This window comes from Mus musculus, chromosome 4 (genome assembly GCF_000001635.26).
Source record: "Mus musculus strain C57BL/6J chromosome 4, GRCm38.p6 C57BL/6J".
NCBI classification, from domain to species: domain Eukaryota; kingdom Metazoa; phylum Chordata; class Mammalia; order Rodentia; family Muridae; genus Mus; species Mus musculus.
The window spans coordinates 112,511,235-113,478,734 of record NC_000070.6 but is presented as its reverse complement, the minus strand read 5'-3'; the positions used below and the strand labels follow the sequence as shown (position 1 = coordinate 113,478,734).

The following is a 967,500-nucleotide window of genomic DNA, read 5'->3' as shown; positions in this document are numbered from 1 at the left end:
AGCTGATGCATATAAAATGTTAGGATAAAAAGCAACAAAATATGAAATTCTGACAAGAAAGTTGTTTTGTTCTCATAATTGTACCCATCCTGAATAGTTTGTCATAAGAGTAAACACAATCAGTTTTCAAATATACCAATACAACTATATCTGTGAAATCACTTGAGAAAATATTCCTCAAATAATAATAAGGACATATAAAAATATCAATATATAAAATTATGTAAAGGTAAATCATTGACATGTTAATGTAAAATTATAGTTTAGTGGTAAATTAGTGAGTTCTTAAAGGACAGTGTGTAAACACATTTTTTGGCTTCTAAATATGCATGCTATAGCTTCCCAAATTCAAAAAACTCCAGATCAAAAGTAATTTTAAAATATTGTTCTTCAATGGAACAACAATCTGGCAACAAAATATTACACCTATTTAATATGTCATGCCGGAAAAGTGTGTTTTAGGGATGATGGCAGAGCATTTACCATAAGTGGCCAACCAATGACTAGTCTAACTATAGAGACATACACCACAAGAAGAAGTTCGCTGATGCTGTCTTGATAGTGAGGAACTAGAGCCTCAATAGCCAATTTTTTTAGAATAGAACCAAATAAAAGGAGAGAGAGAGAGAGAGAGAGAGAGAGAGAGAGAGAGAGAGAGAGAGATATGAAAGAATTGGGATTATTCTTAGTGATATTCTGTTATACTCATAGAAAGAAATTTAACTATTTTATTCTAATATTTATCCTAGGTACAACTCTACGACTATTCTTCTGGATTAAAGGCTAGCTCAGACCTGTCTTGCCAAAGCAGGCTAGCCCACTTAGGGTGGAGTCTTCCAACCTAGGTAAAGTCTATTGTCCTGCCATAGCTGCAGCTTTCCTCCAAGATGCCAATACCTACTGAGAGGCTGCACCTGCTTTCCTGACACTGACCTGAGAAAGTAGTGATCCTGACAAAACAATGAGATCCTGGCATGGAGATGGATGGGTCCTCCCCCTTAATAAGCTCAGACTCATAAGTAAACATTGGCCTTGATCAAAATTTTGTCTTGGCTTATTACTTATCTTGTAGCCTTTCCCATCCAAAACCCCCTCTTTCCTTTCAGGAATCCAGTAACCCATGGCCACTGGTGGTTACAGGTGGCACCCAACATGGGCCTGAAAGCAGAGGGATGGGTTACACTGTCTTGGTGGGGCTCCACAGAAATCAGAAAAAGATGTATCCCTGCACAGTAAGCAACATACAGCACTAAAACTTTCTTCTTTTGAAGGCTGGTGACCGCATGGTTGCAAAAAGTATATAGGCTAGACTGAATCAAAGATGGCCCAGAACTGATCAGCTAGGAGTTGACAGTGAAAAAAATGAGATTCAAAATTTCTAAACAAGCATTTGTCCACAGTTAAGAACTGCATCAGGCAGGAGGAGTAGGGCTTAAAATAATAAAATAAAATAAAGTAAAATAAAATAAGTAAAATACAAAACAAACAAACAAACAAACAGGGAGATACTAGATATACAAATGACATGAGAGAGAGAGAGAGAGAGAGAGAGAGAGAGAGAGAAACATAGAGAGGGAGACAAAGAGAGATAGAGACAGAGAGACAGAGACAGAGAGACAGAGAAAGAAAGTGGGTTTTAGAGTTCTTTCAGGGACAAAGGGAAATTGTGAGATGTTCTCCTTTCTCTCTGGTCCGTACAGGAGACATCCTTAGTTCTGGTTACATTAAGTTCTCTACTTTCTCTGCATTGTCTGTGTTTGGTGCACCAAACTGTCCATATGTCAATTCATGTCTGTTTTTGTTTCATTGTCTGAATGACTGCTGTTCTATATTTCATGTTAAAAAGAAGAAAATGGTTAAACCTTTATCTGCTGGCTATCCAAACTTGATTCATTCTCAGTTTGCACAGCAGAGGCTTATTAGAGTTGCCCCACACATTAGTTAAGAGTCAACCATAGCAGGATAGAAAAAAAAAATGCTGGAAAGCTGGTTTTAAAAGGATTCTGCACAGCCCTGGCCACCTTAGGCGCGAAATTGGTGGATGGTTCCAAGGTCACCAGAGGACCTAAAGTTCTCAAAAAAAAAAAAAAAAAAAGATTGAGAGGGGACACTTCTTTTCATCAAAGATAAAATTTACCAAGATGAACTCTCAATTCTGAACATCTATGCTCCAAATTCAAGGGCATTCACATCCATTAAAGAAAAGTTGCTATAACTCAAAGCACACATTACACCTCACACAATAATAGCGGGAGATTTCAAAACCACACTCTCATCAATGGACAGATCCTGTAAACAGAAACTAAACAGAGATAAAGTGAAACTAACAGAATTCATGAAACAAATGGAGTCCAACACCCCTTCATAATAAAAGTCTTTGAAAGATCAGGAATTAAAGGCCCATAACTAAATAAAAGCAATTCACAGCAAACCAATAGTCAACATCAAAGTAAATGGAGAGAAACTTGAAGCAATCCCACTAAAATCAGGGACTAGATAAGGCTGCAAACTTTCTTCCTACCTATTCAATATAGTACTTGAAGTCCTAGCCAGAGTAATTAGACAACAAAGGGATACAAATAGGAAAGGAAGAAGTCTCACTTTAACTATTTGCAGATAATATGATAGTATACTTAAGTCACCCCAAAAAATCCACCAGAGAATGCCTACAGTTGATAAACAACTTCTGTGAAGTAGCTGGATGTAAAATTAACTCAAATAAATCAGTGGCAATCCTCTACACGAAGGATAAACAGACTGAGAAAGAAATTAGGGAAAGAACACCCCTCACAATAGTCACAAATAATATATAATACATTGGTGTGACTCTGACTGAGAAAGTAAAAGATCTGTATGATAAAAACTTACAGTCTTTGAAGAAAGAAATCAAAGAAGATCACAGAAGATGGGAAGATCTCCCATGCTCATGGATTGACAGGATTAATATAGTAAAGATGGCCATCTTGCCAGAAGCAATCTACAGGTTCAAAGCAATCTCCATCAAAATTCCAACTCAATTCTTCACAAAGCTAGAAATGATAATCTGCAAATTCATCTGAAATAACAAAAAGCCTAGGATAACAGAAACTATTGTCAACAATAAAAGAACCTTTGGTGGAATCACCATGCCTGACCTCAAACTCTAGTACAAAGCAACTGTGATTAAAAAACGGCATGGTATTGGTACAATGACAGACAGGTCGATTAATGGAACAGAATTGAAGACCCAGAAATGAACCCACACACCTACTTTCACTTGATCTTTGATAGAGGAGCTAAAATCATCCAGTAGAAAAAAGACAGCATTTTTAACAAATGGTGCTGGCTCAACTGGTGGTTAGCATGGTGAAGAATGCTAATTGATCTATTCTCATCTCCTTGCACAAAATTCAAGTCTAAGTGGGTCAAAGAACTCCACATAAAACCAGAGAAAATAAAATATTTAGAGGAGAAATTAGGGAATAGACACGAAGATGAGGGCACAGGGGAAAAATTCCCGAATAGAACACCAGTGACTTGTACTGTAAGATCAAGAATCGACAAAAGGGACATCATGAAATTGCAAAGCTTCTGTAAGTTATAGGACACTTTCAATAAGACCAAAAGACAACCAACAGATTGTGAAAATATCTTTACCGATTCTAAATCCAATAGGGGGCGAATATCCAATATATATAAAGAATCCAGGAAGGTAGACTCCAGAAAACCAAATAACCCTATTAAAAAATGAGCTACAGTGCAAAACAAAGAATCTTCAAATTTGGAATACCGAATGGGTGAGAAGCATTTAACAAAATGTTCAACATCTTTAATCATCTGGGAAATGCAAATCAAAACAGTCCGAGAACTTCACATAAAACCAGAGACACTGAAACTTATAGAGGAGAAAGTGGGGAAAAGCCTTGAAGATATGGGCACAGGGGAAAAATTCCTGAACAGAACAGCAATGGCTTGTGCTGTAAGATCGAGAATTGACAAATGGGACCTAATGAAACTCCAAAGTTTCTGCAAGGCAAAAGACACTGTTAATAAGACAAAAAGACCACCAACAGACTGGGAAAGGATCTTTACCTATCCTAAATCAGATAGGGGACTAATATCCAACATATATAAAGAACTCAAGAAGGTGGACCTCAGAAAATCAAATAACCCCCTTAAAAAATGGAGCTCAGAACTGAACAAAGAATTCTCAAATACCAAATGGCAGAGAAGCACCTGAAAAAATGTTCAACATCCTTAATCATCAGGGAAATGCAAATCAAAACAACCCTGAGATTCCACCTCACACCAGTGAGAATGGCTAAGATCAAAAATTCAGGTGACAGCAGAAGCTGGCGTGGATGTGGAGAAAGAGGAACACTCCTCCATTGTTGGTGGGATTGCAGGCTTGTACAACCACTCTGGAAATCAGTCTGGCGGTTCCTCAGAAAATTGGACATAGTACTACCGGAGGATCCAGCAATACCTCTCCTGGGCATATATCCAGAAGAAGCCCCAACTGGTAAGAAGGACACATGCTCCACTATGTTCATAGCAGCCTTATTTATAATAGCCAGAAACTGGAAAGAACCCAGATGCCCCTCAACAGAGGAATGGATACAGAAAATGTGGTACATCTACACAATGGAGTACTACTCAGCTATTAAAAAGAATGAAATTATGAAATTCCTAGCCAAATGGATGGACCTGGAGAGCATCATCCTGAGTGAGGTAACACATTCACAAAGGAACTCAGACAATATGTACTCACTGATAAGTGGATATTAGCCCAAAACGTAGGATACCCACGATATAAGATACAATTTCCTAAACACATGAAACTCAAGAAAAATGAAGACTGAAGTGTGGACACTATGCCCCTCCTTAGAAGTGGGAACAAAACACCCATGGAAGGAGTTACAGAAACAAAGTTTGAAGCTGAGATGAAAGGATGGACCATATAGAGACTGCCATATCCAGGGATCCACCCCATAATCAGCATCCAAATGCTGACACCATTGCACACACTAGCAAGATTTTACTGAAAGGACCCAGATGTAGCTGTCTCTTGTGAGACTATGCCGGGGCCTAGCAAACACAGAAGTGGATGCTCACAGTCAGCTAATGGATGGATCACAGGGCTCCCAATGGAGGAGCTAGAGAAAGTACCCAAGGAGCTAAAGGGATCTTCAACCCTATAGGTGGAACAACATTATGAACTAACCAGTACCCCTGAGCTCTTGACTCTAGCTGCATATGTATCAAAAGATGGCCTAGTCGGCCATCACTGGAAAGAGAGGCCCATTGGACACGCAAACTTTATATGCCCCAGTACAGGGGAACGCCAGGGCCAATAAGGGGGAGTGGGTGGGTAGGGGAGTGGGGGTGGGTGGGTATGGGGGACTTTTGGTATAGCATTGGAAATGTAAATGAGCTAAATACCTAATAAAAATGGAAAAAAAAAGAACACACACAAAAAAAAAAAAAAAAACAGTCCTGAGATTCCACCTCACACCAGTCAGAATGCCTAAGATCAAAAACTCAGTTGACAGCAGATGCTGCCGAGGATGTGTAGAAAGAGGAATACTCCCCTATTGCTCATTGGACTACAAGGTAATACAACCACTCTGGAAATCAGTTTGCTGTTCCTCAGAAAATTGGACATAGTTCTACCAGAAGATCCAGTGTTATCACTCCTGGTCATATACCCAGAAGATGGTCCAACATGCAATGAGGACACATGTTCCACTGGATTCATAGCAGTCTTATTTATAATAGCCAGAAGCTGGAAAGAACCCAGGTGTCCTGTAGCAGAGGAATGGATACAGAAAATGTGGTACATTTACACAATGGAGTACTACTCAGCTATTAAAAACAATGAATTTATGAAATTCATAGACAAATGGATGGTTCTGGAGGATACTATCTTGAGCGAGGTAACCCAATCACAAAAGAACATACATGATGTATATGCACTGATAAGTGTATATTAGCCCAGAAGCTCAGAATCCTTCTTAAAACATGGAACAAAATACCCATGGAAGGAGTTACGGATACACATTTCAGAACAGAGACTGAAGGAACAATCATCCAGAGACTGCCCTACTCTGGGATCCATCCCATAAACAACCACCAAATATAGACACTATGGCAGATGCCAACAAGAACCTTTTGACAGGAACCTGATATAGTTTTCTCCTGAGGGCATCTGCCAGTGCCTGGCAAATGCAGAAGTGGATGCTCACCATCATCCATTGAATGGAGCACAAGATCACCATTGAATGAGCTATAGAAAGTACCCAAGGAACTGAAGGAGTCTGAAGCTAATAGGAAGAACATCAATATGAACTAACCAGTAGCCCCAGAGCTCCTTGGAACTAATTCACCAAAGAAAACTTGGTGGAACTTGCCATTCTAGCTGTATATGTAGCAAAGGATGGCCTAGTTGCTCATCAATGAAAGGAGAGGCCCTAGGTCCTGTGAAGGTTCTATGCCCTAGTATTGGGGAATGTCGGGGCTGGTAATGGGAGTGTCTTGCCCAAGCTAATATCTCGCCAGAAAGAATTCACTCAGACAACCGGATCCTTCTACAGCAAAGCTTTTATTGCTTCAACATAAGGAAGACCCCAAACCTGGAAAATGGTGCTGCTTATATAGCCCACAGTGTGACATTTCAGCACCTGATGTGGCATGACAGCACCTGATTAGTTGCTCACCCATCACCCCATTACTATGCCCCGAGATGGGCAGTGACTGGGCATGAATTTACTCTTGCACTTGCACATAAGGCTTGTTTACTAGTTAGCCGCATTGGAAGCCAGTGCCATCTTTTAATGGTGATTGCTCACGGCACAGCTCGCCACATCTCCCCCTTTTTATTTTATTAAAATTTGAGGCTGGTCTAGGCCTCTGCAGTCATGTCCATCTACTGTGGCTCCTGTCTTAGGTCATTCCTCCAATGTCACAGCCTTTCCTGTCATAGGGTAACCCTATCACCACCGGGTCCCATGTCTTAGGTTGATCTGTACATGAGGAAAGTTGCTCATCTCTGGATACCGCAGTACTGTGTGACAGTAAGTGCCAAATGACCTAGGGCGAACTCTATAAAAGAGGCCAGCCAAAAAACAAATTAGTAAAACTCAGCAAAGTGCAAGTGCTGATCAATGAGCATTGAGTATCCCTCATCCCAGTGCAATGGATCCACAAATCCGTGGGATGCAATAACAGAGAACTCAAATGCCATTTAAGTCTTAAGCATGGGTAGCCAAATGTCAGGGGAAGCCCCTTGTTCAATGGCTGCAAGTGCCTGAGTAATAACGACCTTGTCACGGTTTTGTTGGGTTCTGAGCTTACAAACCAAGCAGAGCATGAACACAAGTCCACAGCAGATGGTAGCAGCAAATAAAACTACCCCCACCCAATCCTTAAAATAATAAAATGCAGATGAAATCCAGGAGGAGAGGCCCTCTGTCAATGACAGGTCCACTCGCGTCCAGTTGATCCTCAAAACTGCCGCCCCCAGGGCCTGGAGAGTCTCATCGAACCACTTGGACCAATTTCCTGCAAGATACAAGGAGAGCTGTCTAGCCAGAATAGCTGCACGAGTAAAATTTTCATATTGGACACTGGTAATGCACAGAACACCCAATTTTCTTTCACAGCCCAACTGGGCCAACTGGTATAGAGCACTTATTTGTTCCTCAACCAGATCGAGGCGCTGATTCAAAATCATCAGCCCTCCCTTCAACTGAGCACTAGCAGAAATTTGAACATTGATGGCATCAGCCAGATCGACTGAAAGCTGATTTAATTTTGTGCCTGCTTGAACTGTATTAGCCATAGCATACCCTGCAGCTGTAGCAGCAGCAGCACTGGCTGAAATCGCTATGATCACGGCAGCAGTAATGCCAAAATCTCTTTTTTGTCTAAACAGGGATAAGGTGGAGGGATTTTCCACATGAACAGGGATCCAATGTGGGATCTGGGCCACCATGGCGCAGGTGTCCTTTGTTACATCCCAACATTGAGAAATCCAACAAGAATCATTAGAACAGCCTTCAAATGAATCATTTGAAAAGATAAACAAGAAAGGGGGTTAAACACAGACTGGGGTAGGTGGATAATTAATCTGCTTTACCAAAGTTTTATTGAACTCAGTGATCTCTAAACTGGTATTAGTATATTCATAAGAGTCCAGGGAGGCACCATGCATTCCCCAATACTGAGCAGTTCTTGAGATGCCAGTAAAAGAAGCCTTTCCAACTGCTCCTCCCTGGATAAAGATCAAAGGATTGAGTTCTGTACAACTGCCATTGACTCCACAAAGCATCCTCTTGTGAAAGGAATGCATTTTAATGTCCTGTATGAAAAGTCCCATTTTCATAGCAAATTCCTTCTCTAGGTCAGCCATCATGTTGGAAGAAAAGGAAAAGGTTTTACTCTGATCTGCCCAACAAGTGATGGAGGATTGACAATCAGACCAGGGCAGGATCAGCCCTTCATTTTTCCACACTATAATGGGGGGCTATTCTTGGTTGGTGGGGACGTTCTTTGTTTGAAATGTTAGGTGGTAGAAATGTACCATTAACCCAAATTGCCTCCTGCCAGAAGTTCCGATTTGTAGTGGTTATATCTGCATTGGAAGTATCTTGGGTTGTGCTCCCCAAGCCTCCTCGGTGCTTATTAAACATTCCCAAGGCTTGGGCTGTGAGTTTGATACATTTTCCTGGTCCATTAATTTGAAAACATAAAGAACTCTGTTCTAGTAAAGAGTGATTTTCTCCTAATGTTGGTCGGGTGGGATCATGGGGTATATATGGCAAATCCACTGTTTTATTAGTAGTAAAGAATTTTGGAAAAACTATAGCATCATGGCGAACTGGCATTGGTTTAGAGAAAGTCGAGAGAATGGCCCATCTCTTTTTGCCCATTATACTAGGAACCTGAGACAAGTTCAGCATTGTCAGGATCAGGAACAGTCCTCGGGAGGTCAGCATCTTGCACACCATCCTTGATGAATATCTTGTGGGTGAGTCGTTCCGGCAGCCAAAATGGGTTGTCTTCACTCTGTGGAAAAACACAGACAGCTCCCCTAGATCTTATTAATATAGGATCCGGGCCTTTCCACAGACCAGTTAAAACATCCTTCCATTTGACCATTTCTTTTGGTCTATCAGGGTCTGTGCTATGTCGCTCAGCTGCAGAAAGTCCTTGCTCGTCATGATTCAAAAAATTAAGTGTGAAGAGTGCCATGGAGACAACTACTCTCGGCACTGAGGACAGAGTCTCATCAATTCCCGCTTTTTGTTTTATAAAATAAGACTTGAGTGTGCAGTGGGCACGTTCCACAATGCCTTGTCCTTGAGGATCAAAAGGAAGGCCAGTCAGGTGAGTGACATCCATTTGATGACAAAATTGTTGAAATTTAGCAGAAGTATATGCTGGCCCATTGTCCGTTTTTAGGATTGTGGGCTTGCCCCAAGCACTCCAGGCTTCTAGGCAGTGCTGTATAACATGAGAGGCTTTTTCACCTGTTAAAGGTGTGGCAAACATTACACCAGAGCAGGTGTCAATAGAAACATGTAAATACTGATTTCTCCCAAAAGAGGAAATATGTGTGACATCCATTTGCCAGACTTGTAAGGGCCTGACACCTCAGGGGCTTACCCCTATATGAGGAGTAGGTAAAAATTGACAACAGTTTTGACACTGGGTGACAATTTCACAAGCTTCTTTTCTGGTTAAAGTAAAATGGCAGTGTAAAGTTTCAGCCATCACGTGAAAGCGTTTGTGAAATTCCCTTGCAGCTTTTGTCTGCGAGGACAGAGCAGCAGCCACGATTCTACTGGCTTTATCTGCTAAGTCATTTTCATGAGACATAGGTCCAGGAAAGCCAGAATGAGCTCTGACATGAGTAATATAGACACGATGTCTTCTGTGTGACAAGGCTGACTGAATTTGTTGAAAAATGTGAGCAAGCTTACTAGATGATTTAATTAAGCCAGCAGCTTCAAGTGTATTCACTGCATTGACTACATATAAGGAATCAGATATAATATTATGCGGTCCTGGGAAAGTGTTAAGGACCTCTAGTATCACTAAACACTCTATAGCCTGAGGTGATGTCTCATTATATTGCTTGGATGTTACTTGGTCATTTATTACATATGCACCTATGCCAGATTTGGATCCGTCTGTATATACTACCACCCTGTCTGCAAGTGGGTGTTTGGCTGTAATTACTGGAAACAACATGGCTTGAGTTAAGGCAAACTGCAAAATTGGATATTTAAGAAAATGATTATCAATTTTTCCTGAATAAGAGGTAACTAAGACTGCCCAATCATCAGTCATTGCTGCCAGGGTTTGAACTTGAGCAGAGATATAAGGCACAATTAGTATATGAGGATCTTCTCCAAAATGAGTGATGGCAGCTTTTATTCCCCTAAGTGCAAGTTGAGCAACTGCATTAGGGTTTCATTCAATGATTTTTGCAGGGGAAACATTGGGGTGGTCCCACAATAAGGGTCCATTTTGCCACAAGACTGCTGTTGGCAACTGTGTGGTTTTTAATACGCACAATTCAAATGACTTCGACTTATCAATGCGTAATAATTGGGCACCTTGTAAGGCCTTTTCTATAGTTTGTAAAGCTTAACAGGCAGCTGGGGTAAGTCCTCATGGGAGGAGATGTGAGTATCTCCTTCTAAGATGTCAAATAAAGGCTTTACCTCTGCTGATGGAATTTTCAAAAATGGTCTCAGCCAATTAATATCTCCCAACAATTTTTGAAAATCATTTAAGGTATATAATTGATCTTTGCGGATTTCTAATTTTTGAGGAACAATTTTGTCAGGATAAATGCGTGACCCAAGGAAGGTTCCCATTTGAGCAACTTGCACCTTCTCGGTGGCTACCTTCAATCCCCATTGCCCTAATGTCTGTATTAATATAGGATATGCATCTTGCAATAACTGTGGATCTTTTTGGCAAATGAGAATGTCATCCATTTAAAGAGCTAGAAGAAAGGATGGAAAATAATTTCTAACTGATTTAAGTGCCAATTGCACGTACAGTTGGCACATGGTAGGACTATTTGAATATTTGAATCTTTGCCTATCTTGAGGGCACAGAAGTATAGAGAAAAAAACAGTCTTTAATATCTATGATTATAATTTCCCAATTTTTTGGTAAGGCAGAAAGCAATGGTAGCCCTCGCTGAACTGGCCCAAACAAGTGCATTTGTGCATTAATTGCTCTGAGGTCATGTAATAAGCGCCATCTGCCAGATTTTTTCTTAATTACGAAAGTAGGTGTATTCCAGGGTGAAGTAGAGGGCTCTAAATGACCTAAGCGTAGCTGTTCAGAAATAAAATTTGTGGCTGCTTCTAATTTTTCAGAGGAAAGAGGCCATTGAGGAACCCATACAGCTTCCTCTGTAAGCCATGGTATGGGCATGGAACCCTCAATAGCCGCTTCTAGAAAAAAAACAAACCTTGTCTCCCAGTGTTACCTTCTTGAAGGATAGGTTCAAGCCTACACTGCTCTCATTTCCCTAATTCTTTTCCTTCTGTATAGCCCATTTTTCTCATCATTTGAACACCTTGTAGTGAGTATTCATTAGTCAAGGTCATTCCCATTGCCTTTAAAATATCTCTCTCCCAGAGATTAACTGGGAGTGGTAAGACATAAGGAGTGAATTGTCCCGTTTGACCTTCAGGCACTTGCCATCTCAAAGAACGGGAGCTAATAGTGGGGCAGGACTGGTAGCCTAACCCTTGTAAAGAGTGTGATGACTGAGTGATGGGCCAGGTTTTTGGCCACCAGTAGGAAGGAACAATACATTTGTCTGCTCCTGTATCTAAAATTCCCTTAAATTGTTTCCCTTCTATAACTAACTCCAAGGATGGCCTGAAATCTAAAGACATTATTAAGTAAGCAGAATCATTTCCAGTAGAACCAATCCCTCTGGGAGCTTGAGGAATACCAGAGGAGGGAAAACAGCCATGTAAGCTTGGCAAAATTATTAGTTGAGCTATTCTGTTCCCTTGTGATATAGAAAAGACATCTTGAGGGCAGGAACAGAGAACCTGAAGTTCCCCTTTATAATCCTGATCTACAACTCCAGGGTGGACAATAAGGCCTTGTAAGGTGAGGGAAGCCTGGCCCAAAATTAGGCCGACACTTTCAGATGGCAAAAGCCCGTTATAATCAGTAGGAATTGGCTGCACTCCCAGCTGAGGCATCAGCATGAATCGGGTGGAGGCAAGGAGGTCCAATCCAGCCGAGCCTTCTGTTGCCCTGCGGACCGTGGTGTCCACTTGTTGCCCATCGGAGTCCCATATGCTTTGGGGCCCTGGGACTTGGGGGCCCGAAACTCGTTTTTTGAAATGCCTTCATTCTCATTTTCTACCACTTGAGGGGGCCCTGGTGGCAAGAGCCTGCCTCGTATATTTCTAATTGAGCGACAATCTTTGACCCAACGGTATCCTTTTCCACACTTAGTATACAACCCTGGCGCTGTCCTTTTTACGGGGGGCTCTGCAGTCCTTTTTTAAATGCCCTGGTTTGCCACAATTAAAGCAAAGTTTGAGCTCCACTGAGTCTGTGTGCCTCCACCCCTGCAGAATGGCAGCAGCCAGCATTAGTGAGCGGCCCTCCAAGCTCATGGTAAACCTTTAACCAGTCCTGTAACCCTTTACTCTTTCTAGGTGTGATTGCTGATCTGCATTCCTGCGTAGCTTGTTCATAAACCAGCTAGTCAATTAAAGGCATAGCTGCCTCTGGGTCTCCAAATATCCTCCCTGCTGCCTCTGTCATTCTGGCCACAAAATCTGAGAATGACTCCTGTGCGCCCTGGGTAATTCTTGTCAAATGTCCACTTGCCTCGCCCTTCCTAGAGAGTGCTTTCCATGCCTTAACAGTAGCAGCTGAGATCTGAGCGTACGCTCCCCAATGATAATTTGTCTGGTTAGCAGCGTGCTGTCCCTGACCTGGAAATAATTCAAAAGTCCACATTCTTTGGTCCCCTTCCACAGTGGCATTAGCCCCTGCCTGCGTCTGGCAGAAATACTGCCATAATGCTTTCCACTCAAGATACATCCCCATATTTGGAACCACAGCTTTCACCACAATTGTCCAATCTCAAGGAGTCATTGCCGAAGCCACAAGCCTTTTGACTTATGCTATAGTGAAAGTGGCGCTGACTCCATAGTTACGGACAGATTAGGCAAGCTCCTTAATCTGTTTATACTCCACCAGAACGTGAACTCTCCCTCCCTCGGCTCCTTCAAAAACTGGAAATGCCTGTTGCATTTTCCTCTGTTCCTCTTTTGGAATGAATGAGTCTGAATGATACCTCTGCACATAAGGCAGAGGTGCACTAGGACCCTGAAGCCGACAGTCCGGAGGCCGAGCAGCAAGCTGGCTTTTGCCAGCCACTTTTGGCCTTTTTCTGGACTGATTAGCTTGCATTTTATCTGGCTGGTACCTTTCTCCCTCATAACGAGCTGCTTCCTCCTCCAAGTCCGTTTCCTCAGAGGGGCTAAGTCCCTCATCTGATTCTGAGCTACTATGAGCTAGCTCCTTAAACTCATCTAGTGGCGGGTATAGGTTCCTTCTCCTAGGGACCTCCGCTGATTGATCTTTCTTCTTCTCTTTTTCCTTCTCCTTCCTTCCAAACTCACCCCGGCTATTCTTTCCTGACATTATCTTTTCCTCGGGCTCAAGGTCCATTGAAAGGCCTGTATGCTTAATTGGTACACCATGTGTCCGTTTTGCTAATTTCTCTCCCCGCTCTACCTCTGATAGACTGTCTTGAATTTCATCCAGAATTCTCTGCCCTGCCTTAACCACATGTTGACATTCCTCGTCCTTTAAGCATGATCTTATCAGCTTCCACAACGGCATGGTTCCTGCTTTAAGTTTGTCGTTCTCCAGTTCCCTAACTAAATCTCCCTTGAGTTTCTCCCTAGAGGGGATAGTTATGGACCCTGAGCATGCAAACCATGGTGCTATGTGATCTACCTCTTTTACAAAGCCTTCTAGTGTCTTGGTGGCGACTTTCTAGCAACGGTGCCTCAGGACCGACCATTAGGCGGTCACCACAGAGTGGGAGGCCCCCATGCTATCTTCTTGTCTGTTTTCTAACTGTGCCTGACCTCAACTGAACACCAGTTATCAATTCCACCGGTGGAAAGAGTATGTAATCAAAAGAAAAAAATGAGCCCTGTGAAAAGGAACAGAAAGGCTTCTAACGTTGGAGTAAGTTCAAGACCGAACATACCTTGCAGAGCTGTAAAGTGTCCCATAGTTCTGAACCCACCCCGTGAAACGGGGGTCTCCTATCAGCGCCTGGTGATGATTGCCCGAGCTAATATCTCGCCAGAAAGAATTCACTCAGACAACCGGATCCTTCTACAGCAAAGCTTTTATTGCTTCAACATAAGGAAGACCCCGAACCTGGAAAATGGTGCTGCTTATATAGCCCACAGCATGACGTTTCAGCACCTGATGTGGCGTGACAGCACCTGCTTAGTTGCTTGCCCATCACCCCATTACTACACCCCAAGATGGGCAGTGACTGGGCGTGAATTTACTCTTGCACTTGCGCATAAGGCTTGTTTACTAGTTAGGCGCAGTGGAAGCCAGCACCATCTTATAATGGTGATTGCTCATGGCACAGCTCTCCACAGGAGTGGGTGTGTTGGTTATTAGGGGGAGGAAAGAGTGGATAGGGGATTTTCTGAGGGGAAACTAGGAAATGGGATAATGTTTGAAATGTAAATAAAGATAATAATCTAATAAAATATGTATATATAAAAAAGGATTCTGTAGCTTCTTATTTCTAAGCCAAATAGGCTGATAGTTGTTTTTTCCTAGAAAATTCTCTACAATTTTGATTATTGGGTTCAACAAAGGACAAAGTGTTTTTCCTTTTGAAATTATAGCTAGAAAAAGTAAAAATTATTTGATTGTTCTAAATTTATAAGGTTTGTGTAGCTGCTTTATTTGGTTTCTGAGTGGTCTTAAAGGAATAAATATACTATGCATGTTTTGGTCATGGAGTATCAGCTTATAAGTTATTGGGCATGATTAAAAACAAGCAACACTCTTAACAAGAACGTTAGCTTAAAACTGGTTACTCATGATTGGAGTCATTTTAAACAATAGCATGTTCAATGAACCATCCCAGGAAGCTAGGCCTCTGAGGATACTTCTAAATTGAGATAATATTTCATGTAATTCTTATCCTAGAAACTAGACTTATAAGGGATAAGAGTTAAAACAATATCTCTTTTATGAAGCATTAAAAGTTGCACTGTCATACACGCATATGTACGAATTGACAGCCAAACTTCGTAACCTGAAAGTGATGGTTCTGGTATTAACTTTAAACAGAATACATTGTTTAAAATTAGGTTTTGCTTTCCAAAAGTTATGGATATATTCTTATATTGAGAAAGAAACTTAAAAATTATGGTTAAAATTGTAAATGTTCCATCAACTGCAGTTTGCACTTTGATTGCAGCTTAAGATTTTTAATTCATCCATATATTGTTAATTAGGATTATAACAAGAACAATCATCTTTGAGGAGCACTAATGTAGCTGACTGTAGCCATCTGGCCATGCAAAGTGAAGACAGATTTATCTGTATATATTCGTCTTGGCAGAAATTGGACCCTTATAGTTTGGCTATGGTTGCCACCTTGCAGGGGACTACAGTACAAACAATGCTTTCACAACACTAAGGTTATTAGGAATGTTTTAAGTATAAGTCATATTAAGAAATACAGTTCAAAAATTAGAGGCATAGATAGACAGTAAAATTGTTCCCCTGGAAATGTTCCCCTGGAATCTGTCCTGGATAATCTTTGGGCCAGGACTCAAGCAGTATGCACAGATTAAGAAATATTTACATTTGAGTAAATGCAAAGCTCTGAGCAGCCTCAGTAAGGCTTGTGTGGCCCTTCTTTTGTTTTGCAAACCCTGCCTAGAGAAGTTTTTGTGACTTCATTTCTTCTTCCCTCCAAGGAATTACTTTTAAGTCAAAACAATATTATTACAGATATATCCAGTTGTTGTACAAAATAAAGTTTAAACATACGTTTTATGAAAAATCTAGGAGGCTGTGGAACTTCTAAAGGCATTACAATTTGGCCCATTTACTCCATATAGAGTTATGATAGATTTGAAATGTTGTTTTATCCTTTGCATCCTGATAATTGTGAAGGGTTTGCTTCTAGTGAGCTTTTGATCATTGGAAAGTTTTGCCTCTGGGTATGGCTAATAGCCTTACATTACATAAGAAAAAAAATCGTTTTCCTCTCTGTTTCAATACAAGATGCTAGGACTTTAAATCTTTCCGTGCATATTATTTCATATATAGAAAATATTTTATTAGCTAATGCCTTTGAAAAGAAGTTTACTTCAAATCTTTGCTCTTACACAATGAGCTTTAACGTTTTGGGGAGTAGCTGTTGTTAAAAAAAAGATTCAGAGGCAATTTATCTTTTTAATCTTTAGGATCTCAGTTATATTCATATATATATATGGTAGAGGAGTACTACTCAGCTATTAAAAAGAATGAATTTATGAAATTCCTAGGCAAATGGATGGACCTGGAGGGCATCATCCTGAGTGATGTAACCCAATCACAAAAGAACTCACATGATATGTACTCACTGATAAGTGGATATTAGCCCAGAAACTTACAATACCCAAGATACAAGATACAATTTGCAAAACACATGAAACTCAAGAAGAACAAAGACAAAAGTGTGGACACTTTGTTCCTTCTTAGAATTGGGAACAAAACACCCATGGAAGGAGTTACAGAGACAAAGATTGGAGCTGAGACGAAAGGATGGACCATCTACAGACTGCCATACCTGGGGACCCATCCCATAACCAGCTCCCAAAGGCTGATACCGTTGCACACACTAGCAAGATTTTGCTGAAAGGACCCTGATATAGCTGTCTCTTGCAAAGCTATGCTGCGGCATAGCAAACACAGAAATGGATGCTCACAGGGTCCCCAATCGAGGAGCTAGAGAATGTGCCCAAGGAGCTAAAGGGGTCTGCAACCCTATAGGTGGAACAACAATATGAACTAACCAGTTACCCCCCCCCCAGAGCTCGTGTCTCTAACTGCATATGTATCAGAAGATGGTCTAGTCAGCCATCAGTGGAAAGAGAGGCCTATTGGTCATGCAAACTTTATATGCCTTAGTAAAGGGGAACACCAGGGCCAAGAAGTGGGTGTGGGTGGGTAGCGGAGTGGGTGGGGGAGGGTATGGGGGACTTTCAAGATAACATTGGAAATGTAAATGAAGAAAATACCTAATTAAAAAACATGAAGAAAATATCCAATAAAGGAAAAAAAAAAAAAAAGAAAAGATGATTTGCTTACTTCAAATTATTCTCAAAAGATTCCACAAGTGGTTAAGAACTCACCAATGGTAATCAAATATTAGGTGCTTATTTTAGTTATCGTTACTCAATGTGTTCACAGCAATACTTTGGCAAAAGAGAACATTAATGTAGATTCATTTTTCTTCATCTCCAAGTAAAGTTTTAACATCCTATTATGAAGCTGTTGTGGTGTTAATAAAGAATTGTAAGATAAAATCATAAATGCCATGGACCGGGCTCATTGGGCCCTCCTCAATGCATGTGAATCAGAGTCTCAGACAGATGGGTATAGAGTTGGCGAGTGACAAGCAGACAGGACAGAAGAGAAAGTGTGTTGAGTCTGAATGTAATGTCACAAAACGAGTACCAGTCTTATATAATACAGAAAACTAAGGGGTAGAATGTCACAGCAGGCAAAGCGCATTGAAGTTATCTGACACAAAACAGAGAAAAGACTTCAAAAGGACTTACAGGAACAAGGTAATATTTATAGTAAAGATAAAACAGCCCTGCCCAGGGTCAGCTAATGACAGGTAAGGATTTCACACCCTAGTCACAATTTGTGCTACTCCTTTGAGACTTGTGAAAGCTAGCACCAGGGGGTTCAGCTCTAGCAGACATTCTCATGAATAATGCAATACCAAGCCTCCCCCCCCTATTTCCTAGGCCTTGGAAATTCTTGCATAGAGTGTAACTTGGCTGTTCTTTTAAGTATACATAGGTAATCTCCATTTGTCAGAAGAATTCACCAGCTTGCTTCTAATATGCAATGTAGTCTGCTATACCTGGCTGTAATGAAGACTCTAAGTATACTTTGCTAAGCTTGCCCTGAGATTTCTAACTCTTATCCAGTAAAATACTGTAAGAAAGCATGCCAGACCATCCACAATATCGCAGGGATAAATCTGTTGCATTCTAGCTATGGGGATGCAAAGGTTCCAGGAGGCTGAGTTTCCTTGAAACTCTTTGCCTCAGGACTGCTTCCAGCTTTCTAAACCTGCAATGTGAGTCACTACTGGAGTGGATGTAGCACATTAAGGTATTTACAAATATGTCTTAAAAACCTGAGGAGGTATCTGTTCCTTGTTTCAAAAAACAATTAAATTGGTTACTGTGAAATATTGATATTTCCCCTATTACATAGCAAACATTTTAGGTAAAGTTTATAATCATTATCCAAAAGACAAGCTGTTAAAAATTGCTTCTATGCATGCTTTTATAATTTCTGTAAATTTATTTTTGCATGCATCCCATAAAAAATATATTTACTGTATTTAAAAATAGTCCTTCTATGGGAGAGAAGTATTTATGATTGGATCATGTGTTTATTCTTTTGAGTTTCCTCCTGCTTCAGGACAGATAATTAAATTGTGTGCTGTAGCCAGTGTTTTGAAATGTTGAAAATCAACCTTTAATTTGTTACTTATAAACTATATATATATTCATCCTAGATTGCCTAGACAAGACCTCTTAAGACACACCAGATTTATAGTCCAGGCAGATTTATAGCCCTTAAACAAGAAAAATTGGCCATACACTGTCATTCTTTACATCATCAAAATAATAATTTGGTGTATTAGAGAATGTACATGTCAAATTGTAATGGCTTGATCTCAATGTCCTCAGTTTCTACCTGTTCCCCATAATGATGTTAATTCTCAAGAAATTATACTTTATCAATAATTGCAAATAGATACTTATTTCTGATTTTAGGAAAGTAAAATATGCACATGTGACTATTGATACCTTTTCAGGATTTCTAGTTGCAACTACTTTAAAAGGAAAAGCAACTAAAAATGTAATTAGTCATTGCCTATACTATTTTTTTTTTAATGCTTGCTGTTCCAAATCAGATTAAAACAGATAATGGAACTAGCTATTACAGTCAAGCATTTGAGATGTTTTGCCAACAATTTAATGTTACCCATATTAATATATAATTTTTGAGGACAAGGTATTGTGGAACTTTAAAAAAAAATCTTAAAAACAAAAACAAAAACAAAAACAAAAAAGGGTGAATTATATCCCTGTGTACATTATTTAAATCATGTTTTTATTTAAAAATTTTTAAAATTTGGATGCCAAAAACTTCTTGCTGAGTGCCTTATAGCATCCTACAACTAGGCATACTCATGCCCATGTGAGAAGAAAGGATCCACTTACTGGCATATGGCATGATCCTGATCAGTTATTTAATATGGGGAAGAGAACATGTTTGTGTTGTTTCCACAGAATCCTGCAGGAGCATACTAGCTGACAGGCTGATTCATGTGACATGATGACTTGTGAGCTTGCTGAGTGCCCTGACAATGGTGACAGGAAAGCTGTATTGGATATATGTTCTTGACCCTCTTTGCTTGCCATTGACCCAGATTAGAGAAGCTAAGATGCCTTGCTTCAAACTTTTTAACCTTATGAGACAAAGAACATAGAGACCATGGAAACTGATTTAGAAAAATTAATCAAAAGACGGAGTTATAATGACTCTTCTCTTTACTTTAATGTGACCAGTTATTCTGATTCAATCATGGACTGGTCTAGAAATAAATCCAATATTGGAGATTCCTATTATGAAGATAGCTAAAAATCTTTATTAGCCAGAAGAATTAATTTTTTTCCAATTTTTATTAGGTATTTACTTCATTTACATTTCAAATGCTATCCTGAAAGTCCCCTATATATCCCCTCCCCGCTCCCCTAACCACCCATTCCCATTTCTTGACCCTGATGTTCCCTGTACTGGGGAATATAAAGTTTGCAAGACCAAGGGGATTCTCTTCCCAATGATGGCTGAATAAGTCATCTTCTGCTTCATATGCATCTAGAGACACAAGCTCTGGGGGTACTAGTTAATTTATATTTTGTTCCACCTATAGGGTTGCAGACCCCTTCAGCTTCTTGGGTACTTTCTCTAGTTCATCCATTGGGGGTCCTGTGTTCCATCCAATAGCTGACTGTGAGCATCCACTTCTGTGTTTGCCAGGCACTGGTATAGCCTCACAAGAGACAGCTATATCAGGGTCCTTTCAGCAAAATCTAGGTAGTGTATGCAATAGTGTCTGTTTTTGGTGGCTGATTATGTGATGGACCCCTGGGTGGGGCAGTCTCTAGAGGGTCCATCCTTTTGTCTCAGCCCCAAACTTTGTCTCTATAACTCCTGCCATGGTTATTTTTCCCCAATTCTAAGAAGGGGTGAAGTGTCTTAAAGCATAGTCTCCACTATTTACATGAGAAGTAACAGGTTTTCTGTTGATTCTCACAGCCACCTCCACCACACCAGGAGGCCAGCCTTGCATCTGATTGTTGCTAATTTGTACCTGAATTGAGTGTATGGGACATCCCCAGGGACAACCTTAAATCCTGTTGCTTCCAAGCTTGACTTTGAGTTTCATGCAGGTCAGTTACCTTCACACAGGCTTGCCTTCACCAAAGTGCAGATGCCCGTGATTCATCGCTATGAAAATGGACATTGAGTGCATATTGTGACTTTGGTCTGATTAGGGAAAAGGTGTGCAATGAGGGCTGACAGTGAAAGAGAGGCCACAGGTCTATGGCTTTTATTTCAACCGAAGACAGAGGCATATGCCAAAGGCTGTTTTTTTGTTTTTTTTTTGTTTTGTATTGTTTTTTTGGTTGTTTGTTGTTGTTGTTGTTGTTGTTGTTGTTGTTGTTGTTGTTGTTGTTAATAAACACTAAAATGCTGTTTGTGCAAATGCACACAAGCAAGCTGCATGTGTGCTCTGAGACGGGTCAGAAAATGTCCCATTAAATTCAGTCCTAAGACAGGCATGGCTGCCAGCCACCTTAATTCCCAGGCAGGACCATGGAGCATAAGTAAATTTTATGCCCCAATCCAGCTATTTTTAATAGATAAAAAGGAAGGAACTGTTCCCTTCCCCCAGCCTTGAGCAGACTGGGTCAGACCTGGCTTGCCACAGCCTGCTAGCCCACCGAGGGTGGAGTCTTCCAACTTAGATAAAGTCTATTGTCTTGCCATATCTGCAGCTTTCCTCTAAGACACGACTACCTGCTGAGAGGCTGAACTTGTTTTCCTGACACTATCCTAACAAAGCAGCAATCCTGACAAAGCAATGAGATCCTGGCATGGTGGGGTATGGGTCTTCCCACCTTAATAAGCTCTGACTCATAAGTAAACATTGACCTACATCAGAACTTTGTCTTGGCTTATTATTTCTCTCACAGCCTTTCCCATCCAAAACTCCATCTTTCCTTTCAGGAACTCAGTAATCTGTGGCTGCTGGTGGTTATAGAACCATGTGGTATGCTTCCAAATTTCAAGAAGAGATCAAGAACATTTTAAATATTTTTGGTTGGGCATACAAACCCAACAACAAAACCTTTTGTGTAAAATTTGTCCTGCCTGATATATGTGCTAAGGCAATGGTCGCACAAAACAAGTGGACAACCAATGTTTAGTTAGAACACTTAGCTAGATGGGTTTAACTAAAGTCCAAACCACAAAACGAAGCACATTCTAGACATTGCATGGATGGCCTGGAGACAAAGACTGCTGTGCCCAAAGTACTAAAATAAAATAAAACATGACTGGCACAATGAATGTTAATGAAATTATTTTTTAATGAATTCTGCTATAGTTGTAGATTTTTCTAAAATACAGTGGACTACCTTGAGATGATTAGAGAAGAAATAGCAATAAGTTGGAGATAGATCTCAAATTGAATGAAGAGTTTTGCATAATAAGGGGAAGAGGGATTATAGGATCCAGAGAAGTCAAGGACACCAAGAGAACAGAGGCCCCAGAATCAAATAAGTAGGACTCATAGGGTTTTACAGTTTCACATAGATTGAAATGAAGATCATGGAGCCCATATAGATTTGTAGTAGGTCCTCTGCGTATATGCTATGGTTGTCTACCTCTGTGTTCTTATGTGTGCTCTGAGACGGGTCTAATGGGATTCTTATGGGAATCCTAACTATGGGGGTGTGTATGTGTGTGTGTGTGTGTGTGTGGAGGGCAGAGTGGTCTATGACTCTTTTGCCTGTTCTTGGAACCCATTGGATTGCCTTTTCTATATTCCATGTAATAATTTGTTCCTAGTCTTAGTGTAACTTCTTGTATTTGATGGATATCCATTGGAGTCCTTTCCTTCCTAAAGGGGAACTAAAGATAAGTGCATCTGGGGAAGAGAGGAGAGGAGAACTAAAGACTGGGAGTAGTGGAGGGAAAGAAAAAAATGTTATTAGGATATATTTTATGAGAGAAGAATACATTTTTTTAAAATGGATGATACTTGTACTGAATATGTAAAGACATTGATTTCTTGTCAATAAAACAACTGAAGGGTAAAGGATAAATAACCACACAATGCTCAGTCATAAAGAAAATATATGCACCATATAACCACCTCCACAACCTCACAGAGTATTTACAAAGAGGGGTGGAATGATTATAAAAGCTAGAAACAATGGGTTGATACAAGGAACCTATGAGTTCTGGATACAGTAAGGAAGTCATACATAAGAACTTACAGTGGTTGTGACACCATACATAAGAGCTGTCCAACCCAAGCCAATTCAAATCCTGGCATGCAGAAGAGTGAATAGCCTGAAGTCACACTAAGAACAGAAGTGATATTGACATTTATTACCTCCTTTTTGAAGGAATGTCACATTCTTTGAAGAGGATAGTGCCAATAATTTGTTCATGCTACAATGGAAGGAAACAAAACAAATACTATTTATTAAGCATTAATTGGGAAGAAAAATTTAAAAAAAGACACAAAGTTGGGATGATAGGGATAAAGGAATGAATCTGAAAAGACTTGGGGAGAAAAATTAATATATTAGATGTAAAAATTCATAAAACATTAATACAAATATATTTTTAAATTGATAAAAATCCTGGCAGGATCTTGAGTTTCCCTCTCCCCATAATCATACAGGAAAATGGTGGCCAGGAGTGTTTCAGTGGTGCAAAGAACTCTGTGAAAGGAGGCAACCACAGATTATTAGGGCCCCAAGATTGGTTTGTCCTAACCACCATGACAAAGTTGTAAGAATGGCCATGCAGTTGGCAGCAGACACTGAGTGGTCTGAGACCCAGTGTAAATGAATGTGACAGACAAACTTGTGTCCCATGTTCCAACTTTGCCAGTAACAAGCTGGACTAAATTCTGCTCAAACACCTCAGCATTTTCCTCTGTATGAGGGGATGTCAATATCTAGCTAGAGGAGCTTTAAGGAAGGTTCAATAACTACACCTTCATAGAAACCCTTGAAATAGGGATCCTGTCATTCTCAGTCTGGTGGCTGAGTAAGAATAACAATTTTAAGTGACTTGCCAGGATAACTTAGTTTCCTTCCTGGCAGAATCCAGCAAGAAGCCTAAGTCAGTGTGATGCTGGAGGCTCTGCTTGACTCGAGTGTCTCTACACTAAAGTTTAATGGCCAAGTGAAAGAAACCCCCATGTATAGATATCCAGCCTCTGGGGAACTTCTGGTATCATGATTACCTCCTCTGGAACTGCCTGAGCTCCCAGGCACTCTGCTCCTGCTACTTGCTGGGATGTTCTTCCTAATGCTTGAGCCCCTTCCTTTAGCTATAGTGCTGGAAAAGCTTCTATCATGAACCCAAGAGCCAGGCACACCTGGATTCCAGAACTGCCCAGGTAGACTGATAACAGGGCATGTAACACTTCTTATGTAGAGCTAGGAACAGTGCCAGAATGCTAATGAAGACTTGCCCACCTCCTAGAAGCTGTAGCACAAAGAGAAATGGCCATGGCATAGAGAGTCTAGATGTAGTCTAGGCCTTTTGGGAAAGGAAAGGAGGGTCACAGAGATGTTGGCAAGGTGTAAAGTCTTCCTATTAGAACGTTATATGCGGGGTTTAATCAGCAGGAAATCCAGACAGGACTTGTTTTTCCCATTTCTGTTTGACTGCATCTGCCTTGACTGGATCCCCTGTGGCTCAGATCAGTTCAGCAAACATTTGGTGAGCATGCATACTTGGTGGTAGACATTTTGCTTTGGGTTCTTTTTCTGTACCCAGAGAAGTCATTAGGTCTTTGATAAAGAGTGCATGATAAAGAGTGCATGTACATGTGTACTTCTCTCTCTCTCTCTCTCTCTCTCTCTCTCTCTCTCTCTCTCTCTCTCTCTCTCTCTCTCTCTCTCCCTCTTTCCCTGATTCTGTCTCTTTTTTCTATTTCTCTCTCAATGTGTGTGTGTGTGTCTTTTGCTTATTTTATGGCTGAGTTTGTGTCTTCATGTGTTTCTATATTTATGTGCTCTTCTGAACTTCTGTGATGCCTGTGTGTTTGTGCATTCATGTGTATGTCTTCACGTATGTCTGTGTATGTATCTGATGTGAATCTTTATGTGTTGGAAAGGACATGGGAGGGCATCTTGAATGCATCAGTTTGAAAGGCTGCCAATTCTCACTCTTAGTTTTGAGAGGGGTCAGATCCTACTATGGTCAATGGTAGCCCCGGTAGAAAGGAGCTAAAAATGGGATCTTGCAAGCTTTGATCTTCCTTGGAATAAACTGAGGAGCTGGAGTCTAAACAGTTTTGTGAGGTAGAGGACTGAATTTTCGGAGAGTTAGACAACAAAGATACTCCAACCTGCCTGTAGGGAATGAGACATGGAAGAAAAAAAGGGGCACTGAGAAAGGGTGCTTCAGGTGGTCCTGCTTTAGGCCCAAGTAACCTTTAAATATCTAGTCATGGGAGTTCAATGCTTTCTTTATTCACAAGAAAATAAGGTACCCCAAAGCAGCACTAGTAGGCAGACAGTAAAGGGCAGGCTGTGTGAAAGCATAAACATATCTGAGCATTTTTTTGGCTTCATCCCTGGCTGCTACACAAACCAATCATCTTTAGGAGTGGAAACCACAATCTAAGGATATTTTGTCAGGTTGGGGAGGAACTAATTGTGAAAGTCAAAAGTAGAGAAACACATCCCTGATGAGCCAAGGGTGGAAGCATAACAGAGACAGATTCTTACCTTCAGATCTGGAGGGGGTTCTTATCAGAAAGTGCTCCTGTGAGGTGGTAAAATTCAGACTTGGGAGTATATTAGGGGCTGGAGTAGCTCTTCAGTAAGGCTGGACCATGAACAATAGTTTAGAAAGACCAGGCCATGGACTATTTTGTGGGATGGGTTACCTGCCTCAACCCTTTGACTGAGTAGAAGGCTGATGATACAATGTGTAAATGGCTGCCCCTAGTCCTCATACAGAACACTTTCTCAGGATTTACTGATGATGGCTGAAGATAAACCCAGCCTAGTAAGGTACAGATATTTCTTTCTGCAGTGCCAGCTCTATTTGAAGGTCATCCAGGGTGACTAGAAATGTCTCAGGCATAAAAGGTGACTTGGGGGACCATGTGTAAGCTGCAAGGCTGGTTTCCTCCTTATTCCCTGCTAGATCTTTTACAACCTGTGGTTTAGGTGGGAGGTGTTTGTCTCCCTCTGGTGATCATAAAAGTCTTTTAAAAATAAAAGTTCAACAGTAATTGTGCATATTCATGACTGTAGTGTGATGCTGTGACATAAGCTTGAATATCTCATGACCATATCTGAGTAATTTGTGTGTCTACTCCCTCATGCCTTTATTTCAATTAGAATTGTTCAGAGGATGGGAACATTAAAAATCCTCCTATGGGCTATTTTGGAATGTACAACTCATTACCATTAAATAATGTAACCATTTTGTCAGTGGCTTAGTAAATAGAAATTATTCATCTAGTCTGTTTCTAATGACTTTCAGTAATAGAAGAAAAAAAAATCATTACATGGAAAAGGAGTGGTTGATCCAACAGGGTAGCAGGCTATTTTACGAATGGGGTTTCTAGAATGCTGTAGGTAACCTGTATAACTCTGATGACTTAGTAGAAAAATAGAGACTTGAAAGGTAGCTGGAACTAAAGGATAGGTGTGAGCTAGAATCAGAACCACACAACACATCTGAGGTTGTGCATAAGACTCTGTTAGCTGAGGGGCCTCAAAACTTCTCTGCCTGTGTAATCATAGAATTGGATATTCAGGCTGTATTCATTCTGGGCTACAATTATCAATCATCTGGAAGGTTAAAATGTACAGACAACTAGATCCTGACTCAAGAGATACTGTCCTAACATGTCTGAAGTGAGAGTGTGTACAAAAAAAAAAAAAAAGGAACAAAACAAAACAAAACAAAAAAACAAAACAAAAACCCCAAAACGCCAAAAACAAAACCCAACACCAACAACAAAACCCTTAGGGCCTGGAGGTGAGATGGCTCAGTGGTAAGGGTGCCTAAAGCCAAGTCTGATGACATTTGTTCCATTTTGAGGGCCCACATGATGGAAAGAGAGAATTGACTCCTGTGAATCATCCTTTGACTTTCACATGAGCACCATGTGGGTATAAAAAGTAAGAAGTTAAAATGTAACGATTTTCTTTCAAAAGGCTCCTTAGGTGATTCTAGGGTGGAAGAGTGGCTTAAAAAACATATTTTAGGGGAAACCAGTCTGGCTGATATTGTATCTAATTCAGAGATTGTTTCCAAGCAATTTCTGTGTGAAAGCTGTATTCTATAGCTAATGGTGTTATTTTACCCTCAGGACAGCAGGTTGGCATTCCTCACACATAAACCTAGACATAGATGTGGATGTTTATATCCACAAAGAGATCTCACGAATAAACTCAGGTGATCTAATTTGTTCCCCATGCCTCTAATGTAATTAAGTGTGCACTATAAGGGATGCTGTACCCTGGGCCTACACAGTAGCTATGGCACTTTGCTTCCCAATATCTGTTTTGCTAAGGCTGCCAATGTATTAACTCAGGATTCATGATGTATGAAGTAGACATGGGCTCACTGGAGAGAGACATCCTCAGGGCAGGTTTCCGGGCCTCTGGACTCTGTCACTTCCTCAAGCACCTGCATCTCCTTTGCTCTTCCCTGTGTCCTTGTGTGAAGTTTAACATAGACAGGAAAAGGCAAAGAAAAGACAAGTTACAAGGTGGGCAGCAGTGCTTGAGATAGCAGAGGGTTATTGTGTTTGTTTGTTTTTGTTGTTTTTTGTTGTTTTTTGTTGTTTTTTTTAGTTTTGTTTTGTTTTGTTTTGTTTTGTTTGTGAGTGAGCTGTTCCTACTAGCATCATTCTGATGGCAGACATTGTTCTGAGGTGCTTGGGGAAAACCATGTGCTGAAAGTGGAAATTTGTGAAGCACATTGTAGACTCCTGCCCAGTCCTCCTGGCCTCTCTTTGGCCATTGAGTAAGAATTCACAAGAGATGGCTAACTGGGTCCAGATGGGGCTACACCCAGATGGCAGGAGCTCTGGATCAGATTAACAAGAAACTACAGGAAACAATGTCAGCAGTAAGAACCACACCCGATTGAGTGCTACCCAAAACCAGATGCCTTGCTGCAGACACCTGAACATGAAAACAGGTTGCATGACTTTTCTAATAATTGCTCAAGGCCTACCTGCCTGTAATAGCTCTCCTCCCTGACTTTTCCAAGAATATTGTTTGGCAGGAAGAACCTGCAATGCTCCCAAATGAACCCAGCCTGTCAGGGCCTGATCTTGATTATTGTCAGAGAGCAAGACACAGGATCCCACACCAATTTAGCATCTCAGGATTAGGATGCTGTAAAAAGGGCACTCTTTGTTGGCCTAAAGGAATCCTGTTATGGTTGTTTCACTTTTCAGTGTGATCCTTTGGTTGTTTGCAGTAACTGACAGATGCAGCCAAAGTATTAGAGCAAAATCAAAAGACTGAATCAAGGTAAGAGAGTATCCATCAACTGTCAGATTGAAGCCACGGGGACGGTTCTTTGGATGAAAAATAAAAGTAAACTTCCGTCGTGGCAACTTATCACACATGTGTACACATTTTAATAAATAGGTGATATAATCTCATAGTTGACATTGTTGTTGTCATGAGAGGATGAGCTAGCATTTTCTTAGTACTTTGCTTCAGGAATTTTGCTAAGTTCTATGTAAATAATAAACACAATTTTTAATTCTTACTATATAACCATGATGTAGGTTTTTCTGTTTTTGTTTGTTTTGTTTTGTTTTGTTTTGTTTTTTGAGACAGGTTTTCTCTGTGTAGACCTGGCTGTCCTGGAACTCACTCTGTAGACCAAGCTGGCCTTGAACTCATAAATCTGCCTACCTCTGCCTCCCAAGTGCTGGGATTAAAGCCGTGCACAACTACTGCCCAGCAATGTAGGCTTTACTTATTGCACTTATCAGACTGGGAAATCTAGTCCCAAAATGATTGAATAGTTTGCCTGTGTGCCAGTAGTTTGTACATTTTGTAAGTGTCAGACCTGGGACATCAGCAGAACATGTTTCTGCCTTTCAGTGATTCTCACCACACTAAGGTACAGCATGTAAATGTTCAAGTGTCCCAGCAATGGTACAGTGAGATCTTCTAGAAGTGGGAATCTGGTTCTGAGCACATTTCAGAGGTGTCCAGGGTGCTCCTCTGATGGGAACTAGTGGGAGCATGATTACTCAAACAGTCCCGGAAGTGACCTGTGAATCTGAATTGGCCAAGTCACATTGATAACCATAGAGTAAGAATACATCAATAGTATCAGTTGAAGAAAGAAATTGCATTGGCACCAATAAAGTTCTAAAGGAAATGCTCTCAGGTATGTTAGGGAGTTGGAAATTAGTGTGCTCTCTGATGATAGGGGAAGTTGAGGTAGATTATTGACTGTGGCCATGTAAAACTTGGTTTCTGCTAACCATTGGCCACAATCAGGAGCCATCATGCTGTGTTGGCAACATTTCTGCTGAATCAGTAGCCTTTTTTTGTTTGTTTGTTTCATTTTTTTCTTTTTTTTATTATGTATTTTCCTCAATTACATTTCCAATGCTATCCCAAAAGTCCCCCACAGCCTCCCCCCCCCCCACTCCCCTACCCACCCATTCACATATTTTGGCCCTGGCGTTCCCCTGTACTGGGGCATATAAAGTTTGCCTGTCCAATGGGCATCTCTTTCCAGTGATGGCCCACTAGGCCATCTTTTGATACATATGCAGCTAGAGTCAAGAGTTCCGGGGTACTGGATAGTTCATAATGTTGCACCTACAGGATTGCAGATCTCTTTAGCTCCTTGGATACTTTCTCTAGCTCCTCCATTGGGGACCCTGTGATCCATCCAATAGTTGATTGTGAGCATCCACTTCTGTGTTTGCTAGGCCCCGGCCTAGTCTCACAAGAGACAGCTATATCACGGTCCTTTCAGCAAATGCTTGCTAGTGTATGCAATGGTGTCATCATTTGGAGGCTAATTATGGGATGGATCCCTGGATATGGCAGTCTCTAGATGGTCCATCCTTTTAGCTCCAAACTTTGTCTCTGTAACTCCTTCCATGGGTGATTGTTTCCAGTTCTAAGAAGGGGCAAAGTGTCCACACTTTGGTCTTCGTTCTTCTTCAGTTTCATGTGTTTTGCAAATTGTACCTTATGATCCCCCACGGGATCCTAAGACTTCTGATCCAGGAGCCTTTACAGTCAGCTACTGGATGGATCACAGGGCTCCCAATGGAGGAGCTAGAGAAAGTACCCAAGGACCTAAAGGGATCTGCAACCCTATAGGTGGAACAACGTTATGAACTAACCAGTACCCCGGAGCTCTTTACTCTAGCTGCATATGTATTAAAAGATGGCCTAGTCGGCCATCACTGGAAAGAGAGGCCCATTGGACACGCAAACTTTATATGCCCCAGTACAGGGGAACGCCAGGGCCAAAAAGGGGGAGTGGGTGGGTAGGCGAGTGGGGGTGGGTGGGTATGGGGCACTTTTGGTATAGCATTGGAAATGTAAATGAGCTAAATACCTAATAAAAAATGGAAAAAAAAAATCCTGCAGTACTGAAGTTTTACCTGTAGATGGCACTCACACATCCCTTTAGCCTGATGCTTCTGTTCAAAGTAACACAACACTGTCCAACCTTGCCCAATCCATTATGTGTCTCTAATTACAAAAAAATGGCTGAGAACAAATACACTTTATATTTTATCATTTATATTTTCATTTGCCCATCTGACCATCCATCCATCTATCTATCCATCTATCCTTGCCTTCTCTCAGCCTAAATAACCTTTGAATATACCCTATCAGTATCATATTCTAAGTTATAGATATCTGAAATAGGCAGCAGAGTTGGCCTTGAGAGACTCATTTAATGTCCAAATAGTTCTCCTCTTCTTTGAATCTTTACACATTTGGTCAGGCTTCAGACTTGACAATTTCTTGGGATAGTCATGTGTGTGGTAGAGCACCAGGTTTGTCTTCTATAAAAAGTAGAGGAACTCTGTTTTCTTCAGTTAACTATTTATTTCTTTTGTTTCTTATTCTAGTCTTCTGAAACTCAGCACATGTGCAGGCATGATTTTAAAAACATAGTGTGAAGATCACAATCATTGAGTTTACGAAGGTCATGAGAACAAAACATCTGAAGTATACCCCAGAAATGTGATGCTCAGAAACTCGGGGCATAGAAATGAGATATTGGAGAATTTTGGAGGAAGAGCAAAAACATCTTTCTAGGTTTTCTAGTCTTTGAAAAGATGACTGAATCTGAGGTGAGTTAGGACAACTTTGAGGATGGGGCTGAGCCTGGGAGAGTTATGGTTTGAACAGTATCTGAAGCATCTATTCTCTTCATACCTCATAAGTTTGTCTCTATTCACATACAAATTTGAGCACCACTCATATTAACATGCCTTGGTAAAGGCACTGGATAAAGCATATGGCTATGACAAAGAAAACTCATGCTCCCAAGCTTATACACGGGGGAAGAAAACAAGTAACTCATCAACAAAACCATTCCAGATAACGATAAGCATGGTGAGGATGAGCACACAGGAGACTTTGTCAGAGAATCATCAGGATATGCCTTATTTAGATAGGATAGACATGAATGAATTTTCCAGAGTTACAGTGGATCTGAAAACATAACAAGAAGAAGTTGAATCGAAGAACTGAGCCTTTATTACCTTTCTTAATTCTGAGGGAACATCAGATAGCAACAATCAACACCTCTGATAAAGTTTTAGACAGATTTGAGACTCTATACAAAGTAAACCATGGGAATTAGAAGTGGGAGGGGAAAGATGGAGATGAGGTGAGGCTTTGTACAGGCATTACTTGACTGACATACCTACCATTATGCATAAAATGGCTTTAACCAGTATTTGTCTTGGTGAAGCAGCCTAAAACATAGAAGTTTCTTTTTTATGTTATTTATGTATTCATGTATTCATTTATTCATTCATTCATGTGTGTTTGTGCGTGTGTGTGTGTGTGTGTGTGTGTGTGTGTGTGTGCTGTATCCATGGTTTTGTACCTCCAACATTAAGAGATGAAGGAATTGTGAGGGTTGTGATATTCTTTACACAGTATCAGCTCAGTCTTTAAAGAACTGATATGTGGGTGTGTTTACACTCTCTGAGATCCGGGAGTCTTCTGGGAGCAGTGGAGGTGGACAGTCAGACACAATCTATAAAGAACTACTTGGTCTGTGCAGGCCCTGTGCATGCTGCCATAGTCTCTGTGAGTTCATATGTATGTCAGTCCTGTTGTGTCTAGAAGGCTTTGTTTCCCTGGTGTCTTTCATCCCCACTAGCTCATGCAATATTTCTGTTTCCTATTTCATCAACTTCCCTGAGCCGTAAGGGGAGAGGTTTGATGGAGACATCCAATTTAGTACCGAGTGTTCCAAGGTCTAACACTCTCTGCACATTGTTCTGTTGTGGGTTTCTGTATTTGTTTCCACCCACTGCAGAGAGAAACTATTCTGATGATGGCTGAGGAAGACTCTAATCTATGGGTAAAATGAAATGACATTAGTGTGGGACTTAAATCCAATCAAATAGTGGTTGGTTATCCAGATAATTTGTGCCACTATTTTGAAAGATCCTGGCAGAATGTAAAAGGACACAGAAGCCCTGAAATTGGCAAGATAGACGTCAGTGTTAGCAGAACTAGCTTCACTGATTTAGAAAAATAGAGGTGCACAATGCTCTGGCCACTCCTTGAACCTGTGTGTCTGCCAATGTTCTGACCAGGTGTGTGCCCATTGCTGCACCTTTATTAGACTCTTTCCTTGTACCCCTCCCATACCCATTTCTTGAGAATAGACATTGTTTAGATCTGGAAATCCCCTAATCTCCCCCTTCTCCTTTCCCCCCTGAGGACCTATAAAAACTGGGAACTCTTTCCTCTCGAGGTCGACTCCTCTACCCCTGCGTGGGATATGAGTCATCCCCAGAGCTCTGGCTTTCCCGAATAAGGCCTCATGTGGTTTGCAACAAGCTTGGTCTGTCATGAGTTCTTGGGTGTCCGCTATTGTCTTGAGGCCTGAGCGAGGGGCTCCTCTTGGAGTCTTTCAATTTCATTAGTGTATCATGCTGTCAGGTCACCATTGTAGCTTACAAAATTTATAGCTGGGTTGATGTTTATCTCTTTCTTCTGGCAGTGCTCAGAGTATCTTTGAATGAACATGAACACTAGTCAGTATGGGTGAAGGATCTAGGTAGTCACTGGCTCTGCTTATCCACATTCAATGAGTTATGGGGCTGTGGGCTATGCACACATAGCTTGGTCTCCAGTCGAGCTGGGGTGTGGAGCACCAGTGAAACCTGGTGGTGTTAATTTTCACCTACATGGGACAGAAGGCATTCTATCATGTTTCCTAGACCCCTGGTTCCTGTCGAAGTTCAGCCCCCACAGCCCCTATAGGAGAAGCTGTGGCTAGCAGTCACGTACACAATGTCTCAAGCTTCTGACCTTCAGGCCAGACTCTTCCCAGTTACCTAGCAACAGCAATATAACAAGCCCACTATAAGATGAGCTGCTTGGCCTCTCCTCACTCTCTGAAGTTTTTACTTTTCTTGATTTCCCTCTCACTCTTTCTATCTTACTCTCTAAGCTTTTACCTCGCTCTCTTTTAAGCTTTCTTACTCTCTCGCCTTTCTTCTCACTTTCCTTTCCCCCCTTGTCCCCTCTTGGCCATGGCTGGTCTCTCTCTCTTTCTACCTTTTCTCTTCCCCCTGCCTTTCTACAATAAAGGTCTAAAAGTATAGACTGTCTCTGTTAATCAAGGCTCTGATTAAGGACTGTCACCTGTGTGGGAACCTCTCTCCCTCTGCCCTCTTCCAATATCTCTGGAGCCAAGAGTGTTGCCCTGGGACCCCTATTCTGTTCTGAGATGCTCTGCCATATCCAGCTTGGGATGCCAGAGACTGAGAACCTGGTACTGGGGGCTGCCCCTTGTCCACCCCCCGCAGTGTGGTGTCAGTGGCCTCACACAAACAGATGCCCACCCGGGGCTGCATGGCAAGCATTCAGCAGTCCTCCCACAAATGCTTGCCCAGAGCACAGGAACTCTGGCTGGAAGTGGGCTCTCTCCCTCTCCCCTCTTCCCCTACCCACAGCCCCACAATGAGTCATGTAATTGTCTTCAACAATACAGTCCTATCGTCAGTCTGTGTCGAGCAATCAATAACCATAGCAAAAACCTTGGTTGCTGGGGTTTCCATGAGTACCCAGGGTCAACAACTCAATTATATGTGACCCACTCCTGGCACTAGTTAGTACCATTTAAAAAATCCTATTCATTTTTCACCAAGGCATGAAAATTGTGGATGTACACAAGTTCTAATTTATTCTCTGTACAAGTATGAAAAGCTTCTATCCAGCCTTAAATGTGCAACACTCCTCTCAGCAGAGGGAACTCATTCAGCAGAGCTGCATGTCAGTAAATTCCACTTATACATATTCAGGTTTTGGGTCACTGTGGGGTGAAGTAGAAGTTTTTGGTTTCTTTGGCGCCTCAGTTGTGTCATGTGGTATTTTTCTGGAAACTGTCTTATGAGACGGTGGTTTTGTTGAAGCAGCAGCATGGGAGGATATTTTATGGAGAACAAAACTGTGGTGTTTTTCTGGAAGCTGCCTGGAAAAAAAGATCATGTGAAGTTGTGCTAGAGTAGATGCTTGAGATAATATGTGATGTTTGGAAAAGGTATAAATATGAGCCAACAGTAGACAACACTGTGTGTCATTGGTTTGCCTTGCCAGTCCTTGTTGATCTTCATTGGACTTTGCTGATGCTGTTCTTTACTGATGAAGCTCTGGCATTTGATGATCTTACCTTCTTGGCTGATCAGTGTTTGTCATGACTTCAAAGAGAAAAATGCACCAAATTACTTCTGGTGCTGTTCTGGCAGCTTCTTCCTGCTTCTGTACATTTGGGCTGTTTGGCAGGGCCTTGCAATTTCTTCTGGACTAAAATGGCACTGTTGAATCATGAGCGGTATTTGCGACTGCTGACTTTTGTGAACTGAACTGCTGATATCCTAACAACATAGATTAGATTTGCCCCAAAGAACTATTTCTAAATGGGTCCACATCCTCCTTTGTCCTTTTAACCTTTCCTTTCCACTACCTCTGGTGGGTAATAGGCTAGAATGAAAGTTAAAGCATTTAAGTACCCTTATCAAAGTAGGTTTTGAAAAATGTAAGTGTGGCTTTGGATCCATGCTTGAGATTATTCTAATACATTGCAGACTGGGTTTGGTAGCTTGTTGGATCTGTATTGGTAGCCTTGTCCAACCAAATATCTTTTTTGTTTTTGTTTTTGTTTTTGTTTTTGTTTTTGTTTTTTCAAGATAGGGTTTCTCTGTGTAGCCCTGGCTGTCCTGGAACTCACTTTGTAGACCAGGCTGGCCTCGAACTTAGAAATCTGCTACTTCTGCCTCCCAAGTGCTGGGATTAAAGGCATCCACCCCCACTGCCCAGCCCAGAGAACTTTGCAACAATTTTTGTAGGGTAATATTCTCCAGATGGGTTGCCTCCTGATCTTTTCAGACTATGCTGGGTGCTGTCATCTCTGAAATAATTTATTTTTATCTGTGTTAAATAGCCAGTCCAGTTGATTTTCAATAACTTATTAGTCAGTTGTTTTTTTTTTTTTCATTCTTAAGCATATATGAGGGGAGCTCTGAGAGCACAGAGGGTATACCTTCTTGGGGATTAATGAATGGTGACTATAGGACTGTTGTCATGGAGTTGATCATGGACTATGTGTGAACCTGGCACTGCACCATTGCTGCAGCTCTGGGGCTCCAAAAACTTCTAGGAGTTATTGGCTTTGGGTTCTGTTCTTAGTTTCTTTGTGCAGGCAATCAGTCCCTTTTCTCGATATATTGCAGCTTTGAGTCTCTTTATGTGAAGGTCTTTTTACACGGTTTTAGTCTCCAGCTTTCATAAGTAAAAACCTACATACCTAAATCTAGGAGTGGATCATTCCTTAAATCTGACGTTGAGGAGAAAAAAAAAAAAACTCTTTTGAAAATTTTCTGCAGTGATTGAGGGGCTTCCCCTCTTCCTTAGGCAAGTATGTGGTCACATAAATATATCCCATCTTCTTGGATGAGGAGGGAGGTCTTGCAATTTCTCTTAGTGTATATTTTGGAATGGGCTGATCCCTGGAATGCACACAACCAGAATCTTGCAGAGCTGGCCATTAGTCAAGGTTTGGGAGCATTGTATCAGGCAGATGCCTTTGGAGGGACAGGATCAGGTGGTCTTGTGACTGCCTCCTCATGGCAATTAGACACAAATGCCTTTGCAGGACTGTGTGGGTTTCACATAGGGGCGATGCAGAACCCCCACGATGAGATCAAGACCTCAGAAGAAACAAATCATAAAACGTTGGTTCTTTGAAAGTCAAACTAAGCAAGTGTAAGAGAGAGAAGACCTACCCAAATTAATAAAATTATAGATTGAAAAAGAGATTATCACAGATTTCAATGAAATACAGAGGATCACTTTTTTTTCACTTTCATAGTGATTTTTTTTCAAAGTTTGTTTCCTTTCAGATGGTTGTGAATGGAGTTGTTCCCATAACTTAGTTTCTATGATATATATGCTTATATGATTATAGGATCTCTATCTATCATCTATCTATCTATCTATCTATCTATCTATCTATCTATCTATCTATCATCTGTCTGTCTGTCTGTCTGTTTGTCTATCTATCTATGGTGGTTTACTAGGACATAAGACAACTACTTTTATTTTTATGTTCTGTCAGCTTTTTTAATGTGTTTTTCAGATCTAATAGTTTCTTTGTGTAGTCTCTAGTGTCTGTTATATATAAAATCATATCTGTAAGTAAGGTATTCTGACTTTTTCCTTTCTATTCATAACCCTTTTCTTTCCTTATTATTCTAGTTAGGACTTTAAACATCACATTGAATAAGTGTGGGAAAAGGTGGAAAGGTATTTTCTTGTTCTTGATTTTAGTGAGAATTATTTGAGTGTTTTATTTTCCCATTTAGCAAAATATTGGGTACTTGTTTGTCATAGTGTTAATTATGTAAGAATATTTTCCTTATAATCTCCTCATGTGCTTTATCATGGAGGGATTCTAGATTTTGTCAAATCCTTTTATGCATTAATTGGGATAATTATGACATCTGCCCATAAATCAATTTGTGTAGTAGATTACATTTATTGATTTATGTAAGTTAAACCATCCTTGAATCTCTGGAATGTAGTCAAGTTTATCATGGTAAATGATCTTTTGATGTTTTATTTATTTTTTGATAACCAGATTTTGAATGTTTCATTGGGAATGTTTGTATCAATATCAGGCACACTGGTTAATTATTTTCTTTTTCACTGAGTCTTATTCTGGTTTTGTTATTAAGATAACATTAGCTTCATTAAATGAATTTGATAATAGTCTTTTCTGTTGTTTTCTACAAAACTATTTGAGAAGCATTAATATTATTTCTTCCTTAAAAGAATGCCAAAATTCAACAGGGAATTTATCTGGTCCTGAAATATTTTAAGCTGAAAATTAAAAATAAAAATAAATCTCTCAAGCTTATTGCTCATTAGTTGCCTGTTAGAATTTTTGTCTCATGGTGGTTTAATTTTTTTTAGTGTGCTTTTTCTTTCTTTTTTATTGGATATTTTATTTATTTACATTTCAAATGTTATCCACTTTCCTGTTTTTCCCTCCACAAATCCCCTATTCCATCCCCTGTACCCCTGCTTCTATGAGGGTGCTCCTCCACCTCCCACTCATTCCCTCCTCCCTGCTCCTATTTTAAGCTGAAAATTAAAAATAAAAATATAAATTTCAAGCTTATTGCTCATTAGTTGCCAGTTAGAATTTTTTTCTCTTTGAGGTTTAATTTTTTTAGTGTGATTTTTTTCTTTTTTTTTAATTGGATATTTTATTTGTTTACATTTCAAATGTTAACCCCTTTCCTGGTATTGCCTCCGTAAAACCCGATTCCAACCCCTTTCCCCCTGCTTCTATGAGGGTGCTCCCCCACCTACCCATTCATTCCCTCCTCCCTGCACTGGCATTCCCTTACACTGCAGCATCAAGCCATCACAGGACCAAGGGTCTCTCTTCCCATTGATGTCAAATAAAACCATCTGCTACATATGCAGTGGGAGCCATGGGTCCATTTATTCCATCCTGCCGGATTCAGTTATTCGTGGGTGCGAGTGGGACCACAAACCTGGAACAAAATAGGAGGAAGAGAAAGAGAAGCAGGAGACCAAGCAAAGTTGTCAAGGTCTCGTTTATTAGGCTGAGGTGCCTTGATTTTAAAGCATACATTGCGGGGGATAGGGGAGGGGTCGAGGGGGAATTTTACAAAGAACAAATAAGCGGGCATCTGCTGACATGAGGGCCTAATTCAGGCACCAGGCAGCGGGAACTCTGCATCTTATCTCCGGAACATAGATTCTCCTTGACAGCCTTGGGTATCAGGCTGGGCTCAGGCGTAACTCATGTCCTTGGATGGCATGGGAGTTCACGAAGAGATAGGGAAGAGGGGACTATAATTCAGTTTTTACAGCCTCAGGTGCCAGGAAGGGAATAGGGAGAAGGGAGTGATAACCAGCTCCTAGCACGAGGCCATTTGTCCTGTCAGGGAGATTGTGAAGGGCTTGCTTACTCACCGGATGGTCTCTGACATCCATCCATGTGTACTCTTTGGTTGGTGGTTTAGTCCCTGGTAGCTCTGGGTCTGGTTGTTTGATATTTTTGTTCATCCTATGAAATTGCAAACCCCTTCAGCTCCTTCAGTCCTAACTCCTCCATTAAGGTCCCTGTGCAGAGTGCAATGGTTGGCTGCGAGCATCCATGTCTGTATTTGTCAGGCTTTGGCAGAGACTCTTAGGCGACAGCTATATGAGGCTCCTGTCAGTAAGCACTTCTTGGCATCCACAATTGTGACTGGGTTTGGTGTCTGTATATGGGATTGTTCCACAGGTGGGGCAGTCTCTGGATGAATTTTCCTTCAGGCTCTTGCCCACCCTTTGTCCATATATATTCCTTCTATTTATTTAATCTTTTTATTTTTTTACACTGCAAATTTTATTCCCTCCTGGTCCACCATCCGACTGTTCCACATCCCATACCTCCTCTTTGTACCCCTGTCTCCACAGGATGTTCCCAGCACCCCCACACTCCACCCCACCAGACCTCTAAACACCCTAGAGCCTCCAGTCTCTTGAGGGTTAGTTACATCTTCTCTGAAAGATCTCAAATCCAGCAATCCTCTGCTGTATATGTGTTGGGGGCCTCATATCAGCTGGTATATGCTGCCTGATTGGTTGTCCAGTGTCTGAGAGACATTGGGAGACCAGATTAATTGATACTGCTGTTCTTCCTGCAGGATCACCCTTCTCAGCTTCTTTCAGCCTTCTCTAATTCAACAACAGATGTCAGCTGCTTATGTCCATTGGTTGGATGCATATAGCTGTATCTGACTCAGCTTCTTGTTCGTTCTTTTGGAGGGCAGTCATGATAGGTCCCTTTTTGTGAGCACTCCATGGCCTTTGTAATATTGTCAGGCCTTGGGACCTACCCTTAAGCTGGATTCCATTTTGGGCCTGTTGCTGGATCTTCTTTTCTTCAGGCTCCTCTCCATTTCCATCCCTTCAGTTCTTTCAGACACAAACATTTATAGGTCAGAGTTCTGACCATTTTTGTAGGTTGTATGCACCCAGAAATTGATACATTTCTTTTAGACTTTTTTGGTTTATTAGAATAGTTGCTTTTAAGGTATGTATGAATTTTTAATAGCTGTGGTAATGCATCACCCTTTAATCTCTAATTTATGAATTTTGATATTCTCTGTTTCTCATTTCGTTAGTTCAGCCTAGAGTTTATGGACTTAATTTCCTCTTAAGATTGTTTTCTATTCAGTTTACAAATATTTTATTGAGAATTTTTGTGGTGTATGCTCATCAAGAAGACTGGCCTATAATTATCTAGTTTTTTTTTTTTGTTTGTTTTGTTTTGTTTTGTTTTGTTTTGTTTTTTTTAGTCTTTGTATGGCTTGGGTATTTGGGTAGGACTGTCATAGATCTTCCTTTTTATGTGCTATTGCTTCTCTCTTGCCATTTTCAATATACTTTTTTGTTTTGTATATTTAGTGGATTAACTAAAATGATAATGGGAAACTCTGTCTTTGTCTTCTCTCTTTAGTGTTCTCTGCATCAGGACTGATACTATTTTTAAGATGACAAATAAAAGACCATTTACCATTACCAAGTTGGCTTTTTTCTGGGTGTGAAGGGATGCCTAAACATACATAAATCAATATATGTAATTAGCCACATAATGGATTCAAGTACAAAAATCAAATAATTGTTTCAATTGTTATATAAAAGGCCTTTATAAATACCAAAGACAACCATAGTAAGAATAAAGTTAGGGAAACCCTCTCATTCAAAATAGCTTTTAAGGCACTTCTCTCCCACTGAAGCCAAATAGGGCAGCTCAGTTAGGAGAACTGGAATGGGGGAAGGATCTATGTGAGAGGGGACTCGAAGCAGGGGATGCTAATATTGAGATATAATGCAAATAAATAAGTAAATTGATAGTCATAAAATAATAATGCAGAGTTTTAAAAAAAGGATTAGAATAAACATAATCAAGGAAGTGAAAGACCAATACTTTAATATATTGTAAATTCTTTAAAATACTGTGATAGTTCCTGAACCCTGAGGAAAGGATTATGATATAAAAGACCCATTGATGGATGAGCAGTCCATGAGCACATATTCTCTATAGTCAGACTATTTGTGAGTTTTGGCATTAACCACCATCACAAAAAAGTTTCTCCAATGAGGTAAGCTTTTCTAATCTAATATGTAGCTAATTACATTTATTAATTTATGTATGTTTAGGCATCCCTTCACACCAAAAATAATGCCAACTTTGTAATGGCAAATGGTCCTTTAGATGTCATCTTAAAAGTAGTATCAGTCCTGGTTCAGAGAACACTAAAGAGACAAGACCAAAACAGATTTTCCCATTATCATGCATTGAAATATTTATTTAAAAGGCAGTTTGATACTATGTTTATTTAGCCAAACACTGTTAGTAGGTTACTCTTTAGGACCTATGGGCTTTATGGCCATTGGTTATTGCCTAAACTTAACAGTGTAATGAATGGGTTTCTTCAAAAGCAATTAATTCCTCCCATAATATCTGTGCTACTATTATTTTACTAGCCAATAAATAGCAGGACCTGTTGGCACTTTCATGGATCTGATAGCAACAGGTCTTGAGAGTACATACTCCCACGTTACTTATGTTGTACCATCATTTGACATTAAAGGACAACAACAAAAGTAAGAGAAATGCTCAATAGTTTTACAATTTTGGAAATTCTCTAGGCTGTTCTCACATCTATGTGGCAGAGCTTTTGGTGCTGCAATTTCTTTTTTTTTTTTTTTTTTTTTTTTTTTTTTTTTTTTTTTTTTTCCATTTTTTATTAGGTATTTAGCTCATTTACATTTCCAATGCTATACCAAAAGTCCCCCTTACCCACCCACCCCCACTCCCCTACCCACCCACTCCCCCCCTTTGGCCCTGGTGTTCCCCTGTACCGGGGCACACAAAGTCTGCGTGTCCAATGGGCCTCTCTTTCCAGTGATGGCCGACTAGGCCATCTTTTGATACATATGCAGCTAGAGTCAAGAGCTCAGGGGTACTGGTTAGTTCATAATGTTGTTCCACCTATAGGGTTGAAGATCCCTTTAGCTCCTTGGGTACTTTCTCTAGCTCCTCCATTGGGAGCCCTGTGATCCATCCATTAGCTGACTGTGAGCATCCACTTCTGTGTTTGCTAGGCCCCGGCATAGTCTCACAAGAGACAGCTACATCTGGGTCCTTTCGATAAAATCTTGCTAGTATATGCAATGGTGTCAGCGTTTGGATGCTGATTATGGGGTGGATCCCTGGATATGGCAGTCTCTACATGGTCCATCCTTTCATCTCAGCTCCAAACTTTGTTTCTGTAACTCCTTCCATGGGTGTTTTGTTCCCACTTCTAAGGAGGGGAATAGTGTCCACACTTCAGTCTTCATTTTTCTTGAGTTTCATGTGTTTAGGAAATTGTATCTTATATCGTGGGTATCCTAGGTTTTGGGCTAGTATCCACTTATCAGTGAGTACATATTGTGTGAGTTCCTTTGTGATTGTGTTACCTCACTCAGGATGATGCTCTCCAGGTCCATCCATTTGGCTAGGAATTTCATAAATTCATTCTTTTTAATAGCTGAGTAGTACTCCATTGTGTAGATGTACCACATTTTCTGTATCCATTCCTCTGTTGAGGGGCATCTGGGTTCTTTCCAGTTTCTGGCTATTATAAATAAGGCTGCTATGAACATAGTGGAGCATGTGTCCTTCTTACCAGTTGGGGCTTCTTCTGGATATATGCCCAGGAGAGGTATTGCTGGATCCTCCGGTAGTACTATGTCCAATTTTCTGAGGAACCGCCAGACTGATTTCCAGAGTGGTTGTACAAGCCTGCAATTCCACCAACAATGGAGGAGTGTTCCTCTTTCTCCACATCCTCGCCAGCATCTGCTGTCACCTGAATTTTTGATCTTAGCCATTCTCACTGGTGTGAGGTGGAATCTCAGGGTTGTTTTGATTTGCATTTCCCTGATGATTAAGGATGTTGAACATTTTTTCAGGTGCTTCTCTGCCATTCGGTATTCCTCAGGTGAGAATTCTTTGTTCAGTTCTGAGCTACCTTTTCAACATAGTACTTGAAGTATTAGCCAGAGCAATTCGACAACAAAAGGAGATCAAGGGGATACAAATTGGAAAAGAGGAAGTCAAAATATCACTTTTTGCAGATGATATGATAGTATATATAAGTGACCCTAAAAATTCCAACAGAGAGCCGGGCGTGGTGGCGCACGCCTTTAATCCCAGCACTCGGGAGGCAGAGGCAGGCGGATTTCTGAGTTCGAGGCCAGCCTGGTCTACAAAGTGAGCTCCAGGACAGCCAGGGCTATACAGAGAAACCCTGTCTCGAAAAACCAAAAAAAAAAAAAAAAAAAAAAAAAAAAAAAAAAAAAAAAAAAAAAAATTCCAACAGAGAACTCCTAAACCTGATAAACAGCTTCGGTGAAGTAGCTGGATATAAAATTAACTCAAACAAGTCAATGGCCTTTCTCTACACAAAGAATAAACAGGCTGAGAAAGAAATTAGGGAAACAACACCCTTCTCAATAGCCACAAATAATATAAAATATCTCGGCGTGACTCTAACGAAGGAAGTGAAAGATCTGTATGATAAAAACTTCAAGTCCCTGAAGAAAGAAATTAAAGAAGATCTCAGAAGATGGAAAGATCTCCCATGCTCATGGATTGGCAGGACCAACATTGTAAAAATGGCTATCTTGCCAAAAGCAATCTACAGATTCAATGCAATCCCCATTAAAATTCCAACTCAATTCTTCAACGAATTAGAAGGAGCAATTTGCAAATTCATCTGGAATAACAAAAAACCGAGGATAGCAAAAACTCTTCTCAAGGATAAAAGAACCTCTGGTGGAATCACCATGCCTGACCTAAAGCTTTACTACAGAGCAATTGTGATAAAAACTGCATGGTACTGGTATAGAGACAGACAAGTGGACCAATGGAATAGAATTGAAGACCCAGAAATGAACCCACACACCTATGGTCACTTGATCTTCGACAAGGGAGCCAAAACCATCCAGTGGAAGAAAGACAGCATTTTCAACAATTGGTGCTGGCACAACTGGTTGTTATCATGTAGAAGAATGCGAATCGATCCATACTTATCTCCTTGTACTAAGGTCAAATCTAAGTGGATCAAGGAACTTCACATAAAACCAGAGACACTGAAACTTATAGAGGAGAAAGTGGGGAAAAGCCTTGAAGATATGGGCACAGGGGAAAAATTCCTGAACAGAACAGCAATGGCTTGTGCTGTAAGATCGAGAATTGACAAATGGGACCTAATGAAACTCCAAAGTTTCTGCAAGGCAAAAGACACTGTCTATAAGACAAAAAGACCACCAACAGACTGGGAAAGGATCTTTACCTATCCTAAATCAGATAGGGGACTAATATCCAACATATATAAAGAACTCAAGAAGGTGGACCTCAGAAAATCAAATAACCCCCTTAAAAAATTGGTGCTGCAATTTCACTTAGCAATGTCTTTGGCCTATTCTGTGTCTCCATCACTACCTCCCAGGGTACACTTCCTCAGATGAGTCAGTAGAGGGTTAGCAGAGTTTTAAATCTCCAGAATTTTGCCTAATGAAATTATTTGCTGTGGACAAAGTGATTAGTGTGTAGATTTTTTTTTTATAATGGCACTGCTTATAACTCCCAAAACTGAAACAATGAAGTTGTCCTCTAAATAGAACTTAGTTGAATAAATTGGGGCACATCAAACATAGTTAAAGGCTCTTTTCTTTTAACACCTGTTTTTTTTTTTCAGTTCATTCAGTTCAAATTTGTGTTTAGTAGATATGCTCATGATTACAGATGTTTTAATACTCCATTCTTTAATTTTTTCTTAATACTTAATGCATATCTCGCACACATTATGTGAACTGTCTTGTATCAATTTCTTTATTTTTTCTGCTCCTCAGAATGATTTTTTCCCTTCCTGTCTACTTTCTTCACCGCCTTTCTGAGGGCTAGAAACTATCAATTATTTAGAAAAAGCTCTTTCCTATGTCTGAAGACTAGTTATAGGCACGTTCAAAATCTTACCTACACAGACATACTCTCATTGTACTTTTCAAATTTAGTTAAAAGTAAAATGATGGATAAATATACTCCTCAGAGTATGTAGAGTGGCATCCATGTAATCTTAGCATCCACTCAGCCAAAGTAGTAATATCTTGAGTTCAAGATCAACTTGAGTTACATAGTGAGATCTTATATTAAAAATGTAAGTTCTATGGGCATAGCTGAATGATAGAGCATTTTCCAGGCATGAAAAATGCTTGTGCTTTGGTCTTTACACTGCACACAGACACAGACAGAAACACAGATACAGATAGATACAGATACAGACAGATACAGACACAGACACAATAGCAGACTCATGTGCATGCACAAACATTTTATAGTCTGTGCATAAGCAAAAGAAAAATAAAAACACAATTTTAATTTCAGAGAAAAGAGATTGTAAAGCAAAAGTGTTAGTATGGATGAAAGAAAGACTTCATAGTGACATATCATGGTAAGAATTGATCATAGAGATGTCTCATTTACAGCCTATATGGCAATTTTGTAGCTCACAGTCGGCTACGTGCATCAGGGACACAACCTAGATCAAATCACATTTTTTTCTCCCTCAGTGTCTCTGTTCTCTCTACAATTCTTATTCTTATTTTATGAGGCCTACCCAAGTTTTCTCAAGGTTTTTTGGAATCCACATTAAGCTTTTGTACCCCACTCTGTCCTTGTTAGGAGCCATTGAAACGGATCATCTTTGTACTTGTAACTGTGTACATTATTATGATTACAATGGTGCAAACACATTCCTAAGTAGACATTCTATGTAGGGTGGAGTCCTCTTCATCTAGAAATAATTTTGAATGTTACTGTCATGTATTTTTGAGATTAAGATCTGTTTGCACAAGTTTATGTGATTCATCATCTCTGTTCAAGCTGCCGTTCACCCAGGGATTAGTACTCCTTATCAGTTTCCTGGCTTTGGGCATGGCACAGTCTAGTCAATATTGGCTTAAAGTTGTGTAGGTTATATGGTCCATTTAAAGAAAAGAATAATGCAATGAAAGTGTTTTTCTATTGTGGTGGTGGTGAGCAATTACACTCTCCTGTCTGACATGGTATTATTATTGGAAACTGCTTATCTGAATGATCTAAAATAGTCAAGTATGGAAGAGGCTTGATTTAGTATGTGTTAAGACTCCTGAGAAAGGTGGGAAAAATAAAATGGAGATATTTTTTTTTGGGGGGAGCACTATAGGACAGAGTCAAAAAAGAAGAGAATGGAGATTATTATATTTAATTTTATTCAAGGCTGTGGTTCCCTAAAAGGCTGCCCATGCTTCAATGGATGACACTATGCTCATGCGCACACAGCAGCATTAAATGGACTTAGAATGTTATTTATTTATTTTTATAGAGCACATGAAGTTTGAAAGAAAGAATGGTTTGGGGGGAATAGTGCAGGAGTTGGAGGACAGAGGGGGTAGTTTTAATCTTTATGCACTATATATGCCTTATGAGTTCTCAAAACTTGTATCACTTTGTGTTTTAGAGCCACTTACCTTTATAGACAGGCTTTTTCTGTAGTCCCTCAGACATTGAATTTTGTTCCTCCTTTTTCAGGCCCCCAAGTGCTGGGATTACAGATATGTGCCATTATGCTTTGATCACATGACTCTATTGGTTGTACCTCAAGTCATTAGTAAGGTACACAAAGTATTTAATATATATGATTTTTAATGGAAAATTTAATATCCCTATGGTATGCTTTTAAGCTGATGTGGAAACTAAACAGAGTTGGAATCCCATATACAGAGGTGAAGATTGGAGTGACCTGTTCTTTTATTAAATTTTATTTTTAATGTGTTTTTTATACTCCATATTCCATTCCTCTCCACCCCCACCATCCGTCCTCTGACTGCTTCCCACCCCACAGACCCTGCCCACACCACCCCTCCACGTGGATGCTCCCACCCCCCACACCACCTGACCTCTAAACGCCCTTAGACCTCCAGTCTCTTGAAGGTTAGGTGCATAATCTTTGAATGAACACAGACCTGGAAGTCCTTTTCTGTATGTGTGTTGGGGGCCTCGTTTCAACTGGTGTATGCTGTCTATTTGGTGGTCCAGTGTTTGAGAGATCTTGGTGGTCCAGATTAATTGAGACTGTTGGTCCTCCTGCAGGAGAGCATTTCTCAGCTTCTTTCAGCCTTCTCTAATTCAACAAAAGATGTCAGCTTCTTCTTTTCATTGGTTGGATACAAATATCTGTATCTGACTCAGCTGCTTGTTGGGTCTTTCGGAGGGCAGTCATATAGATGCCTTTTTGTGTGTGCTCCATAGCCTCAGCAATACTGTCAGGCCTTGGAACCTTGCTTGAGCTGGATCCCATTTTGGGCCTTTTCCTTTTCCTTTGGCTCCTCTCCATTTCAATCCCTGTAATTTTTAATTGAAAATTGATTATTCTCAAATACAATATATCCCAACCACAGGTTTTTCTTCCTCCATTCTTCCCAGTTCCTACCCACCTCCCTTCTCTCTCAGATTCACTCATCCTACTTCCCTTCTGAAAAGGGTAGATGTCTAAGAGACAACAACCACACATTATAAAACAGGATACAATGAGGTAAGTCAAAAGCCCTCCTATCTGGACAATGTAAGTTAAAAGGAAGTGAAGAGTCCTAAGAGAAGGCAAAAGAGTCATAGACACTCCTGTTCCCACTTTTAGGACTCACACAACACCACCAACCTACCAGAGGACTGCTGGGTCTGTGTTCATTCAGAGATGATGCACCTAACCTTCAAGAGACTGGAGGGCCCAGGGAGTTGAGAGGTCAAGTGGGGTGGGGGGGTGGGGACATTCACATGGAAATAGAAGAGAAGGAGGTATGGTATGTGGAATGGTCAGAGGATGGATGGGGGGAATAAAATATAAATATAAATGAAACAAAATATAAATAATAAATAAAATATAAATAATGAATAAATTAAAATAATAATGTTTCTTGGTGCAGCCTATTTTGGGAACTGTTGTAATGATAACAAGAGAGTCTGCAATATTTTAAACTGTTTTTTACCAAATTCAAAAGTAAAGAGAGATTTACCAATTGCAAGAAACTTACTTGGAAGCATGCTTAATGCTTCTTTTTTTTGGAGAAGCAATGTTAATGTGGATGGAGTATACTGTGAAAATTCAGACTTCATACTATTTTATCCAGTCACTTTCCCTTCTTGCTCCCAAGATCTCATCAGGACCAATTAGACGTAGGCCGAGACCAATCCATGGAAAGTGGCAGGGTCAACTATGGGTGCAAATGGAAGGAATCTGGCAGGATATCTAAACATTGCATGGAGGCATGTGACAGCTTTCTCTTTATAAAAAGTTCAGGACTTGAGAAAATCAACTCACAAGATGGTAAGATTTATTTTGGCTCAAAATTTAAGAGGTTTCAGTTCATGATTAGTTAGACCCAGTGATTTAGTGCCTGTGTTGAGGCAGGGGATATAGGGTATATAATACTGAGTAAAACTTATTACTTTAGGGCTATTGGGAAGAAAATTGAATGAAAGGGATAAAGAAAGGGAGAGAAAGAGGAGAAGAGTGTGTGTGTGGGAACCTGCAGAGAGAGGAGGAGGGAGATAAAGGTGAACTATTAACACAATATTCTCTCTGAGGGCATGATCTCAACAAGCTTACATCCACTTGACACCAGCCTTACAGGTTTCACCACTTCTCATTAGTGACACAGGTTAGTGTTCAAATGTTTAACATATGTGTTTTAGGGGTGACATTTAAGATCTAAATCATAAGAAAATTATTATCAGTGATGCCTTCTGTTTTCCCCCCAGCCACAAAAGCACAATCCAGGTCTGGGTCCAGGTTCTTTCCAAGGTCCTCTGTACGTTTTTTTTTTTTCAGTATAAGTTCCTACCTTTTGAATGGAATGCCAATTTCTCTGAGCTAGGCTATGCCTTAGTTCTATTTATTCCTCCACATACCTTAGCTTAGACACTGTGGGCACAAACATGATCTAATTTCTCTAGGAACCTTTCTCTGTTACACTCCCTTAAAGAGAATTGATGCAGTGGGAAATCACCTCTTCTGTGGGCATCATTAATTGCTACTACTTTTACTTCCCTGTGCTAGAACAAAAAGTCAGGACACAAGGTCAGCACTTTGAAACTCATATACTTTCTGAGAAGTCAGACTAAGAAAAACCTCATCTTTCTTTGTTATTGACACTCCTTAGACAGCACAACATTATTTTTATAATTGTTGCTTTTATTATCATCAAACACTCCTGATGTTCCTGTTCTCTCTATAACAGAGTATGGCCTTAGCTTACATTGTCAGGACTGTGTAATATAGTCAAGGGTGGTCATCAAAATCAGAGCCAATGCATATGTAGAAAGTAAAAGTGTTAGATGATGAGTGATTATACACTCAGTACACAGGATTTATTGGTGGTCACTAGGATTCTATTCAATATAGTTACTGTTTAATTATATGAAACTTTAATGACTGAAGAATACAGCCAAACCTCAAAATGTTCATGTGAACTCTTCTGTAGATGGCCTGGTGGTGGTGGTGCACACCTTTAAACACAGCACTTGGGAGGCAGAGGCAGGTGGATTTCTGAGTTCGTGGCCAGCCTGGTCTACAGAGTGAGTTCCAGGACAGCCAGGGCTCCACAGAGAAATCCTGTCTAGAAAAAAAAAAAAAAAAAAAAAGACATCCATTGTTATAACAATAGTTTCCAAATTATTATTTTAAGAGTGGCATACACTTTTTAGAACCATACTTACCAGTAACTATTTTATATATTTTAGATAGAGAAATAAATGGCTTACTTATGAAAATTCCTGTTGTTGCCAGGAGAAGCAAGTTTTACCCAATACTACAGGCCTCTTGATATAGCACTGTGCTTTTCCTGTCTTTTCTAGTCTATTTTCTGTTAATATAGCACAATATATGTATGTGTCTAGATATTTTATAAGGGGACTTATTTAATTCACAGCTTTGGTAACTGGTAATTATAAATCATCAATCTGTATCTCTGTCTGTTCTGTTTTGGCAAGGGCTCCATGGGCATGTCATCATGATGGGAGCACTTGTAAAAGATCTAGTACTGAGACTAGGGTGAGGTTAATTTGCTTTTCACAACAACTTGCTTCCATAAGAATCAAACCTTTCTGTTGGCGGCTTGCTGAACAACCTAATTATCTTCTACCATTGCCCAAGTCATAAAATTCTACTCCCTCAGCCACCTCCAGCACACACTTTTAAGAGACACACTTATACTATAGCCAAATGACAGCATCATCCAAAGGAGAAGAGGCATTGTGGTGTGTTTATACCATTAGGTATATTTCTCAAACTGTATGGGAATAATTTATCAAAAGTCAGCAGATATAAAGACTCCATCCCTATTCAAATTACTGAAAATCTGTTTAAGATTCCAGATGGCATGCCTATGTGCCCTAACATAAGTAGATTTTGTGGTGGTCACTGGGTAATTAGTCAAGTAGGATGGATGAGAAGGGAGAGTGAAGAATTCCATTTGGCTCTTACAATCAATCAATATTTATATGCACAGCAAAGCATTGTCCTGACAACCTACAGCTTAGCCTCAGTTGTCATCAGTAGAAACTACTACAAATCTAAAATCTTAAGAAGAATATCAATGTTTGATCATAAATTTATACTCCAAGTTATACCTTTAGTCTATAGTTTTTGTTATAGCTACTCTTCAGTATCACAAGACTTTAAAAACTTAACTATTCTTGTGAGTTTTTTTTTTTTTTTCAAATAATGCCAAAGGTGAATTGGGTCTCAACCCTCTAGGGTCCTGTCATTTGGAGTTAGGGCTAATGGGGACTGTGGCTTAGAGTTTCAAGGTGTGTGTTAAAAACTTCCCAAGTACTGGTTAGTCTGGGAAGTCCTTGAGGAGCATGCATAAGATATTTGTCCACATTACATAAGGATAAATGAGTATTTCCTCAGTTTGGGTGTGCCTGTATTATGAAGTGAGATACTATTTAAGCATGAGTCCTGTGAGTACCTGCTGATAATGTACCCATTCTCAATGGTTGATGATAAATTGAATCCTCACTCTGGAACATTCATATCCTCTCCATTTTTTTTCACCATACTGGCTGGGGAGTTGGAGTCTGGTGATTCTCTAAGTATATTCTCTTTATCTAAGCTACAAGGGTAGTGTTAATTACACAAATTAAGGCAACTCTTTAAACCTACGGGGTTGTACACGTGTATATCTGTGGGTGAAATATAAAACTGTGGTGCCTGAACTAAATATGTACAAATCTTATTTTTTTGTCGGCAGAAAACAGAATGTAACAAGCCATTTTAGAATGGATCCAATCTTCTAATTTTAATGAAAATTATACCTAAAAGAAGCTAACATATTAAGAAATATATTTAATTATTTATATAACTATTGCTATATTTACATTTATTTCTATGTAACATATATGATATATAATAAATGAATTATGAATTTTCATTTCAACTACTAATATATATGTTCTTAAAATATATTTTCTTTAGCCCCTAAATATTATATATTATACACTAGAGTACATATTACATATCATATCTACCACATATCAATATTATTTGTTTTGTATTACATATTATAAATTGTACAATATATGTAATATACTATATCTTATACATTATATATTGCAAAATACATATATATTATATGTTATATATTATACATTATTCAGACAGATAATACATTATAGGTTATATATTATACATTGTACATGATATATAGTATATATTTTACATCATACATGTCATATATAATATATTACATAAATAAACTATACAGTATACCATATATTATATATATAATATAGTATATGTCATATATTACATATCGCATACTATACAATACATATAACAAAAAAATACAACATACCACATATTGTCTATTAGATATAATATTTCATGTATTATATATCTTAAAATACATACCACATATTACATATAATATACTACATCTTATAAAATGTACATTACATACTATATGTCATATATTACAAATTATAAACTGTACATGATATAAAGTACATATATGTAATATTTCAAATATCATACATATATTATAAATTATATAACATGTACTATTATTACATTATATTTAATATTATATGTTATATATCATTCATAACATATATATACTTATTATATACTGTATATTATATATCTCATATCACATGCCAGGTAAACATATTACATATCACAAACACACAGTAGATATCATATAATACATATTACATATATACTTTATATCACGTGTTATATATTGCATATTATTTTAAATTTTACAAATGATATCTTACATATAACATATATCAAATATCACACATGTATTATTCCTTAGCATATATATTATATGTAATATATACTGTAAATTTTATATTATAAATTTATATTATATATTCATTACATATTATATGTTATAGCATATATGGTATACTATATCATGCATATCTTGTACTTTATATATTATATATCACATATCATATGTAATATAGCACTTGGTATATATCTTATAGTCTATGTCATATATTATAATCACATGACACATATTGTATATCACACTTTACATACTATATATTACATACTGTATTTTATAAGTTATATTATATTTAACATATTATATATTTCATATTATATATTTTAAAAATATGATATATTATATAATGTATTATATGTTATGTATAACTTATTGTGTAATCACATATATAATATCATACTCCAAATGTCATTTTTCATTTGTCATGTATCATGGATCATATATAATATTACATATATTTATAAAATATTCATATATATTATAAATGTTTATATATATAATATATATTGCACTATATATAAAATATAAAGCATAATGTCTTTATCCCTGAGGTGGGTTTCCTGTGAGTAGCAAAAAGTTGTGTCCTGTTTGTGTAGTAGCCAGTTTATTATTCTATGTCTTTTTATTGGGGAATTGAGGCGATTGATGTTAAAAGAAATCAACGAAAAGTAATTGGTATTTCCTGTAATTTTTGTTGTTAAATTTGGGATTTTGTTCTTGCGGCTGTCTTCTTTTAGGTTTGTTGAAGGATTACTTTCTTGCTTTTTCTAGGGTAGAGTTTCCATCATTGTTTTGGTGTTTTCCCTTTATTATGCTTTGTCAGGAAGAATTTCTTTTCTGCTCCAGTCTATTTTGAGTTCTGTAGGCTTCTTGTGTGTTCATGGGCATCTCTTTTTTTAGGTTTGTGAAATTTTCTTCTATAATTTTGTTGAAGATATTTGCTGGCCCTTTAAGTTGAAAAATCTTCATTCTCATCTACTATTATTTGTAGATTTGGTCTTGTCATTGTGTCCTGGATTTCCTGGATGTTTTGAGTTAGGATCTTTTTGCATTTTGCATTTTCTTTGATTGTTGTGCTCATGTTCTCTATGGAATCTTGTACACCTGAGGTTTTCTCTTCCATCTCTTGTATTCTGTTGTTGTTTGCATCTATGTTTCCAGATTTCTTTCCCAGGATTTCTATCTCCAATGTTGTCTACCTTTAGGATTTCTTAAATGTTTCTATTTCCCTTTTTAGGTCTTGGATGGTTTTGTTCAATTCCATCACCCATTTGGTTGTGTTTTCCTGTAATTCTTTAAGGATTTTATCTCTTTAGCAGTGTTCTTCTGTATTTCTAAGCAAGTTATTAAAGCCCTTCTTGATGTCCTCTACCAGCATCATGAGATATGATTTTAAAATCTGAGTCTTGTCTTTCAGGTGTGTTGGGGTATCCAGGACTGGCTGAGGTGGGAGTGCTGGGTTCTGATGATGGTGAGTGGTCTTGGTTTCTGTTAGTAAGATTCTTACATTTGCCTTTTGCCATCTGGTAATCTCTGGAATTAGTTGTTTTAGTTGTCTCTCACTGGAGTTTGTTCTTCCTGTGATTTTGTTAGCCTCTGTCAGCAGACCTGGGAGTTTAGCTCTTCCTGAGTCTCAGTGGTCAGAGTACTCTCTGCAGGCAAGCTCTCCTCTTGCAGGGAAGGTGCACAGATATCTAGCATTCAGACCTGCCTCCTGGCTGAAGATGAAGGCCTAAAACATGGCCTGTCCCAGAAGATGTGTTGACTCTGCAGTCTTCACTCTCACCTGTACAGACTGGTCTCTGAGGGACAGGGGACAAAAGATGGCTCTCTCACCTGCTCCAGCAGTTAGGGCCCTCCCGGGAAGACACCTCTCCTTTAGCAGGGAAGATGCTTGGATTTCTGGAGCCCGAAATGGTGTCTGTCCCAGTAGTTGTGTCGCATCTGCCCATCCCAGAAGCTGTGTTGCTTCTGCAGTTCTTTCACTCACCCTTTGCAGTCCCTGAGCTCACCTGCGCAGACTGGTCTCTGAGGGTTCAGGGAACCAAGATGGCTCCCTCACCTGCTCTGAAAGAGCCCTCCTGGGAGAACACCTCTCCTCTGGTAGAGAAGGTGCCCAGATGTCTGAAGCCTGAAATGGGGTCTGTCCCAGAAGCAGTGTAGTGTCTGCCTGTTCCAGAAGCTGTGTTGCTTCTGCAGTCTGCTCACTCACCCTTCGCAGTCCCTGCACTGACCTGCACAGACTGGTCTCTGAGGGACCTGAGACCCAAGATTGCTCCCTCACCAGCTTGGAAAGAGCCCTTGTACCCCATTTTTAATGGGGTTATTTGAATTTCTGGAGTTCAGCTTCTTGAGCTCTTTGTATATATTGGATATTAGTCCCCTATCACATTTAGGATTGGTAAAAATTCTTTCCCAATCAGTTGGTGGCCTTTTTGTCTTATTGACAGTGTTTTTATGCCTTACAGAAGTTTTGCACTTCTATGAGGTCTCATTTGTCAACTCTTGATCTTACAGCACAAGCCATTGCTGTTCTGTTTAGGAATTTTTGCCCATAGCTTCAAGGCTTCCCCCCACTTACTCCTCTATAAATTTCAGTGTCTCTGGTTTTATGTGGAGTTCTTTGACCACTTAGACTTGAGCTTTGTACATGGAGATAAGAATGGACCAATTCTTATTCTTCTACATGATAACCTCCAGTTGTGCCAGTAGCATTTGTTGAAAAAAAAAAAACTGTCTGTTTTCCACTGGATGGTTTTAGCTCCCTTGTCAAAGATCAAGTGACCATAGGTCTGTGGGTTCATTTCTCGGTCTTCAATTCAATTCCATTGATCTACCTGTCTGTCACTATACCAGTACCATTCAGGTTTTACCACAATTGCTCTGTAGTACAGCTTGAGGTCAGACATTGTGAGTCCCCCAGAGCTTCTTTTATTGTTGAGAATAGTTTTTGCTATCCTAGTTTTTTTGTTATTCCAGGTGAATTTGCAAATTGCCCTTTCTATCTCATTGAAGAATTGAGTTGGAATTTTGATGGGAATTGCATTGATGTGTAGATTGCTTTTGGCAGGATAGCCATTTTTTACTATATTAATCCTGCCAATCCATGAGCATGGGAGATCTTTCCATCTTCTGATATCTTCTTCAATTACTTTATTCAGAGACTTGAAGTTCTTGTCGTACAGATCTTTCACTTCCTTAGTTAGAGTCACACCAAGGTATTTTATATTATTTGTGACTATTATGAAGTGTGTTGCTTCCCTAATTTTTTTCTCACCATGTTTATCCTTTGTGTAGAGAAAGGCCACTGATAAGTTTGAGTTACTTTTATATCCAGCTATTTCATTGAAGCTGGTTATCAGGTTTAGGTTTTCTCTCATGTAATTTTTAAGGATATATATATATATATATATATATATATATATATATATTCTGCAAATAGTGATATTTTGACATCTTCCCTTCAAATTTGAATCTTATTGATCTCCTTTTGTTGTCCAATTGCTCTGCCTAGGACTTCCAGTACTACATTGAATAGGTAGGGAGAAAGTGGGCAGCCTTGTCTAGTCCCTGATTTTAGTGGGATTGCTTCTAGCTTCTCTACATTTACTTTGGTGGTGGCAACTGGTTTGATGTATATTGCTTTTATTATGTTTAAGTATTGGCCTTGAATTCCTGATCTTTCTATGACTTTTATCATGAAGGGGTGTTGGATTTTGTCAAATGCTTTCTCAGCATCTAACAAGATGATCGTGTGTTTTTTGTCTTTGAGGTTTTTTTTTTTTTAATAGTATATTCTGTTGATGGATTTCCATATATTAAACCATCCCTGCATCCCCTGGATGAAGCCTTTTCGGTTATGATGGATGATCATTTTGATGTGTTCTTGGATTCGGTTTGTGAGGATTTTATTGAGTATTTTTGCATCAATATTCATAAGGGAAATTGGTCTGTAGTTCTCTTTCCTTGTTGGATCTTTCTGTGGTTTAGGTATAAGAGTAATTGTAGCTGTACAGAATGAATCGGGTAGAGTACCTTCTGGTTCTATTTTGTGGAATAGTTTGAGTAGTTTTGGAATTAGATCTTCTTTGAAGGTCTAATAGAACTCTGCACTAAACCCATTTGGTCTTGGGCTTTTTTTTATTGTGAGACTATTAATGGCTGCTTCTATTTCTTTAGGGGAGATGGGACTGTTAAGATCATTAATCTGATCCTGAATTAAATTTGGTACCTAGTATCTGTTAGGAACTTATGAATTTCATCCAGGTTTTCCAGTTTTGTTGAGTATAGCCTTTTGTAGTAGGATCTGATGATGTTTTGGATTTCACAGGGTCTGTTGTTATGTCTGCTTTTTCATTTTTGATTTTGTTAATTACTGTCCCTGTGCCCTCTAGAGTGTCTGGATAAAGGTTTATCAATCTGTTGATTAACTTACAGAACCACCTCCTAGTTTGGTTGATTCTTTGAATAGTTCTTTTTGTTTACACTTGGTTGATTTCAGGCCTAAATTTGATTATTTCCTGACATCTACTCCTTTTGGGTGAATTTGCTTCTTTTTGTTCTAGAACTTCTAGGTGTGCTGTCAGACTGCTAATGTATGCTCTCTCTAGTTTCTTTTTGGCAGCACTCAGGGCTTTGAGTTTTCCTCTTAGGATTGCTTTCATTGTGTCCCTCTAGTTTGGGTATGTTGTGGCTTCATTTTCATTAAACTTTAAAAAGTCTTTAATTAATTCTTTATTTCTTCCTTGACCAAGGTATCATTGAGTAGAGTGTTGTTCAGTTTCCATGTGAATGTTGGCTTTTTATTATTTATGCTGTTATTGAATATCAGCTATAGTCCATCATGATCTGGTGGGATGCATGGGATAATTTCAATGTTTTTGTATCTGTTGAGGCCTGTCTTTTGACCAATTATATTATCAATTTTGGAGAAGGTACCATGAGGCAATAAGAAGACGGTATATCCTTTTGTTTTAGGATAAAATGTTCTATAGATATCTATTAAATCCGTTTGTTCCATAACTTTTGTTAGTGTCCATGTGTCTCTGTTTAGTTTCTGTTTCCAGGATCTGTCGATTGGTTAGAGTATGGTCTTGACATCTCTAACTATTATTGTGTGATGTGCAATGTGTTCTTTGAGCTTTACTAAAGTTTCTTTAATGAATGTGGCTGTCCTGATATTTGGAGCATAGATATTTAGAATTAAGAGTTCGTCTTGGTAGTTTTTACCTTTGATGATGATGAAGTGCCCTTCCTTGTCTTTTTTGATAACTTTGGGTTGGAAGTCCATTTTATTCAATATTAGAATGGCTACTCTAGCTTGTTTCTTTGGACCATTTACTTTGAAAATTGTTTTCTAGTCTTTTACTCTGAGGTAGTGTCTGTCTTTATCCCTGAGGTGGGTTTCCTGTAAGCAGCAAAAAACTTGGGTCCTGTTTGTCTAGCCAGTTTGCTAGTCTATGTCTTTTTATTGGGGAATTGAGTCCATTGATGTTAAAAGAAATCAAGGAAAAGTAATTGGTATTTCCTGTCATTTTTGTTGTTAAAGTCAGGAATCTGTTCTTGTGGCTATCTTCTCTTAGTTTTGTTAAAGGATTACTTTCTTGCTTTTTGGCGGCACTCAGGGCTATGAGTTTTTCCCTTAGGATTGCTTTCATTGTGTCCCTCTAGTTTGGGTATGTTGTGGCTTCATTTTCATTAAACTCTAAAAAGTCTTTAATTAATTCTTTAATTCATTTTTAAGTGTAATTTTGATCTTTGTGATGGTGTTTTCCCTTTATTATCCTTTGAAGGGTTAGATTCGTGGAAAGATATTGTGTGAATTTGGTTTTGTCGTGAAATACTTTGGTTTCTCCATTTTTTTTTCCGTTTTTTATTAGGTATTTAGCTCATTTACATTTGCAATGCTATACCAAAAGTCCCCCATAGCCACCCACCCCCACTCCCCTACCCACCCACTCCCCTTTTATGGCCCTGGCATTCCCCTGTACTGGGGCATATAAAGTTTGCGTGTCCAATGGGCCTCTCTTTCCAGTGATGGCCGACTAGGCCATCTTTTGATGCATATGCAGCTAGAGTCAAGAGCTCCGGGGTACTGGTTAGTTCATAATGTTGTTCCACCTATAGGGTTGCAGATCCCTTTAGCTTCTTTGGTACTTTCTCTAGCTCCTTCATTGGGGGCCATGTGATCCATCCAATAGCCGACTGTGAGCATCCACTTCTATGTTTGCTAGGCCCAAGCATACTCTGACAAGAGACAGCTATATCAGGGTCCTTTCAGCATAATCTTGCTAGTGTATGCAATGGTGTCAGCATTTGGAAGCTGATTATGGGATGGATCCCCGGATATGGTAGTGTTTACATGGTCCATCCTTTTATCTCAGCTCCAAACTTTGTCTCTGTAACTCCTTCCAAGGGTGTTTTGTTCCCACTTCTAAGGAGGGGCATAGTGTTCACACTTCAGTCTTCATTTTTCTTGGGTTTCATGTGTTTAGGAAATTGTATCTTATATCTTGGGTATCTTAGGTTTTGGGCTAATATCCACTTATCAGTGAGTACATATTGTTTGAGTTCCTTTGTGAATGTGTTACCTCACTCAGGATGAAGCCCTCCAGGTCCATCCATTTGGCTAGGAATTTCACAAATTCATTCTTTTTAATAGCTGAGTAGTACTCCATTGTGTAGATGTACCACATTTTCTGTATCCATTCCTCTGTTGAGGGGCATCTGGGTTCCTTCCAGCTTCTGGCTATTATAAATAAGGCTGCTATGAACATAGTGGAGCATGTGTCCTTCTTGCCAGTTGGGGCACCTTCTGGATATATGCCCAGGAGAGGTATTGCTGGATCCTCCGGTAGTACTATATCCAGTTTTCTGAGGAATCGCCAGACTGATTTCCAGAGTGGTTGTACAAGCCTGCAATCCCACCAACAATGGAGGAGTGTTCCTCTTTCTCCACATCCACGCCAGCATCTGCTGTCACCTGAATTTTTTATCTTAGCCATTCTGACTGGTGTGAGGTGGAATCTCAGGGTTGTTTTGATTTGCATTTCCCTGATGATTAAGGATGTTGAACATTTTTTCAGGTGCTTCTCTGCCATTCGGTATTCCTCAGGTGAGAATTCTTTGTTCAGTTCTGAGCCCCATTTTTTAATGGGGTTATTTGATTTTCTGAAGTCCACCTTCTTGAGTTCTTTATATATGTTGGATATTAGTCCCCTATCTGATTTAGGATAGGTAAAGATCCTTTCCCAATCTGTTGGTGGTCTTTTTGTCTTATTGACGGTGTCTTTTGCCTTGCAGAAACTTTGGAGTTTCATTAGGTCCCATTTGTCAATTCTCGATCTTACAGCACAAGCCATTGCTGTTCTGTTCAGGAATTTTTCCCCTGTACCCATATCTTCAAGGCTTTTCCCCACTTTCTCCTCTATAAGTTTCAGTGTCTCTGGTTTTATGTGAAGTTCCTTGATCCACTTAGATTTGACCTTAGTACAAGGAGATAAGTATGGATCAATTCGCATTCTTCTACATGATAACAACCAGTTGTGCCAACACCAATTGTTGAAAATGCTGTCTTTCTTCCACTGGATGGTTTTAGCTCCCTTGTCGAAGATCAAGTGACCATAGGTGTGTGGGTTCATTTCTGGGTCTTCAATTCTATTCCATTGGTCTACTTGTCTGTCTCTATACCAGTACCATGCAGTTTTTATCACAATTGCCCTGTAGTAAAGCTTTAGGTCAGGCATGGTGATTCCACCAGAGGTTCTTTTATCCTTGAGAAGAGTTTTTGCTATCCTAGGTTTTTTGTTATTCCAGATGAATTTGCAAATTGCTCCTTCTAATTCGTTGAAGAATTGAGTTGGAATTTTGATGGGGATTGCATTGAATCTGTAGATTGCTTTTGGCAAGATAGCCATTTTTACAATGTTGATCCTGCCAATCCATGAGCATGGGAGATCTTTCCATCTTCTGAGATCTTCTTTAATTTCTTTCTTCAGAGACTTGAAGTTTTTATCATACAGATCTTTCACTTCCTTAGTTAGAGTCACGCCGAGATATTTTATATTATTTGTGACTATTGAGAAGGGTGTTGTTTCCCTAATTTCTTTCTCAGCCTGTTTATTCTTTGTGTAGAGGAAGGCCATTGACTTGTTTGAGTTAATTTTATATCCAGCTACTTCACCGAAGCTGTTTATCAGGCTTAGGAGTTCTCTGGTGGAATTTTTAGGGTCACTTATATATACTATCATATCATCTGCAAAAAGTGATATTTTGACTTCCTCTTTTCCAATTTGTATCCCCTTGATCTCCTTTTGTTGTCGAATTGCTCTGGCTAATACTTCAAGTACTATGTTGAAAAGGTAGGGAGAAAGTGGGCAACCTTGTCTAGTCCCTGATTTTAGTGGGATTTCTTCCAGCTTCTCTCCATTTACTTTGATGTTGGCTACTGGTTTGCTGTAGATTGCTTTTATTATGTTTAGGTATGGGCCTTGAATTCCTGATCTTTCCAAAACTTTTATCATGAATGGGTGTTGGATCTTGTCAAATGCTTTTTCTGCATCTAACGAGATGATCATGTGGTTTTTGTCTTTGAGTTTGTTTATATAATGGATTACATTGATGGATTTTCGTATATTAAACCATCCCTGCATCCCTGGAATAAAACCTACTTGATCAGGATGGATGATTGCTTTAATGTGTTCTTGGATTCGGTTAGCGAGAATTTTATTAAGGATTTTTGCATCGATATTCATAAGAGAAATTGGTCTGAAGTTCTCTATCTTTGTTGGATCTTTTTGTGGTTTAGGTATCAGAGTAATAGTGGCTTCATAAAATGAGTTGGGTAGAGTACCTTCTACTTCTATCTTGTGAAATAGTTTGTGCAGAACTGGAATTAGATCTTCTTTGAAGGTCTGATAGAACTCTGCACTAAACCCATCTGGTCCTGGGCTTTTTTTGGCTGGGAGACTATTAATAACTGCTTCTATTTCTTTAGGGGATATGGGACTGTTTAGAAGGTCAACTTGATCCTGATTCAACTTTGGTACCTGGTATCTGTCCAGAAATTTGTCCATTTCGTCCAGGTTTTCCAGTTTTGTTGAGTATAGCCTTTTGTAGAAGGATCTGATGGTGTTTTGGATTTCTTCAGGATCTGTTGTTATGTCTCCCTTTTCATTTCTGATTTTGTTGATTAGGATTTTGTCCCTTTGCCCTCTAGTGAGTCTAGCTAAGGGTTTATCTATCTTGTTGATTTTCTCAAAGAACCAACTCCTCGTTTGGTTAATTCTTTGAATAGTTCTTCTTGTTTCCACTTGGTTAATTTCACCCCTGAGTTTATTTCCTGCCGTCTACTCCTCTTGGGTGAATTTGCTTCCTTTTTTTCTAGAGCTTTTAGATGTGTTGTCAAGCTGCTAGTATGTGCTCTCTCCCGTTTCTTCTTGGAGGCACTCAGAGCTATGAGTTTCCCTCTTAGAAATGCTTTCATTGTGTCCCAAAGGTTTGGGTACGTTGTGGCTTCATTTTCATTAAACTCTAAAAAGTCTTTAATTTCTTTCTTTATTCCTTCCTTGACCAAGGTATCATTGAGAAGAGTGTTGTTCAGTTTCCACGTGAATGTTGGCTTTCCATTATTAATGTTGTTATTGAAGATCAGTCTTAGGCCATGGTGGTCCGATAGGATACATGGGACAATTTCAATATTTTTGTATCTGTTGAGGCCTATTTTGTGACCAATTATATGGTCAATTTTGGAGAAGGTCCCGTGAGGTGCTGAGAAGAAGGTATATCCTTTTGTTTTAGGATAAAATATTCTGTAGATATCTGTCAGGTCCATTTGTTTCATAACTTCTGTTAGTTTCACTGTGTCCCTGTTTAGTTTCTGTTTCCACGATCTGTCCATTGATGAAAGTGGTGTGTTGAAGTCTCCCACTATTATTGTGTGAGGTGCAATGTGTGCTTTGAGCTTTACTAAAGTGTCTTTAATGAATGTGGCTGACCTTGCATTTGGAGCGTAGATATTCAGAATTGAGAGTTCCTCTTGGAGGATTTTACCTTTGATGAGTATGAAGTGTCCCTCCTTGTCTTTTTTGATAACTTTGGGTTGGAAGTCGATTTTATCCGATATTAGAATGGCTACTCCAGCCTGTTTCTTCAGACCATTTGCTTGGAAAATTGTTTTCCAGCCTTTCACTCTGAGGTAGTGTCTGTCTTTTTCCCTGAGATGGGTTTCCTGTAAGCAGCAGAATGTTGGGTCCTGTTTGTGTAGCCAGTCTGTTAGTCTATGTCTTTTTATTGGGGAATTGAGTCCATTGATATTAAGAGATATTAAAGAAAGGTAATTGTTGCTTCCTGTTATTTTTGTTGTTAAAGTTGGCATTCTGTTCTTGTGGCTGTCTTCTTTTAGGTTTGTTGAGGGATTATTTTCTTGTTTTTTCTAGGGCGTGGTTCCCGTCCTTGTATTGGTTTTTTTCTGTTATTATCCTTTGAAGGGCTGGATTCGTGGAGAGATAATGGGTGAATTTAGTTTTGTCGTGGAATACTTTGGTTTCTCCATCTATGGTAATTGAGAGTTTGGCTGGGTATAGTAGCCTGGGCTGGCATTTGTGTTCTCTTAGTGTCTGTATAACTTCTGTCCAGGCTCTTCTGGCTTTCATAGTCTCTGGTGAAAAATCTGGTGTAATTCTGATAGGCTTGCCTTTATATGTTACTTGACCTTTTTCCCTTACTGCTTTTAGTATTCTATCTTTATTTAGTGCATTTGTTGTTCTGATTATTATGTGTCGGGAGGAATTTCTTTTCTGGTCCAGTCTATTTGGAGTTCTGTAGGCTTCTTGTATGTTCATGGGCATCTCTTTCTTTAGATTTGGGAAGTTTTCTTCAATAATTATGTTGAAGATGTTTGCTGGTCCTTTGAGTTGAAAATCTTCATTCTCATCCACTCCTATTATCCGTAGGTTTGGTCTTCTCATTGTGTCCTGGATTTCCTGGATGTTTTGAGTTAGGATCTTTTTGCATTTTCCATTTTCTTTGATTGTTGTGCCGATGTTCTCTATGGAGTCTTCTGCACCTGAGATTCTCTCTTCCATCTCTTGTATTCTGTTACTGATGCTGGCATCTATGGTTCCAGATTTCTTTCCTAGGGTTTCTATCTCCAGCGTCGCCTCACCTTGTGTTTTCTTTATTGTGTCTACTTCCCTTTTTAGGTCTAGTATGGTTTTGTTCATTTCCATCACCTGTTTGGATGTGTTTTCCTGTTTTTCTATAAGGACTTCTACCTGTTTGGTTGTGTTTTCCTGTTTTTCTTTAAGGACTTGTAACTCTTTAGCAGTGTTTTCCTGTTTTTCTTTAAGGACTTGTAACTCTTTAGCAGTGTTCTCCTGTATTTCTTTAAGTGAGTTATTGAATTCCTTCTTTATGTCCTCTACCATCATCATGAGATATGCTTTTAAATCCAGGTCTACCTTTTCAGGTGTGTTAGGGTGTCCTGGATTGGGCGAAGTGGGCGTTCTGGGTTCTGATGATGGTGAGTGGTCCTGGCTTCTGTTAGTAGGATTCTTACGTTTACCTTTCGCCATCTGGCAATCTCTGGAGTTAGTTGTTATAGTTGTCTTTGTTAAGAGATTGTTCCTCTGTTGATTTTGTTACCCTCTATCAGCAGGCGTGGGAGACAAGCTCTCTTCTCTGAGTTTCAGTGGTCAGAGCAGTCTCTGTAGGCAAGCTCTCCTCTTTCAGGGAAGGTGTACAGTTATCTGGTGTTTGGACCTCCTCCTGGCTGAAGGTGAAGGCCCAAAACAGGATCTTTCCCAGAAGCAGTGTTGCTTTGGCCAGGAAGGTGGCCAGTTGTCTGGTGTCGAAGATGTCGCCGCCTCAGAAGCTCTGTGGCTCTCGCCAGGAAGGTGGCAGGCCGTCTGGAGCTGAAGATGGTGTCACCTCAGAAGCTCTGTGGCTCTTGTCAGGAAGGAGGCCGGCCGTCTGGAGCTGAGGATGGCACCGCCTCAGAAGCTCTGTGGCTCTTGCCAGGAAGGTGGCTGGTTGTCTGGAGCTGAAGATGGCGCCGCCCCAGAAGATCTGCGACTCTCGCCCGTCCCAGAAACGGCTGGCACTCTGTATTCCACACGGTCACCTGTGCAGCCTGCCCTCCGCGGAGTCCCGGAGCCAAGAAGGCTCCCGCCGGCGCCTGTGCCACAAACCTCTCAGGCCGGGCAGACCCCCGTGTTCTCACCAGGAAGGTGGCCGGCTGTCTGGAGCTGAAGATGGCGCCGCCCCAGAAGCTCTGCGACTCTCGCCCGTCCCAGAAACGGCTGGCACTCTGTATTCCACACGTTCACCCGTGCAGCCTGCCCTCCGAGTCCCGGAGCCAAGAAGGCTCCCGCCGGCGCCTGTGCCACAAACCTCTCAGGCCGGGCAGACCCCCGTGTTCTCACCAGGAAGGTGGCCGGCTGTCTGGAGCTGAAGATGGCGCCGCCCCAGAAGCTCTGCGACTCTCGCCCGTCCCAGAAACGGCTGGCACTCTGTATTCCACACGGTCACCCGTGCAGCCTGCCCTCCGCAGAGTCCCGGAGCCAAGAAGGCTCCCGCCGGCGCCTGTGCCACAAACCTCTCAGGCCGTGCAGACCCCCGTGTTCTCACCAGGAAGGTGGCTGGGTGTCTGGGGCTGAAGATGGCGCCGCCCCAGAAGCTCTGCGACTCTCGCCCGTCCCAGAAACGGCTGGCACTCTGTATTCCACACGTTCACCCGTGCAGCCTGCCCTCCGCGGAGTCCCGGAGCCAAGAAGGCTCCCGCCGGCGCCTGTGCCACAAACCTCTCAGGCCGGGCAGACCCCCGTGTTCTCACCAGGAAGGTGGCCGGCTGTCTGGAGCTCTGGTTTCTCCATCTATGGTAATTGAGAGTTTTACTGGGTATAGTAGCCTGGTCTGGCATTTGTTTTCTCTTAGTGTCTGTAAAATATCTGTCCAGGATCTTCTGGCTTTCATAGTTTCTGGTGAGAAGTCTGGAGTAATTCTAAAAGGCCTGCCTTTATATGTTACTTGACCTTTTCCCCTTACTTCTTTTAATATCCTGTCTTTATTTAGTGCATTTTTTGTTCTGATTATTATGTGTCAGGAGGCATTTCTTTTCTGCTCCAGTCTATTTGTAGTCCTGTAGGCTTCTTGTATGTTCATGGACATCTCTTTCTTTAGTTTAGGGAAGTTTTCTTCTATAATTTTGTTGAAGATATTTGCTGGCCCTTTAAGATGAAAATCTTCATTCTCCTCTACTCCTATTATCCATAGGTTTGCTCTTCTCATTGTGTTCTGGATTTCCTGGATGTTTTGATTTAGGATCTTTTTGCATTTTGCATTTTCTTTGATTGTTGTGTCCATGGTCCCTATGGAATCTTCTGCACCTGAGATTCTCTCTTCCATCTCTTGTATTCTGTTGCTGATGTTCACATCTATGATTCCTGGTTTCTTTCCTAGAGGTTCTATCTCCAGAATTGTCTCCCTTTGGGTTTTCTTCATTATTTCTACTTCCAATATTAGATCTTGGATGGTTTTGTTCATTCCCATCATCTGTTTGGTTCTGTTTTCCTGTAATTCTTTAAGGGATTTTTGTTTCTTCTACCTGTTTAGCAGTGTTTGCCTGTAGTTCTTTAAGGTCTTCTACTTGTTTAGCAGTGTTCTCCTGTAATTCCTTGAGTGAATTTTGTGTTTTCTCTTTAAGGGCTTCTACTTGTTTAGCAGTATTCTCCTATAATTCCTTGAGGAATATTTGTGCTTCATCTTTAAAGGCTTCTTTCTGTTTAGCAGTGTTCTCCTGTATTTTTTTTTAAATGAGTTATTAATGCCCTTCTTAAAATCTTCTACCATCATGAGATATAATTTTAAATCTGCATCTTGCTTTTCTGGTGTGTTGGGGTATGCAGGACTCGTTGTGGTGGGCATACTGAGTTCTGAAGATGCCCAGTGTTCTTGGTTTCTGTTAGTAAGATTCTTAAGTTTGCCTTTCATCATCTGGAAACCTCTGGTGTTAATGTTCAAGCTGTTTCTGGTTGGAGCTTGATCCTCCTGTGCTTCTTTTAACCTCTGTCAGCACTCCTGGGAGTTCAACTCTCTCCTGAGTTCCAATGGTCAGAGCACTCTCTGCAAGAATGTTCTCCTCTTTCAGGGCAGGTGTCCAGCAGTTTGGAGCTCTGATCCATCTCCTGAGTTCTGGGGGTCAGAACTCTCCCTGTTTGCCAACTCTCCTCTGACAAGGAATGTGCCCATGGTTCTGGGTCTCAGCTCTGCCTTCTGGCTGAGGGTGAAGGCCCAAGGGGACTCTGACCAAGAAGCTTTGTTGCTTCTATCGCCCACATGCTCTCAGGTGATCAGGAAGTCCTGGTTGTGCTAGGGGTTCTGCGGTGTGGAGAGTCCTCTGGTGCCCTAGACACCCTCGGCCAGGTTCATGCAGGAGATGGATGGCATGGCTGGCCCCAACTTGGTTGGGCGGGGTTCCTTTGTCCCTGTTCCTGCTGGCACAAGATCTTCTGCAATTCTTTGGAGCTGATGTTGCTTTCCACTCACCCATGATCCCGAGGTGATCCCAAGTTCGTAAGGCATGGAGAACACTCTGAAGCCTTAGCAGCCTCCCCTGGGCTCGGAAGGAAGATTGCAAATTGCTCTTTCTAACTCTATGAAGAATTGAATTGTAATTTTGATGGGGATTGCATTGAATCTGTATACTGATTTCTGCAAGATGGTCATTTTTCTGTATTAATCCTGACAATCCATGAGCATGGGAGATCTTTCCATCTTCTAAGATCTTCTTTAATTTCTTTCTTCAGAAACTTTTCATACAAATCTTCTACTTGCTTAGTTAGAGTCAAACCAAGATATGTAATGTTATTTGTGACTATTGTGAAGGCCGTTGTTGTTTCCCTAATTTCTTTCTCAGCCTGTTTATCCTTTGAGTAGAGGAAGGCAATGTATTTGTTTGAGTTAGTTTTGTATCCTGCAACCTTTCTGAAGTTGTTTATCAGCTGTATAGGATTTCCCTGGTTTAATTTTTGTGGTCACTTATTGTTGGAAAAAAAATAAAAAAGAGGGTGGCCCTGGGGAAGAATGGAAAGAAAAAGATGCCCACATCTCCCCAGAGTTTCCCCATTCTCTTATCAGTCAGGCGTGAGAGGACTACTATCTACACTATCCACTCATCACTGGGTGGGCTTCCTCTATCCCACTCTTCAGGGGGTGGTCAAGGGGTAACCCTGCGTGGGACCCCCTCCAAGAGCTATTTTTCTAATGCCACCAGGGTTGTGAGAGAGAGGGAAGAGGAAAGAAGTTCCCAACACTGACCAGAGTGTGCAGCGGAACTTGAAGAAGAAGAGCAGAGACTCTATGGTTTTAGAGCTTTATTATAGAAATGCAGGGGAGGGAGGGAGAGAGAGAGAGAGAGAGAGAGAGAGAGAGAGAGAGAGAGGGAGGGAGGGAGGGAGGGAGAGGGAGGAAGGGAGGGAGAGAGAGAGAGAGAGAGAGAGAGAGAGAGAGAGAGAGAGGAGTAAAGAAGAAGACAAAGAGAAAGGGAAGAGGAGAGAGTTATGAGAGAAGAGAGAGGTGAGAGGACAAAGGAATAAGTGAGTGAGGTGCGGACTGAGCACCCCCTTTTATGGTCTTCACTGTTGCTAGGTAACTGGGGAGGAGTTTAGCCTGAAGGTCAGAAGCTTGGGCCATTACTTACATTACTACTGACCATGCTTCTCTTGTGGGGGCTGTGGGAGGTGGTACCTTAGACAGGGGCCAGAGTTCCAGGAACATGAGGGAATGCCTACCATGCCATGTAGTTGAATTATGACCATCGGGGTTTAGACCTCAGATCGACTGGATACCAGTCTGCAATTCCCCACAACTTATGTATACTATCATATCATCTGCAAATAGTAATATTATGACTTCTTTCTTTCCAATTTGTATCCTCTTGATCTTCTTGTATTTTCTTACTACTCCATCTAGAATTTTGAATACTACATTGAGTAGATAAGGAGAGAGTTGTTAACTTGGTCTTGTCCCAGATTTTAGTGGGATTGCTTCTAGTTACTCCCTATGTAATTTGTTGTTGGTTGATGGTTTGCTATATGTTGCTTTTATTATGTTTGAATATGTGCCATAAATTCCTAATCTCTCTGAGACTTTTAACATGAAGGGATGTTGTATTTTTTCAAAGGCTTTTTCAACATCTATTGAGATGATCATGTAGAAAGATTTCCATGCTCATGGATTGATAGGAATAACATAGTGAAAATGGCCATCTTACCAAAAGCAATATACAGCTTCGATGCAATCCCCATCAAAATTCCAACAAAATTCATCACACAGACATGTAAAGAGCAATATTAACTTCATATGGAAAAACAAAAAACCCAGGATACCCAAAATAATTCTCAATAATAAAAGGCTTTCTAGGTGAATCACCACTCATGATCTTAAGCAACAAAGCAATACTGATAAATAAACAAAACCCATGGTATTGGTAGAGAAACAGACAGTTTGATTAATGGAAAAGACTCAAAGACCCAGAAGTAAACTTATACACCCATGAATACTTACTCTTTGACAACAAAGCCAAAATATACAGTAGAAACAAAGAACGTATCTTCAATAAATGATGATGGTCTAACTGATAGTCTGTATTAGAATGAAGATTAATCCATATTTATTCTCCACAAAGCTAAATTATAAGTGGATCAAGGACATTCACATAAAACAAGACACACTGAATATAATAGAAGAGAAAGTGGGATAGAGCCTAAAACTCATTTGCACATGGAGAAATTTCCAGAACAGAACACCAATTGCTCAGCCTCTAAAATCAATAATAAAGAAATGGAATTTCATGAAACCAAAAAGCTTCTGTAAGGTAAAAATCATTGTCAATAGGGCAAATCACAACCTGCAGATTGGGGAAAATATTTTCACTAACCCTACATCTCACAGAGGGTTAATATCTAATATTTGTAAAGAACTCAAGATGTTGACCTTCAAAAAACCAAATAACCCAATTTAAAAATGGGTACAGAGGTAAACAGAGAATTCACAACAGAAGAATCTAAAATGATTAGAAGGACTTAAGGAAATGTTCAAAGTCCTTAGTCATCTGAGAAATGCAAATCAAAATGACCCCATAATTCTACCAATCAGAATGGCTAAGATCAAAAACTCAAGTGACAGCACATGCTGGCAAAGATGTGGAGAATGAGGAACACTCTCCTATTGCTGGTGGGATTTCAAACTGGCACAATCACTCTGGGAATCAATCTGGTAGTTCCTCAGAAAATTGGAAATAGTTTACCTGAAGGCATAGATATCCCACTCTTGAGAGTATGCCTAAAATATGTCACACCATATCACAAGGACACATGTTCCCCCATGTTCATAGTAACCTTCTTTGTAACAGACATGCTGGAAATCACCCAGATGTCCCTCAACTGAAGAAAGGATACAAAGAGTATGTAGTTCAATTACACAACAGAATACTATTCAGCTATTAAGAATAAGGAATCATCAATTTTGTAGACAAATAGTTTGAACTAGAATATATCTTGAATAAGGTAACTCACACCCAAAATGATATATATGGTATGTATTTACTGATTAGTGGATATTAGCCAAAAACTACAGAATACCTAGGATACAACCCTCAGACCATAAGAAGTGTAAAAAGTGACAATTGAGGATGTTTCAGTTCAACTTAGAAGGAGGAAGGAAATAATCTCAGCAGGCAGAAGGAGAGAAGGATGTGGGAGAAGGTGGAGGGGGAAGGAAAAGGGGGAACAGGGCCAGGTATGGGGAGAAAGAAGATAAGCCCAAAGGATCAAGAGAAAAATTGAAGATAAGAGGAATGGGAGGGTTCATATGGGAGGACCCTCTAGAAAGTACCAGAGACCTGGAAGGTGAGAGACTCAAAGGACTCAATGGGAGGACCTTAGCTCAAATGTCCAACATTGGGGATCACAAACTCAAAGAGCCCACCGCCTATAGATAGACAGGACCTCAAGCAGAGGGACAGGGTTACTAACCCACAGTCAGAATTTCTGAACTAGAACTGTTCTTGTCTAACCGAACTTCAGGGACAAAAATGGAGAAGAGATTGAAAGAAAGGTAGGCCAATGACTGGCCCAATTAGGAATCCATCTCATGGTGGGGGTACCAAGGTCTGACACTATTACTGATGCTATGATGTGCTTACATATAGGAGCCTAGCATGGCTGTCCCCTGAGAGGCCCTATGAGCCCCTTATTGAGCCAGAAACAGATACTTACACTCAATCATTGAACTGATGTCAGGGACACCTATAGTTGAATTTGGGGAAGGATTGAAGCAGCTGCAGTGGAGAGGAACCACATAGAGAGAGCAACTGCATAGGAAGACCAGCAGTCTCAACTAACCCAGACTCCAGGAAGATGGAGTCACCAACAAGGTGCATACACAGGCCAATCTGAGGCCCCTGGCGCAAATATAGCAGAGTTCTGCCTGGTCAAGCCTTAGTGGGAGACGATGTACTTAATCCTTGAGACCCTTGAAGCCCCAAGGAATGGTGAGCCTTGGAGGGGAACATCTCAGAGGCAATGGGGGGGGGGATGAATGGGATGAGGAATTGTGTGAGGAGAGACCAAGACAATGAGGGGAATGTTAATAAATAAAATAATGAAAACTGAAAGAAAAAGGATAAGCTTTTCATTTTATCACAACAAACAAAAGTAACAAATAAAGGCATTGATTGTCAAAAACCACTCACTCTGTCTTGCTGGCCCTGAAATTTCCCTGTACTGGGGCATATGATCTTCACAATACCAAAGACGTCTTCTCCCATTTATGGCCAACTAGGCCATCCTCTGCTACACATGCAACTGAGACAGAGCTCTTGGGGATACTGGTTAGTTCATATCATTTTTAGCTCCTTGGTTACTTTCTAGTTCTTCATTAGGGGACCTGTGTTCCATCTAATAGATGACTGTGAGCATCCACTTCTGTATTTGTCAGATATTGGCATCGACTCACAAGAGAGAGCTATGTCAGGGTCCTTTCAGAAAAATCTTTCTGGCATATGCAATAGTGCCTGGGTTTGGTGGTTGTATATGGGATGGATTCCTGGTTGGGGCAGTCTGTGGATGGTCTTTCCTTCTGTCTCATCTCCAAACTCTGTCTCTGTAACTCCTTCCATGGGTATTTTATTCCCTATTCTGGGAAGGAACGAAGTATCCATAATTTGGTCTTCCTTCTTGAGTTTCATGTGTTTTGCAAATTGTATCTTGGGTATTCTAAGTTTCTGGGCTAATAGCTGCTTATCAGTGAGTGCATACAATGTGTGTTCTTTTGTGATTGGGTTACCTCACTCAGGATGATATCCTCTAGCTGCATCCATTTGCCCAAGAATTTAATGAATGCATTGTTTTTAATTGCTGAGTAGTACTCCATTTTGTAACTACACATTTTCTGTATCCATTCCTCTGTTGAGGGAAATCTGCGTTCTTTCCAGCTTCTGGCTACTATAAATAAGGCTGCTATGAACATAGTAGAGCATGTGTCCTTATAACAAGTTGGAATATGTTCTGGGTATATGCCCAGGAGAGGAATTGCTGGATCTTCTGGTAGTATTATGTCCAATTTTCTGAGGAAACGCAAGACTGATTTCCAGAGTGGTTGTAACAGCTTGTGAGCCCACCAACAAAGGAGTATTCCTCTTTCTTCACATCTGCGCCAGCATCTGCTGTCACCTGAATTTTTTATCTTAGTCATTCTGAGTGGTGTGAGGTGAAATCTCAGGGCTGTTTTGATTTGCATTTCCCTGATGAACATTTTTTTTTTCAGGTGCTTCTCAGTCATTCTGAATTCCTCTGTTGAGGATTCTTTGTTTAGCTATGTGCCCCATTTTTTTTGACGATGATTTTTGATTTTCTGGAATCCATCTTCTTAAGCTCTTTATATATATTAGATATTAGTCCCCTATTGGATTTAGGATTGGTAAAGATCCTTTTCCAATCTGTTGGTGGCCTTTTTGTCTTATTGACGATGTCTTTTGCCTTACAGAAGCTTTGCAATTTTATGAGGTCCCACTTATAAATTCTTGATCTTACAGCACAAGCCATTGCTGTTCTGTTCAGGAATTTTTGCCCTGTGACCATATCTTCGAGGCTTTTCCCTACTTTCTCCTCTCTAAGTTTCAGTGTCTCTGGTTTCACAAGGAGTTTCTAAATCATGCAGACTTGACCTTAGTACAAGGAAATAAGAGTAGATCAATTCTCATTCTTCTACATGATAACCGCCAGTTGTGCCAACACCATTTGTTGAAAAAAACTGTCTTTTCTCTACTGGATGGTTTTAGCTCCCTTGTTAAAGATCAAGTGACCATAGGTCTGTGGATTCATTCCTGTGTCTTCAATTCTATTCCACTGATCTACCTGTCTGTAGCTGTACCAGCACCATGCAGTTTTTACCACAATAGCTCTGGATGGAGTACAGCTTTAGGCGAGGCATAATGGTTCCACCAGAGGTTCTTTTATCATTGAGAAGAGTTTTTGCTATCCTTGGTTTTTTTTGTTTTTTTTTTTTTTTTTTTTTTTTGTTATTTCAGATGAATTGGAAAATTGCCCTTTCTGATTCAGTAAAGTGTTGAGTTGGAATTTTGGTAGGGATTGCATTGAATCTGTAGATTGCTTTTGGCAAGATAGCCATTTTTACTATATTGATCCTGCCAATCCATGAGCATGGGAGATCTTTCCATCTTCTGAGATCTTTTTTGACTTCTTTCTTCAGAGACTTGAAGTTCTTGTCATACAGATCTTTCACTTCCTTAGCTAGAATCACAGCAAGGTATTTTATAATATTTGTGACTATTGTGAAGGGTGTTGTTTCCCTAATTTCTTTCTCAGTCCATTTATCCTTTGTGTAGAGAAAGGCCATTGATTTGTTTGAATTAATTTTATATCCAGCTATTTCATTGAAGCTGTTCATCAGCTTTAGGAGTTCTCTGGTGGAATTTTTAGGATGACTTATACATACTATCATATCATCTGCAAATAGTGATATTTTGACTTCTTCCTTTCCGATTTGTATCTCCTTGATCTCCTTTTGTTGTTGAATTGCTCTGCCAAGGACTTCAAGTAATATATTGAATAGGTAAGGGAGAAAGTGGGCAGGCTTGTCTAGTCTAGATATTAAAGGGATTCCTTCTAGATTCTCTACATTTACTTTGATGTTGGCTACTGGTTTGCTGTATATTGCTTTTATTATTTTTACATATGAGCCTTGAATTCTTGATCTTTCCAAGACTTTCATCATGAATGGGTGATGGATTTTGTCAAATGCTTTCTGAGCTCTAACGAGATGATCATGTGGTTTTTGTCTTTGAGTTTTTTTATATAGTGGATTACATTGATGAATTTCCATATATTAAACCATCCTTGCATCCCTGGGATGAAGCCTACTTGACCATAATGGATGATTGTTTTGATGTGTTCTTGGATTCAGTTTGCGAGGATTTTATTGAATATTTTTGCATCAATATTCATAAGGGAAATTGGTCTGAATTTCTCTATTTTTGTTGGGTCTTTATGTGGTTTAGTTATCAGAGTAATTTTGGCTTCATAGAATGAATTGAGTAGAGCAGGTTCTGTTTCTATTTTGTGGAATAATTTGAGGAGAACTGGAATTAGGTATTCTTTGAAGGTCTTATAGAATTCTACAGTAAACCCATGTGGTTCTCGGCAGTTTTTTTCTTTTTTTCTTTTGGCTGGGAGACTATTAATGACTGCTTCTGTTTCTTTAGAGGATATGGGACTGTTTAGATCATTAATATGATCCTGATTTAACTTTCATACCTGGTATCTGTCTAAAAGTTTATCAATATCATCCAGGTTTTCTGGTTTGGTTGAGTATAGCCTTTTGTAATAAGATCTGATGGGGTTTTGGATTTCCTCAGGTTCTGTTGTTATGTCTTCCTGTTCATTTCTGGTTTTGTTAATTATGATAATGTCCCTGTGCCCTCTAGCGAGTCTGGGTAAGGGTTTATCTATCTTGTTGATTTTCTCAAAGTACCATCTCCTGGTTTGGTTGATTTGTTTTTGTTTTTGTTTTTGTTTGTTTTTTTTTTCTTTTCTTTTGTTTCCACTTGTTTGATTTCAGCCGTGAGTTTGATTATTTCCTGCCATCTACTCTTCTTGATTGAACTTACTTCCTTTTGTTCTAGAGGTTTTAGGTTTCCTGCCAAGCTGCTAGTGTATGCTCTCTCTAGTTTCTTTTTGGAGTCACTCAGCGCTAGAGTTTTCCTCTTAGGACTGCTTTCATTGTGTCCCTAACATTTGGGTATGTTGTGGCTTCATTTTCATTAAACTCTAAAAAGTCTTTAATTTCTTTCTTTATTTCTTCCTTGACCAAGGTATCGTTGAGTAGAGTGTTGTTCAGTTTCCATGTGAATGTTGGCTTTCCATAATTTTTGTTGTTATTTATGATCAGCCTTGGTCCATGTCAATCTGATAGCATGCATGAGATAATTTCTATAGTTTTTATCTGTTGAGACCTGTTTTGTGCCCAAATAATATGGTCTATTTTGGAGAAGGTGCCATGAGGTGCTGCACAGAATGTATATCCTTTTGCTTTAGGATAAAATGTTCTGTAGATATCTCTTAAATCCATTTCTTTCCTAACTTTTGTTAATTTCAATGTGTCTCTGTTTAGTTTCTGCTTCCAGAATCTGTCCATTGATGAAAATGAGGTGTTGGAAGTCTCCCAGTATTATTGTGTGAGGTGCAATATTTGCTTTGAGCTTTACTATACTTTCTTTAATGAATGTGGATGCCCTTACATTTGGAGCATAGATATTGAGAATTGAGAGTTCATCTTGGAAGATTTTACCTTTTAGGTGTAAGAAGTGCCCCTCCTTGTCTTTTTTAAACTTTGTGTTGGACGTCAATTTTATTCGATATTAGATTGATTACTCCAGTTTGTTTCTTCAGACCATTTGCTTGGAAAAATTTTTTTCCAGCCTTTTACCCTGAAGTAGTGTCTTTTTCCCTCAGGTGGGTTTATTGTAAGCAGCAAAAAGTTGGGTCCTATTTATATATTCAGTCTGTTAGTCTATGCTTTTTTACTGGAAAACTGAGTCCATTGATATTAAGAGATATTAAGGAAAAGTAATTGTTGCTTCTTGTTATTTTTGTTTTTAGATTTGGTATTCTGTTCTTTCTGCTGTCTTATTTTTGGTTTATTTAAGGATTACTTTCTTGCTTTTTCTAGGGTGTAGTTTCTGTCTTTGTGTTGATGTTTTCCCATTATTATCCTCTGAAGGACTAAATTCATGGAAAGGTGTTGTATGAATTTGGTTTTCTCATGGGATACCTTGGTTTCCCCATCAATGGTAAATGAGAGTTTTGCTGGGTATAGTAGCCTGGGCTGGCATTTGTGTTCTCTTAGTGTCTGTATAACATCTGTCCAGGATCTTCTGGCTCTCATAGAGTCTGGTGAGAAATCTGGTGTAATTTTAATATTTCTGTCTTTATATGTTATTTGACCTTTTTCCCTTACTGCTTTTAATAGTCTATCTTTATTTAGTGCATTTGTTGTTCTGATTATTATGTGTCAGGAGGCATTTCTTTTCTGCTCCAGTCTATTTGGAGTCCTTTAGGCTTCTTGTACATTCATGGACATCTCTTTCTTTAGGTTAGGGAAGTTTTCTTCTATAATTTTCTTGAAGATAGTTACTGGCTCTTTTAGTTGAAAATCTTCATTCTCATCTATACCTATTAATCTAAGGTTTTGTCTTCTCATTGTGTCCTGGATTTCCTGGATGTTTTGGGTTAGGAACTTTTTGCATTTTCTTTGATTGTTGTGTCCATATTCTCTATGGAATCTTCTGCACCTGAGATTCTCTCTTCTATCTCTTGTATTCTGTTGCTGATGCTTGCATATATGGTTCCTGATCTTTTCATAGGATTTCTATCTCCAGAGTTGTCTCCCTTTGGGTTTTCTTCATTGTTTCTACTTCCATTTTTAGATCTTGGATGTTTTTGTTCAATTCCATCAAGGGTTTTGTTGTGTTTTCTTGTAATTCTTTAAGGGATTTTTGTGTTTCATGTTCTTCTACCTGTTTAGTGCCAGGAGCCATGGCCTCAGCCATGACCTTGTGGATATTTTCTAGCTCACATAAACAATTTTGAGAGAACATTCCTGGTCATAACAGTAAGAATGTTTGTGCCTAAGGACGACACTCTTATCATTGGTTCCAGAAGCTGAAGATTGCTGCCTGACCTTCAGAGAACCCCTTGGTCTCTTCCCCCTCCCTTCTGGCCTCCTCTTGTTTATGCTTATATTGCCACTCCTGAATAATGTTTTCAGAGCTTGATCAGTAAAATTGACTTGCTCTAATTCTTTGTGTCTCTTGTCCCTTGCACTCTCTCTCTCTCTGTTCTGCCCTGAGTCTCCACTGATTATCCCTGCAGGTTGAGGCACTTTAGCAGTGTTTTTCTATAATTCCTTGAGTGATTTTTTTGTTTCCTCTTTAAGGGCTTCTATCTGTTTAGCAGTGTTCTCCTGTATTTCTTTAAGTGAGTTATTAATGCCCTTCTTAAAATCCTCTACCAGCATTATGAGATATGGTTTTAGATCCGAATCTTGGTTTGTGTGTGTGTGTGTGTGTGTGTGTGTGTGTGTGTGTGTGTGTGTGTGTTGGGGTGTCCAGGACTCACTGTGGTGGACATACTGCGTTCTTATGATGCCAAGTGGTCTTGGTTTCTGTTAGAAAGATTCTTACATTTGCCTTTTGCCATCTGGTAATCTCTGGTGTTAGATGTTCTAGCTGTCTCTGGCTGGAGCTTATTCCTCCTGTGATTCTTTAGCCTCTCTCAGCATTCGTGGGAGACCAACTCTCCTCTGTCTCCCAGGTGTCAGAGCACTCTCTGCAGGCAAGCTCTCCTTTTGCAGGGAAGACGCACAGAAGCCTGGAGTCCAGATCCACCTCCTGATTCCTGAGGTCAGAGACTTTCCTGGAGTCCAACTCTCCTCTGGCAGGGAAGGTGTCCAGGGATCTGGGTCTCAGCACAGTCTCCTGGCTGAGGATGAAGATCTGAAGGGACCCTGTCCAAGAAGCTCTGTTGCTGCTGGTGCCCACGTGCTCTCCTGCGTATACTGGTCTCAGTAATCCCAAGATGCTGAGTGTACTAGGGCCTGCCTTTGACCTCAAGATCCCTGGTGTGCTAGGATACCCTCAGCATGGAGAGTCCTCTGGGGACCTTGGGGCCCTCAGCTGAGATTGAACCCAAGATAGTGCAGGGGTGGAACCTACCAGAACAAACTCCAGCCACTGGTTAGGCAAGTTTTCTTTGTCCGTACTCCTGCTAGCACAAGACCCTCTGGAATTTTTTGAACTGTTGTTGCGTTCCACTCACCAGTGATCTCAAGATCCCAGGAGTGCTCGGGTGTCTGCAGTGTGGAGAGTACTCTTCCGACCTTAGCGCCCTCCACTGAGATTGCGCTGAATTTGATTCAGGACTAGAAATTTTCAATACCTAATAAAATATTTTCTTTTGCTGATAACCACTGACTTTATTATTTATTTATTTATTTTTACTTTTTATTACGTATTTTCCTCATTTACATTTCCAATGCTATCTCAAAAGTCCCCCATACCCACCCCCCCACTCCCCTACCCACTCCCCCTTTTTGGCCCTGGCATTCCCCTGTCCTGGGGCATATAAAGTTTGCAAGTCCAATGGGCCTCTCTTTCCAGTGATGGCTAACTAGGCCATCTTTTGATACATATGCAGGTAGAGTCAAGAGCCCCAGGGTACTGGTTAGTTCATAATGTTGTTCCACCTATAGGGTTGCAGATCCCTTTAGGTCCTTGGGTACTTTCACTAGCTCCTCCATTGGGGGCCCTGTGATACATCCAATAGCTGACTGTGAGCATGCACTTCTGTGTTTGCTAGTAGCCAGCATAGTCTCACAAGAGACAGCTCTATCTGGGTCTATTCAGCAAAATCTTGGTAGTGTATGCAATGGTGTCAGCGTTTGGAAGCTGATTATGAGATGGATCCCCGGATATGGAAATCACAAGATGGTCCATCCTTTTGTCTCAGCTCCAAATTTTGTATCTGTATCTCCTTACATGGTGTTTTGTTCTTAATTCTAAGAAGGGGCAAAGTGTCCATACTTTGGTCTTCATTCTTCTTGAGTTTCATGCGTTTAGCAAATTGTATCTTATATATTGGGAATTCTAAGTTTCTGGGCTAATATCCACTTATCAGTGAGTACATACTGTGTGAGTTCCTTTGTGATTGGGTTACCTCACTCAGGACCATGCCCTCCAGGTCCATCCATTTGCCTAGGAATTTCATAAATTCATTCTTTTTAATAGCTGAGTAGTACTCCATTGTGTAAATGCACCACATTTTCTGTATCCATTCTTCTGTTGAGGGACATCTGGGTTCTTTCCAGCTGCTGGCTATTATAAATAAGGATGCTATGAACATAGTGGAGCATGTGTCCTTCTTACCGTTTGGGACATCTTCTGGATATATGCCCAGGAGAGGTATTGCTGGATCCTCCAGTAATACTATGTCCAATTTTCTGAGGAACCGCTAGACTGCTTTCCAGAGTGGTTGTACAAGCTAGCAATCCCACCAACAATGGAGGAGTGTTCCTCTTTCTCCACATCCTCGCCAGCATATGCTGCCATCTGAATTTTTGATCTTAGCCATTCTGACTGGTGTGAGGAGGAATCTCAGTGTTGTTTTGATTTGCATTTCCCTAACGATTAAGGATGTTGAACATTTTTTTCAGGTGCTTCTCTGCCATTCGATATTCCTCAGGTGAGAATTCTTTGTTCAGCTCTGAGCTCCATTTTTTAATGGGGTTATTTGATGTCCTTGAGTCCACCTTCTTGAGTTCTTTATATATATTGGATATTAGTCCCCTATCCAATTTGGGATAGGTAACGATCCTTTCCCAATCTGTTGGTGGTCTTTTTGTCTAATTGATGGTTTCTTTTGCCTTGCAGAAGCTTTGCAACTTTATGAGGTCCTATTTATTGCTTCTCAATATTACGGCACAAGCCATTGCTGTTCTATTCAGGAATTTTTTCCCCTGTACCCATATCTTCGAGGCTTTTCCCTACTTTCTCCTCTACAACTTTCAGTGTCTCTGGTTTTATGTGAAGTTCATTAATCCAATTAGACTTGACCTTAGTACAAGGATATAGGAATGGATCAATTCACATTCTTCTACATGATAACCACCAGTTGTGCCAGCACCATTTGTTGAAAATGCTGTCTTTTTTCCACTAGATGGTTTTAGCTCCCTTGTCAAAGATCAAGTGACCATAGGTGTGTGGGTACATCTCTGGGTCTTCAATTCTGTTCCATTGGTCTACTGGTCTGTCACTATAGCAGTACCATGCAGTTTTTATCACAATTGCTCTGTAGTACAGCTTTAGGTCAGGCATGGTGATTCCACCAGATGTTCTTTTATCCTTGAGAAGAGTTTTTGCTATCCTAGGTTTTTTTGTTATTCTAGATGAATCTACTGATCACCCTTTCTAATTCGCTGAAGAATTGAGTTGGAATTTTGATGGGGATTGCATTGAATCTGTAGATTGCTTTTGGCAAAATAGCCATTTTTACTATATTGATCCTGCCAATCCATGAGCATGGGAGATCTTTCCATCTTCTGAGATCTTCTTTGATTTCTTTCTTCAGAGACTTGAAGTTCTTATCATACAGATCTTTCACTTCCTTAATTAGATTCACCCCGAGTTATTTTATATTATTTGTGACTATTGAGAAGCGTGTTGTTTCCCTAATTTCTTTCTCAGCCTGTTTATCCTTTGTGTACAGAAAGGCCATTGACTTTTTTCAGTTAATTTTATATCCAGCTACTTCATTGAAGCTGTTTATTCGGCTTAGGAGTTCTCTGGTGGAATTTTTAGTGTCACTTATATATACTATCATATCATCTGCAAAAAGTGATATTTTGACTTCTTCCTTTCCCATTTGTATCCCCTTGATCTCCTTTTGTTGTTGAATTGCTCTGGCTAGGACTTCAAGTACAATTTTGAATAGTTAGGGAGAGATTGGACAGCCTTGTCTAGTCCCTGATTTTAGTGGGATTGCTTCCAGCTTCTCACCATTTACTTTGATGTTGGCTACTGGTTTGCTGTAGATTGCTTTTATCACGTTTAGGTATGGACCTTGAATTACAGATCTTTCCAAGACTTTTATCATGTATGGGTGGTGGATTTTGTCAAATGCTCTCTCAGCATCTAATGAGATGATCATGTGGTTTTTGTCTTTGAGTTTGTTTATATACTGGATTACGTTGATGGATTTCCGTATATTGAACTATCCCTGCATCCCTGGGATGAAACCTACTTGGTCAGTATGGATGATTGTTTTGATGTGTTCTTGGATTAGATTAGCAAGAACTTTATTGAGGATATTTGCATCGATATTCATAAGGGAGATTGGTCTGAAGTTCTATATATTTGTTGGGCCTTTTTGTAGTTTAGGTATCAGAGTAATTGTGGCTTCGTAGAATGAGTTGGGTAGACTACCTTCTGTTTACATTTTGTGGAATAGTTTGTGAAGAACTGGGATTAGATCTTCTTTGAAGGTCTGATAGAACTCTGCACTAAACCCATCTGGTCCGGGGCTTTTTTTGGTTGGGAGACTATTAATGAATGCTTCTATTTCTTTAGGGGATATAGGCCTGTTTAGATCATTAACCTGATCTTGATTTAACTTTGGTATCTGGTATCTGTCTAGAAACTTGTCCATTTCATCCAGGTTCTCCAGTTTTGTTAAGTATAGCCTTTCATAGAAGGATCTGATGGTGTTTTGGATTTCTTCAGGATCTGTTGTTATGTCTCCCTTTTCATTTCTGATTTTGTTAATTAGGATGTTTTACCTGTGCCCTCTAGTGAGTCTGCCTAAGGGTTTTTCTATCTGTTGATTTTCTCAAAGAACCAGCTACTCGATTGTTTGATTCTTTGAATAGTTCTTCTTGTTTCCACTTGGTTGATTTCGCCCCTGAGCTTGATTATTTCCTGCCGTCTACTCCTCTAGGTGAATATGCTTCCTTCTGTTCTAGAGCTTTTATGTGTGTTGTCAAGCTGCTAATGTGTGCCTTTTCTAGTTTTTTTTTTTTTTTTTTTTTTTTTGAGGTACTCCGAGCTATGAATTTTCCTCTTAGAAATGCTTTCAGTGTGTCCCATAAGTTTGGGTATGTTGTGGCTTCATTATTATTAAACTCCAAAAAGTCCTTAATTTCTTTCTTTATTCCTTCTTTGACCAAGGTATCATTGAGAAGTGTGTTGTTCAGTTTCCAAGTGAATGTTGGCTTTCTATTATTTATTTTGTTGTTGAAAATCAGCTTTAGTCCATGGTGATCTGATAGGATGCATGGGACAATTTCAATATTTTTGCATATGTTGAGGCTTGTTTTGTTACCAATTATGAGGTCAGTTTTGGAGAAGTTCCCGTTAGGTGCTGAGAAGAAGGTATATCCTTTTGTTTTAGGATAAAATGTTTTGTAGATATCTGTTAATTCCATTTGTTTTATCACTTCTGTTAGTTTCACTGTGTCCCTGTTTAGTTTCTGTTTCCATGATCTGTCCATTTGTGAAAGTGGTGTGTTGAAGTCTCCCACTATTATTGTGTGAGGTGCAATGTGTGCTTTGAGCTTTACTGAAGTTTCTTTATTGAATGTGGCTTCCCTTGTATTTGGAGCATAGATATTCAGAATTGATAGTTCCTCTTGGAGGATTTTACCTTCAATGAGTATGAAGTGCCCCTCCTTGTGTTTTTTTATGACTTTGCATTGGAAGTCGATTTTATTAGATATTATAATGGCTAATCCAGCTTGTTTCTTTATACCATTTGCTTGGAAATTTGTTTTCAAGCCTTTCATTTTGAGGTAGTGTCTATCTTTTTCTCTGAGATGAGTTTCTTGTAAGCAGCAAAATGTTGGGTTTTGTTTTTCTAGCCAGTTTGTTAGCCTATGTCTTTTTATTGGGGAGTTGAGTCCATTGATATTTAGAGATATTAAGGAAAAGTAATTGTTGCTTCCTGTTATTTTTGTTGTTAAACTTGGCATTCTGTTATTGTGGCTGTCTTCTTTAATGTGTGTTGAGGGATTACCTTCTTGATTTTTCTAGGGCATGGTTTCTGTCCTTGTATTGTTTTTTTTTTTTTTTTTTTTTTTCTGTTATTATCCTTTGAAGGTCTGGATTCATGGAAAGATAATATGTGAATTTGGTTTTGTCGTGGAATACTTTGGTTTCTCCATCTATGGTAATTGAGAGTTTAGCTGAGTTTAGTAGCCTGGGCTGGAATTCGTGTTCTCTTAGTGTCTGTATAACATCTGTACAGGCTCTTCTGGCTTTCATAGTCTCTGGTGAAAAATCTGGTGTAATTCTGATAGGCTTGCCTTTAGATGTTACTTGACCCTTTTCCCTTACTGCTTTTAGTATTCTATCTTTATTTAGTGCATTTGTTGTTCTGATTATTATGTGTCGGGAGGAATTTCTTTTCGGGTCCAGTCTATTTGGAGTTCTGTAGGCTTCTTGTATGTTCATGGGCATCTCTTTCTTTAGATTTGGGAAGTTTTCTTCTATAATTTTGTTGAAGATATTTGCAGGTCCTTTGAGTTGAAAGTCTTCATTCTCATCTACTCCTATTATTCAAAGGTTTGGTCTTCTTATTGTTTCCTAGATTTCCTCGATGTTTTGAGTTAATATCTTTTTCCATTTTCAATTTTTTTTGATTGTTGTGCCGATGTTCTCTATGGAATCTTCTGCACCTGATGTTCTCTCTTCCATTTCTTGTATTCTGTTGCTCATGCTTGCATCTATGGTTCCAGATTTCTTTCCTAGACTTTCTATCTCCAGCGTTGCCTCACTTTGGGTTTTCTTTATTATGTCTACTTCTCTTTTCAGGTCTTGGATGGTTTTATTCAATTCCATCACCTGTTTGGTTGTGTTTTCCTGCAATTCTTTAAGGGATTTTTGTGCTTCCTCTTTAATGTCTTCTACCTGCTTAGGAGTGTTCTCCTGTATTTCTTTAAGTGAGTTATTAAAGTCCTTTTTGATGTCTTCTACCATCATCATGAGATATGCTTTTAGATCTGGGTCTAGCTTTTCGGTTGTGTTGGGGTGCCCTGGACTGGGCAAGGTGGGAGTGCTGGGTTCTGATGATGGTGAGTGATCTTGGTTTTTGTTAGTAAGATTCTTACGTTTACCTTTCACCATCTGGTAATCTCTGGAGTTAGTTGTTATAGTTGTCGCTGTTTAGAGATTGTTCCTCTGGTGATTCTGTTACCCTCTATCAGCAGACCTGGGAGACTAGCTTTCTCCTCTGAGTATCAGTGTTCAAAGCAATCTCTGCTGGCAAGCTCTCCTCTTACAGGGAAGGTGCACAGATATCTTGCGTTTGGACCTCCTCCGGGCCGAAGATGAAGGCCCAAAACAGGACTTTTCCCAGAAGCTGTGTTGTATTTGCCTGTCCCAGAAGCTGTTAGCTTCTGTAGTCCACACTCTCACCTGTGCAGACTACTTTCTACAGAGTCCTGGAACCAAGATGGCTCCCGGGGATCCTTAGGCAAATGCCTCCCGGGCCAGGCGGACACCTGTCCTCTGGCCAGGAAGGTGGCCGGATGTCGGGAGTCTGAAAATGGCCCTGCCTCAGAAGCTCTGTGGCTCTTGCCTGTCCCAGAAGCTGTTAGCTTCTGTAGTTCACACTCTCACCTGTCCAGACTACTTTCTGCAGAGTCCCGGAACCAGATGGCTCTTGTGGATCCTGAGGCAAAATCCTCCCAGGCCGGGGGGGGGGGGGGAGGGGAACACCTCTCCTCTGGCCGGGAGAGTGTCCGGATGTCTGGAGCCCGAAAAAACAACCACTGACTTTATAAAAAAGTTTATTTTTTGTTGTTTCAAAACACTTTACCCTAAAGTTTGTAATGATGCTTTTATTGGTTTCAATCATGCTTTCTTTAATGAAAAATCCTATGTTCAGTCTTGAAGAAAAATTGTCAAGAAATCATTTTTTTAAATCCACATTGTTTAAATCCTTACTGAATTTAAGATGTGGAGGAGGGTATGCATCACAGGCCATGTGGATACTTCTAGGCATCAAAATCTATATATTCTTTTGCCCTGAAACTATATAGACACAAACATTAAAAACAGTGCAACATGTAACTGGAAGGAGCTTGAGGGAGTAAAGAGAAGAGGGAATGCAGTATAATAGTATTTTATTAAAAATGTATTTTTAAAAATCTATACTTTTTAGACAAAACAAAATTTAATCAGAATACCCCCTTGATTATATGTTTATAGATATAAATTTTAAAGTTCAAAACATTATCCTTTTCTGTCTTTCTTTACTGTGTCAAGTTTCCAAGTTTCGAGTACAATTCAATCTTAAAGTCTCAAGAAGATTGAAGATCCTCAATCCTCTTCAAAACTTTCTTGATGCTGACTAAATTTTTTTATCTTCACAAGTTCCTAGGGCATCTGAACTTGAAAGCAGAAGAGGGTCAAAATTATCCTCTTCACAACTTTCTTGATGCTGACAAAATATTGTTTCTTCATAAGTTTCTAGGATCATTTGGCCTGCTACATCATAATTTTCTTGGAACTTAGCAGATTTAGAATTTTTTTGCTCTGCGTCATGTGTAGAAAAATCTATATTCACGGAAGATAAGCAGGGCATCTTACCATAACCTGAAAGAAAGCATTTTATTATCTAATGAATCAACACACGTATTCACACACACACACACACACACACACACACACACACACACACACACACACAAACACACTGCAACTTGTTGTTCACAATTGTCATATTAATGTTAAAAATAAAGGTCCTTATCTACAATGAGGTATTCAAGAACCACAGTGCTAAAAAATCATTAGACTTAAGGAAGAATCTGACATAGTTTGGAATATGTAAGTCTTGGCAGATACAGATATTTTATCTCAATTGTTGGGTGTATATACAAAAGACTCTATATTATTAAAGCCATGAGATCCCTGTGTGCTGTTATGAGAATGTATAAGGCTTTCAGATCTCTTAATATGGCTGTCCTCGCCATCTTAACTTCTGAATTTAGGAATGAGATCTTCAGAATAGCTTTATAGCTTATTTAAGGCAAAAGTGACTGGGGCGGTTCATTTTTTCCAAATGATCATTAACTGTGAAGTTTCTTCTTATTTATTCTCTTATACAATATATCTTGACTACAGTTTTCCTCTTCTTCTTTTCCTGCCAGTTCCCACCTCTACTTCCATTCTCCTCCACATCCACTCATCCTCCATTCCTTTCAGAAAAAGTACACCTCACATAAATATCAATGAAACATGGAAAAAAAACCATTCATATCAAGGCTTAACAAGACAACCTGCTAGGAACAAAAGCATCCCAAGAGCAAACGAAAGAGTCAGAGATACCCCTTCCCACTGTTAGGAGTTTCACCAAAACATCAAGACATTACATAAGTAGAGGACATAGTAAAGACCCTTACAGGCCCTATGTTTGCCACTTCAGTCTCTGTCAGTCTCTAGGAGCCATGCTAATTGATTGTGTGAACTGTGATCCTGTGGTATCCTCAATACCTTTGGCTCCTAAAATTCTCCCTCCCTCTTTCTGAAGGCTTACATGATCTCCAAAGGTGAGGAATATGATTGAGATCTCCTACATAGACATTATAACTACCTAACATTTGGCTGTGGGTCTCAATTTATGCTCCTAGCAGTTGTCAGAGGAAGTCTCTCTAATGACAAGTAGGCTAGATGCTAATCTATGTGAATAGGAGTGGATACAATTAGGAATCAGTTTATTGATTTTTTTCTATCCTAGGTCTATAGGGTATCTATCTACCTTCTAGATCCTGGCTATCTAGGCAGTATATTACATAGGCTTCTTCTCCTCTCATAATCCTCAAATTATACCAGTCATTTCTTGGCCATTTGTACACATTTTACACCTTTATTACCTGAGCATACCTATCACTCATGATAGATAGTAGGTTTTGTAGTTGTATTAGTATACTCCCACCACTAAAAGCCCTGCCTGGTTAATGTTCTATATCCTCCATTACTAGGAGTCCTTTCTAGGGTGACCGTCATAGAATCCTGAAGTTTCTACTGAACTAAGTATACACATTGCTTCCAAATGCCAATTCCAGTCATCCAGTCATCTTTCATAGTTCTCTGTCTCTACCTCACTTTCTCCATCGCTCCCTATCATCGTATCCCTCCTATTCACATTTCTACCTGCTCCTAAAAAATCTGTTCTATTATCTCTTCCCAAGGGGATCCAAATTAACAAAACCAGAAATTAAAATTAACAACAGACACTGAGGAAATCCAAAGAATCTTTAGGTCATACATTAAAAACTTCAACTCCAAAAACAAACAAACAAACAAACAAAAACAAAAATAAAAAACAAAAAACATAAAACCCCAAAACAAAAACAAACAAACAAACAAACAAACAAGAAAAAACAGAAACAAAACAAAACAAAACAAAAAACAAACCTCAACTCCACAAAATTGGAAAATCTAAAAGAAATAGATAATTTTCCTGATAGAACCCACTTACCTAAATTAAATCAAGATCAGATAAACAATTTAAATATAACTGCAACCTTTAAGGTAATAGAAACAGTATTAAAAGTCTCCCCAACAAAACAGTCCAAGGCAATATGATTTTAGTGTAGAACTCTACCCAACTTTCAAAGAAGAGCTAATACCAATACTCCTTAAACTATTTTGCAAAACAGAAACAGAAGGAACATTGCCAAATTCATTTTAAAAGGCCACAGTCACACTGATATCCAAACTATCTAAATGTCACAAAGATGCAACAAAGAGAACTACAGACCAGTTTCCCTTGTGAAAAAGATATTCTACACTGTCTCCATTGTGTGTCACAAGGGAGGGGCGAAACATCACCAGTGAGCTCATGAAACAGCAAATTCCTTTATTATTCCCACCACATAAATAATGATGGATCGTGTCCTTCATATAAGAATTTGGAGCTTTGCTTCATCTGGCAGCCCTGAGAAAGTCCTGGTGCAGGGATTATAAGCATAAAAATTGCAAGCATCTTTGCCAAGTTACAGTTCTAATTTTCCCAATCAGAGCAAAGGGATTATAGACTTTCCCAAGCGTTTTTATCATTGTCAATTGACACTGAATATAAGTAACTTTGGCCAACCAATCATGTTCATTTAAACTTTTTGTTGTTAGGAATAGGCATCATGATTGGGAGAGCTATTGCTGCTTAGAGAGGGAGTTAGCAACAGTTATGTTTGGAGAACTGTTGTTACTTAGAGGGAGTTGGTCAGCTTAGGTATTTGAGTTTTTGTTTGTTTGTTTCCATACAAAGAGAAGTGTAACCTGCCCCCAGCCTTTGCTGCCACTAAGGAGATTACCTAGGGTGGAGCCTGCCTTCCTAGATCACTTTATTTTTCAGCCACTGCTGCTGTTCCTCTTCAAGATACTGCTATCTGTTGGGAGGCCGCTGAGCTATTCCTGAGACTACACCCTATCCTGCACATGCAGCTGAGCTCCAAGAATGAATTGAGCCTTGATCAGGAACCTTGTCTTGGGTCCATTTCTCTCTTGTCCACCTAGTTCCCCTCTCTTTTCAGTCCAGGTTTGCCTCCCAGGTGAAACCCAGTTCATGTGAGCTGTGGGCCGGTTTCTAACAGAGAAGTATCGTTCTTTAAAGGTCTATAAAGAATTGTGTTAGAATTTTGATGGTGCTTACAATAAATTCATAGATTGCTTTTGGAGGGATGGCCATTTTTACTGCTTTGATCTTACTGATCCTTGAACATGGGAGATTGTTTCATCTTCTAATATACTTTTCAATTTCTTTCTTCAAATGAAGTTTTACTCATATAAGTCTTTCACTTGCTTGGTTACAGTTAACCCAAGATATTCTGAATTATTTGTGGCTATTATAAAGAGTTTTCTTTCCATGGTTACCTTCTCAGTCCCTTTGTTATTTGTATATAGGAGGGCTACTAATTTTTTTCTTTTTAGTTAGTCTTGTCTACAGCCACATTGATGAGTGTGTTTATAAGCTGTAAGAGTTCTCTGGTAGAATTTTTGGGGCCACTTATGTATATGAACGTGTGAATAGAGAATCTTTCATTTTTCTTTTACTTTTCCAATTTGTATCCCCTTGATTTCATTCAGTTGTGCTATTGATCTAACTAACATTTCAAGTACTATGATGAAATAAGGAGAGAGTAGATAGCCTTGTCTTGTTTCTGACTTTTTTTTTTTTTTTTGGAATTGCTTTGAGGTTCTTTCCATTTAATTTGACATTGTCTATAGGCTTGATATAAATTATCTTTATTATATTGAGGTAAGCTCCTTGTATCACTACTCTTTACAAGACTTAACATTTATATCTCAAATTAAAGGGCACCAATACATATAACAAAAATTACTAAAGCTTTAATTTTGCATTGACAGTGGGTGGCTTTAATACCAAAGTCCCACCAATTGACAGGTCATCCAGAAAAAACTAAACATAAAAATTCAGGAGCTCACAGATTCTGTAAATCAAATACTCTAACAAATTTCTATAATACATTCCACCCAAACAAAAAAGAATATTTTTGAAATCTGTTCCTTTTAACATAAATCAAGCTATTTTGTATTTAGTCTCCTTTTGCCTCAAAGGTGAAATTAAGTTCCCGATCTCAGACTCCAATTCCCAGAAGTAATTATCCATAGCTGACACTTAAATATTGCCAAAATGCCCATAACACTATCATTGAACTATTTATGCTCTGTTATCTAAATTCTCTGAAACTCCCCTGTTCACCAGCTGTCTGTTACCCCTCTTAACTCACTTGGGACCAATCATCTTAAAATTCAGCTGATAATACTTTGTTCACTTACTCAAAATGTAGTACTGCCACTATCCTTACCTTTTCAACTTATGAACCTGTTTTTTACTTTAAAAAGCTGGCCCTAAGAAAAGACTGGAACCACAGTTAGGCTCCTGAGTCCTTTTTTTGTGGTCCTGATTCATCACTCTTGGGGTGTGCATTCAATAAACGACTCTTACATAACTGAGATAAGTGTTTGTATGGTTTTGTGGAAATTCTTCAACCCCAACAAATATAATTTCTTCTTAGCACCTCATGGAACTTTCTCCAAAATTTGCCATATACTTGCTCACAAAGTATGCCTAAATAGATAAGATTGAAATATCCACTTGCATCATATCAGACAACCACAATTAACACTAGTTGTTCACAAGAGGAGAAACAACAGAAAGTCTACTATTGCAAGGAAACGAAGCAACTTTCTACTGAATGAAAACTGTGTCAAAACAGAAATAAAAAAAAATGTTAAGGACTTTCTAGAATCAATGAAAATGAATATACAGCCCACCCAAACATTTGGGACACAAGGAAAGTCTTGCTGAGGAAAGTTCATAGTATTAAGTTCTTATATGAAATATACAGAGATCTTATGCTAGAAACTTAACTGTACAACTGAAAACTCTAGAATAAAAAGAAAATGGCAAGAAATAATCAAACGCAGGGCTGAATTCAATAAAAGAAGAGAAAAAAAATCAATGAAAGAAAGTGTTGGTTCTTTGAAAAAAATCAACAAGACAGATAAACCCTTATCCAAACTATCACTTTGGCTCCCTAACTGACAGCATAAAGGTCTGGTACATCTGTTTTCATATAACATCTTCATGACTTTTATTGACTTATGTTTTTGCACAAGTTACTCATGGAAAACTGAAAAATATAGTAATTTTTCCCCAATCCTGGGGTTCTACGAGCAGCAAAGCCTTCTAGTTCATTCCCCAAATAAAGTCACAACAGCAGGACTGTACCCTGAAGCAAGAATGTTCTGAACATCAAGTCATTCTTCCAAGTTAAAAGGACTTATTTACACAATTTTACAGATTCAGAACTGAGAAAATGATCAAGGATGTCATGCCTAGACTTCCTGAAACAGTGTCTTAAGCAGTGAAACTGACAATAACAAAAAATATATATATATACCTGAATGAAAGGTAACATCTTGTTTAAGCCAAATTTTTGCAAATATTTCTACAAGCACATTATTTTTAAGACAGTCAGTTTTTATATACAGAAAATGAATTCAGGTTTTATATTGACATATTAATGTTTTTACCCTACATAATCTATGTTTTGAGACATTTGACATACAATTTTGCAAATAGTATCAACTACCTCTAACAGCCACCTTACTAGGTGTACATGTGTATTTAACTTACACAATAGCTCTTCTTAACTAGAGTTGCTAGGTGATTTTTTTTTAAAGTCAAACAATAATTTAAGTATCTAATTTTTTGTAGAGCATAACACAAGCAACAGTATATAAATGTGTGAAATTCCTGTCTAAAGGAAATATGAGGACAAAGTGTGGAGCATAAACTGAAGGAAAGGCCATCCAGAGACTGCCCCACCTGGGAATCCATTGCATATACAGACACCAAAGCCAGACATTATTGCTGATGCCAAGAAATGCTTGCTGAAAGGAGTCTGATATAGAAGTCTCCTGAGAGGCTCTGCCAGAGCCTGACAAATACAGAGGCAGAAGCTTACAACAATCTTTGAAGTTAGCACATGGTCCCCAGTGGAGGAGTTAGAAAAAGGACTTAAGGAGTTGTACTGGCTAGTTTTGTGTCAACTTGACACAGACTGGAGTTACCACAGAGAAAGGAACTTCAGTTGGAGAAATGTCTCCACGATATCCAGCTGTAAGGCATTTTCTCAATGAGTGATCAAGGGGGGAGATCCCCTTGTGGGTGGTGCCATCTCTGGGCTGGTTGTCTTGGTTCTATAAGAGAGCAGGCTGAGCAAGCCAGGGGAAGCAAGCCAGTAAAGAACATCCCCCGATGGCCTCTGCATCAGCTCTTGATTCCTGACCTGCTTGAGTTCCAGACCTGACTTCCATGGTGGTGAACAGCAGTATGGAAGTATAAGCTGAATAAACCCTTTCCTCCCCAACTTGCTTCTTGATCATAATGTTTGTGCAGTAATAGAAACCATGACTAAGACAGGAGCCGAAGGGGTTTGCAATATCAACAATAGAACAGCAATATCAACCCAGCAGACCCCCCAGAGCTTCCAGGGACTAAACCACCAACCCAAAAATACATAGGGAGGGACCCATGGTTCCAGCCACATATGTAGCAGAGGATAGCTTTGTTGGACATTTATGGGAGAAGCCCTTGGTCCTGCAAAGGGCCTCTCCTTCCCTGTGTAGGGGAATGCTAGGACAGGGAACTGGGAAAAAATATCTTCACTAATCCCAACAAATCTTCCCTCTAGATGTGAGTGATTGTAATTTTCCATGGCAAAAGTCATGGCTGTATTTCTTGTTCTTCTCCATCTCCCGTGCTAACAGATGCCAAGATTTACAGTTTGCTGGCCCTGTTGTTTTTCCCCTAAACTAATAAAATTGCAACACACTTTCCCTTCATGTCTGTGTTTAAATTATTTTATTAATAAAATTAATATCCCAAAGAGGAAAAGCCAGAGTCTCTCTATTTTAATAGGTTTAAGTAACTTTGAGGGTCTATTTTCCCTCTGGGTGGTCCTGGAGATATTTTCTAAATATGCTTTATTAAATGTTATTGTAACCATTCAAGGACGTTAGAGAGAGTATTTGGAAAAATGAAAATCCATGTAGCTTAACTAAGCTTATCTTTGTCTTGGTAAGTTACAGAAAAAACCTTTTTTAAAAACAGCTTTCAGTAAAAATTCAAAATTAAAAATGTGAAATTAGACTTTCTCAAGAGGCAAAGCTCAACAGTGTCTAGCTAGAACTGTGGAGGAGGAGCCTGATAGGGTTCCTGTAGTTAAGGATAACATTTCAGAAAGTACTTAAAGGAGGAACAGGAGTGTACCCCATGAGGAAGGTTTCAGTTAAGTTAGATCTTCCCATTTCAACTAATCCAGTAAAGGTAGTTCACCACAGGCCAGAATACATGCTAAACTTATGAATACTTAGCAAAGACAGCATAAATACTAAAATGCCCCTCAATCTGCTTATGGAGGGGAGAGAGAGAGAGAGAGAGAGAGAGAGAGAGAGAGAGAGAGCAATAACCTATAACCCAAGCCTCTATTTTGCTCCAATTGCACCAAGTGAAGATTCATTGGAGATTATTAGATTCATAGGGATTCAGGTAGAGATACAGGAGACTTAAAGTTTCACGGAGATCCTTGGAGTTCCCACCCCCACCTTCACTTATGGTTCAGGGTCCAAAGTAGAAACAAAATGAGCGCAGTGAAAAGTATCATCATTACAATCAAAGTTGTACATACTTTCCACAGCCAAATATTATACAATATGTGTGCCTCATCCAAAGTAAAAGCTGGGGACAAAGAAAGAAATAATAGACATATTTTAAAATAAGTAAAATAGATACAGGAAAATATGCATATGTTAAGAAACCAGCTCAAAGGACCCTAGTCCACAAGTAAGAGTAAAAGAAGGACTTAAGTAGCCTTCCTTTATGGGCAGAGTTTAGGCCACCTACCCAAGGTTTTATGACAAAATTTTACAATTTGAGTGATTCCAAGGGTTTTTGTAACTTGATATGAGCTATATGTGAAGATGATAAGATGTTACATTTAATCATTTATTCAGCAATATCTGAAATTATCCTCTTGTTTATTTTTATTCTCTGGTTCAAGAGCTATCAAAACAAGATGTTTCACAATGAGAACTGAGGAAATACATTGGTACAATGAGCATACCTGTATACACATACTCACACACACTACAAGCACACACACCAAGTACAGCCCATGTAACAATGAATGTTTTTCCTTTACTGAAGGGCAGTCAACACACCAGAAGCCACAGTTTTAAAGAAAACTGAGTCTCCTTCTCCCAGCAGTTATCAAATTCTAATACCTCCATAGATAGGGGTGCAACTTCATCCTCAACCTACCTCTCCATGCTGGAATTTTACCTAGCCCAAATCTTCGCAGTCATGTGTATGTTGTCTCAATTCATATGAGTTCATATATGTAACTGCCCTGCTGTGTACAGAAAACACAGACTCCTTGTAGTCATCCACCACCTATGACTCTTACAACCTTTATTTCTCCTCTTCAGCAATGATCCATGAGACTTGAGAGGAAGTATGCTATAAATATCCTGCTTAGGAATGACCATTAATATGTCTTTTATGTTCTGCACCTTGATATCTGTATCAAGGTACTTCTACTAAAAATAGGAACTTCTCTTATGAAGACTGACAGACACATAACTTGGGTTCATGCCATAAGTGGTAGCTATGTACATACACACTGCATCTTACCAGGTATCTGAAGTCCAGGTTTTTCATTATATCTGATTTCCTATTTAATATTTCCACTGGGTTACTTTTTAAATTTCAATAAGTATAATCAAATGTATATAGAAATTCTACTTGGGCTTTTAAAAAATTTCTTAAATTGTAATTATACATTTCATTCTCTGTTAGTATTTTAAGCCTGTTCTTTCATTTTTAAATACAAAATATATATTTCATATGTTTAATATATACAACAACTTCAGACCATGGCTGATAACTTTAAAATCTAAGCCTATTTGACAACAGAACCTCAATATCCAATGGGAAAGTCCATCAATTATCTTTGTCTTAAATTTTCAAACCAGTTAATAGCTTCAATGTTGATAAGGGAGAATAATTTCTAAATTATTTTCCAATTGAAAAAAATGTACTTAATTTTTATTTTATGTACATGAGTGTTTGCAGCCAGAAGAGTTCTACAGAACCACTAAAATTGCAGATATAGTGAGTTGAAAGCTGCCATAAAGATGCTGGAACAGAATCCAGATTCTCTGGAAGAGCAGCAAGTGCTCTTAATTCCAGGAACCATCTCCTCAGTCTCTAAATGCTATTCTTCATAGTGTTCCATGAAATGTACAATATTACTTAATCATTTTTTTGTACATTATTTTAGTGTTTGCTACTTTGAGCTCCCCAGATGAATGTGTATACTTCTGTTAGAATCTTCCTTAAAAGGGTTCTTACAATTAGAAATAGCCCATTTAATCCTGATATAAACTTTAAAATCAGGATGTCATTATTCTAACAGAAACATAAAAATGGAGGGAAAGGGGAAGATGGGAGAGAAAGGATCCATATACATTTATATTTTCTTTTTCTCAAAATATTATTCTTGCTTTCTTGGTGGCCAAAATAATGTTAAAATTATATAGCTGTAAAAAACATTACATGGATGGAAAGATATATTGTAATAAGAAAGACTGGTTTATGGTATTTAGTATATTCCATAGTACTGGAAGTCAATTAAAATTTCCATATCTTTATACAATGTTGCTATTTTTCTATTTCCTTTAAGTTCATTTATTTGAGATTTGAGGCTTATTTTAATGATTTGCATGAGTTTCACTGACAGTCACTCTGAAATATATGTTAAAAGAGACATATCTGTATCTAAAAGCTGATAAACATTGTCTTATGGATAAATACAAATTCTTTAGAATAATAACTAGATCTTTTGATTTTCTTTGACAGTTTCTTTTTAAAAAATACTTCCAATTATCTATAATGAAATGAAAGCTATTTCGAAATCCTCAGATATATATATTGTACACAGTGTATACTGTAACCTGACAATACCTTCAAAGAGTCTATACATATATACTCAAGAAGATCAAATATTAACTTTTAGTGGTCTTGGAAAATAAAAATAAAGAATCAAATGAGAAAAAATACACTTTTTCTCATTAATTTTCAAAAGGAATGTATAATCCAAAGGTATTTTAATGTTTATAAATTATGAGTTTAGTGTAAATAATAGGTGACATCAGAAAATTATGCGTTATAAAAGACTGTCTGTAGTAAAGGGATTAGATGAAGACTAGACCTGGAGAAACAAATTGTTTCATTCTTTTACAAGCAACTGTAACTATGAGTACAAAAGCAGCCATGATAGAAGACTAAAACTTTGAAAAACATGTAATTTCAAGGACAGCACATGAAGTCATGGGAATGTTACTGAAACCATGACTGCTACTGTTATTACAAAGGCTACTCAGCTAAATAGTTTCAAGATGAGAAAACAGAAGACAAAGGAGAGGGGAAATGCCAGATCCCTCTCAAGTTCCGCTTACCTCTAATCCTGAACACCAAGTAGAGAGGGAGGAAGGCAATAAACAAAACTATCTCTAGGAACTCCCAGATAAGTGCACAGCAAGCTCTTGTTTTATTACTCCAAACTGAAAAAAAGCCAGTAGAAAAAGTTAGGAAGTAAAGACCTCAGGAATGCACCGGTACAGCAAGAGAAATGTTGAATACAGGTATTGTCTTGAAAGTTGTGGTGCTATATCCATTTGTTTAAGTTAAATCAGGGATAAAAGCCTCACAAGCAAATTTTTAGGGTTTTGGTTTGGAACATCTAGAAAAGATAGAACTTAGAATTTAGTGAAGCTAAGATTATGGCCATTTATTCTGAAGATGGAACAGACTTAAAGAAAATATTACATAATAAATATTTCTCACTTTTTTTACAACTGCATAGCACATAATCAGCATGAAAATATAATTTGGATGATGTGAGACCTTGTACCCTTGTGGGAGCCTTGTCTCCATTCTTAAGTGCCTAAAGATTGTAGGAGCCATAGAGAAGGGCTCCTGGGAACTCTGAGCTAGCTAAAAGAGGAAGAAGCTGCTTTGGAAACCAAGATGTCAGCAGTTATACTAACTTTCTATAATAACTTTTTTTCACCTTGTAAGGAATCCTCTGAAAGAATTCTGAGACTTTGAAGGGAATATCAATAACAGCTATACTCTACCCCTGATGAACTATACAAGGTGGGAAGGGAGGGTAGCATCATAACTTGAGTATCTCTTAAGATTTTAAGGCTTCCTTTGATAGAGTATTGAGATACACTAAAGTTCAGGGTTACACAAGTTTGTATGCATCACATCTGAATATTCTGTTTCAAGAATATATGGTTTCAGACCTCTTTACCTTTCTTGATTTTAATCATTAGTTTTCTGAAATAAACAAGTCTTTTTGAGACAAAAAAGTATTCCTTTGAGAAAATTAAGAAAAAATTATAAAGATTAAATATATTCCAAGACATAAAAGATTGTTTGACATCAATGACATATACTGTGGTTTGAATAGGACATCTGAAAGAAAGAAGGAAAAAAACCTGGTGTTATGAATTGGATATACATATCCTAGAAAAGATTCAAATTACAGGCTATGTCCCCAGATCCAACTATTCAAAGGTTTGAACCACAAAACCTCTGACTTGTCAGTGGATTAACCTATTGATAAACTCATAATTTGATGGTATTTTTTGAAAGTGGAAAAATGTTAGGAAGTGAAGTTGGTTGGATAAAATAGGTAACTGGGGACATTCTTTCAAAGGATATATCTTACACCTGTCCCACTGACAAATGTTCCTTTCTGCCCATCTTGAGAGTTGGTTATTATTTGAAATTGGGATTATCTAGGAATCTGAAGAATGAAGATTAAAGACTTAGGGAGTCTAGGGCCTCTTGCCACAACAGAGGGAAGATGGAAATTGGTGCAGCTGTGAAGACAGTCAATCACTTTAATCTCCTAAACTGGCTGATATTCTAGAGACATTTGTGGTCCTTAATCTGACTATTAGACTATTGCAACAATGCACTCCCAAAGAAATGAGGATTTTTCCCAATGATATCATACTCAAAGAATGAAAAGGCTCTAGTTCAAGGGGGAACTTATCTCCCCAAAATAGATATTTTACACAGATCTAGTACCTTGTGGGAGTGACTGGATTCATTATTTTTCTTCCTTGAGTAGCCGCATAGGTTAAATTTATTTTCTGCTTTTCTTTATTAACTTAGCTGTGCTAAATGTCTCATTGCAATAGACTATAATTAATATCTGATATATTAATATCAGGTTTTCTCTTTTGACCATGAGTCCTAAGAAATGGACTAAGGTTGAAAGGATTTCTCTCTTCTTAGCCATCTAGCAAGTCCTTGCTAATACGATAAAATATTATTGCTATTCCTTCATTTAGTTCTGTCCTATACTGAGACTAATAATTTCCTAATCTTGTTTGTCCTCTGAGTCCAGTTCCATTAATTAAGAGCCCTTATCTACATCTATAGTACAATGTAGAGAGAATATCTTGTGCATTGTATGGATGCATAACATGTTAGTTAAAAAGCCTGTGGCGTATAGATTAGGCCAGACATAAAAGGTGTAACATCTGGGCAGCAGAAATAATTCAGGAATAGAGTCGGGCATGGCAAGATTGGTCTGGGAAGATGTGAGGAGATATACTCATGGTACCTGAGCATAGATAACTAGCCACGTAGAATAAATTAGGTCTAAATAATTGGGTTATTGTAGTTATGGTATAGTCAGAGTTATATGGTTAAGGTATTTGTAAATAAGTTTGAGTCTGAATCTTATTTCTGGAGCCATGGGGCATGGAGAAAGAACCAACCCAAACTGCTCCAAATGGCACACAACATAAAGTAGAACCCAAGCTTATAAAGTATAAAGGCCCAGGTAAAAAGCAAGGAAAATCAGGCTAGCCTGAGAAGACACCTGTTCTGTTTTAAAAAGAACAAAAGCAGACCAAAGCCAAAGTTTCCCAGAAAAACACTAGACTGGCATCTGGGAAGATTTTCTAGTCAAGAAGCAGGAACCTGAAAGGAGTCCCTAAAAAAATAAAAGAAGTTATTAAAAGCCTCCCAATCAAACAAAGCCCAAGACCAGATGGATTTAGTGCAGACCTTCAAAGAAGACCTAATACCAATATTCCTCAAACTATTCCATAAACAAGAAACAGAAGAAACACTTCCGATTTCATTCAATGTAGCCACAATTACTGTGATACTTAAATCACACAAGGATGCAACAGAGACCTTCAGACCAATTTTGCTTATGAATATTGAAGCATTAATACTCGCTAAAATTCTTGCAAACTGAATCCAAGAGAACATCAAAACCATCATTCATTATGATCAAGTAGGCTTCATCCCAAGGATGTAAGGTTTGTTCAATATGTGAAAATCCATTAGTGCAATCCTTTATATAAAAAAACTCAAAGAAAAAAATCACATGATCATATCCTTAGATGCTGAAAAAGCATTTCACAAAATGCAACACCTCTCCATGTTAAAAGTATTGGAGAAATAAGGAATTCAAGGCTCATACCTAAATATCATAAAAGCAATTCATTGCAAACCAACAATTAATATCAACTTAAATGGAGAGATACTTGATGCAATCCCATTAAATTTAGGGACTAGACAAGGATGCTCATTTTCCACATATCTATTCAATATAGTAGTCAACATTCTAGCTATAGCAATAAGAAAACAAAAGGAGATCAAGGGGATAAAAATTGACAAAGACACAGATGATATGATGGTATGCATAAGCAACCCCAAAATTCTACCAGAGAACTTGTTCCACTGATAAACAAATTCAGCAATGTGACTGGTTATAAAATTAACTCAAATAAATCAGTAGCCTTTCTTTATATAAATAATAAACAGGCTGAGAAAGAAATTAGGGAAACAACACCCTTCAGGATAGCCACAAATAATATAAAATATCTTGTGGTAACTCTAACCAAACAAGTAAAGAATCTTTATGACAATAACTTCAAGTCTCTCCAGGAAGAAATTGAAGATCTCAGAAAATAGAGAGATTTCCTATGCTAATGGATTTGCAGAAATAACAGTAAAAATGGCCATCCTACTAAAGACAACCTACATATTCAATGCAATTCCCATCAATATCCCAACACAATTCTTCAAAGACACCAAAAGAGTAATTCACGAATTCATTTGGAAAAACAAAAAACCCAGTGTAGTAAAAGCAATTCTCAAAATTAAAATAATTTTGGGTGAAACACCATCCCTGACCTCAAGCTATATTACAGAGCAATAAAAGGTAGATCAATTGATTAGAATTGAAGACTCGGAAATTAAATTACACAATTATGGATATTTGAATGTGGGAAGCTGCCCCACATTCGCCGTTACAAGATGGCGCTGACATCCTGTGTTCTAAGTGGTAAACAAATAATCTGCGCATGTGCCAAGGGTAGTTCTCCACTCCATGTGCTCTGCCTTCCCCGTGACAACAACTCGGCCGATGGGCTGCAGCCAATCAGGGAGTGACACGTCCTAGGCGAAGGATAATTCTCCTTAATAGGGACGGGCTTTCGCCATTCTCTCCCTTGCTCTCTTGCTCGCTTGCTCACTTGCACTCTTGCTCCTGAAGATGTAAGCAATAAAGTTTTGCCGCAGAAGATTCCGGTTTGCTGCGTCTTTCCTGGCCGGTCAAGAATGCGCGGTAAGAGTTGGTGCTGGAACCCGGGACGGGAGCTAACCATCACCGGCGCAAGGAAGATTCCTCATTCTGGAACCAGAACTGAGGGTCACGGTCATAAAGGTTCCCGTAAAACAGACTGTTGAGAAGGATCCAGCCTGGATTCAGAACTCCTCAGCTGGGGAACAGTGGTAATGAAGTGTTCCCGTAAAACAGACTGTTGAAAAGGATTCAACTGCGTGAATTCAGAACTCTTCAGCTGGGGAACAGGGGTACCAGTGAGTACAGCTTTACAAGGTAAGTCTGGTCTTGAACTTTCTAACGAAATTCAAGACAGTCTATCAGAAGTAAAGTGGGAAATAGCTTTACAAGGTACGTCTGGCCTTGAACTTTCTAACGAAATTCAAGACAGTCTATCAGAAGTAAAGTGGGAAATAGCTTTACAAGGTATGTTTGGCCTTGAACTTTTTCTAGTGTTAGGAGCCTTTTTGTTCCTTTTCACATGTTATCAAGCGGTTAAGGCAGGGCTGAAAATTCTGGATGAAATTCAGGGCAATCTATCAGAAGTAAAGCGGGGAGAGAGAGTAGGAGCAAAAAGGAAACATGGTACACAAAATAAGTATACAGGCCTTTCCACGGGTCTTGAACCCGAGGAAAAGTTTAGGTCAGGTAAGAATACCTGGGGAGAGATTAGAAGGAAGGAAAAGAAAAAAGAAAAGAAAAAAGATCAATTAGCGGAGGTCTCTAGGAGAAGGAGCCTATACTCATCACTAGATGAGTTCAAGGAGCCAGCTCTTGGTAGCTCTGAATCAGATGATGAATTCTCCACTGAAGAAACAGACTTGGAGAAGGAAGCAGCTCATTATGAGGGAAAAGGGTACCAGCCAGATAAAATGCTAGCTAATCAGTTAGGGAAAAAGCCAAAAGCAGCTGTCAAAGGCCAGTTTGCTGCTTGGCCTCAGGGCAGTCAGCTTCAAGGTCATAGTGCACTTCCGCTCTTTGCGGAGCCCCCGCCCTGCGTAGTGCGTCAGCCCTGCGCAGAGAGGCAATGGACAGAGAGGCAATGCGCAGACTCATTCATTCCAAAGGAGGAACAAAGGAAAATACAACAGGCATTTCCGGTCTTTGAAGGAGCCGAGGGTGGGCGTGTCCACGTTCCGGTAGAATATGTGCAGATTAAAGAGCTTGCCGAGTCGGTCTGTAAATATGAAACCAATGCTAATTTTACCTTGGTGCAGTTAGACAGGCTTGCTGGCATGGCACTAACTCCTGCCGACTGGCAAATGATTGCAAAAGCCGCTCTCCCTAGTATGGGCAAATATATGGAATGGAGAGCTCTATGGCAAGAGGCTGTACAAGCGCAGGCCCGAGCAAACGCTGCTGCTTTGACTCCAGAGCAGAGAGATTGGACTTTTGACTTGTTAATCGGTCAGGGAGCTTATACTGCTGATCAAACAAACTACCATTGGGGAGCTTATGCCCAAATTTCCTCCACGGCTATTAGGGCCTGGAAGGCGCTCTCCCGAGCAGGTGAAGCCACTGGGCAACTAACAAAGATCGTCCAGGAACCTCAGGAGTCCTTCTCAGATTTTGTGGCCAGAATGACAGAGGCAGCAGAGCATATTTTTGGAGATTCAGAGCAAGCCGCACCTCTGGTAGAACAGCTCATTTATGAGCAAGCCACACAGGAGTGCCGAGCGGCCATAGCCACAAGAAAGAACAAAGGTTTACAAGACTGGCTCAGGGTTTGTCGGGAGCTTGAGGGACCTCTCACCAATGCAGGCTTAGCAGCCGCCATCCTCCAATCCCAAAAACGCTCCATGGGCAGAAATGATCAGAGGACATGTTTTAACTTCGGGAAGCCTGGGCATCTTAAGAAAGATTGCAGAGCTCCAGATAAACAGGGGGGGACTCTCACTCTTTGCTCTAAGTGTGGCAAGGGTTATCATAGAGCCGACCAGTGTCGCTCTGTGAGGGATATAAAGGGCAGACTCCTTCCTCTGCCTGATAACCAACCAGCTAATATGTCAAAAAGTCTTTCTCAGTATATGTTACAGAATTGGACGGCTAAATTTGAACAGACCCTTCGGGAATTGAGACTTCAGGTCAACTCCACGCACTTGGACCTGTCCCTGACCAAAGGATTACCCAATTGGATCTCCTCAGCATTTTCCTTCTTTAAAGAATGGGTGGGATTGATATTATTTGGAGATACACTTTGCTGTGGATTAGTGTTGCTTCTTTGGTTGGTCTTTAACCTTAAGGCCCAAACTAGGAGAGACAAGGTGGTTATTGCCCAGGTGCTTGCAGCACTAGAACATGGTGCTTCCCCTGATATATAGTTACCTATGCTTAAGCAATAGGTCGCTGGCCATTCAGCTCTTGCATCCCACAAGGCTAGTCTCATTGCACGGGATAGAGTGAGTGTGCTTCAGCAGCCCGAGAGAGTTCCACGGCTAAGCACTGAAGTAGAAGGGCTCCGCGGCACATATGAGCCTATTCTAGGGAGACATGTCATCTTTCAAGAAGGTTGAGTGTTCAAGTGTCCTTCCCCAAGGAAAAACAACACAGGACCAGACCAGGACCCCTCTGGGTGATGAGCCTGGAAGGAGGCTTTGTGTACGGCTCCTTTACCTGCACACTGGGGATTTGACCTCTATCTCCACTCTCATTAATGTGGGTGGCCTATTGCTCTTATTACAAGAAAAGGGGGATTTGTGGGAAGCCGCCCCCACATTCGCCATTACAAGATGGCGCTGACATCCTGTGTTCTAAGTGGTAAACAAATAATCTGCGCATGTGCCAAGGGTAGTTCTCCACTCCATGTGCTCTGCCTTCCCCGTGACAACAACTCGGCCGATGGGCTGCAGCCAATCAGGGAGTGACACGTCCTAGGCGAAGGATAATTCTCCTTAATACGGACGGGGTTTCGCCATTCTCTTGCTTGCTCTCTTGCTCTCTTGCTCGCTTGCACTCTTGCTCCTGAAGATGTAAGCAATAAAGTTTTGCTGCAGAAGATTCCAGTTTGCTGCGTCTTTCCTGGCTGGTCGCGAATGCACGGTAAGATTTGAACTTTGACAAAGGTGCTAAATGATCCAGTGGAAAAAAGACAGCATCTTCAATTAATGGTGATGGTCTAACTGGTATTCTGTATTTAGAAAATGAAAATATATCCATATTTGTCACTTTTCACAAAGCTCAAGTCCAAGTGGATCAAGGACCTCATAAAACCAGATACACTGAATCGAATAGAAGAGTAAGTGGGAAAGAACTTTGAACTGATTGGCAAAGGGAGAAATTTCCTAAACAGAATTCCTGTGGCTCACACTCTAAGAAGAAGAATTGATAAATGAGACCTCATGAAACTGGAAAGCATCTGTAAGGTAAAGGACATAGTGAGTAAGACAAATTAGGAGCTTACAGATTGGGAAAAAAACCTTCACTAACCCCATATCTGACAGAGGGCTGATATTTAAATATATAAAGACACCAAGAAGCTAAATACCAAAGAAAACCCCTAACAATCCAATCAAAAGGTGGGGTATAGATCTAAACAGAGAATTTACAAAGGAGGAATCTGGAATTAATGAGAAAAACTAAAGAAATGTTCAAAGTCCTCTATCTGATATAGGATTGGTAAAGATTTTTCCCCAGTTAGTTGGTTGCTGTTTTGTCCTATTGACAGTGTCCTTTGCCTTACAGAAGCTTTGGAATTTTATGAGGTCCCATTTGTCAACCCTTGGCTTTAAAGCATAAGCTATTGGTGTTCTGGTCAGGAAAATTTCCCCTGGGCCCATGTGCTTGAGGATGTTCCCCACTTTCTTTTCCATTAGTTTCAGTGTATCTGAATTTACGTGGAGGTCCTTGAGCCACTTGGACTTGAGAGAAGATAAGAATGGATCTATTTGCATTCTTCCACATGCTGACTGACAGTTTAACTAGCACCATTTGTTGAAAATGCTGTCTTTCCCCCACCCCCGCCCCCCCAGTGGATGATTTTAGCTCCATTGTCAAAGATCAAGCAACTATAAGTGTACGGATTTATTTCTAGGACTCAATTCTATTCAACTATTCTACCTGCCTGTTTCTGGACCAATACCATGCAGCTTTTATCATGATTGCTCCGTAATACAGGTTGAGGTCAAGGATGTTGATTCCAGAATTTCCTGTATTGCTGAGAATCGTTTTAACTCTTCTAGGTTTGTTTTTATTCCAGATGAATTTGCAAATTGCTCTTTCTAATTCTATGAAGAATTGAGTTGGAATTTTGATGGGGATTGCATTGAATCTGTAGAGTGCTTTCAGCAGGATGGTCATTTTTACTGTATTAATCTTTCCATTTTCTGAGTTCTTCTATTTCTTTTTTCAAAGTTTTGAAGTTCTTGTCATACAGATACTTCTTTTTGTCATTTATGCTTTATTTTTTCTCATTCTTTCCAATTTTTTATTAGGAATTTTCTTCATTTACATTTCAAATGCTATCCACAAATCCCCTATACCTACCCCTGCCTGCACTGCTCCCCTACCCACCAACTCCTACTTCTCAGCCCTGGTGTTCTCTTGTACTGGGGCATATAAAGTTTGCAAGACCAAGGGGCCTGTCTTCTCAATGATGGCTGGGTAGGCCATTTTCTGCTACATATGCAGCTAGAGACATGAGCTCAGGGGGTACTGGTTAGTTGATATTGTTGTTCCACCTAAAGAGTTGCAGATCCTGTCAGCTCCCTGGGTACTTTCTCTAGCTCCTCCATTGGGGGCCCTGTGTTCTATCCAATAGATGACTGTGAGCATCCATTTCTGTATTTGCCAGGCACTGACATAGCCTCACAAGAGACAGCTATATCAGGGCCTTTTAGCAAAAACTTTCTGGGATATATAATAATGTCTGTGTTTGGTGGCTCATTATGGAATGGATCCCCGGGTAGGGTAGTGTCTGGATGGTCCATCCTTTCATCTCACCCCCAAACTTTGTCTCTCTAACTTCTTCCATGGGTATTTTGTTCCCCATTCTAAGGAGGGACAAAGTATTCACAGTTTGGTCTTCCTTCTTCGTGAGTTTCATGTGTTTTGCAAATTATATCATGGATATTCTAAGTTTCTGGGCTAATATCCACTCATCAGTGAGTGCAAATTATGTGAATTCTTTTGTGATTGGGTTACATTACTCAGGATGATACTCTCCAGATCCATTCATTTGACTAAGAATTTCATAAACTCACATCTTTTTAATAGCTGAGTAGTACTCCATTGTGTAAATGTACCACATTTTCTGTATCCATTCCTCTGTTGGGGGGCATCTGGGTTCTTTCCAGCTTCTGGCTACTATAAATAAGGCTGCTTTGAACAAAGTGAGGCATGTGTTCTAATTACCAGTTGAATATCTTCTGGATATATGCCCAGGAGTGGTATTGCTGGATCATATGGTAGTACTATGTCCACTTTTCTGAGGAACCTCCAAACTAATTTCCAGAGTGGTTGTACAAGCTTACAATCCCACCAGCAATGGAGGAGTGATCCTCTTTCTCCACATCCTCACCAACATCTGCTGTCACCTGAATTTTTTATCTTAGCCATTCCGACAGGTATGAGGTAAAATCTTAGGGTTGATTTGATTTGCATTTCCCTGATGATTAAGGATGTTGAACATTTTTCAGGTGCTTCTCAGCCATTCGGTATTCCTCAATTGAAAATTCTTTGTTTAGTTCTGCGCCCCATTTTTCAATGCGGTTGTTTGATTTTATGGAGTCCACCTTCTTGAGTTCTTTGTACATTTTGGAAATTAGTCTCCTATCGGATTGAGGATTGGTAAAAGTCCTTTCCCAATCTGTTGGTCACCTTTTTGTCTTATTGACAATGTTCTATTTGCCTAATAGAAGCTTTGCAATTTTATGAAGCCCCATTTGTCAATTGTCTATCTTATAGCACAAGCCATTGCTGTTCTGTTAAGGAATTTTCCCCCTGTGCCCATATTTTTGAGGCTTTCCCCCCTTTCTACTGTATAAGTTTCAGCATCTCTGGTTTTATATGGAGTTCCTTGATCCCCTTAGACTTCAGCTTTGTAAAAGGAGTTAAGAATGGATCACTTTGAGATATCTTGGTTCCTGGATTCCACCGAGACTAGTCTACACAGGTGAGAGTGTGGACTACAGAAGCAAACAGCTTCTGGGACAGATGGGAGCCACAGAGCTTCTGAGGCAAACCCCTTTTCAGGCTCCAGACATCAGGGCACCATCCCTGCCAGAGGAGAGGTGTCTGACCGCCCCAGGAGGGTGTTGCCAGAGCATCTGCAGGAGCCATCTTGGTTCCTGGATCCTGCTGAGACTAGTCTGCACAGGTGAGAGTGTGGACTACAGAAGCTAACAGCTTCTGGGACAGGCCCTGCTTCAAGCCTTCATCTTCTGCCAGGAGGCAAGTCTGAATGCCAGATATCTGTGCACCTTCCCTGAAAGAGGAGAGCTTGCCTGCAGAGAGTGCTCTGACCACTGAAACTCAGGAGAGAGCTAGTCATCCAGGTCAGCTGGTAGAGAATAACAGAATCACGAGAGGAACAAGCTCTAACCAGAGACAACTATAACAACTGACTCCAGAGATTACCAGATGGCGAAAGGCAGAATCTTACTAACAGAAACCAAGACCACTCGCCATCATCAGAAGCCAGCACTCCCACCTCAGACAGTCCTTGGAACCCCAACACACCCAAAAAGATAGACCCGGATTTAAAGTTATATCTCATGATGATGGTAGAAGACATCAAGGACTTCAATAACTCAATTAAAGTAATACATGAGAACACTGCTAAAGATTTACACGTCCTTAAAGAAAAACAGGAAAATACAACCAAACAGGTAGTAGTCCTTAAAGAAAAACAGGAAAACACATCAAACAGGTGATGGAAACGAACAAAACCATACTATAACTAAAAAGGGAAGTAGACACAATAAAGAAAACCCAAAGTGAGGCAACGCTGGAGATAAAAACCTTAGGAAATAAATCTGGAACCATAGATGTGAACATCAGCAACAGAATACAAGAGATGGAAAAGAGAATTTCGGGTGCAGAAGATTCCAGAGGGACCATGGACACAACAATCAAAGAAAATGCATGGGACTGGAGGCTGTTTCCTGCTTCTCTGTGTGTGGTCATCCTACTTCTGTACATTTAAGCTGTTCTTTCATGCTTTGTGGTGCTTTCCTCTATCTTTGTATTTAGAGTGTGACCTTTCCCTTGGTACCTTGACTCCTCTTATCCACAAAGACACATGCAGGAAAATTCTAATCTGCATTTTATCTCCAGAAGTTATACATGCTGTTTTTCAGTTGAGACAAAACAATAATTTTAAAGGAAAAATAATATTAAGATTCAAATATAGAAATAGTTTACATGTAAATCATATAACTTTTGAATCCTTAACTTACAACACAGATTGAGAGCTTTTTATCCAATTATTTCAATACCTTCTTTAAGATTTATTTTCTATGTATGTGTACATGTGTGGAAGTGAGTGTCTGTGAGTGTATATAAACACATACATGCAGAGGCATATAAAGTCCAGAAAGGGGCACTGGATTTGCTAAGGCTGGAATTACAGATGATTGTGAGCCATCTAGTGTTGATACTAGGAACCAAACTAGTCATCAAAGAAAACTAGTGTTCTTAACTTCTGAGCCTCCTCTCCAGGCTCAATGTCTTTCTTTAAAATATTCTCCATAGCATCCAGTATTTTTCTGATTTTAGCAACTCAAATAGTGCAGCTCTATAGCAATTTGAAGCACATAATGTAATTTCACATTTATTATTTCACTCATGTCTCCTTAATTTGACTCCTTGACTAAAATAATTGACCTTTGACAAAACCAAGCCATAAAAGCTTACCTGATATGATAATACTTCTCTTTTTCTCCTGATTAGTAGTTTTATTGTAAATGGAGCAAGTAATAAGACCTTCTGTTCTATTCTTCAAAAGAATGGTGCTCTTCAAACAAAATAACCCAGCTTTATCCTGAGAGTCAAATGTGGTTGAGGTGGAATTATATTTCCATTGCTGTCTCTCCATGTCATCTTAGCAGGTGGGAACAAACTTTCTGCAGTACACTCTACCAGTACCCCTTCTTCTGTATCTGGAATCTGGGTGTTAATATATTAATAACACCTGAATAAAGAAAAATAAAATGAATACATCGATTGAATTGTGCTGAACATTTGATTTTGGTATTTTTTCATTATTTAATACATTTGTTCATGTTCAAATTTCATTAAACATATCATGTATATCCAAGCTCATTAATAGGAGGAGAAAGATGGCATTATGATTCAGTATAGAATCAAGAGTTAAGAAGCTTATGAAAGTGTTTACTCCCAATGGTGTGCTACTTGTGTCTCATTGGGAGTATGGATAGACACAATTAAAAAAATTAAACACTCCAAGTCAAACACAGGCTGTGAAAACATAAAAATATAATCAGAGAAAAAATGATAAATTAGACTACATATAATTTAGTAAATTCTGTACATCAGAATATGAGCAAAAAGAGAAAGCTACAAACTAGGAGATATCTATACTATATCTGAGAGAAAAAAAAAAACTGTGTTCAAAATAGATGAAAGGCCCTAGGAAAAAATATATTTTCTAAAATGCTAAAACACTAGAAGATGTGTTTAATTGAAAGAGCTATCATAAGGATATCAATAAGAATATTCAAGGAGGTTCAAGATCAAGACACAACAGGGAAATCCAAAACATAACCTCACTGAGACATACTTGAGAAAACCCCAAATATTTTAGTAAATATTTACATATTTTAAAAATATTAATGGCAGTAATAGTCGTAATAGCCTCCAATCTCAAAGTAGTAAAAATAAAATAATACACACAAATACTAATACTGAAAAATGCAGAGTAAACAAACGCCTATCATAATAATAATGAATGAATAATGGTGAGAAATATTGGCCACTACAGAGATTGTTATGAACAGAATAATATAGTAATATTTGTGGTTAATCTATGGCAACAGAATTTAGATGTTTGGTCAAATTGGCAATATGAGCATGATATTGACTGGGAAAGATTAAAACAAGATTTTGAGTTGCTAAAACTATTCAATATCTAAAGCTAAAATATAAATTCATGAATGATTCTATAAGCAAAAATTCACTAAGTTGTATACTTTATGTACTTTACTGTGTGTTACACACATCTCAATTCAAAAAGAAAAACAATTCCAAGACAGAACCAAATTTTCATCTGTGCACTATTTTGGCATTTACATCACCACATCTTGAATATAGTCACAAAAACAATTTCTTTTAAAGGTTAGACTAATATACAAGTAGCAAATATTTTTTAAAAAGATTAATTTCTTAACACATATATTTAGCATTCATATTCTTCATTGTTGCCAAAACTCTAAGGGATGTATTAATGAAGAATTATGTAAAAACTGCAACATCTTCCCTATTGGAGACAAAACCAAAAGGTGGATAAACTGTAAAATCACTTCACCAAATTAATTAAAACTCCAACAAAATAAGCAGCTGGAGGATCAAAACAGGGAAACTAGGTTTAGAGAGATGCTCAATTTGTCTGCTTCTGTAAAATTTACTTATTGTGGGAAGGAACTAATTATTTTCTTTCCTTTAAATAATTTAAGATAATAATTGAATAATCAGAATTCTCAGCCCAAGGGGGTGAAAATGAAAGTGGATCAACACCATCTCGTTATTGGGTTAATAAAATTACAGAGAAAAGGAACTAGTGAGCAGTTTTTATTTATATCTTCAGATGGAAATGAAGTCATTACTCCCTTGTCAAAGAAATATCTCTTTCTGGCAAATAGAGGCATCCTGGAAATTATGGCTAGATGCAATGTAGAGATCAAAGGGCTTGGGGAAATCCAACCCAATATGGACAACATGTTATAATTTCTGCATCTGTCACTTGGGGAACATAGTGGAAGAGAGGGTGGAAAAATTGTAAGAGCCTAAATACAGGAGGTCCGCACTGAGAAAGTCTGACCTAGAAATGTCTGAATAGTCAAGTCTGAAACAATGGAAACATTAACAGACATATTAGCATAAGAGGAGAAAATTTTTGCAGGATCTTACATGAGACAAAGGACTACAAGTAACTAATGATTGCTGGAAGAAGGATCCACTTATTGGTTGTCCAATGCAGAATGGTCAGCCCTGACACCATACACATACACACAACACAAGCTCAACAGAATATATTTATATGTGTGTACATACATATATATGATTGTATGATGTGTGATCGCATGATTGTATTACAATAATAATTTAAGAAAAAGAAACTATCAACTTGAAATTGGGAGTAGGACATAAGAGGAATTGGAGGTAGGATGCATGGGAGGGGCAGAAGCAGACAAAGTGATATAATTCTATTGTAATTAAGAATATATTATATATATATTAAGATTGTAATTGTGTTAGTCCCTCCTTTTCTTTCCTCCCTTAACAGCTCCCCTTGCTCTCTCTCAAATTAAAGCATCTTTTTAAAAAATTATTGTTGCAAATATATTCTTTTTGTTGTTTTATTTCAGCTGGTTTGTTTTTGAGACAGGATCTCGTTATATAGTCCTAATTGGCCTGAAACTCCTGATATATGCTTTTAAGTTGAAAAAACTCACTTGTCTTTGCCCCCCAAGTGTTAGGATTAGAGGTTGTTTCTTCATTTGTTTGACAATTTTATTTGCTGTACATGAATGTTTTACTTCCTGAAGTCCCATTTGCATCTTGTTGGCCTTATTTCCTGTGCTACAGGGTGATTAATTCTAAAAAATTCAGTTTGGCTTCTACACAGAATCAAAAATATTCAAGAATGACACCGATATTGCAAACACGATCTCACAGCAGCTGCAGCAACATGCACTGGGCCTTCTTAAGACTGAGCCTGCCTTCATCATTCACGGAATTACACATGGGTTGCTACCCCTTTCTGCTGAACTATTGGTGGATTTTAAGGCAGAGATAATCATTGCCTTCTGTTTTGTGAGTCCACCATGCCACAGCAGATCATCCAAAACCTGTGGCTACACAAACAGTCCTGGTTAAAAAGCAATGGGTCCTAAAACAAAGCTAGAAGCATAAATGTGGGAAAGGGACATGCTGGGAGGTGGGGAAATGATAAGGGTGAAAGGGGAATAAGAGTATTGGATATAAGTAGTCATAATGCCTTGTAAGCATGTATGAACCTGTCCAAGGACAAATTTCATCAAAAAAAGTGAGAGTATGCCTCTACCTTGGGTGAGTACTGTGATCTTTAGAAGAATGAAGACCATGAAGAATCCAGGTAAACAGAAAGCTGAAGGTTCCATCACACCTGAAAAATTAAATTGAAAATGTGGCAACAAAATTGGGTAAGAACTATGACAACACTGAAAAAAGCATGATGAGGCCATTCTTAAATCTTACCTTTTGAGAAAATTCCCCTTGCAAGGAAAAGTATTAATGACTGGTGCTACTCCTCTGAGGTGATAGTTTCTAGGGTCCTATTTTTTTTTTTTTTTGTACTGGCTCTGTGTCTTCAGGAGATTAACTTCACTGAAGGATGTATTATTCATCCATAAAGAAGAATGAAATCCTGTTATTTTCAGAAAAACTGAACCACATTATATTTTGTAAAACATGTTAGACACAGAAGAACTAATTTCATTTTGCATTTGTGGAACCAAAAAATATATAACCTAGTCAATTACTTCAGAACAAAGTCAGTCTAAATAATTTCTTCACAGAATGAGAGACAAAAGTCAACACTTTACACCATACATATATACAACCAGTATAAATCTATAATATGAATGTGAATGATTAAGGCCATAGACATGTTAAATTGTTTTATGATATGTTTAATGAAATTTGAACATGAACAAATGTATTAAATAAAGAAAAAATACCAAAATCAAATGTTCAGCACAATTCAATCGATGTATTCATTTTATTTTTCTTTATTCAGGTGTTATTAATATATGAGTAATGTTATTGATATTCAATGTATTTTTTGATAACATATATCATTGTGAAATGATTTCTATAGCTCAATTATTAAAATATGTATCAGATACATATTAAGATATGTATCACCACACTTTGTGTGGGTGATAAGAACATTTAAAATCTATTATCTTAGAAATTGTCAAGTACTCTATACACAATTATTAAATATAGTCACCATGCTATGCAAAACTTACTCATCCTGTCGATCTGAAACTTTGCTCTTATACTTTGCCCAGTATTGACCAGCCCATAGTTAGCAAACACTCAGCCCATACTTAGCAAACACTATTCTACATTCTTTCTATGTGAGTTAAAGTTTTATATATTATGTATTTAAAGAAGATCATGTCAGCATACTCATAAGTGTCATCACAAATTATGAGATTCCTTTATTTGAAAGGCTGGACTTTACTTCAGTATTATATACTGTGTAAATTACATATATTGTATTTTATATTTTATATAATTTATATTATATATTTATATAGCACATCATATTTTATATAAGCTATATAATATTATACATACATATATGTAAATTTATATAATATAATATATATTATATTTAATATATATGTATATATAATTATATATATGGTGCTGTGAGTGTCATATGCCCTCATATATATGAGTTGTTTCCATTTCGTCAACATTTCACTTCCTCTGGATCATATAATTTCTGGAGTTACAAGCACACACATGCATGTATTTAGAACCAGTGAAGTTAAAAATTAAAACATTAAAGAAAAAATCTTTACAGAATAAAGTTACACTCAATTCAAGGACAAAGAATAGAATATTGTGCAGAGCATATAGCCAAGCAAATGAGCAATGACCACAATGGACCACTTAGGAATAGATTTAATATTTTCCACATCCCTCACCAAAGAAAGTAGTGGGCAGACAAATGAAAAAGAAAACCAACGTAGAAAAGACATCATATGAATACATCGGGGATCTGAGCATCAATCAGCTGTGCCCCTATTATTTTGACAATCACTATCAGATATGCTATGGATATAACACCATCAGTATAACTTTCTATGAGGACTCTGGGAAATGAATATACCTGGTAGCTTATTGTTCCACTCTGACATGCACATCTTGTATTAAAGAGACCTGAATGTGACATATGTAGGATTCTTTGTTCAAATACTTGGGACCCACCAATAATGCTCAAGCAAGCATGAGTTGTAGGTTGACTTGCATCTCCCTGAAAATAAAAATTCAAGCAGCATTGCTATTTAGTATATGATCTGTGCTATTTAAAGTAGTTAAGATGAGGAAATCCCCACAAGGCATCATAATGATATGACACAGGAAAATGGTGTGGACTATGTGGTGAGTCTTTGATAGTAGAAACTAGAGATCCTCAAGTCCAAGTGGACCAGGGACCTCAACATAAAACCAGATACACTGAAGCTAATATAAGAGTAAGTGGGAAAGAGCCTTGAACTAATTGGCGGGGTGGGGGGGGGGTGGGATTTCTTAAGCAGAACTCCAATCGCTCATGCTTTAAGATCAAGGTTAGATAAATGAGGCGTCATGACACTAGAAAGCTTGTGTAACGCAAAGGATTTAGTCATAAGACAAATTGGCAACCTACAGATTGGGGAAATTTTTTTCATTAACCCCATGTCTGATAGAGGGTTACTATCCAAAATATATAAAAACGCAAGAAGCTAACCACCCAAATATACCCCGGCAATGAAAACACAACTCAATTAATATGAATACAAGCTGTGTGCCTAGATTGGGCAGATCTACCACTACACTACCATCTTCCCCATCTATGAGGCCCCTTATAACTTGCTGTTTTTCTAGGCCAGGTGCTTCTGCTCTGATTTCCTTCCACCTCCTCCACTGTCATCCTCTCTCTCTCTCTCCCATCCTCCTTCTTCTCTCTTCCAACTTTCAGCTCCACCTTCCCTGTATCTCTACCCAATCCTTGGCTCTAGTCTTTATTTATAAATTAAGGTGGGAAGAAAGTTTATAGGAAATCACCTGAGTGCTGACTTATTCCTTGTTTGCAGGCCCTCAGAGGAGAACAGAATTAACATCAAATAAAATTAGCCCCAGGGCTATCCACAACACCAAACACCCCAGTCAAAAAAAAAAAAAAAAAAAAAAAACCAGGATATACAACTAAACTAAACTTAAAATACACAATAGAGGAATCTCAAATGACTGAGAAGCATAAAAAGGTTCAAAGTTCTTAGTGATCAGAGAATGGCAAATAAAAAGGACCCTGACATTTCTCCTTACACCAATCAGAATGGATAAGATTAAACATCAGATGAAAACACATGTTGGGAAGGATGTGAAAAAAGAGGAATATTCCTCTATTGCTTGTTGGATTACATCTAGTAAAACTACTCTGGAAGTCAATATGGAGGTTTCTCAGAAAATTGGAAAGAGATGTATCTAAAGACCCAACAGTACCACTCCTAGGAATGTAACCAAATGATGCCCCACCATGCCATAGGGGCACATGTTCCATTATGTTTAAAGTGGCATTGTTTGTGATATCCAAAAGCTGCAAACAACCTAGATGTCCCACTACAGAATAATGCATGGAGACAATGTGGCTCATTTACACAATGAAATATTACTCAACTATTAAGAATTCCGAGTTTTGCAGGCAAATGCATGTATCTAGGAAATATCATCCTGAGTGAGGTAATTCAGAACCAAAAAGACATGCATGGTATATACTCACTAATAAGTGGATATTAGCCAAAAAGTACAGAATATTGAGGACACAGTTCACAGAACTCAAAAATGTCAACAAGTTGAAGGGCCCAAGTGAGGATATCTCAGTCCCACTTGGGACTGAGAAGAAAGCAATCACAGAGGGGAGGAGGGAGGGACCTGGAAGGGAAAGAGGACAGAGGGGGAAAGAGGAGAACATGATATTGGGTGGGGTGGGAAGGACTGAAGCCCTGAGGACTAGCAGAAAAAATGGAAACAGGCAACCTCGGAAAGTAGGAGGTTGGGGGCACCTTTTAGAATGTACCAGAGACCTGGGAGACTCTCAGGATTCAAAGGGAGGAACCTTAGGTGAAATGTCCTACAGTGGGGCGAGGGAACTTGTAGACCCTTCCTTCAGCAAAAAGACAGGGCATCAAGTGAAGGATGGGGTTGCCATCCCTCAGTTAAAAATTCTGACCCAGAATTGTTCCTCTCTGAAAGAAATGCAGGATAAAAATGAAGCGACTGAGGAAAAGAAGGTCCAGCGACAGGCCCAAAGTGTGATCCAGCTCAAGGGGTGGCCCCAAGTCCTGACACTTTTACAGAAGCTATGGAATGATCACAAAACGGGACCTATCATGACTGCCCTCCAAAAGCACCAACAACTAGCTGAGAAAGTCAGATGCAGATATTTGCACCCAACCAATGGAGTGAAGCTGGTGATCACTGTGGTTGAGTTAGGGGAAAGCTGGAAGAAGCTGAGGAGGGTGATTCTATAGGAGGACCAGCAGTCTCAATTAACCTGGACCCCTAACATCTCTCAGACAATGGACCACCAACCAGGCAGCATACACCAACTTATATGATGCCCCCAATACATATATAACAGAGGACTTCCTGGTCTGTATTTAGTCAGAGAAGATGCACCTAACCCTGAAGAGACTGGAGTTCCCAAGGTGCTTAGAGGTTTGATGTGGTGGGAGAGGTGGGGACATCCTCATGGAGACAGGGGTCCTGGGAGGAGGTATGAAATATGGAAGAGTCAAAGAGTTGATTGGGAGGGCAATTAAATCTGGAGTGTAAAAAAAATGTAATAAAAATTTCTTATAAACATCATTTTTAACAAGAAAACATTTTTCAAAGTTTCCTCTTTAATTCTGGAGAACTAAATAGTTTGTCTAATACCATGAGAAAATAAAGTCATTAGTGACACATAAAAGTTGCAAAAAAAGGGAATTAAATAAATATAAATAATATGAAATGTACATAGAAATAAGAAAACTGTTTACTATAAATGGGCATAAAATAGTATTGTTTTAGCTTTAATATGATTAGAAATGCACTATATCTCCATATAGATTAAAAATATTTTAAATCTGAATAGCTAAGTAAATATATAATATTCACCAAAAGCACTAAAAGATAACATTTATCATTTATGATTCAATTTAGAGATACATATCACCTTGATTTTAATCATATATTCAACAAAATTCTTATACAATGATATCAATTTATTTTAACCTTTATTTTTATTTTAGGTGTATAAATAGTTTGCTGCCCTTATGTATGTGCAGGAGACAAAAAAGAGAGTGCTGGGTTCACTGAGAATGAACTGATAGTTTCAGAGCTGACAAAGTGTGTACTCAGAATTGAACTTGGGTCCTGTAGGAGAGGAGAAAGTTCTCTTAATCATTGAGCCATCTCTACACTCCTATCCTGTCAGACTATTAAGATAAATAGAGCAAGTTAACATCAAAATTAGTTGAATGAAAAGAAGTAAATCTTGACACATGCAACACAGATGAAATTTTGACATATTTTTTCCAGAAAGAAAGGCAGTGTGTCAGAGGGATGCTGTGGAGTCCAACTTAATAGCCACTTTGAAATACTTAAAAAAAAAAAACAGATTTATGTGTTTATTTCATGTATATGAGTACACCATAGTTGTACAAGTGGTTGTGAGCCATCATGTGGTTGCTGTGAATTGAACTTAGGACCTCTGGTCACTCCAGCCCTGCTTGCTTCAGCCCAAAGGTTTATTTATTATTATATGTAAGTACACTGTAGTTGACTTTAGACACACCAGAAGAGGGCATCAGATCTCACTATGGATGGTTGTGAGCCACCATGTTGTTGCTTGGATTTGAACTCAGGACCTTTGGAAGAGCAATCAGTGCTCTTAACTGGTCATCCACCTCACCAGCCCTACTTCAAAATACTTTACATTGCAGTATTAAAAGATAACATAGACCCTTCTGGCCTGCACCTTCTCCTGGAGTAGATTACCAGCTTGTCTGCCCCTCTGAAGATATCACAGTTTGAAGGCTTCCTGGAAGTTTTGCTGCATGAAGGGCAACAGTTAAGGAACCTTCCCTTAACCACATCATCAGAACCCATTTCTTCCACAGTAAGCCCTAGATATACAAACACATGAAATACCTGAAAATCAAGAGGCTATCTCATGAAGACAATAGGATCCTTCAAGAAGAATTTAAATAACTCACTGAAAGAAATACAGGAAAACAAAGGTAAGCAGGTAGAAACCCTGAAAGAGGAAAAAAATAAATCCCTTAAAGAAATACAGAAAAACACAATCAAACAGGTAAAAGAATTGAACAAAGTTGTCCAAAATATAAAAGCAGAAGTAGAAACGATAAAAAAAAAAAAAAAAAAACAAACAGAGGCAACACTTGAAATGGAAAACCTAGGAAAGAGTTTGGGAATTACAGATGTAAACATCATCAACACAATACAAGAGATAACAGAGAGATTTTCAAGTATAGAAGATACCTTAGAACATATTGACACAGTGCTCAAAGAAAATTCAAAACAGAAAAATATTCCTACACCACAACATCTAGAAAATCAAGGACATATTGAAATGACCAAATCTAAGAATAATAGGAATTGTGGAAAACAAAGATTCCCAGCTCAAAAGACCTGGAAACATGTTCAACAAAATCATAGAAGAAAACTTCCCCAGCTAAAGGAAGTGATGGTCATAAGTGTACAAGAAGCCTATAGAAAACCAAATAGATTAGACCAGAAAAGAAAATCCTTTTGTTACATAATAATCAAAACTGCATGAAACAAATAAAGAATGTTAAAGGTGTAGGGGAAAGGCCACATAACATATTAAGGCAGAACTATCAGAAATACAGCAGGTTTCTCAACAGAGATAAGCCAAAAGAGCCTAGACAGAGGTCATGCAGACCATAAGAGAACACAAATTCCAGCCCAGATTATTATACCTCACAAATCTTTTAATCAACATACTTGGAGAACCTAAATATTCTAGGAGAAAACCAAATTTAAATTATATCTATCTACCAATTCAGCCCTACAGAGAATTTTAGAAGGAAAACTCTAACAAAAGGAGGATACCTACACCAAAAAAGTCATCTTACAACCGAGCTAAAAGAAGAGAATCAAGTGCACATAATGCCACCTGCAACAACAAACCTAACCGGTACTAGCAGTCTTTCGTCTTAAATATCTCTCAGTGTGAATGGGCTCAATTCCCCAGTAAGAAGACATAAGCTAAGAGGCTGGATACGTAAAGAGGATCCAGCATTTTGATGCATACAAAAAGCACATGTCAATAGCAAATATAGATACCTCCATGTTAAATGCTGGAAAAAGTCTTCCAAATGGTCCCCAAAACCAAGCTGGAGTTGCGATCCTAATATCCAATAAAATAGACTATCAACCAAAAGTTATCAAGCAAGATGGGGAAGGGCACTGCATAATCATCAAAAAAAAAAAAAAAATCCACCAAGAGAAGGACTCAATTCTGAACGTCTGTGCCCCAAATGCAAGGGCACCTACATTAATAAAAGAAACTTTACTAAAGTTCAAAATACACATTGAATTCCACACAGAAATAGTGGGAGACTTCAATACCACACTTTCACTAATGTACAGGTCATTGAGACAGACACAAAACAGAGACACAGTGAAACTAAAAGAGGTTATGAACCAAATATATATAACAGATATATACAGGACATTCCACCCTAGAACAAAAAGATATACCTTCTTCTCAGCACCTCAAAGTGCCTTCTCCAAAACTGATCGTATGATCAATCAGAAAACAAGCCTCAGAAGATATAAGTAAGAAGATTGAAATAATCTCATGCATTTTACTAGATCATCACAGACTAGGGCTAGACTTCAAAAACAGCAAAAACAAGAGAAAACTCACATACCCACATAAACTGAACAACTCTCCCCTCTATGATCACTGGTTCAGGAAAGAAATAAAGAAAGAAATTAAAGACTTCCTGGAATTCAATGAAAATGATGACATAGATACACAAACTTATGGGACACAATGAAAGCAGCACAAGGCGGAAAACTCATAGCACCAAGTGCCCTGGTAAAGAAATTGGAAAGATGCTACAGTGGCAAATTAACAATATGCCTGAGAGCACTATAACAGAAAGAAACAAACACATCCAAGAGGAGTAGACAGAAGGAAATATTCATATTCAGTACATAAATCAACAAAATGAAAGCAAAGCAAAGAATACAAAGAATTAACAAAACCAAAAGATGGTGTTTTGAGAAAATCAACAAGAGAGACAAACCCCTAGCTGAACTAACTAATGGGCCCAGAGACAATACCTAAATTAATAAAATGAGAAATGAAATGAATACATGACATCTGAAACTGTGGAAATTTTTAAAAAGTCATCAAATCCTACTACAAAAACAAAGAATTAACAAAAACAGGAAAATTTAGATAAAGTAGATGGTTTTCTAGACTGCACATACCAAAGTTAAATCAAGAGCTCATAATCTATTAAACAGTTCCATATCCCCCAAGGAAAAAAGAAGAGCTCATTAAATTCCTACCAATCAAGAAAAGCCCAGGGTCATAGAGCTTTAGTGAAGAATTCTAATAGACCTTAAAAAAAGAGCGAATTTTTTTCAGGTGCTTCTCTGCCATTCGGTATTCCTCAGGTAAGAATTCTTTGTTCAGTTCTGAGCCCCAATTTTAATGGGGTTATTTTTTTTTCTGGAGTCCACCTTCTTGAGTTCTTTATATATATTGGATATTAGTCCCCTATCTGATTTAGGATAGTTAAAGATCCTTTCCCAAACTGTTGGTGGCCTTTTTGTCTTATTGACGGTGTTTTTTGCCTTCCAGGAGCTTTGCAACTTTATCAGGTCCCATTTGTCGATTCTCGATCTTACTGCACAAGCCATTGCTGTTCTATTCAGAAATATTTCCTCTGTACCCATATCTTCGAGGGTTTTCCCTACTTTTTCCTCAATAAGTTTCAGTGTCTCTGGATTTATGTGGAGTTCCTTAATCCACTAAGAATTGACTTTAGCACAAGGAGATAGGGAATGGATCAATTCACATTCTTCTACATGATAACCGCCAGTTGTGCCAGCACCATTTGTTGAAAATGCTGTCTTTTTTCCACTGGATGATTTTTGCTCCCTGTCAAAGATCAAGTGACCATAGGTGTGTGAGTTCATCTCAGGGTCTTCAATTCTGTTCCATTGGTCTACTTGTCTGACGTTATACCAGTACCATGCAGTTTTTATCACAATTGCTCTGTAGTACAGCTTTAGGAAAAAAAATGTTCAACATCCTTAATCATCAGAGAAATGCAAATCAAAACAACCCTGAGATTCCACCTCACAGCAGTCAGAATGGCTAAGATAAAAAATTCAGGTAACAGCAGATGCTGGCAAGGATGTGGAGAAAGAGGAACACTCCTTCATTGTTGGTGGGATTGCAAGCTTGTACAACCACTCTGGAAAACAGTTTGGCAGTTCCTCAGAAAATTGGACATAATACTACCAGAGGATCCAACAATACCTCTCCTGGGCATATATTCAGAAGATGTTCCAACAGGTAAGAAGGACACATGCTCCACTATGTTCATAGCAGCCTTTTTTATAATAGCCAGATGCTGGGAAGAACACAGATGCCCCTCAACAGAGAAATGGATTCAGAAAATGTGGTATATTTACACAATGGAGTACTACTCGGCTATTAAAAAGAATGAATTTATGAAATTCCTAGGCAAATGGATGGACCTGGAGGGCATCATCCTGAGTGAGGTAACACAATCACAAAAGAACTCTCACAATATGTACTCACTGATAAGTGGATATTAGCCCCAAAACTTAGGATATCCAAGATATAAGATACAATTTGTTAAACGCATGAAACTCAAGAAGAATGAAGACCAAAGTGTAGACACTGTGCCCCTTCTTAGAATTGGGAACAAAACACCCATGGAAGGAGTTACAGAGATAAAATTTGGAGCTGTGAAAAAATGAAGAACCATCTAAAGACTACCATATCCAGGGATCCATCGCATAATCAGCTTCCAAACGCTGACACCATTGCATACAATAGCAAGATTTTGCTGAAAGGACCCAGATATAGCTGCCTCTTGTGAAACAATGCCGGGGCCTAGCAAACACAGAAGTGGATGCTCACAGTCAGCTATTGGATGGATCACAGGACCCCCAGTGGAGGAGATAGAGAAAGTACCCAAGGAGCTAAAGGGATCTGCAAACCTATAGGTGGAACAACATTATGAACTAACCAGTACCCCAGAGCTCTTGACTCTAGCTGCATATGTATCAAAAGATGGTCTAGTCGGCCATCACTAGAAAGAGAGGCCCATTGGACTTGCAAACTTTATATGCCCCAGTACAGGGGAACGCCAGGGCCAAAAAGTGGGAGTGGGTGGTTAGGGGAGTGGGGGGGGAGTGTATTGGGGACTTTTTGGATAGCATTGGAAATTTAAATGAAGAAAATACCTAATTAAAAAAAAAAGAGCTCCCTTCTGGCCCACTGCAGCAAGGACCCACACAGGACCCTCCATGAGATCTTAAAACCTAAGGTGAGTGGAACATAACTTCTGCCAGGAGGCAAGATCAAACACCAGATATCTGGGCACCTTCACTGCAAGAAGAGAGCTTGCTGCAGAGAGTACTCTGACCACTGAAACTAAGGATAGATCTAGTCTCCCAGGTCTGCTGATAGAGGCTAACATAATCACCTGAGGAACAAGCTCTAACCAGAGACAACTATTACAACTAGCTCCAGAGAATACCAGATGGCTAAAGTCAAATGTAAGAACCCTACCAACAGAAATCAAGACCAGTCACCATCATAGGAACATAGCATTCCCACCCCACCTAGTCCTGGGCACCCCAGCAGAACCGAAAAGCTAGACCCGGATTTAAAAGCATTTCTCATGATTATGGTAGAGGACATCAAGAAGGACTTTAATAACTCACTTAAAGAAATACAGGAGAACACTGCTAAAGAGTTACAAGTCCTTAAAGAAAAGCAGGAAAACACAACCAAACAGGTAGAAGTCCTTATAGAAAAACAGTACAACACATCCAAACAGGTGATGGAAATGAACAAAACCATACTAGACCTAAAAAGGGAAGTAGACACAATAAAGAAAACTCAAAGTGAGGCAACGCTGGAGATAGAAACCCTAGGAAAGAAATCTGGAACCATAGATGTGAGCATCAGCAACAGAATACAAGAGATGGAGGAGAGAATCTCAGGTACAGAAGATTCCATAGAGAACATGGGCACACCAATCAAAGAAAATACAAAATGCAAGAGGATCCTAACTCAAAGCATCCAGGAAATAAAGGACACAATGAGAAGACCAAACATACGGATAATAGGAGTTGATGAGAATGAAGATTTTTCAACTTCAAGGGCCAGCAAGTATCTACGACAAAATTATAGAAGAAATCTTCCCAAACCTAAAGAAAGAGATGCCCATGAACATACAAGAAGCCTACAGAACTCCAAATAGACTGGACCAGAAAAGAAATTCCTCCTGACACATAAAAATCAGAACAATAAATGCACTAAATAAAGATAGAATTTTAAAAGCAGTAAGGGAGAAAGGTCAAGTAACATATAAAGGCAGGCCTATCAGAATTACACCAGACTTTTCACCAGAGACGATGAAAGCCAGAAGATCCTGGACAGATGTTATACAGACACTAAGAGAACACAAATGCCAGCCCAGGCTACTATACCTGGCCAAACTCTCAATTACCATAGATGGAGAAACCAAAGTATTCCACGACAAAACCAAATTCACACATTATCTTTCCACGAATCCAGCCCTTCAAAGGATAATAACAGAAAAAAAAAAAAAAACAATACAAGGACGGAAATCACACCCTAGAAAAAGCAAGAAAGTAATCCCTCAACAAACATAAAAGAAGACAGCCACAAAAACAGAATGCCAACTCTAACAACAAAAATAAAAGGAAGCAACAATTACTTTTCCTTAATATCTCTTAATATCAATGGACTCAATTCCCCAATAAAAAGATATAGACTAACAGACTGGCTACACAAACAGGACCCAACATTCTGCTGCTTACAGGAAACCCATCTCAGGGAAAAAGACAGACACTACCTCAGAGTGAAAGGCTGGAAAACAATTTTCCAAGCAAATGGTCTGAAGAAACAAGCTGGAGTAGCCATTTTAATATTGGATAAAATCAACGTCCAACCCAAAGTTATCAAAAAAGACAAGGAGGGACACTTCATACTCATCAAAGGTAAAATCCTCCAAGAGGAACTCTCAATTCTGAATATCTATGCTCCAAATGCGAGGGCAGCCACATTCATTAAAGACACTTTAGTAAAGCATAAAGCACACATTGCACCTCACACAATAATAGTGGGAGACTTCAACACACCAGTTTCATCAATGGACAGATCGTGGAAACAGAAAATAAACAGGGACACATTGAAATTAACAGAAGTTATGAAACAAATGGATCTGACAGATATCTACAGAATAAGTTATCCTAAAACAAAAGGATATACCTTCTTCTCAGCACCTCACAGGACCTTCTCCAAAATTGACCATATAACTGGTCACAAAACAGGCCTCAACAGATAGAAAAAATATTGAAATTGTACCATGCATCCTATCAGACCACCATGGCCTAAGTCTGATCTTCAATAACAACATAAATAATGGAAAGCCAACATTCACGTGGAAACTGAACAACACTCTTCTCAATGATACCTTGGTCAAGGAAGGAATAAAGAAAGAAATTAAAGATTTTTTAGAGTTTAATGAAAATGAAGCCACAACATACCCAAACCTATGGGACACAAAGAAAGCATTTCTAAGAGGGAAACTCATAGCTCTGAGTGCCTCCAAGAAGAAATGGGAGAGAGCACACACTAGCAGCTTGACAACACATCTAAAAGCTCTGGAAAAAAAGGAATAAATTTCACCCAAGAAGAGTAGACAGCAGGAAATAATCAAACTCAGGGGTGAAATCAACCAAGTGGAAACAAGAAGAACTATTCAAAGAATTAACCAAATGAGGAGTTGGTTGTTTGAGAAAATCAACAAGTAGATAAACCCTTACCTAGACTCACTAGAGGGCACAGGGACAACATCCTAATTAACAAAATCAGAAATGAAAAGGGAGACATAACAACAGATCCTGAAGAAATCCAAAACACCAAAGAAGATCTAATTCCAGTTCTCCACAAAATAGAAGCAGAAGGTACTGTACCCAATTCATTCTATGAAGACTTAATTACTCTGATACCTAAACCACTGAAAGATCCAACAAAGACAGAGATCTTCAGACCAATTTTCCTTATGAATATCGATGCAAAAATAATCAATAAAATTCTCGCTAACCAAATCCAAGAACACATTAAAGCAATTGTCCATCCTGACCAAGTAGGTTTTATTCCAGGGATGCAGGGATGGTTTAATATATGGAAATCCATCAATGTAATCCATTATATAAACAAACTCAAAGACAAAAACCACATGATCATCTTGTTAGATGCGGAAAAAGCATTGATGCACAATTTTGAAGCAGTTTTGTTCAAACTCACATGTCTAACTTTTCCACTGACAAACATTACCTTATGGCTTCATACTTTGAGGTGAATTACTCAGAAGCCCCAGAAATTAGGACTATTAATAACCATCACTCAGAACAGGTGATTGCAGAGCGAAAGCCTTGAGAAAGTAGCCGTCAACCCATCCAGTCCTTCACCTCACTACCTGGCAGCTGGCCAACTTCAGCAGCTTGCAAAAGGCACAACTTCTCTACATGCTATGGCCTTGAAAGATGCGTCAAGGGTTATTTTAACTTTGGCCAGTAATTTACACTTTCAGCATGACTGTTTCATGACTATCTCACAAAGCTAAACTCGCAAGGACCAAAGGTCTTAAAAGTCTTAAATTATAAGGTAATTTTCAAGGCATGTAGAGGGTCTCTTAGCCAGCAAGATATCCATTTCCCTGAAAAATTATGTACAGAAAGAATGGGGTCCTATAAGCAATATTTTATAGAGATAATGGCTGTCAGTTACTCATTACTTATTAGAAACTTGGAAACGTGCACTTGTCAAATTCTTACTCAGGAAATGAGTTCCGCATCTCCATATCACCCACAGAGCCTGCCAGAATGGGAAGGGGTAAAGAATTTCTCTGACACCTCAAAACATTTGAACCATTTCTCCTAATTTATGATCATAAATCCTAATTTACGTTGCTCCTAGCGGTGAAAATATGTAAGATTTTGAGGTTGTAGAATGACCCAGTGAGCCTTCTTTCTTGGAAAAAAATGGCTTTAATAACCAAAGGCAAAATATTAATGTCAACATGTCCAAAAGGGAGGAGAAAGAGGATTGTGCCCGCATAGCATGTGGGGATGAGCGAAGACTGGGAAAGAGAGATACTGTCTTCAGGTTGGAGATCAAAGTAAACAAAAAGACACATCTGAATAATAAAATTGATTTTTATAATTTTTTAAAAAAGAACTTGGAGATTCTAGAGATTCTAGAACTTGGATTAATGATTTCTGCATTATGGGATAATCCTGAATATTTGGAGACAAGGGTTTGAATACAAAATGCCTCTCACATTTGCATGTGTTGAACACATAACCACAAAGTGATAGCTTTATTTATGTAGCCTCTGGAAATTTTGGGAACTGTAGGAAATACACCTCAGGAGCTTCTTATTACCACTCCTTCCTGTTCCACCCACAATGGTCCAGAACAGAGACCGGAAACCACTGCCAGAGACCTCAGAAACCCAAAGCTAAAATAATCAGTTTTATCCTTTATGATGTTCAGTTAAGTGATTTGGTCATAACAATAAAATATAACTAGGAATAATTAAATACAATATGTTGGGAATACGTCCTACAGTATTCCCCCAAAATATTGAAAACAAGTCATTATCTTGAAAGGTTCAAGAATAAGTAATTGACAAAATTCAGCCATCTATTAATTTTAAGAATTCTACCAGAAATACTATACAAGAAACTGATCATGAAAATGCTATATGCAAAGTTATTGTTTGTTTTGTTTTGCATAAAATGTTACATTATCTCTGGGGTAGGAAGATTATAGGTTTGGTTATGACTAATCACTGAAGTACATTTATCCTTTAATTTCCATATGGTATTTGTCCTAGAATCCTCATGTCTTCTCATAGACAACAAATTTCCTATTGTTATAATAATATAATAATATAATGCATTATTTGTGTCTAACCCAATAAAATCTTCCCAGTGCTTTAATTTACCATTAGATTAGTTGGAGTAGTCAAAATAATGTAAATCTATATAACAGATGCTATACCATACTGTGGTAATTAATATAGTTCCTAATTAATTAACAATCCATAATTATTAAAATTTCATATGTACGTTTTGTAAATAAAAACATCATGTATTATATTTTATATATAATACAATATATATTATACATAAAATGTATAATATATAAATGCTTTTGTAAATATATCATATAACATATATGTAATACGATACCTGACACATGTTATATGTTATATAATGTTATGTGTGATTACATATAATATGATATATTATATATCATATTTAATAAATATATATGATATATTATAAATTATAAGCTATGATATACAGTATGTAATACATAATATCAAAATTTTGATAAATAATATGTTATATGAATTCTTAGATACATAATGTTTTAAATATGACATGACATAAAAATGATATGTATCATATAATATATAACACATGATACATGACATATCATACATTATATAGTATATCATATATACAATATATTATGTAGTACATGATATAACATATGCTATTTAATAAACATATCAAATAAATATATATGAGTCTTAGTATGTAATATGATATATTATATATAATATATGTACTATGTGATATTTGATGTGATATTTGATATTATATATATATAAGATGTAAGTTGTAAAACATAAAATATGTAAAATGTGATATATATTATGTAGTATGTATTAGATGGTCTATGACATATAATATCTGATATACACCATATATCAGATATATGTTATCTGATATGTGGTGTATAATGTGCACTTTTATATTCCATATACAATGCATAATACATTATATATGATTTATTTGATATATAATATATGATGTATGTTATGTAATATATATATAATATATAATTCATAATATGTGATATTTAATATGTGATATGCATTTTATTATATAATATGTAGAATGTGTTTTATAGTTTACAATATAAATTTTATAATATGACATATATAATATATAATACATGGAATAAAATAGATATTAGATAATATATTCTATATTGTTCGATACATATGATATGTGATTTGTGATGTATGGTATATGGTATGTGATGTGTGATATATGATATATACTATATGATATATAGTGTATAGTATATGATATACAGCATTAGTATATCATATTTTATATATAGACTATGACATATGTGTGCAATTTATAATATATTATATATCATGTGCAATGTATAATGTATAATTTATAATGTATACTCTGTCATATATAATGTACAATATACAACATATAATATATATGAACTATGCAATATATTATATATAGTATATAAAATATATTGTATAATATATAATATGTAATACATGACAATACTGGCACATTACATATGATGCATAGTATGTACTTTGTTGTGTGTAATGTATAATATTTAGAGACTAGAAATATATTTTAAGAATATATATATAATTAGTCAAAAGGAAAACTTATAATTCATATATTATATAACATATATACATTATATTCAAATATACATAGACATAATAATAGTACTATAAATAATTAAATATAGTTCTTTGTTAGCTTCCTTTAGGTGTATATTGTCATGAAAAGTAGAATATTGCTTACATTATAATTTGTCCTGCTACAATCTTTGCAGACATGAAAATTAGATTGGTAAATGTTCATTGCAAACATCAGAGTTTTATAATAACTTTTGACTCAATGTTTTGTTTTGTTTGTTTTTTTTTACCCACAGATGCACAAGTGTGCAACCCATGAATTTAAAGACTTACCTTTATTTATGGGGTTAATACCATCCTTGTATATATTCATAGACTAAGTGTATATGCTCAGAAAACAGGCAGACTCTGACTCCCCATTCATTACAGTGAAAAGGAATAGAGAGATTGAGAATGTTCCAAATTAGATTCCAGGGTGAAGATGCCATTTCTCCTCAATGGGTACTTTATCAGCAGATACATGACTCATGCCTAGATAGTATCTCAGTTCATAATGCAGCAACACCCAAACTGAGGACTTACACATTTATCTGTTTGTAGTGTGGACAAATATCTTGTGCACTCCCCTCAGGGACTTCTCAGACTAACCAGTACTTAAGAGACTTCTAATATACATCTTAAAACCCTAAGACACAGTCCCCATTAGCACTAGCCCCAACTAAATAGAACCCTGAAAAGCATGAGATCAAATTCATACTTAGTATTAATTGAAAAATTACAAGAATAGTTAAGTTTTTAAAGTCTTGAGGCACAGAAGAGTTGCTATTACAAAATCTATAGACTAAAAGTGTGCCTTCAAGTTTAAAATTTGATCAAATATTGATATTTTGCTTAAGCTTTCAGATTGGTAATCATTTTTATTGATGACAACTGAGGCTAAGTTATAGCTTGACAGTAGTTTGCTTTGCTTGGCGTATAAATATTATTAGATTATAAAAGCCAAATGGAATTCGTCACTCCCCCTTCTCATCCAATAACTTGACTAATCACCCTGGGACCACCTAAAAATCCATTTATATTAGGACAGATATGCATGCCATCTGGAATCTTAAACATATTTTCAATAATTTGAATAGGGTTGAAATCTTCAAAGGCAGCTGACTTTTGTTAAATTATTTCCATTCAGTTTGAGAAATATGCCTAATGGTATCAACACACAATGCCTCTTTTCATTTTAATTGCTGAGTAGTACTCCATTGTGTAAATGTACCACATTTTCTGTATCCATTCTTCTGTTGAGGGACATCTGGGTTCTTTCAAGCTTCTGGCTATTATAAATGAGGCTGCTATTAACATAGTGGAGCATGACTCCTTATTACAAGTTGGAACATCTTCTGGGCATATGCCCATGAGGGGTATTGCTAGATCTTCCTGTAGTACTATGTCCAATTTTCTGAGGAACTGCCAATCTGGTTTCCAGAGTGGCTGTACCATCTTGCAATCCCACCAGCAATGGAGGAGTTTCCTTCTTTCTCCACATCCTCACCAGCATCTACTGTCACCTGAATTTTTGATCTTAGCCATTCTGACTGGTGTGAGGTAGAATCTTAGGGTTGTTTTGATTTGCATTTCCCTGATGATTAAGGATGTTGAACATTTTTTCAGATGCTTCACAGCCGTTCAGTATTCCTCAGTTGAGAATTCTTTGTTTAGCTCTGTACCCCATTTTCAATAGGGTTATCTGATTTTCTAGAGTCCATCTTCTTGAATTCTCTCTATATATTGGATTTTAGTCCATTATCAGATTTAGGATTGGTAAAGATCCTTTCCCAATCAGTTGGTGGCCTTTTTGTCTTATTGACAGTGTCTTTTGCCTTATAGGAGCTTTGCAGTTTTATGAGGTCCCACTGGTAGATTCAGGATCTTACAGCCCAAGCCATTGCTGTTCTGTTCAGGAATTTTTCTCTTGTGACCATATCTTCGAGGCTTTCCCCCACTTTCTCCTCTATAAGTTTCAGTGTCTCTGGATTTATGTGGAGTTCTGGGAAACATTTAGACTTGAGCTTTTTACAAGGAGATAAGAATTGACCAATTCACATTCTTCTGCATGATAACTGCCAGTTGTGCCAGCATCATTTGTTCAAAATGTTGTCTTTTTTCCACTGCATGGTTTTAGCTCCCTTGTCAAAGACCAAGTGACCACAGGGGTGTGATTTCATTTCTGGGTCTTCAATTCTATTGCACTGATCCACCTGTCTGTTGCTGTATCAGTACCATGGAGTTTTTTTCTGTTGTTGTTGTTTTTTGGGTTTTTTTTTTTTTCACAATTTCTCTGTAGTACAGCTTGAGGTCAGGCATGGTGATTCCACCAGAGGTTCTTTTATTGTTGAGAATAGTTTTTGCTATCCTAGGTTTTTTGTTGTTCCAGATGAACTTGCAAATTGCTCTTTCTAACTCTGTGAAGAATTGAATTGGAGTTTTGATGGGGATTGCATTGAATCTGTAGATTGCTTTCAGCAAGATAGCCATTTTTCCTATATTAATCCTACCAATCCATGAGCATGATCTTTCCATCTTCTGAGATCTTCTTTGATTTCTTTCTTCAGAGACTTGAAGTTCTTATCATACATATCTTTGACTTCCTTAGTTAGAGTCACACCAAGTTATTTTATATTATTTGTGACTATTATGAAGGATGTTGTGTTCTCAGCTGGTTTATCCTTTGTGTAGAGAAAGACCACTGATTTGTTACAGATAATTTTATATCCAGCTACTGCACTGAAGCTGTTTATCAGGTTTAGGAATTCTCTGGTGGAATTTTTTAGGGTCACTTATATACACGATCATATTATCTGCAAATAGTGACATTTTGACATATTCCTTTCCAATTTGTGTCCCCTGGATCTCCTTTTGCTGTCTAATTGTTCTGGCTAGGACTTCAAGTACCACATTGAATAGGTAGGGGGAAACTGGGCATCCTTTTCAAGACCCTGATTTTAGTGGGATTGCTTCTAGCTCCTCTCCATTTAGTTTGATGTTGGCTACTGGTTTGCTGCATATTGATTTTATTATGTTCAGGTATGGGCCTTGATTTCTTGATTGTTCTAAGACTTTTGTCATGAATGGGTGTTGGATTTTATCAAATGCTTTCTCAGCATCTAACGAAATGATCATGTGGTTTTTGTCTTTGAGTTTGTTTATATAGTGGATTATGTTCATGGATTTCGGTATATTAAACCATCTGTACATCCCTGAAATGAAACCTACTTGATCATGATGGATGAAGGTTTGAATGGGTTCTTGGATTCATTTTGCAAGATTTTTTGTGAGTAGTTTTGCATCAATGTACACAATGGAAATTGGTCTGAAGTCCTTTTTCTTTTTTCAGATCTATGTGGTTTAGGTATCAGAGTAATTGTAGCTTCATAGAATGAATTGGGTAGAGTATCTTCTGTTTCTATTTTGTGGAAGTTTGAGGAGAATTGGAATTAGGTCTTCTTTGAATGTCTGATAGAACTCTGCACTGGTCCTGGGCTTTTTTTTTTTTTTTTTTTTTTTTTTTTGATTGGGAGATATATTTTTCAATCTGTTTTTTAAAGGTTTTATTAGGTATTTTCTTCATTTACATTTCCAATACCATCACAAAAATCCCCCCATACCCTCCCTCGAACTCCCCTCCCCCCCCACTCCCGCTTATTAGCCCTGGCTTCCCCTGTACTGAGGCATATACAGTTTGCAAGACCGAAGGGCCTCTCTTTCCAATGATGGCCGACTAGGCTATCTTCTGATACATATGCAGCTAGAAACACAAGCTCTGGGGTCGTATTAGTTAGTTCATATTCTTGTTCCACCTATAGGGTTGCAGATCCCTTTAGCTCCTTGAGTGATTTCTCTAGCTCCTCCATTAAGGGCCGTGTAATCCATCCAATAGCTGACTGTGAGCATCCACTTCTGTGTTTGCTTGGCCCCTGCATAGCCTCACAAGAGACAGCTATATCTGGGTCCTTTCAGCAAAATCTTGCTAGTGTATGCAATGGTGTCAGCATTTGGATTCTGATTATGGGATGGATTCCCAGGTATGGCAGTGTCTAAATGGTGCATCCTTTCATCTCAGCTCCAAACTTGGTCTCTCTAACTCCTTCCATGTGTGTTTTGTTCCCAATTCTAAGAAGGGGCAAAGTGTCCACATTTTGTTCTCCGTTCTTCTTGAGTTTCGTGTGTTTTGCAGATTGTATCTTTTATCTTGGTTATTCTAAGTTTCTGGGCTAATATCCACTTATCAGTGAGTACACATCTTGTGAGTTCTTTTGTGATTGGTTTACCTCACTCAGGATGATACCATCCAGGTTCAACCATTTTCCTAGGTATTTCATAAATTCATTCTTTCTAATAGCTGAGTAGTACTCCATTGTGTAAATGTACCACATTTTCTGTATCCATTCCTCTGTTGAGGGGCTACTGGGTCCTTTCCAGCTTCTGGCTATTATAAATAGGGCTGCTATGAATAGAGTGGAATCTGTGTCCTACTTAGCAGTTGGAACATCTTCTGGATATATGCCCAGGAGAGGAATTGCTGGATCCTCCTGTCTTATTATGTCCAACTTTCAGAGGAACCACCAGACTGATTTCCAGAGTGGTTGTACAAGCTTTTAATCCCACCAACAATGGAGGAGTGTTCCTCTTTCTCCACATTCTCGCCAGCATCTGCTGTCACCAGAGTTTTTGATCTTAGCCATTCTTTCTGGTGTGAGGTAGAATCTCAGGGTTGCTTTGATTTGCATTTCCCTGATGATTAAGGATGCTGAACATTTTTTCAGGTGCTTCTCAGCCATTTGGTATTCCTCAGGTGAGAATTCTTTGTTTATCTCTGAGCTCAATTTTTTAATGGGATTATTTGATTTACTGGGGTCCAGTTTCTTGAACTCTTTGTATATATTGGATATTAGTCCCCTATCTGATTTAGATAGGTAAAGAACCTTTCCCAATCTATTGGTGGCCTTTTGTCTTGTTGAAAGTGTCTTTTGCCTTACAGAAGCTTTGCAATTTTATGAGGTACCATTTGTCTATTCTCGATCTCACAGCACAAGCCATTGCTTTTCTATTCAGGTATTTTCCCCCTGTGCCCATATCTTCGAGGCTTTTCCCTACTTTCTCCTCTCTACGTTTAAATGTCTCTGGTTTCACGTGGAGTTTCTAAATCCATGTTGACTTGACCTTAGTAAAAAGACATAGGAATGGATCAATTCACATTCTTCTACATGATAACTGCCAGTTGTGCCAGGACCATATGTTGAAAATGCTGTCTTTTTTCCACTGGATGGTTTTAGCTCCCTTGTCAAAGATCAAGTGACCATAGGTGTATGGGTTCATTTCTGGGTCTTTAATTATATTCCATTGGTCTACTTGTCTGTTGCTATACCAGTACCATGCAGTTTTTATCACAATTGCTCTGTAGTACAGCTTTAGGTTGGGCATGGTGATTCCCCCAGAGGTTATTTTATAATTGAGAAGAGTTTTTGCTATCCTAGTTTTTTTGTTATTCCAGATGAATTTGCAGATTGCCCTTTTTACTTCAAAAGATGAGGAATTCAAGGCCCATACCTAACATGATAAAAGCAATCTACAGCAAACCATTAGCCAACATCAAAGTATATGGTAAGAAGCTGGAAGCAATCCCACTAAAATCAGGGAGTAGACAAGGCTGCCCACTTTCTCCATACCTATTCAACATAGTACTTGAAGTCCTAGTCAGAGCAATTCAAAAACAAAGGGAGATCAAGGGGATACAAGTTGGAAAGGAAGAAGTCAAAATATCACCTTTTGCAGATGAGATGATAGTATATTTAAGTGACCCTAAAAACTCCACCAGAGAACTCCTAAACCTGATAAACAGCTTCAGTGAAGTAGCTGGATATAAAATTAACTGAAAAAAAGTCAATGGCCTTTCTCTACAGAAAGGATAAAGAAGGCTGAGAAAGAAAGTAGGGAAACAACACCCTTCACAATATTCACAAATAATATAAAATACCTGTGCGTGACTCTAACTAAGAAAGTGAAAGATCTGTATGATAAGAACTTCAAGTCTCTGAAGAAAGAAATTAAAGAAAATCTCAAAAGATGGAAAGATCTCACATGCTCATGGATTGGCAGGATCAATATAGTAAAAATGGCTATCTTGCCAAAGCAATCTACAAATTTAATGCAATCCCCATCAAAATTCCAACTCAATTCTTCAACGAATTAGAAAGGTCGGGAGACTATTAATGAGGTTTTCTATTTCTTTAGGGGTTATGGGCCTGTTTACATCATTAATCAGATCCTGATTTGATTTGGTATTTGGTATCTGTCTAGAAAGTTGTCCATTTCATCCAGGTTTTCTAGTTTTGTTGAGCATAAGCTTTTGTAGTAGGATTTGATGATGTTTTGGATTTCCTCAGGTTCTGTTATTATGTCTCCCTTTTTATTTCTGATTTTGTTAATTAGCATACTGTCCCTGTGCCCTCTAGTTAGTCTGGCCAAGGGTTTATCTATTTTGTTCATTTTCTAAGAGAAACAGGTCCTGGTTTGGTTGATTCTTTGAATAGTTCTCTTTGTTTCCACATGGTTGACTTCAGCCCTTAGTTTATTTCCTGCTGTCTACTCCTGTTCAGTGATTTTGTTCCTTTTGTTATAGAGCTTTTAGGTGTGATTTCAAGTTGCTAGTGTATGATCTCTCTAGTTTCTTTTTGGCAGTACTCAGAACTATGAGTTTTCCTCTTAGAAATGCTTTCATTATGTACCATAAGTACATTTACATTAAATGCTAAAAAGCTTCATTTACATTTCATTTACATTAAATGCTAAAAAGCCTTAAATTTCTTTATTTCTTTTTCGACCAAGGTAACATTGAGTAGAGTGATGTTCAGATTAATACTTGAATGTTGACTTTCTATTATTTATGTTGTTAATGAAGATCAGCCTTAGGGTGTAGTGATCTAATGAGATTATTTCAATATTTTTGTATCTGTTGAGGCCTGTTTTGTGACTTATTATATTATCAATTATGTAGAAGGTACCATGAGGTACTGAGAAGAAGGTATATCCTTTTGTTTTAGGATAAAATGTTCTATAGATATCTATTAAATCCATTTGTTTCATAAATTCTGTTGTTTCAGTGTGTCTTGGTTTACTTTCTGTTTCCAGGATATGTCTATTGATGGAAGTGGGTTATTGAAATCTCCCACTATTACTGTATGAGGTGGAATGTGTGCTTTGAGCTTTATTGTAGTTTTTTTAATGAATGTGACTACCCTTGAATTTGGAGCATAGTTATTCAGAATTGAGAGTTCATCTTGGAAGATTTTACCTTTGATGATTATGAAGTGCCCTTCCTTTTCTTTCTTGATAACTTTGGGCTGGTAATCAATTTTATTTGATATTAGAGTGGCTATTTCATCTTGTTTCTTCTGACCATTTGCTTGGAAAATTCTTTTCCAAACTTTTAATCTGAGGTAGTGCCTGTCTTTTCCCCTGAGGTGTGTTTCCTGTAAGCAGCAATGTTGGTTCCTTTTTATGTAGCCTGTCTGATATTCTATGTTTTTTTTATTGAGAAACTGGGTCCATTGATATTAAAAAATATTAAGAAAACTAATTTTTGTTTCCTGTTATTTTTGTTGTTAGAGTTGGGATTCTGTTCTTCTGGCTGTCTACTTTTAGGTTTGTTGAAGGATTATTTCTTGATTTTCTAAGGCATAATTTCCGTCCTTGTGTTGGGGTTTTCCCTTTATTATCCTTTTAAGCGCTGGATTCCTGGAAAGATATTGTGTGGATTTGGTTTTGTCATCGAATACTTTGGTTTCTCCTTCTATGGTAATTGAGCGTTTTGTTGGGTATAGTAGCCTGAGCTGGCATTTTTGTTCTCTTAGGGCCTGTATAATATCTGTCCAGGATCTTCTGGCTTTCCTAGTCTCTGGTGAGACGTCTGGTATAATTCTAAAAGGGCTGCCTTTATATGTTACTTGACCTTTTTCCCTTACTGCTTGTAATATTCTAACTTTATTTAGTGCATTTGTTGTTCTGATTATTATGTGTCAGGAGGAATTTCCTTACTGGTCCAGTCTATTTGGAGTTTTGTAGGCTACTTGTATTTTCACGGGCATCTCTTTCTTTAGGTAAGGGAAGTTTTCTTTTTTAATTTCCTTGAAGATATTTACTGGCCCTTTAACGTGAAAATCTTTATTCTCATCTATACCTATTATCCTTAGGTTTGGTCTTCTCATTGTGTCCTGGATTTCCTGGATGTCTTGAGTCTGGATCTTTTTGAATTTTGAATTTTCTTTGATTGTTGTGTCTATGTTTTGTATGGAATCTTCTGCACCTGAGATTTTCTCTTCCATCTCTTGTATTATTTTGCAGATACTCTATGGTTCCTGATTTCTTTCCTAGGGTTCTATCTCCAGCCTTGTCTTCCTTTGGGTTTTCTTTATTGTTTCTATTTCATTTTTAGATTTTGCATGATTTTTTTCAATTCCATCACCTGTTTGTTTGTGTTTTCCGTAATTCTTTAAGGGATTTTTGTGTTTCTTCTTGTAGTTCTTCTACCTGTTAAACAGTATTTTTCTGTATTTCTTTAAGGGATTTTTGTGTTTCTTCAATAAGTATTTCTATACTTTTAGCAGTGTTGTCCTGTACTTCTTTAAGTGATTTATTAATGTTCTTAAAATCCTTTACCAGCATCATGAGATATGATCTTAAAATACCTATCTTGCTTTTCAGGTGTGTTGGGGTATCAAGGACTCGCTGTGATGGGCCTGCTGGATTCTGATGATGCTAAGTGGTCTTGGTTTCTGTTAGTAAGATTTTTATGTTTGCCTTTTGCCATCTGGTAATCTCTTGTGTTAGTTGTTATAGCTATCTCTGGCTGGAGCTTGTTCCTTCTGTGATTCTGCTAGCTTCTGTCAGTACTCCTGGGAGTCCAACTCTCTCCTGAGTCTCAGTGGTCAGAGCACTTCCTGGATACTGACTCCCCTCTAGCAGGGAAAGTGTGCTGAGGTCTGGGTCTCAGATCTGTCTCCTGGGTGAAGAAGAAGGCCTAAAGAGATCCTCTCCAAGACGGTATGTTGCTCTGCAGCCTGAGCACTATCCTGTGCAGACTGGTCTCCAAGGGACCTGAGATACAAGATGACATTCTCACCTGGTCCTGGGGTCCTACTTTTATTATTATTAATTCACTTATTTATTTGGTTTATATCTCAATATTAGTACCTCCCCTCCTTCAAGTACCCTTTCATATAGATCCTTTATGCATTCCTTTTCTCCTAACTGAGCTGCCTTATTTGTCCTCAATGAGAGTGAACGTGCCTTTAAACATATTTCAAATTACTTTGTTTCCCTAACTTTATTTACTTATTATGCTTGTCTTTGCTATTTACGAAGACCTTTTTTATAACAATTGAAACACTCATATGATATTTGTACATGAATCCATTATGTAGTTTATTACATTTATTGATTTATGTATGTTTAGACATCCCTTCACATCCAGAATAAAGCCACCTTGATAATGGTAAATGGTCTGTTAGATGTCTTCTTCAAAGTAGTGTCAATTCTGTGAGGAGGGCACTAAAGAGATAAGACTAAGAGGGCTTTGCCGGAGCATCTGCAGGAGACATCTTGGTTCCTGGACTCCACGGAGACTAGTCTGCACAGGTGAGAGTGTGGACTACAGAAGTTAACAGCTTGTGGGACAGGCAGGAGCCACAGAGCTTCTGAGGCAGCCCCCTTTTTGCACTCCAGACATCTGGGCACCTTCCCTGCCAGAGAAGAGATGTCCGCCCAGCCTTGGAGGGAATTGCCAGAGCATCTGCAGAAGACATCTTTGTTCCTGGACTCCACCGAGACTAATCTTCACAGGTGAGAGTGTGGACTACAGAAGCTAACAGCTTCTGGGACAGGCAGGAGCAACAGAGCTTCTGAGGCAGCCCCCTTTTCAGGCTCCAAACATCTGGGCACCTTCCCTGCCAGAAGATAGGTATCCACCCGGCCTGGGTGTGAAATGCTGGAGCATGTGCAGGAGACATCTTTTTTCCCCGGACCCTTCCGAGACTAGTCTGCACAGGTGAGAGTGTGGACTAGAGAAGCTAACAGGTTCTGGGACAGGTCCTGTATCAGGCCTTCATCTTCTACCAGAGGGCAAATCTGGATGCCAGATATCTGTGCACCTCCCCTGAAAGAGGAGAGACTGTCTGCAGAGAATGCTCTGACCACTGAAACTCAGGGGAGAGCTAGTCTCCCAGGTTTGCTGGTAGAGAATAACAGAATCATGAGAGGAACTAGCTCTAACCAGAGACAAATATAACAACTGACTCCAGAGTTTACCAGATGGTAAAAGGCAGACGTAATAATCTTACTAACAGAAACCAAGACCACTCACTATCATCGGAACACAGCACTCCCACCTCAGCCAGTCCAAGGCACCCCATCTCACTTGAAAACTTAGACCCAGCAATAATGGCATATCTCATGATGATGGTAGAAGACATCAAGAAGTCTTTAATAACTCACTTTAAAAAATACAGGAGAACACTGCTAAAAAGTTGCAAGTCCTCATGGAAAAACAAGAAAACACATCCAAACAGGTGATGGAAATGAACAAAGCCATAATAGACCTAAAAAGGGAAGTAGAGACAATAAGAAAACCCAAAGTGTGGGAATGCTTGAGATAGAAAACCTAGGAAAGAAATCTGGAACCATAGATGCAAGCATCAGCAACAGAATAAAGAGATGGAAGAGAGAATCTCAGGTGCAGAAGATTCCATAGAGAACATCAGCACAACAATCAAAGAAAATGCAAAATGCAAAAAGATCCTTACTCAAAACATCCAGGAAATCCTGGACACAATGAGAAGACCAAACCTATGGATAATAGGAGTAGATGAGAATGAAGATTTTCAAATTAAAGAGCCAGAAAATATCTTCAACAAAATTATAAAAGAAAACTTCCCGAATCTAAAGAAAGAGATGCCCATGAACATACAAGAAACTGACAGAACTCCAAATAGACTGGAGCAGAAAAGACATTCCTCCCGATACATAATAATCAGAACAACAAATGCACTAAATAAAAATAGACTATTAAAAGCAGTAAGGGAAAAAGGTCAAGTAACATATAAAGGCAAACCTATTAGAATTACACGAGATTTTTCACCAGAGACTATGAAAGGCAGAAGATCCTGGACAGATGTTATACAGACACTAAGTGAACACAAATGTCAGCTCAGGCTACTATACCCAGCCAAACTTTCAATTACCATAGATGGAGAAACCAAAGTATTCCACGACAAAAACAAATTCACACATAATCTTTCCAGGAATCCAACCCTTCAAAGGATAATAACAGAAAGAAAAAAAAAATACAAGGATGGAAACCACGTCCTAGAAAAAGCAAGAAAGTAATCCTTCAACAAACCTAAAAGAAGAGAGCCACAAGAACAGAATGCCAAATTTAAAAGCAAAAATAATAGGAAGCAACAATTACTTTTCCTTAATATCTCTTAATATCAATGTACTCAACTCCCCAATAAAAAGACATAGACTAACAAACTGGCTACACAAAAAGGACCCAACATTTTGCTGCTTACAGGAAACCCATCACAGGGAAAAAGACAGACACTACCTCAGAATGAAAGCCTGGAAAACAATTTTCCAAGCAAATGGTCTGAAGAAACAAGCTGGAGTAGCCATTCTAATATCTAATAAAATCAACTTCCAACCCAAAGTCATCAAAAAAGACAAGGAGGGGCACTTCATACTCATCAAATGTAAAACATTCCAAGAGGAACTCTCAATTCTGAATATTTATGCTCCAAATACAAGGGCAGCCACATTCATTAAAGAAACTTTAGTAAAGCTCAAAGCACACATTGCAACACACACAATAATAGTGGGAGACTTCAACATACCACTTTCATCAATGGACAGATCATGGAAAGAGACACTAAATTTGGACACAGTGAAACTAACAAGTTATGAAACAAATGGATCTAAAAGATATGTACAGAACATTTTATCCTAAAACAAAACGACTTACCTCTTTCTCAGCACCTCATGGTACCTTCTCCAAAATTAACCACATAATTGGTCACAAAACAAGCCTCAACAGATACAAAAATATTTAAATGCATCCTATCAGATCACCATGGACTAAGGCTGATCTTCAATAACAACATAAATAATGGAAAGCCAACATTCATGTGGAAAATGAACAACACTCTTCTCAATGATACCTTGGTCAAGGAAGGAATAAACAAAGAAATTAAGGAATTTTTATAGTTTAATGAAAATGAAGCCACGACATACCCAAACTCATGGGACACAATGAAAGCATTTCTAAGAGGAAAACTCATATCTCTGAGTGCCTGCAAAAAGAAGCTAGAGAGAGCACACACTAGCAGCTTAACAACACAGCTAAAAGTACTAGAACAAAAGGAAGCAAATTCACCCAAGAGGAGTAGAGGGCAGGAAATAACCAAAATCAGGGGTGAAATCAACCAAATGGAAACACGAACTATTCAAAGAATCAACCAAATGAGGAGCTGGTAATTTGGGAAAATCAACAAGATAGATAAACCCTGAGCCAGACTCACTACAGGGCACAGGCATAGCATCCTAATTAACAAAATCACGAACGAAAATGGAGACATAAAAACAGAACCTGAAGAAATCCAAAACACCATTAGATCCTTCTACAAAAGGCTATACTCAACAAAACTGGAGAACCTGAATGAAATGGACAAGTTTCAGGACAGATACCAGCTACCAAAGTTAAATCAAGATCGGGTTAATGATCTAAACAGTCCTATATCCCCTAAAGAAATAGAAGCAGTCGTTAATAATCCTCCAACCAAAAAAGCCCAGGACGACATGGGTTTAGTGCAGAGTTCTATCAGATGTTCAAAGAAGATCTAATCCCAGTTCATCACAAACTATTCCACAAAATAGAAGCAGAAGGTACTCTACCCTACTCACTCTATGAAGCCACAGTTACTCTGATACCTAAACCACAGAAAGACCCAACAAAGATAGAGAAATTCAGACCAATTTTCCTTATGAATATCGATGCAAAAATACTCAATAAAGTTCTCACTAACTAATTCCAAAAACACAGCCAAACAATCATCCATCCTGACCAAGTAGGTTTCATTCCAGGGATGCAAGGATTGTTCAATATATGGAAATCCTTCAACATAATCCACTATATAAACAAACTCAAAAACAAAAACCACGTGATCATCTCATTAGATGCTCAGAAAGCATTTGACAAAATCCAATAGCCATTCATGATGAAAATCTTGGAAAAATCAGGAATTCAAGACCCATACCTAAACATGATAAAAGCAAAGGACAGAAAACAAGTTGCCAACGTCAAAGTAAATGGTGAGAAGCTGGAAGCAGTCCTATTAAAATCAGGGACTAGAAAAAGCTGTCCACTTTCTCCCTACCTATTCAACATTGTACTTGCGGTCATAGCCAGAGCAATTCGACAAAAAAAAGGAGATCAAGGGGATACAAATTGGAAAGGAAGAAGTCAAAATATCACATTTTGCAGATGTTATAATAGTATATAAAAATGACCCTAAAAATTCCACCAGAGAATTCCTAAACCTGATAAACAGCATCAATGAAGTAGCTGGATATAAGATTAACTCAAACATGTCAATGGCCTTTATGTGCACAAAGGATAAACAGGCTGAGAAAAAAATTGGGGAAACAACACACTTCTCAATAGTCACAAATAATAAAAAATGCATTGGCATGACTCTAACTAAGGAAGTGAAAGATCTGTATGATAAAAACTTCAAGTCTCTGAAGAAAGAAATTAAAGAAGATCTCAGAAAATGGAAAGATCTCCCATGGGTTGGCAGAATCAATGTATGAAAAATGGCTATCTTGCCAAAAGCAATCTACAGATTCAAAGCAATCCCCATCAAAATTCCAACTCAATTCTTCAACGAATTAGAAAGGGCAATCTGCAGATTCATCTGGAATAACCAAAAACCTAGGAGAGTGAAAAATCTGCTCAAGGATAAAAAAAAACCTCTGGGGGAATAACCATGTCTGACCTAAAGCTGTACTACAGAGCAATTGTGGGGAAAACGGCATGGTACTGGGATAGAAACAGAGCAGTAGACCAATGGAATAGAATTGAAGACCCAGAAATGAGCCCACACACCTATGGTCACTTGATCTTCCACAAGGTAGCTAAAACCATCAAGTGGGAGAAAGACAGCATTTTCAACAATTGGTGCTGGCACAACTGGTTGTTATCATGTAGAAGAATGCGAATTGATCCATACTTATCTCCTTGTACTAAGGTCAAATCTAAGTGGATCAAGGAACTTCACATAAAACCAGAGACACTGAAACTTATAGAGGAGAAAGTAGGGAAAAGCCTTGAAGATATGGGCACAGGGGAAAAATTCCTGAACAGAACAGCAATGGCTTGTGCTGTAAGATCGAGAATTGACAAATGGGACCTAATGAAACTCCAAAGTTTCTGCAAGGCAAAAGACACAGTCAATAAGACAAAAAGACCACCAACAGATTGGGAAAGGATCTTTACCTATCCTAAATCAGATAGGGGACTAATATCCAACATATATAAAGAACTCAAGAAGGTGGACTTCAGAAAATCAAATAACCCCATTAAAAAATGGGGCTCAGAGCTAAACAATTAATTCTCATCTGAGGAATACCAAATGGCTGAGAAGCAGCTGAAAAACTGTTCAACATCCTTAATCATCAGGGAAAAGCAAATCAAAACAACCGTGTGATTCCACCTCACACCAGTCAGAATAGCTAAGATAAAAAACTCATGTGACAGCAGATGCTGGCGAGGATGTGGAGAAAGAGGAACACTCATCCATTTTTGGTGGGATTGCAAGCTTGTACAACCACTCTGGAAAGCAATCTCTCAATTCCTCAGAAAATTGGACAGAGTACTACCAGAGGATCCAGCAATACCTCTTCTTGGCATATATCAAGGAGATGTTCCAACCGCTAAGAAGGACACATGCTCACTATGTTCATAGCAGTCATATTTATAATAGCCAGAAGCTGGAAAGAACCCAGATGCCCATCAACAGCGGAATGGATACAGAATATGTGGTATTTTTACACAATGGAGTACTACTCAGCTATTAAAAAGAATGAGGGTCTGTGACACATATACTAACAGCTTTATAGCACATCTGAAAGCTCTAGAACAAAATGAAACAAATACACCAAAGAGGAGTAGAAGGCAGGATTGACCAAACTCAGGACCGAAATCAACCAAGTAGGAAAAAAAAAAAAAAAAGCACTATACATTATACATACAATCAAACCCAGGAGTTTATTCTTTGAGAAAATTGACAAGATGCATAAACCTTTAGCCAAACTAACCAGAGAGTAGTCAGTATTTGAATTAATAAAATCAGAAATGAAAATGGAGACATATAACAAAACAGAAGAAATTAAGAAAAAAAAATCCTACTACAAAAGACTATAATAAAAAAACCTGGGGAATGTGGATGAAATTAACAATGTTCTAGACAGATACCAACTGCTGGATCAGATAAACTATCTAAATAGTTCCATAACCCCAAAGAAAATAGCAGCAGTCATTAAATTCTCCCAACCAAAATAAATTAATGAACAGATGACTTTAGTGAAGAATTCTATCATACCTTCAAAGAATAAATAATACCAATACTCTTCAAACTATTCTACAAAATGGAAACAGAACAAATGCTACCATTTGTTCTATGACTTCTCAATTTCGCTTATATGTAACCACAGAAAGACCCAACAAAAAATGGAATTTTAGACCAAATTCTGTAATGAATATCTATGAAAAATACTCAATAAAATTCTCAGAAACTGAATCCAAGAACGCATCAAAATGATAATGCATCATGATCAAGTAGGCTTCATCCCAGGGATACAGAGATGGTTAAATATGGGGAAATCCATCAAAGTAATCCACTATATAAACAAAGTCAAAGAAAAAAATCCATATGCTCATCTCATTAGATGATGAGAAATGATTTGACAAAATTCAACACCCCTTCATGATAAACATCTTGGAAAGATCAGGAATTCAAGGCCAATATGTAAACAGATTAAAAGCAATATACATCAAACTAAATGGAAAGATACTTGAAGCAATCCCACTAAATTCAGGGACTAAGCCAGCCTGCCCATTTTATCTTTACTTAATCAATATAGTTCTTGAAGTTCTAGTCAGAGCAATTATAGAATAAATGGCGGTCAGAGGGATACAAATTAGAAAGGAATGAGTAAAAATATCACTATTTGCAGATGAAATGATAATATATTTAAGTGACCCCAAAACTTCCACCAGAATAAACTAATAAACAACTACAGCCATATGGCCAGGTATAAAATTAATTCAAGTAAATCATTAACCTTCCTCTACTCAAAGGATAAACAGGCTAAAAAAGAAATTAGGGAACTACATTCTTTATAATAGTTACAAGTAATATAAAATACCTTGATGTGATTCTAACCATGCAAGTAAACGATCTGTATGACAAGAACTTAAAGTCTCTGAAGAAAGAAATCGTAGAAGATCTCAGAAGATGGAAAGATCTCCCATGTTTATGGATTCTTAGGATTAACATAGTAAAAATGGCCATCTTATTTAAAGCAATGTACAAATTCAGTGTAATCCCCATCAAAATTCCAACTCAATTCTTCATAGAGTTAGAAAGAGCAATTTGAACTTCATCTGGAATAACAAAAAGCCCAGGAGAGCAAAAACTATTATCCACCATAATGGAACTTCTGGGGGCATCACCATCCCTTACCTCTAGCTGTATTACAGAGCATTAGTGATAAAAACTGCGTTATATTGGTACAGAGCCAGGCAGGTAGATAAATGGAACAGAATTTAAGATGGAGAGATGAACCCATACACCTTTAGTAACTTTATCTTTGACAAAGTAGCCAAAACCATCCAGTAGAAATAAGACAGCATTTTCAACAAATTGTGCTGGTTCAACTGGCAGTCATCATGTAGAAGAACGCAAATTGATCCATTCTTATCTCCTTGTACAAAATTCAAATCCAAGTGGAACAAGGACCTCCTTATAAAATCTGATACACTGAAACTAATAGAAAAGAAGGTAGTGGAGAACATTGAGCTCATGGGTGAAAGGGAAATAATCTTTATTAATTCTACATCCAATACAGGGCTACTATCCAATATATAGAAAGGAAGCAAGAAGTTAGACTGAAGAGACAAAAACTTATTAAAAAGGGGGGACAGAGATAAAAAAGAATTCTCAACTAAGGAATATCAAATGGATGAGAAGAATCTAAAGAAATGTTCAACATCCTTAGTCATCATGGTAATGGAAATCAAAAAAACCCTGAGATTCCTCCTCACTCAGTAGTGCCATTCCCTGGATCAAGCATATATAAATCATTACAGGCAGCCTGCCTCCATCACATTATGATGAGATCCAGGGCTGGCAGGTAGACCTATCCACCTCCCCGGTCACCTCTAGATCTCCCCTGCTAAAAAGATGAACATTTGTGTTGGGGCATCCCCCAGAGAAAGACAGGGCTGAGGGCCTGCCTCATCCCACTCTGCTCTGACAACTTTTCCTCACAGCTCCAGGTTGGCTTGAGAGGCCACATCTACCAACACTCAAGGCTGGGAGGAGATAACACTTTTTATCTCTGTAGAGGGTTCAATAGTTTATTCTGATACAGTGCTTTGGAGAGCCATTTTTGAAAGGTATTAAGAGACAGGATAAATGTGAGATACTTCCTACCCATCTCTCTGGCATGTGTTCCCCTCCACACCCTACTATCCCCAGCAGTAAACATCTTGGATGCAGCATGTCTACACAGGCATCAGGTCCAGTGGAAAAATAACCACCCTGAGCTCAGCATTCTGGCCAGAATGACAGCAAGCTGGGAGGAATAGACCAGCTCTGCAGTGGACTTAAACCAATGTGCTGTCCGGGCTCTACTGGTTTCCAACTGTGTCTGATTAAGCCATTACTAAACCTCACTTTATTATAACTCCATCTTGGGAAGTTGCTGCCAAGGCTAAGACAAGAAAGATCAAGGAACTGTAGAGATGGCTCAGCAGTTGAGAGCACTGACTTTTCTTTCAGTTTCAGTTCCCAGCACCGACAAGAATCTGTAACTACAGTTCCAGGATATCTGACATCCTCTTTGGCCTCCTAAGTTATAATGTATGCATGTGGCACACAGAGAAAACACTCATACATATAAAGTAAATTATTATTACAAAATTGATGATGATGATGACAATGATAATAAACTAAATCAAGTATTCAGTAGTATTCAGTAAACCAGCTCTGGGTCAGGCCTATATCTGAGGTTGGGAAATTATCCCTCCTTTCTTGCTTGCACCACATGAATTTGACTACAGTGAATGAAACAAACTCTACTGAAGCTCCCAAAGAAAGAGCAAGGAAGCCCACTAACACTCCTAGCACTCTCTAGTGCTCCCCACAACCAACAGATGGCAGAGAATACCCGCCTTGGCCTGGTATTCAAAGGGGTCTTGGGTACCCAGATCTGGTCTCCAGGCTTCAGAGGACTCATTACCCGTGAACAAAACAGGCCCTATCTTTATCCTCCAGTACATCCTTCAAGGCCTAGATCATCTGCCACTTCCAGATTCCTGAGGGAGAATGAATAATTTGCTCTGCTGTGCTCCCATAGTTCTAACCTCACTCTTTGTGTTCTGAACACAGATTTATGAATCTATCTTCTCAGGGTAAGCTGTGGTTCGTTAGCAAGAGGTATCTCCATCATTTCATCAAATACCCAGCACAGATTTGTAAATGAGTCCAGTAAAATATCGTAGAATGGAATTAGTTCGTTTAAATGCTTATTTAGTTCAAACACCCTCTTTTAGAGATTCAGAGGCCTAAGGCTGGAAGCTAGAGAGGAGCTGTGTAGGTGTTGAGATATATAGGAACAAAGTACAGATCCAAGGTAGTAGGATGAACTAGCAGAGGAGGCTTTGTGTCAAAGCCTCTAGTGCAAGATGAAAACAAGGATGGTAATATTTGCTCTGTAGCTAGATAGGCAAAGATGTCCCCATGACTCTCCATTGTCCTCTGGATGAAGGTCAAGGTACAAGTCAGGAGTTTCTAGTCCCCTTGTAAAGTGTCCCCACCAGCCTGTAAACCTGCTGTCTTATTAACTACACACTCAGGTCTCTAACACTCTCAAATCCAGGAAAGTGCCTTCTTAGTTTCAGGGTTCCATTTGTTTGTTCTTCTCCTAGGTACCCTTCCTTTCCCCAGCCTAGCTAAACCTAAGTATCTTTAGGTGTAATCTGAGGTGTCATTTCCAAAGTTTCCATTGCTACCTCTCCTTTATTCTTTATCTGTCAAAGTAGGGTGTAGCTGCCTCCTTCTATGTACAGTGAGGAGGGGCATCAACCACATCAGAGTATGTTTAAACTGTGTCCTCAATACCCAACACACACTAGAAAGAAATGAGATATTGAACAAATATTGAACAAATAAACATCAAATGAATTAATGAAGGAATGAAGGAATGAATTGAAATATTAGGACAGGAACTCCAGACCACAGGTCAAAATACTGTTGATCATAGCTCTTCAGAAATGGCTCAGTAGTTAAGAGCACCTAATATCCTTGCAGAGACAGTTTCTAATGCTGAAGTAAAACAGCTCATAACAAGCTGTAATTCCAGCTCCCAGATATTTGGCAACATCTTCTGGCCTTCATGGACACCTGGCATTCATAAGCACATAACCATGCATATATACACATGCATACATATAATTAAAAATAAAGTAAGTCTTTTTATAAAAGAAATACTGTTGACTCCAAATCAAATCCTACGTTAAAAGGAAATGCTGAATGAAGAAGAGGTGCATAAAAGATTTTCAGGAAAAACACAAATAAAGCTAAAGTATTAGAAGGAATGAGAGGTGTTTCATGGGATCTAGAGAAATAAAGCCCCATTTATTTGTCTGATCTTTGCTTCATCGACTGATTTCCCTGATTTCTGGAGAACCTTTGAGTCATCAAGTCAGCATTGAGAAGGAAGAATATTCTTGGACAAGATCAGCCCAAGTCAGCCGTTCTGAGAGCCTCAGAATCATTACAAATCACACACATTTCTTTCTGCTATTGCTCTTCAGCAGCCATTCACACTCCAGAGAGAGTGCTTTGGGCCACTGAGTGACTCATTTGGGGCCACTGGGTGACTCATTACATGCTATAGGCTCCAGCCCTTTCCCTTGAAACTGCCAGCTCTGTTCTACATTCCCTGGTTTTAAGAAAATCCCTATTTAGACACTGGAATCCTTGTCTGGCCCAAATATATCCAGATATTACATAACTTTCTGTTAAATAATATATCATTCAGAATTATCATTCATATTCTCTGCTATGGCATAGAGCCAAGCACACTACTTGCAATAATGGTAGACACTCAAATAACTGATTTTGAAAGGAGTTTTGGAGACTGCTATGGTTTGGATACAGTTTGAGTGTTAAGCCCCATTCCCTAAATTTGTGTTTTTGAAACTTGCTCCCCAGTGAAATTACATTGAGGTGGAAGAATCTTTAAGAGTTTGGGCCTAGGGCAAGGTAATTAGTTCATGAGAATGCTGTCATCAAAAAAGCCTGGGTTCTGTATGGATCCCAGTTAGTTCTCACCAGCACAGGCTGTTGTAAACTCATGACCCATGAATGTGGTTGTTTCCTTTACATTTTTCCATTATGTTTCTGGTGCAGACAAGGAGCTCTTTCTGGGATGTTGACACTGTTGTATTATATATATATTTTTTTTAAAAAATAAGCCAGAAATATGTATGGTGGAGACACAGTATGGTGTGGGGGAAATGGGTACCTCTGAAGGTCCATGCTGAGGTGTGCCTTCCCCCTCAGGTACCAGCCATAGGGTGGTATAGAAAATACTTTATTTAGGGCATGGAGAGGGGAGTTGAAGATGGAGAGGGGAGTTGAAGGGGTAGAGGACAAAGAGAGAGAGAGAGAGAGAGAGAGAGAGAGAGAGAGAGAGAGAGAGAGAGAGAGAGAGAGACCAGTCATGAGCACTTGGAGGGGGGGGTGGGAAGAGAGGAGGAAGAGGGTAAGGGAGCAAGAGCAAGAGGAGAAAAGAATAGAATTGGGAGGGGGCAAGCAGCCAGTTTTATACTGAATCTGCCATATCTGGCTATTGTCAGGTGCTGGGAGTCTCCCAGCCTAGAGAGGGTAGTAGTGGAGTCACAGAGTAGGACTTTGGTGTGGCTGTAAAGTCTAAGAGACTCTGGACCTTCTAGCTCTCTAACTGTACTGAAATGCTAATGATAACTTCTAAAATGTCCTAAAAATTTTCTAGTCCTTTTTGAGGGTAGAAAGCTACTGGCTTAGGTAATTAGCACTTGTAGCCAAAACAGCTGAGGATTACATAATGAGGCCTTTGTTCTTTCTCAGCAGGAACTGCTCCATCTAACTTTTAGCCAGCTAGTTTTTAAGTCACAGGAAGAAAAAGGGACACTGAGAGAAGTCATCATAGAGTTTATTACTAAATTGTAAAACGTTTCTTATGCAAGCTATCTAAGGGGATAGGTGGAAAGATCCTAAGCTGGGAAAGCAGAAAATTTCTTCTTTTCTCTTCCTCCTCATCTCTTTGTCCTCAGTACTTATACATTTTTCAGAATACATGATCACATGTTCAAAAATTCATCACAAGTTCACACAAAAATCAAATCATAAATTGAAATAGAAGTTAACAACAGAGAATGTTTACATGCATATTCATTAGGAGTGATTATCTGGCTAAACATACATCACCTGTTTCAGCTCTACAGGTTCGGATTAAGACCACAACTAAGCTATTAGTGAAGTTTTGTATAGATAAACCTGGTCAATATTTTTTCTTCTGTTCTAGCACCTATAATAAATCATTAGTTCCCTTTTTATGACCTTTGGTTAATTGTTTTACAACCTCTTGGAATGTGTTCTGAGTAGAAGAAAGTCTGGTTACAATATAAGAGTAGTTAACTTGTCGCACTTGGGAGATTGGCAGAGTTCTCATTGCAGTTTTGACTATCAGAAAAGGACCTAATAGCAGTCCCACTATAAAAGAGCTTAATAAACACAGATATAATTTTAGGAGTTCTTATAGGATGAACATTGAGATGTAAGGCATCATCTATTTGTATATATAGCATCACTACAAGACAAGACATCTTCATACACCTGTAGAGATCTGCCCCGATGGGGTGTGCTATTACTTAGTGATTGTTATATATGTTTAACAATAATAAGAAAGCATTCTAATAGCAGGAAACTTTACTAAAATGAATTCCCTTCCAGCCTTGTATGATAAGGGTGAACCTGTTGCAGATTATACAATAATCTGAAGCAGGCCATCCCAGGAAGATTACCTATTTGTTATTAGCTCATCCTTTTATGGGTCCTGACAGTCAGTACCTGTGGGGCACAGCCTAGCAAAATTCCAACATTCCCCCATTTTGGTTTAATTAAAAAGGAAAAATTAGAAAGAGGTGATGGTGAAGTAGGGATAGGGTCATTGTAATCTTTAGCAACTTCCTCCTGTCTTTGGGCAATGGGTCTCTGGAAAACCAATCATCATCATGAGCCAAGTAAAACTTACTTTAAAAAATAATACCAAAGCTCAGACATTTTCTGGTAGCCACTCTAAACAAACTAATCTTGCAAAATTTGAGAGGGAAATTTTGGAACTTTTATATAATTTCCAGTGTCAGACTGTTGGATTTCCGTTTTTTTTCTACAAAGTCTACTTTGTTGGAAGAAGGCTCCATTCATAACTTAGGCTCATCTCAACAGTAGCTTTTTTCTTCTTCCACCCCTCCAAACAGTACAGCAATGCTAGAGATACTCTCTTATTCCACCCCTCAACTGCCAGTTACAAAGTACACCACTTTGTACTGCTGCACTATCTACAAGGCTGGGAAGGCAGCTCACCCTGTAGAGGACACAAAGATCCTGATTTACTTATTTGGGGCAAGCTCTTCTCACTCCAAAGCTCCAGCTCTATTTGCTACAGGTGAACAGAATCCCAGCTGAACAAAGCCCCTGCCCAACCTGGAGCCAGAAAGATAAAAGTTTTCAGTAAATCATTTGGAATTCTCCATAAACTTACCTAGTTCCTATTGTCAGTAAGAAATCACATCCATCATTGTGACATCAAAAATTACAGGATCTCAAACTTTCAGAGATATTAAGAGAGCACTTAGTCAGTCTTCCCTAGTTACTTTTCCCAGCTGCTGGCATAAATGGAAAATTTAAGGCACAAAGAGGGATGAGAAGTTTGTGAAGCACACAAAACTCCAGTCCTCAAAGAACTTATATGATCTTTGGAAATGGGAAGTACCTACTAGTTGAGTTGACGGATGGATGGATGGATGGATGGATGGATGGATGGATGTGAATCCACTCAATGCACTGAAGGTTCTTCCTCACCTCTCAGTCATAGCACATCTCCTAGAACAGAGAAAGCACAAGGCAATTTGGGTAGGTCTCAGGGTTGAATATAGCATCTCCATTCTGAGTCAGAACAAGCCTCTTTACCCTTTGTGCACTCATCTGGGAACCCCTGGGGCTGGAACCTTTGTGAGGATATTAATCAGGGAGGGAAATGAAGAATACTGTTTTTCTTCTGTCTTCAGTGACAGAACATAAACCTGTAATCCTTCTCCTTAAAAAGCTATGGTGTGGAGTGGAGTGAGAGCTAATGGGAAATCCCTGATCTGGACTTCTCTGGAATCTGTGGACAGTGTCACAGGTCACAAAGTGTTGAGGAAGTGGGAAGTATTCCCTAGTTCCAACCTATAAAGTTGGCAGGACCTGTGATCTCTCCTTGATGACATCATCAAATCTTCAGAAAAGTGGCAAAAGCCAGAAAAAAAAAAAATCCCTGTGTAATTAGATTGTCATAGGAAAAGGAGAAAAGCAAAGTTTTGTGTCTGAGTCTGATGGTCTGAAACAAGGGAGAGGTCTGAAGACCCTCAGCATCAGGGCCAGTAGACACACATGACAACCAACTGCAGAGCAGCTGAGTGGTTTGTGACTCTGAAGGGTCCTTCAAAATCATCTTTTTATTCCTTTGTGAGGCAGAGAGGATCCAGCTGGTGCTCTCCTCTTTTCCCCTTCAGCCCTGGGCTACACCCAGCCTGTGGGTCCCCACTCTGTTCTCAACTCTTCCTCAGCTCCCAGCCACACCTGGGTGCTCAAAAGACTGAGAACCAGACAGCTCAGGCCTCCCTGCAAGCCTGGGGACTCCCAAGCCATTTCTTGCTGTTCCTACTACTCAGACTGTACTCCCCCACACCTGGAGCATTGTCCCATGGCTTCCCATACCCCAACACCTGCCAGACACTGCCCCATGTGATAAGCCAGTCAAAACTCCATGTCCTTCGTCCCAGAGCAGCCTGAGTTCTGAGGTAGAGGACCCCACTAACCGTATACCAGATGCCTCTGTTCTATATCTGACAGATCAGCAGGGATGAACTGATTTATGAACTGATGGCAAAAGCTTCCCTGCATCTCCTGCATGATGGATTAACAGCTTTTCTACACCCAGCATCACTGGCCAGAGACCAAAGAGAGAACAAGAAAGCTGAGTGGAGGATAGGATGAGTGGGACAGAGCACAGAGGCAGATGAGAACATCTCAGCATCCATCACTCGGGCAACTTACCTAGGATTGCATTCATGGACCCAACTTCCATCTGAAAATATGTCTTGTTGAAAACTTGTCAGTGATTTTCCAGACTGATGTACTTCCTAAGGTCTTCTGGTCTCAGGGCCTCCTGGACTCTAGGCAAATGGGTACCACATAGACTCTTCTGTCAGAAAGAAAAAGCAGAAAGTTAGAGGCAGATGTTAGGCAGACACACATGTTGGCATTGGGGGAATTATCCATGTCTGCTTTACTTTTAAGCCACTCCCCTCTTGCAGCTCTGACTCTCTACCCTAAATTCCCAAAAACTCCTTCTAAAGCTTTGCTGGTATCATGGTAGTGTTGATGTTGCTGGATGACTGGGATATGATGGCTGGCCAGGTACTCATCTCATACTGAGTCAAGAGTTTCTTTCCTCTGGCCAGATATGTGTGACCACCACATATCCTGCCTTGCCACATCCTGTTGGACTCAGAATGCAGAGAATTTGCAAAAAGGAGGAGATAAGGGTCCCAGACTAGCAGGGGAGGGATTATGCTGCAGAGGCCAAATCCAGTCTCTTCCACCTTGCACTTGAGATACTGTTGAGCGGTGCTGCTGTAGAGATATGGACACATGTGGACACTCAGGACTGGGACTCTGCTGGATTGTGATCACATGCATGAATAAAGAGCTTCTGGGTAGTATTGACAGCTCAACAAATAAATCACAAGGGTATAGAGTGAAAAGTGCCCTTGAAAGGCTGAAGAAGCCCTGGTAAAGAAGGAGGAGGAGAAGGAGAATGGGGAAGGGAAGGAGGAGAATGACAAAGAGGAAGAGGAGAAATGAAGGAAGGAAGGAAGGAAGGAAGGAAGGAAGGAAGGAAGATGGAAAGAGAGAGAGAGAGAAAGAAAGAAAGAAAGAAAGAAAGAAAGAAAGAAAGAAAGGGAAAGGAAAGGAAAGGAAAGGAAGAAAGAAAGAAAGAAAGAAAGAAAGAAAGAAAGAAAGAAAGAAAGAATGAAAGGAGAGGAGAGGAGAGGAGAGGAGAGGAGAGGAGAGGAGAGGAGAGGAGAGGAGAGGAGAGAAGAGAAGAGAAGAGAAGAGAAGAGAAGAGAAGAGAAGAGAAGAGAAGAGAAGAGAAGAGAAGAGAAAAAGAAAAGAAACCAAATTAACCTGTTGAAAAGAGCTGAGACTTGTACCTACACTAACATGGTTCAACAGACTTATAAATCACAGTGATAAGGTGCCTGTCCTCTGAGTAGAGGTCTGAGGACCATGGCTTTAGGTGTGACTAGATTCTTAGGGAAGCCAGGAGAATAGGCAACATTATGAGAACCCCAAACACATGGGCTGAGTTTGTGAGGGTAGGACTTATTTCACTCACTGAAGAATTCTTAATGAATGCTACGTTTGACCCATGTGGATGCACACAGAAATAGGAGAGAATTTCAGGCATAGAAGATGTGATACAAACATTAACACAACAGTCAAAGAAAATACAAATGCAAAAAGCTCCTAAACTAAAAACATCCAGGAAATCCAAGACACAATGAAAAGAACATACCTAAGGATAATAGGGATAGAAGAGAATTAAGATTCTCAATTCAAAGGGCCAGTAAACATCTTGATGGTGCTTGTATCTATGATTCCTGATCTCTTTCCTAGGTTTTTTATCTCCAGGGTTATATCCCTTTAGGATTTCTTTATTATTTATGTTTCCATTTTTAGATCCTGGACTGTTTTGTTATTGCCAGGAGTGCTCTGTCCAGATTATCTCAGTGTTTGAGGCCAACACTGCCCCACCATACCTCTGTCAATCTTGAATGAGGCTGTTGCCATTGGTGAAGCATGTTACCTCTGCATACATCTGAGCAGTGATGTAAAGTCCATCGAGGTCAAGGTCAGGCAGCAGGGCAGCTGAAAAGTTATCCTGGGGGCGTTCCATAAGAAAGGCTGGTAATGAGTCATTCTGCCATCATCTTTAACAAGGAGGTCATTGCTGCACTGATGTCTAAATAGGGCAGGGGCCAACTTCTGGCAGTTGGTGACACATTGGCCATTGGCTGATGCCAGGGCCCCAAGTTAGGGTCTAGGGAGATCACCTGTAGTTGGCAGAGTAAGGCCTTCTGCTACATCTACTCCAGTAGTGACTTGATTGGCAGGTCTAAAAGCCTGGAAGCAGTCATGAGGCGAAGAGTTTCATGGAAACTTAGCCTCCTAGAACTTTGGCATTCCCATAGCTAGAATGCCCCAGATTTGTCCCTGAGATATTGTAGAGGGGCTTGCATGCTTTTTTTTTTTACAGTATTTTACTGGATTAGAGTTAGAAATCTCAGGGCAAGCTTAGCAAATTATACTTAGAGTCTTCATTACAGCCAGGTATAGCAGACTACATTGCATATTAGCAGAAAGTTGTTGAATTCTTCTGACAAATGGAAATTACCTACAGATACTTAAAAGAACACCCAAGTTACTCTCATTTGCAAGTATTTACCAAGGCCTAGGAAAAAAGGAGGTTGTGGTATTGCATTATTCATAATAAGGTCTGCTAGAGCAGAACCCCTGGTGGTAGCTTTCACAAAGCTCAAAGGAGTAGCACAAATTGTGACTAGGGGGTGAAATCCTTACCTGTCATTAGCTGACTCTAGGCATGGCTGCTTTAACTTTACTGTGAACCTTACCTGGTTTCTGTCAGTCCTTTGAAGGCATTCATCTGTTTAGTGTCAGATAATTCAATGTACCTTGCCTGCTGTGACACCCTACTCTTTGGTTTCTGTATTATATAAGACTGGTGTTCGTTTTGTGAAAAATTACATTAAGATACAGTACTTCCTTGTGTCTGTGTCCATTTGTCACTTTTTTTGTAGCCTAGGCCTTGTCCACCTGTAACCAGGAACCCCAAAATTTCTCATGGATTGAGAGAAGCCTACTGGGGCTGATCCATGGCAGCCTTCTAAGTGGAGGAACAAGTAGTTGGTACTCTTCAGGGTATATAATAGGTCTTGAATTTTTGTTTTGTTTTGTTTGCTACCAGGAAGTATCTTCAAGTTTTAGCAAGACAGAATGTCAATAATAAAAGCTGGTGGGTTTCCTTTTTATTTTTATTGTTACCCTGGGCTTTGGAAGAGGGAACTTTTGATCTTCAGTACTCTCTATCCCCTTTATCTCCTTCTTCTGAGGCTGTTTTAGGGCTCTTTTATTGTCTTCTTTGACCTTGGCTGCCAATAGTGTCTTTGCCAGGTCTCCAGTCTGTTGCTTTTGTCCTCTTATGCTGTCTCTGTCATTATCATTAAATCTTTCAGACTCTTTTCTCTTAACCTCTCAGCCCTCTAGAGTTTTTTCTTAATATCTGGTGCTGTCTGATTAAGAAAATATAGAGTGACTGCTGACTTTGCTTCTAATAATCCAAGGTCCATGGGTTTGTAATGTCAAAATGCCTCCACGACCCTCCCTAAAAGGGTGTTTGCTGTCTAATATCATACACTATGGCCAAATTTGTGGACCTTCTTGTGGCCACCGTGAGACCGGCCAGCAGAGCCGGATAGTAGACCAAAGAGCCTCCTCTGATCGTCATTGGTGTTAAAATCCCAATCAAGGTGATCAGCGTAAAGCAAGAATATTGGGGGAGGGGTTTCCTGTAGGGCCAGGAACCAGCTTCCTGGCCTCTTCTGTGGTGAGGGAACCTATAGAATGTGGTAGACTTAGCCTGCCTCATGCTAATATATCCGTCAAAGTCACAGTCACTTCATCAAAGTCATCTCGTAAAAGTTACCTGTCAAAGTCATCTCGTCAAAATCATCTTGTCAAAGTCCCCTCATAAGGGAGACTTATGTGAGAAACACAAACACAACATACAGAAACACAAAACCTTCCCTGTCTGGCCCAGAAACAAGAAACAACCAGAAAATGGCACTCATGAAAAAGACCTCTCTGTGGGACCCAAAACACAAGTGCAACCTTGTCTCTCTATCAGGCAGAAATGAGAAATAACCAGAAAGTGGTGCACACCCCCAAGGAAAGAACAAGATTGATGGGCATCTCTTGGCTTCTCTGAGCCTACTCCCACTCCAAACTGAGACTCAGGTCTCCTGGTCCTGCCGTAGCCATGGCTTCCACATACATCTATCCTAAACACAACTGGCCACATAAACAAATTGAAGGCCTTCTACTCCATTTAGAATCATTGAATAGAAAAGACACATATATCCAGAAGATGTTCCAACCGGTAAGAAGGACACATGCTCCACTATGTTCATAGCAACCTTATTTATAATAGTCAGAAGCTGGAAAGAACCCAGATGCCCCTCAACAGAGGAATGGATACAGAAAATGTGCTATATTTACACAATGGAGTACTACTCAGCTATTAAAAAGAATGAATTTATGAAATTCCTAGGCAAATGTTTGGACCTGGAGGGCATCATCCTGAGTGAGGTAACCCAATCACAAAGGAACTCACACAATATGTACTCACTGATAAGTGGATATTAGCCCAGAAACTTAGGATACCCAAGATATAAGATACAATTTGCTAAACACATGAAACTCAAGAAGATCGAAGACCAAAGTGTGGGCACTATGCCCCTTCTTAGAATTGGGAAGAAAACACCCATGGAAGGAGTTACAGAGACAAAGTTTGGAGTTGTGACGAAAGGATAGACCATCTAGAGACTACCATATCCAGGGATCTATCCCATAATCAGCTACCAAACACTGACACCATTGCATACACTAGCAAACGTTTGCTGAAAGGACCCAGATAGAGCTGTTTCTTGTGAGACTATGCCGGGGCCTAGCAAACACAGAAGTGGTGAAAGACCCACAACGTGAGGACTCCCCCACGTTCTGACTCAGGAGAGGCGACACCCCAAAATCACCAATGAGAAACGGTCTTGCTGCAAATTGCAAGAGGATTTTTATTCAAGAGCACTCTCGGGCCCACGGTCATACACCATGCAGGGGTAGAGGACTGTGGCACCCCGAGTAGCTGAGTAAAGGGGTATTTAAAGGAAAAAACCACAACTCAAGGAGGTGGGAAGGGCTTTGTTGGAAAATACAAAAAATACCCGATAAGAGTCACAAGGAAGTACAAAGTCACAGGTGTGTCACAAGGAATACCTGGTAATTGTTAACTCTCAAGACAGTTTCTAAGAGCCCCTAATAATAGCACATTTGCATTGCAGCTTCCGGTAATGATCACGGTGACTTTCTTTGAATGAATACTCCTTGAACTCAGGAAGTGGGTGGGTGGAGGAATGTCAATATCTGTTTTATGATTAGCATACCTTGGAGCACTGAGTTTACTACTCTTTCAGTGGATGCTCACAGTCAGCTAATTGGATGGACCACAGGGTACCCAATGGAGGTGCTAGAGAAAGTACCCAAGGAGCTAAGGGGTCTGCAATCCTATAGGTGGAACAACAATATGTACTAGCCAGTACCCCCCTGGAGCTCGTGTCTCTAGCTGCATATGTATCAGAAGATGGCCTAGTCAGCCATCAGTGGAAAGAGAGGCCCATTGGTCGTGCAAACTTCATATGCCTCAGTACAGGGGAACAACATGGCCAAGAAGTGGGTGTGGGTGGGTGGGGGAGTGGGTGAGGGAGCGTGTGGGGGACTTTTGGGATAGCATTGTAAATGTAAATGAAATAAATACCCAATTTAAAAAAAAGAAAAAAGAAATAAAGAAAGAAAAGACACAATCAGAAAAAATATAGCCTGTAGTAACAAGAACCAACCAGACAGTGGCTCTCACAGACACATGACAACCCCCAGTGCAAATGTTTACTGAGATCTAAAAAACTCACCATGGCAACTTAAGTCATTTTTCTTTACACTAGTTTTCTTTATGATCTGTAGACCTCACAGAAAGTTTCTAGCATTCAGATAAATTAGCTGCTATACAAAGCACAAGCTTTTGCACTGCTGTGCAAACACTCACCTACTCAGACCACATAGAAAACTTCTGACACTCAGACAGATTCCACAGCACTGCTCAAACCTAGATTTACCGTGGCAACACAAGCTACCAGGTTCCACACAAATAAACCATTTCAGCACAGCTGTAAGTTTTCCACATTTACCTCTACTTAAGCTTGCCTCCTTTCTGCTCTATAGATCTCACACAGAACGCTCAGACAAATAGAGAGCTCAGTATTACAAACACAAAACCACAAATACCTAAACTAGTTTTTCCCGCTTTAAAATTCCCCAGATATGTAGTCGTGTGTGGCATGGGGAACTTCTCGGGCAACGCTCCAAAATGTTGTGTCAGGGATGTTACTAGTCCTCCAAAACACACATAGGAGCCAATCTGATGCAATTCACAGCATGGTCTTTAATCTATTCATGCTAGCTTGTCCCCTCCCGTAACGCACCACCTTCATGCACTATGGTTTTGTTGGTGGTGGAGCTGCGAATATCTATTGGGGCAAAGCTTTATAGTAAACAGAAAGCAGGGTGTATGTGTGCAAGCATCTATTTTGAAAGTTATTGAGGCCTTCAACATAATTGTCTGGTGCTGGGAATCATATCATAAACTTAATTTCTGCTCCCCTTTGCAATGGTGCTCATTAGGCAGGGAGTGGGCTTGTAACCTGGGGGTGTAGGTTTGTTGGGGGAATAACCTGGAGGTACTGGTCTTGTTGAGAGTTTAACCTAGAAACACTGGTCATGTTGGGGATTAGCCTAGAGACTGGAGCTAAGCTTGGGTTTTGTTTGGGGACAACTTGGAAATTAATGCTAGGTTAGCTAGATTGTTAGTTTACCTGAGTTCAAACTTAGGTCGATTTCTCTAAAATGGAGTCTGAATTTACAAAATTTGGCATCTCAATAGGTGGCTTCGCTTTCTGTAACTGGAGCTTGTCACTTCTATGAGCCTGTGAGCCCTTGGTGGTCTTAGGTGTGTCAGCACTTCTGTGATCTTTGGTGTGTTAGCACTCCCAGAAGACCTTCTCTCTCTTGGCAGGACTGGGATGTGGGGCAGGACTGGAATCCAGATAGCTGTAGCACAGGTGTTGGGAACAAAAGAGGGCAGGGGGAGGAAGGGGGGCTAGGGAGAAGGCCCTGCAGAAGACGGGGGGGGGGCCAGAAATAGCCCATGTCTGGCCAGAGTTCCTCTGCTCTGTGCAGGCAGACTAGGGGAGAGCTGCCAGACACTTTCCACTCAGCTCAGGTGGGTATCTAAGCCTCTGACCTCACTTGGTGGACAAGGGGCAGCCCCTGACTGGGGTCACTGAGGCTACACCCTGTTGCCCCAGGGTTATAAGAGAGAGGGATAAGGGAAGAGGTTGCCAACACTGACCAGAGTGCGCAGCAGATCTTGATGGAGCAGAGACTATGGCTTAAGACCTTTATTATAGAAATGCAGGGGAAAAGAAAGAAGGTAGGAAGAAAGAGAGAGGAGAAGAAGAAGAAGAAGAAGAAGAAGAAGAAGAAGAAGAAGAAGAAGAAGAAGAAGAAGAAGAAGAAGAAGAAGAAGAAGAAGAAGAAGAAGAAGAAGAAGAGAAGAGAAGGGGAGGGGAGGGGAGGAGAGAAGAAGAAGAGAGGAGAAGACAAAGAAAGGAAAGAGAAGAGAGGAGAGAGAGGGTGAGAGAAGTGAGAGGTAAGAAGACAAAGGAGTGAGAGCATAAGAGAGTGAGGTGGGAGCAGAACACCCCTTTTTATGGTCTTCCCTGTTGCTAGGTCACTGGGGATGAGGTTAGAAGCTTGGGCCATTGCTTAACATGACTACTAACCATACTTCTCTTGTGGGGGTTTGTAACCTCCTTCCAGCCTAGCCAGGCTGGTTCAGACCATCCATCACTAAGGCAGAGCCACCTGCTGTGCTGCTTCTCATCACTCTCCTTTGATATTTCACTGCCTGCTACCTGCCTGTGGCCAAACCAGTTCTCCAAGATCTTCTGGAGTTAGCTGTGAACTGTGATTTTCCCAAGTTCCTGCTAAAAGGCAGTTCTGACAAACTTCACAAGGAACTTGGAGTGACTGAGGTTGGGCTTCCCTCTTTATAAAGTACAGATTATCATTAAACATTTGAGTCTTGATCAGAATACTGTCTTGGCTCCATTTCTCTCTCTACCTGCCTAAATTCCCTCTTTTCTTTCAGTTCCAAGATACCTCCCAGGCTCAAACCCAGATATGAGAGCCGCAGGCCGGCCCCAACAGGGGCTGTGGGAGGTGATAACTTAGGTAGGGGCCAGAGTTCCAGGAGCATGAGGGAATGCCTACTGTGTCATGAAGGTGAATTATGACCATTGGGATTCAGACCTCAGCTTGACTGCAGACCAGCCTGCAATTCCCCACACACAGGGTTACCCCTGTGGTTCCTATCTCTTAACCATACTAAAATACAATTTAAAAAGTAGCAATTCAACACTCAGCCAACATATCAAGTTATTTTGAGTTTCATTTCAAAGTGTTTCATGAAATGTTCTGAAAATCTCAAATTCCTAGGGCATAAGCCCATATACTCTGAGACTTCAGCTTGATTTTGTCTACAGCCTGTAGCCACACCCTTTCCATGTTTTGAAGCTTGCTTCCAAATTAATTGACAACTGTAGTGTTACCCTGTGTTTACTTGGAGATCCTTGGGGATACAGGGTAGGGCTGACTCACTATGGAATTTAAAGAAGCATCAATATGTCTTTAAATGGACTATGATTTGTTTTAGTGCTCGATCTCTAACCATCTGATCACCCAGATGGTTATTTCCTGTGAAATAAGGACTCTGCATTAGTGGAAATTCATTCCCTCCAAAGCGGAGAGCCTTTGCCTCATTTAGTCAGGAGACAAAAATGCCTTCTTTCCTCTCCTAAGATCCTTTCACCCAACTCTTCTTCCCTCAGCTGCCTTTCCAGGTTACAAGCATTCCTTTCCATTGCTAGCCAAGCAGAGCCTCACTCTTCCATGCAGGTAGGAGTTCCTCAGAAGGAACAATGTCCTGTGGTACACAGCTGGAGGCCCTTAAGGACATTTGAATGGATCATCAGTTCCCTCCCTACACACACACACACACACACACACACACACACACACACACACACCTTGTCCTTTTAAGCTCTAGGGTAACAATCTAATACTAGAAAGAAAAGGAAGGTAAATTTTCTTGTGCATATTTAGCATGGGAAAGGCAGGAGGGCACAGGAGCACAGGAACACGCCAAGCCACAAAGGCCCTCTTATCTACAAATTCTTTGAAGTAGGGAAGAGGGGATCTCAACAGCTGGGTACCAAAGGGCAGCTTTTTCTTACCACAGTTCCAACATATTTCAGTAGGAGAGATTACCTATTACCTAGCCCTAGAAAATATTTGTCTCCAAAGAAGAGAAAAAAAAAAAAGTCAGCCTCCTTCAAATTCCCTCAGGGTTTCTGCCCAAGAATACAACATGGAAATAGAGGCTGAGCTCAATGCTTGCAGACTTCAGACCTGATGTGGAATCTGAGGCCTGTATTTGATCTCTCAACACTCTCTATGATGTCTGACTTAGCAGAGGGCCTGGTGCACTTATCTGGATGCTTACCAAGATGTGGGTAATCACTATTTATCTTTCTTTCCCTGTCCCAAGCAGCGCATTATAAAAGTAAACTCTGTGGTAAGTAGATTATGTCATCAACCTCAGAACTGGAACCTCTTCCCTCTGTTCCTCCTACTGGTACCAGCTCTGGTCTTTGTGAGAACATAAAATGTCATTGGCTTTTATTGCTCTAGAACACCCCTGATCAGAATTAGTGGTGATATCAGGCGTCTAAATTCAGTTTCTAAAGATTATTTTTGTTATAGAAATATCACCACGAAAGCAAAAACAGACTGCAGGTTGGAAATGAATAGTACCAGTTGAGATATGATGTAGCTTGAACCAATCAGAAGCTAAGCCAGAGCAAGTCAAACAGCCACTGAATGAGTGGTTGAGCTAGATACTGCAGACTGATAACAAGTCATGCTGGAGGCTGGAGATTAAATGTACAGTCAAGGTAGACACAGAAGACTGATGGGATGACTGATACTGGATATTGGGAACTGGTGGATGCTCATTTTGTCTGTTGAAATAGGAAAGTCTCACTTGAAGTATAAGAGAGAGGGAGCCACCATGCTAAGAAGCATTGATTTGCATTCTTCTACTTGTTGACCACCAGTTGAACCAGCACCATTTGTTGAAAATATTTTCTTTGGTCCACTGGATGAATTTAGATCCTTTGTCAAAGATCAAGTGACCATAGGTGTGTGGGTTCATTTTGGGTCTCCAATTCTTTTTGGTTTAGGTTTGGATTTTTTGAGACAGGGTTTCTGTGTGTAGTGCTGGCTGTTCTGGAGCTCACTCTGTAGACCAGGCTGGCCTTGAACTCAGAAATCCACCTGCCTCTGCCTCCCAAGTACTAGGATTAAAGGTGTGCACCACCACTGCCTGGCTTGGGTCTCCAATTCTATTCCATTGATGTACCTGCCTGCCACTGTACCAATACCATGCCATTTTTATCACTATTGTTTTGTAGTACAGCTTAAGCTCAGTGATGGTGGTTCCCCCAGACGTTCTATTATTGTTCAGAATAGTTTTCGCTCTCCTGGATTTTTTGTTATTCCAGAAGAATTTGCAGATTGCTCTTTATAACTCTATGAAGAATTCAGTTTGAATTTTGATGGGGATTGCACTGAATCTGTAGATTGCTTTTGGTAAAATGTCCATTTTTACTATATTAATCCTGCCAATCCATGAGATCTTTCCATCTTCTCAGATCTTTGATTTCTTTCTTCAGAGACTTTAAGTTCTTGTCATACAGATCTTTCACTTCTTTGGTTAGAATCTCACCTAGATATTTTATATTGTTTGGGACTATTGTGAAGGGTGTCATTTCCCTAATTTCTTTCTCAGACCATTTATCCTTTGAATAGAGGAAGGATACTGATTTGTTTAAGTTGATTTTATATCCAGCCACTTTGCTGAAGTTGTTCCTCTGGTTTCAGAGCTATACAGAGAACTTTCAACTGAGGAAACTTGAATGGCTAAGAGGCATCCAAAGAAATGTTCAACATCCTTAGTAATCAGGGAAATCCAAGTCAAAACAACCCTGATATTCCACTTTACACGAGTCAGAATGGCTAAGATTAAAAACTCAGTTCTCTGGTGGTATTTTTGGGGTCATATAAGTATAGTAACATGTCTGCTATATATAGTGATATTTTGATATCTTCCTTTATAATTTGTGTCCCTTTGAAATTATTTTCTTGTATAATTGCTCTGGCTAGAACTTTGAGTACTATATTGAATAGATAGGGAGAGAATTGACAACCTTTTGTAGTCTCTGACTTTAGTGAAATTGCTTCAAGTTTCTCTCAATTTATTTTGATGTTGGCTACTGGTTTGCTGTGTATTGCTTTTACTATGTTTCCGTTTGGGTCTTGAATTCCTGTTTTTTTCCAATACTTTTAACATGAAGTGATGTTGACTTTTGTCAAATGCTTTTTCAGGACCTAAAGAAATGATCATGTTGTTTTTTTTTTTTCCTTTGAGTTTGTTTATTTAGTGAATAACATTTATGGACTTACAAATATTGAAATATCCCTGCATCCCTAGGATGAACCCTACTTGATCATTTTGATGGGCATGGGGGAATATTTCCTGAACAGATAATCAATGGCTTATGCTCTAGTATCAAGAATCGACAAATGGGACCTCATGAAATTGCAAAGCTTCTGTGAGGAAAAGGTCACTGTCAATAGGACAAGACAGCAACACAACAGATTACAAAAATATATTTACAAATCCTACATACAATAGAGGGCTAATATCCAATATAGACACAGAAATCAAGAAGTATTACTCTAGAGAACCAAGTAACATTATTAAAATGTGGGGCACAGAGCTATACAGAGAACTCTCAACTGAGGAAACTTGAATGGCTAAGAGGCATCCAAAGAAATGTTCAACATCCTTAGTAATCAGGGAAATCCAAGTCAAAACAACCCTGAGATTCCACTTTACACGAGTCAGAATGGCTAAGATTAAAAACTCAAATGAGAGGAGGTGCTGGTGAGGATGTGGGGGAAGAAGAACACTCTTCCATTGTTGGTGGGATTGCAAGGTGGTACAATCACTCTGGAATGCAGTGTAGCATTTCCTCAGAAAATTTGGACATAGTACTACCTGAAGATCCAGCTATACTACTCCTAGGCAGAAGATGCCCCAACATGTAATAAGGACACATGTTCCACTATGTACAAAGCAGCCATAATTATAATAGCCAGAAGCTGGAAAGAAACCAGATGTCCCTCAACAGAGGAATGGATACTGAAAATGTGGTACATTTAGACAATTTATCTCAGCTATTAAAAACAATGACTTTATGTAATTCACAGGAAAATGGATGGAAACTAAAAAATATCATTCTGAGTTACATAACCCATTCACAAAAGAGTGCTAATGGTATGCACTCACTGATAAATGGCTATTAGCTCAAAAGTTCAGAACACCCAAAATATAATTCAGAGACCATATGAAGTTCAAGAAGAAGGAAACAAAGGTGTGGATATTTCAGTGCTTCTTAGAAGGGGGAACAAAATGCTCACAGGAGGAAATAAGGGGACAAAGTGTGGAGCAGAGTCTGAAGGAAAGGCCATCCAAAGGCTGCCCCACTTCATACTGGTCAAAGGGAAAAAAAAAAACTACCATGATGAACTCTCAATTCTGAACATCTATGCTTCAAATGTAAAGGCACCCACTCTCATAAAAGAAAGTTTATGAAAGCTCAAAGAACAAATCACACCCCACACAATAATAGTGGGAGACTTTATACCCCAATCTCAGCAATGGACAGCTAATGGAAACAAACTAAACAAAGACACGGGGAAACTAACAAAAGTTATGAACCAAATGGAATTAATATACACATATATATATATATATATATATATATATATATATATATATATAGAGAGAGAGAGAGAGAGAGAGAGAAAGAGAGAGAGAGAGAGAACATTTCATCCTTAAACAAAAGAATATACTTTCTTCTCTGCATCTCATGGTACCTTTTCAAAAATTAACCATAAAACTGGCCACAAAAAAGGCCTGAACAGATACAAGAAGATTGAAATAATCCCATGCACCCTATCAGATCACCATGAACTAAGCCTGGTATTCAATAACAACATAAACAATAGAAAGCCCACATAAACTTGGAAGCTGAACAACAATCTACTCAATGATAACTTGGTCAAGTAAGAAATAAAGAAAGAAATTAAAGACTTTAGAGTTTAATGAAAATGAAGACACATCATATGAAATCTTATGGGATACAATGAAAGCAGTCCTAAGAGTAAAACTCATAGCTATAAGTTCCTCCAAAAGGAAACTGGAGAAAGTTTACAGTGACAACTTAACAGCACACCTGAAAGAGCTATAACAAAAAGAAGCAAATACACCCAAAAGGAGTAGAGGGCAGGAAATAATCAAACTCAGGGCTGAAATGAACCAACTAGAAACAAAAAGAACTATAGAAAGAATCAGTCAAACCAGGAGCTGGTTCTTTGAGAAAATCAACAAAATAGATAAGCCCTTAGCCAGGACACAGAGACAGTATCTAAATTAATAAAATCAGAGATGAAATGTAAGAGATAAAAATAAAAACTGTGGAAATTCAAAAGATTTTCAGATCCTCCTACAAAAGTTTATACTCAACTAAATTAGAAAACTTGAATGAAAGGGACAATTTTCTAGATACATACAAGGAGCCAAAGTTTAAGCATGATCAGATAAAACACAAAAACAGTGCCATAACCCCTAAAGAAACAGAAGCAGTCATTAATAGTCTCCAAACAAACAAACAAACAAAAAAGCCTAGGACCAGATGGTTTACTGTAGAATTATATCAGACAATTAAAGAAGACCTAATACTAATACTCTTCAAACTATTCCACAAAAATAGAAACAGAAGGTACACTACCCAATTCATTCTGTGAAGCCACAATTACACTTATACCTAAACCACACAAAGACCAAACAAAGAAAGCAAACGTTGCCCCATTCCCCCTTATAAACATTGTTGCAAAAATACTCAATAAAATTCTTGCCAAGTGATTCCAAGAACACATAAAAATGATCATTGACCATGGTCAAGTATGCTTCAACCCAGGGATGCAGGGATGTTTCAATGTATGAAGATCTATCAACATAATCCACTACATAAACAATCTCAAAGAAAAAAAACACATGATTATCTCATTAGATACTGAAAAAGCATTCGAAAAAATTCAGGATCCTTTCATGTTAAATGTCCCTGTCTGCATAGAACGGGTCTCTAGTTGCAGGTGGGCAAGCAGTCAGCGAATGACAAACAGAAGTGACACGAGAGAACATGTTGTATCTGAGTGTATTGTCACAAAGAGAACACCAGTCTTATATAATACAGAAAATAAAGGGGTAGGCTGTCACAGCAGGCAAAGTACATTGAAGTTACCTGACACAAAACAAAGAATGACTTCAAAAGGACTTATAGGAACCAAGTAATATTTACAGTAAAGATAAAACAGCTATGCTTAGGGTCAGCTAATGGCAGGTAAGGATTTCACACCCTAGTCACAATTTCTGCTACTCCTTTGAGCCTTGTGAAAGCTAGCACCAGGGATTCTGCTCTAGCAGATCTTCTCATGAATAATGCAATACAACAAACCTCCTATTTCCTAGGCCTTGATAAATTCTTGTATGAGTGTAACTTGGCTGTTCTTTAAAGAATCTGTGGGGAACTTTCATTTGCCAGAAGAATTCACCAACTTTCTTCTAATATGAAATATAGCCTGCTATACCTGGCTGTAGTGAAGATTCCTGTCTCAGTGGGATTCCCTAACTCTTACATGGCAAATCCACCTATTAGCTAGGCCATTGTGTATTCCATGTTTGGGTAAGACTGGCTACTGTCCTAAGTAATCACTCTGCAGACTAGCCCTGAGCTATTCTAGCTCCATTCTTTGTAATGCCTAATTAGTTTCACTGTCTCTACTAGAAGTAAATTTGAATGTTACTGAATAGGCAACCTTCTCACTGAATTCCTACTGAATTCCAAGCTCATTGGCTTCAAGGATTTTCTAGGACTTTGGAACACTGGTAGAGGCTTACCTATGTCAGAATTCAATCTTTAAAGGCATTTATAAAAAAAAATACTGAAAGAGAGCACGTGGATCCATACACCAGTCTAAGGTGGGGATAGGGTATGAGTATATGGGTTATGAGAATGCCTGGTTCTAGGAGGTTGAGTTTCCTTGAAACTCCCTGCCTCGTGAGTGCTTCCAGTCTTCTCAGCCTGCCAAGCAGACTTCACTGAAGTGGGCGTAGCACCCACTCTCTACCTGATTATTCAACATAGTACTTGAAGTTCTAGCTAGGGCAATTAGACAGCAAAAGGCAGTCAAAGGATACAAACTGGAAAGGAAGAAGTCAAAACATCACTATTTGCAGATGATATAATTGTATATTTAAGTGACCCCAAACATTCCACCAGAGGACTCCTAAAGCTGATAAACTCAGAAAAGTGGTTGCATATAAAATTAACTCAAACTAATCAGTAGGTTTTCTCTACTCACAGGATAAACAGGCTGAGAAAGAAATGATGGAAATGACACCCATCACAAATATTATTACATTCCTTGGTGTGACTCTAACCAAGCAAGTGAAAGATCTGTATGACAAGAACTTCAAGTCTCTGAAGAAAGAAATCAAAGACGATCTCAGAAGATGGAAAGATCTCCCATGCTCATGGATTGGCAGTATTAATATAGTAAAAATGGACATCTTGCCACAAGAAATCTACAAATTCCATGCCATCCCCATAAAAATTCTGAATCAATTATTCACATATTTAGAAAGAGCAATTTGCAAATACATTTTGAAAAACAAAAAACAAACAACAACAACAACAAAACAAAACAGGATAGCAAAAACTATTCTCAACAATAAAAGAACTTCTGGTGGAATAACCATCCCTGACATCAAGCTGTATTACAGAGCCATAATGATAAAAACCACAGGGTGTTCGTACAGAGACAGTCAGGAAGATGATTGGAGCAGAATTGAAGACCCAGAAATGAACCCACACACCTATGGTCCCCCAGAAGTTCTTTTTTATTGAGAATATAATTTTTTGCTATTCTGAGGTTTTTTTTTTCCATATGAAATTAAGAATTGCTCTTTCTATGTCTTTGAAGAATTGTGTTGGAATTTTGATGAGGATTGCATTGAATCTGTGGACTGCTTTTTCTTTTTCTTTTTTTTTTAATTTTTAATAGATATTTTCTTCATTTACATTTCAAATGCTATCCCAAAAGTCCCCAATACCCTCCCCCTGCCCTGCTCCCCTACCCTCCCACTCCTACTTCTTGGCCCTAGCGTTCCCCTGTACTGGGGCATATAAAGTTTGCAAGTCCAAGGGGCTTCTCTTTCCAATGATGGCCTACTACTGGTTCTTAATTACAGTATTCATGAATAAATCCTGTTACATTTCAAAGTTGCTGTCTCCTATGTACCTCTGATTGTGTATAAGACAGAAAATGATGAAAGAGAGAAAAATGAAGAGAAAGTAGGTAGGAGAGATTGCTTATGAGGTAAGGCTAAAATATTCATTCTGCAAAAACTGGAAGTACCTGATCTCATATTTCATATTTATTTCAATTTTCAATAATTTGCTTATTTTTATTATAATTTACATCCACATATCAGCCTCCCTCCCTCCTCCCTTCCAAGTCCCATCTTTACAAATTCCCCATCCTACTCCCCCTCCCCAGAGAGGGGTAAATACACATTGGATGCTACCATACTGTGGGACATCTATTCCCAGAAGAACAAAGTACATCCTCTTCCACTGAGGCCAAACCAGGCATACCAGCTTGGGAAAGGGAATGCAATTGCAGTAGTAGAGTCAGAGAAAGCCCCCATTCCAATTGTTAGCAGACATGCAGGAAGAGCAAGCTGTATATCTGCTACAAATGTGTAGGGGATCTAGGTCCAGCCCCTGTGTGTTCTTTAGTGATTATATTTTTTAAAATATTCAATATATGGTTGATGTTACTTGTAACATGGTAAATGACACATATTATATATGATTTCTATTTTTCTGAATTTTGGTTTCTATAAGAAAGTGTAAACTAAAAATGTAGATAGTAAATTCTCATTTTATTATTAAATTCTATAGATGCATATATAGTAATGTAGCATGTTGTAATATATTTCCCACAATATTTTATTTTCAATAATATGTGTGTCCCATCAGTCACATCACAAATTGAACTTGATTTCCTTTACTCCCATGAATGTGTTAGCAGAAAATATTTCCAAATCAATATTAGCACAGGATGATATAATTCACAAAAGTGTTACTTTAGTTACTTTTCTCAAAATTGTGACTGAATGTCTGATGGAAATGAGTGAGTAGAACATTTATTTTGAGTTGCGTTATGTTCTGACCCTGGTCATTTGGGCCCACAATTGGGAAAAGAAATCATGATTCTATAAGTATGTGTTTGAGCGAGTTTGTTAACACTGCAGTGGAAAAAATGAAAAGAGAAAGAAGTGGTTGGCAAAAGTTATTTAATTTTTCATCATGCCCTTGGGGGCCCATTTTCTTTTTCAAGTCAAAAACTAGTCAAACTTTTACTACTTACCAAAATAGAGACACTTTCTAAGGATTAAGTCCCAAGCATTTCATGTATGTATGTAACTACTCCTTGCAGACACATTCCTTGAAATACAACATGGTTCCATATTCTTCTATATCAGATGTTTTCTTAAAATTGTAGACAGAAAAGGCTCCTAGTGAAGAGATGGTGTCAAAAATGAACTTTAATTTTTTTGACCCAGAACTGTTCATGTCTAAAAGAAATACAGGGACAAAATGGAGCAGCGTTTGAAGGAATGGACATCCAGTGACAAGCACAACATGGAATCTGTAGTTTTGTATCAACTTGGCTCAGGCTGGAGTTATCACAGAGAAAGGAGCTTCAGCTGGGGAAATACCTCCATGATATCCAGTTGTAAGGCATTTTCCCAATTGGTGATCAAGGGAGGAGGTGGCCTTGTGGGTGGTACCATCTCTGGGCTGGTAGTCTTGGGTTCTATAAGAAAGCAAGCTAATCCCTCCATGGCTTCTGCATCAGCTCCTGCTTTCTGACCTGTTTGAGTTCCAGTCCTGACTTCCTTTGGTGATGAACAGCAGTGTGGAAGTGTAAGCTGAATAAACCCTTTCCTCCCCAACTTGCTTCTTGGTCATAATGTTTGTCCAGGAATAAAAACCCTGACTAAGACAGGATGCATCCCATGGGCAGGCATCAGATCCTGACACTATTACTGATGCCATGCAGACAGGAGCCTAGAATGGCTGTCCTCTGAGAGGCTCTACCCAGAGCTGATTGAGAAACATAAAAATTTTTACAGCCAATCATTGGACTGATGCCAAGAACACCTGTGGAAGAGTTAGGGGAAAGATTGAAGGATCTGAAGGGAATGAAAACCCCATAGGAAGACCAACAGTATCAACTAACCCATATACCTCGTAGCTCCCAAAGACTAAGGAACCAACCAAAGAGCATACAGTGGCTGGCCCCTGGCCCTTGGCACATATATAGCAGAGGACTGTCTTGTCTGGCTTCAGTGGGAGAGGAAGCACCTAATCTTGCACAGACTTGATGCCCCAGGAAAGATGGATGCATGGAGTTGGGTAAAGTAGGGATGGGTGGGTGAGGGTAGTAGAAGGGTATGGGGGAGAACCCTTTCAGAGGCAAAGAAGATGGAAGAAGGGGCAAAGAACTCTTGGAGATGGGACTGGAAAGGGAGACAACTTTGGAATATGTAAACAAAATGATTTTAAGAATGAAAAAATATAATAAGACAAAATGCAGAAAAATATAAAATAAGACATAAATGTTACCGAAAAGGGTCCATAATAACCTAAATGTATAATTATTAGTGTGGATTAATGTAAAACAACATTAAAGTAGTTGCATTAATCATAAACATAAAGACACTTTCTAAATACTTTAGCATATAACTTGTCTCCCTCAAAAAGTAGAATGAGATAAAGAAGAAAAGACAAGCCCTTCTTCCCCTTCCACCCCTTCTGCCCAGTCCTTGCGGCTGGGGCAGACCCCTATTTAGTCTGCTCCCATGAAGCACATCCTGATCCATCCTAGAGGACCTGCTGCACACAGAACACTTGGTAAGAACCCACCCCCACAAACCCCACATTCCCAGTTCCAGAGCTGCTCCTGAGAGCCTGGTAGACTCTGGACCCATTACCCACCAAATCCCTGCCCTAGGGAATACGTCTCTCCTTCCATCCCATCCATCCCTTCCAGCAGGCCCTTGCTCCTAGGCAGACCTCTAGTTGGTCTTCTCCCATGAAGACTCCATATCCTGATCCATTCTAGAGGACAGGCTATACTCAGAGTAGTTGAGGACCTACTGCAATGAGAACAGTTGTCTGAAGGAATTCCAGGAGATCTACTGCATCCAGGACAACAGATCACCAGCTTCTCTGCTCCTGTGAAAAGCCCCAGTTGAAAGGCCCCACAGATGGTTGGATACAGCCAGGACTGCAGTCCTACCAGGACACCAGAAGCAAACCAGGGACAAAAGAGTCAGACACCATATAGTCACCCAGACTAACAAACACCAGGGATATCCAGATGATGAAAGGCAAGCACAAGACCAAAAGCAACAGAAGCCAAAACATGTGGGCATCATCAGAATCCAGTTCTCCCACAACAGCAAGCCATGAATACACCAACACACCTGAAAATCAGGAATCTGTCCTAAAATCATATCTCATGTAGATAATAGAGTCCTTTAATGAGGTTGTGAATAACTCACTGAAAGAAACACAAGAAAACAGAGGTAAAGAGGTGAAGGAATTGAATAAATCAATCCAAGACATAAAAATAGAAGTAGAAACAATAAAGAAAACACAAATGTAGGCAAACCTGGAAATGGAAAACCTAGAAATGAGGTCAGGAATTGCAGATGTAAGTATTGCCAACAGAATACAAGAGATAGAAGAGAGAATCTCAGGTGTAGAAGATACAATAGAAAACATTGAATCAACTGTCAAAGAAAATTCAAAACAAAAAACTCCTAACTGAAAGCATCCAGGAAATTGAGGACACAAGGGAAAAACCAAATCTAAGAATAATCAGAATTGAGGAGAACAAAGATTACCAGCTCAAATGATCTGAAAATGTCTTCAACAAAATCATAGAAGAAAACTTTCCCAACCTAAAGAAAGAGATAGCTATAAAGGTGCAAGAAGCCTATATAACACCAAATAAATGGGATCAAAAATGAAAATCTTCTCATCACATAACTATCAAAACACTAAATTCACAGAGCAAAGAAAATATTAAAAGATGCAAGGGGAAAAAGCCAAGGAACATACAAAGATAGGCCTATCAGAACTACACCAGACTTCTTAACTGAGACTATGAAAGCCAGAAGAGTCTGGTCAGAGGTCATGCAGATACTAAGAGAACACAAATGCTAGTCAAGGCTACTATACCCAGCAAACTCTCAGCCAACATAGATGGAGAAATCAAAGTATTCCAGGACAAAAGCAAATTCAAACAGTATCTATCTACAGAGGATCCTGGAAAGAAAAGTCCAATACAAGGGAGATACCTGAACCAAAGAAAGGACAAGATATTAAGCATCTCACAACAAAGTCATAAGCCACAAGCACTTAAAGCCAGAAGCACAAAAAAGCCACAAGCATAGAAAGCCACCTACAAAACAAACATATTTGGAAGCAACAGTTACCTCTCTTTAATATCAATTGAACACTTGCAGACAAATGTTTTAAATTTATACTTACATTTCTATGCATACATTACTCAGAAGAGTTTTGTTAATTGAAGGTTAATATATATGTTACTATATATATGTATGCATATATAAAAATCATACAAGACATTAAATATTTATATTTTATAATAAATATGTATATATATTTCATACTTTTAAAGAGTTTGAACTATGGTATGTATTTAACTTATAACATTCTTAAACATATTTTTTATTATTAGATATTTTCTTTATTTACATTTCAAATGCTATCCCGAAAGTTACCTATACACTCCCCCTGCCCTGCTCCCCTACCCACCCACTCCCACTTCTTGGCCCTGGAATTTCCCTGTATTGGGGCATATAAAGTTTGCAAGACCAAGGGGCATCCCTTCCAAATGATGGCCGACGAGGCCATCTTCTGCTACATATGCAGCTAGAGACATGAGCTTTGAGGGTAATGATTAGTTCATATTGTTTTTCCACCTATAGGGTTGCAGACCCTTCAGCTACTTGTGTACTTTCTCTAGCTCCTCCATTGGGGGACCTGTATTCCATCCAATCGTAGACGCTGAGCCTCCACTTCTGTAATTGCCAGGCACTGGCATAGCCTTACTAGACTAAGCTATAGCAAGGTCCTTGCTGGCATATGCAATTGTGTCTGTGTTTGGTGGTTGATTATGGCACAGATCACCAAATGAGGCCGTCTCTGCATGGTCAATCCTTCTGTCCCATCTCTAAACTTTGTCTCTGTAACTCCTTCAATGGGTATTTGTTCCCTATTCTAAGGAGGAATGAAGTATCCACACATTGGTCGTCCTTCTTGATTTTCTTGTGTTTTGCAAATTGTATCTTGGGTATTTTAAATTTCTGGGATAATATCCACTTATCAGTGAGTGCATTTCAAGTGACTTTTTTTGTGATTGGGTTACCTCACTCAGGATGATATCTTCCATATACATCCATTTGCCTAAAAATTTCATAAATTCATTGTTTTTAATAGCTGACTAGTACTCCATTGTGTAAATGTACCACATTTTCTGTATGTATTCCTCTGTTGAGGGACATCTGTGTTCTTTCCAGCTTCTGGCTATTATAAATAAGGCTGCTATGAACATAGTGGAGCATGTGTCCTTATTACCAGTTGGAAAATCTTCTGGGTATATGCCGAGGAGAGTTATTTCTGGGTCTTCTGGTAGTAATCTCCCAGACAGAGAAAACCACTGAGTTACTCATTTACTATGTTAATATTTACTATGTTAACATATGCATTATGTTAATTCTGGTGACTCATGAGCATGGGAGATCTTTTTATCTTCTGACAGCTTCTCCAATTTCTTTTTTCAAAGACGAGAAGTACTTGTTATACTGGACTTTGATTTGAATGGTTCAATTTATGCCAAGATATTTTATATTATTAGTTGCTGTTATGAAAGTTGCGTCTTATGATTCTAGAGCTTTCAGGTGTTCTGTTAAGTTGCTAGTATGGGACCTCATGTATTTATTTATGAAGGCATTTAGTAGTATGAACTTTCCTCTTAGCATTACTTTCCTTCTGTCCCATACATTTGGGTATAATGAGCATTCATTTAATCTAATTCTACCAAATCTTTAATTTCTTTCCTTTTCCCTTGATTTAGTGAACAGAGTACAGAATTGTCTGTTTCTAAGGGTTTGTAGGTTTTCTGTTTTTTTTTTTTTTTTCTGTTGTTGAAGTTCAGCTTTAAGCCATAGTGTTCTGATAAGATACAGGGTTTTATTTCAATTTGCTTATATCTGTTAAGATTTGATATGTAACCAAGTATATTGTCAATTTTGGAGAAGTTCCATAGGTGCTGAAAATATGCATGCCCTTACAGTCAAGGCACAGATATTCAGAATTGAGACACCATATTCTTTAAGCGTGAATTTTACTTCCCAATATTTTTTATTAATTTTACTTGATAATCAAGTCTATTTCATTAGTTATTAGGAATTGATACATGAGCTTGCTTCTTGGGTCCATTCACCTGGAAGTACTTTTTCCAACCACTTATTCTGAGGTAATTTCTTTGTTTGATATTGAGGTCTGTTTCTTGTATATACTATAATGATATATCCCAATTTTCATCCATTTCTTTAGTCTGTGTCTTCCTATTGGGGAATTGGTGCCATAAATTTTAAAGCATATTAATGGTGGTGGCAGTGTGTGTGTGTGTGTGTGTGTGTGTGTGTGTGTGTGTGTGTGTGCATGTATGTATGTAGTGTGTGCTTCCCTTCCTTTTGTTTTGCTGGTATGAAATTACTTACTTCCTGTGTTTTCTTGAGTGTAGTTTACTCCTTGGGTTGGAGTTTTCATCGTAGTATTTTCTGTAGGGCAATATTTTGTGAATAGATAGTGTTTAGATTTGGTTTTGTCATGAAATATCTTGTTTTCTTCCTCTATGGTAACTGAAAGTTTTCCTGGGTAAAGTAGTGTGGGATGGCATCTGTGGTCTCTTAGAATCTGAAATATATCTGGCCAGGTACTTATAGCTTTGAATCTTTGTTGAAAAGTCACATGTAATTCTAATAAATATGCTGTTATATGCTACTTGGCTTTTCCTCTTTCAGCTTTTACTATTCTTTATTTTTACATTTATTGTTTTGATTATTATGAGGCAGGGAGTTTTTCTGGTCCAATCTATCTGGTGTTCTATAATCTTCTTGTATCTTTACAAACATATCTTTCTTTAAGTTAGGACATTTTTATTCTATGATTTTGTTGAAAATATTTTCTGAGCTGTGGAACTGAGAATCATTTCCTTCTTGTATTCTTTTGTTGTTGTTGTTTGTTTTGTTGTTGTTGTTGTTGTTTTTTGAGACAGGGTTTCTCTGTATAACCCTGGCTGTCCTGGAACTCACTTTGTAGACCAGGCTAGCCTCGAAATCAGAAATCAGCCTGCCTCTGCATCCTGAGTGCTGGGATTAAAAGTGTGCACCAAAACTGTATATGCCCCAGTACAGGGGAATGCCAGGGCCAAAAAAAAAAAAAAAAAAAAAAATGGGAATGAGTGGGTAGGGAAGTGGGGGGGTGGAGGGTATGGGGGACTTTTGGGATAGCATTGGAAACGTAATTGAGGAAAATATGTAATAAAAAAAAGTGTGCACCCTTATTGTATTGTTATTATTCTTGGGTTTGGTATTTTCATAGTGTTTCATGTTTTCTCCATGTTTTTGTGTTAAAAACATTTTATACATAACATGTTCTTTGACTGATGTATAATTTTTTCTATCATATCTTCTATGCCTGAGTTTTTTACTTCCATTTCTTGTATTCTGTTGGAGATCCTTGCATCTGTAGTTGTTGTTTATTTACCTAGATTTTCCATCTCCAGGATTCCCCCAGTTTATGTTTTGTTTATTGCTTTTTTTCTTTTGATTTTCTGTTTTCAGGCCTTAAACAATTTTATTGATTTTCTTCACTTGTTTGATCGCATTTTCCTAGATTTTGTTAAGGGGTTTATTCATTTCCTCTTTGAAGGCCCCTACTATCCTCCTAAAATTATGTTTAAGCTCATTTCCTTGTGCTTCAGCAGTGTTAAAATATCTATGGCTTGCTACAGTATATATATCTGCTCTTGTGGTGTTATAGAACCCTGGAAATTGTCGATTTTTTTCCTACACTTGTTTCTGGCCATTTGGGTTTTATGGTTATTATAGGGTTAGGTGCTGATTTCTGAGTTTGTTCTTGTTGAATGAATGTATTTTTTAATATTTTTTTCTCCTGGGATTTTTTTGCTGGGGGGCCAGCATTGGAAGGTCTTCTTTCTTGTTTGGTTCTACTTGAGGCAGCAGAGCAGGGAGAGCATTGGCAGGGGTAAGACTTGGTCTTACAAGATATTTAGGATTTGTGTATAATAATAAATCATTCACCTCTGTCAGTCTAAATTACTTTGCTACTGTTGCTGACCTGCCTGAGTTCTTTTGAGGCCAGAGACTGCAAGCTCTGTCATTTAGCACCTCATTGTACAACAGCAGGTTATTATGTAAATGATTAACTGCTACAGCCGTTTTTACCTTTATCCAGATGCCTTTCCCTTTTCAGGCTGGGGGGAGTTTGGAGCAGTAAATTTCTATGAAACCAAAAGAAGATAATCATGCTTTCAAAATGAAAATATTTTACACTAGTAAATATGGATTAAAGTCTCATAAATTCATTTACAGTTCCATAAATACTCATTTATACAGCAGTTGGCCCCAGATTACACACAGTCTCATTATTACATACATACATACATACATACACACACGCACACACACACACACACACCCCTCTATACTTACCAATATAAATACAGCAAAAGGCTAAACACCAGTGCATAAAGACTTCACTCATTCTCGATGAAAAATGACCTCCAATGTTTGTTGCAAAGAGAAAGAAAAAAATGACTACCTTTTTATCACTAAATGAATTAAACCCCAGTCTATAAGAAGAAACCTTTGTTCTTTCAGTAAAACAAGCTGCTTTGCTATTTTATATTTGCTAATTTTATATTTGCTATAAAAACCTGCTTGACTCATGTTTTAAAATTAATTTATTAATTTACTTATTTTAAACTCCAGATTTTATTACCCTCCCAGTTCACCCTCCAAACATTCCACATCCCATACCTCCTTACCTGTCTCCACAATGATGTCCCAAAGCTTCACCCCCACCCCACCAGCCCTCTGAACTCCCAGGGGTGTCCAGACTCCAAAGGGTTAGGTGAATCATCTCAGACTAAACCCAGACCCAGAAGTCCTCTGCTGTATTGGGGGACCCATATCAGTTGGTGTATGCTCTCTGGTCTGTGATCCAATGTCTGAGAGTTATCAGGGGTCCAGGTTAATTGAGACTGCAGCCTTGTTTGTGATAGCCAGAAGCTGGAAACAATCCAGATGTCCCACGACAGAAGAATGGATACAGAAAATGTGGTTCATTTCACAATGGAATAATACTCAACTATTAAGAATGAGGGCATCCTGAGATTTGCAGGCAAATGGATGGAACTAGGAAATAAGCTGAGTGAAGTAACTGCCCCAGGTTAAGGAGAAGTCTCCCTGCTCTTTCTGCTCTCTCTACAGCTTTTTCTTTTTCTTTTCCTCTTTCCATCTGCATTCTGCATATTTTTCTCTTAGATTTTTAACTTGCCTTGTAGTTACTAAGTTTTTCCATTTGGCATACTCCTTATAGCTCTCTCTTGCTCTGAAATCAAAACAATGCTCTTACTCTCAATGCCTTTTCTTCCAATGCTATACCTTTACTTCTAAGTTCTTCTTGAGTTCACTTCTGTCTAAAATATTCTTCACAGTTCAGTTCAGTTCTGTCTAAAAAGTTTTGTCTAATAAAAGGGTCCTCAGCTCAGTTCCTGTTTCATATCTTTGTCTGCAGCATTGATATATCTTTGAGACTACACGATGACATGAAAAGAAGTTGACCAAAAGCTTTTTATTAGATATTTTCTTTATTTACATTTCATATGTTTTTCCCTCTCCTAGTTTCCACACCAAAGCCCCCCTATCTTCTTTACCCCCTGCTCACCAACCCACCCACTCCTACCTCCTGGACCTCATATTCACCTTCAGTGTGGGATAGAGCCTTCACAGGAGCAAGGGGCTCTCCTCCCATTGATGAACATCTAGGACATCCTTTGGTACATATGCAGCTGGAGTCATGCGTCCGACCATGTGTATTCTTTGGTAGGTGGTTTAGTCCCTGGGATCTCTGGGGGTACTGGTTAGTTCATATTGTTGTTCCTCCTATGGAGCCACAGACCCTTTCGGCTCCTTGGGTCCTTTCTCTAGCTCCTTCATTGGGGACCTTGGGATCAGTCCAATGGATGCTTGTGATCATACACTTCTGTATTTTTTCAGTCACTGGCAGAGCCTCTCAGGAGACAGGTAGATCAGGCTCCTGTCAGGAAGCACTTGTTGGCATCTGCAATAGTTTCTGCCAAACTGATTTCCAGAGTTGTTGTACCAGCTGCCAATCCCAACAGTAATGGAGGAGTGTTCCTCTTTCTCCACATCCTCAGCAGTATCTGCTGTCACATGACTTTGATCTTAGCCATTCTGACTGATGTGAGGTGGAATTTCAGGGTTGTTTTGATTTGCAATTCAGTGATGACTATGTTGAACTTTTTTTTTTTTTTAGCTGTTTCTTAGCCATTCAGTATTCCTCAGTTGAGAATTATTTGTTTAGCTCTGTAGCCCATTTTTAATAAGGTTATTTGTTTCTCTGGAGTCTAACTTCTTGACTTCTTTGTATATATTGGATTTTAGCCCTCTATTGAATTTAGGATTGGTAAATATCTTTTCCCAATCTGTTGGTGGCCTTTTTGTCTTATTGACAGTGTCCTTTGTCTTATAGAAGCTTTGCAATTTATGAGGTACCATTTGTCAATTTTTGATCTTACAGCACAAACCATTTGTGTTCTTTTCAGGAAGTTTCCCCTGTGCCCATATGTTTGAAGCTCTTCCCTACTCTCTCCTCTATATCTTTCAGTGTATCTGGTTTTATGTGGAGATCTTTGAACCACTTGGGATTGAACTTTGTACAAGGAGATAAGAATGGATTCATTTATATTCTTCTACATGCTAACTGCCAGTTGAGCCAGTACCATTTGTTGAAAATGCTGTCTTTTTCCCTACTGTATGGTTTTAGTTCCTTGGTCAAACATCAAGTGACCATAGGTGTGTGGGTTCATTTCTGGGTCTTCAACTCTATTCCATTGATCTGCCTGCCTTTCAATGTACCAATATCATGCAGTTTTTAATCATAATTGTTCTGTAGTATAGCTTGTGATCAGAGATGGTGATTCCACCAGAAGTTCTTTTATTGTTGAGAATAGTTTTTGCTATCCTAGGTTTTTTTGTGATTCCAGATGCATTTGTAAATTGCCCTTTATAACTCTGTGAAGAATTGAGTTGGAATTTTGATAGGGATTGCACTGAACCTATAGATTTCTTTGTGCAAGATAGCCATTTTTACTATATTAATCCTGCCAATCTATGAAGATGGGATATCTTTCCATCTATTGAGATGATCTTTGATTTTTTTTTGTTCAGATACTTGATGTTCTTATCATACAGATCTTTCACATCAAGATATTTTATATTATTTGTGGCTATCTTAAAGGGTGTTATTTCCCTAATTTCTTTCTCAGCCTGTTTATCCTTTGAGTAGAGGAAGTCCGCTAATTTTTTGAATTAATTTTATATCCAGCTAATTTGCTGAAGTTTTTGTTTTTGTTTTTGTTTTTGTTTTTGTTTTAATCAGGTTTATGAGTTCTTTGGTGGAATTTTTGTTGTCACTTAAGTATACTATCATATCATTTATAAATAGTGATATTTTGACTTCTTCCTTTCTTATTTGTATCCCCTTGATCTCCTTTTTTTGTCCAATTGCTCTGGCTAGGACTTCAAGTACTATATTGAATAGGTAGGGAGAAAGTGTGCTGCCTTGTCTAGTCACTGATTTTAGTGGGATTGCTTCAAAATTCTCTACATTTAGTTTAATGATGGCTACTGGTTTGCTGTATATTGCTTTTATTATGTTTAGGTATGGGCCTTGAATTCCTGATCTTTCCAAAACTTTTATCAGAATGTATGTTGGATTTTGTCAAATGCTTTCTCAGCATCTAATGAGCTGATCATATGGTTTTGTGTGAGTGTGTGTGTGTGTGTGTGTGTGTGTGTGTGTGTGTATGTTTTTTTATATAGTGTATTCAATTGATGAATTTCCATATATTGAAATATTTCTGCCTCTCTGGGATGAAGCCTACTTATCATAATGGATGATCATTTTGGTATGTTCTTGGATTTGTATTGTGAGAATTTTATTGAGTATTTTTGCATCGATATTCATAAAGGAAGTTGGTCTGAAGTTCTCTTTCTTTCTTGGGTCTTTGTGTCATTTAGGTATCAGAGTAGTTGTTGCTTCATATATTGAATTGGGTAGAGTACCTTCTGTTTCTATTTTATGGAATAGTTTGAGGTGTATTGGTATTAGGTCTTCTTTGAATGTCTGATAGAACTCTGTACTAAACCCATCTGGTCCTTGGCATTTTTACCCTTAAATCCAAATCATAAATTGAATAAGATGTTTACAATAGAGAATGTTTACATGTGTATCCTTAGGAGTTATTATGTGGTTAAATGTCACCCCCTGTTACAACTCCCCAGGTTCATGGATAGTCAAAACAATAACTAATAACTAAGTAATTAATGATGGTTTATATAAATAAACCTAGTCAATATTTTATCTTCTGTACTAACACCTATAATAAATTGATATTTCCCCTTTTATGACCTTTGGGTTAATGGTTTTTAACCTTTTAGAATGTGCTTTGAGAAGTAGATGCCTGCTTGCTTTCTCAGAAATTATTAACTCATGACTCTAAAGACTGGCAGAGTTCTCAGTGCATTTTTGATTATCGGAGAGAACCTAATAACCGTCTGACTATATAAGAGTTTAATAACTACAAATATAATTTTAAGGATTCTTTTACAGGATTATCACTAAGAATTAAGGAGTCATCTATTTGTCTATATAGCACTGCTACAAAACAGTACATCTTTGTTGTTCTTTAGAGATCTGCTCAAGAGGGTGGGCTAACACCTGGTGATTGTCATTTCCATTTAATGATAACAGAAAAAAAACATATTAACAGCAGGAATCTTTCAAAAATTAATTATTTCTGGTCCTTGCCTCATGGAGCAAATCTGTCATGGAATATAATCCAAGGCAGACTCATCACAGAAAGATCACCTGCTTTTTATTAGCTTGTTTGATCTTGACAGTTTCTGATTTATCTGTCTTCTGTCTTGAGTGATATTTATATGACCAGAGAGTCTGTACATCCAGGAGAATGCCTCTTCTTTTTTTTGTGGCCTATGTCATATTTTGCATGTAGGATGCTAATGGTACATCTAGGATCCCTAGTACTATAATGGCCTGGGGTCCCTTGTTCCTGCATGCTATCCCCAAACCACACAGTGTGGTGGGCCTGAAAATAGAACCCAGTGGAAGGTGTGCAGTTTCTTGCTGCTTGGTGTGCTTTAAGGGGCATGGGTGGGCAAAGGGTATATAATGACGGATCTTGCCTGATGTTCCTATTATCTGGGTGACCATCTTGAAAGCAGGTGGAGTTGTGGGGTGATGTCTCTGTTGCCAGAGGGCCTTGAAAAAAGCAGACAGAGTTGTGGGCTGGAAAATGGAGTGCATGGGATCAGGCATACCTTCTTATGGAGAGCCAGACTGCTCAATATTTTTGTCTTTGCTTTAGTTTTCAGTCTTTGTGCATTACAGGGTTCTTTTCTTTCATCTGTTTCATTTACATATTGTCTTTTAGCTACTGTAATCCATTTCTTGGTTTATTTATTACTTTTCAAGGCAATAAGATTTGGTCATCTATGTTCAACCATTTTGGGCAATCTCTTAACATCATCATCAATGCCACCACAAACATCATCATTCATCACCATCAGCACATCACTATCACCACTAGTACAACTACCTCCCCCTCTACCATCACAACCACCACCACTACCACAATTATCATCATTATTGGATTTTCAAGAAAGGATTTTCTGAGCTGGGCGTGGTGGCACATGTCTTTAATCCCAGCACTTGGTAGGCAAAGGCAGGCAAATTTCTGAGTTCGAGGCAAGCCTGGTCTACTGAGTGAGTTCCAGGACAGCCAGGAATACACAGAGAAACCCTGTCTCTAAAAACAAAAGAAAACAAAACAAAAGAAAACAAAACAAAAAGATTTTTGTTTACCCTGGACATTTTGGAACTTGCTCTGTAGACCAGACTGACCTCAAACTCAAAGATATATTTTTCTCTTCCTCCTAAAAGCTGAGATTAAAGACATATGCAAAATCTGACTGGAATAAAATTGCTTTTTAAAATACTGGTTATTCTATGATCACAGATACCCTAAATATTATATTCTTTATTGTATATTTGAGTCTTTAGGAATTTTCTTCTGTGATATTTATTTACAGTTCTATATATTTTATATTCTCTGTCATTCAAAAATGACAGACTTCCTTAGATAATATTACCTAGATCTGTAGGTATTGTCCAAGATTCACATATTAAAATATAATGGTGTGTACAATGGTTTCAACTTTGTATGACTGGGTACTCTTTTAAATTTGACAGCTTATATATGAGATATCCTGGTTTAAAAAAAAAACTGCGTTGGGTTTAACTTCATTAGAGCCTATTGAACTTTTTGTAGTCTGATGCTCCTATGATTTCCTAAAGTTGTCAAGTTTTGATCTATCATTTCTTTAAATAATGTCTCTTTTCTTTCCATAACTTTTATCATGCAAACCTTAGATGCATGACTGTTTCTCACATGGTATAGAAGTTTTTAATTCCTTTAATGTTTGAAATTTCCTCTCTATCTGAAAATTCTAAATAATCTTTGTCTTTTTAATTAAAGATTATGCACTATCTTTGATCAAATGTTTTCTGTTATTGTGTTCCATGTTTCATTTTGGTTTACTTCATCATTCTTTTCAGTCCAGGATTACTATTTGTCCCTCCCTTATGACTTCTTTTTAGGGAACCTCTCATGTTCTACAGGAATCATTTTTTTCAGTTATCAATGTTCTTTTGTAGTTCACTGGGCCACCTTAACAAGAGTGTGAAACTTTTAGGAGAGTTGGAGTAGTTAGGTTAAAATAAGTACTCTGCCAAAATGTTAATAATATTTAATGTTTAACTTCAGTATAAAGGTGTCTGAAATTTAGAGGTTACAAGAATTTAATCTTATCTCTTCTTTATTTTCCAATTTTTATTAGGTATTTTCTTCATTTACATTTCAAATGCTATCACGAAAGCCCCCTATTACCTCCCCCTCATGCTACCCTACCCACCCACTCCTACTTCTTGGCCCTGGTGTTCCCTTGTACTGGGGCATATAAAGTTTGCAAGACCAATGGGTCTCTCTTTCCAATGATGACCAACTAGACTATCTTCTGCTCCATACGAAGCTAGAGACATGAGCTCTGGGAGTACTGGTTAGTTCATATTGTTGTTCCACCTATAGGGTTGCAGACCCCTTCAGCTCCTTGGGTGCTTTCTCTAGCTCCTCTATTAGGGGCCCTGTGTTCCATGCAATAGCTGACTGTGAGCATCCACTTCTGTGTTCTCCTAAAAGTAGAGCAAAAAGTAAAACTGAAGATTAAACCATGTAATGAACAGTTAACTCAATAACTTTTAATGACCATAAAGAATGGTTATGTCCAAGACTGAAGCACAGTCTCATCCACAGTTGTAAAAGTCTGCTTTACGTGCGGTAAATCTCTTGGGAGTTGTGAAGTACATATCATCTTTTACAGTTTAAAGACCTGTGGCTTATCTGATTGCCATTGATGATGAAGGAGTTTAATAGGTCTTGACTATTTTATAAGAAGTAAAGGTAAGAAATATCGTGAATTCATTTTTGTCAACATATTGATATTTATCTAAACTCTGTATTTTAAAAAGTGCTCAGTTATGAAAATCTTCAAAGAACATATATTTTAAGTCATTTTAAAGACCGATCTTACATCTCATAGTACATTTTTGGTCAAACAGCAACCCTACTTCCTGTTATAGTGCAATCAAGCATTACTTTTCTTACTAACACATTTGGAAAGCTTTTTGGACTTTTCAAAATACTGCTTTCCCTGTAAATTAGCAAGTCAGATTATTGCAGGGGAAAACCAAGTTGTTGGTTTTCTTCAGGTAATGATGTAGGTGCTTTAATTTGTGTACAAAAATCAAGTCGGTAAAAAGAAAATAAGTGAACATCAGGTATACAGAAAGTGATGGGCCAACTTTCTATCAACTGTTTTGTTCTTTAATTGTGTGAAAATATCATTAATTATTAAAGCAGAGTCCATTCTAAAGAGATTAAAAGTCATATACCAGATTTTTAGAGAAAGTTATTGCTTTGGTCATTTTCTATAAAATATTTCTGATTCGTGTTTATTAGATACTATTTATGATAACACTTTTGCATGCATTATTAAAGCTCTGTATTTTCAGTAAGTTGTCTAATAAATGTATTTTAAATGCAAAAAAATGAGTGTGAAGCCATTGTAAGGGCATGCATATATCCTTATATTTTGGGGACATAGTACTAGAATTCATTTTGTTCTTTTCCTGTTACATTTAATTTTCTGAATAGCACAAGAAACTCCCTTACATTTAGTGCATAAAATCTAGAGAAATTTGTTATTATATGTCTGGATAGCAAAATTCTAAAATTGATTTCATTGGACTAAAGACAGGATTTTTCCCGGCGTCAAGAAAAAAACTCAATGTACTGGCCTGGTATAGTTGCTCATTGTATAGGTTGTGCAATTATATTATTAATCAGAACTTCATTAATTCACACGATTTTTACATTGAGGTGACCTATTAGTTCCTTGCAATTGGGATTGTAGAGCTCCCTTTTCTTGCTAGGTGACATGGACACTCAGTTGAATTATATCATATGCTTCCCATGTAACTTGCCAAATGAAGAAGAGTCAGGTCACTTTTAGTCTTAGATCACTCTATACTTTCTTCATTCACACTCAGCAGCTAGTGAACATCTCTACTTTTAAGAATTTTATTCATAATTGGATTCACCCAAATAATCTCAGAATGACTCTTTATTTCAAGGTTTGTTTTTTTTTTTTTTTTTTTTTTTTTTTTTTTTTTTTTTTTTTTTTTTTTTTTTTAGCTTTGGTTATAATAGAAGACACATTTTTCTATATAATATAACATGTTTTGAATTTCTATGTAATAGGAATGGAATTTTTCAGTTTTTATTTTAGATTTCTTATTTTCCTTGTAAATAGCTGGATGGTGAATACTGTAATGCTGGCATGAATTTTGGTGACAATTTTCACTTTTACAACTATTCTATTGTTATTGACACAGATTAAAATGTAAGTGTAAGTAAACAAGAAGAGTAATTTTTTAAGACTAATATGGTCATTTTTTTCTCTTGAAGGTCCTGATTTATAAGTCATTATTAGTCAGTGTTCACTTGTTTTCTCGAGAGTTCACATATTAATGTAGACTGTTATTTTAAGTTATACTTTGTTATTTTAAGGTAAAGTAGTAGTTTTCTCCTGCTTGAGTATAATTGTACAGTTTAAAAAATAGTAAATATGGTTCATTGTTAGAAGTACAGCCTATAATTCCAGAGGACATAGGTTTTATTCCTGGCATATGCATGAAAGCTCAAAACTGTAAATCTGAGAACTACCTAGTTCCATATCTACCATAACAGTGTATCTCAATTATCATGGACAACTTGATCAATTGGAAGAAACAAACTTCCCAGAATAGTATGGAGCAGCCACTTTTTTTTTTTTTTTTTTTTTTTTTTTTTTTTGTAGAACTGCTCTAATCTCTTGATAAATTTTATATTGACTAAGAAAATACATGTTTACATTGCAGTTTGGTCATGAAAGAAAGCAGAACACTCAGGTAGAGCTAGGATGGGAGGGATGGGATGGGATGGATATATTGTATGAGAGAAAAACAAATATAAAGAAAATAAAAAATATAGAACAACTGCTTAGCATTTCCATTATATTATTATTATAATAAACTTTAAAATGATTTATCTAATGAAGTACCTAGAGCATTGATGACTTGAAATAAACAAAATATGTAACCTTTTATGTAAAGAAGTTTTTGTTTGTTTCTTTTATCAAGACAGATTTTCTCTGTATAGCCCTGGCTGTCCTGGAACTCACTCTGTAGACCAGGCTGGCCTTGAAATCAGAAATCCACCTGCCTCTGTATTTCAAGTGCTGGGATTAAAGGCATATGCCACCACTGCCTGACTATATAAATTACTAAAACATTCAACATACTTTTCTATCCATGGAGTTGTGAATGACTAAATTCTAAGACAAGTGATAGCATTCATGGGGTGTTTAGCTGTATACCCTTGCAAAACCATTTTCCTTCCTAGTCTTGTTTACTGCCTATGCCTGCTTGTGAGGGATCTAGAGGGTTATAAGATGCTCACTTAAGTATTCAGAGGCTTCTTCCTACATGATATAGCAACACTTCTTCAGTTTCATGGGGTTAGATGATAGAGAACAAGAGACAGAAGAAGAAAAATATTTCATCTGCAAGGGGAAGGAGAAGCCCTCTTACCTGATGGTTAAAGGCTTTTCAAGTGCAACCTGCTGCAGGGAGAGAAGAGAGAAGCCACACCCTATAATTAACTCCTTATTTAGGCTTTATAGAGAAGCTCAATAATCTCACTGGTTTCCTGAATAACTTTGCTCTGCCCTTTACTCCTTCCAGACCTAATTCCTAGAAAAAAAAATGGACATTTATATACTTAGAGAAAATAACTGAACAATTGAGGGAAAGGGAAGAGATCTACATTCTATGTAGGTCTTACATTCAAAGTCTGAAGAATAAGCCTTGTTACCTGCTTGACATTTCTTCTTCCTGAGCACATATATCTCTCCTTGTATACCTATTACTGTTGCTGCAACATCCTCTGATAATACACAATCAAGTTGCTATGGTCATCTAATCTAAACTGAGTATCAGTAACATTCTGAGGAACTTCTAGAACTTCCACACTGGATTAGGACTAAAAAGACATCAAGATTCATGTATTGAAACTCTAGATCCTATTATATAAACTGAATGAATTCAATTTTATAATGAATATGCATTCTATTAGTTCAATTTTTATTGTGACTTATAGGGTACCAAAATAGACTATAAGATTTGGGGCCTAACAGATCCATTGGCTGCCTATTCAAAAAAGATTACTTATTTCCAGTACTAAGGTATTTATTTACTATTAGGAAGTGTCTAATTGGGGAACTGTCCCTGTCATTATTCTGATTTGAACACCTTTTGCTATATGCTTTTGTATATATTTTAAAAGGTTCTACAGTAAGAGCCTTCCATTTGTCTCTTTAAAAGTCATGTTACTATTAGTTATCTCTCACATATTTCCTCCTCACACCTGCTTTCCAACACTCACTCTAATGTAATCCTTCCTATTTCACTATTATTCTCCCTTATATGAATATTCTAGTCTTCTTCCCCTTCCTTTTAAAGACATCTGCTCTATTAGGGTCCTTTACAAATTTTCATATATATATATATATATATATATATATATATATATATATATATATACAGAGAGAGAGAGAGAGAGAGAGAGAGAGACAGAGAGAGAGAGAGAGAGAGAGACAGAGAGGCAAAGAGATAGAGAGACAGAGATGGAGAAAGACAGAGAGACAGACAGACAGAGAGAGACAGAGTCAGAGAGAAATTGAGATAGAGATATAGTAGATAGAGATATATGCAAAAATCAAGGGTTGTATTCACATATAACAGAAAATGTTTATCTTTTTATGTCCAGATTATTTCATTGAAGACAATTACTTATATAACTGCATGCATTCACTTGTTTTATTTATAAAATATATTTTCTCATCTTTATTACTTATCTCAAACTTGTTTTTATACTATATTTAGATCACCTAAGTCTATAAGCACATCTTCAAGAGATATCGCCTTTTCCTACCCACACAATTTGGTATAGAAAGGACAGATTGACCAATGGAATCAAATAAAAAAGAAAGAAATAAAGTCAGACTCCTATGAACACGTGATTTGTGACAGAGAACCTAAACAATACAATGGAGAAGGGTGCTTAAACAAAGAGTGCTGGTTTGACTGGATATGTGCATGTAGACGAATGCTAATACATCCATATTTATTACCCTGAGAAAAAACCACTTTAAAGTGCATTAAATACCGCAATAACAAACAGATCAACTATCTAATAAAATATAAAATGGAAATAACCTTGAATTCATTGGTACAAGAGACAAATCCCAAACAGAACACCCATAGCTTAGGCAATAAGACCCCATGAAACTCAAAATCTTCTATAAAACAAAGAACATCATCAATAGGAAAACATCACAGCCTACTTATATTGAAAAAATAACTGAAAACCTTTTATAAAGCAAAGAACATCATAAAAATAAAAAATATTACAGCATATATATTAGGAAAAGATCTTCACCAATCATACATCTAACAAAGAACTAATATTCAAATTATATAAAGAGCTAAAGAAGTTAGATGCCAGTGACCCAAATAACCCAATTAAAATCTGGGGTACAGAGCTGAACAGAGAATTCTGAATAGAAGAATCTCTAGTGGTCAATGAAGTCTTAAAGAAACTTTGAAAGTTCTTAGTCATCATGGAGATTCAAATTAAAATGACTCTAAGATTCCACATTACACCCATCAGATTGCCTAAGATATAGTACTCAAAGTAGAATACATGATGGGTGGTGATGATAATGTTGAGCAAGAGAAACATTTTTTACATTGCTAATGGGAGTACAAACTTGTACAACCACTCTGGAAATTAATTCGGCAGTTTCTTTCAAATTGGGACAAGTTTTACCTCAAGAAACAGGTATACCACTTCTTGACAAATATCTAAAAGATGTTCTACCATACCACCAGTATACTAGCTCAACTATGTTCATAATTTCTTTATTTGTAATATCCAGAAGCAGGAAGCAACCTAGATGTCCCTCCACTGGAGAATGGATACAGAAAATATGGTTAATTTACAAAATGTAATACTACTCAGCTTTTAAAGCAAGGACAACATGAATTTTAAAGGCTAATGGATGTAACTAGGAAATATCATCCTGAGTGAGGTATCCAAAAGGACATACATGGGATTTGCTCACTTATAATTGGATATTGGCAATAAAAAACAGAATAACCAGACTACAATCCACAGACCAAAAGAAACCAAATAACAAAACAGCCCAAAGGAAGATGGTTGAATCTGTCTCAGAAAATAAAATACAATAGATATTGGAAGTTGATAGATGGAGGGATCAGGGTGGGAGAGGGCATGGGAAAGGAGCAGGATGGGAGTGGCATCAGGTGTAGGGAGAGCAGGGGAGAGATATCAAAGTTGGCAGTCAACTGAGTGAGGGACATTTATAGCATGTTCCAGAGACCAGGGACAGTTAGAGTTCCCAGGGTGTCTAAGGGGGTAACTCTAACTGATATTCTTAGCAATGTGGGAGATGGGCCCTGAAGTGGCCACATCATGTAGCCAGACAAGACTTCTAACTGAGGAAGAAGTGACAGCAGCCCACCCACAAGAGCTGCGACTCAAAATGTGTCCAGCCTACATGTGCAGTGTCAAAGATAGAACAGAGTTGGAGAAAATGTCCAATAAATGACTGGCCCAAATTGATATCTACCTCCTGGAGCAAGAACCAATTTTGGTTGTTTGTTTGTTTTTTAAGACAGTTTCTCTGTGTGGCCCTGGCTGTCCTGGAACTCCCTCTGTAGACCAGGCTGGCCTCAAACTCAGAAATCTGCTTGTCTATGCCTCCTGAGTGCTGGGATAAAAGGCATGTGTCACCACTGCCCGGCTAAGAACCAATTCTTGACACCATTATGTTTGCATATACTCTGTTATTCTTGAACACAGGTGCCTACCATAGCTATTCTCTGAGAGGCTCCACCCAGATGACAATGGAAACACATGCAGAGACCCACAATCAAACATTAGATGGAGTTTGTGGAGTCTTATGGAAGAATTGAGGAGTAGGAATGAGTTGGAGAGAAGGACTCCACAGGAAGACCAACAGTGTCAACTAATATAAATTTTTATGGACTCCCAGAGACAGAAACACCAATGAAAGAATGAACATGAGGTGCATTTAGGCCCCCTGCACATATGTAGCACATGTGCAGCATGGCTTTCATGCAGGTTGTCCAACAATTGAAGTGGGACTATCCATGAATCAGTTATCTGCCTATGGATCCTATTCCTCTAACTGGGGTGCCTTTTCTTATGTCAGTGGGGAAGATGTGCCTAGTCCTACAATGAGGTGATGTGTCAGGGAGCGATAATATCCAGGGTGTTCTTTCTCTTCTCAGAGGAGAAATGCAGGTGGAGTGAGGGAGGAATTGTGTGAAGGATGGACTTGGAAAAGAGGGGGCAGATATTATGATGTATGTGAATAAATATATAAGTAATTTTTAAAAAAGAGTTTTCATTGTCCTGGTTCCTCTTCACAATAATAGAAACCCTAATTAATACAATGAATGACCTTTTTTTTTTTTTTTAGTGTGATGTCGGTTTTTTTTTTTTTTGGGGGGGGGCAGTTATATACCTAAAATTGTATAGCTGTACCTAGTGGAAAATCTATTTCTAGCTTCTTCAGTAAATGTCATATTGTTTTCTATGTGTACATAATTGATGAGTATGTGTCTTGATATACATATCACATATGTATTTTAAAGTTCTTTACCCTCTTATATTTTCCTGATGCTCACCTCTTGTTATTTGTCCCCATCTGTTCTCCCAGTCAAGCTATGGATATTACTGGGAGCTTTTTGATTGAATACTTTATTTTGTGTCTTTAAGATGTACCAGGGCCGGACAGTGGTGGTGCATGCCTTTAATCCCAGCACTTGGGAGGCAGAGGCAGGCAGATTTATGAGTTCAAGGCCAACCTGATCTACAAAGTTAGTTCCAGGACAGCCAGGGCTATACAGAGAAACCCTGTCTTGAAAACAAACAAACAACAACAAAAACAAGCAAACAAAAAATGTACCAGGTATTGAGACTGGGCCAAATTATAGGCTCTGTGAAGACTTGTTACCCTGGTTTTAGGGTGCTCTTTCAGCTTGGGGTACTACTGTGCCTCTTTGCTTAATGGGACTAACTGTTTTTTGTTTTTGTTTTGTCTTTGTTTGTTAGTTTGATGTTTTCTAATTTCAAGATTATTGCCAAATATTATTAACGGTATGAAACTTCCTTAAATGAATTATCATCACTTAAAATTTCTTGCTTGAGTTTCTAAAATCCTCCCCTTTATATGTATAGGTCTAGAATTTGAAATGCATTCAACACAGCTTTTCATTCTGTACTCAGTGTATGGCAGGTAGGGGTCCAATTTTGTTTTATTTCTTCCATGGGTGAGGCAACTCCTGATAGTACTTGAGTAATACCAAATGCAGTCAGTCAGGCAAACAAAGATTTTCCTTGTGAGTTGACATGCCCAGCCCTGTCGTAATTTTCAGGCTTATAGAATCATTTGGCCAGATTTTCAGGGTAGGAGATGGGTGTTGGTATTTAGTTTCCCCGATCTCTATCTGACTCTGGAGTGCTTTGTGGCTTGAAAAAAGTGTTGAAGCATTATTAGAAACACAGGTGACACAACTGCTACTTTTATATGGACAAGAGAGCTGACTTAGGATCAACAGGCTCAGGTAAGTAAGAGAACTTAGTAAGCTTTTAGGATATGGTTCTGTCTTCACAGATAATTTTTATTTTTCTACACTTTCTAGTTCCTTGTGCCTACTGGGAAGAATACTGTCCCCTTAGAAATACATTACAAGGACTTAGACAGAAGTATATAATGATTAGTAGATTTCAGAGTTCAGATAGATGGAAAGTTAATGCATTTTGGTGGGGATTCCATGTTTCTTTTATATATCAGTTGAAATCTGAAAGTGACTCTGTGAAATTGAATCTTAGTGGATACTGAGCTCAGGTTATGTATTGCCCTTATATCAGGGCAAAGAAAATATGTGCCTATGACTATTTTTTTCTCAGGTACATAAAATGAAATGCATGCCTGTCCCATGAGATCAACCAAAAGACCTTCTCTATTGTGTTTAGTTGTAATGAACAAAATCAGAAATGGGTAGAATATGTGAGATTAACCTGTTGAGTTTCTGAAATGTGCTTTTAGAAGTGTGTTTTCTAAAATAGGCTAGCAAAAACGAAATGTACTTCATATTTTTAGTCATGAGTGGAAGTTTTAAAGCCTGATTTCATTGAAATGGTTACATAAAAAGGACTGGAACAATAGAATTAACAGACATGTTAATGTATAAGAAGAAAATTTTACAGTGATTCCAACTGTAGACAAGGAACTACAAAGAACTAATGACTGCTTGTAGAAGATTTGGTTTCTCCCAGGAATGAGCCTACTTTTGCTTGTCCAATGCAGAGTGGTCAACCTTCAAACCAAACAGAAATCAAATGATTCAGCAGGATATGTTCACACACACACACACACACACACACACACACACACACACACACACACACACACACAAGTATATATACACAATTGTACACATTTCTGTATTATTATTTTTATAATAAAAAGACATTGTATATTGCGATATAATAATGTCAAACATATATATAATGTACATATGTTTATATACATGAGAGATAGATAGATCTGTATATATAGATATATGTATGTGTGTAGCAATAATAAAAAAAAGATGCTCTTGGCTTGAGAGGGGTTAGTGTGAGTGAAGCTGGAGGAAGGAAGGGTAGTGAAAATGTAATATAATTCTATTTCAATTTAAATATTTTTAAAGTGTTGGTTTCGTAGTAGACAGCAAGACTCATCATCACTAGGATCTAGAAAATGCAAAGAGATGGAGAAATGGGAGATAATTATTCTTTTGAGAATTTACAAATGTATAATTATCTAGGAGAAATAAATGTAGTAGAGAAACTCTAGTTTAAAATAATTAACTGTACCCAGATAAATTATTACATGCCTTTAATCCCAGCAATCCACAGGCAAAGTCAGTACTGTGTCTTTGAGTTCAAGGCCAGCTGGGTCTACAGACCAAGTTCCAGGAGAGCCAGAGTTATGATAGCATGAGAATCCTTTTCTTGAAAACAAACAAACAAAAAGACCCATTTATCTTATGTTTTTAAAAGAACTGGAAGAGATCATCAATAGTTTTAACTTGTAAAGTTTACATTTTGAAATGCCACACTATAGCACATAGAATGCACACATCACATTTTAACAGAATGCTAAAGGAAGGGAAAAAATAGACATTCTTAATAGAACATTAAACTTTACTTGGAAATATTTTAACTCATAGCAACTGTGATTACCTACACAAGTCCTGCAAAGGATCAATATCCATCATTTAACATTGTGAAAGTGGGAGAAACTCACAAGATCTCATCCCACTCTGAAGCTTTATATGAAACTAATAATTGACAGTCGGAGAAGAGATGATTTTCAGGGGTGTATCCATTAATGAACTATTTTCTCGTGAACAAAACTTTACCATAGCCCAGCAATATATCCTAATTACAGACACTTTGAGTTTGATTAGAATTATCAAAAACAATAAATTAAAAAATAAAAACATGAAAGTATGAAGGCAAGTAGTTGGAATGAGGAAAATTAGAGAGAATGGAAGGTTTCAAGAGAGGGCAAAGAAGGTGAATATTAAGTAAATACATGTTTAAATATGTCATAATGATATCTACTGTGTATAATTGATATACAATAATAAAATATAAAAGAAGGAGGGGTGGAGAGATGTGTAAGTAGTTAAGAAGACTGTGTGCTCTTGTGTTGGGTCCAGAATTACTTCTAGAACCCATAAGACGGTACATAACCATATTTGACTCTAGTACTAAGTGAAATGGGTTTTGATTTGGCAGAAGACCCAGGTTTAATTTTGAAACTTGTATGGTGATTCAAAACTAACTTTAACTTTGGTTTCTGAATGTTCAAGAACTTCTTTTTCTCTATGTGTTCATCATAAAAACAAGTGGTATACTTACATATATGCAGGTAAAACACACATACACACAAAGAAAATAATTTTTTTAAAAAATTGTAAAACATATTTGATATATAGGAAAAAAATTTATTTTGTTTATTTAAAATTGAAAAAGAATATATCACAAATATTTTGGTATTTCTTAAAAATATAGGACACAAGACAAAGGTATAGATTATATTAATTTTAAGGTTCCTTTCAATTTCCCATGTCTCTACAACCATAGTACCTAAACTTTTATGTTTGTGATTGATAGAAATAGAAAACTATCCATTTCATCACTTTATTGGAGCCCAAAATACTAAGTAACTGATAAAAAGCCTTCACATTTGAGTATGAAAGTTTATTTTTAACATTAACTTTTTACTAACAATAAGGTCCCCAAAACATATTCAAATTATGAATTCTCCCTAAAACTAAATTTTAATAATTTTGGACAAGAAAGTCATAGGATTCTAAAATGCTAATGTAATTATTCTAAAAATTGTAAGGCTAAATCTGTATCATAACTTTTCTCTAATTAAATTGAACTAAATATGACAGTATACCAAAAGGCTTTTGAGACTTGTATCTGTTTGTTAGTTCCATAAAATTTTCTGGAAAGACAGCCAATATAATAAAGCTTGCAAATCCAGATGATACCATCAAGTCTGGGAGTTTGTGATTCTCTAATGGGGAAGAAACATCTGAAGCAATCTATTCATTACATGGAACTTTCCTAAAACTAGGATCACCAGATTCACCAATTTAAAATGTGATAATTATTTTAGAAATCTGGGATAAATGACTGTAGTTAAACTATTCATTGTCAGAAATTGAGCCTTAATGGTGGGTAACTTTGCTTGGAAACCAGTTGTAGAAAATATGGAAGTATTTGATTTCTCCAAATTTGTGTTTTAACTAGTGATTAACTTATGTCTCATCACAGGTGTAATGGGAACTATAGGAGTACCTCTTACTGCACACTGTGTTGTTTTGTTTCTCCTCCAGATGGTAGCACTGAGTACAGGTATGAACCTCTCACTTGCATTTTTGAGCTGTATCAATGTTTAGTACTTCAGGAAAATGAAGATCTGGTACAAAGGGCAGGGTATTTAAACCATTGTTCCTAAAGAGTGAATGTAACAATGAAATAAAGAAAGTCACAATAGTATCCAGTTTAGAGGAACTAGTCATTGTGTCTATTCAGCAAATATGACTCAATATTTGTACTAAATGCACAAAACTTGGATATCATATTTACACTGAGGAATTGTTGTAGGTTCAGAAATATATTAGAATAATTCTAAGTTAACAAAAATAGTAGTGGAAAAAGAAGAGGGAAGATGAAATAAGCTATGAGAAATAGAATTTGATTTTGTAGGGACATCTGTGTGAATCACAGTTAAATACAGATTACTTGTAGACTAAAAAAATTAGACAACAAATATTATAAAAGAGCTGATTGTCCACTGATACAATTACACTGATGCACATTTGCTTGTGTTCTGGTACTGGAAACTTCATTCGGTGAGGAGAGATGTCCAGTTTGTTCATTGTCGGTCTCATTACTTGGTAATTTTATTTGGAATGCATGTATGTGTGTGTGTGTGTGTGTGTGTGTGTGTGTGTGTGTGTGTGTGTGTGTGTGTATTTCTGAATATTTTGCCTATATTCTTTTGCATGATTGAAAAACTGTCCCTGCACTAGAAGAAAGCATCCTTTAGGTATGTGCTCTGGAGTAGAATAGCTATACCTTGAGGTAGATCTACTCTCAGGTTTCTGAGAAACCACCACAGTGATTTCTTTAATTTACACTCCTATGAGCAACGGATATATGTGCCTTTTACTTCACATCCTTACCAGTAAGAACTGTCATTTCTTTTATTGAAAAGTGTAATTGGTGGGTGTAGGATGAAATTTCAGTGAAGTTTTGACTTGCATATCATTCATGGCTAAGTATGGTGAACATGTTTAAGTGTTTTTATAGCCATTTGAGTTTTCTTTTTGAGAATTTTGTTTTTATATGTACCCCCTTTTAAATTATTTCTTTTCTCCATGTCTAACTTTTTAAATTTTCATACATCTTAGGTGTTAACTCTATCGAATGTGTAGCTGGTAAAAAAAAAATTCTACAAATGATAGTGTTCTTTGAAGTTTCAGTTTCATGAGATCTTATTTATTATGTGTTCTTAAGTACTTGTGCTAATGATGTCTTGTTCAGAAAGGTTGTGTGTGTGTGTGTGTGTGTGTGTGTGTGTGTGTGTGTGTGTGTGTAAAGGGTTTCAAAATGATTTCTCATTTTGTCTTCTATCATACTCTTTGTATCTGGAGTTATATTGAGGTTCTTGATCTACTTGAAGTTAAGTTTTTTGATAAGTTGTAGGTACTGATCAATTTGTAATCTTCTACTTTAATTCATCCACCATAAACAGGAACAAATGGTGCAAACAGTATCAAACTGTACATTGATGCTGTAATTTTCCAGTGTATATAATATGATGTTATCATAAAACAGGTGTCCATAAGTGTATAAACTACATATGTCTGAGTATTTAGTTCAATTCCAGTGAGAAATGTGTGTAATTTTGTTCCAACACCATGATGGTTTTGTTACTATAGCTCTGAAGTGAAATTTAAGAAGGAGCATATTGATGAACACAAAAATTCTTTCATTATTTAATAGTGTTAAACCTACCCTGGATTTTTATGTTTCCATTTGTAGCTGAACATTATCCTTTCAAGATCTATCAAGAAATGTTTTGGGAATTTGTTTGAATATGAAGGTTCTAATTGGTAGGTTACACATTTCTGCTATGTTAGCCCTATTAATCCATGAGTATGGAATATCTTTCTACTATCTGATATCTTCCCCAGTGTCTTTCTTCAATGTATTAAAGTTTTATCATACAAGTCTTTCACCTGCTTTGTTAGAAGTACCACAGATAGTTTATATTATTTGAATCTACTATGAAATGCGTTGTTTACCTGATATTTTTCCCAGTCCATTTTAAATTTTTATGTAAGAAGAATGGTATTTTTTGTTGGTTAATTTTGTATTCAGTTACTTTATTGAAAGTATTTATCAGCCATAATGGGTTTCATGGTTATACTTGTAGGGTTACTTATGTATACATATATTATCTGAAAAAAAAAAGTACTTGTAGTTAGTTCCTTCCTATTTGTGTCTTGATCTGTACATTTTGTTTTTTATTGTTATGGGCAGTGAAGAATTTCTTTTCTGGTTCTATTTTTTTTCTGTGTACTTCTTACGCTTTGATAGACCTCTCATTCTTTAAGCTAAAAAAGAGTTTTCCTATGATTTTGTTTAAAACATTTTCTATGCTTTATACTGAATTTCACATTTTTCTATAATTATTTTTAGATTCATTTTTATAACATCTAAACTCTCTTGAGTATTTTCTACTTGATGCTATTAGATTCAATTTTTTGTTGTTGTTGTTGTTGTTGTTGTTGTTTTTTTCCAAGACAGGGTTTCTCTGTGTAACCCTCGCTGTTCTGGAACTCACTTTGTAGACCAGGCTGGCCTCGAAATCTGCCTGTCTCTGCCTCCCAGGTGCTGGGATTAAAGATGTGCGCCACCACACCTGGATTCAAATTTTTCCTTGACTACAAATTGATTTCTTCTATATTCTCTTCAATATTTGAGATTCATTCTTCTTTCTTTTCTATTTTGGTGGTGAGTCCTACCTCTGTGCTTCTTGTACAAGTTCCTAAAATTTTCACTGCACAGAGGTAGGACTCACCAGCAAAATAGAAGAGACAGAAGAATGATTCTTAAATATTGAAGACAATATAGAAGAAATCAAGACCTAAACTGAGGAATTGACCACTCTTCTATTTGTCATCTAGTTTTTATAGTCTTCCTATACCTTCTGTAACATTCCCTTGTTTTATACAGATATTGTAGAAAGAGTGACTATTTTTCTAGGGTATAAACTTAGATGTTTAGGAATCAGTTTGACATATCAATTCTTTCTTTTTCTTTTTATTGAGTTGTGAAGTTTTTAAAAATTAATTTATTTTTTACACACCATATTTTATTCCCTCCCCAATCCACCCTCCAACTCTTCCACATCTCATACCTAATCTCCACATCCAACCCCCTGGGGTCTCCAGTCTCTTGGGATCTCTAGTTTCTTAAGAGTTAGGTGCATTATCTCTGAATGAACACAGACCCAGAAGTCGTCAACTTTATGTGTAATGGGGGGACTCAGCAATCAGATGGTTGGTATATGCTGTCCTTTTGGTGGTCCAGTGTTTGAGAGACCTCGGGGGTCCGTATTAATTGAGACTGCTGGTTCTCCTACAGGATTGCACTTCTCCGCAGTTTCTTTCAGCCTTCCCTAATTCAAAAACAAGGGTCAGTTGAATTTATTCCTTGGTTGGGTGCAAATATCTGCATCTGACTCGTTCAGCTGCTTGTTGGGTCTTTTGGAGGGTAGTCATGATAGGTCTCTTTTTGTGAGTGCTCCATAGACTTAGTAATAGTCTTAGGCCTTGGGACCTCCACTTGAGCTGAATCCCACTTTGGGTCTGCCACTGGACCTTCTTATCCTTGGGCTCCTCTCCATTTCCGTTCCTGTAATTCTTTCAGACAAATATGAGTCAGAGGTGTGACTGTGGCATGGCAACCCCATCTCTCACCTGATGTCCTGTTTTTCTGCAGGAGGTGGCCTCTATAGGTTCCCTACTGTTGGGTATTTCATCTAAGGTCCCTCCTTTTGAGTCCTGAGAGTCTCTCCCCTCCTAGGTTTCCAGTGCATTTTGGAGTGTCCCCCAACCTCCTATTTCCCAAGGTTGCCTGTTTTTAATCTTTCTGTCCACCCTCAGGACTTCAGTCATTTTCCCTCATCCAATACCAGACCAACTTCCCTTCTCACACCACTCTTCCCCCTTCTACTTTCCCTCCCAGGTCACACCCTGACTTCCCACTTGTGATTGCTTTCTTCTCTCTCCCAAGTAGGACTGAGGCATCCTCACTTGGGCACTTCAGCTTGTTGGCCTTTTTTAATTCTGTGGACTGTATCTTGGGTATTCTGTATTTTTTATTTTTTTGGCTAATATTCATTTACTAGTGAGTACATACCATGCATGCCCTTTTGGGTCTGAGTAACCTCACTAAGAATGATATTTTCTAGTTCCATCTGGTTACCTACAAAACTCAGGATGTCCTCCTTCTTAATAGCTGTGTAGTATTACATTGTGTAAATGTACCACATTTTCTGTATCCATTATTCTGTCCCAACACATCAAGATTGTTTCCAGCTTCTGGCTATCAAAAGTAAGGCCACTATGAACATAGTGGAACAGGTGACCCTGTGGCATGGTGGGGCATCTTTTAGGTATATTCCCAAGAGTGGTATAGCTGGATATTCAGGTAGATCTATTTTCAATTTTTTGAGGAACCTCCAGATTGATTTCCAGAGTGGTCATCCCAGTTTGCAATCCTACCAGCCATGGAGGACTTTTCATCTTTCTCCACATCCTTTCCAACAGGGGTTGTCACTCGAGGTTTTGATCTTAGCCATTCTTATTGGTGTAAGGTGGAATCTCAGGATTGTTTTGATTTGCATTTCTCTGATCACTAAGGACTTTGAACATTTCTTTAGGTGCTTCTCACCCATTTGATATTCCTCAGTTGGAAATTCTCAGTTTAGTTCTATAACCCATTTTTTGATAGAGTATTTTGGGTTTTTTGGTGATTAACTTCTTGAGTTATTTATATATTTTGGATATTAGCCCTTTATCGGATGTGTGGTTACTGAAGATTTTTTCCCAGTCTGTAGGTTGCCAATTTGTCTTATTGACTATGTCTTTTGCCTTACAGAAACTTTCCAGTTTCATGAGGTCCCATTTATCAAATCTTGATCTTAGAGCATGAGCCATTGGAATGCTGTTTAGGAAATTTCCCCCTGTGCCAATGAGTTCAAGGCTCTTTCCCACTTTCTCTTCTACTAGATTAAGTGTATCTGATTCTATGTTGAGGTCCTTGATCCACTTTGACTTGAGCTTTTTACAGGGTGATAAATATAGTACTATTTTCATTCCTCTACATACAGACAGACAGTTAGACAAGTGCCATTCACTGAAGATGCTTTCTTTTTTCCATTGTATATTTTTGGCATCTTTGTCAAAGATCATTTGACCTTCAGTGTGTGGTTTTAATTCTGCATCTTCAATTCTATTCCATTAATCAACATGTCGGTCTGTGTACCAATACCATGCAGTTTTTATCACTAGTACTCTGTAATAAAGCTTGAGATCAGGAATGGTGATTCCACCAGCTATTCTCTTACTGTTAAGAATTGTTTTTGCAAACTTGTGTATTAGTGGGTTTTCAGTTTAGTCCTGGGGAGCTCTGGTACTGGTCTTTTCATATTGTTGTTCCTCCTATGGGGCTCCAAACACCTTTAGCTCTTGGGTCCTTTCTTTTTTTTTTTTTTTCCATTTTTATTAGGTATTTAGCTCATTTACATTTCCAATGCTATACCAAAAGTCACCAATACCCACCCATTCCCACTCCCCTACCCACCCACTCCCCCTTTTTGGCCCTGGCGTTCCCCTGTACTGGAGCATATAAAGATTGCATGTCCAATGGGCCTCTCTTTCCAGTGATGGCTGACTAGGTCATCTTTTGATACATATGCAGCTAGAGTACTGGTTAGTTCATAATGTTGTTCCACCTATAGGGTTGCAGATCCCTTTAGCTCCTTGGGTACTTACTTTCACTAGCTCCTCCATTGGGAGCCCTGTGATCCATCCATTAGCTGACTGTGAGCATCCACTTCTGTGTTTGCTAGGCCCCGGCATAGTCTCACAAGAGACAGCTACATCTGGGTCCTTTCGATAAAATCTTGCTAGTGTATGCAATGGTGTCAGGGTTTGGATGCTGATTATGGGGTGGATCCCTGGATATGGCAGTCTCTACATGGTCCATCCTTTCATCTCAGCTCCAAACTTTGACTCTGCAACTCCTTCCATGGGTGTTTTGTTCCCACTTCTAAGGAGGGGCATAGTGTCCACACTTCAGCCTTCATTTTTATTGAGTTTCATGTATTTAGGAAATTTTATCTTATATCTTGGCTATCCTAGGTTTTGGGCTAATATCCACTTATCAGTGAGTACATATTGTGTGAGTTCCTTTGGGAATGTATTACCTCACTCAGGATGATGCCCTCCAGGTCCATCCATTTGGCTAGGAATTTTATAAATTCATTCTTTTTAATAGCTGAGTAGTACTCCATTGTGTAGATGTACCAGATTTTCTGTATCCATTCCTCTGTTGAGGGGCATCTGGGTTCTTTCCGGCTTCTGGCTATTATAAATAAGGCTGCTATGAACATAGAGGAGCATGTGTGCTTCTTATAAGTTGGGGCATCTTCTGGATATATGCCCAGGAGAGGTATTGCTGGATCTTCTGGTAGTACTATGTCCAATTTTCTGTGAAACCACCAGATTGATTTCCAGAGTGGTTGTACAAGCCTGCAATCCCACCAACAATGGAGGAGTGTTCCTCTTTCTCCACATCCTCGCCAGCATCTGCTGTCACCTGAATTTTTGATCTTAGCCATTCTGACTGGTGTGAGGTGGAATCTCAGGGTTGTTTTGATTTGCATTTCCCTGATGATTAAGGATGTTGAACATTTTTTCAGGTGCTTCTCTGCCATTCGGTATTCCTCAGGTGAGAATTCTTTGTTCAGTTCTGAGCCCCAGTTTTAATGGGGTTATTTGATTTTCTGAAGTCCACCTTCTTGAGTTCTTTATATATATTGGATATTAGTCCCCTATCTGATTTAGGATAGTTAAAGATCCTTTCCCAATCTGTTGGTGGTCTTTTTGTCTTATTGACTGTGTCTTTTGCCTTGCAGAAACTTTGGAGTTTCATTAGGTCCCATTTGTCGATTCTCGATCTTACAGCACAAGCCATTGCTGTTCTTTTCAGGAATTTTTCCCCTGTGCCCATATCTTCAAGGCTTTTCCCTACTTTCTCCTCTATAAGTTTCAGTGTCTCTGGTTTTATGTGAAGTTCCTTGATCCACTTAGATTTGACCTTAGTACAAGGAGATAAGTATGGATCGATTCACATTCTTCTACATGATAACAACCAGTTGTGCCACCACCAATTGTTGAAAATGCTGTCTTTCTTCCACTGGATGGTTTTATCTACCTTGTCGAAGATCAAGTGACCATAGGTGTGTGGGTTCATTTCTGGGTCTTCAATTCTATTCCATTGGTCTACTTGTCTGTCTCTATACCAGTACCATGCAGTTTTTATCACAATTGCTCTGTAGTAAAGCTTTAGGTCAGGCATGGTGATTGCACCAGAGGTTCTTTTATCCTTGAGAAGAGTTTTTGCTATCCTAGGTTTTTTGTTATTCCAGATGAATTTGCAAATTGCTCCTTCTAATTCGTTGAAGAATTGAGTTGGAATTTTGATGGGGATTGCATTGAATCTGTAGATTGCTTTTGGCAAGATAGCCATTTTTACAATGTTGATCCTGCCAATCCATGAGCATGGGAGATCTTTCCATCTTCTGAGATCTTCTTTAATTTCTTTCTTCAGAGACTTGAAGTTTTTATTATACAGATCTTTCACTTCCTTAGTTAGAGTCATGCCGAGATATTTTATATTATTTGTGACTATTGAGAAGGGTGTTGTTTCCCTAATTTCTTTCTAAAGCTGTTTATTCTTTGTGTAGAGAAAGTCCATTGACTTGTTTGAGTTTATTTTATATCCAGCTACTTCACCGTAGCTGTTTATGAGGTTTAGGAGTTCTCTGGTGGAATTTTTAGGGTCACTTATATATACTATCATATAATCTGCAAAAAGTGATATTTTGACTTCTTCCTTTCCAATTTGTATCCCCTTGATCTCCTTTTGTTGTCGAATTGCTCTGGCTAATATTTCAAGTACTATGTTGAAAAGGTAGGGAGAAAGTGGGCAGCCTTGTCTAGTCCCTGATTTTAGTAGTATTGCTTCCAGCTTCTCTCCATTTACTTTGATGTTGGCTACTGGTTTGCTGTAGATTGCTTTTATCATGTTTAGGTAAGGGCCTTGAATTCCTGATCTTTCCAAAACTTTTATCATGAATGGGTGTTGGATCTTGTCAAATACTTTTTCTGCATCTAATGAGATGATAATGTGGTTTTTGTCTTTGAGTTTGTTTATATAATGGATTATATTGATGGATTTTCGTATATTAAACCATCCCTGCATCCCTGGAATAAAACCTACTTGGTCAGGATGGATGATTGCTTTAATGTGTTCTTGGATTCAGTTAGCGAGAATTTTATTGAGGATTTTTGCATCGATATTCATGAGAGAAATTGGTCTGAAGTTCTCTATCTTTGTTGGATCTTTCTGTGGGTTAGGTATCAGAGTAATAGTGGCTTCATAAAATGAGTTGGGTAGAGTACCTTCTACTTCTATTTTGTGAAATAGTTTGTGCAGAACTGGAATTAGATCTTCTTTGAAGGTCTGATAGAACTCTGCACTAAACCCGTCTGGTCCTGGGATTTTTTTTGGCTGGGAGACTATTAATAACTGCTTCTATTTCTTTAGGTGATATGGGACTATTTAGATGCTCAACATGATCCTGATTCAACTTTGGTACCTGGTATCTGTCCAGAAATTTGTCCATTTCGTCCAGGTTTTCCAGTTTTGTTGAGTATAGCCTCTTGTAGAAGGATCTGATGGTGTTTTGGATTTCTTCAGGATCTGTTTTTATGTCTCCCTTTTCATTTCTGATTTTGTTAATTAGGATTTTGTCCCTGTGCCCTCTAGTGAGTCTAGCTAAGGGTTTATCTATCTTGTTGATTTTCTCAAAGAACCAACTCCTCGTTTGGTTAATTCTTTGAATAGTTCTTGTTTCCACTTGGTTGATTTCACCCCTGAGTTTATTTATTTCCTGCCGTCTACTCCTCTTGGGTGAATTTGCTTCCTTTTTTCTAGAGCTTTTAGATGTGTTGTCAAGCTGCTAGTATGTGCTCTCTCCCGTTTCTTCTTGGAGGCACTCAGAGCTATGAGTTTCCCTCTTAGAAATGCTTTCATTGTGTCCCATAGGTTTGGGTACATTGTGGCTTCATTTTCATTAAACTCTAAAAAGACTTTAATTTCTTTCTTTATTCCTTCCTTGACCAAGGTATCATTGAGAAGAGTGTTGTTCAGTTTCCACGTGAATGTTGGCTTTCCATTATTTATGTTGTTATTGAAGATCAGTCTTAGGCCAAGGTGGTCTGATAGAATACATGGGACAATTTCAATATTTTTGTATCTGTTGAGGCCTGTTTTGTGAACAATTATATGGTTAATTTTGGAGAAGGTCCTGTGAGGTGCTGAGAAGAAGGTATATCCTTTTGTTTTAGGATAAAATGTTCTGTATATATATGTCAGGTCTATTTGTTTCATAACTTCTGTATGTTTCACTGTGTCCCTGTTTAGTTTCTGTTTCCACGATCTGTCCATTGCTGAAAGTGGTATGTTGAAGTCTCCCACTATATTTTGTGAGGTTCAATGTGTGCTTTGAGCTTTACTAAAGTGTCTTTAATGAATGAGGCTGCCCTTGCATTTGGAGCATAGATATTCAGAATTGAGAGTTCCTCTTGGAGGATTTTACCTTTGATGAGTATGAAGTGTCCCTCATTGTCTTTCTTGATAACTTTGGGTTGGAAGTCGATTTTATCTGATATTAGAATGGCTACTCCAGCTTGTTTCTTCAGACCATTTGCTTGGAAAATTGTTTTCCAGCCTTTTACTCTGAGGTAGTGTCTGTCTTTTTCCCTGAGATGGGTTTCCTCTAAGCAGCAGAATGTTGGGTCCTGTTTGTGTAGCCAGTCTGTTAGTCTATGTCTTTTTATTGGGGAATTGAGTCCATTGATATTAAGAGATATTAAGGAAAAGTAATTATTGCTTTCTTTTATTTTTGTTGTTAGAGTTGGCATTCTGTTCTTGTGGCTGTCTTCTTTTTGGTTTGTTGAGGGTTTACTTTCTTGCTTATTCTAGGGCGTGATTCCCGTCCTTGTATTGCTTCTTTTCTGTTATTATCCTTTGAAGGGCTGGATTCGTGGAAAGATATTGTGTGAATTTGGTTTTGTCGTGGAATACTTTGGTTTCTCCATCTATGGTAATTGAGAGTTTGACCGGGTATAGTAGCCTGGGCTGGCAATTTGTGTTCTCTTAGTGTCTGTATAACATCTGTCCAGGATCTTCTGGCTTTCATAGTCTCTGGTGAAAAGTTTGGTGTAATTCTGATAGGCCTTCCTTTATATGTTACTTGACCTTTCTCCCTTACTGCTTTTAATATTCTATCTTTATTTAGTGCATTTGTTTTTCTGATTATTATGTGTCGGGAGGAATTTCTTTTCTGGTCCAGTCTATTTGGAGTTGTAGGCTTCTTGTATGATCATGGGCATCTCTTTCTTTATGTTTGGGAAGTTTTCTTCTATTATTTTGTTGAAGATTAAATTAGCTGGCCCTTTAAGTTGAAAATCTTCATTCTCATCAATTCCTATTATCCGTAGGTTTGTTCTTTTCATTGTGTCCTGGATTTCCTGGATGTTTTGAGTTAGGATCCTTTTGCATTTTGTATTTTCTTTGACTGTTGTGTAGATGTTCTCTATGGAATCTTCTGCACCTGAGATTCTCTCTTCCATTTCTTGTATTCTGTTGCTGATGCTCTCGCATCTATGGTTCCAGATCTCTTTCCTAGGGTTTCTATCTCCAGCGTTGCCTCACTTTGGCTTTTCTTTATTGTGTCTACTTCCCTTTTTAGTTCTAGTATGGTTTTGTTCATTTCCATCACCTTCTTGGATGTGTTTTCCTGTTTTTCTTTAAGGACTTCTACCTGTTTGGTTGTGTTTTCCTGCTTTTCTTTAAGGGCCTGTAACTCTTTAGCAGTGCTCTCTTGTAATTCTTTAAGTGACTTATGAAAGTCCTTCTTGATGTCCTCTATCATCATCATGAGAAATGTTTTTAAATCTGGGTCTAGATTTTCGGTTGTGTTGGGGTGCCCAGGACTAGGTGGGGTGTGAGTGCTGCGTTCTTATTATGGTGAGTGGTCTTGATTTCTGTTAGTAGGATTCTTACGTTTGCCTTTCGCCATCTGATAATCTCTGAAGCTAGCTGTTATAGTTGTGTCTGTTAAGAGCTTGGGCAGACCTGGGAGGGTAGCACTCTCCTTAGTTTCAGTGGGCAGAGTATTCTCTGCAGGCAAGCTCTCTTCTTGCAGGGAAGGTACACAGATATCTGGTGTTCAAACCGGACTCCTGGCAGAAGTTGTGTTCCACTCACTAGAGGTCTTAGGATCCCGTGTGGAATCCTGTGTGGGCCCTTGCGGGTTTCAGGCGCCTCCACTGGCAAGGTACCCCGGTGCTCGAGTGGAGTGGAAGGGACTTGTGCCCCAGGTCAGGCCCTGGTAGTCTGCTTCCCTATTTACTGCAGTCTCTGGTTCAGCGCGATTAGATTGGGGCAGGCGCTGTGTTCCACTCACCAGAGGTCTTAGGATCCCGTGGGGAATCCTGGGTGGGCCCTTGCAGGTGTAGGGCGACTCTGCTGGCAAGGTCTTGGGTCCTTTCTCTAGCTCCTCTATTGGTTAAATTGTGCTCAGCCCAATAGATGGCTGTGAACATCCACTTCTGTATTTGTCATGAACTGACAGAACCTTTAACCAGGCAGCTATATCAGGCTCCTGCCAGCAAGCACTTTTTTGCATCCACAATAATGTCTGGGTTTGATAACAGTTTATGTGATGGATCCCCCAGTGGGACAGTCAGTGGATGATCTTTTCTCCAATTTCTGCTCCAAACTTTTTCTCTGTATCTCCTCCCATTGGTTTTTTGATCTCCCTTTTAAGAAGGACACAAGGAGGGACTCAAGGCTTCAGCACATATGTAGCAGAGGATGGCCTTGTGGGACCTTAGTGAGAGGAAATGCCTTTGGCCTTGTGAAGGCTCCGTGCCTGAGTTTAGGGGAATGCCAGGACAGGGAGGTGGGAGTGGGTGGGTTTAGTGAACAGAAGGATGGGGATGGTATTGTAGGGTTTTTGGAGAGGAAATGAGGTAAGGTAATAAAGTTTGAAATGTGTCCACACTTTGGTCTTCCTTCTTGAGTTTCATATGGTTTATGAATTATTATTTTGGTCCTTCTTAGAAGGGGAAACAAAATAACCATGGAAGGTGTTACAGAGGCAAAGTGTGTAACAGAGCATGAAGGAATGACCATCCAGAGACTGCCCAATCTGGGAATCTAGCCCATATACAGTCACAAAACACAGACACTATTGTGGATGCCTAGTGCTTGCTGACCGATCCTGTCATAGCTGCCTCCTTAGAGGCTCTACCAGTGCTTGACAAATACAGAGGTGTAGACTCCCAGTCAACCATTGGACTGAGCACCAGGTCTCCAATGAAGGAGCTAGAAAAAGTACCCAAGGAGCTGAAGGGGCTTGCAGCCACATAGAAAGAACAACAATATGAACTAAACAGTACACCAAGAGCTCCCAGGAACTATACTACCAACCAAAGAGTACACATGGTAGAACTCATGGCTCCAGCTGCATATGTAGCAGAGAATGGCCTTGTCAGTCATCAATGGAAGGAGAGGCCCTTGGTCCTATGAAGGCCCTATGCCCCAGTGTAGGTGAACTCCATGGCTAGGAAGCATGAGTGGGTGGGTTGGCTAGCAGGCAGAGAGAGGAGGAGATAGGAGGGTTTATGAGGGGAAAGGGGATAAAATTTGAAATGTAAATAAAGAAAAAAATCTAATTAAAAATAATTGTTTGTGCTATTCTGTGTTTATTTGCTTTTCCAAATGAATTTGAGAGTTGTTCTTTCCATGTCTTTGAAAAATTGTGCTGGAATTTTGATGGCAATTGCAAAGAATCCATAGATTGCATTTGGTAGGATGTTTAGTTTTACTATGTTAATTCACCTGATCCTTAAACATGGGAGATCTCTCCATTTTCTGAGATCTTCTTCACTTTCTTTCTTGAGAGACTTGATGATATTGTCATACAGGTCTTTCAATTGTTTGGTTAGAGTTACTCCAAGCTATTTTATATTATTTGTGGCTATTGTAAAGGGAGTTGTTCCCCTAATTTCTTTCTCAGCCTGTTTATCCTTTGTACAAAGGAAGGCTACTGATTTATTTGAGTTAATTTTATATCCAGCCACTTTGCTGAAGTTGTTTAACAGCTAGAGAAGTTCTGTGATAGAATTTTTTTGGATTGCTTATATATATACTATCCTATCACCTGTAAATAGTGAAAGTTTTATTTCTTCTTTACCAATTTGCATCCCCATGATGTACTTTTGTTGTCTTATTGTTTTAGTTAACACTTTGAGTACTATATGGAACAGATATTGTAGAGTGAACATCCTTGTTTTGTCCCCGATTTCAGTGTGATAACTTCAACTATGTCTCCATTTAATTTGTTATTGGCTGTTGGCTCACAGAAAATTGCTTTTATTATGTTTAGGCCTTGAATTCCTGATCTTCCGATACTTTTAACATGAAGGGGTGATGTATTTTATCAAATGCTTTTTCTGCATTGAAGAAGGTGTTCATGTAATTTTTTAAAATTTGTTTATACAGTGGATTATGTTAATGGTTTTTCCTATATTAAAACAACCTTGCACCCCTGGTATGAAGCCTGTGTGATCATGGTAAATAATGGTTTTAATGTGTTCTTGGATTCATTTTGAAAGAATTTTATTGAGTATTTCTACATGGATAATGATAAGTAAGATTGGTCTGAAGTTCTTTTTGGTTGGGTCCTTCTGTGGTTTAGGTATCAGAGTAATTGTGGCTTCATAGGACAAGTTAGGTACTATTCCTTCTGTCTCTATTTTAAGGAATAGTTTGAGGAAAATTGGTTTCAGGTCTTCTTTGAAGGTTTGGTAAAATTTTATACTAAATCCACCTGGCCCTGGCCTTTTTGGGGTTGGGAGGTTTTTAATGACTTCTTCTATTTCCTTGTGTGATATAGGCCTGTTTAGATAGTTTACCAGCTCTTGATTTAACTTTTGTATGTGGCATCTATTTAGAAAAACATCTATTTTATCTAGATTTTCCAGTTTGGTTGAGTATGGGTTATTATAGTAGGATCTGATGATGTTTTGAATTTCTTCCATTTGTCTTGTTATGTTTCCCTTTCAATTCTGATTTTGTTAATTTAGATACTGCCTCTGGGCCCTTTAGTAAGTTTGGATAGGGTTTATCTATCTTGTTGATTCTCTCAAAAACCAGCTTTTGGTTTTGTTGATTCTTTGTATTATTTTCTTTGTTTCTATTTGGCTGATTTCCACCCTGAGTTTGCCTATTTCTTGCCTTCTACTCCTCTTAGGTGAGTTTGCATCATTTTGTTCTAGAGCTCTCGGGTGTGCTTTTAAGTTGATAGGGTAAGATATCTCCTGTTTCTTTACCAGGGCACTTAGTGCTATGATAGCACTGGTAGCACTCCTTTCATTGTGTCCCTTAAGTTTGGGAATAATGTGTCAACATTTTCATTAAATTCCAGGAAGTCTTTAATTTCTTTCTGTTTTTCTTCCCCAATGAAGTTATCATTAAGTAAAGAGTTGTTCAGTTTCCATGTGTATGTGGGCTTTCTGTAGTTTTAGCTGTTATTGAAGACCAGGTTTAATCCATGGTGATCTGATAAGATGCATGTTTTTCTCTCATTCTTCTTAAATGTGTTCAGGGTTGTTTTGTGACCAATTATATGGTTGATTTTGGAGAATGTATCATGATGTACTGAGAAGGTATATTCTTTTGTTTTATGATGAAATGTTCTATAGATATCTGTTAAATCCATTTGGTTCATAACTTTTCTTAGATTTATTGTGTCTCTGTTTATTTTCTGTTTCAGTGACCTCTCCATTGATGAGAGTAGGGTGTTGAAATCTCTTACTATTATTGTGTGGGATCCAATGTGCATTTTGAGTTTTACTAAAGTTCCTTTTATGAATTTGGGTGTTCTTGCATTTGGGGCATAGAGGTTCAGAATTGAGACTTTCTCTTGGTGGATTTTCTCCTTGATGAATATGAAGTGTCCTTCTTCATGATGCTTGATAACTTTTGGTTGAAAGTCTATTTTATTAGCTATTAATATGGCAACTACTGCTTGTTTGCTGTGATCATTTTTTTGGAAGAACTTTTTCCATATGTTTACACTGAGACAGGGCCTGTCTTTGTTATGGAAGTGTTTTTCTTGTATACAGCAAAATGCTGGATCTTGTTTTTGTACTCTGTCTGTTAGCTTATGCCTTTTTAATGGTGAGTTGAGTCCTTTAATATTGAGAGATATTAAAGAGAGATGACTATTGGTTCATGTTATATTTGTTTTTGTAGGTGGCTTTATGTATTTGTGGCTGCCTGCTTTTGACTTGGTTTTGAGATGCTTAATATCTTGTCCTTTCTTTGGTACAGGTATCTTCCTTGTGTTGGAGTTTTCCTTCCAGGATCCTCTGTATAGATACTGTTTGAATTTGGTTTTGTCATGGAATATTTTGGTTTCTCCATCTATGTTGATTGAGAGTTTTGCTGGTTACAGTAGCCTGGGCTGGCATTTGTGTTCTCTTAGAGTCTTCATGACCTCTGACTAGGCTCTTCTGGCTTTCATATTCTCTGTTGAGAAGTCTGGTGTAGTTCTTTTTTTGTTTGCTTGGTTTTTGTTTGTTTGTTTGTTTGTTTTATTAGATATTTTCTTCATTTACATTTCCAATATTACACCCTTTCCTAGTTTCCTTTCTGATAGCCCCCTATACCCTCCCCCTGCCCTGCTCCCCAACCCACTCACTCCTGCTTCATGGTCCTGGCATTCTCCTGTAATGGGGCAAATAATCTTTCCAAGACCAAGGGCCTCTCCTCCCATTGATGAACAACTAGGCCATCCTCTGCTAAATATGCAACTAGAGACACAAGCTCTGCGGGGTACTGGTTAGTTCATATTATTGTTTTTCCTATAGGGTTACAGTCAGTCCCCTTCAGCTCCTTGGGTACTTCCTCTAGCTCCTTCATTGTGGACCCTGTGTTCCAATAGATGATTGTGAGCATCCACTTCTGTATTTGCCAGGCACTGGCAAAGCCTCACAAGAGATAACTATATCAGGGTACTGTCAGCAAAATCTTGTTGGCATATGTAATCTCGTCTGGGTTTGGTGGTTGTTTATGAAATGGATCCCCGGGTGGGGCAGTCTCTGGATGGTCCTTCTGTCTTTTAAAACACATTTATGATTAGATTTGGTCAGCCATTTTATTTGGCATGATCATCCCACTTTAAGGTGTTTGTTTGCTCTCATTTATATCTGAATACTGTAGATATCTGTTAAATCTATTTATTTCATGACTTCTGTTAGTTTCACTGTATCTTGGTTTAGTTTCTGTTTCCAGGATGTGTCTATTGATGAGAATGGGGTGTTTAATTCTCCCACTATTATTGTGTACGGTGCAATGTGTGCTTTGAGCCTTATTAGAGTTTCTTTAATGAATGTGGATGCCCTTGCATTTGGAGCATAGATATTCAGAATTGAGAGTTCATCTTGGAAGATTTTACCTTTAATGGATATGAAATGTCCATCCTTTTTCTTTTTGATAACTTTTGGTTGGAAGTTGATTCTATTTGATATTATAATGGCTACTCCAGCTTGTTTTGTGGGACCATTTGCTTGGAAAATTGTTTTCCAGCCTTTTATTCTGAGGCAGTGTCTGACTTTGTCCCTGTGGTGTGTCCTGTATGTAGCAAAATGTTGGGTCTTCTTTATGTAGCTAGACTGTTAGTCTATATCTTTTAATTGGGGAACTGATTCCATTGATATCAAGAGATATTAAGGAAAAGTAATTGTTTCTTCTTGTTATTTTGTTGTTGTTGTTGTTGTTGTTGTTGTTGTTGTTGTTGTTGTTAGTTTTGGGACTCTGTTCCTGTGGCTATCTTCCTTTAGGTTTGTTGAAAGGTTACTTTCTTGCTTTTTCTAGTGCATAGTCTCCCTCTTCTGTTGGAAAAGAAGCTCTGTTGCTTCTGTGGCCCATGTGCTGTCCTGCCCTAGTGTAGTTCTGATAGGTCTATCTTTTTATGTTACTTAACCTTTTCCCTTTGAAGCTTTTAATAATCTTTCTTTGCTCTGTGCATTTATAATTTGATAATTATGTGATGAGAAGATTTTCTTTTGTGATTCCTTTTATTTGGTGTTATATGGGCTTCTTGTACATTTATGGTCATCTCTTTCTTTAGATTGGGAATGTTTTCTTATATGATTTTGTTGAAGACATTTTCAGGTCCTCTGAGCTGGGAATCTTTGTTCTCAGTTTCAATTATTCTTAGATTTAGTCTTTTCTTTGTGTCCTGAATTTTCTGGATGCTTTGGTTTAAATTTTTTTATGTTTTAAATTTTCTTTGATAGTTATGTCAATCTCTTCTACCGTATCTTCTACACCTGAGAGTCTCTCTTCTATCTCTTTCATTCTGTTGGTAATTCTCAAATCTGTAATTCCTGGCCTCTTTTCTAGGTTTTCCATGTCCAGGTTTGCCTCCATTTGTGTTTTCTTTATTTTTTCTACTTTCACAATTATATCTTGGATTGATTTATTCAATTTCTTCACCTGTGTTTTCCTGTATTTCTTTTAGTGAGTTATTGATATCCTCATTAAAGGACTCTATCATCTTCATGAGATAGGAAGTACAGATTCTTGATTTTCAGGTGTGTTGGCATATTCTTGACTTGCTGTGGTGGGAGAACTGGGTTCTGGTGATGCCCACGTATTTTGGCTTCTGTTGCTTATGGTATTGTGATTGCCTTTGTCATCTGCATATCCCTGGTGTTTGTTGGTCTGGGTGACTGTATGGCGTCTACCTCTTTTGTCCCTGGGTTGCTTCACGTGCCCTTGTAGGCCAGTGGCCCTTTTTGTATCAGACATCTATCAGGCCTTCCAACTGGGGGCTCATCACAGGGGCAGAGAAGCTGCTGATCGCTTACCCTGGCTGCAGTAGCTCTCATGAGAGGCCTTCAGACCATTGGTTCTTCAGTGGAGCATTCATGCTGTTGTCCAACTACTCTGAGTACACCTGATCCTCAACTTCTCTGAGAGCAGCAGATCCTCAAATGCTCTGAGTGCAGATGATCCTCAACTGCTCAACTGTTCTGAATGCTGTGGGTGTAGCTGCTCTGAGTGCAATGGGTCCTGTATGATGGATCTGGATCTGGAGTCTTCACAGGAGTAGACCAACTAGGAGTCTGCTCCAGCTTAAAAGACCAGGTGGAAGGGATGGAAGGGGAGTGGTGTTCGGGAGGGAGTTTTTGGTGGGCGATGCGTCCCGAGTCCACCAGGCTCCCAGCAGCAGCTCAGGGACTAGGGGGAGGGGAGGGGTCCTTACCAACTTCTCTGGGTGCACTGAGTCCTCTAGAATGAATTGGGGTATAGAGTCTTCCCTGGAGCAGATCAACTAGAGGTCTGCCCCAGAAGCAAGGACTGACATATCAATTTGTATATACAACAGTAGTAGTTTACCACAGTGCACATGCTGACCTCCTGAACCATAAGTTTTTGACCATATTTACATATCAGGCTTGAAATTCCTCCTACACAATAAGCCATGAGTCAAATTTGGAGAGTAGTCAGTTGCCCAGTACCAATAATGCCATTATTGCAGCAATGGAAATATCTTGCTTGGTTTGTTCAGATTGTAATTCAGAGTTGTGCCAGACATCTTATGCATTCTCTCATCCCTTCAGGCAACTTTGAACCTGGCATTGTGAGAACTACCTAACAGGAAAGTACATTCCAGCTCAGTTCTATTTTGTTTCCTTTACATGTTGCAACCAATGTGGATTATCTTTAGCAATAGGGTCTCCTAATTAGGTCTAGTGGACAACTGATGGGGATTTTTAGAGGTCATGGATATTAAAATTATTATTATTATTATTATTATTATTTAAAATCATTATCATGATTCTATGATTTCTACAATTTTCTTAAAAGATAATATTTTAAAATATTCAGTAAATATACTTGAAGTTATGGAATTCTTTTTTATTTACTTTCATTTTATTTTATGAATTACAAATGCCATTAACATATTTAGAATATGTCCTTTATTTTTTCTACTTGACTAGTTAGTCATATTTGAATTTTAAAATTTAATCTTTGACACATTCATATATACATACATATGTATCAAGATCTTGATCATACCCATATAAAATCCCTGCTTTGCTCTACTGAGATCATACCAATACATTTCCCTTCATCATTAAATCCTCTTCTTTTTTTGAGTCCAGTTGGTATTGTTAGACCTAGTGGGGAAACCCCCACCCAATTCCTGATTTGGTGTGTACCCAAAAAATCACGAAGGTCCATCTCTTGATGTAATTACATGAGGACGTTTAATAACGGAGCTCCAGACCAACATGCATCCCACATAGGAGATAATGGATGTCGGCCACGAGGCTTGAAAGCTAGGCGTTCTTATGGGGTAAAGGGCTTAGGGGTGTGGAATTCAGCATAGTGACACACTATTGGCTTATTTAAACATTAACAGAAAGATTACATGTTAGCAAAAGGGCATCAGGACTTTGTTCCTGTGGGCTGGGAGCTTATCTTGTTCACATAGCAACCAGGTGATGTATGACTTTACCCGGCATCAAGGGGCAGTAGACAGAGGGGAGGTTCCAGCCAGGTGGTGTTGACCCAGACAAGATAGCCCTGTTTGTTCTGCTTTGTTCTCTGCCCCAGGCCACAGGCTCATAGATAACTCTTTTACATGAATCACAAGTTACAAAATCTCATTTTCCTTCAGTATCATCTGCTTGCACATGGGTGTAAGGCATGCACATTCATTCTATTATGGATAAGACACTAGCTGCCACATTTTCAAGAAAACTTACAATCCCTCATTCAACAGTCATAATTTGGTAATAAATATCTCAGGAATTGGTGAGGACTCATGAGTTGAATTACAGACTACCTTGTTTTGTACAGTTCTTGTGCTCATAATAACCTGTGCTGTAATTGATGACTTTAACAGTCCTATCCTGTCCAGAATATAGCATGCTACAACACTCATTCCCCATCTTTCAGCTTGTACAACCATTCTAAGTGCCTTGCCTACCCTCTCTACTATAACCTCTAAGACTCAAGAGCATTAATATAAATGTCTTATTTGGGGTAGATCAATAAACATGTATTTATTCTCAGTATTTTGACCAGTAACAAATATTTTTTACTTTTATTTTCATTTTCATTCTTCCCTCATTTATTAAATTCCAAATGCAAATTTTCTTCACTTCCCTTCTACCAGTAATTTCCTCCCATCTCCTCTTGATTCTAGATCCGTCCTTCATCTGACTCCCCTCAGAAAAGGTCAGGCTTCCAGAAATATCAACCAAACAGGACATAACAATTTACAGTAAGTCTAGGCACATGTCATCACATCAAGCCTGGATGAATAAGGAAAAGAGATCAAAGAGTAGACAAGAATCAGGCAAGCCCCTGCATTCAGGTTTAGGAATTTAGCAAGCAAATCAAGCTACTCAGCCATTACATATGCTGATGACCTCGGTTAGACCTCTACTGACTCACTAATCTCTTTGAGCCCTCAAGAGCTCCAGTAGGTCGACACTGTGGGCCAAGTTCTTGGGGTATTCCGCATTCCTCTGATTTCTTCATCTCCTCTACAGCATTACTCATGCTCTATCTAATTTTTGGCTCTGGGTTTTTGTATTTGCTATTAACAGTTGCTGGAGACAGTCCCCTAGTTTCTCTCTTAGATAAGGATTATGCAGGGCCCATTCCCAGAACATTCTGCAGACAGGACACACTATACTTCAAAGATTTTGTAGTTGGGTTGGAGTCTCACTCCCTCCACTTGAGGCCTTGGCTAGGTATAGAAGATAGCTCTGTCCCCTATTATTAGATATCTTAACAGGGTTACTATTAAAGGATTCGATAGAGTTTGCATTTCATTACTTTCCTATATCACTCACAAATTAAACTAAATTCTAGTCTGTTTTTCCAGGATTTTCTCCCTTTCCCTCCCACCTGCTAACTCCTGTTCCCAAACTCACCAAACCCTATCCACAAGAAACATATATTTTATTTTTCCTTCCCAGAGATATCCATATATCCCTCCTTATGCTCGCCTTGTTACTCAGCCTCTCTGGGTATGCAGATTATGATTATCCTATATTGTAGAGATAATATCCAGTTATAAGTGAGTGTATACCATGTTTGTCTTGCTGAATCTGTGTTATCTCACTCAGGATATTTTTTTTCCTAGTTTCATCCATTTGCCTATAAATTTTGTTATATCATTATTTTTAAAAGCTGAAAATCACTCTACTGCATAATTGTACCCCATTTTCATTATTCATTCTTTGGTTTGAGGGAGATCTAAGTTGGTTCAAGTTTCTGGCCATTATAAATAAATCTTCTATGGGAATATTTGAGCAAGTGTCATTGTGGTACAATGAACTTTCTTTCAAAAGATATCCAGTAGTGGTATAACTGAATCTTGATATTGAAACTATTACATTGATTTTCAATTTTCCTGTACAAATTTGAACTCCCAACAGCACTGAAGAGGTGTTTCCCTTGGTCTATATCTTTACTAGCCTGAGATGTCAATTGTGCATTGGATCTTAACTATTCTGACAGAAGTAGGAAACAATACCTAATTCATTTTTATTTGTATCTCCCTGATGGCTAAGGATATTGAACATTTCTATAAATGTTCTTTAGTCATTTGAAATTCCTCCATTTAAAATTCTTTGTTTAGATCTGTACTTGATTTTTAATTTTGATTGTTGTTGCAGTTTCCTGAGTTCTTTATTTATTTTACACATCAACCCTCTGTCAGATATGGAGCTGGTAAAAATCTTCCCATCCTATAGAGTGTTGATCTTAATGCCTGTGCTATTCATGTTCTGTTCTGAAGTTGTCTTCTATGCCAATATATGCAAGGCTATTCCCCCTTCTCTTCTATCAAATTGGAGAGTATCTGTATTTATTTAGGTTGAGGTCTTTGTGCTTTGTGCAGGATGATAGATATGGATGTCTTTGTACTTTTTAAGGACCAAAATCTAATTATAACAACACCATTCATTCTTCCATTGTATATGTCTGTCTTCATCAAAAATCAGGTGTCCATACATGTGTGTGCATTTATATCTAGTTGTTTGATTTGATGCCATTTATCAATCTGTCTGTTTGTATGACAATCCTACTCAGGGTTTTTTTTTTTTTTTTTTTTTTTTTAATACTGGTTTATATTAAAATTTGAAATCAGGGATGCTGATACTTCCAGAAGTTTGTTTGTTAGTTTGTTAGTATAAGATTTTTTACTTTCCTGTGTTTTTTTGGGTTTTCCATATGAAGTTGAGTATTGTGTTTTAAGGATTATAAAGAATTGTGTTAGAATTTTGATGAGAATTGTATTGAATATGCCGATTGCTTTTGATAGGATGGCTATTTTTATTTCTTTTTTATACATTTCTTCTTTTTATTTAATCTTTTATTTTTTACACTCCAGATTTTATTCCAATCCCAGTCCACCCTCTGACTGTTCCACATCCCATACCTCCTCCCCGCCCCCTGTCTCCACACTCCCACAAACACACACACACACACACTCCCACACACTCACACACACACACACACACACACACACACACACACACACACACACAGATAAAAATTCCACCAGAACTCTAAACTCCCTGGGGCCTCCTGTCTCTTGAGGGTTAGATGCATCTTCTCTGACTGAACCTAGACCCAGCAGTCCTCTGCTGTATATGTGTAGGAGACCTCATATCAGCTGGTGCATGCTGATTGGTGGTCCAGTGTCTAAGAGATCTCAGGGGTCCAGGTTAACTGAGACTGCTGGTCCTCCTACAGGTTCCTCCACCTCCTCAGGTTCTTCCAGCTTTTTTCTAATTCAACCATATGTGTTGGGTGCAAATACATGCATCTGGCTCTTTCAGCTGTTTCTTTGGTCTTTTGGAGCACAGTCATGGTACATCCCTTTTTGTGACCCCTCCATAACCCCATTAATAGTGTCAGGCCTTGGGGCCTCCCCTTGAGCTGGGTCCCACTTTGGGATCCTCTCCATTTCTTTCTTGTATGTGGTTTGAGTAACATGAAGAAGTCATATTATTTTGGGGATTGGAAGAGGATTATTTCCCTGATGTCTTTCTCATTGTTGCTGTCATTTGTAAGTAAAATGTATGGTGGTTTGAATATGTTTGACTCCAGGAGACTTATGCGCTTGAATGCCACATGGTATAGCACTATTAGGATGTGTGACCTTATTGGAGTAGGTATGGCCATGTTGGGGGAAGAATATCACTGGGGGATGGGCTCTGAAGTTTTCTATGCTTATGTTCCACCCAGTGTGGAATGAGATACTCCTTCTGGCTTCCTGCAGAAGCCAGTTTCCTCCTTCCTGGCTGTCTACAGAAAATAATCACTTTCTGCTGCTTTCAGAACAAGACATATAACTTGTAGATGTAGATATCCTGCAGCACCATGTCTGCCTGTTCACTACATTGATTGCTACCATGATGATAATAGACTAAACTTCTGAAAGTATAAGCCAGACACACTTAAATATTTTCTAAGAATTGTCTTGGTGATGGTGTCTCTTTACAGCAATAAAACCCTAAGATAAAGATTGGTACTAGGAGTGGAGTATTGCTGTGATAGTCATGACCAAGTTTTTGTTTGGAATAATGTAGATTTCTGGCTATCTGAAAAGCAATAGAATGGTTTAAGTGAGGCTTAATGAGTCATACTAATAAAAATATGGAAGACTGTGGTGATGGAGTGATTTGAACTATGGGTGCCTACATCATGAAGTTTCTGAGGAGAATATTCTTGTTATGTGGTCTAGAGTCTGTTCTTGTGATATTTGGTGAAGAATGTGGCTGATTTTTGGTCTTGTACAAAGAGTCTGTGTGAGCTTAAGGTGAAGATAATTGTATTGACAAATTTAATCTCAAAAAAAGGGGGTTAACAAAGACAGTCATGTGGTTCACTCTTATTAATCATGCTTCAATTAAGCATATCAAGCTTAGACAAAAGTACAAAATGTATGATTTAAGTATTAAAGGGACACCAGAAAGTAGAATGTGGCTAAATCTTATGCTCAAGCATATTAAGTGGAATTAAGTGAGAACTGACCTTGAACAAGATCACACACAGCTAAGCTTCGATTTATGCATTTGCAGTTGAAAAAGGGATAATTGTATCATGTTATATATTATTATAACATGGCTATGTTTTTATTTGGGCATAAGTAGATATGATTGTAAATCAAATTTACTCTCAGTTGTGAACTTGACTATATCTGTTAGGAAATGCAGTCCAGAAATGGTGGGCACAGCAGTAATCCATATATTGATGAATACTGTCCATTCTTATAAAGATGATGTAAAAGGTTTTTTTTTTTTTTTTCTTTTGACTAAAAGCATTGGTCCAGGTGTTGTGTTGCATTCTTTTAATCCTAGGAGTTGAAAGGAAGCACACCACTTAGTTCAGGACCAGCCTGGTGCAAATCAAGTTCAAGATAAATAAAAAGTTAGGGACAGGCATGGCAGCACATCTTTATTTCCAGCACTCAGGTGACAGGCATGTTGATCTTTGAGTTCAAGTTCAGTCTACAGAGCAAGTTTCAGGACAGGTCTGCTACCACCAGGGACTACCAGGGAAGTCAACACCAGAGACAACCAGGTGGTAAAAGGAATGTGCAAGAACACAACCAACAAGCCAGGACAACATGGCACCATCAGAACCCAGCTCTCTTACAACAACATGCCCTAGATAACCTAACACATGAAGAACAAAACAATGACCTTAAATCTCATCTTATAAAGATGATAGAGGCATTTCTAGAGATATTAGTAATTCCTTTAAAGAAATACAGGAAAATACAATCAAAGAGAAAGCAGCCTTTAAAGATGAAAAAATAAATATAAAGAAATACAGAAAAATATAATTAAACAGGTAAAAGAAATGATGAAACTGTTCAAGACCTGAAAATGTAAATAGAAGCAATAAAGAAAACATGGCGGCAACATTTGAGATAAAAGTGATACAGGTCAGTTGGAGGTACCTTAGCTGGAAGGGATGATGAATGGGGTGTTGTGGTAAATCTCTCCAACCCAAATATGCCCCGGAATGAAAACACAACACAGTTAATATGATTACATTCTCTGTGCCTAGATTGGGCACATCTACACTACCATCTTCCACAGCTTATGAGACCCCTTAGAACTTATGGTTTTTCCAGGCCATGTGCTTCTGTTCCACTTTTCTCTTTCTTCTGCCTCTTCTGCTCCTTCTTCTCTCTGCCCCCTTCTGCTCCACCTTCCCTTTTATCTGCCCAATCATCAGCTCTCCTTTCTTTTACAAACTAAGGTGGGAAGCAGGTTTACAGAAAAGTCACCTGGATGCTGACTCATTACTTGTTCACAACCACTCAAGGAGAATGGAATTAACATCAAATATAATTAACCCCAGGGCTATCCACAACAGTGGGGGAAGAAAATCTAACCTGTATGCTTCTGTATCAGCAGGTCTGATGAATTGGGTTGGAGAGGTGGAGGGATCAACCAACGATTGTAAATTTTTTCTTCATTTAAATTTTTGTTAATTGATTTTTGTTATTTCGTTGATTGTTTTTATGGTGGTTGTAGTTATGGTGGTAGTGGTAGTGGTGGTGGTGGTGGTTGTTGTATGTGTGTTTCTGTTCCTGTTTGTGTCTGTTTCCTGTTTAGTATTTTTTAGTATTGCTGGCAGGAGACTTTGTATGGTCATTTTTTTTTCATGGGTGTAATTAATCTAATTGGGTTGGAATTTTCCCAGTAGTACCTTCTGTAGGACTGGATTGTGAATAGCTATCGTTTAATATTACTTTGCCATGAAATATCTGTTTTTCCCATCTATAGTAATTGAAAATTTTGCTGAGTATAGTAGCCTGTGCTTGTATCAATGTTCTAAAGTTTTCTACAAGACATCTGTCTAGGCTACTCTGGCTTTAAGACTCACCACTAAGAAGCTGGGTGAAATTCTAATAGATCTGACTTTATATGTTAGTTGGCCTTTTTGACTTGATGCTCTTAATATTCTTTCTTTGTTCTGTATGTGTATTGTTTTGCTTTTTATGTGTTGTGGGGACTGTCTTACTGGAACTCTCTATTTAGCATTCTGCAAGCTTCTTGTAGTCTAGGAATGATATTCAAATTAGGAAATGTTTTTCTATGATTTTGTTACATGTATTGTGTGACTTTTCAGCCTGAGTTCTTCTCCATATTTATTGCATTATTTTCAGCTTTGGTATTTTCATATTCTCCTAGATTTCCTGATTTATTTATTTATTTAGATTTAATATATTCTTTGACTGATGGATCTCATTTGCTCATTTTTTTCTTCAACTTCTCTGATCCTTTCTTGCATCTTTTATATACATTTAGACAAACTTCTTCCTTCCTTCCTTCCTTCCTTCCTTCCTTCCTTTCTTTCTTTCTTTCTTTCTTTCTTTTCTTTTCTTTCTTTTATTTGGAAATATAATTTAATAAGAGGAAATGCTTTAATGGTAATGGACAAATGATTTCCTGGATTTCAATTTCATTTTTCCCATTTACTAACTGAAAGGGTATTTTTTTTTTATTTATCATTATTTAGATATTTTCTTTATTTGCATTTCAAATGTTATCCCCTTTCCTAGTTTCCCCTCTGAAAATCTCGTATCCCCTTCCCCCTCCCCCTGCTTCCCAACCCATCTACTCCCATTCTTGGTCCTGGCAATCGCCACTAATGGGGCATAGAGCCTTCACAGGACCAAGGGCTTGTCATCCCATTGATAACCGACTAGGCCATCCTCTGGTACATATATAGCTAGAACCACAAGTTCCACTATGTGTTTTCTTTGATTGGTGGAATAATTCCAAGGAGCTCTGGGGGTACTAGTTAGTTCATATTGATGTTCCCCCTGTGGGGCTTCAGACCCCTTCCTGGGTACTTTCTATGGCTCCTTCATTGGGGACCTTGTGCTCCATCCAATGGATGACTGTGAGCATCCACTTTGGTATTTGCCAGGCACTGGCAGAGTCTCACAAGAGATATCTATATTAGGCTCCTGTCAGCAGGTTCTTGTTGGCATCTGCCTAGTGTCTAGGTGTCTGTGGTGGTTGTGTATGGGATGGATAATCAAAAGGGGCAGTCTCTGGAAGGTCATTCCTTCAGACTCTACTCTGAACTTTGCATCTGTAACTTCTTTCATGGGTATTTTATTCCCCAATCTAAGAAGGAATGAAGTATCCACACTTTGGTCTTCTTTCTTCCTGAGTTTCATGTGTTTTGCAAATTGTGTCTGGGCTAATATCCACTTATCAGTGAGTGCATATCATGTGTGCTCTCTTGTGATTAGATTACCTCACTCAGGATGATATCCTCCAGATCAATACTTGCCTAAGAATTTCATAAATTCATTGTATTTAATAGCTGAATAGTACTCCTTTGTGTAAATAGACCAAATTTTCTGTATCCATTCATCGGTTGAGGGGCATCTGGGTTCATTCCAGTTTCTGGCTATTACAAATAAGGCTACTATGAACATAGTGGAGCAGGTGTCCTTATTACAAGTTGGAACATCTTCTGGGTATATGCCCAGGAGAGGTATTGCTGAAACTTCAGGTAGTATTATGTCCAATTTTCTGAGGAATCTCCAAACTGACTTCCAGATTGGTTGTACCAGCTTGCAATCCCACCAGCAATGGAGAAGTGTTTCTCTTTCTCTACATCCTCGGCAGCATCTGCTGTCACCTAAATTTTTGATCTTAGCCATTTTGACTGGTGTGAGGTATAATCTCAGGGTTGTTTTGATTTGCATTTCCCTGAGGATTAAGGATGCTGAACATTTTTTCAGCTGCTTTTCGGCAATTCGGTATTCCTCAGTTGAGAATTCTTTGTTTAGTGGTGTACCCCATTTTTAATGGGGTTATTTGATTTTCTGGAGCTTAACTTTTTGCGTTCTTTGTGTATCTTGGATATTAGTCCCCTATCAGATTTAGGTTTGGAATAGATACTTTCCCAAATTGTTGGTGGCCATGTTGTCTTATTGACAGTGTCTTTTGCCTTTCAGAAGCTTTGCAATTTCATGATGACCTATTTGTCAAATCCCGATCTTGCATCACAAGCCATTGCTGTTCTGTTCAGGAATTTTTCCCCTCTGCCCATATCTTCAAGGTTTTCCCCACTTTCTCTTATATAAGTTTTAGTGTCTCTGGTTTTATGTCCAGTTCCTTGACCCACTTAAACTTGAGCTTTGTACGAGGAGATAAGAATGGATCAATTTGTATTCTTCTACATGTCAATTACCAGTTGAGCCAGCACCATTTGTTGAAAATGTTGTCTTTTTACCACCATATGGTTTTAGCTTCTTTGTCAAAGGTAAAGTGATAGTACGTGTGTGGGTTCATTTCTGGGCCTTCAATTCTATTCCATTGATCTACATGTCTGCCACTGTACCAGTACCATGCACTTTTTATCACAATTGCTCTGTAGTACAGCTTGAGGTCAGGTATGGTGATTCCATCAGAGGTTCTTTTATTGTTGAGAATAGTTTTTGCTATCCTAGATTTTGTTTGTTTTTGTTTTTCCAGATGAATTTGCATATTGCCCTTTCTAACTCTGAAGAATTGAGTTGGAATTTTGATGGGGATTGCACTGAATCTGTAGATGTAGATTGATTTTGGCAAGATAGTCATTTTTACTATATTAATCCTGCTAATCCATGAGCATGGGAGATCTTTCCATCTTCTGAGATCTTCTTCAATTTCTTTCTTCAGAGACTTACAGTTATTATCATACAGATCTTTCATTTCCTTGGTTAGAGTCACACCAATATTTTCTATATTATTTATGACTAATTTCTTCCTCAGCCTGTTTATTCTTTGTGTAGGCCACTGATTTGTTTGAGTTAATTTTATATCCAGCTACATTTCTGGTTTATCAGGTTTAGGAGTTCTCTGGTGGAATTTTATGGTCACTTATATATACACATTCATATCATCTGCAAGTGATATTTTGACTTCTTCCTTTCCAATTTGTATCCCCCTGATCTCCTTTTGTTATCTAATTGCTCTGGCTAGGACTTAAAATACTGTATTGAATAGGTAGGGAAACAGTGAGTGGCCTTGTCTAGTTCTTGATTTGAGTGGGATTGCTTCAAGCTTCTCTCCATTTAGTGTGATGTTGGCTACTGGTTTGCTGTATATTGCTTTTATTATGTTTAGGCATGGGCCTTTAATTCCTGATCTTTCCAAGACTTTTATCATGAATGGGTGTTGGATTTGGTCAAATGCGCCCCCACGCCATCTTGCAGTCTTCGCAGAGGGCCCCAAGTTTCCCTGAGGACTCTCCATGCTGCAGGCACCCTAGCATACCCAGGATCTTGAGATCACTAGTGGGTGGAATGCAACATCAATTCCAAAAAACACAGAGGGTCTTGTGCAAGCTGGAACAGGGACAAAGGACCCTAGGCTGACCAGTGGCTGGGTGTCATTCTGGTCAGTGCCACCCCTGTGTCATAATTGGTTCGATCTCAGCAGAGGGTCCCAAGGTCCCCAGAGGATTCTCCATGCTGCAGGCACCCTAGCATACCCAGGATCTTGAGATCACTGGTGAGTGGAAGGCAACATCTGTTCCAAAAACACCCAGAGGGTCTTGTGTTAGGAACAATAGGTTCAAAGCACAAAGCAGGCCCTAACACACCAAGAATCTTTGGATCACTGAGAACACTCTATGCAGGAGAGCACATGGGCAGAAGAAGCAACAGAGCTTCTTGGACAGGGTTCTTTGGGCCTTCATCCTCAGCCAGGAGACAGAGCTGAGACCCAGATATCTGGACACCTTCCCTGCCAGAGGAGAGCCGGCCTCCAGGAAGGGCTCTGACCCCAGGAATCAGGAGGTGGATCTGAGCTCCAGACTTCTGTGTATCTTCCCTGCAAGAGGAGAGCTTGCCTGTAGAGAGGGTTCTGACCCCTGCGACACAGGAGAGAGGTGGTCTCCCAGGGGTACTGACATAGGGTAAAGAATCACAGGAAGAACAAGCTCCAGTCAGAGACAGCTAGAACATCTAACAACAGAAATTACCAGATGGCAAAAGGCAAAAGAAAGAATCTTACTAACAGAAACCAGAAAACTAGGCATCAACAGAACCCAGTCCTGGATACCCCAACACACCTGAAAAGCAAGATTCACATCTAAAGTTATATCTCATGATGCTGGCAGAAGATTTTAAGAAGGGAATTAATAACTCACTTAAAGAAATACAGGAGAACACTTCTAAACAGGGAGAAGCCCTTAAAGAGGAAGTACAAAAATCCCTCAAATAATTACTGGAAAACACTGCTAAACAGGTAGAAGACCTTAAAGAGGAAACACAAAAATCCCTTAAATAATTACAGGAAAACACATCCAAACAGGTGATCAAATCGAACAAAACCATCCCAGATCTAATAATGTAAGTAGAAACAATGAAGAAAACCCAAAGGGAGAGAAGTCTGGAGATAGAAAACCTAGGAAAGGAATCGGGAACCATAGATGCAAGCATCACCAAAAGAATACATGAGATGAAAGAGGGAATCTCAGGTGCAAAAGATTCCATAGAGAACATGGAAACAACAATAAAAAAAAATGCAAAATGCAAAAAGATCCTAACCCAAAAAATCCAAGAAATTCAGGACACAATGAGAAGACCAACCCTACAGATAATAGGTGTAGATGAGAATGAAGATTATCAACTTAAAAGGCTAGTAAATAAATATCTTCAACAAAATTATAGAAGAAAACATCCCTAACCTAAAGACAGAGACACCCATGAACATACAAGAAGCCTACAGAACTCCAGTAGTTCTGGACTGGACCAGAAATGAATTTCCTCCTGACACATAATAATCAGAACAACAAACGCAGTAATAAAGATAGAATATTAAAAGCAGTAAGGGAAAAAGGTCTAGTAACATATAAAGGCAGACCTATTAGAATTACACCAGACTTCTCACCAGAGACTATGAAAGCCAGAAGATCCTGGACAGATATTATACAGACACTAAGAGAACACAAGTGCCAGCCCAGGCTACTATACCCAGGAAAACTGTCAATTACCATAGATGGAGAAATCAAAGTATTCCATGACAAAACCAAATTCACACGATATCTTTCCATCAATCAAGCCCTTCAGAGAATAATAATTGGAAAACACCAACACAAGGATGGAAATTAATCCCTAGAAAAAGCTAGAAAGTAATCCTTCAACAAACCTAAAGAAGACAGCTGCAAGAACAGAATCCCAACTCTAACAACAAAAATAACAGGAAGAAACAATTACTTTTCTTTAATATCTTTTAATATCAATGGACTCAATTCTCAAAGAAAAGGACATAGACTAGCAGACTGGCTACATAATCAAGACCCAACACTTCTTCACTACTTACAGGAAACCCATCTCAGGGACAAGACAGACACTACCTCAGAGGAAAAGGCTGGAAAACAATTTTCCAAGCAAATGGTCCGAAGAAACAAGTTGTATAGCCATTCTAATATCGAATAAAATCGACTTCCAACCCAAAGTTATCAAAAATGACAAGGTTGGACACTTCATAGGCATCAAAGGTAAAATCTTTGAGATGAACTCTCTATTCTGAATATCTATGCTCCAAATGCAGGGGCATCCATATTTATTAAATAAACTATAGTAAAGCCCAAAGCACATATTGCACCTCACACAATAATAGTGGGATACTTCACCCCCCCATTCTCACCAATGGACAGATCCTGGAAACAGAAACTAAACAGAGACACATGGACACTAACAGAAGTTATGAAACAAATGGACTTAACAGATATCTACAGAACATTTTATCCTAAAACAAAAGGATATACCTTCTTTTCAGCACCTCATGGTACCTTCTCCAAAATCGACCATATAATTTGCAACAAAACAGGCCTCAACAGATACAAAAATATTAAAATTATCCCATGCATCCTTTCAGATCACCACAGACTAAGGCTGATCTTCAATAACAACATAAATAATAGAAAACCAACATCCACTTGGAATCTAAAGAAAACTCTACTCAATGATACCTTGGTCAAGAAAGAAATAAAGAAAGAAGTTAAAGACTTTTTAGAGTGTAATGAAAATGAAGCCACAACGTACCCAAACTTATGGGACACAATGAAAGCATTCTTAAGAGGTAAACTAATAGTTCTGAGTGCATCCAAAAAGAAACTAGAGAGAGCACATACTAGCAGCTTGACAGCACACTTAAAAGTTCTAGAACAAAAGGAAGCAAAATCACCCAAGAGGAGTAGACAGCAGGAAATAATCAAACTCAGGGCTGAAATCAACCATGTGGAAACAAAAAGAACTATTCAAAGAATCAACCAAACTAGGAGCTGGTTCTTTGAGAAAAGATAGATAAACCCTTAGCCAGACTCACTAGAAGGCACAGGGACAGTATCCTCATTAACAAAATCAGAATGAAACGGGAGATATAACAACAGAACCTGAGGAAATCCAAACCACCATAAGATCCTACTAAAAAACGTGGATGAAACGAACAAATTTTTAGATGGGTACCAGCTACCAAAGTTAAATCAGGATCAGATTAATGACTGAAACAGTCCCATATCCCCAAAGAAATAGAAGCAGTCCTTAATAGTCTCCCAACCAAAAAAAAAAAAAAAATATCCCAGGACCATATGGGTTTAGTGCAGAATTCTATCAGAACTTTAAAGAAGACCTAATTTCAGTTCTATTCCACAAAATAGAAACAGAAGGTACTCTACCCAATTCATTCTATGACACCACAATTACTCTGATACCTAAACCACCTATAGTCCCAACAAAGATAGAGAACTTCAGACCAATTTCCCTTAAGAATATTGATGCCAAAATACTCAATAAAATTCTCACTAAAGGAATCCAAGAACACATCAATAGAATCATCCTTAATGATCAAGAAGTCTTCATTCCAGGGATGCAGGGATGGTTTATATATGGAAATCCAACAATGTAATCCACTATATATCTGTCTAGAAAATTGTCCATTTCATCCACGTTTTCCAGTTTTGTTGAGTATAGTCTTTTGTAAATTTTTAATTTTTTTTAAAAATTTATTATTATCTCATATATTACATCATGATCTTGGTTCCCTCCCACACTTCCCCTCTCAGCTCCTCTTCCCCTTTCCTCTCCTTGGCCTCCCTCATCTATTCCTCCTCTGTTTCCCTTCAGAAAAGGGCAGGCTGCCTGAGGATATCAACCAAAAATGTTATAAAAAGTTACAGCAAGACTAGCAATTCTCCTCATATCAAGGCTAGACCAAGTAACACAATAGGAAGAAAGGAATCATAAAAGCAGCCAAGAGAGTCAAAGACAGACCCTGCTCCTTCCGTTAGGAGTTCCACAAGAAGACCAAGCTACACAACCATAACATATATGCAGAGTGCCTGTGTCAGAACCATACAGGATGTCTGATGGTTGATTCAGTCTCTATGAGCCCCTGTGAGTCATGTCCTTGTGGTATTCTTGACTCCTCTAGCTTCTACAATCTGAAGAGGTATTCTTGAGTGTATAATTTATCTTCTCTGTCATGTTTTCCTCTGTTTCCATTCTCCCAGTAATGAAGATAATAGCAAAGCTCCAAATTGTTCTCCTCATGCTTGCATCAATACTACTTTTCCTACTAATCTATCTTTTAAACTTCTTTCCTGGTATAGATATACATATGTGAAAGAAGAGAGGATCCACATATGAGGGAAAACACACAGTGTTTTTCTGAGCCTATATTGCTTTGCTTAAGACAGTATTGCTATTTTGAGCACAGTATCATCATCATCATCATCACCATCATCATCATCACCATCATCACCATCATCATCATCACCACCACCACTTATATTTACAATCCAGCCATTGCTCCCTCCAGATTTCCCCTGTCACAGTTCCTCATCCCATTCCTCCTCACCCCTACATCCAGGAGGATGTTTCCTCTCACCAGGGCTTCTCCCTTCATGAGGCCTCCAGATTCTTGAGGATTAGGTGCTTCTTGTCCCACTAAATCCAGAAAAGGGAATCCTCTGCTATATATGTATCAGGGTCCACAGACCAGTTCCTGTACACTGTGGTTAGTGACTCAGAGTCTGGAAGTTCCTATGGGTTTGGGTTCCTTGAGACTGCTGCTATCCTCTGGGGTCACGCACCTCTTTAGTTTTTTCCATCCTTTCCTTAATTCAACCATAGGGGTTTCTGACTTCAGTCCAATGGTTCTGTGTAAGTATCTGTATCATATCAGTCAGTTTTTGTTTTAGCCTCTCAGAAGACAGCCATATTATCTTACTTTCTGTAAGTGCACAATAGCATTAGTAATAGTGTCAAGCCTTGGTGTGTCCCAATGAGATGGATCTCAAGTTGGGCTGCTTAATGGACTGCCTTTTCCTCCATCCCTTCACCATTTTTTGCTGAAGTGCTTATAAGAGAAAACAATTGTGGGTCAGAAATTTTGCCTGTGGGTTAGTAACCTCATCCTTCCATGTGAGGCTATGTCTTTTTACTACTGATGGACTCTTCAAGTTACTCCTCTCTCTACTGTTGGGCATTTCATCTAAGTTCACTCCCATTGAGTCCTGAGTCTCTTATGTCCTAGGACTCTGATAATTTCTAGAGGGTCCATTCACCTCCAACCCCATGAGGCTGCAATTTCCATTCATTCTGCTGAACCCCCGGGTTTCTCTGCTGTCCTCCTCCCCATACCTGATCCCTTTACCCCTTCCACTCCCTCTACCCTCTCCTGTATCGGTTCCTCCCTTACTCTAACCCCTGGATTACTTTCTTCCCCCTTATAAGTGGAATCGAAGCATCCTCACTCAGGCCTTTCCTGCTTTTGAACTCAAGTTCTATAGATTTTATACTAGGTATTATGAACTTTTTTGGTAATATCCACTTATTAGTGAGTATATACCATTCATGTCATTTTAGGTCTGGGATACCTCACTCAGGATATTTTCTAGTTACATCCATTAGCCTAAAAATTCATGATGCCCTATATCTTAATAGCTGAATAGTATTCCAAACCATATTTTCTGTATCCTTTCTTCATTTAAGGGGATCTGGTTGTTTTGAGCATCTGGCTCTTAAAAAGAAGGCCACTATGTACATAGTGGAGGACATGTCCCTGTGGCATGACTGGGCATCTTTTTGATATATGCCCAAGAGTGGTATAGGTGAGTCTTTGGGAAGAGGTATATCCAGTTTCATGAGCAACTACCAGATTGATTTCTAGAGTGGCTGTACCAGTTTTCAAATCCACAAACAATGGAAGAATGTTCCTCTTTAGGCACAACCTCACCAACATGTGCTGTTACCTGAATATTTTAGCTTAGCCGTTCTGATTGGTGTAAGGTCAAATCTCAAGGTCCTTTTGATTTGCATTTCCCTAATGACTAAGGACTTTGAACATTACTTTAAGTGCTTTATGGGCATTCAAGAATTGTTTATTGTGAATTCTGTTTAGCTCTAGACCTCATTTTTTAATTGGGTTATTTGGTTTTGTGAAGGTTACCTTCTTGATTTCTTTATATATTTTGAATAATAGCTCTACACAGAATGTGAAGTTAGTGAAGTTTTTTAATCCCCTCAATCTGTAGGTTGCTGATATGTCTGTCCTATTGACTGTGCCTTTTGCCTTACAGAACCTTTTTAGATTTATGATGTCCCATTAAGCAATTGTTGGCCTTAGAACCTGAAGTATTAGAGTGCTGACATCATTTTACATCATTTGTGACTATTGTAAAGTGTTGTGATTCCCTATTTTCTTTCTCAGCCCATTTATCATTTGAAGAAAAAAAAAGGCTACATTGTTTGAGGCTACAATTTTATATCCAGCCACTTTGTCTAAGTTATTTGTCAGCTGTTGACTTTCTTTGGTAAAATTTCAGTGGTCACACATATGCACTATCATATCATTCACAAATTGTGATACTTTGGCTTTTTTACAATTTGTATCCTCTTGATTTCCTTTTGTTGTCTTTTTGCTCTAGCTAGATTTTCAAGTACTTTATTGAATACATGTGTTGAAAGTGGGCAGCCTTGTCTTGTCCCTGATTTTAGTGGGATTACTTAATGTATCTCTCCATTTAGTTTTTTTATTGACTGTTGGTTTGCTGTATATTGATTTTTTTATGTTTAGGTATGGGGCCTTGAATTCCTGTTCTTTCCAATACATTTAAAATGAAGTAGTGTTGTAATTTGTCAAAGGCTTTTTCAGACTCTAATGAGATTATCATATGATTTTTCTATTTTAGTATGTTTATATAGTGAATTATGTTAATGGATTTTCATATATTGAAACATCCCTGCATAACTGAGATGAAGCCTACTTGATTTTGATGAATGATGGCTTGGATATGTTCTTGGATTCAGTTTGCTAGGATTTTATTGAGTATTTTGGCATCAATATTAATTATTAAATTTGGATTGAAATTCTTTTCAATGTGGGTTTTTTTTGGGGGGGGCATGGTCTAGGTATCAGAGTAACGGTGGCTTCATAGAATGAATTAGGTAGTGTTCTTTCTGTGTCTATTTTAATTGATTATTTTGAGGAGTGTTGGCATTAGCACTTCTCTGAAGGTTTGATAGAATTTTGCACTAAAGCCTCCTGAACCTGGGCTTTTCTTTTTCATATTGGGAGGATTTAAAGAAGTTTTTCCATTTCCTTAGGGGATGTGGGAGTGTTTAGATAGTTTACCTTCTCTTGATTTAATGTTGGTATGAGGTATCTGTCTAGAAAGTCATTCATTTCATCTAGATTTTCCAGTTCTTTTGAGTAAAGGCTTTTGCCACAACATGTAAGGATTTTTTAAAAAAATTTTCTCCAGTTTCTGTTGATATGACTCCCTTTTTGTGTGATTTTGTTAATTTTGATACTATCTCTGTGTCCTTTAGTTACTTTTGCCAAGAGTTTATCTATCTTGTTGATTTTTTCCTATCTCAGCAGGAACCTTGCAGCTCTAACTTTCAGCCAGCTAGTTGAAATCATAGGAAGAAAAGGAATCAAAGGAATTAAAGACACTTTTAAAAATGAATTTAGCATTTTATTTCTAAGGTGCAAAATGTTTTCTATGAACAGCTCTCTAAGAAAAAGGGGGAAAGTGGAATGATTCTAAGTGGAACAAGGGAGATTCTTACTCCTCTCTGTCCTCAGCACTTATATATCTTTCAGAATACATGATCACATGGTAAATTGTTCATAACAAATTTACACATAAATTTCAATATTAAATTTATTGAAAATCTACAATAGTGAATGTTTACATGCATACCCACTAGGAGTAGTTATCTGGCTAAACATTTATCTCCTGTCTAGGCTCCACATATTCATGAAGAGTTAAAAACCATACCTAGGTTATTAGTGAAGCTTTGTATAGACAAACCCAGTTAATATTTTATCTTCTGTCTTAGTACCTATAATAAATCATTACTTCCCTTTTATGACCTTTGGTTAATAGTTTTACAACCTTTTGGTGTGTGCTTTGAGCAGTGGAATGTCTGTTTACTATCTCAGAAGTGACACTAAAGACTGGCAAAGTTCTCATTGCAGTTCTGACTATCAGAAAGGACTTAATAGTGTTACTAAAAGAGCTTAATGAATGCTATAAATTTAGGAATTCTTATATGATCATCATTAAGGAAAAAGAATCATCTACTTGTCTATATAGCATCACAACAATACAGTACATATTTGTAGTTTTGCAGAGATCTTCTCAAAAGGGTGGACTAATACCTAGTGATTGTTATATATGTAATAATAACAGGAAAAGCGTATTAATAATAAGAAACCTTTCCTAAAATGATTTTCTCATGGGCCTTGCCTACCAAAGTTAATCATAGAGTTTTAATCTAAGGCAAAGTCATTTTAGGAAGATCATCTGCTAGTTATTAGTGGTTTTTGTTTTTTGTTTTTTGTTTTTTGGTTTTTTTTCTCCTGGATAGGCCCCCCAAATTCCTCTGTGACACTAGAGCATTCTTCTTCAGCCTTCTGACCTCATATATCTTACAGACTTTCCTTTGAAACAGGAATTATGAAGGGTTGCCTTACACTGTCCTTGCAAAGCTTGGAATTTGACTTCCCTGAGATCAGATTTGTATATCTTAGACAGTATTCTCTTTGTAATTGAAGCAAGGGCATTTTTTTTTTTTTTTTTTTTTTTGCCCATTGCTGCTTACCACATTTGAAGCAAACTCCATCAGGAGATTCTTCAATGCTCATCATTTTATTTGAAATTGCATGGGGGTGTTACAAGGAACAGACATGTCTTGTTGTCAAAAAGGCATTAAAATAATAAAACTTTTTTAGATGCCATATTCCATAGATTTCTGAGGTTTTGAAGATTATCTACCTTTTCATAATACATATCAAAAGGAAAATGTTTCTTGTTTCTAGATATTTCCTATTCAGTCAAACTTGGAAGCATATTTCTTTCATAAATTTGACTACTATCTGACATGATCATGAGTTGAAATTTTTGACTATTAACTTGTATTACTTAATTATTCTGAACAGTTAGTAATAGTATTTTTTTAAGTACTGAAATGAAACATTGCATTTTCAATGAATTTCTTAAGTTCAATACCTTATAGAAGAGTTGAAATATAATATACAGTATGTTGTAACAAAAATAACCTTAATTTTTGCATAAATATAATTAATATACACCAGTGTAAGCAAATATAACCTCAATTTAGTATGCAAAATTTTGCATATTCAAAAATCTATACCAATTTAAGATTATGGCTTATAAAAGCTCTTTGCTTTAAGAGTTGATTCAATAATCTACCCTTTTTATTATTCGTATGTCATTGCTATACCTGTCTATATCACCTTTTTTTCTTTTAAAACCCTTTCCTCTAACCTAAAGAAGAATGAAAGATAGAGAAAAAAGAGAGAGAAAAATCCCCCAGTTCAGCCTCTTATAACTAGTATTCCATAGTTTGTTTTCTCACTGATAAAGACCACTAACAACTTGTAACCAAACCCTTTCTAATGACAAGCACCCATCATCCAAAGAATGGCCATAACCTACCCACAGTGCCTTACATGAATGGGATGTTGCCTTCTTAAAATTGATTCTCACTTGGAGCATTGCATTCCTTCTGGGAGTCCCAAAGGAAATTGGGGAAATGGCCAAATTTTTCAAAAGAAAATGCCACATTTACTGCCAAGTTTCTAATCTCTGTGAAAATACAGGTGTAAAAGAAATTCTGAATGGAATAGTCTGAAAGGCTTGACTAAATGAGCTAGCTGCTTTGAAGTTGTTCTGGAAACAAGTATTGATGAAACAGCAACTGAGGCTCTCTGAGGCTGGGTTACCTAGGCTACTTATTTTGTCAAATATGCCTCCATTTTATTGGTATGTGGTCCTTTTTGTAAACCTTCGCAAGTAATTAACATATATATATATATATATATATATATATATATATATATATATGTGTGTGTGTGTGTGTGTGTGTGTGTGTGTGTGTGTGTACATATATATTCCACATATATATTGCATATTTATATATGGAATGTGCAACATGCATACATCAATTAAAGTTGATTCTCTGAGTAGGTGAAAGACATCTTAATTTCTTTATAAGCTAGTTTTGACTATACAACCAAACTACAATATAAATCTCCTTGTTATATGAAAGGATGACATGTAATAAGTCATGAGGTCTCTGTAGCCAACAAGATTTATTGGCTATACATAGACATTTAGATCTCAGCCAATCTCACAGCTGTATCCATGTAGAGGAATCAGCATATATATATATATATATATATATATATATATATATATATATATATATATATATACACACATTACATGTCTTGTTGTTCTTTTTAATTTTTTTTCTTTCTGTCTTCAGAATAAAATCTTCAGGTAGTCTGCCACTGGCTTCATTTCCAACAATTTGGTTGGAAAACATATCTTTTCTTTCCTTTTGGAAAAAATAAAAAATCTACTCTCCAATGGAACATACTTCTTTTCTTCCACTCTAAAATTAGGACTTCTATTGGCTGAGCTAATTAAGCAGTCCTTTCTAAAAATACCCCAGTGCTTTTTAACAGCTATGCTTCCTGAACATTTAAAAAGTTTAAAGGCAACAAAACACCACTTAATCTAGTCCTTGGAGATTTTTTATTCTCCTTCTGTTCTATGAGCACATTCTTTAAATTCCTGTTAGATTTTCCCATGACTGTTCTGTAAGACTCTGATATATCTGTAACAATTTCTATGCAATATTTTCAAAAACAATAGATACACATGCCAAAGCATCATTAGCCCCAATCTACAAAGGCAGCTCCAAGACAGTCAATGGGAGTGGAGTCCCTTGGTCCTGTGGAAGCTCAATGCACCAGCACAGGCAAATTCTAGGGCAGTGAGGCAGGATTGGGTATCTGGGTAGGAGAGCACACACATAGAATCAAGGGGGAGAGGATAAGGGAAAGGGGATTTGCAAAGGGTTCAGGAACTGAACTGGGAACAGGGATTGCATTTGAAATGTAAATACATAAAATAACCAAAAAATTCAATTTATAGTCTCAAAAGCATCCTTCTCAGAATTCAAAGCAAATACCCATTGCAATTCTGAAAAGGCATCAATAGTATGATGCTCCAACATGTGTACATAACACAACTCTTAAAATTCTACAATATAAACCATTTCATCTATTGTATGACATTAATATACACCAGTAAGTACAATCTGGGATTTTAATTCAATATATTCCATTTTTATGGACTGACATTCTAATTTTTCATAAATCTAGATTTCTCTTATCTGGAACTATCCTCTCTGATGTCATCACATGTTCTAGATTGGACCTCTCTGAATGTTCCCTATATTGATTCATAGATTCTCCCAATCTCTGTTTTCTGGTCCCTAATCTAGCATCATTTTTTTTTTTACTGTCTCTCTTTTTTTTTTTCAAGTCTACCTTATTTTGATTTTTCCTAATGGGGATATACAAAACTGTGACCACTGTTGAAAGTAAATAACCATATGTAAGTGAAACAGGCTCATATAGAATTCATATGTACAGTGTCATTGTGTTTCTCTCCATTTTAACCAAAAAAAAAAAGTTTTTCTTTTAAAATCTTAAAACCTCTCCTCAAAGACTTTACTTTCTTGTATTCAAACTAAGTATTACTTCCTGTGACTTTTATATACCCAACACCCCTTCTTTTTATTGTTTTCCAAACTCAATACTTTATCAGTTTAGACACTTAGACCTTCTCAGTTTGCACCTTGCTCTGACATTAGCTCCACCTCAGCTGTTCATCTAGCTCATATTGCAGGATATTGTCCCTACTCTGCAGTCCTTATCTATATCCTAACTCTGGCTGAATATATTCTGACTTCCAGGTTGCAGTATACTCCTCTCACATGGACCTGAATTGGATTCTAAACTTCCCATGGGCCTAACTCCCTCTAGTGTGCTATAATCTGGTTGTCCATGGGAGAAACCACAGCTACTGTAACATGAGGGTGCACTATGAGAGAGGACATTTTTTTATTCATTATTTTATTTGTTTATATTCCCAAATGTGCCCCATCTCCCTCTCCCCCATCCCAGAGTTCTTTAACCTACCTTCCTCTCCTTTGCCTCTGAGAGGGTGCCCCCCCCCACTCCCCACCACCCAGTAGGGACTTCTTAAAAGAGACACCTTCACATTTACATTTTCTGCTGCTTTCTGGCTCTGGTTAGAAAATCTGCTAATCAACCAATTTTACTAGGCTCATGTATAGAAAGGCTTCTGGGAAGCTTTTCTCCTTTGAGGCATTCCTGAAGCTCTGGTTTCTTTCACTATTTTTATTAAATTAATTAATTTATTTATTATATTAAATTCCAGATTTTATTCCCCCATCCCCTGTTCATCTTCCAACTATTCCACATCCCATACCTCCTCCCTACTCCTGTCTCCACATGGATGTCCCCACCCCCTACCCCAGCTGACCTCTAAACTCCCTGGGGCCTCTAGTCTCTTGAGGGTTAGGTACACCATCTCTGAATAAGCAAAGACCATAGAGTCCTCAACTGTATGTGTGTTGGGGGCCTCATATCAGCTGGTTTATCCTGCCTGGTTGGTGGTCCAGTGTTTGAGAGATCTTGGGATCTGGAAGATTAATTGAGAATGCTGGTCTTACTACAGGATTGCCCTTCTCCCAAGTTTCTTTCAGCCTTCCCTAATTCAACAATAAGGGTCAACTGCTTCTGCCCATTGGTTGAGTACAAATATCCACATCTGACTCTTATTGGGTCTTCTGGAGTGCAGTTATGCTAGGTTCCTTTTTGTGAGTGCTCCATAGTCTCAGTAATAGTGTCAGGCCTTGGGACACTTGAGTTGGATCCCACTTTTGGCCTGTTGCTGGACCTTCTTTTCCTCAGGTAATTCCATTTCCATCCCTGTAATTCTTTCAGACAGGAATAATTATTGGTTAGAGTTGTGACTGTGGGATGCCCTCCCTTTCAGAGACCAGACCTCCTGTCTGGCTATCCTGACTCCCCATCTTTTACTAGGGTCCTCTCAGGCGGTACATTTGGATAACATGACTATTACAATGGATATTACCTGTAAAATGTATGTTTTTCCTCCCTACTGAAAGGTCCTAGAAATAATGACTCTGAGATTCAAAGTATATTTAAAAACACTTTGGCTGTTAACTTTGGCTTGTTATCCATCTATCTCTTAACTAAATATCTCTGTTACTCTAATCTGAGTTCTGCTATGCTCTTTAAATTGGGACCTCTCTCATGCTTCTTTCCTCCTGCATGTTCCAGGGCAAATACTCAAGTGCTTGACTATATCCTAGAATCTTTCTTCCTACCAGAACTCCCTCTTCCTTTTTCTTGCCCCAGCTATCAGTCAATCAGTTTTTATTGACAAGTGATATATACATTTAGTACAAAAGAGATTCTCTCTACACTAAAGTTTCTCACTTTCTCCATATGTTGTGGGTCTCTGTTCATTTCCAACTACTGAAAAAGAAACTTCTCTAGCAAAGGATGAGCTAAGCACTGATCAACAGCTATAGCAATATAGTAAGCTCAATCTGGCACTGTTAAAAATTTCCAAACTATCTTCCATAATATCTGTATCATTCTGTTTTGCTACCAGCAATATATAACAGTTGTCTGGTTTTCTTTAGTGACACTATTTTTTGTTGCCAGTGGTTTGGATTTCAGGACTTCTAATAATAGATTGCTAGTTTTTTGTTATTTTGATTTGAAATATTCTAATGTCACAATATTGAGCTATGTTGCATTTCTGTTTCCTGTATAATTCTGACTCTGCCCTGCTTTATTTTACTCTATATCAGGAAGAACAATAGCTTTCAAGCTGAGTATTGCCCTGAGTGACTCAATTTTATAGTATAGCACTTTGCTAAATTTTGAGTGTATATCCTGCTTTGGAATAACTGTATACATTTATTGAACTAACCATCTTCACCAACACCGTATGAATCATGAGGGACAAAATTACATACAACTTAGTAAAACATTCATCAAATGACATATATGATGTTATCAGGGTAAATCAGGAACACATGGGTAAATGGCTATGTCATGAATATATTATAAGGCCCAGGTGAATTATTGAACCTTTCAGAGCAATGGAGGTCATGGCCTCATTATATTTATGACCAAAAAGGTGAGGATTTAACACAAAGGGGTAACAAAACCCGCCACATACTTGTCTACAATCATATCATTGTGTATGTATCTCAAGACTCATGGGATATGGATATATATATATATATATATATATATATATATATATATATATATATATGTTAGGTATTTTCCTCATTTACATTTCCAATGCTATCCCAAAAGTCCCCCATACCCTCCCCCCCGACTCCCCTACCCACCAACTCCCACTTTTTGGCCCTGCCGTTCCCCTGTACTGGGGCATATAAAGTTTGCAAGTCCAATGGGCCTCTTTTTCCAATGATGGCCGACTAGGCCATCTTTTGATACATATGCAGCTAGAGTCAAGAGCTCTGGGGTACTGGTTAGTTCATAATGTTGTTCCACCTACAGGGTTGCAGATCCCATTATCTCCTTGGGTATGTTCTCTTGCTCCTCCATTGGGGGCCTTGTGATCCATCCAATAGCTGTCTGTGAGCATCCACTTCTGTGTTTGCTAGGCCCCCGCATAGTCTCACAAGAGATAGCTATATCTAGGTCCTTTCAGTAAAATCTTGCTGGTGTATGCAATGTTGTCAGCGTTTGGAAACTGATTATGGGATGGATCCCTGGATATGGCAGTCTCTGGATTGTCCATCCTTTTGTCTCAGCTCCAAACTTTGTCTCTGTAACTCCTTCCATGGGTGATAGTTTCCAATTCTAAGAAGGGGCAAAGTGTCCACACTTTGGTCTTCATTCTTCTTGAGTTTCATGTGTTTAGCAAATTGTATCTTATATCTTGGGTATCCTAAGTTCCTGGGCTAATATCCACTTATCAGTGAGTACATATTGTGTGAGTTCCTTTGTGATTGGATTACCTCACTCAGGATGATGCCCTCCAGGTCTATCCATTTGCCTAGGAATTTCATAAATTCATTCTTTTTAATAGCTGAGTAGTACTCCATTGTGTAAATGTACCACATTTTCTGTATCCATTCCTCTGTTGAGGGGCATCTGGGTTCTTTCCAGCTTCTTGCTATTATAAATAAGGCTGCTATGAACATAGTGGAGCATGTAATGTACCTGAAACTTAAATTCATCAAAATCTCTACTACATGACATGGCCTACTTATGCTACCATTTTCTCTACTATCTTGCACCTTACCTTGATATGCCTTGAATCTAGCCTGTCTTGAAGTGGCTCAGCACTTGCAGTAATTCTTGAAAAACTTCTCTAACCATTTGCAGTAACACTTTCTGCTTCTTATCAACTATGTAATTATCACTAAGATACATCCAGAATAAACAAAGTGCTCTTAAGTGGAGTGAGTGTATGTGAATGTTTGACAGAGAGGGAGAGAGGACAGAGGAGGGATCAACATAGAATAATTTCAACAAGAGGTCTGAACATGTTTATTCATTTTACCCTTGTCTTTTGATTGTTGTAATCCTCCACAGAACAATTCACTGTGAATGGCTTAGAGAGTCCAGTCTTGGTTCCATTGGGTGGAAATCTAGAACTCAGTTGTCAGTTGTCTCCACCACAACAAGCAAAGCACATGGAAATTCGCTGGTTCAAGAATCGCTATTCAGAGCCAGTATACCTGTATAGAAATGGTAAAGACCTGAATGAAGCAATTGTCTACAAGTATGTAGAGAGAACTGAACTCCTGAAAGATGACATCGGGAAAGGGAAAGTAACCCTCAGGATCTTTAAAGTAACTAGTGTTGATAGTGGGTCCTACCACTGCTTCTTCAAAGATGACAAGTTCTATGAAGAGCATATCATAGAAGTCAAGGTCACAGGTAGGCATGGATCCCTCTGCTACTGCTGTGTACCTATGTTTCAAAACCTATATAGTATTGAGTAGATGAAAATTCTTAGTGTTTAACTCTTATTGCATGGATTGACTAACAAGATGATCTGTATGCATTTACTTTTTAAATTGGATGTTATGGAAGATCAAAAATGAAAATTACTGCATTGCAGAGAAGTTTGTTATATGAGGAAAAACTTTCTTGTTATATCTAAATGCACTATTAGATTTCAACATCTTATCAGATTCCTTTTGGATTGTTTTTCCTAACTTTTCAAATATTTGTGACAACACATTTAGTATTTCCAGCTGAACTGATTTTCAAAAATATGATTTTCAGTAAAAAAAATGGGTGTATAGAGAGCTGGGAAAGATATAGCTAGAGGTGATAAACGGAAATTATCAGAATATATTGCATAAAATTTCATTAATGTAAAAAATATGCTTACTGAAATAGATTTTTTCCATTTCTGTCCAAATCATTTAACTGACTACTCATTGCCCAATTAATTTTTGTAAATCTAAAATTTTTACTGCAAATTTCCCTCTCCTCAGATATAATGCTATGAAGTATGTATTCAATTTATATTCCTTTACTAGCTCTGAAATATTCTAACAGAAAAATTAAATGAAGGTAAAGTGAAAGGCTTAAAGGAAACTGAAGAAATCCATACCCATGTGAACATTTATGTAGCATTCTAGAACCAGATGATTAATCTATATTAGTTGTCATGTAATAAAGGGACATAATGCAGCCCTCTGCCATGTTTAGTAGTCATATGTAGCAAAGAGCTACCATGTCATCCCAGATATAAAATATGTTCTTGATTCCAGAGACATTTTACTAGACAGATCAGTTTTGACTGATCTGTGCCTTATAACTCCATAAATTTCTTTGCCAATATATATCACAAAATTTTCTCTGAAATGATCCTGAAAATTTCAGACATGTTCAGTTTTTTCTAAATAAGTATAAACTTTACATAGCATTAATGTATTACCTTTTATATGAAACACATTTTATAAAATTAAATATAAGTAAAATAGAGGTAATTTTAACTAATGTCACTCCATAGTGTTTAAAATGAAACTTATTTTTATAATCTGTTTATAGGCACTCAATGTAACTCATTACAATGGTAAAACAAAAACAGTAAATTATAATTTCTATGAGGTTTAGATATTTGTTCCTGTAATCGAAAGACCAAGCTCCATTTCTATTATTAGTAAATATTAAAAATATTTTAAATAAATGAATAACCAAGTGAAATAGGTCTTTTCTCAGCTGACTTAATTTGGACATGATGCTGACTGCATCTTACATCCATTCCATCTAGCTCTTGCGATTATCACAACCATCTTATGAAAACAGAGCCCTGTAGCCTTTTCACTATTTGTCTTTTGAAACTGGGATTAAAATAGAAAAAAAAAAAGCATTTATTTTTCTATTATGTCCTCTTCCATAATACCTAACCTTAGTATTTTCCTGTTTTGTTTTCAACCAGCTACAAGCTCAGACATACAGATTCTTATGCATCCCCCAAACAGCACAGGTGTGAGGTTGGAGTGTCATTCAGGAGGTTGGTTCCCACAGCCTCACATGGAATGGAGAGACAGCAAAGGAGAGTACATTCCAGCTACATCAAAATCCCATTCACAGGATGAAAATGAATTTTTCAACATGACAATGGACCTTTTTATTAAATCCAACTCCTACTGGAGTGCTGCCTGCTACATTCAAAACTTTGTAACTCACCAAGAAGAAAGCATAAGCTTTGTCCTACCAGGTATAATGTGTATTTTTTTTCTTCACTAACTGCCATTGTCATACTACTTATTATTCTATTCCCCCTTGACTTGATTTCTAAAGACTTATTTTCTCTTGGCCTTACTCATTACTTAGATTAACATCTCTTACTTTCTTTGATATATTTATTTTATCACTCTTTATCCTTCACTATTATAGATTCCATTTCTTTCACTATGATAAACATCATGATCATAAACAAGTTGGGGTGGAGGAAGAGTCTATTTGGATTATACTGCTACATTGTAGTTTATCAGCAAAGGAAGATAAAACAGGTGCTTAAAATCAGAATTTGAGCCGGGCGTGGTGGTGCTTGCCTTTAATCCCAGCACTTGGGAGGCAGAGGCAGGTGGATTTCTGAGTTCGAGGCCAGCCTGGTCTACAGAGTGAGTTCCAGGACAGCCAGGGCTACACAGAAAAACCCTGTCTTGAAATAAACAAACAAACAAAAAAAGAATTTAAAAAAAATCAGAATTTGTAGGCAGGAAGTGAAGTTGAAAACACAGAGGAACACTGCTCACTGGCATTGTCTTCCTGGTTTTCACAGCTTCTCAAAGACGTCACCAGCCACCTCTGATGGGATGTGCCTATCTTATTCATCATTAATCAAGAAATGGGCACAAATGAATCTGACAAAGACAAGTACTTAATTAGGATTTCTTCTTCCCAGATGACTCTAGTTAGGCTCTAGTCAACAAAACTAACTGTAATATTCACATTGAAGTTTCTAAGACACAACTTTTGACATCTTACTCTCTCCTGTTTCCTTTTATCTCATAGCTTAAATACCATCAGAACTCTAATAAGAGTTCTAATAGTTATATCTTCTCTCACTTCTGATTTCACCTGAAAATTCACAAGTCATGCCAGAAGTCTTATAAATATCATAAAATAAGCATATCAAAACTAAATTCATGGTTAAATCATGCTTGCTTAATTTACTGCTGTTTACTGAAATTTTGTATTTTCAGTTTCTCAGAACCAAACCATTACCTTGAGTTTCATTTCTATCACATTCACACATACAGAATTGTAATGCTAGCTCTTCCTTAAAATATATATGTTGAGTTGTCTGAATCTGGTAGTATTAATGATGTCAATTTAGTCACATATTTTAAAAAGAAAAATAGGAATAAAATCTGATTTAAAAACTAGAAAAAATGAGGCACAGGAATAAAATCATCGGAATAATAACTGGATACTCCAAAATCATTACTTCACATCATCTTTTCCTTATTATCCAAGAATGAATTATTGTCTTTGAATTTGAAATTGCACCTTAAAATTCTCTTGGTTCTAATCTAATTTATGATGGTATATATTGAAGACATAGATAGGATGTTTTACTTAAGATATCATCTGGATTTAATGTCCTGAAATTGCTTGATATTTATTTATATTTAAACATCTCCCAATACTTAAAGCATCTGATACTTTGGTAAGTACATGTCCTTACCTCCCAATGTTTTCCATCTCCATCTCGTCTACTCACATATCATGTAGATGAGCTCTGCCTAAAGGTCTTTCATTTAGTAGTTACCTCTCCATGCACATTGTAAATTGACCTAGCTTTCCTTATCCACTCTAATCCCCTGTTCAAATCTTACATCTTAATAAGTATTAACTTGATAGCCAACCTGAAGCATACAACTTGCCTACCTCCATGCATCTGGGAGTCCCTTTTTCTTTACCCTTTTAACTTTACTTTCTTTCTTAATAGCTTTTTTTTTTTTATCTATTATGCAACTGTAGGATTATGATATTTCATCAAGTATGTGTCCCTTAAAAAAAATAAATCCTTGGTGGTCTTATACACTAACCCACATAACTGATTTAAATATTAGATGTCATATAGTAAGTAATGAAACAATAATTAATATTCTAATTAAATGAAATAAATTTTAAAAAATGAGTTGTAAACATGCATCAATATTGGTTTCCATCCATAAAATACCTACATACTACCTAGAAGAGACTATTAAAAAGACTAAATCCACTGATTTAATAGGCAGATACGTCTGTACATAGGTTTGTGTGTATATCATGTATGTACATATAAACAATAGTACACATATATGTATATATAAATAAGGAAGATAATTGAAGTATTTATATAATTTTTATACCTTCATTGATTAGCAATAGGAATATTTATAATCTAATAATATCTTTAATCATTTGTGAATTATAAACAAGATATTTTAAATGTAATTTTAATTAACACAAACTTTGGAGATTATGTTGCAGTTTAGGAAATATGTGATTTAAGCATATAGGACATTAACTAAACAGAAAGAATAATGAAGATGAATGACATAGAAAAGGTTTTAATAAAATTTAATCATGTAAAAATTTGCTACTGACTGACTGGTAGGCTGGCAAAATTCCACTTTGAGCTCATTTTGTTATTTGGTATGATAATTTATCTGAGAAAGGAACTAATTCTTGTGAATTACCAGTCAGAAAGTAAGAGCTAAATACAGGCTTATTCCACAAAAATCAAATATTCAAAATGATGTAGGAGAATCCATGGTGGTCTCTAAATTTGCATCCTGCTAGACATAATAAAATATTTTAGACAGTGTAGAATATTTATCTAGGAATAATGTTATGAAAATACATATACGTAATAGAAAAGGAAAACTTACACACACTTAAGTCACTAGATATATTCAGTATCAGTAGCCCAACATTCAGTGAGTACATTAAATTGCACATATTGATATTTAAGATATGAGTATTGCAGCACTAATTTTGACTGTCTTTATACTAATTCTTGAAAGTCTACATCTGAGCATTAACGAAAATTTTCATCTTAATAAACTCTTGTTAAACTTATTAATAAATCTTAATAAATAAGAGTGAAAAAGCCCCTCCTTTTACCAAGGAAGCTTATGAGGCAGAATGGTTGTGAAGAAATGAAGGAGGTGTTATATATAATTGATTTAAAAGATTGCTGTTTTACTATTCCCTTTCTTGAGTAAAATTTGGAAAGGTTTGCTTTCATTGTATCTACTTAGCAATGCTGAACACTGAAAAAGATATCAGGGGAATGTTATTCCATAAGGAATATTAAATAGTCTAACTCTATGTCAAATTTTATGTAATAATTGCTAGAAATAATATGTAGATGATTTTCCCAATCCATTATATATCATTACACAGTTGATATTTTATTGGCTGCTTCTCACAAACATATTTTAGAGAAATGTTTAAGGAATGCAATGTATTCTTCCATACTGAGGGTCAATGGGTGTATTTTATGTCTATTCAGAGTGGCCAGGCATGTGCTAGTATTTGATGTCTGTGAACAAATAAGTAGATCTATGATCATATAGTATGCATTCATGACAGAGTTTAATTCACCTATAAACAATAAATTGTCATTTGTGGGGAATAAAGTAAATGCAGCAGAAAATTAATATTTTACTTGATATGAGTCAGAAAGGCAGATATTATCATTTTTCTCTTTGTGGATTCAAGAGTTTACATACATACAAGAAACTTTTTAGATTTGGGTGATGTTAATAATAAATGCAAGATTATCTGGGAGTAAAAGAAACCTGAAAGAACTGAGAAACGAAAGATATTATGGGCTGAAGAATGATTTTTTAAAAGGACAAATCTGTTGCTATCTTCTACTCTAGTCTCATATTTGAATGAAATGAAGGTAAAAAGGAGGATTATAGAAGATATCAACATGCATTTCCCACCTTTGAAGGGAAGGAAAAAACAGATTACATCTTTCATAAAGAGTCCTCATTTGGCATAAAAATTTAGAAAATATTGTCAAAAATTTCAAGTGATAAGGATGTAGATCACAAAGATAATCATGATAGAATATTTATATCATTCATAATTTTCAATATCAGGATTAGAAAGACAAATAACTTATGATATTTTGGGAATAGTCTGTATGTGAAGACTTTAAAATAAAAGTGAGTTTCTCAGAACCTAGCTTGTGAGGCTGTGGAACATGGGAGCACATGAGACATTGTAGGTACCACAAAACTGGAGAAACAATAGTATACAGGTATCCATTATCCATAACCTGAGGTAATTCAGGAATATTGGTCTGGATGGACTGACTCACAGAACACACTAGGATTCCTTAACTATCTACAGACATGATTCCCATAATTATCAGGGATTTGAAGACAAAAGCAAATGGGTAGGTATCATCAAGGAATTATATATATATATATATATATATATATATATATATATATATATATATATATATATAAAGGAGGTGGTTAGTGTCCAAGTTACAATGCTGATTATCCCTTGTTTATGACAACTCAAGTAAAAAGTTATTTGATCCTGGCTGTGAACTTCATTGGCTTTGTTGAGCCCTATGGAGAGATGTGATCTTTGAGAGGTAGAAAAGGTTTTACAGGAATGTTGGACCCAAATAAGTCCTATAAAAGACATACAGTACAAATAATTTATTTATATGTCATATGTCTAGGTTAGGCATATCTAGTACTATACTAATTTATTCCACAGCTATAATACTCCTTGCTACTAGCTGTTTCTCCCAGCCATGTTGTTCTGGTCCATCACAGCTATCTCCTCTTCCTCCATCCTCTCCTCCTTCTACTTGCCCCTCCCCATCTTCAAGTCTTCACTCCTATCTTTCTATTCCACTCTCAATCATACGCTCTAGACTTTTATTGATACGTTATAATGTGGAGAAGATTCACATGTCATCATCTCTGTAAAGGATGGTCTGCTCAAAAAGGGCAACTCTTCTTTATGAAACATTATTTACATTAGAATACAAACAGTATCTGGCCAACCCACTACTACATTTCCCACTTTTGTTTATTTAAAAAGGCTTTCTCTTATAGTACCAACGAGTATATAGTTGGAATTATTTTAAAATAATTTTGAAAATTAATACCTTCATATTATATATTAATTCCATCAAATGTCTGGCCAGTTCATATATTGAAACTAGATAAGGTTCTTTACCATCTATACTATCTTAATGAGTTTAGTATTCTGTACCAAAATTATCTTCTATTCTTACTTGTGTTATCAACTTAAGAAAATCTTTTCAAATCTAGAACATCTTCAATGCTAAACAATTTAAGTTTAATTGTGAGACTATAACTATCTACTCTTCAACCCCATCAGAGATTTGAGAAGAGATTAAATATTACCTGAGTATGGAGAAAGCACAAAGAGACAGATTTGAAACTATAGAAATGATAGAGACATTTGGTAGCTTGAACAGTTCTATCATTTCTTATAATGTTGAAACATCTTCCTCCTTTTCACCCAGGAAACCTGACAGACCTTAAGTGAAGAAGGAATTATGAAGGACCAATTTCACTCTGTCCTGCAGTGCTAAGCAGTCGACTATCTTGTGTCCATTTGTACTTTTTGTACTGTATTCTATAGTTAGATACATTTAGTGCATTCCTTACCCAGTGGCTAGCTTACCACAACTGAAGCCACCCCCCCCCCCCAGTGGTAATGATGTTCAATATCTTTGTTGAAGTGAAATGGGAGTACTTTCAGAAGCAGATATATCACATAGTCAATATATTTTTAATAATGAAATAACTTTAAATGCCATATTCTGTGAATCTCTAATGCTGTTGAAGACTATCTATCTACATAAAACATAACTGAATTATCAAACATTGATGATTTTTAGCTGTTTATTATTTGAGTAACCTTAAATCATTTTATTTTATTAACTAAATTAGAATTAAATATGACCATGAGTTTTGCTATCTGACTATTAACTTCCATTTATTAATCAACCTAAAGAGTTTGTAATAGCAGCTATTAGAAGGACTGAGTCTAAACCTTGTATTTTGAAAAGAGTTACATAGCTACAATGCCTAGCAAAGTGTAACAAATTTAGTTTTAAATTTCCCATCAATTTGGAAAGGTTTATGTCAGTGAGAACCTTAAGCCTTTATTAATATCCAAAATTTTGTATTCATGTAATAAAAAAAACCCTAAATCTTTTATTAAATTGATTTCTACCAATGTGAGATTATGGCTATCAAATGTTTCATTTAAGAATAAATTTAATAAGCTGGGCAATGGTGGCACACGCCTTTAATGCCAGCACTTGGGAGGCAGAGTCAGGCAGATTTCTGAGTTTGAGGCCAGCCTGGTCTACAGAGTGAGTTCCAGCAGAGCCAAGGCTATACAGACGAACCCTATATAAAAAAAAAACAAAACAAAACAAAAAACAAAATGAAACAAAAAACAAACAAACAAACAAAACACCAAACAGGAACAAATTAATAATCCACTCTTGTTTGTCTAATTTCTTATATCATTAGCATAGTTTCCTTTTTCTCTTTCCCACCCTCTTCACTTAAGAAAGAAGGATAGGGATGAAGAAAGAAAAGATTAAAATGCCTTTGTTGAGTCTGTGCAGGGGAGTGGATGGACTGCAGAAGCAACATAGCTTCTGGGAGAGGCCCCCTTTCAAGCCTTCATCTTCAGCAATGAAGCAGATTTGAGCTCCAGACATCTGTGCACCTTCCCTGCCAGAGGAGAGGTAGCCTGCAGAGAGTACTCTGAGCACTGAGACTCAGGAGAGAGTTGGACTCCCAGGAGTGCTGACAGAGGCTAACAGAATCACAGGAGGAACAAGCTCCATGGAGAGACAGCTATAACAACTTACACCAGAAATTACCAGATGGAAAAAGGCAAACATAAGAATCTTACTAACAGAAAGCAAGACCTCTCACCATTATCAGAACCCAGCACTCCCACCTCAGTGAGACCTAGATAAACCCAACACACCCGAAAAGCAACATTCAGATTTTAAATCATATCTAATGATGCTGGTAGAGCATTTTAAGAAGGAAATTAATAACTCACTTAAAGAAATACAGGAGAACACAGCTAAATAGGCAGAAGACATTAAAGAGGAAGCATAAAACTTCCTTAAAGAATTACAGGAAAACACAACCAAACAGGAGATGGAATTGAACAAAACCATCCAAGATCTAAAAAGGGAAGTAGAAACAATAAAGAAAACCCAAAGGGAGATAACTCTGGATATAGAAATGCTAGGAAAGAAACCAGGAACCATAGATGCGAGCATGAGCAACAGAACACAAGACATGGAAGGTGCAGAAGATTCCATAGAAAACACGGACTCAACAATCAAAGAAAATGCAAAATGCAAAAAGATCCTAACTCAAAACATCCAGGAAATCCGGGACACAACGAGAAGAACAAACCTACGGATAATAGGAGTAGATGACAATGAAGATTTTCAACTTAAAGGGCCAGAAAATATCTTCAACAAAATTATAGAAGAAACATTCCCTAACCTAAAGAAAGAGATGCCCATGAATATACAAGAAGCCTACAGAACTCCAAATAGACTGGACCAGAAAAGAAATTCCTCTGGACACATAATAATCAGAACAACAAACGCACTAAATAAAGATAGAATATTAAAAGCAATAAGGGAAAGAGGTCAAGTAATATATAAAGGCAGACCTATTAGAATTACACCAGATTTCTCACCAGTGACTATGAAAGCCAGATGATCCTGGACAGATGTTATACAGACACTACGAGAACACTAATGCCAGAACAGGCTACTATACCCAGCAAAACTCTCATTTACCATAGATTGAGAAAACAGAATTCCATGACAAAACCAAATTAACACAATAACTTTCCACGAATCCAGCCCTTCAAAGGACAATAAAGGGAAAACACCAAAACAAGGACATTAAATAAACCCTCAAAAAAGTATGAAAGTAATCCAACAAACAAAAGAAGACAACCACAAGGACAGAATCCCAACTTTAAAAACAACAACAAAAAAATAACAGGAAGCAACAATTACTTTTCTTTAATATTTCTTACTATCAATGGATTCAGTTCCCAATTAAAAAGACTAATACACTGGCTACACAAACAGGACCTAACATTTTACTGCTTACAGGAAACCCACCTTAGGGAAAAAGACAGACACTACTACCTCAGAGCAAAAGGCTGGAAAACAGTTTTCCAAGAAACTGGTCCCAAGAAACAAGCTAGAGTAGCCATTCTAATATTGAATAAAATCGATTTCCAACCCAAAGTTATCAAAAAGACAAGGGGGGACACTTCTTACTTATCAAAGGGAAAAATCTACCAAGATGAACTCTCAATTCTGAATATCTATGCTCCAAATGCAAGGGCAGCCACATTCATTAAAAAAACTTTAGTAAAGCTAAAAGCACACATTACACCTCACACAATAATAGTGGGAGACTTTAACACCCCACTCCCATCAATGGACAGATCCTAGAAACAGAAATTTAACAGCGACACATGGACACTAACAGAACTTATGACACAAATGGATTTAACAGATACCTACAGAACATTTTATCCTAAAACGGAAGGATATACCTTCTTCTCAGCACCTCATGCTACCTCCTCCAAAATTGACCATATATTCAGTCAAAAAACAGGTCTCAACAGATACTAAAATATTGAAATTTTCCCATGCATCCTAACATATCACCGTGGATTAAGGCTGATCTTCAATAACAGCATAAATAATAGAAAGCCAACACTAAAGTGGAAACTGAACAACACTCTACTCAATGATTCCTTGGTCAAGGATGAAATAAAGAAAGAAATTAAAGACTTTTTAGAGTTTAATGAAAATGAAGCTACAACATACCCAAACTTATGGGACACAATGAAGGCATTCCTAAGAGGAAAACTCATAGCCCTGAGTGCCTCCAAAAAAGAACCAGAGAGAGCATACACTAGCAGCTTGACAGCACACCTAGAAGTTCTAAAATGAAAGGAATCAAATTCACCCAAGAGGAGTTGACAGCAGGAAATAATCAAACTTAAGGATGAAATCAACCAAGTGGAAACAAAAAGAACTGTTCAAAGAATCAACTAAACCCAGAGCTGGTTCTTTGAGAAAATCAACATGATAAATAAACCCTTAACCAGACTAACTAGAGTGCACAGGGACAGTATCCTAATTAACAAAACCAGAAATGCAAAGGGAGACATAACAACAGACCCTGAGGAAACTCAAAACACCATCATATGCCACTACAAAAGGCTATACTCAAAAAAACTGGAAAACCAGGATGAAAGGGACAGCTTTCTAAACAGATGGCAGGTACCAAAGTTAAATCAGGATCAGATTAAAGACCTAAACAGTCCTATTTTTCGTAAAGAAATAGAAGCAGTCATTAATAGTCTCCCAACCAAAAAAAGCCCAGGACCAGATGGGTTTTGTGCACAGTTCTACCAGACCTTCAAAGAAGACCTACTTCCAACTCTCCTCCAACTATACCACAAAGTAAAAACAGAAGGAACTCTGCCCAATTCTTTTTATGAAGCCACAAATACTCTGATACCTAAAACACACATTGATCCAACAAAGAAAGAGAAATTCAGACCAATTTCCCTTATGAATATCGATGCAAAAATACTCGCAAACCAAATCCAAAAACACATCAAATGATAATCTATCGTGACCAAGTAGGCTTCATCCCAGGGATGTAGGGATGCTTTAATATATAGGGAAATCCATCAATGTAATCCACTATATAAGCAATCTCAAAGACAACAAACACATGATCATCTCATTAGATGCTGAGAAGGCATTTGACAAAATCCAACACCCCTTCATGATAAAACTCATGGAAAGATCAGGAATTCAAGGCCCATACCTAAACATAATAAAAAGCAATATACAGCAAAGCAGTATCCAAAATTAAACTAAATGGAGAGAAGCTGGTAGCAATCCCACTAAAATCAGTGACTAGACAAGGCTGCCCACTTTCTCCCTACCTATTCTATACTTGAAGTCCTAGCCAGAGTAATTCGACAACAATAGGAGATCAAGGAGATACAAATTGGAAAGGAAGAAGTCAAAATATCACTATTTGCAGATGATATGATAGTATATAGAAGTTTCCCCAAAAATTCCACCAGAAAATTCTAAACTCGATAAACTGCTTCAGTGCAGTTGCTGGATATAAAATTTGCTCAAACAAATGAGTGGCCTTTCTCTACACAAAGGATAAACAAAATGAGAAAGAAATTAGGGAAAGAGCACCCGTCACAATAGTCACAAATAATATAAAATACCTTGGTGTGACTCTAACTAAGGAAGTTAAAGATCTGTATGACAAGAACTTCAAGACTCTGAAGAAAGAAATTGAAGAAGATCTCAGAAAATGGAATGCTCATGGATTGACAGGATTAATACAGTCAAAACGGCTATCCTGCCTAAAGCAATCTACATATTCAATGCAATTCCCATCAAGTTCCAACTCAATTCTTCACTGAGTTAGAAAGGGCAATTTGCAAATTCATCTGGTATAACAAAAAAACCTAGGATAGCAAAAACTATTCTCAACAATAAAACAAACTCTGGGGGAATCACCATGCCTGACCTCAAGCTGTACTACAGAGCAATTGTGATAAAATCTGCATGGTACTGGTATAGATACAGACAGGTAGATCAATGGAATAGAATTGAAGACCCAGAAATAAACCCACACAGCTATGATCACTTGATCTTTGACAAGGGAACTAAAACCATCCAGTGGAAAAAAGATAGCATTTTCAACAAATGGTGCTGGCACAAGTGGCAGTTATCAGGTAGAAGAATGAGAATTGATCCATTCTTATCTCCTTGTACAAAGCTCAAGTCTAAGTGGATCAAAGAACTCCACATAAAACCAGAGACACTGAAAATTATAGAGGAGAAAGTCAACAAAGTCCTCGCAGATATGGGCACAGGGGAAAAATTCGTAACAGAACAGCAATGGCCTACGCTGTAAGATCAAGAATGGACAAATGGGACCTCATAAAATTTCAAAGCTTCTGTAGGGCAAAAGATATTGTCAATAAGACAAAAAGGCCACCAACAGATTGGGAGAGAATTTTTACCAATCCTAAATCTGATAGGGGACTAATGTCCAATGTATACAAAGAGCTCAAGAAGCTGGACTCCAGAAATTCAAATAATCCCTTTAAAAATGGGGTACAGAGCTAAACAAAGCAATTTCAACTGAGGAATACCAAAGGGCTGAGAAGCACTTGAAAAAATGTTAAATATCCTTAATCATTAGAGAAATGCAAATCAAAACAACGCTGAGATTCTACCTCACACCAGTGAGAATGGCTAGGATCAAAAATTCAGGTGACAGCAGATGCTGGAGAGGATGTGGAGAAAGAGGAACACTGCTCCATTTCTGGTGGGATTGCAAGCTGGTACAACCACTCTTGAAATCAGGCGGGTGACTCCTTAGAAAACTGGACATAGTACTACTGATAGATCCAGCAATACCTCTCCTGAGCATATACCCAGAAGATGTTCCAACTGGTAATAAGGACATGCTCCACTATGTTAATAACAGTCCTATTTATAATAGCCAGAAACTGGAAAGAACCCATATGTCCCTCAACAGAGGAATGGGTACAGAAAATGTGATATATTTACACAATGGAGTACTACTCAGCTATTAAAAAACAATGAATTTATGAAATTCTTGGGCAAATCAATGTATCTGGAGGATATCATCGTTAGTGAGGTAACCCAATCACAAAAGAAGTCTCTTGATGTGCACTCACTGATAAATGGATATTAGCCCAGAAACCTAGAATACCCAAGATATAACTTCCAACACATGAAAATCAAGGAGGAAGACTAATGTGTCGAGACTTCATTCCTCCCTAGAATAGGGAATAAAATATCCATGGAAGGAGTTGCAGAGACAAAGTTTGGAGCTAAGATGAAATGATGGACCATCCCAGGGGCTCCATCCCATAATCAGCCAACAAAAGCAGACACTATTGGATAGGCCAGCAAAATTTTGCTGAAGGGACCCTGATATAGATGTCTCCTGTGAGGTTTTGCCAGTGCCTGGCAAATACAGAAGTGCATGCTCACAGTAATCTATTTGATGGAACTCTGGGCCCACAATATAGGAGCTAGAGTGTCTTTTTAGTCAGGGTTTCTATTCCTGCACAAACATCATGACCAAGAAGCAAATTGGGGAGGAAAGGGTATATTCGGCTTACACATCCATACTGCTGTTCATCACCAAAGGAAGTCAGGACTGGAACTCAAGCAGGTCAGAAAGCAGGAGCTGATGCAGAAGCCAAGGAGGGATGTTCTTTACTGGCTTGCTTCCCCTGGCTTGCTCAGCCTGCTCTCTTATAGAACCAAGATTACCAGCCCAGAGATGGTCCCACCCACAAGGAGCCTTTCCCCCTTGATCACTAATTGAGAAAATGCCTTACAGTTGGATCTCATGGAGGCATTTCCTCAACTGAAGCTCCTTTTTCTGTGATAACTCCAGTTGTGTCAAGTTGACACAAAACTACCCAGTACCCAAGAGCTGACAGGGTCTGCAACCGTATAGGTGGAACAACAATATGAACTAATCAGTACCCCCAGAGCTCATGCCTCTAGCTGCATATGTAGCAGAACATGGCCTAGTCTGCCATCATTGGGAAGAGAGGCCCCTTGGTCTAGCAAACTTTATATGCCCCAGTACATGGGAACGCCATGGCCAAGAAGTGGGAGTGAGTAGGTAGGTGAGCAGGGCAGGGGGATTGTATAAGCGACTTTTGGGTTAGCATTTGAAATGTAAATGAAGAAAATATCTAATAAAAAATGTGGAAAAAAAAGCCCCACGCCCTTTTGGTGCACATCGGGCAAGCCCATGCTTTTGCCACAGTGCCTTTCTCTCTGGAATCCAGTCAAATAACTACAAGAAGAAAAACACAACACAAATTTAGCTCAGAAACAATGGTAACTCAATCTCTGAGTGCAACAACTAAAACCCAATCTTGTAAGCCCTATTAAATCTGATTCCTACAGTAAAAAATTCTGATGCATCTGCCATGATATAGGGAAACCCCAGCAGCTACATCTTGCCCTTATGCTATCCCCATTCCAAAAGCCTGCTTTCTGGTCTTATAATATCTGATTTTGGAGCAGTGGTATTTAATTGTCCTAAAGAGGAGAATTTTCTCTGTTTGGAATTGGGGCCTTCAAGAGGCCCTGCTAGATATTTTGTTAAAAAGTTACCCCATTTGTCTGTTGTTGATTTACATTCACTAGTCCAGTGTTGGCCTTTTTACATCCCTTACATATTACAAAAGGCAGGCTCCCCTTTGGAATTACCTCGGTTTTCTCTGAAGTTTTCTTTTAAATGACCTTGTTCAACACAATTAATATATTTGCGATTCTGGCTTGTCTCAAGGCCTTTAGTTGTAGTTTCTCCTATTAAGTTTATGTCTGATGAATGAAGTCTAACATCAACTGTATGTCTAATCCTCTTATCTGTCAATTCCAACATTGCTTTCAAAGGTCTGATTACTTCTTTACATTCAGCATTTATAGTTTCAAAAGTTAAAGACTCAATTAGTGCCTTTCTTGCTAATGGATCTAATATTCTTCTTTCGAAAGCAAAAGTCAACCTTCACAAAAAGTCAGGGAATGTTTCTTTTGGACCTTGCATGACCAAAGAAAATTGTACAAATCTTTTTCCTGTTTCCATGTACTTTTCGCAGGCATTTAAGGCTGCTAAGCAACATAATGTCAGGGTTTCTTCATCATATCCTTCCTACTTCAGCAAAAACAACCCTCACCAAGCAGCTGATATTTAGAAATATTGATACCTCTGACTTAATTTGGTCATACTACTTACTTATTCTTTTCTTTCCACCATGAAACCAATTGTAAATGTGGCCCAGATTTTAATATTGATTTTGCCATATCCTTCCATTCTTGGGAGATTTAAGCCCAAGAAGTCTGGATTTGTTTTTAAAATGGTGAATGAGTTCCAAATTACTGACAGTTTCTTTAAATTTTCTTAGTTCTAACACATCCATGAACTGCTGTTCAAATATGTGATAATTTTGTGGATGATTATTGTATGCTGGTCTTTTTTGTATAATAACTAGATAAACTAAAGGTTGCTTTCTGACAACCTTTGGTTGGCTTTCTATAATTCGATCTTCTGTTCCTATCTGAGAATTTTCCTTAGTTAATATTTTAAGTTCCTCTCTTAAGGCCTGTGCCCATATTTCATATCTAGTGCTTATATCTCTGTCATCCTGGCATTTTGTTCAACCTCAATTGTACTTTTTTTGTAACCTTTCCTCCAAAGCTTGTTCCCATGTCTCAAAATATTTTCTCTGCCTCTCAGTCTGTTCTATGAAGTTCTGCATTTTTGTGGTTGTTGTTCTAGGGTCTTTTCCAGATCCTGTCTCCAATTTTGAGAAGTTTTTTCTTTTTGTCTTCAAGCCATATAAAGAGTCTCCTTACTCTGATTTATAATTTTCTGTATTTACCTTTCTATTGCCTTGGCATTGGTGTCACTGTGTTTTATAAAAGTTTTTAACACTGTTTCTAGAGCTTGTAAATTGTTTCCTAGGGCCTTGTCTTTTGAGGAGATATAATAATCTCAGATGCTTATTAGGATATTATTAAAACTTAACATTATAATAAATATGACTGGCAAAGAGTCAATTTCCTTTAAATCCACCCCTTTCAAACTGAGCAAAATCACATGACCTAAAACCCAAAATGTATTTTTAGTCTGTTTCTCATCTTTAGGTATCTAAATTTTTTTTATTTTTGTTACTATGAACTAATAATTCTTATTGTCTTGTCTGGAGATTTTTGTATATTTGTTTATTCTCTAGTATTGGATTCAGGATACTGTAGCTCTCTATGATTCTTTTAAGTGCTGTGAGGGGCTTACTGTAGAAAGACCCTGAGACTTCTGTGCTTCTGAAACATCTCTGGCTTTTGTTTGGTTTGCAGTTGGTATCCTGTGCACTCCTCTTAGCTACCCTGCAGGGCAAACAGTCAGGGGAACAGGTCTGGCTATCCATGGACCTGTTGAGATGTGTGGGAAATGGAAAAGCAGCATAGTAATGCTTGCTGGAGCTTGGAGGGTAGAGTGGAGTGAGGGGTTGCCTAGGAAGGAAAATACCCAGATAAGATTGCTGTTCTTACAAGAAAGCTTTAGAAAGTTAGCTGCCAATTTTTCAACTGTTGACCTTCAGTTGTGAACTCTTCCTCTCAGGCAGCAACAACCCCATAATCCTTAGTCTCTCTCTCTCTCAGACTCAGAGAGCTCCGCATGTGTTGTGGAACTGGCACTGCCTTATGTCCCACTTCCGGACTGAGGTACTGCCTCTGGCTGGTAGGGTTTGCAGAGGGAGCTTCTCACTCAGCTCTCTGCAGATCCCTTAGACCCACACCATGTTTAATTTCTACCCTGCTGCAGCTTTAGAGCAAAATAATAGTTCTTTATATGAGGTGGTGGTGGTGGTGGTGGTGGTAGTGGTGGTGGGATTATCTCAATTCAGTTTGGTTCTAAGCATGATGTATGCCAATGTGTTGCAGAAAATTTTTACCCTAATAAGCCCATATAAGAGACACATAGTGCAGATATTTTAATTACAAGCCATATGATAAGATTGAACAAATCTAGCACTATTCTAACTTATTCAAGAGCTACAAGACACCTTGATATTTGTACTTCCTCCTGGCGAGTCTGGTCCATTACAAATTCCTCCTGCTCTTCCTTCATCCTATCCTACTTCATCTACTCTAAAGCCTCCAGTCCTACCTTTCTCCTCCACTACCAAATTACAGGCTCTAGCCTTTTAGTGACTATTTAAAATGAGGAGAAAGTTCACATGGTGCCACCTGAGTACAAGGTGGTCTGCTCATCTGAGGCAAACCCTCTTGAGGAACCAGTATTAACATTAGAATACAAGCTGCATCACACCATGCTACTAAAAGAGGATTTGATAGATTTGAATGACTTACATTGTGATTTAGATTGAGTTCTTAAAAAGCAAATGCAGTCAAGATAGTATTTGATGTCTGTGAACCGATAAGTAGATAAGAATACTTGAGAATATGGTATGCATGCATCGTGTTTAATTCAGGTAAAATTAATAAATTGTCATTTGTAGGGCATAAAGGGAATGTGACAGAAAATAAATATTTTAATTGATATAACTCAGAATTCCAGATATCATTATCTTTTATTTTGTGGATTGGAGAGTTTACCTAGATATAAGAAACATATATATTTTACCAACTTCTGTATTAGCCAGGGTTCTGTAGAGTCACAGAATTTATGGGTAGTCTCTATATAGTAAAGGAATTTGTTGATGACTTACAGTATGCAGTCCAACTCCCAACAATGGTCAGCAGCAGCTTTGAATGGAAGTCCAAGGATCTAGAAGTCGCTCAGTCCCACATGGCAAGCAGGCAAAGGAGAGAGAGAGAGAGTCTTCCTTCTTTCAATGTCCTTATTTAGGTCTCCAGCAGAAGTTGTAACCCAGAATAAAAGTGTATGACAACAACACCTTTAATCCCAGATGATCTTGAACTTGGAGATCTCTCTGTCTTAATCTTCTGGAATTCATAGCCACTATGCCTCAAGTTCTCCATTCCAAGATCCAGGTCAGAAACTTCCATCTCTCAGTCTCCAGATTAGGATCACTGGTGAGCCTTTCAATTCTATATTGTAGTTCATTCCAGATAAAGTCAAGTTGACAACGAGGAATAACCACTACAATCTACCCATTGTCAACTTGACACAAATAATATCTCATGTCCACATGAAACAATAACAAGGTCGTGAATACACCTAACATGATATAACTATCCCTCGTACAATCGCAAATGCATTTGTAAATTTACAATGGGGCAATGTCCCTTGGGAAAATTCTTTTAGTGTCTCACCTTAAATATTTGTCTGGTAGGTAAACAGAACCTGAAGAGACAGGGTAACAAAAGGCATTATTGAGGGGCACAATATGGTAAATGATTGTGATGTGTCTCCATGAATATATCTTAACAAAACTTATCAATACATGCATTGTATGTATGGCAATAATAATTAGAAACTTTACGCACATGTTTATATTTTCCAGCATTCTTACTAACAAGATCTCATTTATGCACTCTACATATCCTCGAATGGATGCAGGACAGCTATCATCTAAGCAACTGGAAATGAAAGTTTCTGAATATCTTTACCCATTTTTTTCAACCTATATTTTCTCTTTTTTTTTTTTCCAGTAGAGCTTCTGATAACGCTATTTTTAAAAGCTGGTGTTACCTTTACATTGATCATGCTGCAACCTCTTTACCAATGATAATTCTTATTTAATTTTATCAGGGAGCTGTAAGATGTAACTTGTGCATGTCATTACCCATGCTGCAAAGAAATATTCAGCAATATAGCTATCTATATTTTAGTTATCCTGGCTCAAGTTAGTAACTTCTTACCCAATATCATGTGAGCAATACCAAATAAACTCTTCAGTTCACCAATGTTGACTTCCATGGAATCATTGGTCTCCCATGGGTGTCATGGTGAATTGAACGGAAACTGCAATGAGTCTTGATCAGGGGCATGCAGGCCTGCAATGAGCCAAGAGAAGGGGAAGATGAATCCAGCTAAGCTAAGGTGTGAGTTTCCAGAGATCAGAGAGGCTTTTTGCAGGAGACTTAGGTATGGCTCTGTATCACAAAGGCTTCTTTCTAGTGCAGTATATGATGAGAGAGACAGTTTTTCCTTGTCTAAGCTGTTGAGTTATCATGGAAAATGGTCTATAAAATGTACTTAGTGTGGACCAGAGAAAAATACCTTTTTCAGGAGAGAATGTATGGGAAGGGAAGCTTATTTTGGTTAAACCCTTGGGGCCTCACTATCCAGGTATCTCATTAGCATGGAGAATTCTGTGCTATATGTTACAAGACTAGTTACCACAATCCTCATGTTCGATATCATGGTCATATGCTCCAGGACAAGAACTGGGTTCTGAGTAGATAAAACTCTTACTATTCACAGATAGGGAACTACTGGGGTTTCTTAATCCACTTAGACTTCCTAGTTTTTGTTTGATCACATGGTTCCACTTGTCCCATAACTCCTCTTTTTTTCTTTTTCTTTTTTATTAATAGGGAAAATATCATTGCAGTGACTGTCTTGTATGTTATTTGTAGTAAAATTTTGGAAAGGGTGGGATGTATGTATTAAAATAAAACAAAGCATAATCCAGAAGGGTAAGAAGGGATGGGAGCTAGAAAGACAGGATAATTCAATCAATTAATTGTATAGTGGGCTAAAATTGACATTACATTTGTACAGAATTTGTGAGGATATTCACATTGATTTTAAACAACATTTGGTTTATCTATATAGATATAAGTTTTATCTTATTATCATGTAAGATTTTCCAAGTTTGGTAGCCATTAGGGTCTGGTAAAAGAGTTTATCTGTCCTGGAAGGAAACTTTAAAGTGAGAAGTTAGTTGGGTTGTATAAAGAAAAGCAGAGGGAAGAGCTGGGAATTTATTTGTTTTGTATGACTGAGGAAGAAATTGTATGTTAATTATTTATCTGAGGTAGGCAGTAATAGCTTGTCTGTAAAAGGAAACTAGCTAAAGTATTTAGAATTATTTATGTATTAAGGATTAAATAATGCTTAATAATATAGATGGGTTGACCTGTGGAGTTTTTTTTTTTTGTTTGTTTTGTTTTTGTTTTGTTTGTTTGTTTTTGAGACAGGGTTTCTTTGTATAGCCCTGGATGTCCTGGAACTCACTTTGTAGACCAGGCTGGCCTCAAACTCAGAAATCAGCCTGCCTTTGCCTCCTGAGTGCTGGGATTAAAGGCATGTACCACCATGCCCTGAGACCTGTAGAGTATTTTAACTATAATTTTTGAAATCTTAAAAGTTATCTTAAATAAATTAAAATTTTAGAACAATGTTGGGTTAAAAAGCATGAATATTCCTTCAGGTGTTCCTGTTAGGGAGAAAAAATATTATTTAAACAAAGACATGACAATTTTGTGTTAAAAAGCATAAATAGAGTTTTAGATGTTCCTGTTAGCAATAAGAACAAGCATTTAAACAAAAAAGCATGGATGCGTTTGGGTTAAGGATTCAAGGGTGATTTTTTTTATGCTGTTCTTTTGTTTGTTTTGTTTTGTTTTTAATTCTTTGCAGCAAGATTTCTTCTATTATGTTTTGTTTTGTGGTTTTTTTGCACCTAGGTGGAGGGGAAGGAGCCTTTTCTGTCTTGTCAAGGCTGTAGATCATTTGTGCTAGCAGGCAGGTATTTTTTTTTCCATATGTGCCTACGCATGTGTGTGTGTTTGTTTGTTTGTTTGTTTGTTTGTTTTTTTTTGGTTTAGGGGGGTCTGGTATTGTTAAAAGGCAGGGGTGTTTTTTTTTTTTTTTTTTTGTAAATTCTAAAAGAAGAGCAGAAAGAGAAGAAACATTGAGATTTGGTAGCACTGTATCTGCAGGGCCTGAGTGGATATAAAGATTGGAGATTTTGTTAATCGTTGGCTGTACTCTCTGGATTTAAGTGGGGGAAAGTGTAGTAGTTCTGTCCAAAAACAAGTGGGAAGAAAATAGAGTGACTTTCTTCAAAGTTGGGTAGGTCTGTGTTTGAGAGCTGTGGGTCATGGGCAGTGGTTATTCACAGTCCTTGTTTAAACCGGAATGTTAGGACCAGTGCAGTAGGGTCAGTAGGCTACACACACTCTGTTTCTTCTGAGGACTGTGTAGGAATAAATAGCACAACATAACACAGACTGGGGTCAAAAGTTCAATATCCACAGAATCCCTCAAGTAACAGCACCCAAAAAATTGAAGGCCAGAAAACTTACAGAATATGACTGGATTGTAGATGGATAGATTCATTATCTCTCAGGCCCATGCCCTTGAACTAAAAGTTTTTTATAATTAAATAATTGTTACAAAGTTGAAGTTTTTACATGCAGTACATATCCTATATCATGAACTAGATTAGTATTCTTTTAGCACTCCAGACCCAATTGTCTTTTCTTGAAGTGGACAATAGTAAGCCTTCCAAGATCCTCTGTAAATGATATCACACTGTGTGAGGCAGCCATAGACTAGGTAGGACATATACTGAGACAGACAGTGAAGGAGTACAGCAATGGTGAATGGGTCCAAAAGCTGATTACTTCTTGCATTTTAACTCTTTCTTGCTATTCAGTGGCCCAAAGCTTCTTTTTCCTAGCAATTACATCCTACAGATAGCAGCGGGGGAGAAAGAAATTTAGGTATTTGTCTTATTTTCTCTTTTACGCTGTGAATATCACTGGCCAGGTTACATGCTCAGATTTCCTTAACAATTCAAAAGTCAGTAGAATAGAAAAGGAAGAAAGAAAGAAAAATAAAGAAACATAGTTTCTTGAATACTTGATGATGTAGATAAGGCTACATCACAATTATATTGTGGCTATTAATTATATTTAGTTACAATAATTAATCAAATAGCTTTTTAATCATTTGTAAATTCAGTGAATTCATAGTAAGTGCAAAGCAATAGTTCATGGCATAGGTCTAAATGGCTTAAGGAGCTACAGCAGAATGGTTTACATGTCTTTCCATTAAGACTACTTACTACATGACCAAATGATTATTAACTGTTTACTATCCCCATAAGTCCATCATAAGTTTAAATAAATTATTTTTATGTCATATGTTAGCATGGATTTTTCAAGAGGCAAATCATGTGCCTTTTGTCTTGGTATTTTGAAGTCTTGCATAAACTAGTCCACCATTTACTACTTATCCTTGTTCCTACAATAAACTGCCTATTCCTAGTTTAGTATTTTTACTGACAAGATAGTGGCCTCATTTCTACTCTAGATGGAATGTTACCTTGATCCTAATTTGTTTCAAGCCTGCTTTTTTTTCTTAGTGAAATTAACATAAGACATATGAAGTTTGATTTATTAATTCTAATTCTACTGTTATAGGCATATACTCTGCTTTGTCTCCAGAGGGAAATTTGTTTTTTTTTTTTCTTTCTTTCTTTCTTTTCTGCCTTGTGTACTCTGTTTCAAAAAAAAAAAAAAAAGGAAAAAAGAAAAGTTTGGTAGAATGACTGAGCAGTTGGAACAGTTGCTTGTGGAAATACAGAGGTTGGAGACTAGTGAAATGATACAACATATGCGGTCTTTCTGCTCCATCTTTTTTAAAGGATGGCAGAATTTCCTATAGACCTAGAGAGTTTATCCTTGTTGGAAATTCTTGAGAAGTAATACAGGCCAAACCTCATCCTTGGTGACAGAGCTACCTTACAGGTGTTTCACACAGGAGGACAAAGTAAAACAAACAAACAAACAAACAAAATTCAGTTCTGGAGGGTGGTTGGTTGGGGAAATACTGAAAAAGACAAAAATCTGACGAAATTGTCTACTTTAAAAGAAAAGTTTAAACTCGCAACAACCATGATGACAGAATTAGCTGAGGATCATCCTGGGGTTACAAGATCACCATCAGCTTTCACGATGCTTGTATATAATATGCCTGTTGATGGTGTGGAACAAAGTTATAATGAGATAGGATAGCATTCTATAGAAATGATATATCTAAAGCTTTTTTAAGGAGGCCATGATTTCCTATGGGATGGACTTGACTTAATTGAAACAATTTAAATAACTGGGTTACTCAAAATAGAATTAGGCTGGAAAAGATTGGAAACAGCAATATTAGAGGCCAGTTTGCATTTCCAGTGGTTTACTTAGTGTCTTAATCAGGGTTTCTATTCCTGCACAAAACGTCATGGCCAAGAACCAAGCTGTGGAGGAAAGGGTTTATTCAGCTTATACTTTCATATTGCTGTTCATCATCAAAGGAAGTAAAGACTGGAACACAAGTTAGTCAAGAAGCAGGAGCTGATGCAGAGACCATGGAGATTTGTTACTTACTGACTAGCTTACTTTGGCTTGTACAGCTTGGTTTCTTATAGAATTAAGAGATAGTACCACCCACAATGGGCCCCATACCATTGATCACTAATTGAGAAAATACCTTACAACTGGACCTCATGGAAACATTTTCTCTAGGGAGGCTGTCCTTTCTCTGTGAGAACATCAGGTTGTGTCAAGTTGACACACAAAACCAGGTAGTATACATAGCAAAGGAAAGAAGCTAGAAATATTGATGAATGAAGCTGACCAAGTGGAATGAAGATACTCAGAGAGAAAGTGATATGTCAAGGGCAGCACTCTGACATCCAAATACTGAAATAGAAAGAACAATGAGGCTTTGCAGCTATAAGTTCTTGGGGAAAAGCTTCAGGAGCAAGGGGAATTTCTACCTTATTTACAAAGATTATACAAGCACTGTAGAAGCCTACACTGATTTTAAATTAATATTGGTCACAGCAGTAAACAAAACCATATGATAATCAGATGTAAGAAAGATTTTATACGGTCCTTGGTATTTGAAAATGTGAATACCTGATGAAAAACAAGTTTGTAGAACATTAAAGACCTAGGCAAAACCAATGGAAGAGAGGAGAGGGAACAACTGATATTAGTTTTAAATGCATCATAGTAATATATAATAGGTTGACCTATATCTAACACAGTTTAGAAACTTAGCCAAATTATAGAGAACACTTTTCACTTCAACAGTCCCTTACTTCAACACATTTGGAGGGTCCATCTTCAGCCTACTGGCCAGGGTCATCTAACAGACTTAGAGAAATAGGAATACTAAGAACTAGCCTGCTCTGTCTTGGAATAATCATGCTGTCTTAATCTGTAGTTGTGTCCTTTCTTTGGACAATATTATGTCTGTGGATGAAATGAGGCAATTATTTCCTAGTGGCTGTTTTGCCGAATCTTGAGTAACTCTAAAATGGTCAGTTTCTTGCTTGAATCCAAGACAGGGAAAACTGTCAGGAGCAGACTCAACAACACTTGAATAAATAATATTAAATGTCACATTCTGTGGACTTATGACATTTTTGAAAACCAACTATCTACTTGAAGTAATCTGGCCTGTTCTCTGTTACTTACTCTCAGGCACTTATGATTAAAATAACTTAAAACAACCTAAAAATAAACTGTTGCATGAATTTCCTATTTGGCCCTTAACTCACAGGCTTAAACATCTCAGATATGTTAATAATAACACCAGTAGAAGGACTGGGTCTAAGCACTGCAGTTCAAAATTTCAGTATCAAAGAAAACCAATAATTCCCACACCCAGTACTAAAGACTAGGGAACTGGGATGACAACTCTTCATAATTCTTCAAGCTAAATATGAGTGTTGAGATATTTCTGAAGAGAGTGACAAGGGTAGGAAAATGGGGAAATTCATTGGCATTATGAAGGCAACACCAGAGATTGTCTCTGATGTCTATGTCATTATTGGATCTGGAGGAAAAACCAAAACATCAGGAGTTCAGGCAGATCAGTTCAGCATGTCTGACAATGAAATTCACCAAAGATGTATATACTGTAAAATATAAATCTCAAAACAAAATTTTAATATCATGAAGATAACCTTTTTGTTTTATTCTCTAGAATCTTGATCTTCAGGGAGTCTCCCTCTATCAAATACAATCTATATAACTCTGGAAGTCTTAAATATCTAATCCCCTTTCCAAAAACAGAAAGACAAAACTTTTTCCCAAAAATCAGCATACCTTTCAACTGGTAACCAGGAAAACTGTAGCTTGCCTCAGTCCCAGAGGAACAATAAAACAACCACAATACTCAAAATCATGCAGAGTTTAGTCTATATAGGACTTTCTAATTTGTCATGCCCGGATAGTAACCCTAAATTCAGATGGAGTCCATGTTATTTTTTTTTTCTTTTTTTTTTTTTTTCTTTTTTTATTTGGTATTTAGCTCATTTACATTTCCAATGCTATACCAAAAGTCCCCCATACCCACCCACCCCCACTCCCCTACCCACCCACTCCCCCTTTTTGGCCTTGGCATTCCCCTGTACTGGGGCATATAAAGTTTGCATGTCCAATGGGCCTCTCTTGCCAGTGATGGCCAACTAGGCCATCTTTTGATACATATGCAGCTAGAGTCAAGAGCTCCGGGGTACTGGTTAGTTCATAATGTTGTTCCACCTATAGGGTTGCAGATTCCTTTAGCTCCTTGGGTACTTTCTCTAGCTCCTCCATTGGGAGCCCAGTGATCCATCCATTAGCTGACTGTGAGCATCCACTTCTGTGTTTTCTAGGCCCCAGCATAGTCTCACATGACACAGCTATATCTGGGTCCTTTCAGCAAAATCTTGCTAGTGTATGCAATGGTGTCAGCGTTTGGAAGCTGATTATGGGGTGGATCCCTGGATATGGCAGTCTCTACATGGTCCATTCTTTCATCTCAGCTCCAAACTTTGTCTCTGTAACTCCTTCCAAGGATGTTTTGTTCCCACTTCTAAAGAGGGGCATAGTGTCCACACTTGAGTCTTCATTTTTCTTGAGTTTCATGCGTTTAGGAAATTGTATCTTATATCTTGGGTATCCTAGGTTTTGGGCTAATATCTACTTATCAGTGAGTACATATTGTGTGAGTTCCTTTGTGAATGGGTTACCTCACTCAGGATGATGCCCTCCAGGTCCATCCATTAGGCTAGGAATTTCATAAATTAATTCTTTTTAATAGCTGAGTAGTACTCCATTGTGTAGATGTACCACATTTTCTGTATCCATTCCTCTGTTGAGGGGCATCTGGGTTCTTTCCAGTTTCTGGCTATTATAAATAAGGCTGCTATGAACATAGTGGAGCATGTGTCCTTCTTACCAGTTGAGGCTTCTTCTGGATATATGCCCAGGAGAGGGATTGCTGGATCCTCCGGTAGTACTATGTCCAATTTTCTGAGGAACCGCCAGACTGATTTCCAGAGTGGTTGTACAAGCCTGCAATCCCACCAACAATGGAGGAGTGTTCCTCTTTCTCCACCTCCACGCCAGCATCTGCTGTCACCTGAATTTTTGATCTAAGCCATTCTGACTGGTGTGAGGTGGAATCTCAGGGTTGTTTTGATTTGCATTTCCCTGATGATTAAGGATGTTGAACATTTTTTCAGGTGCTTCTCTGCCATTCGGTATTCCTCAGGTGAGAATTCTTTGTTCAGTTCTGAGCCCCATTTTTTAATGGGGTTATTTGATTTTCTGAAGTCCACCTTCTTGAGTTCTTTATATATGTTGGATATTAGTCCCCTATCTGATTTAGGATAGGTAAAGATCCTTTCCCAATCTGTTGGTGTTCTTTTTGTCTTATTGACGATGTCTTTTGCCTTACAGAAACTTTGGAGTTTCATTAGGTCCCATTTGTCAATTCTCGATCTTACAGCACAAGCCATTGCTGTTCTGTTCAGGAATTTTCCCCCTGTGCCCATATCTTCAAGGCTTTTCCCCACTTTCTCCTCTATAAGTTTCAGTGTCTCTGGTTTTATGTGAAGTTCCTTGATCCACTTAGATTTGACCTTAGTACAAGGAGATAAGTATGGATCGATTCGAATTCTTCTACATGATAACAACCAGTTGTGCCAGCACCAATTGTTGAAAATGCTGTCTTTCTTCCACTGGATGGTTTTGGCTCCCTTGTCGAAGATCAAGTTACCATAGGTGTGTGGGTTCATTTCTGGGTCTTCATTTCTATTCCATTGGTCCACTTGTCTGTCTCTATACCAGTACCATGCAGTTTTTATCACAATTGCTCTGTAGTAAAGCTTTAGGTCAGGCATGGTGATTCCACCAGAGGTTCTTTTATCCTTGAGAAGAGTTTTTGCTATCCTCGGTTATTTGTTATTTCAGATGAATTTGCAAATTGCTCCTTTTAATTCGTTGAAGAATTGAGTTGGAATTTTGACGGGGATTGCATTGAATCTGTAGATTGCTTTTGGCAAGATAGCCATTTTTACAATGTTGATCCTGCCAATCCATGAGCATGGGAGATCTTTCCATCTTCTAAGATCTTCTTTAATTTCTTTCTTCAGGGACTTGAAGTTTTTATCATACAGATCTTTCACTTCCTTCGTTAGCGTCACGCCGAGATATTTTATAGTATTTGTGACTATTGGGAAGGGTGTTGTTTCCCTAATTTCTTTCTCAGCCTGTTTATTCTTTGTGTAGAGAAAGGCCATTGACTTGTTTGAGTTAATTTTATATCCAGCTACTTCACCGAAGCTGTTTATCAGTTTTAGGAGTTCTCTGGTGGAATTTTTAGGGTCACTTATATATACTATCATATCATCTGCAAAAAGTGATATTTTGACTTCCACTTTTCCAATTTGTATCCCCTTGATCTCCTTTTGTTGTCGAATTGCTCTGGCTAATACTTTAAGTACTATGTTGAAAAGGTAGGGAGAAAGTGGGCAGCCTTGTCTAGTCCCTGATTTTAGTGGGATTGCTTCCAGCTTCTCTCGATTTATTTTGATGTTGGCTACTGGTTTGCTGTAGATTGCTTTTATCATGTTTAGGTATTGGCCTTGAATTCCTGATCTTTCCAGAACTTTTATCATGAATGGGTGTTGGATCTTGTCAAATGCTTTTTCTGCATCTAACGAGATGATCATGTGTTTTTTGTCATTGAGTTTGTTTATATAATGGATTACATTGATGGATTTTCGTATATTAAACCATCCCTGCATCCCTGGAATAAAACCTACTTGGTCAGGATGGTTGATTGCTTTAATGTGTTCTTGGATTCGGTTAGCGAGAATTTTATTAAGGATTTTTGCATCGATGTTCATAAGAGAAATTGATCTGAAGTTCTCTATCTTTGTTGGATCTTTCTGTGGTTTAGGTATCAGAGTAATAGTGGCTTCATAAAATGAGTTGGGTAGAGTACCTTCTACTTCTATCTTGTGAAAAAGTTTTTGCAGAACTGGAATTAGATCTTCTTTGAAGGTCTGATAGAACTCTGCACTAAACCCGTCTGGTCCTGGGCTTTTTTTGGCTGGGAGACTATTAATAACTGCTTCTATTTCTTTAGGGGATATGGGACTGTTTAGAAGGTCAACTTGATCCTGATTCAACTTTGGTACCTGGTATCTGTCCAGAAATTTGTCCATTTCATCCAGGTTTTCCAGTTTTGTTGAGTATAGCCTTTTGTAGAAGGATCTGATAGTGTTTTGGATTTCTTCAGGATCTGTTGTTATGTCTCCCTTTTCATTTCTGATTTTGTTAATTAGGATTTTGTCCCTGTGCCCTCTAGGGAGTCTAGCTAAGGGTTTATCTATCTTGTTAATTTTCTCAAAGAACCAACTCCTCCTTTGGTTAATTCTTTGAATAGTTCTTCTTGTTTCCACTTGGTTGATTTCACCCCTGAGTTTGATTATTTCCTGCCATCTAATCCTCTTGGGTGAATTTGCTTCCGTTTTGTCTAGAGCTTTTAGATGTGTTGTCAAGCTGCTAGTATGTGCTCTCTCCCGTTTTTTCTTGGAGGCACTCAGAGCTATGAGTTTCCCTCTTAGAAATGCTTTCATTGTGTCCCAAAGGTTTGGGTACGTTGTGGCTTCATTTTCATTAAACTCTAAAAAGTCTTTAATTTCTTTCTTTATTCCTTCCTGACCAAGGTATCATTGAGAAGAGTGTTGTTCAGTTTCCACGTGAATGTTGGCTTTCTGTTATTTATTTTGTTATTGAAGATCAGCCTTAGTGCATGGTGATCTGATAGGATACATGGGACAATTTCAATATTTTTGAATCTGTTGAGGCCTGATTTGTGACCTATCATGTGGTCAATTTTGGAGAAGGTACCATGAGGTGCTGAGAAGAAGGTATATCCTTTTGTTTTAGGATAAAATATTCTGTAGATATCTGTCAGATCCATTTGTTTCATCACTTCTGTTAGTTTCAGTGTGTCCCTGTTTAGTTTCTGTTTCCATGATCTGTCCATTGGTGGAAGGGGTGTGTTGAAGTCTCCCACTATTATTGTGTGAGGTGCAATGTGTGCTTTGAGCTTTACTAAAGTTTCTTTAGTGAATGTGGCTGCTCTTGTATTTGGAGCATAGATATTCAGAATTGAGAGTTCCTCTTGGAGGATTTTACCTTTGATGAGAATGAAGTGTCCCTCCTTGTCTTTTTTGATGACTTTGGGTTGAAAGTCAATCTTATCAGATATTAGGATGGCTACTTCAGTTTGTTTCTTCATATCATTTGCTTGGAAAATTGTTTTCCAGTCTTTCATTCTGAGGTAGTGTCTATCTTTTTCTCTGAGATGAGTTTCCTGTAAGCAGCAAAATGTTGGGTCTTGTTTGTGTAGCCAGTTTGTTAGTCTATGTCTTTTTATTGGGGAGTTGAGACCATTGATGTTAAGAGATATTAAGGAAAAGTAATTGTTGCTTCCTATTATTTTTGTTGTTAAAGTTGGCATTCTGTTCTTGTGGCTGTCCTCTTTTAGGTTTGTTGAGGGATTGCCTTCTTGTTTTTTCTAGGGCGTTGTTCCCGTTCTTGTATTTTTTTTTTCTGTTATTATCCTTTGAAGGGCTGGATTCGTGGAGAGATAATGTGTGAATTTGGTTTTGTCGTGGAATACTTTGGTTTCTCCATCTATGATAATTGAGAGTTTGGCTGGGTATAGTAGCCTGGGCTGGAATTTGTGTTCTCTTAGTGTCTGTATAACATCTGTCCAGGCTCTTCTGGCTTTCATAGTCTCTGGTGAAAAATCTGGTGTAATTCTGATAGGCTTGCCTTTATATGTTACTTGACCTTTTTCCCTTACTGCTTTTAGTATTCTATCTTTATTTAGTGCATTTGTTGTTCTGATTATTATGTGTTGGGAGGAATTTCTTTTCTGGCCCAGTCTATTTGGAGTTCTGTAGGCTTCTTGTATGTTCATAGGCATCTCATTCTTTAGATTTGGGAAGTTTTCTTCAATAATTTTGTTGAAGATGTTTGCTGGACCTTTGAGTTGAAAATCTTCATTCTCATCCACTCCTATTATCCGTAGGTTTGGTCTTCTTATTGTGTCCTGGATTTCCTGGATATTTTGAGTTAGGATCTTTTTGCATTTTCCATTTTCTTTGATTGTTGTGCCGATGTTCTCTATGGAATCTTCTGCACCTGAGATTCTCTCTTCCATCTCTTGTATTCTGTTGCTGATGCTCAAATCTATGGTTCCAGATTTCTTTCCTAGGCTTTCTATCTCCAGTGTTGCCTCACTTTGAGTTTTCTTTATTGTGTCTTCTTCCCTTTTTAGGTCTAGTATGGTTTTGTTCATTTCCATCACCTGTTTGTATGTTTTTTCCTCTTTTTCTGTAAGGACTTCTACCTGTTTGATTGTGTTTTCCTGTTTTTCTTTAAGGACTTGTAACTGTTTAGCAGTGTTCTCCTGTATTTCTTTAAGTGATTTATTAAAGTCCTTCTTGATGTCCTCTACCATCATCATGAGATATGCTTTTAAATCTATGTCTAGGTTTTTGGGTGTGTTGGGGTGCCCTGGACTGGGCGAAGTGGGAGTGCTGGGTTATGATGATGGTGAGTGGTCTTGGTTCCTGTTAGTAAGATTCCTACGTTTACCTTTCGCCATCTGGTAATCTCTGGAGTTAGTAGTTATAGTTGACTCTGTTTAGAGATTGTTCTTCTGGTGATCTGTTACTGTCTATCAGCAGACCTGGGAGACAGATTCTCTCCTCTGAGTTTCAGTGCTCAGAGCACTCTCTGCTGGCAAGCTCTCTTACAGGGAAGGTGCGCAGATATCTTGTATTTGGACCTCCTCCTGGCTGAAGAAGAATTCCCAAAACAGGACCTTTCTCAGAAGCTGTGTTGCTTTGGCAGTTCCAAGAAGCTGTCAGCTTCTGTGGTGCAGACTCTCACCTGTGCAGACTAAATTCCTAAGTTCCTTGTAGTCCCGGAACCAAGATGGCGACCGCTGCTCCTGAGGCTGAGGCTGCCTCCCGAGCCAGGCGGACACCTGTCCTCTGGTCCGGACGGTGGCCGGCTGTCTGCTGCCCCCAAAGGGTGCTGCCTCAGTGGTCTGTGCTTCTGCCTGTCCCAGAAGCTGTCCAGTTCTCTGGCACACCCTCTCACCTGTTCAGACTAATTTCCTAAGTTCGGCGGGACCCGGAACAAGATGGCGACCACTGCTGCTGAGGCTGAGTCTGCCTCCCAAGCTGGGCGGACACCTGTCCTCCGGTCAGGAGGGTGGCCGGCTGTCTACGGCCCGCAAAGGGTGCTTCCTCAGTGGCTCTGTGCTTCTGCCTGTCCTAGAAGCTGTCCGGTTCTCTGGCGCACCCTCTCACCTGTTCAGACTAATTTCCTAAGTTAGGCGGGTCCCGGAACAATGGAGTCCATGTTATAAAATATGATTTTCCTGAAAAGTTTATGATATTGATCCACACATCTATCATACCTGCTTATAAGAGGCAGCTTGTCAAACCAGGATTTAAACCCAAAATTCCCATGGAGCCCATGTTAGACCAAATATGAGTCAGTGACTAATATTTCCTTTCTAGTTCTGAACTGCAGGTGAAATTTTCCATAATTAAGTATCAAAAATTTATATTTCTGTCTTTAAATTAATGAGTTACCTGGTCCAGAGCACTTAGTACTTTGTTTCCTGATTCTTTATTCACAGGGAAGGATGTACAAAGACACACATTCTCTGTGTAACTGATTGGGGTAGGGGAGAGAGGGTAGGGAGTGAAGGATAAGGGGAAGCTCACAGAAAGGCTTTCTCCAATGTAGATGCCTCTCTGCCATTCTCTAGGCCTCTCAAAAATAGCCACCTACAAATCCATCCTACTACAGCCTATATCGCTGCACAAGCCCCATTTAGTGGTTTGGGGGCAGAGAATTTTTATCTCAGATTAGTTGAGTTCAAATCAATAAGTTTGGCTCCACTTTATTGTGATAAATCTGCAACTCAAAAATGGTCCGGCAATGAAAACACATCTCAATCAATATGCATACATGCTGTGCCCCTAGTTTATGCAGATCTACCACTACACTACAATCTTCCACTTCTTTTAGACCCTTTAGAACTTGCAGTTTCTCCAGGCCATATCTTTCTGCTCCTTTTTTTCTTTTGCCTCTTCCTCTGGGTCTTTACCCTTTCCATGTTCTGCTTCTTCTCTTTCCCAACTTTCTGCTCTACCGTCTCTTTATCTGCCCAAGGTAGTGTTTCATTCTTCTCCAAATTATAATTATCATTATTAAGCCATGAGGTGAATGCAACATAAAATTAATATTTTAAATTATATAATGCAGAACAACAGATACCACGATTTTTTCTCTTTTCAGAGTGAAAACTAAACATAGTATAAGTACACTGTGATATATGTGTGATGCTAATATATAAACCATGATAGTCTGGGAGTTACAGGCAATCCAAAAGACAGAGAAAATGATTTTTTTTTTTTGGTGTGGGTCAGGAACCACAATCTATTATGATATGTCTTCATGAAAATATCTTAAGTAAATTCATCCCTATATATTATGTATATAGGACACAAAAATAAAAACCACAAACTCATGTACATTCTTGCCAAAGTTCTCCCTGACAAGAGCTCATTCAATAAATCTGGATGTCATCAATGGATGCAGTATGCTCATCATATTAACAGTAGAGAATGAATGTTTCTGAATGTCTTTATTCATATATTTTCACCATAGTATTTTTTTTTTTTTTTTTTTTTTTTTTTTTTTGCTGGTGGAGCTTTAGACAATGGTGTTTTAAAAAGCTAGAGTTGCATTATATGAATTACTGAAACAAATTTAACAATGTTGATTCCCATTCAAGTTAATGATAGAGCTCTACATTGAATCATGTGTGTCCATACCCATGATGCAGAGGAATATATAGATATAGAGCTATCTAACTTTTACATCGAAGCTAAATCAATTAACCTATTACCCATAATTGTATGAGAAGTACCAAATAAACTCTGGTACACAAAAGTTGATTTCCTTGGAGTCTCTGGTCATTTGTGGGTCCTCCAGTAAGGTGAATAAAATTTCTTTGGTCTACCAAGAGCTATTTGGAGAGCAAACATTAACTACTTTTAAAAATATGCTGTGTCAGGATTGTCAGTGTGAACATAAGTCATCTGTGCAGCTTAAACTCAATAACTATACCTTTTCACATATGATATGAAAAGAAGTGCCTCCTTTCTGTAACATAAGTTGCATGCAGTTGGTGATGAGTTATGAATCATGTAATGAAGGATGATATATCTCAGAGTTGTGTGTTCTTATAGAGAGATGTTGTGATTGTGGCAATACTTCACATAACATTAGGCCTGATTGGGGAATCTTAACAGTTTCAGTAACATGGAGATGTATTTCAAATGCATGGCTCACTATCTATTGAAATAATTGCAAGTAAATCATAATGCACAAATTAGAAGAAACGACAGCAAACAGTCATATGCCTTCACTGTTGAAGATAAAACATTTAAAGGAGGCTTGTTGGCATTCCCACAAGAAATTTTCCCAAAGGAACGAAGAATGATTAAAGAAAAAACAAAACAAAAATCTAACAAAGAGGGATACTGCTAATCAATAGTAATCAAGGGTTTGAAGGAAAATGTGGTGGGGGAAGATGTTAGCTTATAATTTCACATATATGAAAGGAGGGAAAAAGTTACCAGTTGCAAAGAAGCACACTATTGGAATAAAACTTTATAACACATGTTCAAAATATATTCAAATGAGAACAAACAAGATCACAGGGTAACAGTGCTTGGATATTTGGATATAGCTTATAATTCTGGTTCAGTATTGGAAAACCAAAAAGTTATGATGTTTAGGAAATAGATTGTGTCTCCAATGATGAAGTTCAAAAGATTTTTAAATTAAAATGAAGTTAATCAGAATCAGACTCTGGACACAACAGGGCATTAAAATTCTTGGGAAAATGTGGGTACCACAGAACTGGAGACACAGTAATATGACTATGCATTCAATATGGGTTAAGGTAATATAAAGACATCCATATGGAATGAGTGATTCACGGACACTGGGGCCCCATTATTTCCAGGCATGTTTCCTTATAATACCTGAGATTGGAGAATAATAGGATAGGCATCAAAAAAACATATCACAGCAGATCTGTTCAGTGCCCAGGTTACAGTGCTGTTTATAAGTTGTTTTGAGTATCCAAAATACAGAGATAATTTGATGCTGTCACTGAACTTCTTTAGATTTGCTGAGACCATTGGTGCAATATGATCTTTGAGAGGTGGAATGGCTTTGACAGATATGGATGACTTATACTGTTATTTAGGTTGAATTCTGAAAAGTGTTAATGCAATCAAGATGGGATAGATAGAGGAGAATGTAGAGAAATGATCTGTTGGGTTCACCAAAAAAATGAATGTGACATCTAGCATCTTAGGGAAATTTTCACTAAAATATCAAATGCTATGTACCATCTGGGATTACTGATCCATGAAGCCTACCAAATGGAATGATGATACTCAGAGAGAAGGTGTCAATTCAAGAGTAATACTCTGGAATCCAAATTGAGACTCAATTAGACCATGCTGAAATAGAAAGAACAACATGGCTTTGCAGCTTTAAGTTCCTGAGGAAAAAGGTAGATAAGCAAGGAAAATTCCTATCTTATTGGCAAAGATTCTACAATCTCTGTAGAAACATTTACTGATATTTAATTAATATTGGTCACATCCATGAATAAATCATATGATATTCAGATGTAAGGCATGTTGTGATAGGGATCTTGGTGTTTGAAAATGTGAATTCCTTGTGAATAAACAAAAACTTAGACCATTAAAAGCTGAGGCACAACCAGTGGTGGAATGGAGAGGGATACAACTGATATTGGTTCTAATATGTATCACGGTACTACACTAGATCATCCTACAACTAGAGAACTCTGAGGTTTACGTGTTTAGAGGCCTAGTTGTAGGTAATATGGTCCTTTGTAAATATATTGTGTACAATCTGCTATCGGTACCTGGTCTCAAAAAGTCTGGTGCGTTTATTGTGGGAAATTTGTTTATTTGCAACACAATAGTGAACAAGGCTTCTCTAGGGCAATGATTGTCCTACATATAAATCAGAATGAAAGTCTACATTCAAGGTGTATTTATTTTATGAGACAAGAACTACCAATGGTACAAAGTGCATAGGTCCAAGAAAGATAAACAACACATTTTCCAGACATCAGAAAATGAATTAAGGACCTGCCAGGAGGCCTCAAAATGAAAAAAATGCAACCTGTTTCCCTTTGTTAGCTAGGAAAGAATTTGCAGTCAAAAATACCTCACTAAAATTATGAATATCTAATATATGCTATGCCAAGCAGCTTTGTTCTAGACATGGCAATAGATAAACATCTTACTCAATCCTCCCATCCTCAATGATATAAAGTGAAACTAATTCAGTGTATGGTCTTTTGCCTACAGGGACAAAAGTGTTGCTGTTGAAAAATATTCAATCAATTTTTCAAAGTTCCAGTGTGGATCTAGGTATGGTCAATGAATATTTCAAAATATAAATATAAATATAATCCATGGTCTATTAAAAAGAGTGTAATATAATTTAATGGTATTATTCTGATTTCCCTGATGTACTGTTTCCCTAGATGCGATGAAAATCTGCTATAGGTGAAAGAAGAAGAGTGTTTGGAAGTACCAGAAAATATATTAATATTCAACTCTGCTTAATCAAACGCCAAATAATATTTGGAACTAAATGGCGTTGAAATAGGAGGCTTGATTGAAAAAAAAGAAATTTATATAACTTTGATTTCCAGAAATTTTGAAATATAGACTGTTCAAAAATGTGTGGGGACAAGATTTTTCCCAAATTTGGGTGCACAGTTTCATATTCTGGTGAGACAAGACAGGATAAAGGTTTCAGGGGAAGATATTGATAAATACCCTAAAAAACAACCCAAGGCTTTGCCTATTTTACAAATATAGGACATAACCAGAACAAAGATACCAAATTTAAAGGAGGAAAATAGCTTATATGCCAAGAGTTCTACCACAGAAATGGTTACTTCCCAAGCCTGAATTAGTTGATCAGTGTCTGTAGGCAAAGGAAATGTGATAGGAGATTGAATATGTGTTACAAGAGAAACAGGAGACAAAGTGCTTAGAGGATTCTGCCACCTCTTGGGAAATCCCTGCATATGTTATGAAAAAGTAAAAGGGAAAAATTTGAATGTTAATATATTCTAGAGCTGAAGTGGTAAATATTAATGAGAATACTCATTAGAGTCTTTTGTTTCCTTTACCTTACTTCTTACCTAAGCAATGGTTGTAATTGATTTAAAGGGCTATAGTTTACTGTCCTTTTTAGTGAGCACAAATGAAAAATGTTAGCTTTATGTTCTGTAATTATAACTATGATCAATCCCTGAAAAATGTTAAAGGATGACTTCTTCCACAGGGTAGGATGAAAAGTACTTTACCATGTCAATATCTCATTCAAAAACCACTGGAAATACTTTGTAGATAATTTGTCAATGCATAAGATTTCATTACCTAGATGGAAGTTTGTTGGCTGCATTTAACACAGATACTTCAGAAAAATATTTAATGAAAATGTATCTAATCCATTATGCTGGCTGTGAATGAAAGACATACCTCAATTTAATGTGGCCATGCATGGGAGAGTATTTGATTTCTGTGAAGAGATTAGTAACCAACTGTACAGAAGAATGTGGTATGCATGCATAGTAATGTGTTGCACTAAATCTCCAACAGAAATATGTCCCAGTAATGAAAAGACAACTCATTTAATATGAATATATGCTCTGCACGTAGATTGTGCAGATTTGCCATACCATTAAACTACTTTCTTCCACATCTATGAGACCCATTAGAACTTGAGGTTTCTCCAGTTCATGGGTTTCTGCTCTGCTTTTCTTCTTTTTCCTCTTCCTCTTCATTTTCTCCCTCTTCCATTTTTCCTTCTTCTCTCCTACAACTTTCCAACCATCTCTTTATCTGCTCAGTCATCACCTCTCCTTTATTTTACATCTTAAGCTGTGAAAGTTTACTAGAAAACACCTGAGTGCTGACTCACTCCTTCTCTGCAACCCCTCATAGGAGAAAAGAATTAACATGAAATATAATCAGTCCCCTGACTATCCAAAACACTTTCCCCTTCCTGTCCAATTAAAAGAGTATTTTATCTCAGATATAACTGAATACAACTATTACTATTTTGTAACTTAGAAAGTATAAGAACTTCAAATCTCTGAAGAAAGAAATTAAAGAAGATCTCAGAAGATGGAAAGATCTCCCATGCTTATGGATTGGCAGTTTCAACATTGTATAAATGGTTATCTTGCCAAAAGCAATCTACAGATTCAATGCAATCCCCATCAAAATCCCAACTCAATTCTTCAACGAATTAGAAAGAGAAATGTGCAAATTCATCTGGAATAACAAAAAACCTAGGATAGCAAAAACTCTTCTCAAGGATAAAAGAACCTCTGGTGGAATCACCATTCCTGACCTAAAGCTTTACTACAGAACTATTATGATAAAAACGGCATGGTACTGGTATAACGACAGAAAAGTAAACCAATGGAATAGAATTTAAGACCTAGAAATGAACCCACACACCTATGGTCACTTGATCTTTGACAAGGGAGCTAAAACCATCCAGTGTGGAAAAGACAGCATTTTCAACAAATGGTGCTGGCACAACTGGCTTTTATCATGTAGAGGAATGCAAATTAATTCATTCTTATCTCCTTGTACAAAGCTCAAGTCTAATTGGATCAAAGATATCCACATAAAACCATAGACACTGAAACGTATAGAGGAGAAAGTGGGGAAAAGCCTCGCAGATATGGGCACAGAGGAATAATTCCTAAACAGAACACCCATGGCTTGTGCTGTAAAATCAAGAATCTACAAATGAGACCTCATAAAATTGCAAAGCTTCTCTAAGAGAGAGAAAAAAAAAAACACTGTCAACAAGACAAAAAGGCCACCAACAGATTGGGAAAGGATTTTTACCAATTCTAAACCTGATAGGGGACTATTGTCCAATATATACAAAGAGCTCAATAAGTTGGACTCCAGAAATTCAAATAACCCCATTAAAAATGGGGTGCAGAGCTAAACAAAGAATTTTCAACTGAGGAATACTGAATGGCTGAGAAGCACCTGAAAAAAATGTTCAATGTCCTTAATCATCAGGGAAATGCAAATCAAACCATCTTGAAATTCTACCTCACACCAGCCAGAATGGTTAAAATAAAAATTCAGAAGACCACAGATGCTGTCGAGGATATGGAGAAAGAAGAACACTCCTCAGGAGAGGTATTGTGGGATCCTCCGGTAGTACTATGTCCAATTTTCTGAGGAACCACCAGACTGATTTCCAGAGTGGTTGTATAAGCTTGCACTCCCACCAACAGTGGAGCAATACCTCTCCTGGGCATATATCCAGAAGATGTCCCAACCGGAAAGAAGGACACATGCTCCACTATGTTCATAGCAGCCTTATTTATAATAGCCAGAAGCTGGAAAGAACCCAGATGCCCCTCAACAGAGGAATGGATACAGAAAATGTGGTACATTTACACAATGGAGTACTACTCAGCTATTAAAAAGAATGAATTTATGAATTCCTAGGCAAATGGATGGACCTGGAGGGCATCATCCTGAGTGAGGTAACACAATCACAAAAGAACTCAAATGATATGTACTCACTGATAAGTGGATATTAGCCCAGAAACTTAGTATAGCGAAATATAAGATTTAATTTGCAAAACACATGAAACTGAAGAAGAATGACGACCAAAGTATGGACACTTTTCCCCTTCTTAGAATTGGAAACAATCACCCATGGAAGGAGTTACAGAGACAAAGTTTAGAGATGAGACAAAAGGTTGGACCATCTAGAGACTGCCATATCCAGGGATCCATCCCATAATTAGCCTCCAAACGATGACACCATTGCATACACTTACAAGCGTTTGCTGAAAGGACCCTGATATAGCTTCCCTGGATATATCTGGAGGGTATTATCCTTAGTGAGGTAACCCAATCACAAAGGAAGTCACTATATATGCACTCACTGATCAATGGATATTAGCCTAGAAACTTAGACTACCGAAGATGCAATTTGAAAAACACAAGAAAATCAAGAAGAAGGAAGACCAAAGCGTGGATACTTCATTCCTCCTTAGAATAGGGAACAAAATACCAATTAAAGGAGTTACAGAGACAGAAAGTTCGGAGCTAAGATGAAAGGATGGAATATCCAGAGACTACCTCACCCAGGGATCCTTTCCATAATCAGCTACCAAATCCTGACACTATTGAATATGTCAACACAGTTTTGCTGCAGGGACCCTGATATAGCTGTATCATATGAGGCTATGCCAGTGCTTGGCAAATACAGAAGTGGATGCTCACAGTAGTCTATAGGATGTAACACAGGGCCCCCAGTGGAGGAGCTAGAGAAAGTACCCAAGAGCTGAAGGGGTCTGCATTCCTATAGGTGGAATAACAATATGAACTAACCAGTACTCCCAGAACTTGTGTCTCTAGCTCCTTATGTAGCAGAAGATGGCCTAGTTGGCCATCATTGGGAAGAGAGGGCCCTAGTTCTTGCAAACGTTACATGTTCCAATACAGGAGAACACCACGGCCAAGTAGTGGAAGTGGGTGGCTAGGGGACCAGGGTGAGGAAAACATATAGGGAACATTTGGGATAGCATTTGAAATGTAAATAAAGAAAATATCTATTAATATTTAAAAAAAGGAGTTCAGGCAGGTCAGTTCATCATGTCTGATGATGAAATTCACCAAAGGTTTATATACTGCAATTTATAAATCTCAAAACAAAAGTTTAATATCATCAATAACCTTTTTTTTCTTTTCTTTTCTAGAATCTTGTTTTTCTGGGAGTCGCCCTCATAGAGTAAATATGTTCTATATAACTCTGGAAGGTGTAAATACCTTAATCAAATTTCCAAAAACACAAAGACAAAGCATTTTTTCCAAAGTCAGCATATCCTTCAACCTGTAAGCAGAAAAACCTGTAACTTGTCCTCTGTCCTAGAGAAACAATAAAACCACAATACTCAAAAATAAACACATTTTAGCCTATTTAGACTTTTCTAATTTGTCATGCCTGGATAGTAACCCTAAATTACCATTGAGCTACATTAGAGAATATGAGTCTCCTGCAGATTTTTTGAAATAGATTCGCATGTGTATCTATACCTGCTCATAGAGGCACCTTGTCAAACCAGGTTTTAAATTCAAAATTCCCATGGATTCCACATTAGTCAAAATATGATTATCTTGTAAGACTTATTAGTGAAATATATCATTATGTCATTTTAAGGCAATTAATTAAACATTTCACTAATATCTCTCAATAGTAAGAAGCTACATTTTATTTGTTAAGCTCTCTGCCTAAAGCTGCTATTCTGTTATACCATCTATTTGTTGTGTTCTATACTTTGAAATACAGACATTTATGCAATACCTATTAGAATATCTATCTTTTATACTCTCTACTGGTTGATAGCTGGTGTATATCACTGTTCTCTCTGCTTGGAGTCAGTTACTAATATTCCCTATCTAGTTGTGAACTGCATGTGAAATTCCCCATCTTTAAGTATCAAATGGTTAGATTTCTGCCTTTATAACAATGAGTTACCTGGTCTGTAATACTTTGTACCTTTATTTCCTGATTCTTATTCAAAGGGATGAGCTAAATGTAAAAAGAGCCATATTGTCTATGTCATTGTTTGGAATGGGGAAGGCAGTGTGTGGAATGAAGGTTAGGGAAAGAGAACACAGAAAGGCTCTCATCCATCCAGTGGAGGGAGATACCTCTCTGCCATTCTCTGTAGGCCCCTCAAACCCAGCCACCTTCAAATTCATGCTGCTTCAGCCTATATCGATGACCAAACCCATTCAGGGGTTTGGAGGCAGTGAATTTTTATCTCAGATTAGTTGAAATGAAATCAATATGTTTGCTCCATTTTGTTGTGGTCAATCTCCAAACCAAATATAGCCTAGCAATGAAAACACAACTCAATTAATATGAATACATGCTGTGTGGCAAAATTGGGCAGATCTACCACTAAACTAACATCTTCTACATCTATGAAACCATTTAGAACTTGAGTTTGTTCTAGGCCATGTGTTTCTGTTCCTCATTCCTTATTATTCCCTTTTCTCTGTGCCCTTTCCCTCTTCCATTTTCTCTGTCTTCTCTTTCCCTACATTCCACTCCACCTTTTATTTATCTTCCCCATATAATGTTTAATTCTACTCCAAATTATATAATTTTCATTTTTAGGCCATGAGGTGAATTCAGCATAAAATTAATATTTTAACTGATATAATGCAGAACAACAGGTACCATGATTTTTTTCTTCTTGGATTGAAGGTTTTGTTTTTTTTTTTGTTTGTTTGTTTTGTTTTGTTTTTTTTTTTTTGTTTTTTTTTTTTTTATAGCTCTGGCTGTCCTGGAGCTCACTTTGTAGACCAGACTGGTCTTGATCTCAGAAAACCGCCTGCCTCTGCCTCCCGAGTGCTGGGATTAAAGGCGTGCGCCACCATGCCCAGCGGATTGAAGTTTTAACATAGAAACAATTACATGTTGATATATGTGTGAGGTTAATATAAAAACCAAGATTGTATGGGAGGTAAAGGCATCCCAGTAGACAGAGAAAAATGACATTTTTTGGTGAGGGTCATGAACTGTAATTTATTGTTCTATGTCTTCATGAAAATATTATATATATATATATATATATATATATATATATATATATATATATATATATATATATATATATGATGTATATAGGCCACAAAAATAAAAACCACTAACTCATGTACATTCTTGACAAAGTTCTTTCTGACAAGAGACCATCCACTAAATTTAGATGTCTTCAATGGATGCAGTATGGCTATCATATAAGCAGTTTGGAATGAATGTTTGTAGATGATTTTATTCATATTTTGTCCCTATATTCTCTTCTTTTACTGGTAGAGCTTTAGACAATGCAGTTTTAAAAAGCTGGAGTTGCTTTTATATGAATTACTGAAATAACTTTAACAATGTTGATTCATATTCAAGTTAATGATAGAGCTCTATATTGAATCATGTGTGTGCATACCCATGATGCAGAGGAATATATAGATATACAGCCATCTAACTTTTAATCATCAAGGCTCAATTCATTAACCTCTTACCCATAATTGTATGAGAATTACCAAATAAATATGCTGGCTCACAAAAGTTGACTTCCTTGGAAACACTGGTCCTTTGTGGGTCCCTCAGTAAGGTGAATACAATTTCTGTAGTCTACCAAGAATTACTAGGGGAGAATCCATTAGCTACTTTCACCCATAAGCTATGTGAGGATGATCAATGTGATGATAAGCCATCTGTGCAGCTTAAACTCAATAACTACACCTTTTCATGTGTGATATGAAAAGAAGTGCTTCCTTTCTGTTACATAAGTTGCATGCAGTCGCTGAGAAATTATGAATCATGTAATGAAGGATCATATATCTGAGTTGTATGTCCTTGTAGAAGGATGTGGACAGTGTGGCAATCCTTAACCACATAGCATCAGCTCATAAGCCTCATTGGTGAATCTTCACTGTTTCAGTAACATGGAGATGCACTTCAAATGCATGGCTCACTAAATATTAAAATAATTTCAAGTAAATCATAATGCACAAATTAGAAGAAATTACAATAAGCATTCATATGCCTTCAGAGTTGAAGATTAAATATTTAATGGAGGCTTGTTTGCATTCCTATATGGGATTTTCCCAGAGGAATGAAGGATGAATTAAAAAACAAAAGAAAAATCAAACAAAGAGAGATTCGGTTATGCACAATACTTATCAAGAATTTAAAGGAAAAAGGGGTGGGGGAAGATGTTAGCTTACAATTTTACAAATATGGGAGGATGGAACTAGTTACCCGTTGTGAGTAGTACTCTTTTGTAATAAAACTTTAAAACCCTCATTCAAAATATATTCAAATGAGAAGAAATAAGAACAGGAAAATAGTGGTTAGATATTTGGGTCTAGAATGCATTTTAGGTACAGTATTGGAAAGAAAAAAAAAACTTATGATGTTTTATGATGTTTAGGGAATAGATTGTATCTCCAATGTTGAAGTACAGAAGATTTTAAATTAAAAGAGAGTTCTTCAGAACCAACTCTGGATTCAAATGGATAAGGACATTCTTGGGGAAATGTGGGTACCACTGACCTGGAAAGACAGTATTATGTCTTTGCATTCAGCACGGGCCAAGGCAATATAAAGATATTCCTATGGATCCACTGACTCACAGACACTGAGAACAGTTAACTCTTTCCAGGCATGTTTCCTTATAATTAGCAGAGATTGGAGAACAATAGCAAAAGGATATCCATGAAAAAAAAAAAACTATTGTGTAATAGCAGATCTGTTCATGGACCAAGTTACAATACTATTATTAGTAGTTTAGAGAGGCCCAAATACAGAAATAATTTGAATTTGTCTCTGTTCTTCATCAGATTTGCTGAGACCAGTGGTATGATGTGATCTTTGAGAGGTGGAAACGTCTTTGACTGATCTGAATGATTTACACTGTTATTTAGGTTGATTTCTGGAAAGAGATAATGAAATCAAGATGGGATATATAGAGGAGAATGTAGAAAAAATGGTGTGCTAGGTTCACCCAAAAATGAATGTGACATCTGGAAGGCTAGGTAAATTTTCACTAAAATATCAAATGCTAAGGAACAGCTGGGATAACTGATCATGAAGCCAACCAAGTGGAATGATGATACTCAGGGAGCAGGTTCCAATTCTAGGGTAATACTCTGAAATTCAATTTCAGACTCAGTTAGATCATGTTGAAATAGAAAGAACAACATGGCTTTGAAGGTTTAAGTTCCTGGGGAAAAGCTCAATGAGCAAGAAAATTTCCTATCTTAGTGGCACCGATTTTACAATCCCTGTAGAAACCTTCACTGATATTTAATTAATATTGGTCACAGACATGAACAAAATCATACAATATCCAGATGCAAGGCATGTTATTATAGGGATCTTGGTGTTTAAAAAAAATGTGAATACCTTGTGAATAAACAAGTACTTAATCATTAAAGGTGAGGCACAACCTATAGGGGAATGGAGAAAGATACAACCAATATTGGTTCTAATACTTACGATTGTACTACACTAGATCATCCTATACCTAGAGAACTCTGAGGTCTTTTATAGAGATACAGTTTTTATAGAGATACAGTTGAAGCAAGTATACTGTGTATCATCTACTATAGGTATGTGGTCTCAAAAGGTCCAGTGCATTTGCTGTGGGAAATTTGTTCATACACAACATAATAGTGAACAAGGCATCCATAGGACATGGTTGTCCTGGGTTTAAATAATAATGAAAGTCTACATTCTAGATATTTTTCTTTTATAAGACAAGCACTGCCATTGGGACAAAAAGCATCCTTCCAAGAGAGATAAATAACACATTTATCTGACATCTGAAAAAGAAATGAGGACCTAGCTGAAGGACTCACAATGAAAAATGCAAACTATTTCCTTTGTTTGCTAGGAAAGAATTTACAAAGATATCTAAATAAAATAGTGAAAATCTAATATATGCTATGGCAAGCAATGCTGCTCTAGATATCGCACTATATAAACATCTTACTTAATCCCCCCAAACTTCAATGATTTAAAAATAGAAACTAATTCAATGTATGGTCTTTTGCCTACAGAGAAAAAAGATATGCTTTTGAAAAGTATTAAATCAAGATTTCAAAGTTCCAGTGTGGATCCAGGTATGGTCAATGAAGATTTCAAAACAGAATTAAAACCCATAGTCTGTGAAAATGCCACTGTACCCCTAGATGAATTGAAATTCTTCTACAAATGAAAGAGCAAGAGTGTTTGGAAGTACAAGAAAATATGTTAATATTCAGCTTTTCTTGATCAACAGTCAAATAAAATTTAGAAGTGAATAGCATTGAAATAAGAAGCTTGATTGAAATATGAGCTTATGAAACCTTGATTTCTCAGAAATTTTGTAATACAGCCTGGCCAAAATCAAAGGGTTATAACAAGTTCATGGGTAGTAGAATGTTATCAGGAATTACAAATAAAGAAAAAAATGTGTTAAGTTTAATAGGTGTGAGAAGATGTTCAGCTGTAAAATTACAGTTCTTATATCCAGGACATGTCCATAAATGTATAGGTACTAGATATTTCCCAACATTTGGGTATTTAGGTTCATATTCCTGTGAGACAAGAAAAGTACCATGATGAAATTTAGGGGAAAATGATGAAGGCATCAGGGGAAGATATTGACCTATATTCTCAAAAACAACCCAAGTCTTTTCCTATTTTACAAACACTGGACACAACCGGAACAGCGATACCAAATTTAAAGGAGGATCAATGGCTTAAATGCCAAGAGCCCAAACACAGAAATGGTTACCTCCCAAGCCTGTATTAGTTGGTCAATGTCTGTAGGCAATGAAAATATGATAGGAGATTGACTATGTGTTACAAGAGAAGCTGGAGACAAAGTATATACAGGATTCTGCCACCTATTGGGAAATCACTGCACATGTTATAAAAAAGTAAAAGGGAAAACATTGAATGTTGATAGATTTTAGAGCTGAAACAGTAAATATGAATGTGTATTCCCATTACAGTTATTTGTTTCCTTTACTTTACTTCTTATCTAAGCAATGATTGCAATTGATTTAAAGGGCTGCATTTTACTGTTCCTTTTAGTGAGCAAGAAAGAGAAAGGTTTGCTTTATTGTCCTGAATTATATCAATGATTAATCCCTGAAAAGTATTAAAGTATGACTTATTCTATAAGGAAGGTTGAAAAGTCCTTCACTATGTTGCAACCTTGTTCTAAACCAACTGGAAATAATTTGTAGATAATGGTGTCAACCCATAAGTTTCCATCATATGGATGTAAGTTTGTGAACTACTTCTAACACAGATACTTCAAAGAAATCTTTAAGGAAAAAGTGTCCAATCCATTATGCTGGCTATGAATGAAGAACATACCTCAATGCAATGTGGGCATAATAGGAGAACATTTGAAGTCTCTGAACACATAGGTAAACAAGTCTACATGAGAATATTATGCATACATAGTAATGTGTTGCAATAAATCTGCAACACAAATATGCCCCTCAATTTAAAAGACATCTCAATTAATATGAGTGCATGCTGTGTGCATAGATTGGGCAGATCTACTAGTCACTACACTACTATCTTCCACTAATGTGAGGCCCCCTAGAACCTGCAGTTTCTCTGGGCAATGTGCTTCTGCTCTACTTTTCTTCTTCCTCCTACTCTGTGTCCACTCCTTTAAGTTTCTTCTACACTCTCCCCACTTTCCAGTCTATCACCCCTTTATAAACTCAGGCAATCAGCACTCCTTTATTTTACAAAATAAGCTGGGAAGTTTTATAGTACATCACTTGTGTGCTGACTCTTTCTTATTCACAACACCTCACAGGGAAACAGAATTAACATCAACTATAATCAGTCCCAGGACTATCTACTACATTCCTTCTTTCTGTCCAATTAAAAGACTATTTTATCTCAGCTATAATAGTAAACAACTATTACTATTTTGTAATTTATAAAGTAGAAGTGATTTAACACCAAGTCCATCATCTTTGTTTTACAAATGGAAACCTCTGTCATCTATTCTTACTTATAAGAATAATAATTTTTACATCTGGCAGTGTCTTGGCTTTAGATTCAAAGCCATCTCAAAACCATGCGCCCAAAACTTTTCCTCTCAAAATAAAAATCTTATGTTGGCTAGAAGACTATGGAGGTTTTCAACCCCACTAGAAATCCAAGAAGAAACAATATTAACTACAAATATATAGGAATGTCAACACAGCTTCCAAAACTTAGCCAATTATTAGACACTGCTGATCACATCAACAATCCCACAGTTTAACACATTGGAGCATATGTCTTTAGACAACTGGTTATGATCATTTTACTGACCTACTGAAACAGTAATATTAAGGAAAAGCCTACTATGTCGTGGCATAAATAGGTTGTCTTAATCTGTATTTGTGTCCTTACTTTGGACAGTATTATGTCTGCAGATTCAATGAGGGAATTCTTGACTAGTGGCTGTTTCTCCACATCTATAGTAACTCAAAGATGATCAGTTTATTCTTTGAATCCAGTACAGGGAAAACTGTCAAGAGCACACTAATCTGAACACTAAGTGAATAAATAATATTAAATATCATATTTTGTGGACTTCTGACATTTTTAAAACCAAATATTTACGTGAAGTAATTTGGACTGTTCTCTTACTTACTCTCAGGCTTTTATTATTAAAATTACTTAAAACACCCTAAGTATAATCTCAGCTCCATGAAATTCCTATTTGGCACTTAACTCACAGACTTAAATATTTCAGATCTGTTAATAATAATAGCAAGAGAAGGTCTTGTTCTAAGACCTGTATTTCAAAAATTTTAGTATTAAAGAAAACTAATAATCCACCCCCAGTCCTAAAGACTATGGAACTGGGACAAATCTTCATAACTTCGTCAAGCTTATATGGGAGTTGAGATATTTCTGAAGGGAGTGGGAAAGGTAGAAAAATGGAGCAATTCATTAGACTTAAGAAGGCCAAACTAATGATTGTCTCTGATGTCTGTGTCTTGACTGGACCTGGCTAAAAAATGAAACCATCAGGATTTCAGGCAGGTCAGTTCAGCATGTCTGAAGATGAAATTCACCAAATGTTTACAGACTGTAAAATATAAATATCAAAACAAATTTTGATATAATCAAGATAAACTTTTTGTTTTATTCTCTAGAATCTTGTTTTTCAGGGACTCTCCCACTATTAAATAAGATCTATATAACTCTTAATATTTTAAAACACAAAGGCAAAACCTTTTCCCCAAAATTAGCTTATGCTTCAAATGGTAAGCTGAAAAACCTGTAGCTTGCCTCTGTCTCAGAGGAACAATAAAACAACCACAATACTCAAAATCACACAGAGGTTAGCCTAAAGAATCCTTTCTAATTTGTCATGCCAGGATACTAAGCCTAAATTTCCATGGAGTCCATGTTAGAGAATATGAGTTTCCTACAAATGTTATGAAATTTATCCACGCATCTATCATACCTGCTTATAAGAGGCAGCTTGTCAAACCAGGAGTTAAACCAAAAATTTTCATGGAGCCCACTTAGACAAAATATAAGTATCCCGTAATAATTATTAGAACAATATATCTTTATCACATTTTTAAAGCAATTAATTCAAACTTTCCCTAATATCTCCCAATAGGAAACAGCTAGATTTTATTGTTAAACTCTCTCTCTACCTAGAACAGAAATCCTGTTATATGTTCTATTTGTTATGCTCTGTAGCTTGAGACATAGACATTTATTTAATTAATACATATTATAATATCTGTTATGCTCTCTACCTGGAGCCACAGACTTCAGTTAATTAACATCTGTTCATATCAAGTGATTATGACTGCTCACTCTACTTAGGTTCAGTGACTAATATTCCCTTACTAGTTCTGAAGTACAGATGAAATTTCCCATAATTAAGTATCAAAAGGTTATATTTCTGTCTTTATATCAATGAGTTACCTGTACCAGAGAACTTTCTACTTTTGTTTCCTGATTATTTACCCTCAGGAGCTGAGGGTAAAAAGACACACATTATCTGATACCTGATTGGGGTGAGGAAGACATTGGAGGGAATAAAGGATAAGGGAAAGCTAACACAGAAAGGATCTGTCCAGTGTAGATGCCTCTCTGCCATTCTCTAGCCCTCTCAAGCCCAGCCACCTACAAATTCACCCTGCTGCAGCCTATATTGCTGCACATGCCTCATTCAGTTGTTTGGGCCGAATGAATGTTTATTTTAGGTTAGTTGATATCAAATCAATAAGTTGTGCTCTATTTTGTTGTGATAAATAACCAACCTAAAACTGGTCTGGTGATGAAAAACAACTCAATCAATATGAATAGGTGCTGTGTTACTAGATTATGCAGATCTACCACTACGTTATGTTCTTCTACGTCTACAAGACCATTTAGAACTCTCAGTTTCTCCAGGTGATTATTACTGCTCTCTCTACTTTTAGTCAGTGTCTAACATTCCCTTTCTAATTCTGAAATGCTGACAAAGTTTCCCATCTTTAAGTATCAAAAAGTTACATTTCTGTCATTATATCAATGAGTTACTTGGCCTAATGAACTTGGTAACTTTGTTTCCTGATTCTTTTATCTACTCTTATTTTCTTCTTTTCCATCTTCTGCTGTGTCCTCTTTCTCTCCATTTTTTCTTCTTCTCTTTCCCAACTTCCTGCTCTACCTTCTCTTTATCTGCCCAATGTAGTGTTTCATTCTTCTTCAAATTATATAATTATCATTTTTAAGCCATGAGGTGAATGCAACATAAAATTAATATTTTAGCATTTATAATGCAGAAGAAGAGATATGATTTTTCTTTTTGGAGTAAAAACAATATAGATACAAGTAAATTGTGATATATGCATGATGTTTACATATAAACTAAGATTGTCTGGGAGTTAAAGACAACCAAATAGACAGAGAAAAATGGTTTATTTTGGTGAGGTTCAGAAATTTCAATGGATTGTGATATGTCTTCATGAAAATTTCATAAATACATTAATCTCTATTTGTGATGTATATAGGCCATAAAAATAAAAACCTCAAACTCATGTATATTCTTGCTAAAGTTCTCCCTGACAAGTGCCCATTAAATTAAGCTAGATTTCATCAATGGTTACAGTATGCTCATCATATAAGAAGTTGGGAATGAATGTTTCTAAATGCTTTTATGTATATTTTGTCTATATACTCCAAATTGTTACTATTGGAGCTTTTCACAATGCTGTTTTAAAAAGCTGGAGATGCATTTATGTGAAATACTGAAACAGTTTTAACAATGTTCATTCCCATTCAAGTTAATGATAGATCTCTATACTGAAACATGCGTGTCCATACCCATGATGCAGAGGAATATATAGATATAGATATAGAGTTGCCCATCTTTTAGTAACTGAGACTCAATTCATTAACCTCTTAATACATATTTGTTTGAGAAAAAGCAAATAAACTTGCTGGTTCACCAAAGTGGATGTCCTTAGAGTCAACGGTCATTTGTGGGTATCCCAGTAAGTAGAATTTTTTTTTCTAACAAGAACTATTTGGAGAGCAACCATTAGCTACTTTTAACCGTAAGCTGTGTGAGGATGCTAAATCTGAAGATAATCCATGTGTGAAGCTTAAACTCAAGAACCACACCTTTTACCATGTGATATGAAAAAAGTGCCTCCTTTCTGTAACATAAGTTGCATGCAGTTTGTGACATATTATGAATCTCATAAAGAAGGATGATATATTTCAGAGTTATGTGTCCTTGTAGAAGTATATTGTGAGCATTGCAATCCTTCTTCACATACCATCAGGCCATAAGCCTCATTGGTTAATCTTAACTGTTTCAGTAACATGGAGATGCACTTCAAATGCATGGTTCACTGTTTATTGAAATAATTGCAAGTAAATCATAATGCAAAAATTAGAAGAAACTCGGTAAGCAGTCACATGCCTTTAGTGGTGAAGATAAAACATTTAAAGGGGGCTTGTTGGCATTCCCACAAGGATTTTTCCCACAGGAATGAAGGATGAATTAAAACAAAAGCAAAATTCAAAGAAAGGGGTATTCTGCTACATACAATAATAGTTAAGGCTTTGATGGAAAATGAGGTGGGGAAGATTTTAGTTCATAATTTCAGAAATATGGAAGGAGGAAACTATTTACCACTTGCAAAGGAGCACTCTTTTAGTATAAAACATTATAACCCATGTTCAAAATATATTCAAAGGAGTAGGAATAAAATCACAGAGTAACAGTGCTCAGATATTTGGTTCTAGCATGTATTTCAGGTTCTGTATTGGAAAATCAAAAAAAAATTATGATGTTTAGGGAATAGATTGTATCTCCAAAGATGAAGTTCAGAAGATTTTAAATTATAAGTGAGTTACTCAGAACCAGACTGCATAGGACAAGATATTGAAATTCTTTGGAAAATGTGGGTACCACAGAACTGGAGAGACAGTAATATGACTATGCATTCAACATGCTCTAAGGCAACATAGACATACAAATGGATGGTCTGACTCATGGACATTGGGAACCATTAACTATTTCCAGGCAGGTTTCCATATAATATCAGAGATTGGAGAGCAATAGCAAAAGGACAGGCATAAAAAAAATCCATTGTGTAATAGTAGAGCTATTCAGTACCCAGCTTACAGTGCTGTTTATAAGTTGTTTCAGGAATCCCATATATAGAGATAATTCATTTTGTCTCTGAACAATTTCAGATTTGCTGAGACAGTTGGTACAATATGATCTTGGAAAGGTGGAAAACCTTTGACAGATCTGGATGACTTACACTGTTATTTAGGTTTAATTCTGAAAGGAGTTAATGCAATCAAGATGGGATACATATAGGAGAATGTAGAAAAACGGTCTGCTATGTTCACCAAAAAAAAAAAAAATGAACGTGACATCTGTCATGGTAGGGAAATCTTTACTAAAATATGAAATTCTATTTACCAAATATCATTACTGATCTATGAAGCCATCCAAATTGTATGATGTAAATCACAGGGAAGGAGATAATGAAAAGGAAATAAGCTGAAATCCAAATTCAGACTCAATTAGACCATGCTGAAATAGAAAGTACAACATGGCTGTGCAGCTTTAAGTTACTGTGGAAAACCTAGATGGGCAAGGAAAATTCCTTTCTTATTGGCAAATATTGCACAATCTCTTTAGAAATCTTCACTGATATTTAATTAATATCGGTCAAAGCCATTAACAAATCATATGATATTCAGGTGCAAGGCATGTTATGATAGTTATCTTGGTGTTTGATATTGTGAATACCTTGTGTGTAAACATCTTCTTAGACCATTAAAAGCTGAGGCACATTCTATGGTTGATTGGAGAAGGATACAACTGATATTGGTTCTAATATGGTACTACAATAGATCATCTTACAACTAGAGAACTCAGAGGCTTACATGTTTAGAGACCCAATTTTAGGAAATATTTTCTTTGGAAATATATTGTGTACAATTTGCTATAGGTGTCTGGTCTCAAAATGTTCAGTGATTTTATTGTGGGAAATTTGTTCATTTGGAACATAATAATGAATAAGTCATGTCTAGGGCAATGGTTGACCTAGGTATAAATCAGAAAACAAATCTGCATCCCAGGTGTGCTTATTTTATAAGACAAGTACTACCACTGGGACAAAGAGCATAGGTCCAAGAGAGATAAACAACTCATTTTTCTAATATCAGAGAATGAAATGAACATTGCTGGAATTATCAAAATGAAAAATACTAGCTTTTAACCTTTGTTAACTAGGAAAGCATTTGCAGTAAAAAGTACCTCATTAAAATAATGAAAATCTAACATATGCTATGCCAAGCAGTGCTGCTCTAGACATGGCAATAGATAAACATCTTACTCAATCAACCCAATTCTCAATGATATGAAAACAGAAACTAATTCTATGTATGGTCTTTTGCATACAGAGAAAAAAGAGAGGCTGTTGAAAATTATTCAATCAAGGATTGAAAGTTCCAGTGTCGATCAAGGTATTATCAATGAAGAATTCAAAATATAAATAAAACGCCTTGTCTGTAAAAGAAAAAGGGTACAGTATAATTTAATGTTATTAGTGGGGATTCCCTGATGCGACTGTATTCCTAGATGTGATGAAACTCTGCTACAGGTAAAAGAACAAGAGTATTTGCAAGTACGAGACAATATGTTAATATTAAGTCTTCTTGATCAAAGGCCAAATAATATTTGGAAATAAATGGCATTGAAAAAGGAATCTTGATTGAAGTAAGAGCTTATATAACTTTGATTTGGAGAAATTTTCATATACAAACAGCAAAAATTGAAAGTCATTTACAAAGTTCATAGGCAGTAGATAATTATCAGGAATTCAAGAGAGAGAGAGAGACAGAGAGAGAGACAGAGAGAGAGAGAGAATATTGAGTGTAATTTCTGTAAGCAGATGGTCAAGTATCAAACTAGCAGTCTTATACAATGATATGCCCATGAATGTATGGGTACAAGATCTTTCCAAACATTTGGGTACACATGTTCATATTCCTTTGAGATAAGAAACTTACCATGATGAATTGTACGGGGAAAGGATGGAGGATCCAGGGAAAGTTAATAATAGATATACTAAAAAACAACCCAAGGCTTTGCCAATTTTACAAACACAGGACATAACTGGAACAAAGACATCAAATTTAAAGGAGGAAAAGTAACTTAAATGCCAAGAGCCCTACCACAGAAATGGTTATCTCACAAGCCTGTATTAGTTGATCCGTGTCTGTAGGCAAGGGAAATATGATAGAAGATTGACTATGTGTTACAAAAGAAACTGGAGACAAGGTAAATAGAGAATTCTGCCACCTCTTCAGAATTTTCTTCATCTGTTAAGAAAAATTAAAAGGGAAACTTTTGAATGTTAAGAGAGTTTAGAGCTGAAGTGGTAAATATTAATGTGTATTCCCATTAGAGTTTTTGTTTCCATGACTTCCTTCTAATCTGAGGAACGATTGTAATTGATTTAAAAAACTGCATTTTACTGTAATTTTTAGTGAGCAGGAATGAGAAAAGTTTGCTTTATTTTCTGTAATTATAACAATGATTAATTCATGAAAAATATTAAAGGATGACTTCTTCTACAGGGTAGGATGATAAGTACTTCACCAGGTGTTCAAAAAACACTGCAAATAATTTGTAGGTAATTTCTTGAACGCATAAATTTTCATCACCTGGATGGAAGTTTGTTGTCAGCTTCTAACACAGATACTTCAGAAAATTCTTTAGAGAAAAATTATCTAATCCAATATGTTGGCTGTGAATGAAGGACATACCTCAATTCAAAGTGGCCATGCATGGGAGAGTATTTGATGTGTGTGAACACATAAGTAACAAACAGTACATGAGAATGTGGTATCATGCATACTAATGTGTTTTTAGTAAATTTTCAACAAGAATATGTCCCAGTAATGAAGAAACAGCTCATTTAGCATTAATACATTCTGTGCACCTATATTGTGCAGATCTGCCATACCACTAAACTACCACCTTCCACATCTATGAGACCCATTAGAACTTGAGGTTTCTGCAGTCCATGTGCTTCTGCTCTGCTTTTCTTCTTTTTCATATTCCTCTGTATAGTGACCCTCTTCCTTTTTTTTTTCTTTTCTTCTACAATATTCCAACGATTTTCCTTTATCTGATCAGTCATCAGCTCGTCTTTACTTTACATCTTAAGCTGGGAATGTATACTAGAAATGATCTGAATGTTGACTCATTCCTTGTTTGCATCCTCTCATAGGAGAAAGGAATTAACATCAAATATAATCAGTCCCCTGGTTATCCAAAACACTTCCCCTTTTTTATCCAAATAAAAGAGTATTTTATTTCAGATATAATTGAATACAACTATTCCTATTTTTTAATTAAGAAAGTAAAAGACACCTAATACCCAGTCCATCATGTTTGTTAATTAAATAGAAACCTGTTTTCTATAGTAACTTAAAAATTTATAATTATACATCTGGCTATATCTTAGCTTTAGATTGAATGCTATGTGACATTCATGCTCTCATAAATGTTCCTTAAAAGCAAAAGGCCTGGATTGGCTAGGAGACTATGTAGGTTTTCTACCCCATCAGAAGTCCAAGAACAACCATTATTAACAGAAAATATAGAGGAAAGCCAACACAGCTTCAAAAACTTTGCCTATTTAAATAGACCACTGGTCACTTGGACAGCCCCTTACTCCAGTACATTGGAGCATATGTCTTTAGCAAACTGACCAAGGTCATTTGACAGACTTATGGAAACATGAATATAAAGGAGAAGCCTACTCTGTTATGGCATAACCAGGCTGTCTTAATCTGTATTTGTGTCCTTGCTTTGGACAGTGTTATGTCTGTACATGCAATGAGGTAATTCCTGGCTAGTGCCTGTTACACCACATCTGGAGTAACTCAAAGATGCTGGGTTTCTTCTTTGTATTCAATACAAGGAAAACTGTCAGGAGCAGACTAGTCTAAATAACAAGTGAAGAAATAACATTAAACATCATATTCTGTGGTCTTCTGACATTTTTGAAAACCAACAATATGTGAAATAATCTGGACTGTTCTCTGTTACTTACTCTCAGGCATTTCTGGGTAAAATAACTTAAAACACCCTAACTATAAACTCAGTTCCATGAAATTACAATTTGGCACTTAATTCACAGGGTCAAACATTTCATATCTGTTTATAATTACAGCAATAGTAGGACTGGGACTAAGACCTGTATTTCAACAATTTCAGTATCAAAGAAAACTAATAATAACCACACCTAGTCCTAAACACTGGGAAACTGGGACAATGACTCTTCATAACTTCTTCAATCTGATATGGGTGTTGAGATATTTCTGAAGGAAGTGGGAAGGGTAGGGAAATGGGGGAAATCATTGGCCTGAAGAAGGCCACACCAACGATGGTTCTAATGTCTGTGTAGTGTGAATGGATCTGGATGAAAAACTAAAACATCAGGAGTTTAGGCAAGCCAGTTAGTTAAGCATGTCTGATGATGAAATTCACCAAAGATGTATATAATGTAATATATATACACACATATTCTATAGCATCTAAATTTTCAGTAATATCTCTATCAAATATGATCTATATAGTGCTAGAATGTGTAGATACCTTACTCATATTTCCAAAAACAGAAATAGAAAATATTTTGCCAAAATCAGCTTATTATTCACTTTGTAACAACAACAAAAAAAAAAAACCTGTAGATTGTCCTCTGCCCTAGAGAAAGAATAAAATAACCACAATACTCAAAATTACACACAGTTTATCATATTTAGGACATTCTAATTTTTCATGCCAGAATGCTAAACATAATTTCCCCTGGAGACCACATTAGAGAATATGAGTCTCCTGCAGGCTTTTTTAATTTGATTCACAGGTCTTTCTATACCTACTTATAAGACGTAGCTTTTCACACCTGAATTTAACCAGAAATTTCCCATGAAGCCCATATCAGGCAAAATATGAGTATCTTATACGATTTATTAGAGCACTATACCTTTATACCATATTTAAAGCAATTAATTAAAATTTTCACTAACATTTTCCAATTGGAAGCAGCTAGATTTTAATTATTAAACAGTCTCCCAAGAGTAGACATCCTGTAATACCATCTATTTGTTGTGCTCTCTACCTTGAGACACAGACATTCATTTAATTAATACCCATTATAATATCTCTGTGTTACATTCTCTACCTGGAGCGGCAGACGTCAGTTTATTAACACATGTTCATAGCAGGCGATTATCACTGCTCTCTCTGTTTGGAGTCAGTTACTAAGATTCCCTATATAGTTCTGATCTGCATGTAAAATTTCCCATCTTTAAGTATCAAATGATTATATTTCTGCCTTAAAAACCATAAGTTACCTGTTACAGAGAACTTTGTACTTTTGTTTCCTGATTCTTTACTTACACGGAGGAGCTGAATGTAAAAAGACTCACTTTATCTATGTTATTGTTTGGGGTTGGGGAGGCAGTGTGGGGAATGAAATATAAGTGGAAGATAACACAGAAATGTTCTCATCCAGTGTAGATGCCTTTCTGCCATTCTCTGTTAGCCCTTCAAATTGTGCCGCCTTCAAATCAACAATTCTTGAGCCTATATCGATTACTAAGCTCATTCAGGTGTTTGGGGGCAGTGAATTTTTATCTCAGGTTAATAGAGTGCAAATTACTACATTGAGCTCCATTTTGTTGTGGCCTCTTTTCAACCCAAAAATGGCCTGGCAGTGAAAACACAACTCAGTTAACATGAATACCTGCTTTGTGCCTAAATTGGGCAGATATACCACTACACTACCATCTTCCACATTTGTGAGACCCTTTAAAAATGAGGTTTCCCCAGGCCATGGGTTTCTGCTACTCTATTATTTTCCCCTTCCTCTGTGTCCTCTCCCTCTTTCATTTTCTTATTCTTCTCTTTCCCTACTTTCCTCTCCATTTCCCCTTTGTCTGCCCAATGTAAAATTTCATCTTTCTCCAAATTATATAATATTCATTGTTATACCATGAGGTGAACTCAGCATAAAACTAATATTTAACTTATATAATGCAAAACAAGAGATATCATGATTTTTCCCTTCCTGAATTAAAGATTTAACATAGATACAATTACACTGTGATATATGTGTGAGGGTAATATAAAAACCAAGATTGTCTGGGAGGTAAAGGCAACTCAATAGACAGAGAATTGATTGTTTTGGTGAGGGTCAAGAACTGCAAATAAATGTGCAATGATTTCATGAAAACAGCTTACATAAATACATTCCTATATGTGGTGTTTTTAGGACAAAAAGATATAAACCACAAACTCAAGAGCATTCTTGCCAAAGTTCTCACTGACAAGAGCCCATCCACTAACTATAGATGTCTTCATTGGGTACAGTATGCTCATCATATAAGCAGTTGGGAAATAATGCTTCTGCATTCCTTTATTCATATTTTGTCCCTATAGTCTCTTCTTTTACTGGTAGAGGTTTGCTCAATTCTATTTTAAAAGGAGTTGCCTTTATATGAAGTACTGAAACAACTTTAACCATGTTGATTCCCATTAAAGTTAATGATAGAGCTCTATATTGAACCATGTTTGTGCATAGACATGATGCAGAGGGATATACAGATAAACAGCCATCTAACTTTTAATCATCGAGGCTCAATTCATTAACCACTTACCCATATTTGTATGAGAAATACCATATAAACTTTCTGGTTCACCAAAGGTGATTTACTTGGGTACACTGGGAATTTGTGGGTCCCCCAGAAAGGTGAATAAAATTCATTTGTCTACCAAGAATTAATTGGGGAATAACCATTAGCGAATTTTCATGATAAGCTGTGTGAGGATGATGAATCTGAAGATAAGCCATGTGTGCATCCTATAATCAGTAACTACACCTTTTCACATGTCGTATGAAAAGAAGTGCTTCATTTCTGTTACATAAGTTGCATGCAGTAGCTGACAAATTATGAGTTATGCAATAAAGAATGATGTGTCTCAGAGCTGTGTATCCTTGTAGAAGGATGTTATGAGGGTGGCAATAATTCGTCTCATAGCATCAGACCATAAGCCTCATTGGTGAATCTTTACTGTTTCAGTAACATGGAGATGCACTTCAAATGAATGGCTTACAATCTATTGAAATAATTTCAAGTAAATTTTAATGCAAAAATTAGAAGAAACTATGGTAAGCAGTCATATCCCTTCACAGTTGAAGATAAAACATTTAAAAGAGGATTGTTGGAATTCACACAGGAATGAAAGATGAATTAAAAACAAAAGGAAAATCAAACAAAGAGGGATTCTTCTATGCCCAATAATAATCAAGGCTTTAAATGAAAAAGGGGTGGAGGATGTTGTTAGATGAAAATTAAACAAATATGGGAGGGCATAACTAGTTACCCGTTGCAAAGGAGTACTCTTGTTGAATAAAACTTTATAAACATCATTCAAAAATATTCATATTTGAAGAAAGAAGAACAGAAGGAAACACTGCTTAGATATTTGGGTCTAGAATGCATTTTAGGTAGCATATTGGAAAGAGAAAAACATATGATATTTAGGGAACAGATTATATCTCCAATGTTCAAGTACAGACGATTTTAAATTAAAAGAGAGTTACTCTGAACCAGACTCTGGGCTGAACCAGACATGGAAATTCTTGGGAAAATGTGGGTACCACAGAACTAGAGAGACAGTATTATGTCTATGCATTCCACACGGGCTAAGGCAATATAAAGTTATTCTATGGAAGGACTGACTCACGGGCACTGAGAACCATTAACTATTTCCAGGCATGTTTCCTTATAATTAGCAGAGCTTGGAAAAAATAGCAAAAGGATTGGTATCCCATAACTGTTGCGCAATAGCAGATCTGTTCAATGACCAAGTTACAATACGGTAATTAGTAGTTTAGAGAGTTCCAAATATAAAGATAATTGGAATCTGTCTGAGCTCTTCATGAGATTTTCTGAGACCAGTGGTATGATGTGATCATTGAGAGGTGGAAACATTTTTGACTGAATTGAATGACTTACACTGTTATTTAGGTTGATTTCTGAAAAGAGTCAATGCAATCAAGATGGAATACATAGAGGAGAAAGTAGAAAAAAAATGATTTGCAATGTTCACCCAAAAATGAACGTGACTTCTTGCAGGCTAGGGAAATTTTCACTAAAATATCAAATGGTATGGAACAGCTGGGATAACTGATTCATGAAGCCAAACAATGGAATGGTGATACTCAGAGAGCAGGTGCCAATTATATGGCAATACTCTGAAATCCAAATTCAGACTCAATTAGATCATGCATAATTAGAAAGTACAACATGAGTATGAAAGTTTAAGTTTCTGGAGAAAAGATTGATGAGCAAGAAAAATTCCTCTTATTGACAAGGGTTCTACAGTTTTTGTAGAAACATTCACTTATTTTTAATTAATGTTGGTCACAGCCATGAAAAAAATCATATGATATCCAGATGCAAGGGAAATTATGATAGGGACCTTGGTGTTTGAAAAAAAGTGTATACCTTGTGAATAAACAACTATTTAACCATTAAATGCCGAGGCACAACCTATGGTAGAATGGAGAGGGATACAACTGATATTGGTTCTAATATGGATCATTTTAGTATACTAGATCATCCTATACCTAGAGAACTCTGAGGTTTTCATGTCTAAAGACCCAGTTTTAGGAAATATTTTCCTTTGTAAATATATTGTGTACAATCTGCTATAAGTATGTGGTCTCAAAATGTCCGGTGCCTTTATTGGTCGAAATTAGCAGCATAAGAGTGAACATGGCATCTCTAGGGAATTTTGGACCTGGCTATAAATCAGAATAAAAGTCTACAGTCTAGGGGTCTTTATTTTATGAGACGAGCACTGTGATTGAGACAAAAAAATCCTTACAAGAGGGATAAACAAGATATTTCCTGACATCAGAAAATGAATTGAGGTCCTGGCTAGAGGACTCACAGTGCAAAATGCAAGCTATGTCCTTTGTTTGCTAGGAAAGAGTATACACTCAAAAATATATAAATAAAATAGTGAAGATCTAATATATGCTATGCCAAGCAGGGCTGCTCTAAACATGACAATAGAGAATCATCTTATTCAATCCCCCAAACCTCAATGATATAAAAATAGAAACTAATTCAATGTATGGTGTTTTTCTACAGAGACAAAGGCGTTGCTGTTGGAAAGTATTCAGTCGAGTATTGAAAATTCCACTGTGGATCTAGGTATGGTCAATGAAGATTTCAAAATAGAATTTAATCCCATTGTCTGTGAAATTGTGTGTAAATGTAAATAAAATTTAATGGTATTATTGGGATTTCCTTAATGCCACTGTATCTGTAGATGTGATGACATATTTGTACACGTGAAAGAGCAAGAGTTTTTTGAAGTGGAAGAAAATATGTTAATATTCAGCTCTCATTGATCAACAGACAAATAAAATTTAGAAGTGAATGGCCTTGAAATAAGAGGCTTGATTGAAGTAGGAGCTTATGAAACTTTGATTTCTGAGAAATTTTGTAATACAGTCTTTGCAAATTAAAAGGTTTATAACAACATCATGGGTCGTATGGAGATATCAGGATTTACAAAAAAGAAAAAAAAAACAAGTGTTAAGTTTAATATCTGTGAGAAGTTCAACTGGAAAATTAGAAGTCTAATATCCTTGACATGCCCATAAATGTACAGGGACTAGATCTTTCCCCAATTTTGGGTATACAGGTTAACAGTCAGTTGAGACAATAACACACCATGATGAAATGTAGGGGGGAAATGCTAGAAGATACAGGGGAAGATATTGACATATATTCTCAATTACAAACAAAAGACACAACAAGAATAAAGATACCAACTTTAAAGGAGGATCAATGGCTTAAATGACAAGAGCACTCACAATAGAATGGTTACATCCCAAGTATGTATTAGTAGATCAATGTCTGTAGGCATAGGAAATATGGTTGGAGATTGACTCTGTCACAACAGAAACTAGAGACAAAGCATATAGAGGATTCTGCCACCTCTTCCGAAATCAATGCATATGTTATGGAAAAGTAAAAAGGGAAAACTTTGAATGTTAATAGATTTTAGAGCTGAAGTATTCAATATTAATGAGCATTCCCATCACAGTCTTTTGTTTCCTTTACCTTCCTTCTTTTCTAAGAAATGATTGCAATTGATTTAAAGGGCTGCATTTAACTGCCCGTTTTAGTGAGCAGGCAAGAAATAGGTTTGCTTTATTTTCCCTAATTATAACAATGATTAATCAATGAAAAGTATTAAAGGATTACTTATTTTGTAAGGGAGGTTGAAAAGTACTTCATCTTGTCAAAACCTTGTTCTAAACTTACTGGAAATATATTGTAGATAAAGTAATCAATGCAAAAGTTTTCGTTACCTGGATGGTAAGTTTGTTGGCTGCTTCTAGCACAGATACTTCAAAGAAATCTTTAAGGAAAGACTGTCCAGTCCAATATGCTGGCTGTGAATGAAGGACATACCTCAATTCAAAGTGGCCATGCATTGCAGAGTATTTGATGTCCCTGAACACCTAAGTAAAGAAGTCTACATGAGAATATAGTATGCATGCATAGTAATGTGTTGCAGTAAATCTCAAGCACAAATATGCACCAGAAATGAAAAGACAATTAAATTAATATGAATATATGCTGTGTTCCTAGATTGGGGAGATGGGTCAGTGACGACAATACTATCTTACACTAATATGAGAACATTTAGATCCTGCAGTTTCTCCAGGCTACCTAGAGTTTCTTCTGCTCTATTTTTATTCTTCTTCCTCCTACTCTGTGTCCACTTCTTTCATTTTCTCCTTCTACTCTCTCTCTACTTTCTACTTAATGTTCCTTATTATGCTCAGGCTTCAGCTTTCTTTCTTTATCTTTCTTTCTTTCTCTCTCTCTCTCTTTCTTTCTTTCTTTCTTTCTTTCTTTCTGTTTTATTTATTTATTTATTTATTTATTTATAGAAAATAAGATGGGAACTTTTAGAGAATATCACCCGTGTGCTGATTCTTTCCTTATTCACAACTCATCACAGGAGAACAGAATTAACATCAAATAAAATCAGCCCCAGAACAATCTACTACATTCCTCCTTTCTGTCCAATTAAAAGACTATTTTATCTCAGATTTAATAGTACATAACCATGACTATTTTGTAATTTGTGAAGTAGAAGTGATTTAACACCCAGTCCATTATCTTTGTTAATTAAATAGAACTTCTGTCATCTATTCTTACTTTTAGAATTATAATTTATATCTGACTATGTCTTGGCTTTAGAATCAAAGCCATCTGAAAACAATCCTCCCAAAAACTGTTCCTCTTAAAGTAAAAATTTTAAGTTGGCTAGGAGATTATGGAGGTTTTCAACCCCACCAGAAATCCAAGAAGAAAATCATATTACCTAAAAATATATAGGAATGCCAAAACAGGTTCTAAAACTTAGCCAGTTATTAGAGACTGCTGATCACATGCATAGTCCCTTACTTCAACATATGTCTTTAGACAACTTCCTGTTGTCATTTTACTCACTTACAGAAACAGGAATATTAAGGAAAAGCCCATTCTTTCTTGGAATAATCAGGCTGCCTTAATCTGTATTTCTGTCCTTACTGTGGACAATATTATGGCTATAGATGAAATGAGGAATTCTTGCCTAGTGTCTGTTTCACCACATCTGGACTAATTCAAAGATGGTGAGTTACTTCTGTGAATCCAATACAGGGAAAATTGACAGTAACATTCTAGTCTGAACACCAAGTGAATAAACAGCATTAAATATCATATTCTGTAGACTCCTGACAATTTGAAAAATCAACTATGTAAGTCAAGTAATCAGGAGTGTTCTCTGTTACTTACTCTCAGGCATTTATTATTAAATTAACTTCAAACACCCTAACTATAATCTTAGTTCCATGAAATTCCTATTTGACACTTAGCTCACAGACTTAAATATCTCAGATCTGTTTATAATAAAAGCAATAGAAAGACTGGGTCTAAGACCTGTACTTCAAATTTGCCTTTAACTCCCAGACAATCACGCGTGTCCATACCCATTATGCAGTGGAATATATACATAGAGAGTTATCTATCTTTTAATACTTGAGACTAAATTCACTAACCCCTTATATATATTTGTATGTGAAATCGCAAATAAACTTGTTGGTTCACCAAATTTAATGTCCTTAGAGTCACTGGTCATTTGTGGGTCTCCCAGTAATTTGAATAATTTTTCTCTAACAAAACCTATTTGGAGAGCAACCACTAGCTACTTTTAATCATAAGCTTTGTGAGGATGATCAATCTGAAGATAAGCCATCTGTGCAGCTTAAAATCAAGAACTACACCTTTTCCCATATGACATGGAAAAAAACTGCCTCCTTTCTCTTACATAAGTTGCATGCATTTGGTGACTTGTTATGAATCATGTAGTGAAGGATGAGATATCTCAGATTTTGTGTCCCTATAGAAGGATGTTGTGAGTGTGGCAATCCTTCTTCACATAGCATCAGGCCATAAACTTCATTAGTGAATCTCCACTGTTTCAGTAACATGGATATGCACTTCAAATGCATGGTTCACAATCATTGAAATAATTGAAAGGAAATCATAATGCAAAAATTAGAAAAATCTAAGGTAAGCCATCATAAGCATTCACTGTTGAAGATAAAACATTTAAAGGAGGCTTGTTGGCATTCCGACAAGGAATTTTCCCACAGGGATGAAAGATGAATTAAGGCCAAAACAAAAATCAAAGAAAGAGGAATCCTGCTATGTACAATAATAATAAAGAAGGCACGGAAGGAAAAACGATGTGGAGAAGATGTTAGCTTATAATTTCACAAATATGGAAGGAGGAAACAAGTTACCAGTTGCAAAGGACCACTCTTTTGGTATAAAACTTTATAACCAGTGTTCAAAATATATTCAAATGAGAAAGAATAAGAACACAGGGTAACAGTGCTCAGATGTTTGGATCTAGCATATATTTTAGGTTCAGTATTGGAAAGGCAAAAAATGTTATGTTTATTAGGTAGTAGATTGTATCTCCAATGATGAAGTTCAGGAGATTTTAAATTAAAAGGGAGTTAATCAGAACCACATCTGACATAACAGATCACTGAAATTCTTTGGAAAATGTGGGTACCACAGAACTGGAGAGACAGTAATATGACTATGCATTCAACATGGTCTAAGACAATATAATGACATTCTGTACTGAATCACAGACACTAGGACCCCTTAACTATTTCCAGGTAGGTTTTTGTTATAATATCAGAGATTGGAGAACAATAGCAAAAGGATGGGCATGATAACCTATTGTGTAATAACAGAGCTGTTAAGTGCCCAGCTTACAATGCTGTTTATAAGTTGTTTCAAGAATCCCAATATAGAGATAATTAGATTCTGTCTCTGAAGTTCTTCAGAGTTGCTGAGACTATTGGTACGATATAGTCTTTGCGAGGTGGAGAAAACTTTGACTGGTCTGGATGACTTACACTGTTATTTAGGTTGAATTCTGAAAAGAGTTAATGCAATCAAGGTGGCATACATATAGGAGAATGTTTTAAAAATGGTCTGCTAGGTTCACTCAAAAATGAAAGTGACATCTGGTATGCTAGGGAAATTTTCATTGAAATATCAAATGCTATGTACCACCTGGCATTACTGATCCATGAAGTGAACCAAATGGCATGATGTTACAGGAATGGAGCCAATTCACAGGGAATAAGCTGAAATCGAAATTCAGACTCAATTAGATCATACTGAAATAGAAAGTACAGTATGGGTTTGCAGCTTTAAATTCTTGTGCAAAAGCTAGATGAACAAGGGAAATTCCTATCTAAGCGGCAAAGATTTCTCTTTAGAAATCTTCATTGATATTTAATTAATATTCGTCATAACCATGAACAAATCATATGATATTAAGATGCAAGGCATGTTATGATAGGGATCTGGGTGTTTGAAAATGGGAATAACGTGAATAATCAAATACTCAGAACATTAAAAGCTGAGAGACATCCTATGGTGGAATGGAGAGGGATACAACTGATATTGCTTGTAATATGTGTCATGGTACTACACCACATCATACTATACCTAGAGAACTCTGAATTGTACAGGATTAGAGACCCAGATTTAGGAAATATTGTCCTTTTAAAATATGTTGTGTACAATCTGCTATAGGTATCTGTTTTCAAAATGTCCGGTGCATTCATTGTGGGAAATTTGTTCATTTCCAACATAATAAAAACAAGGCATCTCAAGGGTAATGGCTGTCCTAGGTATGAATCAAATGCAAGTCTACATTCCAGGTGTGTTTATTTTATGAGACAAGACCTACCATTGCACTAAGTGCATAGGTCCAAGAGAGATAAACAACACATTTTCCTGACATCAAAAAATAAATGAGGACCTAGGTGGAGGCCTCACAGTTAAAAAACAAAAAAAAAAGCAAGCTGTTGCTCTTTGTTAGCTGAGAAAGAAATTGCAGTCAAGAGTACCTCACAAACACTATGAAGATGCAATATATGGTATGGCAAGCAGTGATGCTCTAGATATGGCAACAGAAAACATCTTACTCAATCCTCCCCAAACTCAATGATACAAAAAGAAAAACTAATTCAATGTATGGTCTTTTGCCTACAGAAACAAAAGTGTGGCTTTTGGAAAGCATCAAATCAAGTATTCAAAATTCCAGTGTGGATCCAGGTATGGTCAATGAATATTTCAAAATAGAAATAAAACCCATGGTCTGTCAAAAATGGTATAATATAATTTAATGTTATTAGTGGGATTTTCCTGCTGCCACTGAATCCCTAGCTGCGATGAAAATATGCTACAGGTGAAAAAATAAGAGTGTTTGGTAGTCCAAGGATATATGTTAATATTCAGCTCTTCTTGACCAAACGCCAAATATTTGGAAATAAATGGCATTGAAGTAGGAGGCTTGATTGAAATAAGAGCTTATGCAACTTTGATCTCCAGAAAGTTTGAAATAAAGACTGCAAAACTTTAAAGGCTTTTACAATGTTCATAGGTAGTAGAAATTTTTCAGGAATGAGAGAGAGAGAGAGAGAGAGAGAGAGAGAGAGAGAGAGAGAATGTTGAGTGTAATTTGTGTGTGCAGATGGTCAAGTATCAAACTATAAATGTATGTGGACAAGTTCTTTCCCAACATTTGGCTACAGGGATTCATATTCCTGTGAGACAAGAGTCTTACCTTGATGAATTGTAGGAGGAAAGGAAGGAGGCCTCAGGGGGAAGATATTGATAAATATACTCAAAAACAACCCGAGGGTTTGCCCATTTTACACACACAGGAAATAACCTGAATAAAGATATCAAATTTAAAGGAGGAAAAATGGTTTACATGCCAAGAGCCCTACCACAAAAATTGTTATTTTCCAAGCCTGTATTAGTAGATCAGTGTCTCTAGGCAAAGGGATTATGATAGGAGACTGACTATGTTGCACAAGACAAACTGGAGACAAAGATATAGAGGGTTCTGCCACCTCTTCAGAATTCCTTGTACAGGTAATGAAAAAGTAAAGGGAAAATTTTGAATGTTCATAGATTTTGAGTTGAAGTGGTAAATATTAATGAGTATTCCCATTAGAGATTTTGTTTCCATGACTTCCTTCTTATCTAATCAATGGTTGTAATTGATTTAAAGAACTGCATTTTACTGTAATTTTTAGTGAGCAGGAATGAGAAAAGTTTGCTTTATTTTCTGTAATTATAACAATGATTAATTCATGAAAAATATTAAAGGACGACTTCTTCTACAGGGCAGGATGAACAGTACTTCACTAGGTCATGATCTCAAAAGATGGCCTAGTCTGCCATCACTGGAAAGAGAGTCCCATTGGACACGCAAACTTTATATGCCCCAGAACAGGGGAATGCCAGGGCCAAAAAATGGGAATGGGTGGGTAGGGAAGTTGGGGGGGAGAGTATGGGGGACTTTTGGGATAGCATTCTAAATGTAATTGAGAAAAATACATAATAATGAAAAATATTTTTAAAAATTCAAAAAAAAAATCATCCCTGCATCCCTGGAATAAAGCCTATCTATTTGATCAGGAAAAAAACAAAACAAAACAAAACAAAACAAAAGAAAACAAAACAAAAAAAGAGCTGGAAATAATTTGTATGCATTTCTTGAATGCATAAATTTTCAGCACCTGGATGGAAGTTTGTTGTCAGCTTCTAACACAGATACTTCAGAAAATTCTTTAGAGAAAAAGTATCTAATCCAATATGTTGGCTGTGAATGAAGGACATACCTCAATTCAAAGTGGCCATGCCTGGGAGAGTATTTGATGTGTGTGAACACATAAGTAACAGAATGTACATGAGAATGGGATATCATGCATACCAATGTGTTTTAGTCAAATTTCAAAAGGAATATATCCCAGTAATGAAGAAACAGCTCATTTAATTTTAATAATTCTATGCAAGTATATTGTGCAGATCTGCAATACCACTAAACTACCACCTTCCACATCTATGAGACCCATTAGAACTTGAGGTTTCTGCAGTCCATGTGCTTCTGCTCTGCTTTTCTTCTTTTTCATACTCCTCTGTATAGTGTCCCTCTTCCATTTTTTCTTTCTTCTCTACTACAACATTCCAAACATCTTTATTTTTCTGATCAGTCATCAGCTCTTCTTTATTTTACATCTTAAGCTGGGAAGGTATACTAGAAATCATCTGAATGCTGACTCATTCCTTGTTTGCAACCTCTCATAGGAGAAAGGAATTAACATCAAATATAATCAGTCCCCTGGCTATCCAAAACACATCCGCTATATTGTCCAACTAAAAGAGTATTTTATTTCAGATACAATTGAATACAACTATTTCTATTTTTTAATTAAGAAAGTACAAAACACCTAATACCCAGTCCATCATGTTTGTTTATAAATAAAAAGTTGTATTCTATAGTAACTTAAAAATGTATAATTATACATCTGGCTATATCTTGGCTTTAGATTGAATGCTGTCTGACATTCATGCTCTCATAAATGTGCCTTAAAAGTAAAAAGCCTGGATTGGCTAGGAGACTATGTAGGTTTTCTACCCCATCAGAAATCCAAGAACAACCATTATTAACAGAAAATATAGAGGAAAGCCAACACAGCTTCAAAAACTTTGCCTATTTAAATAGACCACTGGTCACTTGGACAGCCCCTTACTCCAGTACATTGGAGCATATGTCTTTAGCAAACTGACCAAGGTCATTTGACAGACTTATGGAAACATGAATATAAAAGAGAAGCCTACTCTGTTATGGCATAACCAGGCTGTCTTAATCTGTATTTGTGTCCTTGCTTTGGACAGTATTATGTCTGTACATGCAATGAGGTAATTCCTGGCTAGTGCCTGTTACACCACATTTGGAGTAACTCAAAGATGCTGGGTTTCTTCTTTGTATTCAATATAAGGAAAACTGTCAGGAGCAGACTAGTCTAAATAACAAGTGAAGAAATAACATTAAACATCATATTCTGTGGTCTTCTAACATTTTTGAAAACCAACAATATGTGAAATAATCTGGACTGTTCTCTGTTACTTACTCTCAGGCATTTCTAGGTAAAATAACTTAAAACACCCTAACTATAAACTCAGTTCGATGGAATTACAATTTGGCACTTAATTCACAGGGTCAAACATTTCATATCTGTTCATAATTACAGCAATAGTAGGACTGGGACTAAGACCTGTATTTCAACAATTTCAGTATCAAAGAAAACTAATAATAACCACACCCAGTCCTAAACACTGGGAAACTGGGACAATGACTCTTCATAACTTCTTCAATCTGATATGGGTGTTGAGATATTTCTGAAGGGAGTGGGAAGGGTAGGGAAATGGGGGAAATCATTGGCCTGAAGAAGGCCACACCAATGATGGTTCTAATGTCTGTGTAGTGAATGGATCTGGATGAAAAACTAAAACATCAGGAGTTCAGGCAAGCCAGTTAGTTAAGCATGTCTGATGATGAAATTCACCAAAGATGTATATAATGTAATATATATACACACATATTCTATAGCATCTAGATTTTCAGTAATATCTCTATCAAATATGATCTATATAGTGCTAGAATGTGTAGATACCTTTCTCATATTTCCAAAAACAGAAATAGAAAACAGATTCCCAAAATCAGCTTAGCATTCAACTTGTAACAAAAAAACTTTTAGATTGTCCTCTGCACTAGAGAAAGAATAAAACAACCACAATACTCAAAATCACACACAGTTTATCATATTTAGGACTTTCTAATTTTTCATGCCAGAATGCTAAACATAAATTCCCCTGGAGACCACATTAGAGAATATGAGTCTCCTGCAGGCTTTATTAATTTTATTCACAGGTTTTTCTGTACCTACTTATTATAGGTAGCTTTTCACACCTGGATTTAACCAGAAAATTCCCATGAAGCCATGTTAGGCAAAATATGAGTATCCTATAAGATTTATTAGAGCACTATACCTTTATACCAGTTTTAAAGCAATTAATTAAAATTTTCACTACCATCTTCCAATAGGAAGCAGTTAGATTTTAATTGTTAAACTCTCTGACTAGAGTAGACATCCTGTAATACCATCTATTTGTTGTGCTCTCTACCTTGAGACACAGACATTCATTTAATTAAAACCTATTATAATATCTGTGTGTTAGTTTTTCTACCTAGAGTGCAGATGTCAGTTTATTAACACTTATTCATAGCAGGTGATTATCACTGCTCTCTATGTTTGGAGTCAGTTACTAAGATTCCCTTTCTAGGTCTGAACTGCATGTAAAATTTCTAATCTTTAAGTATCAAATGATTATATTTCTGCCTTTAAAACCATAAGTTACCTGGTCCAGCGAACTTTGTACCTTTGTTTCCTCTTCCTTTACTTACACGGAGGAGCTGAATGTAAAAAGACTCACTTTATCTATGTTATTGTTTGGGGTTGAGGAGGCAGTGTGGGGATTGAAAGACAAGTAGAAGAGAACACAGAAATGCTCTCATCCAGTGTAGATGCCTTTCTGCCATTCTCTGTAGGCCCTTCAAACCCAGCCACCTTAAAATCAACAATGCTTCAGCCTATATCGATTACTAAGCTCATTCAGGTGTTTGGGGGCAGTGAATTTTTTTTCCATTTTTTATTAGGTATTTAGCTCATTTACATTTCCAATGCTATACCAAAAGTCACCCATACCCACCCACCCCCACTCCCCTACCCACCCACTCCCCCTTTTTGGCCCTGGCGTTCCCCTGTACTGGGGCATATAAAGTTTGCATGTCCAATGGGACTCTCTTTCCAGTGATGGCCGACTACGCCATCTTTTGATACATATGCAGGTAGAGTCAAGAGCTCCGAGGTACTGGTTAGTTCATAATGTTGTTCCACCTATAGGGTTGCAGATCACTTTAGCTCCTTGGGTACTTTCTCTAGCTCCTCCATTGGGAGCCCTGTGATCCATCCATTAGCTGACTGTGAGCATCCACTTCTGTGTTTGCTAGGCCCCGGCATAGTCTCACAAGAGACAACTACATCTGGGTCCTTTCGATAAAATCTTGCTAGTGTATTCAATGGTGTCAGCGTTTGGATGCTGATTATGGGGTGGATCCCTGGATATGGCAGTCTCTACATGGTCCATCCTTTCATCTCAGCTCCAAACTTTGTCTCTGTAACTCCTTCCATGGGTGTTTTGTTCACAATTCTATGGAGGGGCATAGTGTCCACACTTCAGTCTTCATTCTTCTTGAGTTTCAAGTGTTTAGGAAATTGTATCTTATATCTTGGGTATCCTAGGTTTTAGGCTAATATCCACTTATCAGTGAGTACATATTGTGTGAGTTCCTTTGTGAATGTGTTACCTCGCTCAGGATGATGCCCTCCAGGTACATCCATTTGGCTAGGAATTTCATAAATTCATTCTTTTTAATAGCTGAGTAGTACTCCATTGTGTAGATGTACCACATTTTCTGTATCCATTCCTCTGTTGAGGGGCATCTTGGTTCTTTCCAGCTTCTGGCTAATATAAATAAGGCTGCTATGAACATAGTGGAGCATGTGTCCTTTTAACCAGTTGGGGCATCTTCTGGATATATGCCCAGGAGAGGTATTGCTGGATCCTTCTGTAGTACTATGTCCAATTTTCTGAGGAACCGCCAGACTGATTTCCAGAGTGGTTGTACAAGCCTGCAATCCCACCAACAATGGAGGAATGTTCCTCTTTCTCCACATCCACGCCAGCATCTGCTGTCACCTGAATTTTTGATCTTAGCCATTCTGACTGGTGTGAGGTGGAATCTCAGGGTTGTTTTGATTTGCATTTCCCTGATGATTAAGGATGTTGAACATTTTTTTCATGTGCTTCTCTGCCATTCGGTATTCCTCAGGTGAGAATTCTTTGTTCAGTTCTGAGCCCCATTTTTTAATGGGGTTATTTGATTTTCTGAACTCCACCTTCTTGAGTTCTTTATATATGTTGGATATTAGTCCCCTATCTGATTTAGGATAGGTAAAGATCCTTTCCCAATCTGTTGGTGGTCTTGTTGTCTTATTGACGGTGTCTTTTGCCTTGCAGAAACTTTGGAGTTTCATTAGGTCCCATTTGTCAATTCTCGATCTTACAGCACAAGCCATTGCTGTTCTGTTCAGGAATTTTTCACCTGTGCCCATATCTTCAAGGCTTTCCCCACTTTCTTCTCTATAAGTTTCAGTGTCTCTGGTTTTATGTGAAGTTCCTTGATCCACTTAGATTTGACCTTAGTACAAGGAGATAAGTATGGATCAATTCGCATTCTTCTACATGATAACAACCAGTTGTGCCAGCACCATTTGTTGAAAATGCTGTCTTTCTTCCACTGGATGGTTTTAGCTCCCTTGTCAAAGATCAAGTGACCATAGGTGTGTGGGTTCATTTCTAGGTCTTCAATTCTATTCCATTGGTCTACTTGTCTGTCTCTATACCAGTACCATTCAGTTTTTATCACAATTGCTCTGTAGTAAAGCTTTAGGTCAGGCATGGTGATTCCACCAAAGGTTCTTTTATCCTTGTGAAGAGTTTTTGCTATCCTAGGTTTTTTGTTATTCCAAATGAATTTGCAAATTGCTCCTTCTAATTCTTTGAAGAATTGAGTTGGAATTTTGATGGGGATTGCATTGAATCTGTAGATTGCTTTTGGCAAGATTACCATTTTTACAATGTTGATCCTGCCAATCCATGAGCATGGGAGATCTTTCCATCTTCTGAGATCTTCTTTAATTTCTTTCTTCAGAGACTTGAAGTTTTTATCATACAGATCTTTCACTTCCTTAGTTAGAGTCACGCCGAGATATTTTATATTATTTGTGACTATTGAAAAGGGTGTTGTTTCCCTAATTTCTTTCTCAGCCTGTTTATTCTTTGTATAAAGAAAGGCCATTGACTTGTTTGAGTTTATTTTATATCCATCTACTTCACTGAAGCTGTTTATCAGGTTTAGGAGTTCTCTGGTGGAATTTTTAGGGTCACTTAGATATACTATCATATCATCTGCAAAAAGTGATATTTTGACTTCCTCTTTTCCATTATGTATCCCCTTGATCTCCTTTTGTTGTCGAATTGCTCTGGCTAATACTTCAAGTACAATGTTGAAAAGGTAGGGAGAAAGTGGGCAGCCTTGTCAAGTCCCTGATTTTAGTGGGATTGCTTCCAGCTTCTCTCCATTTACTTTGATGTTGGCTACTGACTTGCTGTAGATTGCTTTTCATCATATTTAGGTATGGGCCTTGAATTAATGATCTTTCCAAAACTTTTGTCATGAATGGGTGTTGGATCTTGTCAAATGCTTTTTCTGCATCTAACGAGATGATCATGTGGTTCTTGTCTTTGAGTTTGTTTATATAATGGATTACATTGATGGATTTTCGTATATTAAACCATCCCTGCATCCCTGGAATAAAACCTACTTGGTCAGGATGGATGATTGCTTTAATGTGTTCTTGGATTCAGTTAGCGAGAATTATATTGAGGATTTTTGCATCGATATTCATAAGAGAAATTGGTCTGAAGGTCTCTATCTTTGTTGCATCTTTCTGTGGTTTAGATATCAGAGTAATAGTGGCTTCATAAAATGAGTTGGGTAGAGTACCTTCTACTTCTCTTTTGTGAAATAGTTTGTGCAGAACTGGAATTAGATCTTCTTTGTAGGTCTGATAGAACTCTGCACTAAACCTGTCTGGTCCTGGGCTTTTTTTTTCTGGGAGACTATTAATGACTGCTTCTATTTCTTTAGGGGATATGGGACTGTTTAGATGGTCAACTTGATCCTGATTCAACTTTGGTACCTGGTATCTGTCTAGAAATTTGTCCATTTCATCCAGGTTTTCCAGTTTTGTTGAGTATAGCCTTTTGTAGAAGGATCTGATGGTGTTTTGGATTTCTTCAGGACCTGTTGTTATGTCTCCCTTTTCATTTCTGATTTTGTTAATTTTGATTTTGTCCCTGTGCCCTTTAGTGAGTCTAGCTAAGGGTTTCTCTATTTTGTTGATTTTCTCAAAGAACCAACACCTCGTTTGGTTAATTCTTTGAATAGTTCTTCCTGTTTCCACTTGGTTGATTTCACTCCCGAGTTTGATTATTTCCTGCCGTCTACTCCTCTTGGGTGAATTTGCTTCCCTTTTTCTAGAGCTTTTAGTTGTGTTGTCAAGCTGCTAGTATGTGCTCTCTCCTCTTTCTTCTTGGAGGCACTCAGAGCTATGAGTTTCCCTCTTAGAAATGCTTTCATTGTGTCCTATAGGTTTGGGTATGTTGTGGCTTCATTTTCATTAAACTCTAAAAAGTCTTTAATTTCTTTCTTTATTCCTTCCTTGACCAAGATATCATTGAGAAGAGTGTTGTTCAGTTTCCACGTGAATGTTGGCTTTCCATTATTTATGTTGTTATTGAAGATCAGTCTTAGGCCATGGTGGTCTGATAGGATACATGGAACAATTTCAATATTTTTGATCTGTTGAGGCCTGTTTTGTGACCAATTATATAGTCAGTTTTGGAGAAGGTCCTGTGAGGTGCTGAGAAGAAGGTATATCCTTTTGTTTTAGGATAAAATGTTCTGTAGATATCTGTCAGGTCCATTTGTTTCATAACTTCTGTTAGTTTCACTGTGTTCCTGTTTAGTTTCTGTTTCCACGATCTGTCCATTGATGAAAGTGGTGTGTTGAAGTCTCCCACTATTACTGTGTGAGGTTCAATGTGTGCTTTGAGCTTTACTAAAGTGTCTTTAATGAATGTGGCTGCCCTTGCATTTGGAACATAGATATTCAGAATGGAGAGTTCCTCTTGGAGGATTTTACCTTTGATGAGTATGACATGCCCCTCCTCGTCTTTTTTGATAACTTTGGGTTGGAAGTCGATTTTATTCGATATTAGAATGGCTACTCCAGCTTGTTTCTTCAGACCATTTGCTTGGAAAATTGTTTTCCAGCCTTTCACTCTGAGGTAGTGTCTGTCTTTTTCCCTGAGAAGGGTTTCCTGTAAGCAGCAGAAGGTTGGTTCCTGTTTGTGTAGCGAGTCTGTTAGTCTATGTCTTTTTATTGGGGAATTGAGTCCATTGATATTAAGAGATATTAAGGAAAAGTAATTGTTGCTTTCTTTTATTTTTGTTGTTAAAGTTGGAATTCTGTTCTTGTGGCTGTCTTCTTTTTGGTTTGTTGAGGGATTACTTTCTTGCTTGTTCTAGGGCGTGATTTCCATCCTTTCATTGCTTCTTTTCTGTTATTGTCATTTGAAGGGCTGGATTCGTGGAAAGATATTGTGTGAATTTGGTTTTGTCGTGGAATACTTTGGTTTCCCCATCTATGGTAATTGAAAGTTTGGCTGGGTATAGTAGCCTGGGCTGGCATTTGTGTTCTCTTAGTGTCTGTATAACATCTGTCCAGTATCTTCTGGCTTTCATAGTCTCTGGTGAAAAGTCTGGTGTAATTCTGATAGGCCTTCTTTTATATGTTACTTGACCTTTCTCCCTTACTGCTTTTAATATTCTATCTTTCTTTAGTGCATTTGTTGTTCTGATTATTATGTGTCGGGAGGAATTTCTTTTCTGGTCCAGTCTATTTGGAGTTCTGTAGGCTTCTTGTATGATCATGAGCATCTCTTTCTTTATGTTTGGGAAGTTTTCTTCTATTATTTTGTTGAAGATATTAGCTGGCCCTTTAAGTTGAAAATCTTCATTCTCATCCACTCCTATTATCCGTGGGTTTGGTCTTCTCATTATGTCCTGGATTTCCTGGATGTTTTGAGTTAAGATCCTTTTGCATTTTGTATTTTCTTTGACTGTTGTGTCGATATTCCCTATGGAATCTTCTGCACCTGAGATTCTCTCTTCCATTTCTTGTATTCTGTTTCTGATGCTCGCATCTATGGTTCCAGATCTCTTTCCTAGGGTTTCTATCTCCAGCGTTGCCTCACTTTGGGTTTTCTTAATTGTGTCTACTTCCCTTTTTAGTTCTAGTATGGTTTTGTTCATTTCCATCACCTGTTTGGATGTGTTTTCCTGTTTTTCTTTAAGGACTTCTACCTGTTTGGTTGTGTTTTCCTGCTTTTCTTTAAGGGCCTGTAACTCTTTAGCAGTGCTCTTCTGTAATTGTTTAAGTGACTTATGAAAGTCCTTCTTGATGTCCTCTATCATCATCATGAGAAATGTTTTTAAATCTGGATGTAGATTTTCGGTTGTATTGGGGTGCCCAGGAGTAGGTAGGGTGGGAGTGCTGCATTCTGATGATGGTGAGTGGTCTTGATTGCTGTTAGTAGGATTCTTACATTTGCCTTTCGCCATCTGGTAATTTCTGAAGCTAGCTTTTATAGTTGTCTCTGTTAAGAGCTTGTTCTTCAGGTGACTCTGTTAGCCTCTGTAAGCAGACCTGGGAGGGTAGCACTCTTTTTAGTTTCAGTGGGCAAAGTATTCTCTGCAGGCAAGTTCTCTTCTTGCAGGGAAGGTACCCAGATATCTGGTGTTCGAACCGGACTCCTGGCAGAAGTTGTGTTCCACTCACCAGAGGTCTTAGGATCCCGTTGGGAATCCTGTGTGGGCCCTTGCAGGTGTCGGGCAACTCTGTGGCCAAGGTAGCCTGGGGCTCGAATGGAGTGGAAGGGGCTTGTGCCCCAGGTCAGGCCCGGGTAGTCTGCTTCCCTATTTACCGCAGTCTCAGGTTCTGCTAGATTGGATTGGGGCAGGCGCTGTGTTCCACTCACCAGAGGTCTTAGGATCCCCTGGGGAATCCTGTGTAGGCCCTTGTGGGTGTCAGGCGACTCCGCTGGCAAGGTAGTCTGGGACTCGAGGCAGTGAATTTTTATCTCAGGTTAGTTGAGTTCAAATTAATACATTGGGCTCCATTTTGTTGTGGTCTCTCTTCAAGCCTAAATGTCCTGGCAGTGAAAACACAACTCAGTTAATAGGAATACAAGCTGTGTGCCTCAAGATATACCACTACACTACCATCTTCCATATCTGTGAGTCCCTTTTAAAGTTGAGGTTTCTGTGAGCATCCACATTTAGAAGGTGATTATGAGATGGATCCCCATATATGACAGTCGCTAGATGGTCCATCCTTTCGTCTCAGCTCCAAACTTTGTCTCTTTAACTCCTTCCATGGGTGTTTTGTTCTCAATTCTAAGAAGCGGCAAAGTCTCCACACTTTGGTCTTCGTTCTTCTTGAGATTCATCTGTTTAGCAAATTGTATCTTAAAGCTTGGGTATTCTAAGTTTCTGAGCCAATATCCCTTTTCAATGAGAACATATTGTGTGAGTTCTTTTGTGATTGGGTTACCTTACACAGGATGATGCCCTCCAGGTCCATCCATTTGCCAGGGAATTTTATAAATTCATTCTATTTAATAGCTGAGTAGTACTCAATTGTGTAAATGTACCACATTTTCAGTGTCCATTCTTCTGTTGGAGGACTTCTGGGTTGGGGGCCCCCAGTGGAGGAGCTAGAGAAAGTAACCACGGAGCTAAAGGGATCTACAACCATATACGTGGAACAACAATATGAACTACCCATTACCGCCCCCGCCCCCAAGAGCTTGTGTCTCTAACTGCATATGTATCAGAAGATGACCTAGTTGGCCATCATTGGAAAGAGAGGTCCATTGTTCTTGCAAACTTTATCTGCCTCAGTATAGGGGAACACCAGGGCCAAAAAGTGGGAGTGGGTGGGTGGGGGAGTTGTGTGAGCGTGGGGGGGGGCTTTTGGGATAGCATTGGAAATGTAAATGAAATAAATACCTAATAAAAAATATTTGAGATTTCTCCAGGACATGGGTTTCTGCTACTCTATTCTTCTTCCCCTTCCTCTGTGTCCTCTCCCTCTTTCATTTTCTTATTCTTCTCTTTCCCTACTTTTCTCTCGATCTTTCCTTTGTGTGCCCAATGTAATGTTTCATCCTTCTCCAAATTATTATATATTATTATATATTCATTGTTAGACCATGAGGTGAACTCAGCATAAAATTAATATTTTAACTTAAATGAAGCAAAACAAGAAATATCATGATTTTCCCTTCTTGAATTGAAGATGTAACATAGATTCAATTACACTGTGATATATGTGTGAGGGTAATATAAAAACCAAGATTGTCTGGGAGGTAAAGGCAACTCAATAGACAGAGAAAATGATTGTTTTTGGTGAGGTCAAGAACGGCAAGTAAATGTGCTATGATTTCATGAAAACAGCTTACATAAATACATCCCTATATGTGGTGTTTTTAGGACACAAAGATATAAACCACAAATTCAAGAGAATTCTTGCCAAAGTTCTCTCTGACAAGAGCCCATCTATTAAATATAGATGTTATCAATGGATAGAGTATGCTCATCATATAAGCAGTTGGGAAATAATATAACTGAATGCCTTTATTCATATTTTGTCCCTATAGTCTCTTCTTTTACTGGTAGAGGTTTACTCAATGCTGTTTTAAAAGGAGTTGCCTTTATATGAATTTATATGAATGTTGATTCCCATTAAAGTTAATGATAGAGCTCTATATTGAATCATGTTTGTGCATAGACATGATGCAGAGGAGTATACAGATATACAGCCATCTAACATTTAATCTTCGAGGCTCAATTCATTAACCACTTACCCAAAATTGTATGAGAAATACTATATAAACTTTCTGGTTCACCAAAGGTGATTTTCTTGGAGACACTGCTCAATTGTGCGTCCCCCAGAAAGGTGAATAAAATTCCTTTGTCTACCAAGAATTAATTGGGGAACAACCATTAGCTAATTTTCACCATAAGCTGTGTGAGGATGATGAATCTGAAGATAAGCCATGTGTGCATCCTATAATCAGTAACTACACCTTTTCACATGTGATATGAAAAGAAGTGCTTCCTTCCTGTTACATAAGTTGCATGGAGTCGCTGACAAATTATGAATCATGTAACGAAGAATGATATGTCTCAGAGTTCTGTGTCCTTATAGAAGTATCTTGTGAGTGTGGCAATCCTTCATCTCATAGTATCAGACCATGAGCATCATTGGTGAATATTTACTGTTTCAGTAATATAGAGATGCACTTCAAATACATGGCTCAAAATCCATTGAAATAATTTCAAGTAAATCTTAATGCACAAATTAGAAGAAACTATGGTAAGCAATCATATGCCTTCACAGTTGAAGATAAAACATTTAAAAGAGGATTGTTGAAATTTCCACAAGGAATATTCCCGCTGGAGTGAAAGATGAATTAAAAACAAAAGGAAAGTCAAACAAAGAGGGATTCTTCTATGCACAATAATAATCAAGGCTTCAAATGAAAAAGGGGTGGGGGTGATGTTAGGTTAAAATTAAACAAAAATGTGAGGGCATAACTAGTCACCCGTTGCAAAGGAATACTCTTGTTGAATAAAACTTTATAAAATCTTTCAAAAATATTCATATTTGAAGAAAGAAGCACAGAAGGAAACACTGCTTAGATATTTGGGTCTAGAATGCATTTTAGGTACAATATTGGAAAGAGAATAACATATGATATTTAGGGAACAGATTATATCTTCAATGTTCAAGTACAGACGATTTTAAATTTAAAAAGAGTTACTCTGAACCAGACTCTGGGCTGAACCAGACATGGAATTTCTTGGGAAAATGTGGGTACCACAGAACTAAAGAGACAGTATTATGTCTATGCATTCCACACGGGCTAAGGCAATATAAATTTATCCAATGGATGGAATGACTCACAGGCACTGAGAACCATTAACTATTTCCAGGCATGTTTCCTTATAATTAGCAGAGCTTGGAAAAAATAGCAAAAGGATTGGTATCCCATAACTGTTGCGTAATAGCAGATCTGTTCAATGACCAAGTTACAATACAGTAATTAGTAGTTTACAGAGTTCCAAATATAAAGATAATTCGAATCTGTCTGAGCTCTTCATGAGATTTTCTGAGACCAGTGGTATGATGTGATCATTGAGAGGTGGAAAAATCTTTGACTGAATTGAATAACTTACACTGTTATTTAGGTTGATTTCTGAAAAGAGTCAATGCAATCAAGATGGAATACATAGAGGAAAAGGTAGAAAACATGGTCTGCAAGTTCACCCAAAAATGAACGTGACTTCTTGCAGGCTAGGGAAATTTTTACTAAAATATCAAATTCTGTGGAACAGCTGGGATAACTGATTCATGAAGCCAAACAATGAAATGGTGATATGCAGAGAGCAGGTGCCAATTATATGGCAATACTCTGAAATCCAAATTCAGATCATGCTTAATTAGAAAGAACAACATGAGTTTTAAAGTTTAAGTTCCTGGGGAAAAGAATGATGAGCAAGAAAATTTCTTCTTATTGACAAGGGTTCTATAATTTCTGTAGAAATTTTCACTTATTTTTAATTAATGTTGTTCACAGCCATGAACAAAATCATATGATATCCAGATGCAAGGGCAATTATGATAGGGATCTTGGTGTTTGAAAAAAATGTGTATACCTTGAGAATAAACAAGAATTTAACCATTAAATGCTGAGGCAAAACCTATGGTAGAATGGAGAGGAATACAACTGATTTTCATTCTAATATGTATCATTTTAGTATACTAGATCATCCTATACCTAGAGAACTCTGAGATTTTCATGTCTAGAGACCCAGTTTTAGGAAATATTTTCCTTTGTAAATATATTGTGTACAATCTTCTATAGATATGTGGTCACAAAATGTCCAGTGCTTTTATTGGTAGAAATTTGTTCATTAGCAGCATGATAGGGAACAAGTCTTCTCTAGGGAATGGTTAATCTGGCTATAAATCAGAATAAAAGTCTACAGTCCAGGAACTTTTATTTTATGAGACAAGCACTGCCATTGAGACAAAAAAAATCCTTAAAAGAGAGATAAACAAGATATTTCCCTGACATCAGAAAATGAATTGAGTACCTGGCTAGAGGACTTACAGTGCAAAATGCAAGCTATTTCTTTTGTTTGCTAGGAAAGAATTTACACTCAAAAATATATAAATAAAATAGAGAAGATCTAATATATACTATACCACGCAGTGCTGCTCTCTAGACATGACAATAGAGAATCCCATTACTCAATCCCAAAAAACCTCAATGATATAAAAATAGAAACTAATTCAATGTATGGTCTTTTTCCTACAGAGACAAAAGAATTGCTGTTGGAAAGAATTAAGTCAAGTATAGAAAATTCCACTGTGGATCTAGGTATGGTCAATGAAGATTTCAAAATAGAATTTAAACCCATGTCTGTGAAATTGTTTGTAAATGTAAATAAAATTTATTGGTATTATTGGGATTTCCTTAATGCCACTGTATCTGTAGATGTGATGACATATTTGTACATGTGAAAGAGCAAGAGTTTTTGGAAGTGGAAGAAAATATGTTAATATTCTGCTTTCCTTGATCAACAGACAAATAAAATTTAGATGTGAATGGCCTTGAAATAAGAGGCTTGATTGAAGTAGGAGCTTATGAAACTTTGATTTCTGAGAAATTTTGTAATACAGTCTTTGCAAATTAAAAGGTTTATAACAACATCATGGGTCGTATGGAGATATCAGGATTTACAAAAAAGAAAAAAAAAACAAGTGTTAAGTTTATTATCTGTGAGAATTTCAACTGGAAAATTAGAAATCTAATATCCATGACATGCCCATAAATGTACGGGGACTAGATCTTTCCCCAATTTTGGGTATACAGGTTAACAGTCAGTTGAGACAATAACACACCATGATGAAATGTAGGGGGTAAATGCTGGAAGCTACAGGGGAAGATATTGACATATATTCTCAATTACAAACAAAAGACACAACCAGAATAAAGATACCAACTTTAAAGGAGGATCAATGGCTTAAATGACAAGAGCACTCACAATAGAATGGTTACATCCCAAGTATGTATTAGTAAATCAATGTCTGTAGGCATAGGAAATATGGTAGGAGATTGACTCTGTGTCACAACAGAAACTAGAGACAAAGTATATAGAGGATTCTGCCACCTTTTCGGAAATCCATGCATATGTTATGGAAAAGTAAAAAGGGAAAACTTTGAATGTTAATAAATTTTAGAGCTGAAGTGTTAAATATTAACGAGCATTCCCATTACAGTCTTTTGTTTCCTTTACCTTCCTTCTTATGTAAGAAATGATTGCAATTGATTTAAAGGGCTGCATTTAACTGTGTATTTAGTGAGCAGGAATGAAATATGTTTGCTTTATTTTCCCTAATTATAACAATGATTAATCTATGAAAAGTATTAAAGGATGGCCTATTCTGTAAGGGAGCTTGAAAAGTCCTTCACCATGGCAAAACCTTGTTCTAAACCCACTGCAAATAAATTGTAGAAAAAGTAATCAAAGCATAAGTTTTCGTTACCTGGATGGTATGTTTATTGGCTGCTTCTAGCACAGATACTTCAAAGAAATCTTTAAGGAAAGACTGTTCAATCCATTATGCTGGCTGTGAATGAAGAACATACCTCAATTCAAAGTGGCCATGAATTGCAGACTATTTGATTTCCCTGAACACATACTAAACAAGTCTACATGAGAATATAGTATGCATGCATAGTAATGTGTTGCAGTAAATCTCAAGCACAAATATGCACCAGAAATGAAAGACAATTAAATTAATATGAATATATGCTGTGTTCCTAGATTGGGGAGATGGGTCAGTGACAACAATACTATCTTACACTAATATGAGAACCTTTAGATCCTGCAGTTTCTCCAGGCTACCTGGAGTTTCTTCTGCTCTACTTTTATTCTTCTTCCTCCTACTCTGTGTCCACTCCTTTCATTTTCTCCTTCTACTCTCTCCCAACATTCTACTAAATGTTCCTTATTATGCTCAGGCTTCAGCTTTCTTTCTTTCTTTCTTTCTTTCTTTCTTTCTTTCTTTCTTTCTTTCTTTCTTTCTTTCTCTTATCCTTTATTTATTTATTTATTTATTTATTTATACAAAATATGATGGGAAATTTTATAGAATATGTCATGTGTGCTAATTCTTTCCTTATTCACAACACCTCACAGGAGAACAGAATTAACATCAAATAAAATCAGCCCCAGAACAATCCACTACATTCCTCCGTTCTGTCCAATTAAAAGACTATTTTATCTCAGATTTAATAGTACATAACCATGACTATTTTGTAATTTATGAAGTAGAAGTGATTTATCACTTAGTCCATTATCTTTGTTAATTAAATAGAACTTCTGTCATGTATTCTTACCTTTAGAATTATAATTTTAATCTGACTATTTCTTGGCTTTGGAATCAAAGCCATCTGAAAACCATCCTCCCAAAACTGTTCCTCTCAAAGTAAAAATTATGAGTTGGCTAGGAGATTATGGAGGTTTTCAACACTACCAGAAATTCAGGAAGAAAATCATATTACCTAAAAATATATAGGAAGGCTAACACAGCTTCCAAAACTTAGCCAGTTATTAGAGAGTGCTGATCACATGCATAGTCCCTTACTTCAACATATGTCTTTAGACAACTTGCTGTGGTCATTTTACTCACTTAAAGAAACAGGACTATTAAGGAAAAGCCCATTCTTTCTTGGAATAATCAAGCTGCCTTAATCTGGATTTCTGTCCTTATCATGGACAATATTATATCTGTAGATGAAATGAGGCAATTCTTGCCTTGTGGCTGTTTCACCACATATGGAATAACTCAAAGATGGTGAGATACTTCTGCAAATCCAATACAGCAAAAATTGGCAGGAACATTCTAGTCTGAACACCAAGTGAATAAACAACATTAAATATCATATTCTGTGGACTTCTGACGTTTTAAAAAACAACTATCTAAATCAAGTAATCAGGACTGTTCTCTGTTACTTACTCTCAGGCATTTATTATTAAATTAACTTAAAAAACCCTAACTATAATCTTAGCTGCATGAAATTCCTATCTGATAGTTAACTCACAGACTTAAATATCTCATATCTGTTTATAATAAAAACAATAGAAGGACAGGGTCTAAGAACTGTACTTCAAATTTTTAGTATCAAAGAAAACCAATAATAATCACCCCCAGTCCTAAAGACTATGGAACTGGAACAATGGATCTTTATAAAATCTTCAAGCTGATATGGCTATTGAGATATTTCTGATGGGAGTGGTCAACATAGATAAATGGGGCAATTCCTTAGACTTAAGAAGGCCAAACCAATGATTTTCTCTAATTTCTGTGTCATGACTGGATCTGGTGTAAAACCAAACCATCAGGAGTTCAGGCAGGTCAGTTCAGCATGTCTGAGGATGAAATTCACCAAAGTTTACATACTGTAATATGTAAATCTTAAAACAAAAGTTTAACATCATCAAGATAAACTTTTTGATGTATTCTCTAGAATCTTGTTTTCTAGGTAGTCTCCTCCTATTAAATAAGATCTTTATAACTCTAGAAATTTTAAATATCTTTATCACCTTTTCCAAAAACACAAGGCAAAACCTATTCCCAAAATCAGCTTATCCTTCAAATCGTAAGCTGAAAAACCTGTAGCTTGCCTCTGTTTCAGAGGAATAAAAAAACAACCACAATACTCAAAATCACACAGAGTTTAGCCTATAGAGTCCTTTCTAATTTGTCATGCCAGGATACTAAACCTAAATTCCTGTGGAGTCCATGTTAGAGAATATGAGTTTCCTGCAAATTTTATGAAATTGATCCACACACCTATCATACCTGCTTATAAGTAGAAGCTTGTCAAAGCTGGATTGAAACGCAAAATTCCCATGTAGACCATGTGAGAAAAATGTGTATATCCTGCAATACTTATTAGAGCAAAATACCTTTATAGCATTTTTAAAGCAATTAGTTCAAACTTTCACTAATATCTTCCAATAGGAAACAGCTACATTTAATTGTTAAACTCTTTCTCTACCTAGAGCAGAAATTCTGTTATTTTTTCTCTTAGTCATGTCCTCTACCTTGTGACAGAGATATTTATTTAATTAATACCTATTACTATAACTATATATGTCTGTTATGTTCTCTACCTTGAGGCACAGACTTCGGTTAATTAGCACCTGTTCATAGCAGGCAATTATCTCTGCTTTCTCTACTTGGAGTCAGTGACTAATATTCCCTTTCAAATTCTGAACTACAGATGAAATTTTTCTTTATTAAGGTTAGATTTCTGTCTTTATATCAATGAGTTACCTGTTCCAGAGAAATTCCTACTTTTATTTCTTGATTCTTTATTCTTCAGTGAGGCGCTGAGGGTAAAAAGACACACTCTGTGTCCCTGATTGGGGTAAGGAAGACAGGGTAGAGAGTGAACAATAAGAGAAAGCTAACACAGAAAGGATCTGCCCATTATAGATGCCTCTCTGCCATTCCCTAGCCCTCTCAAACCTAGCCACCTACAAATCCACCCTGCTGCAGCCTATATTGCTACACATGCCCCATTCAGTTGTTTGGGGGCAATGATTTTTTTCTCAGGTTAGTTTAGTTCAAATCAATAAGTTGTTCTCTATTTTGTTGTGATAAAATGACCTGGCAATGAAAACACAACCTAATCATTACGAATAGATGCTGTGTTACTAGATTATGTAAATCAACCACTACACTATAATCTTCTACATCTATGAGAACGTTTAGAACTTACCTTCTCCAGGCAATTATCACTGCTCTCTCTACTTGTAGTCAGTGTCTAATATTCCCTTTCTAATTCTGAAATGCAGGTGAAATTCCCCAATATTAAATATCAAATGGTTATATTTCTGTCATTATACCAATGAGTTAGCTGGTCCAGTGAACTTGTACCTTTGTTTCCTGATTCTATTTTCTGTTCCTATTTTCTTCTTTTCCCTCTTCCCCTGTGTCCTCACCCTTTCCATTTTTTCTACTTTTCTTTCCCACCTTCCTGCTCCACCTTCTCTTTATCTGGCCAATGTAGTGTTTCATTCTTCTCCAAATTATAATACTATCAAATTTAAGCCATGAGGTGAATGCAACATAAAATTAATATATTAACATATATAATGCAGAACAAGAGATATGTTTTTTCTCTTTTTGGAGTGCAAATTTAAAAGAGATACAAGCAAATTGTGATATACGTGTGACGTTAATATATAAACTAAGATTGTCTGGGAGTTAAAGGCAACCCAATAGAGAGAAAAATATTTATTTTAGTGAGGTTCAAAAAATGTAATGTATTGTAATGTGTCTTCATGAAAATATCTTAAATAAATTCATCCCTATATGTGATGTACATAGGCCATAAAATTAAAAACCTCAAACTCATGTATATTCTTGCCAAAATTCTTCCTGACAAGAGCCTATAAATTTAATCTAGATGTCATCAATGGATGCAGTATTCTCATCATATAAGCAGTTGGTAATGAATGTTTCTGCATGCCTTTATCCATATTTTGTCCCTATACTCCATTGTTTTATTTTTACTGTTGGAGCTTTGGACAATGCTATTTTAAAAAGCTGGAGTTGCATTTATATGAATTACTGAAACAACTTTAACAATGTTCATTCCCATTCAAGTTAATGATAAAGCTCGATGTTGAATCATGTGTGCCCATACCCATTATGTAGAGGAATATATACATATAGATTTATCTATCTTTAATAATTGAGGCTAAATACATTAACCTCTTATATATATTTGTATGTGAAATAGCAAATAAACTTGCTGGTTCACCAAATTTTATGTCCTTAGAGTCACTGGTCATTTGTGGGTCTCCCAGTAATTTGAATAAGTTTTCTCTAACAAAACCTATTTGGAGAGCAACCACTAGTTACTCTTAATCATAAGCTTTGTGAGGATGATCAATCTGAAGATAAGCCATCTGTGAGGCTTAAAATCAAGAACTACACCTTTTCCCATCTGACATGGAAAAAAAACTGCCTCCTTTCTCTTACATGAGTTGCATGCATTTGGTGACTTGTTATGAATCATGTAGTGAAGGATGAGATATCTCAGAGTTTTGTGTCCCTATAGATGGATGTTGTGAGTGTGGCAATCCTTCTTCACATAGCATCAGGCCATAAACTCCATTATTGAATCTACACTGTTTCAGTAACATGGATATGCACTTTAAATGCATGGTTCACAATCATTGAAATAATTGAAAGGAAATCATAATGCAAAAATTAGAGAAATCTAAGGTAAGCCATCATAAACATTCACTGTTGAATATAAAACATTTAAAGGAGGCTTGTTGGCATTCCGGCAAGGAATTTTCCCACAGGGATGAAAGATGAATTAAGACCAAAACAAAAATCAAAGAAAGAGGAATCCTGCTATGTACAATAATAATAATAAAGGCACGGAAAGAAAAACGATGTGGGGAAGATGTTAGCTTATAATTTCACAAATATGGAAGGAGGAAACAAGTTACCTGTTGCAAAGGACCACTCTTTTGGTATAAAACTTTATAACCCATGTTCAAAATATATTCAAATGAGAAAGAATAAGAACACAGGGTAACAGTGCTCAGATGTTTGGATCTAGCATATATTTTAGGTTCAGTATTGGAAAGGCAAAAAAGTTATGTTTATTAGGGAGTAGATTGTATCGCCAATGATGAAGTTCGGGAGATTTTAAATTAAAAGCTAGTTAATCAGAACCACACCTGGCATAACAGGATACTGAAATTCTTTGGAATATGTAGGTACCACAGAACTGGAGAGACAGTAATATGACTATGCATTCAACATGGTCAAAGACAATATAATGACATTCTGTACTGAATCACAGACACTAGGACCCCTTAACTATTTCCGGGTAGGTTTTTCTTATAATATCAGAGATTGGAGAACAATAGGAAAAGGATGGGCATGATAACCTATTGTGTAATAGCAGAGCTGTTAAGTGCCCAGCTTACAATGCTGTTTATAAGTTGTTTCAAGAATCCCAAATATAGAGATAATTAGATTCTGTCTCTGAACTTCTTCAGACTTGCTGAGACTATTGGTATAGTATAATCTTTGAGAGGTAGGAAAGGCTTTGACAGATCTGGATGACTTATACTGTTATACAGGTTGAATTCTGAAAAGAGTTAATACAATCAAGGTGGCATACATATAGGAGAATGTTTAAAAAATGGTCTGCTAGGTTCACGCAAAAATGAAAGTGACAACTATCATGCTAGGGAAATTTTCATTGAAATATCAAATGCTATGTACCACCTGGCATTACTGATCCATGAAGTGAACCAAATGGCATGATGTTACAGGAATGGAGCCAATTTAAAGGGAATAAGCTGAAATCTAAATTCAGACTCAATTAGATCATGCTGAAATAGAAAATCCAATATGGATTTGCAGCTTTAAATTCTTGTGCAAAAACTAGATGAGAAAGGGAAATTCCTATCTAAGCAGCAAAGATTATATGATCTCTTTAGACATCTTCACTGATATTTAATTAATATTTGTCAAAACCATGAACAAATCATATAATATTAAGATGCAAGGCATGTTATGATAGGGATCTGGGTGTTTGAAAATGTGAATAACTTGGGAATTATTAAGTACTTAGACCATTAAATGCTGACAGAATACCTATGGGGGAATGGAGAGGGATACAACTGATATTGCTTCTAATATTTATCATGGTACTTCACCACATCATACTATACCTAGAGAACTCTGAATTGTACAGGTTTAGAGACCCAGATTTAGGAAATATTGTCCTTTTCAAATATATTGTGTACAATGTGCTATAGATATCTGTTTTCAAAATGTCCGGTACATGTATTGTGGGAAATTCATTCATTTCTAATATAATAACAATCAAGACATTTCTAGGGCAATGGTTGTCCTAGATATGAATCAAAATGCAAGTCAAATTCCAGGTGTGTTTATTTTATGAGACAAGAACTACCGTTGCACTAAGAGCATAGGTCCAAGAGAGATAAACAACACATTTTCCTGAAATCAGAAAATAAATTAGGACCTAGGTGGAAGCCACACAGTTGAAAAAAGCAAGTTGTTGCCCTTTTTTAGGTAAGAAAGAATCTGTGGTCAAGAGTACCTCACAAAAATTATGAAGATCTAATATATGGTATGGCAAGCAGTGATGCCCTAGACATGGCAACAGAAAAAAATCTTACTCAATCCTCCCCAAACTCAATGATACAAAAAGAGAAACTAATTCAATGTGTGGTCTTTTGCCTACAGGGACAAAAGAGTGGCTGTTGGAAAGCATCCAATCAAGTATTCAAAGTTCCAGTGTGGATCTAGGTATGATCAATGAAGATTTCAAAACAGAAATAAAACCCATGGTCTGTCAAAAATGGTATAATATAATAATGGTATTAGTGGCATTTCCCTGTTGCCACTGAATCCCTAGCGGCGATGAAAATATGCTACAGGTGAAAGAAAAGAGTGTTTGGTAATACAAGGACATATATCAATATTCAGCTCTCCTTGACCAAATACCAAATATTTGGAAATAAATGGCATTGAAGTAGGAGGCTTGATTGAAATAAGAGCTTATGCAACTTTGATCTCCAGAAAGTTTGAAATACAGATTGCAAAAATTTAAAGGCTTTTACAACATTCATAGGTAGTAGAAATTTATCAGGAATGAGAGAGAGAGAGAGAGAGAGAGAGAGAGAGAGAGAGAGAGAGAGAGAGAGAGAGAGAGAATGTTGAATGTAATTTGTGTGTGCAGATGGTCAAGTATCAAACTAAAGGTCTTATATGCATGACATGCCTATAAATGTATGTGGACAAGTTCTTTCCCAACATTTGGCTACAGGGATTCATATTCGTGTGAGACAAGAAACTTACCATGACAAACTGTAGGAGGAAAGGAAGGAGGCTTCAGGGGGAAGATATTGATAAATATACTCAAAAATGTCCTAAGGTTTTGCCCATCTTACACACAAGGACACAACCAGAACAATGATATCAATTTAAAGGAGGAAAAATAGCTTACATGCCAAGAGCCCTACCACAGAAATGGTTATTTCTCAAGCCTGTATTAGTTGATCATTGTCTGTAGGCAAAGTAAATATTATAGGAGACTGATTATGTGTTACAAGAGAAATTGGAGACAAATTATGTAGAGGATTCTGCCACCTCTTTGAAATTCCCTGCATGTGTTATGAGAAAGTAAAAGGGAAAACTTTGAATGTTAGTAGATTTTGAGCTGAAGTGGTAAATATTAATGAGTATTCCCTTTACAGTCTTTCATTTTCATTTCCTCCCTTCCTATGTAAGCAATGATTGTAATTGATTTAAAAAACTGCATTTTACTGTCCCTTTTAGTGAGCAGGAATGAGAAAAGTTTGCTTTATTTTGTGTAATTATTACAGTGATTAATCCCTGAAAATTATTAAAGGATTACTTCTACAGGGTAGGAAGACAAGTCCTTCACCATGTCAAAATCTTGCTTACAAACCACTGGAAAAACTGTGTAGATATTTTCATCAAACCATAAGTTTTCATTACCTAGATGGAAGTTTGTTGCCTGCTTCTAATATAGATACTTCAGAAATATCTTTAATGAAAAAGTATCTAATCCATTATGCTGGTTGGGAATGGAGGACATACCTCAATTCAAAGTGGCCATGCATGGGAGAGTATTTGATGTCTGTGAACAGGTAAGTAACCAACTGTACATGAGAATGTGGTAAACATCTCATACCTGTTTATAATTACAGCAATGGAAGGACTGGTACTAAGACCTGTATTTCAAAAATTGCAGATTGCCCTCTGTCCTAGAAAAAGAATTAAGCCTTCCGGTCCACTTGAACACTGGGGTGCCTTGCCAGTGGAGTCTCTGGACACTCGCAAGGACCCACAGAAGATTCCCCATGGGATCCTAAGACCTCTGGTGAGTGGAACACAACTTCTGCCAGGAGGCAGGTTCAAACACCAGATATCTGGACACCTTCCCTGCAAGAAGAGAGCTTGCCTGCAGAGAATATTCTGACCACTGAAACTAAGGAGAGAGCTAGCCTCCAAGATCTGCTTATAGAGGCTAACAGAGTCACATGAGGAACAAGCTCTAACCAGAGACAACTATAACAGCTAGCTTCAGAGATTACCAGATGGCGAAAGGCAAACGTAAGAATCCTACTAACAGAAATCAAGACCACTCACCATCATCAGAACTCAGCACTCCTACCCCACCTAGTCCTGGGCACACCAACACAACTAAAAATCTAGACCCAGATTTAAAAGCATATCTCATGATGATGGTAGAGGACATCAAGAAGGACTTTCATAACTCACTTAAAGAAATACAGGAGAGCACTGCTAGAGAGTTCCAGGTCCTTAAATAAAAAGAGGAAAACACAACCAAACAGGTAGAAGTCCTTAAAGAAAAAGAGGAAAACACATCCAAACAGGTGATGGAAATGAACAAAACCATAATAGACGTAAAAAGGGAAGTAGACACAATAAAGAAAAACCAAAGTGAGGCAATGCTGGAGATGAAAACCCTAGGAAAGAAATGTGGAACCATAGATGCAAGCATCAGCAACAGAATACAAGAGATGGAAGAGAGAATCTCAGGTGCAGAAGATTCCATAGAGAACAACGGCACAAAAGTAAAAGAAAATACAAAATGCAAAAGGATCCTAAATCAAAACATCCAGGAAATCCAGGACACAATGAGAAAACCAAACCTACGAATGATAGGATTTGATGAGAATGAAGATTTTTCAACATAAAAAGCCAGCAAATATCTTCAACAAAATAATACTAGAAAACTTCCCAAACATAAAGAAAGAGATGCCCATGATCATACAAGAAGCCTACAGAACTCCAAATAGACTGGACCAGAAAAGAAATTCCTCCCAACACATAATAATCAGAACAACAAATGCACTAAACAAATATAGAATATTAAAAGCAGTAAGGGAGAAAGGTCAAGTAACATATAAAGGCAGGCCTATCAGAATTACACCAGACTTTTCACTAGAGACTATGAAAGCCAGAAGATCCTGGACAGATGTTATACAGACACTAAGAGAACACAAATGCCAGCCCAGTCTACTATACCCGGCCAAACTCTCAACTACCATAGATGGAGACACCAAAGTATTCGACAACAAAACCAAATTCATACATTATCTTTCCAAGAATCCAGACGTTCAAAGGATAATAACAGAAAAAAAAAATACAAGGATGGAAATCACGCCCTAGAAAAAGCAAGAAAGTAATCCCTCAATGAACCAAAAAGAGGACTGCCACAAGAAAAGAATGCCAACTCGAACAGCAAAAATAAAAGGAAGTAACAATTACTTTTCCTTAATATCTCTTAATATCAATGGATTCAATTCCCCAATAAAAAGACATAGACTAACAGACTGGCTACACAAATAGGACCCAACATTCTGATGCTTACAGGAAACCCATCTCAGGGAAAAAGACAGACACTACCTCAGAGTGAAAGGCTGGAAAACAATTTTCCAAGCAAATGGCCTGAAGGAACAAGCTGGAGTAGCCATTCTGATATCGAATAAAATTGACTTCCAACCCAAAGTTATCAAAAAAGACAAGGAGGGACACTTCATTCTCATCAAAGGTAAACTCCTCCAAGAGTAACTTTCAATTCTGAATATCTATGCCCCAAATGCAAGGGCATCCACATTCATTAAAGACAATTTAGTAAAGCTCGAAGCACACATTGCACCTCACACAATAATAGTGGAAGACTTCAACACACCACTTTCATCAATGTACAGATCGTGGAAACAGAAATTAAACAGGGACACAGTGAAACTAACAGAAGTTATTAAACAAATGGACTTAACAGATATCTACAGAACATTTTATCCTAAAACTAAAGGATATACCTTCTTCTCAGCACCTCACGGGACCTTATCCAAATATACTATATAATTGGTCACAAAACAGGCCTCAACAGATACAAAAATATTGAAATTGTCCCATGCATCCTATCAGACCACCATGGACTAAGGCTGTTCTTCAATAACAACATAAATAATGGAAAGCCGACATTCACATGGAAACTGAATAACACACTTCTCAATGATACCTTGGTCAAGGATGGAATAAAGAAAGAAATTAAAGACTTTTTAGAGTTTAATGAAAATGAAGCCACAACATACCCAAACCTATGGGACACGATGAAAGCATTTCTAAGAGGGGAACTCATAGCTCTAAGTGCCTCCAAAAAGAAACTGTAGAGAGAACACACTAGCAGCTTGACAACAAATCTAAAAGCTCTAGAAAAAAAGGAAGAAAATTCACCCAAGAGGAGTAGACAGCAGGAAATAAAACAAACTCAGGGGTGAAATCAACCAAGTGGAAACAAGAAGAACTATTCAAAGAATTAACCAAATGAGGAGTTGGTTCTTTGAGAAAATCAACAAGATTGATAAACCCTTAGCTAGACTCACTAGAGGGCACAGGGACAACATCTTAATTAACAAAATCAGAAATGAAAAGGGAGACATAACAACAGATCCTGAAGAAATCCAAAACACCATCAGAACTTTCTACAAAAGGCTATATTCAACAAAATTGGAAAACCTGGAAAAAATGGACAGATACCAGGTACCAAAGTTATATCAGGATCAAGTTAATGATCTAAACAGTCCCGTATCCCCTAAAGAAATAGAAGCAATCATTAATAGTCTCCCATCCAAAAAAAGCCCAGGACCAGATGGGTTTAGTGCAGAGTTCTACCAGACCTTCAAAGAAGATCTAATTCCAGTTCTGCACAAACTATTCCACAAAATAGAAGTAGAAGGAACTCAACCCAACTCATTCTATGAAGCCACAATTATTCTGATACCTAAACCACAGAAAGATCCAACAAAGATAGAGATCTTCAGATCATTTTCCCTTATGAATATTGATGCAAAAATCCTCAATAAAGTTCTCTCTAATCGAATCCAAGAACACATTAAAGCAATCATCCATCCTCACCAAATAGGTTTTATTCCAGGGATGCAGGGATGGTTTAATATATGGAAATCCATCAACTTAATCCATTATATAAACAAACTCAAAGACAAAAACCACATGATCATCTCGTTAGATGCAGAAAAAGCATTCGACAAGGTCCAACACCCATTCATGATAAAAGTCTTGGAAAGATCAGGAATTCAAGGCCCATACCTAAACATGATAAAAGCAATATACAGCAAACCAATAGCCAACATCAAAGTAAATGGTAAGAAGCTGGAAGCAATCCCACTAAAATCAGGGACTAGACAAGGCTGTCCAATCTCCCCATACCTATTTAACATTCTACTTGAAGTCCTAGCCAGAGCAATTCGACAACAAAAGGAGATCAAGGGGATACAAATTGGAAAAGAGGAAATCAAAATATCACTTTTTGAAGATGATATGATAGTATATATAAGTGAACCTAAAAGTTCCACCACAGAACTTCTAAACCTGATAAACAGATTTGGTGAAGTAGCTGGATACAAAATTAACTCAAACAAGTCAATGGCCTTTCTCTACCCAAAGAATAAACAGGCTGAGAAAGAAATTAGGGAAACAACACCCTTCTCAATAGTCACAAATAATATAAAATATCTTGGCGTGTCTCTAATTAAGGAAGTGAAAGATAAGTATGATAAAAAATTCAAGTCTCTGAAGAAAGAAATTAAAGAAGATCTCAGAAGATGGAAAGATCTCCCATGCTCATGGATTGGCAGGATCAACATTGTAAAAATGGGTATCTTGCCAAAAGCAATCTACAGATTCAATGCAATCCCCATCAAAATTCCAACTCAATTCTTCAACGAATTAGAAAGAGCAATCTGCAAATTCAACTGGAATAACAAAAAACCTAGGATAGCAAAAACTCTTCTTAAAGGTAATAGAACCTCTGATGGAATCACCATGCCTGACGTAAATCTTTACTACCTAGCAATTGTGATAAAAACTGCATGGTACTGATATACTGACAGACAAGTAGACCAATGGAATAGAATTGAAGACCCAGAAATGAACCCACACACCTATGGTCACTTGACCTTCGACAAGGGAGCTAAAAACCTAGTGGAAGAAAGACAGCATTTTCAACAAATGGTGCTGGCACAACTGGTTTTTATCATGTAGAATAATGCGAATCGATCCATTCCTGTCTCCTTGTACTAAGGTCAAATCTAAGTGGATCAAGGAACTTCACATAAAACCAGAGACACTGAAAATTATAGAGGAGAAAGTGGGGAAAAGCCTTGAAGATATGGGAACAGGGGAAATATTTCTGAATAGAACAGCAATGGCTTGTGCAGTAAGATTGAGAATTGACAAATGGGACCTCATGAAACTGCAAAGCTTCTGCAAGGCAAAAGACACCGTCAATAAGACAAAAAGACCACCAACAGATTGGGAAAGGATCTTTACCTATCCCAAATCGGATAGGGGACTAATAACCAGTATATATAAAGAACTCAAGAAGGTGGACTCCAGAAAATCCAATAACCCCATTAAAAAATTGGGTTCAGAGCTGAACAAAAATTCTCACTTGAGGAATATCGAATGGTAGAGAAGCACCTGAAAAAATGGTCAACATCCTTAATCATCAGGGAAATGCAAATCAAAACAACCCTGAGATTCCACCTCACACCAGTCAGAATGGCTAAGATCAAAAATTCAGGTGACAGCAGATGCTGGAGAGGATGTGGAGAAAGAGGAACACTCCTCCATTGTTGGTGGGATTGCAGGCTTGTACAACCACTCTGGAAATCAGTCTGGCGGTTCCTCAGAAAATTGGCCATAGTACTACCGAAGGATCCAGCAATACTTCTTCTGGGCATATATCCAGAAGATGGCCCAGCTGATAAGGAGGACACATGCTGCACTATAAGCTGCTGCCTTATTTATAATAGCCAGAAGCTGGAAAGAACCCAGATGCCCCTCAACAGAGGAATGGATACAGAAAATGTAGTACATTTACACAATGGAGTACTACTCAGCTATTAAAAAGAATGCATTTATGAAATTCCTAGGCAAATGGATGGATCTGGAGGGCATCATCCTGAGTGAGGTAACACATTCACAAAGGAACTCACACAATATGTACTCACTGATAAGTGGATATTAGCCCAAATCCTAGGATACCCAAGATATAAGATACAATTTCCTAAACACATGAAACTCAAGAAGAACGAAGACTGAAGTGTGGATACTATGCCCTTCATTAGAATTGGGAACAAAACACTCATGGAAGGAGTTATAGAGACAAAGTTTGGAACTGTGACGAAAAGATGGACCATCTAGAGACTGCCATATCCAGGGATCCACCCCATAATCAGCTTCCAAACGCTGACACCATTGCATACACTAGCAAGATTTTGCTGAAAGGACCCAGATGTAGCTCTCTTGTGAGACTATGCCAGGACCTAGCAAACACAGAAGTGGATGCTCACAGTCAGCTAATGGATGGATCACTTGGCTCCCAATGGAGGAGCTAGAGAAAATACCCAAGGAGCTAAAGGGGTCTGTAATGCTATAGGTGGAACAACATTATGAACTAACCAGTACCCTGGAGCCCTTGACTCTAGCTGTATATGTATCAAAAGATGGCCTAGGCAGCCATCACTGGAAAGAGAGGCCCATTGGACACGCAAACTTTATATGCCCCAGTACAGGGGAACGCCAGGGTCAAAAAAATGGGAATGGTGGGTAGGGAAGTGGTGGGGGGAGGGTATGGGGGACTTTTGGGATAGCTTTGGAAATGTAATTGAGGAAAATATGTAATAAAAATATTTAAACTAAAAGAAAAGAAAAAGAATTAAACAACCACAATACTCAAAATCACACACAGTCTGTCGTATTTAGGACCTTCTAATTTTTCATGCCAGAATATTCAACTTAAATTTCCATGGAGTCCACATTAGAGAATATGAGTCTCCTGCACACTTCATTAAATTAATTAAAAGGTCTTTCTGTACCTACTTATAAGAGGTAGGATTTTAAACCTGCATTTAAACCAAAAATTTCCATGAAGCCCAAGTTAGGCAAAATATGAGTATTCTCTAATATTTATTAGAGTATTATATCTTTACACCATTTTAAAAACAATTAATTAACATTTTCACTAATATCTTCCAATAGGAAGAATGTAAATGTTAATTGTTAAACTCTCTGCCTAGAGCAGCCATCTTGTTATACTATCTATTTACTGTGCTCTCTACCTTGGGACACAGACATTTATTTAATTAATACCTATTATAATAATTGTGTATTAGGCTCTCTACCTGGAGCCGCAGGCTCCTCTTTATAGCAGGTGTTTATCACTACTCTCCTTGGAGTCAGTTACTAATATCCCCTATCTAGTTCTGAACTACCTGGGAAATTTCCCATCTTTAAGTGTCATATGGTTATATTTCTGTCTTTATACTTCCTGGTTAAGAGAAATTTTTACCTTTGTTTCCTTATTCTTTATTTACAGAGAGGAGCTAAGTGTAAAAGGATCATCACTATCTATGTTCTTGTTTGGGGTGGGGAAGGCAGTGTGGGGAATGAAGTGTAAGTGGAAGAGAACACTGAATGTCTCTTATCCAGTGTAGATGCCTCTCTGCTATTCTCTATGGCCCCTCAAACCCAATCACCTTCAAATACACACTGCTTCAGCCTATATCGCTGCCCAAGCCCATTCATGTGTTTGGGGGCAGTCAATTTTTATCTTATGTTAGTTGAGTTCAGATCAATATATTGGACTCCATTTTGTTGTGATCACTCTTCAACCCAGAAATGGCCTGGCAATGAAAACACAACTCAGTTAATATGAATGCATGCTGTGTGCCCAAATTGGGCAGATCTACCACTACACTACCATCTGTCACATCTATGAGACCCTTGTAAACTTGAGGTTTCTCCAGGCCATGGGTTTCTGCTCCTCTTTTCTTCTTCTTCCCCTTCCTCCGTGTCCTCTCCCTTTTTTCATTTTCTCCATCTTCTCTTTCGCTACTTTCCACTCCACATTCCCTTTGTCTGCCCAATATAATGTTTCACCCTTCTCTAAATTATATTATTTTGATTTTTGGGCCATGAGATGAATTTAGCATAAAATTAATATTTTAACTTATATAATGCAGAACAACAAATATCATGATTTTTCCCTTCTTGGATTGAAGATTTAACATAGATACCGTTTCTTTTGGAATATCTGTGAGGTTAATATAAAAACCAAGATTGTCTGGGAGGTAAATACAACCCAATAGGCAGAGAAAAATGATTTATTTTGGTGATGTTCAAGAACTGCAATCTATTGTGCTATGTCTTCATGAAAATATCTTAAATACATCCCTAAATGTGATGTAAATAGGCCACAAAAATGAAAACCACAAATTCATGCACATTCGTGTAAAAGTTCTCCCTGATAAGAGTCATCTAGTAAATGTAGATGTCATTAATGAATGCAGTATGGCCATCATATAAGTAGTTGGGAAATAATGTTTCTGAATGCCTTTATTAATATTTTGTCCCCAGTTTCACTTTTTTTTACTGGTAGAGATTTAGTCAAACCTGTTTTAAAATGCTGGAGTTGTCTTTATATGAATTACTGAAACAACTTTAACAGTTTAGATTCCCATTCAATTAATGATACAGACCGATATTGAATCATGTGTGTGCATTCCCATGATGCAGAGGAATATATAGATATACAGCCACCTAATTTTTAATCATCAAACTCTTTTCATTACCTCCTACCCATAATTGTATGAGAAGTACCAAATAAACTTGCTGGTTCGCCAAAGTTGACTTCCTTAGAGACACTGGTCATTTGTGGGTCCCCCAGAAAGGTGAATAATATTCCTTTTGTCTACCAAGAACTATTTGGAGAGCAACCATTAGCTAATTTTAAGTATAAGCTGTATGATGATGATCAATCTGAATATAAGCAATCTGTGCAACCTAAACTCGATAACTACACATTTTCACATGTGATATGAAAAGATGTACTTCCTTTTTGTTACATAAGTTGCACGCAGTCACTGACAAGTTATGAATCATGTAATGAAGGATGATATATCTCAGATTCGTGTGTCCTTATAGAAGGATGATATGAGTGTGACAATCTTTCTTAACATAGCATCAGGCCAAATGCTTCATTCCTGAAATGTGACTGTTTTAGAAATATGGAGATGCACTTCAAATGCATGTTTCACTGTCTATTGAAATAATTAAAGTACATCATAATGCACAACTTAGAAGAAACTATGGTAAGCAGTTGTTTGCCTTCACTGTTGAAGATAAATCATTTAAAGGAGGCTTGCTTGCATTACCAGAAGGACTTTCCCACAGGAATTAAAGATGGATAAAAAAACAAAAGGAAAATCAAACAAGAAGGGATTCTGCTATGCACAATAATGATCAAGGCTTGAAAGGAAAAAGCGGTTTGGGAAGATATTAGCTTACATTTTCACAAATATGGGAGGACAGACTAGTTACCAGTTGCAAATGAATACTCTTTTTGAATAAAACTTTATAGCCCTCATTCAAAATATATTCAAATGAGAAGAAATAATAACACAGGGATACAGTGCTCAGATATTTGCATCTAGAATGCATTTTAGGTACAGTATTGGAAAGACAAAAAACTTATGATGTTTAGGGGATAGATCGTATCTCCAATATTCAAATATAGCTGATTTTAAATTAAAAAAGAGGGAATCAGAAACAGACTCTGGACTCAAACGGACATGGAAATTCTTGGGAAAATGTGGGTACCACAATACTGGAGAGACAGTATTATGTCTATGCATTCCACATAGGCTAAGACAATATAAAGATATTCCTAAGGATGGACTGACTCATGAACACTGAGAACCATTAACTATTTCTAAGCATATTTCATTATAGTTTTCAGAGATTGGAGAAAAATAGCCAAAGGATAAGCATCAAAAAATTATTGTGTAATAGCAGATCTGTTCAGGGACAAAATTACAATACTGTTATTAGTATTTTAGAGAGTAACATATATAGAGATAATTGGAATCTGTCTCAGCTCTTCATCAGATTTTCTAAAACCAGAGGTATGATGTCATCTTTGAAAGGTGGAAAAATCTTTGACTTATCTGAATGACTTACACTGTTATTTAGGTTGAGTTCTAAAAAGAATCAATGCAATAAAGATGGGATACATACAGGAAAAGGTAGAAAAATGGTCTGCAATGTTCACCCAAAAATGAGTGTGACATCTGGCATGCTAGGGAAATTTTCATTAAATATCAAATGCTAAGTACCATTTGGGATAACTGATCCATGAAGCCAACTAAGTGGAATACTAAGAGCAGGTGACAATTATAGGGCAATAGCCTGAAATCCAAATTCAAACTCAATTAGATCATGCTGAAATAGAAAGAACAACATGGGTTTGAAGGTTTAATTTCCTGTAACAAAGCTCGATTAGAAAGGAAAATTCCTGTGTTATTAGCAAAGATTGTATAATCTCTGTAGAAGATTCAATGAAATTTAGTTAATATTGGCCACAGCCATGAACAAAATCATATGATATCCAGATACAAGAGAAATTATGATAGGGATCTTGGTGTTTGAAAATGAGAATACCATGTGAATAAACAAGTACTTAACCATTAAAAACTGAGGCACAACCTATGGTAGAATTTATAGGGATACAACTGATATTGCTTCTAATATGTATTATGGTTCTATACTAGATCATCGTATACATAGAGAACTCTGAGGTTTACATGTGTTGAGATACAGTTGAAAGAAATATGGTACTCTGCAAATATATTGTGTACAATCTGCTATAGGTATCTGGTCTCAAAATGTCCGGTGCTTTTATTGTGGGAAATTTGTTCATTTGCAGCATAATAGTGAACAAGGAATATCTAGGGAATGGTTGACCTGGGTATAAACCAGATTGAAAGTATACATGCTAGGTGTTTACATTTTATGACACAGGCACTGCCATTGGGACAAAAAGCATCCTTCCAAGAGAGATATACAACATATTTTTCTGACATCAGAAAATGAAATGAGGTCCTAGCTGAAGGACTAATAGTGAAAATTGCAAACTGTTTTCTTTGTTTGCTATGAAATAATATGCAGTCAAAAATACCTCACCAAAATTATGAATATCTAATATATGTTATGCCAAGCAGTGCTACTCTAGATATGGCAATAGTAAGCATCTTTCTCAATCCCCCCAAACCTCAATGATATAAAATTAGAAACTAATTCAATGTATTGTCTTTTGCCAACAGGGACAAAAAAGATGCTGTTGAAAATTATTCAATCAAGTATTCAAAGTTTCAGTGTTTATATAGGTATGGTCAATGAAGATTTCAAAATAGAATTAAAACCCATTGTCTGTGAAAATGTACGTAAACAAAAATTTAATGGTATTATTGGGATTTCCTTCATAACACTGTATCCGTAGATGTGATGACATTTTTCTACAGGTGAAGTACAGGTGAAGGTGTTTGAAAGTACAAGAAAATTTGTTAATATTCAGATCTTCTTTATCAATAGCCAAATAAAATTTAGAAGTGAATGGCATTGAAATAAGAGGCTTGATTGAAATAGGAGCTTATGAAACTTTTATTTCTGAGAAATTTTGTAATGCAGCCTGGCCTAATTGAAACAGTTATAACAAGTTCATGTGTAGTAAAAAGTTATCAGGAATTACAAATAAAAATAGAATGATAAGACTAATATGTGTGAGAAGAAATTCACCGTAAAATTAGTGGTCTTATATCCATGGCATGCCCACAAATGTATGGGGACTAGATCTTTACCAACATTTGGGTAAAAAGGTTCATATTCCTGTTAGACAAGAAATGTAAAACAATGAAATGTAAGGGGAAATGAAGGAGGCTTCAGGGGAAGATATTGATCTGTATCCTCAAAAACAACTCAAGTCTTTTCCCAATTTAAAAAAAACAGGACACAACCAGAACAGAGATATCAAATTTAAAGGAGGATCAATGGCTTAAATGCCAAGAGCCCTACCACAGAAATCGTTACCTCCCAAGCCTGTATTAGTAGATCAATATCTGCAGGCAAAGGAAATATGACAGGAAATCAATTATCTGTTAAGAGAAAAACTGTAGAAAAAGTATATAGAGGATTCTGCCCCATTTTGGTAAATCTCTGACTATTTCATGAAAATGTAAATTGAGAAATTTGAATGTTAATAGATTTTACAGCTGAATTAGTAAATATAAATGTATATTCCCATTACAGTCTTTTGTTTCCTTCACCTTCCTTCTTATCTAAGCAATGATTTTAATTGAATTACAGGGCTACATTTTACTGTCCCATTTAGTGAGCAGGAAAGGGAAAATTTTGCTTTATTGTCCCTAATTCTAACAATGGTTAATCCCTGAAAAATATTAAAGTATGACATATTCTATAAGGAGGATGGAAAGTCCTTCACCATGTCAAAACTTTGTTCTAGACTCACTGGGAATAATTTGTAGATAATGTTGTCAATACATAAATTTTCATTACCTGGATATAAGTTTGTTGGCTACATAGATACTACAAAGAAATCTTTAAGGAAAGTGTATCCAATTCATTATGCTGGCTGTGAATGAAGGACATAACTCAATTCAAAGTGACCATGCATGGTAGAGTATTTGATGTCTTTGAACACATAAGTAAACAACTCTACATGAGAATATAGTATGCATGCATAGTAATGCATTGCAGTAAATCTCCAACACAAATCTGCCCTTCAAATTAAAAGAAAACTCAATTAATATGAGTACATGCTGTGTGCCTAGATTGGGTAGATCCAACAGTCACTATACTATTATCTTCCACTAATATGAGACCCTTTAGAACCTGCAGTTTCTCAAGGCTATGTGCTTTTGCTCTACTTTTCTTCTTCCTCCTACTCTGTGTCCACTCCCTCTTCTATTTTCTCCTTCTCTCTACCAACTTTCAACTCCATTTTCTCTTTATCTGCTCAATCATCAGGTCTCCTTTATTTTACAAAATAAGCTGGAGAGTTTTATAGGACATCACCTTAGTGCTGACTCTTTCCTTATTTGCAACTCCTCACAGGAGAACAGAATTAACATCAAATATAATCAGTCTCAGACTATCCACTACTTTCCTCCTTTCTGTCCAATTAAAAGACTATTTTATATAAGATATAATTTTACACAATTACTACTCTTGTGTAATTTATAAAGTAGAAGAGATTTAACACCCAGTCCATTATCTTTGTTAATAAAATGGTACCTCTGTCATCTATTCTTACTTATAAGAATTATAATTTTACATCTGGCTATGTCTTGGCTTTAGATTCAAAGCCATCTGAAAACCATCCTCTCAAAACTGTTCCTCTCAAAGTAAAAATCCTGGATTGAATAGGGGACTATTTAAGTTATCAAATCCAAGAACAAATGATATTCACTAAAAATATATGGGAAGGCCAATACAGCTTCCAAAACTTAGCCATTAATTAGAGACTACTGATCACATGCACAGTTCCTTACTTCCACACGTTGGAGCATATGTCTTTAGCCTACTGGCCCTGGTCCTTTGACAGACTTACAGAAACAGGAATATTAAGGAAAAGCCTACTATGCCATGGCACAATCAGGCTGTCTTAATCTGTATTTGTGTCCTTACTTTGGACAGTATTATGTCTGTAGATGAAATGAGGCAATTCTTGCCTCGTGGCTGTTCCACCACATCTGGAATAACTCAAAGATAGTGAGATACTTCTGCGAATCCAATACAGGGAAATTTGTCAGGAACATTCTAGTCTGAACACCAGTGAACAAACAACATTAAACATCATATTCTGTGAACTTCTGACATTTTTAAAACCCTATTATCTATTTGAAGTTATCTGGACCATTCTCTGTTACTTACTCTCAAGCATTTCTGAGTAAAATAATTTAAAACACATTAACTATAAACTCAACTGCATCAAATTTTTATTTGGCCCTCAACTCACAGGCTTATATATCTCAGATCTTGTTTCTAATAACAGCAATAGATGGGCTGGGTCTAAGACCTGTACTTCAAATTTTTAGTATCAAAGAAAACCAATAATAACCATACCCATGCCTAAATACTATGGAATTTGGGCAATGGATGTTTATAATTTCTTCAAGCTGAATATGGGTGTTGAAATATTTCTGAAGGGAGTGGGAAAGGTAGGGAAATGGGGAAATTCATTAGCCTTAAGAAGGCCACACCAGTGATTGTCTCTGATATCTGTGTCCTGACTGGATCTGGCTGAAAAACCAAACCATCAGGAGTTCAGGCAGGTCAATTCAGCATGTCTGAGGATGAAATTCACCAACGGTTTACATACTCTAATATATATATCTCAAAATAAAATTTTAAAATCATCAAGATAACCTTCTTTTTTATTCTCTAGAATCTTGTTATTCATGGAGTCTCCCACTATCAAGTAAGATCTATATAACTCTTGAAGTTTGAAATATCTTAATCACCTTTTCCAAAAACACAAAGACAAAATCTTTCCCGAAAATCATCTTATCCTTCAGATGGTAACCTTAAAAAAACTGTAGCTTTCCTCTGTCCTAGAGGAACAATAAAACAACCACAATATTCAAAATCTCACACTGTTTAGCCTATATAGGCCTTTCAAATTTGTCATGCCAGGATAGTAAACCTTAAATTCCAGTGGAGCCCATGTTAGAGAATATGAGTTTTCTGAAAATTTTAAGAAATTGATTCATACAACTATCATACCTGCTTATAAGCGGCAGATTGTTAAACCTGGATTTACACCCAAAATTCCCATGGAGCCCACATTAGATAAAATATGAGTATCCTGTAATACTTGTTAGAGTAATATACCATTTTTAAAGCAATTCATTAAAACTTTCACTAATATCTCCCAATCAGAAGCAGCTAGATTTTAATTGTTAAACTCTCTCTCTACCTAGAGCATCAATCCTGTTATATATTCTATTTGTTATGCTCTCTACCATGAGACATAGACATTTATTTAATTAATACCTATTATAATATCTATCTGTTATGCTCTCTACCTGGAGCGTCAGACTTCAGTTAATTAACACATGTTCATAACAGGTGATTATCACTGCTCTCTCTACTTGGAGTCAGTGACTAATATTCCCTTTCTAGTTCTGAACTACAGGTGAAATTTCCCATCTTAAAGTAACAAAGTTTTAAATTTCTGTCTTTATATCAATGAGTTACCTGGTCCAGACAACTTTGTAGCTTTGTCTCCTGATTTGTTATTCACAGGGAGGAGCTTAGGGTTAAAAGACCCACTTTGTCTGTGTCCCTGATTGGTGTGGGGAAGACAGGGTTTGGAATGAAGGATAAGGGAAACCTAACACAGAAAGGCTTTCTACAGTGTAGGTGCCTCTCTGCCATTCTCTAGGCTTCTCAAACCCAGCCACTTATAAATCCACCCTGCTGGAGCCTATATTGATGAACATGCCCTATACAGTGGTTTAGGGGCAGTGATTTTTTTTTATCTCAGGTTAGTGGATTTCAAATCAATAAATTGTACTCTAATTTGTTGTGATAAATCTCCAATCAAAAATGGCCTGGCAATGAAAACACAACTCAATCAATATGAATAGATGCTGTGTGCCTAGATTATGCAGATCTACCATTACACTACATTCTTCCACATGTATAAGACCATTTAGGACTTGTGGTTTCTCCAGGCCATATGTTCCTGATCTTATTTTCCACTTTTCCCTCTTCTTCTGTGTCCTCTCCCTTTCCATTTTCTTCTTCTCTTTCACACCTTTCTGTTCAACCTTCTCTTTATCTGAACAATAATTATCATTTTTAAGCCATGAGGTGAATGCAACAAAAATTAATATCTTAGCTTACATAAAGAAGAACATGAGATATCATGATTTTTCTCTTTTTGGGGTGCAAGCTTAACATAGATACAAGTAAGGTGTGATGTATGTGTGATGTTAATATATCAACTAAGATTATCTAGGAGTTAAAGGCAACCCAGTAGACAGAGAAAAATGATTTTCTTTTGTGTTAGTTTCAAGAACTGCAATCTATTGTGGTGTCTTCATGAAAATATCCTAAATAAATTCATCCCTATATGTGATGTATATAGGCCATAAAAATAAAACCTCAAACTCAGGTATATTCTTGCAAATGTTCTCCCTGACAAGAGCCCATTCAGTTAATCTAGATGTATTCAATGGATGAAGTATGTCCATCATATAAGTAGGCGGGAATGAATGTTTATGAATGCATTTATTTATATTTTCTCCCTAAACACTATTTTTTTTTTGCTGGTGGTGCTTTAGACAATTCTGCTTTTTAAAGCTGGAGATACCTTTATATGAATTACTGAAACAACTTTAACAAAGTTGATTCCCATTCAAGTTAATGATAGAGCTTATGTGTGTCCATATCCATGATGCAGAGGAATATATAGATATACAGCCATCTAACTTTTAATCCTTGAGGCTCACTTCATAAACCTCTTATACATGAGAGATATGAGCAGTAGCAAATAAACTTGCTGGTTCACCAAACTTGACATCCTTATAGTCACTGGTGATTTGTGGGTCTCCCAGTAAGTTGAATAAAATTTCTTTTGTCTACCAAGAAATATTTGGAATGAACCATTATCTACTTTTAACTGTAAGCTTTGTAAGGATGATCAATCTGAAGATAACCCATATGTGCAGCTTAAACTCAATAACTACACCTTTTCCCATGTGATATAAAAAAGTGCCTCCGTTGTGTAAAATAAGTTGCATGCATTTGGTGACTTTTTATGAATCATGTAATGAAGGAAGAGATATCTCAGAGGTATGTGTCCTTATAGAAGGATGCTTTGAGTGTGGCAATCCTTCTTCACATAGCATCAGGCCATAAGCCTCATTGGTGAATCTTCACTATTTCAGTAACATGGAGATGCACTTCAAATGCATGGCTCACTGTCTATTGAAATAATTGCAAGTAAATCATAATGCACAAATTAGAAGAAACTATGGTAAGAGGTCATATGCCTTCACTGGTGAAAATAAAACATTTAAAGGAGGCTTGTTGGCATTCCCACAAGATTTTTTTCCCAAGGAATGAAAGATGAATTAAAACCAAACAAAAATCAAAGAAAGGGATTCTGCTATGTACAATAATAATCAAGGCTTTGAAGGAAAAAGGGATGGTTGAAGACATTAGCTTATAATTTCACAATTAAGGAAGGAGGGAACAAGTTACCAGTTGCAAAGGACCACTCTTTTGGTAGAAAACTTTATAACCTATGTTCAAAATATATTGAAATGAGAATGAATAAGAACACAGGGTAACAGTGCTCAGATATTTGAATCTAGCATGTATTTTAGGTTCAGTATTGGAAATGCAAAAATGTTGTGATGTTTGGAGAATAGATTGTATCTCCTATGATGAAGTTCAGAAGACTAAAAAAAAAGGGGGGAGTTAATCAGAAGCAGACTAGACACAACAGGATATTGAAATTCTTTGGAAAATGTGGGTACCACAGAACTGGCGAAACAGTAATATGACTATGCATTCAATGTTGTCTAAAGCAATATAAAGATATTCAAATGGATGGACTGACTCACGGACATTGGGAACCCTTAATTATTTCCAGGCATGTTTCATTATAATATCAGAGGTTGAATAACAATAGGAAATGGATAGGCATCAAAAACTACTGTGTAATAGCACCGCTGTTCAGTGTCCTGCTTACAATGCTGTTTATAAGTTGTTTCAAGAATCCAAAATATAGAGATAATTACATTCTGTCTCTGCACATCTTCAGACTATCGGTAAGACATGATCTTTGAGAGGTGGAAAAGGCTTTGACAGATCAGGATAGCTTATGCTGCTATTTAGTTTGAGTTCTTGAAAGAGTTAATACAATCAAGATGGTATACATAGAGGAGAACGTAGAAAAAAAGGTCTGCTAGATTCACCCAAAAATGAACATGACATCTGACATGCTAGAATAATTTTCACTAAAAAATCAAATGTTATGTACCAGCTGGCTTTACAGATCCATGTAGCCAACCAAATCTCATGTTGTTACTCACAGGGAAGGAGACAATTCAAAGGCAGTAAACTGAAATCCAATTTCAGACTCTATTAGACCATGCTGAAATAGAAAGTACATCATGACTTTCATATCCTGTGAAAAAGCTTGATGAGCAAGGAAAATTCCTATCTTATTGGCAAAGATTGTACAATCTCTTTAGAAATCTTTGCTGATGTTTAATTAATATTGGTCACAGCCATGAACAAATCATATGATATCCAGATGCAAGGCATGTTATGATAGGGATCTTGGTATTTGAAAATTTCAATACCTTGTGAATAATCAAATACTTAGAACATTAAAAGCTGAGGCACAACCTATGGTAGAATGGAGAGGAATACAACTGATATTGGTTCTAATATGTATCATGGTACTACACTAGATAATCCTACACCTAGAGAATTCTGAGGTTTACATGTTTACAGACCCAGTTTTAGGAAATATTGTCCTTTGTGTGTTTGTATATATATATATATATCTGCTATATGTATCTGGTCTCAAAATGACTGGTGCTTTTATTGTGGGAAATTTGTTCATTTGGAACATAATAACAAACAAGATATCTCTAGGACAATGATTTTCCTAGGTACAAATCAGAATCAAAGTCTACATTCATGGTGTGTTTATTTTATGAGAGAAACACTACCATTGTGTGGGAATTAAATGGGGGCTGGGGAAGGAAAGTGGATGGGAGGATAGCCCATGCATATCCAGAAGTCCTCCAATGCTCTAGCCAGTTGGATATGGGAGGGCTGCCAGTCGCTTTCCACTAGGCTGTAGGGGGGTGGGGGGGGGAATCTAAGCCACTGACCCCATTTGACAGGGGGAGGGGGAGGGGGTGGACAAGGGGCAGTCAACAAAAACAAGAGGCCCTGGGGGACACTCTGTGCCCTGGGGTTATGGGAGAAAGGACTTAGGGAGAGAGATTCCCACAAAGGCAAGAGTATGGGCAGTGAGCTTGATGAACAGAGACAGTCTATGAATTTAGAGATTTATTATAGAAAGGCAGGGAGAATGAGAGAAGGTAAATGAGAAAGAGACTGGCCATGACCAAGAGGTTAGAAGGGGGGAAAGTAGAGAGAGAAAAGAAAGGCTAGAGAGAAAGAGGGAAAGAGAGGAAGAGAGAGGAGAGAGGATAAGATTGTAAGGGGAGTAAAAGCAAGAGAGCAAGAGATTGAGGTGGGGCCAAGCAGCCCCTCTTATGGTATGCTGTATCTTTTCTGTTGCTACGTAACTGGGGAGGAGTCTTGCCTGAAGGTCAGAAGCTTCGGACATTGCCTACGTTACTACTAGCCATGCTTCTCCTGTGGGGGCTGAGGGGTCAGTAAATTCGACAGGAACCTTGAGTCCAGGAGACATGAGAGAACTCTTTCCCTCCAATGTAGGTGAATTATTACCACTGGGTCCTGGGTTTCCACACTGCATCTTGACTGGAGACCAGACTGTCTTTGTACAGCCAAAGACCTCACACCATTGGACAAAGAGCATAGGTACAAGAAAGATAAACAAGACATTTTCCTGACATCAGAAAATAAATGAGGATACAGGTGGAGGCCTCACAGTGAAAAAAAGCAAGCTAGTTCCCTGTGTTAGTTAGGAAAAACTATACAGTCAAAAATACCTCACAAAAATAATGAAGATTGAATATATGTTATGCCAAGTAGTGATGTTCTTGAAATGACAAAAGAAAACATAGTACTTAATCCTCCCAAACCTCAATGATACAAAAAGAGAAACTAAATCATTGTATGGTCTTTTGCCTACAGGAACAAAAGAGTGGCTGTTGGAAAGGGTTCAATCAAGTATTCAAAGTTCCAGTGTGGATCTAGGTATGATCAATGAAAATTATAAAATAAAAATAAAACCCATGTTCTGTGGAAAAATGATATAATATAATTGAATGGTGTTAGTGGGATTTGCGTGATGCCACTATATACCTTGCTGTGATAAAAAAATCTGCTACAGGTGATAGAACAAGAGTGTTTGGAAGTACAAGGAAATATGTTGTTATGCAGTTCTGATTGAACAAATGCCAAATAATATTTGGAAATAATAGGCATTGAAATAGGAGGCTTGACTGAAATAAGAGATTATGTAACTTTGATTTCCAGAAAGTTAGAAATATAGAATGCACAAATTGAAAGGCTTTTTTACCAAGTTCATAGGTAGTAGAAAGTTATCAGGAATTACAAAAAAAAAGAGAATGTTGCATTTAATTTGTGTGTACAGATGGTCAAGTGTCAAACTAGAGGTCTTATATCCACGACATGCCCATAAATGTATGGGTACAAGATCTTTCCCAACATTTGGGTACAGGGGTTCATATTCCTGTGAGACAAGAAACTTACCATGATGAAATGTAGGGAGAAAGAATGGAGGTTTCAAGGAAAGATATTGATAAATATCCTCAAAAACAACACATGACTTTGCCTATTTTATACACAAAGAACATAACTGGAACAAAGATACCAAATTTAAAGGAGGAAAAATAGCTTAAATGCCAAGAGCCCTACCACAGAAATGGTTACGTCTCTAGCCTGTATTAGTTAATCAGTATCTGTAGGCAAAGGAGATATGATAGAAGATTGATTATGTGTTACCAGAGAAACTGGACAAAAAGTATAAAAAGAATTCGGCCACCTCTTCGGAATTCCCTGCACATGTTATAAAAAAGTAAAAGGGAAAATTTGGAATGTTAATAGGTTTTGTAGCTAAAGTGGTAAATATTAATGAGTATTCTCATTACAGTCTTTTGCTTCCATTACCTTCATTCTTATCTAAGCAATGACTGCAATTGATTTAAAGGGCTGCCTTTCGATGTCCCTTTTACTTTTTTTCTTTTTTATTAGATATTTTCTTCATTTACATTTTAATTGATATCCCCAAAGTCCCCTATACACTGCTCCCACCCTGCTACCCATACCAACCACTCCTGCTTCCTGGCCCTGAAAATCCCCTGTACTGGGGCATATGGTCTACATAAGACCATAGACCTCTCCTCCCATTGATGGCCGAAGAAGCCATCCTCTGCTACATATGTAACTAAAGACAAATTTCTGGGGGTACTGGTTAGTTCATATTGTTGTTCCCTCCATAGGGTTGAAGACCCCTTTAGCTCCTTGGGTACTTTCTTTAGCTCCTTCATTAAAGGCACTGTGTTCCATCCAATAGATGACTGTGAGCATCCACTTCTGTATTTGCCAGGCATTGGCATAACCTCACAAGAGAGAACTATGTCAGGCTCCTGCCAGCAAAATCTTTCTGGCATATGCAATAGATTCTGGGTTTGGTGTTTGTATATGTGATGGATACCCAGGAGGGGAAGTCCTCTTCAGCTCCCTGGGTATTTCTCTGGCTCCTTCATTGGGAATTTGTACTCTGTCCAATGGATGACTGTGATCATATACTTTTGTATTTGCAAGGCACTGGCAAAGCCTCAATAAATCAGGCTCCGGTCAACAGGTTCTTGTTGGCATCTGCCTAGTGACTGGGATTGGTGATTATTTATGAGGTGGATTTCCAAATGGGGAAGTCACTGGATGACCATTCCCTCAGGCTCTGCTCTGAACTTTGTCTCTGTAACTCCTTCCATGGGTATTTTGTTCCCCATTCTAAGAAGGAACAATGTATCCACACTTTGGTCTTCCTTCTTCTTGAGTTTCATGTGTTTTACACATTGTATCTTGGGTATTCTAAATTTCAGGGCTAATATGCACTTATCAGTGAGTGCATATCATTTGTGTTCTTTTGGGATTGGGTTACCTCATTCAGGGTGATATCCTCCAGATCCATCCACTTGCCAAAGAATTTCATAAATTCATTGTTTTTGAAAGCTGAGAGTATTTCATTGTGTAAATGTACCACATTCTCTGTATACATTCTTATGTAGAGGGACATCTGGGTTCTTTCCAGATTCTGACTATTATAAGTAAGGCTGATATGAACATAGAGGAGCATGTGTCCTTATTAGAAGTTGGAACATATTCTGGCTATAGGCCCAGGAGAAGTATTGCTGGATCTTCCATTAGTACTATATCCAACTTTCTGAGGAACCGCCAGACTGATTTTCAGAGTGGTTGTACTAGCTTGCAATCCCACCAACAATAGAGGAGTGTGCCTCTTTCTCCAAATCCTCCCAAGCATATGCTGTCCCCTGAATTTTTGATCTTAGCCATTCTGACTGGTGTGAGGAGGAATCTCAGTTTTGTTTTGATTTGCATTTCCCTGATAATTAAGGATATTTAATATTTTTTCAGGTGGTTCTCAGTCATTCTGCGTTCCTCACTTGAAGAATTGTTTTTCTCTGTACCCATTTTAAATATGATAATTTGATTTTCTGGAGTCCATCTTCTTGAGTTCTTAATATATACTGGATATTAGTCCACTACCTGATTTAGGATTGGTAAAGGTCCTTTTATAAACTGTTGGTGGCCTTTTTGTCTTATTAACAGAGTCTTTTGCCTTACAGAAACTTTGTAATTTTATGAGGTCCCATTTGTTGATTCTCAATTTTACAGCACAATCCATTGCTGTTTTGTTCAGGAATTTTCCCCCTGTGCCCATATTTTTGAGGCTTTTTCCTTCTTTCTCCTCTATAAGTTTCAGTGTCTTTGGTTTTATGTGGAGTTCCTTGATTCACTTAGACTTGAGCTTTGTACAAGGAGATAAGAATGGATCAATTCGCATTCCTCTACATGATAACCATTGTGCCAGCACCATTTGTTGAAGATGATGTCTTTTTTTTCCACTGGATGTTTTTAACTCCCTTGCCAAAGATCAAGTAACCATAGGTGTGTGGGTTCATTTCTGGGTCTTCAGTTCTATTCCATCAGTCTACCTGTCTGTTGCTATACCAGTACCATGCAGTTTTTATCACAATTGCCCTGTAGTACAGTTTGGGATCAGGTCTGGTGATTCCACCAGAGGTTCTTCTATTGTTGAGAATAGTTTTTGCTATCCTCAGTTTTTTTGATATTCCAGGTGAATTTGGCAATTTCCATTTCTTCTCAGTGAAGAATTGAGTTGGAATTTTAATGGGGATCGCATTGAATCTGTAGATTGCTTTCGTCAAGGGAGCCAATGTTTCTATATTAATCCTGGAAATCCATGAGCAAGGGCCATTTTCCATCTTCTGAGATCCTCTTCAGGTTCTTTCTTCAGAGACCTGAAGTTATAATCATACAGATCTTTCACTCCCTTAGTTAGAATCACAGCAAGAAATTTTATATTTTTTGACTATTGCTAAAGGTGTTGTTTTCCTGATTTCTTTCTCAGCCTGTTGATTCTTTTTGTAGAGAAATACTACTGATTTGTTTGAGTTAATTTTACATCCAGCTACTTCACTGAAGCTGTTTATCAGGTTTAGGAGCTCTCTGGTAGAATTTATAGGGTCACTTATATATATTATGATATTATCTGCAAATAGTGATATTTTGATTTCTTCCTTTCAAGTTTGTAACACCTTGACCTCCGTATGTTGTCTAATTGCTCTGGCTAGGACTTCAAATACTATAAAGAAGAGGTAGGGAGAAAGTGGGCAGACTTGTCTAGTCGCTGATTTTAGTGGGATTGCTTCCAGCTTCTATCCATTCAGTTTGATGTTGCCTACTGATATAATGTATATTGTTTATATTATGTTTGAGTATGGGCCTTTAATTCATGATCTTTTCAAGACTTTTATCATGAAGGAGTGTTGGATTTTGCCAAATGTTTTCTCAGCATATAATGTGATGATCATGCAGTTTTTGTCTTTGAGTTTGTTTATATAGTGGATTACATTGATGTGTTTCAGTTTATTAAACCATCCCTGCATCCCTGGAATGAAGCCTACTTGATCATGTCGAATGATCGTTTTGATGTGTTCTTGGATTCGGTTTTGGAGGATTTTATTGAGTATTTTTGCATCAATATTTATAAGGGACACTTGTCTGAAGTTTCCTTCTTTGTTGGGTCTTTATGTGGCTTATGTGTCAGAGTAATTGTGGCTTCATAGAATGAAAGGGGTAGAGGACCTTCTGTTTCTATTTTGTGGAATAGTTTGATGAGAATTGGAATTAGGTCTTCTTTGAAGGTCTGATAGAACTCTGCACTAATCTCATCTGGTCCTGGCCCTTTCTTCTTTTAGAGACTACTAATGACTGTTTCTATTTCTTTAGGAGATATGAGGTCATTAATCTCATCCTGATTTAATTTTGGTATCTGGTATCTGTCTAGAAATTTGTTCATTTCATCCAGGTTTTCCAGTTTGTTTGTTGGTTTGTTTGTTTGTTTTTCAGTATAGCCTTTTGTAGTAGGATCTGATGATGTTTTGGATTTCCTCAGGTTCTGTTATGTCTCCTTTTTCATTTTTGATTTTGTTAATTAGGATAATGTCCCTGTACCCTCTACTTAGTCTCGCTAGGGGTTAATCCGTCTTGTTGATTTTCTCAATGAACCAGCTCCTGGTTTGGTTGACTTTTTGACTAGTTCTTTTTTGTTTCCCTTCGTTTGATTTGAGCCCTGAGTTTGATTATTTCCTGTCATCTACTCCTCTTGGGTGAATTTGTACCTTTTGTTCTAGAGCTTTGAGGTATACTGCCAAACTGCTAGTTTATGCTCTCTCTAGTTTATATTAGCAGGTACTAAGAGCTATGAGTTTTCCTTTTAGGACTGCTTTCTTTGTGTCATTAAGTTTGGGTATGTTGTGGCTTCATTTTTATTAAACTCTTTAAAAGTCTTTAATTTCTTTCTTTATTTCTTCCTTGACCAAGTTATCATTGAGTAGAATGTTGTTCAGCTTCCACATGAATGTTACTTTCTATTATTTATGATGTTATTGAAGATCATCTATAGTCCATGTTTATCTAATAGGATGCATAGGAAATTTCAATATTGTTGTATTTGTTCAGGCCTGTTTTTTGACAAATTATATTCTCAATTTTGGAGAAGGTGCCGTGAGGTGCTGAGAAGAATGTATATTCTTTTGTTTGAGGATAAAATGTTCTGCAGATATCTATTAAATCCATTTGTTTCATAACTTCTGTTAGTTTCAATGTGTCTCTGTTTATTTTCTCTTTTCAGCATCAGTCCATTGATAAGAGTGGGGTGTTGAAGTCTTCCACTTTTATTGTGTGACATGCAATGTGTGCTTTGAGTTTTACTATAGTTTCTTTAATGAATGTGGATGCCCTTGCATTTGGAGCATAGATATTCTGAATTGAGAGTTCACCTTTGAAGATTTAACCTTTGATGTGTATGAAGTGTCCTTCCTTATCTTTTTTGATAACTTTTGGTTGGAAGTCGATTTTATCCGACATTAGAATGGCTACTCCAGCTTGTTTCTTCAGACCATTTGCTTGGATAATTGTTTTCCAGTGTTTACTCTGACTTAGTGTCTGTCTTTGACCTTGAGGTGGGTTTCCTGTAAGCAGCAAAAAATTGGTTCTTGTTTGTGTAGCCAGTCTGTTAGTCAATGTCTTTTTATTTGGGTATTGAGTCCATTGATATTAAGAGATATTAAGGAAAAGTAATTTTTGCTTCATGTTATTTTTGTTGTTAGACTTGGGATTCTGTTCTTGAGCCTGTATTCTTTCAGGTTTGTTGAAGGATTACTTTCTTGCTTTTTCTAGGGCATAATTTCCATTCTTGTGTTGTTGTTTTCACTTTATTATCCTTTGAAGGGCTGTATTTGTGGAAAGATACTTTGTGAATTTGGTTTTGTCGTGGAATACTTTGGTTTATCTATCTTTGGTAATTGATAGTTTTTGTGGGTAGAGTAGCCTGGGCTGGCATTCCTGTTCTCTTAGTGTATGTATACCATCTGTCCAGAATCTTCTGGCTTTCATAGTCTCTGGTGAGAATTCTAGTGTAATTGTAATAGGCCTGCGTTTATATATTCCTTGAACTATTTCCTTTATTGTTTTTAATATTCCATCTTTATTTGTTGCATTTGTTGTTCTGATTATTATGTGTCAGGAGGAATTTCTTTTCTGGTACAGTCTATTTGGAGTTTCTGTAGGCTTCTTGTATGTTTATGTGCATCTCTTTCTTAGGGTTAGGTAAGTTTTATTCTATAATTTTGTTGAAGATATTTGCTGGCCCTTTAATTTGAAAATCTTCCTTCTCATCTACTCCTATTATCTGTAGGTTTACTCTTCTCATTATGTCCTGGAATTCCCAAATGTTTTAAGTTAGGATCTTGTTGCATTTGCATTATCTTTGATTGTTGTTTCTATGTTCTCTATGGAATCTTCTACATCTGAGATTCTCTAATCCATCTCTTGTATTCTGTTTTTTATGCTAGCATCTACAGTTCCTGATTTCTTTCCTAGTATTTCTATCTCCAGAGTTGTCTCCCTTTGGGTTTTCTTTATTGTTTCTACTTCCATTTTTAGATCTTGGATGGTTTTTTTCAATTCCATCACATGTTTGCTTGTGTTTTCCTGTATTTCTTTAAGGTATTTTTGTCTTTCTTATTTAAGGACTTCTTTGTGTTTAGCAGTGTTTTCCTGTAGTATTTTTTAATGATTTTTGTGCTTCCTTTTTAAGGTCTTCTCCCTATTTAGTATTTTCCTTCTGTATTTCTGTAAGTGAGTTATTAATGTCCTTCTTAAAATCCTCCACCAGGACCTGGGCAGTACTGGCACATGCCTTTAATTCCAGCACTTGGAAGGCAGAGGCATGTGGATTTCTGAGTTCAAGGCCAGCCTAGTCTACAGAGTGTGTTCCAGGACAGCCAGGGCTACACAGAGAAACTCTGTGTCGAAGAACAAACAATAATTTTTAAAAAAGAAAGGAAAGGAAAAGAAAATCCTCTACCAGCATCATGAGATATGATTTTAAATCCCAATCTTGCTTTTTGCATCTGTTGAGGTATACAGGACTCTCTGTGGTGGGAGTGCTAAGAGTTCTTATGATGCTGAGTGGTCTTGGTTTCTGTTAATAAGATTCCTATGTTTGCCTTTCACCTCTGGTAATCTCTGGTGTTAGTTTTTATAGCTGTCTCTGGCTGGAGCTTGTTCCTCCTGTGATTCTGTTAACCCCTGTCAGCACTCCTTGGTGGCTAAATTTCTCCTGAGTCCCAGTGGTCAAAGCACTCTCTTCAGGCAAACTCTCTTCTTGCATGGAAAGTGCACAGAGGTCTGGAGCTCAGCTCTACCTCCTGACTGAAGATGAAGGCCCAAGGGACCCTATGGAAGAAGCTATGTTGCTTCTTCCACCCACACACTTTCCAGCACAGAATGGTCTCTGAGTTATTGTCCCTTTTAGAAAGCAGGGATAAGAAATGTTTTCTTTATTTTCCATGATTATAAAAAAGATTAATACATGAAAAATATTAAAGAATGACTTATTCTATAGGGTAGGAAGAAAAGTCCTTGACCATGTCAAAATCTTGTTCAAAAACCACTGGAAATACTTTGTAGATAATTTCTTAAATAAATAAGTCTTCATTACCTGGATGGAAGTTTGTTGGCTGCTTCTAACACAGATACTTCAGAAAAATCTTTAATGAAAGAGAATCTAATCCATTATGCTGGCTATGAATGAAGGATGTACTTCAATTCAAAGTGGCCATGCATAGGAGAGTGTTTGATGTCTGTGAACAGATAAGTAACCAACTGTACGTGAGAATGTGGAATCATGCATAGTAATGAGTTGTAGTAAATTTCCAACACCAATATGCCCAAGTAATAAAAATACAACTCATTTAATATGTGTATATTCTGTGCACCTAGATTATGCAGATCTACCATACCTGGCTATTCAAAACACTTTCCCATTTCTATCCAATTAAAAGATTATTTTATCTCAGATATAATTGAATACATCTTTTATGAATTAATTAATATCAAGCAATATATCTATATCTACATCTATATCTATTGATCGATCGATAGATAGATAGATAGATAGATAGATAGATAGATAGATAGATATAGATAGATAGATAGATAGATAGATGGATGGATATAGATATATAGGAGGTAAACCAAACAGCAGACCAGGCCAAGTTGATTTCACTTGGGAGAGGTTTATTAAGCAGAGTAAGAGGGGAGGCCAAGCAGGAAGAAGGGCAGAGAAGAGGATAAGGAGAGAAAGAGGGGAGAAGAGAAGAAAGAGAAGAAAGAGAGAAAGAGAGGAGGGTTGATCCCCTAATTCATACAGAAAATGACATTACACCAGTAAGGGTGGGAACTGATCCCAGTGAGTTGTGCGATTGAGGGTCATTGGCCTGGCAATGCAGGTCAAGTATCACATAGTTAGGCCAGGGCTTGCAGTGTCCTGGTACTAACATTCCTCCCTTCTTGTTATTATAAAATAAGGGGAGAAAAAGAGAGGGAAAACCAATGGTGAAGAAGGAATAAGGGTGTTGTGTCTCTTAAACTATTAAACTACTTCCTGCTTTTTAGGGGCATCATCAATTTTAGGATGTATCTGGCTTTCACCATTGGAATCCATTTGGTAATTGTCTGAATCAGGTTCTTCTATGGACAGTGATTCCTTTGTGGTCAGCGGCCAGTAATCCTGTAAAAAGAGGTGATTAATAGTTTGGTTAGAAATTTTTGTACCTGTTCTTGAAGGAATGTAGAAACAAGATTAATAAGACAATGAATGAGTGAGAAATATTTTCTCTGGATATGGATGGTACTTACTGGGAACTTGGCTGAGTTTTGTGGTAAAGCTTACCAGCAACTCCTGTTTCCCACCTGGGATCCCATGGTTCTCGAATGTAGAAGAAGAGTGTCTTGTGGAATCAATAGAAGAAATGATTAATCTGTGTCCCTAGCATGTGTATCTCACAAGACCAGTATGGGCAGCCCCCATAATTGTCTGGCAATTTTCTGCAATAATCTTTTGTCTGGTCAAAGAGAATACAGGTATAGAGGTTATAATACGCAGATGGAGTAACAGATATAGGAATGATGGCAATCTGGATCAATTCCTGGAACCTGGCTATGGAGCAGTTTCCTGATCCTATTTGGAAAGTCTGCTTGTTATCTGTGGGTGTTTCTCAAACTTTGAATCTCCAGATGTAGGGACTACCCTTAATGGAAATAAACAGCAAGGGAAAGATGAAAAGGCCACAACTAACCCAGTGTTTTGTCCAGCGAGGTCGGGTTTGGCTGCCTGAGTGAAGCCTCATTCTCTGGGATGGGAGGCAAGGTGGGTGGTCTTGATTCTTCCAGAGCTTAACAGAGCAGGGTCCTGTTAGGATCAATGTGTATCAAAAAGTGGAGGAATGAAGGGTTTCAGGTGAGACAGGTAGACCCAATGAGATTGTCCCTCAAGCTTAGCAGTTGTAGGAGTTATGAGGATTACCTTAAAAGGACCCTGCCATTTAGGAGAAAGGGGTGAAGGCTGATGACCTGGAGGAGATAAAATGAATTGGTCTCCAATGTTAACAGGAAGTGGGCAGGAAACAGAGTATGGTCTAGGTAGGTGATGGTCATCAAAGTTTCATAGGAGAGAATGGAGATAAGAAAATTATGGGGAGAGTGCTTGGGCGAGAAGCCAGGAGTTAGGACTGGACATCCATACATGAGTTCGAAAGGGGAGATGAGGAGAGGTCTTTTGGGGAGTGCTCACGGTCTGAAAAGAGCCAGGGGCAGGAGCTTTCCCTAGTCAAGATGAAGTTCCTGTGACAGTTTAAAAAGAGTGGTTTCTACCTTGCCTGAAGATTGAGGGTGGTAAGGGATGTGAACGTGCCAGGGGATGTCTAGGGCCTTAGATAGGATCTCAGAAACTTGAGAGGTAAATTCAAATCCATTGTCTGATTGGAGAAAGACTGAGATGCCAAATAGAGGGATGATCTCTCAGAGGAGAAGATCAGAGACTGTCTGAGCCCTTTTATTAGTTGTGGGAAATTTTTCCACCCACCCTGAGAAGGTGTCTACCACGACCAGGAGGTATTTGACACGTCTGACGATGGGCATGTGGGTGAAATAAAGTTGCCAGTCAGTTCCAGGAAGGGAACCTCTAGACTGATGAGTGAGAAAAGGAAGGCAGTGATACCTTGAGTTGAAGTTAGATGTCTGACAGATTTCTAGGAAGCAGTGATAGATTTAAGAAAATGTAGGTCTTCGGGAGTAGGCTGTAGGTGAGTTTTAACAAAGGAAGATAATGCTTGGATATTAGGATGAAAGAGTTGGTGAAGGTATGACAGAGTTTGGCAGATGTCAAAGGGTGAGTGTGGACATGTAGACTGTAGTGTAAGAATGTCCTGGGGAGGATAAGACAAGTCTAGGCCCCTAAGGGCTGCAGCTCTAGCTGCCTCATCAGCTCGATTGTTTCCCTTAGAGACAATAGAATCATCTGTCTAGTGGGACATGAAATGGATGATCCCAATAGATGCAGGGATGTGGGAGGCCTCTAGCATAGCCATGATTTGGCTTGCATTAGTTACTGATTCTCCCTTTGTAGTAAGTAGTCCACATTCCTTCCAAATAGCAGAATGGCACAGGAGGATGTGAAAAGCATACTTGCAATCTGTGTCAATGTTTAGGGACTGTCCCTGTGCCAGTTGAAAAGCATGGGTGGGGGCTATTAGTTTGGTTTGTTGATTAGTGGTATGGGCAGGAAGGGCCTGTGCCTCCACTACCTCAGTGTCTGATACTATGGCATTGCCAGCCCTTCTGGATCCTTCATGTAGGAAGGAGCTGCCATCTGTATACCAAGTGTATGTGGCTTGGGGCAATGTGCCCTCCTTTATGTATGAAGGATGAGGTAATAGTTCTTCTAGAGTTTCAGTGCAGGAGTGGGATAGGGAGTGATTAGTATTTGGTTTAGGAAGAAGGTTAAAAATAATGATAGGTGGACATGATTGGAAAGTGAGTGTGGGGTCTTCAATTAGAGCTACATGGAAAGAGAGAACTCTAGAGGGAGGTAGAGCCTGTAATCCTTTATACATTAGGAGCTGTGACAGGTTATGAGAAGAGAAGGCAGTTATAGGCGATCCAAAGCTTAGTTTCTTTGATTCTCGAATAAGGAGTTCAGCAGCTGCTAGAGTTCAAATACAGGGTGGGTGCCAATCCCTGAATGGTTAGGTCTAGTTTTTTTGACAGGTATGCCACAGGTGCAAAAGAAGGTCCTATTTGGTGGCCCAAGGCTCCAAGGGCAATTCCCTCTTTTTCTGTTACATAGAGGGAAAAAAGGATGAGTCAGGTCAGGAAGATGTAAGGCTGGGCCCCTAAGGAGGGCCTGTTGGAGCCTTTGAAAGGACTTGGTAACAGGCTTTAAAACAGGTTTATGGGTGGGGCCTGATGCTGTTTCATATAGGGGGCGAGAAAGAGCAAAAGGAAGGGACCCATGAACATAAAACGCTGGCTATTCCTAGGAATGACAAAATTTCTTCTTTTGTAGTTGGAACAGTTAGAGTTTGAATAGCCTTATGGGTTGGGTTGATTGCTAGTCCCAAATAAGTAACCTGAGGAGTAGAGGGTGAGACCCTGTAGCCACGATTAGAGAGGAAATTCAGAAGAGCAGAGGTGTCAGTCTGGCTGATTTCTAAAGAAGGACTATAGAAAAGCACATCATCTATGCAAGTATAATCTTAGATTTAGGGAGAGACTGAGATAGTAGGTCAGAATCCAAGGCTTGCCCAAATAGATGTGGGCTATCCAGGAATCCCTGAGGTAAAACAGTCCAGGTCAGTTTGGTAGAAAAGAGTGTATCAGGATCTGTCCAGGCAAAGGCAAATATGTTTTGTGACTGGAAATCTAGAAGAATAGAGAAGAATGCATCCTTAAGATCTAGAACTGAGAAATGGGAAGTACCTGAGGGGATAGTAGAAAGAAGTGTGTAAGGGTTAGCCACAACCAGGTGGAGAGGCACCACTGCAGAGTTAATACATCTGAGATCCTGGACTAAGCAATAGGCACCATTGGGTCTCTTGACTGCCAGTATAGGGATATTAAAGGGAGAAGAGGTAGGGCGAAGGAGTTTCTTTCTCAACAGGTCAGAGATGATTGGCTTGAGTCCTCTGAGGCTCTGGAGAGAAAGATAGAGAGAATATTGAGACTGGGTGATAACCTGGTAGGGTTCAACAATTGTATGACAACAGGTGAATGGTGTTTATCAACAGAGGGTCTCTGAATGTCCCAGAGTTGGGGAGCTACCTGTGAGGCTGGTAAAGGGAATGACATGGTATTGTTAATAGGTTGGCTGGCTAAATGGAGGAGTAGAGGAACTGCTGGTGAGCTTGAGTTCAGGTGAATGTGGGGAGCAAAAGAAATAGAGACTCCCAGCTTAGATAGGAAGTCTTTTCCCAATAAGGGGACAGGACATGTAGGCATTGCCAAAAAGGAATGGGTGAGAGGTACACCCCTAAAAATGTAACTGAGTGGTATAGAAAGTAAGGTTGTCCTCCTTCCCCAGCAATAGGAAAACGAGAGGGAGATGTGGGCCCCCAAAACTCTGTTAGGACCGAGTAAGTGGCTCCAGTGTCCAAGAGGAAAGAGATGGGCTGCCCACAGACCATGATGTCTACCCTAAACTCTCTGTTCGTGATGGCAGTGGTTGGGTCAGAGGAGCCTGGGCCTTGTCAGTTGACCATGGCCAAGCCTAGGAGATAAGTTGGAGGGTTATCTAGGAGTGATGTCCCCCTGTTTTGTGTAACATGGGGGCAATCAACAGCCTAATGTCCCTCTTGATGGCACCTAGAGCATGGCACCCTCGGTTTGCGGGAATTAGGGCAGGCTTTGGCGAAATGACCTTGTCAACCTCACCTGTAACATGTGCTCAGTGGTCTCTGGGTCTTAGAAGACCATGAGCTCAGGGTAGCATCTGGGGCTGGTCGGACAGCCTTTGCCAACATATTGTGTTTCTGCTTGTGATCTCATCTCTCCCATGGTATACCTTGAAGGCCAGGACCAAGACTTCTACCTGTGGAGGCAGGGGTTCCCATCTCCAACTTTTTAAGTTTAGTTCTTATATTGGGGTAGCTCTGGGAAAAGAAGTAAGTCATTAAGAGTTGTTCACCCTCTGGGTTTTCAGGGTCCAGATTGGTATACTGTAATAAAGCCCCTTTAAGGCGTTCTAAAAACTGAGATGGATTCTCCTGTTTATCTTGGACAACCTCTTAAGTTTTTCAAAATTTACCAGCTTTAAAGCTGCTTTTCACAGACTCGCCAAAAGACATGTAACAAACCTGTCCCTGGCTAGAATTCCACCTGTAGAATTATAATTCCATTGAGGATCCAGGTCAGGTACTGTCTCTGCTCCGATTGGATATGCTCTATCTGTTTGATGAATCTTGTCTGCATGTGCTCTTGCTTGTTCCCAAACTCACCCGCATTCCCCGGGAGGCAAATTGTTAGTAAGTGTCATGTGTATATCATGAAAAGTCAGACTGTACAACTGAGTGATATACTGAAATTCAATCTCTACTCTATCTGAGAAAGTTCACTCAGTGAGAAGGGAACGTGTACTCTGACCAGACCATCTACCACAACTTCCCTTAAGGGAAGGAGAGTTGCTGGGTCAGATTCTTCTAGTGGTGGAGAGCCTGGGGTATTGGTCCTGGTCTTAGAGCGAGTGTTAGGTGGTGTGAAAGTAGGTGCCGGGGTGGAATGTTTGGTGGGACCTGCTGTTGGAGAAGAAGGAGGAAAGCTGGGGATGACAGGCTCTGGGGAGTCTCGGTGAGGGAAAACTGAGGTAGCAGTTTGGGTTTTTAGCGGCATAGAAACAGGCCTACGATGAAAAGGAGGTGATTTATATGCTGGGTTCAATATCATAGTATCGTCTAGTGGGAGTTGTGCAGGATTCATGGCTAACAGGCGTTGAGTTGGAGAACAGGAAGAGCACATAGTAGGATTGGAATAAAGATGAATAAAAGATTTTACATAGATAACCTCTTCCCATTTACAGGTTTTCTGACAGTATGTATTAAGATCCTTTAAAACAGCTGGATCTAGGGTGCCATTAAATGGCCACTTGCAACCATTGTCCAGTGAGTACTGAGTCCAGACCTTATTGCAAAGGAATATCAATCTTGATGCCTTCAAAGGTGGCATAAGCTTCAATGACTTAAGATTTTCCAGGAGACATCCCAGTGGTGTATCCGGGGATTCATTTGAAGACATATTGTTGCCCAAATTCTGGAGGTTACTTGTGTTCGTACTGGAGCCCCAAGAACAACCCAGAAACCAAAAAGGAAATCAGCCATGCTAGAATGCCCAAGTCATCACGAGGACCTCTAGTTGCTACACAAAAAGTCCTGGATTACTGTGGAAAGTATTCTACCCTGGCCAGGGATTTTAGACGGCTAGGGCCCGTGAGGAGAGAGCAACAAGATCCAGATGGTCAATGTCTTGGTTTCTATGTCAGCTGGAGGTATTGCTGTAAAAAACGCCAGCCGCCTAGTTCTCAGGCAGAACTGGCCAGGCTCTGTTCCAGGAACTGAAGGCCCCTCCCTGCTGACAAGCCCTACTGATAGTATGCCTCTGTCTGCGTGGAAATTTTTAGCGAACCGGTAAAATGGGAGCATGAAAGCCCAGCCTGTAAGGTGTGTGGGAGTGGCACAGCTCACTTAGTTTTAAAGTTCCTGTGCCATGCAGCTGGGGTGGAGGCGGGTCACCTTTGGAAATGGCTGGCAGTGGCGCCCCTCCCCCACTGGTCTTTGTGTGAGGGCCAAGCCATTTCTCAGGCAATCACTTCTGCATGAGATCAGGACTTAGAAGCAAAGGCTTAACAGTGGTTTATTCCCCTTTTGACTGTGATTTAAAATCACCTTGGGTGGTGGGGTCGCCATGCGTTGGAGGAGGGAGAGGGAGTTGCAGCTGCTCCCCAGAGTTGGTTGGTGCAGTTGCAAGGCAGTGGGATTCTTACCTTGAATGCTGTGTTCTGTGCCTGCCATGCATCCACTGGGGTACCCTCTCGGGCATACTGGACACTGGTGGCTGTTGTTTTTCCGCTTAATCCAATCAGAGTCATGGCACCACTTTCATGAATTAATTAATATCAAGCAATATTAATATACACATATTATATTACACACATATATGTTATATGTTATATGTTGTATATTATATGTTAAATGCTATGTGTTATATGCTATGTGTTATGTGCTATGTGTTATGTGTTATGTGTTATATGTCATATGCGATATGCGATGTTATATGCGATATGTTATATGTGTGTTGTGTGTTATGTGTTATATGTTATGTGTTATATGATGATGTTATATGTTATATGTTATAGGTTATATGTTATATATTTATTACCTATTACCTATTATATATTACCTATTACATATTATATATTACATATTATATATCACATATTAATTATATATAAATTATATATTACATATTAATTATTATATGTATTGGACGGATAAACCGAACAGCAGACCAGGTCAAGGTGGTTTCACGTGGGACAGGTTTATTGTGCAGAGGTAGAGGGGAGGTAAAGCTGGTAGAAGGGCAGAGAAGAGGAAAAAGAGAGAAAGATGGGGGAGAGAAGACAGAGAAGAAAGAAAGAGTGAGGAGGGGGTGATCCCCTAATTTATACAGAAAATGACATCACACCAGTGAGGGTGGGAACTGAGTCAAGTGGGTTGTGAGATTGAGGGTCCTTGGCCTGGCAATGCAGGTCAAGGGTCACATAGTTAGGCCGGGGCTTGGAGTGTCCTGGTACTAACAACAACTATTACTCTTAAACTGTAATTGTGTCTTTTTTGGACAGTATTATATTTGTAGTTGAAATGAGGCATTTCTTTCCTAGTGAATATTTCGTCCCAACTGGCATAACTCAAATATGTTCTTTTTTTTTTTTCTTTGAATCCATGACAGGGAAAATTGTCGGGAGCAGTGTAGTCTAACAGACAACTAATAAATAACATTTAATGTCACATTCTGTGGGCTTATGACATTTTTAAAAACCAACTATCTGCGAGAAGTAATCTGGACAGTTCTCTGCTACTTACTCTAAGGCATTTCTGATTAAAATAACTTAAAACACCCTAATTATAAACTCAGCACCATAAAATTCCAATTTGGCCCTTAACTCACAGGCTTAAACATATCAGATCTGTTTATAATAACAGCAGTAGAAGGACTGGTCTAAGCCCTGTACTTCAAAAGTTTTAGAAAAAAAAAACAAAAACAAACAAAAAAACAAAAAACAAAAACAACAAAAAACAATAATAACCACCCCCAAGTACTAAAGACTAGGAAATTAGGATGAAGATTCTTCAAGCTGAATATGGGTGTTGAGATATTTCTGAAGTGAGGGGAAAGGTTAGGGAAATGGGGGAATTCGTTGGCCTTAAGGCCACACCGATTGTCTATGACATATGTGTCATGACTGGATCTGGACGAAAAACCAAAACATCCGGAGTTCAGGCAGGTCAGTTTAGCATGTCTGATGATGAAATTCACCAAGACGGTATATTCTGTAATATATAAATCTCAAAAAATTTTAAGATCATCAAGATAATTTTTTGTTCTATCTTCTAGAATCTATTTCTTCAGGGAGTCTCACTCTATTATATATGCTACATATAACTCTGGAAGGTATAAATATCTTAATCATCTTTTCCAAAAACCAGCATATCCTTCCACCTGTAACCAGTAAAACCTGTACCTTGCCCTCTCTCCCAGAGGAAATATAAAATAACCACAATACACAAAATCACACATATTTTTCCTTTTTAGGCCTGTCTAATTTGTCATATCAGGATATTAAACCCAAATTCCTATGGAGTCCACATTAGATAATATGAATTTCCTGCAGACTTTATTAAATTGATTCATACATTTATCTATACCTGCATATAAGAGGCAGCTTGTTAAACCAAGATTTAAACCCCAAATTCTCATGGAACCCATGTTAGACAAAATATGAGTATCCTGTAAGACTTATAAGAGCAATATATTCTTATACCATTTTTAAAGCAATTTAATCAAGCTTTCACTAATATATGCCTATATGAAGCAGCTAGTTTTTAAATGTTAAACTCTCTGCCTAGAGGAGACATCCTGTTATATGATCTAATTTTTGTGCTCTCTACCTTGAGCCACAGACATTTATTTAATTAATACCTAGTATAATATCTCTCTATTATGCTCTCTACCTGGAGCCACAGACTTCTATTAATTAATAACTGTACATAGCAGGCAATTATCACTGCTCATTCTACATGTAGTCAGTGACTAATATTCCCTATCTATTTCAGAAATGCAGGTGAAAGTTCCAATCTTTAAGTGTCAAAATGTTGTATTTCTCTCTTCATATCAATGAGTTATATGGTCCAGAGGCCTTTTAACTTTATTTCCTGATACTTTATTCACATGGAGAAACTGAATATAAAGAGACCCACATTATATGTGTCCTTGATTTGGGGTGGGACAGGCAGTGTAGGGAGTGAAGGATAAGGAGAAGAGAACACAGAAAATCTCTCATCCAGTGTAGATGCCTCTCAGTAATTCTCTGTAGGCCCCACATACACAGCCACCTTCAAATCCATCATGCTGTAGCCCATATTGCTGACCAAGCCAAAATCAGTCATTGTCAGGCAGTGAACTTTTATCTCAGGTTAGTTGAGTTCATATCCATAGGTTGGGTGCCAATTTGTTCTGTTAAATCTCCAACCCAAAAATGCCCCAGCAATGAAAACACACCTCAATTAATATGAATACATGCTATGCACTTAGATTGGGCAGATCTGCACTTTACTGCCATCATCCACATCTATGAGACCTTTTAGAACATGCAGTTTAGTTTCTCCAGGCCATGTGTTTCTGCTCTCTGCTCTTTTCTTCTTTTTCCTGTTCCTATGTGTTCTCTCCCTCTTCCATTTTCTCTGTCTTCTCTTTCCCAAATTTCTGCTCTGTCTTCTGATATCTGCCCAATATAATGTTTCATTCAGCTTCAAATTATATAGTTATCATGTTTAGATAATAATATGAATGCAAAATGAAGTTAATATTTTAACTAATATAATGCAGAACAACAGATATCTTGATTTTCTCTTATTGGCTTGAAGACTTAATATAGATACAAGTACATCGTTATATATGTTTTATGTTAATACAAAACCAAGATTGTCTGGGAGGTAAATGCAACCCAATAGACAGAGAAAAATCCTAAACACATGAAACTCAAGAAAAATGAAGACTGAAGTGTGGACACTATGCCCCTCCTTAGAAGTGGGAACAAAACACCCATGGAAGGAGTTACAGAGACAAAGTTTGGAGCTGAGATGAAAGGATGGACCATGTAGAGACTGCCATATCCAGGGATCCACCCCATAATCAGCATCCAAACGCTGACACCATTGCATACACTAGCAAGATTTTATCGAAAGGACCCAGATGTAGCTGTCTCTTGTGAGACTATGCCGGGGCCTAGCAAACACAGAAGTGGATGCTCACAGTCATCTAATGGATGGATCACAGGGCTCCCAATGGAGGAGCTAGAGAAAGTACCCAAGGAGCTAAAGGGATCTGCAACCCTATAGGTGGATCAACATTATGAACTAACCAGTACCCCGGAGCTCTTGACTCTAGCTGCATATGTATCAAAAGATGGCCTAGTCGGCCATCACTGGAATGAGAGGCCCATTGGACTTGCAAACTTTATATGCCCCAGTACAGGGGAACGCCAGGGCCAAAAAGGGGGAGTGGGCGTGTAGGGGAGTGGGGGTGGGTGGGTATGGGGGACTTTTGGTATAGCATTGGAAATGTAAATGAGCTAAATACCTAATAAAAATGGAAAAAAAAAGAAAAAGAAAACCACAAATGTAAAAAAAAAAAAAAGGAAAAAAAATCAAAATGATGTTTTTGTTGAGGACCAAGAACTGCAATTTATTGTGATATGTCTTCATGAAAATATCTTAAATAAATTCATCTCTATATGTGATGTATGTAGGCCACAAAAATAAAACCCACAAGCTCATGTACATTCTTGCCAAAGTGTGCTTGGGCAAGAGCCCATCCACTTAATCTAGATGTCTTCAATGGATGCAGTATGACAATTATATAAGCAGGTGGCAATGAATGTTTATGAATGCAGTTATTCATATTTTCTCCCTAAACTATATTTTTCCTGGTGGAGCTTTAGACAATGCTGTTTTTAAAAGCTGGATTTGCCTTTATATGAATTACTGAAACAAATTTAACAATTTTGATTCTCATTCAAGTTAATGATAGAGCTCTATATTGAATCATATGTGCCCATAAACATGGTGCAGAGCAATATATAGATATACATCTATCTAACTTTTAATCATCGAGACTCAATTCATTAACCTCTTACCTATAATTGAATGAGAAATAACAAATAAACTCACTGGTTCACAAAAGTTGACTTCCTTGGAGTCATAGGACATTTGTGGGTCCTCAGTAATGTGGATAAATTTCTTTTTTCTACCAAGATCTATTTGGCAAGAAACATTAGCTACTTTTAATGGTAGGCTGTGTGATAATGATCAATCTGAAGATAAGCCATATGTATAGCTTAAACTCAATAACTACACCTTTCCCCATGTGATATGAAAAGAAGTGCTTCCTTTATGTAACTTAAGTTGCATGTAGTCTGTGATGAGTTATGAATTATGTAATGATGGATGATTTATCTCAGAGTTGTATGTCCTTATTGAAGGATGTTGTGAGTGTGGCAATCTTTCTTCACATAGTATAAGGCAAAATGCCTCACTGGTGAATCTTGACTCTTTCAGTAATATGGAGATGCACTTTAAAAGCATTGCTCACTGTCTATTGAAATAATTGCAAGTAAAACATAATGCTCATATTAGAAGAAACTATGGTAAGGAGTCATATGTCTTCACTGTTGGGGATAGAATATTTAAAGGAGGCTCGTTGCCATTCCACAAGTAATTTTCCCACAAGGATGAAGGATGAATTAAAATCAAAACAAAAATCAAAGCAAGAGGGATTCTGCTATGCACAATACTAATTAAGGCTTTGGAGGAAAAAGGGGTGGGGGAAGATGTTAGCTTATAATTTCACAAATATGGAAGGAAGGAACTAGTTACCAGTTGCAAAGGAGCACTCTTTTGGAATTAAACATTATAACCTACATTTAAAATATATTCCAATAAGAGAGAATGAGAACACAGGATAACAGTTCTCTAATATTTGGATCTAGCATATAGTTTAGGTTCAGTATTCGAAAGGCAAAAATGTAATGATGTTTAGGGAATAGATTGTTTCTCAAATGTTGAAATTCAGAAGATTTTAAATTAAAAATGAGTTATTCAGAATCAGAATCTGGGCACAACATGACATGGAAATTCTTAGGAAAACGTGGGTACTACAGAAATGGAAAGACAGTGTATGACTATGTGTTCAACATGGGCTAAGGTAATATAAAGATATCTCCATGGATGGACTGACTCAGGAACAATGGGAACACTTAACTATAATCAGGCATGCTTCTTTATAATTATCAGAGTTTGGAGAACAATAAAAAAAGTATAGGCATCAAAAAAGTATTGTGTAAAGCAGATCTGTTCGGTGACCAAGTTGCCTTACTGTTATTAGATGTTTAGAGAATCCCAAACAGATACATAATTTGATTCTGTTTCTGAACTTCATCTTCTTTGCTGAGACCTGTGGTATGATATGATCTATACAAGGTTTAAAAGTCTTTCACATCTAAATGACTTACAATGTTATTTAGGTTGAGTTTTGAAAAGGGTTAATGCAATCAAGATGGGTTACATAGAGGAGCGATTAGAAGAAATAGTCTGCTAGGTTCATCCAAAAAATGAATATGCCATCTGGCATGTTCAGGAAATTTGCACTAAAATATCAAGTGCTATGTACCAGCTGAGATCACTGATCCATAAAGCCAATCAAGTGCAATGATGATACTCAGAGAGTAGGTGGCAATTCAAGGGCGATATACTGAAATCCAAATTCAGACACAATTAGACTATGCTGAAATAGAAATAACAATATGGCTTTGCAGCTTTAAGTTCCTGGGTAAAAGTTAGATGAGCAAGGAAAGTTCTTTTCAAGTTTGCAAAGGTTGTACAATCTCTGTAGAGACCTTCAGTGATATTTAATTAATATTGGTCACAGCCATGAACAAAGTCATATAATATCCAGATGCAAGGCATGTTATGATAGGGATCTACGTGATTGAAATTTTGAATACCTTGTGAATGAACAAGAACTTATAAAATTAAAGGCTGAGTCACAACCTTTGGTGGAATGGAGAGGGTTACAGCTGATATTTGTTCTAATACGTATCATGGTACTTCACTAGGTAATCCTACACTAGAGGACTCTGATCTTTACATGTTTAGAGGTACAGTTTTAGGAAATATGTTTCTTTGCTAATATATTATGTACAAGCTGCTATAGGTATCTGATCTCAAAATTTCCAGTACATTTCTTTTTTGAAATTTGTTCATTTGCAACATAATAGTGAACAAGGCATTTCTAGGGCAATGGTTGTCCTAGGTATAAATCAGAGTGAAAGTATACATTCCAGGTGTGTTTATTTTAAGAGACAAGCACTACCTTTGGGACAAAGAACATAGGTCCAAGATAGATAAACAACATATATTCCTGACATCAGAAAATTAATTGGTGACCTAGCTGGAGGCCTCACAGTGAAAAATGCAAGTTGTTTCCCTTTGTTATCTAGGAAAGAATTTGCAGTAAAAAATACCTCAATAAAATATTGAGATCTAATATATGCTCTGCCAAGCAGTGCTGGTCTAGACATGGTAACAGATGAACATCTTACTCAATTTCCCCAAACCCCAATGATATAAAAATAGAAGCTAATTCGATGTATTGTCTTTTCCTTACAGGGACGAAAGAGTTGCTGTTGGAAATTATTCAATCAAGTATTGAAGGTTACAGTGTGGAGCTAGGTATGGTCAATGAAGCTTTCAAAGTAGAAATAAAAACCACGGTCTGTTAAAATGTGTGTAAAAAATTTAATGATATCAGTGGGATTTCCCCGATATCACTGTATCCCAACTGTGAAGAAAATCTGCCTCAGATGAAGGAACAAGAGTGTTTGGAAGTACAAGAAAATATGTTAATATTCAACTATTCTTTATAAAAGGCCAAATAACATTTCAAAGTAAATGGCATTGACATATGTGCTCGATTGATATAAGAGCTTATGTAACTTTAATTTCCCAGAGATTTTGTAATACAGCCTGGGCAAATTAAAAGCCTTATAAAATGTCCATGGGTAGTAGAAAGTTACCAGGAAAAAGAGAGAGAGAGAGAGAGAGAGAGAGAGAGAGAGAGAGAGAGAGAGAGAGAGAGAGACAGAGAGACAGAGAGACAGAGAGACAGAGAGACAGAGAGACAGAGAGACAGAGAGACAGAGAGACAGAGAGACAGAGAGACAGAGACAGAGACAGAGAGAGTTGAGTTTAATGTCTTTGATGGGAAGTCAATTGTTAAATTAATTTAAATTGTTAAATCCATGACATGCCCATAAATGTGTGGGGCCTAGATCTTTCCCGACATTTAGGAACACAGATTAATATTCCTGTGAGACCAGAATAGTACCATGATGAAATGAAGGGGGAAAGAATGGAGGCTTCAGGGGAAGATATTGATATATATCCTCAAAAACAATCTAAGGCTTTGCCTAATTTACAAACAAAGGCCATAACTAGAATAGAGATCCCAACTTTAAAGTTGGATCAATAGCTTAAATGCCAAAAGTCCTACCAAAGCAATGGTTAACTGTGGGGCAGTGGGCACTGTGGAAATAAAGGGAGTAGGAGAAAACACATGTCCTGCCAGAGTTTTGGTGCTCTGGGCAGGCAGACTCAGAAGACTGCTTCATTCTTTTCAAGCGGCCCTGGGTGGGTACCTGGCTGTATAAAGCCACTGACTCCACATCAGGGGGTGGTGGACAAGGGGCACCAGATTCCCAGCCTCGGAATCCAATATACCACTGGACACCATTGAAGAGCTGAGAACAGAGTGGGGGCCCTGGGACAGCTCAACCAGTCCTGGGGACAAAGGGAGGAGAGGGCAGGGGGAGAGGGGTGCTGTCTCGTTCCCATGCAGGTGAGAGTCTTTGGTCTGGTCCATGGCTGGAGCACTGGAAGGCCTCATTAGGGGAAATCCTATCCTATCATTTAAGCACAGCAGGCCATGATGAGCAGAGACAGTCTATGTTTTTACAGCTTTATTATAAAAAAGCAGGGAGAATGAGAGAAGGTAGAAAGAAGGAGAGACTGTCCATGGCCACATGGATAGAGTGGGGAAGGTAGAGAAAGAAGGAGGGCTAGAGATGAGAGTAAGAAAGGAGAGAGCTAAAAGAGAGCAAGGAGGAGACAAGCAGTCTCTTTTATAGTGGTCTGGGCTCTCTTGCTGATGCCAGGTAACTGTGGGGAGGAACATACCTGGCTATAGTCAGGTAACTGTGGCGGTGGAATCTAGCAAGAATGCCAGAAGCTTGGGACATTGTTTATGTGACTTATAATCCCAAAATTAGGGAGTTGGGGGCTCTGTGGTGTAACGTACCTGATTCTGGGAATGTGGTTCGCTCATTCATCTCTTATAGAGTTCTTGACTGGGTTGCCAGAGCAAGCCACATTCCACCAAAATAGACTGCCTATCACAGACCCAGTTAACTCCTAATCCTGTATTGGTATATCTTTGTCTGTAGACAAAGGAAATATGATAGGAGATTGACTATGTGTTACAAGAGGAACTGGAGACAATATATATAGAGGATTCTGTCACTTCTTGGGAAATCCCTGCATATGTTATGAAAAATTAAAAGGGAAAACTTTGAATGTTAATAGATTTTAGAGCTGAAGTGGTAAATATTAATGAATATTTCCATTACAGTCTTTTGTTTCCTTTACCTTCCTTCTTATCTAAGCAATGATTGTAATTGATTTAAAGGGGTACATTTTACTGTCCTTTTTAGTAAGCAGGAAAGATAAAGGTTTGTTTTATTGCCTCTAATTAAAACAATGATTAATCCCTGAAAAGTATTAAAGGATGACTTATTCTATAGAGAAGGTTGAAATGTCCTTCACATCAAAACCTTGTTCTAAAACCACTGGAAATACTTTGTAGATAATTTTGTCAATGCATAAGTTTCATTACCTGGATGTAAGTTTGTTGGCTGTTTCTAACAGATACTTTAGAAAAATTTTTAAGGAAAGAGTATCCAATTCACTTTGCTGGCTTTGAATACAGGATATACATCAGTTCAAAGTGGCCATGCATGGGAGCTTACTTGATGTCTGTGAACAGATAATTATGCAACTGTACATGAGAATGTGTTATGCATGTATAGTAATGTGTAACAGTAAATCTCTAACACAAATATGCACCAGTAATGAAAAGACGACTACATTAATATGAATACATGTTGTGTACTTAGATTGGGCAGATCTACCAGTCACTACACTACTATCTCCCACTAATATGAGACCCTTCAGAACCTGCAGTTTCTCCAGGCTAATTGCTTCTGCTCTAATTTTCTTCTTCTTCCTCCTTTGTGTCCTCTCCCTCTTCTATTTTCTCCTTCTTCTGTCTCCTAACTTTCCACTCCACCTTCTCTTCATCTGTTCAGTCATCAGCTCTCCTTTATTTTACAAATTAAGCTGAGAAGGTGTACAGGAAATAACCTGAGTGCTGACTCATTTTTGTTCCCATCTCCTCACAGGAGAAAGGAATTAACATCAAATATAATCAGTCCCAGGGCTATTCACAACTCCTCTGTATTTCTGTCCAATTAAAAGAATATTTTATCTTAGATATAATTGAACACAACTATTACTATTTTGTAATTTATAAAGTGTATGAGACCTAAGACCCAGTCCATCATCTTTGTTAATTAAATAGAAACTCTGTCATCTATTCTTACCTAAAATATTTATAATTTTACATCTGGCTATTTCTTGGCTTTAGATTGAATGCTATCTTAAAACCATCCTCTCAAAATTGTTCCTCTCAAAATAAAAAGCTTTGATTGGCTAGGAGACTATGTAAGTTTTTAACCCCCCCAAAAATCGAGGAACTACTGGTATTAACTGAAAATATATAGGAAGCCCAACACAGCTTCCAAATCTTAGCCTATTTATAGAGACGGCTGTTCAATTGGACAGTACTTTTCTTCAACATATCTGAGCATCCACTTTCAGCCAACTGGCCAGGGTCATCTGACAGACTTAGAGAATCAGGAATATTAAGGGCAAGCCTAATCTGTCTTGGCAAAATCAAGCTGTCTTAACTTGTAATTATTTCTTTCTTTGGATAGTATTATGTCTTTAATTGAAATAAGGCAATTCCTGCCTAGTGGCTGTTTTCCGACATCTGGAGTAACTCAAACATGCTCTGTTTTTTCTTTGAATTCACAGCAGGGAAAAATGAAAGTAGCAGACTAGTCTCACCAACAACTGAATAAATAACCTTAATTGTCACATTCTGTGTACTTCTTACATCTTTGAAAACCAAGCATCTACACGAAGTAATCTGGAGTGTTTTCTGTTACTTACTATCAGGTTATTTAGGATTAAAATAACTGAAAACACCCTAACAATAAACTCATTTCCATGAATTTCCTATTTCGCTGCTTAACTCACAGGCTTAAACATCTCTGATCTGTTTATAATAACAGGAATAGAAGTAGTGGGTCTAAGGCCTGTACTTCAAAATTTTAGTATCAAAGACACCCAATAATAACCCCACCCAGTCCTAAATCTAGGGAACTGCGACATAGACTCTTCATAACTTCTTCAAGCTGTATTTGGGTGTTAAGATATTTCTGAAGGGAGGGGAGATTGTAGGGAAATGGAGGAACTCATTACCTTAAGAAGGCTGCACCATTGATTGTCTCTGATGTCTGTGTCGTGACTGGATCTGGATGGAAAAACCGAAACATCTGGAGTTCAGGCAGGTCAGTTCAACATGTCTGATGATGAAATTCACCAAGGCTGTATATTTGTCATATATAAATCTAAAAAAAATGGCAGTATCATCAAGATAAACTTTTTGTTTTAGGCTCTAGAATCTATTTCTTTAGGGAGTCTCCCCCTATCATTTATGATCCATATAACTCTAGAAAGTATAAGTGCGTAATCAAACATTTCCAAAAATAGAAAGATAAATACATTTCCCCAAATCAGCACATCATCCAACTGTTAACCAGAAAAAAACCTGTAGCTTGCTCTCTGTATTGGAGGAACAATAAATCATCCAAAATGTTCAAAATCACACACATTTTAGCCTCTTTAGGCCTTTCTAATTTGTCATGCCAGGATATTAATCCCAAATTTCTGTGGAGTCCACGTTCCAGATTATGAGTCTCCTACAGACTTTATTAAATTGATTCACAGGTCTATCCATACCTGCTATATGAGGCAACATATCAAACTAGGATTTAAACCAATTTCCCATGGAACCCATGTCAGACAAAATATGAGTATCCTGTAAGACATATTAGAGCAATATATCTTTATACCATTTTTAAAGCAATTTATTCAAACTTTCACTAATGTTAGCCTATATGAAGCAGTTAATTTTCAATTGCTAAATTCAGTGCCTAGATCAGCCATCCTGTTATACCATCTATTTGTTGTGCTCTCTATCTTGAGCCAAAGACATTTATTTAATTAATACGCATTATATCTATCTACAATTCTTTCTACCTGGAGCAAAAGACTTCTATTAATTAATACCTGTCCATAGCAGGAGATTTTCACTGCTCTATCTACTTAGAGTCATTGACTAATATTACCTATATAGTTTGAAACTGCAGGTGAAAATTCTGATCTTTAAGTATCAAAAGTTTATATTTCTCTCTTTTTATCAGTGAGTTAACTGGTCAAGAACCATTGTACCTTTCCCCCTGCTCCCTGATTCTTTATTCACAGGGAGGAGCTGAGTGTAAAAAGACACATGTTGTATGTGTTCCTGTTTGGAGGGAGGTAGGGTGATGAGTGAAGGATGGGGGAAGCAAACACAGAAAGGTTCTCTCTCGTGTAGATGCCTCTCTGCCATTCTCTGTAGGCCGCTCAAACACAGACACCTTCAAATCCACCTGCTGCACCTTATAAAGCTGCACAAGCCCCATTCAGGTATTGGGGTGGGCAGTGAATTTTTACCTCTAGTTTGTTGGGTTCAAATCAATACAATGGGTGCCAATTTGTTGTGTTAAATCTCCAACACAAAACTCCCCTGGCAATGAAAACACAACTCAATTAATATGAATACATGCTGTGCGCCTAGACTGGACAGAACTACTGCTACACTATGATCTTCTGCACCTATTAGAACAATTAGAACTTGCTGTTTCTTCAGGCTACATGTTTCTGCTCCTCTTTTCCTCTTCCTCTTTTTCCTCTCTCTCTTCCATTTTTACTTCTCTTTCCCAACTTTCTGCTCCACCTTCCCTTTATCTGCCCAATATTATGTTTCATTCTGATCCAAATTATATAACTATCATTTTTAGGCCATGAGGTAAATGCAACATAAAATTAATATTTTAACTTATATAATGCAATGCAGAGCTGTGGGTGTAGGGGAAGAGCAGGGAGGAAGAGAGCTGTGTCTGGCCAGAGTTCTGGTGCTCTGGGTGGGTGGACACGAGAAGACTGCAGGACAATTTCCACGTGGCCCCAGGTGGGCATCTGGCTGTGTGAAGCCACTGACCCCACATGGTGGGGGGTGGACAAGGGGCAGCCACCAGTACTAGTTTCTGTCTCTGGCATCCCACACTGGATATGGCAGAGGAGCTGAGAACAGAATAGGGGTCCCGGGATGGCACTAGGCCCCAGAGATACTGGAAGAGGGCAGAGGGAAAGGAGATACTGGGTGGTTCCCACACAGGTGAGAGTCTTTAGTCCAGTCCGTGGCTGGAGCACAGGAAGGCCTTCTGATGGGAGGTCAGAAGTAGCTTGTTAGAAGAAAGCCTATCCCATCATCCAAGCATAGCGGGCCTTGATGAACGGAGACAGTCTAGGGTTTTAGGGCTTTATTATAGAAAGCCTGGGGGAAAGAGAGAAGGTGGAAAGAGAGAGAGAGAGAGACTGGACATGGCCTTGTGGAGAGAGGGGGAAGGGAAAGATAGAAAGAGAGTTAGAGGGTAAGAAAGGTGAGGCTTAGAGAGAGAGGTAAAATCTTAGAGAGAGAGCTTAGAGAGCAAAGAGAGAGAGCAGGGTGGACCCAAGCAGCCCTACTTTTAGTGGGCTTGTTATCTTGATGTTACTAGGTAATGGTGGGGAGGTATCTAGTCTGAAGTCCAGAAGCTTGGAACATAGTCTACATGACTGCTATCCACATGCCTCTACTGTGAGGGCTGGGGGTGATGGTAACTTTGACAGGAGCCAGAGGTACAAGAGACATGAAGGAACACCTTCCATCCCATGTAGGTGAAAATTAGCACCCATCGGGTTCTACCAGGGTTCAAGACCTCAGCTGGACTAGAGAACAGGGTGTCTGTGTATAGCCCATTGCCCCACAATGCAGAACAACAGATATGATGATTTTTCTCTTTTTGGATTGAAATCTTAGCATAGATGTGAGTACATTGTTATATATGTGTGATGTTAGTGTTAAAACCAAGATTGTCTGGGAGATAAAGGCAACACAATGGACAAGGGGAAAATGATTTTTTTTTTTTTTGGTGAGGGTCAGGAACTGAAATTTATTGTGTTATATCTTCATTAAAATATCTTAAATAATTTCATCTCTGTATGTGATGTATGTAGGTTCCAAAAATGAAAACATACTCATGTACATTCTTGCCAATGTTCTCTCTGACAAAACCTCATCTACTTAATCTAGATATCTTCAATGGATACAGTATGCCAATCATATTAGCAGCTGGGAAATAATGTTCTGAATGCCTATATTCATAGCTTGTCCCTATATTCTCTCTCTTTTTTTTATACTGGTGTATCTTTAGACAATTCTGTTCTAAAAAGCTGGAGTTGCCTTTATAGGAACTACTGAAACTACTTTAACAATGTTCATTGCTATTCAACTTAATGATAGATCTCTCTATTGAATCATGTGCATCCATACCCATGTGTACTGGCTAGCTTTGTGTCAACTTGGCATAGATGGAGTCATCACAGAGAAAGGAGCTTCGGTTGAGGAGATGCCTCCATGAGATACAACTGTAAGGCATTTTCTCAATTAGTGATCAGGAGGAAAGGCCCCTTGTGGGTGGGATCATCTCTGGGCTGATAGTCTTGGTTCTATAAGAGAGCAGGCTGAGCAAGCCAGGGGAAGCAAGCCAGTAAAGAATATCTCTCCATGGCCTCTGCAACAGCTCCTGCTTCCTGACCTGTTGGAATTCCAGTCCTGACTTCCTTGGTGATAAACAGCAGTATGGAATTGTAAGCTGAATAAACCCTTTCCTTCCCAACTTGCTTCTTGGTCATGATGTTTGTGCACAAATAGAAACCCTGACTAAGACACCATAGTACAGAGTAATACATAGATATACAGCAATCTAACTTTTAATCATTGAGGCTCAAGCCATTCATGTCTTATCCATAATTGTCTGAGAAACACCAAATAAACTCACTGATTCAACAGAGTTGGATTTCTAGAGTCACTGGTCATTTGTGGGTCCTCAATAATGTGTATAAAATTTCTTTTGTCAACCAAGAACTGTTTTGAGAGAAAGCACTAGCTACTTTTAAAGGCAGACTGTGTAAGGATTATCAATATGAAGATAAACCATCTGTACAGCATAAACTCAATAACTACACCTCCATGTGATATGAAAATAAGTGCCTTTTTTCTGTAAGATAAGGTGCATGCAGTCTTTGATGAGTTATTACTCATGTAATGAAGGATGATTTATCTCAGAGTTGTGTGTCCATATAGGAGGATAATGTGAGTGTGGCAATCTTTCCTCACATAGCATCAGGCCAAATGCCTCATTGGTGAATCTTAAGTGTTTCAGTAATATGGAGATGCACTTCAAATGCAAGGTTCACTATCTATTGAAATATTTGCAAGTAAATCATAATGCAGAAATTTGAAGAAACTATGTTAAGTGGCCATGTGGCTTTACTGTTGAAGATAAAATATTCAAAGGAGGCAAGTTGGCATTTCCACAAGGAATTTTCCAAGAGGAATGAAGGATAAAGCAAAACAAAAATCAAACAAAGAGGAATTCTGCTATGCACAATATTAATAAATGCTTTGAGGGAAAAGGGGTTGAGGATGATTCTAGCTTTTAATTTCACAAATATGGAAGAAGGGAACTAGTTACCAATTGCATTGGAGCTCTCTTTTGGAAAAAAAGAAAAAAAAAACCTTTATATCCCATGTTCAAAATGTATTCAAATGAGAAGGTATAAGAACATAGGGTAACAGTGCTCAGATATTTGGACCTAGAATACATATCAGGTTCAATATTGGAACTTCACTGATATTTAATTAATATTGGTCACAGCCATGAAAAAAAATCATGACAGCCAGATGCAAGTCAGGTTATGATAGGGGTCTTGGGATTTGAAAATGTGAATGCCTTATTATTAAACAGATACTTAGACCATTAAAAGCTGAGGATACAACCTACGGCGAAATGGAGAGGGATACAACTGATATTGGTTCTATTATGAATCATGGTATTACACCCATCATTCTATACCTAGAGAACTCTGAGCTTTACAGGTTTAGAGGTCCAGTTGAAGGAAATATGCTCCTTTGCAAATATATTGTGTAGAAGTTGTTATATGAATCTAGCCTCCGGTGCTTTTATTGTCGGTAATTTGTTCATTTGCAACATAAAAGTGAACAAGGCATTTCTAGGGCAATGGTTGTCCTAGGAATAAATCAGAATGAAATTCTACATTCCAGGTGTGTTTATATTATAAGTCAAGCACTGCCATTGTGACAAAGAGCCTAGGTTCAAGACAGATAAACAAAACATTTTCCTGACATCACAAAATGAAATGAGAACCTAGCTGGAGTGAAAAATGCAAGCTGTTTCCCTTTGTTTGCTAGGAAAGAATTTGCAGTAAAAAAAATACTTAAATAAAATAATGAAGATCTAATATATGCTATGCAAACAGTACTGCTCTAGATATGATGATAGATATACATCTTACTCAAGCCCCCTGCCCCCCCCAAAATTTCTCAATGATATAAAGTAGAAACTAATTCAATGTATGATCTTTCGCCTACAGGGATTGAAGAGTTGCTGTCAAAAATTATTCTATCAAGTATCCAAAGTTCCAGGGTGGATCTAGGTATGGTCAGTGAAGATTTCAAAATATAATTAGAACCCATGGTCTATGAAAATGTGTGTAAATAAATATTAATGTTATTAATTGTATTTCCTTGATGCCACTGTATCCATAGATGCATTTCAATTCTTCTACAGGTGAAAGTGCAAGAGAGTTTGAAGTATAAGAAAATATGTTTAGAATTGGGAACAAAACACCCATGGAAGGAGTTGCAAACACAAAGTTTGGAGCTGAGACAAAGGGATTGACCATCTAGAGACTGCCATATGCAGGGATCCATCCCATAATCAACCTCCAAACACTGACACCATTGCACACACTAGCAAGATTTTGCTGAAGGGACCCTGATATAGCTGTCTCTTGTGAGACTACGCCAGGGCCTAGCAAACACATAAGTGGATGCTCACAGTCAGCTATTGGATGGATCACAGGGCCCCCAATGGAGTAGCTAGAGAAAATACCCAAGGAGATAAGGAATCTGCAACCCTATAGGTGGAACAACATTATGAACTAACCAGTACCCCGGAGCTCTTGACTCTAGCTACATATGTATCAAAAGACGGCCTAGTTGACCATCACTGGAAAGAGAGGCCCATGGGACTTGCAAACTTTATATGCCCCAGTCCAGGGGAATGCCAGGGCCAAAAAGTGGGTGGGTAGGGGAGTGGGGGGGGGAGGGTATAGGGGACTTTTGGGATAGCATTGGAAATGTAAATGAGGAAAATAGCCTAATTAAAAAAAAAGAAAATATGTTAATATTCAGCTCTTCTTGATCAAAGGCCAAATAAATTTTCAAAGTAAGTGGCATTGAAATAGGAGTCTTGATTGAAATAGGAGCTTATGAAACCTTGATTTCCCAGAAATTTTGTAATACAGCCTGGCCAAATTAAAGGTTCATGCCAAGTTAATAGGTAGTAAAAAGTTATCAGGTATGACAAAATATGGTATGTGTAGAGTTTATTGTGTGTGAGCAAAAGTTAAGTCTCAAATTTGAGGTCTTATATTCATGACATGCCTACATATGTATAGGGATTAGTTCTTGCCCAAAATTTGGTTACAGAGGTTAACATACTTGTAAGACAAGAATCTTACCCTGATTATATGTAGGGGGAAATGATAGAGGCTTCATGGGAAGATATTGATATATGTCCTCAAAAACTACCCAAGGCTTTGCCTATTTTAGAAACATAGGATATAACTGGAACAGAGATACTAAATTTAAAAAGGAGCAAGGGCTTAAGTGCCTAGATTCCTACCACAGAAATGGTTAACTCCTAAGACTGCATTAGTAGATCAATGTCTGTAGACAAAAGAAACTTAATAGGAGGTTGACTATGTGTTACAAGAGAAATTGGAGATAAAGTATATAGAGGATTCTGACACTTCTTGGGAAATCCCTGCACATATTATGAAAAAGTAAAAGGGAAAACTTTGAATGTTAATAGATGTTAGAGCTGAAGTGGTAAATATTAATGAATATCCCCATTCCCTCCTTATGTTTCCTTTACCTTCACTCTCTTAGCAATGATTGTAATTGATTTAAAAGGCTACAATTTACCATCCCTTTTAGTGAGAAAAATGAGAAAAATTTGCTTTATTGTCCATGTCCATAATTATAACAATGATTAATCCATAAAAATTATTAAAGGATGACTTCTCCTCTCAAGAAGGTTTAAAAGTCTTTCACCACGTCAAAATCTTGTTAAAAAAAACCCACTGGAAATACTTTGAAGATAATTTTGACAATGCATAAGTTTTCATTACCCAGATGGAAGTTTGTTGAGTACTTCTAACACAGATACTTCAGAAAAATCTTTAAGTCAATTGTATCCAATCCATTTAGTTAGCTTTGAATGCAGGATATACAGCAATTCAAAGTGGCCATGCATCTGAGAGTATTTGATGTCTCCGAACATGTAAGTAAGTCACTTTACATGAGAATATGGTATGCATGGATAGTAATGTGTTGCAGTAAATCTCCAACACAAATATTCCCCAGTAATGAAATGACAACTCAATTAATATGAATATATGCTGTGCACATAGATTGGGCAGATCTACTACTATAGTACCATCTTCCACATCTATGAGACCCTTATACCTTGCATTTTCTCCAGTCCATGTGTGTTTGCTCTGTATTTCTTCTTTTTCCTCATCCTTTGCATTTTCTCCCTGTTCCATTTTCTCTATCTCGTCTCTCCCAGGTTTCCAATCCACCTTCCCTTTATCTGCTTATTCATAAGCTCTCCTTTATATCACAAATTAAGCTGGAAAAATTTACTAGAAATTAGATAAGTACTGACTCATTCCTTATTCACAACCCCTCACAGAATAAAGGAATAAACATAAAAAATAATCAGTCTCAGGGCTACCCACAACACTTCCCCATTTCTGTCAAATTAAAAGACTATTTTATCTCAGCTATAATTGAACACAACTATTCCTATTTTGTAATTTATAAAGTACATGAGATCTAATACCCAGTCCATCATCTTTGTTAATTAAATAGAAACTCTGCCATCTATTCTTACTAAAAAGACTTATAATTCTACATCTGGTTATGTCTTGGCTTTATATTAAATGGAACCTGAAAATTATCCTCTGAAATCTGTTGCTCTCAAAGTAAAATGCCTGGGTTGGCTAGGAGATTATGTAGGTTTTGAACTACATCAGAAATCCAAGAATGAATGATATTAATTGAAAATATAATGGAAGAGTAACACAGCTTCAGACTTTAGCCAATTTAAAGACACTGCTGATCACTTGGACAGTCACTTATTTCAACACTTTATACCATCCTTATTCAGACTACTGGCTGGGGTCATCCCCCTTTCTGTCCAACTAGAAGACTATTTTATCTCAGATATAATTGAACAGAACTATTACTATTTTGTAATTTATAAAGTACAAGAGACCTAACACCAAGTCCATCATCTTTTTACTTAAATAGAACCTCTGTCATCTATTCTTATTTAAAGACTTAAAATACCTCATCTGGCTATATCTTGGCTTTAGATTGAATGCCATATGAAAATCATCCTCTCAAAATTGTTCCTCTCAAAGTAAAAAGCCTGGATTTGGTAGGATACTATGTAGATTTTCAACCCCTAAAGAAATTTATGAACGACTGTTATTAACTGAAAATATATAGGACCTAACACAGCCTCCAAAACTTAGCCTATTTTAAAAGACTGCTGATCACTTGGAGAGTCCCCTACCACAATACTTTGGAGCATCCATCTTCAGCCTACTGTCCAGGTTCATCTGACAGACTTACAGAAACAGGAATATTAAGGACAAGCCTACTCTCTCTTGGCATAATCAAGCTGTCTTAACCTGTAATTGTGTCTTTCTATGGACAGTGTTATATCTGTAGATGAAATGAGGCAATTTTTGCCTAGTGGCTCTTTCGCCACAACTGGAATAACTCAATGATGCTCTGTTTTTTCTTTGAATCCACGATAGAGAATACCGTAAGCAGCAGATTAGTCTCAACAACAACTGAGTAAATAAATTAAACTTCACATTCTGTGGACTTCTGACATTTTTGAAAGCCAACTACCTCCATGAAGTAATCCAGATAGTTCTCTGTTACTTACTCAGTCATTTAGGATTAAAATAACTGAAAACACCCTAACAATAAACTCATTGCCATGAATTTCCTATTTGTTACTTAACTCACATTCTTAAACATCTCCAATCTGTTTATAATAACACTAATAGAAGGACTGGATCTAAGCCCTGTACTTCAAAATTTTAGTATCAGAGAAAATTAATAATAGCCACTCCCAGGTTCTAAAGACTAGAGAACTTGGACGATGACTCTTCATAACATCTTCAAGCTGAATATGGTTGTTGAGATACTTTTTGAAGGGAGGAGGAAGGGTAAGGAAATCGGAGAATCCATTGGACATAAGAAGGCCACACCAACATTTGTCTCTGATGTCTGTGTGGTGACTGGATCTTGATGACAAACAAAAACATCAGGAGATGAGGCAGGACATTTCAGCATATCTGATGATGAAATTCACCAAGGCTGTATATTCTGTCATATATAAATCTCAAAAAATTTTAATAACCTCAAGGCAACTTTTTTGTTCTATTCTCTAGAATCTAGTACTTCAAGGAGTCTCCCTCTTTCAAATACTACCCATATAACTCTTGAAGTTTTATATACCTTAGTCACCTTTTCCAAATACACAAAGACAAAACCTTTTCCAAGAAGCAGCATACACTTCAACCAAAAACCACAAAAACCTGTAGCTTCTGATCTGCCAAAGGACCTATAAAACAACCACAGTACTCAAAATCACACAATGTTTAGCCTCTTTAAGACTTTCTAATTTGTCATGTCAGTATATTAACCCAAATTTTCTGTGGAGTTCATATTAGAGAATATTAGTCTCCTGCCGACTTTATTAAATTGATTCACACATCTATTTATACTTGCTTATGAGAGATAGCTTGTCAAAACAGGATTTAAACCTAAAATTCCCATGGAGCCCATGTCAGACAAAATATGAGTATCCTATAAGACTTATTAGAGCAATATATTTCTATACCATTTTTAAAGCAATTATTTCAAATTTTCACTAATATTTCTCAATAGGAAGAAACTAAATTTTAATTGTTAAACACTCTTCCTAGAGCAGCCATCCTGTTATACCATCTATTTTTGTGCTGTCTACATTGAACTACAGAAATTTATTTAATTAATAAATATTATAATATCTATCTGTTATGCTCTCTCCCTGGAGCCACAGATTTCTATTAATACTAGTACATTACAGGCGATTATCACTGCTCTCTCTATTTGGAGTTAGTGACTAATATTCCCATTCTAGTTTTGAACTACCTGTGAAATTTCCCATCTTTAAGTAGCAAAAGTTTATATTTCTCTCTTTATATCAATAACCTGGTCCAGAGAACTTTGTACCTTTGTTTCCTGATTCTTTATTCATAGGGAGTAACTGAATGTAAAGAGACCCACATTGTTTATGTCATTGTTTGGGGTGAAGGGGGCAGTGTGAGGAGTGAAACATACGTGGAAGAGAACACAGAAAGTCTCTCTCCAGTGTAGATGTCCCTTTTTCATTCTCTGTAGGCCCCTCAAACCCAGCCACCTTCAAATCTACCCTGCTGCAGCCTATACTCCTGCCCAAGCCCATTCAGGTGTTTGAGGGTAGTGAATTTTTATCTCAGGTTAGTTGAATTCCAATCAATAACTTGGGCTCCATTTTGTTATGGTCAATCTCCAAGCACAAAATGGCTTAACAATGAAAATACAACCCAATTAATATGAATACATGCTGTTTGCCAAATTGGGCAGATCTACCACTACACTTCCATCTTCTGAATTATGAGACCCTTTGGAACTTGACGTTTCTCCAGGCCATGTGTTTCTGCTCCTCTTCTTCTCTTCCCTTTCCTCTGTGTACTCTCCCTCTTCCATTTTCTTCATCTCTTTCCCAACTTTCCACTCGACTTTCCCTTTATCTGCCCAATATAATGTTTCATTCAGCTCGATTTTATATAATGATCATTTTTATGCCATAATTTGAATGCAATGTAAGGTTAATATTTTAACTTATATAATGCAGCACAATAGATATCATGATTTTCCTCTTCTTGAATTGAAGAAATAGCATAGATACAAGCAAATTATTATATATGTGTGATGTTAACATAAAATCCAATATCATCTGGGAGTTAAAGACAACCCAATAGACAAAGAAAAATGGTATTTTTTTGTGAGGGTCAATAACTGCAATTTACTGTGATATGTCTTCATGAAAATATCTTAAATAAACTCATCTTTATATGTGATGTATGTAGGCCACAAAAAAAAAAATCACAAAGTCATGAACACTGTTGCCAAAGTTCTCTCTGAAAAGAGTCCATCCCCTTAATATAGATGACTTCAGTGGATGCAGTATGGCTATCATATAAGCAGTTGGGAAATAATTTTTATGAATGCCTTTATTCATATTTCGACCCTATATTCTCTGCTTTACTGGTGGAGCTTTAGATAATGCTGTTTTTAAAAGCTGGAATTGCCTTTATATGAATTACTGAAACAACTTTAACAATGTTGACTCCCATTAATGATAGAGATCGATCTTGAAACATGTGTGTCCATACCCACGGTGCAGAGTAATGTATAGATATACAGCTATCTAACTTTTAACCATTGAGGTTCAATTCATTAACCTCTTACCCATTTGAGTGAAAAATACCAAATAAACTTGCTGGTTCAGCACAGTTGACTTCCTTGGAGTCATTGGACACTGTGGGTCACCTGGTAAGGTGAATAAAATTTATTTTCTCTTCCAAGACCTATTTGAAGAGAAACAATTAGCTTCTTTTAACAGTAGGCTGTGTGAGGATGATTAATCTGAAGATAAGTCATCTGTGCAGCTTAATCTCAATAACTACACCTTTTCCATGTGATATAAAAAGAAGTGTCTCCTCTCTGTAACATCAGTTGCATGCAGTTGGTGATGAGTTATGCATCATGTAGTGAAGGATGATATATCTCAGAGTTGGGTGTTCTTAAAAAAGGATGTGTGTGTGTGTGTGTGACAATCTTTCTTTATATAGCATCAGGCCAAATGCCTTATTGCTGAATCTTGACTATTTCAATTATGTGGAGACACACTTCAAATACATGGCTCACTATCTATTGAAAAATTGCAAGTACATCATAATGCACAAATTAAAAGTAACTATGGAAAGCAGTCATATGCCTTCACTGTTGAGGATAAAACATTTAAAGGAGGCTTGTTGACATTCCCACAAGGAATTTTCTCACAGGAATAAAGGATGAATCAAAATCAAAACAAAAATCAAAGAAAGAGGGATTCTGCTATGCACAATACTAATCAAGACTTTGATGGAAAAAGTGGTGGGGGAAGATGTTAGCTTATAATTCCACAAATATGTAAGGAGGGAACTAGTTACCAGTTGCACAGGAGCATTATTTTGGAATAAAACTTTATAACCCACACTCAAAATATATTCAAATAAGAAGGTATAAGAACACACAAAAACAGTGCTTGAATATTGGGATTTAGCATGCTTTTCAGGATCAGTATTGTAAATGCAAAAAAGTTATGATGTCTAGGAAACAGATTGTATCTCAAATGTTGACACGCAGAAGATTAAATACCAAAAGGGAGTTACTCAAAACCAGACTCTGGACACAACTCGACACAGAAATACTTGGGAATCTGTGGGTGCCATAGTACTGGAGACAGTAATATGACTATGTATTCAACATGGACTAAGGCAATATAAAAGCATCCATATGGATATACTGACTCATGGACACTAGGAAACCTTAACTATTTCCAGACATGTTTCATTATAATTATCAGTGACAGGAGAACAATAGCAAAAAAGACTAAGCACCAAGAATTATTGCATAATAGCAGAGCAGTTCAGTACTGAGTTTACAATGCTGTCTATAAGTGGTTTAGAGAATTCTATATATATAGAAAAATTGATTCTTTCTCTGAAATTCATCACGTTTGCTGAGACAAGTGTTATGAGATATTTGAGAGGTGGGAAAAGGCTTTTATAGATCTGAAAGTCTTACACTTTTTTAGCTTCAATTGTGAAAAGAGTTAATCCAAACAAGGTGGGATATATAGAGAAGAAGGTAGAAAAAATGGTTTGATATGTTCACCTAAAAATGAATGGGACATCTGGCATGCTAAGAAAACTTTCACTAAAACAACAAATGTTATGTATTGAGATTACTGATCCATGAAGCCAAACAAGTGAAATGGTGATATTCAGAGAGCATGTGCCTATTCAAAGTCATGAAATCCAAAATTAGACTCAATTAGACCATGCTGAAATAGAAAGGATATCATCATGGCTTTGCAGCTTTAAGTTCCTAGGTAAAAGCTTGATGAAAAAAATCCTATCTTATTTGGAAAGATTGTAACATTCTCCGTAGTAAGCATCACTGATATTTAATCAATATTGTTCACATCCATGAACAAATTCATATGCTATCCAGATGCAAGGCAGGTTATGATAGTGATCTTGCTGTTTGAAAATGTGAATACATTGTGAATAAACACGTAATCAGATCATTAAAGTCTGAGGCACAGCATAAGGTGGAATAGAGAGGGATACAATGATATTGGTTCTAATATGTTTAATGGTACCACAATATATAATCCAATACATTGAGAACTCTGAGTTTTACATATGTAGAGATCCTGTTGAAGAAATTGTGGTTCTTTGCAAATATATTGTGTACAGGTATCTGATCTCAAAATGTCTGGTGCTTTTATTGTGGGGAAATTTGTTCATTTGCAACATAATATGGAACAAGGCCTCTCTAGGGCAATGATTGTCCTAGGTATAAATCAGAATGAAAGTCTATATTCTGTGTGTGTCTATATTATGAGACAAGCACTAACATTGGGACAAAGGGCATAGGTCCAAGAGGGATAAACCACATATTTTCCTGACATCAGAAAATGAAATGAGGTCCTAGCTGAAGGCATCAAGGTGAAAATTTCAAGCTGTTTCCCTTTGTTAGCTAGGAAAGCATTTGCAGTGAATAGTATATCAATAAAATAATAAAGATCTAATATATGCTACACCAAGCAGTGCTGTTCTAGACATTGTGGTAGATATATATTTTACTCAATTGCCTTAAACCTCAATGACATAGAAACTAATTCAATGTATGGTCTTCTGTCAACAGGGATAAAAGAGTTGCTGGTGAAAATTTGTCAATCAAGTATTCAAAGTACCAGTGTGATTCTAGGTATGATCAATTAAGATTTCAAAATAGAATTAAACAACATCCTCTGTGAAAATGTGTGTAATAAAATTTAATGATATTAGTGAGATTTCCCTGATGCTGCTGTATCCCTAGCTACAAAGAAACTCTGCTGTAGGTGAAAAACAAAAGTATTGTCTATCTTGGGTGTGATCTCAGCGGAAGATTCAAGGTGTCCAGAGGACTCTTCACACTGCAGGCACCCAAGCAAACTCAGAATCTTGAGATCACTGGTGAGTGGAACACAACATCTGTTCCAAAAATCCAAGAGGGTCTTGTACTAGCAGAAACACAGAAAAAGGACACCTGACAACCAGTGGCTGGGATTCATTCTGGTTGGCGCCACTCCTGGTGATCTTGGGTGCAATTTCCACAGAGGGTACCGTGGTCCCCAGAGGACTCTCCATGCTGCAGGTACCCTAGCACTCTTAGGATCTTGAGATCACTGGTGAGTGGATTGCAACATCTGTTCCAAAAAACCTAGGGGGTCCTGTGTTAACAGAAACAGGGTCAAAGGACAAAGGAAGGCCCTAGCACACCAATAATCTTGGGAACACTGAGATCAGTCTAAGCAGGAGAGCACATGGGCAGAAGAAGCAACAGAGCTTCTTGGACAGGGTCCCTTTTGGCCTTCATCCTCACCCAGGAGACAGCACTGAGACCCAGATCCCTGGGCACTTTCTCTGATAGAAGAGAGCTAGCATCCAGGGAGGGCTCTAAATCCAGTACTAAGGAGGTAGATCTGAGCTCCAGACTTCTGTGCACCTTCCCTGTAAAAGGTGACCTTGCCTCAGAGAGTGTTCTGACCACTGGGACTCAGGAGAGTGTTGGTCTCCCAGGAGTGCTGACAGAAACTAAAGAATCACAGGAAGAACAAGTTCCAGTCAGAGTCAACTAGATAATCTAACACAAAAGATTACCAGATGGCAAAAGGCAAACAAAAGAATCTTACTAACAGAAACCAAGAACACTCGGCATCATCAGAACCCAACACTACCATCACAGTGAGCCCAGGATAAACCAACAGTCCCAAAAATCAAGGATAAGATTTAAAATCATATCTCATGATGCTCATAGAGCATTTTAAAAGGAAATTAATAAATCACTTAAAGAAATGTAGGAGAACACTGCTAAACAGGTAGAAACCCTAAAAGAGGAAACACAAAAATCTCTTAAAGAATTACAGGAAAACACAACCAAACAGGTGATGGAATTGAATAAAACCATCCCAGATCAAAAAAGGGATGTAGAAACAATGAAGAAAACACAAAGGGAGACATCTCTAGAGATAGAAACACTAGGGGAAAAAATCAGGAATCATAGATGGGAGCATCAGCAACAGAATACAAGAGATGGAAGAGAGAATCTCAGGTGCAGAAGATTCCATAGAGAACATGGATACAACAATCAAAGAAAATGCAAAATGCAAAAAATTCCTAACACAAAACATCTAGGATATTCAGGACACAATGAGAAGACCAAACCTAAAGTGAATAGGTTTAGATGAGACTGAAGATTTTCAACTTCAGGGGACAATAAATATCTTCAACAAAATTACAAAAGAATACATCTCTGACCTAAAAAAAGAGATGCCCATGAACATACAAAAAGCCTACAGAACTCAAAATTGACTTGGCCAGAAAAGAAATTTCTCCCGACATATAATAATCAGAACAACAAATGCAACAAAAAAAGATAGAATATGAAAAGCCGTAAGGGAAAAGGGTCAAGTAACATATAAAGGCAGACCTATTAGAATCACACCAGACTTCTCACCAGAGACTATGAAAGTCAGAAGATCCTGGACAGATGTTATACAGATACTAACAGAACACAAATGCTAGTCCAGGCTAATATACCCTGCTAAACTCTCAATTACCATAGATGGAGAAACCAAAGTATTCCATGACAAAAACAAATTCACAGAGAACCTTTCCACAAACATAGCCCTTCAAAGGATAATAAAGGGAAAACACCAACACAAAGATGGAAATTATGCCCTAGAAAAAGCAAGAAAGAAATCCTTCAATAAACCTAAAGGAAGACAGCCACAAAAACAGAATTCCAGCTCTAACAACAAATATAAGAGGAAGTAACAATTTATTTTCCTGAATATCTCTTAACATCAATGGACTCAATTCCCCAATAAAAAGACATAGACTAACAGACTGGCTACACAAACAGGACCCAACAGTTTGCTGCATATAGGAAACCTATCTCAGGGAAAAAGACAGACACTACCTCAGAGTAAAAGGCTGGAAAACAATTTTCCAAGCAAACTGTCTGAAGAAACAAGCTGGAGTAGCCATTCTAATATCGAATAAAATAGACTTCCAGCCCAAAGTTATCAAAAAAGACAAGGAGGGGCATTTCATATTCATCAAAGGGAAAATCTTCCAAGATAAACTCTCAATTCTGAATATTTATGCTCCAAATGCAAGGGCAGGCAAATTAATTAAAGAAACAATAGTAAAGCTCATCACACACATGGCACGACACACAGTAATCATAGGAGACTTCAACACCCCACTCTCATCAATGGACAGATCCTGGAAACAGAAACTAATCAAAGACACATTGAAACTAACAGAAGTTATGAAAGAAATAGATTTAACAGATATCTACAAAATATGTTATCCTAAAACAAAAGGATATACCATCTTCTCAGTACCTCAGGGCACCTTCTCCAAAATCAACCATATAAATGGTCACAAAACAGGTCTCAACAGGTACAAAGAAATTAAAATTATCCCATGCATCCTATCAGATCACCACAGACTAAGGCTGAACTTCAATAACAACATAAATAATAGAAAGCCAACATTCACGTGGAAGCTGAACAACACTCTGCTCAATGATACCTTTGTCAAGGAAGAAATAAAGAAAGAAATTAAAAAAAAACTTTTTAGAGTTTAATGAAAATAAAGCCACAACATACCCAAACTTATGGGACACTATGAAAGCATTCCTAAGAGGAAAACTCATAGCTCTGAGTGCCTACATAAAGAAACTAGAGAGAGCATACACTAGCAGCTTGACAGCATACCTAAAAGTTCTAGAACAAAAGGAAGCAAATTCACCCAAGAGAAGTAGACAGCAGGAAATAATAAAACTCAGGGATGAAATCAACCAAGTGGAAACTAAAAGAACTATTCAAAGAATCAACCAAAACAGGAGCTAGATCATTGAGAAAATCAATTAGATAGATAAACCCTTAGCCAGACTCATTAGAGGGTACAGGGACAGTATCCTAATTAACAAAATCAGAAATGAAAAGGGAGATATAACAACTGAATTTGAGGAAATCCAAAACATCATCAGATCCTACTACAAAAGGATATACTCAACAAAACTGGAAAACACGGATGAAATGGACAAATTTCAAGAAAGATACCACATACCAAACTTAAATCTGGATCAGATAAATGACCTCAACAGTCCCATACCCCTAAAGAAATAGAAGCAGTAATTAAATGCTCCCAACCAAAAAATGCTCAGGACCAGATGGTTTTAGTGCAGAGTTCTAACACACCTTCAAAGAAGACCTTATTCCAATTCTCCTTAAGCTATTCCACAAAAGAGAAATAGAAGGTACTTTACCCATTCATTTTATGATGGCACAATTACTCTGATACATACACCACGTAAAGACCCAACAAAGAAAAAGAACTTCAGACCAATTTCCCTTATGAATATCGATATAAAAATACTCAATTGAATTCTCGCTAACCAAATCCAAGACAAACATCCATCATGATCAAATAGACTTCATATCAGGGATGCAGGGATGGTTTACTATATGGAAATCCATCAATGTAATCCACTATATAAACAAACTCACAAACAAAAACCTCATTATCATCTCATTAAATGCTGAGAAAGCATTTGAAAAAATTCAGCACCCATTCACGATAAAAGTCTTAGAAAGATCAGGAATTCAAGGCCTGTACGTAAGCATAATAAAAGCAATATACAGCAAACCAGTAGCCAACATCAAACTCAATGGAGAGAAGCTGGAAGCAATCCCACTAAAATCAGGGACTAGACAAGGCTGCCCACTTTCTGCCTACCAATTCAATATAGTACTCGAAGTCCTACCCAGAGCAATTAGACAACGAAAGGAGATCAAATGGATATAAATTGGAAAGGAAGAAATCAAAATATCACTATTTGCAGATGATATGATAGTACTTATAAGTGATCTTAAAAATTCCACCAAAGATCTCCTACACATGACAAACAGCTTCAGATAAATAGCTGCATAGAAAATTAACTCAAACCAATAAGTGGCCTTTCCCTACACAACCAATAAACAGGCTGAGAAAGAAATTGGGGAAACAACACCCTTCAAAGTAGTTACAAATAATATAAAATACTTTGGTGTAACTATAATTAAGGTAGTGAACGAGCTGTATGATAAAAACTTTAAATCTCTGAAGAAAGAAATCAAAGATCTCAGAAGATGAAAAGATCTCTCATGCTCATGGATTGGCCGGATCAATTTAGTAAAAGCAGCGATCTTGCTAAAAGCAATCTACAGATTCAGTGCAATCCCAATCAAAATTCCAACTCCATTCTCAATTTAATTAGAAAGGTTAATTTGCAAATTCATCTGGAATAAACAAGTACCATGTATATCGAAAACTATGCTAAACAATAAAAGGACCTCTGGTGGAATCACCCTGCCTGACAAAAAGCTTTACTACAGAGCAATTGTGATAAAACTGCTTGGTACTGATACAGCAACAGAGAGGTAGACCAATGGAATATCATTGAAGACCCAGAAATGAATCCACATACCTATGGTCACTTCATCTTTAAGAAGGGAGCTAAAACTATCCAGTAGAAAAAAGACAGCATTTTCAACAAATGGTGCTGGCACAACTGGAGGTTATCATGTAGAAGAATGAGAATTGATCCATTCTTATCTCCTTGCACTAAGGTCAAGTGTAAGTGGATCAAGGAACTCCACATAAAGCCAGAGACACTGAAACTTATAGAGGAGGAAGTGGAGAAAATTCTTGAAGATATGGGCACAGGGGAAAAATTCCTGTATGGAACAGCAGAGGCTTGTTCTGAAAGATTGAGAATAGACAAATGGGACTTCATAAAATTTCAAAGCTTATGTAAGGCAAAAGACAATGTAAATAAGACAAAAAGGCCACCATCATATTGGGAAAGGATCTTTATCAATCCAAATCAGATAGGAGACTAATATGCAATATATATAAAGAACGTAGAAGATGGACTCCAGAAAATCAAATAACCCTATTACATAATGGGGTACAGAGCTAAACAAAGAATTCTCAACTGAGAAATACAAAATGGCTGAGAAATGCCTGAAAAAAGTGTTCAACATGCTTAATCGTCATGGAAATTCAAATTAAAATAACCCTGAGATTCCATCTCACACCAGTCAGAATGGCTAAGATCAAAAATTAAGGTGAAAATAGCTGCTAGCAACGATGTGGAGAAAGAGCAACATTCCTCCATTGCTTGTGCGATTGCAAGCTGGTACGGCCACTCTGAAAATCAGTCTGACTGTGCCTCAGAAAATTATACACAGTACTTCTGGAAGATGCAGCAATACCTCTCCTGGGCATATACCCAGAAGATGTTCCTACTTGTAATAAGCACACATGCTTTACTATGTTCATGGCAGCCTTATTTATAATAGTCAGAATCTGGACAGAACCCAGATGTCCTTCAACAGAGTAATGGATACAGAAAATGTGGTACATTTACACAATGGAGTACTACTCAGCAATTAAATACAATGAATCATGAAATTATTAGGCAAATGGAAGCATCTGGAGGATTTCATCCTGAGTGGGGTAACCCAATCACAAAGGAACACACATGATATACACTCACTAATAAGCAGATATTAGCCCAGAAATTTAGAATACCCAAGGTAAAATTTGCAAAACACGTGAAACTCAAGAAAAGGAAGACCAAAGTGTGGATACTATGCTCCTTCTTGGAATGGGGAACAAAATAACAATGGAAGGAGTTACAGAGACCAAGTTCGGAGCTGAGATAGAAGGAAAGACCATCCAGAGACTGCTTCACCCAGGGGTCCATCCCATATGAAATCACCAAACTCTGTCACTATTGCATATGCCAGAAAGATTTTGCTGACAGCACCCTGACATGGCGCTCTCTTCTGAGGCTATGCCTATGCCTGGCAACTCCAGAAGTGGGTGATCACAGTCATGTATTGGAGGGAACACAGGGCCTCTAATGAAGGAGCTAGAGGGGTCTACAACCCTATAGGAGGAACAACAATATGAACTAACAGGTATTCATTAATAGAAGTCTGTGGCTCCTGGTAGAAAATATACCAGGTTGATATTATAATACAAATTAATTACTAAATGTCTTTGGCTTAAGATAGACCATACAACATATAGATCATATACCAGGATGTCTGCTCTAGGTAGAGTTTAACAATTAAAATCTAGCTGCTTCCTACAGGCAGATATTAATGAAAGTCTGAGTAAATTGCTTTAAAAATGGTGTAAAGATATATTGCTCTAATAAATCTTACAGGATACTTATAGTTTGTCTAACATGGGCTCTAGGTTTTCCTCATTGCTAGTTGAAGGATAGGCTAATTTGAGGAATAGGTTTTATCTTTGTGCTTTTGGGGAAAGTTTTTAAGGTGTTTGCACCTTCTAGAGTTATATGGATCATATTTGATAGCAGGAGACTCCTTGAAGTACTAGATTCTAGAAAATAGAAGAAAAAGTTTATCTAGATGATGTTACATTTTTTTGAAATGTATATATGACAGAATATACAGATTTGGTGAATTTCATTGTCAGACATGCTGAACTGACCTGCCTGAACTCCTGATGTTTTGGTTTTTCATCCAGATCCAGTCAGGACACAGACATCATAGAAAAGCATTGGTGTGGTCCTCTTATGGTCAACAAATTCATTTCCCCACCCTTTCCCCTCCCTTCAGAAATATCTCAACACCCGTATTCACCTTGAAGAAGTTACAAAGAGTCTTTGTCCCAGTTCCCTAGTCTTTAGGACTTGGGTGTGGTTACTATTGGCTTTCTTTGATACTGTTTTTTTTTTTTTTTTTTTTTTTTTGAAGTACATGGCTTAGACCCAGTCCTGCAATTGCTGTTATGATAAACAGATAGATGTTTAATGAAGGATGATATATATCAGAGTTGGGTGTCCTTGTAGAAGGATGTTTTGATTGTAGCAATCTTTCTTCTATTTTTAAAAAATGTGTATTAGGTATTTATTTCATTTACATTTCCAATGCTATCCCAAAAGTCCCCCACATGCTCCCCCACACACATACTCACACTCCTTGGCCCTGGCATTCCCCTGTACTGAGGCATATAAATTTTGCACGACCAATGGGCCTCTCTTTCCACTGATGGCTGACTAGGACATCTTCTGATATATATGCAGCTAGAGACAGGAGCTCCATGTGGTACTGGTTAGTTCATATTGTTGTTTCACCTATAGGGTTGCAGATCCCTTTAGCTCTTTGGTTACTTTCTCTAGCTCCTCCATTGGGGGCGCTGTGATCCATTCAATAGCTGACTGTGAGCATCCACTTCTGTGTTTGCTAGGCCCTGGCACAGTCTCACAAGAGACAGCTATATCTGGCTCCTTTCAGCAAAATCTCAGCAATCTTTCTTCACATAGCATCATGCCAAATGTCTCATTGTGAGTCTTGACTGTTTCAGTAATATGGAGATGTATTTCAAATCATGGCTCAATATCTATTGAAATAATTGCAAGTCAATCATAATGCACAAATTAGAAGAAACAATGGTAAGCAGTCACATGCCTTCATTGTTGAAGATAAAACATTTAAAGGAGGCTTGTCAGCATTCCCACAAGGACTTTTCCCAAAGGAATGAAGGATGAATTAAATAGAAAACAAAGAAGAATTCTGCTATGCACAATACTAATCAAGACTTTAAAGGAAATAATGGTGGGAAAAACTGTTAGCTTATAATTTCACAAATATGGAAGGAGGGAACTAGTTACTAGTTGCAAAGGAGCACTCTTTTGGAATAAAATTTTATTACCCATGTTCAAAATATATTCAAATGAAAAGGAATAATAACAGAGGGTAACAGTGCTCAACTATTCGGATCTAGCATGCATTTTAGGTTCAGTATTAGAAAGGCAAAAAAGTTATGATGTTGAGGGAATAGATTTTATCTCCAGTGTTGAAGTTCAGAATGTTTTAAATTTAAAGAGATTTACTCAGAACCAGATCCTGGACAAAAAATGGATATGGAAATTACTGGGAAAATTTTGGTACCACAGAACTTGAGAGACAGTAATATGACTATTCCCTCAACATGGGCAATGGCAATATAAAGGCATCTATATGGATGGCTGACTCACAGACACTGGGAACACTTGAATATTTTCTGCCATGTTTCCTTATAATTATCAGGGATTTGAGAACAACAGCAAAAGAAAAAGCATCAAAACATGATTTTGTTTAAGCAGAGCTGTTCAGGGAACATATTACTATGCTGTTTGTAATTGTTTAGAGAATCGCAAATATAGAGATAATTTGATTCTGTCTCTGATCTTCATCAGATTTGCTGAGACCAGTAGTGTAATGTGATCTTTGAGGAATGGAAAAGGCTTTGACAGATCTAAATGTCTTACCCTGTTATTTAGGTTGAATTCCAAAACGAGTTGATGCAATCAAGATGGGATACATAAGGAGAAAGTAGAAAAAAATGGTCTGGTAGGTTCACCCAAAACTGAATGTGACATCTGCCATGCTAGGGAAATTTTCACTAAAATATCATATGCTATGTACCAGCTGGTATTACTGATGCATGAAGCCAAACAAGTGGTATGATGATACTCAGAGAGCAGGTGACAATTTAAGAGCAGTACTCTGAAATCCAAACTCAGATACAATTAAACCATACTGACATAGAAAAAACAACATTGCTTTGCAGCTTTTAGTTCCTGAGGAAAAGCTTCATGAGCAAGGAAAATTCCTATTTACAAAAATTGTACACTCTCTGTAGAAATCTTTACTTAAGGGGATACAAATTGGAAAGGAAGAAGTCAAAATATTGCTTTTTGCAGATGATATGATAGTATATATACATATATATATATATATATATATATATATATATATATATATATATACGTGACCCTATAAATTCCACCAGAGAACTCCTAAGCCTGATAAACATCTTCAGTGAAGTAGCTGGATATAAAATTAAATCAAACAAGTCAATGGCATTTCTCTACACAAAGGACAAACAGGCTGAGAAAGAAATTAGGGAAACAACACCCTTCTCTATAGCCACAAATAATATAAAATATCTTGGCGTGACTCTAACGAAGGAAGTGAAAGATCTGTATGATAAAAACTTCAAGTCCCTGAAGAAAGAAATTAAAGAAGATCTTAGAAGATGGAAAGATCTCCCATGCTCATGGATTGGCAGGATCAACATTGTAAAAATGGCTATCTTGCCAAAAGCAATCTACAGATTCAATGCAATCCCCATCAAAATTCCAACTCAATTCTTCAACGAATTAGAAAGGGCAATCGGCAGATTCATCTGGAATAACAAAAAACCTAGGATAGCAAAAACTCTTCACAAGGATAAAAGAACCTCTGGTGGAATCACCATGCCTGACCTAAAGCTATACTACAGAGCAATTGTGATAAAAACTGCATGGTACTGATATAGCGACAGACAAGTAGACCAATGGAACAGAATTGAAGACCCAGAGATGAACCCACACACCTATGGTCACTTGATCTTTGACAAGGGAGCTAAAATCATCCAGTGGAAAAAAGACAGCATTTTAAACAAATGGTGCTGGCACAACTGTCTGTTATCATGTAGAAGATTGCGAATTGATCCATTACTATCTCCTTGTACTAAGGTCAAATCTAAGTGGATTAAGAAACTCCACATAAAACCAGAGACACTGAACTTATAGAGGAGAAAGTAGGGAAAAGCCTCGAAGATATGGGTACAGGGGAAACATTCCTGAATAGAACAGCAATGGCTTGTGCTGTAAGATCGAGAATCATTAAATGGGACCTCATAAAATTGCAAAGCTTTTGCAAAGCAAAAGACACCGTCAATAAGACAAAAAGACCACCAACAGATTGGGAAAGGGTCTTTACCTATCCCAAATTGGACAGGGGACTAATATCCAATATATATATAAAGAACTCAAGAAGGTAGATTCCATAAAATCAAATAACCCCATTAAAAAAAGGGGCTCAGAACTGAACAAAGATTTCTCACCCGAGAAATACCGAATGGCAGAGAAGCACCTGAAAAAATGTTCAACATCCTTAATCATCAAGGAAATGCAAATCAAAACAACCCTGAGATTTCACCTCACACCAGTCAGAATGGCTAAGGTCAAAAATTCAGGTGACAGCAGATGCTGGAGAGGATGTGGAGAAAGAGGAACTCTCCTCCATTGTTGGTGGGATTGCAAGCTTGTACAACCACTCTGGAAATCAGTCTGGCGGTTTCTCAGAAAATTGGACATAGTACTACCTGGAGATCCAGCAATACCTCTCCTGGGCATGTATCCAGAAGATGCCCCAACCGGTAAGAAGGACACATGTTCCACTATGTTCATAGCAGCCTTATTTATAATAGCCAGAAGCTGGAAAGAACCCAGATGCCCCTCAACAGAGGAATGGATACAGAAAATGTGGTACATTTACACAATGGAGTACTACTCAGCTATTAAAAAGAATGAATTTATGAAATTCCTAGGCAAATGGATGGGCCTGGAGGGCATCATCCTGAGTAAGGTAACCAATCACAAAGGAACTCTCACAATATGTACTCACTGATAAATGGATATTAGCCCAGAAACTTAGGATACCCAAGATATAAGATACAATTTGTTAAACACATTAAACTCAGGAGAACAAAGACCAAAGTGTGGACACTTTGCCCCTTCTTAGAATAGGAAACAAAACACCCATGGAAGGAGTTACAGAGACAAAATTTGGAAGTGTGACGAAAGGATGGACCATCTAGTGATTGCCATTTCCAGAGATCCATCCCATGATCAGCTTCCAAACGCTGACACCATTGCATACACTAGCAAGATTTTGCTGAAAGGACCCAGATATAGCTGTCTCTTGTGAGACTATGCCAGGGCCTAGCAATCACAGAAGTGGATGCTCACAGTCAGCTATTGAATGGACCACAGGATCCCCAATGGAGGAACTAGAGAAAGCACCCAAGGAACTAAAGGGAACTGCAACCCTATAGGTGGAACAACAATATGAACTAAGCAGTACCCCGGAGCTCTTGTCTCTAGCTGCATATGTATCAAATGATGACCTAGTCGGCCATCACTGCAAAGAGAGGCCCATTGGACTTGCAAACTTTATATGCCCCAGTACAGGGGAACGCCAGGGCCAAAAAGGGGGAGTGGGTGGGTAGGGGAATGGGGGTGGGTATGGGGGACTTTTGGTATAGCATTGGAAATGTAAATGAGCAAAATACCTAATAAAAAATGGGGAAAAAAGAAGTCACAAGAGAAAAAAAAAAGAAATCTTTACTTGTATTTAATTAATATTGATCAAACCCAGAAGAAAATCACATGATAACCAGATGCAAATCAGGTTATGATAAGGATCTTGGTATTTGAAAATGTGAATAACTTGTGAATAATCAAATAATTAGACCATTAAATGCTGACCATTCCTATGGTGGAATGGAGAGGGATACAACTGATATTGGTACCAATATGTATCATGGTACTACACTAGATCATTTTATACCTAGAGAACACTGAGGTTTACATGCTTAGAGGTCCAGTAGAAGGAAAGAAGGTCCTTTGTAAACATATTGTATACAAGCTGCTATATATATCTGGTCTCAAAAAGTCTGGTGCTTTTGTTGTGGGAAATTTGTTCATTTGCAACATAAAATGGAACAAGGCATCTCTAGGGCAATGGCTGTCCTAGGTATAAATCAGAATGAAACTCTACACTCCAGTTGTGCTTATGATATGAGAAAAGCACTACCATTGGGATAAAGATCATGGGACCAAGAGAGATAAACCACATATTTTCCTGACATCAGAAAATGAAATGAGAACTTAGCTGGAGGGCTACAGTGAAAAATGCTGGATATTTCCCTTTGTTAGCTAGGAAAGAATTTGCAGTCAAAAATGCCTCAATAAAATATTGAGATCTAATATATGCTATGCCAACCAGTGCTGCTCTAATCATGGCAAGATAAAAATCTTATGTCAGGAGACATAATGGAACAAACTAATAACTAGCAGGTGATCATCCTGAAGTGAACTGCCTCTGATTATTATATAATTTGTGACAGGTGAGCCCTCATTAAGTAAGACATTGTGGGACTAATTTTAGGAAAGATTCCTCCTACTAATATGCTTCCCTGTTATTAAACATATACAACCATCACCAAGTAGGAGCACACACTCTTTGAAACAGATCTCGGCTGATCCACGATGATGTACTAACATATACTGATGCCCTATTGACAAATAGATGACTTAAACATTAATGATTATCCTACAAGAATTAGTAAAATTATATCTGTGATTCTTAAGCTCTTTGATTAATGGGACTGCTATTATGTCCTTTCCTGATAGTCAAAGCTGCAATGAGAACTCTGGCTGTCTCTTATGTGTCATCAATCAATTAGTCTTAGATGATAACCAGACTTTCTCCTACTCATAGCACATTCCAAGAGGTTGTAAAACAATTAACCAAAGGCCATTAAAAGGGAAATAACCATTTATTATAGATATTAGGAGAGAAGATAAAATATCTTCTGGGATTATCTACTCAAAACTTCACTAATAAATCAGTTATGGTTTTAAACCTTCAGAGAACCTGTGCAGCTTGACAGTTGATGGATGTTTAGCCAGATAATAACTCCTAATAGATATTCATGTAGACATTCGCTGTTGTGATCTTTTATTTCAATTTATTATTGGATTTTTTGTGAACTTGTGATGAACTTTGTAACAGATGATCATGTATTTTGAAAGATGTATAAATACTGAGGGCAAAGAGAAGTGAGAACTAAGATCTATAGAGGAGACTTTTTTGCCTTTCCCCACTAAGACTAGATTCTTTACCCTTTCCCCACTTAGAGAATTTTACCCTTTACCCACTTAGGATCGTTCTACTTTTCCCCTTAGATAGCTTTCATAGGAACCTTTTTACAACTTGGTAATAAACTCTATAATCACTTATCTAAATGTCTTCTCTTCCTGCACCTTCCTACTAGCAGGTTGAAAGTCAGAGCCCAGCATTTCTTCCTGAGATAGAACAAATGCTGAATTGCTTAATCATCCACTGTTAGGCTACAGGCTTTAATTACCTAAACCAGCAATCATTTAACCTCAGAAAGAGCAAGGCAATTTCTAGAACTTTTTTGAAGCTATCATCAGCATTTCAGTATAATGAGAGAACTAGAAAGCCTCAAGTTTATCAGACTTTAAAGCCATCAGGAGAGTCCTACTTTGTGACTCTACCTCTACCCTGGCTTTTGCCAGGAGGCTCCCAGCAATCTTACTCAATCCACCCAAACCTCACTGATATAAATAGAAGCTAATTCAATGTATGGTCTTTTCCCTACAGAGACTAAAGAATGGCTGGTGAAAATTTTTCAATCAAATATTCAAAGTTCCAGTATGGATCTAGGTATGGTCAATGAAGATTTTAAAAGAGAATTAAAACCCATGGTTTGGGAAAATGTGTGTAAATAAAATTTAATGGTAATATTGAGATTTTCCTGATACTACTGTATTCCTAGCTGCAAGAAATATATGTTAAGGTGAACGAACAAGAGTGTTTGAAAGTACAAGAAAATATGTTAATATTCACCTTCTTGATCCTAGGCCAAATAAAATTTAGATGTAAATGGCATTGAAATAGGAGCTGGGCTGCAGTGTAGTCTCGCTAGAGAAAGTTATATCAGGGTTCTATCAGCACAATCTTGCTTGTGTATGCAATGGTCTCAGCATTTGGAGGCTAATTATGGGATGGATCCCTGGATATGGCAGTCTCTAGATGGACCATCCTTTTGTCTCAGCTCCAAACTTTGTCTCTGTAACTCCTTCCATGGGTGTTTTGTTCCCAATTCTAAGAAGGGGCAAAGTGTCCACGCTTTGGTCTTCCTTCTTCTTGAGATTCATGTGTTTTGGAAATTGTAACTTATATCTTGGGTATTCTAAGTTTCTGGGCTAGCAAACACATAAGTGGATGCTCACAGTCAGCTATTGGATGAATCACAGGGCCCCAATGGAGGAGCTAGAGAAAATACCCAAGGAGCTAAAAGGATCTGCAACCCTACAGGTAGAACAACATTATTAACTGACCAGTACCACGGAGCTCTTGACTCTAGCTGCATATGTATTAAAATATGGCCTAGTCGGCCATCACTGGAAAGAGAGGCCCATTGGACTTGCAAACTTTATATTCCCAAGTCCAGGGGAACGCCAGGGCCAAAAAGAGGGAGTGGGTGGGTAGGGGAGTCGGGGGGAGGGTATGGGGTACTTTTGGGATAGCATTGGAAACGTAAATGAGAAAAGTACCTAATTTAAGAAAAGTTGAAAAAAAAGAAAAGAAATAGGAGCTTATCAACTTTAATTTTCTAGAAATTTTGTAATACAATGTTGTGAAATTAAAACTTTTATAACAAGTCCATAGTTAGTAGAAAGTTATCAGGAATTAAAAAAAAAGACTGTTAAGTTTTATATGTGTGAGAAGAAGTGGAATTGGCAAATTAGAGTTTTTATTTCCATGACATGCCGATAAATTTATGGAGACCAGATTTTTTCCAACATTTGGTACACAGGTTAATATTCCTGTGAGACAAGTATCATACCAAGATGAATTGTAGGGGGCAATGATGGAGGCTTCAGGGGAAGATATTGATATATATCCTCAAAAACAACTCAAGGCTTTTCCTATTTTACAAACATAGGACATAACCTGAAGAGAGATACCAAATTTAAAAGAGGATCATTGGTTTAAATGCCAAGAGACCTACCACAGTAATGGTTAATTCCCAATCCTGTATTGATACATCAATGTCTGTAGAAAAAGGAAATATGATAGGAGATTGACTATGTATTAAAAGAGAAACTGGAGACAAAGTACATAGAGGATTCTGTCACCTTTTGGGAAATCCCTACTTGTGTTAGGAAAAATTAAAAGCAAAATTTTGAATGTTAACTGATTTCAGAGATGAAGTGGTAAATATTAATGAGCATTCCCATTACAGCCTTTTTTTTTTCCTTTACCTTTCTTTTTATTTAAGCAATGATTGCAATTTATTTAAAGGGCTGCATTTTACTGTCCCTTTTAGGGAGCAGGAAAGAAAAAGGTTTGCTTTATTGTCCCTAATTACAACAATGATTAATCCATGAAAAGTTTTAACAGATGACTTCTTCTATAGGGAAGGTTGAAAAGTCTTTTAGCATATCAAAATCTTGTTCAAAAACCACGGAAATACTTTGTGGATAATTTTGCCAATGCATAGTTTTCATTACTTGAATGGAAGTTTGTTGGCGGCTTCTAACATAGATACTGCAGAAAAATCTTTAAGGAAAGAATATCCAATTCATTTTGCTGGCTTTGAATGCATGAAATACAGCAATACAATGTGGTCATGCATGGGAGAGTATTTGATGTCTCTTAATATGTAAGTAAGCAACTGTATATGAGAATATGTTATGCATGAATAGTAATTTGTTGAATTAAATCTCCAACTCAATTATGCCCAGTTATTGAAAAAAAGCTCAATTAATTTGAATAGATGTGTTCTGCCTAGATTGGACAATTCTACGACTACACTACCACCCTCCCCATTTATGAAACCCTTTAGACCTTGTGTTTTCTCCAGGCCATGTGCTTTTGCTCTGCATTTCTTCTTCCTCCCACTCATCTGCGTCCTCTTTCTCTCCCCTGATCCCCTTCTTCTCTCCCCAACTTTTCACACTACCTTCCCTTTATCTGCTTGGTCATCAGCTCTCCTTTATTTTACAAATTAAGATAGGAAAGTTATAGGAAATCACATGAATGCTGACTCATTCTTTGTTTATAGCCCCTCAAGGAGAATGGAATCAACAACAAATATAATAAGCTCATGGCTATGCACAACAATTAACACTTTATGACAATTGAAAGACTTTTATATCTCAGACATAATTGAACACAACTATTACTATTTTGTAATTTATAAAGTACAAGGGACCTAACGGCCAGTGCATCATCTTTGTTAATTAAATAGAACCTTTGTTATCTAATCTTACTTAAAGACCTAAAACTCTACATGTGGACATTTCTTGGCTTTAGATTGAATGCCATCTAAACACCATCCTCCAAACCTGTTTCTCTCAAAATAAACCTCCTGGGAGATTATGTAGTTTTTCAACTGCATCAGAAATACAAGAATGAATGATATTAATTGAAAATATAAAGGAAGAATAACACAGCTTCATTTTTAGCCAATTTATAGACACAGCTGATCACTTGGACAGTCACTTATTTCAACACTTTATACCATCCTTCTTCAGACTATTGGCAGTGGGCATCTGACATACTTAGAGAAAAATGAATATTAAGGAATAGCTTACTCTCCTTTAGCTTAATCCAGCAGTCTTAACCTATAATTATGTCCTTTCTTTGGACAGTATTATGTCTGTAGGGGAAATGAAGCATTTTTTTTTCTAGTGGCTATTTCGCCACAACTAGAGTAACTCAAAGATGCTCCATTTCTTTTTTGAATCTCAGACATGGAAAAATAGTCTGAATAACAACTTAATAAGTAATATTAAACATCACATTCTGTGAACTTCTGATGTTTGGGAAAAACAAATATATAGGTGAAGTTGTTTGAAAAGTTCTCTTTTACTTACTCACGGGAATTTTTTATTAAAATAACTGAAAACAGCCTAACAATTATTACAGGATCATCAATTTCCTATTTGGACTTTAACACACAGGCATAAATATCTCTGATCCATTTATAATAACAGTAGTAGAAGGACTGGGTCAAAGCCCTCCACTTCAATAGTTTTAGGTTTCAAGAAAGCCAATAATAAACACCCCTTGTCCTAAAGACTAGGGAACTGAGATGAAGACTCTTCATAACTTCTTCAAGGTGAATATTGGTGTTGAGATATTTTTGAAGGAGAAAGAAGGGTAGGGATATGTGGGAATTCATTGGCCTTAAGTAGCCCACACCAACAATTGTCTCTGATGTCTGTGTCCTGAATGGATCTGGTTGAAAAACCAAAACATCAGGAGCTCAGGCAGGCCAGTTCAGTATATCTGATGATGAAATTCAGCAAGGCTGTATATACTCTAATATATAAATCTTAAAAGAAAACTTTAGTATCATCAAGATAAACATTTTATTTTATTTTATTTTATTTTCTAGAATCTATTTCTTCAGGGAGTCTCCCTCCATCAAATATGATACCTACATCTCTGGAAGCTTTAAAAAGCTTAAACACCATTTCCAAAACACAAAGAGGAAACCTATTCCCCAATATCAGCCTATCCTTCAAGTGGTAACCAGGAAAATCTGTTGTTAGCTCTTTGTCTCAAAAGAACAATAAAACAACCACAATACTCAAAATCACACATATTTTTGCCTATTTAGGCTTTTCTCATTTGTCATATCAGGATATTAAACCCACATTACTGTGGAGACCACGGTAGAGAATATGAGTATCCTGCAGTCCTTATTAAATTAGTTCACAGGCCTATCTATACCCATTTTTAAGAGGCAGCTTGTCAAACCAGGAATTTAACCCAATATTCACATGGAGCCTACATTAGACAGAATATGTGTTTCCTGTAAGACTTATTAGAGTAATATATCTTTATAGCACTTTTAAAGCAATTAATTCAAACTTTCACAGATATCTGCATATAAGAAGCAGCTAGCTTTTTGTTTTGTTTTGTGTCGTTTTGTTTTGTTTTGTTTTGTTTTGTTTTGTTTTGTTTTGAGACAGGGTCTCTCTGTATACCCCTGGCTGTCCTGGAACTCACTTTGTAGACCAAGCTTCCCTTGCACTCAGAATTCTGCCTGTCTATGCCTCACAAGTGCTAGGATTAAAGGTGTGTGCCAGCAACGCCCTAGGAGAAGCAGCTAGTTTTTAACTGTTAAACTCTTTGCCTAGAACATCCATCCTATTATACCATCTATTAGTTGTGCTCTCTACCTCGAGACACAAACATTTATTTAATTAATATCTATTATAATATCTGTCTGTTATGCTCTCTACCTGGAGTCACAGATGTCAGTTAATTAACACCTGTTCATAGCAGGCGATTATCACTGCTTTCTTTGCTTGGAGTCAGTTACTAATATTCCCTTTTTAGTTCTGAACTGCATGTGAAAATTCCCATATTTAAGTATCAAATGATTATATTGCTTACTATATATCAATGAGTTACTTTGTCCAGAGAACTTTGTACCTTTGTTTCCTGATTCTTTACTTACACGGAGGAGCTGAATATAAAAAGACCCACATTTTCTGTCATTGTTTGGTATGGGGGAGGCAGTGTGAGGAATGAAGAAGAAATGATAGAGAAAACTAAATGTCTCTCATCCAGTGTAGATGCCTCTCTGACATTCTCTCTATGCCTGTCAATTGGGATAAAGATCATGGGACCAAGATAGATAAACAACACATTTTCCTGACATCAGAAAATGAAATGAGGACTTAGCTTTAGGGCTACAGTGAAAATATGCAAGATAATTCCCTTTGTTAGCTAGGGAAGAATTTGCAGTCAAAAATGCCTCAACAAAATATTGAGATCTAATATATGCTATGCCAACCAGTGCTGCTCTAATCATGGCAATAGATAATAATCTTGTGTCAGGAGCCATAATGGAACAAGCTAATAACTAGACGGTGATCATACTGAAGTGAAGTGACTCTGATTATTATATAATTTGTGACAGGTGAGCACTTATTATGGAAGACTTGTGGGACTAATTTTAGGAAATATTCCTGCTATTAATATACTTTCCCTGTTACTATTAAACATATATAACAATCACTAAGTAGGAGCACATCCTCTTTGAAACAGATCTCTGATATCCACTAAAATGTACTAACTTATATTGATGTCCTATTGACAAATAGATGATTTAATCATTAATGATTATCCTACAAGAATTAGTAAAATTATATCTGTGATTCTTAAGCTCTTTGATTAATGGGACTGCTATTATGTCCTTTCCTGATAGTCAAAGCAGCAATGAGAACTCTGGCTGTCTCTCATGTGTCACCAATTACTTAGTCTAAGATATTAACCAGACTTTCTCCTACTCAGAGCACATTCCAAGAGGTTGTAAAACAATTAACCAAAGGCCTTTAAAAGGGAAATAACAATTTATTATAGATATTAGGAAAGAAGATAAAATATCTTCTGGGTTTATCTATTCATAACTTCAGTAATAAATTAGTTATGGTTTTAAAACTTCAGAAAACTTTTGCAGCTGAGACAGAGGATGGATGTTTAGCCAGATAATAACTCGTAATGGATATTCATGTAAACATTTGCTGTTGTGATCTTCTATTTCAATTTATTATTGGATTTTTTTTGTGAACTTGTGATGAACTTTGTAACAGATGATCATGTATTTTGAAAGATGTATAAGTACTGAGGGCAAAGATAAGTGAGAACTAAGATCTATAGAGGAGACTTTTTTGCCTTTCCCCACTAAGACTAGATTCTTTACCCTTTCCCCACTTAGAGAATTTTACCCTTTACCCACTTAGAATCGTTCTACTTTTCCCCTTAGATAGCTTTAATAGAAAACTTTTTACAACTTGGTAATAAACTCTATAGTCACTTATCTAAGTGTCTTCTCTTTCTGCACCTTCCTTGATTGTCAGAGCCCAGCATTTCTTGTTGCAATAGAACAAAGGCTGAATTGCTTAATCATCCTCTGTTAGACAACAGGCTTTAATTACCTAAGCCAACAGTCTTTTAACCTCAGAAAGAACACGGGAAATTTTAGGACTTTTTAAACGTTATCATCAGCATTTCAGTATAATTAGAGAGCTAGAAACTTTCCAGATTATCAGACTTTAAAGCCATCACCAGAGTCCTACTGTGTGAAACCATCTCTACCCTGGCTTGGGCCAGGAGGCTCCCAGCAATCTTACTCAATCCACCCAAACCTCAATGATATAAATGGAAGCTAATTCAATGTATGATCTTTTCCCTACAGAGACAAAAGTGTGGCTGGTGAAATTTTTTCAATCAAGTATTCAAAGTTCCAGTATGGATCTAGGTATGGTCAATGAAGATTTTAAAATAAATTTAAAACCCATGGACTGTGAAAATGTGTGTAAATAAAATTTAATGGTATTTTTGAGATTTTCCTGATACTACTGTATCCCTAGCTGCAATGAATGTCTGTTATAGGTGAAAGATCAAGAGTGTTTGGAAGTACAAGGAAATATATGAATATTCAGCTTCTTGATCCTAGGCCAAATAAAATTTACACTTTAATGGCATTGAAATAGGAGGCTTGATTGAAATAGGAGCTTATCAACTTTGATATTCCAGAAATTTTGTAATGCAGTGTGACGAAATTACAACATTCATAAAAAGTTCATAGGTAGCAGACAGTAATCAGGAATTTAAAAAAAAAAAGACTGTTAAGTTTTACATGTGTGAGAAGAACTTCAATTGGCAAATTAGAGATCTTATTTCCATGATATGCTCATAAATATATGGAGACAAGATTGTTCCCAACATTTGGTACACAGGTTAATATTCTGGTGAGACAATTAACATACCAAGATGAAATGTAGGGGCAATGATGGAGGCTTCAGGGGAAGATTCTGATATATATCCTCAAAAACAACTCAAGGCTTTTCCTATTTTACAAACATAGGACATAACCTGAAGAGAAATACCAAATTTAAAGGATGATCAATGGCTTAAATGCCATGAGTCCTACCACAGTAATGTTTAATACCCAATCCTGTATTTATAGGTCAATGTCTGTAGAGAAAGGAAATATGATAGGAGATTGACTATGTATTAAAAGAGAAATTGAAGACAAAGTACATAGAGGATTCTGCCACCTTTTGGGAAATCCCTACTTATGATATGAAAAATTAAAAGCAAAATTTTAAATGTTAACTGATTTATAGCTGAAGCGGTAAATATTAATGAGTATTCCCATTACAGCCTTTTTTTTTTCTTTTACCTTTCTTCTTATCTAAGCAGTGATTGTAATTTATTTAAAGGGCTGCATTTTACTGTCCCTTTTAGGGAGCAGGAAAGAAAAAGGTTTGCCTTATTGTCCCTAATTACAACAATGATTAATCCATGAAAAGTATTAACGGATGACTTCTTCTATAGGGAAGGTTGAAAGGTCATTCCCCATGTCAAAATCTTGTCCAAAAACCACTGGAAATACATTTTTGATAATTTTGCCAATGCATAAGTTTTCATTACTTGAATAGAAGTTTGTTGGCATCTTCTAACACAGATACTGCAGAAAAATCTTTAAGGAAAGATTATCCAATTCATTTTGCTGGCTTTGAATGCTGATATACAGCAGTTCAAAGTGGCCATGCATGGGAGGGTATTTGATGTCTCTGAACATGTAAGAAAGCAACTATAAATGAGACTATGTTATACATGAACAGTAATGTGTTGAATTAAATCTCCAACTCAAATATGCTCAGTTAATGACAGAAGCTCAATTAATATGAATAGATGTGTTCTTTCTAGATTGAACAAATCTACCACTACACTACTACCCTCCCCATCTATGAGACCCTTTAGACCTTGTGTTTTCTCCAGGCCATTTGCTTTTGCTCTGCATTTCTTCTTCCTCCCACTCATCTTCATCCTGTCCCTCTCCCATTATCCCCTTCTTCTCTCCCCAACTTTCCACACCACGTTCCCTTCATCTGCTCAGTCATCAGCACTCCTTTATTTTACAAATTATGATCTGAAGATTTACAGGAAATCACATGAGTGCTGACTCATTCTTTGCTCACAGCCCCTCAAGGAGAATGGAATTAACATAAAATATAATCAGCCCCAAGGCTATGCACAATAATTACTGCTTTCTGACCAATTGAAAGACTTTTGTATCTCAGACATAATTGAACACAGCTATTACTCTTTTGTAATTTATAAAGTATAAGGGACCTAACAGCCAGTGCATCATCTTTGTTAATTAAATAGAAACTCTGTCATCTGTTTTTACTTAAAGTTCTATAATTCTACATCTAGATATGTCTTGGCTTTAGATTGAATGCCATCTAAAAACCATCCTTCAAACCTGTTTCTCTCAAAATAAAAGTCCTTGGTTGGCTAGGAGATTATTTAGTTTTTCTACTGCATCAGTAATACAAGCATGAATGATTTTAATTGAAAATATAAAGGAGATCCCTTCTGGTTGACGCCATCATTGGGTCACCTTGGGTACAGTGTCAGTGGACACCTCCAAGTTCCCTAGAAGACTCTCCACTCAATCTTAGGATCACCAGTGAGTGGAACACACTATCTGTTCCATTCAAATTGTGTGGGACCATAGACAGCATTAGGGAAATAGAAAACCTGGCCTGACCAGGGTCACAAGTTCCTTCTGGTCGGCACCACCACCTGCTCACCTGTGAGTCAAGTTGGTGGACAATCCCAGGGTCCCGAGAGGACAGCTTCTGAGGCAGACCCTGTTTCGAGGCTCCAGACACCCTGGCACCTTCCTTGCCAGAGGAGAGGTGTCAGCACCGCTCGGGAAGACTTTGCTGGAGCATCTGGGGGGCGGGTGGGGGGGTGTCTTGGTTCCCGAGTCCCACCAAGACAAGTTGGCACAGGTGAGAGTGTGGACTACAGAAGCCAACAGCTTCTGGACAGGCCCTGTTTCTGGCCTTGATCTTCTGCCAGGAGGCAGGTCCAAATGCCAGATATCAGTGCACCTTCCCTGCAAGAGAAGAGCTTGCCTGCAGAGAGTGCTTTGACCACTAAAACTCAAGATAGATCTAGTCTCCCAGGTCTGCTGATAGAGGCTAACAGAATCACGAGAGGAACAAGCTCTAACCAGAGACAACTAAAATAACTCCAGAGATTACCAGATGGAATCCTACTAACAGAAACCAAGACCACTCACCATCATCAGAACCAAGCACTCCCACCATACCCAAAAAACTAGACCGAGATTTTAAAAATTCTCATGATCATGGTAGAGGACATCAAGAAGGACTTTGATAACTCATTTAAAGAAATACAGGAGAACACTGCTAAAGAGTTACAAGTCCTTAAAGAAAAACAGGAAAACACATCCAAACAGGTGATGGAAATGAAAAAAAAAAAAAAAAAAAACCATACTCGGCCTAAAAAGTGTAGTAGACACAATAAAGAAAACCCAAAGAGAAGAAACGCTGGAGATAGAAACCCTAGGAAAGGAATCTGGAACTATAAATGTCAGCATCAGAATGCATGAGATTGAAGAAAGAACCTCAGGTGCAGAAGACTCCATAGAGAAAATCGGAACAACAATCAAAGAAAATGCAAAATGCAAAAAGATCCTAACTCAAAACATCAAGGAAATCCAGGACTCAATGAGAAGACCAAACCTACAGATAATAGGAGTAGATGAGATTGAAAATTTTCAACTTAAAGGGCCAGCAAATATCTTCAACACAATTATAGGAGAAAACTTCCCAAACCTAAAGAAAGAGATGCCCTTGAACATACAAGAAGCCTACAGAACTCCAAATTGACTGGACCAGAAAAGAAATTCCTCCTGACATAATAATCAGAACAACAAATGCACTAAATAAAGATAGAATATTAAAAGCAGTAAGGGAAAAAGGTCAAGTAACATATAAGACAGGCCTATCAGAATTACACCAGAATGAAAGCCAGAAGATCCTGGACAGATGTTATACAGACACTAAGAGAACACAAATGCCAGCCAAGGCTACTATACCGAGCCAAACTTTCAATTACCATAGATGGAGAAACCAAAGTATTCAACGAGAAAACCAAATTCACACATTATCTTTCCATGAATCCAGTCCTTCAAAGGATAATAACAGAAAAAATAAATAAATAAAAGGACAAAAACCATGCCCTATAAAAAGCATGAAAGTAATCATTCAAGAAACCTAAAAGAAGACAGCCACAAGAATAGAATGCCAACTCTAACAACAAAAATAATAGGAAGCAACAATTACTTTTCCTTAATATCTCTTAATATCAATGGACTCATTCCTCAATAAAAATATAAAGACTAACAGACTGGCTACACAAAGAGGACCCAATATTTTGTTGCTTGCAGAAAACCCATCGCAGGGGAGAAAAAAAAAAGACACTAACTCTGAGTGAAAGGCTGGAAAATAGTTTTCCAAGCAAATGGTCTGAAGAAACAAGCTGGGGTGGCCATTCTAATATAAAATAAAATCGACTTCCAACCCCAAGTTATCAAAAAAGACAAGAAGGTACACTTTATACTCACCAAAGGTAAAATATTCCAAGAGGAACTCTCAATTCTGAATATCTATGCTCCAAATGCAAGGGCAGCCACATTCATTAAAGAAAATTCAGTAAAGCTCAAAGCACACATTGCACCTCACACAATAATAGTGAGAAACTACAACACACCACTTTCATCAATGAAACAGATCTTTGAAACAGAAACTAAACAGGGACAAGGTGAAACTAACAGAAGTTATGAAACAAATGGATTTAAAAGATATCTACAGAACATTTTATCCTAAAACAAAAGGATATACCTTCTATCAGCACCTCAAAATACCTTCTCTAAAATTGACCATATGGTTGCTGACAAAACAGGCCTCAACAGATACAAAAATATTGAAATTATCCCGTGCATCCTATTAGATCAGCATGGACTAATGGTGATCTTCAATTAGCAACATAAATAATAGAGAGGCAACATTCACATGGAAACTGACCAACACTCTTCTCAATGATACCTTGATCAAGGAAGGAATAAAGATCAAAATTAAGGACTTTAAAAAGTTTATTGACAATGAAGCCACGACATACCCAAACTTATGGGACACAATGAAAGCATTTCTAAGAGGAAAACACATAGCTCTGAGTGCCCCCAAAAAGAATCTAGAAAAAGCACACACTAGCACCTTGGCAACATACCTAAAAGCTCTAGAACAAAAGGCAGCAAATTCACCCAAGAGGAGTAGACAACAGGAAATAATCAAACTCAGGGGCGAAATCAAACAAGTGGAAACAAGAAGAACTATTCAAAGAATCAGCCAAAAGAGGAGCTGGTTCTTTGACAAAATCAACAAGATAGATAAACCCTTAGCCAGACTCAGTAGAGGACACAGGAACAGCATTCTAATAAACAAAATCAGGAATGAAAAGGAAGAAATAACAACAGATCCTATAGAAATCCAAACACCATCAGATCCTTATACAAAATGCTATACTCAACAAAACTGGAAAACCTGGATGAAATGGACAAATTTCTAGACAGATACCAGGTACCAAAGTTAAATCATAATCAGATTAATGATCTAAACAGTCCTATAACCTCTAAAGAAATAGAAGCAGTCTTTAATAGTCTCCCAACCAAAAAAAAAAAAAAAAAAAAAGAACCAGATGGGTTTAGTGCAGAATACTATGAGACATTCCAAGAAGATCTAATTCCAGTTCTTCACAAACTATTCCACAAAACAGAAGAAGAAAGTACTCTACCCAATTCATTCTATGAAGCCACAATTACTCTGATACCTAAACCAGAGAAATACCCAACAAAGATATAGGATTTCAGACCAATTTACAGTATGAATATCGATACAAAATTACTCAGTAAAATTCTCTCTAACTGAATCCAAGAACATATCAAAACAATCATCCATTCTGACAAAGTAGGTTTCATTCCAGGAATGCAGGGATGGTTTAATATATGAAAATCCATCAATGTAATCCACTATATCAACAAACTCAAAGGAAAAAAAAAAAACGCATGACCATCTCATTAGATGTGGAGAAAGCATTTGACAAAATCCAAAACCCATTCATGATAAAAGTCTTGGAAAGATCATTAATTTGAGCCCCATACCTAAACATGATAAAAGCATTCTACAGCAAATCAGTAGCCAACATGAAAGCAAATGGTGAGAAGCTCGAAGCAATCCCAGTAAAATCAGGGACTAGACAAGGCTGCCCACTTTCTCTATACCTATTCAACATAGTATATGTAGTCCTAGCCAGAGGAATTCGATAACAATAAGAGATCAAGGGGATACTAATTGGAAAGGAAGAAGTCAAAATATCACTTTTTGCAGATAATATGATAGTACATATATAAGTGACCCTAAAAATTCCACCAAAGAACTCCTAAAACTGATAAACAACTTCAGTGAAGTAGCTGTATATAAAATTAACGCAGACAAGTCAATGGCCTTTTTCTACACAAACGATAAACGGGCTGAGAAAGAAATTAGGGAAACAACACCCTTCACAATAGTCACAAATAATATAAAATACTTCGGCGTGACTCTAACTAAGGAAGTGAAAGATCTGTATGATAAGAACTTAAAGTCTTTGAAGAAAGAAATCAATGAAGATCTCAGAAGATGGAAAGATCTCCCATGCTCATGAATTGACAGGATCAATATAGCAAAAATGATTATCTTACCAAAAGCAATCTACAGATTCAATGCAATCCTCATCAAAATTCCAATTCAATTTTTCAACGAATTGGAAAGGGCAACCTCTGAATTCATCTGGAATAACAAAACACCTATCATAGCAAAAACTCTTCTCAAGGATAAAAGAACCTCTGGTGGAATCACCATGCCTGACTCAAAGCTGTACTACAGAGCAATTGTGATAAAAACTGGATTGTACTGGTATAGTGACAGAGAAGTAGGCCAATGGAATAGAATTGGAGACCCAGAAATGAACCCACACACCTATGGTCACTTGATCTTTGACAAGGAAGCTAAAACCATCCAGTGGAAAAAAGACAATAAATGGTGCTGGCAAGCTGGTGATTATCATGTAGAAGAATGGAAGAATGTGAATTGATCCATTTCTATCTCCTTGTACTAAGGTCAAATCAAAGTCGATAAAGGACCTCCACATAAAACCAGAGACAGTGAAACTTATAGAGAAGAAAGTGTGGAAAAGCCTCGAAGATATGGGCACAGGAGAAATTTTCCTGAATAGAACAGCAATGGCTTGTGCTACAAGATCGAGAATCGATAAATGGGACCTTATAAAATTGCAAAGCTTCTGTAAGGCAAAAGACACTGTCAGTAAGAAAAAAAGGCCACCAACAGATTTGGAAAGTATCTTTACCAATCCTAAATCAGATAGGGAACTAATATACAATATATATAAATAACTCAAGAAGGTGGACTCCAGAAAATCAAATAACCCCATTAAAAATGGGCCTCGGAGCTAAAAAAAAAAAAAAAAAAAAAAAAAAAAAAAAAAAGAATTCTCACCTGAGGAATACCGAATGGCTGAGAAGCACCTGAAAAAATGTTCAAAATCCTTAATAATCAGGGAAATGCAACTCAAAACAACCCTGAGAGTCCACCACACAACATTCAGAATGACTAAAATCAAAAATTCAGTTGAAAGCAAATGCTGGCGATGATGTAGAGAAAGAGAAACATTCCTCCATTGTTGTTGGGATTGCAAACTTGTGCAAACACTATGGAAATCAGTCTGGAGATTCCTCAGAAAATTGGACATAGTACTACCGGAGGATCTCTCAATACCTCTCCTGGGCATATATCCAGATCTTCCAACTGGTAAGAAGGACACTTGTTCTACTAAGTTCATAGCAGCCTTATTTATAATACCCAGATGCTGTAAATAACCCAGATGCCCCTCAACAAAGGAATGGATACAGAAAATGTGATACATTTACACAATGGAGTACTACTCAGCTATTAAAAAGAATGAATTTATGAAATTCCTAGACAAATGGATGTACCTGGAGGGCATCATAAATGATCTCACATGATATGTACTCACTGATAACTGGATATTTGCCCAGAAACTTAGAATACCCAAGATACAAGATACAATTTGAAAAACACATGAAACTCAAGAAGAATGAAGACCAACGTGTGGACACTTTGCCCCTTCTTAGAATTGGGAAAAAAACACCCATGAAAGGAGTTAGAGAGACAAAGTTTGGTGCTGAGATGAAAGGATGGACCATCTAGGGACTTCCTTACCCGGGATGCATCCCATAATCAGCCTCCAAAAGGTGAAGCCATTGCATATACTAGCAAGATTTTGCTGAAAGGACCCAGATACTGGTGTCTCTTGTGAGGCTATGCCAGGTCCTAGCAAACACATAAGTGGATGCTCACAGTCAGCTATTGGATGGATCACAGGGCCCCCAATGGAGGAGCTAGAGAAAGTACCCAAGGAGCTAAAGGGGTCTGCAACCTTATAGGTGGAACAACACTATGAAGTAAGCAGTACCCTTCAGAGCTTGTGTCTCTAGCTACATATGAATCAGAAGATGGCCTAGTCGGTCATCATAGGAAAGAGAGGCCCATTGGTCTTGCAAACTTTATATGCCTCAGTACAGGGGAATGCCAGGTGGAAGAAGTGTGAGTGGGTGGGTAGGGGAGTGGGGGGGAGTGTATGGGGGACTTTTGGGATAACATTGGAAATGTAAATGAAGAAAATACCTAATTAAAAAAGAAAGAAATGAAAAAAAAAGAAATTGAAAAAAGGAAAGAAAATATAAAGGAAGAATAATACAGCTTCATATTTTAGCCAACATATATAAACTGCTGATCACTTGGACAGTCTCTTATTTCAACACTTTATACCATTCTTCTTCAGAGTACTGGCCGGGGTGATCTGACATACTTAGAGAAACAGGGATATTAAGGATTATCTTACTCTCCCTTAGCTTAATCCAGCAGTCTTAACCTATAATTGTGTCCTTTCTTTGGACAGTATTATATCTGTAGATGAAATATGAGGCATTTTTTTTCTATTGGCTGTTTTGCCACAACTAGAGTAACTCAAAGATGTTCCATTTCGTTTTTGAAGCTCAGAAAGTGAAACCTAGTCTCAAGAACAACTTAATAAATAATATTAAACATCACATTCCGTGGACTTCTGATGTTTGGGAAAACCACAAATCTAGGTAAAGTTATCTGAAATGTTATTTTTTACTTAATCTCAAAAAATTTTTATTAAAATAACTGAAAACAGCCTAACAATTATTACAGGATCATCAATTTCCTATTTGATCTTTAACTCACAAGCATAAATATCTCTGATCCATTTATAATAACAGTAGTAGAAGGACTGGGTCAAAGCCCTCCACTTCAAAGTTGTAGGTTTCAAGAAAGCCAATAATAAGCACCCCCTATCCTAAAGACTAGGGAACTGAGATGAAGACTCTTCATAACTTCTTCAAGGTGAATATTGGTGTTGAGATATTTTTGAAAGGAGAAAGAAGGGTAGGGAAATGTGGGAATTCGTTGGCCTTAAGTAGCCCACACCAACAATTGTCTCTGATGTCTGTGTCCTGAATGGATCTGGATCAAAAACCAAAACATCAGGGGCTCGGGTAAGCCAGATTAGTATGTCTGATGAAAATTTACCAAGGCTGTACATTCTGTAATGTATGAATCTCAAAAGAAAACTTTAGTATCATCAAGATAAACGTTTTATTTTATTTTCTAGAATCTATTTCTTCAGGGAGTCTCCCTCCATCAAATATGATCCCTATATCTCTGGAAGCTTTAAAAAGCTTAAACACCATTTCCAAAAACACAAAGAGAAAACCTATTCCCCAATATCAGCCTATTCTTCAAGTGGTAACCAGGAAAATCTGTAGTTAGCTCTTTGTCCCAAAAGAACAATAAAACAACCATAATACTCAAAATCACACGTATTTTAGCCTACTTAGGCTTTTCTCATTTGTTATGTCAGGATATTAAACCCATATTACTGTGGAGACCACGGTAGAGAACATGAGTATCCTGCAGTCCTTATTAAATTGATTCACAGGTTTATCTATACCTGTTTTTAAGATGCAGCTTGTCAAACCAGGATTTTAACCCTAAATTCACATGAAGCCTACCTTAGATAAAATATGTGTATCCTGTAAGACTTATTAGAGTAATATATCTTTTTTTATTACATATTTTCTTCAATTACATTTCCAATGCTATCTCCAAAGTCCCCTATACCCTGCCCCCCAATTCCCTACCCACCCATTCCCATTTTTTTGGCCCTGGGATTCCCCTGTACTGGGGCATATAAAGTTTGCATGTCCAATGGGCCTCTCTTTCCAGTGATGGCCGACTAGGCCATCCTTTGATACATATGCAGCTAGAGTCAAGGGCTCCGGGGTACTGATTAGTTCATAATGTTGTTCCACCTATAGGGTTGCAGATCCCTTTAACTCCTTGGGTACTGTCTCTAGCTCCTCAATTGGGAGCCCTGTGATCCATCCACTAGATGACTGTGAGCATCCACTTCTGTGTTTGCAAGGCCCTGGGATAGTCTCAAAGAGACAGCTATATCTGGGTCCTTTCAGCAAATTCTTGCTAGTGTATGCAATGGTGTCAGCGTTTGGAAGCTGATTATGTGGTGGATGCCTGGATATGGCAGTCTCTAGATGGTCCATCCTTTTGTCACAGCTCCAAACTTTGTCTTTGTAACTCCTTTCATGGATGTTTTGTTGAACAAAGAATTCTCACCTGAGGAATACCGAATGGCAGAGAAGCACCTGAAAAAATGTTCAACATCCTTAATCATCAGGGAAATGCAAATCAAAACAACCCTGAGATTCCACCTCAAACCAATCAGAATGGCTAAGATCAAAAATTCAGGTGACAGCAGATGCTGGAGAGGATGTGGAGAAAGAGGAACATTCCTCCATTGTTGGTGGGATTGCAAGCTTGTACAACCACTCTGGAAATCAGTCTGGCGGTTCCTTGGAAAATTGGACATGGTACTACCGGAGGATCCAGCAATACCTCTCCTGGACATATATCCAGAAGATGTCCCCATCGGTAAGAAGGACACATGTTCCACTATGTTCATAGCAGCCTTATTTATAATAGCCAGAAGCTGGAAAGAACCCAGATGCCCTTCAACAGAGGAATAGATACAGAAAATGTGGTACATTTTTTTTTTAAGATTTATTTATTGGTTATCTGTAAGTACACTGTAGCTGACTTCAGACACGCCAGAAGAGGGAGTCAGATCTCGTTACAGATGGTTGTGAGCCACCATGCAGTTGCTGGGATTTGAACTCCGGACCTTCAGAAGAGCAGTCGGGTGCTCTTACCCACTGAGCCATCTCACCAGCCCACATTTACACAATGGAGTACTACTCAGCTATTAAAAAGAATGAATTTATGAAATTCCTAGCCAAATGGATGGACCTGGAGGGCATCATCCTGAGTAAAGTAACACAATCACAAAGGAACTCACACAATATATACTCACTGATAAGTGGATATTAGCCCAAAACTTAGGATACCCAAGATATAAGATACAATTTGCTAAATACATGAAACTCAAGAAGAATGAAGCCTGAAGTGTGTACACCATGCCCCTCCTTAGAATTGGGAACAAATCACCCATGGAAGGAGTTATAGAGTAATATATCTTTATAGCATTTTTAAAGTAATTAATTCTTTTTTAAAAAAAGACTTATTTATTATTATATGAAAGTACACTGTAGCTGTCTTCAGACACACCAGAAGATGGTATTAGGTCTCATTACAGAATGTTGTGAGCCACCACGTGGTTGCTGGGATTTGACCTCACGATCTTCAGAAGGGAAGTCAGTGCTTTTAACCGCTGAGCCATCTCTCCAGCCCCTTAACTTCACAAATATCTGCCTATGAGAAGCAGCTAGATTTTTTTGTTTCTTTTTTTTTTTTTTTTTTTTTTTTTTTTTTGACAGGGTCTGTCTGTATACTGCTGGCTGTCCTGGAACTCACATTGTAGATCAGGATGGCCCCCTTAACTTCACAAATATTTGCCTATAAGAAGCAGCTAGATTTGTTTGTTTGTTTTTCTTTTTTCTTTTTTTTTTTTTTTTTTTTTTGTTTTTTTTTTGACAGGGTCTGTCTGTATACGGCTGGCTGTCCTGGAACTCACATTGTAGACCAGGATGGCCTCGAACTCAGAAATCTGCCTGTCTCTGCCTCCCAAGTGCTAAGATTAAAGGCATGTGCCACCACTGCCTGGGGAGAAGCAGCTAGCTTTTAACTGTTAAACTCTCTGCCTAGAGCAGCCATCCTATTATACCATCTATTAGTTGTCCTCTCTACCTTGAGACACAGACACTTATTTAATTAATACTTATTATAATATCTGTCTGTTATGCTCTCTACCTGTAGCCACAGATGTCAGTTAACACCTGTTCATAGCAAGCGATTATCATTGCTTTCTCTGCTTGGATTCAGTTACTAATATTCCCTTTTTAGTTCTGAATTGCATGTGAAATTTCCCATCTTTAAGTATCAAATGATTATATTACTCTCTATATATCAATGAGTTACTTGGTCCAGAGAACTTCGTACCTTTGTTTCCTGATTCTTACTTACACAGATGAGCTGAATGTAAAAAGACCCACATTTTCTGTCATTGTTTGGTGTGGGGGAGGCAGTGTGGGGAATGAAAATAAGTGAAAGAGAACACTGCATATCTCTCATTCAGTGTAGATGCCTTTCTGACATTCTCTGTATGCCCGTCAATTGGGATAAAGATCATGGGACCAAGAGAGATAAATAACACATTTCCCTGACATCAGAAAATTAAATGAGGAGTTAGCTGAGTGGCTACAGTGAAAAATGAAAAATATTTCCCTTTGTTAGCTAGGAAAGAATTTGCAGGCAAAAATACCTCAATAAAATATTGAGATCTAATATATGCTATGCCAACCAGTGCTGCTCTAATCATGGCAATAGATAATAATGTTATATCAGGAGCCATAGTGGAACAAGCTAATAACTACCAGGTGATAATCCTGAAGAGAACTGCCTCTGATTATTATATAATTTGTGACAGGTGAGATCTCATTAAGTAAAACTGTGTGGGGCTAATTTTAGGAAAGATTCCTGCTATTAATATACTTTCCATGTTATTATTAACATATATAACAATCACTAAGTAGAAGCACACCCCCTCTGAAACAGATCTCTGTTATCCATGAAGATGTGCTAACTTATACTGATGCCCTATTGACAAATAGATGACTTAAGCCTTAATGATTATCTTACAAGAATTAGTAAAATTATATCTGTGATTCTTAAGCTCTTTTATTAATGGGACTCCTATTATGTCCTTTCATGATAGTCAAAGCTGCAATGAGAACTCTGGATGTCTCTCATGTGTCACAAATTACTTAGTCTTAGATGATAACCAGACTTTCTCCTACTCAGAGCACATTCCAAAAGGTTGTAAAACAATTAGCCAAAGGCCTTTAAAAGGGAAATAAAGATTTATTATAGATGTTAGGAGAGAAGATAAAATATCTTCTAGGTTTATCTATTCATAACTTCACTAATAAATTAGTTATGGTTTTAAACCTTCAGAGAACCTGTGTAGTTGGACATTTGATGGATGTTTAGCCAGATAATAACTCCTAATGGATATTTATTTAATCATTCGCTGTTGTGATCTTCTATTTCAATTTATTATTGGATTTTTTTGTGAAACTGTGAAGAACTTTGTAACAGATGATAATGTATTTTGAAAGATGAATAAGTATTGAGGGAAAAGAGAAATGAGAACTAAGATCTATAGAGGAGACTTTTTTGCCTTTCCCCACTAAGACTAGATTCTTTACCCTTTCCCCACTTAGAGAATTTTACCCTTTACCCACTTAGGATCGTTCTACTTTTCCCCTTAGATAGCTATAATAGAAAACTATATACAACTTGGTAATAAACTCTATAATCACTTATCTAAATGTCTTCTCTTCCTGCACCTTCCTACTAGCAGGTTGAAAGTCAGAGCCCAGCATTTCTTGCTGAGATAGAACAAATGCTGAATTGCTTAATCATCCACTGTTAGTCAACAGGCTTTAATTACCTAAGCAGCAGTCTTTTAACCTCAGAAAGAGCAAAGCAAATTTTAGGACTTTTTAGAAGTTATCATCAGCATTTCAGTATAATTAGAGAGCTAGAAAGCCTCCAGATGATCAGACTTTAAAGCCATTACCAGAGTCCTACTGTGTGAATCCACCTCTACCCCGGCCTGTGCCAGGAGGCTCCCAGCAATCTTACTCAATCCACCCAAACCTCAATGTTATAAATGGAAGCTAATTCAATGTATGTTCTTTTGCCTACAGGGACAATAAAATGGCTGGTGAAAAATGTTCAATCAAATATTCAAAGTTCCAGAGTGGATCTAGGTATGGTCAATGAAGATTTTAAAATAAAATTAAAAACCATGGTCTGTGAAAATGTGTGTAAATAAAATTTAATGGTATTATGGAGATTTTCCTGATACTATTGTATCCCTAGATGCAATGAATATCTGCTATAGGTGAAAGAACAAGAGTGTTTGGAAGTACAAGAAAATATGTTAATGTTCATCTTTTAATCCTAGGCCAAATAAAATTTAGAAGTAAATGGCATTGAAATAGGAGGCTTGATTGAAATAAGAGCTTATCAACTTTGATTTTCCAGAAATTTTGTAATACAGCATGGCGAAATTAAAACGTTTATAACAATAACAAGTTCATAGGTAGTAGAAAGTTGTCAGGAACTAAAAAAAATAAAAAATAAAAAAAGACTGTTAAGTTTTACATGTGTGAGAAGAACTTCAATTGGCAAATTAGAGATCTTATTTCCATGATATGCCCATAAATATATGGAGACTAGATTGTTCCCAACATTTGGTACACAGGTTAATATTCCGGTGAGACAATTATCATACCAAGATGAAATGTAGGGGGCAATGATGGAGGCTTCAGGGGAAGATATTGATATATATCCTCAAAAACATCCAAGGCTTTTCGTATTTTACAAACATAGGACATAACCTGAAGAGAGATACCAAATTTAAAGGATGATCAATGGCTTAAATGCCAAGAGTCCTAACACAGTAATGGTTAATTCCCAATCCTGTATTGATAGATCAATGTCTGTAGAGAAAGGAAATATGATAGGAGATTGACTATGTATTAAAAGAGAAACTGGAGACAAAGTACATAGAGGATTCTTTCACCTTTTGGGAAATCCCTACTTGTGTTAGGAAAAATTTAAAGGAAATATTTTGAATGTTAATTGACTTTAGAGCTGAAGTGTAAATATTAATGAGTATTCCCATTGCAGCCTTTTTCTTTCCTTTACCTTTCTTCTTATCTAAGCAGTGATTGCAATTGATTTAAAGGGCTGCATTTTACTGTCCCTTTTAGGGAGCAGGAAAGAAAAAGGGTTGCTTTATTGTCCCTAATTACAACAATGATTAATCCATGAAAAGTATTAAAGGATGACTTCTTCTATAGGGAAGGTTGAAAGGTCTTTCACCATGTCAAAATCTTGTTAAAAAACCACTGGAAATACATTGTTGATAATTTTGTCAATCCATAAGTTTTCATTACTTGATTGGAAGTTTGTTGGCGGCTTCTAACACAGATACTGGAGAAAAATCTTTAAAGAAAGAAACTCCAATTCATTTTGATGGCTTTGAATACAGGATATACAGAAATTCATAGTGGCCATATATGAGAGAGTATTTGATGTCTCTGAACACATCAGTAAGCCACTGTACCTAAGAATATGTTATGCATGAATAGTAATGTGTTGAATTAAATCTCTAACTCAAATATGCTCAGTTAAAGAAAAGAAGCTTAATATGAATAGATGTGTTCTGTCTAGATTGTACAAATCTAGTACTATACTACCACCCTCCCCATATATGAGACCCTTTAGACCTTGTGTTTTCTCCAGGCCATTTGCTTTTGCTCTGCATTTTTCTTCCTCCCCCTCATCTGTGTCCTCTCCCTCTCCCCTTATCCCCTTCTCTCCTAACTTTCCACACCACATTCCCTTCATCTGCTCAGTCATCATCTCTCCTTTATTTTACAAATTAAGATGGGAAAGTTTACATGAAATCACATGAGTGATGACTCATTCTTTATTCACAGCCCCTCAAGGAGAATGCAATTAACATCAAATATAAACAGCCCCAGGGAAATGCACAACAATTACCCCTTTATGACCAACTGAAAAACTTCTATATTTCAGACATAATTGAACACAACTATTACTATTTTTAATTTATAAAGTACAAGGGACCTAACAGCCAGTACATCATCTTTGTTAGCTAAATAGAACCTCTGTCATCTTGTCTTTCTTAAGACCTATAATTCTACATGTGGATATGTCTTGGCTTTAGATTGAATACCATCTAAAAACCATCCTCCAAAGCTGTTTCTCTCAAAATAAAATTCCTGGGTTGCCTGAGAGATTATGCAGTTTTTCAACTGCATCAGAAATGCAAGAATGAATGATTTTAATTGAAAATATAAAGGAAAAATAACACAGCTTCATATTTTAGACAATTTATAGAAAGTGCTGATTACTTGGACAGTCACTTATTTCAACATATCATACCATCCTTCTTCAGACTACTGGCTGGGGTCATCTGACATACTTAGAGGAACAGGAATTTTAAGGACTAGCTTACTCTCCCTTAGCTTAATCCAGCAGTCTTAACCTATAATTGTGTCCTTTCTTTGGACAGTATTATGTCTGTAGATGAAATGAGGCATTTTTTTTTCTAGTAGCTGTTTCACCACAACTAGAGTAACTCAAAGATGCTCCGTTTTTTGTTTTGTTGTTGTTGTTGTTGTTTTGTTGTTGTTGTTTTTTTGTTTTTGAATCTCAGACAGGGAAAACTAGTCCAAATAACAACTTAATAAATAATATTAAACATAACATTCTATGAACTTCTGATATTTGGGAAAACCAAATATCTAGGTGAAGTTATCTGAAATGTTCTCTTTTAATTACTCTCAGGAATTTTTTATTAAAATATCTGAAAACAGCCTAACAATAAATACAGGACCATCAATTTCCTATTTGGCCTTTAACTCACAGGCATAAATATCTCTGATCCATTTATAATAACAGCAGTAGGAGGACTGGGTCAAAGCCCAGCACTTCAATACTTTTAGGTTCCAAGAAAACCAATAATAAGCACCCCCTGTCCTAAAGACTAGGGAACTGAGATGAAGACTCTTCATAACTTCTTCAAGGTGAATATTGGTGTTGAGATATTTTTTGAAAGAAGAAAGAAGGGTAGGGAAATGTGGGAATTTGTTGGCCTTAAGTAACACACACCAAAATTGTCTCTGATGTCTGTGTCCCAAATGGATCTGGATGAAAAAACAAAACATCAGGATCTCAGGCAGGCCAGTTCAGTATATCTGATGATGAAATTCACCAAGGCTATATATTCTCTAATATATAAATCTCAAAAGAAAACTTTAGTATCATCAAGATAAACGTTTTATTTTATTTTCTAGAATCTATTTCTTCAGGGAGTCTCCCTCCATCAAATATGATCCCTATATCTCTGGAAGCTTTAAAAAGCTTAAACACCATTTTCAAAAACACAAAGAGAAAACCTGTTCCCCAAAATCAGCCTATCCTTCAAGTGGTAACTAGGAAAATCTCTAGTTAGTTCTTTGTCCCAAAAGAACAATAAAACAATCATAATAATCAAAATCACACATATTTTAGCCTATTTTGGCTTTTCTCATTTGTCATGTCGGGATATTAAACCTACATTACTCTGGAGACCATGGTAGATAATTTGAGTATCCTGCAGTCCTTATTAAATTGATTCACAGGTCTATCTATACCCGTTTTTATAGGCAGTTTGTCAAACCAGAATTTTAGCCCAAAATCACATGGAGCCTACATTAGACAGAATATGTGTATCCTGTAAGACTTATTAGATTAATATATCTTTATAGCATTTTTAGAGCAATTAATTCAAACTTTCACAAATATCTGCCTAGAAGCAGCAGCTAGTGTTTTTGTTTTGTTTCGTTTCGTTTTGCTTTACTTTGTTTTGTTTTGAGACAGGGTCTCTCTGTATATCCATGGCTGTCCTGGAACTCACTTTGTAGACCAGGCTGGCCTCGAACTCAGAAATCTGCCTGTCTCTGCCTCCCAAGTGCTAGGATTAAAGGCATGTGTCACCACTGCCCATGGAAAAGCAGTTAGATTTTAACTGTTAAACTCTCTGCCTAGAGCAGCCATCCTGTTATCCCATCTATTATTTGTGCTCTCTATCTTGAGAGACAAACATTTATTTAATTAATACCTATTATAATATCTGTCTGTTATGCTCTCTACCTGGAACCACAGATGTCAGTTAATTAACATCTGTTCAAAGCAGGTGTTTATCAATGCTCTCTCTGCTTGGAGTCAGTTACTAATATTCCCTTTTTAGTTCTGAACTGCATGTGAAATTTCCAATCTTTAAGTATCAAATGGTTATATTTCTCTATATACATCAATGAGTTACCTGGTCCAGAGAACTTTTTGCCTTTGTTTCCTGATTCTTTACTGACACGGAAGAGCTGAATGTAAAAAGACCACATTTTCTCTCATTATTTGGTGTAGGGGAGTCAGTATGAGGAATGAAGAATAAGTAAAAGAGAATACTGAATGTCTCTCATCCAGTGTAGATGACCCTCTGACATGCTCTGTATGCCCCTCAAACCCAGTCAACTTCAAATCCACCCTGCTGCAGCCTATATCTCTGTCCAAGACCATTCAGGTGTTTGGAGACAGTGAAGATTTACCTCATGGTAGTTGTGTTCAAATCCATAGTTTGGGCTCTATTTTGTTGTGGTTAATCTCACATCCAAAAATAGCCCAGGAAGGCCATTAATTTACTCAATTAATATGAATACATGCTCTTGGCCTAAATTGGGCAGATCAACCACTGCAATACAATCATCCACATTTATGATACCCTTTAGAACTTGTGGTTTCTCCAGGCCATGATTATCTGCTCCTATTTTCTTCTTCTTCCCCTTCCTCTGTGTTTTCTCCCTCTTCCATTTTCTCCATCTTCTCTTTCTCTAGTTTCCACTCCACCTTCCCTTTATCTGCCCAATATAATGTTTCATTCTACTCCAAAGTATATAATTTTCATTTTTAGGCCATGAGGTGAACTCAGAATAAAATTGATATTTTAGCATAGAACGCAGAAAAACAGATTTCATGATTTTTCTCTTCATGGACTGAAGATTTAACATAGTTAAAAGTACATTGTGATATATGTTTGATGTTGATATAAAAACCAAGATTGTCTGGGAGGTAAAGGCAACCCAATAGACAGAGAAAAATGATTTTTTTGGTGAGGGTCAAGACCTGCAATTTATTGTGATATGCCTTCATGAAAATATCTTAAATAAATTCATCCCTATATGTAATATATATAGGCCACAAACATAAAAACTGCAAACTCATGTAAACTCTTAACCAAGTTCTCACTGACCCACTTAATACCACTTAATGGCCATCATATAAGCAGTTGGGGATGAATGTTTCTGAATGCCTTTATTCATATTTATTCATATTTTGTCCCTGTAGTACCTGTTTTTACTAGTAGACCTTTAGACCTTTAGACAACTCTGTTCTAAAAAGTGACCAAGTTACAAAACTGTTATTAGTTGTCTAGAGAATCACAAATATAGAGATAATTTGATTCTGTCTTTGAACTTCATCAGATTTGCTGAGATCAGTTGTATGATGTGATCTTTGAGAGGTGGAAAAGGCTTTGCCAGATCTGAATGACTTAAACTTTTATTTAGTTTGATTTCTAAGAGTTGATTCAATAAAATGGGATACATAGATTAGAAGGTAGAAAAAATGGTCTGCTAGGTTAACCCCCAAAAAGGTGACATATGGCATGCTAGGGAAATTTTCACTAAAACATCAAATGCTATGTACCAGCTGGGGTAACTGATCTATGAAGCCAACCATGTGGAGTGATGATAAACAGAGAGCAAGTGCTAATTCAAGGGCAATACTCTGAAATCCAAAATTCAGATACAATTAGACCATGCTGAAATAGAAAGAAAAAAATCGCTTTGAAGGTTTAAGTCCCTGGGGAAAAGCTTGATGAGCAAGGAAAATTCCTATTTTATTTGCAAAGATTGTACAATCTCTGTGGAAACCTTCACTGATATTTAATTAATAATGGTCACAGCCATGAAAAAAAAAATCATAGCATATCCAGATGCAAGGCAGGGTTTGATATCGATCTTGTTGTTTGAAAATGTGAGTACCTTGTACAAGTTCTTAGATCAGTAAAGGCTGAGGCACGACCTGTGGTGGAATGGAGAGGGATACAACTGATATTGGTTCTAAAATGTATCATATTACTACACTAGATCATTGTATACCTAGAGAACCCTGACATTTACATGTTTAGAGATCCAGTTTTAGGAATTATGTTCCTTTTAAAATAAATTATGTACAATCTGCTATAGGTATCTGGTCACAAAATGTCCAGTGCTTTTATTGTGTAAAATCTGTGAACAAGGCATCTCTAAGGCAATGGTTGTCCTAGGTATAAATGAAAATGAAAGTCTACATTCCAGGTATGTTTATTTTATGAGACAAGTACTGGCATTGGGACAAAGAGCATAGCTCCCAGCGAGATAAACAACACATTTTCCTGATATTATAAAATGAAATTAGGACCTAGCTGAAGGACTCACAGTGAAAAATGTAACTGTTTCCCTTTGTTTGCTAGGAAAGAATTTCCAGTGAAAAATACCTCAATATAATAATGAAGATCTAACATATGCTATGCCAGTCAGTGCTGCTCTAGACACGGCAATAGATAAACATCTTACACTATCCCCCCAAACTTCAATGATATAAAAACAGAATCTAATTCAATGTATGGTCTTTTGTTACAGAGACAAAAAGGATGCTGTTGGAAATTATTCAATCAAGTATTCAAAATTCCAGTGTGCATAGAGGTATGGTCAATGAATATTTCAAAATAGAATTAAAACCCATAGTCTGTGAAAATATGTGTAAATAAAATTTAATGGTATAATTGGGATTTTTTTGATGCTGCTGTATCCCTATCTGGAATGAAATTCTGCTACAGGTTAAAGAACAAGGGTGTTTGGAAGTACAAGAAAATATTTTAAAATTGAGCTCTTCTTGATCAAATGCTAAATAAAATTTAGAAGTAAATGACATTGAAATAGGAGGCTTGATTGAAATAGAAACTTATGAAACTTTGATTTCCTAGAAAGTTTGTAATATACCCAGGCCAATATAAAAGATTTATAACAAGTTCATAGGTAGTAGAAAGTGATCAGACATTTTTTTAAAAAAGTGTTAAGTTTAATATGTATGAGAAGTTCAAGTGTCAAAATAGAGGTCTTATATCTATGGCATGCCCATAAATGTATGGAGAGTAGATATTTACCAACATTTGGGTACAGAGGTTGATATTCTTGTGAGACAAGAAAGGTACCACGTTGAAAAGTAGGGGGGGGGGAATGATGGAGGCTTAAGGGAAAGATATTGATATATATTCTCAAAAACAACCCAAGACTTTTCCTACTTTACAAACACAGGGCATAGACAGAACAGAGATAACAAATTTAAAGCAGGATCAATGCCAAATGTCCTACTACAGAAATGGTTATCTCCCAATCTTGTATTAGTATATGAATGTCTGTAGACAAAGGAAATATGATAATAGATTTACTATGTGTTTGAAGAGAAACTGGAGACAAATTATGTAGATGATTCTGCCATCTCTTGGGAAATCCATGCAAGAAAAAGGGAAAACTTTGAATGTTAATAAATTTTAGAGTTGAAGTGGTAAATATTAATGAGTATTGCCATTACAGTTCTTTGTTTAATTTACTTTTCCTCTTATCTAAGCAACAATTGTAATTGATTGGACTGCATTTTACTACCCCTTTTAGTGAGCAGGAAAAAGAAAGTTTTGCTCTGTTTGCTTTATTGTCCTTAATTATAACAATGATTAATCCATGAAAAGTTTGAAAGGATGACTTCTTATATAGGGAAGGTTAAAAAGTCCTTTACCATGTCAAAATCAACAAACAAACAAAAAACAAACAAACAAACACTGGAAATTCTTTGTAGATAATTTTGTCAATACATAAGTTTTCATTACTTGGATGGAAGTTTGTTGGATGCTTCTAACACAGATACTTCAAAGAAATCTTTAAGGAAAGAGTACCCAATCCTTTATGCTGACTGTGAATGAAGGACATAGCTCAATTCAAAGTGGCCATGCATAGGAGAGTATTTGATGGCTGTGAACAGATAAGTAAGCAACTGTGCATGAGAATAAGATATGCATGCATAGCATTGTGTTGCAGTAAATATCCAATACAAACATGAACTCATAATGAAAAGACAACTGAATTAATTCGAATATGTGCTATGTGAGGAGATCTACCACTACACTACCATCTTCCACATATATGAAAGCCTTTAGAACTTGAGGTATCTCCAGGCCATGTGCTTTTCTGATTTTCTTCTTCTTCCTCCTCCTCTTCATTCTCTCCCACTTCTGTTTTTCTCCTTCTTTCTCCCAAGTTTCCATCCACCTTCCCTTTATCTGTTCAGTCATAATCTCTCCTTTATTTTACAAATTAAGCTGGGAATATTTACAGGAAATCACCTGAGTGGTGAATCAGTCCTTGTTCCCAACTCCTTAGAGGAGAAAGGAATTAAATAATTAATTAATAGAATCATCTTCAGGGTAATGCACAATACTTCCACATTACTGTACAATTAAAAGATTATTTTATTTCAGATATAATTGAACGCAACTATTAGTATTTTGTAGTTTATAAAGTACAAGAGACTTAAAACCAAGTCTGTCATCTTTGTTAATTAAATTTAACCTCTGTCATCTATTCCTATTTAAAGACTTATAATTCTAAATTTGTTTATTTCTTGGCTTTAGAATAATGCCATCTGAAAACCATCCTCAAAAAACTGTTCCTCTCAAAGTAAAAATCCTGTGTTGGCTAGGAGACTATGGAATTTTTCAACCCCATCAGAAATACAAGAACGACTGATTTTAACTAAAAATATATAGGAAAACCACACAGCTTCCAAAACTTAACCAATTATTGCACAGTCCCTTACTTCAACACATTGGAGCCTCCATCTTCTGCCAACAGGCCAGGGTTGTCTGACAGACTTATAGAAACAGGAATAGTAAGAACTATATTACACTGTATTGGCATAATCAAGTTGTCGTAACCTGTAATTGTGTCCTTTCTTTGGACAATATTATGTCTATAGAGAAATGAGGCAATTGTTTCCAGTGGCTGTTTCATCACAACTGGAATTATTCAAAAATGCTGTTTTTTCTTTGAACTTACGACAGACAAAACTGTCAGGAGCAGACTAATCTCAACAACAACTGAATAAATAACATTAAACGTCACATTCTTTGGACTTCTGATATGTTGAAAACAAACTGTCTACATTAAGTAATCTCGATTGTTCTCTGTTCCTTATACTTAGGCATTTAGGATTAAAATAACTGAAAACACCCTAACGATAATCTCAGTTGCATGAATTTCCTATTTTCTCCTTGATTCACAGGCTTAAATGTCTCATATCTGTTTAAAATAACTGCAATAGGAGAACTGGGTACATGCCCGGCCCTTCAAAAATTTTAGTATCAAAGGAAACCAATAATAACCACCCCAATTCCTAAAGACCAGGGAACTGGGATGACAAACGTTCAGAACTTATTCAAGCTGATTATGGGTGTTGAGATATTTCTGAAGTGTGGCCAGGGGGAAGGGTCAGGAAATGGAGGAATTCACTGGTCCTAAGAAGTCAACCACAATGACTGTTTTGATGTCTGTGTTGTATCAGATATTGTCTCTGATGTCTGTGCCTGATTGCATCCGGATGAAAACCAAAACATCAGGAGATCAGGCAGGCCAGTTCAGCATATCTGATGATGAAATTCACGTAGGCTCTGTATTCTATAATATATAAATCTTTTTAAAAAAAGTTAGGTCTCTTCTTCAGCCAAGAAGCAGTGTTGAGCTCCAGACACCTGCGGTCCTTCCCCACCAGAGGAGAGGTAGCTGCCAGGGAGAACACTAATCACCAGAGAAGGTGAGAGAGCCATCTTGTGTCCTGGGTCCCTCAGAGACCAGTCTGCACAGGAGAGCCTGTAGACTGCAGAGGCAACATAGCTTCTGGGACAGGACCCGTTTCGGGCCTACTCCTTCAGCCAGAAAGCAGAACTGAGCTCCAGAAATCTGCACTCCTTCCTAGTCAGAGGAGAGGTGGCCTGTAGAGAGTACTCTGACTTGAGACTCAGGAGAGAGTTGGACTCCCAGGAGTACGGATAGAGGCTAACAGAATCTCAGGAGGAACAAGGTCCAGCCAGAGACAGCTATAACAATTAACACCAGAGATTACCAGATGGCGAAAGGTAAATTTAAGAATCTTAATAGCAGAAACCAAGGCCGCTCACCATCATCAGAACTCAGTATGCCCACCACAGCAAGTCCTGGATACCCCAATATGAGTGAAAAGCAAGACTTGGATATAAAATCATATCTCATGATGCTGGTAGAGGATTTTAAGACAGGCATTAATAACTCTTTAAAGAAATACAGGAGAACACTGGTCAACAGATAGAAGTCCTTAAAGAATTACAGGAAAACACTGATAAATAGGTAGAAGTACTTAAAGAGGAAACACATAACTCCCTTAAAGAAATACAGGAAAACACAACCAAACAGGTCATGGAATTGAACAATACCATCCAAGATCTAAAAAGAGAGGTAGAAAAAAAATAAAGAAAACACAAAGGGAGACAACTCTGGAGATAGAAACCCTAGGAAAGAAATCAGGAACCATAGATGAGAACATCAGCAACAGAATACAAGGGATGAAAGAGAGAATCTCAAAAAAATGCAAAATGCAAAAAGATCCTGACTCTAAACATCCAGGAAATCCAGGACACAATGATAAGACCAAACCTACGGATAATAGGAGAAGATGAGAATGAAGATTTTCAACTTAAAGGGTCAGCAAATACCTTCAACACAATTATAGAAGAAAACTTTTCTAACCTGAAGAAAGAGATGCCCATGAACATACAAGAAGGCTACAGAACTCCAAACAGACTGGACAAGAAAAGAAATTCCTCCCGACACATAATAATCAGAACAACAAATGCACTAAATAAAGATAGAATATTAAAAGCAGTAAGGGAAAAAGGTCAAGTAACATATAAAGGCAGACCTATTAGAATTACACCAGACTTCTTACCAGAGAGTATGAAAGCCAGAAGATCCTTGACAGATATTATACAGACCTGAAGAGAACCCAAATTCCAGCCCTGGCTATTCTACCCAGCAAAACTCTCAATTACCATAGATGGAGAAACCAAAGTGTTCCATGACAAAACCAAATTAATACAATATCTTTCCACAAGTCAAGCCCTTCAAAGGATAATAAAAGAAAACACCAAAACATGGACAGAAATTATGACATAGAAAAAGCAAGAAAGAATCCTTCAAAAAACCTAAAAGAAGACAGCTGCAAGAACAGAATCCCAACCTTAACAACAAAAATAAAAGGAAGCAACAATTACTTTTTTGATATCTCTTAATACCAATGAATTCAATTTGTCAGTAAAAAGACATAGACTAACAGACTAGCTACATACACAGTACCCAACATTTTGCTGCTCCCAGGAAACCCACCTCAGGGAAAATGATAGACACCACCTCAGAGTGAAAGGCTGGAAAACAATTTTCGAAGCAAATGGTCCGAAGAAACAAGCTGGAGTAGCCTTTTTAATATTGAATAAAATTGACTTCCAACCCAAAGTTATCAAAAAAGACAAGGAGGGGCATTTCATATGCATCAAAGATAAAATCTACCAAGATGAACTCTTAATCCTGAATATCTATGCTCCAAATTCAAGGGCATCCAAATTCATTAAAGAAACCTCTATAAAGCACAAAGCACAGATTGCACCACACACAGTAATAGCAGGGAACTTCAACACCCCACTCTCTGAACATGGACAGATCCTAGAAACAGAAACTAAACTGATACACAATGAAACTAACAGAAGCTATGAAACAAGTGGATTTAACCAATATCTGCAGAACATTTTACCCTACAACAAAAGGACATAACTTCTCAGCACCTCATGGTACCTCCTCCAAAATTGACCATATAATTGGTCAAAAAACAGGCCTCAACAGATGCAAAAGTATTGAAATTATCCCATGCATCCTATCAGATCATCACAGACTAAATCTGATCTTCAATAACAGCATAAATAATAGAAAGCCAACATTCACGTGAAAATTGAACAACACTCTATTCAGTGATAATTTGGTCAAGGAAGAAATAAAAAAGAAATTAAAGACTTTTTAGAGTTTAATGAAAAAGAAGCAACAACATAACCAAACTTATGGCACACAATGAAGGCAGTCCTAAGAGGAACACTCATAGCCCTGAGTGCCTCCAAAAAGAAACTAGCAGGAGCATACGCTAGCAGACTGACAGCACACGTAGAAGCTCTAGAATGAAAAGAAGCAATTTCATGCAAGAGAAGTAGATAGCAGGAAATAATCAAACTTAGGGCTAAAATCAACCAAGTGGAAACAAAAAGTACTATTTAATGAATCATCAAACCAGGAGCTGGTTCTTTGAGAAAATCAACAAGATAGATAAACCCTTATCCAGACTAACTAGAGGGCACAGGGACAGTATCCTAATTAAGAAAATCAGAAATGAAAAAGCAGACATATCAACAGAACCTGAGGAAATCCAAAACATCATCAGATCCTAGTACAAAACAATATACTCAAAAGAACTAGAAAACCTGAATGAAATGGACAATTTCTTAGATAGATACCAGGTACCAAAGTTAAACCAGGATCAGATTAACGATCTTAACAGTCCCATTTCCCCTAAAGAAATAGAAGCAGTCATTAATAGTCACCCAACCAAATAAAGCCCAGGACCAGATGGGTTTAGTGTAGTGTTCTATCAGACCTTCAAAAAGCCCTAATTCCAATTTTCTTCAAACTACAAAATAGAAACAAAAGGTACTCTACCCAATTGATTCTAAGAAGCCACAATTACTCTGATACCTAAACCACACAAAGATCCAAGAAAGAAAGAGAACTTCAGAACAATTTCCCTTATGAATATTGATGCAAAAATACTCAATAAAATTCTCACTAACCAAATCCAAGAACACTTCAAAACAATCATCCATCATGGCCAAGTAGGCTTCATCCCAGGGATGCAGGGATGGTTTAATATATGGAAATCCATCAAGGTAATCCACTATGTAAACAAATTCAAGTACAAATATCACATGATCATCTCGTTAGATGCTGAGAAATCATTTGACAAAATCCAACACCCCTCCTTGATAAAAAGTCATCGAAAGATAGGGAATTCAAGGATCATACCTAAACATAATGAAAGCAGTATACAGCAAACCAGTAGTCAACATCAAACTAAATAGAGAGAAACTGGAAGTAATCCCACTAAAATCAGAGACTAGGCAAGGCTGCCCACTTTCTCCCTACCTATTCAACGTAGTACTTGAAGTTCTAGCCAGAGCAACTGACAACAAAAGGAGATCAAGTGGATGCAAATTAGAGAGGAATCAGTCAAAATATCACTATTTGCAGATGATATGATAGTATATATAAGTAACTCTAAAAATTCCACTAGAGAATTTTAAGCCTGATAGAAAGCTTCAGTGCAGTAGCTGGATATAAAATTAACTCAAACAAATCAGTGGACTTTCTCTACACAAAGGATAAACAGGATATGAAAGAAATTCGGGAAAGAACACCCTTTACAATAGTCACAAATAATATAAAATACCTTGGTGTGACTCTAACAAAGAAAGTGAAAAATCTGAATGACAAGAACTTCAAGTCTCTGAAGAAAGAAATGGAAGAAAATCTCAGAAAATGGAAAGATCTCCCATGCTCATGGGTTGGCAGAATTAATATAGTCAAAATGGCTATCCTGCCAAAAGCAATCTACAGATTCAATGCAATCCCCATCAAAATTCCAATTCAATTCTTCACTGAGTTAGAAAGGGCAATTTACAAATTCATCTGGAATAACAAAAAACCTAGGATAGCAAAAACTCTTCTCAAGGATAAAAGAACCTCTGGTGGAATCACCATGCCTGACCTCGCTCTCTACTTCAGAGCAATTGTGATAAAAAACTGCATGGTACTGTTATATCGACAGACAGGTAGATGAATGGAGTAGAATTGAGGACCCAGGAAGGAACCCACACACCATGGTCAGTTGATCGTTGGGAGCTAAAACCTTCCAGTGGAAAAAAGACAGCATTTTCAAAAATGATGCTGGATTTACTGGTGGTTATCCTATTAAAGAATGCAAGTTGATCCATTCTCATCTTCTTGTATAAAGTTCAGAAGATTTTAAATTATAAGAGAGTTACTCAGAACTATCCTCTGGACACAACAGAATATGGAAACTCTTGGGAAAATGTGCTTATCACAGAACTGGAAAGACAGTAATATAACTATTCATTCAACATGGGCTAAGGATATGCAAAGACATCCATATGGATGGACTGACTCATGGACAATGGGAACCCTTAACTATTTCCAGGTTTGTTTCATTATAATTATCAGATAATGGAGAACAATAGCATAAGGTTAGGCTTCAAAACACGATTTTGTAATAGCAGAGCTATTCAGAGCCCTGATGATAGTACTATTTATAAGTTGTTTAGAGAATCCCAAATATAGAGATAATTTGATCCATATAACTGGAAGCTGTAAATACCTTAAATACCTTTTCCAAAAACACAAAGAGAAAACCTGTTCCCCAAATCATCCTATCCTACAGGTAACCAAGAAAAGCTGTAGCTTGCTCTCTGTCCCAGAGGAACAATAAAACAACCTTAATACTCACAATCACACATATTTTAGACTATTTAGGCCTTTCAAATTTTTCATGTCAGGATATTAACCCCAAATTCCTGTGGAGACCACATTAGAGAATATAAGTTTCCTGCAGACTCTATTAAATTAATTAAGTCTATCTATACGTGCTTATAAGAGGCATCTTGTTAAACCAGGATTTAACACCAAAATTCCCATGGAGCCCACGTTTTTTTTGGCCCTTAACACAGAGGCTTAAATATCTCTGACCTGTTTATATTAACAGCTATAGAAGGACTAGTTCTAAGCCCTGTACTTCAAAAGCTTTCAGTTCAAAGAAAACCAATAATAAGCACACCCAGTCTTAAAGACTAGAGAACTGGAATAAAGACTCTTCATAACTTCTTCTAGCTGAATATGGGTGTTGAGATATTTTTGAAGGGATGAGGAAGGGTAGGGAAATGGCACAATCTGTTGGCTTTAAGAAGGTGACAGCAACTATTGTCTCTGATATTTGTGTCTTGCATGGATATGGATGAAAAAACAAAACATCAGGAGTTCAGACAGGTCAGTTCAGCATGTGAAAAGATGAATTCACCAAGGCTGTATATTCTGAAATATATAAATCTCAAAAAAACAACAACAACAACAAAAAAACCAAAACCAAAACAAAACAAAGAACCTTTAGTATCATCAAGATAACCATTTTGTTTTATGCTCTAGAATCTAGTTCATCAGGGAGTTTTCCTCTATCAAATATGATTCATATAACTCTGGAAGCTTTAACAAGCTTAAGCACCATTTCCAAAAACACAAAGAGAAAATGTATCCCCCAAATCAGGCTCTCCTTCAACTAGTAACCAAGAACAGCTGTAGCTTGCTCTCTGTCCCAGAGGAACAATAAAACAACCATAATACTCAAAATCACACATATTTTAGCCTATTTAGGCCTTTCTAATTTGTCATGTCAAGATATTAACCCCAAATTCCAACGGAGACTATGTTAGAGAATATGAGTCTCCTGTAGACCTTATTAAATTGATTCATATGTCTATCTATAAATCCTTATAAGAGGCAGGTTGTCAAAGCAGGATTTAAACCCAAAATTCCCATGAAGCCCAAGTTAGACAATATATGAGTATCCTACACGACTATTAGAGCAATATATCTTTATACCATTTTTAAAGCAATTAATTCAAACCTTCACTATTATCTGACTATAGGAATCAGCTAGTTTTTAATTGTAAATCTCTCTGATTAGTAAGCCAATCTGTTATACCATCTATTTGTTGGGGTCTCTACCTTGAGTAAGAAATATTTATTTAACTAATACCTATTATAACACCTATTTGGTATGCTCTCTACCTGGAGCCACAGATTTCTTTTAATTTATACCTGTTCATAGCAGTCAATTATCACTCCTCTCTCTACTTGGATCCAGTAATGAATATATCCTATCTAGTTCTGAACTGCAGGTGAAATTTCTCATTTTTAAGTATCAAAAAATTATATTTCTCTATCTGAATGAGTGACCTGGGCCAGAGATCTTTGAAACTTTGTTTCCTGATACTTTATCCACAGGGATTAGATGATTGAAAAAGAACCACATTGTCTGTGTCCCTTTTTAGAGGTGACAGAGGCAAGGTGAGGAGTGAAGGATAGGGGGAAGGAAACACAGAAAAGCTCTCTCCAGTGTAGATGCCTCTCTGCCTTTGTCTGTAGGCCCCTAAAATCCAGCCACCATCAAACCTTGACTGCTGCATCCTACGTTGCTTACCAAGCTCAATTCAGTCGATGGGGGGCAATGAATTTTTATCTCAAATATGGTGAGTTCAAATCAATAAGTTGGTTGCTATTTGTTGTGTTACATCTCTAACCTAAAAATGCTCTGGCAATGAAAATACAACTCAGTGAATATGAATACATACTGTATGCCTACTTTGGGCATTTCTAACACTATGCTACCTTCATCCACATCTATAAGACCCTTTAGAACTTGCAGTTTCACCCGGCCATATGTTTCTGCTCCACCTTTTTTCTTTTTTCTACTTCCTCTCTGACATATCCCTCATCCATTTTCTCCTTCCCCTTTCTGAAACTTTCAGCTTCACCTTTCCTTTATGTACCCAATATAATGTTTCATTCAGCTCCAAATTATATAATTATCATTTTAGGCCATGAGTCAAATGCAGCATAACATAAATATTTTAACTTATATAACTGATATCATGATTTTCCTCTTCTTGGATTGAAGATTTAACATAAACAAAAGTAAATTGTTATATATCTGTGATATTAATATGGAAACCTGATTGTATGGGAGGTAAAGGCAACCCAATAGACAGAGAAAAATAATCCTAGGTGAGGGTCAAGAACTGCAATTTATTGTGATATGTCTTTTTGAAAATATCTTAAATAAATTTATCTCTATATGTGATGTATGTAACCCACAAAAATAAAAAAAACAAAAATTCATGTACAATTTTGAATAAGTTCTCTCTGACAAGAACCCATACACTTAATCTAAATATCTTCAATGGATGCAGTATGGCCATCATAAAAGCAGATGGGAATGAGTCTTTTTTGATGCCGTTACTCATATTTTGTACCTTTATTCTCTACTTTTACTGGTAGAGATTTAGATAATACTGTTTAAAAAGCTGGAGTTGCTTTTATATGAATTATTGAAACAACTTTAACAACGTTGATTCCCATTCAAGATAATGATAGAGCTCTATATTGAATCATGTGTGTTCATACCGACGATGCAGAGGAATATGTAGATATACAGCTATCTAGGTTTAGTCATGGAAACTCAATTCATTAACCTCTTACCCATAATTGTATGAGAAATACCAAACAAAATCGCTGGTTCACCAAAATTGACTTCTTTGGAGTCACTGGTCACTTATGTGTCCCCCAATAGTGTGAATATAATTTCTTATGTCTATCAAGAACTATTTAAGAGCAACCATTAGCTACTTTTAACCTTAGGCTGTGTGAAGATGGTCAAACTGAAGATAAGGCATCTGTGCAGTTTAAACTCAATAACTACACCTTTTCTCATGTGATATGAAAAGAAGTGCCTCCTTTCTGTAACATAAGCTGCATGCAGTCGGTGATGAGTTATGAATCATGTAATGAAGGATGATATATCTCAGAGTTGGGTGACCTTATATAAGGATGATTTGAGTGTGGCAGTCTTTCTTCACATAGTATCAGGCTAAATGCGTCCTTGCTGAATCCTAACTGTTCAGAACTACAGAAATGCACTTTAAATGCTCACTATCTATTGAAATAATTGCAAGTCAATCATAATCCACAGATTAGAAGAAACTATGAAGGCCTTATGCCTTCACTGTTGAGGATAAGACATTTAAAGAAGGCTTGTTGGCAATTCCACAAGATATTTTCCCACAAGAAAGAAAGATGAATTTAAATCAAAACAAAAATTAAACAATGTGGGATTCTGCTATGCACAATACTAAGTCTTTGAAGGAAAAGGGATGGAGTAAGATTTTAGCGTATAATTTCAGAAATATGGAAGGAAGGAACTAATTAGCAGTTGGAAATGAGCACTCCTTTGGATTAAAACTTAATAACCCATGTTCTAAAATATATTCAAATGAGAAAGAATAAGAAGAGAGGGCAACAGTGCTCGAAAATTTGGATCTAGCATGGATTTAAGAAACAGTATTGGAAAGGCAAAAAAAGTATGATGTTTAGGGAATAGATTGTATCTCAAATGTTGAGTTCAGAAAATTTTAAATTAAAAGGAAATTACTCAGTACCAGACTCAGGATACAACAGAAAATGGAAATTCATGGGAAAATGTGGGTACCACAGAACTTGAGAGACAGTAACATGACTATGCATTTAACATGGACTAAGGTGAGTTCCGGGACTCCACTGAAAGTAGTCTGCACAGGTGAGAGTGTGCACACAAAAGATAACAGATTCTGGGACAGGAGGAGCCACAGAGCTTCTGAGGCAGCACCCTTTTCAGGCTCCAGACATCTGGCCACCTTCTAGGCCAGAGGACAGATGTCCACTCAGCCTGGGAGGCTTTTGCCTCAGGATCGCCGGTAGCCATCTAGGTTCCAGGACTCGGCCAAAAGTAGTCCGCACAGGTGAGAGTGTGGACTACAGAATCTAACAGCTTCTGTGACAGGCCAAAGCAACACAGTTTCTGGGAAAGGTCCTGTTTTGGGCCTTCATCTTCGGCCAGGAGGAGGTCCAAACGGCAGATATCTGTGCACCTTCCCTGTAAGAGGAGAGCTTGCCTGCAGAGAGTGCTCTGACCACTGAAACTCAGGGGAGAGATCTAGTCTCCCAGGTCTGCTGATAGAGGATAACAGAATCACCAGAGGAACAATCTCTAAACAGAGACAACTATAACAAATAACTCCAGAGATCACCAGATGGCAAAAGGTAAACGTAAAAATCTTACTAACAGAAACCAAGACCACTCACCATCATCAGAACCCAGCATTCCCACTTCGCCCAGTCCTGGGCACCCCAACACACCTGAAAACCTAGACCCGGTTTTAAAAGAATATCTCATGATGATTGTAGAGGACATCAAGGACTTTAATAACTCACTTAAAGAAATGCAGGAGAACACTGCTAAATTGGTAGAAGACATTAAAGAGGAAGCACAAAAATCACTTAAAGAATTGGAGGAAAACACAACCAAACAAGTGATGGAATTGAATAAAACCATCCAAGACCTAAAAAGGGAAGTAGACACAATAAAGAAAACTGAAAGTGAGGCAACACTGGAGATAGAAACCCTAGGAAAGAAATCTGGAACTATAGATGTGAGCATCAGCAACAGAATACAAGAGATGTAAGAGAGAATCTCAGGTGCAGAAGATTCCATAGAGAACATCAGCACAACAATCAAAGAACATGGAAAATGCAAAAAGATCCTAACTCAAAACATCCAGGAAATCCAGGACACAATGAAAGGATCAAACTACGGATAATAGGAGTAGATGAGAATGAAGATTTTCAACTCAAAGGACCGGCAAATATCTTCAACAAAATTATAGAAGAAAACTGTCCAAACCTAAAGAAAGAGATGCCCATGAACATACAAGAAGCCTACAGAACTCCAAATAGACTGGACCAGAAAAGAAATTCCTCCAACACATAATAATCAGAACAACAAATGCACTAAATAGAGAGAGAATTCTAAAAGCAGTAAGGGAAAAAGGTCAAGTAACATATAAAGGCAAGCCTATCAGAATTACACCAGATTTTTCACCAGAGACTATGAAAGCGAGATGAGCCTGGACAAATATTATACAGACACTTAGAGAACACAAATTACAGCCCAGGCTACTATACCTAGCCAAACTCTCAATTACCATAGATGGAGAAACCAAAGTATTCCACGACAAAACCAAATTCACACATTGTCTTTCCACAAATCCAGCCCTTCAAAGGATAATAACAGAAAAAATCCAATACAAGGATGGAAACCACATCCTAGAAAAAGGAGGAAGGTAATCCCTCAACAAACCTAAAAGAAGACAGCCACAAGAACAGAATGCCAAATCTAACAACAAAAATAATAGGAAGCAACAATTAATTTTCCTTAATATCTCTTAATTTCAATGGACTCAACTCCCCCAATAAAAAGACGTAGACTAACAGACTGGCTACACAAACAGGACCCAACATTTTGCTGCTTATAGGAAACTCATCTCAGAGAAAAAGATAGACACTACCTCAGAATGAAAGGCTGGAAAACAATTTTCCAAGCAAATGGTAAGAAGAAATAAGCTGGAGTAGCCATTCTAATATCTAATAAAATCGACTTCCAACCCAAAGTCATCAAAAAAGACAAGGAGGGGCACTTCATACTCATCGAAGGTAAAATCTTCCAAGAGGAACTCTCAATTCTGAATATCTATGCTCCAAATACAAGGGCAGCCACATTCATTAAAGAAACTTTAGTAAAGCTCAAAGCACACATTGCTTTAATAATAGTGGAGAGACTTCAGCACACCACTTTCACCAATGGACAGATCATGGAAACAAAAACTAAACAGGGACACAGTGAAACTAACAGAAGTTATGAAACAAATGGATCTAACAGATATCTACAGAACATTTTTTTCCTAAAACAAAGGGATATACCTTCTTCTCAGCACTTCATACTGGGCAAAGTGGGAATGCTGGGTTCTGATGATGGGGAGTGGTCTTGGTTTCTGTTAGTAAGATTTTTACGTTTACCTTTCGCCATCTGGTAATCTCTGGAGTTATTTGTTATAGTTGTCTCTGTTTAGAGATTGTTCCTCTGGTGAGTCTGTTACCCTCTATCAGCAGACCTGGGAGACTAGCTCTCTCCTCTGAGTTTCAGTGGGCAGAGCACTCTCTGAAGGCAAGCTCTCCTCTTACAGGGAAGGTGTACAGATATCTGCTGTTTGAACATCCTCCTGGCCGAAGATGAAGGCGCAAAACAGGACCTTTCCCAGCTTTGTTGCTTTGACCTGTCACAGAAGCTGTTAGATTCTGTAGTCCACACTTTCCCATACCTTCCCCAAAATTGACCACATAATTGGTCACAAAACAAGCCTTAACAAATACAAAAATATTGAAATTGTCCCATGCATCCTATCAGATCACCGTGGACTAAGGCTGATCTTCAATTATAAAATAAATAATAGAAATCCAACATTCATGTGGAAACTGAACAACAGTCTTCTCAATGATACCTTTGTCAAAGAAGGAATAAAGAAAATAAATCAAGGACTTTTGAGTTTAATGAAAAGGAAGCCACAACATACCAAAACTTATGGGACAAAATGAAAGTATTTCTTTTTTTTCCCAATATTTATTAGGTATTTAGCTCATTTACATTTCCAATGATATACCAAAAGTACTCCATACCCACCCACCCCCACTCCCCTGCCCACACACTCCCCCTGTTTGGCCCTGGTGTTCCCCTGTACTGGGGCATATAAAGTTTGCAAGTCCAATGGGCCTCTCTTTCCAGTGATGGCCGACTAGGCCATCTTTTGATATATATGCAGCTAGAGTCAAGAGCTCCGGGGTACTGGTTAGTTCATAATGTTGTTCCACCTATAGGGTTGTAGATCCCTTTAGCTCCTTGGCTACATTCTCTAGCTCCTCCATTGGAAGCCCTGTGATCCATCCATTAGCTGACTGTGAGCATCCACTTATGTGTTTGCTAGGCCCCGGCATAGTCTCACAAGAGACAGCTACATCTGGGTCCTTTCAATAAAATCTTGCTTGTGTATGCAATGGTGTCAGCGTTTGGATGCTGATTATGGGGTGGATCCCTGGATATGGCAGTCTCTACATGGTCCATCCTTTCATCTCAGCTCCAAACTTTGTCTCTGTAACTCCTTCCATGGGTGTTTTGTTCCCAATTCTAAGGAGGGGCATAGTATCCACACTTCAGTCTTCATTCTTCTTGAGTTTCATGTGTTTAGCAAATTGTATCTTATATCTTGGGTATCCTAGGTTTGGGGATAATACCCACTTATCAGTGAGTACATATTGTGTGAGTTTCTTTGTGAATGTGTTACCTCACTCAGGATGATGCCCTCCAGGTCCATCCATTTGGCTAGGAATTTCATAAATTCATTCTTTTTAATAGCTGAGTAGTACTCCATTGTGTAGATGTACCACATTTTCTGTATCCATTCCTCTGTTGAGGGGCATCTGGGTTCTTTCCAGCTTCTGGGTATTATAAATAAGGCTGCTATGAACATAGTGGAGCATGTGTCCTACTTACCATTTGGGGCATCTTCTGGATATATGCCCAGGAGAGGTATTGCTGGATCCTCCGGTAGTACTATGTCCAATTTTCTGAGGAACCGCCAGACTGATTTCCAGAGTGGTTGTACAAGCCTGAAATCCCACCAACAATGGAGGATTGTTCCTCTTTCTCCACATCCACGCCAGCATCTGCTGTCACCTGAAAATTTGATCTTAGCCATTCTGACTGGTGTGAGGTAGAATCTCAGGGTTGTTTTGATTTGCATTTCCCTGATGATTAAGGATGTTGAACATTTTTTTCAGGTTCTTCTCTGCCTTTCGGTATTCCTCAGGTGAGAATTCTTTGTTCAGTTCTGAGCCCCATTTTTTAATGGGGTTATTTGATTTTCTGAAGTCCACCTTCTTGAGTTCTTTATATATGTTGGATATTAGTCCCCTGTCTGATTTAGGATAGGTAATGATCCTTTCCCAATCTGTTGGTGGTCTTTTTGTCTTACTGACGGTGTCTTTTGCCTTGCAGAAACTTTGGAGTTTCATTAGGTCCCATTTGTCAATTCTCAATCTTACAGTACAAGACATTACTATTCTGTTCAGGAATTTTTCCCCTGTGCCCATATCTTCAAGGCTTTTCCCCACTTTCTCCTCTATAAGTTTCAGTGTCTCTGGTTTTATGTGAAGTTCCTTGATCCCCTTAGATTTGACCTTAGTACAAGGAGATTAGTATGGATCGATTAGCATTCTTCTACATGATAACAAACAGTTGTGCCAGCACCAATTGTTGAAAATGCTGTCTTTCTTCCACTGGATGGTTTTAGCTCCCTTGTCGAAGATCAAGTGACCATAGGTCTGTGGGTTCATTTCTGGGTCTTCAATTCTATTCCATTTGTCTACGTGTGTGTCTCTATACCAGTACCATGCAGTTTTTATCACAATTGCTCTGTAGTAAAGCTTTAGGTCAGGCATGGTGATTCCACCAGAGGTTCTTTTATCCTTGAGAAGACTTTTTGCTATCCTAGGTGTATTAGTCAGGGTTCTCTAGAGTCACAGAACTTATGAATAGTCTCTAAATAGTAAAGGAATTTATTGATGACTTACAGTAGGCAGCCCAATTCCCAACAATTGTTCAGTCGCAGCTGTGAATGGAAGTCCAAGGATCTAGCAGTTACTCAGTCTCACGCAGCAAGCAGGCGAAGGAGCAAGAGCTCGAGCTAGACTCCCTTCTTCCAATGTCCTTATATTGTCTCCAGCAAAAGGTGTAGCCCAGATTAAAGGTGTGTTCCACCACACCTTTAATCCCAGATGAAAGGCATAGCCCAGATTAAAGGTGTGTTCCTTAACTCGGAGATTCAATCTTCTGGAATCCATAGCCACTATGGCTCAAGATCTTCAAACCAAGATCCAGATAAGGATCTCCAAGCCTCCAGATAAGGGTCACTGGTGAGCCTTCCAATTCCGGATTGTAGTTCATTCCAAATATTGTCAAGTTGACAACCAGGAATAGCCACTACAATCCACCCCTTGTCAACTTGACACAAATAATATCTCATGTTCACATGAAACAATAACAAGGTTGTAAATACGCCTAACATGATATAACTATCCCTCGTACAATCGCAAACGCATTAGTAAATTTACAATGGGCATTCATATTACTTTATAATCCTCGTTTCTGCAACTGGTTACGTGGCCTTAATTGGTATTTATAACTACCTTCCTCTACTACCCATTCTGTATTTCCTTCACCTTCAGCCAGCACCTCAGCAGGTCTTGGCTCTTTTCCTGGAGGATTGACCCATACCTTCATTCCTGATGGGTCTGCGTCCTTTGTCATCCTGCTTGGATTAGGCTGTTGTAGTTTCCCATTGACTTTAATCACAGGACATGGTAGTACTAAGAGACGCCCTAAGGGATCTCCTGCACTCCAGACATAATCTTGCTTACCACCATTGTGAAGAGGTAATCCAATTTCCCCATGGTAATCTGGATCTATCACCCCTCCTAACACTGTTATTCCTTTTTTAGCCTGTTGGTTTAAGGGCATTAGAAGCCCAAAATGACCAGGGGGAAGTCTGAGCTTCCAGTTCAATGAAATGTTTGTTGTAGCTCCTGGTAGGAGCACTCCCCTCTCTGGAGCCAAAACTTCTAAGCCAGCAGAACCTAGAGTTATGGGGACAGGAAGCAAAAATTTTCCTAGAGGGTCACTAGGAGTGATAGTAAGTGGAACTATTCCGTTTTCCACCCCTTGATTCCTGGACCCATGAATCCTGGCTATGGGTGAAACTGTACCATATATCGAGCGCTGATTCAAAGCATATACTGCCTTCTGAAGAACTCTGCCCCAGCCTTCCAAGCTGTTACCACCTAATTGGCGCTGTAACTGCGTCTTCAAAAGGCCATTCCATCTTTCTATCAGCCCAGCTGCTTCAGGATGATGGGGAACGTGGTAAGACCAGTGAATTCCATGATCGTGAGCCCACTGTCGTACTTCTCTGGCTGTGAAATGAGTTCCTTGGTCAGAAGCAATACTGTGTGGAATACCATGACGATAGATGAGGCATTCTGTCAGTCCGTGAATGGTGGTTTTAGCAGAGGCATTACGTGCAGGAAAGGCAAATCCATAACCAGAATAAGTATCTACTCCAGTAAGAACAAAACGCTGTCCTTTCCACGAAGGAAGTGGTCCAATGTAGTCAACCTGCCACCAGGTTGCTGGCTGGTCACCTCGAGGAATGGTGCCATATCTGGGGCTCAGTGTTGGTTTCTGCTGTTGGCAGATCTGGCAATCAGCAGCAGCTGTAGCCAGGTCAGCCTTGGTGAGTGGAAGCCCATGTTGCTGAGCCCAAGCATAACCTCCATCTCGACCACCATGGCCACTTTGTTCATGTGCCCATTGAGCAATGACAGGGATGGCTGGGGAGAGAGGCTGATTGTCCACAGAACGGGTCATCTTATCCACTTGATTATTGAACTCCTCCTCAGCTGAAGTCACCTTTTGGTGAGCATTTACATGGGACACAAATATCTTCACATCCTTTGCCCATTTGGAGAGATCTATCCACATACTTCTTCCCCAGATGTCTTTCTCACCAATTTTCCAATTGTGATCTTTCCAAGTCCCTGACCATCCAGCCAATCCATTGGCTACAGCCCATGAGTCAGTGTATAATCGTACATCTGGCCATTTCTTCTTGCAAACAAACTGTAATACCATGTGTACTGCCCGAAGTTCTGCCCACTGTGAAGATTTCCCTTCACCTGTGTCTTTCAAGGTTGTCCCAGAAAGGGGTTGTAATGCTGCAGCTGTCCACTTCTGGGTGGTGCCTGCATAACGTGCAGAGCCATCAGTAAACCAGGCTCTAGTCTTCTCCTCTTCGGTCAGTTGATCATAGGGAACACCCCATGAGGCTATAGGTGCATGCTTGGCAGCAGATGGCATTGTAACAGGAGTAGAAACCATAGGCATTTGAGCAACTTCTTCATGTAACTTGCTTGTGCCTTCAGGACCTGCTCTGGCCCGATCACGTATATACCACTTCCATTTGATAATAGACTGCTGCTGTGCACGTCCCACTTTATGACTTGCAGGGTCTGATAGTACCCAGCTCATGATGGGTAGTTCAGGTCGCATAGTGACTTGGTGTCCTATTGTCAGACGTTCAGTTTCCACTAAGGCCCAATAGCAGGCCAAGAGCTGTTTTTCAAAGGGAGAATAGTTGTCTGCAGATGATGGTAGAGCTTTGCTCCAAAATCCCAAAGGCCTTTTCTGTGATTCACCTACAGGGGCCTGCCAGAGGCTCCAAACAGCATCTCTATCAGCCACAGACACCTCAAGTACCATCGGATCTGCTGGGTCATATGGTCCAAGTGGTAGAGCAGCCTGCACAGCAGCCTGGACCTGTTGAAGGGCCTTCTCCTGTTCCAGGCCCCACACAAAGCTAGCAGCTTTCCGAGTCACTTGGTAAATAGGCCTAAGTAACACACCCAAGTGAGGGATGTGTTGTCTCCAGAATCCAAATAGACCCACTAAACGTTGTGCTTCTTTCTTGGTTGTAGGAGGGGCCAGGTGCAATAACTTATCTTTCACCTTAGAAGGAATATCTCTGCATGCCCCACACCACTGGACTCCTAAGAATTTCACTGAGGTAGATGGTCCTTGAATTTTGGTTGGATTTATTTCCCATCCTCTGATACGCATATGTGTTACCAATGAGTCCAAAGTGGTTGCTACTTCCTGCTCACTTGGTCCAATCAGCATAATGTCATCAATATAGTGCACCAATGTGATATTTTGTGGAAGATCCAAACGATCAAGATCCCTTCTAACTAAATTATGACACAGGGCAGGAGAGTTAATATATCCTTGAGGCAAAACTGTGAAGGTATACTGTTGGCCTTGCCAACTGAAAGCAAATTGCTTCTGGTGGTCCTTATGGACAGGTACTGAGAAGAAGGCATTTGCCAGATCAATAGCCGCATACCAGGTGCCAGGAGATGTGTTAATTTGCTCAAGTAACGAAACTACATCTGGTACAGCAGCTGCAATTGGAGTTACCACCTGATTTAGTTTTCGATAATCAACTGTCATTCTCCATGATCCATCTGTTTTCTGCACTGGCCAGATAGGAGAGTTAAACGGAGATGTGGTGGGAACCACCACCCCTGCATCTTTCAAGTCCTTGATAGTGGCAGTAATTTCTGCAATTCCTCCAGGAATACGATACTGTTTTTGATTCACTATTTTCTTTGGCAGAGGCAACTCTAAAGGCTTCCATTTGGCCTTTCCAACCATAATAGCCCTCACTCTACAGTTCAGGGAACCAATATGAGAATTCTGCCAATTTCTGAGTATATCTATCCCAATTATACATTCTGGAACTGGGGAAATCACCACAGGATGTGTCCGGGGACCTACTGGACCTACTGTGAGTCGGACATCAGTCAAAACTCCATTAATCACCTGCCCTCCATAAGCCCCTACTTTAACTGGAGGGCCACAATGTTTCTTGGGATCCCCTGGGATCAGTGTCAACTCAGAACCAGTATCCAGCAGACCCCGAAAAGTCTGATTATTTCCTTTTCCCCAATGTACAGTTACCCTTGTAAAAGGCCGTAGGTCCCTCTGGGGAAGAACTGGAGAAAGGGTAACAGCAAAACCTTTGAGTGTCTTATCAAGATCCTTCCTCAGCGGAACCTGGCCACCCCTTCATTCAAGGGGTTCCGGATCTGCAAACTGTCTCAAGTCTGGAAATTGATTCACTGGCCGAGATTGCTGTTTACCACGATCTAATGTAGCCTTTCTTTCATTTGTTTGAGAATTTTTCTGCTTATACAGATCAAACAAATATGCAGTAGGCTTCCTATGTATTTCATTCCTGGAAACACCATGATTGATTAGCCAGTACCAAAGGTCCAAGCGAGTCATGCCATTATAAATTTCACCTCTCCTGTGCTGACCATTACTGGGTATGTTATTATAAACATTCTTTTGTCTACGCTGTCCATTATAATAACTAGAATCACCTTGTCTCGGGCGATTCAATGCTGCCACCTGGCCCTTGTTACCTCGGAATCTAACTAAACCCAGTGAATTTAATTCATCTAATTGAGCAGAAGCATCTCCAATGCTAAGATCTGGCACAAGGAAAAGGGAAAGAACAAAACCCTTCAAATGTGCTGGTGCCCCTCTCACCAATTTGCGTCTTATAGAGCTGGTGAAAGGCATATCTTCTGGACCTTCCCATTGTGGACAATTATGCTTTACACAATATATCCACTCTAGCATTGCAATTTCCCTAAGTCTTAAAATCCCTTCATCAACACTAAGCCATGGAATATCAGGCATCTCCAAGTCATTTCCAGTAGGCCATCTTTTGATAAACACCTCAGCCAACCATTCAAACAAACTTTTGACACCTTTTTTAACTATGCGAGCTTCCGTATTAAACCTAGAATCTCTACTCAGAGGACCCATGTCAATAAACTCAGCCTGCTCTAGTTTTATGTTCCTTCCACCCTTATCCCACACCCTTAAAATCCATTCCCACACATATTCACCAGGTTTCTGCTTGAATGAATTAGCAAACTCATTAAGCTCCTTAGTAGTGTAGCGAATTTCCTCATGGACTACACTTTCTACCTCCCCTCTAGGAGCCTGTTTTGCTTTGAGTCTGGTTACAGGTCTAGAAGAAACTATTGGTGGGCCGTGAGCAGACTCTGCAAAATTAATTTCCTCATGTGGGGAAGGCATTATTTCAAGAGGTGGGGCTGAGGGTACTACTTCCTCAGGTGGGGCAAACCCTTGAGAATCTGAGGATTCAAAATTCTCAGCTTCAACATGGTCTTCCCACACATCCCCATCCCATGTTGTAGGATCCCATTCTTTGCCAATTAGAGCCCTTACTTTAACTGTCGACACACTCTGAGGCTGAGATTTGAATTTTCGCTGTAGTTCAGCCAACCTTACAATGAGAGTTTCTGTTTGATTTTCTGCAACTTGAGCTCTATTGCTACAAGAGAGAAGATTCTCCTCAAGGACACACTTAGCAACTTTGAGATCGTTTACTTGTGTCTGGAGACTTTCGATTTTATCACACAACTCCTTCCTTTCATTCATCATTTTTTCCACAGATACTAAGAGCAGCCAGCCAGTAAAATCATTTTCCGATTTTTTCCCCATCTTGTAGAAAGCTTTGTGCACTGAATCACCTAATTCATTAAGAAAATCAAGGTCATTAGCTTCTTTAAGTTCGGAATATAGTTTCAACCATGGGTCTTCAAAATTCTCTGAGCTCCCAGGAGGGAGAGAATCTGGAGAGGTTTCAATATTTGAAAGTGCTGGTGGATCAACAAGCCAATTCCAGTATTTTAAAAGATTCATCCTTGTACTTCTGTTACTCTAGAACCACTCCTGGTACCAACTTCTGTATTAGTCAGGGTTCTCTAGAGTCACAGAACTTATGAATAGTCTCTAAATAGTAAAGGAATTTATTGATGACTTACAGTAGGCAGCCCAATTCCCAACAATTGTTCAGTCGCAGCTGTGAATGGAAGTCCAAGGATCTAGCAGTTACTCAGTCTCACGCAGCAAGCAGGCGAAGGAGCAAGAGCTCGAGCTAGACTCCCTTCTTCCAATGTCCTTATATTGTCTCCAGCAAAAGGTGTAGCCCAGATTAAAGGTGTGTTCCACCACACCTTTAATCCCAGATGAAAGGCATAGCCCAGATTAAAGGTGTGTTCCTTAACTCGGAGATTCAATCTTCTGGAATCCATAGCCACTATGGCTCAAGATCTTCAAACCAAGATCCAGATAAGGATCTCCAAGCCTCCAGATAAGGGTCACTGGTGAGCCTTCCAATTCCGGATTGTAGTTCATTCCAAATATTGTCAAGTTGACAACCAGGAATAGCCACTACACTAGGTTTTTTGTTATTCCAGATGAATTTGCAAATTGCTCCTTCTAATTCGTTGAAGAATTGAGTTGGAATTTTGATGGGGATTGCATTGAATCTGTAGATTGCTTTTGGCAAGATAGCCATTTTTATAATGTTGATCCTGCCAATCCATGAGCATGGGAGATCTTTCCATCTTCTGAGATCTTCTTTAATTTCTTTCTTCAGAGATTTGAAGTTTTTATCATACAGATCTTTCACTTCCTTAGTTAGAGTCACACCAAGGTATTTTTTATTATTTCTGACTATTGAGAAGGGTGTTGTTTCCCTAATTTCATTCTCAGCCTGTTTATTCTTTGTATAGAGAAAGGCCATTGACTTGTTTGAGTTTATTTTATATCCAGCTACTTCACTGAAGCTGTTTATCAGGCTTAGGAGTTCTCTGGTAGAATTTTTAGGGTCACTTATATATACTATCATATCACCTGCAAAAAGTGATATTTACACTTCCTCTTTTTCAATTTGTATCCCCTTGATCTCCTTTTGTTGTCGAATTGCTCTGGCTAATACTTCAAGTACTATGTTGAAAAGGTAGGGAGAAAGTGGGCAGCCTTGTCTAGTCCCTGATTTTATTGGGATTGCTTCCAGCTTCTCTCCATTTACTTTGATGTTGGCTACTTGTTTGCTGTAGATTGCTTTTATCATGTTTAGGTATGGGCCTTGAATTCCTGATCTTTCCAAAACTTTTATCATGAATGGGTGTTGGATCTTGTCAAATGCTTTTTCTGCATCTAACGAGATGATCATGTGGTTTTTGTCTTTGAGTTTGTTTATATAATGGATTACATTGATGGATTTTCGTATATTAAACCATCCCTGCATCCCTGGAATAAAACCTACTTGGTCAGGATGGATGATTGCTTTAATATGTTCTTGGATTCGGTTAGCGAGAATTTTATTGAGGATTTTTGCATCGATATTCATAAGAGAAATTGGTCTGAAGTTCTCTTTCTTTGTTCGGTCTTTCTGTGGTTTAGTTATCAGAGTAATAGTGGCTTCATAAAATGAGTTGGGTAGAGTACCTTCTACTTCTATTTTGTGAAATAGTTTGTGCAGAACTGGAATTAGATCTTCTTTGAAGGTCTGATAAAACTCTGCACTAAACCCGTCTGGTCCTGGGCTTTTTTTTACTGGGAGACTATTAATAACTACTTCTATTTCTTTAGGTGATATGGGACTGTTTAGAAGGTCAACTTGATCCTGATTCAACTTTGGTACCTGGTATCTGTCCAGAAATTTGTCCATTTCGTCCATGTTTTTCCGTTTTGTTGAGTATAGCCTTTTGTAGAAGGATCTGATGGTGTTTTGGATTTCTTCAGGATCTGCTGTTATGTCTCCCTTTTCATTTCTGATTTTGTTAATTAGGATTTTGTCCCTGTGCCCTTTAGTGAGTCTAGCTAAGGGTTTATCTATCTTGTTGATTTTCTCAAAGAACCAACTCCTTGTTTGGTTAATTCTTTGAATAGTTCTTCTTGTTTCCACTTGGTTGATTTCACCCCTGAGTTTGATTATTTTTGCCGTCTACTACTCTTGGGTGAATTTGCTTCCTTTTTTTCTAGAGCTTTTAGATGTGTTGTCAAGCTGCTAGTATGTGCTCTCTCCTGTTTCTTCTTGGAGGCACTCAGAGCTACGAGTTTCCCTCTTAGAAATGCTTTCATTGTGTCCCATAGGTTTGGGTATGTTGTGGCTTCATTTTCATTAAACTCTAAAAAGTCTTTAATTTCTTTCTTTATTCCTTCCTTGACCAAGATATCATTGAGAAGAGTGTTGTTCAGTTTCCACGTGAATGTCGGCTTTCCGTTATTTATGTTGTTATTGAAGATCAGTCTTAGGCCATGGTGGTCTGATAGGATACATGGGACAATTTCAATATTTTTGTATCTTTTGAGGCCTGTTATGTGACCAATTATATGGTCAATTTTGGAGAAGGTCCCGTGAGGTGCTGAGAAGAAGGTATATCCTTTTGTTTTAGGATAAAATGTTCTGTAGATATATGTCAGGTCCATTTGTTTCATAACTTCTGTTAGTTTCACTGTGTCCATGTTTAGTTTCTGTTTCCACGATCTGTCCATTGATGAAAGTGGTGTGTTGAAGTCTCCCACTATTATTGTGTTCGGTGCAACTTGTGCTTTGTGCTTTACTAAGGTGTCTTTAATGAATGTGGCTGCCCTTGCATTTGGAGCGTAGATATTCAGAATTGTAAGTTCCTCTTGGAGGATTTTACCTTTGATGAGTATGAAGTGTCCCTCCTTGTCTTTTTTGATAACTTTGGGTTGGAAGTCGATTTTATCCGATATTAAAATGACTACTCCAGCTTGTTTCTTCAGACCATTTGCTTGGAAAATTGTTTTCCAGCCTTTCACTCTGAGGTAGTGTCTGTCTTTTTCCCTGAGATGGGTTTCCTGTAAGCAGCAGAATGTTGGGTCCTGTTTGTGTAGCCAGTCTGTTAGTCTCTGTCTTTTTATTGTGAGTTGAGCCCATTGATATTAAGAGATATTAAGGAAAAGTAATTGTTGCTTCCTGTTATTTTTGTTGTTAAAGTTGGCATTCTGTTCTTGTGGCTGTCTTCTTTTAGTTTTGTTGAGGGATTATCTTCTTGTTTTTTCTAGGGCGTTGTTCCCGTCCTTGTATTGGTTTTTTTCTGTTATTATCCTTTGAAGGGCTGGATTCGTGGAGAGATAATGGGTGAATTTAGTTTTGTCGTGGAATACTTTGGTTTCTCCATCTATGGTAATTGAGAGTTTGGCTGGGTATAGTAGCCTGGGCTGGAATTTGTGTTCTCTTAGTATCTGTATAACATCTGTCCAGGCTCTTCTAGCTTTCATAGTCTCTGGTGAAAAATATGGTGTAATTCTGATAGGCTTGCCTTTATATTTTACTTGACCTTTTTCCCTTACTGCTTTTAGTATTCTATCTTTATTTAGTGCATTTGATGTTCTATTATTATGTGTCGGGAGGAATTTCTTTTCTGGTCCAGTCTATTTGGAGTTCTGTAGGCTTCTTGTATGTTCATGGGCATCTCTTTCTTTAGATTTGGGAAGTTTTCTTCAATAATTTTGTTGAAGAAGTTTGCTGGTCCTTTGAGTTGAAAATCTTCATTCTCATCCACTCCTATTATGCGTAGGTTTGGTCTTCTCATTGTGTCCTGGATTTCCTGGATGTTTTGAGTTAGGATCTTTTTGCATTTTCCATTTTCTTTGATTGTTGTGCCGATGTTCTCTATGGAATCTTCTGCACCTGAGATTCTCTCTTCCATCTCTTGTATTCTGTTGCTGATGCTGGCATCTATGGTTCCAGATTTCTTTCCTAGGGTTTCTATCTCCAGAGTTGCCTCACTTTGGGTTTTCTTTATTGTGTCTACTTCCCTTTTTAGGTCTAGTATGGTTTTGTTCATTTCTATCACCTGTTTCGATGTGTTTTCCTGTTTTTCTATAAGGACTTCTACCTGTTTGGTTGTGTTTTCCTGTTTTTCTTTAATGACTTGTAACTTTTTAGCAGTGTTCTCCTGTATTTCCTTAAGTGAGTTTTTAAATTCCTTCTTTATGTCCTCTACCATCATTATGAGAAATGCTTTTATATCCAGGTCTGCCTTTTCAGGTGTGTTAGGATGTCCTGGACTGGGCGAAGTGGGAGTGCTGGGTTCTGATGATGGTGAGTGGTCTTGGTTCCTGTTAGTAGGATTCTTACGTTTTCCTTTCGCCATTCGGCAATCTCTGGAGTTAGTTGTTATAGTTGTCTTTGTTTAGAGATTGTTCCTCTGTTGCTTTTGTTACCCTCTATCAGCAGATGTGGGAGACTAGCTCTCTCCTCTGAGTTTCAGTGGTCAGAGCAGTCTCTGCAGGCAAGCTCTCCTCTTTCAGGGAAGGTGCACAGTTATCTGGTGTTTGGACCTCCTGCTGGCTGAAGATGAAGGCCCAAAACAGGATCTTTCCCAGAAGCTGTGTTGCTTTGGCCAGGAAGGTGGCTGGTTGTCTGGAGCCGAAGGTGGCGCTGCCTCAGAAGCTCTGTGGCTCTCCCAGAAGTGGCTGGCCTCTGTATTCCACACTGTCTCCCGTGCAGCCTGCCCTCCTCGGAGTCCTGGAGCCAATGAGACTCCCGCCATCAGGGCCTGAGGCACAAACCTCTCCGGCTGGCGGATCCCTGTGCACTCACCAGGAAGGTGGCCTGTTTTCTCAATGAAAGTATTTCTAAGAAGAAAAGTCATAGCTCTTAGTACCTCCAAATAGAAACAAGAGAGAGCACACAAAATAACAGCTTGACAACACACCTGAGAGCTCTAGAACAAAAGGAAGCAAAGTCACCCAAGAGGAGTAGATGGCAGGAAATAATCAAACACAAGGATGAAATAAACCAAGTGGAAACAAGAACTATTCCAATAATCAATCTAATGAGGAGCTGGTTCTTTGAGAAAATCAACAAGATACATAAACCCTTAGCCAGTCTCACTAGAGGGCACAGGAAAAGCATCCTAATTAACAAAATTAGAAATGAAAAGAAAGACAAAACGGCAGATCCTGAAGAAATCCAAAACACCATCAGATCCTTCTACAAAAGGCTATACTCAACAAAACTGGAGAACCTGGATGAAATGGACAAGTTTCTAGACAGATACCAGGTACCAAAGTTAAATCAAGATCAGGTTAATGATCTAAACAGTACTATATCCTCTAAAGAAATAGAAGCAGTCAATAATAGTCTCCCAACCAAAATAAGCCCAGGAGCAGATGGGTTTAGTGCATAGTTCTATCAGACCCCCAAAGAAGATCTAATCCCGGTTCTTCACAAACTATTCCACAAAATAGAAACAGAAGGTACTCTACCCAACTCATTCTATGAAGCCACAATTGCTCTGATACCTAAACCAAAAAAAGACCCAACAAAGATAGAGAACTTCAGACCAATTTCCCTTATGAATATTAATGCAAAAATACTCAAAGTTCTCACTAAATGAATCCAAGAACACATCAAAACAATCATACATCCTGAACAAGTAGGTTTCATCCCAGGGATTCAGGGATGGTTCAATATATGGAAATACATCAAAGTAATCCAGTATATAAACAAAGTCAAAAACAAAAACCACATGATAATCTCATTACATTCAGAGAAAGCATTTGACAAGATCCAACACCTATTCATGATAAAATCTTGGAATGATCAGGAATTCAAGGCCCATACCTAAACATGATAAAAGCAATATACAGCAAACCAGTAGCCAACATCAAAATAAATGGTGAGAAGCTGGAATCAATCCCACTAAAATCAGGGACTAGACAAGGCTGTCCATTCTCTCCCTACCTATTCAACATTGTACTTGAAGTCCTAGCCAGAGCAATTAGACAACAAAAAGAGATCAAGGGGATACAAATTGCAAAGGAAGAAGCCAAATATCTCTTTTTGCAGATGATATGATAGTATATATAAGTGACCCAAAAAATTCCACCAGAGAACTCCTAAGCCTGATAAACAGCTTCAATGAAGTAGCTGAATATAAAATTAACTCAAACAAGTCAATGGCCTTTCAGTACACAAAGGATAAACAGGCTGAAAAAGAAATTAGGAAAACAACACACTTCTCAATACTCACAAATAATATAAAAAACCTTGGTGTGACTCTAAGGAAGTGAAAGATCTGTATGATAAGAACTTCAAGTCTATGAAAAAAGAAATTAAAGAAGATCTCAGAAGATGGAAAGATCTCCCATGCTCATGGATTGGCAGGATCAACATTGTAAAAATGGCTATCTTGCCAAAAGCAATCTACAGATTCAATGCAATCTCCATCAAAATTCCAACTCAATTCTTCAACGAATTAGAAAGGGCAATCTTCAAATTCATCTGGAATAACAAAAACCTAGGATAGCAAAAACTCTTCACAAGGATAAAAGAACCTCTCGTGGAATCACCATGCCTGACCTAAAGCTGTACTATGGAGCAATTGTGAGAAAAACTGCATGGTACTGGTATAGTGACAGACAAGTAGACCAATGGAACAGAATTGAAGACCCAGAGATGAACCCACACACCTATAGTCACTTGGTCTTTGACAAGGGAGTTAAAACCATCCAGTGGAAAAAAGACAGCATTTTCATCAATTGGTGGTGGCACAACTGGCAGTTATCATGTAGAAGAATGTGAATTATCCATTCCAATCTCCTTGTACTAAGATCAAATCTAAGTGGATTAAGGAACTCCACATAAAACCAGAGACACTGAAACTTATAGAGGAGAAAGTAGGGAAAAGCCTTGAAAATATGGGTATAGGGGAAACATTCCTGAATCAATGGCTTGTGCTGTAAGATCGAGAATCGATAAATGGGACCCCATGAAGTTGCAAAGCTTCTGCAAGGCAAAAGCCACCCTCAACAAGACAAAAAAAAAAAAATAACTCCAAGAGATTGGGAAATGATCTTTACCTATCCTTAATCAGATAGGGGACTAATATCCAATATACATAAATAACTCAAGAAGGTGGACTCCAGAAAATTAAATAACCCCATTAAAAAATGGGGCTCAGAGCTGAACAAAAAATTCTCACCTGAGGAATACTGAATGGCAGAGAAGCACCTGAAAAAATGTTCAACATCCTTAATCTTCAGGGAAATGCAAATCAAAACAACCCTGAGATTCCACCTCACACCAGTCAGAATGGCTAAGATCAAAAATTCAGGTGACAGCAGATGCTGGCCAGGGTGTGGAGAAAGAGGAACACTCCTGCATTGTTGGTGAGATTGCAAGATTGTACAACCACTGTGGAAATCAGTTTGGCGGTTCTTCAGAAAAGTGGACATAGTACTACCGGAGGATCCCCTAATAACTCTCCTGTGCATATATCCAGAAGGTATCCCAACCTGTAAGAAGGACACATGCTCCACTATGTTCATAGCAGCCTTATTTATAGTAGCCAGAAGCTGTAAAGAACCCAGATGCCCCTCAACAGAGGAATTGATACAGAAAATGGGGTAAATTTACACAATGGAGTACTACTCAGCTATTAAAAAGAATATATTTATGAAATTCCTAGGCAAATGGATGGACATGGAGGGCATCATCCTGAGTGAGGTAGCCCAATCACAAAGGAATTCACACAATATGTACTCACTGATAAGTGGATATTAGCCCAAGAACTTAGGATACCCAAGATATAAGATACAATTTGTTAAACGGATGAAACTCAAAAAGAATGAAGACCAAAATGCGGACACTTTGCCCCTTTTTAGAATTGGGAACAAAACACCCATGGAAGGAGTTACAGAGACAAAGTTTGGAGCTGTGACGAAAGGATGGACCATCTAGAGACTGCCATATCCGGGGATCCATCCCACAATCAGCTTCCAAATGCTGACAGCATTGCACACAGTAGAAAGATTTTGCTGAAAGGACCCAGATATAGCTCTCTCTTGTGAGACTATGCCAGGGCCTACCAAACCCAGAAGTGGATGCTCACAGTCAGCTATCGGGGGGACCACAGGGCCCCCAATGGAAGAGCTAGAGAAAGTACCCAAGGAGCTAAAGGGATCTGCAACCGTATAGGTGGAACAACATTATGAAGTAACCAGAGCTCTTGACTCTAGCTGCATATGTATCAAAAGATGGCCTAGTTGGCCATCACTGCAAAGAGAGGCCCATTGGACTTGCAAACTTTATATGCCCCAATACAGGGGGATGCCCGGCCCAAAAATTGGGAGTGGGTGGGTAAGGGAGTGGGGGCAGGGTATGGGGGACTTTTGTGATAGCATTGGAAATGTAAATGAGGAAAATACCTAATAAAAATATTTTAAAAAATGGACTAAGGCAGGATAAAGCCATCCATATGGATGGATTGACTCATGGTTAGTGGGAACCCTTAACTATTTCCATGTATGTTTTCTTTTAATTATCAGAGGTTGGAGAACAATAGAAAAAAGGATAGTCATAAAATTTATTGTGTAATAGCAGAGCAGTTCAGTGCCCAAGATACAAGGCTGTTTATAAGTTGTTTAGAAAATTCCAAATATAGAGCCTACTTGATTCCATCTCTGAACTTTGTCTAGTTTGCTGACAACAGTAGTATGTGTGATATTTGAAGGGGCGAAAAGGTTTGCACAGATCTGAATGACTTACACAATTATTTAGCTATAATTCTGAAAACAGTTAATTCAACCAAGATAGGATACATAGATGACAAGGTAAAAAAAAAAAAAAGTCTGATAGGTTCACCCAAAAATGAACTTGACATCTGGCATGCTAGGGAAACTTTCACTAAAATATCAAATACTATGTACCAGTTGGGATTACTGATCCATGAAGCCAACCAAGTAGAATGATGATCCTCAGAGAGCAGATACCTATTCAAGTGCAATATTCTAAAATCCAAATTCAGACTCAATTAGACCATGCTGTAATAGAAAGAAAATGTGGCTTTGCAGCTTTATCTTCTTCGGGAAAAGCTTCATGAGCAAAGAAAATTCCTATCTTATTTGAAAAGATTATACAATCTCTGTAGAAATCTTCACTGATATTTAATTAATATTGTTCACACCCATGAACAAAATCATATGATAACCAGATGTGAGGCAGGTTATGATAGGTATCTTGATGTTTGAAAATCTGAATACCTTGTGAATGATCAAGTACTTAGAGCATTAATAACTGAGGCACAACCTATGGTGTAATGGATGGGGATACAACTGATATTGATTCTAAAAGGTATCTTGGTACTACACTAGATAATCCTATACCTAGAGAACTTTGAGGTTCATATTTAGAGATCCAGTTGTAGGAAATATGTTCCTTTGCAAAAAAATATTGCATAGAATCTGAAATAGGTATCTTGTCTCAAAATGATTGGTGCTTTTATTGTGGGAACTTAGGTCAGATGCAACATAATAGTGAGCAAGGTATCTTTATGGCAATGGTTATCCTAGGTATAAATCTGAATAAAAATTTAAAGTCCAGTTATGTTTATTTTATGAGATAAGCTAACCAATGGGACAAAGAGCATAGGTACAAGTGATATAAACAACACATTTTCATGATATGAGAAGATGAAATGAGGACATGGCTGGAGGCCTCACAGTGCAAAATGCAAGACATTTCCCTTTGTTTTCTAGGAAAGATTTTGCAGACAAAAAAAACTCATTAAAATAATGAAGTTCTAATATATGCTATGCTAATCAGTGGTGCTCTAGACATGGAAATATATAAACATCTTACTCTATCCCCCCAAACTTGAATGATATGAAAATAATAGAAACTAATTCAATGTATGGTCTTTGTCTACAGGGACCAAAAAAATGCTGCTGAAAGTTATTCAATCAAGTATTCAAAGTTTCAGTGTGGATCTAGGTATGGTCAATGAAGATGTCAAAATAAAATTAAAACCTATGGTCTGTGAAAATGTTGTTAAATAAAATTTAAAGGTATTATTGGAATTCCTTGATGCCACTGCATCCTTATCTGTGATGAAATTCTGCTATAGGTGAAAGAACAAGAGTGTTTGGAAGTACAAAAAAATATGTTAATATCAGCTCCTCTTTATCAATGCCCAAATAAAATTTCGATGTAAATGTCATTGGAAATAGGAGGCTTGATTGAAATAGGAGCTTATGAAACTTTGATTTCCAAGAAATTTTGTAATATAGCATGGCCAAATTAAAAGGTTTACAACAAGTTTGTAGGTAGTAGAAAGTTATCTGGAATTCCAAAAAATAAAAAAAAGAAAGAAATAAAAAGGGTTAAGTTTAATATGTTGGGAAGAAGTCTCAAATTGAAGGTCTTATATCTATGATATGCTCATAAATTTATTGAGACTAGATATGTCCCAACATTGGTGTATACAGGTTAGTATTCCCATGAGATATGAAATGTACCACGATGATGAAATGTAGGGGGAGAAATGATGGAGGCTTCAGGGGAAGATATTGATATATATCCTCAAAAACAACCCAAGGCTTTTCCTATTCTACAAACACAGGACATTATCATAACAGAGATACCAAATTTAAAGGAGGATCAGTGGCTTAAATGCCAAGAGTGCTACCACATTAATGGTATTGTCTACAGAATCTTCCATTTATGTTCACAATAAAATATTTCACTCAGGTACAAAGCATGCAATTATCATTTTTAGGCCATGGGGTGAAATCAACATGAAAATAATGTTTTAACTTATATTCTGCAGAACAACAGATATAATGAAATTTCTCTTCTTGGATTGAAGACAACATAGATACAAGTACCATGTTATATATGTGTGATGATAATATACAAACCAAGATTGTCTAGGAGTTAAAGACAACCCAATAGACAGGGATAAATGATTTTTTTTTTTTGGTGAGGGTCAAGAATTGCAATTTATTGTGATATGTCTTCAAGAAAATATCTTAAATAAATTCATCCCCACATGTGATGTATATGGGCCACAAAAATAGAGACCATAAACTCATATACATTCATTCCAAATTTCTCTCTGACAAGAGCTTATCCACTTAATCTAGATGTCTTCAATGGATGCAGTATGGCCATCATAAAAGCAGTAAGGAATGAATGTTTCTGTATGCCATTATTTATATTTTGTCCCTATTCAGTATATGGTATTTTGCCTACAGAGACAAAGGAGTGGCTGTTGAAAATTATTCAATCAAGTATTCAAAGTTCCAGTGTGGATATAGGTATGAACGATTAAGATTTCAAAATAGAATTAAAACCCATGGTTTGTGAAAATATGTGTAAATAAAATTTAATGGTATTATTGGGATTTTCATGATGCCACTGTATCCCTAGCTGCTATGAAATTCTGCTACAGGTGAACCAACAAGAGTGTTTTGAAGTATGAGAAAATGTGTAAATATTCAGCTCTTCTCTATCAAAGGCCAATTAAAATTTAGAAGTAAATCGGATTGAAATAGGAGGCTTGATTGAAATAGGAGCTTATGAATCTTTCCAGAAACTTTGTAATATATTCTGGCCAAATTAAAAGGTTTATAACAAGTTCTTAGGTAGTAGAAATTTACCAGGAATTATAAAAAACAAAAATAAATAAATAAATAAACAAACAAACAAACAAACAAACAAACAAAAAGAGTGTTAAGTTTAATATGTGGGAGACAAAGTTTAAGTGTCAAATCAGAGAATTAGAGATATAAATTTATGGGGTCTAGATATTTCCCAATATTTGGGTACACAGGTAAATATTCACATGAAACAAGAAATGTACCACGATGAATGTAGCAGGAAATAGGGAGGATTCAGGGAAAGTTATTGATATTATTGATATATAACCTCAAAAACAACCCAAGGCTTTTATTATTTTACAAACACAGGACATAACCTGAAAAGAGATACCAAATTTAAAGGACGATCAATGGCTTAAATGCCAAGAATCCTACCACAGAAATAGTTACCTCTCAAGCCTGTATTAGTAGATCAATGTCTGTAGACAAAGGAAATATGAAAGATTGATTATGTGTTATAAGAGAAACTGGAGGCAAAGTATATAGAGGATTCTGCCACTTTTTGGGAAATCCCTGCATATGTTATGAAAAAGTGAAAGGAAAAACTTTGAATGTTAATAAATTTTAGAGCTGAAGTGTTCAATATTAATGATCATTTCCATTACAGTCTTTTGTTTCCTTTACCTTCGTTCTTATCTAAGAAATGATTGCAATTGATTTAAAGGGCTGTATTTTACTGTCCATTTTAGTGAGCTAGAAAGAGAAAGGTTTTCTTTATTGTCTCTTTTTTTTAACAATGATTACTCCATGAAAAGAACTAAAGGATGACTTCTTCTATAGGGAAGGTTGAAAGGTCTTTCACCATGTCAAAATCTTGTTCAAAAACCACTGGAAATACTTTGTGGATAATTTTGTCAATGCCTGATTATTCATTACTTGGATGGAAGTTTTTTGGCTGCTTCTAACACAGACACTTCAGAAGAATCTTTAAGGAAAGAGTATGCAATTCATTTTGCTGGCTTTGAATGCAGGATATACAGCAATTCAAAGTGGCCATGCACGGGAGAGTATTTGATGTCTCTGAACACGTAAATAAGCCCCTGTACATGAGAATATGGTATGCATAAATAGTAATGTGTTGAATTAATTCTCCAATTCAAATGTGCCCAGTTAATGAAAAGAAGCTCAATTTTACATGAATAGATGTGTTGTGCCTAGATTGGAAAAATCTATCACTACACTACTGCCCTCCCCATCTATAAGACCCTTTAGATCTTGTGTTTTCTCCAGGCCATATGCTTTTGCTCTGCATTTCTTCTTCCTCTCCCTCATCTATATCCTCCCCCTCTTCCATTTTCCCCTTCTTCTCTCCCCAACTTTCCACACCACCTTCCCTATATCTACTCAGTCATCAGCTTCCCTTTATTTTACAAATTAAGATAGGAAGGTTTACAGGAAATCACATGAGTGCTGACTCATTCTTTGTTCACAACCCCTCAAGGAGAATGGAATTAACATCAAATATAATCAGCCCATGGCTATGCAAAAAAAATTACCCCTTTCTGACCAATTGAAAGACTATTTTATGTCAGACATAATTGAACACAACTATTATCATTTTGTAATTTATAAAGTACAAGGGACCTAACAGCCAGTGCATCATCTTTGTTAATTAAATAGAAACTCTGTCATCTATTCTTACTTGGAACTATAATTCTACATCTGGTTATGTCTTGGCTTTAGATTGAATGCCATCTGAAAACCATTCTCTTAAGCCTATTCCTCGCAATGTAAAAATCCTGGGTTGGCTAGGAAAGTGTTTAGTTTTTCAATACCATCAGAAGTCCAAGAATGAATGATATTAAATATATAGGAAGCATAACACAGCTTCAAACTTTAGTCTATTTATAGAAACTGCTGATCACTTGGGGAGCCCCTTATTTCAACACTTTAGCTGATCCATCTTCAGACTACTGGACAGGGTCATCTGACAAATTGAGAGAAACAGGCATATTTAGGACTAGCATACTCTGTCTTGGCATAATCCAGATGTCTTAACCTATAATTGTGTCCTTTCTCTGGACAGTATTATGTCTGTAGATGAAATGAGACAATTTTTTCCTAGTGGCTGTTTCGCCACAACTAGAGTAACTCAAAGATGCTCAGTTACTCTTTTGAATCCAAGTCAGGGAAAACTAATGTAAATAACAAGTAAATAATTAACAATAAAGTTCACATCCAGTGGAGTTCTGATGTTTTTGAAAACCAAATATCTATGTGAAGTACTCTGGACTTTTATCTGTTACTTACTCTCAGGCATTTCTGATTAAAATAACTGAAAACACCCTAACAATAAACTCAGGGACATGAATGTCCTATTTGGCCCTTAACTTGCATGCTTAAACATCTCTGATCTTTTTATAATAATAGCAACAGAAAGATTGGGTCTATGTTCCACACTTCAAAAGTTTTAGGTTCCAAGAAAACCAATATTACCCCAGTCCTAAAGACTAGAGAACTGAGATGAAGACTCTTCATAACTGCTTCAAGCTGAATATGGGGGCTGAGATAATTTTGTAGGGGGAGGAAAAGTAGGGAAATGGGGAAATTTGTTGGCCTTAAGTAGGCCACACCAATGATTGTCTCTGATTTCTGTGTCCTGAATGGATCTGGATGAAAAACCAGAACATCAGGAGTTCAGGCACATCAGTTCAGCATGTCTTACAATGAAATTCACCAAGGCTGTATATTCTGTAATATATAAATCTCAAAAGAAAACTTTAGTATCATCAAGATAAACATTTTATTCTCTAGAATCTAGTTCTTCAGGGAGTCTCCCTCCATCAAATATGATCCATATAACCCTGGAAGCTTTAAAAAGTTTAAACACCATTTCCAAAAACACAAAGAGAAAACCTATTCCCCAAGATCAGCCTATCCTTCAACTGGTAACCAAGAAAAGCTGTAGTTAGCTCTTTGTCCCAAAATAACAATAAAACAACCGTAATACTCAAAATCACACATATTTCAGCCTATTGGGGCCTGTCTAATTTGTCACATCAGGATATTAATCCCACATTCCTGTGGAGACAATGGTAGAGAATATGAGTCTCCTGCAGTTCTTATTAAATTGATTCACAGATCTATTTATACATGCTTATAAGAGGCAACTTTAAAAAACAGGATTTAAAACCAAAATTCCGATGGAGCCCATTTTAGACAAAATTTAAATATCATGTAAGAATTATTAGAGCAATATATCTTTATACAATTTTAAAACAATTATTTCAAACCTTCACTAATATCTGCCTATAGGAAACAGCTAGTTTTTAATTGTTAAGCTCTCCACACCTAGTGCAGCCAACCTGTTATAACATCTATTTTTTATGCTCTCTATCTTGAGCCAAAGACATTTATTTAATTAATACATATTATACTATCTATCTGTTATGCTTTCTACCTGGATCCACAGTCTTCTATTAATTAATACCCGTTCATAGCAGGTGATTATTACCACTCTCTCTACTTGGAGTCAGTGGCTAATGTTCCCCATCTATTTCAGAACTGCAGGTGAAATTTCCCATATTTAAGTACCAAAAGTTATATTTCTCTCTTTATAACAGTGAATTTTCTGGTCCAGAGCCCTTGTACATTTATTACCTGATTCTTTATTCTCAGGGAGGAGCTGAGTGTAAAAAGACCCACATTGTCTGTGTCCCTTTTTTTGCATGTGGGAGACAGGGTAGGGTGTGAAGGATAGGGGGACATGAACACAGAAAGGCTGTGTAGATGCCTCTATACCATCCTCAGTAAATCCTCAAAACCAGCCACGTTTGAGTCTTGCCTGCTGCAGCCTACATTGCTGCACACGACCCACTCATGCCTTGGAGGCAGGGAATTGTTATCTTAGGTTAGTTTAGTTCAAATCAATATGTGGGGTGCCATTTAGTTGGAGTAAATTTCCAACCCAAAAATGCTCCAGCAATGAAAACACAATGCAATTAATATGAATATATACTCTGTGCCTAGATTGGGCCGATCTACCACTATACTCCCATAGTCTACATCTATTTCACTGTTTAGAACTTGTATATTCTCCAGACCATTTGTTTCTGCACTGCTTTTTTTCTGCCACTTCCTCTGTGTCCTCTCCCATTTCCATTTTCTCCTTCTTCTCTTTCCTAAATTTCTGCTCCACCTTCCCTTTATCTTCCCAATGTAATGTTTCTTTCAACTCCCAATTATATAATTTTCATTTTTAGGCCATGATGTGAATTCAGTATAAAATTCATATTTTAACTTATATAATGCAGAACAGCTAACATCATGTTTTTTCTCTTTTTTGATTGAAAACTTTACATAGATACAAGTGCATTTTTATATATGTATGATATTAATATAAAAACCAATACTGTTTGAGAGTTAAAGACAACCCAATAGACAGAGAAAAATTTGGTCAGGGTCACAAACTGCAATTTATCGTGTTATGTCTTCATGGAAATATCTTAAATAAATTCATCCATATATTGGTATATGTAGGCCACCAAAATAAAAACCACAAACTCAAGTACATTCTTTCCAGTGTTCTCTCTGATAAGAGCCTATCAATTTTATCTAGATATCGTTAATGGATGCATTATGGCCATCATAAATGGAATAGGGAATGAATGTTTCTGAATGCCTTTATTCATATTTTCTCCCTATATTATTTGCTGTTACTGGCGGAGCTTTAGACAATGCTATTTTAAAAGCTGGAGTTTCCAGGCATAGTGGCACATGCCTTTAATCCCACCACTTGGGAGGCAGAGGCAGATGAATTTCTGAGTTTGCGGCCAGCCTGGTCTACAGAGTGAGTTCCAGGACAGCCAGTGACTGTACACAGAGAAACTGTGTCTCAAAAAACCAAAAAACGAAAAAAATTTTAAAAAAAGCTGGATTTGCCATTATATGAATAAATGAAACAACTTTAACTATGTGTATTACCATTCAAGTCAGTGATAGAGCTCTATATTGAGTAATGTTTGTCCATACCCATGATACAGTGTACTATACAGCTATACAGCTATCTAAATTTTAATCATCTTGTCTCAATTCATTAAGCTTGGCCCCATATTTGCATGAGAAATACCAAATAAACTCATTGCTTTCCCCAAAGTTGACTTCCTTGGAGTCACTCATCCCGGGTAAGGGATTCTGCTATGCAAAACAGTAATCTAGGATTTGAAATAAAAAGAGTGGGAGGAAGATATTAGCTTATAAATTCACGTATATGGAAGAAGGGAACAAGTTAGAAATTTGCCAATACAGCGTGAGTTCCAGGACAGCCAGGGCTACACAGAGAAACCCTGTCTAGAAAAACAAACAAACAAACAAACAAACAAACAAACAAAAAACAAAAAACAAAAAACAAGAAACAAAAAACAAAAAACAAAAAAAGAAAATTGCCAATAAGCCCTCTTTTGGAATAAGTATTATAATCCAATATTATAATCCATTATTATAATCCATATTCAAAATATATTCAAATGAGAAGGAATAAGAACACCGGGTAACCATGATAGATTATATTAATCAAGCATGATATTCAAGATCAGTACTAGAAGTCAAAGAAATTATGATGTTCAGGGAATATTCTGTATTTCAACTTTTGAAGTTTGGAAAATTATAAATTAAAATGCATTTTCTCATAACCAGTCTCTCAAATCCATAGGCATGGAAACTCATTGGACAATGTGGTTACCACAGAACAGAAGATACAATAATATGACTATCCATTCAACATGGGCTGAGGCAATACAAGGACATCCATCTAAATGATTGACTCATCAATACTGGGAACCCTTTACTATCTCCAGGCATATTTCCTTATGACTATAAGAGGTTGGAAGACAATAATAAAAGGATAGGCATCAAAAAACAATTTTGTTATAGAGGAGCTGTTCAGTGCCCAGGTTATAATGATGTTTATACGTTTTTATAGAATCCCAAATATAAAGCTAATTTGATTCTGGTTCTGTATTTCAGTTTTGCTGAACCTGACGGTATGATGTGATCTTTAAGAGATCAAAAACGCTTTGAGAGATATTAATGATTTACATTGTTATTTAGGTTGAATTCTTTAAATTTCATGCAAACAAGATGGGATACTTGGAGGCAAAGGTAGAAAAAAATGGTCTGCTAGATTCAGCCAAGATGAATGTGATAGCTGGCATTCTAGAGACATTTTGACTAAAATATTAAATGCTGTGTACCAGTGATCTTATAGGAGGCTTTAAGTCTGACAAAGTTTTCAGGAAAAATGTAATTAATAAAATAGCATTGAAAATTATTTAGCCTTTCATGGTGAAGTTCAGTAATTCCCTCTATGTATATGTGATATGTGCTTCTGCCAGGCACATTGAGACACCCCCTTGAAATTTTTCATCCATCATCTTTCAATAAAACATTATCATTGATTTAGCAAAGAAGCTCTGGTGCAACTCAGGTAATATCAATGCCTGTGCAATAGGCTCAGCATGCTATAATCTCTCTTTCTCCTCTGGCCTGTGCAGGAATGAGCTGCACAATATGCCACAGATTGATGACTGCCCAAGGTAGAAATATCCACAGAATACCTGAAATTACAACACCTAGAATGTTGGAGAACATGATTGGCCTTTACATGGATAAATTCATCATCTCAAATGCCCACACATTTGAACCAATGCTGCTTTTGCAAGCCCCATAGTTATAAGTTTAAAGCAATAATTTTTACATCGTAAGTCAGCATGGTTTTGTCAAGAAACAAATTGTTTCCCTTGTGTCTTATTATTTTGAAGTTTTGCATAGGAAAAGTAGTCCATCATTGATTTTCTGTTCTTGTGCCTACAATTACAATAAATTGCCCACTCCTAGTTTGGGACCTTTAGTGACAAAATAGTGGCCTGATTTCTAATCTATACTGAATAGTACCTGTAATCCTAATTTGTTCTAAGCTAGCTTTCTATTTTTTCTGAAGTTAGCATGAGGCACCTGAAATTTGACAGAGCTCTATTTACAGCGTTTTAGGTTTTTTGTTTGTTTGTTTGTTTGTTTGTTTGAATAGGAGGTTTGAGATTACATGTATAAATTTAGGAGTTCTATAAAATCATTACCTGGAATGATGTGATCAAATTGATGGGCACAGCTTTACTGCATCAAAGTACATTTTTATATTGACCTTGCAGCAAATCTGCCTAATAGGGAGGCTCAAGAACATCAATTTATATAATAGTGGCAGGCAAGCCATACCAGCAGCAAATAGCAATCCTGCGATAAAGTCTGTTTCCCTGTATCTCATAGAGTACCCATTACTGCTATGGAAAATGGAGGGCCACCTTGAGAAAACACACTTGCTTGCTGGTCTCAGCAGTGAACAATATTTTATGATAACCAGATGCAAGACAGGTTTGGATAGGGACCTTGGTGTTTGAAAATGTGAATATCTTATGAAAATCAAGTTCATAGATGAATAAAGGCCCAGACAGAATCTATGGATATGTAGAGTGGGATACAACCGATATTAGTTCTGATATGTGTATCGATAATAAACTAGGTCATCCTATACATAGAGATATCTTATATTTAAGTGCCTAGTGATTCAGTTGCAGGAACATGGTCATATGCAAAGATATTGTGAATAATCCACCATAGGGCACCTGTCTCAAAATGTCTGGTGCTTTTAATATGGGAAATTTGGCCATTTTTAACCCAATTGCCATCAAGGCATCTCTAAGGGCAATGGTTGTCAAAGCTATAAATCAGAAAGATTACCTACCCTTCTAGGTGTGTTCATTTGATGAGGCCTGGGTTACTATTGAAATTATGACTGTAGGTCGGAGTGAGACACACAACTCCTTTTCATGTCATTAGAAAATAGCATAGTTACCTATCTGGAGGGACAGGTCATTTGCCTCTTGTCAGCCAATAAAGAATAAGAAGCAGGCAGAAATACCTCAAAGAAGTAAGGTAAATCTAATGCATGCTATTGCAGGCACTGCTGCTCTATCTAGACTTGGGAACAGATCAACTTCTTACTCTAAACCCATAGGACTAAATGCCATAAAAATAACTAATTGATTTTATGGTCTCTTGCCCACAGGGACCAAATCCATGCTGTTGAAAAAAATAGGATTGATTTTGAGGAGTTCCATTGTGAATCCAGGTATGATCAGTGACAATTTCAAAGAGAAATTAAACCCATTGTATGTGACAAAATAAAGATACAATCTAAAAAAATCTCTAGGATTAAGCAGATGCTACTAGGTCCCTAGTTCTAGGCCAAAGTTGCTTCAGGAGAAAGAACAGGATTATTTGTAAGTACTAGAAAGTTTGTTAGCTTTCAGTTGTTAATGTTCACTGGCCAAAATTAAAGTTTTGTAAAAGGTACTGAATTAGGATGGTTGGTGGCAAGAGGAACTTTTGTAACTTTGATTTCACAGAAATCTTGAAATTCCGAATGACAAATTTAAGAGGGTTTTACCAAGCTCATAGGAAGTTGAAAGTGGTCACAGATAAAAGCAAGAGTTGAATGAACTAAATGTGTGGTAAAAGAAGGTCCAATGTGAAAGTTAAGATCTTATGTAGATGCCATGCACATAAAGTTATGAGGAAGGGATCTTTTCCAATGGAGGGTTACCTGGGTTAGTATTCCTATGAACTAGAAACCGCATGTGAGATATTTAGGGTGAAATGTTGGATGCTACTGGCAAAGATATTGATATCTATCATCAAAAATAACCCCAGGCTTTGCCAACACCCAAACACAGGGCATAATAGGAGCTGATTTTCAAAGTTAAAGGAGGAGGCATGACTGAAATGCCAATATCCTTACCCTGAAATGGCTAACACACAAGCTCATATGGATAGATCAATGGTCCTTGACAATGGAAACATGATAGAAGCTTGTCCATCTGGTACAAGAGAAACTAAAGGCCAAAGACACAGAGGTGTCTACCAGCTCATGAAATCCCCTGCATTTGTTATAAAAACAAATACGGAAAATTGAGAATGTTAACAGATTTTAAACTGAGGATAGAGTTATTCAACGAATATGTTCATTATAACAATGGAATGTCTTTACCTTAGGTATTATCTAAGTAATTAATAGTAATTGTTTTGAATAACTGATCTTTTACTATTGCTTTAATGAGTAGAATAAAGAAATTTTTACCTTATTGTTCATACTTATATCAATGCTTAACCTGTAAGACAATATCAGGGAAATGTTCTACTAGGAATGTTAAAGAGTTCAACTATATGTCAATATTTTGTTACATAACCACTGCAAATAATTTGTAGATAATTTTCTCAATCCAATAGTTTTCATTGCATGGATGATAGTTTGTTGGCAGCTTCTGACACAGATTCTTCAAAGTAAATATTTAAGGAAAAACACACTACTCCACTATGCCAACAATGAAAGATTGATATAACTCAATTCAATGTGTCTATGCATGGGAGAATAACTGATGTCTGTAAACTGATAATTGCAAAAGTGTACATGAGATTATGGTATGCACGCATGATGGTGTTGAATTCATCTATAAACCATAGAATTGTCGTTTTTATGACATAAGGTTAATGTAACAGAAAATTAATATTTGAACTGATATAAGGCAGAACTACAGATATCATGATTTTCCACCTTAAGGATTGGAGTGTTTACATAGATGTAAGTTGTTATATATGTATAATATTAATGTAAAAACAAGATTGTTGGGAAGGTAAATAGAACCTAAAACACAAGGAGAAAAATGATTTTGGGGGGCAGGGAAGAGCTCAAATTGCTAATTATTATAATAAGTCTCTATGAAAATATATTTAAAATTTTATCACTGTATGTGATATATGTATGCCACAAAAATAAAATTCTCAAAAGCATGTATATTCTTGGCATACTTATATCTCACAGTCTACTTGCTCTAGATGTCCTCAAATGGTTGCAGTATGTCCATCATCTAAGCTATTGGGAATGAATGTTTCTGAATACCTTTGCCATGTTTTCATCCTATATTCTCTGCTTTTGCTGGTCGAGCTTCTGATAAACCTGTTTCAAAAAGCTGGTGTTGCCTTTTTATTCAGTCTAGTTGAAACCACTTCAACCTCGGTGTTTCCCATTCAAACCTATGAGGGAATTGTAAGATGAAAATTCTTTGTGTCCATATCCACACAGCAGAGAAATATATAGCAAGTTAACAATCTAATGTTTAATCATCCAGGCACATGATTACCCATAATCATGTGAGCAATACCAAATAAACTCTTTGGTTCAAGAAAGTTGACTTACATGGAATCATTGGTCTCTCCTGGATGCCTTTTGTCTACTGAAAACTATTTTCAGAGGAATTATTAACTACTCTTAAAAATAGGCAGTGTTTGTATAACCTACTTGAAGATAAGGCAGTTGTGAAGATCGAACTCAATATCTGCAACTTTTCCCATGTGATATGAAAAGAACATCCTCTTTTAGGTATTGTTAGTTCCATGGACTACGTGACAATTTATGAATCATGTAACAAAGGGTGAGATACCTCAGAGTAGGGCATTCTTTTGGAATAATGTTCTTAGTGTGGAAATTTTTTTTTATTTGGCATCAGGTATAATGCCTCATTACTGAATTTTCACTATTTCAGTAATTATTTAGGTGCACTCAAATGAACAGTTCACTATTGTAATACCTGATAGTAAATCATAAAAGAAAATCTGAAGATACCACTTTAAGCAGTCACATGCCTTTACTCTATATGATAAATCATGAGAAGGAGGCTTGTTTGCATTACCACCTAGAACTTTCCCATAGAAATGAAAGAGTAAGAAAATAATTGGACTAGGATTCTACTATTCACAATACTACTCTGAGATTTGAAAGAAAATGTATTTGGAGGAACAGTTTAAGAAGAGATCTACTTGCGATGTCACATATTTGAAAAGAGAGAACAAGTTAGAACTGTGCAAAGGAGACCTGTTTTGGAATAAAAATTTAGGATCCACTTTCAAAATATATTCCAATAAGAAGGCATAAGAGTACATGATAACCATGATAGAATATTCATATCAAGCATGATTTTCAATATCAATACTAGAAAGGCAAAGAATTTCTGATATTTTGGCAATAGTCTTTATCTGAAGTGTTGAAAATTGGGAAGATATTTAAATAAAAGTGAATTTCTCAGAAGCTGGATTTTGAGGTTATGAGCTATGAGAACACATGGGACAATGTGGTACTCCTGATGTAGAAATAGTAATATGATTATCCATTTTATATGACCTGAGAAAATACATGGACATCAGCCTGGGTGGACTGACATACAGGAGAAATTTAGAACCTTTAACTAACTCTGGCCATGATTTCCATCATTATCAGGGCTATGAAGACAAGAGCAAAAAATAGTTATCACTAAGCAAAATTGTCATAGAGTAAGTGTTAAGAGCACAGGTTACAATTCTGGTTGCAAGTCATTGGCAGAAACTCAAATATAAAGATAAGTTGATTCTGACTTGGAACCTCATTATTTTTGCTGAGTCCCATGATGTGGTGTACTCTTTGAGATGTAGAAAATACTTTGACAGATCTAATGGATTACATTATTTTTACAGTTTAGTTCATAAGAAGTTAAGGCCATCAGGATATGATGAATAGATGACAAGGTAGACAAATGGTATGCAAGTTTCGCCCAAAGACAAATGTGACAGCTGAATTGCTAGAGACATATTCAAAAAATATCAAATACTATATATCACTGAGCTTATAGGATGCCTTAAAGCCTGAAAAGTAATTCATGGAAAGCATAATTGATAAAGGAGCATAGGGAAATTATTGAGATTTTCATGGTGATGGTTAGCATTCCCCGGAACCCACCCCCACCCCTGCAGCCTCCAGCATATGTGGTAAATGTTTCTTCCAAGTAAATAGAGAAAAAAAGTGAAGATTTTTATTCATATTTCAATAACCAGATATAGCTGATGTAGAAAAGAAGCTGCTGTGCACATCAGGGAATGTTAGGACCAGAACAGTAGGCTGAGCCGGCTACAACCACTTTGTTTCTCTTTAAGCCTGTGTGTGAATGAGCCACACATCATACTACAGACTGAGAACTGTCAAAGGTGCAATACCCACAGAATCCCTGAAATAAGAGTAACCTAAAAATTGGAGGCCAAGAAACTTACAAAATATGATTAGACTGTAGATGGATAGAAGTGTTTACCATCTTTCATGGCCATACATTTGAAGTAACAGTGCCTTTCATAATTAAATAATTGGTACAATTGTTGACAATTTTATATGCAGTATACATACTCTTTTATGAACTAAAATTAGTGTTTTTTAGAACTCCAAAACCAACTGACTTTTCTTGAAGTGGACGGCAGTGAGTCTTCTAAGATGCTGTCCACCCTCTGTAAAACAAACTTCACTGTGTAGGACAGTCAAAGACCAGGTTCAACATGGCAGAGTAAATTGAGACAAGCACCTAAGGAGTATGAAGTGGTGAGTGTGCTAAAACCTGCTGAGTTCTTGCAATTTAACTCTCTCTTGCTATTCAGGTGCCAAAAGCTTCTGGCTTCTAGCAATTAGCTTCTCATGGAAGCAGTAGGCAAAAAGATGCTCAGTTACTTGTCTTCTTTTCATGTTGACCCTGAAACTTCATTGGCCAGGATAGATGCTAAGATTTCATTACCAATTCAAAAGCCAGTAGAACAGACAAGGAAATAAGGAAAGAAAGAAGGAAGGAAGGAAAAAGTGTGAGAGTGAGACAGAGAGCAATCGAGCGAGCAAGCGAGCAAGAGAGAGAGGAGGCACATATGCATACATGAATATGAATAAAGGATGAAGCAGATAAGGCTACATCATAAATATAATGTAGCTCTTAACATGTAATTACAAAAAATGATCAAATATGTTTTTAATTAGTTTTATATTCCATTTGTTCATAGTCATTAAGGCAATAGTACCTGTCATATGTCTATAAGGTTTAAGGAGGTACAGCAGAAATGTTTACATGTCTTGATAATAAGATTACTACCTGACTAAATGTTTATTAACTGTTTTCTAGTGCTATGAATTCATTATTAGTTTAAATGAAACTGGGAAATGGTGGCACGTGCCTTTATTCCCAGCACTTTGGAGACAGAGGCAGGTGGATTCTGTGTTTGAGGCCAGCTTGGTCTACAGAGTGAGTTCCAGGACAGCGAAGGCTATACAGAGGAACTCTATCTCAAAAAATCAAAAAAGTTTAAAGCAATATTTTTTATGTCATAAGTTACCATGATTTCATAAAAAAAAGTGTCTGCCTTGTGTCCTATTATTTTGAAGTCTTGCATATATAAACTTGTACGTTATTCATTTTATGTCTTTGTGCCCACTATGAATTGGGCATTCCTAGTACTGGAACTTTAGCGACAAGATAGTGTCCTCATTCTGAATCTAGATGGAATATTAGCCTTGATCCTAATTTCCTCCGTCTGCTTTATGTTCCTTGTACAAACTTCAGGAGACACATGAAGACTTAAAGAGATCTATTTTCAGCTTTTCTTCTAAAGGAGTCTTTAAATTAAGTGTATCAGTGTAATAGTTCTATAAAATTACTATTGGGCATTATCAAATCTAACTCATGTACACAACAATATCATATCAAAGTAGATCTTCATAATGACTGTACAGGAAATCTTCCCTATAGGGAGGATTGATGCCTAGAAATCATAAGGCCATGTAACACTGGCAAGAAAGGCCTATTAGCAACAACTAGAAATCCTGGGATGAAGTCTCAAGGGAACCTGCATTTCAGAGCACACCTAACTCCGGAATGAAAAATGGTACGCTTTACATAGAAAAACACATTTGCTTGCCATAGACTTACCTCAATAACTTCTTTATTTTTTTATTAGATATCTTCTTTATATACATTTCAAATGCTATCCTGAAAGTTCCCTATACCCTCCCACTACTCTGCTCCCCTAACCACCCACTCCCAATTCTTGTCCCTGGCATTCCCCTGTACTGGGGCATATAAAGTTTGCAATACCAAGGGGCCTCTCTTCCCAATGATGGCCGACTAGGCCATCTTCTGCTACATATGCAGCTAGAGACATGAGCTCTGGGGGTATTGGTTAGTTCATAGTGTTGTTCCACCTTTAGTGTTACAGACCCCTTTAGCTCCTTGGGTGCTTTTTCTAGCTTCTCCATTGGGGGTCCCGTGTTCCATCTTATGGATGACTGTGAGTATCCACTTCTGTATTTGTCAGGCACTGGCATAGCCTATTCCTCCTTAGAATAAGAAACAAAATACCCATGAAAGGAGTTACAGAGACAAAGTTTGGAGCTAAGATGAAAGGATGGACTATCCAGAGACTACTCCACCCAGGAATCCATCCCATAATCAGCCACCAAACCCAGAAAGTATTGCATATGCCCGCAAGATTTTGCTCAATAACTTCTGACATAAGGTTAATTCTTAATTGTTGTATATTTTTGAAAAAGCAGCATGAGAACAACAGTTGGGGTTATTTTTTTGTAAACCATCATATAGAAAAAAAAATTACTTGAGAGGATCCAGAAGAAAATTATCCCAAATATTCAATGCCTTGAGGAAATTAGCACTATAGAAAACCTCTGAGTTCATTGGAGCCCTAAATCTTCATAAACCACCTAGGATAGTTCTACTGTTCTTGAATATTTCCAAACTAGATGATACGTCCTTAAAACTAAAGACACTGTACTCTTAGTCTACATTATAAAAAAAACAAAACTCAGGGTAGAATATAGCTCGGGACTCCCTTGCTCTATGCTGGCTATCATAGTTCCAGAAGATATAATGTAAACCAACATGGTTTGAATAAACAGCTCGAGTGCCCATATAATTGTATTTAAAACACGTGTGTTTCTAGCCATAGAGTACATCTACTACTAGAATTCAGAGTGAAATATATCTCTGGCATTCACTGTGAAGAATCGATTCACAAAAGACTCAGCTCCTGACAATAACAATTTTTTAAGTGAGATTTAATTATCAACCATTAAATGATAGACATTAACTATCATCAATGTAAAGATATTGTTATAAAATTTCATCTAATTCATATAAGAAGCAAATTAAGTGGTTAGTAGTTTTGTTCAGTTCTTTCCTTTAAGAAGAAACATTACTTTCTAAGGACTGATGTAAGACTCATAATACATTTCCACAGCCCGCTGGGAACGGGTCTTGCCAGGAAAGACCTTTTCTCCCAGGAGCATATTCACTCCCAGGCTCAGAGGTGAGATAGCCACTTTCCCTCCAATAACTGCAAGGACCAGTGTCAGCCAGAAATAAGTGGAACACAGGTACAGTGGGGCAGCTGCGTCAGGATTTTTCTGGTCCATTATCTGCACCCCTGAGCTGAGGCTGATCCACATCCTGCTGTGTATGGTCCCACCAGCAGAGCCATATTCTCCCAGGAGTACTTTTACTCCTGGGCTCAGAGCTGAGATAGACACTTTCTCTGCAATAACTCTCTGGAGCTGGTCAACAAGGAGCACACAGGGTGCAAGAACACTAGAGCAACTGGGACAGGATCTTTCCAGTCACCATCTGCACTCAGAGTTTGGGCTGTTCCAGAGCCCTTGTACACATGTTCCCTCAGGAGAGAGCTGGTCTTCCCGGAGTGCTGACACAGGCTTAGAGATCAACAGGAGGAACAGGCTCCAGCCGAAAATAAGATAACCAAAAAAGCATAATTCTACCTCTAACAACAAAAACAATAGCAAGTAACAATCTTTTAAGGACAGGTTGGGTTTAATGCAGAGTTCTTTCAGACCTTCAAAGAAGACCTAATACCAGTACTCCTCAAACAATTACTGAAAACAAAAACAGAAGGTATGCTACCCATTTCATTCTATGAAGCCACATTTACTCTGATACTTAAACCACTCAAAGACCCAGCAAAGAAAGACAACTTACAACCAATTTCCCTCATGAATATCTATGCAAAAATACTCAATAAAATTCTTTCAAACTGAATCTAAGAACACATCAAAAAGATCATCCATCATGGTCAAGTAGGCTTCATCTCAGGGATGCAGGGATGGTTCACTATATGGAAATCCATCATCATAATACACTATATAAACAAACTCAAAGGGAAAAAAAAACACACGACCATCTTATTAGATGCTGAGAAAGCATTTGACAAAATCCAACACCCATTCATGATAAAAGTCTTGGAAAGATCAAAAATTCAAGGCCCTAAACATAATAAAAGCAATATATGGCAAGCCATAGCTTACATCAAACAAAAGGGAGAAAAACTTGAAGCAAACTTGAAGCAATCACTAAACTCAGGAACTAGACAAGGCAGCCTACTTTCTCCCTACCTATTCAATATAGTACTTGAAGTGCTAGCCAAAGCAATTAGAGAAGAACTGATCAAAGGGATATGAATTGGAAAAGAAGTAGTCAAAATATCACTATTTGCAGATGACATGGTAGTATACATCTGTGACCCCAAAAATTCCACTAGAAAACTCCTAAACCTGATAAACAACTTCAGCAATGTTGCTGGATATAAAATTAAACAAATCAGTGGCCTTCCACTACACACAGGATAAACAGGTTGAGAAAGAAATTAGGTAACAACACCCTTCACAATAGTCAGAAATAATATAATATACCTTGGCATAACAGTAACTAAGGAAGTGAAAGATCTGTATGATAAGCACTTCAAGTCTCTGAAGAAAGAATTCGAAGATCTCAGAAGGTCTCCCATGCTCGTAGATTGGCAGGATTAATATACTAAAAATGACCATCTTGCCAAAAGCAATCCAGAGATTCAATGTAATTCCCATCAAAATTTCAGCTCAATTTTTCACAGTGTTAGAAAGGGCAATTTTCAAATTCATAACAAAAATGGAATAACAAAAATCCTAGGATATCAAAAACTGTTCTCAACAATAAAAGAACCTCTGGTGGAATCACAATGCCTGACCTCAAGCTGTACTACAGAGCAACTGTGATAAAAACTGCATGGTATTGGTACAGTGACAGGCAGATATATCAGTGGAATAGAATTGAAGACTCAGAAATAAACTCATATAAATATGATCACTTGATCTTTGACAAAGGCTCTAAAACTGTCAAGTGGAAAAAAAGATAGCATTTTCAACAAAAGGTGCTTTTTCAACTGGCAGTTACCATCTAGAAGAATGCAAATAGATCCATTCTTATCTCCTTGTACATTGTTCAAGTCCAAGTGGATCAAGGACCTCCACATAAAGTCAGAGACACTGAAATGAATAGAAAAGAAAGTGGGAAAGAGCCTTGAGCACATGGGCACAGTGGAAAATTTCCTGAACAGATGCCAATAGCTTGTGCTGTAAGCAAGAACTGACCAATGGTACCGCATAAAATTTCAAAGCTTCTGTAAGGCAAAGGACACCGTTAAAAGAGCAAAATGGCATCCAACAGACTGAGAAAAGATCTTTAACAATCCTACTTCTGATAGAGGGCTAATGTCCAATATATACAAAGAACTCATGAAGTTAGGCTCCAGAGAACCAAATAAACCTACTAAAAACAGATACAGATCTAAACAAATAATTCTCAACTGAGGAATACCAAATGACTGAGAAGCACCTAAAGAAATGTTCAACATCCTTAGTCATCAGGTAAATGCAGATTAAAAACAAGCCTGAGATTCCAACTTACACCAGTCAGAAAGGCTAAGATCAAAAACTCAGGTGACAGCAGATGTTAGAGTAAAGTAATATTCCTCCATTGCTGATGGGATTGCAAGTTGGTACAACTATTCTGTAAATCACTTTGGCATTTCCTCAGAAAATTGGACATAGTACTACCTGAGCATCCAGCAATAACTCTCCTGTGCATATACCCAGAAGATGTTCTACCTGGTAATAAGGACACATGTTCCACTATGTTCTAGCAGCCTTATTTATAATAGCCAGAAGCTGGAAAGAACCCAGATTTCTCTCAACAGAAGAATGGATAAAGAAAATGTCGTACATTTATACAATGGAGTACTATTCAGCTATTAAAAACAATAACATCATGAAAGTCTTTGGCAAATGGATGGAACTAGAAAATATCATCCTGAGTGAGGTAACCCAACCACAAAAGAACATGCATGGTATGCACTCACTGATAAGTGGATATTAACCAAGAAGCTTGGAATACTCAAGATACAATTTACAAACAACATGAAACTCAACAAGGAAGACCAAAGTGTGAATGCTTTGATCCTTCTTAGAAGGGGAAGCAAAATACCCAAGGAAGGAGTTACAGAAAGAAAGTGTGGAACAGAGACTGAAGGAATGACCACCTAGAGACTGCCCCACCTGGGAATCCATTCCATATACATTCATCAATCACAGACAATATTGTGGATTCCAACAAGTGCTTGCTGACAGAAGCATACTATAGCTGTCTCTTGAGAGGCTCTATCAGTGCCTGACAAATACAGTTGTGGATGCCTGCAGCCTACCATTGGACTGAGCACAGGATCACCAATGAAGGATCTAGAGAAAGGACCAAGGAGCTGAAAATGTTTGCACACCCACAGGATGAACAACAATATGAACTAACCAGTACTCCCAGAGCTCCCAGGGACTAAACCACCAACCAAAGAGTACACATGGTGGGATTCATGGCTCCAGGTTCATATGTACCAGAGGATGGCCTAGTCAGTCATCAATTGGAGGAGAGGCCCTTCATCCTGTTAAGGCTCTATGCCTCAATGTAGGGGAATGCCCAGGACAAAAAGGTGGAGTGGGTGGGTTGGTGAGCAGGGGGAGGAGATTGGGGAAGGGATTTTCAGTTGAAAAACCAGATAAGCAGATAACATTTCAAATGTAACTAAAATAGAATATCTGATAAAAATGTAAAAAAAAGATAAAAAGACTCATAATACTTATTAAGCAAAGGAAAATTAAAATGATTAGATAGAACACACCACTTAGAAAGCTCATAATTTTTATTCCTAGTATTGTCTATGAAATAATGAAAAATATCTGCTAGGAAGGTCTGTCATGGAACTTGTCTCCATGTTTAACACAGTATAGTGAGTATATTGTAATTTTGGTTTCTTTATCCAACAAAAATTGCAATAAGAATGTGTAATTTGTATTATCCAGAGTTTAGGGATGTTGGACTGCATCACATTGTATACAAAAGCTGGCTATGATTTGGCCCATTTTCTAGCAGGTGTATAATGTGTCACCTGTAACGAGGTTCTGTGAATGTGTGACATTTATTGTTGTGAGGACGTTTCAGAGTGCATAAAAATTCAAGCATTCAGAGTCATGGTTTTTGTTGTCTGTTGGTTGTTCAGGATTTAGTTGCAGTTTATGAGTAATCAGGCTTAAAGAGAAAAAAAAGAAAAGAAATTAAATTTAGAGTTTTATTTTCATTGCTTGCTCCACTTTTTACTTATTTTTTTCCTATCTAGTATTAGGGGATGAATTGATAGAAGACAGGTTGAGGAAGAAGGAAGAAAGATAAACCACAAAGGAGAAAAGACCAGCTACAGAAAGGCGTTGAAAATTTGAGAGGTTAGAAGAAAGGAGAACCCATTAAAGAGGAAAGAACAGCTCCAAGAGGCACCAAAATACAGGGCTAGGCACAAGGGAAAATTTGAGATAAAATGCCAAGGGAACATGGCAGGAAAAGACAGATGTATTTATATGTGTATAAAATGAAAGAAAGCATATATTGCATTTGCTGTTGGGATATGTTCTCCTTTGCTCCAGGGGCGAGATTTCTGCTTTTTATTTTGCTCCCCATATGTTCTGTTTCAAAAGTGAATTGAAAAAGTGACTGAGCAGTTGGAAAATTTGCAAGTGTAAATTTTCAGAGTGGTCTGAGATGCAAAAGATGCCTGAAATAGGAAAACAAATGGGATCACACTATATATTTTTTTTTTCTGAAAGGATCGCAGAATTTTCTATGAAATTGGAGAAATTCTCCTTGCTGTTGGGACTTACTTGAAAAATGAAGAACTAAAAAAAGAGAGCAAAGGCTTTGCTTTGGTGATTGGTATAGCTTACAAGAGGTTCCCATATTTGGAAAAAGGAAAAGGAACTGTGCTGGAAGGATGTGGCTTGGAGAATACTGAAAAAAGGAATAAAACCTGATATAAAAGCCTATTTGTAAAGCAAAAGTTAAAATCACACCAAACCAAGTCAACAGAGTTAGAGAAGGATCATCCTGAGGTTACCAGATCACCAACAAATTTCACAGTAGTTGTATACAATGTGACTGTTGATGGTGTGGAGCAAAGTTATGATGAAATAGGATTGCATGATATAGAAGGGCTACATCTAAGGTTTTAAAACGAGGCCTGATTTACTATCGAGTAGACTTAACTTAATTGAAATAAATTGTACATTACTGGATTACTCAAAATAGAATTATATTAGAAAGTATTAGAAACAGCAGTATTAGAGGTCAATTTATATGTGCCATGGTTAACATGGCAAATGTACAAAGCCAGAAATATTGAACAAGGAAGCAGAACAAGTGTAATGAAGATACTCAGAGAATAGTTGCTATGTGAAGGGTAGTACTCTGATATACAAAGTTAGAGTCAATTTGATCATGCTAAAATAGAAACTACAATGTACTTTGCATTAGATCTTGGGGGAAAAGTTTAGGACCCACAAAATTTCTACCTCATTTTAAAAAATTATACAAACCATGGAGAAACTTTCACTAATTTTAAACAAATATTCATCTCAGGTATGAACAAAATCATGAAAAACAGATGTAAGACAGGCTGTTATAGGGACCTTGGTATTTGAAAATGGGAATCAATTATGAAAATTGAGTTCTTAGACCATTAAAGGCCCAGGTACCACCTATGGAGGAGTGGAGATATAGACCACTGATATTGGTACTAATTAGTATCTTACTATTATACTAAGTCATCCTGCACCTAGAGATCTCTGATACTATTCTGGATGTGTCCACTTGATGAGGCAAGAACTACCATTGGGGGAAAAAAAAAGAGTGTAGGCCCAAGAGAGAAACCCTGGGCCTCTTTCTGTCACTAGAAAATGTGATGGTGACCTAAATCAAGGTCAAACAGCAAAAAAGTCCAGTCCTTTTGCCTCTTGATAGCCAGGAAAGAATAAGCAGTCAGAAATACCTCAAGGAAGTAATGCAAATCTAATGCATGCTACTGCAGGTAGTTCTGTTCTAGACTTGACAATAGATAAACATCTTCTTCTATACCCCCCACCAAAAAAAAAACAAAAACAAAAACAAAAACAAAAAAACCTCATTGTAAAAAAAAAAAATAACTTATTAAACTTATGGTCTTTTGCCCACAGGGACAGAGTTGCTGTTTCAAATAATTCAATCAGATCTTCAAAGTTCCAGTGTGAATACAGGTATGATCAATGAATATTTCAAAAGAAAAATTAAACCCATGGTCAGTGAACAGCTAGAGATACAATTTAATACAGTTTGGAGAATTTCCTAGCTGCTACTGAATCCCTAGCTCTAGGGTAAATCAATTCCAGGAGAAAGAAAAGGACTGTATGGAAGTACAGGAAAATATGTTAATTTTGGCTGTTAATAATCAGAGGCCAAAATTAAGGTTGAAAGTAAAAGGTATCAAAATAGGAGGCTTGGTGGCAATAGGAGCTTATGGAAGTATGATTTCACAGAAATCTTGGAACTCAGAATGGCCCTTTTAATATGTTTATACTCATTTCCTATGAAGGAGAAACTTATCCCAGATTTAAAAAAAATGTTTGCAATGAGGTAATGTGATTCTCATTCCAATTATTGTTTATACAATCAATAAAAAATACCTGGTAAAAAGATCATTCATGGAAGTTATGTGTAAGCTGAACATAGTGAGAATTTTAGATTTTGGCTTCTTTAACAAATGTATATATGTGATAAAAACAAGATTTGTTTTTATCCTCAGTAAGCGATTGTTGTGATGCTTCATGTTTTCCACAGCACCTGACTATGATTTACCCTGTGCTCTAGGAGGGGAATGATTTTGTAAGCTGCAAATAGGTTCAGCAATTGTGTGACATTAACAGTTAGGGGGACTTTTCAGAGGGCATAGAAATTCTAGGGTTTGAGTGGTGGTTTTGGTTGTCGTTGGTTGTTCACAGTTTGGATGCAGTTTGTTGGTAACCATGCTTAAAGAACAAAAAAGAAGAAAAGAAATTAGACTCAGATTTTTTTCTTTGCTATCTCCATTTTTAATTTTTCTTCTATGTAGTATTTGGGGGCTGAATGGATGAAAGAGGGGCGGAGGAGAATGAAAGAAGTTATAACTCACAAAGGAGAAAAAAACAGAGAAAAGGAAGATATAGAATGTGAGTGAAGTTGGAAGAAAGTAGAACCCACAAAGGAACAAAGACCAGCTACAACAGGCACCACAATATGGGGCTAAAAAGAATGGGATATTTGAGGTCAAATCCCTTTTGGAAAATGGCAGGAAAGAAGTGGTCCACAATTTCTTTTGTTTTGTTTTTACAAGACATCAGAAAGAATTGATTGTGACTGCTATTGCTAGGATATTCTCTGCTTTATTCCCAGAGGCATTGTTTTTTTCTGATTTCTCATTCCTTTTCTGAAAAATGGTTGGAAGAATGACTAAGCAGTTGTAAAATTTTTGATTGGAAGTAGTGGGGTCTGAGAAGCAAATGATATCTGAAATGTGAAAACAAACGGGGTCACTCTACTCCCTCTTGTATGAAAGAGTTATGAGATTTCTATGGACCTGGGGAGAATAGCTTCTTTTGAAATAACCTGGGAAGAAATGAGCACCAGAAAAGGGAGAGCAAAGAAAGCTCAGTCTCAGTGGCAGAGCTAGCTCACAGTAGTTTCCCAAAGAAGGAAAAAGGAAAAAACAAACAAACAAACAAACAAAAACACGACTGTACCCAAAGAGGGGATTCTAATACTGGCCTCAGCATGGAGGAAAATGATATGAGAACTAGATAGAAGGCAGGTTTCGATAGGGACCTTGTTGTTTGAAAATGAGAATAACTTGTGAAAAACAAGTTCTTAGACAATTAGAGGCCCAGGTATCACCTATAGAGGAGTGGAGAGGGATATAACTAATACTGGTTGTAATATGTATCATGCCTATACACTAGATCATCCTATAACTAGAAGTCTTTGATGTCTACATGCCTAGTGATTCAATTGTAGGAAACACAGTCATAGGGAACGGTATTGTGAACAAGCTGCTATAGGTTTCCAGTTTCAAAATTTCTGGTGTTTTTATTGTGGGAAATTTGGTCATTTGCAACAAAATTGTGAAAAAAGCACCTTCAAGGGCAATGGCTTTCCTAGGTATGAAACAGCAAAAAAGCATACTCTTCTGGGTATGTTCATTTGTTGAGGCAATGGTAATAATGGATCAATGAGTATTGGTCCCAGAGAGATAACTTTGACCTTTCTTGACATCGGAAAATAAAATCTGGACCTAGCTGAAGTCCACACAACAAAATGTAGAGGTTATTTGTTTCTTCTCAGCCAGGAAAGAATAAGAAGGCTGGAACACTTTAATAAAATAATGTAAATCTAATGCATGTTACTGCAGACAGTGTGGCTCCAGAATTGGTAATAGATAAGCACCTTACTCTATCCCTCAAACTCAATGTTATAAATTAACTCAGAATTTTGATCTTTTACCCACAGAGACAAGAGAGATGCTGTTTGAAATAACTCAACCAACTGTTCAAAGTTCCAGTGTGAATTCAGGTATGGTCAATGAAGATTTCAAAGGGAAATTAAACCCAGGATATGGGTTTTATAATTAAATTTTATTCAGATAAAATTTAGTGCAGTTAGTATGATTACTACTACTGTATCTCTAGGTCTAGGGCAGAACTACTCCAGTAAAAATAATAGAAATCTTGGAATTCATAATGGCAACATTAAAAGATTTGTACCCAGTTTTTAGGAAGGGAAATGTTATCAGAGACAAAACAAAGTATGTGGTAAGTTTAATGTTTGGGACCAGAAAATCAAATGCAAAAGTTATGTCAATGATATGTCCATACATTTATGGGGAAGGGACCTTTACCAAGACAAGTGTTTCCAGGTTAATGTTCCTGTGATCCAAGAGTTAGTAAGTGGTGAAATTTAGGATGAAATGCTGGATGCTCCAGATGATATTGATATATGCCATCAAAAATACCCCAGACATACAAACACATTAGATAACAGGAAAAGAGTTTCCAAGGTTAAAGGAGGAGCCATGGCTGAAATGCCAAAAGAAATAGGCAAAATTGAAATACCTTGACAGAGGAAATAGTATAGGAGCTTGACCATCTGGTACAATTTCAACTAGAGGCCAAATATACAGAGGAGTCTGCCAGACCATGGAAATCCCATGCATTTGTTATTTAAAAAGAAATAGAAACGTTGATAGTGGTAACTGATGTTAGAGCGAAGGATTGTATAATTCAATGAATGTGTCCATTACAGCCATGGTATTCATTACATTCTTTATTATATAAGTCATTGATAGTAGTTGATTTAAAAGACTGCTTTTTTTTTTTTTTTTTGAAATTTATTTTATTTTATTTTTTTTTCCATTTTTTATTAGGTATTTAGCTCATTTACATTTCCAATGCTATACCAAAAGTCCCCCATACCCACCCACCCCCACTCCCCTACCCACCCACTCCCCCTTTTCGGCCCTGGCGTTCCCCTGTACTGGGGCATATAAAGTTTGCGTGTCCAATGGGCCTCTCTTTCCAGTGATGGCCGACTAGGCCATCTTTTGATACATATGCAGCTAGAGTCAAGAGCTCAGGGGTACTGGTTGGTTCATAATGTTGTTCCACCTATAGGGTTGAAGATCCCTTTAGCTTCTTGGGTACTTTCTCTAGCTCCTCCATTGGGAGCCCTGTGATCCATCCATTAGCTGACTGTGAGCATCCACTTCTGTGTTTGCTAGGCCCCGGCATAGTCTCACAAGAGACAGCTACATCTGGGTCCTTTCAGTAAAATCTTGCTAGTGTGTGCAATGGTGTCAGCATTTGGATGCTGATTATGGGGTGGATCCCTGGATATGGCAGTCTCTATATGGTCCATCCTTTCATCTCAGCTCCAAACTTTGTTTCTGTAACTCCTTCCATGGGTGTTTTGTTCCCACTTCTAAGGAGGGGGCATAGTGTCCACACTTCAGTCTTCATTTTTCTTGAGTTTCATGTGTTTAGGAAATTGTATCTTATATCGTGGGTATCCTAGGTTTTGGGCTAATATCCACTTATCAGTGAGTACATATTGTGTGAGTTCCTTTGTGAATGTGTTACCTCACTCAGGATGATGCTCTCCAGGTCCATCCATTTGGCTAGGAATTTCATAAATTCATTCTTTTTAATAGCTGAGTAGTACTCCATTGTGTAGATGTACCACATTTTCTGTATCCATTCTTCTGTTGAGGGGCATCTGGGTTCTTTCCAGGTTCTGGCTATTATAAATAAGGCTGCTATGAACATAGTGGAGCATGTGTCCTTCTTACCAGTTGGGGCTTCTTCTGGATATATGCCCAGGAGAGGTATTGCTGGATCCTCCGGTAGTACTTTGTCCAATTTTCTGAGGAACCGCCAGACTGATTTCCAGAGTGGTTGTACAAGCCTGCAATCCCACCAACAATGGAGGAGTGTTCCTCTTTCTCCACATCCACGCCAGCATCTGCTGTCACCTGAATTTTTGATCTTAGCCATTCTCACTGGTGTGAGGTGGAATCTCAGGGTTGTTTTGATTTGCATTTCCCTGATGATTAAAGATGTTGACCATTTTTTCAGGTGCTTCTCTGCCATTCGGTATTCCTCAGGTGAGAATTCTTTGTTCAGTTCTGAGCCCCATTTTTTAAGGGGGTTATTTGATTTTCTGAGGTCCACCTTCTTGAGTTCTTTATATATGTTGGATATTAGTCCCCTATCTGATTTAGGATAGGTAAAGATCCTTTCCCAGTCCGTTGGTGGTCTTTTTGTCTTATTGACAGTGTCTTTTGCCTTGCAGAAACTTTGGAGTTTCATTAGGTCCCATTTGTCAATTCTCGATCTTACAGCACAGGCCATTGCTGTTCTGTTCAGGAATTTTTCCCCTGTGCCCATATCTTCAAGGCTTTTCCCCACTTTCTCCTCTATAAGTTTCAGTGTCTCTGGTTTTATGTGGAGTTCCTTGATCCACTTAGATTTGACCTTAGTACAAGGAGATAAGTATGGATCGATTCGCATTCTTCAACATGATAACAACCAGTTGTGCCAGCACCAATTGTTGAAAATGCTGTCGTTCTTCCACTGGATGGTTTTGGCTCCCTTGTCAAAGATCAAGTGACCATAGGTGTGTGGGTTCATTTCTGGGTCTTCAATTCTATTCCATTGGTCCACTTGTCTGTCTCTATACCAGTACCATGCAGTTTTTATCACAATTGCTCTGTAGTAAAGCTTTAGGTCAGGCATGGTGATTCCACCAGAGGTTCTTTTATCTTTGAGAAGAGTTTTAGCTATCCTCGGTTTTTTGTTATTCCAGATGAATTTGCAAATTGCTCCTTCTAATTCGTTGAAGAATTGAGTTGGAATTTTGATGGGGATTGCATTGAATCTGTAGATTGCTTTTGGCAAGATAGCCATTTTTACAATGTTGATCCTGCCAATCCATGAGCATGGGAGATCTTTCCATCTTCTGAGATCTTCTTTAATTTCTTTCTTCAGGGACTTGAAGTTTTTATCATACAGATCTTTCACTTCCTTCGTTAGAGTCACGCCAAGATATTTTATATTATTTGTGGCTATTGAGAAGGGTGTTGTTTCCCTAATTTCTTTCTCAGCCTGTTTATTCTTTGTGTAGAGAAAGGCCATTGACTTGTTTGAGTTAATTTTATATCCAGCTACTTCACCGAAGCTGTTTATCAGGTTTAGGAGTTCTCTGTTGGAATTTTTAGGGTCACTTATATATACTATCATATCATCTGCAAAAAGTGATATTTTGACTTCCTCTTTTCCAATTTGTATCCCCTTGATCTCCTTTTGTTGTCGAATTTCTCTGGCTAATACTTCAAGTACTATGTTGAAAAGGTAGGGAGAAAGTGGTCAGCCTTGTCTAGTCCCTGATTTTAGTGGGATTGCTTCCAGCTTCTCTCCATTTACTTTGATGTTGGCTACTGGTTTGCTGTAGATTGCTTTTATCATGTTTAGGTATTGGCCTTGAAATCCTGATCTTTCCAGAACTTTTATCATGACTGGGTGTTGGATCTTGTCAAATGCTTTTTCTGCATCTAACGAGATGATCATGTGGTTTTTGTCTTTGAGTTTGTTTATATAATGGATTACATTGATGGATTTTCGTATATTAAACCATCCCTGCATCCCTGGAATAAAACCTACTTGGTCAGGATGGATGATTGCTTTAATGTGTTCTTGGATTCGGTTAGCGAGAATTTTATTAAGGATTTTTGCATCGATGTTCATAAGAGAAATTGGTCTGAAGTTTTCTATCTTTGTTGGATCTTTCTGTGGTTTAGGTATCAGAGTAATAGTGGCTTCATAAAATGAGTTGGGTAGAGTACCTTCTACTTCTATCTTGTGAAAAAGTTTGTGCAGAACTGGAGTTAGATCTTCTTTGAAGGTCTGGTAGAACTCTGCACTAAACCCGTCTGGTCCTGGGCTTTTTTTGGCTGGGAGACTATTAATAACTGCTTCTATTTCTTTAGGGGATATGGGACTGTTTAGAAGGTCAACTTGATCCTGATTCAACTTTGGTACCTGGTATCTGTCCAGAAATTTGTCCATTTCGTCCAGGTTTTCCAGTTTTGTTGAGTATAGCCTTTTGTAGAAGGATCTGATGGTGTTTTGGATTTCTTCAGGATCTGTTGTCATGTCTCCCTTTTCATTTCTGATTTTGTTAATTAGGATTTTGACCCTGTGCCCTCTAGTGAGTCTAGCTAAGGGTTTATATATCTTGTTGATTTTCTCAAAGAACCAACTCCTCGTTTGGTTAATTCTTTGAATAGTTTTTCTTGTTTCCACTTGGTTGATTTCACCCCTGAGTTTGATTATTTCCTGCCGTCTACTCCTCTTGGGTGAATTTGCTTCCTTTTTTTCTAGAGCTTTTAGATGTGTTGTCAAGCTGCTAGTATGTGCTCTCTCCCGTTTTTTCTTGGAGGCACTCAGAGCTATGAGTTTCCCTCTTAGAAATGCTTTCATTGTGTCCCAAAGGTTTGGGTACGTTGTGGCTTCATTTTCATTAAACTCTAAAAAGTCTTTAATTTCTTTCTTTATTCCTTCCTTGACCAAGGTATCATTGAGAAGAGTGTTGTTCAGTTTCCACGTGAATGTTGGCTTTCTGTTATTTATTTTGTTATTGAAGATCAGCCTTAGTGCATGATGATCTGATAGGATACATGGGACAATTTCAATATTTTTGAATCTGTTGAGGCCTGATTTGTGACCTATTATGTGGTCAATTTTGGAGAAGGTACCATGAGGTGCTGAGAAGAAGGTATATCCTTTTGTTTTAGGATAAAATGTTCTGTAGATATCTGTCAGATCCATTTGTTTCATCACTTCTGTTAGTTTCAGTGTGTCCCTGTTTAGTTTCTGTTTCCAGGATCTGTCCATTGGTGAAAGTGGTGTGTTGAAGTCTCCCACTATTATTGTGTGAGGTGCAATGTGTGCTTTGAGCTTTACTAAAGTTTCTTTAGTGAACGTGGCTGCTCTTGTATTTGGAGCATAGATATTCAGAATTGAGAGTTCCTCTTGGAGGATTTTACCTTTGATGAGAATGAAGTGTCCCTCCTTGTCTTTTTTGATGACTTTGGGTTGGAAGTCAATCTTATCAAATATTAGGATGACTACTCCTGCTTGTTTCTTCATACCATTTGCTTGGAAAATTGTTTTCCAGCCTTTCATTCTGAGGTAGTGTCTATCTTTTTCTCTGAGATGAGTTTCCTGTAAGCAGCAAAATGTTGGGTCTTGTTTGTGTAGCAAGTTTGTTAGTCTATGTCTTTTTATTGGCGAGTTGAGACCATTGATGTTAAGAGATATTAAGGAAAAGTAATTGTTACTTCCTGTTATTTTTGTTGTTAAAGTTGGCATTCTGTTCTTGTGGCTGTCTTCTTTTAGGTTTGTTGAGGGATTACCTTCTTTTTTTTTCTAGGGCGTTGTTCCCGTTCTTGTATTGGTTTTTTTCTGTTATTATCCTTTGAAGGGCTGGATTCGTGGACAGATAATGTGTGAATTTGGTTTTGTCGTGGAATACTTTGGTTTCTCCATCTATGATAATTGAGAGTTTGGCTGGGTATAGTAGCCTGGGCTGCAGTTTGTGTTCTCTTAGTGTCTGTATAACATCTGTCCAGGCTCTTCTGGCTTTCATAGTCTCTGGTGAAAAATCTGGTGTAATTCTGATAGGCTTGCCTTTATATGTTACTTGACCTTTTTCCCTTACTGCTTTTAGTATTCTATCTTTATTTAGTGCATTTGATGTTCTGATTATTATGTGTCGGGAGGAATTTCTTTTCTGGTCCAGTCTATTTGGAGGTCTGTAGGCTTCTTGTATGTTCATAGACATCTCATTCTTTAGATTTGGGAAGTTTTCTTCAATAATTTTGTTGAAGATGTTTGCTGGACCTTTTAGTTGAAAATCTTCATTCTCATCCACTCCTATTATCCGTAAGTTTGGTCTTCTTATTGTGTCCTGGATTTCCTGGATATTTTGCGTTAGGATCTTTTTGCATTTTCCATTTTCTTTGATTGTTGTGCCGATGTTCTCTATGGAATCTTCTGCACCTGAGATTCTCTCTTCCATCTCTTGTATTCTGTTGCTGATGCTCAAATCTATGGTTCCAGATTTCTTTCCTAGGGATTCTATCTCTAGTGTTGCTTCGCTTTGAGTTTTCTTTACTGTGTCTACTTCCCTTTTTAGGTCTAGTATGGTTTTGTTCATTTCCATCACCTGTTTGTATGTTTTTTCCTCTTTTTCTGTAAGGACTTCTACCTGTTTGATTGTGTTTTCCTGTTTTTCTTTAAGGACTTATAACTCTTTAGCAGTGTTCTCCTGTATTTCTTTAAGTGATTTATTAAAGTCCTTCTTGATGTCCTCTACCATCATCATGAGATATGCTTTTAAATCTAGGTCTAGGTTCTCAGGTGTGTTAGGGTTCCCTGGACTGGGCGAAGTGGGTGTGCTGGGTTCTGATGATGGTGAGTGGTCTTGGTTCCTGTTAGTAAGATTCCTTCGTTTACCTTTCGCCATCTGGTAATCTCTGGAGTTAGTAGTTATAGTTGACTCTGTTTAGAGATTGTTCTTCTGGTGATTCTGTTACCGTCTATCAGCAGACCTGGGAGACAGATTCTCTCCTCTGAGTTTCAGTGCTCTGAGCACTCTCTGCTGGCAAGCTCTCTTACAGGGAAGGTGCGCAGATATCTTGTATTTGGACCTCCTCCTGGCCGAAGAAGCAGGCCCAAAACAGGACCTTTCTCAGACACTGTGTTGCTTTGGCAGTTCCCAGAAGCTGTCACCTTCTGTGGTACAGACTCTCACCTAAGCAGACTAATTTCCTAAGTTCGGCGGGTCCCGGACCAAGATGGCGACCACTGCTGCTGTGGCTTAGGGCGCCTCCCCAGCCGGGCGGGCACCTGTCCTCCGGTCCGGACTGTGGCCAGGTGTCCCCTGCCCACAAAGGGTGCTGCCTCAGCGGCTTTGTGCTTCTGACTCTTCCAGAAGCTGTCAGGTTCTCTGGCGCACCCTCTCACCTGTTCAGACTAATTTCCTAAGTACGGCGCGTCCCGGACCAAGATGGCGACCGCTGCTGCTGTGGCTTAGAAGACTGCTTTTTAATAATCCCTTTTAGTGAGTAGGATAGAAAACGATTTTGTTTATTGCACATAGTTATAGCAATGCTTATCACGTAAAAAAATATCAGGGGAATCTTCTTTTACTGGAAATGTTAAATAGCCCAAATCTATGTAAATATTTTGGGCAATAACAACTGGAAATAATTTGTAGATAATTTCTTCAATCCATTAGTTTTCATTACCTGGATGGTATTTTGTTGGATGCTTCTGACAGAGATACTCCAGAGAAAATCTTTTAAGAAATACAAACCATTCCTCTATGCTTGCTGTAAAAGATTGACATACCTCAATTCATAGTGGCCATGGAAGAGTAAATGATGTCTGTGAACACCAAAGTAGAAAAGTGTCCATGAGAATATGGTATGCATGCATGATGGTGTTTAATTCATCTATAAGTAATAGAATTGCAATTTTTATGGCATGAGGCAAATGAAACAGAAAATTAATATTTTCACTGATATAATGCAGAACTATAGATACCATATTTCTTCACTTTGTAGATTAGAGAATTTATATAAATATGAGTAAATTGATAAAATGGTTTATATTATTGTGAAAACAAGATTGTCTAGGATGTAAAGGGAACACAAAGTACAGGGAGAAAAATGCGACTTTTGGAGAGTGACACAATAGTAAATTCTTGTGATATGTCTACATGAAAATTTCTTAAAGAAATTTATTGTTATATACAATGTTTATATGCCAAAAAAGTTAAAATGGCAAACTCATGTACACTTTTGCCAAACTTCTCTTTCATAAGAGCCCATCTACTTACTCTAGATGTCCTCAAATGGATACCATATGTCCATCACATAGGCAATTGGGAGTGACTGTTTCTGAATACCTTTAACATTTTTTATTCCTATATTTTCTGGTTTTGCTGGTGAAGCTTCTGACAAAGCAGTTTTTAAAGCTGGTGTAGCCTTTATATCGATTAAATTGGAACCACATTAACAATCCCTATTCCCTCAACTTTATGAGGGAGTTGTAAGATGAAACTTATGTGTCAATATCCACATTACAAAAAAATATATAGCAATATAGATACCTAATTTTTGAGCATCCAATCTCAAGTCAGTAAAATCTTACCTATAATCATGTGAGCAATACCAAGTAAACTCTTTGGTTTACCAAAGTAGATTTAGATGGACTCATTGGTCTCTCATGTGCCCTCTGATGAAGTTAGAATTTCTTTTCCTATGGAGAATTGCTTGCAGAGGAATCATTATCTCCTTTTAACAATAGACAATGAGGGCCTGATCAATCTGTACATAATGCATCTGTGCAGGTTAAACTCGATATCTATACATTTTTCCATGTGATATGAAATGAAGACCCTCTTTTCAGTAATGTCAGATACATCACTTCTATGATGAGTTATGAATCATGCAAGGAAGATGAGACATCTCAGAATATGTCATTCATTCAGAAGGGTGTTCATAGTGTGGAAATCTTTCTTCAGATAGCATCAAGTGGAATGCCTCATTGGTGAATGTTGATTGTTTCAGTTAGTATGGAGATTCACTTCAGATGCATGAGTCATTCACTATCTAGTGCAATAACTGCAAGAAAAACATAGCACACAAAATCATAAGAAACAACTATTAAGTAGTCACATTCCTTTACTCTAGATGATAAAACATGGAAAGGAAGGTTGTTTGCGTTCCTACCAAGAATTGTCCCAAAGGAGTGTAGGATCAAATAAGAGAAAACCAACAACAAAAATAAAAAAAATGAAACAGACAAGGATTCTACTGTCCACAACACTAGTCCCTCATTTGAAATAAAAATGGTTGGGGGTCATGTTTGAGAAGATGTCAGCTTATAATTTCACAAATTTGGAAGGAGGGAACAAGTTAGAACTTTGCTTAGGTGCCCTCTTTTGGAATGAAAACTTACAACCCATTGTCAAAAAGTATTCAAATGAGAAGGAATAAGAACAATAGCATAGCGCGCAGCCACCTCCCGGCCTTGGTATCCCCAGGGCGCGGCGACCCGGTGGCTTCGGTGCTCAGCCCCTTCTTCGGCACGAAGACACGCTACGAAGATGCCAATCCCTGGCTGCTGGTCGATCCGGTGGCGCCGCGGCGGGACCCGGAGCTGCTGGCGGGGACCTGCACCCCGGTGCAGCTGGTCGCCCTCATCCGTCACGGCACCCGCTACCCTACCACCAAGCAGATCCGCAAGCTGAAGCAGCTGCAGGGGCTGCTGCAGACCCGCGAGTCCCGGGATGGCGGGAGCCAAGTGGCCGCCGCGCTGGCCGAATGGCCGCTGTGATATGGTGACTGGATGGACGGGCAGCTGGTGGAGAAGGGGCGGCAGGACATGCGACAGCTGGCCCTGCGTCTGGCTGCCCTCTTCCCAGACCTCTTCAGCCGGGAGAACTACGACCACCTGCGGCTGATCACCAGCTTCAAGCACCGCTGTGTGGACAGCAGCGCCGCCTTCCTCCAGGGGTTGTGGCAGCATTACCACCCAGGACTGCCACCTCCCGACGTCTCAGATATGGAGTGTGACCCTCCAAGAATTAATGATAAACTAATGAGGTTCTTCGATCATTGTGAGAAGTTCTTAACTGATGTGGAAAGAAACGCGACGGCTCTTTATCATGTAGAAGCTTTCAAAACTGGACCAGAAATGCAGAAGGTCTTACAAAAAGTTGCAGCTACTCTGCAAGTTCCAGTGAACAGTTTAAATACAGACTTAATTCAGGTAGCTTTTTTCACCTGTTCATTTGGCCTGGCAATTAAAGGTGTCCATTCTCCCTGGTTTGATGTGTTTGACGTAGATGATGCAAGGGTTCTGGAATACTTAAACGACCTGAAACAGTACTGGAAACCAAGTTATGGCTACACCATTAACATCGGTCCAGCTGCAACCTATTTCAGGACATTTTTCTACACCTGGACAAAGCAGTGGAGCAGAAGCAAAGGTCTCAGCTGGTCTCCTCTCCAGTCATCCTCCAGTTTCGACACGCGGAGACGCTCCTGCCGCTCCTCTCCCTCATGGGCTACTTCAAGGACAAGGAGCCTCTGACCGCTTACAATTTCGAGGAGCAAGTTAACCACAAGTTCCGAAGTGGTCACATCGTACCTTACGTCTCAAACCTAATCTTCGTGCTTTACCACTGTGACAACGCGCAGAGCCCCGAAGAACAATTCCAGATACAGCCGCTGCTGAATGAGAAGGTGCTGCCCCTGGCTCACTCGCAGAGACCTGTCAGGTTGTATGAGGAGCTCAAGACCCACTACCGGGACATTCTTCAGAGCTGCCAAACTAGTAAGGAGTGCAGCCCGCCCAAAGTGAACATCATGTTCGATGAGCTCTGAGGACCTTCGGCTGTGCCATACTGAGGGGTGGTTGTGTTTGCAGGAGGTAGCTACTCTAGAGGCCGCGGCAGGAGGAGCTCTGTGAGTCCAAGGCCAGCCTGTTCTACATAGTGAGTTCCAGGCCAGCCAAGACTACATAGAGCAATAAAGCCTGGTCTTTCTGTCTTTCCACAGAAAATAATAGTTTCTTTCAGGATCTGGACATACGGGTAAGACATGACTCTCCCTGGAGCAGCTCTCTGCAGAACAAAAACTAATTCAACGAAGCAGCTGTCCCTCCCAGCGTTTGCAGAGCTGAGATTTTCCTAATGACCTAAGAAGATACTGACGTAGAATGGTATTAGAAAATGACACTTCAAAAATGTTGGATACCAAAGCACGGTAGCTGCCGGGTGAGCGGCAGTGATTGGCAGAGATGGGGACTTGAGTGACCGTGTTTGGGTTCCCTCCTTCTCCTTCTTGCAGAGCACAAATGATATCGCTTAGTCATAAGTGTGGTAGACTGGATCCTGACGCAGAAGGAGGTCTGATATAATATCCATCCAGACAAGAAATCGGCATGCTACCAAGAACCAGGTTGAAGCAAAACTGAAAGTGTGGGATATTTTTGTTGACGTTATTTATAAAAATATTTCAACACTGTCAATAATTGCCTTTAACCTCCCAGTAGGTCTTGCAGAATCATCTTCATTTCATCAGACCTGTTGGGGGTGAACAGTAATAATAGGAGGCCCAGCCTGGCAGACGCTTGCTGATGCTCCTTGGCTCTTGCCTGCTTGTCTTTTTCATTCCATCATGGCTTCCCTTTTCATAGCTGGATCTTACATAAAGTGTTCCTTTTGGTGGTTTGGATTTTTTTTTTAAATAAAGACCTTATCTGCCGAATTTAATTGTAGAGATTTGAACCTGATCAAAGAAATTTTGAGTTCTCTCAAATACCATAAAAGTGTTTGCTACAATAAATAAAATTCTTGTGACTTAAAAAAAAAAAGAACAATAGCATAACCAAATCAAGCATCCTTTTCAGTATCATGATGGGACAGGCAAAGAAATCATGATATATATGGATTAGTCTCTCTCTGAACTACTGAAAATTGGGAAAATTTTAAAATAAAAGTGAGTTCATTAGAATCTGGTTTTACTGGCTGGTTTTGGGGGTCAGCTCGACCCAAGCTGGAGTTATCACAGAGAAAAGAGCTTCAGTTGAGAAAAAACTGCCATGAGATCCAGCTGTAAGGCCTTTTCTCAATGTTCAAGAGGGGAAGTCCCCCTGTAGGTGGTGCCATCCCTGAGCTGATAGTATTGGGTTCTATAAGAAAACAAGCTGAGAAAGCTAGGGGAAACAATCTAGTAAGTAACATCCCTCCATGGCCTCTGTATTAGCTCTTGATTTCTAAACTGCTTGAGTTACAGTCCTGACTTTCTTTGGTGATGAACAACAATACAGAACTGTAAGATAAATAAACCCATTACTCTTCAACTTTTTTCTTGGTCATGATGTTTGTGCAGGAACAGAAACCCTAACTAAGACAGTGACTTCAGAGGCTATGGAACATGGGAACATATGGGACAACATTGATCCCACAGAACTGGAGAAATACTATGACCCCTCCCTCCTACATGGCATGAGGCAATACAAGGACTTCAGTCTGGATGACTGAGTCACAGGAGACACTGAGAACACTTTACTGTCTCCAGTTATGATTTGCATAGTGATCAGGGACTGATAGCAAAATATTGGCATCACCAAGCAGTTTGGGTGTAGATAAGGTGCTCGGTGCCCAGGTTACAACGCTGTTTATAAGTTTCTTACAGAAAACCAAATATAAAGATAAAGTTTACACAATCAACATAGTATATATAGAGAATGAGGTAGACAAGAGGGTCTGTTAGGTTCACACAAAGAAGAATGTGACAGCTGTCATGCTAAGGACATTTTCACAGAATTATCAAATGTCATAATACCACTGAACTTATAGGAGACTTTAAAGCCTGATAAAATTTCATGTAGAACATAATAGATAAAAAGCATAGGAAAATCATTGAGGATTTCATGGTGAAAGTCAGTAATTTCCTCCCAGCATATGTGGTATACATATACATATACCACATATGGTATCCCATACTGATAGGGACAACACACTTGAAGACTTTCATCCATCACCTTTCATTAAACATATACAGTTGATTTAGAAAAGAAGCTGTGATGCAGCTCAGGTAATGGTAGGAGCAGTGCAGTAGGCTCATCAGGCCACAAGTACTCTTCCTCCTAAAGCCTATTCAGGAATGAGAAGCACAACTTGGCACAGACTGAAGACTCTCAAAATTAACAATATCTGCAAAATCTCTGAAAGAACAGCCTTGCAAAAATTGGAGATCAGAAAGCTTACAAAATATGATTGGACTGTAAATGGATAGATGTCCAGCATTTGAACCAACACTACTTTTTATAATTAAATAATTGATATAAAGTTACCTTCTTTACATGCAGTACATATCCTGTCTCATGAACTTGATTAGTGTTCTTTTAGCACTCCAAAACCAACTGACTCTTCTTCAAGTTAATAGTAGTAAGCTTTCAACAATCCTGTCCACCCTCTGTTAAAGAGACTTTGCTGTGTAAGGCAGTTAAAGACCATGTTGGACATTGCAGTAAACCGAGGCAAGCAGCAAGGATCATAATAATGGTAAATAAGGACAAAGGCTAATGACTGGAAATTTATCTCTGCCTTGCTATTCAGGATACAAAATCTCCTTTCTTCTAGCAATTAGTTCCTACAGAAAACAGCTGGGGAAAAGAAACTTAGTTACTAGTCTTCTTTTCTGTTTCACTCTGGGAGCATCACTAGTTAGGGTAGATGCTTAGATTTCATTGGCTATTCAAACACCAGTAGAATATAGAAAGCAAGAAAGCAAGGAAGAAAGCAAGGAAGGTAGAAAGAAAGGAAGAAAGGAAGAAAGGAAGAAAGGAAGAAAGGAAGAAAGAAAGAAAAGAAAGAAAGAAAGAAAGAAAGAAAGAAAGAAAGAAAGAAAAAAAGAAAGAAAGAAAGAAAGAAAGAAAGAAAGTAGCAGGCAAACAGATGCATGAAACATGAATACCAGATGAAGCAGATAAGGAAAATTCACAATTTTTTTTAAAATTTTTATGTATAATTATAATTGATCACATATTTCTGCTTGTTTATTTTTAATTTTTATTGGTTATTTTATTTATTTACATTTCAAGTGTTATCCCCCTTCTTGGTTTCCCCTCTGTAAACCACCTGTCCTACCTTTCCTCTCCTACATCTATGAGGGTGCTCCCCTCACAACCACCCACTCCTGCCTCACTGCCCTAGCATTCCCCTGCCCTGGTGAATCAACCCTTGATAGAACCAAAAAGTATCCTATCCCATTGATGCCAGATAAGACCATCCTCTACTCCATATGCAGCTAGAGCCATGGATCCCTCCATGTGTACTCTTTGGTGGGGGGCTCTTGGGAGGCTGGTTGGTTGATGTTGTTGTTCAGATGGGGTTGCACACCCCTTCCACTTCTTCAGTCCTTTCCCTATCTCCACCTATGGGGTCCTTGTGCTCAGTCTGACTGTTGGCTGCAAGGATCCGAATATGTATCAGTAAAGTTCTAGCAAAGCCTCTCAGGAGACGTCCATATCAGGCTCCTGTCAGCAAGCACTTCATGGCAACAGCAGTGATTGGGTTAGTTGGCTGTTAGTTGGTTCCAGAGGTGGTGTAGTCTCTGCATGGCCTTTCCTTCAGTCTCTGCTCCGATCTTTATCCGTTATTTCCTTTAGACAGGAGCAATTCAGGTTTAACATTTTTGAGAAGGGTGGGTGACCCCATCACTCAACTGCGGGATGTACCTAAAGTCTGGATATGGTCTCTACAGGTTCTGTCTCCCCTTTGCTGCATATTTCAGCTAATGTCATCCCCTTTGATACAGGAAGCCTCTTGCTTTCCTGGAATCTGGGACTTTCTGTTAGCTACATCTAGTTCACCATCGTCCCATTGCTACATACTTCTGTTCAAATTCCTGACTCTCTCCACATCACTCCAGTCTCCTCTCATACCTGATTCTTCCTCTCCCTTTCCTCTCCCCCTCCTTACTTCATCACAAGTCTGCCCACCCTCTAACTCCAGTAACTATTTGGGTCCCCCTTCTAAATAGTACTGAAATATCCCCATTTTGGTCTTCCTTCATCTTCAGCTTCATAAGGTCTATAAGTTGTATTATGGGTATTTTGAACTTTTTACCCTTAATATCCCCTTCTTACTGAGTACTGTATGTTGTTTTGTGACTGGGTTACCTCACTCAGGATGATATTTTCTAGTTCCATCAATTTGCCTAAGAATTTCAAGAAGCCATTATTTTTAATAGCTGAGTAGTTCTCCATTGTGTAAATGTACCATATTTTGTGTATCTATTCTTCAGTTGAAGGACATGTGGGTTCTTTCTAGATTCTGGCTATTATAAATAAAGCTGCTATGAATATAGTGGATCATGTGTCCTTGTAATATGTTGGAATATCTTTTGGGTATATGCACAGAGTGGTATAGCTGGTTTCTTAGGTAATACTATTTCTAATTTTCTGGGGAATGGCCAGACTGATTTCCAGAGTGGTTGTACCAGCTTACAATCCCACCAACAATAGAGGAGTGATCCTCTTTCTTCACATCTACTCCAGCCTCTGCTGCACTTAGGGCTTTGATCTTAGCCATTCTGACTGGTGTGAGATGTAATCTCCGGGTTGTTTTGATTGATGACTAAAGATGTTGAAAATTTCTTTAGGTGCTTCTCTGCCTTTTGATATTCCTCAGTTGAAAATTCTTTGTTTAGCTCTGTACCCCATTTTTAAGAGTGTTACTTGATTCTCGGGATTCTACCTTCTTGATTTCATTGTATCTATTGCACATTATCTCTCTATCTGATGTAGGATTGATAAAGATCTTTTCCCAGTCTGTTGGTTGCAATTTTGTTCTATTGACGGTGTCCTTTGCCTTACAGAAGCTTTGGAATTTCATGAGGTCCTACTTATCTATTGTTGATCTTACAGCATAAGCCATTGTGTTCTGTTCTTGAATTTTTCCCCTGTGCTCATAAGCTCAAGGCTCTTCTCCATTTTATCTTCTATTAGTATCAGTGTATCTGGTTTTATGTGGAGAACCTTAATACACTTGGACTTGAGCTTTGTACACTAGATAAGAATGAATTGATTTGCATTATTTTACATGTTGACTACCAGTTGAACCACCACCATTTGTTGAAAATGCTGTTTCTTTTCCACTGTATGGTTTTAGCTCCTTTGTCAAAGATCAAGTGACCATAGGTGTGTGGGTTCATTTCTAGGTCTTCAACTCTATTCCATTGATCTTCGTGCCCATTTCTGTTTGAATAACACACAGGTTTTACTAATATTGTTCTGCAATACAGCTTGATATCAGTGATGGTGAATCCCCTAGAAATTCTTTTACTGTTGAGAACATTTTATGCAATCTTGTTTTTATGGTTGTTCCAAAGGAATTGGCAATTTTTCTTTTTAACTCTATGAAGAATTGAATTGGAATTTTTATGGGGAATGCATTGAATCTGAAAATTGTTTATGGAAATGTAGACATTTTTACTATATTAATACTACCAATCTATGAGAATGGGAGATCTTCTTCTGAGATCTTCTTCAATTTTTTTCTTCAGACACTTGAAGTTCTTGTCATATAGAACTTTCACTTGCTTACTAGAGTGACATCAAGGTATTTTATGTTATTTGTGATAATTGTTAAAGGTTTCATTTCCCTAATTTATTTCTCAGCCTGTTTATTCTTTTAGTAGAGGGAGGCTACTGATTTATTTGTTTATTTTTTGTTTGTTTGTTTGATTTTTTTATATCCAGCCAAAATGCTTAATTTGTTTATCAGATTTAGGAATTTTGGGGGTCACTAATGCAAACTATCATATCATCTGCAAATAGTGATATTTTGACTTCTTTCTTGTCAATTTGTATCTATTTGACTTCCATTTGTAGTATAATTACTCTGGATATGACTTCAAGTACTATATTGAATATATAGGGAGAGAGTGGGCAGCCTTGTCTAGTCCCTGATTTTAGTGCAATTGCTTCATTTTTTTTCCATTTAGGTTGATGTTGGCTACTGTTTTACTGTATATTGCCTTTACTATGTTTAGGTATGGGCCTTCAATTCCTGATTTTTCTAAGACTTCTACAAAGAAGAGATGCTGAGTTTTGTCAAATGCTTTCTCAGTATCTAAGGAAATGATTATGTTTTTTTTTGTATGTGTATTTGTTTATACAGTGCATTACTTTGATGGATTTCCATATATGGAACCATCCCTGCATCCTGGAGATAATTGCCTACTTGATCATGATGAATGATTGTTCTTATGTGTTCTTGGATTCAGTCTGCAAGAATTTATTGAGTAGCTTTGCACTGATATTTACAGTGAATATTGGTTTAAAGTTCGCTTTCTTTTGGGGCCTTTTTGTTATTAACATATAAGCATAATTTTGACTACATAGAATGAATTGGGTAGTGTTCCTTCTGTTTCTATTTTGTGGAAGAGTTTGAGGTGTATTGGCAATAGGTATTTGAAGGTCTGATAGAATTCTGCACAAAAACCATCTGGAACTAGGCTAGTTTTGGTTGAGAGATTTTAATGACTGCTGCTATTACTTTATGGGTTATGGGAAGGTTTCTATGGTTTATCTGGTCCTTATTTAAAATTGGCACCTGGGATCTGTCTAAAAATTTTTCAATTTAATGCAGATTTTCAAGTTCAGTTGATTATAGGATTTGTACTATGATCTGGTGATTTTTTTTTTTAAATTTCCTCTGATTCTGTTGTTTTTGTCTTCAATTTCATTTCTGATTTTATTAATTTGAATAGTGTCTATATGCCAGCTGGCTAGTTTGGGTAAGGGTTTATCTATCTTTTTTATTTTCTCAAAGAATCAGCTCCTGGTTGTGTTGATTGTTTGTATAGTTTTTGTTGTTGTTGTTGTTTGTTGTTTTGTTTTGTTTTTTCTACTTGGTTGTTTTCAGCCAAGTTTGACTATTTCCTGCTGACTACTCCTCTTGGCTCTATTTGTTTCTTTTTTGTTCTATAGCTTTCAGATGTGCTGTAAAGGTGCTAGTGTATTCTCTCTCCATATTCTTTTTAGAGGTACTCAGAGCTATGTGTTTTCCTCTTAGGACTTCTTTCATTATGTCCTATGACGTACCTTCATTTTCATTAAATTCTAAAAAGTCTTTAATTTCATTCTTTATTTCTTCCTTGACCATGTTATCATTGAGTAGAGTATTGTTCAGCTTCCATGTGTATGTGAGCTTTCCATTGTTTTTGCTGTTATTGAAAACCAGTCTTAGTCCATGGTATTCTGATAGGATGCATGTGATAATTTCAATCTTCTTCTATCTGTTATGGCTTGTTTGGTGAGCAATTACATGTTCAATCTTGGATTCAGTACCCTGAGGTGTGAGAAGAATGTATATTTATTTGTTCTAGGGTGAAATATTCTACAGATATCTGTTGATTCTACTTTGTTCATAACTCATATTAGTTTTACAATGTCTCTGTTTAGTTTCTGTTTCCATGATCTGTGCATTGCAGAGAATGGGGTGTTAAAATCTCCCACTATTATTGTTTTAGGTGCAACGTGGTTTTGAGCTTTAGTAAAGTTTCATTTATAGATGTGGGCATCCTTGCATTTGGAGCATAGGTATTTAGAATTGAGAGTTCCTCTTGGTAGATTTTTCCTTTGATGGGTATGACATGTCCTTCCTTATCATTCTTAATAAATTTTATTGAAAGTCAATTTATTTGATATTAGAATAGCTACTCTAGCTTGTTTCTTAGGACCATTTTCTTGGAAAAAATTTTCCAGACATTTACTCTGAGGTAGTATCTGTCTTTGTCACTGAGTTTTGTTTCCTGTATGCAGCAAAATCCTGTATCCTGTTTTCTTATCCAGTCTGTTAGTGTATGTCTTTTTATTGGGGAATAGAGTCCATTGCTGTTAAGAGATATTAATAGTTACCTTACTCAGGATGATAATCTACAGATCCATCCATTTGTCTAAGAATTTCATAAATCCCTTGTTTTTAATAGCTGCTTAGTACTCCATTGTGTAAATGCACCACATTTTATATATCCATTCCTCTGTTCAGGGACATATGGGTATTTTTTTCGAGCTTCTGGCTATTACAAATAAGGCTTCTATGAACATAGTGGAGCATATTTTCTCATTACATGTTGGAACATCTTTTGTGTATACGTCCAGGAGTAGTATTGCTGGATCCACAGGTACTAGTATGTCCAATATTCAGAGGAACTGCCAAACTGATTTCCAGAGTGGATGTAACAGCTTACAATCCCTCCAGCAATGGAGGAGTGGTCCTCTTTCTCCACATCCTCTAAAGCCGGTGCTTTCACCTGAATTTTTGATCTTAGCCATTCTGACTGGTGTGAGATGGAATCTCAGGGTTGTTTTGACTTGCATTTCCCTATTGACTAAGGATGTTGAAATTTTTTAGGTGCATCTCAATCATTCTGTATTCCTCAGTATAGCTTTGTACCCCATCTTTAATGGGGCTATTTGTTTTTCTGGGGTCTGCCTTCTTGAGTTCTTTTTATATATTGGATATTAGTCCACTATCAGATTTACGACTGGTAAAGACTTTCTCTCAATCAGTAGGTTGCCTTTTGTCTTACTGACAGTGTACTTTGCCTTACAGAAGCTTTGCAATTTTATGAAGCCCCATTTGTTAATTCTTGATAGTACAGTACACGCCATTGGTGTTCTGTTCAGGAATTTTTCACCTCTGCTCATTCTTCCCCACTTTCTCCTCTCTAAGTTTTAGTGACTCTGGTTTAATGTGGAGGTCCTTGATCAACTTAGACTTGAGCTTTGTACAAAGAGACAAGTATGAATCAGTTCACACTCTACTACATGCTCACTGCCAGTTGAACCAGCATAATTTGTTGAAAATGCTATCTTTTTCCCACTGGATAGTTTTAGCTCCTTTGTCAAAGATCAAGTGACCATAGGTGTGTGGGTACATTTCTGGGTCTTCAATTTTATTCTATTGTTCTATCTGCCTGTAACTATACCAGTACCATGCAGTTTTTATCACAATTGTTCTGTAGTACAGTTTTAGTTCAGGAATGTTGATTGCACTAGAGGTTCTTTACTTGTTGAGAATAGTTTTTGCTATCTTCCATTTTTTGTTATTCCAGATGAATTTGCAAATTACCCTTTCTAACTCTGTGAAGAATTGAGTTATAATTTTGATGGGGATTGCATTGAATCTGTAGGTTGGTTTCAAGAAGATGGCCACTTTTACTAAATTAATCCTGCCAAGCCATGAACATAAGAGATTTTCTATATTTTGAGACCTTTGATTTCCTCATTCAGCGATTTGAAGTTCTTATCATAAAGATCTTTCAATTGCTTAGTTAGAGTCACACCAAAGTATTTTATATTATTTGTGACTATCCTGAAGGGTGTTGTTTCCCTAATTTCTTTCGCAGCCTGTTTATCCTTTGAGTAGAGAAAAGCCACTGATTTGTTGAGTTGATTTCATATCCAGCTACATTACTGAAGTTGTTTATCAGGTTTAGGTGTTCTCTGGTGAAATTTTTGGAGTCACGGATATCTACTATCATATCATCTGCAAATGGTGATATTTTGGCTTCTTCCTATCCAATTTGTATCCTTTAGTCTCCTTTTGTTGTGTAATTGCTCTTGGTAGGACTTCAAGAACTACAGTGAATACATAGGGAAAGAGCAGGTAGCCTTGTCTAGTCCCTGATTTTAGTGGGATTGCTTCAAGATTCTCTCCCTTTGGTTTAATGTTGGTTATGGTTTGCGGTATATTGTTTTTACTATGTTTAAGTATGGACCTTGAATTCTTGATCTTTCCAAGACTTTTATGATGAATGGGTGTTGAATTGTGTCAAATGCTTTCTCAGCATCTAATGAGATGATCATGTGGTTTTTCCTTTGAGTTTGTTTATATAGTGTATTATGTTGATTGATTTCCACTTACTGAACCATTTCTGAATCCCAGGGATGAAGTTTACTTGATCATAATGGATGCAATTTTTTTGTTTGTTTAAGGCAAAATTTATGAAGAAAGAATATAAAGTTAATATAAGATCATATTTTTAAATATCCTTTGGGGGAAGAGTCACAAGAATTTAAAATAGCTTATTTTTTAGAATATTAGCCATAATAAAGTAAAATAAATCTGATAAAATAGGACTATATTTTTTCCAGAAAAAAACTCCACTGTTGAATCATATTTCTGAGCTACATTTTAATTATGTATATACTTATACAGATATTTGTAATACAGACTTTTAAGTATAGAAAATTAAGATATCAGAGCATACGTAATGATTTGACCAAAGTAAAAGGTAACATCTTTTCAGCATCTCTTGTTGTTTTTGAAACCCCCAATTTTAAAAAGCTAAGACCTGTTATTTAATAAGCTTTTCCCATTATGTTTTTGCTTATCACACAAAGTGGGCTGAGAATGTGACACACCTCAACACAAGTCTAGACATGACAGAAAGTGACAAGTGAGTTAACAGTTTCTCACAACAGCAGTGCTGACCATGTAAACTGTGCTCAGTGACTCTCTTAACCATCCTCATACACAAAACCAACCAACTTAGCTACGGCTCCAATGCCAGCAAACAGCAATGCCAACTCATCTAAGACTCTTCCAGCTAGAGTTTTAAATAATACAGTTATATTCAATTTATTTATGGCTGAAAGAATCAAGTATATTATGATGAATGCAGATAGCTTTATGCATGTAAATAGCCTTCATTAAGTCACTAAATTCAATACATACATGAGACCGCATATTATGTCACTCATTGAGACTGACTAAAGTAAAAGCCTGACAGCACCCATAAAACTGCCTTCTAAATGTTCAACTCTGTGAGTTAGTGGAATGCTTACTTCAATCCTTTGTAAATACAGATCACAGAAAATATAAAAAGAATGGAGGTTTTTATTCCTATTAAACGACCCCCTTTTCAACCTATAGGAAAACTTGCTGAAATACGCTAGACCTCAGTAACAATGTTTTCATAAGAGGATGGAACTTCTCTTATCCTTTGTGGTAGCAAATACATTTTAAATAAAATTCTAGGTAAAAGATATACCGTTTGACTGGGGGGTGGGGTGGTAGTGGTAGGGTTCCATCCTTGATTCTGGAGGGCTCTGATTTTCTTCCTGGCACAGCGTGATGAAGATTTCCTACATCTGTTGTGGTCCTGTTGTGGGCAGAGGAACCTCTCAGGAGCAGTCTTTCTCCCTCAAGTCAAATACGCATCATATAGCTATTGCCAACAATTTACCATATACTTTCTGTCCCACACTAAGGGCTAAATGGAAGATCACAAAGGACACGATACCTACGGTACTATTAAAAAGATCACACTATGTCAGAAATATAAAACTACACATTACTGAGTTAATGTCACATAACATTATATGCCTAATGTATAACTAGTGAAGGATAAATAAACACTTCTATTTAAGCACTGGGATAGTACTATGCGCTAAAGGTCATTCCGCCTAAAAGCCTACACAGCACCTTCACTGTGTTACATGCCCAGTCTAACTTAAGAACTTAGTATTTTGCACTAAACAAAGAGCAATACTTATAATAGAATGTCTACTTTTTGATGAAAGGCAAATCATTTAGGTAAAGGCACTTACAAACTCAATGTAGCTAAATAATATTACACATATGTTTACATGTAAAGTTGTATCTACAAGCACAATGCAAACACGTTTGTAAATAGCTACTACTAAATACTTGATTTGTAGTTTTCAAAAACACAACAAAAAGGTAAACATTATCCAAGGCCGCCTGCTGTATTATAACCACCAGGTCAGGGAGGGACTCTCCAGCGCTGGGAAGAGCAAGGCTGAAGAAAGCCTACAGCTCGCTGGCTCCTGAAAAAGGAGCGATGTGAACAGCTTCCCAGCAGTAGGAACCAATGTAATAATTAATAATACTAATAAAGTTAGTGATAAGATTTTAAGGTAACAATTCATTATTACTCTACAGGGCCTTACTGGATCAGGGATTTGCCTGGGTACCTATGATTTCTCTTTCCCTACCCCATGTTGATTTTAAAAGATTTGTTTCATCTAACATTCCAGCCAACAGCCTCTTCTTGATTCTTCATTTAAACCCAGTATTTCAGCATCTGTTAGAACTGGTCTCAGGGACCTTCCTCACTACTAAGGGTTGAGTTTTACTTTTATTTACATCACCCCAAAATGTCATATATTTCAAGTACAATTTATAATGAACCTTTATTTTTAATATTGGCAATAACATTTTAATATCAAGATTTTTAGACCAAGAGGCACCTTTGGCACATTTTAAAGTAAAATATTGAGCAAGGTATGTGGTATTCCCAGCAGCTGGGAAGCTGAGACAAGAGTTACCACATGAAGCTCAAGGCTAGCCTGGGCTACACAGCCGGGCCCTGTCTCAGAAAATAAAATAACGGCTGGGCGGTGGTGGCACACGCCTTTAATCCCAGCACTTTGGAGGCAGAGGCAGGTGGATCTCTGAGTTCGAGGCCAGCCTGGTCTACAGAGTGAGTTCCAGGACAGCCAGGACTACACAGAGAAACCCTGTTTCGAAAAACCAAAAAAAAAAAAAAAAAAAAAAAAAGGAAAAAAAAAATAACTGTATAATAAAAATTGCGGATTCTGAAACTCTAAGCATTCATTAGATACACATGCAACTCATAACTAATGAGGCCAAATAGCATTTAACAGTCTTAAATGATCATCTGCTGACTTCAGAAGATGATCAGCTTCCAGATGGCCAATTCCTATTACACTAAGCTGACATCTAATCATTAGTTTAAAAAAAATATGAAAAAAAAAGAAAAAAAATTAAGAAATCACTAGCAACTTCTGTAAAAGATAGGGTCTAAGATGAGTTCTAAAAAATATAAAAGCTAACTGCAGATTTCATTACAAGCGACCTGTGCCAGGCATGAACTGTAGCTTGCCTAACACGCACCAGGCTCTGTCCCTATCCCCAGCACCCCCACCACACTGACCCAGCACACTGCTCATAGACTTTAACTATGAACGACATAAAGAACCACAATAAACACTTTGTTGAGAGAACACCGTAGGATACATCTATATGGCACAGGCTAGAAACTACCTCTGGCTGGATTATTTACAACTATAAAAGAAGAAACGATACACTTGCTTTCTGGGAGGCTAGGAAGGGTACATATGGTTAAATGCTCTATTTACAAGGCTATTTACAAGTAATTCCTAAAAGGCTACTCAAACTACTTAAGTCAAGATGACTATCAGTCAAGAAAGTACAAGTATTTAATCCAGAAGAATGTGGTCCCATCAATTTGAGCATTTTCTGAGAAAATGTTCAGTGTTGCTTAACTAAATGATCTAATTACAAAGCATTTACAAGTCATCTTTGCTTTTCCCAACCTTGCAATCTGCAGCTTACAGATGCTTACTTGGCGAAATAAACAAATTCTTTATATGTTCTATCATACAATTACATTAGCAGTAGAAGCATCACTTCTATAAACACAGGAAGAAAATTCCTAAATCAAAAAGAAAAAAAAAAATAATTTTACTACACTATTCCGAGAGAAAGGTAAGGGGACTCACTATAGCAGCGTTTCACAACTGCAGCCACGAAACTCTTGTGTTTCATGGCGTGATACACACACATACAAACCCTGAATTACCCTAGAACCTACTAATATATTCTACTAAAATAATATATACAAGAAACCTAACACACAAATACTCTGAGCATACAGTTGGCTTCTAATAAAACACACTTGAAGAGACCACCTGATGCCCTAATACAATGTGAAACTACTTTTGGCACTTACCAACTAGGCTTCCTGTCATTACAGGTTGGTTAATGATCAGCAGTGAGAGCTACATATTTTTTAATGTTAGCTTATACTTTTAGTATTTTTTAATTGCCCAATCAACTAGTTAGTAAAATGTATTAATTTCCAATGACAATAATTTGTGTTACTATTTTTCTTCACACCTTAAGGATACAATGTTTTCTTAATACTTTTTTCAGTGTTCAATGATTATGCTAGCTCTGTGAACTACTCTACTGTGGATGAATAACGGGCTCTGCTTCATGCTCATGTTTATGTAGTTGGAAGTCATGGTTTAGTAACAAAGAGGAACAAAGGAGACACACTTGATGTGTGGTACAATGTGCTCTTTAAGCTTTAGTAAAGTTGTTTTTAGTGAATGTGGAAGCCCTTGCATTTTGAGTATATACTTTCAACATTGATAGTTAATCTCAGTAGATTTTACCTTTGATGAGTATGAATTCACCCTCCTTGTCTTTTTGATAACTTTAGGTTGAAAATCAATTTTATTCGATATTAGAATGGCTACTCCAGCTTATTTCTTGGGACCATTTGCTTGGGCAATAGTTTTCCAGCCTTTCACTCTGAGGCAGTGTCTGTCTTTTTCACTGAGGTTGTTTTCCTGTATGCAGCAAAATGTCAGGTTCTATTTATGTAGCCAGTCTGTTATTCTATGTCTCTTTACTGGGAAATAGAATCCATTGATGTTAAGAGATATTAAGGAAAAGTGATTGTTGCTTTCTGTTATTTATTTTTGTTAGAGGTGGAATTATGTCTGTTTGACTAACTTCTTTTGTTTTTGTTTTTTTGTTTTTTTTTTGTTTTTTGTTTTTTTTCCATTTTTTATTAGGTATTTAGCTCATTTACATTTCCAATGCTATACCAAAAGTCTCCCATACCCACCCACCCCCACTCCCCTACCCACCCACTCCCCCTTTTTAGCCCTGGCATTCCCCTGTACTGGGGCATATAAAGTTTGCATGTCCAATGGGCCTCTCTTTCCAGTGATGGCCGACTAGGCCATCTTTTGATACATATGCAGCTAGAGTCAAGAGCTCCTGGGTACTGGTTAGTTCATAATGTTGTTGACCTAGAGGGTTGCAGATCCCTTTAGCTCCTTGAGTACTTTCTCTAGCTCCTCCATTGGGAGCCCTGTGATCCATCCATTAGATGACTGTGAGCATCCACTTCTATGTTTGCAAGGCCCCTGCATAGTCTCATAAGAGACAGCTACATCTGAGTCCTTTCAGCAAAATCTTGCTAGTGTATGCAATGGTGTCAGCGTTTGGATGCTGATTATGGGGTGGATCCCTGGATATGGCAGTCTCTACCTGGTCCATTCTTTCATCTCAGCTCCAAACTTTGTCTCTGTAACTCCTTCCATGGGTGTTTTGTTCCCAATTCTAAGGAGGGGCATAGTATCCACACTTCAGTCTTCATTTTTCTTGAGTTTCATGTGTTTAGGAAATTGTACCTTATATCTTGGGTATCCTAGGTTTTGGGCTAATATCTACTTATCAGTGAGTACATATTGTGTGAGTTCCTTTGTGAATGTGTTACCTCACTCAGGATGATGCCCTCCAGGTCCATCCATTTGGCTAGGAATTTCATAAATTCATTCTTTTTAATAGCTGAGTAGTACTCCATTGTGTAGATGTACCACATTTTCTGTATCCATTCCTCTGTTGAGGGGCATCTGGGTTCTTTCCAGCTTCTGGGTATTATAAATAAGGCTGCTATGAACATAGTGGAGCATGTGTCCTACTTACCAGTTGGGGCATCTTCTGGATATATGCCCAGGAGAGGTATTGCTGGATCCTCCGGTAGTACTATGTCCAATTTTCTGAGGAACCGCCAGACTGATTTCCAGAGTGGTTGTACAAGCCTGCAATCCCACCAACAATGGAGGAGTGTTCCTCTTTCTCCACATTCACGCCAGCATCTGCTGTCACCTGAATTTTTGATCTTAGCCATTCTGACTGGTGTGAGGTGGAATCTCAGGGTTGTTTTGATTTGCATTTCCCTGATGATTAAGGATGTTGAACATTTTTTCAGGTGCTTCTCTGCCATTCGGTATTCCTCAGGTGAGAATTCTTTGTTCAGTTCTGAGCCCCATTTTTAATGGGGTTATTTGATTTTCTGGAGTCCACCTTCTTGAGTTCTTTATATATATTGGATATTAGTCCCCTATCTGATTTAGGATATGTAAAGATCCTTTCCCAATCTGTTGGTGGTCTTTTTGTCTTATTGACGGTGTCTTTTGCCTTGCAGAAACTTTGGAGTTTCATTAAGTCCCATTTGTGAATTCTCGATCTTAAAGCACAAGCCATTGCTGTTCTGTTCAGGAATTTTTCCCCTGTGCCCATGTCTTCAAGGCTTTTCCCCACTTTCTCCTCTATAAGTTTCAGTGTCTCTGGTTTTATGTGAAGTTCCTTGATCCACTTAGATTTGACCTTAGTACAAGGAGATAAGTATGGATCTATTCGCATTCTTCAACATGATAACAACCAGTTGTGCCAGCACCATTTGTTGAAAATGCTGTCTTTCTTCCACTGGATGGTTTTAACTCCCTTGTCGAAGATCACGTGACCATAGCTGTGTGGGTTCATTTCTGAGTCTTCAATTCTATTCTATTGGTCTACTTGTCTGTCTCTATACCAGTACCATGTAGTTTTTATCACAATTGCTCTGTAGTAAAGCTTTAGGTCAGGCATGGTGATTCCACCAGAGGTTCTTTTATCCTTGAGAAGAGTTTTTGCTAGCCTAGGTTTTTTGTTATTCCAGATGAATTTGCAAATTGCTTCTTCTAATTCGTTGAAGAATTGAGTTGGAATTTTGACGGGGATTGCATTGAATCTGTAGATTGCTTTTGGCAAGATAGCCATTTTTACAATGTTGATCCTGCCAATCCATGAGCATGGGAGATCTTTCCATCTTCTGAAAACTTCTTTAATTTCTTTCTTTAGAGACTTGAAGTTTTTAATCATACAGATCTTTCACTTCCTTAGTTAGAGTCACGCCGAGATATTGTATATTATTTGTGACTATTGAGAAGGGTGTTGTTTCCCTAATTTCATTCTCAGCCTGTTTATTCTTTGTATAGATAAAGGCCATTGACTTGTTTGATTTTATTTTATATCCAGCTACTTCCACAAAGCTGTTTATCATGTTTAGGAGTTCTCTGGTAGAATTTTTAGGGTCACTTATATATACTATCATATCATCTGCAAAAAGTGATATTTTGACTTCCTCTCTTCCAATTTGTATCCCCTTGATCTCCTTTTGTTGTCGAATTGCTCTGGCTAATACTTCAAGTACTATGTTGAAAAGGTAGGGAGAAAGTGGGCAGCCTTGTCTAGTCCCTGATTTTATTGGGATTGCTTCCAGCTTCTCTCCATTTACTTTGATGTTGGCTACTGGTTTGCTGTAGATTGCTTTTATCATGTTTAGGTATGGGTCTTGAATTCCTGATCTTTCCAAAACTTTTATAATGAATGGGTGTTGGATCTTGTCAAATGCTTTTTCTGCATCTAACGAGATGATCATGTGGTTTTTGTCTTTGAGTTTGTTTATATAATGGATTACATTGATGGATTTTCGTATATTAAACCATCCCTGCATCCCTGGAATAAAACCTACTTGGTCAGGATGGATGATTGCTTTAATGTGTTCTTGGATTCGGTTAGGGAGAATTTTATTGAGGATTTTTGCATCAATATTCATAAGAGAAATTGGTCTGAAGTTCTCTAACTTTGTTGGATCTTTCTGTGGTTTAGGTATCAGAGTAATAGTGGCTTCATAAAATGAGTTGGGTAGAGTACCTTCTACTTCTATTTTGTGAAATAGTTTGTGCAGAACTGGAATTAGATCTTCTTTGAAAGTCTGATAGAACTCTGCACTAAACCCATCTGGTGCTGGGCTTTTTTTGGCTGGGAGACTATTAATAACTGCTTCTATTTCTTTAGGCGATATGGGACTGTTTAGATGTTCAACTTGATCCTGATTCAACTTTGGTACCTGATATCTGTCCAGAAATTTGTCCATTTCATCCAGGTTTTCCAGTTTTGTTGAGTATAGCCTTTTGTAGAAGGATCTGATGGTGTTTTGGATCTCCTCAGGATCTGTTGTTATGTCTCCCTTTTCATTTCTGATTTTGTTAATTAGGATTTTGTCCCTGTGCCCTTTAGTGAGTCTAGCTAAGGGTTTATCAATCTTGTTGATTTTCTCAAAGAACCAACTCCTCGTTTGGTTAATTCTTTGAATAGTTCTTCTTGTTTCCACTTGGTTGATTTCACCCCTGAGTTTGATTATTTCCTGCTGTCTACTCCTCTTGGGTGAATTTGCTTCCTTTTTTTCTAGAGCTTTTAGATATGTTGTCAAGCTGCTAGTATGTGCTCTCTCCCCTTTCTACTTGGAGGCACTCAGAGCTATGAGTTTCCCTCTTAGAAATGCTTTCATTGTGTCCCATAGGTTTGGGTACATTGTGGCTTCTTTTTCATTAAACTCTAAAAAGTCTTTAATTTCTTTCTTTATTCCTTCCTTGACCAAGGTATCATTGAGAAGAGTGTTGTTCAGTTTCCACGTGAATGTTGGCTTTCCATTATTTATGTTGTTGTTGAAAATCAGTCTTAGGCCATGGTGGTCTGATAGGATACATGGGACAATTTCAATATTTTTGTTTTTGTTGAGGCCTGTTTTGTGACCAATTATATGGTCAATTTTGGAGAAGGTCCTGTGAGGTGCTGAGAAGAAGGTATATCCTTTTGTTTTAGGATAAAATGTTCTGTAGATATCTGTCAGGTCCATTTGTTTCATAACTTCTGTTAGTTTCACTGTGTCCCTGTTTAGTTTCTGTTTCCACGATCTGTCCATTGATGAAAGTGGTGTGTTGAAGTCTCCCACTATTATTTTGTGAGGTGCAATGTGCGCTTTGAGCTTTGCTAAAGTGTCTTTAATGAATGTGGCTGCCCTTGCATTTGGAGCATAGATATTCAGAATTGAGAGTTCCTCTTGGAGGATTTTACTTTGATGAGTATGAAGCCTTGGGTTTTTTTTTTTTTTTTTTTTTGATAACTTTGGGTTGGAAATCGATTTTATCCGATATTAGAATGGCTACTCCAGCTTGTTTCTTCAGACCATTTGCTTGGAAAATTGTTTTCTAGCCTTTCACTCTGAGGTAGTTTCTGTCTTTTTCCCTGACATGGGTTTCCTCTAAGCAGCAGAATGTTGGGTCCTGTTTGTGTAGCCAGTCTGTTAATCTATGTCTTTTTATTGGGGAATTGAGTCCATTGATATTAAGAGATATTAAGGAAAAGTAATTGTTGCTTCCTTTTATTTTTGTTGTTAGAGTTGGCATTCTGTTCTTGTGGCTGTCTTCTTTTTGGTTTGTTGAGGGATTACTTTCTTGCTTGATCTAGGACGTGATTTCCGTCCTTGTATTGCTTCTTTTCTGATATTATCCTTTGGAGGGCTGGATTCGTGGAAAGATATTGTGTGAATTTGGTTTTGTTGTGGAATACTTTGGTTTCTCCATCTATGGTAATTGAGAGTTTGGCCGGGTATAGTAGCCTGGGCTGGCATTTGTGTTCTCTTAGTGTCTGTATAACATCTGTCCAGACTCTTCTGGCTTTCATAGTCTCTGGTGAAAAGTCTGGTGTAATTCTGATAGGCCTTCCTTTATATGTTACTTGACCTTTTTCCCTCACTGCTTTTAATATTCTATCTTTATTTAGTGCATTTGTTGTTCTGAATATTATGTGTCGGGAGGAATTTCTTTTCTGGTCCAGTCTATTTGGAGTTCTGTAGGCTTCTTGTATGATCATGGGCATCTCTTTCTTTATGTTTGGGAAGTTTTCTTCTATTATTTTGTTGAAGATATTAGCTGGCCCTTTAAGTTGAAAATCTTCATTCTCATCAATTCCTATTATCCATAGGTTTGGTCTTCTCATTGTGTCCTGGATTTCCTGGGTGTTTTGAGTTAGGATCCTTTTGCATTTTGTATTTTCTTTGACTGTTGTGTCGATGTTCTCTATGGAATCTTCTGCACCTAAGATTCTCTCTTCCATTTCTTGTATTCTGTTGCTGATGCTCGCATCTATGGTTCCAGATCTCTTTCCTAGGGTTTCTATCTCCAGCGTTGCCTCGCTTTGGGTTTTCTTTATTGTGTCTTCTTTTCTTTTTAGTTCTAGTATGGTTTTGTTCATTTCCATCACCTGTTTGGATGTGTTTTCCTGTTTTTCTTTAAGGACTTCTACCTGTTTGGTTGTCTTTTCCTGCTTTTCTTTAAGGGCCTGTAACTCTTTAGCAGTGTTCTCCTGTAATTCTTTAAGTGACTTATGAAAGTCCTTCTTGATGTCCTCTTTCATCATCATGAGAAATGTTTTTAAATCTGGGTCTAGATTTTCGGTTGTGTTGGGGTGCCCAGGACTAGGTGGGGTGGGAGTGCTGCGTTCTGATGATGGTGAGTGGTCCTGATTTCTGTTAGTAGGATTCTTACGTTTGCCTTTCGCCATCTGGTAATATCTGAAGCTAGCTGTTATAGTTGTCTCTGTTAAGAGCTTGTTCTTCAGGTGACTCTGCTAGCCTCTATAAGCAGACCTGGGAGGGTAGCACTCTCCTTAGTTTCAGTGGGCAGAATATTCTCTGCAGGCAAGCTCTCTTCTTATAGGGAACGTACCCAGATATCTGGTGTTCGAACCGGACTCCTGGCAGAAGTTGTATTCCACTCACTAGAGGTCTTAGGATCCCCTGTGGAATCCTGTGTTGGCCCTTTGGGGTGTCAGGCGACTCCGCTGGCAAGGTAGCCCGGGGCTCGAGTGGAGTGGAAGGGGCTTGTGCCCCAGGTCATGCCCGGGTAGTCTGCTTCCCTATTTACTGCAGTCTCAGGTTCTGAGCGATTGGATTGGGGCAGGTGCTGTGTTCCACTCACCAGAGGTCTTAGGATCCCATGGGGAATCCTGTGTGGGTCCTTGCGGGTGTTGGGCAACTCCGCTGGCAAGGTAGCCCGGCGCCCAAGTGGAGCGGAAGGGGCTTGTGCCTGTTTTTTGTTCTTTTGTTTCAAAGAAAATTACTGTCTTGCTATTTCTAGAGTGTAGTTTCCCTGCTTGTGTTGTAGATTTCCCTCTGTTGTCCTTTGTAGGTCTATATTTGTGGAAATGTATTATGTAAATTTGGTTTTGTCGTGGAATATCTGGGTTTCCCCGTCTGTGGTAATTGAGAGTTTTGCTGGGTATAGTAGCCTGGGGTGGCATTTGTGTTCTCTTAGGTTATGTATGACATCTGCCAAGGATCTTCTGCCTATTATAATCTCTGTTGAGAAGTCTGGTGTTATTCTGATAGGTGTTTCTTTATATGTTTCTTCACCTTTTTCCCTTACTGCTATTAATATTATTTCTTTGTTTTGTGCACTTGGTGTTTTGATAATTATGTGATGAGAACAATTTCTTTTCTGGTCCAGTCTATATGGGGTTCTGTAGGCTCCTTGTATGTTCATGAGCATGTCTTTTCTTAGGTTAGGGACGTTTTCATCTATAATTTTGTTGAATATATTTACTGGCCATTTCATTTGGGAATCTTCAGTTTCTTCTATATCTAATATAGTTATGTTTTGTCTTTTCATTCTGACCTGGTTTTCCTCAATATTTTGGGTTGGTCTCAGTTATTCCCAGTTTTGAGACAGATGTTGTGGCCTCCTCACCTATGTTCCTGGGCATGTTAGAGCACATGGGAATTCAGCTTCCTATGTGTGTTTTGTTACTGGGTGTGGAGCTAGTGCTCAAGGTATGCTCAGAGCACTGGCTCAGCCTGAAAAGGAGTAATCCATTTTTAAAGACTGCTTTTTCACTACACAATTTATTGAGAAAGATACAGAAAGATTTGTTTTAATGCACCTAACAATAGCAATGCTTAATCCATAAAAAGATATTAGGGAAATTTTCTTCTATTGGGAGTATTACATAGTCAAATTGTATGTCAATAATTTGCTTAATAACTACTGGAAATAATTTGTAGATAATTACATCAATCCATTAATTTTCTTTACATGGATAATATTTTGTTGACTGCTTTTGACATAGATATTTAGAGAAAATATTTAAGGTAACACAAACGACTCCTCTATGGTGGATATAAAAGATTGATATGTATCAAGTACAAGTGACCATGCATTAGAGAAAATTTGATGTATGTGATGTAAGTAGAAAAGTTAACATGAAAATATGCTATGCGGTGGCGGCCAGATGTCTCACGGGAAATTCTCAGCTCCCAGGCATGGGTCCTTGGGCTTCCTGCCTCGCAAGCGCAGCAGCAGGCATCCTGGGAAAGTGAAGAGCTTTCCTAAGGATGATGCTTCCAAGCCTGTTCACCTCACAGCCTTTCTGGGTTACAAGGCTGGCATGACCCACATCGTCCGGGAAGTTGACAGGCCAGGATCTGAGGTGAACAAGAAAGAAGTCGTGGAGGCTGTGACCATTGTGGAAAACCCCCCAATGGTGGTCGTGGGCATTGTGGGATATGTTGAGAACCCACGAGGCCTCCGGACCTTCAAGACTGTATTTGCTGAGCACATCAGCAATGAGTGTAAAAGGCGCTTCTATAAGAACTGGCACAAGTCTAAGAAGAAGGCTTTCACCAAGTACTGTAAGAAATGGCAGGATGACACAGGCAAGAAGCAGCTGGAGAAGGACTTCAACAGCATGAAGAAGTACTGCCAGGTCATCCGCATCATTGCCCACACTCAGATGCATCTGCTTCCTCTGTGCCAGAAGAAGGCACACTTTATGGAGATCCCGGTGAATGGAGGCACTGTGGCTGAGAAGCTCGACTGGGCCCGAGAGAGGCTGGAGCAGCAGGTTCCTGTGAACCAGGTGTTTGGGCAGGATGAGATGATTGATGTCATTGGCGTGACAAAAGGCAAAGGGTACAAAGGGGTAACCAGTCGTTGGCATACAAAGAAACTGCCCCGAAAGACCCATCGAGGTTTGCGCAAAGTTGCCTGTATTGGAGCCTGGCACCCTGCCCGTGTCGCCTTCTCTGTGGCTCGAGCTGGGCAGAAAGGCTACCATTACCGAACAGAGATTAATAAGAAGATTTACAAGATTTGTCAAGGCCACCTAATCAAGGATGGCAAACTGATCAAGAACAATGCATCTACTGACTATGACTTGTCTGACAAGAGCATCAACCCACTGGGTGGCTTTGTCCATTATGGTGAGGTGACCAATGACTTCATCATGCTCAAAGGCTGTGTGGTGGGGGCCAAGAAGCGAGTACTTACTCTTTGTAAGTCCTTGCTGGTCCAGACCAAACGTCGGGCCCTGGAGAAGATTGACCTGAAGTTCATTGACACCACCTCCAAATTTGGCCATGGTCGCTTCCAGACCATGGAGGAGAAGAAAGCATTTATGGGATCACTCAAGAAAGATCGCATTGCCAAGGAGGAAGGAGCTTGATTCCAGGACCACTTTGTGCAGATGGTGGGGTCTCACCAATAAAATATTTCTACTAACAAAAAAAAAATATGCTATGCACACATGGTGGTATTTATTTCAGCGAGAAATAATACAATTATCATTTTTAGATTTAAAGATGAATGCAACAAAAATCATATTTTATCTGAAATAACAAAGAATTACAGATGATGTGAAGTTTCACTTTGTGGATTTGAAAGTTTGAATAGATATGAGTAAATAGATATAAATGTGTGATATTACTGCAAAAACAAGATTCTCTGGGAGGTAACTGGAATCAAATGACAGGGACAAAAATGATGTTGTGGAGAGGGGCATAGATTACAAATTCATGTGATATATCTCTGAAAGTATCTTAAAGAGATGTATTGCTGTATATGCCAAAATATAAAAAACCTAAAACTCATGTATTTTCTTCCAATAGTTCTATCTGACAAGATCCCATATCTATTTACTCTAGATATCTTTGAATGGATGCACTATGACCATCATCTAAGCAGTTGGAAACGAATATTTCTGAACCCATTATTTCTCCATATATTCTCCACTTTTCTGGTGGAGTTTCTGATAATGCTGTTTTTATAAGTTGGTGTTGCCTGTATATTTACCAAGTTGAAATCATGTTAAAAATACTGATTCCCATTCATGTTCATGAGTGTACTCTAAGATTAACACTGTGTCATCAGTGCCCATGCAGTAGAGAAATATTCATGGGGTTATCATTACCTACTTTGAACAAAAGGCAATATAATGTTTGTCAATCTGAAAATTAGACATCTGTGCAGACCAAATTCAGTATCATTACATTTTCCTATGTGATATGAAATGAAGAGCATCTTTTCAGTACTGTCAGTTGCAACATCTCTGTCATGAATTATATATCAGGCAAGGAAGGTGAGTTATCTCACTATAGAGCATCATTTCAGAAGGATGTTCTGAGTATGGAAATCTTTCTTCACATGGTATCATGTGGAGTACCTCATTGGTCAATGTTGACTGTTTCAGTAAGTATGGAGATGCACTTCAAATGCATGACTCACTAACTCCTGAAATAACTGCAACTAAGTCATTACACTCAACATCTGAATACACCACTGAAAGCAGTTGCTATCCTTCACTGTAGATAATAAAACATGAGAAAATGCTTATATGCATTCCCATAAGCGTTTTCCCACAGTACTTAAAGATGAAGTTTTTTAAAAATCAGACAGGGATTCTGTAATATACAATACTATTCCCAGATTCAAAATAAAAATGCTTTGGCAAAAAGGGACAGTTTAAGAAGATGTGAACTTTCAGTTTCACATATTTACTAGGAAGGAACAAGTTAGAACTTTGCTAAGGAACTCTCTTTGGGAATAAATGATTGAAACCACTGTTAAAAATTCAAATGATAATGAAAAAGTCCACATGGTAAGCATGAGAGAACATTCAAATAAGCATGATTTTCAATCTCATGATTGGAAAGGCAAAGAAATTGTGATATCTAAGGAATTGCCTACATCTACATTGTTGAAATGTGGGAAGATATTAAAATTAAAGTGAGTTTCTCAAAACATGGCTTGCAAGGCTATGGAAATTCAAACCATATGGGAATAATGTAGGTACCACAGAACTGGAGAAACAGAAATATGACTATGCATTCTACATGATTTGAGACAATACAAGGATCCCAGTCTGGATGTACTGACTCACAAAAGGCACAAGGAACCCTTAACTATATCAAGCCATGATTCCCATAATTATCAGGGATTGGACGAAAACAGCAAAAGGATAGTCATCACCAAGCAAGTTTTTATAGAGTGGGTGGTCAGTACCCAGGTTACAATGATGTTTATACATTGTTTACAGAAAAATATATATAAAGGTTATTTGGTTCTGGATTAGAAATTCATTTGTTTTGCTGGTCCCAGGGTGAGATGTGATCTTTGAGAGGTAGAAAACACTTTGACAGATCTGAATGATTTACATTGTAATTTAGGTCGAGTTCTTAAAATGTTAATGCAGTCAAGATGGGATTATATAAAGGACAAGGTAGACAATAGAGCCTGCTAGGTTCACACCAAGACAACTGTGACATCTGTAATACTAGGGACATTTCATAGAAACATTCAATACTATAAACCAATTCACATACAGGGGGCATTGAAACCTATCAAGGAGTTCATGAAAAACATATAAGACAAAGAAACTTTGGGGAATTATTGAGCTTTACATGGTGAAGTTCAATAATTTCCTCCCAGCCTATGTGTTGTATGTTTCTTCCAGGTAAATAGGAACACCAAAAGTGAAGATTTTCATTCTTTATCTATCAATAACCAGATATAGATGATGAAGAAAAGAAGCTGTGGTGCAGCTCAGGGAATGTCAGGTGCAGTACATTAGGGCCGGAAGGCAACATAGACTCTGTTCCTCCTCTGACCTGTGGTGAAATTAACAGCACAACACCGCACAGACCAAGGACTGTCAAAGATAGCAATATCCACAGAATTCCTGAAATAACAGCACCAAGAAAGTTGGAAGCTGGAGATGTTATGCATTATGTTTAGTATGTAGATGGATAGCAGTGCCATCTCTCATGCATTTTAACCAGCACTGTGCTTTAAATTAAATAATTGATACAAGCCTTGACATCTTACATATTCTGTCTCATGAACTCAATAAGTATTTTTCTTGTATTCCTGAAACAATTGACTCTTCTTCAGATGGACAGTAGTGAACCTTCTAAGATCCTGTCCACCCTCTGTAAAAGAGATTTACTATGTAAGTCAGTAAATGACAATGCTTAACATGGTAGAGTAAACTGAGGCAGGCAGCCAAGTGGTATAGCAGTGTAGAATGGGGCCAAAATCTGATAACTTCTAGCAATTTAACTCTCTCTTGCTGTTGAGGGAACAAAAGCTCCTTGCTTATACCAATTACCTCTACTTATGTCAGCAGGGAAAAAGAAATGTAGTTATTGTCTTCTTTTTACTTTTACTCTGGGAACCTCAATGGTCAAAATAGATGATCAGATTTCATTAACAATTCTAAAGCAAGTAGAATAGAAAAAGAAAGATAAAAAGAAAGAAAGACACACACAGATACATGAATACTGGATGAAGCAGATAAGGCTACATCACAATTTACTTTTGCTCTTATATTTTTATATAATTATTATTACTGATCATTTTTTAAAATTATTTTTATATTGTGTGAGTTCATAGTATGTTTAGGCTTTTGTTCATGTAATAGGCCCATAATGCTTAAGGAGTTACAACAGAATTGTTTACATATTTTCCATTAAGACCGTAATAAACAGTAACTGCTTTCTAGCCATAAAAAACCATTAGAAATCTAAAAAAATTAATTTTTATGTTGTAAGTTAGCAAGACAAATCATCTGCCTTGTGTCATACTATTTTGAAGTATTGTATATCTAAAAGTCCATCATGTATTTTCTGTTTTTGTTTCTACAATAAACTGCACATTCCTAGTTTAAGGCTTTCAGTGACAAGATAGTGGCCTCATATGTTATCTAGAGGGAATGTTACCCTTGATAATAATTTGCTCCAAGTCTGCTTTCTTTTCCTTTTGCAATTAGCCTGAGACATATGAAATTTGATAGAGCTCTGTTTGCTGATTTTATTCTATAAGAAGCTTGATATTACTCGCACCAATATAGAAATTCATAAAATCACTTTCGTCAATTATCAAGTCAAATTTGTGTACACAGTATTGCCATATCAAAGTACACCTTCATATTCTCTCTGCAAGAAATCTGCCCAATAGGGAGGACCGATGTCTAGGACTCATCAGACTACATCGTAGTAGCAAACATTACATAGCAAAGCATATCAGCAGCAAATAGTAATCCTGGAATGAAGTCTCAGGGGACCCTGCATCTCAGCGAGTATCCATCACAGACATAGAATATGGAGGATCTTCTTGAGCACAAACACTTGCTTGTCACAGACTTTCCTAGATGGTTTCTGATATGACGCTAACTCATAAGTTTTTTTTTTTTTTTTTTTATAGATTTGAAAAACCAGCAATGAAAACAATGGTTGGGGTGTGTTTTTGCAAGTGACGATTAGGAACTAAAAGTGAACAAAAAGTCATTGGAAGGAGCCAAAAAAGAAATTACACCAAAAACTCAATGCTATGAAGAAACTGACTCTGTAGAAAGCCTCTGAGACCAATGAATCCCTAAGTACTCAAAAACCACCTAGGCTATTTCTACTGTGGTTGGATATGCCCAAACCAGATAGATGATAAGAACCTGAAATTAAAGATACTGAACCCTTAGCCTATATTACATGAAAAACAAAACCCAGAAAAGGATAAATTTCCATACTCCCACACTGTGTTTTAACTCTCTTGGTTCCAAATGGTACAATGTAGACTACTCTGCATTTTTTTTTTTTTTTTACTTTTTTTTTTCTATGTAGTATTATGGGGCTGAATGTATAGAAGAGGGGCAGAGATGGATGAAAAAAGAATTTCCCACAAAGAGAAAAGAACAGAAGCAAATAAGTTGTTTAATGTGAGAGACTTTGGAAGAAAGGAAACCCATTAAGGAGCAAAGGTCTACTAGAGGAGGCATCAAAATTTGAAGCTTGACAGAACTGAAAATTTGATGTCAGCAGCACTGGAAAAAAATGTTCAGGAAAGACAGATGCATATTGTTTATTTACCACATGCCAGAAATTATTTATCCAGTCTGCTCATGCTGGGATATTCTCTCTTTGCTCCCAGAGGACTATTTTCTTTCTTTTTTCTTCTCATCATATATTCTGTTTCAAAAGTGTGTTGGAAGAATGGCTGAACAGGTGTAAAAATTGCAGGTCAAATAGAGGAGTCTGTGAAGCAAATGATGGAAGAAATTGGAAAACAAACAGGGTTACTCTCTTTCTTCTTTACTGAGAGAATGGCAGAATGTAATGTGGACCTGAGGAGTTTATACTAAGTGTTGTAATCACTTTGGAATTGAGGAGCACTAGAAAAGAGAGAACAAAAACCCTCAGTGTTGGTGATGAAGCTAGCTACAGGAGGTACCCATTGGAAGAAAAAGAAAAACAATCTGTGCTGTAGGGTGGTAGCTTGGTGAAATACTGGGGGAAAAAGGAGGAAAATCTAATACTATGCCCTATATGAATGAAGGAGTTAAACTCACACCAACCATGACAGAGTTAGAGAAGGGTCATCCAGACTGATAAGATCTCCATCAGCTTTTACAGTACTTGTATATAATATGCCTGCTGATGAGGTGGAAAAAAGTTACGAATAGATATAATAACATCCTATAGAATATATAGATAAGGCTTTTTTAAACTGACCATAGTTTCCTATATAATAAACTTGCCTCAATTTAACAAATTATAAATAACTGGGTAACTCAAAATAGAATTGGGCTGGAAAGTATTGCCAACAGCAATAAAAGAGGACAGTTTGCATTTGCAAAGATTAACATGGCAAACAAAGTAGGTCGGAAATATTGATCCATGAAGCAAAGCAAGTGGAGTGAAGATACACAGAAAGCAGTTGCTAGGTTGAAGACTTTTATATCCAAGTCATATTCAATTTGCTCATGAAAAAAATACAAAGAACTATGTTGCTTTGCAGTTTTAAGATCTTGGAGAAAAAGGTCAAGAGCCAGGAAAATTTCTACCTCATTTATAAAGATTGAACAGACTCTGGAGAAACACTCACCAACTTTAAACTTATAATGATCTCAGAGGTAAACAATGTCTTATGAGATCTAGAAGCAAGGTAGGTTTTGGTAGGGACCTTGGTGTTTGAAAATGTGAATAACTTATGAAAAACAATTTCTTAGACGATTAAATGGTCAGGTATCACCTCTGGAGGCATGGAGAGGGATAAAACTGATATTGATTCTAATGGGTATCATCTAATATACCGGGTCATCCTATACCTAGATATCAATGGTGTCTAAATGCCTCATGATCAGTTGCAGGAAACATACAACGATATTGTGAACAAGCTGCCATAGGTCTCCTGCCTCAATGCCTGATGTTTTTATTGTTGGAAATATGGTCATTTGGAGCACAGTTGTGAAAAAGGGATCTCTAAGGGCAATGATTTTCCTAGATATAAATCAGAAAGAAAGTTTATCTTCTTGAAGGATTAATTTGATGAGGCAATACATATGATTAGAACAAGAATGTATGTCTAAAGAGAGGTATGCCAGGCCCTTTTCTGCCATCAGAAAGAAATGGCAACCTAGCTGGAGTCCACACAGCAAAAAGTACAGGCCATTTGCCTTTTTGAATCAAGAAATAATAAGCGGGCAGAAATACCTTAATCAAGTAAGGCAAATCTAATGCATGCTAGTGCAGGCAGTGATGTTCTAGACTTTACTACCATGCATAAACCTTTTATTCTATCCTACAGAAACTTAATGTTATAAAAATAACTAATTGATAACTAATTGTATTTTGCCCACAGTGACAGAAGAGTTGCTGGAAGAAAATTATCAACTGCTTCTTCAAAGTTCCAGTGTGAATTTAGGTATGGATATTGAAGATATCAAAAGACCCAGTTCTTTTAACCATACTGTTTATGAGAGACAGGGTCTCACTGGGTTGTTCAGTCTGGTCTTGAACTCACTCTATAGTCCAGGCAGCCCATGATATTGTGGTCCTCCTCAGCCTTCAAGTAACTAGATTTTGAGGCAGATAAAACTCATTTTTTCCTTCATTATAGTTTCTTGGTACCTTTTTATTTTTTATAGCAAAATACGTAGAACTAGATACTTTATAAAGAAAGTAGGCTTGTGTAGCTTATAGTTCTTGAAGTTGCTGGACTCCAGTGTGGGACTGGTGATGGATGGTATCAATGGCAAAAAAGCATTTGTGGAAGAGATTGCCTAGTAAGAAAGAAAACACTGGGCCCATCTCACAGGAACCAAGCAATCCTGACAAGATAAGACTTAAGCTAAAGAAAAAGAAAAAGAAGAAGACGAAGAAGAAGAAGAAGAAGAAGAAGAAGAAGAAGAAGAAGAAGAAGAAGAAGAAGAAGAAGAAGAAGAAGAAGAAATCAAATCAATGGACTGTGAGTAAATAAAGATATATCTTATTGCAGTTAGTAGGATTTCCCAGCTGCTACTGTATCCCTATTTCTAGATAAAGCTGCTCCAAGCAAAATAATAGGAGTTTTTGGAAATACAGAAAAATTTGTTCATGTTCAGCTGTTAATGATCCGATTCCAAAATTAGAATTACAAATAAGACTTATTGAAAAAAAGGCTTGCCGGGCAGTGATGGCGCACACCTTTAATCCCAGCACTTGGGAGGCAAAGGCAGAGGCAGGCAAATCTCTGAGTTCAAGGCCAGCCTGGTCTATAGAGTGAGTTTCAGGACAGTCACGGCTACACAGAAAAATCCTGTCTTGAATAAACTAAAAACCAAAAACAAACAATCAATCAAACAAACAAACAAACAAAAAAGAGGCTTGATGAAAAAAGAGAGCAAGTATGATTTCACTGAAGATTTGGATTTCCAAATGGCCACTTATATTTGTTAAAACTCAGATCATAGGAGGCTGAAATTAATCACATATGAAGCAAGTGTGAAATGAATTAACTATGTGGGACCATGAGTTCAAATGAGAAAGTTAGCACCTTATGTGGGTGACATGTCCATAAATTCATGGGAGAGTAATCTTTTATAACAGTGGGGTACAGAGGTTAATATTCCTGTGATCCAAGAGTCTGATAGTGACTGAATTTATGGAAAATGGTGGATGCTCCAGGGGAAGATTTTAAAATCTGTCATCTAAATAAATTAACACACACACACACACACAGACACACACACACACACACACCACACACACACACACACACACACACACACACACACACACACACAGGTTTTTCCAATTTGCCAAACACTGGACATAACAGGAACAGAGTTTCAAAACTTAAAAAGGAGCCACAGTTGAAATCTCAATCGCAGTATCCTGAAAAATGGTTACATCAGAAGCATTATGAGTAGAACGCCCTTGACAAAGTAAATATGATATGAGCATGACTGCCTGGTACAGAACAACTTAAAAGCAAATATATAGAGGAGTCTGCTAGCCCATGGAAATCCCCTGTATTTGTTAAAAAAATAAATAAATAGAGGAAGGTGGTAATGGTAACAAAATTTAGAGATGAGGATACTGTAATTACAGAAATATGTCCATTTCAGCCAGGGAATTTCTTTACCTTCTTGATTGTCTAAGGAATTGAAAGTAATTCATTTAGCACACTTCTTTTTTGCTATCAATTTCAGTGAGCAGGTTAGAGGAAGGTTTGCTTTATTGTACCTATGTATAGCATTGCTTAACATGTACAAAGACATCAGGGAATATTCTTCTACTGGGATTTTAAATAGTACAATTCTATGTCAATATATTGGGCAATAACCACTGGAAATAATTTGTAGATAATTTCCTCAACCAGTGGTTTTCATCATATGGATAGTATTTTTCTGACTGCTTCTAACAGAAATACTTCAGAGAAAATATTTAAGGAAACACAAATCACTCCACTATGCTGGCTGTGAAAGATTGATATGCCTCAATTCAAAGGGCCAAGCATGGGAGAGTATTTGATATCTATGAGCAGTTAAGTAGAAAAGCATACGTGAAAATATGTTATGAATGCCTGGCAGTATTTAATTCAGCTATAAATAATAGAATTTTCATTTTTAGGGCATAAGGAGAATATAACAGAAAAATAATTTCTAACTGGTATAATGCACAATTATAGATATGATTTTTCACTTTGTGGATTGGAGAGTTTGCATAGATATGAGTAAATTGTTAAATATCTACAATATTAATATAAAAACAAGATTGTTTGTGAGGCAAAGGAAATTCAAATGCCAGTGAGAAAAAATGATTTTGAGGAGAGAGCTACAAATTTCAAATAACTGTAAATGTCTCACTGAAAATTAATTAAAACATTGCTATATAAGTTATATGTATGGCAACAAGTAAAAATAAAACTCACAAACTCATGGACATTCTTGCCATAGTTATCTCTGACAAGAGCCCATCTTTTTGCTCTAGATTCCCTTCAGTGGATGCAGTATGGTCATCTGAGCAGTTGAGAATGAATGTTTCTAAATGCCTGTACCCATTTTTTTCTTTCTATATCCTCTAGTGTTGGTGGAGCTTTTGAAAAACCTGTTTTTAAAATCTGATAGTGTCTTTACTTCAATGAAGTAAATAATGATTTACATCCACATTCATGAGAGAGCTTTAAAGTGAAAAATTTTTGTCTCTATATCCATGCTGCAGAAAAATAGCTGTATAGCTATCTAATTTTTAATCATTTAGACTCAATTCAGTGATCTCTTACCCACAATCATGTAACAATGCCAAGTAAATTCTGTGGTTCATGAAAGAAGACTTGCATTTAATCATTGTTTTCGCATTGGAACCTTGGGTAAGTGACTAAATTTTATTTTCTCCACTGAGAACCATTTGTGGAGGAATCATTAACTACTTTTAACACTAAACAATGTGAGTCTGACCAATCTGAAGATAAGGCATCTGTGCAGACCAAACACAATATCTGATATGAAACAAAGAACCTTTTCTGTTAGTGTCAGTTGGATGCTCTCTGTGATGAGTTGTGAATCATGCAAGGTAGGGTGATATATGTTCTGAATCTGGAAATATTTCTTCACATGAAATCAGGTGGAATGCCTCATTGCTTAATGATGACAGTTTCAGTAAGTGTGGAGATGTACTTCAAATGCATGGCTCACTTCCTATTGTAATATCTGAAAGTAAATCATAATAAAGAAAATCAGAAGAAACCACTGTAATCAGTCACATTCCTTTATTCTAGATAATACAACATGAAAAGGAGGCTTGATTGCATCCCTAACAAGAATAAAAATTTCCAAAAGGACTGAAAGATCAAGTTACCATACACACACACACACAGATACAGAGAGAGAAAAGAGAGAGAGAGAGAGAGAGAGAGAGAGAGAGAGAGAGAGAGAGAGAGAGAGAGAGAGAGAGAGGGCAATTCTATTATCAGCAACACTAATGCAAGATTTTAAATAAAAAAGTGTTGGCTGCAGTGGATAAAGAAAATGTCAACTTGCAATTTCACATATTTAGAAGGAGAGAACAGGTTAGTACTTTGTTAAAACGACCACTGTTAACATATATTCTAATGAGGATGAGGACAAATAAGAACACATGCTATCCTTGATAGAATATTTAGATCAAGCATGATTTTCAGTATCATGACTGCAAAGGCAAATAAATTAAGATATTTAGGGGATAGTTTGTACTTGAACTGTTGAAACTTGGGAAGACTTAAAAGAAAAATGAGTTTCTCAGAACATTTCTGGAAGGGCAACAGGTTGCAGGAACACATGAAACAATGTAGGTACCACAGAACTTGAGAAGCAGTAATATGACTATCCATTCTATATGACCCAATCAATACAAAAGCTTCAGTCTGGATGAACTTTCTCCAAGGAAATGCTGGGAACACTTAACTATCTCCAGCCAGATTTCCCATCATTATCAGGGAATTTGAGACAATAGCAAAAGGATAGGCATCACCATGGAAGTTTGTTATAGAAGAGATTGTCAGTGCTCAGATTACAATATGCTGATTATGAGTCATTTACAGTAACACAAATATAAAGGTAATTTGTTGGTTTATTGGAACTTCAGAAGTAGAAGTCTTTCAGTAGTAGAAAATGATTTGCCAGATCTTAATAACTTACATCGTTATTTAGGTTGAATTATTTAAAAGCTAATGTAGTCAAGATGGGATATATAGAGAACAAGGTAGAGAAAAGGGTCTACAAGGTTCACACCAAGACAACTATGACAGTTGAAATGTTAAGGACATTTTCACACACATATCAAATATTATATACCAGTGAGCTAATAGAATGTTTAAAGCCTAACAACATATTCATGAGAAGTTGACATTAATAAAAAGAAAAAGATAGGAAAATTATTGAGTTTTTCATGGTAAAGGTCAGTAATTCTCTTCCATCCTATGTGGTCTATGTTGCTTCCAGGCAAATAGGGACACCACACATGAAGATTTTCATCTATAACCTATAACCAGATATAGCTGATGAAGAAACAAAACTGTGGTGCAGCTGAAGAACTGTTAAGATCAGTACAGTAGGGTAAGCAGGCTACAACCACTGTGTTCCTCCTCAGGTCTGTGTGGAAATGAGCCACAGAACATGGCACACTGAGGACTTTTAAAGGTGCAATATCAGCAGAATCCCTGAAATAACTTCACCTGGAAAGTTGGAGGACAGAAAACTTACAGAATATGATTGGATGGTAGATGGATAGATGTATCATCTCTCATGCCCATGCATTTTTCTAATATAGCTTTATATAATTAAATTTTGATTTTTTTTGACTTTGGAATATTTTTATTATTTTAAAAATAACATTACCATTAAATTGTTTCCAAGATAAAGTAACTACAATCATGGGAAAATTTTATTAAAAGGCAATTGGACTTTGCAAGAATAAAATCTCCATGTACTTGCTGAAGTAAATTTTGAATACAAACTTTGACATCTTTATAGTATGTACACATCCTCTCTCATATTTCATATTTAGTGTTCTTTAAACCCTCGAGAACCAACTGGCTCTTCATGAAGTGAATAATAGTAACACTTTCAAGACCTTGTCCACCCTCTGTAAAAGATATTTCACTGTATAAGGCAATCAAATACCAACTTGTACATGACAAAAAAAAAAAAAACAAAAACAAACAAACAAAAAAACTGAACAAAAAATTGAGGCTGGCAGGGAAGGGGTATGACAAGGGTGAATGTAGCCAAAACATGATGACTTCTGCCAATTTACTCTCTTGCTATTCAGGTGCCCAAATCTTCTTGCTTCTAGAAATGTCTTCCTACAGATAGCAGCAGGGAAAAAAACTCAGTTACTTGTCTTCTGTTCTCTTTGATTAGAAACATCACTGTACAGGCTAAATGCTCAGCTTTCATTAACAAGTTAAAAGACATTACACTAGAAATTGAAAGAAAAAAGAAAGGAAGAAAGGAAGAAGAGGAAGAAAGAAAGAGAGAGAGGAAGGAAGGAAGGAAGGAAGGAAGGAAGGAAGGAAGGAAGGAAGGAAGGAAGAAAGGAAGGAAGGAAGGAAGGAAGGAAGGAAGGAAGGAAGGAAGGAAAGAAAGAAGGAAGGAAGGAAGAAAAAGAAAAAGAAAGAAAGAAAGAAAGGAAGGAAGAAAGAAAGAAAGAAAGAAAGAAAGAAAGAAAGAAAGAAAGAAAGAGAGAAAGAAAGAAAGAAAGAAAGACACATAGATACACGAATACTGGATGAAGCAGATATGGCTACATCAAAAATTTGTTGTTGGTCTTAAATTTTATATCTATATCTGATAAATGATCAGATATTAAATTATTTTAAGAGTTCATAGTAAATTTAAGGCAATAGTTCATGTCATAGGTATATAAGGATAAAGGAGTTATAGACAATGTTTTACATGGTTTTCAATTAAGACTAATACCTGAATAAACATTTATTAACTGAATTCTAGCCCCATAAGCCAGTTATAAATGTAAAGCAATATTATTTACGTCATAAACTACCATGGTTTCATCAAGATAAAATCCATTTGCTGTGTCTCATTATTTTGAAATTTTGTGTAGGTAAATCCATCCTGACTAATTTTTCTGTCCTTTAGTCTATAATAAACTGCCCACTACTAGATTAGGACCTTTAGTAACAAGATAGTGACTTCATTTATACAAAAGATGGAATGTTATACTTGATCCTAATTTGTTCCAAGTCTGCTTTCTTATTCTAGTGCAGTTAACAGGAGACACATGAAGTTTGACAGAGCTCTATTTGCAGCTTCTATTCTAAAGAAGGCTTGAGATTACATATATCAATGTAGGAGTTCTATAAAATCATTATTGTGAGTTATCAAACCAAATTTGTACACACAGAATTACCACATCAAAGTAAATCTTCATGTTGACTCTGCAGGAAATCTGCCCAAAAGGGAGGGCTGATGCCCAGGAGTCATCAGGCTGTATAATAATTACAAACAAGGCATACAAGCATCAAGTAGAAATCCAGGGATGAAGTCCATGTGTGCTGCAGATGAACCTCTATTAGGTCTCTGATATGCAGGAAATGGGGTTCTGGTTACAGGTGAACAATGTGTCAGTGAGAAATGAATGACAAATGGACACAGAAACAAGGGAGTGCTGTATCTGGATGTAATTTGTCAAATGGAGCACCAGTCTGATAATACAGACAAAAAGCAAGAAGTCTAGGTGAATACATTTGCCAAGGTACACTGGTTCTTAACACAAAACAAAGAAAGTGTATACAAAAAAGATGGCAGGAGCCATCTCATGTTTACAACTGAGAATAAGAACTACCCTTGATTAAGATCAGCTAAATACAGCAGTCATGTGAATGCTCTGATGCAATGCTAGTCTATTGTTAAACCCACAACCAGGGGTCCTTTAGTAAATATCTGATTATGCTATTCCTTTCAGCTTATTGAAAAACCTGCACCAGGGGAATTCCATTCTACTAACCCTTTCATGAATAATACTACAACCCACCTATTTCCTAGGCCATTGTGTATTCCTGTGTTTGGGTATGACTCAGATATTGTCCTAAGTAATTACTATGTAGACTAGCCCTTACCTTTCTAGCTCTATTCAAGTAAATTGCAATGCCTGATGATCTTCACTGTCTCTACTAGAAGTAAATTTGAATGTTACTGAGTAGGTAGCATTCTTATTGAATTCCAAGCTCATGTTCAGCTTCAAGGACTATCTAAGACATTGGAACACTGGCAAAGGCTTAGCTATATGTCAAAATCAATCCTTAAAGGCACTTATAATTAAACAATACTGAAAGAGAGCACACAGATCCATACACCAGACTAAAGCGGGAACAGGGTTTGAGTATATGGGCTATGGGAATGTCAAGGTTCCAGGAGGCTAAGTTTCTGTGAAACTCTTTGCCTCAGGACTGCTTCCAGGTTTCTAAACCTGTCAAGCAGACTTCATTGGAGTGGATGTAGCATGTGTGGACCCTGCATATCAGAGTGCATCCGTCACAGCCATGGAATATGAAGGGGCATTTTAACTAAACATGCTTGCTTGCCATTACTATTATTAGATGCCTTCGGAGATGAGGATAACTCATCTGTGGTGTATTGATAAGAAAAAAGCACCCATAAAAACAATGGTTAGGGTGTACTTTGCAAGCTACAATATGGAAATAATAATAAACAAAAAGTCACTTGTACAATTCAAAAAGAAATTACAGCAAATGTTCAATGCCATGAGAAAACTAATTTTATAGAAAGCCTCTGAAGTCAAGAAAGTCCTAAGTCCTCATAAACCACCTAGGTTATTTAAACTGTTGTCAGATATGCTAAAACACATGATATGATCTTAAAATTAAGGATACTATACCTTTAGTCTATATTATATGAAAAACAAACCAAAAAAAAAAAAAAAAAAAAAAGATAGGATAGAGATGGAAACACTGTCCCTGTGTTTTGGCTTTCAAACTTCCACAAGTTACAAAGGATACTACCATTGTTTTGATAAACTGCTGTGGTGTGGCCATTAACTGGATTTAAAACACTTGTATATCTACTTTTGGAGTTCTTCTCCTCTAAGTATTTAGAGAGAAATCTGTCTTTGACATTCACTGTGAAGAATGTAATCACAACTACTCAAGTTCCTGATATTAAGTGAATTTTGTTTTTATATAAGGATTCAATTATCTGCTATAAACTGATAAATATTAAGCATCTCCAAAGTACAGAAATTGTCATAAAATATCATCAAATTGACATAAGAACCACATAAAGTAGGGAAATGTTGTATAGGTTATTTTTTTCATTTAGGAAGAAATATTACTTTCAAAAGGAAGATGTAAGACTCATAAGACTTACTAAGCAAAGAAAAAAAATTAACGAACCAGGAAGCACACATGACTCAAAAATATCACGATTCTCATTCCCATTATTGTCTTTAAAATTACTGAAAAATATTTGGTTAAAAAAAAATCTTTCATGGAACTTGTCTGTACAGTGAAAATGGTGTAATGACAATTTAGAAATTTTGGTTTTTGTAACAAAGATAGAAATGTGTTATGAACATTATTTTTTTATTTTATACCCGGTGTGGGGATTTTGACCTGGTTCACATTTTTCACAGCAGCTGAACAAGATTCACCCCATGCTTTAGAATGGGAGTGATTTTGTCAACACAAAATAGGTTCTGCAATTGTGTGTTCTTTTCGGTTTTGAGGGCTTTTCACAGGGCATATAAATTCTAGGGCTCTGGGGGTTGGTTTAATTTTTCTGGTATTGGTTGTTCAGTGGTTACAGTTTGCTAGCATTCATGCTTAAAGAAGAAACAAGAGAAAATAAATTTGATTCTTAATTCTCTATTGTTTGCTCTCTTGAATTCCATTTAATTTTAGGGTCCTTAATGAATGGAACAGGTGTGGAAGTAGAAAAAAAAAAAAAAACACTCAAAAGTGAAAAGACCAGTTACAAATAAGGTGTTGAAAGTGAGAGACTTTGTGAGAAAGAAGAACCTATAGAGGAGTAAAAAAAAAAAAAAAAGCTATAAGATGTAGCTAAAAATATGAGGCTAGGAAATTTGAAGTAAAAAACAGGGGGAATGGCAGGCAAAGAAGGTTGAATTTGTTTCTTAAAGTCATCAGAGAGCAATTATTGTGTCTTTTGTTTCTGGCATATTCTCTGCTTTACACCCAGAAGGGGTTTTCTGGTTGGTTTGTTTGTTTGTTTGTTTGTTTGTTTGTTTTTCCCTCTTCCTCCTCATTTATTCTGTTTCCCCCCCCCCAAAAAAAACAAAAACAAAAAACAAAAAAACAAAGGTTTGAAAAATGACTTAAGCACTTGGAAAATTTTCATGCAAACATAGATCTGAGAAGCAAAAGATGGCTGAAATGGGAAAACAAACAGTTTCAATCTATTCTCTCTTCTCTGAAAGGATAACATGATTTCCTATGGAACTGGATAGATTATCTTTGGTTCTGTAATCATTTGGGAAGTGAGGAGAACCAGAAAAGGCAGAGCACAATTGCTCAGTCTCATTGACTGAGCTAGCATGCCAGAGTTTTCCACACAAGATAAAGGAAATAAAAATGTGCTGAAAGTTGATAGGACAGAGACATAGTGAAAAATAAGGAGGAACACATTTAAAAGAGCCTATTTCAAAAAAAAAGGTTAAAATTGCACCCACCTTGCCAGCAAATTTAGAAGACCACAATCTTGAGAATACAAGATCACCATCAGTTTTCACAGTAGTTGTATACAACATGCCTGTTGATGTTGTGGAACACAGTTATAATGAGATAGGATGGCATCCTGTCATAAGTCTACATCCAAGGCTTTTTAAAAAGAGGCTATGATTTCCTGTTGGATGGACTCTCCTTAGTTGAAACAAATAAAAAATAATTGGCTTAATCAAAATAGACTTAGGCTGAAAAGTATTGGCAACAGCAGTACTGGAAGCCAGTTTGCCTTTGCAGTCGTTCACATGGCAAAATGTCTAAGCCAGTAATATTGATCTCTGGAGCAGAGCAAGGGGAATGAAGACAATAAGAGAGCAGTTGCTACATGAAGGGCAGTATTCTGGTATCCAAAGTCAGATTCAATTGGAACATGCTAAATTAGGAAGAATGATGTTATTTTGCACATTTAAGATATTAGGGAAAACCTTCAGGAGCCAGTAAAGCATTCTACCTCATGTACAACTATTATACAAACTCTGGAGAAATCTTACTGATTTTAAGCTAATATTGGTCTGCGTGGTGAACAAAATCTTATGAGAACCAAAATCAAGGCAGATATTGATACGGACGTTGGTGTTTGAAACTGTGAATATATTTTGAAAAACAACTTCTTAGACCATTAAAGGTCCAGGAATCACCTTTGAAGGACTAGAGAGGGATACAACTGATATTGCTTATATATGTATCATGATACTGTACTACCTCATCCTATAACTGGAGATCCCTGATGTCTAAATAACTCTGATTCAGTAGCAGGAATTATGGTAATACACAAAGATACTGTGACAAGCTGTTATAAGTCTCAGGTCTCAAAATATCTGGTGCTTTTATTGTGGAGAATTTGATCAGTTTCAGCATAATTGTTAACAAGGCATCTCTAAGGACAGTCATTTCCTAGGTATGAATAAAATGAAAGCCTACTGTTATAGTTGTGTTTATTTGAGGAAACTACATATACCATTGGAACAATGACTGTAGGTCCAAGAGAGATAGCCAAGGCCATTTTTTGCCATCAGAAAATGAAATCAAACCCAAGCTGTATAACAAATAACAAAAAGTACAGAAAAATTGCCTCTTGTGAATTAGGAAAGAATAAGCAGGCAGAAATATCTCAATGAAGTAATATGAATCCAATGCATGCTACTGAATGCAGTGCTTTTCTAGAGTTGGGAATAGATAAACATCTTACTCTAATCCACATAGCCTCAATGTTATGAAAATAACCCATTGACTTTATTGTCATTTACTCACAGAAGCAGAAAATATACTGAATGATACAACTCAAAGGATTCTTCAACTTTCCAGTGTGAATCAAGGTATGATCAATGAAGATTTCAAAAGAGAATTTAATCTCATGCTCTGTGAATCAATAAAGATAGAATTAAATGCAATTAGTGGAGTTGCCCAGATGCTACTGTATGTCTATCTCTAGGAAAACGCTGCTCAGAAAGTACAAGACAATTTGGAAGTACTGGAAAATATGTTAATTTTCAGTTGTTAAAGATCAGAGGTCATAATTCACTTTCAAGTACAAATTATCGAAATAGGCTGCTTGGGGAAAACAGGAGTTTATGTAACATTGATTTTACAGAAACCTTGTAACTCACAACAGTCACATTAAAAAGAGGATACTAAGTTATTTGAAAGGCGAAAGTCATCACAGATAAAACAAAGTGAAGAGCTAAAGGTGAGGGAGCAAAAAGTCAAATATGAAAGTTAAACCTTTACATTGATCACATGCCCATAAATTTATGGAGAAAGAATCATGTACTGAAGTGGGCTACATGGGTTAATTTTGCGGTGATCCAAGAGAATTCAATTATTAGTGTATAGGAATTAATATACCTGTGATCCTAGAGAAAGCCTGTGATGAAATTTATGGTGACAAGTCCCTTCCAGTCGGTGCCAGCACCATGTAACCTAGGGCATGGAATTGGTAGACACCCCCACAGTCCCTAGAGGACTCTCCAGGAGATCTTAGGGTCACTGGGGAGTGCAACACAACATTGATTCCAATCCAATCTCGGGGGATCTGAGATAGCAGTAGGGAAGGAGAAAACTGGCCTGACCAGGAGCACAATTCCCTTCCAATCAGCGCCAGCACTGGGTCACCTAGGGCGCTGAATAGGCAGACACCCCCACATTCTCTAGATGACTCTCCACGCGATCTTAGCATCACTGGTGAGTGGAAGACAACATGGGTTCCAATCCAATCATGGGGGACCTGAGACAGCAGTAGGGAAGCAGAAAACCTGCCTGAACAAGGGCACAAGTCCCTTCTGATCAGCACCAGCACTGGGTCAGAGTCACCTTGGGCACAGAATCGGCGGACACCCCCACAGTCCCCAGAAGACTCTCCATGTGATCTTAGGCTCACTCACAGAAGCCCACAAACAAAAGATCACAGAGAAAGCTGGACTCTGAAGAGTTCTGAATCAACTGAGATTATAGGAAGGATAAGCTCCAATCAGATATATTGAGGGCAACAAGCACATGAGATAATCAGATGGCATGAGTTAAGCATAAGAACAGAAGCAACAGAAACCAAGGTTACTTGGCATCATCAGAACCAAACTCTCCTACCATAGCAAGTCCTGGATACACCATCACCCCAGAAAAACAAGACATGGATCTAAAGTCACTTCTCAAGGTGATGATGGAGGACTTTAAGAAGGAAATGAGGGAAAATACAGGTAAACAGATAGAAGCTCTTAAAGAGGAAACACAAAAATGCCTTAGAGAGTTATAGGAAAACACTACCAAACACATGATGGAATTGAACAAAACCATCCAGGATCTAAAAATGGAAGTAAAAATAATAAAGAAATCACAAAGGGAGACAATCCTGGAGATAAAAATCCTAGGCAAGAAATCAGAAACGATAGATGCGAGCATCAGCAACAGAATACAAGAGGTGGAAGAGAAAATCTCAGGTGCAGAAGATTCCATAGAAAACATGGACACAACAATCAAAGAAAATGCAAAAATGCAAAAAGATCTTAACTGAAAATATCCAGGAAATCCAGGACACAATGAAAAGTCCAAATCTAAGATTAATAGGTATAGATGAGAATGAAGATTTTCAACTTAATGGGTCAGTAAACATCTTCAACAAAATTATAGAAGAAAACTTCCCCAACCTAAAGAAAGAGATGACCATTAACATAGAAGAAAGAAGCCTACAGAACTCCAAATAGACTGGGCCAGAAAAGAAATTCCTGCTGACACATAATAATCAGAACAACAAGTGCACTAAATAAAGACAGAATATTAAAAGCTACAAGGGAAAAAGATCAAGTAACAATTAAAGGCAGACCTATTCAAATTACACCAGATTTCTCACCAGAGACAATGAAAGCCAGACGATCCTGGCCAGATGTTATATAGACCTTAAGAGAACACAAATACCATCCCAGGCTACTAAGCCCAGCTAAAGTCTCAATTACCATAGATGGAGAAACCAAAATATTCCATGACAAAACCAAATTCACACAATATCTTTCCACAAATCCAGACCTTCAAAGGATAATAAAGGGAAAACACCAACAAAAGGTTATGTTGTTTATGCCCTAGAAAAAAAACAAGAAAATAAATCCTTCAACAAAACTAAAAGAAGACAGCCACAAGAACAGAATGCCAACTCTAACAACAAAATTAACAGGAAGCAACAATTACTTTACCTTAATATCTCTTAATATCAATGGGCTCAATTCCCCTATAAAAAAGGCATAGAGTAACAGACTGGCTACATATACAGGACCCAACAATTTGCTGCAAAATAAAGAAAACCCATCTCAGGGACAAAGACAGACACTACCTCATAGTAAAAGGCTAGAAAACAATTTTCCAAGCAAATGGTTCGAAGAAACAAGCTGGAGTAGCCATTATAATATGGAATAAAATCGATATCTAACCCAAAGTTATCAAAAAAGACAAGCAGGAGCAGTTCATATGTTGGGAACAAAATAAAGGTGGAGGCTCAGGAAAAGTGGGGAGGAAAAAGGGCCTAAGGTCGATCAAGAGTTCCTGTTCTCTGGGCAGGCAGACACAGGCATTGGGGGGCTGCTGGGACACTTTCCACACAGCCCTGGGTGAGCATGTAAGCCTCTGACCCACACTGCAGAGAAGGGGCAGTTCCCAACCTGGGATCCCCCAAGAGCTACCACACTAGAACCCCAGTGTTGCAGGAGAGAGGGATGAGGGAAAAGTTCCCAACACTGATCAGAGTGTACAGCAGGCCTTGAAGGAGCAGAGCAGAGTCTCTATGCTTTAAGAGCTTTATTATAGAAATGCAGGGGAAAGAAAGAATGTAGAAGAGAGAAACAGACATAGAGAGAGAGGGGGAGAGGAAAGGCTAGAGAGAAAGAGAGAGAAAGGAGAGAGGAGAGGAAATAAGAAGACAAAGAGAAAGGGAAGAGGAAAGAGAAGTGTGAGGTTAGAGGACAAAGCAATAAGAGTAAGAGAGTGAGGTGGGGGCTGAGCACCCACTTTTAAGGTCTTCATGGTTGCTAGGTAACTGGGGAGGAGTTTATCCTGAAGGTCAGAAGCTTGGGCCATTGATTACATGACTACTGACCATGCTTCTCTTGTGGGGGCTGTGGGAAGTGTTACCTTAGGAAGGGGCAGGATTTCCAGGAGCATGAGGGAACTCCTACTGTGTCATGTAGGTGAATTATGACCATCAGGGTTCAGAACACAGCCCAACTGGAGACCAGCCTGCAATTCCCACATTCATAGTCATCAAAGATAAAATCTAACAAGATGAACTCTTAATTCTGAATAACTATGCTCAAAATGCAAAGGCATACAAATTCATTAAGGAAACTTTAGTAAAGCTCAAAGAACATATTGCACCTGTCACAATAACAGTGGGAGACTTCAAAACCCCACTTTCATCAAGGGACAGATGATAGAAACAGAAACTAAACAGAGACTGAGTGAAACTAACAGAAGTTATGAAACAAATGGATTTAACAGATATCTACAGAACAGTTTATCCTAAAACAAAAGGATATACCTTCTTCTCAGCACCTCATGGCAACTTCTCCAAAATCAACCATATAATTGGTCACAAAACCAGCCTCAACAGGTACAAAAAAATTGACTTTATCCTATGCATCCTATGAGATCACCACAGACGAAGGCTGACCTTCAATTACAACATAAATAATAGAAAGCCAACATTCACGTGGAAGCTGACAACAATCTACTCAATGATAACTTGGTCATGGAAGAAATAAAAAAAAAAATAAAGACATTTTAGAGTTTAATGAAAATGAAGCCACAACATACCCAAACTTATGGGGCATAGTGGAAGCATTCCTAAGAGGGAAACTCATAGCTCTGAGTGCCTCCAAAAAGAAAATAAAGAGAGCATATACTAGCAGCTTGACAGCACACCTAAAAGCTCTAGAACAAAAGGAAGAAAATTCACCTTAAGAGGAGTAGAGAGCAGGAAATAATCAAACTTAAGGCTGAAATCAACCAAGTGGAAACAAAAAGAACTATTCAAAGAATCAACCAGCCCTTCCTGTCCACTCCAGCACCAGGGTGCATTGCCCATGGAGTCTCCAGACACCTGCAAGGACCCACACAGGATCCCCCATTGGCTTTTAAGACCTCTGGTGAGTGGAACACAGCGTCTGCTCAAATCCAATAGCGCAGGACCTGAGACTGCATTAACTAGGAAAGCAGATATCCCGGCCTGATCAGGGGCACAAGTCTCTACTGGTCCACTCCAGCACCAGGGTGCCTTGCCCACGGAGTCTCCGGACACCTGCAAGGACCCACACAGGATCCTTCACAGGATCTTGAGAGCTCTGATGAGTGGAATACAACTTCTGCCAGGAGACAGGTTCGAAAACCAGATATCTGTGCACCTTCCCTGCAAGAGGAGAGCTTGCCTGCAGAGAGTACTCTGACCACTGAAACTAAGGAGAGAGCTAGTCTCCCAGGTCTGCTGACAGAGGCTAATTTAATCACCTGAGGAACAAGCTTTAAACAGAGACAAATATAACAACTAACTTCAGAGATTACCAGATGCGAAAGGCAAACGTAAGAATCCTACTAACAGAAATCAAGACCACTCACCATCATCAGAACGCAGCACTCCCACCCCACCTAGTCCTGGGTACCCCAACATACCCAAAAAGGTAGACCCAGATTTAAAAGCATATCTCATGATGATAGTAGAGGACATCAAGAATGACTTTAATAACTCACTTAAAGAAATACAGGAAAACACAGCTAAACAGGTAGAAGAACTTAAAGAGGAAACACAAAAAGTCCTTAAAGAATTGCAGGAAAACCCGACCAAACAGGTGATAGAATTGAATAAAACCATCCAAGACCTAAAAAGGGAAGTAGACACAATAAAGAAAACCCAAAGTGAGGCAACGCTGGAGATAGAAACCCTAGGAATGAAATCTGGACCATAGATACGAGCATCAGCAACAGAATACAAGAGATGGAAGAAAGAATCTCAGGTACAGAAGATTCTATAGAGAACATAGGCACAACAATCAAAGAAAATACAAAACATAAAAATATCCTAACTCAAAACATCCAGGAAATCCAGGACACAATGAGAAGACCAAACCTACGGATAATAGGAGTTGATGAGAATGAAGATTTTCAACTTAAAGGGCCAGCAAATATCTTCAAAAAATTATATTAAAAAAAAAATTCCCAAACCTAAAGAATGACATGCCCATGAACATAAAAGAAGCCTACAGAACTCCAAATAGACTAGACCAAAAAAGAAATTCCTCCCGACACATAATAATCAGAACAACGAATGCACTAAATAAAGAGAGAATATTATAAGCAGTAAGGGAGAAAGGTCAAGTAACATATAAATGCAGGCCTATCAGAATAACACCAGACTTTTCACATGAGACTATGAAAGCCAGAAGAACCTGGACAGATGTTATACAGACACTAAGAGAACAAAATGCCAGCCCAGGCTAAAATATCCGGCCAAACTCTCAATTATCATAGATGGAGAAATCAAAGTATTCCATAACAAAACCAAATTCACACATTATCTCTCCACGAATCCAGCCCTTCAGAGGATAATAACAGAAAAAAAAAAAAAAACATACAAGTACGGAAATCACGCCCTAGAAAAAGCAAGAAAGTAGTCCCTCAACAAACCAAAATGAAGACAGCCACAAAAACAGAATGCCAACTCTAAAAACAAAAATAATAGGAAGCAACAATTACTTTTCCTTAATATCTCTTAATATCAGAGGACTCAACTCTCCAATAAAAAGACATAGACTAAAAGACTGGCTACTCAAACAGGACTCAGAATTCTGCTGCTTACAGGAAACCCATCTCATGGAAAAAGACAGACACTACCTCAGAGTGCAAGGCTGGAAAACAATTTTTCAAGCAAATGGCCTGAAGAAACAAGCTGGAGAAGCCATTCTAATATCGAATAAAATCGACTTCAAACCCAAAGTTATCAAAAAAAACCAAGGAGGGACACTTCATACTCATCAAAGGTAAAATCCTCCAAGAGGAACTCTCAATTCTGAATATCTATGCTCCAAATGCAAGGGCAGTCACATTCATTAAAGACACTTTAGTAAAGCTCAAAGCACACATTGCATCTCACACAATAATAGTGGGAGACTTCAACACACCACTTTCACCAAGGGACAGATCATGGAAACAGAAACTAAACAGGGACACAGTGAAACTAACAGAAGTTATGAAACAAATGGACCTGACAGATATCTACAGAACATTTTATCCTAAAACAAAAGGATATACCTTCTTCTTAGCACCTCAGGGGAACTTCTCCAAATTTGACCATATAATTGGTGATAAAACAGGCCTCAACAGATACAAAAATATTGAAATTGTCCCATGCATCCTATCAGACCACCATGGACTAGGGCTGATCTTCAACAACAACATAAACAATGGAAAGCCAACATTCACGTGGAAACTGAACAACACTCTTCTCAATGATACCTTGGTCAAGGAAGAATAAAGAAAGAAATTAAAGACTTTTTAGAGTTTAATGGAAATGATACCACAATATGCCCAAACCTATGGGACACAATGAAAGCATTTCTAAGAGGGAAACTCATAGCTCTGAGTACCTGCAAAAAGAAACTAGAGAGAGCACACACTAGCAGCTTGACAACACATCTAAAAGCTCTAGAAAAAAAAAAAGAAGAAGAAAATTCACCCAAGAGGAGTAGACAGCAGGAAATAATCAAACTCAGGGGTGAAATCAACCAAGTGAAACAAGAAGAACTATTCAAAGAATTAACCAAACCAGGAGTTGGTTCTTTGAGAAAATCAACAAGATAGATAAACCTTTAGTTAGGCTCACTAGAGGTCACAGGGACAGCATCCTAATTAACAAAATCAGAATGAAAAGGGAGACATAATAACAGATCCTGAAGAAATCCAAAACACCATCAGATCCTCCTATAAAAGGCTATACTCGACAAAACTGGAAAACCTGGATGAAATGGACAAATTTCTAGACATATACCAGGTAACATAGTTAAATCAGGATCAAGTTAATGTTCTAAACAGTCCCATATCCCCTATAGAAATAGAAGCAGTTATTAAGAGTCTCCCAACCAAAAAAGCCCAGGCCCAGATGGGTTTAGTGCAGAGTTATATCAGACATTTAAAGAAGATCTAATTCCAGTTCTGCACAAACTATTCCACAAAATAGAAGTAGAAGGTACTCTACCCAACTCATTTTCTGAAGCCACAATTACTCTGATACCTAAACCACAGAAAGATCCAACAAAGATAGTGAACTTCAGACCAATTTCTTGTATGAATATAGATGCAAAAATACTCAATAAAATTCTCGCTAACCGAATCCAAGAACACATTAAAGCAATCATCCATCCTGACTGTATTAGTCAGGGTTCTCTAGAGTCACAGAACTTATGGATAGTCTCTAGATAGTAAAGGAATTTATTGATGACTTACAGTTGGCAGCCCAATTCCCAACAATTGTTCAGTCGCAGCTGTGAATGGAAGTCCAAGGATCTAGCAGTTACTCAGTCTCAAGCAGCAAGCAGGCGAAGGAGCAAGAGCAAGACTCCCTTCTTTCAATGTCCTTATATTGTCTCCAGCAGAAGGTGTAGTTCAGATTTAAGGTGTGTTCCCCCACACCCTTAATCCCAGATGAAAGGCGTAGCCCAGATTAAAGGTGTGTTCCTTGAACTCGGAGATTCAATCTTCTGGAATCCATAGCCACTATGGCTTAAGATCTCCATACCAAGATCCAGATAAGGATCTCCAAGCCTCCAGATAAGGGTCACTGGTGAGCCTTCCAATTCTGGATTGTAGTTCATTCCAAATATAGTCAAGTTGACAACCAGGAATAACCACTACAATACACCCCTTGTCAACTTGACACAAATAATATCTCATGTTCACATGAAACAATAACAAGGTTGTGAATACGCCTAACATGATATAACTATCCCTCGTACAATCGCAAATGCATTTGTCAATTTACAAGGGGGCATTCATATTTCTTTATAATCCTCGTTTCTGCAACTGGTTATGTGGCCTTAATTGGTATTTATAACTACCTTCCTCTACTACCCATTCTGTATTTCCTTCACCTTCAGCCAGCACCTCAGCAGTTCTTGGCTCTTTTGCTGGAGGATTGACCCATACCTTCATTCCTGATGGGTCTGTGTCCTTTGTCATCCTGCTTGGATTAGGCTGTTGTATTTTCCCATTGACTTTAATCACAGGACATGGTAGTACTAAGAGACGCCCTAAGGGATCTCATACACTCCAGACATAATCTTGCTTACCACCATTGTGAAGAGGTAATCAAATTTCCCCATGGTAATCTGGATCTATCACCCCTCCTAACACTGTTATTCCTTTTTTAGCCTATTGGTTTAAGGGCATTAGAAGCCCAAAATGACCAGGGGTAAGTCTGAGCTTCCAGTTCAATTGAATGTTTGTTGTAGCTCCTGGTAGAAGCACTCCCCTCTCTGGAGCCAAAACTTCTAGGCCAGCAGAACCTAGAGTTATGGGGACAGGAAGCAAAAATTTTCCTAGAGGGTCACTAGGAGTGATAGTAAGTGCAACTATTCCGTTTTCCACCCCTTGATTCCTGGACCCATGAATCCTGGCTATGGGTGAAACTGTACCATATATTGAGCGCTGATTCAAAGCATATACTGCCTTCTGAAGAACTCTGCCCCAGCCTTCCAAGCTGTTACCACCTAATTGGCGCTGTAACTGCGTCTTCAAAAGGCCATTCCATCTTTCTATCAGACCAGCTGCTTCAGGATGATGGGGAATGTGGTAAGACCAGTGAATTCCATGATCGTGGGCCCACTGTCGTACTTCTCTGGCTGTGAAATGAGTTCCTTGGTCAGAAGCAATACTGTGTGGAATACCATGACGATAGATAAGGCATTCTGTCAGTCCATGAATGGTGGTTTTAGCAGAGGCATTGTGTGCAGGAAAGGCAAATCCATAACCAGAATAAATATCTACTCCAGTAAGAACAAAACGCTGTCCTTTCCATGAAGAAAGTGGTCCAATGTAGTCAACCTGCCACCAGGTTGCTGGCTGGTCACCTCGAGGAATGGTGCCATATCTGGGGCTCAGTGTTGGTTTCTGCTGTTGGCAGATCTGGCAATCAGCAGCTGCTGTAGCCAGGTCAGCCTTGGTGAGTGGAAGCCCGTGTTGCTGAGCCCAAGCATAACCTCCATCTCGACCACCATGGCCACTTTGTTCATGTGCCCATTGAGCAATGACAGGGATGGCTGGGGAGAGAGGCTGACTGTCCACAGAACGGGTCATCTTATCCACTTGATTATTGAACTCCTCCTCGGCTGAAGTCACCTTTTGGTGAGCATTTACATGGGACACAAATATCTTCACATCCTTTGCCCATTTGGAGAGATCTATCCACATACTTCTTCCCCAAATGTCTTTCTCACCAATTTTCCAATTGTGATCTTTCCAAGTCCCTGACCATCCAGCCAATCCATTGGCTACAGCCCATGAGTCAGTGAATAATCGTACATCTGGCCATTTCTTCTTGCAAACAAACTGTAATACCATGTGTACTGCCCGAAATTCTGCCCACTGTGAAGATTTCCCTTCACCTGTGTCTTTCAAGGTTGTCCCAGAAAGGGGTTGTAATGCTGCAGCTGTCCACTTCTGGGTGGTGCCTGCATAATGTGTAGAGCCATCAGTAAACCAGGCCCTAGTCTTCTCATCTTTGGTCAGTCGATCATAGGGAACACCCCATGAGGCTATAGGCGCATGCTTGGCAGCAGATGGCATTGTAACAGGAGTAGAAACCATAGGCATTTGAGCAACTTCTTCATGTAACTTGCTTGTGCCTTCAGGACCTGCTCTGGCCCGATCATGTATATATACCACTTCCATTTGATAATAGACTGCTGCTGTGCGCGTCCTACTTTATGACTTGCAGGGTCTGATAGTACCCACTCATGATGGGTAGTTCAGGTAGCATAGTAACTTGGTGTCCTATTGTCAAACGTTCAGTTTCCACTAAGGCCCAATAGCAGGCCAAGAGCTGTTTTTCAAAGGGAGAATAGTTGTCTGCAGATGATGGTAGAGCTTTGCTCCAAAATCCCAAAGATCTTTTCTGTGATTCACATACAGGGGCCTGCCAGAGGCTCCAAACAGCATCTCTATCAGCCACAGATACCTCAAGTACCATCGGGTCTGCTGGGTCATATGGTCCAAGTGGTAGAGCAGCCTGCACAGCAGCCTGGACCTGTTGAAGGGCCTTCTCCTGTTCCAGGCCCCACACAAAGCTAGCAGCTTTCCAAGTCACTTGGTAAATAGGCCTAAGTAACACACCCAAGTGAGGGATGTGTTGTCTCCAGAATCCAAATAGACCCACTAAACGTTGTGCTTCTTTCTTGGTTGTAGGAGGGGCCAGGTGCAATAACTTATCTTTCACCTTAGAAGGAATATCTCTGCATGCCCCACACCACTGGACTCCTAAGAATTTCACTGAGGTAGATGGTCCTTGAATTTTGGTTGGATTTATTTCCCATCCTCTGATACGCATATGTGTTACCAATGAGTCCAAAGTGGTTGCTACTTCCTGATCACTTGGTCCAATCAGCATAATGTCATCAATATAGTGCACCAATGTGATATTTTGTGGAAGATCCAAACAATCAAGATACCTTCTAACTAAATTATGACACAGGGCAGGAGAGTTAATATATCCTTGAGGCAAAACTGTGAAGGTATACTGTTGGCCTTGCCAACTGAAATCAAATTGCTTCTGGTGGTCCTTATGGACAAGTACTGAGAAGAAGGCATTTGCCAGATCAATAGCCGCATACCAGGTGCCAGGAGATGTGTTAATTTGCTCAAGTAACAAAACTACGTCTGGTACAGCAGCTGCAATTGGAGTTACCACCTGATTTAGTTTTCGATAATCAACTGTCATTCTCCATGATCCATCTGTTTTCTGCACTGGCCAGATAGGAGAGTTAAACGGAGATGTGGTGGGAACCACCACCCCTGCATCTTTCAAGTCCTTGATAGTGGCAGTAATTTCTGCAATTCCTCCAGGAATACGATACTGTTTTTGATTCACTATTTTCTTTGGCAAAGGCAACTCTAAAGGCTTCCATTTGGCCTTTCCAACCATAATAGCCCTCACTCTACAGTTCAGGGAACCAATATGAGAATTCTGCCAATTTCTGAGTATATCTATCCCAATTATACATTCTGGAACTGGGGAAATCACCACAGGATGTGTCCGGGGACCTACTGGACCTACTGTGAGTCGGACATCAGTCAAAACTCCATTAATCACCTGCCCTCCATAAGCCCCTACTTTAACTGGAGGGCCACAGTGTTTCTTGGGATCCCCTGGGATCAGTGTCAACTCAGAACCAGTATCCAGCAGACCCCGAAAAGTCTGATTTTTTTCCTTTTCCCCAGTGTACAGTTACCCTTGTAAAAGGCCGTAGGTCCCTCTGGGGAAGAACTGGAGAAAGGGTAACAGCAAAACCTTTGAGTGTCTTATCAAGATCCTTCCTCAGCGGAACCTGGCCACCCCTTCATTCAAGGGGTTCTGGATCTGCAAACTGTCTCAAGTCTGGAAATTGATTCACTGGCCGAGATTGCTGTTTACCACGATCTAATGTAGCCTTTCTTTCATTTGGCTGTTTACCACGATCTAATGTAGGCTTTCTTTCATTTGTTTGAGAATTTTTCTGCTTATACAGATCAAACAAATATGCAGTAGGCTTCCTATTTATTTCATTCCTGGAAACACCATGATCGGTTAGCCAGTACCAAAGGTCCAACCGAGTCATGCCATTATAAATTTCACCTCTTCTGTGCTGACCATTACTGGGTATGTTATTATAAACATTCTTTTGTCTACGCTGTCCATTATAATAACTAGAATCACCTTGTCTCCGGCGATTCAATGCTGCCACCTGGCCCTTGTTACCTCGGAATCCAACTAAACCCAGTGAATTTAATTCATCTAATTGAGCAGAAGCATCTCCAATGCTAAGATCTGGCACAAGGAAAAGGGAAAGAACAAAAGCCTTCAAATGTGCTGGTGCCCCTCTCACCAATTTGCGTCTTATAGAGCTGGTGAAAGGCTCTATATCTTCTGGACCTTCCCATTGTGGACAATTATGCTTTACACAATATATCCACTCTAGCATTGCAATTTCCCTAAGTCTTAAAATCCCTTCATCAACACTAAGCCACAGAATATCAGGCATCTCCAAGTCATTTCCAGTAGGCCATCTTTTGATAAACACCTCAACAACCATTCAAACAAACTTTTGACACCTTTTTTAACTATGCGAGCTTCTGTATTAAACCTAGAATCTCTACTCAGAGGACCCATGTCAATAAACTCAGCCTGCTCTAGTTTTATGCTCCTTCCACCCTTATCCCACACCCTTAAAATCCATTCCCACACATATTCACCAGGTTTCTGCTTGAATGAATTAGCAAACTCATTAAGCTCCTTAGTAGTGTAGCGAATTTCTTCATGGACTACACTTTCTACCTCCCCTCTAGGAGCCTGTTTTGCTTTGAGTCTGGTTACAGGTCTAGAAGAAACCATTGGTGGGCCTTGAGAAACATCAGTAGTGAAAGTCATTGCTGGTTTATCAGACTCTGCAAAATTAATTTCCTCATGTGGGGAAGGCATTATTTCAAGGGGTGGGGCTGAGGGTACTACTTCCTCAGGTGGGGCAAACCCTTGAGAATCTGAAGATTCAAAATTCTCAGCGTCAACATGGTCTTCCCACACATCCCCATCCCATGTTGTAGGATCCCATTCTTTGCCAATTAGAGCCCTTACTTTAACTGTCGACACACTCTGAGGCTGAGACTTGAATTTTTGCTGTAGTTCAGCCAACCTTACAATGAGAGTTTCTGTTTGATTTTCTACAACTTGAGCTCTATTGCTACAAGAGAGAAGATTCTCCTCAAGGACACACTTAGCAACTTTTAGATCGTTTACTTGTGTCTGGAGCCTTTCGATTTTATCACACAACTCCTTCCTTTCATTCATCATTTTTTCCACAGATACTAAGAGCAGCCAGCCAGTAAAATCATTTTCCGATTTTTTTCCCCATCTTGTAGAAAGCTTTGTGCACTGAATCACCTAATTCATTAAGAAAATCAAGGGCATTAGCTTCTTTAAGTTTGGAATATAGTTTCAACCATGGGTCTTCAAAATTCTCTGAGCTCCCAGGAGGGAGAGAATCTGGAGAGGTTTCAATAGTTGAAAGTGCTGGTGGATCAACAAGCCAATTCCAGTATTTTAAAAGATTCATCCTTTTACTTCTGTTACTCTAGAACCTCTCCTGGTACCAACTTCTGTATTAGTCAGGGTTCTCTAGAGTCACAGAACTTATGGATAGTCTCTAGATAGTAAAGGAATTTATTGATGACTTACAGTCGGCAGCCCAATTCCCAACAATTGTTCAGTCGCAGCTGTGAATGGAAGTCCAAGGATCTAGCAGTTACTCAGTCTCAAGCAGCAAGCAGGCGAAGGAGCAAGAGCAAGACTCCCTTCTTTCAATGTCCTTATATTGTCTCCAGCAGAAGGTGTAGTCCAGATTAAAGATGTGTTCCACCACACCCTTAATCCCAGATGAAAGGCGTAGCCCAGATTAAAGGTGTGTTCCTTGAACTCGGAGATTCAATCTTCTGGAATCCATAGCCACTATGGCTCAAGATCTCCATACCAAGATCCAGATAAGGATCTCCAAGCCTCCAGATAATGGTCACTGGTGAGCCTTCCAATTCTGGATTGTAGTTCATTCCAAATATAGTCAAGTTGACAACCAGGAATAACCACTACACTGACCAAGTAGGTTTTATTCCGGAGATGCAGAGATGGTTTAATATACAGAAATCCATCAACGTAATCCATTATATAAACAAACTGAAAGACAAAAACCACATGATCATCTCCTTAGAAGCACAAAAAGCATGCAACAAGATCCAACACCCATTCATGATAAAAGTCTTGGAAAAATCAAGAATTCAAAGCCCATACCTAAACATGATAAAAGCAATCTACAGCAAACCAGTAGCCACCATCAATGTAAATGGTGAGAAGCTGAAAGCAATCCCACTAAAATCAGGGACTAGAAAAGGCTGCCCACTTTCTCCCTACCTATTCAACATTGTACTTTAATTCCAAGCCAGAGCAATTTGAAAACAAAAGGAGATCAAAGGGATACAAATTGGAAAAGATGAAGTAAAAATATCTCTTTGTGCAGATAATATGATAGTATATATAAGTGACACTAAAATCTCCACCAGAGAACTCCTAAACCTGATAAACAGCTTCAATGAAGTAGCTGGATATAAAATTAACTCAAACAAGTCAATGGCCTTTCTGTACACAAAGGATAAACAGGCTGAGAAAGAAATTAGGAAAACAACACCCTTCTCAATAGTCACAAATAACATAAAATACCCTGACATGACTCTAACTAAGGAAGTGAAAGATCTGTATGATAAGAACTTCAAGTCTCTGTAAAAAGAAATTAATGATCACAGAAGATGGAAAGATCTCCCATGCTCATGGATTGGCAGGATCAACATTGTAAAAATGGCTATCTTGCCAAAGGCAATCTATAGACTCAATGCAATCCACATCAAAATTCCAACTCAATTCTTCAACGAATTAGAAAGAGAAATCTGCAAATTCTTCTGGAATAACAAAAAACCTAGGATAGCAAAAACTCTTCTCAAGGATAAAAGAACCTCTGGTGGAATCACCATGCCTGACCTAAAGCTGTACTACAGAGCAAATGTGATACAAACTGCATGGTACTGGTATAGTGACAGACAAGCAGACCAATGGAATAGAATTGAAGACCCAGAAATGAGCCCACACACCTATGGTCACTTGATCTTCGACAAGGGAGCTAAAACCATCCAGTGGAAGAAAGACAGCATTTTCAACAAATGGTGCTGGCACAACTGGTGGTTATCATGTAGAAGAATGCAAATTGATCCATTCCTATCTCCTTGTACTATGGTCAAATCTAAATGGATCAAGGAACTCCACATAAAACCAGAGACACTGAAACTTATAGAGGAGAAAGTAGGGGAAAGCCTCGAAGATATGGGTACAGGGGAAAAGTTCATCAATAGAACAGCAATGGCTTGTGCTGTAAGATCGAGAATCGATAAATGGGAACTCATAAAATTGCAAAGCTTCTGCAAGGCAAAAGACACCTTCAATAAGAGAAAAAGACCACCAACAGATTGGGAAAGGATCTTTACCTATCCCAAATGTGATAGGGGACTAATATCCAACATATATAAAGAACTCAAGAAGGTGGACTCTAGAACATCAAATAACCCCCTTAAAAATGGGGCTCAGAGCTAAACAAAGAATTCTCACCTGAGGAATACCGAATGGCTGAGAAGCACCTGAAAAAATGTTCAGCATCCTTAATCATGAGATTCCACCTCACACCAATCAGAATGGCTAAGATCAAAAATTCAGGTGACAGCAGGTACTGGCGACGATGTGGATAAAGAGGTACACTCCGCCATTGTTGGTGGGATTGCAAACTTGTACAACCACTCTGCAAATCAGTCTGGCGGTTCCTCAGAAAATTGGACATAGTACTACTGGAGGATCCCGCAATACCTCTCCTGGGCATATATCCAGAAGATGTTCTAACCAGTAAGAAGGACACATGCTCCACTATGTTCATAGCAGCCTTATTTATAATAGCCAGAAGCTAGAAAGTATCTAGATGTCACTCAATAGAGGAATGGATACAGAAAATGTGGTACATTTACACAATGGAGTACACTCAGCTATTAAAAACAATGAATTTATGAAATTCCTATGCAAATGGATGGATCTGGAGTGTATCATCCTGAGTGAGGTAACCCAATCACGAAAGTACTCACATGATATGAACTCACTGATGAGTGGATATTATCCCAGAAACTTAGAATACCCAATATACAATTTGTAAAACAGATGAAACTCATGAAGAAGGAAATCCAAAGTGTGGATACTTCGCCCCTCCTTAGAATTGGTAACTAAATATCCATAGAAGGAGTTACATAGACGAAGTTTGGAGGTGAGAAGAAAGGATGGACCATCCAGATACTGCCCCACTTGGGATTCATCCCATAATCAGCCAACAAATGCAGAGATCATTGTATATTCCAACAAGATTTTGATGAAAGGACCCTGATATAGCTGTCTCTCATGAGGCTATGACAGTGCCCGACGAACACAGAAGTGGATGTTCACAGTCAGATATTGGTTGGAGCACAGAGCCCCCAATGGAGGACCTAGAGAAAGTAACCAAGAAGCTGAAGAGATCTGCAACCCTATAAGTGGAACTACAGTACAAACTAACCAGTACCCCCAGAGCTCATGTCTCTAGCTGAATATGTAGCAGAAGATGGCCTAGTCGTTCATCATTGGGAAGAGAGGCCCCATGGTCTTGCAAACTTTGTATGCCCCAGTACAGGGGAATGCCAGGGCCAAGAAGTGGGAGTGGGTAGGTAGGGGAGTAGTGTTGGAAGAGGGTATAGGGGACTTTCAGGATAGCATTTGAAATGTAAATGAAGAAAATACCTAATAAAAATTGGAAAATGTTAAAAGAAAGAAGGAAAGGAAGAAAGAAAGAAAGAAAGAAAGAAAGAAAGAAAGAAAGAAAGAAAGAAAGAAAGAAAGAGAGAGAGAGAGAGAAAGAGAGAAAGAGAGAAAGAGAGAAAGAGAGAGAAATAAAAGGTAAGAAGACTGGCTATAGTGAGCCCCATCTATTATCCCAGCCCTGAGAGACAGGTAGGAAGACAATGAGTTTAAGTTTAACCTATTTTACATGGTGAGACTTTCTTTCCAAAACGAAACAAAAACAAGCTCCACAGACTGGAGACAGCCATACCCATCACTACACTACCCTCATCAAGACAAGCAGATTGGAAAAGATGCAATCATGTTATTCTATTTGTACAAGATGTGACATCCCAAGACTTCAACAAAAATAATCATGGAGCAAGAGAGCAGAACGAGACCACAAAATATGAGACAATCATATGCAACATGGCTGTCTGGTAAGTGAGTGAGGAGGTGTTTCCCTGCAGAAGAAACAAAGGTGAAGACCTGAACCCAGAAAGCTGTGGCTTAGGCCCTGCGGGCTCCATATTAAAGTCACCAAGAGATTTCACTGCTCACCCCCCAGAGGACCTGAAATTAAGACATAGTAAGACCATCTGCTGAGGACCTCTGAGAAAAATCTGCTTCTCACTTACTGCTAGTGGGAATGTAAAATGGCATGTCTGGCTCACTTGTTAAAAACAAGAAAGTGCAATTTCTGTATGACAGGACACTTTAGGAGCCTTTCTCCCAAAGAAATGAAAATTTTGTATTTGCAGAAAACTTGTACATGCATGTGTATGGCAGGTCTGCTAATGATGCATCCAAACACCTTAAATGGCTTCTTCAATGAGGTCAATAAACTATGACTGAGAAGATGACTTAGGAATAAATCACAACAGACCACAGATGCACACAACAACCTGGATGGATCCTCAGGGAATTGTGCCAAGGTGTGTGTGTGGGGGGGGCAGTCACATCAATTACACAGTGTCTGGTTCTACTTTCAGAGGCCATTGTAGAATTGACAGAATTACAGTAGTGGAGAACTGTTAGGGTTTGGTCTATTGCTGGGCATTGTAACACTAAGTATGGGGCCCTACCCCAGACCTGGCTGCCCCAGAGACCCAAATGATGCTATGTGAATTTGTCCCTAAGTTACTTCTGATTGGTAAATAAAAATGCCAACTGCTAATAGTTGGACAGAAGAGACATAGGCAGGGTTTAGGATTTCAGGGCTTGGAATTCTAAATCCTTGAGGAAAACCACAAGAGAAAGGAGAAGGTGAGGAGGAAGAGGCTATGGGCTAGGAGTCAAGCAAACATGGCCCCAGGGCTGGCCAATTGAAATAAATTGCACCCCAGATGAAACAGGGTTAGTGACAGGAAATAGATTTTAATAGCCTAGATGGTAGATACCTGCTCAGCTCTAGTGCTGATTAAGGCTTATTGTAAATAGAAAGGTTGTGTGTATCTTTTTTTCAGGGAACTGAATGATCAAGGTGGGTAGGAATCCCAGATTAGGATTAAAAAAAAATCTCTACAAGGAAGAACAGTAGTTATTCTGGTCACAGGTGGCCACAAAGGTGGATGGAAATGGAATCAGGTGAGAAGTAGGTGTAGCTATAAGAGGCTGAGATGAAAGGGTCGTGCAGAGATGGGAAGAGTGTTGACTGTACAAGGCTAACCTACTGGCTATAAGATTTAGTGCACTGCAGCTCTGCATGAGGTTATTATTGGAAGGATACAAATATCAGATACATAGTGGAACGAAGAAGCTACTTAGAAACATTAGGGCTGGACTTCTCCTCCATAAACTTTAAAAACCAAAGGCCTCAACTCTAGAAAGTGATTATTGGTCAGAATGGGACCTGCCTTCTATCTCTACCCCAGAGAGGAAATATAGTATCATGACCTCCCTGCAACATCATTAATTGATAACTAAACCTGTTTCTAGGAACCTTAAGCCTACAGGATTGCTATTGAGTGGAGGCTTTCTGATAAAGAAGAAGAACACAGCATTGTCCCCCTCAAATAAAAGCCAAGCTAAACATACCTGTAAATTACCTTGACAGAAAAATCCCCTTCAGGAAAACTGCCTCTTCCCGAGACTTTAGACACGACATAAAGCCTGTATAAAGTGAAAGCTATCACAATGGCTTCATTCACCATTGTACATCCCTGCTCCTTGAGAAGGTGCCCTGTGCCATGGTGTTGACTGTTGTCCACTCCTACCTTTTGGGAGTGTCACATTTACTCTGTAATAAACATCCTCTGTATTCTAAAAAAAGAAAAGAAAAAAGAAAAAGAAATTTGTGATGAAATAGTTGGATGCTCCAGGAGAAAATATTTATATATTTAGTAAAAAAAAAAAAAAAAAACCCAAGGCTTTGCAAATTGTTCAAACACAGATCATAACAGTAACTGAGTTTCTAAAATTAGAGGAGGAGCCACAGCTGAAATGGCAATATCCCCATTTTGAAAATGGTTACATCACAAGCCAAATGGATAAATCAATGGCCCTTGACAAAGAAAATATAAAAAATTGACTACAGTCAAAAATATATAGAGGAGTCTGCCAACCTATAGAAATCCCTTGTATTTGAAATGAAAAAGAAATATGGAAAACTGAGATTCTTACCAATATTTAGAGATGAGGATACAGTAATTCAGTGAACATTGAACATGTGCATTACAGCCATGAAATTCCTTTACCTCCTAAGGTACTTAAGAAATTGATACTAATTGATCATGGTAAATGATCATCTTGCTGTGCTCTTGGGTTCAGATTGCAAGAATTTTATTCAGTAGTTTTGTATTGATATTCGTACAGGAAATTGGTTTGAAGTTCTCCTTTGTTGGGTCTTGGTGTGGTTTAGGTATCAGAATAAGTGTGACTTTATAGAACAAATTTACAGTGTTCCTTCTATTTCTATTTTGTGGAACAATTTGAAGGGTATTTGTATTATGTCTTCTTCGAAGTTCTGATAGTTCTGCAATAAACTCATCTGGTCCTGGGATTTTTTTCGTTGGGAGTCTTTTAATGATTACTTCTGTTTCACTGGGGGTTATGGGGCTGTTTAGATGGTTTATCTGATCCTGATTTAACTTTGGTACAAGGTATCTGTCTAGAAAATTGTCCATTTAATCCAGATTTTCCAGTTTTGTTGAGTATATGCTTTTATAGTAGGACCTGATGATTTTTAAAAATTTCCTCTGTTTCTGCTGTTAGGTCTCACTTTTCATTTCTGATTTTGTTAATTTGGATACTGTCTCTGTGCCTTCTGGTTAGTCTGGATAAGGGTTTATCTATCTTTTTAGTTTTCCCAAAGATCCAGCTCCTGGTTTTGTTGATTCTTTGTACAATTCTTTTTGTTTCTACTTGGTTAATTTCAGCCCCGAGTTTCATTATATCCTGCCATCGACACCACTTGAGTGCATTTGCTTCTTTTTTTTTTTTTCCATTTTTTATTAGGTATTTAGCTCATTTACATTACCAATGCTATACCAAACGTTTTCAGCTTTGCTGTGAAGATGTTAGTGTATGCTCTTTCCACTTTCTTTTTGGAGGTACTCAGAGTTATGAGTTTTCCTCTTAGAGTGGCATTCATTGTGTCCCATAAGTTTGGGTATGTTATGCCTTGATTTTCATCGAATTCTAAAGAGTCATTAATTTCTTTCTTTATTTCTTCCTTGACCAAGTTATCTTTGCCCAGCTACCATGTGTATGTGGGCTTTCTGTTGTAGGCTTCTCCCCAGGAATGCAGCAATGTTTCAATATATGAAAATCCATTAATGTAATCCACCACATTAAAAGAAAAAACACAAACAAAAAGCTACATGATAATCTCATTAGAATCATAGAAAACATTTGACAAAATTCAACAACCCCTCATGGTAAAAGTCTTGGAAATATCAGGAATTCAACGTTCATACCTAAACATAATAAAAAGCAATATACAATAAACCAGAAGCCAATGCCAAACTAAATGAAAAGAAACTTGAAGCAATTCCACTAAAATCAGGGACTACACAAGGCTGCCCACTCTTGCTAGGTATTCAATATAGTACTTGCAGTCCTAGCCATAACAATTAGACAACAAAATTATGGCAAAGGGATACAAATGGGAAAGTAAGAACTCAAACTATCACTATTTGCAAATGATATGAAAGTATACTTCAGTGACATCAAAAATTCCACCACAAAATTCCTAAACCAGATAAACAATACCAACAAAGATTCTGAATATAAAATTAACCCAAACAAATCAGTAGCCTTCCTTTACTAAAAGGTTAAACAGCCTAAGAAAGAAATTAGGGAAGTGAAACCCTTCATATTAGTCACAAATAATATAAAATATCTTGGTGTGACTGTAACCAAGTAAGTGAACAATTGGTCTGACAAGAACTTCAAGTCCCTGAAGAAAAAAATCAAGGAAGATTTCAGATGAAGGAAAAATCTCGCATGCTCATGAATCAGCAGAATTAATATAGTAAAAATAGCCATCTTCCTAAAAGCAATCTATAGATTCAATGCAATCCCCCATCAAAATTCCCATCTCGATTCTTCATAGAGTTAGAAAGAGCAATTTGCAAGTGCATTCTGGGATAACCAAACACCTATGATCACTTGATATGTGACAAAGGAGCTAAAGCCATTCCATGGAAGAAAGACAGTATTTTTGACAAATAGTGCTGGTTCAAATGTCAGTCAGCATGTAGAAGAATGCAAACTGATCCATTCTTATCTCTTTGTACAAAGCTCAAGCCCAAGTGGATGAAGGACTTCCATATAAAACCAGATACACTGAAACTAGAGGAAGAGGAAGAAGAGAAATTCCTAGATCACATGGATATAGGGGAAAATTTCCTGAACAGAACACCAATGGCTTATGCTCTAAGATCAACAATAGACAAATGAGACCTCATGAAATTGCAAAGCTTCTGTAAGGCAAAGGAGACTGTCAGAAGGACAAAATGGCAACTGATAAATTGGGAAAGATCCTTACCAATCCTACCTCCCATAGAGGGTTAATAACCAATATATACAGTGAACTCAAGAAGTTAGACTCCAGAGAACCAAATATTTCTATTAAAACTAGGGAACAGAAGTAAAGAGAGAATTCTCAATTGAGAAAGCTTGAATGGCCAAGAAACACCTAAAGAAGAGTTCAACATCATCAGGGAAATGCAAGTCAAAATAACCCTGAGATTCTACTTCATACCAGTTAGAACAGCTAAGATCAAGAACTCAAGTAGCAGCAAAGGCTGGTGAGGATGTGGAGAAAGAGGAACACTCCCCCATTGTTAATGGGATTACAATCTGTTAAAACAATTCTGGAAATCATCCTGGTGGTTACTCAGAAAATTGGACATATTATTTCTTGAGAATCCAGATATACCTCTCCTTCGCATTTACCCAAAACATGCTTGCTCCAACATATAACAAGGACACATGTTCCACTATGTTCATAGCAGCCCTATTTTAAATAGTCAGAAGCTGGAAAGAAGCCAGATGTCCTTCAACATCTGAATGGATTTATGTAATGGAGTATGACTCAGATATTAAAAACAATGACTTCATGAAATTCTTAGTCAAATGGATGGAACTAGAAAACATCATCCTGAGTGAGGTAACCCATCATAAAAGCACACACATTGTATGCACTCCCTGATAAGTAGATATTAGCCCAAACTCCAAATACACAAGATACATTTCGTAAACCATATGAAGCTCAAGAAGAAAGAGGACCAAAATTAGAATGCTTCAGTCCTTCTTAGAAGGGGGAACACAATACTCATGGGATATAGAGAGTATCTGGGACTTGGAAGGAAGAAAGTAGGGAGATCAGGAAAAGGGAGGCAGATCAAGTATGGGAGAATACTGGGATGACATACAGAAGGTCAGGAATTTGAACATAGTTGTGTATCAATGGAATTTTGTGAACTGGGGATATCCACCAGCAAGTCCCAGATGCCAGGAAAGCAAGAGGCTCCCAGGATCCAACATGGATGAGATTAGCTGAAATGCCCAACAAAGGGGAGGAAGAACCTGTAGAAACCATATTCAGAGGTTATGCAAGGCCCCAGGGATTGGGATGAGGTCACACAAACCAGAATGACTTCTGTCTAAAAGAAATATGGTGAAAAATTGTGGAGCAGTGACTGAAAGAATGGCCATCCAGAGAGTGCCCCACCTGGGGATTCATTCCATATACAGACATCAAACCCAGACTCTATTGTGGATTCCAAGAAGTGCTTGCTGACAGGAGCCTGTTATATTCTGAGATGCTCTGCCAGAGTCTGAAAAAATACAGAGGTGGATGCTCACAGCCAACCATTGGATGGAATACAGATAAACCAATGGAGAAGTTAGAGAAAGGACTAAAGGGGCTTAAAGTGTTTGCAATCCCATAGGACACATAGGGACATAGGACAAACAACACTACCAGCCTACCAGACACCCCAGTGCTCCCATGGACTAAACAACCAAACAATGAGGAAACATGGAAGAACCCATGGTTCCAGCTACATATGTAACAGAGGATGACATTGTCTGGCATTAATAAGAGGAGAGGCCCTTGTTCCTGTGAAGGCTCTATTCCCCAGTGTAGGGAAATTCCAGGGAGGGAGGTGGGAGTCCTAGGGTGGGAGGTGGAGTGCCCTCATCGAAGAAGGATGAAAGAGAATGTGATAGGGCATTTCCAGATCAGAAATTAGGGAAGGGGATAACATTTGAAATGAAAATACTTAAAATATCCAATAAAAATAAATTTTAAATTGAAAATAAGAAATTGACACTAATTGATTTAAATAACTAGTCTTTTCTAATCCCTTTTAGTGAGTAGAATAAAGAATTTTTTATTTTATTGTTCATACTTATAGCAATGCTTAACCTGTAAAAAATATCAAGAGAATGCTCTTCTACTGGGAATTTTAAATACTCCAATTTCATGTCAATTTTTTGTGCAATAACCACTGGAAATAATTTGTACATAATTACCTTGATCCATTATTTTTCTTTCTTTTTCTTATTATTGGGTATTTATTTCATTTACATTTCGAATGTTATCCCAAAAGTACCCCACACCCTCCCACACCCACTCCCCCACCCATCCATGCCCACCTCTTGGCCATGTCATTCCCCTGTACTGAGGCATATAAACTGCACGACCAATGGGACTCTCTTTCCACTGATGGCTGACCAGGCCGTCTTCTGATACATACGCAGCTAGAGACAGGAGCTCTGGGGGGTTAGTGCTTAGTTCATATTGTTGTTCCACCTATAGAACAGATCCCCCTATAGAACCTATAGAACCTATAGTGGCAGATCCCCCCAGCTCCCTGGGTACTTCTTCCAGCTCCTCCATTGGGGGCCCTGTGATCCATTCAATAGCTGACTGTGAGCATCTACTTCTGTGTTTGCTAGACCCCAGCATAGTCTCATGAGACAGCTATATCGGGGTCCTTTTAGGAAAATCTTGCTAGGGTATGCAATGGAGTCAGCGTTTGGAGGCTGATTATGGGATGGATCTCCAGGTATGGCAGCCTCTATATGGTCCATCCTTCCATTTCAGCTCCAAAATCTGTCTCTGTAGCTCCCTCCATGGGTGCTTTGCTTCCAATTCCAAGAAGGGGCAAAGTATCCACACCTTGGTCTTCATTCTTCCAAGCTTCATGTGTTTCAGAAATTGTATCTTATTTCCTGGGTATTCTAAGTTTCTGGGCTAATATCCACTTATCAGTGAGTACATATCATGTGAGTTATTTTGTGATTTAGTTACCTCACTCAGGATAATGCCCTCCAGGTCCAACCATTTGCCTAGGAATTTCATAAATTCATTCCTTTTAATAGCTGAGTAGTACTCCATTGTGTAAATGTACCACATTTTTTGTATCCATTCCTCTGTTGAAGGGCATCTGGGTTCTTTCCAGTTTCTGGCTATTACAAAGAAGTCTGCTATGAACATAGTGGAGCATGTGTCCCAGGAGAGGTATTGCAGAATTCCAATTTTTTGAGAAACCACCAGACTGATTTCCAGAGTGGTTGTACAAGCTTGCAATCCCACCAACAATGGAGGAGTGTTCCTCTTTCTCCACATCTTCACCATAATCTGCTGTCACCTGAATTTTTCATCTTAGCTATTCTGACTGGTGTGAGGTGGAATCTCAAGGTTGTTTTGATTTGCATTTCCCTGATGATTAAGGATGCTGAACATTTTTTTCAGGTGCTTCTCAGCCATTCAGTATTCCTCGGGTGAGAATTCTTTGCTTAGCTCTGAGCCCCATTTTTTAATGGGGTTATTTGATTTTCTGGAGTCCACCTTATTGAATTCTTTATATATGTTGGATATTAGTCCCCTATCTGATTTAGGATAGGTAAAGATCTTTTTCCAACCTGTTGGTGGCCTTTTTGTCTTATTGAGGGTGTCTTTTGCCTTGCAGAAGCTTTGCAATTTTATGAGGTCTGATTTGTTGATTCTCGATCTTACAGCACAAGCCATTGCTGTTCTATTCAGGAACTTTTTCCCTGTGCCCATATCTTCAATGATTTTCCCCTCTTTCTCCTCTATAATTTTCAGTATCTCTGGTTTTATGTGGAGTTCCTTAATCCACTTAGATTTGACCTTAGTACAGGGAGATAGGAATGGATCAATTTGCATTCTTCTACATGATAACCAGCAGTTGTGCCAGCACCATTTGTTGAAAATGCTGTCTTTTTTCCACTGGATGGTTTTAGCTACCTTGTCAAAGAGCAAGTGACCACAGGTGTGTGGGCTCATTACTGGGGCTTCAATTCTATTCCATTGGTTTACTTGTCTGTCACTATACAAGTACCATGCAGTTTTTTTTTTTAATCACAATTGCTCTGTAGTACAGCTTTAGGTCAGGCATGGTGATTTCACCACAGGTTCTTTTTTTTTTAATTCAGAAGAGTTTTTGCTGTCCTAGGTTTTTTGTTATTCCAGATGAATTTGGAGAGTGCCCTTTCCAATTCGTTGAAAAATTGAATTGGAATCTTGATGGGGATTTCATTGAATCAGTAGATTGCTTTTGGCAATGTATCCATTTTTACTATACTGAGCCTGCCAATCCATGAGCATGGGAGATCTTTCCATCTTCTTAGATCTTCATTAATTTCGTTCTTTAGAAACTTGAAGTTCTTATCATACCGATCTTTCACTTCCTTAGATAGAGTCACTCAAAGGTATTTTATATTATTTGTGACTATTGAGAAGGGTGTTGTTTCCCTAATTTCTTTCTCAGTCTGTTTATCCTTTGTGTAGAGAAAGGCCATTGACTTATCTGAGTTAATATTGTATCCAGATACTTCATTGAACCTGTTTATCAGGTTTAGGAGTTTTGTGGTGAACTATTTAGGGTCACTTATATGTACTATCATATCATCTGCAAAAAGTGATATTTTGACTTCTTTTCCAATTTCTATGCCCTTGATCTCCTTTTGTTGTTGAATTGCTTTGGCTAGGACTTCAAGTACAATGTTGAATAGGTAGGTAGAAAGTGGGCAGCCTTTTCTAGTCCCTGATTTTAGTGGGATTGCTTCCAGTCTCACCATTTACTTTGATGTTGGCTACTGGTTTGCTGTAGATTGCTTTTACCATGTTTAGGTATGGACTTTGAATTCCTGATCTTTCCAAGACTTTTATCATGAATGGGTGTTGGATTTTGTCAAATGCTTTCTCCGCATCTAATGAGATGATCATGTGGTTTTAGTTTTTGATTTGATTATATAATGGATTATGTAGATGGATTTTTGTATATTACACTATCCCTGCATCCCTGGAATGAAACCTACTTTGTCAGGATCGATGATTGTTTTTGATGTGTTCTTGGATTCGGGTAGTAGGAACTTTATTGAGGATTTTTGCATTGATATTCATGAGGAAAATTGGTCTGAATTTCTCTATCTTTGTTGGGTCTTTCTGTGGTTTAGGTATCAGAGTAATTGTGGCTTCAAAGAATGAGTTGGGTAGAGTACGTTCTGCTTCTATTTTATGGAATAGGTTGTGAAGAACTGGAATTAGATCTTCTTTGAAAGTCTGATAGAACTCTGTACTAAACCCATCTGGTCCTGGGATTTTTTTGGTTGGGAGACTATTAATGACTGCCTCTATTACTTTAGGGGATATAGGACTGTTTAGATCATTAACATGATCCTGATTTAACTTTGGTACCTGGTATCTGTCTAGACATTTTTCCATTTCATCCAGGTTCTCCAGTTTTGTTGAGTATAGCCTTTTGTAGAAGGATCTGATGGTGTTTTGGATTTCTTCAGGATCTATTGTTATGTCTCTCTTTTCATTTCTGATTTTGTTAATTAGGATGCTGTCCCTGTACCCTTTAGTGAGTCTGGCTAAGTGTCAATCTATCCTGTTTATTTTTCTCAAAAAAACCAGCTCCTTGTTTGGTTGATTCTTTGCATAGTTCTTCTTGTTTCCACTTGGTTAATACCGCCCCTGAGTTTGATTATTTCCTGCCTTCTACTCCTCTGGGGTGAATTTCCTTCCTTTTGTTCTAAAGCTTTTAGGTGTGCTGTCAAGCTGCTAGTGTGTGCTCTCTCTAGTTTCTTTTTGGAGGCACTCATAGCTATGAGTTTTCCTCTTAGAAATGTTTTCATTGTTTCCCATAAGTCTGGGTGTTTTGTGGCTTCATTTTCATTGAACTCTAAAAAGTCTTTAATTTTTTCTTTATTCCTTCCTTGACCAAGGTATCATTGAGAAGAGTTTTGTTCAGTTTCCACATGAATGTTGGCTTTCTATAATTTACGATGTTATTGAAGATCAGCTTTAGTCCATGGTGATCTGATAGGATGCATGGGAAAATTTCAATATTTTTGTATCTGTTGAGGCCTGTTTTGTGACCAAGTATATGGTCAATTTTTGAGAATGTACCATGTGGTGCTGAGAAGAAGGTATATCCTTTTGTTTTAGGATAAAATGTTCTGTAGATATCTGTTAGATCCATTTGTTTCATAACTTCTGTTAGTTTCACTGTTTCCCTGTTTAGTTTCTGGATCTTTTTGCATTTTGCATTGTCTTTGATTGTTGTGCCGATGTTCTCTATGGAATCTTCTCCACCTGAGATTCTCTCTTCCATCTCTTATATTTTGTTGCTGATGCTTGCATCTATGGTTCCAGATTTCTTTCCTAGGGTTTCTATCTCCAGCGTTGCCTCACTTTGTTTTTTCTTTATTGTGTCCACTTCCCTTTTTAGGTCTAGTATGGTTTTGTTCATTTCCATCATCTGTTTGGATGTGTCTTCCTCTTTTTCTTTAAGGACTTGTAACTCTTTAGCAGTGTTCTCCTGTATTTCTTTAAGTGAGTTATTAAAGTCCTTGATGTCCTCTACAATCATCATGAGATATGCCTTTAAATCCGGGTCTAGCTTTTCTGGTGTGTTGGGGTACCCAGGACTGGCTGAGGTGTGAGTGCTGGGTTCTGATGATAGTGAGTGGTCTTGGTTTCTGTTAGTAAGATTCCTATGTCTGCCTTTTGCTATCTGATAATCTCTGGAATCAGTTGTTATAGTCGTCTCTGGTTAGAGCTTGTTCCTTTCATAATTCTGTTAGCCTCTTCCAGCAGACCTGGGAGACTAGCTCTCTCCTGAGTTTCAGTGGTTAGAGCACTCTCTGCAGGCAAGCTCTCCTCTTGCAGAGAAGGTGCACAAGTTGTTCAGATTTGCCTCCTGGCAGAAGAGGAAGGCCTGAAACAGGGCCTGTCCCAGAAGCTGTTAGCTTCTGTAGTCCATACTCTCACCTGTCCAGACTAGTCTTGGCAGGATCCGGGAACCAAGATGTCTCCAGCTGATGTTCTGGCAATGGCCTCCTAGGCCGAGGGACACCTCTCCTCTAGTAGGGAAGGTGCCCAGATGTCTGGAGCCAGAAATGGGGCCTGCCTTAGAAGCTCTGAGGGTCCTGCCTGACCCAGAAGCTGTTAGCTTCTGTAGTTCATACTCTCATCTGTGCAGACTAGTCTTGGCAGGATCTGGGAACCAAGATGTCTCTGGCAGATGTTCAGGCAATGGCTACCTGGTTCAGACGGATGCCTCTCCTCTGGCAGGGAAGGTGCCTGGATTTCTGGAGCGCTAAACACGGTCTGCCTCAGAAGCTCTGTTGCTCCCACCTGTCCCAGAAGCTGTTAGTTTCTTTAGTCCACACTCTCACCTGTGCAGACTAGTCTTGGCCCCATTACTTTTCATTACATGGAAGTCATACTATTTGATGCTTCTGACAGAGATAACACAGAAAATATTGACGGAAATAAAAACCACTCCATTCCACTATGTTAGTTGTGAAAGATTGATATTCCTCAATTAAAAGTGACTATGCTTGGGAGATTATTTGATGTTTGTGAGCAGATAAGTAGAAAAGTGTACTTGTGAATATGGTATGCATGCATGTTGGTGTTTAATTCAGCTATAAATAATAGAATTTTAATTGTATGGCATAAAGTGAATGCAACAGAAAATTAATAGTATAACTGATACAATGCAGAACTATAGATACCATTTTCACTTTGGGTATTTGAGTGTTTATATAGATATGAGTAAATAGTTGTATATGTTTGATATTAATGTGAAAACAAGACGGACTGAGAGGTAGAGTGAGTACAAAGTACAGAGGGAACAATGATTGTGAGGCTTCAAGGATATCAAGTTGTATTATGTCTCCCTGACAATATTTTAGAGAAATATATGGTTGTATGTGATATATTTATGCCATTAAAAAAAACACCTCAAATCCATGTATATTGCTTATTTAGATTTATATCAGAAGAGACTATCAACTTACTCTTGATATAAATGAATGGATACAGAATTGATGCAGTATGGCCATCATCTAAGCAGTTGGGAATGTATGTTTCTGTAAGCTATTACAATTTTTTTATGCCTATATTCTCTGCTTTTCTGATGGAGCTTCTGACAATGCTGTTTTAACAAGCTAATGTTGCCTTTAGATTAGTCAAGTTGAAACCACTTTAACAAATGTGATTCACTTTCAAGTTTATGAGAGAGCTGTGAGAAGAAATTGCTTGTGTTAATACACATGGTGCAGATAAATATTCAGCAATATAGCTATCTTATTTTTAGGCATCAGCATCGGGGCTCAAGTAAGTAACCTCAAACCCATAATAATGTGAACAATACCAAATAAACACTTGTGTGCATCAAGGTTGAATTACATGGAGTTATTGGTCTCTCGTGGGTGCCCTTGTGAGGTGACTAAATTTTCTTTTGCTTACTGGGAACTATTGGAAGAGGAATCATTACCTACTTTTAACAAGAGGCAATGCTAGGCTGATCAATCTGAAGAAAAGGCATCTGTTCAGACCAAACTCAATATCTATACATTTCCCCATGTGATTTGAAAAGAAGAACCTTTTTTCAGTACTGTCAGTTACATGCCCTCTGTAATGATTTATAAATCATGCAAGGAAGGGTGAGTTATCTCATAGTAGGACATCCTTATAGAAGTATGTTATGAGTGTGGACATTTTTCCTCACATGGCATTATGTACAATGCATTACTGTTGAATGTTGACCTTTTCACTAAGTATGGAGATGCATTTAAATACACGGATCACTATCTATTGCAATATTTACAATATATCATAACAAAGAAATTAGAAAAAACGCTGTATTCAGTCACATGACTTTAAAGGAGGCTTGTTTGCATTCCCACCAAGAGGGAATTATGGATTACAAGTCCACCAAGACAGGATTTATGAATTAATTTAAAAAGGAAAAAGATAAAAGAAAGCAGACTAGGATTGTGCTATGAGCAGTACTACTCCCAGAGTGGGGGAAAAAAAGGCGAGGTGGGCTTTTTAGGAAGATGTCAATTTGCAGTTTCACATATTTTGAAGAAAGGAACAGGAGAGAAATTTGCTAAAGAGGCCTCCTTTGAAATAGAAATTTAGAACCCACTGTCAAAAATATTCAAATTCAAAGGAATAAGAATACATTGCAAATACGATAGAATATTCACATCAAGCATGATTTTCAATATCATGGGTGGAAAGGCAAAGTACATATGATATTTAGGAAATAGTCTCTTTCTAAAATGTTGAAAATTGGGACAACTTTAAAATTAAAGTGAGATTCTCAGAACCTGTCTTGCTATGAGACATGGGAACACATGTGACAATGTCAATACCACAGAATTGGAGAAACATTAATATGACTAATATGACAATGCATTCTACATGACCTGAGACAGTACCAGGATATCAGTCTGGATGGACTGACTCATAGGAGACACCAGAACTCTTGACTATCTCTAGCCACAAGTCCAATAAATATCAAGGATTGGAAGACAATTCCAATCACCAACTAATTTTGTTATAGAGGAGGCATTTGGTGCCCAGGTTACAATGCTGGTTATACGTAGTTTACAGAATCTCAAATATTAAAGTAATTTGACTCTTGCTTGCAACTTTATTAGTTTTTGCTATGCCCCGTGGTGGAATGTTCACTGTAAGAGGAAAATAGGCTTTGACAGATTTGAACAGCTTGAATTGATGTTTAGGTTGAGTTATTCAAAACCTAATGCAGTCAGGATGGGATGTATAGAGGACAATGTAGAGAAAGAGTCTCCTAGGTTCACACATATAAAAATGTGACAGCTGGATCACTAGGGACATTTTTGCACAAATGTTAAATACTATATACCAGAGAGATTAAAGGAAGTTTTAAAGACTGAAAAAGAGTTTATGGAAACCATAGTTGATAAAACTGCATAGGGAAATTACTGGGCTTTTCATGATGAAGGTCAGTAATTCCCTCCCAACATATGTGGTATATGTTTCTTTCAGGTAAATAGTGACACCACACATGGAGATTTTCATTTATCAACATTCAATAACCATAAATATCTGATAAAGAAAAGAAGCTATGGTGAAACTCATGAAATGTTAGGACCAGTGCAGTAAGCTCAGCAGGCTAAAACCACACTGTTCCTTTTCAGGCCTTTGTGTTTGAATTGCACACTATGGCACAGACTGGGGGCAGGCATGATAGCAATATTATCAGAATCTCTGAAATAACATCACCAAAATTTTTGAGAAGAAAACTTAGAGAATATTGATTGGATTGTAGATGGATAGATGTGTCACCTCTCATGTTTATGCACTTAATTAGAAAAACCAACACTGATTTTTATGATTAAATAATTGATGCAAAGCTTGATATATTTACATTCAGTGCACATCCTCACTCATGTTTCTCAATTAGTGCTTTTAGTCCTCCATAACCAATTGACTTTTCTTGAAGTAAACAGTAGTGAGCCTTCCAAGATCCTGTCCACCCAATGTAAAAGATATTTCACTGTGTAAGGCAGTGAAAGACAATGTTTGACATGGCAGAGTAAACTGAGACAGGCAAAGAAGCATTATGGCAATGGTGAATGGGTTCAAAGCGTAAGACTTCTGGTAATTTAACTTTCACTTGTTATTCAGGGACCTCAAGTTTCTTTCTTCTAACAATTACCTTCTATTCATAGCAGCAGTGGAAAAGAAACTTGGCATTTTTTCCCTTTGACTAGGGGAACATCACTGCACAGGATAGATGCTCAGATTTCATTAACGATTCAAAAGCCAATGAAATAGAAATAGAAGGATGAAAGAAAAGAAAAGAAAGTAAGGAAGGAAGGAATAAATTAGGGAAGGAAGATAAAGAAACAAGAAACAAAGAAATATAGAAAATAGAAAAGAAAAAAAGGTGCACACGGTGTCTTGAATACTATGTGTGGATAATGCAGATGAGGCTACATAAAAATTTGTTGTTGCTCCTTATTTTTGTATATAATTATGATAACTGATCACATAGTTTTAAAATTGTTTGTATATTATGTGACCTCATAGTATGTTTAAAGTAATAGTTCACGTCGTATGGCTATAAGTCTGAAAGAGTTACAGCAGAATTGTTTATATGTTTCCACTAATACTACTACCTAACTAAACATTAACTTTTTTATATCCCCATAGGTTCATTATAAGATTAAAACAATACTTTTATGTCATAAGTTAGCATGCTTTTGTCAAGACACAAATCATCTGCCTTGTGTCATTAGTGTGAAGCCCTGTATAGATAAACTTGTCCATGATTCATTGTCTATCCCTGTGCCTACATTAAATTGCCCATTCATTGTTTAGGACCTTTAGTGACAAGATAGTGGCCTCATTTGGAATCTAGATTGGATGTTACCAATGATCCTAATTTGTTCCGTACCTGTCTTTTTTCTTTTTGCAATTAGCTTGAGAAAGGCTGAGTTTGACAGACCTCTATGTGGAGGATTTTTTGTTTTTTGTTTTTTGTTTTTTGTTTTTTGTTTTGTTTGTCTTTTTGTTTTGTTTTGTTTTGTTGTTGTTGTTTTTTTCTTTTTTCTATGGGAGGCTTGAAAGTTACTTATATCAATGTGGGAGTTCTGTAAAATCATTATCTGGAAATATGGAATCAAATTTGTGTATACAGCATTGCTGCATCAAAGTACATCTTCAAACTGACTCTGCAGGAAATTTGCCCAATAGAGAAGCCTGATGCCCGGGAATCATCAGGGTATGTAATCAAGGCAAGAAAGGTATAATATCTGCAGCAAGTAGAAATCCTGGGATGAAGTCTCAAGGAATACTGCATCTTAGAGCACACCCTTCACAGTAATAAAACATGGAGGGCCACATCCCGAAGACAAACTTGCTTACCATGGCTGTTGTAGATGGCTTATGACATAAGGCTAACTCATAAGGCTTTTATATTTGAAAAAGCAACTATTAAAACAAAAGTTGGGTGTTTTGTTTGACTGTTTCTTTCTTTTTTGTTTAATTTTTCAAGCTACCATATCGAACTAAAAATAAACAAAAAGTCATAGGTTGGAGCCAAAAAGAAATTAGAACAAATGTTGAATAACATGGAAAAACTGAATACACTGAAGAGAACACCTAAGGCCAATGAAGACCTAAATCCACATAAAACACCTAGGCTATATCTGCTGTTATTAGATATGCCAAAACTAGATTATAAGGTCTCAAAAGTAAAGATACAGTACTCATAGCTTACATTATATGAAAATCAGAATCCAGAATAAGATATACCTGGAAGGTACTTCCCAGTGTTATGGCTTCCATACTTCCAGATCTTTCAATGTAGACTACCGTTGTTTTGCCAAATAGCTGTGGAGTTGCTATCAGACTGGTTTTAAAACAATTGTGTTTTTACCCATAAGTATTTCTCCTACTGGGAACTGTAGGGCAACCTGTTTTTGGCAGTCACTTTGAAGAATATAATTGCAACTGACTAAGCTTTTGAAAATAAGTGAACTTTGTTTTAACATAGGGATTTAATAAATAGCCATAAAATGATAGATATCAACCATCTCCGAAGTTTGGAAATTGCCATGAAATATTACGAAATTGATATGAGAGATGAATGAAGTACTGAAGTGCTATTTATTTCTTTACTATAGGAAAAAGTTACTTTGTAATGAATGATGTAAGACTTCATAACATTTAATAAATTAAAATGATCAGGAATCACACATGACTTAGAAATCTCATGACTCTCATTCCCATTATTCTTTTTTAAAATCAATGAAAAATATTTGGTAAAAAGATCTTTCCTGGAACTTGTCCATAAGCTGAATCCAATGTAGTTAGTATTTTGGAATTATGTTATCTTCATGAAATATAGAAATATGAGAAATATATGATTTTGCGTTAATTCCTGGTGTGGGGATATTGAGATTCTTCACGTTATCCAGAGCAGATGACTATAATTTATTTTGTGCTCTAGCTGGAGTAATTTTGTCAGCTGCAAATGTGTGACAATTACAGTTATGGAGAATATTAAGAGGGCATAATAATTTCTAGTGCACATAGTATCGATTTTAGTTCTCTGTTTTGGTTGTTCAAGGTTTGGATGCAGTTTGTTAGTATTCATGTTTAAAGAAGAAACAACAACAATAACAACAAGAAAAAGAAATTAGATTTGAATTTCTCTTTCTTTGTTCTCACCATTTTTTACTTTTTTAGTTTATCTGGTATTAGGGGGATGAATGGCTTGAAGAGAGATGGAGGAAGTTGAAAGAAAGAATAATGCACAAAAGAAAAAAGATCAGCTACAATTAAAATATTGAAAGTGAGAGAATTTGGAGAAAGAAGATCCCACAAATTAACTAATACACAAAAATATGAGACTATACAGAACTTGACATTTGAGGTCAAATACCATTGGAAAAATCACAGTGAAAGATAGAAATACAGTTACCAAAACCATACACTACTGTGGGTGCCAACAAGTGCTTGCTGACAGGAACCTGATATAGCTGTCTAATGAGAGGCTCTGCCAGTGCCTTATAAATACAGAGGTGGATGATCTCAACCAACTATTGGACAGAGCACAGGGTCCCCAATGGAGAAGCTAGAGAAAGGACCCAAAGAGCTGAAGGGGTTTGCAGCCCCATAGGAAAAACAACAATATCAACCAACCAGTACCCCCCAAAGCTCACAGGGACTAAACTACCAACAAAAGAGTACACATGGAGGGACCCATGGATTCAGCCACATATGTAGCAGTGGATGACCTTGCAAGGCATCAATGGAAGAAGAGGCCCTTGGTCCTGTGAAGACTCAATGCCCCAATGTAGGGGAATGCCAGGACAGGGAATTGGGAGTTGGTGGGTTGGTGAGCAGGGGAATTGGGAATGGGATAGGGGATTTTCAGAGGAAGGAAGGGGATAACATTTGAAATGTAAATAAAGAAAATATCTAATAAAAATAAAAATAAATTTAAAAAGGAAAGATAGGAATATATTTTTTACAATATGACAGAAAGCACATATTGTGTCTGCTATGGCTGGATACTTTCTGCATTTCTCTGAGAGGGAAATTTTCTGGTTATCTCTTCCTCCTCATATATTCTGTTTTCAAACATAGTTTAGAATAATTGCTGAGCAGTTTGAAAAACTGCAGGTGTATATAGAGGGATCTGAGAAGCAAAGCAGGCTGAGATCTGAAAACAAATTGGGTCACTCTATTCCCTCTTTTCTGAATGGATGGCATAATTACTTGTGGGTGTGAAGGTATTGTCCCAGGTTTTGGAATCACTTAGGAAGGGAGGAGCACAAGAAAAGAGACATCACAAATGATCAGGCTCTATGCGAGGTAGCTTACAGGAGAAAAATAGGTAAAGGAACTGTGCTGGAGGCTGGTGGCTCAGAGAAATATTGAAAAGGAAGGTAAAATATGATGAAACAGACTGATGAAAATAAAAAAAAATATTTAAACTCACACCAATCATGCTAACAGTGTTAGAGGATGGTTATCCTGCGGCTCCATGACCACCATCAACTTTGATAGTAGTTGTATATGCCTGCTGATGATTTGGAACACTTAAGATGGCACTGTATAGAAAGACTACATCTAAGGTATTTACAAATAAGCCATGGTTTTATAAGTAACGGACTTGACTTAATTGAAATAAATTATTAATTCCTGTTCATCAAAACAAAGATAGTCTGTAAATGGTTGGCAACATCAGTACAAGAGGAAAGTTTACAATTGTAATGGTTAACATACAAATGGATGAATCTGGGAATATTGAACCATGAACCAAAGCAAGTGGATTGAAAATACTCAGAAGTTTCAAGGTGAAAGGCAGAGCTCTGGCATCAAAAGTCAAACTCAATTTCATCATGTTAAAAAGGAAAGAGCAATGTAGTTTTTCAGCTTAAGAACTTAGGGTAAAATTTCAAATGCTAGAAATAGTTCTACATCATTTACAAGTATTGTACAAACTTTGGAGACTCCTTCCCTGATTTCAAAATAGTAATGATCTCAATGGTGAACAAAATCATATGAGAACCAGATGCAAGAAAGGTTTTTTTTTTTATAAACAACTTGTTTGAAATTGTGAATATCTTATGAACAACAAGTCATTAGATCATTAAAGTCCCAGGCACCACTTAAGAATGATTGGAGAGGGATACAACTAATATCGGTTCTAAAATATGTCATGATAATATACTAGGACATATTATAATTAAGATCACTGATGTCTAAATGCCTAGTTGTCCACTGGCAGGAAGCATGCTCAAATGAACAGATGTTGTGAATAAGGTACAATAGGTCTCTGGTCTCAAAGTGCCTGATGTTTTTATTGTGGGAAATTTGCTCATTTGCAAATCAATTGCAAACAAGGCATCTCTAAGGACAATGTTTATCCTAGGCATAAAAAAAAAAGCCTACTCTTCCATGTGTGTTCATTTTATGAGGTAAATGTTATCATTGGAACAATGGATGTAGGTCCAAGAGAGATCATCAAAGGCTTTACGTGCCATCATAAAATGAAAAGGGGACTTAGCTGAAGGCAACACAGCAAAAACTACAGGCCATTTGCTTCTTGTCAGCCAAAAAAAAATAAGCAGGCTGAATTATTTCACTGAAGCAATGCAAGTCTAATGCATGCTTCTGTGGGCAGTGCTCATCTAGATGATAAGAGATAAACAATTAATCTATCCCACAAAAACTCAGTGATATAAAATTACTAATCTAATTTATGCTCCTTTGCCTACAGGAAGAGAAAAGTTGCTCTTGGACAGAATTCAGCAGATTCTTCAAAGTTCAAGTGTGAATCCAGGTATGATCAATTAATTTCAAAAGAGAAATTAAACCCATGATCTGTGAATATATTGATATAAAATTTAATGCTGTTAGTAGGAGTGCCTAGCTGCTACTGTATCCCTAGCTTTAGGGCATTTCTGTACAGGAGAAAGAGCTGAAGTGTTTGGAAATATAGAAAATGTTAATTTTCAGCTGTTCATGATCCACAACCACAATTAAAATTTCAAATGAAAAGTGTAGAAGTCTACATGTGACTATGGTATGCATGCATGGTGGTGTTTAATACAGCTATAAATAGTATAATTGATATTTTGTGGCATGAGAAAAAAATAAAAGTAAATTCATATTATAACTGAAATGCAGACATACAGATATCATGATTTTCAACTTTGTAAATTGGAAAGTTTACATGTATATGAGTAAATTGTAATATATGTGTGATACTAATGGAGTAACAAGATGGTCTAGGAGTTATACCGAAGCCAACGACAGGAAAAAAAGAAGTGGGGAAGTGCAGAATGAATATCAAATTATTTTTATATGTTTGCATGAAAATATCTTAAAGAAAATTATCTGTTTATGTGATACATGTATGCCAATAAAATAAAATCCTCAGACTCATGTACATTCTTGCCGTAGTTCTTTCTGACAAGTGCCCTTGCAATATGCAGTATGGCCATCATCTAAGCAACTGGGAGTGGATATGTCTCAATGTATTTAACCATTTTTTTCTTCTTGCAATATTCTCTGCTTCTTCAGTGGAGTTTCTAACAAAACCATTTCAAAGAAATTATAGTGACTTTGTATTTATCAAGTTGAAACCACTTTGACACTTGTGATTGCAATCCAATTTTATGAGGAAGCTGAAAGGTGAAATGTATGTGTCAAAAATGAAGATGCATAGAACTATTCAACATTATAGCTATCTAAATTTAATCACCCAGGCTCAATTCAGAAAAATATTACCCATAATCGTATGAGCAATAAAAAATACACTCTTTGGTTCAAACTCTTTAGATGCCTTCACTGATTATAATCTTATATTGGTTTCAGTGGCAAACCTAATCATATAAAACCAGAAATAAGGCAGGTTAGTATAGAGATGTTGGTGTTGGAAAAATGTGAATATATTATGAAAAAGAAGTTCTTAGACCACTAAAGTCATAGGTGTCAAATATGGAGTCATGGAGAGGGAGGAAACTGATATTTATTCTGATGTGCAGCATACTAATTTGCTAGGTCATACTAAATCTAGAGATCACCAATGTATAAATGCCTAGTTATTCAGCCACAAGAAACAGGGTCATATATAAAGATATTGTGAACAAGCCGCTCTAAGTCTCTGTTGTTAAAATATCTGTTGATTGATTATGGCAAATATCGACATTAGAACACAATTGTGTAAAATTTTACTCTAGGGGCAATGATTGTCTTAGGTATAAATCAGAAGAAACCCTCTTTTTTCAGAGTGATCCTGAAGGTCTGTTCATTTGACTAAGGAAGGTTTACTGTGGGATCAATGAGTATAGAAACAAAAGTGGTACACCAGGACTACTTCTGCCATCAGAAAATGAAATGGGGACCTAGCTGGAGGCCAGGCAGCGAAAAGTACAGACCATTTGCCTCTTGTCAGGCAGAAAATTATAAGCAGGCAGAAACACCTCAATAAAGTTATACAAATCTACACCATGCTACTGCAGTCCTGCTATAGACATGGCAAAAGATAAATATCATAATTCATCCTACCAAAACTCAATGATATAAAAATAACTAATTGAATTTATTTGTCTTTTTCCCTAGAAACAAAATGTTGGTTGTTGAAAAGAATTCAGTTCATTCTTGAAAATCCCAGTGTGCATCAAGGTATCATCTTTGAAGATAACAAAAAATAATTTAAACCTTTAGTCTCTGAACAAACAGAGATACAGTTACATGGTCTACTGAAACTACTCACCTGCTACTATATCCCTTGTTATAGCACAATGCTACTCTAGGAGAAACAACAGGAGTGTTTGAAAGTACAACAAAATTTGTTAATTATCAGATGTTAATGATTCGAAGCCAAAATTGCATTGCAAGTAAATGGCATTGGAATAGGAGGAATGGTAAAAATAGGATCTTATGTAACTGTGATTTCACAGAAAACTTAGAAGTTAGGATAACCCCTTTAAAAGGTTTACACACAGTTCATAGGAAGTAGTAAGTTATCAAAGATTAATAAAATGTATGAGGAATTAAATGTGTGAGAGTATAAGTTTAAATGGGAAAGTTGGGTCCTTATGTGAATTACATGTCTATAAATTTATGAGAAATGGATCTTTTTCAACAATAGGACACATGGTTAATATTATTGTAATTCAAGAAATAGACACTGATGAAATTGCTTCTGGATACACTAGGGGAAGATATTGATTTATCTCATGAAAACCAACTTCTGGCTTTGACAATTTTCAAACACAAGACATAACAGCAATAGAGTTTCCAATTTAACTAAGGAGCCATGAATGAAATGCCAAGAGCTTGCCTCTGAAAATTATTACCTCACAAGGCTTTATGGATAGAGCAATGGCACATGCCACAATAAATATGATAGGAGCTTGAATATCTGGAAAAAGTACAGCTAGAGGCAAAACATACAGGGGAGTCTGACAAACCATGGCCATACCCTGCATTCTAACAAAAAATGAAAAATTGAAAATGGTAACATATCTTATCATAGGATAGAATAATTCAACAAATGTGAGCATTACAGCCAAGGAATTCCTTTACATTCTGTATTACCTATGGACATGAGAGTAAATGATGTAAAAATCTGCTTTTTATTGCACTTTGTACTAAGAAGAATGAAGAAATTTTGCTCTATTGTACCTACTTACACCATAAACTAGTTATCAGAGAAAATGTCTTCTACAGGGAATGTTAAATAGTCAAAATCTATGTCATTATTTGTGCAAGAAAATGTGTTGTGTTATAACGACCAGATATAATTTGTAGATAAATTCTCTAATCAATTTTTTTTCTAGTAATTCTAATTTTTTATTAGATATTTTCTTCATTGACATTTCAAATGCTATCCCCAAGGCCGCATATACCCTCCCCCCACCCTGCTCTCCAATCGACCAACTCCCGCTTCCTGGCCCTGGAATTCCCCTGTACTGGGGCATATGATCTTCGCAAGACCAAGGGCCCATGATGCGATTTTGGTGGCAGCTTCTGACCGAGATTCTTCAGAGAAAAATTTTAAAGATTCACAAACCACTCCAGTGTGCTGGATGTGAAAGTTTGATATGACTCAACTAAAGTGGCCATGCAAAAGACTATATTTGATGTTTGTGAACAGAGGGGTAGAATGCTGTACATGAGCACATGGTATGAATGCATGGTGTTGTTTCATTCAGTTATAAATAACAGAATTCTTCTGTTTAGGACATAATGTGAATGTACCAGGAAATGAATATTTTACCTAATACAACTCTGAACTACAGATATCATGATTTTACATTTTGTGGACTAGAGCGTTTATATAGACATGTTACCATGTTGTTAATAAGTAGTTAATAGAAGATCAAATATGAAGGTTATTATATTCTGGCTTTGAACTTCATTAATTTTGCAGAGCCCCATGGTAGTATGTGATCTTTAAGAGGTAGAAATGGTTTTGACAGATCTGAAGGACTTACACTGTTATTTAGGCTGAGTTCATAAAAACTTAATGCATGCTGGGTGTGGTGGCACACGCCTTTAATCCCATCACTCAGGAGGCAGAGACAGGCAGATTTCTGAGTTCGAGGCCAGCCTGGTCTACAAAGTGAGTTTCAGGACAGTCAGGGCTATACAGTGAAACCCTGTCTGAAAAAACAAAAACAAAAACAAAAACAAAGAAAAAGAACAAAAAACCCAACTAAACAAAAACAAACAAACAAAAACAACAACAAAAAAACCTTAATGCAATAAAGATGGGATATATAGAAGATAAAGTAGACAAAGGGGTACACCAAGTTCATACAAAGATGAATGTGAGAGCTGGCATGCTAGTGACTTTTTCACTAAAATATCAAATTTGATGTATCAGGCAAGAATATTGATCCATAAAGCATAACAAGTAGAACCAAGACATACAGAGAGCAGGGCAAGGGCAATACTCTGATATGCAAGTTCAGAAACAATTTGTCCATGCTGAAAAGGAAAGTCCAATGTTGCTTTGTGGCTTTAAGTTCTCAGGGAAAAGCTTCTGGAGCAAAGAAAATTCCTACCTTTTTTACAATGATTATACAAGGTCTGAAGAAGCTTTCATTGGTTACAATCTTATATTGGTTTCTATGATAAATCTAAAAATATGAATACCAGATTCAGAGCAGGTTTTCAAAGGCACCTTGGTGTTTGAAAAATGTGAATATTTTATGACAAACATGTTCTTAGACCATTAAAGGCCTAGGCACAACCTATACAAATTGGAGAGGGGAAAAATTGATATTGGCTCTGATATGTAACATGCTACTTTGCTAGGTCATATTACACCTAGATATAACCAATGTGTAAATGCTTAGTGATTCAGTTGTAGGAAACAGTATCATATATGAAGATATGGAGAAGAAGCTTCTCTAAGCATCTGGACTTAACATATCTGGCATTTTCATTATGAGAAATTGTGTCATTTGGAAACCAATCGTGAACAAGTCAAGTCTAAGGGCAATACATTTTCCTAGGATCTAAATCAAAATGAAAGTCTCTTTGTCAGAGTGATCATGGAGGAGTGTTCATTTGATGAGGGAAGGGTTACTCTTGGAACAATGAGTGTAGATCCAACAGAAGTACACCAGAACTTTTCCTACCATCAGAAAATGAAATGGGGACCTAGCTGACATCCAGACAGTGAAAAGTAAAGGCCATTTGCTTCTTGTCATACAGAAATACTTCAGTGAAATTAAACAAGTTTAATGCATGCTACTTCAGGAAGTACTGCTCTAGAATTGGGAAAAGATAACCATCTTACTCTATCCTATCAAATTCAATGATATCAAAATAACTAACTGTATTTTTGTCTTTACCTGACAGAGAAAAAAGATTTGCTCTTGGAAAGAATTCACTTGATTCTTCAAAGTTCCAGTGTGCAAAAAGGTATCATCATTGAATATATAAAAAGAGAAATTAACTTTGTTCACTGAAAAACTAGAGATACAGTGTAATGGTATTAGTGAATTGCCCACCTCCTACTATAAATCTTGCTCTAGGGCAAAACTACTCTAGGAGAAACAACAGGGATATTTGGAAATACAAAAAAAAAAGTGTTAATTTTCAGTTGTTTAAGATCAGAGGCCAAAATTAAAATTGCAAGTAAATGGTACTGAGATAAGATCCATGGTGGAAAGAGCAGTATGTGTAATTATTATTTCACAGAAATCTTAAATCTCAGAATGGCCCCGTTGAAGGGTTTATCCTCAGTTCATGGGAAGTGGCAAGTTATCACAGATTTAAAATAGAAGATATGAAGTATTAAATATGTGAGAGTAGAAAGTAAAATTATAAAGTGTGGCCTTATGTCAATGACTTGCCCATAAATTTCTGGGAAAGCTATCTTTTACAACAGTGGGTTGCATGGACAACATTACTGTGATTCAGGAGATAGCCATTGATGAAATTTAGAGTGATATTGTGGATGATTTGGTGAAAGATGTTGATATATCACATGAAAAGCAAACCCAGTTTTTGCCAGTTGTTCAATCACAAGACATAACAGGAAAAGAGTTTCCAAGTTGAAGGAGGAGCCATGATTGAAATGGTAATGGGTGTATCATGAAAATTATTACTTCACAAGGATGTATAGATAGATCCATGGAATTTGACAAAATATGTTAGAAGTTTGACCATCAGGTGCAAGTGCAACTAGAGGCAAAAGATACAGGAGTCTGCCAAACCATGGTCATCTCCTGCTTTGTTATTTTTTAGAAAAAGAAAATATGAAAGTAATAACAGATTTTAGAGATGAGAATCTAATAATTCTACAAATATGAGCATTAGAGCCATGGGATTCTTTTCTTTTCTTTTTTATTACCTGTGCACTTGAAAATAGTTGATTTAAACACTTGCTTTTTAACTACATTCTGTACTGAGGACAGAGAAAATTTCGCTCCATTATAACTACTCATCCCATAAACAGATATTGAGGGGGGGGTTTGTCTACAGGGGATCTTAAATAGTCCTCCTCTATGTAAATATTTGTGCAAGACACGACTTTTTGCAATAACCATAGGACAAAATTTGTAGATAAATTCTTCAATCAATTATTTTTATTAGATAGGTAGTATTTTGTTGTCAGCTTCTGATGGAGACAATTCAGAGAAAATCTTTAAAGAATCACAAAACACTCTTCTAGGCTAAATGTGAAAGTTTGATTTAACTCAATCTTAAATGTCCGTGCAGAATAATCTATTTGATGTATGTGAAGAGCAGAGTAGAAAAATGTCCATTAGTATATGGTATAGATTTATAGTGTGTTAAATTCAGCTATAAAAATAGAATTCTAATTTTTAGGGCATAATGTGAATACAACAGGAAACTAATATTTTAACTGAAACAATGCCTAACTACAGACATTATGATTTTCCTCTTTGTGAATAAGTGTATTTACAGACTGTTTACAATGTTTTTAATAAAGTGTTTATAGAATCCCAAATATAATGGTAATTAGATTCTGGCTGTGAACATCAATAATTTTGCCAAGACCCATTCTACGATTTGACTTTTGATAGGTAGAAAAGTCTTTGGAATATAGGAATGACTTACATTGTTATGTAGGTTGAGTTCTTTAAAACTTATGTAATAAAGATGGGATATATAATGGACCAAGTAGAAAAGGGGTTTGCTTGATTCATCCAAATATGAATGTGACAGCTGGCATTCAATGGACATTTTCACTAACATATCAAATTCTATTTATCAGGAAGGAATAGTGATCCATAAGGCATAACCAAGATACTCAGAGAGCAGTTGTTACATCATGGGCAATACTCTGCTATCCAGATTCAGTCTGCCATGCTGAAATTGAAAAAACAATGTGGCTTTGCAGCTTTAAGTTTTCAGGGAAAAGCTTCAGGAGCAAAGAAATTTTCTACCTTATTTACAAAGATTATACAAGCTTTGTAGAAGCCTTCATTGATTATAACCTTATATTGGTTTCAGTTGTAAGCCTAGTCATATGAGAACCAGATGTAGGGCAGGTTTTTACAGGGACCTTGGTGTTTAAAATGTGAATATCTTATGACGAACAAGTTTTCCGACCAATAAAGTTTATGGTAACACTTATGGAAAGAGGTAAAACTGTTTTGGTTCTGATATATAAAATGCCAATTTGCTAGGTTGTCCTATACCTACAGATCACCAGTGTGTAAATGATTAGTGATTCAGTTGCAGGAAACAGGATCTTATACAAAGTTATTGTGAACAGGCCACTCTATTTCTCTGGTTATAAAACATCTGGTACTTTTATTGTGGGTAATTTTAGCATGTGGAACACAATTTTGAACATTTCAACTCTTTCGGCAATATGAGTCCTAGGTATAAATCATAGAGAAAGCCTCTTTTTCTGAGTGTTTTTGAGGGAGTGTTTATTTGATTAGGGAAGGGTTACTATTGGAACAATGAGTATAGTTACAAGAGTGGCACACCTTGTCTTTTCCTGCCATCAGAAAATGAATTGGGGACCTATCTGGAGACTAAACAGTAAAAAAGTACGGGCCATTTGCCTCTTGTCAGCCAGAAAAAGAATAAGCAGGCAGAAATACCTCCATGAACTTATACAAGTCTAAACATGCTACTTCTGGCAGTGCTGCTCTAGACTTGGCAAAACATAAACATCTTACAGTATTCTACCAAATTCAATGATATAAAAATAACTAATTGTATATATTTCTTTTTCCACCATAGAGACAAAATCTTTGCTGTTGGGAAGTATTCAGTCGATCCTTCATAGTTTCAGTGTGCAAAAAGGTACCATCATTGAATATTTCAGAAGAGAAATTTAACCTTTAGTCTCTTAAAAACTAGAGATACAGTGTAATGGTATAAGTGAATTGCCAAGTTCCTACTATATACCTTGCTCTAGGGCAAATCTACTCAAGGAGAAACAGCAAGAATGTTTAGAAATTCAAGAAAATGTATTAATGTTCAGTTGTTAAAGATCAAAGACCAAAATTATAACTGCCAGTAAATGGTACTAAAATAAGAGTCATGGTGAAATGAGGTGTTTGTGTAACTATGATTTCACAGAAATCTTATATCTCATAATGGCCAGTTAGAGGGTATATTCTCTATGCATAGGAAGTAGTAAGTTATCACAGATTTAAATTAAAACAAAGGTATGAGGATTTAAATATGTGAGAGTAGAAAGTAAAATGTTAATATGGGGCCTTATGTTGATGACTTGCCCATACATTTCTGGGAAAGCTATCTTTTACAACAGTGCATTGCATAGTAAATATTACTGTGATTCAACAGGTAGCCACTGATGAAATTTAGGGTGATATTGTAGATGCTCTGGTGAAAGATGTTGACATGAAAAACAACCCCAGTTTTTGCCAATTCTTCAATCACAAGACATAACAGGAAGAGAGTTTCCAAGTTTGAGGAGGACTTGATATTGAAATGCCAAGAGCTGTAGTTTTAAAATGGTCACTTCATGAGGCTGTATCAATCGATATGTTAGGAACTTGATCACCTGGTACAGGGGCAACTAGAGACAAAAGATTCAGGAGTTTGCCAAACTGTGGACATCCCCTGCATTTGTTATTTTTTAGAAAAAGGAAAATCTGAAAATGATAACAGATGTTAGAGTTGAGGATTTTACAGTTCAACAAATATGAGCATTAGTGCCATGGGATTACTTTCCTTTCTTTATTACCTGAGTACTTGATAATAATTGATTTAAAAACTTGCTTCTTTAAAACTACATTTCATACTGAGAAAGACACAGAAAATTTGGCTTTATTGTAGCTACTCACCGATAAACAGATATCAGGGGGAAGTTCTTCTTCAGGGATTGTTAAATACACCACCTCTCTTGCCCGAGCTAGTATCTCGCCGGCAAGAATTCACTCAGACAACTGGATCCTTCTATGGCAAAGCTTTTATTGCTTCAACATAAGGAAGACCCCGAACCCGGAAAATGGCACTGCTTATATAGCCCTCAGCGTGACGTTCGTTTCAGCACCTGATGTGGCGTGACAGCACCTGATTAGTTGCTCACCCATCACCCCATTACTATGCCCTGAGATGGGCAGTGACTGGGAGTGAATTCACTCTTGCACTTGCACATAAGGCTTGTTTACTAGTTAGGCACGGTGGAAGCCAGCTCCATCTTATAATGGCAATTGCTCACGGCACAGCTCTCCACACACCTCTTTGTCAATATTTGTGCAGGACAAGACTTTACGCAATAACCATAGGATATATCTTGTAGATAAATTCCCCAATCAATTAATTTTATTACATGGATGGTATTTTGTTGGCAACTTCTGATACTTCAGAGAAAATCTTTAAGGAATCACAAACCACTCCAGTAGGCTGGATGTTTAAGTTTGATAAACAGGACTCAATATTTTGCTTCATACAGGAAACCCACCTCAGGGACAAAGACAGACACTTCCTCAGAGTAAAAGGCGGGAAAACTATTTTCCAAGCAAATGGTCCTAAGAAACAAGCTGGAGTAGCCATTCTAATATCAAACAAAATTGAATTCCAACACAAAGTTATCAAAAAAGTCAAGGAGGGGCACTACATACTCATCAAAGGTAATATCTACCAAGATGAACCCTGAATTCTGAATATCTATTCTCCAAATGCAAGGGCATCCAACTTCATTAAAGAGCCCTTAGTAAAGCTCAAAGCACACAATAATAGCAGGGAACTTTAACACCCCACTCTCTTCAATAGACAGATCCTAGAAACAGAAACTAAACTGAGATACAATAAAACTAACAGAAGCTATGAATAACCAATATCTGCAGAATATCTTATCCTAAAACAAAAGAATATACCTTATTCTCAGCCCCTCATGGTCCCTTCTCCAAACTTGACCATATAATCAGTCACAAAACATGCCTCAACAGATACAAAAATAATGAAATTATCCCATGCATCCTATGAGATCACCATGGAATAAGGCTGATCTTCAATAACAACATAAATAATAGAAAGCCAACATTCATTTGGAAGCTGAACAACACTCTACTCAATGATAACTTGTTCCAGGAAGAAGTAAAGAAAAAAATTAAAAACTTTTTAGAGTTTAATGAAAATGAAGCCACAACATACCCAAACTTATGTGACACAATGAAAGCAGTCCTAAGAATAAACTCATAGTGATGAATGCCAGAAAAAAGAAACTAGAGATAGCACACACTAGAAGAACCACAGCACACCTAAAAACTGTAGAGCAAAATGAAGCAAATTCATCCAAGAGAAGTAGAAGACAGGAAATAATCAAACTCAGGGCTGAAATCGAACAAGTAGAAACAAAAAGAAATATACAAAGAATCAACCAAACCAGGAGCCAGACTAACTAGAGGGCAATGTGACAGTATCCTAATTAACAAAATCAGAAATGAAAAGGGAGACATAACAACAGAACCATAGGAAATCCATAGCATCATTAAAAGACAAAAGGCTATACTCAACAAAACTGGAAAACCTGGATGAAATGGACAATTTTCTAGACAAATAACTGGTGCCAAAATTAAATCAGGAACAGATTAATGATCTAAACAGCCCCATATTGTCTTATGAAATAGAAGCAGTCATTATTGGTCTCCCAAACATAAAAAAAAAAAAACAGGACCAGATGTGTTTAGTGCAGAGTTCTATCAGACCTTCAGAGAAGACCTAATTTCAGTCATCCTCAAAATATTTCACATGATAGAAACAGAAGGTACTCTAACCAATTCATTCTATGAAGCCACAATTGCACTGATATAAAAACCACATAAAGACCTAACAGAAGAAGAGAACTTCAGAAATATTTTCCTTATGAATATTGATGCAAAAATACTTAGTAAAATTCCCAAAAAAATGAATCCAAGAACACATCAAAACGATCATCCCTCATGAGCGAATAGGGTTAATTCCAGGAATGCAGGGATTGTTTAATATATGGAAATCCATCAATGTAATCCACTATATAAACAAACTCAAAGACAAAACCCACATGTTCATCTCGCTAGAAGCTGAGAAAGAGAAAGCATTTGACAAAATCCAACACCCATTAATGATAAAAGTCTTGGAAAGATCAGGAATTCAAGGCCCATACCTAAACATAATAAAAGCAATATACAACAAACCAGTAGGCAACATCAAACTTATTGGAGAGAAGCTTGAAGCAATCCCACTAAATTCGGATACTAGACAAGGCTGCCCATTTTCTCCCTACCAATTCAATATAGTACTTGAAGTCCTAGACAGAGCAATTAGACAACAAAAATAAATCAAGGAGATACAAATTGGAAAGGAAGAAGTCAAAATATCACTATTTGCAGATGACATGATAGTATATATAAGTGACTCTAAAAATTCCACCATATAACTCCTAAACCTAATAAACAGCTTCAGTGCAGTAGCTAAAACTAACTCAAAGAAACCAGTGGCCTTTCTGTACACAAAGGATAAACAGGCTGAAAAAGAAATTAGAAAAACAAAACCCTTCACAATAGTCACAAATATTATAAAATTCCTTGGTGTGACTCTAACTAATGAAGTGAAAGATCTGTATGATAAGAACTTTATGTCTCTGAGGAAAGAAATCAAAGAAGATCTCAGAAAATGGAAAGATGTCCCATATTCATGGATTTGCAAGACTAATATCGTAAAATTGGCCATCTTGCTGACAGCAATCTCCAGATTCAATGCAATGTTCATCAAAATTCCAACTCAATTCTTCACAGAGTTAGAAAGGTCAATTTGCAAATTCACCTGGAATAAAAAAAATTGAGTATAGCAAAAGCTATACTTATATTTATCTCAACAATAAAAGAACCTCTAGTGGAATCACCATGCCTGACTTCAAGCTGTACTACAGAGCAATTATGATAAAAACTGCATGGTACTGGTAAAACTATAGACAGGTAGATCAATGGCATAGAATTGAAGACCCAGAATTGAACCCACACACCTGTAGTCACTTGATATTAGACAAGGGACCTAAAACCATCCAGTGGAAAAAAGACATCATTTTCAACAAATGGTGCTGGCTGAACTGGAGGTTATCATGAAGAAGGATAGGATTTTGATCCAATCTTAGCTCCTTGTACAAAGTGCAAGTCTAAGTAGATCAAGGAACTCCACATAAAACCAGAGACACTGAAACTTATAGAGTAGAAAGTGGGGAAAGCCTCGAAGATACGGGCACAGGGGAACAATTCCTGAACAGAATAGGAATGGCTTGTACTGTAACATTGAGAATCAACAGATGGGACCTCATAAAACTGTGGTACATTTACACAATGGAGTACTACTCAGCTATTAAAAAGAATGAATTTATGAAAATCCTAGGCAAATGGTTGGACCTGGAGGGCATAATCCTGAGTGAAGTAACACAATCACAAAAGAACTCAAATGATATGTACTCACTGATAAGTGGATATTAGCCCAGAAACTTAGTATATCGAGATATAAGGTACAATTTGCAAAACACATGAAACTGAAGAAGAACAAAGACCAATGTGTGGACACTTTGCCCCTTCTTAGAATTGGAAAAATCACCTATGGAAGGAGTTACAGAGACAAAGTTTGGATCTGAGACAAAAGGGTGGACCATCTAGAGACTGCTATATCCAGGGATCCATCCCATAATTAGCCTCCAAACGATGACACCATTGCATACATTAGAAAGCGTTTGATGAAATAACCATGATATATCTGTCTCTTGTGAGACTAGGCCAGGGCCTAGCAAACACAGAAGTGGATGCTCACAGTCAACTATTGGATGGATCACAGGGCCCCCAATGGAGGAGCTAGAGAAAGTATCCAAGGAGCTAAAGAGATCTGCAACCCTGTAGGTGCACCATTATGAACTAACCAGTACCCCAGAGCTCTTGTCTCTAGCTGCATACCTATCAAAAGATGGCCTAGTCGGCCATCACTGGAAAGAGAGGCCCATTGGACAGGCAAACTTTATATGCCCCAGTAGAAGGGAACTCCAGAGCCAAAAATGGAAATGGGTGGGTAGGGGAGTGGCGGGGGGGAGGGTGTGGGGGACTTTTGGGATAGCATTGGAAATGTAATTGAGAAAAATACGTAATAAAAATATATTTAAAAAATTGCAAAATTTCTGTAAGGCAAAAGATACTGCCAATAAGACAAAAAGGCCACCAACAGTTTGGGAAAGGATCTTTACCAATCCTAAATCAAATAAGGGACTAATATCCAATATATACAAATAATGCAAGAATCTGGATTTCATAAAATCAAATAACCCTACTAAATGTGGGGTACAGAGCTAAACAAACAATTCTCAACTGAGGAATACCGAATGGCTGAGAAGCATTTAACAAAATGTTCAACATCCTTAATAATCAGGGAAATGCAAATCAAAACAGTCCTGAGATTCCACCTTACACTAGTCATAATGGATAAGATCAAAAATTCTGGTGAAAACAGCTGCTTGAGAGAATGTGGAGAAAGAGAAACACTTCACCATTGCTGGTGGGATTGCCAGTCTGGAAATAAGTTTGGCAGTTCCTCAGAAAATTGGACATAGAACTACCGGAAAATCCAGCAATACTTCTCCAGGGCATATACCCAGAAAATATTCCAACTTATAATAATGACACTGCTCTACAATGGTTATAGTAGCCTTATTTATAATAGCCAAAAACTGGAAAGAACCCAGATGTCCCTCAAAAGAAAAATGGATACAGAAAATGTGGTACATTTACACAATGGAGTACTACTCAGCTATTAAAAACAATGAATTTTTGAAATTCTTAGGCAAATGGATGGATATGGAGGTTATAATCCTGAGTGAGGTAACTCAATCACAAAAGTATGCACATGATATGCACTCACTGATAAGTGAATAATAGCCCAAAATCTTAGAATACCCAAGATACAATTTGCAAAGCACACGAAACTCAAGAAGATAGACCATAGTATCGATACATAGTTCCTCCTTAGAATGGGGAACAAAATACCCATGGAAGGAGTTACTGAGACAAAGTTCAGAGCAGAGCCTAAAGGAATGAGCATCTAGAGACTGCCCCAATGGGCATCCATCCCATAAACAACCACCAAACCCAGACACTAGGCAGATGCCAACAAGAGACTACTGACAGGAGCCTGATATAGCTGTCTCCTGTGAGGCTCTGCCAGTGTCTGGCAAATACAGAAATGGATGCTCACAGTCATCCATTGAAAGGAGCACAAGGTCCACAAGGAAGGAGCCAGAGAAAGTAGCCAGGGAGCTGAAGGGGTCTGAATCCCCATAAGAGGAACACCAATATGAACTAACCAGTACCCCCAGAGTTGTAAGGCAAAAGACACTGTGGAACTTAAAAGAAAACACACTGGAAATTGTGGCTCTAGCTATATATGTAGCAGAGGATGGACTAGTTGATCATCAATGGGAGGAGAGGTGCTTGGCCCTGTGACTGCTCTATGCCCCAGTATAGGAGAATGTCAGGACCAGGAATTGGAGAGGGTGTGTTGGGGAGCAGGTAGAGGGGGTAGGTGGTAGGTGCTTTTCAGAGGGAAAATTAGGAAAGGGGATAACATTTGAAATATAAATAAATAAATTATCTAATAATAGTATAAAAAAGTCTAGCATACTTAAAAGATGCCAATAGGAGAAAACATGTTCCCTTTCCATAGGTTGGAATGTTTATGATATCAATACTACCCAAGGCAATTTACAGAAATAATGAAGTATTCTGAAAAGACTTCTGAAACCTCTTTTGTGGAATTAGGAAAACTTATCTTAAAAAAGAGTCAACTTCAAATCAATTAATTTGGGAATAATAATATTTGCGAGAATAATCAAATCAATGTGACACTGGCATCAAGATAGGCATACTGAACAGTGGAGTGAGATAAAGGGTCAGGAATCAACAACTTAGTGTGTGATCAACTGGTTTCCAATAGAAATGCCATGATGATTGAATGAAGAAGTGGCCTCTTACCAAATTCAATACTAAGAAAGTAACAGCATGAATCAAAGATACAAAGCTACAAAGTCCTTTGGAGATAGCTAGAACAAAATCTTCATGACTTCATTTTTCATGATGAATTCTTGGAAATGGCACCATAGCCAAAGAAAACAAGGTTTTTTTTTTTTTCCAAAAATTTATCAAATTATTTGATATTAAATTATTTATTAACAACAAAAAAGAAAGAACAATGTGGGTTTGCAGCTTTAAGTTTTTAATGAAAAGCTTCAGGAACAAAGACAATTCCTATCTTACTTACAAAGATTATACAAGATTTGTAGAAGCCTTCATTAATTAAAACCTTACATTGGTTTCAGTTGTAAACCTAGTCATATGAGAACCAGATGCAGGGTAGGTTTTAATAGGGACCTTGATTTTTAAAAATGTGAATATCTTATGACGAACAAGTTTTTCAACCAATAAAGTTCACAGTAACACTTATGGAGTAGTGGAGAGAGAGAGAGAAAGCTGTATTGGTTCTAATATGTAATATGCCAATTTGCTAGATCATCCTGTACCTACAGATCACCACTGTGTAAATGATTAGTGATTCATTTGCAGGAAACAGGATCTTGTACAAAGTTATTGTGAACAGGCCACTCTATTTCTCTGGTTATAAAACATCTGGTACTTTTATTGTGGGTAATTTCAACATGTGGAACACAATTTTGAACATTTCAACTCTATCGGCAATATGAGTTCTAGGTATAAATCATAGAGAAATCCTCTTTTTCTGAATGTTTTTGAGGGAGTGTTCATTTGATGAGGGAAGGGTTACTATTAGAACAACGAGTGTAGTTCCAAGAGTAGCACACCTTGTCTTTTCCTGCCATCAGAAAATGAATTGGGGACCTATCTGGAGACTAGACAGTGAAAACGTACAGGCCATTCGCCTCTTGTCAGCCAGAAAAAGAATAAGCAGGCAGAAATACCTCCATGAACTTATACAAGTCTAAACATGCTACTTCTGGCAGTGCTGCTCTAGACTTGGCAAAACATAAATATCTTACTTTATCCTACCAAATTCAATGGTATAAAAATAACTAATTGAATTTATTTGTCTTTTTTCCCTAGAGACAAAATATTTGTTGTTGGAAAAAATTCAGTTGATTCTTCAAAATTCCAGTGTACATCAAGGTATCATCATTGAAGATATCATAAGCAAAATTATAACTTTGGTCTCTGAAAAGGAGGAGATAGAGTAAAATGGAATTAGTGAAATTGTCCAGCTGCTACTATATACCTTGTTCTTGCAAAGCTACTACCATAGAAACAACTGGAGTATTTGGAAGTACAAGAATGTGTTAATTTTCAGTTTTTAAAGATCAGAGTCCAAAATTAAAATTGCAAGTAAATGGTGTTGAAATAGGAGGCATGTTGGAAATAGGAGCTTATGTAATCATGTCACAGAAATCTTTTTAAATTAATTAATATTTTTACACTCCATATTTTATTCACCCACACCCCATTCACCCTCAGACTGTTCCAAATCCCATACCTCCATGCCACCCCCTGTCTCTATATGGATGTCCCCAACACATATGCCAACTGACCTCTAAACACCCTGGTGCCTCCAGTCTCTGGATGCTTTGGTTCATCATCTCTGAATGAATAAAATCAGAGGAGTCCTCTACTGTATGTGTATTTGGGGCCTCATATCAGCAGGTGTATGCTGCCTTTTTGTTGGTCCAGTGTTTTAGAGATTATGGGGGTCCAGATTAATTGAGATTAATCCAGTCCTCCTAAGGATCTGCCTTCCTCTTACCCTTTTACAGCTTTCCCTAATTCAACAAAAGGGGACAGCTGATTCTGTCCATTGGTTGGGTGCAGATATCTGCATCTGACTATTTCACACGCTTGTTGGGTGTTCGACTATGAAAGGCAGCCTGTTCTTTGGTTGAACTGGGTTCAAACTCTGGATGCCCAACAGATAACTTTGCAAGGAAGGGAAGGAAGTTTGCCATGTTCCCAGAAAGCAGGCTTCTGACAGAAGGTACGAACTCCATAATTCTGTGGCCATCAGTCACCTAGGACAGTTCCCCAAGGTCCTGGTATTCTGTCTGGATGCTACCCCCACTGTTACCTGTCAACAGCAAGGTATGCCTCTCCCTTATTTACCTGGAAACAGCCAGGTAGGCCTGACCCTATCTAAAAGGTGCTGCTTGCCCCCTTCTCCATCTCTTACTCTCTTTCTTTTACTCTCTTAGACTTACTATTTTATTCTTGCTGTTTTGCTTCCCTCTCCCAGCATTCCCTTTCCCATCTGTCTATGTGTCCATGCTGGCCTCTACTTCCCTACTTTCTGCTCCTTTCTGCCTTTCTACAATAAATGCCCCAAATCCAAGGACTTCCCCCCCCCTTTTTTTTTCAGTGAGATTCGCTGTGCTGGAGCAGTGGGCCAGGTCTTCCTCTAAAAAGTTGTGATTATAACCTCCAACAAAAGGGGTCTCTGCAATCCCAGACATGGACTCCACCAAGGCAAGCAGCCAACAGAGCAAGCTAAAATCTATCCTCCTCACAGTAATACGCCAGAGCCCTCCTTCTGCACTTTTCCTTCAGCCCTGGGCTAGAGCCAACCCCAGGGACCCACACACCAGTCTCAGCTCTCCCAGGACATCCAGCAGCATCACTGGTATCCAAAAGCAAGAACCTGTCCTCCTAGGCCTCTGTGCAGGCCTGGGGACCTGGAGCAAATTTCAACAGTTCTGCAGGGGACTCAAATTGCTCCTCTACACACACAAGATTGTGGTCCAATGACTGCTACCAGGCTGAATCCTGCCCGGCAGATATATGGGGTGTGCCCAGTAAGAATTCCTAAGGCCCGTTTCACCCAGTGGCCCAAGCACTAGGCCAGACACAGGACCTCATTTTTAAACCACAGTTGAGTCTTCTGGGGTGTGGTCATGCTAGTTTCCTTTTTGTGAGTTCTCCATAACCTCAGTAATAGTTTCAGGCCTCCTCCCTTTGAGCTGGATCCCACTTTGGGTCTTTCTCTGGAACTTCTTTTCCTCAGGTTCATCTCCAATTCCATCCCTGTAATTCTCTCAGACAGGAACAATAATGGGTCAGAGTTTTGGCTGTGGGAAGGACACAGTCTTTCTCAGTTGCTTCCCTGCCTTACTGATGGTGATGGGCTCCATAAGCTCCCTCTCCCTACTGCCACACCTTTCATACAAGCAGCCTCTATTTGATTCCTGAGCGTCTTTCACCTCCCAGGACTATGGTGCACCCACGAGGGTCCCTCCAACCCCCTATCGTATGAGGTTTCTTGTTTCCATACTTTCTGCTGGCCCTCAGGTCTTCAGTCTTTTTCCCTCACCCAAATCAATCACATGTTCCCTCACAGCACACTCTCCTTGCCTCTCCTGTCCACTTTCTCTCCTAGGTCCTACCAAATCTTAAAAATCAGAATTGCTCCTTTAAAGGGTTTATACTCAGTTCACAGGAAGAGGTAAGTTATCATAGATTTAAAAAGTATATTAGGAGTTGCATGTGTGAGAGTAAAAGGTAAAATGTGGCCGGGCATGATGGCACACGCATTTAATCCCAGCACTTGGGAGGCAGAGGCAGGAGAATTTCTGAGTTCGAGCCTGTTCTAAAGAGTGAATTCCAGTACAGCCAGGACTACACAGAGAAAACCTGTCTTGAAAAAAACAAAAACAAAAAACAAACAAACAAACAAACAAAAAGGTTAAATGTGATCATTGCTACCTTATTTGAATGACTTAACTAAATTTATGGGAAAGTGATTTTTTACAACAATAAGGCACACTGTTAATATTATTTTGATTCAAGACTTAGCCGTCGATGAAATTTAGGGTGATACTGTGGATCCTATGGGGGAAGATGTTGATATATCACATTAAATGTAACCCTAGGCTTTGCCATTTCTTCAATCACAAGATATAACAGGAACAGAGTTTTCAAATTAAAGGAGGAGCCATGCCAGAAATGCTAAGAGCTCTTCTCTGATAATGGTTATATCACCAGGCTTTATGGAAAAATCAATAGCACTTGAAAAAATAAATATGATAGGAGCTTTATCCACAGGAACAAGTACAGCTAGAGTAAAAATATATAGTGGACTCTGCCAAACACTGGATATCCCATGCATCTGTTTTTAAATAAAAAAGGAAAAACAGAAAATGGTAATAGGTGTTAGAGGTGAGAATAGAATAATTCAATGAATAAGAGCATTTCAGCCATGGAATACCTCTACAAACTTTATTACCTAATACTTGGTAAGAATGATGAAAACAAATGCTTTTTTACTACCCTTTGTATTGAGAAAGACAAAGAAAATTTTCTCTATTGTACATAATTACCACATAAACATATACCAGAGGAAAGGTCTTCTATGGGAATGTTAAATAGTCAAATCTATGTCAATATTCGTGCATGAAAGGCATTATGCAATAACAACCAGACATAATTTACATATAAATTCTCTAATTGATTAGTTTTATTACATGGATGGTATTTTGTTGGCAGCTTCTGACTGAGATTCTTCAGAGAAAATCTTTAAGGAATCACAAACCACTCCAGTATGCTGGGTGTGAATGTTTGATATTACTTAATCTAATGTGACCATGCAGAAGTCTGCATTTGATGTCTGTAAACAGAGGAGTAGAAAAGTGTACATGAGAGTATGGTTTGGTTGCATGGTGGTGTTTAATTCAGCTATACGTAATAGAATTTAATTTTTTAGGGCATAAGTTGAATGCAACAGGAAGTTATTATTTTAACTGATATACTGCTGAACTACAAATATCATGATTTTCAACTTTGTGGATTACAGTGTTTGCATAATCAGGTTAAAATGTTGTAAATAAGTTGTATATAGAACCACAAATTTAAAGATAATTGGAATTGAACTTCCCTAGTTGTGCCATGCCCCATGCAATGACCTGACATTTGGGGTTGAAATGGCTTTGATATATATTTATGATTTACATTGTTGTTAGGTTGAGTTCTTAAAAAGTTGATGTAATAAAGATGAGATATATAGAGGACAAAGTAGACAAAATGGTTTGCTAGGTATACCGAAGATGAATGTGACAACTGTTATTATAGGGACAATTACACTAAAATATCACATGATATTTACCAGCTGTTAATATTAATACATGAAGCAGACCAAATGGAATAAAGATACTGAGAGAGCAGTTGTTATTTCAAGTCCTATACTCTGCTATCCAAATTCAAACTCAATTGAACCATCCTGAAGTGGAAAAACAATTTTGCTTTGTATATTTAAGTTCTTGGAGAAAAGCTTTGGGAGCAAGCATTATTTGCACATTATTTATGAAGATTATACAAGCTCTGTAGAAGCCTTCAATTATTATAACCTTATATTGGATTCAGTGGTAAACCTAATTACATGAGAACCAGATTCAAGGCAAGTTAGGATAAGGGCACTGGTGTTTGAAATTATGAATATATTATGGCAAAAAACGTTAGTAGACAACTAAAGGCCTAGGAACCACCTATGGACAAGCAAAGAGGGATAAAACTGATATTGGTTCTGATATGTAATATGCTAATTTGCTAGGTCATCTAATACCTACAGATCACTAATGTGTAAATGCCTACTGATACAGTTAGAGAAAACAGGATCATAGACAAAGACATTATGAACAATCTGATCAAGGCTTCTGTTCTTAAAATATGTGCTACTTTTATTGTCGGCAATTTAGTCATTAGGAACATAATTGTGAACAAGTAAACTCTAAGGGTAATGATTGACCTAGGTATAAATCAGAAAAAAAAAAAAAACTTCTAATTCCAAGTAGTTTTGAGGGTGTGTTCATTTGATGAGGGAAGGGTTACTATTGGAAAGGTGAGTGTAGATCCAAGAAAGGTACACCAGGACTTTTCCTGCTATCAGTAAATGAAATGGGGACCTAGTTGGAGGGCACAGAGCAAAAATACTGGCCATTTTCCTCTTGTCAGCCAAAAAAGAATAAGCAGGCAGAAAACTCTGTGAAGTTTTACAAATCTAATGCATGCTACTGCTGCCAGTGCTGCTCTACACTTTGGATAAGGTAAATATCTTACTCTTTACTAATAAAATTCTATGATATGAAAATCAGGAATTGAATTTATTGTCCTTTGCCCTTAGAAACAAAAGTCCAGCTTTTGTTGATAATTCAGTTGATTATTCAAAATTCCAGTGTGAATCAAGGAATCTTCATTGAGGTTAAGAAAACAGAAATTAAAACTTTGGTCTCTGGAAAACTAAAGAAAAGGCTTAATGGCATTAGTGAAAGTGCCCAGCTGCTAATATTTCCCTGCACTCAGGAAAAACTAATCCAGGGGAAACAACAGGAATGTTTGGAAGTATAAAATAGAGTGTTACTTTTCATTTGTTAGAGATCCAAGGCCAAAATTAAAATTGCAAGTAAATGGTATTGTATTCAGAAACTTGGTGGAAATAGGAGGTAACTAGGATTTCACAGAATTCTTAGAACTCAGAGTGGCCCCTTTAAAAGGTTTATAATCATGTAATAATAAGTCCTAAGTTATCAAAGATCAAAAGTATGTTATGGGGAGTTAAATATTTGAGAGTAGAAGATAAAAGGTGAAATTTGGGACTTATGTTGATGCTTGGCCCATAAATTTATGTGGAAGGTATTTTTTGCAACAGTGGGGTACATGGTTAATATTACTATGATTAAAGCTATTGATGAAATTAAAGATGATATTTTCTATGCTCTAGTGGTAGACATTGCTATATCTCATGAAAAGCAACCCTAGACTTTGCTAATGGTTTTAATCATAAGACATAACAGGAGCAGTGTTTCCATGCAAAAGGAGGAGCTATGATGGAAATGCCAAGAGCTCAACTCTGAAAATGGTTACCTCACAAGCCTCTATACAATGACGGTGATATAGCTGTCCCTTGTGAGACTATGCCGGGGCCTAGCAAACACAGAAGTGGATGCTCACAGTCAACTATTGGATGGATCACAGGGCCCCCAATGGAGGAGCTAGAGAAAGTATCCAAGGACCTAAAGAGATCTGCAACCCTATCGGAGGAACAACATTATGAACTAACCAGTACCCCAGAGCTCTTGACTCTAGCTGCATATGTATTAAAAGATGACCTAGTCGGCCATCACTGGAAATAGAGGCCCATTGGTCAGGCAAATGTTATATGCCCCAGTACAGGGGAATGCCAGGGCCAAAAAATGGGAATAGGTGGGTAGGGGAGTGGGGGGGGGACTTTTGGGATAGCATTGGAAATGTAATTGAAGAAAATACGTAATAAAAAAAAAGCCTCTATGTTTAAATCAATAGCACCTGACTAAAGAAATATGATAGCAGCTTTAATCATTTCGTACAAGTTCCATAAGAGGATAAATATATAGAGGATCTACCAAACCATGGACATCACCTGCATTTTAATTTTTTTAAATAGAAAAATTAAAAATGGTAACAGATTTTAGAGTTGAATATAGAACAATTCAATGAATATGAGCATTACAGCCAGGGAATTCCTCTACAATCTTTATTATCTAATACTTGTTAGAAAATGGCTGAAATACCTGCTTTTGTACTACACTTTTTACTGAGAAAGACAAAGAAAATTTTGCGATATTGTACCTACTTACTCCAAAAACAGATATCAGTTAAAGTTCTTCTGATGGGTATGTTAAATAGTCCAACTCTATGTCAATATGTGTTCAAGAAAAGACTTTGTTCAACAACCACCAGAAATATTTTATAGATAAATTATTGAGTCAATTAGTTTAATTACATGGAAGAAAATTGGTTGGAATTTTCTGACACAGATTCTTCAGAAAAAAACCTTTAAGGATCACAAATGAACCAGTATTCTAGATATAAAATTTTGACATAACTCAATCTAAAGTGGCCATGAAGAAGATTATATTTGATGTCTGTGAACAGAGGAGTAGAAAAGTGTACATGAGCATACGGTATGGATAATTTGTGGTGATTAACTCAGCTATAAATAATAGAATTTTTATTTTTAGGACATAAGGTGAACGCAACAGGAAATTAATATTTTAACTGATATAATGCTGAGGTATAGATATCATGATTTTCTACTTTGTGTATTAGAGTGTTTACATATACATGTTACAATGTTTTTAATAACTTGTTTATAAAACCCCAACTATAAAGATTATTATAGTCTGGCTTTGAACTTCAATAATTTTGCTGAGACACATGATTTGTTTTAATATTTCAGAGACAGAAAAGTCTTTGACAGATACGAATGACTTAAATTCTTATTTAGCTTTAGTCCTTAGATAGTACTTGAGATAAAGATAGGATATATAGAGGACAATGTAGACAAATGTTTCTTTTAGGTTCACCTAAAGATGAATGTGTCAGTTAGCATGCTAGGGACATTTTTACTAAAATATCAAATGCTATGACCAGACAGGAATATTGATCCATGAAGCAGAACATGTGAAATGAAGATGAGGGAGAGCACATGATAGGTCAACAGCCATAGAGTGATATCCAAATTCAGTCTCAAGTAGACCACACTGAAATGGAAAGCAGTGTCGCTTGGCAGCTTTAAGTTATTTGGTAAAAGCTTTGAGAGAAAGGAAAATACCTACCTTAGTTACAAAGGTTATACAATCTCTGTATAAGCCTTCACTCTTTATAACCTCATACTGGTTTCAGAGGTATAACTAATCATATGAGAACCAGATGCAAGGCAGTCTTGGATAGGGACCTTAGTGTTTGAAAATGTCAGTATCTTATAACAAAAATTTGGAGACTACTAAAGTCCAAGGCAACACCTATGGAGAAGTAGAGAGGGATAAAACTGATATTAGTTCTAATATGTAACATGCTAATTTGTTAGGTCATACTAAATATAGATATCACTAATGTGTAAATGCCTAGTTATTTAGTTGCAGGAAACAGGATCATATATAAAGATATTGTGAAAAAGCCACTCTAAGTCTTTGTGGTTAAAATATCTATTTATTATGATAAATATTGACATTTAGAAAAGAATTTTGAAAAATTCTACTCTAATGGCAATGATTGTCCTATGTATAAATCAGAAGAAAACCTCTTTCTTGAAGTGATCTTGAGGGTGTTTTCATTTGACTAGGGAAGGGTTACTATTGCAAAACCGAGTATAGATCCAAGAGAGATGCACCAGGTCTTCTCCTGCCATCAGAAAATTAAATGGGGACCTTGCTTGGAGGCCAGGCAGCAAAAAGTACAGGCCGTTTGCCTCTTGTCAGCAAGAAAATAATAAACAGGCACAAACATCTCAATGAAGTTATACAAGATTAACGCATGCTACTGCAGGCAGTGCTGCTTTAGACTTGGAGAAAGATAGATATCTTATTCTATCCTACCAAAACCCAATGATTTAAAGGTAACTAATTGAATTTATTTGTCTTTTTCCCTAGAAACCAAAGATTTGTTGTTGAAAATAATTCAGTTGATTCTTCAATATTCCAGTGTGCATGAAGGTATCATCATTGAAGATATCAAAAAAGAAATTAATTAAACCTTTAGTCTCTGAAAAACTAGAGATACAGTTAAATGGTTTTAGTGAAATAACAGATTTGCTACTATATCCCTTGCTCTAGCTCAATACTACACCAGGTGAAACAACAGGAGTGTTTGGAAGTACAAAAGAATGTGTTAATTTTCAGTTGTTAATGATTCAAAGCCAAAAGTAAAATCGCAAGTAAATGGTATTAAAATCGGAGTCATGGTGGAAATAGGGTCTTATGTAACTACGATTTCAAGGAAATCTTACAACATAGAATAGTACCTTTAAAGGGTTTATACTCAGTTAATAAAAAGAAGTAAGTTATCAAAGGTTTTTTAAAAAATGGTCTGAAGAGTAAAAAGTGTGAGTGTAGAAGATACAATGTGAAACTTGGGGGATTATGTGGATGACATACCTATAAATTTATGAGAAAGGGAGATTTTACAACAATAGGAAACATGGTTAATATTGTGATTCAAGAGATAGCCACTGATGAAATTTATTATGGATGCCCTGGGTAAAGATATTGATATATCTCATGAAAAGCAACTTCTGGCTTTAACAATTTTCAATCAGAAGACATCAACAGAGTTTCCAAATTAAATTAGAACCCATGACTGAAATGCCAAGAAAATTATTACCTCACAAGGCTTTATGAATAGAGCAATGTCACATGGCAAAATAAATATAATAGGAGATTGGACATCTGGAACAAGTGCAGCTAGAGTCAAAATATTCAGAGGAGTCTGAAAAAACATGGCTATTCCCTGAATTTGATATTCAATAAAAAAGGAAATATTGAAAATGGTAACATATTTTAGAGGTGAGGATAGAATAATTCAACGGATATGAGCATTAGAGCCAAGGAATGCCTTTACATTCTTTATTACCTATGTACTTGGCAGTAAATTATTTAAAAATTGCTTTTTTACTGCCCTTTGTACTGAGAAGAACAAAGGAAATTTTGCTCTATTGCACCTACTTACACCATAACCATATATCAGAGGAAAGGTCTTCTATGGGTAATGTTAAATAGACAAACTCTATGTCAATATTTGTGCAAGAAAATGCCTTGTGTTATAACCACCAGATATTTGTAGAAAAATTCTCCAATCAAATACATTTATTATATTGATGCTATTTTATTGGCAGTTTCTGACCTAGATTCTTCAGAGAAAATTTTTAAAGAATCACAAACCACTCCAATATGCTGGATGTGGAAATTTGATATAACTCAATCTAAAGTGGCCATTCATAAGAATGTACATGATGTGTGGGAACAGAGGGGTAGAAAAGTGTACATGAGCATATGATATGAGTGCATAATGGTGTTTCATTCAGCTATAAATAATAGAATTTTTCTTTTTAGGACATAATGTGATACACCAGGAAATTAATTTTATATCTAATATAACTCCATACTACAGATATCATGATTTTATACTTTGTGTACTAGAGTGTTTACACAGACAGGTTACAATATTGTAAATAAGTAGTTTATAGAACCACAAATATAAAGATAGTTAGATTCTGGCTAAGAATTTCATTAACTTTGCAAAGCCCCATGGTATGATGTGATCCTTAAGAGCTGGAAATGTCTTTGACAGATCTGAATGATTTACATTGTTATTTAGGTTGAGTTCATAAAAACTTTATGCAATAAAGATGGGATATATAGAAGACAAAATAGACAAAGGGGTGCAATAGATTCACCGAAGGTGAATATTAAGGATGATATGTAGTGACTTTTTCACTAAAATATCAAATTCTATGTATGAGGCAGGAATATAGATCCGTAGGGCAGAACAAGTGGAATGAAGATACTCAGAGAGCAGATGAGAGGTCAAGGGCAATACTCTGATATCCAAATTCAGACACAATTCATCCATGTTGAAAAAGAAAGACCAATGTTGCTTTGCAGCTTTAAGTTCTCAGGGAAAAGTTTCTGGAGCAAAGAAAATTCCTACCTTGTTTACAATGATTATACAAGCTCTGTAGAAGCCTTCACTGATTGCAACCTTATATTGGTTTCACTGGTAAGCCTATATATATGAGTACCAGATGCAGAGCAGATTTTCATAGGGACCTTGGTGGTTAAAAATGTGAATATCTATGACAAACAAGTTCTTAGACAATTAAAGGCCTAGGCACCACCTATAGAAAGTGGAGAGGGAGAAAATTTGATATTGATATTGATATGTATCATGCTAATTTGCTAGGTCATCCAATACCTAGAGATTGCCAATATATGAATGCTTAGTGATTCAGATGCAGGAAACAGTGTCATAAACAAAGATATTGTGAAGAAGCTTCAGTAGAACTCTGGACTTAACATATCTGGTATTTTTATTGTGTTAAATTGTGTCATTTGGAGTTCAATTGTGAACAAGTCAAGTCTAAGGGCAATGATTTTCCTAGGACCTACATCAGGAAGAAAGCCTCTTTTCCAGAGTGATCTTGAGGATGTGTTCATTTGATGAGGGAAGGGTTACTATTGGAGCAATGAGTATATATGCAACAGAGGTACAAGAGAACTTTTCCTTCCATCACAAAATGAACTGGGGACCTACCTGACATCCACACAGTGAAAAGTAAATGCAATTTGCCTCTTGTCAGCCAGAAATGCCTCAATGAAATTAAATAAGTCTAGATCAGGCAGTGCTGATCTAGACTTGGGAAAAGATAAGCATCTTACTCTGTCCTAACAAATTCAATGATATAAAAATAACTAATTGTGTTTTGGTCTTTCCCCCATAGCTACAAGTAAATTACTCTTGGAAAGAATTCAGTTGATTCTTCAAAGTTCCAGTGTGCAAAAAGGTATCATCATTGAATATATCAAAAGAGAAATTAAACCTTTAGTCTCTGAAAAACTAGAGATACAGTGTAATGGTATTAGTGAATTGCCCAGCTCCTACTATAACCCTTGTGTTAGGGCAAAACTACTATAGGAGAATCAACAGGGATGTTTGGAACCACAAAAAATGTGTTAATTTTCATTTGTTTAAGATCAGAGGCCAAAATTAAAATTGCAAGTAAATGGTAATGAGATAAGATCCATGGAGGAAAGAGCAGTATATGTAATTATTATTTCACAGAAATCTTAAATCTCAGAATGACCCCGTTAAAGGGTTTATCCTCAGTTCATAGAAAGTGGTTAGTTATCACTGATTTAAAAAAAAAAAAGGTATGAGGAATAAAATGTGTGAGAGTAGAAAGTAAAATGCTAAAGTTAGGTCTTATATCGATGACTTGTCCATAAATTTCTGGGAATACTATCTTTTACAACAGTGGTTTGCATGGTTAATAATATTGTGATTCAGAAGATAACCATTAATGAAATTTAACATGATATTGTGGATGCTTTGGCAGAAGATGTTGATATATCTCATGAAATGAAACCCCAGTTTTTGCCAGTTGTTCAATCACAAGACATAACAGGAGAGAGTTTCCAAGTTGAAGGAGGAGCTATGACTGAAATAGCAAGAGCTGTACTCTGAAAATGGTTTCTTCACAAGGCTGTATTGATAGATCCATGGCATTTGACAAAATATGTTAGGAGCTTGTCCATCAGATACAACTGCAATTAGAGGCAAGAGATACAGGAGTCGGCCAAACCATGGATATCCCCTGCATTTGTTATTTTTAGAAAAAGAAAATATAAAACTGATAACAGATTTTAGAGGTGGGGATCTAATAATTCAACAAATATGAGCATTAGAACCATGGGATTACTTTCCTTTCTTTATTACCTGAGTACTTGATAATAATTGATTTAAAAACTTGCTTCTTTAAAACTACATTTTATACTGAGAAAGACACAGAAAATTTGGCTTTATTGTAACTACTCACCCATAAACAGATATCAGGGGGAAGTTCTTCTTCAGGGAATGTTAAATACACCACCTCTTTGTCAATATTTGTGCAGGACAAGACTTTATGAAATAACCATAGGACATATCTTGTAGATAAATTCTCCAATCAATTAATTTTATTACATGGATGGTGTTTTTTGGCAGCTTCTGATCAAGATACTTCAGAGAAAATCTTTAAGGAATCACAAACCACTCCAGTAGGCTGGATGTGAAAGTTTGATCTAACTTAATCTCAAAAGGCCATGGAGAAGGTCTGTGAACAGAAGAGTAGAAATGTGTACATGAGCATATGGTATGGATGCATTGTGGTGTTTAGCTTGGCTATAAATAATAGAATTTAAATTTTTAGGGCATAAGAAGAATGCAACAGAAAATTTGTATTTTAACTGATACAATGGCTAACTACAGATATCATGTTTTTTCTCTTTGTGGATAAGAGTGTTTACAACGACTGTTTATAATGTTTTAAATAAGGTATTTATAGAATCACAAATATAATGGTAATTAGATTCTGGTTGTGAAGATCAATAGTTTTGCTGAGACCCATTCTTCTATGATGTGAACTTTTATAGGTAGAAAAGGCTTTGGCAGATATGAATGACTTACATTGTTATGTAGGTTGAGTTCTTAAAAACTTAGTGTAATAAAGAGGGGATATAAAGTGGTAAATGTAGAGAAAATTGCTCAATTTATCCAAAGATGAATGTGACAGCTAGCATTCAATGGACATTTTCTCTAATATATCAAATTTGATGTATCAAGCAGGAATAATGATCCATAAATCAGAAGTAGTGGACTCAAGATACTCAGAGAGCAGGTGTTACATCAAGGGCAATATTCTGCTGTCCAGATTTCAACTCAGTTCTACCATGCTGAAATTGAAAGAGTAATGTGGCTGTGCAGCTTTAAGTTTCTGGGGAAAAGCTTCAGGAGCACAGAAAATTCCTACCTTATTTACAAAGATTATACAGCTCTGTAGAAGCCTTCATTGATTATAACCTTGTATTGGTTTCAGTTGTAAACCTAATCATATGAGAACACGATGCAGAGCAGCTTTTAATCGGGTCCTTGGTGTTTGAAATGTGAATATCTTATGACAAACAAGTTTTTCGACCAATAAAGTCCATGGTAACACCTATGGAATAGTGGAGAGAGATAAAACTGATTTGGTTCTTGTATGTAACATGCTAATTTGCTTGATCATCCTGTACCTACAGATCACCAGTGTGTAAATGATTAGTTATTCAGTTACAGGAAACAGGTTCTTATACAAAGTTATTGTAAACAGGCCACTCTATGTCTTTGGTCATAAAACATCTGGTACTTTTATTGTGGGAAATCTCAACATGTGTAACACAATTTTGAACATTTCAACTCTATGGTAAATCATATTCCTAGGTATAAATAATAAAGAAATCCTCTTCTTCAGAGTATTTTTACAGGGGTGTTCATTTGATGAGGGCACGGTTACTATTGGAATAATGGGTTACTATTGGAATAATGAGGTACCATTGGAATAAGGGTTACTATTGGAATAAGAGTGGCACACCTTGTCTTTTCCTGCCATCAGAAAAGGAAATGCAGACCTAGCCAGAGACTAGACAACGAAAAGTACAGGCCATTTGCCTCTTGTCAGCCAGAAAATAATGAGCAGGCAGAAATACCTAAATGAAGTTATTCAAATCTAAAGCATTCTACTGATGGCAGTGCTGCCATAGACTTGGTAAAAGATAAATATCTTATTCTATCCTACCAAAACTTGGTGATATAAAAATAACTAATTGAATTTATTTGTCTTTTTCCCTAGAAACAAAAGATTTGTTGTTGAATAGAATTTTCTCGATCCTTCAAAATTCCTGTGTGGATCAAGGTATTATCATTGAAGATAGCATTAGAAAAATTAAACCTTTGATGTCTGAAAAACAAGAGATATAGTTAAATGGTATTAGTGAAACTGCCCAGCTGCTACTATATCCAGTAGAAACAACTGTAGTATTTGGAAGTATACGAATGTGTGTTAATTTTCAGTTGTTAAAGATCAGAGGCTAAAATTAAAATTGCAAGTAAGTGGTATTGAAATATGAGACATTGTGGAAATGGGAGCTTATGGAACTATGTTTCACAGAAATCTTTTTAAATTAACTAATTAATTAATATTTTTATGCTCTGCATTTTATTACCCCACCCCATCCACCCTCTGACTGTCCCATATCCCATTTTCCTCCCCACCTACCTATCTCTATGTGGATGTTCCCACCCCACACACCAATCGACCTCTAAATTCCCTGGTGCCTCCAGTCTCTTGATGGTTTGTTTCATCATTTCTGAATGAGCACAAATATGGCAGTCCTCTACTATATCTGTTTTGGGGGCCTCATATCAGCTTGTTTATGCTGCCTGATTTTTGCCCCCCCCACACACACACACACAGAACAGAGTGGGTTCCCATGACTACTCACAGCCTGAAGCCTGCCCAGCAGATGTGTGGGGAGTACCCACTCAGACTTCCTGAGGTCCACCTTGCCCAATTGCCAAAACCTTAGGAGAGACACAGGACCCCATTTTTAACCCACAGTTGGGTCTTCCAGGATGCAGTATGTTAGGTCCCTTTTTCTGAGTGCTCCATAGCCTCAGTAATACAGTTAGGCATCCCCTTGAGCTGGATCCCACTTTGGGCTTGTCTCTGAAACTTATTTTCCTCAGGTTTCTCTCCTTTTCCATTCTTTTAATTCTCTCAGACAGAAACAATAATGGGTCAGAGTTTTGACTGTGGGATGAACCCAGTCTATCTCAGTTGTTGCCCTGTCTTCCTGCTGGTGGTGGGCTCTATATATTCGATCTCCCTACTGTCAGGCCTTTCATATAAGGTCCCTCCCTTTGAATCCGGAGAGTCTTTCACCTCCCAGGTCTATGGTGCATTCTCAGGGGCCCTTCCAACCCTCTATCTTATGAGGTTACCTGTTTTCATCCTTTCTGCTGGCCCTCAGGTCTTCAGTCATTTTCCCTCACCCAAGACCAGCTCAAGTTCCCCTGACCCTACACTCTTTTCTTCACCCCTGTACACTTTCCCCCCAAGGTCCCACCAAATCTAAGAAATCAGAATGGCTATTTTAAAAGGCTTATACTCAGAACATAGGAAGTGGTAAGTTACCATGCATTAACAAAAAATTGTATGAGGAGGTAAATGTGTGAGAGTAGAAGGTAAAATGTGAAAGTTGGGGGCTCATGTGAATGGCTTGATGCTAAATTTCTGCAAAAAATTATTTTATTTTTACAACAAAAAGGCACACAGTTAATATTATTGTGATTCCAGAGATAGCATTTGATGAAATTTAAGGTGATACTGTGGATCCTACAGGGGAAGATGTTGATATGTCAGATTAAATGTAACCCCAGGCTTTGCCAATTCTCCAGTAACAAGATAAAACAGGAGCAGAGTTTTCAAATTAAAAGAGGAGCCATGCCAGAATGTTAAGTGCTCTATTTTGATAATGGTCATATCACCAGGCTATGTGGATAGATCAATAACTCTTGAAAAAATAAACATGACAGGAGGCTGACCATCAGGAACAAGTACAGCATAATTCAAAATATATAGAGCAGTCTGCCAAACAGTGAACATACCATGCATTTGTTGTTTAAAAAAGAAAAAGAAAAACTGAAAAATGTGAGATTAGAATAATTCAATGAATATGAGAATTTCAGCCATGGAATTCCTCTACAAAATTTATTAAATAATACTTGATTGAAAATGATGGAAACAACTGCTTTTTTTTTACTACATTTTGTACTGAGAAAGACAAAAAAAACTTTGCTCTATTATACATAATTATGACATAAACATATATCAAATGAAATGGCTTCTATGGAGAATGCTAAATAGTGAAATTCTATGTCAATATTTGAGCAAGAAAAGACACTGTACAATAACTACCAAACATAATTTATAGATATATCCTCCAATCAATTAGTTTTATTACATTGATGGTATTTTGTTGGCATCTTCTTTCTGAGATTCTTCAGAGAAAATCTTTAAGGAATCGCAAACTCCAGTATGCTGGATGTGTAACTTTGATATAACTCAATCTAATATGAACATGGAGAAGACTGCATTTGATGTCTGTGAACGGAGGAGTAGAAGAGTGTATATGATCATATGGTTTGGATGGGTCGTGGTGTTTAATTCAGATATAAATCTTAGAATTTAAATTTTTAGAGCATCAGGTGAATGCAACAGGAAGTTATTATTTTAAATGATAGACTTCCAAACTACAGATATCATGATTTTCTACTTTGTAGAGTAGAGGGTTTGCATAATCAGGTTAAAACATTGTGAATAAGTTGTTTATGGAACCACAAATATGAAGTTAATATGACTCTGGCTCTGAACTTCACTAGTTTTGCCATGCACCATATAGTGAAGTGACCTTTGGGAGGTCGAAAAGGCTTTGATGTATTTGAAGGATTAGGTCTTTAGGTTTCTACTAACATTTTGCTGTAAGATATTCATATTTTCTTACATGGTTGTTTAGGTTGAGTTCTTTAAAAGATCATGCAATAGAGATGTGATATATAGTGGACAAAGTAGACAAAATTGTTTGTTAGTTTCACCAAAAGATGAATATGACAACTGGTATTATAGGGCAATTTCACCAAAATATCACATGCTATTTACCAGCCAGTAATATTGACACATGAAGCAGACTGAATGGAATGAAGATACTGAGAGATCAGTTGTTAGGTCAAGTGTAATACTCGGCTATACAAATTCAAACACAATTCAACCATGCTGAAATGGAAAGAATAATTTTGCTTTGTACCTTTAAGTTTTGCGAAAAAGATTTGGGAGTAAGCATAATTCCCACCATATTTACAAAGATTATACAAGCTCTGTAGAAAATTTCACTGATTATAACCTAATATTGGTTCAGTGGTACACCTAATGACATGAGAACCAGATGCAAGGCAGGTTAGGATGGGGCATTTGTGTTTGAAAATATGAATATCTTATGGCAAAAGGTTATTAGAAATCTAAAAAACTAAAAATCACTTATGAATAAGTGTAGAGGGATAAAAGTGATATTGATTGTGATATGTAACATGCTAATTTGCTAGTGATTCCTATACCTAAATATCAGCAATGTGTAAATGCCTGCTGATACAGGTAGAGTAAGCAGGATCATAAAAAAAAAGATATTGTCAAAAAACTGCTCAAGGCCTCTGGTCTTAAATTATCTGGTACTTTTATGGTGGGGAATTTAGTCATTAGGAACACAATTGTGAACAAGTGAATTCTAAGGGCAATGATTGTGGTATGTTTAAATCAGAAAAAAAGCTTCTTATTCTAAGTGTTTTTGAGGGTGTATTCTTTTGATGAGGGAAGGGTTACTATTGGAACTCTGAGTATAGATCCAAGGGAGGGACACAAAGACACTTCCTGCCATTTGAAGATGAAATGAGGACCTAGCTGTAGGCAACACAGCAAAAAGTACTGACCACTTTCCTCTTGTCCACCAGAAAAAATAAGCAGGCAGAAATGTTTCAATGAGGTTTACATATCTAATGCATGCTACTGCTGGCAGTGTTGCTCTAGACTTGGGAAAAGTTAAACATCTTACATTTTACTACCAAAACTCTATAGTATAATAATCACTAATTGAATTTATTGTCCTTTGCCCTTAGGGGTAAAATATTTCCTGTTGAATATAATTCATCCGATTCTTCAAAAAACCAGCGTGCATCAAGGTATCATCATTGAAGATATCAAACAGAAATTAAACCTTTGGTCTCTGAATAATGAGATGAGGTTTAATGGCATTAGTGAATGTGTCCAGCTGCTAATATGTCCCTGCTCTCAGGAAAATCTAATCCAGGAGAACAACAGGAATGTTTGGAAGTACAATAAAGTGTGTTAATTTTCATTTGTTAAATCTCCAATGACAAAATTCAAATTTCAAGTAGTTCGAATTTTATTAGGAAACAAGGTGAAAATCAGATGTTATGAAAGTTTGATTTCACAGAATTATTAGAACTCAGAGTGACGCCCTTTAAAGGCTAATAATCACTTAATAATAAGTCCTAAGTTATCACAGAATTTTTAAAAAAGTTATGGAAATTAAATATGTGACAGTAGAATAAAAAGGTGAAATTGGGGAATGTATTGATGTCTTGAATATAAATTTATGCATAAAGCATCTTTAACAACTGGGGTGCATGGTTAATATTATTGAGATTCAAGGAATAGACACTGAGGAATTTTGGGTATATTGTGTATGCAATAGTGGAAAACCTTGATATATTGCATGAAAATCAACCCTAGACTTTTCCAATCATTCAGTCACATGATATAACAGGAGCAGTGTTTCCATGTTAAAGGAGGAACTAAGATGGAAATGCCAAGAGCTCAATTCTGAAAAATGTTTACCTCACAAGCCTGTACGGTTAGATCAATAACAGTTGACTAAAGAAATATGATAGCAGCTTAATCATCTGGAACAAGTAGAGTAAGAGGGTAAATATATAGAGGAATCTGCCAAAGCATGGGCATCACCTGCATGTTTTTTAAGAAAATCTCAAAATGAAACCTATTTTAGAGGTGAATATAGAACAATTCAATGAATATGAGCATTTGAGCAATGGAATTCCTTTAAAAACATTATTGCCTAATGTTTGATAGAAAATGATTAAAACAACTGCTTTTGTACTACCGTTTGTACTGAGAAAGACAAGGATATTTTGCTCTATTGTACCTACTTACTCCAAAAACAGATATCCGGTAAAGGTCTTCTAAGGGGTATGTTAAATAATCCAACTCTATGTCAATATTGTGCAAGAAAAGGTTTTGTGCAATATCTGCCAGATATAATGTATAGAAATATTATCCGATTAATTAGTATTATTAAATGGATGATAATTGGTTTGAAGCTTTTGATAAAGATTCCTCAGGGGGAAAAAAAAATTAAGCCAGGCAGTGGTGTAGCACACCTTTAATCTCAGAATTTGGGAGGCAGAGTCAGGCATACTACTGAGTTGGAGGCCAGCCTGGTCTACAGAGTGAGTTCCACGAAAGACTGGACAACACAGAGAAGCACTGTATTGAAAAACCAAAAGAAAAATATAAAAATAAATAGAGAAGGAAAAGTAAAAGTCTTTTAGGAATCACAAATATACACAGTAGTATCAATATGAAAATTTTATATAACTCAGTATAAAGAAACCATGCAGAATACTATATTTGATGTCTGTGAACAGAAGAGTAGAATTGTGCATGAGCATATTATATGGTTGAATGGTGGTGTTCAACTCAGAAATAAATACGTTGAGAGTAGAATAATTCAATGAATATGAACATTTAAGCCATGGAATTCCTCTACCAACTTTATCACCTGGTTCTTGATAAAAATTATTAAACAACTGCTTTTATACTACCTTTTATAATGAGAAAGACAAAGAAAATTCTACTCTATTGTGCATACTTACCACATAAACAGATAGTAGAGAAAAGATCTTCTATGGAGAATGCTAAATAGTCAAACTCTATGTCAATATTTGAGCAAGAAAAGACATTGTGCAGTAACTACCAAACATAATTTATAGATAAGCATCCATTGGATTATGTTTATTATATGGATGGCATTTTGTTTGAAGCTTCTTACTGAGATTCTTCAGAGAAAATCGTTAAGGAATCATATACACCATTATGCTGGATGTGAAAGTTTGATATAACTCAATTTAATATGACCATGTGGAAGACTTTATTTGATGTCTGTAAACATGGGAGTACAAAGGTGTACATGAACATATGGTTTGATAGGTTGTGATGTTTAATTCAAATATCAATCATAGAATATCAATTTTTAGAGCATAAGGTGAACGCAAAAGTAAGTTATTATTTTAACTTATTAGACTGCCAAACTACAGATATCATGATTTTCCACTTTGTGGAGCAGAGTGTTTGCATAATCAGGTTAAAATGTTGTGAATAAGTTGTTTATGGAAACACAAATATAAAGATAATTATATTCTGGCTCTGAACTTCATTAATTTTGAGATGCACCATGTAATGAGGTGACCTTTTGGAGGTCGAAAGTCTTTGATATGTATGATTGAATTACATTGTTACTTAGGTGGAGTTCTTAAAATGTTCAAGCATTCAAGATGCGATATATGCAGGACAAAAGATACAAAATGGATTGCTAGGTTCAACCCAAGATGAATGTGACAACTGGCATGATAGGGACAATTTTACTAAAATATCTCATGTTATGTACCAGCTGGTAATAGTGATACATGATGTAGACCCAATAGAATTCAGATACTGAGAGTGCAGTTGTTAGGACAAGTGCTATACTCTGCTATCCAAATTCAAACTCAATTGAACCATTCTGAAAAGGAAAGAAAAAAATTGCTCAGTACCTTTAAGGTCTTGAGAAAAAGCTTAGGGAGCAAAAATAATTCCAACATTATTTATGAAGATTATACAAGATCTGTAGAAAACTTCGGTGATTATGACCTTATATTGGTTTTTGTGGTAAAACAAATGATATGGGACCTAGATGTAACACAGGTTAGGATAAGGGCATTGGTATTTGAAAATGTGAATATATTATGGCAAAAAGTTAGGAGAAATCTAAAGGCCTAAGAAACGCCTATGGACAAGTGGAGAGGGATAAAATTGATATTGGTTCAGATATGTAACATGCTAATTTGCTAGAACACCATATACCTAAATACCAGAAATGTGTAAATGCCTGCTGATACAGTTTCAGTAAACAGTTACATAAGGAAAGATACTATGAACAAGCTCTCTAGGCCTCTTGTCTTAAAATATTTGATTCTTTAATTGTGGGAAATTTAGTCATTAGGAACACAATTGGGAACAAGTAAATTCTAAGGGCAATGATTGTCATGAGTATAAATCAGAAAAAAAAAAAAAAAGAATTCCTTATTCCAAGTGTTTTTGATGGTGTGTTCTTTTGTTGGTGGAAGGGTTAAAATTGGGACAGTGAGTATACATTCAAGAGAGGGACAGGAGGACACCTCCTGCAAAAAAATGAACTGGGGACCTGGGTATAGGGAACACAGCAAAAATTATTGACCATTTTCCTCTTGTCCACCAGAAAAGAAAAAAAAATAGGCAGAAATGTTTCAATGAATTTGACAAATCTAATGCATGCTACTGCTGACAGTGCTGCTCTATACTTGGGAAAAGTTAAACATATTACTCTTTACTACCAAAAGTCTATGATACAAAAATCACTAATTGAATTTATTGTCCTTTGTATTTAGAGACAAAAAGTATGCTGTTGGACAGAATTGAGTTGATTCTTCAAAGTTCCAGTATGCAACAAGGTACCATTATTGAAAATATCAAAACAAAAATTAAACCTTTGGTCTCTGAACAACTAGAGATAAGGTTTAATGGCACTTGTGAAAGTACCCAGCTGCTAATATTTCCCTGCTCTCAAGAAAAACTAATTCAGGAGAAACAACAAGAATGTTTGGAAGTACAAGAAAATGTGTCAAATTTCATTTATTAAAGTTATAAAGCCAAAATTAAAATTACAAGTAAATGGTAGTATATTATGACACATGGGGAAAAATAGGATGTTATATAACTATGATTTCACAGAATAATTAGAACTCAGAGTGGCCCCTTTAAAAGGTTTATAATCACTTAATAATAAGATTTAACTTATCACTGATATTTTTTAAAAGTTATGGAAGTTAAATATGTGACAGTAGAAAGGTAAAATTGGGGAATACGTTGATGTCTTGCCCATAAATGTATGCAGAAAGTATCTCTTACAACTGGAGTGCATGGTTAATATTACTGTGACTCAAGAGATAGACACTGATGAATTTTTGGGTATATTGTGTATGCAATAGTAGAAAACGATGATATATGGCCTGAAAATTAACCCTAGACTTTTCCAATTGTTCAATCACAAGACATAACAGGAGCAGTATTTCCAGGATAAAAGCAGTGCTAAAATGGAAATACCAAGAGCTCAACTCTGAAAATGGTTACCTCACAAGCCTGTATGGTTAGGTCGATAGCAGTTGACTAAAGAAATATAGCAGCTTAACCATCTGGTACAAGTAGAGTAAGAGGGTAAATATATAGAAGAATCTGCCAAAGTATGGACATCACATGCATTTGTTTGTTTGTTTGCTTTTTTAAAGAAAAACTCAAAACGTTAACATATTTTAGAAGTGAATATTGAACAATTCAATGAATATGAGCATTTCAGCAGGGGAATTCCTCTACAAACTTTATTGCCTAATACTTAATAGAAAATGATTAAAACAACTTTTTTGTACTACCTTTTGTTCTGAGAAAGACAAGGAAAAGTTTGCTCTATTGTACTTACTTACTCCAAAAACAGATATCAGGTAAAGATCCTCTATGTGGTATGTTAATAGTCCAACTCTATATGAAAACTTGCACAAGGAAAGGCTCTGCAAAATAACCATTGGAATTAATTCATAGAAAAGTATCCCCTCAATTAGTATTATTAAATGGATGATAACTGGTTGGAAGCTTTTAGTAAAGCTTCTTCAGGAAAAAAAAATAATTAAGCTGGGCAGTGATGGTACATGCTATTAATCCCAGCACTTGGGAGGCAGAGCAAGCAGAGTATTTAGATGGAGGTCAGTCTGGTGTACAGAGTGAGTTCCATGACAGCCAGGACTACACAGAGAATACCTGTCTTGAAAAACCAAAATGAATGAATGAATGAATGAATGAATGAATGAATGAACAAACAAATAAACAAACAAACAAACAAACAAATAAATGAAAAGAGAAGGTCTTTATAAGAACTCAAAAATAAACCCAGTATTCTCAATATGAAAATTTGATATAATTGAATATAAAGAGGCCATGCAGAATATTATATTTGATATCTGTGAACAGAGGAGTGGAAATTTGTGCATGAGCATAATGTATGATTGCATGGTGGTGTTCAACTAAGATATAAATAAGGTGAAAAGAATAATTCAATGAATATGAGCATTTCAACCATGGAAATCCTCTACCAACTTTATTATCTACTACTTGATAAAAATTATTATTTTTTTGCTACCCTATGTACTGAGAAAGACAAAGGAAATTCTACTCTATTGTACACAATTACCCTATAAACAGATAGTAGAGGAAAAATGTTCTATGGAGAATGCTACATAGTCAAACTTTATGTCAATATTTGATCAAGAAAAGACATTATGCAATAACTACCAAACATAATTTATAGATAAATGCCCCTTTCTGTTAGGTTTATTATATAGATAGTATTTTGTTGACATCTTCTTACTGAAATTCTTCAGAGAAAATCTTTAAGGAATCACAAACTCCAGTATGCTAGATGTGTAACTTTGATAAAACTCAATCTAATATGAACATGCAGAAGACTGTATTTGATGTCTGTTAACAGAGGAGTAGAAAAGTGTATATGAACATATGGTTTGGATAGGTATTGGTGTTTAATTCAGATATAAACCATAGAATTTAATTTTTTAGAGCATCCGGTGAATTCAACAGGAAGTTATTATTTTCACTGATAGACTTCCAAACCACAGATATCATTATTTTCTACTTTGTGGAGTAGAGGGTTTGCATAATCAGGTTAAACGTTGTGAATAAAATGTTTCTGGAACCACAAATATAAAGTTAATTCGACTATGGCTCTCAAATTCACTGGTTTTGCAATGCATCATGTAATGAAGTGACCTATGAGAGGTGGAAAAGACATTGATGTATTTGAATGACAAGGCCTTTAGGTATCTACTAACTCTTTTTCTGTATGAAATTCATATTTTTTTACATCGTTGTTTAGGTTGAGTTCCTTAAAAGATAATGCAATTAAGATGTGATATATAGTGGAAAATTAGACAAAATTGTTTGCTAGTTTCACCCAAAGATGAGTGTGACAACTGGCAATTATAGTGGCAATTACACTAAAATATCACATGCTATGTACCAGCTGATAATATTAATACATGAAGCAGACCAAATGGAATGAATATACTGAAAGGGCAGTTGTTAGGTAATACTCTGATATCCAAATTGAAACTCAATTCAACCCTGCTGAAATTGAAAGAATAATTTGGCTTTGTATCTTTAAGTTCTTGGGGAAAAGCTTTGGAAATAAGCATATTACCCAATATATTTACAAAATTTATACAACCTCTGTAGAAAATTTCACTGATTATAACTTTATAATGGTTTCAGTTGTACACCTAATGACATGAGAACCAGATGCAAGGCAGATTAGGATGAGGGCATTCGTGTTTGAAAATATGAACATGTTATGGCAAAATAGTAGAAATCTAAAAAACTAGGAACCACTTATGAACAAATGTAGAGGGATAAAACAGATATTGGTTGTGATATGTAACATGCTAATTTATAAGTCTTCTTATACCTAAATATCAGCAATGCATAATGCCTGCTGATACAGGAAAAGTAAGCAGAATCATAAACAAAGGTATTGTCAACAAACTGCTCTAAACCTCTGGCATTAAATTATCTGGTACTTTTATGGTGAGAAATTTAGCCATGGGGAACACAATTGTGAACAAATGAATTCTAAGGGCAATGATTGTGGTAGGTTTAAATCAGAAAAAAAGCTTCTTCTTTTTTTTTTTTAAAGATTTATTTATTTATTATATGTAAGTACACTGTAGCTGTCTTCAGACACACCAGAAGAGGGTGTCAGATCTCATTACGGATGGTTGTGAGCCAACATGTGGTTGCTGGGACTTGAACACTGGACCTTTGGAAGAGCAGTCGGGTACTCTTACCCACTGAGCCATCACACCAGCACCAATACTAAAATTTTTGAGGGTGTATTCTTTTGATGAGGGAAGGGTTACTATTTGAACAGTGAGTAGAGATGCACGAGAGGGACAACAGGACATTTCCTGCCATCAGAAAATGAAATGGGGACCTAGCTGCAGGCAACACAACAAAACTACTGACCATTTTCCCCTTGTGAGCCAGAAAAGAATAAGCAGGCAGAAATGTTTCAATTAAGTTTACAAATCTAATAGGTGCTACTGCTGGCAGTGTGGCTCTAGACTTGGGAAAATTTAAACATCTTACTCTTTACTACCAAAACTCTATAATATAAAAATCCCTGATTGAATTTATTGTCCTTTGCCCTTAGAGACAAAAAATCACCTGTTGGATCAAATTGAGCAGATTCTTCAAGATACAACAGTGCATCAAGGTATCATTATTAAAGATATCAAACAGAAATTAAAACTTTTGGTCTCTGAACAACTAGAGATAAGGTTTAATGGTGTTAGTGAAAGTTCCCAGCTGTAATATTTCCTTGTTCTCAGGAAAAACTAATCCAGGAGAACAACAGAAATATTTGGAAGTAAAATGAATTGGGTTAATTTTCATTTTTTAAAGCACCAATGACAAAATTAAAATTACAAGTAGTTGGAATTGTATTAGGACATATGGTGAAAATAAGATGTTATGTAATTAAGATTTCACAGAATTATTAGAACTAGGAGTGGCCCTTTAAAAAGTTTATAATCACTTAATAAGAAGTCCTAAGTTATCACTGACTTTTAAAAAGTGTATGGAATTTAAACATGTGAGAGTAAAACATAAAAGGTGAAATTGTGGTATACGTTGATGTCTTGCCCATAAATTTATGTGGAAAGTATCTTTTACAAGTGGGTGTGCATGGTTAACATTATTGTGATTCAAGAGATAGCCATTGATGAAATCTAGGGGGTTATTCTGTATGCTTTAGGGGAAAAAGTTGATATATCACATGAAAAGTAACCGTAGACTTTGCTAATTGTTCAATCACAAGACATAACAGGAGCAGTGTTTCCATGTTAAAGAAGGAGCTAAGATGGAAATGCCAAGAGATCATCTCTGAAAATGGTTACCTCACAAGCCGATATGGTTAGGTCAATAGCAGTTGACTAAAGAAATATGATAACAGCTTAACCATCTGGTAGAAGTACAATAAGACGGTAAATATATAGAGGATACTGCCAAAGCATGGACTTCACCTGCATTTTTTTGTTTTATTTTTTTAAAGAAAAACTCAAAATGTTAACATATTTTAGAGGTGAATATAGAAAAATTAAATGAATATGAGCATTTTAGCAATTGAATTCATCTACAAATTTTATTGCCTAGCCCTAAATAGTACAGCATTTGTACTACCCTTTGTACTGAGAAAGACAAGGATATTTTGCTCCATTGTACCTACTTACTCCAAAAACAGATATCAGATTAAGATCTTCTAAGGGGTATGTTAAATAATCCAACTCTATGTCAATATTGTGCAAGAAAAGGCTTTGTGCAATATCTGCCAGATATAATGTATAGAAATATTATCCAATCAATTAGTATTATTAAATGGATGATAATTGGTTTGAAGCTTTTGATAAAGTTTCCTCAGGAAAAAAAAAAAAAAAAAGGTTAAGCCAGGCGGTGGTGAAGCACACCTTTAATCTCAGAACTTGGGAGGCAGAGTCAGGCAGACTACTGAGTTGGAGGCCATCCTGGTCTACAGAGTGAGTTCCATGAGAGCCTGGACAACACAGAGAAGCACTGTATTGAAAAACCAAAAGAAAAATATAAAAATAAATAGAGAAGGAAAAGTAAAAGTCTTTTAGGAATCACAAATATACCCAGTAGTATCAATATGAAAATTTTATATAACTCAGTATAAAGAAACCATGCAGAATACTATATTTGATGTCTGTGACCAGAAGAGTAGAATTGTGCATGAGCATATTATATGGTTGCGTGGTGGTGTTCAACTCAGAAATAAATACGTTGAGAATAGAATAATTCAATGAATATGAACATTTAAGCCATGGAATTCCTCTACCAACTTTATCACCTAGTTCTTGATAAAAATTATTAAACAACTGCTTTTATACTACCTTTTATAATGAGAAAGACAAAGAAAATTCTACTCTATTGTGCATACTTACCACATAAACAGATAGTAGAGAAAAGATCTTCTATGGAGAATGCTAAATAGTCAAACTCTATGTCAATATTTGAGCAAGAAAAGACATTGTGCAGTAACTACCAAACATAATTTATAGATAAACATCCATTGGATTATGTTTATTATATAGATGGCATTTTGTTTGAAGCTTCTTACTGAGATTCTTCAGAGAAAATCGTTAAGGAATCATATACACCATTTTGCTGGATGTGAAAGTTTGATATAACTCAATTTAATATGACCATGTGGAAGACTTTATTTGATGTCTGTAAACATGGGAGTACAAAGGTGTACATGAACATATGGTTTGATAGGTTGTGATGTTTAATTCAAATATCAATCATAGAATATCAATTTTTAGAGTATAAGGTGAACGCAAAAGTAAGTTATTATTTTAACTTATTAGACTGCCAAACTACAGATATCATGATTTTCCACTTTGTGGAGCAGAGTGTTTGCATAATCAGGTTAAAATGTTGTGAATAAGTTGTTTATGGAAACACAAATATAAAGATAATTATATTCCGGCTCTGAACTTCATTAATTTTGAGATGCACCATGTAATGAGGTGACCTTTTGGAGGTCGAAAGTCTTTGATATATATGAATGAATTACATTGTTGTTTACGTGGAGATCTTAAAAAGTTCATGCATTCAAGATGGGATATATAGAGGACAAAATATACAAAATGGATTGCCAGGTTCAAGCAAAGCTGAATGTGACAACTAGCATGATTGGGACAATTTTACTAAAATATCACATGTTATGTACCAGCTGGTAATAGTGATACATGATGTAGACCCAATAGAATTCAGGCACTGAGAGTGCAGTCGTTATGGCAAGTGCTATAATTTGCTATACAAATTCAAACTGTTCGCCCAATAGAATTCAGATACTGAGACAGCAGTTGTTATGACAAGTGCTATACTTTGCTATACAAATTCAAACTGTAGGCCCAATAGAATTCAGATACTGAGTCAGCAGTTGTTATGAGAAGTGCTATACTTTGCTATACAAATTCAAACTCAATTCAACCACGCAGAAAAGGAAATAAAAATTTTGCTCAGCATCTTTAAGGTCTTTGGGAAAAGCTTAGAGAGCAAAGATAATCCCCGCCTTCTTTACGAAGATTATTTAAGATCTGTAGAAAACGTCGCTGATTATGGCCTTATATTGGTTTCTGTGGTAAAACAAATGATATAGGAACTAGATGCAAGGCAGGTTAGGATAAGGGCAGTGGTGTTTGAAAATGTGAATATATTATGGCAAAAAGTTAGGAGAAATCTAAAGGCCTAGGAAACACCTATGGACAAGTGGAGAGGGATAAAAGTGATATTGGTTCAGATGTATAACATGCTAATTTGCTAAGACACTATATACCTAAATACGAGAAATGTGTAAAAGCCTGCTGATACAATTACAGTAAAAAGGAACATAAACAAATTTTCTGTGAACAAGCTTCTCTAGGCCTCTGGTCTTAAAATATTTGATACTTTAATTTTGGGAAATTTAGTCATTAGGAACACAATTGGGAGCAAGTAAATTCTAAGGGCAATGATTGTCATAAGTATAAATCAGAAAAAAAAGCTCCTTATTCCAAGTAGTTTTGAGAGTATATTCTTTTGTTGATGGAAGGTTTAAAATTGGGACAGTGAGTATAGATCCAAGAGAGGTACAGCAGGACATTTCCTGCCATCAAAAAATGAACTGGGGACCTGTATGTAGGCAACACAGCAAAAAGTAATGACCATTTTCCTCTTGTCAGCCAGAAAAGAATAAGTAGGCAAAAATGATTCAATGAAGTTTATAAATCTAAGCCATGATACTGCTGGCAGTGCTGCTATAAACTTGGGAAAAGTTAAACATCTTACTTGTTACTACCAAAACACTATGATATAAAAATCACTAATTGAATTTATTGTCCTTTGCATTTAGAGACAAAAGATTTGCTGTTGAACAGAATTGAGTTGATTCTTCAAAATTCCAGTGTGCAACAAGGTACCGTTATTGTAGATATCAAAATAGAAAATAAACCTTTGGTCTCTGAACAGCTAGAGATAAGGTTTAATGGCACTAGTGAAAGTATCCAGCTGCTAATATTTCCCTACTCTCAGGAAAAACTATTCAAGGAGAAACAACAAGAATGTTTGGAAGAACAAGAAAGTGTGTTAATTTTCATTTATTAAAGCTCCAATTCCAAAATTAAATGTGCAAGTAATATGTAGTGTATTGGGACACTTGGTGAAAATAGAATGTTATGTAACTATGATTTCACAAAATTACTAGAACTTAGAGTGGCCCCTTTAAAAAGTTTAGAATCACTTAATAATAACTTTTAAGTTATCACAAATTTTTTTAAAAAAAGTTATGGAAGTTAATTGTGGCAGTAGAATATAATAGGTGAAATTGGGGAATATGTTGATGTCTTCCACATAAATGTATGTGGAAAGTATCTCTTACAACTGGGGTGCATGGTTAATATTACTGTGACTCAAGAGATAGACACTGATGAATTCTGGGGATATTTTGTATGCAATAGTAGAAAACGTTGATATATCACATGAAAAGCAACCCTAGACTTTTCCAATTGTTCAATCACAAGATATAACAGGAACAGTGTTTCCATGTTAAAGGAGGAGCTAGATGGAAATGCAAAGAGCTCAATTCTGAAAATGGTTACCTCACAAGCCTGTACAATTAGATCAATAGCAGTTGACTAAAGAAATATGAAAGCAGCTTATTAATCTGGTACAAGTAAAATAATAGGGTAAATATATAGAGGAATCTGCCAAACCATAGACATCACTTGCGTTTGTTTGTTTGTTTCTTTGTTTTAAAGTAAAACTCAAAACATTAACATATTTTATAGGTGAATATTGAACAATTCAATCAATATGAGCATTTCAGCAATGGGATTCCTCTACAAACTTTATTGCCTAATTCTTCATAGAAAATGATTAAAACAACTTATTTTGTACTACCCATTTTACTGAGTAAGACAAGGAAATTTTTGCTCTATTGTACCTACTTACTCCAAAAACAGATATTAGGTAAACATCTTCTAAGGGGTATGTTAAATAGTCTAAATACTATGTCAAAATTTGTGCGAGGAAAGGCTCTGCACAATAACCATTGGATATAATTCATAGAAAAATTATCCAGTCAATTAGTATTATTAAATGGATGATAACTGGTTTGAAGCTTTTGATAAATCTTTCTCAGAAAAAAGTCATTAAGATGGGCAGGGGTGCTACATGCCTTTAATCCCAGCACTTGGTGAGGAGAGCAAGCTGATTATTTAGTTGGAGACCAGCCTGGTCTACAAAGTGAGTTCCAGGACATCCAGGACAACACAGAAAATTCCTGTATTGAAAAACATAAGTAAATAAATAAATAAATAAATAAATAAATAAATGAATGAATGAATGAATGAATAAATAAATAAATAAATAAGAAAAAGGTCTTTAAGAAATCAAAAATAAACCCAGTATTCTTGTATGAAATTTTGATATAATTGAATATTAAGAGGCCATGCAGAAGATTATATTTGATGTGTATGAATAGAGGAGTGGAAAATTGTGCATGAGCATACTGTATGGTTGCATGGTGGTGTTCAACACACCTATAAATAAGGTGAAAATAGAATAATTCGATGAATATGGGCATTTCAGCCATGGAAATCCTCTACCAACTTTATTTTCTAATACTTGATAAAAATTATTTTTTTTACTACCCTATGTACTGAGAATGACAAAGAAAATTCTACTCTATTGTACTTAATTACCATATAAACAGATAGTAGAGGAAAGGTTTTCTATGGAGAATGCTAAATAGACAAACTCTATGTTAATATTTGAGCCAGAAAAGTCATTGTGCAATAACTACCAAACATAATTTATAGATAAATTCCCCAGTCAATTAGGTTTATTGTATTGTAGGTCAATTATGGATTGTATTTTGTTGGCATCTTCTTATTGAGATTCCTCAGAGAAAATCTTTAAGGAATCACAAACTCCAGTATGCTGGATGTGAAACTTTGATATAACTCAATCTAATATGAATATGCAGAAGACTGTATCTGATGTATGTGAACAGAGGTGTAGAAAAGTGAATGTGAGCATAAGGTTTGGATGGGTTGTAGTGCTTAATTCAGATATAAATCATAGAATTTAAAATTTTAAAGCATCAGGTGAATTCAACGGGAAGTTGTTATTTTATCTGATAGACTTTCAAACTACATATATCATGATTTTCTACTTTGTGGAGTAGAGGGTTTGCATAATCAGGTTAAAATGTTGTGAATAAGTTCTTTATGGACCCACAAATATAAAGTTAATTCAACTTTGGTTCTGAACTTTACTAGTTTTACAATGCATCATGTAATGAAGTGACCCTTGAGAGGTCAAAAAGCCATTGATGTATTTGAATGACATGGCCTTTAGGTTTCTACTAACATTTTCTGTATGAAATTCATATTTTAACATGGTTGTTTAGGTTGAGTTCCTTAAAAGATCATGCAAAAAAGATGTGATATATAGTGGACAAATTAGACAAAATTATTTGGTAGTTCCTCCCAAAGATCCTTGTGACAAATGGTATTATAGGGGCAATTTCACTAAAATATCACGTGCTATGCACCAGCTGATAATATTAATACATGAAGCAGACCAAATCGAATGAATATACTGAGAAAGCAGTTGTTAGTTCAAGTGTAATAATCTGCTATACAAATTCAAACTCAATTTAACCATGCTGAAATGGAAAGAATAATTTTCCTTTGTATCTTTAAGTTCTTACAAAAAAGCTTTGGGAGTAAGTATAATTCTCATCATATTTACAAAGATTATACAACCTCTGTAGAAAACTTCACTGATTATAACTTTATATTGGTTTCAGTTGTACACCTAATGACATGAGAACCAGATGCAAGGCAGGTTAGGATGAGGGCATTGGTGTTTGAAAATGTGAATATCTTAGGGGGAAAAAGTTAGCAAAAATCCTAGGAACCACTTATGAACAAAAATAGAGGGGGGGATAAAACTGATATTGGTTCTGATTTGTAACACGATAATCTGCTAGGTCTTCCTATACCTAAATATCAGCAATGTGTAAATGCCTCCTGATACAGCTAGAGTAAACAGGATCATAAACAAAGATTTTTGTCAACAAACTGTTCTAGGCCTCTGGTCTTAAATTATCTGGTACTTTTATGGTGGGAAATTTAGTCATTAGGAACACAATAGTGAACAAGTGAATTCTAAGAGCAATGATTGTGGTATGTTTAAATCAGAAAAAAAAGCTTCTTATTCCAAGTATTTTTGAGGGTGTATTCTTTTCATGAGGGAAGGGTTACTATTGGAACAGTGAGTATAGATCCAAGAGAGGGACAACAGGACATTTCCTGCCATCAGAAAAGGAAATGGGGATCTAGCTCTAGGCAACACAGCAAAAACTACTCATCATTTTCCCCTTGTTTTCCAGAAAAGAATAAGCAGGCAGAAATGTTTCATTGAAGTTTACAAATCTAATGCATGCTACTGCTGGCAGTGCTGCTCTAGACTTGGGAAAAGTTAAACACCTTACTCTTTACTACCAAAACTCTATGACATAAGAATCACTAATTGAATCTATTGTACTTTGCATTTAGAGACTAAAGAATTGCTGATGGACAAAATTGATTCGATTCTTCGATATACCTGGGTGCATCAAGGTATCATCATTAAAGATATCAATCAGAAATTAAATCTTAGTCTCTGAACAACTAGAGATGAGGTTTAATGGCATTAGTGAAAGTGCCCATCTGCTAATATCACCTTGCTCTCAAGAAAAACTAATCCAGGAGGACAACAGGAATGTTTGGACGAACAAGAAAGTGTGTTAATTTTCATTTACTAAAGCTCCAATGACAAAATTAAAAATTCAAGTAGTTGCAATTGTATTAGGTCACATGGTGAAAATAGGATGTTATGAAACTATGATTTCACAGAATTATTAGAACTCAGAGTAACCCCTATAAAAGGTTTATAATCACTTAATAATAAGTGCAAAGTAATCACAGATTTTTTTTAAAGTATGGAAGTTATATATGTGAGTATAGAATACAAAAGGAGAAATTGGGGAATATGTTGATGGCTTGAACATAAATTTATGTGGAAAGTATGTTTTTACAGCTGATGGGTGGTGAATGGTTAATATTATTGTGATTCAAAGATAGCCATTGATCAAATTTAGGGGATTATTGTATATGCTCTAGGGGAAAAGTTGATATGTCTCACGAAAAGCAACCCTAGACTTTGCTAATGGTTTAATCAGAAGACATCACCGAAACAGTGTTCCCATGTTAAAGGAGGAGCTAAGATGGAAATGCCAAGAGCTCAACTCTGAAAATGTTACCTCACAAGGCTGTATGGTTATGTTAATAGCAGTTGACTAAAGAAATATGATAGCAGCTTAACAATCTGATACAAGTACAATAAGAGGGTAAATATATAGAGGAATCTGCCAAACCATGGACATCACCTGCATTTGTTTTTTTTTTTTGTTTGTTTGTTTTGTTTTGTTTTGTTTTTTATGAAAACTAAAAATATTAACAGATTTTAGAGGTGAATACAGAACAATTCAATGAATATGAACATTTCAACAATGGAATTCTACAAACTTTATTGTCTAATACTTGATAGAAAATGCTTAAAACAACTGCTATTATAATACCCTTTGAACTGAGAAAGCCAAGAAAAATTTTCCTCTGTTGTACATACTTACTCCAAAAACAGATATCTGATGAAGATCTTCTAAAGGGTATGTTAAATAGTCCAACTCTATGTCAGTATTTGTGCATGTAAAGGCTTTGTGCAATACCTACCAGAAATAATGTATAGAAAAATTATCCAATCAATTAGTATTATTAAATGGATGATAATTGGTTTGAAGCTTTTGATAAAGATTCCTCAGAAAAAAATCTTTAAGCCAGGTGGTGGTTTAGTACATCTTTAATCCCAGCACTTGGGAGTCACAGGCAGGCAGACTACTGAGTTGGAGGCCAGCTTAGTCTACAGAGTGAGTGAGTTCCACAAGAGGAGGACAACACAGAGGAACCCTGTTTTGAAAAACTAAAAGAAAAAATAAAAATAAATATAAAAGGAAAAGAAAAAGTCTTTAAGGAATCACTAATATACCCAGTACTATCAATATGAAAATTTTATATAATTCAATATAAAGGCACCATGCAGAGTATTATATTTGATGTCTGTGAACAGAAGAGTAGAATTGTGCATGAGCATATTATATGGTTGAGTGGTGGTTTTCAACTAAGCTATAAATAAGTTGAGATTAGAATAATTCAGTGAATATGAGCATTTCAGCCATGTTAATCCTCTACCAACTTTACAACCTAGTTCTTGATAAAAATTATTAAACAACTGCTTTTTTACTACCCTTTGTACTGAGAAAGACAATGAAAATTCTACTCTATTGTACATATTTACCCGTAAACAGATAGTAGAGGAAAGATCTTCTATGGAGAATGCTAAATAGTCAAACTCTATGTCAATATTTGAGCAAGAAAAGACATTGTGCAGTAACTACCAAACATAATTTATAGGAAAGCATACATTCAATTAGGATTATTATATGGATGGTATTTTGTTGGCAGCTTCCTACTGAGATTCTTCAGAAAATCTTTTAAGTAATCTCATTCACCATTATGCTGGATGTGAAAGTTTGATATAACTCAACTCAATTTAATATGACTATGTGTAAGACTTTATTTGATGTTGGTACACATAGGAGCACAAAAGTATACATGAGCCTATGGTTTGATAGGTTGTGATGTTTAACTCAGATATAAATCATAGAATATATATTTTTAGAGCATCAGGTGAATGCAAAAGAAGTTTATTATTTTAATGTACAGACTGCGAAACTACAGATATCATGAATTTCCACTTTGTGGAGCAGAGTGTTTGCATAATCAGGTTAAAATTTTCTGAAAACATTGTTTGTAGAAACACATGTTGGGGCCAGCCTGCTGCTCTCCTGCCTAGGTTTGATCCTGGTAGGCAGTCTGGAGCTGAAAGAGAAGAGGGAACCTAGGCAGGTCAAGAAATAATGGAACCAAGACATGCTAGTCTGCTCAAGGTTCTAGTGTTTAATAGAAGAAATCTGTGCTTATAAAGAGGGAAACCCATCCCCAGTCACACCAAGTTTCTTGATGTCCTCAGCACAGCCTTTTAGCAGCAATTCTCCAGATTCACAGGTTGTAGTTAACTCCTGAAAATCTTGGAAAACTGGTTGGGCCTCATGGCAGGTGACAGGCAGTGTATATCAAAGGAAACTAGTAGAGTGGTGAAGCAGCACAGCAGGTGGCCTGCCTCAGTGGTATACTGTCTGAACCAGCCTGGCTAGGCTGTAGAAGGTTACAAACACAAATAAAAAGTTAAGTTGATTCTGGCTATGAACTTCACTAGTTTTGCCATGCACCATGTAATGAAGTGACAATTGAGAGGTCAAAAAGGCTTTGATATATATGAATGACTAACATTGTTACTTAAGGGAAGTTCATAAAAAGTTCATGCAATCAAGATGGGATATATAGAGGACAAAATATACAAAATGGATTGCTAGGTTCAACCAAAGATGAATGTGACAACTGACATGATGGGTACAATTTTACTAAAATATCACATGTTATGTACCAGCTGGAAATAGTGATACATGATGCACACCCAATAGAATTCAGATACTGAGAGAGCAGTTGTTAGGAGAAGTGCTATACTCTGCTATGCAAATTCAAACCTAAATCAACCATGCTATAAAGGAAAGAAAAAAATTTCTCAGTATCTTTAAGGTCTTGGGAAAATCTTAGGCAGCAAAAATAATTCCCACCTTGTTTACAAAGATTATACAAGATCTGTAGAAAACTTCACTGATTATGACCTTATATTGGTTTCTGTGGTAAAACAAATGATATAGGAACTAGATGCAAGGCAGGTTAGGATAAGGGCAGTGGTGTTTGAAAATGTGAATATATTATGGAAAAAAGTTAGGAGAAATCTAAAGGCCTAGGAAACACCTATGGACAAGTGAAGAGGGTTAAAAATGATATTGGTTCCGATGTGTAACATACTAATTTGCTAGGACACCATATACATAAATACCAGAAATGTGTAAATGACTGCTGATACACTTACAGTAAAAAGGAACATAAACAAAGTTTCTGTGAACAAGCTTCTCTAGGCCTCTGGTCTTAAAATATTTGGTACTTTAATTGTAGGAAATTTAGTCTTTAGGAACACAATTGGGAACAAGTAAATTCTAAGGGCAATGATTGTCATAAGTATAAATCAGAAAAAAAAAGCTCCTTATTCCAAGTAGTTTTGAGAGTATATTCTTTTGTTGATGGAAGGTTTAAAATTGGGACAGTGAGTATAGATCCAAGAGAGGTACAGCAGGACATTTCCTGCCATCAAAAAATGAACTGGGGACCTGGATGTAGGCAACACAGCAAAAAGTAATGACTATTTTCCTCCTGTCAGCCAGAAAAGAATAAGCAGGCAAAAATGATTCAATGAAGTTGACAAATCCAATGCATGCTACTGCTGGCAGTGATGCTCTAGACTTGGGAAAAGTTAAACATCTTACTCTTTACTACCAAAACACTATGATATAAAAATCACTAATTGAATTTAATGTCCTTTGCATTTAGAGACAAAAGATTTGCTGTTGAACAGAATTGAGCTGATTCTTCAAAGTTCCAGTGTGCAAGAAGGTACCATTATTGAAGATACCAAAACAGAAATTAAACCTTTGGTCTCTGAACAACTAGAGATAAGGTTTAATGGCACTAGCGAAAGTATCCAGCTGCTGATATTTCCCTGCTCTCAGGAAAAACTAATCCAGGAGAAACAGCAAGAATGTTTTGAAGTACAAGAAAATGTGTCAAATTTCATTTATTAAAGCTATAATGCCAAATTAAAATCGCAAGTAATTAGTAGTATATTAGGACACATGGTGAAAATTGGATCTTATGTAATTATGATTTCACAGAATTATTTGTACTCAGATAACCCTTTAAAAGGTTTATAATCACTTAATAATAAGTTTGAACTTATCACAGATATTTTTAAAAGTTATGGAAATTAAATATGTGACAGTAGAATATAAAAGGTGAAACTGGGGAATATGTTGATGTCTTGCCCATAAATGTATGCGAAAAGTATCTCTTACAACTGTGATGCATGGTTAATATTACTGTGACTCAAGAGATAGACACTGATGCATTTTGGGTATATTGTGTATGCAATAGTGGAAAATGTTGATATATCACATGAAAAGCAACCCTAGCCTTTTCCAATTGTTCAATCACAAGATATAACAGGAACATTGTTTCCATGTTAAAGAGGAGCTAAGATGGAAATACCAAGATCTCAACTCTAACAATGTTTACCTCACAAGCCTGTATCGTTAGATCAAAAGCAGTTGACTAAAGAAGTATGATAGCAGCTTAACCATCTGATACAAGTAGAATAAGATGGTAAATATATAGAGGAATCTGCCAAAGCATGGTCATAACCTTCATTTTTTGTTTTTTGTTTTGTTTTGTTCTGTTTTTTTAAAATAAAACTCAAAATATTAACAGCTTTTAGAGGTGAATATAGAACAATTTAATGAATATGAGCCTTTCAACAATGGAATTCCTCTACAAACTTTATTTCCTAATACTTGATAGAAAATGATTAAGACAACTGCTATTATACTACCCTTTGTACTGAGATAGACAAGGAAACTTTTGCTTTATTGTACCTACTTACTCCAAAAACAGATATCTGATAAAGAGCTTGTCAGGGGTATCTTAAATAGTTCAACTCTATCTCAATATTTGTGTAAGAAATGGCTTTGTGCAATAACCACTTGAAATACTGCATAGAAAAATTATCCAATAAATTAGTATTATTGAATGGATGATAACTTGTTGGAAGCTTTTGATAAAGCTTCCTCAAAAAAAAAATAATTGTTAAGCTGGGCAGTGATGGTACATTCCTTTAATCCCAGCACTTGGGAGGCAGAGCAAACAGACTATTGAATTGGAGGCCAGCCTGGTCTACAGAGTGAGTTCAAGGACAACCAGGACTACACAGAGAAAAACCTGTCTTGAAAAACCAAAATAAGTAAATGAATAAATAAATAAATAAATAAATGAAGGAAAAGAAAAGATCTTTAAGAAATCAAAAATAAACCTAGTATTCTCAATATGAAAATTTGATATGATTGAATATAAAGAGGCCATGCAGAAGATTATATTTGATATCTGTGATCAGAGTAGTGAAAATTGTGCATGAACATAAAGTATGGCAGCACGGTGGTGTTCAACTTAGGTATAAATATGGTGAAAATAGAATAATTCAATGAATATTAGCATTTCAGCCATGGAAATCCTCTACAAACTTTATTATCTAGTACTTGATAAAAATTTTTAAATAACTGCTTTTTTACTACCCTATGTACTGATAAAGACAAAGAAAATTCTACTCTATTGTACATAATTACCCAATAAACTGATAGTAGAGGAATGGTGTTTTATGGAGAATGCTAAATAGACAAACTCTATGGCAATATTTGAGCTAGAAAAGACATTGGGCAATAACTACCAAACATAATTTATAGATAAATACCTCGGTTAATTAGGTTTATTATATGGATGGTATTTTGTTGGCATCTTCTTATTGAGATTCTTTAGAGGAAATCTTTAAGGAATCACACACCCCAGTATGCTGCATGTGAAAATTTAATATATCTCAATCTATTATGAACATGCAGAATACTGTGTTTGATGTCTGTTAACAAAAGGAGTAGAAAAGTGTACATAAGCTTATGGTTTCATCGGGTTGTGGTGTTTATATCAGATATAAATCATAGAATTTACATTTTTAGAGCATCAGGTGAATTCAACAGAAGGTTATTATTTTAACTGATAGACTTCCAAACTACAGATATCATGGTTTTCTACTTTGTGGAGTAGAGGGTTTACATAATCAGGTTAAAATATTGTGAATAAGTTATTTAGTTCTTTATGGAACTACAAATATAAAGTTAATTCGACTCTGGCTCTGAACTTCACTAGTTTTACAATGAATCATGTAATGAAGTGACCTTTGAGAGGTCAAAAAGGCATTGATGTATTTGAATGACAAGGCATTTAGGTTTCTACTAACTTATTGTCTGTATGAAATTAATATTTTTTACATGGTTGTTTAGGTTGAGTTCCTTAAAAGATCATGCAATAAAGATGTGATATATAGTGGACAAAGTAGTCAAAATTGTTTGCTAGTTTCACTGAAATTAGTGTGACAACTGGTATTATAGGGCCAATTACACTAAAATGTCACATGCTATGTACCAGCTGATAATATTAATAATGAGGCAGACCAAATGGAATGAATATACTGAGAGGGCATTTGTTATGCCAAGTGTAATACTCTGCTATCCAAATTCAAACTCAATTCAACCATGCTGAAATGGAAAGAATAATTTTGCTTTGTACTTTTAAGTTCTTGCAAAAAAACAAAAACAAAAACAAAAACAAAACAAAACAAAACAAAACAAAACCTTTGAGAGTGAGCATAATTCCCATCATATTTACAAAGATTATACAAGCTCTGTAGAAAACTTCACTGATTATAATTTTATAATGGTTTCGGTTGTACAGCTAATGACATAAGAATCATATGCAAGGCAGGTTATGATGAGGGCATTGGTGTTTGAAAATATGAATATCTTAGGGGAAAAAGTAAAAATGTAAAAAACTAGGAGCTAATTATGAACAAGTATAAAGTGATGAAATTGATATTGGTTCTGATATGTAACATGATAATTTGCTAGGTATTTCTATACCTAAATATCAGCAATGTGTAAATGCCTACTGATACAGCTAGAGTAAACAGGATCATAAACAATGATATTGTCAACATACTGCTGTAGGCCTCTGGTCTTAAATTATCTGGTACTTTTATGGTGGGAAATTTTGTCATTAGGAACACAATTGTGAACATGTGAATTCTAAGACAATGACTGTGGTAGGTTTAAACCAGAAAAAAAGCTTCTTATTCCAAGTGTTTTTGAGGGTGTATTCTTTTCATGAGGGAAGGGTTACTATTGGAACAGTGAGTATAGATGCAAGAGAGGGACAACAGGACATTTCCTGCCATCAGAAAATGAAATGGAGACCTAGCTCTAGGCAACACAGCAAAAACTACTGGCCATTTTCCCCTTGTCAGCCAGAAAAGAATAAGCAGACAGTAATGTTTCAATGAAGTTTACAAATCTAAAGCATGCTACTGCTAGCAGTGCTGCACTAGACTTGGGAAAAGTTAAACATCTTACTCTTTACAAACAAAACTCTATGATATAAATATCACTAATTGAATTTATTGTCCTTTGCCCTTAGAGACAAAAAATTTCCTGTGTAATATAATTGCGTCGATTCTTCAAAGCACCAGCATGCATCAAGGTATCATCATTAAAGATATCAAACAGAAATTAAACCTTTGATCTCTGAACAACTAGAGATGAGGTTTAATGCCATTAGTGAAAGTACCCAGTTGCTAATATTTCCTTGCTCTTAGGAAAAACTAATCAAGGAGAAAAACAGGAATGTTTGGAAGTACAATAAAGTGTGTTAATTATCATTTGTTAAAACTCCAATGACAAAATTAAAATTGCAAGTAGATGGGATTGTATTAAGACACATGGTGAAAGTAGGATGTTATGAAACTATGATTACACAGAATTATTAGAACTCAGAGTGGCCCCTTTAAAAGATTTATAATCACTTAATAAGAAGTCCTAAGTTGTCACAGATTTTTTTAAAAAATATATGGAATTTAAATAGGTGATTGTATGATATAAAAGGTAAAATTGGGGAATATGTTGCTGTCTTGCCCATAAATTTATGTAGAAAGTATCTTTTACAACTAGGTGGTGCATGGTTAATATTATTGTGATTCAAGACATAGCCATTGATGAAATTTAGAGTGATATTGTATATGGTCTAGGGGCAAACGTTGATATATCTTATGAAAAGCAACCCTAGACTTTGCCAATTGTTCAATTATAAGATATAACAGGAGCAGTATTTCCATGTTAAAGGAGGAGATAAAATGGAAATGCCAAGAGCTCAATTCTGAAAATGGTTACCTCACAAGCCTGTATGTTTAGATCAATAGCAGTTGACTAAAGAAATATGATAGCAGCTTAACCATCTGGTACAAGTACAGTAAGAGAGTAAATGTATAGAGGAATCTGCCAAACCATTAACATCACTTGCATTTTCTTTTTTAAAGAAAACTCAAAATGTTAACAGCTTTTAGAGGTGAATATAGAACAATTCAATGAATATGAGCATTTCAGCAATGGAATTCCTGTACTAACTTTATTGCCTAATACTTGATAGGAAATGATTAAAACAACTGCTTTTGTACTACATTTTGTACTGAGTAAGACAAGGAAAATTTTTCTCTATTGTACCTACTTACTCCAAAAACAGATATCAGATAAAGATCTTCTAAGGAGTTCGATAAATAGTCTAACTCTATGTCAATATTTGTGCAATAAAAGGCTTTGTGAAATTAGCCCTAGAAATAATGTATAGAAAAATTATCCAATCAATTAGTATTATTAAATGGATGATAATTGGTTGGAAGCTTTTGATAAAGATTCCTCAGGAAAAAAAAAATCTTTAAGACAGGCAATGGTGGTGCACACCTTTAATCCCAGCAATTGTGAGGCAGCGGTATTCAGACTTCTGAGTTGATGGCCCGTCTTATGTACAGAGTGAATTCCAGGACAGCCAGGACTACACAGAGAAACCCTGTCTTGAAAAAACATAAATAAATAAATAAATAAATAAATAAATAAATAAATAAATAAATAGAAAAAGTCTTTAACGAATCACAAATATACCCAGTATTCTCGATATGAAAATTTGATATAATTCAATATAAACCGGCCATGCAAAAAGTTATATTTGATGTCTGTGAATATAGGAATCTAAAATTGTGCATCAGCATATTGTATGGTTGCATGGTGGTGTTAAACTCAGCCATAAATAAAGTGAGGATAGAATAATTCAATGAATATTAGAATTTCCACCATAAAATACCTCTACAAACTTTATTACCTAGTAGTTGATAAAAGTTATTAAACAAATGCTTTTTTTTACTACACTTTGTACTGAGAAAGACGAAGAAAATTCTACTCTATTGTACATGCTTAACCCTTAAACAGATAGTAGAGGAAGGTCTTCTATGGAGAATGCTAAATACTCAAACCCCATGTCAATATTTGAGAAGAAAAGACATTGTGCAATACGTACCAAATATAATTTATAGATAAATGCCCTGGTCAACTAGTTTTATTATATGAATGGTATTTGGTTGGCAGCATCTTACTGAAATTCTTCAGAGAAAATCTATAAGGAATCACAAACCACTTCAGTATGCTACATGTGAAAGTTTGATATAACTCAATCTAATGTAACGATGCAGAAGACTATATTTGATATCTGTAAACATAGGAGTACAAAAGTGTACATGAGCATATGGTTAGGATACGTGATGGCCTTTAATTCAAATATAAATAGTAGAATTTTAATTTTTAGGATATAAGGTGAATGCAACAGGAAATTATCATTTACCTGATATAATGCCAAACTACATATATCATGATTATCCACTTTGTGGAGTAGAATGTTTGCATAATCAGGTTAAAATGCTGTCAATAAGTTGTTTATAGAAACACAAATATAAAGATAATTGGATTCTGGCTCTGAACTTCACTAGTTTTGCCAGGAACCATGTAATGAAATGACCTTTGAGAGGTCAAAAAAGGCTTTGATATATAGGAACGAATTACATTGTTGTTTAGGTGTAGTTCTTAAAAAGTTCATGCAATCAAGATGGGATATATAGAGGACAAAAAATACAAAATGGATTGCTAGGTTCAACCAAAGATGAATGTGACAACTGGCATGATAGGGACAATTTCACTAAAATATCATGTGTTATATATCAGCTGGTAATATAGATACATGATGCAAACCCAAGAGAATTCAGATACTGAGAGAGCAGTTGTTAGGTCAAGTGCTATCCTCTGCTATCCAAACTCAAACTGAATTCAACCATGCTGAAAAGGAAACAATTTTGCTCAGTATCTTTAAGGTCTTTGAAAAAAGCTTTGAGAGCAAGCTTTTATCCCACCTTATTTACAAAGATTATACAAGCTCTGTAGAAAACTTTAGTGATTATAACCTTATATTGGTTACCCTGGTAAACCTAATGATATGGGAACTAGATACAAGGTAGGTTAGGATAAAGGCATTGGTGTTTGAAAATGTGAATATATTATGGCAAAAAGTTAGGAGAAATCTAAAGGCCTGGGAAACACCTATGGACAATTGGAGAGGGATAAAAGTGATATTGGTTCAGATATGTAACATGCTAATTTGCTAGGACACCATCTACATAAATACCAGAAATGTGTAAGTGCCTGCTGATACAGTTACAGTAAACAGGATCATAAACAATGATATTGTGAACAAGCTGCACTAGGAATCTGATCTTAAAATATCTGGTACTTTTATTGTGGGAAATTTTTTCAATAGGATCCTAGTTTTGAACAAGTAAACTCAAAGAGCAGTGATTGTCCTAGGTATAAATCAGAAAAAAAAAAAAGCTTCTTATTACAAGTGTTTTTGAGGGTGTATTAATTTGATGAGGAAAGGGTTACTATTAGAACAGTGAGTGTGGATCCAAGAAAGGTACACCAGAACTTTTCTTGCCATCAGTAAATCAAATGGCGATCTAGCTTAGTCCACACTACAAAGAGTACTGGCCATTCTCCTCTTGTCAGCCAGAAAAGAATAAGCAGGCAGAAATGTTTCAATGAAGTTTACAAATCTAATGCATGCTACTGCTTGCAGTTCTATTCTAGACTTAGGAAAAGATAAACATCATACTCTTTACTACCAAAACACTGATATAAAAATCACTAATTAAATTTTTGTCCTTTGACCTTAGAGAAAAAGAAATTGCTGTTGGGCAGAATTGAGTTGATTCTTCAAAGTTCCAGTGTGCAACAAGGTACCGTTATTGAAGATATAAAAACAGAAATTAAACTTTTGTTCTGTGAACAACTAGAGATAAGGTTTAATGGGATTAGTGAATTTGCCCAGCTGCTAATATGTCCCTGCTCTCAAAAACTAATCTAGGAATGTTTAGAAGTACAAGAAAGTGTGTTAATTTTCATTTGTTAAAGCTCCAATGCCAAAATTAAAACTGTAAGTAATTGGTAAAGTATTAGATCACATGGTGAAAATAGGCTGTTATGTTACTACAATTTCAAAGAATTACTAGAACTCAGAGTTACCCCTTTAAAAGGTTTATAATCACTTAATAATAAGTCCTAAGTTATCACAGATTTTTAAAAAGGTATGGAACTTAAAAACTTGACAGTAAAATATAAAGAGTTAAATTGGGGAATATGTTAATCCCTTGCCCATAAATTTATGTTTAAAGAATCTTTACAACTGGGGATACATGGCTAATATTATTGTGATTCAAGAGAGAGCCATTGATGAAATTTAGGATGATAATGTGTATGCTCTAGGGGAAATCATTGATATATCTCATGATAAGCAACCCTAGACTTTGCTAATTGTTCAATCACAAGACATAACAGGATCAGAGTTTCCATGTTAAAGGAGGAGCTAAGATGGAAATGCCAAGAGCTCAACTCTGAAAATATTTACCTCACAAGCCTGTATGTTTAGATCAATAGCAGTTGACTAAAGAAATATGATGGCAGCTTAACCATCTGATACAAGTAGAGTAACAGGGTAAATATATAGAGGAATCTGCCAAAACATGGACATCACCTGCATTGTTTATTTGTTTTTTTAAAAGAAATACTCAAAAAGTTAACATATTTTAGAGGTGAATATAGAAAAATTCAATGAATATGAGCATTTCAGCAATGGAGTCCTCTACAAACTTTATTGCCTAATACTTGATAGAAAATGATTAAAACAGCTGCTTTTGTACTACCCTTTAAATTGAGAAAGACAAAGAAAATTTTGCTCTATTGTTACTACTTACTCCAAAAACAGTTAATAGGCAAAGATCTTCTAAGGGGTATGCTAAATAGTCCAACTCTATATCAATATTTGTGCAAGAAAATACCTTGTGCAATAACCACTGGAAATAGTCTATAGAAAAATTATCCAATCAATTAGTTTTATTAAATGGATAATAATTGGTTGGAAGCTTTTGATAAAGATTCCTCAGAAAAAAATCTTTAAGCCAGGCAGTGGTTGTGCATACTTTTAATCCTAGCACTTGGGAGACAGAGGCAGGCAGACTACTGAGTTGGAGGCCCGACTCGTCTACAGAGTGAGCTCCAGGATAGCCAGGACTACACAGAGAAACCCTGTCTTGAAACACCGAAAATGAAAGAAAGAAAGAAAGAAAGAGAGAGAGAGAGAGAGAGAGAGAGAGAGAGAGAGAGAGAGAGAGAGAGAGAGGAAGGAAGGAAGGAAGGAAGGAAGGAAGGAAGGAAGGAAGGAAGGAAATGAAAAAGAAAAAGTCTTTAAGGAATCACAAATATTCCCAGTATTCTTGATATAAAAGTTTGATATAATTCAATATAAAGAGGCCATGCAGAACATCATATTTTAGGTCTGTGAACAGAGGAGTGGAAAATTGTGCATGAGCATATTGCATGGTTGTATGGTGTTAAATTCAGCCATAAATAAGATGAGAATAGAATAATTTAATGAATACTAGAATTTCAGCCATGGAATTCCTCTACAAACTTTATTACCTAGAACTTGATAAAAATTATTAAACAAATGCTTTGTTTTACTACCCTTTGTACTGAGAAAGACAAAGAAAATTGTACTCTATTATACATACTTATCCCATAAACAGATAGTAGAGGAAACGTCTTCTATGGAGAATGCTAAATAGCCAAACTCTATGTCAATATTTGAGCAAGAAAAGATATTGTGCAATAAGTACCAAATATAATTTATAGAAAAATGCCCTGATCAATTAGTTTTATTTTATGGATGATATTTTTTGGCAGGTTCTTATTGAAATTCTTCAGAGAAAATCTATAAGGAATCACAAACCACTCCAGTATGCTACATGTGAAAGTTTGATATAACTCAAACTAATGTGAAGATTCAGAAGACTATATTTGATGTCTGTAAATATAGGAGTACAAAAGTGTACATGAGCATATGTTTAGGATCTGTGATGGCCTTTAATTCAAATATAAATAATAGAATTTTAATTTTTAGGACATAAGCTGAACTCAACAGGAAATTATTATTTATCTGATATACTGCCAAACTACATATATGATGATTATCCACTTTGTGGAGTAGAGTGTTTGCATAATCAGGTTAAAACGTTGTGAATAAGTTGTTTATAGAAACACAAATATAAAGATAATTGGATTCTTGCTCAGAACTTCACTAGTTTTGCCATGAACCATTTAATGAAGTGAGCTTTGAGAGGTCAAAAAGGCTTTGATATATAGGATTGACTTACATTGTTGTTTAGGTGTAGTTCATAAAAAGTTCATGCAATCAAGATGGGATATATAGAGGACAAAAAATACAAAATGGATTGCTAGGTTCAACCAAAGATGAATGTGACAACTGGCATGATAAGGACAATTTCACTAAAATATCACGTTATGTACCAGCTGATAATATTGATAAATAATGCAGACCCAAGAGAATTCAGATATTGGGAGAGGACATGTTAGGTCAAGTGCTATCCTCTGCTATCCAAATTCAAACTCAATTGAACCATGCTGAAAAGGAAAGAACAATTTTGCTCAGAATCTTTAAGGTCTTTGAAAAAAGCTTTGAGAGCAAACACAATTCTCACCTTATTTACGAAGATTATACAAGCTCTGTAGAAATTGTCGCTGATTATAACTTTATATTGGTTTCAGTGGTAAACCTAATGATATGAGAACTAGATGCAAGGCAGGTTAGAATAAGGGTATTGGTGTTTGAAAATGTGAATATCTTATGGCAAAAAGTTTGGAGGAATCTAAAGGCCTAGAAAGAGTTAGAAAATACTTTGACAGATCTGAATGGCTGACATTGTTATTTAGGTTGGGTTCTTAAAAGTTTGTGCAATAAAAATGGGCTATATAGATAACAAAGTATATAAAGGGGTCTGCCAGGTTCACCCAAAGATGAATGTGACAACTGGCATGCTAGGGACATTTTCACTAAAATATCAAATGTTATGAACCAGCTTGGTATGCTTGATCCATGAAGCCTACCAAGTGGAAAGCAGATACTCAAAGAGCTGATGCCAATCAAGGGCAATACTCTGAAATCCAATGTCAGACCCAATTTTACCAAGCTGATATAGAAAGAACGATTTTGTTTTGCAGCTTTAAGGTTTTGGGGAATAGCTTCTGGAGCATGAAAAATTCCTACTTTATTTGCAAAGATTATACAATCTGTAGAAAACTTTACTGATTTTAAACTAATATTGGTCAAAGCCATGAACAAAACCATATGATATCAAGACACAAGGCATGTTTTGATAGGGACCTTTGTGTTTGAAATGTGAATACATTGTGAAAAATCAACTTCTTAGATCATTAAAGGCCCATGCACAACCTATGGAGGAATGGAGAGGGATATAACTCATATTGGTTATAGCATGTATCATGGTAATATATTGGGTCATCATATACTTAGAGATCTCTGATGTTTAAATGTGTAGTGATCCAGTTGGAAGAAATATGGTCAAATGCAAATATATTGTGTACAAGCTGCTATAGGTCTCTAGTCTCAAAACATCTGGTGCTTTAACTGTAGGAAATTTGTTCATTTGCAAAAAAATTTTGAACAAGGTATCTCTAGGGTAATGGTTGCCCTATGTATAAATCAGAATGCCAGCCTTCATTCCAGGTGTGTTCATTTGATGAGGCAAGAGTTACCATTGGGACAATGAGCACAGGTCCAAGAGAGAGAAACAACATATTTTCCTGCTATCAGAAAATAAAATGTGGACCTAGCTGGAGACCACACAATGAAAAGTACAGTCTGTTTGCCTTTTTTAGCTAGGAAAGAATAAGCAATCAAAAATATCTCAATAAAACAATTTAAATCTAATTTATGCTACACCAGGCAGTACTGCTCTAAACATGGCAATAGATACACATCTTACTCAATCTCCCAAAACTCACTGATGTAAAATAACTGATTGAATATATGGTCTTTTGCCTACAGAGACAAAAAAGTTGCTGTTGAAAATTGTTCAATCAAGTTCTCCAAGTTCCTCTGTGCGTCTAGGTATGATCAATGAAAATTGTAAAAGAGAAATTAAACCCATAGACTGTTGGGGAAAAAAAGGTGTACTAAAATGTAATATTATTAATGAGATTTTAAAGTTACTATATCCCTAACTGCAATGCAAATCTGCTACTGGTGAAATAACAAGAGTGTTTGGAAGTACAGGAAAATATTTTAATATTCATCTCTTCATGATCAAGGGCCAAATAAAAATTGGAAGTAAAAGTCATTTAAACAGGATGCTTGATAAAATAGGAGCTTATGTAACTTGGATTTCCCTGAAATTTTGTAATACAGAATCGCCACTTTAAAAGTTTTATGTGGTGATTTCCATTCAATTTTAGGAAGGAGCTCTCAGATATAACTTTTATATGTCATCACCTATGTAGCAGAGGACATTTCAAAAATACAGCTATCTATATTTGAGTCATCCACGTTCAGCACAGTAACCTCTTACACATAATCATGTGAGCAATTCCAAACAAGCTTTTTGGTTCACTAGTGTCAACCCTCATGGCATCCTTTATTTTTCATGTATGTCTTGGTAATGTGACTAGATTTTCTTTTGTTTCCCTATGACTATTTGCAGAGGAATCATCATTTGTCCTTAACAATCGGTGTTGAGAGGCTCACCAATCTGAGTATAAGGCATCTGTGCAAGAAAAACTCAATATCTATGTATTATCTCATGTGATATGGAATGAAGAACCTCTTGTCTGTAGTGACAGTTTCATGCTACCTGTGATGAATTATCAATCATGCAATGAAGGTTTAGGTATTTCAGAGTAAGGCATTCTTTGAGAATGATATGCTGAGTGATCAAAACTCTCTTAACATGGCATCAGGTGGAATGCCTCATCGGTGAATGGTGAGGGTTTTATGAAAGAAAATGCACTTCAAATGCATTGCTAAGTATAGATTTTAATATATTGAAGAAACGCATATCACATATTTTCAAAAGTAACTGTTGTAAGTAGTGGCATGCATCTATTATGGATAATAAAACCTGAAAAGGAGGCTTGTCTCCATTCCCACCAAGAATTTTCTCATAGGGCAGAATACTGATAAAATTAAAAAACAAAGATATTGCTATCCTCTGCACAGGCCTCAGATTTGAAGGAGAATGAGGAATGAAAGAGAGGATTAAATAAGATGTCAATGTGTAATTTCCTACAGTTGGAAGAAGAAGGACCAAGTTAGAGCTGTGCTATGGAGCCATCTTTGAGAATAAAAATTTAGAAACCACTGTCAAATAAAAAATTCAAATTATAAGGAGGAAGTCTAGAGAATCATGATATAATATTCAGATCAAGCAAAATTTTCAAAATCATGACTGGAAAGGCAAAGAAATTATGATATTTAAGGAATAGTCTGAACTGTTGAAAATTTGGAAGTCTTTAAAATAAGTGAGTTTCTCAAAACATAGCTTGTGAGGCTGTGGGGCATGACAACACATGGGAAAATATGTGTCTCACAGAATATAGTAATATAACTATCCATTCTGCTTGACCTGAGGCAATTTGAGGACATCAATCTGTACAGAGAGATTCACATGAGACACTGGGAGGCTTTAACTACCTCCAGCCATGATTTCCGTCATTATCAGGGATTGGAAGGCAGTATTAAATGTATAGGGATCTCCATTCAATGTTGTTATAGAGAAGATGTTCAGTGTCCAGGTTACAATCCTGGTTATAAGTTTACAGAATTCAGATAGAAAGGTAATTTGATTCTATCTTGGAACTTCATTATTTTTCTGAGCCCAAGGTAGACAGTGATCTCTGAGAGTTAGAGAGGTAGAAAAGGTGTTGACAGATCTGAATGACTTACATTGTTTTTATTGGTTGGGTTCTATTTTTCATTTTTTCTTATTCAATACATTATTTATTTCCATTTCAAATATTATCCCCTTTCCCAGTTTCCAGTACTGAAAACCCCTATCCCATCTTCCCTCCCCCTGCTTCTGTAAGAGAGTTCCACCACTCACCCACCAACTCCTGCTTCCTTGTCCTGGAATTTGCCTACACTGGAGTATCAAGTCTTCCCAGGACCAAGGGCCTCTCATCACATTTATGTCTGCCAAAGCCATCCTCTGCTACATATGTAGTTAGAGCCATGGGTCCCTCCATGTGAACTCTTTGGTTGGTGGTTTAGTCCCTGGGAATTCTGGGGAGTGGGTCTGGTTGCTTGATATTGTTGTTCTTCCTATGGGTGGCAAATCCCTTCAGCTCCTTCAGTACTTCCTCAATGGGGTCCATTGGGGACCCCATGCTCAGTCCAGTGGTTGGTGGTGAACATCCACCTCTGTAGAAGTCAGATTTTGGAAGAGCCTCTCAGGAGATAGCTATATCAGGCTCCTGTAAGCCAGCACTTTTTGGCATCTGCAATAGTGTCTGGGTTTGGTATCTTTATATGGGATGGATCCCCAGGTGGGGCAGTCTGTGGATGGCCTTTCCTTCAGTGTTTGCTCCACATTTTGTCTCTGTATTTCCTCCCTTCTTACCGCTTCTAAGAAGGACTAAAACATCCACACATTAGTCTTCCTTACTCTTGAACTTTATGTGGTCTGTGAATCTTATCTTGGGTCTTCCGAGCTTTGGGACTAATATGCATATATCATTGAGTACCTACCATGTGTGTTCTTTTGTGACCAGCTTACCTCACTCAGGATGGTATTTTCTAATTCTATTCATTTGCTTCTTCCATCTTGTCTCCATTGAAACCACAGGGTTCCCTAGCGTCTGCCCATTTGTTGAGTGCTAGTATCTGCATCTGACTCTTTCAGAGACTTGTTGAGCCTCTGGGAAGGGCAGCCATGCTAGGCTCCTATATGCAAGCACACCATAGTATCAGTAACAGTGTTAAGCCCCAACGTCTTCCCTTGAGTTGAATCTCAATTTGGCCCTGTCACTGGACATCCTTTCTCTCATTCTCTTCTCCATTTTGTCCCTCCAGTACCTTCAGACAGGAACCTTTCTGAGTCAGAGTTTTTAAACTATGAGATGGCATCCCCTTCCCTCCACTTGATGTCCTGTCCCTCCATTGGAGGTGAACTTTACCTGTTCACCCTCCCCACTGTAGAACACTTCATCCAAGGTTTGAGTCCTGAGAGTCTCATCCCTTTGAGTCCTAAGATTCTCTCACCTCCCATGTCCCCAGTAATTCCCACCTACTACTTCCTGAGGCTGCTTGTTTCCATACTTTCTGCTGGCCCTTAAAAAGCTAATGTAATCAAGATGGGATGTATAGACAACAAGGTAGAACAAAGGGTCTGCTAGTTTTTCCCAAACACAAATGTGGCATCTGGAGTTTTGGGGATATTTTCATCAAAATATCAGTTGCAATATATACAATATATTTCTAAGACATCAGGGCACCTTTCCCGCCTGGGAGGGCTCTGACTGCCAGAGCAGGTGAGGGAGCCATCTTGGGTCCCAGGTCCCTCAGAGACCAGTCTGTGCAGGTCAGCTTGAAGACTGTGAAGGATGAGCAAGCAGACTACAGAAGTGACACAGCTTCTGGGACAGACCCGGTTTCATGCTCCAGACAACCAGGCACCTTTCCCACCAGCAGACAGGTGTCCACCCTAGAGGGCTCTGCTTGCCGCAGCAGGTGAGGGAGCCATCTTGGGTTCCAGGTCCCTCAAAGACCACTCTGCTCAGGTGAGAATGCGGACTGCAGAAGCAACACAGCTTCTGAAACAGGCAGAAGTGACACCGTTTCTGGGACAGACCTAGTTTCAGTCTCCAGACATCCAGTTGCCTTCTCGCCCAGGAGGGCTCTGACTGCTGGAGCAGGTAAGGGAGCCATCTTGGGTCCCGGGTCCTTCAGAGACCAGTCTGCTCAGGTGAGAGGGCAGAGTGCAGAGACAACACATCTTCTGGAATAGGCCCTGTATCGGGCCTTCATCTTCAGCCAGGAGGCAGGTCTGAGCAACAAACCTCTGTGCACCTTCCCTGCAAAAGGAGAGCTTGCCTTCAGAAAGTACTCTGACCACTGAGACTCAGGAGAGATCTCGACTCCCAGGATTGCTGATAGAGGCCAACAAAATCACAGGAGGAAGAAGCTCCCACCAGAGCAACTATAACAACTAAATCCAGAGGTTACCAGATGGCAAAATGCAAACATAAGTATCTTACCAACAGAAAATAAGACCACTCACCATCATCAAAACACAGCACTCCCACCTCAGCAGTCCTGGATATCCCAACACACCTGAAAAACAAGATTCAGATTTAAAATCATATCTCATGATGCTGGTAGAGGATATTGAGACAGGCATTAATAACTCACTTAAAGAAATACAGGAGAACATGGCTAAGGAGGTAGAAGTCCTTAAAGAATTACAGGAAAACACTGCTAAACAGTTAGAAGTCCTTAAAGAGGAAACACATAAATCCATTAAAGAACTACCGAAAACACACAAACAGGTGATAGAATTGAACAAAACCATAAAAGACCTAAAAAGGGAAGTAGAAACAATAAAGAAAACCCAAAGTGAGACAACTCTGGAGATAGAAACCCTAGGAAAGAAATCAGGAACCATAGATTCAAGCATCAGCAACAGAATACAAGAGATGGAAGAGAGAATCTCAGGTGCAGAAGATTCCATATAGAACATGGGCACAACAATCAAAGAAAATGCAAAATGCAAAAAGATCCTAACTCAAAACATCAAGGAAATCCAGGACACAATGAGAAGACCAAACCTACAGATAATAGGAGTAGATGAGAATGAAGATTTTGAACTTAAAGAGCCAGTAAATATCTTCAACAAACTTATAGAAGTAAACTTCATCAACCTAAAGAAAGAGATGCCTATGAACATACAAGAAGGCAACAAAACTCCAAATAGACTGGACCAGAAAAGAAATTCCTCCCGACACATAATAATTAGAATAACAAATGCACTAAATAAGAATAGAATATTAAAAGCAGTAAGGGAAAAAGGTCAAGTAACATATAAAAGCAGGCCTATTAGTATTACACCAGACTTCTCACCAGAGACAATGGAAGCCAGAAGATCCTGGACAGATGTTATACAGAACCTAAGAGAACACAAATGCCAGGCCAGGCTACTATACCCAGCAAAACTCTCAATTACAATAGATTGAGAAACCATCGTGTCCCATGATAAAACAAAATGAACACAGTAAGTATCTTTCCACGAATCCAGCCCTTCAAAGGATAATAAATGGGAAAGACCAATACAAGGAAGGAAACTACACCCTAAAAAAAGCAAGAAAGTAATCCTTCAACGAACATAAAAGAAGACAGCCACAAGAACAGAATACCAACTTTAAAAACAAAAATAACACGAAGCAACAATTACTTTTCTTTAATTTTTCTTAACATCAATGGACTCAATTCCTCAATAAAAATGCATAAACTAATGGACTGGCTACACAAACAGGACCCAACATTTGGTGATTACAGGAAACCCACCTCAGAGAAAAGGGCAGACACTACCTCAGAATGAAAGGCTGGAAAACAATTTTCCAAGCAAATGGCCAGAAGAAACAAGCTGGAGTAGCCATTCTAATATCGAATAAAATTGACTTCCAACCCAAAGTTATCAAAAAAGATAAGGAGGGACACTTCATACTCATCAAAGTTAAAATCTACCAAGATGAAATCTCAATTTTTAATATCTATGTTCCAAATACAAGGGCAGCCACATTCATTAAAGAAACTTTAGTAAAGCTCAAAGCACACATTGCACCTCACACAATAATAGTGGGAGACTTCAATACCCCACTCTCACAGACGGACAGATCCTGGTAACAGAAACTAAACAAAACCACATGGACACTAACAGAAGTTAATAGATGACAGGATTTAATAGATATCTACAAAATATTTTATCCTAAAACAAAAGGAAATACCTTCTTCTCAGTGCCATATGGTACCTCCTCCAAAATTGACCATATAATTGGTCACAAAACAGGCCTCCACAAATACAAAAATATTGAACTTATCCCATGCAGCCTATCTGATCACCACGGACTAAGGCTGTTGTTCAATGATACCATAAATAATAGAAAGCCAACATTCACATGGAAACTGAACAATACACTACTCAATGATTACTTGGTCAAGGATGAAATAAAAAAAAGAAATGAAAGACTTTTTAGAGTTTAATGAAAATGAAGCCACAATTTACATAAACTTATGGGACACAATGAAGGCAGTCCTAAGAGGAAAAATCGTAGCTCTGAGTGCCTCCAAAAAGAAACTAGAGAGAGCATACACTCTCTAGGAGCCTGACAGCACACATAGAAGCTCTAGAACTAAAGGAAGCAAATTCACCCAAGAGGAGTAGACAGCAGGAAATAATCAAACTCGGGGCTGAAATCAACCAAGTGGAAACAAAAAGAACTATTCAAAGAATCAACCAAACCAGGATCTGGTTTTTTTGAGAAAATCAACAAGATAAATAAACCCTTAGCCAGACTAACTAGAGGGAACAAGGACCGTATCCTAATTAACAAAATCAGAAATGAAAAAGGAGACATAATAACAGAACAAGAGGAAGTCCAAAACATCATCAGATCCTACTACAAATACTATACTCAAAAAAAAAAAAAAAAAAAAATTGAAAACCTGGATGAAAGGGACAACTTCCTAGGCAGATATCAGATACCAAAATTAAATCAGTATCAGATTAGGGAACTAAACAATCCCATTCCCACAAATAAATAGAAGCAGTTATCAATAGTCTCTCAAAAAAAAAAAAAAAAAAAAAAAAGCATAGGACCAGATGACCAGATGGGTTTATTGCAAAGTTCTATCAGACCTTCAAGGAAGACCTAATTCCAACTCTCCTCAAAATATTCCACAAAATAGAAACATAAGGTACTCTACACAATTCATTCTATGAAGCCACAATTTCTCTGATACCTAAACCACACAAAGATCCAACAAAGAAAGAGAACTTCAGACCAACTTCCCTTATGAATATAGATGGAAAAAACACTCAATAAAATCCTAGCAAAATGAATCCAAGAGCACATCAAATGATCATCCATCATGACCAAGTAGGCTTTATCCCAAGGATGCAGGGATGGTTTTATATATGGAAATCCATCAATGTAATCCACTCTATAAACAAATTCAAAGACAAAAACCACATGATCATCACATTAGACGCTGAGAAAGTATTTGACAAAATCCAACACCCCTTCATGATAAAAGTCTTGAAAGATCAGGAATTCAAGGCCCATATCTAAATATAATAAAAGTAATGTACAGTAAACCAGTAGCCAACATCAAACTAAATAGAGATAAAATCCAAGCAAACCACTAAAATGAGGGACTATATAAGGTTGCCCACGTTCTCCCTACCTATTCAAGATAGTACTTGAAGTCCTAGCCAGAGCAATTAGACAACAAAAATACATCAAGGGGATACAAATTGGAAAGGAAGAAGTCAAAATATCACTCACTATTTGTATATGATATGGTAGTATATATAAGTGACCCCAAAAACTCCACCTGAGAACTCCTAAGCCTGATAAACTGCCTCAGTGCAGTAGCTGGATATAAAATTAACTCAAACCAGTCAATGGCCTTTTTCTATACTAAGGATAAACAGGCTGAGAAAGAAATTAGGGAAACAATACCCTTCACAATAGTCACAAATAATATAAAATGCCTTGGTGTGACTCTAACTAAGCAAGTGAAAGATCTGTATGACAAGAACTTCAAATCTCTGAAGAAAGAAAATTAAGAAGATCTCAGAAGAGTAAAGATCTCCCATGCTCATGGATTGGAAGAATTAATATAATCAAAATGGCTATCCTGCCAAAAGCAATCTTCAGATTAAATTCAATCCCCATCAAAATTCCAACTCAATTCTTCACTGAGTTAGAAAGGGTAATTTGCAAATTCATCTGGATAATAAATAACCTATGATAGCAAAAACTATTCTTTACAATAAAAGAACCTCTCACGGAATCACCTTGTCTGATCTCAAGCTGTACTACAGAGCAATTGTGATAAAAACTGCATGGAACTGGTACAACGACAAACTGGTCAATCAATGGAATAGAATTGAAGTCCAAGAAATGAATTCACATACTATGATCACTTGATCTTTGACAAGGGATCTAAAACTATCCAGTGGGAAAAAGACAGCATTTTCAACAAATGGTGCTGACACAACTGGTGGTTATCATGTAGAAGAATTCAAATTCATTCAATCTTATCTCCTTGTACAAAGGTAAAGTCTAAGTGGATCAAAGACCTACACATAAAACCAGAGACACTGAAATTTATAGAGGAGAAAGTGGGGAAAAGCCTCAAAGATATGGGCACAGGGGAAATTTTTCTAAACAAAACAGCACTGGCTTGAGCTGTAAGATCAAGAATTGACAAATGGGACCACATTAAATTGCAAAGTTTATGTAAGGCAAAAGACACTGTCAACAAGACAAAAAGGCCACCAACAGATTGGGAAAGGATTTTTACCAATCCTAAATCTGATAGGGGACTAATATCCAAGATATACAAAGAGCTCAAGAAGCTGGACTCAAAAAATTCAAATAACCCCATTTAAAAAATGGGGTACAGAGCTAAACAAAGAATTCTCAACTGAGGAATAACGAATGGCTGAGAAGCATCTGAAAAACTGTTCAACATCCTTAATCATCAGGGAAATGCTAATCTAAACAACACTGTGATTCCACCTTACACCGTTCAGAAAGGCTAAGATCAAAAATTCACGTGACTGCAGATGCTGGTGAGGATGTGGAGAAAAAGGAACCCTCCTCCATTGCTGATAGGATTGCAAGATTGTACAAACACTCTGGAAGTCAGTCTGGTATTTCCTCAGATAATTGGGACATACTACTACTGGAAAATTCAGCAATACCTCCCTGGGCATATACCCAGAAGATGTTCTAACTGGTAAGAAGGACACATGCTCCACTATATTCATAGCAGCCTTATTTATAATAGCCAGAAGCTGGAAAGGACCCAGATGTCCCTAAACAGAGGAATGAATGCAGAAAATGTTGTACATTTACACTATGGAGTACTACTCAGCTATTAAAAACAATGAATTTAAGAAATTCTTGGGCAAATGGATGTATCTGGAGGATATCATCCTTAATGAGGTAACCCAATTATAAAAGAAGTCACTAGATATGCACTCACTGATAAGGAAATTAGAATACCCAAGATAAAATTTGCAAAACACATGAAAATCAAGAAGAAGGAAGACCAATGTGTGGATACTTCATTCCTCCTTAGAATAGGGAACAAAATACCCATGAAAGGAGTTACAGAGACAAATTCTGGAGCTAAGATGAAAGGATGGACTATCCAGAGACTACCCCAACTGGGTGTCCATCCCATAATCAGCCACCAAATCCAGACACTATTGCATATGCCCGCAAGATTTTGCTGAACGGACCCTGATATAGCTGTCTTGTATGAGGCTATGCCAGTGCCTGGCAAATACAGAAGTGGATGCTCACAGTCATCTATAGGTTGGAACACAGGGCCTCCAATTAAGAATCTAGAGAGAGTACCCAAGGAGCTGTAGAGGTCTGAAACCCCATAAGAGTAACAGTAATATGAACTAACCAGTACCCCCAGAGCTCGTGTCTCTAGCTGCATATGTAGCAGAAGATGGCCTAGTCAACCATCATTGTTAAGAGATGCCCCTTGGTATTGCAAAGTATATATGCCCCAGTACAGAGGAACGCCAGAGCCAAGAAGTGGAAGTAGGTGGGTAGGGGACCAGTGCAGGGGGAGGGTATAGGGAATTTTCTGGATAGTATTTGAAATATAAATAAAGAAATTATCTAATAAAAAAACAATAGATTTCTAGGAGACTTAAAGCCTGAGAAATAGGTCATGGAAGGCATAAATTATAAAACAGCATAGGGAAATGATTGAGGTTGTCATAAAGCTCTGCAAGGTTCTCTTGTCAGAGTATATCATTTTTGTATTTTTCTCTGTAAGTAGGTATACCACGAGTGAATATCTTCATTCATCATATTTCAAGAATCATATATTGCTGAAGAAGTAAAGAGGCTCTGGGCAAAAAGCTGATCAGACCTAGCATAACCAGCTACAAGTGTAGGCACAGTAGGCTATATATCTACCTTTACCTCCATAGACCTGAAGCAGAATAAGCACCATAAATTGGCACAGTCTTGGGGACATCATACATTGAAATATCCTTAGGAACAATGCAATAGCAGCACCGCAAGATGTGGATGCCAGGTGGCTTGTGGAATGTGATTGGAATGTAGATAGCTAGATGGACTGTAATTCACGTCCATGCATTTTTGCCAACACCACTTCTTCTTCTTCTTCTTCTTCTTCTTCTTCTTCTTCTTCTTCTTCTTCTTCTTCTTCTTCTTCTTCTTCTTCTTCTTCTTCTTCTTCTTCTTCTTCTCCTTCTCCTTCTCCTTCTCCTTCTCCTTCTCCTTCTCCTTCTCCTTCTCCTTCTCCTTCTCCTTCTCCTTCTCCTTCTCCTTCTCCTCCTCCTCCTCCTCCTCCTCCTCCTCCTCCTCCTCCTCCTCCTCCTCCTCCTCCTCCTCCTTCTCCTTCTTCTTCTTCTTTTTTTTTATAGACCTGGCTGTCCTGGAACTCACTTTGTAGACCAGGCTGGCCTCAAACTCAGAAATCCACCTGCCTCTGCCTCCAGAGTGCTGAGATTAAAGGCGTGCGCCACCACGCCCAGCTCACCAACATTGCTTCTTATAAGGCACTATTCATCCTGGCATGTTCTTTTCTATTAGTGTTCTTTTTAATCTCTCCAGAACCAATTGACTGTTATTGAATTGAAGGATAGTGAACCTTCGAAAAACTAGTCTACCGCTTGCAAAAGCAACTTCATTATGTAGGGTTACACATAAGTGTCTTATAGATTTGGAAAAGCTACCCTGAAATCAATAGTTGAGATCTTTTCAAGCCTCCATATATAATTAAAACCCAACAAAAAGGTATTGTTAGGAACTAAAAGCATTTTAGATGGAATGTTCATTGTCATGGGGAACTAACTCTTCAGAAAGCCTCTGAGGCCAATGTAAGCCTAAATCCTTACAAACAATAAAGAATGTTTCTACTGCTGTGGCTTATATGTCAAAACTAGATATGTGACTATTTCCAATGATACTGAACATTTGACTGTATATTAAAAAGAATTACATATGGCAGAGCTTGAAGCTCCCTCCTGACTGTTGTCTCATAGTTCCTGACATGCTATGTGAATACTACTACTATGTGATAAACACTTGGGGAATGTCTACCAAAGTACATTCAAAAGTACTTGTATTTCTATCCAGAGTACCTCTGCTCATAGAATGTAGTAAGAAATCTATATTTTGCCATCTCTGTGGATACCTATAAGTGTCCATGAACCTGAAAACAAATGACTTTTGTTAAAACATAATGAAGTAATTTTCAGCCATAAAGAAAAACATTAATAGACTTCAAAACTTTCAAAATTCAGGAAATGTAAGTGAAATAAAAGAATGCAAGTGGTGAATGAAGGGATTTAAGAAATTTGTAGTTCATTTCTTTAAATAGAAACAATCTTTCCTAGCAAAAGAAGGGTTTCAGGAAGTTCACCCAGCTTAGAAATTTCATGGTTCACATACCCATTGTTGGTTATATAATCAATAGAAAATTTCTGGGAAAGGTCTTTCATGGCTGTACATGTAAGTTGAATGCAAAGCTCCAAGGAAGAATTTTTTATAACTCAACATTCATACTTTTGAGTACCTTTTATTTAAGTTACTCTTGAGTAACCTATGTTCCTCTGAGGAAGCCCAGAAACTTACTGGTTCACTAAAATGGACCTGAGTAAGATGCTTTCTGTGTTTTCTTGCAGATGTTATATTTGGAATTGCAATTTGTTCACATTTCCCCATAACGAATTATAAAACAAGATACCTCAGAAACGTAAAACTAAAATTTGGGCATGTCCCAATATTACCATTACTCTGTTTATGCTCCAAAGACTCCAAATAATTTGCAACTGATATAACTGTACATTTCCATTAATTGTAGCACTATGACTTATGCCCAAATATAAGATCATTTTTTGAAGTCTGTGAACAGAATAGTAGATAAATCTAAATGAGATTGCATGATAAAGTTTCATTCACTTTTAAATAATAGAATTGTTGGCCAGACAGTGGTCGTGCACACCTTTAATCCCAGCACTTGGGAGTTAGATGCAAGTAGATTTCTGAGTTTGTGACCAGCCTTGTCTACAGAGTGAGTACCAGGATAGCCATGACTACACAGAGAAACCCTGTCTTGGAAAAAAAAAAAAAAGAAGAAGAAGAATTGTCCTATGAATAGTGTGCCAATAGAAACAAAATCTTCAAGCTCATGTATATATTTTTTGTCTTTTGAGTGCCATCTAGATTATCTCTAATGTATACAGTATTTGCATAATCTACATATTTGCCAATAAATGTTTTTTCGTTTCTCTGTAATTTCTTTATTTCATTGTTTACATTTCTAGCTGCTTTTCTGAGAAATTCTACATGGCTGAAAGAACTGCTTTATTCAAAATTCTTTTGTGGTTCAATGAGAGAACCCACGTATTTGAAATCTAATATGTAATAACCTGTAGAGATGAGCTTTCTCAGAAATCTTCTTATTGATATTGTACAATATTTTACATCTTTATTAGAAAATGAGAGAGAGAGAGAGAGAGAGAGAGAGAGAGAGAGAGAGAGAGAGCGCACAGATAAACCCTGTCTCAGAATTGTCATATGTAGGGAATAAAATGAATACAACAGAAAATGAATATTTTAACTGATAAAACAGAGATACCAAGATTTTTCTCCTTTATGGATTATAGAATTTACATAAATACAAGAAACTGTTTAAATATTCGTGATGTTAATGTAAAAGCAAGATTGTCTGGGAGATAAAGTAATCCTGAAAGATAGCTAGATAGATTTCAGTATATTTAATGAATAATGTGTGTGTGTGTGTGTGTGTGTGTATGTATGTATGTATATATGCAAACTTTGGGACATGTTCCTTCAAACTACCACACTAGGTAAAACTCTTTAGCATAATAATGGAAACTAGGCCTGAGTATGTGCAGGAGACATTTTGGTTCCAGGACTCCACCTAGACTAGTCTGCACAGGTGAGATTGTGGACTACAGAAGCTAACAGCTTCTGGGACAGGCAGGAGCCACAGAGCTTCTGAGGCAGCCCCCTTTTCGGGCTCCAGCATCTGGGCACCTTCCCTGTCAGAGGATAGGTGTCTGCCCGGCTCAGGAGGTCTTTGCCTGAGCATCTGCAGGAGACATCTTGGTTCCCGGATCCCTCTGAGACTAGTCTGTGCAGGTGAGAGTGTGGACTACAGAAGCTAACAGCTTCTGTGACAGGCCTAAGCAACATAGCTTCTGGGACTGGTCCTGTTTTGGACCTTCATCTTAGGCCAGAAGGGAGATCTGAACGCCAGATATCTGTGCACCTTCCCTGTAAGAGGAGAGCTTGCCTACAGAGAGTGATCTGACCACTGAAACTCAGAGGAGAGAGCTAGTTTCCCAGGTCTGCTGATAGAGACTAACAGAATCACAAGAGGAACATTCTCTAAGCAGAGACAACTATAACTACTAACTCCAGAGATTACCAGGTGGCGAAAGGCAAATGTAAGAATCTTACTAACAGAAACCAAGACCACTCACCATCATCAGAACCCAGCACTCCCACCTGGCCCAGTCCAGGGCAACCCAACACACCCAAAAAGCTAGACCCAGATTTAAAATCCAAGAAATACAGGAGAACACTGCTAAACAGGAAGACCTTAAAGAGGAAGTACAAAAATCCCTTAAAGAATTACAGGAAAACACGATCAAACAGGTGATGGAATTGAATAAAACCATCTAAGACCTAAAAAGGGAAGTAGGCACAATAAAGAAAACCCAAAGTAAGGCAACGCTGGAGACAGAAACCCTAGGAAAGAAATCTGGAACCATAGATGTGAGCATCAGCAACAGAATACAAGAGATGGAAGAGAGAATCTCAGATGCAAAAGATTCCATAGAGAACATCAGCACAACAATCAAAGAAAATACAAAATGCAAAAAGATCCTAACTCAAAACATCAAGGAAATACAGGACACAATGAGAAGACCAAACCTACAGAACATAGGAGTAGATGAGAATGAAGATTTTCAACTCAAAGGGCCAGCAAATATCTTCAACAAAATTATAGAAGAAAACTTCCCAAACATAAAGAAAGAGATGTCCATGAACATACAAGAAGCCTACAGAACTCCAAATAGACTGGACCAGAAAAGAAATTCCTCCCGATACATAATAATCAGAACAACAAATGCACTAAATAAAGATAGAATATTAAAAGGAGTAAGGGAAAAAGGTCAAGTAACATATAAAGGCAAGCCTATCAGAATTACACCAGATTTTTCAACAGAGACTATGAAAGCCAGAAGAGCCTGACAGATGTTATACAGACACTAAGAAAACACAAATGCCAGGCCAGGCTACTATACCCAGCCAAACTTTCAGTTACCTTAGATGGAGAAACAAAAGTATTCCACGACAGAACCAAATTCACACATTATCTTTCTACAAATCCCGCCCTTCAAAGGATAATAACAGAAAAAAAAAAAAAAAACAATACAAGGATGGAAACCACGTCCTAGAAAAAACAAGAAGGTAATCACTCAACAAACCTAAAAGAAGACAGCCACAAGAAGAGAATGAAAACTTTAACAACAAAAATAATAGGAAGCAACAATTACTTTTCCTTAATAACTTTTAATATCAATGGACTCACCTCCCCAATAAAAGGACATAGACTAACAGACTGGCTACACAAACAGGACCCAACATTTTGCTGCTTACAGGAAACCCATCTCAGGGAAAAAGACAGACACTACCTCAGAAGGAAATGGTGGAAAACAATTTTCCAAGCAAATGGTCTGAAGAAACAAGCTGGAGTAGCCATTCTAATATCTAATAAAATAGATTTCCAACCCAAAGTCATAAAAAAAAGAGGGGTACTGCATACACATCAAAGGTAAAATCTTCCAAGAGGAACTCTCAATTCTGAATATTGATGCTCCAAATACATGGACAGCCATATTCATTAAAGAAACTTTAGTAATGCTCGAAGCATACATTTCACCTCACAGAATAATAGTGGGAGACTTCAACAAACCACTTTCACCAATGGACAGATCATGGAAATAGAAACTAAACAGGGACACAGTGAAGCTAACAGAAGTTATGAAACAAATGGATCTAACAGATATCTACAGAACATTTTATCCTAAAACAAAAGGATATACCTTCTTCTCAGCTCCTCGTGGTACCTTATCCAAAACTGACCACACAATTGGTATCAAAACAAGCCTCAACAGATACCAAAATATTGAAATTGTCCCATGCATCCTATCAGATCACCATGTACTAAGGCTGATCTTCAATAACAAAATAAATAATAGAAAGCCAACATTCACGTGGAAACTAAACAACACTCTTCTCAATGTTACCTTGGTCAAGGAAGGAATAAAGAAAGAAATTAAAGACTTTTTGGAGTTTAATGAAAATGAATCCACAACATACCCAAACTTATGGGACACAATGAAAGCATTTCGAAGAGGAAAACTCATAGCTCTGAATGCCTCCAAAAAGAAACTAGAGAGAGCACACATTAGCAGCTTGACAACACACCTAAAAGCTATAGAACAAAAGGAAGCAAATTCACCCAAGAGGAGTAGATGGCAGGAAATAATCAAACTCCGGGATGAAATCAACCAAGTGGAAACAAGAAGAACTATTTAAAGAATCCACCAAATGAGGATCTGGTTCTTTGAGAAAATCAACAAGATAGATAAACCATTAGCCACACTCACTAGAGGGCAAAGGGAAAGCATCCTAATTAACAAAATCAGAAATGTAAAGGGTGACATAACAACAGATCCTGAAGAAATTCAAAACACAATCAGATCCTTCTAAAAAAGGCTATACTCAACCAAACTGGAGATCCTGGATTAAATGGACAAGTTTCTAGACAGATACCAGATAGCAAATATAAATCAAGATCAGGTTAATGATCTAAACAGTCCTATATCCCCTAAAGAAATAGAAGCAGTCATTAATAGTCTCCCAACCAAAAAAGTTCAGGATCAGATGGATTTAGTGCAGAGTTTTATCAGACCTTCAAAGAATATCTAATCCCAGTTCTTCAGAAACTATTCCACAAAATAGAAGCAGAAGGTACTCTTCCCAACTCATTCTATGAAGCCACAATTACTCTGATACCTAAAGCACAGAAAGACCCAACAAATATAGAGAACTTCAGACCAATTTCCCTTATGAATAATGATGCAAATATCCTCAATAAAGTTCTCACTAACCGAATCCAAGAACACATCAAAACAATCATCCATCCAGACCAAGTAGGTTTTATCCCAGGGATGCAGGGATGATTCAATGTATAGAAATCCTTCAACATAATCCAGTATATAAACAAACTCAAAGACAAAAACCACATGATCATCTCATTAGAGGCTGAGAAAGCATTTGACAAAATCCAACAGCCATTTTTTATAAAAGTCTCAGAAAGATCAGGAATTCAAGTCCCATACCTAAACATGAGAAAAAGCAATCTACAGCAAACCAGTAGCCAATGTCAAAGTAAATGGTGAGAAGCTGGAAGCAAATCCACTAAAATCAGGGACTAGACAAGGCTGCCCACTTTCTCCCTACCTGTTCAACATTGTACTTGAAGTCCTTGCCAGAGCAATTCGACAACAAAAAGAGATCAAGGGGATACAAATTGGAAGGGAAGAAGTCAAAATATCACTTTTTGCAGATGATATGATAGTATATATAAGTGACCCTAAAAATTCCACCAGAGAACTCCTAAACCCGATAAACAGCTTCAAAGAAGTAGCTGGATATAAAATTAACTCTAACAAGTCAATGGCCTTTCTGTACAGTAAGGATAAACAGGCTGAGAAAGGAATTAGGGTAACAACACCCTTCTCAATAGTCACAAATAATATAAAATACCTACCTGTAATTCTAGCTAAGGAAGTAAAAGATCTGTATGATAAGAACTTCATGTCTCTGAAGAAAGAAATTAAGGAAGATCTCAGAAGATGGAAAGATTTCCCATGCTCATGGATTGGCAGGATCAATATAGTAACAATGGCTATCTTGCCAAAAGCAATCTACAGATTCAATGCAATCCCCAGCAAAATTCCAACTCAATTCTTCAACGAATTAGAAAGGGCAATCTGCAAATTCATCTGGAATAACAAAAAAACTAGGATAGCAAAAACTCTTCTTAAGGATAAAAGAACCTCTGCTGGAATCACCATGCCTGACTTAAAGCTGTACTACAGAGCAATTGTGATAAAAACTGCATGGTACTGATATAGTGACAGACAAGTAGACCAATGGAACAGAATTGAAGACCCAGAAATGAACCCACACACCTATGGTCACTTGATCTTTGAAAAGGGAGCTAAAACCATCCAGTGGAAAAAAGACAGCATTTTCAACAAATGGTACTGGCACAACTGGCAGTCATCATGTAGAAGAATGAGAATTGATCCATTCCTATCTCTTGTACTAAGGTCAAATCTAAGTGGATTAAGGAACTCCACATAAAACCAGAGACACTGAAACTTAGAGAGAAAAAAGTAGGGAAAACCCTTGAAGATATGGGTACACGGGAAAAATTCCTGAATAGAACAGCAATGGCTAGTGCTGTAAGATCGAGAATCGACAAATGGGACCTATAAAATTGCAAAGCTTCTGCAAGGCAAAAGACACTGTCAATAAGACAAAAAGGCCACCAACAGATTGGGAAAGGATCTTTACCTATCCTAAATCAGATAGGGAACTAATATCCGATTATATAAAGAATTCAGGAAGGTGGACTCCACAAAACCAAATAACCCCATTAAAAATGAGGCTCAGAGCTAAACAAAGAATTCTCACCTGAGGAATACTGAATGGCTGAGAAGCACCTGAAAAAATGTTCAACATCCTTAATCATCGGGGAAATGTAAATCAAAACAACCCTGAGATTCCACCTCACACCAGTCAGAATGGCTAAGATCAAAAATTCAGGTGACAGCAGGTGCTGGCGAGGATGTCTGGAAAGAGGAACACTCCTCCATTGTTGGTGGGATTGCAAGCTAGTACAACCACTCTGGAAATCAGTCTGGCACTTCCTCAGAAAATTGGACATAGTACTACTGGAGGATCCTGCAATACCTCTCCTGGGCATATATCCAGAAGATGTTCCAACTGGTAAGAAAGACACATGCTCCACTATGTTCATAGCAGCCTTATTTATAATAGTAAGAAGCTGGAAAGTACCCAGATGCCTCTCAACAGAGCAATGGATACAAAAAATGTGGTACATTTACACAATGGAATACTAGTCAGCTATTAGAAAGAATGAATTTATGAAATTCCTAGGCAAATGGATGGACCTGGAGGGCATCATCCTGAGTGAGGTAATACAATCACAAAGGAACTCACACAATATGTACTCACTTATAAGTGTATATTAGCCCAGAAACTTAGAATACCCAAGATATAAGATACAATTTGCTAAACACATGAAACTCAAGAAGAATGAAGACCAAAGTGTGGACACTTTGCCCCTTCTTCGAATTGGGAACAAAACACCCATGGAAGGAGTTACAGAGACAAAGTTTGGAGCTGAGATGAAAGGATGGACCATCTAGAGACTGCCATATCCGGGGATCCATCCCATAATCAGCCTCCAAACACTGACACAATTGCATACACTAGCAAGATTTTGCTGAAAGGACCCAGATATAGCTGTCTCTTCTGAGACTATGCCAGGGCCTAGCAAACACAGAAGTGGATGCTCACAGTCAGCTATTGGATGGATCACAGGGCCCCCAATGGAGGAGCTAAAGGGATCTGCAACCCTATAGGTGGAACACCAATACGAACTACCCAGTAACCCCCAGAGTTCGTGTCTCTAGCTGCATATGTATCAGAAGATGGCCTAGTCGGCCATCAGTGGAAAGAGAGGCCCATTGGTCTTGCAAACTTTATCTGCCTCAGTACAGGGGAAAGCCAGGGCCAAGAAGTGGGAGTGGGTGGGTGAGTCGTTGGGGAGTGGGGAGTGGGGGGGTTAATTTTGGGATAGCATTGGAAATGTAAATGAAATAAATATCTAATTAATAAAAAAGAGAGAAAAAAGAGGGGAAAAAAAAAGAGTGGAAACTACATCTAGTACCAAGTTTTCACATTCTAGAAATTAATGTTCGTTAAGCAGTTTAGATTCTCCAGCACTATCCTCCTGACAGGCTCATAAAAAAAAGGGGGGGGGGGGGCTCATAAGAAATATAAAACTTTTTATGTAGTCCTTAATAATACCTACTTATGACAAGTGTTTTTCCCTAATATAGAATGCCACATGCACAGATCAATTGATTGATTATTCCTTTTTTTTTTTTTTTTTAGAGTCCTGCAATAAGAGAAATCCTTTTTGGAAAAAGCATGCATTGGACCTCGGAATTTCAGTGTTCGCAATTATAGTAGTCACTCTCATTAGGCATTTAAATCAAAGAGGTATGTAAGGAAGTGGCTGGTGCCATTATATAAAAGCCTTCTCTCAAATGTTGAGTAAGACATTTAGCAAAAGAAGAATTATTGCAGATTGAATAACATGGGCAGAAGGGACAAGGGCAAGGCAACACAGACACAGAGTCTTGATTCCAGAATCCTGAATTTTATAGGCTTATTAGTAGATGCACATGATTATTCTGCTCCAGGAGAAATAATTTCTTTGAATTTCAAATTCAGAGTAATATTTTTGTTGTTCTTGTTGTTGTTGCTGTTGTTGTTGTTGTTGTTTCTTTTCCTCCACCCACATGGGTTAGAATGGCTTTCAGTTTTAGAGTAAAGTAGATACTTATCTTTAACCAACATTGGGCAAAACCCTTTAAACTCATTGGCTTATCAACAAATAAAAAGAAAACTTGAAGTTGAAAGGGAAATGTGTTGGATAGCTCAGTACATCGTGTAGTGAAAGAGTGTTTGGGCTTTGTTTATCATAATAATTATGAACTTTTGTAAATGCAAATAATTAAGCAAGGCTTAGAGTTGGGTATATGGGGTGGCAAAGAGGAGCTGAGAATAGTTGTGGGAGGGGAAACTATAATCAGTATAGATGACAAATTTAATTTTCCATTTAAAAAATAAACAGGACCCTGATATAGCTCTCTCGTGTGAGTCTATGCCAATGCCTGGCAAATACAGAAGTGAGTGCCCACAGACATCTATTGGATGGATCACCGGGCCCATAATGAAGGAGCTAGAGAAAGTACCCAAGGAGCTAAAGGGGTCTGCAACCCTATAGGAGGAACAATGATATGAAACAATCAGTACCCCTCAGAGCTGTGTCTCTGGTTGCATATGTAGCAGAGGATGGCCTAGTCAGCCATCAATTGGAGGAGAGGCCCTTGGTATTGTGAAGATCATAAGCCCCAGTACAGCGGAATGCCAGGGTCAGGAATCAGGAGTGGGTGGGTTGGGGAGCAGAGCAGAAGGAGTTTATAGGGGGCTTTGGGGATAGCATTTGAAATGTAAATGAAGAAAAAATCTAATTAAAAAAAGAAAAAAAGAAACTGAAAAAAGGAGAAAAAATTAACTTTTCAAAGAATAAATTCTAAATAAAATAAATATTTCACATGAGCAAAATTAGTTCTAATATTAATTTTCAAAGTACAATTCTATAATTGAGCAATAATTCAGATAATATTAATTTAAAAGAACATGTCCATAGAGATAAAATAATTCTAAATTCAGTGAGTGTATATATAGATTGATAAGTCAAAAGATGCCCGTGTCAAAATTATCTCATTTTCCAACATATTTTATTTTATTTCAATGGTGTTCATAGATGACTAGAATCATTTCTACTTTTAATATTTGAGGGTAAAATCAAAATGAAATTAAAATTAACAAGGCAAACATATTAGAAATGTGTTGTCCTCCCATTTATCCTTAAAGTTCTATGGAAATTATTTATAAATGCACAGAACAATGGGGGAAAGTGATCCTATATACTACCATGGTTTTCAACCTATGAGTCAGGATCACTAAAAAACAAATATTTCCCATAGTTGTAGAAATTAAGACATTTTTTCAGTGTCAAAATTACATTTATGTGGTAGAACCAAAAATACAGTTGTGGCTAAAGGACCTTTAAACCACTGGAAATATTTGTTTCATTAGAGGAAGCTGGAGCTATAGCTCATATCCTAATGCCCAATCAGAAACTGTCTTGAAAACTTTTAGAGGAGATTTTCAATAATTTTCTCCTGTGAAATATGCAAATTAGATAATATGCTATTTACAGAAATGACTTTTAGGGCATTGTACTTTATAGAACAATCTAGTCATTCAAAGACATTGTAATTATACTCATATAAGACACTTAAAGTAGTCCAAAATTACATATAGAAAGCAGAATGAGGTATAAAAGAGTTAGAAGAAGGAGAAAAGGTGGAATTATTGTTTGATGGATAAGTTTTAGGGAGATGGCAGCATTTACAGAGAAGTGTGCTGATGTGAGTTGTACAATATTAATGCATTTAATGTCACAGAAGTACCTTTTGCCATAATAAAAATGGTCTTTTATTTTTCTTTTCAAGAGACTCTGTTATAAATACAAAAACACCAGTGTAGTCTGGAAAGACGATTTGTAAGTGTATTGACAAATGAACCAAATATACAATATTTTATTTCTTCCTTCAAAGGACAGCTGGGACAAAGCATCACTTCCTTGTCATGCTATTTTGACTTCTGTTTCTAGAATCACAGATTCTGATGGTTTAGACCACGCCTAAGGAATAAAATTATGGACTGAGCATCTGCTCACTATTGCCTGTGATATTTCTATGAACAAAGGCATACAAATACCTATTTTGGAGTATGTTTTCCATTGGTCTGGTCATATATCCAAAACATAGAGTTTCTGGACCACATGTTAATGTTATTTTTTGTGAAGGAGATAACACACAATCCCCTCTCCATTTGACATTCCCATCCAAGGTGCACAAGAATGCCCATTTCTTCATGTATGTGCCAACACTTTTCATTTTTTTGTCTTTATACCCACTCCCACAAAACTATAAGATTTGTGGAGATCCTTACTCCAGAAAAATTCCACTTGTTCAGTTTACTGATGGCTTCAATCTTGACTGAAGCAGTAGCTGGAAGACAGTGGGTATTGGTGAGATTCTTAGCATGATAATACAAAGTATACCACCTCAAGATTTTGTGCATTCATAATTAAAGGATACAAAGGAATAAGTGGGAGCCCTTACCAGATTCCCTTTGTCCCACTTTCACCTTTTCTCATTTCCTTCCAAGAAAGTCCAAAAACTAGAATTCCTCTGATACAAAATCGATCAGGAAACTAGTTACCCCTTTTCTAACTACATGAGTTTTGTTAAAAAGAGATGGTCAGGCAAAAACCCAACTGCCTGTCTTTGGCAGTAAGCCATAAGGATTTCAACTGAAAAGAGATCTGTTCTGCATCACTGAGAAAAAAAGGAATATCCAAAATAATCCAAAATGGTAGGCTATGATGTATCTGTTCTTTAGTCCAACCATATTTCCAAATAGCTTCCTGGGCTACATAAAGCTGAAGCATAAAAATGGATAAGACCTCTGAACCTGGGGTTATTGTTCTAAAAGATGTTCTATCACAAAAAATATTGATTAAATATACAAGTTATTCTTTTCTACTATGAATCTGTCTCTTTGGGTTTAGTTCCAGAACTACCCACAAACCTGAGGAGGGACCAGAAGACTTCACCTGAAATTTTTCAGAATTATGTTTGAAAGAGTCTCTGTGCCCTTAATTGGAGGGCACATCTTTGAGTGGATGGAAAGATGCCAAACTTTTCTATTCTCAAGATTCTATATTGTCATTGACTAGGTATTGAATAGACAGCCTTGGTGAGAGAAGGATTGGTACAGAAAGGGATCAGGAAAGATGTGTAACAGCTCTAATGTGAAAATAGGGAGCAAAATGAGAATGTTTCCCAGGGAATAAGATATTTGAGAATTTCAAGACCTTTTCCAGTACAGTGATCCTGACGATATGAAAATGCTGTATTTCGCTATATTCTACATGTCTAGAAATTCTGAGTAGCCTCAGCCCTAATAAAACTAATAAAAACATAGTACACCCATGTAATCTTCAGACAGACTTGTAAGAGCAAGAGCCATGCTGTTTGAGGAGAATGAGTAGCAGATACCTCATAGTCATTCCAGGCATGACACAAAAATGTTCATCTCCAACATCAAGTATTGACAATTTCTTCTCTATTGTTCCCATACATGTAGGAGAAAGGATAAACAGGAACCTGAAAAATCTATCCTATCCTTCTCGTGTAGGCTATCATTTCCTCTTTGCTAAAACTGAGCTGATTCATTTCTCTCTTCCCTGTCCCAGAGGCAGACCAACATTTTGAACTGGATACTTTGTGGTCAAAAGATACTAGTGTGATCCTGTGTGTGCTGATCATGTTTAACAACAGGCTCAAGGCATTGATTTACTTCAGACTGTATGGTAAATATGATGGGAATTGTGTTTACTCAGAAAATATGCTTCATCTGACTAAGGCACAGATGTATAGAAGGTTATTTCTCTAGTCTTTTTGTCTTAGTAACTATAACAAATTCTATATGAGGAACTATGAGTTGCATAAAGGCTGATAGACAGAAGCCTCACTATTCTTTGACTGAAAAGTATGTTTGTGCCTCCTTAGTTAATGACTGTTTCAGCTCTTAATCTACACTTGTGATAACCCTCCAAGATACAGAATTGGAAAGCAGTTATTTCATCAATACATCCCAGAAATCCTCTGTATACTGAGCTCTTCTCAAGAGCTGAATGATTTTTAAAAATTCATTCCCAAGACTTTGAGCAATAATTTTAAATGTCAGAAATATTCATGTAAATGCCTCTAAGGACCAGACCAGCAACACTGATAAACTTTATTTATAAAGACTAATTCTTTGTGACATCCTCTAACTTATATCTAAAGCTAAAAGCCCTATATTTTTTAAGCAAAAGTATTTTCTAGAACTGATACTCTGTGAAAAAATGTTCCATAATAGACTATTGTAATTTATAAAACACATACAGTCTAAAACTGTTCTATTACAAATGTGCAAACATAGCCTTGGAGTAATGGTTCAGGAGTTAAGAGCACTGGTTACTCTTTTTTTTTTTTAATTTTATTTTATGTTTTGAGAATATCGCATATGCATACCAGGAGGAATAAAGTTACTTGTGCTCAAAAACAAGCATTAGGGATGCCAGAAGTACTGAACACATGTTGTTGTTTCTTTGAAGGAAGATTTGTCTTGTTTTCTGCTTGAAATTTTTTGAACTGAGGTGATTTACAGCCTGGTCGTATCTGTGCTATCTGTATGCACAGGGCACAGCAGCTCCCCCAGACTGTGTCTTGAGCCTGTTTATCTCAGTCAATCTGTAATGCTATTGTTCCCAGGACTCTAACTATGACCTTTTTTTTCTTTTCTTTTCTTTTTTTTTTTTTTTTTTTTTGGCCTTGAAACTGCTTCCTTAGTTGATGTTTTGAACATATCTTTTTTAAGATGTCACTTGTACTTTACAAGAATGTTAACATGATTAATTTTTAAGCTTTGTTGTGCAAATGGAAGTTATTACGTACAGGAAACATTTTTCTAAATTGCATTTTTCTTACACATGCCTAAAATAAGTTTCCTCACGTCAGACTTATGATGTTTGAACCAACACTGAAGAGAAAATCATGTTAAACATAATTGATTTCTTATCTCACATAGATAAACACTCTGTTGGTTTTGATGGTAGTAGAGACTGCCCAAAACTGATACCCAATGTGAGGGACTTGATCCTCACTAAAGACTAAGAAATATTTGCTGGAATAGAAGCAAGAGATGGGAGGATTTTTTGTTTGTTTGTTTTTTGTTTGTTTGTTTTTTGTTTTTTTGTTTTTTGTTTTTCCCAATAAAGATTAGGAAAAAAAAGAGTAAAATAAACAAAGTTTCTTCTCAATTCTTTGAAACAAGCATTTTTAATTTTTTGAAAAGTTTGTTAAAATCAAGAGGAGCAAAATAATCAGAGCACCAGTTCTGCAGTTTGTACCAGTGACTGTAAAATTCAATCCTTTGATTCCTTAAAAAGTAACCATAATTGTTGATAATTAGAAGCACAATGGAACTAATGTGAAGAGAGTCCTTGAAAGGTGAGATAAAATCGCTGTCAATTATTTTGCAAGGTGGAGTACAGTAATATCTTTGGACCCTCTCAGGCAATTGACCTCCAGGTATGATTGCCTCCATTTTGTTTTGCTACTACTTTTAGTACTTAGTTTGTGATCTAGGTCTTAGCAGACTAAAGGTAAGATTGTATTTCCTGTACTGCTATAGGAGAAAGACACTTCTGTTTTCAGAATCTGTGGATCCAACTCAGTTCACTTATTTCATCTCATGCTTTCCTCACAGCTACTCTTGCAAAAAGATTAAATCTGATTAAAACTTATATGAGTTGAGCTATCTCTAGTCTCCTACTAAGATAGCACAGTCCTACTTTGTGCTGTCTTAGGTTTTTAGGGCGAGAAAGGGAAATTTATTTAGGTGTGTTAGAACTCCAAGCAAGATTCCCTAGTTACAAAACAAACTGGATTCTATAGTTCTGTTTATGAGATGAGTAGCTGTGGATAATGACACCCATCTTGTCAGTTGACTGTCCTTGAGCTACTGTCTCACATGCATAAACTCCTTTTGTTAATACTATCTCTTTCTGTTCTAGGATATTCACCTCCAGGTAAAACATATAAATACATAGTAAACTACATATTAAGATTCTCTCAACCCCTGTTTTTCATAGTCTACTCTGCAATAATCCTTGTTATGCATCTGCAAATACAGAACACAGGTAAATAGTGTTAATAGTAGTAGCATATCTTTAGTTATGATTTCCTAGATTAATGTCTCTGTGTGATTTTTTTTTTTATTTATGTGAAGTTTTCATCATTGCCATGAAAATCTAGAGTTTGGTGTAAACTTAAAAGTTCATATCCTAACAGAGTGTTGTAGAAGAAAACAAATAAATCTGTCAATATTTTCAACGGTTTTGGGAAAAGATATTTATGTTCCTTCCACAAGAATAAACATAGCTTCAGAAAATATAATTGAATAAAGTCGCATTTACTTTAATTATTTTTGTCATTTATTTGTCAATATACATATATGGCTACAGGTTAAAGATTGCTATAAGGTTTTATATAGTCTAAACTGAAAAATATGAAATATAAAAATTCCTATTTAATTCTAATAATAATATTTTACTTATATTCAATTTCATGAGAATTTTTAAATTTTTGAGGATCAATTAAATAGGAAATATATCTATTTGAAAATATCTAATAAAAAAATAACTTAGGTCTCTAAATATTTCTAATACATTATAATTTTTCATTCTTTTCATGTTTTAATTTTCCTCTTCTGTTTGAATAATTGCAATGCGTCTCCATTTGCTTAGCTTGCATAGTTTACTCTGTTTGAACAAGTTTCTTCTATTGTTGAATCCCCCTATTGCTTTTTTGTTTCCTTCATTATGCCTTTCAGTATAGGACTCCTGTTTGTCCATGTTTTATGACTTCTCTGATGTAATCTTCTCATTTTCCTGAGCAATCATTTCTCCAATTATCAACGTTTTTGTAGTTCACTGGGTCTGCTTAAAAATAAATATGGAGCTATTGTCAAGCTATTCATAGGTCCCCTTTTCCTTGAGATCTATTCTACTTGAATAATATCTACTACAATTCATTATGTCTTTTCCATATTACATCTGTCATAATAAGCACAACATATTAGCTTAAATTCAGTGTCTTAAGTCAGGAAATGATTGCTCTTATACTTCTGGGAATCAGAACCCTGAAATGGGCTTCAGTCGACTAAATACATTGTTTTCTAAAGGGTCTAGGAAAAAATCAATGCATTTGCCTTGTATACTTTCTAATTATATAAACTATACAATTAAATCATTAATCAGAGCTTTATTTGTGTGTTTCAAAATTTGTTTATAGTGTTGGATCATTGTAGTTCCTTGCAACTGTGGTTATGGAGTCTCATTTTCTTGCTAGCTTTCAGTTGGCTACTGAGTTGATTTACATCATATTCTTCCCATGAGAATTTGCAAATGATGAAAAGTCAGGTGTCTTTCAGCTTTAGATCACTATGCATCTTCTTCATACTGAATGCAACTAGTAAACATCTCTGTTATTAGCAATTTTTATAAGAATGTATCCACCAAAAAAAATCCCAGAAATCCTTATTAATCTAGGATTTAAAGCTTTAATTACACATAAAGATTTTTTCCGCATAATACAACACTATAGATAGATAGAGAGATATATCAGATTGAAAAGTACATAGATAGATAGATAGATAGATAGATAGATAGATAGATAGATAGATAGATAGATAGATAGATGATAGAGAGATAGAGAGATAGAGAGATAGAGATAGATAGATGATAAAGATATAGATGATATAGATAGATACACACACACACACACAGAAAATTCATCCAACTCATTCCAATGTTCTCCTCAAATTTACTTCCAATTTTAACATCCAATTAAAATTTTAATAGTAGAATAAAACAAAAATAATAAAAATATCTATGTTTTATTGTAAGAATTGGTTGAATCAGTCCACTTTAAGTATCAAAACAATGTCTCCACATTTTAGAATATTTGGGTCTTCTTTCTCTTTTGTTTTATTTCTCTGTCTCTTTTCTTCTTTCTCTCTTCTCTTCTCTTTTTTTGATACAGAATTTCATTCTATATCAGAGGCTGAACTCTGTACTTTCCCTTAAATTTCCTCAATGCCGATTAAAGGCATTCTTCCACTCTGGAAAATTCTAAGAGGTAGTAAAATTATATTAAATGCTGTAATTTAACTTCTCATTTTCTTGTACATAGCCTCATTAATTTTTAATTTATAAAATTTCTTGCTTTCTTTTTCAGATTCATTATTTTCCTTGTACAATAGCTGGATGGTAGAAATGATAATGGTTCTAGGATTACTACTCGCAATTTTCAATGTTAAAAACATTGCAACTGCATTATTACACTTAGGCCGTGAGTAAATAACAAGGGACATTAAATTAAACTTATCATGAAGTGCTTTTATTTTCTTTATAATTTATTATTAGCCAAGGTTAACTTTTTCTCCAGAGGACATGTTAATTCTTAAATTCTGTTTTTACATTAAATATTGGGATGTTAAGGTCAAGTTATGGTTTTCTTTTTCTTGAGTTCCTACATCAAGTGTATAACAATAAAAGAAGAAGAAAAAGAAAAAAAAATAAAAAGAAGGGCATGTACTGGAAAGATGGATCAATGCTTAAGAGTATTAGCTTCACTTCCAAAGTACTGAAATGGATTATTCCTAGCATACACATGGCATCTCACAACTGTCTGCTATGCCTCTTCAAGGTTATCTGATACCTTCTCTGACCTTCATAGATATCATGTGGTGCATAGACAAATATGCAAGAAAACAATACACATAGAAAATAATAAAAGAAAATTTAAGACAATTTAAAATTACAGGCTTCTTTCATTCTCTCATTAATAGCATTCAGAATCATGACTGTGTTGCTAAGATTTTCTTATACTGTGCTTTAATGAATGAATAATCAATTTGTCTGTTGACACTTTTGAACCTCCTAAAAGTAATAAGGGTGCTTCTTCAAAGATGTTTTGATGAATTTATTTTCCACATAGATTATTTTGTCCCATAATATATTATCAAGATTTATTCTTTCTTACACATTCTTTATCACTTTCAGTATATATGTAGAGAATGTTCACTCTTTCTTCAGGAAAATAAATAAAGGTAACAGGTACAAAGTTAGAGATTGCACTGATGTTATCATGAACATATTGTTTTTGATATATTGGTATTCAGGGACTTCAGATGTATGACATTTCCCAACATTTCTTACATACAGATGACAATTTGCAATTCTATAATTAATTACTTTAGTTTTCTTATTATAATATCTTAAAATCAATATTGAGTAGCTGATGCATATAAAAAATGTTAGGAAAAAAAGCAACAAAATATGAAATTCTGAGTAGAAACTTGTTTTGTGCTTATAATTTTACCCATCCTGAATAGTTTGTCATAAGAGTAAACACAATCAGTTTTCAAATATACCAATACAACTACATCTGTGAAATCACTTGAGAAAAATTTCCTCAAATGATAATAAGAAAATATAAAAATATCAATATATAAAATTATGTAAAAGTAAATCAGTGATATGTTAATGTAAAAATTATATTTTAGTGGTAAATTAGTGAGTTCTTAAAGGACATAGTATAAACACTGACCCATCCAGCAGGTCCAGTTATTCAAGTGTCTTGAGGGGACCTTCTCCAAAGAATCAAATGGGGGGATGGAGAGAGATGAGGACCAAGTGCAAGAATGACACGGAAACATTCTGAGTGGCATCAAGGTCCCACTGTATTAGCAAGGCTTAAGGCTTAAATGCACAAGCAAAGGGGGAATTACTTCTCAGCAGGAGGCATGGGGCAGCAGAAATTTTTCTTTTGGCGACTACATGGGGAAGCAGGAACTTGGCGGTATCAGGGTACATCTTGAGGTCAGGACATCTGGCGCTGACTTAGGACTGGAAATATCTGTGGTTGTTCTTGGAGCGGTGCATAGGTGGCCCGCTTTTGACCCCCTTTTCTTCTCAGGGGGAGAGGCCCAATTCAGAGATCAGGACAACAGTGTTGTCTTAATAGCTCCCAACAAAACAAATTTTTTGGCCTCTAAATATGCATGCTATACCTTCCCAAATTCAAAAAACTCCAGATCAAAAGCAATTTTAAAATATTGTTCTTTAATGGAACATCAACCTGGCAACAAAATCTTTCACCTATTTAATATGCCATGCCTGAAAAGTGTGTTTTAGGCATGATGGCAGAGCATTTGCCATAAGTGGCCAACCAATGACTGATCTGACTCTAGAGACATACACCTCAAGAAGAAGAACTTGACTAATACTGTCTTGATGATGAGGAACTAGAGCCTCAATAGCCCAGTGTTTGAGAATAGAAACAAATAGAATGAGAGAGAGAGAGAGAGAGAGAGAGAGAGAGAGAGAGAGAGAGAGAGAGAGAGATATGAAAGAATTGGGATGATTCTTAGTGATATTCTGTTATACTCATAGAAAGAAAATTGACTATTTTATTCTAATATTTACCCTAGGTACAACTCTACGACTATTCCGGATTAAAGACTAGCTCAGACCTGGCTTATCAAAGCACTTAGGGTGGAGTCTTCCAACCTAGGTAAAGTCTATTGTCCTGCCATAGCTGCAGCTTTCCTCAAAGATGCCAATACCTGCTGAGAGGCTGAACTTGTTTTCCTGACACTGTCCTGAGAAAGCAGCGATCCTGACAAAGCAATGAGATCCTGGCATGGTGGGGGATGGGTCCTCTCCCTTAATAAGCTCAGACTCATAAATAAACATTGGCTTTGATCAGAATTTTGTCTTGCCTTATTAATTCTATTGCAGCCTTTCCCATCTAAAACCCCATCTTTACTTTCAGGTATCCAGTAACCTGTGGCCGCTGGTAGCTACAGGTGGCAGCCAACGTGGGGCCTGAAAGCAGAAGGATGGGGTACACTGTCTTGGTGGGGCTCCACAGAAAACAGAAAAAGATGTATCCTTGAACAGTAAACAACATACCGCATTAATGTAGCACTAAAAAATTATTCTTTTGAAGGCTGTTGACCGCAAGGTTTCAAAAAGGTTATAGGTTAGACTGAGTCAGAGTTGGCCCAGAACTGATATCAGCTAGGGGGTGACAGTGGAAAATGTGATTGAAAATTGCTAAACAGGAATTGGTCCACAGTTAAGAACTGCATCAGGCAGAAGGAGTAGGGCTTAAAATAATAAAATAAAATAAAATAAAATAAAATAAAATAAAATAAAATAAAATAAGTAAAAAAACCAAAAAAACAAAAAACAAAAAAACAAAAAACAAAACAAACAAACAAACAAACAAACCCAGGGAGATACAAGACATATAAATGACATGAGAGAAAGAGAGAGAGAGAGAGAGAGAGAGAGAGAGAGAGAGAGAGAGAGAGAGCAGAGAGAGAGACAAAGAGAGACAGTGAAAGAAAGTGGATTTTGGAGTTCTTCCAGGGACAAGGGGAAACTGGGAGATGTCCTCCTTTCTTTCTGGTCCCTATAGGAGACATCTTTAGTTCTGGTTACATTAAGTTCTCTACCCTCTCTGCATTGTCTGTGTTTGCTGCACCAAACTGTCCACGTGTCAACTCATGTCTGTTTTTGTTTCATTGTCTGAATGACTGTTGTTCTATGTTACATGTTGAAAGAAAAAAAAAGAAATGGTTAAACCTTTATCTGCTGGCTATCCAACACTTGATTCAGTCAGTTTGCACAGCAGAGGCTTATTAAAGTTGCCCCACACCTTAACCAAGGGTCAAACACAGCAGGATAGGTCCTGCTGAAAAGCTGGTTTTAAAAGGATTCTGCACAGCCCTGGTCACCTTAGGCACGAACTTGGCAGATGGTTCCAAGGTCACCAGAGGACCAAAAGTTCTCAAAAATGATTAGGAGGGACACTTCTTTCCATCAAGAGTACAATTTACCAAGATGAACTCTTAATTCTGAACATCTATGTTCCAAATGCAAGGGCATTCACATCCATTAAAGAAAATTTGCTAAAACTCAAAGCACACATTACACCTCACACACTAATAGTGGGAGACTTCAAAACCACACTCTCATCAATGGACAGAACCTGGAAACAGAAACTAAACAGAGACATATGGACACTAACAGAACGTATTAAACAAATGGATTTAATACCCCTTCATGATAAAAGTCTTGGAAAGATCAGGAATTCAAGGCCCATAACTAAACATAATAAAAGCAATTTACAGCAAACCAGTAACCAACATCAAACTATATAGAGAGACACTAGTAGCAAGCTCACTAAAATCAGGGACTAGATAAGGCAGTCCACTCTCTCCCTACCTATTCAACATAGTACTTGAAGTCCTAGCCAGAGCAATTAGACAACAAAAGGAGATCAAAGGTATAGAAATTGAAAAGGAAGAAGTCAAACTATCACTATTAGCAGGTAATATGATAGTATACTTAGTGACCCCAAAATATTCCACCAGAGAACACCTAAACATAATAAACAACTTCTGTGAAGTAGCTGAATATAAAATTAACTCAAATAAATCAGTGCCATCCTCTACACAAAGGATAAACAGGCTGAGAAAGAAATTAGGGAAAAAACACTCTTCACAATAGTCACAAATAATATAAAACAGCTTGTTGTGACTCTAACTAAGCAAGTGAAAGATCTGTATGATAAAAAACTCAAGTCTTTGAAGAAAGAAATAAAAGAAGATCACAGAAGATAGGAATATCTCCCATGGATTGGCAGGATTAATATTGTAAAAATGGCCATCTTGCCAAAAGGAGTCTACAGGTTCAATGCAATCTCCATAAAAATTCCAACTCAATTATTCACAAAGTTAGAAAGGACAATGTGAAAATTTATCTGAAATAACAAAAAGCCTAGGATAGCAAAAACTATTCTCAATAATAAAAGAAACTCTGGTGGAATCACCATGCCTGACCTCAAGCTCTAGTACAAAGCAATTGTGATTAAAAACATCATGGTACTGGTACAATGACAGACAGGACAATTAATAGAACAGAATTGAAGACCAAAAAATGAACCCACACACCTACTTTCACTTGATCTTTGATAGAGGAGCTAAAACCATCCAGTGTAAAGAAGACAGCTTCTTCAACAAATGGTGCTGGCTCAAATGGTGGTTAGCATGCTGCAGAATGCTAATTGATCCATTCGTATCTCCATTCTTATCTCCTTGTATAAAGCTCAAGTCTAAGTGGATCAAAGAACTCCACATAAAACCAGAGACAATGAAACTTATAGAGGAGAAAGTAGGGAAGAGACTCAAAGATATGGGCACAGGAGGAAAATTCCTGAACAGAACACCAATGGCTTGTACTGTAAGATCAAGAATCAACAAAAGAAACCTCATGAAATTGCAAAGCTTTTTTTAAGTCAAAGGACACTTTCAATAAGACCAAAAGACAACCAACAGATTGGGAAAATATCTTTACCAATTCTAAATCCAATAGGGGGCCAATATCCAATATATATAAAGAATTCAGGAAGGTGGACTCCAGAAAACCAAATAACTGTATTAAAACATGGGTACAGAGCAAAGCAAAGGATTTTCAAATGAGGAATGCTGAATGTCTGAGAAGCATTTAACAAAATGTTCAACATCCTTAATCATCAGGGAAATGCAAATCAAAACAGCCCTGAGATTCCATCTCACACCAGTCAGAATGGCTAAGATAAAAAAATCAGATTACAGCAGATGTTCCCAAGGATGTTGCTTGTGGTACTGAAAAGTAATACAACCACTCTGGAAATCAGTTTGGCTGTTCCTCTGAAAATTGGATAGTTCTACCAGAAGATCCAGTGTTACCACTCCTGGGCATATACCCAGAAGATGCTCCAACATGCAATGAGGACACATATTCCCCTGGGTTCATAGCAGCCTTATTTATAATAATCAGAAGCTGGAAATAACCCAGGGGTCCTGTAACAGAGGAATGGATACAGAAAATGTGGTACATTTACACAGTGGAGTACTACTCAGCTATTTAAAACAATGAATTTATGAAATGCTTAGACAAATGGATGGATCTGGAGGATACGATCTTGAGTGAGGTAACCCAATCACAAAAGAATACACATGATGTACACTCACTGATGAGTGGATATTAGCCCAGAAGCTCAGAATCTTTCTTAGAATGGGGAACAAAATACACATGGAAGGAGTTACCGAGACAAATTTCAGAGCAGAGACTGAAGGAATAATCATCCAGAGACTGCCCTTATCACAGATCCATCCCAAAAACAACCACCAAATATAGACACTATGGCAGATGCCAACAAGAGCCTTCTGACAGGAGCTTAATATAGCTGTCTCCTGAGGGCATCTGCCAGTGCCTGGAAAATGCAGAAGTGGATGCTCACCATTATCCATTGAATGGAGCACAAGGTCACTAATGATTGAGCTAGAGAAAGTACCCAAGGAGCTGAAGGTGTCTGAAGCCCAATAGGAAGAACATCGATATGAACTAACCAGAACCCTCAGAGTTCCTTGGAACTAAACCACCAATCAAAGAAAACACATGGTGGAACTTGTCATTCTAGCTGTATATGTAGCAGAGGATGGACTAGTTGGTCAACAATGAAAGAAGAGGCCCTAGGTCCTGTGAAGATTCTATGCCCTAGTATAGGGGAATGCCAAGGCTGGTAATGAGAATGGGTGTGTTGGGTATCAAGAAGAGGAAAGAGTGGATAGGGGATTTTCTGAGGGGAAACTAGGAAACCGAATAACGTTTGAAATGTAAATAAAGAAAATATCTAATAAAATATGTATATCTAATAAAAGGATTCTGCAGCATCTTAGTTCTAAGCCAAATAAGCTGATAGTTGTTTTTTTCCTATAAAATTCTCTACAGTTGTGATTATTGGGTTCAGCAAATGACAAAGTGGTTTTCCTCTTGAAATTATAGCTAGAAAAAGTAAAAATTCTTTGATTGGTCTAAATTTATATGGTTTGTTTAGCCACTTTATTTGGTTTCTGACTGGTCTTAAATGAATAAATATGCTCTGCATGTTTTGGTCATAGAGTATTGGCTTATAAGTTATTGGACATGATTAAAAATTGCAATATTGGTAACAAGAACGTTAGCTTAAAACTGGTAACTCGGGGTTGGAGTCATTTTAAACACTAGAACATGCAATGAACCAGCCCAGCAAGCTAGGCCTCTAAGGATACTTTTAAATTGAGATAATATTTTATGTAATTCTTATCATCAAACTAGACTTATAAGGGATAAGACTTAAAACAATATCTCTCTTATGAAGCATTAAAAGTTGCACTGCCATGCATTCATATGTACGAATTGACAGCCAAACTTTGTAACATGAAAGTCATTTTTCTGGTATTAACTTTAAACAGAATACATTGTTTAAAATTGGGTATTGCTTTCCAAAAGTTATGGATATATTCTTATATTAAAAAAGAAACTTAAAAATTATGGTTAAAATTGTTAGTGTTCCATCGACTGCAGTTTGCAGTTTGATTGCAAGCTTAAGATTTTTAATTTATCCATATACTGTTAATTAAGATTATTACAAGAACAATCATCTTATGAGAGAGATAATGTAGCTCACTGTGGCCATCTGGATATGCACAGTGAAGACAGACTTATCTGTATTTATTTGTCTTTGCAGAAATTGGACCCTTATAGTTTGGCTGTGGTTGCCACCTTGCAGGGGACTCCAGTACAAGCAATGCTTTCACAACACTAAGGTTATTAGGAAGGTTTTAAGTATAAGTCATCTTAAGAAATAATGTCCAAAAATTAGAGGCATAGATAGACAGTAAAATTGTTCCCCTGGAATCTGTCCTTACTGTAGGAGGAATAATATTTGGGCCAGGACTCAGTCAGTATGCTCAAATTAAGAAATATTTAGATTTGAGTTAATGCAAAGCTCTGAGCATCGTTAGCAAGGCTTGTGTGGCCTTTCATTCATTTTGTAAACCCTGCCTAGAGAAGTTTTTGTAACTTCATCTCTCCTTCCCTACAGGGAATTATTTTTAAGCCAAACAATATTATTACAGACATATCCAGGTGTTGTTCAAAATGAAGTTTAAACAAAAGATTTATGAAAAATCTAGGAGGCTGTGGAACTTCTAAAGGCATTACAATTTGGGCTGCTTACTCCGTATAGAATTATTATAGATTTAAAATGTTGTTTTATCCTTTGCATCCTGATAATTGTGAAGGTTTTGCTTCTAATGAGCTTGTGATCATTGGAAAGTTTTGCCTCTAGGTATGGCTAATAGCCTTACATTACATAAGAAAAAAATTGTTTTTTGTCTCTGTTTAAATACAAGATGCTAGGACTTTAAATTTTTCAGTGTATATTGTTTCACATATAGAAAATATTCTATTAGTGAATGCCTCTAAAAGGAAGTTTACTTTAAATATTTGATCTTACACAATGAGCTTTAATATTTTGGGGAATAGCTGTTGTTCCAAAAAAAAGATTCAGGGGCAATTTATCTTTTTAATCTTTAGGGTCTCAGTTATATCCTAAAAAAAAAAGTGTACAGAAAGTTTAAGAAAGAAAAGGCGATTTGCTTATTTCAAATTATTCTCAAAAGAGTGTTAAGAACTCACCAATGGTAATCAAATATTAGGGGCTTATTTTAGTTAATGTTACTCAATGTGCCCACAGCAATTCTTTTGCAAAAAAAAAGGACATTAATGTAGATTCATTTTTTTCTTCATCTCCAAGGAAACTTTTAACATCCTATTATGAAGCTGTTGTGGTGTTAATAAAGAATTGTAAGATAAAATCATAAATGTAACAGACTGGGCTCATTGGGCCCTCCTCAATCCATGTGAATCAGAGTCTCAGACAGATGTGAATAGAGTCCCTGAGTGACAAACAGGTATGACATGAGAGAGAGTGTGTTGAGTCTGAATGTAATGTCACAAAGTGAACACCAGTCTTATATAATACAGAAAGCAAAGGGGTAGAATGTCACAGCAGGCAAAGTACATTGAAGTTATCTGACATAAAACAGAAGAATGACTTCAAAAGGACTTACTGGAACAAGGTAATATTTATAGTAAATATAAAACAGCCCTGCCTAGGGTCAGCTAATGACAGGTAAGGATTTCATACCCTAGTCACAATTTTTGCTACTCCTTTGAGACTTGTGAAATCTAGCACCAGGGTGTTCAGATCTAGCAGAAGTTCTCATGAATAATGCAATACCACAAACCCCTATTTCCTAGTCCTTGGTAAATACTTGCATTTGAAAGTAACTTGGCTGTAATGAAGATTCTGAAAGTATACTTTGCTAAGCTTGCCCTGAGATTTCTGACTGTAAGAAGGCATGTCAGGTCCTCCACAATATTGCAGGGACAAATCTAGGGCATTCTGGCTATGGGAATGCCAAGGTTCCAGGAGTCTGAATTTCCTTGAAACTCTTTGCCTCAGGACTGTTTCCATGTTTCCAAACCTGAAATGTAAGTCACTACTGGAGTGGTTGTAGCACATAAAGGTATTTTACAAATATATCATAAAAACCCGAGGAGGTATCGGTTCCTTCTTTCCAACAACAATTAAATTGGTTATTGTTGACTACTGATATTTGGCCTATTAGATAGCAAACATTTTAGGTAAAGTTGATAATCATTATCCAAAATACAAGCTGTTAAAAGTTGCTTCAATGCATGCTTTTATATTTTCTGTAAATTTATTTGCACATGCATTCCATAAAGAATACATCTACTGTATTTAAAAGCAGCCCTTCTATGGGAGAGAAGTATATATGATTGGATCACGTGTTTATTCTTTTGAGTTTCCTCCTGCTTTCGGACAGATAGTTAAATTGTGTGCTGTAGCCAGGGTTTTGAAATGTTGAAAAAAATCAATCTTTAATTTGTTACTGATAGATTGCCTATACAAGACCTCTTAAGACACCCCAGATTTATATTCCAGGCAGATTATAGGCCTTACACAAGAACAATTGGCCGTAAAATCTCATTCTTTACATCATCAAAATAGTAATGGCTTGAGATAATAATTTGTTTTAGAGAATGTAAATGTCAAATTGTAAAGACTTGATCTCAATGTCCTCAGTTTCTACCTGTTCCACATAATGATGTTATTTCTCAAAAAATTATACTTTATCAATAATTGCAAATAGATACTCATATTTCTGATTTTAGAAAAGTAAAATATGCACATGTGACTATTGATACCTTTTCAGGATTTCTAGTTCCAACTGCTTTAATAGGAAAAGCAACTAAATATGTAATTAGTCATTGCCTATATTATTTTTTATGCTTTATGTTCCAAATCAGATTAAAACAGATAATGGAACTAACTATTACAGTCAAACATTAGAGAAGTTTTGCCAACAATTTAATGTTACCCATGTTAATGAGATTTTTTAATAATTTTCAAGGACAAGGTACTATGTAACTTAAAAAAAATCTTCTTAAAAAACAAAACCACAAAAGGGTGAATTGTATCCCCATGCACATTATTTAAATCATGCTTTTTATTTTTGAAAATTTTAAATTTGGATGCCAAAGAACTCTTTGCTGAGTGCCTTATAGCATCCTACAACTAGGCAAACTCATGCCTAGGTGAGAAGAAAGGATCCACTTGTTGGCATATGGCATGATTCTGATCAGATATTTAATATGGGGGAAGAGGGCATGTTTGTGTTTTTTTCCACTGAATGCTGCAGGAGCATGCTAGCTGCCAGACTGATTCATGTGACATGATCATCTTTGAGCTTCCTGAGTGCCCTGACAATGGTGCCAGGAAAGCTTTATTGGGTATATATTCTTGACCCTCCTTTGCTTGCCTTTGTCCCAGATTAGAGAAGCTAAGCTACCTTGCTTCAAACGTTTTAACCTTTTGAGACTGAAGAGTAAAATTTGCTATTTAGTCTTTAGTAAACAGGCCCAGGCAAGTCCAGACACAGCAAGACCCACTCTGTAGCAAAGAATGACCGACCATAAAAGATAAGAAAAAGAATGCAAGAACTGGCCAGAGCTATCAAGGCTGATTCAATAGCCATCTGGCAGGATGGCGCCTCCCTGGGTGGCGCCTCCCTCAGTCCACCATAAATCATACAGTAACCAGATGTCCTGAGAACCTTGATAAGTCCCAGGCCCTTATGCCTCCCTACGCCCTAGTTGGCACGTACTACCCTGTTAACTTGTAATCAATCCACTGACATTTAAATGAGCCAATCATGTGTAACCACGCCAATTCTTTCTACTCCTCCCTTTTGGTTTGTGGTTTTTGCCTTTATAAACCTGTAAAAAGTTTAGGCCGGGGTCGAACTCCTCTACCCCTGTGCGGTGTACGAGTCTCGACGCCAGCATGCTGGTTTGAGCGCTCCTTCATTGTTTGTGTGCCATTAAAGCCTCGTGTGGTTACAGCAAGTTTGGTCTCAGCGTCTCACTGGGTGCGCGCCTTCCCGAGACTTGAGTGAGGGTCTCCCTTCGGGGGTCTTTCATGTGGGGGCTAGTCCAGGATTTGCGTGACCACCCAGGGGTCCTAGACCCACTTGGAGGTAAGGTCCTCTGTCTTGCCTTGGTTTTGTGTCGATATTCTGTCTGAAAATCTGGTGCGATCGCAGTTTTGGTCTTGTGAATGCTCTTTTGAGGCCACACTCCAGGAGGGAGAGTGGGGTGGATAAGAATAGATGTGTCCAGGTGTCCACCATTCATTCACCCTGGGAGACATCCCAGGAGGACAGGGGGGGTGGGGACCAGGAATGTCTGGTGGACCCCCTTGGAGAGAGTCAGGAGACAGGTTTCTCCTTGACGATCTGTTTCTGAGACCTGTTTCTAGGCCATCTGATTCCTTTCAGGAATTCTGGTCGACTCAGAGTTGGCGACTGGTTTTGTCTCTGAGTCTTGTAGTCTTTGTAATTGTTTTTATCGTGTGTGTGGCAGAGCTCGAAATGGGACAGACTGTGACGACCCCACTAACACTGACTCAGAACCATTGGACGAACGTTAAGACTAGGGCCCACAATCTTTTCGTCAAGGTCAAGAAGGGACCTTGGCAAACTTTTTGCTCCTCTACATTGACCTTGATCAGAACTTTCCCTTGGCTTATTATTTCTCTCACAGCCTTTCCCATCCAAAACTCCATCTTTCCTTTCAGGAACTCGGTAACCCATGGCTGCTGGTGATTATAGAACTATGAGGTATGCTTCAAAAGTTCAAGAAGAGATCAAGACCATTTTAAATATTTTTTGTTGGGCATACAATCCCAACAACAAAACCTTTTGTGTAAAATTTGTTCTGCCTGATATATATGCTAAGGCAGTGGTGGCACAAAACAAGTGGACAACCAATGTTTAGCTAGACCAGTTACTTAGATGAGTTTAACTAAAGTCCCAAACCACAAAACAAAGCACATGCTAGATATTGTATGGACTGCATGGAGACAAAGTCTGCAGAGGCCAAAGTACTAAAATAAAATAAAACATGACTGGCACAACGAATGTTAATTAAATTATTTTTTAATGAGATCTGCTATAGTTGTAGATTTTTCTAAAGTACAGTGTACTACCTAGAGATGATTACAGAAGAAATAGCAATAAGTTGGAGATAAACCTTAAATTGAATGAAGAGTCATGCATAATAGGGGGAAGAGAGATTATAGGATCTAGAGAAGTCAAAGACACCAGGAGAACAGAGGTCCCAGAATCAAATAAGCAGGGCTCATTCACAGATTCGCATAGATTGAGATGAAGATCATGGAGCCCATATAGATTTGTAGTAGGTCCTCTGCATATATGCTATGGTTGCTTATCTCTGTGTTCTTATGGGAATCCTAACTGTGGGGGTGTGTATGTATGTGTGTGGAGGACAGAATGGTCTATGACTCTTTTGCTTGATCTTGGAACCTATTTCCTCCCATTGGATTGCCTTTTCTAGATTCCATATAATAATTTGTTCGTAGTCATAGTGTAACTTGTTGTATTTGATGGATATACATTGGAGTCCTCTCCTTCCTAAAGGGGAACTAAAGATAAGTGCTTCTGGGGAAGAGAGGAGAGGAGAACTGAAGACTGGGAGTAGTGGAGGGAAAGAAAAATGTTATTAGGATGTGTTTTATGAGAGAATAATACATTTTTAAAAATGGATGGTACTTGTACTGAATATGTAAGGACATTGATTTCTTGTCAATAAAACAACTGAGGGGTAAAGGATAAATAACCACACAATGATCAGTCAGTCATAAAGAAAATATATGCACCATACAACCACCTCCAAAACCTCACAGAGTATTGATGAAGACGGGTGGAATGATTATAAAAGCTACAAACAATGGATTGATACAAGGAACCTATGAGTTCTGGATACAGTAGGGAAGCCATACATAAGAACTTACAGTGGTTGTGACACCATACATAAGAGCTGTCCAACCCAAGCCAATTTAAATCCTAGCATGTAGAGGAGGGCTTAGCCTGAAGTCACACTCAGAACATAAGAGATATTGACAATTGTTACCTCCTTTTTGAAGGAAGGTCACATTCATTGAAGAGGATAATGCCAATAATTTGTTTATGCTACAATGGAAGGAAACACAACTGATAATATTTATTAAGCACAAATTGGGAAGAAAAAAAAATAACATGCAAAGTTGGGATGATAGGGATAAAGGAATGAATCTGAGAAGAGTGGGGGAGAAAAATTAATATATTACTTATAAAAATTCATGAAACATTAATACAAATATATTTTTAAATTGATAAAAATCCTGGCAGGATCTTGGCTTTCCCTCTCCCCATAATCATACAGGAAACTGGTGGCCAGGAGAGATTCAGTGGTGCAAAGAACTCTGGGAAAGGAGACAACCAAAGATTATTAGGGCCCCAAAATTGGTTTGTCTTAGCCACAGTGACAAAGTTGTAAGAATGAACATGCAGGGCCAGCAGACACTGAGTGCTCTGAGACCCAGTGTAAGTGAATGTGCCAAACAAACTTGTGTCCAATGTTCCAACTTTGCCAGTAACAAGCTGAACAAAATCCTGCTCAAACACCTCAGCATTTTCCTCTGTATGATAGGATGGCAATATCTAGTTAGAGGAGCTTTAAAGAAGGTTCAATAACTACACCTTCATAGAAACCTTTGAAATAGGGATCTTGTCATTCTCAGTCTGGTGGCTGAGTGAGAATAATGGTTTTAGGTGACTTACCAGGATAGCCTAGTTTCCTTCCTGACAGAATCCAGCAAAAAGCCTAGGGCAGTGTGATGCTGGAGGCTCTGCTTGACTGGACTGTCTCTACACTAACGTTTAATGGCCAAGTGAAAGAAACCCCCATGTATAGATACCCAGCCTCTGGGGAACTTCTGGTATCATGATTACCTCCTCTGGAACTTCCTGATCTCCCAGGCACTCTGCTCCTGCTACTTGCTGGGCTGCACTTCCTAATGCTTGAGCCCCTTCCTTTAGCTATAGTGCTGGAGATGATATACCACAGAAGCTTCTATTATGACCCCAAGAGCCAGGGACACCTGGGTTCCAGAACTGCCCAGGTAGACTGATAACAGAGCATGTAAGACTTCTTATGTAGAGCTAGGAAAAGTGCCAGAATGCTAAAGAAGACTGGCTACTTCCTAGAAGCTGTAGCACAAAGAGAAGTGGCCATGGCATGGGGAGTCTAGATGCAGACTAGGCCTTTTGGAAAAGGAAAGGAGGAGATGTTGGCACTGTGTTAAGTTTTCCTGTTAGAACTTTATATGCAGGGTTTAATCAGCAGGGAATCCAGACAGGACTCGTTTTTCCCATTACTGCTTGAAGCATCTGCCTTGGCTGGATCCCCTGTGGCTCAGATCAGTTCAGCAAACATTTGTTGAGCATGCATACTAGGTGGTAGACATTTTGCTTTGGGTTCATTTGTTGTACCCAGAGGAGTCATTAGGTCTTTGATAGAGAGTATATGTACATGTGTACTTCTGATGGGGTTCTCTCTCTCTCTCTCTCTCTCTCTCTCTCTCTCTCTCTCTCTCTCTCTCTCTCTCTCTCTCTCTTTCTCTCTCTCTGTCTCTCTCTCTGTGTCTCTGTCTCTCTCTCTGTCTCTCTGTCTCTGTCTCTGTCTCTGTCTCTCTCTCTCTCCCTCTCCCTTTCCCTGACTCTATTTCTCTCTCAGTGTATGTGTGTGTATGTGTGTGTCTTTTGCTTATTTTGTGGCCAAGTGTGTGTCTTCATGTGTTTATATATTTATATGCTTTTCTGAACTTATGTGATGCCTGTGTGTTTGTCCTTTCATGTATGTCTTCATGTATGTCTGTGTATGTGTCTGATGTGAATCTTTATGTGTTGGAAAGGACATGGGAGGGCATCTTGGATACATCAGTGTGAAAGGCTGCCAATGCTCACTCTTAGTTTTGAGTGGGGTCAGATCCTACTACGGTCAATGGTAACCCTGGTAGAAAGGAGCTAAAAATGGGATCTTGCTAGCTTCTCTCTTCCTTGGAGAAAACTGAGGAGCTGCAGCCTAAACAGTTTTGTGTGGTAGAGAGGCTGAATTTTGGAACAATTAGACAACAGAGACACTCCAACCTGCCTGTAGAGAATGAGACAGGGAAGAGGAAAGGGGAACTGATAAAGGGTGCTTCAGGTGGTCCCGCTTTAGGCCCAAGTAACCTTTAAATATCTAGTCATGGGAAGTTCAATGCTTTCTTTATTCACAAGAAACTGAGGTACCCTGAAGCAGCACTAGTAGTCAGATAGCAAAGTGCAGGCTGTGTGAGAGCACAAATATATCTGAGCATTCTTTTGCTTCATCCATGGCTGCCACACTGAACCAATCATCTTTAGGAGTAGGGACCACAATCTAAGGATATCTTGTCAGGTTGGGGAGGGACTGATTGTGAAAGTCAAAATTAAAGAAACACATCCCTGATGAGCCAAGGGTGGAAGCATCACAGAAACAGATTCTTACCTTCAGATGTGGAGGGGGTTTTATCAGAAAGTGCTCTTATAAGGTGGTGAAATTCTGACTTGGGAGTATTTATTAGGGGCCAAGGTAGCTCATCAGTAAGGCTGGACCATCCACAATAGTTGTAGAAAGACCAGGCCAAGGACTATTTTTGTGGGATGGATTACCTGCCTCAACTCTTTGAGTAGAGGGCTGCTGGTGCAGTGTGTAAAGGCTGCCCCTAATCCTCATGCATAACACCTTCTCAGGATTTACTGATGATGGCTGAAGGTAAACCCAGCCTAGTAAGGCACAGATATGTCTTTCTGTAGTGCCAGCTCTGTTTGAAGATCATCCATGGTGACTAGCAATGTCTCAGGCATGAAAGGTGACTTGGGGGACCATGTCTAAGCTGGAAGGCTGGTTTCCTTGTTCCCTGCTAGATCTTTTTCAACCTGTGGGTTAAGTGGGAGGTGTTTGGCTCCCTCTGGTGGTCATAAAAGTTCGAGTGTGTGCATATTCATGACTGTAGTGTGATGCTATGACACAAGCTTGAAAATCTCATGAACATATATGAGGAATTTGTGCCTACTCCTTCATGCCTTTATTTAAATTTGAATTGTTCAGAGGATGGGATCATTAAAAACCCTCTTATCAGCTGTTTTGGAATGTACAACTCATTACCATTAAATACTGTAGACCTTTTGTCAGTAGTTTAGTAAATAGAAATTACTCATCTACTCTGTTTCCAATGACTTTCAGTGTTGGAAGAAAAAAATCACTACATGGAATAGGAGTGGTGTATCCAAGAGGGTAGCAGGCTATGTTATGAATGGGGTTTCTGGAATGCTGTAGGTAGCCTGTGTAACTCTGATGACTTAGTGGAAACAATAGAGACCCGAAAGCTAGCTGGAACCAAAGGATAGGTGTGAGCTAGACTCAGAGCCTCACAACACATCTGAGGTTGTGCACAAGACTCTGTTAGCTGAGGGGCCTCAAAGCCTCTCTGCATGTGTAATCATAGAATTGGGCATCCTGGCTGTGTTCATTGTGGGCTACAATTATCAATCATCTGGGAGGTTAAAATGTACTGACAACTATATCCTAACTCAAGGGATACTGTCCTAACATATCTGAAGTGGGAATGTGTACAAAAACAAAAACAAAACCCAACACCACCAACAAAGCCCTTAGGTCATGGAGGTGAGATGGCTCAGCTGGTAAGGGTGCCTGATGCCAAGTCTGATGACATTCGTTCCATTCTGAAGACCACATGGTGGAAAGAGAGAATTGACTCTTGTGAATCATCCTTTGACCTTCACATGAGCACCATAATAGGCACAACCCCTTCCTCAACATGTGGGTATAAAAAAAAATAAGTTAAAATGTAACAATTTTATTTTAAAAGGTTCCTTAGGTGATTCCATGGTGCCTCAAATACATCACATATCTCAGATCAGTCTGGCTGATATTGGCTCTAATTCAGAGACTGTTTATGAGCAAATTCTGTGTGAAAGCTGTGTTCTATATCCAATGGTGTTATTTTACCCTCAAGACAACAGGCTGACATTCCTCACCCATAAACCTAGACATAGATGTGGATGTTTGCATACACAAAGAGATCTCAGGAATAAACTCAGGTGATCTAATTTGCCCCTCATGCCTCTAATGTAATTAAGTGTGCACTATAAGGAATGCTGTACCCTGGGCCTACACAGTACCTATGACACTTTGCTCCCCAGTATCTGTTTTGCTAAGGCTGCCATTGTATTAACTCAGGATTAATGATGTATGGAGTAGACGTGGGATCACTGGAGAGAGACATCCTCAGGGCAGGTTTCCAGGCCTCTGGACTCAGTCACTTCCTCAAGCACCTGCATCTCCTTTGCTCTTCCCTGTGTCCTTGTGTGAAGTTTAACATAGACAGGAAAAGGCAAAGAAAAGACAAGCTACAAGGAGGGCAGCTGTGCTTGAAATAGCAGAGGGTTATTTTGTCTGTTTTTTGTTTTGTTTTGTTCTGTTTTTGAGTGAGCTGTTCCTATTAGCATCATTCAGAGGGCAGACATTAATAAAGGTTCTGGGATGCTTGGGGAAAACCATGTGCTGAAAGAAGAAATGTGTGAAGCACGTTGCACACTCCTGCCCACATCCTCCTGCCCTCTCTCTGGTCATTGAGTAAGAATTCACAAGAGATGGTTAACTGGGTCCTGATGGGGCTACACCCAGATGGCAGGAGCTCTGGATCAGGTTAACAAGAAACTACATGAAACAATGTCAGCAGTAAGAACCACACCCGATTGAGGGCTCCCCAAAACCAGATGCCTTGCTGCAGACACCTGAACATGAAAACAGGTTGCATGACTTTTTCTTGTAATTGCTCAAGGCCTGTAATAGCTCTCCTCTGTGACTTTTCCAAGAATATTGTTTGGCAGGAAGAACTTGCAATGCTCCCAAATGAACCCAGCCTGTCAGGGCCTGGTCTTGATTATTGTCAGAGAGCAAGACACAGGATCCCACACCAATTTAGCCTCTCAGAAGTAGGATGCTGTGAAAATGCACTCTTTGTTGACCTAAAAGAATCCTGTTATGGTTGTTTCACTTTTCAGTGTGATCCTTTGGCTGCTTTCAGTAACTGAAAGATGCAGAGAAGGTTTTAGGAACAAAATCAAAGGACTTAATCAAGGTAAGAGAGTATCTGTTGATTGTCCGATTGAAGCCATGGGGAGGTTGTTTGGATGAAAAGAAATTGTAAACTTCTGTCTGGGAAGCTTATCACACATGTGTACACATTTTAATAAATAAGTGAGATAATCTTATAGTTAACACTGTTATTGTCAATAAAGGTTGAGCTAGCATTTTCTTAGTACTTTGCTAGGTTCTACATAAGTAAAAAGCACAATTTCTAATTCTTCCTATATAACCACGGAGTAGGCTTTCCTTATTGCACTTATCAAACTGAGAAATCTGGTCCAAAAATGGTTGAATAATTTGCCTGTGTCATTAGTTCATACATTTTGCAAGTGTCAGATCTTGGATGTCAGCAGCATGTCTTGCTGCCTTTCAGTGATTCCTACAACACAAAGATACAAGCATGCAAATGTTCAAGGGTCCCAGAAATGGTAGAGTGATTTTCTAGAAGTGGGAATCTGGTTCTGAGCACATTTCAGAGATGTCCACAGTGCTCTTCTGATGGTAAGTGGAAGGAGGATGATGACCCATCCAGCCCAAGAAGTGACCCGTGAAACTGAATTGTCCAAGTCAACATTGATAGCCATAGATAGAGTAAGAATACATCAATAGTATCTGCTGAAGAAAGAAATTGCATTGGCATCAATAAAGTTCTAAAAGCAATACACCAGGATCTGTTAGAGTTGGAAGTTAATGTGCTCTGTGATGATCGTGGAAATTGAGGTAGATTGTTGACTCTGGCTGTGTAAAACTTGATTTCTGCTAACCATTGGCCATAATCAGGAGCTGTGTTGACAACCTTTCTACTGTATCAGTAGCCTTTAAAAATCCTGCAATAGTGAGCTTTTTCCTCTAGAAGGCACTCACACACCTTATAGCCTGCAGCTGCTGTTCAAAGTAACACAGCATTGAGAACAAACATTCTCTATATTTTATCGTTTATATGTTCATTTTTCTGTCCATCTGAACATCCATCCATCCATCCATCCATCCATCCATCTATCCATCCATCCATCCATCCATCCATCTATCCATCCCTTCTCTCAGCCTAAATAACCTTTGTAACCCAATGTATATGGTATTCTAAATCATAGATATCTGAAATAGGCATCAGAGTTGCCGTTGACTCATTTAATGTCCAAGCAGTTCTCCTCTTTGAATGATTGTACAGTGAGTCAGGCTTCAGACTTGACAATTTTTTCTTTATTTTATTGGTTATTTTCTTTATTTATATTTCAAATGTTATCCCCTTTCCCAGTTTCCCTCCCATCTGGAAACACCCTATCACATCCTCCTTCCCCCTGCTTCTATGAGGGTGTTCCTCCACCCACCCACCCACTTCCACCTCCTTGCTCTCAATTCTCCTCGCTGGGGCATCTATGGAGCCTTCATAGGACCAAGGACCTCTCCACCCATTGATACATGACAAGGACATCCTCTGCTACATATGCAGCGAGCCATGTGTGCTTCTTTTTTGATGGCTTAGTCCCTGGGAGTTCTGGAGGAATCTTGTTGGTTGATATTTTTGTTCTTATGGAGTTGCACACCCATTTAATTTCTTCAGTCCTTTCTCTAACTCCTCTATTAGGGATACTCTGCTCAGTCCAATGGTTGGATGTAAACATCTACCTCTGTATTTGGAAGGCTCTGGCAGGGCTCCTCAGGAGACACCCATATCAGGCTCCTTTCAGCATGCATTTCTTGGCATCCACAATAATGTCTGGGTTTGGTAACTGTATATGGGGTGGATCCCCAGGTGAGACAGTCTCTGTGTGGCCTTTCCTTTAGTCTCTGTTCTACACTTTATCTCTATATTTGCTCCTGTGAGCATTTTGTTCTCTGTCTAAGGATTGAAGCACCCACACTTTTGTCTTAGTTCTTAACATAGTCCTGTATGTGGTAAAGCACCAGGATTGTCTTCTATAAAGAGTACAGGAGGTTTGTTTTCTTCAGTTACATATTTATTTCCCTTGTTTCTTATTCTAGTCTTCTGAAACTCAGAACACATACAGGCATGATTTTAAAAATGTAATATAAAGATTACAATCATTGAGTTTGTGAAAGTCATGAGAACAAAACTTCTGAAATATACCCCAGAAATGTGATGATCACAAACTAAGGGCATAGAAATAAGATATTAGAGAAAGTTGGAAAAGGAGCAAGGATATCTTTCTAGGTTTTCCAGTTGTGGAAATGATGGCTGAATCTGAGGTGAATTAGGACAAACTCTGAGGATGGGGCTAAGCCTGGGAGAGTTGTGTTTTGAGCAGGATCTGAAGCTTCTCTCCTCTCCATACCTTAAGAGTTTGTCTTTATTCAAATACACATTTGAGCACCTGTCAAATTAGCATGCCTTAGTAAAGGCAATGAAAGAAGTGTTATGGATATGACAAATAAAACTCATGCTCCTGAGCTTGGGTGAGAAAACAAGTAACTCAATAACTAAACCATTCCAGACAAGGATTAGCATGGTGAGAATGACCACACAGGAAACTTTGTCAGAGAATCATCAGGATATACTTTATTTAGACAGGATAGATGTGAATGATTTTTCCAGAGTCACAGTGGATCTGAAACCACCACAACAAGAAGTAACTGAGTATTACCATTCTTATTTCTGAGGGAATAGCAGATGGCAACCATCAACACCTCTGATAAATTTTAGAAAGATTTGAGACTCCATACATAATAAATCTTGAGAATTAGAAGTGGGAGGGAAAGATGGAGATGAGGTGAGGCTTTGTACAGGAATTAGTTGATTAGCATACCTACCATTATGCACAAAATGACCTTTAACCAGTATGTGTCTTGGTGAAACAGCCTAAAAAATAGAAGTTTCTTTTAAAAGTTATTTATGTATTCATATATTCATTCACTTGCGTGTGTGTGTGTGCTGTATCCATGGTTTAATACCTTCAATTTTAGGAGATGAAGAAGTGGTGAGGGTTGGGAAGTTCTCTGTGTGGTATCAGCCCAGTCTTTAAAGAACTGCTAGGGTGGGTGTGTTTATATTCTTTGAGATCCTGGAGTCCGCTGAGACCAGTGGAGGTGGGCAGCCAGACACAATCTGAAAAGGAGAAATGCTTTGTCTGTGCAGACACTGTGCATGCTGCCATAGTTTCTGTGAGTTGATATGTGTGGCTATCCACTTGTGTCTGGAAAGCCTTGTTTCCCTGGTGTCTTTCATCCCCACTGACTTGTACAATATTTCTTTCTCCTATTTAATGAAGTTGCCTGAGCCCTTGGGGGAGGGGTTTAATGGAGACCTCCAATTTAGTACTGAGTGTTCCAAGGTCTAACACACTCTGTTCAGTTGTGGGTTTCTGAATTTGTTCCCATATACTGATTTTAGTGGGATTGCTTCAAGTTTCTCTCCATTTAGTTTGATCTTGGCTACTGGTTGGATGTATAGTTTAGGTATGGGCCTTGGATTCCTGATCTTTCCAAGACTTTTAACATGAAGGGATGTTGAATTTTGTCAAATGCTTTTTCAGCATCTAATGAAATGATCATGTGGAAAGATCCCTCATGCTCATGGATTGGTAGGATTAACACAGTGAAAATAGCCATCTTACTGAAAACAATCTACAGATCCAATGCAATCCATATCAAAATTGCTGGTGAGGATATAGAGAAAAAGGAACACTCCTCCATTGCTGGTGGTATTGTAAGCTGGTAGGACAACTATGGAAATTCATCTGACAGTTCCTCAGAAAACTGGGCATAGTATTACCTGAGGACCCAGCTATACAATTCCTGGGCATATACCCAGAAGATGCTCCAACATGTAATATGGACACATGCTCCACTATGTTCATAGCAGCAATATTTGTAATACCCCGAAGCTGGAAGCAACCCAAATGTCCTCAATAAAGGAATGGATATAGAAAATGTGGTACATTTACACAATGGAGTACTACTCAGCCATTAAAAAAATGACTTCATGACATTCACAGTTGTATGGATGGAACTCGAGAATATCTTTCTGAGTGAGGTGACTCAGTCACAAAGAAACAAGCATGGTATCTATTCACTGATAAGTGAATATTAGCACAAAAATTTGGAATACTCAAAATTCAGTTCATAGACCATATGACGCCTAAGAAGAAGAAAGACTAAAATGTGGATGCTTCAGTGCTTTTTAGAAGCACTGCCTGACCTGGAGATCCATCCCATATACAGCCATCAGCCCCGATGCTATTTTGGATGCTGGGGAGTACTCATGGATAGAAGCCTGATATCGTTGGCTCCTGAGAGGCTCTGACTGTGCCTGACAAATACAGAGAAAGAAGCTTACAGCCCACCATTGGACTGAGCTTGGGGCGTCCAAGATTAAGGAGTTAGAGAAGTAACTGTAGGAACTGAGGGGGTTTGCAGCCCCACGGAGGGAGCAACAGTGTCAACAGGTCAGACCCCCTGGAGCTCTCAGGGACTGTACCACCAACCGAAGAATACACATGGATGGATAAATATACTCCTCAGAGTATGTAGAGATGCAGCCATGTAATCTTAGCACCCACTCAGCCAAAGTAGTAATATCTTGAGTTCAGGACCAGCTTGAGTTACATAGTGAGATCTTATATTAAAATTCTAAGTGCTGGGGGTGGGGCCAAATGATAGAGCATTTGCCAGGCATGAAAAATGGTTGTGCTTTGGTACTAACACTGCACGAAGACACAGACAGAAACACAGATACAGACGGATAAAGATACAAATAGATACAGACACAGATAGATATAGACACAGACACACAGACAAACTAATGAACACATGAACACATACATGCACACACACAGTATAGTCTGTGCACAAACAAAAGAAAACTAAAACCACAATTTTAATTTCAAAGAAAAGGGATTGTAAAGCAAAAGTGTTAGTATGAATGAAAGAAATACATCATAATGATGCATCATAGTAAGAATTGATTACAGAGATTTACAGCCTATATAGCTTTTTTATTTTTTTTTTTATTTTGTAGCTCACAGCTTGCTAGATGCATCAGGGATACAACCTAGAACAAATCACATATTTTTTCTGCGTCAGTGTCTCTGTTTTTTCTCTATACAATTTTTGTTCTTCTTTCATGAGGCCCACCCAAGTTTTCTCAAAGTTTTCTGGAATCCACGTTAAGCTTTTGTACCCCGCTCGGTCCTTACTGAGAGCCATCTGAAACTGATCATCTTTATACCTGTAACTGTGCCCATTATTATGATTACAATGATGCAAACACATTCCTAAGTAGATATTTTAGGTATGGAGGAGTCATCTTCATGCAGAAACAATTTTGAATGTTACTGTCATGTATTTTGGAGATTAGTATCTATTTGGGAAAGGTTATGTTATTCATTGTCTGTGTTCAAGCTGCCTTTCACTCAGGGATTGGTTCTCCTTATCAGTTTCTAGGCTTCTTATATAATGCAGTCTAGTCAAAATCAGCTCAAATTATGTGTAGGTTATATGGTACATTTTTATGATAAGGATTTTCTCTTTTACTAGTGGTGAGTAATTACACTATCCTTTCGGGCATGGTATTATTATTGGAAACTGCTTCTCTGAGTGATCTAAAATAAGCAAGTGTGGAAGAGGTTTGATTCACTATGTGTTCAGACTTCTGAGAAAGGTGGGAAAAATAAAATGGAGGGGTTTGTTTGTTTGTTTGTTTTTTTGTTTGTTTGTTTTTATGGGAGAGTCAAAAGAGAAGAGAATGGACATCATTACACTTAATTTTATTCAGGACTGTGGGTCCCTAAGAAGCTGCCCATACTTCAGTGGATGGCCCTATGTTCACCCACATACAGACAGCATTAAGGGGACTCATTATGGTTTTTTTTTTTGTTGTTGTTTTTGTTTTTGTTTTTAAAATCACATGAAATTGGAAAGAAAGAAAATTTTCTGGGGAATAGTGCAAGAATTGTAGGACAGACTGGGGGTAGTTTTAATCTAAATACACTAAATATGACATGAATGCTCAGACAAAACTTGTATAATTTTGTGTTTTAGAGACACTTAAATTTACAAACAGGCTTTTTCTGTAGCCCTACAGGCATTGAATTTTTGATTTTCCTTCTTCAGGCTTTAGTTTTCTGAGGTTACAGACATGGGACTTTATGCTTGGATCACATGACTCTTTTGGATACACCTCAAATCATTAGTACAGTACACAGAGTACTTAATATATATGATTTTTTATGGAAAATTTATTATCCCTGTGGTGTGCTTTTGAGCTGATGTGGAAACTAAACAGAATTGGACTGCCCATATACAGAGCTAAAGATAGGAGTGACCTGGTATTTTTTTTTTTAATTAAAAATAGTTTATTCTCGAATACAATACATCTCAACTACAGGTTTTCCTTCCTCCACTTTTCGAAACTTTCTACTTCCTTTCAGAAAAGAGCAGATCTTCAAGAGATAACAGCTAAACATACAAAACAAGATACAATAAGATAAGACAAAAGCCCTCCTATCAGGACTGGGTAAGCTAAATGAAAGAAAAGAAACCCAAGAGAAGGCAAAAGAGTCATCGACACTCCTGCTTCCACTTTTAGAAGTCATACAAAACCAGCATCCTATAGCTATAACGTATACATAAAGAACAGGGTGCAAACTTATGCCTGTCCCATGATTATAGCTTTAGTTTTTGTGAGTCCACATGAACCCTGCTTAGTTGACCTCACAGACAATATCCTCCTCATGTCCCTCATCCTTTCTGACTCCTACAGTTCTTCCTTCAATTCTTTCTGTAGGTTCCCAGAGCTCCAAGTGGAGGAAACCTGATGGGCCCCTCAATTTAGATTCTCATTCTACTTAATGTCTGGCTAAGAAGCTTAGCACCCACTTCCATCTGCTGCTGGAGAAAGCCTCTCTGATGATGACTGAACAAGGTACTTAGCTATGAGCATAGCAGAATATCATCAAGAATCATTTTATCACCATCATAGTCATCATTGTCATTGTTATCATTTTATTTATTTTTTGCCAGTCACGTGTGGTTTTAACCTAGGTCTATTCTGTCTCTGTTTCAGGGACATCCAGGCTGCATAGTAGGGTATGAGTCCCTTCTAGTGTCATGTGCTCAAAGTTAAAGCAGACATTTTGGGGCTATGTCCACAAGTTCTGTACCCCCATCATACCAGTATTTCTTGCAAATACTGATGAGCATGTTTTCTTTGGATAACCTTTCTTTACTGAAGTATTACTTTTTGGGTTTGTTTGTATGTTTGTTTGTTTTGTTTTTAAATCAAAGAAGAAAATTTCCTGTTTTGGTTGAGATTGCTCCAATATTAAAAAAAAAAAAAAAAAAAAAAGATGAACTTAGGCTTCGGCAGTATTGTGCAAACCATCCCCTCGACGTTCTTGTCTTCGTTCTCAGCTGGTGGCAGCTAAGTTGGAAAGAGATAAGTTTGCTGAGTGTGGTTGCTTTTTAACCACCTTATCTTTGCTTCTTCCTCTTCCAAGATGTGTGAAGGTGAGAACCAGATACATGTTCACTCCCACTGCCATGTCTTCCAACCAGGACGGATTGTATCTAACCATTAGCTAAAGTAAATTCCTCCCCCCACCCCCGGAGTTGCCTCTTGTAATGTTTTTGCTACAGAAATATGAAAAGTAATTATCACAAGTCTATCCATCAAGTTGAGAAACAGAATCACAACAGGATCTGTCTGTCATTCAGTTAGTGAGATCTCAGAACCTCTGGCTGATTCTATGAAGCATTCCAGTCTCTGGGATGATGGAACTGTCTGGAATTTTGTGCCATAGCTCCAGCTGTTTAGTAACCCATCATGTGTCCATTGTTTCATTAATTTATTTTTAATATTTCCTAGGGAAGCCTAATTGGAAAACTTTATGATGGTAACAAGAGAATCTGTGATACTTTAAATTTTTTCACCAAATTGCAAAGTAAAGGGAGATTTAGAAAGTGCAAGAATCTTACTTGGAATCATGCTAAACTCTTCTTCTTTGGAGAAACAAGGTTAATCTGGATGAAGAGTACTGTGAGAATTCAGACTTCCCTCTATTTTATCCAGTCACTTTCTTTCTTTCCATCCAGGTCTAATCAGGACCAACTAGAAGTAGGCAGTGAGCAATCCATGGAAAGTAGCAGGGTGAGCTAGGGGTGCAAAGGGAAAGAATCAGGTTGGATATATAAACATGTCATGAAGGCACATAGTATCTTTCTGAAAAAAAAATCAAGACTTAACAAAATTAACTCACAAGACGGAATATTTATTTTGGCTCAAAGTTTCAGAGGTTTCAGTTCGTGATTAGTTAGTTCTAGTGACTTAGTTCTTGTGTTGAGGCAGGGGATTGTGGGTAGTATTTATGGATAGGGTTGTACAATACTGAGTAAAACTCATACATTTTGGCCATTGGGAAGAAAATTGAATAAAAGGGTTAAAGAAAGGAGAGAAAGAGTAGAGGTCTGGTGAAACCCTCAGGTGGAAGAGGAGGAGAGAGATAAAAGTGAGCTGTTATCACATTATTCTCTCTAAGTGCATGATTTCATTACTTACTTTCATCAATTTGACACCAGTATTACAGGTTTCACCACTTCTCAATAACATCACAGGTGCATGATCAACCTTTTACCATATTTGTCTTTAGGGGTGACATTTAAGGATTAAACCATAAGAAAAATATTATCAATGATCCCTTTTGTTTTCCTCCCAGTCAACAAAGCACAACCCAGATCTGGTACAGATTCTAAGTCCTCTGTACCTTCTTTTCAGTACCAGTTTCTACCTCTTGAATGGGATTCCATTTTCTCTGAGCTGGGCTATGCTTTGGTTTTAATATGCCTCCTCATATCTTATCTTGGGTATTGTGGGCCACAGCCATGATTTAATTTCTCTGGGAACCTTTCTCTGATACACTCCCTTAAGGACAATTGATGCAGTTGGAAACCACCTCCTTTGTGGGCGTCACTAATTGCTACTACTTTTTCTTCCCTGTGCTAGAACAAAAAGTCAGGACACAAGGTCAGCACTTTGAAACTCATATACTTTCTCAGAAGTCAGACTAAAAAAAACCTCATCTTTCTTTGTTATTGACATTATTCAGCCAGCACAATAATATTTTATAATTGTTGCTTTTTATCTACAAACACTCCTGATGTTCCTCTATAATAATGTTTGGCTTTCAGGACAGTGTAGTGCATCCAAGGATGATTATCAAACTCAGAGCCAATGGATATACAGTGGGTAGCATTGTTAGATGATGAGTGACTAGACACTCAGTACACATGATTTATTGGTGATCACTATGGTTCTATTCAATACAGTTACTGTTTAATTATATGAAACTTTAATTACTGAAGGACACACCCAACCATGGCCATTCATTGATACAATAGCTTCCAAGTTATTATTTTAAGAGTATTATACACTTCTTAAAACCACACTTACCTATAGCTACTTTATATATTTCAGATAGAGAAATAAATGACTTACTTAAGAAAATTCCTTTTGTTCCTGAAGTAGAAAGTTTCCCCAATACTGCTGGCCTCTTGATATACCACTGTGCTTTACCCATCTTTCCTAATCTATTATCTGTTGATATAGCCGAATACACATACCCATCTAGGTATTTCATAAAGGGCTTATTTAATTCACAGATTTGGAAGCTGGTAATTATAAATCACCAATCTGTATCTCTATCTGTTCTGTTCTGGCAAGGGCTCCATAGACCATGTCATCACCATAAAGTGAGGGAGGACTTGTGAGAGATCAAGTACTGAGAATTGTTCTAAGGCCAGTTTGCTTTTCACAACAACTCACTTCCATGGGAATCAAACCTTTCTGTGGGTAGCTCACTGAATGTCCTAATTATCTTCTATCCTGTTCCAACTCATAATATTCTACTACCTTAGAATATTCCAGCACTCAAACTTTTAAGGGAAACACTTATACTGTAGCCAAAACAGCATCATCCAAAGGGGAAGAGGTTTTGTGGTATGTTGTTTCCACTAGTTATATTTCTTAAACTGTATGAGAATAGTGCATCAAAAGTCAGTTGCTGTGGATATTCTATCCCTATTAAAATTACTGAAAATCAGGTTGAGATTCCAGATGATATGCATATTTGTCCTAACATATATGGATTTTGAGGTGGTCACAAGAGGATTAGTCAGGAAGGATGGATGAGAAGGGAGAGGTAAAAATTCCATTTGACTCTTACAAACGACCAATATTTATATGCACAGCAAAGCAAACTGCTGACAAGCTACAACTTAGCCTCAGTTCTCATCAGTAGAAACTATTATTACCAATCTGAAATCTTAAGCAAAATATCAACATTTTATCATAATTTTATACTTAAAATATAGCTTTACTCTATAGATTTTGTTATAGCTCTCTTCTCTTCTGTTTCAAAAGAATTTAAAAACTTAACTATTCTGGTGATTTTTCAATAATGCCAAAGCTGAATTGTGTCTCACACCTTTTAGGTTTCTGGTTATTTGGGGCTAGGGCTAATGGAGACTCTAGACTAGAGTTTCAAGCTGTATATTAAAAATCTCCTAAGTACTGGTTATTCTGGGAAGTCCTTGAGGAGCCTGCACGAAATATTTGTCCATACTACAAATGAAAAAATGAGTCCTCCGTTTGGGTGTGCCTGCATCGTGAAATGAGATACTATCTAAGCATGAGTCCTGTAAGTACCTGTTGATAAAGTACCTATTCTCAATGGTTGATTAGACTTTGCATCCTCACCCTGAAATCTAATTTGTAATATTTGTAATCTCCACTCTTATTCACCATAATGGCTAGGAAGTTAGAGTTTGCCAACCTTCTGAGTATATGCACTTTAAACTACAAGGGTGGAGTTAACTCCATAAATACATCAGCTCTTTAAACCCATGGGTTGTACACTTGTGCTTCTGTGGGTGAAAACATCATTTAGCTGAAAATTATTATAAACTGTGGTGCATTATATTATATATATTATCAAACATTACACATTATACATCACATATTACATATCACATGTCATACATTTTTATATCACATACTCTATATTATATATCATATATCACATACAATATATCACATATCATATCATATATTTTATTATAATATATCACATATTATATATTACATATTATTTTACATTTTGCATCTTTGATCTTGTATATCCTATATCATATATCAAACATCACACATCAAATATCACATAGCACATATCATATTATATATGATATAATATTATAGTATACACTGTACATTTTATGTCATGTATAATTATACATTTATTAAATATTTTATGTTATATGCTACAGAGTATGTAATATATGTGATATACTATATATCATGCATGATATGTCATATGATTTATATTATACATTACACATTATATATTAGATATTATGTCATTTGTTGTATGTCATAGGTCATATATCATATATTATATGTACTATGTAATATATAACACATATTATACATCATATTTACATATTATATATTACACATTATAAGTTATAATATATAACATATCATATTTTATGTACAATATATAATCAGATATCACTTGTCAAATGTCATTTGTTTCATGTCATGTACCATATATTGTATATCACATTACGTTTTATATAATATATATATATAATATTCATATACATATTGTATATATTTTATGTATAATATATTGTATTATATATAAAATAAAGTATGTTTTCATTTACATAATATATTATAGCTTTGCAACTATGAATTATTAATTAGGAACTATATTAGTTTTTAAAATATGGTATAGCAACTGCTTTAAAGATTTACATTATTTTGGCTACTGCAACTAATCCAATGATAAGTTAAAGCACGGGGATGATGTTAATAGGTGAGACACAAATAGTGCATTAATTTATAAAATGAAGTTGGTTGTCTATGAGAAGATATGAGGGTCTTAATACTAATACTGTATGGAAATGAAAGGATGAATGTATTTCGGGAAACAGTGATAACTGTGTCTATAAACTTCCTACCTCAAAGGTAACCTTTTCTCTTTGTGATAAACAAACCAAAAGAATAATTTTGCATGTGGCATTTTCATGATAAGTTTATTGTATAATATTTCTGGTAGTAAGTCAGATACAGATATTTGTACCCAACTAATAGACAGAAGCAGCTGACCCCTGTTGTTGAATTAGGGAAGGCTGAAAGAAGTTGAGGAGAAGGAAGATCCTTCAGGAGGACCAGCAGTCTCAATTAATCTGGACCCCAGAGATCTCTCAAACACAGAACCACAAAACAGACAGCATACACCAGTTGATATGAGGCCCCCAACACATATACAGTAGAGGACTTCCAGGTCTGTGTTTATTCAGAGATGATGCACCTAACCCTCAAGAGACTGGAGGACCCAGGGCGTTTAGAGGTCGGGTGGGGTTGGGGGTAGGGGCATTCACGTGGAGACAGGGTGGGATGGGGAGGGGAGGATGTGTGGGATGTGGAGCAGAAGGCGGGGATGGAGCAGGGAATGAAAATGGAGTGTAAAAAATAAATGAAAAATGAAATTTAAAAATTAAGATTAAAAACTGGCTGAATTTTATCAATTACTTAATCTTGAATGAATCAAGATAATGACTTGTTTTTAATTTTTCATTGTGTTAGGGAGTATCCCCACATATTATCTTTAATTATTCCTAGTTATATTTTATTGCTATGACAAAAATACTTAATATTGTAGGAGAAAATTGTTTATTTTAGCTTAGGATTTCTGAGGAGTCTGTGGTGTTTTCCAGCCTCTGTTTCTGAGCCATTGTGGGTGAAACAGGAAGGATTGGGAATAAGAAGCTCCTATGGTATATTTATTTCAGCTCCTAAAATTTACAGAGGCTTCCAAGATAGAGCTATCGTATTGTGATCATGTGTTTAACCATGAATATATGAGAGGCATTTTATATTCAACCCCTGGCCCCCAAAGATTCAGGATCATCTTATAAAGCAGAATGCATTTAGTTCATCTCTAGAGCCTTCAAGTTCTTACCAGTACTAATATTCTTTAAAAAATATGAGTTCAAAGTGTCTGTTAAGGCTCAAAACTACTTTTAGCTGTGATTGTCTAATACAGAACAGAATAAACATTCTCATTCTGAGAGAAATACCAGAGTATCAAGGCATGATGGAACCAAAGAAAGACAAAAGACAGGAAAAAAATTAAATCCTGTAGTTCCATATCTGGCATCTAGGGTTGCTGATGTGCTATGACCACCAGACATAGAAAGAAGAATACTTAATTTCACTCACACAAAGAAAGTAAAACATTCGATTATGTAAAATGTATAGAGTAGATCATCAGTATTTGCCATATATCCAATGAACTAGGAAAAGGAAGAATTGAGGTGATAACTAATAAACATGTTAGCTATGCAAGATGACTACGTTTTATGCAAGGTGGCTATATTTCACATACTTATGTTTGTGCCTAATAGGTAGTTCTCCTAAGTAGATACCACAAAAAGATCATATGAGGCAAGACATATGCAAATTAGCTTGATTGTGGCAATTCAGATTTTATATGTCAAAATACTATCTTGTATTTACATACCTTAAATAGTCAGTTTTAGTTTGCTAATTAAACTTTGATAAAGCTGAAAGAAAGAAAAACAAATTGGTTTTGTGCAGAGGGGATTTCCTTTATTCAGGAACAAGCTGCTAGATTGACTTTCATAAAGGGTTTTTATTTCTGGTGCTAACTTGCCTTGGCGTGGCTCAGATTTACTAATTTGAATTATGCAGTTTAAATGAGTAGGCTCCTAGCTTAGCTCTGCCCCTTTCCTTTCTTTGCACACAGCAACTTTGGCTTACACAGTAATGTTTCTGAGGACACAGATGGAGCAAAGTCAAGCTGACATTTTTGCATTGATTAAACCACATTTTGGTGAGTAATTAAAAATTTGCTTACAATGTGATGGTTGCTATTTGTAGGGTATAGACTGTAAATTATTTTTAATCCTAATTTTCCTACTACATTGGATCCTACTGTGTATTGTCCAATGAAAGTAGTTTTCAAATGGGGAGTTTGAAGAGAGTTCGAAAAAATCAGGGTTTAGCATTTCACAGTTAATACAGAGGCAAATAGATGCTGATAAAGGTAGTTTCAGAACACATGTTGCCTTCTCTTCTTCAGGTTGTTAAAACACTAATGAAAAAGGCTCAGATGCTTGTTCCTCTTAAAGACAACAATTTATCCTTATTTTCCCACATGGTCCAAACTAAACCAGACTCCCTCAGGTGCAACATGTTATCTTGTTAGAAACCTAAGATCCTGGATGCCAGTGATGGATCAATCTGATAATTATAGAAAGGACACATACAAACCCTGCTTGTAGACATATGTCTATATTATAAACAGGTACATGTTTCTTAGAATAGCATGTTTTTTGATTAGCAAGGATTGTTTTAACTACAGATTTGTAATCTAGCACCCTGACAGTAAACCAGCAGCAGCATGCTTATGTTACCTCCTTAACAAGATATGTTTTTACATTAATTATCTACATCAGTGAAGATGAACTTCTTTTTCTGTGTGGAAGAAGTGATCTAACATAAGTAACAGAGGAAGATCTGAAGATGGTTAGTCCTTAGTAATGGAAGCTGTGCAATCAATTGCTTCATAGGAAGAGGAGGGAAAATACATTTTCTTAAAAATTTTGAGGTCAAAAGACTTCTCCTTCATGGAAAAACACTAGAGTTGTTCCAAGTAAATGCCAATTGACATTCCTAGGATGAAGCACCTAGTTCATTTGATTATTGAGGGTTCCTGCCCATTAGCAAACCTTGGACAAACATGCTAATACTTCATGACTATAATCAGACCTTTTGTCATCAACATTGATAGATATAGTCATTTATTTCCTAGTCCATTATTACCTTAGTCTAACTCGATTTATTTCAGAGTTTAAGTAACAAGCTAGTCTATATGAAAGTTCTCATAAGTCAGTATAAGTCTTCATGGTCACTCAGTGTCTCTATCGGAGATTTAGATGCTTTAAATGAAATTTTGTTTTTCCTTTAATTATTTGAACGTGAGTCAGTTTGGTATGGGGACACACAAGTATCATATAAGAGACTGTTTGTGATCATGTATGCTTGCTGTCAACCCCTAGAGTATCCATGCATAGAGAAGCCATGCGTGGACAACCCAGACTCAGGAGGAAATGGGTACCTTATGTACATTTCAAAGGCAGACAATACAGAGCTCCAAAGTGTTAGGAGACAGGGAACTCTGCAGAAGAGGTGTTCTGGTTCCTCAGTGCCCCAACCCAAAGGAATCATTAAGAAACAACCTTGAGTGCCATCACCCAGCCTCAGCTAGAAGAACACAGTAAAAATGGTGTCTGCTGATCTAGAGATTACTAATGCCACAAGGATATCATTTGAACCATGGGCAGAGGGCTGCAGGAAGAAAACACATACTCTTCCTCTTGGAACAGCAGCAGCAGTATTTTTTTCTTTTTAATTCTTAGAGCAGCTAGAAATTATTCCAAGAGTGTTCTGAAGCCAGGTGAGGACATTCTTCTTCTTGGCATTTGGGAAAAGCACAGAGATGAATCTGAAGTTCATGATTCCTGTTTTATGAACCCAACTTGCAACATTCAAGGAATGTAAGCCATGCTCATCCTCATCCAGTTGTGACTCAGTGCCTTCTCCAATCTTTTTTGCATTTGGAACTGATTGCTATGATTATCATTACTGTCCTTTCTTCAAGTCAGTGCTCAGCCTACTTAATAAATATGTACTTCAAATTCTATCTTTATATATGTCAGTTGGGGGAAGCCATTCACCAACACAAAGTTCACAGATTTCACCACATTATGGCTGTGTCTATAGAATAAGTCATAAAAACTTTCTGTAATTCCTCTGGCAAATTGCTAGAAGTTAGAGTTCATTTGGTCAGGAAGTTCCTAGGTGGTTGCAAGGGGGTCTAGGCATAGCACCTGTGTATGGAGCCTAAATACCCTGTGGTCTCTACTAAAGCAAGATGATCTGAGGACTCTTGGGCATCTCCATTTCTATTAGGTGGTAGTAGGTGATACAGCTGGTCTACTAGGAGCCTGAGGGAAGAACAACCTTTTTTCAGGCCTCTCTTCTGGAACTCGGGGGCTGGGATAATTAAGAAGAACCTCTGCACAAGGTGTGTGTCACTCACCTTTGCTCCAGGAAGGTCTTTCCCAGGCAAAGGCAGGCTGTATGACTTGCTAGTAGGCTGCTTAAGGACAGTCATGGCAATATTGTACTTGGTTATAGAACCAAGACTATGGTACAAGTAGTTCCATGGAACCTGAGGGGAAGGATTGGGTGGCAGCTTCTATGCATATGTACAATCACTCAGAGACTCAGGAAGGTTCTGTAGGTAATGTACAGAGGCAAGGGACAGTGGCCATTGCAATTGCCTGATGCTCAGGACATATTGGGGTTAGGAATCATACCCAGTATATAACATGGACATATTTAGGGCTGCTTTGTTACTGTTGGGAATGGTCTCTTGGTCACTCTAGAGGTTTCTGTCAAAGCATTAGTCAAACTTGGGTCTGATTTGTCTAAGACACAGAGTTGTTCCTTTTTTAAATGCCCATAAATTTATAGGGTCACTGTCACTTACATATTACATATTCAAGTGTTTTTGCTTTAAATGTCTATAATGAACAGTTACAACAACAAACAAAAATTTATACTGTACATATTAACATGTGCATCAGTACAGTTCTGATATATTCACCAGACAAGATTGCTTGGGCATGGGTTTATGCCAATAAAAAGTCTATTAGCTGGATGGATGGTGACTACACTGGGTGCTTGGGATCCCAGTATAGCACTGAGCCTTTCTTTGGGTGAGCTTTAAGCATGAAAAATGTGCTCTAGGTTGACATTATTCAGTTAATAAGAACAGTTTGCCAGAAGTAGAACTACAGTAACCAATGAGCAAAGTAAGTACAGTATGTTAGTATACAGTTTCCTAGAAGTATGAATTTAATGTATTAGGCTTTTGTTTTCATTTTGGCAGGTGGTGCTGTATACATGCTGAGTTTCATAGCCTGAGCAGTACTTCCATCATGGAGTCAATTAGTATATACCGTAAATATGCATTTTTGAAAATGATTTAATCAACTCTAATGTTAGATGTTATCTTGAGCCAAGGAGTTCAAGGCTATTCTTGGCAACCTAGAATGACTGTGCCTCAGGAAAATAAATAAATGAATGAATATTAAATCTTTGAGAAAATAGATATTTATGCATAATCAATATCCATAAAATTATATATGTACTATACTAACTTCCTTATAAAAATCTGTTTAGATTTTGGGATTAAATTTACTGTATAGGTAAAAATTAACAGTAAATTTATAAATAATACTTTGTCAATATGTGAATTGTTACATCTTTGCATTCATGTGGCTTTTTAAATTCTCCAAACCATATTTAATAGTTTTCACTGTGTGAATCCTATCCTCATTTTATTATATATATACTTTGATGTTGTATTTATAAAATATATTTTGATATAATATTTAGTAATTATATATTAAATTTAATGTTCTAATTACAGTACTCAATGCTAGATTTATTTTGTTTTATGTGTGGGGGGTATCTTTGTGAGTGTGTGTATGTGTGTGTTTATGTGTGCATATGTTTGTGTGTTTATATGTGCATGTGCTAGTGTTTGTGTGCATGTGTGTGTGTTTATATGTGTGTATATGTTTTTTGTGTGTGTGTGTGTGTGTGTTTATATGTGTGTGTCTGTGCTTGTTTGTATGTGGTCAGAGGCCAATATCAGGTATTTACCTCAATAACTTTCCATTTCACTTTAGAGACAGGGTTTCTCACTGAACCTCAAGTTCACTGGTTTGGCTAGTTTGGTTGGTCTACAAGCCTCTGGGATCCACCTAGTTCCACTCCTACACCTAACACTGAGATTACAGTTTTATGTCCCCACGCTCCACTTTCATTTGCATTCTAGGCATGTGCACAGACCACTTTGTTGTGAAGGTTCCTGAATTGGAATATCTCAGCCCACATACAACTGTTACACTTTTCATTCTCAGTTTTGTTTATGTTAGGTTTCTCCTCCTCCCACAATTTTATCAGAAGTGAAAACAGCTGCAGGACTTTCCTCCTCAAAAAATTCTTTCACTTTCCAGAATCTAGTTCATAAGTTATTGATGTCTTTAGTTGTTACATTGGTATTGCCAGTCTATAAACTTCTGGTTTACCACATTCTTACTTTTATTTTGGGAGCAACTGTCTCTCAAAAGTAAAGCTTTGGAATAAGTTTCCTTTTGTCTGTCTTTTTAAAAATTTATTTATTTATTTATTTTTGCACTCAAGATTTTATTCCCCTCTTGGTCCATGCTCTGACTGTTCCACATCACATACCTCCTCCCTGTCTCCACAAGGATGTCCCCACCAGACCTCTAAATGCCCTGGGAACTTTCAAACATTCATCGTTGCTTTAGGTGCCAATGTAAAGCCAATTAATTTTAGAGAATGAAAAATAATTTATTTATTTAGATGAAACTGCTGGTAACAGTTTCATGAAGTAACAGGACAAAGGAAGCCATAAATCAAGATACTTATATATTAGTGCTATCATCAGGCAGTGGGTTACAAGCAATGTGGGAAAAGTTCTATAGCTCTCAGATGCTATCTCTTGAAGCCTTTGGGTTGGTGAATGCTGCGTGTCTGTTTATATATTCTTACATTTTTATTTTATTTTATTTCTGTGTAGGTATGTGCATGAAAGTACCAGTGCCTGCAGAGGTGAAGCTGGAATTACCGGTGGTTGTGAGATGTCTGATGTGGGTGCTAGGAGTTTAACTTGCAAGAATTTAACTTGCAAGAGAGGTTGTGCTCTTAGTCACTGAACCATCTTTCTGATATCACTGTCTACCCATTATTAAAAAGAAAATCACTGATAGCCACTAGAGTGCTAAATCAAACACAGACTGGTTAATAAAGTCATATTTATATGTGTAAAGGAAGCCCAAGATAATTGGTTCTGGATCTGCAACATTCCAGCTTCATATAATCACAGAATTTTTAACCATCAATTTTAAATATCTGCAAAACTTTGTAGATATTTAATATAGGTGAAGATTATTTTTTCCTTGAGAATTTCAGTTCACACAAAAACAGTACAAAAACTTCAATCTACACAGAGAATCCATTCCAGTCTTACAATTTGTTCATGCAGTGTTCTTTATAGAAAATAATCTCATCAAGGATTATGCAAGGCATTAATGATGTAGATCTTTCAAGACTTTTAAAGTCCGGGAAATTTTCTAAGTTCTTTCTTGAGGATTAAAGGACAAGCATATTATAAAATTCTTACCAGTTTATATTTGTATAGTTTCTTTTTTGATTAGGTGTACAATATTTATTTAAGCCTAGACCATCAAATATGATTATCTTACCCACTAGATACTGGTATATGCAATTCTTTGTTAGAAATTTTTATTGATTGATAAAGTTATCTACTCTCTACTTCTTTTATTTGGAACTATTTTGTGGGGTACTCAATTTTAAATTAATTAATTAGTTAATTAATTTAGATTCAAGACACATATCCCCCTTCTGGCACTTCCCTCTCTAAGTTCTATCCTCTCTCTCCTCTTCTTCTCTGAGAGGGTGGTACACCCATGGGGTATCTTCCCACCCTGGCACATCAAGTCTCTCCCAGATTAGGTGCATCCTCTCCTACTGAGGTCACAAAGGGCAACCATGAAGACTGAGCTGCCTGTCTGCTATATATGTGTGAGCAAGGGCAGGTATTCTGGAGAAGGTCATTCTATCTGTATATGTTCTTTTTTTAATGAGTCAGATTCTGAGAGCTCCCAGGGTTCCAGATTTGTTGACTATGTTTGTCTGCCTGTTGGAGTCCCCATCTACTTCTAGGCCTTCAATCCAATTCCTCCATAAGTACCCCTAACCTCTGTCTAATATTTGGCTGTGGATATATGCTTCTGTTTCAGTCTGGTGCTGGACAGAGCCTTTCAGAGGATAGTTATGCTAGGCACCTGTCTGCAAGCAGAACAGAGCATCATCAATAATGTAAGGGATTGGTACTTGCCTATGGGGTGTGTTTTGAGTTTGGCTGGTTATTGGTTGGCCTTTCCTTCAGTCTTTGCTCCATCCCTGCATTTCTTAGACAGGAAATTTTGGGATAGAAAATTTTGTAGGTGTTTGGAAGGTCCTATGCTTCTACTGGAGGTTCTGTCTGGCTATAGGAGGTGGCCTATTCAGGTAACTTGTCCCTACTGTTAGACATGTTGGCTAGGCAACCTGCAGCAGGGGTACTCCATTGTTACTACAATAAAATCTCGCTTCTATTTCAGTTTTATCTACTAGTGTTTATGTTATTGTCTCTTGCTAAATTAATTGTTAGCATCATAGGAACAAATGAAGATTTCTAATATTATAGAAAATTAATTCAATCACAATTGTTAAACTTAAATTGTTAAACTTAAATTGTTAAAATTGTTAGGGCAGACTTTACTCAGGCCCTTATCATTAAAAACGATGAAAAATGCAATCAGATTTTGACAGAGATGAGATGAGACTCAACTGAATACAACCTGAACAAATGGGAGTTTATAAGCAAAGACAGATTAATGTTAGTGGATAAAGAATTTCTAAAACTGAACAACGCATGAGAAGAGTTCTGACTGAACTGTACTGACAGAATTGTTTCTTGCTATCAGACTACATACTGGATGATATAAGAGGGACCACAGCAGATATTATGTTATCAAAGAGGGAAAATCCTGTTAAAATGGCTTGGGGGATTTTTTTCCTAAAACTTTTATAGGAGAGTGGATGATTGTAGGACATTTAGAAACTTGAGTGAATTTTATTTAAGAAGATGATCCTGCCAACTAATTTCCACATTTCCTTATTTTATAACTTGATATTCTATTTTAATGAAATTATTTTGCCTTTTAACATTTATTTTTTTCTTTAATTTTTAAAATCTATTTATTTATATTAATTTTAACTCATAGGTGTTTTATTGGACTGATATAATCCATTGTTAAGATATTTCTTTCAAAACTACATTTTCCCTAATATAGGAGAGCAAGCCTCAAATCCCCAATGTATTCATTTTATTATAATTCCATGATCAACTTTTTCTTTTCATACTCTGGCACTGGCATTAAGTATTAGTCTAAACACCCATGGGACATTGATTGTAATGATACTTAGAGAGCCTGCTACTTCTAGGCTCTCTCAACAGACACAGCTAAATATCTGTCTGCTGTCTGTCTTTCCGTTTGTCTGTTTGTGTTTGTCTGTCTGTTGATCTGTCTATCTATATATCTATCTGTTACTGTAGTGATTAATCTGCTCTAATCTCCTTGGCAGTGTTGGCACAAGTCCCTTATTACCCACTCCAATGCTCTGGATTCTCAAATGAAAGGCACACACATGCAGCCTTATAATTAATATACTTTAAACAGCTTAATGAATGAACCTCTCCTAAACTTCAATGCTAAAATTCAATTGCTAACATCTCACCTCCGATACTCCTGAGTTACTACTTCTTAAAATGTATATTCCATCTTTGTGACCCTAGACCCAACCAGGACAGGAGCTGTGGCCTCTCTTCCTGAGATCGTACATAATTAGTATGCATTTCTTCCTGTTGCTCTTAAGTCTGATCTTATTCCTTTCATGGCATGGCAATTCTGCTTATACTTCTGTCACCTTGCCCACAAATCCAAAAATCCTGCCTCTGTCTCCCAGCCATTAGCTGCCAGCAAATTTATTTACCAGTTAGAGCCAGCTGGGGATAGGAACCTCAGCATCTCACAAGGGGAATTCTTCTGTGAGTTTGGAAATCCATAATTCAAGCATTAAACCAAATCCACAACATACACCCCTTTTCATCCAATAAAAGACATTTTCTCTCAGATATATTTGAATATAGTTATAACAGTAATATAAACTATAAGCTCTGGTATACACTAATAACAGTTAGTCCATCTGTTTTATCAATTTAGGTAAACTACCCTAATATCTATCCTAATGTAAAAGAATTTACAATTCTATACCTGAATTATGTTTTGATTTTAACTTGCATTAACATCTGAAAACCATCCTTTCAAATCTATATCATCTTCCTCAAATGCTAAACAACTTAAGTATGGTTATAAGATTATAGCTAGTCTTCACCCTCTTCAGAGATCTGAGGACAAGCTATTATAACCTGAATATATACAAAGTACACAAACATAGGATACAAAACTTAAACAAATTGCAGAGACAGCTGACAACCTGGACAGTCCCCTATTCCTCAAAACATTGGAGCATCTGTCTTTAGCCTTCTAGCCCCAAACCATCTATCTGACAGACGTTAAGTGAAGCAGGAATTATGAAGGAGTAGTTTCCTTTGTTTTTGACAGAGCTCAACTCTCAACTATCTGTGTCTTGTGTCCTTTCCTGGATAGAGTTTTTTGTCTGTAGATGAATTAGGGCAATTCCTGTCTAGTGGCTACCTTAGCACGACTGGAGCAACTCTATATGGAGGTTATGATGTTCAATATTTTATTCGAGCTTTGAAGGGGATACTGTCAGGAGCAAACATGTCTCTCAGTCAAAAACTAATAATAATGAAATGATTATAAGCGTCGTATTCTGTGAATTTCTTATGGTTTTGAAGACTATCTAAATAAAGTATATCTGAACTTTTAAACCATGACTATTCTTAGTTATTTCTAATTGAATAATATTTTAAATGCTTCATTATAATTAAAACAGGATATAACCATGAGTTTACTATCTGGCCCTTTAATTGCTTTACTTAATCATCCTAAACAGTTTGTAATAGCAGCTATAGAAGGATTGGGTCAAAGCCTTGCATTCTTAAATGAGTTGCATAGGCACAATGCCTATCTAAATGTACCAATATTAATTTCCAATTTTGACCCATATACAAAAATGTATACCAATGAAAACTTTAAACCTGTATCAATCTATAAATCCTATACCAATGTAAAAAAATTGTAACTTTAATTTTGCATCAAGACAGTAACACCTTCACTGGTATTGATTTACACTGGTTGTATATATGGATGGTGTGAAGTGGTAACTGTGTCTCTGATCTTTAAAGCAATTATTTATGTTGACTTTGTTCTGTAAAACTTGTCTAGGTTTATATTTTTGGTTCCACAAATGCACAATGAAATAGTTTTTCTGAGCCTCGCTTATTTTACTAAATATAATGTCCTCCAGTTATATTTGTTTTGCTGAAAATGACAGGATTTTATTCTTCTTTATGGAAGAATAATATTTCCTTCAGTGAGATTAATCTCCTGAAGGCACTGAGCCAAGTACAAAACAAGGCAGGACTCAAGTAGAGATTATCTCAGAGGAGTGGCACTAGTTATTAATACTTTTCCTTTCAAGGGGAATTTTCTTGAAAGGTAGAATTTCAGAATGGGTTTTTTATGCTTTTTTCAGAGTTGTCATGGTTCTTACTGACTCAATTTTGAAGCCACATTTTCAATTTGAATTTTCAGGTGTGATGGAGTCTTCAGCTTCCTATTTACCTGGATTCTTTATGACCTTCCTTCTCTTACAGACCACAGTACTCACCCAAGGTAGATACATACTCTCATTTTTATTGATGAAATTTCTCCTTGGACAATTTTATACATGCTTACAAAGCAGTCTGCTTTCTTGCCTCTAATATTCTTTATTCCCCTTTCATGCTTATCATTCTCTCTCCTACTGGCATGTCCCCATCTCACATTTATGATTTTACTTTGTTTTGTAATCCATTGCTTTTTAACCAGGACTCTCTGTATGACCACATGTTTCAGATTTTCTGCTGTGGCATGGTGGACTCACAAAACTGAAGACAATGATTATCTCTGCCTTAAAAATCTACCAATAGTTCACCATGAAGGGTAGGATCCTGTGTGTAATTCCCTGAATGAAAAAGGCAGGGACAATTTTTTATTGACTATTTTATTTATTTACTTTTAAAAGTTTTCTCCCATCCCAGTTTCCCCTCTGCAACCTCCCTATTCCACCCCCCTTGCCCCTGTTTCTGTGAGGGTGCACCCCAAATACTCACCCACTCCTGCCTCACCACCGTAGCATTCCCCTATTCTGGGTCTTTGAGCCTCCACAAAACCAACGGGCTCCCCTCCCATTGTCAGATAATGCAATTCTCTGCTACATATTCAGCTAGAGCCATGGGTCTCTCCATGTGAACTCTTTGGTTGGTGGTTTAGTCCCTGCGTGCTCTGGAGGCTCTGTTTGTTTGATATTGTTGATCTTCCAATGGTGATGCAAACCCCTTCAGCTCCTTCAGTCCTCCTTTAAGTCTTCATTGGGGTCCCTGTGCTCAGTCCCATGGCTGGCTGTGAGCATCTGAATCTGTATTGGTCAGGCTCTGGCATAGCCTCTCAGGGGATAGCTTTACCAGATTCCTGTCTTCAAGTGCTTCTTGGTATCAGCTATATTTTTGGGTTTAGTGTCTATAGATTGGATAGATCCCTAGATGGGAAAGTCTCTAGATGTCATTTCAGTCTCTCCTCCACTCTTTGTCCCTGCATTTCCTTTAGACAGGAGCAATTCTGGGTTAGTACTTTTGAGATGGGTGGGCGGTTCCATCCCTCAATGAGGGGCTGTGCATAAGCATTGGATATGGTCTCTACAGGTTCTATCTCTACAGGTTCATTTGTTGGATATTCTGGCTAATGTCATCCCCATTGGGTCCTAAAGACCTCTTGGATCCCTGGTATCTGGGACTTTCTAGTGGCCATGCCCAGTTCCCCATCTCCTACTGCTACATACCTTTATTCAAATTCCTAACAATCTGAACTTCTCCCCCCTTATCCTTCCTTATATCATCCTGTCCTCCCCACATTTTTTCCCACTTCTTTCTCCCTCCCAGTATCATTCCTTCCTCTACCTCCCATGATTATTTTGTCACCTCTTCTAAGTAAGACTGAAATATTCACACTTTGGTTTTCCTTTTTCTTTGGTTTCATGTGGTCTCTGAGTTGTATCATGAGTTTTATTAGATTTTTGGCTAATATCTGCTTATCAGTTAGTTCATAGCCTGTGTCTTCTCTTGTAACTGGGTTATCTTAGTCAGGATGATATTTTATACTTCTATACATTTGCCTATGAATTTCATGAAGTCAATAATTTTAATAGCTGAGTAGTAGTCCATTGTATAAATGTATCACATTTTCCATGTCCATTCCTCTGTTGAGGGACATCTCTGTTGTTTACAGCTTCTGACTATTATAAATTAAGTTGCTGTGAACCTAGCGGAGCATGTGTCCTTATTATATTTTGGAGCATCCTTTGCGTATATGCCCAGAAGTGGTATATCTGGGTCCCCATGTATTTCCAATTTTCTGAGGAACCAACAGACTAATTTTCCAAGTGGTTGTGCAAGTTTGCAATCTGACCAGCTATGCAGGAGTGTTCTTTTTTCCCCACATCCTCACCAGCATCTGTTGTCACCTGAGTTTTGATCTTAGCCATTCTGACTGATGTGATGTAGAATCTCAGGTTTGTGTTGATTTGCATTTCCCTGATGACTAAAGATGTTGAAAAATTCTCTAGGTGCTTCTAAGCCATTTGAGATTCCTCAGTTGAGAATCCTTTGTTTAGCTCTTCTGTACCTCATTTTTAATAGGGTCATTTGTTTCTCTGGAGTGTAACTACTTGAGTTCTTTGTATATATTTGATTTTAGCTCTCTATCATATGTAGGGTTAGTAAAGATAATTTCCCAATCTGTAGGTTGCCATTTTGTCCTATTGACAGTATCCTTTGCCTTACAGAAGCTTTGCAATTTTGTCTATAGTTGTTCTGAGAGCCCAAGCCACTGCTGTTCTTCTTGTGAAATTTTCTCCTGTGCAGTGTGATCAAGGCTCTTTCCCACTTTCTCTTCTATTAGATTCAGTGTATCTTGTTTTATGTGGAGATCCTCAATTTCTTGGTCTTGAGCTTTGTACAAGGAGATAAAAATGGTTCCATTTGCATTCTTATACATACCAACTCCCAATTGAACCAGCACCATTTTTTTGAATATGCTATCTTTTCTCAAATGGGATGGTTTTAGCTTCTATGTCAAAGATGGATGTCCCAACCGGTAAGAAGGACACATGCTCCACTATGTTCATAGCAGCCTTATTTATAATAGCCAGAAGTTGGAAAGAACCCAGATGTCCCTCAACAGAGGAATGGATACAAAAAATGTGGTACATTTACACAATGGAGTACTACTCAGCTATTAAAAAGAATGAATTCACGAAATTCCTAGGCAAAAGGTTGGACCTGGAGGGCATCATCCTGAGTGAGGTAACCCAATCACAAAAGAACTCAAATGAAATGTACTCACTGATAAGTGGATATTAACCCAGAAACTTAGTGTAGCGAGATATAAGGTACAATATGTAAAACATATGAAACTGAAGAAGAACGAAGACCAAAGTGTGGACACTTTGCTCATTCTTAGAATTGGAAACAATCACCCATGGAAGGAGTTACAGAGACAAAGTTTGGAGCTGAGACAAAAGGATGGTCCATCTAGAAACTACCATATCCAGGGATCCATCCCATAATTAGCCTCCAAGCGATGACACCATTGCATACACTAGCAAGCCTTTGTTGCAAGGACGGTGATATAGCTGTCCCTTGTGAGACTTGGCCAGGGCCTAGCAAACACAGAAGTGGATGCTCACAGTCAACTATTGGATGGATCACAGGGCCCCCAATGGAGGAGCTAGAGAAAGTATCCAAGGAGCTAAAGAGATCTGCAACGCTATCAGAGGGACGACATTAGGAACTAACCAGTACCCCAGAGCTCTTGACTCTAGCTGCATATGTATCAAAAGATGACCTAGTTGGCCATCACTGGAAAGAGAGGCCCATTGGTCAAACAAACATTATGTGCCCCAGTACAGGGGAATGCCAGGGCCAAAAAATGGGAATGGGTGGGTAGGGGAGTGGTGGGGGGGGGACTTTTGGGATAGCATTGGAAATGTAATTGAAGAAAATACGTAATAAAAAAAAGAAAAAAAAGATGGAGTATACATATATGGCTTTATTTCTGCACCTTCATTCTATTCCATTGATCTTCCTGTTTTTTTCTATACCAAGAACATGTGGTTTGTATTACTATAGCTCTTTAGTACAGCTTGATGTCAGGAATGGTGATTCCTCTAGAAGTTCTCTAATGCTGAGAGTCGTTTTTACTATCGCGTTTTTCTTTTTTGTTTTGTTTTGTTTTGCTTTGCTTTGTTTGTTATTCCAAATGAATTTGAGAATTGCTTTTGCTATCTCTGTTAATAATTGGGTTGGTATGATATCCTCCAGATCCGTCCATTTGTCTAAGGATTTTATGAATTCATTATTTTTAATAGCTGAGTAGTACTCCATTGTGTAAATGTACCACATTTTCTGTATCCATTCCTCTGTTAAGAGACATCTGGGTTCTTTCCAGCTTCTTAATATTATAAATAAGGCTGCTACGACCACAGTAGAACATGAGTCATTTTTACAAGTTGGAGCATCTTCTGGGTATATGGCCAGGAGTGCTTTGATGGATCTTATAGTAGAACTATGTCCAATTTTCTGAGAAACCGTGAGACTGATTTCCACAGCGGTTGTATCAGCTTGCAACCCCACCAACAATGGAAGAGTGTTCCTTTATCCACATCCTTGCCAGCATCTGCTGTCACCTGAGTTTTTTATCTTAGCCATTTTGACCGTTGTGTGGTGGACTCTCAGTGTTGTTTTGATTTGCATTTCCCTGATGATTAAGAATGTTGAACATTTTTTTAGATGCTTCTCAGCCATTCGGTATTTCTCAGGTGAGAATTCTTTGTTAGCTCTGCACCCTATTTTTTAATAGGGTTATTTGGTTTTCTGGAGTCCAACTTCTTGAATATATATATATATATATATATATATATATGGTATTAGCCCCTATCAATCAGATTTGGGATTGATAAAGATCTTTTCCCCATCTGTTGGTTGCTGTATTACCTTTTTACAGTTTCCTTTGCCCTACAGAAGCTTTGAAATTTTATGAGGTCCCATTTTTCAATTTTTGATCTTACAGCATGAGCCATTGCCATTCTGTTCAGGAATTTTTCCCCTTTGCCCATATCTTCAAGGCTCTTCCCCACTTTCTCCTCTATAAATTTCATCCTATGGGAGGTAACCCAATCACAGAAGAACACATATGATATTCACTCACTAATAAGTAGATATTAGCCTAGAAGCTCAGAATTCCAAACCTACAATTTGCAAAATACATGAAAGTCAAGAAGAAGGAAGAACAAAGTGTGGATATATCTGTCCATTTTAGAAATGGGAACAAAATATTCAAGGCAGGAGTTACAGAGACAAAGTTCAGAATGGCCATCCAGAAACTGCCCAACCTGGGGAATCATCCCATAAACAACCACCAAACTCAGACACTATTTCAGATGCCAACAAGAGTTCACTGACAGGAGCCTGATATAGCTGTCACCTGAGAGGTTCTGCCAGTGCCTGAATAATACTCAAGTGGATGATCACAGTCATCCATTAGATGGAGCACACAGTCCCCAATGAGAGTACCCAAGGAGCTGAAGGGGTTTGCAAGCCCCTAGGAGGAACAACAATATGAACTAACCAGTAACCCCAGAGCTACCTGAGACTAAACCAGCAATCAAAGAAAACACATAGAAGGACTCATGGCTCGAGCTACATATGTAGCTGAGGATGGCCTAGTCAATCATCAATGGGAGGAGAGTTCCTTGGCCCTGTGAAGGTTCTATGCCCCACTATAGGGGAATGGCTGGGCCAGGAAGTGATAGTGGGTGAGTTCGGGAGGAGGGGCAGGGAAATATTTTCAGAGGAGAAACTAGGAATGGGGATAACATTTGAAATGTAAATAAAGAAAATATCTAATAAAAAAGAAATAAACACACACAAAGAATAGAGTTGGAATTTTGATGGGTATTGCATTGAATCTGTAGATAGCCTTTGGTAAGATCACCATTTTGACTATGTTAATCCTGCTGATCCATGAAAATGGAAGATCTTACACCTTATGAAGTCTTCTTTTCTTCAGATACTTGAAGTTATTGTCATACACATTTTTCATGTTCTTGGTTAGAGTCAGAACAAGATATGTTATATTATTTGTGACTATTGTGTAGGGTGTTGTTTCCCTAAATTCTTTCTTAGCTTTTTTATCCTTTGAGTAGAGGAGGGCTACTTATTTGTTTGAGTTAATTCTATATCCAATAACTTTGCTGAAGTTGCTTCTCGGCTGTAGGATTTCTCTGATGGTATTTGTTTGGAACACTTACATATACTGTCATGTCAAATAGTGATATCTTGGCTTCTTCATTTCAAATTTGTTGCTATGTCTAAAACTTCAAGTACTGTATTGAATAGATAGGGAAATAGTGTGTAGCCTTGTCTATTTCCTGATTTTAGTGGGATTGCTTCAATATTTCTCCATTTAGTTTGATGTATGCTTTTGGTTTTCTGTGTATTGCTTTTATTATATTTAGGTGTTGGTCTCAAATTCCTGATCTTTCCAAGACATTTAACATGAAGGGTGCTGTATTTTGTCAAATGCTTTTTCAGCATCTAATTAGATGGTCATATGTTTTTTTTTCCTTTTAGTTTGTTTATATAGTAGATTATGTTGATGAGTTTCTCTATATTGCACCATCCATGCATCCCTGGGATGAGGCCTACTTGAACATACTGAATGATTGTTTTGTTGTGTTCATGGGTTTGTTTTCCCTGAATTTTATTGAGTATTTTTCATTAATATTCAGAAAAGAAATGTGTCTGAATTTCTCCTTCTTTGTGTGGTCTTTGTGTGGTTTAGGTATAAGCATATCTGTGGCTTCATAGAATGAATTAGATTGTGTTCCTTCTGTTTCTCTTTTGTGCAGTAGTTTAAAAAATATTGGTATTAGTTCTTCTTTGGAGGTCTAATAGAATTCCTCTCTAAAACCATCTGGCCCTAAACATTTTTTGATTGTGAGACTTTTAATAAATGCTTCTATTTGTTTATGGGTTATTGAACCATTTATTTGGTTTATCTGATCCTGATTTAATGTTGGTACTTGGTATTTGTCTACAAAATTGTCCTTTTTATATAGATTTTCCAGTTCTGTCGAATGTAGACTTTTGTAGTAGGAACTGATAGTTTTTTTGAATTTTTTCAGTGTCTGTTGTTATGTCTCCCTTTGATTTCTGATTTTGTAAATTTGGATACTCTCTCTGTGCCCTCTGGTTAGTATTATTAAGAGTTTATCTATCTTGTTGATTTCCTCAAAGAACCAGTTCCTTGTTTTTTTTTGTTGTTGTTGTTGTTGTTTTGTTTTTTTTTTTGTTGTTGTTTTTTTTTTTTTTTTTTGATTCTTTGTATAGTTCTTTTTGTATCTGCTTGGTTGATTTCAGCCCAAAATTTTACTTCCCACAGCCTACTCCTCTTACATGTATTGGCATCTTTTTGTTCTAGAGCTTTGAGATGTGCTGTCAAGCTCCTAGTATATGCTCTTTCCAGTTTCTTTTTGGAGGCACTCGTAGCTGTGGGTTTTCCTCTTAGCACTGCTTTCATTGTGTCTTATAAGTTTGGGTATGATATGCTCTCATTTTTGTTAAAGTCTAAAAAGTCTTTAATTTCTTTCTTTACATCATCCTTGACCAAAATATCATTGAGTATAGTGTTGTTCAGCTTCCATGTGTATATGAGCTTTCTGTTATCTTTCTTGTTATTGAAGACCAGCCTTAGTCTGTAGTGATCTGATATGAGGTTTGGGATAATTTCAATATTCGTTTATCAGTTGGGGCTTGTTTTGTGTCCAATTATATGGCCAATTTTGGAAAATGCACCATGGAGTGCTAAGAAGAAAGTATATTATTTTGTTTTGGGGTGAAATGTTCTATAGATATCTGTTAAATCCATTTGATTCATAGCTTCTGTTACATTCAATGTGTCTTTGTTAGGTTCTGTTTCCATGATCGGTCCATTGTGGGAGTGGAGTATAGAATTCTCCCACTATTATTGTGTAAAGTGCAATGTATGTCTTGAGCTTTAGTATTTTTTCTTTTACAAATGTGAATACACTTGCATTTGGGACAAAGATATTCAGAATTGAGATGTTATCTTGGTCGATTTTTCCTTTGATGAGGATGAACTGTCCGTACTTATGATTTTTTTTCCAAATTTTATTAGGTATTCACTTCACTTACATTTCAAATGCTATTCTGAAAGTCCCCTATAACCTCCCTCACCCCGCTCCCCTACACACCCACTCCCACTTCTTGGTCCTCGTGTTTCCCCTGAACTGGGGCATATAAAGTTTGCAAGACCAAGGGGCCTCTCTTCCCATTGAGGGCTGACTAGGCCATCTTCTGCTAAATATGCAGATGGAGACATGAGCTCTGGGAGTACTACTTAGTCGATATTGTTGTTCCACCTATAGGGTTGCAGACCCCTTCAGCTCCTTGGGTACTTTCTCTGGCTTTACACATTGGGGACCTAGTGTTCCATCCAATAGCTGAATGTGAGCACCCAGTTCTGTGTTTGCCAGGCACTGGTGTAGTTCACAAGAGACAGCTATATCAGGGTCCTTTCAGCAACATCTTGCTGGTGTATCCAATAGTGTCTGCGTATAGTGTCTGATTATGGGTTGGACCCAGGGGTGGGGCAGTCTCTGTATGGTCCATCCTTTCATCTCACCTCCAAACGCTGTCTCAGTAACTCCTTCCATGGGTGTATTGTTCCCAGTTCTAAGAAGGGGCGAAGTCTCCACACTTTGGTCTTGGTACTTGAGTTTCATGTGTTTTGCAAATTGTACCTTGGGTATTCTAAGTTTCTGGGCTAATATCCACTTATCAGTGAGTGCATATCATATGAGTTCTTTTGTGATTGGGTTACTTCACTCAGGATGATAACCTCCAGATCCATCCATTTGCCTAGGAATTTAATAAATTCATTGTTTTTAATAGCTGACTAGTACTCCATTGTATAAATGTGCCACATTTTCTGTATTCCTCTGTTGAGGGGCATTTGGGTTCTTTCCAGCTTCTGGCTATTATAAATAAGGCTGCTATGAACATAGTGGAGCATGTGTTTTTATTACCAGTTGGAACAGCTTCTGGATACATGCCCAGAAGTGTTATTGCTGGATCTTCCAGTAGTACTATGTCCAATTTTCTAAGAAACTGCCAGATTGATTTCAAGAGTGTTTGTACAAGCTTGAAATCCCACCAACAATGGAGGAGTGCTCCTCTTTCTCCACAGCCTTGCCAGCATCTGCTGTCACGTGAATTTTTTTATCTTAGCCATTCTGACTGGTATGTGGTAGAATCTCAGGGTTGTTTTGCTTTGCATTTCTCTGATGATTAAGGATGTTGAACATTTTTCCAGGTGCTTCTCAGCCATTTGATATTCCTCAGTTGAGAATTCTTTGTTTGCCTCTGTGCCCCATTTTTTAATGTGGTTATCTGGTTTTCTGGAGTCCATCTTCTTGAGTTCTTTACATATATTTGATATTGTTCACCTATGTGATTTAAGATTGGTCAAGATCCTTTCCCAGTCTGTTGGTGGCCTTTTTGTCTATTGACAGTTTCTTTTGCCTTACAGAAGCTTTGCAATTTTATGTGGTCCCATTTATGAATTCTCAATCTTATAACATAAGCCATTGCTGTTCTATTCAGGAATTTTACCCCTGTGTCCATATCTTCAAGGCTTTTCCACATTTTCTCCTCTATAAGTTTCTGTGTCTCTGGTTTTACATGGAGTTCCCTGATCCACTTAGACTTGACCTAAGTACAAGGAGAAAATAATGGATCAATTCACACTCTTCTACATGATAACCACCAGTTGTGTCACCACCATTTATTGAAGATGCTCTCTTTCTCTCCACTGGATGGTTTTATCTCCCTAGTCAAAGATCAATTGACCATAGGTGTGTGAGTTCATTTCTGGGTCTTCAATTTTACTCCATTGGTCTACTTGTCTGTTCCTATACCAGTACCATGATGTTTTTATCACAATTGCTCTGTAGTACAGCTTTGGGTCAGGCATGGTGTTCCACCAGAGGTTTGTTTTTTACCATTGAGAAGAGTTTTTGCTATCCTAGGATTTTTGTTATTCCAGATGAACTTGCAAATTGCCCTGTCTAATTCGTTGAAGAATTGAGTTGGAATTTTGATGGGGATTGCATTGAATGTGTAGGTTGCTTTTGGCAAGATAGCCATTTTCACTATATTGATCCTGTCAATCCATGAGCATAGGAAATCTTTCCATCTTCTGAGATCTTCTTTGATTTTTTTCTTCAGAGACTTGTATTTCTTATCATGCAGGTCTTTCACTTCCTCAGTTAGAGTCACACCAAGGTATTTTATATTATTTGTGAGTATTGTGAAGGGTGTTATTTCCCTAATTTCTTTCGCAGCCTGTTTATCCTTTGTGTAAAGAAAGGCCACTGATTTGTTTGAGTTAATTTTATATCCAGCTACTGCACTGAAGCTGTTTATCAGGTTAAGGAGTTCTCTGGTGGAATTTTGGGGTCACTTATATATACTATCTTTTCATCTGCAAATACTGATATTTTGACTTCTTCCTTTCCAATTTATCCCCTTGATCTCCTTTTGTTGTTGAATTGCTCTGGCTAGGACTTCAAATACTATATTGAATAGGTAGGGAGAAAGTGGGCAGCCTTGTCTAGTCCCTGATTTTAGTGGGATTGCTTCCATCTTCTCTCCATTTACCTTGATGTTGGCTACTGGTTTTCTGTAGATTGCTTTTAGTATGTTTAAGTATGGGCCTTGAATTCCTGATCGTTCCAAGACTTTTATCATGAATGGGTGTTGGGTTTTTTCAAATGCTTTCTCAGCATCTAAAGAGATGATCATGTGTTTTTTTTTTCTTGGAGTTTGTTTTTATAGTAGATTACATTGATGGACTTCCCTATATTAAACCATCCCTGTAACCCTAGGATGAAGCCTCCTTGGTCATGATGGATTATCATTTTTGATGTGTTCTTGGATTCGATTTGCAAAAATTTTATTGAATATTTTTTTATCGATATTCATAAGGGAAATTGGTCTGAAGTTCTCTATCTTTTTTGGGTCTTTATGTGGTTTAGGTATCAGAGTAATTTGGCTTCATAGAATGAGTCACATAGAGTACCTTCTGTTTCTATTTTGTGGAGTAGTTTGAGAAGAACTGTAATCAGGTCTTCTTTGAAGATCTGATAGAACTCTGCACTAAACCCATCTTGTCCTTGGCTTTTTTTGCTTGGAAGACAATTAATGACTGCTTCTATTTCTTTAGGGGATATAGGACTGTTTAGGTCATTAATCTGATCCTGCTTTAACTTTGGTACCTGCTATCTGTGTAAAAATTTGTCCGTTTCATCCAGGTTTTCCTCTTTTTTTTATTATAGCCTTTTGTAGAAGAATCTGATAGTGTTTTGGATTTCCCAGATATCTGTTGTTATGTGTTCCTTTCATTTCTGATTTTGTTAATTAGGACGCTGTCCCAGTGCCCTCTTGTGAGTGTGGCTAAGGGATAGTCTAACTTGTTGATTTTCTTAAAGAACCAGCTCCTGGTTTGGTTGATTCTTTGAATACTTCTTTTTGTTTCAGCTTGGTTGATTTCCCCCATGAGTTTGATTATTTCTTGCTGTCTACTCCTCTTGAATGAATTTGCTTCCTTTTGTTCTAGAGCTTTTAGGTGTGCTGTCAAGCTGCTAGTGTATGCTCTGTCTAGTTCCTTTTTGGAGGCACTTAGAGCTATGAGTTTTCCAATCAGGAATGCTTTCATTGAGTCCCATAAGTTTGGTATGTTGTGGCTTCATCTTCATTAAACTCTAAAATGTCTTTAATTTCTTTCTTTATTTCTTCCTTGACCAGGGTATCATTGAGGAGAGTGTTGTTCAATTTCCATGTGAATGTTGGATTTGTACTATTTATGCTGTTATTGAAGATCATACTTAGTCCATGGTGATGTGATAGGATGCATGGGACAGTTTCAACATTTTTGTATCTGTTGAGGCCTGTTTTGTGACCAAGTATATGCTCAATTTTGGAGAAGGTACCATGAGGTTCTGAGAAGGAGGTATATCCTTTTGTTTTATGATAAAAAGTTCTGTCGATATCTGTTAAGTTTTGTTTCATAACTTCTGTTAGTTTCACTGTGTCTCTGTTTACTTTCTCTTTCTAGTATCTGTCCATCGATGAGAGTGGGGTCTTGAAGTCTCCCGCTATTATTGTGAGAGGTACAATGTGTGCTTGGAGCTTTACTACAATTTCTTTAATGAATGTGGCTTCCCTTGCATTTGGAGCATAAATATTGAGAATTGAGAGATCATCTTGGGAGATCTTCCCCTTCGATGAGTATGAAGTGTCCCTCCTTGTATATTTTGATAACCTTGGGATGGAAGTTGATTTTAATCGATATTAGAATGACTACTCCAGCTTGTTTCTTCAGACAGTTTGCTTGGAAAATTGTTTTCCAGCAATTTACTCTGAGGTAGTGTCTGTCTTTTACCCTGAGATGGGTTTCCTGTAAGGAGCAAAATGTTGGTTCCTGTTTGTATAGCCAGTCTGTTATTCTGTCTTTTTATTGGGGAATTGAGTCCATTGATATTAAGAGATATTAAGGAAAAGTAATTGTTGCTTTCTGTTATTTTAGTTGTTACTGTTGCTATTCCTTTCTTGTGGCTCTCTTTCTTTAGGTTTATTGAAGGATTACTTTCTTGCTTTTTCTAGGGTGTAGTTTCCGTCCTTGCATTGGTGTTTTCCCATTATTATCCTTTGAAGGGATGGATTCATGGAAAGATATTGTGTGAATTTGGTTTTGTCATGGAATACTTTGGTTTCTCCATCTATAGTAATTGAGAGTTTTGCTGGGTATAGTAGCCTGGGCTGGTATTTGTGTTCTCTTAGGGTCTGAATAACATCAGTCCAGGTTCTTCTGGCTTTCATAGTTCGTGGTGAGAAATCTGGTATAAATCTAATAGGTCTGCCTTTATATGTTATTTGACCCTTTTCCCTTATTCCTTTTAATATTCTGTCTTTATTTAGTTTATTTAGCATTTGCTGTTCTGATTATTGTGTGTCTGGAGGATTTTTTTTCTGGTCTAGTCTATTTGGAGTTCTATGGGCTTCTTGTATGTTCTTGCCATCTCTTTCTTTAGTTATGGGAAGTTTTCTTCTATAATTTTGTTGAAGATATTTGCTGGCCCTATAAGTTGAAAATCTTCCTTCTCATCTACTCCTATTATCCGTAGGCTTGGTTTTCTCATTGTGTCCTGGATTTCCTGGATGTTTTGAGTTGGGATCTTTTTGCATTTTGCATTTTCCTTGATTGTTGTGTCAATGTTCCCTATGGAATGTTATGCACATGAGATTCTCTCTTCTTTCTCTTGTATTCTGTTGCTGGTGCTCACATCTATGGTTCCTGATTTCTTTCTTAGGGTGTCTATCTCCAGAGTTGTCTCCCTTTGAGTTTTCTTTATTGTTTCTACTTCCGTTTTTAGATCCTGGATGGTTTTGTTCAATTCCATCACCTGTTTGGTAGTGTTTTTCTGTAACTCTCTAAGGGATTTTTGTGTTTCCTCTTTAAGGGCTTCTAGCTGCTTACCTGTGTTTTCCTATATTTCCTTCTTAAAGTCCTCCATCATCATCACGAGAAGTGACTTTAGATCCATGTCTTGCTTTTCTGGTATGATGGTGTATCCAGGACTTGCTACGGTGGAAGAGTTTGGTTCTGATGATGCCAAATAACCTTGGTTTCTGTTGCTTCTGTTCTTATGCTTGCCTCTTCCATCTGATTATCTCAAGTGCTTGATGCCCTCAATATATCTGATTGGAGCCTGTCCTTCGTATAATCCCAGTTGATTCAGGACTCCTCAGAGTCCAGCTTTCTCTGTGATCCTTTGATTATGTGTTTCTGTGAACCTGAGATTCTGGGTGTGTCAGAGTTTTTGGCAGTCAAGCTTCCTCTGAGACCCTGAAATACTAGTGTGACCCAGCTCCTGTTATCCTGGGATCCTGTTGTCCTAAGATCCTGGGCGTGTTACAGTGCCTGGAAGTGGTGACTACTTTGAGTACCTTGGAGTTGTCTGGTCTGTTTGAAACCAAGGTAAACCAGAACTGATCAACAGGTACCCAAGCCTCTGGTTAGGAAGGGCTCTGGTGTCCTTGTTCCTGCTGTCACAGGCCCATCACAATTGGATTGGAACAGATGTTGTTTTCCACTCACCAATGATCCTAAGATCACATGGAGAGTCCTCTGGGGGTGGGAGGGGGTGTCCGCCAATTTTGCACCCAAGGTGATCCGGTGCTGGTGCCAGCCAGAAGGACTTTCCTTATGTTTTTGATAACTTTTTTTTTGAATGCCAATTTTATTCGATATTAGAATGAGTACTTTGGCTTGTTTCTTGGGACCATTTGTTTGGATTTTTTTTCCAACATTTTACTTTGAGGTTGTGTATTTGTTATTGAGTTGTGCTTTCCTTATGTAGCAAAATGCTGTGTCCTTTTAAGTTTCCAGGTTGTTAGTCTATGTCTTTTAATTGTGGAATTGTGTTCATTGAAGTTAAGAGATATTAAGGACTAATGATCGTCGCTTCCTATTATTTTTGTTGTTAGAGTTAGAACTATGTTTGTATGGCTCTCTTCTTTTAGGTTTGTTGTGAGAAGATTAATTTCTTGCTTTTTTTGGGGGGTGCAGTTTCCCTTGTTATTGTGGAGGTTTCTCTCTATTATTGTTTATAGATCTGGATTTGTGGGAAAATATTGTTTAATTTCATTTGGTGATGGAATATCTTGATTTCTCTATCTATGGTAATTGAGAGTTTTGCTGGGTATAGTAGCCTGGGTTGTCATTTGTGTTCTCTTAAGATCTCTATGACTTCTACCTAGGATCATCTGGCTTTTACAGTCTCTGGTGAGAAGTGTGTTAAAATTCTGATAAGTTTGCCTTTATATGTTAGTTGACCTTTTTGGGACTCTTCACTCTCTTCTATACAAATGATCCTTATGTTTGGTCTTCTCATTGTGTTCTGGATTTCCTGGATGTTTCCTGTTAGGACCTTTCCATTTTCATTGATGTTGTAACAATGTTTTCTATGGTATCTTTTGAACCTGAGATTCTCCCTTCTTTCTCTTGAATTCTGTTTATTATGCTTGCATCTAGGACTCCTGATCTCTTTCATAGGTTTTCTATGTCCAGACTTGTCTACCTTTGTGATTTCTTTATTGTTTCTCTTTCCATTTCATTTTTCTTTCCATTTTTAGATCTTAGATGGTTTTGTTCAACATCTTCACCTTTTTGGTTGTGTTTTCCTATATTTCTTTAAGGGATTTATGGGTTTCTTCTTTAAGGGCTTCTACCTGTTTTCCTGTGTTCTGTATTTCTTTATGTCCTACTCAAAGTCCTTTCTCAGCAACATGAGAAGGGATTTTAGATCAGAATTTTGCTTTTCCCAGTGTGTTGTTGTATCTAGGCCTTGCTGTGGTGGGAGAACTGGGTTATGATCATGTCAAGTAATATTGGTTTCTCTAGGTTATATTCTTGTGCTTTCCTTTCAACTTCTTGTGTTCTCTGGTGTTAGCTGGCCTTGCTGTCTCTGACCTTTCAGCCTTTCCTGCCTGTGAGCCTATAAGTTTTCTTTAGGTGGGATTGGGCTGTGAAAGGCTGTAGTATAGCACCTGCTCCTGGGTGCAGATGGAAACCAGAAGCATCCTGTCCCTGGCTGTAAAGTGGTTCCTGTGTTCCCTGGGTCTTTGGGGGTCAGATCCCATTTTGGGCCAGGTATTGGGTGATTATTTTGGTCTCACCTCCCAGCATGGGTGTCTCCATATTCCTGGGTGTCATGATTTCTCTGGGTGGGATTGGGGTGTAGAGGGTTGTAGCACAGGGTCTGTTTTTGGGCACAGATGGAAAATGGAAACAGCAGGCCCAGTCTTAAGCAGACCCAGTGCAGGTTTTTACAGCTGCTGTGAAATCATGTTTGCAAAGCTTTGTCATTTTTGAAGATTTTTTTCTTCAATGTAGAAACAAAACTGGCTTTTGTAGTCTTTACCACCAAGGAGCATAGGGAATAAGGCCAAGGATAGGCAAATGGGACTTCATGAAGATAAGTGTTTATGTTCAGCAAAGAAAATTGTCAACCAAGTGAAGAGGTAGCCTTTAATCATAACACCTGAGAGGCAAAGACAGGTGAATCTTTGTGAGTTAAAACCTGCATGGTGTACATCAGATGTTTCAGGCCAATTAGAATTATATACTGAGATTTTTTTTTTTCACAAATTAACCTACTAAAACAAAACATCTAAAAGCATATTTGAAACAATAATTTTAAAAATAATTTTAAGAGACTACAAATTTGAGAGAGACCAAGGGGTACATGGGACGGGCTCAAGGGAGGAAAGGAAAATAGGGAATGAAATAATGACTTAATCTCCCAAGAAGCTAATATAATCTGCTTTTTCTAAAACAATGTCTGAGATTATATCACATATGTACACCACATATAAAACATACCTGCATATACACATGCATGTGTATATGTATATATATATATATATATATATATATATATATATATATATATATATATATATACATATATATATATGCATGCACATATGGATGTATGAATGCACGTATGTATCTATGTATAAATATCAATAAATCCAAATATACTATGAACATGTTTTGCAAATTTCTTTTAAAATATGAATTTTAAGCAATTTTATAAGAATATTTTGCTATTGATTTTATAGTTGTAGAGAATTCCATCATGTGATCAATCAAAATCAATTTAACTCTGTTCTATTATGTAAACTTACTGAACTATTGTTATACCATCACATAATAATGAAAGACATTAAAATATATCACTAAAATGAAATATTTATTATTATTTCAAGTTATTATATGCTAATTCAATGCTAGTAATTTAAATTATTACATATAAACATTCATATATGTATAAATGGAAATTTTAGTGTTGATCTATCAGGTCACATGAACCTCTGCAAAAATCCCTTGTAATTTAATTATATTTTATTGAATTGATTGAGCTTTATAGAGTTTATTGACACCTCTGTCTGTACTCAGAATAGTTCCCTCTACTTTGATGTGGCCCTTAAAGGAGCACTTCCTTTAGTGAAGTTTCTGCCCTGGCAGGTGCTAAACTCCCTTAGTGTAGGGCTCCCCGAGCTCTTACAGACAGTCAAATGCTCACTAGTTCCTTTTCTATGTAATTGTAATAACTCAAATATGAGATGGGCTTAATCTAACATTATCTTCACCCCCTTGGACTGAGAATTCTGATTATTCATCATTATCTTAAATTCTTTAAAGGAAAGAAAATAATTAGTTTCTTCCCACAATAAGTAAATTGTACAAAAGCAAATACATTGTGCACCTCTCTGCACTTTGTTATTTTTCTGTTTTGATCCTCCAGCTGCTTATTTTGTTGGAGTTTTAATTAATTTTGGGAAGTGGTTTTACAATTTATCCACCATTGAGTGTTGTCTCCCCAGTCGGGAAGTTGTGGCAGTTTTCACATTCACATTCATTACTATATTACTTAGAATTTTGGTAACAAAAACTCTAAATGTATGCATTAATAAATTATTTTAAAAATCTATTTTAACACCTATATTTGCTATTTGCATACTAGTCTAACTTTCAAAAGAACTTGCTTCAGTGACTAAGCTCAAGATATGGTGATGTAAATGCCAAAATAGACAGTGCAGAGATAGGAATTCTGTTGTCTTGAAATTGTTTTTCTTTTTGAAGTGAGATATATGTAACACAGAGATAAGTACATAAAATGTACAAATTTGTGAATTTTTGCTTGTAGACACACTCACAAACTTAATCTTCGACTCTAGATACTGAATATTTTCAGCAGCTCAAAATGTTTTATTAATCTTTCCTAGTCAATATCATGATCTTATTGCCAAGGTTATCAAATGTCTAACTTTCATTGCCAGAGATAAATCACAAACATTACTATATTATTTCATTTACAACAATCTCTTTAATGGCCATAATTACTCACCATTATTTATTTATCATATGACAGGAGTTTATTTATTCTTTTGCATTTGTTTTCAGTATTAGTATTAGTATTTGTTTTTATTGTTTAGATTACTTTGAGTCAATATATATGTATATATATGTCGTATATATATGCATATATATATATATATATATAAATATATTGACACTTTCATATATAAAGTGTTTTGTCTTTTTATCTGTGGCAATGTCAGTCCTGCTTCTTCAACTTTCTAATGGGGGTCAAGTACGTCTCAGTGAGGTCCTGTTTTGCATTTCACTGGTTGGTGATGATGTTGAACATCCTTATATATTCTTACTGATATCATTATGATATCTCTTCAAACAAATATGTTTTCTAGTGTTTTCACATTTTAGAAACTAAACTTGATTTATAATGCCTGTCATCTAGTTTGAACACAGTTCCTTTCCCAGATATAGTGTGGATATTTTCTATTTCATGGCTTTCTCTTTTTGCTCATATCCTGATCTACAGAAATTACTAAATTTATGAAGTCTAATTTATTATTTTTCTCTGATTATGTTTTTATATCTTCCCAGTGTGTGTTTGATTTACAGTACTGCTTTTGCCCTGATTGTGACTATCCACATTCCCAATGGGACACAAGCAACAGACCACTGGGAATGACAACTTTCACAAACTTTTCAACTCTTGAATTTACACTGAATCATAATAACACTTTTCTCCTCTCCCTAGCTATGAGCTTGGATATACAGATTAACATTCAGGTTCCAGATACAGAAGGGGTACTCTTGGAGTGTACTTCAGGAAGCTTGATCCCACCTGCTGAGATGACATGGAGAGACAGCAAAGGGAATATAATTCCACATTCAACCACATTTGACTCTCAGGATAGAGCTGGGTTATTGTATTTGAAAAGCAGCATTCTTCTGAAGAACAGAGTTCAAAGTCCTATTACTTGCTCCATTTACAATGTAACAACTAATCGGGAGAAAAAAAGAAGCGTTGTCCTACCAGGTAAGCTTTTATGACTTGGTTCTATCAGATATCAATTGTTTTAATCAAGGAGTCAAATTAAGGAGAAAATTTAGTGAAATAATAAATGTGAAGTTATGTTACATGCTACAAATTGCTATAAAGTTGCATTATTTGAGTTGCTGAAAATCAGAAAAATACTGGATGCTATGGAGAATACTTTAAAGAAAAGCATTATGGTTGGTGAGAACGCTCAGAAGTTAAGACCATTTGTTCTCTTTGATGACCTGTTTGCTTCCTAGCACCCATACCAAATGAATCACAACTCTCTGTAAATTCAGCTTTAGGAAATCCAATGTTCTCTTCTGGTCTCCACATGTACTTGTATGTATGTGATTAGATATACTCACAGATAGTCACCTACACACACACACACAGACACACACACACACACACACATATATAGTTTAAATCTTAAAGAAAGTGTTGTAATAATTTGACAATAAGCTCTCAATATGTATTGCACATTACGGGTTCAAAAGTTATATCACTTCCACATAAACTATTTCTAGATTTGAACCCTTGAATATTATTTTTCTTTCAAACCTTGTTTTGTCTCATCTGGAAAATAGGATGTATAACTTCTGATGTAAAAAGAAGATTAGAATTTTTTTGGTATGTGTCTTTGTGGATAAGAGGAGTCAAGGTAACAATGGAAATGTTATATTCTAAATACAAAGATAGATGAAAACACCAGGAAGCATAAAAGGGATGACAAGTCAGCTTAAAGGCATAAAAGTTGGATGGTTACACAGATAGGCAGGAAACCGCCTTCAGTCCCATGTCAGATAATGGAGGGAGACATAAAAACAAAGTCTAAACCATAAAGAATTCTGGCAATCTGTGAAAGACTGATGATCCTTATCATAGAATACACTGAAGTTCTCATTAGCTTTAAGTTCAATGTGTGTTCAGAAGGAGGAGATTTGATGTGATAGTCACTCCTCTGGCATGGCTGGTCAGTATTAAATAAAAATAATCCATTTTGTTGTTCTTTTTGTCTCAGATCAATATACACAAGCTCTGAACCAGCAGTTGGAGACATCCTTTTACCCTCCACAGTTTTTGACTCATCAGTGGCCCAGAAACAAAAGAGCAAGACAACTTTAGAATAACCCGTCTAAGATCATGAGCCAAAATAAGACATTCTTCTTAAAATTTTTTAATTAGTTAATTCATTTACTTTACATCCCAACTACACTTTCCCCTTCCTCTTCTCTTCCAAGTCCTTCCCCCTCTAGAATACTTCCATCCGCTCCTCCAACCCTATTCTTCAGAAAAGAGGATGCCTCCCATAGATATACACCTGCCTTGGCATATCAACTTTCAATAAAACTAGGCTCATCTTCTCCTATTGAGGCCAGAAGAGACAGCCCAGAAAGGGCAAACGTTCCCAAAGTCAGGTATCAGAGTCAAGGATAGTTTCTGCTCACACATGGAGACCAAGTTGTACAACTGTTACATATATTCAGAGGCTCTATGTCAGTCCCAAGAATGCTCCCTGTAGGTAATTCAGTCTCTGTGGGTTCCAAGGTTAGTTGATTATGTAGGTTTTCTTGTGGACTCCTTGACCTCCTGGTTCCTATTATCATGCCTCCTTTTCTCTAAAAAGCTCTGCCCAAATGTTTAGATGTGGATCTGTGGATCTGTTTCCATCAGTTGGTAGATGAACACTCTCTGATGCTGGTTGGGCTAAGCTTCTGTCTGCAAGTATAACAGAATGTCATTAATGCTATGTGGGATGGATTCCCTCTCATGGTGTGGGTTTCAAGCTGTACCAGTTATTTGTTGGTGTATTTCTCAATTTCTGCTTTATCTTGACTTCTGCTTATCTTGTAGGCAAATTGTATGTTGAAGGTTTTATGGCTGGATTGGTGTCCCAATTCCTACACTGTAAGTCTTGCCTAGTTAGAGGAGATAGCCATTTCAGGATCTGTATCCCCTATTGCTAGGAGTCTTAACTAGATTAGCCCTCATAGGTTCCTGGGAGTTTCCATTACCCTAGGTTTCTAGCTTATCCCAGATATGTTCCCTCCCAATTTTGATTGTCTTTTCAGTACTCTCTCCCACTACCTTCTCCCTACCAGATACCTTCTGTTTCAGTATCTACTTTCACTCCATTTAGTTCCCTCACTTCATTAACCCACAATATCTATTCTATTTTACCTTCTCAGTGAAATTCACATATCCTACCTTAAGCCCTCCTTGTTAGTTAATATTTTTGGGTCTGTGGATTGTAGTGCAGTTATCCTGTACTTTATGCCTAATATTAACTTATACCTGAATACATGCCTTGCTTTGTCTTTCTGGGTCTGGGTTACCTTGCTCAGGATGATATTTCCTAATTCCATCCATTTTCCTGAAAATGCCATGATGTCATTGTTTTTAATATCTGTGCAATACTTCATTGTTTAAATGTACCATGTTTCCTTTATCCATTCTTCAATTTAGTGACAATGGTTGATTCCAATTTTTGGCAATTATTAATAAAGCTGCAATGGACAGAGTTGAGCTAGCATTCTTTTGGTAGAACAGAGTGTTCTTTGAATATATGACCAGTCGTGATATAGCTAGGTCTTGAGGTAGATCAGTAACCATTTTTTTATAAACTGCCAAATTGACTTCCACAGTGACAGTACAATTTTGCACTCCCACCAGTATCTGAAGAATGTTCCCCTTGCTCCACCTCCTTGCCCGTATAAGCTGCCAGTTGAGTTTTTATCTTAGCCATTCTGATGGTGTAAGATGAAATCACAGGGTCCTTTTGATTTTCCTTTCCCCATGGCTAAGTATATTGAACATTTTTTAAGTCCTTTCAGATATTAGAGTTTCTTCTTTGAAGAATTCTGTTTGAAGAAGAGGATCTGTATCTAATTTTAATTGGGTTGTTTGGTTTGATGATGTCTAAATTTTTTGAGTTCTTAATATATTTTGGATATCAGTCCTCTGTTGAATGTAGGATTGAGGAATATCTTTTCCCATTATATAGGCTGCTATTTTGTCCTTTTGACAGTGCCTTTGCCTTAAGACGCTTTTTAATGTCATGAGGTCCCATTTATTAATTCATTGCTTATTAGTGTCTCCTGTGCCAATGCATTCAGCTGTAGGATTTCTTTGGTTGAATTTTAGGGGTCACTTAGTATAGCATCCGATCATCTGTGAATAATGGTACATTGACCTATTCTTTTCTAATTTGTATCTCCATGATCCCTTTCAGTTTTCCTATTTCTCTAGCTAGAATTTCAAGTAATATGTTGGATATGTAAGGAGAGAATGGACAATCTTGTCCCTGTTTTAGTGGAGTTGCTTTCTCGATTTAATTTGTTGTTGGCTATTGGCTTGCTGTATATTGCTTTTGTTATATTTATGCATGTACATTTTATCCCTGAAATATCCAAGAAATTTATCTAAATGGGTTCTTGGATTTTGTCAAATGCCTTTTCAGCACCTAGTGTGGTGATTTTGTGTTTTGTCTTTAAGTTTGTTTATATGGTGCATTACATTGATGAATTTTCATATGTTGAACCATCCTTGTATTTCTGGGATGAAGCCTACATGACCTTGTTAGATGATCTTTTTGATATGTTCTTGGGTTCAGGTTAGAGGTATTTTATTGAGTACTTTTGCATCAATATTCATAAGGAAAAGTGGTCAGAAATTCTCATTCTTTGTTGAGTCTTAGTGTGGGCTAAGTATCAGGGTGACTGTGGCCTCATAAAATGAATTTGACAATGTTCCTTCAGTTTCTCTTTTGCAGAATAATTTGAAAAAAAAATATTGGTATTAGCTCCTCTTTGAAAGTTTGATAGAATTCTGTGCTAAAACTGCCTGGTACTAAGCTGTTATTGGTTGGAAGACTTTTAATAATGCTTCAATTTTCCTTAGGATTTAGGTCTATTTAAACTGATGAATTAATTTTGGTAAGTGGTATCTATGGAAAGAATTGTCCACATCTTTCAGGTTTTCCAATTTGGTAGAGTACCAGTTTTTAAAGTATGACCTAATAGTCCTTTGGATATTCTTGATGTCTGCTGTTGTCTCCTTTTTCATTCATGATTTTGTTAACGTGCAATTTTGTATCTGACTTTTAGTTACTTTGACTAAGGTTTTGCCTGTCTTGATGATTTTCTCAGAGGACCATATCTTTGTTTGAATGTTTCTTTGTATTGTTTCTCTTTTTATCTATTTTATTGATTTCAGCCCTCAATTTAATTACTCCTGCATTATTTGCCTTTTCAATATGCTTGTTTCTTTTTATTTTATAGCTTTCAGTTGTGATATTATATTGTTAGTATGAGATTTCTCCAATTTCTTTAACAAGACACTTAGTGCCATGAACTTTCATTTTAGCATTACTTTGCTTCCCATAGTGTGTGTATGTTATGTATTCATTTTCATTTTCATTGTAGGGAGCTCTCTCTCTCTCTCTCTCTCTCTCTCTCTCTCTCTCAATTGCTTTCTCACTCTCACTCTCTCCTCTTCTTTTTTCTCTGTCTTGACACCATAGTCCTTGAATTCAGAGTAGTTAAGTTTCCATGAATTTGTACACTTTATATACATGGGTTGTAAACCCAGCTACTGAATACTTGGTAAATTTGGAGAATATTCCTTTAGGTGCTTAAGAAGAAAGCATACTCTTCTGTGTTTGGGTGAAATGTTTTATAGATATTTGTTAGGCTATATGATTCATAACATCTCAATGAGGTTTTACTTTGCATTTTTCTGATGAGTGATGATTTTGAACAACTTTACATACACTTATTGATCATTATGGTATCATCTCTTTAAAATAAATACATTTATTGATTTTTCATTTAGAAAACTAACTTTATTTATAGCACCCGTCATTTATTTTGAACACAGTTTTTGTTGTTGTTGTTGTTGTTTGTTTTGTTTTCTCTCAGATATAGTATAGATATGTTCTAGTCTTGACTTTCTCTTTTTTTCCATATTGTGATGTACAGAAATTACTCAATTTCATGAAATCTGATTTATCATTTTTCTCTGACTGATATTTTTTGTCTTTAAAACTTGTGTTTGCCTTAGGGTATTGCTTTTGTCTTAATTGTGGCTATTCACATATGGGATATAGGTAACAGCCCATTGAAAATGAACATTAACAGAAACTTCTTAACTATTGAATTCACACTAATGATTCATAATGCCATATTTCTCCTCTTCTTAACTATGAGCTTCTATATACAGATTAATATTCAGGTTCTAGATACAGAGGGGTACTTCAGGAAGTTTGACCAGATGACATGAAGAGTCAACAAGTGGAATATAATTCCACACTCACCAACATTGGAATCTCAGGATATTTTCCAACATTATTTTTCTGTTTAGATTGTGTTTGGATGACCTGCTCACTCATGAGAGGTGGTATTGAAGTCTCCCACTATCCATGTGTGAGATTCACAGTGTGGTTTAAGCATTAGTAATGTTTCTTTATTTTTTTTAAAGTTTTAAACTTCTTTTTTAAAAATATTTTTATTAGGTATTTTCCTCATTTACATTTCCAATGCTATCTCAAAAGTCCACCATACCATCCTCTCCACTCCCCTACACACCCACTCCCACTTTTTGGCCTTGCATTCCCCTGTACTGGGGCATATACAACTTGCATGTCCAATGGACCTCTCATTCCAATGATGGCCTACTAGACCATCTTTTAATACATATGCAGCTAGAGTCAAGAGCTTGGGGGTACTGGTTAGTTCATAATGTTGTTCCACCTATAGGGTTGCAGATCCCTTTAGCTCCTTGGGTACTTTCTCTAGCTCCCCATTGGGGGCCCTGTGATCCATCCAATACCTGACTGTGAGCATTCACTTCTGTGTTTGCTAGGCCCCAGCATAGTCTCACAAGAGACAGCTATATCAGGGTCCTTTCAGCAAAATCTTGCTAGTGTATGCAATGGTGTCAGCGTTTGGAGGCTGATTATGGGATAGATCCCTGGATATGGCAGTCTCTAGATGGACCATCCATTTGTCTCAGCTCCAAACTGTGTCTCTGTAACTCCTTCCATGGGTGTTTTGTTCCCAATTCTAAGAAGGGGCAACATGTCCACACTTTGGTCTTCGTTCTTGAGTTTCATGTATTGCACAAATTGTATCTTATATCTTGGGTATTCAAAGTTTCTGGGTTAATATCCATTTATCAGTGAGTATATATCATATGAGTTCTTTTGTGGTTGGGTTACCTCACTCAGTGTGATGCCCTCCAGATCCATCCATTTGCATAAGAATTTTATAAATTCATTCTGAAACTGTTTATCAGGTTTAGGAGTTCTCTGCTGGAATTTTTAGGGTCACTTATATATACTATCCTATCATCTGCAAAAAGAGATATATTGACTTATTCTTTTCCAATTTGATTCCCCTTGATCTCCTTTTGTTGTCCAATTGCTCTGGCTAGGACTTCAAGTATAATGTTGAATAGCTAGTGAGAAAGTGGACAGCCTTGCCTAATCCCTGATTTTAGTGGGATTGCTTCCAGCTTCTCACCATTTACTTTGATGTTGGCTACTGGTTTGTTGTAGATTGCTTTTATCATGTTTAGGTATGGGCCTTTAATTCCTGACCTTTCTAATACTTTTATCTTGAATGGGTGTTGGATTTTGTCAAATGCTCTCTCCGCGTCTAAGGAGATGCTCATGTGGTTTTTGTCTTTGAGTTTGTTTATATAATGGATTACATTGATGGATTTCCATATATTAAACCGTACCTGCATCCCTGGAATAAAACCTACTTGGTCAGGATGGATGATTGTTTTAATGTGTTCTTGGATTCATTTAGCGAGATTTTTATTGAGGATTTTTGCATCGATATTCATAAGGGAAATTGGTCTGAAGTTCTCTATCTTTGTTGGATCTTTCTGTGGTTTACATATAAGAGTAATTGTGGCTTCATAGAATGAGTTGGGTAGAGTACCTTCTACTTCTATTTTGTGGAATAGTTTGTGCAGAACTGGAATTAGAACTTCTTCTGATAGAACTCTACACTAAACCCATCTGGTCCTGGGCTTTTTTTGGTTGGGAGACTATTAATGATTACTTATATTTCTTTAGGGGATATGGGACTGCTTAGATCGTTAACTTGATCCTTATTTAACTTTGGTACCTGGTATCTGTCTAGAAATTTGTCCATTTCGTCCAGGTTTTCCAGTTTTTTTTTTTTTAGTATAGCCTTTTGTAGAAGAATCTGATGGTGTTTTGGATTTCTTCAGGATCTGTTGTTATGTCTCCCTTTTCATTTCTGATTTTGTTAATTAGGAAGCTGTCCCTGTGCCCTCTAGTGAGTCTGGCTAAGGGTTTATCTATCTTTTTGATTTTCTCAAAAAACCAGCTCCTCATTTGGTTAAATCGTTGAATAGTTCTTCTTGTTTCCACTTGGTTAATTTCGCCCCTGAGTTTCATTATTTCCTGCCGTTAACTCCTCTTGGGTAAATTTGCTTCCTTTTGTTCTAGAGTTTTTAGGTGTATTGTCAAGCTGCTAGTGTGTGCTCTCTCTCGTTTCTTTTTGGAGGCACTCAGAACTATGAGTTTCCCTCTTAGAAATGCTTTCATTGTGTTCCATAAGTTTGGGTATGTGGTGGCTTCATTTTCATTAAACTCTAAAAAATCTTTAATTTCTTTATTTATTTCTTCCTTGACCAAGGTATCATTGAGAAGAGTGTTGTTCATTTCATGTGAATGTTGGCTTTCCATTATTTATGTTGTTATTGACGATCAGCCTTAGGCCATCGTGGTCTGATAGGATACATTGGACAATTTCAATATTTTTGTATCTTTTGGGGCCTGTTTTGTGACCAATTATAGGTGCTGAGAAGAAGGTATATCCTTTTGTTTTAGGAAAAAATGTTCTGTAGATATCTGTTAAGTCCATTTGTTTCATCACTTCTGTTAGTTTCACTGTGTCCCTGTTTAGTTTCTGTTTCCACGATCTGTCCATTGATGAAAGTGGTGTGTTGAAGTCTCCCACTTTTATTGTGTGAGGTGCAATGCGTGCTTTGAGCTTTACTAAAGTTTCTTTAATGAATGTGGCTGCCCTTGCATTTGGAGCATAGATATTCAGAATTGAGAATTCCTCTTGGAGGATTTTACCTTTAATGAGTATGCAGTGTCCCTCCTTGTCTTTTTTGATATCTTTGGGTTGGAAGTCGATTTTATTTGATATGAAAATGGCTACTCCAGCTTGTTTCTTCAGACCATTTGCTTGGAAAATTGTTTTCCAGCCTTTCATTCTGAAGTAGTGTCTGTCTTTTCCCTTGAGATGGGTTTCCTGGAAGCAGCAGAATGTTGGGTCCTGTTTGTGTAGCCAGTCTGTTAGTCTATATCTTTTCATTTGGGAATTGAAACCATTGATATTAAGAGATATTTAGGAAAAGTAATTGTTGCTTCGTATTATTTTTGTTGTTAGAGTTGGCATTCTGTTCTTGTGGCTGTCTTCTTTTTGGTTTGTTGAGGGATTACTTTCTTGCTTTTTCTAGGGTGTGGTTTCTGTCCTTGTATTAGTTTTTTCTTTTATTATCCTTTGAAGGGCTGGATTCCTGGAAAGATAATGTGTGAATTTGGTTTTGTTGTGGAGTACTTTGTTTTCTCCATCTATGGTAATTGAGAGTTTGGCTGGGTATAGTAGCCTGGGCTGGCATTTGTGTCTGTATAACATCTGTCCAGGATCTTCTGGCTTTCATAGCCTCTGGTGAAAAGTCTGGTGTAATTCTGATAGGCCTGCCTTTATAAGTTACTTGACCTTTTTCACTTACTGGCTTTAATATTCTATGTTTATTTAGTGCATTTATTGTTCTGATTATTATGTGTCGGGTGGAATTTCTTTTCTGGTCCGGTCTATTTGGAGTTCTCTAGGCTTCTTGTATGTTCATGGGCAGGCCTTTTTTAGGTTTGGGAAGTTTTCTTCTATAATTTTGTTGAAGGTATTTGCTGTCCCTTTAAGTTGAAAATCTTCATTCTCATCTACTCCTATTAGCCATAGGTTTGGTCTTCTCATTGTGTTCTGGATTTCCTGAATGTTTTGAGTTAGGATCTTTTTGCGTTTTGTATTTTCTTTAATTGTTGTGCTGATGTTCTTTATGGAATCTTCTGCACCTGAGATTCTCTCTTCCATCTCTTGTATTCTGTTGCTGATGCTCGCATCTCTGGTTCCTGATTTCTTTCCTAGGATTTCTATCTCCAATGTTGCCTCAGTTTGGGTTTTCTTTATTGTGTCTACTTCCCTTTTGAGGTCTTGGATGCTTTTGTTCAATTCCATCACCTGTTTGGTTGTGTTTTCCTGCAATTCTTTGACGGATTTTTGTGCTTCCTCTTTAAGGTCTTCTACTTGCTTAGCAGTGTTCTCCTGTCTTTCTTTAAGTGAGTTATTAAAGTCCTCCTTGATGTCCTCTACCATCATCATGAGATATGCGTTTGAATCAGGTACTAACTTTTCGGGTGTGTAGGGGTGCGCCAGGACTGGGTGGGGTGGGAGTGCTACATTCTGATGATGGTGAGTGGTCTTGGTTTCTGTTAGTTAGATTCTTATGTTTGCCTTTAGCCATCTGGTTATCTCTGGAGTTAGTTGTTATATTTGTCTCTGGTTAGCGCTTTTTCCTCAGGTGACTATTTTAGCCTCTATCAGCAGACCTGGGAGACTAGCTCTCTCTTGAGTTTCAGTATTCAGAGTATTCTCTGCAGGCAAGCTCTCCTCTGGCAGGGAAGGTGCCCAGATATCTAGTGTTCGAACCTGCCTCCTGGCAGAAGTTGTGATCCACTTACCAGAGGTCCTAAGATCCCGTGGAGAGTCCTGTGAGGACCTTGGGGATGTCCGCAGACTCCGCACCCAAGGTGCCCTGGTACTGGAGCGGACCAGAAGGGACTTGTGACCCTTGTCAGGCCTTGTTTTCTGCTTCCCTAATTAATGCAGTCTCAGGTCCTGCACGATTGGATTAGAGCAGAAGTTGTGTTCCACTCACCAGAGGTCTTAAGATCCCGTGGGTGTTCCTGTGGGGACCTTGGGGGTGTCCACAGACTCTGCGCCCAAAGTGCCCCAGTGCTGGCAGGGACCGGTAGGGACCAGTAATGTTTCTTTTACAATTGTTGGTGTCTTTGTATTTGGGGTATAAATGTTAATTCAAACATCATCTTGAAAGATTTTTTCCTTCGATGTGTAAAAGTAACTTTCTCCATCTCTTTTAATAAGTTTTGTCTGAAGTCTGTTTTCTTCGATATTAGAATAGCTACTCCAGCTTAATTCCTGAGTCTACTTGCTTGGAAAATCTTTTCCCAACCCTTTATACCGAGGTAATGTCTATATTTGATGCTGATATTTATTTCTTGTGTCAGAAGAATGATGCTTTCTTTTTGAATCCTTTGTGCTAATCTATCTTTTTATTGAAAACATTGATGTTGGGAGAAATTAATGCCAGATGATTTTTAATTCCTGATATTTTGATGTTGGTGGTTGTACTGTGTGTGTATCTGTCTGTATGCATGTGCATATGTGTCCATTCTTTTGGTTTTGCTGGTGGCTTAGGCAGGATATAGTAGGTTGGGCATCTAGGAGACAAAAAGGATTCTGGGTGAGAGACACAACAAGATTTTTTTGATCTTTATTTGAGCAGGTGAGAGACAACTGTTTGCCTTTATGAACTAGCTTGATCATATAAAAAAAACTGCAATATAAATTTCCATTCATCTCATATGAAAGGGTGGCATAATGAATCTTGAGGACTCTGTAGCCAAAAAAAAAAAAAAAAATCCATTGCTAGGCAATGCACCCATACAATAAACAAGATATTCTTTCTCTAATTTCCTTTTATAGTCCAATGAAAGGCTCTTTTTCTTTCAAAAATATATTGAATATAATTATAACAATTATGAGACAATTACAAAAATTATTAGGTAACAGTTACATTTTAATTTTCAGTATGTTTATATTTGGTAACTTAGATAAAATATTTTTATCATCTCTCTTATTTTGGTGAGTTTAGAATTTTGTATCTAAATCATTTTCTATACTAATTTGTATTATTATCCTAAACACATCTTCTTAGATGTAGCACATCTTAAATCCTAAAGAACTTAAGCTTATAGTAAGACTATGGCTATCTAGTCTTCAACCCCATCAGAGACTTGAGAAACAATAAATATTACCTGAGTATGCAGTAACATAGGGATACAGATTTCAAAAATTATAGAAATGACAGAGACACCTGAATGCCTAGACAGTTCTCAATATTCTCTAAATGTTAGAACATCTGTCTTTAGCCTTCTGGTCCAGAATATCTGACAGACTGTTTTTGAAGCAGGAATTATGAAGCACTTGCTTACCCTTTCTTGGCAGAGCTTGGCAGTTGACTTCCCTGCATCTCTCTTTTTGAACTGCATTTTTTCTGGAGATGAATTTACAATATTTTTTTTCTCAGTGACTATCTTGGCACAATTGAAGTAACTCCATATAGAGGTTTTTGTTTTTGTTTTTGTTTTTTTATTCTCCTCATCTTCTTTGAAGAGGAATGGGTTCATATTGTCAGAAACAGAACTGTCTCATACACAAAAGATTTTAATAATGAAACAATTTTACATGATATATTCTGTGGATCTATGATGTTTTTGCAGACCAGTTTTCTATTTAAAGTATATTGGGATTGTGAAATATTGTTTATCCTTAACTATTTACTATCTGAATACCCTTGAAAATATTTTATTGTAATTAACTAAACTAGTATCTAGTATGACCATGAATTTGACTATTAATTTGTATTTTCAACCATCCCTAACAGTATGTCATAGCAGCTATTTATTTAAATAACTGAGAATAAACCCTGCATTTTCAAATAATCTGCATAGACATAACATCCGTAGAAGAGTTGAAATATACACATATTATGTTGTAAGAAAATCAATCTTCAACTTTATACCAATATACAAAAATTCATATCAATTGAAAATGTAAACCTGTATCAATATACAATAATACATACCAATGTAAATAAAATATAAGATTATTTTGTTATCAGCATACAAAATTCTATATTGTTGTAAGAAAATTTAACCTCAATTTTGTAACAAAATACGAATTTCTCTACCAATGTATGATTATGACTAAAAATCATATTTTGGTTAGAGTAGATTCAATAATCTATCTGACCTTTTTATTACCATATCCCTCCCCCTTTCTTCTCAATGCCCTTTCCTTACCTAAGAAAGAAGAGAAAAGGAGAGACAATAATAAATCCTGAAACTAACACTCCTATTTTATTTTTATTTTTTATTGTTCATAACTATAACTATTTGTAGCAATCTCCTTTTAAAATATGACAAATATCCAACTGAATGACTAAAAATCAACAACCCCAACTCTTGGGCATGGATTGTAACTTTCTTATAATTGCTTCCTGATGATTCTGGAAGTAGAGTTCTTTTCTGGGGGATTAAGAAAATTAGAAAGATGGCTAGTTTTAAGCAAGCTATCTGTAGTATTTATTGTTCAGTCTCTGCATAGGGAGAAAGTACAAGTTTAGTTGAAGTCCTGACTGGACTAAGGTAGCTCTTCTGAAGTTGTCCAGGAAGCAAGTCTTTAGAGGAAACAGGATCATAAGTTGAGGCAGAAACAGGGAAGCTACTAGAACATCAAGTCTCAGCATTTCAGCATCCCAGATGGTGAATCCTGCCAGGGCTGCCCTTCTGGTTGCCTTTCCTTTCCTTTCCTGTCCTGTCCTGTCCTTTCCTTTCCTTTCCTTTCCTTTCCTTTCCTTTCCTTTCCTTTCCTTTCCTTTTCTTTGAACATAAAGTTTTCAGAGATAATACGTATTTCTCTATTAACACAGCGCATGAAATATGCAATGTGCATGGATCAACTAAAGATTTTTTTGCTCTTTGTTTGAGCAGGTGAAAGATAACTGTCTGTCTTTATGAGCTAATTTGATCATATAAACAAACTGCAATATAAACTTTCATTCACCTCATATGAAAGGGTGGCATGATGTATCTTGAGGACTCTGTAGCCAACAAAATCCATTGGCTATGTATAGCTGAAGTTCTGGCTAGAGACCTGTAGTGGCTATTCCTGATTGTCAACTTGACTATATTTGGAATGAACTACAATCCAGAATTGGAAGTCTGAAGGTCTTAGTTAGGGTTTTACTGCTGTGAACAGACACCATGACCAAGGCAAGTCTTATAAAAAACAACATTTAACGGGGATGGCTTAGAGGTTCAGAGGTTCAGTCCACTATCATCAAGGTGGGAGCATGGCAGTATCCAGGCAGGCAAGGCACAGGAGGAGCTGAGAGTTCTATATCTTCATCCAAAGGCTGCTAGTAGAAGACTGACTTCCAGGCAACAGGTGAGGATCTTATACCCACACCTACAGTGACACACCCATTCCAACCAGGTCACACCTATTCCAACCTTCATATTCCATATATTCCATACCTTCAGATGGTGCCACTCCCTGGTCCAAGGGTATACAAACCATCACAAGACCCTTTTATATCACAGTCAGTTTAAAGACTATGCACATGTAGAGTAATTGGCAAATCATGTTACCTGTTCTGTTTAGTCTTCATAATTTTATTTTTCCTATCTGTAGCTAAGATCTTAATGGGAGCTTTTTCTATCAAACATGATCCTCATTACTTTGGAAGTAATCCAAAGTCTTTTCTTCTTTCCCATTGACACAAGCAACATAACATATGCTTTGTCCAGCAATCTGATATCATTAAAAGTTTAGACTAATTCAATTCAGCAGCTCCTTTCTATTTATAGCTGCTCTGTTTTGACCTCTCTTAAAGAGATTGTATCATTTCACCATAACAATTGAACTTATAGTAATCTTCATTTTATTAATTTAAAACAAAACAATTTAAAACATTATTATTTGAGACAGGGGTTCTCTGTGTAGCCTTGAGTGGCTTGGACTTGCTCTGTAGAGTAGGCTGGCCTTGAACTCACAGGAAGTTATCTGTCCCCACCTTTTTCTCCCAAATATTGAGATCAAAGGCATGGTTTTATTTATTTAGTATCTACAAATTGAAAATATCTATACTAATTTTCTTTCTCCCTTCTTCAGAATGTACTGTCTTTGTGGAATTAATTATGTTACTGTTTTCCCTCTTATTTTGATATCTTTCTCTGTATTCAACTTTATTTAAATTCCCTCCCATGTAGTGTATAAGCAAAACTGAATTTTGTCAGAGGTTTTGGGTTAGGCCATGTGCTATGCACTATGCTGAGCCATTATCACTTCTCCTGTGGATTCCCACTTTCCAATGAGATTGACTGGCATTCAGAGTAGTGTGACATCCTATTTTACAGTGGATAGCAAGTCCTAATCCATGCCATTATTAATTAGAACATTGTCTGTCAGTGTATCCAATTGGATACAGTGATGGCAAATCACATAAAATTCAATTGGCGTTAATCCATTGTCTTTGTAAATTTAAAACAATATCAAGTTGTCTCTATGAAATGTGTGCTTATTTTACTTATCTCCTCTGACAAAAGGTATTTGTATTCTGTATTGCCAAACTAATGATTAACTTATACTCATCTTCATTTTGATAATTTAAAACAAAATAATTTAAAACAGTTATTATTATTTATTGAGACAGTGTTTCTCTGTGTAGCCTGGGTGACTTGGATTTGCTCTGTAGATTAGGCCGGCCATGAACTCAAAGGAATTTATCTGTCCCTGCCTTGATAAGCTTAACACTATTATTCTTTAGATGATTCTCTTATCCAATAGTCACCGGATTTCTTAGTTGGATGTTTTTATTTTCCTGAAATGATAAAAGCAAAAAATTCTGCCTCAATCTTAACTCTGTATCTTTACATTTGATTAGGGAAAAAAAAACAGTTTTTGGCAGCAAAAAAAAAAAAAAAAAAAAGCATTATTTTTCAATTTGAAATGATAAACATATCTTATGTAGATAAACATACCTATATTCCCCTTTCCTTTACATAAATTTAAGATTGATGTGTAGTTACTTTTTAAGTTACTAAGGGCATTCCTACTTATTATTAAGCAAAAACCTATATAATTCTTTTAAGGGAAAATGTGTCATTTTTAATTTTAGACTGTCTTTTATAAGTGGCTGAATCTATCAGCAGAAAGTCTTGCTCTGACTTCCTTTTTTAGATCAGGGTGGTCTAGAATTCACAGTGATCTGCTTGTCTGTCTCCTGTGTCTGCTGTTTTTGCTCAGAGTCTGTGCTGTATCTGGCCATGCCCCTGTCCATTTGTTTACAGGGAGAGGCCTTCCTTCTGACTTTGGTTATAGCAGTCAACATAGGACTACATTTCCCTACACTATGACCACTGAGAATTAATTCTCATAGAAATGGATTGGGTTTATAGGCTGTGGCAAATTTGGGAGAACTGGAAGTGACTAATCCTGTAGCTGTGGTCCCGAGGAAGTCCTTCTGGTTCATCAGCCACTATACTCCACTCTTGAGATGAGCCCCAACTTCTGTGTCCTGCTTTTGAATTATCAGGGGCTTCTCCCCGCTTGCCCCCTTAAATAGTTGTTTATTGGCAGTGAGCTGGAAGGAATGGCATATTTAGCTTTCACAGACAACACCACACACAGAAGGGCAGCAAGAGTGATAGAAAAGGGCCTGAAGCTCAGCCCCTCTTCAATAGCAAGTGGGTAGGCAGGGACCTGGAGTGTTAATGGAGAAGCCTTACATCAGCTCTGGTTAGTAGGCATGGTTAAAGATGGAGACAGATTCACTGGCTGCAGCTCCATACTGGTCACTTGTGGTATACTTTCCTTGACAAGCGAGCCTGTTGGCCAGGGCTTGCTTAATATAGTCCTCCTTCCGGTTCTCCTTCTTCCCACCCCAAGCCTTTAGAGCAGAGGCCTGCAGGACTCGGCCATAAGAGAAAGTCAAGGCCCATAGGGTTTATATTAAAAGTCTCATTTCATATTATCTTCCTGTGTCCTTGACAAGGAAATCTTCCCAGCCACTAGTCTAGTGTTATTCTGTGAAGCTGTAGCTTTGGTCTGTTTTTGTTCATTTTCAAAATAGACCAGGTTTCTTGCCTGGCTAGCTTAGCATTTCATGCTTTTGATCTGGGCTTTTTGAGAAGTTTGGGCTGGTTCTTTTTCCCAGCCCCATGCTTTCAGAAATAAGACTCAGACTCAAAATTTACTACAAATACCTTGGCCATATAGCTGCACTCTGACTAGATCATAACTACAATAGGCCAATTATTTTAACCTACATTCTGCAACGTGGGTAGTTGCTTGTGCTCAGGTACCATGCATCCATCTCCTCAAATCCTTCCAGGCAAATCTTGCTATGCCTGGCACTATCCCAGAATTCTTTCTGGATTCCAGATATTCCACTTTCTATTTCCTGCCTAAGCCATATACTTTTTAATTAACAGATGATGCATCGATATAATACACAAGATATTCTCTCTACATTGTACTATAGATGTAGATGAGAGTTTTTAATTAATGGAACTGGACTCAAAGGAAGAACAAGATTTGGAAGTTATTAGTCCCATAATAGGACAGGATTGGATGAAGGAATAGCTATAATATTTTATCTTATTATCAAGAGGGTGCAAAATGGCTAGGCAGTTAGAAAGCCTTAAACCTTACTTCAATTCTTTGGACTCATATAGTTGAAAAAGAAAATCTGATATGAAAGTTGAGAGTTATGGTCTGTGTCAAAGAATCACTTAAAACACCTAAGTTAATAGAGAAAAGCGGAAAAGGGAGACTTGGTCTACACGACTACTCTGGGAAGAGGGATAAAGAAATCCAGTCACCCCTACCCTCAAGGTTACCTTCAATAACTTGAACGGAGATTAAAGATTAATTATACAGCTAAGGATATGGAATCTCTGAAGTCCTAGCAAAGTTGTAGTACCCTACCACAATTGGCCCATCATTGTCTGGGATTCAGTTTCATCCTATAAAGTAGTCTGACTGTGTGCTAGATCTGTCTAAAATATCTATTTGGGGGGAGAAACATTTCCCTTTTAATTGGAGCTTTTCTGACTATGATATTTGGGGGGAAATCCTCATTTCTTTGGGAGGTACATTGTTTCAGTAGTCTAACAGATTAAGGGACACAAATGTCTCTAGAATATCAGACTACTTAGGAGAAGAAATTGACTGTCTTGCCTCATTGTCACATTTATCTCAATTTCCACATTCCAGACATTGTGGCAAGCGGCCCTACACTCCCTGTGTCTTTAATCTTCATTCTTTTCAGCTGCCTAGATAACCCCTAGATTCAAATAATAACCAACTGCCAAGATGGCTAGGAAAAAGCAATTGGAGGTGGGACAGAGCAAGATATATTCTTCAGAAACATCTCCTCAGTTACCTATTTTATCCAACCAACTTCACTTCCCCCCCAAAAAAAACTGCCATCAAATTATGAGTTCATCAGTAGATCAATCCACTGACAAACTCAGAGCTTCTGTGGTTCAAACATTCAGTGGTTGGATCGGGGAACTTAGTCTGTAATATGAGTTTTTTTCTAGGAAATGTATAGCCAATTACTAATACCAGGCCCTTTTGTTCTTTCTTTCAGATATCCTATTCAAATCGGAATATATGTCATTGATGTCAAACAAATTTTCATGTCCTTTAACATATTTATTCATTATAATTTTTCTTAATTGTCTCAAAGGAATGCTTGATTTCTGTTGTCTCAAAGGAAAACCTGTTTATTTCAGAGAACTAATCAATAAAATCAAGGAAGGTAAAGAGATCTGAAACCATTTCTTCTTGAAGCACAATATTGCTGTGATATATACAAACTTGTGTAACCTTGAACTGTAGTGCATCCCAATACTCTTTATCAAAGGAAGTCTCAAAATGTTCAGAGAACCTCAGGTTATGGAACTACCTTCCCCAACCTCCTTTTGTGGTTCTTCAGGGCTAGGGTATACCTAGTGTTGATACTCCCCTCAAGGTCTCAGAATTCATTCAGATGATTCCTTACTGGATAAATGCAGCTTCTTCCTCCTTTAGCTAGTTCAAAGTTTCATGGAAACCCTTCTCTATGGATACTACAATCTTCAAGCATTTAAAAATGGAGGCAAGGCTATAGTGGACAGGGTCCCACACTGTTGCGAATAGCCCTAGAACTAAATATATTTGATGTTTATTCCATTCTCTTGTGAGTTGTTATAAACAAGGAATAAGTCAGCACTCATGCGATTTATTTTAAACCTGCTTCCCATCTTAATTTGTAAAATAAAGAAGAGATGATTATTGGGCAGCTAAGAGGGAAGGTGGAGCAGAAGGTGGGGAGAGAGAAGAAGGAGAAAATAGAAGAGGGAGAGGATGCAGAGGAGGAGGAAGAAAAACAGAGCAGAAGCACACGGCCTGGAGAAACTACAAGTTCTAAGCGGTCTCAAAGATGGAGAAGATGTTAGTGTATCAGTATACCTGCCCAATATAGGTGCACAGCATGTATTAATATTAATTGCTGGGGCATATTTGGGTTGGAGATTGACCACAACACCACATCATCCAAACCCTGTTTTCAGGTTGATTATGTGCTTTACAGTTGTGAAAAAAAAGCAAGAAGGTATTATTTGATGTTGTAGTTAAGTCTGTTCTGTCTTCAGACTAAATGACCATAATCTTAGCTTCACCAAATTCTAAGTTCTATCTTCCCTAAAAGTTCTTTACATAATCCTAAATATCTTGCTTATGAGACTTTAGCCCCAGCAAAACTTGTATAAGTAAATGGATATAGCACCAAGACCTTTAAGACAGTGTCTGTATTCAACATTTCTCTTGATGTTCTAATGCATTCTCCAATACTTAACATCCTAACTTTTCCTACTGACTCTTTTTCAGTTTTGAATATTAAAATGAGAGCTTGCTGTACACTTATCTGGGAGTTTCTACTGATAGTTTTGTATATTGCGTTCCTCCCTTTCTACTTGAAATTCAGAAGCAGAGGTGAGTGGAACTAGAATGGGATCTGTCATTTCCCCTCTCCTGTGTCCAGTGCCTTTTCATCTAGAACTATTAAGCTGAGTAGCCTTGTCACAACAGTAGCAATAATGGTTTCAATAACATCCCAGTGGCTTCAAGTGCTGCCCTTGGAATTACGTATTTTTCAAAATTTTAGTATTCTAGCATGAGTATATTTTTATAAAGTTGCTTGTATAATAATGAAATTATTTATTTCTCAAGTTCTAGTCTTCATTTACTCAGCTACAGATAGTCTTCTGCAAAGCACAATTTTTAGATGTCACTTAAAATTTACACTAAACCAATAATTTCTAAACGTTAAAATATTTTTGATTTAGAGATTCCTTTTGAAAATTAATGAAAAGAACAAGTACACTTTTTCTCATTTGATTATTCCTTTTCCTTTTCCAAGAATACTAAAAGCTCATAATTGATCTTCTTGTATATATATGTATAGACTATTAGAAAGTATTTTTACACTACAGCATACACCATTTATAGCATAGTATCTGAGGATTTAGAAATACCTTTCACTTCTTTTATATTGAATATTTTATTAATTTATATTTCAAATGTTATCCCCTTTCCCTGTTTCTCATCTGGAAACCCCCTATCCTATTCTCCCTCCCCCTTCATCCATGATGATGATCCCCCACCCACCCAGCAATTCCCTCCTCCCAACCCTGCATTCCCCTACACTGGGGCACTGAGCCTTCACAGGACCAAGGGCCTCTCCTCCCATTGATATTTGACAAGGCCATCCTTTGATCCATATGTGACTAGAGCCATGGATCCCTCCCTGTGAACTCTTTGGTTGGTGGTTTATATATTGGGAGCTCAAGGGGATCTGGTTGGTTGATATTATTATTCTTCCTATGGGTTGCAGAACTCCAGCTCCTTCAGTCCTTTTTATAACTCCTCCATTGGGGACCTCATGCTCAGTCCAATGGTTGGTTGCTAGCATCCACCTCTGTATTTTTCAGGCTCTGGCAGAGCCTCCCAGGAGACAGGTATATCAGGCTCCTGTCAGGAAGAACTTCTTGGCATTCACAATAGTGTCTGGGTTTGGTGTCTCTGTGTGAGATGGACACACAGGTGAGGCAGTCTCTTGATGGCTTTTCCTTCAGTCTCTGCTCCACATTTTGTCTCCATATTTCCTCTCTTGAGTATTTTGTTCACACTTCAAAGAAGTACTGAAACATCCATATTTGGTCTTCCTTCTTGAGCTTCATGTGGTCTGTGAGTTGTATCTTGGGCGTTCTAAGCTTTTAGGCTAATATCCACTTATCAGTGAGTGAATGTCATGTGGGTTCTTTTTTGACTGGGTTGCCTCACTCAGGATGATATCTTCGAATTCCATCCATTTGCCTAAGAATTTCATGAAGTCATTGTTCTAACACCGAGTAATACTCCATTGTGTAAATGTACCACATTTTCTGTGTCTATTATTCTGTTGAAAGATATCTGGGTCCTTTCTAGATTCTGTCTATTATAAATAAGGTGACCATGAAAATAGTGGCACATTTGTCCTTGTTGTATGTTGGAGCATCTTTTGGGTATATGCTCAGGAGTGGTCGTCAGGTCCTATGCCCAAATTTCTGAAGAACTGCAAGACTTATTTTTAGAATCGTTGTTCTAACTTGCAGTCTCACCAATAATGGAGGAGTGTTCCTCTTTCTCCACATTCTTACCAGAATCTGCTGTCACCTGAGATTTTGATCTTAGCCATTCTGACTGGCATGAGGTAGAATCACAGGTTTGTTTTGATTTTCATTTCCCTGATGACTAAGGCTGCTGAACATTTCTTTAGGTGCTTCTCTATCATTCGACATTCCTTAGGTAAGAATTCTTTGTTTAGCTCAGTGCCCCATTTTTTAATATGGTTATTTGGTACTCTGGAGTCTAACTTCTTGGGTTCTTTTTATATACTGAATATTAGTTCTCTATAGGATGGAGGATTGGTAAAGATCTTACCCAATCTGTTGGTTGCTGTTTTGTCCTATTAACAGTGTTCTTTGCCTTACAGAAGCTTTGAGATTTTATGAGATCCTATTTATGGATTTTTTTATCTTAGAGCATAAACTATTGGTATCTGTTCAGGAAAATTTCCCCTGTGCCCATATGTTTGAGGCTCTACCCCACTTTTTCTATTAGTTTTAGTGTATCTGGTTTTCAGCCTTGTATACCTGTTTTTTCCACAACTTTTATCATGAAGGGATATTAAATTTTGTGTAATGTTTTTTCAGTATATAATGAGATGATCATGTGTTTTTTGCTAACAGTGAAACCTGAGCTGAGCTGGGGAGGTTACATCTCCTCCCTGTTGTTAATATAAAAAGGAAAAGGCTGGGCCAAGGCATAAAATTTGTTCATGCCCTATAGTTCTGCCTGAATTCTTAGGGCCTAATGAAGAAACCTGTCTCAGTGGGATTTCCTAACTTTTCTTATGGTAAACCATATGTGGATAAGACAGTCTTTTCTGTCCTAGTAAACATCTAGCAGACTAGCCCTGAGCTGTTGGTTCCATCTTTTACAATGTTAATTAGTACTGAATAGGTAACTTCCTTGTTGAAATTTTTACTGAATACCAAGTAGTCAGCTGCTCTGTCCTTCTAGGGCATTGGGACACTGGCAAGGACTAACTGTACAAATATGAAAGGCACTTTATTATGATAACACTGAAGGAGAGTACGTGGATTTTCCTCCACATTCTTGGATGACAGGCGGGGAACAGGGAGGAGGGGGGTGACAACCGGCTCAATAGTACAAAGCCAATTGGCTTTTTAGGGTGGGAGGCTGTGAAGGACTTGCCCTTCTAATGGTATGGTCTCCAACCTCTCTCCCCCCTATTAATTAAGCTTAATAAGGCCACGCTTAACTGAGGTGATCAACTGATTTTCTCATCCTTAGATGAGTGGGCTTTAACCACGGCTGGGGGGGGGGGGATATTGACCTGATTCCTCCCATGGGTGCTGTCACGACCCACACTTGTGTCTCTTGGTATCTTTTGGGGAGGAGAGGCAGAGCCTTAGAAATATATTCTTGGTTGTAACTGGAACTAGATACCAACCTCCATCCAAACCGGGTATATCTCACAGGGAACCCAGAAATGGTCAAGCTGGACCTTCCCCTGCAGTAAATCTCTGCACCCAAGCTGGTACCCATACTGTATTCGTAGGATCACAAACCAGAATGCACAGTTCTGAGTACTGTGCAGCTCTTAAAGGAGAATTGTCAACCTCAGATTTAGCAAGGCCTCTACAAGAATTATGTCACTAGTAACACCACAATTTGTGGCTCTTGGGCTATATTAGGAGCTGGAGGTCACCCTCCTCATCTCTGTTATTACCTGAGGAACTAAGGGGACCTTGCAATCACAGCAAGGGTGGAAAACCAGAGACCAGCTAAGGGACTAAGTCCATCTATCAGAATAAAAATCAGTCTCTTCTAATATTTGAAATAACCGCCTTTCTAGCCCTCATAGCAAACCTAAATCTCAAATCAGACTGAAAGCCACAATACATGATGGAATGTCCTTAGAATGAAAATAGCAGCTGCCACCTGCATGCTCTTGGGGGCAGGGATGCACACCTGCTGCAGTCAGGCTGAAGGTGTTGATTGACCTGCTTGAAAATGAAATCTAGACAATGAGAAGGTAACAATGCAAATCTTCTTTTGGGGAAGTCCAGGTACATTATTCAGTTGCAAATTAGCAAGGCTTAAACTCAGTCTCCTTGTGGGGGAGCTGGTTTTTAGAATTAGTAAAAAGGCCAGAGATTTTCTGGAAGTGGGGGCTATGCAGAATTAACTTTCTTAGGTAATTAAGAATATTAGTTATCTACAATAGGAATCTCTAATATTGGACTAAATATTAGACCAGTCTAAGATTGAGTTAGAATAACTGGTCACACTGAAGAAAAGAGAAAAATCATTATTACTCTATGAAATGACTAATCTTATTAAGTCAGAATATACAGCATTCTATGGAGAGAACCTGTTTTTCCCTTCTCTAATAATGTAGTTGTTTAGGATCAATCTATAAGCCAATAAGTAGATCCTTTTAAGATACTTTAAAGCATTTATTAAATTTTTTGACATCTAATTTTCAAATTTGAAAATAAAGGTATGATTTAAGTAGTGTGCATGGGAATGCACTAAATAGTATGTACGGGGTTATAATTTCCCCCTTTTTTGTCTTTTAAGAAGTTAAAGTTTTAAAGTTCTACAATATCTAATCTTTAGAATTAATAGCTTGTTGACAAAACATTTTAAATATTTGACTGAAAAGGGGCAGTGACTAATTGCACTTTCAATCGTTTCTCTTAAGGAGCGGTTGTAACTAGAAAGCTTGTAAGGTTATTAAGTCACATATGCATAATATATTTATTTATTAACTAGAAATAAGAGCATTTATTTGTAGCAATTTATTAAGTACGAGTCCTCAAGGATTAATACTATTATGTGGAAACAAGTAGTAACTGAGGACACTAAAAGGAAAGAATTATACCTGCACAATTTTTAAGAATACTAAAATAGTATTTTAAACCATAACTGTTATGAATATACAAAGAACGAGGTTATGTATCTAATATATCTTATATGGACGACCTATAGACTGTCTGAGATATAACTCTAGCCTGGCATTGTGTTAAAATGTCCAGGCAATTTAGAACAATTTAATAAATGTCTAAAAACCACCTTCTTAAAAGGACAGCACTTTTTCTATGAGTTTTATATGCATAAGCAATTGTAAATTTGAGAATTAATAGCATCTGAGGGATGAACAATCTTAAGCAATTGTGAGCTTTGAGATATAACATTAACTATTAATATACAAATTAAGGTTTGATTGTTCAGCATTTTAAAACACCATCTATAGCACACAACTAGATTATTTGTGTTGAAACGGGGAAACTTAAGAGAATAAGCATGTGATCTAATTCATATGTACTTACATCTCATATAGGGGTTGTTACTAAGGACAATAATTGGGATATGCATGCATGAATTTATAGAACATATATAAGCATGCATAAAAACAATTTTTCACTCATCTTTGGAATATTGATTGTTAATCTATTTAAAATGATGGTATGTAATAGGTCAAGTATTAATATTTGGTAATAACCAAATAAATTGCTGTATTGAACAAGGGACAAACACTAGTTAGGGTTTTAAAACACAATTTTTGTTATAGGTTTTTTTTTTTTAATATAGGAATATACTTTACAATTCTTTATTAGTACCACAGTTGAAACTAAACACAGTGTTTTGAGGTGAAAACCACTTCGACCTTGGCCGTCTGCCCTTGGCCTTTCTCTCAGGCAGAAGAGGCTGAAGGCAGTCTAATTTATTGTAGGCCAGAAAACTTATTCTGGGTCTTAGTGAGAAACAAACAAACAAAAAAAGAAGCAGTTACCATTTAGACCAATCAGAGAACATTAATTTTTCTAGCTATAATCATAGAATAAAAAGCACTTTATCGTTTGCCAAAAACATTAATCACGATTGCAGAGAACCTTCCAGGAAAAAAACCATTTATCATCTTTTTTACCCCAAAACTAAGAGGCTGCAGACTCTCCTTTTTCCTATAACGAACAGTTTTTCCAGCAGGGTCCCTCCTGCTGTGTGTCTGTTTCCTTGCTGAAGAGTGTGGCCATTCTCAGCTTTGCAGATAAAGTTTTTTAGCCATCTTTATTATCCAACATAAAACATAGAACATTCATTCATACAGACTAAATTGAACATGTGAATGGACAGGTGCACCAGACATTAGACAAAGACACAAAAGGGGCAGAGTACTTTTGCTGTAAAGCCCAGAGAGAACAAAGCATGGCACCCCTGAAAATACTTTCTGCTTTTGGGGACATTTTCCTCCCGAATGATGCAGTTTTTAACTGCGGCCATCCGCCTTATTATTAATTTCCTTTTAATAAACCCTTTCTTTTCTCACGCCTAAAAATGTAGCTCCTGGGAACTACGGCTAACCGCCTGTTAAGTTCCTAGCCCCTGATAAACCTCACTGCTGAACCTAAGTGAATTAGCGCTCAGGTTTAACGCTGTTTCAGCTTAGCCCATACCGACCTTCTCCAGTATGGATTTCCTTTAATTAATTTCTTCTTCTATAGAGCTCCAAACCAGCAGTGCTTCTTCCAAATATCTTCTGCCATTTCTCAATCCCGCGTGGGCGCCAGATCTGTTGTGGCTGGCCAGTGGCTCAGTCTGTGTTCTAGTCTGAGACACATCTTGTAACCTGCAGAAGAGGGGGCTAGGCTACATGAGAGAGATGGAGCTAAGACAATCGGTTTCTGATCAAAGCTCAATTTTACTATTTCATGCACCGAGTTATGAAGGAGGGGGAAGGGGCTAATTCCCACCAAATCACCCTGGAGTAGAGTTGCAGGTGACCACATATTTGACTCCAAAACAACAAGCCGGCAGGCAGTGGCAGTGGGAGTGGCAGAAAGATAGGGCAGCAAGCTCCGCCCTGATGCTATCTTCTTGCAAACAGTGAAACCTGAGCTGGGGGGGGGGGGTTACAGTTTATCTGATCCTGATTTAACTTTGTTATCTAGTATCTGTCTAGAAATTTGACCATTTCATTCAGATTTTGCATTCTTCTTTGTTTTTTGGCTTTGTTTTTTGTTTTGTTTTTTGAGTATAGGCTTTTGTAGTTGGACTTAATGGGTTTTTTTTTTTTTTTAAATTTCCTTGGTTTCTGTTGTTAGATCTCCCTTTTCATTTCTGATTTTGTTAATTTGGATACTGTCTCTGTGCCCTCTGTTAGCTAAGGGTTTATCTATCCTATTGATTTTCTCAATGAACCAGCTCCTGGATTTGTTGATTCTTTGTATAGTTCTTTTTGTTTCTACTTGGTAGATTTCAGCTCTGAGCTTGATAATTTCTTGCTGTCTACTCTTCTTGAATGTATTCTTTTTGTTCTAGAACGTTCAGATGCACTAACAAGCTGCCAGTGTATGCTATCTCCAGTTCATTTTTGGAGACACTCATAGCTATGGGTTTTCCTCATAGCATTGGTTTCATTTTGTCCCATAAGTTTGGGCACTTCATTTTCATTGAATTCTAAAAAGTCTTTAATTTATTTCTTTATTTCTTTCTTGGCCAAGTTATCATTGCATAGAGTATTTTTCATCTTCCATTAATATGTGGGCTTTCTGTTGTTTTCGTGGTTTTTGAAGGTGAACCTTAATCTGTGGTGATCTGATAGGATGCATGGGATTATTTCAATCTTCTTGTATCTGTTGAGGCCTGTTTTGTGATTAATTTTATTGTCAACTTTGGAGGACACACCATGAGGTGCTGGGACATAGGTATATTCTTTTGTTTTAGGATGAAATACTTTATAGATATCTGTTAAATCCATTTGGTTCATAATTCCTGTTAGTTTCACTGTGTCTCTGTTTAGTTTCAGTTTCCATGATCTGTCCATTCTTGAGAGTGGGGTTGTCAAAGTTTCCTACTTTTATTGTGTGAGGTACAATGTGTGCTTTCAGCTTTAATTTCTGGTGATCTGGTAGGATGCATGGGATTATTTAATAAAGTTCCTGTTATGAATGTGGATGCCCTTGCATTTGGAGCATACATGTTCATATTTGAGAATTCATCTTGGTAGTTTTTTTTTCCTTTGATGAGTATGAAGAGTTGTTCCTTATCTTTTTTGATTACTTTTGGTTGGAAGTCGATTTTATTTGATATTAGAATGGCTAGTCCAGCTTGTTTCTTTGGGTCATTTGCCTGGGATTTTTTTTCTGGTCTATTACTCTGAGATAGTGTCTGTCTTTGTTACTTATGTGCATTTCTTATATGCATCAAAATGTTGAGTCATGTTTAAATATCCAGTCTTTTAGTTTATGTCTTTTTATTTGGAACTTGAGTCCATTGATGTTAAGAGATATTAAGGAAAAGTGATTGTTGCTTCCTGTTATTTTTATTGTTAGAGGTGAAATTATGTTTTTGTAGTTAGCTTCTATTTGGTTTGCAGAAAGAATATTACTTTCTTCCTTTTTCTGGGGTATAATTTCTCTCCTTGTGTTGGAGTTTTCCATCTACAATCCTTTGTCAGGATACATTTGTGGAAAGAAATTGTATAAATTTTGTTTTGTCATGGAATATCTTGGATTCTACATATATTGTAATTGAGAGTTTTGCTGGATATAGTATTCTGGGCTGGCATTTTTATTCCTTTAGTATTTATATAACATCTGTCCAGGATTCTCTTTTTTTTTATAGTCTCTGGTGAGAAGTCTGGTGTAATTCTGATAGATCTTCCTTTATATGTTACTTGACCTTTTTCCCTTATTGCTTTTAATATTCTTTCTTTGTTTTGTGCATTTGGTGCTTTGATTATTATGTGACGGAAGGAATTTCTTTTCTGGTCCAGTCTATTTGGAGTTCTGTAGGCTTCTTGTATGTTCACAGGCATCCCTTTCTTTGGATTAGGGAAGTTTTCCTCTATAATATTGTTGAAGATATTTACTGTCCCTTTAATTTGGGAATCTTTGCTCTTTTCTATACCTATTAACTTTAGGTTTTTGTCTTCTCTTTGCATCCTGGATTTCCTCAATGTTTTGGGCTAGAATCTTTTGCATTTTCCATTTTCTTTTACTGTTGTGTCTGTGTTTTCTATGGTATTCTGCCCGTGAGATTTTCTCTTCTATCTCTTGTATTCTGTTGGTGATACTTGCATCTATAACTCCTGATCTCTTTCCTAGGTTTTCTATCTCCAAGTTTGTCTCCCTTTGTTATTTCTTTATTGTGTCTATTTCTGTTTTTAGATTCTGGATGGTTTTGTTCAATTCCTTCACCTGTTCAGTTGTGTTTTCCAGTAATTCTTTAAGGGATTTCTGTGTTTCCTCTTTAATGGCTTTTACCTGTTTATCTGTGTTCTCCTGTAATTCTTTAAGGATTTTTTGTGTTTCTTCTTTAAAGGCTTCTACCTGCTCTCCTGTTTTTCTTTAAGGTAGTTATTTATGTCCTTCTTAAATTCCTCTATCATCATCATGAGAAGTGATTTTAAATCAGAATCTTGCTTTTCCTTTGTGTTGGGGTCTCCTGGGCTGCTGTAGTGAGAGAACCGGGTTCTATTGTTGCCACATAGCTTGATTACTGTTGCTTAGTTTCATGCACTTGCCTCTTGCAATCTGGTGATCTCTGGTGTTAGTTGGTCTTGCTATCTCTGACTTGATCCTTTCTCTCCTGTGAGCCTGTGATCTTAGGTCTGTCATCACTCTTGGATGACTAGCTCTCTCTGGGCAGGATTTTGGTCCAGAGAGCTGTGCCACAGGGTTACTCTGGGATGAACATGGAGACCAGAAGTATCCTGTCCCCCAGTTCCTCTGTAGTTCCTGAGCCCTGTGGTCTCCTGTCAGTTCCCTTTTTGGCCAGTTATTTGAGCAAACGTGTTTGTCTCACCTGTTAACTTAGGAGTACAGCACTTCTGGGAGACCAGTAATCTCCGTGTGATTTAGGCCCATAGACCTGTACCACAAGATTAACTCTGGGGCATGGATGAGACCAGATACCTTTTACTTCATTGTGGATATCAGGATGCATTTTATTAAAAATAAAACATCATGGAAAACCAAAAATATCTGGTTATTATCATAAGGAATTTGCACTCATCAATGAGACAAAATTTATCAAATATCAGATATAGATATGCTCCTTTCCATTTTAAATGTATATTTCAGAATGGCTGCCAATGAAACTCATGCCATCTTCATCTTCAGTGCAAATCATTAAAACAAGTATCAAATCACAAATAAATGAACTGAAAGGAAATTGAAAATTAGCAACACTGTATAAAAATATGGAAGACATAATTAAACTTCCAGCACTATGGAATACAATAAATACCAGTCTTTCTGATTATAATATATATTTCTATTCATGTAACACTTATACAGCTATGTAATTTTAAAATTATTTTGGACACCAAGAAGGCATGAACAATATTTTGAGTAATAGAAAATAAAAATGGATATGAATACTTTTCCCTGCATCTTCCCCTTTCCCTTCACTTTTTTATTTCTGTTTGGATTGTGATATCCCTTTTAAAGAGGATTCTGATAGAAGTATTCACATTCATTTGGTGGGCCTAAAGTAGCAAACACTGAAATAATCTATAAAAAATAATTTACTAAATAATGTTACACATTTCTTGGAATACTATGAAGAATGAAAATTTAGGTACTGGAAAAATGACAATACTCAAGAACACTTGCAATTCTTGCAGAGGATCTACGTTCTGTTCCAGCATCTCTATGACAGCTCAAAACTCACTATATCTACAATTTTAGTGATTCTTCAGTCTTTTTCTGGCCTCTAACACTCATGTTCATAAAACAAAAGATAAATATATATTTAAAAAGAAAATAATTTAGAATTTATTCTCCCTTATCAAGATTGCAGCTATTAACTGGCATGAAAATTTGAAGACAAAGACTGCCAAAGAGGCTTAGATTTCAAAATTAGCAACAATTTTCTCGACTTCTTGTATACATTAAGCATATGAAATCTATATTTTATATTTAAAAATGAAATAATGGAATTAAAATACTAACACAAAAACTATAATAAAAATTTAAGATTATTTTAAAAGCCCAAGTAGAGTCTCTCTATATAATCAATTATACTAATTGAAATAAAAAGTAAACCAGTAGAAACTTTAAACAGCAAATCAGATATAGTGAAAAAGAACTTATCTATCAGATAAGATGATTGTGTATGTATATAGCTACTACATATAGCTCGAACACAGATTATGCATTAATCAGTTCTCATAAGAGAAACTCCTATTTTCAGAAGAGAATAACACAGAGATCAAGGTGTGGGGCATAAAAGATGTCTTAATGGTCATTCCTAAGCAGGATATTTATAGCACACCCCCTGCCACGGCTCATATATCATTGCAGAAGAGATGAAAGGTTGTAAGAGTCATAGGTGGTGGATGACTAAAAGGAATCAGTGTTTTCTATACACAGCAGGACAGTTACACACATGAACTCATAACAGTTCAGTCAGGATACACATGACATGTGCAGTCTTGGGCCAGACAAAATTCTAGCATGAATAGCAGACTGGGCATGAAATTGCACCCCTAGCTATGGAGGTATTGGCATATGATAACTCCTGGGAGAGGGAGAGTCAGTTTTCTTTAGATCTGTGGCCTCTGGTATGTTGACTATTTTCAAGTGAAGGACACAGCCAATGTTACATTGGCTGTACTTGGTGTATGTGTGTGTGTGTGTGTGTGTGTGTGTGTGTGTGTGTGTGTGTGTGTACATACATGTGTGCTAATTGGACCCATGTATTTTCTTTGTGCTCTTTCTACAACATCTTGTATTGGTATCTCTGAAACCAGAGAATAAAAATAAACAAGATGATTCTTTCATCTACTGGTAGATAAATGATTTAAAATAACAGCACCTTATCATGTTCATGTATGGCTCAGAGCAAACTGTGCAAACATTTGGACTCGCTAAAACTGCATAACTTTGTCATAAAACTGTACCTAGTTGACCTAAACTTTGCCCCAAAATGAAGGCTAATTAAAGTCTCCTTTTTTTCTTGTTGAATGGGGTCCTGTGATCTCATTTCTTAACTTTCACATATTTCCTTCTCTGTACTTTATTTATTTTACATTATGACTAATATTTCTTTGTTTTTCTCCACAGCTTCTATTTTGGATGATGCATACCCATTACATAGTAATTGGCTGTGGGACATATGCATAGTCTTGAGTGTGCTGATGATATTTTTCACTGGGCTCAGTTTGTTTCTACTTTGGACCCTAAACTGTAAGTGAAGTTAGGGGTGGGAACACAAGATTTTTAAGGAACTCCAAGCCTCCTGTTGCTCTTCCCTATCAGTCAAAACTTTGCTTGGTGAAACTAGAGGCTTGGATAATTGCTATCTTTTTTTTACTTACATAAGCAAATAGGTGGCATTTTAGGACTCTTACAGTCTTTGCTTAGTGTTCATTATATTAGCATGTAGGCTTCCCTGTGGAGGACTATCTTTATTGGATTAGCTGAGATGGAAAGATCTACCTATTTTTGTTTGTTTGTTTTCACTGCCTAAAAATTTTTATTTTTTTCTTGGATATTTTCTTTATTTACATTTCAAATGTTATCCGGTTTTCCAGTCCCTCTTATCCCCAAAAACACCCTATCCCTGTGAGCTCTGGGGGCTCTGATTGGTTGATATTGTTGTTCTCCCTGTGGGGTTGCAAACCCCTTCAGCTCCTTCAGTCCTTTCTCTAACTCTTCCATTGGAGACCCTGTACTCAGGCTACACGGATTTTAATATGTTTTTTTTTTTTTTTTCTGAAACATGTTCTAAAATGCAACAATGTGTATTTGAGATCCTTTCCTGATTGGTATGGATTTGCTTTTAAGGACTTTTTAAAATGTAATTCCAATACACGATTTATTTTGCTGTTTCCTTTCCATTAGGCAAAGTAAAAGAAGCACAGTGCCATTCAGAGCTGGGACACCCAATCCCATCCTTACACCATCTTTCCTTGATTTATCCTTTCTTTTTTATTAAAAATAGAATGTTTCTTTTCTTCATCAGTTTACACTGATTGCAATTTCCCTTCTTCATCTACTCCTTCCAGTTCTTCTCCACATTCCCACATATCTGGATCTGCTTTTGGTCTCTTTAGAAAAAAAAAAAAAGACGGAAAAGTGCCTTCAAGGGGTAATAATAACAAAATAAATATAAATAAACAAAAACTAATACCCAATGGAAAAGTATAAGATATTTATTGAGTTTCTGAGAGATACAAAGAAATAAATATACATGTGTTTGTCAAGTACCTTTATGTTAAATTCCTCTTTTCACAGGAGATAGAAATGTATGCTCAGTAACACATAGGACCTAGGTAAACTGACTTGGTATAGAATTTTAAAAGGAGTATACTGCTTAGTCTTTACAAAGGAAGGCTGACATAGCTTATATTAGTAGGTGTATAAGTTCTTAAAAGATAGCTTTTTAGATGCTCCAAAAATCTAGTATGTCTTTGGTTAGACAAACTAGCTTGCAAATTTAAAAGATTAATTTTGGAATTTGCTTAAACTAGAGATACATCAATGTTAAATTGAAAATTACTGTTGATTATAAAATTAGATTCAATATGTATATTAAGAAATGATATAGATAACAAAATGTTTCTCAAGTCTTAGACAATACATTTTACTAAATAGTATATGCATTTTTATTGCTTTCAGGTATGTTTTAATAACTATACTATTATTTCATTTATAAATATCATCCATAATTTGCCTGTAATACAGAAACAAATTTATGAGGCTTATCCAAATAAATCTTTTTTATTTTTCTTGATTTTGTTTGTTTGTTTGTTTGTTTGTTTGTTTTTTTGTTTTGAGACAGAGTTTCTCTGTATAGCCCTGACTGTCCTAGAACTCACTTTGTAGACCAGGCTGACATCGAATTCAGAAATTCGCCTGGCTCTGCCTCCCGGGTGCTGGGATTAAAGGCATGTGCCACCATGCCCGGCTTCAAATAATTTTTTTTTTCATTTTTTATTAGATATTTTCTTTATTTACACTTCAAATGCTATCTAGAAAGTTCCCTATATTCTCTCCCCGCCCTGCTCTCCTAAACACCCACTCCCACTTCTTGGCCCTGGTGTCCCCCTGTACATGTGTATATTAAGTTTAGAATAACAAAGGGCCTCTCTTCCCAATGATGGCTGAATAGGCCATCTTCTGCTACATACGAAGCTAGAGACATGAGCTCTGGGGGTACTGGTTAGTTCATATTGTTGTTCCACCTATAGGGTTGTAGACCCCTTCAGGTCCTTGGGTGCTTTCTCTAGCTCCTCCATTGGAGGCCCTGTGTTCCATCCAATAGCTGACTGTGAGCATCCACTTCTGTATTTACCAGTCACTTATCCCAATAAATCTTATAGAAGTTATGTATAACATACCAGTGTACTGATAACACAATTTTAAAAGGGAAATCTTTTGAAGACCAGAATTTCTCACATTTTATATTATGTTCCTTGTGTGAGGCTCTAAATAAAATTTCATATTTAAATTTCTGTTTGAGTTATAAGTCACTGAGTAGCTCTAGTTAAATAGAGCTATTATGTAACTGAAATACATATGTACACCTGGCAAGAAAGCTATTAGAGGTAATTGATACTATTTGCAAAATTGTATATAAAATATCTCAAACAGATTGTGTAAGGTAAAATATTAGCACAAATTTATTTTTATGTATAAAATGGCTGTCTAAAAAATAATGTACTTGTAGAAATATTTGTAAAAATTTGGCTTAAATGAGAAGTTGTTAAGGTTCATTAGGATATATTTTTGTTATTGTCATTTTCACTGCTTAAGAAACTGTTTTCTGGAAGTCAAGGTATGACATCCTTTTTCCCAGTTCTGGATCTGTGACATTGTGTAAATAAGTCTTCCTGACTTGGAAGAATGAGTTGTTGTTCAGAACATGCTTACTTCAGGGTACAACCCTCCTCTCTTGAGTCAATTCAGGCTTTGCTGCTCCTAGAGCCCCAGGACTAGGACAATGACTATTGTTGTTGTTGTTATTGTTGTTGTTGTCATTTTAGTTTTCCTTGAGTAATTTGTGCAAAAAAAAAAATGTAATTCAGTGAATGTGGGGAAGACACTAAATGAAAGCAGGTACACCAGACTTTAGTGCTGCCAATTAGTGAGTCCAAGTGAGAGTTTGGATAAGGATTTATTTATCATGTTGATTTTTCTTTAAGAATCAACTCTTTGTTTTATTTATTTGTTTTGTTGTGTTTGTTAATTTTTTAAAAAATTTTTCTCTTCTATTTTTTATTGCAGCCCACAGTTTGATTATTTCCTGCCATCTTCTTTTTTATTCTAGAATTTTCAGTTGTACTGTTAAGTTTCTAGCATGAAATCTCTCCTTTTTTTAATGTAAGCACTAAATGCTATGAATTTTCCTCAGTACCACATCCCTTATATCCCACAAGTTTGGGTATGTTGTGTATCCTTTTTCATTGATTTTAGAAAGTCCTTAACTTTTTTCTTAATTTCTGTTTTGGCTCAGTTTTTACTCAGTAAAGAGTTGCTCAATTTCCATGGGTTAATAGACTTTCTGTTGTTTCTCTTGTGGACATCTAGATTTAATTGTGGTGATAGGATGCAGGTGGTTATTTGAACTTTTCTACTGGGTTGTCCTGTTCAGCCCTGGTATGAGGGTTTTTCCTAGTCTTATTGCATCTTGTTATTCCATGCTTCACTGTTATCCCTGGGACCTCTACTTTTTTCTGAAGGCAATGGAGGATGAGTGCATGTGGAAAAGGGAAGTAGAAGTGAGAACTGGAAGGAATCGATAGAGGAGAAACTGCAGTCAGGAGATAGAATATGAGAGAATAAATAAAAAGAAATGTCATAGTTCATGTTTCTCTAGAAAAATGAGCTGTCCCAGTCACTTTTGCCTTAAAGTGACTTAAAGCTTTTTGCTTGAAGTTATAAAGATCTCCAATTCTGGAATTCTCATTCCTAAACTTACAAGTAAATATGGTGAGGACAGTCATCTTAAGAGATATGAAAGTTCTTGTATATTCTCACAAAGCACAGGGGAATCTGATGTCTTTATTAAAATAGAGTCCTTTGTATAAATACCCAACAACTGAGACAAAATATCTGTATCTGCCAAAATTTACTTCCTCCAAACAATGTCATATTCTGCCTTAAGTCTAATGGTTTTCTAGCATTGTGGTTCTTGAGTATCTCATTGTAGAAAAAGATCCCTTCTTTCAACATTAATATGCTGATTGTGGGTAACAAGTTGCTACATAATTTTGTATGTGTGTGTGTATTGATGTGTCACATAATAAAATGCTTTCTTCCAGGTTATGGTCAGATGTCATACTTACCTTCCATGAGCATGGATCTTTCCAAACATGACTTTGAGCAAAATAGTTCTAAATCTTCTGAGTTCCAAGAAAATTATGATGTGAGCTGCGAAATATTCCTAGGAACTTTTGAAGAAACAATATTTAGTCAACACCAAGAAAGTTGTATAGAGGATAGCTTCAACCCACTTCAGCCCTTAAGATTGGATTGCAGTCTTAATTGGAAAACTTGAGGCACTAAAGAAAGACAGAAATGGATGTCTTGAACTATAAAATTTATATCTATGAAACATACAATCAAGGGGATCTTCTGATTACATTTTGTTATGCTTCAAAAGGATAATTTTTAAAAAATACATTTTAGTATGTTAGAATTACATTATATTCCACTTCTTCTCTTTCATCTCTCTATCTTCTCCCAGGTACTTTCCTTTCGATGCTTTCCATGTACCCCTGCTCAAACTGATACTCTATTGATTATTATTGTTAAACATGCACATCTGTATATGTATGCAAAGATATATAAATACAACCTTCTGCACATATTTTGTTGTTTGTGTCTATATAATTTCAGGGCAAAAATTAGAGATTTTGATGCTAGGAAGTATCCACATGGCCTGTGATTAATATCCCCCTCCATATATTAAATTGAATAAGGATTTAATCAATGTAATTTTTTTTAAATGATGTCTTGACAACTTTTCTTCAAGTGTGAAGATAGGTTTTTCTTATTTTAAGAAAGGATGATTGAAAGCAATAAAAACATCAAGACAAAACTTTAAGGGAAAGTTTTGAAAATGAAATATTTTTGTATAAAATCAGTGTTTATCAGCAAAATAAAATATCTTGTTAGCTACTGAAAATTTCTAAAGTACATTACTTATGCATCATCTTTGTAATTTTCATAAACTAGTATCAAAATATAAAATTTAATATTGCAAATAATACCTACTAGGTATAAGGATACCTACGTTTAAAACTTTTATTTAGTAAACATAAAATGAATCACAAATCTAAATATTTCCTGAAAAAATTAAAATATATCAGTGAAAGAGGTTGGAGAAATGACTCAGTGATAACAGTATTTGCTGTTCTTCCAGAGGATCAGTTTTGCCCCTAGTCCTCATGTTAGACGGTTCATAACCATCTGTAACTCCAGTTCCAAGGGATCCAAAACTGTCTCCAAGCTTCTTTTTGCATATGCACTTACATGAACATGCCTACGTATAGAATACAGACAAAAATAATCATAATTTAAAAATGAAAAATGTCCTTAAAATATACCATCCAGAAATATAAATGGACTGAAATATCTGTTTCTCAGAATGATGCTAAAACTAAGTGAAGAATTGAATCCATTAAGTTCAGCTTCCTGTAACTTAGCAGGATGTGGACAGAAAGTACCTAGATTTTTTTTTCCAAAATAGCCTGTGAATGGGCTTTAGCCCACTTGATTACAGAGATGTTATTTCCCTTGGAAGCTCTAGAGATGGGCCGCCTTTGTCCACATTATTCTCATCACTGTCTTCCAACCCCCAGTAGAATGTCCTGCTTAGTTCTATGTATAGTATTTAACTGATTTTCTATTCCAGAGTTCCAAAGTTTTCTGTTTCTCAAAATCAATCAATCAAACAAACAAACAGACAGACAAAACCAGCAGAGAAAGATGCTTCATAGCAACATCCCACTCTTTGGTAATCAATGCCTTTATTAGTTACTTTTGTTTGCTGTGATAAAATGCCACAATATAAAGTGATTTATGGAAGAAAGTTTTTTTTTAATTTTCATTATTTTATTTATTTACATTCCTGTCATTGTCCCCTGTGTTGGTCCCTTCTCTTGGCTCTCCTCTTCCTGGGGCCTCAAGTCTTTCAAAGATTAAGCACATCTTCTCCCACTAAGGCTTGACCAGACAGACCTCTGCTATATTTGTGCCAGGATCCTCAAACTGGAACAGGTAGGCTCCTGGTTGGTGGTTCAGTCTTCCTGGGATCTGGATTAGTTGAGCCTGCTGGTCTTCCTATGTAGTTGCTCTCTCTATGTGGTCACTTTCCCCTTCAGCTTCTTCAATCCTTCATCTAGTTCAACCATAGGAGTTCCTGACTTCAGTTCAATAATTGAGTGTAACTATCTGCTCCTGTCTAGGTCATGGACTTTTAGGGCCTCTCTGGGGACAGCTATGCCAGGCTTCTCTCTGTAAGCACATCATAGCATCAGAAATAGTGTCAGGCCTGGGTGTCCCCCCATGAGATAGATCCCTAATTGGGCCTGTCATTGGATTGCCTTTCCTTCAATCTCTTCTCCACTTTTGTCCTTGCAGTTCATTTAGACAAGAATTGTCCTGGGTCAGAAATTTTGACTGTTTCTTAGTAACCTTCTCTTTGCTTGAGGTCCTGTATATCTATTGAAGGTGGGCTATTCAAGTTCACTCTCCCCAATGTTGGAACATTTTGGCTTAGGTCTTCCCATTCTCTCAGAGACTCTCACCTTCCAGGTATCTGATACTTTCTAGAGGGTCCCCCATCCTATTCCCCCATGATGCTTATCTCCATTTATTCTCTTGACCATTTGGGCTTCTCTCCTGTCCCCTTAGATCTGATCCTGTTCCCCCTTTTTTTCTCCCCATCCATTCTCCAATCCAGGTCACTCTTTCCCCCTGCCTTCAATGATTATTTCCTCCCTCCTTATGAGAGGAACTGAAACATCCTCACTTGGGCCTTTTTGGCTAATATCTACTAATCAGTCAGTACATACCATATATGTCATTTTGGACTGAGTTATCTCACTAGGGGTGATAATTTTTAATTCCATCCCTTTGCCTACAAAATTCATGATACCCTCAATCTTAATAGCTAAATAGTATTCCATTGTGTAAATGAACCACTTTTTTTGTATACATTCTTCAACTGAGGGACATCTGGATTGTCTCCACCTTTGGGTTGTTACAAAGAAGGTGGCTATGAACATTGTGGAACACATGTCCTTGTGGTATGCTGAGGCATCTTTTAGGCATATACTCAAGAGTGGTATAGCTGTGTCTTCAGAAAGAACTATTTTACGTTTTCTGAAGAACTGCCAGATTGATTTCCAGAATGATTGTAACATTTTGAAATTCCACCAGCAATGAAGGAATTTTTCCCCCATATCCTTGCCAACATGTGCTGTCACTTGCATTTTTTATCTTAGCCATTCTGAATGGTGCAGAGTGGGATTTCAGGGTCATTTTGATTTGCATTTCTCTGATGACTAAGGACTTTGAACATTTCTTTAAGTCCTTCTAGGGATTCTTCTGCTGTGAATTCTCTTTTTAGCTCTGCACCCCATTTTAAAATAGGGCTATTTTGTTTTGTGAGGGTTAACTTTTTGAGTTTGTTGCAACTTTGGAAAATTGCCCTCTGTAAGATGTAGGATTAGTGAAAAAATTTCCCCCATCTATAGGTTGCTGATTTGTCCTATTGACAGTATATTTTGCCTTACATAAGCTTTTCAGTTTCAAGAAATCCTACTTATCAATTGGTAAATTTAAAGCCTGAGCCATTGGTATTCTGTTCAGGAAACTTTTCCCTGTGCCAATGCGTCCGAGATTCTTTCCCACTTTCTCTTCTATTAGATTCAATATTGCTCTGGTGAGAATTCTTTGTTTAGCTCTGTACCCCATTTTCAATGGAGTTATTTGATTTTCTGGAGCCCAGCTTCTTGGGTTCTTTGTATGTTTTAGATAATAGTTCCCAATTTGAATTAGGATTGGTAAAGATCCTTTCTCAATATGTAGGTGGCCTTTTTGTCTTATTGACAGTGTCTTTGCCTTACAGAACCTTTGCAATTTTATGAGATCCCATTTGTCAATTCTCCATCTTACAGAACAAGCCATTGCTATTTTGTTCAGGAATTTCTCCCCTGTTCCCATATCTTTGAGGCCTTTCTCCACTTTCTCCTCTATAAATTTTAGTGTCTCTGGTTTTATGTGGAGTTCCTTGATCCACTTAGACTTGAGCTTGGTAAAAGGATATAAGAATGGATAAATTCACATTCTTCTTCATGATAACTGCCAGTTGAGCCAGCACCATTTGTTGAAAATGCTGTCTTTTTCCCTCTGGATGGTTTTATCCCCCATGTCAAAGATCAAGTGACCATAGGTGTGTGGGTTCATTTCTCGGTCGGTCTCCAGTTCTATTCTATTGATTTACCTATCTGTTGCTGTACCAGTACCGTGCAGTTTTTATCACAATTGTTCTGTAGTACAACTTGAAGTCAGGCATGATGATTCCACCAGAGGTTCTTTTGCTATTAAGAATAGTTTTTGCTATCCTAGTTTTTCTTTTTTTCAGATGAATTTGCAAATTACCCTTTCTAACTCCATGAAGAATTGAGTTGGAATTTTGAAGGGGATTGTATTGTACTTGTAGATTGCTTTAGGCAAGATAGCCATTTTTATTATATAAATTATGCCAATCCATGAGCATGGGAGATCTTTCCATCTTCTGAGATCTTTGATTTCTTTCTTCAGATACTTGAAGTTCTTATTATACAGATCTTTCACTTCCTTAGAGTCACACCAAGGTTTTATTTTTTATATTATCTGTGACTATTTTGAAGGTTGCTGTTTCCCTAATTTCTTTCTCAGCCTGTTTATCCTTTGTGTAGAGAAAGGTCCCTCATTTGTTTGAGTTAATTTTATATCCAGCTACTGCCCTGAAGCTGTTTACCAGGTTTTGGAGTTCTCTGGTAGAATTTTTAGGGTCAATTATATATGCTATCATAAATTGCTTTTTCAATGTCCATTTGTCAGTGTATAGACATCTAGGTTATTTCTGACTATTTCCTGGAAAAAAACAGCAAGAACATGTGCAAACAAGTATCTCTATAATAACGTGCATATTCTTTGGATATATTCCCAAAAGTGAATAAGGTGGTACCTCTAGTTCTAGCTTTTTTGAGAAAATTCTACACTGGTTTCTGTAGTGGTATTACCAGTTTGCAATTTTACCACCAATAATTCATCATTCCCCTTTCTCTGAAGCCATGCTAGCAGATTTCATATTTTTCTTTAGTTGTTCTGATTGACATGAGATCACAAAGGTCTTTTAATGTACATTTGGTCGATAGCTAAAGATGTTGAACATTTTCTCATTTGTTTCTAACCTATATCTATTTAAAAAATAATATTGATAAAACAATTTTTAAGAATTAAATTTAGCTAAAGATAAAAACATTAAACAATACTTTAGGACAAAACAAAACAGGATTTTGTACCCTAAAATCTCCAATATTAGTAAAATAGTGAAAGAAATGAATCTAGCAAAGACAATCAACTAGACAATAGGTAAGATGATAAATAAAAGGAAGGAAAAATAATGGCCTAAAACCAAGTGAAGAAATCATGTAATATTTGTTTCAAGTCTAAATTATATAAAGTGATAATTATTTCAAGAATGAATATATAAAGTTTACTCAAGAATAGTTCTTGTGCTTTCCTTTTGGCCTGTTAGAGTTTTTTAAAGGCAACAAGTGACATTCCTGAAGGAGTTGTCTCTAAGGAGAAAGGTTATCTTCATATTGAAGAGTGTGTCTCTGTCCTGTGAATGGAATTTTGATGCAGCTGGAATGAACCCTCCTCTGTTGTCTCTCCATTCCAAATGGGGCTGTGGGAACCAACCTCCTGAATGACACTTTACTATTACACCTTTGGTAGTAGGAGGATGAACAAGTATTTGAACCCGGGATTTCCCAGGTGGTTGTAAACAAAGATAAAACAGTAGTGCACAGTGAATGGAAAGAGAAAAAGAACACAAAAGGAAAACTACTCCTCCTACATGTTCAACCCAGTGTTTGCAGATATAAAGATGGTCAAAACTCTATGGGGCTCCAAATGACACAATAAATCAATTAAGAGAGAAAGCACTAGATAAGAAGATGGGGAGAAAAAAATCAATTAGCAACTTGTTCTAAATAATTCTGTGGAAGAAAGGCTTCTTTATCTTATTTAGTTATCTTTCAGTAAAATGTTTGCTCTGTATTAATCTAAACTGCTGAGATAAGTCTTCAGACTATAAATGTCAACAAAACCATATAAGATTCAATTCCTTGTCGAATTTATGAGCAGACATTTTTCGTATATGTAATTCAGTGAGTGAATTTAGAAATTACTCTCAAAAGAATCATTGGTTACCTGTAACTTTGACTTCTGTGATGTGCTCTTCAGAGAATTTGCCACTTTTGAAGATGCAGTGATATTGCCCTTCACCATCAAAACTGACACTAAAGATCCTGAGGGTCACTCTCCCTTCTCCAATGACATCCTTCAATCATTCTATTCTCTCAACATATTTGGGAATAATTTCTCCAAAAATGTCTTTGCCATCCTTATATAGATAAATAGGCTGTGTATAGTGGGACCTGAACCAGGGAATCTCCATGTGCTGTACATTTTGTGGTGGAGACAACTGACAGCTGAGCTCCAATACTGTACCAACTGGAGCCAAGATTGTTTACTCTAATCTAGTCAGTGTGAATCCTTCTGGGAAGAGAAATAATAACCAAAACATATAGGAAAGTCCTCTAAGTTGCCCCCTCCCCCAAACACAAAACACATTTTTTACTCTGGGTTAACTTTTTTCACCATACTTGAAAAAAAGTTCTAATTTTACATATGACTTTAATAGTGGCACATCAAACTGTTCCAAAAAAATTGAATAACATCCATTGCTTCTAAATGGCTTGTAAAGATAATTTCTATCAGCTTAGTAGTTGATCCTTCTTTCATTTTATTTCATTCTTTCTTTGAGTGAATTTAGGATTTTTTTAATCTTTTAAGTGAAATGAGACTTTGTTTATGATTTTATGCTTAAGCTCTAAAGATTTTCATTAAATAATTTTAACTTTTAAATTTGTATCCACTTCATAGTTAAATTTGTCCTTAAGACCCTCTACTGAGCCAGATGTGGTGGTACACGTAATTAATCTCAGCCCTTGGGGAGGCAGAAACCAGTGGATATCTGTAAGTTTGAGGCCAACCTGCTCTACAAAGTGAGTTCTGGGATAACAAAGACTGTAACAAATGAAAAATTTGTTTAAAAACATGTACAATTGCTGCCATTTTCCACAACTACATCAATTTCTAACTGCATTCTTAGTTGTATTTTTATACCTATATATAGGTATAGCTCTCATCTATTAACAAAAACTAGTTTTTGAATCCTATGGAAATAACTATAGAAATTCTCAGTTCACCAAAATGCAGAGACTCAGAGAATAACTAAAGGTGGGGTGCACTAATACATCTGCAAAATAACTCTTACAACCACTCCATAAGGAATATAACAGATTATCAGTGTATGCAGACCTTTTTGGGCTGATTTATTGGGCTCTTTTACCTACCAACCTTCCAATTTTTATTCCACCATTATCCCTTCCAAACCCAACATTTGGTAGAGCAATAAGGCTAGTGGGGAAGTGGTGTATAGACCTCTTTTGACTAATTCCTGCTGATTGTGGTGTCAAGTTCCTTGGGATAAAGTACAATTTTTATTGTCAGAATATCTCCAATCCACAACCACAATCTAGCTAAGAGCAATCCAGCAACACAACATTCTAGGAATCTAGAAATTTTGCAATCCAACAATCCAGAAATCCAACAATAACAAAAATAGCAGTAATAACAAGCAGCAGCAGAGGTAGAAGCAGACAGAGGCCCTTTGGGGGATTTCACATTTATACCTCCTCTGGAGTGTATAAAAAGTCCTTTGTACTATATGGAAGAATAACCCGCCAATAAAATTGCTGTTGGTCTATTAGCTTAGGCAGGAAATAGGGTGGTAGAAGTTCTGGTATACAGAGAATTCTAGGGGAGAGACAATTACAGGAGAGGATTTGTCCCAGAGAGAGGAAGACAGATGGTCACATGAAACTGAGGACCAGGGAACCGTCCATTTGGCAGGACATAGAATAAAATAATGGATCATTAAGTTATGATCTAGTGGTGTAAAACATAAAGTGTTGGTCTAGGCATCTGCAAATATGTAAGAAGTTTCAGAGTCATTATTTTCGGGAACAAAATGGACAGATGGAAAATCCCATGGTTACAGATGGCAAAGCTAACGACAACAAAAGAGTCCCCAGAATTCAAGACAAATTTTTCTGCAGCTGGCAAAAGTTACACCCCTCCTCAAGCCTGAGACAAATCATAGTGGTTGTGGAAGCAGCCCTATATCCCACACCGTGTTTTAAAAACATTTACATAACATCACTAGGATTTTAAAGAATCAAGAATTCTCACAAAATATGTGGGGATAAAATTACAGGGCCTAGAGGACCAGGATTACAGCTTTGAGATGATGTTTTTCATATAGTAGTATAGCTGAACCCATAAAACCTTAGAGTGACATGGTAGTATGGAAGGGGCAAATCTCACAAGGTTTCACCTTTAGATGAAGAGCTACAAGCAACTCATGGTTCCTGACAAAAAGAAGAATCAGGCTTTTCCATGAACCAACTCCCTCATAGGTTACTCATTCCCAAATGGTCAGTCTTAAACACCTATACATATGGTCAATACTAAAAAAATTAATTAAAGTATGTGTGTGTGTGTGTGTGTGTGTGTGTGTGTGTGTGTGTGTATGTGTGTGTGTGTGTCTGTGTGTGTGTGTGTGTGTGTGTGTGTGTCTGTGTGTGTGTGTGATACAGATTAGACCATGGATTTGAGAAGGACTGGGGACATGGGTGAATCTGGATCTTGAAAGGGTAAAAAGACAATGGGAAAAATGGAGTAAAATGTGTTAAGATTTTTGCCTTCTTTATTATTTTTTTTATTATAGAACTCTTTCTTTATCTCTCTCTCTCTCTCTCTCTCTCTCTCTCTCTCTCTCTCTCTTTCTCTTTCTTTCTTTCTTTTAGTTTTATCAGGATGACAGAATAAAATGTTGAAACCCAATCTTCCAAATGTCCTCATGCTACGACAATTTTTGTTTTGTTTTGTTTCATTTTGCCTTTGAATATACATAGACCATAGCAGATGATCATTTTGATTCTACAGTCAAAACTTTCAAATACAATTCTTGATTTTCTTATAGTTGATCAGTACTTGTCTTAACACATATTTGAGTTTATAAAAAAATCTTAAAGGAAAGAAAAATAAACTAATTTCAAAAGTGGACCAGAAATTTTAAACCACATTGTGAACCTACAAATCAGTGCAGCAATATGAAGTGAACTCTTGATATAACATTGAAAACATGCATGCATACATACATACATACATACATACATACATACACACACACACACACACACACACACACACACACAGCACATCTTTGAAATTCTTTTTTTTTTAATGGGTTAAAGTTTACTTTGATTTTTTTATTACATATTTTCCTAGAGAGATTTCTACTAAGAAAACCACCAACCAAGGGTTCCAGCCCACAACCCCTACCAAGGCTAGAGACTGTGTTTCAGAACAACTCCAATACCCAAAGACAGCTTGACTCCCAGATGCTTCGATACAACTAGGCTTACAAGTGAGACACCTCCCCCATCCCAATACCTGGCCTAAGTGGGACTTCCGTGGGGCCCAGTGTAGGCAGACTCTATCTGCCTGCCCTGATGGAAACATATCTTCCTTCACCTCACAATTTTGCCCAGGACAGGGCAGGTGGCAGAATGTTCCCACACCCAGAGATAGCTTGAATACCAGGAGCTCCATCACAACCAGTTTCACAGGCTCACAGGTGGGACAGGATCCAGTTCTAGACAGCAAGGTTAGTTAACACCTGTGATACCCAGATTGTGAGAGGCACATGCAACAGAACTTTTGCAACAGAAACCAGTGCCATTTGGCACCATCAGAACCCAGCTCTCCCACCACAGAAAGTCCTGATTACCCTAACACAGCTGATAAGCAACGCTTCAACCTAAAATTCCATCTCATGAAGATGATAGAGGCATTTAAGGAGGATACAAATACAGAAATTAAAGAAATACAGGAAAACAGAGGTAAAAAGGTAGATGGCCTTAAAGAAGAAATAAATAAATTCCTTAAAGAAATACAGGAAAACACAATCAAAGGGGTTAAGGAATTGAACAAAATAATCCAGGATCTAAAAATGGAAATAGAAACAATAAAGAAATCACAAAGGGAAGCATCTGTGAAAATGGAAAGCCTAGGAAAGATATCAAGAATCATAGATGAGACCATCACAAACAGAATGCAAGATATAGAAGTGTGATTCTCAGTCATAGAAGATACCATAGAAGATATGAATACAACAGTCAAAGAGAATACACAGTGTAAAAAGCTCTTAACCCAAAAACATCCAAGAAAATTAGGACACAATGAAAAGAACAAATGTAAAAATAATGATAGGAGAGAATATTTCCAAGCCAAAGGGCCAGGAAATACCTTCATCAAAATCATAGGAGAAAAAAAAAAAAAACTGCCTCCCTAAAGAAAGAAATGGCCATAAATGTACAAGAAATCTGCAGAACACCAGATAGATTTGAGCAGAAAAATTTCCTCCTTTAACATAATAATCAAAACACTAAGTGCATAGAACAAAGAAAGAATATTATAAAAGTAGTAATGGAAAAAGACCAAGTAATATATAAAAGTGAACCTATCAGAATTACACCAGATTTCCAAACAGAGACTCTAAAAGCCAGCAGACCCTGGACAGATGTCATACAGACCCTAAGAGAACACAAATGCCAGTCCTGGCCAAACACTCAATCACCATTGGTGGAGTAACCAAAATATTCCATGACGAAACTAGATTTAAACAATATCTTTCTACTAATCCAGCCCTACAGAGAATACTAAAAGGACAACTCCAATACAAAGAGGGAAACTATACTCAAGAAAAATCAAGAAAACAATCATCTCAAAACCAACCCAAATGAAGAGAACCAAAAAAATAATACCACCTGTAAGAACAAAAATAACAGGAACCAACAATCTTTAACATCGTAAAACATCAATGCTATCAATTCCCAATTAAAATGACATAGGTTATCAGACTGGGTATATAAACAGAACCTAGCATTTTGCTGCATACAGGAAAAAAATCTCAGTGACAAGGACAGCCACTACCTCAGAGTAAAAGGCTGGAAATTTTTTCCCAACAAATGATCTCAAGAAAGGAGCTGGAGTAGCCATTCTAATATCCAATAAAATTGACTTTCAACAAAAAGTTGGCAAAAGAGATGAGGAAGGAATAGTTCACCATAATGCATTCCTAATTCTGAACATTTATGTCCCAAATGCAAGGGCACCCACATTTGTAAAAGAAATGTTACTAAAGATCAAAACGCACCTTGATACTAATTAGTATAAGACATCAACACTCCACTCTCACCAATGGACAGATCATGAAACAGAAACTAAACAGGCACTGTGAAAGTAACAGAATTAATGAAACAAATAGATTTAACCGATAACTACAGAACTTTTCACCCTAAAACAAAAGAATATATCTTCTTAGCACCTCATGGTATGAGCATATAATCAGACACGAAACAAGATACAAATAAAAGAAGATGAAAATGATTCCATGCATTCTATAAGATCATCATGGGCTAAGGCTGGTCTTCAGAAACAAACAAACAAACAAACAAACAAACAAACAACAAAAACAACAGAAAGCCTACTTTCTCATGGAAACTGAATAACTTTCTACTTAATGATAATTTTTAAGGGAAGAAATAAACAAAAAAAAAATTACACTTTCTAGAATGTAATGAAAATGAAGGTATAGCATACCAAAACTTGAAACACAATGTAATCAGTGCTAAGGGGAAAGTTCATGGCACTGAGTACCATCATTAAAAAAAAAAAATGGAGAGGTCCTACACTAGCAACTTAACAGCACATCTGAAAGCTCTAGAACAGAATGAAGCAAACACTCCTGTGGGGCATTGGGCTATACACAGACAGGCTGGTCTCCAGTCAAGCTGAGGTCTGAACCCCCGAATGGTGATAATTCACCTACATGGTATTCCCTCATGTCTCTTGGACTAAAGACTCCTGTCTAAGTTACCACTACCATAGCCCCCACAGAAGAAGCGTGGCTAGCAGTCATGCGGAAAATTTCCCAAGCTTCTGACCTTCAGGCTAGACTCCTCCCAGTTACCTAGCTATATCAAAGGTTAGAGCCCATCATAAAAAGAGCTGCTTGGCCCCACCTCTCTCTTATTTCCCTTACTCTCCTCTCTCCTCTCCTCTCCCCATCCTCTCTCACACTTTCTCTCTCCTCATGCTCTCCTCTCTCTCTCTCTCCCTCTCTCCCTCTCTCTCCCTCTCTCTCCCTCTCTCTCTCTCTCTGTCTCTCTCTCCCTCTCTCTCTGTCTCTCTCTCTCTGTCTCTCTCTCTCTGTCTCTCTCTGTCTCTCTGTCTCTCTCTCTCTGTCTCTCTCTCTCTCTGTCTCTCTCTCTCTGTCTCTCTCTCTCTCTCTCTCTCTCTCTCTCTCTCTCTCTCTCTCTCTCTCTCTCCTTTTCCCCTTTCTCTCCTCTTGGCCATGGCCAGTCTCTCTCTCTCTCTACCTTTTCTCTTCCCTTCTGCCTTCCTACAATAAAGCTCTAAAACTATAGACTGTCTTTGTTCATCAAGGCCTGCTGTGCTTAGATGATGGGATAAGCTTTCCTCTAATGAGCCATTTTTAATCTTCCAATGGAAGACCTTCCTGTGCTCCAGTCAAGGCCTGGACTAAGGACTCTCACCTGTGTGGGAACCTCTCTCCCTCAGCCCTCTCTCCCATAACTCCAGGGCTGAGGGTGTCACCCTAGGACCCCTGCCGAGTGGGGTCATTTGCTTAGATCCATCCTGAGCTGAATGGAAAGTGTCCCCGGCAGCCCTCCCGAGTCTGCTTGCCCAGAGCACAGGAGGAACTCTGGCCAGACATGGGTTCTTTCCCTCCCCCTTCTTCCACTATATACCCCTTTAGTTCCCAACACACACCCAAGAGGAGTATACAGTAGTAAATTATCAAACTCAGGGCATAAATCAACCAATTAGAAACAAAGAGTCAATAGAACTTTGAGCATGTTTCTTTGAGAAAATCCACTAGATAGATAAACCCTTAAGTAAACTAACTGGTCAATACAAATACAGTATTCAAATTAACAAAATCATAAATGAAAAGGGAGACAAAATAACAGAAACTGAGGAAATTATAAAACATCATTAGATCTTACTTCAAATGACTATACTAAACAAAACTGGGAAATGTAAAGATGAAATGGATGATTTTCTAGACAGATACAGGTACAAAAATTAAATCATGTCCAGATAAACAATCTTATAACCCCTAACAAAATATAAGCAGACATTAAAACTCTTCAAAAAAAATTAGAAAACTCAGTGCAAGATCATTTCAGTACAGAATTCTATCCAACCTTCAAAGAATACCTCATATTAATACACCTCAAACTGTTTCACAAAGTAGAAACAGAAGGAAAACTAATTCATTCTATGAAGCCACAGTTACACTGATATCTAAGACACAAATAAGAGAACTTCAGAACAGTTTCACTTATGAATATCAATGCAAATATACTTAATAAAATTTCTGGAGACAAAATCTAAGAACACATCAAAATGATCATTCACCACAATCCAGTAGGCTTCATTTCAGGGATGCTAGGATGGTCCAATATATGGAAATCCATCAATATAATCCACTATATAAACTAACTCAAAGAAAAAAATGACAGGAACATCTCATTAGATGTTGAAAAGTCTGTCAACAAAATATTATACCCCTTCATGTTAAAAGTCTTGGTAAGATCAGGAATTCAAGGCCCATACCTAAATATAATAAAAGCAATACAGCAAACCAACGCTAACATCAAATTATTTGAGAGACAATTGAGGCAATCTCACTAAAATCAGGGACAACACAAGGATGCAACTCTCTACTTATTTTTTCAATATAGTACTTGAAGTTCTAGCTAGGGCAATTAGACAATAAAAGGAGATCAAAGGAATACAAATCAGGAAGAAAGAATTCAAGGTATCACTATTTGCAGATATGATCACATACATAAACAACTATCAAAATACTACCAGAGATCTCCTACAGGTGATAAACAACTTCAGCAAAGTAGCTGGATATAAAACTAACTCAAACAAATCAGTAGACTACCTCTACTCAAAGGATGAATTGGATGAGAAAAAATTAAGGAAAAAACAACCTTCACAATAGTCCCAAATAATATAAAGTATCTTGGCATAACACTAAGGATGTGAAAGATCTATATGACAAGAACTTGAAGTCTCTGAAGAAAGAAATTATAGTAGACATCAGGAGATTGAAAGATCTCCCATGTTCATGGATGGGTAGAATTAATATGGTAAAAATGTTCATCTTACCAAAGGCAACCTACAGATTCAATGCAATCCCCATCAAAATTCCAAGTCAATTTTTACGAAGATGGAAAGAACAATTCTCAAATTTATCTGGAATAACAAAAAAAAAAAAAAACCAGGACAACAAAAACAATTCTTAACAATAAAAGAAATTCTGGGGGAACCACTATTCCTGACCTCATGCTGTACTACAGAATAACAGTGAGAAAACTACATGGTATTGATAAAGGGACCACAATTAAAGCAGAGGAATAGAATAGAAGAACCAGAAATAAATCCACACACCTACGGTCACTTGATCTTTGATAAAGAAGCCAAAAAACATGCAGTGGAAAAAATAGCATTTTCAACAAATTATGCTCATCTACCTGGAGGTCTTCAAGTAGAAGAGTCCAAATTGATCCATTTTTATCTCTTTGTAAAAGCTCAAGTCCAAGAGGATCAAGGACATCGTCATAAAACCAGATACGCTGAATCTAATAGAAGAGAAAGTGGGAAAGATCCTTGAACACACCAGCACCGGGAAAAATTTCCTGAACAGAACACAAATTGTTCAGGTTCTAAGATCAACAATTGACAAATGGGACCTCATGAAGTTAAACACCTTCTTTAAGGCAACGGTCACTCTGTTAATAGGACAAAATGGCAACCCACAGATTGGGAAAGAATCTTTACCAACCCTAAATTCGATAGAGGGCTAATACTCAAATTATACCTAGAACTCAAGAAGTTAGTCTCCAGAAAAGCAAATAACCCAATTAAAAATGGAGTACAGAGCTAAGGAAGGAGTTATGGAGACAGAATTCAGAATTCAGAGCAGAGCCAGAAGAAACGACGATCCAGGGCTTGCTCCACTTGCGGATCCACCCCATAAACAACCACCAAACCCAGACAATAGGCAGATGCCAAAAATAGCCTGCTTACAGGAGCCTAGTATAGCTGTCTCCTGGGAGGCTCTGCCAGTGCCTGGCAAATAGAGAAGTGGATGCTCACAGTCATCCATTGGACGGAGCACAAGATTCCCAATGAAGGATCTAGAGAAATACCCAGAGAGCTGAAAAGGTTTGCAGCCCCATAGGAGGAACAACAATATGAACTAACCAATACCTGCAAAGCTCCTTGGAACTATACCACCAATCAAAGAAAACACATGGTGGAACTTGTGACTATATATGTAGCAGAGGATGATCATCAATGGAAGGAGAGGCCCTTGGTCCTGTGAAGGCTGTATGCCCTAGTATAGGGGAATGCCAGGACTAGGAATGGAAGTGGGTGGGTTGGGAAGCAGGGGGAGGGGGGGATAGGAGATTTTTGGAGGGGAATCTAGGAAAGGGAATAACATTTGAAATGTAAATAAAGAAAATATCTAAAAAAAAATGGAGTGCAGAGCTAAACAGAATTCTCAACACATGTGCTTAATCCTTGAGAGCCTTGAGTCCCTCTCAAGTCTTGAGACTTAAGAGGAAGTTGTGATGGGAGAAGAGAGCACCCTCTTGGAGGCAAAGTGGAGTCAGAATGGGATGAAGAACTGTGGGTATGGGGGAAGAAGGGGGCCAATGACTGGAATGTAAATAAATAAAATACATTTAAATTTAACAAAAGAAGACAGGATAAAATAATCATGGGGGGCAAAGGGAAGTAGGGAACTAGGTAGGAGAGGGTAGGGGGAGGAAAATTTGGGGAGGGCAGGACCAGGTATGAGAAGAGAAAGAAGAGAAGTCCAGAGGGTCAGGAGAATGAAGAGAAATAAGTAGCAGTGGGGGTAGGGAACTTGGAGAACCACTAGAATGTCCCAGATGCCAGAGATGTCAGAGGCTCCCAGGAACCAATGGGGATGACATTAGCTGAAATACCCAACAGTAGGGATATAGATCACTTCCAGTAGATAGACATTGTCTCTAGTGAGAGATGGGGACATTCACCCATCTAAAAAATATTAACCCATAATTGTTCCTATCTAAAGGAAATGCAGGGACCAAAATTGAGCAGAGGCTGAAGGAAAGGCCATCCAAATACTGTGATCCATTCTATCTGAAGACACCAAACTCTGACACTATTGCTGATGCCAAGATGTGCTTGTTTTATTCAACACAAGACATGGATAACTTTAATATTCTATACTCTTGCGCGCGCTCGACTGGCCAGGAAGAACGACGCTGCAACAGGATCCTTCTGCACACGTTTATTGGGAGAGCTTGATTGCAGAGGCGAAAAGACCTCGAGCCCAGAACTGTTGCTGCTTTTATAGGCCTAGGAGGGGCGTGTCTCACACCCGGATTGGTTATGCACTAAGCCTCATTTGCATGTTCCTCATCTGATTGGCTACTCTCTCTCAGTACCTTACTGAACCTCATTATCATACCTCATTTGCATGTCTCACATCTGATTGGTTATACTCTCAGTACCTTACAGAACCTCATTATCATACCTCATTTGCATGTCTCACATCTGATTGGTTATACTCTCAGTACCTTACAGAACCTCATTATCATGCCTGGGCCAGGCAGTGTCTTTGCAAAAAACTTTACTGCATATGTACACATTGGTTGTTTGTCCAATCTTATGCGTGGTGGCCAGCAGTAGTCAGTGCCACTCAGCAATGGCACATGTGGCTTCCCACATCTCCCCCTGTTTGTTTTAATAAAATGAGGCTGGACTAGGCCTGTGCAATTATGCCCATCCGCCGTGGCTCCTGTTTTAGGTCGTTCCTCTAATGTCACAGCCTTACCCGTCATAGGGTAACCCTATCGCCACCGGGCCCCATGTCTTAGGTTGGACTGTGCATGAGGAAAGTTGCCCGTCTCTGGATACCGCAGTGCTGTGTGACAATAACTGCTAAATGACCTAGGGCGAACTCTGCAAAAGAGGCCAGCCAAAAAATGAATTAGTGGGGAAATCATGATCACCCTATTGATGAGCAAGGGCTGATCAATGATCGTTGAGTCTCTCTCATCTAATCTCATGCTGACTAATTCTTGAGCATAGATAACCAAATTTCAGGGGAGGAGCCGTTTTCAATAGCTAAAAGTGCCTGAGTTATAATCACCTTGTCACGTTTTTGTTGAGTTCTGAATTTGCATACCAATCAGAGCATGAACACCAGTCCACAGCATATGGCAGCACCAAACAAAATCACTCCCACCCATTCCTTAAAGTAAGAAAAAGCAGAGGTAAGCCAAGAGGTAAAGTCTCCAAGGGTCACTGGTTCCACTCTGGTCCCATTAAGGTTCAGGATCTGCATCTGCAGCCTCGTCTGTAACCTTTCCAGCTCCTGCGACCAGTTCCCCTTCAAGTAATTCGATAGGTCTGTACTTTTAATAAAAGAATTATTAATGTACCTATTGGGAGTAATGCACACATGCAAAGTGGATGCCATACAACTCATTTGTATGACATCCATCATCTGTTCCATGTCATGTTGTAAAATATCCACTCTCTGATTCACTAACATTAACCCTGAGGTGATATGAGAATCCACCCTTTGCAGGGTAAGCAATGCCTCAGACGTTTTTTCTGCTATCTGACTTATAGTGTCAGCAGTATTAATTTGATATGCCCAATTAGAGATAATCTTTTTCTTAAAAAATATACAGGGTGTAAAAGGTTTATCCACATTATGCACAAAGCATAATGTATAATTTAAATGAATACTAGTACTCTTATACATCCATGGCTCTTGAGGAGTTTGTCGTGCATAAGGCACATCCAAAAAACATTCCTTTGCAAAAAACAAAGGCTAGGTAGAAGAATTGGAATGTACCAGTAAAGGTACTGGCCATGATCTTACTATGGCCCATAAAGGTATACTTATCCTGGTTTCAATCATCAGGAGCAGGAGAATTATCTTGGGGTTCATCTTGCTCTTTCACGGTCCTTGTCAGTCGTGTCGGGACCCAAAGTGGATTTTCTTCACCCTGTGGAAAAACACAAATAGCTCCCCGGGACCTGATTAAGATAGGATCCGGGCCATACCATTTATTAACAAGGACATTTTTCCATTTGACTATTTCATTGGGCGATTGAGGCCATTGTCCATGCCTTTCAGCTGGTGATCTTCCAGCATCATCTAATTTTAGAAAATTAAGAGTAAATATTGCAAGGGATAGAGCCATCTTTGGCGTCATAGCCTCTATTTCCCCTTTCTGTTTTTGCAAATATTGTTTCAGAGTGCGGTGGGCTCTCTCAATGATGCCTTGGCCCTGTGGATTATAGGGCAGTCCAGTAATATGTTTTACTTGCATTTGTTTGCAAAATTGGCTAAATTTAGAAGAGGTATATGCAGGACCATTATCTGTCTTTAACACTAGGGGCTTGCCCCATGCAGCCCAAGCCTCTAAGCAGTGAGATATGACATGAACTGCTTTTTCCCCTGTCAAGGGAGAGGCATGTAGGACACCAGAACTGGTATCGATGGATACATGTACATATTGTAATTTCCCAAAAGATGGGATATGTGTGACGTCCATTTGCCAAACATCTAGGGGTCGCAATCCGCGAGGATTAACACCCACGGAAGGTGCATTAATAAATTCTACACATTTACCACACTGTAGGACAATATCTCCTAATAAATTTTGAAAATCATTTAGTGTCTTTAGATGATCTTTTCTTATACTAATCTTTTGTGGGGTGACACATCGTAAAGTAATAGTGGCTCCTAGAAAATGACTAACATTAGACTGCTGTACTTTTTCTGGTGCAATAATCAAGCCATTATTTTTTAAAGTTTCATTAAGCAAGCCATAAGCTTGCTGTATACTTTCTTCTTCTGGTCCACCTGATAACACTGTGTCTCCTTTCTTTTTCCTTTTTCTCTTTAAGCCCTTCTCCTCTCCCGACATACTTTCTTGTTGCTCTGTAAGGATTTTCTGACCTGTCTTGACTGCCTCTACACACAGTTTCAAACAGTAACAGAGTCCATATATCAGAACAAACAAGACCAAAACTATCAGACCTACCCACACAGGGTCAATGGGAGAAAAAAGCATAACTCATGAACATTAACTTGTCCCAAACCTGGGAACCTTATCGTCTCAATCCTTTCTTTCCTTCTCTTCTCTCTTTCCCTTTTCTCTTTCCTTTTTTTTTCCTTTCCTTTACTATTTCCTTTTCTTTATCACTGATTCCTTTTAATTTTTCTCCCTTTTCTTAAAAAACATATCCCCCTTTAACCTGGGGATCAATTTGGGAGACTTACCGGTACCACCGTTCCTCAGCTGAAGAGTTCTGAATCCACTCTGGATCCTTCTCAGCAGTCTGTTTTGCAGGAACACTTCATTATCACCGTTCCCCAGCTGAAGAGTTCTGAATCCACGCCGGATCCTTCTCAGCAGTCTGTTTTGCGGGAACCTTTATTAACTGCTCCTTCCCCGTGATGCAGTTCTGAATCCTCCCTGTAGCAGGGGGTCTTCGCTCGTGCCTGAAGATGTTTCTTGTCCCGGGTTTTTGGCACCACTTCTTGCGCGCGCTCGACTGGCCAGGAAGAACGATGCTGCAACAGGATCCTTCTGCACACGTTTATTGGGAGAGCTTGATTGCAGAGGCGAAAAGACCTCGAGCCCAGAACTGGTGCTGCTTTTATAGGCCTAGGAGGGGCGTGTCTCACACCCGGATTGGTTATGCACTAAGCCTCATTTGCATGTTCCTCATCTGATTGGCTACTCTCTCTCAGTACCTTACTGAACCTCATTATCATACCTCATTTGCATGTCTCACATCTGATTGGTTATACTCTCAGTACCTTACAGAACCTCATTATCATACCTCATTTGCATGTCTCACATCTGATTGGTTATACTCTCAGTACCTTACAGAACCTCATTATCATGCCTGGGCCAGGCAGTGTCTTTGCAAAAAACTTTACTGCATATGTACACATTGGTTGTTTGTCCAATCTTATGCGTGGTGGCCAGCAGTAGTCAGTGCCACTCAGCAACGGCACATGTGGCTTCCCACACTATACATCAATATTAGCTTTCTCAGCACCATTTATTGAAAATTCCACTTTAAAAAGTCACATATATTTAATTGGCTAATATTTTATCCCATTGTCCAACATGCTAGCTTTTGCATGATATCTGCAACCAGGAATCAAATAGGAGTGAAGGTTTCTGCTCAGCTCACTTTTCCTTTTTCAAACAGTTCATAATCTCATCCTATAGAATTGTGCCTCACATGGTAGATGGTCTTCCAATCTCAATTCACCTGGTTAATATCATCTCCTATGGGTATGACTAGAGGCTTTTCACAGGTAAGTCTAGATTTCTTCAAGTTGGTAACAGCACTTATAACAATTTATTTTTTAGCATTTTTGATATTGATAAGGCTTTTGAGGGGAAGTTGAAGATTTATATCTAGCCTCAGTGTTAACATATGAAGAAGGCACATGACAACAACATTGAATGTGGAAACAAGCAGTCTTACAGCATCCATCACACCTACAATAAGAAAGCAAATTCATAATCAGTAAAATCGTGAGTAAGAAGTTGCTGAAATCAGACAATTTACATTTGTCTATAGCAACTGTCTTCTGGTTACAGTTATCATCATCTTTTAATAACAGGAGAACAACAAATGCATTTTAGAAGAATTTTTCTAATTTAACATTCTGAAATTTTATTAGTAAATTTGGCTTTTATGTTAAACATGCTCAATATAATGACAGTGTCTAATGAGAAATTTATTTATTTTACAGGTTTCTCTTCTCTGAAACTTGATTCAATATTATTTTCTTTTGCTAACTCCATCAGGCTACTGTCTACTTGAAAGTTGACAGATATAGGGAACAGTTCCAATTTTCAAAGCCTTCATTAGTGAAGTCATTTGAAATATTTATTAATAGAAACATAGAAAAAATGAAGACAGATTGGTATTCATTATATTGTAAAGAATAATAACCATTTTATAAGAGGAAATAATATTCTTTCATGACATTTAAGAACCCCACTGAATTTTCTGTTGATTGAGAATTCATAACTAGAGACATGTTTGTGTCCCTCACTCTTCAGTGCCATCAAGTGAAAGATGAAGCTGTATTTCTTAGTTAAATATAAAGGACTTTTGTAAGTTCTTTTAAAATTTTATCTTTCTAAACTATAGAGAAATCATTTTGTGTATTGTATGGATACATCACCTGTCAATTGAAATAAATAAAACTGTGTCCAACAGGAAAGTGGGAGGAGAGAATGTGGAACATCTAGAGGGCAGAGAGAATTCTGGAATAGAGCAGGAGTGGGAAATTCACCTGGGAAGGTGTGACAAGATGAATACATGGTACTAGAACAGAGGTAATCAGTTGCATGGCAGAATATAGATTAAAATAAATGGATGGTCTTTCCATCAGTCTCTATTCTACTTCCTGTCCCTGTCTTTCTTTGAATAGGAACATTACTGGTTAACAATTTTGATATGCGTGGGTGGCCCCATCCTTCAATTGGGGCCTGTGATTATATTATGGAGGTGGTCTCTAAGGGTTCTTTCACCTCTTTGTTGCTTATTTTGGCTAAAGCCATCCCCATTGGGAGCCTCTTTCTTCCATGGCATCTGGGAATTTCTAGGGGTAACCCCCAGTTCCTCATTCCATATTAATCCATATTTCTATATTACTTCCTGATCATCTGTACTTTGCTCCTGTCCCTGCCAATACCTGATCCTGCCCCTCTTTTTTAGTTCCCAATCCTCTCTCCCCCCAAGGTCTCTCCCTCCTTCTATCTCCTGTAATTATTTTGTTTACCCTTCTATGTGGGATTAAAGCATCCAAACTTTGTTCTTCCTTCTTCTTAATCTACATATTAATATGGGATTGTATTATGGGCATTCTCATCGTTGGGGCTAATATACACTTATGAGTGAATACATACCCTGCATGCTATTTTGTGACTGGGTTATATCCCTCAGTGATATGTTCTAGTTCTATTCTTTTTTTTTCCATTTTTATTAGGTATTTAGCTCATTTACATTTCCAATGCTATAACAAAAGTCCCACATACCCACTCCCCTACCCACCCACTCCCCCTTTTTGGCCCTGGCGTTCCCCTGTACTGGGGCATATAAAGTTTGCAAGTCCAATGGGCATCTCTTTGCAGTGATGGCCAACTAGACCATCTTTTGATACATATGCAGCTAGAGTCAAGAGCTCCGGGGTACTGCTTAGTTCATATTGTTGTTCCACCTATAGGGTTGCAGTTCCCTTTAGTTCCTTGGGTGCTTTCTCTAGTTCCTCTATTGGGGGCCCTGTGGTCCATTCAATAGCTGACTGTGAGCATCCACTTCTGTGTTTGCTAGGCTCTGGCATAGTCTCACAAGAGACAGCTATATCTGGGTCCTTTCAGCAAAATCTTGCTACTGTATGCAATGGTGTCAGCGTTTGGAAGCTGATCATGGTATGGATCTCTGGATATGGCAATCACTAGATGGTCCACCCTTTCATCACACTTCCAAATTTTGTCTCTGTAACTCCTTCCATGGGTGTTTTGTTTCCTATTCTAAGAAGGGGCAAAGTGTCCACACTTTGGTCTTCGTTCTCTTGAGTTTAATGTGTTTAGCAAATTGTATCTTATATCTTGGGTATCCTAAGTTTCTGGGCTAATATCCACTTATCAGTGAGTACATATTGTGAGAGTTCCTTTGTGATTGGGTTACCTCACTCAGGATGATGCCCTCCAGGTCCATCCATTTGCCTAGGAATTTCATAAATTCATTTTTTTAATAGCTGAGTAGTATTCCATTGTGTAAATGTACCACATTTTCTGTATCCATTCCTCTGTTGAGGGGCATCTGGGTTCTTTCCAGCTTCTGGCTATAATAAATAAGGCTGCTATGAACATAGTGGAGCATGTGTCCTTCTTACCGGTTGGGGCGTCTTCTGGATAGACACCGTCAATAAGACAAAAAGACCACCAACAGATTGGGAAAGGATCTTTACCTATCCCAAATCAGACAGGGGACTAATATCCAATATATATAAAGAACTCAAGAAGGTGGACTTCAGAAAATCAAATAACCCCATTAAAAAATGGGGCTCAGAACTGAACAAAGATTTCTCACCTGAGGAATACCGAATGGCAGAGAAGCACCTGAACAAATGCTCAACATCCTTAATCATCAGGGAAATGCAAATCAAAACAACCCTGAGATTTCACCTCACACCAGTCAGAATGGCTAAGATGAAAAATTCAGGTGACAGCAGATGCTGGCGCGGATGTGGAAAAAGAGGAACGCTCCTCCATTGTTGGTGGGATTGCAAGCTTGTACAACCACTCTAGTTCTATTCTTTGCTTGTGGATTTCATGAAGTCATTGATTTTAATACCTGAGTAATACTCCATTATTTAAATATACCATACTTTCTGTATCCATTCCTCTGTTGAGGAATGTCTGGGTTGTTTCCAGCTTCTGGCTATTATAAATAAGATGTCTACAAACATAGTGGAGCCTGTGTATTTGTTTGTTGGAGCATCTTTCGAGTGATATAGCTGGGTCATTGGGTAGAACTATTTCCAATTTTCCTAGGGACCACCAGACTGACTTCCAAAGTGGTTATACCAGCTTGTAGTCCCACTAGCAGTGTAGGAGTGTTCCTTTTTCTCTACATCCTTGCTCATTTGCATCTGCTGTCACCTGAGTTTTTTATCTTAGCCATTTTGATTGGTGTGAGGTAGAATCTCAGGGTCACTTGGTAAAGCTTGCACTGTTCTGGATATCCTGGAACCAATTTGTAGACCAATTTGTAACTCTCCTTAAATTCAGATATCCACCTGTCTCTGCCTCCAAAGTCCTCGGATTAAAGGCATACACTACCACTGCTATGCCCAGGGCTTGAAAGAGTATAATGTAATGGTTTAAATATAATGGCATTCATAGGTACATAGGAAATGATACTGTTTAAAAGTGTGGTCTTACTGGAATAGCTGTGGATTTGTTGGAGAATGCATGTCACTAAGGGGTGGATTTTGAGGTCTCAGAAATTCAAGCATGGCTAGTGTGTCACAGTATCTTCTGCTGCCTGAAGATCATGATGTAGAACTTTCATCTTCTTTAACACCAAATCTGATTATGTGCCACCATGGTCTGTGCCATGGTAATTGACTAAATCTCTGAAGTATAAGCCAGCTTCACTAAAATGTTTTCTTTTATAAGAGTTTCTGTGGCCATGATATCTTGTTAGAACAATAGAAATATTGTCTAAAACATGGCACTATAGGAGGGCTCATATAAAATAATGCATCAATAATAATAACAGTGAGGGAAGGAGGAAAGATAAATATGAAAGATACATTCATCAAGACAGATGTTTAAAATATAATGATGATACACAAACAATGTATCATCAAAAACTCAACATGACATGCTCAGAACTTCACAACTCTTCAATATTGGAAATCAAGGTGACTAAGATAGATGAAATGGTAGAGAATATTTCAGAGATCTATTTCTAAGAAATGTGAATGGTCACATAAATTACTCAAATAATTTGATGAGTTAATTAATGAAATCCAGAACTTAATATAGTTACCAATATGAATAAAATGGTACAGTGTATAATGAGGAGAATTTCAACAGGGGAAGGTAAAAAATAACTGAGGATGGAAGAGAGAGATTGTTGCAAAGTAATATAAGTTAACATGAAGCAACAAACCAATATATGCTTTTAAAGATAACAAAAATGCCTTTTATAATATAACATTAAAACTTTACTTTTACTGATACATTTATTTCCTTATATGTGCTGATGGCAAAATTTACATGATTATTTCAATGAATGCAGTAATGTCATTTGACAAATCCAACATTGTTTCATGTTTAAAGTTCTAGAGGGAGTACTATTAGAAGTAGAACTTATCTTAACACTATAATGAATATACATGACAAAGCTACAGCCAACATCATCCTAAATGGAGAAAACTGGAGGAAATCCCATTAAACGTAGGATTTAGACAGAGCTACCTACTCACTATTCCCAGTTCCCTTCAAATAGTGCATGAAGAAGTACCTAGAGGAATAAGATAAGTGAAGGAAATTTAAGGGTTCCCAATTTTATACTACATAGTAAGAAACTATACGTAAGAGGGCCAAAATTATCACCATAAAACATCTAGTAATGGCTAATAGTTTCAGAAAAAGTGAGTGAATACAAAATCAACTTATAAAAATCATCATTTCTATGTGTGAATATGTTTTGTATGTCAGAATGTTTCTCAAAACAAACATCTGAGAAAGATAGTAAGCATGTTCTCATTTATAATCACCATATAAAACAATGTCCTGGAATAAACCTAATGAAGGAAGCAAAAAACCTTTACAGTGAAAACTTCAAGACCTCTGAGGAAAGAGATTAGGAAAGATATCAGAATATGGGAAGAACTATGTACTGGCTGGTTTTGTGTCAGCTTGACATAGGCTAGTATTATCACAGAGAAAGGAACTTCATTTGGGGAAGTGCCTCCATGAGATTCAGCTGTAGGCATTTCTCAGTTGGTGATCAAGGTGGGAGGGCCCATTGTGGGTGGTACCATCCCTGGGCTGGTAGTCTTGGGTTCTAAAAGAAAGCAAGCTGAGAAAGCCAGGGAAAGCAAGCCAGTAAGTAATATCCCTCCATGGTCTCTGCATCAGCTCCTGCTTCCTGAGCTTCTTAAATTCCAATCCTGACTTCCTTTGGTGGGGAATAGCAGTGTGAATATCTAAAATGAATAAATCCTTTCCTTCCCAACTTGCTTCTTGGTCATGCTGTTTTGTGAAGGAGTAGAAACCCTGACTAAGACAACCTCCCATACTCAAAGATTGGCAGAATATTACCAAAATGACCATTATACCAAAAACAGTTGATAGATTCAACACAAAATCCCCACAACACTCTTAACTGAAATATCCTAGATTCATATGGAAACATAAAAGACCAAAGATAGGCAATGCAATCCTGAGCAAGTTCAATGATGGTGAGATTATCATTTAAGATTTCCAAGTATATTGCAGACTTATCTTAATAAATATAGTGTAGTACTGGTATAAAATCTGACTTATAGATGAATGAAACAAAATAGAATTTCTAAACATAAGTACACATACCTAGTGCCTTCTGACATTTGACAAATATGCCAAAATCATACATGGAGCAAAGATAGCATCTTCAGGAATTGGTGCTGAAAAAACTGAAGAAGAATGAAATCATACAAATATCTGTCACTTTGCATTAAAAATAAGTCCAAGAATATCAATGTCAACAAAGTGAAATCTGAAATGCTGTAACTGCTCAAAGAAAACCTGGTCAGTATCAAACAAAACATAGTTAGGAAATTGTTTTCTGAATGGTAATCCATGTGCCCAAGAATTAAGAACAACAATGAAGTGGGACGTTGGAATACTAAAACTCTTTACCTACTGAAGCAATCATTCACCTGAAGAAGAAACCTACATGGCAGAAGAGGATCTTTGTTAACTACTTATGTGTCAGAGAACTAATACACTGAATGTTAAAGATCTGAAAAACAGTCAAAACAACACCTCAACTGAAAAATGGTCTATGTATTCAAAGACAGAGGGTTTTGTTTTTGTTTGTTTTTGTTTTTGTTTTCTAGACAGGGTTTCTCCGTGCAGCCCTGGCTGTACTGGAACTCACTCTGTAGATCAGGCTGGCCTCGAACTCAGAAATTTGCCTGCCTCTGCTTCCCGAGTGCTGGATTAAAGGCATGTGCCACCACGCCTGGCTTAAAGGCAAAGTTCTTAAAGAAGAAATCAAAATGGGTAAGGGTTTCATGTTTAGCAATTATATAAATATAAATTGAAACAGCTTTGAGATTTCATCTCATGCCATTCAGAATGGCTAAGATCAAGAACACAAGAAATAAGAAATGCTGGTTAGGATGTTAGAAAAATGGAACCTCATTCACTCTTGGTGGAATTGCAAACAGGTGCAACCAATGTGGAGAATTCTTTAAAATTTAAAATAAATCTACCACATCACCAAGCTTTACCAATCCTTGACATACACCTGAAGAACCTGACCATATACAGCACAAATACTTGCTCAACAATGTTCATTTATATTGTTGAGCAAGTATTTGTGCTGTATATATTCATAATGTTTAGGAACAGGAATGACCTAACTTTCCTTGAACATAGTAATGGGTAGTGAAAATGTGGTACATATACACTACAGAATGTTATTCTGTTGTAAAGAAAAATTATCATTTAAATTATGACTTTCAGGTAAATGGAGCTAGAGAAAGTATCCAAGGAGCTTAAGAGATCTGCAACCCTGTAGGTGCAACATTATGAACTAATCAGTACCCCGGAGCTCTTGACTCTAGCTGCATATGTATCAAAAGATGGCCTAGTCGGCCATCACTGGAAAGAGAGGCCCATTGGACATGCAAACTTTATATGCCCCAGTACAGGGGAACGGCAGGGCCAAAAACTGGGAGTGGATGGGTAGGAGAGTGGGGGGGGAGGGTATGGGGGACTTTTGTGATAGCATTGGAAATGTAATTGCAGAAAATACATAATAAAAAATATTTTAAAAAAAGAACAGTAGTGGGAAAAAACAAAAAAAAATCTAAAAAATAAAATAAATAAATAAAAATAAAAAAAGAACTCCTAAAAAGAAAAAAAAAAGAAAGTAACATATAGATGCAGAAAGACAAATGTCACATGTTCTCTCTTCACCTGTTATTCCTAGCTCTAAATATTGATATATGAGTGTATAACCTAGACTAACATCAGAAACAAGGAGAAAAAAAGATCATCGCTGGGGCTACAGATAGGAATGAAATTATACAAATATGGAGGCAGAAATTGAAAAAAATGAGAAGGGAGATTTTAAAAGGTGAAGGGAGAAAGTAGTCAGTAAAGAACAGTGGAGAAGGATGGATAAATAACACTAATAATGTTTGAAAAGACCTTGAAGAATCATACCATTTTATGTTTACCTAAAATTACAAATAATGTATTTACTATGTATATCTATACCTTAGATGAAGATATGCTACATAAAGTTTACAATGCTTTCCCCAAAAGCTATAGAGTATCTATGAAAACACTTAGCACCTGCAATGACAAACCTAGTTTTCAGTTGTTTGTCAGGGAAGTTCCAAGAGTCTCCTAAAAAAGATAGGATATTATTGTTTCCCTTGGCTGTCTCCCAGAAGTTGATGGGAAGTCCCTATTGCTGGAAACATTTGTTCTTTGTACACATGATATAGTCATATTGAGCTGGATCCATGTTTAATGCCTCCTCCCTGTAGAATAACATTAAGAGTGCCAGGTGATGCTAAGCAAGCTGTCAAAAAAGACAACAACAACAAAATTAGTACTCCTGTCAAGCCATGATATCACCAAACTATAATCAGAACTAGCATGGAAAAATATTCCAAAAGGTGCAAAACTGAGCACCCATGTAGTGGTAGTAAGCTACAGCTCTCTAATTGGATTTAAGGCCCACTCACTAAGAGGAAAATCATACCTGGTACTAGAAATTGAGCCAAATGCCCAGAACTAGTGAAGTCATGTATCTTAGATGAGAATCTCCTACTGCCATTATACTAGACTAGCAAAATTTACAATTGTATTCTCAATATGTATTCCTATACCCAGAAATATGTGTAGTTCTCGCCATTCATCAAAGAAGTTTTCTTCACTGCAGAGAAAGACATTACAAACAACCCTACTGGTCAAAATATATAAATCAACTGATTATAGGGTGCTCTTCCCAAATAGATACATCTACAATATAACCTCTATACCTAAGGCGCAGAGAACACTGTAGAGAGGGGAGGAAATATGTAAGTGCCGGACGATCTGTTGAAAGATTGTATCTCCTAAAAATGACAGAAATGGTATAGACTAGACGAGACTAGACTAGACTAGACTAGACGAGACGAGACGAGACGAGACGAGAATAGAATAGAATAGAATAGAATAGAATAGAATAGAATAGAATAGAATAGAATAGAATAGACTACACTAGACTAGACTAGAATAGACTACACTAGACTAGAATCAAGACAACACTAATAGTCATGCTGTTGTGGAAGGGTGAAATTTTACAAGGACCCAGTTCTAGACAGAAAACTACAAGTAACTAATGTCAACTGAGCAAAGAAGTATTGGACATCTTTGAGGATGAATTCACATATTGGTTACTCAATACCAAGTGTCAGCCCTCAAATTATATATACAAGCAACACTAAATGGCTTCATCAGATTGTATTTTTCTATCTATGCCCTCATACACACACATACAAATACATATACTAAAATAAAAGGAAAAGAAGTCATAGATTTGAGAGGGAGTAAATGGTGAGATTTAGGAGAGATTAGGAGGAAAGGGGAAAAAAGAACTTATGCAATTATGTTTTCATTTAAAAACCCTTTATATTGAATTTTAATCAAAATTTAAAAATATGTCATAAACAGTTTGATTATGCTTGAAATAAAGATATATCAGATGGAGCAGAAGTAAATAGCTCTCCCTGACTTCCTGAAGAATCCTGCAGGGCTCCAGGAGCATCCAGCTTATTCTCCTCCCTGCAATACCCTGACTTCTAAGTCCACCTGGGGCACAGACAATAGAGGTGATCTGTGTTTTCTTCCATGTGATACATTGTCTTACTTGTGGCTCTGCCTGCTTAGCTGAGAAGTTCTCCTGGCTTCAGGATCATCAAGCTAACACAAAGGTTAACTAGGTGACTAACAGCCAGCATAAGAACAAAATCAACAAGAGTCAGGACAATAGGACACTACCAGAGATCATCTATCATACTACAGCAAGCTGTGGATATCCTACAACAAATACAGCACAAAAAATATGACCTTAAATATAATCTTATAAAGATGATAGAGACATTTAGGAAATGAGTAAATCCCTTAAAATAATACAGGAAAATATGATACAACAGGTGAAGCAAACAAATAAAATGTTCAAACCTAAAAATGAAAATAGAAGCAATAAAAAAAAGCACAAACTGGGGAAATCCTGGATATGGACAACCTAAGGAAGAGAACAGCAACTACAGATGTCCTTTCTGTGCTCCAGCCATGGCTGCCAGCAAACCCAAGCAGCCCACCGAGCTAGCAGCCTGAGCTAGCCAGACTATCTTCTCCCCACAGAAACCTGCTATAGCTCTCTCCCTACCCTCACTTCAGTCCCCAGCCAGACCTCCCAAGTGTCTGTTCTCAACTCTTCTGTGGCATACAGTGGTCTGGGATGTCTAAGAGTGAGAGCCTATTGCCCCTGTCCCTGTTCATCCTAGGGATGCCCAAATCCAGATCTTCTATGGTACCCAGGGGTCTGTGGTGTTCGAGAGTCAGAGCCTAGACTGTGCCTTCCCCACCCCCTGGAGTGGAGGTTCTGTGACATGTGAGGCCCAACACCTGTCCCACAGTGGTTCTGTGGGGTCCCACGGCAGTCTCCCTGAGCTCTGGTGGGATGGGGGTCTCTCCAACCTCTTCATTTTCCAATGCCCAGCACCTCATAGCCCAGGAGTGGTATTGCTGGGTGCTCAGGTAGTGGTATTGCTGGTTGCTCCTTTTTTATGTCCATTTTCTGAGGAACTGCCAAACTGATTTCCAGAGTGGTTGTACCAGCTTGCAATCCCACCAGCAATGGAAGAGTGTTCCTCTTTCTACACATCCTCACCAGTATCTGTTCTCACATGAGATTTTGATCTTAGCCATTCTGGCTGGTGTGAGGTGGAATCTCAGGGTTGTTTTGATTTGCATTTCCCTGATGATTAAGGATGTTGAACATTTCTTTAGATGCTTCTCAGCCATTCTGTATTCCTCAGTTGATAATTCTTTGTTTAGCTCTGTAGCCCGTTTTTAATAGGGTTATTTGGTTCTCTGGAGTCTAACATCTTGAGTTATTTGTATATATTTACCTCCTTTGTCAAAAATAAAGTGAACATAGGTGTGGGTCTTCAATTCTACTCCTTTGATCTACCTGCCTGTCACTGTACCAATACCATGAAGTTTTTATCACTATTGCTTTGCAACATAGCTTGAGGTCAGGGATGGTGATTTTCCCAGAAGTTCTTTTATTGTTGAGAATAGTTTTCACTATCCTGTTTTTTCTTTTTTTCTTTGTTATTCCAAAAGAATTAGCAAGTTGCTCTTTCTAACTCTGTGAAGAGTTGAGTTGGAAATTTTCATAAGGATTGCATTGAATCTATAGATTGCTTTCAGCAAGATGGAAATCTTTACTATTAACCCTGCCAATCCATGAGCATGGGAGATATTCCTATCTTCTGAGATCTTCTTTGATTTCCTTTTTCAGAGATTTGAATTTCTTGTTATACAGATATTTCACTTGCTTATTTAGAGTCACACCAAGGTATTTTATATTATTGTGACTATTGTAAAGGGTGTTGTTTTCCTAATGTCTTTCTCAGCCTGTTTATCCTTTGAGTAGAGGAATGATACTGATTTGTTTGAGTTAATTTTATATCCAGCCACTTTGCTGAAGTTGTTTTTCAGGATTAGGAGTTCTCTGGGGGAATTTTTGGGGTCACTTAAGAATGCTACCATATCATATATGCAAATAGTGTTATTTTGACTTCTTCCTTTCCAATTTGTACCCTTTTAAGCTCCTTTTGTTGCCTAATTCCTCTGGCTAGAACTTCAAGTACTATATTTAATAGGTAGGGAGAGAGTTGGCAGCCTTATCTAGTTCCGGATTTTAGTGGGATTGATTCATATTTCTCTCCATTTAGTTTGATGTTGGCTACTGATTTACTGTGTATTGCTTTTACTCTGCTTAGGTATGGACTTTTAATTCTTGATCTTTCCAAGATTTTTATCATGAAAGGTATTAGATTTAGTCAAATGATTTCTCAGTATCTAATGAACTGGTCATGCTGTTATTTTCTTTGAGTTTGTTTATATAGTAGATTACGTTGATGGATTTCTTTATATGAAAGCATCCCTGCATCCCTGGGATGAAGCTTACGTGATCATTATGGATAAACATAATAGACCATCTGTTATGACCTCCACTTCTTCCCTGCCCCCATTCCCAGTGAATCATGATAACTTTCCTACAGACTACTTGTTTCACCATCCTCTTGTTTCAACTGCCAACTCCTATAGGCACTCTCACAAAACACCCTAGAGATGATGGTAAGAAACTAGATAGGCAGTATTCACTCTCCTTCCTGCCTTCCAATTCCAATATTTATTCTTACTCAAAGCTCTGTAGTATTCCACCTGTTACTTGCTAAACTACACAAAGAATTTGTTAAAAGAGAATTACAAATGAATATCCCTATGAACATGAATACAAAAGTACTCATTAAAATACTTGTCAAGTGAATGCAAGAACACTTTGAAAGATCATCCATTATGATCAAGTTGGTCATTTCAGAGAAGATTCAGGGATGGTTCAATATTCAAAAATCTGACAATGTAATTAGCCTTAAAAAAATCCAACATCACTTCATGTTAATGACATTAGAGAAGTCAGGATACAGAGTACATACCTAAACATGATCAAGTAATATACAGCAAGCCAATAGCCAACATTAAATTAAATGGAGAGAAATGTAAAGACCTTTAAAAACCTCATGATAAAACACTTGGAGTGCTCAGGGATATGAGGCACATAGCTAAACCTAACAAAGGCAATATATAGCAAGTCTATAGCCAACAACAAATTAAATGGAAAGAAACTTAAGAAATACATTAAAATCATGAACAAGACAAGGCTAACCACTCTCTCCATATCTATCTAATATAGTACTTGAAATTTTAGCTAGAGAATAAGAAAACTAAAGGAGATCAGTGGGATAGAACTTGAACAAGGAAGACTATATATCACAATTCACAAATGATCTTATAGAACACATTAATGACCATAAAATCTACACAGAGAAATTCTACAGCTGATAAACACCTTCAGCAAAGTAGCTGGATACAAAATTAATTTTTAAAATATCACTATCATTTCTATATATAAATGTTAAATTGCCTGAGACAAAAATTAGGGAAACACCTTTTACAATACTTGACATTCAAGAGTTTCATTGTTTTATATATTAATTAGCCTATGAAGTAACAGGTTTAATGTGACAGTTTCACTCATGCTTAGATCTGGATGATTCTCCCATGCCCACATTTCATCCTATTTTCCACACATTTTCTCTATACTTGTCTCCTCAATATTTCTATTTCTCCTTCTATTTTCATGTCAATATGTGTTCTGATACTCAAACATTCACTTAAAGTGTTTTTTTTTTTCATTTCTTATTAACCTTTCTATTTTCTGGCCTTTATTTACCCATGTACCCTCCTAAATTCACATAACAACAGAAGTCAAGAGCTGCATAAGGGAGAAGACATGGCATTTGCCCTTTGGAGCTAGTGTTATTTCACTTATCACACTAGTTATAGAGCCATCATTTCTCTGAAATTTTCAGTTTCAGTTTTCTTTATTGCTGAATAAAATCCTGGCTTGTATATGAATCACATTTTCCTTATCCATTGACGATTGGGTGAATGTCTAGGCTGACTCCATCCTATTGCTGTTAGGAAAAGAACTATAACCAAGATGAATGTTCAAGTATGTTTGTAGCAGGATGTAGAATGCTTTCTACATATGCTTTGTATTGCTATAGCTGGGGCATGTGGTACTTATATTTTTAGTATGGACCTTATCAAGAAACCATGACTTGCATAGCTTTTAGTTTTAAAACTGTTTTGAAACTACTTTAATATTATGCATTAAAACTCTTCTAAACATTAAAGATTTGAGAATAATTTTCTTATTTTTATCAAAATAACATCTATATATGAGATGTATTATAGTCATTCAGTGTCTGTATATAGCATGTAATAATCAGATAAAGTTTATGAGCTTTTGCAGCTTTTTAACCAGTAATAATTTTAGATTCTTCTCTATTCATGTCAAAAGATAACAGTAATATCTATACACATATAAGGCTGATGTGCATCTGTGACTACCTGAATTTAATATTATCAATGTTTAAAAAGTAAAATAATATAAGAGCACAAAGCTTATAATCCTGGTACTAGAGAAGTAGAGACAGGAAGACCCTGTGGTTTTCTAGGAATCCAATCTTTCTGAATGAGAAAATTCCAGTTTTATCAAGAGATCTTCTTTGAAAATATAATGTAGAGAATGATTGAAAAATATGTTTGACATTTACATTGTATATTTATAAACATGTGTATACATACACATATACATAACACATATAAACACATACATAAGACACATAACACATACATATCATAAAACATATAACATACACATATACACAACAGATACATGCACACATTAACACATGTGCATTCATACTTATCAGATATACATAATATACACATACCTGCATACATCACACACAAACATACACAGAGCACATTTGTTTAACCTGGCACTTTGTAGAACTTCTTCTTAGTGTATTTATCTGTCTTACATGATTTTTAATCTACTCTGCTCTTCTTGAAGATCTTACTGAAGATCTTACTTGTCGCAATACACTGAAAAATATACTGAATTTATTTCTTGCTTGTTTGGAAATAGCTTTGTTTGAACTAGTATATTTCTTTACCATGTTTTATTAGACAAAAATGATATTTCATCACTGACTTAAAATGGTTTCTACTTTCAAATAATTATGTCTGATGCCATGTGACTTGGTTCCTTTTTTGCTGTTTTGTGACTCATATACTGACCATATACTTTTTCTTAAATTAAAATAATTTGTTTACTCAAGACCTAACAATGGACTGCAAGTCTGAATGTCAACTGTTTGCTTATCATCTATACTTATCTGGGCATGTCCAAAATTATAGAACCACAATTCCGTTGGATATTTTAGTACTGTAGTCCCTGTAACCACAGGTCCAAGTTATAAATCAGATACATTTTTAGTCCCTTAACTTCTGTAGGCAATCTGTCAAGTAAATCATGTTTATCGTAGGCACTGTTAATTCAAGTCTTACTAACAGAAAAGATACTCAAGAACGCACATGTGATTTCCAATTGATGTCCTGTAAGAAGACAGAGGTATTTTAAAGAGGAAAAAAATAACAGTCTATATTTGGTCATTAATTAACTTGAGTTCCATGATTTAAATCAATGAGAGGAAAATACACCTAGGAAGCATTTTGCAAACAAAACAGGCTTCTTAGAAAAGAGCCTGACTGGATTTTAATACTTCTTTTGAAACTGGAGTTAATAGTATTGTGAGCAAAAGAACCAAAGATACCTTTCTCACTGTCTGGTGTCTGCCTCTTCTAAATTCTTGGGTTTATGTGGTTTTACCCTGCTGCTGGGCTATGGGAATACTGCTTGGGCAGGCTAAGCATGAAGATACTAGACTGTATTTGTCCTGCACCACTGTTATGTGCTGGCCTTGAGGGAAGCCCCAATGCACCACTCAGGTGGTGGAGAAATGTAGCCTAAATCGTGGGATGCTGAAGCTGGGATATCCGGGTTTTGGAGCATCCAGTCTCTGCTAGAAAAGGCGCAGAAGAGTCAGAAATGGAGGGTCAGGTGTACATGTGCCTTTGCTGAGGAGCCTGGGGCCCGAGCTCAAAATTTCCAGAACATTCAGATACTGATGGGTCACAGGGAATTGGGAACAGAGTTCAGTCTGTAAGCTGAGGAGCCCAGGGACATAGGGGATGGAGAACACTGGCTTATCTCTTCTGGGTTTGTCCTTATCTTAGCAGTGATTGTTGAGAGGAGTCTTCTGTAGGAAACTTAGATGGCCAGGGACTGTAGATGAAGGATCCATTTTCCCATATGGTGGTTTTTTATGAGAGTCTTCCGTTTTAAACTGTTTATTGATTGTTCATCATGGAAAATATCCATGATGAACAACACCCCTCAGGATGGACCAGAGATTAAATACCTTTTTCAGGAAGATATGTCTGGGAAAAGAAGTTTACTGGCTTACCACTCAGTGCTATAGATACCTCATTGCCATGAAGAACTCTGTTTTGATCCACTTGACAAATGTGGAGAGTGTGGTCACATGTTCCAGGCCAGCCATCTAGTAGAGAACAGGGAGATGCCTAAAGTCTCAAGTTGAGGCCAGGAATTCTGAACTCACTCAACCTTATCAAGTTTCATGGCATGGTTCACCACCCCACAGGACTAAGGTAATAATGAACTGCCATAGTTTTGTTTTACTTAGGAAAAGGTATTGAAAATAAAATTCTGCTTGTGTGAAAAGCAACAGTAATTATTCAAAGTATATGTGCATTTTAAATATTTTATTAAATACTCTTCACACTCTTGTATATCCTATTGTTTTGAAACTTCCAAATTGTAAGGTATAGAATTATAATACCAATGTTTCAACATATTATGAGAAACAAGTTGTTTCAGGGAAGCAGTATAGATATTTCACCTACAAATCAAACATTAGAGTTCACCAAAAATTCCAATATAAACTTTACAAAAGTGGGAAAAAAAGAATTAAGTGAATGCAAAATAATGAAATAATTATTTTCTTGGCAGAAGATTTGTACAGGAATGCTTATGTGTCTTACAGCATGTATATACATGTTTCCTTTATTTGTTTTATCTCAACTGCTGAGATTTGATAAGTACTGCTGAGGCTTGTTGAGTATTCTCATTTTGGTTTCTCCAGCTCTATTCTGGCAACCTCATCAAAATTCGAACAGAAATCCAAACAAAAAGAAGCATATAACACATCTTTTTTTTTTTCCTTTGATCTATGGGGTATTTATTGGCTTACTTTTGTCATTTCTTTTTCTGATTGCCCTTACCTCATATCCTTAGAACACAGTATGACTTAGGATTGCATCTCAGAAAGCTAAAGGTGACACTAGGGAGGGGCAAAACTCTTTACAGGATAATATGTATGCTGAGATGATACTGCCAAGCCTACAAAAAGAAGCTCCTCTTTACTTTGCTACATCTGGTCAATCAGACTGTGATATAATATTTCTCACTACAAAATTAAACCTACCCTCTTGTAAATGATCCATTACCATCTTGTACAGAAAAAAAAAATGAATAAAATGTTAAAAGTTCAAAGTGTACTAGTGAGAATCAATTGAACAATGTGAGGAGATTTTTACAATAAAATGTTACTTACAAACATTTTTTTAACTTGTATAACAAGTTCTCCTCCACAACATAACTTGGCTACCCTAACACTTAAGAGCAAGGTTTTGAGTTAAAATTAGAAGGAAAGAAATGCCCCTTAAAGAAATTCAGGAAAATTCAATGAGACAGGCATAGGAATTGATCTAAACAGTCCAAGACCTATAATTGGAAATAGCAATAAAGAAATCACAAGTGGAGGCAAACCTAGAGATAGAAAACCTAGGAAAGAGATCAGGAACTATAGATGCAACATTCACCAACAGAATACAAGACATGGAAGAGAGAATCTCAGGTGGAGCAGATAACATAGAAGATATAGATACATCCATCAAAGAAAAAATGTACTTAACCTAAATTATCCAGAAAAGTTGGGACACAATGAAGAGACCAAACCTAAAAATAATATAAATAAAAGAGAGTGAAGATTTTCTCTTCAAAGGGCAAGAAAACATCTTCAACAAAAATCATAGAAGAAAATTTTCCTAAATTAAAGGAAGAGATAGCAATCAGCAAACGTCTAAAGAACACAAAATAGATTGGACAAGTAAATGAAATTCTCACATAACAATCAACACACTAAATGCACAGAACAAAGAAAGACTATTAAAAGCTGTAAGGGATAAAAGCAAAGTAACATATTAAGGAAAATGTATCATAATTACATCAGAATACTCAAGAGAGATGCTAAAAGCCAGAATATCTTGGATGGACGTCATGCAGACCCTAAGACACTAGAGATGCCAGCCCAGGCTACTATACCCAGCAAAACTCTCAATAACTATAAATGGAGAAACCAAGATATTTCATGAGAGAACACAATTTTTTCAATATTGTTCTACTATTCCAGCCCTATAGAGTATAGTAGAAGGAAAACTGCAACACACAGAGAGTTATTACACCTAAGAAAACACAAGGAAATAATCATCTCAAAATAATCCCAAAGGAAGCAAATTATAAACCCAAAACATGACCTCCAACAACACAAATTGCAGGAACAACAATCATTGGTCTTTAATATCCTTCAACATCAACAGACTCAAGTCTCCCGCCCCCCAAAATACGGACTATATAAGCAAACAGTATCCATCATTTTGCTGCACACAAGAAATGCACTTGAGCAACAAAGACAGATGCTACCTCAAAGTAAATGGTTGCCAAAATGTTTCCAAGCAAATAGTCCAATGAGATAGCCATTATAAAATCCAGTAAAATAGCACTTTAAGACAAAATGAACAAAAAGATGGGGAAGGACACTTTAAAATCATCAAAGGAAAACACCAAGATGAACACCCAATTCTGAATATCTATAGCCCAAATGCAAGAGCACACATATTTATAAAAGAAATTTTGCAAAGCACAAAACTCACATTGAAAGTCACAAAATGATAGTGATTGACTTCAACATCCTAATCTCTAAATGATGAATAACTGAAAAAGAAAATATACAGAAACACAGGGAAACTAACAGAAGATTTGAATCAAATGTATTTAACAGAGATCTACAAAACATTTTACCCCAAAACAAACGAATATAACTTCTCCTCAGAACCTCATGGTATGTTCTCCAAAATTGACCATATAATTAATCACAAAACAAGCCTCCACCAATACAAAAATATTGAAATAATCCCATGCATCCTATCAGATCACCACGGACAATGGCTCATCTTCAATATCAACAAAAACAACGGAAAATCCACATACTCATGGAAACCGAACTACTCTCTACTCAATTATAACTTGGTCAGGGAAGAAATGAAGAAAGAAATTAAAGACTTCCTGGAATTCAATGAAAATGATGAAACAGTATACCCAAACTTATGAGACACAATGAAAGCAGTACTAAGAGGAAGACTCAAAGCACTAAGTACTCTGGTAAAAGAAGTGGAGAGATCCTACTGGAGCAAATTAACAGCACAGCTGAGAACTCTAGAACAAAAAGAAGCAAACACACCCAAGAAGAGTAGATAGAAGGAAATAGTCAAACTCAGACCTGAAATAAACCAAATATAAACAAAGAGAATGATATAAAGAATCAATAAAACCAAAAGCTGGTTATTTGAGAGAATCAACAAGATAGATAAACCCCTAGCCAAACTAAATAAAGGGCCCAGAGATAGTATTCAAATCAACAAAATCAGAATTGAAAAGGGACACAAAACAACAAAAACTAGGGAAATTTAAAAACAAACAAACAAACAAAAAAAAACCTTATCAAATCCTAATTCAAAAGCCTATACTCAACAAAACTGGAAAATCTAGACGAAATGGATGGTTTTCTAGACAAATACCATACCACATGCAAAGAGCAGGTGAACTATCTAAATAGGCCCATATCCCACAATGAAATAGAAGAAGAAAAGACAAAACAAAAAATACTCTGAACCAAAAAATCCAAGAGCTAGATAGCTTTAGTACAGAATTCTACCAAACCTACAAAGAAGACCTAATGTGAATATCTAAAAACTATTCCATAAAATAGAAACATTACCTAAATCACTCTATGAAACCACAATTACTCTGAAACCTAAACCACACAAGGACTCAAGCAAAAAAAAAAAAAAAAAAAAAAAAAAAAGAATTTCAGACCAATTTCTTGTATGATTATTGTTGCAAAAACACTCAACAAAATTATCAAAACCAAATACAAAAGCACTTCAAAACTATTATCCAACATATTAAACTAGGCATCATCCCAGGCATGCAAGATTGGTTCAATATACAAAAATCCATTAATGTGATCACTATATAAACGAACTCAAAAATTTTCACATGATCATATCTTTACATGATGAAAATCTTTTGGCAAGATACAACACCTAGTCATGTTCAAAGTATTGGAGAAATCAGGAATTCAAGCCCCATACCTAACCATAATACAAAGCACTGTACATCAAATTAACAACCAATATCAAATTAAATGGAAACACACAAAACAATCCCACTAAAATTAGGGACAAGACAAGGATGGCCACTCTCTCCATGTCTATTCAATATAGCACTGGAAATTCGAGCTAGAACAATAAGACAACAAAAGGAGATCAAGCAGGTACAAATTGGCAAAAATGAATTCCAAGTATTACTATTTACAGATGATATGATAGTGTACATAAGCAACTCCAAAAATTCTACCGAGAACTTCTATTACTGATAAAGAAAGTCATCAAAGTGGCTGGATATAAAAGTAACTCAAATAAATCAGTAATCTTCTTTGACACCAAGGATAAACAGATGAAGAAATAAAATAAATGGTAGCTTCACAATAGTCACAAATAATAAAATATATATTGGGGTAACACTAACCAAACAAGTAAAAGATCTCTATGGCAATAACTTCAAGTCTCTCAAAAAGGAAATAGAAAATCTCAGAAAATGGAGAAATCTCCCATGCTCATGGATGGCCATCTTACCAAAAGCAATCTACAAATTCAATGCAATCCCTATCAAAAATACCAACACAATTATTAAAAGGTATGGAAAGAGCAATTCCCAAACTCATCTGGAAAAAACAAAAAACAAAAAAACCCCGAAGAGCAGAAAAAAAAATTAACAAAAAAGAACTTCTGAGGGAATCACCATCCCTGACTTCAAGCTATACTGTGAGACCCTGACTTAGAGCATTTCTCGCTAGAAGGTAAAGCCCCTGGATGTTCCCTGAGCTTGTTTTCCCAGATCTCTAAAAATACAGCTAGAAAGAAGCTCTTTGTTCTCTATAGCCAGCAAAAAGCCTTTTTGTTTCTATACTTTACAACCAGAGATACCTACCTTCCTGTGCCGAGGACATGGAGATAAAAATTCAGAAAGAACTCACTCCCCACTCCTGCCTTATAAATTTCACCAAGGACACCTGGAAGAGAAGAACTCTCCTCCCAATTCCTCCCAACTCTTCCCAACTCCTCCCAATTCCTCACCTAAAAGCCCCCTTCTGTCACCTCTCAGGGTCGAGCTCCACTGCCCTGCACATTGGAGGGACTTCATCCTCAGCTAGCTGATAAAACCTCTTGCAGTTTGCATCAGGTGTGGTTTTCTCTCGGGACAATGGGGTGTTGGCCAGCTCATTCAGGGACTTGAGCAGAGGCCCAGCATTGGGGGTCTTACATGTGGGGGTTCGTCCCCCTGGATTTGTGGCCTACTCCAGTTCTCAGAGACCCCACTTGGAGGTAGGATCCTATCTTTGTCTATATCTTGTCTGTCTTTGTTTGCCGGCTGTGTTTGAATTCGGTATTCTGGGTTTGCAATTGTCCGTGCACGTGAGAGGAATGAACTTCCTGTCTGGGATGGAGGGGAGGGTTACTGACAGACATGTCAGGAGTAATGGGCTGCTACCCTGGGAGATATCCCAGGAGGTCTGAGGAAGCTCCAGGGACTCCTGGAGATTTCCCATTGGGGTGCCAAGTGAGAGTGTACTCACTCGGCCCTCTGTTTCTGTTCCTGGGTGCCAAGTGAGAGTGTGCTCACTCGGCCATCTGTTTCTGTTCCTGGGTGCCAAGTGAGAGTGTGCTCACTCAGCCATCTGATTGGGTCCTGGTCTCAGTTATTGTAATCTTTTTGTGTGTATATATTGTTTGTTTCCCTGTATGTGACTCTGACGATGGGACAGGCTATTAGCACTCCCCTTAGATGGACTGAAATTAAGACTAGGGCTCACAATCTGTCTCTAGATATAAGAAAGAGATTTTGGAGAACTTTCTGCTCTACAGAATGGCCAGCTTTTGATGTTGGTTGGCCACCAGAGGGCACTCTTGATTTGATTGTGATTTCTGCCATTAAACATGTTGTTATGCAGAGGAGGGCAGGATCTCAACCAGATCAAGTGCCCTATATTCTCATCTGGGAAAATTTAACGCAGGACCCCCCCCCCATCCTGTTTGAAGCCTTGGGTTCAGAGAAACAAGCCGGGGTCCCGAGTCCTGGCTCTCCGTGACTCAGAAAAACAAAAAACAAAAACAAAAACAAAAAACAAAAACAAAAAAACAAAAACTAAGATAAAAACTGTGGGGGCTGAACCACAGCCCTCGGCTCCTTCCAGGATCTATCCAGAGATAGAAGAACCTCCAGAATGGTGTTACACCCCACCCCAATATCCCCAACTGATCCCCTCCCAGATCTCTCAACAGGGTGCTGCTGGTGATGCGGAAGAGGGACCAGCTGCTGGAAACCAAAGCTGGAGAGCTCAGAGCCCAGAGGGACCAGACTCAACCACCGAGCTACCTTTACATACTTTTTTTTTTTTTTCCTCTTTTCTTTTTTTTTTTTTTTTTTTTTTTTTTTTTTCCATTTTTTATTAGGTATTTAGCTCATTTACATTTCCAATGCTATACCAAAAGTCCCCCGTACCCACCCACCCCCACTCCCCTACCCACCCACTCCCCCTTTTCGGCCCTGGCGTTCCCCTGTACTGGGGCATATAAAGTTTGCGTGTCCAATGGGCCTCTCTTTCCAGTGATGGCCGACTAGGCCATCTTTTGATACATATGCAGCTAGAGTCAAGAGCTCAGGGGTACTGGTTAGTTCATAATGTTGTTCCACCTATAGGGTTGAAGATCCCTTTAGCTCCTTGGGTACTTTCTCTAGCTCCTCCATTGGGAGCCCTGTGATCCATCCATTAGCTGACTGTGGGCATCCACTTCTGTGTTTGCTAGGCCCCGGCATAGTCTCACAAGAGACAGCTACATCTGGGTCCTTTCAGTAAAATCTTGCTAGTGTGTGCAATGGTGTCAGCATTTGGATGCTGATTATGGGGTGGATCCCTGGATATGGTAGTCTCTATATGGTCCATCCTTTCATCTCAGCTCCAAACTTTGTTTCTGTAACTCCCTCCATGGGTGTTTTGTTCCCACTTCTAAGGAGGGGGCATAGTGTCCACACTTCAGTCTTCATTTTTCTTGAGTTTCATGTGTTTAGGAAATTGTATCTTATATCGTGGGTATCCTAGGTTTTGGGCTAATATCCACTTATCAGTGAGTACATATTGTGTGAGTTCCTTGGATGGACCTGGAGAGCATCATCCTGAGTGAGGTAACACATACCTTTACATACTTATGGCCCTCCTCCAGCAGACCCCGGGCAATTGCAGCCCCTTCAATACTGTCCTTTTTCCTCATCTGATCTCTATAATTAGAAGACAAATCATGCCGCCTTCTCTCTCCTCAAGCCTTACTAATCTAATAGAATCTCTCATGTTCTCTCATCAACCTACTTGGGATGACTGTCAGCAGCTTTTACAGGTTCTTTTCACCACAGGGGAGAAGGAAAAGATTTGGCTGGAGGCAAGAAAAAATGTGCTAGGGGCTAATAGACTACTGACACAAGTTCTGAATGAAATAGATGCAGGATTCCCTCTGACATGTCCTGACTAGGACCCTAACAGGCCTGAAGGTAGGGAGCAGTTGACAATTTTCCGCCGGGCTCTGGTAGCAGGACTGAGAGGAGCTGGCAGGTGCCCCACCAGTTTGGCCAAGGTAAGAGAGATCCTACAAGGGTTAAAGGAACCCCTAACAGTGTGTTTAGAGCACCCCTTAGAGGCATACAGGCATTACACTCCCTTTGACCCTATATCAGAGAGCCAACAGGTGACAGTAGCCATGGCAGTCTGCTTCTGACATGACATCAGGAGAAGGTTACATTGTCTAGAGGGTCTGCAACCATTATCTTTGCAAGATCTGGTTAAGGAGGCAGAGAAAGTGTACCATAAGAGAGAGACTGAAAAATAAGAAAAAACGAGAAAGAGAAAAGAGAGAGGCTGAGGCAAGAGAAAGCAGATGAGATAGAAGGCAAGAAAGAAATTTAACTAAGATTTTAGATACATTCACAGGTGATAAGGAAGTTTATAGAAAAGGTAGAGGAAGTAGGCAGACAGGGTACCTGGGCAACACAGGACTGAGAAGACCTCAGAACTCCAGAGAACCTTCACAACCACCTCTGGATAAGGACCAATGTGCATGCTACAAAGAAAAGGGACACTGGGCAAGAGACTGCCCCAGAAAAGAGACAGATACCAGACCACCCAAGGTCCTTACCCTAGAAGATGATAACTAGGGGAGATGGGGCTCAGACCCCCTCCCCAAGTCTAGGGTAACCCTAACTGTGGAGGGGACCCCCACGGATTTCCTTGTTGATACCGGAGCAGAGTTTTCAGTCCTGAAAGAGCCACTGGGGAAATTGAGGAACAAGAAAACTGTAGTAATCGGCGCTACTGGTCAGAAACAATATTCTTGGACCACTGATAGGAAACTTGATTTGGGAAGAAGCCAAGTAGCTCATTACTTCCTCGTCATTCCTGAATGTCCCACCCCATTGTTAGGGAGAGACTTACTATCAAAATTAAAAGCCCAAATAAACTTCTCTTTGGAAGGAACTTCAGTCTCTTGACAAGTCCCTATCTCTATAATTTTAGCTTTAAACTTAGAAGAAGAATATAGATTACATGAGCCTCAAGCCCCATCAAGAAAAGTACTAGAAGGGACCTGGTTAGAGAGATATCCTCAAGCTTGGGCAGAGACTGGAGGTATGAGAGAGGCAAAGAGGGTGCCCTCCATCATTGTGATGCTGAAAACTGGTGTGACTCCTATCTGGTATGACAATACCCCATGAACAAAGAGGCCCAAGAGGGCATCAGACCTCACATTCAAAGGTGAGGTCTGATGTTTTGGTCATTATCAGTCTCCCTGGAATACTCCATTGCTACCAGTTAAAAAGCCAGGCACTAATGATTATCGGCCAGTACAAGACTTAAGAGAAGTAAACAAAAGAGTACAAGATATTCATCCTACTGTCCCTAACCCCTACATCTACTCAGTTCTCTCCCCCCTGACAGACAATGGTATATGGTACTGGACCTGAAGGACACTCTTCTGCCTAAAACTACATCCCATGAGTTGGGTAATCTTTGCTTTTGAGTGGAGAGACCCAGATTCGGGACAGGCTGGACAACTAACTTGGACACATTTGCCTCAAGGATTCAAGAACTCTCCTACTCTCTTTGATGAGGCCCTCCACTGGGACTTGGCACAGTTCAGTTCAGAAAACCCCCAAATTTCTCTCCTTCAGTATGTTGATGACCGGCTTCTTGCTGCCACCACCAAGCAAGAGTGCAGACTAGGACCTGAGAAATTACTGGCAGAATTGAGCGAATTGAGATACAAGGCACCCACTAATAAAGTCCAGATTTGCCAGACAGAAGTAACCTACTTGGGTTATACTCTCAGGGGAGGGAAACAGTGGCTGACAGAAGCTCAGAAAAAGACTGTGACTCAAATCCCCATCCCAACAACCTCGAAGCAGGTGAGGGAATTTCTGGGCATGGCTGGGTTTTGTAGGCTCTGGATCCCAAGCTTTGCCACTCTGGCAGCCCCACTCTACCCCCTTACTAAAGAGACTGCGACTTTCTCATGGACCCCCATACACCAAGAGGCCTTTAAAGAGATTAAAAAGGCCTTGCTTAGTGCACCAGCACTAGCCCTTCTGGACCTGACTAAGCCTTTCACTCTATATGTAGACAAAAGTGCAGGAATAGCGAGAGGGTTCCTGACCCAAGCTCTGGGGCCATAGAAACGACCTGTGGCCTACTTGTCATAAAATTAGACCCAGTGGCCAGTGGGTGGCCATCTTGCTTAAAAGCTATCACTGCTGTGGCACTACTTCTCAAAGATGCTGACAAACTGACTCTAGGTCAACGAACTATAGTAGTAGACCCCATGCCATAGAAAGCATTGTTAGACAACCACCTGATCACTGGATGACTAATGCTCGCATGATCCATTATCAGAGCCTCTTTCTGACTGAGAGAGTGCAGTTTACACCCCCTGCTGTCCTAAATCCTGCTACCTTGCTGCCATAAGTCTACGACTCCCTACCAGTACACCAGTGTATGGACATCCTGGCTGAAGAAACCAGAACTAGGAAAGACCTCACAGGCCAGCCATGGCCAGGCTGCCCCAACTGGTACACAGATAGTAGCAGCTTTTTGGTTGAAAGAAAGTGAAAAGCAGGGGCAGCAGTGGTCAACGGAAAACAAACTATCTGGGCCAGCAGCTTGCCTGAAGGGACGACAGCCCAGAGAGCAGAGCTAATCACACTCACCCAAGCCTTGCGGCTGGCAGAAGAGAACATTAATATCTACACAGACAGCAGGCATGCTTTCGCCACCGCTCATATACATGGGGCAAAGGGGGTTATTCACATCTGCTGGGAAAGATATTAAAAGTAAAGAAGAAATCTTGAGCCTATTAGAAGTCATACACTTGACAAAAACCTGGCCATCATACATTGCCCTGGTCACCAGAAAGGCCATGGTGCCATAGCAAAGGGAAATCAGGTGGCTGACCTGGCTGCCACACAGGCAGCCCAAGGAGCTATGATCCTCATAGCTAGAGAGAAAAATAAAGAACTTAAGGATCATTATGAACTCAAAGCCACAGGCTTTGACTACACTCCAGAAGATCAGGAACTAACAGGCAAAATACCTGAGATATGTAGGTATACTCCCCAGGAAGTGGCTAAGACCCAAGATGGTTGCTTGGTCCTGCCCACCAAAGAAGGACAACAATATGTAGCCAATGTACACCAGCTCATGCACTTAGAAACTAAGAATCTCAAAGAAATTGTTAAGAACTCAAACTACTATGTTATAAAACTGTTCAACGTTGCCCAGGAGATTGTTAATAAATGCCAAGCCTGTGCCCTCACCAATGCCAGGCACCACAAGAACGTCCCCGGAAGGTGGCTAAGAGGTGACCGGCCAGGGGCATACTGAAAAGTAAATTTTACTGAAGTTAAACCAGCCAAGTACGGTAATAAATATCTATTAGTTTTTATAGACACTTTTTGAGGGTGGGAGACCGCCAATGTTGTGACGAAGATATTAGAGGAAATTTTCCCAAGATTTGGCACCCTAAGGTACTTTCATCAGACAATGGCCCCTCTTCGTTGCCCAGGTAAGTCAAGCGTTAGCCAGACAATTGGGGATTGATTGGAAGTTACATTGTGTTTATAGAACCCAGAGTTCAAGACAGTTAGAGCGGATAAATAGAACATTAAAAGAAACATTAACTAAATTGGCTTTAGAGACTGGCTGAAAAGATTGGACAGCTCTCCTTTCCTTCCCCTTGTTCTGAGTACAGAACACCCCAGGGAAATTTAAACTTAAACCCTTTGAACTCCTCCATGGGGGACCCCCCCCCTTAACAGAAGCAGGGGGAATGTTTGACCCTGATGTTCCTTCTTCCCAACCCCTGCTAGCTCGCTTGAAGGCCCTAGAACTGGTCAAAAAAGATGCCTGAGAATTGCTGAAAAAAAGTATGAACCAAGAACCACCGCAGTGTCACGTAAATTTCAAATAAGGGATCCTGTCCTGGTCTAGCGCCACTGTTCCAGCAACCTTGAACCCAAATGGAAAGGACCCTACCTGGTGCTTCTGACAAGCCCTGCTGCTACTCCAGCATGCTCCCCCTCCTGGCCCTGCTGCTGCCCCCTGGCCCAGCCCTGCTCACACTCACCAGGCACTGCACAGGAACCTCCTCCCTCCCTCCTACCACTAACAAGAGACTCTCTAGTCTCATTTGAGGGGCTTCTGAGGCTCTCAATGTTACAAGACCTAAAGTTGCAACCTCATGTTGGCTTTGACAGCTGGGCCAGAGGTTTAATTTTCCTAGTTCTAAGATTAGAACTATGTACTAGAAGGAGTGGGGAATGTGAGACCCCAACTTAGAGCGTTTCTCCCTAGAAGGTAAAGCCCCGGATGTTCCCCAAGCTTGTTTTCCCTGATCTCTAAAAATTCAGCTAGAAAGAAGCTCTTTGTTCTCTATAGCCAGCAAAAAGCCTTTTTGTTTCTATACTTTACAACCAGAGATACCTGCCTTCCTGTGCTGAGGACATGGAGATAAAATTTCAGAAAGAACTCACTTCCCACTCCTGCCTTGTAAATTTCACCAAAGACACCCAGAAGAGAAGAACTCTCCTTCTAACTCCTCCCAACTCTTCCCAACTCCTCCCAACTTCTCCCAACTCTTCCCAACTCCTCCCAACTCTTCCCAACTCTCCTCCCAACTCCTCCCAATTCCTCACCTAACTGTTAAAATCTGCCTACTGTCAACACTCACAGTTGAACTCCCCTGGCATGCAAGGTGGAGGGACTTCATCCTCAGCTAGCTGATAATAAAACCTCTTGGAGTTTGCATCAGGTGTGATTTTCTCTCGGGACATTGGGGTGTTGACCACCTCATCCCAGGACTTGAGTGGAGTCCCAGCATCAGGGGGGTCTTACAATACTGCAGAGAAATAGTGATTAAAAACTGCATGTTACAGGTACACAGACAAAAAGGTTGATCTATGGAATAGAATTAAAGACCCAGAAATAAAACCACACACTTAAGGATGCTTGATCTTTGACAAAGAAGCCAAAAATTATGCAGTGGTAAAAAGAAAGCATTCAGAGGGTAGACAGGGGTTGGGGTGGGGTGATAAATTCTAGAGTGTAAATAAATAAATAAATAAATAAATAAATAAATAAATACATCTGTAACATTTTCTATTTCAAAATGTGTAAAAAAATAAAAAACCTTATTGAATTCTAATGGATATACCTGTTGAAGCATCATCAGCTTCAATCTGTGAAGTTATTTCTAAGCTAGTCATCATCTTTAAAAAATATGATTTTAGAATTATCTTTTAAATAAATCAAGGTAGAAGCCCATTGGAATTCTGAATATGAATCAATAGTATCAATAGTATGATGTATCGACATGTGTACATACTTTAGATTATTTTAATTTTCCAAAAGAAAACACATAAACTATTGTATACCATTGTTCTAAGATAGCATTATTAATTAGAATCTGGACTCTTAATTCAGAATACTGCATCTCTATGCATTACCTTTCTAATTCCTCAAATCTTTGTGGATTTTTCTCATCTGGAACTATAGGTTTCAGATTGAATTCTTGTGAAGACTGTTTACTCTGATTCAAAGAATATTCTAATCTTTGTTCTATGACCTCTAATTTAGCATCTCGTCTTTCACTCCTCTCCTTATCTGAGCTTGTTTTATTCTGACCTTTATTACAGAGGATATACAAAATTGTAACCGTTACCAAACATAATTAAATCTTTTTAAATGTATTTATTTATTTATTTACTTGTTCGTCTATTTTACATTCCATATTTTATTCCCTACCCTGTCCACCCTCCTACTGCTCCACATCCTATACCGTGTCCTCACCCCCCTCTCTTTATGTGGATGTCCCCACTCCCTTGTCACCTGACCTCTAAATGCCCTGGGGCCTCCAGTCTCTTGAGGGTTAGGTGCATCATCTCTGAATGAACAGAAACCAGGAAGTCCTCTGATGTATATGTGTTGGAGGCTTCATACCAATTGGTGTGTGCTGCCTGTTTGGTGGTCCAGTGTTTGAGAGATTTCAGAGGTCCAAATTAACTGAGAATGCAGGTCCTCCTACAGGGTTACCCTCCTCCTCAGCTTCTTTCAGTCTTTCCTAACTCAACAACAGGGGTCAGCTGCTTTGTTCCATTGGTTGAGTGCAACTATCTGACCAACCCTTTCAGCTGCTTGTTGGATCTTCTGGAGGGCAGCCAATATAGGTCCCTTTTTGTGAGTGCTCCATAGCCTCAGTAACAGTATCAGGCCTTGGGATCACCCCTTGAGCTTGATCCCTCTTTGGGCATGTTGCTCAACCTTCTTTTCCTCAGGCTCCTTTCCATTTCCATCCTTGTAATTCTTTCATACAGGAACAATTATGGGTCAGAGTTGTGACTGTGGGATGCCCCTTCCCTCTTTTAATGCCCTGTCTTCCAGCTAGAGGTAAGCTCTACAAGTCCCCTCTCCCTAATGTCCAGCATGTCATCTAAGGCCCCTCTCTTTGAGTCCTGAGAGTCGCTGACCTCCCAGGTCTCTGAGGAATCTTAAATGGTTGATAAACACCTAAAGAAATTATTCTTATGTTAACAGTCCAAACAAACTGTGTGGGATCCAAATACCTTTTTCTACACTGATTTCCATTTCTTAATATGAAAATATTTTTTTAATCTATCTAATTTCCATCTTTGGAGACTTCCCTTTGGTTGATTTCTCTCCTTTCTTTGGAGACTTTACCCTATTTTCCTCTCCTTTTTCTAGAGATTTTTGTTTTTTCTTCCCTTTCCTTTGTTGGAGCTTTAATTTCTATGCAGATTTTTTAAATTCTCATGTACTATATTTTAAATTCAATATCTTTTCATATATAGTTTTCTCTAAATTCTCTCCTCTAGAAATTTTATAATATCATTTAATTTTCTTTTTATTTATTATTTTAAAACACTTTTTATCTGTCTATAATGTTTTATACATAGTATCTATTTATTTAGTATTAAAATGTATTTTTAAACATTTTTACTTTATGAGAAGTTTGGCTCCATTTGGACTTTTTCTATGTTTCTCTGTATCTGGCTTCTGATTCCTAAGCTGTTACTAGCTATAAGCTTGATTTTTTATATATGGAGAGGCATTTGTGCTTCTTGGTTGACATAGGCATTAGACTGGCTCTCATTCCTATGATTTTTCCCTATGATCAAGTGGCAATCTGGGCTAAGTACCCTCTTGCCAGATCATGCCAAGCCTACAAACTTATGGTTGGCAGCAGCTTTGGAGGACTCCAACAGCCTTGTGTTCTGCCAAACTCTGGAGCTGTGCTTACAGGATGCCTGACCTCTCCCTCAAAGCCTGCTATTATTTTTTCTTTCTGTTTTTTAATATTTTCTTTATTTATATTTCAAATATTATCCACTTTCCTGCTTCTGTCCAAAACCCTCTATCCCATTCCACTCCATCTGCTTCTATGAGGATACTCCCCCATAGAAAATTGGTAAATTGGCTCCTTTTCAATTGGCTTTGCTGTGAAATTATTAATTTCTTCAGTTTAACTATCTTCCTTGTGTTAAAGTTTTCTTTGTAGTATCCTCCGTTAGTCTAGATTAGTAGAAATATGATAAATTTTGGTTTTGTCAAGGCATACCTTGTTTATTCCATCTATGGTGAATGAAAGTTTTGTACCCTACAGTAGTTTTGGCTAACATCTGTGATCTCTATATGATTTATAATACTTTTGATAAGGGGCTTCTCATATTTTAGAGCCTCTACTGAGAAGTCATGTGTGATTCTGATGTGTCCAACTTTATGTTACTTGCCCTTTTCCCTTTCAAATTTTAGCATTCACTCTTCTGTACATTTATTGTTTTCATTATTATATGGCAGGGTGATTTCTTTTCTGGTCCAATCAATGTGCTGTTATTTAAGCTCCTTTGACCTTTATAACAATCTTTTTTTATGTTTAGGATATTTTCTTCTGTGATTTTGTTGAAGATAATTCCCAGCCTTTAATACAGTCGTCTTCTTCTCTACCTATTATCCTTAGGTTTGGACTTTTTAAGGTGTCACAAATTTCCTGGATGTTTTGTGTTAGAAACTTTTATATTTGACATTGTTTTTATTGATGTATCAGTGTCTTATTTTCTGTTGGTGATCTTACATTTATTGTTCCTGTTCTCTTCCTACGTTTTCCACCTCCAGGGTTGTCTCCATTTGTGCTTTATTAATTTACACTTTTGAGTCTTTAGAAGTTTTACTCTTTTCCTTTGCCTGTTTGCATTTATCCATATCCTCTTTAAAGGCTTGTACCTGTTTGCTTATGTTTTCCTGTATTACTTTAAGAGATTTATTTATTTGCTTTTAAAAGCCTCTATCATCTTCATAAGTTGAGATTTGAGTTCATTGTTTTATTCTTCAGGTATTTTAGGATTTCAAAGGCTTGCTGTAATAGGAGAGCTCTGTTCTGATGGTGACATATTGCACTGGCTTTTACCTACCTGGTTGTCTCTGATATTGGATGGCCTGGTAGTCCCTTGTGGTAGCAGTCCTCTTGGATTCTGATGTTGAATGGTTGGTAGTCCCTAATGGCAATAAACATCTTGTCTTCCGTGGCAGCAGGCCTTCAGGAAGGCAGGCTGAGCTGGTTGTTCTGGGTACTAATAGGCCTACAAGGATGCAGGCTGAGTATCTAGGGTCCAGGGAGTTGAGTACATATTCAGGATTATAGATATAGGTATGGTCCAGAAAGATAAAGTATAGAAGTGATTTGGTGTACCTCACAGATGCTGAGTGGGTTTATATGCAAGTTGCTCTCAGGTGGGAAGCTCACTGACCCCAAGGACCAAGGCCAATAAAGTGCCATGGGGAAAGGAGGGGTAGAGGCAGGAGAGAAGAGAGAGACACACAGGCAAAGTGAGAAGAAAAGAGCTATATGAAAAATCTTATAAAGTACAAGTGACATCTTCCATAAAGATAGGTTTTACACATTAACTAAGGAAGTAGGTTCAAGATAAAATTTGTAGTAAGAGAGTCAAACTGTAATCATTAAACCACCAAGTGAGGATATCTAAATCTTACTCAGAAGGGGAAATAATATCATCCTCAGAGGTGGATGGATACAGGGAACTAGGTAGAAGAGAGAATGAGGCGGGGAAAGGTGATGGGGATCTGGTGTAGAGGGGTTGTTGGAGTGGTCTGCAAGTAAAAATCGCAATGGATGAGATACATCTGTGTGACTAGCTGAGGACCCCGAACTGGAGATATTCTATGGAGACTATGGCAGTGAACCTAGCTGAAATTTCTACAAGTTGTGTATATGTAGACAGAAGTGGCCACCTCCTATAGCTAGGTGGAATTTCCAATGGAGGGAGGTGGCATCATCGCACTCACAAAACCTTTAATGCAAAATTTGTCGTACCTACAAATTACATAGAGATAAAGTGGGATCAGAGATTGAGGGAACAGCTAACCAATGAATGTTCCAACTTGAATCCGATCTCATGTAAGATAGCCAATCCCTATCACTTTAGTTATTTACTTATGTACTTTTCAACACAATATCAATCCTTCCTTTTCTCCTAGCACCCCCTCATGCAAATCCTAACATCATTCTACATACTTCTTCTATTTTGAGAATGGGAAGACCATTTCTGAGTGTCACTCCCCACTTTGTTGGTCGTCCTGTGCAATCCACGTCCTCTTCAGGTCCCTCAATTCTCCCAACTCTTCCCTAAGACTCCAGAAGCTCCATTTAATGTTCTCAGAAAAGATGCCCCACCATTGTAAGAGGACACTTGTTCAACTATTTTCATAGTTGTAGGTAGAAGTTTTATTCATAAATTGGAAATAAGCTAGATGTCCCTCAACTGAAGAATAGATAAATAAATGTGGTTCATTTACATTGACACTATTAACAATACTCTGCTGTGCTGACAAATGGGAACCTAGCTTAACACTCTTCTGAGATGATCCATCTATCAAGGGATATAAACAGTTTTAGAGACCCACAGTCAAACATGAGACAAAGCTCAAGTAGTGTTCTGGAAAAGTGGAGGATAGAAATAAGCATGGTAGAGTGTTAAAGACACCATAAGAATACCTACACAGTCAACTAACCAGGGCCCATGGGAGTCTACAGAGACTGTACCACCAACCACTGGACCAAGGCCCCCTACACATTGTAGCAGATATGCAGCTTGGCCTTTATGCAGGTCCACTAGCAAGTAGGACTGCCTCCAAATTGGTTATCTGCCATTGGATTCCTTTCCCCTAACTGGACTACCTAGGTGAGCTTCAGTGGAAGAAGTATGTGCTTATGCCTACTGTAAATGGAAGTTACCAGGTGAGGTGGTACCCAAGGGATGCTTTCTCTCTGTGGAGAAGGGGAGGAGTAATTGGAAGAGTAATTTGTAAGGGTTCATTGGGAGGATAGGAGGGGCTGGGAAGTAATGATTCTGAAGAAAAGTGAATAAATACATATTTTAAATTTTGTGATATGGATCACAGGATGGGCAGTGCTATAGATTGACTTAGATAAGTAGGCTCAAGATTAGAGTCTTGAGGAGCTTGTGCAACTAGGCAATACAGATAGCACAGAGGTCCCCCGGCTACTAATTGCCTCCTTTCCCATCCTTCTGTCAGAAAACATGTTATACATATATTTCTATGAAGAAAAAACATTGTATGCTTAACCTTCCTAGTTTCTCCTAGTATTTATCTGCAAGAACAAGTACCTGCATATCTCCTATATCTCCATTTTAATTTTTCCAAAAGAAAATTATATCTTTAATAGAGACTAATGTTGAATGCTCACTGAATGGCTAGTCAAATAGACGTGTTCATAGGAAAATTCAAAGAAAAGTTAATACCCTCTATTGGATGCATGGTTGCGAAAGATATTTTCCCAATTTGTGGGCTTCCATTTTGTCCTATTGACAGTTAAAGAAGCTTTTCAGTTTTATAAGGTTTTATTTATCAATTGTTGATCTTAGAGCCTGAGCCACTGGTGTTCTACTCATGAAATTCCCTCATGCCAACATATTCTAGGATCTTTCCTACTTTATATGCTATTAGATTCAGCATATTTGGTTTTATGTGGAGAGCCTTGATCCACTTGGATTTAGCTTTGTACAAGGAGAAGAGAATGGATCAATTTGCATTCTTCTTCATACTGACCACCAGTTCAACCAGCACCATTTATTTAAGATGCTGTCTTTTTTTCCATGTAATGGTTTTGGCTTCTTTGTCAAAGATCAAGTGACCATAGGTGTGTGGCTTTATTTCTGTGGCATCAGTTCTATTTCATTGATCTACCTACTAGCCTCTGTACCAATCTTTACTAACTGTATATTTGACAGAGGGTTAAATTCCAAAATATACAAAGAACTCAAGAAGTTTGACTCCAGAAAAACAAGTAACTCTATTAAAAATGGGGTAGAGAGCTAAACAAAAAATTAAAATAAAATAAATTCTCAACTGAGGAATCTCCAATGGCTGAGAAGCACCTAAAAAAATGTTCAACATCCTTAGTCATCAGGAAAATGCAAATCATGAGTACCCTGAGATTCCACCTCACACAAATCAGATTGCTTAGAACAAAAATGTAGGTGGCAGCAGATACTGGGGAGGATGTGGAGACAGAGGCATACTCCTCCATTGCTGGTGGGATGTCAAGCTGGTAAAACCACTTTGTAAATCAATCTGGTGGTTCCTCAGAAAAAATGGAAATAGTTCAACCTGAAGGTCCAGCTATATCACTACTGGGCCTATACCCAAAAGATGCTCCACATATAAAAAAGACATATGTTCCACTTTTTTCACAGCAGCCTTATTTATAATAGCCAGAACCTGGAAACATCCTAGATATACCTCAACAGAAGAATGGATACAGAAAATGTGATACATTTACACAAGGGAGAACTACTTAGCTATTAAAAACAATGACTTCGTGAAATTTGCAGGCAAATGGGTGGAACTAGAAAATATTATCCTAAGTGAGGTAACCCAATCACAAATGAGCACAAATGGTATGCACTACCTGATAAGTGGATATTAGCCCCAAATCATGGAATACCCTCTATACAACACACAAACCATATGGAGCTTAAGAAGAAATATCAAATTGTATATGCTACAATCCTACATAAAAGAGGGAACAAAATAATATCAGGAGGTAGTGAGTGAAAGTGAGGGACCTTGGAGAAAGAGGGGAAGAGGAGGGAAAAGTAGGGCAGGATCAAGTATTAGAAGGGACAGGAGAGAAATACAGAACGTCAGAAAAGAAAATAGAAATATGTACCATTGGGTGATGGGGAACTGAGTATAGTCAATAGAAAATTTCAGATGCCAGGGAAGCTAGAAGCTCTCAGGACCCAATGGGGATGACCTTAGGCAAAATATGCAAGGAAGAGAAGATAAAGCCTGTAGAGGAGATAGAACCTGTAGAGGCCATCTCCAGTAAATAGGCACATCTGCCATTTGAAATGTTCCTGTCCAAAGAAAAGACAAGGACAAAAAAATGGAATGGAGACTGAAATAAAGGTCATTCAGAGACTGCTCCACTGAGAAATCCATCCCATCTACAAACACCAACTGTAACCTTCCCTCAGCCTGAAGACTTGACCTTGCTGCCACAAGGAGATTACCTAGGGTGGAACCTTCATCCCTAGATCACTCTATTGTTCAACCACTGTCACTGTTCCTCTTCAAGTTACTGCTACCTGCTGAGAGTAGTGTGTCCCCCGCCCCCCCTCCCCAGCTATTCTGGAGACTACGCCCTATCCTGCACATCATCACCTGCAGCTGGTTCCAGGCTTCAAGGATGAACTGGAGGGAATGCCCCCCCTTTTCATTAGCACAGTCGCCATTAAACATTTGAGCCTTGATCAGAATATTGTCTTGACTCTATTTCTCTCTCTTGTCTGCCTAGTCTCACTCTCTTTCAGGCCCAGTTTGCCTCCCAGATGAAACCCAGTTCATGTGAGCTGCTGGCTGGTTCGCAACAACCAACCCAGATGCTATTGCTGATGCCAGGAAGTACTTACTGACAGGAGCCTGGTATGGGTGTTCCCTACGAGGTTCTACTAGCACCTGATAAATACAGATGCACATACTCACAGCCAATCATTGGACTGAGCCTGGGTACCCCCAATTGGAGACCTAGGGGAAGGATTGAAGGAGCTGAAGGAAATTGCAACCCCAGAGGAAGAACAGTATCAAATAATCTGACCACCCAGAACTCCCCTAGAGTAAACAACCAATCAAATAGTTTAGATGGAAGATCCATGGAGCCAGATATGCATGTAGCAGACGATGGCCTTATCTGACATTAATGGGAGAGGGAGACCCTTTGTCCTGTGGAGGCTTGATGCCTCAGCTTAGGCAGATGCTAGAACAGTAAGGTAGGAGTGCCAGAGTAGGTGAAGGAGCACCCTTGTAGGGGAGGGGGTAGAAGAGGGATGGAATATGGGGTGTGTGGAGGAGGAAGGGAGATATCATTTGAAATGTAAACAAACTGATTAATAATAATAATAATAAAAATAATAGTTAACAGAAGACAAAGGAAAAGGGAAAGTCACTTTTTTGTGTACTTAATATTTATCCAAAGTCTTGGCTCAAATGAGCTAAAATATTAATGTCTCCCCAAGTTATCAGCTTCCTTTTCTTAAAGCATCTCCTCTACATGAGCTTCTTGTCTACATTCATATGATTCATTTGCCCGGTGGTCTATGGAATGTTTCTCTGGTTGGATGAATTGAAGAAGTAGTCATTTGGGACTTTATTCATTTTCTGGAAAGACAAAAGTATAACCTCACCCTGATGTTTCAAAAACAGCAGACCCTTTCTATTGATTAGTTTTTAGAGCCATTTCTTTAACTTAAGGGTGTGTGTCCTTTAGGAAAAATGCTTTGGGGCAGCAGAAAATATGTTATCCTTTAAAGTGGAAACAATTAAAGTTAACATAGCTAAATATAGCATAATATGTAGGGATGTAGGTAAGCATAAATATTTTTACTTTTAAACAAGTTGTTAAGTGTTTGATGGTACCATTTCCCAATAGTTTGATCCTATAAAATTTAAGGGGTCTCAGTAATATAAGTAGAATTTTGTATATTGTAAAATGTTTTAGAGCATTGGTTAGTAAAAAACAGGACCATGAGAGCCTTAGAAAAGTAATACATAAAGACCTATTTGGCAAAGTTAAGTTTGACATGTGACAGAATGTTACTCTCCTGGAGCTTCCAGTTCCCCTTATTATGGCTGGGGCAATGCTATGCAGCTGATTAGTTAGGAAGTGGCACTATGCATGCCTCAAGTGCATTCCAAGCAAGTGCCTTTACACATCTGACAGTAGAGAAGTCCCCAGTCATAGACAGCCTTAGTTCCAGATATTAGTTGAGAACTACCAATTAATTATGCACTAGAAGCTTTAAATCCTTTGTTAAATATTCCTTCAGTATAGAATAGGCTCTCATGAGTCTCCTCTACCTTTCTCCATTCCCAGCATCTTATTTGTTCTTGTCACAAATAGGGAAAGCACAAAATTAAAATGAATAAACAAATAAAGTAAACCAACTTAAGTAACAATGGCCATTAATTTCTAAGATCTAAGTCTAAGACTTTTATATAATATTTAGGATTTTTAAAGTTTAAAGAAGTTTAATTTTAAGCTCAAAAATATTTCCTTCTAGGGAAAAGGATATTCAAAAATACCTGAGAAATAATCCCATAAAATCCTGAAGAAGAAAACAATTGGGTTCTTTTTATATGCAAGCATGAAACTAAATATTCAGTTGATACTATAAATCAGCATTTTTTTACCCTGCATAATGCATTATTGAATAAGCTAAATGTCTGCTCTGTTTTAGTGTTGTCTCAATGGAGTTTAAGTGAGAGTCTCCGGGGAAGTAATACAAAAAGTTGAGCCAAATCCTCAATAATGATAAGTAAATAACAATGTACCCAATTAACAGGACCCAAATTTTTTCTAAATAATTGAGGGTATGTTGTTTGTGAGGTTTTAAGTTCAGAGGATAATTATTTTTGAGGTAGTAATAAAACCTAAATAATTATAAGGTGATAGCTTCTATATTAATCTGGAGCAATATTTAAATGTTCATTTTTAGTTTACTTACCAAAAAATTTAAGTACTTATCTAAATATTGATTAAATAACCAGGAGAAGAGAATACCAATACCTCAAAAATTCATTCAGCACCAGCTTAAATACACTTTATATACATAGTATTAACAGATACTTGAGCTATTTTCCCTTTTCTATGGTAAAACTTTCCACTAATATAAGGCTGTTGATTGCTTAAGGAGTGAACAGAGAATGAAAAATATTCCGTACCAACAGGATGTAAAGAAATAGAGAAAAAGCAGTCTTTTAATTCAAGTATAATAATGTAATGTCCTTGAAGAATCATAATAGGAGCAGAGAGCCTTTCCAGATTTCCCCATTGTTTCTATAGAAGTATTTATGTCCCTGAAATAATGTATTAAGGCAAAACTTATTCTTTATTGTTGCGGGCCGTCCAGCAGCTCGCATGGAACAGGGTATGGCTGAAGCCGCAGACTCGGGATGAAAGAGAGAGAACTAGACAGATGAGAGAAATAATGGAGCTAGGACAAGATTCTGATCAAAGCTCAATTTTACTATTCAGAAACACGGGGTTATGAAGAAGGGGGAGGGGCCCATTCCGGCCAAATCATCTTCGGAGTCCAGCTGCAGGTGACCACGTGAATACTCTGGAACAGCTAGGCGGCAGATAGCAGCAGTGGGAGTGGCAGAAAGATAGGGTGGCAGACTCCACCCCTGATGATCTCCTGGTGATAGCAGTCAAACCTGATCAGTCAGATTTCAGGCCAAGAGAGGGAGGTTACACTTTATCTTTTAGGAATTATATAAATAGGGACATATTTCATGAACTAACTGAAGGTTCTATATGTCCTAGTCAAAATTATTCCTGTAATAGAAGTAAACTATGTTTCAACATTTTTTTCATATAGGGACCTTCGATCAATCTATTCTGCAACATTCCTGCTGTGTGGGAAAATACAAAGCTAAGCTCTGGGTCAGCTGAGCCCTGAAATTTAAGTGTAGGCTATGTAACCACACACACCATCCCACCATTCCCTATAAGTCAAGTGTTAAAACATATGCTGATCTGGCAGGACCTGAACAGTTAAAAGAAAGGGTCAAGCTACCAAGCCTTGCCAAGATATGTGTGCAAGATAAGTTTTTTCTCTATCTCTCTTTTGTAATGATCCTTCTCATAAGATACAATCAATATATTACTGTACTCCAGCATGCAAAATAATTGACAAGAATTTTATCTTACTTTTCATGGGTTCTCTTCACATTACCTATATTTTGTTTCCAATTATCAACAACTATGGTTCCTTGTTTAAGAAACCAATGATTGAATTTAACAGTAACTTGTATAAAGTTGTAGAACTGTTATTCTGATAATTTTGCTCCTCTGTATCTTAACAAATATTTCAATAATTCTATGAAACCCTTGTCTCAGAGAATTGAGGAGAAACTATGTTTATTTTACTCTCTTACTTATGGCTGTGATCCCTGCGGTAAGAAAAAATAACTTCTATCCATTGATTCTATTCAATAGAGTGTTCCTACCTCCTCTGAGGGTTCAGGCCCTCACAATGGGAACCAGATATGGGGTGGGGGCGTCTCTACTAACACCCAGGCCAGCAGACTATTGATTTGTATGAGATAAGAAGGTAGTTTTGTTCAATATGACTGAGTTCTCAATGTTGGATCAAACTTTCTCTCACACCAGGTAGCCTACATATTTTATGCATGTGCAAGAACAGCTCAGTTTGGAAAAAAGTTTCTTGGAAATAATGTGGCCCATGTGCAAAACAAAGCTTAAGACATAAAATTCTTGCTATGTACAACAGACATTTTCTATGAAAATAGGTTCTATATATTAACCAAAGAAGCATGGTCTAGGGGAAGATAGTAGTATGGTTGGACTGAGATTAAATAGGTACAAGAAAAGAACCAGAAAAAGCTACATATAAAACTATCATAGTTTTATCTTTTGAAATCATGTAAAATCTCCATAAATTTGTATCCATGAAGGTTTTATCTTTGGGGGTGACTTTAAATATGACTCACATCATAGGGGATATCACTACTGAAGAGGCCACATCCTGTAGCCAGGCAGGAATTCTACTGGAGAGTGACAGGGACACCAACCCACCCACAAAACTTTCAATCCAAAATTTAACCTGTCTACAAGAAATGAAATGTCAGGGGGATGGAGCAGAGACTGAAAGAACTGCCAACCAATCACTAGGCCCAATTTCAGAACTATCCCATGAGCAAGCATCAATCCCTGGCACTATTAATGGTACTATGGTTATGCTTGCAGACAGGCTTCTAGTGTGGTTGTCCTCTGAGAGGCACCACCGAGCAGTAACTCAGACAGATGCAGAAACCTAATGCCAAACAGAGGATGGAGATCAGGGACACTTATGAGAGAATAGGAGGTAGGATTGCAGGACTGAGGCAATAGGAACTCCACAGGAAGAACTACAGAGTCAACTAATATGCACCTTTGGGGCTCTCAGAGACTTTATCACCAACCAAAGAATGTACATAGGGTGGACCTAAGTCTCCCCACACATATGTAACAGACATGAAGCTTGGTTTAATGTTTGTAGCCTTTAAATTTTACTCTAAACTACTGTCATTGGTCAAATTTTAAGAAAAATCATAAAGTTTTTGCAAAAGCTCAATATTCAGAGGCTTTCCACTGTGTGTGTGTGTGTGTGTGTGTGTGTGTGTGTGTGTGTGTGTGTGTTAGCATAATTATATAGTATGATCTTGGAGAGTCAGTAATCTGAGAGACATTCCCATATATACAAGTGAAATCCCCAATATACCCAAAATGGACGTTACAATCTACCAACCATTACTCAACACAGTTCTTCATTTAGTTTTTCTTATAGTTACTAATGCAAAATGACCAGAATGGTCACCTTCTAGACATCTGTGCATTACTTTTCTGAGTTGCCACCATTGCCATCATATTTACCTTCTAATCTGAAGTAAATAAATGAAATGAGCTTGATGATAAACACGATCAGCACACACAGGATCACACTAATATCTTCAAGCCACAAAGTGTCCAATTCAAAATGTTGATCTGAAACTGGGACTGAGAAAAGAGGAAAGACTCAGGATAGTTGCAGACAATAGAGGAACCATAGATTACACCTTGAAGGTAGGCTTTTTTGCAGGTTTCTATCACTCCATACTTCCTACATGTACAAAAACAATAGAGAAGAAACTTGGCCTACTTGATATTGGGATGATCCTGTTTCTGTCAAGCCTAAGAGGTTATGAGAAGATGGTATCCTTTCTCCTCAAGCAGCATGACTCTTGCTCTTACTAGTCAGTTTGAATATCACATAAGTATATTATGTGTTTATTTATTTTATTTAGTACTGAGGCTCCTCAGGAATTCAGGTCCACATAGAGTATAGTTGAACAGAACGTTCTTAGATGATCAAGATCTCTGAAATGGAAGAATTTTTCCACTTCTCAACCATCATATTCCCTGTGAAACATTCTCTCTCCATCCTCATTTTCATTTCTGTCTTCTTATTCTAACTGCTATACATCTTCCCTAGTCCCCATCTGTAACATTCCCTCTCTCACCAATGGTGTCTGCTCAAGACACACTCATCGACAGTATAGATGTCTGTTAAGAGAAAAGTTTGAAAACTCCTCATCTACCCACAGACTTGCCCTTCATTGGAAGGCACAGAGATTCATTGAGTACATCTTTCTAAAAAACTTCCAGATGAGGAATAGTTTCTTGGTCCCTCCTCAGTCTAGATCTAAAGTGAAACTGCAAGAAATAGATTTACAGGATATAAAGAATATTCTATCATATAAAGATACAAAGAATATCCTATGAATACCATATGTGTCATCAACATTATTTATGATAGAACATGCTTTAGAATAAAGAAAGACCCTGGGCTCTCAGTGAGTTATTCATTTTTATGTTTGATAAATCATGGACAGCTGTGAGGAAACATGATTGGACTTAAGAACAGACACAACAGTTGGTTTGTTTGGGGCTTCTCATTTTCCTTAGTGATGTAGAACAGATTTCTTCTTAGATAAATTTCTTACCACCCACTACCAAAGGCAGACAAGTGAATTTCTGCCTGTTCACCTCTTATAAACAAACTTCTCATGTTTAGAACATACTATCCAGGTATCAGGAAAAAGAGGAACTAGGTTCCTGATCCAATTTGGAAATGATGAATTCTAGCTTTTGACCTGTCTTGTGAGAAAATGAGAGAAGGAGAAAGGAGGAGAGAGGAGGGTGGAAAGTACTCTCACTAATGCTTTTATGGTCACCTTCAGTTATGAGTGCTAAAAGTGTTGAGGTACCATATTTTGAATTATCATGCTCAGGAACTCAACAATGCCCACTGACCACCAGCTACTGCTTTATTCAGTGATAAAGCCACTAGTAAGCCAAACAGATGGAATTCTCTGCTATAAATCTTCCCCACAAAGCTTACAGTCTGTTGCAGGCTGGGTGTAAAGAGACAATAAAATGATTAAGTATTGGCAAGTGCATAAAGAAATGGACATTCTGGGATATTTTAGTGGGGTGTCAAATGATGAGCACATTGTACATTATATCCTCAACAAAAATTAGAATTAGCATGTTATACAGAAACTCCATTTTTTGGACAAATACCCAGAAAATGGAGAATGCATTCTAGAATTGGTATTTGTAGATCTGTGTTCACAGAAACATCATGGACAATAAAAATCAGATGCTTGAAACCGTCAGAGTCTATAATCATACAAAAAAAGTCAAACAGGATGATAAGTGATGATTTTCCCAGTTGTCTTATGAAAGAAGAAATAAAATATCCGACATTTCTTCTATTTGTCAATGTGTTTATAATTTTTTTCTAACCTATAAGTTTAGTTTTCATATGTATAGCAGGCCCCAATTGTAAAGCAGAGAGACATTATTTTTATTAGTTTATTAGTTTTATGACAAAGCTATTTGATATTAAATTACCACAGTAGCCATTTTCTACTTTATATTTTTGTGACATTAAATACATTCATATTATACAACTCCCATCACCAGTCATCTCTTTAAATGCTTTTACTTCCACAAATTAAATTCTGTACCCATCAAACAAAAATTCCACCTCTTTTCTTACCTCTAGCTCTTGCAATTTCCATTCTACTGTCTATATATAAGGCCTGGGCTATTCAAGGGCCTTATATAAATAAAATCACATCGTGTCTTTTCATGACTGGGTTGTTCTACTGAGTATAAGACTCTAAAAGTTATTTATGCAGATAGGATATTGCCCAATTTGCAAGTAACTCATTTGTTTTAAGTCTGTTTGTGTACTCATTTCACAGGAGAAAATGAATGAAAAACTTCACTAAAATGTTCAATTCAACCTTGTGATTCTGCAGTATGATTGAGGATATAGCTCTGGCTTACAATAGTGCAGCAGTTCTCAACTCTTGTGGCGTGACCAACAGGAAAATACATGGTTCAAGTGGTTTAGCGACACCTAGTTATAAATTTATTTTTGTTTCTACTTCATAATAGTAATTTTAGCACTTAGTGATGTCTTAGTCCATGAGTCCTGGGAAATATGTGTGATCCAATGGTCATGACTCATAAGTTGAGGACCTCTACAGTATATAGGACTACTTCATCTGATTATTCTCTGCATTCATAAATAATTTCCATAAGACCTGAAGGATAGAAGTAAGGACAAGATATTTCAAATGTTACTTTTTAAATTTTTTCATTATGATTACTGCCTCAAAGGTGAAAACAAAAAAATGACTCTGCCTGTCTATGAACACCATGAAATCAAACAAAATTTATTCAAAAAGTAGGTAATTTTGAGAAGAATGTCCTTTGCTTTGCATCAAAATCTAAAATAAGTATTGAATTTGAAATTGTCTTTTCACAATAAAGATTTGCTTTAAAATTTTTATCTGAATCATTACTAAATTAAACTAACTTTGACAATTATTATTTGAGCTAATTTTATTTTGTGAATATATTTACTTTGAATTTATTTTTGAAAGTTCATTTTAATTGAATATAATTTTTCATAATATATTCTGAAGACAAGTTTTTCCTCCTCCCCCAACTCTTCTCAGTTTCTCTTCCCACTACCAATTCTAATCCATTTTACTCTCTGGCTTTACAAAAGTTCATATATGATACAGTCTATAATGATCACACCCTCCCACCACAACTCCAGCATCCTCTGAGTTCTCCAACCTATCTCCCTCCCAATTCATGTCCTTGTTGGTTCGTTTGCTTCTTTGTTGGTAAACCAATGAACTTATTATGTTGCCCATTTGTAATGTGTCAGGTCGTAAACTGAGGTATAGGTGCACAGGATGTATTCATATTAATCGAGTTGTGTTTTCATTGCTGGGACATATTTGGGTTGGAGATTTACAGCATCACCCTTTCCTGATCCCTCCTCTGAAGCCTCCTATCCCATCCCAAATCCTTCTGCTTCTATGAGCATGTACCCCTGCCCACCCACCCACACCAGCTTCCCTGTCCTGGCATTCCCTTACACTGGGGCATTGAGCCTTCACAGGAACAAAGGCCTCTCCTCCCAATCATGCCCAACAAGGTCATCCTCTGCTACATATATGGCTGGAGCCATGGGTCCCTCTAAATGTTCTCCTTGGTTTGTGGTTTAGACCCTGGGAACTCTGGTTGGTTGTATATGGCCATACCACGCTGAACTCTGTATCTCCTCTGACTGCTCTTTTAGAGGACTCATATATGATGGCTAAGACCCATTTTGAGGAATCTATCGCCATCTTCTGGCTTCCACAGGCACTACACATAATGGCAGAAAAACCTATACACCTAAATAATATTTGAAACGACAAGAAGTTTAATGTATGAACTATTATCTCTTATATATTAAATGTATAAAACATTCAGAGCAATTTATTAGGTGATGATGAATGTGAATTTGTGTGAAGAACACTATGAATTGAAAAAAAAATCTTTCCTTTAGAACAAGTATGATACAGTCTATACTGACCACCCCCTCCCACCACAACTCCAGCATCCTCCCAGTTCTTCAACATATCTTCCTCCAAATTAATTAACAGGATAATTAGCTAAGTCTATTATTAAGCTTGCAAAATCCAGGGCGCTGGAATCTAGATCTTATAGGTATGCTCTAATGCTTATTGTTCCTGAAGTTCAAGAAACAATCATTCTTCTTTTACTAAATGTCTTATTGGGCAGTTGGGAAAATAATTTAACAGGATGGAATCTTCCTTTTTCATACGTACCTCTTTGTTTTAGATGCAAAATGAGCATGACTCCTGTAACTGCAATCACTGAAAACATGAATATCATTGTACTCTTTAACCAATGACATTTCCCCTTAGAGAAGGTACCTTCAGAAAAAAATAATAATGTTATAATCACGTGATGTTTGTACTCTACATTGGAAAAAATAATCAAGAAATCAAGATCTTGTGTGTGTGTGTGTGTGTGTGTGTGTGTGTGTGTAGAGTACATTGTTAGTGTACAAGTGTAAGGGCTACTTTTTCATGCTGTCTTCTTATATTCACAGAATAAGGGAAGATTTATTGTTAGAATCTAAGAGGAAGGGAATAAAAGGGATACATGTTTTTAAGGTGTTGCCCATTTGGGACTGAGATTAGGCCAGCCCAGTGGAAAATGGCTAATGCTTCCACTATTCCATCTCATTTGTCGTGAGTAGGCATTACTAAGAGGAAGAGACAGAGTCATGTCTTACTTATTGTTTTTTCTAAGTTTTAAAGATACAGAAAAGAGGATAATTCTGAAGACATCTAAACTGCCTAATATACCCTAATTTACATAATGTGAGAATTTACTGCCATAGGTAGTTTGCATCCTTTGGCTAGAAAACTTTAGTCGTTGGTTGTTTGAAGGAAAATGGTGCTTATATGCTTGTATTTATTGGTTTTCAGATGGGATTTGGGGGGAAGTACTAAAACATGTGTTGTTCTGTGGAGATATTTCACTTTATTTCAAAGTTTCAAAAGATTTCCTCACTTTCCTCTCTGACTCTGTTTCTCTATCCCTCTCCCTCTCCCTCTCCCTCTCCCTCTCCCTCTCCCTCTCCCTCTCCCTCTCCCTCTCCCTCTCCCTCTCCCTCTCCCTCTCCCTCTCCCTCTCCCTCTCCCTCTCCCCTCCCTCTCCCCTCCCCCATCTTTCTCTCTCTCTGTGTGAACATGCATGCATGTGTGCTCATATGCACACATATATGTACATATATCCTTGTGCTCATGCATGTGTGTATGTGTGTTTATGTGTATGTCTGTCTCTTAATTGCAAATGCTTATGTCAAAATCTTCGATAATACCAATAAAAAGAAAACTTCTGAAATGTTTATATTTACAAGTGTTATCTAGCATAAAGAAAGTTGTGAAATTGTGGCTTTCAAAAGTGTGATCCCACACCATGCCCCATAGCACAGGTTGAAACTGACGACTATTTCAGTAATATAGCAGTGTTCAGAAGAGTAGTTAGAAACATAAAGGAAGAAACTCAGAAACTTCAGGGAAATGCAGAAAGATTCAGTTTCCAGATCATTAGCGAGTGGCCATAATCCATTCATTGTAGGAGATCTAGAGGATCTGAATATGTTCTAGAAAGATAGACCTATGGCAAAAATATACATGAGTTTGAGAATACTAATTTTATTGGCATATATTCATTCCCACATATCATCACATATAGTGATGAGTTTATTTAATATATTTTATTCAGATAAACATTAATCATTGGCTATATTGCCACCCCACAATAAAATCCTTTTTACTTCATGATTCTTTTACTTCCCAGAGAATGTTATTTTAGCATTAATATCATACTTATTTTAACTGATTTATTTGTATCTATGTAAACTCTACCATCCACAAATGTGGAAAATTGTGGTATTTGCATTTCTGAGTCTATCAGTTAAAATATTAAACTTTAAATTACCAGTTAAATTACCTGGTTGGTTACATTCACTTTATGCTTTTCAAATGACAATTTTATTCTTGATAGCTGAATAAAACTTCACCATCATTATATATCACATTCTTATATATTTTTATGTACTCCTCTGTTTGCATACATCAAAACTGATCTCACAGTGGTTGGCTATTTTAAGTAGTGCCTCAATAAATCAGGATGTACAATTATCTGTTATATACTGACAGAGTTTTGGGGAGTATCTAACCAGTACTAGTAACACTAGATATATCAAAGTTCTAATTTTTGGTTTATGACAGATATTGCTGTATGTTTTCTCATGGGGAGATATGAACAAACAATCCCAGGTACAGCATCTACAATAGAACAAAAATGTATTCCACCCAAGTTCAACTTGGTAGACCAATACGTTTCTGGAGTTACTTGGAAAAACTTGCATTAGTCAAGGATAACTTTATAACTAAAAAATATCCTTCCCAGCGTAAATAGTGACTCATGAAAGTTGCTTCCTTAGAGCTCTGTGCTTAACATTCATCTTCCACTAAAATAATCTTTTCCTCAGAAGTATTTGTAATGATTTTATGAACAATACTGAGTATGAGTATCATGAGATATCTAAGTTGCATGATCTTTCTGATCCTTTTAAGTTTCCTTAGCTTCCTAAATGTTATGAGTCTTTGATCACTCTCTAGGAAGAAATGTTTCTATTTAAAGGAAAGAACTACAGAACCTTCCATCCTTTCATCCAGTTCTTATATACCTTTGATTCATTTTCAAGACTTTTTTTGAACTCTGGATATAGTTGTGTAGATGCATAATATTTTTTACTTTATAGCTAAGAATTGTGTCACTATGTTATAACAGATGTCACTTTTGTTCAGGAGAATGGACTGCTAGCAATCTCCACAGAGATTGAAATTTTCAGATTCCCCTCTACATTCTAGTAGCAGAAGTACTCTATGGGTAGAAACACAAGTGCTTTAAATGTGATATGTTGGGTACTCTAAAACTGTTTATCTAAACAAAAGTAGTCTATATTGGATCTCCTGGCACAATGAAAGCCAGGACTCAGGGAGGGAACTTTCTGTTTTCTCCTATCCTGATTTTTTCATATTATGTAGACAAATGGTGGAATATAATTAGCAACAGGTTTTTATCATCTAGTTTCAGCATAACTAACAGCAATAGAAATATTCTTGTGGTTTGTGAGATCATGGGACTTCATTGGCCTCGGAGACTTTCTAGAGAGTTAGTGCCTCCATTCATTAAGCCAGGGCTACAAAGAGAAACCCTGTCTCAGAAAAAGCAAACAAACAAACAAAAAAGAATTTCATTTAACATCCATTTGGATCTTTGCAGTGTCTTTCTTGTTGGTTTTTACTTACATACGTTGTCTTGACAAACACTCCCTAATTGTTTTCACACATACTTTCAAATCTATGACATTTATGAGTTAGCATTACATAATGAACTATATTTTACATGGGGTGGACAGGATCTTTGAAGACTCACTACTATCCACTTCAAACAAGAGTCAATTGGTTTTGTAGGGATGAAAGAACACTAATAAAGAAACATGAACAAGAACTAATACTGCATTAAAAGATCTCATTCTTTATATCAATGACATGACTATAAAAATCCATATTGGTACAACTACATGAATATGAAAGACTACTCATGTAGCAATCTACAATCCAATCATATTCTATAATCCATCTGGCCTTCACAGTCTGGGATGCTACTATGTCCCTATGGCTGTGTCATATTGTGCTGCTTGTTCTGGCTCAGACCTAAGGAGGAATAGGGTAATATTTAGCCTGCTCTGCCTACCACTGCAGTTTGCTCTGTGGTTCTGACCAGCTCTGATCTAACACCAAAATCTCTTTTCTTTATTAGCCATATCTGGTTATTGAAAGATGATGGATAAAAATCTTCACTTCCAGAGTACTTATTTTCAGGGAAGAAATATCATATAATCTGGTAGGGGATAATAACCTATCTCTATAAAAAGCTCAATAATTTCCTTAAGTTCTTTTTAACATTTATGCCTTCCATGAACTCTTTAGAAGGTGTTAAAGTCTGCTAGAAGTTTACTGATATATAACATTTTGTATTTGGGTGAAAAGATCCCCTAGCATCCCAGATGTCCCATTTGTCTTTGAGTGAACCTAGCAGACCCTTTCATCTAAATTACCCTCTATTTATTCCATCTTAATTTCATTTGATTTTTAACAACCTAATCTAAATAACAATGTAAGTCATCCAGATCTGTCAAAGTCTCTTCTATTTCACAAAGGTCACATCCACCACCATGGGGCTCAGGAAAACTACAAAAATGTCACTTCAAAGGAAGTGATTTTTTCCCTTGAGTTTCTATAAACAGATTCTTGATGGCCTGCAAATCTGGGCACTGACCACATCTTGTTTAACAACATTCCTTGGTGATGACTATTATTTTTTAATTTTCTTCCTGTCCCTAATAATTATGAGAACCTTGGCTGGAGATGGTTAAGTGTTTAAAGCATCTCTCAAGAGTCTGTCCATCCAGACTGCTGTCCTTGTATTGCCTCAGGTTATGCAGGATTGATAATTAAATAACTGTTTTTTTCAGTTCTGTGATAACGACATTCTCCCATCTGTTCCCATGACCCACAGCCTCAAAATCCGTGTCCTGAGAAATTCGCTGTTTATCTTAAAATCCTCCCAATTTTAAGCAGTCCAGATTGAGGATATTCTATAAATATTTCTGGAGTGCCTATCATTGCGTATCTTTTCCTGAAATGAAAAATCATGGATGATGGGTATATTCTATCATGTGTTTCCTCTATATGTCTATATCAATATCTACATGTGTAGCTATAAATCTATATGTGTGTATGTGTGTGTATGTGTATAGGTGTACCTGTATGTATATATAACTTAGAACAGTGGGTTCTAAGTTTTCTGTTATAAGGGAGATCTCCTTACCAAAGATCCAACTTCTTCAATCACCAGCTGTGAGAAGTGGTAAATTCAGATCTCCTTCTCATCTTTCTTTGGTTTATCTTTTACTGTCAAATCTGAGAGTAGTGTGAAGGATAGCAACTTCCCTGTCTTTTTATATCATCATCCTTCACTCATGTGGGAAAATTCTTTCCAGGTAGGCAGATAAGCCTCAGTTTCACGCATTATCACCCAAGGAATAGACAAGTGACTGCTTACAGAGCTTTCTTATGATTTTCTGTAGTATCAGATACTTTTAGAGATTGCAATATATAGTCAACCAGACATTTGGGGCTCATCTCCATAAGTCCATGAAACACAGCACATGTACCAATGAGGCATTCCACCTGATGGAATGTAAAGAAAAATTTCCACACTAAGGCTATCTTTCCCAAATGATAATCTACTCTCAGATAGCTAAGGCTTGGTTGCATAATTCATATCTCATCCCAAAGAACATGCAAGTCTACCTAAAGAAAATAGGTTCAAAATTCAATATCTCATAGGAAAAGATATAGATATGGAGTTTGGTTTGTACAGATACCTTATCCTCAGATTGGCTGTTCAGACTCACATTGACCATTGCATAGTGTAGGTAACCACTCCTCCCCAACTTTTTCTGGTTTGACAAAACAAAACTAAACAATTAAAAAAAAAAAGAACAATCAAAGAAGTAGTTTATTCACTTCAACAGTGTACGCATAAAGAAGAATCAGTGATTCTATCTAAGTCTATTTTAGTGAACCAATGAGCTTATTTTGGATTACTTACAATATCCTAAGTGACAGGATACTTACTTTATCCTTTATAATTCAAAGATAAATCCCTATATTTCTAAAGTTCTCACTCGAGCCTGGGTGATGAGATACCCAAGTCACTTTTTACTGCTCTCTAATCACCATAGGTAAAAATGTTTTCAACTTGATTAAAGTAATGGCAATGCCAGCTTTTGTAAACAGCATTGTCAAAAGCTTCATCTGCAAAAGCAGAGGATGTAGGACCAAAAATTGGTAAGGACATATATAACATGTGACCCAAGAGTTTTGAACTGAAAAAACTGTTTTGGAAAGTAATGATTGATTAGCATTAGCAACTTCCCCTTCTTCCACTTATGGTGCCCACACTCCAGCCTACTTACCATATAAGAGATGTTGCTGAACACAATAAGTCATGCAGAAGGCTATCATCATGAATCCTATTGTAGTCAGAATCATTATCCAAACACGTTTCCATGAAAATAGTTCACCTGAAATATTGAGTCATAAATCTTATTACTGAGAAAACTTGGCTTGGTCATACCTAGTTTGGAATGGTGATTTGTTTTAATCTTGCTATAATTTAATAGCCTACCATCCTAGAATATCAGGCCTAGGCAAGTATGAAGGGTCAGTTTCAGTGGGGAGAAAAAGAGCAAGACAGGAACAGAGAGAAAATAAAACATGTAAGATTTATTGTGGTGCTGACACAAAGGTACATGGAGGTCATGTCTCTCATTACTTCCCATCATCTATCCTGACTCATAAGCTCACTGGGTGGAAAGAAAGAGACTTTTCAACTCTTTTGAAGTTATCAAGATCTAAATCTTCCCTAATGCTCAGATGTAGGCTTCCAAGTGTCATTAAAAAGTCATTCCAGCTCAGTGCTGTAGTACACATGTCTAAAGTGTCACCATATATGCACTGACTAAATTTAATGTGCTCATTGAATCATGAAATACAGATTTTTGAATATATCTAGATACTAAGGTAGGTGTAAGTTTTTTATAGGATCTTCATATAAATTTTTATATCTTTCTTCCAAGATAAAAATTCTACACTATCTAAAACAAGTCATTATATCTATCAGGAGGTTGTTTTCAGACTGCTAAGAATTCTCCTACACCATTTTGAATATTTGTTTGTTGTGAAATAAATCTGTATTTAGCTGTTACATTCATACACATAACTTCCAGGAATTAGTTCCTTTTCCTTGATAAACACTCATGCCTGGTAAACAAGTGAGTTCAAACTGGAATTTTGTCAGCTTGCCATCCAATGAGTCAGTAACAAATTCCTACATGATTAAATTTGATTGTGATCTTTGTCATCCTACTTGATTCCTCATTATGTTCAATGAATGGAACACATGCCTAAATGTTTCCTTAAAACTACAATTTTTAATGTTTGTGTTAATTACAATTACTTTAAACATGTTCTTTAGAGTCCATAAATATTTAACAAAAATACTACATCATCTTTTTTTAACTCAATGAAATTGAAAATACATTAACAAATACATTAGATTTTTCTTTTCTCATTTATATATAAATATACGTGTTCAATGGATTATGTAAATACACATGCCCATAAATACATCTTTCTTTTTTTATTACATATTTTCTTCAATTATATTTCCAATGCTATCCCAAAAGTCCCCACATTCCCCCCCCCCACTCCCCTATCCACCCATTCCCATTTTTAGGCCCTGGCATTCCCCTGTACTGGGGAATATAAAGTTTGCCTGACCAATGGGCCTCTCTTTCCAGTGATGGCCGACTAGGCCATCTTTTGATACATATGCAGCTAGAGTCAAGAGCTCTTGGGTACTGGTTAGTTCATAATGTTGTTCCACAGATAGGGTTGCAGATCTCTTTAGCTCCTTGGATACTTCTCTAGCTCCTCCATTGGGGGCCCTGTGATCCATCCAATAGTTGACTGTGAGCATCCACTTCTGTGTTTGCTAGGCCCCAGCCTAGTCTCACAAGGGACAGCTATATCACGGTCCTTGCAACAAAAGCTTGCTAGTGTATGCAATGGTGTCATCGTTTGGAGGCTAATTATGGGATGGATCCCTGGATATGGCAGTCTCTAGACGGTCCATCCTTTTGTCTCAGCTCCAAACTTTGTCTCTGTAACTCTTTCCAGGGGTGATTGTTTCCAATTCTAAGAAGGAGCAAAGTGTCCACTTTTGTCTTCGTTATTCTTCAGTTTCATATGTTTTGCATATTGTACCTTATATCTCGATATACAAGGTTTCTGGTTTAGTATCCACTTATCAGTGAGTACATTTCATTTGAGTTCTTTTGTGATTGGGTTACCTCACTCAGGATGAAGCCCTCCAGGTCCAACCATTTGCCTAGGAATTTCATAAATCCATTCTTTTTAATAGCTGAGTAGTACTCCATTGTGTAAATGTACCACATTTTTTGTATCCATTCGTCTGTTGAGGGGCATCTGGGTTCTTTCCAGCTTCTGGCTATTATAAATAAGGATGCTATGAACATAGTGGAGCATGTGTCCTTCTTACCGGTTGGGACATCTTCTGGATATATGCCCAGGAGAGGTATTGCTGGATCCTCCGGTAGTACTATGTCCAATTTTCTGAGAAACCGCCAGACTGATTTCCAGAGTGGTTGTACAAGCTTGCAATCCCACCAACAATGGAGGAGTGTTCCTCTTTCTCCACATCCACGCCAGCATCTGCTGTCACCTGAATTTTTGATCTTAGCCATTCTTACTGGTGTGAGATGGAATCTCAGTGTTGTTTTGATTTGCATTTCTCTGATGATTAAGGATGTTGAACATTTTTTTAGGTGTTTCTCAGCCTTTCGGTATTCCTTGGGTGAGAATTCTTTGTTCAGCTCTGAGCCCCATCTTTTAAGGGGGTTATTTGATTTTCTGGAGTCCACCCTGTTGAGTTCTTTATATATATTGGATATTAGTCCCCTATCTGATTTAAGATAGGTAAAGATCCTTTCCCAATCTGTTGGTGGTCTTTTTGTCTTATTGACGGTGTCTTTTGCCTTGTAGAAGCTTTGCAGTTTCATGAGGTCCCATTTGTCAATCCTCGATCTTACAGCACAAGCCATTGCTATTCTATTCAGCAATTTTTTCCCTGTGCCCATATCTTCGAGACTTTTCCCCAATTTCTCCTCTATAAGTTTCAGTGTCTCTGGTTATATGTGAAGTTCCTTGATCCACTTAGATTTGACCTTAGTACAAGGAGAGAGTAATGGGTCAATTTGCATTCTTCTACATGATAACAACCAGATGTGCCAGCACCATTTGTTGAAAATGCTGTCTTTCTTCCACTGGATGGTTTTAGCTCACTTGTCGAAGATCAAGTGACCATAGGTGTGTGGGTTCATTTCTGGGTCTTCAATTCTATTCCATTGGTCTACTTGTCTGTCACTATACCAGTACCATGCAGTTTTTATCACAATTGCTCTGTAGTAAAGCTTTAGATCAGGCATGGTGATTCTACCATAGGTACTTTTATCCTTGAGAGGAGCTTTTGATATCCTAGGTTTTTTGTTATTCCAGATGAATCTGCCGATTGCCCTTTCTAATTAGTTGAAGAATTGAGTTGGAATTTTGATGGGTATTGCATTGAATCTGTAGATTGCTTTTGGCAAGATAGCCATTTTTACAATGTTGATCCTGCCAATCCATGGGCATGGGAGTTCTTTCCATTTTCTGAGATCTTCTTTAATTTCTTTCTTCAGGGACTTGAAGTTTTTATCATACAGATATTTCACTTCATTAGTTAGAGTCATGCAAAGATATTTTATATTATTTGTGACTATTGAGAAGGGTGTTGTTTCCTTAATTTCTTTCTCAGCCTGTTTATTCTTTCTGTAGAGAAAGGCCATTGACTTGTTTGAGTTAATTTTATATCCAGCTACTTCACTGAAGCTGTTTATCAGTTATGAGTTCTCTGGTGGAATTTTTAGGGTCACTTATATATACTATCATATCATCTGCAAAAAGTGATATTTTGACTTCATCTTTTCCAATTTGTATCCCCTCGATCTCCTTTTTTTGTCTAATTGCTCTGGCTAGGACTTCAAGTACTATGTTGAAGAGTTAGGGAGAAACTTTGCAGCCTTGTCTAGTCCCTGATTTTAGTGAAATTGCTTCAAGCTTCTCACCATTTACTTTGATGTTGGCTACTGGTTTGCTGTAGATTGCTTTTATCATGTTTAGGTATGGGCCTTGAATTCATGATCTTTCCAAGACTTTTTATCATGAATGGGTGTTCGATCTTGTCGAATGCTTTTTCCCCATCTAAGGAGATGATCATGTGGTTTTTGTCTTTGAGTTTGTTTATATAATGGATTACATTGATGGATTTTCGTATATTAAACCATCCCTACATCCCTGGAATAAAACCTACTTGGTCAGGATGGATGATTGCTTTCATGTTTTCTTGGATTCGATTAGCGAGAACTTTATTGAGGATTTTTGCATCGATATTCATAAGGGAAATTGGTCTGAAGTTCTCTATCTTTGTTGGATCTTTCTGTGGTTTAGGTATCAGAGTAATTGTGGCTTCATAGAATGAGTTGGGTAAAGTTCCCCCTACTTCTATTTGTTTAATAGTTTGTGAAGAACTGGGATTAGATCTTCTTTGAAGGTTTGGTAGAACTCTGCACTAAACCCATCTGGTCCTGGGCTTTTTTTGGCTGGGAGACTATTAATGACTGCTTCTATATCCTTAGGGGATATGGGACTGTTTAGATCATTAACTTGATCCTGATTTAACTTTGGTACCTGGCATCTGTCTAGAAATTTTCCATTTTGTCCAGGTTTCCCAGTTTTGTTGAGTATAGCCTTTTGTAGAAGGATCTGATGGTGTTTTGGACTTCTTCAGGATCTGTTGTTATTTCTCCCTTTTCATTTCTGATTTTGTTAATTAGGATGTTGTCCCTGTGCCCTCTAGTGAGTCTAGCTAAGGATTTATCTATCTTGTTGATTTTCTCAAAGAACCAACTCCTCATTTGGTTAATTCTTTGAATAGTTCTTCTTGTTTCCACTTGGTTGATTCACCCTTGAGTTTGATTATTTCCTGCCTTCTACTCCTCTTGGGTGAATTTGCTTCCTTTTTTCTAGAGCTTTTAGATGTGTTGTCAAGCTGCTAGTATGTGCTATCTCCTGTTTCTTCTTGGAGGCACTCAGAGCTATGAGTTTCCCTCTTAGAAATGCTTTCATTGTGTCCCATAGCTTTGGGTATGTTGTGGCTTCATTTTCATTAAATCTAAAAAGTCTTTAATTTCTTTCTTTATTCCTTCCTTGACTAAGGTATCATTGAGAAGAGTGTTGTTCAGTTTCCATGTGAATGTTGGCTTTCTGTTATTTATTTTGTTATTGAAGATCAGCCTTAGTGCATGGTGATCTGATAGGATTCATGGGACAATTTCAATATTTTTGAATCTGTTGAGGCCTGATTTGTGACCTATTATGGGGTCAATTTTGGAGAAGGTACCATGAGGTGCTGAGAATAAGGTATATCCTTTTGTTTTAGGATAAAATGTTCTGTAGATATCTGTCAGATCCATTTGTTTCATGACTTCTGTTAGTTTCACTGTGTCCCTGTTTAGTTTCTGTTTCCATGATCTGTCCATTGATGAAAGTGGTGTGTTGAAGTCTCCCACTATTATAGTGTGAGGTGCAATGTGTGCTTTGACCTTTACTAAATTGTCTTTAATGAATGTGGCTGCCCTTGCATTTGGAGCATAGATATTCAGAATTGAGAGTTCCTCTTGGAGGATTTTACCTTTGATGAGTATGAAGTGTCCCTCCTTTTTTTTTGATAACTTTGGGTTGGAAGTCCATTTTATCCGATATTATTTTTTTTTCATTTTTATTTTATTTATTAGGTATTTAGCTCATTTACATTTCCAATGCTATACCAAAAGTCCCCCATACCCACCCATCCCCACTCACCTACCCACCCACTCCCCCTTTTTGGCCCTGGCGTTCCCCTTTACTGGGGCATATAAAGTTTGCATTACCCATGGGCCTCTCTTTCCAGTGATGGCCTACTAGGCCATCTTTTAATACATATGCAGCTAGAGTCAAGAGCTCCGGGGTACTGGTTAGTTCATAATGTTGTTCCACCTATAGGGTTGCAGATCCCTTTACCTCCTTGGGTACTTTCTCTAGCTCCTCCATTGGAGCCCTGTGATCCATCCAAAAGCTGACTGTGAGCATCCACTACTGTGTTTGCTAGGCCCCGGCATAGTCTCCCAAGAGACAGCTACATCTGTGTCCTTTTGAAAAAATCTTGCTAGTGTATGCAATGGTGTCAGCGTTTGGATGCTGATTATGGGGTAGGTACCTGGATATGGCAGTCTCTACATGGTCCATCCTTTCATCTCAGCTCCAAACTTTGTCTCTGTAACTCCTTCCATGGGTGTTTTGTTCCCACATCTAAGGAGGGGCATAGTGCCCACACTTCAGTCTTCATTTTTCTTGAGTTTCATGTGTTTAGGAAATTGTATCTTATATCTTGGGTATCCTAGGTTTTGGGCTAATATCCACTTATCAGTGAGTACATATTGTGTGAGTTCCTTTGTGAATGTGTTACCTCACTCAGGATGATGCCCTCCAGGTCCATCCATTTGGCTAGGAATTTCATGAATTCATTCTTTTTAATAGCTGAGTAGTACTCCATTGTGTAGATGTACCACATTTTCTGTATCCATTCCTCTGTTGAGGGGCATCTGGGTTCTTTCCAGCTTCTGGCTATTATAAATAAGGCTGCTATGAACATAGTGGAGCATGTGTCCTTCTTACCAGTTGGGGCATCTTCTGGATATATGCCCAGGAGAGGTATTGCTGGATCCTCTGGTAGTACTATGTCCAATTATCTTAGGAACCGCCAGACTGATTTCCAGAGTGGTTGTACAAGCCTGCAATCCCACCAACAATGGAGGAGTGTTCCTCTTTCTCCACATCCACGCCAGCACCTGCTGTCACCTGAATTTTTGATCTTAGCCATTCTGACTGGTGTGAGGTGGAATCTCAGGGTTGTTTTGATTTGCATTTCCCTGATGATTAAGGATGTTGAACATTTTTTCAGGTGCTTCTCTGCCATTCGGTATTCCTCAGGTGAGAATTCTTTGTTCAGTTCTGAGCACCATTTTTTAATGGGGTTATTTGATTTTCTGAAGTCTACCTTCTTGAGTTCTTTATATATGTTGGATATTAGTCCCCTATCTAATTTAGGATAGGTAAAGATCCTTTCCCAATCTGTTGGTGGTCTTTTTGTCTTATTGACAGTGTCTTTTGCCTTGCAGAAACTTTGGAGTTTCATTAGGACCTATTTGTCAATTCTCATTCTTACAGCACAAGCCATTGCTGTTCTGTTCAGGAAATTTTCCCCTGTGCCCATATCTTCAAGGCTTTTCCCCACTTTCTCCTCTATAAGTTTCAGTGTCTCTGATTTTATGTGAAGTTCCTTGATCCACTTAGATTTAACCTTAGTACAAGGAGATAAGTATGGATCGATTCACATTCTTCTACATGATAACAACCAGTTGTGCCAGCACCAATTGTTGAAAATGCTGTCTTTCTTCCACTGGATGGTTTTAGCTCCCTTGTCGAAGATCAAGTAACCATAGGTGTGTGGGTTCATTTCTGGGTCTTCAATTCTGTTCCATTGGTCTACTTGTCTGTCTCTATACCAGTACCATGCAGTTTTTATCACAATTGCTCTGTAGTAAAGCTTTAGGTCAGGCATGGGGATTCCACCAGAGGTTCTTTTATCCTTGAGAAGAGTTTTTGCTATCCTAGGTTTTTTGTTATTCCAGATGAATTTGCAAATTGCTCCTTCTAATTCGTTGAAGAACTGAGTTGGAATTTTGATGGGGATTGCATTTAATCTGTAGATTGCTTTTGGCAAGATAGCCATTTTTATAATGTTGATCCTGCCAATCCATGAGCATGGGAGATCTTTCCATCTTCTGAGATCTTCTTTAATTTCTTTCTTCAGAGACTTGAAGTTTTTATCATACAGATCTTTCATTTCCTTCGTTAGAGTCACACCAAGATATGTTATATTATTTGTGACTATTGAGAAGGGTGTTGTTTCCCTAATTTCTTTCTCAGCCTGTTTATTCTTTGTGTAGAGAAAGGCCATTGACTTGTTTTAGTTAATTTTATATCCAGCTACTTCACCGAAGCTATGAAAGCCAGAAGAGCCTTTATCCGATATTAGAATGGCTACTCCAGCTTGTTTCTTCAGACCATTTGCTTGGAAAATTGTTTTCCAGCCTTTCACTCTGAGGTAGTGTCTGTCTTTTTCCCTGAGATGGGTTTCCTGTAAGCAGCAGAATGTTGGGTTCTGTTTGTATAGCCAGTCTGTTAGTCTATGTCTTTTTATTGGGGAATTGAGTCCATTGATATCAAGAGATATTAAGGAAAATTGTTGCTTCCTTTTATTTTTGTTGTTACAGTTGGCATTCTGTTCTTGTGACTGTCTTCTTTTTGGTTTGTTGAGGGATTACTTTCTTGCTTGTTCTAGGGCATGATTTCTGTCCTTGTATTGCTTCTTTTCTGTTATTATCCGTTGAAGGCCTGGATTCGTGGAAAGATAATGTGTGAATTTGGTTTTGTCGTGGAATACTTTGGTTTCTCCGTCTATGGTAATTGAGAGTTTGGCCGGGTATAGTAGCCTGGGCTGGCATTTGTGTTCTCTTACTGTCTGTATAATATCTGTTGAGTCTCTTCTGGCTTTCATAATCTCTGGTGATAAATCTTGTGTAATTCTGATAGGTCTGCCTTTATATGTTACTTTACCTTTCTCCCTTACTGCTTTTTTTTTTAATTAGGCATTTTCCTCGTTTACATTTTCAATGCTATCCCAAAGGTCCCCCATACTCACCCCCCCAATCCCCTACCCACCCACTCCTTCTTTTTGGCCCTGGCGTTCCCCTGTACTGGGGCATATAAAGTTTGCAAGTCCAATGGGCCTCTCTTTGCAGTGATGGCCAACTAGGCCATCTTTTGATACATATGCAGCTAGATCCCTTACTGCTTTTAATATTCTTTCTTTATTTTGTGCATTTGTTGTTCTGATTATTATGTGTCGGGAGGAATTTCTTTTCTGGTCCAATCTATTTGGAGTTCTGTAGGCTTCTTGTATGTTCATGGGCATGTCATTGTTTAGGTTTGGGAAGTTTTCTTCTATAATTTTGTTGAATATATTTGCTGGCCCTTTAAGTTGAAAATCTTCATTCTCATCAACGCCTATTATCCGTAGGTTTGGTCTTCTCATTGTGTCCTGGATTTCCTGGAGGTTTTGAGTTAGGATCTTTTTGCATTTTCCATTTTCTTTGATTGTTGTGCCGATGTTCTCTATGGAATCTTCTGCACCTGAGATTCTCTCTTCCATCTCTTGTATTCTGTTGCTGATGCTCGAGTCTATGGTTCCAGATTTCTTTCCTAGGGTTTCTAGCTCCAGCGTTGCCTCGCTTTGGGTTTTCTTCATTGTGTCTACTTCCCTTTTTAGGTCTAGTATGGTTTTGTTCATTTCCATCACCTTTTTGGATGTGTTTTCCTGTTTTTCTATAAGGACTTCTACCTGTTTGGTTGTGTTTTCCTGTTTTTCTTTAAGGACTTGTAACTCTTTAGCAGTGTTCTCCTGTATTTCTTTAAGCGAGTTATTAAAGTTCTTCTTGATGTCCTCTACCATCATCATGAGATATGGTTTTAAATCCGGGTCTAGCTTTTCGGTTGTGTTGGGGTGCCCAGGACTAGGTGGCATGGGAGTGCGGCATTCTGATGATGGTGAGCGGTCTTTGTTTGTGTTAGTAGGATTCTTACGTTTGCCTTTTGCCATCTTGTATTCTCTGGAGCTAGTTATTATAGTTGTCTCTGGTTAGAGCTTGTTCCTCAGGTGATTATGTTAGCCTCTATCAGCAGACCTGGGAGACTAGATCTCCTTAGTTTCAATGGTCAGAGTACTCTCTGCAGGCAAGCTCTCCTCTTGCAGGGAAGGTTCCCAGATATCTGGTGTTTGAACCTGCCTCCTGGCAGAAGTTGTGTTCCACTCACCAGAGGTCTTAGGATCCCATGGCAGATCCTGTGTGGGTCCTTGCGGGTGTCCAGAGACTCCCCAGGCCAGGAACCCCGGTGCTGCAGTGGGATGGCCAGAAGGGACTTGAGCCTCAGATGGCTTCTTGTGAACCAATCCCCTTTATTTGTTCAGTTTTTCTTGTGCAATAAACATCTCCGCACATCTGTATTCCTTACTTCTCTTTCCCCTTCTTCAAACCAGCGTCTCCAAATGTTGAGAGCTAGTTATTTTATTTATTTATGTTTTAAATGTTATTCCCCTTCCCATTTTCCCCTGAGAAAAAAAAACCCTATCCCTCTTCTACTCACTGAGTACCTTCACCATTATGAAGTAGGCTTCTTCCCAGGGATGCAGGGATGGCTCAATACACAGAAATCCCTCAATGTAATCTACTATATAAACAAACTCAAAGAAAAACTAAATGGTCATCTTATTAGATGCTGAAGAAGCCTCTGAAAAAATACAACAGCCCTTCATATTATAAATGTTGGAGAGATCATGAATTCAATGTTTATACCTAAACATAAGAAAAAACAATATACAGCAAACCAATAGCTAACATCAAACTAAATGGAGGGAAACTTGAAGCAATCCTACTAAAATCAAGGACAAGGCAAGGCTGCCTACTTACCCCCTACCTATTCAATACAGTACTCAAAGTTCTAGCCAGAGCAATTAGGCAACAAAATTGGAACAAAGGGATACAAATTGAAAGAAGGAAGTGAAGATATCACTATTTGCAGTTGTTATGAGAGTATACCTAAGTGACACACACACACACACACACACACACACACACACACACACAAATTTCCATGAGAGAACTCCTACAGATGATAAACAACTTCAACAAAGTGGATGGATATAAAAATAACTCAAACAAATCAGTAACACTTGGGAGGCACAGGCAGGCAGATTTCTGAGTTCAAGGCCTGCCTGGTCTACAGAGTGAGTTCCAGGACAGCCAGAGCTACACAGAAAAACCCTGTCTCAAAAACAAACAAACAAACAAATAAACAAAATACAAAAAAGGAAATAAAGAAACAAATAAACTGGGGAAACAACACCCTTCCCAAAAGTAACAAATATCATAATATATTTTGATGTAACTCTAACCAAATAAGTGAAAGGTCTGTATTACAAGAACTTCACATCTCTGAAGAAAGATATTAAACAAGATTTCAGAAGATGGAAAGATCTCCCACGCTCATGGATCAGCAGGATTAACATAGTAAAAATGGCCATCTTACCAAAAGAAATCTATAGATTCAATGCAATCCCCATCAAAATGCCAACTCAATTCTTTACAGATATAGAAAGAGCAATTCTCAAATTTACATAGAATAAGAAAAAACCCAGGATAGCAAAAACCATTCTCAACAACAAAAAAAGAACTTTTGGAGGAAATCTCCATTCCTGACCTCACGGTATACTACAGAGCAGTAGTGACAGAACCTGCAAGGTATTGGTATAGAGACAGGCAGGAAGAACAATGGTATAGAATTGAAGACCCAGAAATGAACCCACACACTATGGTTACTTGATCTTTAACAAAAAAGCTAAAACCATTCAGTGGGGGGAAAAATGGACAGCATTTTCAACAAATTGTGCTGGTTCAAGTGGAAGTCAGCATGTAGAAAAATGCAAATTGACATATCATTATCTCCTTGTACAAAGCCTAAGTCCAAATGGGTCAAGGACCTTAACATAAAACCAAATATGCTGAATCTAATAGAAGAGAAAGTAGGAAAGAATATCGAACACATTGGCACAGGGAAAAAAATTCCCGAACAGAAGACCAATGGCTCATGTTCTAAGGTCAACAAGTGACAAATGGGACCTCATAAAATTGAAAAGCTTCTGTAAGGCAAGGGCACTGTAAATAGGACAAAATGACAACCCACAGATTGGGAAAAGATATTTACCAATTCTATTTCAGATAGAGGGCTAATATCCAAAATATATGTAGAACTCAAGGATTGTCTATATAATATTAAGGCCTATATTGTCACTTGGAGAACATCTTTAGACTTGTTCTATCAGAATAACCAGAATGAAATTAAATTTTTATTTCTAGTTTTATCATCAGGTTTTATACCTAATTTTCTTTTGGGATATGTTTTTTATTTACCTGATAAAATTATCATCTTGGAGACTTACTGCTGAATAAGCTCACCCTTTCTCATTTTTGTTTGTTTGTTTTTTAATTCTGGTTTTCTGGTTTAATTCAGCTGTTCTACCTTAAGAACACTCCTCTCCACACTGATTGATAGAAAATGGCTTATCTAAGTTTCTCACTGGATTGCTTTGCTTCAAGAAACTCCCTCTGAATTCCATGAACTCAACTGCACTGACTGCAGATACTTAATGATACTGAATGGAACTGCATGAACTCAATAGAACTGTCTCTGTTCCTATGTGCTGCCCTTTAAGTCACCACTCTTTACTGTTTTTTCTCGTGAGAGTTGGGAATATGCTATCTCTGGCTCAAGCTCTAAAATCTTTCTCTGATGTATCACTTTTTTCTCCTCTGAATTAGCAGTCTCTTTCAAACATGACTAATTTTTTCTACAAACTGTTTCCTCCATTGTTTGGGATTATACTAAGTGCGTGTCTATATACTAGCTAGAGAGATTAAAGTTATGTGATTTCTGTCAGATCATATATATCTAGAAGGTCTTTGGATGTGAACTCTTGCCAGAGCAGCCATATTGCTGGATTAAAATTCCTTTACAATATGTGACTAGATCTAAGTCATTGGTACAATTCCAGCATCTAGAAACTGGACTCACACATCTGTCTGAGGACTAACAACAAGATTCTGGATATATACTAAAATTAGGCTTAGCATTATCTCTGTATGTGTGAATATGTTAAAAGTGGAAGTCAAGTATGGCTTTAATGATTTGGTTATAAAAACCCGAAAAAATAAAATTCTAACACAAACCATAAACATTATGCTAGCTTGGGATTAACTACAACCTATTTCTTGATATGCTTATTTTATGATAATGATTAGACTTTTGTATTACTTTTGAGTTTTCCGATGAGAATCAGAGGAGGAGAATTATAACTTGAGCATTCCTTAGAATTCTAGTGATACTTAAAGTCATGAGCTAAAAGGAAGTCAGAAGAGAGTGACATCTTGAAAGTTTTGCCTTGCCAGATGGTGGTGGCACACGCCTTTAATCCCAGCACTTGCAAGGCAGAGGCAGGCAGATTTCTGAGTTCAAGGCCAGCCTGGTCTACACAGTGAGTTCCAGGAGCCAGGGCTATACAGACTTAAAAGTTTTGTCTTGTAACTTTTCAAGTCTATGTACCAGTTAGTTTTATTGACTGGACAAAAACAAGAGTTATCTAGGAAAAAGAAACCTGAACTAAGAAGTTGCCTTCATCAGATTAGCCTTTGGCCCTATATGGGGAGCATTTTCTTGACTGATGATTTTGTGGTAGGGCCCATGCCATTGGGAGTATGTGGTGCCATTCTTGGGCAGGTGATTCTGGGTTATTTCAGAAAACAATCTGAGAAACACATAGAGAAAAAGCCAGTGAGCACTGTTCCTCTGAGGTCTCTACTTGACTTTCTACCTCCAAGTTTCTACTCTGAGATCCTGCTTTAGCTTTTCTTGGTGATGAACTATGATGTAGCATTCTAATCCAGATAGACTCTTCTCCCACCCAAATTTATTTATCATCATTATGTTTAATCAAAATGACAGAAATGCAAATTATAATAGCCAAGGATATAGAATGGAAAAATAAATAGACCAAAGAAATTAAGAGACAACAGACTAAATGGTGAGTAAGGTCTAGAGAAAGTAAGTCTTTATAAACCAAGTCAAGGAAGAAGCTAATAACAAGTATATGTGACAATCATTGTTACTGAAGAACTGACAAACATTTTACCTGATAGGACAATACTTATGCTTTCTTCTTGGTGAGTTAGAAGGTTTTGAAGATAGCAAGTGATACTCCTGTGGGAGCTGGCTTCAATAAGAAGGGTCATTGTCATGTTGAACAATTTGTTTTCATCCTGTGAATGGGCCTTTGATGTAGCTGGAATGATATTTCCCTTGTTGTCTCTCCATTCCATATGAGGCTGTGGGAACCAACCTCCTGAATGACACTCCAACATCACACCTTTGATATTAGGGGGCTGCATTAGAATGTACATGACTGAGCTTGTGGCTGATTGGAAAACAAAGAGGATACCAATATTCTTAAGTATAAGAAGAAACTACAGAACCTTTAAAGCTCTTCTCAGGTTTAATCATAGTTTCAAAAGATGAACAAATGGTCAAAAAGTCTACAGGACCCTGGTTGCCATAAGAAACTCACAAAAATATTGTGAGCCAGGCAGAAATTTTATAATACTGTCAGCAATTTGTCCAATCTCTCTCTCTCTCTCTCTCTCTCTCTCTCTCTCTCTCTCTCTCTCTCTCTCTCTCTCTCCCTCCCTCCCTCCCTCTCCCCCCTCTCTTTCTCTCTCTCTCTCTTGCTCAAACCCTCTCTACCCCCTCTCTTTCTCCATATATATAATTTTAACACTGTAACTAGCTACTTCTTATCCTCAGTAAGTAGATAATAATTATGAAGTTAATTGTCAATATTTTCATAAAATACATATCATGTTAAAAAGATAATATATTAATAGTATAAAAAGTACAAATTAATTTAGAGAGAAATGATCATTTAGAGAAACCTTTCAGTATCATAATAAAACTTGGGTAATATATAGGCAAAGAAATAGTGTATGGAGATTTCAATAGCATTTTTTAAATCTACTTATTAAAATGTCTTTGAAATAATAAAAACATTTTATATCTGAGCCATTATAGTAGGTGTTTACACCATAATACTGCTAAAGATGGCTATAAGTTATATTGATTGTCTTGGCTTTAGACTATAGTTGAGTATCACATGACATCTAGAATGATTCATTTCTGGGTCTAGAGTCGTATACATATGTACACACATTTATGGAATTTATCTGCTTCTTTTAAACTCTCTACTTTCCCTATCCTTATTTTTATTTAGACTAGTTCAGAGTAAATAAAGTAGTATAAAAGTCACACAGTTCTCTATACTTCACATAGAGAATTATATCTGTGTATAGTGATTGTAATTAAAATCCTTTGAAAATATTAAGGAAAATTAATTTGGCACTAAGTACTCAGATTTGGAGATAAATGGAAATAAGAATTACATAAAATAATGTTTTATTACTTTAATTAAAACTTTTTCATATGTTGAATTTGATTACTTTTCCTCCACACCTCCTACCATATCATCTTGACCTCTCTACAAAACCAGATTTACGGTAAGAAGAATATTTAAAAATTTAGTTCATTAGGAAAATTACTAAAGTGTTGTCAGAATTACTTGAAAAGATAATAAAAAAGCTTAAATTTAGAAATATAACATTATATGTTAATGAGACAGGAAGCTATTTATTGATAAAGCCAATTTCTGCACTTTAATAATTTTACCTTTGCTCTTTCACAGCGTTCAATTTAGAAAATAAATTCATAGAATTAAGCTTGCTAATTGACCTGTTCAATAAGCGTTAAACACTAAGACTTGTCCAATCAGTCAACCCTAGATAGGCTTTGGATACACAGAAATCTGAAAGGGATCCATGCCTACCTGTGACCTTGATTTCTGTGATATGCTCTTCATAGAACTCTCCAACTTTGAAGACACAGTGGTATGACCCATCATCATCAGCTGTCAGTTTAAAGATCCTGAGGGTCACCTTCCCCTTTCCAATGTCATCTTTCAGGAGTTCAGTCCGCTCCACATACTTGGAGATAGTTTCTCCATGCAGGTCTTTACCATTCCTGTACAGGTACACAGGCTCTCTATAGCGATTTCGAAACCAACGAATCTCCATATGCTGTGCTTGTTGTGGCGGAGACAACTGACAACTCAGTTCAACATTTCCACCCAATGGTGCCAAGACTGGCCTCTGTAAGCCAGTCACTGTGAATTTTTCTGTGAAGGATTGCAATAGTCAAATGACAACAGTGTGAATTAGTAAACATGTTCACATTGTTTGTTAAAATCATTGTTTATGTCAATTTTCTTCTCTCTCAGATTTCTACATATACTTCACTTAAATCACTTTTTTTATTCTGAAGGTATTTTAGTTAATAATTAATTAACTGATACAGAAGCATAAAGTATTATTAGAAATGGTGAGAGAAAATTTTAAGGAACAATTGCAGGTGCTGAGACACTTCAAGACAAGATGGATTCAAGCTAAATAAAGGCAATGAGCAAGCAAGACAGAGTCAGGAAAAATGTCACTATGAGTAGGCAATGCCATGTAGTGGGGGCTTTTGATGAAGAGGCTTTAGGGACAGTAGAGAATCAACAACTATGGATCTTATGATACATGTACAATGTTTGTAGATGAGAGTGTGGTAGGTACTGCTGCCCACTTGTGTTAAATCTCCACTGTTTATGTGATACAGATGAGTGGGCAGTTACTATGCAGGCCCAGCATCTTCCCAGAGAGGGTGAGTGACAAAAACCAGGAGTGGCTGGGGTTCAGTTAACAGCAGAAGTCAGTGGTACCTGTACATGAGTGAGGCTTGTGAGAACCTGCTCAGCAGGCAGGCCTTGCTTCTCATGGCATATAGAAGTATAGCCCCAGTAGCCAGACAGAGGATGTGGCTCTGCAGTACACAGGAAGATGAGACCTTGAAGTCCAGAGAACATGCAAGCTGAGCTAGTAATGTATGCTAATGGGTTAATACCCCCAAAATAAGAGTTTAGTAAAACTCAGGTATAGACAAAAATATTAATTTTGAAAGTAAGAAAGTGAAGTCTCTGCAGGAAGGATACAGTTAGAAATTAAAAGAAAATATTTTGTTTTAAAATGGAGAACTAAATGGCAGAGGGAATTTGAAGCTTATTTAGTTTTGTTTTGAATATTAACATGTAATTATTTAGAACAACATAATCAATTAGCCTGGACATTAGGGGCTCTCAGAGACTGAACCACCAACAAAAACCATATATGACTGGATCTAGGCCTCCCCAAACATATGTAACAGACATGCAGCTTAGTCTTTGTGATGGTTTATATATGCTTGGTGCAAGGAGTAGCACTATTAGATGGATTGACCTTGCTGAAATAGGTGTATCACTGTGGGCATAGACATTAACATGCCTTCCCTAGCTCTCTAGAAGCCAGTCTTCTAGTGGCCTTCAGATGAACTCTCAGCAGGTCCTGCACCATGCCTGTCTGGGCACTACCCAGCTCCTGCCTAGATGATAATGGAATGAACCTCTGAATCTGTCAGCCAGCTTCAATTAAGTGTTGTCCTTATAAGATATGCCTTGGTTATGGTATCTGTACACAGCAATAAAATGCTAAAACAGTCTTCATGTGGATCTTGCATAACTGGAGAGGAAGTTATTCCAAAAGCTTTTGTCTATATGGGGATATGTTATTCTATCTGGGATGCCTTGTTTGGCCTCATGGGAGAAGAAGCACCTAGCTTCACAGAGACTTGATGTCCTACGGTGGAAGGATAGGGAGGTCAGGTCTCTTAGGTGGTAATTTACTCCTGTTGTATAGCTAAATTGATTTCATGATGTCAAACTAATTCCTAAACATTAAAGTTTGTTCCCTAAAGAAATTCATTAATCAGTGTTTCTAAAATACCTCTTTAAGTTCATGGAATTTTGTAGAAAAAGGGATGGAAAAAATGTAAGAACAAGAAGACAAAGAAAGGGGTGCTAAAATAGTATCTGTGTATAACCTAGTGTTGCAATAATAAATATAGAGCAGCTAAGTTTGCCTATTCTGTATCAATATAAGACTGCACCAGCCATTGGCTGGTCATAGATACAGAAGGGATTCAGATAGCCCTTCCCACTAACCCCTCTTGAATTGTTGACTATTAAAAGATTCATAGAATGGAGGAGTTATTATAGGCAGATGTGTACCCACTAATGAGTTCTTCAAGTTCTGGTGAATAGTTTTATACTTAATGTCATGGAGATGACCCTGATTAAACTCAGTAGTAAGCTAACAAAATAAGAAAACCAAACCATACCAGACCAAGCCAAACCAAATGAACCAACCAAACAGACAGACAAAAAAACATGAACATGGGAAAGGGACCTGCAATAAGAGCAGAAATTGCCAAGGATATGAGAAATACAAGAGAAAATTGGGGATGCTAACCAGAATGAGTTATAAACATGCATCAGAAAAAGACATTTAATGAATGAAAAAGCCAGGGAGAAATGACTATCAATGAAAATAAAATAATTATTTAGAGCTTAGTGGTGGAGGGTAGAGCTTCTATGAAAGATGTGCAGCCTTACTCAGTAATATAAAGTCAGATGTAAAAAAAAAACTTTGAAAGTTAAACCTTAAAGATAAGGGGAAAGATTTTTTTCAGTCATAAACTCCCTTGTGAACACCCTGGAATCCCACTTCCCAGGAAATCAAGTAGGGGCCTTCAATCTTCCAATTCTGACATCTAATACCAATCCTCCAGGATCACTATAATCACTGTAGCAGACCACTTGTTGGGGCTTCCTTTTCTTCCCTTCCCCTATCCCTAGTGGGGATTTCCTATATGCAGATCTCCTATAGCCTACTCTGCCACCCCATCCTTTGGTCTCAACTTCCAGTTTCTATAGGCATTCTCTGATAATAAACTGGAGATGATAACAGGAAATCAGATAGTCAATGTGTAGTCTCCCTCCTGTCTTTCAATTACAAAGTCACCAGCTTACTCAATTCTCCATAGAAGACCACTTGTTACAAAAATAGGGTCTAATCAGATCTTGGCAACATGTCCAGATTTTCTCCCTCCTTTTGATACATTCACCATCCCACTCCTAAGTGTCAGGTCCAAATACTTAAAAACACTTTTTACTCAGGATCCCCAGTGACCATATATGGAAAAGATCTCAGAAACATTCCTAACACCAAACTCACAGCTACCACAATTTTGTAAAAACCAGAGAGGCAGCAGAAAAAAAGGAATTGGACATAGATGTACTGAAAACAGACAAACCATATATCAGTACCTAGAATTATAATCATCCTACTCAGATGCCTACATACCAGCATAAAAACATTATCAGTAAGGCTCAAGACAATTTGTTTCCACTAGAGCCCAGCAACCCTACTATATATAATGTTAGAAAAGCAGTATAGCTGAAGTACAAGAAACAACTTCAACATAGCTATTATTAATATGTTCAAGCTCTTTAGAGAGGAAATGAAGAAATCTTTTAATGAAATCTATGAAAACACAAAAAGTGGAAATGAAGAAAATAGTCCAAACCATAAAATGTGGAAAAACCTAAACTGTGAGGAAAACAGAAGTGAAAAATTAGGAACTCAAACAAGAGCTTTAGAGATAAGACTTGCTAGCAGGATATAAGAGATAGCCAATTTTAGACATTGGAGAGAAGATATAATAGAAGGAATCTTTGGTCAAATAAAGTATGGAATCTAATAACATTCAGGAAATAATTGAAGAAAATTTGAATATTATGAAAAAAAAGAAATTCTATGAATTATAGGAACAGAGGAAGAGGCATAAACCTAGGCCAATACCACAGAAAGTAATTTCAACAAAATCATGGAACAAAATTTATTTGAGCTAAAGAGAGGTCTATCATGCACAAGAAGCATACAGAACACCAAATAGACTGGACCAGAAACAAAATTCCCCACATCACATAATAATCAAAGCATAAATAGATAGAGCAAAGACATAAATAGAAAGGTAAGAAGTTAAAGTATTCTTGGGTAGATAATATGATAGTATACATAAGTGACCCTAAAAATTCAACTAAGAAATCCCTACATCTGGTAAACACATTCAACAAAACAGCTGGATAAAGTATTAACTAACAAAAATTATCAGCCCCTGCATATGCAAATAACAAATGAACTGAGAAAGAAATCAGTACATCTTCCCTAGTAGCCTCAAATAATAATAATAATAATAATAATAATAATAATAATAATAATAATATAATTTTGTCAATGAAATGAAAGACTTGTATGATAAAAGTTTTAATATACTAAAGAAAGACACTGAAGAATATATCAGAAGATGGAAATAACTTTTGTCCTCATGGGTTAGTAGGATTAACATAGTAAAAACCAGTTACTCTACCAAAAAGAATCCACATATTCAATGAAATACCCAACAAAATTCCAAAACACTTCTCCACAGATCTTGAAAGGATAATTTTTATGTACATGTGGTAAAACAAATATCCAAGATAGCTCTAAAATGTTTAGATCATCGAAGAACTGCTGGAGATATCACCACTCTACATCTCAAACTACAGTATGAAGCTATAATAACAAAGCCAGCATACAGACAAAATTACTATTGTAATAAAATTGAAGACCCAGATATAATTAATTCATACACCTATGAACATCTATTTTGTTTTTGTTTTTGTATTTTGTTTTTGTTGGTTTATTTGTGTTTTTTGATAAAGAAACCAAAATACACATAGAAAAAAAAACCCAGCATCTTTAAAACAATATTATTCAAACTGGATGGCTGCATGTGCAAAAATGCAAATAAATCTATTTTTATCAACCACTATAAAACTTAACTCCGACTGGATCAAGGATCTGAACATAAGTGCAGACACACTGAGTCTGGTAGAGGAGAAAGTGAGGAATATTCTTGAACTCATTAGAGCAGGGAAAGACTTTTGGAACATAACACCATTAGCAAAGGTTAAAAGGACAACAAATAATGAATGGACATTATGAAAATGAAAATGTTCTGCACATAAAAGGAAATTAACATTTGGAGAACTATTTTTAAATTTTACATATTTAGTAGAAGATTAATATCTAAAATATATAAAAATTAAAAAATCTAGAATCAACAAAAAAAAAAAAGGCAAATCAGTCTGGCAGTTCCTCAGAAAATTGGACATAGTACTACCAGAGGATCCCGCAATACCTCTCCTGGGCATATATCCAGAAGATGTTCCAACCGGTAAGAAGGACACATGCTCCACTATGTTAATAGCAGCCTTATTTATAATAGTCTGAAGCTGGAAAGAACCTAGATGCCCCTCAACAGAGGAATGGATACAGAAAATGTGGTAATTTACACAATGAAGTACTACTCAGCTATTAAAAAGAATGAATTTATGAAATTCCTAAGCAAATGGATGGATCTGGAGGGCATCATCCTGAGTGAGGTAGCCCAATCACAAAAGAACTCACATGATATGTACTCACTGATAAGTGCATATTAGCCCAGAAAGTTAGAATACCCAAGATATAAGATACAATTTGCGAAACACATGAAACTCAAGAAGAACGAAGACCAAAGTGTGGACACTTTGCCTCTTCTTAGAATTGGGAACAAAACACCCATGGAAGGAGTTACAGAGACAAAGTTTGGAGCGGAGACAAAAGGATGGACCATCTAAAGACTGTCATATCTAGGGATCTACCCCATAATCAGCCTCCAAACGCTGACACCATTGCATACACTAGCAAGATTTTGCTGAAAGGACCCTGATATAGCTGTCTCTTGTGAGGCTATGCAGGGGCCTAGCAAACACAGAAGTGAATGCTCACAGTCAGCTATTGGATGGATCACAGGGCCCGCTATGGAGGAACTAGAGAAACTACCCAAGGAGCTAAAGGGATCTGCAACCTTATAGGTGGAACAACAATATGAACTAACAAATATCCACCCCAGAGCTCGTGTCTCTAGCTGCATATGTATCAGAAGATGGCCTAGTCGGCCATCAATGGAAAGAGAGGCCCATTGGTCATGCAAACATTATATGCTTCAGTACAGGGGAATGCCAGGCCCAAGAAGTTGGAGTGGGTGGGGAGGGGAGTGGGTGGGGAGGGTATGGGGGACTTTTGGGATAGCACTGGACATGTAAATGAAGAAAATACCTAATAAAACATCACCTATAGAACTAAACAGAGAATTTTTAGATGACTGTATTATACTTGAAGAAATGTTCAACACACTTCACCCACTTCACCCTAAGTGAAATGCAAATCAAAGTCATATTTAGAGTTCATCTCACATTCATTAATTACACCTGACAATATGAGAAATTATAGGTTATTCTCAAGAGAATGTGAAGTAAAAGGTGCAAATATTCATTGCTGGTATGAGTGCAAACTTGTTCAGCCACTAAAGAAATAGGTGTGGTGGTTTCTTAGGAAGCTCAGAGTAGGTCTACTTCAAGATAATGCTTTATCCTAATTCAGAGATACCTGCAAAATTATGCCAATTGATCTTCCATTTATAATATTCAAAAATTATAAATGGCCTAGATTTTTTTTCAATGGATGAATGGAATTGTTGTACAATGGTATGCTGGAATATTATTACCCAGATATATAACAATATGAAATCATGAAATTCACAGGTAAATGTGTGAAGTGAGGAAAAAAAATCATTCTGAGCGAAGTATCTCAAATCCAGAATGACAAGTACATATTAACAATTATGCAGACGTTAACTTTTAAGTCCTCAGTAACAAAGTTACAATCCATATAACCACAAAGATTAGGTATAGGGTAAGAATTTAGTGACCACGATAGATCTTCTAAAAAAAGAATATAATATATGTAGCTATGGTTGGAAAATGGAGAACCAAAAGTGGAAAGGGGGTGAAGAGGGCCAAGACAGTAAATACAGGTAGGGATAGATCATTTCAGGGTCATATGGAAACATAATGTGGAAGAAGATTACTGAATTGCTTCAATGGAAATCCAAATGAAATCACAATGTAATGGGGAAGTCAAAGGCACAAATGGACATCTATCATCACCAATGAAACTTCTAGTATGATGAATTAGTCTAATAAGAGTAGAATGCAAGTAAATGTGGGATTTTATCATTAGACAATCATGTATTTGTAGAATAATCTGCATATTTTACATCATTTGGTGTTTAAATCGTTTCTTTTAAACATCTCCAAGAATCTGTTTATCTGTGTTTGACATAAAATGTCCCTACAAAGTCAAATTCTCATTCTCTTATGCTGTTTTGTCTTCCCTTGTTTTCCCCCTACTGCATTCTTAATTCAGATAGAGTCTAGTATGTATCTGCAACCTGTACAAATACTCAGTGTAAAATGCTATGCAATTCCTGTATTTAGTGTGAATGTTGGTCCACAAGGAAAGTATTTGAACTCTTTCATTGTACTTTCTTCCTGACAGCTGAATCAAATCCAAGGAAAGGGTTCTTGCTGATTAGACTTTTTTTCTTTAAGCTGGGTACTCTTGTGACTGACTTCACTTCATTGCTACATCCAACCTTTAGGAACAATGGTTTAAATACTCTATCATTTGTAACATAGTTTGATTTTCCTGAGGTAGTTGACATTGCTAAGGCTCAAAAGCAAGTGAAAGATTCATACCTGAACTCTGTGTTACCATCTGGAGGAAGTGTAAGACAACACAGAGAAGTACTCCTGTAGCTCCCATTACACCTGTGATGAGACACAAGTTAACGGTCAGTAAAAACATGAGAAAATGTTGCAGAAATCATATTCCTCCATACTATTCTACTGGCTTCCAAGTAGAGTTACTGTTAGGCCACAATCTAGGACAATGAATAACTTCAATACATTCATTTATTCCATGATATATATCATCCTTAAATTTTCATTTACTAAAATTTGTGGTCGTAGTTTTAGGAATGTTCCATGTAATGACTGGATAACTCTAGATATTTTATTCCCCATTAGAGGATCTCATCCTACCAGGCATGATGTCTTCTGGGCTGGCCAACTTTATCAGGTCACCTCTCTAGATAAGGTTATGGAACTGCCAAAGGGATCCAAGTCTCAAAGACCCTGTTGTGTAAGTATATGTCACATTTAGCTATATTTAAATACATGAAAAAAGTATGAAACAGATTTATCCTTACAATTATTAATCATATGGCTTTTTAAAAGGGTACATGTTTTTCTTTTCTTTTACTCATTGTTCTAAATTTTATTCTTATGCAGAATTTGTAAGTAGAGACATATTTTTGTGACCTTTTGTTTATGAAAAACTTAAGGTGAAAAATTGTCATAGTCAAAGATGAAGACCTTTTATGCATTACTGAATATTTTGGCCTTTTATCTATTATACTCTTTATTTTAGGAAATATAAAAATGTTTATGGTACGTCCTTCTTGAATTTTGAGAAAATAAATTGAAAAGTTTTCATATATATCATATATGTCTTACAATCTTTTTATTAATTATTTCACTTTTGTCTGTTTTACCTGCATATGTGTATATCAGTGGTTCTGAACCTTCCTAATATTGTGACTCTTAAATAAAGTTTCTAATATTGAGCTGACCCTCAAACTCAAAATTATTTTTGTTTGCACTTCATAACTGTAATCTTACTACTCTTATGAATTATAATGTAGATATATATGACTTCCAATTGTCTTAGGTACCCTTCGTGAAAAATTGGGTGTACCTCTAGACCACTGGCTAAGAACATCTGATGTGCATATGAGTTTCACCCATGAAAGTCAGAAGAGATTGTGAGATCTTCTGGAACTAAAATTAAAGATGGTTATGAACCACCATATGGGTGCCAAAACTGAACCTGGATCCTCTCCAAGGACAATACATACTCTTAATTACTAAGTCATTTCTCCATAACTCTTTCTTTTACATTTTACTAGTATATATTAATTATATTTAGTGGGTACCATTGTGATATTTTCATACTTCTATATATTTTGTATTCACCTCCATTGCTATGGTAAAGGTTTGTTCATAAGAAAATGACTGATTGTCACTACATCACTGAAAAACATCTCTTCCCCTATCCAGTAATTCTTAGCTGCATACAAAGCCACAGAATGGGATGAAAGCCTTATTATTGTTTTTACTTCCACAATGGCACATAGTGGAACTAATCCTGTGCAGGTTCTGTACAGGTAATCACAGTTGCTAGGAGTTTGAATGCTTTCAAGGAGAATTTAATGTTTTATGCAGAAAGTCTAATTTTCATTTTCTTTAAAATTTTATTGACTGAAATGCAATAACTGTATTTTATGTGCTACAGTGTAATATTTCAAGATGTAAACTTTTCAAGTTGGAACACATTACTGATATATTCCAGTTTTAAAATACTACAATGAGTTTTAAATTAGATTTACCATATTAGAATTATTTCACCTAGATAATTATATTTTGGTATATTTTCAAAAGATTAAATAACTCAATTTTGCATCTATTTCCCTTTTCTAGAGTACAGTGATGATGATACTGAGCTATGAAATCAACTTTTAAGTTATTTTAAAACTTGAAATATAATTACATTATTTTCTCTCATTTCCTCCCTCCAGCTTCTCTCACATCACCCTACTCTAAAGATGACAGCAGAATTTTTATTATTATTGCACACACACACACACTCATATATATATATGTACATATATATAATATATATGTATGTAATACCTAAATTTATATGTGTAATATATAAATATTAAAATATGTATTTCATATTAAAATTTATAAATATATAATATAAACATCTTATTTTCCTTTCCCAGGAGTCATTAGCTGACTGTAGTCCATTGTCTAGGATGAAATTCCTAAAATAAATTACCCCTTCTAAAATAATATGTCCAATAATTGCCTTATCCCAGGCCTGTTTATGCAGCTATTTCTAGGAAATCAACTTTTTAAACTTCTATGTATGACTGAGAACATGAAGTATTTGTCTTTTTCTGCTATCTTGTTTTAGGAATTGAAATTTTAAAGACACATTTCAAAGACTTAGCAGGTACGTCTCATACATTCTCTTTATGGTTTTGTTTTTCACAGCAGAACACAACATAGAAATTATATTGGTTTAGAAAAACCATAGGATGGGCACAAGTCTCACTATTATGTGTCTGAGAAATAACAGCTATAAGAATACATATATTTCTTTAGCCCTGTTTAAACCAAAATTAGAACCTAAGTTCATTATTTCCCAAGATTAAATTTTCATTTCACCCATAAAGAAACCTTAGGAAATTCCCTCTAGAAAGGACTAACTCTCCCTCCTTCTGAGACCCAAGATTTACTAATCTTAAAATACTTATGTCTAAGTACTTGAAACTTGTTTCTAGGTATACAATATTCCTCCCAGGAGGTACAAGGAAGAAAAAAAATAGAAGAAATAAAACTTATCTATGAAGGTATAATCATATTCTAAAGCTTAATACATCTCATTACTTACCTAAGCCAGATGATACCACAACAGTTCTCTGTTGTCCCTATAAAAGACTCAATCGAGTCATATGAATTTTTGATAACACTTCAGCAGTTCTCCTGAAGCCATAAACATGTCAGAGTTAGAGGGAGATGAGAGAAATTAACTATCAACACCCCTACTCCTAACCTGAAAGTCTGGCCACATGATTCTGCAAGCCTTACAGGTCTCTCTTCCAGGGAACTTCCTACAGGGCTGGTTATATCAACCCATAAATGAAATCTTTGTTTAGCTCAGTGATTGCATCTAGTGTTACTCAATCGCTAGCAAGACTTTCCTCCACAGGAGAAGTAAAAAGAAATCTGACCCATACCTGTCATTCACTGAGTTCCAAATAAAAAGGTATCATGAATTTTGAATGCTAGACATGTACATAGTAAAGATAACTTTAGAAACACAAGTAAATGTCCTTAAGTTCAAATGATATATTCAAGGAAGCTTTGTATAGTTAATAAATGACAGTAATTTCAAAACAAAACAACAAGTTAGACCAGGTAAGCAAAAGATCACAGCAGTTTCCCAGGCTGACAGAACAATTCTAACTTGAAGGCACAAAAGACAGTAGTAAATTCAAAAATCATAGTTTGCAGTAGCTTGACTGGGAGTAAAGTTGGGGAGAAAGAACAAGATGTAAGCTTTAGGAAGAAATAAGAGAGGTTATGAAATTTAGGAAACCTATATGATACAATAATTAATTTCATGCACATATTCACTCATACTTGTAATGTATAGATGTATATTAATGTGTAACATAGATTACAAACTTATATATGTGTTTAACATAGATTACATACTTATATATGTATGTGTTTAACATGAAAACATATATTAACTAGTACATACATATGTTTATAAAATACTGCAGATACTTGCATATGCATGTGTATATATATGTAAAGGTTAACTTCAGTGATTGTATAATTGTATCTCTACAAGTATTTCATATATCTATGTGTACACTTATATGTATGTATGAGATGATAAATATACACATATAAATGTTTATAAATATATTTATTAGTTCTTGAGATAGTTTTACAAAGTAGTTTATCAATTTATCGCCAATTCTTCCCCAACCCATGCCCCTTCACTACCCAATCAACTTTGTGTCCCTTACATAAAAAACAAAACAAAACAAAAACAATAAAAACTGCAACATTTTTATTTTTGTGATGAAATACCACGACCAAAGCAACACAGGAAGGAAAAAGTTTAATTCAGTTACAATTCAGGTAACTCTACATCGTAATGGAAACAAACACAGGAAACTGAGAAGCAGGATCCTAGAGGCAGGAACTAAAGCAGAAGCCTTGGAGTGAAGACAGCTTTGTGGCTTGATACTTATGGATTGTTTAGCATGGTTTCTTATTACATGCTCTGGACTTTTCACAACCCAGAATGTTCTTGGGTGTCTCACATTAATACTTGAGACTGTAGCACATAGTCTTGTTTATATATATTTATCAATATTATGAAGGCATTTTCCCAATTAAGATTATTTTTCCCTGATATTTCTTGGTTCACTTCAAATTTGCAAAATATAACCAACACACCAATCAAGAACAAACTGTGCTATCGAGTGGTTTTGGAAGTACATTCTTCCATGGGAGTATTGTTGCCTTACCAAGGATTGCACTTTTAAAGAAAACTGCCTCTCCTTTTCTTAGCAACTATCTGTTGTCAATGACTCCTCAAATATGGGGGCAATTTCATAACAAATTTCCTTCTCCATGCTGGGATTTGTTCTTGCTTGAACTTGCATAGGTCTCACATAATCTGTTGTGAGCACTATGAGATCAAATGTGCAACTGTCTTGTTATGTCCAGAAGACACTGTTTCCCTGTGTTATCATCTCTGGCTCCTACACTCCCCACTTTTTCCCTCAATGATTCCTAAGCTTTGAGAGGAGGCAGAATGGTATAGATATCTCATTTAAGGCTGAGCACTTCTCAGTCTCTTATTCTCTGTAGTTTTGACACTTCTGGATCTCTGTGTTAATCATTTTCTACTTCAAAGGGAAGCTTCTCCCTGATGGTTAAGATATGCCTTAACTTATAGTTTTAGACATAAGCCATCAAGAGTCAATTTAGCACTCTTGCATTCATGAGATAATAGGAGTAGGTTCTCTTTCTACCCAAAGTAGACTGGCCACAATTCCAAACATAGTAATGGCACCATGTATTTATTCTACAAAACTGAAAAAAAACTAAAATAAATGGATGGATTTATGGATATATAACAACAAAATAAATAAAGCTACCTATAACACTCAGCAAAATAGAAGCAATAATTAAAATTTTCCTCCTTATTAAAGAAAAAAAAACAGGGTTAGAAAGATTTAGACAGATTCAGTGCAGAATCTCAGCAGGCCTCCAAAGAAGTACTAATATATGACTATCTGCTGAATTATTTTACAAACTAGAAAATAAAGAAGCAGTTTCAAATTACTTTTATGAATCCAATTTTTACACTGGTAGCAAAACCAGACAAAAGCCCAACATAGAAAAGAAAATTATAAACCAATAGTTTTTATGAACAAGAAAGCACGCCTTTAATCATAGCTCATAGCACTCGGGAGGCAGAATCAGGCAGATTTCTGAGTTTGAGGCCAGCCTGGTCTACAAAGTCAGTTCCAGGACAGCCAGTGCTACACAGAGAAACCTTGTTTCGAAAAAAAAAAAAGAAAAGAAAAGAAAAGAAAAAAAGAAAAGAATGGCTACTCCAGATTGTTTCTTCTGACCCATTTCTTAGATAATAGTTTTTCCAGCCTTTTAACCTGAGGTACTGTTTTTCCCTGACATGGGTTTCCTGAATGCAGCACAATGTAGGATCCTGTTTAAGTAGCCAGTCTGTTAGTCTATGTCTTTTTATTGGTTAATTGAGTCCATTGATATTAAGAGATATTAAGGAAAAGTAATTGTTGCTTCATGTTATTTATGTTGTTAGAATTGGTATTCTGTTCTTACAGCTATCTTCTTTTAGGTTTGTTGAAAGATTATTTTCTTGTTTTTTCTAGGGCATAATTTCCCTACTTGTGTGGAAGTTTTCCCTTTATTATCCTTTGAAGGGCTGGATTTGTGGAAAGATACTGTGTGGATTTAGTTTTATCATGGAATACATTGTTTTCTTCATCTATGGTAATTGAGAGTTTTGTTGGGTACAGTAGCCTAGGCTGGCATTTGTGTTCTCTTAGGGCATGCATAACATCTGTCCAGGTTCTGGCTTTCATAGTTTCTGGTGAGAAGTCTGTTGTAATTCTAATAGGCCTGCCCTTATATGTTACTTGACCTTTTTCCCTTACTGCTTTTAGTATTCAATTTTTATTTAGTGCATTTGTTGTTCTGATTATTATGTGTTGGGAGGAATTTCATTTTTGGCCCAGTCTATTTGGAGTTCTATAGGCTTTTTATATGTTCGTGGGCATGTCTTTCTTTAGGTTTGGGAAGTTTTCTTCTATAATTTTGTTGAAGATATTTGCTGGCTCTTTAAGTTGAAAGTCTTCAGGCTCATCTACTCCTATTATCCGTAGGTTTGGTCTTCTCCTTGTGCCCTGGATTTCCTGGATGTTTTGAGTTCAATCTCTTTGCATTTTGCATTTCCTTTGATTGTTCTGCCCATGTTTTCTATGGACTCTTCTGCTCTTGAGATTCTCTCTTCCATCTCTTGTATTCTGTTGCTGATGCTCACGTATATGGTTCCTGATTTCTTTCCTAGGATTACTTTCTCCAGAGTTGTCTCTCTTTGAGTTTTCTTTATTGTTTTTACTTCTATTTTTAGATCTTGGATGGTTTTGTTCAATTCCATCACCTGTTTGGTTGTGTTTTCCTGTAATTCTTTAAGGGATTTTTTCGTTGTTGTTGTTTTCTCCTTAAAGACTTCTATCTGTTTAGCAGTGTTTTCCTGTAATACTTTCAGGAATTTTTCTGCTTCATCTTTAAAGACCTCTACCAATTTAGCAGTGTTCTCCTGTTCTTTAAGTGAGTTTTAATGCTCTTCTTAAAATCCTCTATCAGCATCATTAGATATGATTTTCAATCTGAGTCCTGCTTTTTGGGTGTGTTGAGATATCCAGGACATGCTCTGGTAGGAGTACTGGGTACTAATGATGCTGAGTGGTCTTGGTTTTTGTTAGTAAGATTCTTATGTTTGCCTTTCGCCATCTGGTAATCTCTGGTGTTAGATGTTATATATGTATTTGGCTGGAGCTTGATCCTCCTGTGATTCTGTTAGCCTCTGTCAGCACTCCTGGAAGTCCAACTCTCTCCTGAGTTCCTATGGTTAGAGCACCCTCTGAGGGCAAGCTCTACTCTTGTAGGAAAGGTGCATAGAGGTCTGGTGCTAAGATCTGCCTCCTTGCTGAAGATAATGGCCTGAAGGGACCCTGTCCAAGAAGCTTTGTGGCTTCTGCAGCCCAGGCACTTTCCTGCTTTGATTGGTCTCTGAGAGACCCGGAATACAAGATGGTCCTCTCACCTGAGGCCATGGGGCCAGAACCTTCCCTGGAGGCTAACTCTCCTCTGGTGGGAAGGTTCCCAGAGGTCTGGGTCCCAGATCGTCTTCCTGGCTAAGGATAAAGGACCAAAGGGACCCTGTCCAAAAAGCTCTGTTGTTTCTGTGGCCCACATGCTCTCCTGTGCAGATTGGTCTCTGAGAGACCTGGGATAGAAGATGGCTCTCTCACCTGAGTCCTGGGGTCAGAGCCCTCTCTGGAGGCTGAATCTCCTCAATGATCCTAAGATCCTGGGTATGGTAGGGCACCTGCGGTGTGGAGAGTCCTCTGGGGACCATGAGACTCTCCGCTGAGCACAAGGTAGCCTAGGGCTGGCACCAACTGGAACAAACCTCAGCTGCTGGCTGGGCGAGTTTCCTGTGTCCCTGTTGCTCCTTGAACAGGTCCCTCCTGGTTATTTTGTTGTGTTCCACTCACCAGTGATCATAAGATCCTGGGTGTGCTAGGGCACCTGTGGTGTGGAGAGTCCTCTTGGAACCATGGGACTGTCCGTTGAGTTGATGCCCAAGGTGGCCCGGGTCTGGTAGTGTCTCCAGTATTAATGAGCAAAATTTGAGTTATTAGAAGATGTTCTGTAAGCTGCCAAGGAAGAAATATAATCAATAGTCCTACCCATCTGTAAAGCCTATGAATAAAAACAAGCCACAGCTTGGCAGAATATCCTCAGTATTGCAGTAGTAACAACTTTATTTTGGAATTAACCAACAACAACCTACAGGGATTTAATATGCACTCAAAACAGGAGAGACTTCATGTCTGGGGCTGTAAACATAGCCAACTACTCATATCTGTTGAGGTGAATAAACTTAGAAAAGAACCTCTTACTGCTACATTCTAAATTCAATATAGTCTCTATGTTCTAAATACGTATTCCCATTACCACAGATAAATATATCTCTTAGGCCTCATGAAAGAAGCTTCTTTTCGAAGCAGATGACTATTGTAAAGATCCAAATTTGTTCAAATGTAGACAATATGTGACTGAGTTACCCTGAAAGATAATAAGAGTCAAAAGATCAGGACAGTTCTGTGAGCATGGTTTTCTATATGTGATAGAAAAGCTATACCCATAAAACAGTACAACTGCCTAAATATGACCCACATAACAAACTAATGAAGATACAAAAAAATTTCAAGGAGTAACATGTTTAGATTAATTGCTACAGGCAATCAGTTGCATCAAGATCAACAAAACAATTGGTAATCAACATTGGTGTGGATATGGTAAAAGGTGAACACTTACTGCTGGTGTGAGTACAAACTGGAACAGAAATTATGGAAATCAAGTTAGAGGTTAGTTACTCAAGAAGCAAGAAAGAGGTTTTTCACAGCTATAGTTGTACCATGTTTAGTGTACCATATATTCAAAGATCTTGTGATCTGACTAAAGAGATACTTGCTTATCCATTGTCTTAGTTACAGTTTCTATTGCTACTTTTAAATTTAATTTAATTTTGACTTATTCACTGTACATCCCACTGACTGTTCCCCTCTCAGTCTCTCCATTCCACAATCCTTCCCCTGTGGCCCTTACCCTTCTTCTGTGAGCAGGTGAAGCCCTCCCCTCCATGTGTATTCCCTCACAATAGCACTTCAAGTCTCTGCAAGTCTATGCACTTCTTCTCCCACTGAAGGCAGAGAAGTCAGCCCAGCTAGAAGAACGTAGCCCACATATAACCAGCACCTTTTGGTATAGCCCTCGCTCCAGTTGTTCAGGACTGTGAAGGTCAAACTGCATATGGGCAACATATGTGCTGGCTGGCCTAGGTCTAGCCTGTGTATGTTCTTTGGTTGGTGGTTCAGATAATAAGAGCCCCAAAGTTCCAGATTAGTTGACTCTGTTGGTCTTGCTGTGGAGTCTTTATCCCCTTTAGCCTCCACAATCCTTCCTCCCAACTTGCAACCTATGCCACAGGCAAGCACCAATCCCTAACACTTTTAATGATACTCAGTTATGCTTACAGACAGGAGGATTGAACCAGAAGCTGACTCAGACAGATACAGATACTAACAGTCAAACAGTAGATGGAACTTGGGAACTCTTACGGAAGAATAGGAGGAAGTATTGTAACAGTTATGTTCATTTATATCGAAAATAAAATAGTCTTTTAATTGGACAGAAAGGGGAAAATGTTGCAGACAGCCCTAGAGCTAATTATATTTGATGTGAGTATCATTCTCCTGTAAGGGGCTGTGAACAAGGAATGAGTCAGCACTCAGGTGATATCCTGTAAACCTGCTTCCCACCTTAATTTGTAAAATAAAGGAGAGCTGATGTTTGGGCAGATAAAGGCAAGTAGAGCAGAAGATTATGAAGGAGAAGGAGAAAATAGAAAAAGGAAAGGACTTGGAGGAGGAGGAAGAAGAAAAGCAGAGCAGAACCACATGTCCTGGAGAAATCACAAGTTCTACAGGGTCTCATAAATGTGGAAGATGGTAGTGCAGTGGTAGATCTGCCCAATCTAAACACACAGCATGTATTCATATTAATTGAGCTGTGTTTTCATTGCTGGGGCATATTTGAGTTGGAGATTTACAGCAACAGTTCTGTTTTACTCCACAGATGCAGGAAAGTTTCAATATGTGTAAATCAAAAATGTAACCAAGTACATATACTGGTTAAATCAGTAGAAACCAAGCTGGGCAGTGGTGGTACATGCCTTTAATCCCAGCACTTGGGAGACAGAGGCAGGCAGATCTCTGAATTCAAGGCCAGCCTGGTCTACAAAGTGAGTTCCAGGACAGCCAGGGCTACACGGAGAAATGCTGAAAAAAAAAAAATCAGTAGAAACCAAATGAGAATATTATTACATGCAGAAAAGGCCCTGAACAAAATGTAACATCACTGGGCTCAGAAACATTTAGTAAAAAAATTAGAAACTTATTTCCACACATCAGAGATGACTAAGAGAACAGTTCAAATAGAGAAGAAAATATGTTTTTCACAAAGAGTTAGGATTGAATCTGGATTTGCCAGTATTTAAATCATGTGATACTCAGATTTCATATGATTGTCACACTAATGGGCCCCAGCATTTAACTTTGTCTTAACTTAGTCTTATGACCTTTGCTGACATATGGCCCAGTAAGACAGAAGAAAGTCTTTCATAAACTAAAAGTTTCTGAGCCCCAAACAATGAAGTCAATAAAAATTAAACCCACAGTCAACATCGTATTAAATGGAAACCAAGTGATGTTTCCACTAAAATAAGGAACAAGGGCAGGATATTAACTCTCACAATTTCTATTTAATGTTGCTTCTGAAATGTTAGCAATATCAATAAGATAAAATAGGGAGACAAACTGGATAAAAATTTAAAATGAGAAGGGAAAGAATACTTAATTCTATCTATAAATCTAAAGATGCAATTAGAAATATCCACAAGCTGAAGAAAATTTCATCAGTGTAGCAAGGATACAAAATTAACAACAAAAAGACCATCCTTATGTACCAATGATACTAACACAAAATCAGGCAAATACAATTTATAAATGATGGAATATATTTAACCAAACAAAGTGAAATATTTGTACAATTAAAACCTGAAGACACCATTTAAGAAAATAAATAAAATTGCCCATATTGGTAGATCTTTGTATTGTAAAAATGGCCACCTTAGCAAAATCAATATATGGGTCAGTGCAATCCTGATGCACTTCTGCCATTGCAATTCTTTACCAAAATTGAAATAAAAAAATATCAAAATTCCAGTGAAAACTCAAGAAGCCACGTATAGAGAAAAAAGCCTTGAACAATAAAAACATTGTTAGAGGTGTCACCATCCCTTATTTCTATTATAATATAGAGATATAGATATAAAAATAGCATAGCACAGGAAAAAACCCAAACATATTGATAACTGAATAAAACTGACATCCCATATAGAAAGTCACCCTCCTACAACTGCTTGATTTTTAATAGCGGTCAAATATAGGCATTAGAGAATAGATAAAATCTTTAACAAAAGGCACTGCTCAAATTGGATAGCTACTTGTAAAATAATGAAATTAGACACTCATCTTTCACCCTGGACAAAACTCAACTCCAAAAGAAACAAGGAGTTGAACTTTATGACCAGATTCTCTGAATTTGATAAAGGAGGGATTATCATTCAATTTGTAGGCACAGGAAAGAACAGGACGCCAGTAACTCTGGTATTAGTATCAATGACAACTGACAAGTGGGACCTCACAAATAAACAAACAAAAGTATAAAATTAAAAATTAAACCCACCATTTTAATGCTAACATAGCCTACAGAATGGGTAAATCTTTACTAGTTATGCATCTAACAGTAGCCTGTTATTTATAGTATACAAAAAAAAAAAAAAAAAAAAAAAAAAAAACCTAAAATAAAACACTTAAGGAATAAGAAAACAACCAAACATTCAGACATATGACTAAATAGATATCTCACAAAACAAAACAAACAAAAGTAAACAAATGGCAGGGATATCATGTTTTCAAAAAGAAGTTCAACACCTTTAGACATCAGACAAATGTAAATTCAAACTACTTTGAGGGATGTAGAGATGGCTAAATATTAGGAACACTGGTTGCTCTTCCAGTGGATCTGGGTTCAATTCCCAGTACCCACATAGTAGCTTACAGTCATCTGAACTTACAGTTCTAGGGGATGATAGGCCTCTTCATGTTTCTTTGGATACCAGACAAAACACTTATACATATAAAATAATTGAGTAAAAATTAAAATAACCTACTTTGAGAGTTTATTTTCCCCAGTTAGAACTCAAAAGATTCATAATATTCAAAAGTGCTTTGCAAATTGACAAGGGAAAAACACAATCAAAAGTACTGCCCATCTGTAGAGCATATGAATTATAACAGGAAGCTTGGCAAGATATCCTAAGTGGTTGTGGGTCTCTGCATCTATTTCCATCAGCTGCAGAATGAAGCCTCTCAAATGACAATCATGCTAAGTTCCTGTCTGTAAGCATAGAAGAGTTCCTTTATTAGTGTCAGGGAGGATCTCATGTTGGGCCAGTCATCAGATGGCCATTCCCTGAATCTATGTTCCAAATTTATCACTGCATATGTTGTAAGCAGGGCAAATTTGGGGGTTAAAGGTTTTGTGGATGGCTTATTGCCACCCACCCTCAATGAAATCCACCTGGCTACAGGAGGTGGCCACTTCAGTCTCCATATCAACATCTACTAAGAGTCTCAGATGAGGTCACCCATATTTCCTCCCATGGATCTCCTCCATCCCAGGTCTCTGGTTTGTACCAGAGATACCTCCCCCAACTGATTTTTCTTTTTTCTCCAAGACCTACACTTACCATACCTGGTCTACACCCAGTTTCCCTCAACACTCTCCATCTGGTATGTATTTTATTTTTCCTTCAGGGTGAAATTCAAACATTCTTCCTTGGAACCTTTAACCTTTGAAACTACGAATTGTGCCATGGGTTATTCTGTAATTTATGCCTAACATCTACTTATGAGAGGGTAGATACCATGAGTTTCTTTCAGCATCTGAGTTGTCTCACATAAGATGATATTTTCTTAATGATAGTTCCATCTATTTGCCTGAAATTTTCATTATATCTCTGATTTTAATAGTTGAGTAGTATCCCATTGTGTAAATGCATAACATGGTGCTCACAGAGACTGAACCAAGCAAAGAGGATGCATGCATTGGACCTAGTTCCCCTACAAATATGTTATAGATGGGCATCTTGGTCTCTTTGTGGATTCTTTTACAATTGAAGGTCGGACTCTCTCTGACATGGACTCTGTTGCCTGCCTTTGCATCATGTTCCCCTAGCTGCACTGACTTGTCTGGCCTAAGTGGATGATGATGCAATTAGTCTTGATGCAACTTGATAATCCAGGGCAGGTTGTAACCCAAGGGGGTTGCATCCCTTCTCTAACGAAAGAGAGAAATGAGGGAAGAGGGTAGAAATGGGAAGAAATAAGGGAGAAGAACTGTGATAGCTGTTTAAAGTGAATAAATTAATAAAATATTATCTTCTCAGTCATGCAATAGTGGTACCATTATATTGGAAGTAGCAGAGATCCACTAAAACGGACTTGTAATCCAAATAGAATAGGAGAGATTCCATGTCTGGTACTATAAGCATAGCCAAATACTCATACTCATGAAGTCCATGATCCTAGAGAAGAGCCTATTACTGCTGCTTTGTAAAACCAATATAATCTCTAACAGTGTTCTAAATACTTATCTTCATTCTTGTGGATAAGTTTTAGTTCTTACTACTTATAAAAGAAGATTCTTTTTGCAGAAGATGAATACTGTAATGACTAAACTGTCAGAATTGTGGACAATAAGTGACTGTGTAATGCCCAGAAAAATAAGAGTCAAAGAACCAGGACACATGCTGTGAGAGTGTTTTCTAGGCATGATAGGGAAGTTCACCCATGAAAAACCAATAGGACTGCTTAAACAACACCCACATTGTATGTTCACAGGGTACAAAAAAAAATAAAAGAGTATCACTTGTTAGATCAATTGCTAGTGACAATCAATGGCTGTTAAGCCCAACAAAGCAAATGATAATAAACATTGGTGTAGAGGTGGAAAACGAAAAACACTTATTGCTTTTGGGAATACAACCTGGAACAGGTATTATGGAAATTAATATGGAGGTTCCTTAAGAAGCTAGATCTAGATTTTCTACAAGATCAAGCTGTACCACTTTTACATATATACACAAAGACTTGATATCCTACTAAATAGATACTTGTTCATCCATTTTCCTTATTAGGGTTCTGTGAAAATAAGCAATGACAAAGGCAACTTTTACAACTTAAAACATTTAATTGGGACTGGCTTACAGTTTAGAAGTATGACGGCAGTCATATTGCTGGAGAGGTAGCTAAGAGATATACATGTGGATCCACAGACAGCAGGAAGAAACAGTGACCTAGGAGGCCTGTCGTGAACCTCTGAGACCCTACAGCCCACTCACTGTGACACACTTCCTATTATATTACAACAGCTTCTGCAACAAAGGGCCACTCCTAATAGCACCACTCTGTATGACCTATAGGTGCCATTTTCATTCAAACCACTACATCCATGTTATTTGATGCTCTATTTAAAATGGCCAGTAAATAGAAATGTAGTAGGAGGCATCCATCAGCTAACAAACAGATAATAAAAATGTGGTATATTTATACAATGAAATATTGTTCTGCTGGTGTAAAAATGTTTCTCAAAATGTATTAATTTTTAGTAATTTTTCATCCTGATCTCTCTTCCATATCACATGCAGCTATATGAAAGCATATAACTCTATAAGCTTATATATTATGGAAGCATATAACTCTATAAGCATATATATATATATATATATATATATATATATATATATATATATATATATATTAGACACATTTATATTGGGGCAGTAGTAGTCCTAAAGGAGCCTGTTGAGTCTGCATGTTACCCATATATATGCTTTCAGTACTTAGGGTTGACTATTAGGCACTGGACAATCAATTAGAAGGGCCTTCCCTGGGGAAGGCCACCTCCCTTATTCCCAGACTTCTTCAGTTGCTTACAGTTCTGTATGTAAGATTGATGAGTTATGGGCTTCTCTCCATTCAGTTTGGTGCGGTCATTGTTGTCATCTTTGTTAAGCTCATATGCAGAAAGTCATGCTAGTGAGACTCTATGGGTGTAGCTTCTTACATTACTATGAGATACACTCTCACAGCAAACACCTGATATTCTGGCCCTTATAATATTTCTGTTCCCGCTTCCAAAATGTTGTTCTAACCTTAGGTGTGGGAATGTTTTGTAGGTGTATTTATTGGGACTGGGCCCCATAACTCTATGGTTTATAAGTGTCACACTGTGTAGGAGTGCTAGTTGCTTCCCTCCTTTGAAAGTTTGAATGGAGTGTCCTAATACCTTGAACTTAGTCCTCAGGGAAGAGTTTTTCAGGTCAGTTCCAGAAAAGGTCTGTGGGCTCTGGTGTTGGAGTGCATGACATCTTCAGCGGTAGATTACCTTCCTCATCTGGGGTGTGTGAACAAGGAAAACACCAGCAGGCTGATTTTGGATTTTCTTGGATAGCCATGGTCAAAATTAAAAGGATGACTACTGAAGCATCTGTTTTTCAGTAGATGGAGATTATCACAGAAACCAACTACTTGTTAAAGTACAGAGAATAAGAGACTGTTGAATGTTCAACCATAAATGGGATATCTGTATTACATCCCACTTACATGTCATTGTGAATGAAGAGAGATTGTAAGTGCGAGAAGTGGTGGATCAATACAAGGGAGCTATGATTTTCAGAGATAGCAAAACAGCTGCACGTAAGGATTCATAGCAGTTGAGATAGAATGCATGGGGTCTATACAAGTTCAAGTCAGAAAAAAAAAATAGTACACTTGAAAGAGGAGCAAGAGCACAAAGTTCTACACTAGCTAGGGGGTTATGTCAACTGATAGCTTCTCTGAGAGGGAGAGCAGGCTTTCTTTAAAATGTACAGTCCTGGTAGGTAACCAGGTTGCATTGGAAGATTACATTTTCATAGTATATGAGCAGTATTCACTGTACTAGAAAGGATAAAAGCAGAGATGATACAAAATTGTGTGGGCAAAACTATGTTCATATCCTTATTTGTGATAGCTAGAAGCTGGAAACAAACCAGATGACTCACAACAAAAAAATGGCTACAGAAAATGTGGTTCATTTATACAATGGTTCTCACCTATTAAGAATGAGGACATCATGTGTTTTGCAGGCAAATGGATAGAACTAGAAAATGTCATACTGAGTGAGGTAAATCAGATACAAAAGAACATTCATGTTATGTACTCACTAATGGGTGTGTATTCACCAAAAACTTACAGAATACCCAGGATACAGAACTCAAGAAAGTTAACAAGCTGAAGAGCCCAAGTGAGGATACCTCAATCCCATTTCAGAGGGAGAAGAAAGCAATCATACAAGGGAAAAGGAAGGGAGGGACCTGGGAGGGAAAAGGAATGGAAGGGGGGAAGAGGGGAACATGATCATGTATTGGGTGGGAGGAAGAGGACTGAAGCCCAGAGGGCCACCAGATGAATGGAAACAGGTAATCTCAAGAGCTGGGAGGTGTAGGAACCTCTGGAATGTACCACAAACCTGGGAAGTAATAGACTTTCAGGACTCAGAGAGAGGGACTTTACTTAGATGACATGCACTACAGTGGGGAGAGGAACCTTGTACAGCCCAACTCCAGCAGAGAGACAAGACATCAAGTGGAGGGATGGGGTTGCCATCCTACAGTCAAAAACTATGACCCAGAATTGTTCCTGTCTGAAAGAGCTGCAGGGACAAAAATGGAAAAGAGACTATGGGGAAAGGAGGTTCAGTGATAGGTGCAAATTGAGATCCTATTACTGATGCTATGGTGTGCTTACAGACTGGGATCTATCATGGCTGCCCTCTAAAAAGCCCAACAAGCAGCTGATTCAAATGCAGATATTTATACCCAACCAATTGACAAACGCTGGTGAACCCTGTGTTTGAATTAGGGGAAAGATGGAAGAAACTAAGGAGGAGAGCAACCCTATAGGAAAACTAGCAGTTTCAACTACCTAGATTACCGACATCTCTCAGACACTGAGCTACCAACCAGATAGCATATACCAGTTGGTATGAGGCTCCCAATACTTATGTAGAAGAAGACTGCTCTATCTGGACTCTTATAGAGAAGATGCATCTAACTTTCAAGAGACTTGAGGCCCCAGGGAGTGAGGATATCTGGTGGAGTGTTTGGGGGGACATCCTCTTGGAGATGAGGGGAGGAGGTATGGGAGGTGAAGCAGTCAGGGTGGACTGTGAGGGGGATATTTCTTGGACTGGAAAAAAAAGATGAAAGAATCATTTTTAAAAGCTGAGGCTGGTTCCCAGACTCCACGGAGACTAGTCTGCACAGGTGAGAGTGTGGACCTCAGGAGCTAACAGCTTCTCGGACAGGTGGGAGCCACAGAGCTTCTGAGGCCATCCCCTTTTTGGGCTCCAGACATCCAGGCACCTTCCCTGCCAGAGGACAGGCATCTGCCCAGCCCAGGAGGGAGTTGACTGAGCATCTGCGGGAAACATCTTGGTTCCTGGACTCCACTGAGACTAGTCTGCACACAGAAGCTAACAGCTTCTGGAACAGGTCCTTTTTTGGGCCTTCATCTTCTGCCAGGAGGTAAGTCTGAATGCCAGATATCTGTGTACCTTCCCTGAAAGAGGAGAGCCTACCTGCAGAGAGTGCTTTGACCACTAAAACACAGGAGAGAGCTAGTCTTCCAGGTCAGCTGGTAGAGAATAACGGAATCATGAGAGGAACAAGCTCTAACCAGAGACAACTATAAAAAAAGACTCCGGAGATTACCAGATGGCGAAAGACAGACATAAACAGAAACTAAGAACACTCACCATCATCAGAACACAGCACTTCCACCTCAGCCAGTCCAGGGCACCCCAACACACTGGAAAACCTACACCCAGATTTAAAGGCATATCTCATGATAAATGGACTCAACTCCCAAATAAAAATACATAGTCTAACAGACTGGCTAAACAAAGAGGACCCAACCTTTTGCTGCTTACAGGAAACCCATCTCAGGGAAAAAGACAGGCACTACCTCAGAATGAAAGGCTAGAAAACAATTTTCCAAGCAAATGGTCTGAAGAAACAAGCTGGAGTAGCCATTCTAATATCTAATAAAATCGACTTTCAACCGAAAGTCGTCAAAAAAAAACAAGGAGGGGCACTTCATACTCATCAAAGGCAAAATCTTCCAAGAGGAACTCTCAATTCTGAATATCTATGCTCCAAATACAAGAGAAGCCACATTCATTAAAGAAACTTTAGTAAAGCTCAAAGCAAACATTGCACCTCATACAATAATAGTGGGAGACTTAAACACACACCTTTCACCAATGGACAGATCATGGAAACAGAAACTAAACAGGGACACAGTGAAACTAAGAGAAGTTATGAAACAAATGGATCTGACAGATATCTACAGAACATTTTATCCTAAAACAAAAGCATATACCTTCTTCTCAGCACCTCATGGTACCTTCTACTAAATTGAACATATAATTGATCACAAAACAAGCCTCAACAGATACAAAAATATTGAAATTTTCCAATGCATCCTATCAGATCACCATGGACTAAGGCTGATCTTCAATAACAAAATAAATAGTTGAAAGCCAACATTCACGTGGAAACTGAACAAAACTCTTCTCAATGATACCTTGGGCAAGGAAGGAATAAAGAAAGAAATTAAGGACTTTTTAGAGTTTAATGAAAATGAAGCCACATCATACCCAAACTTATGGGACACAATGAAAGCATTTCTAGGTGGAAAACACATAGCTCTGAGTGCATCCAAAAAGAAACTAGAGGGAACACACACTAACAGCTTGAACACACCTAAAAGCTCTAGAACAAAAGGAAGCAAATTCAGCCAAGAAGAGTAGACAGTAGGAAATAATCAAACTCAGGGGCAAAATCAACCGAGTGGAAACAGGAAGAACTATTCAAAGAATCAACCAAACGAGGACCTGGTTCTTTGAGAAAATCAACAAGATAGATAAACCCTTAGCCAGACTCACTACAGGGCACAGGGAAAGCATCCTAATTATCAAAATCAGAAATGAAAAGGAAGACATAAAAACAGATCCTGTAGAAATCCAAAACACCATCAGATCCTTCTACCAAAGGCTATACTCAACAAAACTGGAGAACCTGGATGAAATGGACACGTTTCTAGACAGATACCAGGGAAAAAAAGTTAAATCAGGATCAGATTAATGATCTAAACAGTCCTATATCCCCTAAAGAAATAGAAGCAGTCATTAATAGTCTCCCAACCAAAAAAAAGCCCAGGACCAGATGGGTTTAGTGCAGAGTTCTATAAGACTTTCAAGGAAGATCTAATTCCAGTTCTTCAAAAACTATTCCACAAAATAGAAGCAAAATGTACTCTACCCAACTCATTCTATGAAGCCACAATTAATCTGATACTTAAACCACAGAAAGAACCAAAAAAAGATAGGGAACTTCAGACCAATTTCCCTTATGAATATCGATGCAAAAAATACTGAATAAAGTTCTCGCTAACAGAATCCAAGAACACATCAAAACAATCATTCATCCTGACCAAGTAAATGACATTCCAGGGATGCAGGGATGGTTTAATACACGGAAATCCATCAACGTAATCCACTATATAAACAAAATCAAAGACAAATACCACAAGATCATCTCTTTAGATGTGGAGAAAGCATTTGACAAAATCCAACACCATCCATGATAAAAGTCTTGGAAAGACAAGGAATTCAAGGCCCATACCTAAACATGATAAAAGCAATCTACAGCAAACCAGTAGTCAACATCAAAGTAAATGGTGAGAAGTTGGAAGTAATCCCACTAAAATCCGGGACTAGACAAGGTTGCTCACTTTCTCCCTACATATTCAACATTTTACTTGAAGTCCAAGCAAGAGCAATTAGACAACAAAAGGAGATCAAGGGGATAAAAATTGGAAAGGAAAAAGTCAAAATGTAACTTTTTTCAGATGATATGATAGTATATATAAGTGACCTAAAAATTCCACCAGAGAACTCCTGAACCTGATAAACAGCTTCAATGAAGTAGCTGGATATAAGATTAACTCAAACAAGTCAATGGCCTTTCTCTACACAAAGAATGAACAGAATGAGAAAGAAATTAGGGAAACAACACCCTTCTCAATACTCACAAATAATATAAAATATCTTGGTGTGACTCTAACTAAGGAAGTGAATGATGTGTATGATAAGAACTTTAAGTCTCTGAAGAAAGAAGTTAAAGTAGATCTCAGAAGATGGAAAGATCTCCCATGCTCATGGATTGGCAGGATCAATATATTAAAATTGGCTCTCTTACCAAAATCAATCTATATATTCAATGCAATCCCTATCAAAATTCCAACTCAATTCTTCAAGGAATTAGAAAGGGAAATCTGCAAATTCATCTGGAACAACAAAAAACCTACTATAGCAAAAACTCTACTCAAGGATAAAAAAACCTCTGGTAGAATCACCATGCCTGACCTGAAGCTGTACTAAAGAGCAACTGTGAAAAGAACTTCATGATACTGGTATATCGACAGACAAGTAGACCAATGGAATAGAATTGAAGACCCAGAAATGAACCCACACACCTATGGTCACTTGAACTTGACAAGGGAGCAAAAACCACCCAGTGGAAAAAAAGACAGCATTTTCAACAAATGGTGCTGGCACAACTGGCAGTTATCATGTAGAAGAATGCGAATTGATCCATTCCTATCTCCTTGTACTAAGGTCAAATCTAAGTGGATTAAGGAACTCCACATGAAACCAGAGACACTGAAAATAATAGAGGAGAAATTAGGGAAAAGCCTTGAAGATATGGGCACAAGGGAAAAATTCCTGAGTAGAACAGCAGTGGCTTGTGCTGTAAGATCGAGAATCAACAAATGGGACCTCATAAAATTGCAAGGCAAAAGACACCATCAATAAGACAAAAAGGCCACCAATGGATTGGGAAAGGATCTTTACCTATCCTAAATCAGATAACATAGCGGACTAATATCAAATATGTACAAAGAACTCAAGAAGATGGACTCCAGAACATCAAAAACCCCATTAAAAAATGGGGCTCAGAGATAAATAATTCTCACCTGAGGAATACTGAATGGCTGAGAAGCACCTGAAAAAATGTTCAACATCCTTAATCATCCAGGAAATGTAAATCAAAACAACCCTGAGATTCCATCTCACACTAGTCAGAATGGCTAAGATCAAAAATTCAGGTGACAGCAGATGCTGGCAAGGGTGTGGAGAAAGAGGAACACTCCTCCATTGTTGGTGGAATTGCAAGCTTGTACAACCACTCTGGAAATCAGCCTTGTGGTTCCTCAGAAAATTGGACATAGTACTACCAGAGGATCTAGCAATACCTCTCCTGGACATATATCCAGAAGATATTCCAACCGGTAATAAGGACACATGATCCACTATGTTCATAGCAGCCTTATTTATAATAGCCAGAAGCTGGAAAGAACCCAGATGTGCTTCAACACAGGAATGGATACAGAAAATGTTTTACATTTACACAATGGAGTATCACTCAGCTATTAAAAAGAATGAATTTATGAAATTCCTAGGCAAATGGATGGACCTGGAGGGCATCATCCTGAATGAGGTAACCCAATCACAGAAGAACTCACACAATATGTACTCACTGATAAGTATATATTAGCCCAGAAACTTAGAATACCCAAGATATAAGATACAATTTGTCAAAAACACATGAAACTCATGAAGAACAAAGACCAAAGAAGTGTGGACACTTTGCTCCTTCTTAGAATTGGGAACAAAACACCCATGGAAGGAGTTACAGAGACAAAGTTTGGAGCTGAGACGAAAGGATGGACCAACTAGAGCCTGCCATATCCGGGGATCCATCCCATAATCAGCTTCCAAACGCTGACACCATTTGATACACTATCAAGATTTTGCTGAAAGGACCCAGATATAGCTGTCTCTTGTGAGACTATGCAGGGGCCTAGCAAACACAGACATGGATGCTCACATTCAGCTATTGGATGGGTCACAGGGCCCCCAATGGTGGAGAAAGTACCCTAGGAGCTAGGGGGATCTGCAACCCTACAGGTGGAACAACAATATGAACTACCCAGTATCCCCCGGAGCTCGTGTCTCTAGCTTCATATGAATCAGAAGATGGCCTAGTCAGCCATCAGTGGAAAGAGAGGCCCATTGGTCGTGCAATCTTTATATGCCTCAGTACAGGGCAATGCCAGGGCCAAGAAGTGGGAGTGGGTGGTTGGGGGAGTGGGTGGTGGAGCGTGTGGGGACTTTTGGGATAGCATTGGAAATGTAAATGAAATAAATACCTAATTTAAAAAAAAGAAAGAAACAAGTTCTTGTCAAAATAGTCATGGAAGGAATTCACCACCACATAGTAAAGCATGTCTATGGTAAAAACCACATCTATGGCTAGACGATAGGTGACAGAATTAAAAAAAAAAAATCTTTCACAGTGAAGATTTATTTTAAATTTATAACTGAATCATCACTCAATTAAACTATTTAACTTTGACAATCATTATTTGTGCTAATTTTGCTTTTGTGAATATATTTATTTTGAATTTATCTTTGAAAGTTCATTTTTAATTGAATAAAAATTTTATAATATATTCTGATTAAAAGTTTCTCCTCCTCTCTCAACTGTTCTCATCCTTTCATCCCACTATCAACTCTAAGCCTTCCTTACTCTCTGGTTTTACAAAACTTCATATTTGATAGAATCTATACAGATCACAACTTTGCTACAACTCCCACATCATCTGAGTTCTCCAACATAATCTCCGTTCCAAACACATGTCCTTGTTTGTTTGTTTGTTGATAAGACAATGATCTTATGATGTTGCCTATTTGTAAGATGTCAGGTCATAAACTGAGGTATAGGCAACCTATCAATGAAAACTAATCACTACCCTCACCTCAGCCATACACCAACATCTGTTAACTTAAAAACCTCCTCTACTAGAGTTGCAGCTCAAGGAGTTCTTGTTTTTTTAATGCTGGGATTTTTAAAGGTTTGATCTAGACTTTAAACCTTTAAGATACTATAGCTAGAGAGATGGCTCAGCAGTTGAGAACACAGAGTGCTCTTTTAGAGGATTCATAATCCACATGGTAGCTAATAACAATTTTGAGGAACCTAACTCCATCTTCTGGTTTCAACAGATGCTATACGTAATGTTTAAAAAAAAAAACAAAACAAAACTATGCACCTGAATAATATTTAAAATGATGAGAAGTTTAATGTATGAACTATTATCTCCTTTACATTAAATGTATAAAACATTCAGAATAATTTATTAGGTAATGATGAATGCTGAATTTGTGAGAACACTATGAATTTAAAAAATTTTTCTCTTAGAAAAGAATAATTAGCTAAATCTACTATCATGCTTATAAAATTCAGGGCTCTGGAATCTAGATATTGTGACGATTTTCTGATAACTTATTGACCTTGAAGTTTAAAATCACTCTTGTTTTATTAAATGTCTTACTGGGCAGTTGGAAAACACTTTAATAGGATGGCATCTTCCTGTTTCATACATACCTCTTTGTTTTAGATGCAAAATGAGCATGACTCCTGTAACTACAATCACTGAAATCATGCGTACCATTGCACCCTTTAACCAATGACATATTGCCTCAAAGAAGCTACCTACAGAAAAAAATAATGTTATAATCATGTGATATTTGTATGGAGGTACTTTACATTGGAAAAAAGTATGTAAAGGAATCAAGATTGTGTGTGTACGTGTGTGTGTGTGTGTGTATGTGTACAAGTGTAAAGGCTATTTTTCATGCTGTTTTCTTATATTCATGGAAGAAGAAAAGATTTAGTGTTAGAATACAAGAAGACAGGAATAAAGGGGATACAAGTTCTTAAGGTGTTGTACATTTGGGATTAAGATTAAGCCAGCTGTGATGATTTGTATATTCATGGACCAGGGAGTGGCATCATCTAGAGGTGTGACTTTGTTTGAATAGGTGTGACCTGGTTAGAATAGGTGTGTCTTTGTGCTTGTGGGCTTAAGAATCTCAACCTAGTTTCCAGGAAGTCAGTCTTCCACTAGCAGCCTTTGGATGAACTCTCAGCTCTGCCTGCGCCATGCCTATCTGGTTATTGCCATGTTTCTAATTTGATGATAATGGACTGAACCTCTGAACCTGTAAGCCAGACCCAATTAAATGTTGTTTTTTATAAGACTTGCCTTGGTCATGGTGTCTGTACACAACAGTAAAACCCTAACTAAGATACCAGCCCAGTGGAAAGTAACAAATGATTTCTCTATTCAATCTCATTTGTCATGAGTAGACATTATTAAGAGCAAGAGACAGGGCCATGTCTTACTTATTATTTTTTCTACGTTTTTTTTTTGTTGTTGTTTGGTTGGTTTTTTGGTTTTCTGTTTGTTTGTTTGTTTGTTTGGTTTTGGTTTTTCAAGACAGGCTTTCTCTGTGTAGCCCTTGCTGTCCTGGCACTCACTTTGTAGACCAGGCTGGCCTTCAACTCAGAAATCCACCTGCCTCTGCCTCCCGAGTGCTGGGATTAAAGGCATGTGCCACCTCGCCAGGCTTCTACATTTTAAAGATAGATAAAAGAGGATAGTTTTGAAGACCTCTAGAATGCCTAATAGACACTAATTTATGTAATGAGAGGATTTACTGCCATAGGTAGTTTACATCCTTCTGCTAGAAAATTTTAATCACTTTGGTTGTTTGAAGGAAAATGTCCCTTATAGGCTCAAATTTATTGGTCTTCAGTTGGAATTTTGGGGAAAACATTCAAATGTGTGTTGTTGTGGGAGGAGATGTTTAACGGGGCAATGAGGTTTCAAAAGATTTCCTCTCCATCTCTGTCTGTGTGTGTGTGTGTGTGTGTCCCTCTTCTCTCTCTCTCTCTCTCTTTCTCTCTTTCTCTCTCTCTCTCTCTCTCTCTCTCTCTCTCTCTCTCTCTCTCTCTCTCTCTCTCTGTCTTTCTCTCTCTCTGTCTTCCTCTTCTTTCTTTCTCTCTGTGTGTGTGTTTGTGTGTGTGCGTGCACGCACATGGTTGTACACATATATTCATGTGCATCTGCCTCTTAATTGCAAATACTTATGTAAAAATCTTAGATAATATGACTAAAAGGAAAATTTCTGTAAAAGTTATTGTTACAGGGTATTATCTAGCCTAGAAAAAGGTGAGAAATTATGGCTTTCAAAAGTGTGAACCCACACTATGCCACACAGTGGTAATTGAAAATGGCAGCTGTTTCAGTGATATAACAGCATTCAGAAGAGGAATTAGAAAAGTAAAAGAGGAAACCCAGAATCGTCAGAAAAATACAGAAATATTTATTTCCAGATTATTAGGGTGTGGCCATACTCCATTCATTGACAGAGATCTAGCAGGTTTGAATGTGTTCTAGAACGATAGAACTATGGCAAAAGTATGCAAGAGTTTCAGAACACTAATTTTATTGGCATATCCCCACATATCATCAATAGAGTGGTAAGCATATTTAACATATTGTCATTCAGATATACCTTAATCTTTGGCTATATTGCCACCTCCATTAAAAACTTTCTTATTTCAGGATCCCTTTACTTCTCGGAGAATGTTATTTTAGCATTAATATCATAAATATTTTAACTTTTTTTGTATCTATGTAAACTCTACCATCTGCAAATGAGGAAAACGGTGATATTTGTTTTTCTGAGTTTACCAGTTAAAATATTAATTATCGTGCTTGCTTCGGCAACACATATACTAAAATTGGACAGAAACAGAGAAGATTAGTATGGCCCCTACACAAGGATGACATAAGAATTCATGAAGCATTCCATGTTTTTATTGATGTAAAAACACTCAATAAAATTCTAGCTAACTGAATCCAAGAACATACCAAAATGATCATCCATCATGATCAAGTAGGCTTCATTCAAGGGATGCAGGGATAGTTTAATATATGGAAATTCATCATTATAATTCACTATATAAACAATCTCAAATGAAAAAAAAAAAAAAAGATGATCATCTCCTTAGATGCTGAGAAAGCATTTGACAGAATCCAATAGCCATTCATGATAAAAGTCTTGGAAATATCAGGAATTCAAGGCCGATACCTAAACATAATAAAAGCAATATACAGCAAACCAGTAGCTAAGATCAAACTAAATGGAGAAAAACTTGAAGCAATCCCACTAAAATCAGGGAATAGACAAGGCTGCCCACTTTCTCCATACCTATACAATCTAGTACTTGAAGTCCTAGCCAGAGAAATTCGACAACAAAAGGACATCGAGGGGATACAAATTGGAAAGGAAGAAGTCAAAATATCACAATTTGCAGATGATATGATAGTATACATAAGTGACCCTAAAAATTCTACCACAGAACTCCTAAACTTGATAAACTGCTTTAGTGCAGTAGCTGGATATAAAATTAACTCAAACAAATAAGTGGCCTTTCTCTACACAAAGGATAAACAAGCTAAGAAAGAAATTAGGAAAACAACACCCTTCACAATAATCACAAATAATATAAACATACCTTGGTGTGACTCAAACTAAGGAAGTAAATAAAAGTTTTGTATGACAAGAATTTCAAGTCTCTGAAGAAAGAAACTGAAGAAGATCTCAGAAGATGGAAAAATTTCCCATGCTCATGAATTGGCAGGATTAATATAGTCAAAATGGCAATCTTGCCAAAATCAATCTACATATTCAATGCAATCCCCATCAAATTCCATCTAAATTCTTCACAGAGTTAGAAAGGTCAATTTGCAAATTCATCTGGAATGACAAAAAAACTAGGATAACAAAAACTATTCTCAACAATAAAAGAACCTCAAGGGGGAATCACCATGCCTGACCACAAGCTGTACTACAGAACAATTGTGATAAAAACTGCCTGACACTGGCACAGGAACAGACAGGTAGATCAACGGAATAGAATTGAAGACCCAGAAACATACCCACCCACCTATAATCACTCGATCTTTCACAAAGGAGCTAAAACCATCTAGTGGAAAAAAGACAGCATTTTCAACAAATGGTGCTGGCATGACTGGCGGTTATCATATAGAAGAATGCGAATTGATCCATTCTTATCTCCTTGTACAAAGCTCAAGTCTAAGTGTATCAAGGAACTTCACATAAAACCAGAGACACTGAAACTTATAGAGTAGAAAGTGGAGAAAAGCCTCGAAGATCCATGGGCACAGGGGGAAAATTCCGGGATAGAACAGCAATAGCTTATGCTGTAAGATTGAGAATCAACAAATGGAACCTCATAAAATTGCAAAGCTTCTGTAAGGCAAAAGACACTGAAAATAAGGCAAAAATGCCACCAACAGATTGGGAAAGGATCTTTACCTATCCTAAATCTAATAAGGGATTAATATGAAATATATAAAGAACTCAAGACGCTGGACTCCAGAAAATCAAATAACCCTATTAAAAAGGGGTGTAGAGGTAAACAAAGAATTCTCCATTGAGGAAAACCAAATGTCTGAGAATGACCTGAAAAAATATTCAACATCCTTAATCATCAGCAAAATACAAATCTAAACAGCCTTGAGATTCTACCTCACACCAGTCAAAATGGGTAAGATCAAAAACTCAGGTGACAGCAGATGCTGGTGAGTATGTGGAGAAAGGGTCACTCCTCTGTTGTATGTGGCATTGCAAGCTTGTACAACCACTCTGGAAATCAATCTGGTGATTCCTCTGAAAATTGGACATAGTATTACCAGACGATCCAGCAATACCACTCCTGGGCATAATGGCAGTTAATGTTCCAACTTGTAATAAGAACACATGTTCTACTATGTTCATAGCAGGTTTATTTATAATAGCCAGAATCTGGAAAAAACCCAGATGTCCTTCAACAGAGGAATGGATACAAATAATTTGGTACATTTATACAGTGGAGTACTAGTCAGCAAATAAAAACAATGAATTTTTGAAATTCTTAGGCAAATGGGTGGATCAGGAGGATATCATCCTGAGTGAGGTAACACAATCACAAAGGAACACATATGATATGCAATCACTGATAAGTAGATATTAGCCCAGAAACTTACAATACCCAAGATACAATTTGCAAAACAAAGAAATTCAAGAATAAGGAAGACCGAAGTATGGATACTTTGTTTCTTCTCAGAATGGAGAACAAAATTCCCATGGAAGGAGTTACAGAGGCAAAGTTCAGAGCTGAGACCGAAGAAAGGACCATCCAGAGACTGCCCCGCCCAGGGATCCATCCCATATACAACATATACAACCACGAAACCCAGACACTACTGCATATGCCATAAAGATTTTGCTGACAGGACCCTGATAAAACTCTCTCTTGTGAGGCTGTTCCAGTGCCTGGCATATACAGAATTGGATGCACACAGTCATCTATTGGTCGGAACACAGGGCCCATAATGGAGGAACTAGAGAAAGTATACAAGGAGCTAAAGGGGTCTACAACCCTATAGGAGTAACAACAATATGAACTAACAAGTACCCCCCACACCCCCAGAGTTTTGTCTCTAGTTGTATATGTAGCAGATGATGGCCTACTTGGCCATCATTGGGAAGAGTGGCCCATGGTCTTGCAAATATAATATGCCCCAGTACAGGGGAATGCCAGGGCCAGAAAGAAGGGTTGGGGAGCAGGGCAGGGGTAGGGTATAGGGGACTTTCAGGATGGTATTTGAAATGTAAATGAAGAAAATATCTAACAAAAAAAGAAAAATATTTATTATCTGGTTTCATTCACTTTATGCCTTACAAATGACAATTTTATTTTTGATAGCTGAATTATATATATATTTCACATTCCTATTTTATGTATTTTTATCTACTCCTCTGTTTACAGACATCCAAAGTGATCTCACACGTAGTTGGCTATTTTAAGTAATGCTTCAATAAATCAGGATTACACTTATCTGTTATATACTGACTTGGAGTCTTTAGGAGTATCCACCCATTTCTAATAACACCAGATACATCAAAGTTCTAATTTTAGGCTCATGACAGATATTGTTGAATGTTTTGTCATGGGGAAATATGAACAAACATTCCCTGATACAACATCTACAATAGGACAATAAAATTATTCCACCAAAGTCCAGTTTGGTAGGCCAATAAATTTCTTGGAGTAACTTGGAAAAATGCAGAACTCAAGGATAACTTTATAACTAAAAGATTCTTCCCAGTGTAAATGGTGACTCATGAAAATTGCTTCCTTGGAGCTCTGTACTTAACATACATCTTCCACTGAAATAATCTTTCCCTCAGAAGTATTTTACTAATTTTATAAACAATACTGAGAACGAGAATCATGAGATATCTAAGTTGTATGATCTTTCTCATTCTTTTAAGTTTCCTTAGCTTCCTAAATGTTATGTCTTTCTTCACTCTCCAGGAAGAAACGTTTCTATTTAAAAGAAAGAACTACACAACCCTCCACCCTTTCATCAAGTTTTTATATTCCTTTGATTCATTTTGAAGTCGTTTTTTTGAATGTTGGCGAGAGTTGTGTAGATATATACTATTTTTATTTTATATCTAAATTGAGTCACTATGTTATAACAAAAGTTACTTTTATTCAGGATTTTGGACTGCTAGCAATCTCCACAGATACTGAGAAAGTCAGAGTTCCCTCTATATTTTAGTAGCAGAAGTCCTCTATGGGTAGAAACACAAGTGTTTTAAATGTGATTTGTTGGTCACTCTAAAACTATTCATCTAAACAAAAGTAGTCTATATTGCATCTCCTGGCACTATGAAAGCCAGCACTCAGGGAGGGAACTTACAGTTTTGTGCTAACCTGTCACACTTTTTTTTTTTCAATTATGTAGCCAAAGGGTGCATTGTATTTAGCAACATCCATTTATCATCTAGTTTTGGCATAACCCAGAGCAGCAGAAATAGTCTTGTGGTTTGTAACATCTTAGGGGCTTCCTTGGCCTCAGAGAAATCCTAGAGAGTTAGTGCCCCCATTCATTAAGAATTTCATCTAACATCCATTTGAATCCTTGCAGTGTCTTTCTTGTTGGTTTTTGCTTACACATGTTTGCTTGACAAACACTCCCTAACTGTTTTCACAGATACTTTTAAATCTATAAGACAATTATGAGCTAGCCTTACAGAATAAACTATATTTTACATGCAGTGGACAGGATCTCTGAAAGCACAATACTATCCACTTCAAGCAAGAGTCAACTAGTTTTGGAAAAGAACACTAATAGAGAAACATGAACAAGAATGAATACTAGGTGAAAGGATCTTATTTTTGTATCAGCTATATGATTATATATATGTGTGTGTGTGTGTGTGTGTGTGTGTGTGTGTGTGTGTGTTTGTATAGATATGTGTGTATACTTTTTTGGTGAAAAAGTCCCCTAGCATTCCAGTTGTCACATTTGTCTTTGAGTGAACCTAGCAAACCCTTTTTATCTACTTTGCCTTCTGTTTATCCCATCTTGATTTCATTAGAGTTTTAACAATTCAATCTAAATAACAATATAAGTCATTCAAATTTTCAAGTTTCTCTCCATTTAGTTTGATGTTGGCTACTGGTTTACTGTATACTGCTTTTATTATGTTTAGGTATGGGCATTGAATTCCTGTTCTTTTCAAGATTTTTATCATGAATGGGTGTTGAATTTTGTCAAATGCTTTCTCAGCATCTAATGAGATGATCATGTGGTTTTTGTCTTTGCATGTGTTTATAAAGTGGATTATGTTGATGGATTTCCATATATTAAACCATCTTTGCATCCCTGGGATGAAGCCTACTTGATCATGATGGATGACTGTTTTGATGTGTTCTTGGATTCGGTTTGTGAGGATCTTATTGAGTATTTTTGCATTGATATTCATAAGGGAAATTGGTCTGAATTTCTCTTTCTTTGCCGGATCTTTGTGTGGTTTAGGTTTCAGAGTAATTGTGGCATCATAGAATGAATTGGGTAGAGTACCTTCTGTTTCTATTTTGTGGAATAGATTGAGGAGAGTTGGAATTAGGTATTCTTCCACTCATGTCAGAAAATTCTTTCTAGGTAGGTAGATAAGCCTCAGTTTCATGCATCATCAGCCAAAGAATATACAAGTGACTGCTGACAGAGCTTTATTATGATTTTCTGTAATATCATATACTTTTAAATATTGCAATATATAGTCAACCAGGTATTTGGGGTTCATCTCCATAAACCCATAAAACATAGCACATTTACCAATGATGCATTCCACCTGATGAGATGCAAAGAAAATTTTCCACAATAAGGCTACCCTTTCCAAATGATAATCTACTCTCAGATATCTTAGTCTTGGTTGCATAATTTATATCTCATCCCAAAGAGCATACAACTCTAACTAAAGAAAATAGGCTCATCATTCCATATCTCATATGAAAGGATATAGATGTAGAGTTTGACTTGTACAGATGCCTTATCCTCAGATTGATTGGTCAGACTCACATTGACCATTGCATAGTTTAGGTAACCATTCTTCCCCAACATTTTCTGGTTAGACAAGACAAAACAAAATAAAGAAGTAGTTTATTCATGTCAACAGTGCACCCATGAAGAAGGATCAATGATATTAACTCCATATTTGTGAACGAATGAGCTTATCTGGGATTCCTTATTATATCCTGAGTGACAGGTTACTTACTTTACCCTTTATACTTTAAAGATAAATAGCTATAGTTCTGAAGGTCTCGCTCCAGCATGGTGATGAGATACCCAAATCACTTTGTAAAGCTCTCTAATCACCATAAATAAAAGTGGTTTCCACATGATTAAAGTAGTGGTAATGCCAGATTTTGTAAACAACATTGTCAGAAGTTCTATCAGCTAAAGCAGAATATGTAAGACAAAAAATTGGTAAGGACAAATCCAACATGCGACCCCCCCAAAATTGAACTTCCTGAAAAACCTGGCTTGGAGAATAATGATTGATTATGTTTAAACTTCCCTTTCTTCCACTTGTGCTCCCCACACTCAAGCCTACTTACCATATATGAGATGTTCCTGAACACAATAAGTCATGCAGAAGGCTATCACCATAAATCTTTTTGTAGTCAGAATCATTATCCAGACACTTTTCCATGAAAATAGTTCACCTGAAATAGGGAATGATAAATCTTACTAATCTTACTAATGATAAATCGTACTAATGAGAAACTTGGCTTGGTCATACCTAGTTTGGTATGGTGATTTGTTAGAATCCTGTTATAATTTTAAAGCCTACCATCATAGAATATCAGACCTAGGCAAGTATGGAAAAGCATTTCAACGGTCAGAATAGAGAGCAAGATAGTAACAGAGAGAAAATAAAATAGGCAGTATTTACTGTGGTGCTGATACAAAGGTATGTGGAGGTCATGTCTCTTGTTACCTCCCATCATCTATCCTGACTCATAAGCTTGCTGGATGGAAAGGAAGAGGCTTTTCAACTCTTTTGAGGTTATCAAGATCTAAATCTCCCCTAATGCTCAGATGTAGGCTTCCAAATATCATTATAAAGTCAGTCCAACTCTGTAGTACTGTAGTACTCATGTCTGAAGTGTCACCATATGTGCACTGGTTAAATTTAATAATCTTTTTTTTTCTTATTTTTTTTATTAGGTATTTTCCTCGTTTACATTTTCAATGCTTTCCCAAAGGTCTCCCATATCTACCCCCCCAATCCCCTACCGACCCACTCCCCCTTTTTGGCCCTGGCGTTCCCCTGTACTGGGGCATCTAAAGTTGGCAAGTCCAATGGACCTCTCTTTGCAGTGATGGCCGACTAGACCATCTTTTGATGCATATGCAGCTAGAGACAAGAGCTCCGGGGTACTGGTTAGTTCATATTGTTGTTCCACCTATAGGGTTGCAATTCCCTTTAGCTCCTTGGGTAATATCTCTAGCTCCTGCATTGGGGGCCGTGTGATCCATCCAATAGCTGACTGTGATCATCCACTTCTGTGTTTGCTAGGCCCCAGCATAGTCTCACAAGAGAGAGCTATATCTGGGTCCTTTCAGCAAAATTTTGCTAGTGTGTGCAATGGTGTCAGCGTTTGGAAGCTGATTATGGGCTGGATCCCTGCATATGGCAATCACTAGATGGTCCATCTTTTTGTCACAGCTCCAAATTTTGTCTCTGTAACTCCTTCCATGGGTGTTTTCTTCCCATTTCTAGGAAGGGGTAAAGTGTCCACACTTTGGTCTTCCTTCTTCTTGAATTTGATGCGTTTAGCAAATTGTATCTTGTATCTTGGGTATCCTAAGTTTCTGAGCTAATATCCACTTATCAGTGAGTACATATTGTGTGAGTTCCTTTGCGATTGGGTTACCTCACTCAGGATGATGCCCTCCAGGTCCATCCATTTGCCTAGGAATTTCATACATTCATTTTTTTAATAGCAGAGTAGTATTCCATTGTGTAAATGTACCACATTTTCAGTATCCATTCCTCTGTTGAGGGGCATCTGGGTTCTTTCCAGCTTCTGGCTATTATAAATAAGGCTGCTATGAACATAGTGAAGCATGGGTCCTTCTTACCAGTTGGGGCATCTTCTGGATATATGCCCAGGAGAGGTATTGCTGGATCCTCCAGTAGTACTATGTCCAGTTTTCTGAGGAACCGCCAGACTGATTTCCAGAGTGGTTGTACAAGCTTGCAATCCCACCAACAATGGAGTAGTGTTCCCCTTTCTCCACATCCTCGCCAGCATCTGCTGTCACCTGAGTTTTTGATCGTAGCCATTCTGACTGGAGTGTAGTGGAATCTCAGGGTGGTTTTGATTTGCATTTCCCTGATGATTAAGGATGTTGAACATTTTTTCAGGTGCTTCTCAGCCATTCGGTATTCCTCAGGCAAGAATTCTTTGTTCAGCTCTGAGCCCCATTTTTTAATGGGGTTATTTGATTTTCTGGAGTCCACCTTCTTGAGTTCTTTATATATATTGGATATTAGTCCCCTATCCGATTTGGGATAGGTAAAGATCCTTTCCCATTCTGTTGGTGGCCTTTTTGTCTTATTGACGGTATCTTTTGCTTTGCAGAAGCTTTGCAGTTTCATGAGGTCCCATTTATCTATTCTCGATCTTACAGCACAAGCCATTGCTTGTCTATTCAGGAATTTTCCCCCTGTACCCATGTCTTCGAGGCTTTTCCCTACTTTCTCCTCTACAAGTTTCAGTGTCTCTGGTTTTATGTGGAGTTTCTTAATCCACTTAGATTTAACCTTAGTACAAGGAGATAGAAATGGATCAATTCGCATTCTTCTACATAATACCACCAGTTGTGCCAGCACCATTTGTTGAAAATGCTGTCTTTTTTTCCACTGGATTGTTTTAGCTCCCTTGTCAAAGATCAAGTGACCATAGGTGTGTGGGTTCATCTCTGGGTCTTCAATTCTGTTCCATTGATCTACTTGTCTGTCACTATACCAGTACCATGCAGTTTTTATCACAATTGCTCTGTAGTTTTATGTCAGGCATGGTGATTCCACCAGAGTTTCTTTTATCCTTGAGAAGAATTTTTGCTATCCTACGTTTTTTGTTATTTCAGATGAATCTGCCGATTGCCCTTTCTAATTCGTTGAAGAATTGAGTTGGAATTTTGATGGGGATTGCATTAAATCTGTAGATTGCTTTTTGCAAGATAGCCATTTTTACAATGTTGATCCTGCCAATCCATGAGCATGGGAGATCTTTCCATCTTCTGAGATCTTCTTTAATTTCTTTCTTTAGAGACTTGAAGTTCTTATCATACAGATCTTTCACTTGCTTAGTTAGAGTCACACCAAGGTATTTGATATTATTTGTGACTATTGAGAAGGGTGTTGTTTCCCTAATTTCTTTCTCAGCCTGTTTATCCTTTGTGTACAGAAAGGCCATTGACTTGCTTGAATTAAGTTTATATCCGGCTACTTCATTGAAGCTGTTTATCAGGCTTAGGAGTTCTCTGGTGGTATTTTTAGGGTCACTTATGTATACTATCATATCATCTGCAAAAAGTGATATTTTGACTTCTTCCTTTCCAATTTGCATCCCCTTGATCTCCTTTTGTTGTCTAATTGCTTATCGAATCTGGGGACACAGATTCTGAATATATTTAGATACTAAGGTTGGTGTAAGTTTTCCTTATATGATGTTCATATACATTTTTATATCTTCCTTCCGGGATAAAAATTCTACACTATCTAAAACAAGTCATTTTGTCTATCAGGAGGTTGTTTTCAGACTACCAAGAATTTGCATACATCATTTTGAGTATTTGTTCGTTGTAGAACAAACCTGTATTTAGCAGTTACATTCATACATATAATTCCTAGGAATTAGTTCCTATCCCTGATAAACCCTCATGCCTGGTAACCCAAGGAGCTCATAAAGAAATTTAGTCAGCTTGCCAGACAGTGAGTCAGTAACAAACTCGTATGTGATAAAATTTGATTGTGACCTTTTCTTTGATATCCTACATGATTCCTCATTGCATTCAGTGAATGGAACATATTCCTAAATGCTTACTTAAAATTCCAAACTTTAATGTTTGTTTTAATTACAATTCCTTGCTTCAAACAAGTTCTTTAGAGTCCATAAATATTTAACAAAAATACTATATCATAAAATGTATCTTTTTAACTCAATAAAATTGAAAATACATTAACAAATACATTATTTTTTCTTTTCTCATTTATATATAAATAAATGTGTGCTATGGTTTATGCACACACATATGAACACAAATACATCTTTCAACCATATCTGTGGCTTTAATTGCTTTTTTTAAGTTTCTTTTAGAAGGTAGTTGGATAAATCCATGTATACATACCAATACTGACTCATATTTCCAACACACCATTTTGGTTTTATTAATGCATTTAAAAATCAATTTTTGTTTGTTTAAGTGCATTGAGGCATTCAGTATTTGACGAAGCTAGATACGTTAGCATATAAAAACACTGAGGATTTATATTTAGGAAAGGATACAGATATAAGAAATAGCATAACATTATAGTTGCATAATACATGTAAAAAGTAAAGAACTAATAAAAAAGGCAACGGGGCTAAAGGGATAAGGAAAAAGATATTTCCAGGTGCATGAATGCAGGTGGGATATATGCTTCAGGTTCTCAAGGTAATACTTGTTAGAAAGTGAGACTTGAATATGGAATTGAAAGAGATAAGGAAAGTTAATTGAACTTACAATATGCTATAAAAAGACAGCTAGAGAAAAAAATAGGAAGTCAGGCTTTATTTACATTTTATTTATTTATATGAATGTCTGAGTAGATGAGATAGAGAAAAACATTAGGAGGTGAAACCCTGAAAGTGACAGGGACACAGAAAACAAAAGGGAAGATGTTTAACTATAACGAAATATGGAGCATAAATATCAGAGTATTTAACAGAGATGATATTTTCAGTAAATCACCCTATCTTTATGTTCAGGATATACTATCATAACCTAGATCAGAAACAAAAGAGTTCGGGTGGTATTTCTAAGACATAATACAGTTATAGACATAATTCAAACTTAGATAACAATGAAAAGATTGTAGAAGTGAGGAGGAAGGAAAATCTAGTCATTAACATGATGATAGTGTTAATCTGGCTCCTTCTTTCTAAATTACTGGATTCCATAATTTCCATGATTGCAGGTCTACACCAAGCACAGAGTGACCTCAGAATCTCATATGCAGGAAACTGCTTGATACGAAGAAGATACAGTGTGTTGTACAAAACTTAAGTATAGCTTTTGTTTATTTGTGTCTATATAATATATTTTATTGAATTGCTAAAATATCTTGAAATTTTAAAAGATTTTCTCTAAAAAGTTATTTAATTATACATAAGCATGTACTTCATTTCAATCTATAATATATATTTTATTTAGTTGAAAAATTGAATTAATCTCTTAAATCCATGTTTTCACTTTTCTTTTCTTTTCTATTATCACAATTTTACTTTTATTTTATTGGTTATTTTATTTAAGTTTTAAATGTTATTCTCCTTCCCATTTTCCACTGCACAAACCGCCTATCCCTCCTCCCCCACCCCCTGATGAAATTCACCATGATCAAGTAGACTGCATTTGAGGGATGCAGGGATGGTTCAATATAAAGAAACCCATCAATATAATCTACTATATAAACAAACTCAAAGAAAAAAAACTAAATGATCATCTTATCAGATACTGAAAAGGCCTCTGATTAAATGCAATAGCCCTTCCTGTTAAAAGTGTTGGGGAGATCATGAATTCAAGGTCCATACCTAAACATAATAAAAGCAATATACCGCAAACCAATAGCTAACATCAAACTAAATGGAGAGAAACTTGAAGCAATCCCACTAAAGTCAAGGACAAAGCAAGGCTGCCTACTCTCCCCCAACCTATTCAATATAGTACTCAACGTTCTAGCCACAGCAACTAGGCAACAAAACGGGATCAAGGGGATAAAAATTGGAATGGAGGAAGTGAAGATATCACTATTTGCAGATGATATGAAAATATTCCTAAGTGATGGAAAAAGAAAGGAAGAAAGAAAGAAAGAAAGAAAGAAAGAAAGAAAGAAAGAAAGGAAGGAAGGAAGGAAGGAAGGAAGGAAGGGAGGAAGAAAGAAAGAAAGAAAGAAAGAAAGAAAGAAAGAAAGAAAGAAAGGAAGGAAGAAAGGAAGGAAGAAGTAAAGAAAGAAATAGGGAAGGAGGGAAAGAAGGAAGGAAGGGAGGAAGGGAGGAAGGAAGGAAGGAAGGAAGGAAGGAAGGAAGAAAAAATCCATGAGAGAACTCCTATACCTAATAAACAATTTCAACAAAGTGTCTGGATATAAAAATAACTCAAACCAATCAGTAGCTGTCCTCTACTTAGAGGAAAGAAAATGGGCTGAGAAAGAAATTAGGGAAACAACCTCACAGTGTTGGTGCACACCTTTAGTCTCAACACTTGGGAGGCAGTGGCAGGTGAATTTCTGAGTTCAAGGCCATCCTAATCTACAGAATGAGCTCCAGGACAGCCAGGCATACAGGAAGAAACCCTTTCTCAAAAAAGAAGAAGAAGAAGAAGAAGAAGAAGAAGAAGAAGAAGAAGAAGAAGAAGAAGAAAGAAAGAAAGAAAGAAAGAAAGAAAGAAAGAAAGAAAGAAAGAAAGAAGGAAAGGAAGGAAGGAAGAAAGAAAGAAAGAAAGAAAGAAAGAAAGAAAGACAGAAAGAAAGAAGGAAAGAAAGAAAAAGAAAAAGAAAAGAAAAGGAAAGGAAAAAGAAAAAGAGAAAAAGAAAAAGAAAAAGAAATTAGGGAAACAACACCCTTCACAATAGTAACAAATAATATAAAATATTTTGGTGTGACTCTATGGAATCAAGTGAAAGAACTGTATGACAAGAACTTCAAGTCTCTGAGGAACGATACTGAACAAGATTTCAGAAGATGGAAAGATCTCCAGTCCTCATGATCATCAGGATTAACATAGTAAAATGTCCATATTACGAAAAGTAATCTATGGATTCAATGCAATCCCCATCAAAATTCCAACTCAATTCTTCACAGAGAGTAACAAAAAATGCAGGATAGCAAAATCCTATCTCAACAATAAAATAACTTCTGGGGGAAATCAATGGTCCCAACCTCAACCTATACTACAAAGCATGAGTGACAAAACCTTCAAGGTATTGGCAGGTAGATCAATGAAATTGAATCAAAGACCCAGAAATGAAGCCACACAACTATGGTCACTTGATCTTTGCCAAAGAAGCCAAAACCATACAGTGGGCGTGGGGGGCAGCTTTTTCAACAAATGGTATTGGATCAACTGGTGGTCAGCATGTAGAAAAATGCAAATTAATCCATTGTTATTTCCTTGAACAAAGCTCAAAAACTAGATATACCGAATTTATTATAAAAGAACGTGGGAAAGAACCTCCTCCAATACATTGACACAGGGGAAAAATTACTGAACAGAATACAAATGTCTCATGCTCTAAGATGAACAATTGACAAATGTTTCCTCATAAAATTGAAAAGCTTCTGTAAGACAAGGGCACTGTCAATAGGACAAAATGGCAACCCACATGGGAAAAGATCTTTACTAACCCTACTTCATATACAGTGCTAATATCCAAAATATATGAAGAACTCAAGGAGTGTGTATATAATATTAAGGACTATATTTTCACTTGGAGAATATCTTATGACTTGTTCTATCAGAATAACCAAAGTGAAGTTAAAGTTTTATTTCTAGTTTTATAATCAGGATTTACACCTAATTTTCTTTGGGGATATGTCTTTCATTTACCTGATATAACTGTCATCTTGGTGGCTTACTGTTGAATAAGCTCACTCTTTCTAGTTTTTGTTTGTTTGTTTTTAAATTCTGGTTTTCTGGTTTAATTCAGCTGTTTTAACTTAAGAACACTCCTCTCCTTACTTATTGATTGAAAATAGCTTCTCTCAGTTTCTCACTGAATTGCTTTGCTTCAAGAAACTCCCTCTGAATTCCATGAACTCAATTGCACTGACTGAAGATACTGAATGATACTGAATGGAACTACATGAACTCAATAGAACTGACTCTGTTCCTATGTGCTGCTCTTTAAGTCACCACTCTTTAATGTCTCTTCTCGTGAGAGTTGGGAATATGCTATCTCTGACTCATTCTCTAAAATCTTTCTCTGATGTATCACTTTGTTCTCCCCTGAATTAGCACTGTATTTCAAATATGGCTACTACTTTCTACAAACAAACTTTACCTCCATTGTTTGGGAGTATGCTAAATGTGTGTCTATATTCCAGCTAGAAAGATTAAAGGTATGTGATTTCAACCAAATTCTACATATCCCAAATTTCTTTGGGTGTGAACTCTTGCCAGAGCAGCCATATTGCTGGATTAAAATTCCTTTGCAATATATGACTAAATCTAAATCACTGGTACAATTCCAGCATTTGGAAACCGAACTCACGCATCATTTTTGGGACTATAGCAACAACAAGATTCTGGATATATGTTAAAGTTAGGCTTAGAATTATCTCTATATATGTGAATATGATAAAAATGGAAGTCAAGTATGACTTTTATAATTTGGTTATGAGAACCTGAAAATATGAAATTCTACCACAAAGCATAAATATTATGCTAGCTTGGCATTAACTTTGAGCTATTTCTTGATATTCTTATTTCATGATAATTACTAGACTTTTGGATTGACTTGAGTTTTCAAATAAGAGCAAAAGAGGAGAATTATAACTTGAGCAATCCTTAGAATTCGAATGATACTTAAAGTCATGATCCAAAAAGACATCAGAAGAGAGTGAGATCTTGAAAGTTTTGCCTTGTAACATTTAAAGTCTATCTACTAGTTTTTTTTTGTTGTTGTTGACTTGGCATAAATAAGAGTTATCTAGAAAAAAGAAACCTGAATTAAGGAGTTGCCTTCATCAGATTGACCTTTGGCCTGTATGGGGAGCATTTTCTTACACCAATAATTGTTGTGGTAGGGCCCAGGCCACTGGAGATATGTGGTGCCATCCTTAGGTAGATGATCCTGAGTTATTTTAGAAGACATGCTGAGAAACCCATAGGGAAAAAGACAGTGATCAGTGTTCCTCTCACATCTCTACTTGATTTTCTACCTGCAAGTTTCTACTTTGTGCTCTTGCTTTGGCTTCCCTTGGTGATGATCTATGATGCAGCAGTCTAATCCAAATAGACTCTTCTCCCACACAGATTTGTTTATGACCATTATGTTCTATCAAAATGAGAGAAATACAAATTATAATAGCCAAGGATATAGAGTGGGAAAATAAACACACCAAAGAAAGTAAGCTACAACAAACTAAATGGTGAGTGAGTTTGAGAGAAAGTAAGTTTTTAGCAACCAAGTCAATGAAGAAATTAATAATAAGTATATGTGACAATGACTGTTGCTGAAGAACTGATACATATTTTACCTGATAGGACAATATTTATGCTTTCTTCTTGGTGAGTTAGAAGGTTTTGAAGATAGCAAGTGATACTCGTGTGGGAGCTGGATTCAATAAGAAGGATGATTGTCATGTTAAACAATTTGTTTTCATCCTGTGTATGGGCTTCTGATATAGCTGGAATGGCATTTCCCTTGTTCTCTCTTCATTCCATATGAGGCTGTGGGAACCATCCTCCTGAGTGACACTTCAACATCATATCTTTGATATTAGGGGGCTGCATGAGAATGTGTATGTCCAAGCTTGTGGCTTATTGAAAAACAAAGAGGATAACAATATTTTTTGGTGTAAGTGGAAGAGGAAACAACAGAATTATTAAAGCTTTTCTCATGTTTAGTCATAGTTTCAAAAGATGAAGTAATGATCAAAAGTCTACAGGAACCTAGTTGCCATAAGAAACTCACAAAAATATCATGAACAACGTAGAAATTTTATAATGCTGTCAGCAATATGTCCAAACTCTCTGTCTCTCCCCTCCCTTCCTCTCTCTCCCTCTCTCTTTCTACATCTATATACTTTTATTATTGTCACTAGCTACTTTTCATCCATTGTAAGTAAATTATAAACATGAAGTTCATTGTCAACACTATTGAGAAGCATTATTTTAGTTGACACTTTGCATATTTTATTATATATTTTCATAAAATATGTATCATGTTAAAGAGATATATTAATAGTATGAAAAGTACATATTAATTTATAGAGAAATGATCATTTAGAGAATCCTTTCAGAATCATAATGAAACTTGGGTAATATATAGGGAAAGGAATAATGTATGGAGATTTCAAATACTGTTTCTAAATCTATTCATTAAAATGTCCTTGGAATAGTGTATTAGTCAGGGTTCTCTAGAGTCACAGAACTTATGGATAGTCTCTAGATAGTAAAGGAATTTATTGATGACTTACAGTCAGCAGCCCAATTCCCAACAATTGTTCAGTCGCAGCTGTGAATGGAAGTCCAAGGATCTAGCAGTTACTCAGTCTCACGCAGCAAGCAGGCGAAGGAGCAAGAGCAAGAGCTAGACTCCCTTCTTCCAATGTCCTTATATTGTCTCCAGCAGAAGGTGTAGCCCAGATTAAAGGTGTGTTCCTTGAACTCGGAGATTCATTCTTCTGGAATCCATAGCCACTATGGCTCAAGATCTCCATACCAAGATCCAGATAAGGATCTCCAAGCCTCCAGATAAGGGTCACTGGTGAGCCTTCCAATTCTGGATTGTAGTTCATTCCAAATATAGTCAAGTTGACAACCAGGAATAGCCACTACAATCCACCCCTTGTCAACTTGACACAAATAATATCTCATGTTCACATGAAACAATAACAAGGTTGTGAATACGCCTAACATGATATAACTCTCCCTCATACAATCGCAAAAGCATTTGTAAATTTACAATGGGGTATTCATATTATTTTATAATCCTCGTTTCTGCAACTGGTTACGTGGCCTTAATTGGTATTTATAACTACCTTACTCTACTACCCATTCTGTATTTCCTTCACCTTCAGCCAGCACCTCAGCAGGTCTTGGCTCTTTTCCTGGAGGATTGACCCATACCTTCATTCCTGATGGGTCTTCGTCCTTTGTCATCCTGCTTGGATTAGGCTGTTGTGGTTTCCCATTGACTTTAATCACAGGACATGGTAGTACTAAGAGACGCCCTAAGGGATCTCCTACACTCCAGACATAATCTTGCTTACCACCATTGTGAAGAGGTAATCCAATTTCCCCATGGTAATCTGGATCTATCACCCCTCCTAACACTGTTATTCCTTTTTTAGCCTGTTGGTTTAAGGGCATTAGAAGCCCAAAATGACCAGGGGGAAGTCTGAGATTCCAGTTCAATGGAATGTTTGTTGTAGCTCCTGGTAGAAGCACTCCCCTCTCTGGAGCCAAAACTTCTAGGCCAGCAGAACCTAGAGTTATGGGGACAGGAAGCAAAAGTTTTCCTAGAGGGTCACTAGGAGTGATAGTAAGTGGAACTATTCCCTTTTCCACCCCTTGATTCCTGGACCCATGAATCCTGGCTATGGGTGAAACTGTACCATATATCGAGCACTGATTCAAAGCATATACTGCCTTCTGAAGAACTCTGCCCCAGCCTTCCAAGCTGTTACCACCTAATTGGAGCTGTAACTTCGTCTTCAAAAGGCCATTCCATCTTTCTATCAGACCAGCTGCTTCAGGATGATGGGGAATGTGGTAAGACCAGTGAATTCCATGATCGTGGGCCCACTGTCATACTTCTCTGGCTGTGAAATGAGTTCCTTGGTCAGAAGCAATACTGTGTGGAATACCATGACGATAGATAAGGCATTCTGTCAATCCGTGAATGGTGGTTTTAGCAGAGGCATTACGTGCAGGAAAGGCAAATCCATAACCAGAATACGTATCTACTCCAGTAAGAACAAAACGCTGTCCTTTCCATGAAGGAAGTGGTCCAATGTAGTCAACCTGCCACCAGGTTGCTGGCTGGTCACCTCGAGGAATGGTGCCATATCTGGGGCTCAGTGTTGGTTTCTGCTGTTGGCAGATCTGGCAATCAGCAGCAGCTGTAGCCAGGTCAGCTTTGGTGAGTGGAAGCCCGTGTTGCTGAGTCCAAGCATAACCTCCATCTCGACCACCATGGCCACTTTGTTCATGTGCCCATTGAGCAATGACAGGGATGGCTGTGGAGAGAGGCTGACTGTCCACAGAACGGGTCATCTTATCCACTTGATTATTGAACTCCTCCTCGGCTAAAGTCACCTTTTGGTGAGCATTTACATGGGACACAAATATCTTCACATCCTTTGCCCATTTGGAGAGACCTATCCACATATTTCTTCCCCAGATGTCTTTCTCACCAATTTTCCAATTGTGATCTTTCCAAGTCCCTGACCATCCAGCCAATCCATTGGCTACAGCCCATGAGTCAGTGAATAATCGTACATCTGGCAATTTCTTCTTGCAAACGAACTGTAATACCATGTGTACTGCCCGAAGTTCTGCCCACTGTGAAGATTTCCCTTCACCTGTGTCTTTCAAGGTTGTCCCAGAAAGGGGTTGTAATGCTGCAGCTGTCCACTTCTGGGTGGTGCCTGCATAACGTGCAGAGCCATCAGTAAACCAGGCTCTAGTCTTCTCCTCTTCGGTCAGTCGATCATAGGAAACACCCCATGAGGCTATAGGCGCATGCTTGGCAGCAGATGGCATTGTAACAGGAGTAGAAACCATAGGCATTTGAGCAACTTCTTCATGTAACTTGCTTGTGCCTTCAGGACCTGCTCTGGCCCGATCACGTATATACCACTTTCATTTGATAGTAGACTGCTGCTGTGCGCGTCCCACTTTATGACTTGCAGGGTCTGATAGTACCCAGCTCATGATAGGTAGTTCAGGTCGCATAGTAACTTGGTGTCCTATTGTCAAACGTTCAGTTTCCACTAAGGCCCAATAGCAGGCCAAGAGCTGTTTTTCAAAGGGAGAATAGTTGTCTGCAGATGATGGTAGAGCTTTGCTCCAAAATCCCAAAGGTCTTTTCTGTGATTCACCTACAGGGGCCTGCCAGAGGCTCCAAACAGCATCTCTATCAGCCACAGACACCTCAAGTACCATCGGGTCTGCTGGGTCATATGGTCTAAGTGGTAGAGCAGCCTGCACAGCAGCCTGTACCTGTTGAAGGGCCTTCTCCTGTTCCAGGCCCCACACAAAGTTAGCAGCTTTCCGAGTCACTTGGTAAATAGGCCTAAGTAACACACCCAAGTGAGGGATGTGTTGTCTCCAGAATCCAAATAGACCCACTAAACGTTGTGCTTCTTTCTTGGTTGTAGGAGGGGCCAGGTGCAATAACTTATCTTTCACCTTAGAAGGAATATCTCTGCATGCCCCACACCACTGGACTCCTAAGAATTTCACTGAAGTAGATGGTCCTTGAATTTTGGTTGGATTTATTTCCCATCCTCTGGTACGCATATGTGTTACCAATGAGTCCAAAGTGGTTGCTACTTCCTGCTCACTTGGTCCAATCAGCATAATGTCATCAATATAGTGCACCAATGTGATATTTTGTGGAAGATCCAAACGATCAAGATCCCTTCTAACTAAATTATGACACAGGGCAGGAGAGTTAATATATCCTTGAGGCAAAACTGTGAAGGTATACTGTTGGCCTTGCCAACTGAAAGCAAATTGCTTCTGGTGGTCCTTATGGACAGGTACTGAGAAGAAGGCATTTGCCAGATCAATAGCCGCATACCAGGTGCCAGGAGATGTGTTAATTTGCTCAAGTAACGAAACTACATCTGGTACAGCAGCTGCAATTGGAGTTACTACCTGATTTAGTTTTCGATAATCAACTGTCATTCTCCATGATCCATCTGTTTTCTGCACTGGCCAGATAGGAGAGTTAAACGGAGATGTGGTGGGAACCACCACCCCTGCATCTTTCAAGTCCTTGATAGTGGCAGTAATTTCTGCAATGCCTCCAGGAACACGATACTGTTTTTGATTCACTATTTTCTTTGGCAGAGGCAACTCTAAAGGCTTCCATTTGGCCTTTCCAACCATAATAGCCCTCACTCTACAGTTCAGGGAACCAATATGAGAATTCTGCCAATTTCTGAGTATATCTATCCCAATTATACATTCTGTAACTGGGGAAATCACCACAGGATGTGTCTGGGGACCTACTGGACCTACTGTGAGTCGGACATCAGTCAAAACTCCATTAATCACCTGCCCTCCATAAGCCCCTACTTTAACTGGAGGGCCACAATGTTTCTGGGGATCCCCTGGGATCAGTGTCAACTCAGAACCAGTATCCAGCAGACCCCAAAAAGTCTGATTATTTCCTTTTCCCCAGTGTACAGTTACCCTTGTAAAAGGCCGTAGGTCCCTCTGGGGAAGAACTGTAGAAAGGGTAACAGCAAAACCTTTGGGTGTCTTATCAAGATCCTTCCTCAGCGGAACCTGGCCTCCCCTTCATTCAAGAGGTTCCGGATCTGCAAACTGTCTCAAGTCTGGAAATTGATTCACTGGCCGAGATTGCTGTTTACCACGATCTAATGTAGCCTTTCTTTCATTTGGCTGTTTACCATGATCTAATGTAGCCTTTCTTTCATTTGTTTGAGAATTTTTCTGCTTATACAGATCAAACAAATATGCAGTAGGCTTCCTATGTATTTCATTCCTGGAAACACCATGATTGGTTAGCCAGTACCAAAGGTCCAACCGAGTCATGCCATTATAAATTTCACCTCTCCTGTGCTGACCATTACTGGGTATGTTATTATAAACATTCTTTGTCTACGCTGTCCATTATAATAACTAGAATCACCTTGTCTCCGGCGATTCAATGCTGCCACCTGGCCCTTGTTACCTCGGAATCCAACTAAACCCAGTGAATTTAATTCATCTAATTGAGCAGAAGCATCCCCAATGCTAAGATCTGGCACAAGGAAAAGGGAAAGAACAAAACCCTTCAAATGTGCTGGTGCCCCTCTCACCAATTTGCGTCTTATAGAGCTGGTGAAAGGCATGTCTTCTGGACCTTCCCATTGTGGACAATTATGCTTTACACAATATATCCACTCTAGCATTGCAATTTCCCTAAGTCTTAAAATCCCTTCATCAACACTAAGCCACGGAATATCAGGCATCTCCAAGTCATTTCCAGTAGGCCATCTTTTGATAAACACCTCAGCCAACCATTCAAACAAACTTTTGACACCTTTTTTAACTATGCGAGCTTCTGTATTAAACCTAGAATCTCTACTCAAAGGACGCATGTCAATAAACTCAGCCTGCTCTAGTTTTATGTTCCTTCCACCCTTATCCCACACCCTTAAAATCCATTCCCACACATATTCACCAGGTTTCTGCTTGAATGAATTAGCAAATTCATTAAGCTCCTTAGTAGTGTAGCGAATTTCCTCATGGACTACACTTTCTACCTCCCCTCTAGGAGCCTGTTTTGCTTTGAGTCTGGTTACTGGTCTAGAAGAAACTATTGGTGGGCCTTGAGAAACATCAGTAGTGAAAGTCATTGCTGGTTTATCAGACTCTGCAAAATTAATTTCCTCATGTGGGGAAGGCATTATTTCAAGGGGTGGGGCTGAGGGTACTACTTCCTCAGGTGGGGCAAACCCTTGAGAATCTGAAGATTCAAAATTCTCAGCTTCAACATGGTCTTCCCACACATCCCTGTCCCATGTTATAGGATCCCATTCTTTGCCAATTAGAGCCCTTACTTTAACTGTCGACACACTCTGAGGCTGAGACTTGAATTTTCGCTCTAGTTCAGCCAACCATACAATGAGAGTTTCTGTTTGATTTTCTGCAACTTGAGCTCTGTTGCTACAAGAGAGAAGATTTTCTTCAAGGACACACTTAGCAACTTTTAGATCGTTTACTTGTGTCTGGAGCCTTTCGATTTTATCACACAACTCCTTCCTTTCATTCATCATTCTTTCCACAGATACTAAGAGCAGCCAGCCAGTAAAATCATTTTCTGATTTTTTTCCCCATCTTGTAGAAAGCTTTGTGCACTGAATCACCTAATTCATTAAGAAAATCAAGGGCATTAGCTTCTTTAAGTTCTGAATATAGTTTCAACCATGGGTCTTCAAAATTCTCTGAGCTCCCAGAAGGGAGTGAATCTGGAGAGGTTTCAATAGTTGAAAGTGCTGGTGGATCAACAAGCCAACTCCAATATTTTAAAAGATTCATCCTTGTACTTCTGTTACTCTAGGACCACTCCTGGTACCAACTTCTGTATTAGTCAGGGTTCTCTAGAGTCACAGAACTTATGGATAGTTTCTAGATAGTAAAGGAATTTATTGATGACTTACAGTCGGCAGCCCAATTCCCAACAATTGTTCAGTTGCAGCTGTGAATGGAAGTCCAAGGATCTAGCAGTTACTCAGTCTCACGCAGCAAGCAGGCGAAGGAGCAAGAGCAAGAGCTAGACTCCCTTCTTCCAATGTCCTTATATTGTCTCCAGCAGAAGGTGTAGCCCAGATTAAAGGTGTGTTCCTTGAACTCGGAGATTCAATCTTCTGGAATCCATAGCCACTATGGCTCAAGATCTCCATACCAAGATCCAGATAAGGATCTCCAAGCCTCCAGATAAGGGTCACTGGTGAGCCTTCCAATTCTGGATTGTAGTTCATTCCAAATATAGTCAAGTTGACAACCAGGAATAGCCACTACAAATAGCAAAAAACATTTTACATCTGTGCTATCATAGTAGGTATTTGCTCCATAAGACTGCTAAAGATGGCTATAAGCTATATTGTTTAGCTTGACTTTAGACTACAGAGTCGAGTATCACATGACATCTAAAATGATTAATTATCTGGGTCTAAAGTCCTATACAAACATACACACATTTATGGATTTTTTTTCAGTTTCTTTTAAACTCTCTACTTTCCTTCCCCTTATTTTTATTTAGAATAGTTCCGAGTGAATAAAGTAGTATAAAAGCCACACAGTTCTCTACACTTCACTGCCACAGACCCTCTGGGTCCCTGTGTCTGCATAAAACGGGTCTCTAGAGTAGGTGGGCAAAGCTTAGGATTAATTTGACAAACAGACAAACACACAAGAGAGGTGCTGAATCTGAATGTAATGTTCTGGTTGAGCCTCAGACTTTTTATAATACAGAGTAAATTGCAAATCATAACAGAATAAGGCACATTGAAATTTTCCAGGTACAAGAGGAGTGACTTCAAAAGGAACCAGATAAATGTTTACACTAGAGATTAGCATCCTCGCCTTGGATCAGCTTTGTGCCAGGCAAGAGTTTCACACTTTAGTGTTAATAGCACCAGGGGGTTATTAACTCTACACAGGCTTCAAGAATAATGTAGTGTCACTGACCCCGAAATTCTCTAGGCCTTGTTAAATTTTATCTTGTCTGGAGAATCCTCATTATTAGGATAGTATATTAACTCACTCTTGGTATGGAATGTAGTCTGTAATGAAATTTTTATCTCAGTGAGAATTTTAGTCTCTTACTGTAGACAACTGAGTTAATGGCTTTGATTTTATTGTAGTGCTTAATTAGTTACTGAATAGGTTAAGCTCCTTGCTGCTAACTGGAATCTTGGAACACTGGGAGAGGCTTTATCTAATTCAGGATACAATCTTAAAAGGCATTTACAATAAGGTAATACTAAATAGAGAGCATGTGGATCCATACACTAGACTAACGCGGGAGCAGAAAATTGATTTTTTGATTTATGTAGATTAGGGAGAGAATGCCACTTCAGAAAGAGAGTTTCCTTGAAACTCTTTGCTTCATGAGCCAGCTTCCCAGCTTTCGCTTTGTCAAACTGACTCAACAAAAGTACGTGGCACTTCACATAGAGAATTATATCTGTGCATAGTGATTGTAATTAAAAATGCTTTGACAAAGATTTAGGAAAATTAATTTGGCACAAGTAGTCAGTGAGTTGATTTGGAGATAAATGAAAATAAGTATTACTAAAAAGGCTTTTTATTTTTTTAATTAAAACTGTTCATATGTTGAATTTGTTCACTTTCCCTTCCATACCTCCTAACAAATATTCTTGACCTCTCTACACAACCAACTTTATAGTAAAAAGCATATTTAAAAATTCAGCTCATTAGGAAAATTGCTAAAGGGCTGTCAGAATTATTTGAAAAGATAAAAACCCTTAAATTTAGAAATATATCATCACATGTTAACATAACAAGAAACTATTTATTGACATAAAAAATTTATGCACTTTAGTAATTTTCACTTTTGCTTTTTCTCAGCATCCAATTTAGAAACTAAATTCACAGAATTCGGCTTGCTAATTGACCTGTTCAATAAGAGTTAAACACTAAGAATTTTTCAACCAGTCAACTCTAGATAGGCTTTGGATGCACAGAAATCTGAGAGGAATTCATGTCTACCAGTGACCTTGACCTCTGTGATGTGCTCTTCATAGAACTCTCCAACTTTGAAGACACAGTGGTATGACCCATCATCATCAGCTGTCAGTTTAAAGATCTTGAGGGTCACTTTTCCCTCTCCAATGGCATCTTTCAGGAGTTCAGTCCTCTCCACATACTTAGACATAGTTTCTTCATGCAAGTCTTTACCATTCCGGTACAGGTACACAGACTCTGTATAGCGATTTCGAAGCCAACGGATCTCCATATGTTGTGCTTGCTGTGGTAAAGACAACTGACAAGTCAGTTCAACATGTCCACCCAATGTTACTAAGATTGGCTTCTTTAAGCCAATCACTGTGAATTGTTCTGTAAAGGATTACCATAATCAAATGACAAGAGTGGGAATTAGTAGACATGTTTCACATCATTTGTTAAAATCATTCTGTTTATCTCAGTTCTTTCTTATCTCCCATATCTCAAATATCTACATGCACTTCACTTAGATCACTTTCTTTATTCTGAAGACATTTTAGTTATTAATTAATTAATTGATACAGAAGCATAAAGTATTACTAGAAATGGTGATTGAAATTTTTAAGGAACCATTTGAAGTGCTGAGCCATTTCATGACTGAATGGATTCAAGATAAATCAAGGAAATGAGCAAGACAGAGTCAGGAAAACTATCACTATGAGTAGACAATGTCATGTAGTGGGGGTTTTGATGAATAGAGGCTTTAGGGACAGAAGAGAATCAACAACCATGGGTCTTGTGATGCATGCATAATGTTTGTAAATAAAAGTGTGGCAGGTACTACTGCCCATTTGTGTTAAATCTCCACTGTTTATGTGATACGGATGAGATGGCTGCTGCTAGGCTGGCCCAGCATCTTCCCAGAATTGGTGAGTGACAGAAACCAGGGAGTGGCTGGGGTTCAATTAACAGCAGATGCCAGTGGTACCTGTAGGTGAGTGGGGCTTGTGAAGACCTGCAGAGCAGGTAGGACTATGCTGCTCATGGCCCCAGTATCCAGACAGAGGATGTGGCTCTGCAGTACACAGGAAGCTGGGATCTTGAAGTCCAAAGAACAAGCACGCTAAGCTTGTAATGTATGCTTTCTCGGTAACTCCCCAGAAATAAGAGTTTAGAGAATCTCAAATACAGACATAAATATTAATTTTGGAAATAATAAAGTGAAGTCTCAGAAGAAAGGAGGGAATAAGAGATTAAAAGAAAGTATTTTCTGTTTTAAAATGGAGAGCTCAATGGCAGAGGGAATTTGAAGCTTATTTTATTTTGTTTTGAATATTAACATGGAATTAGTTATAATATGTTTGTTAAGGATGTAACTTTCTATGTCCTCTTAAAAAAATAGATTAAAGCAGATAAAGATAAGGAAGAGAAGTCCCCAAGTTCTATTCACTGTTTGTCTGTGGGCATGTGGTGCCTGAGTCAGTTGCTTCCTATATGGAGATCAAGCCTCTCAGAGGACAGTCATGCTAAACTCCTATATGCAAGCATAACAAAATACCAAGTCAGGGATTGATGCTTTCCAGTTGCAGGAAGAATGGCAGCCCTAAGGGGATAGGAACTCCCCCAAAAGACCAACAGAATCAATTAACCTAGATACTTGGTGCTCTGAGAGACTGAACCACCAATCAAAAAAAGAAAAGAAAAAAAAAAAAAACATACATGATACATGGCTAGACCTAGGACTCTCCACACATATATAACAGATGTACAGCTTAGTCCTTGTGATAGTTTTTATATGCTTGGTGCAGGAAGTAGAACTATTAGGTGAATTGGACTTATTGGAGTAAGTATCTCACTGTGGCCATGGGCTTTAACATCCTTGTCCTAGCTATCTGGATGCCAGTCTTCTCCTAGTGGCCTTCAGATGAATATGTAGAACTCTCAGTTCCTCCTGCACAATGCCTGCCTGTATTATGCCATGCTCCTGCCTTGATGATAATGGACTGAACCTCTGAATCTGTCACCCAGCCCCAAATAAATGTTGCCCTTATAAGATATGCCTTGGGACATATGCATAGAGTCTAGAGTCAAGAACTCTGGGGTACTGGTTAGTTCATAATGTTGTTCCACCTATCAAAAGATGGCCTAGTTGGCCATCACTGGAAAGAGAGGCCCATTAGACATGCAAACTTTATATGCCCCAGTACAGGGGAACGCCAGGGCCAAAAAGTGGGAGTGGGGGGAGGGTATGGGGGACTTTTGGGATAGCATTGCAAATGTAAATGAGGAAAATACCTAATAAAAAAGATATGCCTTGGTTATGGTGTCTGTACACAGCAATAAAATCCTAAAATAGTCTTCATGTGGGTCCTGAACAATTGGAGTGGAAGCTATCCCAAAAGGTGTTTCCTATATGGAGATTTGTTCTTCTAGCTGGGGTGCTTTGTCTTGCCTTATGGGAGAGGAAGCACCTACCCTCACAGAGGATAGATGTCCCATGGTGGGAAGAGAATGAGGTCAGTTCTCTTAGGTGGTAATTTACTCCTGTTGTATAGCAAAATCAATTTCATTATGTCAAACTTGTTCCAAAACATTAAAGTTTATTCCCTAAAGAAATACATTAATCAATGCTTCTAAAATACCTCTCTAAGTTCAGGCAATGTTTTATACAAGGAGATAGAAAAACATCTAAAGACTAGAAGACAAAGAGAAGAGAGGAAAAAATATTACCTGAGTGTAACCTATTCATTGTGATACAGAGCAGCTAAGTTTGCCTATTTTTTATCAATATAAGACTGTACCAGCCAACAGCTGGTCATAGATGCAGAAGGGATTCAGGTAGCCTTTCCCACTAACCTCTCCTGAATTGTTGTCTATTAAAGGATTCTTTGAATGGAGGAGTTATTACAGGCAGATGTGTACCCATTGATGAGTTCATCAGGCTCTTATGAATAGTTTTACACTTAATATCATGCAGATGACCCTGATTAAATTCAGTTATATGCCACAAAATAAGAAAAACTAAACAAAACAAAACAAACCAAGTGATCAACCAACCAATGAACCAACCAACTAAACAAACAGATTAAAAAAAAAGAAAAAAAAACCATGAACATGGGGAAGGGACCTGCAATAAGAGGGGGAATTGCCAAGGATAGGAAGGAGACAACATAAGGTCAGGGAAACTAATCAGAATGAGTTATAGACATGCATCAGAAAAGACATTTAATGAATTAAAAAAGCCAGGACAAAATGCCTAGCAATGAAAAGAAAATAAAGATTTAGGGTTGAGTGGTAAGGTGTGGGGGGGAAGATTTTGTAAAAGACATTCAGCTTTACTCAGTAATATAAATGTCAAATGTAAAAAAAAAATGTTGAAAGTTAAACTAAAGCTAAGGGAAAAACCTTTTTATCTCAGTCACCAACTCCCTTATGAAGACCCTGGAAACCCACTTGCCAGGAAATCAGGTAGGAGCCTTCAGTCTCCCAATTCTGACATCTAATTCCAATCCTCCAGCATCAGTGCAGCAGACCACTTGTGGCTTCACTTTCTTCCCTGCCCCTATCTTCAGTGGCTCATGCAGATCTCCTATAGCCTACCTTTGTCCTCAACTTCCAATTTCCATAGGCACTCTCTGTGAAGAAACTAGAGATGATGACTGGAAATTAGGTAGGCAATGTCTGCTCTCCCTCCTGTCTTCCAATTACAATGTTCCATCCTTAAAGCTCTGTAGCAGACCATTTGTTACAGAAAGAGGGTCAATGCAGATTATAGCAACATGTCCAGATTTTCTCCCGCCTTTGGATAATTTCAGCTTTTCCCCTTCAACCCATTTCCAAACCTAGGTGTCAGGTCCCAATACCTAAAAGCACTTTTTACCCAGGACTGCCAGTGACTATACATGGCAGGATTTCAGAAATGTTCCCAACACCCAACTCACAGCTACCACACTCTTCTAAAAACAAGAGAAACAGCACAAAGCATGAAATGGGACACAGATGCACTAAACAAAGACAAACCATATATCAGCATCTAGAATTGCAATAATTCTACTCTGATGCTGACATACCAGCATAAAAACATAATCATTAAGACTCAAGAAAATATGTTTCCACTAGAGCCCAGCAACCCTACTATATAGGACATTTAGAAATGCAATACAGCTGAAGCACAAGACAACAAATTCAAAATAGCATTTATGAATATGTTTAAGCTCTTTAGAAGGGAAATAAAGAAATCTATTAATGAAATCTATGAAAACAGTGCAAAGAAATGAATCAAATTGTTCAAGACATGAAACACGGAAACACCTAAACTCAGGGGGAAATGGAAGTGAAAAAATTGTGAATTCAGACAAGAGCCTTAGAGGTAAGGCTTGCCAGCAGAATATAAGAGATAGAAGACAATTTTAGGCATTGAAGAGAAAATAGAAGAGAGGGATCCTTTGGTCAAAGAAAATGCGCAATCTAATAACATTGAGGGAAAATCCCAAGAAAGTATGAAAATTATGATATAAATTAAATTCCATGAGTTATAGGAATAGAGAAGAGGGAATATACCTAGGTCAAGAGCACAGAAAATCATTTCAACAAAATTATGGAAGAACATTTCCTTGACCTAAACAAAAAGAGAGATCTTTCAGATACTATAAGCATACAGAACATCAAATAGACTGCACCAGAAAAGAAATTCCCCCAGCACATAATAAAGAAAACACAAATGGATAGAGCAATGATGCAAATAGAAATTGAAAAAGCAAAATTATTCTTGGGAGATAATATGATAGTATATATAACTGACCCTAAAAATTCAACTAAGAAATCCCTATATCTGGTAAAAAAACATTCTGCAAAGTAGATGGTTAAACATTAACTCACAAAAATTATCAGCCCCTGTATATGCAAGTAACAAATGGACTGAGAAATAAATCAGCACATTTTCCCTAGTAGGTAATAATAATAATAATAATAATAATAATAATAATAATAATAACTATTGTCATAACTCTAAACAAGAAAATGAAAAATTTGTATGATAAAAGTTTTAATACACTGGAGAAAAATCACCGAAGAATATATCAGAAGATGGAAAGAACTACTGTGATCATGAGTAGGATTAACATAGTAAAAAATGTTCACTCTACCAAAAATAATCCGCACATTAAATGAAATACCCAACAAAGTTCCAAAACACTTCTTCACAGATCTTGAAAGGACAGTTTTCATCTACATATGGTAAAACAAAAATCCAAGATAGCTATAAAACTCTTGGATAATCAAAAAAACTTTTAGATATATTACCACTCCCCATCTCAAATTACAGTATTGAGGTATAATAACAAAACCAGCATGGTATTAGAAAAAAAAAAAAAAAAACAGACAAAATTATTATTGCATACAGAGATATAATTGAAGACACAGATATAATTAATTCATATACTTATGGACACTTGTTTTGGTTTTGGTTGGATTATTTGTTTGTTTTTTGATAAAGAAGCCAAAAATTTACTGTGAGAAACACAGCACCATTAAAAAGAGAACTGTTCAAACTGGATGTCTGCATGTAGAAAAATGCAAATGAATCCATTTTTATCACCCTTCATGAAACTTAACTCCAAATGGATCAAGTACTCCAACATAAGTACAAATACACTGAGTCTGTTACAGGAGAAAATGAGGAATATTCTTGAATTCATTAGAGCAGGAAAAACTTTCTGAACATAATAGCATTAGCATAGGCACAAAGAACAACAAATAATAAATTAAACTTTATGAAAAAGAAAATGTTCTGTAGACCAAAGGATATTATCATTTGGGGAAATATTTCCCTTTACATATTTAGCAGAGGGTTAATATCTAAAATATATAAAAAATTAAAAATCTAGAATCAAGAAAACAAATAGCCCAATTAAAAATCACCTATAGATTTAAACAGAGAAATCTCATTTTTTAACTCCAGCAATAATTTACTCTGAAGTGTTCATTCAGTTTGACACTCAACTCATGTCTCATTAATAAAAGAGCAGTCATCTCACCTCAAATACCAGAATATACAAGTTACATCATAGCAAAAATTCTACCTACTTTTGAGAAAATCCAGTTCAATTAAAACTGTTTCATTCAATGCTTTATAGGTACACAGATTTGAGCACAAAATAGTGTGTGTGTGTTTCAGAAAATATTTATTTTCATAAGGTGAAAATTATTTGTTGTTCTTTGTGCCTATGCTAATGGTATCATGTTCATATATATATATATATATATAATGATCCAAATGAAATCACAATGTAATGGAGGAGTCAAAGACAACAATGAACATCTATCATAACTATTGTAGCTTGTTGTACCAAGAATAGGTCTAATCAAGGTGGAACACAAGTAAATGTGAGATTTTATCATTGAACAATCATCTATTGATAGAATAACCTACGTTTTTACATAATTTGCTTTCTATGTCTTTCTTTTAAATGTCTCCAAGAATCTGTATTCATTTGTGCTTTGTATAAAATGTCCCTACACTCAAATTCTCACTCTCCTATCCATTTTCATCTTCACTCATTTTCCCCTATTGTATTCTTAACTCAGATAATCTAATATGTATCTGCAGCCTATACAATTTCTCAGTGTAAAAATGCTATGCATGTCCTGTGCATTTAGTATGAATATTAGTTCCTCAAGACAAATATTTGATCTGTTTCATTGTACTTTTATCCTGGAAGCTGAAACAAACCCAAGGAAGATGTTCTTGCTGGTTAAACATTATTATTTGTTTCTCTAAGCTTCCTCCCAGGCATGATATGTTCTGTACTAACAAACTTTATTAGGTCTCCTCTCTCTCTTCTTGTGACTGCCTTCACTTCTTTGCTATATCCAAACTTCATAAACAATGATTTAAACACTCTCTTATTTGTAATATACTTTGATTTTCCTGGGGTAGTTTATATTGCTAAGACTTAAGAGCAAGTGAAAGATTCATACCTGAACTCAGTGCTACCATCTGGAGGAAGCATGAGACAACACAGTGTGCAGCAAGTACTCCTGTAGCTCCCATTATACCTGTGGTGAGACACAACTTAATTATCAGTGAAAACAGAAGTAAAAGCAACAAAAATCAAAATCCTCCATACTTTTCTGCTGGCTTCCAAGTAGAGTTACATTTAGGCCACAATTTCAGACAATGATTAACTGAACAATACTCATCTATCCAATGATATATATCACCCTATATTTGCATTTACTAAATCTGGTGGTCCTAGTTTTTAAAATGTTCCATGTAATGACTGGATTACTCCAGATATTTATTCCCCATTAGTAGACGTCATCCTCCCAGGCATGATATGTTTTGTACTGACAAACTTTATTAGGTCTCCTCTCTCTACAAGGATATGGAACAACCAAAAAGATCCAAGGCTCAAAGAGTGTGATGTGTATTTGTCATATTTAACTATATTTAATTATATTTAATTTGTCATATTTAAATATGAAACAGATATACCTTTATAACTATTAGAGTAATCATGTAGCTTTTTACAAGGTTACATGACTTTTTTTATCTTGAAATCATTGTTTTGAATTTTATTCTTATGCAGAACTTATAAGTAGAGACATGTTGTGGGACTTAATATTTAGTATAAATGTAAGATGAAAAATTGTCATAGTCAAATGGCAAGGCCAACGAAGTCACTTCTCCACCACTCTTTCTTTTACATTTTATTAGTATATATTAATTATACATAATGGGTACCATTATGACATTTTTATGAATATATAAATTTTGTATTCACTTCCATTGCTGTGGCAAAGGTGTGTTTATGAGAAAATGTTTCATTGTGACTACATCACTAAAATGCATCTTTTCCCCTACCCAGCAGTATTTAGCTTCCTATAAAGCCACAGACTAGGATTAGGTTCTGTAAGTTTCTTCTGACTTCCACAATAGAAAATGGTAGAACTAATCCTGTGCAGGTCTTGTGCAGGTAATCACAGTTGCTATGAGTTAAAATGTTTTTAAGGATAATTTAATGTTCTATTCAGAAAGAATAATTTTCATTTTCTTTTACATTCTATTCATTGAAATGTGATAACTGTGTATGTGTTACAGTGTGATATTTCGATATGTAAGCTTTCAATTAGAATCTATTGCTTATATATTCCAGTTTTTTAAAAAGTACAGTAAATACCTTTTAAATAGATTTGCCTTATTAGAACTATTTCACCAAGTTAATTATATTTTGGTATATTTTCAAAATATTAGCTAAGTAATTTCTCCATCTTTCCTTATCTAGAGTCTAGTGGTGATGATATTGATCTCTATAACATAAACAAATTTTCATTTTTTAAAAAAACTTGAAATAGAATTATATTTTACCTTCATCATTTCCTCCTTCCAGCTTATCTCACATCACCCCACTCACAAGATTATGGCAGATTTTTCTTTATTATTGTTACACACACGTACACATGTGCATATGTATGTGTGTGTGTAACAATATATACCCACATATATATATGAATATTATGTATATTCATATATATATACCCATATATGTGTATATGTGTAGTCATATGTGTGTATATATATATGCACATATACATATATGTATAACAATAATAAAGATATACATATACGTATACGTATACATATACATATTGGTGTGTGTATGTAAAATACATATATTTGTATATAATACAAATATATAAAATATGTACTATATTAAAACATAAATATATTATGTTTATGCATGTGTGTGTGAGTGTACAAGCATGTCTCTGTGCATAGTGCACAAATCACTATAAACACAGCATGCTAAATCATCTTTTTCTAGTTTTTGTATGTTTTCAAGGTTGATCACTCTGCATTGGGTAACTATATTGAAGCTTATCCCTTGGAGAATATAATTTCCATTTTCCCAGGAATCATTAGCAGTCTGTAATACTTTGTCTAGGATTGAATCGCTGAAAAAATAATCTCCCCTTCTATCTTAGCATGTATAATAATTGTGTTGTTACAGTCCTGTTTATGCAGCTATTTCTAGGAAAGCAGATTTTGAAACTTCTAGGTATGTCTGAGAATATGACATATTTGTCTTTTTCTGCCACCCTGTTATAAAAATTTAATTTTTAAAGACTCAGCAAGGACATCTCATACATTCTCTTTCTGGTTTTGTTTATGACAGTAGAACACAACACAAAAGTTATTATGGTTAAGAAAAATCATGGGATGGGCACAAGTCTCACAATTATGTGGCAGAGAAATAACAGTTAGAATGAATACATAGAGGAATATACATATTTCTTTAGCCTCGTTAAAAATCAAACTCAAAACCTGAGTTCAGTATTTGCCAAGATTAAATTTCCATCTCACCCATAAGGAAAAACTTGGGAATTTCCCCCTAGAAGAGATTAACTCTCCATCTTTCTGAATCCCAAGATTTACTTATATTAAAATGCTTCTGTCTAAGTCCTTAAAACTTGCTTCTAAAGGTACATTATTCCTCCCAGGAAGTACAAGGGAGAAAAAATAGCAGAAGAAATAAAAATTATCTATGAAGGTAGAATCATATCCTAAAACTTATTATATCCCCTTACTTACCTAAGCCAGATGATTCCATATCATATCTCTATTTTCCCTATAAAATCATCAGTTGATTCATATGAATTTTTGATAACACTTCAGCAATTCTCCTTAACCCATAAGCTTAGATGGAGATCAGGGAAATTAACCATCAACAACCTCATTTCTACCCTGTAAGTCTGACCACATGATTCTGCAAGCCTGACAGTTGATTTTCTTTTCCAGGGAAGTTCCTACTGAACATCACATCAACTCATAAATGAAATCTTTGTTTAACTCAGTGACTGCATCTCGTGTTACTCAATCACAAGCAAGACTTTCCTTCCCCGGAGAAGAAGAAAAACAAAATCTGACCCATACCTGTCATTCATTGAGTAATAAATAAAAAGTTATCATGAATTTTGAATGCTGAACATGTACATAGGAAAGAGAATTTTAGAAACACAAGTAAATATCCTTAACTTCAAATGAGGCATTCAAGGAAGCTTCATATAGTTAATAAATGACAATAAACTCAAAACAAAAAAAAGAAAAAAACCAGTAGACCAGTTAAGCAAAAGATCACAGTTGTTTCCCAGGCTGACAGAGCAACTTGTTATTGAAGACATGAAAGAAAGTAGTAAATTCAAAAGCAGTACTTTGTAGTAGCTTGACTAGGAGTATAACTGGGGAGAAAGAAAAAGATGTGTGCTTCAGGAATACATAAGAGAAGTTATGAAACTTTAGGACACCTATATGACACAATAATTAATTTTATGTGTATATTCACTTATATTTTTAACATATAGATGTATATGCTAATGTTTAACATAGATGACATACATATATATGTATAGAATAGCTATTAACATGAAAGCATACATAAACTAGTACATACATTTATTTTATTTTTTTCCATTTTTTACTAGGTATTTAGCTCATTTACATTTCCAATGCTATACCAAAAGTCCCCCATACCCACCCAACCCCACTCCCCTACCCACCCACTCCCCCTTTTTGGCCCTGGCGTTCCCTGTACTGGGGCATATAAAGTTTGCAAGTCCAATGGGCCTCTCTTTGCAGTGATGGACGACTAGGCCATCCTTTGATACATATGCAGCTAGAGACAAGAGCTCTGGGGTACTGCTTAGATCATATTGTTGTTCCACCTATAGGGTTGCAGTTCCCTTTAGCACCTTGGGTGCTTTCTCTAGTTCCTCCATTGGTGGCCCTGTGGTCCATTCAATAGCTGACTGTGAGCATCCACTTCTGTGTTTGCTAGGCCCTGGCATAGTCTCACAAGAGACAGCTATATCTGGGTCCTTTCAGCAAAATCTTGCTAGTGTATGCAATGGTGTCAGTGTTTGAAAGCTGATCATGGGATGGATCTATGGATATGGCAATCACTAGATGGTCCATCCTTTCGTCACACTTCCAAATTTTGTCTCTGTAACTCCTTCCATGGGGGTTTTATTTCCTATTCTAAGAAGGGGCAAAGTGTCCAAACTTTGATCTTCATTCTCTTGAGTTTAATCTGTTTAGCAAATTGTATCTTATATCTTGGGTATCCTAAGTTTCTGGGCTAATATCCACTTATCAGTGAGTACATATTGTGAAGGTTCCTTTGTGATTGGGTGACCTCACTAAGGAAGATGCCCTCCAGGTCCATCCATTTGTCTAGGAATTTCATAAATTCATTCTTTTTAATAGCTGAGTAGTACTCCATTGTGTAGATGTACCACATTTTCTGTATCCATTCCTCTGTTGAGGGGCATCCGGGTTCTTTCCAGCTTCTGGCTATTATAAATAAGGCTGCTATGAACATAGTGGAGCATGTGTCCTTCTTACCAGATAGGGCATCTACTGGGTATATACCCAGAAGAGGTATTGCTCTATCTTCCGGTAGTACTATGTACAATTTTCTGAGGAACCGCCAGACTGATTTCCAGAGTAGTTGTACAAGCTTGCAATCCCACCAACAATGAAGGAGCATTCCTCTTTCTCCACATCCTCGCCAGCATCTGCTGTCATCTGAATTTTTCATCTTAGCCATTCTGACTGGTGTGAGGTAGAATCTCAGGGTTGTTTTGATTTGCATTTCCCTGATGATTAAGGATGTTGAACATTTTTTCAGGTGCTTCTCAGCCATTCATTATTCCACGGGTGAGAAATCTTTGTTTAGTTCTGAGCCCCATTTTTAATGGGGTTATTTGAATTTATGGAGTTCAAATTGTTGAGTTCTTTATATATATTGGATATTAGTCCCCTGTCTGATTTGGGATATGTAAAGATCCTTTCCCAATCTGTTGGTGGTCTTTTTGTATTATTGAAAGTGTCTTTTGCCTTGCAGAAGCTTTGCAATTTTATGAGGTCCCATTTATCGATTCTCGATCTTACAGTGCAAGCCATTGCTGCTCAATTCAGGAATTTTCCCCCTGTACCCATATCTTCGAGGCTTTTTCCTACTTTCTCCTCTATAAGTTACAGTATCTCTGGTTTTATGTGGAGATCCTAAATCCACTTAGATTTAACCTTAGTACAAGGAGATAGTAATGAATCAATTCACAATCTTCTACATGATAACACCAGTTGTGCCAGCACCATTTGTTGAAAACTCTGTCTTTTTTCCACTGGATGGTTTTAGCTCCCTTGTCAAAGATCAAGTGACCATAGGTGTGTGGGTTCATCTCTGGGTCTTCAATTCTGTTCCATTGGTCTACTTGTCTGTCGCTATACCAGTACCATGCAATTTTTATCACAATTGCTCTGTAGTACAGCTTTAGGTCGGGCATGGTGATTCCACCAGAGGTTCTTTTATCCTTGAGAAGAGTTTTTGCTATCCTAGGCTTTTTGTTATTCCAGATGAATCTGCCTATTGCCCTTTCTAATTCATTGAAGAATTGAGTTGGAATTTTGATGGGGATTGCATTGAATCTGTTGATTGCTTTTGGCAAGATAGCCATTTTTACTATATTGATCGGCCGATCCATGAGAATGGGAGATCTTTCCATCTTCTGAGATGTTCTTTAATTTCTTTCTTCAGAGACTTGAAGTTCTTGTCATACAGATCTTTCACTTCCTCAGTTAGAGTCACGCCTAGGTATTTTATATTATTTGTGGCTATTGAGAAGGGTGTTGTTTCCCTAATTTCTTTCTCAGCCTGTTTGTCCTTTGTGTAGAGTAAGGCCATAGACTTGTTTGGGTTAATTTTCTATCCAGCTACTTCACTGAAGCTGTTTATCAGGCTTAGGAGTTCTCTGGTGGAATTTTTAGGGTCACGTATATATACTATCATATCATCTGCAAAAAGTGATATTTTGACTTCTTCCTTTGCAATTTGTTTTTTTTTTTCGTTTTTTATTAGGTATTTAGACATTTACATTTCCAATGCTATATCAAAAGTCCCCCCTACCCACCCACCCCCACTCCCCTACCCACCCACTCCCCCTTTTTGGCTCTGGCGTTCCCCTGTACTGGGGCATATAAAGTTTGCGTGTCCAATGGGCCTCTCTTTCCAGTGATGGCCGACTAGGCCATCTTTGATACATATGTAGCTATAGTCAAGAGCTCCGGGGTACTGGTTAGTTCATGTTGTTCCACCTATGGGGTTGCATATCCCTTTAGCTCCTTGGGTACTTTCTCTAGCTCCTCCATTGGGAGCCCTGTGATCCATCCACCAGCTGACTGTGAGTATCCACTTCCGTGTTTGCTAGGCCCCAGCATAGTCTCACAAGAGACAGCTACATCTGGGTCCTTTCGATAAAATCTTGCTAGTGTATGCAATGGTGTCAGCGTTTGAATGCTGATTATGGGGTGGATCCCTGGATATGGCAGTCTCTACATGTTCTATCCTTTGGTCTCAACTCCAGACTTTGTCTCTGTATCTCCTTCCATGGGGGTTTTGTTCCCACTTCTAAGGAGGGCCATAGTGTCCACACGTCAGTCTTCATTTTTCTTGAGTTTCATGTGTTTAGCAAATTGTATCTTATATCTTGGTTATCCTAGGATTTGGGCTAATATCCACTTATCAGTGAGTACATATTGTGTGAGTTCCTTTGTGAATGTGTTACCTCACTCAGGATGATGCCCTCCAGGTCCATCCATTTGGCTGGGAATTTCATAAATTCATTCTTTTAAATAGCTGAGTAGTACTCCATTGTGTAGATGTACCACATTTTCTATATCCATTCCTCTGTTGAGGGGCATCTGGGTTCTTTCCAGCTTCTGGCTATTATAAATAAGGCTGCTATGAACATAGTGGAGCATGTGTCCTTCTTACCAGTTGGGGCATCTTCTTGATATATGCCCAGGAGAGGTATTGCGGGATCCTCTGGTAGTACCATTTCCAATTTTCTGAGGAACCGCCAGACTGATTTCCAGAGTGGTTGTACAAGGCTGCAATCACAACAACAATGGAGGAGTGTTCCTCTTTCTCCACATCCACGCCAGCATCTGCTGTCACCTGAATTTTTGATCTTAGCCATTCTGATTGGTGTGAGGTAAAATCTCAGGGTTGTTTTGATTTGCATTTCCCTGAAGATTAAGGATGTTGAACATTTTTTCAGGTTCTTCTCTGCCATTCGGTATTCCTCAGGTGATAATTCTTTGTTCAGTTCTGAGCCCCATTTTTTAATGGGGTTATTTGATTTTCTGAAGTCCACCTTCTTGAATTCATTATATATGTGGATATTAGTCCCCTATATGATTTAGGATAGGTAAAGATCCTTTCCCATTCTGTTGGTGGTCCTTTTGTCTTATTGACGGTGTCTTTTGCCTTGCAGAAACTTTGGAGCTTCATTAGGTCCCATTTGTCAATTCTTGATCTTACAACACAAGTCATTGCTGTTCTGTTCAGAAATTTTTCCCCTGTGCCCATATCTTCAAGGCTTTTCCCCACTTTCTCCTCTATAAGTTTCAGTGTCTCTGGTTTTATGTGAAGTTCCTTGATCCACTTAAATTTGACCTTAGTACAAGGAGATAAGTATGGATCGATTCGCATCCTTCTACATGATAACAACCAGTTGTGCCAGCACCAATTGTTGAAAATGCTGTTTTTCTTCCACTGGATGGTTTTAGCTCCCTTGTTGAAGATCAAGTGACCATAGACGTGTGGATTCACTTCTGGGTCTTCAATTCTATTTCATTGGTATACTTGTCTGATCATGTGGTTTTTGTCTTTGAGTTTGTTTATATAATGGATTACATTGATGGATTTTCGTATATTAAAACATCCCTGCATCCCTGGAATAAAACCTACTTGGTCAGGATGGATGATTGCTTTAATGTGTTCTTGGATTCTGTTGGCGAGAATTTTATTGAGGATTTTTGCATAGATATTCATAAGGGAAATTGGTCTGAAGTTCTCTATCTTTGTTGGATCTTTCTGTGGTTTAAGTATCAGAGTAATTGTGGCTTCATAAAATGAGTTGGGTAGAGTATCTTCTACTTCTATTTTGTGAAATAGTTTGTGCAGAACGGGAATTAGATCTTCTTTGAAGGTCTGATAGAACTCTGCACTAAACCCATCTGGTCCTGTGCTTTTTATGGCTGGGAGACTATTAATAACTGCTTCTATTTCTTTAGGGGATATGGGACTGTTTAGATGTTCAACTTGATCCTGATTCAACTTTGGTACCTGGTATCTGTCCAGAAATTTGTTCATTTCGTCCAGGTTTTCCAGTTTTGTTGAGTATAGCCTTTTGTAGAAGGATCTGATGGTGTTTTGGATTTCTTCAGGATCTGTTGTTATGTCTCCCTTTTCATTTCTGATTTTGTTAATTAGGATTTTGTCCCTGTGCCCTCAAGTGAGTCTAGCTAAGGGTTTATCTATCTTGTTGATTTTCTCAAAGAACCAACTCCTCGTTTGGTTAATTCTTTGAATAGTTCTACTTGTTTCCACTTGGTTGATTTCACCCCTGAGTTTGATTATTTCCTGCTGTCTACTCCTCTTGGGTGAATTTGCTTCCTTTTTTTCTAGAGCTTTTGGATGTGTTGTCAAGCTGCTAGTATGTGCTCTCTCCCGTTTCTTCTTGGAGGCACTCAGAGCTATGAGTTTCCCTCTTAGAAATGCTTTTATTGTGTCCCATAGGTTTTGGTACGTTGTAGCTTCATTTTCGTTAAACTCTAAAAAGTCTTTAATTTCTTTCTTTATTCCTTCCTTGACCAAGGTATCATTGAGAAGAGTGTTGTTCAGTTTCCATGTGAATGTTGGCTTTCCATTATTTATGTTGTTGTTGAAGACCAGTCTTAGGCCATGGTGGTCTGGTAGGATACATGGGATAATTTCAATATTTTTGTATCTGTTGAGGCCTGTTTTGTGACCTATTTTATGGTCAATTTTGGAGTAGGTCCCGTGAGGTGCTGAGAAGAAGGTATATCCTTTTGTTTTAGGATAAAATATTCTGTAGATATCTGTCAGGTCCATTTGTTTCATAACTTCTGTTAGTTTCACTGTGTCCCTGTTTAGTTTCTGTTTCCACGATCTGTCCATTGCTGAAAGTGGTGTGTTGAAGTCTCCCACTATTGTTGTTTGAGGTGCAATGTGTGCTTTGAGCTTTACTAAAGTGTCTTTAATGAATGTGGCTGTCATTTCATTTGGAACGTAGATATTCAGAATCAATAGTTCCTCTTGGAGGATTTTACCTTTGATGAATATGAAGTGTCCCTCCTTGTCTTTTTTGATAACTTGGGGTTTGAAGTTGAATTTTATCCTATATTAGAATGGCTACTCCAGCTTGTTTCTTCAAGCCAATTGCTTGGAAAAGTGTTTTCCAGCCTTTCACTCTGAGGTAGTGTCTGTCTATTTCCCTGAGATGGGTTTCCTGTAAGCAGCAGAATGTTGGGTCCTGTTTGTGTAGCCAGTCTGTTAGTCTATGTCTTTTTATTGGGGAATTGATTCCATTGATATTAAGAGATATTAAGGAAAAGTAATTGTTGCTTCCTTTTATTTTTGTTGTTAGAGTTGGCATTTTGTTCTTGTGGCTGTCCTGTTTTTGGTTTGTTGAGGGATTACTTTCTTGCTTGTTCTAGGTTGTGATTTCCGTCCTTGTATTGCTTCTTTTCTGTTATTATCCTTTGAAGGGCTGGATTCGTGGAGAGATAATGTGTGAATTTGGTTTTGTCGTGGAATACTTTGGTTTCTCCATCTATGGTAATTGAGAGTTTGGCCGGGTATAGTAGCCTGGGCTGGCATTTGTGTTCTCTTAGTGTCTGTATAACATCTGTCCAGGCTCTTCTGGCTTTCATAGTCTCTGGTGAAAAGTCTGGTGTAATTCTGATAGGCCTGCCTTTATATGTTACTTGACATTTTTCCCTTACTGCTTTTAATATTCTATCTTTATTTAGTGCATTTGTTGTTCTGATTATTATGTGTCGGGAGTAATTTCTTTTCTGGTTCAGTCTATTTGGAGTTCTGTAGGCTTCTTGTATGATCATGGGCATCTCTTTCTTTATGTTTGGGAAATTTTCTTCTATTATTTTGTTGAAGATATTTGCTGGCCCTTTAAGTTGAAAATCTTCATTCCCATCAACTCCTATTATCCTTAGGTTTGGTCTTCTCATTGTGTCCTGGATTTCCTGGATGTTTTGAGTTAGCATCCTTTTGCATTTTGCATTTTCTTTGACTGTTGTGTAGATGTTCTCTATGGAATCTTCTGCACCTGAGATTCTCTCTTCCATCTCTTGTATTCTGTTGCTGATGCTGGCATCTATGGTTCCAGATCTCTTTCCTAGGGTTTCTATCTCCAGCATTGCCTCGCTTTGGGTTGTCTTTATTGTGTCTACTTCCCTTTTTAGTTCTAGTATGGTTTTGTTCATTTCCATCACCTGTTAGGATGTGTTTTCCTGTTTTTCTTTAAGGACTTCGACCTGTTTGGTTGTGTTTTCCTGCTTTTCTTTAAGGGCCTGTAACTCTTTAGCAGTGCTCTCCTGTAATTCTTTAAGTGACTTGTGAAAGTACTTCTTGATGTCCTCTATCATCATCATGAGACATGTTTTTAAATCTGGGTCTAGATTTTCGGTTGTGTTGGGGTGCCCAGGACTAGGTGGGTTTGGAGTGCTGCGTTCTGATGATGGTGAGTGGTCTTGATTTCTGTTAGTAGGATTCTTACGTTTGCCTTTCACCATCTGGTAATCTCTGAAGCTAGCTGTTATAGTTGTCTCTGGTAAGAGATTTTTCTTCAGGTAACTCTGTTAGCCTCTATAAGCAGACATGGGAGGCTAGCTCTCTCCTTAGTTTCATTGGGCAGAGTATTCTCTACAGGCAAGCTCTCTTCTTGCAGGGAAGATACCCAGATATCTGGTGTTCGAACCTGCCTCCTGGCAGAAGTTGTGTTCCACTCACCAGAGGTCTTAGGATCCCGTGGGGAATCCTGTGTGGGCCCTTGCGGGTGTCAGGCGACTCTGCTGGCAATGTACCCCAGTGCTCGATCAGGGTGGAAGGGCCCTTTCCAATTTGTATCCCCTTCATCTCCTTTTGTTGTCGAATTGCTCTGGCTAGGACTTCAAGTACAGTGTTGAGTAGGTAGGGAGAGAGTGGACAGCCTTGTCTAGTCGATTTTAGTGGGATTGCTTCAAGCTTCTCACCATTTACTTTGATGCTGGCTACTGGTTTGCTGTAGATTGCTTTTATCATGTTTAGGTATGGGTCTTGAATTCCTGATCTTTCCAAGACTTTTATCATGAATGGGTATTGGATTTTGTCAAATGCTTTCTCAGCATCTAACGAGATGATCATGTGGTTTTTGTCTTTGAGTTTGTTTATATACTGGATTACGTTTATGGATTTCCGTATATTGAACCATCCCTGCATCCCTGGGATGAAACCTACTTGGTCAGGATGGATGATTTTTTTGATGTGTTCTTGGATTCAGTTAGCAAGAACTTTATTGAGGATTTTTGCATCAATATTCATAAGAGATATTGGTCTGAAGTTCTCTATCTTTGTGGGGTCTTTTTGTGGTTTAGGTATCAGAGTAATTGTGGCTTCATAGAAAGAGTTGGGTAGAGTACCTTCTGTTTCGATTTTGTGGAATAGTTTGTAAAGAACTGAGATTAGATCTTCTTTGAAGGTCTGATAGAACTCTGCACTAAACCCATCTGGTCCTCGGCTTTTTTTGGTTGGGAGACTATTAATGACTGTTTCTATTTCTTTGGGGGATATCGGGCTGTTTAGATCATTAACCTGATCTTGATTCAACTTTGGTACCTGGTATCTGTCTAGAAACTTCTCAATTTCATCCAGGTTCTCCAGTTTTGTTGAGTATAGCCTTTTGAAAAAGATCTGATGGTGTTTTGGATTTCTTCAGGATCTGTTGTTATGTCTCCCTTTTCATTTCTGATTTTGTTAATTAGAATGCTTTCCCTGTGCCCTCAAGTGAGTCTGGCTAAGGGTTTGTCTATCTTGTTGATTTTCGCAAAGAATCAGCTCCTCGTTTGGTTGATTCTCTGAATAGTTCTTCTTGTTTCCACTTGGTTGATTTCGCCCCTGAGTCTGATTATTTCCTGTCATCTACTCCTCTTGGCTGAATTTGCTTTCTTTTGTTCTAGAGCTTTTAGGTGTGTTCAAGCTGTTAGTGTGTGTTCCCTCTAGTTTCTCTTTGGGTGCACTCAGAGCTATGTGTTTTCCACCTAGAAATGCTTTCATTGTGTCCCATAAGTTTGGGTATGTTGTGGCTTCATTTTCATTAAACTCTAAAAAGTCCTTAATTTCTTTCTTTATTCCTTCCTTGACCAAGGTATCATTGAGAAGAGTGTTGTTCAGTTTCCATGTGAATGATGGCTTTCTATTATTTATGTTGTTATTGAATATCAGCCTTAGTGCATGGTGATCTGATAGGATGCATGGGACAATTTCAATATTTTTTAATCTGTTGAGGCCTGTTTTGTGATCTATTATGTGGTCAGTTTTGGAGAAGGTACCATGAGGTGCTGAGAAGAAGGTATATCTTTTTGTTTTAGGATAAAATGTTCTGTAGATATCTGTCAGGTCCATTTGTTTCATAACTTCTGTTAGTTTCACTGTGTCCCTGTTTAGTTTCTGTTTCCATGATCTGTCCATTGGTGAAAGTGGTGTGTTGAAGTCTCCCACTGTTATTGTGTGAGGTGCAATGTGTGCTTTGAGATTTACTGAAGTTTCTTTAATGAATGTGGCTGCCCTTGTATTTGGAGCATAGATATTCAGAATTGATAGTTCCTCTTGAAAGATTTTACCTTTGATGAGAATGAAGTACCCCTCCTTGTCTTTTTTGATGACTTTGGGTTAGAAGTCAATCCTATCAGATATTAGGATGGCTACTCCAGCTTGTTTCTTCATACCATTTGCTTGGAAAATTGTTTTCCAGTCTTTCATTCTGAGGTAGTGTCGATCTTTTTCTCTGAGATGAGTTTCCTGTAAGCACCAAAATGTTGGTTCTTGTTTGGGTAGCCAGTTTGTTAGTCTATGTCTTTTTATTGGGGAGTTGAGACCATTGATATTAAGAGTTATTAAGGAAAAGTAATTGTTGCTTCCTGTTATTTTTGTTGTTAAAGTTGGCATTCTGTTCTTGTGGCTGTTTTCTTTTAGGTTTGTTGAGGGATTACCTTGTTTTTTTCTACGGCGTTGTTCCTGTCCTTGTATTGTTTTTTTTTTTTTTTTTTTTTTTTTTTTTTTTTTTTTTTTTTGTTATTATCCTTTGAAGGGCTGGATTCGTTGAGATATAATGTGTGAATTTGGTTTTGTCGTGGAATACTTTGGTTTCTCCATCAATGGTAATTGAGAGTTTGGCCCGGTATAGTAGCCTGGGCTGGCATTTGTGTTCTCTTAGTGTCTGTATAACATCTGTCCAGGCTCTTCTGGCTTTCATAGTCTCTGGTGAAAAGTCTGGTGTAATTCTAATAGGCCTTCCTTTATATGTTACTTGACCTTTCTTCCTTACTGCTTTTAATATTCTATCTTTATTTAGTGCATTTGTTGTTCTGATTATTATGTGTCAGGAGGAATTTCTTTTCTGGTCAAGTCTATTTGGAGTTATGTAGGCTTCTTGTATGTTCATGGGCATCTGTTTCTTTAGATTTGGGAAGTTTTCTTCAATAATTTTGTTGAAGATGTTTGCTGGTCCTTTGAGTTGAAAATCGTCATTCTCATCCACTCCTATTATCCGTAGGTTTGGTCTTTTCATTGTGTCCTGGATTTCCTGAATATTTTGAGTTAGGATTTTTTTTGCATTTTCCATTTTCTTTGATTGTTGTGCCGATGTTCTCTATGGAATCTTCTGCACCTGAGATTCTCTCTTCCATCTCTTGTATTCTGTTGCTGATGCTCGAATCTATGTTCCAGATTTCTTTCCTAGGGTTTCTATCTCCAGTGTTGCCTCACTTTAGTTTTCTTTATTGTGTCTACTTCCATTTTTAGGTCTAGTATGGTTTTGTTCATTTCCATCACCTGTTTGTATGTTTTTTCCTCTTTTTCTGTAAGGACTTCTACCTGTTTGATTGTGTTTTCCTGTTTTTCTTTAAGGACTTGTAACTCTTTAGCAGTGTTCTCCTGTATTTCTTCAAGTGAGTTATTAAAGTCCTTCTTGATGTCCTCTACCATCATCATGAGATATGCTTTTAAATCTGGGTCTAGGTTTTCAGGTGTGTTGGGGTGCCCTGGACTGGGCGAAGTGGGAGTGCTGGGTTCTGATGATGGTGAGTGGTCTTGGTTCCTGTTAGTAAGATTCCTACGTTTACCTTTCGCCATCTGGTAATCTCTGGAGTTAGTTGTTATAGTTGACTCTGTTTAGAGATTGTTCTTCTGGTGATTCTGTTACCATCTATCAGCAGACCTGGGAGACAGATTCTCTCCTCTGAGTTTCAGTGCTCAGAGCACTCTCTGCTGGCAAGCTCTCTTACAGGGAAGGTGCACAGATATTTTGTGTTTGGACCTCCTCCTGGCCGAAGAAGAAGGCCCAAAACAGGACCTTTCCCAGAAGCTGTGTTGCTTTGGCAGGTCCCAGAAGCTGTCAGCTTCTGTGGTGCAGACTCTCACCTGTGCAGACTAAGTTCCTAAATTCGGTGGAGTCTCGGAACCAAGGTGGTGCCCGCTGCTCCTGAGGCTGAGGCCGCCTTCAGAGCCAGGCGGGCACCTGTCCTCTGGTCGGGACGGTGGCCGGCTCTCTGCAGCCCAAAAAGGGTGCTGCCTCAGCGGCTCTGTGGCTCCACCTGTCCCAAAAGCTGTCTGGTTCTGTGGTGCAGACTCTCACCTGTGCAGACTAAGTTCCTAAGTTCGGAGGAGTCCCGGAACCGGGATGGCGCCCACTGTACATACATTTATAAAGTATTGCAGATACTTGTACGTGTATGTGCACATATATGTAAAAGTTTAGTTCAGTGAATGTGTAATTGTGCCTCTACAAATATTTCATATATCTATGTGTACACTTATCACATGTATTTACGAGGTGATATATATACAAATGTTAATATGTATATACATATTTATTAGTTCTTTGAGATATTCATACACAGTAGTTTGATCACATTCATCCCCAATTCTTCACAGACCCATTCCCCTCCACTACCCAATCAATTTTGTGTCTTTTACATAAAAAACAGAAACACAACAATAAAACAGGAACATTTTTATTGCTGTAATGAAATACCATAACAAACGCAACACAGGGAGGAAAAAGTTTAATTCAGTTACAATTTAGGTAATTGTGATAGAAACAAACACAGGAAATCATGAAGTGAGGCATCAGGGAGGCAGGAACTAAAGCAGGAGCCTTGAAGGAAAGATTGCTTCTTGGCTTGATCCTTATGGATTGTTTATCCTGATTTTTTATCACATGCCCTGGGTTTTGGCAACCCAGAGTATTTTGTGATCTCTCACATCAGTAATTAACCAAGGCTGTAGCACACAGTCTTGTTTATATATATTGGTCAATCTTTTGGAGGCATTTTCCAATTAAAATTCTTTTTCTCTAATATGTCTTGGTTCATGTCAAGTTTGCAAAGTCTAACCAACACACCAATTAAAACCAAATTGAGCTATCAAACAGTTTTGGAAGTATATTTTTCAACTGAAGCATTGTTGCCTTACCAAAGATTGTGCTTTTAAAGAAGACTGACTTTAAGCAAGTATTAGTTGTCAATGAATCCACAACTATGGGGGCAATTTCACACCAAATTTTCTTCTCCAAGGTTAGATTTGTTCTTGCTTGAGTTTGCATAGGTCTTACATGTGCTGTTGTGAGTACTATGAGATAAAATATTGCAACTGTCCTCCTATGTCCAGAACATACTGTTTCCTTGTGTTATCATCTCTGGCTCTTATATTCTCCACTTTTCCCCTCAATGATCCCTAAGCTATGAAAGGATGCAGAATGATAGAGATGTTTCATTTAAGGCTGAGTACTTCTCAGTCTCTTATTCTCTGTAGATTTGCTACTATCTGGGTCTATGTGTTAATCATTGTCCACTGCAAAGAGAAGCTTCTTTCATGAGGGCTAAGATACGCCTTAATTTATGGAAATAGACATAAATCATCAAGAGTCAGTTTAGCACTCTGGCGTTTATCAGAATAATAGGAGTGGGTTCTCTTCTTGCCAATGTGGACTATCTGTCCATAAGTTCTAACTCAGTAATGGCACCATGTATCTATTCTACAAAACTGAAAAAACTGAAATAAATGGATGGATTTATTGATATATAACAACAAAATAAGTAAAGCAAGATAGACAACACAAATAGACCTACCTACAACACTCAGCAAGATAGAAGCAATAATTAAAAATCTCCCAATTATTAAAAAAAAGAGTTAGACAGATTCAGTGCAGAATCTCAGCAGGCCTCCAAAAAAGAACAAATATATGATTATCTGTCACAGTACTTTACAACCTAATAAACAAAAACGCAGTTTCAAATTCCTTTTATGAATCCAATGTTACCTTGGTACCAAAACCAGACAAAGGCTCAATAAAGAAAAGAAAATTATAAGCTAAAATATTTAACAAACAAAATAGCAAAATTCATAATATTAGCAAACTGAATTCAAGATCATCTTACTTAAATAATCTACTATAATTAAATACCCACCTATATCTATATTCCCTCCTAACTCTTCACATTCTCTCTCTCTCTCTCTCTCTCTCTCTCTCTCTCTCTCTCTCTCTCTCTCTCTCTCTCTTTGTCTATTTAATGATGGCTGTGTGTAGGGTTGTAGTAGTATCTACCAAAGCATGAGAAGGCTTGGGGCCATATTCATAAACAACCTGATATTTCCAAGCCATCCAACCAAACACAAGGCATGGATTGCCAATAGCTATTTAGTTAAAATTGGAAATTCTGGATCTCCCAACTCATCCATTGTGGAATTTTTGCTGGCTTTATCTTGCACAGTTTTGTATATACTGTCAAAGATGGTATACATTTGTGTATACACTGACTTAAAAATCTCTCACCTAGGAGAGGCCCTTGGTCTTGTGAAGGTTCTCTACCCCAGTATAGGGTAATGCCAGGGACAAAAAGTGGGAGTGCGTGGTTTGGGGAGCAGGGGGAGGGCGGAGAGGATAGGGGATTTTTGGAGAGAAAACAAGGAAAGCTGATAGCATTTGAAATCTAAATAAAGAAAATATCTAATAAAAGAAAACAAAAAAAATAGAAAAAAAAATCTCTCACCTGGAAAAATATAAATAAATTGCTTAGTTTATTGATATATGTGATCTAACAATTTTAAATAAAAAAGTAAGAATTCAAACAGAATCATAACCATCAAGAAAATATAAACAATAACTAAATACCCCTCAATTAACAAAACAAAACAAACAAACATAAAAAAATCCACCACATCCTGAGGACTTAGGATAGAATTTTTCCCAATCTTCAGAGAACTACCACCAACACTACTTAAATTATTTTATAAAACAGGAAAGAGAACTTGAATATTTTTGTGAAGCCCATATTACTTTTATTCCCAAACGAGACAAATGTTCAAGTAAAAATGAATAATCTTAAACCAAATTCCCTATTGAACACAGATGCAAATTCTCAATAATATAATTGAAATTTGAACTTAAGAACATATGAAAGGGTGATCTACCCTGAACAGGTTTGTTTTATTCTATGGATGATGGGAAATTTCAATATGTGTAGATTAATAAATGTAACCCATTACATAAAGAGGCTAAACCAATAGAAACCAAATGATTATTCCATTAGATATAGGAAAGGCCTTGAACAAAACAAAACATCATTTTTTGATAAACCCCTAGAAAACCTAGGGATAAAATAGCATTATTTCAACATAAGAAAGGTAATATACAATAAGCTCATAGCCAACATCACATTGAATAGAGAAAATTATGAAACATGGTACACATTCTTTTCAAATCAGAAACATGACAAGGATATCCACTCTCATAATTCCTGTTTAACATAGTACCTGAAGTGTTAGCTATGTCAATAAGACAATAAATGTCTCAAAGGGATAGTAATTGTGAAAAAGTTGTCAAAGATTACCTAATTCTATCCATAAAAGACACTAATGATACCATTAGAAATATCTAAAAGCAGACAAACACATTATCAAATCTGACACAAAATTAGCAGCAAAAAGTTTCATCACAGTGTACCAATGACAAACATACTAACATAGAAGTCAGGAAAATAATGGTTACAAAACATGTCATAGAATATATTTAAGCAGAGCTAGTGCAATAGTGGTCCAATAAAAATTGAAGACATTGAAGAAAATACAGAAAAAAATGTTAAAATAAATCTCACATTTTTATATATTGGTAGGACTAATGCTGTGAAAATAGTCAACTTTTGAAAAGCAATGTACTGATTCAGTGCAATCCTTATCAAAATCCCAATGCAATTATTCACAGAAATTAACAATAAAATACCAGTGGAAATATAAAAGACCAAGGATAACAACAACAAGAACAACAACTTGAAGAACAAAAACATTATTGGAGGTATTGCCACCTTTCAAGTTATGTATGGTAAGGATACACATAATAAGAGCATGACACAAGAAAACAGATATATCCATAACTAAATATAATTGAGGGGGCCAGACAGCAGGCTACAGCCATGTGATTGAGGGGGCCAGACAACAGGCCTACAGCCATGTGATTGTTAACAGAAGTCAGAAAGAACATTGGAGAAAAGATAGAATCTTTAAAAATATTTGTGGTCAAAATGGATAGATACAAGTAGATTAATAAAATTAGATACTGATCACTCGCTCTATACAAAAGTCAACTTCAAAAAATTCAAGGACTTCAAATTTATGACCTGATAGACTATATTTGATAGATAACAAGTTAGGGAGTAAGCATTAATTTGTAAGCAGATTTAAGGACTTTTTTAACAGGACCCTAGAAAGTTGGGCATTATGATTAATGACAACTGATGAATAGGGTCTCACAAAAGTAAACAAAAATTCTATACAACAAAGATCACTATCATTCTAAGGTAAAGACTGCCTACAGAATGGGGAAATCTTTACTAGTTGTGCTGTATCCATGATATCAAGGAAACAAATATAAGAAGATAAATTTGCTAACAGATAATAAAAATTTGTAAGATTTAATCAATGAAGCATTATCTAGCTGTTATAAAATGTATATAATGATAGTTATTCCTCCTAGCATTCCATTTTCCATCCTGACCCTATTTACCTAACCTACTTAGTCATATACGATTGTGAAACTTATGAGTCACAATAAGAACAAAACTCATAGACTATGTGTATCTTATAAAATGCGTAGTCTAGCCTTGTGCAATTAACAAAGAATTACATACAACATATCATAATGTGTCTCTGGATTCTCAAGAAAGGGTCTTGTGACTTTATTCATACCTCCATTAAAGAAACAGAAGCAGTAACCATGCTTGACTAGGAAAAATATTTTTGCAAGGGGTCATAGCAAAACTCCTGAAGATTATCATCCTTGACTTGTAAGTCAACTCAACAACATCAATAGATAGAAATTCCCAATCAATGCCAAATACTTCACATAAAATAGTACAGGATTTTATTATATTAAATATCCTTCTCCTATATCCTTTTATAATACTTAATTTAATGGAAATGATAAATTAATTTTCTATTATTATTTTTCATATTTTTAAATTTATTCTTCTCTCATAAAATACATCTTTACCAATCCTCCCCTCCCTTGATGGTCTATTGTCGCATCCAGTGGGTCGAGGAGGATCAGGGCCTGAAAGAGAAATGAGCGGAGAAAGGGAAGTGAGACCAAGCAAAGAGTTGTCAAGATATGTTTAGTGAAAACTAAGAGCCAGGTTATAAGCACACAGTGAGAGAAAATAGGGAGGGGTCGAGGGGGCATAATAAAATACAGAGAAAGGGATGGACATCTGGGGCGAATGCTGATTACAGGCTTCTTGCAACTTATATTGGAATGTCGGCCCTAAAACTGTCCCAGGCAGCCTTCAAACATCCTGCAGTTTATCTTGGAGTGCCAGCCCTGACCTAACAGTCCCAGGCACCAAATGGAGACATGGAGGAGGAGGTGAAGCTGCCTTTATCTAAGCAGTTCTAGGCGCCAAATGGAGACATGAAGGAGGGAGTGAAGCTGGCAGTCTCAGGCACCAGGTGGAGGCAATGACGGAGGGGTTGACATAATTCCCTCCAAAGGGTCAGTCGGATCTTTAAGGTGAGAGTAACTGTGAGACCTAGTTTCCCACAGTTTGGTCTCTCAGAGTCTATGATATTACTTAGGAATTTTTTCAGCTTTTAAAATATAGTTTGTTAATTCTTTGAGAACTGTATACATATTTTATTTAATTCATTCTCTTCCCACAATTCTTCCCAGATTGTCTCCTTTTATTACCAGGAGCCATGAAGGTGAAGCTAAAAACTAGCAGGTGATCTTCCTGAGATGGTTCTGCCATGGACTCTAAAATTTAATGATGGATTTGCTTCCTTAGGCAAGGCTGAGGATATTTCATTTTAGGACAGATTCCTGCTATTAATATGCTTTTCTTATTACGTTATGATATATATATATATCATATATATTAGGTATTAGCCTACACTCTTGAACAGATCTCCACAGAAAAACAAAGATGCCCTATCTTACAGTAATGGTATATAGGCAAATAGATGATTTCTTAATTCCTAATGATCCTATAAGAATTCCTAAAATTATGTTAGCAATTATTAAGCTTTTTTATAATAGGCCTGCCCTTAAGTCCTTTCTGATGTCAAAACTGTAATGAGAACACTGCCAGTCTTCAAGTGTCATGAGTTAATTGCTTCTGAGTTAGCAAGACAGCATCTATGTAAGTTGCACATTCCTAGAGGTTGTAAAACAATTAACCAAATGTCATAAAAAATGTCAACTGAGTTTATCTATACAAAACTTCACTAATACCTTAGTCACAAAATTTATGCTTTTTAACTTTCAATGAACATGTAGAGCTAGTGTCAGATGATGAATGTTTAGCCATATAATTTTTCTTTTTTTTTTGACAGTAACTAACTTATTTTTAATAAAGTTCTAATAAGGAGGGGCAATAACTTTCTGTACTTCACTGGGCATCCACATTTCAATAAAGAATAATGATCATAAAGGGAATTGCAAAAGTATCTTGGAGGTGGCAGAGTTGGCTAAAGGCATCAACAGAATTTGGGCCTCACACAGGGCTTCATCACCAGCCAGCTGTATGCCAGGCAAGCTTCAAATGTATTAGGAGCATGAGATAATGCCAGAAAAAAAGATCACACCTGCCCTACAGGGAGATGGCTGGAAAGGAAGCTCAAGTCCCAAACAGAATCACAATCTGTTATCTTGTAACAACATCACAAAGAATAAGGGAGCCAGCAAACCACAACATTCTGGGCAGTGTCTTCACATATAAAGTAGTGTTGGTATCTTAAAACTTAACTCTCCCTTTTAGAGACTTGAACTTACAGTGGTCTTCCTGCCTCTGCCTCGTAAGTGTTGGGAATACAGGTGTCAGCACTGTGCTGAGTTTTAAAATTATCTATGAAAAACTAAGTCAAATCCAGGGCCTCATCCCTGCCAGAGAAAAGTCCAGCCCAGACTTTTAGTTTCCCTCTAATTCCAGTAAAGAAGGAACTCATTCCACCTGCAGGAAAATGATGCAGCTGCAGAGGTCACATTAAATTAATCACCTAAGTCTCAGAAGGACAATACTATATGTTTTCTCAAGTGCAGCTTCTAGATTTCATATATGCATATAAAATCACATATGGATATATGCCATGAATGGAGGCAGGAGTCTTAGGGGAACAAAGAGTATGGAGGGGGACATGTCCTCAGTACAGCACACGTGTGTACCAGGAGGAAAGACTGAACAAAACACAACAGTTTTTCCATGTTAGGGATTGCACCTAGGGCCTTCCTTATGCCAGGCAGTATCTGCTACCATGCTATCCCTAGTCCAGCTCTGTATTTTGCTTCTAATTCCAGTTCTTCCTTGGAATACTGTCTGGAGGCCAAAGTGGCTGAGGCAAGAGACAGGGAAGATGGCTTTGGAATGGTGTGAACATATCATGTATCCCTTCAACCTCTTTGCCTCACAGGGGCCCAGAGTCTCGGCGACTGTCAATGTTCACACAAGCATACCTTGGGGCCTTCTCGGCGAATTGGTTCACAGGATTTTGGTTTCCATACCATGGCAGCAGCTATGTGGTCATTCGACAGGACATGTCCAGGAGGCCGACCTTTCCTCTTTTTGGGAATGGGGCTTCCTCGGTGGGACTCCTCTGCTGCTTGCTGGCCCTGCTTGATCCCTGGAAGCTCATGGGCCAATGTGGGTATCACTTTCTCTCCATCAGAAAAGAGCAGCTTTACCTGCTCCAGGCAGCTGTGGCAGGCCTCCTGAATCAACTGCTCTGCGTCCACTTCTTCCCCAACATTGTCTCACACATTCAGCACTGCCTTCTGGAAGAACTTCATGTACTTGTTGAAGACACTCTGGATCTCCTCATTGATGCTAGGCTGCAGGACAGCACAGAGGAGATCCATAGAGATGGCTGGGATTGTGAAACTTGTGATCATCTGAGATCGGCGGCCCCTTCGCTGCACCTGACAGTGTTTTATCATTATGTTCCAAGGGTTCCTGAGAACTGGCTGGCCCGCCACGCCCACGTCGCCCAGCTCCAGGCCACCTAGCTCTGCCCCTCCAGGGCTCTGTGGCTGCTTGGTGTCACCAGTCACCCCCATGGCACCCCTGGCCCACAGCAACCTCAGCTCAACTCAGCCACCGGAAAGCGGCACCGTGACGTCCCATAAAATTAATCTTAATGGATAGAAATCTTAATGTAGGTAAACTTTTACTGCTGTAAATTTCTAATTCAATTTGTGGTTTGAGTTTATGTTTGACCTTCTTGTAAACTTTCGTTTAAAAAAATAAAAAAAGGAAGCATGAAAATTCCATGTAATCTATTCTCTGAAAAAGGTCCAAAACACTAGAAAACGTTATATTGGTAGGTAGAGGGAATAAAGGTATTGGGAGTAAGGCACTGGGAGCAAGGGCATTGTTACATCAGAGCAAGAGTTAAAGATCAAGATTAGGAGGAGAACGCAGAATGGATTAACTTAGAAATTTTTGTCTTACTAAAAAGAACAAGCTTTCTTCTTACAGACTTGCATTTAACTCATTTAGAAGTTCAAAGGGTAGAACCTTTATGTAATGTAGCTTCTCTATGTAATAAAGGTTGGAGCTCATTTTTCAGACAGAATGAGTGAGTTCTTTCTGCATTGGTGCTTGTTCTTATGGTTCATATACATATGAAAGTATGTGTTTGTGTGTGTGTGTAATTATGAGGTAAGTATGTCACAATACCTAAATGGTTTGAATGGACATGTATGAATATTAAAGCATGAATTTGTACATGAATTTATGTGAGTTTATCCATATTGGTTTCTGTAAAAGTTTTTACTTCTTTGAGCATGATTCTTTCCCCCTGGTTCAATAGTAGAAGTCTGTTGCTCTAAACTTCTCCCCAGCCTGAAAACAAGAAGCATCTGGACAAGGAGGAAAAAGCTCTAGCAATTAATCTTTTACTTCATCCCCTACTATTTTACAATGAGGTGCTAAATGCCAGACTGCAGTTTCTGTTCTCAGAGGAACTCAGACAGGCAGGTCAACTACATCATGAAAGTGACTTATACTTAAGATAGAGAAATGCTTTATTACTAGACAGCAACCTTAACTGTCTCAAAAGACCATGTATTGCCCCCACAGACACTCATCCCCCTCTGCTACCTCAAGAGGAACCAAGAAAGAAGAGCAGCTGGAGCTGATCCCTGGCATTTTATCTCTACTCACCCAATTTTGTGTCTCTTTTATTTTCCTTCAAGGGAAATTTGTGCTTGATAAATGTATTTGGTTGGGTGCCTTTCCACTGCAACATGAGCAATATAGTGGAAGTTATTCTTTTTTAAAAAATTGAAATACTTCCAAGAGCAGCTAAGAATTTTTAATAGGTCTTCTGCTATAACCTCTCTTCTGCATGCCAGGATTTAATTTGCCATTTCCTTGCAGACAGTTGTATTTTTTGTTTGTTTGTTTTTTTGTATTTTTGTTTTTTTGAGACAGGGTTTCTTTGTGTAGCCCTGGCAGTCCTGGAACTCACTCTGTAGACCAGGCTAGCCTCAAACTCAGAAATCCACCTGCCTCTGCCTTCCAAGTACTGGGATCAAAGGTGTGCACCACCACTGCCCAACTGGTAGTACCAAGTATTTGTTACCTTTATGGCTAAGAACTCTGTAGTTTTTACTCTCTACTTCTCAGTTATTTTATTGATAGAAAATAATATCTTCCCATTTTCAGTACAAGTATAATACATTAAAATTTTTCTTCTCTCATATGATACACAATGATCACAGTATTCCTCCATCCATTATTCCAAGTTTTCAGCCCCTCACTTTTCCTTTACTCCAGATCCATTCCTCTTCAGTTTTCTTTGAGGAAATAGCAAACCTCCCAGAGATATCCATAAAACACAATAAGAATAGCAAGTTACAGTAAGACAATTCACTAATCTCATATCAAGGCTGGATGAGACATTCCAATAGGAGATAAAGGATTCTAAGAGCAGGTAAAGAGTCAGAGACTACTTCACCCCCAGCACATGCACTCCCAATATCAGGAGTTGTATAAGAAGACCAAGCTAAATAACCAGAACATATAAGCCTGCTGATCCATGCAATTTCCAAGATTTGTACTTCAGTATCTGTCAGGCCCTGTAAGTCCTGATTAATTGATTCTGTGTCCATTGGGCCCTTTGGCTCCTATATCTTTTGCTCTGTTTTTTCCCATTCTTCCCCTGGGTTTTCCAGATACAATCAATGTTTGTGTCTACTTAATTGCTGTACTTCTCTCATCACATGTTGGAGTAGTCCATTTGGCTTTGTACCAGTCTTTGAGTACAGCAGAATAATAAGAATCATTTCATCATTTCATTATCCTTTTTCTTTTTGCCTGTCATGCATGATTCTGTTCTAGAACTCTGGGCTATTCAGCCTCCAGTTCCTGGCTATCTGGTAGTAGCAGTCTTCTTGTGGTGTGGCCCTCTCTAGTTAGACAAGTTACTGGTTGGACAATCCTGCAAGTTCTGTGCCACTTATTGTCCCAGTATAACTTGCAGGCATGACAAATTGTAGGTAAAAAGATTTGTGGCTAGTTTGTTGTTTCAGTTAAGAACAATTTTTGTTTGTTTGTTTGTTTGTTTGTTTGTTTGTTTGTTTTTCAAGGCAGGGTTTCTCTGTATAGCCCTGGCTGTCCTGGAACTCACCCAGCTGGCCTCGAACTCAGAAATCTGCCTGCCTCTGCCTCCCAAGTGCTGGGATTAAAGCCATGCACCACCACGCCTGACCAAGAACAATATCTTAAATATAGTTTTGATCTACAATTGGTTGAATCAGGAGAGGTATAATATATAGTTTCAGAGGGCCAATTATACTTTTATGTTCTATCATTTGAGCTCTCCTTAATTTACACATACAATATAATTTACTTTAACATTTCAATAATTTAAAGATGCATATAAATATATATATATTGATATTTTGATTTTCTTTTTCTAATTTGAGGGGGAAATTCTCAAAATATTTCATATAGTTATTGTATTTGTGTGGGACTGTGAATGGTAGCTTTGCTTCCAGTTCAACTAAGGCTCGAAATTCCGGTTGCCCTAAAGGGACAGTAGGCATTTTGCTTGTTCTGGGGCAGTATGCCACAGCCCTCCATAGATTTCTGTCCATCAGTCACATAAGGGCAATGCCCCTTCACAGGTAGATGATGTGACCACAGTCATATAGGTTCAAGACAAATCTCCATTTTAATGAGGTACCTAAAGGCCTGGAGGACTTAGCCACTTACACTTTCCTTCCCAGATATTCCTCCCTGCAAAAAGTATTTAATCTTAGACACAACCTAAGAAGTGGGCTATAGTTTTACTCATCACTACAGGGTGAGTTCACCATGACACTAAATGCCTTAAAATCATGGACTGTCTCTTTTGCACCAGTATCCACATGGGGAGCCATAGAGGCCTTTGCCTATAAAGCCACCATCTAATCTTCCATAGAAAGCTTCTCTGCACTCCCAGCTATGACTGCTACCCAGTCCAAGCCAAGCTCATGAGGCCACCTGCCAAACCAAGAACTCTCCCCACAGGATCCAGCCAGAGCTCCCTCTCTTTTACCCCAGGCTAGATCCAGCACACAGGCCCTCACTCCATTCTCAACTCTTCAGCAGCATCCACTAGCACTGAGAGCCTGAGAACTAGATTGCCCTGGCCTTGTCACAGGCCCAGGCACCTGTGATTCAGCTCTGGCTGTCACATGCCTCAGACAGTGATTCCCTATCCCTTGAGTGGTGTGCAACAGCTTCCCCACAGCCAGACATCTACTGGGCTACAATGTTGTGTAAGCACAGTCAACGTTCCCACATGCTGAGCCCTGTGGCAGAACAGATGTGGGACCCATTAACCCTATGTATTTTTATATTTAAAATCTTTGACTTTTATGCTTTTATGAAAAATTATTCAGAATGAGTAAAATTATGAACTCAAAATTCTTTTCTTCTCAGAATTTTACACATTGTTTCTTTTTACCTAATATTTATTGATATGTATCAGCTATTAAATACTCATTAAAATATTTTTAAAGGAAAGCAATGGAATTAAATATGACATTATAAATTGTCATCTGAACACAAGAAATATTGGAGAATAATAAATATACAAAGGCACCAACTCTCATCAGAAACATCATGTTGAAGATAAAACCAATGGCATCTCTAACTTAAAAGTATTGCCTTAAATTCTCTGACTGAACAAAAATAGAAAAAAAAAAGGTGAACTTTCTTCTCATACATAAAGAATTAAAGAATGTCAAATGAGGATTAAATCTTTGTAATTTTCAATTTGTGAAATATATATGAGTAGAATAAAATGATTTATAAAGAAAACAATTTCATCCAAAATATCTTTGAAGGATCAACCGATGTGTTTTTGGACGGTTCCAGAAGTGTAGACAGACAAATTCGTTCATTCATTAAAGTGTGGGTAAGAAATCTGACACCTTTAAGATTATGAATGCTATTAACAAGAGAACAAAAGAAGCCTACTACTTTAAAATGTCTTCAAATATATTTTATTATCTTCCATGTATATTGTTGTGCTGCACATATGTCTGTGTACCACATCGTACTACAGAGGCCAAGACAAGGTGTCACATCTCTTGGGACAGACATTCTAGACAGTGGAAGGCTGACAAGTATATGCTAGGAATCAAACTCATGTCCTTTGGAAGTGCAGAAAATATTCTTAAACACAAAGTGATCCTTTCAATCTAAGACAATTTTTTTTGATTGTACACTTGACCTAGAAACTCAAGCAGGAGAAAGCTACTCAAAATACGTATACCAAAAACTGAGTCTAGGACTTAACTTGTCTCCTCTTGAAACGCTGAGTTAAGATTGGCTAATAATAAATTATAAACCAAGACCTTCAAGAGAAGAAAAGAACTGAGTTAGTGTAATAACCATTCCGATTTACTTACTTTTTATTGATGACCATAAATCTGCCATTGTTGTAAGAGTCGAAATTGCCACCAAAATATTACCACCATTGCCATATTCATCATCCAGATATTGTACAAGGAATGTAAGAGATATGAAATAGAAACTAAAAAAATTAAAATTCAGCAGTGTACTAAGCAAAGAAAAGCTAAACAATATCATTTAATATATTTTCCTAAATCTTAATATTCTTCAGAGCAGAATATGGTGATAGATGCCTCTAATCATTATTCATTCAAGAGGCTGAGGTAGGAGGAATGTTACATAATGAAACTCAGTATTGAGAGAGAGACAGAGAGACAGAGAGAGACAGAGGGACAGAGACAGAGAGAGACACAGAGAGAGAGAGAGACAGAGAAAATGAAGAGAAAAATTTAACCTATAGAATTATTGTTTAACTACTTAAGATGGGCTGATTCAATCAATTCTTACAACTATATAAAACAGATTTTTTTTATCATTTTGCTTTTATCTAGTATGTCAACTTTAATGCTGCAATGAGGTGAAAACTTAAGGGATACTTAGAATAGGTTGAATGAAATTTCTGTTTAAAAAGATACAAATATTTGCATATTGTAGGGAGTAGAATTGACCTTCAAAATAGCCACATATAAGCTGGGCGTGGTGGCGCACGCCTTTAATCCCAGTACTTGGAAGGCAGAGGCAGGTGGATTTCTGAGTTTGAGGACAGCCTGGTCTACAAAGTGCCCAGGACAGCCAGGGCTATACAGAGAAACCCTGACGCGAAAAATCAAAAAAAAAAAAAAATAGCCACATATAGTCCATGGAAATTTGTAACATGTTATATTAAGTAGATAAATGAGGCTTCTGATGTAACTGAAATTATAAGCACAAAAAATTCTTTAGAGATTATTTGTATAGACCCAATCTAATAATGACTCTTAGCAAGAGAGACATTCAGTCACTGACATCAGAATGTAGAAGACAGAGTGATATACAATTGAAAGCACCTGAGCTATCAATGTTTGTAAAGTCTCATGGGAAGCATATAATGTAACTCAATTCATAATGTAACCCAGTTCAGTCTCCATATGATAGCAATAAAATTGAGCTCCACAATCACAATTGAGAGAAACTAATGTAGCCCAACAATATAAACAAACAAGAGTGCACAAATGTGATTTACTATATAATTGTATGATGTATACAATTAGAAGTATATTTGTTCTTGTAAGACCATCTGAAAAACCATGTCTTTAGTTCAGTAAAACCCATTCCATGCTTTTGATCATCACCATCACCATAATCTTTGGAAAGCCCAAGAAGGCTAAATGACAGTGACCATTATTAGTATTTCTAAAATTAAAAATATAATTGAATATTTGCACTACAGTAGATAAGGTAGAATATTTGAACTTAGCAAATGAAATGTCTTCCTCAAATTTATATCACCAGTGAGTCAATTTCCATATGGTTTTATCACCAAAGGCAAAGAGTTTGCATTTATTTTCACATTCAAATGTCCATAGAATAAAGTTACTCTGAGCCTACTCTGAACATCTTCATTCAAGTAACTGCTTATTATAACTTCTGAGGATTCTGCAGGAGAAAATTTGGGTAGGAAAGAGACAGGATACAAATTGTTTCAGGCATCTCAAGAACCTTAAGAGCCAAATTTCTCCTTATTATAGGAGGTGTGTCAGCTTCAATGACCTGATAGCTGTAGTCAACAATTTTGGAAAGATTAGTGACATGACATTCATTTATGTTGGTACAGAAATACCTTGTAAGCAACTGATCAGGGTATTGTTTTGCATATAACAACGGATGAGAAACATTTACTATAAGTGTGTGTGTGGAGAGGGTATTCTGTCTGAGTCTGTGTTTATGTCTGTGTCTATGTGCATGTAATGTTACTTTATAAAGTTTATGGGTCATAAAATATTTTTCTGGCATTCTGAAGGTCTTGGTGACTTTATACACTGTCGATCATTTTGCTTTTTTGGGCACAAGCATTTTACTTTCTTGCAATTCCAGCTTTTCTGTGTTGCCCTGTATGTCTTGGAATTTCTGTAAGCCAATCTGGTCTCAAACTCAGTTGACAGCATATGTGGCAAGAATGAGGACAATAAACACTACTCTATTGCTGGTGGGGTTGCAAACTGGTACAACCACTTTGTTAATCAACCCGGAGTTTCCTCAGAAAATTGGAAGTAGATCTACCTGAAGACTCATCTATAACACTTTTAAGCATATATCCAATAGATGCCCCACCATGCAACAAGTGTACATACTTCCCTATATTCATAGTGGCCTTATTTGTGATATCTAGAATCTGAAAACAACTCAGATGTACCACAAGGGAAGAATAGATACAGAAAATGTGGTTCATTTACACAATGGAATACTATTCAGCTATTAGGAATGATGGCATTTTGAGTTTTACAGGCAGATGGATGGAGCTGGAAAATATCATTATGAATAAGGTATCTCAGACCCAAAACTACATGCCTGGTATATACTCACTAATAAGTGGGTATTAGCCAAAAAATACAGAGTACTCAGAATACAATCCACAGTACTCAAGAAAGTTAATAAGCTGAAGGGCCCAAGTGAGGATGCTTCAATCCCTCTTGGGAGGGTGAAGGCAGTAGAGGGCAAAGGGAAGGAGAGTACTGTGTGGGAGAGGAGAAGCATAGGTGCAGGAAAAAGTGGAACATAATCAGGCATGGGGCAGGAGAAGACAAGGAGTGAAACCCTGAGTGCCTGCAAAATGAGTGGAAATATACAACCTTGGGATGTGGTACTTGGGATGTGGGATGTCTTAGTAAAGGTTTCTATTTCTGCACAAAACATCATGACTGAGAAGCAAGTTGGGGAGAAAAGGGTTTACTATGCTTACATTTCCACGTTCCTATTCATTACCAAATGAAGTCAGGACTGTAAATAAGCCAGTCAGGAAGCAGAAGCTGATGCAGAGGACATGGAGGGATGTTACTTACTGGCTTGCTGCCCCTGGCTTGCTCAGCTTGCTCTCTTATAGAATCCAAGACTACCAACACAGAAATGGCACCAACCACAATGGGTCCTCCCACTCTTGATCACTAATTGGGAAAATGCCTTACAGCTAGATTTCATGAAGGTATTTCCTCAACTGAAGCTTCTTTCTCTTTGATAACTCTAGCACACAAAAACAGCCAGTACATGAGTGGGGAGACTCTCTAGAATATACCAGAGACCTGAGAGGTAAGAGAATCTCAAGACTCAAACAGATAGACATTAGATAAAATGCACAACAGTGGGGAGAGGGAACTAATAGAATCTAAATTTAGTAGAAAGTCAGGGCATCAAGTGGAGGGATGTGGTTGCCTTCCTACAGTCAAACACACTGACCCAGAGTAGTTCCTGTCTAAAAGATCTGCAGGGATGAAAATGGAGAGGAGACTGGGGGAAAGGAGGTTCAGTGACCAGCCCAAACTGGGACTTATCTCAGGGGGAGGCTCCAAGGCCTGACTATTACCAATGCTCTGGTATACTTATAGACCGGAGCCTGGCATGTCTGCCCTCTGAGATGCCCAAAAAGCAGCTGACTGAGATAAATGCAGATACTTATACTCAACCAATGGGCCGAAGTTGGAGATCCTGGTGGTTGAATTAGAGAAAGGTTAGAAAAAGTGGAGGAGTAGGGTGATCCCATAAGAAGACTACCAGTCTCAACAAACCTGGACCGTCAAGATCTTTCAGACACTGAGCCACCAACCAGGCAGGATACACTAGCTAGTCCGAGGTGCCAGACACATATACAGTAGAGGACTGCCTGGTATGCATTTAATCCTGGAAAGACCTGAGGCCTCAGGAAATGGGGATACCTAGTGGGGTCTGAGGGGTGTGTGGAGGGGGTAGAGACATCCCCTTGGTAACAGGGGAGGAGGAATAGGATGACAAACTGTCAGAGGGCAGAACAGGAGGGGAATAATGAGTGGACTGTAAAAAAATTATAGATAATAAAAACATGAAGTTTAGATTTAATGAATAACTAAGTAAAATACTACATCATAAAATAAAATTTTTGTTTACTCAATGAAGTTGAAAACAAGTTAACACATACTTATTTTTCCTCTTATATACACATATATGTATGCTATAGAATATATGTAGATCTATGTGTGTATATATACACACAGAGGAATACCCATATATCTTTGTACAAAATCAATATCTTTAGTCATCATTAAAAGTATTTCCTAGAAAGTATTTGAACAATTTTGTGGATAGATACCAATACTGATGCATGCTTACAATGCATTCTTTTAGATTTATTTAACTCCTTTTCAGTATCAAGTTTTTTGTTTAATTTGAATGAGGCATCTACTATTTGAAGCAGTTATGTTGGTTAGTATATAAAATCAACCATTATTTGACTTTTGGAAAGGATTATATATCATAATACTACATTTTCATGGTAGATAAAGAACTAATAAGAAAGGAAGCAAACATTTAATGGAAAGGAATCAGGAAATCTCAAGTGCATGGAGGCAGGTATGTTGTATGCTTCAGGTTGGATGTAAATGTAATGCTCATTATGAAGTGAGATTTGAATATGGAATTGAAGTCAATAAGGAAAGTTAGTTGAATTTACAAAATATGAGAACAGGAAACATTTAGAAGAAAAATTTGAAGACAGGGCACATCTACACAGGTGTGTGAGTAAAGGTAGTATTAGATTACCTTTGGAGGGAAGGTCATAAAGGTAAAATTGGTACAGAAAAACATTGATTTGTTTAATTATAACTAAATAGGGAGCAACTTTGTAGAATTTAACACAGATGATATTTTAAGGAACTCATTCTATCTCCAAGTTCAGGATATTCTATAATAAACTAGTTAAGGAACAAGAGAGGTTTAAGGTTATAACTCTAAGTCACAAATCTTTTTTTTTTTTTTTTTTTTTTTTTTTGCCTAACAAGACATAGTGTTTATTATTTTCATACACTTAGGCAATAACATAAAAGTAAGTCATATTCTAAACATGCTTTGCAAACCTCTTGAAGTTGAATACACAGTTTTAATGTTGTGTGCATGGTTTCATAATAAAGAGCATCAGATGAAAACGTCCTCTCATTGGTACATGCTAATGCTTATTTTCCAACCCATTGCTGCTGCTGCCTCTTAATACCACTGCCTGTTTTTGAGAGGCAAGCCCTTAGGAGGCCACTGAGCCTAAAATACCTAAGCACTCAGGCTTATGGAAGGAAAAATGAACATCCTGCTCCTTGACATTAACCACATTAACTCAGAGCACCTAGCAGACGGCTCTGGCATCACTCCTCCCTGGAAGACACTGAAACCAAAGCATGGGGTTTTAAAGTTAATGGAACTGAAATACTCTATGTCAACTTGATAATATGTCCCTAAGTTATTGTTCATGGATGGTGCCGTTTCTGTGTTTAGTCAAGAGTTAAAGTACAGGCAGTAATTCCCTATTTTCACAATATTCTTTCTGACAATAAAGATAACAACTATGAGAACAGTTTTTAGCTGGTTAAACCTGAAGTACTGGTTTTGTTCATAAAAAGAATTCATGACAACTAATGAAATGGATCTATTAAAGACAGTCTTCCAAAGCAGCACAGCTGCCACACATACAAATGAACTCTTCATGACCTACATTATTCAGAAAGGACTGTAGTAACTTGCACTAAAATCTGTTACTCACAAAAGCTTCAAACCAAATCAAAGCATTACTCAGAAGCTTCCAGGATGCTTCACATGGGGAATACACCACACAGCCACCTTTCCTGAGGCTTTCAGCTGCTAGTCAGTTTATTTCTGCAACTTGTGCTTTTCTAGCCAATTAAAGTTTCCGACATGCGAATCTCCTTTTAAAATCATTTAAAAAGATAAGTACCATTGTCTTGATGCCAGACTTCATATTTTATTGTTTCAGCTCCAACGAAAAGAGAGATTGCTGAGTGGTTCTCTTCATTCCCCTTTCTTTTTTTTTTTTCTTTTTTTTTATTTTTTTGCACTTTCTTTTTTTTCCAATTTTTAATAGGTATTTAGCTCATTTACATTTCCAATGCTATACCAAAAGTCCCCCATACCCACCCAACCCCACTCCCCTACCCACCCACTCCCCCTTTTTGGCCCTGGCGTTCCCCTGTACTGGGGCATATAAAGTTTGCAAGTCCAATGGGCCTCTCTTTGCAGTGATGGACGACTAGGCCATCTTTTGAAACATATGCAGCTAGAGTCATGATCTCCGGGGTACTGGTTAGTTCATATTGTTGTTCCACATATAGGGTTGCAGTTTCCTTTAGTTCCTTGGGTGCTTTCTATAGTTCCTCCATTGGGGGCCCTGTGGTCCATTCAATAGCTGACTGTGAGCATCCATTTCTGTGTTTGCTAGGCCCTGGCATTGTCTCACAAGAGACAGCTATATCTGGGTCCTTTCAGCAAAATCTTGCTAGTGTATGCAATGGTGTCAGCGTTTGGAGGCTGATCATGGGATGAATCTCTGGATATGGCAATCACTAGATGGTCCATCCTTTCGTCACACTTCCAAATTTTGTCTCTGTAATTCCTTCCATGGGGGTTTTCTTTCCTATTCTAAGAAGGGGCAAAGTGTCCACACTTTAATCTTCGTTCTCTTGAGTTTAATGTGTTTAGCAAATTGTATCTTATATCTTGGATATCCTAAGGTTCTAGGCTAATATCCACTTATCAGTGAGTACATATTGTGAAAGTTCCTTTGTGATTGGGTTACCTCACTCAGGATGATGCCCTCCAGGTCCATCCATTTGCCTAGGAATTTCATAAATCCATTCTTTTTAATAGCTGAGTAGTACTCCATTGTGTAAATGTACCACATTTTCTGAATCCATTCCTCTGTTGAGGGGCATCTGGGTTCTTTCCAGCTTCTGGCTATTAAAAATAAGGCTGCTATGAACATAGTGGAGCATGTTTCCTTCTTACCAGTTGGGGCATCTTCTGGATATATGCCCAGAAGAGGTATTGCTGGATCTTCCGGTAGTACTATGTCCAATTTTCTGAGGAACCCCCAGACTGATTTCCAGAGTGGTTGTACAAGCTTGCAATCCCACCAACAATGGAGGAGCGTTCCTCTTTCTCCACATCCTCGCCAGCATCTGCTGTCACCTGAATTTTTGATCTTAGCCATTCTGACTGGTATGAGGTGGAATCTCAGGGTTGTTTTGATTTGCATTTCCCTGATGATTAAGGATGTTGAACATTTTTTCAGGTGCTTCTCTGCCATTCGGTATTCCTCGGGTGAGAAATCTTTGTTCAGTTCTGAGCCCCATTTTTTAATGGGATTATTTGATTTTATGGAGTCTACCTTCTTGAGTTTTTTATATATATTGGATATTAGTTCCCTGTCTAATTTGGGATAGGTAAAGATCCTTTCTCAATCTGTTGGTGGTCTTTTTGTCTTATTGACGGTGTCTTTAATTCAGACTTAGATAGCAATGAAAAGATGGTGAGAAGTGATGATGTACGAAGATCCAATTATTAACTTAGAATTTTTTTTTATTTTGGTCTCTGGCTCATTTTTTCTGAGTTGGTGGATTCCTATGTTCATCTTACACCAAACACAGGGTGTCTGCCAAACCCTGGTATGAACCAACTTTTTTGGTATGTAGGAGATGCAATGAGCTTTGCAAAACCTTTCAACTCTACCTAGCTTTTTGTCATATCCATATAGTGTCAAGATCTGTACTGCTATTGGGAAGACATACTTGTTCTATCACTGCAATCTGAGTGAAATTAAATTTTCTTTTCTAGTTTTATTTTTTTTTATTTATTTTTTTTAGATTCATGTAGGTGGTTTTTTATTTTGTTTTCTTAGTCAAGTATCTTATTAATGTCTTACCAAATACAAAGTAGTACCCACTATGAGAATTCTTTTCTTTTTAATTGGGTATTTATTTCATGTACATTTCCAATGCTATTCCAAAAGTCCCCCACACGCTCCTCCACCCACTCCCCTACCCACCCACCTCCACTTCTTGGCCCTGGCGTTCCCCTGTACGGAGGCATAAAAGTTTGCACGACCAATGGGCCTCTCTTTCCACAGATGGCTGACTAGGCCATGTTCTGATTCATATGCAGCTAGAGACACGAGCTCGGGGGTGGGGTGGGGGGATATTGGTTAGTTCATATTGTTGTTCCACCTATAGGATTGCAGATCCCTTCAGCTCCTTGGGTACTTTCTATAGCTCCTCCATTGGGGGCCCTATGATCCATCAAATAGCTGACTGTGAGCGTCCACTTCTGTGTTTGCCAGGCCCCGGCATAGTCTCACAAGAGACAGCCATATCTGGGTCCTTTCAGTAAAATCTTGCTAGTGTATGCAATGGTGTCAGCGTTTGGAAGCTGATTATGGGATGGATCCCCGGATATGGCAGTCTCTAGATGGTCAATCCTTTCATCTCAGCTCCAAACTTTGTCTCTGTAACTCCTTCCAAGGGTGTTTTGTTCCCAATTCTAAGAAGGGGCAAAGTGTCCTCACTTTGGTCTTCGTTCTTCTTGAGTTTCATGCGTTTAGCAAATTGTATCTTATATCTAGGGTATTCTAAATTTCTGGGCTAATATCCACTTATCAGTGAGTTGTGCCAGTTCTTTTGTGATTGGGTTACCTCACTCAGGATGATGCCCTTTAGGTCCATCCATTTGGCTAGGAATTTCATAAATTTATTCTTTTTAATAGCTGAGTAGTACTCCATTGTGTAAATGTACCACATTTTCTGTATCCATTCCTCTGTTGAGGGCCATCTGGGTTCTTTCCAGCTTCTGGCTATTATAAATAAGGCTCCTATGAACATAGTGGAGCATGTGTCCTTCTTACCGGTTGGGACATCTTCTGGATATATGCCCAGGAGAGGTATTGCAGGATCCTCCGGTAGTACTATGTCCAATTTTCTGAGGAACTGCCAGACTGATTTCCAGAGTGTTTGTACAAGCTTGCAATCCCACCAACAGTGGAGGAGTGTTCCTCTTTCTCCACATCCTTGCCAGCATCTGCTGTCACCTGAATTTTTTATCTTAGCCATTTTGACTGGTGTGAGGTGGAATCTCAGGGTTGTTTTGATTTGCATTTCCCTGATGATTAAGGATGTTGAACATTTTTTCAGGTGCTTCTCAGCCATTTGGTATTCCTCGGGTGAGAAGTCTTTGTTTAGCTCTGAGCCCCAATTTTTTTCCATTTTTTATTAGGTATTTAGCTCATTTACATTACCAATGTTATACCAAACGTCCCCCATACCCACCCACCCCCACTCCCCTACCCACCCACTCCCCCTTTTTGGCCCTGGAGTTCCCCTGTACTGGGGCATACAAAGTTTGCGTGTCCAATGGGCCTCTCTTTCCAGTGATGGCCGATTAGGCCATCTTTTGATACATATGCAGCTAGAGTCAAGAGCTCTGGGGTACTGGTTGGTTCATAATGTTGTTCCACCTATAGGGTTGCAGATCCCTTTAGCTCCTTGGGTTCTTTCTCTAGCTCTTCCATTGGGGGCCCTGTGATCCATCCATTAGCTGACTGTGAGCATCCACTTCTGTGTTTGCTAGGCCCCGGCATAGTCTCACAAGAGATAGCTACATCTGGGTCCTTTCAATAAAAGTACAAGCTCTTAACAGAGACAATTATAACAGCTAGCTTTTCTAGTTTTATTATCATGCTTTATATTTATTTTTCTATTTAGGATATATGGCTAAATCTAAATTATTGGTACTACCAATGTCTCAGAACCTGATACAAACATCTGTCTTGGATGTCTGTAACAAATTTTTGTACATATTTTAAGTGAAGAACAGGCATTATTTCCCTTTATATGTGAGTGAGATACAAATTCTAAACCAATGGTAATTTTAAAGATTTGGTCCTGAGAAACTAAAAGTATGAAATTCTACTACAAACCAATAAATTAATGAAACTTGGGAGCATCCAACAGGTTATTATATGATATTTATTAGACTTTTGCACTGAAATATGAGCTTTCAAAGGAGGAAAGGAGAGGAAATACAACTTGAAGAACCCTTAGAGTACTGATGGTACTTAAGCCATGAAATTAAAGGAAATCAGAAGAGAGTAAAACATTGAGAGTTATGCTTTAGAACCCTTAATATACCTATTAGTTTTGTTGACCTGATACAAATAAGAATGTTTTGTGAAGAAGTAACCCTAATTGAGGTCTGTCTCAATCAGATTGGCCAGTGGCCTGGTGATGCTCTCTCTCTCTCTCTCTCTCTCTCTCTCTCTCTCTCTCTCTCTCTCTCTCTCTGTGTGTGTGTGCGTGTGTGTGTGTGTGTGTTTGTAGAGGATTGATATGGTAGAGGCCAGGCCATTGGTGATGGGTGATGTTGGTCCTCTTGAAGTTTATCCTGGTTTGTTTAAGAAAGCAATCTGAAAAACCCATGGATAGTAAACCAGTGGGCAATCTTTACTTCAATTCCCACTTCCAGGTTCCTACTTTTGGCTCCTGTATCAGCTTCCCTTGATGATGAACTATGATGTAGCAGTGTAAGCCAAATAGACTCTTCTTCCCCAACTTGTTTATGATTATCATGTTTCATCACAGTGGCAGAAATGCAAAGTATAATAGACAAAGATATATAGTGATAATATAAATACATCATAGAATGTAAGAGACACCAAGAGAAAATGAGACCTTAGAAGTACAGTCAATGAAGAAGAGAATAATAAGTATGTGTGAAAATAATTGTTACTGAAGAAGCAAACATTTATCTGACAGAACAATACTTATGCTTTCTTCTCAGTGAGTTAAAAGGACATGAAGATAGGAAGTGACAGTCTTTTGTGAGCTGGCTTCATTAAAATGAGTCATCGAAATGTTGAACAATTTGTTTCATACTGTGAATAGGATTTTGATGTGGGTGAAATGACTTCTCTTTTGCTATCTCACCATTCCATATGAGGCTGTGGGAACCAACCTCCTGATTGACACTCCGGCATCACACTTTTAATATTAGGGGAATGCATAAGAATCTGTATATCTGAGCTTGTGGCTTTTTGAAAAGCAAAAGAAATTAACAGTATTGTTAGGTAGAAATGGAACAGGAAACAACAGAACAATAAAAGTTTTTTTTTCAGTTTTAATTCCAGATTCAAAGGATATATTAATAGTCAAAATATATAGCATGCAGGTTGCCTAAGAAGCTTATGAAAATGGCAACAGTCAGATAGTAAGTTTACAATACAAAATCAACACAATATACAAACTAAGTCAGGTGAAGCAAAACCTGTTTCAATTGTTGCTTCATTTATTTAAAATGTTTTTGATATATATAAGTTTAAGAAATGGCAGTTTGTCCTTGGATTATGATGAACAGAATTAATATTTGATCCACATAGAATTTATACTATGTTCTTTTACCATTATCACTAGTTACTTTTGTAGATTATAAAAATTAATTCCCTTTTAAACACTATTGAGAAAATTTTGAGGAAACTGTGGATTTCAACACTAGATGATTTTTTTTTCGTTTTTTATTAGGTATTTAGCTCATTTACATTTCCAATGCTATATCAAAAGTCCCCCGTACCCACCCACCCCCACTTTCCTAACCACCCACTCCCTCTTTTTGGCCCTGGCATTCCTCTGTACTGGGGCATATAAAGTTTGTGTGTCCAATGGGCCTCTCTTTCCAGTGATGGCCAACTAGGCCATCTTTTGATACATATGCAGCTAGAGTCAAGAGCTCCGCGGTACTGCTTAGTTCATAATGTTTTTCCACCTACAGGGTTGCAGATCCCTTTAGCTCCTTGGGTACATTCTCTAGCTCCTCCATTGGGAGCCCTGTGATCCATCCACCAGCTGACTGTGAGTATCCACTTCCCTGTTTGCTAGGCTCCGGCATAGTCTCACAAGAGACAGCTACATCTGGGTCCTTTCAATAAAATCTTGCTAGTGTATGCAATGGTGTCAGCGTTTGGATGCTGATTATGGGGTGGATCCCTGGATATGGCAGTCTCTAGATGGTCCATCCATTTGTCTCAGCTCCAGAGTTTGTCTATGTATCTCCTTCCATGAGTGTTTTGTTCCCACTTCTAAGGAGGGGCATAGTGTCCACACTTCAGTCTTCATTTTCTTGAGTTTCATGTGTTTAGCCAATTGTATCTTATATCTTGAGGTAGCCTAGGTTTTGGGCTAATAGCCACTTATCAGTGAGTCCATATTGTGTGAGTCCCTTTGTGAATGTGTTACCTCACTCAGGATGATGCCCTCCAGGTCCATCCATTTGCCTAGGAATTTCATAAATTCATTACTTTTAATAGCTGAGTAGTACTCCATTGTGTAGATGTACCACATTTTCTGTATCCGTTCCTCTGTTGAGGGGCATCTGGGATCTTCCAGCTTCTGGCTATTATAAATAAGGCTGCTATGAACATATTGGAGCATGTGTCCTTCTTACCAGTTGGGGCATCTTCTGGATATATGCCCAGAAGAGGTATTGCAGGATCCTCCGCTAGTACTATGTCCAATTTTCTGAGGAACCGACAGACTGATTTCCAGAGTGGTTGTACAAGGCTGCAATCCCACCAACAATGGAGGAGTGTTCCTCTTTCTCCACATCCACGCCAGCATCTGCTGTCACCTGAATTTTTTATCTTAGCCATTCTGACTGGTGTGAGGTGGAATCTCAGGGTTGTTATGATTTTCATTTCCCTGATGATTAAGGATGTTGAACATTTTTTCAGGTGCTTCTCTGCCATTCGGTATTCCTCAGGTGAGAAGTCTTTGTTCAGTTCTGAGCCCCATTTTTAATGGGGTTATTTGATTTTCGGAAGTCCACCTTCTTGAGTTCTTTATATATGTTGGATATTAGTCCCCTATCTGATTTAGGACAGGTAAAGATCCTTTCCCAATCTGTTGGTGGTCTTTTTATCTTATTGATGGTGTCTTTTGCCTTGCAGAAACTTTGGTGTTTCATTAGGTCCCATTTGTCAATACTCGATCTTACAGCACAAGCCATTGCTGTTCTGTTCAGAAATTTTTCCCCTGTGCCCATATCTTCAAGGCTTTTCCCCACTTTCTCCTCTATAAGTTTCAGTGTCTCTGGTTTTATGTGAAGTTCCTTGATCCACTTAGATTTGACCTTAGTACAAGGAGATAAGTATGGATCGATTCGCATCCTTCTACATGATAACAACCAGTTGTGCCAGCACCAATTGTTGAAAATGCTGTTTTTCTTCAACTGGATGGTTTTAGCTCCCTTGTCGAAGATCAAGTGACCATAGATGTGTGGATTCACTTCTGGGTCTTCAATTCTATTCCATTTGTCTACTTGTCTGTCTCTATACCAGTACCATGCAGTTTTTATCACAATTGCTCTGTAGTAAAGCTTTAGATCAGGCATAGTGATTCCACCAGAGGTTCTTTTATCCTTGAGAAAAGTTTTTGCTATCCTAGGTTTTTTGTTATTCCAGATGAATTTGCAAATTGCTCCTTCTAATTCGTTGAAGAATTGAGTTGGAATTTTGATAGGGATTGCATTGAATCTGTAGATAGCTTTTGACATGATAGCCATTTTTACAATGTTGATCCTGCCAATCCATGAGAATGGGAGATCTTTCCATCTTCTGAGATCTTCTTTAATTTCTTTCTTCAGAAACTTGAAGTTTTTATCATAAAGATCTTTCACTTCCTTAGTTAGAGTCACACCGAGATATTTTATATTATTTGTGACTATTGAGAAGGGTGTTGTTTCCCTAAATTCTTTCTCAGCCTGTTTATTCTTTGAGTAGAGAAAGGCCATTGACTTGTTTGAGTTTATTTTATATCCAGCTAATTCACCGAAGCTGATTATCAGGTTTAGGGGTTCTCTGGTGGAATTTTTAGGGTCACTTATATATACTATCACATCTTCTGCAAAAACTAATATTTTGACTTCCTCTTTTCCAATTTGTATCCCCTTGATCTCCTTTTGTTGTCGAATTGCTCTGGCTAATACTTCAAGTACTATGTTGAAAAGGTAAGGAGAAAGTGGACAGCCTTGTCTAGTCCCTGATTTTAGTGGGATTGCTTCCATCTTCTCACCATTTACTTTGATGTTGGCTACTGGTTTGCTGTAGATTGCTTTTATCATGTTTAGGTATGGGCCTTGAATTCCTGATCTTTCCAAAACTTTTATCATGAATGGGTGTTGGATCTTGTCAAATGCTTTTTCTGCATCTAACGAGATGATCATGTGGTTTTTGTCTTTGAGTTTGTTTATTTAATGGATTACATTGATGGATTTTCGTATATTAAAACATCCCTGCATCCCTGGAATAAAACCTACTTGGTCAGGATGGATGATTGCTTTAATGTGTTCTTGGATTCGGTTAGCGAAAATCTTATTGAGGATTTTTGCATCAATATTCATAAGAGAAATTGTTCGGAAGATCTCTATCTTTGTTGGATCTTTCTGTGGTTTCGGTATCAGAATAATAGTGGCTTCATAAAATATGTTGGGTAGAGTACCTTCTACTTCTATTTTGTGAAATAATTTGTGCATAACGGGAATTAGATCTTCTTTGAAGGTCTGATAGAACTCTGCACTAAACCCGACTTGTCCTGGGCTTTTTTTTTGGCTGGGAGACAATTAATAACTGCTTCTATTTCTTTAGGGGATATGGGACTGTTTAGATGTTCAACTTGATCCTGATTCAACTTTGGTACCTGGTATCTGTCCAGAAATTTGTCCATTTCGTCCAGGTTTTCCAGTTTTGTTGAGTATAGCCTTTTGTAGAAGGATCTGATGGTGTTTTGGATTTCTTCAGGATCTGGTGTTATGTCTCCCATATCATTTCTGATTTCATTAATTAGGATTTTGTCCCTGTGCCCTCTAGTGAGTCTAACTAAGGGTTTATCTATCTTGTTGATTTTCTCAAAGAACCAACTTCTCATTTGGTTAATTCTTTGAATAGTTCTTGTTTCCACTTGGTTGATTTCACCCCTGAGTTTGATTATTTCCTGCTGTCTACTCCTCTTGGGTGAATATTCTTCCTTTTTTTCTAGAGCTTTTAGATGTGTTGTCAAGCTGCTAGTATGTGTTCTCTCCCGTTTCTTCTTGGAGGCACTCAGAGCTATGAGTTTCCCTCTTAGAAATGCTTTCATTGTGTCCCATAGGTTTTGGTACGTTGTAGCTTCATTTTCATTAAACTCTAAAACGTCTTTAATTTTTTTCTTTATTCCTTCCTTGACCAAGGTATCATTGAGAAGAGTGTTGTTCAGTTTCCATGTGAATGTTGGCTTTCCATTATTTATGTTGTTGTTGAAAATCAGTATTAGGCCATGGTGGTCTGATAGGATACATGAGACAATTTCAATATTTTTGTATCTGTTGAGGCCTGTTTTGTGACCTATTATATGGTCAGTTTTGGAGTAGGTCCCGTGAGGTGCTGAGAAGAAGGTATATCCTTTTGTTTTAGGATAAAATGTTCTGTAGATATCTGTCAGGTCCATTTGTTTCATAACTTCTGTTAGTTTCACTGTGTCCCTGTTTAGTTTCTGTTTTCACGATCTGTCCACTGATGAAAGTGGTGTGTTGAAGTCTCCCACTATTATTGTGTGTGGTGCAATGTGTGCTTTGAGCTTTACTAAAGTGTCTTTAATGAATGTGGCTGCCCTTGCATTTAGAGCGTAGATATTCAGAATTGATAGTTCCTCTTGTAGGATTTTACCTTTGATGAGTATGAAGTGTCCCTCCTTGTCTTTTTTTGATAACTTTGGGTTGGAAGTCGATTTTATCCAATATTAGAATGGCTACTCCAGATTGTTTCTTCAGACCATTTGCTTGTGAAATTGTTTTCCAGCCTTTCACTCTGAGGTAGTGTTTGTCTATTTCCCTGAGATGGGTTTCTTGTAAGCAGCAGAATGTTGGGTCCTGTTTGTGTAGCCAGTCTGTTAGTCTATGTCTTTTTATTGGGGAATTGAGTCCAGTGATATTAAGAGATATTAAGGAAAATTAATTGTTGTTTCCTTTTATTTTTGTTGTTAGAGTTGGCATTCTGTTCTTGTGGCTGTCTATTTTTTGGTTTATTGAGGGATTACTTTCTTGCTTGTACTAGGGCTTGATTTCCGTCCTTGTATTGCTTCTTTTCTGTTATTATCCTTTGAAGGGCTGGATTCATGGAGAGATAATGTGTGAATTTGGTTTTGTCGTGGAATACTTTGGTTTCTCCATCTATGGTAATTGAGAGTTTGGCCGGGTATAGTAGCCTGGGCTGGCATTTGTGTTCTCTTAGTGTCTGTATAACATCTGTCCAGACTCTTCTGGCTTTCATAGTCTCTGGTGAAAAGTCTGGTGTAATACTGATAGGCCTTCCTTTATATGTTACTTGAACTTTCTCCTTTACTGCTTTTAATATTCTATCTTTATTTAGTGCATTTGTTGTTCTGATTATTATGTGTCGGGAGGAATTTCTTTTCTGGTCCAGTCTATTTGGAGTTCTGTAGGCTTCTTTTATGATCATGGGCATCTCTTTCTTTATGTTTGGGAAATTTTCTTCTATTATTTTGTTGAAGATATTAGCTGGCATTTAAGTTGAAAATCTTCATTCTCATCAACTCCTATTATCCGTAGGTTTGGTCTTCTCATTGTGTCCTGTATTTCCTGGATGTTTTGAGTTAGGATCTTTTTGCATTTTGTATTTTCTTTGACTGTTGTTTCGATTTTCTCTATGGAATCTTCTGCACCTGAGATACTCTCTTCCATTTCTTGTATTCTGTTGCTGATGCTCGAATCTATGGTTCCAGATCGCTTTCCTAGGGTTTCTATCTCCAGCATTGCCTCGCTTTGGGTTGTCTTTATTGTGTCTACTTCCCTTTTTAGTTCTAGTATGGTTTTGTTCATTTCCATCACCTGTTAGGATGTGTTTTCCTGTTTTTCTTTAAGGACTTCTACCTGTTTGGTTGTGTTTTCCTGCTTTTCTTTAAGGGCCTGTAACTCTTTAGCAGTGCTCTCCTGTAATTCTTTAAGTGACTTGTGAAAGTCCTTCTTGATGTCCTCTATCATCATCATGAGAAATGTTTTTAAATCTGGGTCTAGATTTTCGGTTGTGTTGGGGTGCCCAGGACTAGGTGGGATGGGAGTGCTGTGTTCTGATGATGGTGAGTGGTCTTGATTTCTGTTAGTAGGATTCTTACGTTTGTCTTTCTCCATCTGGTAATCTCTGAAGCTAGCTGTTATAGTTGTCTCTATTAAGAGCTTGTTCTTCAGGTGACTCTGTTAGCCTCTATAATCAGACCTGGGAGGCTAGCTCTCTCCTTAGTTTCAGTGTGCAGAGTATTCTCTGTAGGCAAGCTCTCTTCTTGCAGGGAAGGTACCCAGATATCTGGTTTTCGAATCTGCCTCCTGGAAGAAGTTGTGTTCCTCTCACTAGAGGTCTTAGGATCCTGTGTGGAATCCTGTGTGGGCCCTTGCGGGTGTCAGGCGACTCCGCTGGCAAGGCACTCCGGTGCTCGAGTGGAGTGGAAGGGACTTGTGCCCCAGGTCAGGCCCGGGTAGTCTGCTTCCCTATTTCCCGCAGTCTCAGGTTCTGCGAGATTGGATTGGGGCAGACGCTGTGTTCCACTCTCCAGAGGTCTTAGGATCCTGTGTGGAATCCTGTGTGGGCCCTTGCGGGTGTCAGGCGACTCCGCTGGCAAGGTACCCTGGTGCTCAAGCGGGGTGGAAGTCAGGCTCGGGTAGTCTCTTTCTCTGTTTCCCACAGTCTCAGGTTCCGTGTGATTGGATTGGGGCAGACGCTGTGTTCCACTCACCAGAGGTCTTAGGACCCCGTGGGGAATCCTGTGTGGGCCCTTGCGGGTGTCAGGCGACTCCGCTGGCAAGGTACCCTGGTGCTCAAGCGGGGTGGAAGTCAGGCTCGGGTAGTCTCTTTCTCTGTTTCCCACAGTCTCAGGTTCCGTGTGATTGGATTGGGGCAGACGCTGTGTTCCACTCACCAGAGGTCTTAGGATCCCATGGGGAATCCTGTGTGGGCCCTTGCGGGTGTTGGGCGACTCCGCTGGCAAGGTACCCTGGTGCTCGAGCAGGGCGGAAGGGCACACTAGATAATTTTTAAAAATATGTTTTATATAAGACATAGCACATAAGTTTGAAAAGTTCATATTAACTTAGTTAGTGAACATGTATGAAAACTTTCAGGAAATTTCCTGAGATATAAAACTTCTGTAATACATAGGCAAGAAAGAATTTATTGAGATTTCAAGTACTGTATTAAAACTGATCTTTCTAGTAAAACATCCCTGGAATAAAAAAAAAATATTTATTTATTTGCTAACACAGTAGCTGATTGTTCCATATAACTACTAACAATGTCAATGAGTTACATTGTATAGCTACATTGTAGACTTCAGAGTTGAGGACCACATATCATACAATAAAAATTTATCATCTATATCTAGATTCTAGACTTATATGTACCCATTTATTGATTTGTTCAGTTTCTTTAAACCCTCTACTTTCCCTCTACTTCTTGTCCTTTAGAATAACTCACACTGAATAAAGGAGCATACATATCATACAGCTGTCTATATGCCCTATAGAGTATTATATCTGAGGATATTGATGAGTGTAATTAAAAACTTTGAAAAAGATTTAGGAAAAGTAATTGGGGACTACATACTCAGTAAATTGATTTGAACAGAAATAGAAATAAGTATTATCAGTGAAAACAATATTTTTCTGTAATTAAAAATATTTCAAACAATATAATTTGTATCATTTTCCCTTCCCTGCTCCCTATTATATCTTTCCTAGACACCCATATATTTAGTAAGGAGAACATTTTCAAATTCAGCTCATTTGGAAAACTACTAAAGTGTTGTCAGAAATAATTAACAGATAGTAAAAACAACTTAAATGGAAGCTACTTATATCTTAGAAATATAGCAATACATCTAGACATAACAGGAAAGATTTTCCTTGTAGAACCTATTTCTGCACTGTAGTAATTTTCATTTTTTATCTTCCATTACATCAAGTAAAAATTAAATACATAGTGTTCTGCTTGCTAGTAAAGACTTGCAATGAGAGTGAAATTCTAAGAACTGTCCAACCATGAGACCCACTAAATAGTCTTTGAACCATGAGATAAAATAGTCTCAGAGGAATCCGTGCCTACCTCTGACCTTGATCTCTGTGATGTGCTTTTCATAGAACTCACCATCTTTGAAGACACAGTAGTATGTACCATCACCATCAACAGTCACATTAACGATCTGGAGGGTCACTTTCCCCTAGCCAATGGCAACTTTCAGAAATTCAGTCTGCTCCACATAGTTGGAAATAGTTTCTCCATGTAGATTTTTAATCGTCTGATTCAGGTACACAGGCTATGTATATCAGATCTAGATCCAGCAAATATCCATTTGCTTGTTCTGGTGGGGACAACTGACAATTGAGTTCTAGGTTTCTACCCAATCTAGCCAAGACCAAACTCTGTAAGCCAGTAACTCTAAATTGTTCTATGAAGAATTCCAATCAAAAAAAGAAGAGTGTAAATTAGTGAACATGTTCATAGCTTTTATTTGAAATAATTCCCTCTGTTGAGCCTTCTTCTGTCTTTTCCTATCTCAAGTATCCACACATACATCACTTAATAAAATTTAGTGTATTCTGACAGTATTCTAGTTATAATTATTTATCTTATACAACAGTGCAAAAAGTTAATGCAAATAGAGAAGTTCTTCGGGACATTTGTGAAGTGCTGAACCACTTAAAAACAGGCTGGATTCAAGGCAATATGAAGCATTGGGTCAAGAAAATGACAATATGAGCTATTAAAGTATGTAAGCCATGTTATTTAGTGAACATTTTAATAAATAGAGAGACTTCAGGCACAGTAAACTATTCACAGCATGTAGGTCTTGAAATATATGCTCAGTGTTTGTAGATGAGAATACTGTAAGTACTGCTGTCCCTTTATGTTTAATTATCTGCTATTTTTGTAATACAGATGAGAGACTGCTACCTCCATTGCTCTGGTATTTTAAAAAAGAGACCTGGGTTTTATGATATTGTTGAGATATGGCAGTGTGTCCAAGTGTTCCTGATCTACCTTGTTAGCTTTATACATGTTATTTACTTTACTCATTTAAGTTAATTTTAATTTTATATCTCATGATTCATATTGAGTTGTTGAAGGTGGGTACTTGCACAAATATGTAAAGTTATTCTGACACTGCATGTGCACTCAAATTGTAGCAAACTAGGGCACTGTAAAATGGAGTCACTCAGGGCAATAGTCTGTTGAAAGCTACAATTCCACATGATGTAAAGGAAAATAGAGCAGGGTACTGCCTGAACACTACAATAAATAAAGATGAAAATTAACTCAAAAATGTGCCATTACAATATTGTAAATCAAAACAAAAATAAGCTATTAAAGTATTATTAGAGTAACTGAAATCCAAACCATCAACAATACAATATGTTGGCAAAAGATTAAAAAAAATAGACAATTGTTATTTGTTGCTGGTAGCAATGCTGTATGATTCAGACACTATGTAAGACAGTTTAGCATTTTCTAACTTTGCTAGATGTGAGCTTAACATTAGTTTTTCTACAGTCATAATTCTAGATGTACTCCAAATGAACTGAGAAATACACCTATATTGAAATCTGTACATAAATATTAATAATATCTTTATTTATAGTTGCTAAAAACTGGAAGAAATTAAAATGTGCATCAAAAAGTCACTGAAAATCAACACTCTTACATTCATACAATAAAATATTAATTAATAAAATAACATATAATAGTTACATAAATATTAGGACAATAACTAAACAATTTTGACTATTCTACAAAACAAAACAAAACAAAACAAAAAACATATTTGACTCTTACAAAGGCCAAGAACCTGTGATGAGGTAAAACAAAGTCCTAGGAAAATACTTAATGCTAATTTTGTACTAAAAACCTCATAGTGATAAAATGACTTCTAATAACATATTGCTATACCTAGCT

The 967,500-nt window shown here is 37.4% G+C and overlaps 4 protein-coding genes, 1 non-coding gene and 8 pseudogenes across 10 annotated transcripts in view; 6 read left to right on the top strand and 7 right to left on the bottom strand.

Moving 5' to 3' along the window:
* Positions 1–844, top strand: part of Skint5 (selection and upkeep of intraepithelial T cells 5) — a 521,613-nt gene extending 520,769 nt beyond the window's left edge. For both annotated transcript variants that reach the window (NM_001167878.1, NM_001167876.1), the window contains one exon: positions 750–844. In NM_001167878.1, the coding sequence (NP_001161350.1) occupies positions 750–787 (38 nt within the window). In that variant the 3' untranslated portion in view covers positions 788–844. The remainder of the gene's footprint in view (positions 1–749) is intronic.
* Positions 845–84,232: 83,388 nt separating this feature from the next.
* Gm12813 lies at positions 84,233–110,542 on the bottom strand (annotated as a pseudogene).
* Positions 110,543–191,761: 81,219 nt separating this feature from the next.
* On the top strand, positions 191,762–674,119 carry Skint6 (selection and upkeep of intraepithelial T cells 6). The gene is made up of 49 exons (NM_001103199.1): positions 191,762–191,810; positions 195,088–195,168; positions 240,351–240,698; positions 242,215–242,496; positions 276,708–276,770; positions 286,038–286,100; positions 293,926–293,988; positions 301,702–301,764; positions 307,204–307,266; positions 322,204–322,266; positions 330,210–330,272; positions 342,209–342,271; positions 350,778–350,840; positions 372,776–372,838; positions 382,106–382,168; positions 390,891–390,953; positions 404,605–404,667; positions 411,227–411,289; positions 425,324–425,386; positions 431,933–431,995; positions 464,428–464,490; positions 465,753–465,815; positions 474,217–474,279; positions 487,429–487,488; positions 489,770–489,832; positions 530,125–530,187; positions 541,254–541,316; positions 578,725–578,787; positions 580,572–580,634; positions 583,827–583,889; positions 586,695–586,757; positions 595,034–595,096; positions 603,367–603,429; positions 606,213–606,275; positions 609,138–609,200; positions 613,013–613,075; positions 616,619–616,681; positions 620,500–620,562; positions 624,262–624,324; positions 627,974–628,036; positions 632,030–632,092; positions 635,768–635,830; positions 639,396–639,458; positions 643,643–643,705; positions 663,184–663,291; positions 667,190–667,306; positions 669,557–669,682; positions 671,781–671,894; positions 674,038–674,119. The coding sequence occupies exons 2-49, from the start codon at positions 195,093–195,095 to the stop codon at positions 674,070–674,072; spliced, it is 3,723 nt and encodes a 1,240-aa protein (NP_001096669.1). The 5' UTR covers positions 191,762–191,810; positions 195,088–195,092; the 3' UTR covers positions 674,073–674,119.
* On the top strand, positions 498,892–500,467 carry Gm12818 (predicted gene 12818; annotated as a pseudogene).
* Positions 522,445–523,727, top strand: Gm12816 (annotated as a pseudogene).
* Positions 674,120–703,873: 29,754 nt separating the features above from the next.
* Skint10 (selection and upkeep of intraepithelial T cells 10) lies at positions 703,874–767,905 on the top strand. The gene is made up of 7 exons (NM_177668.2): positions 703,874–703,980; positions 713,618–713,698; positions 731,895–732,176; positions 749,748–749,918; positions 751,028–751,132; positions 762,844–762,966; positions 767,046–767,905. The coding sequence occupies exons 1-7, from the start codon at positions 703,914–703,916 to the stop codon at positions 767,279–767,281; spliced, it is 1,065 nt and encodes a 354-aa protein (NP_808336.1). The 5' UTR covers positions 703,874–703,913; the 3' UTR covers positions 767,282–767,905.
* On the bottom strand, positions 705,467–706,643 carry Gm18400 (predicted gene, 18400; annotated as a pseudogene).
* Positions 767,906–772,495: 4,590 nt separating the features above from the next.
* Positions 772,496–773,593, bottom strand: Gm12817 (annotated as a pseudogene).
* Positions 773,594–826,486: 52,893 nt separating this feature from the next.
* On the bottom strand, positions 826,487–865,137 carry Skint2 (selection and upkeep of intraepithelial T cells 2). 5 transcript variants are annotated; one of them, NM_001285965.1, is made up of 8 exons: positions 864,970–864,995; positions 862,146–862,217; positions 854,379–854,726; positions 852,639–852,920; positions 839,032–839,139; positions 833,228–833,335; positions 828,918–829,040; positions 826,487–826,696 (listed from the first exon to the last, which is right to left on the bottom strand). In NM_001285965.1, exons 2-8 carry the CDS (start codon positions 862,210–862,212, stop codon positions 826,560–826,562), a joined length of 1,173 nt encoding a protein of 390 aa, NP_001272894.1. In that variant the 5' UTR covers positions 862,213–862,217; positions 864,970–864,995; the 3' UTR covers positions 826,487–826,559. The 5 variants fall into 5 exon arrangements, with proteins under 5 accessions (NP_001272894.1, NP_001272892.1, XP_017175754.1 ...); NM_001285963.1 differs by having other exon boundaries at positions 826,487–826,677; XM_017320265.1 differs by lacking the exon at positions 864,970–864,995 and adding an exon at positions 862,491–862,578 and having other exon boundaries at positions 826,511–826,677.
* Positions 865,138–885,433: 20,296 nt separating this feature from the next.
* Gm12814 lies at positions 885,434–918,989 on the bottom strand (annotated as a pseudogene).
* On the top strand, positions 887,857–887,963 carry Gm24099. Its single transcript, XR_003955434.1, has one exon. It is a non-coding gene; the product is annotated as a U6 spliceosomal RNA (small nuclear RNA).
* Positions 918,990–941,027: 22,038 nt separating the features above from the next.
* On the bottom strand, positions 941,028–941,674 carry Gm12821 (annotated as a pseudogene).
* A 15,529-nt stretch (positions 941,675–957,203) lies between these two features.
* The window catches only part of Gm12819, a 47,703-nt pseudogene continuing 37,406 nt past the window's right edge, over positions 957,204–967,500 (bottom strand).

Bases quoted from the DNA above. Each gene is read 5' to 3' on its own strand.
- Skint10 (NM_177668.2), top strand. From the start codon at position 703,914: ATGTTTCTGAGGACACAGATGGAGCAAAGTCAAGCTGACATTTTTGCA. The intron at 713,699-731,894 runs GTAGATACATAC...TCCTCTCCCTAG, and splicing joins GACCACAGTACTCACCCAAG to CTATGAGCTTGGATATACAG. The intron at 749,919-751,027 runs GTAAAGAGATCT...ACTCTTTTTCAG, and splicing joins AATCAATAAAATCAAGGAAG to TTTTGAATATTAAAATGAGA.
- Skint2 (XM_017320265.1), bottom strand. The intron at 852,921-854,378 runs GTAGGCATGGAT...TTTTCCAATCAG, and splicing joins CACAGAAATCAAGGTCACAG to CCACAAGCTCAGTCATGTAC. The intron at 839,140-852,638 runs GTAAAATGTTTG...TCAATATTTCAG, and splicing joins CATAAGTATTGTCCTATCAG to GTGAACTATTTTCATGGAAA.
- Skint6 (NM_001103199.1), top strand. From the start codon at position 195,093: ATGGGAACTATAGGAGTACCTCTTACTGCACACTGTGTTGTTTTGTTT. The intron at 342,272-350,777 runs GTATGGTCAATG...TTTTGCCTACAG, and splicing joins AAGTTTCAGTGTTTATATAG to GAACAAAAGAGTGGCTGTTG. The intron at 669,683-671,780 runs GTAAATAGTGTT...TTTCTTTTTCAG, and splicing joins TCTGCAAATACAGAACACAG to ATTCATTATTTTCCTTGTAC.